The 990,397-nt window shown below is 43.0% G+C and overlaps 4 protein-coding genes across 7 annotated transcripts; 1 reads left to right on the plus strand and 3 right to left on the minus strand.

The window, feature by feature from the left end:
- Positions 1 to 10,585: 10,585 nt before the first annotated feature.
- LOC121276026 (polycystic kidney disease protein 1-like 1) lies at positions 10,586 to 262,722 on the minus strand. The gene is made up of 52 exons (XM_041183968.1): positions 262,578 to 262,722; positions 262,248 to 262,367; positions 261,683 to 261,851; positions 250,613 to 250,864; positions 245,308 to 245,440; positions 234,945 to 235,148; positions 233,544 to 233,728; positions 210,370 to 210,591; positions 208,788 to 208,948; positions 204,130 to 204,558; positions 199,879 to 200,049; positions 187,486 to 187,578; positions 183,904 to 183,969; positions 178,126 to 178,326; positions 170,431 to 170,512; positions 170,173 to 170,302; positions 168,574 to 168,694; positions 165,209 to 165,308; positions 164,672 to 164,864; positions 163,857 to 163,913; positions 162,452 to 162,661; positions 160,445 to 160,702; positions 152,476 to 152,589; positions 148,633 to 148,784; positions 148,079 to 148,179; positions 141,505 to 141,700; positions 140,771 to 140,857; positions 139,715 to 139,922; positions 137,019 to 137,125; positions 124,456 to 124,672; positions 118,212 to 118,385; positions 108,879 to 108,998; positions 107,743 to 107,802; positions 106,097 to 106,106; positions 96,214 to 96,317; positions 95,388 to 95,583; positions 94,699 to 94,837; positions 94,512 to 94,596; positions 92,598 to 92,786; positions 81,758 to 81,876; positions 81,503 to 81,613; positions 77,040 to 77,163; positions 68,601 to 68,776; positions 56,174 to 56,408; positions 55,652 to 55,756; positions 52,246 to 52,386; positions 50,211 to 50,345; positions 44,843 to 45,073; positions 36,515 to 36,679; positions 29,915 to 30,076; positions 29,332 to 29,480; positions 10,586 to 11,348 (listed from the first exon to the last, which is right to left on the minus strand). The coding sequence occupies exons 1-52, from the start codon at positions 262,720 to 262,722 to the stop codon at positions 10,586 to 10,588; spliced, it is 8,577 nt and encodes a 2,858-aa protein (XP_041039902.1).
- Positions 262,723 to 403,416: 140,694 nt separating this feature from the next.
- hus1 (HUS1 checkpoint clamp component) lies at positions 403,417 to 424,727 on the minus strand. 3 transcript variants are annotated; one of them, XR_005942551.1, is made up of 9 exons: positions 424,630 to 424,719; positions 422,452 to 422,579; positions 419,391 to 419,567; positions 417,818 to 417,925; positions 413,947 to 414,021; positions 409,741 to 409,840; positions 408,510 to 408,641; positions 407,450 to 407,631; positions 403,417 to 404,134 (listed from the first exon to the last, which is right to left on the minus strand). XR_005942551.1 is itself a non-coding variant. In XM_041183286.1 (8 exons), the coding sequence occupies exons 1-8, from the start codon at positions 424,679 to 424,681 to the stop codon at positions 404,052 to 404,054; spliced, it is 855 nt and encodes a 284-aa protein (XP_041039220.1). In that variant the 5' UTR covers positions 424,682 to 424,727; the 3' UTR covers positions 403,417 to 404,051. The 3 variants fall into 3 exon arrangements, 2 of the variants coding, with proteins under 2 accessions (XP_041039220.1, XP_041039221.1); XM_041183286.1 differs by lacking the exon at positions 407,450 to 407,631 and having other exon boundaries at positions 424,630 to 424,727; XM_041183287.1 differs by lacking the exon at positions 407,450 to 407,631 and having other exon boundaries at positions 424,603 to 424,683.
- Positions 424,728 to 463,881: 39,154 nt separating this feature from the next.
- Positions 463,882 to 967,721, plus strand: cobl (cordon-bleu WH2 repeat protein). 2 transcript variants are annotated; one of them, XM_041183628.1, is made up of 14 exons: positions 463,882 to 464,053; positions 464,345 to 464,447; positions 609,580 to 609,774; positions 701,974 to 702,184; positions 702,762 to 702,990; positions 716,868 to 716,962; positions 771,511 to 771,699; positions 799,813 to 799,924; positions 885,983 to 886,343; positions 888,508 to 888,596; positions 890,559 to 892,579; positions 892,698 to 892,817; positions 942,416 to 942,649; positions 966,847 to 967,721. In XM_041183628.1, exons 2-14 carry the CDS (start codon positions 464,404 to 464,406, stop codon positions 966,934 to 966,936), a joined length of 3,990 nt encoding a protein of 1,329 aa, XP_041039562.1. In that variant the 5' UTR covers positions 463,882 to 464,053; positions 464,345 to 464,403; the 3' UTR covers positions 966,937 to 967,721. The 2 variants fall into 2 exon arrangements, with proteins under 2 accessions (XP_041039562.1, XP_041039563.1); XM_041183629.1 differs by lacking the exon at positions 966,847 to 967,721 and adding an exon at positions 962,784 to 963,049.
- On the minus strand, positions 557,858 to 558,267 carry LOC121275872 (transmembrane protein 14C-like). The gene has a single exon (XM_041183637.1). The coding sequence runs from the start codon at positions 558,262 to 558,264 to the stop codon at positions 557,941 to 557,943; it is 324 nt and encodes a 107-aa protein (XP_041039571.1). The 5' UTR covers positions 558,265 to 558,267; the 3' UTR covers positions 557,858 to 557,940.
- Positions 967,722 to 990,397: the final 22,676 nt, after the last annotated feature.

Genomic DNA, 990,397 nt, shown 5'->3' on the forward strand with positions numbered 1-990,397 from the left:
ATCTGCTAATTAGAACAGAAGTAGGCCATTCAGCCCCTCCAGCCTGCTCCTCAATTCAACAAAGTCGTGGCTGATCTGTTTGTGTTTTGAATTCCACATTTCCATCTGCCCCCAATAACCTTTGATTCCCTTGCCTGACAAGAATCTATCTACCTCTGCCTTAAAAATATTCAATGACTCCACCTCCACCACGTTGTGCAGGAGAGAGTTCCAAAGTTGGACAACCCTCTGAGAGAAAAAATTTCTTACCTCTGTCCTAAAATGGCAACCCCTAATTTTAAAACAGTGCCCCCTAGTTCTGGACTCACCCACAAGAGGAAACATCCTTTTGACATCCACCTTGTCAACAGTGTTCAAGATCTTATATACTTCAATCAAATCGGCCCTCACTCTTCTAAACTGCAGTGGAAACAAGCCCAATCTATCCAATCTTTCCTCAAAGACAATCCACTCATTCCAGGTATCAATCTAGTAAACCTCCTTTGAACCACTTCCAATGCATTTAGATCCTTCCTGAAATAAGAAGACAAAACTGCACACAGCATTCATGATGCGGTCTCACCAATGCCCTGTATAACTAAAGCATAACATCCTTACTTTTATGTTCAATTCCTCTTGTAATAGAGGATAGTATTCCATTAGCCTTCTTAATTATTTGCTATACCTGCATGCTAACTTTTTGTGACTCATGTACTCGAACACCTAGATCCCTCTGCACCTCAGAATTATGTAGCCGTTCTCCGTTTAAGTAATACTGTTTTTTTTCTTCCTGCCAAAGTGAACAACTCACATTTTCCCAAATTATACTCTATCTGCCAGATTTTTGCCCACTCACTCAACTTATCTATATCCATATACAAACTCCTTACGTCCTCTTCACAACCTACTTTCCTACCTATCTTTGTGTCATCTGCAAATTTAGTTACCATGTCATCGCTCCCCTTGTCTAAGTTATTGATGTAAATTGTAAAAAGTTGAGGCCCCAGCACAGACCACTGTGGGGCTCCACTTGTCACATCCTGCCAAAGAGACATATTATGCATACTCTCTGTTTTCGCTGGCCAGTCAATTCTCTATCTATGCTAATATGTTACCCTCTACACTACGAAATTTTATTTTCCGCAATAACCTTTGATGTGGCACTTTATCAAATGCCTTTTGGAAATCCAAATACAGTACGTCTACAGGCTCCCCTTTATCCACAGCACGTTACTCCTTCAATGACCTCTAATAAATTAGTTAAATGTGATTTCCCTTTCACAAAACCATGTTCATTTTTTCTGATTACCTTGTGTTTTTCTAAGTGCCCAGCTATAATCTCTTTAATAATTGATTCTAACACCTTCCCCTTGACAGACGTCAAGCTAACTGGCCTATAGTTTCCTGCATCCCTCCCTTCTTGAACAGAGGGGTTATATTTGCTATTTTCCAGTCTGGTGGAACCTTTCCAGAATCTAGGGAATTTTGGAATTTAACACCAGTGCATCCACTAACTCATTAGCCACCTCTGTTAAGATTCTGGGACCAGGAGACTTGTCAGCCCGCAGCGCTATCAGTTTACTCAGTACCGTTTCCTACTGATTTCAATTTCACCAAGTTTCCCTCTCTCCTCCACCTCCTGATTTCTGGCTATTAATGTTTTTTAGGAATGGAATGTTTTTTGTATCCTCGATAGTAAAGACAGAAGCAAATTATTTGTTCATTTCATCAGCTATTTCCTTATTATCTACTATTAACTCCCCATTCTCACTTACAAACACTTACTTTTCTTACTCTTCCTTTTTAACTATCTGTAGAAACTCTTGCTATACATTTTTACATTTCTAGCTAGTTTCCTCTCATCCTCTAACTCCTTTCTCATTAACCTTTTAGTCAATCTCCGATCAAACATCTGACCTGCCGTTCATCTTTCTGCAGTTAAATGCTTTTTCCTTTATTTTGATGCTTTCCCTAACTTCTTTAGTTAACGACAGATGGTGAGTCCTCCCTTTAGAATTTTTCTTTATACTAGAAATGTACTTATTCTGAGTGTTCTGAAATATCCCTTTAAATGTCTGCCACTGCTCTTCTATTGATCTATCCCCTAGCCTAGTATCTGAGTTCACTTCAGCTAGCTCAGCTAACCAAAATGATTCCACATCCTGATCTCTTGAACCAAGGTAATCTCTAACAGTTGCACAAATGTCATCATTCATTAACAACATTAGCCTTCCCATTTTACCTAGCTTCCTATTCTTCTTGAATGTCATGCACCCCTCAATACTCAGGACGCAATCATTGTCATCCTGCAGCCACGTTTCCGAAATGGCTATCAGATTATATTTATTTACTTCAGTCTGCACTATCAATTTGTTTACTTTGTTTTGAATGCTACATACATTCAGATACAGAGCCTTTAGTTTTGTCTTTTTGTTATCTTTGTAATGTCTGGTCTTGATTGTTGATGCATTTTTAGGTTTTTCCTCTCTATCCCTTCCTCCCATTCTCTGACCCTCAATTCTCACATTACTATTTTCCTTTCTTACCTTGTCTGTACTCTTTGATATACCACATTTTTTCACGTTTGATCCCTTTATCCCATTATTTAGTTTAAAACCCTCTCTACTTCCCTACTTATATGGTTCACAAGAACACTGGTCCCAGCACAGTTCAGGTGTAGACTGTCCCAGTGGTATAGCCCCCACTTTCCCTAATACTGGTCCCAGTGCCCCATAAACTGGAACCCACTTCTCCCGCATCAGTCTTTGACCCATGTATTCATCTCTCTAATTTTATGTACCCTATGCCAATTTGCATATGGCTCAGCTAATAATCTAGAGATTATAACCTTTGAGGTTCTACTTCTTAATTTAATGCCTAGCTCCTCATACTCTCTATGCAGAACCTCTTTCCTAGTTCTACCTATGTCATTGGTACCTACATGGACCACGACAATTGGATCCTCCCCTTCCCACTATATGTTCCTCTCCAGCCCTGAGCAGATGTCCCAAACCCTGGCACTAGGCAGGCAACACAGCCATCTGGACTCTCGCTGTTCGCTGTAGAGAACAGTATCAATTCTCCTCAGTATACTGTCCCCTATTACCACTACATTTCTTTCTGCTCCCCCCACTTGAAAGCTTCCTGTACCACAATGCCACGGTCAGTTTGCTCATCCACCCTGCAGCCCCACTCTCATCCTAACAAGCTGAGAGAACCTCAAACCTATTGCACAATTGCAGATGCTGACACATCTCCTGCCCCCGGTGTCCCTTTACCTTCCTCACTCACAGTCACACCCTCCTGTCCCTGACCATTGACCAAATCACAAGACCCTATCATGTGGTGTGACTGCCTCCTGTTACAAAACATCCAAGTAACTTTTCCCCTCCCTGATGTGTTCCAGAGTCTACAGCTCAGCCTCCAGCTCAATGACTCTGAGCTGAAGTGCTGCAGTTCAAGAATATGGCTCACCACTGCTTGCTCAAGGGCAAATTTAATTGGGCAATAAATACTGGCCTAACCAGCGATTCCCACATCACATGAAAGGATGAATTTCAAAAAAATTGCCAAAAGTTTGGTAAAAGAGGCACGTTTTAAAGAGTCTTGGATTCCCAGCATCCGCAGTTTTTTTGCTTTTATCTTACGTTTTAAAGAGTGTTGTCTTAAAGGAGGAAAGTGACATTGAGATGTGGAGAGGTGTAGGGAGGGTATTCCAGGGCTTGGGACTCCAATAACATGAAGGCATGGTCACCAATGATGGAATAATTAAAATTGGGGAAACATAAGAAGTTAGAATTAGAGGAAAACTGATACACCAGAGCATTGTGGAGCTGGAGGAGATAACAGAAATGGGGAGGGGTGAGGCCATGAAAAGATTTGAGAACAGGATGAGAATTTTAAAATCAAGACATTGCTTGACTAGAGGCCAAGTAGATCGGGGAGCACAGGGGTGATAGGGTAAGGGGACTTGCTGTGAGAAAAAGCATGGGCAGCAGAGCTTTTGATGACCTCCCATTTATGGAAGGCAGCCAGGAGTGCTTTGGAATTGTCAAGTCTGGAGGTAACAAAAGAATGAATGATGGTTTCAGCAGCAGATGAGCTGAGAAAAGGGGCAAAGTCAGGTGATGTTACAGAAATGGAAATAAGAGGTCTTAGTGATGGCATGAATTTGAGGTTGGAAATCTTTGGGTCAAATTTGTATCAAAGCTTGCAAACAGGCTGGCTGAATCTCAGACTGTTGCCAGGCTGTCTTGTGAAAAAGTTAGTTGAAGTTGGGCATTTAATTGGAAACCTAATAGACAAAAAACATAGATTCTAAGAGGACTTGATCAGGTGTGGTTTCACAAATCCTCTTCACAATTGCAGTAAGACTTCCTTACTCTTGTACTCTAACCCCCTTGCAATCAAGGTCAACATGTCATTTGTCTTCCTTGATGTTTGCTGTGCCGACATTTAACTTCCTAATAAAATATAAGTACATTATTTTGTTCAAAGATTGCATTATGTAATCTAGTTCCAAAATCTTAGAGCTGCAAGGAAAAAAATGTGAAATTAGTCTGCAGTCTTTTGTAGGTGGAAGCTATTGAGGAGATGCTGATGTCATTACTTTACTTTCTGCAAAACCCTTGCTTTTGGTCAGGAAATATGTAAAGTAGAAATTAACTCTCAACAAACAGTATGACAAACATTTTGCATTTTTATATCATAGCACCTTCAATGAATGTAAGAACTGTGTTAAATAATTTTATTTTAAAAATATTGTACAGTTATGAACTGGAAGAAACTTGGACTTCTAGCTGATCCAAAACCATTCTATACAATTTAGCTAATTATCCATGCAATTGGTCCCTAGCAGGAGTGAAAAGATGAAAGTATCTTGTGAGAAGGTGCAAGGTTCAAGTTTGCCACATCCAATTTAAATTCAATCTAATGCTTCCATCTCCTTGGTTGTAGCACTGTCCAGTGATTTCTGATTCTTCTAAATACATGCGTTAATGGGATAAAATATTTTTTCCAAATCCTTTCAAAGAAAGAGAAAGCTTAACATGGAAATCCATGGTCACCAATGCTTTTTTTTAAGGTATGCTACCTGAAGAGACATCAGAGAAAACATCACTCAGATCCGGTATGATTGTAATTGGTATAAACTGTTTCATCTGGCCAAAGTATCAATGACAGAATCAGCAAGGTTGAAACCATGTGCAAGAAGTTTCCGAGCAGATCAGTAAGGTTCAGAAAGAATAAACATTACAATTTTTTGTTTTCTGCAGACTTCTGAAAGAAAGCATCTAGAGGAACATCAGCATGAATAGTAAAACGAGTCTAAGGTTTGACATTGTATGTTAGCTACATCACAGAAGTGGATGTTTTGAGCATGACATTGCCATCAATTGAATCATCATAGAAGGATCTTTGTTGTGAGCTTTATCGGTTAAGAGGAGGAATTGGGTAATACTTGCCCAAAAGGCAATACGAGAGAAACTAGAAATAAACTGGTGTCAGAAAAATACATCATGTATATTCATATCACACAGTTCAAAAATAATTCCCTGTGTATTTATGTGCTATAAAATATTTTTCCAATTTGCTCCATGTTTCCCTTCCACTCCTGATAGCAGTGACTCTTACTGTGATATGATTCCATGGATACTAACAATCAGGGAGGGCATCATATCAGAGTCCTTGTTGTGCTCTTATCCAACACCCACACACTTGTACTTATTCCTCTATACTGCTTGCCGTTCTTTAAGCTGCATTATCTTACAAGATTGAAACAGGCTTTCTTCTTCTCAGTGCTAAGGAATGCAATCAAACTACAGAGCTATTATTCCTTGCTATGAAACATAACCATCAGAGCAGACAAACAGTCATTATACATGATCCAAGTTTTCCTGATTTTTCTCTCTATCCATCTCTCCATTATAAGAGTGCTCCAGGGTACAATTCCATAGGCATGATCGCCCCTCTGGCTCCTTGCCTAGGTGACCATCTTCATGTGTGAGACTGATCAATGACTGCAGGCAAGCAATGGAGGAGGATCCTAATGTCAAACATAGCCTTTACCTAAACAAAGATCCATTTTCAGTTTGGGTCCTAGCTCACCACTAAGAAGAATCCTGTTTGTCCATATTACCCTAGCTAACATCAACTCAGCATGGACTAAGGATTGAACCCAGGGACACTGATATGAGGCGTTTCAACACCTTCCTATTGTGAAAGTCTACTCCCTTTAATGCTTTTTCCACAATGTATGCAAAAGAAAAAAGTTCCATAAGCTTGATTATATTGCAGCAGTTTAAAAACACAGTATGTGTAGTGGCAAACCTAAACCAATTAATTCTGTAATCTTCATCATGTACATTTGCTTTATTTGATGGCAATGTGTTAAGTGAAAGATCACCACCAGAGAAATCAATAAATTACAATGTAATTTTATTTTCCTCACAGTTGTGACCTTGTAACATAAGCAAATAAACCTGAGCACATCGTGTTGATGTTATATTTACTCCCACTGAATATCAGTGTAACTGCAAATGCTTAATAAGCCCCAGATGCTGTATGAATTTACTGCTATAAAGATAATCCTGTGCTTGTTTCTTATCCTAAAATGGATAAGCCCATGGTCACACTAAAACATAGTACAAAACAAAGCATTTTGAATAAAAATACCTGGAAAAACTCAGCAGGTCTGGCAGCATCTGTGGCGAGGAACACAATTAACGTTTTGAGTCCATATGACTCTTCAACAGAACTAAGTAAAGATAGAAAAGAGGTGAAATATAAGCTTGTTTGGAGGTGGGGGGGTGGGGGGGTACAAGTGAGCTGGATAGAGGGCCAGTGATGAGTGGAGATTGCCAAAAGATGTCACAGACAAAAGGACAGAGGTGTTGAAGGTGTGATATTATCTAAGGAATGCGCTAATTAAGGGTAGAAAGCAGGACAAGCAAGGTACAGATAACCCTAGTGGGGGTGGGGTGGGGTGAAGGGAAGGGATCGAAATAGGCTAAAAGGTCAAGATAAAATAATGGATGGAAATACATTTAAAAATAATGGAAATAGGTGGGAAAAGAAAAATCTATATAAATTGTTGGGAAAATAATGCCAGTTATGCCTGTCTCTTTACGGGGTATGTGGAACATTCCTTGTTCCAGTCCTACTCCGGCCCCCTCCCACACTCTTTCTCCGGTATATCGATGATTGCTTCGGTGCTGCTTCATGCTCTCACCTGGACCTGGAAAAATTTATTAATTTTGCTTCCAATTTCCACCCCTCCATCATTTTCACATGGTCCATCTCTGACACTTCCCTTCCCTTCCTTGATCTCTCTGTCTCAATTTCTGGTGATAGACTGTCCACCAATATTCATTACAAGCCTACCGACTCCCACAGCTACCTTGACTACAGCTCCTCGCACCCCGCTTCCTGTAAGGACTCCATCCCATTCTCTCAGTTCCTTCGCCTCGGTCGCATCTGTTCTGATGATGCCACTTTCAAAAACAGTTCCTCTGACATGTCTTCCTTCTTCCTTAACTGAGGTTTTCCACCCATGGTGGTTGACAGGGCCCTCAATCGTGTCCAGCCCATCTCCCGCTCATCCGCCCTCAGACCTTCTTCTCCTTCCCAGAACTATGATAGGGTCACCCTTGTCCTCACTTATCACCCCACCAGCCTCCACATTCATAGGATCATCCTCCGCCATTTCCGCCACTCCAGCATGATGCCACCACCAAACACATCTTCCCTTCACCCCCCGGCGGAATTCTGCAGGGATCGTTCCCTCCAGGACACCCTGGTCCACTCCTCCATCACGCCCTATACCTCAACCCCCTCCCACGGCACCTTCCCATGCAACTGCAGAAGATGCAACACCTGCCCCTTTATTTCCCCTCTCCTCACCGTCCAAGGGCCCAAACACTCATTTCAAGTGAAGTAGCATTTCATTTGCACTTCCTTCAATGTAGTCTACTGTATTCGTTGCTTCTATGCAATTTCCTCTACATTGGAGAGACCAAACGCAGACTGGGTGACCGCTTTGCAAAACATATTCGGTCTGTCCGCAAGCATGACCCAGACCTCCCTGTCACTTGCCATTTCAACACTCTACCCTGCTCTCATGCCCACATGTCCATCCTTGGCCTGCTGCATTGTTCCAGTGAAGCTCAATGCAAATTGGAGGAACAGCACATCATCTTCCAACTAGGCACTTTACAGCCTTCCGGACTGAATATTGAGTTCAACAATTTTAGATCATGAACTCTCTCCTCCATCTCCACCCCCTTTCTGATCCCCCCTTTTTTCCCCAATAAGTTATATAGATTTTTCTTTTCCCACCTATTTCCATTATTTTTAAATGTATTTTCATCCATTGTTTTATCTCTACCTTTTAGCCTATTTCGATCCCTTCCCTTCACCCCACCCCACCCCCACTAGGGCTATCTGTACCTTGCTTGTCCTGCTTTCTACCCTTAATTAGCACATTCCTTAGATAATATCACCACCTTCAACAACTCTTTGTCCTTTTGTCTCTGACATCTTTTGGCAATCTCCACTTATCACTGGCCCGCTATCCAGCTCTATCTGTTCCCCCCCACCCCCACCCTTAAACCAGCTTATATTTCACCTTTTTTCTATTTTTACTTAGTTCTGTTGAAGAGTCATACAGACTCGAAACGTTAACTGTGTTCCTCTCTGCAGATGCTGCCAGACCTGCTGAGTTTTTCCAGGTATTTTTATTTTTGTTTTGGATTTCCAGCATCCGCAGTTTTTTTTGCTTTTAACAAAGCATTTTGAATGTTTTACATTGCATTATATGCTAATAGTCTTATGTTGCTTCCTTGGACACTTGTTCAAGCAGTCAATTACATGCAACATGTTATCTTGAGTGAGCAAACATTACAACTGCCAAATCTTGCAATGCATTATTATTGTCCCTTTTGGTGTGACTTTTTACTTTCATTTACTGATGCAGTGACTATTTCCATATTGTATATCCAATGGCCTTGACAGATTATCTAATTTAGACATTAAAATCACTTTTCTAAAATAAACTTAAGACTACCTAAACAATGTAAACATTAAAACAGTAAAACTTTTAAAACCAGTATAACAATTCTAATTAGCTGCTATTAGCGGCATATGAAATAGTTTCAAATACTAGTGTGGAATGTAATTGAATTTCCAATAGTATGTAATGCCAGCAGATATCCAATGGCAATACTGGCTTGATGATATACTGTTTTATCTTGTGTAACACAATTTATTTAGAAGTTCACTGTGAAGCCCCTTGATATATTTCACTACATTGAAGAAGTTTTAGAAATACCAGTTATTGTACATGTTACTATATGACCATTGACAAAATAAACTTAATTTTTATTGTATATTTTGTGGGATTGTTAGTGGTATTTTTGGGTGGAATGTTATATTCTTTATTATAAACACGGGGCAAGTATCCTTTATCTGTAAATCTGAAAACTGAACATATCCAAAAGCCATACTTTTTTTTTGAACCTCATCGACCTTTAGCGCAGGAAATCTAATTGTTTGTCTGCGCAGTTTACATTGCGATTTTTGTGGGAATATGTCAAAAAGAAACTTATTACAGATACCCTTTATTTATTATTCAATGATACATCTTACTTTTCTAGCCACTTTATTTACTTTAGACTATAGCTAGCCTAGGCTTAGGCTATTATCATGTAAATACTAACATGTGGTATCCGAAAACCAAAATTATCCGAAATGCAATCGGCTCCGAGGGCTTTCAATAAAGGATACTTGACCTGTATTAAATTTAAGGATGCAGTTAATTTTTTTTTTGAAGTTCAGGATATAAAGGGCAAGAGCTGAAAGATGTTCAAGAATGAATTTGGAGATAAAGTGTGTTTATTGCAGCTAGCAGTACTGGAGTGTGGCAACCCTGTGGCAGTGGTTTCAGGGTTGGCAGCACTTCGAAGAGGGGTGAACCTAGTAATCTAGAGACCCAGGGTAATGCTCTGAGGATCCAGGTTCAAATCCCACCATGGTAGATGTTGAAATTTGAATTCAATAAAAAATATGGAATTAAAAGTTTAATGATGACCATGAACCATTGTCAATTATCGTAAATACCCATTTGGTTTACTGATGTCCTTTAGGGAAGGATTTAAGGATCCATCCTTACCTGGTCTGGCTTACATGTGACTCCAGATCCACAGCAATATGGTAGACTCTTAAATGGCCTCTGAATTGGCCTAGCAAGCCACTCAATTCTCAAGGGTAATTAGCGGTGGGCAATAAATGCTGGCCTAGCCTGTGATGCCCCCATCCCATGAACGAATAAAAAAATGCATGCAGTAGTCGAAGGAAGAAATCTAGATCCTTACATTTGAAGGTAGGCTTTGTATTTTGGTTTACATCATACAGTACTATAATCTTGTGAAAACTGGAAAGCATTTCCATTTGAGAATTAATTTTAAGTTTTCTCAAATAGTGTTGCTTTTTCCATGAGCACTCATTTATCCAATGTATTCTTCATGAAAGGTGAAGATAATCAGTGAAAACAAAAGGGATAATGAATACAACATATTTGAAGAATCTTTCCATTTTATTAAGAGCCATTCAGTTACCAGCATTGTTTTATGAATCCTGGAAGTACTGGCATATCCACATTTTCATTCTGTTCACCATTACTCTGTGAAGATAGGATTGAACTTTCAAGTTTTTTTGGTACTTGAAAAGGTTTGTTTTCACTCCCCACTTTTTCCTCTGGCACCTTTTCCTGTTGTATTTTGTCTGGTGAGCGTGGTTTCACAGCAGGGCTTTCAAAGCACTGACTTGAAGAATCAAAACTAGCTTGCTCAGAAATCTTAAAAGTTTCAACTGCTAGGTCTTTGGGATTATCAAGGATCTGAATCACTGTGGTGTGGGACCGTTTAAGCTGTTTACGGTTCTTACCTGATGTGCTGGCTGAGGAGCAGCGCTGTTGACCGGTCGCTCTACTCTTAAGCATGCGTGTCTGTGTTGCCTGCTTCTCTGGACATTTAATTCCACACAACACATGGGGCAGTGTGTCTCCTAGTTTAGCAAGATTATAATGTTCAGCACTCAAAGTGACTCCTGCCTGTGGAGAATCATTGTGGGTGGAAATACTGTAAGACGCTGAAATGGAATTGCAAAATGTTTCAGGTGAACCTGAAGCACCACAAGGCACAATTTTTATAACATTGTCATTGGATAATGAAAAGTCACTCAGTGTGGAAGGATCAGCCTCAACAATTTTTTGAGGGTGGCTCGGCATCTGGCCACTTTGAGCACTCTCAGATGTTCCATGTATATTCCCTTGACAAATCTGAAGTTGATGGAGAGTCTCTAACTCAAGCTTGGACCTGAAATGAAAAGTAATAAACAAATGAAATGGCTACTAGAAAAATAGTACTCAAAAAATATTGGCTTTGAAATTCAGCTGATGCACTCCAGTACTGACCCCACTGAAGTGTGCAAGGTTAGTGACAACGCAAATCAAACATAGGACCAAGGGGAAGAATTGTTGTTTATCTTCCCTAAACCAATGGAAATTTGTCTAGTCAGCTTCCTGGAGTGGCAGTGGAGGTTGGGGAGGATGAAAGAGATGGGAAGGGGAGGAGAAGGGAAAGGAGAAGAGGTAAGTTGCTCAGCCTTCCATCTGAGGCTAACCGTGGTTTTAATCAGGTCTTAAACAAGAGGGAATAATCCGTAAGTTTTTTGTTTTACCTTCCTCTTCAGGGACTGGGACTGGGGACAGGATTTCACCCATTTGGGTGGGGACCTCAACATCAGGGTCAAGTGGGGGTCCTGACCCTGCACTGCATTGGAAACAATCACCTGGTAATGGTTTTCCCTGAATTGGCCAATTAATGGACAGATGGCTATTTGGGATCCAATTAATGACAGCCATTAGGAGGCCCTCCAGCATGGAAGGAGCAGTAGCTTGCCATTACAGGTAGAGAGAAAGGGTGCCTCCATCTTTCGACTAAAAAATGGTCCACATATTGGGCCACTATTGTGGAGGGGAAACCTCTCTAAAGGGCAGCCTGTGGCCATAGCTGTCACCAAAGCCTGCCTGGAGCATAAATCCCTCTGGTCTGCTGCCAGAAGGTCTGGAAGGTCAAACTTCAGGCTGGTGGCCTATTCCTGATGTCATAAGAGGCTGCCGGCTGATGGCCTTTGATCTTTGGGCCTATTTAGCATGTAGCTTATCTTAAGAGGCTACCTGTCACTTTCAGGTAGGTAGGCCTTCCATCCCCAATCCTGCCTCTGGGAAAATGGCCCAGGAGCTGGGTGGTGCTGGCAATCTGGCATACCAGCCAGCAGCAGGAATTTAGGCACCTACCCGCCTCCGTTCTCAACCCCATATTGGGTTGAAAATTCAGCTCTGGGGGGGGAAGGGGGGGGCCAGAATGCAATTGGTATACCCCACTTCTACCCTTGTAGAGATTTCTATGCCTCATGTCTCTCCATGTACTGGCTGCAACAGACTGAACTGTGACTGGGCTCAAAAAACAGGAACTCCCAATTTGAGAAGGAACATGTTGCCTTCTGTATGATTTAGTACGACAATGAACTGTGCTCTAATCGAAAATGAAATTGGGAGATCTCACCTAGAATGAGCTATTGAGGTAGAAATTAATCTAGGTTGGTGGCACAACATGGGCAGTATCAGATTGGCAGCCCATCATACACAGTGCCTGATAAATGTGAGGTAGTACATTTTGGTAGGAAGAACAGGAAGGTCGCTTATTATTTGTAAGTTGTAGATCAAGGGGAAGTAACTCTTTCGAGTACAAACCCTTTTCCATCTGTTTCAGATGAAGTTACATTGTTTCATAGTTTGCCATTGTGAGATTTGAACTCTTGATCTTGGGGTTACAAACCCAGTACCATAACCACTTGGCTAGTTAGGCCAAGCATCAAGGGGAAGTAGGTGAACCAAGGGTTCTTGAAGTAAAAATGCACCAATCACCAGAAGGTGCACAACAGGTGAGCAAGGCCATTAAAAGCAAACAATCCAAGTACTTGACTAGGCTTTATTTCTCATGGCATAAATTGAAAAGTAAGGAAGGTATGGCAAAACCTGTATTGAACCTTGGTTAGGCCACACTTACATTCTTGCATGCAGTTCTGGTCGCCATTTTATAAAAAGGATAGAGGCACTGGGGAAGGTTCCAAGAAGATCTACAAGGATGATGCTAGAAATGCATGGGTATATGTATCAGGAAAGGGTTTACAGGCTAGGTCTCTTTTTCTTGAAAAGCAAAGTCAGCTGAGGGCCAACTTAAGTCTTTAAAATAAAGAAATTGATAAAATGGATATATAAAGAGAATATTTTCTCTTAAGGGGATGAGCATAAATAAAGGCCATTAATATAAGGTAGTCACCAAGGAACAATATTCAACAAGGAGTTCAAAGGAAATTTCTTTACCCAAAGAATGGTGAGGATGTGGAACTTGCTACCACAGGGAGTGGTTGAAGCGAATAAGACCATAAGACTTAGGAGCAGAAGTTGGCCATTCGGCCCATCGAGTCTGCTCCGCCATTCAATGAAATCATGGCTGATCTGATAATCCTCAACTCCACTTTCCTGCCTTTTCCCCATAACCCTTGATTCTGTTACTGATTAAAAATCTGTCTATCTCAGCCTTGGATATACTTAACGACCCAGCCTATATAGCCCTCTGCGGTAAAGAATTCCACAGATTGACTAGCCTCAGAGAAGAAATTCCTCCTCACCTCTGTTTTAAATAGGCACCCCCTTACTCTGAAATTACGCCCTCTGGTCCTAGACTCCCCCACAAGGGGAAACAACTGCTCAGCATCTACCTTGTCAAGCCCCCTAAGAATCTTATATGTTTCAATAAGGTTGCCTTTCATTCTTCTAAACTCCAATGAGTATAGGCCCAACCTATTCAACCACTTCTCATAAGAAAATCCCTCTATCCCCAGGATCAACCTAGTGAACCTTCTCTGGACTGCGTCCAATGCCAGTATATCTTTCCTTAGATAAGGGGACCAAAACTGTTCACAGTATTCCAGGTGTGGTCTACTAGTGCCTGGCATAGTTTTAGCAAGACTTCCCTATTTTTATACTCCATTCCCTTTGAAATAAAGGCCAACATTCCATTTGCCTTACCTATTTACCTGCTGAACTTGTATGCTAGATTTTTGGGACCCCCAATCCCTTTCTTCAGTCTTTCTCCATTTAAATAATATTCAGCTCCTCTATTCTTCCTGCCAAAATGCATAACCTCACACTTTCCCACATTATATTCCATTTGCCACATTTTTGCCCACTCACTGAACCCGTCTGTAACCCTCTGTAGACTCTGTGTCATCCTCACCACTTGCCTTCCCACCTATTTTTGTGTCATCTGCAAACTTGAAGATAGTAATTCATTTCCCTCATCCAAGTCATTGATAAATATTGTAAATAATTGTGGTCCCAGCACTGTACCCTGTGGCACTCCACTAGTTACAGGTTGCCATCCTGAAAATGCCCTCCATATCCCAAGCCTGTCTTCTATTCATAGGCCAGTTCTCTATCCATGCTAATATACTACCCCCAACACCATGGGCTCTTTTCTTATTAAGTAGCCTTATGTGTGGTATCATATTGCCTTTTGGAAATCCAAATACATTACATCTACAGGTTCCCTTTTATCTATCCTGCTTGTTATCTCAAAGAATTCTAATAATTTTGTCAGGCATGATTTCCCCTTCATGAAGCCATGCTGACTCTGCTTGTTTATATCATGCATTTCTAAATGCTTTGCTATTACATTGTTTATAATACACTCCAACATTTTCCCAATGACAGATGTTAAGCTAACTGGTTTATATTTATCTGTTTTTTGTTCCTTCCCTATTTGAATAAGGGTGTTACATTGGCAGTTTTCCAATCCTCTGGCACTTTCCCAGAATCTAAGGATTATGCATCTACTATCTCTGCAGCTATTTCCTTTAATATCCTAGGATGCAACCCATCAGGTCCAGGTGACTTATCGCCCTTTATCCCCATTAGTTTCCCTAGTACTTTTTCTCTAGTCATAGTTATTGTAATTATTTCCTCTGCACCACCCCACACCCCCAACTTTTGCCCCATGATTATTTAGCATTTTTGGTATGCTATTAGTGTCTTCTACTGTGAAGACTGATGCAAAGTATTTATTCAACTCCCCTGCCATTTCCTGGTTCCCCATTATTATTTCCCCAGCCTCATTCCCTAAGGAGCCTACATTGATTTTGGCCTCTCTCTTCCTTTTTCTATATTTAAAGAAGCTCTTACTGTCCATTTTTATATTACTTTCTAGCTTACCTTCAAAGTTGATTTTCTCCTTTTTTCTGGTCATCTTTTGTTGGTTTTTAAAACTTTCCCAATCCTCTGGCTTACCACTAATCTTTGGCACATTTTATGGTTTTTCTTTCACTTTGACACAATCCTTAACGTCGTTGGTTAGCATTGGTTGGTTTATCCCCTTCCTACAATTCTTCTTCCTCACTGGGATATACCTATGTTGTGAGTCATGAACCATTTTCTTAAATGTCTGCCATTTTTCATCAACCATCTTTTCTGCTAAACTCCTTTCCCAGTCCACTCCAGCCAACCTTGCCCTCAGTCCTTTGTAATTACCCTTATTTACATTTAGCACAGTTGTTTCTGAACTAAGTTCCTCACTCTCAAGTTGAATGCTAAATTCCACCATGATATGGTCACTCTTTCCTAGGGGATCTTTTACTTTGAGATCATTTATTAAGCTTGTCCCATTATACATTACCAGATCCAAAATAGCCTGATCCCTGGTTGGATCCACAACATATTGTTCTAGGAATAGTCCCAAATATATTTTCTGAACTCTTGTTCGTGGCTACCTCTGCCAATTTAATTTTCCCAATCTACATGAAGATTAAAGTCACCCATGATTAATATACTGCATTTTTGTACATGCCCTCATTATTTTCTGATTTATTCTCTGTCTGAAAGCATAGCTATTGTCAGGGGGCTTATAGACTACTCCCACCAATGTCTTCTTCCTCTTTGTTATTTCTTACCTTCACCCATATGGATTCTACATCTTCTGATCCAAGATCCTTTCTTGCTATCGTACTAATTCCATCTCATACTAACAAAGCTACCCCACCACCCTTTCCTTCCTGCCTGTCTTTTCAAAAAATCATATATCCCCGAATATTTAGTTCCCAGCTTTGGTCTCCTTGTAACCATGTCTCTGTAATGGCTATAAGATCATACCCATTAACCTCTTTTTGTGCCGTTAATTCATTTATTTGGTCCTGGGTACTACATGCACTTAAGTGAAGAGCCATTAATTTTGCGTTTTTACAATTTTTCCCCCTTTCACCCTATTTGCTGCTCTTTTTTATGTTTGTACACTCTGTCCCTTCCTGTCACACCTTGGGTATCATTACCTAAATAGCTGCCCTGCAATGAGTAAAATGGATGCATTTATGGGGAAGCTAGACAAGCTTATGAGGAAGAAGGGGATTAGAGGGTTACAATCGTAGATTTAGATGACAAAAGATGGAAGCTTGAGTGGAGCATAACACCGGCATGGACTGGTTGCACCGAATGGCCTGTTTCATGCCGTTTACCCTCTATAATCTCATGTAATAAACAGTTCCATTGCAGTAAATTGAATTAAATACCAGGATCTGTATATCAGGTGGCTGATCTGGTGATCACTTTAAAACATTCAAGATGATAAAGGAGCTTGACAGGGTAGACAGTGAGAGGTTTTTTCCTCTGGCTGGGGCATCTAAAACATTGGGGCACAGTCTCAGGATCAGGGGCCTTTAGCATTGAGATGAGGAGAAATTTCTTCACTCAGAGTTGTGAATCTTTGCATTTCTCTATCCCAGAGTTTTGTGGGTGCTCCACCAAATATTGAAATCTGGATAGATGTTTGGTATCTCAGATAATCAAGGGATATCGGGTGCAGACAGGAAAGTGGAGCTGAGGCAGAAGATCAACCACTGAATAATGCAGCAGGCTCAAGGAACCACTTGGTCAACTTCTCTTATTTCTTATTTTCTGAAAGCATTAGAATGCATCGAATGTGGTAAGTGATATATGTATGGATCTTCAGAGCCTATTTGATAATGTACTATGTATAAGATGAGAAAAGTCGAATTGAAATTACTAAAGCTAGAGACCAGAAAGCAGGCAGTAGCAGCAAATAGCCTTTGTTTTGGTTAAAAACAAATATTTGCATTTATATATCCTTCTTGACCACTTGACATCTTAAAGCACTTTACAGCCAATGAAGTATTTTGAAATGTAGTCACTATTGTAATTTAGCAATGGGTAGTGGTGCTAATGTTCTGTGCTCGAACATCATGTGGCCTGGAGTTTCCATTCTGTTGGGTTGGTATTTTTTGCTGCAATTCGCCCAAAATCGGCAAAATTAGTGCAAAAGATCTCAGAATTTTAAGTGCAAATTACATTCAGTGCACACCAAGATTCTACGATTTTTTTGTGCTAGATGAGAAAATATCAAACTAAAAAACAGCCCCATCTACAAAAGTGATCACAACCCAAATCAAATTATTCACTAGAAGGAGTTTCTGCAAATTGCAATTCACTGCAGGCCTTCAGGGTGGCTTCAAAAATTAAACTGGTACTTTTGGACACAATTAGGCACTTTTTAAAAGTCAGGAGCTGACTTTTTTTATTCTTTCAAGGGATGAGAGAGTCCCTGGCTAGATCAGCATTTGTTGCTCATCCCTAATTGCCTGTAGGTGAGCCTCTTTCTTGAACTGCTGCTGCCCACCTAATGTAGATAAACCCAGTGCGCTGTTAGGAAGGGAGTTCTAGGAACTGCGATATAGTTCTATGTCAGAATGGTGTGTGGCTTGGAGGGGAACTTCCAGATGGTGATGTTCCTATGCATCTGTTGCCCTCAGGTGGTGGAGGACACCAGGTTTAGAAGGTGCTGTCGAAGTAGCCTCGGTGAGTTGCTGCAGTGCGTCTTGTAGATGGTAAACACTGCTGCCACTGTACATGGCTGGTGGAGGGAGTGAATGTTTAAGGTGGTGGATGGGGTGCCAATCAAGCGAATTGCTTTGTTCTGAATTGTGTGAATTGTGTGAAGCTTCTTATGTATTGTTGGAACCGCACTCATCCAGGCAAGTGTAGAGTATTCGACCACAATCCTGACTTGTGCCTTGTAGATTGTGGACAGGCTTTGGGGAGTCAGGAGGTGAGAAGACTCTGACTTGCTTTTGTAGCCACAGTATTTACATGGCTGGTCCAGTTCAGGGTCTGGTCAATGGTAACCCCCAGGATGTTGAAAGTGGGAGATTCAGTGATGGTAATGCCATTGAATGTCAAGGGGAGATAGTTACATTCTCTCTTGTTGGAGATGGTCATCGCCTGGCACTTGTGTGGCGTGTATGTTACTTCCCACTTATCAGCCCAACCCTGATCTTGTCCAGGTCTTGCTGCATAAGGGCATGGAGTAGAAATGGTACTGAATGTTGTGCAATCATCAGCAAATATCCCCACTTCGGCCCTTATAATGGAAGCAACATCGTTGGTGAAGAAGCTGAAGATGGTTGGGCCTAGGACACTACCCTGAGGAATTCCTGCAGCGATGTCCTGGTACTGAGATGATTGACTTCCAACAATCACAAGCATCTTTCCTTGTGCTGTGTATGACTCCTACCAGCGGAGAGTATTCCCCCCACCCCCCATCCCCAACTCCCATTGACTCCAGTTTTGCTAGGGCTTCTTGATGCCACATTCTGTCAATTGCGGCCTTGCTGTCAAGCGCAGTAACTCTCACATCATCTCTTGAGTTCCGCTCTTTTGTCCATGTTTGGACCAAGGCTTTCATGAGATCAAGAGCCAAATGGTCCTGGTGGAACCCAAACTGAACATCTGTGAGTGGGTTATTGCCTGGCATAACTGCACAACCTCATATCCCTCATCTCGGAAGAGGAGTACATGCCAGGGGCCTTGAATGCTGTGATCATGACTACATTCAAGAAGGGAGAAAAGAAACTCCAGACGAGAGTCCCTGCCGCAGGGAAGATAATTACAAGGATCCCCCGCTGTTGCGTCCTCTCAGTGATTGAAAAACCCCTTCTAGAGTCACAGTTTGTCTTTTGCTCAGAAAGGAACCACAGACATCACCTTCACTGTGCAGCAAATCTTGGACAAAAATGCAAGGAATAGCACCAGTCGCTGTATGTGGCCTTATCTGACCTTACAAAAGTGTTTGACTCTGTAAATCATAAAGGCTCATGGAATGTTTTCCTCAAATTTAGCTGCCCCAGGAATTTGTCCGAATCATCTGCTGACTCCATGATGACATGCAAGCTATGACCCTCACCAACAAAACCATGACAGACCATATTTTCGTGATGACTGGGGTCAAAGAAGGCTGTGAAATTGGAGCAACCCTCTTCTCCACCTTCCTCACTATGATACTGCACCTCCCCTCAGCAAATTACCCAGAGGCATGGAGATGATTTGCAGATCTTAAGGAAACTATTCAACCCAAGCAGCCTTCAATTCAAAACAAAAATCAGTCTAACTTCAGTCATTGGGCTCCAGTATACGGATGACAATTGCCTACGCGTGCAGAGATACTGATCTCCAGGTCATTGTCTACTCTGAAGCTTAGGAGAAAATGGGCTTTCACTAAATGCCTGGAAAACTAAGGACCTCTTCCAACCAGCTCCCAGAGCACATCTCCCACCACCCCCCCATCAGTTAAGATAGCGGTGAGATCCTGTAAAATGTTGACATTTTTCCATAGCTTAGGAGCCTCTTCTTTCTGAAGACATATATGGATGATGAAATTCATCATCACTGACGATATGTCAGTTCAGCCTTCAACCTGAGAGAGTAATAAAGACCAAGATCTCAAACCAGAGACTGTGGTCATGGTTTAAAGGTAGGAGTGATCCTTCCACTCCTATCTGCTTCAGAAATTTGGGCAACCTACTGCAAGCACCTCAAAGCACTGAAGTACCACCACCAGCGGTGCCTTCACAAGATCCTCCAAATACAGTATCAAGAAAGGCAGTCCAACAGCACTGTTAATTGCCAAGGCAATATGGTCAGAATCAAGGTACTACTAACTCAAAACCAGCTCCACTAGGTTGGGCATGTTGTTTCTATACCTGACAGCAGACTCCCGAAACAAATGCTCTACTTGGAACTCGATCATGGCAGGAGACACCCAGGAGGACAACGGAAACACTTTAGGGATGTTCTTGAAGCATCCCTGAAGAGGACAAACATCCCAGCTAGTTCATTGGAATCCCTGGCTTGTTACCAAACAAAATGGAGAAGGTTCATTTTGGAAGGCGCTGAACATATTGAGAAACTTCATCCAGAACATACAGAAGCAAAACTGAGGCATCAGAGACAGCACCCAGACCTCCCAACTATGTATTTGCCCAACTCTTCAAGCACGATCTACCCTGCATGTTGCAGAAATTACAGATCGCACATTGGACTTATCAGCCATCTTGGAATCCACTGATCCAGAGTGGAAGCAAGTCATCCTTGATCTTGAGGGACTGCCTAACAAAGAGATTGCTGCGGTAAGTGTTGCCTAATGGCATTGCTGACAACCTCTTCCATCATTTTGCTTATGATCAAGAGTATATTGATGGGGTGGTAACTGACCGGCTTGGATTTGCCCTGCTTTTTGTTTACAGGACATACCCAGGCAATTTTCCACATTGCTGGGTAGATACTAGTGTTGTAATTGTACTGGAACAGCTTGGTTAGGGGCATGGCTAGTTCTGAACCACAAGTTTTCGGTACTATTATCAGATTGTTGTCAGGACTTGTATCCAATGCCTTCAGCTGTTTCTTGATATCATGCGGAGTGAATCGAATTGGCTGAAGGCTGACATCTGTGATGCTGGGGACCCCAGGAGGAGGCTGAGATGGATCATCCACTTGGCACTGTTGGCTGAAGATATCTGTAAATGCTTCAAGCCTTGTCTTTTGCACTGAGGTGCTGGAGTCCCCCATCACTGAGGATGGGGATATTTGTCGCGCCTCCTCTTGTTGGTTGTTTAATTGTCCATCACCATTCATGGCTGGGTATGGCATGAATGAAGAGTTTCGACCTGATCTGCTGGTTGTGGGATTTCTTAACCCTGTCTATTGCATGCTGCCTCTGCTAATTGGCATGCATGCAATCCTGTATGGAGCTTCACCAGGTTGGTACCTCATTTTTAGGTATGCCTGGTGCTGCTCCTGACATGCCCTCCTACACTCTTCATTGAACCAGGGTAGATCCCCGGCTTAATGGTGATTGTAGGATGAGGCTTCAGATTGTGGTTGAATACAATTCTGCTGCTGCTGATGGCCCACAGCACCAGCCCCGTTTTGATCTGCTAGATCTATTTGGAATTTTTTTCATTTAGCATGGTGGTAGGGCCACACAACATGATGGAGCATAAAAATTGAAGATTGGACTTCGTCTCCACAAGGGCTGTGCGGTGGTCACTCCTACCAATATAGTGTCATAGGCAGAAGCATCTGTGATAGGTAGATTGGTGAGGACAAAGTCCATTAGGTTTTTCCCTTTTGTTGGCTTCCTTACTACCTGCCACAAGGCCAGCCTGGCTGATATGTCCTTCAGGACGCTGCCAGCTTGGTCAGTAGTGGTGCTGAGTCACTCTGGCTGATGGGTATTGAGGTCCCACACCCAAAGCACATTCTGTGCCCTTGCTGCCCTCAGTGCTTCTGCCAAGAGGTGTTCAACATGGAGGAGTGATTCACTGATTCATCAGCTGAGGGAGAGCGGTTTGGTGGTCAATAGCAGGAAGTTTCCTTCCCCAGGTTTGCCTTATGCTATGAGACCTCATGGGCTCTGGAGTCAATCTTGTGGACTCCCAGGGCAACTCTGCCTGCTGACTATATGCCACTGTATTGCTGCCTCTGCTAATGGGTCAGGACACACCCAGGGATGATGATGGAGGTGTCTTTGATACTAGCTGCAATGTGTAATTCAATGGTTGTCAGGCTGTTGCTTCACTAGCCTTTGGGACAGCCTCACAATTTTGGCACAAGGCCCAGATGTTATTAAGGAGGACTTTGTAGGATCAACTGGGCACAGTGTGCAATTGTCATTTCCGGTGCCTTGATCAATGCTGGATGGTCCATCCAGTTTTATTCCAATTTGTCTTTCCCGTAGCGATTTAGTAAAACTGAGGCTTGCTGGGTTATTTCCCGGTGGCAGTCTTCAGCCTCATGATACGATGGTTTATGCCATGGTGGTCAACTTGTGTTAAACATCGCCTGGTGTAGCTCGGAGCCCCTACTCTGGCATGGCAGTCTCTGCTGCATTTGCTGCAGAGGAAGAGTAGGCTGAGAAAGTGCAGGATTTGCTGGCCTCTGTTTTCTCTAGGGCCTCCTCTTGGCCTGATCAGAGCCATGTTTCCCAGTTGTCAATGTCAATGTCCACCATATTCATATCTCACTTGCAGGTGTCCTTGTAGCAGAGGCATGGACTCCCAGCAGGCCGAGACCCAATGGCCAGTTCATCGTACATAAGGTCTTTTGGTATATCGCTGCTATCCAGCCGATGAACGTGGCTGAGCCGATGCTGACATTATTGGTTTGGCAATGAGTGTACGCTGATGGAACTCGCATACTCAAGGACCTGAGACCTTATCCAACCAAGAGATGCCGAAGAAACATCTGAGACAGTAAAGGTGGAAATGGTTCAACCTTTTCTCCTGCCTAACATATGTTGTCTTGGTCTCACTACCATAGAGGAGGGTGCTGAGAATGCAAGCTTGGGAGACTTGCAGTTTGGTGGTCTCAGTCAGTTTGCTGTTGCTCTACACTATCTTACTCAGTTTAACGCCCTCTGCAGATGAACTGAGGGCATATGATAGCAGCAGGGAGAAGAATATGGCAAAGAGTGTTGTGCCAGAATAAAACCCTGCAGATCTCAAAGGGTTTTGATGTTCCCTGTCATAGCTGATCTTACCCAGCACGTTGTCATAGAAAGAAGAGATCACAGTGAGCAGCTTCAGAGGAGAGCCAATTTTCTCCAGCAGCTTAAATAGGCTGTCTCTGCTCATACAGCCCAATGCCTTGTTAAGATCAGTGAAGGTAATATTTAAGTAATAAAAACAAAAAACTGCAGATGCTGGAAATCCAAAACAAAAACAGAATTACCTGGAAAAACTCAGCAGGTCTGGCAGCATTGGCGGAGAAGAAAAGAGGTGACGTTTCGCGTCCTCAATACCCTTCCACAGAACTGAGTTTTTCCAGTTAATTCTGTTTTTGTAATATTTAAGTGGTCTCCTTTGTTCACAACATTTGTCTTGCAGGTGCCAAATTGAGATCACATTAAGTATGGATCTTCCAGTTCTGAATCCACACAGACTCAGGATAGATGCATTCAGCCAAAGTCTGCAGTCTGAAAAAGGTAACATAAACAAATACTTTTCTCACAATTTTCAGCAGGAAGATGCGTCCATAGTTGCTCCATTCACTGTGGTTGCCCTTGTTCTTGTACAAGGTTCAATCACACATACCCTGGGGCAATGACCCCTCCCTCCAGCAGAGACAGAGGAGTTCATGCACCTTCTGCAGGACTGCTCAGTTTCTTATTGAGTTCAGGTGGTATAGCATCAGCACCTGGATCTTTGCTCATGGTAAGCTTTACCAAGTTCCTCCACTATGGGTTTGATATCCAGCACTTCCATGATAGGCAAGCTGTCTGTGGTGTCTAGAGCTTCCTCAGTGATCATGTTCTCCCTACAACACAACTCAAGGTCGTGTCCACCCAGCCCCCCATCTCTCCAACGGTTTATTGCAGTTGATGATAACCTCCCTACCTTTGTTTCCAATGGAGCTGTTCTCTTTGCTGATGGACCTCTGCCTTTTTGATCATCATACATGCCCCTAACATTCCTTGTATTGAAGGACATTTGGGTAATAAATGCTGGCCTAGTCAGTGAAGCCTTAATCCCATGGATGAATAAAAAATAAATAAAAAGATTTTTTAGCAAAGTTGTGACACACTGCACTAAGAGCTGCTCGAAGTAGTCTTCTTGCTCCCCACCAATTCAATGTGATGCTAATTAATAACATTAATTAATCACTATACCAGCATCAGGCCAGTTTCAGCTGAGCCTAACCTTGGCTCATAATCAGCATCCTTTCTTCCAGCTCTGCAGCCCGAGTGGGCATCATCTCAACTGACTGGAGCACTGATCATGTGGTTTGCAGGTTGTTTGGATATTTCCATCGAGTGGCCTCCGCCGAGTCAAGCTTTTTCTTGGGTGTTGGAGTAGGTTCCTGACATAGGAAATGTCAAGTGGTACACGAGTCCGGGTTGTGATTGGCTAGCAATCAGTTGTAGCGATCTGGAGGGTCAGCTGGTACCTGAGTGCAGGGCAGTAATTGGCTGACAGCCAGTCCTGGCTGCCAAGAACGGGCATGCTCCCGGAATACTTTGTTTGGCCACCGGGAGATTGAGACTAGTTATGGGGGTGGGGGACTCCTGGCCATTCCGGGAACCCTACAGTGCCCTGATCTTAGGTATCTCCAGGACAACCTGTGGCATGGTTTGTTCTGCAAGGAAGTATTAACTACACAAATCTCATGGTGGTAGCAGCAAGTTCAAGTAAACTCTATCTGCTCTCATTTATCTCTCCCAAACCATGTCCGACCAAGAGGGCTATGCCTCCTGGTCCATGTCCACTCATGCTTTGAAATCCCCTAACAGAGAAAGGTGTCCTGACTTTGGGATTCTGCTGATAGCAGTGTCAAGCTGGTTGTAGAACTGCTTTTTGTGCCTGTTTTAGAGCACAGTGATGGAGCATAAATATTCATGAGGTTAGCTGGCCCTGTGAGTTGAAAGGCAGATAAAGAGAACACATGCTGAACCATTTGTGAGGGGTTCTATAATTGAGAGCAGTGGGCTCCTTAAATAAAGCCTACACCTGGCTCACACATTACCTCTGAGCTCTCCCACTTAACGTGTAATGTTTATCTTTCAATGATCAGTTCTCCACAAAACTGGTCTCTTGTAGGGATGCTATGTCAATGTTCAGCATGTCAAGTTCCATGTTGATCACAGCTATCTTGTGCACTCTATCAACCAGCTGCAATGTCATCTGTAAATCCCATGCACATTGTCCTGACTTTCCGGCTTGCCAATCGAAGAGATGGCATTTTCTTTCTTTTCATTTGTTTTGTTTGTTTGCCTTCCATCCTCTTATTGAGTACAGACTCTAAACTTCATGCAAACATTAAACCAGATGACCGTAGTGGGTCAACACCTTATTACTCGGGGGGTGCTGTCTGACTTGAGGTGGATGGTGGCTGACCAGTGAACACAATGGCCCCTCCCACTGTCTGAGACAGCCCATAGCACCCATTTTCCACACCAATCAAGTTGGGTTTATCACTCATAACTGCTGTCTCCCATATTGTGTTAATACACTGTAGTGAAACTGGAGTGTCTTCTCCAGGAAACTTATGGAGTCCGTGGCCTACCCAAACCTCAGGATTCCCCTTTCAACCTCCATGATTGGGTCCAAGGAATGCAAAGCTCTACATTTGGCACTGGCTTGGTTGCAGGAGTTGCCGGAGAGATTACATGTCTAGACATCAGTCCACCTTTGGGCTCCATATTTTTGGTCAGGGTTTACTCCTTTAGCCTGTCCTGAGGTATGCACAAAGACAGTGATTCATCCACAGCTGGGAACTTGGTTTATGAGTGCCAGGGCGTTCCACATGCCGGTGGGCCTGTACACTACATGTCTGGGGGCCAAAATCTCCTCCGAATTTCTCTGAAGCTATAGCCTGGGACCACAAGGGATCCAGTTTCAGTGCTTTGCCAGGAGGAGACTCGGCAGAGGATTTGACAATGGAGAAGCTGTGTACTAACAAGGCTAGACTTTTTCATTTGGTTCTCTTTTTCACATTACTGCTGGCAAGCAGGAGGCTGAAATTGAGAAACAAACAACACACAAAAAGCAGGACGCATGCTAACCATCTTCACCCACACACACTAGATGCTTCACATTGACACTGCTGGACACATAACTGAGTGGATTGCTAGATCTTTTCAGAGATTAGTTAATAGTCAATCACATTGTAAGGGTCTGGAGTCATATGTGGACTAAACCAGGTAAGGGCAGCAGATTTCCTTCACTGAAGAATGTAGTGAATCAAATAAGTTTTTACAACAATCCGATAGTTCCATGTTCTCCGTTATTGATACTAGTTCAATTCCAGATTTATTACTTTAACTTAAATTCCACCAGCTGCTTTGGTGGGATTTGAACCCATGTCCATAGATTTCAAAGCAAAATAACTTATTGAAAAAACTGCATTCAAAAACACAGCCAGGTTGCACTTCAGGAGAAGTGCATGAAATCTGCTGATATGCGAATGTGCTTGAGCAAAAAGTGAAGGGAAAAAGAGCATTTCTCAAAATGAGCCCAAGTTTGGGTGCTTTTTATTCCTAGATCGCTGATCGAGCCCAAAACAGAAACTCCAGCTCTTTTAGTTTGTGTTTCTATTAATGGTTTGGCAGATAAAACATGACATTGATGTTTATTGATGATACTTATTTATTGATTGGAAATCATGGTACAATAATGAAGAATACAGGAGGAAATAGAAAATGAAGGAGATAGGCAGCTGACAGATATAGTCAAATGTGGAGAAATGTGATGCAGTACATTTGGTGTGGTAGTGGAAGGAGACAATAGTGAAGACAAGAACTGATGGATAAGATTGTCAAAACAGCGGAGGAACAGAAGACAGAAATTCATAGATATAGATACATAGATCTTTAAAGCAGATAGAAAGGACGATAAAGCAGCCTTTTCGTAAACGTTTAAATTCCAGGGGAGTACGCATTTTATTAAACGAAATCCTCTCTTCTCTCTTGCGCAGTCCCTTGGGATCGAGGATGATTTGTTTCCAATCCAATTCGATGGGTTCTGAAATGGCTGATAAGTCCATGCACAATCTGCAGACTCTGCCACATGTGGGCTAATGGTGCATGAAGGGTTTGGGAGACAGGTTGTTTGGATGTTTGTGCACTCCCTCTGATTCCTTGACCTCACCTCTACACATTCCTGATGAAATCCCTCGATGTGGTTGGTGCCTTCCCAGGTGAGCCTTCTCCGTTTTGGTTGGTCATAAGCCAGGGGCTCCCATGAGTCAGCAGGGATGTTTGACCTCTTTAGGGATGTCCTCAAAGCATGCCTAAAGCTTTTCTGCTCTCCTCTTTGGAAGCTCCTGCCATAATCAGGTTCCAAGTAGAGCAGTTGCTTTGGAAGTCTGGTATCAGGCATTAATTAATGAGATGCCCTACTCAACAGAGCTGGTTTTGAGTGTTTCACACCTCAATGCTGGGCAAGTTGGCTTGGGAGAGGAAGCTGCTTTTAGACCACCTTTCTTATCACCAGATTTGGAAATAAACAAATAAATCCATGGCCTCAGCTAGTCATATGGTTTTCAGAGTCCTGCAGATTCAAAAAAGTAGCTCTTGGATAATCTGAAGCTCTGTCCCCCTCCCTGATGCACCTTCATTACAGAGCTGCTGGGAAACTCATTGGGGTGTATGTTGCACTACTTTGAGCCATGCTACAAAGATTTGTATTGATTCTCTCAGGACAGCAGTGCCATGGGCCACTAACTGCACAATCCACAAGGTTTTCCTCATTGACATCATTCAACAACATGCCTGGGACGCTATCTGCACTGCTGTCCCATTTCTTTCCCTAAATGTCTGGTGTCACCAGAGTGACCTATCAGAAAGGAAGAATTAACCAAAAGTTCTCCATGACCGGGAAAAAAAAACAAAAGCCAATTATTGAAGCTGAAAATCCACAGCCCTTCCAATGCACTCCTACCTTCATTTGGAAATGTGTGTCAGAAACCCCAAAATCTAGGCTGGCACCCTATATATCTGGGACACGACCTAACTTTGGAGTATCCAAGTGGCCTAATAAGGACCTGTGTCTGCCCTTAACCAGGCAATTAGTGTAACATCTGGAGCTCCCACATTTCTGGCCCTCAAGGAGGCCCAGGGTGGGTGGATGACAGTACTCCACCTGTGTCAATCAACACTGGAAATGTAGATAACCTGGGTTATGGACCAGGAACATCACCTGGACATCCAAAGCAAAGGTTAATTAAAAAAAAATATATAAGGGGGAGACTGTGGTGTAGTGGTGATGTCACTGGAGTAGTAATTCCAAGGCTCAGGTTAATACCCTTTGGTATTAACCCACTTTGGCAGCTGATGGTATTCTAATATAACTAATGGTATGATGGTAACTAATAATCTAGAACATAAAGCTAGTCTCAGTAATAATAACTATCATCAATTTAAGGAAGAGACTGTGGCATTGTGATAACGTCACTGGAAGAGTAAGCCAGAGGCTCAGGCTAATGCCCTGGAGACATGGGTTCAAATCTCATCATGGCAGCTGGTGGAATTTAAATTTTGCTACAGATGTGAAAGGCATTGGTGAGATCACATCTCGAATACTGTGCACAGCTTTTTCCTCCTTATTTAAGAAAGGATATAAATGTGTTAGAAGCAGTTCAGAGAAGGTTCACTTGACGGATACCTGGGATGGTGGGGGGTTATCTTATGAGGAAAGGTTGGACAGGCTGGGCCTGTATCCATTGTAGTTTAGAAGAAAGAGAGGTGATCATATTGAAACATATAAGCTCCTGAGAGGCCTTGACAGGGTGGATACTGAAAAGATGTTTCCCCTTGTGGGACAGACTAGAACTGATGTGCGCAGTTTAAAAATAAGAGGTCACCCATTTAAGACAGAAATTAGAAGAAATGTTTTCCCACAGAGGGTCATGACTCTTTTTGGACACTTTTCCCCAGAGCGGTGGAGGCAGGGTCATTAAATATTTTTAAGGCAGAAGTAGATAAATTCTTGATTAACAAGAGAATCAAAGATTATCGGGGGTAACGAAATGTGAAGATAAGGCCACAATCAGATCAGCCATGGTGGAGCAGGCTGGAGGGGCTGAATAGCCTATTCCTGCCCCTAATTCATATATATAATTCCCCTTTCTTGGGAAGGGGATCCTGGGCCCATCCTAAGTTTATTTTTGGAGGGGTACACAGAAACCCCTCTTTCTTGGCAACTCCTCAGCTGTTATTTGTGGACTTCTTGATACACAGCCAGCCAGAAATGGAATTTATTTTCAGGGACTTATTCCTGAATTCATAAACTTAGACTTTCACCACAGAACCAGCCTTGGGTGTGTGTATTTCAGCACTTCTGGGGATGCACATGCCCCTTCCACCTTCCCCACTCGTTTATAAGTAATAATAGTGTTACCGTAAAGTCTTGATATCTGTAATATCTGATTCAGAATTGTGTTCTCTTCCTGGTATTAAAAGTTTATAAAACTGCAGGTTATTTCTGAACAGTTCTTCTTCAAGTTTGTAAATTTTATGCTCCAAATGATTTTCATGAAAAGTATGATTCTATAACAGAAAATATGATTAAATATTTCTGCACATTATATGGGATTAGCAAATATCATTCATGCAGACTTCTCAATGACATAAGTTCACATAACACTTTGATGTGATCTGACAAAAATTTATAGACAGCCTAAGAGGAAAGTAAATGGTCTGCTCAGTCAGTGCTGCTCATATCAGTCATTATGAGATCCATAGCCTCAGATCAACTTACTCCCCTTCTTCCTCCTATGGGAATGCCCCATCATGTGGTAAGACAGAGGAATCAGAAAAATCTCACACTTATACAAACACACTTATTGCTGTAAACCTTCCATATTATTTTAGATACACTAAGTATGAAGGAATATTAAAGCTGGTGATCAGAAACTAAGACCAATGGGGAGATACAAAATGGGCATCATACTTTCAAAATATTTGAATATTAGTAATCTAACCTCAGATCGCTGGTTGAAGTAATAGCCAGGGCCTAATCCATATGGGCTGTCCTCCAAAATATGTGGTTTTGCTGGGAGAGAGTGGTGAAGACTGTTTGAGAGTGCATTGAGTCGGAACAACAACTCATCCATCAAGTTTTCAAACTCATCCAAGTAAAAGTTCTATTAAAAAGCAAATAATGTATTAATTAATTTTATTCTAGAATTACATTCCCTTCATTCTTTTATTATTTACCTGGTCTTCTTGGGTTACACAAGTAAAACACTTTAAATCCTCAGTCATTTTTTTCAAATCCTTTTACAGCTTTAATCCACCTTCCTTCTTCAATCTTCTTAAGCCCCATGTCCTAGTGCACACCCTTTGTTCTAACGGTTCTAGTCTACATTTCCTACACTATTTCTTCCAAATCCTTTTAAGATTGATAACTATTTCACCTTCAAAGGTCTCCTCAAAACTCACCTCAGTGTGTGTGGTCACCTGTCCTAATAGTTCTCCTGATTTTAAATTGTTATTTCCACTTGGAGCTTCCCCACATGACTTCGCTGAGATAAGTGACTCAAGAGTGATTGTTAATTGATGTAAATCCCTGTCCTACCATCCATCCGTGCATTCTTACTCTGACTCTCTATCCATAATTAAATAAAATGTTATGGATCTAAATAATTAATAACTTTATCAATGAAACACTGTATTCTAAACAAAGTATTACTTCACAAACAAAACCCAATGTTTGTTAATTTGCACCTTTTTTTCAAAAGCTTGGTCCTCCTCAAAAATATTTGAATATGGCAGTTTTGATCCTTTAGGAAAATGGTTTATAACCAGAGGACACAGATTTAAGGTGATTGGCAAAGGAAACCAGGAATGACATGAGGAAAATCATCTTTACACGTCAAGTTATGATGATCTGGAGGCATTGCCTGAAAGGGTCGTGGATGTTGGGTTTTATGATAATACAAATGTTTTATATTCTGTCTTTTTGTTAATTCAATGGTAACTTTCAAAAATTGGATAAATACTTGAAGAATAATTTACAAAGATATGGGAAATAGCAAAGAATTGAATAACTCTTTCAAAGAGCTGACACAAGTATGATGGGCAAAAAGGCCTCCTTTTGGGCTGGATCATTCTATGATTTTCATAAATATATTTTAACTTTTATTTGAATTATACAACATACATCTCAATTGAAAAGTATTTTTATAGACGTCAGAATGATCATTATTGTCTAGGGGTTGCATTGTGTCCAGTTAAGATGTCAAAAAAGTGGAATTTTTATTTCATAAATAAAAACAAAAAAACTGCGGATGCTGGAAATCCAAAACAAAAACAAAAACAGAATTACCTGGAAAAACTCAGCAGGTCTGGCAGCATCGGTGGAGAAGAAAAGAGTTGACGTTTCGAGTCCTCATGACCCTTCGACAGAACTTGAGTTCGAGTCCAAGAAAGAGTTGAAATATAAGCTGGTTTAAGGTGTGTGTGTGGGGGGCGGAGAGAGAGAGAGAGAGAGAGGTGGAGGGGGGGGGGTGTGGTTGTAGGGACAAACAAGCAGTGATAGAAGCAGATCATCAAAAGATGTCAACAACAATGGTACAGAAGAACACATAGGTGTTAAAGTTAAAGTTGGTGATATTATCTAAACGAATGTGCTAATTAAGAATGGATGGTAGGGCACTCAAGGTATAGCTCTAGTGGGGGTGTTTTTTTTAAAAAAAATAAAGGAAATAGGTGGGAAAAGGAAAATCTTTATAATTTATTGGAAAAAAAAGAAGGGGGAAACAGAAAGGGGGTGGGGATGGGGGAGGGAGCTCACGACCTAAAGTTGTTGAATTCAATATTCAGTCCGGAAGGCTGTAAAGTGCCTAGTCGGAAGATGAGGTGTTGTTCCTCCAGTTTGCGTTGGGCTTCACTGGAACAATGCAGCAAGCCAAGGACAGACATGTGGGCAAGAGAGCAGGGTGGAGTGTTAAAATGGCAAGCGACAGGGAGGTTTGGGTCATTCTTGCGGACAGACCGCAGGTGTTCTGCAAAGCGGTCGCCCAGTTTACGTTTGGTCTCTCCAATGTAGGGGAGACCACATTGGGAGCAACGAATGCAGTAGACTAAGTTGGGGGAAATGCAAGTGAAATGCTGCTTCACTTGAAAGGAGTGTTTGGGTCCTTGGACGGTGAGGAGAGAGGAAGTGAAGAGGCAGGTGTTGCATCTTTTGCGTGGGCATGGGGTGGTGCCATAGGAGGGGGTTTAGGAGTAGGGGGTGATGGAGGAGTGGACCAGGGTGTCTCGGAGGGATCGATCCCTACGTAATGCTGATGGGGGGGTGAAGGGAAGATGTGTTTGGTGGTGGCATCATGCTGGAGTTGGCGGAAATGGCGGAGGATGATCCTTTGAATGCGGAGGCTGGTGGGGTGATAAGTGAGGACAAGGGGGACCCTATCATGTTTCTGGGAGGGAGGAGAAGGCGTGAGGGCGGATGCGCGGGAGATGGGCCAGACACGGTTGAGGGCCCTGTCAACGACCATGGGTGGAAAACCTCGGTTAAGGAAGAAGGAGGACATGTCAGAGGAACTGTTTTTGAAGGTAGCATCATCGGAACAGATGTGACGGAGGCGAAGGAACTGAGAGAATGGGATGGAGTCCTTACAGGAAGCGGGGTGTGAGGAGCTGTAGTCGAGATAGCTGTGGGAGTCGGTGGGTTTGTAATGGATATTGGTGGACAGTCTATCACCAGAGATTGAGACAGAGAGGTCAAGGAAGGGAAGGGAAGTGTCAGAGATGGACCACGTGAAAATGATGGAGGGGTGGAGATTGGAAGCAAAATTAATAAATTTTTCCAAGTCCCGACGAGAGCATGAAGCGGCACCGAAGTAATCATCGATGTACCGGAGAAAGAGTTGTGGAAGGGGGCCGGAGTAGGACTGGAACAAGGAATGTTCCACATACCCCATAAAGAGACAGGCATAGCTGGGGCCCATGCGGGTACCCATAGCCACACCTTTTATTTGGAGGATGTGAGAGGAGTTGTCTGTCCTTGGCTTGCTGCATTGTTCCATTGAAGCCCAACGCAAACTGGAGGAACAACACCTCATCTTCCGACTAGGCACTTTACAGCCTTCCGGACTGAATATTGAATTCAACAACTTTAGGTCGTGAGCTCCCTCCCCCATCCCCACCCCCTTTCTGTTTCCCCCTTCCTTTTTTTTCCAATAAATTATAAAGATTTTCCTTTTCCCACCTATTTCCATTATTTTTTTAAAAAAACACCCCCACTAGAGCTATACCTTGAGTGCCCTACCATCCATTCTTAATTAGCACATTCGTTTAGATAATATCACCAACTTTAACTTTAACACCTATGTGTTCTTCTGTACCATTGTTGTTGACATATTTTGATGATCTGCTTCTATCACTGCTTGTTTGTCCCTACAACCACACCCCCCCCTCCACCTCTCTCTCTCTCTCTCCACCCCCCACACACACACCTTAAACCAGCTTATATTTCAACTCTTTCTCGGACTCGAACTCAAGTTCTGTCGAAGGGTCATGAGGACTCGAAACGTCAACTCTTTTCTTCTCCGCCGATGCTGCCAGACCTGCTGAGTTTTTCCAGGTAATTCTGTTTTTGTTTTTTTTTGGAATTTTTATTTCATCCTGCTGAATATGTTTAACTGGTGAGTGTGTTACTGTTTTCCTAAGCTTAATTGCATTATTTCCACTTGCAGCAGGAAAAGAATCATTTCCTTTTCCAGTACACAAGAATGACCTTACACATGCAAAATAAACGAACATCAAAGTGCTGGCACTCCTCTATAGACATATTGAACCATATAGCAATTTGAAAGCAATATATCTTTTGACACCTTAAAGTCCATTGCTGTTTACCAAATACAATACAAATTTGCAGAATTATTTCAGCAGGAGGTTACAATGGAAGTCTTCACCTCTGGTCAGTTCCAGCCAAGAGCTGACTGCTCCTTAATTGTGCGAATGCCTCAGCATTTCCTTGCTCCCACTAACACACAGAAATCTGCTAACTCATCAAGGCCCATAATCTAGGAGTATTTATAGACCAACATACACAGTGCTACAATTAAACAACGAATGATCAGGAGAAATCCCTTTTCAATGGTACCCTTCTCTGAACCGAAGCAATATGAAACAGTTCTTCCTTCAGTTTTCAGCCTCTAAACATCTTGTCGCAGAACATTAACATAATAAAGGTCCCGCTTGCGAAAAGAGCTGTACAATCAAGGCATCTGGAAAAGGGAAATGGCTCTTGTTTTCACTGTTGTTAACACATTACCAGGAAATAAAATGAAAAAAATTGGCAAAGTAGCAACAAAATGAGCCATGTTGTTGGAATAGAATGTTGCTGTGGGAAGAATGTTTATGTTATTAATAAATGTGGTTTAGCACAAAAAGCAATTGTTGCTCATCAAATACAATGTTTCAATGTCTGTTCATCACAAGGTGAAAGCAGACATGTTTGACAAGCAGCTTAATTACTTAGCAACAAGTCAATTAAAATAGAATTTTGCAAATATTTAGATTACTTACAGGATTTAGATTTTGTTATGCATTAAAAAACAAAATTCCATAATGTTTTATGTCACAATACATTAAATGTATCTCTTTCTTTTCAGTGGTAACAAGTGCAAGCTGTTAATTTCTGTAACTTTGCCCTTTCTGGAATTTTTCATTTACATAAATAATTTAAAATAAAAGCACACATCAATTTTGTATTATTTCATATTACAGACATGTGACCAGTATGACAATTCTGGAGAAGATGAGGTAGACCATGTTTGTTATTAAATTTTCAAAATAGATGTGGCATTACATATGTGGCTTTTTGTCATTTTATAGTAATTCCCACCACCCCCTCCCCCCACCCCTTTCAAAATCATTGTAATCACACCACTCTTCAGAAATCCCTCTTTTGTCTCCACTGTCCTGGAAAAACTCCCTCCCCTTCTTCAACATCCCTCCCCTCTCCAAAGTTCTTGAACCTGTCACCTTCAACTACATCTTTAAAACTTTCCAACTCGGTTTCCATCATTGCACAGCACCAAAGTCATTAAGAAGTCACAAATGACATTGACTGTGATTGTAACTATGGAACATTTTCCAGCCATGACCTCACTGCTGTCAACATTATCATCCGCCTCCAACGCATTTCCTCTGCCCGTCTTAGCCAATCTGCTCATCCATGCTTTTGTCACCTCCAGACATAAGAATTACAATGCTCTGCTGCCTGGTGTTTTATCCACCAACTAACTCATTTTTCAGCTTCATGTAAACTTCAGCTCATCCAAAATACAGCTGCCCATCTCCTACCTGACACAAGTCCCACTCACCTATCATCTGCATTTGTCAGCACATACATCGGCCCTGATTCCCAAACAACTCTGGGGTAAGTTTAATGCAACTCTTTGGACAGGATTGGGGCAAATTTGAGTCAAATGCCTATTTTCTATCCCACTTGATATTATTCTCCATTGATTTCAGTGGACAATAAATTCACATGGTGTAAGCTGCACATCTGGCCCAAAACTAAACTGCCCCCTGTTCCTGTCAGCCAGTTTATGTTAAAATTGGGTCTCTGCAGTTTAGAATACTGATCCTTGTGTTTAAATCCTTTTGTGGCATAGCTCCTCTCTATTTCTGTATCCTCCTCCAATCCTTTAAACCTTCCTCTCATTCCTGATCTCTCTGTTTCTCTGAGTCTTACAACCTTAGTAGCCAACACTTCAGGTATCTCTAGTCCATGTACCTACACCACATGTACCTACACCACCTGGACTGCAGCAGTTTAAGAAGGCAGCTCACCACCACTTTCTCAAGGGCAATTAGGGATGGGGAGCAAATGCTGGGCTAGCCATCAATGCCCACATCCTGTGAAAGAATAGATTCAAAAAAAGTGGGAGTTGAATGTTAAATGCCAAGAAAAACATTCCACTTTAGATTCCAATTCCACCCTGCTCAGTAAGATAATCCTGTCCCATTTTGATTTCCTTCTATTTTCAAATTTGAACTTTCATTTGCTTCTGAAGATTCCTATTCTTTAAAAAAAGGTATTTTACCCTCTTTCCCTTTCTCAAGTTCCCTGGCACTTGCACCTTCACCAGCTAAAAGGGTAGATGCTCTTCTACCAACCCTTTGGCAGTGCTACACTGAACCAGAATCGCAGAATCTTAATGGCACAGGAGGCCATTCAGCCCATCATGTCTGCACCGGCTCTCCAAATGAGCATTATGACCTAGAGCCATTGCCCTGCCTTTTTGTTGTACACCTGCACATTTTTCTATTCAAATAATCATCTAATGTCTTTTTTAATGCCTTGATTGAACCTGCCTCCACCACACTTCCAGGCAGTGCATTCTAAATTCTGTACCAGCGCTACTCTAAATCTTGATCCTGAGCCTTTGTGTGGGAATATGCTGTTACGTTCCCCAATGCAGTGGCTGAGACCAGGGCTCAACAGGTATGGGATTACTAGTACAAAGGTACATCCTGCAAGCTACAGTGAGCACCACAATGTAGCCTTCAACAGATATCATGGCATATTCCGAGTATAATGTGCATGTGTTTAGAGGCATTACGTTTCCTTGAGTTGAATCCTGGTCTAATTCTCTGTTTCTGTTCCTTCCTGTGAAGGTCATAATCTTCTCCCGAGCATAAACTGCTACTTCAGTGAATGTCACCAGGTGTTTACTTCGTGATGACTTCTTTGTTTCTTCAGCTATTGAGGTAAGAATCCCTATGAACTGAAGCAGAGAAATGTGATTACAATAAACCTGCCTAATACAGCTATCATCACCCAATACCATATCATCATAGGCCATTGGTCACTATGAGCCGGAGGTTTAATAAGAACAAGGATTAAAAGTAGCGTTGCAAGAGACATAAATCTAACAGGAATGGCAATAGCTCTGGAACCTGGGAGCCTTGGAGTAAATTGAGATGGACTCTGCAGGTCAGTCCACTATAGAAATATGTTCTACAAACACTGGGGCAGACCCTGGTCACTGAGAGGAATCCTAAGACCTGGAAGAACTTGGAAGGGAGTTTGCAAGGTCTAGTAGTCATGAAAGTGTCCAAAGGATTAGGGAACACTAGTAATGCAGTTTTAAAAAATTCATTTACGGCATGCAGGTGCCACTGGCAAGGCCAACATTTATTGCCCGTCCCTAATTTTCCTCGAGAAGGACCTGCCTTCTTGAACTGCTGCAGTCCATATGATGTAGGTAAACAAAAGAGTGCTGTTTGGGAGGAAGTTCCGGGGTAAGTGAAAGAACGGCAATATAGTTCCAAGTAAGGGTGGTGTGTAGTTTGGAGAAGAACTTGCAGGTGGTGGTGTTCCCATGCACCTTCTGCCCTTGTCCTTCTAGATGGTAGAGGTTGCAGGTTTGAAAGAAGTTTCACAAGTTGCTGTAGCACATCTTATGGATGGTACACACTGCAACCATGGCGCACCACTGGTGAAGGGCGTAAACGTTTAAGGTGGTGAATGGGGTGCCAAACAAGCAGGCTACTTTGTCCTGGGTGGTGCCAAATTTCTTAAGTGTTGTTGGAGCCACACTCAGTCAGGCAAGTGGGGAATATTCCATCACATTCCTGACTTGTAGCTCGTTAAAGGTGGACAGGCTTTGAGCTGTCAGGATGTGACTTACTCATCAGAGTTCCCAGCCTCTGACCTGCTCTTATCACTTATGTTTACATGGCTGATCCAGTTAAATTTTTAGCCAATGGTGAGTCCCAAAATGTTGACAGTGAAGGATTCATTGATGGTAATGCTGTTGAATGTCAGGGGGGGATGGTTAGATTTAACTTGTTGGAGATAGTTATTGCCTGGTACTTGTGTAGCGCAAATGTTATAAGGTAAATGAGCATTGGGGAGGGGCACGGGATTAGAAGTGGTAGGGAAAAGAAAATCCAAAGGCAGGGGATTCTACAGGGCTTGAAAGAGCGTTTGAAATATTTGGGGTTGCTAGGATCTTACAGTATTGGGAGCAGCTTTGTCTAAAACTCTTGTGAGAGTATGCATGTGAATGGAACCCAAATTACCAATAGCTCCTTTCTAATTATCAGGTCTTAACCTGCATATTCCTTCAAATGCAGTACACCCAATATCACTTTCCCACTGTCAGCCAGTTCCTATCTTTAATGCTCTTGGCTTGAAATATTTAAGTGAAAAATTGTGAACTTCAAGTGCATAATTTCCTGCTATGCATTTCTGTCGTGCACTAAGAAGGCAGCTTTAGCAAGTTTGTTGACTTACACTAACTTTACTAAACATACCATTCTATAACAGACAAACATTCGCTTAAATTGCCTAAAATTCATTATTCATCTAGTTAATAAGTTTTATATAAAATATTAAGCTTTAATGGTTCAGCAGAGATGTTTTAACAGAGTATAAGCAACAAGTGTTGACTATTAAAAATCTATTCTGTATTTAAAAAAGGATTATTTTCCTTTTCAACATAAAGCCAACACCCACAGTAACAGTTGTGACTGTTTCCACGGCAACTTCTCATGATAATAGCTCTTTGTGTTCTCACTGCTTTTCGTCATTTGATTATGTGGAATTATAGTCATTTGGTAGAACAGAACTTGAGTATTGCTGAAAAAAGAGACATGTCAAAGCTTTTCGTCTCGCATTCATCAGGATATTTTGCAAGAATACCAATATAAGGGGAAAACAACAAGTTAAATTACGGCCAGAATTTTACATTGATCGGGCAGGTGCGGGCCCAACCCAAACACAAAATTCAGAGCTGCACCCGCCAACAATTAAAGGGCCCATCAAGGCCATTAAAAACCCTACTGTCCATGATTTTACGTTGCACGTACGATTTTGCACTTGTCACACAGGCAAAACCGGGAAGCAGGCAGCCCATTCTTAATGAAACTTCACTCAAGGATGGGATGAGATGTCCGGGGTGCAATATAATAAAAAAAGATATCTGGGGACTGATGTTTTTTGAGTTTTGCTGTCAGGGTCTTGAATGTGCAACATAGATACAGTTTGGTGCATTTTTTTCTTGTTATTTAATCTGTCCAGGTCTGCAGCTCCCTGAGGTAGCTCCATAGCAGCTGTCTGCCTTCAGGGAGCTCACTAGAAGCACTCACCCGCACTCTCACTTTTGTCGTCGCCTGCCCTTTTCTTGCCACACCCCCCCCCCCCCCCCCCCAACTTGGCAGCGCTGAGGCTTTCTCAGCACACGTTTCATGCTGATTGGCCGTTAATTGGCCAGCCAATGTGTAATTATATTCAGGGGCTGATTGCGGGCGGAAGTGCATTTTGCATCCGCTTCCATGCCCAACGACTTGGCGCGCATGCCAAGCCTGAAATTCAGGCCTATATGTGAAGACAGTGCTGATTGGTTGGCAAGTGAACTCTGACTGGTATAGGCATTGCCATGGAGAATGCACCAGTGATGGTGACTGACAGTTAACTGCCAAGCATCACTGAAATTTACACCAGGCAGCTTGATCATGGCTGATCCCATTCCCCTTCTGTGGCAATCACTCCATTCCACATCTCCCTTATTCCCCTTTGTTACTGCCTCTTCTATAACAGGAAAGGATGTGTTGGCACTAATTTAAATGGCCAGTTCAACGTGTGGAGCTTTTTGATAATCACTAACATTCCTCTCTAGTCAAGTTAGCAGCAGCATAAAAAAGTCAACTGAGACAGAGTTCAAAGACAGAATGGACCAGATTGGCAAGGGAGGGGCAGAAGGACTGGGAAGTGCTGCAATGCAATTATAAACAGCCCCATGGTGTGTGTTGAGTTATAAATCCATGAGCAGAAATCAAGATGAACACACAGGGCAAGCCAGGGTCTTCTGCTCCAAAGACCGCAGCAGGCACCAAAAGGGGGAGAAGAAACGGCATTAAAAGAAGTGTAGGCAGGGTCATGAGGTCATGAGAGTGGGCATGATTTGATGGGGCAGAAAACTAGCAGCAACAAAATTTGAGTAGCACCCAAAATCTCACAGAACTCCCAGCTTTTCACTGGCTCCGCTCTCACTGAGCTCCCAGTTTTTAACTGGCTCCGTTCTCGCTGAACTCCCAGCTTTTCATTGGCCCCGCTCTCGCTGAGCTCCCAGCTTTTCACTGGCCCCACTCTCACTGAACTCCCAGCTTTTCACTGGCCCCGCTCTCGCTGAGCTCCCAGCTTTTCACTGGCTCCATCTCGCTGAGCTCCCAGCTTTTCACTGGCTCCATCTCGCTGAGCTCCCAGCTTTTCACTGGCCCCGCTCTAGCTGAGCTCCCAGCTTTTCACTGGCTCCGCTCTCACAGAACTCCCAGCTTTTCACTGGCCCTGCTCTCGCTGACCTCCCAGCTTTTCACTGGAAACCTACCAGTCACCAACACCCCTCACTCTGCTCTCATGGTCACTAGAACTACCCCTTCACTGTTTCGGTCATCAACCATCCCTGTCCTCACAATTACTACCTCCCCAAATTGTCCCTTATTTTATTTCATAACAGTTGGTAACCCTGACTTGAACAATGGTTCATCAATGCTCCAGGCTGATTATTTTTGTCAAGTTTAATAAACAGGACTTATTGTTTTAATTCTGAATTATTCCCTATTGTTTCTTCACTGTTCCCTGTTCAATGTGGGAATATATTCATGACAATCAATGCTACTTTATCAGGCCTTATGGAAACCTTAAATCTTCCCCTTGTCCATTTGCATGCACACTTTTGCTGCTGTTCCAGTGCCAAGCCCATCACATCCATTATTTTCTTCCTCCCTTTTGTTTCTTCTTTTCTCTCTACTCCTGCCAGACCTTCTCTCTTATCATTATGCTTCTTTTTACTTCTCCCCTCTCAAGTACTCTGCCTTCCCAAATCCCTACCCCAACCCTTCAACACTCCTCGACCTTCCTACTCTCCCACCACCATTCCATGCAAGATTAATTCCCTCTTAGATACGCCTACAGCTTCCCTCTCTGTCTCTCTTGGCTTCTCCAAAGGGCCTACTATAACCTATCGCTGTCTCCTTACAAGCAGCAACCCCAACTACCCCATTCTATTCTCCTGCCAACCTTCCTGACCAGCACACTGGCTGGGGAAAGATCTTTCCTCCCTTTCCATTTCACCCTTCCTGGTGCTAATCCTGCCAGTTGTCCAGCTCTCACTCCCTTCCCTGATTGCCCATGCCAGAATGTCCATTCATTTGTGAACAAAGCCCTCGCCATCCATGAGCTTTTTGTCAATGATTGTGTTGACAACATGGCCTTGACAGAAGACTGACTGAGGGGTGATGACACCATCCACCTAAATGAAACCTCCCCGCCTGCTTAACCTTCCACCTCTTATCTTGCCTAGATCACCACAGCAGTGGTGGAGTTGCTCTTATTATCAATCACGCCTTTGTCTGTCCTTTTATTCCTCTGGCACTTTTTCCTTCTTTGAACATCTTACCTTGTTCCATCCCTCTCACCTTTCATTCAAAATCATTGTTCTCTACCAACTGCCCAAATACCATGCCAATTTTCTCTGTGAGCTACCTTCACTGCTTTTCTCCTTCAGACTCTGCACCAGGTGACTTCTCATCCTCAATGATTTTAAACCCCCATCTCAATTCATTATTCTACCTCTCTCCTCTGAGTTCACTGCCCTCCCCTATTCTCCCTTAATCTCTTGTTCTATGTAACAAACCCCTCACCCCGCTAAGCTGTTTCCATTCATCTTCTATGTCATTTAGGGGGAAAAGATCAAATTGCAAAATGCTGTCAAGTTGTGTAGCATGGTCTAGGGTAAGAGTAGGGTTCTTGAGGAGTTTGACGTTTAGCACTGATCTTTGCTCCAATCTTAACAGCTGATGGAAATGAACTAATCATTGATTTTGCAGCTGTTATGGAAAAGTGGCATGAACACTCACTGAGATCCTAACTGAGATTCTCTGCATCAAATTGAGCAGTTACCTGAGAAAGAAAGTCTTTTTCTCCCTCCATCCACTGAAGAGGTGACAAAGGCAAACAAATTAACCAAACAAAGCAAAACCCCTGGCCCAGATAGCATTCCAGCAGAGATTTGGAAGTATAGTACTGAGCTTGTTAAAAAAACCTACATAATATCTGGGATCAGGAAAAATAATTCGCATAGGACTTCAAGGATGCCAAACAGTTGGCATCTAGAAGTGGCAACTGCCAAGGAATAAGTCAACTCTCAATTGCAGGAAAGATCCTTACAAGAAACATATTAAATGGTCTACTAGGCAGCCTTAAAGACAATGTCTTCCTGGAATTAGTGTAGTTTTAGAGCTAACCTTGGGACAGTTGAAATGGTGTATGCAGCAAGACAATTACAAGAAAAGTGCAGAGAGCAACATAAGAATCTATTATGCTGTTCATAGGTCCAATGAAAACTTTTGACGGTCTATGGCATTCGCTGGCCAAGCTAGGATATCTGAACAAGTTTATCAAAATCCTGGGCCTCCTGCAGGGTGGCATGGTTGGATACATTTGTGCCTGTGGTGAGATGTCCGATGCCTTTGCGGTACTAGCGGCGTAAAGCAAGCATGTGTCATTGGCTCCCCAACTCTTCAAACCCTTCTTTGCTGCATTGCTTAAGGAAGCCAATTTAATGCTGATTAGCATTAACACATTAGGTTCTCTTCAGATAAGCTCTTCAAACTCTCCAGGCTGCCTATATCCACCAAAGTCACTGAGGCAATAACGAGAAAGCTTTTGTATGCAGATGCTGCCAAACCTGCTGAGTATTTCCAGCACTTTATTTTTTGTTCCAGATTTCTAGATTCTGCAGTATTTTGCTTTTATTTTACTGAACTGTCTAGCCTTTGATCTTTTGTTCACTACAACAGTTCTGCAGCTACTGATCTGCTCAACCATACCCTCATTGCCTCCACTAATGCTTTCATCCCTAGTAAAACCAATACTCTTTCAGTCTGGCCATCTGCTTGGTATGGCCTACATCTCCACTCTATTAAGTCCAAGGGACAGAAATTTGAATAGGTATGGCAGACAACTGGTTTAGCCATTCACTGTCTAACCTGGTTGGACCACACAAAGCACTATTGGGTTCTGCTTTCATCTACAAAAACCGTTCACTGGATTCCAGAATAATTCTGGAACAAATGTGGCCTCCAGTTCTTTCTCTCTACTGCAACCATCTTCTTAATCACCTGCCCCATCTCTTCTATCCTCACTTCCAACAAAAAAATACAAGGAACTGTGCATTTCTTTGTCAGCTGCCTTTGCCACTTCCCGCTCTTCCGCTAAAACCCACTGGGCCAAATTTCCTCTAAAGTCCCCCTGCCATAGCCCTGAAGTTGTGTCTCTCTCTAGTTGCTCTCTGATTTTCCCCCATGTCCTCTCCAAGCTCATCTTGTCCATGAGACCCATCCTCCTGCTCTTTCGCCCTAATCTCACTGAACTACTGGCCACCCAATTTCCCTTTCTGGCTGACACATTACCTGATATTGGCCCAAATCTTCTGGTCTCCAGATTGATGGAGACCAGACATATGACCCAAGATGCACCTCGGGCCCCCACAGAAGCCCCGTGGAAATTGCCCGGGAAGTTTTAAATTTCAATGGGCACTTCTCCTATTCCCTGAGACCCTCCACGAATGTCTCAAATTCTGAGTTCGAATCGGAGATTTTGGACAGTTCCGTGGTACTGCAGCCTCACTGTCATGTTTGACCCCCAACACAAGCTTTCAATCACATTTCCAGAACATCGCTAGGACTGCCCATTTCCACCTCCATAAGATCAGCCGACTCCACCCCTGATTCTGCCCGTTTGCTGCTGAAACCCTCACCCATGCCTTCGTTACCTCCAGAATCGACAATTCTGAAGCAGCCGTGACTGGTCTTCTACTTTCCACCCATTGTATCCTCGAGGTCATCCAAAACTCCGCTGTCCATGCCTTAACTTGCAGCAAGTCCAGCAAAATTTATATAACTTGTTTTTATTTGGTATTTGGATGGGTATCGAGAATGCGGGCTAATTATGTAATGTTAAAATATCCAGATAATTTAAAGAGGCATCAATGTCCTGCTAATATGACTTGCATGCCAATGTTACAGGTTAGATGCACAACAGCCCAATGGAAAACGCGATGTTATCGTATTTGGGTGTCTGGGAAAATTATCTCCCCAGGATTTCAGTAAAATAATCAAAAGGTCAGTGTGAAAACTGCACTGCAACAAAATAGCACTTAATGCAGCATAAACTTTCTGCTGCTAATAGGCAATACAAATTTTCTAGGCAGAGTATTCCCACAGCTGGTTAAAGACTCAGTGGAGAGACAACAGTCTTTTAAACAGGTTTAAAGCAACTCTAATTTGAGGTTTGGATCATTAAACTGATTTATTTCACAATTGGATGAAACATACAGAGCAACAGTTTATATGCATTTGTTTGATTAAATTTATATTGTCTATAATTTATATTCACAACGTAATATGAAATAAAGAACATCATACTTACCAAAATCCTACAAGATTTAAACAGTAGCTGTCTAACTATCAACTGGTTTTTAAAACCTCTTCACCTTAGAGAAAGCTCTCACAGTCTTTGTTTGAATAAAACTCACTGTTCTTGCAACCATTCACTTGTCTGTCTCTTTGTCCCTGCCCCTCTCTCTCTCTCTCTTATCCCCCATTCTTCAGCAATCTGAAATGAAAGGCTCTTCTAACACATTGGTTTAGAGAAATTGCCTGCATTCCTAGACAAGTTAATGAATCACTTATGATTTAGTAGTTTTCAAAAGTATCTTCTTATTAGTATATTAAACATCTTCTCTCTGGACGTTTAACTTGCAAATATACAAATTGCTTTTTAAAGCCCAACATTAATCATTTATTTTCAAATTCTGTGGAGGAACAGTCAAAAAGTTTCTCAAACCTGACCATAACAATTAGAAATACATCGAAGTACCTACCAATCCACCCCACAGTATGGTCATCATAATAAAGAATGTTCCATAGTAGGCAGCAATGGATAGCTGGTTCAACTTGTACAGAGTTGAAAGTGTTCTGATTTCACTCATGCCCATGAAGTACATCAACACGGTCTGAAAAGCTCTCACAATGGTACTGAATGAATAGGATTCTGACAGGAATAGCAGGTTACCCAGACAGGAGTAGGCCACAATGACTATAATACCACACAGCTGTAGAACAGAGAAAAATACCATGCCAGAATAGATTAATTCATGTATTTGTCAAGCTTTAAAAAAGCATAAGGAAAGGGTGCATTCAATCTAATAGGACTGTAGTTTAAGATTTTTAAATTAATGCAGTTCAGCTAAAAGCCATATTTGTATCAATAAACTTCACTGTAAATGGATCTTAGTTTGGCCACTGCACATTATGGGTTTCACATCGTATAATATCTAGACTGCAAACTGAATTTAACCTGTTTGAAGTGATGATTATGACGATCGATTAAAATAATCCCATATAACAGTAATCCTGGTAACAGCTGACAAAAAGCATCCTTTGTAACACTACTGTCCTGGCACAGGATGCTGCTACTTTTTTTTATTCTTTCACAGATTGTGGGCATTGCTGGCCAGGCCAGTATTTATTGCCCATCCCAAATTGACCTTGAGAAGGTGGTGATGAGCTGCCACCTTGAACTGCTGCAGTCCATGTGGTGTAGGTACACCCACAGTGCTGTTAGGGAAGGGGTTCCAGGATTTTGACCCAGTGACAGTGAAAGAACGGGGATATAGTTCCAAGTCAGGATGTTGAGTGACTTGGAGGGGAATTTCCAGGTGGTGGTGTTCCCATCTATCTGATGCCCTTGTCCTTCTAGATGATAGCAGTCGTGGGTTTGGAAGGAAGGTCATTGATGAAGCAGCTGAAGGTGGTTGGTCTGAGGACAGTACCCTGAAGAACTCCTGCAGTGACATCCTGGAGCTGAGATGACTAACCTCCAACAACCATAACTATCTTCCTTTAGGCCAGGTATGACTCCAACCAGTTTTCCCCCAATTCCCATTGACTCCAGTTTTGCTTGGGCTCTTTGATGCCACAGTCGGTCAAATACGGCCTTGATGTCAAGGGCGGTCACTCTCACCTCACCTCGGGAGTTCAGCTCTTTTGTCCATGTTTGAGTCAAGGCTGTAATGAGACCAGGAGCTGAGCGGCCCTGGCGGAACCCAAACTGGGCATTAGTGAGCTGGTTATTGCTGCTTGATAGCTGCTTGATACTGATGATCAAGAGTAGACTGAAGGAGCAGTAATTGGCTGGGTTGGATCTGCCCTGCTTTTTGTATACAGGGCATACCTGGGCAATTTTCCACATAGCCGGGTAGATGCCAGTGTTGTAGCTGTGCTGGAATAATTTGGCTAGGGGCATGATGAGTTCTGGAGCACAAGTCTTCAGTACAATTGCCGGAATATTGCAGGGCCCATAGCCTTTGTAGTATCCAGTGCCTCCAGCCATTTCTTTATCACGTGGAGTAAATTGAATTGGCTGAAGACTGACATCTCTGATGGTGGGGACCTCTGGAGGAGGCTGAGATGGATCATGCACTTGGCACTTCTGGCTGAAATTTGTTGCAAATGCTTAGCCTTATCTTTTGCACTGATGTGCTAGGCTCCTTCATCATTGAAAAAGGAGATATTTGTGGAGCCTGCCCCTCCAGTGAATTGTTTAATTATCCACCACCATTCACGACTAGATGTGGCAGGGCTGCAAGCTTAGATCAGATCCATTGGTTATGAGATCACTTATGCTGTTTCGTACGCAGGTTGTCCCATGTTTAGCTTCACCAGGTTGATACCTCATTTTTAGGTATGCCTGGTGCTGCTCCTGGTATGCCCTGCTGCATTCTTCATTGAATGAGGGTTGATCTTCTGGCTTGATGCTAATGGAAGAATGGGGGATATGCCGGGCCATGAGGTTACAGATTGTGTTCGAGTACAATTCTGCTGCTGTTGTTGATGACCCACAGCGCCTTATGGATGCCCAGTCTTGAGTTGCTAGATCTGTTCAAAATCTATCCCATTTAGCACAGAGGTAGCGCCACACGGCACAAATGTTTGATAATGGGTCACGTAAAAGATAGTAAAAGAAATACAAATGGCATTGAAGTGAATGTAGCTGCAATGTGAAGACAAGACTTCGTCTCCACAATGACTGTGCCGTGGTCACTCCTACCGATACTGTCATGGACAGATGCACCTGCGGCAGGCAGGTTGGGGAGGATAGGGTCAATTATGTTTTTCCCTCTTGTTGGTTCCCTCACTACCTGCCATAGACCCAATCTAGCAACTATGTCATTTAGGACTCGGCCAGCTCGGTCAGTAGTGGTGTTACCGAGCCACTCTTGGTGTTGGACATTGAAGTCCCCCACCCAGAGTACATTCTACACCCTTGCCACCCTTAGTGCTTTCTCCAAGTCGTGTTGAACATGGAGGAGCACTGATTCATCAGCTGAGGGAGGGCAGTACATGGTAATCAGCAGGAGATTTCCTTCCCCATGTTTGACCTGATGGGGCCTGGAATCGATGGTGAGGACTCCCAGGGCAACTGTATACCACAGTGCTGCCACCTCTGCTGGGTCTGTCCTGCCGGTGGGACAGAGCACCCCCAGAGATGGTGATGGTGGTGCCTGGGACATTATCTGTCAGATATGATTCCGTGAGAATGATTATATCAGGCTGTTGCTTGACTAGTCTGTGAGACAGCACTCCCAATTTTGGCACTAGCCCTCAGATGTTAATAAGGAGGGCTTTGCAGGGTCGACAGGGCTGACATTGCCAATGTTGTTTCCAATGCCTAGGTTGATGCTGGGTGGTCCGTCCTGTTTCATTCCATTTTTGTGATTTTGTACCAGTTTGTTACAACTGAGTGACTTGCTAGGCATTTCAGAGAGCATTTAAGAATCAACCATATTGCTGTGGGTCTGGAGTCATGTGTAGCAGACTACCAGACCAGGTGAGGATGGCAGATTTCCTTCCCTAAAGGACATTAGTGAACCAAATGGGTTTTTACAACAATCGACAATGGTCATCATTAGACTTTTAATTCCAGATTTTTTTTATCTGCCGTGGCGGGATTACCCTGGGACCCTGGATTACTAGTCCAGCGACAATACCACTACGCCATTGCCTCCCCTATAATATATGCATTATGCATTAGCAGAAATTAATATGCAGTAGCAGCAAATGTTTGATAATGGGTCACATAAAAGATAGTAAAAGAAATACATATGGCAATAAAAAGAATGTAGTTGCATTGTTAGGCAAATGGCTAGAGGACAGAAAATAGAATAGAGGCAAATAATATATTTTGGACCAGCAATACGTGCATAGGTGTGTGCCCAAGTGATCTGTGCTCTCATCTTGTTTATTTTCCATAATGGTTTGGACATAGGCATGAGAAATGAAATCAAAGTTTGCTGGTAACATGAGTTAATGGACGTAACAAACCATGAAAAGCAATGCATAAAATTGCAGGACTTGGCCAGATGAAAAAATTGGATGGATAGGTGACAAAAGGCAGTTCAAGGCAGAGACCTGTGAAAAATTTTAGAAAAAGGAAGTATATCCTGAAACTCTTAATAGCTTTGAGAAACAGCTACATGGATCTTTATAATTGGGAAGACAGATCATGATTCAGGATTTTGTAAACAACAGTAATGAATACAAATGCTGAGAAGCAATGTGATGTTTTTGTTGAAGTTGTTTAGATTGCAATTGGAATATTACATGATGTTCTCAATATCTTATTAAAGAAAGGGTAATAGAGCCACTGAAGAAGGAACAGAAAGATTCATCAAAATGATACAAGCGATGAGTCATTATTGTTACAAATAATTGCTCACTAAAGGACTTCTCATTGGAATAGGAACACTTATGGAGTTATGGGGGATCTAATAATCGGTTTCAAAATTCTGGGAAGTGTTGGCACCGTTTGCATATCAGTAATATGGGACATTGATTGAGTATTATCACTGGAATGAAGGGGTAAGTTTTTAAAATAAAAATCACACAAAGGGTAGAAAATTCATCTCAAGCGGGATCCGATCCGCTGCCGTTAGGCACAAGGCCTAATATTTAATTTGACTGACTATAATAGAACTGAATATCAGGTAATGTGTATAATATCTGCCTACCAATGCCAGCGGTTTTGCACCACCGCCAAGGTGAATTTCTACCCCAAAGTTTTTTGTTCAGATTTTTAGTTAGTCAGATAAAAGAAGAATGAGAATTTGTTGCTGGGACTTGACCTGAAGAAATTTTAGAACCACTGGAATAAGTAAAAGAGGATCTTAATGTACAATGTTTCTGTGTCACCACAATGCCAGGTACAAATTAGCACAGAGTAACAAATTTCCACCTTGCAAATTACACTTATTCCTTGCTTATGTTGTGGTTGCAGTCCTGAAAAGTGCAACTTTAAGTGAAATAACGTTAAGCAAATCAGATTTTCCCACTGCAACCATTATAAAAGCTGAAGCTCGGTTCTGTAGGATCATTCACATCAGATAAAAAGAGCAAAATAATATAACTTGAAATACTGTACGTTCCTAAATTCCTATATTCATGAGAGAAATAATATTTAAAATAAAATAAATTTTAAAAATATTAAAATAACAGTCTAAATGTAAATAAACCTACAAAATAATTGCACCCACCAGATGCCTGGTTTCAGTGTGACTGGGCTCCATCTAGTGACAGAGATTGGTTAGTGCAGGAACAGCTGAAGAAGTCCCAGGATTTCAGTGCTTGCTGAGTGCAAACCAGAGCGAACCAGAAGGAAAAAGCAGTTAAAACTGGGAAGGATACTGGTCTGAACTGGTCTTGTATACCTTAAAATGGAACACCAGTAAAACTGGGAAATAAGAGCACTGGTCCAAACTGTTTTTCCTTCTGGGGAGGGGAAGAGAAGCTAATGAAGAAATCCCCAGTGGTGGCAGCAGGCACTGGAAAATTAGATGTTAAGAATGGGGGAGAGAGGAGCAACAGGACAAGGTCCCTTACAGTGATGCACTGACCCGAACTGTGCAGGGAAAAATGGCAGAAAATGCTATGTGCGCACGTCGGATGTACAGGCCATAGAACAGAAAGTCTGTGGCAAACGATGTTATTGTGAATGTTATAGTTATATATGTTATAGAGCTATATAGTCCCAAGTAAGACTAACGTTAAAACAACATTGACTGAGTCAACGACAAGGGGGGACTTACTACACAGCCACCGTCTAGTACTAGCCTAGTCAATTTTAGAGTATTTACTTAACAGTTCGATGTAACTTGAATCAACTTTTTGCAAAAAAAAATGAACACTACTTGCCACCGGTAACATCAGACTGGAATAGGACAGTCGCAGCATTGTAACACAAGGTGCCATCAACTTGTTAACACGTAGCAAACGAATGCTTTTTATTAGCAGCAAGAACATAGTCAATCCATGAAGGAAACGTTTTATCTGAGTGAAATAAACATGATGTTAGTTTTAAAAATCCTGTATATTTGTGACACACAAGCTGAAATATATACAACACTGATCTAATGAGTGTTATTCATGGAGATGGAGCCGGTGTTTGTGTGTGTGTTTTTGGTGGGGGGGCGGGGGGGGTGGGGGAAGGATCATTACAATTGATCCTGAGCTGTCCTCACCCAACATGCAGAATTCAAGCAGGGAACACTGGCTAACATTCAGGAGCAGGAACCCTGATATTTCCTGTCCAGGGATACTGAGAGCTATTATGACAATCTTACTGACACCCTGGCGGAGATCAGTGAATTCAGCATAGTCTAGGGAATAAACACTGCATCTTATTGGTTGGTGTAGTTCAGGACTCACTTCCTTAACGTGTTATCCATCTGAGAGCCCTGGTTAGCACACTTAATGTTATTACCTTAAAAAAAAATTGTCAAAGAAATGTCGATAACAGCAAGAATCCTGTGCATACTAAGCACCAGCTCTACAATATTCACTGGTTTATACAATCATGTCAAGTCAAATCAGCATTTTCAATAAGTCCTGGGTCAACGTAACCTGAATTTTCAGCAATCCCATTTAAGGTAAAATGCAAAACAAATGATTTTTTCTTCTTCTGGCCATATGGTACTCATCAAAGCAAGAAATATTCATACTGGTGTCCATTATCAATCATTTCCAGGTAAGGTATAGCACTTAAATTAGATAGAAAGTCCCTTTATTCTGCTCAATTTGTCTTAAACATTCCATTTCTCACGTGAGCCATCTAGTGCCAATTATATGCCGTGGTCACAAGGGTAGTGTTGAATATGCTCAAATGCATTTCATACGGGATTTGTACAGCTGGCAGAGATGTCTATTTTGGCTGGATTGAAACCTTGGTCCCAAAAGTGTGCTAACCCACTACACCATTCTGTTTTCCCTGTTTCTCTTTTTTTCCTTCTCTTACAGGCCCTGAGGCAGTATCATGTCCTACATCTCACACCAAACTGTATGGTTACTGGCTAAGAAATAACTTATTTCATTCAGAACAACTGATTTGGCTGAGACTCAAATTAGTTATTCATTGTTTTGGTTTGCCAATTAGCTGAAAGATAATACTATGATCTAATAATGTGACTTCTGTATTTCTTTAAAACATTCTTTTGCTGGTCTTCATCACCATGCTGCAATCTTTCATATAATATGCACATTTCATATTTACACCACATTTTCAGTAAAGTTCCTACATATGATGTGAACTTGGAAAACAAATACTTCAATCTTGCAAAAGTAAAGTATTGTGCTGCTGGAACTCTGAAATAAAAACAGAAAATGTTGTAAATGCAGTCAGTCAGTCAGTCAGTCAGTCAGGCAGAAACATTTAACATTTCAGATCGATGAATATTCATCAGGTCTGGGACAGAGAAAGGAGAAAAGCCAGGGTTTGAGTGGGAGGGAGGGGGGGGGGGGGCGGTTTGGGAATCCAAAGTGAAGGTCTATGATAGGGTGCCTTTCCGCCAGGCCATAAACATTCCCTTGTTATTTCCCTGCCTCTGTAGTTGCTTAAAAACTGTTACATTTTTAACCTCTTTCAGTTCTGAAGAAAGCTCATTGACCTTTAACTCCATTTCTCTCTCCACAGATGATGTCTGGCCTGCTGAGTGAACATTTTCTATTTTCGCTTCAGTCTTGCATCTCATTTCCAACAGACAACAATGCATATTTTAAGCAGCGCACATTTAAAAAAATCGGTTGCAGCTGTGCATGGTTTTCTGATCATTAATTTAAATTTTCCTTTTGCAGAAGGAGTCATGTTGGGGCACTTTCATTGAACAATGTTCCAGATAGGATAGCAGTTTCCTTTACCTCAGCATATCCCCTCTTGCCATTTCCAGCACCTCACCTGTATCCATGCAGAGATAAAGCTCATATCTACAAAGGTTTTGAAATATCCACTGTGAAGATGGTCAATAACGTCCACAGCCAATACGAAGTAAAACACGTAATATACATAATAAAATAGACTGATCACGACAAGTCCAATCTAGAGAACAACAGGAAACACACACTGTAAACTGTATACCTCACACGCAAAAGTATATTTTTCATGAAATATTTTTACCTATGGATTACATTTAAATCCAATAGCTGGATCAACATAATCCAACCAATAAAACTAACAAGAAATCTGACAAACTGCTTCACAAAGCTAAGAACTCAGAAATATCATTGAATGTTCGTGTAGGCCATGTATTTACACTGACGACTCACTGAAACTTAGGGTGTGTTAAAGCTTAAGCTGCAGTAATTTCAATTATTCCACAATTGGAATAAAAAGAAAGAGCTGAATTGACATAGTGCCGTGCACAACCCCAGGACCTCCAAAGGAGATTTACAGCCAACTGAGTACTTTTTGAAGTGTCGTCAATGTTGCAGGGCATAGGAAATTTGGGAACCAATTTGTGCACAGCAAGGTCTCACAAATAGCAGATAACTTGTTTTGTTTTAAGTGATTTATTTGAGGGATAAATTTTAGCTAGGAAACCTGGAAGAACTTCCTTGCTCTTCTTCAAAATAATGTCATGGGATCTTTTCCATCCACTTGAGAGTCACAGATGGGGTTATAATTTAAAGCTTCATCTGAAAGACAGCACTTCACCTGAAAGACAGTGCAACACTCCATTTGAACTGCACTGCAGTAACAGCCCAGATTTTGTACTCACATGGAATGATGTGCACTGGAGTGGGACTTGAACTTACACCCTTCTAACACAGAGAGGGGGATGTTACCCTTGAACCACAGCTAATGATTGTGACAAAGTTCAGATTTTTTTTATTCTTTCAAGGGAAGTTCGCATCACTGGCAAGGCCAGCAATTTTTTGCTCAGCCCTTGCTCTTGAAAAGGTGATGGTGAGCTGCCTTCTTGAACTGTTGCAGTCCATCTGATGCAGGTACACCCACAGTGCTGTTAGGGAGGGAGTTCCAGGATTTTAATCCAGCAGCATTGAAGGAACTGAGATATAATATCAAGTCAGGATGGTGCAAGGCTTGGAGGGGATCTAACAAGTGGTGGTTTTCCTATGTATCTGCCATCCATGTCTTTCCAGGTGATAGAGGTCTTGGGTTTGGAAACGGCTGTCGAGCGAGCCTTGGTGAGTTGCTGCAATGCATCTTGTAGACGGTACACACTGCTGCCACTGTGCATCAGTGGTGGAGGGCGTGAATGTTTAAGGTGGAAAGGGTGCCAATCACGCAGTCTGCTTTATCCTCGACAGTGTTGGGCTTCTTGAGTGTTGTTCGAGCTGCACTCACCCAGGCAAGTGCAGAATATTTCATCACCTTGGCTTGTGCCTTGTAGATGGACAGGCTTCGGGGGTTCAGGATGTGAGTGACTCACCAGAGAATTCCTAGTCTCTGACCTGTTCTTGTAGCCACACTATTGATATGGCTGGTACAGTTTAATTTCTGGTCAATGGTAACCCCAGGATGTTGATATTGAGGGGTTCAGTGATCCATTGAATGTCAAGGGCAGATGGTTATGTTCTCTCTTGTTGGAGATGGTCATTTCCTGGCATGCATCTAATGCAAATGTTCTCATTTTCTGTGGAGAAATTGCTGACTATTATGTAGTGATGCATTCTCTTGCTACATCTGAAAAATTTCTTAAGATTGTTTATTTGATTGTTACAATAACAAGGACTCATTCTGCGTTCCCCTTCCCAGTTCACATTGGTACTCTCGTTCTTACATAATTCATATTGGCACTGTTCTTATCCATAATTCTCCCTTCACCCCGATCTGAAACTGCTACTCGAGGGGAGCAAATCTCAACTACACATTATGGATAGAAATTCCTGATTTCACAAACTTATCGTGAGCTAAGGAATTTCTGTCCAGAGGGAGTGGCAGAGTTTTAATTCCCAAGAGTGACAAATACAAAAAAGGATGATGAGAAAACTGGAATCTGGCACTGATTTTCAAAGTGAAGATCTGAATTGTTAGCTTTCCATGCACACTTACGCTGATAATAAACTGCTAATCAAACAGGCGTTAAGAGCTGGATTTTCACTGAATCGGGATGGCTCGGGGGCCCTTTAAAAATGGTAGGCGGGTCCCAGTTCTGGAATTCCCCTCCCCATTCCTGGGTTTTCCAACTTAAGAGTGTGTTTTACGAGTACAGGTTGGTTCAGGTTGCGAGCCCACACTTGCACCCCCGTCCTGCTCCATTGCAGGGATAAACACATCCTAGTTCTTCGCAATTTGCATGCAGTTGGGCGAGCTTTTCAAAGAGTTGTGGTGCATCGCAAAGGTGTCCTAAACCACAGTCTGCATGAGGCAACCTTTTGAAAGGCAAGTTCAAAAGATCCTCCTAATTTCACACTCCCCCATGCCAAGGTACGCCCCCACTTACCCCCATGGCTCCTCCTAATGCCAAGATATGGTGCCCAAACAACCACTATGGCCCCTCATACCCTCCATGCCAAGGTATTCCCCCCCACTCATTCCCTATGGCCCCTCATGCCAAGGTACGACCCCCAAAATAACCCCTATAGCCCCTCATGTCCCCCATGTCAAACTACATCCCGGACTGACAAATATGTCAATCATCCAGTTTTTTAAGTATCAATAGCAGAAGCAACAAGCACTTGCAACCTCTTTACCTTGTGTAAATAAACATTGTGAAATTGATAGCATAATCAGAGAGCCAGAGCTGTCAATCAAGCAATGTTTTCTCTAGATTTCAGGTGTTTCAACAGTCTAACGGATTTCTGGGCTCTCAGCCAAGAATACATAATGAGTCCACCTCCACATCCAGCAGCCCCTGTGGCTGCCACTGAACTTTTTCCCAGGATGGCTGACCCAACCTCAGCCCACACCTGCACACCCCACGTCACCACCACCACCACCGACTCCCCCCCCCCCCCCCCCCCCCCCAACCCCCCCAACCCCACAATGAAAATCTCATCCTTGCTAGCACTTTCTCCTGAGGCGGATGGGCCAAGCTGGGAATTAACCATCTCGAGGACAAAAATACAGCCCTAAGTGCTCAACAAGTTATTCTTGTCAGTTCTTTGCAAACATAAAGCAAAATCTTGAATTGTGAAATGGCATCATAGCATTACATGCATGAGATGTGACCATGATGAAAGTCACAGCTCCTCTTCCTATTTTGCTCCCTAACCCCAGACAATTAATTTCCATGCTCCTTTCAATTTATTACCCATATTCCCTATCTGTTCACACACAAAAGGAAAAAACAGCCTTAATTTAGTTGAAGCAAACCAATTTACTATGATAAATTTCTGACCTCCAACCAGTTCCACGGCTCCTGCCAGTAACTCAGTATGCCTCTCTGAGTCATCTTGCACACCTGGGAGTACAGGTGAAGTAGAATAAGGGTCAGGAACAAAAGCTGCAAAGCACAAAGATAGTGGTATGAATGTAAAATGTTAGCGCACAGTTATTAATGTACAAACATTTCAAATCACATGAAATTCTTTCTTCAATATTTTAAACGGTTTTGTTTATGTTGTGCAATTAATAGGTTTATGAAATTTCCACACTAGATGGAGAGCTTATTTCATTTCTTGAAATTGAACTCAGGTCGATTGCTCAGGCACTCAATGAGTAAAAAGAAGCTTTAAAGTTGGTTTGTGTGAAGTGAAAAGAACTTTAAGAAGTAGATTTAACACAACAAAACTGAAAAAGAACATTTGTTGCTTGTTCACATGTATTTCATTTACATTTTGTTTGACTGGAGTTTGTCATCTCAAAAAAATTTATTCATGTATAATCCATAGAATAGTGACCAATGAGCTGAAATTCTCACCTCAAAAGCCATGATGAAATAGTCCATAACAGAGTTTTTCTTGTAAATGCTGACCGACTCTATTTGAGCTGATGGAAGGACACCTCCTAATGGTGGAAACTCTGCCAGCAGAGATACTGTGGTGAAGAGGTTGGTAGGAGGATTGTAGAGGGTGAACTTTACCATCACTGCTCTCGTGTTCTGATCGATCCACTCAGTTTCCTTCAGTGTTAGTAGTGCTGCATAAGTCTCATGCCTAAAATTTTGAGGGAGGGGGTTAATGTGAATAGTGGAATAAATGTCATTTCATTCTGTACTATTAGAAAAAAATGACACATTCCTAGATTTTAATAAATTTGCTACAGTTAAAATTGTCCTTCATGTAAAAAAATGAATTGTTGCATTAAATTTCATTTGCATTAACCAGGCAACAGCCATGTCATGGTGATTTACAATATTCCTACTTTTGTAACATTTTAGAAATGTTAATATTAAACATTAATATCTTTTAGCGTAGTAACTCTACTCAATAATAGATCATCTTCACAATTTAATCTCAGTTTTTCGTACACCCAGAAAAAAATGGCCCTCACTATAGGCTACAGTTCCTTCATCTTCAGCTTTGCTGATTGTTCCACTTTCCCTCTCGACCCTTATACATATGCTCACAGCATAGTAAGGGAACACTGCAGAAATTAATCAAAAGATACTAAGAACCAAGTAATCTTTCCTTTGGCAGTAATCTGCCAAGGGAAGGATTACATTTTCCAGGAAAATATTTTATTAAGTAGACCATCCATTCAATGGCAAAGATTGGATTATCTTTCACAATTCTCGAATGGTATGCCAGAGATAAAGCAGTTCATGTTTATTCTAAATCTCTGATATCCATGTTCTATCCACTCTAGAGCACGTGTATTTATCGCCACAATGCTCCAAGGACATGAATAGCAAACAGCATTATAACCTAAGGCTCCATATCAAACATGGCAGTAAATAATGACAAATTAATTTCTTCATGTCAAGCACTGATAGTAAAAAGTGACAATATCTCTATCTCCAGTTCAGATGTTGACAGTCAACAATAACATGCACATGTTTGAATCTCACCATGTTGAAATGTGACATGAAGGGTGACAGCATATAATTCTTTATTGTCAGGAAATCTCTGCCTTCCAAGTTACATACTGGCAGAATATAGCGACGTGTCCTCATCTTCTCTAGTGGAATCTGGCCTGAAGAGTGAAACTCTGACTCTCTAGCTCAGATAACAGAGGTAAAAGGCAACACCCTCATCTTCTACGTCAGATGTTAACAATACTCACAAGTCTTCCGACTTCACATCAAAGTTATTTCTAAGCAGATGAGTTCAAAAGGAAATCTCAAATGCAATATCAGTTGCATTGCTTTGATGCTATTGTCAATATTAAAAGCATCAAAGCCAAACTTTAATGTCAAAAATCCTTTCACCGTGTGACTGGTTTGGAATCTCCTCCTAGTCACTGTGAATATCTCTATGGTTACACATGTCTTATTCATTTTATAATATTTTAAATAAAAATTAGATTTAGTGATCAAATATTTGAATGTGCTAATCAAACCAATCTCAGATGAGAAATAAGTCCTATAGGAAAATGCTTCTGTGTGGAGATCAAGTGAGGACAGGAATCTACACAACTCATACCAGAGCTCTGGATAAGCAAAAAAGGTTACAATTGAATTGAGATGCAATGGGGAAATGGGCACACATCTGGCAGATGACATTTAATTAGCTAAATATGATATTACACACATGGGTAGGGCTAAGGCAGCGATCTCAACAACCCGGCCAATTACCGCCCCATCAATCTGCTCTCCGTCATCAGTAAAGTAATGGAAGGGGTCATCAACAATCCTATCAAGTGGCACTTGCTTAGCAATAACCTGCTCACTGATACCCAGTTTGGGTTCTGCCAGGGTCACTCAGCTCCTGACCTCATTACAGCCTTGGTTCAAACATGGACAAAAGAGCTGAACTCCTGAGATGAAGTGAGAGTTACTGCCCTTGACATCAAGGCCGCATTTGACCAAGTGTGGCATGAAGGAGCCCTAGCAAAACTGGAGTCAATGGGAATCAGGGGGAAAACAGGGTTGTTGGAGATCAGTCATCTCAGCTTAGGACATCACTCAGGATTTCCTCAAGGTGGTAGCCTAGGCCCATCCATCTTCAGGTGCTTCATCAATGATCTTCCTTCCATCATAAGGTCAGAAGTGGGGATGTTCACTGATGATTGCACAATGTTCAGCACCATTCGCAACTCCTCAGATACTGAGGAGTCATGTCCAAATGCAGCAAGACCTGGACAATATCCAAGCTTGGGCTGACAAGTGACAAGTAACATTCATGCCACACAAGTGTCAGGCAATGACCATCTCCAACAAGAGAGAATCCAACCATATTGACATTCAATTGTATTACCACCACTGAATCCTCATAAATATAATTTGGTGATGAATTCACGCTTAGTACCCAAATTTAGTGGGGAGTGAGTGGAGACATACTTCGTGTCACTCGGGAAAATTGCCAAGAATCTGAAATGGCTGAAATAACAGTGGACTATGCTCCTACAAAATAGTTGGATAGAGAAGCTTTAGTGGTGTACTCATATCTTTCAACAGAGCATTCATGATTATGACAAAGTAACGACTCCTGTACCCAATGCTTATGAGTTGGTGCTAGACTTCTACAGGCAGAAATTTAGAAAATTGTCAGAGAACAGGCCAGACTTATGTAGAATTTGCCAGGGAAAAGGCAATGGCATTTGATAGGCGGTGTAGGTCATTGGATGTGGACCAGAAACTTTGATAACTTTAGGGAGATGATGTTGCTGGAGGAATTCAAAAATAGTGTCCCTTTGGGGTTAAGATTTCACCTCGAAGACCACAAAGTTCATAAGATTAGGGAAGCCTCGGTAATGGCAGACATTTATGAGCTAACACACATGATGATTAGTAACAGGCCCCACTTTGTAAAATTCCAGATTAACAGCACTGAGAGAAAGGTCAATGATGAGAAGAGGTGAGGCCCTGCTAAGAAAATGGAAAAGGTAAAGACCCAGGCCCTTCTCAGGTTAGTAGAAGATTCGGAGGACAAGTTTAGTTTAAGGGAACCGCTACTTTTATCACGGGCATGAGAAGTCTGAGTGCTGGGAGTTTAAAAAAAACAAGCCTATCGATTTTCTATGGATGCACCGTGCTCCTCCTGAAAAGACAATCCTAATGGATAAAACTTATGACAAGCTGGTAGATTCCCCTATGTTTACTGACAGAGGGAATCCAGATGCAAGAAAGTGTAGGAGTTTTCTGATTGAGGGTGAGGCCTCTTTTGTCTGGTGAGGTAGGCTATTCAATTGTTATACTTAGGGATATGGAGGCATGGCATGACATTCGCCTCCCCCCCATATTGTTCGATGAATGTTAAGGTATTAGTTCGAGGTTTGGTGGAAGCTATTTACCCATACGTTTGTATGGAGTTAACTTAAAATGTACCTTAGTCATCAGTCTTTACAATTGTTGGTGTTGTTCACAATTTACCTGTTGACGATGTAGAGTTTTTACTAAGAAATGACTTGGCTGGGGACAAGCTTTTGCCATCTGCAGTGGTTCCGGGAATGTCCACTGAGGCTGTTGAAATTGAAATTGTACAGGAAATGCTGACTTAAAAGAAGCGATTACTTCCTGTAAACCTGCTACTGGGATTCATAGTTTGACTAAGGATGCATGTAAAGAGTCAAACACTCAGCTTGCTAATCCCAAAAGGACATTGGAACATCAAGCTGAAAATGGAAACTTAATGGCAGTCGAAGACGAGTTAATGTAGTCTGAGTTAAAATGCAGAAAAATTATGAACATGATAAGGAAAAGCAGATGGCAAGAGTACTCAAAGCTAATGATGAAACGGGGAAAAAATGCTTTGAAAAAGTGTGGAAAAGCTGAGTCCACTACTGATGTTATAGAGCTGCAAGGATACATGTACTTGATTGAAAATCAAAACTCCAAAACGCTCTTGCTAAAATGGAACTAGACAAGGCCAAATGCAATGGGAGGATTAAAGGTAAAAACAAATTGAGAAAATTTGTGAACTAAATAAGAAGGAGTATCAAGCTTTCTCAGCTGAATATTGACATAATCTCTATCCAACTATTTTGTAGGAGCATAGTCCAGTGTTATTTCAGCCATTTCAGATTCTTGGCAATTTTCCCGAGTGACATGAAATACGTCTCCACTCACTCCCCACTAAATTTGGGTACTAAGCGTGAATTCATCACCAAATTATAATTATGAAGAGCTCTCTCTGAGTCAGCCTTGCTTTTCCTCGTCAACTCAAGTTTGCATAATTGGAATTCGTGCTCCATTTCAAGTTTCTTTCTCTCTCTCTCTCTCTGTCTCTCTCTTCCTTCTTATCTCTTCTCTTTCTATGTATTTTTTAAATTAATTCCTGGGATGTGGGCATCTCAAAGCTAATGATGAAACAGGGGGAAAAAATGCTTTGAAAAAGTGTGGAAAAGCTGAGTACAGTACTGATGTTATAGAGCTGCAAGGACACATGTACTTGAATGAAAATCAAAACTCCAAAATGCTCTTGCTAAAATGGAACTAGACAAGGCCAAATGCAATGGGAGGATTAAAGGTAAAAACAAATTGAGAAAATTTGTGAACTAAATAAGAAGGAGTATCAAGCTTTCTTAGCTGAATATTGACATAACCTTAAAGTTTTATAGCAGCTAAAGCAGGTAAAGAGGATTTTACTCTACAGAAAAATGAACTGCTTGCACAAAGAAAGCAGTATTAAACCTACCACTCCTGGAAAAGAAAATTGAAAGGTTAAATCATAGTGAAGAGCTTCATGTTAAAAGTGATCCTAAATTTTAGCAGGGTAAATTTAGCAATTGTTATGGAGGGAAATTTAGATGTTTGGTTGAATGAAACTTTTCTCCAAGACTTAGACATTAAAAATCATGTAGACATGGAAGAAAATTGTGATCAGGGGTGAGAACCTTGAAGAGAGTGATTCAGAGTCTGCTTTAAAATGTAAAAACCCTGATGACAATTTAGTGTCTGGCTTTAAAGAAGAACAAAGGAAATTGCAGAATCCAAAGGGTAAGAAGCGATATGACAAGGGATTTCTCCTTGGATTCCAATTCACAGCCACCAGTACCCAGAAGCCAGATGGTTTGCCAGCAATCAACAATGTTGTTCTTGATAAAGTTAACCAAAGCAAATAAAATGTTCAATCTTTGAGCCCATCACATATACTATCCCAGGATCCATACTATGCACAATTCTATTTAGATTTTGAAAAATAACATGAAGAAAGCAAAACCAGGGCACAATCTTTTAACCAAGTATATGGAAATGCTGCATAGACTCTGCAAAATAGAAGGAGATCTTTTGTGCAGATTGAAATAAAATAAATCAACCAGAAGTAAAGAAACACTTGCCTGCAAGAGAATTGGAATTCTAAAACCTCAAGCAAGCTGAAGTTTAAGGCATGGATTTATGTCCAGATTTGGGAAAACGTAACTTACGTGCTTTTGCAGCTTCTAATCTGTACACCTAAGCCATGCATGACTTTGCCGGTGATGATTATTTTATCATAGTGCTTGGGTTCCCAGTTTATGATTCACAACGTGGTGTAGAGGTGGGCTGGTTAGAAGGTCCACTTCTGTTCTCTGACATAGTTTTCCAACTCTCAACATTATTTAAGGGCCCCTAAACCTAACCCCTCACCATGTACTCCAAAATCACATCAAAGATTCAGTATGTTGTTACAGCCTTGCGAATGTCATCAGAACTGAGTACTCTAACAGTTTTTGGAACTCAGCCAAGCAATCAAAATGGCCACAGATATCAAAATATTATTGTAACTGCAAGAGCTTGAAATTGAAAAGACAGGTCGGCCCCCAATTTCAAAGAAGATTGCCTCAGATGTTTTTTAACCTCTCAAAGCAGGGGATAATTTTCTTAGTCAGAGCTGTCTGTACATTTAAATTCAAGTGGCAAACATAACAAGGAAAGTTTACCAACACATTTGTCTATACTTCTAAATATGTTAATGGATGTCATCTTCTACATTATGCTGGTCAATGTAATGGTTAACTTAGCATTACATGACAAAATCCTATGATGAATCACTGCACGAAAAACACATCTATATCACAATACAGCATCTAACAGTGACATTTGAAGGTGTCTGTTGCAGTGGTGGCTGAGTTGCTACTATTGATGATAGAGTCAATCTGTAGACACTTCTTGAGTGGAAACATTAAGTTTATTTAGAATATACTCAGCAGCAACTACACGAGTGCTTTCAACTCCAAAACTATCTCTACACTGACTGTTCAAGGTATTTTGTGCTACTCTCATATTGGTTACTACGGATCATGTGATCTTCCTTACAAGTATTATTCTTAAAGGCTCATTACACACTAAATAAAACAATAATTACTATATTCCTCCCCGTTTAACTTGGCTATACCTATTATAATTACAATTACATATTTTTCAAGACAGCATAATATTTACACTGGGTAAGGAATTTACAAGTTCAATCTTTCAAGTGGTTTCCTGATACGTGTGGAATGTTGTAGCTCCACAACTTCAGATTCTTTGTCAGGAACATCCTTTTCCGGAGTTGTCTGAACATCAGGTGTTTCGGTGGGCACTTGCAGTTCTGTATCCTCAACTCTTACAGGAACATCAGACATGTCTGTCCTGGGTTGAGTATCCTCAACAGGAAACACAAACCTCATCATGATCACTGGCGGAACCAAATCTTGGTAATTTGGCTCTCTCTTTCTTAAACGGTCCACATGTTTATGAATGATCTGGCCTTCAACCTCCATGTGGTAAGGCAGAGGTCCAGTCACCCACCGTACTTATTTCACCTGGTAACCACTTTGGTCCTTCTCCAAAGATTTTCATGTATACCAGCTCTCCCTTGGTAAATTTCCTTTCGTGACTAGTTTTCTGGCTTCCCTGACTCCTTTCCACCTTCCTCTCTAAATTCGGCATTAAAAAGCTCAATCTCATCTTGAGACACTGTTTCAACAATAACTCCATAGATGTGACACCTATTCTTGGGTTAGGGGTATTTGTGTAATGAAAAAGAAAGCATACTAGCTTGATTGCCAAGGAATCAGCAGTTAGCTTTTTCATGTCTGCCTTGAATGTTTGAACCACCCTTACAGCCAATCCGTTTGAGGAAGGGTGGTATGATGCAGTTTTTACATGCGTGATACCGTTGAGGCTGATAAACTTGTAAATGCCATGCTGTTATCAGAAACGACTACTTCTGGTAGTCTATTATGGCAAAACACTGATGTAGTTTCTCAATTGTAGCGGCTGACATTGGTGACTTCACCTCACATACGTCCAACCATTTTGAATGGGCATCGACAATGAGCAGAAACATTGTTCCCAGGAAAGGTCCAATGTAGTCACTGTGTAAGATAAAAGCCAAATACTGCAGATACTGGAAATCTGAAACAAAAACAGAAAATGCTAGGGAAACTCAGCAGGTCTAACAGCATCTTTGGAGGGAAAGACAAAGTTAACGTTTCGAGTCCATATGACTCTTCTTCAGAGCTAAAGAGAAGTAAAAGTGTGATGAAAGTTATACTGTTTAAGTGGGGTGGAGCAGTGAAGCTGGGTAGAAGGCTAGCGATAGGTGGAGGTAAAGGAGAGATTGCCAGAGATATCATGGACAAAAGGACAAAGGGGTGTTAATGGTAGTGGTATTGGCTAAAGGAGTGCTGATGGTGGCATTAAGGTCAGAAAGCCAAATGTGGTAATAGCAGGACAAGGGTAAGCACTCTGTAAAGAACAACATGAACTAATGACAGCTGGCCCTTGTGGGGGTGGGGTGAAGGGAAAAAAGATCGAAAATAGGATAAAAGGTGGGGATAAAACAATGAATAAAAGTGAAAATAAATAAAAATAAAAATGTGTATAAAAATAAAAATTAAACAATAAAAATTAATGTTGAAAAAATCTCACCTTTTAATATCCTCTTTTTTCAATATTCATTTTATTTTTTAATGGCCCACTAGAGCCATCTGTCACTTGTTCATGTTGTTCTTTCCAGAGTGCTTACCCTTGTCCTGTTATTACCACATTCTGCTTTCTGACCTTAATGCCACCATCAGCACCTCCTTCAGCCAGCAACACTACCATTAACACCCCTTTGTCCTTTTGTTCATGACATCTTTGTTAATCTCTTCTTTGCGTCCACCTGTCGCTGGCCTCCTATCCAGCTTCACCTCCTCCAGCCCCCTTAAATGTATAAATTTCATCACATTTTTACTTCTCTTAGCTCTGAAGAAGTGTCAAATGGACTCGAAACGTTAACTCTGTCTTTCCCTCCACCGATACTGTTAGATACTGCTGAGTTTTTCTGGCATTTGCTGTTTTCGTTGTAGTCATTGTGTAACCACACCCAGGGTCTACCTGGCCACTCCCAAGGGTGTAACTGAGCTGTTACTGGCTACTTTTGCAGTTGCTAACATTGGACAACATTGTAGTGCTTTACTAAACTATTTCGCCATCCATCCCAGGCCGCCATAGAAAGCTGCGTGTTATGGACTTCATTTGGGAAATTCCTGGATGGGCCCTGTGTAGCTCAATTAAAAGTGGGTCTCTTCCCTTTGGAGGAACTATCACTCATGCTCCCCACAATAAGATGCCATCTGGCTGGTTATTTCATGCCTTCTGGTGAATTATGGTTTCACTTCATCAGACACAGGCTCCTGTGACCAACCATGCAGCACTTGTTCTCGTACTTGAGATAGGGCTGGGTCTCAACTTGTCCAGCCTCTGATCATTCGAGCGCATACCGGCGAGTAATCTAAGAAATTTAACAGTAAGACAAGTTCCTGTGGACATTATTTTCTTGTAAAGGCAATCAACTAAGGGCGTTAGTGTTTGTAATTTCATTGCCAGGCCTATGTATGAAAGTGCATTTGTATGCTGTCAGAATTAAAGCCCGTCGGTCTATCTTGCTGAGGCTATGGGTGCTATAGCCTTGTCCTCAATAAACAATCCTGGCAATGGTCTGTGATCTGAAACAATTGTAAAATGGCAGCCTTGTACGTACTGGTGAAATTTCTTGATACCAAAGATGATGGACAGGCCTTTTTTTTTTCTATCTGTGAGTATGCCTTTTCCACTGTGGTGAGAGTTCTTGATACGTAATCTATTGGCCGTTCCATGCCGTCATCCATCCGATGAGAGAACATTGCTCCCACTCCGTAGGGAGATGCATCACATGTCAGCACCAATTCTTTTGTCTGGTCATAATGCATTAATAGATTGGATGAGCACAACAATTGTTTCACTTCTATGAAAGCTTCTTTCTGGGACACCTCTCAAGACCAATGTTGGTTCTTTTTGAACAGAGAATGCAGGGGGCCAGCATTATAGACAAATTGGGTAAGAACTGCCCATAATAGTTATCATTCCTAGAAATGATTTGAGCTCTGAGACATTCTTTGGTGCAGGTGCCTCTCTTCTGGCTCTCATTTTCTCCTTAACTGGGTGGAGGCCCTGTGAATCTACCCAGTGACCTAATTAGATTATCTCCCTTGCTTGGTACGTGCACGTCTCTTTTTGTAGATGCACTCCAGCTTGCAAGAAATGTTTTAAGACTTCTTCTAAGTTTGCCAAATATTAGTTTTCAGTGAATCCTGTCACCAATATATCATCTGAATAGACTACAACCTGTGGCAGTCCCTGCAGTAAGCTTTCCATTGTTCTCTGAAAGATGGTGCAAGTTCAGGAGACACCAAAAGGCAATCGTGTATATTGGTACAAACCTTTGTGGTATTATTGTGACAAATTCCTGGGAGGCATTATCAAACACTAGTTGTTGATAAGAATGACTCATGTCAAACTTTGTGTCCATTGTCCCTCCTGTCAGCTTGGCATACAGGTCTTAGATTTTTGGAATGGGGTGCCGTCTAGCTTAGCTACTTTATTAACTATTAGTTTGTGGTCATCGGATGCTTTGGCTAGTTTTAAGGACGTAGACAGTAGGTGCTGCTCATTCTGAGAACTGCACAGGTTGTCTTACACCCAGTTTCTTTAGTCTGTTCAGTTCAATGTCGAATATTTTTTGCAGGGCATATGGCACCAGTCTCGCCTTCATGAAGCGAGGGGTTGCTTCCGAATCTACATGAATCTTGGCCTCCAGGCTCTGAATTTTCCCCAGTTTGTCCCTGAAGATGGTGGCATACTTTCAAAGTAGCTCTGGTAGCCCAACTGCTCTCAACTGGAAAATTTCAGCCCATTCTAACTTAATCTCCTGAACCAATTTCACCCCAGGAGGCTTGGCCCTTCACCCGATACCACCATCAAGAGTAGCTTTGCCGATTGGCTTCCATAATGGACAGTTACTCTGCTATACTTTTTACTTGAATGTCTTTATCCATATATGTTTTTAGCTTGTTTCTTCTAAATTTAATTGATGTTCACCATTATTCAAGCATCTGAAGGTATGTTCCCCAATTAGTGTAGTGGAAGCTCCCGTGTCCACTTCCATTCAGGTTTGCCACTTACTTTCACTGTGACAAATATTGATTCTGTCTTTCCAACTTTCAGATTAAACAACAAGTAAATGTCTGAATTTGTTGTTTCAGGCTCTTTTATATTGTAGATTTCATTGGGTTTCTTCTTTTGTTTACAAGCCTGCTTAAATCTTTCCTTGCACTGCCTCATTATACGTCCATTTCTATGACAATAATAACATTTGATCTTTTTAAACCGCCAATCGGTAAAAGACTGCTTGTTTCCATCTCTATTAAAATTATTCTTTGTTTATGCTGCAAAATTTTTCTTTATTCTTCGGCTATCAGGGGCTGTTTCCCACTTCACGGGGAGTCTTTCACTTTCGCATCCTTCTCGGCTGGGGTTTCCTGCCTGATGTGGAGGATGGCGCCATGTTGCACACCCTGTATTGGTTTTGAATCTCTTACTGCGCTTTCCTGTCCAGTGCTCTCTCTTGTGCCTTCTTGAAATCCAAATTCACTTTGGACAATAATCTTGTCTGAATAGCATATTCTTTCACACCATACACTAAACGATCTCTGAGCATGTCGTTTAGACTCGTACCAAACTCACAATGTTCCGTTAGCTGCTTCAAATTTGCCACATAGCATGCAATTGTCTCACCCGGGGCTCTATTTTGCAAATTAAACCGAAACCTCTGCATCACGAATAAGGACTTGGGTTGAAAGTGACCTTTTACCAGGTCCACCAATTCATTGAAATTTTTCAAATCTGGAGCACTTGGTGCTGTCAAACTTCGAATCAGACTGTAGGTTTTGCTCCTACAAATACTCAAGAGGATCGCTCACCTCTTCTCTTCCCCATAATTTCATTCGCCTGAAAAAAGAACATGAGGCATTCTATGTAGTGAAACCAATCATTTGTGGCTGGTTCAAAAGGGTCAATTCTCCCAAATTGCAGTATTTTGAGAGAGGGGGTTACTTCTTTGATTCTAATGAAGCTCGCTACTTACAATCAGTCGACGAGGTACAGTGCCGATATCTTTCCAACTTGATTTCTCCTGTTCGATCCTGTTTTATCCTCATTGCCAGTTTGTTGTAAGGGTGGCCGAATTGCTACTATTAATAGAGTTGATCTGCGGACACTTCTTGGTTGGAAATATTAAGTTTATTTACAATACTCGGCAGCAATTACACGTGTGCTTTCAACTCCAACTCTATCTCTGTACTGATTGCTTGAGGTAGCCCATGCTACTCTTCTATTGGTTACTACAGATCACGTGATCTTCCTTACGAGTATTATTCTTAAGGATACATTACACATTAAATAAAAACATAATTACTAGTATCAAAACATTTTGCACTTACAGTATGTGTCCAAATGTTCCAGACTCCTCTGAAACTTTCCCAGTGGTCAAGAACTCTTCAAGGAAGTGTTTTTTTTTAATGGATTCTAAAAACTACAACAACACAAGAAAATGGTATGCAGGAGGAAATACAATTGTCTTGGGGTCCTGGCCTCAGAAGAGGTGGATTTTGTAAGTAAGGCCACGAGGGCTATATTTCAAAGCACTGAAGTCAATGCAACAGAAACCGGGCTTAGTGTAAAACTGTCTGCTGATTTGCTATTGTCCATTTCATGCTTTATCTGAAGACCAATTCATCTTAATGCCTTCTGAAGGAGTGGAAATTGTGGTGGATTTGCTGGGAGCTGGTTGTATTGAAAGAAAATTAAATGCAGCAAATCATAAACATAGCGGTAGAGGCCTGGTTTTCATCCACAAGGCAAAATTACTAAAACCATTATACTTCGTGTCTTACTTTAATTTGTTAAAAAAAAACTTTTCATTGGGTAATATCAACAAGAATTATAATGTTGGTATATTAAAAACATCTGCATCTCTTACCGTGTTCTACCAAGTTTAATAACAGATCCCCTTCCTTTGTAGCAATTAAATCGGCCACACTGGCTGGACTGTTCAGTTCTCACATGGTTTGTTATGTTTGAGTGATCTGAATGGTGGATCGTAGTAGTGTGTGGAGACTCACAGCCCTGGATGAGCCCTGACAACACTTCTGGAATCTAAAAACAAAGAGATCATGTAAACAGACACTTCTACCACAGTACTACTCAACTACATAGATCAGAAAGGTATCAAGTTGAATACGTGAAATGCTCAGAATTAGCAGATCTGAGTCAGGTGATAAAAATAACTTTTGGGATCATGGACTTGGGAGGAGGAAGAGGAGGAGGAGTGGAAAAATCTGGACATGGTTTCCACGCCTGATCGCTGTTCAAATGACTCTGTTCAAAGCACACAGATGGATATAGATAATGGAGTAAGGCAAAATCAGGGAGACAGTGAAGAAAGTGGTAACATCACTAGACTAGTAGTGCAGAGACCCAAGCTAATGCCCTGGGGACATGTGTTCAGGCAGCTGGTTGAATTTAAATTAGATTAATAAATTAAATTAATTATACTGAAATTGGAAGCTGTCCTTCAGGAAAGAAAATCTGCCATCATTACCTAGTCTGGCCTACCTATTTTTTATTCATTCATGAGCTGTGGGCATCGCTGGCTAGGCCAGCATTTATTTTCCATCCCTAATTGCCCGTGAGAAAGCGGTGGTGAACTGCCTTTTTGAACTGCAGCAATCCATGTGGTGTAGATACACCCATAGTGCTGTTCGGGAGGGAGTTCCAGGATTTTGACCCAGCGACAGTGAAGGAACGGTGATATATTTCCAAGTCAGGATGGTGAGTGACTTGGAGGGGAAATTCCAGCTGGTGGCGTTCCTATGTGTCTGCTGTCCTTGTTCTTCCAGATAGTAGGGGTCAAGGGTTTGGAAGGTGCTTTCTAAGGAGCCTTGGTGAGTTCCTGCAGTGCATCTTGTAGCTGGTACACACTCCTGCAACTCTGCATTGGTGGTGAAGAGAGTGAATGTTTGTGGATGGGGTGTCAATTAAGCGTGCTGCTTTATCCTGGATGGTGTCAAGCTTCTTGAGCATTGGAGCTGAACTCATCCAGGCAAATGGAGAGTATTCCATCATACTCCTGACTTGTGCCTTGGCGGACAGACTTTAGGGAGTCAGGAGATGAGTTACTCGCCACAGAATTCTGAGCTTCTGGCCTGCTCTTGTAGCCACAGTACTTAGTTCAGTTTCTGGTCAATGGTAACCCCAGGGATGTTGATAGTAGGGGATTTAACAATAGTAATTTCATTGAGTGTCAAGGGGCAATGGTTAGATTCTCTCTTAGTGGAGATGGTCATTGTCTGGCATTTATGTGGCATGAATGTTACTTCTCGTATGCTGGGTGGGCAAGCAGATAGAACTCCAACACATGTCCTATTCATGGTGATGAGGTTGTGGAAGGTGAGCCTCAAGGTCTTGTCGTCAAGAGCCATCTACTGCCCTTGACGCTGCATGTAGTGGCGCCTCCTTGCTATGGGAGCTAAGATCATGTGTTTCCTAAAGTGATGGATGCAGAATGTGTCCAAGGCGGCTGCTTTGGGCGAGGGGGTGTTGGGAGCAGGCGTACTATCTTTGTGTGACTGATCAGCGGTTGCGGGGAGAGGAGGCACTGGAGGCCTCTGTGGTTAGGATGTGGCGTGCATGTGCGGAGTCCATGTACAAATTGCCACAATGAATGTCTTCTCTGTTTTTCAGGAGAAGAATGCGCATAATCGGTCTGAGAGTTTGAAAACTGGAGGCGGTCAGGCCCAGCTCATGATATTAAGCCGCTTCAAAAAGGAGGCCCTGGAGCTTGAGAGGTGCCATGCGCTTAGGTCAAATGGTGTCGGTGAGGCTGGGGTGGAATGGCCAGGTATTTGAGGCAAACAGTGAGATCAGCTATGTCCTCCCAATATCCATAACATTGATGATTGTTTGATTTGTTATTGTTGCAACATTGCTCGGTCACAGAGTGATAGAGTCAGAGGTGTGGATCATAGACAAAGGTCCCTCAGCCCTTCGAAGATGTGTGCATCAAACATGTTCCTAAGTTGCCTTATCCCATTTCCCAGCACTATCCCCTTGGCCTTGTATGCCATGGCATTGCAACTGCATATCCAAATACTTATTACATATTAGGAGGGTTTCTGCTTCCACCATCCTTTCAGGCAGTGCGTTCCACATTCCCAACACACTCTGTGTGCAAAAGTTGTTCATCACATCCCCTGTCAGTGTCATGCCCCTTACCTTAAATCTATGCCACCTGGTTACTCATCCCTCCGCCAAGGGAAAAAGTTCCTTTCTGCCGACCCTATCTATGCCTCTCATAATGTTATAAACCTCAATAATGTCACCCCTCAATCTCCTCTGCTCCAGAGGAAATAACCCCAGTCCATGCTATGTCTCCTCATTAGTCAAACTCTCCAGCCCAGCCAGCATCCTGGTCAATGATCTCTGCATTCTCTCCACTCCATCACATCCCTCCCGTGAAGTGCATTTCACAACTGCACGCAGAACTATAGCTGTGGCCGAGGCTGCGTTTTCTGCACTTGGAACATGACCTCCCTGTTCCTATATTCTAGTCCTCGGCTAATAAAGGCAAGTATGTCTTTTACCTTCTTAAACACCTTATGTACCTGTCCCACTACCTTAACGGGCCTGTCAACATGCCCAGCAAGGTCCCTCTGATCCTCCTTACTTTCCACAGCCCTACCATTCCTCGTGTATTCCCGTGCCTTGTTTGTCCTGCCCAAGTGCATCACCTCACACTTATTTACATAACATTCCATTTGGCATTCCTTAGGCCATCTGACCAGCCCATCTATTTCTGCCTGTAATGTAAGGGTATCCTCCTCACTATTTGCCACCCCACCAATATTTGTGTCCATAGGTTCTGGAAGGTTGAGTACATAATGAGCCGGGGGAAACAGATGAGGTGTGTCACTGTGTGCACGCTAACTGATCCACTGTCCTTGTTGTTAATTTCAGCATCATCAGAGCATGGCCGCCAGGAGGAATTCCAGATGCCCCATCTCACGCCTGAGGGCCCTCAAGTGTCACCTGTGTCACACCATTTCTGCGAGGCAGGCACCAGCGCAGATACTAGCACCTCGGTGGGCATTGGAACATCGGCTAGTGTCCCAAGGCACAGTCGAGAGGATACATCACAATCACTAGAGGAGCTGGCAGAGACAGAGTGCAGATGGCGCCAGCAGTCAGAGAACTGCAGGAGACCAGGCACATGCTCAGTCGGTGCCTGATGATGTGCCTCTGCATTGTCCGCGACACAGCAGCTGCAGGAAATGCAGCCGTGTGTGCGGGAGCATCTGGGAGTGATACATGAGGCTGTGCTTCGCTTGGTATCCATGGTGGAGGAGTCCACATAGAGCATCACTGTTGCAATGAGCCTCATGGCAGAACGCCATGCTTCCTCCATGAAGAGAGGGGCGACTCTCGTGGAGAGGGGCCTCCAGGAGAACAGTCAGGTTCTCCTGGGGTTATGCACGGACCTGCAAGCCCTCACAGCGCCAGTGGCCACAACTGGCCATTGCCAATGTGGGAGATGGCGTAAGCTTCAAGCTTCCTAGCTCAGTACCCAACCATCCACAGTGAGCAGAGAGGTCTGGGGCAACCTCATGTCAGCGCAGCAGCTGCCTTTCTTATCTGCGGGCTCCTCTCACAGCACTCTGGATGAGGGCAACAGCTGCTCCGCCCCTCTCCCAGTGACCGCTTCATCGGGTGAGGCTGCGACGACTGGGGAGATACCAGCTGTGGAACTGGCAGAACCCTCCCAGGCGGGGCCAGCACAGGCTCCATGGGCCACAGGACGAACGCCAAGGTCAACGAGGCCAATAGGACAGCAGAGTTAACAGGCTGCCTCAGATGCCACTCTGAGCGATGGGGCGGCACCAAGACGTAGCACCCGGAAACATAAGCATAAGGCACCTCAGGCACACTACAGATTTCTTACTGGTGCTTTTGTGTTGGCTCTAGATTAGGGGCTTATTATTTGTTTCTACTTGAATAACATTTTGTTTCGACTTTGTGTGAACTTCTGATGGTGAAAATTAAAACCAGATGTGTTACCACAGCTGAGGGTGGCTCCTTTGTTCTGCATTTGTATGTTTTACATACATGTCATGAGTGTTTGAGTGGACATTGAAGTTTATGTCCAAATCCCTTAGTTGCAGCTGATGAAGTGGTAGATGTAGCATTTAAGTGCCGAGTATAGAAGCGCCAGGCAAGGCTGGTCCTGCTGATCCATTTGTGTGGAACTAGCTGAAGTTCGTTGGATTAAAGTCTGCCGGGTGTCCTTGCCTCCTTGGTGTAATCCCGGGTCAGCATTTAGCCCCTCATCATTCCCCTGTGCCTCCTCATCCTCAGAATCAATGCTGGACTCATCGTGTGCAGCCGCATCCACTGCATCAATGTCTTCGTCATCCACTGCGTCCCCCCTTTCCAGCGCAAGATCGTGGAGAGCGCAGCATGCAACCACTATCACCGAAACACAATCTGGGGGGTATTGGAGTGCGCCCCCTGAGCAGCCCAGGCATTGGAAGCGCATCTTGAGAGACCAATGGTTCTCTCCACCATAGCTCTTGTGGAGCCGTGACTCCTATTGTAGCGCTGCTCAGCTTCTGATATTGGATGGCGGAGAGGCGTCATGAGCCACCTTCTGAGGGGATAGCTCTGGTCACCCAGCAGCCACCCATCCAGCCTAGCCGGGGCACTGAAGGGCCCCGGCATCTGGGAGTGTCTGAGGATGTAGGCATCATGGGAGCTGCCTGGGTACCTGGTACAGACCTGTAGATTCTGCATCCTGTGATCACACACTATCTGCACGTTCATGGAGTGGAAGCCCTTCCTGTTGACAAAGGCACTGGGCACACCTGCTGGCGCCTTGATGGCCACATGTGTGCAGTCTATTGCATGCTGGATGTGGGGGAATCCAGCAATGGCTGCAAAGCCTCTGGCTCACTGTGTCTGGCTTGCCTGGTCCCAGCGGAAGTGGATGAAGGTCAATGCCCGTCTGAACAGAGCGTCTGTGACCTGCTTGACACAAGTGTGGACAGCTGATTGGGAGACAGTGCAAAGATCATCCACTGATCCCTGGAAGGTACCTGAGGCATAGAAGTTGAGGGCAACTGTGACCTTCAGAGTCACTGGCATGGGTTGTCCGCCTGCACAGTTAGGAGATATCTCAGGGCCAATCATCTGACAGATGTCGTTGACTGTCTCCCTTGACAGTCGGAGCCTCCTTCGGCATTGCACCTCACACATACTGAGGCAGCTGCTTCGCCACCTGTATACCCTGGCAGCAGGATAGTGGTGTCTTCTGCTGCCCCTTCCACCTTAGACTATCTCTTGGCCCTGCACCCCTTGTGCCTGTGCCTGCACTCCCAAAGGTGGTTCCCCTGGAGGCTGATTGTGCACTCCTAGCCTCCTCCACATTCTAGCCCTCCCTTCCTCCTCAGAGGAGCTGCCTCCAGTGGACATGTCAGAACCCATACCCAGGCTAAAGGGAGGCCTCCAAAAAGCTGCAGGCCCGATAAAGGTTACTGACTGCAGAGTCCTGACCCGAAGGTTCAAAGTACACAGAAAGCTGCTGGAATTCTGAACTGCTACAGTTCATACAGGCAAGTTTAAAACACTTTCTGCAATAAATACTCACAGACCAGATTGACAACCCCACTGAGCCCTCTTATCCCACCTGTGGATGAGTTGCACTAAAAATTCTCTTACCCGCCTGCCTGTTGTGCCCTGTGCCGAGCCGAAGATTGCATGGGCGCCTAAAAATCGCTGTTGATTGATGATTTAAGGGCCTTAACTAGCCTGTTAATTAATGGTGGGCACGTGTTGAACTTCATCATGCGCCTGCCCAGTGAAATATCACGATGGTGCATGGTGACATCAGGACGTTCGCCCAACAACACCGCACGTCATTTTACGCACTGACGTGCGGGGCCTGCCCCCCACATGTCAAGCAGAAAATTCTACCCAATGTTTTAGCATCTGTCTTAATTCAGTCATAATCATGATTCCACTATTTGAAAATTTAAGTTAAAAGTGAAGGATAAAGTGCTTTTAACTTCCTAGTTTCTTCCTTGTGGAAATATTTCAATGCAATTGAATACCTACCTTGCTTGCTGATCGTACTATTGGTGAAACCTGGGATTCCCCAGATGAGGCGCTAGATTTAAACTGCTGTCAGGAAAAGAGAAATCCATGCCACAGAGATCATTAGATCTTTGTGGGAGTTTTCTTCGAGGTAAGTAGCAAGTTGCTTCACCACTGATTGCAAAATCTGAGCCAGTGAGTTATGTGAGGAGTACATATGAACATCTGAATTAGGATCAGCAGTAGGCCATTTGGCCCTTGGAGCCTGCTCCACTATTCAATGAGATCATACCTGATCCAATTGTGGCCACTTTTCCGTCTACTCCCAATACCCTTTGACTCCCTTGTTGGTCAAAATCTATCTCCCTCTACCTTAAAAATATTCAAAAAGAGAGTTCCACAGACTCACATCCCTCAGAGTGAAAAAATGTCTTCTCATCTCAGTCTTAAACGGGAGGCTCCTTTTTATTAAACTATGTCCCCTAGTTTTAGTATTTCTCACAAGGGGAAACATCCTTTCAGCATCCACTCTGTCAAGCCCTCTCAGGATCTTACATGTTTCAATAAGATCCTGTCATTCTTCTAAACTCCAATGGACACAAGCCCAACCTTTCCTCATAAGATAACCCTTTCATCTTAAGAATCAGTCGAATGAACCTTCTCTGAACTGCTTCTAACACAATTAGTCCTTTCTTAAATAAGGCTTAAACTATAACAGGACTCCAGGTTTGGTCTCACCAATGCCTTGTACAACTGTAGAAAAACATCCCTATTTTTATATTCCATTCCGTTTGCAATAAATTACAACATTCTATTTGCTTTCCTAATCACTTGCTGTCTCTACATTCTAACTTTTTGTGATTCATGTGCCAGGGCACCCAGATCCCTCTGTACCTCAGAGTTCTGCAATCACTCTCCACTGAAATAATAGGCTGCTTTTCTATTCTTTCTACCAAAGAGGATAAGTTCACATTTTCCCATATTATACTCCGCCTGCCAAGTGCTTTCCCACTTGCTTAACCTGTCCATATCTCTTTGCTGACCCCTTATGTCCTCTTCACAACTTAATTTCCTAGCTTTGTGATATCAACACATTTAGCAATTATGCATTTGATCCCTTCATCCAAATCATTTATATAGGGTGTAAATAGTTGAGGCCCCAGCATTGAGTCGGGAAATTAGGATTTGTGGAAGACAGAGATTCCGGTTGTGACCATTGCAAACAATTTTTTATGCGTTTCTGTTTACAGGGTATTTTACTAGCATTTTTGCGATGTTTTAATTTAGGACAGACCTGTTTGGGTGGTATTCTGCGGCTTGTATAGAAGCCATTAGCAGACAGTAGAAGAGATTTGAAATTAATAACGGGATGAAACCACTTACGTTACAGGAGGAATTATTGGTGATTTGGATTTTTCGGAGTGATGGTGCACCAATCAAATGGCATTTTCCTTGGACTGGACCAGCCTACAGGTTGTAATTGAAACTGTAATTAGCACTTGAATTACCTTCAAGAAACAATGTTTAGCACAATAAATGACAGAAATCATCTTATAAACCAACACAGCATCACTTCTGTATGATATAATTGCACTAAAAAATGTTTCATTTGGAGAAGCTTGGAATATGGTTCTGTGGTACTTTGAAGCTGAGTTGACTATTTTAACCATAGGAGAAGAATCATAGACAAGTCTTCCTCTATTCATACTCAACATTCATTCATTCATACAAACAAACTTTCTTGCACGAAAATCAGGAGAAGGAAACCAAACTTATTTTAAAATTTCTTTGTACTGAGATTCTGAGGCTGTTTGTATCTCCAAGTTTTAACATTAAAATGCAGTCATATGTTCACTTGCAGTCAAATACATTGCAGTAGTTATGCAATTAGCAGTTGGGTTATAGTTAAGAAGATAGTACTTCATAGAGTTTTAATGTATTTATTTTAGTCACTTCAAAATCCTAAACTAACCCAACTTGAAATGAAGAGAGTAAACAATAAATGTACAATGAAACACCTTGCTGTGTAACAGGGAACATACTCTACCACGGGAAACTGTTTACTCTGAAAAGCTGAAGTTAATTTAATTAGATGCTGTTAATTATTGGTACAAGTTACCTGCCTTTTTGTTTGGCCTAAATAGCCAAGTGGTTACGGTACTGGGCTTGTAACCCCAAGATCAAGAGTTCAAATCTCACCATGGCAAACTTTGAAACAATGTAACTTCATCTGAATACGAACAGATGGAAACGTGTTTGTACTCGAAAGAGTTACCTGACTTTTTGCTGCAGCGTTGTTGTACCATGTGTCCCAATACAGGCCATGTAACAAAACACCAAAACTCCAGTTCCACCAATCATCAGCTGTTTTCACATTTATGAAAGGACTTTTCTCATTCCTAAATATGAAAACAAAACAATCTCAAATACAAGGTAAATTATTGCCTTTGAGAATTACAATTTCTCAGAGTATATTCTATTTTTTCCCTAATTGTAAACAAATAGTCAAAGTTCTATATCATTGATGGTGCAGAAACGTGGTGAGTGGCGAGTGGTCGATCTCCCGACTGCCCAGCCTTCCCCCCACCACCAATGCACAAGTGAGGAGAATGATGGAATATTCTTCACTTGCCTAAGTTGCATGAGTGCAACTTAAAAACATCCATGAAGTTCCACCCTACCCAGGACATAGCATTCCATTTGATTGGCATGTCATCCCCTGGCTTAAACATCTATTCCACCTGCCATTATGGTATCAAAAAACATCGTGCACAACCTACAAGATGCAGCATCTTGCCTTAGCTTCTTCAGCAGCACCCCCTAAATTCATAAGCTACAGTACCTCAAAGAGCTAGACCAACAGGTGGATAGGAACGCCATCATCTCAAAGCTTTTGTCCAAGTCACACACCATCCTTACTTGGGCACATCTCACTGTACCTGCATTACCAGTGGGTCAAAATCCAGAAACTCCATCCCTAACAGCACTGTGGGAACATCTCTGCCATGCAAACAGAAATGGCTTAAGAAGATGGCTTGCCACCTTCTCCAGGACAACAAGGGATGGGAAATAAATAGACATGTACCAGCGATGTACGCATATCAACATATTTCCAAACCAAAGGTTCAGCACAGTCTTTTCAATAACAGGAGCTTTCAAGAAATTTAACAATATGTTTTTCAGAAGCAAATTTCTTTTTTGAAGAGCATCATTCAAAATTTTTAAACCAACACAATGAAAAAGGTTACAGAAAATTCAAAATCTAACATAAATATATTTCAGTTTGTTTACCAACGCAAGCAAAAATAGGTGAATTGAGTTATTTATCTCATCACTGATGTGGATCTTGCCATATGCAAAGTGTCTGCATATTTTCCTACCCAATAACATTCACTATAATGCCAACTAATTCATTGTATATGAAGCTAATTCAGAAATACCTACATGTGAGAGATGTGATGAGATAATATATAAATGCAAGTCCTTCTTTTTCACTGCATCTCTATAAGCCTTCTGATGACCAAAATTACATTTGCATTTGTAGCACTATAGACAGTGCGGAGCAGAAAATAGTTTTCATAATGCCGCCATGTACAATCAGCGATTCCCCAGGGGCAGGCAGCACTGTCTGTCATTGGGGAATCAAGGCATTTCTGTGCATCTCCACAATTTTCTCCCAGTGAGTCAAATAGGCAGCTCCCAGAAACATGTCCTGAATCAATGCATCTATCTACATAGAAGACAATTCTTGTGTGAATGAAGATGGACTGATAACCATTTGGGTGCCATTAAAACAGTGCTGTGCTTTTGGTACTGGCCTCTTACTGTGAAAACTTGTGAAACTGTATTGAATAAATGTGAAAGGAAAACAAAAATGCTGCATACGCTCAGCAGGCTAGGCAGCATCTGTGGAGAGAAACAGAGTTGACATTTCAGAGATAAAAACAAAAAAACTGCGGATGCTGGAAATCCAAAACAAAAACAAAAACAGAATTACCTGGAAAAACTCAGCAGGTCTGGCAGCATCGGCGGAGAAGAAAAGAGTTGACGTTTCGAGTCCTCATGACCCTTCGACAGAACTTGAGTTCGAGTCCAAGAAAGAGTTGAAATATAAGCTGGTTTAAGGTGTGTGTGTGTGTGTGTGTGTGTGTGTGTGTGTGGGGGGGGGGGTGGGGGGGGCGGACGGAGAGAGAGAGAGAGAGGTGGAGTGGGGGTGTGGTTGTAGGGACAAACAAGCAGTGATAGAAGCAGATCATCAAAAGATGTCAACAACAATAGTGCAAAAGAACACATAGATGTTAAAGTTAAAGTTGGTGATATTATCTAAACGAATGTGCTAATTAAGAATGGATGGTAGGGCACTCAAGGTATAGCTCTAGTGGGGGTGGGGAGAGCATAAAAGATGTTTTTTTTAATCATGGAAATAGGTGGGAAAAGGAAAATCTATATAATTTATTGGAAAAAAAAGAAAAGGAAGGGGGAAACAGAAAGGGGGTGGGGATGGGGGAGGGAGCTCACGACCTAAAGTTGTTGAATTCAATATTCAGTCCGGATGGCTGTAAAGTGCCTAAACGCTGAACAATTTCTCCTTCAACTCCTCTCACTTCCGCCAAATAAAAGGTGTGGCTATGGGTACCCGCATGGGTCCCAGCTATGCCTGTCTCTTTATGGGGTATGTGGAACATTCCTTGTTCCAGTCCTACTCCGGCCCCCTTCCACAACTCTTTCTCCGGTACATCGATGATTACTTCGGTGCCGCTTCATGCTCTCGTCGGGACTTGGAAAAATTTATTAATTTTGCTTCCAATCTCCACCCCTCCATCATTTTCACGTGGTCCATCTCTGACACTTCCCTTCCCTTCCTTGACCTCTCTGTCTCAATCTCTGGTGATAGACTGTCCACCAATATCCATTACAAACCCACCGACTCCCACAGCTATCTCGACTACAGCTCCTCACACCCCGCTTCCTGTAAGGACTCCATCCCATTCTCTCAGTTCCTTCGCCTCCGTCGCATCTGTTCCGATGATGCTACCTTCAAACCAGTTCCTCTGACATGTCCTCCTTCTTCCTTAACCGAGGTTTTCCACCCACGGTCGTTGACAGGGCCCTCAACCGTGTCCGGCCCATCTCCCGTGCATCCGCCCTTACGCCTTTTCCTCCCTCCCAGAAACATGATAGGGTCCCCCTTGTGCTCACTTATCACCCCACCAGCCTCCGCATTCAAAGGATCATCCTCCGCCATTTCCGCCAACTCCAGCATGATGCCACCACCAAACACATCTTCCCTTCACCCCCCCCTATCGGCATTCTGTAGGGATTGCTCCATCCGGGACACCCTGGTCCACTCCTCCATCACCCCCTACTCCTCAACCCCCTCCTATGGCACCACCCCATGCCCACGCAAAAGATGCAACACCTGCCCCTTCACTTCCTCTCTCCTCACCGTCCAAGGACCCAAACAATCCTTTCAAGTGAAGCAGCATTTCACTTGCATTTCCCCCAACTTAGTCTACTGCATTCGTTGCTCCCAATGTGGTCTCCTCTACATTGGAGAGACCAAACGTAAACTGGGTGACCGCTTTGCAGAACACCTGTGGTCTGTCCGCAAGAATGACCCAAACCTCCCTGTCGCTTGCCATTTTAACACTCCACCCTGCTCTCTTGCCCACATGTCTGTCCTTGGCTTGTTGCATTGTTCCAGTGAAGCCCAACGCAAACTGGAGGAACAACACCTCATCTTCCGACTAGGTACTTCACAGCCTTCCAGACTGAATATTGAATTCAACAACTTTAGGTCGTGAGCTCCCTCCCCCATCCCCACCCCCTTTCTGTTTCCCCCTTCCTTTTCTTTTTTTCCAATAAATTATATAGATTTTCCTTTTCCCACCTATTTCCATGATAAAAAAAACATCTTTTATGCTCTCCCCACCCCCACTAGAGCTATATCTTGAGTGCCCTACCATCCATTCTTAATTAGAACATTCGTTTAGATAATATCACCAACTTTAACACCTATGTGTTCTTTTGCACTATTGTTGCTGACATCTTTTGATGATCTGCTTCTATCACTGCTTGTTTGTCCCTACAACCACACCCCCACTCCACCTCTCTCTCTCTCTCTCTCCGTCCGCCCCCCCCCCCCACCACCCCCCCCACACACACACACACACACACACACACACACACACACACACACACACACACACACACACACACACACACACACACACACACACACACACCTTAAACCAGCTTATATTTCAACTCTTTCTTGGACTCGAACTCAAGTTCTGTCGAAGGGTCATGAGGACTCGAAACGTCAACTCTTTTCTTCTCCGCCGATGCTGCCAGACCTGCTGAGTTTCTCCAGGTAATTCTGTTTTTGTTTTTGTTTAACATTTCAGGTCAAGATTACCATTCATCAGAAATGTGTTGATCTGTGAGCTAGCACTAAAATTACAATGAATGCTGCCAGATTGTTAGAAAAAAACCAAATCGTTCTGGTTATCCCTTTTCCTTATGAAAAGGTCATTGACCTGAAACAGTAACTTTGCTTCTCTCTACACAGACACTGCCTGACTGCTGAGCATTTCCTGTATTTACTGTTTTTATTTCAGATTTCCAGTTTCCACAGTATTTTGCTTTGGTTTAAGTCAAAAATATTCTAATTTGTAGGCTTATTTTCACTTAACTGGTCATGAGTAACAACCACAAATACACACTGGATTGCCATACCTAATAAACTCTGCTCGAATGGCTTGGTTGAGGTAATATTCGTCTTTGGAAAATTTGCCAAACGTAATCAACAGCAGCAGAATCAGCATGACAATGTAGAGCACAAATTCTCTGCAGTGGGCAAAATCATGAACCTTAGCATTACATAAAGGAAGAAAAAGACAATCTGATAGGGAAAAATAAACAGTAATTATAGAAAGTTAAGCAATGAGATTTTCATAAATAGGACAACTTTTTAAAAAAATGATGAAATACTGTAATGTCTGTTGAATTAGGCTCTCTTTTCTCATACGGTCTTTGGCTTCTTTAAGTTGCACAACTGTTGGTGGTCGAGCTAATCTTAAATAGCGAGCCCTTTGACGAGCAGCAACAATCTGCTTGGCAGAAATAAAGAAACAATTATTAAATGATAAAGAGTGTTGAAGTTAATTTCGGATTTAAAATAATTCATATTTACTTCAGCATTTTACACAGAAACATATCCCCATTTCCACATGCAATAAAGCACCAAGGGCTAAAAGTTAGTTCACTCCCATTTTCAGGTTTGTGATTCGTGATCTGCATGCATCAGATGCTGTTGAGGCAGGCAGCATGCCAATTTGGTGCTTCTTTTTCATTTCCATGATTGCAGTCTTGATTGCAGTCTTCAGTCAGGTGGATCCCACGCTGCTGCCTAGGGAACTGCTGCCACTCAGTAGGGAACCTAGCATTGTGAGAGCCTGGCATGCAGTGCAGCTGGCTTCCTACTCTTAAATATGGCCTGAATTCATAAAGAGGAACTACACGGATTGAAAGGAGTTGCTGCTCGCTGCCAATGCTGCAACTGACTTCGAATAGGAACAGGAGATCGAGTACCAGGGCAGAGAGAGGGCTCCCAGGTTCACATATGCAGCTTTAGTCGTGGCAGTTGACAAGAGCAGAGAAGCAATGTTTCCAGGGGGTGTCAGAGAAGGAATGCCCTCCTGAGAAAATGGGAGCAGGTAACGAAGGAAGTCAACTCCCAGAGTTCATCTTCTTTGGGTAACCCATTTCTCCATATTTATTTTATTTAGTGAGTAGGCAAAAATTTGGGAGATGGGACACAATGTGGAGAAATATGAGGTTATCTACTTTGGTAGGCACAACAGAAATACAGAACATTCCTTAAATGGTGAGAGGGGAAAGTGAAGTGAAACTTCAAAACGACTTTGGTGTCCTTGTTCATGAGTTACTGAAAGCTAAAAGGCAGGTACAGCAAGCAATTAGGAAGGCAAATGGCACGTTGGCCTTTATTACAAGAAAATTTGAGTATAGGAGTAAAGCTGTCTTAACTGCAATTATATAGAACCCATGTGAGACCGCACCTTGAGTATTGTGTGCAACTTTAGTCTCCTTACCTAAGGAAAGATATCTTGCCATAGAGGGATGCAAAAAACATTCAGTAAATTAATTGCTGGGGTGGAGGGATTGTTCTATGAGCAAAGATTAAATATACTGGGCTTTATTTTCTGGAATTTAGAAGAATGAGAGGTGATCTCATTCAAACATACAAAATTCTTACAGGGCTCGACAGGGTAGATGCAGGACACATATTTCCCCTGGCTGGTGAGTCTAGAACCAGTGCAGTCTCAGAATAAAGGGAAGGCCATTTAGGACTGAGATGAGGAGGAATTTCTTCATTCAGAGGATGGCAAATCTTTGGAATTCTCTGCCCCAAAGAGCCGAGGAGGCTCAGTTGTTGAGTAAATGTAAGACTGAGATTGATAGATTTCCACATATTAAAAAACATCAAGTGATATGGGGACAGTGCAAGAAAATAGTGTTGAAGTAGAAGATTAGCCATGATCTCACTGAATTGCAGAGCAGGCTTGAAGGCCTGAATGACCTAATCCTGCTCCTACTTCTTACATTCTTATGTTCCTAAAGTGTTCTCAACTTTAGGGTGCTTCACTGCAGTACTAGTTTCCAATACACCTAAACTAAACACGGGTCTTATCCGAGTGCACAGCCAATTCAACTGACCAATGAAGCTTCACAAATGCTCTGTTTCTTCTTTAGATGTGGCATCATCTTTCTGTGATGACCTAGCATGATTCACCAGGATAGAAGTAATGCTCTCTAAATAGGATTGCTGATTCAAAGCTACTTCAGACCTATTCTGCCTAATGTTAAATCAATATATTTAAAAGCGCAAAGCCTTACTTCCAATCTTAAATTCCACTTCAATTTTATTAATAACAGGGTTCTTAAATCTACAGGACTACCCCATAAGAAATCATCAACACGCATCATGAAAATGCCTGAAAGTTTCCTTTTTGATACCAATAAAACATTGCAGGATCCGCTTTTAGTTGAAAACAGCCTACTTTCAGCAAAACAAATCTCACAAAAATACCATAGCCTTGAGGCATCATTCAGGCCATAAAAACAGCTGGCTAGTTTCCATAATTTCCCTTCTGCATCATTTGTTTCTTTGGGCTGTTGTAAAAACAGTTCTCTATGTAATTTTACACCCTGCAGAAATGTAGCTTTTATGTCTACTGATCTACATTCCCACGAATATATGGCCAAAAAAGCTAACAAGACTTTCAGGATTACTTCTCCCGCTATGGGAAGTTCACTGTAATGCCTGTATTGCTCAGTAGCTCTTCAAAACCCCGAGCAATATCCTCGCTTTAGCTTTATAAGTCCCGTCTTCAAGACCTTTTCTGTGCAAACCACTTATACGACAAGGATGGCTGACACCTTTCTGGTGCTTCAGAATAAATTCTAAATTCCTACCAACTATCTAATTCCTGTTGTTTTGCCACTTTTATTCGTTCACCCTCTGGTTTATTGGCACTTATCAACACTTCATGGTCATAAGGACTTTTGCTCTAATCCTACCTCAAGTCTGTTCTGTAGCCCTCATTTCATTGTGTAATGTATTCAAGTTGGGGCCTCTACTTGCACTTCGATGCCTTTTAGGACAACCACTGTAAAATATCTCTCTCACATGGTCTGGGACTCTTTCTTCAGTATGTGATCATTTTCTAACACAAGAGTAACTCTCAGATGTTAATCTGATTCACACCAGTTGGTGAAGTTAAAACTAAGACACAGGTGCTTTCTTTACTGGAGACAGTTTATTGAATTAGTTTACAATCAAGACTACTCCAACACCCCTAGTGCCCGAGCTATCCTCATTTAAAGGTATACAAATACCCATCACCTGTTTAACAATGCAATTGTCATAAAACCTTACAATGTTAAGGTTTAATGGCAATTACAATGTAATTAATAAGACATTGACATCTGACCCATTATTAGAACTTGCACGGTGCTTTCTTACTTTCCATTCCTTAGTAGCCCGCCCCCTGCACCCGCTCCCACAGTTACACCCCGATGGGGGGAAAATGTTATTCCATATCTCCAGAATTAAACTATATCTCAAATTGTCTTAAACGATGCCTTAGAGGTCTCTGAATTTTTTCAGACACCTCAGCCTTGATGAAAGCCCTTCTCCCTGCATGTAAAGCATTCAAATGTGCAGAAAAAATTGAACTAATCATAGTCCCCTCTAGGGCCGGTGGACCATTGCCCACCACAGAAGGTACTTTGGGATTCCTCTCAGACCCATTGATAAAGACTATACCCTCCAAACATCTGAAGCAAATTCTTTGCCTGAACTGCCCATGCCAGTGGGTTTGTTAGCAGATCAAACAAAATGCAAGTTAAGCTTTTATGCAGCTTTTCATCTATCACCTTGTTATTCCTTCACAAAGTCTGAAAGTACTCTCAGCTGTAGTATTCACGACTACTATATTCATATTTTCACATTTGTCTCTAAATTCAATATTAGTAAAGTCCCGTCTATATCAGTCAGAAATTTAGCTGGTGCCCTAAGTCCAATCCCCATCCATTTCTCCATTACTTTATCTAATCACCCTTTATTTTATACATTCATGGGATGTGGGTGTCGCTGGCTAGACCAGCATTTATTGCCCATCCCTAGGTGAGCTGCCTTCTTGAATTGCTGCAGCCCATATCGTGTGGGTACACCCACCGTTCTGTTGGGAAAGGAGTTCCAGGATTTTAACCCAGCGGCAGTGAAGGAATGGCGATATATTTCCAAGTCAGGATGGTGAATGCCATCTATTACTGCACAAAGACTAAACATGGTTGCCATGTTTAGGAAATTAAAATATTTCTGTCTTTTCCTCATACCTTTAGATCGGGATGGGGAACATTTCTTTTATCAAGGACCACTCAAACATTGACAAAAATCAGTTGCTGGCCACACATAAAAATCAACTTAATTTATTTTTCTTAAAAGAGAGAATACAGAAATGTTCAACCCACCCGCTGCTTCAATGCAATGACTGAGTTTGCTCCACCCTAATGAGTAGCACAGCTTGTGTGTCTCAATTATAGCACTCCTGAAATGCAACTCAACTTTTTGCTTGCTTTCCTTTCCCATTCTCTCTCTCTCTCTCCTTTCCCACTTTGTCTGCGTCTCTCTTTCTCTCCTTTTCCACTGTCTGCTTCTCTCTCTCATGTCCCATTCTATCTCCCTCCCCCTCTGTCTCCCCACCCACTCCGCTCTTTTCCTACTCTGTTTCAGCCCCAAAATAGCCCAGGGCAGTGACTAAACAAACCGAGGCTCTGGCCAACTCCTAGCCTGAGGCTGCACCTGGGCCTGGAACCTGGGCCTTTGTCTCAGTATGCAGGGCTGAGCCCCTGTCCTCGGACACCAAAGGAGCTGGATGTCCTGCTCCCTTTCTTCCCTGGTAGGGATTACTCATGTCACCACCCGATCAGCAAGCAGAAGTTTCCCATCCCTGCCCTGCGTTCCTGATCTTGGAACTCGGGCCTTGCTCTCTCCCCACAGCCTGAGCCTCTGTTGACTGCAGCTGAGGTGCAGGCATCAGAACATGGTGGTGGCTGGCTCACAGGGCAGCATGTGGGCTGGATTTTGAAATCTCCCCGTGGGCTGAATGAAAAGATGCAACGGGCCAGATCCCGGCCCCGGGTCGGTGTTCCCCGCCCTTGCTTTAGATCCGTGACAAATATCTCAGTGAAGTCACATTCCGATGGAAAGCTTACAATAGGACATGGTGATGTCCTCCGATACCTTTTACGTATTTCACATTTGCACTGATCTCTTCAATGAGCCATGTAAATCCCTCATCAACCACACCTGCATCTTTTAGCAGAATTTTAAATTTTTGACAAGAATGGTGAGCAAATAGTCTGTTCAGCTTTAAGACAATTTGCTTTCTTTCTCTCTGATTCTTATCACCTAATATTTCTATCACATTCTGATTAGAAACATCAGGCTTTGTTAAGGGGATACAGTTCTTCATGCCCAGTTTCATTTGTGCCATAAAAGCAAAATACAGCGGATGCTAGAAATCTGAAACAAAAACAGAAAATGCTGGAAAAACTCAGCAGGTCGAACGGCGCCTGTGGAGAGATAAAAGAGTTAACATTTCGAGTCCGTTTTCACTCTTCTTCAGAGGTAAAGAGAAGTAAAAATGCAATGAAATTTATTCTGTTTAAAGGGGGTGGGACAGATGAAGCTGGATAGAAGGCCAGCGATAGGTGGGGGCAAAGATTGCCAAAGATGTCATGAACAAAAGGACAAAGGGGTGTTAATGGTAGTGGTACTGGCTAAAGGAGAAGTTGATGGTGGCATTAAGGTTAGAAAGCAGAATGTGATAATAGCAGGACATGGGGAAGCACTCTGGAAAGAGTAACATGAATAAGTGACAGATGGCCCTTGTGGGGGTGGGGTGGGGGGAGGGAACGGTAGTGGGAAAAAGATTGAAAATGGGATTTAAAAAGTGGGGATAAAACGATGAATAAAAATGAAAATAAATAAAAATAAGTGGATAAAAAATAATTAAAAATGAAAATGAATATTGAAGAAAGGGGATAAAAAAGGGTTGAGGATGAGGAGAGAGTTCATGATCTGAAGTTGCTGAATTCAATGTTAAGTCCTGAAGGCTGTAAAGTGCCTAATTGGAAGATGAAGTGCTGTTCCTCCAATTTGCATTGAGCTTCACTGGAACATTGCAGCAGGTCAAGGACGGACATGTGGGCATGACAGCAGGGTGGAGTGTTGAAATGGCAAGCAACAGGAAGGTCTGGGTCATGCTTGCGGACGGACAGAAGGTGTTCTGCAAAGTGGTCACCCAGTCTGTGTCTGGTCTCTCCAATATAGAGGAGGCAGCATTGGGAGCAGCCAATGCAGCAGACTAAATTGAAGGAGGTGAAAGTAAAGCGCTGCTTCACCTGAAAGGAGTGTTTGGGCCCTAGGACGGTGAGTAGGTAAAGGGACAGGTGTTGCACCTTCTGCAATTGCATGGCAAGGTGCCGTGGGAGGGGTATAAGACATTGGGAGTGATGGAGGGGTGGACCAGGGTGTCCCGGAGGGAATGGTCCCTATGGAATGCCGACAGGGGGTGGTGAAAGGAAGATGTGTTTGGTGGTGGCATCATGCTGGAGTCGGTGGAAACAGCGGAGGATGATCTTTTGAATGCGGAGGCTGATGGGGTGAAAAGTAAGGACAAGGAGGACCCTATCATGGTTCTGTGAGGGGGAGGAAGCTGTGAGGGCAGAGGTGCAGGAAATGGGTTGGACACAGTTGAGGGCCCTGTCAACCACAGTGGGCAGGAAATCCCTTGTCACTTGTTCATGTTTTTTTCCCCACAGTGCTTACCCTTATCCTGCTATTATCACATTCTGCTTTCTGACCTTAATGGCACCATCAGCACCTCCTTTAGTCAGTACCATTAGCATTAACACCCCTTTGCCTTTTTGTTCATGACATCTTTGCCAATCTCTCCTTTGTCCTACTTATCTCTGGCCTTCTATCCAGCTTCACCTGCTCCACCCCCTTTAAACAGTATAAATTTCATCATATTTTCCTTCTCTTTAGCTCTGAAGAAGTCATATAGGCTCGAAACATTAATTCTGTTTTTTCTCTCCACTGATGCTGTTGGACATGCTGAGTTTTTCCAGAATTTTCTGTTTTTGTTTCATTTGTGCTATGTTCATGAAAAGCTTAACAGCAAGAGTATCTCACTAGAAATGACATTAATACTAATAAAGTGGCTTACTGCAGCTATTTTGTATAGAATCACTGCTCTTTTTAGCAACCTCATTCCTGACCCTGAAATGAGAAGAACTTTCATACTCCCTGACCTTCCATCAATCCTCCCTACTGGGTAAATCTAGATATTATTTTAGCCAATTTGTTCCACCAATTGTCAAGGTGTAACCACTACCTAACACCACAAAATTAAATTAATCCACGACTAATATACTCATAACTGGGCTAAAACTTTTTGTAACTTGTACAATTCCTTCAGACTGTTCATTATCATCATCTTCAACCTCTAAGTTCTGTGTAAGTGTCACTTTGAGAATCTGATAGTTCCACTTTGTGCAGTTCATCACAAAATGATATTTTAAGTCACCTCTGATATGCCTTTTATCTGTTCCCTTGGCATTCCTGGGGTCTATTCACCTACTATTGCTGCTCCAATCCTGTTGTCTGCTCTGGTATCCAGATCTGCTAAAAGTACTTTCATCCTCATTCTTTTGTTTGTAACTCTTCCTTTATACTGGCCCCATGTGTCCAGTATCTGGATGATTTCGAAATGCCACAATCATTGAGTCCTTCATCCTTTCTAACACTGCGGAATGTCCCATTTGTTCCATCAAGGCTGTAAGTAACAGCTGCTTCCCCAGGAATGTTTTCAATGCAGCAGAAATCTGACCCACAAGGGACTCTCTTTCTGGGAGCCCCTGTTAACCAGGAGCCTATCCATATGCAACACCTCAGCACAATCCAGTAATTCAAATGCGAGTGCTGAATCTCGAAATCGAACTTTAGTAATCTTTTATACAGTCTGTTGAAGTATATGATACATTCCTCCATGGAATGACAGTCTATCTTTTGAAATCTATCAAAGTCTGACCATGGCTCCTAGGCATCTAATTAATCATCTTTCTTGTAAATTTCATCCAGGAAACTTAATGGAAGATCTGAGCCTTCCTCAGTATCCAACTAACAGACATCCAGCTCACAAAGTACTTTGTTTCTGATCTTACTTTTTGTTAGGAAGTGACAATGCCAAGGCCATACCTTGTTTGCTCTTTGGTAGGAACATAACCTATACCACATAACGCCTTTGGATATTTTTCACCTGGAAAAATGAATGTACGAATTGAAATATTTGTGCAGTACCGTGCATTCCTTGCTGAAATAACTTACAAATTAAATCAATAAACATAAAATAAATATTGCATAAAACCCACCAGTCTCTCTTTTTTTCTTAGGCAGCTGCTCGGGTTCAGGGATGACTTGCTTCCACTCTGGTTCAATGGGTTCTGAGATGACTGATAAATCCAATGCACAATCTGCACTGACACATGCGGGCAGGTGTTGCTTGGGGTTCATTTAGATGAGTTGTTTGAAGGTTTTTGCACTCTCTCCGCTGCCTTGACTTCGCTTCTGCATGTTACCAATGAATCATCTGTGCTTGGTGCCTTCTCGAAAAAATCTTCTCCCATTCTGATCAGATGCCCTGTATTTTTCACCCAAACAAGCTCTGAGGCAAGGAAAGCATTTTTGCCTGTGTACAGCAGCAAATACCTTCTCTTTCAAAGACTTTAAAACTGTCTCTCTGTCTCAGCCGATGTAAAGCTCCACTGCAGGCACGCCTGGGGCTCCATAATTAAAATCAACTCGCAGAATCAAGGAATGGGCCTTTTCTTCATAGAAATGAGCAGCTCAGGGTTCAACTTCTTCCATGAAAAAGAAACTTGTTTATTTTGATATTCTCTTGAGAACTTTACTTCAGGGTTTTTAAAATAAATCACAGTTCCCTCGAGTCCAGATGAACACTTCAGTCTGCACTTGCTTCAGAACGGCACCGATTGGGTCACGGGATCCAATGTCACATTGACATGAAACTATGTGAAGCAATGCATCAACGATATGCAGCAATGACTGCAAGAAGACAAGCCACGACGATGCAAAATTACACGAAATCAAAATGACAAAGCACATCTGCAATGCGGGCCCTAAAAACTTCACAATTTTAAAGCGAAACAACATAAAGCAGAGTGACTTAAAGTGATGATTTACTGTATCGACAAAGTGGGACATTACAAATGTATAGCTCCTAACTCTGCAACCCACCATCGGTGTCAATAAGTGTCTCTACACTCTTTTGAGCAAACAAATAAACAAATTAAACCAATGAGCAACCTCTTAAAGGGTCACCTCCAAGTTATTGCAACAAAACAAAAACTACAAAGGAAACTTATCAAATTAAATTAAATGATCATTTTGGGGAGTGACGATGCACACCAGCTTGTGGTGCCCACCGGCCACGGAGAGCCTCAAGCATATTGGCGAACACCGTGTGCTCCCTCGCCAAGGACATCTGGATGCGGACATAGCCACAAAAGAGGGGCAGGCAATCAGGTCAAAAACCCCCTCAACCATTTTATGCCTGGACCTGTTTATGACTACTTTGATAGTCTGCTCCTGAGCCTGGCAAATGTCTCTTTCTACACTTCTGAGCATTCAAATCAATAAATGAACAAATAAGCAAATGGCCAACCCTTTAAAAGGGCACTGGAACAAAAAACAAAAATTACAAAGAAAACTTATCAAATTAAAATAACATTCCCTAGGCTAATAATACATTCTAGACACTTTGGGCCCACCAGTCTCCAAAGGCCTCAAGTGCACTGACAAACACCACGTGCTTCCTCTCCAAGGACACCTGGACACGAACATGACCATGAAGGGGCAGACAGTCGGGTCAAACAAGCTCCTCAACCACCTGCTGCCTTGACCCACTAATGGCCACCTTGGCCAGGCCTAGGAGCAGGCTAACGACGACGTCTTCCGATCTGCTTGGCCCTCTCTGCACTACGTCATCAAAGATCCCCATCTGTCAAAGTGCGCTCTTTCGCGCATGCAAAAGAGCGCACTGCTCTCTGAGACTTAAGTGCTGTCTCAGGGAGATCAGTGAAAGTTTTACAAACTTAAAAAATAGAAAAATAAAAAAATTATTAACATGTCCCCTTCATGTGACAATGTCACACGAGATGGGACATGTTAATAAATATCACATAAAATTTATTAAACATTTTTAAAGCAGACATGAAACCTCATCCCGCCAGTGGATGAGGTTTTATGTTTTTTCTATTGCTCGCTGGGGCTCCTGCTCTGCCCACCAGCCTTAAGGTTGGACGGGCAGGGCTTTTAACCACCTTAATTATCCTGATATTGGCCTTAATTGGCCATTGACAGGTCGGTGGGCGGACAGCTGATTTTGCTGTCTGTCCGCCTTCCTCAATATTTAAGTGGACCGGGATGACGTTGGGGGTTCCTCCCGATGTCATCCCACGTCATTTTCCCGTCGGCGAATGGGCCCCGCCCCCCAACTTGCCAACGGGAAAATTCAGGCCTCTGTCTTTCTCTCCACAGATGCTGTCAGACCTGCTGAGTTTTTCCAGCAATTTTTGTTTTTGTTTCAGATTTCCAGCATCCGCAGTATTTTGCTTTCATCTTTATGGAAAACATTTAACATTTAGAAAGGTAATCGTAAAAATTTTTTGTAAGTATGGGGATTCAATCTGAAATAAAATGCACAAATAAGCTGCAAAGCTACCTGGAGCAGATTAGTTAGCTGGAATAACTCTTATATTTTGTAATTTGTTTGCTTAAACATTCAGTTATCTTTTAACTTCTCTGTGCCAACACTCATCAATAAGTGTAATTATTGTTGCACTATGAAGAACTAAAATGCCACATAATATTGATATTAACAGCAACTAATTTTCTCCTTTTCTCTCCTGATTGGTTCATGCATGCCACAGCCCTCCAGTGCCTTATCCAGGTGGCCATTCTTCATGTATCGATTTGATGGTGAATGTTAATGGGCTTTTTATCATAGAAGCCGACCCTGTCTTCATTTGACATTTACAGTATACCCTCTCCAGCAAGAGCCATTGGATAGTGAACCAATTCTCCAAATTTTGAAACAGACTGGAATTCTTTGTAATGAGGAACACATATAAGTAAGGCAATATAGTTAGCGAGTGTTACCCTGTCAAGATCCATAGAGGAATGGTATGGATTGTAATTGTTATCAATGGGACAATCCTCAGAAAGAAAACCAGGTTCAGAATTCAATTGCTTGCAGGCTTCTGATGAAGAATTAGAATCGACAAGGTTGACGTAAATGTCACTACAATCCTTGTTTTTCAGTGCAACAACAGCTGCTATGCAGAAAATCTGAAAAGGAATTTGAACAGTGAGGGAAACAGTCCTAAAATGGCCACTTTAAATCTGTCACAAGAGAAACTGTTTCTCAAATGTATTTCATCTTAGCAGATACAAAGAAGAGCAAAGAGAACATAATGCTATTTTTCTGCCACTAGATGTAGCTAATGACCTTTATGAATACAACTTTAAATGTGAAAACAGAAGTTTACCGATTGTGGAGTTTTATTATTGTATGCAGATACAATTATTGGTTAATGGGTGTATCATCTGGGGTTATCTTCATTACTGATATGTCTGTTCAGTGTTCTTTTAATTGAAGGTTACTTATTCAAATTAACATCCAACGATCTAAAATGACACTATGCTCGGAGTCACCAGAGGTTGTGTGGATGGGAGCTGGAAGTAACAAAGGGACATGGACAAGATGAGTAGAAGAAGCTGTGGTAGATGGAGCTCAACAGATCTGAGAAAGTCAGAAAATAAATGGTGAGAAATCAAGGGTTATGTCGGAGCAGAGATTTAAGTGATAGAATATATAAATCATTAAAACCTATTCCACAGGTACAAAAATCAATCAAAAAGGCCCATGAAAGGTTAGTTCTTATCTCAGATAAGTAAGAATTTAAAAGTGTGGAAGTGATGCTCAATTGTGCAGTGCCTTGATCAGATCCCATCTGGAATACTGCTTTTAATTTTGGACACCAAACCTCAGGAAAAATATGCTGGCCTTGGAGGTGTTAAGTGCACAATCATGAGATTAATACCGGATTTGAAGGTTAAATTAAGAGGTCAGGTTCCATAAATTTGTCTTACATTTTCTTGAGTTCAGAAGGTTGACAGGTGATCTAATTAAGGGGTTTAAAATAAGGGCATTCATGGATTAGAAACAGAGAAACAATTTCTTCAAGTGGAGTAATTCAGAAAAAGGGGCATCATTTTAAAATTAGTGCTCAGTGGTTTAGGAGTAAAATCAGAAAGCACTTCTTCATACAAGTAACGGAAGTCTGTAACTCTCTCTCCCAAAAAGAGTGTGGATTTTAAATCAGTTGAAAATTTCAAGGCAAAGACTAACAGATTTTTTTTGAGTAAGAATATCAAGGAATATGGAACAAAGTCTTATAAACAGAGTTGAGATATAGATCAGCTCTGTTCTGATTGACTGAATAGCCTTGAGAGGCAAATGGCATACTCTTGTTCCTATGGTTAAGGGAGGAAATGCTAACTATACAGCAAAGGGAAGGATCCTATCCAATGTGTAAAAGATAAATGGGTGAACCATGTATAAAAATGTTGCACACTTTGCATTTTACAGTAGAAAAGTTACAATTCCGTTGACTAGATAATGCTAGATAGTGAATGACGCTACAGTACAGGTTCAAACACTGTATTGGCTGTGGTAGTTCAAAGAGGCCTGCCTCCTCGAACCTAGGCCCCAAGCTTGATTTGGAGTGGTGCCCATAAAGCAATATCTCTCCCTAATGGACTACAGCTTATTACCAGTTAATTATAGCAGAAATTCTCTCAAATTGCTTTTTATTGGTCACTGAGAAAGTGTAGCATAACAACGATTTTATCAGGGAACTGAGATTAAAAAGATAGAGCTGTCATGTTAAAAATGCAGCAGCAAGAATGACCTGAAGAGCCTGCATCTGTCCCTGTGTTTCTTTCTTTGATGGAGACTAAGTAGACCAGATCGCACCGCTGGAGCAAAGCAGTGTCTTTCATATTACTTACTGCTATAGGTTGGATGACAAAGATGCAGTACAGAAGGGAGAAGAACAGCGAATGTAACCATAATATAGATTTGGTTGGTCCAAACCTGAAATTAAGAAAGATGGCCACAATATTTCATTAATTTATTTTTAAGAAAATACAGATAAAATAATTGGAAATATGACATACAAACTACAGTCTTTCTTACCGTAGTCCTAAAAGGCTTGTAATCAATATGCACACCAAAGCAATCAAAAGGCAGATCACCCATGCCAGATAGTTGCACCAACTTGGGAGAAAATGTCTGGCTCTATTCTTCATGGGCTGTTCAAACAAACCGCTGTGTTCTAGAGATATTAAAAAAAATATTTAAAAGATAGTCAGAGGCATTTACATTGTTTGATTTCTGACGGTTAATTTAATTATAGGATGGAAATTGGTTTGGATCTTGTACATCTATCCAAATGAGTTCCTATTTGATGCTACACATTCGAGAGAAGTACCAAGTTTGTACTTTCCAATGGGCAGGTAAAAGGAAATCAGAAGATGTCAGCTGCTTCCAATTGTCTAAGAATACAAATTCAAGAATGTCTGGGAGCAATTCAGTTTGGCCATAATTCTTATAAAGCGAGTGCTCAGTGGTACAGAGAGACAAAGAGAGCTGTAGATAAACAAATAATATTTTTGAACTGTGAAAATGAAACAGGAAACCTCTGTAGAGGAAACGCATGTTTATGAAAGATCACTGATGAATTAACAGTAAAATGTAAATTACTACATGGTGACAAATACAAGTCTTACCATTGGTTGAATGCAGTACTTTAATATTAGCTTATGGTAACCAATCCCATTAAGAACTATCAGTTCAATACAGTCCCTTAATTCTTTTTTCCCTACCTGATGAATAATCTGATCGCCGGTCACTAGAGCTGTGTTTGGAATCCTTCACGACTGGCCTGGCGTTTTCCTGTGAACTACAGTCCTCAAATCCACTTGAGCTGCCTTCAGACAAGCAATTTCCATCTTTCTTGTTGCTCATTTCACTGTGGTGCTCTGAGTGAATGCTGGGAGATTGTGGCTCGAGTAAACCACGCTGGGGAAATGCAAGCATATGCCTATAAGGAATCAATTTAACAATTCTCGTACAAAAACAAAAATTGCTGTAAAAACTCAGCAGGTCTGACAGCATCTGTGGAGAGATGCTGATTCTCTCCACAGCTGCTGTCAGATCTGCTGAGTTTTTCCAGCAATTTTTGGTTTTGTTTCAGATTTCCAGCATCTGCAGTACTTTGCTTTTAACAATTCTCTCATCTTTGTTTTCAGATTCCTACATGTCTGCACCCTTCCCTACCTCTGTAACCTCCTGCAGCCCTACATCTCAGTATTAATTCAATTTGGATCTCTTGCACATCTTTGATTTTCAAAATCCTACCACTGGCTGCTTAGGCACTAAGTTCTGGAATTCCATTCTTAATCTTCTCTGACACTTTCCTCCTTAATACCTACCACTTTGACCAAGTTTTTGCTCACCTGCAATAATATCCCTTCATGTAGTTCTGTGTCAAATTTTGTTTGATAATATTCACCTTTGGCGGGGTAGGGGTGGGGTGTGGGCTAGGAGGGGGAAGGATTCTACAGTAATGGCACTACATAAATGCAAGTTGTTGTTGTTTCATTATCTTGAGCAGACTCGAGTGACTTTTTTCTGTAACATAATGCTTACCTCATATTTTTTTCTCCACAATTCCTGTGCCCATTGCTGCAGATTCTGCCAGGTCAGGTACGATTCAAATGCACTGTCTGAGGCCAGCAGAGCATCCCGATGAGCTGAAGAATTATTATAGAAATATAAAGTAATTTAACTATCCAAAGTGACATTGTTCATTGTTATATTGTAATTTTATTTTTGCATATGCTGTGCAGAGTTGCAGGTCATTCACTGTCCAGAACACTATATATTTCCCAGACTCAGTCTGAGTTATGCCCAGGGTCAGGTGCACCCAGGTGAACAGTGGAAAGGGGAGATGGACATCAATTTTCCTTTTATCCCAAGTAGACGTATCCAGTCTCTGATTTGCACCTTCCCAGTACATTAAATTGCCCACTTGAGGCCCACAATTGGCACCTGTGTGGGAAGGCTGTCCTCGAGCCTTCCTGCCCTTGACTTAATTGGTGGGGTCCCCACCTCAAATCCTCCTGCCCGACCTAATGTCTTCCCCACTCCCCTGAGTTCCCCCCTGCCCATGACCACTGGCAGCCTCTGAACTCGCCTCCAATTTAATATTTAACAGTAACTTCCAAAAGGAAGTTGGAGAAATACTTGCAGGGAAGGAAATGCAGGGGTACAGGGCAAAAGCAGTGGAGTGGGACAAATTAGATAACTCTCTCAAAAAGCCAGCACAGGATGATGAGCTGAATGGCCTCCTTTTCTGCTGTAAGACTCTATGGGCAGAATTTTGCCCTTGATGGGTGAGTGGGCAGCCGACCTCCGCCGCTGAAATGGGACGCGCCGCCATTTTGAGTGGGCGGGCCAATTGAGGCCCGCCCAGCGGCCTGGCTGACTTCTTCCTGTGCAGGGGGGGTGGGGGGGCTTGGAATCCCCAACTGTCAAAGTGCCGCTTTTTCGCGTATGCACTTCAAAGAGCACACTGCTCCCTGAGGCAAAGTGCTATCTCAGGAAGATTAGTGACAGGTAAGAAAAGTCAAAAAATAGAGAAATATTAAAATTATTAACATGTCCCCCTCATGTGACAATGTCGCATGAAATGGGACATGTCAATAAGAAACACATAAAGTTTATTAAATTTTTAAAATATGTACATGAAACTTCATCCTGCCAGTAGATGAAGTTTCATGAATAATCTGGAGCCTGCTGGAGCTCCTGGCCTGCCCGCCAGCCCTAAGCTTGGATGGACAGGGTCTTTAACAAGGTTAATTAGCCTGTCAATTGCCTTAATTGGCCATTGACAGGTCGGCGGATAGACAGCTGATTTCGCTGTCCGCCCGCCTTCCTGAAGATTTAAATAGACCGGGATGACGGCAGGGGTTCCTCCCAACGTCATCCTGCATCATTTTACCCATGGTGAGCGGACCCGCCCCCAGATCGCCGAGTGGAAAATCCTTCAGTATGAGTTTGTGTCTTTTGGTTTGATGTCAATGTTTTTGTTTGATAACCACTCCTGTAAAGCGCCTTGGAACATTTTGCATATTAAAGGTGCTAAATAAATACATGTACAAATGTTGATGACACCCAGGTCTCACTCACCACCACCTCTCTTGACTCCTCCACTGTTGCTAAATTATCAGGCTACTTAGCTGCCATCCAATATTGGACAAGCAGAAATTTCTTGCAATTAAATATTGCAAAGGCTGAAGCCATTGTTTTTGGTTTCTGCTCCAAACTCCACTCCCTAGCTACTGACTCCATCCCTGTCCTTGGTAACAATCTATGAGCTCTTGACTTCATATTTGTGCAATCACTAAGACTGCCTATTTCCATCTCTGTAACATCACCCAACTTCACCCGTCTCAGCTTATCTGATGTTGAATCCCTCATTCCTGCCTTTGTTATCTCTAGATTTGGCTATTCCAGTACACTCCTGGCTGCTCTCTCACTTTCTACTCACCACAAGCTTGAGGTCATTCAAAACTCTGCTGCCCATGTCTTAACTTGCACCAAGGCCAATTCACCTGCCATCCTTGTGCTCACTGACATATATTGGCTCCTAGTCAAGCAATATCTTGATTTTAAAATTTTCATCCTTGTTTTCAAATCCTTCCATGACCTTGCCCCTTCCTATCTCCGTAATTTCCTCCATCAGTGCTCGTCCAATTCTGGCCTCCTGAGCTTTCCTAATTTTATCGCTCTACCATTGGTAGTCATGGCTTCAGTTGCCTGAGCTCCCAAATATGTTATTAGGAAAGAATGAATAGACTGGGTCGCTTTTCCCTTGAAAAAGAGGGGTTACTTTATAGAGGTGTTTAAAATTCTGAAAGGTTTTAATATAAAGGATACAGAAAGAATGTTTCCATTTGTAGAAAAGAGCATAAGTAGAGACCATCATTATAAGATAGTCACCAAGAAGTCCATAGGGAATTCAGAAGAAACTTCATTACCCAAAGAATGGTGAGAATGTGGAACTCGATACCATAGGGACTGGGTGAAATGAATGCATTTATGGGGAAGCTGGACAAACATATGAGAGAGAAGGAAACATCAGGTTGTGATGATAGATTTAGAAGTGGAAAGATGGGAGGAGGTTCGATTGGAACGTAAAAACCAGTATGGACTGGTTGGGCCAAATGGCTTGCTTCTGTGCTGAATGCCCTATCTAATCCCTGTCTTGCTTTCCGCCTTTAATTTACTCCTCAAAAGCTATCTTTCTGAGCTTGATATTGTCAGGAAAATATAATAATTCTCATAATGTTATTGGAATTTATTGTTAAGTAGAGTAATAGTGGGGTCTGTGTCTATGGGTCTATGTCTGTGTGTGTGTGAGACTTAATTGGATTAAAGGCAACTAGTCTGGAGGCTTTGATGTCGAAAGATAAGCTAAGTTTGAAATGTTAAGTTGGTAAACATGGGGAAATTTTAGTGTAAGGTGTAAAAGGACATTTGCATAGTTGTTTTCAAAGGAGGGTTGAAATGCATCACCTAACCAGCTAAAGTTCAGAAATAGTGGGCAGGATTTTGCCCTTGGCGGCGGTGGTCAGGAAGTTGACCACTGCCCGCAATTGGCTCTGCATCGTGATTTCACATGAGGATCATGAGAGGCAGCACTGAGAGCTGCCCGTGCGAGCAGGAGGAGGAGGGAAAGCTGGGCTTAGCACGCAGTTAGCACATGCAAGAGAAAGAGCGCTTCAATCTCCTTGAGGCACGGAGCTGCCTCAGGGAGATTTAAGTGCTGTGTAAAATAAAAAATGAAGAGAATAAAAATTTAATAAAACATGTCTCCTCATGTGACCGTCACATGAGCTAGGACATGTTTTTAATTCAAAAATTAACATTTTACTTAATGTTTATTTGCTTTAGGAAACCTTATCCCACTCGTGGATGAGGTTTCCTAAAAAATATAAAGGCCGCTTAGCCTTTTTGCCTGCTAGCCAACCGTTAGGTTGGACGGGCAACATAAATTTGAATTGAATTAGATTGTTAATGGTCTTAATAGGCCTTTGAATTATCGGTGGGCACGCAGCTGACTCCAGCGCGCACCTGCCGATCGCGAGACTGCGCGATGACCTCAGACATGCGCCTGCATGCCGAGCTTAATATTCTGCCCAGTGTATTTATTTTTCCTAAGATTACTGGTAAAATTAATATTATGATAAATTTTTATGATCAGGGAAGTAAAAGTCCAAAGACATAGTGAAACAATGGGAATTTACATTCAAAGGGGAAAGTCTGTTTAAAGGAGCAAAGGCTGTTTATAAGAGGAGGCATTTTAAGATCTAACAAGTGTAAAAAGCCTTCAACATCTACGCCTCAAGCTGCTGTTTACAAAGAACAGAAATTAAGAAAACTCACTTTGAATTGGATTGTTCAGGGTATCATGTTTCTTTGCCTGGGTCTTTTAAAATGTATTTATGTGCTTTACTGTTGCCTTAATAGAGGTGTAACTGCAAGTCAGATTAATTAGGGGATTTAGAAGTTATTATAGTAGGTTATAGTCATATATATGTGCTTAAAATCATTTCTCTTATTGATAAATGTTTAATCTAGTTTTGTAAGAAACCTATAAGACTTGGTGGTCTTATTACTGCTGAATTCAAGGCACATATCTCGGAATTTATACAAATTGCAAAACAGTTGTGACAGTTGTTTCAAGTTTCTCTTTGGGATTTGAGCAGCTCAGCATTTACCATCGGTTGTGCCATAACAGGTATCATATTTTGTTTTATAATGCTCCTGTGAAATGCCTTGGGACATTTTATTACGTTAAAAGTCTAAGTTGTTGCTTTTCATTTGTTATTGTTGTCTTATGGTGAGCTACCAAGTGGACTCGTGCTGGGTACTTCTCCAATCCTTTGTAGCTGTTAGGAGAAAAGCTGAGTGGAAATATAAAAATTAGCAGCACAGAAAAGGAAAATCTTGCCTGTGCTGGCCAAAAAAGAGCTATCCAACCTAATCCCACTTTCCAGCTCTTGGTCCACAACCCCACAGTGACAGCACTTTAAGTGCATATCAAAGTGTTTTTTTAAAATGTGAGGAGAATATCTGCCATCCTTTCAGGCGATGAGTTCCAGACCCTCATAGCCCTTAGGTTAAAATATTTCTCCTCAATTTCCTTGTCCTTGCACTAATTAAAGCTATACCCCCAGTGCTGCAGAAAATAGGCCCTTCCTATCCATGAAATCTAGGTCCATCATAATTTTACACACCTCAATTAAATCTCGACTCATCCTGCTCTGTAGGCAGAAAACAGCCTATTCAATCTTTTCTCATAACTAAAATTCCCCAGTCCAGGAAGCATACTCTCCTCTGCACTCTTGCTCATGCAATTACATCCTTTCTGTCATGCTCTGACCACACTGTATGCAATACTCCAGCTATGACCCACAAAATAGAAATTTTTTTAAAGTTTTTGGGCCTTTAGTGAGCAGCCTCTAGTCGTCCCTTTGAGGTTATTAAATTTACATCCCACTAATCTCCAACATAAACAATCTTACACAGTGTGGGAGAAGAGCTGATTCACCAGTATATCTTGCAGTTTACACAAGCCCATCAAGTGACCTTAACTTTCAGACTGGTTAATAATTCCCTGAATAACTGTATTAGAAAACGGATTATTGATTTCCAAAGACTACGTAGTACATTTAGCACTTTCATCTTAAAATTATGACTGATGCATAGCCTTTCCTGTCTTGTCTCAAAAAATGGGTGTAAAGATAAGCCCAGCAGCTACAGGCCAATCAGTTTAACCTCAGTGGTGGGATCAAGAATTTGGGACAAAATCAATAGTCTCTTGGGCAAATGTGTGTTATTTAAAGAAAGCCAGCATATTCTTGTTAAGGGCAAATTGTGCTTAACTGACTTGCTGGGGTTTTTGATGAAGGACAAAGAGGGAAGGTGAGGGTAATGCTGTTGACGTGGTGTACATGGACTTCCAAAAGGCATCTGAGAAAGTGCAAGTGAACAAAGTTACAGCCCATGGAATAAAACGGGCAGTAGCAACATGCATACAAAATTGTCTGAGTGATAGGAAACAGATAGCACTGATTTATGGATGTTTACAGACTGGAGGAAGGTTTATAGTGAAGTTCCCAAGGGGTTGGCCCTGCGCTTCCTGATATATATTATGACCTAGACCTTGATGTACAGCTCACAATTTCAAAATTGGCAAATATTGTGAACTGTGAGAGGGATATTGTAGAATTTCAAAAGGATATAGATAAGTGGGTGGAATGGGTAGACAAGTGACAGATGAAATTTAACACAGAGAAGTGTGAAGTGATTCATTTTGGTTGGAAGAACGTGGAGAGGCAATATAAAAGGCTACGATTCTGAAGGCGGTGCAGGAGCAGAAGTACCTGGGTGAATATGCACATATATCACTGAAAGTGGCTGAACAAATTGGGATTGCAGTTAATGAAGCACATAGCATCCTAGGCTTTATTAATAGGGACATAGAGTATAAAAGCAAGGAACTTATGTTAAACTTATATTAAACTTACATAAAATGGTTCAGCCTCAGCTGGATGCTGTGTTCGGTACTGGGCACCACATTTTAGCAAGGATGTGAAGGTGTTAGAGAGGATGCAGAGAGGGTTCATGAGAATGGTTTCAGGGATGAGAGTTATAGGTAGGTTGGAGACCTTGGGGCTGTTTTCCTTGGGTAAGGTTGAGAGGAGTTTTGATAGGGATATTCAAAATCATGAGGGATCTGAACAGAGTAGATAGGGAGTAACTGTTCCAATTGCTGGAAAGATTTAGAATCAGATGGCACGAATTTAGGATAATTGGCAAAGAAGCAATGCTGACATGAGGAAAAACTTTTTCGCACAGCAAGTGGTTAGAATGTGGAACGAACTGCCTGAGAATGTGGTGGAGGCAGGTTCAGTCGAGGCATTCATGAGGCAATTGGATTATTACCTGGAAAGGAAGATTGTTCAGGACTACAGGGAGAAGGTGGGGGAATTGACACTAGGTCAATTGTGCCTTCAGAGAGTCAGCACAGACACAACAGGTCGAATGGCCTCCTCCTATGCTATAACTAATCTATGGCCCAGATTTTCGCAGTCATTTCAACTCTGCGATTATCCAGAATGGTGCTGAGGCCAAATCTGGATATCCCACCCCATATTCGGTATGAAGCATTTTCACCGGGGGAAGGCAACAGGGATGGGACAGGTTTCACACAAGCACATCATGCAGAAGGGGTGTCACATTTAAAAGTGCAGCTGAGTGCAAGCAGAAGTAATTTTCAATATTGGCTTAGGGCCACTCAAATCCTGACCTGACCTCATTCTATCCTTGGCCCAAACATGCTGCACTCATGAGATGAGGTGAGAGTGACTGTCCTCGACGTCAAGGCCGCATTTCACCAAGTGTGGCTCAAGGAGTCCTTGCAAAACTGGATTCAGTGGGAGTCAGGGGGAAAACTCCCTACTGGTTGGAGTCATAGCTAGCACAAAAGAATGGCTATGGTTGTTGGAGGTCAATCATCTCAATCCTGGGACAAAGCTGCAAGAGTTCTGCAGGGTAGTGTCCTTGGCCCAACCATCATCATTGATCTTACTTCCATCATAAGGTCAGAAGTAGGGATGTTTGCAGGTAATTGCATAATGTTCAGCACCATCTGCGTCTCCTCAAATACTGAGGCAGTCCGTGCCCATATGTAGCAAGATCTGAAGAACCTTCAGGCTTGGGCTGATAAGTGCCAAGTAACATTTGCACTACACAAGGATCAGGCAATGACCAAATCCAAGGAGAGAGAATCTAAACATCTCCTCTTGACATTCAATAACAATACCATTGCTGAATCTCCCTCTATCAACATCCTGAGGGTTACCATTGACCAGAAACTGATTTGGACCAGCCACATAAATACTCTGGCTACAAGAGCAAGTAAGAGGCTGGAACTTCTGTGGTGAGTAACTCACCTCCTGACTCCCCAAATCTTGTCCATCATCTACAAGGCTCAAGTAAGGAGTGTGATGGCATACTCTTCCCTTGCCTGGATGAGTGTGGCTCCAACAACACTCAAGCAGCCTGATGCCATCCAGGACAAAGCAGCCCACTTTATTGGCACCCCATCCACCACCTTCAATGTCCATTCCCTCTACTGCCAACACACAGTGGCAGCAGTGTATACCATCTACAAGATGCACTGCAGCAACTCACCAAGGATCCTTCAACAGCACCTTCCAAACCCACTACCTCTACCACCTGGAAGAACAAGGGCAACAGATGTTGGGGAACACCATCACCTCCAGGTTCCCCTCTGAGCCACACACCATTCTGACTTGGAAATATATCGATGTTCCTTCACCATTAATGGTGCAAAATCTTGGAACTCCCTCCCTAACAGCACTGTGGATGTACCTACATCACATGGACAGCAGCAATTCAAGAAAGTGGCTCACCACCACCTTCTCAAGGGCAAGTAGGAATGGGCAATAAGTGTTGGCCTTGCCAACCACATCCACACCCTTTGAAAGAAGATAATAAAAAAAATTTCCAGAACCGGACTCATGTGATTTACGACTTTGTGCAAAAGATGTAAAGCTGGTGGAAGATCTTTGGAGAGGTCAGTTACTATTTTGGAGAGAACAAAAGGTTTGAAGAAGTGCCACAGAAATTCAACTTTTCAATCACATATGTGGCTGACACCAAGAGAGTTGGAGATTGGGGCCTGTGGCCTTTGGAAGGGCCTATCATTTCAGCCCTCCTGAGGTAGGCATCCAGGTGGAAGGACAGAAAGTGTGCCAGATAAGGGGATGAGTGAGCATTGCACTAAAGAAGCTACAAAATGGGGATGGCAGTTTCGCATATTTGTACCATAGGTGCACATGAGCGGGAGCAAAGTGTGGCCAGAGGGAGTGGTCAAGGCTAGGAGTCACAGGCAGTACAGTGCGAAACAGGCAGGAGGAAGAGCACAACAGCGAGGTTTTACCATGATGCAAAGGTATACCCAAAGGAGATCTTGTCGTGCAGTGGTAGCATCCCTACCTCTGAAACTCTAGGTTCAAGTCCTTATCCAGGACTTGATGGCCAAGGAAGATGCATTCATTACAGGGCAAAACGGATTGAGTATCACATGTAAATCCTTCCAACAAACACAATGGGAGGTGGCAAGAGCAGGAATGATTCCTGGACAGCCCTGTAACCACCCATAGCTCCAGGCTACAACATGCATGTAAAAGGTTATGTTGTCACAGCGACTCAGACTCCCTGGTGTGTGGGGTGGGGGGGGTGGGGGGTGGTTGTTGGTTGGCTCAGTTGGCTGGATGGCCTGTGTGGATCAGATTAGTGCCAATGGTATTTGATCCCCATTCTGACTGGGGTGGATTTAGGGCCTGCCTCCATTTGACTGGGGTGGATTTGGGGTCTGCCTCCATGCCCGATCCGCAGTGGAGATCGCAGTGCTGTGGGTCCGACCTGCCTTCGGGCAGAAAACACAAGAGAAACAAGAAGCAGAGCATTTACCGACTGCGTCGGTCATACCTAGAATATAACAGAAAACCAGTGCAGAAGGTGGCTCAGATTAACCTGGGAATTGGTTATGGAGGTATGGGCCATGGTGCAACAAGATCTGGCACTACAGTTGGCAGATCCACATGCTCTGCCAGTGTCATTTAAGGTCACTGTGGTTCTAAATTTTTACATTTCTGGATCTTTCCATGCAAAAGTTGCAACTTATAAACTTCCCAATGGATGAGGTCTTGCAGAATCAGAGGACCAGGGGCTTCGATAGATTAGCAGACTTCTCTCAAGTAAAGGGGCTATGAACTGCACCAAAGTCGTCATTAGGGCATCATGTCATCAAATGAACACCATTATTAATAGGAAATTCTTCAATTCCCTGAATGTGCAGGGGATGTGCATCCACACCAATGTGTTCCTGCACGTCGCTGCATGGTTCCCTGGAAACTGTCATGATTCTTTTGTACTGAGGAATTTGCAGTTGCTTCAGCTTTTTCAGACACCAACACAGGTCTGTGGCTGGCTTCTGGGGGACAAGAGGTACCCATTAAGGAGGGGGCTGATGATCCTATTTAGACAGCCATACATGGATCCCAAAAGGCACTAATACAACAGCCATGTGATGACCTGGACCACAACAGAGTGGCGATGGGCACTGTGAAGTTGTACTTTAAGTGCTTTGACCATTCTGGAGGAGTACTACAGGATTCTTCTGCAAGGGTCTCCAGAATAATTGTTGTGTGTTACATGCTGCACAATATGGTGCAGTGGCGGGCCTACAACCAGAGGGGGAAGAAAATGGCCCTCTAGTTATGACATCTGAGGTTGGGGCTGATGAGGAGGAGGAGACCCCTGCCTAGGGCGATGGAGATGACACAGAGGAGGAGGAAGAGGGCAGCAATGGGAGACCACCTGAAGGGCAGGCCCATGTGGCCATGGCACATTATTTATAACAGGGGGTCACTGCCAGAAGCCTGTTAATTCAGAACAGATTCTCCTAGGCTCATGAAATGTCACAAATTACATCAGCCATCCTCGATGAGCAGCTTTCACATAATAAGCCTTTAACATGGAAGTCACAATTCTGCAGGGAAATACTCATATCCAAGAGAGAAAACCAACAGCATATTTACAGTCAGTGTCATCAACATGGCTGAAACCATGACCATCATAACCCTTGGCCTCAACACAGTGCACAAATACATCTTGAGAAATCCTTCACAACCTGAACCATTCACATATATGTTAGAGGCTGTCATAAACTGGAGAAAACGCCATCTTGTGCCTAATCAAACCATCCTCATTTTGCCAAGCGTGTCAGTCGGAAGCATGGCTTTAGACCCACAAACTTCAGATATGATTGGATGTGCTAACTGTAGTGCAGGGACTACACATTGAACAGGGTGATTTTCTGAGCATATGATCTTCTGAAAGCCAAACCAACTGCGGCTCAGTTGCTAGCCTCTGAGCACAAAGTTGTGGGTTCAAGTCCCACTGCAAGACTTAAGCATAACAAGCTAGGTTGACACTCGAGTGCAGTGCTGCACTGTTGGAGGTTCGTTTGGATAAGGCATTAAACTGTTACCTCACCTGCCCTCTTCAGTTGATGCAAAAATATCCTAAGGCACTATTTTCAAAGTGGAGCATGGAAGTTATCCCCAGTGTCCTGACCAATAATTATCCATCAATCAACATCACAAGAAAGCAGATTATCTGGTCATCATTGCATTGTTGTTTGTGGGAGTTTGCTATGTGTAAATTGGCTGCCATGATTTCTACAAGAGTGACAATAATTTAAAAAGTACTGTAGAGCACGTTGGGGCATCAGGTGGTCATGAAAGTCACTATGTAAACTTTTTCTCTTTAAGTCATCATTAACAACTGCTTTGCAGCCCACAGACCAACAGAAATACCATTCTTAGACAAAGAATCTACTGCAGCATGTGCCCAGCCTAAGTAGCAAAGACATGATCAGTCCATGTGAAATTAAACAAATTATTCTGGACAATCTGTGTTGCATTCCAATCATGTTTTTTTTAAACTTTCATTACTTCAACTTTGCGAGAACAGACTAACAGTTCGCAAAAGGAAAATGTTTGCTTAGTGCCCCATATCAGACATGATTCCATTGGCATGCATCGTTGACATGTTGGATTGGAAATGATTGAGACATATCTAACCTCATCCTCAAGCCTCCTCAGCCAAACTGATGCAACATGCCTGTTGAAACGTTATCAATTTCTGACATATTAACACACATCTAGTCTGGGGATGCAATGGAGTTGAGGTGGGGGGAGAAAATGATGAACTGATCAGAATGAGGTCAAGGGAGAACTGTCAGTGCCCATAATTGTTTTGTGGAGTCTATAGGAGTATGGCTGCTTGTCCAGACATCACAAAATATAAAAATGATTAACGTTTTTGGGCCTTTATTGCACTCCTATATTGCCTCAAATTTCCCTTCGAGGAGATTTAATTTAGACCGCCCCTAAATTCACAACTGATAAAGTCTTCTCACAGGTTTCTTTTTGCTGTAGGAAAATTCAATTTCTTAGCTGATGATTATAACTACATTAAAACTGATTCCAAATTACCTTCAACAGAATATACATTGGATTCTATTGTAGTCACATATCGTTCTTCAACAGAAGCTTCCCTCAGCAATTTTACCTAATGTGAATAAAATATACAAAATAGGAAATCATACATGTGCCGGGAGTTTTGGCTATTTTGCAGTACTTTTACCAGTGCAATTTGCCTGCAATCTCTGAACCCAGCATAGAAGACTGAAGAATATTAAGCACATATTACATCAAGCCTAAGGATATAGAGATTCTGCAATCTTAAAAGCTGATTTTAAAAAAAGCCAGCCCAATCCCATGCCTCCCTCCCCGTCCCCTGCCACATCCTACAAAACTGACCACAACCCCAGAGGAAAGTAATGAACGAGGCAAATTTCTGCTGAATCCAACTGTTTGCAACTGTTTGAGGAGGCTCTTCAAATTAAAATTTTTTTCTCAGACATGTTAGAAAAGATTTTACATGTTACAAAATATTTAATTTACTAAATGATTCAAAATAGTTTTTAAAGTTATTTGAGGTGATTTAACATCAGGATATTCAAGTAAACACTCATTAAAAGTGTTCTTTTGTGATAATCTCATTTTCAGCTATATTAACACCACACTTAAGAGTTGCCACTCCTAAATACAGTAAAATCTTTATTCTCTAGCATGCACGCAATATGGCAGTTAACCTGGAGTTCCATTGTCCAATGGAATACAACACAAATGAATGAATATACAAATGCTCAGGAAGTGAAGAACAGTACTCTTTTTACTTCTAATCCACAACAGTACATTAAAACATAAATTAAAGTATAAAATAATATAGTATACAGGAGTATACTTCATAATCGCTTCTGGTTGGTAAAGTGACGATTGGAGAAAATTCTGCTTAGTAGAGGATTCTGGTTTGTATAGTGCCGAATAATACAAAATTTACCATACATCAAATATTTTTTAATGCAAGGGAGCCTGATTTTGCTGCTTCATGAGGATTTTACATTTGTGATTATGTGAATGAGTTTTATTAAAAACTTGAAACATAAATTCACTTCTAAAAATCAGCGCAACTGCAAGCTTAACTCAACCCCATTATCATGAAGTATTAACTGACCTTATTGCAATGTATTTTAATACATGAACAGCACTAATTAAAAAGCATGCAGCAATGTATGATCTCACCTTGCTAAACCTGAATAATAATGACACCAATAGTATAATTGGCAGAACTACCACGGTCGTAATCAAGCCAGTAATTAGGGAGGCCGTGGAGACGTCAATGAGACCTAGTTCAGCTGTATACTAGAAAAAAAGAAAAAACATCAGTAAGAAATATGATTCAGGAAAAATGAAGCAATCTTTGTCTGATAAAATTTAAGAGATGAGTCTTGGAAAAGCTGGGCCGATAAAGGATTCACTATTCATTACTTCTTAAAAAGAAAGCTTGTGCACTTGTGCAACATTTGTGGTGATTGAAGTAATTTGGTGCACTTAAGCCTTCAATAACTGATTACTGACAGCTGCCCCTTATTTTCTGATGTGGTTACAGAATAATGTTCTCCAGATTTTTGAAGGCTTTATGCTTGTGACACTGATGACCAAATTTATATGCACATTAATACACTTCATGTAGAGGCTGAAGTATTAAATGAGAACTTTGCATCTGTCTTTACAAAGGAAGCAGATAATGTAAACAATATGCTAAAAGAGTAATAGAGGTCTATAGCACAGAAAACGGCCCTACAGCCCATCGAGTCTGCACCAGTCAAACAAGTACTTAACTATTCTAATCCCATTTTCCAGCACTAGGCACATAGCCTTGTATACCATGGCATTGCAAGTGCACATCCAAATACTTTTTAAATGTAATGAAGCTTTCTGCCTCTACCACCCTTTCAGGCAGTGAGTTCCAGATTCCCACCACCCTCTGGGTGAAAAAATTCTTCCTCACATCCCCTCTAAACCTCCTGCCATTACCTTAAATCTATGCCCCCTGGTTATTGAATCAACTACCAAAGGGAAAACTTCCTTCCCATCTACCCTATCTATGCCCCTCATAATTTTATACACCTCAATTATGTCCCCCCTCAATCTCCTCTGCTCCAGGGAAAATAACCCCAGTCTATCCAATCTCTCCTCATAACTAAAACTCCCCAGCCCAGGTACATTCCTGGTAAATCTCCTCTGCACTCTCTCAAGTGCAATCACATCCTTCCTGTAATGTGGATTCCAGAACTGCATGCAACACTCTCACTGTGACCTAACCAGCGTCTTACACAGTTCCAGCATAACTGCTCTGCTCTTTTATTCTATGCCTCAGCTAATAAAGGCAAGTATCCCAGATGCTTTCTTAACTACCTTATCTACCTGTCCCGCTACCTTAAGGGACCGGTGGACATGCACACCAAGGTCCTTCTGAGCCTCGATACTTCCCAGGGTCCTACCATTCATCATGTATTCCTGTGCCTTGTTAGTCCTGCCCAAGTGCATCAACTCACACTTATCCGGATTAAATTCCATTTGCCACCGATTAGCCCGTCTATATCCTCCTGTAATCTAAGGCTATCCTCTTCACTATTTACCAACCCACAATTTTCGTATCATCCACAAACTTACTGATCAACCTTCCTACATTCAAATCTAAATCGTTTATATATACCACAAAAAGCAAGGGACCCTACACTGATCCCTGTGGAACCCCACTGGACACAGGCATCCAGTCACAAAAACACCCCTGGACCCTCACCCTCTGCTTCCTGCCACTCAGCCAATTCTGGATCCAATTTGCCAAATTGCCTTGGATCCCATGGGCTCTTACACTCGTTATCAGTCTACCATGCAGGACCTTATCAAAAGCCTTTTGAAAAACCAAAAGTCCAAATAGACTATGTCAAATGCATTGCCCTCATCTACACACCTGGTCACCTTTTCGAAAAATTCAATCAAATTGGTCAGACATGACCTCCCCTTAACAAAACCTTGCTGACTGAGCTTGATTAATCCCTGCCTCTCCAAGTGTAGATTAATTCTGTCCCTCAGAATTGCTTCCAATAGTTTCCACACTACTGAGGTTAGACTGACTGGCCTGTAGTTCCCTGGTTTGTCCCTTCCTCCCTTCTTGAATAACGGTACCGCATTGGCTGTCCTCCAGCCCTCTGGCACCTCTCCTGTGGCCAGAGAGATATTGAAAATTATTGCCAGCGCCCCTGCTATTTCCTCCCTTGCCTCACTCAACAGCCTGGAATACATTTCATCCAGGCCTGGAGATTTATCTACTTTTAAGCCTGCCTGCCCACTTAGAACCTTCTCCCTTTCTATGCTAATTTCTTTAATTATATCACAGTCCTTCTGCCTGATTTCCATACCCACATTGTCCCTCTCACTTGTGAACACCGACACAAAGTATTCATTTAGAAACCTACCTATGTCTTCCGCCTCCAATCACAAATTACCACTACGGTCCTTAATGGGCCCTACTCCTTCCCTAGTTATCCTCTTACTCTTAATGTACTTTAAAATAACTTTGGATTTTCCTTTATTTTATCTGCCAAAGTTTTCTTATGCCCCCTTATTGTCCTCCTAATTTCCTTATTAACTTCCCCTCTACACATTCTATACTCCTCCAGGGCTTCTGCTGTTTTGAGCCCTCGGTATCTGCCATAAGCCTCCCTTTTTCTCCTTATCCAATACTGTATATCCCTTGAAATCCAGGGTTCCCTGGATTTGTTGGTCCCACCCTTTGTCTTTACTGGAATATGTTGGCCCTGTACTCTCCCTATTTCCTTCTTGAATGAGTCCCACTGCTCTGACACAGATTCATCTAAAAGTAGCTGCTGCCAGTCCACTCTGGCCAAATCATATCTGATCTTATTAAAATCCTTCCCCCAATTGACCTTCCCCCAATTTAGAACTCTGATTCCTGGCCCATCCTTGTCCTTTTCCATAACAACTTTGAAGCTAATGGAGTTATGATCACTATCTGCAAAATGCACTCCCACTGATACCTCTACAACTTGCCCAGCTTCATTTCCTAAAATTAAGTCCAGGACCGCCCCTTCTTTTGTAGGACCTTCTACGTACTGGCTTAAAAAGCTCTCGTGGATGCATTTTAAGAATTCCGCTCCCTCTAAACCTATCACACTATGACTAACCCAGTTAATGTTGGGGAAGTTGAAATCCCCCACTATTACTACTCTAATATTTTTACACTTCTCTGAAATTTGCCGACAAATCTGCTCTTTTATTTCTCTCTGACTGTTTGGGGGCCTATAGTACACTCCCAGCAATGTGATTGCTCCTTTTTTGTTTTTCAGTTCTACCCATATGGCTTCATTTGAGGAGCCTTCTAAGATGTCATCCCTCCTTACTGCTGTAATTGATTCCTTGATCATTGTTGCAATACCCCCTCCTCTTATACCTCCTTCCCTGTCTCGCCTGAAGACCCTATATCCTGGAACATTGAGCTACCAATCCTGCCCCTCGCTAAAAGGAGAGGGAAGTCATATATAGGATGGTAATAGATAGAGAAGGCATACTGAAAAGACTAGCATTACCTAGTCCGTTGGAATGTAGCCTATGTTGTTGAAAGAAGCAAAGTTAGAAATGGAGGCATTGGTAAAAATATTTCAATCTTCATTGGACACAGAAGTAGTATTAGTGGACTGCAGGGTTGCTAACATTATAACAAGAAAAATTAAAGTGATAAATCAGGGAACGATAGGCCTGTCAGTCTAACAGCAGTGGTTGGGAAGTTATTGGAAACCATTATCAGGGGTGAGACACTTCAGTTATGAGGAAAGATTGGAGAAGTTGGGAATGTTTGCCCTAGAGAGGAGAGAGCTGAGAAGAGACTTGATAGAAATTTTCAAAATAATGACAGGCCTGGACAGAGTAAATAGGGAGAAACTGTTCCCACTCGTAAATGGATTGAGAACCAGAGGGCACAGTTTTAAAGTGTTTTGCAAAAGGAGCAAATGCAAGGTGAGAAAAAACTTTTTCACACAGCGAGTAGTTAGGGTTTGGAATGCACTGCCTAGAAGTGTAGCGGAGGTAGGTTCAATTGAGGCATTTAAAATGGCATTGGATTATCTAAATAGAAACAATGTGCAGGGTTACAGGGTAAAGGCAGTTACAATGCTCAGACAGCTGGTGCAGACACAATGGGCCGAATGGCCTCCTTCTACACCGTAACAATTCTGTGATTCTGTGAAAGGTTGGGGTTAATCAAGGACAGCCAGCATAGATTTTCTAAAGACAAATCGTCTATGGCTAACTTGACTGAATTTTTTGATGAGGTAACAAAGAAGATTGCTCAAGGTAGTGTTGTAGATGTTGTATCTATTGACTTTCTGAATGCATTTGGCAAAGTGCAACAAAAGAGGCTTATTAAGAAGATAAAAGCCCATGGAATTAAGGGGAAAGTGGTGGTATGAATATGGAATTGGCTCAGCAGAGGGTGGCGGTGGATGAATGTTTTCAGACTGGTAGGTAGTTTGATGCATTCTCCAGGGTTAGCTTTGGATCCATTATACTTTTCAAATATTATAAACAACCTAGACTTAGGTGTAGGGAGGCAATATTAGGTTAAGTTGTGAGTGATACAAATATGGCAATGTAGTAGCTCATAATGAGGATAATTGTGAGCTTCAGGATGACATGGGCAGAATGGTGAAATGGTAAGGGCCGTTACAGATGGAGTTCAAAGTAGAGAAGTGATGCACTCTGGGAGGACTGATATGGAAAGTCAGAATATTATAAATGGGACCGTATAGTATCTAATACTGGAGTCCACGACCACAATCAACTATTATCATGACATTTCCTTTTTAAAAAAAAAATCAAACTTTTATACGACTCAACTACACAAAGTCTCTTATCCATTCTTTCTCACTCTGTTTTGATCAGTCTGTTGTGTCTTTTACTCATCCCTATATCTCTGTGTTTTTCTCTGAATGGTGGCAGAAGTGATTTTGAAGGACAAGGGGCCTCCTCCAGCTCTGTGTCACTATCACCACTTGGATAGTTTTCAGGACTCTCAGGCTTTGTCTGGTTATCTGTTGCCTCACTGGTGCATTCTGGTTTTTGATCTTCAACTGCACTTTCTGGTTCAGTGCAGGGCTGCATTTCATTTGTTTTCCATAAGAATTTCCGATTTCTCTTGTATTGTTGTCTGGAGTCTGCACTATGTATGACCTTGGTTCTCCTGTGATTCCTGTGACAACAGCAGAATTCCAGATTCTTTCATGCTGAAGCCTCACTGTGTCTCCCACGTTCAGGTCAGGCAGAGGTTGGGAGCTTTGATCAAAGTATCGTTTCTGCTTCTGCTGTCTCCGTTTGAGCAGGTCCTGCACACTGCAGTTCACTGGCTGTGGTGCAGTTGGAAGCTTAGTTCTTAAGCTTCTCCCCATCAAGAGCTGTGCTGGAGATATCCAATGCCCTCTAATGGCGTATTCCAGAAATCCAGCTGAGCCAGCTAGGGGGTCTCTACTATTCACCTTTGCCTTGTACAACACATGTTTCAAGGTCTGCATGGTACGTTCCACCATGCCGTTGGATTGTGGACATTTGGAACTTGACGTTGTGTGGCAAAACTCCCAATCTGTGCAAATTTATGAAACTCAGTGCCTGATTTGTGGACGTTATCGAAGATGAGCACTTCAGGTATGCCGTGGCGAGCAAAAATTGATTTAAATAATTTATTACAGTGATGCTCTTACTATCATTTCTCAGTAACACAGACTCATAAAACTTTGAGTAATAACCTACTGCTAGTAGGTGCTCACTGTTGTCAAATATGAAAAAGTCCACTCCAATTTTATGCCAGGGCCTCTCTGAAACATTCTGTGGTTGAAGCGGTTCTTTTTGTTGTGACTTATTGTACTTTTGGCACACTGCACACACATTCACCATTTCATCAATTTGTGCTCCAGGCCAATACATGACATCTCGAGCTCTTCTCCTGCATGTTTCTTTGCCAAGGTGACTTTCATTTATGCATTGCAGCATTTTTTTCCTCAGTGTTGCAGGAATTATAATTTTTTCTCCCTTGAAAAGTATTCCTTCTGATGCAAGAAGTTCCTCACGAAAGTTCCAGTACTCTTATACAGCAAAAGGGGCTCCGCTCTGATGTGTGGGCCAGCAAGTTTGCACAATCTGCTGCAGTTTTCTCAGGGTGGCATCATTCTTGGTCGCTTCCTTGATCTCATCCATTTTGGTTACAACCACAGGTAAGTTCTTTGTCAGCATGTGAACCTGTGCTTCTGTTTCTTTATCCTCTTCCTCCATGATAGGTAGGTATGCACATGACAGAGTGTTTGCGGTGTACATTTCCTTGCTCGGTTTGAATTTAACTCTGATCTGGTACTTGTGCAGACACATTGGTAATCTTTGGATTCTTGGTAGTGCACAGTTCAGGGGCTTTTTAAGTGTAGCTTCCAAAGGCTTATGATCAGACTCTACCTCTATATCCTTGCCATAGGCAAACTAGTGGAAGCGTTCTAGGCCAAACACAATTGATAGCATTTTGTTCTCTATTTGGGCATACTGCTGCTGCTTTCAGTCATTGCCTTTGAAATGCATGCCACTGGTGCCTCATTTTGCAAGAGGACAGCTGCCAGGCCAGTCTTTGAAGCATCCACTGAGGTCTTGACTGGCTGACTGACATCGTAATACTTTAACACTAGTGCCTGGGTCGGTGTTCTCTTCAGATTGGTCAAAGCTTCCTGGTGACTGTGTTCCCAGTTCCATTCCACATCATTTGTAGAAGTTCTCTGAGAGATGCTGTCAGATCTGACATGTTTGGAATGAATTTCGCAAGATAGGTCAACATTCCCAAATACCTCTCCAAGTCGTTCTTACATTCTGGGGGCTGGCAATTTTACTCAGGTCCAGCTTCAGTCCCTCACTTGTTAGCACATGTCCCAAGTACTTGCTTTCATGAAGACCTATTTTGTGCTTTTCCTTCTTCAACTTGAGGTTCCTTTCTCCAGCTCTGGCCAGCACCTGCCTCAATCTGTGGTCATGTTCTTCTTGTGAGGCTCACCAGACCAGCACATCGTCAATACAGGTTTCCACACTGTCTAATCCTCCAAACAGCTGCTTCACTGTTCTGTGGAACACCACCAGAGCTGAATTAATACCAAAAGGTAAGCGTAAAAACCTGTTTCACCTGTACGGTGTGTTGAAGGTACAGAAATAGGAGCTGTGTTCACCCAGCTTGACCTGCCAGAAACCTGAACTCACATCCAAGACTGAATAGTATTTAGTATCAGCTAGCTTACACATGGTCTCTTCTACTATGGGCAAATGGTAATGTTGTCTTTGTACTGCCTGGTTTAGGTCTCTGGGATCCAGACAGACTCGCAGATTCCCATCTGATTTTTCTAAAACTACAACTGGATTAACCCACTTTGTCGGTTCTTCAATTTTCTTGATGATGTGAAGTTTCTCCATTTTGTCCAACTCTGTTTTCTGTCGATCTCTCAGCATTACTGGTGTTTTTCTGGGCGGGTGTATTTTGGGTGTCATAGTTTTGTCAATCTTGATGGCGTGTTCTCCTTTTAGGCAGCCAATCCCCTGGAATACATCTTTATGCTCGCTCAGGATGTCATCAGTGGTGGTGACAGTCATTATTCTCTTGATCAGCTTCAGATTTTCGCAAGCTTTGATTCCAAGAATGGGTTTTGCATCAGTTTTCACCACAATGAATGGAAGTGCTTGAGACTGTTTTTTGTTGTTCACTGTAAGTGTGCACTTGCTTTCTACTGCAATTTTACACCTGTTTAAGTCGACAGCTTCACTTTTGTTTTAATTAGCTGTTTTTCTTTGCTTGTCTTGCGATACAGGCTTATGAGAATGATATTTGCTTGTGCACATGTGTCAAGCTTGAAATTCACCATCATGCTGGCAATTTTTAAATCAACCTTCCATTTGTCTTCTTTGGAATTAATTGTTGCTGCACAAATGAAAAGTTCAGTTTTAGTGTCTGAGTCAATCGTGTGTACTTTCGTCGATTTACATCTTAGCGAAGTGATTTAGTTTATCATAGTTCTTACACTGCTTTCCATAGGCTGGATATCTACGTGATAAATGCTCTGTTCTACATCAGCTGCACTTAAATGTTTTAATAGCAGTTTTTGTTCTTTTTACGCTCAGACTGTCTATTTGTTCTTTCCCGAGACTGTTTCTGTTTAACTGCATCTGTTTGACTGTGTGCGGCTTATCATCTTCTGTCCTCTGTTTAACCTGGCATTTTGTTGTCTCTGCCACTCTGCAGATATTTATTGCTTTCTCCAGTGTAAGATCAACTCCTCTCAAAAGCTGTTCTCTCAGTCATTTGCAATTCCGCAAATTATTCTATCTCGGCTGAGTGATTCTTCAAGCTCTCCAAATTCACATGATTTAGCTCATTTTTTCAGCTCAGTTATGTACAGACCAATATTGTCACTGCCTTGCCTGCACATAAAAAATCTGTATCTTTCATATGTGATGTTTTTCTTAGGGCTGTAGCAGGCTTTGAATTTTTCCATTATTTCTTTCAAGTCATTTTGTTTCTCATCACTTTCAAGTGTGAATGTGTTAAAGACTTCTCGGGCTGCGTCTCCTATTACGTGAAGAAAGATGGAAGATTGGTTCCTGAGGGTCTTTTTTATCTCTGCCAGTCACTGTGAGGTACAGCTTGTATCACTACCGGTACCTCCTCCAGTTTTCGGTGCAATTTCCCTCCAAACTGAGCTCTGTCGGTGGTTTCAGAACCTCCATTGTTGTGTTTAGTTTACTTCTGACACCATGGCCTGAATTTTTCAGGCAATGGGTGGGCTCGGCGGGAGCAGGCGGGTGCGGTCGCAGAGCTGATCACTGCCCACGATTGGCTCCAGGCTGCCATTTTACACGGGTGGGTCAATTAAGGCCTGCCCAACATAATGCACAAGCCGTAGTGCTCAACGCTACCTGTGCGGGCAGGGGGGAGAGAAGGGAGAGTCGGGGTCAGCGCTCTTTTGTGTGGAGCTGCCTCAGGGAGATTGAATCGATGTTGAAATAATTAAATAAATGGTCTTAAAAATTTATTTAAATGTGTCCCCTCATGTGACTGTATCACATGAGACGGGACATGTTTTTATATTTAGGTAAAAAATTTTATATATATAATAAAAGCTTTAGGAAACCTCATCCCGCTCAACCTTCAACACCCCCCAGGTCAGGTGACCCCCCCTATCCAGCACAAAGTACCATATAGTATCTAATACTGTAGTCCACGATCACAGTCAACTATTATCATGACAATCAACATCTGGAAAACAAAAGCAGATTAATACTTTGGGGGTAGACTCTTCATTAGATGGAGGAAAAATCAGTATTTAACAAATTACTTAACTGAAGATTCAGAAATTCAAAAATGCCCAAAAGTATGGCCACCATCACAATATTTACTGAGGAACTCCATCAGCTGACCAACTGCACAAAGTATGTGTATCTTTGGAAATAAGATGAGTTTTAAAGTTATGTAAAAATTTTTACCTCCTCATCCTTCAGGTTCGTCAGCACAGCATTCAGACACATGTAACCCAACAGGAGGCAAAGACAGACACTGAGACGCTGGGTATGAGTAAAAGAACTATAAGATGGGCAGCTGTACACTGAACCCCAGAGGTGAAAGTCTTCCAAGTACTCAGTTAGTTTGCTATACAGAAGCTGTTGAAAAACAAAGTGCTTAATTAAATCAAAACAGCAAATGTTTTAATAAAACATGTTTTGTAAAGGAAGGCATATAAAAGCAGTTAATGCTGGAAATACTCAGCAGGTCAGGCAGCATCTGTGGAGAAAGAAACAGAGTTTATGTTTCAAGTCAATGACCTTGCATCAGAACCTGAAAGAGTTAAAGATGTAACAGATTTTAAGCAAGTATAGAGACGGGGAAAAGGTGGAAGGAAGAATTGACAATAAGGTGGAAAGCAGGGGAGATTATATGACAGAAGGGTGTAGTAATGGTATTTTTCCCTGCCTCCGTACTTGCTTAAAACCTGTTACATCTCTCGTGGCAGCCTTCCAACTTATAAGACGATGGTTTGCACTGTGGCGGTCAACCCTGTGTGAAACATTGCCTGGTAGCTCAGGAGTCACACTCTGGCATGGCAATTCCTTCAGTTTTTGCTGCAGTGCGCTGAGGTGGTGAAGATTTGCTGACCTCTGTTTACTCTGGGCCCTCTTCTTGGACAGCTGAGCTTTTCATTTCCACTCACCTCTTCCGACGCCTTTCCAAACAGTCAGACTTGAGAAGTCACAGCCGTCAATGACTCACTCCTAGTGGTTAATGTCAATGTCTGCCATCTTCATATCTTGCTTGCAGGTATCCTTGTAGCAGAGGTGTGGACACCCAGGAAGTCATGACCCAGTGGCCATGGTCCACTGTACAGAAGGTCTTTGGCTATATGGCCATCATCTATCCAATGAACATGGCCGAGCTAGCGCTGATGTCATTGGCTTCACAATGAGTGAATGCTGATTGAGTGAGCACTTTCCATAACCTCGGAGTTAGTGACCTCGTCCTGACAAGATGCTGAAGATACATCTGAGACAGCAAAGGTGAAACTGTTCAGCCTATTCTCCTGCCAAGTATATATCATCTAGGTCTCACCGCTGTAGAGAAGTGCGCTGAGGATGCAGGCTTGGCAGATTGCAGTTTGTTGTTCTGTCAAATTGCTGTTGTTCCACACTCTGTTACTCAGTTTGGACTTAATAGCTGCAGCCTTTACAATGTGAGTATTGATTTCAGCATCAAGTAACAGATTGCTAGTGATTGTCGAGCCCAGATACGTGAAGCTATCAACAGCCTCCAGTGTCACGTCAATGTTGATACATTGCAGCATGACAACATCCTGGACCATGCTGTTTGTCTTCTGATGCTGATGGTCAAACCAAACCCTTTACATGTGTGGGATAATCTGTCCATTTGTCGCTCAAGGTGGTCCTCTGTATGAAATGTCAGTGCAGGGTCATTGGTGCAGAGCAAGTCTCTGATGAGGACTTGGCACATCTTTGTCTTGGATCTGAGGCGAGCAAGGATTAACAGACTTCTGTTGGTTCTGTTCTGTTAAGTTTTTTTTAATTCATTTATGGGTGTGGGCATCACTGGCTAGGCCAGGATTTGGTCTTGGTCTACTGTATTCACTGCAGCAACTCACCAAGCTTCCTTAGCCAGCACCTTCCATTACTGCTCATCTCTAATTGCCCTTGAGAAGGTGGTGGTGAGCTGCCTCCTTGAACTGCTGCAGTCCATGTGGTGTAAGTATACCCACACTGCTGTTAGGGAGGGAGTTCCAGGATTTTGACCCAGCGACTGTGAAGGAACGGTGATATATTTCCAAGTCAGGATAGTGAGTGGCTTGGAGGGGAACTTCCAGGTGGTGGTGTCTGCTGCCCTTGTCCTTCTAGCTGGTAGTGGTCGTGGGTTTGGAAGATGCTGGCTAAGGAAGCTTGGTGAGTTGCTGCAGTGAATACAGTAGACTATGTTGAAGGAGGTGCAAGTGAAGTGCCTGAAAGGAGTGTGTGGAGCCTCGGATGGTGAGGAGGGAGGGAGTAAAGGGGCAGGTGTTGCATCTCCCGTGGTTGCATGGGAAGGTGTTGTGGGAAATGGATGAGGAATTAGGGATGATGGAGGAGTGGACCAGGGTGTCACAGAGGGAATGGTCCCACGGAAGGCTGAACCAGGTGGGTGTGTGTTTGGTGTGTGTGTGGAGTTGGCGGAAATGGCAGAGAATGATCCTTTGAATGCAGACACTGGTGGGGTGAAAGATGAGGACAAGGGGGACCCTGTCATGGTTCTGGGAGGGAGAGGAAGGTGTGAGGGCAGTGGTGCGGGAATTGCGTTAGAATTGGGCCCTGTCAACAACAGTGGGAGGGGAACCCTCGGTTAAGGAAGAAGAGTCAGAAGCACCATTTTGGAAGGTGGCATCACCACGACAGATGCATTGGAGGTGGAGGAACTGAGGGAATGAGATGGAGTCCTTATAGGAAGCAGGGTGTGAGGAGCTGTAGTCGAGGTAGCTATGGGAGTTGGTGGGCTTGTAATGAATATTGGTTAACAGCCTATCACCAGAAATAAAGACAGAGATGTCAAGAAAGGGAAGGGAAGTGTTAGAGAAGGACCATGTGAAGGTGAGAGAGGGGTAGAAATTGGAGGCAAAAATCAATATATTTTTCCAGGTCCAGACAAGAACATAAAGTGTCACCAATACAGTCATTGATGTACCGAAAGAAGCAGCTGAAGATGGTTGGCCCAAAGACACTATCCTGAAGAATTCCTGCAGTGATGTCCTGGAGCTGAGAAGACTGACCTCCAACAACCATCTTCCTTTGTACTAGGTATTACTCCAATTAGTGGAGAGTCTCCCCCTGATTCCCATTGACTCCAGTTTTGCTAGGGTTCCTTGATGCCACACTTGGTCAAATGCTGCCTTGATGTCAAGGGCAGTTACACTCACCTCACCTCGGGAGTTCAGCTCTTTTGTCCATGTTTGATCTAAGGCTGTAATGAGGTCAAGAGCTGAGTGACCCTGCTGGAACCCAAACTGTGAGCACTTTATTGTTAAGCAAGTGCTGCTTGATAGCACTGTTGATGACCCCTTCCATCGCTTTACTAATGATCATGAGTAGACTGGTGGCAGCGGTAATTGGCCGGGTGGGATTTGCCCTGCTTTTTGTGTACAGGACGTACCTGGGCAATTTTCCACAATGACAGGTAGATGCTAGTGTTGTAGCTGTACTGGAACAACTTGGCTAGGGGCATGGCAAGTTTTGAAGCACAAGTCCTCAGTACTATTGCCAGAATATTGTCAGGGCCCATAGCCATTGAAGTATCCAGTGCATTCTAGCATTTCTTGATATCACTTGGAATGAATTGAATTGGCTGAAGACTGGCATCTGTGATGCTGGGGACCTCTGGAGGAGGCTGAGATGAATCAGCCACTTGGCACTTCAGGGTGAAGATTGTTGCAAATGCTTCAGCCTTCTCTTTTGCACTGCTGTGCTGGGCTCCCCCATCTCTGAGTTGTTTAACTGTCCATTATCATTCATGACTGGATGTGGCAGGACTGCAGAGCTTAGATCTGATCTGTTAATTGTCCAGTCGCTTATCCCTGTCTATCACTTGCTGCTTATGATATTTGGCATGCAAGTAGTCCTGTGTTGTAGCTTCACCAGGGTGGCTGCTCATTTTTAGGTATGCCTGGCACTGCTCCAGGCATACCTTCTTGCACTCTTCATTGAATCCCCTGGCTTGATGGTAATGGTTGAGTGTGGGATACGCCAGGCCATGAGGTTACAGATTGTGATTGAGTACAATTCTGCTGCTGCTAATGACCCACAGCACCTCATCTGTTTGAAATCTATCCCATTTAGCACAGTGGTAGTGCCACACAACATGTTGGAGGGTATCCTCAATGTGAAGATTGGACTTCATCTCCACAAGGATTGTGCGGAAGTCACTCCAGCCCAGGGATGCTGATGGCGGTGTCTGGGACATAGTCTGTATGGTATGATTTTGTGAGTATGATTGTGTCAGGCTGTCGTGTAGTCTGTGAGACAGCTTTCCAAATTTAAGCACAAGCCCCCAGATGTTAGTAAGGAGGACCTTGCAGTGTTGACAGGGCTGTGTTTGCCATTATCATTTTGGGTGACTTGGTTGATGCCAGATGGTCGGTCTGGTTCCATTCCTTTTAGACTTTTTAGTGGATTGATACAACTGAGTGGCTTGCAAGGGCAATTAAGAGTCAACCATATCCCCTGCTCTACCAGATAAGGATGGCAGATTTCCTTCCCTAAAGGACATTAGTGAACCAGATGGGGTTTTACAACAATTGACATGGTCATCCTTAGACTTTTAAGGCAAGACTTTTATTGAAATTAAATTTCTGGCATGTAGGATTTGAACCCAGGGTCTCTGGATTACTAGTCCAGCGACATTACCACCTCCCCTCTGTAGACGGCCTGAAGGCATTTGTTTTATTATTTATTCATGGGATGTGGGCGTCACTGTCTATTTATTGCTCATCCCTAATGGCCCTTGTTTAGGGACATTTAAGAGTCAACCATATTGCTGTGGGTCTGGAGTCACAAGTAGGCTAGACCAGTGGTGTGATTCGAACCTGGGTTCCCAGAGCATTACCCTGGGTCTCTGGGTTACTAGTCTAGGGACAATACCACTACATCATTTCCTCCCCTATAACAGCAGTAAAGAGAAGAATATATCAAAGACTGTCACTGCTAGAACACAACCCTATTCAAAAAGGGTTCAGATGTTGCCTCATCATAGCTGACCTTACCTATCATGTTGTCATGGAAAGAGATCATATTAAGCAGCTTCAGTGGGCAGCCAATTTACATCTCTGACAGAATGTCATCGACCTCAAACTTTAACTTTATTTCCCTCATCACTGATGCTGGCAGACCTGTGGAGAATTCATAGCCTTTTCTGTTTTTATTTCAGATTTCTAGCATCTGCAATATTTTGCATAAATATGGAACAGAATGCCTTGACACTTGCTGAAGTCTGTTTTATTTTTAAATGTCCCAAGTTCTTTAAAAACCAGGGATTGCATTTGGAGGCTCAATGGGGGCCGGCATGGACATGGGTTGGTATTGAATTTCACACTGCTGGCTGGTGTGCCAGTTCCCCAGCTACATCCTGCTCACAGGCCAGTTCCCCTGAGGCAGAATGGAGGAACAGCAGTTCTGCCCACCTGCAAGCCGCGGGCAGCTTACTCAACTAATGAAAGGCTTATTAAAGCTTATTGTTGGAGGCCAACTGGGATTTTCCAGCTGTTCTCGAAGTCCCTGGAGTTGTTAGGGAACAATACAGTTGCCCAAAGTCAACCTCCTGGCAGCAGACAGAGGTTTGCACTCCAGGCAGGCTTCGGGGCCATTACGACCTGGTAGGTTTCAGCCGCAGCAGCAAGCTGCCCTGTGAAGAGGCTCCTCCCCTCACATCAATGGCCTGGCTGCTTGGTCTAGTTTTTTAACTTCAAATCTGAAAATGTTAAAGAGAGCGTGCCTCCATCTTGCGGTGCCCTCTCCCTCACTTATCTTGAATGGCATCCTGTTGCTGCTTTTGAGCTGGAGGGCCTCCTATTCACTCCCCAGCTTTGGGGGCCCACCCGCCATCCTCAATTGGCCTGTGAGCCTGCCCTCTGAGTCCTAAATGCCCAATTCAGGGAAAATCACAGATGAAAGACTGTTCTTCACACAATGCGAGTTTCTGACTGCCCTTTGAGCCTGCATGGCTGAGTCCTGAAGCCCGCAGGGAAAGTACTGCCCTAAAGGTCAAAAGTACTAGTTCAAGAATGTTCATGAAAAAAACAAATGTGAAGTAGGATTATTCAAATTTTTTAAACATTTAAATGTATTATTTTAAACTACAAAATTTAAAAAATGATATTTTATTATTTATAACTTTAGCACTTCATTAGCAATTATATGAAGGTGTCCACCGTACTTTCACCTTTGAGTCAAGTGTCACGTCAGAGACTTAAGCATAGAATCCAGGCTGATATTTAAGTGAATTACAGATCAGGTTCAATAAGCAGGCAGAAGACCTCCCCTGTGCCATTTCCAATTGTATACCAGCCTACCAAGAATCCTGGTGCTTCCATGCCTGACAGATCTGGTCACTATACATGCATTAGTACCCAAACCAAATATCAAATACTGATACCTATGATGGTCTATATTTTAGTAATAAGTTATATCTAGAAAAATAATACATTACTTTCTTAAATCCAGGCCCTTGGGTGAGCAAGATCAGTTCTCGTTCTACTTTTCCATCCCCTTCCTCCGCTGCAAGCCAGCATTCAGCAGGAAAGAACCAGCTTGTGCCATTTAGCAGATCCCTGACAATTACTGAGGTAACATACCAGCTGGGAGAATGACCACCATTATTATGCCAAAGATGAACCTTCCAAATGGAACCAAGACTCTCTGGAACACTAGAAGGAAAGAATACATACTCATTAGCACACACGGAGTCAAGACCAAGTGTAGTGTAGTCTTCATGTGAAGTGGAGTTAGAAGATGAGGGATAATTGGATCAGGATTTATAGACGGTGTTTAGTTACCATTATAGACGTTCTTTAGTTACCATTATAAAGTCACTTATTCTCTTATTTTCACATAATACTTTTATTTTAGTCTATATAGCAGAACCCTTTATTTAATTTATCCCCTTATGCTCCCTCCTTAACGAATCACGAGCTCGGCATGATGTTGAGCTCTGCTGCCTTCGCCACTGTGCTCACTTCTTTGGCCAAGAGTCCTATCAGCCAACCCTTTCACCTGCATCCAATATTCTCCCTCCACTTGGACCCCTCCCTCTGGCCTCTTAACCGTTCTTTACATTGAGAACTGTTGGTGTGACATCAGCCATCTCAATTTCTCTGCTTCCCTTACTCACTCTAACTCCATTAGCTCAGTTCTAACCCTGACATTGTTATCAAACTTGCTGACAAGGGAAGGAGCCCTGTTATTGTCTGACCTCTATCTATCTGACCTCTAATTGCAGGGCTGAATACCAACTCTCCAACATTTACTCCTACATCCCCCTGGACCACGGTCTCACTACCAAACATCAAGCCATGTTTCCAGGGTTGTCACTGACCTAATCTCCTCTGTAGATCTTCCCTCCACACTTTATAGTGATAATGTCACCAGGCTAGCAATCCAGAGGCCCAGGCTAATGCTCTAGAGATATGGGTTCAAATCCCACAACAGCAGCTGGTGGAATTTAAATTCAATTAATAAATTTGGAATTTAAGCTAGTCTCAGTAATGGTGAACATAACAACTATCATCAATTGTTGTTAAAACTTATCTGGTTCACTAATGCTCATTAAAGAAGGAAATCTGCAATTGTTACCCAGTCTGGCCTACATATGTGACTCCAGACCCACAGCAATGTGGCTGACTCTTAATTGCCTCTGAAATAGCCTAGCAAGGCACTCGTTTCAATGCTGGCCTTGCCAGAGATGCCCAAATCCCATGAGAGAATAAAAAATGTCCCCAGACCTCAAACAACCCGCTTCTACCTCCTTCTCAAAATCCACATACCTAACTGTCCTGGGAGACCTATTGTCTCAGCCTGTTCCTATCCCACTGAACTTATTTTTCTGATCTCGACTCTATTTTTTCTCCCTTCATCTAATTATCCATGACTCTTCTGATGCCCTACGTCATTTCAACAATTTCCAGTTTCCTGGTCCAAACTATCTCCACTTTACCATGGATATCCAATCTCTCTACACCTCCATCCCCACACTAGGATGGTCTGAGGGATCACCGCTTCTTCCTTAAAAGGAGGCCCAACCAGTCCCCATTCACCACCACCCTCCTCCAACTGGTTGAACTTGTTCTCACTCTGAGCAACTTCTCCTTTAACTCATCTAACTTCCTCCAAAAGGTTTTGCCACAGGTACCAGGCATTGTTCCAAGCTCTGCCTTCCTCTTTGCAGGATATCATGTTCCAGTCCAACTCGAGCCACCTCCCTCAACCCTTTCTCTGGCACACTGATGACTGTTTTGACGCTGTTTCCTGCTCTTGCCTGGAACTCGAAATTTTAATCAACTTTGCTTCCAATTTCCACCCTTCTCTCACCTTCATATGGCTCAGCTCTGGCTCCTCCCTTCCCTTCCTTGACTTTCCTGTCTCAGTTTCCGGGAATAGGCTATCGACTAATATTCATTGTAATCCCACTGACTACCACAGCTGTCTCGACTACACTTTCTCACACCCTGTTTCCTGCAAGGACTCTGCTCCATTCTCCCAGTTTCTCCATCTCAGTCGCACCTGTTCTGACAATGCAACCCTCCACAACAGTGCTTCTGACCTGCTTTCCTTTTTCCTCAACCAAGGGCTCCACCCTCTTAACATGGCAGACAGGGCCCTCAACCATATCTGAACCAATTCCCACACTTCTGCTTTCACCCATTGCCTCCCTCCCAGAACCATGGTAGGGTTCCCTTTGTCCTCAGCTTCTACTCCACCAGCCTCTGCATCCAACGGATCACCCTCCGCCATTCCTGCCACCTCCAGCATGATGACATCACCAAATACACCTTCCTCACCTACCCCCACCCCACCCCCATCAGCATTCACGAAGGACCGTTCTCTCAACACCCCATTCCCCTCCCACGGCACCTTCCTATGCAAATGCAGAAGATGCCTTTACCTCTTCTCTCCTAACCTACCAAAGCCCCAAACACTCTTTCTGGGTGAAGCAGCAGTATACATGTACATCTTTTAATTCAGTCTACCGTATTCGCTCTACATAATGCAGCCTCCTCCAATTTGGGGAGAACAAATGTAGATTGGGTGACCAAATGGCAGGACACCTCTGCTCAGTCCACAAGCATGATCCAGAGCTTCCAATAGTTTGCTATTTTAATCCTCCACCTTGGTCTCACATAGAAATCATTTGCCTATGTCAGCAGCAATACTCTAGTGAAGATCAACACAAGCTTGAGGAACAGCATCTCATATTTTGATTAGGCATTCTGAAGCCTGCTGGACTCAACATTGAGTTCAATAGCTTGAGACCGTTAACTCTTGTTTTTTATGCTTTTGTTTTTGGACCCGCTGTTCATTATTCTGCCATTCACATCTTTTTTTTTACCAACACCATTACCTTCAAGGCAGCATTTGACCGAGTGTGGCAACAAGGAGCCCTAGCAAAACGGGAGTCAATGGAAATCAGGGGAAATTCTCCACCTAGCTGACAATCGCGAACTGGTTTCACGTTATCATGAAACTGATCGCGCCATATTGTCTGCTCATGCCACCGACCATGCCCATTGTTTCACTAGGCAAAGAAATTAATTATGTTGTGGTCCTTTGAAATCTCTTCCTGTCTCCTGTTCTCTCAGCAGCCAAGGGGTTTTCATACCTTTTTAGAAGATACAATGGACATCCCTAGGGGAATCTTTTGCATTTTTGTGATTTGGTAGTCAGCTCTAGAGGTACCAGTCAGGCAGGGTTAGAACTAACACAGCAAGGTGCCAATTTGCAAAAGCTTTTAAACTCAATGTGGCGGTTTGAAAACAGAGATATACCTTTAAAACAGTTGTTCTTATATCTGTAATATCATAATTACACATTCATGACATGAATAGTTAAAAATCAGTAGAAACTGAGCAAATAAAGGAGAAAAAACCAGTAAAACGTGGAAATGAAAGGTTCCAGTAAAACATGTCCGAACTGGTCTTGTATTCCTTAAAATAGAACTCCATTATTACTGGTGCCAGTATTAATGATTTTTACTGGGATTTGAAAATTTTGAACTGTTTTTTCCTTATAATACTGTAGGTATTTCAATAAAAGGCTTTCAGGAGGGAATAACAAAGCAACTTAATCTCAAACAAGTTTTATAAAATGGTAGGTAAATTATACATATATATGTGAGATCTATTCCTTTCATCATCAATAATATGTCATACTTTTACAATAACTTGTTATATCTTACTTCAGTCAGACAGATAGATAGATCTCGGGAGACAATGCAATGCGCCCAGGGTGTGTGTCACTACTGGATTGAACATCAACTGCTGTGGCTGTAGAGGCCGACATGAGTGGCAATCTTCTGCAGCTGATGTTTCCTCCTCCTGCCGGGCTCTCTTTTTTGCTATCCAGTCATTTCTTTTTCCGTGCCCTTCCTGACTGCTTGCCACCAGCAGCAAATACCTCTATGCATTGCAGTGACTACAATAATAACTGAGGCACCTCCCTGCTAAGTATTTGCTCACATTGCTCTCACCAGATTGCAGACCCTGGCATTATGCATCTATCCTGAGTCTCAGTGCAGCTTCAGAGCTGATAGATCGACAGTCAACATGATTTTCTTACTTCTGCAGTTGCAGGTGAAGTACTGCGAACACTGTAGACCACTCTATATTGCCTTCATAGACTTCATAAAGGCCTTTGACCTTGTTAGCAGAGTGGATTCTTCAAACTGCTGTGGAAAATAGGCTGCCCTCCTGGAGTCCTGGGCATCATTTCCTCTTTCCACGAGAACATGCACAGTTTCATCATCAACAATGGAGCATCATTGGAGGCTTTGAAGATCAGCAGCAGGGTAAAGTAATGCTGCTTCCTGGAACCAATATTTTTCTCCATGCTGCTATGATACATTTTCAGTGACTTAATTAAGGGCGTCTATTTACATACCACAGTTGATGGCAAGCTATTCAACTTGGTAAGACTGCACGCAAAGACCAAAGTGTGTAAAGTTCTAGTCCGTGACTTGTTGATTGTTGATGAAACTATACTTGGATCCCATACTGAAGTTCACTTGCAACAGCTTATACATTGGTCTTCCTGATGCTGACTGTCAATGCAAACTCGTAGGCCCAAAGAGACAGAGTTCTGGGCCAGGACATAGAGACTCGACTTTCCATCAACATTGACACCTTCACTCTGGAGATTGCAGACAGCTTCACACACCTCAGATCAACAATCACCAGCAAACTGTCCCTCAATGCTGAGGTTAGCACCTAGCTTGCCACAGCCATAGCTGTTATGTCAAAATTGTGGTGAGTGTGGACCAACAGCAAACACAAAGCTGTGTGTGTACCAGGCTTGTGTTCTCAGTACCCTACTTTACAGTAATGAGGCATGGACAACTTATGCCAATCAAGAAAAGTAACTGAATAGCTTCCACCTCCGCTGGCTCAGACAAATATTGGGCATCTCCTGGTAGAATAGAGTGCCAAATACCAGCATGCAGGGATCCGCGGCATGTTTGCCCTCTTGAGTGAGCAGTGACTCCATTGGCTGGGTCATGCACGCCATATGGATGACAGCAGCGTTCCCAAAGACATGCTCTATGGTGAGCTTGCTACCACGATGAGACCATAAGGTCACCCATGTCTGCGATACAAATACATCAGCAAACGAGAACTCAAGTTGACTGAGATTGGAGTCAATGCATGGGAAATCCTTGCTGCTGACTGGAGTGCCTGGAGTCATGCAGTCAGGAAGGCCTTTGAAAATGCAGAGGACAAAAGAAAGAAATGTCAGAAAAGAGAGCCCATCAGAAAGAAAAAGCATCAGTCTACCTCAGGTTAATTCTATTCATCTGTGTCAGCTATGGAAGGGACAGCCACTCATGCGTTGACCTCTACAGCCACAACAGATGATGTTCAATCCATACATGTGGGTCGGAATCATCCCAGATTTGCACTAAGTGTGGGAGCGGGCGGGTAAAATGACGTTTTACCCACTGGTTCCGGTGGCAGATTTTCACGCAGTATCATCCCAAACCCACTATGTTATTTATGCATTCCCAGGAAACACGCTGTTTCCATGGCGGGCGGGCTCCATTTGCCCTTCCACCATCACCTCGCCGCTTCATCACGCCGGATGCCATATTTAAAGTCCAGCCGTGCTCACCACATCTCAGTGCTTCCAGATCATGTCTGTTACAGGGAAGACATAGCCCTGAAAGGCAAGAAGACTGCAGCCCCCAGGTTCAGCGACAAATCACTGGAACGCCTTTTGGATGCCTTGGAGTCCCGCCAGGATGGCCTCTACCCCTGCTCTGGCCACCGGATGGGCAATGTTGTGACCAACCAGGCTCGGGAGGCGGTGGCAGCGGTGGTCAGTGCCATCATCCTTCAAAAGAGGACAGCCACTCAGTACCACAGAGGATGAATGATCTCTTCCTTTACACCAGGGTGAGTCACTCTTCCCATTACTCTCAGCTCACATTCTCACAAACTCATCACACATCCACAGGGATCTCACTCACTGCTGGTTCATGGGACATCACCATTCACTCTCTCACACTCAACGTCATTGTCCTCATCCCGTTCATGGGACCACTCATCACCCACACATGTCAGGCATACTTACCATCTGGACTGGCAGGCATCCTGCTTACACTTTTCTAATTCTATTCATGCAGGACAAGCTGGCACACAATAACAGGGAGAGGTCACAGACCGGTGGAGGAATGGCTGATATCAAGGTCCTCACGGACTTTGAAAAAGGAGCTATCCAGCTGGCCAGCGACGATCTGGACCGTTCCTGTGCTGACAGTGAGGTCAATGGTGCTCTGCCAAGTGAAGGTCCAGAAGTACAATGTCCATCAGACAACCATGCTGTGAGTGATGTGTTCAGTTTCACAGTCCACTGCCATGCACTAATTATCTCTCCTTGCTTCTGCAGGCACATCTAGGAGATAGCTGACAGAGTCCATGACCCAGGGCATCTAATCAAGCTCTGAAGAAACGTCTGAAGAGGAATCTGGAGGTGCTCTTCTTGAAGACCCGTCACAGCGCTCACCCACACCCTCCACCAGCGCAGAGACATACACTTCAGTGGGACCTAGCTTGAAACAGCCTCGGGATCACAAACTGATGAGCACATTGCACTTTCTGATCCACAGCAGGTGGTGGCAGGGACTTCCCAGGTGTCCGGCACTCGGAGGACTGCTGGGAGCCAGAAATCTGCTGAGTCCAAGTCAGATGACAAGTCTCTAGACTCAGTAATGTCACAGTTGCTTGAGCTGCAAAGGCAAGCTCAGACTGGATGTCTGCTGCATTCCTCAGATTGCAAGGCATGATGGGGAGTCTGTCCCCCTTCACTCTGCAGTGATAGTGCCGGCATGCCAATGCACAGAGGTCAACACTGGTAGGATGGCAGCTGCCATGGAGACCTAGGTCCAAGACATTGGTCCTGCACACTGCTGCACTGGCTCAACTCCATCACTGATGCCATAGTTGGCCTCCAACTGTGTGTACACGAGAGGAGTGTCAGCTGCAGCTCACTCCAACTACCCCTTCTCCTCAAGGAGTCAGCCTGGGGGCCTTGGGCACCCATAGGGAGGAGGACCAACAGGTGCACACCCTGGGGCCATCCACCCAGCTGACTCTGATACTGTGCGGCCAATCCAAATCCCCTCTTCCTCAGCAGCTCCAGCTCCACAGGCCGAGGATGGTGCCACTGCCACACAGTAGGACCCCGGAATCAGGTCAGGGGCCTCCAAGTCTCGGCACTCCCGAGGACGCCCGCCAAAGTCATCACAGTGCGTAGCGGTTAGCAGGCTGCCTCCACCTTCGCTGTGGATGGCCCGCGAGCACCAAGACAGGGTTTGGAAAGTTAAGAAGATCTAGTTGCACAGCCTGAGCACAGGTATTAATCACTTGTACATACTGTTCACTACTGTCAATGAACTCCCAAGAATGTCTCCCTGCTTATGGCTCCTTGTTCTGATGAGCAGTGTTTTTGTCACTCAGATGTGAAACTTTTCCGCACAAGACAAAAGCAGGTGTTTCAGTCCAGGGCATCTTCCCTGTGGCCATGCAGCGTTCAGGCCAAAGTAATGGTCCGGCCTCACACTCCCTGGAAACATTACTAATGCCTGCACCTCGGCGGTGTTCGTCAATGCTGCCAGAATGTAATGGGCAGGTGCCACAGAGTTCTCTCATTCTCTCAGTGTGCTCTCAGCACTTTTCAGGAGAGGCTGGCCCCCTCTCTTCAGCATCTATGATCACTGATGCTGTGCTCCTGAAGGGGTCAGGTGCTGATGGCGGACAAAGGATCAGATGCTTCTAAGGTTTCATGGCTGCGTCTCAATGATATTACCCTGATCACAGAGCGCAAGCGAGCTGCCCTCAGCCAGACAGGAGTCAGACATTCTCAGAGGCTATGGAAGGATCTACGGAGCGTCCTCACTGCACATCGTCGTCATCCTCCCACGATTGAGCAACTATTAGGGCCTCCACTGCATCTCCATGACAGGAGGGTATTTGCGCTGCCATAAGCCAAACAGGAGTCAAACATTCACAGCTGCAATATGAGGATCTATGGGGTCACCTCGCTACATGTCATCATCATCCTCCACAAATCTAGTAGCAATGAGGGCCTCCCGAGCGCACCTACCTCGTCTAACCAGTGTGAGTGCCTCACCCCCACCATCGCTGCCTTCGACTACCTTCTCACACTCATCCCTGTTGGCATCCTCCTCATTGGAGGAGAACTCCAGCTCCTCCATCTCCTCCTCATGCAGCTCATCTCCCCTTTGCAGCACCAGGTTGTAAAGGGTGCAGCAGACGACTATGATGCATGACACCCTCTGTGGACTATATTGCAGGGCTCCACCAGACCGGTCCAGGCACTGGAACCTCATCTTCAGCATCCCAATGGTCTACTCCACCAAGTTGTGAGCTGCAGCATGAGCCTCATTACAGTGTTACTCTGCTGCAGTCTGAGGCCGCCACAAGGGTGTCATCAACTACGTCCTCTGTGGGTAGCCCTTGTCCCCTCGGAGCCATCCCTGCAGCTTCTGTGAACCCCGGAAGATGTCAGGGATCTGTGACCGACTGAGAATGTAGGAGTCATGCACACTCCCTGGAAACCGTGCACATACCTGCAGGATGGGTTTCTGGTGGTTGCACACCAGCTGCACGTTCAGCAAGTGGAAACTCTTGCGGTTGATGTAGTTCACTGTGTGTTGTGACAGACATCTGAACGCCACATAAGGCCAGTCAATTGCACCCTGCACCTGTGAGAAACCCGAGATCTGGGTGAATCCAATTACTCTTGCATCCTGACTGTCCTGGTCCTGGGTGAAATGCACAAAGTTGTGTGCCCTCGCAAAGATGGCATCCATTACCTCATTTTTAAAATTCATTCATGGGATGCAGGCTGCGCTGGTTGGGCCAGCATTTATTGCTCATCTGTAATTGCCCTTGAGAAGGTGGTGGTGAGCTGCCTTCTTGAACCACTGCAGTCCATGGATGCATTTGTGGGTGGAGGCTTGTGAGATCCCACAGAGGTCACTGTGGAGCCATGAAAGGAGCCACTGGCGTAGAGGTTGAGCACTGTGGATACTTTCACGGCCACTGGCAGCGAATGTCCTCCACGTGTCCGTGGCGCCAAATCCTGCACTAGCTGGCAGATGTGACCGACCAGTTCACTACACATGCGCAAATCTTCGGCAACACTGGTTCTCGGTCATCTACAGGAACAAAAGGCGGCATCTATTGATCCTGGGAGTCGCTAGGCATCAACCAGTGACAGCTCGCTGTGGCTCTTTGGCGGCATCTGTGGGAGCCCCAGCCACCAATTCTTCCTGAGGCTGCTGCTCTGCCTCTGCAAAGCCAGGAGCCTCAGTTGCTCTCTCCTCCGTTGTCTTCGTTCTTTGTAGGCCATCAGGCACACAGCTAATTCACCCGGCTCCATGATCCTGATGTACTCCTCCTGAAGGATGAAAGAGAGAGACATGAGGTTAGCACGCGTGTACCAATAACCTGTCTTGGTTAAATGTAAAGGCAGCTTAATGCTTCGCGGAGAGTGCAGGCCACCAGTTGGATGGCCAGAGCTTAGTGCGCTGCAAGGCTGCCCGAAACCCAACCTTCCGCCGCCCCACTCCACCTGACCGATTGGCTGCAGCTTTGCCCACTAAACTGCAAGCTGTGCTCTTGCTTAGGTGCAGGCATTCTCCTAACCCGCACTGCAAGGCTGCACTGTTAGCTTGAACCGTGGGGAAACTGGTCCAAACCGGGATGCTGACATTGCAAGGGCTGTGAGCACTTCCAGCAGTGACTGCTCTATGGCCAGCTTTAGCAAGGAGATTGTACAATGTGCCCAGTCGCCCAACTATTCTGCAGTCCACTAAAACATTCGTGACTTTGCAGTCTGTGCCAGGTGGGTGAAAAGCTTTGGAGCACATTGATGCCTCTGCATTGCTTGAGTGGGCAAATAAGCTAGAAGCCTGACTCCAATCATATTAAAGTGGCTGCACCTGAACTGTCTCAGTTGCCGAGGAATGGTCACTTTATCCAAGTTTCCCTCGTGCGTGGCAGCTTCTCTCACCCACCCTACTCTGAATGCTTGCGCTATATTCAATGGCAGGGCAGCCCTTGCACACCCCCCAGGTCTCCTCAACTGCAAGGCAGCCCTTGCCCCCTCACCCCACAAGTTGCTTCAATGGCAGGGCTGCCCTTAACACCCCGCCTTCACAAGTCACCGCAACTTCAAGGCAGCCCGTGCCCACCCCTCCAACCCGCTTCCACAAGTCACCTCAACGGTAGGGCTGCCCTTAATCCCCCCGCTCCCGAGGCCGTCTCAACCACAAGGCAGCCCTTGCCCCCCACCACAAGTCACCTCAATGGCAATGCTGCCCTTAACCCCCGACGCCCCCCAGTACCCCTCAAGGCGACCCTGGAGAGTGCTGCATAATGTTACTGTGTGCTCACCTCCGAGTTCTCCTCAAAGTGCAGGCCACCAAGTGCATGCCTTTTATGTGTGTTGTGAAACGAGTTACCGTGCTTTCCTGCCGACATGGACGAACAATCCAGCGGCGGGGATGGGTCCGGCAGGCTGGCCTAATAATGATATGCAGATGTATTACAATGAGGTTCCCGATATCCGATGGTGGGAATGCGGCCCGCCATTGACGGGCTGAGCAGACAATCACGAACTGGTTTCATGCTGCTATGAAGCCGATTGCACTATATTGTCCGCTCATGCCACCGAACACCCCCAACGACGGCGGGCACAGAAATTCCTGGCCATGTTCTTCGTTGATACTGGGGATGAAATTAAAGATTTGCTCCATAATAATGGAAATTTGAAGCCACTGCGAATTGGCCTAATGTTAAATTCAATCATGTCAGATTTTCACAATCCTCTTTTCTATATAGTGCTTCAGTTGATTGATTATATTTCTGTTGCAATTGGATGTGGAGAGGATATTTCCTCTTGTGGGAGAATCTAGGACTAGGGGTCACTGTTTAAAAGTAAGGGGTCGCACATTTAAGACAGAGATGAGGAGGATTTTTTTTCTCTCAGAGGGTCATGAGTCTTTGGAACTCTTTTCCTCAAAAGGCGGTGGAAGCAGAGTCTTTAAATATTTTTAAGGTACAGCTGGATAGGTCCATGATTAACAAGTGGGTGAAAAGTTATCGGGGGTAGGCAGGAATATGGGGTTGAGGTTAAAATCAAATCAGCCATGATCTTATTGAATGACGGAGCAGACTCTGGGCGTGGAGTGGCCTACTCCTGCTCCTAATTCATATGTTTGTAGATACAAGATCAAAACATCCAGTAGTAAGGCTTTCAGTCTAGCAATATTAGGAGAAAGCAAACAACTATTTGAAAGATATTATATTCCATTATCTTCAATGGCTAAGGATTTAAATATTTATATCCTATTTAATAAGAAGCATATTTTTGAAAAATATATACATATAGTCAATAAACTTTGGGCAGAATTTTGCCCTTGGTGGGCGTGCCGGCCCCACCAGCCACCAGCTCGGCAGTGGGCGGACAGCCGATCCCCGCCACCGAAACGGGGCCCGCCACCGTTTTGAGTGGGCGGACCTCAGCAGCCTGCCCGACAGGAAGCACAGCCACTGACCCCCCCTGGTGGTGCTGCCGTTCAATAGAGCTGTAAGCCAGTCAGAGGCTGGCAGCTCTCAGGAGGCATGACTTCTGCCCCTGTGATCCTTGGAAAAGGCCCGCCGCTGTCCAGTCCAGTGCTTCAGTGGCACTTAATACAGCAGGCCTCCCCTAAAAGAGGCGATGCAAGGCTTTTGTCAACTCTTCAGGTCTCCAAAGCCAACCCAATATATCTTGTACTAAAAGCATAAAATGTTGGAAATACTCAGCAGGACAGGCAGTATCTGTGGAGAAAGTAAATTAACATTTTAAGTTGACATTTCATCACAACTCATCAATCTGAAACATTGACTCTGTTTCTCTCTCCCATCCACAGATGCTCCCTAACCTGTCGGGTATTTCTAACACTTTCAGATGTCCAGCAACCACAGCGTTTTGCTTTAGTATTGATGTATCTGCACTAGTCTGTATTGGCGCATTCAAGTAAAGCTTTAAGCAGTATCTGGGCTCATCCTGGAAACCAATAGCTGTTGCATCATGTTAGGGGCATCACTATACTTGCTCCTAACATTAGACATTTGTTGAGAAAAATCAGCCTTCTACCAATAAAATTAACAGTTCTGGTGAGCAAATAGCTCTTTTTTGAAATAATCTTTATCTGACATGTTTGTCACAGCATTGCAAGAGGGAAATTAGATAGTTAATTGTCTGGGTACCAGCCTAACAAGATAAGGATTGTCCTACTCCTTCAAACAATACTTGCCACTTGCTAATAACACTGGCCAGTGGAGTTGGGAGGATGGAGAAGCTGCATTCTTTCTTGTAAGAGCAGTTAAAAAATCAGTTTAAAAAAAAAGATGCCAATGGACTAAATTATTTTGTCTCACTAAGCCAGTGCTCATTAAAAGGAAGTTTATGATTTCTGTTATCAAGTAGGAATACCTCATTACAAATGCATGTCTGGAATTTCTTTCAAATAATTGCTTCTCAGAGTGGTATAACTCTCTTGTTTCAGAAATGCCATCTTCTCCATGAAGTTTGATGTACACCTGAAAATGGTTCATAATAATAATCATTATAAAGCAAGATTGTGGCTGTTAGAATAACAATTATTCTGAAAAACTAGATGCACTTCAGTTATGTCTGTACGCTCTTATAGACTCTTAAACAACTGACAGTCATGTGCTGGGTCATTTGTTGTAGTTTGTTCACAAGGTGCTCATCAATGTTATATGTTATGGCTAAACTTCAGCAATATCCCATATACCTGAGTTCACCATACATCACTGCTTTCAAGAGGTATCAGAAACCCTGCACATGAGGAGAGAAGAATTCATCATTTTCCTTCTAGTCAGAGAGAAACAGGATGAGTGGACATGTGGCTTTGATGGGTAGCGAGATTTCCAATGATGCAGGGAGCCATTGACTGCAGCCCCATAGCTCTGTGGCACCACATGTAAAGAGGGAGAGGTACAGGAATCATAAAGGGTTCCATTTCATTAACGTGAAGTTAGTGTGTGACCAGGCCCATCATGCCGCTGAATGCCTGTTTTCCTGACAGAAGGCACAACACCTTCCTGAGGCAATCAGCTGTTCCTGCCATCTTTGGACCAAAATGAAGAACCAGAGACTGGTTGCACGGAGACAAGGAATACTTCTACACCTGGCTGATGACTCCACTCTGATAACCAACCACAGAAGGACAATGGGCCTATAACAGAGCCGTTCTTCCACGAGGAACATCGTAGAGCAGACCATCAAGGAACAGTTCTGCCCCTTGTAGCACTGGGGAGAACACTAAACCACTCACCACAGCATGCTCTAAGATTGTGATGGTCTGCTGTATCCTCCACAATCCCACAATTTTGAGGACACAACCATTGGAACCAGGCACACCACAGGAAGAGGAGGAGGAAGAGCTAGAGGAGGAAGAGCCAGAGTGGAAGCATCTGGATCCCCTTCACTCTCAATGTGCTGTCCATTAGTGCCTCCTGAGACTGAGGCTCCTTTAAGTCGCTATCCTTTCACAACCATTGCTCCACAGTTCTGCACCTTCCTATTCATCTTTTCCCCTGGCCTGGCTGCAGCCCATTTGTGCCTGGTTTCTCACCACATGCAGATCCCAACTCTCTACTACTCCCTAAGGTACACACAGTGCAAGTATCTGAGCAGATGGCGACAAATATCAGATCAAGTGATGGCACTTCTTTCTTTCTGTAGTAGCTCCTGCCCTTCCTCATGAGGCTGCACTCACTGGTCAAGTAATAGTTCTTGGTATCTAAGAGCAGAAAATCAGAAGGGGTTTTGGTGGTAAAGGAAGAGGGTGAAGTGGGTTGGAAAATATGAGGACATTGGTCACACAATCTGCAGCTTGCCCTTCATGCCAGTTAGCAGGATGCGGGTGAAGTGGGATATTAGGATGGCCATAAAGCAGGACTATATGGTCATCCTGAAGGTTCGCAGTGGTGCCAGATGTAATGTCCTTTGTGATAGCCAGCCCCATACTGGTTTTTTGGTCTCCTCTAGCAGGCTTAGGTGATGCAGGCATACTTGTTCCTCACTGGTTCTGTTGTACTCTCTATGGTTAAGGGGGCTTTGTCCTGCAAGAGAGGTGGTGGGGTGGGGCGCGGGGGGGGGAGGGGGGGGAATGTCAGTGAGTTTGTTGTACTGTGTTTGGGTGATGTGCTGGTCATAGCTGAATACTGAATAGCTGAAGTATGTGGAAGCAGTAAGAGCTGGGTGTGAAGCTGACATCTTTAGTGGGTGAATGTCTGAATGTTAGGCCTGAATCTTGAGTGCAAGGGACTGCTGACAGTTGAGTGACGGGGATGTGGTGTACTAAGCAGCATGAGAGGTTTTTGGTGTCATGGATAGGAGATGTCATATCAAGAAGCAGTAACTAACCTTGACCACCTGTTTGGGGTTAATGAACTTCTTGCGGCATTGCTTCCAGGTGAGGGTGAGACTGCAGGAAATGAACTTACTGCTCACCTGCTTCTATTCCCTTCTGAGGGCCTCCTGGTCCCCCATGGTAATATGGTCTCTCTTCTCCTGGTGACGCCTGGACTAAGGCCTCAAACACAGTCTGAGAGAAACTAGGGGCACTTTTTTTTTGGTTGTTGTTCCTTTGGGTATTCTTCTCCTTAGAGCCACTGACACTACAGGCAGTCTGCAGCAGTTTCCTTATAAGTGAGCAGCTCCCCTTTTAAAAATGCATGCTAGCTGGAACAGATGCTAGCCATACATGCTGTTGGATCCCCTGTTGTATGTCATGTTGAATGTTCAGTCAGCCAGCAGCAGGGATCACCCCCAGTTGAATGCTTCAATCAGTCAAATGAGAAATGAAGATTGCGTGGTGCCTGCCTCAACGAGCACGGGTTGATCAGAATCACAACCCAAGCATGTCAAAAAAAGCAAACCAATTTCTACCTCTCGAGGCCTGTCATCAAATCACCTCATTGCCTCAAATATTCAATAGGTCTGTCCTCTGCTACCCTGTTCAGAAGTCCTTTTGGCTAGTAACCATTCCTTCAGTTGAACTCTGCCTTTTGACAATAACTCTAATCCTAACTTGACCTGCAGTTGTAGTTTAACTTTAGGCAGAAATATACAAAGAATATAAGAAAGCTATAAAATACCTTGGCAGTCGTTCCAGCCCTAGTCCTGAAGCCAGTCTCTACAATGATCTCATACAGATACTGGTCAGTGGGAGCATTGTCTTGCAATACGACAAGTCCAGGTTTAGTGTCAATGTAAAAATCCATGCGCTTACACAAGATAACCAGCAGAACGTAGAGGGTGAGGGCAAATAGAACAGTGATGCAAGTGCCATAGTTTTCAAAGACACTGTCAAAACAAAAATACAACTATGAATCTCAATAAATCTAATTAGAAAATGAACAAAAACATAGATAATGATGGTCCATGAGTTCACAGCTTTCAGTGGTAACACTGTTAGTGTTCTGGAACTGGCTGGGTCCTTTTGAAGCCTTTTTTTCAATTCATCACAAAAAACAAATAAATGACAAAAGGATTCAAACTACCCAAATGTCTTGTTCTTCAATCTTTACACCATGTAGCACTAAAGAAAACAATAGTTCAAGAGGAGAGAGCATCTGAGAACTGAACAATCCTGACATATTACTGTCCAAGATTGTTAAGAGAAATGGACAAGTTGCAGATTGATAAGGATGCAGATGGTATTCCAGTTCAGTGGGTTGGACCATATATCCTCTTGAAGAAAGCAGAGCATGGATACTAAAAATCAAACTTACAGGTGATAATAGTAAATATGTTTGGTAAATATTGTTCATTCAGCATTCTGTCTATACTTGCAAGATGGTGTAGCTGGTTGTCTTACCTTTGCAAACATAATAATGAATATGTTTATGGTATTATTCTAAATTGAGCAGTCCAATAATATTGAACATTTGTACCAAATTGCAGACTTGACTCCTTAAGTATTTATTATACAAAATGAACAATTACAATCTCCAATGCCAATATCAAGAAATTCCATGGGTATCGCTGCGTTGAGAAGGGAGCTGAAAGTTTACTTTGGTTTCAATACCATATTCGTTAGCAATAATTTAATGCAGATTCAATTCACAGTATATATAATCATGGAATCAAACATATCACAAAAACACACAAAACAGTACACAATACTTGCTTAAATTGTCTGCAATACCCACCTGATAAAGGTCAAGACATCAGTGAATTTGACATTCTTCATCACAAACTGCTGATTTGCAACTGTAAATGTTGTCATATGGTTACAACTAATTAAAAACACAATAAATAAGAGGTTATATACTAGTCTTCCAAAAGATGAGTGACAGAAAGGACAAAGAATTGCATGAAATCAATAAATATTGAGGACAACGAAGCTGATCATGGTGGGTAAGGAGTAGGACATGAACATTATTGCCTGTTATTCTGGACAAACATCAACATGTCACTATATTGTACACTGTGTTGAGACTGAGTAAAGAGCACAGGTTCAGTGTTAAATACCTTTAGGCTGTAATATTCATAGGGTCCCACATATTAATACTTCCTTAAAAATGTTCCTTTATTAAAAAGTTGATGCACACTGATGCAAAATAAGAAACATTTGATAATTAAATTAAGTGATGCTAACTGTCCTTGCTCTGATCTTTTTTTTCTCTCAAGTGGACAAATCAGAACAGTGAGGGCATTTGCGGAGCTCATTTCATGCAGATAGAGATGCCTTAACTTTTGGTGCTCCCATTCTTCATTATAACTTGATTGTGAATCAATCAGCATTTACGTTTACTGATTTTAAAAAATACCAGCAAGGATCATAGAATTTGAAAGGAGTTTAGTATTTTTTAGAAAATAACAAAAAAGAATATATGATGCAAGCCAAAGCAGCAATCGTTCACACTACTGAGACAATATATACCTGCAGTTTATTTTCTGTGAATATGATTCCTGCTGCGGTGAACAACCATCAGACTTCCACTCTCGGATATCATTCCAGTACAGGCAGTGGGTCCACTGGATACTCACAGTATAACTAACATTCTTGGCAAGGTAGTTATTTTTTGGTTTTCTGTTATAGTTGGCATCTAAAAGACCAAAGTAATATGTCCCTACGCCTGTAGAGAAGGGTATTTGGACAAAATTATTAAATTCTGCTTGTAACAGTTGACTTTGACTCTTAATTATTTAAATGATTTTAAAAAAAATCAGTGCACCAATTACTTCACTTGGCTTTTCAAAAATAATACACAATAATGCAACTAAGCTAAAGCACATGGTTCACTGACAAGAGATTCTATTCAGCTGAACCGCATCCTTTCTTCTATCTCTGACGCAATATTCATAAAAACGCATTGAATGATCCTGCCTATGGTGCCTACAATATTCCATACAATAACATAAAGGTATAAAACCTCCGTTTATCTATCATGTGGACATTGCCAAAGCTGGAGTACACAACAGCTCATGACATTGCTAGACATTCATGTACAAAGTCAGGTGGTCACTAGAAAATGTAGAATGAGAAGAGTTTATTGGCCATTGAGTCATCTTCCTTCTAACAGCCCTTGAACCTTTTCAAACCCATCTCTTAACTAAGCATCGGTCACCTTCATAATCTCTCACATTTGGTTTTGCAGCTGCTGATCTGAGATGCACCCCAGGATGTTCTTTACATTAAAGGTGTAGTATAATGCAAGTTGTTGTAGCTGTACCATAGTTAAAAGTATTAGAAAAATATCAGTAAACATTTGATAATTATATGCAAACATTAGCTAACCCAGTAGTGGAGTCAGTCTGGCCTAACTCATTACTTGTAGGCACTCTACAGCCAGGACACCAGATTGAGAGTGCGAAGCATATTGTTGAATTCATATCAGCATATGTTCTGATGCAAGTAGCTTTGGGTCATGTCCTCTGTTAAATCCTCATCGCCAGTTTGTTGGATCCTGTTCACATGCTTGTTGTAAGGGGTGGTCGATTTGGTACTGATGATAGAGCTGAGTAGCAGACACTTCATAGGTAGAAACTCTGTTTATTTAAAAAGGTGCTCAGCAGCAACTAAACATGTGCTTACACTAAAATTCTATCTTGACTCTCCTGCTGCTACTAACTTTTGACTTTCAACTACTAACTACAGAGCCCGTGCTACTCTGCTATTGGATACTAAGATCATGTGATCTTCCATTATAACATTCCTCTTAAAGGTATATTACACATCAAATTATCACACCCTCTGGTCTCTATCGATGATGTCATTTCCTTTGTTTATGAACCTATGAATGTTTGAAAATATCACTAAGTATTGTGTCAAGCAATTATCATATTTCTGGTGGTGCGATGACACCCCTTTTCTTATTATTTCTCTTCAACAGAATCCTCCTGTATCATAAACCATCAGTAGTTTACAATATTTATACATCAAAAAAAAACGTTGTTTATTCCATTGTCACCATATATTAGTGTGACAGTTAGCATTGTCTTGCTTCTTCTTTGGCTTTCTTTGAGCTTCCCTCAGTCCATGTTTCATCTGATTTTTCTCCTTTCTCTTCTGTCTCCTTCAATTGTTGTCAGGACAAGGCTGTCAGGTCTTAGTTTCCGATTTCTGAACTTGGCTCTCTAACTAGAGCTAACAACCCTTTTGATTCCTGAATTTTTACTCTTGATCTAACCCACTCATTTGTCTTTCTGTCAATCCAGCTGATTCTGAGTGTCTTCTGCCACATAGAGGTCCAGTCACTGAACTTATTTCACCCGGTAATCACTTTGGTCCTTCCCCAAAGTTTTTCACATATACTGACTCTCCCAAGGTAAAATTCCTCCCACGACTATGCTAGTCGTGTCTAATTTTCTGGCTTCCTTGGCTCCTTTCCACCTTCCCCTCTAAATTTGGCATTATTAAGCTTAATCTCGTCCTGAGACGGCATTTCAACAATAACTCCGCAGGTGTGATACCTGTTGTTGTGTGAGGGGTAGTCCTGTAATGAAAAAGAAATCATGCTAGCTTGGTTGCCAGGAATCACCAGTTAGCTTTTCCATGCCTATCTTGAGTGTTTGAACTGCCCTTTCGGCCAGTCCATTTGAGGAAAGGTGGTACGGTGCAGTTTTCACGAGTGATATCATTGATGCTGATAAACTGTTGAAACTCAGCACTTGCAAATGCCTTGCCATTATCGGAAACAACTACTTCTGGTAGTCCACGAATGGAAACTCTGACGTAGTTCTTCAATTGTAGCACCCAACATAGGTAACTTCGCTTCATATATGTCCAACCATTTTGAATGGGTATCAACAATGAACAGAAACATTAGTCCCAGGAAAGGTGCCACATGGTCAATGTGCAATGGCACCCAGGGTCTACCTGGCCACTCCCATTGGTGTAATGGAGCTGTCACTGGCAACTTTTGCAGTTGCTGACATTGCACACAGTGCTTTACTAAGCTCTCCATTTCACCCTCCATCCCAGGCCACCACAGAGAGCTGCATGCTATGGTCTTCTTTTGGTAAAATTCCTGGATGAGCACTATGTAATTCAATTAAAAGTGGTTCCCTACCCTTTGGAGGAACCATCACTCATGCACCCTGCAATAGGATGCCAGCCTGGCTGGTTATTTCATGTCTTCTGCTGAAGTCCGGTTTCATTTAATCACATATAGGCTCCTGAGGCCAACCATGTAGCACTTGTTCTCATACTTGAGATAGGACTGGGTCCCGACTTGTTCAGTCACTGATCTGTTGAGCACATAGTGGCGAGGAATCTAGGAAATTTAACAGTAAAACAAGTTCTTGTGGAACTGGGATGTGCTTATCATTTTCTTGTAAAGGCAAATGACTAAGGGCATCAGTGTTTGCGATTTGATTGCCAGACCTATGTACGAAAGTGTATTTGTATGCTGCCAGAATTAAAGCCATTGTTGTATTCTTGCTGAAGCTATGGCTGGTATAACCTTTTCCACACTAAAAATACATAATAGTGGTTTGTGGTCTGAAACGATTGTAAAATGGCGGCTGTGCACGTACTGGTGAAACTTCTTGACACCAAAAATGATGGACAGGCCATCTTTTTCTATCTGTGACTATCCTTTTTCCGCTGTGGTGATACAAAACCTATTGCCGTTCCTTGCCGTCATCCATCTGATGAGATAGCAGTGCTCCCACTCCATGGGGAGATGCGTCACATGTCAGCACCAATTCTTCAGTCTGGCCATAATGCACTAATAGATTGGATAAGTGCAAAAATTGCTTCACCTTTATGAAAGCTTCTTTCTGGGGTGCCTTCCAAGAACCAATGTTGGTTCTTTTTAAGTACAGAATGCAGGGGGGCCAGCACTGTAGACAAATTGGGTAAGAACCACCTCTAATAGTTGATCATTCCTCGGAATAATTTGAGCTCTGAGGTGTTCTTTGGCCCAAGAGTCTCTCTTATGGCTCTTTCTCCTCAACTTTGGAGGCCCTGTGAATCTACCCGGTGACCCAAATAGATTATCTCCTTCGCTTGGAATGTGCACTTCTCTTTTTTTAGATGCATTCCAGCTTGTAAGAAATGTTTTAAGACTCCTTGTAATTTTGCCAAATGCTCTTTATCATGAGCATTTTATGGTGAATCCTGTCACCAATACATCGTCTGAATGGACCACAACCTGGGGCAGACCCTGCAGTAAGCTTTCCATTGTTCTCTGAAAGATGGCACAAGCAGAGGAGTCACTGAAAGGCAATCATATATTTTTGTATAAACCTTTGTGGGTATTAATTGTGACAAATCCCCAGGAGGCATTATCTAATTCCAGTTGTTGATAAGCATGGCTCATGTCTGGCTTTGTGTACTCCTGCCAGCTTGGCATACAGGTCTTCAATTTTTGGAATGGGGTGCCTGTCCAGTTTGGCTACTTTGTTAACCATCAGTTTGTAGTCCCCACAAACTTGTACGCTTTGGTCGGGTTTATTGGCAGGGACTATGGGTTCTGCCCACTCTGAAAACTGAACAGGTTGTATAACGCTCAGTTTCTCTAGCCTGTTCAGCTCAACGTCGACTGTTTCTCACAGGGCGTGTGGTACCTGTCTCGCCTTCATGAAGCAAGGGGTTGCTTCCGGATCCACATAAATCTTGGCCTGTAGGCCATGGATTTTTCCCAGTTTATCCTGGAAAATGGTGGCATACTTTTTAAGTAGTTCTGGTAGCCCACTTGCTCTCAACTGAAAGATTTTGGACCATTCTACCTAAATCTCCTTTAACCAGTCTCACCCCAGGAGGCTTGGCACTTCACCTGCTACCACCATCAAGGGTAGAGCTGTGCCGATTGGCTTCCATAATGGACAGTTACTCTGCTTATGTCTTTTATTTGAACGTCTTCACCGGTATATGTTCTCACCGTTGCAGCTGTTTCTTCTAAACTTAATTGATGTTTACTATTATTCAAATATCTGAAAGAATATTCCCCAATTACTGTAGTGGAAGCTCCCGTGTCCGCTTCCATTTGCCATTTACTTTCACTGTGGCAAATATTGGTTCTGTCTTTCCAGTTTTCAGATTAAACAATGAGTAAATGTTGAAATTTGTTGTTTCAGGCTCTTCTACATTGTAGATTTCATTGAGCTTCTTCTTTTGTTTACAAGCCTGCTTGAATCTTTCCTTTCACTGTTTCATTATACGTCCATTTTTGTGACAATTGTAGCATTCGATTTTTTTAAACTGCCAATCGTTAAAAGACTGATTGTTGCCACCTCTATTAAAATTATTCTTCAATTTCATTGCTAAGTTATTCTTCTTTATTCTTCGACTAGTGGAGGCTGTTTCCCGCTTCTCGGCGGAGTCTCGATTTATCCCGCCCTTTTAGCTGCTTCAAATTCTCCACGTAGCAAGCAATTGTCTCTCCTGGGGCTCTGTTTTGCAAATTAAACTTGCACCTCTGTATCGTGGCTGAGGGCTTGTGTTGAAAATGACACTTCACGAGGGCAACTAATTCATCAAAATTCTTCGAATCTGGGCACTGGGTGCCATCAAACTTCGAATCAAACCATTAGTTTGGCTCCCACAAGTACTCAAGAGATCACTCACCTCTTCTCTTCCCCTGTAATCTCATTCAGTTGAAAAAAGAATGCGAGGCATTCTATATATTGAAACAAATCCTCTGTGGCTAGTTCAAAAGGATCAATGCTCCCAAATTGTGGCATTCTGAGAGGGAATAACTTCTTGAATTCTAATGGGGCTTGCTACTTACAATCACTGGTACAGTGTTGATTTCTTTCTAACTTGATTTCTTCTGTTCAATTCTGTTTCATCCTCATTGCTAGTTTGTTGTAGGGTGGCCGAGTTGTACTATTAATGATAGAGTTGATCTTCTTGGGTGGAAACATTATGTTTATTTACAATGTACTCAGCAGCAACTACACATGTGCTTTCAACACCAACTCTATCTCTACACTGACTACGGAGGTAGCCCATGCTATCTTCTATTGGTTACTACAGATCATGTGATCTCTCCTAATACGTATTATTCTTAAAAGGTACATTACACAATAAATAAAACCATAATTAGTACAGCCACTACCTCAGTGCTTCCAATCTTGCCTTTTCCATTGCCAATGAGAGCCATAAGGTTGGTCTTTCTTCATTTATATTCAGTCCAAAAGACTCACTGTGTCTTTTGCTAGGCATGCCCTAGTCTCTAGCTCTTTCTTTGTCCTGGCTATGAGTTGGTGTCATCTGCTACCTAAGATTCCATATGCTATGGCCTCCTATAATGCAGCCACATCTCTCTGATAGCTCTTCCTGCATCATTCTCACTAATATCTCTCCCACAGCATTAAACACTATGGGTGACAAAAGACACTCCTGCCTGACTCCCTTCTCAAACTGGAATTGGTTTGTATGCCTATCACCAACTCTGATGACTTCTGAAGCATTTCTGTACAGTTCTAGCCACACAAGGTGTTTGGATACAACAAAGCCCACAAAGAATTAAAGAATAGGTAAAACTAATTAGCTTTAAAAGTGCTTTCACCACTTCAAATGGGGCATTCAGCTCAGGGTCACTCTTTAAAAACCAAAGATTTTTCAGAATTCTCAATAAGGTAAAAATCATGTTCTTTATTTTCTTTTTTACTCTTGGGGATGCAGTCAGTAATAACTCTGGTTTTCTTCTATACTCAAAGCCATATACAATTTTGTTACAAACTCATTAAATGTGGTCTGTAACACATAGAAAAAATCCTTCCACAGTGGCCTCCAAAAAAATGCAACTATAAACTAATTAGTTATTTTGAATTGGCATTAACACCTGTTTGCACTCTATTTCTAATTTCTGCACACCAATCTTTACTTTCAGTTTAAAAGAATAAGAGTTAGGCTGTAGCAAGGTATTCAGAAGATCTCAGTGAGTGATGCCCTATTTCATTTCTGGAGTGCTTAAGTTTGTTTAACTCAATTTAACTTTTAGAATTTCTTGAAATTTCAAATATGTAGTTGCATTCAAAAAACTTTAAAATGTCCTACGAACCCAAGAGTGATGCTGCAGGAATAAATAAGTGGATTGTTTCTCCATCCCAGTAATGTATTTGTTTCAGGTTGTATTTACTTGGAGTTGGTTCCTTGTTGGACCTACAAAGACATTTGAAGTTAATGATTTCATTTTAAAACATAAGAAAAATGGGCAAGTGTTCCTCTCACATTTGTGCTGTTCTGTGACAATAAAACAAACATTGGCAGCAACTTGCCAAGGATTCTTTGGTAACCCCTCCCAAACCTCCATCTCCACCACCTAGAGGGGAAAAGGTAGCCAGCGCTTGGGAACACCACCATCTGCAAATTCCCCTCCAAGTCACAAACCACCCTGACCTGGAAGTATTTCACTGTTCCTTCACTATCGCTGGGTGAAAATCAAAATCCTGGAACTCCCTCTTTAACAGCACTGTGGGGCTATAAACGTAGTTCAAGGTGGCAGCTCACCACCTTGTCAACAGAAACTAGCGATGCAAAATAAGTAATGGCCTTGCAGCGACACCCACATCTCAAAAAATGAATATCTAAAAAAAAATGCAAAATTTATCATACCTCACTAACAGCATGATAGGAAACACTTGCTGGTTAGGCCTAGTGAAGCTCACTGTTATCTGCAAAGCTTGCTGTATGTTTGCTGGAGTCACTGGCAAGATATGAACATTCATTTGAGTACGAAGTAGCAAGTATACAGAAAGCTGTTCCTGCTGCAAATAAGAAATCAAAACTTTTACTACAGCTTTTAATCCAAGACATCAAAATACTTCATCTTTTTTCACCTTAGCAATTCAGCATATTTATCAAATTCCTTGTTAAAATCTTGAAATATAATAGAATCTGCTTGCAAATACTAGAGATTATTTTAGATCGTTCACTAATGTATAACTTGTGCCAGCTATGTGATTTTATACTCTGAGGAATGACCTGCAGGCACCACATTCCATCTTCCACCTGTGCTGAGTTAGCTGATCTTGTATACAACAACTTACATTTGTATATTATATTTCTAAACCACCCTGAGGTGTTTAACAAGACTGATATCAATACAAAACATGTTTGACATAAAAAGAAAAAAATCAGGAAAGCATATGATCAAGTTAGTTTTGTAGGAACCAGGTCAAAGAGGAGAGAGGGAGGTAGAGAGATGGAAAAGTTTTGGAAAGGATTTCAGAGCATTGGGTCAAGACAGCTAAAAGCACAGCTGTTAATGCTGAAGCAATTAAAATCAGGGATGTGCCAGGAGCACAGAATTGGGGGCGAATATTTTAAAATTGAAGCATTGTAGGAGACAATGAAGGTCAGGATCAAAGACAACACAGGGATTGAGGAATTATTTCACTCAGAGGGTTGTGAAACTTTGGAATTTTTTACCCTCAGAGGGCTGTGGATATTCCAATATTGAGTATATTCACAGCTGTCAATGATAGATTTTTCAATTCTAGAAGAATCCAGGGCTTTCAGGGATCAGGTGAAAAAGTGGAGTTAAGGTCAGAGATCAACCACGTTATTGAATGGTGAGCAGGCTCGAAGGACTAGAGTCTACCCCTGCTCTTAATTTTTATGAATGGTCTTGCTCAACTTAAGGTAGTCACCATGAATGGAAACAGCGGACAGGGAACGGAATTTGTGGTGGGGGCCAAAGACAATAGCCTTAGTCTTCCCAATTTCCAATTTTGTTGGGAAAAATTTCTGCTTATCCAATATTGAACACTGGGCAAACAGTGTGACAAATCAGAGACTGCTGAGGGTCCAAGGTGGAGGTGTAAGATAGACAACAATGTTGTTGGCATATATGTGGAATATGAGATGCTTTAGGATAATATTGCCAGGTGGTAGCATGTCGATGAAAAACAGAAGGAAGCCAATAATAGACCCTTACCAGGGGAAACAGAGTGAGAGTGGGAAGAGAAGCTATTGGTGATTGATTCTCTAGCTATGATTAGATATATAAAAATGGAATCAGGCTAGAGCAGCTCCACCCAGCTGGATGATGGAAAAGAGGAGTTGGAGGAAGATTGTGTGGTTAACTATGTCGAAAGCTGCAGACAGGTCAAGGAGGATGAGAAGGGATAGTTTATCATGGTCATAGTCACAAAGAATGTCATTTGTGACTTTAACCAGGGCCATTTTAATACTGTGACTGGGCCAGAAACCTAACTGGAAAGTTGTGGGGAAAATGGGTACCGATTTGGGAAGCAACATCACTCAAGGACTTTTCAGAGGAAAGGGTGGTTGGAAATGGGGCAAAGGTTTGCAGTTACAGTCGGGTCAAGAGTAGGCATTTTTGTAAAGGTATAATAACAGAAGATTTGAAGAGAGAGGGTCAGTACCTGAATAAAGGGTACCATTAACAATATTAATTAAAATGGAGCCTAGTAAGGGAAGTTGAGAGTGGTCAATGGTTCAGTTAGATAAGATCAGGGGAGCAGGTGGTGGGTAGAACCAGCGAGATAAGGTTGGAGAAAGCATTGAGTGTCAGCTGTGGCTCAGTTAGTAGCATTGTCACTTCTGACCCACAAGGTTCTGGATCCAAGCCCCACTCCAGCACTTCAGCATAAAAATCAAGGTTGATACCCAATGATGAAGTACCGAGGGATTGCTGCACTCTCAGAGGTGCTGTCTTTTGGATGAAATGTTAAACCGAGACCCCATCAGCCTGCTTGGATGGTGTAAATGATCCCACATGGGTACTATTTTGAGCACGTGGGCAGGGGAGTTACCCCGATGTCCTGGCCAATATTTATCTCTTCATTAGTATCACACAAAGCAGATTATCTGGTCATTAACACATTGTTGTTTGTGGAAGTTTGTTGTGCACAAATTAGCTGCTGTATTTCTTACATTACAACAACGTTTGCACTTTAAAAACATTCATTAGCTGTAAAGCTCTTTGAGATGTCTGGTGGTCTAATACAAATGCTGGATTTCCTTTCTTTGTTGCAGGAAATGGGTTGGAATATACAGAAAGATGTAAGCTCAGGGCTAGGGCAACCAAGAATGTTTGAAGAGGTTTGTCCCTAAGGGCTAATGGAAGGGCGGGAAGTGCCAGAGGCTGAATAGATGGTTTTGATCTTTGTAACAAAATAAAATCCATGAGCTCCTCACACTTACCATCAGAAGTGATGGTGGAGGAGGCAGGGGAGAGTAGTTTAAGAAGACAGTTTGTAAGAGAGGGAAGAAAGTGGGGACTATATTTGTATTCCCGGATGATCTTTGAATAATGCGCAGTTTTGGCAACATAGAGCATTGCCAAATAATGCTTTAAGCAGTGTAGACAGAGCTGGCGATGAATGTTTAAACTAGTTGTTCACCAAAGGCATTCAAGTCTGTGCTTCTTGGACTTAAGAGACCATAGGTGAAGGGTATACCAGAGAGTGATTAGGATGAGAAAGAGTAGTAATAGAAGACAAGGGCATTTAAGGTGGTGGGAGATGGTGTCATTTAGCAAATCAATAGCTGCCATGATGGACTGAAGGCCAAAGGCAAGGTAGTTGGGAATTTGAAAGTACAATGGTAAGTGACTTAAGGGACATGGAAAATTACTTTTTTTTGGAGAGTGTTTGGAGAGGGCAAAGGGGAATACACCATAATTACATGATGCTTATGGATAGGAACAGGAAAACTGGCCTTGCTGCTTCTGATCACTATCAGACAATCCCTGTTGAATGCGCATATTGTATGTCAGCTAAGGACTAAGTTGGGTTTAGTGTGATACTCATTAAATAAACAATATTAGCCCCTTGGGCCAGGTGTTAAATGGCGTTTGACATCGGTAAAATTGTATACCAGTAAGGAGTAAACTTCACGAGAGGAGGAAAAGTGATAAAATTGGTAAGGAAACACAAACATGTCACCAATTAAAATTCCCCCATTGGGCTAGTGGGTAAAGGACCACCTGGTATTATACGATGCCAGACTGGAACTTCTAAAATTCTGAGACAACAATTAGGCCCTACCATTCCAGGGTTATGAAGCAGTAAAATTACAATCAGTATGGGTTACAGTTCTTGCTAGGCATCCAGAGAACCCTGCTGAAAAATATAAATGGAGTGAGAACAGGATGAGCTTTGGAGTTAACACCTTACTCTGTAAAATAGACCACCAACAGCCACTGTATAGGCTCACGCATATAAAACAGTCACTTGGTTGGGGTAGCAGAAAGCTGCCAGATACATATTAAATCAGGTACTGGCAAAACTCAGGGCTTTCAGTAAAGGATAGGTTAGGGAAAGGGGAATAGGGTACAAGAATGGCAGTTCAAAAAAATGACATGATTTAGAATGAGGTTGTCAAGTTCTTTCATGCATTACATGTTACAGAAAACACTGGAACTTACCACCATAAAATGTCAATAATATTGCTATTATTACTCTTTTATGTCTATTTAATTAAACTTACAATTCTGTCCTTCATTTCAAATTCTATTAGGACAGGTGTTTTGAGCCCTTTTACTTCAACTTTTCTTCTGTTTGTGCAGTTATACAGAGTCAGGTCAGCAACATCACCGTTAATCTATAAAGAAGATGTTATAAAGAAGAATAGAAATACAGAGCCTCAGACATCATACCTACAACACCAACTAAACAAAATGCAGAGATCAAGTTTAATTAATGTGATTTATTTGCACAGATGAATTTAATTCAAGGTACACAATTTACAGTCAGAGTTATTCACAATCCAACTCTGGGAGAGACAAATGGAATTAATATTTCTATTCATCTCAGTTTCATCTATAATTTAACTGACACAATAGACTATGATATATAAATAGAGTCCACTGACTAAGTATAGTGAGAATGCATTTCTTTCAAAAATAAATGAATATATTGTGACCAAAAAGGGAAGAAACTGCAGTGTTAGAAAAAGGGGATGTCCTTGAGGGGGCAAAGACAAAATTAGGTTAGAGTTGAGAAACAAAAAGGGTATGATCATGCTACTGGGGATATTCTGGGATACTCTATAGGCCTCCAGATGAGAGAGAGAGAGAGAAAGACTGAGGAGTAATCTGCAGGGAAATCTTTGCATCATCAGTAAACGTAGACACATTGCTCTCTATCGCTTCACCCAAGTTAGTAATGTAGATTGTAAATAGCTGAGGCCCCAGGACTGATCCTTGCAGCACTCCACTAGTCACAGCCTGCCAACTTGAAACTGCCACATTTATGAAGTCGAGGAATTTAAAAACAGGTTTGAAAGAAAATCCACAGACAGGCCCTATCCAGATCTTTAGCAAAACTCACGACAGTGGATGGGCTTTGAAACATGAGGCAGAGGCTGTTTAAAATAACAGTTAACTTGAAGTTTGTGTTAAAATGCAAGCACAAGGCATTTCTGCACTTGAAACAGCAACCCAACTCGAGAGCAAGTAAGCAGCTCTACAGACAGCTGGAGGCTGAGGCCGAACAAAAAAGCCGCAGCCTAAAGAACAGATGGTGGGTGGAGAAAGCACAGGAGATCCAACAGTTAGCCAAAAGCCATAACATGCGAGGTTTCTTCAGCACAGTCAAGACCACCTATGGTCCAAGCACCAATGGCCCCACTCCACTGCTAGCCAAGAATGGAGAGGTGCTCATCAAGGACAGAGAGGCAGTCAGTGCCCACTGGAAGGAGAACTTCGAAAATCTTCTTAACAGGGACTCTGTTTTCATCCCGCAGCATGTTACCCTCTGCCCTCTCAGCACAACCCCAACCTGGCACAAGGTAGAAAAGGCAATTTGACAGCTAAAGAGCAACAAGGCATCAGGACTAGATGGAACCCCTAATGAAGCACTAAAGCACGGAAGAGATGCACTATTGGCGTGAATACATAGCCTCATCTCCCTGATCTGGAAGGAGGAGAGCATGCCAGGAGTTCTCAGAAACGCTGTAATAGTGAACATCTTCAAGAAAGGTGACAGGTCTGACCGCGGTAACTATAGAGGAATCTCCCTGCTGTCGGCCACAGGGAAGGTCATCACAAGAATCCTCCTCAACTACCTTCTCCCTGTGGCTGAAGAGCTCCTCCCAGAGTCGCAATGCGGATTCCACCCACTCAGAGGCACAACGATCATTACCTTCACCGCATGGCAACTGCAAGAGAAGTGCAGGGAGCAGCACCAGCCCTTGAATGTGGCCTTCTTTGACCTGACAAAAGCCTTTGACTCTGTCAACCATGAAGGATTATGGATAATCCTCCTCCATTTTGGCTGCCCCCAAAAGTTTGTCACCATTCTCCGCCTGCTCCATGATGATATGCAAGTCGTGATCCTGACCAAGGATCCACCACAAACCCAATCCACGTTTGGACCAGGGTCAAGCAAGGCTGTGTCATCACACAGACACCCTTCTTGATCTTCCTTGCCGCAATGCTCCATCTCACCCTCAGCAAGCTCCCCGATGGAGTGGCGCTAAACTACAGGACAAGTGGGAACGTGTTCAACCTCTGCTGCCTGCAGACCAGATTCAAGGTCATCCCATCCTCTGTCAACTACAGTATGCAGATGATGCATGCATCTGTGCACACTCGGAGGCCAAGCTCCAAGCCATCATCAACACCTTCACCGAGGCATTCGAGAGCATGGGCCTTACACTATACATCTGTACAACAAAGGTCCTTTACAAGCCTACCCCCTCCACGCCACACTGCCTCCCAATTATCAAAATCCACAACGAGGCCTTGGACACCATGGACCACCTTCCATAACTTGGGAGCCTACTATCATCGAGACATTGATGACGAGGTTCAACAACACCTTCGGTGCGCCAGCAAATCCTTTGGCCACCTTAGGAAGAGATCGTTTGAAGACGAGAACCTCAAACTTGGCACGAAGCTCATGGTCTACAGAGCAGTAGTGATACCCGCCTTCCGATACGGCTCAGAGATGTGGACCATGTACAGCAGGCACCTCAAAATTCTGGAGAAGTACATCTATTGGCAGGATAGGCCCACCAACGTCACTGTTCTTACTCAGGCCAACATCCCCAGCATTGAAGCATTGACCACGCTCAATCAGCTCTGCTGGGCGAGCCTCATCTTTTGCATGCCTGACACAAGAGTCCTGGAACAAACGACAAGCGCTCTACCCGGAGCTTCAACACAGCAAACGAGCCCTAGGAGGGCAGGGGAAATGCTTCAAGGGCACCCTCAAAGCCTCCTTGAAAAAGTGCAACATCACAACTGATATCTGGGAATCCCTGGCCCAAGACCACCTGGAGTGGAGGGAAAGCATCCAGGAGGTATCAAGTAGGATTTCCTTCTCATAAAACCATGCTGATTTGCTCAAATCATACTATGTTCATCTAAGTATATTGTTAAGACTTGCTAATAATACATTAGAATACTTGTCTGATGATGAATGTCAGGTTATCTGGTCTGTATTTCCCTGTTTTCTCTCTTCCCTCCTTTCTCGAATATTGGTGTTACATTTGCTAACTTCCAGTGTGTGCAGACCATTCCAGAATCTAGGGGCAGAATATTGCCATCAGCGTGTGTGGGCGGGCCCAACACGCCAACATGTAAAATGACATGCGATGACGTCGGGCGTGCGCCCAGATGTCATCGTCTGTCATTTCAATATTACATTCTGCAGGCACGTGTCAGAGGCAGCTGCTCACTCGCCAAACTGTCAACAGCCTATCAAGGCCACTAAAAAAGTATTTAAAGTTGTTCACAACGCTGCCCGTCCAACCTTAAGGTTGGCGGGCAGGTAAAGAGCCCAAGCAGCCTTCGTGTTTTTCAGGAAACCTCATCCATGGGCGGGATGATGTTTCCTGAAGGCTTTATAAAATAATTAAATAAATCTTGCAAAATTCACAAACATGTCCCAACTCAGGTGACACTGTCACATGAGGGGACATGTTTAAAAAAATTTTTAATTAAACTTTTTAATAAATAAAATATCAACTTAATCTCTCTGAGGCAGCTCAATGCCTCAGGGAGATTTCTGTGCTCTTTCCCGTGCATGCGCAGGCCCCGACTCTCCCTCCTGCCCCACCCGCACAGGTAGCGCTGAGCGCCACTGGCCAGGCCTTAATTGGCCCGCCCACATAAAATGGTGGCACGCAGCCAATTGCAGGCGGCGATCAGCTCCACCCACTCCTGCCCACCATAGGAAAAATTCTCTCCTAGGAAATTTTGGAAAATCATAGCCAGAGCATCCACTATCTCTTCCGCTATCTTGTTTAGAACCCTAAACTGCAGCCGATCAGGTCCTGGGGATTTGTCGGATTTTAGGCCCTTGAGTTTCTCCAATACTTTTTCTCTGGTGATATTAATTTCCTCACTCTTATTGGCCCTTAGGTTCCTCTATTTCTGGTATATAGCTTGTGCCTTCTACTGCAAAAACAGACTCAAAATATTTATTCATGTCTCTGCCATTTCTTCATTCCTCATGATAAATTCTCCTGTCTCTGCTTCTGGGAAATCAAAGTTGACAGACTGTCAACCCAACACCATCATGCTGAATTTTACGCAAGTGCTGGGGAATGGCCAGCCTGATTTGTAGCTGTAAAATCCATGTCTCTGTATTGGCTCTGATTCTCCGCCATTCAGATAGAGTGACTTCATTTTTAATTTTTTATTGCTATTTCCTGAATGAACCACTATTACCATTGAACCCTTTGTCCCTTCCAGTCCCGGTCAACTTATCTTTACCCACATCGATATACTTTTCTGTTGCCTTAATGTTTACCTTTAGAATTCTAAATCTTCCTCAGCCAGATCCTCCTCCCCCTCTGTTAGTTTAAAGCCATTTTTCCTTACTCTGAACATATCTGCTGGTGCACTTTTATATCCCTTCCTGTCACACTCTGATTACAATTGCCTGTGTCACTACCCTGCCTGCTGCCTTGTCCTTTCTCTTTAACTTTCCAAATCAGCCCTCATGTTAATCCTCCCCCACCTGACCCATAAAACAAGTCAGTTTCTTATGAGGAATATTACTGACTGTCTATGATCAGCTTAAAATTTTCAAGTATTCAGTCATTTTACTCTTAATTATAGACTCAATTATAATTATTATATTACCTTGAATTATAATTATTTCAATAGAAATTTCCTGACAAAGCTCGGGTCCGTATGACTCTTCTTCAGAGCTAACAACAGCAAACAGATACTGTTGGACCTGCTGTGTTTTTTCAGCATTTTGTGTTTTTGTTTCAGATTTCCAGCACCCGCAGTATTTTTCTTTTATTACTGACACAGATGTTTGGCTAAAGGTCTATAATTCCCCAAAGGTCTATAATTCCTTCGTCACCTTTTTAAAATAACAAATAACATGCACAATTTTCCAATCTAAAGGAACGTATTCCATGTCAAGAGAACTTTGGAAGATTATACTCAACAGGACTGGCAGCATCTGTGCCCAGAGAAACAGAGTTAATATTTCAGGTCAATGGCCTTTCATTAGAAGGTCATCAATCTGAAACTTTAAGGGCAGAATTGTGCCCTTGGTGGGTGTGCGGGCCCCACCGGCTCGGCGGCAGGCGGACAGCTAACCCCCACCGCCGAAACGGGGCCCACCACCATTTAGAGTGGACGGGCCAATTAAGGCCCGCCCTGAGGCCTTCCAGACAGGAAGTGCTATGCACTTCCTGTGTGGGGCGTGGGGGAGGGAATCCCCAGCTCTCAGAGTGCACTTTTTCATGCATGCGCGCGAAAGAGTGCACTGCTCCCTGAGACGAAGTGCAGTCTCAGGGAGATTAGTGACAGTGCACAAAAGTTAAAAAATAGAAAAATAAAAATATTATTAACATGTCCCCCTCATGTGACAATGTCACACGAGATGGGCCATGTTAATAAAAACGACATAAACTTTAATACACTTTTTAAAAACAGACATAAAAACTTATCCTGCCGGTGGATGAGGTTTCGTGCTTTATCAGAAGCCCGCTGGAGCTCCTGGCCTGCCCGCCAGCCTTAAGGTTGGACAGGCAGGTCTTTAATAATCTTAATTAGCCTATCAATGGCCTTAATTGGCCATTGACAGGGCGCCGGGCGGACAGCTGATTTTGCTGTCTACCCGCCTTCCTAAAAGTTTAAAGGGACCGGGATGACGTCGGGGAGAACTCTGCGTCATTTGCCTGTTGGCGAGTGGGCCCCGCCCCCAAATCGCCAACGGGAAAATTCTGGTCTAAGTCTATTTTTCTTTCTCCATAGATGCTTCCATACCTGCTGGACATTTCCAGCATTCTCTATTTTTTATTTCAGATGTGTTCAGCATGCAGAATACTCTGTTTTTTCAAGGGGAGGAATTTTCCCCCCGTTGGGAGGGGTGGAGGGGGGGAGTTCAGGAGCGGGCGCGGCCAACATTTTACGTGGGTGGGCCAATTAAGACCCGCCCAGCGTGACGTCCGCCAGGAAGTGCTTTGCACTCCCTGTGCAGGGGTGGAATCCCTCAAACAAGAGTGCACTCTTTCGTGCATGCGCGCGAGAAAGCACACTCATCTCCCTGAGGCTAAGTGCTGCCTTAAGGAGCTCGGCGCCAAATTTAAAAATGGTAAAGGTGCACAAACAATATTTCCCTCACATATCCCCTCATGTGACACTATCACATGAGTTGGGACATGTCCATAACTTTAAGTCAAACATTTATTAAATTTTTAAATACCCTCATGAAACCTCATCCCACCCGTGGATGAGGTTTCATGCTTTTTCTGAAGCCCACTAAGTCCATTAATTATGTCAGTTACTTTTTAAGCTCAATAGGCCGTTGACAGGTCGGTGGGCGCACAGCTGATTTGGCTGCGCCCCTGCTGACCTGAAAATTGAAATGACGCCGGGTGACGTCTGGAGTTCCGCCCGATGTCATTTTATGTGTCGGCGAGCGGGCCCCGCCCCCACCCCCGCCCTAAAGATCCTGGCCTAGATTATAGTTAGTTCCTCTGCAATGTGCTCAACTACTTCCTTTAAAAGATTGGGATGGAAATTATCTGGCCCTGGGGGTTTGCCACTCTTTAGTGACATTATTTTCTTCATTACAGTTATTTTGTGCATATTAATTTAGGCGAGTCCGTGTCCATATTCACTATTTCTTCTTTGAGATTTCTGGCATGCTTTCACCTATAAATCAGAGGATAGTGAATTTAAACACCACTATAAAACTGTCCTGCCATTCACACCTCCTCAAGACACATCTTGTTCCTGATTTGCCTGATTACCATCCACTTTGGCCTGTTCCATGAAACCTTTTGCCATTTAATCTCTCCTGCCCTATACCCTAAAATAGGCCTTCCTTTTTGGTCCTCTCTCCCTCCCTGCCCTCCCTTTCAATTACTCAAAACATATTACATTTCTAACTATCCTCAGTTCTGATATGAAGTTGCAGTCCTGAAACATTAACTCTGTTTCTCTCTAACCGATGCTGCCGGACCTGGTGACTATTTCCAGCATTTTATTTAAGAGAAAATGCTTGTGACATCACAAAAAAGTAATCTTAGAGTGAATACTTGCAGATTAATGTTTCAATCTGGATGAGGTGTCCTGACGATCAATGCTGACGACAACCATGACTTCAGAAAGAATTTTTCACAGTAACAGGTCAGATTGATGGGAATAATTCAAATCATACCTTAAGGCTCAGATGACAAACCATAAGCCTTGTATTTCTGAGCCTCTTGCGAAAAGACTGTTCTCTTTTAACTATCCCAATCACTCATTACACGTTTTATGACGGGCAGAAATTTTCACTCGGTGGGTGGGCACGCACCCGTCCCGCTAGAGCGTGAAATGACATGGGTTGACGTTGGCTGACATCAACGCTCAATCGTGTGATAGTTCGGTCAGCAGGCATGCACCGCAGTCGGCAGAGTGCCCACCAACAATTAAAAAGCCTGTTAGGGCCATTAAATAATCAATTAAGCTAAATTTTTCACTGCCTGCCCAACCTAACAGTTGACAGGCAGGCGCAAAGGCCAAGTGGCCTTTGTATTTTTTTGGAAACCTCATCCAAGGGCAGGTTGAGGTTTCCAAAAGCAAATAAAAATAAAATAAGAGTTTTACAATTGAATTAATAGTCCTGCTCATGTGACAGAGTCACATGTGGGGACATGTTTCATTACATTTTTACTTTTGTTATTTTCTTTTTTTAACAACGCTTCATCTCCCTGAGGCATCTTTGTGCCTCAGGCAGATTGTGAAGCGCTCACTTGCGTGAAGTTCATACTTGGCCTGCTCGCTCTCCTCTCCCCCACCCCCAACCCTCTCCCCCCACAGGCATCATGGAGCGCTGCCGCTTGCATTTCACGCTGGGCGGATCTTAATTGGCCTGCCAGCGTGAAATCGCAGTCCGTTGTTGATTGCAGTTGGCTGTCGGCTTCCTGACCGCCCCTGCCGAGCCCCCTCGCCAAGAGCAAAATTCTGCCCCATGTATAGGCTAACAACAGGACATACCATATTTCCAAAGTACCAACTGACCTCTACTGGCGACATTCCCCAGATATATGGATTTTTTTTGAAGCTGATCAGATGGCTTATGATGCAATTGCTATGTTCACCAGAAATCTGCTTGTCCAGAAGATCAGGCAGATAAAACTTAGCAGAATGTGTACTTAGCACTGTGTTCTGTAAACCATAGTTTTGAGTAGTCTGGAGTTCCATTAAATTGGTGTTTACATAAAACTCTGATTGATTGTTGATTAATACATATCTCTGAAAGATACAAATTTAAAAGAAATTAAAGTTCTTTCATTGCTTCAAATCCAAAATGAATCAAATCAGTACAGCTTACAAAACAAACAAGCTTTTCTAGTAAACCTGCAAAACATTCTACTTTATAAACAACATAGTTATTTATAACTAATATTTATATCTAGGAGTCAGCAAATGCAGGAGTTATGCCAGTATCAGACCTGCTAGGAACCACTAACACTGACCTAGTCATCATACCAGGGTTAGGGAGTAGTCCCCTCATATCCTGAAAAGTCTGACTGAAAACTGCAGAGTTGGTGGGGAATAGGGCAGATTTTTATGACAGTTAAGGCTGATATATGCCAGACTCTCCACACATTTTGAGGGCCAGCATGATAGATTCAGTGTAGTTCCAATTCACATATAGCACATACTAATAATATCTCTGCATCTCAAAGCCTTAGTAATTTATATTGGGTCAATATATCTCCAATTTGTCCCTCACTCTGAAAGTCAGTTTGGGGAGTAAAAGTTATGTGGTTGGAAAAGAGAAAAGGAGCTGAGAATGTCTTTGGACTGGCTCCTGGAGAATGAAGTTTTGAGTCCATATGGCTCTTCATCAGAACTGATGAAGAGAAAAGTCATATGGACTCGAAACGTTAACTCTGTCTTATTCTCCACCGATGCTGTCAGACCTGTTGAGATTTTCTGGCTATTGTTTTTGTTTCAGATTTCCAGCATCTGAAGTATTTTGCTTTTATCAAAGGATTCCAGGAGCAGCTTGCAGTTTTTTTTTTCATTCCGCACTCAGGACTATAGGGTGCTTCCATGGTCCTCTGAGATGTTGTAAAACACGTCTACTTACAAAATGGGCCCTATTTCATCTAAATTGCAGGGGATTTGAACTTCCCATCCTGCAATAAAGTCGGCACGGGTAGAAATGCTGCATGTAGGCTGGATACCGGCACCATTACCCCATGCTGACAAAAATTGCTGGAAATGGGAATGAGGGCAGGAATCCTTGAATCAGGTCCTCTTGAATCTCTGGAGCACCCGGAAGAAACCCACGCAGACATACAGAGCATGCAAACTCCACACAGGCAGACATCCGAGGTCAGTATCAAACCTGGGTCCTTGGAGCTGTGAGGCAGCAGCGCTAAACACTGCGCCACCCAACTTCATCAACATTTCCTTAAATATTTTTAGAAGTAATTTCAGATACTTCTGAATGTATCAGTCATTCCTTTTTGTGATACCCTTATTGTCAGTATCCAGGGAACTGATATCGCCCAAGATTTATACTCTGTATGTTTCACAAGCATCGTGATCCTACCTTCTTTGGGCATTTTTGTAAAATGTATTATTTCCTATTGATTCTATGAATTTAATTTAGAAGAAACAAACATCATAATCAAACAAATATTACACAGGAGAACAATCTTTTAACGTCAATAAAAATCAAACAATTAAATTGGTAACATCATCAATTGACTGTCAATAAACATACTCCTGCAGTGCAAGGGAAGTGCAATCTCATTAAAGCCAACTGTGAGGAGAAAAAGCAAAATAACTATGGCTTCACATGTAATAATATGGCAATTATCACAGAGGGAGTATTATGATGGAGGATGGATCATTTCACAAATCTAATTGGAGTAGATGCTAGCACAGAGCACAGAACATAAAAATAATAAGAAAAAATAGTTATTTTGTAACCCTCAGCTACCCTACCTCTGTGAAGACTTTTGTAATATCTACTAAAGATCTTACCAATAATAGTTCGGTTGTTGTTTTCAGGCCTTCAAATAACAAACTCTTTGACTTTGCTGTGCTGTTGTCAGTTACTCCCATTACATCAGCCACTACAAAGACTATTTCCTTCACTAATTCTTCATGCATTCTGAACTCTCCAAATTCTTTAAAAAGCTTGATCATGTCTTTGACTGTTCTTGTTACAATTAGTGCACTTTCCAAAGTTACCTTTAATATTTCAGATCAAAAAGAAGGTATTTTTAAATTCAAGAACAAACACTTCACATCATCACTTTTGACAATTTTTAAGTAATAAATCTTATTAGACAGTTCCATTTTATTACTTAGTGACAAATATTACCTAATTATTTTATAAGGTCATTAACGGTGGAAAGAAATGTTAATTATCTACAGGCAAATTGTTGTAGCCCAATCATAAGATTCTTAAGGTTCATTGAATCTTCTTTCTCAGTTTATCAGTTAGTTAAATAGCTGCATGACAGCAGAATAAATATTAAATTCACCAACAGTGTTTACCACACAGGCTTTTCAAATAATAAATGGTAAGCAAATGCATGATCTATCACATAGCTGAACCAGATTTTAGGTTTGAGACCTGTCAATATGACGAATTAACTGATTTCAGCTGACACAAAAGTTGGGTATTAGAATCGGCTTGAGCACCCGAGCATTACAGGGGAGGTGGGGGTGCAAACAAAAATCAAATCATCAGTGCTTGCTGTTCATGGCAATCCACTCCCTCCTGTTGCTAAGAACATATGTGTTGTCCTGTCTTTAGGTAAAGACTGGATCAGGCTGGTAGTGTTGATCTCCATAGTTGAATCTTGCCCAAAGTAAAAATTACTTGTTGGCTAGCATTATCTTTGGAACAAATTCACATACACTGACCCAAATAAGGAGCTATTAGGACAGAAGGCCAATAGCTTGGTCAAAGTGGTATGTTTTAAGGAGAGTCTTAAAGCACGTAAGTGAGGTAGAGAGGCAGAGAGGTGTAGGAAGGGTATTCCAGAGCTTGGGGCCTAGGCAACTGAAGGTGCAGTCATCAGTGGTGGAGTAATTAAAATTGTGAATGCTCAAAAGGCCAAAATTAGAGGAGGGCAGATATTGCCCGTCAGCAAGCACAGGGGTGATTGGGGAACAGGGAACAGGGAATGGAACATGATGTGAGTTAAGAATGGGCAATGGAGTTTTGGATTGACCTCAAGTTCACAGAGTGTAGAATGTAGGAGACCAACCAGGGTTGCACTGGAATAATCAAGTCTAGAGGTAAAGACAGCATGAAAGAGGGTTTCAGCAGCAGATGAGCCGAGGTAGGGGTGAAGTCAGAAGAATAAACTAGAGAAAACAATTTACATTTTTTATTTGATCAAACAGTTTGTTAAGTAGTTGAAAGCTCCTTTACCTCATTGGTTACATTAACAAGGTCATGTAATACAGAGACAGTTTCCATCAGCTCCCTCTGGAACGAAAAAAGAAAATCAAGCTTGTCCAAAAGGTGTCAACAGTAAACCAAACCTCAGCTGTTACCCTTAGCCACAACTAACAAACACATTCACCACATTGGTTTTCCAAAAGTGTCTGCAGTTATTTCAAAGCTACATTGGACAATGAGGTGAACCCTCATGGAAATTAATTCACTTCCATTTATTTTGCTCGATAATTGGTCGAACTCTTTCCTGAGTTATTCTCTTGCGATTTTTGTATTTATAAAGCAAATTAGGGTTTTTTTATCAACACCAATACATGAGTGGTGTATAACTTTGTTCAACATATCCTTTTTCCCCTGATAAATTGAATTTTTAAGAGTGGCAGTTGAGTATTCTGTGAAGAAAGTACAAACCCTAGCAATAAACTAAAACTGACGATAGGGTTGAAGAACAGTATTTAATACATAGCCAGCACAAACAGAGGACAAATAGTAGACAGGTGACAAGAAGCTGGAAATACGATTCATCTTATACAAGTGGGATATGAGGTACATTGCACAACTCCTCAACAATTTCCATCATAAGTTGCATAATTCAAGTTAAGATGATAGAAATTTTAATGTAAAATAGAAATTAAATTGCTGGAGCAACAGTTGCATTACTGTGCTGTTTGTTCTTAATTCTGGCATAATTGCCTAAAATGTGAAAAACATTTCAAGAAGATATATCATATGTGGTATTTTAAAGAATTAGTATCATCTTGGAATACACAAGTTAAGGCAAACCATACCTGACTAGATATAGTTAGGCTGCAAAGAGCACTTATTAACATATTTCTGGTCCGTATCTGGAAATCACTTGTGATTCCTCCCTCTTTATGGAGACGATAGAGCACCCTGGCCAACAATACGATGTAATTTTTTGTTTCCTTTTGGTTTCCCAACAACATGAGAATTGAAAGGTTCTGAAGACCCTGGGTGCACCTGAATGAGAAGGAAAAGGGTTACCTATACTCAGAATTTCTCATGGTGATGTATGAGCCTCACTTAATTTCTGTAATGGGTAATATAACATAATTTAGTCAAAGTATTTTATTAGTACACTGATAATTTAGTAAAAGTAAAGATATAAATTGATGATAGCTGTTTTAGAATAAAAATGTTATGTATAAGCACTAAGCAGTGATGTTAAAAAATATTTCTGCCACTTAAGAGATTTTCCCAACGTGCATCACTTTATTCGCTGTAAGCTTACATAGTTGATAAATGAAAATCATCTCTGGGATTGGAAACAAGATCCACTCTTCAGAATGGATTCATTTACTCACAGTTCTTCATCTGTTTTAATACTTGGTAAAACAACTGGAGTAACTGAACATGGCTTGGTTTTCGATCCAAGTAAATCAGTAATCACAGTATTGATCGTCACTACAGAAGAAATATAAGCAAAGAGACTTTAAACCAAATTAACATGGCAGTTTGATACAGTAGCACAACAGAGTGAAACAATTAAGCATGGTAGTGCTGAATCGCATATTGCATTTGGTGTATGGTTAGTGGTTGGGTTACTGGATTTGTAATCCAGAAGCCTGGACGGATCCACACACAAGTTCAAATTCCACCATGACAGCTGCGGAATTTAAATTCAATTAATTAAATTAATTTTGGAATAAAATGCTCGTATAAGTAATTGTGATCTTGAAGCTAAGGGCGGAATCGTCCCAGATTTGCACTAAGTGCAGTAATGGGTGGGTAAAACAACAGCAGCTTTTCACGCTGTATCATCCCAAACCCACTGCATTAATTATGCATCCCCAGATACACGCCATTTTGATGGTGGGCGGGCTCCAATTCACCTGCCACGCAAGCACCTCGCTGCTTCATCACGTCAGGCACCACATTTAAAATAAAACCACGCTCAATTCTTCCAGCCCAGGACTGAAGCAAAGAAGACATGGCACCAAAAGACAAGAAGACTGCAGCCCTTGAGTGCGTTTGAACACTGTGGAGGCCCGCTGTGATGTCCTCTACCCCCACTCTGGCTGCAGGAGGGGCCGCTACATTGCCACTCTGGTTTAGTAGATGATGGCAGTGGTGATCAATGGCAACGTTACACAGAAGAGGTTGGCCATCCAATGCAGATAGAGGATGAATGATCTCTTCTGTGCAGCCAGGCAATTGGCTCACGCTCTTAAACTCTAACACTCAAGCCTATCATACAGTCACTAGCATCTCACTCACTGCCAGCTCAAGGGACATCACCACCCATTCTTACATACACACCCTCACATGTCCATCTGGCCTCATCTCCTCTGGAGACTGCCTCTTCAGCCTTCACCATCTTAAGGCCTCTTACACAGATCCACACACACCCTGGGATACCCTCCTTCCCCAATACAACTCTTGTCCTGCAGCTTCTTCCCTTGCCTGAGGCCACATTTCCTCCTTCCCCAAGCCCTGCAGCCGTTGAAAAGCCACCCACATATGGAGACCTATCCGAGATCCCCTCTAACAGTGAGGTGGTGCTGTCTGTGAAGCCTGGCGCTGATAACTGAGAGTTCTCACAGAAGCAAGATAGGTAAACAAACCTTGAAGCCCTGAGCGAAATGCAGCCTGCCAAGTGCACGCCTTATATATGCTGTTGTGAAACACGTCAGCGTGTTTTCCCATGGACGATCCAAGGGGAGGGATGAGTCTGGCGGGTTGGGCTTATAATGATATGCTGATGTATTTCAATGCGGTTCCCAACATCCGATGGCAGGGAACACAGCCCGCCTTCGGCGGGCAGAGCGGATGATCATAAACTGGCTTCATGATGTCGTGAAACCAAATTTTGGTCTTCTTGCCATATTGTCCGCTCACGCCACCCAACACACCAGACCCTGGCTGGCACAGAAAATACCGGCCTAACAGTTTGTTGTTAAAAACCGACCTGGTTCACTAATGTCCTTTAGGGAAGAAATCCACCTCCCTTACCAGGTCAGGCCTGGCCTACATTTGACTCCAGACCCACAGAAATATGGTCAACTCTTAACTTCCCTCTGAAATGGCCTGGCAAACCATGAAGTCTGGAAAGTAGCTAATCGCCAGCTTCGAAGGCAAATAGGGATGTGCAATAAATGCTGGCCTTCCCAGGGACACCCACAACCATGAATGAATGAAAAGAAAGGAAAGAGACTGCACCCTTGATTTTTCAAACATCAAACTCTTGGGCCTGAATTTTCAGCTCAGCGGGGTGGGCACATGTGATCAGTGGGCCGGGGACAGCCGGGCAACGGACAGCCAACTGCAATCGGCCCCAGACCACGATTTCATTCTGGCTGGCCAATTAACGGCCAGTCAGCATGAAATGCGCGCTGAAAAGCTCAGCGCTGCCAGGGTGGGGTGGGAAGTGGGCGGGCGATGACATCAATGCGGGCACTGGCCAGCACTAACAGAAAGCTGCCTGAAAGCAGAAGCTGTCTCAGGGAGCTGAAGACCTGAAACGGCAAAAATAAAGGTTTGAAAGCTGAAAAATAGTGTCCATTTTTCACAGTCACCTGAAAATTTAGCTAATGAAATGCTGTCCACAGAAATTTATTTATATTTTATTTCATCATGGAAATCTCATCCTGCCTGTGGATGAGGTTTGTTGAAAAATGCAAAGGCTGCCTGGCCAATTCATCCATCCACCAACCGTAAGGCTGGATGGGCTACGTAAAGTAACAGACAATTGCACTGTTAATGGTCTTAATTGCCCTCAAAATTGTCAACAGGCACGCTTCCAACTTTTGTGCATGCCTGCCGACTGAAATATCACGTGAGCACGGGATGATGTCAGGGCGCTCGCCGGACATCATCTCGTGTTATTTCACACGCAATCGGTTTGGGCACACACTCTTCTGATCAGCATAAAATTCAGCCCTTAATCATGGATATGCCATTATGGGGAAATGTGAAGTGGAAAAGAAGAAGGAAAACTGGACAAAGCAAAGTATCAAGTGCTTGACCTCGAGAGCTTTTGGCTTTACTTTCCAAATTCAACCCTTGTTAAAGAAAACAACATGGAAGCCAGTAGCACCGCCAGAATTGGTATGGGATAAAATCATGGAAAGCCACAAGAAAACTAGTGTGAAACACAAGCAACTTGCTGTTGCTCAGGTCTCAGTTTCTTAACTAAGCCATGTAGAATTCAAAGTGCCCACAAATCCACCAGTGTGACTGATAGTAGTAATGTAGAATTTAATACTACATATCAAGTCAAAAGGCCACAAATTCTCCTTCAATGATTGTGAGCAAAAAGATGAATTTATGATCGATTTTTCCACACCTGGGTGTACCAAAAATGTATTATTACTATTGCTTTTTTTCAAATACACTGAATGAGCCAATATCCCCATAAAGGAAAGTTTAGAAGACGATGATGTTATAAATCCATTTTGGAGTTATATTTCGTACCTTAACCACCACCCATCCCTCCCCCAGCTACTCGCTGAGAAAACTATTTTCCCCAAAGCTGTGTTTCAAACTCCCATAACCCAATCCATTGCCTTCGCTGCACTTTTCAATATGTACAATATGTCTGCTTTCCCCACTGAATTATCATTCATGCCTTCACCCCCTCTGGATTTCTCAAGTCATCATTAAGCAAATTAGCACACTGTTACATGAAATGTCCAATGTAATTGGAAGCTGCTGTTTAGGTGGGACTTACATTTATATCTATTGGTGGCTTCGCCAGCAGGCAACTTAAAGTAGTACTCATGATCCCTTCCATCATACAAAACAGTTTCAGTTGAATTGCCAATGCTGTAGCTGTACTCGTAATGCAGATCCTTCAATAAGATAAAAACATTTCTAGTTTCAAGACAACAATATTTTTAAACTCATCAAAGATTGCAAGGTAACTAATAAAAGTGCATTGTTCTGAACCCTGAGCAGTGCACAATGCAGGTCACAGGATGTATGAGTTAGGAACAAGAGATATCAAAGAAAACAGAACTCAGTCTGACCCTTGATATTGCAGGATTTAAAAATCAAAACCAAGTGATATATATTTTACTTCACTATATGAGTAGCTAATAGAATGACTCACTGTCAGAAGCAAATATTAATAGGTCTGGGTCATCCCAATCAATGTTGTTTTAAGTCTACATTATTTAAAATGGCATTCATTTTTGCTAAGTGCGAGTATTCAGTTACAAAGGATCATTTATTGTCAAAGATAGCTCATTACAATATTCCTATTTTTGGTTGGCCAGCATTTAGAGCTAGAGTGCTGAACATAATTGTTAAAATATCCGTATTTTGAAATTAGTTGATCATACTGCAGTGAGGGGTTTGAATTATCTCTGATATTAAGATTACTTATTTTGTTATTATAGTAAGAATACTTCATTACACAAATGTAGAACGGAAGCTACCCAGGGCAGGTGTAGGAAACAAATGACAAAAAAAATCTCATATAACAACACAAAAGCAAAATGTTTTGGTGCTAGAAATCCAAAAAAATTAGAGAATGTGGGAGTGTTCTGTGGGTCTGGAAGCATCTATGGAGAGAGAAATCATACATGTTGCCAGACTACTGAGTATTTCTAGCATTTTCTGTTTTTACTCCATAATCCTTTAAAACTGAAATCCTGACAACGGATACCTTCCTAAAAATTGTGTTCCAAATAATGATTAATTTCAAGTTGTTGAAAGCTACTGAACAATGGCAAAAACAGAGGGACTAACCTGAAAGGAGTTACTCAACCAACAGCGTTGGGAAATTAAATTTTATTCTTTACCATTTAAAAGGGAGCATATAATACAGCAGTTCTTTAAAGCTTGAGCAGTTTTTTTTATTTGCACATGGGATGTAGGCGCCGGTTAGGCCAGCATTTATTGCCCATCCCTAATTGCCCTTATTCGGAGGGAATTTAAGAGTTAACCACATTGCTGTGGATCTGGAGTCACATTTAGGCCAGATCAGGTAAGGACAGCAGATTTCCTTCTTAACTACCCTCTGAAATTACCTAGCAAGGTCAGTTCCAGGGCAATTAGAGATGGGCAATAAATGCTGGCCTTGCCAGTGACGCCCACATCCCATGAAAGAATTTATAAAAACATTGTAAGCATACACCCCTTGACTCCACCATGCCACAGTTTCATTAAGTGTTCCTTTATATGTGCTTAAGTGAAACCACAATTAATGCCCTCCACCTGTATATAATTAAACACAATTATGATCTATAATTTATAGAAATGCATCATATATTTAGCAAAGGAATGCTTTCCGAAGTGGTGACTTTTTTTAACACCACAAGCTCACCTTCCTCCCAGAAGTACAGAACATGCTGTAATGTGTCAGAATCTCTGATCCAATGCTGGGTCGCACCTCGCATGTCAGTCCCTGAGGAGCTTCATTAGTGAAGAGGAAAAGCTGTGCTTTTCCTGTTTCGCTCTGACCTTCTGCAGGAGAAGTAGACAGTGCAGACAGACAGTAGCATAAAATGTTACAATCTTAGCAAACACATCTTCTGTGAGCAAAAAACCAAAGTGAAGTTCAAAATGCTTGAAATATTCTTACTTACCAACAATGACTTCTATCATGTAAATCTTTTTACTTTTAAGGCTGAAAGGTTTAAATGTTAAAGTCTGTGATTTTATACCTGTGGAAAAAAGCAAAGCCATTCTTGAATCATTATTAGTGTAGCAGAAAAACAAAAATATATTAGTTCAACACAACACTGTTATTCACAGCTAAAGTTAATATTAATGTATAACCAAATATTAAAACTGAATAACTTAGCATTTCAGTCATTTTAATTTAAGCTATTTGCTCTTTACTTTCCCAGTTTTCTCTTCCTTCATTGCTTCCTTTCCTGAATGCAGTAACTGATAGGAGAATACAGCTCCATAAACACCAGTTAATCTTGTAGTTCTTCATATAGGTTATCATTCTTCTTATGTGAACTTAGGTGAGTGTCAGCAAGCTGGAAATGCAAAGGAGCTGAAGGCATCAAATCTAAAAGCAATTCTGTTGTCTCATATATATGTAGGTACCAAGACAGTTAGTAAACATACACAATGAGAGCTGGCACAACATGTGAATACACTCAGCAATATATTTTTTAAAATTTATTCACGGGATGTGGGTATCACTGGCTAGGCGAGCATTTGTTGCCCATTCCTAATTGCCCTTGAGAAGGTGTGGTCGGTCATTCTTGAATCGCTGTAGTCCATGTGGTACAGGTATACCCACAGTGCTGTAGGAAGGGAGTTCCAGGATTTTGACCCAGCAACAGAGAAGGAAATCAATATAATCATCCCACCAGCAGTAGCAAGATAAGACTCTTTTTCACATTTTTCATATTCTCCGCACAAACCAGCAGGATTTTCACTTTGCCTCAACCTAACCGTAAGCCAGCTGGGAACACTTCATGGCATCTTCTTTCTGCTTCCAGTTAGACCCTCTAAAGCTGCTAGTGCTTCTATTACTTTCTCTTCGAGTCTAATTTATTAATGCAAACTATGGTAAATTGCTCAAACTATGGTAAATTGCTTTATGGGGAGGCAATGGTGTAGTGGACTAGTAATCCAGAGACCCAAGGTAATGCTCTGGGGACCTGGGTCCAAATCCTGCCACGGCAGATGGTGGAATAAAAATCTGGAATTAAAAGTCTAATAATGACCATGAAACCATTGTTCTAAAAACTCATCTGATTCACTAAAATCTGCTGTCCTTACCTGGTCTGGCCCACATGTGACCCCAGACCCACAGCAATGTGGTTGATTCTTAAATGCCCTCTGAACAAGGGCATCGCCTAGCCAGCGACATCCAATGAATTTTTTAAAAAAGGAAATCAAGACAGCACCAAAATCAGTGAGATTATGGACAAAAGGAGCAGACACTCAATTCTCCCTACTATCATCCCATTTCCCATCAAAAGCTAGGCGGTAATCAAGCTGAAATAATTCATATTTTCCAGCTACTCTTCTATTTTAATAAATTTCAGAAGCAAAATGCGACTTTGTTCTGTATCATGAAACATTACTGTATAGAAACTGACCATTCATCTGAACTGTCCATGTCATATTTTTCACACCATGAGCCATATGGATGTTCCCACTTTCCTGATCACTCACCTTCAATAGTTCTTTTAAGCAACTACCTAATTTGCTTTTCAAATAATTTCCAGACTCTGCCATAAACCAGTAAAAGCAGAGATTTGCATATTCAACCCATCTTTAGCATAAAGGAAATTTTTCCAATCATAAACAAAATTGATTGAGAAAGTGGTCCTGGGCATGCGACAAAACAAATTCCCTTTTCTCACCACAAACATTTTCCTTATCCCAGGCTATTTACCAGAGAACTAAAATCTCCTATAATTGTTAATATATTGTTGATGCTCTTGAATAGGCTTACACATTTAATTGTTGATATCCATTCCATTGCTCAACAGCATATATCATACTCCCCACCAATGTGACTGATCCATTGTTATTCCTCAGATGAATCCAGAGGAATTCTGTTTACACCATTTTTTATTAACATTTTACTGCTCTAAGCTAATGATGTTTTCTCAACTTACTATCATTACCTTACTGCCCTTTCTTCTTCCCTTGTGGCTTCTGGATATATCTGGATATATGATACATGGTACAGTTTAAGTTTGTTATGGAAAAAGAAATAGACAAGTTGCAAAAATAATGTCTTGGATTGGGGGAGACTGGATCTTCATAAAATAAGGCAGGATCTGGCCAAGGTAGACTGGGAACAACTACTTGTGGGGAAATCTACAGAGGAGCAGTGGCGGAGCATTCAAAAAGGAAATGGGGAGGGTGCAGGCTCAACATGTTCCCTCAACGGTGATAGGAAGGAGTAACAAGCCCAGAGAACCATGGTTGACCAGAGATATTCAGGTTACGATAAGGAAAAGAGAGGCTTTTAGCAGGTACAAGGGAAGCAAATCAGCAGAGGCGTTAGTGGAGTACAGAATTGCTTAAGAAAGCAATTAGGAGAGCAAAGAGGGGATATGAGAAAGCTCTGGCTGGTAAAAGTAGGGAAAAGCCCAAGATATTCTATAAGTATATCAATGGGAAGAGGATAATCAGGGAAAGAGTAGGGCCCATAAAGGACCAAGGGTGGTGCCAGATGACATCAGTAGAGTGGTGAATGAATACTTCACATCTGTCTTCACCCAAGAGAATGAGGATGAAGGTATCGAACCTCGGGGAGAGAGACTGCAAGGTTCTTAAGCAAGTTGATATAGGGAGTGACAAGATATTGGAGGTGTTGGCAGGCTTAAAAGTGGGCAAATCTCTAGGTCCGGATGATTTGTGTCCCAGACTGCTGAGGGAGGCAAGGGAGGAGATTGCAGGGGCTCTGACCCAAATTTTTAATTCCTCTCTGGCCACGGGGGAGGTGCCAGAGGACTGGAGAACAGCTAATGTGGTTCCGCTATTTAAGAAGGGTTGTAGAGATAAGCCAGGGAACTACAGGCCAGTGAGTCTCACGTCAGTGGTAGGGAAACTATTGAATTCTGAAGGAGAGAATCTATCTCCACTTGGAGAGGCAAGGTTTGATTAGGAATAAAAGCAAAAAACCTGCGGATTCTGGAAATCTAAAACAAAAATAAAAATACCTGGAAAAACTCAGCAGGTCTGGCAGCATCTGCAAAGAGGAACATAGTTAACTTTTCAAAGTCCGTATTACTCTTCAACAGAACTAAGTAAAAATAGAAGAGAGATGAAATATAAGCTGGTTTAAGGGGGGTGGGACAAGTAGAGCTGGATAGAGGGCCAGTGATAGGTGGAGATAGCCAAAAGATGTCATAGACAAAAGGACAAAGAGGTGTTGAAGGTGGTGATATTCTCTAAGGAATGTGCTAATTAAGGGTAGAAAGCAGGACCAGCAAGGTACAGATAGCCCTAGTGAGGGTGGGGTGAAGGAATAAGAAATGGGCTAAAAGGTAGAGATAAAACAATGGATGGAAATACGTTTAAAAATAATGGAAATAGGTGGGAAAAGAAAAATCTGTATAAACTATTGGAAAAAAAGGGGGTGGGGGATCGGAAAGGGGGTGGGGATGGAGGAGAGAGTTCATTATCTAAAATTGTTGAACTCAATTTTCAGTCCGGAAGGCTGTAAAGTGCCTAGTCGGAAGATGAGATGCTGTTCCTCCAGTTTGCGTTGAGCTTCACTGGAGCAATGCAGCAGGCCAAGGACAGACATGTGGGCATGAGAGCAGGGTGGAGTGTTGAAATGGCAAGGGACAGGGAGATCTGGGTAATGCTTGCGGAGAGACCGAAGGTGTTCTACAAAGCGGTCACCCAGTCTGCATTTGGTCTCTTCAATGTAGAGGAAACTGCATTGAGAGCAACGAATGCAGTAGACTAAATTAAGGGAAGTGCAAGTGAAATACTACTTCATTTCAAAGGAGTGTTTGGGCCCTTGGACGGTGAGGGGAGGAGAAGTAAAGGGGCAGGTGTTGCACCTTCTGCGGTTGCATGGGAAGGTGCCATGGGAGGGGGTTGAGGTGTAGGGGGTGATGGAGGAGTGGACCAGGGTGTCCCGGAGGGAACGGCCCCTGCGGAATGCCACCGGGGGGGTGAAGGGAAGATGTGTTTGGTGGTGGCATCATGCTGGAGTTGGCGGAAATGGCGGAGGATGATCCTTTGAATGCAGAGGCTGGTGGGGTGATAAGTGAGGACAAGGGGGACCCTATCATGTTTCTGGGAGGGAGAGGAAGGTGGGAGGGTGGATGCGACCAGACCTTACCCCCACTAGGGCTATCTGTACCTTGCTTGTCTTGCTTTCTACCCTTAATTAGCACATTCCTTAGATAATATCACCACCTTCAACACCTCTTTGTCCTTCTGTCTATGACATCTTTTGGCTATCTCCACCTATCACTGGCGCTCTATCCAGCACTACTTGTCCCACCCCCCCCTTAAACCAGCTTATATTTCACCTCTCTTCTATTTTTACTTAGTTCTGTTGAAGAGTCTTACGGACACAAAATGTTAACTGTGCTCCACTCTGCAGATGCTGCCAGAGCTAAGTTTTTCTAGGTATTTTCATTTTGATCAGGGATAGTTAGCATGGCTTTGTCAGAGGGAGGTCATGAGTAACAAATTTGACTGAATTTTTTGAGGAGGTGACCAGGTGTGTAGATGAGGGTAGTGCAATTGATGTAGTTTATATGGATTTCACCAAAGCCTTTGACAAGGTCCCACATGGGAGACTTATAAAGAAGGCAAATGCACATGGGATACAGGGTAATTTGATAAGGTGGATTCAAAATTGGTTTAGTTGTAGGAGAGAGGGTGATGACAGAAGGATGCTTTAGTGACTGGAAGCCAGTGTCCAGTGGCATACCACAGGGATCTATTATTTGTCATTTATATAAATGACATAGATGACTATGTGGGGGGTAGGATTAGTAAGTTTGCAGATGACACAAAGATTGGCCGGGTAGTTAACAGTGAGGTTGAGTGTCTTAGGCTACAGGAAGAAATAGACGGGATGGTCAAATGAGCAGATAAGTTGCAGATGGAATTTAACCCTGAAAAGTGTGAGGTGATACTCTTTGGAAGGAGCAATTTGACAAGGAAATATTCAATGAACGGCATGACACTAGGAAGTTCTGAGGAACAAAGGGACCCTGGTGTGTGTGTCCATAGATCTCTGAAGGCGGAGGGGCATGTTAGTGGGGTGGTGAAAAAGGCATCTAGGACACTTGCCTTTATCAATCGAGGCTTAGCTTACAAAAGTAGGAAGATTAGGTTGGAATTGTGTGGAACCTTGGTGAGGTCACAGCTGGAGTACTGTGTGCAGTTCTGGTCACCACATTATAGGAAGGATGCGATTGCACTGGAGTGGGTGCAGAGGAGATTCACCAGGATGTTGCCTGGGATGAAACATTTAAGTTATGAAGAGAGGTTGTATAGACTTGGGTTGTTTTCATTGGAGCAGAGAAGACTGAAGGGCGACCTGATTGAGGTGTACAAGATTATGAGGGGCGTGGACAGGGTGGATAGTGAGCAGCTGTTCCCCTTAGTTGAAGGGTCAGTCACAAGGGGACATAAGTTCAAGGTGAGGTGCAGGAGGTTTAGGGGGGATGTGAGGAAAAACCTTTTTACCCAGAGGATGGTGACGGTCTGGAGTGTGCTGCCTGGGAGAGTGGTGGAGGCGGGTTGCCTCACATCCTTTAAAAAGTATCTGGATGATCACTTGGCATTCAAGGCTATGGGCCAAGTGCTGGTAAACGGGATTAGTGAGTAGGTCAGGTGTTTCTCACGTGTTGGTGCAGACTCGATGAGCCGAAGGGCCTCTTCTGCACTGTGATTCTGTGATGTAACTTTAGATGCTGACCCAGCTACAAGCATATTGCAGTTCCTGATATAATGCCATTATTTTCTAATTTAATGGCCTGAATTTTTCAGTTGGTGAGCGGGCTTGGTGGGAGCGGGCAGGGGCTGCCATGGAGCCAATCGGCTCTGTGCCGCTATTTTACATGGACGGGCCAATTAACGCCCACCCAGCGTAAGGTGCAAGTTGTATCGCTCAGCGCTTCCTGTGTGGGTGGGGGGAGGAGGGAGAGTCGGGTCCAGTGCTCTTTTGCGCATGCATGCAAAAGAGCGCTTCAATCTCCCTGAGGTATGGAGCTACCTCAGGGAGATTGAACAACTTTTGAAATTATTAAATAAATGGACGTAAAATATAATTAAAAATGGCCCCTCACATGTGACTGTGTTGTGTTTTGATATTTTGGAAAAATTATTTATTTAATTAATAAAAGCTTTAGGAAACCTCATCCCGCTCGTGGATGATGCTTCCTAAAAAATGTGAAGGCCGCTTGGTCTTTTCGCTTGCCCGCCAACCTTAAGGTTGGACAGGCAGTGTTAACAATTACATTAATTACGTCCCTAATGGCCTTAACAGGCCGTTTAAATATTGGCGGGCGCGCAGCTGACTCTGGCGCACGCCCGCTGAACAAAACGTCGCGAGTCAACACGATGACGTCGGGACGCGCGCCCGACGTCATCTTGCGTCATTTTACACATTGGTGTGTGGGCCCACCCCCAGCACGCCAACTGAAAAATTCTGCCCAATGAGTTCAGTTCCCCAATTTTGTTTTTTGTACCATTTACAGTGATATACATAACTTTTAGTTTTGATTTACAATGTTTTCTTTCCACATCTTGATTCCTTTCACTATCTTATTCTGTTTGAATTCTTTCAACCCTTGTACCTGCTTATTATCTTTACACCTGAAGTTTACCTTCCTTTCCAACCAAACAATTGTTTGTTTTTCCGTCCAAATAACCAAATACTTGAATTTTTATTAACAGTTTGGGTTAAGCTCTGTACATGTACAGAAGCAGATTCTGCAATTCAGTTCGCTTTTCTTTGAATAAGGAATCACATTCGACTTATTTTCAAAAACTACAGCCTTCATAATGCATTTAACCTTTGATGTCCACAGGTTAGTTCACTGACATGTGTACTGTCAGATTGCAAAGGCCACAGATAAATCCACATTGCATTTGAGCTGAAAGGCTACTAACCCAGTTAATCCAGGGAAAGAGGCATATTACTGGACCAGCAAGTCACTTAAAAGAAGTGTTCTTTCTATAGCCACTCATTCCACCCTAGCTGACAGAAATCCATTAAATTAGGTGGAACTAAACAAGGACCTAGGTTACACCACATGCTCCACAATGAGCTGTTGAGTGCACAGCCTGAGTCAGGCAACTGGCACAGATGAGCACTGGACCAAGGAATCCGTACATCGAGGAACTCCAAGCCATAATCCTTCAGTGAGACTTGATATATGGTAGACAGCAATACGCCAGGTCAGATCATAGCCAGAAGTGGGGCATAACTTGGGGTCCAGGTGAAGATTAAGGGCTGGTATAAATAATTTTGGTGCCCTTTGTACAAAGAGGGCTATGGGCACAGCTATTTTCTCCCAAGAAGAGAAAGGCAAGACACGCCAGCCTGGCTGGAACATCTCCAATGTTCTTTTCGATATCAATATGATATCAGGTACTCTGGATACTCCATGAGCTTGTGGATGCCCACCATTGGCACACAAATGAGGGAATGACTGTCTGACTTTGGAACGACCACCATGGTAGCAGTAGTGAAAGTTCCCACATGCCGCATCTCGACACTCACATTCGGACACACCTCATTCTACATTTTTGTGGAAAAGCACTTTAATGCATATGCCAAGTTTTGATCCTTTTCCTGTTTTCAAACTATATTTACCTGTTGCTGTGTAGGTTTCAAACTTCATATCATTAATGGCTATTTTACTCCACTCTATCATGGGGCTGGGTCTTGATGCAGGTGGAGGCTGTATATCTGGAAGAACTTCATCACCATCTCCTGCTTCTGATCCAAAGTTGGATCCTCCAGATGGATCTGTACCAGCTCCAGTACTGATACTACTTCCACTGAATCCACCTCCTGTAACTCAGAAAAATAGATTACAGTAATTTTATAAAATCAAAAATAAGTTTTGAAGCGAAACATTGATTTCACAGAATCCGAATGGTTACAGCACAGAAGTAGGCCATTCAGACCTTTATGTCCATGGAAGCTTTCTGCAAGAGCATTACAGCTCATCTCATTTGCCTGACTTTTCTCTGTAGCCCTGCAATTTTTTTTCTTTTCAGGTGTTTATCCAATTCCTTTTACAAAGATCCAATTATATTTGCCTCCGCCACAACTTAGATAGTGCTTTTCAAATCCTAACCACTTGGTGCATAAAAAAATGTTTCGATTGTTCCTATTGGCTCCTTGGCCAATCCTGTTTACTCTGTGTCCTCTAGTTCTTGACCCTTCCACCAATGGGAACAGTTTTTCTTTACCTACTCTGTCTAAACCTCATAATTTTGAACACTTCTTATAAAAATATGTTGAGTAAACCATTTCAAGTTTGTTTACAAATGCATTATACAACAACTGAGATCATCAAAATGCATCACGATGTGTCATGACATCATTAGAAAAAAACAACACAAAGCGGAATTTTCTGTGCCCACTGGCATTGAGTGTGTTTGGCAGCGTGAGCAGACAATATGGCGCGAAGGACAAAAATCAGTTTCGCGGTGTCGTGAAACCAGTTTGCAATCATCCGCTCTGCCCGCAATGATGGGCTGCATTTTCACCATCGAACATTGGGAACTTCATTGTAGTACACCTGCATATCATTACAGGCCCAGCTTGCCAGAATCATCCCCCTATACTGGATCATCCGAGCACTTCGACGGGAAAACACACCAGTGCAGAACACATCTTGACAAGTGTGACAGGCAGAAGTAGGGACTTACCGTCAGGGCCTTGCTGACATCGCGGACACCCGAGGAGCAGAAGATGCTGGAGCCCAACAGCAGCAGGACCCTGGGGGAATGTCCATGGCATGCTGGGTGGATTCTGATGGGCATGGCTCCACCGCAAAGCAGCTCAAGGAAGGTGCAAAGCCACTGTTGAAGGTCTGCTCAGTGCCCTGGAAATGGTCTGCAACGATGATCATCGAGGGGGTGGAGAAGAAGGTCCAGCTGTGTTTGGGAGAGGGAGATGTACCAGGGAGTGGGAGAGGAAGGTCTAGGTTCGACTGAGAGAGGAAGGTGTGTTGGGGATGAGGTTGGGAGGCGGGTAATGTAGGTGTGGGGGGGGCGGGGTGGGAGGTTTGGAGCTGGTGGGGGGGGAACAAAGATGTGGGGGCTGGGATTGTGGGGGGAGGAAGGGGTAACGGGCAAGAGTACAGCAAATGGGGAGGTAGGCGTAAGGGAAGGAGTTCAGGGAGGAAGGAGTCCAGAGAGGAGAAGGAGCCCGGAGAGGGGTAAAAGTAAGGGTGGAGGAAGGAGTCAGGAAGAGGGAAGGACTAAACGGGGGAACAAGGAGTCTGTGGGGAATGGAAAGGACTCTGCGGGCTGTGGAATGGGGTGGGGGGGGTGGTCATGTTCCAAGTGGGGGAATGTCCAGGTGAACATGCAAGGGAGGGGTCTGTGGAGTCAATGACTGCCTCCTGGGGACCAAAGTGAGGGTGGGCATGGTAGGAGGGAATGGTGCAAATGACGGAGGGCAGAGTGAGGCAGTAGGGTGGGAGGGTGAGTGTGTGACATTATCAGTAGAAGGGATGGCGAGGTGGTTGGTGGGGAGTCAGAGGCTGACACAGGCCCTGGGGGTGGGATTTTCGGGAAGATAGGGAACATGCAAACCCACCTGGGCACCCCCAAAAGAAAAGGGTTGTGGCTAGTAGCTGACGATGGGGAGGTGGAATGTGATGCCGGGATGGGGCAGGGGAGGGGCGACAGTGATGGGGGAATGGAAATGGGTGACTGGGGGAGGGGAAAGGATGAGGGGCCTTAAGAAAAACTGTACCACTACCACGTTAAATCGAAAGTGAAATGAAACTTGTGGTGGGTGAGAATAGGTGCTGCATGAGAGTGCGGTCAGTGGGTAGACGGAGATGCTGGTCAGCTCAGATGGACAACTGAAAGAGAACCCCAGCAGGCAGCATCGAAAATGCTCAGGACAGTGAGATAACTGTGTTGTGGGAAGGATCTGCATATGTTGGAGAGTGCATACACGAGGCTCTGAAAGGCACTTCCACACACAACTTTTCCCTCCAGAATCACTCGTGGGCCGGCTGCGTGCAGCTGAACTGCTAATGGGGGCGGGTGGTGGCTCGCAGGGGGAGGACTCGTGAAGCCTGTCATTGAAGCTGAAATACACCATTACACATTATTCAGTAAAAGTGAATATATTTGCAGATTGTAAAGTGACAAAATGTGTTCAGCCATGCAACCAATTGTGATTAGAAGTTCTTAACGTTTTTACACCTTAGACTTCCCTGGCATCCGCAGCAGGGACGGAGACAGCTTGTTGCCTCTGATGAATTCGGCGTGGATCCTCTGGACAGCTGAGGCCTTGGGGCCTCTGGCTTGCTTTGGCTGTCCTCCTATGGCCAGCTGCTCCCTGAGAACGAGGTTGAAGGGTCACAGGCAAAGGGGGCTCGGAGGGAGTGGACAGTCTCTGAGATTCCTAAGTAGATGTCCAGGGGTGTCCAGCTGCCGGTCCTCCTTCCTTCGGGTGCCTGAGGTCCCTGGCCTGACTCCTTGAGCAGAAGCAACACCTGGAGGGATGTCAAGGTGCCCCATTTCCCTCTCGCGTTGCCACTGCAGGAACTCACCCATGGCGATCATGAAGGGGTGCAGGTCTGCGAGCATCTCCGTGATCTGCTTGACCAGGGTTTCCATGGCATCCACCATCCTTCCCAAGGAAACATCCATATGTGCATATGTGGGCACAACTTCATCAGAGAGCAGGTGGACGCACTCCTCCAAAACACGTGCCACTCTGTTGAGAGCTTTCAACAGCTCTGCATGATGTTCCCCTGCCTGCTGCTGACTCTCCAGGATGAGCTGGAAGGCCAAATCCAGAGGCTCATCACCTGACTCAACTCACAGGTGCCTCTTCCCAGCAGTCCTCCGAGTGCCAGGGAGCTCGGCTGAACCTGTATCCCCCTGCTGTGGACACCTGTCTGTGTGATAACCACCGGATTGTGAACCTGAGCCTGAACTAGATCCAGGTCTCACTGAGGTGTGTCTCTGCGATGGTAAAGAGTGTGGGTAAGCGCTGTGATGCAAGTTCCAGGCTGCTTATTTTCAGTTCTTCAATGGAGTGGTATCCTCTTGGCTGGAGGTGAGGACACGGATGATGCTGAGGGACTGGCTGGCTGAGAGTTTCGGTCGCTTGGCAGAGCTCCCTGTGAACCAAAGTAGAGAATGCATGTCAGCAGAGTCAAAAGCAGGATAGAGAGCACTCACATTTGCATTGAGAGGGGGATGACAAAGTGCAGGATCCTCAAGTGGATGTTCGCCGTCAACCTCACTGTTGCCACAGGCATGGCCCACATCCTCACCAGTCAGTGCGATGGCCTGTTCCTCAAAGTGCGTGACGGGCCTAATGTGGGCTACTCCACCCTGGTCTGGAACCTTTCCCTGCTGTTGTGAGCCAGCTTCTCCTGCATGAAAACAGATGGAGAGAGTGTGAGCAGGACGCATGGCACTGCGTGGAATGTTTGTGTGGTGAGCGGAATCAAGGACAGGAAGAGGACATGAGCTCAAGAGGGTATGAGCCTGATGGAGATGTGAGGGTGTGTGTGAGAGTTAGTGGTGTAGTTCCTTGAGGTGTGAGATCCCTATGGAAGTGTGATGGGTTCTTAAGCGTGTGAGTTGAGAGTGATGAGAAGAGTGACGTATCCCAGCGGAATAGATGAGACCATTCATCCTCTAGTGGCACTGGGTGGCTGTTCTCTTTTGCAGAGCATCGGCACTGATCATCGCTGCCACCACAATCCATGCTGGACTGGCGACTTTGCTTGCTGGCCTTTGCCCAGAGGGAGTAGAGAATATCACGGCGGGCCTTCCCGGTGTCCAAAAGCACTCAAGGGTCGCATCATTAGCCCAATAGGCTGCAGTCGTTTTGCCTCTCGGGGAAATGTCTTCTTTGCAGCAGTCCTGGGCTGGAAGCACTGAGAGGTGTGCGTGCAGCTGCACTTTAAATATGGCGCCCATTGTGAGGAAGCAGCGAGGTGATGGCGTGGCGGGCGAAGGAAAGCCCGCATGCTATCAAAACGGCATGTTTCCCAGGAATGCATGATTAATGAAGCAGGATCGAGACGGTACAGCGCAAAAAGCTGCCACTGCGGCTGGCGGGAAAATTGTCCCTTTTCCCGCCGGCTACTGCGCTTAGTGCAAATCTGGGACAATTTTGCCCACAGTGCTCGCTCTTCTGGATCCCACCTCCCTCCAGCTCCAGCAACAAAAACATGTGTAACATGTTTCTTTGTGAAGATGGTATCTCTTTAAATTGCTAAGTAATGTACATAATACATCACGTTCAATAATAAATAATACTTTTAAGTTTGTGCTTCCAAGAATTCATTGACAGAAATTCACATCTACCTGTCAAGTTTTCGGTTACCTGAGATGGAGTGCACAGTGCTCCCCTCCGTAGGGTCATAAGCCACTTACTCAAGTTCAGAGAGCTTGGGAGCGTGTTTGCAGAGCCCAGTCTAAGGGGTCTCAAGTGTGCACAAGAGTACTATTGGAATTAAACCAGCTAAAATAGCAGAGTTTAACAAAATAGATAACTGGTAATCTTCCTGTTGTTTGTCACCCTAACCATGAGAATTTTGAACCACATGGTTATCAGAAGCTTATTGGGAAGAATCCTAACACCAGTACCAGTCCAATCGCGAGCTGATCTGGCTGATCAATCACCACCAGTAATGCAGAAATCAACCTGGCTCAGGTATGCAATTGCAACGTCAACCAGAAATGTTGACTTGATTTCTAATTTCCATCGGCAAATTTTTCAAGTGCCTGAACCCCAAACAACCCTCGCCAATCTCCCGTCCCCCAAGGAAAACAAGCACATGTTGACTGAGTAGATGAGATCTCCTAAACTTGCAACCTTCATTGGATTGAAATTGGCATACTTAGGAAGGCATAGTGCTGCAGAATATAATGGTCAATACAACTGATGTGGAGCTGTCACAAGTTTAAGTGTGAATCCATCTCATGTCTGATTCAAGCTACACTGATTGCAGAGACACCAGAGTAAAGGCAGAGATTCCCACTTTGCAGATGTCACTCCAGATGGAAAAAGAAAATGATAAATGCAATAAAGGCATGACTTAATAATAAAAACTGACAAGGAATTGGAATATGATAGCTGCACTGGCAGACAATTACATTCCAATCTGTAAAGAATCACTTTATTGGTGACATTTTAAACTCATCAGAACTTACTGGGATAGGTTTTCAGTTTCAGTTTCTGCCAGGGCTAGAGTATTTCAGAGTTGTGGAAGTAAATCAAGATCCTTGATAAAAATCTGCAGCCATCATCCAGACATGCAGCTGAAGGATGAGGCGCAGCAAGAGACAGATGTAGGAAATTTAGTAGAAATGGAATTCTATTAATCAGAAACAGGCAAACTAACTCAACTGTGCTCAAAACCTGTGACCATACCTTGAAATCCTGGCCTCCCACCAGACCCAGAGGTCCCTTCTACTGTGTTATAATGTGTATCATACTCTGTATAAAGAGGAAATAATACATAGTATATTAGGAATAAAATAGAACCTGGAATGGATAACATAACTCAGAGTGGAATTACTATTAGTTTTACAATATTTTCCTCAGTAATTGCCCAAAATGCATTGGTAGACTGGCTATATTGGTAAACCCGCTGTTGTCACTCTCAACAAGCTCCAATTTGGTAGAGTTTTGTAGACCCAAACCAAGATGCAGCAACTGATGGTCAATGTCTCAGCTTTCACTGCAGCATAGACAGAAGCCACCCAACATCTCAGGACTGCAGTGGAAGCCCAGACTGAGGCCATAAGATTCATGCTTGTTGTCATGCAAGTTGGATTTGAAATGTTAACTCTGTTTCTCTCTCCACAGATGCTTTCAGACCTCTGAATTTTTGCAGCACTGTTTTTATATTAGCTCAGCTTGGTGTTGTGCAGGCTCAAAATGCAGCCATCATGGCTCCATATACAGATAGCAAATGTCAGCCGTAGCGGAGTTGGGAGCGCTCTTACCTCTGAATCACAAGGTTCTGGGTTCAAGTCCCACTCCAAGACCGAGCAGAAAAATAAAGGCTGACACTCCAGTGCAGTACTGAGGGTGTGCTGCAGTGCTACCTTTCAGCTGAAACATTGATCCAGAACCCAATTTGCCTGCTGTGGTGGATATGAAAGATCCGTGGCACTATTTTGAAGAGCAATGGAGATATCCCCAGTGCCATTATTTATCCCTCAATCAGCATCACAAAAATTGGTCATTATCACATTGCTGTTTGTGAGGGCTTGCTGTGTGCAAACTTGCTGCTGTGTTTCCTACATTACATTACAACAGTGACTACGTTTCAAAAGTACTTCATTGGCTGTAAAACATTTTGAGACACCAGAAAGTCATGGAAAAGCTAGATCAATGCGAGCCTTCTCTTCTTGAGCTCAAAGGTCATGCAGTCTGTCACAGGAATCCAGTAATCCTTGCTCCTGAAGAGGCGTTGCGCCAGGGGAGTGGCAGTGCCACCCTTGATCATGAACCTGTTGCCCTCTCTCAGGATGACAGCATTTATCCTCCTATACTGCCAGTTCATCAGTGGCCCTGCTGCTGCCTCTCATCAAGCCAGCCTAGAATGCAGCTGCCCATGTCAAGGTGGTACAGTCTTAAGGCAGGCCCTCAAAGCCTAGAGCTGCTCAATGTCATCCTGAGAGGCCACTTGTAGTCTTCCCTGGTGGAAGTCAGTAGCCTACCACCAGCCATGCTGCAGCCACAGGTGTAGCGCTGGGCACAGGCACTAAGGAAAAGTACAAAGGTGAATAGTTCAGTTGCGTGTCTATTATCAGACACGTTGTTGAAAAAAATTGTTCTGTAATTTTATTTGGCAATGGGTTTTATTTCAGAGTTTTGGTCAAGAGAACACCATGATTGTTTGTAGCAGATGAACTGAAAGATGGGGAATTTTGCAGTAATAGTGATGTAGGGTGAAATCTTTGGGGATCTGGAGTCTGAGTATCTACTCATGGGTAGCCTGTCTAGGTGGCATCTCCCTTTCTCTTGTCCTGCCCTTTTCTACTCCTCCTGAGGTCTCCTCTGAAGGCTTGATGGTAAAGGCTGCATCTTGAGAGCCAGACTGTGGAGGAATCAGCAGAACTTGAAGACACTCTTCACATCACAGATACAATTGGTCATTATCACATTGGGTAGAGTGGGCAGTGGAACTGTTGTTTTAAAAAACTGATGGTTTGCTCCATGATGTTCCTGGTTGCATCATGGCTCTAATTTTTGGTGCTTTATCCATACTTGGTTGGGTGGCAGAGGGGAGTCATGAACCAGGTCTAAAGCATGTTCCCTTGTCACCCAACAGCCAGCCTCTGGTTTGTTGTGGTAGCCCATAGATGAGGGGTATGGCTAACTGCCATAGGATGAAGCATTGTGACTGCTGCCAGGATAGCAGGTAATAACCAAATGGATCTTTGGAGCATGGTCATAACCAACTACACATTCATGGAGTAACAGTCCTTGCAATTGAGATACACCTGTCCGTTGATACGTAGGATCTGCAGAACCATGTGCATGCGGTCAATGGTCCTCTACACTACTGGGGACCCCTGTTAGCATGACAAAGCCAATTGTCTTCTCCTCCTGTTTCTGTCTAATAAGAAAGATGACAATTAAGTTACCTCTCCTTCTTTACAGAGACTCTGTCACCTGTCTAATGCAGTGATGCACTAAGAACTGTAAAATGTTGAAAACATCGCCTGCTCCTGCCTGGAAAGATGCGCAGGTGAAGCAGCTCAGGGCCACAGAGATCTTGATGGCCATTGGTAGCACAGCTCTTGCCCTGAAAAGCCGGTTGTAGGAGTGGGAACAGTTCACCTGATTTATGAAGCGTAGGCATCTCAGACACCATGCTTGGCTGAGATGGCGGTGGGAGCAGTTCTCCCTGACAACCTTGGGTGTATAGGGCCTTCTATTGACAACATTATTCCTCCTTCCTTGGTGTACAGCTTCCCACCACTGCTGCCCGTGCTACATCTTCAGACTGCAGCCCAGAAGGAATTACATCTACAGCCCCCACCATACAATTTCTCCTGATAGGCCTTCCAATTCACTATACCACCTAGTCAGAGTGTAGTACCACTCCCTTGTGAAACTAAAAGCTTGTGCCAATTCCTCCAGTAACACAAAATATTTTCCACTAACTCTGCCGCAGCGGAAGTAAGTGAAAAGCAGCTCACTTGAAATTTGAATGATGATCCTTTTAAATAGTGGTGGTTGGAGTATCCCTCAAATAGCTGAATCCATGTTCAGCTGGAGTAATTAAAAGTGTGCATTAACAGGACTGACAAAGCCTAAGATGGCAGATCAGGCACCAAATCAGCATGAGAGGCTGTTTCATGTCACTATCCATCTAGATTTTGGTGCACCCATGCCCATTCTAATGCCCTCAGGTCAGGGTGTGCTTTGTGGGCCAGGCCTTAAGTGGTTGGAAGTGCAATGCTGATATTCTTGGACCTTCTGGATTGCTCGTGGAAATAAAGATCCACTTCATCAGAAGCTTCAGGTAGAAACCCATTATTGCAAAACTAGAAGTATTGCGTAACTGATGAAAACAAAGGGAGAAGGTGAAGATAAAACTTTACAGTTAAAATTTATTCAGTATTAAAAACAGAAAACACTGGAACACTCTGTAAGTCAGGCAGCATGTGTGGGGAGAGAAACGGAGTTCATGTTTCAGATCAATTACCTTTCGTCAGATATTTCCTTGTTGTGCAAAAGAGAAATTGGTTCATAACTTTAGAATGGACTATTTTATAAACAGGAAAAGTGCTGAAGTTGCTGGCCATCTCAATGAAAATATTTTAAACATTAGGCAAGGGAACCTCTACAAAATAGGCAAGAACAGATTGAACTGATTATGGAAGAAACTGATTTGCATATGCAGCAGCGACTTAAAAGTTTGAAACTGAGAAAAGCATATTCCATGCAGATTCACCAAGTGAAATACAAGATACTATTGTTGAAGTCCCTTACCTGAATAATCAGTGGAGTTCTGTGTTGCATTTGAAGACCCTTCTCCAAAGACACTTCCACTCATGTTCACATTGATCCTGCTGTTGTCAGTTGCTGAAAATGAATAAAAAAATGGAGTCAAGGACTGAGACAAGAGAGTAGGTAGCTTTTACTTTAAAAAATCTCTATCTTCCTCAACATTTTTTAAGGAAAACTTAGGTGAAAGGATAATTGGGTCCATTGTGCATGTGAATGATCTGAAAGGAATGCCCATCAGACAGCAATCTCTTGCTTGAAGGTCTGTCCAGAATTATACCAAATATTGTAACAGGCTAAAAGAGCTTAGATACAGCCATCAAGTTAATTAGACTTTGCATCATACACCCTAAAAGTTTAAAACTGAAGCTGTAAAATACTTAGAGCATTTAAAATGGTCAAAGATGACCCCCACCCTCTGTTGATGGTAGATGAAGTTTTTTTTTATTCATTCATGGGATGTGGGTATCACTGGCCATACCAGCACCTATTGCCCATCCCAATTTGTCTTGAGAAGATGGTGGTGACCTGCCCATTTGAACCGCTGCAGCCCACATCATGTAGGTACACCCACAGTGCTGTTAGGGAGGGAGTTCCAGGACTTTGAACCAGCAACTGTGAAGGAATGGTGATATAGTTCCAAGTCAGGATGGTATGTGACTTGGAGGGGAAGTTGCAGGTAGTGGTGTTCCCATGCATCTGCAGCCCTTGTCCTTCTAGATGGTAGTGGTCGTGGGTTTGGAAGGTGCTGTCTAAGAAACCTTGGTGAGTTCCTGCAATGCACCTTGTCAATGGTTCACATTGCTGCTATTGTTTGTCGGTGGTGGAGGTTGTGAATGTTTGTGTGTGGGGTACCAATCAAGCCGGTTGTTTTGTCCTGGATGGGGACGAGCTTCTGGAGTGGTTGTGGGAGCTGCACCCATCAAGGCAAGTGGAGAGTATTCCATCACACTCCTGACTTGTGTCTTGTAGATGGTGGGCAGAATTTGGGGAGTCAGACGAGTTACTCACTGCAGGATTCCTAGCCTCTGACATGCTCTTGTAGCTACAGTATTTATATGGCTAGTCCAATTCAGTTTCTGGTAAATGGTAACCCCCAGGAAGTTGACAGTGGGGGATTCAGTGGTGGTAATACAATTGAATGTCAAGATGGTTGGATTCTCTCTTGTTGGAGATGGTCATTGCCTGGCACTTGTGTGGCATGAATGTTAGCTGTCACCTGTCAGCCCAAGCCTGGATATTGTCCAGGGCTTGATGCATTTAGACATGGACTGCTTCAGTATCAGAGAAGTTGCAAATGGTGCTGAACATTGTGCAATCAACAGCGAACTCCCCACTTCTGACCTTCTGATGGAAGGAAGGTCATTGATGAAGCAGCTGAAGATGGTTGGGCCTAGTTCACTATCCATTTTATGATGGAAATATCACAATGTCAAGGGAGGACATTGCATTCTCTCTCTTGCTGGAGATGGTCATTGCCTGGTACTTGTGTGTGGCATGAATATTATTTGCTACTTATCAGCTCAAGCCTAACAAATGTGCAGGTCTTGCTGCATGCAGGGACGCACTGCATGATTATCTGAGAAGCTGTGAATGGAACTAAACATTATGCAATCATCATTGAACATCCCTACTTCTGACCTAATGGTGGAGGAAAGGTAATTAATGAAGCAGCTGAAGATGGTTGGACTTAGGACACTATCCCGGCGAACTCTTGCAAGACGATCCTGAGGTTGAGATGATGGGCCTCCAACAATCACAATCATGTTAATTTGTGCCAGATACAGCTCCTACAGAGAGCTTTCTCCGATTCCTTATGATTTCAATTTTGCTCAGGTTCCTTGGTGCCACCTTCAGTTAAATGCTGCCTTGATGTCAAGGACAGTCATTCTCACCTCACTTCTGAAATAAAGCTCTTATGTCTATGTTTGAGTTACCTGATAGAACCCAAACTGAGTATTGAAAGAATCACAGGATTGTTACAGCACAGAAGGTGACCATTTGGCATTTCGTATCCATGCTGCTTCTCTGCAAGAACAGCTCAGTGAGTCCCAATCCTCATCCTTTCCCCATAGCTCTGCAAAATTTGCTTTTTCAGATTTTTATCCAATTCCCTTTTGAAAACCACAAAACACTCTCAAGTAGGACATTCCACATTCTAACTACTCACTGCATAAAAAAGTTCTTCCTCATGTTTTTTTTTTTGCCAAGCAACATAAATCAGTATCCCCTCGTTCTTGGCCATCCTGCCAGCAAGAACAGGTTCTCTCTCTATCTATTCCAACCAGACCCTTCATGATTTAGAGCAACTCTATTAAATCAGCTCTCAATCTTCTCTTCTCTAAGGAGAATAACACCAATTTTTCCAAACTATGCCATGAATGAAATCCTTCATCCTTGAAACCATTCTCAGAATTTTTTTATGCACCCATACTAAGGCTTTCACATCCTCTGAAAGTGCGGTGCCCAGAATTGGAGACAATACTCCAGTACAGGCCAACCAGAATTTTATAAAGGTTCAATAGAACTTCCTTGCTTTTGTTCGCTATGCCTCTCTTTATAAAGCATGCTTTTATGACCACTTTCTCAACATGCTCTGCCACCTTCAAATGATTTGTGTACATAAATCCCTAAGTCTCTCTCTTCCTATGCTCCCTTTAGAATCGTATCTTAAATTTTATATTGTCCCCTAACTTCCAGTGGAGGGGCAATTGAGTCGGATTGTCACTCCGTTCCGAGTTTCTTACCTTAAAGTGAAGTCGCTTCCATCTCACCCGACCTTCCAACTCAGGCAGGGTGAGATCACTCCATCGGAGCAGGTTCCTGTGGCCTATTGGCGAGGGCAGCTCAGTCGAAGGTGAGTAAGCTACATCCCCATTTTTACAGCACTAGCTGCCACAAATCAATTAAGTTTAAAGGTGCAGCCACTTTGACAAGCCAGGGAGAAGTTAAGTGCCTAAGGTAAGTGGGTAGGATTTGAGGGGAGGGGGGGATTGGGTCGGGACAGGAGGGGGTGGTCATGTCAGGTTGAGGAGAAGAAGGTAGTCAGGGGGGTGGTGAAGGGGTGGGGGTGGTCAGGGTAGTAGTCAAGGGGGTAATGGGGAGTCCCTTGAGGGGTCAGGGGTGGGGGGGTCATTGGTGGTGGGGTGAGTCCAGTGGGGAGTTGGGGGAGTCCAGGATGTAGTCCGCAGTGCAGTGGGGCGTGGGACAAGCCTACTGGAGTTTTTTTGAAGACATAACTAGCAGAATAGATAAGGGAGAACCAGTGGATGTGGTGTATTTGGATTTTCAGAAAGCTTTTGATAAAGTTCCATATAAGAGGTTAGTGTGCAAAATTAAAGCACATGGGATTGGGGGTAATATATTGGCATGGATTGAGAATTGGTTAGCAGACAGGTAACAGAGAGCAGGAATAAATGGGTCTTTTTCAGAATGACAGGCTGTGACTAGTAGGATATCACAGGGATCAGTGCTTAGGCCCCAGCTATTCACAATATATATCAACGATTTGGATAAAAGGACCAAATGTAATATTTCCTAGTTTGCTGGTGGCACTAAACTAGGTGGGAATGTGAGTGGTGAAGAGGATGTTAAGAGGCTTCAAGGCGACTTAGACAACTTGAATGAGTGGGCAACAACATGGCAGGTGCAGTATAATATGGATAAGTGTGAAGTTATCCAATTCAGTGCGAAAAACAGAATGGCAGAGTATTATTTAAATGGTGATAGATTGGGAAATGTTGATATACAAAGGGACCTGGGTGTCCTTGTACACCAATCACTGAAAGCAAGCATTCAAGTGCAGCAAGCAGTCAGGAAGGCAAATGGTATGTTGGCCTTCATTGCAAAAGAACTTAAGTACAAGAGCAAGGATGTCTTCCTGCAGCTATACAGGGCCTTGATGAGACCACATCGGGAGTAGCGTGTGCAGTTTTGGTCTCCTTACCTAAGAAAGGATATGCTTTCCATACAGAGTGCGCAGCAAAGGTTCATCAGACTGGTTTCTGGAATAGCAGGATTGTGGTATGAGGAGAGATTGGGGCGGTGAGGCCTGTATTCACCGTAGTTTATAAGAATGAGAGGGGATCTCATTGAAATGTATAAAATTCTTACAGGGCTGGACAAGCTGGATGCAAGGATGATGTTTCTTCTGGCTGGGGGGCTTGGTCTAGAACAAGGGCTCACAATCTCAGGATATGGGGTAGGCCATTTAGGACTGAGATGAGGAGAAACCTCTTCACTCAGAGGGTGGTGAACCTGTGGAATTCTCTATCGCAGACTGCTGTGGAGGCCAGGTCACTGAATATATTTGAGAAAGAAATAGATAGGTTTCTAGACACTATAGGTGTCAAGGGTAATGGAGAGAGTGTGGGAGTATGGTGTTGATATAGAGGAATAATCAATGATCATATTGAATGACGCAGCAGGCTCGAAAGGCTGAATGACCTACTTTTGCTTCTATTTTGTATGTTTCTATAAGTCCCTTGGTGGTGTTGGGGGAGCAGGGGGTGCAGTTGGGGTGGGTCAGTGCTACAGTTGCCTAGAAGCTAGAAGTGGTTTTAATTCTTCTAACATTTTCTGGGTAACTATTACTGTATGACAGTCGGAACCATCTGAAGTTGCAATTTAAATCACATTTCCAGTGCAATGCAATTCTCCAAAGGAAGTTTGAACTTCCCAGGCAATTGTCATGCATTCCTTACCTGGGAGCTTTCGGATGCAGGGGAGATTCCCAAGCGCATCTTTGGGGTAGCCCCCAGATGCACTGCCCAGGAGCTCAGAAGTTATGGGCCCAAGTGTGATGACTCAATGGAGCAGACTGGTTTCATCAAGAAACAGTTAAACTTTATTACAGAGACATTTTTAATGCTTGCATGCTCAACCAGATCTCTCATCAGAAAAGCCCTACCCTGCAGATTGCTCACACTAAGAGCTAACTGGTTGGAACCCCCACAGTACATCTCATGATCCGTAATTGGCAGAAGGGAGTGACTATACATCCAATTAGCACACCAGGTCTCTCCTGATTCTTCCTACCACTCTACATTAAATTTCACTTCTTGAAGTTGATCACAATCCTCCTCACAGTTCACAATACATTCAAGTTTTGCACAATAAACATATATAAAGAAAAGCAGTGGTCCTAGTACTGACCCCAGGGAAGTCAACTACATACCTTGCGTCAGTCTGAAGAATAACTGTTCCCGACTATTCTGTTTCCTGCCAAACAGCCAATTACGTAACTGTGCTGCCACTGTCTCTTTTATTCCATGGGCTCTAGCTTCATCAGTACTTTATGAAATGCCTTTTGAAGATCCATGTACACAGCATCAGCTGTATTACTCTCATTAACCATCTCTGTTACCTCATCAACAAATGTAATCAAGATAGTTAAACACAATTTTCCTTAAAAAAAAATCCATAGCGGTTTTCTTTAATTAATCCACATTAGTCCAAGTGACTGTTAATTTTGTCCCAGATTATCATTTCTAAAAGCTTTCCCACCACCGAGGTTAAAGTCACTGACCTGTAAATGCTGGGTTTATCTTTACACCTTTTTTTGAACAAGGGTGTTGAATACACAATTCTCCAGTCCTCTGGTACTACACAGTATCTAAGGAGGATTGGAAAATTATGGCCAGTAGCTCTGCACTTTCCACCCTTACTTCCCTCAGTGTCCTCAGATATATCCCACCTGGTTCTGGTGGCTTATCATCTATTAAGTATAACCAGCCTTTCTAACACTTCCTCTTTATCAATTGTTAGCCTATCCAGTACCTTCACTAATAACTCTTTTACTATGATTTGAGCAGCATCTTCTTGCTAGGTAAAGACAAATCTCAAGCAAAATCTCAAGCACACACTCTGCCTCCATGCATAGATCTTTTTTTTTGGTCTCTAATCAGCCCACCCATCTTCTTACTTTTAATATTTATGTGCCGACAGAAGAATTTGGATTCCCTTATAAAGTTTCAGCTGCCAGTTCCTTCTCATGTTCTCTCTTTGCCTCTCAATATTTTAAATTTCCCCTCTGAACTTTTATATTCAGCCTGATTTTAACCCATGTTATCAACCTGACAGCTGATTTTTGTGCCCTTTTTCTGTTTAATTTTGCTCTCCAGCACTTTCGTCAGCTGGGGAGTTCTGGCTTTGATTGCACTATCTTTCCCACTCGTGGGAATGCACCTCAGCTGTACCTGAACCATCGCCTCATTAAAGGCAATGTATTGTTCTGTTACATTTTTGCTGGCCAATCTTTTGATTCCGATTTATCTGGGACAAATTCCTTCTCATTCCACTGAAATTGGCTCTTCCTCAAATTAATTATTTTTACTTTTAATTGTTCCTCATCCTCTTCCATGGCTAACCTAACCTTATGACATAGCTGTTCCCTAAATGTTCACATACTGACACTTTATCCACTTGACACACTTCTTTCCCCGGAACCAGATTCAATAATATATCCATCCTTGTACTGATCTGGAAAATTCTCCACAGCACACTTCAGGAACTCCTTCCTCTCTTTGTCCTTTACACTGTTACTATCACAGCTTAGGATAATTACATTTTTTGCACTTCCCTGTTATTTCCTTGAAAATTTGCACCTCTGTATCTACTCCACTTTTTGGTGGACTATAGAATGCACCCAGTTGTAATGGTATCTCTATTTTTTAACAATTATGTGCGGGCAAGTGCTGTTTGAAAGCACTATCAACAACACCAGTGGAAGAATTTTCTCCTTATTGGGCAGGCTGGTCGGGAGCGGGTGTGGACAAGCGTAGAGCCGATTGCTACCCGTGATTGACTGCGAGCCGCCATTTTACATGGAAGGGCCAATTAAGGCCCGCCCAGTGTGACGCGCACCCGGTAGCGCTCAGCGCTACCTGTGCAGGTGTGGGGGGAGGGAGAGTCGGGGCCTGCACTCTTGCGCGCATGCACGTGAAAGAGCGCAGAAATCTCTGTAAGGCATGGAGCTGCCTCAAGGAGATTAAGTTGAATTTGAAACTTCAAAATAAAAAAAGTTTAAAATCGTTTACACATGTCCCCTCATGTGACGAGAATCTTCGGCTTGGCGAGCAGGGGCGGGGTGCATGTCCCGACATCACTGTGCGTCATTTAGATTTTCAGTTCGGCAAGTGCGACCGTCGAACTGTCAAAGGCCTATTAAGGCCATTTAACTAACATTTAAAATAATTAACGGAGCTGCTCATCCAACCTTAAGGTTGGTGGGCAGGCGAAGAGCCCAGGCGGCCTTCGCATTTTCCATGGAACCTCATCCACGGGCAGGATGTTATTTCATGAATGATTTTAAATTTTCTCAAAAATTTCTGTTGAAATTAATGCACATGTCCCAGCTCTTGTGACAGTTTCACATGAGGGTACATGTCATAAAAATTTTTTCAACACTTTATCAAACTGTTAAAACTTAAAACGAATCTCTCTGAGGCACCTATGTGCCTCAGGGAGATATCTGCACTCTTTTGCGCATGCACAAACCCAGGGAACATTTCACCCCCCCTCCTCCGCCTGCACAGGGTGCGTTTAGTGCTTCTGGGCATGCATCACACTGGGCATGCCTTAATTTGCCCACCCACGTAAAATGGCAGCTTGGACCCAATCAGGGGTGCCGACTGGGTCCACACCCACTCGCCTGCCTCCGCACAACCCCCCGACGGGGGGAAAATTCTACCCATGAGCTGGGACATGTTTTTCAAATGTTTAAAAAAATGTTATAATTTAATAAACCCTTCATGAAACCCCATTCCGCCTGTGGATGAGGTTTCATGAAAAATGCAAAGGCCGCTTGGGCTCCTCGCCTGCCCACCAAGGTTGGACGGGCAGCCCTGTTAATTTGGTAAATTAGTTTATTAATGGCTTTAACAGGCCTTTGATGGTTTGGCGGGCGCACAGCCAACCCCGGTGCGTGCCCTCCGAATGAAAGATCAGAATGACATGCTGCTTGTACGAAGCTACAGATTGTGATTGAATCCAATTCTGCTGCTGCTGATGTCCCATAGCACTTTATAGATGCCAAGCTTTAAGCAGCTGTTCCATACTGAATTTATCCCAATTAACACTGTGGTAATGCTACACAACATGATGGAGTGTATCCTCAGTGTGAACACAGTCCTTCTTCTCCACCAGGATTGTGTAGTGGTCCCTCTTACCAACAATGACATGCAACATGTGGATTGGTGAAGTCCAGCTCAAATCAGTTGTTTTCTTGTATGGCAGCATGGCACTTATGTCCTCTAGGACTCAACCAGCTCGGTGAGTAATTATTCTATCAGGCCACTCATGTGATGCATATTCAAGTCCCCCAGCTAGAGAACATCCTATGTCATTGCTGCCCTCGGTGCTTCTTCCAAGTGGTGTTCAACAAGGAAGAGTACTGATTCATCAACTGTGAGAGGACAGTGGGTAGTAAACATCAGGAGGTTTTCTTGACCGTGTTTAACCTGATGTTTTAAGACTTCATGGAATCTGGAGTCACTCTTAAGGATTCTCAGCGCCATTCCTTCCCAACTATATATTACTATGCCACCACTTCTGGTGGATTCATCCCACTGGTGGGATGCAAAATACCCAGGGGTGATGATTGCCAAGTTTGTGAATTTGGCTGATAACTATGATTCTGAGAGACAGACTATGTCAGTTTGGTGCTCAACTTGCCTGTAGAACAGTTCTCCCAATTTTGGCATTATTATCAGAAATTAATAAGGAATTTGGATGTCACATCCAAATCTGATTCATTCTGAAAGTATTTTTTGTAGTGGTTTGTTAGAACTGAGTGGTTTGCTAAGCTATTTCAGAGAGCAGTTAAAAATCACCTACATTGTCATGGGTCAGCAAGGTCCACACATCTAAAGTCACAGCCTCTAAATGGTGGCGTGAAGGATGTGGGAGATGGGCAAGAGGCTAGAGGTGCAGAAAAGCAAAATTCTCTGAGGACTGTAGGACTGGAGAAGGGCTACAGAAATAGGAAGAATGAGCCACAGAGGGGGCTGACCGTGTGGATGAGAATTTTTAAATGGAGATCATGAGGCAATGCAGTTCATCAAGCACATGAGTGATGGGTAAATGGGACTTGGTGTGATTAATGGTACAAGCAAAGTTTTGGATGAGCTTAAGTATATGGAGGGTGGAAACTGTGAGGTTGGCCAGAACAGCATTGGAATAATCATAAAAACAAAAAAACTGCGAATGCTGGAAATCCAAAACAAAAACAGAATTACCTGGAAAAACTCAGCAGGTCTGGCAGCATTGGCGGAGAAGAAAAGAGTTGACGTTTCGAGTCCTCATGACCCTTCGACAGAACTTGAGTTCGAGTCCAAGAAAGAGTTGAAATATAAGCTGGTTTAAGGTGTGTGTGTGTGGGGGGCGGAGAGAGAGAGAGAGAGAGAAGTGGAGGGGGGGTGTGGTTGTAGGGACAAACAAGCAGTGACAGAAGCAGATCATCAAAAGATGTCAACAACAATAGAACAAAAGAACACATAGGTGTTAAAGTTGGTGATATTATCTAAACGAATGTGCTAATTAAGAGTGGATGGTAGGGGACTCAAGGTATAGCAATAGTGGGGGTGGGGAGAGCATAAAATATTTTAAAATATTTAAAAATAATGGAAATAGGTGAGAAAAGAAAAATCTATATAATTTATTGGAAAAAAAAGGAAGGGGGGAAACAGAAAGGGGGTGGGGATGGGGGAGGGAGCTCACGACCTAAAGTTGTTGAATTCAATATTCAGTCCAGAAGGCTTTAAAGTGCCTACTCAGAAGATGAGGTGTTGTTCCTCCAGTTTGCGTTGGGCTTCTCTGGAGCGATGCAGCAAGCCAAGGACAGACATGTGGGCAAGAGAGCAGGGTGGAGTGTTAAAATGGCAAGCGACAGGGAGGTTTGGGTCATTCTTGCGGACAGACCGCAGGTGTTCTGCAAAGCAGTCGCCCAGTTTACGTTTGGTCTCTCCAATGTAGAGGAGACCACATTGGGAGCAACGAATGCAGTAGACTAAGTTGGGGGAAATGCAAGTGAAATGCTGCTTCACTTGAAAGGAGTGTTTGGGCCCTTGGATGGTGAGGAGAGAGGAAGTGAAGGGGCAGGTGTTGCATCTTTTGCATGGGCATGGGGTGGTGCCATAGGAGGGGGTTGAGAGTAGGGGGTGATGGAGGAGTGGACCAGGGTGTCCCGGAGGGAGCGATCCCTACAGAATGCCGATAGGGGGGGTGAAGGGAAGATGTGTTTGGTGGTGGCATCATACTGGAGTTGGCGGAAATGGCGGAGGATGATCCTTTGAATGCGGAGGCTGGTGGGGTGATAATTGAGGACAAGGGGGACCCTATCATGTTTCTGGGAGGGAGGAGAAGGCGTGAGGACGAATGCGTGGGAGATGGGCCGGACACGGTTGAGGGCCCTGTCAACGACCGTGGGTGGAAATCCTCGGTTAAGGAAGAAGGAGGACATGTCAGAGGAACTGTTTTTGAAGGTGGCATCATCGGAACAGATGCGACGGAGGTGAAGGAACTGTCCACCAATATCCATTACAAACCCACCGACTCCCACAGCTACCTCGACTACAGCTCCTCACACCCCGCTTCCTGTAAGGACTCCATCCCATACTCTCAGTTCCTTCGCCTCCGTCGCATCTGTTTCGATGATGCCACCTTCAAAAACAGTTCCTCTGACATGTCCTCCTTCTTCCTTAACCGAGGTTTTCCACCCACGGTCGCTGACAAGGCCCTCAACCGTGTCCGGCCCATCTCCCGCGCATCCGCCCTCACGCCTTCTCCTCCCTCCCAGAAACATGATAGGGTCCCCCTTATCCTCACTTATCACCCCACCAGCCTCTGCATTCAAAGGATCATCCTCCGCCATTTCTGCCAACTCCAGTATGATGCCACCACCAAACACATCTTCCCTTCACCCCCCCTATCGGCATTCTGTAGGGATCGCTCCCTCCGGGACACCCTGGTCCACTCCTCCATCACCCCCTACTCAACCCCCTCCTATGGCACCACCCCATGCCCACGCAAAAGATGCAACACCTGCCCCTTCACTTCCTCTCTCCTCACCGTCCAAGGGCCCAAACACTACTTTCAAGTGAAGCAGCATTTCACTTGCATTTCCCCCAACTTAGTCTACTGCATTCGTTGCTCCCAATGTGGTCTCCTCTACATTGGAGAGACCAAACGTAAACTGGGCGACTGCTTTGCAGAACACCTGCGGTCTGTCCGCAAGAATGACCCAAACCTCCCTGTCGCTTGCCATTTTAACACTCCACCCTGCTCTCTTGCCCACATGTCTGTCCTTGGCTTGCTGCATTGCTCCAGTGAAACCCAACACAAACTGGAGGAACAACACCTCATCTTCCGAGTAGGCACTTTACAGCCTTCCGGACTGAATATTGAATTCAACAACTTTAGGTCGTGAGCTCCCTCCCCCATCCCCACCCCCTTTCTGTTTCCCCCTTCCTTTTTTTTTTCCAATAAATTATATAGATTTTTCTTTTCTCACCTATTTCCATTATTTTTAAATATTTTAAAATATTTTATGCTCTCCCCACCCCCACTAGAGCTATACCTCGAGTCCCCTACCATCCATTCCTAATTAGCACATTCGTTTAGATAATATCACCAACTTTAACACCTATGTGTTCTTTTGTTCTATTGTTGTTGACATCTTTTGATGATCTGCTTCTTTCACTGCTTGTTTGTCCCTACAACCACACCCCCTCTCCACTTCTCTCTCTCTCCGCCCCCCCACACACACACCTTAAACCAGCTTATATTTCAACTCTTTCTTGGACTCGAACTCAAGTTCTGTCGAAGGGTCATGAGGACTCGAAACGTCAACTCTTTTCTTCTCTGCCGATGCTGCCAGACCTGCTGAGTTTTTCCAGGTAATTCTGTTATTGTTTTGGAATAATCATGTTTGGCAGTACTAAAAGCATGGATGAGAAATTCAGCAAAGATGGGTTGAGCCAGGGTGACGATGGGCAACGTTATGGAAGTGCAAGTAGGAAGGGATATGGACTCAAAAGCTCAGCTTTAGATAGGATGGTGATACTAACAACAGTCTGATTCTGCCTGAGACAGTGGCCAAAAGGAGGTACAGGATCAGTGTATAGGAGTTTGTGGTGAGGCTAAAGGTAATATCAATCTTCCCAATGTTTAATTGAATACCGTGAATTGAAACAGAGATATGGCTGACACAGTCCATTAAAATTAATGCTATTGACACTTTCCCCACAAAAGAGAGTCATGTGCACCTAAATATTGGATTAGAATTGTATAATTCTGCTTTTCATGGTGAAGATCGGGTCAAATTAGCAATTAAATAAATATTAAGAAAATAATCGTTTGCATTTATTACTTCCGCTTTACCTCCCATTTCAGTGATTTCACCCTCTGAAATGTCAAGCTGTGATCCATTGCTTTCTATGCTGGAACCATTTATACTGGGAGGAACAATTAAAGGCATTGCTGAGATCTGCAATCTTTCAGAAACAAAAGAGAAATTCTGATTGCTGGTTGTATTCAGAGTTTCAGTAACATCTAAAACAAAACACAATGACATAAAATTACACAGTCATTTTGAGATACAAGAGTGTAAATCATTGAACTCTTTTTTTTTTTAAAGAGTTCTCTTGTTAGGTACCCAATAGGCTTGACCCTACTGCGCAGCTGGAGGATGCAGGAAGTAAAACTTATCTATTTATCAGAACAAACTGAGAAGTAGATAAAAAATATACTGAAATACAAAAGTATTATTTGAATGGTACTGATGAAAGGTTACAACTTGAAATGTTCAATCTTATTCTCTCTCCACAGACTCTGCCAGCCCTGCTGTGCAGTTCCAGCTTTTTCTGTGTTTATTTCAGATTTCCAGCATACGCAGTATTTTGCTTTTGTTTTATTTGGATGCTTTCAATTTTAAAACTGCAGCAACTTTACGATTACTTAAAAATAGTTTTACAGTAAAAACTATAATTAACTGTATATCATTAATATTCTCAATAATTCAAGTGGAAGCCACCTGCTAACACTTTTTACTTTCAAAACATTCAAAATGAGAGCTAAACAACAACAGTCCTCTAGCCAGCAAGATTAGTTGGCATTGCACAGGTGATTTTCTGGCTCACCTCTCCAACACAGTATTGGGTGCAGAAATTAGAACTGTGGAACTGCCAACAAGACTGTGTACTGACTACAATGCTCCAGTCCTAAAAGCTGAGCCCATGACTAATACTAGGGAAGCAGGCACTATCTGGTCTCCTGGTTTTTTAGTTAGAACCATAGAAAAGTTATAGGACAGAAGGAGGCCATTCGGCCCATCTTGTCCATACCTGCCCAAGGATACCCAGGTGCCCTTTCTAATCCCACCTTCCTGCGCCCGGCCCATAGCCCTGCAGCTTACAGCACTTTAGGTGCAGATCCAGGTACTTTTTAAAAGAATTTAAAGTTTCTGCCTCTACCATTAACTTGGGCAGCGAATTCCAGACACCCAATACCCTCTCCGTAAAAAAGTTCTTCCTCATGTCCCTCCTACACCTTCTGCCACTTATCTTGAATCTATATCCCCTGGTTCTAGAATCCTCCATCAAGGGAAACAATTTTATTCTGTCCACTCTATCTAGTCCCCTCATAATTTTGTATACCTCAATCAAGTCACCTCTCAGCTCTTCTTTGTTCTAAGGAAAATAACCCCAACCTATCCAATCTCTCCTTGTAGCTACACTTTTCTAACCCTGGTAACATTCTTGTAAAACTCCTCTGCACTCTCTCCAGAGCTATTATGTCCTTCCTGTAATGTGGTGACCAGAACTGCACACAATACTCCAGTTGTGGCCTCACCAGTGTTTATACAGTTCCAACATTATATCCTTACTTCTATATTCTATACCTCTGCCAATGAAGGAGAGCATTCCATATGCCTTCTTTACAACCTTGTCTACTTGAACTGCAGCCTTCAAGGGCCTGTGTATTTGTACACCAAGATCTTTCACTTCATCTACCCCTCTTAGTATATTCCCATTTATTTTGTAATCCCTCTAACTATTTGACTCCCTAAATGTATGACCTTACACTTCTCTATGTTATAATCCAACGCCACTTTACCGCCCACTCCACCAACCCATCTACATCGTTTTGGATATTATGGCTATCTACACTATCCACTACTCAGACAATCTTTGTGTCATCTGCAAATTTCTAAATCATGCCCCCCACGTTCATGTCCAAATCGTTAATATAAAACACAAACAGCAAAGGTCCCAACACCGAGCCCTGTGGAACACTACTTGAGACAACTTCCCATTCACAAGGGCATACATCGACCATTATCCTTTGTTTCCTGTTACAAAGCCAACCTTTTATCCAGTTTGCCACATTACCCTGAATCCCATGGGCTTTTATTTTCCTGACCAATCTGCCATGTGGGACCTTGTCAAATGCCTTGCTAAAATCTATGTACACAACATCCACTGCACTACTTTCATCAACCCTTCTTGTCACTTCCTCAAAGAATTCAATCAAATTTGTGAGGCAAGACCTTCCTTTAACAAATCCATGCTGACCATCCCTGACTAGTCCATGCCTTTCCACGTGACAGTTAATCCTATCTCTCAGGATTGATTCTACTAATTTGCTCACTACCGATGTAAGACTAACTGGCCTATAATTGTTTGGTATTTCCTTTGATCCCTTTTTAAACAATGGAACTACGTTTGTATTTCTCCAGTCCTCCGGTACCTCCCCTGTATCTAGTGAAGATTGGAAAATCATCCTCAGAGCTTCTGCTATCTCCTCCCTGACATCCTTCAGCAGCCTCAGAAACAATCCATCTGGCCCTGGTGACTTATTAACTTTCAAGGATTTCAACCCTTCGAGTACTTCCTCTCTCTTTATAACTAACCTGTCCAATATCTCACAGTGTTCCTCCTGGTCTACCATATCTACATCCACCCTTTCATTTGTAAACACGGAGACAAAATATTCATTCAAAACCCTTCCCACAGCCTCTGCATCTACACACAAGTTTCTATCTTCATCTCTGATAGGTCCCACTTTTTCCTTAACTAACCTTTTAGCATTAATGTATTGGCAAAACATCTTTGGGTTATCTTTAACTTTACTTGCTAATCTTTTTTCATGCCCTCTCTTTGATTTCCTTATTTCCTTTTTTACTTCGTCCCTGCACTTCCTATATTCGTCTAGACTATCTGCAGTGCTTAGTTCTTTGTGCCTATTGTACGCTTTCTTTTTCAGTTTGATCTTCCCCTGTATTCCTCTAAACAACCAGGGAGGTCTAGATTTGGCAGTACCACTCTTATTTTTGTGGAGGACATGTCTACTTTGTACAATTAGGATCTCGCTTTTTAGTGTTTCCCACTGGTTTTCCACTGTTTTATCCTCCAGCAGTGCTGTCCAGTCCACCTCAGCCAAGTCCCTTCTCATTTCTGCAAAATTTGCTTTCCCCCAGTTCAAGACTTTAACTACTGCCTTATCTCTGTCCTTTTCCATGGTAATGCTAAATCTAACTGAATTGTGATCACTGTCGCCGATATGGTCGCCAACTGTCACATCACCCACTTGCACTTCTTCGTTCCCAAGACTAGGTCTAGAATTGCATCTCCTCTCATTGGGATTGTCACTACTTGGTTGAAAAAAATTTCCTGGACACACTGCATGAACTTTTCTTCATCAGTACCCCTTATATTGTTTGACTCCCAGTTGATATTGAAGTCTCTTACTATTATTGCTCTCTTGTTCTTACAAGCAGAAATTTGCCTACATACTTTCAGCAGTTGGTCCAATGCCTGGAATTACTCATAACACAAGGTGAGAGCCATATGAAGATAGATGATCATAACAGCACTATTGAAACTTCTAAACTTTTCATCAAGAGCAACAATTATAGGTGCTGTTGGAGAGGATTGATGCAGGGAGGTGGGGTAATCCAACGCACTCCAATGGCAAAACAGCAATCAATTGTGTAATTTAGTCATTTGCACATGTCAATTTCCAATATATTCACCAGATGTGTACAATCCATTTTAATGTATAAACAGGAGTTACACTACAGAGAGAAGTTTGATTTTATATTTTCTCCATTTAATCAGAATACATTTCATATTTAGGGAAATAAATTTGAATTTCCAATAATTATCAGCACATTGGGGCAACTTGCTGTAACAAGGCAGATACTACATTGTATCAGTATTTCAACTTGCAACACAATACACACATCCCTTAAATGTAGTCTGTGCATAGCACACATTTATCTCCTTCCTGTTGTCAATATTTTATGGCTACATTTTTCTTATACTTCATTGATTTGCGTCCAAGTAAAACAGCAGCAGGTCAGGATTAAAGTGGAAGAAAGGGTGAGAGTTAAAATGAAGGAGAGTAGCTACAAATTGCCAAGGAGAAACTACTAAGGATATGACAAAGCAAGTAGCCCTGAATTACCAGAGATGAATGTGCCAATACTTCTACAAATCTTCTGGGGAGGCAAATACAAAGGGAAACAAATGCCATACCCAATTTTATTTATACGCACTTGTAAATACACATACATACACACACACACATATACTTACACACACATCAGATTGTAAATTTTAAAATAGTTACCTGAAGCATTAGTGAATGAAGCATTTGCTGACTTAGCAGTTCGTCGAAGCCTTGCGTGAGGCCTCCCACTGAAGATCTGCTCTTCAGGAATTGGAAACGGGAATGGATCTCGTGTGGTAGTGGTTCTTACTGTTCTGTTTATTGCACTAATTGTGGAGGTGTTGACTGGAATAACAGGAGGAACTGAAAGTGTAGTAGTGCTGATAACGTTGTTAGAATTGTCTTGACCAACTGAGCCAATCCAAGCATCAAGAGTGCCTTTGCTGATGCGACTGGCTGTAGACTGGGCTCTTTGAGTGCTAGCACTAGTAGTAGCAGTACTTGTTGATATCCGTCTGCCGGAAGTCACATCAGGTGCAGGTGCAGCAGTTGCAACAGGGCCATATAAATTTGACTGTAAGTTGTCTACCACCAGTTTACAGAATGGAACTGCAAAACAAACATAATGTTAGTAGGAAAGCCAAATACTGCACTTGCTGGAAATCTGAAATAAACACAGAAAATGCTAGGAATACTCAGCAGGTCTGGTGGCAGTTGTGGAGAGAGAAATGGATTTAATGTTGCTGATCATGACCTTGTATTTCCAGCATTTTCTGTTTTTATTACACATAAGTGTGTGGGAAGGCAAAATGGGCTAAACTCTATATACAGAATTCACTGAATTTCTTTGAAAAGCTGTGATCAGTATTTCTTGACATTTATTTTGAAAATCAGCATCAGTTTTGCAGACATTATTTGCAATAATGAAGTAAATCACAAATTTCATCACTAAATTGCCTTTTGAAGTGAAACCAACAGCTGTAAACAAGAGTCTGAAAAATACATGCCTCTTCTGCCTTGGGGGTAGATATCTAAGCACTCGTGTTTACTAAAATGATTAAGACAGAACAATTGCTTAAAATTGACACCATTATAGCAATTTCCACTTGGTTCTCAACCTAGCACCTCATGTAGTTCTCCTTAGGTTTGATTAGCTAGATACTTAACATGCATGAAAACCCACCACCATGTTTTAGGATCTCCAAAGAAGTAAAGCTTTTGGGTGTTTGTCCATTCTCTTGCGACATGGACTCCCCATTAAACTTAATCCAGAGGAGTTAGGGACAGGTTGAAGAGCCAATGATTGGGGATCCACCGGATTGCATAGGGGTACTGCTGGATGATAAACACCTGAAACTTGACAAATGTTAACTTCCCACTGCATCGATAGCCAGAAACAAACTACCCACTGGTTTGCGACAATGAACATTTCTATAGTGCCTTTCAAATATAGAAACATCCCATTAGGCTTCATAGAAGAGAAAAGGTGCAGGTGCCTTTCAAATGCAGAAACATCCCATTAGGCTTCATAGAAGAGAAAAAGTGCAGGCACCCAAGCTTTTGGCGGGATTAGAAGTGAGTGAAAGTTTCAACTTGCAGACTCCACCGCAAAAGTTAGTGCAGAGTGAAGGAGAGATCACAGAAGACCGGAGTCACAGGACCAGAGAAGTTTAAGGGGGACATAAACTAGAGAGGGTTAAAGAGGTAGGATGCGGTAATGCAGTGAAAGGGTTTGTAGATGAGGATAATTATTTTAAATTTAATGTACATTAGTGAGGCTGTAGTTGATGCATGAGCAGGAAATAGTATGGAATAGGATATCCAGAGTGAAATTTCGATAATAAAATTGATGAAGCGTGGAGGCTGGTGAGAAGAACACTTTTTAAATCAAATCCAGAAGTGTCAAGGGTGTGGATCAAAGTTTTGATAGCAGAGTGGCTGAGGTAAGAGCAGTGACATCCAGAAATAAAGTGTTTTAACACTAGTTTTCATATGGAATTTGAAACTCAGCACTACGCCCAAAGCCAAGGTTTCTTACGGGCTGTAGGTAGAATTGAAAATAAAGATACAGATTTTTAGGCTGGCACCCAAAATAATGGATTTTGCCTCACTGATATCTAATTGATACAAATTCTGACTTATCCACAATTTGTCAGCCAGATAGGAGTTGGTCATGGGGTTGAAAGAAATTTTGGAATGGTATAACTGGGTGTCATCTTCACCTGGGAAAGGCGACCCTGTCTCTATGGATGATGTCAGGGAGGGTTAGGGGGTGAAGGTGTGAAAGGCAGGAGTGAAAGAGCTGTCAAGCAGATCAACTGTGCCAGTAGATGAAAGGGAAGGGACGATGGAGGTCAGAGTTAGGCGATGAATTGCTAAGGGAGTACAAGGCAGTTTTCGTTTTCCCCCAGGGGTGGAGGGTAAAACGACTAGATGTAAGCAGGGATAATAAGTATTATTGCAGAAAAAAATCTCAGCTCCACTGACATATTATCCTTCCCTAAAAATGCTATCCAATACACCAAATAGGATGAGCAACAATGATAACCTTGCATCAGTCCTCTTTTGGCAGAGGCAGGTTCAGCAAATTTCTGATCTACCTGTACACATATTTTGGAATTGATAGGGTTTCATGGAATTCCAAGACTGGAGCAGCACTTGAATGAAGTAGGGAGAACACAAAACATGATCTTTCCCTTTAGAAATCTGTTTGAGTGTTTTTTTAACTGCAGTGGATTACTTGCTTGGCTTAGTATATATCTCTCAGGTTCTCTATCTATATATTTGCTGTGAGGATAATGCTGGTTGTTTCTTAACTAAGGGATGTAGGGACTTGACTTTTGAAGTGAAAACACAGCAAGCCCTGAGTGACATGAATTTCCAGGCCACAGCTGATGATTACCCAACCACCTGATTCATTAGTGGGATCTAAAGGTCTGTACCCATCAATCGATGCTGGGTTTCTTCCCAATCAATTTTAAATAACCTTGCAATGCAATTCCCAGTGGGAAGACAGCTGTCACTATACTAATAGCAGGAAGCTTACTAGTTGTTCATGCTTGGCCTAAATAGCCAAGTGGTTATGGTACTGGGTTTGTAAACCCAAGATCAAGAGTTCAAATCTCACAATGGCAAAAACTATGAAACTTCATCTGAAACAAATGGAAATGGGTTTGTACTCGAAAGAGTTACTAGTTGTTCATGGTGGCAAACTGCCTTGTTTTAATTGTTTGAACTCCAGCCGTACAACTGCATTCGCTTGGGATTCCTAAGCCCTGTGTCCTGTCAACACTAGGATATGCCCCCATAGAGAGAAGTGTCCAAGTTGATGTGGTTTGTATGTGTGAAATAGCTGGATGACCAAAAAAATGACATTTAAATATGAGTGCAGTCATTTGTAGAAGCCATGACTGTTGAGTTATTCTTGTCCTCATCTGACAGTCATATTTCTCAGCAGGATTTAGAGGGCAGCAAATAGGAGTGGAAGCCTGAGCTAATTTTAATTCTCCCTCAGCAGAAATGCTAATGCCAACTATCAATACGACTGCTGCCTCAGCTGATATCAGTTACTTCGGGAAGACTTTTCCCCCTGTTGGGGGTGGATGTGCAGGAGCTGGCGTGTGCAGGCACACCTCCGATCGGCGCTCCCAATTGGGGGCTCACCGCCATTTTATGTGGGCGGGTCAATTAAGGCCCACCCTGCGTGTCATCCACCAGGAAGCACTATGCGCTCTCTGTGTGGGCTGGGGGGGGAGGCGGATTCCCTCGGCCTAGAGTGTGCTCTTTTGCGCATGAGTGCAAGAAAGCATACTCATTTCCCTGAGGCTAAGTGCTGCCTCAGGGAGATCGGCGCCAAATTTAAAAATGGTCGATGTACAAAAATAACATTTCCCTGACATGTCCCCTCATGTGACCCTATCACATGAGTTGGGACATGTCCATCACTTTTAATCAAACTTTTATTAAATTTTTAAAAGCCCTCATGAAACCTCATCCCACCCGTGGATGAGGTTTCATGCTTTTCCTAAAGCACACTAGGGCTCCCGGCCTGCCCACCAACCTTAAGGTTGGATGGGTAGGTCCATTAATTACTTGAATTAGTTTTTAAATGGCCTCAATAGGCCATTTAAACAGGTTGGCGGGTGCACAGCTGATTTGGCTGTGCCCTTGCCGACCTGAAAATTGAAATGACGCGGGGTGAAGTCAGGAGTTCCGCCCAACATCATCCCGCGTCGGCGAGCAGGCCCCACCCCCCACCCGCCAACCTCAATATCCTGGCCTACAATATTAATTGGAAATTGAACTTGGGACCTCTGTGGTTTGCACAACTAAATACCAGACAATGTCATAATGTGATTGGTTGAACCTAAATTTATGCAATTATAGTTTGAAAGTTTCATTATAACAGTTTAAAGTTAATATTACAGTAATGTTATTGTAAATGACTGTTTATTAGCATCTAATGCATGAGCAAATGTAAAACCTGCTAACCAAACTAAGACAAAAATAAATTAGCCAGAGAACAAGCAGTTCTTTGAACACTCTCCAATGCCTTGTGGAACAGATTAGCCCTGGTTACTGACACAAACATATCTGCAGGTAAAGACAAAAATTGCAGAATATATGAAAGCAAATTTTTTTTGTAAACCACACTGTAATTCCAGAGTCTTTATTGGATGGTTAGGTATCATCTTCCTGTGTAACAGTAATAGGTGAAGAAAGAAGGTTACTAAACCATCATTCTTTCAGTTACAGAAATATTAGTCACCAGCACAAATACAATCATACATCTTAGAATTTTTGGTTTAGCTAAATGTCCACAACACCTTGAGACTCACCTACGATAGGTTCCGTTTCAGTTGAATTTACGAGATATAACCTCCAGGAGTACGAGAGGTTCAAAGCTTCTGAGCACTCCTCACACACAGCTTTGACAGAAAACGCATCATTCCAGTTGATGGAATTATTCAAACATTCAACACAGAACAGTTTTACCAGTCTGTAAAAAAGCAGCAATATATGTTCAAGAGATAGCTAAGGATTCATCAGCAATAAACCACCAGACTCACTGGGTAGAATCCTCCAATCCCAGGAGCAGCAGAAAGCTTGGCAGACGGGGGAAACTTAATTTTGTGTGAGGCCAAAAATCAGTTTGCTGACAGCAGGGTGAATTTTAGGAATTATGTTCTCGGGACTTTAAAGGCAGGTTAAAGGTGGGTCAAGCTTCCTAACGAACAATGTCAGGAAGCCCTTTTGCATGTATTAGCATGTTATACATGCTCATTAAAAGGCCACCTTGTCAGAATTAAGATCCCCCTCCAAATTAAGTTCCCTGTCAGCAAGAAATTAGAATGTTCACTTTTATGGCCACATATAAGCGGCTTGCACCTGTGTGGTAGACTTCTTCTATGATTAAAGGTGAGTTACTATGGCATTGTCCTCCTTAGGGAGCATCTATAAGTGCCAGCCTCTGCTTGAGACCAGGTGGTTGCATTGCAAGTTGTATGGAAGGTGACCAAAGAAGGGAGAATGGGTCACAGGGGAAGGGTGCAGCAGTGGCCAGGCAGAGGTAGAAGAGATAGTGCAGGCTGTCCAGGTGCCCTTTAAATATGACACAAGTCTCTGAACTGAGACTCCAGAACGGAAGATTCTGGCCATTGTCTAAAAGAACCACACTCAATTTAATTATTATTTTCCTTTTTAAATACTTGGAGAAACTCTTACTAGTGTTTTTATATTTATAGCAAGCTTTTTCTCATACTCTAATTCCTCCATCTCTATTACTTTTTAAATCATTCTTTGCTGGTTTTTAAATTCTGTCCAACCTTCTGACCTCCACTAATCTTCACAGAATTGAATGCTTTTTCTTTCAATTTAATATTTTCTTTAACTTCCTTAGTTAGCTACGGATGGTGCATTTGTCTCCTAGAGTCTTTGTCATTGGAATGAATGTTACGAAACGCCTCCTTAAATGCCTGCCACTGTATTTCTACTGATCCACCGATTACCCATGCAGGTCAACTAGAAACCAGCTTGATCTGAAAAGATCCAGATGACATTGTGACTTCCCCCAGCTCCTGCCATTACAAAGAATGCTACAATAGCAAAAACACCATCAATTTACCTACAAGAGAGTTTTTTTAATGGTTAAAAGTAGCAAAGAGAAAATCTCCCATTCTCTCCAAACTGTAAAAACTTCAAAAATATTGTCCTAATCTCTGCTTATCGCTTTGTTTTTGTTTTGTGCCAACACCACATACAATTCCCAATAATGAGAAGATATGCTCCCAAAGCCTGATGCTTTCTGGCTAGCCACTAGATCATGATAAAGTGTAAAATGAACTCCAAAATATTTAATAACCTTTCCTGTAGAAAATTTGTTTTGTAGGTGTTCTGTATACCATGATTTTAAGTATATACCTTAAGTTGTCTTCCTTTTTGATGGTTATAAACTGTTGTGCTTCTGAAGAATATCTGTTATTATTGTTAACTGTTAACTTGAAGAGAAACTGGTCAATGTCAGTTTTCAGTGCAGACATCGAGACACTGACTGTGCTGGAAGTTGTGTTCAGTGGGTTTGGTGCATCAGGCTTGAAGCAAGGAACATTTAATCCACTCACTGTTTCACAAGCCCAGGAAAATCTGTGCAATGTTGAAGAAGAGCAGAATAAATGTGGATGTTTCAAATAAAGAACAGACTAGATTACAATTTACAAAAATGATTGAACTATTAGGACACCTAGGAAAAAAAAAACATGCAAAGTTTGTTGTTTTTCAGCTACTTCTCTTGAGAGAGAAACACTAGAAATATAAATGTGTGCTACGAGGTTAGTGCAGGAGGGAAGGACTCATATCATGGACCATGCAGCAAGTTCAGAAACAAAGGAAAAGTCTACTGAGGAGACTGTCATTTTGATTCAGGCAAAGGCAATTTCCTTGCCAAGAAAGTAAATACATCCATGGGAGGATTTAAACCAGCATGAAGCGGTTTGGGACAAGAGACCAAAGCCAGAATTAATGAAGTGGCTCAAGTACTAGAAAAAGATATTGCTGAAATAAATGAAGAAAATATTTTTTATTATTCATTCATGGGATGTGGGTGTCACTGACCAGGCCAGCATTTAATGCCCATTCCAAACTTCCCTTGTTCAAAGAGCATTTAAGTGTCAACTACATTGCTGTGGGTCTGGAGCGACATGTAGGCCAGACCAGGTAAGAATGGCAGATTTGCTTCCCCAAAGGGTGTAAGTGAACCAGATGGGTTTTTAAGACAATTGACAATGGTTTCATGGTCATCATCAGACTTTTAATTTCAGATTTTTTATTGAATTCAAATTTCACCATCTGCCATTGTGGGATTTGAACCCAGGTCCCCAGTGCATTACCCTAAGGGCAGAATTTTTCCCTCGTCTGGCGGGCGCAGCGGGCTGCCAAATCACCAGCTGCCCACAACTGGGTTCCAACCATGATTTCATGCTGGCTGACCAATAACAACCAGCCTGTGTGAAACGTGTGCTGGGAGCCTCAGTGCTGCCAGGGTGGGGGTGGGAGGAGCGCGAGCGCTGAGCTGTGAGCTGTGCACAGAGCTGCCTCAGGGAACCAGTGGATTTTAAATGCCAAAATAAACTTTTAATATATGAGATAAACATGTTCCCACATGTGACTCAGTCACATGAAGAGGGACATGTGAAAAAGGATGTTAAATTTTTTTTTTCTTTTAGTAAGCACTGGAAACCTCATTCCACCCATAGATGAGGTTTCATTAAAAATGCAAAAGCTGCCTGGCCTATTCACCTGCCCGCCAACCAAGTGGTTGAGCGAGCAGTGAAAAATGCAGCTTAACTAATTACTTAAGGGTCTTAATAGGCCTCTTAATTGTTGGCGGGCAGCGCGTCCGCCAACCAAAAGATTCTAGTCCAGTGTCAATAACACTATGCCACCACTTCAGTTCCAATTGTTCTGCCAATAGTTAAATTGAAGATTATGTATTGGAACTCAGTAGACTATATGCAAGATTGGGGAATTTCTAGTCTTAATTTTTGCAATCAGTGACGGCATTTAAGTTATCAGACTGTGCTAAAGCATTGAATACGGACAGACTTCTAGGTTTGACAGGAGTTTACATTTCAGAAAGGCACGCACGGCTAGAACAGATGTCAGAGGCTCTTAAAAAATTCCTTGGAAAACATTCCTTTCCAGCAGAGTTCATGGTGCAATTGGACCATTTGGCATTAAGACAGAAAATGGAGGATACCATATTAATGGCGTGGCAAGACCGTCTCAATACAGGACTCAAGCATCAATACAAAAGGAGAATTGTAACTAGAAAAAATAAGGACAGAAACGCCTTTGACAATTATGAAAGGTGAAAAGAATTGGGGACTTGCAACAAAAGAATGAACTGCAGAAATGCCCAGGATGTGGTCAATTGGCGTCTTAGGTGCGAGACGTAATGGTATTTTGAAATGACTTGTCCTAGATGGTATAAATAAGGTTTGGAATTAAACGAAAGACAGAAGACTCGGAAGGAGATGATGGAAATATTACCAAAGAGCGGGTATTGTATCAGTTACAAGAAGTTTCAGCCCAGTAATGAATGTGTCGGTTGCAGAGTCCTTCAATTGTGTGGTATGAGACAGCGGATGCACATCCACAGTGTGTGGAATAGACTGGCTAAAAGGCTACCTAGTCTCCTTAAGTAATAAGGATCAGAACAAGGGCAAATGGAGTGCAGCTGGCAAACTGAATGAAGACTTGGGCCAGAACCTTACGCCTCACTTGCTGACACGTTAAATGACATGCAGTGATGTCGAGCGTGTGTCCAAACATCACCACGTGTCATTCCGATCTTCATTTTGGCAGGCGCGCACTGGAAGCAGCTGCGCACCCGCCAAACTGTCAAAGGCCTGTTAAGGCCATTAATTAGCTAATTAAAATGATTGTCAGAGCTACCTGTCTAACCTTAAGGTTGGCGGGCAGGCGAAGAGCCCAGGCGGCCTTCGCATTTTTCATGAAACCTCATCCACAGGCGGGATGAGGTTTCATGAAGTGTTTATTAATAAAATATCTTATGAAAATTCATAAACATGTCCCAGCTCATATTACAATATTACAATGTCACATGAGGGGACATGTCTGAGTAATTTTATTTTTTCTTTTATTCCAATGTTTTATTGTTACGGCCATCAGAAACTATTTTCAATCAGGTGCGAAAGAGCACAGGCCCTGACTCTCCCTCCTCCCCCTGCCTGCACAGGTAACATTGAGCACTTCCGGGTGTGCATCACGTTGGGCTGGCCTTAATTGGCCCGCCCACATAGAATGGTGGCGAGCAGCCAATCGCAGGCAGTGATTGGCTCTGTGTCTGCCCACGCACACACCTGACCGGCCTGCCCGACGAAGAGAAAATTCTCCCCTTGGAGATTGGTGAGAGGGGAGTTGGGAGAAGGAGCTTGTTTCCTCTTTCTATCTTTCTCACCCCCATAGAAATTGGTTCTTGCTCTACTATAGGGAAAGGAGCTAGCTGTTTGGTGAGTATCTGTTAAGTTGGTAAGTTCTATTCTATCCCTAAGGTTTAAAATAGTATATAATTTGGTGGTAAGGTTAATAAAATATATAAGAAAGCAACATTAAATAAGTGATTAATATAATTAAATAATTTGTTAAAACACATTAAGGATGTCAGGACAAGTGATGTGTCAAGGCCGCAGCATGTGGGAGCTCCTGTATAACGTTATGATCCAGAGCTAACATGACTGCAGTGTTTGCGGCTTGAGGGCTTCGGCTCAGAGTCAGTGAGCTGGAGGCTGAGCTGCAGACTCTACGACACATCAGGGAGGGGCAATGTTACCTGGATGCTTTATCCCAAGAGATGGTCACACCACTTAGGATACAATCTTCTCATTTGGTTAGTGGTCAGGGACAGGAGGATGTGACTGCGAGTGAGGCAGGTAAGGGGACCCAGAGGGCAGGAGTGCAGGAGTGTGAGCCTTGCATTTGTCCAACAGGTTTGAGGTTCTCTCAACTTGTTTCGATGAGAGTGGGAGTTGCAGGGTGGATGAGCAAATTGACCATGGCACCGTGGTACACAAAGCCATCCAAGCGGGGGGATCAAAAAGGCATGTAGTGGTAATAGGGGACAGTATAGTAAGGGGGATTGATACTGTCCTCTGTGACAAAGAGCGAGAATCCAGACAACTTTGTTGCTTGCCTGGTGCCAGGGTTTGGGACATCTGCTCAGGGTTGGGGAGGAACTTGCAGTGGGAGGGGGAGGATCCAGTGGTCATGGTCCGTGTAGGTACCAACGACATAGGCAGGATGAGGAAGAAGGCTCTGCATATTCAGGATGAGGAGCTAGGCACTAAATCAAGAAGCAGAACTTCAAAAGGTAATAGTTTCCAGAATATTACCTGAGCCACATGCAAATTGGCAATAGGACAAATAAGATTATAGAAATGGAATGTGTGGCTCAAAGACTGGTGTGGGATAAATGGGTTTCAGTTTGTGGGGCACTGGCTACAGTGTAGGGAAAAGTGGGATCTGTAACATTGGGACAGTCCACACCTGAACTGTGCTGGGGCTGGTGTCCTTGCGCACTGCCTAACTAGGGAAGTAGAGAGGGTTTTAAACTGAATATTCGGGCCAAGTGATCAAATTTGGGAAGATGTGGTAAACCGAAGAGTAGAGGCAAGGCAAGGGAGGCTGATGTTAATATAGGAAATGATAAACAGGCTGTGACAGGAAGGGACAGAGACTACAACACTAAGAGTAAATCAGCAGATAAGGTTAGATGCTACAAAAATAATAAAAGGACAAAACCAAAGGCTCTATATCAACGCACGTAGCATTCGAAACAAAACAAGTGGACTGATAGCGCAAACAGGAAGAAATAAGTACGATCTGATGGCCATTACAGAGACATGGCTACAGGATGACATAGATGGGGACCTGAATATTGATGGGTTTGTGACATTTAGGAAGGGCAGGAAGTGAGAAAAAGGTGGAGGGGTAATGGTTTTAGCACATTAGAGAGGGGTGACCTAAGTTCAGGAAACCAGGGTGCAGAAGTGGTTTGTTGGGTTGAGATGAGGAATGATAAAGGCAAGAAATCACTTATGGGAGTGGTGTACAGGCCTCCTAATTGTAATTACATGGTAGGACAGTGTATAAAAAGGAGAGATAACAGGAGCTTACCAGAAAGGTTCAGCAATAATCATGGGGGATTTTAATCTACATGTAGACTGGAAAAATCAGATGGGCAAAGGTAGTGTAGATGAGGAGTTCACTAAATGTTTTTGGGATAGTTTCTTAGAACAGCATGTTCTGGAGCCAAACAGAGAGCAGGCAATACTAGACCAGGTGTTGAGCAACGAGATAGGTTTAATGGATAACCTCCTAGTGAAGTCACCCCAAGGTAGCAGCGATCATATTATGATTGAATTTTACATTCATTTTGAGGGAGAAATGATTGCATCCAAGACTTAAGTATTTTAAACTTCAATAAGGGCAACTGTGAGGGCATGAAAGCAGAGCTAACTAAAGTGAACTGGCAAATGAGGTTAAGGGGTGTGTCAATAGAAGTTCAGTGGCAGACATTTGAAGGGATATTTCAAAATATACAGAATGTATACATTCCCATGAAAGAAATTCCAGGGGAGGGCCCACCATCAGTGGATAACTAAAAATGTCAAAGACAGTATCAAACATAACAAAAAAGCATATAATTACGCAAAAACGTGTGGCAGGTCAGAAGATTGGAAAGAATATAAAGAACAGCAAAGAATGACAAAAAGATTAATACCAAGGGAAATATTAGAATATGAGAGAAAGGAGGGAGACAAAAAGCAGGAAACGATAGGCCAGTTAGTCTAGCATCTGTCATAGGGAAGATTTTAGAAGCTATTATTAAAGATGTTATAACAGGGCACTTAGAAAAATTCAACACAATCAGGCAGAGTCAACATGGTTTTGTAAAAGGGAAATCATGTTAAACCAATTTATTGGAGTTATTTGAAAGAGTCACATGTGCTATGGATAAGGAGTACCTGTGGATGTACCAAACTTAGATTTCCAGACGGCATTGATAAAGTGCCACATCAAAGGTTATTGCATAAAAGCTCATGGTGTAGGGAGTAACATATTGGCATGGATAGAAGATTGGCTAGCTAACAGAAAGCAAAGAGTTGGTATAAATGGGTCTTTTTCCATTTAGCAGGATGCAACAAGTGGTGTGTCACAGGGATCAGTGCTGGGGCCTCAACCTTTTACAATTTATATAAATGACTTGGATGAAGGGACCAAGGAATGGTGGCTAAATTTGCAGATGACACAAAGATAGGTAGGAAAGTAAATTGTGAAGAAGACATAAGGAGGCTACAAAGTGACATAGGTTAAGTGGGTGGGCAAAGATCTGGCAAATGGAGTATAATGTGGGCAAATGTGAAATCATTCATTTTGGCAGGAAGAATAAAAAAACTAATTATCTAAATGGTGAGAGATTGCAGACCACTGAGATTCAGATGCTTCTGGGTGTCCTAGTGCATGAATCACAAGAGATTGTGTAGGTACAGCAGGTAATTATGAAAGCTAATAGAATGTTATCATTTATTGTAAGGGGAATTGATTACAAAAGTAGGGAGGCTATGCCTCAGTTATACAAGACACTGGTGAGACCACATCTGGAGTATTGTTTACAGTACTGGTCTCCTTATTTAAAGAAAAATGTAAACGTGTTAGCAGTTCAGAGAAGGTTTACCAGACTAATACCAGGAACAGCCGGCTTCTCTTGTGAGGAAAGGCTGGAAAAGTTAGGCTTGCATCCACTGGAATTTAGAAGAGTTAGAGGCAACTTAATTGAAACCTTTGAGATCCTGAGGGGTCTTGACAGGGTGGACGTGGAGAGGATGTTTCCTTTTGTTGGAGCATCTAGAACTAGGGGTCAATGTTTAAAAATAAGGGGTCGCTCATTTAAGACAGATGAGGAGAATTTTTTTCTCTCAGAGGGCTGAGAGTCTTTGGAACTCTCTTCCTCAAAAGGCGGTGGAAGCAGAGTCTTTGAATATTTTTAAGTCAGGGCTAGATAGATTCTTGACTAACAAAGAGGTGAAAGGTTATCGGGGTAGGCAGGAATGTGGGGTTGAGGTTACATTCAGATCAGCCAAGATCTTACTGAATGCGGAGCAGGCTCAAGGGGCTGAATGGTCTACTCCTGCTCCTAATTCATATGTTTGTAAGGTTGAGTAAGTTGAGAGTTCCATCAGTTTCAGATTTGGGGATGATAACACATTAGAAATCTTTAAGAAGTAGTGATTCCCTGGAATATAGCTTGAGTCAATCATTTTATCAGCACGGACGTAGTGCCCAGCGAAATGCCATTACAATTGAGCAGGCCATTGACAAAAAAAAATGAAGCCTGGACACGTAAATACACAGGTTTTCCAAATACAATGGCCTTGTCGTTTTCCAACAATCTGGTCACTATTGTATTCCTTTAATGAAACCTAACTTTTCCACTAAGAAATAAAAGAAGTTCTATTAGCAGCAAGGGACAGGAATTTAGAGAAGGAAAGAAGCTACTTGTGTTAAAGTTACATCAGCAGTTTGCTCTTTCCTCTTCCCAAAAGTTAAAAATTTTGCTAAAGGATGCAGGAACAAGGGATGAAGTGGACACTAAAGTTATAGATAGATAAGTGACATATGTAAGAAATACAGAAGGACACCATCGCAGCCCACAGTGAGTCTACCTTTAGCAAAGGATTTCATGGAAGTAGTGGCTATGGTTTTAAAGCTGTGTGATAAAGAAAAAAACATTTTCATTTTACATTGTGTAGGTCTGGCAACTAGGTTTCACCAGTCAACAATGATATATCGTAAAGAAAAGAAAATAATTGTGGATACGGTAATGGAAAAGTGGATAGGGACCAGGCTGGGGGCTCCAGCAAAATTCCTCCCTGATAATGTGGTGGTGGTGGGGCGGTGGGGGGGAATTTGCTAATGATGAATTTTGGGACGTGTGTGAAAACGTGAATGTAATAGTTATGAATACGGCAGCAGAAAACCCTTTTAGCCACAGGGTTTGTGAAAAGAATCACACGGTGATAATTCACTGCAGGTAGTTGGGTGCCATAGTCCATATCATTTGGCTTTTGGTAGGAATCCAAAAATTCCTTCAGTTATGAGTGATCACCACCACCACCACCCTCCCCCCACCACACACACACACACACACACACACACACACACACACACACACACACACACACACACACACACACACACACACACACACACACACACACACACACACACACACACACACACACACACACACACACACCCACACACCCACCCACCCACCCACCCACCCACCCACCCACCCACCCACCACCGGAGCTTGGGAGGGAACTACAATTAGCTCCAGATTTCCTGAGTATTTGAATGCGCTGCATGCAGACAGAGCAGCATTCGTTGAAGCTGAAGTTTTCAAAAGAATTCGGCGAGCCTCAAGACACAATGTATGGCCATCGGAAGCTATTTTCAATCAGCGAGACGTGGTGTATTATAAAATAGAAGGACTTAACGAGCGGAAAGGTTATAGGTAAAGATGGTAAAACAGTCATTTTACAGCATGGGAACGAGACTATTTGGGTACATTCATCAAGGTTAGCTGGTCCAGGTTACAAATTTGCGGATCTGGAAAGGGTTATAGAAAGTGGTGAGGAACCATGTACTATTCATACTCGTATGTTGCATAATTGTGGGGAGCAGAATGATGCGATCAACAGGATGTCTGAACATGCACACAATAATTCTGACGAAGAAGATGAGGTGGTTTGTCCCAGAAATCAACTGCCAAAAGCTGGCACTGGAGTTACATACTTGCCAGAAGGGGCCAGTCAATAAGGGTTGCAACTATTATAGGTATGGCAGGGAAGGCCACTGGAAAATGCAAAAATTAGTTAATGTATGAGATAAGGGAAGGAAGGTTAGGCCCATAGATTGGAAACACTAAGTGCAAAAGTGGAAGGCAAAAAAACGTAGTGCGATTTCGGAGAGTGGGTTTGGGAATGAACATGCCCCTAGGAAGAGACCATGAACTGTTGAAAGAAAATTTTAATAGAAAGGGGAGATCAAACAGTAGCAGTCCAGAGCGAGATTGAAGGCAGGATAGAGAACATACTTTAATAAGGTCAAGGAATATAACTCAGACCAGGAATGCCACAAGGAGCAGATACCTATGTGATCGAGAAGTTTTAGTGGGTACAAGCAAATTAAACGACAAGTTTATAATAGATGCCACACAGCAAGAATGACACAGCTGGAGAGAATTTGAGGTGTACGCAGATGGGCCTGATAGGGGACAGCTAGCCCTATCACACAGATGGATATGCATGGGAAAGGTGCTTCAAATTGGGACTTAAAAGGCTAATGCCAGGCTAGTAGCAAGAGATTTTGAAGAAAAATTGGGTGACCAAGATATAGGAGTAGATTCACCTATGGCAAGAAAGGTAATTTTGAAGATCTTATTGGCTCTGTTAGCAACAAATTCTTGGAAATGCAAATCAATTGATATTGTAGCTGCTTTTCTTTTGCAGTGAGATCAGCTTCAAAGGGAAGTTTTTCTCCTCTGAAGGAAGTGCCGAGCACAGAAGGGACACTCTGAAAATTAAATAAATGCGTATATGGTTGAAATGAGGCTTCCAGAGTTTGGTATTTCTCAGTGAAGTCCGTTTTACGAAAATTGGGCTGTCTCTAGTTGAAAGCTGTAATGTTTTATTGGCACCATGGGATGGTGGGGGGGAGGCTTTTGGGCATCTTCATGATGCAGGTAGATGATTTTTTGTGGGATGAGAGTAGCGAATTTGAAAAGATTGTCATAGTGGATTAAATGTCACTTTGTATCAGCTATCCTATTTAGAGAATGTTAATCCCATCACAGTTAGTCCTAGTTGGGCCTCTCAATAAAGTACAGCAGCTTCCAAAACTAAAGTGGGTGAACTGAAGTCTAATGGGCAGCTGAATTGGATGGGGATACAAACAAGGCCAGATGTCAGTTTTGATGTTTTAGAATTAAGTGCTGCAGTGAACAGTCCTAAAGTTGAAAATGTTATTTGGGTAAACAAAACATTGAAAAAATTAAAAACGGAGCGGTGTGTCTTAAAATTCCCATCTTTGCATGATGCTAGGACTTTGAGACCATTTGTTTTTAGTGATGCTTCTTATGCAAACCTCCGATGGGTTTTCAAGGGCAGGAGAATTTATATTTCTTGGGGGGAAAAGAGGTAGATCTTGCCCTTTGGTGTAGGAAACTAAAAAGATGCAGAAGGTAGCAAAGAGTACTTTGGCAGCAGAAACTCTCGACGTTGTTCAGGTGACAGACATGGCACTCTTCGTATCAAAGGTAATGGAAAAAAGTCTAAATAAAAGAAGATTCAGGGACAATATGTATTGAATATTACATAAACAATAGGTCTCTTTGGGATAATGCACATTCTACAAAGTGCATTAATGGAGAAAGATTGCAAATCGAAATTGAGACTTTGAAACAAATGTTAGAGAAGAAGGAAATCTCCAGAACCAAATGGATTGATATTAGCCATCAATTGTCTGATAGTTTCACAAAAGGAGGTGCGAGCTCTAAGAAATTATTGGAATTTCTCAAAGAAGGACGGTTGTTGATGAAGAGCTATAAAAAGAAAACTTTTTTCAGGAAATTTTTGTATGTGTTTTTCTTTCCTTTTTGAGAAGGGGGGATAGGGAAGGTTGATTGTATGAAATAACTTTTTTTGATTGATAATTTTTTTCATGATTGTATTAAATAAAATGAAAGAAAAGACTCATATTTGCTTCTTTCTTCCACTTAAGAATTACTTTCGTTTTAAGAAAAAGGCAGGAATCTGTTGTGGTAGGAAACAGTTAATAGCAACATGTGATTCAGTTAGTAATCAGAGGATTAACTGATTAAGCACACCTCAGGGTGCATAGGTCATCAGTTCCAGCCAGTCCGATGACTTGCATGGATTCAAATAGTACACAAAAATAAAATCACTGACAGTTATGTCCCAAAATTCTGAAACAAAAACAAAAAGTGTTGGAAAAGCTCAGCAGGCCTGCATTGAGGAGGAGAACGAGACAGCCCAACCCTGCCATAGAGTTGAAAATCAACCCAATTTAAAGGTACAATTCCTGGGATCAAAAAGAGATGAAAGGGACACAGGAGAGGTGATGGTGTAGTGGTATTTCGCTGGACTAGTAATCTAGATGACCCAGGATAATGCTCTGGGGACCTGGGTTCAAATCCTGCTATAGCAAATGGTGGAATCTGAATTCAATAAAAATCTGAAAGGGACACATTGGCTGCACTTCAGCCCCACACTCCTGAGCTTCAGCCATCCGGTGGGGGGATGGAGGTGAGAAGGGAAGGGGACCTCCCTCTAAGCCTACTCCTGGGCCTGGCCAAGCTGGCCATTAACAGGTCCAAGCAGTGGGTGGCTGAGAGGGGTCATCTGGCCCAACTGTCTGCCCCTCTCCTGCAGCTATGTTCGCAGCTGGGTGTCCTTGGAGAGACAGCATGCTGTGTTCACCAGCACACTTGAGGCCTTGCATGACCAATGGGGCTGGAGTGCAGCACTGATCTCCAGAACAACATTTTACTTTTGATTTTGATAGGTTCCCTTTAAGACTTTTATTTTTAGTTAGTATTCCTTAAGGGACTATCCCTTCATTTGATTTAATTTGATTTAACTTGTTTTAATTTCTATACTCAAAAGAGTATAAAGGGGAAACAGGTGATGATTGGGACATGGAGCTTTATGTGAGCTGGAATAAAGCTCTGCATGGAAGAAGTAAAGACTTGGTTTCTTTCTTTCTTTCTTACTAACCAGCCACTGGAGTTTTACACTGGGAACTTAGAAGCCAGGACTTTTCCAGTCAGCATGCAGGGGCTGACCCGATACGCCAGCGCGTAAAATGATGTGCGATGTCTCATACGGCGGGCTTGCGTCAGAGTCTGCTGCATGCCCACTGATAATTACAAGGCCTATTAAGGCCATTAAGGGACTAATTAATTTCAAATTTACGCTGCCTGCCCAACCTAACGGTTAAACAGCAGGTGAAAAAGCCAAGTGGCCTTTGCGTTTTTTAGGAAACCTCATCCACGAGTGGGATAAGGTTTCCTAAAGCTTTAACAAATTGAATAAAAAAAAATTTTGAAATATAAAAACATGTCCCATCTCACGTGACACAGTCACTTGAAGGGACATATTTCATTAAATTTTTATTCCATTTATTTATTAATTTCAAAAGTGCTTCAATCCCCCTGAGGCAGCTCCATGCATGAAAGAGCACTGGGCCTGCTCTCCCTCCTCTCCCCGTCCGCACAGGTAGTGTTAAGCACTACCATTTACGTATTATGCTGGGCAGGCCTTAATTGGCCTGCCCGCATAAAATGGCAGTGTGCAGCCAATCGCGGGTGGCGGTCAGCTCTGCGACTGCTCCCGCCGCTCCCATCGAGCCCGCTCGATGTGGGAAAAATTCAGGCCATAATTAAAACATTTTCAGTAGAAATAAGAAGGAAAACGATGTGGCTGGTGGAATTAATAAATGATTCCATTACAGTGTTTGAAGATAAATGTTTTCCTGAGGGCTCCATTAAGATAGAATACTATTGGATAGAGTAAAGGGATAGGGATGGAAATTACATCATCCTCAGTGAATATCACAACAGAGTAAATAATGGAGATGAGAGACGGAGGGAGATTTTCGGATGGCTGAGAGAAATATGTGAAAACAGGGAAACAACTAAGTTTTTAGCCCAACAAACAAAGAACAGTCAAATTAAAGGGAGCTGAAGAAGTCAGAAAAATTGCCAGATAGATAATAGTGTAACTATAATGTGGAGAAGTACAAGGCAATGAATTTTGAAAAGTAAATAAAGAATGATGGAAAGATGCAGAAGGGTGGATGAACAGAAACATAAGGGTTCAAATGCATAGTTTTTTACACATATTAATGCAGATTGTCAAAACTAGACAAGAGACTAATGGCATTTGGGTTTCACTAATAAAGACAAAGAATACAACAGCGAAGAGGTAATGGTGTATATGTTAGGCCACAGTTAGAGCATCATTGCAGTTTGGAACATCCCACTTAGAAAAGGCATTCATGTAAATGAGACCAAACAGCATAGATTGAACAGGATGTCACCAAGGACTGGAAATTATAGGTGCGAGGCCAGACTTGACTCACTGAGACTAATTCTACTGTGGCAGAGAAGGCATGAGAAAATACACGCAATATTTTTAATATTGTAAAGGATTTCAATGTGATGCAAGGGAAAAGATTATTTCCACTGGTAAGGAAGACAGTGACAAGGGGGCTTGTGTATCAAGCTAAGATAGTCATTATGAGATTAAAGTCGAGGTTAGGAGTAAGTTCTCAATGCAGAGAGTTGTTACAACATGGACCGCTTTACCATGAGAAGTTAAGGAAGAAAAAATTGTACCTTTTGAAGGAGAAATGTTCAAGCAGACAAAGCTACAGCACTATGGGAAACAGGGAGGGTAGTGGAATTAATTCTGGATTACTCTAGGAACGGGTTAACAGACAAAATGGATTGAAAAGCCTCCTGTGCTTCTTCGCTTCTGTGATGGATGGGAGTGAAAAGATAATTGATTTTAAAAAGTGCAAGAACTGAAAATAATACAAGTTTCAAATTTCAGATCAATCGCATGTTTAGTACATTTTCCTTTCTCTTCCTGATGGGCATATAATTTATTGACAATGAGTTCAAGTTTCCCTTTACATGTTCAAATAACCAAGAAAAAGGGTTGAAATTTACAGAAGTTTAATTTCCTATGGAAAGGAAAAATCCTGACGTGTCTTTTTAATCTTCTGCAATTCTGCAACACAACAAAGTAGAAACACTGCTGAAAAAAGAGAGACTTTTTTGTCAAAGTTTTTTGTCTTGCACTCATCAGGACAATGCATAAGAAAATACCAATGTCAGGAGAAACAACATATTTATTCTGTAGGAGAAGCATGCTGATTGGTTGGCAAGTGAACACAGATTGGTAGAGGCTTTGCCATGGAGAAGGCATCAGTTGATGGTGATTAACAGTTAACTGCCAAGCATTGTTTGAAATTTAAACCAGGCAGCTTGACTCTGATTGGTCAAGACATTGCCCTGGGGATTAAACCAGCAAATAGCTGTCACTTATTTTTAATTGAAGCAGGTGCAATGTGTTTACATGTTTTTTTTCTGTCTGCAAAAAACAGGATCTTGTGTATTAATAGATGTAGCTTCCAGTACATGCAAATACACCACACTGAAAGCCCAACTGAGTTGTCAGTGCAATTCTCAGCACACTGAGGATTATTTAGCAAATGTTGTCCAATCGTGGAATCACATCTAATGTTGGAAACTGCATTGAGAATTTTGCAAGCGTGGGCTGCTTGGGTATGGTCTGTACATTGCCCATTGTGACTGGCAACTGGGTCATGCCGTTTGATACGATCCTCCAGCTTTTGGGACGTAAGGCCTACATACCTAGTATCACACTGGCACTGAAATTTATATACCAGATGATTTATTTGATTGATAGGCAGAATGTCTTTTTGGCTTGACGGCAGCATCCTGTTAGTGGCGAATACCACTCGTGTTGCTATTGTATTGTAGCAGCATGAAACAGCTAGCTTTACCTCTTGCTCAAATTTTGAGATACCTTGTCCTTCCAGGGTAATCTGAGGTAGACTGGGCACTTTTTAGGACCGAAAGTGATGGCCTCAGGCCCGTTCATGAGTTTGCATGATATACAGCGCAAAATGATCTGCTCAGGATAGCCACCATCCCACAGCCTGTCCTCGATACGCCCTATTTCAGCATCAAGCTTGCATAGCGAGCAAATGGCTTGGGTCCTATTTACGAAATGGCAAATAAAGCCATCTTGTAGGGCAGAATTTTCTCCCCATCGGGGGGATGTTCAAAAGCAGGCACGCCTCCGATTGGTGCCACCGATCGGAGGTGTGCTGCCATTTTACATGGGCGGGCCAATTAAGGCCCACCCAGCATGACATCTGCAAGGAAGCACTATGTGCTCCCTGAGCGGGCGGGGGGGGAGAGGATTCCCTGAGCCGACAGTGCGCTCTTTTGCATATGCACGCGAAAGAGCGTACTCATCTCCCTGAGGCTAAGTGCTGCCTCAGGGAGATCAGCTACACATCAAAAAATATTGAAAACTTAAAAAAAAAATTCCCTGACATGTCCCCTCATGTCATGAGTTGGGACATGTCCATCACTTTCAGTTTCACTTTTATCCAAAATTTATAAACATACATGAAACCTCATTCCACCTGTGGATGAGATTTCATGCTTTTTCCATTGCCTGCCAGGGCTCCAGGCCTGCCCGCCAACATTAATGTTGGACGGGCAGGTCCACTAATTACATTAATTACTTTGTCAATGGCCTCAATAGGCCATTGACAGGTCAGCAGGTGCACAGCTGATTCGGCTGAGACCCCGCCAACCTGAAAATTTAAATGGGGCAGGGTGCCATTGGGAGTTCCACCCAACGTCATCCCACATCATTTTACGTGTCGGCGAGCAGGCCCTGTCCCCCCCACTCGCTGACCAGGAAATCCTGGCCATAGCGTGTGGAACTGGAAGAATACCCACACGTTTATTGACTAGTGAAGGTAGGCTTGCGGTAGACTGTGGTAGAGGATCCCTGGCAGATTTCTCAACTAGTACGTCAAGTAAAGGGAGTTCATTTGACTGCTACATTTCATAGGTGAATTTGAGCACAGTTTGGAGCCCATTTAAGATATGCAAGGAAATTATTACATGCAGCTGCGGATTTAAGTATAGCAAACATAGCATCCAAATATTGGAAATATGCAAGGAGCAGGAGGTTAGATGTCATTCCATCAAAGACACATTTCTCATGGAACCCAACAAAGATGTTTGTGAGATCTGGGCCTAGAGGAGACCCCATGGCAACATCATGTATTTGGACATTAAAGCTGAACCTAACAGTGCAAATTGTCAAGCTCATGACAGTATTGGCAGGAGTGACCGATGTACAGTCGCTGTGGAGACGAAGTCCCAACTTCATATTGAGGATACCCTCCATTGTGTTGTGTGGCACTGCCATCATGCCAAATGGGACCGATTTCGAACAGAGCTAGCAACTCAAGACTGGGCCTCCATAAGGCACTGTGGGTCATCAGCAGCAGCAGAACTGTACTCAAACACAATCTGTAACCTCATGGCCCGGCATATCCCCTGCTCTACCATTACCATCAAGCCAGGAGATCAACCTTGGTTCAATGAAAAGTGCAGAGGGCATGCCAGGAACAACACTAGGCATATCTAAAAAGGAGGTGTCAATCTGGTGAAGCTATAACACAGGGCTACTTGTGTGCCAAACAGCATAAGCAGCAACTGATAGAAAGAGCTAAGCAATCCCACAGCCAACAGATCAGATATAATCTCTGCAGTCCTGCCACATCCAGTCGTGAACAACTCACTGGAGGAGGACGCTCCAGACATATCCCAATCCTTGATGATGGGGAAGCCCAGCATAGCAGTGTAAAAGATAAGGCTGAAACATTTGCTACAATCTTCAGCCAGAAGTGCCGCGTGGATGATCCATCTCTGCCTCCTCTCGAGATCCCCAGCATCATGGATACCAGTCTTCAGCCAATTTAATTCATTCCACATGATATCAAGAAATGGCTGCAGGCACTGGATACTGCAAAGACTATGGGCCCTAACAATATTCTGGCAATAGTACTGAAGACTTGTGCTCCAGTACTTGCCATGCCCCTAGCGAAGCTGTTCCAGTACAGCTACAACTCTGGCACCTACCTGGCTATGTGGAAAATTGCCCAGTTATGTTCTGTACACAAAAAGGGAGGACAAATCCAACCTGGCCAATTACCACCCCTTCAGTCTATTCTTGATCATTAGTAAACTAATGGAAGGGGTCATCAACAGTGCTATCAAGCGGCACTTGTTTAGCAATAATCTGCTCACTGATGCCCAGTCAGCTCCTGGCCTCATTACAGCCTTGGTTCAAATATGGACAAAAGAGCTGAACTCCCGAGGTGAGGTGAGAGTGACTGCCCTTGACATCAAGGCCGCATTTAACAGAGTGTGGCATCAAGGAGTCCTAGCAAAACTGGAGTCAATGGGAATCAGGGGGAAAACTCTCCATTGGTTGGAGTCATACCTAGCACAAAGGAAGGTGGTTGTGGTTGTTGGAGGTCAGTCATCTTGGCTACAGGACATCACTGCAGGAGTTCCTCAGGATAGTGTCCTCAGCCCAACCATCTTCAGCTGCTTCATTAATGACCTTCCTTCCATCATCAGGTCAGAAGTGGGGATGTTCACTGATGATTGCACAATTTTCAGCGCCATTCGCCAGATACTGAAGCTGTCCATGTCCAAATGCAGAAGACCTGGACAATATCCAGGCTTGGGCCGACAAGTGGGAAGTAACATTCGCGCCACACAAGTGCCAGGCAATGACCGTCTCAAACAAGAGAGAATCCAACCATCGCCCCTTGGTGTTCAATGGCATTACTATCACTGAATACTCCACTATCAATATCTTGGGGGTTACCATTGACCAGAAACTGCATTGGACTGGCCATATAAATACTGTGGCTACAAGAGCAGGTCAGAGGCTAGGAATCCTGCAATGAGACAAAACTAAAGGCTCTGTATCTAAACACACACAAAGCATTTGAAACGAAACAGATGCACTGTTAGTGCAGAGAGAAATCAATAAGCGCGATCTGATAGCCATTACATGGCTATGGGATGACATAGATTGGGACTTGAATATTGAAGGATATGTAACATTTAGGAAGGACAGGAAGTTAGGAAAAAGTGGATGGGTGGCTCTGTTAATTAATGATGGTATTGGCACATGAGAGAGGGATGACCTAAGTTCAGGAATCCAGAATGTAGAAGCATCTTAGATTGAGATGAGGAATGACAAAGGCAAAAAGATCTGGTGGAATGGTGTACAGGCCTCCTAATTGTAACTACACAATAGAACAGAGTGCAAAAAGAGAGATAATAGGAGATGCCAGAAAGGTACAGCAATAATCATGGGGGATTTTAATTTACATATGGACTGGAAAAATCAGATGAGCAAAGGTAGCATAGATGAGGAGTTCATTAAATGTTTTTGGGATGGTTTCTTAGAACAGCACATTCTGGAGCCAAACAGCGAGCAGGCTATACTAGGCCTGGTATTGAGCAATGAGATAGGATTAATGGATAACCTCCCATTGAAGGCACCCCTAGGTAGCAGCGATCATAATATGATTAAATTTTACGTTCATTTTGAGGGAGAAACGAGTGTGTCCAAGACTAGTATTTTAAACTTCAATAAGGGCAATTATGAGGGCATGAAAGCAGAGCTAGCTAAAATAAACTGGCAAATGAGGTTAAGAGATATGTTAATAGATGTTCAGTGGCAGACATTTAAAGGGATATTTCAGAATACACAGAATAGATACAATCTAATGAGAACGAAAAATTCTAAGGAAAGGGCCCACCATCCGTGGTTAATTAAAAAAGTTAAAGATAGTATCAAACTTATGGAAAAAGCATGTAATTATGCAAAGACCAGTAGAAGGTCAGAAGATTGGAAAGAATATAAAGAACAGGAAAGAATGACAAAAAGATGAATACAGAGGGAAAAATTAGAGAAGGCTATCTAGTAATATCAAGATGTATAGTAAGAGTTTCTATAGATATTTAAATAAGAAAAGAGTTAACAAAATGAGCTTTTGTTCTATAGAAAGTGCTTATGGGGAAAAGTAGGGAGACAGCAGATCAATTAAACAGGTATTTGGTATTTTGCTTTGGTCTTCACTATAGGGGACATAAGTAACATCCCGGAAATAGCTGTAAAGGGAGGGAGGAACGCGGGAAAATTGCAATCACCAGGGAAGTGGTATTGAGTCAATTGTTGGGGCTAAGGGCTGACAAATCCCCAGGTTCAGATGGACTTCACCCGAAGTGAAAGAAGTGGCTAGTGAGACAGTTGATGCACTGGTTTTAATTTTCTAAAAAGGGGAAGGTTCTTAGATTGAAAAATAGCAACTACAACTCCTTCATTCAAAAAGGGAAGGAGGCAGAAAGCAGGAAACTATAGGCCAGTTAGCCTAACATCTGTCATAGGGAAAATTTTGGAAGTTATTATTAAAGATGTTATAGCAGGGCACTTAGAAAAAATCAAGGCAATCAGGCAGATTCAACATGGTTTTGTAAAAGAGAAATCACGTTTAACCAATTTATTGGAGTGCTTTGAATGAGTCACATGTGCTGTGGATAAAGGGGAATCGGTGGATGTACTATACTTAGATTTCCAGAAGGCATTTGATAAAGTGCCACATCAAAGGATATTGCAGAAAATAAAAGCACATGGTGTAGGGGGTAAAATATTGGTATGGATAGAAGATTGGCTAGCTAACAGGATGTAGAGAGTTGGCATAGATGGATCTTTTTCTGGTTGGCAGGTTGTGATGAGTGGTGTGCCATAGGGGTCAATGCTGGGGCCTCAACTTTTTACAATTTATATAAATGACTTGAATGAAGGGACCAAAGAAAAGGTTGCTAAATTTGCAGACCATACAGGGAGAGGTGGGAAGGTAAATTGTGAAGAGGGCCGAAGGAGGCTACAAAGTGACATACACAGGTTAAGTGAACGGGCAAAGATCTGGCAAATGGAATATAATGTGGGCAGATGTGAAATCATTCATTTTGGCAGGAAGAATAAAAAAGCTTATTATTTAACCGGTGAGAGATTGCAGAGCTCTGAGGTTCAGAGGGATCGGGATGTCCTAGTGCATTAATCATAAAAGGTTAGTACGCAGGTACAGCAGTTGCCTTATTATCTAATTAGGAAAGCTAACAGAATGTTGTCATTTATTGTGATGGGAATTGATTACAAAAGTAGGGAGGTTTTGCTTCTGTTGTACAGGGCAGAGTGGCCAGTCCTGCTCCTAATTCATATGTAACACGTCCCTGATGTTGTTCGTAATAAGCATACTATGATACTATGATAATATGATAACAGCTACACTAACAACCAATTTATGTTAAATGAAACTTGTAACGTGGCTCATTTATGCTTGCTGGAAGTGACACACATTCATGCGCGGGACTCACTTTCAGCAAACAAAAGGAATATGTTCAAAACTTGTGCCTTTTTTGAATTAAGTGGGAGCTTTGGGAACCTGTTGTTTACTCCATGGCAACCCCTCAGCCAATCAGAATCGGCTTGCCAACCAATCAGCACTCTTTTCTCCTTTCGTATAAATTGTTTAAATTTGGCATTCTTGCGTTTGCCCTGATAAGTGCAAGATAAATGACTTGGCAACATGTCTCTATTTTCAGCAATAAATGAAGTTGAGTCATCAAAAAAAATTATACTTAATTTCTTTAGAATTACAAGTAAAATTTTAAAGGTTACAATTCAGTATTTATATATTTAAAGGGTCTGTAATTGAATTATGCATCTGTTGAATACCCCCCTCTTCCTACCACCAAATACATTTTTAGGCCTTTTTTTTTTGGCATACACATAATAACATGGCAAAGCAGGTCTAACACAGTCAAGCAAATTCAACCTTTAATTGACATTGAACGAGGGACTAATAACTCTCCTGATCAAGAATCAAAGTTCTGATTCTAGCATTTTCTTTCCACTGATGATAAAATTTGATACTGGATGTGGTACATTGGTGTTTGTCCCTCATCAGCTCTGCCCCATCATCCCTTCTCCAGCACAATATGTCCTTTGTTATTGCTTCATTCATTCCTATTGTTCAGCCAAGAACCTCTTATATCTTCACAATGGCACCTGTTGCAGTTCTCTCAGAGCAGCACCCCAATTGCGCCACCCTCTAATCCTGGTGACCAACTTGCTCATTGGAGTTAAAACAAAAACAAAAATACCTGGAAAAACTCAGCATGTCTGACAGCATCTGCGGAGAGGAATATAGTTGACGTCTCGAGTCTGTATAACCCTTCATCAGAAGTAAAAAATATAGAAATGAGATGAAATATAAGCTGGTAGGCCGGTGGGGGGGGGGGGGTGCAGGTAGAGCTCAACAGAGGGCCAGTGATAGGTGGAGGCCAAGAAGAGACTGCCAAAGATGTCATAGACAAAAGGACAAAGGGGTGTTGACGGTGGTGATATTATCTAAAAGATGTGCTATTGGAGAGACTAAACGCAGACTGGGTGACCGCTTTGCAGAACACCTTCGGTCTGTCCGCAAGCATGACCTAGACTTCCCTGTCGCTTGCCATTGCAACACACCACCCTGCTCTCATGCCCACATGTCCATCCTTGGCCTGCTGCAATGTTCCAGTGAAGCTCAACACAAACTGGAGGAACAGCACCTCAGCTTCCAACTAGGCACTTTACAGTCTTCCGGACTTAATATTGAGTTCAACAATTTCAGATCATGAACTCTCTCCTCCATCCCCACCCCCTTTCTGATCCCCCTTTTCCCAATAATTTATAATTTTTTTTTTACAAAAATATTTTTCTTTTCCCACCTATTTTTAAATTTATTTCGATCTATTGTTTCAACTCTACCTTTTAGCCCATTTCGATCCCTTCCCCCAACCCCACCCCCACAAGGGCCATCTGCCACTAGCTTGTCCTGCTTGTTACTCTTAATGTCCCCATTAGCACATCTTTTAGATAACATCACCACCGTCAACACCCCTTTGTCCTTTTGTCTATGATATCTTTGCCAGTCTCTTCTTGGCCTCCACCTATCACTGGCCCTCTATTGAGCTCACATCTGTCCGTCCCACCTCCCCCTCTACCGGCTTACATTTCATCTCATTTCTATATTTTTTAGTTCTGATGAAGGGTCATACAGACTTGAAATGTCAACTGCATCCCTTTCCGCAGATGCTGTCAGACCTGCTGAGTTTTTCCAGGTATTTTTGTTCTAGATTTCCAGCATCCTTTTTGCTCGTTGGAGTTATCTTGTCTCACTTCCTCCCCAATTTCATTCAAATCCTATGATTTATGAATGCTTGTTCCCTCACTAAAGAGGCCTATGGCATTCTTGACCTCATGATAGATGATCTGGGTATTGACAGAAATACGGCTTATGGGCAGAAATTCCTTCTCTTTCAATGTCTCCCCACTTGCCTACACATTGCACAACTTGTCGCATCCAAACCACCATGATATTGCCCTTACTGTCAAGTAACCTGGTACCCTATCCTTCAGGCACCTTGCCCACAACCAATTCTTTTGCTCAAAATCTTCCTTTAATCATTGCACCAACGAAGTGTTCAATTTTGGTGACTTCAGCCAACATCTAAACACCCTCAGTTCAAGTGTTCCCTACCTTCGTAGCCTTGCTCCCTCTCACATTTACAAAAATCCCCCCGCCCATACCAATATCTACCCTTGACGTAGTTAGCGCTCATAATCTTCCAGCTGTTAAACTCTTAACTCCTGGTAAGGTAATTTCTATCCAATTACTTTTCTCCCATATCACCCAGATGGCCCTACCTTCAACTGTCACTATGTACCCTTGGTATAAATACTAATAATTCACTCAAACTCCTAAATGCCTCTCCTACATCCTTCCACTTACCCAGAAACCTCTGCTGCTGTACATCTGTTAAATCACTAACTTCAACATCCTCATTCCTATCATATTACTTAATGTCTTCCACTTCTCGTGTGTCCCCAATTCAGCGGGCTGCAAACTTGCATGCACCCAGTACACAACTGACTTAATCATTCATCACCAGATCTAGTTCTCCTGGGTCAAAATCATCTACTTCGGCTGAACCAAGTCAAACAAAAGTTTGTCATCTTATTTAACCTAGAGTTAAGCTTAAAATTCTATATTCTATCCTTCACCAAAACCACTTCCCTTCATAACATTGCCCATTTCAGCCCCTCCCTTAGCTTAAGCCCTTATTAATTTGACAGTCACCTCTAGCCTGGATTTATACAATGACCTTCACAAAGATCTCCCATTTTCTACTCTCCAACTGGTCTAGAATTCAGCTGTCATATTCTGTTTTGCATGAAGTTCCCGGATCCATTACTACCTCTGCACCCCACCCTGCCATCCTCATTGTCTTATATTTGCTCAGAGTCCTCCAACACAGTAAATTAAAATCCCAGACTTCAAATTCCTTCACATAGTTAACCCTACTCTTCCGTCCAAACCTCCTCCAGAATTATATCCTCTTCCACAGCTATCATTCTCTAACTTTGTTCAGCCCTCCTGCCTTAATCTCACTTTGGTGTTGAGGGCCTTCAACTCGCTTGGCCATACTCTAAAATACTTCCTCTGTCCTCTCCTCTTTCTACTTTTAGAACCTTCTCCAAATCCATCTGTTTGACAGGTTTTCAGTCATGCTCTTGACCTCTCCTTCCATGGCTTGCTTAATGTTCCCTCATCTATTCCTATTTATTTTCCAACACCCCAGTAAGAATCTTGGAATCTTTTTCTGTGTTGCTACACAGGTGCTGGTTTTTGCTGATTCCCTGTTGGATTGGATCATAAAACTAGTTTCCATTATGACTTACCTCAGGTTTGCGGTGCCTGGATAATCCGGATCATATGATTCTGATCCATTCAAACTAATGATGGACTCATGCTTATAGGTTATGAAGAGCTGTGTACCACCTGAAATCAGACTCACTGGCGGGGTAGCAAGGACCTCAACATTTACAGTGTAATTGTTATAAACCACACTGCCAACGATTTGAACCTGCATTTGGAAAGTGATTTAAGACTATTGACATTGGGCAATTCCATGGAAGACTATTACACATTCACGATCATTTAGAAAACAACTGAGATTCCCAATTAAATTCCTTTGCTTTTCCTTTTCCTTATTTTCTCATCATAACAAATGCCAAACTGAACAACAGAAATATGACAAATAATAAAACCTCTTCAGGCTTTTTGTACAGTTCTGTCATAATTCCAGTAAACATTAACTTAAAACTAAATTCCATCTCCCTCTTGTCATCATTATTCATCCCCATTCCTGGATTTAAGTACATTACCCAGGCTGACAATTCAGGTGTAGCTGGGATGAGACATTACTCTGTATGAGGATCTGTAAAATGGATGGGCCATTAAACTATAGCCTGTCTGCCAGCGCCTGGGTAGTTCAGGAGGCTATTAAAGACCCAATGAGACTATTTGAAGAGGAGCACCAAGTATTCCAAGTGTTCAACAGTCTTCCAAAAATGTGTGCACAATGGCTTGCACATTTACTTAAATAACAAGAGTTGCCGAACTTCAAAATATTAATTATGTATGGTGTTTTGGGACATTTCTGAAATACATGAAGGCACATAAAGGCAACTGTTTTTCATTGATTTATTATAATTTACTATTCAGTTTCTCTGGAGAAGATTGCCATGCCAAGAATGCCTATGATAAAAGTGTTCCATGCACCTTTGGGAGAGAAGGTCTGCCACTGTGTTCAGACATTCTGAACAGAAAGTGCATGAGAGGAAATAGTTTGTGATCTTCCAAACATTAGAATTAATCAGCCCTACATGGTAAAAAAACATTCTCTACCTCTCTAAACATTTGACCTGAACCACATTTGTCACATTCTAAAATGATGAAGATTGCCAACAGCAGAAAATAGATTAAATTAAAACATTACTTCTGCATCCAAGCACCTATTACCTTCTAAAATGTCGCTTTCTTAATTTAATACTAAATGCTTCTTTTTTAGATGCTTGTGCTTCATGATAAATCCTATTGGATATTTTTAATTTGGGCAATCTTGTGCACCCCAGCATTTTTAAAAGTACAAACAAAATGTTGCAAAACACCAATATCATTCACTAGACCAAGTCATTCTTTCCCTTTAACCACAAGCACTTTAATGCAAATCCTATTTAATTAGAAGCATTTTTGCAGTAGCAACTCAAGCAGATTGCATTGTTAGATTGATTTCTTACCCTGGCAATTACAAGATAGATTCCATAATCCAACAGATAGCCTGGAATGAGTATAAACTGTTTGCTAACATCAACCTGTGACAGTGTGACCAGCGAAGCATCTGATTGAAAGAAGGACCAGCTGTACTGAACGCCTCTGGAGATGTTACAGACAAACTCACTCTCAAATGTAACTCCAAGCTTGAAGGACTGGTATCTTCTAACCTGTATGAAAAGCAGTGACCTCATTCTTGAAATATTTCAGAGGTTTACATAAACTTGATAACAGTTTATTGCTGTATTTACATTTCAGTGTGTTGTTAGGAGCCACACAGAAATCATTACATTCTTTCTTTTAATTTAACCTTTGTAGAGATTTTCACATGATAATATTTACACAATCTTATTTTTAAAATACTATAACAAATACAATTTTCAATATCAACATCAGATAGTGCAGCAACAAGTTATCCTTAGTCTTCTCATATTAACATCTTAACATTTCAGGGGTGGCGGGTGGAGGTAGTTTGTCAACTCATTTTATGCACTCGGTTTATGATCTTGATTCAACACATTAGACTTGAAAACAAATGTGCTAACAATCATTATTAGAAATGACTGCTAGAAAGAGAATAAGTATTGTGTTTTGACAGAGCCATACTGCTAAATTATGACTAATGGACTTCAATTTTGTATGATACAGCAGAGAAAGATGCTATTTCAGCTCATCATGTCTGTGGAGGCTCTTTTGAGACAAACTCCCTGTTCTTTCCTCACCGCCCTACAATTTATTTTTCCCTTCAAGTACTTATCCAATTTCTTTTTGAAGATTGCTGTCACGATCCTTGTAGAGACCAATAATCTGAAAAGAAAGGAATCCTCAAACAACTCACACAGAAGAAATCCAAGGACAAGATTTTACTTTTAAAATGTTTACTGTAACAGCCAAACACAAATATGAATGTAAAATTAAGCGTGCATTAACAGACAAATGGTATCTCACTCAAAAAATGAATCTCAATTTAAATAGTTGATACAAAGATGCACCTAATGAAATTCCACAGAGAATCCCCCAATGGCTCCTTTATCTGTAACCTGTAATAAACCCATTAAATGGTCTGGTTGGCTCTGGCAGAACTGAACCAGTAGCAGTCAAATTGTCCAATTCCCAATCTCTGCTCTAACCCAGGACTGGGTTTTCACCTTTCAATAATGTGAATCGGTCCGTGAAACACTGAACTTTGTCTGCCTTTCTGCCCCATGCCATTTTCATGGCTTTTTGGTGAGTCAGGAAAGTCTTGGTTGCAAAATGCACAAGCACTTCTTCCAAAGTCAGGGTCCCATTATGAGAACCACAGAAAAATTGCATTTCCTCCTGCACACATATTTCATGTGCTGGTCCAGGTTTTGGAAAACCTAAAAAATACACACCTCTTTGGGGAGTTTGTGATTACCTGTCAAGTAGTCTACAACATTCTGTAAGGCAAGTGTAAAATATTTCCATACCTTCAAATGTCATCATTAGATGCTGCGTTGTAACATAGATATGTTTTAAATACAGTGATTCATCATGGGGCTCTGCCCGGCAAAGGTAAGTTAACCTTTGCATTGACAGCCATTGAATAAGTGTTGACAGCATTACAGTACCTATTCTATATGAGGAAGTGCTATCATGCATTCAGAAATGAAGAAAAGTACATTGATAAACTCTCCTAGTCATGTTTGGCACTGGGAATTAAATGTACAGACAGCTTTGACTGTGAAACAAAATGTCCCCTGCTTTTGAAAGCTAAAAAAAAATCTGAGCAGCTGCTCCCCTCCATTGATTAACAAGCAATCTGCTTTGAAATGGAGAAGACACCATCTGTTCTTTGAATTTCTGGCTCTGGGATGTGCAATAATGTTGTGATAGCTGTGACCATTACGAATACTTGGCTGAATTCCAAATGCAATCTCTTGACACAACTGTTCTAGCAAATAACTGACAGTTCTATAAGTTTATAATAATATACTCAGCCTTTCATGTGGTTTCAGAGTACATGGTTTTTTTTATTCGTTCATGGGATGTGGGTATTACTGGCTACGCTAGCATTTATTACCCATTCCTAATTGCCCTTGAAAAGGTGGTGGTTCGCTGCTTTCTTGAACTCCTGCAGTCCATGTGGTGTAGGTACGCCACAAATATTACACAAACTAATGGCCCCTTAAAATATTAACTTCTTTTTCAATTGAGAAGATTTTTGCAGCATCAATGGCAAAATAAGAGTTTCATTAGACTGTCACAAATTTAATATTTTTTCAACTGCATTTAATAGAATTTCCATTGTTTTGCATGGCTCCTGATGATTGTACTGGATACTTGGTGAGTGGCTATCGAGGATATTTGGGGGCATGGGAGTTTGGAGGTAGCATGGAAGATCTGAGGGGACATGGGGGATCTGAGGGACCATGAGGTTGCAAGGGGGATGGTGGGGATGTGAAGTCTTTATATGCTTTTGGGAGCTGAGCTGCTGTCTTTGGGAATAGAGGTGGGTGTTTTCACCTGCCTACCTCTGCACCAATACTCCTCAGAACTCCATTGTGGCCCACATATGCGCTTTGAACCAAAACCCAACGTGAAAAGAGAAAAATCCCAGGCAAAAATCATACATGGGTCTGATGAACAAGTCAAGTTTTCCCAATCCCACATGAAAATCTGGGCATTCTGTCCTTTTTTGACTGTATTACACACCCACAATTCTTGGTAAATGTACCTTCTTTGTTCTCCATCACCCCTTCCAGCAGTAGAATTGAATGGTCTCTGGCTGTGTGTATTGCAACACAAGCTGCTCAATACCCCAATTAGCTGCTACTTGTCTCTTCTGATTATCAAGCTCCCATCTCCATTGCAACATTAGGTCACAGGCCAGTTCATGCCTTTGCCTCTTATCTGCACCCTATCTCCCTAGCAGCCTCAACCAGAGTCTAACTTCTCAAAAGTCCAATGACCTCATCACCAGGAATTCCAATTACCCCCTTTTCAGAATTATCTTACTTTCACTTTGAATTTAAAGCAATATCTTACAAGCACAAACATTTGCAAAGTACAGAGTTTGTCATAGTTACTGAATCTGCTTCCTCTACCCTTTCAGACTGTGCATTCCTGAACATAACAACTCTTGTAAAAATTTTTTGCCTCATGTGTCAACTCTGGTACCTTTGACAGGTTACTTAAATCTGTGACCTCTGGTTACTGACATTTTGACCACTGGAAATGGTTTCTCCCTATGTACTGTATCAAAACCCTTCATGCTTTTGAACATCTCTGTCAAATCTCCTCTTAACTTTGTATGGACGAAGGGAAACAATCCCTGCTTTCCCAGTGGGAGTGTAGAGGAGGAGGCAGTGGTGTAGTGGTAATGTCAATAGTAATCCAAAGGCCCAGGCTAATGCTCTGGGGACACAGGTTCAAATCCCACCATGGCAGTTGGTGGAATTTAAAACTTCAGTGAATAAAATCTGCATTAAAAAAGTTGGTCTCAGTAATGGTGACCATAAAGCCACTGTTGATTGTCATAAAAAGCCATTACTAATAAAGTTCACTATTAGAGGCTAACGTCCTTCAGGGAAGGAAATCTCTGGCCTACATGTGACTCCAGACCCACAGCAAAGTGGTTGACTCTTTGACTGCAAACTTTGTACCAAACTGCTAGGAAGTCTAAAATGAATGAAATTGGACTGACCATCTGGCATTAACCTAGGCACCAAAACGAAAATTACAAACCCAGCCCTGTCGACCCTGACACAGTCATACTCACCAGATCATATCTTGCAAACAGTGTCCCAGACACCACCATTGCCATCCCTGGGTATGTCCTGCAGGGACAGGCCCACCAGAGGTGGTGACACAGTGATATACAGTTGGGAATTGCCCCAGGAGTCTTCAATATTAACTCCAGGCCTCATGGAATCTCATGGCATTAGTTCAAACATGGGCAAGGAAACATCCTGCTGCTTACCACCTCTCCCACCCCCACCTCAGCTGATGAATCAGTGCTCCCCCATGTTGAACCCCAATTAGAAGAAGCACTGAGGGTGGCAAGGGTGCAGGATATACTTTTGGTGGGGGACTTCAATGTCCCTCATCAGCAGTGACTCAGTAGCACCACTACTTACTGAGGTGGCTGAGTCCTAAAGGACATAGCTGCTAGACATTGATCTGTGGCAGGTGGTGAAGGAACCAGCAAGAGGAAAAATCCTACTTGAGCTTGTCCTCACCAATATAGCTGTTGCAGATGCATGTCCATGACAGTATTGATAGGTGTGACTACCGGACAGTCCTTGTCGAGACGAAGTCCTGCCTTCACATTGAGGAGACCCTTCATCACATTGTGTGGCACTACCACTGTGCTAAATGGGATAGATTTTGAACAGATCCAGCAACTCAAGACTGGGCAACCATGAGGTGCTGTAGACCATCAACAGCAGCATAATTTTGTACAACCACAATCTGTAACCTCATGGCCTGGCATAGCCCCTACTCTACCATTACTATAAAGCCAGGGGATCAATCCTGGTTCAATGAAGAGTACAGGAGGGCATGCCAGCAGCAGCACCAGGCACACCTAAAATGAGGTGTCAACCTGGTGGAGCTACAACACAGAACTACTTGCATACCCAACAGCAGAAGCAGCATGCTATAGGCAAAATTTAGCGATCTCACAACCAAGGGATAAGATCTAAGCTTTGCAGTCCTCACATCCAGTTGTGAATGGTGGTGGACAATTAAACAACTAACTGCAGGAGGAGGCTCTACAATATCCCCATCATCAATCATGGGGTAGCCCAGCACATCAGTGCAAGAGACAAGGCTGAAGCATTTGAAACCATGTTCAGTGTCAACTGGATGATCCATCTCGGCCTCCTCTGAGATACCCAGCATCACGAATGCCAGTACTGAGCCAATTCAATTCACATCATGGGATATCAAGAAATGGCTGAAGCTATGGGCCCTGACAAAATTCCCGCAATTGTATTGAAGACTTGTGCTGCGAACTAGCCTGCCCCTGGCCAAGCTGTTCCAGTACAGCTACAACACTGGCATCTACCTGGCTATGTGGAAAATTGCACAGGCATGTCCTCTACACAAAAAGCTGGACGAATCCAACCCGGCCAATTATTTCCCCATCTGTCTACTCTCCATCATCAGCAAAGCAATAGAAGGTGTCACCAACAGTGCTATCAAGTGGCACTTACTCAGCAAAACCTGCTCACTGACACTCACTTTGGGTTCGACGAAGGCCGCTCAGCTCCTGACTTCACGACAGCCTTGATCCAAACATGGAGGAAAGAGCTGAACTCCCAAGGTGAGGTGAGAGTGACTGCCCTTGACATCAAGACAGCATTTGATCGAGTGTGGCATCACGGAGCCCTAGCAAAACTGGAGTCAATGGGAATCAGGGGGTAAACTCTTTGCCGGTTGGAGTCATACATAACACAAAGGAAGATGGTTGTGGTGGTTGGAGGCCAATCATCTCAGTCACAGGTCTTCTCTGCAGGAGTTCCTCAGGGTAGTGTCCTAGGCCCAACCATCTTCAGTTGAATCATCAATGACCTTCCTTGCATCATAAGGTTAGTAGTGAGGATGTTTGCAGATGATTGCACAAAGATGAGCAGCATGCACAACCCCTCAGATACTGAAGCAGTATCTGCCCATATGCAGCAAAACCTGAACAACATTCAGGCTTGGGCTGAGAAGTGGCAAGTAACATTGGCGCCACACAAATGCCAGGCAATGACTATCTCCAACATGAGAGAATCTAAATATCTCCCCCTGACATTCAATGCTATTATAGTCATTGAACGCCCCAATTATCGACATCATGGGAGTTATCATTGATCAGGAACTGGACTGGGCCAGCCATATAACTACTGTGGCTACAAGACCAGGTCAGAGGCTGGGAATTCTGTGGCTAGTAACTCAGCTCCTGACAAGGCACAAGTCACGAGTGGGATGGAATACTCCCCACTTGCCTGGATGAGTGCAGCTCCAACAACACTCAAGAAGCTTGACATTATCCGGGACAAAGCTGCCCACTTGATTGGCACCTTATCAATCACTTTCAACATCCACTCCCTCCACCACCGACACACAGTGGCAGCAATGTGTATTATCTGCAAAATGTACCGCAGCAATTCACCAAGACTCCTTTGACAGCACCTACAAACCCGCAACATCTACCGCCTGGAAGGGCAAGGGCACCAGATGGATGGGAACACCACCACCTGCAAGTTCCCCTCCAAGTCAGTCACCATCCTGACTTGGAAATATATCACTGTTCCTTCACCGTCGCTGGATCAAAATCCTGGAACTCCCTCCCTGACAGCACTGTGAGTGAACCTACACCACAGAGACTGTAGCGCTTCAAGAAGGCAGCTCACCACCACCTTCCCAAGGGCAATTAGGGACACGCTGTAAATGCTGGCCTAGCCAGCAATACCCACATCTGCAAACAAATAAATAAAACATGTCTCTCCACATAAAAAGGCCCTCCTCTCAGTTACCATGCTACTAAATCTCTTCTGCACCTCCCTTAAAATCTTAATCATCCTCCCTAAACTTCAGTGCCCAGAATTGCACACAATGGGCAGAATTTAATGAGCGTGACGAGGCTCTCACCCACCAGTTGGAAAATTACTGCGGACCCTGCTTCGCTTCTCTCCAGGAGGCCCGATGCAATTACCAGGTAATCAGGCATTTCCTGATACAGTTTGGGGCCTCCCACTTGAATAAGGCCCAAGTAGAGTGGAAATCCCACCCTTGTGCGCAGTATCCACTCAGTATTACACTTGGGCCTGGAGAAGGGACTGGCCATAGATTCCCAGACAGAGATTAGTGTGGGTTGGATGGAGGTCGCAAAGAAAAGTTTCTGTCCCGCAGGGGAAGGGTGCTGACAGCATGGGCTGTGGGTGGGGGGTTGGCGGGGGGGGGTAGCATTGCTTCCTGTGTGGGCCACACACCCCTTCTTAATGCCGCCCAGGAGGAAAGAAGAACACTGGTCTGAACTGGCCTTGTATACTTTAAAATGGAACACCAGTAAAAATTGGGAAACAGGAGTACTGGTCTGAACTATTTTTTCCTTCTGGGTGGATCCCTCAATTTGGCATAAAATGCCTGTGAATAAGCGATACCGCACCCCTGCCTTAGGATGTTGGCAAACACAACACATTTTGCTGGGCAGCCTCCCTAAATGGCAAGTCCCCCACGTGGCATTGGTTAAATAGCAGTGGCAGCAGTAGGAATCGATTATGTAACACTTAAGGGCCTCTATTGGCCTCCCAGCAGGAAGGCTGCCCTCCAACTTTTCCTGCCCGGAGCTTGATCAAAGAGCAGGTGGAGTGGAGGACAGGGAGTTGGCGGGCTCTCCACCCCTGAACTTGTCTCAGGAACGGTATTAAATTTACCCAATAAGCCAGCCAGGGCTAATCAGTGATTTATAAAGGTTTAGGAGAACTTCTTTGTTTTTCTAATCTATGCCTCTTTATCTGTTTTTTATTAAACAGCCTTTTCAACCTGTCCTGCCATCTTCAAACATTTATTTCCATGCACCCCAAGGTCTTTCTGTTCCTGCATCCCCTTTACAATTAAATCTTTTAGTTTACGCTGTCATTCTACATTCTTCTTGCCAAAAATGTATCAGTTCATATTTCCCTGCATTATATTTCACCAGCCATCTGCTGGCCCATTCCAATAATCCATGTCTTCCTGAAAGCTATTACAATCTGCCTTACTGAGTTTCATCTTATCTGCAAATTTTAAAATTACGCCCTTCAACTTTTTAGCCTGGTGTAATTTTGTCTCTGTTGTTTCAACTGTAAATGCTGTTGCATTTCAGGAGAGCAGTTAGCATTTTCATGGTCATCAGTATTCAAACCAACAATTAGTTCTGCGTCTGGATAAGCAGGTTGTGCATTGAAGCCCCATTTGAATAGTTGAGCACATAATCTAGTCTGACATTAAAGTGCAGCAATGAAGAGTGTTGCATTGTTAAAAGTTACTGCCTTTCAGGTCAAATATTAAACAGAGGCCCCTACATGTATCTCATGTCAATATTCAGAGTAAGGAATTATCCCATAGTGACATGACCAAGATTTCTCCCTCAACTGCTCAATTATTATTCATTTTATTGCTGCGAATAGAATCTTGCCGTGCATAAATTCACTGCTGACTCTATCAAAAAATCAGTGACCACAAGTCTAATGGCAGTGATGTGCTTTGCATTGGCTGGAGGAGGTGAAAATACTTTAAGAACATGCAGCCTTTGACTGGATTGAGCACATCATCCTCTTTCAATGCCTCGCCATTGTCATTGGGTGGGTGGAACTGTACTCCTTTGGTTCAGTTCTTACTTGTCTAATCATAGATAGAAAATCGCTTGTAAAGGTTTCTCTTCTCACTCCTGCACCATTACCTCCGGTGTCCTCCAAGGATCTGTTCTTAGCCCCCTCCTATTTCTCATCTACATGCTGAACCTCACCAACGTCATTCAAAAGCATCAATTTCCACATGTACACTGATGACACTCTGCACGACCTCACTACCACTTCCCTCAATCGCTCACGGTCTTAAATTGTCAACCTTCAATACTGGATGAGCGGAAATTCCTCCATCTAAATATTGAGAAGACCAAAGGCATTCTCTTTGGTGCCCACCATAAACATTGTTCCCTAAGTATCAATTCCATCCCTCTCCTGAAAACTGAGCTTGAACCAAATTGTTCAGAACCATGGTTTCATATTTGACTTTGAGATGAACTTCCAACCACAAATCTGTATTATCACTAAGATCACTGATTTCAACATCCGACTCTGCCCCTGCCTCAACTCATCTGCTGTGAAGCCCTCATTCATGTTTTTATTACCTCGAGACTTGACCATTCCAATGCACTCCTGGTTGGCTTCACAAATTTTAGTAAATTTGAGGTCATCCAAAACTGCTGCCCGTGTCCTAACTCACACCAAATCCTGTTCACCAATCACTTCTGTGCTTCTCACCAGCCTACATCGGTTCATGGTTAATTAACACCTCAATCTTTAATTTCTCATCCATGTTTTCAAATTCCTCCATGGCCTCTACCCTCCCTATTTCTGTCATATCGACCTCCATAACCTTTGAATATCAGTGCTCCTTGAATTCTGGCCTATTTAGCATCTTTGATTCAATCCCTCCGCCATTTGTGGCGATACCTTCAGCTGCCTAGGCAGTGTGTTCCAGAGTTCCCTCTCTAAACCTACCTCTTGGATTAGCTTTAGACCAACTGCCCTAATATCCCCTTTTGTGCCTCAGTGTCAAATTTGTTTGATTATGCGCCTATGAAGCATGATAAGCTCCTATAAAGCAGCTGGGAAACTTTTAATATGTTAAAAGTGCCATGCAAATACAAACTGTTGTAATTGTGAGGCTATTTTGCTATTCAATAAGATCATGGCTGATCTTCCATCTCAGCTCCATTTTCCCACTCTATCCCTTTTTGCTTTGATTCCCTAATTTTCCAAAAATCTATCTCACTCTTGAATATCCTCAATGACTGAATATGCACAAGACTAGAGAACTCAAAGATTCACAACCCTTTGTGTGAAGAAACTTTTCCTCATTTCAGTCCTAAATCGCCAACCTCTTACCCTAAGACTATGACCTCATTTCTAGACTCTCCTGCTATTCAATCTTTTTAAAAAAAATTAAACTTACACTTATATAGAATCTTTAACATAACAGAGTGAGGGACAGCACTTCACATCCACCTACTCTTTCAAATTTGGTCACCTGTTTGTATCTTCATCCTTGTACTCTGGCTGCACCATTCATCTTACCATCCCACACCGCACTATTCTTACCAAGAGGAAACTGTTGAGTGAAAAAAAATCAGGGACAGACCAGCTTATCCCACCCTCCCCATACACAAAAAGTAAGGCAACTATCTCTCCCCAACCCACCTACCCGAACACAAATCATAGCATGTTGGAGCACTGTAACCTCCACTGCTCAAAGATTTTGTTGGTTTCTCTTGCCTCTCTCCCAACATTTCCTCCTTCTCTTCCCTCTTCCTCTCCATTCCCTTTCTCTTTCCCTTATCCCCAAATTTCTCTCACAGCTGCCTTTCTTTTCCACCTGCCTCTTCCCCCTCGCCCTTCTCCTCCTGAGTGCAAAAATCCCACACACTCCTGCTACACCTGAATAGTGCACTTGATTATACATTTGCACTTAACGTGATGCAAGAAGGATGAACATTTTTGGAATTTAAGCACGTTGAATTTGTTGTCATAGTTTTGAAGGTATTGTAATTTTTTGTTCAGTTCTTTCTGTTTTAATTCTAGCTCCTTGTAAGGAAACGATAACTCACTGTACCTCTATTTTTGATGGACCATAGCTTTTCACTGGAGGAGGCTGACAATTCTCAGAAATAACAAACAGCTGGCCAGAGAGTGCGGCAGAGCTCACATTGTTAAATATGACCACTTGAACAGTAAATTCTCCTTCCCTGTAAAAACAAAACCCATATAGTGGTTATAAATACATTATTCCAGTCAGGCAGAAAATATATATAATAAAAACAAAAACAGAATTACCTGGAAAAACTCAGCAGGTCTGGCAGCATCGGCGGAGAAGAAAAGAGTTGACGTTTTGAGTCCTCATGACCCTTCGACAGAACTTGAAATCGAGTCCAAGAAAGAGTTGAAATATAAGCTGGTTTAAGGTGTGTGTGTGGGGGGCGGAGAGAGAGAGAGAGAGAGAGAGAGAGAGAGGTGGAGTGGGGGTGTGGTTGTAGGGACAAACAAGCAGTGATAGAAGCAGATCATCAAAAGATGTCAACAACAATAGTACAAAAGAACACATAGGTGTTAAAGTTAAAGTTGGTGATATTATCTAAACGAATGTGCTAATTAAGAATGGATGGTAGGGCACTCAAGGTATAGCTCTAGTGGGGGTGGGGAGAGCATAAAAGATATAAAAAAAAAAATTTTTTTTTTCCTTTCCTTTTCTTCTTTATAATGGAAATAGATGGGAAAAGGAAAATCTATATAATTTATTGGAAAAAAAAGAAAAGGAAGGGGGAAACAGAAAGGGGGTGGGGATGGGGGAGGGAGCTCACGACCTAAAGTTGTTGAATTCAATATTCAGTCCGGATGGCTGTAAGGTGCCTAGTCGGAAGATGAGGTGTTGTTCCTCCAGTTTGCGTTGGGCTTCACGGGAACAATGCAGCAAGCCAAGGACAGACATGTGGGCAAGAGAGCAGGGTGGAGTGTTAAAATGGCAAGCGACAGGGAGGTTTGGGTCATTCTTGCAGACAGACCGCAGGTGTTCTGCAAAGTGGTCGCCCAGTTTACGTTTGGTCTCTCCAATGTAAAGGAGACCACATTGGGAGCAACGAATGCAGTAGACTAAGTTGGGGGAAATGCAAGTGAAATGCTGCTTCACTTGAAAGGATTGTTTGGGTCCTTGGACGGTGAGGAGAGAGGAAGTGAAGGGGCAGGTGTTGCATCTTTTGCGTGGGCATGGGGTGGTGCCATAGGAGGGGGTTGAGGAGTAGGGGGTGATGGAGGAGTGGACCAGGGTGTCCCGGAGGGAGCGATCCCTACGGAATGCCGATAGTGGGGGGGTGAAGGGAAGATGTGTTTGGTGGTGGCATCATGCTGGAGTTGGCGGAAATGGCGGAGGATGATCCTTTGAATGCGGAGGCTGGTGGGGTGATAAGTGAGGACAAGGGGGACCCTATCATGTTTCTGGGAGGGAGGAGAAGGTGTGAGGGCGGATGCGCGGGAGATGGGCCGGACACGGTTGAGGGCCCTGTCAACGACCGTGGGTGGAAAACCTCGGTTAAGGAAGAAGGAGGACATGTCAGAGGAACTGTTTTTGAAGGTAGCATCATCGGAACAGATGCGACGGAGGCGAAGGAACTGAGAGAATGGGATGGAGTCCTTACAGGAAGCGGGGTGTGAGGAGCTGTGGTCGAGATAGCTGTGGGAGTCGGTGGGTTTGTAATGGATATTGGTGGACAGTCTATCACCAGAGATTGAGACAGAGAGGTCAAGGAAGGGAAGGGAAGTGTCAGAGATGGAACACGTGAAAATGATGGAGGGGTGGAGATTGGAAGCAAAATTAATAAATTTTTCCAAGTCCCGACGAAAGCATGAAGCGGCACCGAAGTAATCATCGATGTACCGGAGAAAGAGTTGTGGAAGAGGGCCGGAGTAGGACTGGAACAAGGAATTTTCCACATACCCCATAAAGAGACAGGCATAGCTGTGGCCCATGCGGGTACCCATAGCCACACCTTTTATTTGGAGGAAGTGAGAGGAGTTGAAGGAGAAATTGTTCAGCGTGAGAACAAGTTCAGCTAGACGGAGGAGAGTAGTGGTGGATGGGGATTGTTCGGGCCTCTGTTCGAGGAAGAAGCTAAGGGCCCTCAGACCATCCTGGTGGGGGATGGACGTGTAGAGGGATTGGACGTCCATGGTGAAGAGGAAACGGTTGGGGCCAGGGAACTGGAAATTGTTGATGTGACGTAAGGTGTCAGAGGAATCACGGATGTAGGTGGGAAGGGACTGGACAAGGGGAGAGAGAAGGGAGTCAAGATAACTAGAAATGAGTTCTGTGGGGCAGGAGCAATCTGAGACGATCGGTCTACCGGGGCAGTTCTGTTTGTGGATTTTGGGTAGGTGATAGAAGCGGGCTGTCCGAGGTTGGGCGACTATCAGGTTGGAAGCTGTGGCAGGGAGATCCCCAGAGGAGATGAGGTCAGTGACAGTCCTGGAAACAATGGTTTGATGTTCAGTGGTGGGGTCATGGTCCAGGGAGAGGTAGGAGGAAGTGTCTGCGGGTTGATGCTCAGCCTCCGCAAGGTAGAGGTCAGTGCGCCAGACAACAACAGCGCCACCCTTGTCAGCGGGTTTGATGACAACATCAGGGTTGGACCTGAGAGAATGGAGTGCAGTAAGTTCAGAGAGAGACAGGTTAGAATGGGTGAGAGGAGCAGAGAAATTGAGACGACTAATGTCGCGCCAACAGTTCTCAATGAAAAGATCAAGAGAAGGTAAGAATCCAGAGGGAGGGGTCCAGGTGGAGGGAGAATATTGGAGATGGGTAAAAGGATCCATTGAACTGGGAGAGGACTCCTGCCCAAAGAAGTGAGCCCGGAGACGAAGACGACGGAAGAAGAGTTCAGCATCATGCCGAGCCCGAAATTCATTGAGGTGAGGGCGTAAAGGTATGAAACTAAGTCATTTGCTGAGCACTGAACGTTCAGCATCGGAGAGGGGAAGGTCAGAGGGTATAGTGAATACACGGCTGGGGTTGGGATTGGAAGATGGGGTGGGGACGGAGGGACAGGCCGGGGTGGAGGGTCCTAGATGGGTGTTGGTGTCGATGAGTTGTTGGAGCTTGCGTTCCTTAGCACTTGAGAGAATATATATATATATATATATACATAAATGTTTATCTTCTAAAATAAATATATATATATATATATAAAATATATATATATATATAAAATATATATATATATAAAATATATATATATATAAAATATATATATATATATATATAAAATATATATATATATATATAAAATATATATATATATATAAAATATATATATATATATATAAAATATATATATATATTTGTATATTTGTATATATATATGAAATATATATGTTTATCTTCTAAAACTTGCATGTGACAAAAAATAGCAAGGTTACTTCTGAAGACCAGATGTTTTGAAGTTGTGTTCAGTGTGTGATACAATTCATCAGAAATACTCTACTGACCAAATATAATAATTGTTTTTAAACGTTACACTGTTAGATTTGGTTCCTTCTAAAAGCACCGAAGTGCAAAATAAATCAGCTATTGTCACCTTAACACCACTAGTTTCCTATTCCTCTTCGGCAACAATTGAAATTCACAATGGCTTTCGACCTCTAAAATGTTAGTCAGATGTTTGAACTGAATCATCAATGTGATAGTTCTTCACTTTAGTCTAATATTTATATAAGTAAAAGCATGGTGATAATCGCAGAGCTCAGATAAGCAACATTTTTAGTGCCAACAAAATACTGGGCAGAATTTTCTGCCTGTTGGGCGGGCGGGCCCGCCCGACCCAATCGTTGGCGGGCGCAGAGCGTATTGCCGCCGGTGAAGTGGGCCACACCACCATTTTACATGGGCAGGCCAATTAAGGCCCGCCCAGCGTGACGTCCGGCGGGAAGCTCTATGAGCTCCCTGTGCGGGCATGGGCAAATCCCTGAAATCGAGAGTGCGCTCTTTCATGCATGTGCACGAAAGAGCGCACATCTCCCTGAGGCTAAGTGCAGCCTCAGGGAGATCACCTGGACTTTTAAAAATATTAAAAGTAGAAAAAAAATCCCCTTACATGTCCCCTCATATGACAATGTCATATGAGTTGGGACATGTTCATAATTCACAGAACAACTTTATTATAATTTTTAAAACCCTGCATAAAACCTCATCCCACCGCTGGATGAGGTTTCACGTTTTCTCTATTTGCCGCCGGGGCTCCTGGCCGACCTGCCAACCTTAAGGTTGGACGGGTGGGTCCTTTAATTGGTTAAATGATCCTGCCAATGGCCTCAAGTGGCCACTAACAGGTCAGCGGGCCGCAGCTGATTTTCCTGCGCACCCGCCTTCCTGAAAATTTAAATGGGGGGAATGATGTCGGGGCTTCCACCCAACGTCATCCTGCGTCATTTTATGTGTTGATGAGTGCGCCCCACCCCCTGCTCACCGACCACAAAATTCTGCCCACTGTTTCTAAGTTAACGTGCTGAGCTTTTATTGAAAAATGACCACAGAAGCACATACTTTCATTCTTCTTCATGTCAGTGTGTGCTCCTAACACCATTTCTAATATATCCACTCTGCCCCCAACCCGTTCCACCAATTTCCCCACACTACAACCCCACCACCCAACTCCCCCATTCCACATGCCCTATCTACCTACCATGTCACTTAATAGGTAAATTTCCCTTTCTGGTGGCACTTATCCATAACTTTTTTAGTGATGCTTGTTCTTCAGCAAATCTTTCTCTGTTAATGACAGTTGCCTATTGCTACCATTTCACAATGGGCAATTTACTGCTGCTACATTTGCTAGTATAGACTATGGTTGCAGAAATAGCCAGTGTTGTTCTGTAAATGATCAGGCTATGGAGTATTAATACTATTTTCTCCTTAAGATACAGGTGCCTCCTCAGTTACAATACCATGTCCAAGCAACCATTCTTCAAATGTCAGCCTATACAAGTAATCTGACCTGATGGGTGGGGCTAGGGGAGGGCATCCCAACCATGTCCAAGCCTATATTCACTTGATGTCCACTCATGCACTTTCAACAAGTTACCAAATGGAGATTATGAGCAGGAACACTGGGCCCATTGTTACAATCAAGTTGAGATCAGTCTTCGCTCAACAGTGCACACGGCATGTCCCTTTCCAGTTGAAATAATGCATCTTAAATTACAATTCATGAGTAGATAAAGCTATTTCCTTCAACTTTAAAGAAAACAAATGTAGAAAATGTGAAGTTTTATTTTCTTTATCAGCACCAAGAAAAGAATCCTCATTTACAAACATGTAGGCATATCTTTTACACTAACCTTAAAGATTTGATCTAACAGCAGAATCTGCCTACCTGTCGTAACTGTGATACTCCCTCCTGTTCCCAATCATCACAGTACCATCACCAAAATTCCACCAATAAGAGAGATTGGTTCCATAGTTAATGCGCGCTTCCATCACAACACTAGAGTTTAAGAGAACTGAAATAAGATCTTGATTGTTCATTCGAAGCCTGTTCGGCTCAACTATCTGCTGTACCTCTACAGGGTAGATGTTTGATGTGAAAGAACTAATCTGATTCGAGGCATTTACGATCACATTGTACCTGCAAAACACAAACAGCTTTAATTACAATTCATTAAACCCACTCAGTAACATGTGTGCCCCAAAACCACTGCTCACCTGGTGTGGAATTGTATGTGTTTATGTGTGTGAATTGGCTATAATCTCAAAGTCAAGCATAAATTTCTACCCTTACTCCTTCTCCAACCTCCTAGGAGCACAATAGGGTTCTCTTTTTCCTCACCTTCCATCCCACTAGTCTCCACATTCATGTCCCATCACCTCCAATGCTATGGCACTAACAAACACATATTCCCTTCCAAGCCCCTTCAGAACTCCAAAGGGACCATTCCATCTGCGATACCTTGGTCCACTCTTCAATCAACCCCACTACCACTTCCACTTGCTAAGGACATCTTCCAAGCAAGTACAGGAGATACAACATCTGTCCTTTTACCTTCTCCATTCCAACCATTCAGGGTCCCAAAGTCTTTTCAGGAGAAAGAGTGACTTACTTGTCCTTTGTTCAATTTAGTGTGCTCTATTCACTACTCACGATGTGGTTTCCTCTACTTTGCAGAGATCAAATCTATAGTAGGCCTCAGTGTCTTATTGAAAAAGAAAGTAAACAGCAAGCAACCGAAACAAAGGACTGAGGCCTCCACAGTCAAGGGCGGGCAAATGGAAGTTTTACTTTTAAGGATAGCTGGAGCTGAGGAAAATGCTCCAAAGGACTTTGGCATATTTATGGGTGGTCCATGCTGAAGTACATAACTAAAATTGATGTGTCTTATAAGAAAATTATTGGGGGAAGTAGGAAGTAAACCTGAGTGTAAAGCATATATAGTTATAAACCATATCGTTAAGTTAATAGTACTTGTTTTAATTCTTTTGTGTACAACAGAGTTTGTTTTGTTAAGAAAATTAAATCTTGTGTAGTTCTATTGGTTAAAAAGAGGTATTCGGATTTCTTTTTAAATGTTCACTAACTGGGTTGTAAAAGCATATAAATTGCAGAAATTCTATTTGGAAATTCCTGGTTCAGTGCTTGTTTTCAAATTGTTGGATAGTGCTGAAGTATCACACACGGACAGGATCTTGGTCTTTAACTAGAGCTAGATTCACAGAAAGAAACACACTTTTGGATCAAATGCCTGAGGCTTTAAAACCATTCCTGGGAAAGCAGTCAATTCCAATGGCCTTTACGGCACAACTGGAACATTCGGCTGTGTCACAAAGGATAGAGGAGTGAGACCGTTCAGATATGGGGCACATGGGTCAATGCAACAAAAGAATCTCAGACAGGAGAAATAAGGATGGGGACTATATTGGCAGGACTGGCCATCAACAGGAATGGGGTAATAATAACAGAAGAATAAACCCAGCATTGCCCAGGGTATTATTAATAGGTGTTTCAATGGGATTTGAAATATCATTGTGTTAAATTGTCCAAAACAGAACAAGATTTTCCGAGCGGCGCACGACAAGGGAGGTTCAGGAAGGGAAGATGACAATATTGACTAGTCTGAGGGATTGTACTGGTCACAAGAAGCTTCAGTCTGGTAATGAGTGTACTAGTCGTGGAGTTGACTGCTTTCCCAGGAATGGTTTAAAGCCTCAGGCATCTGATCCAAAAATGTGTCTCTATCTGTGAATCTAACTCTAGTTAAAGACCAAGATCCTGTCCATGTGTGACATTTTAACACAATCCAACAATTTGAAAACAAGCACTGAACCAGGAATTTCCAAATAGAATTTCTGCAATTTATATGTTTTTACAATCCAGTTAGTGAGCATTAACGTTTTAAAAAAATCCAAATACCTCCTTTTAACCAATAGAACTACACCACAAGATTAATTGCACCGTGTTGGACAATGGTTGCACAATCACAGTATGTGGAATGGATTAGTTGAAATGTTATTTTGATCCTTGCCACTGAGTGAATCCAAGTAAGGTCAAGGAATATGGAAGTTCGCCTTGCGTCAGGTTCGGGGATGACAACACATTTAAGGTTACTGAAAAGAGTAGTGATTCCATGTAGACTAGCTGGGGTGAGCCACTTTATTAGTACAGATGTAGTGTCTAATGAGATACTCTTGCTGCTGAGCAAGCCATCCATGAAAAAGCAAAAAAAAGAGATATTAGACATGGAACATGATAAAGCAATTGTCTTCATAAAGTCAGTAGGTTTGCAAATTACTCAATCAGGGCATTATTGCATCCCTTTAACAAAACCTAGCATTTCTAATCAGAATGTTAATAAAGTGTTAATGGCATCAGGTGATAGGAATTTTGGAACAAAAACAAATGGTCTTAAAGTTACATCGACAATTTGCTCATCCTTGTCACAGATTAAAAATCCTACTAAAGGGTGCAAGTGTAGTTAATAATGAGTACACAAAGCTTATTGAAGAGATTGCTGAAAAATGTGATATAGGTAACAAGTTTGGAGGATACCATCGTGTCATATTGCAAGTCTCCTGATAGCACAAGGTTTTATTGCAGTAGTAGTTATGGATTTAAAGGTGTTGGACAAGGATGGAAACATTTTCATTTTATATTTTATAGATATGGCAAAAATATTGAGTATTTCTACAGTAATGCATGGTAAAGACAAGAGCAATTCTGGATAAAATCATGAAAAAATGGATAGGCACTGGACTGGGGCACCAGCCAAATTTCTAACTGATAATGTTTTGGCGGGGGGGTGGAGTTGGTGGGAATTTTCCAATGGCACATTTAGAGATGTGCAAAAATATGAACATTGTAGTGATGAACACTGCAGCTGAAAGTCCCTTCAATAATGGGCTTTGTGAAAGCAATCATGGAGTGATTGATGAGATGCTCCATAAGATCTTAGTTGACCAGCCAAACTGTAAGCTAACATCTGCCCTGTCATGGGCAGTTCATTTGAAGAATTCACTTCAAATGGTTGAGGCCTACAGTCCGTATCAGTTGGTCTACAGGAGAAATCCAAAAATATCTTCAGTGATGTATATTTCGTGCTCCAGCCTTGGAGAGGATTCCAATTCGCTCTGCCTTTTCTGCACTTTTGAATGCCCTACATGCAGGCAGAAGGGCATTCATCAAGTCTGAGAAAATTCAGCGAGCCAAGACCATCAGAAATAAACATTAATCCTGAGGTTTTACTATGCTATAAAAGAGCAGGTCAGAAAGAATGGAAAGGACCGGATAAAGTGATGGATGATGGAAAGATAGTAATTCTCGAACATGGGAGTCAAACTATTAAAGTACGTTCATTTAGGTTAATCAGGACAGAAACTTGTAGAATCTGAGAAATTAATAGAAGATGATGTGGCGCCCTACACCTCACATACTTAAATATTTGACAGCTATGAGGAGGAGAATATGATAGGTAAGGGGCTGGATGACAAAGTGATACCAAAGCACAGGATAGGGCTATTTTACCCAAATGCAACTGCCGAAAGTTGGTACTAGGGTAACAGACATACCAGAAAGGTCCAGCGAATGGAGGGATCCAATTATTGTAGGAACAGCAGGGAAAGCCACCAGCAAATTCAAATATTGGCTAAATGTTCGAGATGGACAAGAAGCAAGACTTATGCACTGCAAAAACGAGGTGAAACTGTGGAAAGCAGTGCGAGTTCCCATTCAGGAAGTGACTCTGGCCCTAGGAAACGATCAAGTGCTGGCACAGAACATCTGATCTTGGAAGAGAGAGGTCATCTAACAGTAATCCAGAAAGAGACAGGAGGGCAGGTAGAGGCCCTGGTTTGATGAGAACAAGGACTATTAGAACAATCTAGAAATGTTACTAGAAGTAGAAGCCCTTATGATCAGGAGGTTTTGGTGGCTAAAAACAAATTAGAAGATAAATCAATAAGAGATGCGAAACAAAAAGAGTTTTGATAGCTCTAAAGAATTTTGTGTATATTCTGAAGTGCCAGATAGGGGACAGTCAGCCTCGTCACACAGGTGGATATGTATGGAAAAAGTACTTCCTGATAGGACATAAGGTGAAAGTGAGACTAGTGGCTCGAGGTTTTGAAGAGAGACTTTGTGATCAAGATGTTAGAGTGGACTCCCCCATGCCAGGAAAAGTGATCTTGAAGATTATATTACCTCCCTTAGCCACATATGCGTGGGAATGTAGGTCGATTGATATAAAAGCTGCATTTTTGCAGGATGAAAAATTTCAGAGAGATGTTTTTGAAACCACCAAAAGAAGCAAGTAATATAGAAGAGAAGCTGTTGAAATTAAGTAGATATGTTTATTGATTAAACAATTCATTGAGGGTGTGTCTTGCTGAAAGTAGGTCATATTCAGCTGAAAGCAGATCCAGCAATGTTCTACTATAGAACTCAGAGGCATCTCAATGAAGCACGTCACTGATTTTCTTGGGGACATCCTGTGCAATTTGAGCAATTTGTTATAAAAGGGGAATTTAAGATTGGAAGTCAGGTTTCAAGGGCCTTTAAAAGTATAGGTTGATATAGGGTTTAAATATGTAGATTGGGAGTAACCTTGAATTAACAATCATGCCTAAAAAGTGTTAATCTTTTTCCGATAAATCAGACCAGATCCTCACAGGAAGATGACCTTGCACCCAAAGAAGAAATATATCAGTTAAGAAGCTCAATTGGGCACTTAAACTGGCTATGCACTCGGACAAGAACCAATGACAGTTACGAAGTATTGGCATTTGAGGTGGTTCTGAGGGCAAATAAAACCTTTGAAAAATTAAATTTAGAGAAATGTGCACTCAAGTTTCCAGGCTTGGGCGATCCAAATGATAAAAAGTTAGTCCGTTTTAGTGATGTTTCCCATGCCAATCTTCCAGATGGGTATTCAGATACAGCTGGATTTATTATATTCTTGGTGAGTGAAAATGGAAAAAGTTATCCCTCAGCCTGGAAAACCAAGAAAACAGGGCGTTCAAACTTACCCTAGCTGTAGAAATACTGGTGCTTGTGGAAACAAAAGATATGGGATTGTACTTATCTAACAATCTGAAGGAAATCCTATACAAGGACATTCTAAGAAAAATTTGCCCTTTGACTACTAGGTGGATAATCGTTCTCTTTGGAACAAGGGCGGAGAAGAAAAGAGTTGACGTTTCGAGTCCTCATGACCCTTCGACAGAACCCAGTTGAGTTCTGTCGAAGGGTCATCAGGACTCGAAACGTCAACTCTTTTCTTCTCCGCCAATGCTGCCAGACCTGCTGAGGTTTTCCCGGTAATTCTGTTTTTGTTTTGGATTTCCAGCATCCGCAGTTTTTTTGTTTTTATCTCTTTGGAACAATGTTCATTTGACAAATGGTGTCACTGAAAAAAGGTCGAGGATCGACTTTGCTAGATTATAGGAAATGTAGGAGAGAAAAGAGATTTCTAAAAAAAAATGTCAAAGCAAGTGACCAATTATCAGACTGTTTTACAAAGAGGAATACTTGCTCCAAGAAATTGTTGAAGGTCCTAGAAGAAGGATGTCTTGTGTCTAAGAAATATGGAAAACTTAATTATTTTTTCTCTGACTGCTTTGTAATAATCTAAGTATGTTATAAAGTTTCCACTCAAACTTAATTGCATATTACTGCAAGTGAAATCTGCCTTGAACCATTGCAATTAGGCAGTGTTTTAAAAACAGAATTTAAAAAAATAAGTTTTGCTTAAAATATCCTTGATAAATTTATGTGATAACATGATGCAGGTTGATTAATACAGCTGAAATGAGCTTATGACAAAAAAATTCATTCACTACCTGTCAATTTTAAATAACTGAAAATTGCTTTAAAAACTCCAGAGTACAATTTGCTGAGGCATATTGGTGTACAGTGTTCAATACAACAGTTAAGTGAATGAAAAAAATTATATTCAACAGCTTATGAAACATGCCCATTGCCAACTTAACTTTGAGAGCCTGCCTGAAAGCCTACAAAAGGATGCAATTAGCAGAAACATATAATAGTAATCAACTTTCACTGGGAGCTGGCCAATTTTGTAAGCAGGGTCAGCTTCACGCACAGTTACTTTTAACTATGCAAATTATCACAGAAACTTGCTTTGCATTTGAAATTCTGTGATCTCTTGCACTGGCTTGGTCAATTTCATATAAATCATGCTGAGGGAAAAGCACAAGCTAGTGGAAACTCCAGACCCTTATTTTCAAATGTTAGTTATATTGGTAAATCTGCAGCTGTCTGGAAAATTAAATTATGGTTCCAAACAGCTTCAGAAAATTATTTAAGTAAAATTTGTCAGTTTTTTTGATTCAAGATTGGTAGCTCTAGATAAAAACTATGATTGCTCAATTGTCTGCAACTTAAATTTTCCTCATTAATAATTACCAACAGAATTGAACTGCTTTTAATCTATTTGTGTTTTGTCAATCAGGTATTTATATCTCAGTCAATTCCTAAATTTGCCTGATGGTCTCAGGTGTGATATTTTTGATGAAAACTTTCAAAGGCACTATGTGATAGATGCGTGTTTAATCCTGAAGCAGGTTTGCTACAGACCTGAACTGGCAGCATTAGAACAAAATTCCTGAACTTCTAAACATCTGAGGTCCAAAATTCTAATCGGACCCAATGACGTCAGATCAACTGATGGTGGCAGGAACTTGAGGTTGGACCCTGCTCTGATTCTGCCCCACTCAAAATGTCGTCTTAAATCTGGTGGGAAGGCAGTGAGTTTTTCATGGCTTGCCTCTCATGTGAAGGGAGCATATCTGAGGGAGTTCCCAAGTTACCCTAGGATTTCACCCAGTGTGCACTTATAAAGCCTAAAATGTTTACCAGTTCAGAACTCCAGGGAGGCCCTATCTTATTTACGAGTTTATGAGATTGAGTTTATGAAATTGCCCATCCCTAAGAAAGTGGTGATCAACCGCCTTCTTGAACCACTGCAAGCCATGTGGTGTAGATGTACTCATTGTGCTGTGAGGAATATAGTAATCAATTCAAGATGGGATCAAATATCTTTATTTTTAAACTAAAAGCCTCCCTCAGGAGCATAAGATTCCTTCTCCTTTGTTACATTTTTAGCCTGATCAGGGCCTTGGGATGCTCCTAACTAAGCAGTTTTGGGTCAATCCAATTGCTGCCAACCAATTGCAACTGTTGCTGCCTGAGGTGCCCTTAGAGTCATGTGCTGATTACGAAAACTATCCCACTCTCAGAATTTAGGGTGGCCTTCTAGTCCACTCCACCAAACCTCGGCTGACACGGCAGGCTCATCAGAATTTCAGGCTTATCATCTGTTCTTTGAAGAGATCTGAACACAACTTAGTCAAGTCTATGGGCAGAAATTTCCATCTAGCGAGGGGGGGTTGGGGGTGGTGGGAGGCGGAGCGGGCGTGGGCCCGACTGCCGCCCGCGATTGGGTCCGTGCCGTCATTTTACACAGGCGGGCCAATTAAGGTCTGCCCAGCGTGTTTCCCAACTTCCGTAGATAGCGGGAGTGTGTGGGCTGCAGCGGGCGTGTACAGACCCCCGGGTCCAATGGCAACCCAGCAGTCTGTTTAAAAGAAGGCCTGGCAGCCTCCTGTAGGCTGCTCAGAATGGCCAGTTTCAGGCTGCAGCAGGAGGATTCGGATGAGCAGACCAGGCTGGAGGGTAGGCCAGTGGAGCTGGCCAGGGTATGCCAGTGCGCCCCTCATTTTTCTGATGACTGCCTTGCTGTCCTCCTCGAGGAGGTGTTGGTCCCCCAAGATCAGAGGAGGAGTCTCCACCACATGACGAAACATGGCTGCGAGGAGGTTGCGGAGGAGGTGAGCTCCTGCGATGTGGTGCGGTGCACCTGGATCCAGTGCCGCAAGCATTTCAACGATTTGTTGCACTCTGGCAGGGTGAGTACCATATTGGCATTGGGCATTTAACCCAGCAGGTAGCCTTACCATCTGCAGCCCAGGGCACAGTGGTAACAGCATTTCGCAATCGCTGGAGGAGCTGGCAGAGACAGAGAGTGCCCATGGAGCCAGCAGGAGGACTGCAGGGGACCAGGCACATGCTCAGTTAGTGGCTGATGATGTGCCTCTGGAGTCGTCCACAACGCAGCAGCTGCAGGAAATGCAGCCGGGTGTGCGGGAGCATCTGGGGGAGATACATGAGGCTATGCTTGGCTTGGTCTCTGTGGTGGAGGAGTCCACGCGGATGCTCGCTGAAGCAATGAGCTTCATGGCTGAGCACCAGGCATCCTCCATGGAGAGAATGGCGACTCTCGTGGAGAGGCTCCTCCAGGAGACCCCGCAAAGCTGCCTGGGGATGCGCCCTGACCAGCAAGCCCTCACATCAGCATCGACCTCAGATGGTCAGTGCCAATGTGGGAGATGGTGTGGGCATCAAGCTTCCCAACTCGTTGCCATCCATCCACGGTGAGCATAGAGGTCCAAAGCGACCTTACGTCGGCGCACCTCACGCCTGTCATCTCTGCAGGATCCTCTCAGGGTGCTCCAGGTGAGGGCAGCAGCTCCTTTGCCCCTCTCCCAGTGAACATTTCATCCGGTGAGGCTGTGACGGCTGGGGAGATACCAGCTGTGGAACAGGCAGCTCCCTCCCAGGCAGGGCCAGCACAGGCTCCACGGGCCAGAGGACGACCGCCAAGGTCATCGAGGCCAACAGGACAGCAGAGTGAGCAGGCTGGCACAGGTGCCACTCTGAGCGATGAGGCAGCACCAAGACATAGCACCCGGAAACAAAAGCATAAAGCACCTTAGGCACACCAGGGGTTTTTCACTGGTGCTTTTGCACTGGCCCGAGATGAGATCCTTATTATTTCTTTTTGACTGTTAACACTATTGTTTTCTCTTTGTGATAAGTTCTTTTGCTTCACACATTAAATGCAGATATGTGACCATGGCTGAGTGTGCCTCATTTCTTCTGCATGTGTATGGTTGACAAAAGTGTAATGAGTGATTTGTTGGATTTTATTTACAAGGCCCTTAGTGTTCCTGACCTGGCAGATTTTGCACTTAGGTGTCAAGTATCGAGGCGGCAGCCCAGGCTTGTCCTGGTGGTCCATCTGTGTTGTGCTAGCTGAAGGTTCGTTGGATTAAAGCATCCTGGATGTCCATGCCTCCCTCTAGTATGCCTGGGTCAGCATCTACCCCCTCAGCATTTCCCTGTGCATGCTCATCCTCGGAATCACTGCTGGACTCAACGTGTGCAGCTGCAGCCAATGCGTCAATATCTTCATCGTTCACCATGCCTCCAGCGTAAGATTGTGGAGAGCCCAGCATGCAACCACTATCACCGGCACATGACCTGGGGGGTACTGGAGGGGGCCCCCTGAGCAGTCCAGGCATCGGAAGTGCATCTTGAGAAGACCGATGGTTCTCTCCACCACAGCCCTTGTGGAGGTATGGCTCCTATTGTACCGCTGCTCAGCTTCTGTTCTTGGACGGCGGAGAGGTGTCATGAGCCACCTTCTGCAGGGATAGCCCCTGTCACCCAGCAGCCATCCATCAAGCTGGGCTGGAGCACTGAAGAGCACCGACCGCTGGGAGTGTCTGAGGATGTAGGCATCGTGGGAGCTGCCTGGGTACCTGCACAGACTTGTAAAATCAGCATCCTGTGATCACACACTATCTGCACGTTCATGGAGTGGAAGCCCTTCCTCCTGACAAAGGCACTAGGCTCACCTGCTGGCGCCTTAATGGCCAGATGTGTGCAGCCTATTGCACGCTGGACACGGGGGAAGCCAGCAATGACCACGAAGCCTCTGGCTCACTGCGTCTGGCTTGCCTGGTCCCAACGGAAGTGGATGAAGGTCAATGCACATCTAAACAGAGCGTCTGTAACCTGCTTGACACAAGTGTGGACAGCTGATGGGAGACACAGCAAAAATCACCCACCGAGCCCTGGAAGGAGCCAGAGGCATAGAAGTTGAGGGCAGCTGTGACCTTCAGAGCCTCTGGCATGGGGTGTCCGCCCACACAGTTAGCGGAGATCTCAGGCCCAATCATCTAATATGTAGTTGACTGTCTCCCTTGAGAGGCAGAGCCTCCTTCAGCACTGCACCTCAGTCATATTGAGGTAGCTGCTTCGCTGACTGTATACCCTGGCAGCAGGATAGTGGCGTCATCTGTGGCCCCTTCCGCCTTGGTCTACCTCTTGGCCCTGCGCCCCTTGTGCCTGCAACTGTTCTCCCAAAGGTGGCTCCCCTGGAGGCTGGATGTGCACACCTGGCCGCCTACCCCTTCTAGCCCTCCCTTCTTCCTCAGAGGAGCTTCCTCCAGTGGACAGATCAGCTCCCCATACCCAGGCTAAGGGAAGACTTCCTGAAACCTGCAGGCCCAGAAAAGATTCCTCACTGCAGAGTGCTGACCTGAAGGTTAAGAGTCCAGAAAAAGCAGCTAGGATGTGTTTTGAAGTACTGCAGATCACACAGGCAAGTTTGAAAAACTTTGAACAACAAATGCTTCACAGAGAAGATTCAAAACCCCACTGAGCCCTCTTATCCCGCCCGTGGATGAAGTTAGTACAAATGTCTCCTACCTGCCTGCCCATTGCGCCCGTGCACCAACCCAAAGATTGCACTGATGCCGAAAAATCAGTGCTGATTGAAGACTAAAGGGCCTTAAGTGGCCTGTTAATTAATGGCAGGCGTGTATCAGACTTCCGCCCGCCCAGCGAAATATCGCGATGGTGCGCAGTGACGTCAGGACACTGGCCTGACATCACCGGGTGTCATTTTACGGACGGTCGTGCAGGTCCCACCACTACTACCCCCCCCCCCCACCCCGCCCCACCCCCCACCCCGCCCCACCCGCACCCCCGCATGTCAAACGGAAAATTCTGCCCAATAATATAAAATCATAAGAGGCGCAAAAAATTAGAGATGTGAAATTGAATCACCCAATTTCAGTAGTTTATCTTTACCTCCCTGGAGTTGAATATCTTGTGGTTATACTTCTAGATGTAGTTTTCACTGGCAGTTTATCTCCAAAATACCAAACAAACTGCAATGGGTCATCCTCTGTAGTTAATGCTGTGAATACGATATCAGAATAGGTAGCATATATAGTCTTGTTTGTAGAGATAGAAACAGCTGTAAAACAATGTAAAGTTGATTCATTTAAATATTTAAATGTATAATCTAATATCACAGAATTGTTACAGTGCAGAAGGAGGCCATTCAGCCCATCGTGTCTGCACTGGTTCTCAAAATGATCAAGATTAACAATACAGTGTCAAATTAGGAACAGCTTAATATGTGGGCACAGAAACACTGCAAACTATGTTCAAACTGCTCAAACTCATTTTGCATAGGACACTTATGATCATCAAAAAAAGATTTTCATCCTGCCAGTTTAGCTGATATTAAACTCTCGTTCAGAAGCAAAAAGTAATATGCTAAGCCAGTGCATGAATCAGCCAGCTTATTCGCTCTTTTTAAAAATGTATCATTCAATCATGTATTTGAGGCAATAGAGGTTTTCCATACGCTGCATTCTGTAAAGTACTGCGGCACTGACGTAGGTTGAGGCCATCCCCACTTTATTCCGTGCATTTACTGTGACATTGTAAACTCCAGCAGACAAAAACTTGTGCTTAATTATAGGACCTGAAACACAGAAATAGGTTCCAAACATGAATCGCACAAAAAAAACAAATGTGAAATTCTGCAAAAGTGATCTTTTAACATTTAGTGCTTTTGAGTATATTGAAGCCCTATTCTATTTTGTCTATAACTGGATAGCAGAAATCAAATGTCTTTAAGAGATACTTTGTGCACATAAAGCCTTTGGCCAGCACAACATACAACCTTATTTACCTTCATCTACATAGGAAGTCTGATCGCCCATGTTCCAGCAGTATATCACATCAGTTCCTTTACTCAGTAATGCATTGAAGAGAATTACTTCATTTTTATGAATCACACTGGAATTCATGGTCAGTAACAGGCCTTCTGGAACCATTTGCACATAATAGGCACCAAATTCATTAGTAGCATTGTAGAACTCATTGAAACTTGAGAGTGTGATGTAGAACACGCCCTCTGACAAAGGAAGTTTCAAATAAAGATGACAAGATCATCAGCAAAATGTAGGTTTGTATTTACAATTACATTAACGAGCTGGAAACAAACAACAAAAAGTAAGCAAAATGGAATAATTGAAATAACCTTAACTGTGAAGGAACATTTTCAAAGAGTATGGTCAATAATTTTTTCCTATTTCCAGACTCCCCTGCTTCTCTAACTTCTGAATATCCTTGAATGTGTTATTACCTCCAAAATCCTTGCACATCTTTACTGTAACTCACATCTTTCCTGCAACTCCATGTTTGAACTACATCAATCAGGTTGTTGCCTTTGCCACAGCACTGCAGTGGCCCATATCCAAAACAAAAACAGAAAAACAGAAATACCTGGAAAAACTCAGCAGGTCTGGCAGCATCGGCAGAGAGGAGTACACTTGACGTTTCGAGTACTCATGACCCTGCAACAGGCCCATATCCAAGTCGCAAATGAAATCCTATATGACTGTGACCATGGTAAATTAGCTCCCTCTTGATTTTTCTCTGCCTGGATGTAGCCTTTGTCAAAGTTGACCATGCAATTCTCCTCCAACTCCTCTTCATTAGCCAACTGGGTCGGATCCCCCTCACCTATTTCCAATCCTATGTATCCAGCCATATGCAAAGAATCAATCGCAATGGCCTATCCTTCTGCTCCCTCTAGAATACCCCAGTGATCTCTTCTTGGCCTCTTATTTCCTAGCTGCAAGGTATCCTTTGGCAACATCATTTGACAGCATCACATGTACACCGATGACACCCTACTCTACTTCACCATTACCTTCTCAACCTCTTCAATGGTCCTAATTTATCACATAGCTTGTCCAACACACAGTACTGGATGAATCAAAATTTCCCACAGCTAAATATTGGAAAGAGAGAAGCCATTGCCTCCATCCTTCCATCCATTCTTCAATCATAAGGTCAGGAGTGGGGATGTTCGCTGATGATTGCACTATGTTCAGCATCATTCACGACTCCTCAGAAACTGAAGCAGTCCATGTCCAAATGCAGCAAGACCTGGACAACATCCAGGCTTGGGCAGACAAGTGGCAAGTAACATTCACGCCACACAAGTGTCAGGCAATGACCATCTCCAACAAGAGAGAATCCAACCATCGCCCTTTGATGTTCAATGGCATTACCAACACTGAATCCCCCGCTATCAACATCCTGGGGGTTACCATTGACCAGAAACCAAACTGGTCTAGCCATATAAATACTGTGACTACAAGATCAGGTCAGAGGTTAAGAATCGTGCGACAAGTACCCACCTCTTGACTCCCCAAAACCTGCCCACCATCTACAGGGCACAAGTCAGGAATGTGATGGAATACTTCCCACTTGCCTGGGTGAGTGCAAGCTCAACACTCAAGAAGCTGGACACCATCCAGGACAAAGCAGCCCACTTGATTGGTACCACATCCACAAATATTCACTCCCTCCACCACCACCACACAGCAGCAGCGTGTACCATCTACAAGATGCACTACAGGAATTCACCAAGGCTCCTTCAATAGCACCTTCCAAACCCACAATCACTACCATCTAGACAGACAAAGATGGGAACACCACCACCTAAAAGTTCCCCTCCAAGTCACTCACCATCTTGGCTTGGAAATATATCACCATTCCTTCACTGTCGTTGGGTCAAAATCCTGGAACTCCCTTCCTAACATCACTCTGGGTATACCTACACCACATGGACTGCAGCAGTTCAGGAAAGCAGCTCACCAGCTCCTTTTCAAGGGCAACTAGGGATGGGCAACACATGCTGGCCCAGCTAGCAAAACCCACAATCCATGAATGTATTTAAAAAATCCCTGTCACCAACTCTGTTCCCTTGCAACCAGCTCCACCCATGACTTGGCCACTGTCCGAGGCTAAACCAGAATGTTTGTATCTTTGGGAATCTATTTGATCTTGAGGTTGGCTTCTGCTCCCAAGTCCTCTCCATCACCAAGATTACGCCTCAGTTCATCTGCTGCTGAAACCCAAATCCATACCTCCTTGATTCCAATGCTGTCCTGGCTGGCATCCCATCTTCCACCCAAAATAAACTTGAGCTCATCTAAAACTCTGCTGCCCAATCCTAACTCACACCAATGCCATTCATCAATCACCTGTGTTCACTGAGATACATTGGCTGCCAGTCCGGCAACGCTTCCATTTTAAAGTTCACGTCCTTTTTTCCAAATCCCTCCACTGCCTCACTCCTTCCTGCCTTTTAAACAAAGTAGTTTAAAAAACAACCTCTGACTCCAGCCCAGCTGCCCACTCCACCGACTGTTTTATGGCAACCAGTTCAGGGATGAGTGAACAGGTGGTGGGCTAGCCACCTATCATATTTTACATTGCCCCTACCCCCATCAAAAACACACTCGGTGGGGGTCTGTAAAATTCAGCCCCATATGTTGGCAGCAACTTCTGACTTGGAAGCCAAATGACTCTGATTCTCAAGTATCAGAGTACGCATGATGATTTTTTTTTGTGAATGAAGTTGTTTCGTATTGTAAAACTAAAGCAATTTGTTTGAGCTAATGGTGCTCTCTTTAGTATTCCCAAAAGCAGTGCATTTGAAAGATGTTTCCATTAATTAAAATTCTCCTCACTGTCCCCAGAGTAAATACGTAAGTAATTATGACTAATTACATATTTAAAACTTTAAAAATTTCATTTTTTGCTCGTACACTGCATTGATATATTTTACTCAACTCCCATTTGGTTTCCCCATGCTCATAAGGAGGAGATGACACCTTCTGTACTAGGCCTGTGTCATCTGAGGTGTGTAAGACAGGAAACATATTCAGTCTCCTTTCAGTTTGACTTTCCTCTCTGGTTACCTGACAGATCTGAAACTCACCATTCAAAACACTGCAGGATTGAATACACTTCATATCAATGCATGACAGACTGTGCCACTGAAATGTTATTTGGCAGAGAATTGATCGCATTTGTGAAATCAATTGGAGTAATCTTTTGGGAATCGTGGATGTTAATCATCTGGGCAGAAACAACAAATAATAATGGTATCGGATGTGAGGGAGCCAAGAAAAAACAATCTGCAGACCAACCTTTGGTAAACTTGTGTCGTCCAGAAGCAAATGTACCATCAAAGCTACTCTGCACTCCACTGACAATAAGTAGCGGTGAGCCATCTCCAAAGTCAAATGAAAACTTCACTTCTTCAGAAAAGGTATGAACACTAAAGCCCAAGATTTGAGTGGCATAGCTACCATCTGGCTGCAGCAGAAGCTTCGCACTATTGGTATTAAAGGGGAATAATGCCTGTAAACCCACAATTGGAGTTCTTACTTTTACAACATCTGGAAGCAATCGACTGAAAGGGCTGCTGTATAGTGGGCTGGAAATTATTACTTTTACAGAGTAGCTGCCTCCTGCATGTACTTGGTAGTTAATTGTGCTAATAAGATCACCCCTGAGAAAAAAAAGAAACATTAATTTGTACGAGAACCAACATTATTAATGTATTGTGCAACATCAATTAACTGAATGTTACAACACATATTGCATTTTTCATTGAATGCCTTTATAATTTTTGCTTACCCTTCACATGCAATACAACTTCTGAATATATCGCTATGATTTAAGCTATTGAAAAATTAATTCCCAAAATTTAAGAGCTATTTGTGAGACAAAATTGTTTTAGATTACATCTATTCTTTAGTCAGAAGAGAAAAGGGGTGGAGAAAGTGACAGCTTAATTGCATGAGCCCAAATTTGATTCTTTAAATTCAATCCCCACTAACTAATAGCATAACACTATTAATTGAAGCTACCGACAAGTCTTGTACACAGACCTAGGATATGAATGTTTTAGGGGCATGATGTAGCTCACCTGTGCCACTTTGGCATTCTGGCTCATGAGTGAGCCAAACAAATTCATTATTTGCATTTCTACAGCTCTTCAGTGAAGACAAACTGGACACCTTTACAATTGCTGAGCATGCAAACTCAGACTAAACAGGCATGGCCATAAATTGATTAACAAATCAAAAGTGAAATGATGGAGGAAAATGACCATTTCAAATCTGGCAGAAATAAAAAGATGTGGTGTTCACTGGAGTGATATAGAACATGCTAAAAGAGTATTCAGAGGGACAAACATTGACCTAATAAAAAACGTAACTTAGTTAAACCTAACAAGATTTTCTTTCAGTATCTTAATAGTTACAGGGCAGCCAGAAGAGAGGAACCTTAAAATACAGTTGGAGTCTAAACTGATGAATAACATAAAAAATAAGCATTCTAAATGGTTAATTACTTCAAGTATTCATAAGGAACGAGGTGAGCAACATGTCTTGTCCAAACATAGTTAATATAGGCAAAAATAATGATTTCAATATAAATAAAATGTAAATCCAAGAAACATTAAGCAAGCTCAAAGGCAATGGCCCAAATGATTAAGCATAAAAACACAGATACAAACACAAATAGCATGTACATTAATATATATCAGTGTATACTTACTCTTGAGTAAGAATAAATGGGTTGGAGTGAGGTACTGAAATGATCCACTGAAAAGTAACCTCTGTGCCAGTTTGTACTGATGCTGTTGCATTAATGTAGTCTTTGAGCTTGATCACTCTTGGTGAATTCAGAATCAATTTAAGACCAGTAATAGGCTCCTCAACAACAGCAATGGCTGCTGATGCAACAGTACTTACATTATTGGAAACTGTAGCATTCAAATGGTATTGACCAACAGCAGCGTACATATGAGAAAAAACAAAATTCAAGCAATGAAATGAAGCGTCCAAGCAGCCGGTTTGGGAATCAAGATGTTGTGATTCAAAAAGGTTGTTTGTTCCATCCCCGTAATCTATTGCAATGATGTAATCTTGTTTGGGCTTTACTTTAAGCACAATGTTACTGGCCTTGTTCAGAGCTACTCGAGCCACAGTAATAATCGTACTCAATACAGGATGCTGAGCAACTGTGGTCATGCTGGCTCTGGCACGGCTCACTTCATTCTGCGCCACAACCTCAATACTTATTAAACCAGTTGAGTTTATCGCCATAATCAGCTGAAAGGAAAGAGTTAAGATTCTGGTAAAGATTTTAAAATATGCTTTGTAATTGCAGACCTTAGCTGCAACAGATGTAACAAAGACATAATGAAAAAAAAAACATTTCTTCTTCAGCATATGATATAGTTCCAAAAAACAAGGCAAACCCAAAATAACTAGCTATCAAGTTTAAGGGTATGAGAGTTTAAGAAAAAGTGGGCGCACTTCCAATTATAGCATTGGGCTGATGGCAATTTGCCAAAATAATTTTTAAATCTCTCTGTTGATTGGAGAACTCTGGTATTTGATAACTTCCTCACACTCTTATGGAAACCTGACATTTTGACTTTGAAAGCCAATTAAAAAATGATTAAGTAATGTCATCTACAAAGTAGCTACACTGATTAAAAGGGGTCAAACACTTTGACGGATTGTGATCCGAGAGCCACTGGTAGATATTTAAGTATGTTATACTGCCAAATAACCGCTGAGTATTTAGCTGCATCGAATATTATAGGGAGTTCATCAAAACTTTTTTTTCTGCTGGTTAGGAAAAAGAATTTAAACTGATGGAGTAAGTCAATAAAAGGAGAATCCTTGCAGTGAAAGTGATCCTCCTTGAATTCTCCTTGTTTAGCTAGTGATGGACTTAACTAATTTCATAATAAAATTTCAATTTTTAAAGTATTGAATGTATGTGATCCAACATTTAATATAAATGCTTTCATAAAAATATCAATTTTATAATGTTTTACTGATTTTCAATGAAAAACACTTTAAATGCCCAGGTGAAAATTGAAAATTTTAAATGGCAATTCATAAATTTTATTGAGAATTGAATCTTTATTTCCCAACAGAAGTCTTTCATTTAACCTGTTATGTTCAAAGTATCACTCCAAACGACAAAATGTCTGTCACGTGCAAGTGTCACAAGTAGGACCAAAAATTTGCTTTTTGCATAAAATAAAGCAACAAACCATAAAATGCCTCTGTTAATTGCCTACAATATATCTAAATGAACAGATGAAGAGGACGGAGTTATTGCTGAAAGATCCTTTATCCATCATTAATGGCAGTCATTTCCTTCCCAAGCTTAAAAGGAAATAGGACAAAAAATTAAAATCACATCTTGTTAGGGGGTGATCATCAAAGGAAAAACACAGATAATTTAGCTACATACACTCAGCAGAGTGTGACAAGAATGGGCAAAATACTAAATCTCAACTCTGCATTAACCAATTTAGGTTGACAACTGAGACAGGAGTCATAATCATAAAGGCCAGGATTTTACAGCCCCGCTATGGCGTGTCTGCCCCGGTGGATGTGGCAAGCCATTTAAATCTCTATTCAGTTTGGTAGGACCGTAATATCCCGCTGGGCGAGAGGGGCCGTAAAATCCTGGCCAAAGTTTTTAAAGTCAGAAAAAAAATGTCCAAGCATCACAGTCAGGCATTTGAACATGTAGATTATAAAAATGCTGTCTACAGATTTTTATTTTTATTTTATTTAATAATGGAAACCTCATTCCACCCTTGGATGAGGTTTAATGAAAACGGTAAAGACCTCCTGGCCAATTGCCTGTCCGCCAACCGTAAGGTTGGATGGGCTATGTAAAATGACAGACAATTGCTCCATTAATGGGCTTAATCGTCCTCTTAATTGTCAGCGGGCGCGCATTTTGAAATTTATTAACAAAAAAAAACAAACACACAAGATTACAGTTACACAGTTAAATGGTCCACTTTAAAAAAAAAGGTTCAGTTTTTGAACACCACTGGTTTTCAGCTAGCCAGATTTGAGATACTATACTGTATTCAAAATTATGAAGGGCTTTGATAGAGCAAGTAGGGGGAAACCGTTTCCTCTGCTAAGTGAGTTGGTAATCAAAGGTCACAGATTTAAAATAACTGTGAAAAAACTAGAGGGTCAATAAGGAGAAATTATATCACACAGAGGAGAGTTATGAAAAAAATGGTAAGCTTAAGGAATGGAAGCAGTTTAGAATTCTGCTAAGGAGAACCAAGAAACAGGTTAAGAAAGGGAAAATAGAATATGAGAGTAAGCTGGTGAGGAACATAAAAAGACTGTAAAAACTTCTGTTGGTATGTAAAAAGGAAAAGATAAGCAAAACCAAATCTGGGTCGATGACAGTGAGGAGAATTTATAATGGGGAATAAGGAAATGGCAAAGAAGTGAAAACGCTTTGGGGAGGATTTTTCCCTTATTGGGTGGGCTTGGCAGAGGCGGTCGGGAAGCTGACCGCCGCCAGCGATCAGGGCCGGACCACTATTTCACACTAGCGGGCCAATTAAGGCCTGCCCAGCGTGAAACATGGGGATGGGGGAGGAGAGTAAGTGTAAACTTCGCGCACTGGAAAAGTTTCCTGAGGCACAGAGCTGCCTCAGGGAGATGAACAGTTTAAAACACCAAAAATCAAGATTTTAAAAACATTGTAATACATGTCCCCGCTCATGTGACTCTGTCACATGAGCAGGGACATGTTATAAATGAAATTTAAACATTTTTATTTTACTTTTATTTGCTATTGAAAACCTCATCCCGCCCGTGTATGAGGTTTTCGAAACAATGCAAAGGCCGCTTGGCCTTTTCACCTGCCCGCCAACAGTGAAAAATTTCTTTCAATTATCTTTTTAATGGCTTAATAGGCCTTCTAATTGTCAGCAGGTGCACTGCCGACTCCAGTGTGGGCAAGTGCGCGATGATGTCGGGACCCTTGACTGACATCATCACACATCATTTTACGTTTGGTCGGGTTGGGCGCGCGCGCGCCTGACAAGCTAAAATTTCTCCCCTTTGTGTCCATCTTCACAGAGGAAAATACTAAAAACCTCCCAGAAATAATGGAGAATCAAGGAATTAGTGTAAATGAGCAACTGCAAGGTATTAATATTAGCAACTAAAAAGTACTGGAGAAATTAATGGCACATAAAGGAGCCCCTGAACCTGATGAATTACATCCCAGAGTGTTGAAAGAGGTGGCTGTAGAGTGGATGCATTTGTGGTCATCCTTCAAAATTCTATAGAGTCTGGAATGGTTGCTGGAGCTTGGAAGGTGGAAAATAATAACCTCACTATTTAAGAAAAGAGGGAGAGAGAAAAGCAGTAACTACAGATCTATTAGCAGACATCAGTAGTAAGGAAATGCTATACTCTATTTTAAAGGAAGTGATAACTGGTCGCTTGGTTAATAATGACCTGATTGGGCATAGTCAGCAAGGATTTATGAATGGGAAATCTTGTTTAATAAACTTGTTGGAGTGTTTTGAGGATGTAACTAGCAGAATAGATAAGGGGTAACTGGTGGATAACTGGTGGATGTGGTATATTTAGATTTCAGAAAGCTCTTGATAAGGTCCCACACAAGAGGTTAGTAAACAAAATTACAGCACATGAAATTGGGGGGAATATACTGGCATGGATTGAGAACTTTTTTTTATTATTCATTTACAGGATGTAGTTTTTGCTGGCTGGGCCAGCATTTATTGCCCATCCCTAGTTGCCCTTGAGAAGATGGTGGTGAACTGCCTTCTTGGACCACTGCAATCCATGTGGTGTAGTACACTCACATGCTGTTAGGGAGGGAGTTCCAGGATTTTGACCCAGTGACAGTGAAGGAATGGTGATATATTTCCAAATCAGGATGGTGAGTGACTTAGAGGGGAACTTCCAGGTGGTGGCTGCTGCCCCTGTTCTTCTAGGTAAAGAAGGCAAATGGTACATTGGCCTTCATAGCCAGAGGATTCGAGTTCTGGAGCAGGGGTGTCTTGCTGCAATTGTACAGGGCCTTAGTGAGACCACACCTGGAATATGGTGTGCAGTTTTGGTCTCCTTATCTGGGGAAGGATGTTCTTGCTACAGAGGGAGTGCAGCGAAGGTTTACCAGACTGACATATGAGGAGAGGTTGAGTTGGTTAGGAATATATTCATGAGTTCAGAAGAATGTGGGGAGATCTCATAGAGACCTATAAAATTCTAACAGGACTAGACAGGGTAGAAGCAGAAAGGATGTTCCTGATGGTGAGGAAGCCCAGAACCAGGGGTCACAGTCTGAGGATACGGGGTAGACCATTTAGGACTGAGATGAGGAGAAATTTCTTCACCCAGGGAGTGGTGAGCCTGTGGAATTCGCTACCACAGAAAGTAGTTGAGGCCAAAACAAGAAGGAGTTGGATATAGCTCTTGGGGCGAAAGGGTTCAAAGGATATGGGGAGAAAGTGGGAGAAGGCTATTGAGTTGGAAGATCAGCCATGATCATAATGAATGGCGAAGCAGGCTTAAAGGGCCGAATGGCCTACTCCTGCTCCTATTTTCTATGTATGTTTCTGTGATATTCATTGTGGGTTTGGAAGGTGCTGTTGAAGAAGCCTTGGTGAATATCTGCAGTGCATATTGTAGATGGTACACACTGCTGCTACTATGCGTGGTGGTGGAGGAAGTGATTGTTTGTGGATGTGGTGCCAATCAAGCGGGCTGCTTTGTCCTGGATGGTGTCAAGTGTCTTGAGTGTTGTAGGAGCTGCTCTCATCCAGGCAGGTGGGGAGTATTCCATCACACTTCTGACTGGTTCACTCCTGAGAACTAGTTAATGGACAGAAAACAGAGAGTAGGAATAAATGAGTCATTTTCAGGTTGGCAGGTCGTGACTAAAGGGGTACCACAAGGATCAGTGCTTGGGCCCTTGCTATTCACAATTTACATCAATAATTTGGATGTGGGGATTAAAAGTAATATTTTCAAGTCCACAGATGACCCAAAACCAGGTGGAAGTGCGAGTTGTGAGGAGGATGCCAAGACGCTTCAAGGGGATTTGGAGAGGCTAAGTGAGTGGGCAAAAATTGATTGATGAAATACAATATTGACAAAGGCGAGGTTATCCACTTTGGTTGGGAAAACAGAAATACAGAGTATTTCTTAAATGGTGAGAAGCTGGATAGTGTTGGATTTCAAAGGGACTTCGGTGTCCTTGTTCATGAGTCACTGAAAGCTAACATCAAGCAATTGAGGAAACAAATGGTATGTTGGCCTTTATTACAAGAGGATTTGAGTACAGGAGTAAAGATGTCTTCCTGGAATTACATAGAGCCTTGGTGAGTCCATACCTGGAGAATTGTGTGCAGTTTTGGTCTCCTTACCTAAGAAGAGATATCTTGCCATAGAGGGAGTGCAAAAAAAGGTTCAGTAAATTAATTGCTGGGATGGAGGGATTGTTCTATGAGCAAAGATTAAATAGTCTGGGTCTTTATTCTCTGGAGTTTAGAAGAATGGAGGTGATCTCATTCAAAAATACAAAATTCTTACAGGGCCCAACAGGATAGATGCAGGATGAATGTTTCCACTGACTGTGGGGGTCTAGAATCAGGGGGCACAGTCTCAGAATAAAGCGCAGGCCATTTAGGTCTGAGATGAGGAGGATTTTCTTCACTCAGAGGGTGCTGAATCTTTGGAATTTTCTGACCCAAAGGGCTGGGGAGGCTCAGTCATTGAGTAAACTTAAGACTGAGATCAATAGATTTCTACATATTAAAAAACATCAAGGGATACGGAGATAGTGCCGGAGAATGGTGTTAAGTGGAAGATCAACCATAATCTCACTGAATGGCGGAGTGGGCTCAAAGGGCTGAATGGCCTACTCCCATTTCTTATGTTCTTATGTTCTGGAATGCTCTACCCAACAGGGTGTTGGAAATCAGATTGCAGAGGAGCTTTTAAAGACAATTGGGAATGTACTTGAAGAGAACTCATTTACAGGGTTATGAAAAAGCTGGGGAATGGGGCTAAATTGGATAACTCTTTCAAAGAACCAATCCAAGCACAACAAATAAATGGCCTTCTCCTGTACTGTATTAATCTATTCTAAGTCCCAGTGGCAGCTAATAGTTTAAAATGAATTAAGTTACAGCTAAAAGGTCATCCAATGTTAGCGGAGTGGCCAAAACAGGAAATTAAGTGTTGCTTTCTGTTAAGCTCAGAATGAAAAAGTATCAATTCTCGTATGGATTTTTTTTCCACCCATTCAAATCTTGGAAAAGGAACTCTGCCCTTTTCATATTCACAATAGCTGGTGTGTTAGCCATTATAACTTAACATCAGCAGATCTCAACAAGTAACATTCAGGACAGGCAAGACATCAAAATTAGAACACTGCACTAACAGACTGATATGCGGCATGCAATCACATTAGTTTTGTTAGTCAAAAAGAACAACAGCTTGCTAGCTGTCTTTGGAGTTGGGTCAGAGATGTCCAGAGCAAAATAATAAATTTTCACCTTTAAAAAATTCTCTTGTTATAACATGGAGTGCACAAATAGGAAAACATGTTCCATTGATTTGACCTTGAAATAATTTTACAATACAATAAATTTGGATTTTTTTTCTTTTTCTGAAGAGTTTGTAATTTTAGTAGTAATTCTGGTTCATCCTAAATCAAAGGGATAACTCCAGCTCAGAATGTTATCTTGTTTCGAATGCTTCTCTATTTCCACATAGTGTTGCATAACATTAGAATGCAGAGAATTTCTCCAGCATTCATTATTACAAAATTAAAACTCCACTCATCTTTGACTGTTGTAAATACTTCAGTGTTGAGAAAATCTATAAAATCACAGTATCTTTACAATGCAGAAGGGGGCCATTCGACCCATCAAGTCTGCACAGGCTGTCTGAAAGAGCATTCCACCTAGTCCCACTCCACTGCCTTATCCCCATAACCTTGCACATTCTTTCTTTTCAGATAACAATCCAATTCCCTTTTGAATACCTCAATCCAACCTACCTCCACCACCCTTTCAAGAAGTTTGTTCCAGACTCCAACCACCCTCTGACTGAAAAAATGTTTCCTCACATCACATTTACTTCTTTTGCCAATTATTTTGAAACTGTGCCCTCTAGTTCTTGATATTCTCTTGAGTGAGAACAGTTTCTCACTATTTACCCTGTCCATAGCCCTCAGGATCTTGAATACCTCTACCAAGTCTCCTCTCAGCCTTCTTTTCTCCAAGGAAAACAGTCCCAACATCTCCAATCTATCCTCATAGCTCCAATACTTCATCCCTGGAATCATTCTTGTGGATCTCCACTGTACTTTCTCCAATGCCTTCACATCCTTCCTCAAGTATGGTGCCCATAACTGGATACAATACTCCAGATGAGGCCTAACTAGTGACTCATATAAGTTCACCATAACCTCCTTACTCTTGTACTCAATGCCCCTATTAATGAAACCTAAGATACTATATGCTTTATTAACTGCTATCTCAACATGCCCTTCCATCTTCAATGACCTATGTACGTATACACCGAGGTTACTCTGTTCCTGCACCTCCTTTACAGTCTCTCCCTTTATTTTATACTGCCTCACCATACCTTTCCTGCCAATGATAATCATGAGAATTCTTTAGTTAACATGGATAAGTTCAACAATTAAAACACAGCAAGCGCAGTTTAATAAACTGACTTGCATCATTGATTATTGCCCCGATGCAGAGATTTTGGCTTTCAGAGAATGCAATGCTTGCCTTGGTTTTACCTCTTCATTTTCTATCCCTCTTTGGTCCATTTCAGACCTTCACCAATTGCAGTTGAATGGTTGAACTACAAGCTGCTCGGACATCATCACCAACTCATTCTGAACTGATTACCAAGGTATGGCACAGAAGAGATGGGGGGTGTTTGCTGCAGGGTGTAAGGAGGTGGGTGAAGGTCACCTGGTTACCTTCCAGTTCTCTGAGACCTCCTTATGAAGGGTAACCTTGTCCACTTGATATCTGCCAGCATGATTAGGTCTGGAACTCAGTGACATGGGGATCCTACTACACACTGGTTCTTCAAAACGCTGTCACTACAGTTTGCACCTATGTTATTTCATACCTGATTTGGACCTATAAGAGTATGGTTCATTATGCCATCCGAGTACAGCCATAGGAATATATAGTTTGATCCACTCCCAACTTTAGCATTCCATTTTGCAACTGAAGGTTGAAGTGGACTATAGGAAAAAATAGAAATAAATTTATACCAGATAGATCAAAATTACAAGCAGAAACTATGTTGAAAAGCAATGCAGGCACAGTACTTTGGGTGTTTCTACACAGTACAGTCTGCAGTATTTCAAAAAGGTGGCTTACCATCACCTTCTGAAGGGTAAATAAGGTTGCGAAATAAATGCTGGACTTGGCAATAGTGCCCATATCCTATGAAAATGAACACTAAAAATACTGGGAGAACTCTCTGCTGTAATTTGAATATCTTTTATGTCCACATCAACAAGCAAATGGTACCTCTAGTGACACAGCACTACCTGTGTACAAAATGTCAGCCTAGACTATATGCTCAAATTTTAGGTTGGGGTTAAACTCATGGTCTAAACAGAAGGCAAAGTGCTAACAAGGTTATACCAAGTATTGATGTTAAAAAATGTAAAAACACACGCATCATTATTGAACAAGCCCACAATTGGCAAACATGCAGTTTTTTTTTTCAGGTTGGCTATAGCTGTTCCTTTACTTCCTACTTTATGCTGGCAGTCTAAAACCAATTTCTAATCCTCAAAACTAGTTTTGAATCACATTTCTTAATATTGGGATCTTATTAACAAATACCAATTTGCTTTATTTACGTGGGAATATTTAAGTGGGAATAAAAGTATGATCTCAGCTAACCAATTAGATTAAAAAGCAAAACGCAACAGATTTAAATTTAACCAGTTAGATGTGACAATTACTTTTTATTGTGTGCTAACACTTGATGAAAAAGTACACTAATGAACTTATAAGATTTCAGGAATGAGGGAGGTTACTGATACCGGAGTAAAATAACTTTCAAAAAAATGTTTAACCTTGAAAAAAGCATGAGTAAACTAAGTTGCTGTTTTACAAAATTTCCAAATTATGATGGAATGACAGTATTTCACAACAAACTAAGTTTTGCAGAATAGATTCAAGTATCTATGGGACAAACTGTTGCAGCTATTTGGAGAAAATCAGATCTTCCTTTTTAGAAATTAGTCGAGTTTTATGAAATATCATGAACACTAAATTGTGTCATGAAAAGCAGATTACAACCAAAAATTACCTATGAGTATATTGAACTTTTAAAGAAGACTTGTTTTTAAAGAAATACAAGCAAGGACACTGAGCAAAAGGTGGCTGATAATGTAAAGTGACCACTTTCTGCAAAATTCCTATGTAAATTATTCTGACAGACCTATCCTGAGAGAATATGGAATGCCGCACTGAAAAGGTGTCATGGCCTCCTTCAAGCAGAGAACTTGAAAAAGAGATAAGAAAGATGCAAAAGACTGAACTTTTATCTCCTGTGGTTGTAGAGACAAAAGACTGATATGCACATCTCAGCGTCACCCAAAAATCTATCTCCTGTTGATTTATATCTTAGAATGTGGAAATATTTCTGAGATGGATGCAAGACAACCATTTCCCCTCATGCAATACATAGGGAAAATGGGTTAAAAAGCTAGCTGCAGGGCAGTGCATTGTGTGCTGGTACATTGAGAGAGTGACAGCACAAGATGATCAACTACTCACCCCTGCAGTTGCAGGTGAAATCTCTCTCACTCTCTCTCTCTCTCTCTCTCTCTCTCTCTCTATCTGTTGCTGGAGGCAAGGCTCAACAGAAGCCACAATCAAAAAGGAAATAGGACAGCCTCTTCAGCTACCCTGCAGATCCAAGTGTCTCCTACTCACTGCGAAACTGCCAAGGTCAGCTCTACCAGAATCACCCAACTTAACGGTTGCAATGCACCACCATCTACACCTCATGGCCAAGCCAAAAACTGATTTGTACTTTTAAAAACTTTTATTTGGACTCTTAACTTCTCATTTATGAGTTGTGTGCACGTATGTTGCATTTTTATTATTTTTCTTGGGTCTTAGTAACTAATAAACTTACTCTTTCTTTGACTCAAGGAAGCCTGGTTAAATTGGCTACTTCTAAAAAATAAATATATTTGGACTGGGAAAAGGTATTTATGAGAGGAAGGGATCCATTTTGAATTGACCTTGTTGCGACCAACCAAGGGGGTTGAATAAGAAAGGGAGCCAGTTCATTCCTCCTCAATCGGAGCAAAACAAAATTGCGGTCCCGTTTGGGAAGGTAACAAATTGGGGCATCTCGCCTGGGGACCAGTCATAACAATTGATATTGTACTTTCAGCTCTCAATCCTGATCTAAAGAACTGTTTCTCCCCCTTTCAGAAGTATATGTTTCCCTTTGTCCCACCTGATCAACCTCCATAGCCCGTAGATTACTTTCTGCCATCTCCGAAGTAATCCCATCTCCATGAACACCTTTCCTTCCCCTCCCACTCAGCTTTCCAAAGGGACCATTCCCTTTGTAACACTCTTCTATCACCCCTAGTGTCTGCTCTCCTTCCTCAGCACCTTCCAATACAAGTGCAGGAGATGCAACAGCTACCCATTCACTTCTTTCCTCACGCACCACTACACAAGGCAACAATTTACATGTACTTCCATCAACCTATTATATTGTATTCATAGCTCACAATGATATTATCTACATTGAGGAAACCAAATACAGGTTCAGTGATCACTTTTCTGAGCACCTGCATTCTGCCTATAAAGACAACCCTGAGCTTACTGTAATGATTTATTTTTTATTATTTTTCCCCAACCCCCACACAAAGCCATCTGTCACTTGTTCTTATGTGTTTCCTTGTTCTGCTATTAACACATTCTGCTTTCTTACCTTTATGCCATTATCAGTACCTTATTTAGTCTTTAAGACTACCATTAATACTCTCTTTGTCCTGTGTCCATGGCATCTTTGTCAAATTTCTCCTTAGCCCCCACCTGTCCCTGACCTTCTCCTATGCTCCACCTGCTCCACCCCTTCTTAAACAGTATAGCATCCATCTCATTTCTACTTCTCCTTAGCTCTAAGGAAGAGCTAACTCTGTTTCTTCCTCCACAGATACTGCCAGACCTGCAGTGTTTTTCCAGCATTTTCTGTTTTTATTTCAGATTTCCAGCACCTGCAGTATTTTGCTTTTACCTTAGCTTACTGTTCCTTGCCAAATTAAATTTTCTGACTAGGATAATAGGAGCTGCAGCATAACAGATTCTGACCTGTCCCTTTCATAAAAGGTATATCCTGTATCCAGCACCAGCTTCCTTACATGCTTTACCTCTGTTACAGTGACGTTCCAACAACCAGTTTTGTAATACCAGCTGTAGTTTACAGCACTGTGCAAAAAGCCTTGATTAACGTGAAGGTCAGCTATTACAGTACTTGATCTCTGTTTAAGTGAATGTACATACACGCTAAATATAAAGCTGCAACAGCAATTCCTTTTTGTGGGCTCACGATCATCTTCAATTTCCATCGAACACAACTGGGAAACAAGTGAAGAGAGCACTCAGTAGAGAGTGCACACCTCCACCACACTGTGTTAACTCAACATTATTACAATTACCCAGCTCTTCCTATGCTTTTCCCTGCCTTGTTGATGCTCTGTAATCACAAAACTGAAAAAAGAAATCTTTTTATGAAGAGCTTCCATCTCACTGAGGAGGCTTCAGGCGAATCTACATTCAACAGTCTGCTCAGAAAACTCTGCTCACATTTTGATAGCTGAAAAATTTCACCACAGCAGCTGAGACAATTTGCAATATTCCAAACAAAACAACCTGTGGCATTCTTAAAGAAAAAGCCAATTCACTTTATCTGCCAATGTTACCAAATCCTTTAAAATATCCCAGGATCTGGGTCCACATCTTCACCAAAAACTAATTAATTCTTCCTTGGGCAATAACCTGCACACCAAGACTTATTAAAAGTCATCCATTACTTTTTTTGAGATGTATTGTTTACAAACAGGCAAACAGACTAAAAGGGGCGAAAACATTGCCTCTGCCCACTTTCAGTGGTAGAGGTTTGCTTGCATTGGAGAGATGAAAAAGCTCTAGCTAATAGCTTATCTCAGCTGAAGACATGGCACTGCTGTTGGTGAGTATTTATGGTGCACTGGAAGTGCTGATACATACCACCTCTTTGGAGGTATCTCCAACTGGACTTGTGCTTGTTCATTTTCAGACTCCTGTCCTCAATAAAGTGAAATAATCTCAGTCAAAATTGTTAATGTCAGGAAATAACTCATCCAACATATTTATTTTTCAGTTTATTGATACCTGACTCTCTGCCATTCTACAAATTCGTTGGTTGAAGAATTTATCTTGCCAATGTTTGTGGTAATATTCAAGGATGGTGCCTCAGGCACATGGCAAGTCTCTCCCTATCCTCTGAGTTTCAAATACAGAAGCAAGAAGGAGCAATTATTTTGGTAGTTTTTGTTATTTGATGCTCTGATGTGAATTCTGGCTTTTTGATTTTTTTTATTCTTTCACAGGATGTCAGCATTGCTGGCAAGGACAGCATTTGTTGCCCATCACTAATTAGCCTTGAACTGAGTGACTTGCGAGGCCATTTCAGAGAGCAGTTAAGAGTCAACTACATTGCTGTGGGTCTGGAGTCAGATGTAAGCCTGACCAGGTAAGGAGGGCAGATTTCATTCCCTAAAGGACATTAGTGAACCAGATGGGTTTTTATGACAATCAATAAGAATTTCATGGTCACCATTACTGAGACTAGCTTTAAATTCCAGATTTGTTAACTGAATTCAAAGTCCACCAGTTGTGAGGTGGGATTTGAACCCATGTCTCCAGGGCATTAGCCTGGGTCTCTGGATTCCTACTCCATTAATGCCACTACGCCACCATCTCCCCATGAATTTACAATAACAGCAAGATTCAACCTCTGTCCCCAAAATTACCACTGCTGCTGTCTCTTGTGTAGTGATGAGAAGAATCAATACCCCAGTATGTTTCCACTGTGCCTCATGTTAGTCAAAACCAAGGAACAGGCAAAATGCCTTTGCCATCAGAGTTATTTTTGGGTTTCAATACATGCAGTGGCCAGGGCTTCCATGTTTGAGTGGCTTCCATGCAATCACTTAACAAGCAATGTGATGACTTTATTGGGAAAAAAGTGCTAATTAGGCATTGTCTGGTGTTAAATATCCATGGATTTTGTTGTGTCTGTGCAAATTTGCTTTCACTTCCCACTTTCAGCCTTTTCCTTGCTCATTGTCTGATCTCTTCATATTGTGAAGATTTCACCGATCATTATTTTTGCCTGCAGACTACAATTGATCAATTTCCAGTCAGCATGTTTACCAGGAACACTTTTTTCAACATATGTGCAGTATTTAGCCCACTATAAACTGAGATTACTGTACTGAAGTATGGTAATACTCAGAAAATAGATGCATTCTGTACATTTTATTCATCAGGGGTAGGGATACATATTTTAAAAGAGCCAGATACAAATTCCAAAGAAACATAGATGGTAGATATGAGCAGCAAGCATCTGCCATTTCATATGTATCCCAGAAACAATTAAAGAGAGTCCCATTTATTTGCAGAGGAGTAAGCTTATTTTTAAGTGCAAGTTTCCCAAGTTTACCTCGTAGCAATGCTCAAGTTGTTCGGACCAGCGAGGCGCAGGTTTTGAATAGGATCCTGAATTACAACGGTTGAAGACAGTGTAGCAGTTTTCTTACTGAAGAAGGCATCAATACTATAGATTCCCGCAAATGGATAAGTGTGGTTGATGCTGAAACTATGAAAGGTTTTTGTCAGCCACAAAGCAAGACAAGCCAGATCAGGAAATAACAATTAAAGGATGTTACGCAGCAATTTATCTGCTATTTCGCATCCAGTTTAATTAATTCATGTGTTATTCTATAAAATACTTAACAACTACCTATGAAAAGGGATCATTCTCAAGTAGGACATCACATATGAAATCCTATACAGAGGATTGGTAATAAGAAACAAAGAGTGCCTTTTAGTTTAGAATTTGCATTTCTAACAGCATTGATTTTACAATGAACCACATGCCTACTATTGACCTTGTTTCTTTAAAATTCACCCAAGGAATATACAATATTTACCTCCCATACCTTTCAGTATTCACAGCTCCACAGGGATTGGCCACTCTTAGCTTAAGTAGTCCCTTTTTATATGTGGAACTGGACAGTAAGTGTTCAGATGCTTGACAGCTAAGCTTGATCCTATGCTTCTGATGGGCAGAACCTTCCCCATCCCAAACGGGCGGTCTTGAAGGCGGAACTTAGAGGAATTTCATGGGATTTGGCATTGGGATGGAGGCACCCTCATGTTCCCCTGACAGTGGTAATACCACTGGGGCTGCTTAATTGGATGGCGGACCAGGAGGCAGCCTCTTAACTGGCTGCCTCTGGGAAAATCTCCCAAGCAGACACCCTGACAGGCAGAATGGGGTCAGGAACCAGAAATGACTGCAACTCACACTCAAGGCTTAGCCACAGCTGCAGACCTGAAAGGCCAACTTAAAAAAAATGGAACTGTCAGGCTAACTGTTCTGATATTTTTTAAGCCAGTCTATCGATGTCAGGTCAATTTCACTAGTTGCTGCTGTTGCTTCCAACCTTCGGGCAGCTTCACGATTCAGAATTTTATTTTAAAAGCCCGCCAAGGAACCACAAAGCTGCCCGGAGGTGAGAAGCAGCGGCAGCAACTGAGTGTTCTTGCCTGAAAAATATTAAGTCAACTCATTGTAATTTTAGAACCAGTTGGATGCTGTGTGTTTGTGTGTGTGTGTGGGTGTGTGTGTGTGTGTGTGTGTGCGTCAGGGGTCGGGAGGTGTTGGAGGGAGGAAGTTTAGGGGGAGAGCTTGGAAGGGGGGTTGGAAAGGAGGTTGGGGATAAGTTGGAGAGAGGGTTGGGGGGAGGTCAGAGAAGGGTTGGAGCGGAGTTTGCAGGGAGGTTGGAGAGGGTTGGGAAGAGTGTGGCGAGGGATTGTTGGGGGTTTGGGACAAGATTAGGAGGGAGTTTGGTGAGGGGTTTGGAGGGAAGTTGGTGTGAAGGTTGGAGGGGAGAATGGAGGGGGTTGGAGTGAAGTTGGAGGGGAGGTTGTAGGGGTGGTTGGAGGCTGAAAGGTTGGAGGTGGTGGGAGTGGGATTTGGGGGAGATTAGCAGGCTTTTTTGGGAGGAGGTTAGCTGCAGATTTGAATTGTATTGTAAATGTAGTGATTTTTTTGTAGCCACTTTCCTAACATCAGTTGATTGCTCTGTGAGTAATTATCCTGAGAGAATCAGCATTGGGCCTCTAATTTCACCATTGCTACAGTCACTCTGCCCACTGCATGGAGGTGTAATGAAAGAAAGACAAAACCCATATTTATACAACACCTTTTAAAATGTCCCAAATCACTTTACAGCAAATTAAGTACTTTTGTGTTGATCTCACTGGTAGAATACAGGCAATATTATCAAATGGCAGAGTAGGCTCAAGGGGCTGAATGGGCTACTCCTGCTCTTAATACATACGCTCATATGTCATTCTGGGATGAATGCGATGAACTGGGCTCGATAATCTTTGTCATCCATAATTATCTTGCAAACAGAGGGTGGAATTATGGCTGGAGCTCTGTTTATTTTGTTGCTAATGGAAGCTTACTGTCAGCAGGCTTTGTGGGGTGAGTTGCCAGGACAGGAGTGCATAATGGGTTCATAGTGAAGAATCACTAACATGTTTTTACACTGCATATGATTCTCAAGAGTCTTTTCCATTGACTTCAATCATCTCCTTTTATTTAATTTACATATTAGCCCACTCTATCTTGGTACTTTTTATGAATTGTTGAGGTACTGAAATATTGTGATTGTGTGTTGCAGTTTTGAAAATATATTGTCGTGAGAAGCAGCAATCAGAAGAGTCTTCAGACTTACTGATTACAAAACAGGTACAATTCTGAACCATTCAGTCTTTGTTTTTTGGCCTCTTAGAAGTTCTGTTTCGTAGTCACACCTGAGGGCCCGGAAACAGGAGGAGCACCAAGCCCCACGATTTCTCCCCCTGGCCTGCTCACATCCAATCATGCACCTTATAGCAGTGACAAATGGCTAGTGATCAGGAATAGATACTCCAGCTGATTTTTCCCTCTTTAGAAGGATAATGAGGACAAATATAATGCACCTGAATAATGTGTATGTATACAACACCTTTAACCTGGAAAAATGTTCGAAGTGTTTCAGAGAGGTCTGAGGAAACAGATGCCAAATCAAAGAAGCAAGATTAGAAAATGCGATTAAAAGTTTGATCAAAGTGGCGGATTTTAGGGAGATTGTTAAAGGAAGAGAATGTGGTTGTGAGGCAAAACGTTTCGGTAAGGAATTGCAGTGAGTGGCTCCAAGGCAATTTAAGGGATCCTGGCCATTGGGGTTAAATGTTGGTATTACACATTAGATCATATGTTGGCATTCATATGTTGGAGTCAGCCAGTCATTGAAATTGATGTCAGTTGACGAGGTCAACGTTTTGGCTTGCCTGGTACTTGGAAAATTTAAGAGGTGTTTGCAGGCGAAAGAATTCAGGGGAAGCTTGATCAATGTTAGGATAATGATAAAGACATTAGTGATAAGAAGAAAAAAATAGATTTAGTGACAGTAGATACAAGACAAGTGATTCAAAGCTAAGGTGAGCAACAAAGATGTCAGAATGAAGAAAAGTATTTACATCCCCTTTGGCCATGCAGGTTGTGAATCATAAGGTTGAATATGGAAGAGGAGGTGAGCATTATAATTGTAAATAAAAATCTGAGAAATACATTTGGCCTGAAGTAATCATCTTAAACAAAAACAAAAATAAAAATACCTGGAAAAACTCAGCAAGTCTGACAGCATCTGTGGAGAGGAATACAGTTAACGTTTTGAGTCTGTATGACTCTTCAACAGAACTTCTGCTGAAGAGTCATACGGACTTGAAACATTAACTGCATTCCTCTCTGCAGACACTGTCAGACCTGCTGAGTTTTTCCAGGTATTTTTATTTTTGTTTTTGTTTTGGGTTTCCAGCATCTGCAGTTTTTTGCTTTAATCATCTTAAATTCAGTTGCATCAAATTTATTTTATAATATCCCTGGGCGAAACACAAAGAGTGGTCAAAAAGAAAGAGCTTTCATTACTTGACTACTAACTGACACCAATGAGATGATAATGTTCAGTGAATGATATCCGTGACAGAACACAAACTATTATATTACACAAATGCATCTAAAACACAGTTATTTTTGGGCTATTCTATACATATATGTATTGTTTTCTTGGCAGAATTCTCCCTCTTGATCAACAAGTTTGGCTCAGTTTCTTGTGAAATGTGAAAAAGTCACTTTTGTACCTGTTGTAACTGGAAGCAGAAATGTTCATCATATTTCCGTCACCAAAGTGAATTACAACTTCACCCATGTCTGGCAAAATGTTCTGTAAAAAATAGGAGACTAAGATGAGTCACAGAATCACAGAAATGTTACGCTGCAGAAGGAGGCCATTCAGCCCATTGTGTCTGCACCAGCTCTCCAGATGAGCAATTTGACTCATTCTCCTGCCTTTTCCCCGGAACCCAGCACATTATTCAAAAAGAAACAATCATCGTGAATGCCTTGATTGAACCTGCCTCAAACCTCCAGGCAGTGCACTGGCACCACTCGCTGTGTGAAAAAGCTTTGTCTCATATCACATTTGCTTCTTTTGCAAATCACTTTAAATCTGTGCTTTCTCTTTCTTGAGCCTTTTACAAGAGGGAACAGTTTCTCCCTATCTACTCTGTCCAGCCCCCTTATGATTTTGAGCACCTCTATCAAATCTCCTCTTAGTCTTCACCTCTCCAAGGAAAACAATCCCAACGTCTCCAATCTACCTTCCTAACTGAAGTTTCTCATCCCTAGAAACATTTTTGTAAACCTCTTCTGCACTGTCTCCAATGTGTTCACATCCTTCCTGAAGTGTGGCATCCAGAACTGTATACAATACTCAAACTGAGGTCTAACTAGCATCCTACACAAGTTCAGGATAACCTCCTTGCTCTTGTACTCTATGTCCCTATTATTAAGTCCGAGGACACTGTATACTTTATTAACTGCACTCTCCACTTCTCCTGCCACCTTTAATAACTTATGCAAAGTGTGCAAAGGTGTGGTGAATTAAAGAAAACTTACAGCAGCATTATGTAACACAAAGCAAAATGGGAAGGCCAGAGGTTGAAAACCGCTGACAGCAGAGATGGAAATATGAAATTATAAAAATGGCAGAAAAAATGAATTAATTTGAGTGCAGCAAAAATATCAAGCTGTACATCTATTATTGATGGATGGAGGGGAAGAGAGGAAAGGAAAGCAAAGCAAAGGAGAGCAGAATAAAGGAGAAAGGAGACAGAAAACAGAGTGTGGGTCACTGCATGACATTCACATCTCCAACAGATGCAATACCATTCAATGTTATGCCAACTCACCATTTTTAATATTTAGCAGGGAGTCAAAGCATATGGTGCTTTTCAAGTCAGACAGAGCTACAGGGAGAGGGAAATATTAGCAGCAAACAATGTGAGAAAGAAGGATGGAGAGTGAAGGGGGAGGGTGCAAATAAAAGCAGAGGAAGGCAAAAGGGGAAGGTGGCATCGGGGAGAGGGGGGAAGGTGGAGGAGGAGGAAGGGAAATAGAGAAGGAGAGAGAAAGCTGAAGAGGGAGAGTGGTGTTAAGAAAAGAGGAAGAGTAGGGAAGAAGGTGAGGCAAGAAAGGTTTCTGAGCAAACACTTGTTGCACCTTCTGTTTCATGTTTCACACAGAAGATAATATATAATCATTCAGATTCACTTTCTTCATAATAATCAACTGTCAAAAAAGCAATTCACTTTTGAAACCAATTATGAAAGACAACGATAGGTAAAATAAAAGGTAGCCAAACAACTTCTTCCCTCATCACTGTTTCACATCTTGTTTTGAAAAATAATAAAAACTTTTTTGAGAAAAACCAGAAAGAATGTAATATCAGTGAGGAAGAAAAATTCAGATTGAATGTCAAGGGCCCTCTGATTTTTCACCACCCACCCTTGGAGGGAGACAGTGAGTGGGAAGATAGCAAAGCAAGGGGGAAGGGGAGGTGCACAGGTTAAGCAAGTAGTTGAAAGGTTAAAAAGATAATGGCAGTTGATGGAAGCAAAGGGCTGGTTGGAAGGGTAGGATAGCAAGATGTTGAAGAAGCAGGATTAGATGTAGGAAGCACGGTTGATTGGGAGATGGGAAAGGGGCCACTAAGGGCCACATGTCCCTGCAACTCCACTCCAAATGCAGGCTACAGTAATTGGAGACTCCTTTGTCTGCAATGCCATTAATCAGCTCCCACTTGAAAACAAAGAAGAGAAAAAAAGGAGAAACAGATGTAGGAAAGATAGAGTGTTGTAAACTAAGCAATTACTTCTGAAGCACAATCATGGTTTTTAATGTCGGGAAATGCTGTGACACATGTTTGTGTACAGCATCTCTCACGACAACAGTAAATGGCCAGATAATCTGCTAATATTGGTTAAAGGATAAATGTTGGCCAAAAAACATTCTTACTACTCCCTTACAAATAGTACCACAAAATTGAACAATTGAGCTAACCCAGTTTAATACCTCATCCAAAAGATAGCACCTCCTTCAGTACTACACTGAAGTGTCAGACTTGATTATCTGCTCAAAACTCTGGAATAAGCATGAACCCACATCCTTCTGATTCAGAGGCAAGAATGCTACCACTGCTAAGCTGACAGCCTTTAATGAAAAATGCCAATGTAATTTTTGTGTTGCAATTACGCACATCCTGCCAGTCGAGGTGCTGCCACCAATCAAGTTCACATAACCAGATTCCATTTTAAATTCCTATGCCCTTGATTTTAATGAAAATATTGAAAAATAGGACTGAATCAATGACTTTAAAATGGAGGATTCAATTATACATGCATGCCCTGGAACACTTATTCCCTCACCCTCTAATCTTGCTTCACCTGAAGAATGGTCTTTATTCCCCAATCAGAATTCTGCAAGAGATCAGCTCCCTGAAAGTACTTGATACTTTAAAATGAAGGCAAACAAAGATATCCTGTACGTCATCACACATTTGCCTCTAAAAAACAGCATATTAGGAAGGGAAAATAAAATTATGAAGTGAGAATCAGTTATTTGACTCATCAAGTCTATTCCTCCAACACGCCGACAAACCTCCTGGAATTTCCTCAAGTCTCCAGTAATTAAAGGGAAGAATTTTACGGCCCCCACCAATGGGCTTGCACACAGACAGAGGTTCATAAAATTCTCCAGGTGGCTGTCCTTCTGCCCCCAGCCTGTACACAATTTTATGTGGGGCGAGCAAGGCCTAGAGCTGCCCATCCACTCTTGCCCTAATTGAGACCCTCAATTATTGACCACTTAATGAGTGCTTCCCACCCAGCCTTAATTTTGAGGCTGATGGGAGGAGTTCGGGGACAAGGGGGGGAAGCTCAGCCAGTCCCCCTGCTCATGCCTCGGACAAAAAAAGAGGCACCTCCCTCAAGGGCCCCTTTCCATACCACGTCCCAGGACCCATCCAAGGTCTTCCTCCAGCCAAACCGTCACCCCCTCCCACTTCCTTCCCCTGGCCTCTCCATCAAGTCCCCCACTCCCTCGTATTCCACACCCTGGAACACCTCACATCTACCTAATCCGAGGCTATAGGTCTTAGAATCTGGGGACTGCTTGTAATCTTGGTCATGGCCACAGACGCCACCAGCATCTGATTGGCCGACAGCTCTCTGAGGTGGGACTTCCACCGCAGTAAGGGGCGGAAGACTGAATTCCAGCAAATTAATGCTCCTTGGAGTGTTAAATGGCTGTGGGACTACTGTCATCGGCAAGGATGGCAGGGGCATCTTTTTTCTTTAATCATTTCTTGAACACTTGTGTATACAATAGTTATAAAAATATTTGAGAAGGAGGTGAAAGCAGTTGTATTTGCTGAAGGTTAAGAATCTACAAATGCATGACAAAGTATTTTTGTCCCCCAGTTGACATGGGAATGTAGTGCGCTGAGAGGATGTACATAGTGGGCAATAAAATTCAGTATTACATACTTGGAGCTGCTAAATTGAACATGTGACTATTTCAGTCTTTCCTACCAGTTGATGAAATCTCCTGGAATGCATCAAACGAGATTTGGCAACCTATCCATAGACCATGTAAAGTTAATCATATCTTACCTTCTCAGAAAACTTGAGATTCACTGTCCTCACTAACAACAGTTGGAGGGAGGTTTGCTCTCTACAGAAGATTACTTCCCTTCCTTGCATCACTTACAAGCACAGGAAAATTAGGGGTCTTAGTTTTTAATCCACTTCTTGTTTTAAATTAAATATTTCTGTAATCATAGAAAACATTACCTTAAATGTATAGGTTACAACTTGTCCAGCCGCCATGTTGGTCGAATGAATGAGCCTTGGCCCACTCCCCAATTTGGAAACATTTAAAACAAGTTCACTTGAGGTCTCTGATGCTAGATTAGAAACAGACAAAGCAACCTGCTGAAGCCCAGCTTTTCTACATCTGTACATTATAACAGGGCTACCAGTTGTCACTGTCTGGTCTTGAAACAGAGTCCATTTATATATGTATGCTCTGTTTTTCCACAGGTATTCTGAAAATTAATGTAGAAAATGAACCATCATAACATGTGTTCAAATGGAAAATAAAAAAAAAACAATTTCAAGAACAATTTTATTCTGGCCACAAATCTATTCTAGCAATTTCTGCAGAAGGACACTGAGATGATGACCCGATATTCGCTCTGGTTAAATTTTCATTAGGACACAGGAGATGAAAACCCATTTAATTAAATTCAATTTTGATGAAGGCTAATTACAATGAGTTTGATCTGATGTTTTAAAATCAAATTATATACATTGCAATTCAAGTAAAGTTCAATCAATAAACATTGAAAATAGAACATAATTAAAATAAGATTTTATTTGCACATAGGTGGTAGGTAATAAAAATAGCTGAAAAAATGTTCCAAATTTAATCTACATAAACCTGACCAAAACCTATCTCAAGCATTTCCATACCAGAGGCTTTTACATGCAGTATTGTTGGTGATTGTTTATTTAAAAAAACACAATTTTCAGATTTGTGTTAGTGGTTCAGTGGAGTTTCAGGAAACAATTTCTCTATCTCTTGTTTATGCATCAAAATTACCCCCAGGAACTGTAGGATGAGGGAAAACAAAAAGAAAGGGTACTGCTGTAATTATATCTTGATCTTGGTTCAGTATTGAATAATTGTCATTTTAATGTTTTTATTAAAACTTACCATTAGCTTTTGCAATAAGAATGACATCTTCTCCAACAATGGGTTGCTGTTGTATTTCTATGGAGACTACATGAATTTCTTTAACTACTAATGCTGTTACTGAAACATTGTGAGAAGAGATCAGGTTTGCAATCTGAAGCAACAGCTGCAATTCCCCAATTTGATTGAAGGTAAAAGGCAGATCCAGTGAACTATCTGCCACATAACTGCTGGTATTATATACAATGGAATCATTCACCAGTACTTCAACAGTCAGGTCTGTGCCAGATGTTACACAGATAGAGATGATTACTGTTTGATTAACTGTGATTATGTTGGGAACACTTGTTATAATATCTCCCACGAGATCTTGCACCGTAAACCTGATCGCATTGGCTGTTACTTCATTTAAATTGTTTCTTGCTGTTACACTAGCCAAGTAGACTCCCGGATGTGTATATGTATGCATCATCAGAGGTGCACTCGCTTGCACACCTTTTGATTTGGAAGAAAACGTCCATGTATATGTGATGTTTGTTCCACTGAGTACATGAGCAAGAACAATGATTGTAGAATTGGTTGATAGGTATCTAGGACTAGAGCTGAATAGAGTGAGGCCTTCAATTGCATCTTGGACTTCAATGATGGTACTACATGAGGCACTGCTGATTGGATTAGAAGCTGTCACTTGTAGCACATAGGTTCCTGCTGTTTCAAATAAATACTGGAGATACCAGTCAGCAGTTCTTCTTACTCTTAAAGTGCTGTTGCCATTTTGGATCGTCCAAACACATTGTGATCCTGCTTTATTAATTTCACCTACAACCCTAAAGGTCAGGTTTACTCTTGAAGGCATTATTTTATCCCATAAAAGCAAATCAATTTTGTTTATGGGATCATAGACCTGTATAAGCTCTGCCAGTGTTGCATTGACCACACCCAATCCATAATACAGGCCAATTGAAACGTTAAAAGCACCAACAAAGCTGTATGTATGGAAGATTTGAACACGCAAAGTACAATTCTGTAAACCATAGTCTTCCATCAGTTGGAGGTGGGAATCGCTTTCGAATGCTGGTGAATGGTCACCCAGTGTGTGATGGTGAAACATTCCAGGTTCAAATGTGATGTCAAAGGCTAATAATTGGCGTATTGTAGTGAACAATCCCATTTCCAATGTTAGATTCTCACCAACGGCAACATTATAACCACTTTTCGACCGAAATGTCAGGCTGGAGAGCGATTCCCTTACGACAGCCTAGAGAAACAAAAATTATAACTGCAAGTTGGTAAGCCATCTTACTGTCAAAAGAAGACACAAAATTGTTTGTTACTAAGTCGCTGAAAATATATACATAATTTAAAACGACATTCCATCCAAAATTTCCATAGAAACGGAAATCCATTGCTACCTTAACCAGCGGCCACTATTTACACGTAAATTCAAATAATGAGCATCAGGAGGCTATACAGTCACAGCTGTTTTAAATCAATACACATGAGCAGCAAAGGTGACCAAATAGCAACCTCGAGCTGAAGTCCAAGCTACTTGTCAGTGCATCTTTCCATGATAGCACTGGTAGAAGTGATGACCGCACAATTTTTGTGGAGACAAAGTTTTCTTTTCACACTATAGATACCCTTAATAAGAACATAAGAAATAGGAGCATGAGTAAGCCATTCAGCCCATTGAGCCTGCTCTGCCACTAAGTAAGATCTAATTGTGGCCTCAACTCCACTTCCCTGTCTGCCCCATAACCCTTGACTCAAAAATCTGTCTCAGCCCTGCATACATTCAATAAACCAGCAACCCCCTCTCCCCACCCCTGTTCTCCTGGGCAAAGGATTCCAAAGATTAATGACCCTCAGAGAAGAAATTCCTTCTCATCCATGTTGTAAATGGAAGATCCCTTATTTTGAAACTGTGCCCCCTAGTTCTAGATCCGCTCATCCTATCAGTATCTCCAGCCTGTCGAGCCCCCTCAGAATGTTACATGTTTCAATAAGATCACATCTCATTCTACTAAACTCCAATGAATACAGGCCCAACCTGCTGAACCTTTCTTCATAAGGCAAATCCCTCATCACAGGAATCAGCCCAGTGAACCTTCTCAGAACTGCTTCTGAATACAAGCACGTTCCTCCTTAAGTAGGGTAACCAAAATTGTACCCAGTGCTCAAGGTATGGTCTCACCAGTGCTGTGTACAGTTCTAGCAAGATCTCCCTACTTTTATATTCTATTCCCCTTGCAATAAAGGCCTATGTTCCATTTGCCTTCCTAATTACTTCCTATACCTGTATGCTGACTTTTTGTGATTCATGAACAAGGGCACCCAGATTTCTCTGTACTGGCTCTCTCTATTTAAATAATACTCTGCTATTCTGTTCTTCCTGCCAAAGTGGACAACCTCACATTTCCCACATTATAGTCCATCTGCCAATTTTTTGCTCACCCTCTTAACCTATCTACATCCATGTGCAGATTATTTGTATCCTCCTCACAACTTGCTTTCCTACCTATCTTTGTATCATCAGCAAATTTGGTTACAATACAGTCGATCCCTTCAGTCCAGCTATTAAAATAGATTGCAAATAGTTGAGGCCCCAGCATTGATCCCTGTTGCACTGCACTCGTTACAGTTTGCCATTCTGAACATGACGCATTTATCCCGAATGTTTCCTATTAGTTAGCTAGTCCTCTGCCCATGCTAATATATCATCCCTAATGCCATAAGCTCTTATCTTGTGTAGTTAATCTTTTATGTAGTATCTTATTGAATGTCTTTGGAAATACAAATACACTATATCTACTGATTCCCTTTTATCCACCCTGTTTGTTACATCCGCAACAAACTCTTATAAATATGTCAAAAATGATTTTCCTTTCAGAAAACCATGTTGACTCTGCCTGAAAGTATTACGATTTACTAAATATCCTGCCACCTCCTTAATAATGGATTCTGGAATTTTCCCAATGACAGATGGTAGGCTAGCTGGCCTATAGCTTCCTGCTTTCTATTTTCCCTCTTTTTGTGGTACATTTGTATTTTTCCAATGCACTGGGATCTTTCTGGAATCTAGGGAATTTTGGAAGATTGAAACCAATGCATCCACTATTTCTTCAGCCACCTCTTTTACATCCCTAGAATGTAGGCCTACATGTCCAAGGGACTTGTCAGCCTTAGGCTCCATTATTATCCCTATTATGTTTTCCTGTAGTGACAGTAATTGCTTAAGTTCCACCTTCCCCTTTTCCTCTTCATTTTCTACTATCCCTAAAATGTTTTTTGAGTCTTCCACTGCGAAGACAGGTTCAAAATATTTGTTCAAAGCCTCAACCATTTCCTCACTTCCCATTCTTAATTCCTCAGTCTCACCCTCCAAGGGCCAATGCTTACTTCAGCTGCTCTTTTCTCCTTTTTATATATCATAGAAGCTTTTACTGTTTGTGTTTATATTTCTTGCTAGTTCTCTCTCGTAATCCAATTTCTGCTTTATTTTTAAGTCATCCTTTTCTGGTTTCTAAAAATTTCTCAATCTTCTGTATAACCACTATTCTTTGCAGCAGTGATTCATGTGATGGTCATCCCAATGGTACGGCTCCTCTTTCCCCAGTACTGGTGCCAGTGTCCCAAGAATCAAAACTCCTTTCTCCTACACAAATCTTTGAGCCACACATTCAACTCTCTGACCTTATTTACCCTATGCCAAGTAGTATGCCAGAGAACCTTTATGGTTCTGCTTTTCATTTTAGTTCATAAGAAAATAAGAAATAGGAGGAGTAGACCACACAGTTCATCGAGACTGCTCCGCAATTCAATACAATCATGGTAAATTTTGGACTTCAACTCCATTTTCCCACCTGCTTCCCATATCCTTAATTCCCTGAGACACCAAAAATCTGTCTATCCCAGCCTTAAATGCATTCAACGATGGAGCATCCACAACCCTCTGGGGTAGAAAATTCCAAAGATTCACAACCCTTTGAATGAAGGAATTTCTCCTCATCTCAATCCTAAATTACCCCAACATTTTCCCCATAAGTTTTAGACTCCCAATCCCCCTTTCTTCCTCAGTGCATACTTCCTCAGCAGAAACTCTTTCTTAATTCCACATATGTTGTTGTTACCCACAAGAACCACAACAACTCAATCTTCCACTCCCACTCCAAGCTCCTCTCCAGTACTGAGGAGATGTCCTTAAACCTGGCACCAGGCAGAAACACAGCCTTTGGGACTCATGCTCTCGGTTGCAGAGAACTGAATCTATCTCCATAACTATACTGTCCCCTACTACAACTACATTCCTTGTTTCTCCCCGCTCTTGATTGGCCCCCTGCACCATGGTGCCATGGTCAGTTTGCTCATTCACATTGTAGTTCCTGTTCTTGTCCACAAAAGCTGGAACAACCTTGAACCTGCTGAATAATTGCAAGGACTGAGGCTCTTCCATTGCTACCTTTTGGATCTCCATACCTGCCTCTCTAACAATCACACTGTCTTGTCCCTAACCATGAACCAAATCTGAAGTACTTAGCCTCAGTGTTGTGTCTGCCTCCAGGAGCAAAGTATCGAGGTGAGTCTCCCCCTCCCTGATGCATCACAGTGTCTGAAGCTTGGACTTCTGATCATCAACCTGGACATAAGCTACAAACACTTACTGCAGATATGGTTTCCCTGGATCACACAGGTAATCATCATGCTAAACAAAATGGATTCAGAACAGATCTTGCATCTCAAAACTGGGCATTCATGAGATGCTGTGGATCATCAACAGCAGCAAAATTGTCTTCCATAACAATCTGCAAACTTGAGTCCTGACATATCCCTCAATCTACCATAACCATAAAGAGGGCCCAACCTTGTTTCAATGATGAGTGCAAGAGAGCAGTCCAGAAATGAGGTTTCATCCTGGTGAAGCAACAACACAGGATGGACAACATGTACGCTAAGTAGTCTAAACAGCATGCAGCAGATAGAGCTATGCATTCCCAAAACCAACACATCAGATGAAAGCTCTGCTGTTCTGCCACATTCACTCATTAATGGTGGTGGAAAATTAACAGGACTAACAGGAGGAGGAGGAAGAGATATCACGAATGTCCCCATTCCCCATGGCCCAGCATAAGAGTGCAAAAGACAAGGCTGAAGCATTCGGATCAAATTTTTTTTTTTGAGGGTTCTTTTTAAGATTTTTCGAGAGCTTGCATTCAACTTTTGGGGGCTACATTTTGGTTTTCAGGAGCTTCTTGAAGGTAGAGCAGATCTAAGAATTTAAATTCGAACCCAAACTGTTCTTAAAGCAGGAATTTGCAAACTTGCCCTCAGCCTCCATTAAAGGATATTAAAGAAAAGAGAACCTCGGTGTTGGGCAGGCAGCCAAGACACCAACAACAATTTAACAGTTTTCCTTCATTCACCCCCCACTCCCCACCCCACAACACAACCTTTCATCCTTCCCACAGTGGCTGATATTAAAGCAAAACCAAGGTCTGGAAGGTTGGGCTCTTCTGGGTCAAATGGATCCCAACATTTCTTCACGTCAACCCTCTTATTTAAAAAAGAAAACATGCGCACAATGACAGCCAGAAAAAGCTTACATTTGGTCAAACACTTCTATAGCAGAAATGGTTTAAAAAAGAAACCTAAGGAGGACAAAAAGTACTGGATTTCCCTCAATATTTTTCTCCCTCTACTGCAGGTCTACCTACTTTAAACTTTACTCACAAAGTAATTTATCAGATAAATATAAAAGAGCAGGAAAGCCACTGGAAAGGTTTTTACTTTGTTCCTTTTCTTTGTTTGGTTATTGTTGTTCCAGCAGTACTATGATTTCATCCCTAATGTAGGTAAATGCAGTAGCCCTTTTGCATAAAGTAAGGTCCCAGACCAATAATGAAATGAATGACTAATTAATTTACTTTGGATGGTTTTGATTGAGTGAGAAATATTGGACAGGATATCAGGAAGACTTATTGCTCTCCCTTGAATTGTCTTTTGGGATTTGCTATACCCAGCTAGATCACAGACATGATTTAAGAGCTGCTCCAGTACAGCAGCAAGCAAATAATTGAAATTCTGTATGTCAGCTGCAATCAATCCTTTTCTCTCCTGAGCAGAGAGGCATATGTTGCCCTCAACCTCCTCAAAATAGCAGAAGACATCAAAACAACCAGTGCAGTCAACTCCACTGAATTGGAGACTCCAGAGACATTCACCAGTGCTGATGATTTTGACTGGGACTTCAGTTCATAATTGTCTTCACTCTGCAGATGTAGCTATCCAACTCTTCTGCAGACTGCAGAAAGTACTCTTCTTCAGTCAGGCTAGCCAAACCTCCAGTTGAGCACCAACATACTTAAAACAGAAGATACAGAGAAGAAGGAGCAGCAGCAGAAGGTTGAGCCTAAGCTTCAGAGTCAAACAGTTGCCCTCACAGGACCAGGAAAAAACTACAGCAACGAAGCTGGAGCTTCAAGCTCACACACCCAAATGAAGTTGATCCCATTGCATGAGAGAAGCAACCGCCAACCGCCAAGACAAAACTCAGGGGGCAAAACTTTTACTCGGCCGGCAGATGTGCACCCAACCCGTTTGAGCATAAAAGGACGCATGTTGATGTCAGGTGAAGGTCCCGACATCAACGTGCAGTCGCACGGTATTTCAGTCAGCAAGCACATGCCAGAGTCAGTCGTGGAGGAGAGAGGTAGATAATAACAAACCATGAGTAAATTTTAGTCCCCAGTAATGTCTGGGTAGGAGATGGGTAGATTTAAGAAACAGATGGAATTAGGACACGTTCAATTATCCTTAAGCAGCTGATAACATAATGGCATTGAAAACAGCCTGGGAAGTAGTCTTGTGCCTACCCTCTGAACCATAAAGGGAAGACGACAGTGAAAATCATTTACCCATTGAAATAAAAGAATTAATAACTTTCATGAATAAACTAGAAAAGAAATTCAGCCAGAGAGGTGATTGGAACATGTAGCCAAACATGTTGGTCTAAGGTCCAATTGAAATTGAGTCTCAGGTCTCATTTGCCTTGGACCAATGATTGTGGAAGCCAGGCCCAAGGGGTGACTTGTAGAAATGAAAAATAAAGGCTTTTAAAAAACAAATGTTGGGAAGCCATTTTACGTCCCACGGGCAGGCATGCACCCAACCCGATCGGGCATAAAATAGTGCGCGATGCGTCGGGTGAGCGACCCAACATCATCACACACTTATGCAATACTTCAGTTGGTGGGTGCACGCAAGAGTTGGCAGTGTGCCTGCCGACAATTAAGAGGCCTATTAAGGCCATTAAAGTATCAATTAACATGGATTTTTCACTGCCCGTCCAACCTTACGGTTGGTGGGCGGGCGAATCGGCCAGGCGGCCTTTGCATTTTCCAGGAAACCTCATCCAAGGGCGGGATGGGGTTTTCATAATTAAGTAAAAATAAATAAAAATCTACACACAGAATTTTTATAATATCCATGCACAGGTGTTTAATTCTGATGCATGGACATTTTTTCCCAGATTTTAAATTCTGTCTTTATTGATTTTAAATTCATCAGCTCCCTGCCTTCAGGGAGCTTTTGTTCTGTGCTCCCCTGCGCCCGCGCCCTCTTCCTGCCCCCACCCCGGCAGCGCTAAGCTTCACAGTGCACATTTCACACTGGATGGCCATTAGTTGACCAGGCAGCTTGAAATCACAGTCGGGGGCCAGTCGCGGACAGCTCCCCGGCCGCTACCGGGCCCCCCGATCGTGGCCGCCGCTGACCTGAAAATTCTATCCCATATGTATACATAAATAAAATAAGCTGCAAGTGTGCAAGTGAGGGATGTTGCCTGTTGCTCATATACCCCCTCTCTCTTACCCTAAGAGGCCTCCTACTCCCCCAATCTTTCCCTCTCCTTCCTCAGTGTCTCTTTCATTCCCCTCTCTCTCTCTCTCTCTCTCTCCCTTCCTCCTACATTCCTACTCTCTCAGACACAACCAGAAATGCTTTATCTGCATCCTGACCTCCCTCTCTCTCCTGGACCTGCCAATAGCAGTGCCGAGATCGCAATTCTCTTTTCTTTTATGTTGAAATAGGAGGGTTGTTGTAACTGGGAGAGGGATAGAGAGGACTGTGTATTTATAAATAAGTTTAAGACGATTCACTCAGTGCAGCCTCCATGCAGACTGCCAGAAACAGCCCCTCACCTTGTTCCATCTCAATAAAAAATACACAATTCTAAAATGATCTTGACAAAATAAACAATTCCAAAGAGATAAAAACAAAGTGTCAACTATGCATTAACTCTCAAGTTCTGAGCTTCTGGTCTAAAGATAACTTTTTCCTCTTTTTCAACACAGCAAAATTTTTTCTGGTTTTTAATTCCTTCTGTCTCCCACACTCGCTGCCCCGGCTCCTCCAATCACAGGTCCCTCCTTCCCACCCTTGCTGCTCGTCCAATCATAGGTTCCATCCCTGGAGGTACAACAAGACTGACAGGGAGGGAACCTGTGATTGGAGGAGTGGAGCAGCAAGTGTGAGAGACAGAAGCTATAATTGGAGGAGAGCTACTCACAGATTCTGTCTCTCCCTTGCTCACTGCTGCTCCAGTTAAACTGTGCATTGCTTTCCCACTCCCAGCGAGATGCCTGCACCAGCAATTGTTTAGTCAAATTTGGACTATGGAGGACCCACAATATAAAATAATATTGTACTAGCATGGCCTTTCTCGAAATTTTTGTCCCCACCTTTGCTTTTTTGCAGGCTACTTGTGATGTTATAAGGGCAAACTTTGCCACCACCCATGTAAATTTAACCCTGGTTTGCGCTTCTGGCAGAAGTGTCACGTGGATGATCCATCTCAGCCTCCTCCTGAGGTCCACACATCACAGAAGCTAGTTTTCAACCAATTTGATTCACTTCATTTGATATCAAGAAACTGAGCACACTGAATACAGCAAAGGCCATGGGCCCTGGCAACATCACGGTGTAGTGCTGAAGACTTCTGCTCCAAAGCTAGTCACACCCCCAGCCAAGTTGTTCCAACACTAGCATCTACCTGACAAAGTGGAGAATTACCCAGGTATGTCCTGTCCAGAAACTGCAGAACAAGCTTCAATTTTCAGTCTAAACATGGACAATTGTTTTACCCTTTCCCAAGTGTGGCATCAAGGAGACCTAGAATATTTAAGTCAAAGGGAATTAGCGGAAAACTTTCCATGAGTTGGAGTTATACCTAGCACAAAGGAAGATGGTTGTGGTGGTTGGAGGTCAGTCATCTCAGCCCTAGGACATCGCTGCAGGAGTTCTTCAGGGCAATGTTCTAAACCCAAAATTTTCAGCTGGTTCATCAATGGTTTCTCCTTTGGCATAACACCAAAAGCGGGGATGCTAACTGATGATTGTAGAGTCTCCAGTTCTATTTCCAATCCGCTGAAAATGAAACAGTTCATACCCCCCCCCCCTCCCCCCCAACCACCACCACCCCACACCATCCCGTCCTGTCATGCAGCAAGAGCTGGACAACATTCAGGCTTGGACTGACAAGTAGAAGTAACATTCATGCCACTCAAATGCCAATGACTACCTCCGACAAGAGAAAATCTAGGTGCCCCCCTTGACAGTCAACAGCATTACCATCACCAAATTCCCCTATCATCAACAACCTGAGAGCCACCACTGATCAGACACTCAACTGAACCAACCACATAAATACTATAAGAACAGCTATAAGAACAGGTCAGAGGTTAGGTATTCTGCAGCAAGTAACTCACCTCCTGACATCCCAAAGTCTTTTCACCATCTACAAGGCACAGGTCAGGATGTGATCGAACGCTGGATACTTGCCTGGATGAGTACAGTTCCAGCAACACCCAACAAGCTTAATGCCAACCTAACCCATGTGACTGGCCTCATTATCCACCTATCATCTACCATTATCACTCCATCTACCACCAAAGCAAAGTGGCAGCAGTGTGTATCACCTACTAGGTGCACTGCAGAAACTCGCCACAGCTCCTTCGACTTCCCCACTTCCTCATGGGCAATTAGAGATGAGCAATAAGTGCTGGGCAGTGACTTACAAGTACAATCAGCAAATAAAAATTAATGCTTCTTGAACAGGTACAAAAAGCAATCAAAAAGCCAATTGGGATGTTGACAGATTCTCAAGGAGTATAAAAAAGGTAAGAAAGTTATGCTTCAGCCCTACAGTGCTACAGTGTGGTGTTTAGTTCCAGATAGTTCATCTCAGGAAGAATATATTGGCATTATTGAGGGTGCAACACAGATTCACCAGAATAATTCCAGAGGATGGGTTGCATAAATTTGACTTACATTCCCTTGACTGTAGGAGATCGAGGGATGAGAAAACGATTAGTGCAGATTCATTTGATCAAAGCCTGCCATCATTTTGAACTACTTCTCTTACCCTTCTTTTATCAAATGCAGTGGTTCTCAAAGCGATCACTGATACTCGGCAAGTGCCCTCCAAGTGGTCTATGACCTGGTCCAAAATGCAAGTCACTGACACAAACGCCATGGCCGAGACAATATGCAAGGAGAGACCAGAACGCTCAACCCCATCACTCTGGTGATGTCACACAACCAGACCAGTATCCACATACATAGCACAATTCATCACAAGCATGAGCGATTACAATGGTTTTTTATAAGCAAGATATATTTTACTATTATACAGCTGAGAGACTGTATTTTCAACACTTGTAGAGCTGAAAACAAAGAAGAGGAACTGGCTGAATTTAGAGGCTGTCATGATACTGAAACTCTTCAACTTGGAACCAGACATCACTTCACTGGTAGCTCATCAAATACAGCACTATCCTTCCAATCAGATCCGATGTGTTATTGTAGTGGCAAGCAAAAGCAGGCATGGTAGGACTCGTAAGAGGTGTGCAGGGTCTTTTGCCCTTCCTAAGCATCTGTGAATAATAAAGTTTGAGAACAACTGATCTAATATAATTAACCCCAGTTTCGCTTGCTTCTCCTTATCCAATTCGTGAAAGCATTTTAGGGGATTTCTACTGCACCATTTTCGCCCTTGACATCCTTCCTAAAGTAAGGCACCTAAAACTGGACACACAGGCCCAATTTTAACTTCGGCGGAAAACTGACTGCAGCAAAGTGCAATCCTACGTGACATCTTCGAGGCCATGCAAATTTTAGCAGACCTTCCAGGATCTCCCTGATTCCCGAGTAGCTTTGCCTGGTGGCATGGGCACTCTGCTCAGGATTGGGTTAAAACAAAAGACATGGCTTTTAGAAATACTTACCACATAGATTACTTTCTGAATCCAGTCATATACATTTGACACGTTGACAGTCACTTGATAGACACCTTCATGCTGAAATGTATGATTCTGCATACAAAATAAATGCATATTAATAAATTTAATACCAACCACCAGATTCAGTTTTATAAATTATTAGCGTTGCTCTATTGGATAAATTTTAGTAATCTTACTTTGATTCTTAGAAAACTAACCACTTGATGGCTGTTTGTATTTCATTTTCTAGCGATAAGTGAGTATTAACCTGTCAGGTTTTTATTAGCTAAACACAGAGAGGCCAGAGATTAACAGACCTTAGCGTTGATAGTTTGAACTGATCTGACATAAAACTGAACATTCTGTCCTAGTGCAATGAGGGAGAAACATGTGTGCATAGAACGAATTCATCATCAGAACAGCAGAATTTTCTAATATCAAGTCTCTCAGATATGTTAAAAAACACCTTATTGCAATACCTCTTATACGATTTACCATGTTAGCTTTTTCAGTATTTGCAAAGAACTTGCTCTGAGCATATTTTACAGATTTCAGGCTGGCTTGGATTCAGGAATGTTTCACTACAATGACCTTTTTTGACCCCATTTCGTTTGCAATAACTGCACTGCAATTAAACATGCATAATATGCACAGATCTTGTTCCTAAGCAGCATTGCTCTTCACATGATCCAGGGATCACCTGCAGCCTACTTCATCTTTACTTGTGGCCCTCAACAGAACTGCTGTCCCATAGATAAAAACAAAAAAAAACTGCAGATGCTGGAAATCCAAAACAAAAAATACCTGGAAAAACTCAGCAGGTCTGGCAGCATCAGTGGAGAAGAGCACAGTTGACGTTTCGAGTCCTCATGTCCCTTCAACAGAACTAAGTAAAAATAGGAGAGGGGTGAAATACAAACTGGTTTAGTGGGGGGGGGGGCGTAGAGAGAGAGAGACAGAGATGGGGGGTGGTTGTTGGGCCAAGCAAGCAGTGATAGAAGATAACCAAAAGATGTCACAGACAAACACCTTCAACACCTCTTTGTTCTTTTGTCTGTGACATCTTTTGGTTATCTCCTTCTATCACTGCTTGCTTGTCCCAATAACACTACCCCCACCCCCCCCACCCACTACTTTAAACCAGCTTATATTTCACCCCTCTCCTATTTTTACTTAATTCTGTTGAAGGGTCATAAGGACTCGAAACAACAACTTACTCTTCTCCGCCGATGCTGCCAGACCTGCTGAGTTTTTCCAGGTATTTTTTATTTTTTGAACTGCTGTCCCATTTGTCTCTAGACATTCAAAGATGGCCTGTTTAGCTGTGAGATGTTTATTAAACTTCAATTCAGTGGTGTTTCCACCTTTTTCTTGTTCTCCATCAAGGTTAGGAAAGGGAAACTCAAGGTCTGGAATGCACTGTCTAAAATGGTGCTGGAGGCAGATTAAATAGTAGCTTTCAAAAGGCAATTGGATATATACTTGAAAAGGTCAAATTTGCAAGGCTATGAGCAAAGAGCAGGGATTGAATAACTTTTTCAAAGAGCCAGTACATGTTAATGAGCTGAATGACTGCATTAAGGACTTTTGGCTTTGCACTCCAAGTTAAAAGGATTCGATCAACACATCTGTATTTCAATGAAAAGAATTTGCTCCTCAGTTTTTGACTTCATACAGCAAACATGAAATCAGGAGCCTACTGGGCGGGACAGTTATTTTATGACCTGCACGCCAGTTGTTCCTTCTGCAACATTGCAACATTCCTTAGTGTGGTCATCAATTGCAACATTAATTCTGTTAAGTAAATTTGGATAATATTAGCTGGCATTCTGCTGTCTAAAACTGCTATAAACTGGCATCTCAATTAAGACATAAGCATATAAGAAAGCCGGTTTCCAAGACACAAATGTATCCATACTGCAAGAGTGCACTTATGAGTAGTTTAAACACAATATTGACTGGGGAAGAGAAGCTTTAGCCTGTAACTGGTTGTGCTGTATCCTTGTACCTAACCTTAGATACTGACACCAAATCCCAGAAACTTTCCAGCATAAACATTCCTCAGAATAAGTTTCAACTTTGGCACTTGGGTGGCAACAGCAGAGTAGATCACCCATCCTTTATAGGATCTCCCTAATTTTTTTCATTCCATTAATTCCCAGAGAACACAACTGATTAAGAACATGAAATTCATACATTAAAAAGAAATACTGTTACAAATAATTCTTGCCCGACCAATTCAGGATCCATTTTCTGAAGTCTTGGGGATTTTTGGATTTCCACAGATGAAAAATTAAAACTGTGAAAAAGCCCAGGGCAACACTCAGCACGAATGTAACACTTGCAATGGCATTTGGAGCATGAGACCTGCATCTATTGTGTGATAGGCTAACGTTACACAGCAGTTTAGTACAAATGAAAACCAACGTGTGGGATAATGAAGCAGACTTTTTCGAATGTCTCAATCACCCAGACAGTAAGAATGAAAAACTTGTACATCTCTCATCAGAATATTTTTAAAATTATATTCTTCATAATCTACACTTCTGTGACTGACCATGAAGCATTAGCGTCGGAAAAATGCAAGGTTGACCCAAGTGAAGTTCAACTGGCAAACTGAAAGAGAGAACAATGCCACTGTTGCCCAGCAAAGGAACCAATTGGGGCACAGCCACAACTTCTTATGCTTCAGCAACAGAATGGAGTGCAGGAATTACTTTTGCTGCCTTCTACAGCTTGGCATTTTAGTCTAATATGTTACGTAATTTCTTTAAAAGAATTGCCATACAGTTTGTAATCCTTTGTTTTGTTGTCTAGCACATTACAAAGAACATATTGTAATTTATGAAAGAGAGAGAAAAAAATCCAAATGCTGGCAATCTGAAATAAAAAGAGAAAATGCTGAAAAGCACCTTGCAGTTCAGGCAGAATTAGTGATGAGAGAAACAGAGTTAATAAGCTGAGAATTTATCCTAAAAAAGGGCAGATTTGGGTGGGGTGGAAGGTGTTAAAAATCTCAAAAATTAAAATCTGATTCTCAACCCAAATCAACCTCTGCAATTGGGCTTCCTCCCAACAACCTAATCCCCAAAGCTTCCAATACCACTAGGGCCTCAGGCCCACCATGCCTCCGCCACACTCCTACCCTCAATCATCAGGCTCTGATCACCCCACCACCGACAGACCCTGATCCCCATCCCCTAACATGGGGTCCACCCATAGAAATGAGCCTAACAATTTATGATATTGTTTATATGGTTTCTAGTCCATAAAAAAATTTTTAAAAAACGCCTCACATATAATAAATACCCTCTGCAATGCAGTTATTGCAATGTAATGATATGTTGCAAACACAGCAGGTATTCTGCACCAGTGTGATAAACAACCATACGATCAATGACCAGTCTGTATATCTTTTATGGCTAAGGGAGGATTTTGGGCAGAATATCAGGAGAAATTTTATTCAATTAGTGCCATGGAATATTAAGCATCCACCCAGATGGAACATGAAGATCGGATCCGGATAGTTTCAATGTCTCAAAGGATAACATTAAGTTTTGATTTGCTCTTATCATTTGTTGCTTCATTTAAACTTTTTTAGTTCAGGAAATATTTTTCATACCATCAGGAATAGATGTATTTTAATCCTTGTTGTTCTTCTTTCTACTCTTTCTGATGCCAATACATCTTTTTTTAAAGCATGAGTGTCAGAACTCAATGCTATATGCCACATCATCAACTTAAAATGATTTCAGGATAAACACAATGTTAACACTGCATTTGGTAAATGATGAAAAGTTAAACAATGTTTCTCATTAGGTTTACAAAAGTTGGTCTTGTGCCACATCTGTTGGCACTTCAAGTCAATCAAAGAATGCACAGAAGATAAAAATAAATAAACAAACAAACATTCAGTGAATTAGTTATTTTATTAACCATCTTAAAATAACAAGCTGACTAGGTCTGAAATGCATTGCTACATACCTTCACTTTTTACACGCTACATACAATCATTTTTTTGTGTGTTCATGTGGCTTGGACAATGCTGCTAAAGCCACATTTATTGGCCATCTCTAATTCCTCTGGAAGCTGGCCTTGTTACTGAGCAATTGTTTTCAAACTGAATGACTTGTAAGGCAACTTTGTAGGCTTTTAGTATGGATTAGCGTTACATGTAGGTCTGGCCAGGAGAAAGTGCAGGTTCCCTTTCCTGAATGATATTAGCCAAGATCTTGGCTTTTATACCAATCTCAGACCTACAGACAATTTTTCTAATGCTGGCATACAAATGACCTGATTCACCGAATTCAGTTTCAAAATGCGCCATGACTGGATTTCAACCCATGCCCTCTGAGTTGCCTGGCTAAGTTTTACTTTAAACATGACTTACCACTGTATCCAAAAGACAGTCCAGTTGCTGATATTCACTGCAGTTCTGTAGGCTTTGTGAGGAATGTGCGCTGTTGTCATCACTGAAGTGCCAAAGAAAATTCAATTCAATCCCCATGGCAACAAAGGCCTCAAAGTTATAGTCAATTCCTACGAAAACTTTTTCTAGAGGACTTGTTTCATCAACATTGAATGGAATACAGGATGGGATCTGCTCAGCTATTTGTACAAGCTTCACTTCAAGGGCAGTAGGCGCAGGGTCCAAAACCATAACACTTATGTTTTTCTCCTCCTGAGAGATCTGATTGTCTGCAAGTACAGCTGGGAATTAAAAGCAAAAACTACCAATTATTAATCAGCAATATTTTCAGTCACCAATGACATGAAAAGGTCAAGGCATCTAAACAAAACTTACTGACTTCACCCACTTCCTGAGAACATTTTTTAAAAGTACTACCTTAATTTACTGGTACAACAGTGGAAGCATCTTGCTGAAATGAAAAATATATAAAGCAAAATTCCCTACAACTAATTCTCAACACTCCTGAATATTCTTGGAATTGATACTGAGCCAATACTCCAGAAACATCAGAACTATTTAGAATTTCTATCAACTGGTTTGATTTGGCAACAAGTGAACAATAGTAAGTCACAGCAAACTTCTAGAACTTACTTATCAAATAGCTTCCAGGCTCACTGTAGATCCAAACAGGAGACGAAGAAAAAAATCCACTGGAGGTGACAGTGGCATTCAGGGTGCTATGATCTGTACTATCCCAATGAATTTTCACGAGCACATAAGATAGGTCAGCCGCATTGAGAGTTTCAGTACCTGAAACAAGTCACCTGCATGAGCAATGTTACCAAAATAATTACCTAAAACGACTTTTACTGCAGCTAAAATACAACAAATACTCCTGCAAGGTGGGTACATTTGTAGATCCTGGAATTAAAGTGGGGTGCAGGGTCAGATGGGGAGCAATGGTGTGTACGCAGGGAATGAGACAGGAATGTAACAGAGCACACCCTCAGTCATGTTTTGAGCCCCTTGCATCCCAGATCCACCTGGAAACCAGAGGGACAGAGCTCATATTCATTAGATGTCACCTGAAATGTCTTAAGTGGCCACTAGGATGTACGTGCTTTGCGTGGATCTCTCTCTGATGGAATTACACTGCACCTAGATAGAGCCAGAAAAGTGTTTTTTAATGAAGGAGATAATTGTCCTTCTCAAAACGCCAAGGAGAAAGAACCTCTTCCTGAAAGGGTATGGTAGCGCAGATATAAAGATGATGCGGTAGTGGGCGGGAAAAAGGACGTTTTACACGCAGGCCGCAATGGCGGCTTTTTATGCCGTATCATCCCATTCCCAGTTCCTTAATTATGCATTCCCAGAAAACACGCCATGCTGCTAGCGGGGCGGCCTCTGATCGCCCGCCCTGTTGTCACCTCAGGCCTTCAGCAAACCAGGTGCCATATTTAAAGGCTGCCTCTGCACAAAGCTAGCACTCTTCAAGGGATATGAAGCTGCTGGGAACTGATGGCTGCCAAAGGGAGGAAATATGCTGCCCCCAAATTTAGCAACACCTCCCTCGAGCATCTACTGAACACAGTGGAGGCCCGCTGCAAAGTTCTCCACTCCTGCTCTAAATGAAGACCAACAAGCAAGGTCACCAATCCAGCATGGGAGGTGGTGATAGCAGTGGTCATGCCAACACTCTGCAGAAGAGGACAGCCATTCAGTGCAGGAAGAGGATGAATGGTCTCATTTGTTCTGTCAAGATAAATCAGTCACTCTTCTCAGCACTCTTAACTCTCACACTCACAAACCCATCACACATCCACAGGGATCTCACACCTCAAGGACAACACTACTAAATCGCATATACACCCTCACATCCTCTGGACTTCACGCCCTCAACCCGCTAATGGCTCTGCTCACCACAAACATTCCACACAGTGCCATGTGTCCTGCTCACACTCTGTTTTCAAGCAGGAAAAACTAGCTGACAACAGCAGGGAGAGGTCCCAGACCGGGGGATGGAGTGGCCCACATTAGACTCCTCATTCACTGAGGAGCATGCCATCTGACTGGCGAGGATGTGGACTCTGCATGCGGCAACAGTGAGGTTGGAGGCGAAAACACACACATGAAGATCCTGCACTACATCATCCCTCTCTCAAAACAACTGCGAATGCTCTCTCTCCTGATTTTGACTCTGCTGACATGTACTAATTACCTCTACTTAGGTTCACAGGGAGCTCTACCAAGCAACCGACAGCCTCAGCCACCCAGTCCCTCAGCTCCATCCAGATCCTTATCTCCAGCCAAGAGGCCACATCCTCCATTGAAGAGCTGGAAATAAACAGCACTTACCCAAACCCTCCACCAGCGCAGAGACACACACACCTCGGTGGGACCTAGACTTAGAGCAGGCTTGGGTTCACAATCTGGTGGTCACTGCACACACACGTGTCTGCAGCAGGAGGAGGCAGATTCAGCCAAGCTCCCCGGCACTTGGGGTACTGCTGGGGAAGAGGCATCCATGAGGTCTGAGTCAGATGATGAGCCTCTGGATTCGGCCTTTCAACTCATCCTGGAGAGTCAGCAGAAGGCAGGAAACATTATGCAGAGCTGTTGTAGGCCCTCAGCAGAGTGGCACACAGTCAGAGGAGTGCTCTCTGATGAAGTGGTACCCACATGTATGCATATGGAGGTCTCCATGGGAAGAATGGGGGACGCCATGGAGACCATGTCCAGCAGAACGTGGAGATGCGCACAGTCTTGCACTCCATCGCAGTAGCCAGGATGAGTTCCTGTAGTGGCAACATGAGGGGGAAACAGGGCACCTCAACACCCCTCCAGCTGCTCCTTCCCCTCAAGTAGTAAGGCTGGAGCCTCTGGGCACCCGAAAGGAGGAGGAGTGACAGCTGGGCACCCCTGGATCATCCACTCAGGAATCTCAGAGGCTATCCTTTCCCTCTGAGTCCCGTTTGCCTGTGACCCCCTTCAACCTTGACCTCTGTCACCAAAGAGGGAGCAGCTGGCCCACAGGAGGACAGGCAAAACAAGCATTGGCCCTCAAGGCCTCTACTCTCCAGAGGACCCACACCAAAGTCATCAGAGACAACAGGGACAAACACTGCACAGGTTATCTCCACCCTTGCTGCAGATGTCAGGGCAGCACCTAGAAGTGGTAGGCCTAGTAAATTTATGATCACAAGTGGTTGCACGGGTGAACACATTTTGTCACTTTATAATCTGAAAATATATTCACATTCACCGAGTAATGTGTAATGGTATCTTTCAGCTTCATCTACAGATTTTGCAAGTCCCACCCTGAATCTGCCCTGCCCTCCACCCACCCCCACCATCGCCTCGCAGTTCAGCTGCACACAGCCAAACCAGGTTTAATTCTAGAGGGGGAAGTGTGTATGTGACAGGGCTTTTGGGAGCCTTGTGCAAGCATTCTCCCATGTACGCGGAGCCTTCCTCCATCGTACTCATCTCAATGTCCCAGTCTGCTGCCTGCTGGGGTTCTCTTTCAGTTGTCGATCTGAGCGGACCTGCATCTCCACCCACCCACTGATCATACTCCCATGCAGCAGCTGTGCTCACTCAGCATGAGGCTCCTCACTTTCAGAAGTATGGTGGTTGTTAAGTCTGTTTTCAGCTCCCCTGTCCTTTCCCCTCCCCAAGTCACCCATGTTCTTACCCCCTTTACTGTTGACCCTCTGGAATCACCTTCCACCTCCCCAGCGTCACCTATCAACCAGAGCGCTCTTCTTTCCAGGAGGTCCAGGTGAACATCCGGGTGAACGTGCACATTCCCTACCTTCTCAAGAATGCCACCCCTATCCACATATACCTCCCCAACCTCCTCCTTCCCACCCCAAGGGTCCGTGTCTGCCTCAGATTCCACCCCCCAACCACCCTCACCATCCCTTCTATTGCTACTGTTGTACCATCATCCTCCCATTCTCTCTCATTCACACCATTCCCTCCTACATGGCCACCCTCAGTTCGTTCCCCAGGAGGCAATCAACTACACAGACCCCTCTCTTGTACATTCACCTGGACATGCCGCCCCTTTACTCCCATCTCCATCCTTACTCCTTCCCCCCTCCAAATTCCCTCTCACACTCAGACTCCTTTCCCCCTCCGAACTCTTTCCTCTCCCTGGGTTCCTTCCCCCTTCGAGCTCCTTTCTTCCCCCCCAAGTCCACAATGGCATGCCTGAGATGAGTCTCCCGAAACGAGTGCTCTACTCAGAGCTTCGACACGACAACTGAGTCCCAGGAGGGCAGAGGAAACGCTTCAAGGGCACCTTCAAAGCATCCTTGAAAAAGTACAACATCCCCACTGACATCTGGGGATCCCTGGTCCATGATCACCTAAAGTGGCGGGAAAGCATCCGGAAAGCAGTTGGACACCTCACATCTCATCGCCAAAGGCTAGCTGAAGCCAAGCGTCGACAGCAAAAGGAGTGCATGGCAACCTGGGCACCCAACCCACCCATTTCCCCTACCCGTGACAGAGACTCTTCAGTCACCTGAGAACTCATTTTTAGTGTGGAAGCAAGTCATCCTGAACCCCAAAGGACAGCCTAAGAAGAGAAGAGCTAAACTAATTTTAATTTTCTTACATCCGTTTCTGTTCAATTTTTATTCAAAGAGATCTCACAAATTAACAATGACTCAGTTTAATAAAAGGATCTTTCTTCTTACCAATGGCATTTTCCATAGGACTAGCCAAATACCCACACACTTCCAGCATAAATGGTTTCCTGGTCTGTACTTGGTCTGCGATAAGCGACAGACTTACGTCCCTTATGTATGGTCCAATTGTTTGATACACAGCCACTTTACTTTTGCCATCTCCATATAACAAGCAAATAATGCCAAAGCATCTGTCAATAATAAAAAGATTGCATCAAAAACAAACTAAGCACATGAGGCAAAACCAAGTCTCATCGGGGAAAAACATGAAGGCAGAACAGGCTCAACATTTTTGAAGTAATGCAAGTGACCAAAAACATGGGTTTGGAGAGGTTCTTCTTTCCACAAGTAAGGGCCCTTTGAGAAATGTTTGGTTAGCTTTAATCTAAATTAAAATAGGCCCAAGCCCATTGCACCACATGGCCCAAACCCCAAAAGAAATTACCAATTTCACTCAGAGAAGCCAAAGGATTGCTGTTGGGAGAAGCAGAAAAATAGCATTTATGTATTAGATGGATAGTGCTTTGCTGATTCCAGCATTGGCATCATTTACCTCAAAGGCACATAAAATAATGCTGAAAATAAGAAAAAATTATATCACAGCTGTTTATAGCATCACAGACTGGGGACAAGCTTTCCACAATACATTAAGCAACCCTTGGCCAGGAAGGTGGTTGTGGTTTTTGGAGGCCAATCATCTCAGCCCCAGGACATCACTTCAGGAGTTCCACAGGGTAGTTTCCTAAGCCCAACCATCTTCAGCTGTTTCATCAATAAACTTCCCTCCATTGTAAGGTCAGAAATGGAGATGTTCGCTGATGATTTCACAATGTTCAGTACCATTCAGGACTCATCATAGATTGAAACAGTCCATGTCCAAATGCAGCAAGATATGGACCACACACAGGTTTGGGCTGATAGTTGGCAAGTAACATTCGTGCATTACAAATGCCTGACAATTACCATCTCCATAGAGAATCTAACCATCTCTCTATGACATTTAATGGCCTCACCATTACTGAATCCCCCACCATCAACATCCTGGCAACCACCATTCAACAGAAACTGAACTGGACTAGCTATATAAATACTGTGGCAACATAAATGATTTAAGGCTGGGAAGTCTGTAGTGAGAAACTCACCTGCTGACTCCTAAAGTCTGTCCACTATCTACATGGCACAAGTCAGGAGTGTGATGGAATACTAAGATAAAAGCAAAAACTGTGGATGCTGGAAATCCAAAACAAAAACAAAAATACCTGGAAAAACTCAGCAGGTCTGGCAGCATCTGCGGAGAGGAACACAGTTAACGTTTCGAGTCCGCATGACTCTTCAACAGAACTAAGGAAAAATAGAAGAGAGGTGAAATATAAGCTGGTTTAAGGGGGGACGACAGGTAGAGCTGGATAGAGGGCCAGGGATAGGTGGAGATAACCAAAAGATGTCACAGACAAAAGGACAAAGAGGTGTTGAAGGTGGTGATATTATCTAAAGGAATGTGCTAATTAAGGGTAGAAAACAGGATGAGAAAGGCACAGATAGCCCTAGTGGGGGTGGGGTGGGGTGGGGTGAAGGAATCAAAAAAGGCTAAAAGGTAGAGATAAAACAATGGATGGAAATACATTTAAAAATAATGGAAATAAGTGGGAAAAGAAAAATCTATATAAATTATTGGAAAAACAAAAAGGAGGGGGAAAATCGGAAAGGAGGTGGGGATGAAGGAGAGAGTTCATGATCTAAAATTGCTGAACTCAATATTCAGTCCAGAAGGTTGTAAAGTGCCTAGTCGGAAGATGAGGTGCTGTTCCTCCAGTTTGCGTTAAGCTTCACTGGAACTATGCAGCAAGCCAAGGACGGACATGTGGGCATGAGAGCAGGGTGGAGTGTTGAAATGGCAAGCGACAGGGAGGTCTGGGTAATGCTTGCGGACAGACCGAAGGTGATGTGCAAAGCGGTCACTCAGTCTGCGTTTGGTCTCTCCAATGTAGAGGAAACTGCATTGGGAGCAATGAATGCAGTAGACTAAGTTGAGGGAAGTGTAAGTGAAATGCTGCTTCACCTCAACCCCCTCCCACGGCACCTTCCCATGCAACCGCAGAAGGTGTAACACCTGCCCCTTTACTTACCCTCTCCTCACCGTCCAAGGGCCAAAACATTCCTTTCAAGTGAAGCAGCATTTCACTTTTTAAATGTATTTCCATCCATTGTTTTATCTCTACCTTTTAGCCTTTTTCGATTCCTTCACCCCACCCCACCCCCACTAGGGCTATCTGTGCCTTTCTCGTCCTGTTTTCTACCCTTAATTAGCACATTCCTTAGATAATATCACCACCTTCAACACCTCTTTGTCCTTTTGTCCGAGACATCTTTTGGTTATCTCCACTTTTCACTGACCCTCTATCCAGCTTTACCTGTCCCACCACACCCCCCCCCCCCCCCCCCCCCCCCCCCCCAAACCAGCTTATATTTCACCCCTCTTCTAATTTTCTTTAGTTCTGTTGAAGAGTCATGCGGACTCAAAACGTTAACTGTGTTCCTCTCCGCAGATGCTGCCAGACCTGCTGAGTTTTTCCAGGTATTTTTGTGTGATGGAGTACTCTCCACTTACCTGGATGAAGTCAATAGTCATGAAGCTCCACACCATCCAGGACAAAGGAGGCCACTTGATCAGCACCCCACCTATCACCTTAAACATTCATTCTCTCCACCACCAAATCACAGTGGTAGCGGTGTGTACCGTATACAAGATGCACTGCAAGGACCAACAAGATGTCTTTGACAGCACCTTCCAAACCCACAACCTTTACCACCTAAAAGGGCAAGGGCAGTCGATGCATGGGAACTCTACCACTTGCAAGTCCCCCTCCAAGCCACTCACCACTCTGACTTGGAACTATGTATATTGCGTTCCTTCAGTGTCGCTGGGTCAAAATCCTGGACCTCCCTATTTTAACAGCATTATTGTTGTACTGATACCATATGAGCTGCATCAGTTCAGGACGGTAGCTCACCACCACTTTTGAGCTGTACTTTTGATATCAATTAAGGATGAGCAACAAATGCTGACCTTAACAGTGCTGCTCATAACCCATGAAAGAACAAAAAAAAAGTACTCTCAAGAAAACAGATCACATTGCAACAGAAGGATTGATATGATGGCTCATTGAATAGTGTTTTAATTATATAAAAGTTAAGTCATTTGGTTCTACAGAACTTGAGTATTATTGAAAAAAAGATTTTTTTTGTCAAAGCTTTTCATTTTGCACTCATGAGGACAATTTGCAGGAAAATACCAATGTCAGAGGAACTACATATTTATGTAGTTTATGTCCTGTATGAGAAGAGAGTGCTGACTGGTAGAGGCATTGCTATGGAGAATGCACCAGCTGATGGTGACTGATAGTTAACTGTCAAGCCTTGTTTGAAATTTGAACCAGGTATCTTGACTCTGATTGGTCAAGTCATTGCCCTGGGGGATGAACCAGCAAATAGCTGTCACTTATTTTGTTTAGCTGAAACATGCAAAATGTGTGTACATGTTCTTTCTGTCTGCAAAGAACAGGGCCTTGTGTATTAACATATGTAGCTTCCAGTACACATTTGCATATACGGGAAGCTACATCTATTAATACACAGGGTCCTGTTCTTTGCAGACAGAAAGAACATTACACACATTGCACCTCTTTCAGCTAAACAAAATAAGTGACAGCCATTCACTGGTTCATCCCCCATGGCAATGTCTTGACCAGAGTCAAGCTGCCTGGTTTAAATTTCAAACAATGCTTAGCAGTTAACTGATGGTGACTGACATTCTCCATGCCAATGCCTCTACCAGAGTCCACTTGCCAACCAATCAGCACTCTCATACAGTATAAATATATTGTTCCCTTGACATTGGTAGTTTCTTGCAAATTGTCCTGATGAGTATAAAATGAAAAGCTTCAACAAAAAAAAAAATTCTCCTTTAGCAATATATAAAATTAGCAGTGTTTACATAGATAAAATAAATGCCAACAAGAATAATGCATGTAAATCATGAGCCACTTGTCTTGCAGAAATTATTCCATTCATCAAAACAGTCACAAAAACAGATTTTTTAAAAAGATTTTCTGGATTCCAATTTACTAAAACATTTGTAAAAGTCTTGCACCATTTAGGCTGTGCCTGCTGGAGAAATAGAAGATTAATCTTCAGAAGAGGGCTGAGAGTTGATGTGCAAAAATAGTGCACAAATAATGGACTTGTGCATGGATTCTCAATTAATACAAAATGAAGATCCTCAACTAAAAGGTTTGAGGACATGGGCCTCGCGGTAAGGATAGCATTTATTGCTACACTTTCCTTCTCCTTTAATTCCAGTGCAACAAAATTTAGATTTTTTTAATGAACATACATACAAACATGGAGCAGGCAGAAGCCATTCGGCCCATTGAGTCTGCTCTACCATTTAATATGATCATGGCTGACCTGATAAGTGGGAGTCAGTATTACACAAAATACAAGAGACAAAAAACATAAGTGATTTACAAGTCAGCCACTAGTTTCACTGCATATATTACAGCTGTCAGCTCCAATATTTTTACCATGCCCCTGATAATGCAGTATTGAAAGTAATCCATTACATCAGCTTAAAAGAGAGTAAAACTTTACCAGCTGTTAGTAGACATGTTATATGTATAGGCTATACTGCTGATATTGGTGAAATGGAACCACAAATGATAGGAACAACAGACCTCAGAAGGCTTATTTTTTGAGAACTGTCTTACCTGCTTATGCATCCTGTGCTTGAGGAGAGGTTACCTCCTGCCATAGGGTTGCCACTTTTGGACAGGCTGGTATTCAGCAAAGCATCATTGTTGAGCAAAGAGTTGTAGTTACTTAAACTCCAGAATATTTTGGTTTCATTGGCACAAGCACATTCTGTCCCACTTAAAAGCACAGTTAAATCAAAGCTGGAAGTGAGAGAAACAGTAAAGAAACTTGCATAAGAAATCATGATTAACCCAGACACTTCTCTAATAAAAACTATTTTACTAAGCTAATATATATTCTTTTCATGGTGCTTCATGCTCTATTTGCTCAAAAAATATCTACTTTTCAATATCTACCAGTGTTAGCACAATTTAGGAATACAATAAATCTTTTTGCATAGTCTCTTATTTGCATTAATTTATTCAATGTTCAGGCTGGGACAGCTTTTTGGCATTTTTCGGTTGCCATGATTCATTCAGTTCACATTGACATGAAGTCTAAATAAATATGAAAGAGAAAATTCATGGAAAAAAGTCTGAATAAACACAGGTTTCTTTTAAATAATTAGCTTTTTTTAAAAAATGTGAAAAAATGCTTGAAACCATGATTTATCTCTGTAATCATCACTTGTTAAATGGTTTGAAATGCAAACATGTACCAAATATTCAAATTCATAGAAAAGTGGAAACAATAATCTATTTCTATTTAGAGCATCTTTCTTTCCAATTCTTTAAAATTGTTTTCATTTACAGCAAGCATGCTATTTTTCACTGCAATAAAAAAAATCAAGTGTGCAGAAGACATTATAAAAGGATAACCACTAGAAAATCTAAATAAAATTACTGGATTGTGGAGCAGGCCAGTGAATATCAGAAGGAGAAAAATGTTTACTATTTCAGATTGGGCTCTTCATCATAACCAACTTATCATTATTTTTGACAGCGGGTTATCGCCGAATTATTAGGCAAACCTATTTGTTTCAGATAATGAATGCCGAAAAGTGCATTCCCAGTATGTTTGTTTGGACATTGTTGGTATCAGTTGGATAGTTGATGGTACGATGCCCTTTGTACATTTATAAGTACAACACAATGATGCTTTAAACAGTTGCTGATGAAGTGGTACGTTGTTATTTGTCACAGGTTTCCAATCCCCTTTAATCAAAGGGAAAGGCTTGCCATATGCATCCTTCCAAAATGGGTCCCTTAATCACCTCAAAATGAAATTCTTGGAAAACCTTGTAATATAATAATGTGCTCTTCCACTCCCCACCCTCACAGAATTAAATCACTGTAATTTGTAACCATGGACCAATGCATACCTTACTAGGTCATTTGGAAGTTACTGACCTTGATTCAATCAACAAAAATTAATATCCTGCACACACTATGTAAATTTAAATTATGGGGTGGGGAATGGTGGTGGTGGGGTTCAGATGATATTTATGTATCGAACCATTGGCTCAGCACCACCTTCTCAAAGGCAATGAGGGATGGGCAACAAATGTTGGCCTTGCCAATGACACTCGCATCCCATGAAAGAATTAACAAGCAAAATCACCACTTGAATCTCCCTAAGCTGTTCCCTAACTAGGAACAATAGCAAATGACGTTATATTCTATTAAATTATCATAATGCTCCATGCCTCTACTATTACAATTGCTGTAGAGACAGATTACTTTTAAAAAGCGATTCAAACTTCCAGTTAAAAGTTGAAAGAATGACACAAGACGACTTCACATGTTAAAACTTTTACTGTCACAAATGACTAAAAGCACTCTTGGCTAAATACAATTGCCTTTTTGCAGGCAACTTATGCTTTGACGTACAGAAATGTCTTCCTTTAATACTTAGTATTTGTCACACTCTCCATGGAATTACAGTCCATAATTGCTCCCAGCTTCCAACTGGATTTGCATTTCTCAGTTTCGCCAAGTAATAACTTCAAGTGACTGCGTACAGGTGCTTCTCTTAGTTTTCAACGATTATGCTAAATCCACTACCAGCAGTTAAGCCTATTCTCATGATTCTTTCTTCCCCTTCACTCCCTACCCAGCCATGCCAGGATAAATCTTGCAGAATCCTTAGATATCTTTAGGATGTCTCTCTTCGACTAGAGAACATCTCCCTCCAGCATCCTGCTGATAGCTCACAAAGCCAAGCAGCCTCTTCTCTCTGCTGACACAGAACTGCTGCCTGTCTGCAATAGTCATTGATTTGTAGGGAAGCCTGCGACCTGATCTCAAAAACAGCTTCCCCTGTCCTATTCCCCATGGCAATGCGAGACACACAGCTACTCACATCTAAGTCCTATGTTCCTATTAACCTCACATCCAGATAGAAATGCTGATTAGCTATTCTTGAGCCCAACGCTCTTTCATCTTAGAAGTAAATGGAGATTTTACATTACAACTGTTTGCAACATGATACCTTCAACATCTGTCTGGGACTTTGGGAGACTCAGAGTCTAAGCACTGTGAACTCAGAGACTTGTGCCACTGTATTCCAAGACATTCTTCCCTGTAAAACAACCTAAGCCTTCCTCTGATGGCTAACAAACAAACCACTCAGGCTTACTGTCAGGCAGATTTCAAAACAGGTTACATAACGCCCTTTATATACCTTAAATTTAAAGATACAGTACCAAAATCTCAAACCTCACAATTGCAACACTATAAGGTCTACAGAACTCAACAGTCTTGGGCACAGTTGTTCTGAAGACTGATCTAAGCCCAAATAATAGTGAATTAAGAAACTGAGGAGTGAATCTATCATCCACAGTCCTGCTACGAACAACAAATACTACTATAAAGGAGAGAGTTTGGGTCAGCCATCAGTACAGTCGTATTTCAATTTGCCATGTGGGCATTCATGCATTGTTGTAGCTTGGCCACCCATTACCTAAACCCACAACTTTCAAATCCACTGAAATCGAGACGAACAATATGAGGGTGATAAGAAAATATTCGATGAGATGAGAGTGACTTCCCTTTACATCAAGGCAACATTTGGCCGAGAGTGATATCAAAGAGCCTTCAAAATTGAACTAATTGGCAACCAAGAGGAAAATTCTCAAGTAGTTGGAATCATACATGGAAAAACAACAACTTACATAGCACTGTTAACGTAATAAAACTTTCCAAGGCACTTCACAGGAGCATTATTCAACAGTATATAGCCGTTCCTTCATTGCCACTGGAGCACAACCCTAGAGCAATCTTTTCAACAGCACTGTGAGTGTACCTACATCAAATGGACTGGGGCGGTTTAAGGACTCATGATGGGCAATAAATGTTGGCCTTTCCTGTGGTGCTCACATCCCACAAACGAATAAGAAAAAGATGCTAATTAAGTAAACTTTTGTGCCAAGAAAACAAAAGTTCAAGAATATTTAAGGAAGAAATTGCCATGAGCATAGATAACAGGAAAATAGTTAAAAGTAGCCAGCAGAGATTTCAAAAGGGACAAATAATTTGACAAGTCTCATAAAATTCTTGGAGAACCTAACAGATGCACTCAATGGGGAAATGCAATGGATATAGTAGACATAAGCTTTAGGAAAGGCTTTGAAAGTACCACATGGGAGACCATAAGAATTGAAAAGCCAAAGAAATAGGAGCAGGAGCAGGCCATTTTGCTCCTCAAGCCTGTTCCACCATTCAATAAGATCATGGCTGATCTGATTGTGGCCTCAACTCCACTTTCCTGCCTGCACCCCATAGCCCTCGACTCCTTTGTCAATCAAAAATCTGTCTAACCCAGCCTTGAATATATTCAAAAACCCAACTTCCACTGCTCTCTGTGGAAGAGAATGCTAGACATTAATGAGTTTCTGAAAGGAGAAATCTCTCCTCGTCTTTGGGCAGAATTGACCCAGATTTGCACTAAGTGCGGTAGCGGGCGTGTAAAATGACATTTTACCCACAGGCCACGATAGAGGGTTTTCACGCCGTACGTCCCAAACCCACCATATTATTTATGCATTCCCGGGAAACATGCCATTTCCATGGTGGGCAAGTTCTCATTCTCCCGCCACACCATCAGCTCGCCACTTCAGAACCCCAGGTGGCATATTTAAAGTCCAGCCGTGTGCACATCTCGGTGCTTCCAGCCCAGGACTACTGCAGGGAAGAGGTCCACGAAAGACAAATGACTGCGGCCCGAAGGTTTAATGACACATCACTGGAATGCCATTTGGACGCCATGGAGGCCCACCGTGATGTCCTCTAACCTTGCTCTGGCCGCAGGACAGGCAGCGCAGCATCAATCCAGCATGGCCAGTCATGGCAGCGATGGTCAGTGCCAATGCCCTGCAAAAGAGGACAGTCACCCAGTGCTGCTACAGGATGAGTGGCCTCATCTGTTCCGTCAGGGTAAGTAACTCTTTTCATTACTCTCAACTCATACACTCACAAACCCATCACATAGCCACAGGGATCTTACATCTCAATGGACAACACCACTAACTCTCACACACACCCTCACATCTCCATCAGGCTCATATCCTTTCGAGCTCACATCCTCATTACTGTCCATGGCGCTGCTCACTACACAAACATTCCAGACAGTTCCATTTGCCCTGCTCACACTCTCTCCATCTATGCCCATGAAGCTAGCTCACATCAACAGGGAGAGGTCCCAGACCGGGGGTGAGGTGGTTCACATTAGGCCCCTCACTCACCTTGAGGAGCATGCCATTGTACTGACTGGTGAGGATGTGGACCCTACCTGCTGCGATGGTGAGGTCAGCCGCGAGCACCCACCTGAGGATCCTGCACCACATCATCCCTCTCTCAATACAACTGTGAATGCGCTCTCTCCTGCTTTTGACTCTGCTGCCATACACTAATGATCTCTACGCTGATCACAGAAAGCGCTGCAAGTACTGACACCCTCAGCCAGCCAGTCCTTCAGCTCCATCCACATCCCCTTCTGCAGCCAAGAGGACACCTTCTCCAGTGAAGAAATGGAAATAAGCAGCCCGGAAGACCCGTCTCAGTGTTTACCACACCCTGCACCTGCGCAGAGACACACACCTCTGTGGGACCTAGATCTACAGCAGGCTCGGGTTTACAATCTGGTGGTCACTGCACAGACATGTGTCCGCACCAGGAGAAGGCAGGTACAGCCGAGCTCCCCAGCACTCGGAGAACTGCTGGGCTGTCTGATGATGAACCGCTGGATTTGGCCTCCCAACTCATCCTGGAGAGTCAGCAGAAGGCAAGGGAACATCATGCAGAGCTGTTGAATGCTCTCAACAAAGTGGCATGCGAGTCAGAGAAATGCGCCTGCCTGCTCTCTGATGCAGTGGTGCCCACATGTGCGTGCATGGAGCTCTCCATGGGAAGGATGGCAGATGCCATGGAAACCCCGATCCAGCAGAATGCAAAGATATGCGCAGACCTGCATTCCATGGTGGTAGCCACAGGTGAGTTCCTGCATTGGCAACACGAGGAGAAAACAGGGCACCTTGACGTCCCTCCAGGTGCTCCTTCCCCTCAAGGAGTCAGGCCGAGGCCCTCAGGTACCCAACGGGAGTAGGAGCGACACGGACACCCCTAGGTCATCCACTGAGAAATCTCAGAGGCTGTCCTCTCCTCCAAGTCCCCTTTGCCTGTGACTCCCTCAACCTCGACCGCTGTCACTGCAGAGGGAGCAGCTGGCCCAGAAGTGTGTGTGTGTGGCAGTGCCCACTGGAGCCTCATGCATGCACTCTTACACACTCACAGATCCTTCACATTTCACACCCATCTCAATGTCCTGAGCATTTTGAATGCTGCTTTCAGTTGTCCATCTGAGCTGATCTGCATCTCCACTTACCCAATGATCACACCCCCATGCAGCACCTGTTCTCGCCCACCAGGACTGTCGTTCCACTTTTGATTTTGACAGCATGGTATGGATTTGGTTCCTTGTGCTCTCCCCCGTCCTTTGCCCTCCCTCAGTCATCCATTTCCTCTCCCCCATCACAGTTGACCCCCCCGGCATCACCTTCCACCACCCCTCCGTTACCTACCAGCCACAGCGCCCTTTTGCTTTGGGGCTGTCCAATTGAACTTGCACATTCCCTTCCTTCCTGAAAACCCCACCCACATCCACATACACCTCCTTCCCACCTCCAGGTCCATGTCATCCTCCAGGTCCCCACCAACCACCCTCGACATCCCTTCTATCACCATCGTTGAACCATCACCCTCCCATCCTATTGCCTCACTCTCCTCTTGGTCATTCTCAACCTTCCTCCATACCACAACCACCCTCAATCCGGCCCCTTCCATGCATGTTCACCTGCACATCCACCCCTCAGCACCCCTTCCCTCCTGGAACCCCTTTCCCATCCACTAGTCATCCCACCCCCAAAAGATTCCCCATCCCAGCTTAGTCCTTCCCCCTGCCTAGTTCCTTCCTCCATTCTTACTTCTTCCTCCACCCACACTCCCTCCCCTCTCCGCAGTCCTTTCCCTCGCCACACTCCTTCCCTTACACCTTTCATCCCCCTTATACCTACCTCCTCAGTTGCTATCTTCTCCTGTTACCCCCTCCTCCCCCATTCTCCCTCCTCCTCCCAACCTCATCCCCGACACCTTTGTGCCTCCCCTGCCAACAACAACCTGACACCTTCATCACCCCCACAACCTTACCCCCCAACACCTTCATTCTCCCCCTCCCAACATCACCCCCCGACATCTCCTCTTCTCCCAGCCAATCTTAGAATATCCTCAACCATCATCCGTTGTGAGTGTCAACAGTGACTATCCGACTTCTGTGCACTGCTTTGCAGCAGAGCCATGTCCATGAGAATCCACCCAGCGTGCCACAGACATTCCTCCAGTGTTGCTGTTGGGCTCCAACATCTTCTGCTCCTTGGATGTCTGCGATGTAAGCAAAGCCCTGGCAGATAAGTCCTGACTTCTACATGTCATACATTTCAAGACGTGTTTTACATCAGCATGTTTTCCGCTGACACGGGCGTACAATTCATTGGGGGATGATTCCGGCAGGCAGGCCTGATAATGATATGCTGATGTATTACAAAGAGATTCCCGAAGTCATTCCATCTTAAACAAGAGACCCATTATTTTGAAACTGTGCCCCCAAGTTTTAGATTCCCCCACAAGGGGAAACTTCCTCCAGAATTGACCCTGTCAAGCTCCTCAAACTTAAATAAAAGCAGAAAATGCTGGAAAAACACAGCAGGTCTGGCAGCATCTGTGGAGAGAGAAACAAAGTTAATGTTTTGAATCAGTTTCTTCAGAACTGAACTTTAGAACCCTCAGAACCCTGTATGTTTCAATAAGGTCACCTCACATTCTTCTAAACTCCAATGAGTATATGGGCCCAACCTGCTCACCTTTCTTCACAAAACAAGCTCCTCATCCGTGGAATCAGCATACTGAACCTTCTCTGAACCACTTCCAACGCAATTATGTCCCTCCCCAAGTAAGGTGACCAAAACTGCATACGATACTCTAGATGTGGCCTCATCAATGCCCTGTACATTTGAAGCAAGACTTTCTTACTTTTATCTCCATCCCCTTGCAAGGCCAACATTCAGTTTGCCTTCCTAATTACTTGCTTTCAAGCTGATTTTTTTTGGTTTGGATTTTTGTCTGTGATTCAGGTGCACAGAGTTGGGAGAATTCTGAGCATCTCGGGCCTAGCTTTTAACAATGTCTGCCCGCACTTCTGATCTTTAATCTAGGTGGGGGTGGTGGGGGGGTATATGAGGAGTCATGGCAGGTGAGCCTGGAAGTAGTGAGGGGTCAGAGGGGGCACAGGCTGAGCAATTCAGGCACAGATAAAACCAGGCCGTAAGATAGGCCCAGTTGAGGGGTTGATCTTCCATGGTTCTTCTTATGCCTTGGAGGAGATGTCATTGCCTTGTCAGCTCAGTGTGAATAACAAATGTTTGTTAGGAAATAAAGACATTTTACCTAAGTTATATTTGTATTGGTGGGTGTTAGGAATGAGTTTTAGCTTTAAAGTTTAAGTTTGATTTGTATTTCTGTACCTCTGTGTTAAAAAAAGCCAAACGGAGTTTTAGTTTCACTTTAAAAATGTGCTTGCATTTCTTATGAGAGTTTACAACTTAAGAAGTTAAATAAACACAAGAGTAGTACAACAGTGCTGTTGCCTAGCAACAGGAGTCCAGAGAGGCAGGTCCCTCCCACAGACACAGAAAAACTAAAGAAACAGCAGTTTTAAGTTTCAGTTTGAAGCTAAGACACCAGGAAGACTGGACAATGGGAGAGAAAGCTCCAGATTTCCAAAAAGAATCAAAAGGTCTCAAAGCCAAATGAGTGAGATGGAAACAGGGGAAAGACCAAAGAACATCTAACCTAATGAAGGACAGGAACCTGAAAAAGGTCCTATTACTGAAATTAAGAGTGAGGGGCAGAGAAAAAGGCTCCAGACAAAAGCTGTAGAAAGCAAATTTAAAGTGAGAACAACTTGCGAGAGGCCGGGAGGTCCTAAGAGACAACTGAAGGTCTGCAACTTTTTGCCATGGGCATGTGGAGTAGTGGTATACTGTTGGCAGCTGAATCAGTGGTAGAGAATGCAAGGATGACAGCTTAAATGCATGTGGTGACCCAGGGAAGAGGAACATCGGAATGAGAGTTCAAAACCCTGGAAGTGAACTCTTGCAGAAGGCATCTGTGAGAAAGCATCAGCTTGGGAGAAGATTCCAAGGCGAGTTCTTGGAGAGTGGAGATTGGAAATCCTCATGTCAGTGAGACTGGTTGGCTCACGGTGTGACAAGCGTCTGGGGGGAGTTGAGGAGAGATCTATACCATCTGCTTGAGGTGACACCTGTCACTTGGTTTCAGAGTGTGGTGTGCCTGACCACAGGGCGACATAGGTGCACATAGACTGTGTACTTACTGTGAACATTATAGAGTATAAGATAGCTTTTGTAACTTTGTGTTATCCTTACAAATCTGTGTATATTTGTAAAGGTATAGTTGTGGATGAAGGAGTATTGTAATACAGTTAATCTTTTCTTGTTTAATAAATGTTTTGTGCTTTTGATGAAAGTTCCTCAATTAACTCCTGTGACTTCCTGTCACTGATAGCTACTCTCCACAAATCTAAACAAATAAAAATTAGGATCCATCAAGCTGGGTTCCACCCTGGGATCAGGCTCGTCCTGAGGTAATGTCAGCTTGGGATCATAACATGTTGTCCAACTGTTAGCTGACCCTGGAATGAATGGCCCATCAAGAGCTTTCCATATGGAAGAATTGTCATTATTGCTGCCTATTCAAAGTATACTCTACTGAAGCACTGAAAGCATGGAGTGAATTCTCAAGGCAAAGCCATGGAGATGGCAATATCTTGTCAACACAATCTGGTACAAATATTATGCAGCTGAGACTCAGTGGATGAATGATGAACAGTGCCATGCTCATTATCTCATTCACTTGCCCTCTTGCCACCCATTTATCTGAATGTGCTCACACTGTTGACACTTGACCAGGTCGCTCGGAACTGCACCATCACAAATTAACAGAGTGTCTGAGAGGGAGTAGACCAATGAGGCTGTCAGTGGTCCCGGAGCTCAGCATACTACCTTGGGAGTCACAGCCACAACATAAATGGCACCAAAGCACTTGTGCAGAGCCATTCTCTCCATCACATGGTTAACAGTATTCATTGATGATATGCAGGAAACTATTAGTGCATGTCAGCACACAAAAGTGAATGAAAGCATTGTGTTCTGAATTGCTCATAAGCCTTCCATTTTTATTATTAGAATGTCACAGGGAGCTGTGGGAGAAGGGTTGGATCCAGTTGCCCCATGCTTCTCTGATTAGGACCTTTAAGTGTTAGTTGAAGGAATCCAGAAGGGGTTTTGTTTGTATTCTATAAACTTTGAAAAGCATACTTTTAGTGGCCATGGGATAACTGGCCAAAAACAAGAGAACAAAGAGCCTATTCTAAAAACCCTCTCTTTGGTTATAGAAAATAGAACTGTCCACAGTCCAGCTGAGTCCATGAAAATCACAGTCATCACACCAGTAAAGATGTTGGCCTTTGCAGCACCGAAACCAGCCCATTAAAGCTCCTGTCTAGCAAATAAAGCGTGCGCCAAAATTAAATATTGGTGAACAAGAATAAGTCAACAACTGGAGCATACACCAAACAGACCACAGAATCACAGGATCTTTACAGTGCAGGAGGCTGTTCGGCCCATCAACTCTGTACTGGCTCTCTGAAAGAGCATTCTAGTTAATCCTACTCCCCTGCCTAATACCTGTAAACCTTGCACATTCTCTCTTTTCAGAACAGAATCACAGAATCTTTGCAAACCAAGGCCACGTTCCATTCTACATCATGAAGTAATTTATTTGTAATTTTAAATTCAACAACTACATCGAAATTTCTTCACCCACCATCAACATAAATAAGAAGTATCTTGCGAATTATTAAAATTAATCTTGGAGCACTTATCATGTAGTTACATTACTTCCCCCAAAGGGCACTCCTTCCATTGAACGAGGTTTTCATCCCTTCTCCTGAAATCCATACTCCACAGCAAGCAACATTTAGGGCTATTATCATTTTGATATTTTTGACAATTTTAATTCAATTTAAATAAAGTACCTGGAGAGAAACTTCTCCCAACTGAGGGACACTCTAACGCCGCCCCCCACCCCCACCACTAAAATAAATATTAAGAAAGAGTCTGGAGTTAGAACCTCAATATCCAGTCGCTTTCCCACTATGGAGCATCTTGATGTCACATGAATGACTGTGCTCTCCTCACCGCTCCCTTGCTCCTCTTCCCCTTCCCATTCTTTATTCTTCTGCTCTCATTCCTCTAATCCATCCTCTCCTGTGCTATTCATCACCCCCTTTCCCTCCCATTGTTTTTTCTTCTTCTATACCCTCATCTACTTTTCCTCATCCCTTGCCATGTTAAGTATAGTGAGGGGAATTTTAGGGAGCCCACAAGAGCAGGGAATGTAGTGTGCAGGTGACAAAATTAGGCAGAAAGCAAATTTCACTTTCCCGACAGTAGGTTGAGATGCAGTGCTAAAGTCAACAGTATGTTTCTGAAGAAGAGTCATATGGACTCAAAACATTAACTCTGTCTTTCTCTCCACAGATGCTGTCAAGCCTGCTGAGTTTTTCCAGCGGTTTTTGTTTCAGATTTCCAGCAACCACAATATTTTTGCAGTGTGTCAAAAATCACACGAGCCTGAGATGAGTTCATACTTTTAATATGTTTGCACTCTAGGGCTATTCATTAACGTAAAGCAGTTTTCAATAAAGTTTTACCCTCGGGATCTTGGCCCACTTCATTCGCAGCGGTTATAAATGAGACTGGTGCAGCTGCATTCCAAGCACTTGAACGATGGTGCTGGATCAGAAAAATTAGGCAAGGCAGGCTGTTACATGGATGTCCATGTACTCCGAATGTGTGCATGTGACAAAGCTCCGCTCCCCATTCTATTCTAGGTGGTAAAGGATGCAGGTTAACTTGGCAAGGGAGACTAGGTCTACAGTTCAAGGTGGCGATGGAGGTCAAGTGATAAAGCATCATTGTTGTGTGAACCTTGGGCAGATCAGGTTTTCCCTGGCATTCCTTGCACATCTCTCCATGGCCCTGACATCAATGAAAGGCTCATTTGGATTTATGCCCTCTTCCTCATCCTCCAACATCTGAGGACGACTGATCTTCCTCGAGCTTCTTCCCTTACAATATCTGTCCATGTTGCAGCACAATGTTTTACAGCGCACAGCAGACCACTACTATTCAGGACACCCTCTGGTGTATTGCAGTGCCTCGCCACACTGGTCAAGTCAGTGGAAGTGCATTTTAAGAAGCCTACGGTGTGCTCGATGATGGGTCTGGTGGACACATAAGCTTGACTGTAGCGCACCTTATCATTGCTGTGGCGATACTTCATTGGCGTCATCAGCCACATATGCAGGGAGATCCCTTGTCACAGTGGATCTATCGAAGACGTATGCATCATGACAGCTTCCTGGGAAATGAGGACAAACCTCCATTATTCTTCTCCAGTGGTCGCACGCAATTGTATATTCATGAAGTGAAACCATTTACGATTTACAGATACAGCTGGCTGTTCCCTTGAAGCTTTTATGGTCACATGAGTGGGCCAAGATCTTCTACAGTGCATAGATCAGGGCCAGCTGTGTCTGCATTTAAAGCCATGCTCCACAGAATGATCAGCACTGAAGTAATAATTCACATGGATATTCAATAAATTATGCACAAAATTAACACATCTCATTCAGGAATAATGTCTGTGTTCTTATCACATCTCTAGCCATCACATTTTGAGAAACAAGGGGTGTGCCACAACTGTTACATCCGATACAATGACAGGCTCCAGCAATTTTCAATAATCATGAACAATTACAGAAAACAAATTATACCGTGCATTTTTTTTAAAATCAATTCCAAACAAAATGGAAAAATCACCTGTGCCACCTTCGTGCTCCTAATTTTTTCAATTTTCATTTTCTTCCACTCCATCTAAGTGCGATCCCAAAATCAGAGGATGAGGTGGAGGCAGGCTGCACAGCGTGATGCCCTGTTACTTTGGATGACCGTGGCAGGTGTCCTCTGAAGATGTGGGGCCTTGAAGTCACCAGTCTACTAGGGGTCTCCTGCACAAGTGCAGGGATGTTCCCCTTAGCCTCACCTGCTGGAGCTGTTGGGGTCAATGGTGGAGGGGATGAGGAAACATTGCTAACCTTGGGGCAGCTGGCACGCGCTCCTCCTCCATCTTTGTGCATGATTATATCTCCCTGTTTCCCTGGAGGGAAGAGGTTTCTGGAGAGAGAGACCCAGGGGCCTTGTCCCTGTATTGCCTCACCATTGCTGCACTGAGCCCATGACTAGAGCGAGATCATAGGGTATATGGATTGAAACCTCAACCTGCCTCTCCATGGCAGTTGCCATCTTCCCAATGTAGCCATGTGCTCAATTTTTTTTTCCATTCATTCATGTGGTGTGAGCATCCAAGGCCAGTATTAATTGCCCATCCCCAACTGCCCTTGAGTAGGTTGTGGTGTACAGCCTTCTTGAACCGCTGCAGTCCATGTGGTGTAGGTACACTCACAGTGCTGTTTGGAAGGGAGTTCCAGGATTTTGACCCAGTGACAGTGAAGGAGCGGGGATATATTGCCAAGCCAGAATGGTGAGTGGCTTGGAGGGGAACTTCCAGGTAGTCATGTCCCCACATGTCTGCTGCCTTTGTCCTTCTAGATGTTAGTGGGCATGGGTTTGGAAGGTGCTGTCTAAGTGAGTTCTTGGGACATGGCAGAACTCATAGCATGCATGGACTCCTCCATATCTCGTAAAAAGCTGTGCATAGTCCCTGCATCTCTACCATATTTTCCCCTAGCCTCTGCTGCATGTCTAGCAGGCTTCTTGTGGCCGCGACCAGGGGCCGGTCAACAGCATAAGGCTCAGCAGAGGCCTCATCACCAGCAGCCCCCCAATCATCTGGGGCTGTCACATCCTCTCTCAATTGCTGAGATGTTTCTGTGGTGTGCTCACCAGATTGTGCTCCTGTATCTACACGTGAGCCCTCTACGGACCTTATGGAAAAACTGTGCTGGTGGTGGTGGAGGATGATGAGGCAGATGATGATGCATCTTCTGGGGCACTGGCTGCTTCATCCCCGGAGTAGAGGCTTCTGGCTCCTGTCTTGGCTGAGGCCTAGTCCTTGGGCGGTGATGACCTGTAGTGAAGAACTCATAGAATCAGATTAAGAATCTTCACAGTTTCATCCCATCCAGCCTGAGTGCTTATTTGCCACTAGCAGGATAGTTGCCTCGTCCTCCCTTATTTTTGGCTGGTCCAGCTTTTCTGTCAGTCACCAAATGCACTCCCTCCTCCCCAGAGGTCAGAAACTCCTCCTCCTGTTTGTCTTCTCTCCTGGGACTTGTGGGTCCGCTTGTCCTGCATGTCCAAATGCAGAGTTATTGACATGTCATGTGGCACCTAATCCCCTTCTTATAATCATATATGCAGGCCTGTCATTCATGCGTTGCATCCAAGTGCACACAAAAGGCAAACTCCAGATGCTTTGGCTTCAACTGGTATGTGGCACTAAGGCTGATCACACATTAATTCCTCTGGCATAACTGCCCACTCGCACATATACATTACTGGTGATCACACAAAAGACTCCAGTTGACAATGAAACACTGGCACATATCCTTGCAGGTCATTGATCGATTTCCTGCACTCGACCCAGGTTAAGCAGATGACCGCATGGTCGCTCACCTCCTCTGCCAACTTCACCCAAGCCGTCTTGCTATGGCAGGAGAGTCTTCTTAAACCATTGTCAGGAAAGAGCACCTCCCACCTTTCCCTTAAGGCCTGGAGGATAACGTGCAGGGGGATGTCGTTGAACCATCAGGCTGTGTTCTGCTGTGTTGGACAGGCATTTCTGAGCAGATGATGCTATTATCAACCAGCGGTGGAGCATTCTAGCAGTGATGCACAGCCTCCTTCTTTGAATAGGAGGCTCTTCCACCACCTTCTGAGGCAGAAAGTTCCAAAGGTGCATGACCCTCAGAGAAAAAAAAATTCCTCATCTCTGTTCTAAAAGGGCAACTCCTAATTTTAAAACAGTGCCCCCTAGTTCTAGACTCATCCACAAGAAGAAATATCCTTTTCTTGTCCATCTTGACAAGGCCATTCAGGATCTCATGTACTTCAGCCAAGTCGCCCCTCACTCTTATAAACTCCAGTGGAGACAAGCCCAGTCTGTCCAACATAAAACAACCCCTCATTCCAGGTATCAACCTAGTAAACCTCCTTTGGACCGCCTCCAATGAATTTACATCCTTCCTTAAATAACGAGACGAAAATTGCACAGTATTCAAGATATGGTCTCACCAATGCCCTGTATAACTGAAGCATAACATGTTTACTTTTATGTTCAATTCCTCTCATAATAAGGGATAATATTCCATTAGCCTTCTTAATTACTTGTTGTACCTGCGTACTAACTCTTTGTGACTCAAGCACAAAAATACCTAGATTCCTCTGCACTCGGAATTGTGCAGCCGCTCTCCATTTGAGTATTTGCTTTTTTATTCTTCCTGCCAATGTGAACAATGACTCATTTTCCCACATTATACTCCATATTTCTGATTTTTGCCCATTCACTCAACCTATCTATTTATGTCTTATTCACAACATGGCGAAGAGGTAATGTCACTGGACTAGTAATCCAGAGGCCCAGGCGAATGCTCTGGCGACAAGGGTTCAAATCCCAGCGCAGCAGCTGATGGAATTTGAATTTAAATTCAGTTAATAATGTGGAATTAGTAATGGTGACCATGAAACCATTGTCTATTTTTGTAAAAATCCATCTGGTTCACTAATGTCCTTTAGGGAAAGAAATCTGCCATCCTTACCTGGTCTGCCCTATGTGTGACTCGGGATTCACAGCAATGTGGTTGACTCTTAACAGCCCTCTGAAATGGTGTGGCAAGCCATTCAGTTTAAGGGCAAATAGAGGCGGGCAAGAAATGCTGGCCTTGCCTGCAACGCCCACATCCCATAAAGGAATAAAAAAAACTAAATAATTTATATAAATTGTAAAAAGTTAAGGCCCCAGCACAGACCCCTGCAGGACTCCGCTCATCACATCCTGCCAATCAGAAAAAGAATCATTTAGGCACACTCTGTTTTCTGCCAGCCAGCCAATCTTCTATCCATGCTAACATGTTACCCATTATGCCATGAGCTTTTATTATCCATAATATCATAATTTGATGTGGCTCCTTATCAAATGCCTTCCAGAAATTCAAATACCATATGTCAATAGGCTCCCATTTATCCACAGTGCATGTTACTTCTTCAAAGAACTCCAATAAGTTGATTAAACGTTATTTCCCTTTCACAAAACCATGTAGATTCTTCCCAATTACCTTGAATTTTTCTAAGTGCCCGGTTATAACTTCTTCAATTATCAGTTCTAACACCTTCCCCATGACAGACATCAAGCTAGCTGGCCTATAGTTTCCTGTTTTCTGCCTCCCTCCCTTCTTAAATAGAGGGGTAGATTTGCTACTTCCAGTCTGAAGGAACCTTTCCAGAATCTAGCAAATTTTGGAAAATTAATGCCAAAACACCTACTATCTCATCAGCCACCTTTTTTAAGACCCTAGGATGAAGTCCATCAAGACCCAAAGACTTGTCAGCTGCTGCTCCATCAGTTTGCTCGGCACCTTTTCCCTTGTGATTACAATTTCACCAAGTTCCTCTCTCCCATCCACTAACTGATTTACAGCTATTATTGGAATATTTTTTCTATCCTCTACAGTGATGACAGAAGCAAAAGTTTTGTTCATTTCATCCACCATTTCCTTATTATCTATTATTAACTCCCCATTGTCACTCTCTAGAGGACCAACACTCACTTTAACTACTCTTTTCCTTTTTAAATACCTGTACAAACTCTTACTATCCGTTTTTACATTTCTAGCTAGCTTCCTCTCATACTCTAATTCCTTTCTCCTGATTAACCTCTTTGTCATTCAACGCCATTATTTATATTCTGACAAATCATCTGACCTGCAACTCATCTTCACACATTTATATGCCTTTTCCTTAAGTTTGAAGCTTTCCTTAACTTCTTTAGTTAACCATGGATGGTGGTTCCACCCTTAGAATTTTATTTCATTGTATGAATATACTTATTCTGAGTATTTTGAAAAATCCTCTTAAAAGTCTGCCACTGCTTCTTTATTGATCTATCCTCTAGCCTAGAATCACAGTTCGCTTCGGCTAGCTCAGCTTTCATGCCCACATAGTTACCCTTATTTAAATTTAAAATACTAGTCTTAGACCCACTCTTCTCCCTTTCAAACTGGACGCAAAATTCAATCATATTGCGGTCGCTGCCACCTAGGGATGCGTTTACTCTGAGATCATTAATTAATCCTGTAACATTACACAATACCAAGTCGAATATAACCAGCTCTCTGGTTGGTTCCAGAATATGCTGCTCTGAGAAACAATGTCAAAATCATTCTATGAACTCCTCATCCAGGCTACGAATGGCAATCTGATTTTTCCTGTTTATATGTAGATTAAAATCACCCAAGAATATTGCCATCCCTTTATCACCAGCATCCAATATTTCTTCTTGTATACTTTGTCCTACATTATGGTTACTGTTAGGGGCCTGGAGACAGTATTCAGGTGCCAGACCCCTTATCCAGTGTCCCAAAATCTGGAATGACCTGAAAACTGGCTGCATTCGAAATTGGCACCCTGGGTAGCAATTTGAATAAAACTTCATTCTATATTTTTCATACTTTATGTATTATAAGTACATGCTGGGCCTATGACCCAAAATCCATAAAATCTCCAAATCCAGCACACATCCGGTCCCGAGCTTCCAGGATACGTATTACTCAAACATCTGAAATTCTAAAGCATCACATTCAAAAAAAATGTGCATTTCTTGACAGCCAAGATATGAGAATGTGAGCACAACACACTTTTAAAAAATCAAAGTGATCGGGAATCACTTTTTGATTCATATGATTGAAATGGAGATTAGCAAAGAGGTGCCACATCTGTCTGCCTGCCAATTGATGTATATGTGGATAAGGAGGGGATGAAAGACTTACAGAAAGAACAAAACTATATATGAAACAGTGTACCTTAACTGAACATATTACTCATTGTGTTACATAATAAGTGAAAAAGTCCACTGAAAAAGGTATTTCCAGGCCATAAAAGGGAAAAGACTGGTCACTGGCACCTATTCAAATTCTGTCAGTGTCATTGAGCTAACTTTCTGAGAATCTACAGCAGCACCAGAGAGAAAGTAAAAGTAGGAGAAAAATACTCGATGGTACTAACAGACTGACACACAGTTGTTATGACTCAAGATAAACCAGCAAAAGCCATCTCCTCCATCGTGCCTGCCCCATCCTGGTATGGTGTAGTTTCTATACATCAACACTCTTCATTCCCCATTTCTCCACACATAGCCACACCTATTATTGTGGTAGACAAAAAGTTGATGTACCCCCATTCACACAGCAACAGGGAATCATTTTGGACACCCCACCCCAAACAATTCCACACTTCACCCCACCCCGTTATCAAAAATATGCAAAATAATCCCACCCACATTTGAACTGAAGTAAGGAACAACATACACCTTTCAACCCCTCACCCAGAAGCATCACCACTCTGAGCCAAAATCCAGCCTATATAACATTCCCCCCAGCCCCACAAGAAATAAAATACTGGCTCCTCCGAATTGGTCCCAACCTGGGCCAGTGCTTTCAAGCCCATTTGCACCCGGTGTTGGTCCTTTGCCTCAAGCCTCTGTTCCTCTTCTTCCATGCCATCCCACTCCCCGTATGCTTTTCCCTCCTCTTCTACTACACCCTCCACCAGACTTACATGCACGCAAACATTGATAGGAGATTTCAATAATTCTCCATGTTAGACGGAACACTGCACAACAATGGAGCTACTGCTATATGAGGAGATTTAAAATGGACAGGATAAGCTCTGTCTCGCAGAACAGTCAACAGCCTAGTATGGGGCATAACTGTTGCCACAATTAACCTGTTAATAATTAACAGCTGATGGAAAAAAAATGAGGGATTGGAAATTTGCAGACAACGATCCAAAGGGAAGAATAGAAAGAAACTCACATGGACCCAGATTTTTATTTAATTAAATGGCAAATTAAAATCTAATTTTTACACTTAAATTTATTCAACCTAAAGTAACACATGTTAAATCTTTTAGGAAGTATTTTTAATATTAGCTAAGACCTACATTTTTTTATTTAAGTTGCTTTGGAATTAAGAATAGAAAAGGAGGAAAGCCGCAAGTCATTTGTCACAATTATATTATGCAACCATAGCTTTAACATGATTTCTATCGCTGTCATATAGAATTTTTCTTTTAATATTTTATTATAAATAGATTTGCCTAATGAAGATCTACCCTGAAACTATATTTCTCTCTATATCATTTCTCACAATGAAAATCATTCCTTTTTAAGACTTTTGTATGTCCATTTTATCTCCTTTAACATAACTGGTGCAAGTTAAGTGTAGTTACAATGTACCTCCAGACAATAATTTACTAACACTGAAGGCGCCTCTCTGTTAAGGGAAAGATCACGCATCAATGATTACCTGCACTTTGGAACGCTAACCACTCATCAATATTTCACATGAGGTGATGCGAGTAAAATAATGAACGTTTGAAAGTAGTGAAGTTAATAATTACGTTGAACAATGTAATACTTTATCAGGAGCCAAGCAGTCTATAATAGTGAGGGAGAATGCTTTTTTGTTGCGCAATACATTTTCCCTATGAACAAAATACAAAACTACAAGCAATTTTTGTTTACCCAAAGAGAGGAATAGCATTTTCAGCAGGAAGCCAGATGTGAACGTGGATTATGTTAAACATAATGAACAGTTTCGGCCAGAAAAACAGTTCTCACCTGTTAAGGAAAAATTCCCACTTGTACCTCCCAAGGAATAGCTGCTGGGTGGACCTCATTTTGGGTCTCCCAATTTGATGGATTCACCTTCACCAAAATAGATTTTCAAAAGCAGCTTGTTAGCTCTGCCACCAACTACCACGAAGAATGCCAATCCTCATGCAGCATAAGATCGTTGTCCAGAGAAACAGATATACATTGATCCTGATTATACAGCAAAGTGGAAAAGAAGTCGGAGGAAATTTAGCATCTGGGAAACCTGAAGGTGTGGTTTTCCTGGAGATCCTGCCAAGTATAATGGCAGGTCCTGGTTTAATTTTTTCAAATTGGTTTGTTGGCTACCTCCAGCTAGAATGAGAGAGAGGACAGGCAGCTGAGTTTGCAAGAGGTTGTATTGGGGGGAATGGCACTTGCGTTGGACTTGGAAGACGGGGGTGGGGCGAGGTTTGGACTTCGGGAAGTGCATCGGACATTGGGGGCCGAATTTCCCACTTTGAGGTTAGAATCACAAGTCAGGAGATTTCCAGACCTTGCAATCCCGCCTCATGCCTGGCAGTGTCTACCCAGGCTATTTTCATAATGGGATGGCTGGGATGGGCTGGAGTTGGGGCCACTACCTCCTGAAGCAAGCTCAAGGTGAGAACTGAACAGGTGGATGTCTGTTGGAGCCTGGCAGTTCATTAAGACATCAGCACAGTTCTGTATGAGTGTTAGGCACCCTAGCCCTCACTCTTAAACCAGCCCCACCACATTCCTATGGCCCCTCAATACCGCGCCCCCCCCATGACTACACCCAGTATTCACAGAATCCAAATTGTTACAGAACAGGAGGCCATTCAACCCATTATGTCTGTGGTGAGTCTCTGTAGGACCAAGTTACCTGGTGCCATTCCCCCGCCTTCTTCCCACAGCATGGCACATTATTCCTTTTCGGATAAAAAAAACCATTCCCTCTTGAATGCTTCAATTGAACTGGCCTCCACAACACTCTCAGGCATTGCATTCCAGATCCCAACCATTCGCTGTATGAAAAAAATTTTCCTTCGTCTTACAGTTACTTTAAATTTATGTCCTCTTGTTCTCAATCCTTCCACCAATGGGAACTTTTATCTCCTATCTCTCTGTCCAGACCCCTCATGAATTTGAATACTGCCTATCAAATCTCCTATCAACTTTCTCTTCAAGGAAAAGCTCAAAATCATCAAAATAAATAAACAGCCATTAAAAAAACACTTCAAAAAATATAATTCTCTTATGAGCTCACAGAACTGTCGTTAAAAAAAAAACTCAGTGCCTTTGACAGTTGTGCCAATAAGCCCATCTAAGATGATTTCATTAGTGGAATTTGTAGCTCAGCCAAGTATTCATAATGAGATTCGATTGCACAACTGTGTCACCAGAACCTCCAGAGCTAAATACATTAAAACCTTGAAATAGACTGCACAGGTGACTGCACTGTCAATCAAAGGAGTCAGCCATTCATTCAGTTATTTCGAAGGCTCAACAGATGGCTGGACTATCAATCCATGTAAAGATGAAACTTCAGGGTTCAAATGACACGTTAAAAATCTGAATTTCAATACTGTTCAATGCAAAAGAGTACTTTATCTTAAAATACTATCAATCATTACATACCTCGATAGAATGTAATGTATTAATTCCATGACTTGCAATAGGCAAGCAGCAGTCATCAAGGTCAGATACGTGCCTCACAGTCTCCCAGCGAACTGTTATGAAAGCCAGGCATATCTCATCAGGAGTGGGGAGCTGGGAACTCCAAGTCCAAACCAACCACTGGAATTTCATGCATGTGAGGACCAGGGTCAGACTGCACATGCCCAGCACAGTATTTTGTCAATCTCTGGGCACCTACATGAAAAAGGAAAAAAAATAGAAACAGTGCAAAAATGGAGGTCATGTGTGACTGGGAGTGAGGGACCCATAACCAAAGAAGAGTCCCAGATAGGGAAAAAGGAAAGATCCCAATTAAGAAGAGAGAGGAGCAGAGAAAGAGCCTCCAAGCAGATAAAGGGTTGTGGTTGGTAGAATTTAAATGGAGAGGGCCAAGGAGAAGTCTTGGCAATTGAAGAAGGCAAGGTGAAGCTCTGGCGATCGAAGAGGGCCCAGGAGAAGCTGTGGCAATCAAAAAGGGCTCAGGAAAAGCCCTTGTAATCAAAAGGGACAGCACAAGATTGGTGATTCTGTGCTGCAGGTCGTTAGGCGAAGGTAACCCTTTGAAGCCAGGGTATTCTGCACAGTGCAGCCAAAGAGCTGAAGTTGTATTTGAGAGTTAGTGCTCGAGTGCATACTTGGGAATCCAGGAGGATGGAATCTTGGGAGATGAGACTGAAACCTTGCAAGGTGGGCAGTCATTGATGCCGCCTAAGTTGAAGTGACTTTTGTAATGAATCCCAAGGCAAGATCTTCAAAAATGGAAATTGAAATCCCTCATGAGAGGGGCAGACTTTCAATGAGATTGGTTGACTCCTGGTGTTTATTGTTATCTGGGTGGGCTATTGAGAAATCCGCAGAATCTGTCTTGATCACATCTGCCATTTATTGTGCATTGTGGCGTGTTCAACAATTTGCCTGTTAATTCACATGTACCTCATATTAACCCCGAATGTTGGAGCATAAGGTCAATATTGCAAGTTGTTTTATCTTTTTGACCTTGTAAAGCTTATTTTTGTTTGTTCAAAATCAGTGGAATTTTGTGGAATCTCAAATCTTGTCTACTTTAAACAAAATGTTATTGGTCCCTAACCAGATTTTAATAAAAACTTGGGGTCTGGTCTTGAATTATAACAAACATAATCTATATATAGTCTTATTTTCAAATAAACAACCCATGTTATTGTTTCACCAACCCTCGTGTATGATTGATATGTTTATGTCAACAAAGAAGAAGAACGTAACATGCAGAAAAGCACTTTATCCATATTATTAAGTGCATTATAAATGCATCTGAACACTTTCAGAATGCTGGTCAACTTAATGGTCACTTACCTTTTAAGAACAAAGGCCAACCATCAATTATTGCATTAAAAACATCCTTAAATAATCACAGTATCAAATTATGACACGTGAAGTTGGCAACACCTTTAAAACATAACTGTCAAAAGGTTCCCGACTCCAGAACAGGTTTCTCCCATGTCTCATGAACCCGCTGACTTAACATGAACCACCTCGCCTTTAGAAGCCTTCTGAAGCAGTCCAGCTCCAACAAAATTGAAGAGGTTCCAAACTCATCACCCCAGCAATGGTGCTGCCAGCATCAGAATTACTGTATGGGATCATGATATGTACCCTTATCCCACATCTTTGAAAATAGCAGAGGATAGGAATGGGATCATGAATCCAGGAATCGGGTCCCCAACTTCTTTTTGCTCTTATCCATCATAGGTTTGTCACATTTCAGGATGGCAAAAACTAGCCGTGGGTGTCCAAAAGTGCAGGAAAGGCTGGTTGCTGACTGAGGGAATTGTAGCACTGCAGAGTTTATAAGGTAGATTCAGGGGTCATGGGGAAAGCATTCATGCTTCTCCAGGATAAAAAAATAATGCTGAAAAAGCTATTTTTCATCCAGTCACATTTAGGTTCCCTTTTATGTTAGTTATTTTGTCTCTTATACTCTCTCCTTGCCTCTTATTTCCCTCTGAACTTCCAATATTCAGCCAAGCTCTCATTTGTATTATTAGCCTTACACATGTCATATGCACCCTTTTTCTCCAATAGTTAACTCTCCATCTCTTTTGTAACCCTGCAAGTTCTGGCTCTGGATGCCCCAGCTTTCCCTGTTGAGGGAAAGTATCTCGACTGCACCAGAACTGTCTCCTATAAAGGTTCCATCACAGCTTTGCCTACCTGATTCCAATTTACCTGGGCCAGATCAATTCCTACCCCACTAAAATTGGCCCTCCTACCTTTTGGTATATTTTTACCTTAGACATCTTTGTACTTTTCCATCCTTCATGTAAATTTTATGATACTATGATCATTATTTTCTCAATGTTCCCTTGGTGACATTTGATCCACTTGAGCCATCTCATTCCCCAGAACCAGATCTAGTAATATCTCCTTCCTCATTGGCCCAGAAACATACTAATTAAGGAAATTTTTCTGAACACACTTCAGAAACTCTGGCCCTCTTGTCCTTTATACTATTACAATCTCAGCCTAAAACAGGAGAATTCAAGTCCTTATGCTAAGGACTTCAGGGAGAGAAGAGTGGGTCCAAGACTAGTACTTTAAACTTAGATAAGAACAATTATGAGGGCATGAAAGCAGAGTTAGCTAAAGCGAACTGGCAAATTAGGTTAACGGGTTGGTCAATAGAGGTGCAGTGGCAGATATTTAAAGGGATATTTCTGAATACACAGAATAGATACATTCAACGAGAAAGAAAAATTCCAAAGGAAGGACCCACCATCCGTGGTTAATTAAAAAACTTAAAGATGGTGTCAACTTAAATAAAAAGCATATAATTGCACAAGGATGGGTGGCAGGTCAGAAGCCTAGACAGAATATCAAATACAGCAAAGAATGACAAAAAGATTAATGAGGGAAAAAATTAGCTTATGAGAGAAAGCTACCTAGAAATATAAAGACAGTAGGAGTTTCTATAGATATTTTAAAAAGAAAAGATTTAACAATTTAACAGAAAGTGAGTCTGGGGAATTAATAATGGAAAATAAGAAGCTGGCAGATGAATTGAACAGTTATTTTGCCTCAGTCTTCACTATCGATATTACAAGTAACATCCCAGAAATAGCTGTAGTCAAGAAATGGAAGGGAAGGAGGAACTGAAGACGGGTCATGAGTCTTTGGAAGCAGTGTCTTAAAATATTTTAACGGTAGAGGGAATAGATTCTTGATAAGCAAGGGGATAAAAGGTTATCAGGAGTAGGCAGGAATGTGAAGCCAAGGTTACAACGGAACAGCCATGATCTTATAGAAAGACGAAGCAGGATCGAGTGATGTACTTCTGCTCCTAGTTCGTATACATGTTAAAATTACAATTGCCAGGGAAGTGATACTGAAAAAATTGTTGGAGCTGCAGGCTGACAAGTCCACAGGTCCTCATGGACTTCATCCTAGGGTCTTAAAACAAGTGGCTAGTGAGACAGTGAATGTGTTGGTTTTAATTTTCCAAAATTCCCTAGATTTGTGGAAGGTTCCATTGGATTGGAAAATAATGAATATAGCTCCTTTGTTCAAAAAAGTAGGCAGGAAGCAGGAAACTACAGGCCGGTTAGCTTAACATCTGTCATAGGGAAAACGTTAGAAGCTATTATTCAGGGCACTTAGAAAAATTCGAGGTAATCAGGCAAAGTCAACATAGTTTTTTGAAAGGAAAATCATGTTTAACCAGTTTATTGGAACTCTTTGAGGAAATAAGGTGTGCTGTGGATAAGGGGGAACTGGTGGAGGTGCTGTACTTGGATTTCAAGGTGGCATTTGATAAGGTGCCACATCAAAGGTTATTGAGGAAAGTAAAAGCTCATTGTGTAGGGCGTAACATGTTGGCATGAATAGAAGATTGGCGAGCTAACAAGAAACAAAGAAAGCATAAATAGGTCATTTTCAGGTTGGCAAGATGTAACAATTGGTGTGCCACAGGGATCAGTGCTGGAGCCTCAACGTTTTACAATTTATATAAATGACTTGGATGAAGGGACCAAAGGAATGGTTGCTAAATTTACTGACGATACAAAGATATGTAGGAAAGTAAGTTGTGAAGAGAACATAAGGAGGCTACAAGAGGACATAGGTAGGTTAAGTGAGTGGACAAAGAATTGGCGAATGGAGTATAACGTGGGAAAATGTTGAACTGTCCATTTTGGAGGGAAGAGTAAAAAAGCATATTATCTAAATGGCGACAGACTGGGATACACAGGGATCTGGATATCCTAGTGCATGAATCACAACAAGTTAGTATGCAGGTACAACAAGTAATTAGGAAAGCTAATAGAATGTTATCATTTCTTGCAAGGAGAACTGAATACAAAAGTAGGGAAGGTACGGTTCAGTCATACAGGGCATTGGTGAGACCACATCTAGAGTATTGTGTATGGTATTGGTCTCCTTATTTAAAGAAGGATGTAAATGCATTGGAAGCAGTTCAGAGAAGGCTTATAGACTAATACCTGGAACGGGCAGGTTGCCTTTGAATATTTTTAAGGCAGAGGTAGATAGATTCTTGGTAAGCAAGGGGGCAATAGGTTATTGGGGGGTAGGCAGGGTGCAGATTTGAGCCATGATCTTATTAAATGGCAGAGCAGGCTCAAGGGGTCGAATGGCCCACTTTGTTCTTTGTTCATATGTTCGAAAGGTTGGACAGGCAAGGCCTGTATCCATTGAAGTTTAGAACATTAAGAGGCGACTTGTTTGAAACGTATAAGATCCTGAGGGTGGATGTGGAAAGGATGTTCCCTCTTGTGAAAAAATCTAGAACTAGGGGTCACTGTTTAAAAATATGGGGTCACCCATTTAAGGCAGGGATGAGGAGAAATGTTTTCTCTAAGAGGGATGTGAGTTTTTGGAACTCTCTTCTCAAATGGCAATGGAAGTAGAATATGGAACTTATGGAATATTTTTAAGGCAGAGGTAGATAGATTGTTGATAAGCAAGCACATAAAAGATTATTGGGGTAAGTGGAAAAGTGGAGTTGAGATTACAATCAGATCAGCCATGATCGCTGAATGACAGAGCAAGCTCGAGGGGCTGAGTGGCCTACTCCCGCTCCTAATTCATACGGTTGTAAACAATTCTATCATTTTTGCCCCTCCCTGGTGATTTCCCTGCACATTTGATCCACTATATCTTGCCCACTATTTGGTGTCCTATTGAATAAACCCATTAGTGTAATGTTACCTCTATTGTTTCTTAATTCCAATCAAATTGATTCTGTCCTTGACCCACTCCAGGACATCCTCACTCTCCAGCACTTGTAATATTTTCCTTAATCAATACTGCCATCTCTCCTCCTTTATTTCCTTCCTTCCCCATCTTTCATAAACATCTTGTATCCAGGGCAAGAATTTTCCAGCCGGCAAGAGGTGGCAGGGCCCGCTCGCTGACACGTAAAATGACGCGGAATGAAGTTGGTTGGAACTCCCGCGTCATTTGCATTTTCAGGTTGGCGGTGGCACAGTCGAGTCAGCTGTGCTCCCGCCAACCTGTCAACGGCCTATTGAGACCATTGAAAAATCAATTAAAGCAATTAGTGGACCTGCCCATCCTGCCTTAAGGTTAGCGGGCAGGTCAGGAGTACTGGTGGCCACCTGAGAAAGCATGAAACCTCATCCACAGGCGGGATGAGGTTTCATGACTGAATTAAAAAGTTAAGATTAACTTTTACTTAAAGTTATGCTCTAGTCCCAACTCATGTGATATTGTCACAAGGGGACGTGGATGGTAAATGAAATTTTCAAAAGAATAACTTTTTCCCTTTGGGAACCGATCTCCCTGAGGCAGCACTTAGTCTGGAGATCGGAGCGGTCCTTTGCACGCATGTGCGAAGAAGCGCATTTCCACATTTGCCATTCTCCCCCCTGCCCACACAGGGAGCGCACAGTGCTTCCGTGCAGACATCACGCTGGGTGGGTCTTAATTGGCCCGCCCATGAAAAATGACGGTGCGCCCCCAATCGGGGACGCCAATCGGAGGGCCACTGCCCACGCCCACTCCCGCACTTCGCCAGCCCCCCCGACAGGGGGATAATTTTGCCCAGGATTTTTTAGTACCCAGTCCTGTCCGTTTTTTGAGCTAGATCTCTATTATCATCACAACATCATATTCCAATGTGACTGTTAGTTTACCAACCTAAGTAATGTTTTACACTTTTGAAACAAGTAATTTATGCTGAAAGTATATCCTACTACATTTCATTCAACTGAGTATCGACTGCAATCTATGTATCAGAACAATGCCACTTCAATTTCAATAGATTATATTACAGAAAGATCAAATTCAACAATATATGTAACAAATGCATTTCAATGGCCCTCAACGGAAATGAACATCAAATTAAATGGTCTCTGAAATGCCAGCTTTATGCCTGGGTGGCAAGTTGAAAATATACCCCAAGTCTATCATTTCTACTATTGCAATACATTATTACTAGTCAAGAGTGCAATAATGAAGGTGTGCCTCATATCTGAGTCAGCCAACAATCCCAGAGGTGCAAATTAATCCTTTTGACATATGGACTAATTGAGAGTTTGGATCTACAGGAATGGAATGCACATGATGGAGGCCCAGCCTCCTGATGTGGGCTTGTGCAGTGTGCAATCTGATTACCTTTATACATGGCACAAGCAGTCGGGACAGCCTTATTAGAAAAGGCAGAGTTTCATGCTTGAAGGTTGATGTAGAAGGGGAAGTTATGTCAAATAAAAATAATGACTTGACAGCAGGATCCACAGTAGAAACAAGAACCAAGAGCAGGGAATCAAAATGAGAGGAATAAACTAATTAAACTTAATCATATATACTATGGAGTTCTATAAAACGATCAACATCAGAAGCCCAGCATTCTGAGCCCACTTGGAACAATGCACTAATACTGAGGAGGTGGGAGCGTGAGGTAAATTAACATCACTAAAAATCAGGCACTTGATCATGTTTGACTGAGCCAAAGGTTAAGGAGATGAATACATTGATTTATTAAATTCAGAATTAATTGTTGCCTTAGTAAATGGATGAACTTGAGCACAGTCAATGGGGGCAAAGAATATTTGCTGACAGAACCCAGGAATGAAGCACAGTTTTGAGGTAATTCAGGGAAAGTAAACTCATTAAATTATTAAATATAGTTGGAGTGGGAGGGAAATTAGAACTATTCATTCCAGGGTTATGAATTTATCAGGCATGACTCCAGACACATTCATTGCTTGAACTTGGCTTTCCAACTCTAGTTTTATTTTGAGCCCAACCTTCAGATAATTTTTATTGAATAAGCTCTTAACGTATTTGATGTTAAAGCATACTGGATGAATTTACTGAGAAAATCTCTGGGTCAGCTTAAAGAGAAAAGTCAGGATTAATAAAGCTCAGATCTATGTAGCCCATTCATGGGTAAATGGAGTTAACAATTCAAAGGTCACACTATAGGCTCAACATGCAAGGTTACCACATATTTATTTTTCGACAGATTACAATTATAGCCTGATCCTCCAGTACGATGTCTATAGATTAACAAACCTAAGAATGAGATCTTGACCCTGAGATGCCAAGAAAGCAGCAAATGAGAGGTTTCCAATCCAAATTATTTATCATATGCCATGCAAAGATCAGGTGCAAACATCATCCAGTCCAGAGGTACAACAGGGCTGTCAGCACCTGAGAAAGATGAGTATTCAGAGTGAGGCTGTCACAAATTATAAATTCATCTAAGCCCGTATTTGAACATAAGAAATAGCAAGAGTAGGCCATTTGGCTCATCAAACCTGATCCACCATTCAACAGGATCATGTTTGCTCTTAGATCTCAACTCCAGCTTCCTGACATTCCTTAATTCCCTTGGTACTCCAAAATCTAAAGACCTCTGTATTGAATGTACTCCATGACTCTCCACAGCACTCAAGGATAGAGAATTCAAAAATTACTCACACCCTTTGAGTGAAGAAATTTCTCTTCACCTCAGGTCTGAACATTTGATTCTTTATTCTGAGACTGGGACCCTGTGTTCTAGATTCTGCAGTCCAGGGAGGCATTTTCTCAGCATCTACCTTGTCAAACTCCATAAGAAGTTTACATGTTTTAATTAGATTATCCCCCATTATTCTAACCTCTAGGGACTATGCATCTAACCAACTCAATACCTTTTCACCTGCCAATCCCCTCAATCCAGGAACCAGTCTAGTGAACATGCATTGTACTCCCTCTCGGGCAATAATATCCTTCCATAGTTAAGGAGGCCAAAGACCAAAATAGCACATAGTATCTCAGGAGTGGCCTGAACAAAACCCTTTATAAAAATTGAACTAAACCTTGCTTATTCTGTGAAGTAGGATGTTATCTTTATTAATATTTTTGGGGATATGGTGGTATCCTGTAAAGAAGGGTTTGTGTGTGTGTGTGTGTGTGTATGCAAACATGCGTGCATCCAAGATTAATTAAACTGGGGGAAGGCTAGCAAAGACAGCTTGTCTTTGGGAACTAAGAGATGAAAGGTAATGAGAGGCTCTGGTGAAGTGGACTTACAAGTAAATAGAGATAAAAACAAAAAAACTGCGGATGCTGGAAATCCAAAACAAAAACAAAAACAGAATTACCTGGAAAAACTCAGCAGGTCTGGCAGCATCGGCGGAGAAGAAAAGAGTTGACGTTTCGAGTCCTCGTGACCCTTCGACAGAACTTGAGTTCGAGTCCAAGAAAGACTTGAAATATAAGCTGGTTTAAGGTGTGTGAGTGGGGGGTGGAGAGAGAGAGAGAGAGAGAGAGAGAGAGAGAGAGGGGGGTGGAGGGGGGTGTGTGGTTGTAGGGACAAACAAGCAGTGATAGAAGCAGATCGTCAAAAGATGTCAACAACAATAGAACAAAAGAACACATAGGCGTTAAAGTTGGTGATATTATCTAAACGAATGTGCTAATTAAGAATAGATGGTAGGGGACTCAAGGTATAGCTCTAGTGGGGGTGGGGAGAGCATAAAATATTTTAAAATATTTAAAAATAATGGAAATAGGTGGGAAAAGAAAAATCTATATAATTTATTGGAAAAAAAGGAAGGGGGAAACAGAAAGGGGGTGGGGCACCCACCCAATCAAATGCTTTCTGAAAATCTCATCCACTGGTTTCCCCTTAGTTACATCCCCAAAAAGCTAAAACAGATTTGCTAAACACGGTTTCCCTGTTATAAATCTGTGTTGGCTCTGCTTCACCATATGATTTCCTAAGCGTGCTAATAATAGATTCTAGCATTTTGCCTACTACTGGTGTTAGGTTAAGTGGTATATAGTTGACCATCTTCCCTCTTTCTTAAATAGCAGGGCAATTTTGTTACCTTCCAGTCCTTGGGAACCACTCTAGAATCTATGGAATTCTGAAAGATCAAAACCAATGCATCCAAAACAATGAAATGCAACATTGATAAAATAGCATACAATTTTAACCTCACTCAGTGATAGTTAGAATGTGAAATTGTGAGTCAAAAACCATTAAGGTGTACATCAATGACTGCTTCGGTGCTACTTCATGCTCTCATCTGGACCTGGAAAAATTTATCAATTTTGCTTCCAATTTCCACCCCTTTCTCACGTTCACATGGTCCATCTTCGAAACTCCCCTTCCCTTTCTTGACTTTTCTGTCTCTATTTCTGGTGATAGACTCTCCACCAGTATTCATTACAAGCCCACCAACTCCCACAGCTACCTTGACTACAACTCCTCACACCCTGCTTCCTTAAAGGACTCCATCGGATTCTCTCAGTTCCTTCACCTCACCTATTCAAATGATGTCACCTTCTGACATGTCTTCTTTTTTCCTTAACCAAGGATTCCCTCTCACTGTGGTTGACAGTGCCCTCAACCTCAGAATCCATTTCCCACACCTCTGCCCTCACCCCTTTGCCCTCCCTCCTAGAACCATGATAGGGTCCTCCTAGTTCTCACGTTTCACCTCACCAGCTTCAGCATTCAAAGGATCATCCTCCGCCATTTCCAGCATAATGACACCATCAAATGTATCTTCCCCTCACCCCACCTGTCAGCTTTCCGTAGGGACCGTTCCTCCATGACACCCTGGCCCACTTCTCCATCAACCCTAACTTCTCATCCCCTTCCCACGTCACCTTCCCATGCAATCATAGAAGGTGCAACGCCTGCCCCTTTACCTCCTCCCTCCTCACCGTCCAAGGCCCCAAACACTCCTTTCAGGTGAAGCAATGCTTCACTTGCACCTCCTTCAATTTGGTCTACTGTATTTGCTACTCGCAGGCGGTCTTCTCTACATTGGGGAGACTAAACGCAGACTGGGTGACTGCTTTGCAGAACACTTTTGCTCAGTCCGCAAGCATGACCCAGACCTTCCTGTCACTTGCCATTTCAACACACCATCCTGCTCTCATGCTCACATATCCGCCCTTTGCCTGCTGAAATGTTCTAGTGAAGCCTAATGCAAACCGGAGGAACAGCACCACATCTTCCACTTAACATTGAGTTCAACAACTTTAAACATGAATTTTCTCCTCCTTTCTTTATGTCTTTTAATTTTACTTTTCATTTTCATTATTTATTTATTTATTTTTATCCTTTTCCCCCAACACCCTCCTCAACCCATCCCCACAGGGCCATCTGTCACTTGTTTTTATGTTTTGCTTTCACAAAGTGCTGATCCTTGATCTACCAATAACACCTTCTACTATCTTACCTTTATGCCACTATCAGCATCTTCTTTTGTCTTTACCACGACCATTAACACTCCCTTTGTCTTATGTCCATAACATCTTTGTCAATCTCTCCTTAGTTCTCACCTAGCCCTGACCTTCTATCTTGCTCTACCTGCTCCACCCTCTCTTAAACAGTATAAAATTCAGCACATTTCTACTTCTCTTTAGCTCTGAAGAAGAGCCATATGGACTCTAAATGTTAGCTCCATTTCTCTCTCCACAGATGCTGCCAGACTTGTCGAGATTTTTTCCAGTATTTTCTGCTTTTATGTCAAAAGCCATTGTTGAAGCACAGCTCTTAAAATTTTTTCGGTGATTCAAAAAAAAGAGAAATATTGAAGAATATGGAAAGCAATCAGAAGAGTAGTATTAGACCACTCGAGGTGGAATTTACTGCACGTGGAAACCTGTGCAATCAGGTATAATGAAAATAACCAGCATCAAAAGATTAAATAAAGTCAGTCATGAGTGTTGAACATGTATACACAGAATGCTTAATGCAAATAATATATTAATTTAAGAGAAAGCAAGCTAAGTACATAAAGGAGAAAGGAAGAGAAAGACTTGTTGATAGGTTATGATGAACTAAGGTAGAGTCAAAGGCCCAGATTTTTGCCACAATGAAGAGGCTCTCTGTCATTGCTAAAATCACAGAAATAGCTGAAAAACCTAAGCACCACCACCTATCTTGCAATTTTCCATCTTCACGGGGGCGGACAGGAGTCAGGCCAGGGTTCATGCATGCAAGATTCACCGAGGCAGCTGGCCATTTAAATCACCAGCTGCCTCCACTGAAGTGGGATTTTGGAAGAAGAGGGGCGTGGAATCCGGAGTGTGCAAGTTAGAACAGGTAAGAAGAGGTCTGAACTTGGTGGATGCCCTTTGGATAGGGTCCCGGGACACCAATGGGAGAGGTAAGGCACCCTTTGTGATTGTTAAAATTGAATATGATTATGCACTTATTGCGCAAAAAATTATTGGAACTGTCCAGCTGTCAAGGAAATGTTAAGGGGCTGTCCAGCTGCCAAAGCTGTCAAAGCAATCCAGGAAGTGTCAAATTTGAAAAGGAACTGTCCAAGGATACTACGCAAGTAGGCATGGAGGGGGTAAGGGCAAAGGGCGGTGGGCAGGAGGCATGGGTTGGGACTAAGTTGGCACGGGCATATGGAGCAATTAGAGTAGGTAAAGGGGTATTAAATTGGTATAGGTGTGAGGGCCTTTGGTTGGCATAGGTTGTCATGGATGGGGCACAGGGAGTGCAGGGGTGAGGGATGTTTTTGTTTTATTATTTTTTTTTGTTAATTTCAACAGTGCTAGAACACAGAGGAAGGCCTTGTGCCCAGCCTGCCTCTGCACCCAACAGCCTGTGGATTAGTTCTGGGGTCGCCCATCCCGACTCGTTTTTCAGCCCGTAGCCACCCCCAACCAAAGGTCTCACCTGCAGGTGGCCATTTTTAAAGGTCAGGTTCACATAGTCAGAAAATGTTTTGACTTGGCGAACTCAACCCAAAGATGAAAATCTGGGCAAAGAGTCAATAGGAACATAGGGCACAGGAGTAGGAGTAGGCCATTCAGACCTTTGAGACTGCTCCGCCATTCAATAAGATCATGGCTGATCTGGCAGTGGTCTCAACTCCATTTTTCTATCTGCCCCCCTTGCTTGTCAAAAATCTGTCTAACCGTACCGTGAATAAATTCACTGACCCGATCTTCACTGCTTTCCGGGGAAGAGAATTCTACCTACTAACGACGCTTTCAGAGAAAAAAATTCTCCCCATCTCCATCTTACATACAAACATACATTCGAAAGTATGAATTAAGAGCAGGAGTTGGCCACACAGCCCCTCGAGCCTGCTCCACCATTCAATAAGATCATGGCTAATCTGATTGTAACCTCAACTCCACATTCCTATCTACCCCCAATAACATTTCACCGCCTTGCTTATCAAGAATCTATCTACTGTGTCTTATAAGTATTCAAAGGCTCTGCTTCTACCACCTTTTGAGGAAGAGAGTTCCAAAGGCTCACAACCCTCAGAAAAAAATTCTCCTCATCCCAGTCTTCAATAAGTGACACCTTATTTTTCAACTGTGCCCCAAGTTCTAGATTCTTTGACAAGAGGAAACATGCTTTCCACATCCACCCTGTCAAGACCCCTCAGGATCTTAAAGGTTTCAATTAAGTTGTCTCTTACTCTTCTAAATTCCAGTGGATAAAAGCCTAGCCTGTCCAGCCTTTCCTCACAAGATAACCCACCCATTTCAGGTATTAATCTAGTAAACTTTCTCTGAACTGCTTCTAATGCTTTTACATCCTTCATTATATAAGGAGACCAGAACTGTACACAGTATTCCAAATGTGGTCTCACGAATGCCCAGTATAACTGAAGCATAACCTCCCTACTTTTGTATTCAATTTCCCTTGTCATAAACAATAACATTCAATTAGTTTTCCCAATTACTTGTGTTATCTGCATAATAACCTTTTGCAATTCATGCACTAGGCCACCCAGATCCCTCTGCAGCTCAGAGATTTAGATAATATGCTGTTTTTTCATTCTTCCCTCCAAAATGGACAATTTCACATTTTTCCCCAATACTCCATTTGCCAAATGTTTGCCTGTTCACTCAACCTATCTATATCCCTTTGGAGCCTCCTTACATCCTCTTCACAACTTACTTTCCTACCGATCTTTGCATCTTGAATGGTAGACCTCTTATTCTTAAACTCTGTCCCCATCTAGTCTCCCACAAGGGCTAATATCCTCCCAGCTTCTACGCTATCAAGTCCCCTCTGGATCTTATATGTTTCAATAAGATCACCTCTCATTCTTCTAAACTCCAATGCGTATAAGCCCAACCTGTTCAACCTTTGTTCATAAGTTAAACCCCTCATCCCAGGAATAAATCGACCAAACCTCTGAACTGCTTCTAATGCAACTATGGGGAGAATTTTCTCCCCGCCAGGGGGGTTGTGCGGGGGCGGGCGCAAGTGGGCACGCAGCCGATCAGCACCGCCATTTTACGTGGGCAGGCTAATTAAGGCCTGCCCAGCATGACGCGCGCCCGGAAACGCTGAGCACTCCCTGTGTGGGCGGGGGGTTTGCCTGAGTTGGGGAGTGCGCTCTTTCACGCATGTGTGCGAAAGGGTGCAGAAATCTTCCTGAAGCAAGGTGATTACTTTCACTTATAAAACATTGATTAAAAGGTTAAAATAAAATTTTAAGGACATGTCCCATCATGTGAAACTGTCACATGAGCTGGGACATGTCCACTAATTTTATTAAAAATTTCAAACACTTTAAAAACGTTCACGAAACCTCATCCCGCCTGTGGATGGGGTTCCATGAAATATGCAAAGGTTGCCTGGGCTCTTCACCTGCCCGCCTGAAGGTTAGACGGGCAGACCAGACAAGTACCTCAATTAGTTTAATAATGGCCTTACTAGGCCTTTGACAGTTCGGTGGGCGCATAGCCGACGTGGCTGCACGCCCACCAAACTGAAAATCTAAATGATGCACAGTGACATTGGGACGCTGCCCAACATCACTGCGCATCATTTTACGCCTCAGTGAGCGGAGGCTATGCCCCTGCTCGCTGAGCCAAAAGTTCTGCCCTATATCTTTTTTTCAAACAACCAAAACTGTACACAGTGCTCCAGATGTGGTCACACCAATGCCCTGCATAGCTGTAGCATTCTATTCCCCTTGAAATAAACGCCAACATTCCATTTGCCTTCTTAATCACTTGCTGTACCTGCATACTAACTTATTCTGATTCATGTACCAGGACACCCAGATCCCTCTATATCACCGAGTTCTACAATCTATTTCCATCTAAATAATTTCCCACTTTTCTATTCTTCTTGCCAAAGTGGACAAGTTTACATTTTCCCACATCATACTCCATCTACAAAATTTTTGCCCACTCACTTAACCTACCTTTATCCCTTTGCAGACTCTCTAGCTCGTCTTGACAACTTATTTTCCTTCCTAGTTCAATGTCATCAGCAAATTTAGCTACCAAACATTCAAGTCCCTTCATCCAATTTATTGATGTTGATTACAAATAGTTGACGGCCCATCATTGATCCCTGTGGCATTCAACTAATTGCCAACCTGAAAAAGACCAATTTATCCCTATTCTCTGCTTCCTGTTGGCTAACCAATCCTTTATCCATGGTAATATGTTACACCTTACACCATGCAATCTTATCTTATGTAGAAACCAAATGAGGCCATTTGGACCATCTGGTCCTTGCAGACTTTCTATAGAGCAATCCAGTTAGTCCAATTCTCCCACTACATTCCTGTAGCCCTGCAAGTTTATTCCCCTCAAGTAAACATCCAATTTCCTTTTGAAATCATTGATCAGCTCCACTTCCACCATGCTTGAAGGCAGCATTTTTCAGGTCATAACTACTTGCTGCGTAAAAAAGTTCTTCTTCACATTTCCCCCTACATCTCTCGCTCAAAATCTTAAATCTATGTTCCCTAGTCCATGTATCATCAGTAAATGAGAATAACGTTTCTTTGTCTAAACCTGACATAATCTTGTACACCTCTCTCAAACCTCTCTTTGTCCAAAGAAAACAACCCCAGCTTCTCAAAGCTAACTTTGGTTCCAGGGATGATACAATCCAGTCATTCTCCTCTGCACCCTATCAAGGACACTCACACACTTCCTAAAACGGGGTAATCAAAACTGGATGCAATACTCTAGGCATGACCCAACTGGAGAGTTATAAATATTCAGCTACTTCCCTATTTTTGTATTCAATACCTCAATTAATGAAGCCCAAGATTCCATATGCTTTGCTAATTACTCTCTCAATATGCCCTGACACTTTCAAAGATTGATACACGTGCACCCCCAGAGTCCCTCTGCCCGGCACAATCTTTAGAACTATGCAATTAATTCTATATTGCCCTTCCCTATCTCCTCTGCTAACATGTATCATCTCAAACTTTGTTGCATGAAATTCCATTTTCTATTAGTTTGCCCATTCTGCTAGCCTATCTATATCCTGTTGCAGTCAATTCCTACCATCCTCACTTAAAAAGCCACCCTGGTATTGACCCTTGGGGAACACAACTTCTACCACCCCCCAGTCTCAAAATTACTATTTACCACTACCCATTGTTTTCTGTTCTTAAGCCAATTATTTTTTTTAGCCAAGCTGCCACCGATCCTCACACTTCATGAGCTTCATTTTTGTTAACTAGCTTTTTGGGTGACCCAATGTCTTAAAAACCATACAGACAACATCTTCTGCATTCCGTTCATCAACTTCCTCTCAAGTAGGAGAAGACTTACGTGAAGCATGAACAATGGTGTAGACCTGTTGTCTAAATGGACTGTTACTGTGCAGTAGATTCTATATAACTATGCTACACCTACATTTCCTCACTCTTTTCCAACCATTTAGTGCTCCCAATGCTTATAACATCTCAACTCATTTCAGTGGCTCAGCTACTTGGCTAAAGTCTTACATGTGTATTTCCTGCAATTCTGCTGGGTCTCAACAGGCCTAAAATTAAGCTGAAAATTTTAAATGCAGCTCCAAACAGTCAATTTTCTGCTGTAACTTCTGAAGATTATTTTTAATTACCCTCTCTGAGGCCTGCATGGTATTTTCTGTTTCTTTGAATGCATTTTGATTTTAATCAGGTTAAGCCTATTATGCATGGTGTTCCAGGTGTCTATGAATGATGGTGAGATGGCTTGAAACTTCAATTTTCATAATTAAAGAAATGTATGATACAGATTTAGTGTTTTCCTTGTGCTTGGATGGTTTATGCTGATTTCCATTTACTTACACTCATTTTTTACATTCTAGCATATATCAAGGAGGTTGGCAGGAAACACAAATTTAAATAGCCATTAAAAAAATAGGCACACAAACATAATTTTAGGTGTAACTTCCCGATTAAGCGCCTACAACAAATTCCAACCTATTGAGAGAAAAACACAGCAAATGGCTCCCTGACCAGGATGCTGTTTCTTCTCTGTAATATTCAAAAGCTCTATGTGTGACATTTGACAGATCTGATTATAACCAAATGAGTATCAAGCATGGAAGTGCAAATGTTAGTGAGACCTGCATGACATCAGGCACTACTAGCACCCTGAATGAGTTCTGGGCCACTACCTGGTGCTAGACTGGCATTCCAACTGAAACAGAAAAGAACAGAACAGAACGTAGAGTGTACTGAGAATTTTCTTTTTTTAATCCTTTCACAGGACGTGGGCATAACACGCTAGGCCAGTATTTTTATCGCCCATTCCTAACTGCCCTCAAGGTGGTGGTAGTGAGCTGCCTTCTTGAACCATGTGGTGGAGATCACCAACAGTGCTATTAGGGACGGAGTTCCAGTATTTTGGCCCAGTGACAGTGGAAGAACAGCAATATAGTTTCAAGTCAGGATAATGTATAGGTGGAGAGGAACTTACAGGTGGTGGTGTTCCCCTGCATCTGCTGCCCTTGTCCTTCTAGGTGGCAGAGGTCACAGGTTTGGAAGGCGTTGTCAAAGAAGGCTTGGTGAGATGCTGCAGGGCATCTAGTAGATGGTAGGCATTGCTGCCACTATAACACTATCCAGTCAATGGTAACCACCAGAATGTTGATAATGGGTTATTTAATGATGATAATGCCATTAAATGTCAAGGGGGGATGGTTGGATTCTTTCTTGTTGGAGATGGTTATTGCCTAACATTTGTGTGGCATAAAAATTCTCGCACTTAATCAGCTGAAGCAATTGTCCCGGTCTTGCTGCATATGGGCGCAGACTGCTTCAGTATCTGAGTCGTCGTGAATGGTATTAAACATTGTGTAATCTTCAGCAAACATCCACACTTCTGACCTTATGATGGATGGAGGATTATTGATGAAGCAACTAAAGATGGTTGGACCTAGGACACTGCCCTGACAAACTCCTGTGGTGATGTCCTGGAACTGAGCTCATTGACATCTAACAACCACAACATCCTTCCTTTGTGCGAGACAAGGCTCCAACCAGTGGATAGTTTTCTCCCCGTGCTGATTCCCATTGACTCCAGCAGGTTTCCTTGATGCTACACTCAGTCAAATGTTACCTTGATGCCAAGGGCAGTCACTTTCGCTTTCCCTCTGGAGTTTAGCTCTTTTGTCCATGTTTGGCCAAACCTGTAATAAGGTCAGGAGCTGAGTGGCCCTTGCAGAACCTAAACTGAGCATCTGTGAGCAGGTTATTGCTGTGTAAGTGCTGCTTGATAGTACTGTCCAGACCCCTTCCATCACTTTGCTGATGTTCAAGAGTAGACTGATAGGCCAATAATTGGCCGGGTTGGATTTATCCTGTTTTTTGTGTACAGTTCATCCTGGGCAGTTTTCCACATTGCTGGGTAGATGCCAGTGTTGTAGCTGTACTGGAACAGCTTGGCTAAGGGCACAGCTAGTTCTGGAGCATAAGCCTTCAGCACTATTGCTGGAATGTTGTCAGGGCCCAAGCCTTTGCAGGATCCAGAGCCTTCAGCCGTTTCTTGATATCACATGGAGTGAATCGAATTGGCTGAAGACTGGCATCTGTGATGCTGGAGACCTCTGGAGAAGGCAGAGATGGGTTAACCACTCAGCACTTCTGGCTGAAGCTTGTTGCAAATCCTTCAGCCTCATCTTTTGCATTGATGTGCTGGGCTCCCCCATCATTGAGGATGGGGATATATGTGGACCTTCCTCCTCCAGTGAGTTGTTTAATTGCCCACTCCCATTCACGACAAGATGTGGCAAGACTACAGAGCTTAGATCTGATCTGTTGGTTGTAGGATTGCTTAGCTTTGTCTATTGCTTGCTGCTTTCCCTGTTTAGCATGCAAATAGTCCTGTGTTGTAGCTTCACCAGGTTGACACATAATTTTTATGTATGCTTGGTACTGCTCCTGGCATGCCCTCCTGCACTCTTCGCTGAACCAGGGTAATTTCCCTTGGTTCGATGGTAATGGTAGAGTGGCAGATATGCTGGGCCATGAAGTTACACATTGTGCTTGTAAACAATTCTGCTCCTGCTGTTGGCCCACAAAGCCTCATGGCCCAGTTTTGAGTTGATAGATCTGTTTGAAATCAATCCCATTTAGCACAGTGGTCGTGTCACAGAACACGGTGGAGGGTTTCCTCAATGTGAAGACAAGACTTTGTCTCACAAGGGCTGTGCAGGGGTCACTCCTACCAATACTGTCATCGACAGATGCATCTGCGACAGGTAGATTGGTAAGGACAATGTCAAGTATGTTTTTCTCTCTTGTCGGTGCCCTCACCACCTGCCAAAGACCCAGTCTAGCAGCTATGTCCTTTAGGACTCGGCCAGCTCGGTCAGCAGTGGTGCTACCGAGCCACTCTTGGTGATGGACATTGAAGTCCCCCACCCAAAGTACATTCTGTGCCCTCGCCACCCTCAGTGCTTCTTCCAAGTGGCGATCAACATCGAGAAGCGTTGATTCATCAGCTGAGGGGGTGCAGTAAGTGGTCATCAGAAGGAGGTTTCCTTGCCCATGTGTGACCTGATGCCATTAGACTTCAAGGGGTCCAGAGTCGATGTTGAGAACTTCCAAGGAAACTCCCTCCCAACTGTATACCACTGTGCCGCCACCTCTGCTGGGCCTGTCTTACCAGTGGGACAGGGCACATCCAAGGGTGATGGTGGTGGTGTCTGGGACATTATCTGTAAGGTATGATTCCGTGAGTAAGATTATGTCAGGCTGTTGCTTGACTAGACTTTGGGACAGCTCTGCCAATTTTGGCACTAGCCCTCAGATGTTAGCAAGGAAGACTTCGCAGGGTTGACACGGCTGGGTTTGCCATTGTCTTTTCCGGTGCCTAGGTTGATGCCGCTTGATCTGTCCGGTTTCATTCCTTTTTATAGGCTTTGTCGCAGTTCATTGCAACTGAAAGGCTTGCTAGGCCATTTCAGAGGGCAGTTAAGAGTCAACCACATTGCTCTGGGTCTAGAGTCACACGTAGGCCAGACCAGGTAATTATGGCAGATTTCTTTCCCTAAAGGACATTTATGAACCAGATGGATTTTTACAACAATCGACAATGGTTTCATAGTCATCATTAGATTTTTTAATTCCAAACATTTTTTATTAACTGAATTTAAATTCCACTGGTTGTTGGAGGATTTGACCCATGTGGCCAGAGAATTAGCCTGGGCCTCTGGATTACTAATCTAATGACATTATAGCTACGCCACCTTCTCCCCCAAAATGGTGCAGGGCTGGCAGGGGCGAGTCGGTGCGGGGCAGGAGGTCAATGTGATGATTGTGGGGGGGTCAGTTGTATAGCTACCCAGGAATTAGACTAGAAATTTCTGTCTAACATTTCCTTGGTAAATAATCTGGTAACTATTCAGGTAAGTTGGAACTGTCCAAAGTCTCCAGCTCTAACTCAGAGTCCTCCATGAACCACAGGAGAGGACCAGAGTTCCAGATAAACAAACAACATTTTTTCATTCTTTCATGGGGTGGGCATTGCTGGCTGGGCCAGCATTTATTGGCCTTCCCTAATTGCCCATAAGAAGGTGGTGGTGAGCTGGCTTCTTGAGCCACTGCAGTCCATTTGGTGTAGGTACACCCACAGTTCTGTTAGGGAGGGATTTCCAGGATTTTGACCCAAAGCTCCATTACATTCCGAGTGCACTAAATCTCACTGTGGGCAGCCACTGAAGGCTGGATTCAATCTCAGTGCTGCAATCAAATGTAGAATATTATGATACAATATTAAGAACATAGAAGGAAGGTTTAAAATTACTGACAGAGCATAACCCAACTGCAGATTCATGCAAATGCATTTAAGCTAATACTATAAAGTTACCCTTATATATCTCGCTTGTATATATTTTATTGAACGGTATGAAGCACTGCCAAACGTTCCAAAAGAAATTGATAAACTGAGCAATATTGCGCTTAAGCATGTAACTACTCTGAATATTATGCTACACTAACTTTTTCCCTTTGTGGTGAGTAATAAAAAGGGAATTAAGCATGACTAACTGTGACAAGGTAAACAGAATAATGTTGGTTCTTGTTTAAACAAAGGAAAATAATTAATGATGAAAGATCTTAGTTACAAGGTCATCCATGTCTGGTCATAGTATTCTATCACCTGCAACACTTAGACTAGACTAGAAAATGAAGAAAAGTCTACATGTACAAAAAGTAATTAGTAATCATTTTACAGTTTACATCTTAACTGTTTGTATTACATCAGATCCCAAAATGTGGTTTGTGCATCAGAAAGTCCCAAAAGTAAAACAACACAAACTGGAGACCTGTTAATATTGGCCCAGGTCTTCCGGTCTCCAAATGGTCAGAGATGAGCAATTCCCCTGGTCCATGGGAACTGCCAAAGTAGTCTCCAACTCTGAGTTAGAATTGGATACTTTGGACAATTCCAACTCACCTGAATAATTACCGGATTATTTAACAAGGAAATGTTAGACAGAAATTTCTAATCTAATTCCTAGGTAACTATACAACTGATCCCCCCACAATCATTCACACTGACCTCCTCCCCCGCCTTGACTCGCTCCTGTTCACAATCACTCCCGAACCCCCAACTCCCCCCGAACTGATCTGTCTAGCTCCTACAATCCCACTCCCATCCTGACCCCTCAACACGACCTGACTAGCCCAGAGCCTGACAACCCTTCCAAACCCAACCACCCCACTGACCCAGCTACCCATCTGCCATCCTGCCCAATCACCTTCCACCCTATGCACCTACACCTCACCCACCTGCCATCCTACCCAACTGCCACTCTACCCCTTTACCCACTTACCTCACCCACCCTACCCCCTGATCCAACCTATCCCCTTACCTTACCCACTTTACCCCTTTAGCCACTTATTTTCTCTCTGTAGCTTTTCAAAGAAACTTTGCGGCATTTAAATGCTTTACTTATAGAAGGCAGTTGTTACTGCCCTGAAAAGTGGGCGTGACTTATCTATCCCGATGATCTAGCACTACGAAGGAGTTGTTCCATTTCAGGCGTGCTCTGCATTTCTGGAAAAGCCGGAGTCAGAAGTCTCAGCCAGAAATGCAGAGCTCCAGTGTGGCACAGAAAAGCAGGAGCAGAGAGGCAATCCGACGGTGATTGCCACTCCTTGGAGATTCGGGTCAGTGAATTTATGAAATGTTGCATTCCAGAATGGTCACAACAATAGTCCATTTTTGGAAAAACATATTTCTACTCTACAGCCGGGGTAAACACAAACAGAATAGTTTGGGGGGAAAATAAGATTTCCATCAGCATCCAGCAAGAGAAAAGTAACAATTCTGATGAAACACTAGCCTTGCTTTCCATTTTCAGATGTTGACAGACTACAAGATTTTTAAACTTAAACTTTTTTGCATTTGCAATCACACTAGATCTTGACCCAGATTTTGTAGTCAACAGTGAAGAAATGGTGCTGACCTTTCACACTAACAGCTGCCACAGGGGTTTTGTGGGGTTTTTGATCTGTAGCATCTGGGGGCAGGACAGGCAACGGCACTGCACTTCAACAAGTGTTTAACTAATGCTGTAATATCCCAAGACGCCTCACCAGAACATTATAAAGCAAAATTTGCCACCTCACCACACATTAGGATAGATGCATTAAAAGCTTGGTCAAAGAGGAAGGTCTTACAAGAAGATAGGTAGAGAAGCTTAGGGAGGCAATCCCAGAGCATAGGGCCTTGACAGCTGACTGTCTGGAAGGGTACTGGAAGAGGCAAGCAGAGATTGAAAGCTCAGCTGGCTGAGTAGAGGCCCCAAAGTAAATAGAGGCCAGCGAATTGTGCACTTTCTCAGGCCACTGTCTTCCTCTGCAGCAAAGGTGGCAGAGACTGCCATGTCAGAGTGGGGTTCCTGAGCCACACCAGGCGATGCTTAATACAGTGTTGGCCACCACAGAGCAAACCATCATAATTATGAGATAGAAGGCTGCCACCACCTGTCAGCTGTGACTGATGCTACTATTAACATTTAATTTTGAGGAAATCACCTTATTCTAATTATAAATCCTGAATTAACTGATAATTTTTTTTAAGGCCACCCAAATTTCAGTACTTCTCTCTATCCAAGGCCTGCAGCTTTCATAGAATCACAGAAGTATATAAGCACTTAAGGACATAATTCAGACCGTCATGATTTTCCTGGCTCTTTGCTACAACGGTCCCAATCAAATCCCGCAACCTCACACTCTTGCCATGGTCCTGTATCTTTCCCTATTTCAAGTATTTCCCTACTTTCCTTTCAGAGATTTGATGATCTCTGACTCACCGCTCTGTGGAAAATTCCATGCTTTACCACCTCTCTGCATCAAGTAATTTCTCATTAACTGTCTCCTCACTCTCTTTATTGAGACTTTTAAACTTTTCAGCACTGACTCCCCAACTATGGGAAATAATTATTTTGTAAGACTTTGCATCACCACATGCCAATTTTTGTCCACAATTCACAATTCAATTCATATTCCTCTTTGCACAACAATAGGACATGAAATTGTACATGTTTGGATATCACAGAATTGTTATGGTGCAGAAGGAGGCCATTCAGCCCATCATGTCTGTGCCAGCTGTCAGAGCACTTTAACTTAGTGCCAATCTCCTGCCTTTTTCCCATAACCCTGCACATTGTTTCTACTTAAATAATCATCCAACGCCCTCTTGCATGCCTCAATCAAACCTGCCTCCACCACAGTGCATTCCAAACCATAACTACTCGCTGTGTGAAAAAGTTTTTTCTCACCTCGCATTTGCTTCTTTTGCAAAACACTTTCAAACTGTGCCCTCTGGTTCTCAATTCATTTACAAGCAGGAACAGTATCTCCCTATCTACTCTGTCCAGGCCTCTAATGATTTTGAAAATGTGACACAACATGACTGGATGCATTTGTGAAACATCAATGGTTGTACCATCTGCTGATAAATGCTAGTAAAGCTCACACAAGAATAATGATGATTTTGGTGAAGTAGTTGAAGGCAACAAGCATTGAGGGACTGTATCCCAGCAGTGAAATATAACTTGACAGCAATTCAGAGAAAGATATCAAAAAATATTTTTAAAAGTAAGGTTAGTGCTGTTAGCTGTGGGAAAATAAATCTATCACAGAATACTCTGGAGGAGAAAGTCAGCCTGCAAATGGGCATGTCTCTCAGAAGTTTCTGATAAGTTATTGATCTGAAATATTAATTTCATTTCTTTCTTCACAGATGCTACCTTAACTGCTGAATGTTTCCAGCATTTTGTTTTTTCATTTCAGAATATTTTGCCATATTTTTCCCCTCACATGAGGAATTGATTAAGGAATTGGTTATGAACAAGCTTGTTCTGCGCTATTGAGCTTTGACCTCCAGAACATCTTCACAGTTGTTAACAATGCAAAGAGTCCTATATAGATTCTTCCTTCATGCTGAAGACAGGTATTAGCTGCATAATGGATACAGAAACTCGCTCTTGGACAACAACTGTGGCGCCTCTTGTGTACAACTACCTGAAGGCCACGTATATCTGGGGCTTGGTGCCTACCTTAATTGAGTTGCATAGAGGCAAGTAGTTTCTACTAAAGCTCCACAAACTTTGGGTTGGTAGAGCCATCATTTGATGGAGTACGACATTTGTCTCACTGTGGTCAGAGAGATGATCGTAATGTACTCACCCATTTTACAGCAAGTTATGCTATTCATCATGGAGCTCCTGGGATTTACAATCCACCTACCAAAAACAAAAAACTTAAATCCACAGTTCATCTGCATAACGACTAACTTGCAACTTTCCTCAGAATTAGGTAGGGAGTGGTAGGAGAAGGGAAGTGCATCAAAGATGGCAAGCCTGGTGACAGAACTGTAGAATCAAACCAAACCAAACCTCAATGCTTTGCAAGCTGAACTAGGCAGGTTACATTAGCTGGCTGGCTCGACTCATTAATTGACCATGGAGGGGTAACTAAAAGGTGATCTTCCCACTCAGCTCCATATAATCTTCATAAACAAACAACTTAAACAAATTGGGTTCCTACCTTAACAGGAAGTCCATATTCTGAAAAAAAACTCCCTGGACTACAGAGACAGACAGACTGTGCACTCCAAATTGGGAGGCAAAGAAAAGTGCTGCAGGTAGAGATTTCACAGTTGACTGTTTTGCAGACCTGTACCAATTGACAGGATTCTTCGCATGTCAAACATCAAGCTGACTTGCTTTAAAGTAAAAAAAATGCATGCTCCTTTTATCCCCACTTCCATGCCACTTGGAGGATGCACGTATACTGCTTTCCTGACCCTTTACCCAAAGAATAATAACATTGTAAATACTTGTCCTGGAGTCACAGGGTACTATGCCATAATCATTCTAATTTTGTTTCTCCAGGTGTTTGCCCGATGTTGCAACTTGTCAGGTATGAAGGATAAAACTCTGCAGTAAAGCCATACAGGTTACCAGGTAACAGTGAAACTTAATAAAATGTTGAAACAGAAATCCGATAATAAAATCTGATAAAGGCATCCTTACAACTTGGGCGCTGCGCCAGCCTTTAATTGTTCATTGTGTCCCTTACTAAACAGATGTCTTTTATTTAGAGCTACCTTATGTATTTTGTTTCAGCATTAACATCTACAATTACAGGACAAATAGCTTGTTTCACAATGCCTTTATTGATAGGCTGGAATGTTTAATAAGAAACTAAAAACAACTTGGGAATTTTTTCATTTTGTTCACAAACTCCAAACTTAATTAAAACACATTTTTGAAAAAACACAATAAATTGCAGGAATCTTGGCTTGCAGGTGATAATTTATTGGAGTCACAAACCTATAATTTTCTTGTTAAAATCTTTACATGCTTCAGCACCCATAATTAAAGATGCCTTTTTTGGGATGGGATGGTTTTATCCCATAGTAGGAGGAGGAGGAATAAAAAATAGAGTTAGACCTATGGGTCATATGATCAGAAAGTTTATGAGTACCAATATTTGAGAATGTCAATGGTCAAAAAGCCTGGTGAGGAGGAAAATATTTCCAACTCATAATTCCATAATGCAAGTTTGGAAGGATGCAATACCTATCAACATGAGACTGAGAGGAAATAGCATAGCAGCCAGAGTGGTCAGAAGCTTATTCTCAAACTCTTCTTGAACCAAGAGACAAGTAAAGACAAGAATGACCCAAGAAGATAGAATCATAAAGTCTGATTCACAGAATCATATGGCACAGAATGAGGCAATTTAGCCTATCAAGTCTGTGCTTTTTAAGAAAAACAGTGAGGAAGATAGCAAGAAACATGAGGACATAGTCTGATGAAATGTGTGGACGCATGGCAATTAAAAGTCAATGCAAAAAGAGTGAAGTGATAGGTTTTGCAGAAAGAAAGAGGACAGTACATTTTAAGGGGAGTCCTGTTCCCCATGCTTTCTCCATATCCCTGCAGTTTTTTCTCCTTCAAGTATCTATCCAATTTCACTTTCAATACTACAATTGAATTTGTATTCATCATCTTATCAGGCAGTGCATTCTAAATTCTAACCCCTCATTGCAAAAAAGGGTTTTTCCTCTAGCTGCCTCTGATTCTTTTGCTAATCACCTTAGATCTGTGTCTTCTGGTTCTCGAACCTTGGTGGTTGGAAACAACTTCTCTTCACTTATTTTTATCTAAACCCTTCATGATTTTCAACGTCTCTATCAAATCTCCTCTTAGCCTTGTCTGCTCTAAGGGGAACAATCATAACTTCTCCTGTCTATCCACATAACTGTAATCTTTCATCCCTGAAAATGTCCTAGTAACATTTATTCCGTACCCTCTCCAAAGTCTTCACGTCATTCCGAAAGCGTGGTGTCCAGAAATGGGTACAACACACCAGGCGGGGCCAAACTAGTGTTTTATACAGGTTTAGCATAATTTCCTTGCTTTTGTACTCTACGCCTCTATTTATAAAGCCCAGGATCCCATATGCTTTACTAACTGATTTGTTAACCTATTGCCAATGAAGATTTGTGTTCAAATACTCCCTGGCCTCTCTCTTCTTGGACTCCCCTTAGAATGTACTGTCTCTCCTCTTTCTGCAAAATCTATCACTTCACTCTTTTTGCATTGAATTTCATCTGCCATGCGTCCACACATTTCATCAGACTATGTCCTCATGTTTCTTGCTATCTTCCTCACTGTTTACTACACTCCCAAGCTTCACATCATCTGTAAGTTTTGAAATTGTTTTATGTATCCCCTGCACCACACCCCGCCCCCCCCAAATCCCACCCACCCACCAACACCAAGTCGTTAGTGTATGCTTCGAATCATACATTAGCCATCTAGTCAGGTAGGCTAACCAACCCCATACATGCAGTAGGCATGATCAATTACTTAATTACAAAATTTTACTTTGAAAAAATTAAAAAATATTGCTTCTCAATCATGGTGTGCAGCCGAAGGAACTTAAAATGCATCATCCTGTAATAAGGTTTATATTTTAGCATTCATGGCTAATCAAGTTCATAGAATCATGCAGCAAAAAAAAGGAAACTATTTGGTCCATCCTTTCTGTGCCAGCTCTTTATTCAATCCATCCCATTCTACTGCTCTTTCACCAGACTCATGCAAAAATCTCCCTTCCGCTATCTTTCCAGGTGGTTCATTCCAGATAATAACAACTCACTGCATTGAACCATTTTCATTACCTGCTCCTGCCTGTTGGCACCTTCTCTCAGAACGTACAATGGAGTAAATGGCCAATGTAGCAGCACTCATCTCTGATATCTAGTGATACAACCAATTATGTAATTTGCTTTATTTCCATCTACAAAAGAAGTTTTTTTGAACAGATAGTATTCATAATGATGACATTGTGCCAGCTGCCTGGATATCTGGCTGTTGCATTAAGCAATGCCATTTGTTATACATACATCAAATGAACAGTAACGGAATACCCCTTACTGATCATATGGGACACTTTTCCCATTCAACAACCCTGGGGAAAAAAATGTCTGCATGATACCCTGTGTTTTTGGGGAGGCTGGCCTTTCCCACTAGCCAGTGAATAGTGGAAAGGAAGGAAAGCAAGACCGGGATTTTACTTTTAAATTGCCGGGGGAGTGAGGGGTTTGGGGGGGGCGCGGTAGTTGTGCTAACAGAAACCGCAACGGGGGCTGCCAAAAAAATACCAACACAACATCTGGGAATACAGACACTAAAGCTTAAATTCAAACCAATCCATCAGAATGGGAATGGGACAAAAAGACAACAGGAATCTTGGGAATGGAATTAAACAGCAAAAGCAGAGCTGTACTTTTAAAAAACAAATTGGCAGAAGCAACACTAAAAAGAAACCAGGAGGTTTTTGGTGGAACTTCCACTTCCTGAAACATGACTTTCAGAAAGTGGAAGTTCCACCAAAAATCAACAACAACTGAATCTTTTTTATATTTATTCCAGGCTGACAGTTGAGAATCTGGGATGAGGCCAGTTTATATCCCAATAAAGAACTTCAGCACCCATCCCTACAGGGAGCCTGCAGGTATGGTTAATGACCCAGCAAAAATGTTAAACAACGTTCCAAGCAGGAAATCTATAGGCAAAGCCAATTGATAGCCAAATACCAATAATAGTAATGTTTCCATCTGGTAGCCAGAAACTGGTGGGGAAAGCAAAATAATGGCCAATTAAAATGCTCACATATCATTCCAGCTAAACGAAAATTTAAAACATGGGGCAGAGCCTTAATTGGCCTGCACACATAAAATGGCAGCACCCAGCCGATCGCGGGTGATGATCGGCTGCACGCATGCCTGCGGCCGTTCCCACCCAACCCCCCCACTGACGGAGAGAAAATTCTCCCCACGGTGTTTCACATAGGACTGAAGCAGCCAACAAAGAAACATTTCAAATACGCTCCCCTGGCTCAGCCAAGGAACCTGTGGGAGAATCTGAGGGGGAATAGCATTGTCTTTTGGATGAGATGTTAAACTGCAATCTTATTTGTCCTCTCAGATGGACATAGAAGTTTCCATGACACAATTCAAAAAACTGTTTCATTAGTCATAAAGCGGTTTGGTATGTTCTGGACAGCAGTTACACTGCCATGATGGTTGAGAATTGCAAAAACAAAGCTAGGAGGACCAAAGTTCACAGTAGGCGAATTAGGCACAGCTAACGATCCACGACAAATTTGAAAAAAGCCAAATAAATGTTGAAAACAGTGATGCATAGCATGACAAAGAAGCCCAAGCAGAAGCAAGTGTGACAAACTGGAAGCGAACGAGGCACACAAGGCTTCAACGTGGGTAAAATAATAGGAGTTATTAAACCATACTTCCAACTTCCAGTCAGGTTTCGCGTATCTTTAGTACACCCCCTTCACCAAAAACTGCAGAATAAACCAAGTTCATTTGACTGAAATGTGTACCTCAATAGTTGTTTCAGTCAAATCCCAAAAATCAATTGAAATTGTATTGGATATTATACCAAACAATACAATAGCAGTAATTACCTTGAATGCAGGGTTATTGCTGTTGCCAACAGGTTGCAATTGAGTGCTAACCAGCTAATGACACAAAGGTTGAGGCAAGCCTTCATTACTGTGCAAAAGCCAGAGTCTTTAACTTTCCTCAGTTCATTAAGAAAAGGATGTAAGCACAATTTCTTCAATGTTAAATGATCTAGTTTTGTTTAATTCTTTGACAATATGTGGGTGTTGCTGGTAATGCCAGCATTTGTTGCCCATTCCTGACTGCCCTTGAACTGAGTGGCTTGCTATGCCATTTCAGAGGGCAGTAAAGAGTCAACCACATTGCTGCAGATCTGGAGTCACATGTAGGCCAGACCAGGTAACGATGTCAGATTTCCTTCCCTAAAGGACATTAGTGAACCAGATGGGTTTTTACGACAATCAACAATGGTTATCATTACTGAGACTTGCTTTTCATTTCCAGATTATTAATTGAATGTAAATTAAATCATCACAGCATCTGACATTTCTAAGTACAATTATGACTATTGTGATTTAAGTAGCGAGCGAAAGGATCAGTCAATTAGAAAGCACCTACAATATTAATGATCTTCACTTAAGAAAGCATCATTCACCCTCAGTTATTGGATGCGTGGCTGTTATTTTTCACAGTTGTTTGGAGGCAAAACACTCCCTTTGAGAAATGATGTTAAAGTCACTATATGAAATGTAAGTTAGTGTTGTTGCAGTTTGTCCTTGTGGTTCAATGGCACCATGTGACAGAGTAGAGGGCTACTCCTAGCCAATATTTCTTCCTTCAACCAACATCATCAAGCACTGATTCATTAACTTTTAATTTCAATTGTTGCTTATGAGATTGTGTCCAAAATTGATGTTTCCCTGCATAATTACACTGCAAAAACAACTCATTGCATGTGAAGCATTGGATATAGTTAAGGGTTTGAGAAATATAGGCCTTCTTCTTTAAATGGAAATGTACATTCAGCAACATTTATATTTATATAGTATCGTTAACATAGTAAAATGTTCCATGGCACTTCACAGCTGTAAAACAAGAACACTAAGCCAGATGAATGTAGCAAGAGCGAAGTTCAGGGGGGTTTATTGAAGAAATAGGTCATCAAGAAGCTTTCGAAGGTGAAGTTGGAAGGAGTGAGGTTCCAAGGCATTTGGAGACAGAGTTGCAGGGTGTGGAAACAAGACAGCTAAATGCCCTCCCACTGAAGGTGTGTACAGACTGGAAACAGGAGGCGTAACGAAACAATCAAAAGGTGACAAGGCATGCATTGGGCCATGTAGAGCAAGGCCAGAGATGAATCGAACGTGTTGAAGAGTAAAAGCTTGTTGAAGTTGGCATCCATGGGTATACACGGAGCAGGACATAAGTGTGAGGTATTATGCAGGCAGGGAGGCAGTTTTGGATGATTTGGAAGGAGCTTATGAAACTTGCTACATTAAGTTGAAGCTGCAGTTGGAGACGTCAGGCCTGAAGATGTCAAAAGTAGGGTGAAAGCTTTGCTAGTAATGGAGGCAAGCAAAGTATGGAGAGTGAAAAAAATGTATAGAAGTTGAATTCGGCCAACTCCATGCATTAGCACATGTCTTGAGGTTCACTTGAGAATCAAAAAGAACACCAAGGCTGTGTGTTGCCAGGTGTGGCGAGAGTGAGCAGTTTAAGATGGCAATGAAATGAGGGAGAATGTTGACAGATGGAACAAAATGGCCTTTCACTGGCCAGCATCAAGCTGATAAAATTTCCAGCTCTAGTTTACTTTGAGGATAAACAGATCAGACAACTTTGTGATTTAAGGAATTGTGGCTGGCGGTGAAGAGGTAGACTTTGGTGTCATGAGTATACACTCAGAAGCTGATACTCAGAATCGCATGTGGCCATTGTCACCAAGGCATAGCAATTAGACAAGAGACAGACCATGTGAAGGTGGGAGGAGAAGCATTATTGAGACTGGTAGCATTGGCACAAAAGTAGTATATGGCTGTGGTCCACAAAAGACAGACAGTGAAGGAGAAGAATGAAGCGGTCAAGGAGGTCACCAAGAAGTAATTAGTAACTTTGATGCCATGCACAAAATAGAAACCAAGTGAAAGGATTCAAACAAGAAGCGATGGGAGAAGTGATCATACAGCTGGGTGGCAAGGAGATGTTGAAGAACCTTAGGGAAGGAAGGAAGCAAATTTAGACCTGGGGCATGGCTAGAAATGATGGACAAATCAAAGATAGACTTTTCCCAGGAGTGGGGTGGAAATAAATTTTGAAGTGTGAAGAAGTGGAGACTGAAGAGTTGAGCCTTTGATAATGGAGAAAGGTTGTTTTGTAAAATTTGAAATGAAGGAAGCAGGTGGTGAGACCTAAGGAAGAAATAAGCCTGATTGTGGACTAGGAAAGAAGGGGAGAGATGGTGAAGAAGCTAGAGATTAATCTGAGGTCCAGGATAGGATACATCAGCCTGATTCCAATGCAGGGAACCTCTTCAGCAAGGTAGAAAGAAAATTGGAAAACAAAAAGTTACATTAATGGGTTACACAATAGCTCTGAAACATATGACAGAACTCCAGCCATAATTAACAAGAACACTCTGTAACTGAATGAAATAACCATGTTTTACTCAAAAGCTGTTAATAAACACATTACACAAATACAGTTAAACCATAATCTTTGTTATCTGTATTACAAGTAGGCTACTGTCAATAACCACAACTAAGATTGCAACCTTTCCCACAAACTTATTTATAGCAAGCCAACAAAAGAAAACTGCAGCTATTCTGGATTTATTACATAATTATGACAGCCCATAGTTTTGCATTCTTCCCAGGACACTCAGATCCTTCTGTACGGTAGAGTTCTTCAGTCTGTCTTTTTCTATTCTTCCTACCTGAGTGGTCAAGTTTACATTTTCCCATATTATATTCCGTGTGCCAAATTTTTGCCCACACCGTTAACCTATGTCCTCTTCTTAACTTACTTTCCTATCTATGTTTGTGCCATCAGTAAATTTAGCTACCATACATATGATCCTTTCACCCAACTCATTGATATCGATTGTAAATAGTTGAGGCCTCAGCACTGATCCCTGTGGCATGCCACTAGTTACTGCTCGCCAAAATGAATTTAACCCCCACCATCCCCACCCCCTTTCTGTTTCCCCCTTCCCTTTTTTTTCCAATAAATTATAAAGATTTTCCTTTTCCCACCTATTTCCATTATATAAAAAAAAAACCCCCACTAGAGCTATACCTTGAGTGCCCTACCATCCATTCTTAATTAGCACATTCGTTTAGATAATATCACCAACTTTAACTTTAACACCTATGTGTTCTATTGTACTATTGTCGTTGACATCTTTTGATGATCTGCTTCTATCACTGCTTGTTTGTCCCTACAACCACACCAGCCCCCCCCACCTCTCTCTCTCTATCTCTCCGCCCCCCACACACACACCTTAAACCAGCTTATATTTCAAGTCTTTCTTGGACTCGAACTCAAGTTCTGTCGAAGGGTCATGAGGACTCGAAACGTCAACTCTTTTCTTCTCCGCCAATGCTGCCAGACCAATGCTGAGTTTTTCCAGGTAATTCTGTTTTTGTTTTGAATTTAACCCATGTTTTCTGATTCTCTGTTTTCTGTTGGTAAGCCAATCCTCTGCCCATGCTAATAAGTTAATGCCTACACCCCGTGCTCTTATTTTGTATAATTAACAAAAACTTCCACTTTTAATCTGTTAATCTTGCTGCAAAAACCCTCAAAAATTATACCTTGTTGAAAGAGATGCAACTATTTTTTAAATTGTGCACCAAGTTTAGTTTGTTGGAGTAAGGAAAGAGAGAGATAAGGCTTGCATATGAGACCCTGAGAAAATGAGTTCAAATAAAAGACTATCGGCAGAATTTTGCCCTTGATGGGCCAGCATGCCCAACTGGCGGCTGTGGGTAGGCAGTCGATTGCTGCTGCTGAAGCAGGCCCTGCCGCCATTTTGAGTGGGCAGGCCAATTAAGGCCCACCCAGTGGGCTGCCCAACAGGAAGCGCTATGCACTTCCTGTGCGGGGTGGGGGAGGGATTCCCCAACTGTCAAAGTGCTAAGTCAGGGAGATCGGTGAAAGCTTTATAAACATCAAAAATAGAAAAATAAAAAAATTATTAAAATGTCCCCTTCATGTGACAATGTCACACAGGATGGGACATGTTAATAAATATGACTAAAACGTTATTAAACTTTTTAAAAACAGACATGAAACCTCATCCCGCCAGTGGATGAGGTTTCATGTTTTTTCAATTGCCCGCTGGGGCTCCTGGCCTGCCCACCAGCCTTAAGGTTGGACAGGCAGGGCCTTTAATTGGGTTAACTACCCTGTCAACGGCCTCAATTGGTTTCGCTGTCTCCCCCCACCCCCCCCCCCGCCTTCCTGAATATTTAAATGGGGCGGGATGATGTCAGGGGTCCCCCCTGATGTCATCCCGTGTCGGTGAGCAGGCCCCGCCCCAACTTACCGACAGAAAAATTCTGATCTATGTATTCATGTTTGATTTTAGAATAGTGAGTATTCAAAGTGAAGGAACAGAATGTAGAAAAGCTTAATATGAACAAAGAGGAATGAGGGAAAGAAGAGGGGAAAAAAAGGAGATTGACTAGAAGACACAGATGAGAAAAGGATCCCTTTTCAGAGAACAATTTTCTTTTGTTCAGTCCAATAGTGTGAAAAATTGTTTCAAGAACTGCCTCAGATAAACTGCTACCCTGAACATTAACTGTGAGACACAGTCAGCTCTAGTTAATCAATTGCGGTTGTAAGTGAGATGATATTCTGGGACTTTGCTCAACTACACTTGGAGGTTAAATAAATGTTTTCCTGAATTTTCTCTACAGGCAATGTATTAGAATCTTTACAAGCATGAAATGTCAATTAGATCCAAGGATATAGCCCTTACTACATATGCATTTTGACCTTTGCTAATAAGATGTCAGCCAGCTCACCCAGTTCCCCATGGTCAATCTTAAATTGGAAAAACAAAATTAAGTTACAAAATGATGAGAGTTCAAATACAGAAACTTAAGTGGGTGCTCAAATCAGTTTGATAATGACTTTTCATATACATTTGTGACTCACTTCAGGTCATTTGATGTTTTTGTTATTCAGTAAGAATAAAACAGGTTCTTTACTCTGGGAAACAAAAGCCTAAACTTGAAGAAATAACACGTTGATGAATGTTCTACTTCAGTAGGCATATTTCACCCACCAGTTCAATTTTACATTACAAAGCTCAGAAAAGCAGTTGTCGACAGTGCAATAGTGGATGCTTACTATGCAAGGTTACAGAATAATAGTTTACATTACGAACTCATTCCTAGCTGAAATAGCATGCTTCCTTTGCAAAATATTCTCCAACTAACTTATTTGTCTATAATTTGATGAGAATTATGTCTCCAAGCACTCTGTTATTTTGTGTCGAAACAAGTCAAAGCTGAAGTAAACCTATTCATGCATTAAATGGAAAAAAAGTCAAACAATTTACATAATTTATTTTACTCAACCGTGAAGTATTTAGAACACTTTCAATATCACAATATCTACATTTGAAATCCTATCATCCTTGTCAAGTAAGAAAGATGCATAAATATGGGCTCTACCCCTGCAGTATTTAGTATATGAACAAAATGTAAATTTAAAATGGCACTCTGGTTAAAAATTAAAATGTTACATTTTAATAGTTACACCAAGGTTGTATCAGTAACTAAAATTGGTGTGATTTTTAATTTGCATTCATTCTTGAGGATTAAGGATAATCTTGAGGGATCTGCACAGAGTAGGTCATGAGAATTGTACCCATTGGCAGAAGGTTCAAGAACCAGAGGGCACAGATTTAAGGTGAATGACTAAAGAACCAAGAGGTGATGTGGGGAAAACTTTTTTTTACACAAGTGGTTAGGATCTGGAATGCACTGAATGAGAGTATGGTGGAGGCAGATTCAATCATGGCTTTCAAAAGGGAATTGAATAATTATTTGAAGAGAAAAAAATTGCAGGGCTACAGGGAACTAATCAACTTGCTCTTGCGGAGAGCCAGCAGGACAGGTTGGGTCGAGTGGCCTCGTTCTATGCTGAATCATTCCATGATTTTATAAGACTAAAATGCTGTTCTACTGAAAGACAAGAAGCCAATTTTACTTTTCTTGTTAACAGACAAGTGTGCAATGTAATTGTTAGAGACAGTGACAATATCCGTTCATTCAAATAGCACATTGAGGTGGGGTGGCCTAAGCTAACCTAATACAGTTTGCCATAGATTATGATTGAAGGCATCAAGTCTAATAATTTTTTAAACTCTCAAGATACACCTGCTACAGTTCAGATTTTTACACAACATGCATCTTCATTCTCTGTTGTGTTAAGATTGATGTTGCTCAGGATGAATAATTAATTGATAGTAGCAAGTTGCTCAAGAGGGAAATACATAGTCTGCCTACCACATCCACAGTAAATTCATGTGAACAATATCACACCTTCGGAATTTCATGTGCAAGCTACACTACCAATTAATAGAAACAAAATACAGGCAATAGGTATTAAACAGCATGATCAGTTTACACTAGGTATGACTAATTAGATGATAAAAGAAATAATCCACTGTTTTTCAAGCGTGCTTTGGTAAACGAAGTGATGATTTATTTAGTGATTTATGGAGATCTAAACATATTCCACAGATATAATGGCAATACTGAACAGTTGCCTCAAGAGTAATAGCATTGTGTTACCACAGTATCTCCTTTTGAAGTTCAAACAGCTTATTTGGAATAGTCAGGCAAATAAAAGATTAACACACTTAACACCTTAATAAAGAACAGGATTATGGCTGAAGAATTCCCAGTGGCTTCACTACAACCAGACCGTTAAAACACACAACCACAGTTGGAAATTACATTTTCACTTCTGCATTGCTGATATGAATTTACATAAAATCCCCCTGCAAAGGGTTTAAGGAAAATATCATCAGACATTCATATTGAATATGTTGATTATGATAACAGGTAGCACCAGGTGAATATTTGACACAAGTACTCTTAATGAATCTATCAGTGACAAAGATTGCTTCCATTGTTGCCAGTCATTTAGACTGGTTCTTTACAGATCAAACCTGTCACATAGTGTGAGAGATTTAAATTAAGTTAGCACAGAAATAAAGCTATTTTTTAAAATACCCCAGCAATTTGGGGTTACCCAAGCCTAAAGGCAGAAATCCCTATTTTGTCACGATGCTTATTGGGATAATCTGCACTGGATATGACCTTGTGTGTTTACGTTACATTAGCATCTGGTGGATTCAAGTGAAATAGCTATGAGGTTAATACCTCAATTTCTTTCCTTGATATCAGCTTAGAAATTATATGAAAGCAGCTTTACCTTTTCTGGAGACAGTGTTTTGCACATGTAGCAGGTTCAATTAAATTTGATGCCTGGAATATTGGCTCCCAATTGTCCAATACTGTGAAATTATAGCAGCCACGATACCAACTGGTCCCTGCAACAGATTAATCAAAAAGTTCAGGTCCTGTATAATGTGCTATCTGTAGAAAACAATGTTTTTTTTTCCATAAGCTATATTTTACATTTATTGTGATCTCCACCTTCAGCTCCATCTGACCTTCACCTCTATGTTGTCAAGAGGGCAATTATACAGATTGCTATCAAGGCCAGGAAATATACCCTGTGACTGGCTGCCAGAAAATTTCAGGCATCATTCGCCCTTACGGTGTTCCTTCACATCATTTGCCATACAGGGAAGGTGTGAGCCTTTGTCTGGTGTGATTCAGACTAAGAATTGAATACAGCTTGGCAGAAACTGAGATTTAACCTTCTCTGTGGCTGTAGCTCATTTTTTACTGTGATCCTGTTGTTTTGGTGCATGTGCAGTGTTTGGAATAGGTCTGTGGGCTTTCAGCAACTCTAGGTTGCAATTAACACTTATTAAGCACTAAAAAGCAGGAAGTTGCAGAACAGATGTATTCATATTGTTATCCATTGTCAACCAGAAAAGATCTTCAATAACATCAAACTTTTTAACTGGTGGGATCAGATGTGACGTGCAACTTCATTATTTTGCCACTGTCGGTTTTTCATTTCAATGCCATGGGTTACAATGCCAGACCTGCTGAGTATTCTTGGCACTTTCTGTTTTTACTTCAGATTTCCAGCATCAGTAGTATTGTGCTTTTGCTTTAATTGGTAAACATGACTAATGTCAACCTGCAGATCCCAAGTCCTCTTTCTCTTCCTCATAAATTCCAAGTATGGAAATTTCTAACATAGTAAAATCAATACTTATGCCACAGGCTCCAGAGTTGGGCATCACCATTCTCTACCAAGATTGTAACTTTTCCATTATTATGTGAGCAGTTATTAACTGCCATAGGTCCCAATCACACCAGCGGCTTCATTTCTACCACTAGATGGAGCATCCAGCAGCGAGCATTCCAGCCTCACTAACCAGGAGGTCATGCTTGCTGTCCCATTCTAATGTATTGGAAATTAAAGTTTAAAAATAAATTTATAAGATTTTCATTTCCAATTGTGTTTGGTTAGCCATCTTTTCATAATTTAAGATGATTTTACCTTCATTTCTTATGCTTTGTCTCATATGCCATCCCACCACCCACGGCCCCACACTCCCCCCGCCAACCCACACCCGCTGCACTCTCCCCGAAGATGCTGCCTAACCAGCTGAGTATTTCCAGCATTTTCTGTTTTATTTCTGAATCTAAACACTGGCTGTTATTTAGCTGAAGCCATCATGTTCATCTGTAAACAACTCCATAGAATTGGTATGAATTTGGATTTTTTTTTGCTTTTGAATGCTGAATTCGAACATAACCGATTTTTTTAATTAATTCAGATCTGAGTATTTTTACATCTGACTTAATGCAAACAGAAACACTGTCTTCAGTTGAATTCCATTCAAAACAAGAATAAACGTGAAATCCATACACAATCTTGTATACGTGCTATAGGTAGAAACTTTGCTTTTGTATCTTTATTTTCCTGCAGAAAATCTGGTCCAGTGATGGTAGCACCTCACATGTGGGACTGAAAGTTAGCATATACATCACAAACATTCCATATGCTAATGTCATGGCTACCCATCTCTCAACATAGTAAGGAAGTCAAGGAAACTTTAAAAAAATGTTACTAACTTAATTTAAATCAGACACCTACAAAACCCCTATGAATTTCTGGTGCAATAAAAAAATTGAAAAATGCTCATGTTCTTTATAGACATTTGAATTGGGTGTCCATATTATCCACTGTGAAAACTCTACTACAAACTGGCACACCACAACTAGATAACTGGTTTGAACAAAAGACCTGGCTTGTTACAATGGAATAGGGGAAGAAATTTGTCTCACTAAAATAAGGGGTTAGCACTTGTATGAGGGAAATCCATTGCAATGTTATACTTGAGCTCCAGATGGTGGATAATGAATGGCCTTTTCTCACTCTCAATTTTCTTATGTTCTTCTGATAAAACGTAACGTGTCAAACTCAAATTGAATCATTCACGTTTGTCAGTTGATCTCCAATTTTCCATTATGAACAAGGCGTGATAAGACACCAACATATAACTGCCACAATATTAAAATGTTTGATATGAAAACAGTATATCAGTAGTAAATTCCTGATGGCGTTATAAATATTTGTTGAGTTTAATATTTATGTAAAAAGATGAGCATCATTAATAGTTTACATGATAACAATTTAGATAACTTTCTTGTGATTAGCAAAAATAAGAATAATTTGTTGCATTTACCCACAAGAGTTATTCAGAGGCTATTCTCCAAAAGGTCCCTCTGAACCAACACTTTAGTAGTTGGAAATTTATTTTCAAACTCTAAATGGTGGGAGGACAAAAGCCATTTTGTCTTTTGAGCTACGGTCTCCATTTCTTTCCCTAGCCACTGCCAGAGACATTTTGCAACTTTGGCATCCTGTGTGACCCTCAACTCTGCTGCCGAAACGTAACTTTTCCATTACCTAGACCACCTCCATAACATCATATGTTTCTGTCACTGCCTCAGCTAATCTGTTGAACCGCTCATGCATACCATTGTTGCCTTTAGATTTGACTGTTCCAATGCTCTTCTTGTTAACTTCCCATCCTCCATATATTTGAGATTATCCAAAACTTTGCTGCCCACACCTAACTCACACCAAGGTGCATTCATCCATCTCCTCTGTCCTTACTGACCCACATTGGCTCCTGGTCCGCAACACCCCAATTTAAAAATTCTCATTCTTGTTTTCAAATCTTTACATATTAAAGGGTAACAAGTGAACAGGATTACTGTGGCTTCTTTGTGTAGTGCTGTATTTACATCAGTAGAAGGTTTGACTCTGAGACAATCACTAATAATGCATTTTAATGTTGGCTATCCTTTCAGTTTTCCTGCAGCCACTTCCCAAAACATTTCACATGCATGCACTAATGAGTTGGCAAATATACTGATTTGAATTCCAAAGGTTTCATTTCCCACTGGAGTATAAAACATGACAGTTGTGGAAAAAAAACAACTATCCACACATTGCATGTTTATTAAATATATTATTAGCAAAATGTATGAAAGTGATCTTATGCAGGATTTTACGACCAAAATCACAGAGGAGGGAATTCAGTGTACTCCTTCTCACCTAGCTGATTCCGCTATAGCAACCTCTAGGCCAACCAGCACAATATGCAAATGACTCATGGATAAATCCACTGTTCTTCCTGCAATACCATAAATGCAAAATTATAGGTTTTGAGCATTTTGCATGATGAAATGTTTTGAAAAATCAGTCCTCAACTTTTCTTTTGCAAGTTAATACCAACGTTGCCTTGCTCTATAATTTATTTTAATTTGAAAATATGCTTTGAAATTATTTTTTTCTTTCCCACTTAGTATAGAGAGCTCTACAAAATCTCCTATTGCCTCATTTCAATGCTGGAAAATAAGGAGATTTTTTATCTGTCCTCACAACTCTATTCTTTAACTCTTATACCAGCATCAGCTGAACGTTTCCACAGTGTTTCAGGGACGAAGGAGCTGTCTAACAAAAGCTGTTTGCATTTTTGCAGTACAACTCCAGATTTGCACTCCACTGCTTTAGCAATATAGGTCAGGATTCTGTTTGGATTGTTGATGTTTGCTCTCAGTGGAACTTTTGCTATGTTTGCAGTTCCACGGTTTTAAAAGTTATATTAATTGTTTGGGCCAGGTAGGAGCAGCAGCTGCCCGCCACAGCAAAAGTCAAACAAGCGGAAATGTCTATCTGGAAACTCTACAGTAGACATACAATATCTCTGAAGAAGAATAATACAAACTCAAAACATGAACTCTCTTTTCCTCTCCACTGGTGCTGCCAGACCTGCTGAGTTTTTCCAGCATTTTCTGTTTTTATTTCAGATTTCCAGCATCCACAGTATTTTGCTTTTATATTGCAGTAGACACACAGTTTTAAAAAATCCATAAATTTTAAGTTTAAATTTGAATAATTGCACTGATTTAAAAAAAATTGGAATTAAACACCAGAAACACACAGGGCATAAAAGTGACCCATTCATAATATGGGGAGGATCTGGCAAAGGGAAGGTGCAATTCAAGCTGACTTGACTTTTCTTGTTTATCAGGGATAGCTCTGCCCTGACCAGAAATAGCAAGAGCAGGTTATTTATGACCAGTGTCAACATAGCAGGTTCAATGCAAAATGCCACCATTAACAACCATTTATGTTCCCTGCAATAGCACTTCATTCAGAAGTAGAGATCAGTATCATACTGCAGGAAGTTTTTTGCTGCTTCTGATATCAAGGGTCATATTGACAATATTATAAGAATCACAGTGCAGAAGAGGCCCTTTGGCCCATCGAGTCTGCACCGAGCACCAAAGCAAACTGTCCCATTGAGAAGGTGCATTACCAAGGCTTGCAGATTGCATCCTCAATGCTAATTTTGTCATATTTATAAATCTAGTTGTTTATTTAACTGGAGGGAGATTGCAGGGCTCTCAGGTACAGAAGATCTGAGTGCCTTGGTACATGAATCACAAAAAGTTAGTAAGCAGGTAGCAAGTAATGAGGTGGGCAAATGGAATGTGGTTGTTTATTGCAAAGGGAATGGAATATATAAATAGGAAAGTTTTGCTACAGTTGTACAGGGCATTGGTGAGACCACATCTGGAGTCCTGTGTACATTTTCAGTCTCCTTAAAGGTTATCATTGCATTAGAAGCAATTTGGAGAAGGTTCACTCTGCTGATTTCTGGGATGAAGGGGTTATCTTATGAGGAAAGGTTAGGCCTATATCCATTGGAATTTAGAAGAATGAGAGGTGATCTTATTGAAACAAAATAATAAAGATCCTGAGGCCACTTGAAAGGGTGGATGCTGAGAGGATGTTTCCCCTTATGGGAGAGACTTGAACTGGGGAGGTCACAGCTTAAAAATTAGAGGTCTCCCATTTAAGACAGATAAGGAGAAGCCTTTTCTCTCAGAGGGTAATTAATCTATGCAATTCTCTTCCCCAGGGAGCTGCGAAGTTAAGGCCATTGAATATTTTTAAGGCTGAGTTAGATTGACTGCCTTGTCAATCAAGAATCTAAGGTTATAGCAGGTAGTTAGGAGGAGGAGGAGAGTTGAGGCCACAATCAGAATAACCATGATTTTATCAAACAGCAGAGCAGGCTCAAAGGGCTGAGTGGCCTACTCCTACTCCTAATTTGTATGTTCATAACTTAAGATCCATTTTGTTTGACATCACTTGAAGAACATTACAAATTTTATAAAGTTGTCAAGTTTTCTCTTACTCTTTGCAAGTTTAATAATGTATTGAATGTTATTGTCAAGTCTTTGATTAGGTTTTTTTTAGCATCCCACCCCAAGATTAGCTTTGGATGCAACAGCAACTATTAACTGACAGATGGAGTGTAATCACTCCAGTCAAATGTCAAAATGCAACACAAAGCAGCACTGCTTGTTAACTTTTTCAATATTTTAGGATTATTCCAATAATATCCAAGCAAAATGTTAAAAGTAGTATAATGTCGTATTCATTCCACACATTGTCATCCTTGGCTTAGATGGTAGGCACTCACCTCTGAGTCACAAAGTTCAGGGTTCAAGTCCCACTCCACAGACTTGAGGACAAAATAAAATGAAGACTGACACTTCACCTCAGTACTGACCAGTGCTGAGGTGCTACCTTTCGGGCTCAGATGGATGTAAAAGATCCCATCTTTCAAAAAAGAGTAGGGAAGTTATTCCTGGCGTCCTGGCCAATATTTATTCCTCAAATAATATCATAAAAACAGGTTATCTGTCTCATTGTTGTTTGGCAAATTTGTTGCTGTTTCCTACAATAGTGAGCACAAATAAAAAGTACTTCAAGGGCTTAGTAAAATTCGTGAGAAGTGGTACATAAATGCAAAACAAAAACAGAATTACCTGGAAAAACTCAGCAGGTATGGCAGCATCGGCGGAGAAGAGTTGACGTTTCGAGTCCTCATGACCCTTCAACAGAACTGCGTGTGAACTACTTGTATTTAAGCTTGTAAACATCTCGAAAGAAAGACATAAATGCAAGTCTTTCTTTCGAGCTGTTTACAAGCTTAAATACAAGTAGTTCACACGCAACCAAACTGAGATAAAATTGAAGTCGTATCCTCGGACTGATTTATTATGAAATGTGTTTGGTCCACCATCGAATCGTGACGGCAACATTTTGTACAATTCTTGGGGGCTTTGTTTTTCTGCTAAAAGTGACAATCGGCCGAATGGGTTTTAATAACACGATAGCAATCTAACACTTCTCCGATCGCATTGCTGCAGGTAGATCATTAAAACCAGCTCCTGCCAAATGTCAATGCAGGGCAATTCAAAACAAAAACAGAATTACCTGGAAAAAATCAACAGGTCTTGACAGCATCGCCGGAGAAGAATAAAGTTGACGTTTCGAGTCCTCATGACCCTTCAAGAGAACAGGGCAATTCAATTTCTTGGACTCGAACTCAAGTTCTGTCGAAGGGTCATGAGGACTCGAAACGTCAACTCTTCTTCTCCGCCGATGCTGCCAGACCTGCTGAGTTTTTCCAGGTAACTCTGTTTTTGTTTTGGATTTCCAGCATCCGCAGTTTTTTTGTTTTTATTATTATTTTAGGGCAATTCAACGTTGGGCTTCGCCCACACAGCTCAGAGCTTCCCACCACCTGATCAACCATAAAGTTTCCACAACATACGCTAAAAAAAACCAACCGCAAACCTCTCCGTAAACAGAACAACACGATCCCGTAATTTTCATCAATTTTCAACTTTGAAACTTGGAATTAAAAAGCGGGAAGTCTCAGATTTACCATTGTTGTCACCAGCGATAGAAGTCCTGAAGAACAAAGCGGGCAATGCAAGGAGCACATAAGATATACAAAACGAGCACTCCATCTTCCGAAGTCACTCTCTGAGGATCACATTGTTCACACTCACTTCAACTCCAGCAAACTTCCTTCACCTGTTACCCGTTGACGTCAGAGTGGGAGGGGCACCCCACTTGCCAGGATTCCTCTGGGTCAAGAGACCGGCCTATCGAAAGTAGAGCTGGACTATTACTGCAAAACAATGATGCCACGCCAATTTCACTCAAACATAATCTCAAACTAGGCTAAGATATAACTCATCAACACCAACACCCATCTAGGACCCTCCACCCCTGCCTGTCCCTCCGTCCCCACCCCATCTTCCAATCCCAGCACCAGCCGTGTATTCACTATACCCCCTGACCTTCCCCTCTCCGATGCTGAATGTTCAGTACTCAGCAAAGGACTTAGTTTCATACCCTTACGCCCTCACCTCAATGAATTTCGGGCTCGGCATGACGCTGAACTCTTCTTCCGCCGTCTTCGTCTCCGGGCTCATTTCTTTGGGCAGGAGTCCTCTCCCCATTCAATGGATCCTTTCACCCACCTCCAATATTCTCCCTCCACCTGGACCCCTCCCTCTGGATTCTTACCTTCTCTTGATCTTTTCATTGAGAACTGTCGGCGCGACATTAGTCATCTCAAATTTCTCAGCTCCTCTCACCCATTCTAATCTCTCTCTCTCTGAACTTACTGCACTCCATTCTCTAAGGTCCAACCCTGACATTGTCATCAAACCCACTGACAAGGGTGGTGCTGTTGTTGTCTGGCGCACTGACCTCTACCTCGTGGAGGCTGAGCGTCAACTTGCAGACACTTCCTCCTACCTCTCCCTGGACCATGACCCCACCACTGAACATCAAGCCATTGTTTCCAAGACTGTCACTGACCTCATCTCCTCTGGGGATCTTCCTCCCACAGCTTCCAACCTGACAGTCGCCCAACCTCGGACGACCCGCTTCTATCTCCTACCCAAAATCCACAAACAGAACTGCCCCAGTAGACAGATCGTCTCAGCTTGCACCTGCCCCACAGAACTCATTTCTCGTTATCTTGACTCCCTTCTCTCTCCCCTTGTCCAGTCCCTTCCCACCTACATCCGTGATTCCTCTGACACCTTACGTCACATCAACAATTTCCAGTTCCCTGGCCCCAACCGCTTCCTCTTCACCATGGACGTCCAATCCCTCTACACCTCCATCCCCCACCAGGATGGTCTGAGGGCCCTTAGCTTCTTCCTCGAACAGAGGCCTGAACAATCCCCATCCACCACTACTCTTCTCCATCTGGCTGAACTTGTTCTCATACTGAACAATTTCTCCTTCAACTCCTCTCACTTCCTCCAAATAAAAGGTGTGGCTATGGGTACCCGCATGGGCCACAGCTATGCCTGTCTCTTTAAGGGGTATGTGGAACATTCCTTGATCCAGTCCTAGTCCGGCCCCCTTCCACAACTCTTTCTCCGGTACATCGATGATTACTTCGGTGCTGCTTCATGCTCTCGTCGGGACTTGGAAAAATTTATTAATTTTGCTTCCAATCTCCACCCCTCCATCATTTTCACGTGGTCCATCTCTGACACTTCCCTTCCCTTCCTTGACCTCTCTGTCTCAATCTCTGGTGATAGACTGTCCACCAATATCCATTACAAACCCACCGACTCCCACAGCTATCTCGACAACAGCTCCGCACACCCTGCTTCCTGTAAGGACTCCATCCCATTCTCTCAGTTCCTTCGCCTCCGTTGCATCTATTCTGATGATGCTACCTTCAAAAACAGTTCCTCTGACATGTCCTCCTTCTTCCTTAACAGGTTTTCCACCCACGGTCGTTGACAGGGCCCTCAACCATGTCCGGCCCATCTCCCGCGCATCCGCCCTCACGCCTTCTCCTCCCTCCCAGAAACATGATAGGGTCCCCCTTGTCCTCACTTATCACCCCACCAGCCTCCGCATTCAAAGGATCATCCTCCGCCATTTCCGCCAACTCCAGCATGATGCCACCAACAAACACATCTTCCCTTCACCCCCCCCCCATCAGCATTCTGTAGGGATCGCTCCCTCCGGGACACCCTGGTCCACTCCTCCATCACCCCCTACTCCTCAACCCCCTCCTATGGCACCACCCCACGCAAAAGATGCAACACCTGCCCCTTCACTTCCTCTCTCCTCACTGTCCAAGGGCCCAAACACTCCTTTCAAGTGAAGCAGCATTTCACTTGCATTTCCCCCAACTTAGTCTACTGCATTCGTTGCTCCCAATGTGGTCTCCTCTACATTGGAGAGACCAAACGTAAACTGGGCAACAGCTTTGCAGAACACCTGCGGTCTGTCCGCAAGAATGACCCAAACCTCCCTGTCGCTTGCCATTTTAACACTCCACCCTGCTCTCTTGCCCACATGTCTGTCCTTGGCTTGCTGCATTGTTCCAGTGAAGCCCAACGCAAACTGGAGGAACAACACCTCATCTTCCGACTAGGCACTTTACAGCCTTCCTGACTGAATATTGAATTCAACAACTTTAGGTCTTGAGCTCCCTCCTCCATCCCCACCCCCTTTCTGTTTCCCCTTCCTTTTGTTTTTTTCCAATAAATTATATAGATTTTTCTTTTCCCACCTATTTCCATTATTTTTAAATATTTTTAAATCTTTTATGCTCTCCCCAGCCCCACTAGAGCTATACCTTGAGTGCCCTACCATCCATTCTTAATTAGCACATTCGTTTAGATAATATCACCAATTTAACACCTATGTGTTCTTTTGTTCTGTTGTTTGTGACATCTTTTGATGATCTGCTTCTATCACTGCTTGTTTGTCCCTACAACCACACCAACCCCCTCCACTTCTCTCTCTCTCTCTCTCTCTCTCTCTCCCCACCCCCCCCCCCCACCACCCCCCCCCACACACACACACACACACACACACACACACACACACTTTAAACCAGCTTATATTTCAACTCTTTCTTGGACTCGAACTCAAGTTCTGTCGAAGGGTCATGAGGACTCGAAGCGTCAACTCTTTTCTTCTCCGCCGATGCTGCCAGACCTGCTGAGTTTTTCCAGGTAATTCTGTTTTTGCTAAGATATACTGTTGTGCTATCATTATTCCAGCTAGCTGAAGTAAATCAAGCTGATGTACAACGCGAGTTCCTGTTTGCAATATATTCTAAATCCAGAACATTTACAAATTGAGTCATTGGACTTGTAGCAAGTGTGTTACAGTCCCAGGGATTCTATGTTCAAGTCTCACTCCAGGATTTGATGATCATAGCGAGTGTATTCATAATGTGAAGCTGTACTCATAACCTGACCAAACAGTTTGATTATGAATGTGTACATTCAATACTCATGAACCCAGATCTCCCCTCGGGTCTTCTCTCGTCAGCATCTCAGTTGCCTGTGCTGCGAAACTTAAATACACCAAGGGCAGGCCTATCACATGATCATCATGCAGTGGTTCAAACATGGTTGTACTAGTGTAGTCCCCTTGTAACTTAATCAATTCATGTCTGTTTAAGGCATTGCCATAGCACCTGGATGAGTTCATGTCTGGGAACCCCCTCTCAGCTAAGGTCCCATTGCCCAAGCAAATAGATTTAGCAGTTCATCTCCACCAGTTGAATCCCTCAGGTGATTGTCTTGGTGCCTTGCTAATGGGGACAGGATATATGGTTCACTCATATTCCTCTAGTCATTGGCTTGATGGGCTTTTGCAAACCTGAGGCAGAATATTGCGCACGTTAGGTAGGCGCGCGTCCAACCCAAACAAGTGTAAAATGATGCACAATGACCGGGTGAATGTCCTAACGTCTTCTCGCACATACACGCATGTTGACAGGCACGCATGGGAGTTGGCAGCATGCCGGCCGACAATTAAGTGGCCTATTAAGGCCCTTAATCAACTAATTGTTTGAAACTTTCTGTCTATCGATCGATTGGCAGGTGGGTGAAAAGGCTAAGCGGCCTTTACATTTTTGGCAAAATATGATCTGCAGGCGGGATGAGGTTTTGCCCAGTGATTTTAAAAAATAGAAACTTTTTGCACTCATACTTTACATGTCCCTGCTCATGTGATAGAGTTACACGAGCGGACAGGTTTTCATTATTTTAAAAGTCTTTATTTATATTGATAAAATTCTTCAGCTCTCAGAGGCAGCTCTGTGCCTCAGGGAGCTTTTACATCATGCAGCCATGTTCATGCGTGAACATCAGCGCTCGCACTTCTCCCGCCCCCACCCTGACAGCACTGAGCACTGCAGTGTGTGTTTCACTCTGGCTGGCCGTTAATTGGCCGCCAGCGTGAAATCCATGTCAGGGCCCGATCGCAGGCGGCTTCATGACTGCTCCCTAGCCCGCCCGCTGCGCCTGCCCGACGAGGGCAAAATTCTTCCCTTGGTGTCTTCATCTCAGTAGATTGGAATAAAACAAAATACTGAAAATCTGAAATAAAAACGGAAAGTGCTGGAAAAACTCAGCAGATCTGGCAGCATCTGTGGAGAGAGAAACAGAGTTAATGTTTCAAGTTTGTACGACTCTTCTTCAGAGCGGCCTCAGAACCACATTCCAATAAATGCGTTGGAATGTGACAGGTACAGTGTTGCAATTTTTGTAGCCATCTTTGGCTGTGAGCTCAAGTCACTTTTAATCTCTGTTCTTAATTTCCAGCCGGTGAATTAAAAATTATTCGACATATAGCACATTTCGTGACACATGAAAGATGCAAATCAGCATAGAGATGTGGCATGAAGAATGAGAAGAGGCACAAAATGTTGGAATTTTAAAGGGGGTGCAGGAACAGAGAGACCTGGGACTGTGCATACACAAATCTTTGCAGGTGGCAGGACAAGTTGAGAAGGGTGTTAAAAAAATGATATAGGATCTTTGGTTTTATAAACAGAGACATAGAGTACAAAAGCAAAGATATTAGGCTATGACTTTCTAAGATGTTGGTTATGCCCCAGCTGGTGTACAGTATCCAATTCTGGTCAACACACTCTCAGGAGGATTTCAAGACCTTGGAGGAGTTCAGAGGAAATTTACTGGAATTATATGGGGAAGCAGGACTTCAGTTACACAGAGACACGTGAAGCTACGGTTTTTCTTAGAGCAGAAAAGTTTAATGGAAGGTTTAACAAAGGTGTTCAAAATCATGAAGGATTTTGATAAGAGTAAATAAAGTGGTTTCTCATGTCAGGAGAGTTGGTAACCAGAGTATACAAGTTTATGGTAATTGGTAAGAGAACCAGAGGGAAGATGAGGAGAAATGTTCTGACACATTGGGCAGAATTTTCAGTTCAGACGGTGATTGGCCCCCGACCTCGATTTCACACTGGCTGGCCAATTAATGGCCAGCCAGCGTGAAATGCATGCTGAAAGGCTCAGCACTGCCATGCTGGGGGTGGGAGGAGGGCGGGCGCTGATGTAAGCATTGGTGTGGGGTAGCATAGAATGAAAGCTCCCTGAAGGCAGAGAGCTGTCCAGGGAGCTGAAGAATTTGAAAGCAATAAAGAAAGACTAAAATCTGGAAATAACTGTTCACGCATCAGAATCAGTCACCTGAACATATACATGATGAAAATTCTGTCCATATACTTTTTTAAAATTTAATAATGAAACTTCATCCTGCTCTTGGATGAAGTTTAATCAAAAATGCTAAGTCTGCTTGGCAGATTCACCCGTCTGCCAACCATAATATTGGACGGACCACAAAAAATTGGGAACAATTGGAACTTTAATTGAGCTGTTACGATCTGGAATCCACTGTCAAAAAGCAGAAGCAGATTGAATAGTAACTCTCAAAAGGGAAATGGATATATACTTGAAGAAGGAAAAAAAGTGCTAGGCTATGGGAAAAGAGCAGGAGAATAAGACAAATGAATAGCTCTTTCAGCGATCCTGCTAATGGCTGAAGACTACACTCCCTCCCTCCCAACTAAGTTTCACAGGGCCATTGACTGTGTCTGTCCCATTTCCTTCAATTCTGCTCTCAACCCTCTCCATTCCTCCCAAAGCCACGATAGGCTTCTCCTTGCCATCACCTTCCACCCACCAGCCTTCATGTTCAACAGATCATCTTCTGCCATTTTTCCTGGTGGTGATGCCACAACCAAACACATCTTCCCCTCCGCTCCCCATTCTGAAGGGACCATACCCACTGTGGGTCCCTGATCCACTCCTCAAGCACCCCCAATAACCTCTCTTCTCCCATTTATCTTCCTATGCAACTGCAGGAAACGTAACACCTGCCCCTCTACCTCCTCTCCCCTCACTGTCCCAGGCCCAAACACTCCTTTCAGGTGAAACAGTGATTTATGTCTACTTCTTTCAATTTAATTTACTGTATTTGCAGCTCACAATGCGGTCTGCTCTACATTGGAAAGATCAAATGCAGATTGTGTATGATCCAGAGTTTCCGGTTGCCTGTCACTGTAATTCTCCTCCTTGCTCTCATGCTTTCTCTCAATTCTCAGCCCGCTGCAATGTTCCAATGAAGCTCAAGGCAAGCTCAAGGAACAGTATCTTATCTTTCAATTAGACACTTTACAGCCTTCCAGGCTCAACATTGAATTCAACAATTTCAGATCATAATCTCTTCATCCATTTTGTTTCCATTGCTTTGTATGTTTTAATCTTACTCTTGTTTTTCTCTTGTTTTTTTACTTTTGGCTGACAGCCACTAATAATTCTGCCATTCGCAGAGACATCTTTTGTTTCTTTATTTCTTTACTTATCTCATCAGGTCACCCTTTGGCCCTGCACCACCAACTCTTTAATTTAATTTCTCCTGCCTTCCACACTTTCACAGACTTTCACTCGTTTTTTTTTCCACTCTCCCCTTTTCCTTACAAAGTCCAACAGTTAGATTAAGTTTCCCTAGCTCCGATGAAAGGTCATAAACACTGTTTCTCTCTCCACAGATGCTACCTGATCTGCTGTGTATTTCCATCATTTTCCACTTTTAACTTCAGATGATGTATTTTGTATTTGAATACACACTTGGTGGTTCTGTTCATTTTCTAATGATAGCAATGACTTTTCAAAGTGCTTTCACCTGAGCAAAGTGTGGCATTCATGAATGTAGGAATCCCACTGATCTGAAATCTTACATTATTTACATAATACCTGCGTAACTTTACAAATATAATTTCACAAGAACTCATTAACCTTAATCGTGTATCAATAACTTAAAATACAGAAAATAAAAACAATGCTAACACATTATTACACACATGATCTAAATTTTATTCAGAAAATTAAAAATGTTTTTTTTCTATAGCTGGGGAAAAATATTTCCGATTTGTCAAACAAAATGTTAGTATCAGTGAAACAATATTTAACAATAACTTTTGAGGTTTGGTGAACTGAAAAACAACATGAGCTTCTTGCTCATCAACTTTATTTGCAAACTCTGATCATTACAAGTTTGGAGTTTTTGATAAATCAAGGAATTGTAGTCTTATTGAGAAGTTAATGGTTTATCTGGTGAGCAGTTGAACTGGTTTTACAACTTCCTGAAAGGAAGCAAAAGTTTTGTTAGTGGCAATTTGAGTTATTTTAATACTGGATGGAATTCCTCAGGGACCTGTCTCTAGGCTCCATTCTGTTTCTTGTCTTCCATAACCTGGTGATCTCATCAAAAGTGCTGGTGTTCTTTGCTGATGACACTCTCTTCAAAAAGTGGTTGATTCCCTTCTGATGGATAATCTCTTAGGGAATTCCTGCAGGTAGTTAGGTACAGAATGTGTTAAAAGTGTTATTATCCTCCGCCTGAGTTTCCCAGTTAACAGATGTCAGTCTCCAGCCAATTTGATTCACTTCCCATAATATCAAGAATCTGCTGAACATACTGAACAAGACGATGGACTGTACCCCAACTGTACCAAAGACTTGTACTCTAGAACTAGCTGCACCCATAGACAAGCTATTCCATTACACCTAAAATGCTAGAATCAACCTTAGACTGTGGAAAATTTCCCAGGTGTTTCCTGTTTACAAAAAGCAAACCCAAACTGGCCAATTACCACCCCATCAGTCTACTTTCAATTATCAGCAAACTGATGGAAAGTATTGTTGACAAGGTCATCAAGTGGCACTTACTTAGCAATAACTTACTCACCATGCTCAGATTGGATTTCGCCAAGGTTACTCATCTCAGACCTAACTATATCCTTCGTTCAAATATTGATATAAAGCTGAATTGCAGCGATGAGTTGAAAGTGACCACCTCTAACATGAAAGCAACATTTATGATCCTTGTAGAGGCCAATAGTGTCCAAAAGATAATTGAATTCCAGTGCCTGACTGAAAAGATCACACAATAAGATTTCACGTTTTGAGGCTTTTACTATAATAAACAAAGTAAAAACAACATTTACTAACAATATTTTTGTAGGCAACGAATACTTTAAACTATAGAAAAGATTCCCTAAGTGACATTTAACATGAGTGACAATCCAATGCCATTGTTATATTTTGTCCCTTAAGTAGACACTTAATTCTCTCAGAACCAGTCCAAAGCTATTCCCTCCAATGGTCTGCTTTTTTTACCTCTCTTAGCTGGGAAACTTCCAATCCCTGAACTGACTTTCACTGTGAGGATTACCTTGGAGATTCCGCCCCCAATCCAAAGCTACAAGAATCTTCTCTCCTCAGTTAAGTCCTTACAAACTTGGTCTCTTCAATCTAAGTGCAAGCTCCCAACTGCCTTCTATGTGGTGAATAATAAAGATAGCATTTTCTCTTATGCAGGTGCAGGACTGGCTGCTTCTGTCTCTGCTCTTATATTTGTAGCCAGTTCTAGAGATATGAGTCTGACTAGGTTTGAATAAACACCAGAAGGTGCCATGTTGCACGTCCATATTCCCATTTTGGAAAAAAAAGGCTTTTAAACTCAATGTAAAGGTTTGAAAACAGAAATATGCCTTTAATACAATCTTCCTTAAAATCTGTAATATCATAATTACACCTTCATGTCACCTGTAAGCTGATACTGCAATAGTTTGCTGTGGACCCTTCCTCTCTCAAAGCTAATTTCCATGGCGATATGAATTACATGAATTGTATCCAGGTAGAAATACTAATGAGTGATTCTCTGGACCCCGCACTCCATTCTATCTTAGAATTAAATAGGCAGTTTAATAACTTCACATTACCTGAAAAAACTAACAGTCTACCCATAGTCATCATGCTTTAGCCATTTTCTACAGGTATGAACACCTTGCACCTTCTTCCCAGTAAAATATCCTCAGCCCTCCTTTAACCTTTAACGACAAAGACACTCAATCTTGCTGTCAGGCAGGAGTCAGAACAGGTCACATGATCCCCTTCATTGATCCATTTACCGAAATTAAAAATATGGTTCCAAAACATAACAATCTTATACATTTTGTTTTTGTAACAACTGACTGTGGCATCAAGGAGATCTAGAAGAATTGAAGTCGATGGGATTGAAGATGAAAACCCTGCACTGGTACAATGGAAGATGTTTCTGCTTGTTGGAGGCCAATCATCTCAGTCCCAGGACATCACTGAAGGAGTTGTTCAGTGTGGTGTCCTAGGCCCATCATCTTCAGCTGCTTCAGCAGTGGTCTTCCCTCTATTATAAGGTCAGAGATGGGGAAGTTTGCTGATGATTAAATAGTGTTCAGTACAATTCAAAACTCCTCAGATACTGAAGCAATCCATGCCCACATGTAGCAAGATCTGGACAACATTCAGGTTTGGGCTGATCAATGGCAAGTAACATTCGCGCCACAACTGTAACAGGCAATGGCCAGCTCCAACGAGAGAATCTAACCATCTCCCCTGATGTTGAGTGGCGTCACCATCATTGAACCTCTGCCAACAACGTGCTAGGGTATTATGATTAACCAGAAACTTAACTGGGCCAGCCATATAAACACTGTGGCTACATGACCAGTACAGAGGCTGGGAAATCTGTGGTGAGTACTCACCTCCTGACTCCCCACAGTCCGTCCACAGTCCATAAGGCATCAGCCAGGAGTGTAATGGAATACACCTTGCTTGCCTGCATCAGTGCAGTCCGGACAACACTCAAGAAGCTCACGCCATCCAAAACAAAGCAGTCCTCTTGATTGCCACCCCAACTACCACTTTAATCATTTACTCTGTCCACCTCCGACACAAGATGTCTGCTGTGTATATTATCTTAAGATGCGGCTCAGCAACATGCGAATACTTCTTATCATAGCAACTTCCAAACATGTGACCTATACCACTGAGAAGAACAAGGGCAGCAGGCACATGGGCATATCATAAGTTCCCCTCCAAGTCACATGTCTTGATACTGTATCACTGTTCCTTTTCTGTTGTTGGGTTAATATCCTGGAACTCCCTCCCCAACTGCACTGTGGGTGTACCTACACCACATGGACTGCAACATTTCAAGAAGGCAGCACACCACCATCTTCTCGAGGGCAATTAGAGTTAGGAAATAAATATTGGTCTTGCATAAATATTGGTTCTCACATCTCATGAAAAAAAATATTCTTAACTGAGAAGATTTACTCAATAATGATTGCCAGCAATGCTACCCACTCACCTCTGTTTTACAGAGTACCAAACTTCCTTTGTTTAAAACTTTCTACTCCTCGACATTGTGCTCTATGTTATAGTGTTAAGTGGCAAATAAAGGAAAAATAAAAACAACTTGCATTTCCTCAGCATCTTTCAAGGCCCCAGGATAACCAAAGTGCTTCACAGCAAATGATGTATTTTGAAGCATAGTCACTGCTTTAATGTCCATAAACACAAGAGCTAATTTGCACAGAAAAGGCCCCACAGGCAGCAATGAAACAAATGACCAGAGAATCTGTTTCAGTGGTGTTGATTGAGGGATAAACATTGGCCAGGATACCAACAGACCTCCCCTATTCTTCTTCAGATTGTGCCATGGGAGTAAATCTTGCTGGATTGGCTTCAGGCACTAACTGACTCACTCAAAATAATATTTAAATATTCACCACTTATCTGGTGAGTGTAGCTGCAACAGTGTTCAAGAAGCTCAACAGCACTCAGGAAAAAGCAGGCTGCTTGATTGCCACCGAAATTCACAAGTTTAAACATCCATCCCATTCATCACCAGTGTATTGTGAGTACAGTGTGTATTATCTACAGTGTGCACTCCAGCAACTTGTCAAGTCTTCTTCACAACAACCTCCAAACCTGCAATCACCACCACCTAGATGGACAAAAGAGGCAATATACAATCCAAAGTATGAAGTGTAGCTTTTGCCGTCTTTCTCTCTGGTTACAGGGAGATTTAATAAGACTTCAACCCTCTACTGCCGAGATCTGACTTCCTCGCGGAGTTCAAATATCTGAATACTTGTTTTCTTAAGTTTGTAATATTAAGAAAACCTGTTGCCTTTTAGAATAAGACCCTTATTTATTTTAACAGTTAGAGTCCCTTTGTTCTGGGCAATTCTTTAGAATCAAAACAACTAATTTTTCTGAAAACAGGCGTCATGTTATCAATTTAACTGTTAGTTGTCTGGAAAGGCCTCACTTTCAAGGCTCCTTGTCTGTCTCTGTGTCGATGAAAATGATGTGTATGTATTTCTCACATCACTTAGTTGTATTTCATTTGAGTTAAATTTTAACCCTTTCATAGACTGAATCAATTCCTTAACAGTCTACCCTGAAACCCACTGTGGTTTATAAATTAACTCTGTGCCGCTAACAATTTGTTTATGTGCAATCATTCAATTTAAAGGTTCATTGTGTATTCTTTACATGTTCTTTTTCAGTTTTTAAAAATATTATTTGGTTGCTCATGTAAGATTGCAACTTTTCCATTAGGTGCCTGTCATGTAATGTTGCATCCCAAAATTCATTTTACATTTAGACTGCCATCTACTGGCAAAGTACCTCCAGAATCAAGAAACCATTCACAAATGTTAATGAGTAATTCTGTATTCATCTTCAGGTTCCTGCTCATGCAAAATGTGCCTTTCAAACTGCATCACACATTCCTGATTCTGTGTTCCTGCTGTAGTGCAAGTCTTTTGATGTCTGGCAAAATCACTGGCTTAATTGTACAGCCACAAATGCAAGGAAGTCAAAAGAATTGCGTATGAAGATGTGCCCCAGTGAGTGGCTGATGGACAAACTCAAAAGAGATTGTGGCTGGGTTGAGATAAAAGCGGGAAGATAAAAGCTCACTTACTAAGGATTATTCGTATTATGCTAATAAGCCAACAATTATTTTTGAATATCAATGCCAGGAAAACAGTTGTAACAGCAAGCATTTATAAAGTGACTTGACCACAGACAGGCATCCCAAGGCATTTCACTGGAGCTTTATTAAACAGAATTCGATGCTGAGCCACATAAAGAGATAATAGGATAAATGATCAAAAGCTTGATCAAAGATGTAGGTTTTAAGGAGCACCATAGCATTATCACCGTGCCAAATGAGATAGATTTCAAACAGATCTAGCAACTCAAGACTGGGCATCCAGGAGGCGCTGTGGGCCATCAGCAACAGCAACAGAATTGTATTCAACCACAATCTGTAATCTTGTGGCCCGTCATATCCCCCATTCTACCATTACCACCAAGCCAGGGAATCAAACCAGGTTCAATGAAGTGTGCAGGAGCAGCACCAAGCATACCTAAAAATGAGGTATTGACCTGGTAAAGCTACAACACAGGACTATTGGTGTGCCAAACAGCATAAGGAGCAAGCGATAGACAGAGCTAAGTGATTCCACAACTAAGGGATCAGACCAACGCTCTGTAGTCCTACCACATCCAGTTGTGAATGGCAGTGGACAATTAAACAACTCATTGGAGGAGGAGACACCACAAATATCCCCACTCCCAATGATGGGGAAGCCCAGCATATCAGTGCAAAAGAAAAGGCTGAAGCTTTTGCAACAATCTTCAGCCAAAAGTGCCAAGCGGATGATCTATCATGGCCTCCTCCAAAGGTCCCCAGCATCACAGATGCCAGTCTTCAGCCAGTTTGATTCACTCCATGCTTTAGTCTGGTCTTTGCTTTCTTTTATTAAATTTAGCCCTTTTTATTATTAAATTCTGACAGATACTGAAATAAGAATCAAAAGCTTGCAGGGCTTCTTCATAAGAGGTTGAAACCTCATCAACCCACAGCCTTGCTATCATATTGTCAGTGATAGATCCTACTGCATAAAGTAGTATGCTGACCTGATATTTTAGATCTTTTTTGTGTAATCCTGAAGCAGTTCTGTCCTGTGCGAACCTTTTTTCTCCAATTGTCCCAGTTTTGGGCCTGTTGTGAACCTTCTGCACTCTGGAATGGTCCTGGGAGTGGTAGTGTGAATTCCATGCTTCTGCTGAGTTCTGGAATTGTTCCTGCTTCTGTGACACTATTTGCTTCTTTGGGCCTGTGCTCACTGCTGTCTGGCCTCTGGGTCTATATCTCAAATGGTATCTGCTGCTCTTGCAATTTTCTGACATCTGGGTGAGTTTTAATTTTTTTTCTCTTTTGTCCATACTTCGATGATCTCTTCTTTCGCCAGTCCTGAATTTTCCTTTGAAGCTTTGCTGGATCTTTTACTCGCTGCCATCATGTTTCTTTGTGTGGTCAGGGTCTAGATGCAGGTTTTGGGGGTTGTGTATTCTCCAAATTATCCTGCTCGAGTCTGTAGTTTCTCAAAACCATTACTCATTATTTACTGCAAGTATTTACACATTTGGCCTTCTAAATGAGGTTGGAACTTCTTTTTCCAGATCTCTCTCACTTCTCAGTCATGTGACATCATTATTACATCAGCATCATGTATGCTTCTGATGTTAACCTTTTATACTACATTAACCAAAGGTATTAATGGATATAACGATAAGGTGATATGGAGTCAGGACACAGGTTGTCCATAATCTCACTGAATGTTAGAACAGGCTTGAGGGGCAAAATGGGCTACTTCTGTTTCCTTGTTCCTATGTCCCTGAAATATTTTACACAGCTAAATCACATTTTTGATCAAAGACTATAATTTCAAATTGACCCAGTGACAATGAATAAATAAACTGAATCTTTGGCATATTGCAGGAAAGGACAGGTTCTAACAGGCTACAAAAAATCAGACAAAATAAGAAAATTTAAGTGGCTGTGGAGACCAAGGCCTAAACATGAATTTCCTGTTTTTTTTAACACCATTTTAAAGACATGTCTAAAGGTTTACCTATGTATTACTTACAAATCTCAAAAGTTAATCAGCTTACTGTTGTTTTTCAAACTAAAAAAAATCACGATCAATCAAAACTGCGTGAGCACTTTGTATTGATGTATTTAAGTTAAGTCAAGAAACTTTGCTTTTCCTCACTCAACATGCAAGGGAACAATGGAACTGCACTGCTTTATTCAGGGCACACAGCACTTACTACAGCACTATAATAGTCATAGGAGAAAAAAAAATTAAATAAGTTTTGTTCACAAAGTTGCTTACCCTCTAATTTCTGGAGAATATTTTTGATCATCTCACTGAAGAACAAGAAAAACCTGTTTGGGTACCGGACCTTGTCCCCAATATGGGTCATTTTGTCAACTCAACTTAGTGACTGAGGGCGTTTCAACATCAGCTCTTTAAATAGCACCTTTAACAGAATAAAATATTCCAAGGTGCTTCACAGGGTAATTATAAAATAAGATATGACACCATCCATAAAAAGGATCATATAGTCGTAAGGGAATAGAAAGAGGCTATTCAGCCATGCCAGCTTTTCCATCAGCCCCCTTCCCCCAATCCAACCCCAAAGCCCTGCAAGTTTATTCCCCTCAAGTACCCATCCAATTTGCTTTTGAGATTGTTGAACATCTCAGCTTCCAACACCCTCTTAGGCAGTGAGTTCCAGGCCATTACTACCCTCTGGATAAAAATGTTCTTCCTCACATCTACCATCTACCCATCCCCGCTTCCACTCACCCACCGCCCCCACCAGCCCCCCCCCCACCTGTATTGCTTGCCAAAAAACCTTAAATCTGTGTTCCCTTAATCCTTGTACCATCAGCTAATGGGAATAACTTTTATGTGTTTACCTTATCTAAACCTGTCATAATTTCCCCTCAAACTCCTTTGCTCCAAGAAGATCAATCCCAGCTTCTCCAACCTAACCTTTTAGCTAAAATATCTTATCCCTGGAATCATTCTAGTAAATCTTCTCTACATCATCTCAATGACCCTCAGGTCCTTCGAAAGTGTCATGATTAGAACAGGAAGCTATACTCTAGTTGTGACCTAACAAGAACTTTATAAAGATTTAGCTTTGCATCCCTGATTTATACTCAAAATCTTTATACATGAAACCCAAGATCCCATTGGCTTTGCCAACTATTCTCAATGTGTCCTGCACTGTCTTGAAAGATCTATGCACATAAACTTCCAAGTTTCTCCGGCCCTGCACACTCTTTAAAATTGTGCCATTAAATACATATTGCCTTCCCCTATCCCTTCTGCCAAATTGCACTTCTCTGCGTGAAATTTCATTTGCCGCTTGTTTTCCCATTCTGAGAGCCTGTCTCTGTCCTGTTGCAGTTGATTGGTATTACCCTCACTCTTAGTCAAGCTTCTGAGTTTGTTAGGATTGGCAGAGAAAAAAAATCAATTGTCCTAAAACTGACCCTTGGGCTAAACAGCCACCTACCATCCTCCAGTCTGAAAAACAATCATTTATCATAACTTCTTGTTTTTTGTCCTTAAGCCAATTTTCCAAAGCTCCCTAGATAGCAAATGTAACACCGCTATTCAAGAAAAGGGGGAGAGAGAAAACAAAGAATTACAAGCCAGTTAGCTTGACATCAATCATTGGGAAAGTGCTAGAATCTATTCTTAAGGAAGTCTTAACAGAGCACTTAGAAAAGCATAAAATGATCAGACAAAGCCAACATAGTTTTACGAAAGGGAAATCGTGTTTGACAGATTAGTTAGAGTTTTTTGAGGATGTAGATGGTAGGGTAGCTAAAGGCGAGCCATTAGATGTATTTTACTTGGATTTCAAAAAGGCATGTGATAAGGTGCTACACAAAAAGGTTAATACACAAGATAAGGGCTCTTTGACTTGGGGTAATATATTAGCATAGATAGAAGATTGGTTAACAGACAGAAAGCAGCGAGTAGGGATAAATGGGGCATTTTAAAGTTGGCTGTGACTATTGGAGTCCCATAAGGATCAGTGTTGGGGCCTCAGCTATTTAAAATCTATATTACTGACTTAGGCAAAGAGACAGTAAATAATGTATTTAGGTTTATGACAATACCAAGCTAGGTGGGAATGTAACTTGTGAGGAGGGCACAAAGTGGCTGCAAAGAGTTATAGGGCAGGTTAAGTGAGTGGGCACCAAGGTGGCAGTTGGAGTATAATGTGGAGAAGTGTGCAGCTATTCAATTTGGTCATAAGGATGGAAAAGCTGAATGTTTTTTAAAAGGTGTGAAACCTGTAAATGTTGATGCTCGGATGGACTTGGGTGTACTTGTACAAGGAACACAGATAGTTAGCATGCAGGTACAGAAAGCAATTAGGAATGCAAATGGCCTGTTAGTCTTTATAGCATAGAGATTGGAGTACAAGAATAAATAAGTCTTGCTACAATTGTACAGGGCTTTGGTGTGTTCACACCTGTAATACTGTGTGCAGTTTTGGTCTCAATATTTAAGGAAGGATATACGTACAGTGGAGGCAGTGTAGCAAAGGTTCACTAGATTGGTCCTTGGGATGAGAAGCTGAGTAAATTGGTTCTATATTCTCTGGGGTTTAAAAGGATGAGAAGTGATCTCATTAAAACATACATGATACTGAATGGTCTTGACAGGGTAGACACTGAGAGGTTGTTTCCTCCGGCTGGGGAATCTGGAACACACAGTTTCAGAATAAGTGGGCAATCATTTCCGACTGAAATTAGAAGAAATTTCTTCATTCAAAGACCTATGAATTTTTGGAATTCGCTACTCCAGAGGGTTGTGAATGCTCCATCATTAAATATATTTAAGGCTGAAATAAATAGATTATTGGTCTTTCAGGGAATCAAGGGATATGGGGAGCAGGCGAGAAAGTCGAGTTGAAGCTAAAGGTCAGCCATGATTCACAAGGAAATGAGAGGTGCAAGAATTATGGAGTATTATAATGGGATACTAGCTATTGAAATATAGACCGGTATTCTAGCAGTGTAAAGGGCAGAGAAGGGAAAGGGCCCAGGAAAGTTTTCTACAGCAATATATTTCCACTCCAAAAGAAAAAGGGGCTAGAGCTGGTTCTTGGGAATGAGGTGGGTCAAGTGGATCAGTAGGGGAACATTTAGTGATTATTGTGTTATAATTTTGGTAGAGACCAATAATGTGTTTTTTTAAAGAATCCAAAAACCAAGGTATTTACTAAAAGAATAAAACCATTTAAATCAAAAGAATTTTGCTACACAAAAATCAAAGACCATGAATACTAATAATTATACTGTAATTAAATAATCAATTATGATAAATTATTAAATGTACAATGAATACATTTACTCATTCTCTGAACTGAACTTCTTAACTTAAAATTTCTTCAACACCCATTTGACTTACACTCCCAAGACTCAAGTCAGATACTTATATGAAATTGCAAGATTAACCACTTTGTCTGAATACTGCTTCAAAGGTTCATACAAGGGCTGAGATTTCTTGGGCCTTCCACTTACTTCTTATAAGGTTTCCCTTCAAATCTTCTTCAATCATCTCAGTTGTAGACTCCCAGTTCAACACAGATGTAGCCACCTTGGGTCAGAATTCTCCCGCTTCTAATATTCCTTAACACAGGACCTAAAACACTATCTCTCTCTTTTAGCTTGGCAATCCCTAAATGCTCAACTCATTGTGTTAGGATTCCTTCATAGTATGCAAAGACACTAGCAGCTAATATAAAAGGGAATCCAAAGGTCCTCTATAGGCATGTAAATAATGAAACAGTTGTAAAAGGCGGTGAACTAAAATGGGTGACCAATTAGGGACCAAGAAGGGGATTTACACATGGAGGCAGGTGGTATGGCTGAGGTACTAAATGAATACTTTACATCTGTCTTTACCAAGATAGAAAATGCTGTGCAGGTCATGATGAACAAAAGGTAATTCAGACACTTTAAGGTTTTAAAATTGATAAGGAGGAGGTATTGGATGGGCTGTCTGTACTTAAAGTTGATAAGGAAACATGGCCAGATAGGATGCATTAAAGGATACTGAGAGAAATGAGAGTGGAAATTGCAGAGGCACTGGCTTTAATTTTCCAGTCTTTCTTAGACTCAGGGGTGATGCCAGAGGATTAGCGAATTGTTTTTTGGCCATGGAAGTTGCATTCGAAATGTGGCCAAACAGGTTGATTATTATCCTGTAAATCCTTCCAATATACCTGATACAGGCAGTAAGTGCAGGACAGCCATACTACAGGAGGCAATGGCAAACCACGGCAGTACTTTGCTAAGCGTATTCATGGACCATTCCAATGGAAGTAATTTTGATTACCTCTATAAAATCTCCCCTCAACTTCTCCAAGGAAAACAATAACACCCTCTTAGAACATGGTACCTGGAGGAGGAGGGGGAATCATGGTTGGAAAACTGGAAAGAAAGAAGGGGCTGCAATACAGTATTTTGTTAAGAAACATGAGGATGTAAAAAGCTGTAGGCCAAGAAACTTGTAAATAGAAATTCTTCCAGGTAAATATTGTTCTGTTGAGATTGACACTTCAGTAGAATGAATCAGAGAACGTATTGTCAGCAAGCAACAGGCGAGGCTAAAAGCCAAAGTACAAGCTTAAATAGGCATAGCATAGCAGCCACATTTCTTTGATCATGTTGAAAAGCAGAATGAGCACTCCAGGATTTCATAATCCTCCAGTGGGAGGCAAAACTCTGAATTCATTGTCTGCAAAGGAATGCCTGGTACTGCTGCTATTTTCGCCCTTTTGCATTCTAACTGAAGCAATCGGTGTGCTGCCAAACCAAAGCCATAATTACCTTAGGTTTCTTTCACCTGGTTCTGATGTTGAACTTATATTTTTTAACATGACCTGTCTTCAGGACAATCACTGATGACATGCAAAAACTGATGAGTACATATGCAAATCAAAAGATTGAGAGAATAGCGATGACATTCTGCACAGGAATGCTTGAAATAATACATTACTATTGTTAAATTAAATTTGATTTTTGCCTAAATGCTGTCTTACCATTTTTTGAAACATTTCTTGGAAATTTTTGGAGAAATAAGACCTAAAATAAATGTAGAGATCAAAAAATGATTTACCATTTCAATCTAGCTAGTATTCCTCTGAAATGCTGTTGCTGGTGCAAGTATTAAAGCATCTCCTCAACAAGTTTACCAAATTTACAAAAAGAAATGAACATTTATATCTCTCCAATTTTTGGCACATTTTTCTATTGTGATTAACTGAAGCACCAAGTAACGTTACAATTATTTATTTCTAATTTTGTATTAATGGATTGAAGCAATTTCTTCCTCTCCACAATTCCAAACAAAGCTGAGATACACTTTGCAACAGATGATGGCACAGGTGGGCTGGGCAAATCCAGTCCCCCACTTGTAAAGATAAGTCATATGGAAGGCTCAGAAAAAAAAATCTGGCCAAGTGGGTTTTTCACAGGCTGGGGGCACTGTTGCCATACAACTTCAATTGCTCATTAGTTATGTAACACTGTTTCTTGAACAGTTTTGCCAGTGTAATTGCAGTTAGCTGACAAAATTACTAAAAGAGGTTGGCAGAAGTTGACTTGTGGCATGATAACATGGTGACAGCTGATAGTAGTTCAAGCAGTATGAGCAGAGATGTGCAGAGCAAGAATGCTGAACCCATCACCCAGATGTCAAAGGATTGAAACCAGTCTCTACTTTCCTCTTAAAGAATAAAATGTTGAAAGCAGATTTTGATTGAGGTGCTGAAAATAATGAGGGGGTTCAGATAGAGTAGAGAGAGAAAATGTTCCAATTGTTGCAAATGTCAAGCACCAGAGGACATTGATTCAAGGTAATGAACAAAGGAACCAAGGGCAACCTACGGAAAAAAATATTTGCATACGGGCAGTGGTTAGGATCCGAAATGTATTTTTTGTTATTCATTCAAAGGATGTTGTCTTCGCTGGCTGGGCCAGAATTTTTTGCCCATCCCTAATTGCCCTTGAGAAGGTGGTGGTGAGCTGCCTTCTTGAACAGCTGCAGTCTACGTGGTGTAGGTACACTCTCAGTGCTATTAGGGAGTTCCAGGATTTTAACCCTGCGACAGTGAAGGAACCGTGATATATTTCCAAGTGAGGGTGGTCAGTGACTTGGAGGGGAACTTCCAGGTGGTGGTGCTCCCATCTATCTGCTGCCCTTGTCTTTCTAGATGGTAGTGGTTGTGGGTTTGGAAGGTGCTGTTGAAGGGGATTGGTGAATTCCTACAGCGCATCTTGTGGACGGTACACACTGCTGCTACTGTGCGACAGTGGTGGAGTTTGTGGATGTGGTGCCAATCAAGCAGGCTGCTTTGTCCTGGATTGTGTCAAGTTGCTTAAGTGTTGTGGGAGTTGCACTCATCCAGGCAAGTGGGGAGTATTCAATCACATGCCTGACTTGTGCCTTGTAGGCTTTGGGGAGTCAGGAAGTGAATTACATGTCACACAATTCCTAGCCTCTGACCTCTTCTAGCCACAGTATTTATATGGCTAGTCCAGTTCAGTTTCTGGTCAATAGATGTTGTGGGGGATTCGGTGATGCTAATGCCATTGAATATCAAGGGGTGATAGTTGGATTCTCTCTTGTTGGAGATGTCCATTGCCTGATACCTGTGTAGCGCGAATGCTACTTGCCACTTGTCATCCCAAGCCTGGACATTGTCCAGCTCTTGCTGCATTTGGACATGGACTGCTTTAGTATCTGAGGAGTCACAAATGGTGCTAAACATTGTGCAATCATCAGTGAACATCCCCATTTCTGACCTTATGATTGAAGGAAGATCATTGATGAAGCAGCTGAAGATGGTTGGGCTGAGGACACTACCCTGAGGAACTCCTGCAGTGATATCCTGGAGCTGAGATGACTGACCTCCAATAACCACAACCATCTCTGTTTGTGCCAGGTATGACTCCAACCAGTGGAGCGTTTTCCCCCAATTCCCATTGACCCCAGTTTTGCTAGGGCTCCTTGATGCCACATGCAGTCAAATGCGGCCTTGATGTCAAAGGCAGTCACTCTCACTTCACTTCGAGAGTTCAGCTCTTTTTTCCATGTTTGAATCAAGGCTGTAATCTGGTCAGGAGCTGAGCATTCCTGGCGGAACCCAAACTGGGCGTCAGTGAGCAGGTTATTGCTAAGCAAGTGCTGCTCTATAGCACTGTTGACGACCCCTTCCATTACTTTACTGATGATAGAGAGTAGACTGATAGGATGGTAACTGGCCGGGTTGGATTTGTCCTGCTTTTTGTGTATAGGATAAGCCTGGGCAATTTTCCACATAGCTGGATAGATGCCAGCATTATAGCCGTACTGGAACAGCTTGGCTAGGGGCGCAGCAAGTTCTGGAGCACAAGTCTTCAGCACTAGTTCTGGAATATTATCAGGGCCCATAGCCTTTGCAGCATCCAGTGCCTTCAGCCATCTCTTGATATCACATGGAGTGAATCATATTAACTAAAGACTGGCATCTATAATGATGAGGACCTCCAGGGGAGGCCGAGATGGATCATCCACTCGGCACTTCTGGCTGAAGATTGTAGCAAACGCCTTATCTTTTGCACTGATGTGCTGGTCTCCTCCATCATCAAGGATGGGAATATTTGTGGAGTCCTCCTCCAGTTAGTTGTTTCGTTGTCCACCATTTTTCATGACTGGATGTGGCAGGACTGCAGAGTTTAGATCTGATCTGTTGGTTGTAGGATCACTTAGCCCTATCACTTGCTGCTTATGCTGTTTGACATGTAAGTAGTCCTGTATTGCAGCTTCACCAGATTGACACCTCATTTTTAGGTATGCCTGGTGCTGCTCATGCATTTTTCATTGAACCAAGGTTGATCCCCTAGCTTAATGGTAATGGTACAGTGGGGGATATGCCAGGGCATGAGGTTACAGATTATGTTTGAGTACAATTCTGCTGCTGCTGATGGTTCATAGTGCTCCCTAGATGCCCAGTCTTGAGTTGCTCGATCTGTTCAAAATCTATCTCATTTAGCACTATGGTAGTCACACATGATGGAGGGTATCCTCAATGTGAAGGCAGGGCTTCATCTCCACAATGTGTGGTGGTCACTTCTACTGATACTGTCATGGACAGATGCACCTGCAATAGGCAGGTTGGTGAGGATGAGGTCAAGTATGTTTTCCCTCTTGTTGGTTCCCTCAACACCTGCCGCAGTCCCCGTCTGGCAGCTATGTCATTTAGGTCTCAGCCAGCTTGGTCAGTAGTAGTGCTACTGAGCCACACTGAAGTCCCCCACCCAGAGTACATTCTGCACCCTTGCCACTGTCAGTGCTTCCTCCAAGTGGTGTTCAATATCGAGTAGCCCTGATTTATCAGATAAGGGAGGGCGGTACATGGTAATCAGCAGTTTCTTTGCCCATGTTTGACCTGATGCCATGAGACTTCATGGGTTCCAGAGTCAATGTTGAGGACTCCCAGGGCAACTCCCTCCTGACTGTATACCACTGTGCTACCACCTCTGCTGGGCCTGTCCTGCTGGTGGGACAGGACATACCCAGGGATGGAGGTGGTGGTGTCTGGGACATTATCTGCAAGGTATGATTCCGTGAGGATGACTATATCAGGCTGTTGAGCCTGTGAGACAGCTCTCCCAATTTTGGGTCTAACCTCCAGATGTTGGTAAGCAGGACTTGGCAGGGTCGACACAACTGGGTTTGCCATTGTTGTTTCTGGTGCCTAGGTCGATGCCGGGTGATCTATCCTGTTCCATTCCTTTTTTGTGACTGTATAGTGGTTTGTTACAACTGAATGGCTTGCTCGGCCATTTCAGGGTGCTTTTAAAAGTCAGCCATGGAGTCACATGTAGGCCAGACCAGGTAAGGATGATATTAAAGGACATTAGTGAACCAGATAGGTTTTTACAGCAATTGACAATGGTTTCATGGTCATCATTAGACTTTAATTCCAGATTTATATTGAATTCAAATTCCACCATCTGCCGTGACTGGATTCGAACCTGGGGCCCCAGACCAGGGGACCCCTGGGTCTCTGGGTTACTACTCTAGCGATAACGCCACCTCCTCCCCAAGTGCACTGCAGGCAGCTTCAATTATGGCTTTCAAAAGAGTATTGCATAATTATCTGGAGAAAAGTCATGGGGCTAGCTGAATTGCTTTTCCAGCAAGCTTGGCGTGGACATGATGGGCCAAATGGTCTCTTGTGCTGTAACAATTCTATAATTCTACTAAATGTATCATATACCTTTTCAAGTTTTTATTGAAAATATAGAAACAGTTTAAAAATAAGTATGACTCAACCTTTTGGTCTTGTAACCTCAATAAATAAACAAATTGACAGTGGTACAATGCAAGAAAAAGCAAACAAGGACATAACTGGGCAATGAGATTGTAAACAATTGTGCATAAATTGGAACATTGTTTTTAACCTGCAAGAACACAAGTGATTCCTTAGATATGAAAGATAAAGAATATGCAGCAAAGCAATAACTCTACAGAAGGCCTTTGCAGTTTTTTTTAAAAGATACAAGTTTTACACTTTGAAACCAGATTAAAGACAGCTTGAAAAATGGAGTTTCATCTTCAGTAGCTGTTGAAAGCTGTAGCGAACCAGATAAACCTCACAGGCAAAGTGGAAAAAAAATATTAAATCATTCTATCTGTATTGAGTCTGAAATTAGACATTATTTATCTAGCAACAACTTTTCAAAGATCTAAAAAATAAAAGGTTATTGCAATGGCAAGTCCAAATGTTGGCACCATTTCTAAATGTCTTGTTACAGGGTGGACTTATCAGGCAGGATGCTCATTCATTTCAAACAAGGATGATACTTCTGTTGGCGTCCATGATACCATTAAATGTTCATGTGAAGTTTCTCAAGCAAGAGCTGGGATAAAGTACTGAAGAGACACATCCTCATGTAGCAAAACAAAATGAATAACTTTCTTACTCACGATATCTGTGAAGAAAATGCATTATTTTATTAAAGAGCAACTAACATTCAAATTGAACAAGTTTTAAACATAAATGCATAAATCAAGCATTAGCTCATTCAGTTTAAATAGATCAGTATGATTATTAAAACCTAGGTTATTATATACAAGAATTATGTTTTTACAAATGTGAGAAGTGCAGAATTTGCTTTGCTTCCTGTTTGTGATAGATCAGCAGCAGTCCTCAGAAAAAGAACCTGATGACCTGTTCTAAACCTGGATGTCTTGGAGACACATCAGTACATAAGAAGAGGCTCAAGCACTGATCCTTGCAAGTAGCAACTAAATAGCGAGGTAGCTACTTAGACAAAAGAAAAGTACTGTGGATGCTGGAAATCTGAAATAAGCAAGTCATACGGACTTGAAATGTTAACTCTGTTTTTCTCTCCACTGATACTGTTAGACCTGCTGATTTTCTGTTTTTGTTCCCTTTCATAAAGCTGTGTTGACTCTTAGTATATGATTTTTTAAAAAAAAATGCCTTGTACCACATCCCTAATAATAAACTAAAAATAGACATTTTGCCAAACTACTGGTATTAGGCTAACTAGTCTATAGTTCCCCGGTTTCTCTCTTACAGGTTTTTTAAATAGCAGGATTATATTTGCTACCTTCCAATCCTTGTGAACTGTTCTCTAATAGAAGGAATTCTGGAAGATTAAAATCAATGAATTCATATTTCTGTAGCTATCTCTTTTAAAGCCCAAGGATGCAGGTAATCAGATTCAGGGGATTTGTTGCCACTTGTTTCCATTAATTTCTCCAGTATTATTTCCCTATTTACACTGATTTCAATAAGTTTTGCATGTGCGCTAGACTCTTGGATTCCAATGATTTGTGGAATACTTTTGTGTCTTCCCCTAAAGACACAATGTTTAATGTTTCTGCCATTTCCTTATTACCCATTATAAGGTAACACCCTGCCTTCCCAAACTTGCCTCATCTGAGATACAAAAACAACTTAATCTGGTACAAAACTGAAGAAAATGATTCAAACTCAGTTACATAATCAGTGCCTCAGAATCATACAAAAATCACTTGTCTGATTAAAATACTTTATCTTATGTGCATAAATTATTGGAACACATTCACAACTTGACTAATGAAAAGTTATAATTTAAAAATCTGAAAAGTTTTGACTGCTCCACATTTACAGCCGAGCATTTAGTTCCCTGCTTTGGCTGAACTCTTGTAAAGGTTATGTCAGGTACATGCTTTTCTGAATGGAGAGCTGTGACTAGTGGAGTTCCGCAGGGATCAGTGCTGGGACCTTTGCTGTTTGTAGTATACATAAATGATTTGGAGGAAAATGTAACGGGGCAAATTAGTAAGTTTGCAGACGAAACTAAGATTGGAGGAATTGCAGATAGTGAAGGGAATTGTCAAAGGATACAACGGGATATAAATCGGTTGGAGACTTGGGAGGAGAAATGGCAGATGGAGTTTAATCCAGACAAATGTACAGTAAATGGCAGAACCCTTAAGTGCATTGACAGGCAGAGGGATCTGGGTGTACAGGTCCACAGGTCACTGAAAGTGGCAACGCAGGTGGATAAGGTAGTCAGGAAGGCATATGGCATGCTTGCCTTCATTGGCAGGGGTATTAAGTATAAAAGCTGGGAAGTCATGCTGCTGCAGCTGTATAGAATCTTGGTTAGGCCACACTTGGAATATTGTGTGCAATTCTGGTCGCCACACTACCAGAAGGATATGGAGGCATTGGAGAGGGTGCAAAGGAGGTTTACCAGGATGCTACCTGGTCTGGAGGTTATTAGCTATGAGGAAAGGTTGGAGAAACTCGGGTTGTTTTCACTAGAGCGATGGAGATTGAGGGGTGACTTGATAGAAGTTTACAAAATTATGAGTGGCATGGACAGAATAGATAGTCAGAAGCTTTTTCCCAGGGTGGAGGAGTCAATTACGAGGGAACATAGATTTAAGATGGGAGGAGAAAACTATAGAGGAGATGTGCGGGGCAAGTTTTTTTTACACAGAGGTTAGTGAGTGTCTGGAATTCACTGCCAGAGGAGGTGGTGGAAGCAGGTACGATAGTGGTGTTTAACAAGCAGTTTGACAAATACATGAAAAGGGTGGGGATACAGGGATATGCAAAATGCAAAATGTTTTAGTTGACAGGCAATATGATCAGAGCAGGCTTGGAGGGCCGAAGGGCCTGTTCCTGTGCTGTACTTTTCTTTGTTCTCCCATTTGCAGATGAATGTGATCAAAATGTCAACTGTCAGGCTTAAGATTTCATTGCAGTTTTGTGGAAATGAATACTCTGATGAGCAGAACAGTACAATAATGGCACATTTACAAAATTTTTTATTAGTATATTTTTCATGGAGTTGCTAAATGAATTGGATAGTTGCTTTGAAGAGATATAGGTTTTTCTAAAATGCTGTTTTAAAAGTGTGAAAAACACAGAAAATGAAGTTTAGAGAGATTGAGGGAATATATTTTAATTTACAGTGAAGCCTATTAAATAAATGGTTTTCAAAACAGAGGACGGCGTCATTAAAATGAAAGAGGTAAGGTGAAATAGAAAATAGGATATCAAAAATTTAAGAGGATGAGGGAAAAATTTGATCATTAAAATGTAAAGATAAGATTAGGAAAATGAACTTTCAAGGGAGCACAAAAAATGGAGTATTAAAAATTTGGAAGAAATAGTGTATTATTCAGCCCCCGTGTGGCACGTAGTGTATTTTTTTCAGTGAAAATAATGGTTCAGATCACTGGAGACTGGACTTACGACCTAAGGTGCGGATCGGGGCCCCACCTAAGTCCCGACGCGCTGACTCTATGGGAATTGCCCGGGAAGTTTGAATTTGTGATGGGCAATTCCCCTGCTCCCCAGGATCCTCTGAAAAGGTCTCAGACTCGGAGTTAAGAATCAGAGACTTTGGACAGTTCCAATGTACTTACCCCTAGATGGGTACCCATGAAATGTTAGACAGAAAAATCCCAGTCTAACTCCTGGATAACTATACAACTGCCCCCCTCCCCCCAGTCACTCATACTGACCCCCCCCCCAGCCTTCTCAACTTCCTGACTACCCCCCCTCAACCCCTAACCCAGTCAGCTTCCAGTAACTGACCATGCCCCACTCGCCCTACCTGAGAAGCCCCAGACTGACAACCTCTCACGACCCGACTATCCACTCATCCACCTACTTACCTCACCCACCTGCCACCCCACCCACTTACCTAGCCAGTCTATCTACTCACCCATCCACTCATTCATTCACTTACCCATTCACTCTGTATATTTAAACTTACCATACAGCAGCTAGTGCTGTAAAAAGTATCTTCTGTGCTGATTCTCTTCATTGTTCTCTGTGTGGATTTCTGTGCTGAGGTTGTTATTCTGCATGGTGGATCGGAAGTCTAGCCTTTTTAAACATATCCAGGTAAGTGGGTAGTTTTCTGTCTGGTCAGCATCTGACGCAGCGTTTCCAATGCTGATCAGAAGATTTGGGCCGTTATATTCATATACACTGGGACATAACAATAGCACACACATACACATAGGTCTTGAAATTTTAATACCCTATTATTTTCTCTCTGCTGCAAGCTCACATTCCCAGCTTTGTAAGCACCCACCATGATAATGCAGCATTGGGTCAGGGTCTGCTGTTTGATATTTGCTGCCCTAGACTACATATAGTCTTGTCTGCTGTCTCCGAAGATACATGCTTCATCAGTGAACTTCAAACCGGCACTTCAATTCTAAAAACCGCAATTAGTGCTTTTAATAACTGGAGAAAAATCAACTGGTACAATGGTCCAGGTGCTGGGGTTTGTTATGCTATAAAGGAAGAGACCAGGCATAGGGCCACCCAAATGAAATGTTTCTACAGCACTGCCTATATACAATATCACTACAATTTTATGAACATTCTCAGTGGACCCCAGGACCAAACTAGGACACAATCCTATATTGTGTGGAGGATAAAGAATGATCCTTATGTGACAACTGATCCTACACTATGAATTACAGATAACATAGCCATTTTCAATTTTATTTAAGAAATTCAAGAGAAATATTTTTATACAGTGGAGTATATAGAACTCACTATCACATGGAGTGCTTGAGGTGAATAGCATAGGTGTATTAAGGGGAAGGTAGATTAAGTAATTGAGGGAGAAAGGAATAGAAGAATGATGATATGTTGATTGGATGAAATGAAATAATTAGAGTATCAGGAGATTCATATGGAAAATGAAAGCTGGTATAAATGTAGACTGAATGGCCTGTTTCTGTGCTGAAAATTCTATCCAAAATCCAACATTGTTAGTCAAAATTGATGAAAATTGGAGAAAAATAATTTTAACTCACTGCATATGGCTTTGCTTGGATTGACCTGCTGTCCAGCAAGAAACTGGAGAAGTCTTTTTATGTCTATCCTTGCTTCAGCCATGTCCACTGGGTCTCTTATTTGGAAGGACTCAGGTTGCGTACCTTCTTCAACTGTTGGGGATAATATTTAACACATTATCATTTCGATTATAAGGTTTATGTTAAAGTTTAACTTTAAAACTTTGAGGCCAAGAGAAAAAGGAACTGCTCCATGTTCAGGTCTCCTTGAAATGTCTCATGGCCAAGTGTGGATTTTAGCTTTTGGATATCAGTAGCTGCAGGATATCCAGTGCCAATTATCTCCAGTGACTTGCATCCTCATCTGTCATCATCCAGTATGTCCATGACTCTCATTCCTTGGTAGCAAGGGCCTTTTCTTGGCTACATGTTATCAAAGCTGGGCACATGCAGCTTGGGGCTTTCCAAGTGGCAGACTCAGCAAGGATCACTTGCTCCCCAGAGGGAGTCCCTGTTGGAAAGCCCCCTACTTTTAGCAGTTCCAGTAAAAGACAAGAGACAACATATATTTTTGCATGAGCGCCAAATCACAAGATGTCAGTTTAGATAATTTAGCCTGGTAGGATGGCAAAGGCTAAGGGAATCAACTTCTTTGCTAAATATACAAAACTTGAAATTCATGATTCAGTGTTATTATTTATTGACCTTACGCTGCTTGTGTTTTTCTCATTGCTTGCTCCATATTTTAGTATTCAGCAGTGATTTACAAGCAACAAAATTGACTCAAGAAATGAAAATGACAGAGTATCACAAGTTATGTCAAAATGTAGAACATAAAAAGTTGAGAAGAGCTAATAAATAAACATATGTTTCTTAACCATGCTCATACTTGAAGGGGAAACCCTCTACAGGTACAAAGTACATTTGTGTTTGCACACAGATACGTATAGATTTATATACATAGAGCATAACATAGTGTAGAGAAATAAAATATAGTGGCCAGAAAATACACAGGTTCTAAGTAACTAAGATGGGGCTAAAGCATATGAGGAATTAGAGATAACATTTTTCCAATGGAACATTGACTACACTGAATGCTTATTTGGCTGAAGAGCAAGCTTATTTCCCAATTTAGAAAATCACAACAGATGTTGTGTTCCACAAACCTTTTAAACTTTACTGAGACATCTGGCAATTTGACAAACTTTTAAGTTTTCCCAATTTGCATAAATATTTCTACACACTTACTCACCCCAAGGGGGATTCCCGAGTTCTTTAAAATGTGTTGTCACTGACACCAAATCAGTATCAATTTTCAAATTCATTTCTCCATTTTGATTGGCTTCAATTACCTGAAATGCAAAATTATCAAGTCTTTCACTTAAATTTATCATTAATGCCAATACTGAAAATTTTCCAATTTACTTAACACACACTTCTCATAAGTCAGGTAACAGACATACAGTTCTGAGAGCCTAAGGTGATTTTTGTGGGCAATAATTAGAAGAGGTGTTCCACCTGTAGTTGCTCATCTCAGTAGCAACATTCTGTCCCCAGTCCTAGGTCACTGCTCTTCCCTTTCATGAATCTAAATCCACCAATGAAAGAATAGATCTTTCTAAGCCACCAGGTATCAAAATTTATTCAGCCACCAAAGGTGAGCATGCCAAATTAAGTCACAAGATATACATGTACAAATATAAACTGAGTCACCTGAAATTGGTGGGCCAATAATTTGTAACTTTTACACTTCAACTTTAATGCTTGCCTCAAAATGGAGCATAGACTGAATTCCAACCAAAACAAAGATGGCATCCTTGATAAGTGGGATTTTCAAACAAGGTGAAAAATTCTCATTCCCCTCTATTAAGCTAAGTGAACTGAAATTATACTTGCACTACATAACTCGAATGGAAATTTGAAAATAATCTCCAAATTTGATAAGTGCATTTATGTTATTACCAAAGTTTGAGACACTGCTGTAGATGTTATTTTAGCCAACTGTGCTGTGTGAGAGTTATATAAAACCAGTATACCAATACTGACCAAATGGCAGCAGCACAAGAGGACACCAAATGGTTAGGTGGACCCTAGCAACACAGCCCAATGCCAACTCCAATAGGATTCATGGTAATTAACTTAAAAAGTATAAAAACATACTAATACAAATCTTGGATATGGTACACAGTTCCTGTATAAAAAATATGCTTCCTGTAGTGTAAAATACTGATAATAGAAACATGCTATATAAATATTTAGAATGGATTCTGAATGTAAATACTTTGTAATGTGGAAACTTTATGTCAACCTATTATTGTTAGTTTGATTAATCAATTGAATTATAAACACTTGAAAATTATTTCCCACCATTTTCTCCTTCAGTAATTATATTGTCTAGTACTTTTAATAAGGTATTAAGCAAATTAAAACATTAAAAATATACATATTTCACAAAACATAATTCACTGTATCCACTCAAATATCTACTGTCTTTCCATACATTCATTTAATCTTTCACTTGAAAGTGTCAACCTCTTCCAAAGGCCTGTGCCTGGACTTGAATGTTTGACCATCAGAGGAAGATGGATCTTGCAGTTTGAGCAGGTGTCATGTGCAAAATTTCCCATGCACAAAAAGAATTTAAACCAGGCAAATGATAAAAATATTTCTCTATTAGACTCTGACAAAATCTGGTTATTTTTCAAAATTAATTTAAAAAAACTGGAGGACAAATTTCAAGTGCTTTAGTCAGATGTTATTTAAGGCTAAGAGGGTGAGAGAGCAAATGTGCGGTATGCGTGAAAGAATACATGACAGACAATACTATTTGGAACAAAAACAGAATTACCTGGAAAAACTCAGCAGGTCTGGCAGCATCGGCGGAGAAGAAAAGAGTTGACGTTTCGAGTCCTCATGAAGTTCTGTCGAAGGGTCATGAGGACTCGAAACGTCAACTCTTTTCTTCTCCGCCGATGCTGCCAGACCTGCTAAGTTTTTCCAGGTAATTCTGTTTTTGTTTTGGATTTCCAGCATCCGCAGTTTTTTTGTTTTTTTTTTATACTATTTGGAACACTGAAGTTGCAATCAGAATATAATGATATATACTGCATAAATGTCAGATTGCATTTTAAGTTGAGACATATAGTATCTTCCTCATACTAAATTGCACTTATTTTAAAAAACAGGGGAATTAAGACTTTGGAACCGATGTCTCTAGTTATGGTCTACTTTCCTGTTACTCACAAAATATAAAAATTCTAATCACTAACACCAATGAGAGTGAAAGTGAGACAGAGAGAGAGATGCATAAATACACTTCCAAGAACCATCACAAACAACCATAAAACAGAGATCTCCCCAAGTGCTGCCAGATCTCCTGGAACATCCCCACCTGAGGCCCATGACTGCCCTCACTAATAGATATGAAGAATCCATCAGCGAGCCAAAACTCACATTCCAGCTCAGTTCAGCAAAAACACCAGGGTGCTGCCCCATGTCCCACACTGGTTTCTGATCAAAGGATACCCCATGCTCTTACATCTTAACAGCTTTCGGTCAGCACTGCCAAAAAACCCAATGTTAGATAGGGCTAAAGCTAATTATCAAGTCTTTCACTTAAATTTATTATTAATGCCAATACTGAAAACTTTCCAATTTACTTAACACACAGTTCTCATAAGTCAGGTAACAGACATACAGTTCTGAGAGCCTAAGGTTCTGGGAAACTGATCTAAGGCACAGTGCAGCTGAATCCAATGCCCACCAATACTGCTAGATAATATAAATAATCAAACAAATAAATAAATCATTAACTAACTGAATAATCAAATAATAGATAAAATAAATACTTAACCAGATAGTTAAATAAATTTCATCCCCTCATTTACAGTGCATAGATATGGAATTTAATCCCCAAAGCACCAGCAAAAAATTCTTAATGTAGTTTAATAAAAATGGAATGTATCATTCATTTACCACTACACAGGATATATCCTTATAAGACAGCATGCCCTCAGTCTCACTATATGCAATTCCACAGCAGATCCATAAAGATGAAATAAATCCACAGATTCTGAACGAAAGTACAAAAACACAACACTGCTTCTGAAGGCCAGTCCACAAAAGAAAGACAAATAGTTGATCAGCAATACATTCCATTCAGTGAAGTCAGTTTTGTAAATGAGAAGTACACTTGTAACCACCACCCTTCTGCACAGGATAGCAATAGCAATAACTCAACAGTGCAGCATGCTGATGTAAAACTGTTCATGATTCATACTAACAGATTGAATAGGGACTGTAATTGTATAATATAGGCAGATATATTAATTTCATCACAAAATTGTAACCTTCTCTAAACATTTGAGTAACTCATTTAATTTTATTGCCTGCCATCTTTCAACTACATTTCACCTATAATAATTTCTATATTGTTCAGGTGAACAGCCCCATAAGAAAATAAGGGTAGAATAAAAATAAGGAAGTTTTGCTAAAACTGTGCAGCACATTGGTGAAACCATACTGAGAGCACAGTGCACAGTTTTGGTCACTTTACTTAATGAGGGATGTACTTGCATTGGAACCAGTTCAGGGAAGGTTCAATAGGCTGATTCCTGGGATAAGGAGTTTGTCTTATGAGGAAAAGTTGAGCAGCTTGGGGTTATACTCATTGGAATTTATAAGACTGAGAGGTGATCTTATTGAAACAAAGATGATTCTGAAAGAGTTTGATGGGGTAGATGCTGAGAGGACATTTTCCCTCATGGGGGAATCTAGAACCGGGGGGCATGGTTTCAAAATAAGGGTCTCCCATTTAAGGCAGAAATAAGAAGAAATTTCCTCTCTGAGGCTCAGTAGTGTTTGGAATTCTCTTTCCCAGCTAGCAAGCTGTGGAGACTGGTTCATTGAATATAATCAAGGCTGAGTTGGACAGATTTTTGATTGATAAAGGGGGCAGGCAGGAAAATGGTGTTAAGGCCACAATCAGATCAGCCATGATTTAGTGAATGGTGGAGCAGGATCAATGGGCTGAATGGCCTACAACTGCTCCTATTTCTTATGTTCTTAAATAGGGGGAGTAGACCACAGTTGATGAAGCCTGCTCCACCATTCAGTAAAAAATATTTGCTGAACATCTACAACACATCCCTTTTCTGCCTTATCTACATATCCCTTCATGCGCAAAATCTATCAGCGTTAATACGTTCAATGACTGACTATCCACAGCCCTCCGGGTTACATAATTCCACAGATTTACAATCCTCAGTGAAGAAATTTGTCGTTTATCAGTCCTAAATGGCTGACCTTATACCCGTTATTCATTGTGTTTACTTAGAAGAAAATAAATACTTCAATAATTTTATTTATGCTGTCCTCAGCAATTAAGATAGCAATGGATTCAACAAATGGAAACAAAAAAGAAAACTTAACCAATGTAGCATTTAAGATACAAACTTACAACATGGTTAGCAAGGTTCTTCATTCTTTCCACAACACTCTTCATGGTCTTCAATACTGGTAAATAAATACTGACCTTAAAAATTAATGAAAAGTAGGTTTACAAATGTAGAAAACACAAATAGTAGCTGAACTAAGCAAGAAAATTGGTTCTATTTAGACACACTAAGCAGTGAAGACTTGAAAACTATGAAGCATCTTTTACAACTTTCGGAAACAACTAAGGCTTCGTGACCATTCAATATGATGCACTCTGTGTTGATGCTGCAAAAAAAGAATCAGCTGCTAAAATTAGCTTGCATTTCCAGTTAGCTTTAGGTTTTATACTGTGAAAGCACCCCAGCATTAAGTGCTATCAGTTCAAAATAATTCTGCAAAAATGGCAGACCTCAGGGTGAGCTGGAGTGCTGCAGATGCTGGCAAGAGTAACAGTAGAGTCAATGATTTACAGATACTGAATAATAGTATTTTGGGATTTGCAGGAATTGAACTGTGTTATGTTCTTATTCTGTTAAAAGCATAACTGAGATATCTTATACATATTTAATTTCTATCCCCCTCATCAATTTTAAAGCTGATAAACCACTAAAGTAGTATGCAAGTTGGACTAAATAGCAACATACACAGCTGTTTTGGCACAACTGGTACTGTGGAGTACTCTGGAGGACTGATGGATTTTCTGCTCAGACACAACAATTTACAGAACTGAGAGGTGGATGGAAAACAGGGTCTGCATAGGTCACTAATGGATCCTTGTGCCTATCAGCTAAGAGGAGAAGGGTAAGGGTCTGACAGCACAGGATAAGAGCAGAGAAAGGAGTCTACTTGCATTTTCAGAGATCTCTGCAAACATTCCTTTGCTGGCCATCATGCTATCAATTTCAACATTGCTACTCCAGGTAAATTGCCTCTACTGTTCACCCCTGCCTGAACATTGAATTTGTATCTTTCTCCAGTTTCTCTTCTATCTTCCCTCATGCCCTCACTGAGTTCATTTTTCCATGAGATCTCTCCTGCTCTCTTGACCCTATTCCCACTAAATTATTGACCAGACTCTTTCCCTTCCTGGCTTTTTTTTTAAATTCAATCATTCATTCAAGGGCCAGCATTTATTGCCCATCCTTAATTGCCCTTGAGCTGGTGGTGGTGAGCTGTCTTCTTGAACCGCTGCAGTCCATGTGGTGTAGGTACACTCACAGTGCTTTCAGGGAGGGAGTTCCAGGATTTTGACCCAGTGACAGTGAAGGAATGGTGATATATTTCCAAGTCAGGATGCTGAGTGGCTTGAAGGGGAACTTCCAGGTGGTGGTGTTCCCATGTGTCTGCTGCCCTTGTCCTTCCAGATGGCAGTGGTCTTAGGTTTGGAAGGTGCTTCTTTAGGAGGCTTGGTGAGTTCCTGCAGTGCATCTTGTAGATGGTACATACTGCTGCCAATGTGACGGAAGGAATGAATATTTGTGGACTGGGTGCCAATCAAGCAGGCTGCTTTGTCCTGGATAGTGTCAAGCTTATTGAGTGTTCTGGCAAGTGGAGAGTATTCAATCACACTCCTGACTTGTACCTTGTAGATAGTGGACAGGCTTTGGGGAGTCAGGAGGTGAGTTACTCGCTACAGAATTCCTAGCCTCTGACCTGCTTTTGTAGCCATAGTATTTATATGACTAGTGCAATTCAGTTTCTGATCAATGGTAACCCTCAGGATGTTGATCGTGGGGGATTCAGCAATGGTAATGCCATTGAATGCCATACGGCGATGGTTAGATTATCTCTTGCTGGAGATGGTCATTGCCTGGCACTTGTGGCACAAATGTTACTTGCCGCTTGTCATCCCAAGCCTGAATATTGCCTGGCTCCCATGTTAGGTGATATAGTTAAAAGTTTCTCTCTCTGTGGTTACTCGATTTTAAAATTATCATACTTGTTTTAAAATCCTTCCACGGCTTCACTCCTTCCTATGTCTGTAATCTCCTCCATCCCCACAACCCTCAGATATCTGCACTCCTCTAATTCTGGCTCATGAGCATCCCCTATTTTTATTACCAATGGTGGCCATGCCTTCAGCTGCCTGGGCCTTACGTTCTGGAATTCCTTCCCTAAATCTCTCTGCCTTTCAATCTTCCTTTAATATGCTCCTTAAAAACTATCTTTTTAACCAAGCTTTTTATCAACTGCCCTAATATTTCATGTGGCTTGGTGTCATATCTTATTTATAATACTCCTGTGAAGCATCTCGGAACAGGTTATTACATTAAAGGTGCTACATAAATACAAGTTGTTGTTGTATACACTATGAGCAGAAGTGGCTATCTGCTCCTAATTCTGTACCTTTTTATCGTCTCTAGTGATCTCTTGCTTGGTACTTTGTCAAAAGTTTACCTCAAATCCACATTCACGATATCTACCGCACTTCCCCCATGCTTGTCTGTTACCTCCTCAAAGAATTCTGAGGTTTATCAAGCATGATTACTCCTCCATTGAAATCCATGCTGTTTCTCTCTCACTATTTTCCTCTTATCTAGATCTATAGCAATGTGATCCTTAATTAGAAACACTAAAATTTTCCAATCACAGGTTTTAAGTTCAGTCTCACCTTTTAAAAATAGGGATTACGTTGGCCACTTTCCAGTCCTTCAGCACACAGCTACACTAAATAGCATTATGAAATATAATTTCTGGGGTCAGTGCAATTTTGTCCCTCAGGATCCAAAGATATATCCCGAAGGTTCACCTTCCTTTAGCTGTACAAACTTATCTCAAATTCAGCATTACATTTCTTACCTCATCTTCAATCACTTCAAAGGTTGATATCTACTCTGTTATCATTTTCTTTTGGAAAGAGAAATAATTACTAAATACATCTGCCAGCTGTTAATCATTGATAAGTTGAAAATCCTCTCCTTTCACTTTGCTTTTAACTGATCTATTTGTAAAATATTTCAGGAGTTCTTTTGATGCTTTTTAATTATTTTCCTCATCTTAGCTTTTCTTATCCTACTCTTAGCCTCTAAATTTTCCATTAGTTTATTTTTCATTAGTGTGCAGCTTTTTCCTTATTATTCTTGTAGTCCTTATAGACTCTCTTCTTCAATATTACATCTAACTTTTCTGCATATCAATCTAAAATTACTAGTACCTTTATTTTAAGGAATATTCTTCCTTACTCTTTCAAACAGCTTGCAGTTCTTAAAAAGAAATAAATTTTATTTGAACAAAGCTTTGTAATTCACCCTCTGGTGCTCCTTAAAATATTTTGGAAAAAAATCAAACAGCTTTTGTTTGTAAGAAGCACTCTACCATTCAGCTAGCTTAAATACAATTAATGCAGAGTGGGAAGTACTTAACATACTGTGCGCTCAGACTGCAGGGTGTGCCTTCAGCCTGGCAAAAACAACTAGTACAAGGTTAGGCCTCCAGAAGAGGTTGAGACCTTCAAGCAAAAGTGTATGGTGCAAATGCAGGTAAATTGGTTTGAGATTCAGATCAGCCAGATCTTAAATGAACGGTGGAACAGACCTGAAGTGCTGGGTGGTCTATCCCTGTTGCTATGTTCTTAAAATAATCAGCAAAGTACAATGCCAGACAACACACCACCTCAAATATAATTTGTTCTGACTGGTACTCTGCTATTTCAAAGATGTTTGATATAATATCTATAATCATTGGAACAAGGGAAATGAAGTAACTGTAGAAACTAGGAAGTATGCAAAGGTGTGTAACAAAACTTGAGATATATGTGCAAACATTCCCCTCTTGTTACTAAGCATTGAGGAACTTATAACGAAACCAAGACAAAACCCTGGCAACTGTGCTAAAGTTCTTTCTAGCACTAGAAAAAGTATCAACTCTGTAAAGTTATCAACCTAATTACTTACATCAAAATCTGGAACACTGGGTTCTTCAAAATCATTCCAAAGTTTTCTGGGGATGATGCTGACAGGAATGTCATGTGTAACAATGCGACTGTGGCTGGAGAGGGATGGCTGTAAGAGCAGGAAGTAAAGTTATGCCTAACTCATCCAACAAGTTGTAGGGCATGAACTTCTGATTGTGATGCCACCAACAGTTTGTGCATGCAATTCTACAATTGAAATTTTAAAGTTTTATTTCTATTTACAGAATTAATGAAACAATTTACACTTTGATTGTCGTGCTAGAAGTATATGAATAAATGCAAATTTCCTTTATTCCCAGATTAAAACACTTAATCACCCTGCGCTCCTTCCCCCCCACAGACCCCCAAGTGCAATTGTTACCTGGCTTGGATTTCATTCTGCAATCCCAGATTTTCCTTTCTAGCTTCATGTGGCTTCCACTGTGTCGTCCTTTTCCTTTCTCTTAATGTCCAACATACTTTTTTTTTGTTATATCTGCCTTCTGCACTTGTATTCTCATTCTTCCTTTAAACCTCTCACTCTTCTCTTCTAAATGTCATCATATAAATGCTCTTAAGACTTTTCTCTCTTTGATTATGACCTCATAATTTTTCTCAGTATGTTTCTGCTTCTCTTCACTGACTCCATTTTTTTCCTGTCATCTTCAGCAGAAATATTACAGTATACAATCCAATGATTCAGCCAGTCCTCTATTAATGTCTAACAGAAACCACACACTAAGATTTTATTCTGTCCAATAAACTAATACTCAGCATTTCAGCCAACAAACACTGAGTTCCTTAAAAAGTAAATAAAATGAAATGTTACGCAAAGTGATCAAATCTTCAGCATAATTTGTTTTATAACTATTCACTTGTTTAAGATAGAAGCAGTGTTGTAGCCAAGGCCCAATGGGGTTGGATGATCAGATATTAGTGATTCCGCAATTCACTGCTCTGGTAGTGGTGGTTCCAAGAATTCAATGCAGTCCCAATCAATGAATCACAGCACCAAGCCATTCGCACACAACAATGACAAATGTCACAAAGAGAGCTTGGCTTAGTATGATGTACAAAGCTGTAAGGGTCCTCAAATAACTTGCAAAGTCAAGAAAATCACATATTTAGGAAAGAAAGCAGACTCATCTCAATTATTCCTCAGGAGCGCAGAATGGAATAATGGTTTCACCATAGTACAAGCAACATTTAATCAATAAATGACAACACTGTCACCTGATGAAAACTGCAGGTGTTGGATTTGGCTTAGGAATTGTATTTTCTGTTGTTGTTTTTAAGCGGCGTGTTTGGCCTATTACTTTAGGTGCAGGAATGGGTATAGGGGAGGCTTATGCTAACTGCCAGGATGATTTCCAGTCCCCATATCTTATGTATGGAAAATTCATCAAAGATCAATCGCCTTAGGATTTACTTACTGTACAGTACCAGTTTCCCGTGGACCAATTCTGCCTGTGTGCATGTAATAGCAATTCTTATTGCCGTGCTGTATTTAATTTCATTTCTCAAGTTTGTATATTAAAATTGTCATTAATAAAAAAAAACCTTGATGTTCTTACCAGTTCTACAGCAATGGTGATACATGGACAATGTTTCATTGTCAGCTTAATTTTCACAGTTTTGGCATTCTGAGCTGTTTTCAAGGACCTTGAGAGGTTTTCAGGCATTAGTTCCAGGTAAATTTCGTTATGCTCTGCTGATACACCTTCAATCTGAAACTCATCAAAAAAATTACCCTGTGGGATTGAACAGATCACATATATTAAACTGCCTGGCATGTACACACAATTGCAACAAATTTAGACAATTATGCTTTGCAGGGTGAATTTTGAAAGGCTCACTTCCAGCTGGCAAAAACACTATAGCTATACTTTTCTAAAGTCTTCTGACCAAAAGGTAGGCTTTGTGAGCTGTGATTCACATAGATGTTGCAGGCTGAGCTCTGCAATATACCAAATCTACCAAGTTGCACCATCACTGAGATGGGACGAGAGAAAGAAAAAGACTTGGTCGTGTTTGTGCACAAATCCTTGAGGGTGGCAGGAGAGGTTAATAAAGCAATTAATAAAGCATATGCAATCCTGCCTTCATAAAGTGGCATGAGAGTACAAAAGCTAGGAAGTTAAGCTAAACTTGTATATAAAACTAGTTTGACCCCAGATTGAGTATTGTGTCCAATTCTGGGCACTTTAAAAAGGACATGAGGACCTTTGAGATGGTACAGAAAAGATTTACCAGAATATCTCCAGAGGTAAGGAGTTACAGTTATGTGAATAGAGTGGAAAAGATGGAATTTTTCTCATTTAAAGCAGATAAGGATAAAAGGAGATTTGAAGGAGGTGCTTAAAATCATGAACCATTTAGATAGAGTAAATGAAGAGAAACTGTTTCTAGTGCCTGAAGGGTCGATAACCAGAGGGTACAGTTTAAAGGTGATTGGCAAAAGAACATGAGGAAAGGCTTTGAAAACCTGATCTGAGTGATAGATACACAAGAAACTCAACACCATCCAGGACAAAGCAGCCCACTTGGTTGGTCATGAATCCATCACCTTAAACATTCACTTCCTTCACAATTGATGCACAATGGTAACAGCAGCAAGTATAAGACGTACTGCAGCAACTCACCAGGGTCCCTCTGACAGCATCTTTTAAAATGACAGCCTCCACTTCCTAGCAGAACAAAAGCAGCAGGCTCACAGGAACACCACTACCTGCAAGTTCCCCTCCAAGTCTCACAATGTCCTGACTTGGAAATTTATCACTGTTCCTTCATTGTTGCTGGATCAAAATCTTGCAACTCTTTCCCTAACAGCACTGTGGGTATAAATAACTCACTTGGATTGCAGTGGTTCAAAAAGGTGGTTCTGCACCACCTTCTCAAAGGCATTTAGGGATTAAATTCTGGCCTTCAACAATGCTCAGATCCCATAAATGAATTTTTAAAAATTACACCTACGATAGCAAATCTTCATTTAATCTTACTTCACTTCACAAAAAATAAAATTTTGCAGCCAAATAGTTAACTCCACCCGAATTTCATTGATCAATGGAAAGCTAAATTACTGGTAGATAAAATTTAATGCAGAGAAGTGTGAAGTAATTGAAGAATGAGGAGATGCAGTATAAAATAAAGGGTAGAATTCTAAAAGAGGTGCAGGAGCATAGGGACCTGGTGGTACATGTGCACAAACTATTGACAGAGCCAGGGCAGGGTGAGGAGGAGTTCATTAACACATACTGGATGCTGGGTTTTATAAAATAGGGCTTAGAGCACAAAAGCATGGAAGTTATGATAAACTTGTACTAAACACTGGTTCAGCCTCAACTGGGCACAATGTTTAAGGAGGATGTGAAGGCATTAGAGAGAGTGCAGAAAAGATTCACGAGAATGGTTCACAAAACTTCACAGATTTAAGGGTTTATAATCATAGAAATCAGAATCATAGAATGGTTACAGCATAGAAGGAGACATTCAGTCTGTTGTGTCTATGTCAGCTCTCAGCAAGAACAACTCACCGAGTCCCATTCCCCCACCTTTTCCTTGTATCCCTGAAATTATTTTCTCTTCAGAAAATTATCTCGTTCTCCACTGAAGGCCTTGATTGAATCTGCCTGCACCATATTCTTAGGGAGTATATTCTAGATCCTACCCACTCGCTATGTATTACGTTTTCTCCTCATGTCACCGTTACCTCTTTTGCCAATTTCCTTAAATTGGTGTCCTCTGGGTTTCGATCCTTCAGTCACCTATCTCAAAAGGCCACCATTGACTAGGAGATCCAATATCAGATCAGCTGTACCAGTTCAGCCTTCTACAAGCTACAGCAGCAAGTGTTTAACAACAAGCACCATCACAAGTCAACCAAAGTCCTTGTATTCAGAGCAGTGTCACCATCACCACATTCCTTTACTGCAGTGATACCTGGCCTGTGTATCACAGACACATAAGATCGCTAAAGAAATTCCACCAGCAATGCCTCTGTTGGATCCTCCTGATTCAATGGTATGACCATCGTACTAATGTTAGCATCCTTCTTGAAATCATCTCCACAAGTGTTCAGGCAAAACTCCTGCAAAATCAACTTTGATGGACTGAACCCTATGTCCAGATGGCTAGAAAGCATCTCCCCTGTCAGGTTGTTTTCTCAACTCTCAAATGGCCAGTGTTCCAGGGCAGGGCAAAGAAAATGAAAAAAAAAGCCACTCTGAAACTTTCCTTGAAGCACAACAGCATTGATATTAATGACTGGAACGGGCTTGCTACCAATCATTCAAAATGGCAACAACTTGAGGCAAAGTGGTGGCAGAGAAGGAAAGAAAGGGAAGCAAATCCTGCATTCCAGATGGCACTATATCATGGTACATCCCGCCTCATGTACCCAAAGATCTGAGGATCAAGAATCCGCCTGTTCAGTTACATGGAGACCCATGGAGAAACTCACGACCCTGAGTAGACGTCATCCTTGAATTGAGGGACAGGAGTGATGACAGCTCCTGAGCCCTCCACCTCCTACCCAAAATTAATTCAAATTAATAAAAAATGATACCTTATATGACACAAAAGCTGGGACCATGCATTTAACCATAAAGCAAAACTGTTTGTTAAATGGTTGTTTACCTGAAATAACTGACACCACATTGCAACACCTCCACTTGCCATTTTGTCAGAAAGAATAAAGTACAATTTGTCATTGGTAAGTCTTAGAACACATGACTTTGTGAGTTTGGAGATAGTGTTCACAACACCTGAAAATATAAAACAATCCAATGATTCAAAAAACACATGCACTATAGTCTACTCATGATAACTCTAATTTTCACCTTGAAAAGTGCAAATTTTCCCAAGAAAATAGCAATTTCTTGCTACAAAAATTTGAATTAGTTCACTTCAATTATTCAGTTTTGAAATAAGCCAAGTAAACTATGCAGCTCAGCTTGATTCTGTCCTCAAATGATACCAATATGTGCACATTTTTCACAACAGATCACTGGATAATGACCAGATCCGGTAAACCAGGCTGACTTCCCCTCTTTCTTGTCCACGGACAATACCAGTTGGAGTTCCCTAATTATTGAACCACTTCAGAACAGCTAATTCCACAAATACTGTGGTTAAAATCTGATGTATTTTTCTTTTTATGGCCCACAACACAACCAGCAATAGGTTTATTTGCAAAATTGCTACTGTAACTCAAAAAATGTTTTATTGGCATAATTGTCAACTGTGACTGGGTATATATGAGAAAACAAGGTTTTAACATGATACTACAAAATTATAGAAAAATGTTAAAATTTAATTAAACAGGAAGGTATCGCTACATTTCAAGCAGTTAAAAGGTTAGGCACAATTTATGCAGAATTAAAAATAAAGTTTAAGCAATATCTCCTGATTCTACATCTTTGGGAAATTTGCAATATAAGTAGGGGAGACAGATTTGTGTCTAAAAAGGCACCTTTCATGTCCTCAGCATTTAAAAGCCAGTAAGTACTTTGTCACTGCTCTAACATAAGAAATGTAGCAGCCGATATGCTCACAATGAAGTCCTACAAACAGCAACGTGATAAATAATTTGCCATTTTTAGTGATATCAGTGGAGGGAAAGATATTGGGCAGAGTAATGGCTCTTCCAGATGGCTCCAGATGCTGCTCTTACTCAAAATAATGCCATGGAATCCACCTGAAAGGGCAGATGGGGCCTTAGTTTAATGTTTCATCTGAAAGGCAGCACCTTTAACAGTGTTGCAGTCCCTCAGTACTGCCCTAAAATTAAGTGCTCAAGTCTCAAAAGTAGAACTCAGGCTCACAGCCTTCCCTTTCTTTCTAAAGCCCTGGAACGTGCTGCCTCACATCTATTCTCCCACCTTCCTCACAACTGATACCAAATAGGCTACAGTTCAATGACACTACTATTATAAATTGCTGCTCTCTTTGAAACCTGTCATTCTTGCATCTGTCTTGATGAGTGCAAGACAAAAAGCTTCAACAGCATGTCTCTTTTTTCAGCAGTACTTCAATACTGCAAGACTACTTCCTGCTTGTCTTCACATCGTCAACAAATTTAGCTACAATACAGCAGGTCCCTGTTGCTTCAAAAAGGAGAATAAATTAAGTGGCCCATCTTTGCAGGACTTTTAAAAGAGGTAGCTGATTGTCAGGTGGCTTGTGAAGACTTTACGTTGTTGGGTGGAACTTCAGGAACAGGAGGGATTTCAGAGATGGGTCAAGATGTTTGAAAGCCATCAATAAAGGCCATCGTTTTCAGTCACTTGTCCCATTAACTCAGTTTTCTTCTCTGGCTCAATCAGTTTGCGCCCAATCTCCCTTGTGCTTCACCCATTGTAGTATTAAACCCTGTTCACCGTCTGAACAATTTCCACCTCCGTTGTTGACCTCTGCCTCACCGTTAGTATCAGTGCTGAAACCTTCATGTATACTTTTCATATCTACTCGATTTTTCCAACATCCATCCTTCATGAACTCTAAATCATCCAAAACCCACCCCCTTATCACCCATGACTTTTCAAAAACTCTGGTTTCCTATTCACTAACGAATCAGGTTTGAAAACTCTTGTTCCTGTCGTTAAATGCTGCCATTTCTTTCCTCCAACAATTCAAACTTTTCTATTTTGTGCTTTCCTGCCTTGTTTTATACCACATCCACTTCACAGGTTACGCTGATATTCGGTTCAAGGTAATCTTAGCTCAGACAGCAGGTGAAGTAACATCCTGAAGGGGAAGAAGACCATGAACCACCAATAACTGACTCACTCTATAGGTCTCCTCGGACTAACTTACGGGTAAAATGATTTAAACATCCAACATCCACAATCTTGCCTCGGAACTTCATGGCCGGAAATAGAGAATCCCCGCAGCTACAAACCTCCGGCCTAGCGCGATTTGCGTCACTTCCGCTCCGAATGGCCGTTGGTTGGTTACCAGGGCAACAGCTGCAGGAAAGCCTGGGGGGAGGGGTCACCTTAGCACCGGGGACAGAAGGTAAGGAGGGTGATCACCTGGACGTCAGGGACAAGGTTTCTGGACACCTTGGGAAAGGGGTTAGGGAGGTGATCACCTGGGCACTACTAGCTTGTGGGATGGTTACCTTGATACCAGAGACAGGGGGTGGGGGATGGTGGGTGGTCGCTTCGGTACCAGGAGCAGGCCCAGAAGGAAAAAAAAACAGTTTGGACCAGTACTCCTATTTCCCAATTTTACTGGTATTCCATATTAAGGTATACAAGAGTCTGACATTGGTGGCGAGCAAATTAGTAGAATCAATCCTGAGAGATAGGATTAACTGTCATGTGGAAAGGCATGGACTAGTCAGGGATGGTCAGCATGGATTTGTTAAAGGTCTTGCCTCACAAATTTGATTGATATCTTTGAGGAAGTGACAAGAAGGGTTGATGAAAGTAGTGCAGTGGATGTTGTGTACATGGATTTTAGCAAGGCATTTGACAAGGTCCCACATGGCAGATTGGTTAGGAAAGTAAAAGCCCATGGGCTTCAGGGTAATGTGGCAAACTGGATAAAAGGGTTGGCTTTGTAACAGGAAACAAAGGGTAATGGTCAATGGATGCCCTTGTGAATGGAAAGTTGTCTCAAGTGCTATTCCACAAGGCTCGGTGTTGGGATCCTTGCTGTTTGTGTTATATATTAATGATTTGGATGTGAATGTGGGGGGCACAATTGGGAAATTTGCTGATAACACAAAGATTGACCGAGCAGTGGATAATGCAGAGGATAGCCATAATCTCCAAAACGATATCGACGGGTTGGTGGAGTGGGCAGTAAAGTGGCAGATGGATTTTAACATAGAGAAGTGTGGAGTCATACATTTAGTGAGGTCTAACAGTTAGAGGGATTACAAAATAAGTGGGAATATACAAAGAGGGGTAGATGAAGTGAGAGATCATGGCGTACAAGTACACAGGTCCTTGAAGGCAGCAGTTCAAGTAGACAAGGTTGTAAAGAAGGCATATGGAATGCTCTCCTTCATTGGCAGAGGTATAGAATATAGAAGTAAGGATATAATGTTGGAATTGTATAAAATGCTGGTGAGGCCACAGCTGGAGTATTGTGTGCAGATCTGGTCACCACACTGCAGGAAGGACGTAATAGCTCTGGAGAGACTGCAGAGGAGGTTTACAAGAATGTTGCCAGGATTAGAAAAGTGTAGCTATGAGGAGAGATTGGATAGGTTGGGGTTATTTTCCTTAGAACAAAGAAGGCTGAGAGGTGACTTGATTGAGGTGTACAAAATTATGAGGGGAATAGATAGAGTGGACAGGATAAAATTGTTTCCTTTGATGGAGAATTCTAGAACCAGGGGACATAGATTCAAGATAAGTGGCAGAAGGTGTAGGGGGGACATGAGGAAGATCTTTTTTATGCAGAGGGTAGTGGGTGTCTGAAATTCGCTGCCCAAGTTGGTGGCAGAGGCAGAAACTTTAAACTCTTTTAAAAAGTACCTGGATCTGCACCTAAAGTGCTGTAAGCTGCAGGGCTATGGGCCGGGTGCAGGAAGGTGGGATTAGAAAGGGCACCTGGATGTCCTTGGGCAGGCATGGACAAGATGGGCCAAATGGCCTCCTTCTGTGCTGTAACTTTTCTGTGGTTCTATGGTTCTAAGACCAGTTTTACTGTTTTTTCTTCTGAGGTGGGGGAACACTGGTCACATGGGCACCAGGAGCAGAAAATGCTGGGCACGAGGAGCAGGGGATGCTGGGCACCAGGAGCAGAGAGTGTTTACCTGGGCACCAGGGCAGTGACAATCACTTGGGCACAAGGAACATGGGGGTCACCTGGCTTCCAGGAGCAGGGGTGGGGGCAATGGTCTGCTGAGAACTGGGGGATGGTCACCTGGGCACCAGGGAGTGTTGGGGGGGAATGGTCATCTGATCACCAGAAGCATAGTGAGGAGGGGATGGCCACCTGGGTACCATGAGCAGGAGAGAGAGGATGGGCACCAAGAACACAAGAAATAGGAGCAGGAGTAGACCATATGGCCCATTGAGTCTGCTCTGCCATTCAGTACCATCATGGCTGATCTTGGGCTTCAACTCCATTTTCCCACCAGCTCCCCATATCCTTGATGCCCTGAGAGACCAAAACGAACATGAAATAGCAGGGACAAACATTGTACAAGTAACAAGAATGGTGTCAACAGTACAATAGAAAGAAACATCGGCCTAACATAGCACCTGGATCAAGACAATTTTGGGGGAAATTAAGGAATAACTAAGGCTGTAGCAAAGACGTTAAACTAATTGTGGGGAGAGGGTTCAGGTGAGCAGAAATTAGAAAGTTAAAGAGAAAGGACATGGTAACAGTGCAGTGTAGAGATACAGGTAATGATAACCAGAGTGTGACAGGAAGGGACACAAGTATAAACGTAGGGTGTATGAGCAAATTGAGCCAGAGTAGGCAAAAATGGGGGAAAAAAGGCACAATTAAAGGTTCTTTATCTGAATATACTCAACATTTGTAACAAAATCGATGAAATGATGGCTTGAAACTAGGGTCTTAAATTAAGGTGATTACAAAGGTAAGAGAACAAAATTGATTCAAGTGGACTGGGAAAAATAGCTTAAAAGACATGCAGTGGTAGCCATTTCAGGAGATATTTCTTAACTCTCAATAAAGATATATTCCATTCAGAAAGAATAACTCTATGAGAAGGATGAAGCATCCATGGTTAACCAAAGGAAGTTAAGGATGGTTTAAAATTGAAAAACAAAGGCGTACAATGCTGTGAAGATTGGGCTGATAGGCCAGAAGATTGGGAAAATTTTAGAAACCAGCAAAGGATTAATAAAGGAGAAATTCGAATATAGCTGTAGTGATTCTATGATCCGATAAGTTGCAAAGAGAAGAAAGTTGTGTTTGCTTTTCAGGGCATTTTGAGGTTTGGGGTGAAAGTGAGTGTCAGAAATATGTTAAGGAATCATACGATCATAGACTGGTCACTGCACAGAAAAAAGCCACTTTTTCCAACATTAAGGAGTAATTCACCAAGCACCACTCCCCTACCTTCTCCCATTAGCTCTGCACATTTTTCCTTTTCAGATAATCCAATTTCATCTTGAATGCCTCAATTCCAAATGCCAAAACTCCCCTAAACCTTCACTTCTGTAACGAAAGCAGTCCCAACTTCTCCAACCTATCTGCATACCCGAAGTTCTTCATTCCTGAAACCATTCTCATAGGAACATAGGACTTAGGAGCAGGAGTAGGCCATTCGGTACCTTCAGCCCACTTTGCCATTCAGTAAGATCATGGCTGATCTGGTTGTGATCTCAACTCCATTTTCCTGTCTTCCCCCCAAAACCCTTGATTCTCTTTACCAAAAATGTCTAATTCAATGCCACAGCCTCCAATGCTCTTCGGGGAAGAGAATTCACATTCTACTGACCCTCTGAGAGAAAAAATTTCTCTTCATCTCCATCTTAAAAAGGAGACCTCTCATTCTTAGACTGGGTCCCCTGGTTCTAGTCTCCCTGACAGGTGGAGCATCCACAAGTGCAGTCCAGTACATCAGTACAAAAGACAAGGTTGAAGAATTTGTAACCATCTTCAACCAGAAGTGCCGAGTGAATAATCCATCGCGGCTTCCTCCTGAGATTTCCAGCATCACAGATGCCAATCTTCAGCCAGTTCAAATCACTCCACGTTATATCAAGAAATGGCTGAAGGCATTGGATACTGCAGAGGCTAAGACCCTGACAACATTCTGGCAATAGTACTGAAGACTTGTGCTCCAGAACTAGCAGCGTCCCTAGCCAAACTGTTCCAGAACAGCTACAACACTGGCATCTACCAGGCAATGTGGAAAATTGCCCATGTTTTTCCTTAACACAAAAATCAGGACAATTCGAACCTGGATCAGTCTACTCGTGATCATCAGCAAAATGATGTAAGGTGCTATCAAGCAGCACTTACTTGGAAACAACCAGCTCATTGATTCTCAGTTTGGTTTCTACCAGGGCCACTCAGCTCCTGACCTCATTACAGCCTTTATCCATACATGGACAAAAGAGCTGAACTCCAGAGGTGAGGTGAGAGTGACTGCCTTGACATCAAGGCAGCATTTGATTGAGTGTGGCATCAAGGATTCCTGGCAAAACTGGAGTCAATGGGAACCAGAGGGAAAATTCTCCACTGGTTGGAGTCATATCTAGCACAAAGGAAAATGGTTGTGGTTGTTGGAGGTCAATCACTCAGTGCCAGGACATCACTGCAGGAGTTCCTCAGGATAGTGTCCTCTGCCCAACCATCCTCTGCTGCTTCATCGATAACCTTCCTTCCATCATCAGGTCAGAAATGGGGATGTTCGCTGATGATTGCACAATATTCAGCACCATTCACGACTCCTCAGATGTTGAAGCAACCTGTGTAGATATGCAGCAAGACCTGGACAACATTCAGGCTTAGACTGAGAAGTGGTAAGATACATTCGCCCCAATAAGTGCCTGGCAATGATCATCTACCACAAGAGAGAATCCACCCACCTCCTCTTGACATTCAATGGCATTATTATTGCTCAATCCCCCAGTATCAATATTCTGGGGGTTACCATTGACCATAAACTGTACTGAACCAGCCATATAAATACTCTGGCTACAAGAACAGGTTAGAGGCTTTCTGCCTTCTGAGGCAGAGAGTTCCAAAGTCACGTAACCCTCTGAGAAAAAAAATTCTCTTCAGCTCTGTCCTATAAGGGCAACCCCTAATTTTAAAACGATGTCCCCTAGTTCTGGAGTCACCGACAAGATAAAATATCCTGTCCTGGTCCACCTTGTCAAGATAATTCAGGGTCTTATATATTTCAATCACATCACCCCTCACTTTTCCAAACTCCAGTGGAAACAAGCCTAACCTGTTCAACCTGTCCTCATAAGACAACCTGATGATTCCAGGCATCAAACCTCCTCTGAACCAACTCCAACGCATTTACACCCTTCCTTAAATAAGACCAAAACTGCACACACTATTCGAGATGTGGTCTTACCAATGCCTGTATAAGATCCTTACTTTTATGTTCAATTCCTCTTCGTAATAAAGGATTGTATTCCATTAGCCTTCTTGATTACATGCTATACCTGCATACTAACTTTCTGTTTCTCATGGATGAGAATAACTAGATTCCTCTGCACCTCAAAACTCTGGAGTTGCTCTCTATTTAAGTAATACTGTGCCTTTGCCTTTTTATTCTTCCTGCCAAAGTGTACAACTTCACATTTTCCCACATTATACTCCATCTGGCAGATTTTTGCCCACTCACTTAACTTTTCTATATTCATCTGCAAACAGCTTACGTCTTCTTCACAACACACTTTCCTATGTATCTTTGTGTTGTCTGCAAATTTAGCTACCATGCCTTCACTCCCCTCATCTAAGTCATTAGTTACATCCTGCCAATCAGACAAAGACCCATTTATGCATACTTTATGTTTCTGTCAGCCAGCCAATCCTCTATCCAGGCTAATATGTTACCCTCTACATTATGAGTTTTAATTTTCTGCAATAACCTTTGATGTAGCACCTTATCAAATGCCTTCTGGAAGTCCAAGTACAATATGTCTACAAGCTCCCCTTTATCAACGGCACATGTTACTCCTTCAAGGAACTCTAATAAATTGCTTAAACATAATTTCCCTTTTACAAAACCATGCTGACTCTTCCCAGTTACCTTGTGTTTCACTAAGTGCCTACCTATAACCTATTCAATGGTCGACTCTAACACCTCCCCCAAGACAGACATCCAGCTAACTGGCCTATGGTTTCCTGTTTTCAGCCTCCCTCCCTTCTTGAATACAGGGGTTATATTTGTTACTTTCCAGTTTGATGGAACATTTCCAGAATCTGGGAAATTTTGTAACATTAACAACAATGCATCTATGACCTAATTAACCACCTCTTTTAAGACCCTAGGATGAAGTCCATCAGGACCTGGAGACTTGTCAGCCCCCAGCTCAATCAGTTTGCTCAGTACCACTTCCCAAGTGATTGTAATTTCACCAAGTTCCATTCTCACCTCCACCTCCTGTTTTACAGCTACTACTGGAATGTTTTTGTATCCTATATAGTGAAGGCAGAAGCAAAATATGTGTTAATTTTATCCACCATTTCCTTATTATCTACTATTAACTCCCCATTGTCACTCTCTAGAGGACCAACGCTCACTTTACCTACTCTTTTCCTGTTTAAATACCTGTATAAACTCTTGCTTTCCATTTTTACATTTCTAGCTAGCTTCCTCTCGTATTATATTTCTTTCTCCTGATTAACCTTTTAGTCATTCTCTGCTATTCCTTAAATTCTGACTAATTATCTGACCCACTACTCATCTTTACGTCGTCGGATGTTTTTTCCTTAAGTCTGAGGCTTTCCCTAACTTCTTTAGTTAACCATGGATGGTGGGTCCTCCCTTTAGAATTTTTCTATAATAGGAATTTACTTATTCTGAGTATTCCGAAAAATCCCTTTAAATGTCTGCCACTGCTTCTTTATTGATCTATCCTCTAGCCTAGTATCCCAGTTCTCTTCAGCTAGCTCAACTTCTATGTCCATATAGTTGCCCTTATTTAAGTTTAAAATATTAGTCTTAGATCTACTCTTCTCCCTTTCATACTGAATATAAAATTCAATCATAATGTGGTCACTGCAACCTAGAGGTGCCTTTATCTTGATGTCATTAATTAACCCTGTCACATTAGACAATACCAAGTCTGAAGTAACCAGAATGTGCTGTTCTAAGCAATCATCTCGAAATCATTCTATGAACTCTTCATCCAGGCTACTACTGCTAATCTGATTTTTCCAGTTTATATGTAGATTAAAGTCACCCATGATTATTGCCGTCCCTTTATCACAAGCACCCAATATTTCTTCTTGTATACTTTGTTCTACATTGTGGTTACTGTTAGGGGGGCTGTAGACCACTCCTACTAGTGACTTCTTTCCCCTACTATTCCTTATCTTTACCCAAACCGATTCCACATCCTGATCTGAACCAAGGTCATCTCTAGCTAATGCACAAATATCATCCTTGATTAACAATACTACCCCTCCACATTTCCTAGCTTCCTACTGTTCTTTAAGATCATATAACCCTCAACATTCAGGACCCAATCCTTGTCATCCTGTAGCTACTGCTCCATAATGGCTATCAGATCATATTTGTTTACTTCGATGTGTGCTAGCAATTTGTTTACTTTGTTATGAATGCTACACATATTCAGATGCAGAGCCTTTAGTTTTGTTATATTTGTGACATCTGGACATGGACCACATGGACTGCAGTAGTTTAAGAAAGCGGCTCATCACCACCTTCTCCAGGGCAACTAGAGATGATCTAGTCAGCGACATTCACAGCCTGTGAAAGAATAAAGAAAAATAATTCTTCCCAATAACAACCCTATCAAGCCCCCTCAGGATTTTATATATTTCAGTATGATCACATCTCATTCTTCTAAACGCCAATGGGTATCGGTCCAATCTGTTCAACGTTTCTTCATAGAATAAGTCTTTCATCCCAGGAATGAGATGAATGAACCATCTCTGTGCTGCTTCTAATGCAATTATATTATTTTTCAAATAAGGAAACCAAAACTGTACATAGTATTCCAGATGTGGCCTCACCAATGCCCTGCACAGTTGTGGTAAAACTTTGCTACTTTTATATTCCATTCCTCTTGCAATAAATGCCAACATTCCATTTGCCTGTACTTGCTGTACCTGCTAAGCACCCAGCTCCCTCCGTACCACTGAGTTCTGCAATCTCTTTCCATTTAAATAGTATATTTATTTTTTATTCTATAGCATTGGCTATAATATTCCAAAATTCCCTGGATTCTGGAAAGGTTCCAGTGGATTGGGAAAATGCTAATCTAATGCCCTTATTCAAAAAGGGGGGGAGGCAGAAAGTAGGAAACTATAGACCAGCTAGTTTAACATCTGTCGTTGGGAAATTGTTGGAATCCATTATTAAGGAAGTAGTAATGGGGCATTTGGAAAGTCAAAATGCAATCCATCAGAGTCAGCATGATTTTATGAAGAGTAAATCATGTTTGACTAATTTGCTAGAGCTCTTTGAAGATGTGACAAGCAAAGTGGATAATGGGGATCCGGCAGATGTAGTATATCTGGACTTCCAGAAGGCCTTTGATAAGGGGCTGCACAAAAGATTAATACACAGGATAAGATCACACGGAGTTAGGGGTAATATATTAGCTTGGATAGAGGATTGGCTAACCAACAGAAAGCAGAGAGTTAGGATAAATGGGTCTTTTTCTGGATGGCAAGCTGTAACTAGTGGGGTGCCACAGGGTTCGGTCCTTGGGCCCCAACTATTTACAATCTATATTAATGACTTGGATTCAGCGATAGAAGGTACTATAGCTAAATTGCAGATGACATCAAAATAGGTGGGAAAGTAAGTTGCAATGAAGAAATAAGAAAGTTACAAATGGATATGGACAGGTTAGTCAAATGGGCCAAAATTTGGCGCATGGTGTTTAACGGGGATAAGTGTGAGGTTATCCATTTTGGTCGGAAGAATGAAAAGGCGACTTATTATTTAAATGGGGAGAAACTTCAGAATGCTTCAGTGCAGAGGGATCTGGGTGTCCTCGTACATGAATCACTGAAAGCTAGTATGCAGGTGCAGCACGTAATAAGGAAGGCAAATGGAATTTTGGCATTTATTGCAAAAGGGATAGAGTATAAAAATAGGGAAGTGTTGTTGCAACTGTACAAGGCATTGGTGAGACTGTACCTGGAGTACCGTGCACAGTTTTGGTCCCCTTACTTGAGGAAGGATGCAGTTGTACTGGAGGCGGTTCAGAGGAGTTTCACTAGAATGATTCCAGAGATGCGGGGCTTGTCCGATGAGGAGAGACTGAGCAGTTTAGGCTTATACTCGCTAGAGTTTAAAAGGAGGAGAGGAGATCTAATTGAAGTATATAAGATGCTAAAGGGGTTAGACAAAGTAAACGTGGAGCAGATGTTTCCCCTTGTGGGGCATTCTAGAATGAGAGGCCATAGTTTTAGGCTAAGGGGTGGTAGATTTAAATCAGAGATGAGGAGGAATTACTTTTCACAATGGGTCATGAATCTATGGAACTCACTACCTCAGAGTGCAGTGGATGCCGGGATCCTGAATAAATTTAAGGAAGAGATAGACAGATTTTTAATTAGTAATGGGTTGAAAGGTTATGGGGGGAGGGCAGGAAATTTGTGTTGAGGCCGAAATGAGATCAGCCATGATTGTAATGGATGGCAGGGCAGGCTTGAGGGGCTGAATTGCCTACTTGTGCTCCTGGTTCTTATGTTCCTATCTTCTTATTCTTCCTGCCAAAGTGAAGAAGTGCACATTTTCCTAGATTATACTCCATCTGCCAATTTTTGCCCACTCATTTAACCTGTCTATATCCCTTCACAGACTCTACCTCATCTTGACAGCCTACTTTCCTACCTATCTTGGAAAATTTAGCTACCATACATTTCAGTCCCTTCATCCAAAACATTGATGTAGATTGTAGATTTATGCCCCAGCACTGATACCTGTGGCACTCCACTAGTTACAGGTTGCCAACACAAAAAAGACCCATTTATCTCTACTCTCTACTTCCTGTTAGTGAACCAATCCTTTATACATGCTAATATGTTACCCTCTACACCATGTTATCTTTTCTTATGTAGTAACCTTTGATGTGGTACCTTAAAAGTGCCTTTTGGAAATCTAACTTCATCACATCTACAGATTCCCCTTGATCCAGCTTGCTTGTTCCTTCCTCAAAAAGCTCTAATAAATTAGCCAAACATGATTTCACTTTCACAGAGCCACTTTGACTCTGCCTGATCACATTATGATTTTTCCACATTATTCTGCTAGAACCTCATTAATAAAGGATTCTAGCAATTACGCTATGACAGATATTAGGCTAATTGGCCTGTAGTTTCTTGCTTCCTGTCTCCACACCCCTCCTTTCTTGAATAAAGGTGTTACATTAGCTAATTTCTATTCAACTGGTAACTTCCAGAATCTAAGGAATTTTGGAAGATTACGAACAAGCGAACAAGGAACAAGGAGCACGAGTATGCCATTCAGCCTCTTGAGCCTGTTCCTCCATTTAATAAGATCATGGCTGATCTGGCAGTAACCTCAAATCTGCATCCTGCCTACCCCCGATGCCTATCACTCCCTTGCTTACCAAGAATCTATCCACCTCTGCTTTAACAATATTCAAAGACTCTGCTTACACCACCTTTTCAGGAAAAGAGCTCCAAAGACTCACAACCCTCTGAGAGAAAAAAAATTCACCTCATCTGCATTTTAAATGGGTGACCCCTTATTTTTAAACAGTGACCCCTCGTTCTAGATTCTCCCACAAGAGGAAACATCCTCTCCACATCCATCCTGTTAAGTCCCCTCAGGATCTTATGTGTTTCAATCAAGTCATGAAGAGATATTAATCTGTATAATGTTATTGGAAATTATTTTTAAATTGGACTTGTTGGGTCTGTGTCTGTGTGTGGCTTAATTGGATTAAAGCCAGCTAGTCTGGGTGCTTTGATGTATTGTAGTTTGAGATGTTAATTTGATAAATGTAAGGCTAGAAGGTATGGAGCACATTTGCATTTGTTGAATAAACCATTCAAAAGAAGGGAGTAAAGTTTTGGGCCAGCTAGGAGACACCAAGCAATGTGTTTTTGTTACTAATAAAATTGGTGCTCTGAAAGGGGTTTTGTTGTTAGAAGAGGTAGAGTTCAAAGATCTAGGTCTGAATCCTTGGCTCGGCAAGCAGGGTGGGGCCCGCTCGCCAGGCATAAACTGACGTGTGGTGATGTTGGGCGGGTGTCCCGACGCCACCGCATGTCAATTGGATATTCAGTTCGGCGGGCACACACCCAAGTCGGCTGCACAGCCGCTGAGCTGTCAAAGGCCTGTTAAGGCTATTTAAATATCAATTAAGCTAATAAACTGAGCTGCCCGTCCAACCTGAAGGCTGGCGGGCAGGCGAAGAGCCCAGCATTTTTCATGGAACTTCATCCACGGACGGATGGGGTTTCATGAAGGGTTTATAAATTAAATAAATTTTTTATTAATGTTCATTGACATGTCCCAGCTCATGTCACATGAGGGGACATGTCTTAAAACTTTTCTTTCTTTACTAAAATTTTGGGAACTTAAACTAATCTCTCTGAGGCAGCTCTGTGCCTCAGGGAGATTTCGGCGCTCTTTTGCGTATATGCGGGCCTTAATTGGCCCGCCCACATAAAATGGTGGCATGGACTCGATCGGGGATGCCAATCAGGTCTGCGCCTGCCCCTGCCTGCCCCCCGCACAACCCTGCCAATGGGGGAAAATTCTCCCCCTAGTGATAGAATGAGAATTTACATTCAAAAGGAAGGCTAGGTCTAAACAGAAAGGAGTTTTGCATGTGCAGGTTGGTGGCATGTAAGATCTAAGCAGCCTGTCAGCCCTACAACTGTTCCTGCAAAGGAGCCAAATTGCAAGTGACCTCATTTTGAATTTGCAAGGTCAATTGTGCTTTGCCTGGTGGCTGTTTAAAGTCTATGGGTTGCTGTTGCCTTGGTGATGATTTTTACCTGTGAGTAATTAATTTGGGGATTTGTTTAAAAGTTATTATGGTAGTAATTTGTAGATATGTGTATGTGTTTAATTTCTTGTTAAATTAGTAAACGTTTAATTTAGTTTAAATAAAAACACCTCGGGGTTTGGTGGTTTTATTTCTGAATTCAGAGCTGCATCTCAAACATACCAGTTGAAAATATAGATTATGACAGTTATTCAAGTTTCTCTCTAGGATTTAAACAACTCAACCTTTACCAACTGCTGTGTCATAACAATTGGGGGCTCTTGGTGGGATAATATTTGTTATTCCTTGATTGGTTTGGAATTGGTGAATGTTAAGGTTATGAGTATGAGAAGCACTTTGAATTCAAAAGTTGGTGAGGTACTTTTATAAGTGGTGAGACTGCAAGGTGGCTTTGGCAATTGCTAAGACTTGTCTGGGAGTAGAGGTTATAGCTCTGATTGGGTTACAAAATTATAATCAAGAGTAAGTTAACAGAGTTGGCAGATAAGTTAAAATTGGGGTTACCTGCGGGTGCTAGGAAATCAGGTATAATTAAAAGTATAGCACAGCATCTACAGTTGGAAGTGATACCTCACGTGAGTGAGTCACAGCTGGAGGTAGTGAGGCTTCAGTTATAAATGAAGAACTTGAATTTGAACAAACAAAGGAACTGAAAAAACTTTAATTAGAAGCAAAGGCAAGAGAATAAGAATTTAAAAGGGAGCAAGCAGCAAGGAGAAAGAAAGGAAGCTGGAACTGGAATTTCAGGCAAGAGAGAAGAATAAAGTAAGACGGGCAAGGGAAAGAGAAAGAAAAACCTGCTTAAAAGATTGGAAGTTAAAAAAAGAGATCTCAGATTCTGAGGAGAGTTCTGATTATGAAAAAACCTTTAACCTAAAACCCAGTATCAATATTTAAATTTGTACAAGTTCTTCCAAAGTTTGAGGAAGAAGATGTTGAACTGTTCTTTATTTCATTTGAGAAGCTAGCTAAACAGATGAAATGGCCACAAGATTACTGGACGTTATTGTTACAGTCTAAGTTGGTGCATAGAGTGAATGAGGTATCTGCTTTGCTGTCTGAAAAAGTATCAGTGAATTATGATGTGGTGAAAAAAGCTATTTTGAATGCATATGAGTTGGTTCCTGAAGCATACAAGCCGAAATTTAGGAATGTGAGAAAACAGCCTGGGAATCTCTATATTAAGTTTGAGAGAATAAAACAAAGTAATTTTGACCGGTGTATATGGGCATTAAAAATAGAGACAACATATGCAACTCTTAGGGAAGTAATTCTTTTGGAAGAATTTAAAGGCTCAATCCCTTCAGTAGTGAGAACTCATATGGAGGAAAAGAAGGTTCAAACTGTCAGGCAGGCAGCAGAGATAGCTGATGATTATGAGTTAGTTCATAGTTCATAGAGCTAAACCTTTGTTTCGCCACCCTTTCAAATCAGAAAAAGATATAAAGTGGGAAGGTGAAAGGAAGGTGGGTAGTCTGGGAAAAGAAGGAGTGACTGGAAATTCCCAGGAAGTTTTTTCTCAGAATAAAAAGGAAGAGTGACATTCGAAAAATGAGGTGTTTTCATTGTAATAAAGTGGAGCACACAAAGTCACAAAGTGTGTTGGAAATTGCAGGGAAAATCTGTTGGAATTATTGGGGCACAGAAAAATTCTGGAAATAGAAGTACTGTGGGTTCTAAGGTTCAGGCACAGGAGAAACCAATGGTTTACATACAGGTAAAACAGGAAGAATCAGTAATAGGTGAAGGAGTGGGAACGTGTTCACAGTTTACCCAAGAGGATTCTGAGGAGCAGGTTGCAGAAATATTTAAAGACTTTGTGTATGAAGGGAAAGTATTTCCATGTGTACAGGGTGGAGTAGTTAAAGATGTTAAAATTTTAGGAGACACAGGGGCTAGTCAATTCTTAATGTTTTGGGATAGTGATATTTGTTGTTCAGAGGGAGTATTACAGGAGCAGGTGATAATAAATGGGGTTCATGGACATGCTAAATCTATTCCATTGTAGAAGATAAATTTAAAGAGCAAATGAAAGTCAGGTAAAGTTATTGTTGCAATAGTGGAAAAATTACCCATCACAGGGGTTCAATTTATTCTGGGTAATGATATAGCTGGATCACAAATGTGGATGATGCCTGTGGTAGTTGAGCAGCCAACAGAAGTATTACAGAGAGAGCATCCAGGACTGTTTCTAGATTGTGTGATAACAAGGTCACAGGCAGACTGATTGAAACAAGAAAAACAACAAGGGCAGGCAGTCCAAAGGCAAGAAGAAGGTGTCGAAATCCAATTAGCTGGCACTGTGTTTGATAACATTGTTCAGGAGGAAAGACTGCCAGACAATTCACTGAAGTGTTTAACTCAAGGAGGAGTTACAGAAAAATGATTTGCAATTAACAGTTATATCAGAAAGCTTACTCTAAAACTGAAGCAAAATATATTCCAATATATTATTACCTTCAAGGAGATATTTTAATGAGAAAATGTAGGCTGGATCATGTTTCAGCAAATGAAAGCTGAAGTGAGGTGCATCGGATTGTTACCCCATTAGGGTATAGAAATGAGATTCTGAGGATTGCTCATGAAATTCCAATGGGGGATATTTTGGAATTCGGAAAACATAGGAAAAGATACAGAGGTTTTGTTTTGGCTAGGATTGCATAGGGATGTAGTCAAATTCTGTAGAACATGTTATACATGTGAACTAACAGGGAAACCACAAGTAGTGATTAAGTCAGCACCTTTAATCCCAATACCAGCATTTGAAGAACTTTCTACTAGGGTCATAATTGTGTAGGACCCCTCCCTAAGATAAAAGTCAAAATTAGTATCTACTGACAATAATGGATGTGTCTACCAGGTTTCCTGACGCGATACCTTTAAGAAATGTTACAACTAAAAAGATTGTGGAAGTGTTACCTAATTTATTTTACATGATATGGTTTAGCTAAAGAAAATACAATCAGATCAAGGTTCAAATTTGATGTCACAGCTGTTTAAGGAAGTAATGAACAGTTTGGGGATAAAACAGTTTAAGTCAACAGCTTAGTGTTCAGAGTCACAAGGAGCTTTGGAAAGGTGGCATCAAACTTTAAAAACCATGATGAGAGTGTACTGTCAGGATTATCAACAAGATTGGAATGGAGGAAACTATTCTCCTGGATTACGTATCAAATTTCAAGGAAAGATTGAACAGAGCATGTGAGCTGGCTAGGGAACATATAATGCTATCACAACAAGTGATGAAAATGAAGGCAGACAAGAAAGCTAAAGCTCGCAGTTTTGTTTCTGGAGAGAAAGTATTAGTTTTGTTACCAATTCTAGGTAATTAATTAAATGCAAGGTTTAGTGGACCTTACAGGATTGAAAAGAAATTGATCGAAGTAAATTATTTAGTAAATACTCCAGATAGAAGAAAGAAACAAAGGGTGCATCATGTAAATATGCTTAAAAAGTATTTTGACAGGGCAGATGAACAAAAAGAGGTATTAGTGATGGTGGATGATGAGGAAGAGGTAGAAGTGCAGGACACGGAAATTGATTTTCCTCTAATCAAATTGGATAATGAGGGGGTACTTGAAAATTTAAATGAAATATTGAGTTACCTTTCAAACAAGAGTCAAAGTGATTTGGAAAAGCTATTGCTGTCACGCAAACCTATTTTTGGGAATAAGTTGGGAAAGACAGATTTATATGGTTATACTTGGTGTGTCTGTACAGGTTTCATCTTCAATAAGGCAACATCCTTATTGATTAAGTCCAGCAAAGTTATCACAAGTACAAAAAAAAAATTGACCTCATGCTTCAAAATTATATTGAGTCTGGTTGCAGTAACTGGAGTTCGTCTATTGTGCTGGTACTGAAATGTATGGAACACGAAAACCGTGTGTTGGCTATTGAAAGGTGAATGTGGTGACAAAAGCAGATTCATATCCTATACCATGCTTGGAAGATTGCATTGAGAAAGACAATCGAAATTTATCACAAAGATTGACTTGCTAAAAGGATATTGGCAGGTATCATTGTCGGAGAGAGCAAAGGAGGTATCAGCTTTTGTAATGGCATGTGGACTATGTCAGTTTAAAATCATTCCATTTGGTATGAAGAATGTATCTGCGATATTTCAAAAACTCACAAAGTAATTGCAGGCCTAAGCAATTGTCCTGTTTATATTGATGTTTTGATATTTTTCAGTCAAACATGGGAGGCGCATTTGCAGCATCTGGAAGAATTATTTTCTCGATTACAAGAAGCTAATTTGGCAATGAACCTGGCTAAAAGTGAATTTGCAAAAGCGTAAGTTACGTTTCTTGGCCATACCATTGGATATGGTAAGGTGTCTCCAAGAGATGCGAAAGTCAAGGCTATCGTGGATTTCCCAGTGCTGACAACAATACAAGAAGTTTTGAGATTTCTGGGCATGAGTGGGTTTTACTAGAAATTTGTACCAAATTTTAGCAGTAGAGTGTGGTTGTCCCATTGACTGAACTATTAAAAAAGAACACTAAGTTTCAATGGACACTGGAGTGTCAGAAGTCATTTGAAAGCTTGAAAACTGTATTAACTACCACACCAGTTTTGGCAGTACCCAATTAAAAACCAATTTAAGTTGGCCATTGATGCAAGCGATGTAAGCATTGAGGCCGTACTGCTACAAGAAGACGACACTGGAATTGAAAAACCGATAAGGTATTTTTCAAGGAAGCTGAACATACAACAGAGAAGATATTCAATGATTGAAAAGGAGACCTTGGTGTTAGCATTGCAGCATTTTGAAATTTATGTTGCAAGCAATTCATCAGAAACAGTTTATACAGACCATAACCCTTCGAAGTTGTTGGACAAATTTTGAGACAAATCTGCAACACTTATCAGGTAGAGTGTATTATTATAAACATTTAAGCTATGGATTATACATTTTGCTGGTAGAGAAAATCTGTTCGCAGATGCATTACCAAGAGTTTGAAGCTTAATGGAAAATTGGATATTTTAATTAAAACCTGGGCACTGAACTGGAGTGACTTCTGTTGTTACCAAGGATTTGTGTATATATATTTTATATTAATGCATGCATCCGGTAATGTAATAAGTATAGGAGATAGCGTGAGATAGGTTATTAAAAAATGAAGCCGTCTCTTAAAATTATGACGGTTCATTTTTCAATAAGAAAGGGGGGGGATGTTATAATGAGATTTTAATGTGTCTCATGTTATTAGAAATTATTTTTAAATTGGGCTTGTTGTAGGGTCTGTGGCTGTGTGTGGTTTAATTGGATTAAAGCCAGCTAGTCTGGGTGCTTTGATATATAGTAGTTTGAGATGTTAATTAGATAAACGTAAGGCTAGAAGGTAAAGAGCACATTTGTATTTGTTGAGTAAACCATACAAAAGAAGGGAGTAAAATCTTCTTCCTAGCTGGGAGACACCGAGCAATATATTTATATGACTAATAAAATTGGTGCTAAGAAAGGGGTTTTATTGTTAGAAGAGGTAGAGTTCAAAGACCTAGTGATTGAATAAGAATTTACAATTAAAGGAAGGCTCGATATAAACAGAAAGGAGTTTTGTATGAGCAGGTCAGAGGTATGTAAGATCTGAGCAGCCTGTAAGCCCTATAGTTATGTCTGCAAACAAACAAATTGCAAGGGACCTCATTTTGAATTCGTAAGATCAAATGTGCTTTGCCTGATGTCTGTTTAAAGTCTATGGGTTATTGTTGCCTTGGTGAAGATTTACCTGTGAGTGATTAATTTGGGGATTTGTTTAAAAGTTATTACGATAGTAATTTGTAGACATGCGTATGTGTTTAATTTCTTGTTAAATTAATACATCTTTAATTTAGTTTATATAAAAAAACCTCTTGAAGCTTGGTGATTTTATTTCTGAATTCAGAGCTGCATCTCAAACATATCAATTGAAAATATAGTTGATGACAGTTGTTCAAGTTTCTGTCTGGAATTTAAACAACTCAGCCTTTACCAACTGCTGTGTCATAACAATCAAGTCAGCGCTTACTCTTCTAAATTCCAACGGATCATAAGACAAACCACCCATTCCCGGTAATAATCTGGTAAACCTTCTCCAACTGCTTTGAACGCATTTATATCCTTTCTTAAATATGGTGACCAATACTGTACACAGTACTCCAGATGTGGTCTCACTAGTGCTCTGTAACACTGAAGCATAACCTCCCTACTTTTGTATTCAATTCTTCCCACAATAAATGATAGCATTCTATTAGCTTTCCTAATTACTTGCTGTACTTGCATACTAGCCTTTTGTAATCCATGCACTAAGACATCTATATCCCTCTGCATCTTAGAGCTCTGCAATCTCTCACCATTTAAATAATATGCCCTTTTTATTCTTTCTGCCAAAATGGACTATTTCACATTTCCCCACATTATACTCCATTTGCCAGACCTTTGCCCACTCACTTAACCTATCTATATTTTATTGTAGCCTCCTTATGTCCTCTTCACAAATTACTTTCTTACCTATCTTTGTGTTATCAGCAAATTTGGCAACGATCCCATCCATCCCTTCAACCAAATCATTTATATAAATTCATCTACTATTTCTGCAGCCACTTCTTATAAGACCCTAGGATGCAGGCCATCTGGTCCTGGGAATTATCAGCCTTTAGGTCTAATAGTTTTTCCAGCAGCTTTTCCCTAGTGATGGTGATGGTTTTAAGTCTCTCCCTTCCATTCACTTTTTGATTTTCAAGTATCTTTGGGAAGTTTCCTAAGTCTTCTACAGTGAAGACATACCCAGACTATCTGTTCAAAATCTCAGCAATTTCCTTGTTTTCCATTATCAATTCCCGGGACTCACTGTCTAGAGGACAAAATATTAACTCTGTTTCTCTCTCTACAGATGCCGTAAGACCTGCTGAGTTTCCCAGCAATTTCTGTTTTTATTTCGGATTTCCAGTATCTGCAGTGTTTTGCTTTTTACTCTTCTATTTAAATACTTGTAGAAACTCTTACTATCTGTTTTATATTACTAACTAGCTTTCCCTGATACTCAACGTCCTCCCTCCTTATTATATTTTTAGTTAATCTTTGCTGGTTCTTAAAATCTGACCAATCTTCTGACCTACCACTAATCTTTGCAGGTTTGTATAGACTTTCTTTAAATTTGATACAATCCTTAACATCTTTATTCAGCCATGGATGACACATTCTTCTCAAAGTGTCCTGCTTTCTTACTGCGATAAATCTTTGCTGAGAGTTAGTAACTATCTACTTAAAAGTTTGCCGCTACATCTTTTCTGTATACCTTTTAACCTAGTTTCCCAGTTCACCTTTGCTGGCTCTATTTTTGTACCCTTATAATTACCTTTATTCAAGTTTAAAACACGAGTCTTAGACCCACAATTCACCCCTTCACATTGAACATTAAATTCTATAATGTTATGCTGGCTGTCACTTTTTGGCTTCCTTACCATGGGGTTTTTGACTAATCCTGCCTCATTGCTCATTACCAGGTCTAGAACAGCCTGCTCCCTGGTTGGCTCTAGAATATCGGGCTCTAAGAAATTGTCTTGCATGCACTGAATTAACTCATTTTCCAGGCTACCTTTGCTGATCCGATTCATCCAATCCATATGCAGATTAAAATCACCCGAGGATATTGCAGTACCTTTCTTACACACCTCATTTACTTCTGCCTGTATACTCTGTCCTACAGTGTAACTACTGTTAAGGAGCCTATAAAATAATCCCATAAGTGACCTCTTACCTTTCCTATTTCTAATCTCTGCTCAAAATAATTCTATGTTTTGCTCTTTTGAGATAGATTATCTCTCACCACCGTTCTAATAACATATGTAATTAACAGAGCTACAACATCACCTTTTCCTAGCTCTTATCTTTTTGAAATGTCAAATACCCTTCAATATTCAGGTACCAGCCTTCAGTACTCTGCAACCATGTCTCTGTGATGGCTATCAGGTCATACATATTTGTTTCTATTCGTGTTAACAATTGATCAATTCTGTTATGAATGCTGCACGCATTCAGATACAGAGCCTTACAGTATTTTTACCATTTTTGCAATCTCTGGCCTTAGCTGCTGGTGCACTCTTAAGTTTGTACTCTCTGTCCATTCCTGCCAAACTCTGGTTATCTTTACCCAAATCGCTACCCTTCCTGAGTATCTTGTTGTTACTCTTTGATTCACTACATCCCCTCTCACACAATCTTTTCCCCACACAATTTATTTTAAAGTCATCTCTACTACCCCAGGTATATAACTTGCCAGAACACTTGACCCCGCTTGGTTCAGGTGAAGCCCGTACCAACGGTACAGCTCCCACTTTTCCCAATGCTTGTGCCAGTGCCGCATGAATCGAAACCCATTTCTTCCACAGCAGTCTTTAAACTACACGTTCATCTCCCTAATCTTATTCATCCTATGCCAATTTGTTCGGGTAATGATCCAGAAATAATTAGCTTTGTGGTTCTGCTTTTTAATTTAGCCACTAACTGCTCATAATTCCTAAGCAGAACCTAGACCATGAATCTTTTCTGCACTGTCTGTAAAGCATTCACATCCTTCCTAAATGTGGTGCCCAGAACTGGACACAATACTTCAGTTGAGGCTGAACCAGTGATTTCTACAGATTTAACATAATTTCCTTGCTTTTGTACTCTATGTGCCTATTGATAAAGCCCAGGATGCCGTGTGGAGTATTAACTGCTCTATCAATCTGTACTGCCATCTTCAATGACATATTCACTCAGGTTCCTCTGCTCCTGCATCCTCTCTAAAAATGTACCCTATATTTAATATTGTCTCTTTGCATTCTTCCTACCAAAATGTATCACTTCTTTGCAATAATAGATTTCATCTGCCACTTCTCTGGCAATTCCACCAACGTTTCTATGTCACTTTGAAGTTTTATACTATCCTCCTCATGGTTCACAATGATTCCAAGTTTTGTAACAACAGCAAGTTTTGAAATTGTGTTCTGTACACAAAGGTCTAGATCATTAATATATCAGGAAGAGCAGATGTCCGAACACCCGCCCTTGGGCAACTGCACTATAAATCTCCCTCGAGCCTGAAAAACAACCGCTAACCACTGCTCTCTGTTTCTTGTCACTCAGCTATTTTGTATCCATGTTCCTCTTTTATTCCATGAGGTATAAATTTGCTCACAAGTCTGTTGTGTGGCACTTTATCAAATGCCTTTTGGAAGTCCAAATACACCACACAAAAGCATGAGCCTTATCAACATTTTGTTACGTTGTCAAAAAACTCAAGCAAGTTAGTTAAGCATGATTTTTCCTTAACGAATCCGCGCTGACTTTCCTTAATTAATCATATTTGTCCAAGTGACAAATAATTTTATCTCAAATTATTGTTTCTACAATATTCGCCAATGCTGAGGTTAAAGTGTCTGGCATTTATTTGCTGGGTCTATATTTTTTGAACAAGGGTGTAACATTTGCAATTGGGCAGTTCCCTGGCACCACCCCTGAGTCTAAGGAAGATTGGAAAATTATGGCCAGTACGTCACCAATTTCTATTATCCCTTCCCTCAATATTGTTGGATGCATCCTTGGATGCATCTCATCTGGTCCTGATGCCTTATCAGCTTTAACTATTCCTTATCAAATTTAAACCCTGCAAGTGTCTGAACTACCTCTTCTTACACAATGGCCTGCACAGCCTCTTCTTTGGTACAGATAGATAATACCCCAGCTATGCCCATGCCACCATGCATAAATCCACTTTGTGTCCCTAATCAGTTCCATACCTCTATATAATACTTTTCTACTATTTATATGCCTATAGAAGACTATTGGATTCCTTTTTTCATTAGCTACCAGTGGTGAGATGTTGGTATCGTAAAAATTGATAAAGAGGAGGTATTTGAAAGGATGGCTTTGTTTAAAGTGACAAGTGTTCAGAACCAGATGGAATGCGTCTGCGGTTGCTGAGGGATGTATTGGTGGTAATTGTAAAGATATACACCATAACTTTCCAAACCTTAGCTCCAGGAGCAGTGCCGGAGGACTTCAGTTACGGCATAGAGTGGAGAAGCTGGGGTTGTTCTATTTGGAGAAGAGAAGGTTGAGAGAAGATTTGGCAGAAATGTTCAAAAACTTGGAACATCGAGAAAAGGGAGATACAGTGAGAAACTGTTCCATCCGCAGAAAGGTCAAGAACCAGAGGACATTGAGTTAACGTGATTGACAAAGCAACCAGTGGCCATTAGAGAAAAAACTTTTTATAAAGCAAGTTGTTAGGATCTAAAATGCACTACCTGAGAGTATGATAGTTGCAGTTACAATTGAGTGTTTCAAAAGGGAATTGGATATACAGCAAAAGAGAAAAATTTGCATAAGTCTGGAGAAAGTGCAGCGGCATGGTGCTAGCTGAGTTGCATTTACAGAGAGCCGATACAAGCACAGTGGGCAGATTAGCCTCCTTCTGTGCAATAATGGTTGCATGATATTGGGCTGGCTGTATGAATTTACAATGAGAAAGTTACTTGATGGAGTATCTTTGAGCTGAGAGTTTGCTCGGTGAGTACTGCACATAACAGATGGAGAGTTTCAAAAAGAGAATGATGATAATCAGAGTATTGCGGAAATAATCACCCATACCACAGCAGTGAATGGATTAAAAATGCTATCTACTAATTGACAATTGAGCTTTTTCAGTCTATTTATTCAGTTCAATTCTGAAAAGTGGTGTCTTAAGCAAAGGAAATTATACATTTGCGAAGAGAAGATAGTCACGTTTAGTTTTTTTATTCATTTATGAGATGTGGGCGTCGCTGGCTAGGCCAGTATTTATTGCCCATCCATAATTGACTTTGAGAAGGTGGTGGTGAGCTGCCTTCTTGAACCGCTGCAGTCCATGCGGTGTAGGTACACTCACAGTGCTGTTTGGGAGGGAGTACCAGGATTTTGACCCAGCGACAGTGAAGGAATGGTGATATATTTCTAATTCAGGCTGGTGATTGGTTTGGAGGGAAACTTCCAGGTGATGGTGTTCCCTGTATCTGCTGCCCTTGTCCTTCTAGATGGTAGTGGTCGTAGGTTTGAAAGGTGCTGCCGAAGGAGCCTTGGTGAGTTTCTGCAGTGCATCTTGTAGATGGTACACACTGCTGCTACTGTGTGTCGGTGGTGGAGGGAGTGAGCGATTGTTGATGGGGTGGCAATCAATTGGGCTGTTTTGTCCTGGTTGGTGTCAAGCTTCTTGATTGTTGGAGCTGCACTCATCCAGGCAAGTGGGAAGTATTCCATCACACTCCTGGCTTGTGCCTTGTAGATGGTAGACAGGCTTTGGGGAGTCAGGAGGTGAGTTACTTGCCACAGGATCCCTAGCTCCTGACCTGCTCTTGTAGCCACAGTATTTATATGGCTAGTCCATTCAATTTCTGGTGAATGATAACCTCCAGGATGTTGATAGTGGGGGATTCAGTGATGGTAATGCCACTGAATGTCAGGGGATGATGGTTAGATTCTCCCTTGTTGGAGATGGTCATTGCCTGGCACTGGTGTGGCACAAATGTTACTTGCCACTTGTCAGCCCAAGCCTGGGTATTGTCCAGGTCTTGCTGCATTTGCACATGGAGAGCTTCAGTCGCAAATAGTGCTGAAAATTATGCAGCTAGACGTGGGGTGAAAGTGACTCTCAGAAAATTTGATGCAGAGTGCGTATGATGAGGTTATTACAAACTTATTTTAAGTTGTGTTTATAAGTTGTTGTGGAGAATGATGGAAATCTGAGAAGGTCCTTGGTTTGGATGCCATGCCAGCAGCTCATCATATGTGAATGCCAGCAATCAATTATAAACAAAAGCTGACCTAAATTAGACAAGAAAGGAATTGACACTAGCTGAATTGCAATGTAGATCATGGGGAATGAGTTATCTGCCAGGGGATGAGAGTGGTATGCTGGGCCCATAACCCAGAAGTCAATGGATCAAAACCATTCTTTGCTATCCTCATGTTATAGGTTTTGTAAATCATTCATTGCTCTCCACAACAAACATTGAATAGCTGAGAGAAGCCAAACAAAGGGTAAAGTAATGACAACAGCTGTGATGGCCAATTGCTGTCCTCCAATTATGAAGTAAATATAGCTTTAGATGTCAATGGGTGAAAATGCTGGCCAAGTGCATTTTTCAGAACCTGGGTCCATTGTTGCACACAAGCTCAACTACCCATCAGCTCAGAAGCCTTGTTTTGAAAAGGTTTTGCATTACATATTGCTTATAAAATGGTTCACAACATCGAAAAGAGGAGGACAGAAATTGCCTTGCGCTATAGAGGCAGAGGTTATGGACTAGGCAGGAAATGAGTATTTTACATCTATCTTCCCCAAGGGAGAAGATTTTGCCGAAGACATAGGGCAGAATTTTTCGTTTGTCAGTAGGGCGGGCCTGACCGTCTCGGCAGCGGGTGGGCGGCTAATTTCCGCCGCTGAAACAGGCCACGCTGCCATTTTCCGTGGGCAGGCCGATTAAGGCCCTCCCAGTGGTTAAGTGACTCCCATGGAGAACGGGAAAATAGTCCCGGGGGCGGGCGGCCTTAGACTGCCGGTTCCAATGGGGAACCTGCAGCCTGTATAAAGAGTGGCCAGGCAGCCTGCTTGAGGCAGTGCACCATGGCCACTCAGGGAGAGAGGGAGGGAGGACTGATTGGACAGCAGCATGAGCAGGAGGAGGGGGGCAGGCTGCAGGAGAGGCCAGTGGGGGGCCACTGCCCTCCGATTTTCAGATGCATGCCTTGCTGTCCTCCTGCAAGAGGTGTCTATCCGTCTCTCCGTGCTCTGTCCGGAAGATGGGAGGAGGAGGGCCCCCCATGTCACCAGCCAGGCGTGGGGAGAGGTGGTGACACTGTCAGTGCTCATGATGATGTGCGATTCACTGGCACCCAGTGCAGAAAACGATTCAATGATTTGCTGCGCTCTGGATGGGAGACTACTGTTTCGGTCTTAGCCATTTGACCCAGCAGGCAGCCTTAGCCTTTGAGGCCCCCCCACATGTCTTGCTGTTGTTACTGCATAGGGCATCTGTCGCACGCTGGGTGGGCAAAAGGGCACTGACCAAGCTTACATCAGCCTTAGTGGTTGAGGAGGAGAAGGGTTCTCTCCGCAGCATATGTTGGTGTTTGTGGCATTTGAGTAGTCTGGGGGCAACCTGCAGGGGAGGCTGCACGACACATACTCAGAACTCCAAAACATGTCATATTGATGGTTATGAGATGGTGCATGGCGTGCCTCAAGCTCTTTTGGGCAAGTGCCATCTGCTGGCATCAGCGCCATTCCTAGTTGCGCCTCCTTGCCATGGGCGCTAAGAGCCGTGTGCTATTCAAAGTGACGGACTATTCAATGTGTCCAAGGTGGCCATTGGGGGCGGGGGGTTGGGACCAGCCGCGCTGTCTTCTGGGTACTGATCACCAGTAGTGCGGACAGGAGCCGCTGGAGGCCTCGGATGGCCCACTGCGGTTGGGGTGCGGCGTGCGCGTGCAGAGTACATGAGCAATCAGCCCCAATAAATCCTCTTCTCTGTTTTGCAGGCAAAAACTCACCACAATGCCCAGGAGCCAGAGGACTGGAGAGCAGACCATGGAACTGGGCAGGAGTCAGGAGGCCAGGGCGGCCGGGGGCGGTGATGCTGGGGTCCAGTGGGCAGGTATTTGAGGTCCACAGTCCCATCCGCTCTGTCTGCACACCATCCAAACCACTGATAGTTGCTGCAATCGTTAATGCTGAAACAATGGTCATTCACAGACTGAGACATTCTGTTGTGTGGGTCATACAGAAGGGACCCTCGTCCCCTTGAGGAATCGCATCTCCACCACCTTCCACAGTCACCTTATCCCATTTGTGATCACTGTCACCATGGTCTAACATGCCTTTGGATCGCTGCTGCACAACCAAAGACTTAGTTCATCTGAGGGGTTTTGGGATCTCCAGCTCCCTTTCAGCCAGTGAGCCCCACATTACTCTGTCCGAAAGGTCCTCAGCACCTCAGCTGTGAACATCATGGCACTCAACTTAGATGAATGCCACCATGTTACTCATCCCTGCGCCAAGGGGAAATGTTGCTTTCTGCCCACCCGGTCTACGCCCCTCCTTATGGAATGAAGGCCAATAATATGACCTCTCAATCTCCTGTGATTGATGGCAAATGTCGCTACTGTTTGCGATGTTTCCTCAGCTGCACAACTATCCAGGCCACAATGCATCCAGGTCAGGTACCTCTGCACTCTCCCCACTCCTATGGTTCATAACATGTTATGTGGCATTCCTGAGGCCATCTGACCAGCCTGTCTGCATGTGCGTTTAATGTTTTGGGCTTGACTTGACTCTTTTCCACTTCACCAATGTTCTTCTCCTTAGGGTCTTGAAGGGTGAGCGACTTATGAGGCCTGGGGGGGAAAGGGATGAAAGGTTGAACTGACTGTACGCTAACTGATGCACTGTCCTTGTTGTTAATTTCAGCATCACCACCAGAGCGACCCGCACCTCGACCCCGCGGCCCCCCACTTGACACCTGAGGGCCAACAAGTGCAACTTGCGGCACATCATTTCAGCCAGCCAGGCACCAGCGCACACACACACACCTCGGTGGGGACTTTATCATTGGCTACTGTCCCTGGTCACAGTGGAGCAAGCACATCATGATCGCTGGAGGAGATGGTAGGGGCAGAGAGTGCCGAAGGCTCCAGCAGCCAGTCGGCTGCAGGGGACGGGGCACATGCTGAGTCCGGCACTGATGATGTGCCTCTGGAATTGTCCCCATTGCAGCAGCTGCAGAAAAAGCGGCAGGAAGTGTGTTTGCATCTGGCAGGGTTGCAAGAGGGAATGGATCAGTTGCTCTCTGCGATGGAGGAGTCTAGGCAGAGTGCATGCGAAGAATCCACCCTCAGGGCAGAGCATCAGGATTCCTTCAATGAGAGATTTGCGACTCTAATAGAGAGGGGCTTCCACCAAATGGATCAAAATATGATTGGGTTATGCTCCGACCTGCAAGTCCTCTCAGCGGTTTTGGCCACAGGTGGTGTTTTCCATTGTGGGAGATGTTGTGGACACCAAGCATTGGTGCCCATGCATCTGCGGTGAGCAGGGAGGTAGATTTGGACCTCACGTCAGCGTAGCAGCTGGCCTGCCGTTGCTGCGAGCTCCTCTCATGGTGCTCCTGATGAGGGAAGCAGCTTCTCTGCACCTCTGCCAGTCAATGTTTCTTCTGTTGAGGTTGTGACAACTGGGGAGGTGCCAGTTCTGGAAATGGCCACTCCCTCCCAGGCGGGGCCATCACAGGCTCCACGGGCCAGAGGATGCCCGCCAAGGTCATCGAGCCCAATAGGACACCAGAGTCAGCAGACTCTCTCTCAAGCCACTCTGAGCGGTGGGGCGACACCTAGACGTAGCACCAAAAACATAAGCATAAGGCACCTTAGGCACTCCACGAGTATGTCACTGGTGATTGTATGTTGGCCTTAGAATAGGGACCCATATTTTTGTGATCGCTAACAAGTGGTGTGTGTTTTTGTTTTGGACAAAATAAAGTCCGCCTTTGTAACCATCGCTGAGGGTCGTTTGTTTGTGGTGCATTTTTCTTTTTCACATATTTTTCATGAGTGTTTGAGTGGACATTGATGTTTCTGTACTAAGCCCTTATTTGCAGCTGAACAGGTGGAAGATGTGGCACCTAAGTGCCACGTGTGGAAGTGTCAGGCAATGCTGGTCCTGCTGATCCATGTGTAGAGCTAGCTGAAGGTTCTTTGGATTAAATTGTTGCGGGTGCCCCTGCCTCCTTGGTGTAAATGCGGGTCATCGTTCTGCCCCTCATCATCCCCCTGTGCTTCCTCATCCTCTGAGGAACTGCTGGATTCATCATGTGTAGCCTCATCCAGGGCGTCAAGGTTTTCATCGTCAACTGCATCCCCCCTTTCCAGTGCAAGATTGTGCAGGGCACAGCAGATTACCAGAGACGTGATCTGGGTGGGGTGGGGGGTGTGTGTGTACGCCCCCTGAGTGGTCCAGGCAACGGAAGCGCATCTTGAGAAGATCGATGGCTCTCTCCACCACAGCCCTTGTAGTGCCCTGGCTCCTATTGTACCGATGCTCAGCTTCTGTTCTTGGATGGCGTAGCGGTGTCATGAGCCACATTTGCAGGGGATAGCCCTTGTCACCCAGCAGCCAACCATCCAGCCGAGCCAGAGCACTGAAGAGCCCGGGTACCTGGGAGTGTCTGAGGATGTAGGCGTGTGGGAGCTGCCTGGGTACCTTGCACAGACTTGTAAAATCTGCATCCTGTGATCACACACTATCTGCACATTCATGGAGTGGAAGCCCTTCCTGTTGATGAAGGCACCGGGTTCACGTGCTGGCGCCTTGATGGTTACATGTGTGCAGTCTATTGCACCCTGGACATGGGGGAAGCCAGCGATGGCCGTGAAGCCTTTGGCTCGCTGTGCCTGACTTGCCTGGTTGCAGCAGAAGTGGATGAAGGTCAATACCCGTCTGAACAGAGCATCTGTAACCTGCTTGACACAAGTATGATCAGCTGATTGGGAGACACCACAAAGATCACCCACCAAGCTCTGGAAGGAGCCAGAGGCATAGAAGTGGAGGGCAACTGTGAGCTTCAGAGTCGCTGGCATGGGGTGTCCACCCACATAATTAGGGGAGATCTCAGGGCCAATCATCTGACAGATATAGTTGACTGTGTCCCTTGAGAGTCGGAGCCTCCTTCGGCACTGAACCTCAGTCATATTGAGGTAGCTGCTTCACCGCCTGTATACCCTGGCAGCAGGAAAGTGGCGTCTTATGTGGCCCCTTGCACCTTGGACAACCTCTTGGCCCTGCGCCCCTTGTGCCTGTGTCTGGCCTCCCAAAGGTGGCTTCCCTGGAGGCTGATTGACCAGTCCCGGCCTCCTCCTTATTCTATCCCTCCCTTCCTCCTCAGGGGAGCTGCCTCCAGTGGGGAGGTCAGAACCCATATCCCCAGGCTAAATGGAAGCCTCCAGAAAGCTGCAGGCCCAAGAAAAATTACTGTCTGCAGACTGGTTTCAAAGTATACAAAAACCTCTTGGACATCGATGAGAACTACTAACAATCACACAGGTATGTTTTAAACACTTTCATCAATTATAACTTCGTGAAAAACATGAACAACCCCTCTGAGTCCACATATCCCGACATTGCAAAGTTTTATTAAATAATCCCCTACCTGCCTTCCTGTTGGGCCCGTGCGTGACCCGAAGTTTGCACGGGCCCCTCAAAATCGTGCACAATTGGCAAGTTAAGGGGCTTAACAAGCCCTTCAATTAATGGCAGGCAAACTGATCGCGCCTGCCCACTGAAATATCACGATGGCGCGCACTGATGTCAGCACACTTGCGCGATGTCAGCGTGCGTCATTTTATGCTCTGATATGCGGGCTATGCCATCTGTACATCAGCTGGAAAATTCTGGCCAAAGTGAAACAGGAGATAGTTCAGTTTGCTGGTTGTTGTAAAAATGATAAAGAGGAGGTATCTGAAAGGCTGGCTTTATTTAAAGTTGATAAGCCTTCAGAACCGATTGGAATGTATCTGCAGTTGCTGAGAGATGTACTTACCATAAGATACTTACCATAACCTTCAACTCTCCTTAGCTACAGGAGTGGTGCTGGAGCACTTCAGTTATGTGCATAGTTTGGAGAAGCTGGGGTTGTTCTACTTGGAGATGAGAAGGTTGAGAGAAGATTTGATAGAAATGTTCAAAAACATGTAACATTGAGAAAGCGGAGATAGAGCAAGAAACGGTTCCCATCAGCAGAACGGTCAAGAACCAGGGGACGTTGAATTAACGTGATGGGCAAAGCAACCAGTGGCAATTAGAGAAAAAGCTTTTTACACAGCGAGTTGTTAGGATCTGAAATGCACTACCTGAGAGTGTGATAGATGCAGATAAAATTGAAGGTTTCAAAAGGGAATTGGATATGCAGCAAAAGAGAAAAATTTGCAGGAGTCTGGGGAAATTGCAGTGGTATGGGATGAGCTGAGTTGCATTTACAGAGAGCTGGCATGGACACAATGGGGAGATGTCTCCTTCTGTGCTATAATCATTCCTTAATTCTGGACTGGTTGTATTAATATACAGCATAAAAGTCACTTGATTGGGTGGCTTTGAGCTAAGAGTTCACTCAGTGAGTATTGCACAATGCTATGGATGGCTTCAACAAGAGAATGCTGACAGTCAGAGTGGTGCAGAAATAATCACCCACAGTGTAGCAGTGAATGGATCAAACATATCGTCTCCTCGTAGTCAGGTGAGCTTTTGCAGCCATTTGTTTATTTAATTCTGAAAAGTGGTGTCTCAAGCATAGGGAATGATGAATTTGCAAAGGGAACAAAGTTGTGTTTATTTGCAGGACACTGTTAGATTTGGGGTCAAAGTGACTATCAGAAAATTTGATGCAGAGTGCATATGATAAAGCTACTATAAACTTAATTGAAGCTGAGTGTATAAATTATTGTGGAGAAGGAGAAGCAATGATGGAAGTCTGAGAGTGACATTGGTTGGATGACATGCCAGCAGCTCATCATATGTGAATGCTAACAATCAATTATAAACAAAAAATGAACTAAAGTAGATGAGAAAGGAAGCCACATTGGGTGAATTGCAATGTAGATCATGGGGAATGAACTACCTGCCAGGGGAGCAGAGTGGTGCAGAAAAAGTGTGCTGGGCCCATAATCCAGAGGTCAATGGATCCTCATGTTATAGGTTTTGTAAATCATTCACTGCTGTCCACAACAAACAGTGAATAGCTGAGAAAAGCCAAGTAAATGATGAAGTAATGGGAACAGCTGTGATGCCAATTGCTGTCCTCCACTTCTGAAGTAAACACAGTCCTCGATGCGTCAGAGTAAAAATGCTGGCCAAGTGCATTTTTCACAACCTGGGTCCACCATTGCACACAAGCTCAGCCTTGTTTTTTTCTAAAAGGATTTGCATCAGTTTACAAAATAGCTCATGAAGTTGTAAAGAGGAGGGAAGAAGTTGTCTTGTGTCATGGAAGCAGAGATGATGGACTAGGTAGGAAATGAATACTTTATATTTGTCTTCCCCGAGGGAAAAGATTCTGACAAAGACATAGTGAAACAGGAAGTACTTCAGATGTTGGTTGTGGTAAAAATGGTAAAGAGGAGGTATTTGAAAGGCTGGCTTTATTTGAAGTTGATAAGTCTTCAGAACCAGATGTAATGCATCTGTGGTTGCTAAGGGATATATGATGTGGAGGACTTACCATAACCACCCAATTGTCCTTACCTACATGCGTGGTACCAGAGGATTGCATTTATGTGCATAGTTTGTAGAAGTTGGGGTTGTTCTACTTGGAGAAGAAGAAGTTGAGATGAGATTTGATAAAAAATGTTCAAAAACATGGTACGTCTAGAAAGTGGAGATAGAGTGAGAAACTGTTCCCATTGGCAGAAAGGTCAAGAACCGGAGGACATTGAATTAACATGATTGACAAAGCAACCAATGGCCATCAGAAAAAAAGCTTTTTACACAGTGAATTGTTAGGATCTGAAATGTGCTACCTGAGAGTGTCATAGATGCAGATACAATTGAAGAGTTCAAGAGCAAATTGGATAAGCAGCTGAAGTAAAAGATTTGCAGGAGACTGGGGAAATTGCAATGTTGTGGGACTAGCTGAGTTGTTCATTCAGAGAGCTGGCACACATGCAATGAGCAGATTGGGCTCCTTTTGTGCTATAATCATTCCACGATTCTGGATTGGCTGTATGAATTTACAACATAAAAGTTGATGGGGTAGTTTTGAGCTAAGAGTTTGCTCAGTGAGTACTCCACAAAGCAGAGCAAAACAAGGGAATGCTGAAAGAGTGGTGTGGAAATAATCACCCATAGCACAGCAGTGAATGGATTGAAAGTATTTTCTTCCAGTAGTCAGGTGAGCTTTTTCCACTATTTGTTTAATTTGGAATGTAGGGTATTGAGCAAAGAAAATGTTCTAATTGCAAAGGGGTGTGTTTACTTTGCAGGGCATTGTTAGATTTGGGGTGAAAGTGACTGTTAGAAAATTTGATGATGAGTCAATATGATGAAGCTATTACAAACTTATTTGAAGTTGAGTGTATGAATTGTTGTGGAGAGGGAGAAACAATGAGGGAAGACTGAGAGTGTCATTGCTTGGGTGACATGCCAGCAGCTCATCATATGTGAATACCTGCAATCAATTTTAAACAAAAGATGACCTAAAGTATAGGCAAAAAAGGAAGCCACACTAGGTGAATTGCAATGTAGATCTTATGAAATGAGTTAGCTATCAGTGGAGCAGAGTGGTACAACGGCAATGTGCTGGCCAGATAAACCAGAGTTCAATGGCAGACTGTTCCCCACTATTATCAGTTTTGTAAATGATTCAACATGCTTTCCACAGCAAACATAGAAAAGCTGAGTGAAGCTAAAGAAAAGGTGAAGTCATTGGATAAGCACCATTTGAAAAAAATTTGCAAGACTCTGGGGGAATTGCCGTAGAATTTGGTGGAGTATCTTGGTCCAACAATGGAGGAGGTTCTATCCTTTAAACAAAAAAAAAGTGTGGTTCATGAGAGGGAATTGGGGACACTGAGGCCCAGATCTGAAGCCTAGAGGTGTTAGGTAGGTTTGCAGGTTGATAATTGGTGACTCATAAGTTTTTTTCCCCTCTAAACTGGGACAGTAGTCTAACTCGGTACTGGGGGAATATAAGTGTAATTATAATTTATAGTGTAACTAATTACACACCATAAGATATTGATAGATAATTGTTGAGCAACATTCTAAACTTGAAACATAATTAGCTGAATACAAACAAAATCAAGATGGCAGAGTAGGTGGTATGTTGATGCAGCTGTGGCATTTGGGACCTTGTTGATACCTGCGTGATGCATGGCAACCACATCTGCAGTAAGTGTCTGCAACTCAAGGAGGTTTGGCTCAGAGTTCATGAGCTGGAGTCTGGACTTTGGATACTGTAGTGCATCAGGGAGGAGGAAATAATCTGGATAGCAGATCCTCATCCCTTAGGCTGAGCACTTCAGATTTGGTTCACAGTCAGGAAAAGGAGGGTGTGATTGTAAGAGAGACAGGCATGGGATCCAAAAAGTAGCAATGCAGGAGCCTCAGCACTGGAAATTGTTCAACAGGTTTAATTATTTTAAACTTGTGTGGACAAGAGAAGGAAATGCAGGGAGGATGAGCAAACCGACCACGGCACTATGGTGCAGGGGGCTATTCAAGTAGGGGTAGAAAAAAGGAATGCAGTTTTAGTAGGGGACAGTATAGTTAGGGGGATGGACATTGTTCTCTTCAGCCGATAGTGTGAATCCCAAAGGCTGTGTTGCCTGCCCAGTGCCATGGTTAAGGACATCTCCTTAGGGCTAGAGATGAATTTGGAGTGGGAGGGGAAGGATTCAGTTGTCATGGTCCACATGGGCACCAACAACACAGTTATAACTAAGAAAAAGGTTCTGCTGAGGGATGATGAGCAGATAGGAGCTGAATTAAAAAGCAGAACTACAAAGGTAATAATTTCTGGATTACCACCTGAGCCGAGAACAAATTGGCATGGGGTAAGTAAGATCAGAGAGTTGAATGTTGAATAGCTAAAAGATTTGTGTGGGAGAAATGGCTTTCGATTCATAGGACACTGGCACCACTATTGGGGAAAGTGGGAGCTGTACCGTTGGGTCAGCTTTCTGAACCGCATTTTGACCAGTATACTGGCGAATCTGATACTAGGGCTGTAGTGAGGGCTTTAAACTAAATAGCAGGGGGAGCGGAGGTGGAGCAGGGCAGGAGGGTTCATGTGAAGGGAGATTTGGAAAGTTAAAGAGACAGGCAGTAGAGCAGGGTAGAGATGCAGGAAATGATAACTAGTGTGTGACAGGAATGATATAGCATACAATAAGACTAGCACAGAGTAGGGAAAAAATGGTAAAAAGACAGAATTAAAACCTCCTTATCTGAATGCACACATCATTCATAACAAGCTGGATGCATTGATAGCACAACAAGAATAAAATGAGTACGATATGATAGAGAGGTTACAGGGTGACCATGGCTGGGACTTGAATATTCAAGGGTATTTGACATTTTGGAAGGACAGGAAGAAAAGAAAAGCAGGTGGGGTAGCTCTGTTAATTAAGGAATAAATTCAGTACAGTGGTGAGAAATGATCTTGGTTCGAAGGATCAAAATGTAGAATCAATATAGGTGGAGATATGAAATAGCAAAGGTAAAAAGTCACTGTGTGGGAGTAGTTTATAGGACCCAAACAGTAACAGAACATGACAGAATATCCATCAAGAAATAATGGGGGTGTGCAAGAAAGGTATTGCATTAATAGTGGGTGGGTTAATGATTACATCTATTAGTCAAATCAAATTGGCAAAGGTAAGTTGGTGGATGAGTTCATAGAGTGTATTCAAGACAGTTTCCTTCAACGATATATTCTGGAACCTGCCAGGGACCAGGCTATCCTGAACTTGGTAATGTGTAATGAGACAGAATTAATTAAATACCTCATAGTAAAGGATCCTTTAGGCAACAGTGATAATAACATGATGGAATTTCATATTCAAGTTGAGAGTGTGAAATATGCATGCATAACTAGTCTCATAAACTTAAATAAAGGTATGAAGACAGATTTGGCTTGAGTGGAATAGATAAATTGTTTCAAAAATAATACAGTAGATAAACAGTAGCAGACATTTAAGGAGAGTTTTCATAATTCTCAACAAAGATATATTCCATTAAGGGAGAAAGATTCTAAGGATGCACCATCTGTGGCTAACTAAGGAAATTAAGGGTGGTATCAGATTGAAAGAAAAATTGTACTGTGCTGTGAAAGTTAGTGATAGGACAGAAGATTTTAGAAACCAGTAAAGGATAACTGATAAAAGGAGAAAGAAGTATCAGAGAAAACTGGCAAAAAATATAAAACAGACAAGAAAGGCTTCCACAATATATAAAAATTAAAAGAGTAGCAGCAGCTTGAGCTGTGTGTTGTGGAAGTTGAACTGAAGCTGGTGTCACTGTGGAGGTGGAGAATCCAGCAGGTTGATATTTACATGGATAGCTAGATAGCATGTTTATAGATGTGGGGTTTTTATTCTTTCATGGGACATGGGCTCCGTTGGCTAGGTCAGCATTTTTATTGCCCATTCCTAATTGCCCTTCAGAAAGTAGTGGTGAGATGCCTTCTTGAGCCGCTGTAGTCCATGTAGTATATGTGCAACCACAGTGCTGCTGGGGAGAGAATCGCAGGATTTTGACCCAGCGACAGTGAAGGAATGGTGATATAGCTCCAAATCAGGATGGTGTGTGGCTTGGAGGTGAAATTGTAGATGGTACTGTTCCCATGGTGGTAGAGGCCACGGGTATGGAAGGTGCTGTCGAAGGAGCCTTGGTGACTTGTAGATGGTACACACTGCTGTCACAGTACATTGGAGATGAAGGGAATGGATGTTGAAGGTGGTGGTTAGGGTACCAATCAAATGAGCTGCTTTGTTCTGGATGGTGTCAAGCTTCTTGAGTGTTCCAGACAAGTGGAGAGCATTCCATCACACTCCTGACTTCTGCTTTGTAGATGGTGGACAGTCTTTGAGGAGTCAGGAGGTGAGTTATTAGCCACAGAACTCCCAGCCTCTGACCTGCTTGTGTAGCCACAGTATTTATATGGCTGGTCCAGTTCAGTTTCTGGTCAATGTTAACTTCCAGGATGTTGAGAGTGGGGGATTCAGCGATGGTAATGCCATTGAATGTCAAGGGTTGATGGTTAGATTCTCTATTGTTGGAGATGGTCATTGCCTGGCACTTGTGTGGTGTGACTGTTACTTACCAATTATCAGGTCAAGCTTGAATGTTGTCCAAGTCTTGCTGCATATAGGCACCAGCTGCTTTGGTACCTGAGGAATCATGAACATTGTGCCATCATGAGTGAACATCCCCACTTCTGACCTTATGACAGAGGAAAGGTCATTGATGAAGCATCTGAAGATGGTTGGGCCTAGGACACTTACCTGGGGAACTCCCGCAGTGATGTCCTGGGACTGAGATGATTGACCTCCAACAACTACAACCATCTTCCTTTGAGCTAGGTATGACTCCAGTGGAGAGGTTTCCCCCTGATTCCCATTGACTACAGTTTTGCTAGGGCCTCTTGATGCCACACTCAGTCAAATGCTGCTTTGATGTTGAGGGCAGTCACTCTCACCTCACCTCTGGAGTTCAGCAAATTTGTTCATGTTTGGACCTAGGCTGCAATGAAGTCAGAAGCTGAGTGGCCCTGACGGAACCCAAACTGAGTGTTAGTGAGCAGATTATTGCTGAGTAGTTGCTACTTGATAGCACTGCTGATGACCCTTTCCATCAATTTGCTGATGATCAAGAGTAGACTGATGGGGTGATAATTGTCCAGGTTGGATTTGTTATGCTTTTTGTGGACAGAACATATCTGGGCAGTTTTGCACATTACCGGATAGATGCCAGTGTTGTAGCTGTATTGGAACAGCTTGGCTAAGGACGCAGCTTAAGCTGCGGGATCACTCAGCAGCTGAAGAGTACACAGGGAAAGATGGAAGGGGTGACCACCAGACAGACAAAAAGGAAAAGGGAGGTAGATCAAGAGTCCCTAGAATCCCACTGTCCAATCAGTATTCGGTTCTGTATATTGATGAAGGTGATGGCTCATCTGGGGAATGCAGCCAGAGCAATGTCCATGGTGCCATGGATGGCTCAGATGAACAAGAGGGTACACAGAAATCTGGAAGAGCAATAGGAATAGCTAATTCGATAGTTAGGGTAATAGGTAGACGTTTCTGTGGCCACAGATGTGAATACATATTGGTGTGTTGCCTCCTTGGTGCCAGGGTTAAGGATATCACAGAGTGGCTGCAGAGCACCATGAGGGGGTAGGGTGAACAGCCAGCAGTCATAGTCCACATCAGTACCAATGACATAGGTAAAAGAGGGATGTGGTCCTGCAGTCAGAATTTATGGAGCCGTGTAGGAAATTAGCAAGCAAGACCTCAACAGTAGTAATCTCTAAATTATTCCCAGTTCCACATGTGGGTACAGAAATAGGAGGATAAGACAGATGAATGTATGGCTGGAAAGATGGTGGGTGGTGGGGGTGACTGTTACTTACCAATTATCCGGTCAAGCTTGAATGTTGTCCAAGTCTTGCTGCATATAGGCACCAGCTGCTTTGGTACCTGAGGAATCATGAACATTGTGCCATCATGAGTGAACATCCCCACTTCTGACCTTATGACAGAGGAAAGGTCATCGATGAAGCATCTGAAGATGGTTGGGCCTAGGACACTAACCTGGGGAACTCCCGCAGTGATGTCCTGGGACTGAGATGATTGACCTCCAACAACTACAACCATCTTCCTTTGAGCTAGGTATGACTCCAGAATATAAAGCTTGGGACATTGTTCAAGGGGAGATGGGACCTATACAGACCAGATGGGTTGCACTTGAACAGAGCCAGGTCAGAGTTCCTTGCGGCGTGTTTTGCTAGGGCTGTTGGGGAGGGTTTAAAGTAACTTGGCAGTGGTATGGGAACCAGGAGAAGATATTAAAGAGGAATACAAAGGTTCACAGAACATTGGGAGAGATAGATAGCACTAGAGTCAGGAATAGTAAGTTAAGAGATGGGGTCAGAGTAAAGGAGAAAGTAATAGGGTCTAAATCAGGGTTACTGTGAATGTATGTGAATGCACAGAGTGTCATAAATAAGATTGGTGAATACAGGTGCGGGTTGCCATGTTCACAGAATCACAGAATCGCACAGTGCAGAAGAGGCTCTTTGGCCCATCTAGTCTGTACCGACAAATGAGAAACACCTGACCTACCAACCTAATCCCATTTATCAGCACTTGGCCCGTAGTCTTGAATGTTATGACGTGCCAAGTGCTTAAACAGGTACTTTTTAAAGGATGTGAGGCAATCCGCCTCCACCACCCTTCCAGGCAGTGCATTCCAGACCATCACCACCCTCTAGGTAAAAAAGTTTTCCCTCACATCCCCCCTAAACCTCCTGCCCTCACCTTGAACCTATGTTGAAATATGATGTTGTGGCTATAACAGAGACCTGCCTCAAAGAGAGGCAGTACTGGGTGTTAAATATCCCTGGATACAAGGTGTTCAGGAAAGATAGGAAATAATCGTTTGGTAGTACAGAACTTGAGTATTGCTGAAAAAAGAGACATGTCTAAGCTTTTCGTCTTGCACTCATCAGGACACTTTGCAAGTCTACCAATAATAAGGGGGAAGACAACAGTTTATATTCTATGTGAAGGGTATGCTGATCACTTGGTTGGTAAGTGGCATTGACATGGAGAATGCACCACTGATGGTGACTGACAGTTAACTGTCAAGCATTGTTTGAAATTTAAACCAGGCAGCTTGACCCTGATTGGTCAAGGCATTGCCCTGAGAATGAGTCAGCGAATGGCTATCACTTGTTTTGTTTAGCTGAAACAGGTGCAATGTGTGTACATGTTCTTTCTGTCTGCAAAGAACAGGGCTCTGTGTCTCTGTTCATGACCACCAGTGGTGGAGCAATTAAAATCTGGGATGCTCAAAAGCTCAGTATTAGAGGAGTGCAGATAATGAGGGTTGTGGGGCTGGAGGAGATTACGTATCACACATGTCGTCCTCTGGTGTCTAGGTTTGGTTGAAGATCCGTTGTGTTAAAGTGGAGTACCATGTAACTTTAAGAGAATGCAAATAGACTAACCATGCGACAGTACTGACCAATCACTGTATAGCACAGACTACTGGTTAACTGCAGGTCTGGAGCTGGAGGTGGTTGTGGGAGCACACAAGGGCTTAGTGCTCTGCCTTCTATGGCACCAAACAATAAAAGTTTGTTCTTATGTCAGCCTCTCTCCATTATTGATAGCAAGCATCAGCTAACAAGTGTATATGAAGGCGTACAATTTGAGTTTACTCGACTAGTGAACTCATAGACTCAAGACATAAAACCGGTGGAGCTCTCAGCAGTGGCTACTCAACTATTGTTTTGTGTATGTAGTAGTTTGTGGATAAAATGTCATACTTAAAGCAATGACTTGACTACTTTGAGAGATATCGACATATGGATGCAGGGAATCTTGAAGTGATTCGTTAAAAAAAACTTCAATATTAATTGAGGAGCACCCTTATGTCATCATTTTGTTTGATCATAAGAGTACTTTGCATAAATTAGTTTTAAAACTTCTTGTCTTTCTGCATTCCATATTGTATAATCAATTTATTCTAATGAACTATGATGAGGAAAGCAATTTGAATAAGTGGTAGCTGCAACGTATTTTTTTCTTCAAGCCCACTGTCGACAACAGCCTGGGTCGGACAAAGGGGTGATTGACAGGAGAGCCCTAAGGAAGGCGGTTAATTTCATACAAGGGCTCGGAGATCATGGTAGAGAGAGAAGCGCGCATTCAAAAATAAATACGCTTTATTTTCATTCATTAAGAAGAACGACCTTGAGAAAGCGGATAAAAGGAAATAGAAAGTTAGAAGAACTGGCTGTGGGTAATTGTTGTCAGTGTAAGTGCCTGTATTTTGGAGTAGGGTTTGGGCAGTGACTGATGTGCGGCGAGTGTGCATAGTTCACTGCTTATTCACTGCGCTAATTTTGCAGACAGTTGTGCGTATTTGTACGAGAAAGATAGAGAAGAGCCTGTCAAATGTGACCCTCACTTTTGTAACTGTTAGTTGTGGCGATAACGTGCATTTTCGTGCAGGAATACTTCAATACAGTTGAAAAAGTGATTTATTGTAAACTTCATCGTTTGGTTCTGATCACATTTAAGTAAAATGCATTTGACTGTGATCTAGATCGATGTTGGATCTGGACGAAATAAAAAGAAGAGTTACAGTAAGAGGAGATTGGATCCATGGATACGGCAAAGGTCGCGACAGCTGCTAGACCGCCGGCAGGGTATGTTGACATTTTGAAAACTTCATTATGCAATACCTGAGCTTCGCTGCGAAATATTTGAGGTCGGCTAAATAAATAATGCAACTGCGCACTCAGAGAATTAAGGCGGGGGAGGTGTCGAATAAATCGTGTAAGCCATTAGTATGATGGCCATGCGAATGGTTGGTTAACCTATGTTAAGGTTACCGGAGCGCACTTGGTTCTTGTCAAGTTGTGCTGCGCTTTGCCTGTTTCCCTGGAAACGCCGGCCCCCCGGCGGCGGTGGCGGCGGAACCCGGGCCCCCTCGAGAGCGGCGGCTCTGAGGCTGCGGTCCCGACACCTGTCAGCAATCCGGGTCTGCACACAGGACAGGACCCGCTGTTGTGCCGCAAGAAGGCGGGGAATCTCTTAACTGTTGAATGCTTTTCAAGTACCTTAAAAACGAGCCTATTTACTTTAACTAAAAGCTCGTATCAAAAATGTGGCCTTTTATTTACACAACACCGTCAAAATCTCAGAGTTCGATTTAAAATATGTTGGATGTGTTTAAAATCTTAAATTGACTTCAACGACCTCGAACAGTGGCAGACCTAATCTAATGGATTAGGATACAATACTCAAAAGTTCACTTGTACTTTATTGATCCATTATCATGCTGATACCGTCATGAATTGACTCCATGTCCTGTCACGTGATCAGGGGAACACATAGGACACTGATTGCAGGGAGAGACGTGACATGTTAATGCAGTTCAACAGAACGTTTACCAAGGTCTTTGAACATTGAGATTCGCAAACTGCTAAAGTGCTTTAATTCGTTCTGAATTTTTGAAGTGTTGCCCTGTTTCAACATTCCCAGCCGCTCTGAGTGAAATTCACCGAGTTTGAACTTGCCCCTTAATACCAAAAGACACAAACAATTTCTTGTTTCGTTTTCTTTTTATTTTGGGAAATATATGTATTTTTGAATTATATACAGTGTTAGTGTGTTTATATTCTAAGCTTTGCTCAAAAAGGAAGCATTTGTATCCGTTATTTAAATTGTTTATTTTCGAGGGCAAAAGCAAACTTTTAAACAATGAGGCAGTTGTATAATTTGTACACATCAATCGTTGAAGAAAGTTTATTTTCTTTTAGTTGTGCCTTTCGAACAGTGCAGACTTTCATAACATGTATCAGAGGGTTTTAACCCTTCTATTACAGTAGGTTCAGGGAATTCCTGTATTCCAGCACAATTAGTATCTTTTTAGCTCATACAGTGATACACCAGAAACTGCTTCCTGTTTAAAACAACTACTGTTCACCTTGTTGCCTCTTTTCTATAATTTTCTCTTCCACATATGCAGCGAGTGCCAGAAACCTGTTGGATTGTAGACTGGTAAATTGGCTGCCAACTCACCTATGTTCACAAACAAATACATTTCAACAAGAATTATTTGCTGGTAGTCCAGAGTAACAGCCCTGACTGGTTTTTCCTCTCAATAACCTTTGCCCCAGTTGAGACTAGCTAATTAGGTACTGATTAAGTTTAAATTTAACACAAGCTACCTGGGCTGTTTGTAGTATAGTATTACGCTTAGTCACTGGATTGTCAGGACAACTTGAAGCATTGATATTGAGTAATGTATAGATCATCACCATTTTTCACTTGAAAACTTTTCTGGCTGTTGTGGAGCAGGGAGTAATTAAGTAAAGTCAGAAAATTTTCAAGGCATTGCACAATCGTAACAGAACTTTGAAATGTCGGACAGGTGATTGTTGCTTAAAATCTTTAAACATTTTAAAACATCAATTTTTTTTGGAAACTCCTATAAAAGTAATGTGCTCAGAAAAGTGAGCCTGATGTCACTCAACCTAAGAAGGTATCTGAAGAAATAAGAAATTTATAAATGGATATGGACAAGTTAGGTGAATGAGCCAAAATTTGGCAGATGGAGTTTAGTTTGGATAAGTGTAAGGTTATCCATTTTGGTCGGAAGAATAAAAAGGCGACTTATTATTTAAGTGGAGAGAAACTTCAGAATACTTCAGTGCAGAGGGATCTGGGTGTTCTCATGCATGAATCGCCGAAAGCTAGGATGCAGGTACAGCAGTAATAAGGAAGGCAAATGGAATTTTGGCATTTATTGCTAAAGGAATAGAGTATAAAAATAGGGAAGTGTTGTTGCAAGTGTACAAGGCATTGGTGAGACCGCACCTGGAGTACTGTGCACAGTTTTGGTCCCCTTACTTGAAGGATGTAGTTGCACTGGAGGCGGTTCAAAGGAGGTTCACTAGATTGATTCCAGAGATGCGGGGCTTGTCTTATGAGAAGAGAGTGAGCAGTTTAGGCCTATACTTGCTAGAGTTTAGAAGGATGAGAGGAGATCTAATTAAGGTATATAAGATGCTAAAGGGGATGGACAAAGTAGAAGTGGAGCAGATGGTTCCCCTTGTGGGGCATTCTAGAACAAGAGGCCATCATTTTAGGTTAAGGGTGGTAGATTTAAATCAGAGATGAGGAATTACTTTTCCAAAAGGGTTGTGAATCTGTGGAATTCACTACCTCAGAATGCAGTGGATGCCGGGACGCTGAATAAATTTAAGGAGGAGATAGACAGGTTTTTAATTGGTAATGGTTTGAAAGGTTATGGGTAGAGGGTGGAAAATTGGAGTTGAGGCCGAAATGCGATCAACCATGATCATAATGAATGGCAGGGCAGGCTCAAGGAGCTGAATTGCCTACTCCTGCTCCTAATTCTTATGTTCTTATGTATCTGTGGCTGACCTGAAATTATAACTGATTCTAACGAAATTACGTTCATTACGACTTTTGATATCCTGTTCCACATGTTAGTCATTCTTTACAGAAATTAAAACTTACAGACATCTTATCTCACCATCAGCTTCCTTTGACTTTTCATGGGTTCTACCTGACCTCACCACCTTAAACACTGCATAGAACCATAGAGAAGCTATGGTGCAGAAAAAGGCCATTTGGCCCATCGTGTCTGCGTGGCCAAAGAAGAGAAAAACGAAATTAGCTGCTCATTTTAATCCCATTTTCCAGCACCTGGTCCGTAGCCTTGCAGGTTACAGCACTTCAGATGCAGGTCCAGGTACCTTTTAAATGAGTAGAGTGTTTCAGCCTCAACCACCAATTCAGGCAGTGAATTCTAGACACCTCACCACCCTCTAGGTGAAAAAGTTTTTCCTCATGTCCCTCTAATCCTTCTACCAATCACCTACCAATCTATGCCTTCTGATAATTGACCCCTCAGGTAGGGGAAACAAGTCTTTTCTGTCTATCCTATCTAGGCCCCTCATAATTTTTTACTGCTCAATTAGGTAACCCCTTAGCCTCCTCTGTTCTAAAGAAAACCACTCTAGCCTATCCAATCTCTCCTCATATTTCCATTAAGCCCACATGTTTTATTCTCTAAGGAAAGCAAGGGGCGGGTGGGAAAGTGGAGTTGAGGTGAAAATCAGCTACGATTGTATTGAATGGCAGAGCAGGCTCAAAGGGACTCGAGGTCTACCCCTGCTCCTATTTTTTATGTTCTTATGTTTGCTTTGGCCTTGGTCTCCTAAACCTGAACTTGAGCCTGAATGAACAGTGATCACCCCCAAATTTGTGTTCCTCTCACTTGCCTTTAAATTAAATCCACTTGTTATCACATTTTATATCCGTGTAATTATTTATGTATCTTCACTGTCCACTTGTTACATTGGGTAGTTTTGGGACCACTACTCTGACCTAACGTAATCCACTTATGATCCATTTTCTTATTAGGTTACAGATATACCATACTGTTTGTTGTGTTCTGTAAATTTATTTATAGTGCCCTCCTGCAGATCTTTACTGACCATAGGATGACCGAGTACCAAATGCTGAGCAGCCAATGATTGAACCTATTTAAAAACCACCATTTGTTATTGTCCTGTAGACAAATTTTAAATCTATTTCACTGAAAACATAAGATCTAATTTCCCATACAGCCTGTCATGAGGCAGCTTAACAAAAACTTTTCAAATTTAAGGAATTACTGTCGACTGGGCCTTCTTAATGTACTGTTGGTCATTTAAAAAAAAACTGGATCAGATTCATCAAGTGTGACTTGAAATAGTGTTAAGTTACCCCTTTAATTCCAATTCATTCTAAATGCTTGTTTATAGCATCTTGTGATGTTTGCTTACTTCCTCAGCACAGATGTTAGACTTACTGGTTTGTGGTTCACAGGTTTCTGAATAAGGGAAAGACCTGTGGCAAACGATTGGAGGGAAGTATTCCTACAGTTTTTAGAAATATAATCAAAATAACTACCAAGGCACCGTACAAGACCTGGATCATTTCTATGAGCAGTGTTGAGACCATAAGACAAAGGAGCAGAAATTCGGCCATTTGGCCCATCGAGTCTGCTCCGCCATTCAATCATGGCTGAAAAGTTTCTCAACCCCATTCTCCCGCCTTCTCTCCATAACCTTTGATCCCCTTACCAATCAAGAACCTATCTATCTTGGTCTTAAATACACTCAATGTTGAGTAAATTAAGTGTGACCTTGCTGCTTTTCTTCTCTTTTAATTGTACATAAACAATTCCTTTGTGATCTGCAAACAACTAATCTGGCATTAGTCTGCTAGGCAAAGGGCAGATCCAGCTTCCACAGTTTAAAAATATCTATTTAATCCTTCTTTTCAGTTACTTGTAATCCAGAAAATCACCCTAATAGTCCTATTTGTTCTCAAACTTATCTTCAATGCCTCACAGAAATTTTTAAAAAGCTTTTCCATTATCCTAACTATTTTCCACTATCTGACTAAATGTAAACATTTTAAAGGTGCAGGCACAGTGAGACCTGGGAACGTACATACACAAACCTTTGAATGTGTCAGGAGAAGTTGAGGAGGCTGTTAAAGGACACATGATTCTTGACTTTATAAACAGTCTACAAATCTCTGGAGTATTTTGGCCAATACTGTGCTTCACACTAGGAAGAATGTCAAGGCCTTAGTGAGGGCGCAGAGGAGATTTATCAAAATAGTACTAGGACGAGGGACTTCAGTTTCATGGAGAGACTAGAAGAGATGGGGTTGTTCTCCTTAGAACAACGAAGGTTAAGGGGCGATTTGATAGAGATGTTCAAAATCAAGAAGGAGAAGTTATTTTCAGTGGTACCAAAGGACACTTGATTTAAAGTAAAAGGCAAAAGAACCAAAGGACAGATGAGAAGAGATTATTTTATGCAACAGGTTTCTAGGATCTGGAATGTGCTGTTCGGAATAGTGGCAGAAGCAGATTCAGCAGTATTTTTTAAAGGAATTGGATAAATACTTGAAGATTAAAAAATTGCAAGCTGTGGGGAAAGGACAGCAGAATGGGGCTAAATTGATAGCTCTCTCAAAGAGCAGGCTCAATAGGCCAAATGGCCTCCTCCTTGCTGTTCAATTCTATGATTTTCTGATCTCCCTTTGGTTCATTTTTAAAATTTCTGCTAGTCTTAATTTTAACTTTTCTTTCTGTTCACAATTACTGTTTATAAGCTCCAAGGCATGTTGTTACGAGTGTCATTTGCCAAATTACCTTCATTTTCACCTGTTGAGACTTCCCTTCTATATTTTCATTGTTATAATGTCAATTTTTTCTTTCAACCTTTCTTTTAAAAAGTGCTCCATTTTGAACATTGGATTCAGCTCCTGCTGCTTAGTCTTTTTTTAACTATTGTAAATTGAGTCTTTTTAAAATGGTATGCTATTTTAAACTTGCTAGAGCCCATGTGTCAATGGAAAGATAACAATGTGCATGGCAAATTGGCGATGGCTCATTTGTTGAACACTATTATACATCTCCTTCCAATTTGATCCAACAAATTAAGCTAATTAGTAATTATTGGTTGTATTAATAGTATTACTGGGGGTTTCCCATCTCTTGTAACTTACCCTTGTTTGTGTGCCTAATTAGTGGATAATGAGGTCTTGTGGTGCATTGAGGAGTGTCCCTGCCTCTAAGCAAGAAGCTCTGGATGCAAGTTTCACTCTAGGACTTGATGGCCAAGGAAGGTGTGTTCATAACATGGCTAAACAGGTTGAAAGATCAACTTGTGAATCCTTCCAACATATGCCAATGGCAAGTGGTAAGACTGTGTGAGGTTCTTGGTCATCCATGTGATGGAAGGAAACTGGAGCCTCTACCATCACCATCCATGGCTCTAGGCTACAACATACATGTAAAAGTGTATGTTGCCACAGCAACTTGGACTTCTTGGGGGGGCCGGTTGAATGGATGGTCAATGTGGACCAGATTGGTTCCAACAGCACGAGGTTCAATCCCTGTTCTGGCTGGGGTGAGTTTGGGACCTGCCTCCATTCTCTACTCATAGTGCTGTGGACCGGACCAGCCTTCAGAGAACTCAAGAAAAAGACTAGCGGATAATCAAAACCTTCCATTACTATTGCCATCCTTTCATTGCCACTTTATTTATGTGGCTTGTGGCTCCAGTGGTATTCCAGCTGAGGTCTTCAAAGCTGGTGGGCTTTTGCTCACATCAAGACATCATGCCTTCTATAGGTTTGGGAGGAAAAGGACCCCCCCCCCCCCACCCCCACCACCTGACTTCAGAAATGCGACAGTTGTAACTCTGTTCAATACGGGAGATGAATCATGCAATGGAAATTATTGAGGTATTTCCCTCTTGCCCATAGCAGGGTAAATACTGACAAGCATTCTCCTGAATTGCCTACTTCCTGTGGCTGAGAAAATCTGCCCAAAGACACAGTGTGGCTTTAAACCTTCCAGAGGAACCTCTGACATGGACTTTATTGCCAGATAAATCCAAGAAAAATGTTGGGATCAACACCAGGAACTCTTCATTGCATTCGTCGACCTGACCAAAGCATTTGACTCAGTAAATCGCGAGGCTCTGTGGATTGTGCTCCAAAGATTTGGATGTCCAAGAAACTTCATCACAGTCTGGACACTGCTTCATGATGATATGACTGCAACTGTCTTGAGTGGGAGACCTGAAACATTCCCATTCAAAATCTGGACAGGGATCAAGCAAGGTTCTGTGATCACCCCCACAGTATTTACAATCTACCTGACAGTGGTATTCACCTCATCAAAGACAATTGCTCTCTGGTGTCTGTATTAAATACCGCCTCAATGGAAAACCTCTTAACCTCAGTTGCCTCTGTGCCAAAACTAAACTGACCACTATAAACATATATGATCTACAGTCTGTGGATGACTGCACTGTTGTTGCCAACTCTGCACCAAATTTGCAAGCCACTCTCAATTTCTTCAATTCTGCATACAAGAAACTCAGCCTGTCCTTGAATGTTGCTAAAGCAAAATTCATATATCAGCCCACACTTGGTCAACCAAATATTCCACTCCCATATATGTTGAAGGAGAGACTCTGGAATATGTTGAGCGCTTCCTACACCTTGGCAGCTGCCTCTCAGAAGGCCACAGTTGAGGAGGTTCCAACACTGGAGCAGATGCGCCAGTTCAGCCTTTTTAAAAGTACTGCAACAAAAAGTTTAATGACAAAAACCTCCCAAGTCAATAAAAGTCCTTGTGTACAGAGAAATTGCTATCACTTTACTCCTATACTGCAGTGAGACCTGGACTTGTGTATCAGCGATACATGAGAGTGCGAGAGAAATTCTGTCAGCAATGCCTTTACCCGCATCCTCCGACTTTAATTGGAGGACTGTCAAACAAATGCTAGTGTCCTTTTTGAAGCCAGCTGCACAAGCATTCAAGCAAAACACCTGCAAAGTCAGCTTCGATGACATCCAGACATTGTCTGGATGACCAACAAGGATCTCCCCTGCCAGGTTGAGTTTTCTCAACTCTCAAATGGCCAACGTTCCAGGGGAAGATTAAAAAAATGCATCAAAGACATTCTTAAGCTCTCCTTGAAGTGTGGAAGCATTGACGTTAATAACTGGGAAGAGCTTGCTACAAAATTGTTTAAAATGGCAACAACTTGTCCATCAAGTTGGATCGCAGTTAGAATCACAACAGCTTACACTCTGGATCCCACTACCTCATGGGACAGCCTGTCCCATGTGCCCAAAGACCCGTGGGTCAAGAGTTGGCCCATACAGTCACATGAAGCCCCATGGCAGAAGCTCGCCACTCTGAATTGATGTCATTTCAAATCAAGAGCCAGTGATAACGATTCATTTGTTGTGTTGCTGCAGATCCTTTCTCTCAGTTGGTTGGGTGATTCATTACACAGATCTGTTAACACCCTGACATTTCTGCTGAACTGTACTTGGACCCAGAAAGTTTCTCCATATTTTTATTTCATTTGTAACATACTCTTGCTCTATTCCTTCCATACCAAAATTGGTCACTTAACTTTCTCTCCACCTGTGCCCTGCCCACATCTATGCCCTTGGAAAATCTACCTTTGCTTGACAGTGTGCCCCCATGCACATTCATTTCAGACCCATCTTCAATTTGGGAGCAATAGGGAGCACAAGAATATAAAAGCAGTACCATGGAGTGTAATGAGTCTAAAGGATGATGAGGAAGGAAATCAATGGAGCAGGTAGGAAGTTTGGTGTTTGAAGCAATGGAAAAGTACCTGCCCATTAACTGTAGTAAAATATAAATACATGTATAAATTGTTGCTTCTCAGAAGATAGAAGAATTACCACATAGTATTTCATGACATTATCACATGTGTACTGATGGTTATGCAGAGACAAATCATTGTTCAATTAACCTAGTACCTTGGTTATTGCATGCTGTTTTTAAAAAAATTCTTGACATCATTGCTTGAAATATTTTAGCTATAATTGCCCCTTGAACATTTCTGAGTATAGATATTGCTGATTTTTGATTGACAAGGGAGTCAAGGATTATGGCGGGCAGACAGAAAATTGGAGTTGAGGCCACAGTCAATCAGCCATGATCTTATTGAATGGTGGAGCAGGCTCGAATGGCCTAGTCCTGCTCCTAATTCTTGTGTTATTGTGTTCTTGTGTTATTCTGCTTCCTTTTGTATAACTGCAGTAACTTTTATAACTTCAGAAAGCCTTTTCATTTTTGTAGCTAGAGGTTTTCACAATGTACAGCAGTTTACTAATGTCATGGTTCTACTCGTGTAGAGCCACAGTGGTTTATGAAACATTTGATTGGCTGGACCTCTAACCTTAAAACCTTCTATCGACAAAGCACTTACTTTTGGACCAGGATTTTCATGTGGGCTCAGGAAAACTTGACCTACACACTTTGGCGCCTTCCAAAATGCACACCCAGCCCATGTGTGACTTTCCCTGGGATTTTTGTCTTTTCAGGCATGGATTGGCCTGTCCCTTTATGGGGTATGTGGAACATTCCTTGTTCCAGTCCTACTCCGGCCCCCTCCCACAACTCTTTTTCCGGTACATCGATGATTAATTCGGTGCTGCTTCGTGCTCTTGTCGGGACCTGGAAAAATTTATTAATTTTGCTTCCAATCTCCACCCCTCCATCATTTTCACATGGTCCATCTCAGACACTTCCCTTCCTTTCCTTGACCTCTCTGTCTCAATTTCTGGTGATAGACTGTCCACCAATATCCATTACAAGCCTACCAACTCCTACCTCGACTACAGCTCCTCACACCCTGCTTCCTGTAAGGACTCCATCCCATTCTCTCAGTTCCTTCGCCTCTGTCGTACCTGTTCTGATGATGCTACCTTCAAAAACAGTTCCTCTGACATGTCCTCCTTACTTAACCGAGGTTTTCCACCCACGGTCGTTGGCAGGGCCCTCAACCGTGTCCGGCCCATCTCCCACGCATCTGCCCTCAGCCTTCTCCTCCCTCCCAGAAACATGATAGGGTCCCCCTTGTCCTCACTTATCACCCCACCAGCCTCCGCATTCAAAGGATCATCCTCTGTCATTTCCGCCAACTCCAGCATGATGCCACCACCAAACACATCTTCCCTTCACCCCCCTGGCGGCATTCCGTAGGGATCGTTCCCTCTGGGACACCCTGGTCCACTCCTCCATCACCCCCTACGCCTCAACCCCCACCTATGGCACCTCCCCATGCCCACGCAAAAGATGTAACACCTGCCCCTTCACTTCCTCTCTCCTCACCGTCCAAGGTCCCAAACACTCCTTTCAAGTGAAGCAGCATTTCACTTGCATTTCACCTAACTTAGTCTACTGCATTCGTTGCTCCCAATGCGGTCTCTACATTGGAGAGACCAAACGTAAACTGGGCAACCGCTTTGCAGAACACCTGCGGTCTGTCCGCAAGAATGACCCAAACCACCCTGTCGCTTGCCATTTTAACACTCCACCCTGCTCTCTTGCCCACATGTCTGTCCTTGGCTTGCTGCATTGTTCCAGTGAAGCCCAACGCAAAGTGGAGGAACAGCACCTCATCTTCCGACTAGGCACTTTACAGCCTTCCGGACTGAATATTGAATTCAACAACTTTAGATCTTGCACTCTCTCCTCCATCCCCACCCCCTTTTCATTTCTTCCCCCTTCCTTTTGTTTTTTCCAATAATTTATATAGATTTTTCTTTTCCCACCTATTTCCATCATTTTTAAATCTATACCTTTTATGCCCTGTTAGTCTTTCCACCCCCACCCCAACTAGAGCTGTATCTTGAGTGTCCTGCCGTCCATTCTTAATTAGCACATTCGTTTAGATAATATCACCACCTTCAACCCCTCTTTGTTCTTTTGTCTGTGACATCTTTTGATTATCTGCATATCACTGCTTGCTTTTCCCTACAACCAACACCCCCCCCCCCAATCAGCTTATATTTTACCCCTCTCCTAATATTACTCAGTCCTGTTGAAGGGTCATGAAGACTCGAAACGTCAGCTCTTTTCTTCTCGGCTGATGCTGCCAGACCTGCTGAGTTTTTCCAGGTAATTCTGTTTTTGTTATGGATTGATTTGGTAGTGCATTTTGCGAGCTGTGGTGGAATGTTTGAGGCATGTGGGAGTGGAGGTGGTCCGGTTAGAAGGCCTGCCTTGGTGCTCCACCACAGCAACCCAGCTCCCATATCGTTTAAAGGCCCTTAAACCTCACCCCACTCCTCACCACACCACCTGTTGACAGCAATAAAACCCTGCATTCAAACTATCATTGATACTTGGGAGAAAAAACTGCTCCAGTGCAAAAAAAAAATTGAAAGTCTTTAAGTGCTTATTAGGTTTGTTAACAAACAAGAAACCATATCAAAGGCATAATCTCTTATTACAGCCTTTTAAAAGTTTCAATCATTTTTGTATCAGTGGACTACCTGCTGAACTGAAGACAGTATAGCTTTTCTGACTGAGCCAAACATTCTTAATGTCTATAGCTGTCTTAACAAAAGCTTATGAATACATTGCCTGAAACTGACTGAACAGAATGATCTGCCATTTCAATTTCCAAGTAGAGTGTCTGCGAATCAACAGAGGGGAGTAATTGCAGAATTTTTTTTCAACTTTCAAAAGCAGGGTTTTTTAAAAGCCAGAGCTGTCAGTTGATTTAAATCACAGCACAAAACATGACCGCAGTGGCTGACATGACATTTAATTCACTTTTTACATTTTTTAATGCATTATGGCAATTGGAAAATTATACATTGCCGATCAATGTAAGGGGCAACTTACCTTTGCAGGACAGAACCATATGCTGAATCACTGCATCCAAAACACATCTACATTACAATACATTATCTAACAGTGACATTTGAAATTCAAAACATTTTACACTTACCTTCCAGAATGTTCCTGACTCCTCTGCAAGCTTCTTCCAGTGGTCAGGAAGTCTCTAAGGAGGTGCTTCTTTAAGGCTTAGAAAACCCGACCATCACATGAAAACAGTGGGGTGGGAGGAAATACAATTTTCCTGTGGTTCTCACAATGGGAACCTTAACCTCACAAGATATGCATGTGCGTTTTGCACCCTAGGCTTTCCTGACCTGCCAAAAGGCTACATGTAAATAGGGTGGGGTCAGGAAGGCTGACAAAAATTGTTCACCCAGCAGAGAAGAACTAAGTTCAGTGTTTTGCAGCCTGATTTGCATCTCCATTAGGAGATGAAAACCTGGCCCATGGTTTCAGACCCACAGCCAATGGGGTAAGTGTAGGTGTTGTCTGGAATGAAATACCAGCCAATTGTATGCAGAATATTTCTTATTTGATATTAATTTTTAAAATGGCATTTTAAACCCTCAGATGGCCTAAGCCACTTAATGCTCCTCTGAGGGACAGGCCTCCAGAGCTGGGGCTAAGGTGCGGGCTGCGGCGTTCTGTGTCAACATTTTTGCTAGTGGTTGACATGTAAAACCCAACCTGTGATTTCTAGTCACTTACCTCGTACACCCTCCTATCTTCTTTATTCTCCCATGGTAAAAATAGTCAGAAGACTTTGATTAATTAATTCTGTCGCTTCTCCGTGATTGGACACAACCGTCAACTGCTCCTGATGAAGAGTACAACTTTCCTCAATCCTTTACTTCAAGAATGCTTTTTCATTGGACTTTTATGTTTTCTGCTGTATTAATTTTCTCTTCTTTTGTACCTCATTTGTTTCTTGACCTTCCTCTGCTCATTTGTGTTTTACATATACTTCTTCCTGAATTTTACTTTACAGAAACTTACAGCATAGAAAGTGGCTGTGTGGCCCTCTGCATCTTTTCTGTGCTGGCAGTTTGATAGAAAAGCTTAGCCCCACGTCCCTGCTTTTTGTCAGTAACCTTGTAAGTTCCTCATTCTCAAATACCTGTCTCTCTTTGAAAATTGTTAATGGAATCAGCTTTCCCCATCTTTTCAGATAGTGTGCCAGATCCAAACAACTCTCTGAATGAAAAAAAATCTTCTCCCTTTCTCTCTAGGTCAATTGCCAATGGTTTTAACTCTGTGACCTCTAGTGAGGAAATAAATTTTTCCCTTTACTCATATCAAAACCTCTCATCATCTTGAAAATCTCAATTAGATCACCTCTTAATCTTTTATGTTCTACGGAAGTCCCTTGGTGACATCCTGGTAAACATCTTCTTTATCCTTTCTAAGTCCTTTACACCTTTTCTGAAGTGTAGTGTCAATAGTACTCTAGCTGAAGCCTAACTAGTGTTTTATAAATTTCTAGCATGTTCTCTTTGCATTTAAATTCTGCTCCTCTGTTTATAAATCCAAGTAACCTATATGTTTTTTAAACACTTTATCAGCTTGCCCTGGTCGCTTTTAAGGATTTATATATTTGGAGGTTTCTCTGCTTCTGTACATATCTTGAAATCATGCTAATGATTATACTCTGAGTTAATTTTTCCGAAAGTATATTGCCTAACTGCATTGAAGTGCCCTTTTCCTGTCAATTTCATTTTTTTTTCTCTGTCATCCTGAGGCCTATGGCTATCCTTGTTTGGGTTTTGAAATGCAATCACTAATACATGTCCTACCTGGCTTGCCATAGTCATGTGACCTTTACCATGAGGGACTCCCTGCAGGCAGCCATGGTATATTCAGTTCAGTGAAGACCTTTAACAAATTCTGTAGTCTTTGCGCTCATAGCATGGGGTCAGAAGTGGAGCTGACATTGAGTTTTGAAAACCTGGAAAAGCTGCGGAGAAGCTACAGGCACTAAAAAAGGAACACAGAAATATTCAAACCTGCTAAAAGCTGCTGAAAAAAGGACAAGGAAAAGCAAACACACCAAAGATTGCAAGTAAAACACTGGGTGAGTCAAAATTGCTATAAATTTCCCTCTCCCTATTCCTGTAGAAATGAAAGGTGATATGTGACAGAACTGCTAGTACTTTCACTTGCAATGGCAAAACTACAAGATGCTATACATTTAATTAACCAGCTGGAGCTGATATGAGTAGCAACACTTCTAACGCTGCTGGGGAGAGACTGCTACAAATTGTGTTCCACCCCAAATCAATCTGATGAACAAAGGAAACAGATGGCACAGATTTTGTAAGCTTTGAAGGCACGTTTTGAACCCCAAGTGAATGTAACTTATGAATGCTATGTACTCAACACTAGAGCTCAATGTGAAAAGGAGTCCATTGATCAGTATGTGACTGCAGTAGCACAGCTCACAGAATCATGTGAATAGTCGTTTGGTAGCACAGAACATGAGTATTGCTGAAAAAAGAGAAAAAAGCTTTTGTGAAAGCTTTTCATCTTGCACGCATCAGAAAGCTGGCTGTTTCATGCTGCTACTATGCAGGAGCAACACAAGTGGTATTCGCTACTAACAGGATGCTGCTGTCAAGCCAAAATGACGTTATGCCTATCACACAAATGAGTAATGTGTTGTATGAATTTCAGTGCCAGTGTGAAGATAGGTATGTCAGCTGTATGTTCCAAAGACTGGTGGATTGTACCAAACAGCATGTCCCTTCTGCTGTTTGCAATGGACAAGGTACAGACCATACCCAAACAGCCTGTGCTTGCAAAACTTAAAACACGGTGTCCAACATGAGATGTGATTCTGCGATTGGCCAACATTTGCTAAATGACCCTCAATGTGCTACAAATTATGCTGACAACCAATATAAGATTGTCAACTGGGCTCACAGTATGACGCATTTGCGTGTATTGGAAACTATATATATGATTATACAGGGCCCTGTTCTTTGCAGACAGAAAGAACATGTACACACATTGCACCTGTTTCAGCTAAACAAAAGAAATGACATCTATTCACTTGTTCATTCCCCAGAGCAATGTCCTGACCAATCAGAGTGAAGCTGCCTGGTTTAAATTTCAAACAATGCTTGGCAGTTAACTGAAGGTCACCAACACTGGTGCATTCTCTATGGCAACGCCTCTACCAATCTGAGTCCACTTGCCAACCAATCAGCACTCTTCTCATCCAGTATAAATATATTGTTTCCCCTGACATTGCTAACTTCTAGTGAATTGTCCTGATGAGTGCAAGATGAAAAGCTTTGACCAAAAATGTCTCTTTTTTCAACAATACTCAAGAATCATGTGAATTCAAGCAGCTAAAAGATTATCTCAATAAAGATGAAATACCCTTAGGCATAAGAGACTCTACAGTGAGAGCAAGTCGACTGAGAGAAGAGAGATTTACTCTCAAGAAAACAATAGACATGTGCAGAAACGTGGAGATGATAAAATGTCAACTTGAGCACATGTATGGCAGAACAGACCAGGAGATACATTATGCTAAGAGATATTCGAAAGAGCAGAATAATCATGGACAAAGGAGCCTGCAAATACGGCGGAGGACATCATATAAACAAAATGAAGGATTGTCCAATGTGGGGAAAGCAGTGTTTTCATTGTAAGAAGCCAACCATTTTGCACACAAGTGTTTGGGTAGAAAGAAGCTAAACAAGCCCATGCAGATGGTCACTGGAGGGATATCAGCATCAGAGCCCGATGAAGCACTATACGTGATACAACAGGTTGGTTCCGTCAAATCTTTGGCGATAAATGGTTTGTGACTGTTAGACTGATGACTGCAGAAGGAGAGCATCAAGTGAACAAGAAATGTCAGATAGACACCGGTGTATCATGCAACATCATGACCTTCACAGACCTATGTGAAGTGGCTCAACATGACTATCCAAAAATAAAACCTCGAAAGTAATGTTGAGGCTACATGATGGCACGATACTCATACTGAGAGGGCAAATTAACCTGAGAGCCCAATGCAATGGCAAGAATGAACTTCTGGAGCTCCAGATCATAGACGGTACACGACAGCCACTTATCTCAGCTGGAGCAATTCTAAAGCTTGGACTGGTAACCATAAACGTGCCATTAGGGATTGACAATGTGTCACAGTACACAAAACCACTGACTGCTGAACTCCTAGAGAACAAAGATATGTTTACAGGGTTGGGATGTCCAGCAGGAGAATATCACCACAAGTCGATGAGAGTGTAAGACCAATTTAGCATCTGCCGAGAAGAATTCCAGCTGCCCTCAAATCAAGCCTAAAAAAACAAGAAAGAAGAACTGGAAAAGAAGGGAATAATCAAGAAAGTGGCAATTCTGACAGGCTCGATTAGCAGCATGCTATCAGTGAAACAATCTGGAAAGCTGAGAGTGTACTTAGACCCAAAGGATCTAGATGGAATGTTGATAGATCTCACTACCCCAAGCCAATCACAGAAGGAATTTTGCCACAACTTGTCAAGGCAAAGGTATTTACTACCCTAGATGCGAAGGATGGTTACTGGCAGCAGCTTTCTAACTACATTCTGGATGCCGTTTGGGAGTTACAGATGGTTGTGTATGCCATTTGGCATTTTCGCTGCTCCAGAACAGTATCAACACAGACAGCATGAGGTAGTCAGTGATCTTCCCAAGTGGAAGTAACAGTGGATTGTCTGCTAGTCTTTGCATGTGAATACAGCAACCAACAGATGTGAAAACAGTTCAATAATTTGTTGGATTCATGAACTATATAGCAAAATCTTTGCCTAATTTGTTGTCAGAGTGCGAACCATTACGCAAACTCACTGCCAAGGATGCACAGTGGGATTGGGGCACACAACAAGAAGCAGCATTCACTAAAATCAGACAACTAGTGATGACACCGCGAGTGCTGAAGTTCTATGATGTCAATGATGAACTCACCTTAATGCCAGCGAGATAGGTCTTGGTGCAATCCTAATGCAACAAGGACAACCAGTCCCATTTGCATCCAGGGAATTAACACAAACTGAAAGATGCTAAGCTCAGATTGAGAAAGAGTGCCTGGCTATTGTTTTTGCTTGTGACCATTTTCATCAATACCTGCTTGGGAGAGACAAAATAACAGTGGAGTTTGACCACAAGCCACTTCAAAACATTTTTCTCAATGGCTACTATCTGGTAAAGTGTCCAGAGTTGAGCATTGGGGAGCCCATTAGAGTACAAACCTTCAATGCTCTGAACAGAAGTCAGTTCACATGGTAACTTGGGACATACGTGAAGCATTTGTTACCTCGATCATACCCGGTGGATGTGAACATCCAAATATTCCACGCACCCGCAGGTATATACGAACAGCTAGAGAAGCTGGTCCTTCACTGCATATGGCCGGTCAGGAAGATGGGATCTCACCAGCTGTACAGAATACAGAACGACCATCACTCCCAGAAGTCCACTGGCCCCCAATAATGGAAATGGAACAACAACAGTTACCACGGCAATAATAAGTGCCAAGGAAATGACACTCGCCAGAGAAGGAACATCACCCAGACGAGCAGCCGATGATGATGTACACGCATAACATTAAGAGACCTGCATGATTTAACGACTAAATGTGTAATGCAGATGCAGCAACTGCATGAGAACAGTTGTGGCATAGTGGGTAACTTGGGAACTCACAATTACACACTGCAAGCAAAGTTATCTTTTGTTCATTATGAAAAGAGGGATGTTTAGGTTTTGAAATGCAATCATTAATACATGCCCTACCTGGCTTGCCATAGTCATGTGAGACCTGCCATGAGGGACTCCCTGCAGGCAGCCATGATACATTCAGTTCAATAAAGACTTACACTAAGGAACACTGTAGTCTTTGAGCTAGTAACAATCTTCATGACTATAAGCAACTTTGCCAAGTTTTGTATCGTTTTCAAACTTTATAATGCTTCCTAGACCTGAGCTTAGGCCATTTATAAACATTGAAAAGAGTAATGGATTCAAAACTGACCCTTGGGTACACTACTGCAAACCACCTCCTAGTCTGAAAAACATTCAACCACCTTTGTTTCCTGTCACTCAGCTAATTTCATATCCATACTGCCATTTGCCTTTAATTCCATGGGCTTCCACCTTCTTAATAAGCCTCTTGTGTGGCACATTGTCAAATGCCTTCTGCAAGTTCATTTTTACAGCATCTACTAAACTACATTGTTCACCCTTCTCTGTTACCTCATCAAGGAATTCAATCAAGTTAGTCAGATGTGATATGCCTTTAACAAATCCATGTTGGCTCTCCTTGATTAAGTCATGCCTTTCCAAATGAAAGTTTTTTTTTGTCCCCGATAATCATAGATTACAACACAGAAGGAGGCTATTTGGCCCATCGTATCCATCCCAGCTGTCTTTAAAAAGTATTCAAATAGTCCCATTCATCTGCCTTTTCCCAGTAACCTTGCAAGTTTTTTGACTTCACAATTGAACCTGCCCCCACCATCCTTTAAGTTAGTGCATTCCAGATCCTAATGATTTGATGTCCTCAAAAGATCCTCTGGCTCTTTTGCCATTCACATTAAATTAGTGTCCTCTGGTTCTTGAGCCTTCCACCACTGAGAACAGTTTCTCCTATCTACTCTGTCCACATCCCTCATGATTTTGAGTACCTCTATCAAATCTCCTCTCAGCCTTCCCTTTAAGGAGAACAACTCCAGCTTCATCAATCTATCCATGCAACTGAAGGGTCCCATCCCTGGAACCATTCTTGTAAATCTTTTCTGCACGCTTTGCAATGCTTTCACATTTTTCCTAAGTTGTGTCCAGAATTCAATATAATAGTCCAGGTGAGGCAGAACTACTGATATTAGGCTGACTGGATATAAGCTTTCTGGTTTATCCTTCTCCCCATGAGAAGTGATTTAACATTAACAACCTTGCAGTCCTCTGATACTAGTCCTGTATCCAGTGAGGATTGAAAAATTGTGACTAATGCCTCTGCTATTCCTAGCTTTGCCTCTTTCAGCAACCTAGAGTGCATTCCATCTGGACCGGTTGACTTACTGTCATTCTTATTTTATATTCATTCACTGTATGAGGGCTTTACTGGTTGGGCCAGCATCTATTGCACATCCCTGGTTGCCCTTGAGAAGGTGGTAATGAGCTGCCTTTTTGAACCGCTGCAGTCCATGTGGTGTAGGTACACCCACAGTGCTGTTAGGGAGGGAGTTACAGGATGTTGACCCAGCGACAGTGAAGGAATGGCGATTTATTTCCAAGTCAGGATGGTGAGTGACTTGGAGGGAAACTTCCAGATGGTGGTGTTCCCATCTGTCTGCTGGCCTTGTCCTTCTAGATGGTAGTGGTCGTAGGTTTTGGAAGGTGCTGTCTGAGGAGTCTTGGTGAATTCCTGCAGTGCATCTTGTAGATGGTATGCACTGCTGCTACTGTGCGTCGGCGACAGAGGGAGTGAATGCTGTGGATATGGTGCCAATCAAGCAGGCTGCTTTGTCCTGAATGGTATCAAGCTTCTTGAGTGTTGTGGGAGCTGCACTCACCCAGGCAAGTGGGGAGTTTCCATCACACTCCTGACTTGTGCCTTGTAGTTAGTGGACAGGCTTCGGGGAGTCAGGAGGTAAATTACCCGTCGCAGGATTCCCAACCTCTGACCTGCTCTTGTAGCTCAGTATTTACGTGGCTAGTCCAGTTCAGTTTCTGGTCAATGGTAACCCCCAGGATGTTGATAGAGGAGGACTCATGATGGTAATGCCATTGAACACCAAGGAGCAATTCAGTAATGCTAATCCTTTCTATATATCTTCTCTTTTACTATCCTGTCCATAATGTCTCTCCCCTTGGTTATTGTAATCTTCACATCTTTGGCTTTCTTTTTGAAGACATGCAAAGTACTAATTTAATACTTTTGCCATGCCCTCTGGATTTACCTTCGGTTCTTTAATAGGCCCAACTTTTTCCTTAGCTAATCATTACATTTCATATGTTTAAAAAATGTTTCAGGGTTCAAGCTAATGTTGCCTGCTTGACTTTTCTCATAATCTCTCTTTGCCTCTCATGTTAATGTTTACATCCCTCCTGTATTTTCCATAATTTTCCTGGTTATTAACTGAATTTGATATTTCTCCTAAGCCTCCTTTTTCTGTTTTATTTTAACTTCTGTTTTCTTTGTCATCTAGGGCACATTAGCTTTGGATTCCTTTTCCTTCAAAGAAATGTTCCTAGTTTTTCATTTCTTCATTGTATTTCATGACTTCTCCTTTTGTGCATTTTTCTATTTTCTTGTTTGGTCATATGAAGAGTAGGTAATGGAGGCAGCAGTTGGGGCAGTTGAGTGCTCCGAATGCAACATGTGGGAAGTCATGGACAGCACAATTGTCCCTGATGACTACACCTGCAAAAGATGCATCCAGCTGCAGCTCCTGAGAAGCCGAGTTAGGGAACTGGAGCTGGATGAACTTCGGATCATTGGGGAGGCAGAGGCAGTAATAGACAGGAGTTTCAGGGAGACAGTCACCCCTAAAAGTCAGGAGGCTGGCAGCCGGATGAATGTCAAGAGAGGGAAGGGGAATAGACAGAAAGAGCAGAGCACCCCTGTGGCCGTTTCCATCAACAATAGGTATACCGTTTTGGATACTGTTGGTGGGGACAACCTACCAGGGACAAGTTGTAGTGGTCGCGTCTCTGGCACCGGATTCGAAATTGGCTGTGTGGGAGAAGACAGAGAATGGTTGTGGATGATCGCTTCTCAGACTGGAGGTCTGTGACGAGTGGTGTGCCTCAGGGATCTGTACTGGGACCATTGTTGTTTGTTGTCTATATCAATGATTTGGATGGTAATGTGGTGAATTGGATCAACAAGTTTGCTGATGACACTAAGATTGGAGGTGTTGTGGACAGTGAGGAAGGCTTTCAAAGCTTGCAGAGACCAACTGGAAAAATGGGCCAGAAAATGGCAGATGGAATTTAATGCGGAAAAGTATGAGGTGTTACATTTTGGAAGGTCAAACCAAGGTAGGACATACACAGTAAATGGTAGGGCACTGAGGAGTGGGGAGGAACAAAGGGATCTGGGAGTTCAGATACATAGTTCCCTGAAAGTGGCGTCACAGGTAGACAAGGTTGTAAAGAAAGCTTTTGGCATACTGACCTTCATAAATCAAAATATTGAGTACAGGAGTTGGGATGTTATGGTGAGGTTGTATAAGACATTGGTGAGGCCAACTTTGGAGTATTATGTGCAGTTCTGGTTGCCTAACTACAGGAAGGGTATCAGTAAGATTGAGAGAGTGCAGAGAAGATTTACTAGGATGTTGCGGGTCTTAAGGAGTTACAGGGAAAGATTAAACAGGTTAGGACTTTATTCCTTGGAGTGTAGAAGAATGAGGGGAGATATGAAAGAAGTTTACAAAATTATGAGGGGTATAGACAGAGTAAATGCGAGTTGACGTTTCGAGTCCTCATGACCCTTCAACAGAACTGAGGACTCGAAACGTCAACTTTGCTCTTCTCTGCCGATGCTGCCAGACCTGCTGAGTTTTTCCAGGTATTTCTGCTTTTGATATGAACATATGAATTAGGAGCAGTAGGCTACTTGGCCCCTCAAACCTGTTCTGCCATTCAACAAGAACATGGCTGACCTGATTATAACCTCAACCCCACATTCCTGCCTACCCCTAATAACCTTTCACCCCTTGTTAATCAAGAACTGATCTAGCTCTGCCTTAAAAAAAAGACTCTGCTTTCACTGCCTTTTGAGGAAGAGAGTTCCAAAGATTCACGATCCTCTGAGAGAGAAAACTTCTCCTCATCTCTGTCTTAAATGAGTGACCCTTTATTTTTAAACAGTGACCCCCTAGTTCTAGATTCTCCCCAAGAGGAAACATCCTCTCCACATCCATCCTGTCAAGACCCCTCAGCATCTTAAAGGTTTCAATCAAGTTGTCTCTTACTCTTCTAAACTCCAGTGGATGAGAGCCTAACCTGTCCAACCTTTCCTCATAAGACAACCCGCCCATTCTTAGCATTTGTCTAGTAAACCGTCTCTGAACTGCTTCTAATCCATTTACATGTTTCTTTAAATAAGGAGACCAGTACTCCAGATGTGGTCTTACCAGTGCCCTGTACAACTGAAACATAGCCTCCCTACTTTTATAATTAATTCCCCTCACAATAAATGACAACATTCAGTTAGATTTCCTAATTATTTACTGTACCTGCATACTAGCCTTTTGCGATTCATACACTAAGACACCCAGATCCCTCTGAATCTCAGAACTCTGCAATCTTTCACCGTTCAGATAATAAGCTTTTTATACCAAATCTGTTAACCTTCTCCTGATTTATGAGGTAATTGGGTTGACGTTACTGGATTAAGAATCTTCCCTTTAGAGCTTACGCAGTGGTAAAAATGTAGGTCAACCAGGTGCAAGACTGTTTCCTCCAAAAGTCTCACAAATTATTTGAATGTTGCGCAAAATATTTTCTGAAGATTTTTTGCTCTTTTATTGACTCTTTAAATCTTTGTTCTTATAAATATTTGCATAAATTCTAGCTGTAACTTCCTTCTTTGATCAAATTATTCTGTTTCTAATTACATTTGATTTATTTAACACTGAACAGAATAATCTACCAAGGAGATGTTCACTGCCTTTTACAATAAATAGCACAGTGCGATAATTTTACACAGATAGTTTCAGTTTTATTTGTTTTTTTACAGCAGCATGAGAAATTACAATGGAAAATGTTGGCAAAGAATGACACAACAGGAAGTACTGTTTTGTAAAAAGGAAAGGCCCGGTCTTGGATTCTGAGTCAGTGCTATGAAAACATCATGTACCTAAAGACAGATGCTCAAAGATCATTAGAAATTTGTTCTTGGCATGATCTATACATACTGGATAAAGCTAGGGGTGTCTGTCCCCACTGATCCCCGCCTCCCCCAATCCCCACCAAACTGGGCTGCCCTGAGCAGAGCAGGAACATTCATTAAAATTTAACTAATGTTGAATAATTAATCCCTTGCAGTTAACATGACAATCCTGTGCCACAGTATACAGCTGGCATGGAGATTGGAATTTTTCTCTGTAACCAATGCTCAAGATTGCTTTTCAGATAGCTAGCTGTATATTGCATCTAGGTCTTAGTTAAAATGTTGCTACTGTAGAGGTCTCTGGTCTATAAAGCCTTTCTTCCTGGTATTACATTCTGTGTCAACATTTTCTCACTATAAATTCATATATCCCCCACTGTAATCTAATTAATGTCATTACATTTTTGATCAATCTTTTTCTCAAAGAAAATAACGTCCAACTAAAAGGGTTTAAACAAAAAAAATCAAAAGTTAACTATTTTACAATAACATGATGAAATTTATCCAATAAGTTTCATTTTCCATCTTTTATCAAAGTTTTCATTAAAGGCCTCAGCGACTCTTGAAATCCTGGATAACAGGTGTCAAAGTCTGAGTCCTTGCAATGCAATGAACCATTTTGGTTACAGAAGTTTAATTTTTAAAGCAAAGCATCAGAGGGAAATGTATAACAGACAAGTTTGGAAAAAAGAAAAAAAAAACAGAAACTCTTTGAAGATTGAGCAAATGGAGGGTTCAGGCTGAGGTGAGAGACAGTTGAATAAAGAAGAAAAAATGTAAGTATTACAGAATCACAGAATCACACAGTGCAGAAGGGGCCCTTTGGCCCATCGAGTCTGCACCGACACGTGAGAAACACCTGACCTACCTACCTAATCCCATTTATCAGCACTTGGCCCATAGCCTTGAATGTTATGACGTGCCAAGTGATCATCCAGGTACTTTTTAAAGGGTGTGAGGCAACCGCCTCCACCACCCTCCCAGGCAGTGCATTCCAGACTGTCACCACCCTCTGAGTAAAAAGGTTTTTCCTCACATCCCCCCTAAACCTCCTGCCCCTCACCTTGAACTTATGTTCCCTTGTGACTGACACTTCAACTAAGGGGAACAGCTGCTCCCTATCCTCCCTGTCCATGCCCCTCATAAGCTTGTACACCTCGATCAAGTCGCCCCTCAGTCTTCTCTGCTCCAATGAAAACAACCCAAGTCTATCCAACCTCTCTACATAACTTAAATGTTTCATCCCAGGCAACATCCTGGTGAATCTCCTCTGCACCCCCTCCAGTGCAATCACATCCTTCCTGTAATGTGGCAACCAGAACTGCACACAATACTCCAGCTGTGACCTCACCAAGGTTCTATACAACTCCAACATGACCTGCCTACTTTTGTAATCCATGCCTCGATTGATAAAGGCAAGTGTCCCATATGCCATTTTCACCACCTCACTTACATGCCCCTCTGCCTTCAGAGATGTATGGACACACACGCCAAGGTCCCTTTGTTCCTCAGAGCTTCCTAGTGTCATACCATTCATTGAATACTTCCTTGTCAAATTACTCCTTCCAAAGTGTATCACCTCACACTTTTCAGGGTTAAATTCCATCTGCCACTTATCTGCCCATTTGACCATCCCGTCTACATCTTCCTGTAGCCCAAGACACTCAACCTCACTGTTAACCACCTGGCCAATCTTTGTGTCATCCGCAAACTTTCTAATCCTACCCCCCCACATCGTCATCTATGTTGTTTATATAAATGACAAATAATAGGGGACCCAGCACAGATCCCTGTGGTACGCCACTGGACACTGGCTTCCAATCACTAAAGCATTCTTCTGTCATCATCCTCTGTCTCCTACAGCTAAGCCAATTTTAAATCCACCTTATCAAATTATCCTGTATCCCATGTGCATTTGCCTTCTTTATAAGTCTCCCATGTAGGACGTTGTCAAAGGCTTTGCTGAAATCCACATAAACTACATCATCTGCACTACCCTCATCTACACACCTGGTCACCTCCTCAAAAAATTCAATCAAATTTGTTAGGCATGACCTCCCTCTGACAAAACCATGCTAACTATCCCTGATCAAACCTTGCCTCTCCAAGTGGAGATAGATTCTCTCCTTCAAATATTTCTCCAATAGATTCCCTACCACTGATGTGAGACTCACTGGCCTGTAGTTCCCTGGCTTATCTCTATAACCCTTCTTAAATAGCGGAACCACATTAGCTGTTCTCCAGTCCTCTGGCACACACACACACACACACACACACACACACACACACACACACACATCCCCCCCCCCCCCCCCCCCCCCCCCCCCCCCCCCCCCCCCCCCCACCCCAGTGGCCAGAGAGGAATTAAAAATTTGGGTCAGAGCCACTGCGATCTCTTCCCTTGCCTCCCTCAGCAGTCTGGGACACAAATCATCCGGACCTGGAGATTTGTCCACTTTTAAGCCAACACCTCCAATATCTTGTCACTCCCTATATCAATTTGTTCAAGAACCCCACAGTCTCTCTCCCCAAGTTCCATACCTTCATCTTCGTTCTCTTGCGTGAAGACGGATGTGAAGTAAAGATGTGGCTAAAGGAGTAGTGCGGGAAAGAGGGGTTCCATTTCATGGAGCACTGGCAGTATTGGAACAGGAGGGATCTGTACCGTTGGGACAGTCTCCACCTGAGCCGATCTGAGACCAATGTTCTAGCGAAAAGGGTAAATAGGGTGGTCAACAGGACTTTAAACTAGAAAGTAGGAGGGAAGGAAGGGTAAAACGCCAAGAAGTATAACTAATGGGAAACAAAGCAGCTGGTTAGCGTGTGGGGGGGTGGGGGGGTGTGGGGGGGTGGGGGGGTGGATTCAACTTCATGGAGAATTATGAAAAAACTGAAAAGAAAGGAGAGCCCAGGGGAGGCTATTAAAATCTCTAGAACACAAAATAGGACAGAGTGTTTGGAAAGGGCTAGGAATCTAACTTCAAGCAGATAAAGGGACGACAATGAGAAAAGGGATGGGAAATACAGGACTGAAGGCGTTGTATCTGAATGTACGCAGTATACAAAATAAGGTAAGTGAGCTTGTGGCGCAAATTGAAATTGGCAGGTATGATGTGGTGGGCATTACGGAGTCATGGCTGCAAGGAGATCAGGACTGGGAGCTAAGTATCCAAGGATATACATCCTATTGAAAAGATAGGCAGGTTGGCAGAGGGGGTGGGGTTGCTTTGTTAGTAAGAAATTAAATTAAATCAATCAGATGATGTAGAATCTGTGTGGTTAGAGTTGAGGAACCGCAAAGGTAAAAAAACCATAATGGTAGTTAAGTACAGGCCTCCGAACAGTAGTCAGGATGTGGGGCACAAGATACACCAGGAGATAGAAAAGTTGTGTAAGAAAGGCAAAATTACAGTGATCGTGGGGGATTTTAATATGCAGGTAGACTGGGAAAATCAGGTTGGTAGTGGATCCCAAGAAAAGGAATTTGTGGAATGTCTACGAGATGGCTTTTTGGAGCAGCTTGTGGTGGAGCCCACTAGGGAACAGGCAATTCTAGATTTAGTGATGTGTAATGAGGCAGATTTGATAAGGGAGTTTAAGGTGAAGGAATTCTTAGGAGGAAATGACCATAATATGATAGAATTTACCCTGCAATTTGAGCAGAAAAAGCTGGAATCAGATGTAACGATATTACAGTTGAATAAAGGCAACTACAGAGGCATGAGGGAGGAGCTGGCCAGAATTGACTGGGAGATGAACCTAACAGGAAAGACAGTGGAACAGCAATGGCAGGAGTTTCTGGGAGTAATTTGGGGGACACAGCAAAAATTCATCCCTAGGAAGAAGAAGCATACTAAAGGGAGGACGAGGCAACCATGGCTGACAAGGGAAGTCAGGGACAGCATAAAAGCTAAAGAGAAAGCATACAATTCGGCAAAGAGCAATGGGAAACCAGGGGATTGGGAAGCCTAGAAAGACCAACAGAGGACAACTAAAAAAGAAATAAGGAGGGAGAAGATTAAATATGAATGTAAACTAGCCAGTAATATAAAAGAAGATTGCAAGAATTTTTTTTGAGATATATAAAGGGTAAGAAAGAGGCAAAAGTGGACATTGGACCGCTGGAAAATGATGCTGGAGAAGTAGTAGTGGGGATTAAAAAAATGGCGGAGAAACTGAATAGGTACTTTGCTTCAGTCTTCACAGTGGAAGACATGAGTGACATCCCAAAAGTTCAAGAGAGTCGGGAGGGGCAGAGGTGAGTATGGTGGCCATTACCAAGGAGAAGATGCTAGGAAAACTGAAAGGTCTGAATGTGGATAAATCACCTGGACCAGATGGATTACACCCCAGAATTCTGAAGGAGTTGGCTGAAGAGATAGTGGAGGTGTTAGTGGCGATCTTTCAGGAATCATTGGAGTCAGGGAGGGTCCCAGAGGAAAATCGCTAATGTAACCCCCCTGTTTAAGAAGGGAGTGAGGCAAAAGACGGGAAATTACAGGCTGATTAGCCTGACCTCGGTCGTTGGTAAGATTTTAGAGTCCATTATTAAGGATGAGATTTCAGAATACTTGGAAGTGCATGGTAAAATCAGACAAAGTCGGCATGGTTTCATCAAGGGGAGGTCATGCCTGACAAATCTGTTAGATTTCTTTGAGGAGGTAACGAATAGGTTAGACAAAGGAGTGCCAATGGGTGTTATCTACTTGGACTTCCAGAAGGCCTTTGTCAAGGTGCCGCACAGGAGGCTGCTCTGTAAGATAAGAGCCCATGGTATTAGAGGCAAGGTACTAGCATGGAGAGAAGATTGGCTGCCTGGCAGGAGGCAGAGAGTGGGGATAAGAGGGTCCTTCTCAGGATGGCTGCTGGTGACTAGTGGTGTTCCGCAGGGGTCAGTGTTGGGGCCACAACTTTTCACTTTATACATTAATGATCTAGATGAAGGAACTGAGGGCACCCTGGCGAAGTTTTTAGATGATACAAAGATAGGTGGAGTGACAGGTAGTATTGAGGAGGCGGGGAGGCTGCAAAAGGATTTGGACAGATTAGGAGAATGGACAAAGAAATGGCAGATGGAATACAATGTGGGGAAGTGTGAGGTCATGCACTTTGGTCGGAAGAATAGAGGCATAGACTATTTTCTCAATGGGGAGAGAATTCAGAAATCTGGAGTGCAAAGGGACTTGGGAGTCCTAGTCCAGGATTCTCTTAAGGTTAACTTGCAGGTTGAGTCGGTAGTTAGGAAGGCAAATGCAATGTTGGCATTTATTTCGAGAGGACTAGAATATAAAAGCAGGGATGTGCTGCTGAGGCTTTATAAGGCTCTGGTCAGACCACATTTAGAATATTATGAGCAATTTTGGGCCCTGTATCTCAGGAAAGATGTGCTGGCCCTGGAGAGGATCCAGAGGAGGTTCACGAGAATGATCCCAGGAATGAAGGGCTTAGCATATGAGGAATGTTTGAGGACTCTGGGTCTATACTCGATGGAGTTTAGAAGGATGAGGGGAGATCTGATTGAAACTTACAGAATACTGAAAGGCCTGTCTCGAGTGGGCGTGGGGAAGATTAGTAGGAGAGACTAGGACCTGAGGGCACAGCCTCAGAGTAAAGGGAAGACCTTTTAGAACAGAGATGAGGAGAAACTTCTTTAGTCAGAGAGTGGTGAATCTATGGAATTCATTGCCACAGAAGGCTGTAGAGGCCAGGTCATTGAGTGTTTTTAAGACCGAGATAGATAGATTCTTGATTGGTAAGGGGATCAAAAGTTACGGGGAGAAGGCGGGAGAATGGGGTTGAGAAACTTATCAGCCATGATTGAATGGCGGAGCAGACTTGATGGGCCGAATGGCCTAATTTCTGCTCCTATGTCTTATGGTCTTATGGGGGTTCACAGGAGGGGAAGGCATGAGGCCAGAAGTACCGTAAATGGGACGGATCCAGACAAGGAACCTGTCAACCATGGCGGAGATGGTGGGGGGTGCGGGGACTGGCTGGCTGAGGAAAACAGAGGACATTTCAAAAGCACTGGTATGGAACGTTAGATCAACAGAACAGATGTGATTGAGAGGATGAAACTGAGAGAATGGAATTAAGTCCTTACAGGAAGTGGAGTGTGAGGAAGTGTAGTTGAGGTAGCTGTGAGAGCCAGTGAGCTTAAAGTGAATATTTGTTAATAGCCTAACGCCAGAAATTGGGACAGCAAAGAAGTTGGGAAGGGAAGAGTCCGCGTTGGATAATGGGTTGGATTAGTTTTGACTTGCCTTAGCAAAGGGCTGACATAAACACGATGAATTGAATGGCTTGCTCCATTGCAAATTTTGGCTCTGTGTAAGGATAGAATTATGCTCAATATCAGAAGGTAATCTCAAGAGTATTAGAACTGGGGAGGCGATGCAAGTAATGTTATTCTTTAGAATACAATCTGAGCAATTCCAAACAGTGACAAAAAAGATTGGCTTATGAATGTTTCCTGAATCCCACAGTCTACTTGTTCTTCGGTATTTATTTTGCATTTATGTGTAATGTATATTTTTTTAAAGACTTTGCTGTTGCTGTTGATGATTGTGAGGGAAATCAGACCAATTGAAATGACGCACTTTGCTTGAAAATTGAAATGGATACTTCTTACTGGTATAAATTTGGATTATTTGAAATGCAGGAATATTTACTTTTTGATAGATTTGAATAATCTGTTCCTTTTGACAAAAGTTTTCATGTAGCAGTAGGAAGATGAGCTAATTGAAGAAATTGCATAGGTATCTGTGCATAAGAGGCGTTAACAATTGTTGTGTTTGCCCCCAAATAAGTAAAAGTGGGCTGATCTAGCTAATGTCATTAATATACTGGGCTAGAGAGAATCAGAATCTGGCAGGTTTTCACTCTCTTTTTGATCATACAATCACCTTGACTGTAATACACATAAACAACAGGATCACATGTGGTTTTAAGTTTTTTCAGTTTCTCTTCCCTTCCCACCTCCCTTCCCAGGACCAGGATGAATAATCCGCCTGTGCTTGCTGTCTAGGTTCATGAAGAATGGCCATTTTGGTGGTATCGGAAGTTGGCATTTATTCAAATATATCCCAATGGTAAAAACTTGTGTCCATTTATATAAGAATAATTAGGTCAGAGTGATTGCAAAGATGCAGTCTAATTAAGGCATTGGACATCATAAACCAAGCTACAGAATATGAGTGGTCTCTGCATGTTTTGTTCTTGAGACAATATTACATTTTATATTAATTTTTTAGATTTTTCTATTTTTGTACATGTTTCAGCCTGGAAGTCACAGCAGTATCTAACCTACTAAGGAGTTAAATTTTTTGAGGACTTCTAATTGTCTCCTACACCTTTGGTGGAAAATCCACTGAAACAGTGTTTCTTAGGTCTTCTGGCAGAGGATCTGGAGAACCCCGTGATTCAATTTTTCTGTGTTGTCAGTTTTTATAAACGTCACGAAAGATTAACATACAGGAAAGGATGTGAAGCATTATAATTTCAGATTTCAATACACAATCAGGTGATTTCAGGAATGTTGTAAACTCAAATTACTTTTATTTTCTGCTTTAGGAATAAAAAATAATTAGTTATACATCCTGGAAATCTGAGTTAAATATCGAGAATTATGAAGTTGCAAAGCAAATCTGTCAGCATCTGAAAGGAAGTTTGGTTTCAGTGGTTGAATAAAGACTTCTCCTGTTTGGGGTGGGACCCTCCATGAGAACACTAAATAGTAAATCTTTCTTTTCAGACACTGACTGTGTATTTCCTGAATTGACCTGTTGGGTGTGGCATCGTGTGCTATGTTTATTTTATGCATTCTTTTAGATCCTATTTTACAAAAATATATTGGTGCATCGGTGAGCATTCAGATCTTATGAAAACAAATTTAGAGGTTCCAGCTTTATTGTTCAGTAGGTATCAAGACTTGGAGCACTGAATGAGATTTTTCTGGGGGGGTGATGGTTGCATATTTAACACTATGCCCAGTGAGATGTTAAGTGGTGTGTTTTATCTCTATGCGGAGAAGGGAAATTCTGACAATTCAGTTTACAGCCAAGCAAACATCAGCCAGTATAACGTACAAAGTGGCATCTGTGGAATTTTCAAACTTTATTCCAGTTGTTAGCTTTCTTTGAGTAGCAAATTTCAAGATTGCTGTTGTCCTATTATTTCAAGTACTGCTTTTTTTTTGATATTCAAACATTTTTGTTTTTTAATTATATTCTTTCAGGGGTCCAAATCATTTTGCTCTTTTATCACTTCCTTGTATCACTATCTACCCACATCCCTCTTCCATACCTCAACTTTCTATATCCAGCTCTAGAAAAAAGTATCCCCCAATTCACTTATAACTCTATTTTCAAAATTCCAACTATCTAGCCTTTGGTCTGCTGTTTGCCTCAGCATTTCGGCAGCGATTGATTTGCTCAACTGCATCCTCAACTCCACCTTTTAGTCTGTGTTCCCAATAAAACCATTACCCTCTCTGACCCTCGCTGTTCCCTTGGTATGGACCTCATTTCTAATGCAAATCATCTTCTTAAACCACTGTACCCTATGTCCTCCACCCTCGCCTTCAACAACCAGTGTGAGGACTGGATTTCTTCTTCACTAAGATTGGGATAATCTGATCAGCTGCCTGGGCCATTCCTCTCTCTTCTACTAGCCCACTTGGCCAAACATTCTCTAATACACCTCACTGCCCTGGCATCTTTCTCAACTTTCTCTCCTATCTCCCCATGCCTCCCCGAGCTCATCTTATCCATGAAACCCACCTCCTGCCTCCTCAACTTTATTCCCATGAAACTGCTGACTACCCAACTTCCCTGTCTGTTCCCAAGTTAGCTGACATTGTTAATGTATCTCTCTCTTCAGGTGTTGTCCCTCCCTCCTTTAAAAAACAACCCTTGACCCCACCATCCTTGAAAACTACCGCTCATCTCCAACCTTTCTTTCCTCTCCGTAGTCCTAAAATGTGTTGCCATTTCCCAAATTCATTACCATCTTCCCCAGAACGCCACGTTTGAATCCCTTTAATCAAGTTTCCAGTGGCTGCCGAAGTACCAAAACCATTCTCATCAAAATCTCAAATGATATCCTATGTGACTGTGGCAGAGATAAACTATCCCGACAGCTCCTCACACCCCGCTTCCTGTAAGGACTCCATCCCATTCTTTCAGTTCCTTCGCCTCCGTCGCATCTGTTCTGATGATGCCATTTTCAAAAACCGTTCCTCTGACATGTCTTCCTTCTTCCTTAACCGAGGTTTTCCACCCACGGTGGTTGACTGGGCCCTCAACCGTGTCCAGCCCATCTCCCGCGCATCCATCCTCACACCTTCCTCTTCCTCCCAGAAACATGATAGGGTCCCCCTTGTCCTCACTTATCACCCCACCAGCCTCCGCATTCAAAGGATCATCCTCCGCCATTTCCGCCAACTCAAGAATGATGCCACCACCAAACACATCTTCCCTTCACACCCCCAGTGGCATTCCGCAAGGATCGTTCCCTCCGGGACACCCTGGTTCACTCCTCCATCAGCCCCTACACCTCAACTCCCTCCCTTGGCACCTTCCCATGCAACTGCAGAAGGTGCAACACCTGCCCCTTTACTTCCACTCTCCTCACCGTCCAAGGGCCCAAACACTCCTTTCAAGTGAAGCAGCATTTCACTTGCACTTCCCTCAATTTAGTCTACTGCATTCATTGCCCCCAATATGGTTTCCTCTACATTGGAGAGACCAAACGCAGACTGGATGACCGCTTTGCAGAACACCTTCGATCTGTCCGCAAGCATGACCCAGACCTCCCTGTCGCTTGCCATTTCAACACTCCACCCTGCTCTCATGCCCACATGTCTGTCCTTGGCCTGCTGCATTGTTCCAGTGATGCTCAACGCAAACTGGAGGAGCAGCACCTCATCTTCCGACTAGGCACTTTACAGCCTTCCGGACTGAATAATGAGTTCAACAATTTTAGATCGTGAACTCTCTCCTCCAACCCCACCCCCCTTCTGATCCCTCTTTTTCAATAATTTATCTAGATTTTTCTTTTCCAACCTATTTCCATTATTTTTAAAATATATTTCCATCCATTGTTTTATCTCTACCTTTTAGCCATTTCGATTCCTTCACCCCACCCCACCCCCACTAGGGTTATCTGTACCTTGTTGTCCTGATTTCTATCCTTAATTAGCACATTCCTTAGATAATATCACCACCTTCAACACCTCTTTGCCCTTTTGTCTATGACATCTTTTGGTTATCTCCACCTATCACTGGCCCTCTATCCAGCTCTACCCACCCCCCCCAAACCAGCTTATATTTCACCTCTCTTCTAATTTTCCTTAGTTCTGTTGAAGAGTCATGTGGACTCGAAACGTTCCTCTCTGCAGATGCTGCCAGACCTGTTGAGTTTTTCCGGGTATTTTTATTTTTGTTTTGGATTTCCAGCATCTGCAGTTTTTTGCTTTTATATTAAACTATCCCTTCACGTCCTTCTCGACAAATTATCAGACTGTTCATCTGACATCTAGTACTGAATGAGCAAAAATTTCCTCTAATTTAGGAAGACTGAAGCTATTGTTTTGGGTCCCTGCTCCAAGCTTTGTTCTCAAACTATTGACTCCATCCATTACCTTAGCAACAGTCTGAGGCTAAACCAGCCTGTTCAAAATCTTGGTGTCGTATTTGACCCCAAGATGAGCTTCCAACACATATTTGTGCCATCATTACATCCACCTATTTGCACCTCTGTAACCTAACCTGACTTCACCCCATCTCCATTCATTTGCTTTTAAAACCCTCCAGACTTGACTATTGTAAGGCATTCCTGGCTTGTCTCCTATATTCTACCCTCCATAAATTTGAGGTTATCCAAAACCCTGCTGCCTATGCCTTAACTCACACCAAATCCCCTTCACCTATCATCCCTATGTTAAACCTCTATGCTAACCGGCCTACATTGGCCCCCGGTCAGGCAAAGTCTTCTAAAATTCTCAACATCGTTTTCAAATCCTTCTGTATCTCTGTAATCTCCTCCAGCCCAACAACCCTCCAAGATACCTGTGTGCCTCTAATTCTGCCCTCAAGAGCATCCCCTTATTAATCGCCCCATTGTTGTTGGCTGGCTGTGCCTTCAGCTGCCTAAGCCCTAATCTCTAGAATTCCCTCCCTATACCTCTCTGCCTCTGTACCTCTCTTTTCTCCTTTAAGACGCTCCTTAAAATCTACCTCTTTGACCAAGCTTTTGGTTATCTAACCTAATACCTCCTTACAACAAAAACAAAAATTGCTGGAACAACTCAGCAGGCCTGACAGCATCTGTGGAGAGAAAGACATAGTTAACATTTCGAGTCCGTATGACTCTTCTTCAGAACTTCTTCTTTCTCTCCACAGATTCTATCAGACCTGCTGAGTTTTTCCAGCAATTTTTGTTTTTGTTTCAGAGTTTCAGCATCTGCAGTATTTTGCTTTTATCTAATATCTCCTTATGTGCCTCGGTGTCCTATTTCATTTCATAATGCTGCTGTGAAGTCCCTTGGGATGTTTTATTATATTAAAGGTGCTGTTTAAATGTGAGCTATTGTTGTTTGCATATAATGTTTGCACAAATGTAGTGAACACAAATTAAATGTAGTGTATATCTGTCCCAGTGATGTGCACAATTGTGATCTGTCAGTACTAAGTAGGAATTTGTATGGCTTGCTCCCTCATCTTTGGCCGAAGAAGGTTGTTAGTTTTTTGAGGGCATATTTGTTAACATGTCCTGTAGTTATATATTGAAGAGGAAAAGCTACTCCAAACAGTTAAAGTGTTGTACAGGGGTGAAGCATTTTTCTGATTTACTAGCACGATCAGGTAAATGGTTTTAACTTTAATTACAATTTGGATCATTCTGAGGTTTATCCCCTTTTGTGCTTTATTCCTCTATTCCTCTCCCATTTCCAAATCTTAAGAGGTTTGTTTTTTTATGATTTTTTTATTAATGATAAGGGCATGAACAATTTTAGCTGGGTTAATTTAGTTTAGTACATCTAATTTCTGATATATGTTGCTGTTCCTTCTGAAATTTCCTGGCCTTCACCTCAGTGGAATGATTGCTTTACAAAATTCAGTCTAATACATTTAGTGCTATCTGGGGAGTCACAGCTGCCTCCTGGAAAAGAAGATCATATCTCTCCATTCTGGCTGATTTTTTTTTAAAGTTACTAAGTTGTTGGAAGCCCACTTAACATGTGAATCCTGATTTTCAAAAAACCTTTGCAAAGATTCCACATAAAAGACTACTGAATAAGGTTGAATCCTGTGGGACTCATGGGTAGTTATTGGGTTGGCTGATTATAGACAGAAACAGGGATGAGAGATTTCCACAATTAGGCAGATTTTGACATTGGCGTCTTGGAAATCTGCTATTTTAATTATATGTTCTGATCTTCGGGACTAGTCCAATGTATAGTGGTTTAAAAAAAAAATCACAACTCTGCTGTTAGTCAGTGAGAATGGGAACTGACTGAAGAACTGTGATTAGAGGAGCAGCAAGCATGGGTAAGATCAAATCTGACTGTAGGAGCAACAAGGGCAAGAGGAGGGAACCTGTGATTGGAGGAGCTGGAGCAGTGAGCAGGGGAGAGACAAGAGAACTGGAAGTAAAAAAACAATCCCTGAATTAAAGAGAAAGAATATCCAGAACTTGGGAGTCAATGGACTGGTGACACTTTTTTTCCTCTTTTTTGGATTGTTTATTTTTACAATCCTTTCAGCATTGTGCATTTTTTATTGGGTGAGGGGGCTGTTTCTGGCAGCCATTGGGGGCGGGGTGCGTGGGGCGGGATGGTATGAGTTAAGTCATTTTTAAATTATCCATTATCAAACAATCCCCTCCCCACTTCCCACCCCTCTCCCACTTATAACAATCCTCTTATTTAAATTTAAAAGAAAGGAAGAGAATTGCAATCTCAGCAATGCTATCAGATGATCCAGAGGAGAGAGAGAGGCCAAGATGGCAGTGGATCCAGTGCAAGTAAAGCAGCTCCGGCTGTGTGTGTGTGTGTGAGAGAGAGAGAGAGAGAGATACTGAGGAAGGAGAGGGGAGATTCGGGGAAGAGGGAGACCTCTTAGGGCAAGAAAGTGTGAGAGAGGGAAAGGGTGTGGGAAATAGGCAACATTATTCACTTTCATACTAGTGAGCCAGGCACAGGAAGAGAGTTTTAGAAGGAAAAAATAAAGATTAAAAAAAAGATTGGGAAATCATATGCAAAAATATAGACTGTAATTGTAAAAGTCAGCAAGATAGAGAGAGGGCCTGGTCAACAGGCGACATTGCTCATCTTCATATTTGTGAGCAATTCAATGTCAGGTTTACAGCTTATTTTATTTATTTATTTATGTATATGATTTCCCAAATCTTTCACAAAATATCTTTTTTTTCATTCTAAAACCCTCCTCTTGAGCCTGGCTTTCAAGTTCACAAACTACTGCTGGAATAACAATAACTAAAAAAGAAAAAATATTGTGAAACCCTTTCCAATGACTTTCTTCCTCTTCTATATTTGTCTACAGGAGACTCCCTCCCACCCTTCCTATTCTCCTCCTTCCTTCTCTGACCCTGCCTTCTGCTTCTCCTCTTTCCCGACCTTCTCCTCACAGGTATTGTTGTAAGGTGATGGGCGTCATTTGATAGGTCCTATTAAGGTATTGTTTAAATTCATTCATGGGATATGGTATTGCTGGCTAGGCCCGCATTTATTGCCCATCCCTAATTGCCCTTGAGAAGGTGGTGGTGAGCTGCCTTCTTGAACTGCTGCAGTCCATGTGGTGTAGGTACATCCACAGTGCTATTAGGGAGGGAGTTCCAGGATTTTGACCCAGTGACAGTGAAGGAATGATGATATATTTCCAAGTCAGGATGGTGATTGGCTTGGAGCTTCCAGTTTGTGGTATGCCCATGTGTCTGCTGCCCTTGTCCTACTAGATGGTAGCTTTTGTGGGTTTGGAAGGTGCTGTCTAAGGAGGTTTGATGAGGTCCTGCAGTGTGTCTTGTAGATGGTATACACTGCTGCCACTGTACATCGGTGGTGCATGAAGTGAATGTTTGTGGATGTGGTGCCAATTAAACGGGCTGCTTTGTCCTGGATAATGTCAAACTTCTTGAGTATTGTTGAAGCTGCATGGTCTCAGGTAGTTCAACAGTTTTTATGAACTGCTAGAAACTATATACATAGGTACAGTAAAGGCCTAAGCCAAGAACTGTCTCCATGCTTGCTTCTACACACAGCTCTGTTCAATACTACATTGACCCCTAGGGTGTGGCTCATGTGTTCTCTTATATCACAGTGTAGGTGCTAATGTACTCAGTCCCACGTTAAGCCTTTATGTGTCAGACTCTTAGACTACACCTCCCCCAAGTCTTTATGCAACATGTTTACAAAATGGTGAAACAGCACCTTATCTTCCGACTAGGCACTTTACAGCCTTCTGGACTGAATATTGAATTCAACAACTTTAGATCTTGACCTCCCTCCTCCATCCCCACCCCCTTTCTGTTTCTTCCGCCTTCCTTTTGTTTTTACCAATAATTTATATGGATTTTTATTTTCCCACCTATTTCCATTATTTTTAAATCTTTTATGCCCCCCCACCCCCACTGGAGCTATACCTTGAGTGCCCTACCATCCATTCTTAATTAGCACATTTGTTTAGATAATATCACCAACTTCAACACCTCTGTGTTCTTTTGTTCTTTTGTCTGTGACATCTTTTGATTATCCCCTCTCCTTGGATTCACCCAGTTCTGCTGAAGGGTCATGAGGATTCGAAACGTCAACTCTTTTCTTCTCTGCCAATGCTGCCAGACCTGCTGAGTTTTGCCAGGTAATTCTGTTTTTGTTTTGGATTTCCAGCATCCGCAGTTTTTTGTTTTTATCTATATGTTTACAAGCTATCCCAGTTTAGCTCATATATTTACATCATTACTACTACCCCATCTCCCTCCCCAGCCCAAGTCTATGAGTTCATAGATTCAGGTGGTGTGGAAGCCTTACAACCCTTCCATATTTCGTTCTCACTACAGCCAGAGGAGTGGTAGGCTCTGCTGCTGCAGGTAACTTTGTTGAATTGGATTTGTTCTGGCACCTGGGTATCTTTTTGTCTTCTTTTTCCGTTCTTTTTCAATTCCCCAATTGTAGTGATAAACGGTGGTCGGTTTATCCCACTCTTTACAAGGTGGACGACCTCTGGGCTGGTCTCTATAGTGTTTTTTTTTCTCTTTTTCCTTCGTGCAATTTGCCTTGACACACGCTGGGATGGAAGATGGCTCTTTCTGTAGTGAAGGTGTGACTTTGTTTTAAGCTCACTTTTGTGTTTAGCTGTGTGGTGTTCTGTTGTCAATGGATGGCGGCTGCTCAGTTCCAGCATTGTTTGTGGCACCGTCATGCTGGTTGGGGATTGCAGTGTATGCTCTGGTCTCGAGTTTTATCTCTGCAACTGGTATCAAAGCCGGAAGTTGAGGCTCTTCTTATTGCTGGTTCCCCTCTTGACTGCCATCTACTCTGGGTGTCGTGCTAACCATCTGAGTGGTTGGCTGGCCTGACCAATGAGGGGCATCTGGCACCTGTAACGAAAGTGGACAAACCTGCTCTGCAAAGAGAGAAGACAATTCAGAGCTGAAGCCCCAGTTGAGAGAATCTTTCTTGTTGGAGATCTGGGGAACTTGCAATTCTGAATGGCTGCTGCTCAGATCCAGCATTGTTTGTGGCACTGTCATGCACCTCAGCCTTCAGCCATTCTTTACAGCTCATTAATGAAGGTTCTCCTGGCTGCTGGACACCTTTATTAAATTTAACCCTTTCAAGTATTTTGTTACTTATAAGTTTAAAATAAATGTCAAATGATTTTAAAACTTTATCAAATTTTGCAGATGATTTGTTGATTACTTGTCTAGCTATTATATTGTTAGCTATCAGACCTTCCAAATAAATCAGCGTGTTAACTTGTTCAGCTGCTGTTGTTTTATCCAGACCTGAAGCAATCATGTATCTAAGGAATCTCTTTCTCCAAAGACCACAATTTTTTGATTGATCTGGGCCTTGGATAAGTCAGAATTGACCTGGAAGAGTGGATTTCTGATCCATGGTTAAAATTATTAAATTGCAGATTCAGTTGAAAAGTGTCTTGAAAATCCAAGATGGCACTGCCGTATGCTTCTTCACAAAGCATTTTCTTGTGCTTGCTTTGTTTTGGCAGGCTCCCATAATAATGGTATTTGCAATCTTAGCCTTTAAATCTTTTCAACAATGACTGCCTGTCGACTAGTTAGAGTTTTCCCTGTTTTAGCACAATGTTCTCGGGTCTTGGAATTGTCAAATCCTGGCTTTTGCTGGGTTTTCAAAGCTTCCTATTCGGTCGCAATTAATTAATTATTATCCTTTTCTTTGTTCGAAGCGAGCTCAACTGCCATGTGTTCAGGCGCCAGCTAGGAAATCGAGTTTCTCAGACTGCTATTTATATAGCAATTTCTGACCACTGCAGTATTTAAATTTTTTCAGGACTTTGCGTTGTCCAGGAATTTTACATTTTTAGCTCACTCCTGCAAGGTTTGCTGACTCTGACACTCGGGGTATTGAAGCTGGACTTCCAGTGGGGTTCAATGGAGTCTTGTACTGCAGTGAGGAATTTAATTTCTGCCTTCAACTTCCAAGCCTTTCTTTGGAACTTTTCTCTGAAAATTTCCTTCTGTGCCTTCGCTTCTTAGGTCAAAATGCTTTTATTATGTTTTCTTCAGTTTTTCAGGATTTTAATTTTCTTCTGCAGTCTCTGCAATGCTTTCAGTTGTTCTATTCGCTGTCACCATGTTGTAAGGTGTTGGGTGTAGTTCGGTAGTTCTGATTAAGGTATTTGCACTCTTAGGGAATTCAACAGTAAGCATTTATTAACCACTAGAATCTATACATGTAGGTATAGTACAGGTCCAAGCTAGGAGGTGTCTCCATGCTTGCTTCTACACACAGCTCTGTCCAACAGCACACTGATTACTAGGTGCGGGTCATGCGTTCTGTTACACCGCTGTGTGGGCGGTACTGTACTCAGTCCCACATTAACCCGTTATGTGCCAGACCTTTATAGAAACAGAGAAAATAGGAGCAGGAGTAGGTCATTCAGCTCCTTTGAGCTTGCTCTGCCATGCAATACAATCATGCTGATCCTCTGTTTCAATGCCATACTCCTGCTTTCTCCCCTGGATGCCTTTTATCTATCTATTTCCTTTTTAAATATATTCAGTGACTTGGCCTCCACAGCCTTCTGTGCTAGAGAATTCCACAGGTTCGTCACACTCTGAGTGAAGAAGTTTCTCCTAATCTCAGTCCTAAATGGCCTGCCCCGTATCTTGAGACTGTGATCCCACAGCCAGAGGAAACATCATCGCTGCATCCAGTCTGTCCAGCCCTATCAGAATTTTATACATTTCAATGCAATCTCCTCTCATTCTTCTAAATTCCAGTGAATACAGGTCTAGTCAACCCAATCTCTCTTCATATGACAATTCTGCTAACCCAGGAATCAGTTCTGAATCTTCGCCGCACTCTCTCTATGGCAAGTATATTCTTTCTTAGGTAAGAAGACCAAAACTACACACGCTACTCCCGGTGTGGTCTCACCAAGGCCCTGTATAGCTGCAGTAAGACATCCTTGCTCCTGTACTTAAGTTCTCTTGCAATGAAGGCCAACCTACCATTTGCCTTCCTAACTGCTCGCCACACCTGAATGCTTGCTTTCAGTGATTGGTGTACAAGGACAGCCAGGTCCCTTTATACGTCAACATTTCCCAATCTATCACGACTTAAATAATACTCTGCCATTATGTTTTTCTTACCGAAGTGGATAACTTCACACTTATCCATGTTATACTGCATCTGCCATGTGTTTGCCCACATATTCAACTTGTTTAAATTGCCTTGAAGCCTTTTAACATCCTCCTCACCTACTCACCTTTCCACCAAGTTTCACGTTGTCATGAAACTGGGAAATATCACATTTGGTTCCCTCATCCAAATCATTGATATGTATAGTGAGTAGCTGGGGCCCAAGCACTGATCCCTGTGGTACCCCACTAGTCACTGCCTGTCACTCCAAAAAAGACCCATTTATTCCTACTCTCTGTTAAGGAACTCTCAATCCATGCCAATATATTTTCCTCAATCCCATGTGTTTTAATTTTGTACACTAACCTGTTATGTGGGGTTTTATCAAAAGTTTTCAAAAAAATTCAAATACATCACATCCACTGGTTCTCCCTTATCTATTTTGCTAGTTACTTCCTCAAAAACTCCAGTCGGTTGTCAGACATGATTTCTCTTTCATAAATCCATGTTGACTTTGTCTAATCCTGTTGATATTTTCTAAGTGCCCTGTTATCATATCCTTTAACTCTAGCATTTTCCCTGCCACTGATTTTAGGCTAACCAGTCTGTAATTCCCTGTTTTCTCTCTCCTTTTTGAAATATAGGGGTTATATTTGCGACCTGCCAGTTCTCTGGGACTGTTTCTGGATCTACAAAATTTTGGAAGTTGACAACCAAAGCATCCACTATTTTCATGGCCACCTCCTTTAGTAGCCTGGGATGTAGATCCTGGGGATTTATCAGCTTTCAGTCCCGTTAATTTCTCCAGCACTATTGCTTTAGTAATATTAATTTCTTTCAATTCCCCCTTCTCACTAGACCCTTGGTTCCCTGGCATTTCTAGTAACTTATTTGTGTCTTCCTCCACAAAGACAGAACTAAACTAGTTGTTTAATTGCTCTGCCATTTCCTTGTTTTCTATTATAAATTCTCCCGTTTCGGACTGTAAGGGCCCTACATTTGTCTTCGCTAATCTTTTTCTTTTTACATACTTATAGAAGCTTTTAGAGTCCGCTTCTATGTTCCTTTACAGTTTATTCTCATACTCTATTTTTCCCCTCTTAATCAATCCCTTGGTCCTCCTTGGCTGAATTCTAAATTGCTCCCAATCCTTAGGCTTGTTCTTTTTCCAGCAACTTTATATGACTCCTCATTGGATTGAATACTATCCTTAATTTCTTTTGTTAGCCATGGTGGGTTGCTTTTCCTGGTGTGCTTTTGCGCCAGAAAGGAATGTATAACTGTTGTAATGCTTGCATTCGTTCCTGAAATATTAGCTATTGGCTATCAACCGCCATGCCTTTTAATGAAGTTCCACAATCTATCTTAGCCAACTTATGTCTCATACCTACGCAGATTCCTTTGTTTAGGTTTAGGATGCTAGTTTCGGATCAGACTACTTCACTTTCTATCCTAATGAAGAATTATATCATGTTATGGTCACTGTTCCCTAAAGGACCCCACACAATAAGATTATTAATTAATCCCTTCTCATTGCACAATACCAAGCCTAGGATAGCCTGTTCCCCTAGTTTGTTCCTCGATGTACAGGTCTAAAAATCCATCTCATGCACTCTCCAGGAATTCATCCACCACAGTGTTATTGCTAATTTGGTTTGCAGTATAAATGCAGATTACAGTCACCCATGATTACTGTAGCACCCTTGTTACATGCATCTCTAATTTCCTGTCTAATGTTGTCCCCTACCTTACCACTACTATTTGCAGGCCTGTAGGCAACTCCCACTAATGTTTTCTGCCCGTTGTTGTTTCTTAGCTCCACCCGGACTGATTCTAAGTCTTGATTTTTTGAGCCAAAGTCCTCTTTCACTATTGCACTCATTTCATCACGCCACCCCACCTCCTTTTCCTTTTTGCCTGTCCTTCCTAAATATCAAGTACCCTTGGATATTCAGTTCCCAGCCTTGGTCACCTTGCAGCCATGTCTCAGTAATCACAATCATATCATACCCATTTACATTTATTTGTGCCGTTAATTTATCTACCTTATTGTGAATGTGTTGTGGCTTCAGGTACAGTGCCTTCAGACTTGTATTTTTAACATTTTTACACATTTTTTTGTATTATGGCCCCATTTGCTGCTAACCCTTGTGTCCTCTGCCTCCCACTTTTGCTTTGTTCTTTTCTGTCTTTCATTCCTATCTTTGGTTCCCTCTCTTGTGTCTCCCCATTCAGGTTCCCACCTCCTTGCCAACCTAGTTTAAACCCTCCTCCATAGTACTAACGAATACCCTTGTAAGGATATTCATCCTGGACCTGCTGGGGTGTAACCCTGTCCAGCTTGGACAGGTCCAATCTTCCCTAGAATCGGTCCCAGTGCCTTAGGAATCTAAATCCTCCCTCCGACACCATCTCTCCAGCCACGTATTCATCCGGCCTATTCTCCTATTCTTGATCTTGCTAGCACACAGCACTGGGAGTAGTCCTGAGATTACTACCTTTGAAGTCCTGCTATTTAATTTATTAGCTCCTTATATTCTGCTTTCAGGACCTCATCCCTCTTATTACCAATGTTGTTGGTACTGACATGGACCATGGCCTCTGGCTGTTCACCCTCCCCCTTCAGAATGCCCTGCAGCCACTCAGTGACATCCTTGACTCTGGCACCAGGGAGGTAACATAACATCCTGGTGTCACGTCTGCAGCCGCAGAAACCTCTATCTGTTCCCATTACGATAGAATCCCCTAACACTATTGCTCTCTCACTCTTTTTTCTCTCCCACCTGTGCAGCTGAGCCACTCGTGGTGCCACAAACTTGGCTCTTGCTGCATTCCCCTGAGAAACCATCTCCCCCAGCAGTGTCCAAAGCGGAAAATCTGTTAGAAAGGGAGATGGACCCAGGGGTCTCCATTACCTGCTTAGTGCTTTTACTCTGTCTAGCGGTCACCCATTTCTGCCTGTGCACTCTTTACCTGTGGCGTGACTACCTCATGTGCTGTCCACAAAGACCTCAACTTTGGGATTTCATGGATTTTGTGGTGGATGGGAGCGAAAAATTTGGAGAGAGGCCAAAAGTTGGAATCAAGCCAGCGGGAAATCAAGTCAGAATTTTCATCTCACCACTTACGGTGAGCGGGTTGGGCTTCCTGCTGATCCATGTTGGGAATGCCATTTGCATGTATTTCCATGTCACAAATACTCATTAAAAATGCAATCGTCGGAATCATGTTCCCCCTCCCAGTTACATGCCATGCCAGTGGGAAATTAGACCGGTCTAAATCAGGACCATATATAAGTGGCATGCAGCTATCTGTCCTCACTGCGCTCATGGCTTTGAGGTGAGTGCAACATTGAAAGCCAACCTCGAACAGCACAGCTTTGGTTTCTCAGCAATGCTACTGATAGACCACTCTGGTGGGTGTTGAGCTGCTAATGGTGGGCACGTCAAACGTTGAGCTCAGCTGCTCATGGTGAGTGCATTGGATGTTGAGCTGGGCTGTTCCTGATGGGTGCCTACATACTGCAGGAGGACAGCACTCAGTGTCAGTGCAGCAGGGCTGCACTCTGAAACAGAGACCAGCATTGCAACCAGGGTATTGCGGGGGGAGGGGAAAGGATGATAGAGACATAAGGGTCAGTGGGATATGGTGGAGTTGGAGGTGGGTGGGAGGGGTATGGTGGGGTTGGAGGTGAGAGGACGATGGCAGGCAGGTGGCAGTGGGGGAGCTGGAGTCCGACATGGAAGATTAGAACGTAGAAGAAGGTGAATGGGAATCAAACTGTATGAATGGTTGGGGATGTACCATGACCCCAGAATAAGAGGGGGGATCATGTTAGTGTGGCACAGGAGGTATGGGTTGCACAGAGATTCATGGGGGGAGGGTTGGAGTGGGGGTTTGGGGAAGGGAGACTGTGTTGTGATCAGTCATGAAGGAATGGGAGAGCTTGGTGAAAGACAGTCATAGTCCCAGGTCTAGGGTCAAGAGGTTGGAGTGAGAGAATGAAGTCAGTCCTGGGGATTCGTGGACCTCATAGTCAGGATGAGAGATTAAAGGCAGTCCTGGAGATTTGTGAGCTATGCGACAGGGCTATGCTTGACTTGCAAGTCGTAGTCCTGCTCCAGGAAAAGAAAAGGCCTGTGTGCTCAGTTGGGATAAGGCACATCCTGGTGTGCAGGGTGTGTTCATTGTCTTACAGCTGGTGGTGATGGGGTTGTCTGGCTTGGTACTGGGCTGCAGATGGTTAGGGGAGGCGTCTGCAGCCTGTAAATGGGCAAAAAGTTATAAAGGGGGAGGTACTTGAAGCTCTCTCGGTTGGGGGATGGGGGGGGTTCTCCTCTGTATGTCACCATGCACAAAGTCTCGAGATGGGGATGGATGAGGTCCACATTGCATGGGGACATCAGCAGTGATGGGTCCGGGAGGAGGGCTGGAATGCCTATTGCAATGACAATGGGATCCAGCGTTACTGGGGGAGGCTGGAGAATAACAGGAGGGAGGTCCACCTGTACATTATGATGTTCCAGGAAAATTAGAGGGATCTGAACACTGACAGGGGGAGGGCCGAACTTGGTCTCGAAGTGGAAATGCTCACCATGATTTTGAAACTCTGAAGTTATTGCGCGGTTTTAAAAAATTCATTTATGGGATGTGGGCGTCACTGGCTCGCCAGCATTTATTACCCATCCCTAATTGCCCTTGTTCAGAGGGCAGTTAAGAGTCAACCACATTACTGCAGGTGTGCAGTCACATGTAGGCCAGACCAAGTAAGGATGGCAGATTTCCTTCCCTAAAGGACATTAGTGAACCAGCTGGGCTTTTACAACAATCGACAGTGGTATCATGGTCATCATTCGACTTTTATTTATTTCCACATTTTTATTGGATTCAAATTCCACCATCTGCTGTGGCAGGATTCAAACTCAGGTTCCCAGAGCATTACCCCGGGTCTCTGGATTATTAGTCTAGTGACAATACCACTACGCCATTGCCTCCTCCAAATTTAATTTTTTTTTAATTTTTAAAAGTTTAAAATTGAAACTGGAAAAGGATCTGCATGGGAGGGGTCTGAGGCACTGTAGGAGGAGCCCATGCAGGATCTACTCTCAAACTGTCAAATATCTGAACATGCAGTTATTGCTATTCTGTTGTTAGGGTATTGGTAAGTCATAGAGTCATAGAGTTCTACAGCGCAGAAAACAGCCCTTCGGACCATCAAGTCTGCGCTAGTCAAACAAGTGCCCATAGTCTTGTATGCCATGGCATCACAAGTGCACATCCAAATACTTCTTAAATGTTATGAGGGTTTCTGCCTCTACGACCCTTTCAGGCAGTGAGTTCCAGATTCCCACCAGCCTCTGGGTGAAAAAATTCTTCCTCACATCTCCTCTAAACCTTCTGCCCCTTATCTTAAATCTATGCCCCCTGGTTATTGATCCCTCCACCAAGGGGAAAAGTTCCTTCCTCTCTACCCTATCTATGCCTCTCATAATTTTATACACCTCAATCATGACTCCCCTCAATCTCCTCTGCTCCAGGAAAAATAACCCCAGTCTATCCAATCTCTCCTCATAACTAAAACTCTCCAGCCCAGGCAACATTCTGGTAAATCTCCTCTGCACTCTCTCTAGTGCAATCACATGCTTCCTATAATGCGGATTCCAGAACTGCAAGCAATACTCTAGCTGTGGCCTAATCAATGTTTTATACAATTCCAGCATTACCTCCCTGCTCTTATGTTCTATGCCTCAGCTAATAAAAGCAAGTATCCCATATGCCTTCTTAACCATTTTATCCACTGTCCCGGAGCCTTAAGAGACCGTTGGACAAGCACACCAAGGTCCCTCTGATCCTACCATTCATCGTGTATTCCCATGCCTTGTTTGTCCTGCCCAAGTGCTTCACCTCACACTTATCCGGATTAAATTCCATTTGCCACTGAACAGCTCATCTATGTCCTCCTGTAATCTAAGGCAATCCTCCTCACTATTTACCATCCCACCAATTTTCATGTCATGCGCGAACTTACTGATCAACCCTTCTATATTCAAGTCTAAATTGTTTATATATACCACAAACAGAAGGGACACAACACCGATTCCTGTGGAACCCCACTGGACACAGGCATCCAGTCACAAAAACACCCCTGGACCATCCCCCTCTGCTTCCTGCCACTCAGCCAATTCTGGACCCAATTTGCCAAATTGCCTTGGATCACATGGGTTTTTACTTCGTTATCAGTCTCCCATGCAGGACTTTATCAAAAGCCTTGCTGAAGTCCAAATAGACTACGTCAAATGCATTGCCCTCATCTACACACCTGGCCATCTCTACGAAAAATTCAAATTGGTCAGCCATGACCTCCCCTTAACAAAGCCATGCTGGCTGTCCTTGATTAATCCCTGCCTCTCTAAGTGTAGATTAATTCTGTCCCTCAGAATTGCTTTGAATAGTCTCCCAACCACTGAGGTTTGACTGACTGGCCTGTAGTTCCCTGGTTTATGCCTTCGTCCCTTCTTGAATAACGGTGCCACATAGGCTATCCTCCAGTCCTCTGGTACCTCTCCTGTGGCCAGAGAGGTATTGAAAATTATTGCCAGCGCCTCTGCTATCTCTTCCCTCACCTCGCTCAACAGCCTGGGATACATTTCATCCAGACCTGGAGATTTATCTACTTTTAAGCCTGCCAGACCACTTCGAACCTCCTGCCTTTCTATGCTAATTTCTTTAATTATATCACAGTCCTTCTGCCTGATTTCCATACCTACGTTGCCCTTCTCACCAACACAAAGTATTCATTTAGAACCCTACCTACGTCTTCTGGCTCCACACACAAATTACCACTATGGTCCTTAATGGGCTCTACTCTTCCCCTAGTTATCCTCTTACTCTTAAGGTACTTGTAAAATAGCTTTGGATTTTCCTTTATTTTACCTGCCAATGTTTTTTCATACCCCCTTTATGCTCTCCTAATTTCCTTTTTAAGATCCCCCCTACACATTCTACAGTCCTCTAGGCTTCTGCTGTTTTGAGCCCTCAGTATCTTCCATAGGCCTCCCTTTTTCTCTTTACTCAATCCTGTATATCCCTCGACATCCAGAGTTCCCTGGATTTGTTGGTCCCACCCTTAATCTTTACTGGAATGGTTTTCTACATTTTTGTGTTTTTTTTCTCAAAACATTCCTGCTGCTTTTATTCTTTTTAAATAAGGCTGTAAATAATAATTGTTGAAAAGTGATGATTATTATAATTTTAAGAGTGAAACTTATGCATTTATTTTCCAATTTTTTTGGCACCTTGGGCTATAGAATGCAAGCCACTCCAGGTCTCTGCCAGTACTGATTTGAAACTAGCCATGGGATGTGTGTGTTGGTTGGAAAACTTTCTCTCTTTCCTTAGCTTCTTTCCTCTAGGGATGGGTTTCTGCTTGGGGTGCACCCTTGAATTTAACAAGGCTCTTACTTCATTATTTTTAACAGTCTCCTGGTGCTGTGCTCTCCAGGGTGAACTGATTCTATTTTTTCCCTTTTTTGATTGCACTCAACTCCAGATAGAGCAGGATGTTAATCAGGACAGTGGCTGTAGTTGCACTAACTGAAATTATCCATTTCCAATTTTCTGTGTTCCAAGGAGACTGGGTACATAACTGAGACCAGAGGGCTGCAAAGCGCCAAATGAAAAGATGAAGTGCAGTTCTCCAAGCTCAGTTGAGTTCTGTTGGAACATTGGCATAAGGCCGAGCACTGAGGTTTGGGTGTGACGGGAAATTAATGTGGCAAGTGACTGGAAGCACTGAGGTTACACTTGCAGACAGACCAAAATCTTTGGCCTAATCTGTGTTTCTCATGTTCAGTGTGGAGGTGGCTGCACAATGAACTGTGAATGCAGGATATGAACAGGGACAAAGTGCACATAAATCCCTGTCTTGCATAGAAGGTATCTTCGGGGCTGTGATTGGTAGTGTGGGAGAAGGTGAGTGAGCGTGTATCTCATCTTGTGTGCTTGTAGGGGAAGATTTTGGCCTGTCTGCAAGTGCAACCCCAGTGCTTCCAGTCACTTGTCACATCAATTTCCCATTACACCCAAACCTCAGCGCTTGGCCTTGTGCAATGTTCCATTGGAACTCAACTAAGCTTGGAGAACTGCAGCTCATCTTTTCATTTGACGCTTTACAGTTCTCTGGTGTCAGTCGTGTACCCAGTCTCCTTGGAACACAGGGGAAGGTACCGAGGGAAAAGTAATGGTTGGAAAAATGGCCTCCTTCTTGCTGTAACGATTCTGTGATTCCATGTGCCACAGAGAGAACAGGGACTTTAGAAAGGGTGGGGATGTAGTTTGGCGGGAGGAGCCAGAAACATGTTTTTGGTGGCGGAATTTTAATGATATAAAAGGTGGAAAATCTGGCAAATGTGGAGGCTGCAAGGGGGAGCTTACGATGTCTGAGGGGAAGAGGTTGAGAGCAGAATCACAAGAAATTGGATAGTCCTGATTGAGGTTCTTGGCTACTTCAATGGAATTGAGTCATCAGCTAAGATGTTCAGAAGTTTGTGATGAGCAGTGAGAGGTTGGAAAGACTAGCAGTTAGTTGGTGAGCTATTTCTTAGATCCTGTCTAGGAATGCAAGATAAATATTATATTTATGTGGCCATGCTCCCTCTCCTTGATTAAATATTATTTATAACTGTGTTGCCCAATAAAAATGGCTGAATAGCCACAGGTATGGCTATGGCAACACCATTGTAACCACACTGACTAATTTTACTGGTATTTCAGTAGTGATGGATTTTAATGTTCTCCCTTGCATTAATGCACCATTTTAATAGATAATCAATAAGCAGTAATCAAAGAAGAAAAGAATTCAATGGCAAAAAATTTGCAAACTGCTTTTTGCTGTCCAATTTTACCAAGAAATGCACAGAAAAGGTTAAAGTGCACATGTGTGCGGCATGCAAATGAGTATTGACGTAATTCTGTTTATTAATATGAAATACCTTCTAAATTCCCAGTTCTGTGTATGTGTATTAAAAGTATTGGACTCACTACTGTATTGGAAACAACATTTATTGATAACCACAGTGCGTTAATACAGCTTCAAGGCCTATTAATAGGATCAACTTTATACTAGTATACTGAGCATTCTGTGAAGTTGGTTATTTAAGCCCTGGTGACCAAATGACTGTCATATTCAACCTGTTTGAAAATGCACTGGACTCTTCTTTGCATAAATATTGTCATGTGATTTATTGCACCAGTTTTTTTGAAATTCATTTTCTTGCAATGTGGTGGTACTTAATTCTTACCTAGGTTTCTTCGAACAGATGTTCGCAAGTTGCCTTTTTGAATTACCGCAGTCCTTGTGCTGTTATACAGCAAATTCTAGAATTTTCACTCTGTGAATGGGTCACTCAGAGCTGCAAAGGTTGTGGAACGGTATTTGTAGGCTATCCATTGGTGTCAATATTATCAATTTTTTTCCAAAATCCCTTTTCAGTATCTAACAAATTTGAGTAGAAATGTTTCTTAATAATGATCTTGTTCTGTAATTAGTAAATACTTAAACTTTTCTGGTGGCTGAAAATGTTAACTAAAGCTGTGAAGGTGATACTTCCTTGACACTGCAGTGTAATTCTACTATTTTGTAACATATTTTTGAAGTTTGCAGTTTGTATTTCTAATACTGTAGTCATTTCATTCCACCTCTGAAATAGAAATGTAGAAACTTGTAAAAATCAGGTAGAAGGATTGAATAAGCTATTGATTCTTCCTGCTGCCCCATTTAATTACTGCTGAAAAATGAACAATGAAATGAGATTTTTTTTTCTGTGATCAAAGGTGATCAAGGTTTTATGTCTCTTTCCCATTCCCATATGTATGCTACAATTTTTATTTTGCTTCCTATACAATGATTTTAGATGTAATTTATATTTTCTGTTTTGTGCTTTTGGCCATGTATTTCAGTGAAAATTTGTTAGTCCATTTGGTTGAAGAACCTGCTCACAGACATCCACTGATCTGCTCTGGAGCATTCGTGAGATCTTCTTCTGCCATTCTCTTAGCTACTTTTCTTCCTTTCCAAAGATGCCCTGGCAGTCCCAATTACATTGAGTTCTCACAACCCTTTAAACATGGCACCAGCAGCTACATTAGCATAACCTCATGCTGCCTCTATTGCCTCTCCACCCTTCTCCAATCCCTCATGGTCGGTTCTCATGCTGTTAGTTGTGTGATGATCCATTTGCTGGGAAAAGCTTGTATTTTCTTTTGTGCAATGTCCCATTCAGAACAAAATGTCCTGGGGATTATTTTGAAATAGAGTTAATTATTTTCCTATTATGACATCATTAGGTTCTAAGAAATGCCCATGTGACCTGAGATTGCCATAGGGATGAACAGCTGAGAAGGATAAGTAGAAGGCTAATTGCAGTGGGGTAGTGTCAGCCCGTTTTTTTTCTCTCTGTTTGACAGTTCAGAACACTCTTTAAAAATTTGTGAAAAGAGGAAAACAAGCAGGGTCCTCTTCAAGTGGAACAGTTTTCTGTTTGGCAGTCTTCAAACAGATCCAGGTGTTGAAGCAGGTTTCTGAGAATAGAGTAGAGACTGTGTCACCGTTTGTGTTATACAGTTTGAAAGGACGGAACATTGATGACAGGAAGAGTGGTGGATTGGACAATACCTATTGCTGCCACTGAAGTGGTGCCAGAACCCACCAGACCTTTTAAAGGGGTCTAAGAAGGGAGTCTCTGGGAATTCTGTGGCATCAGGACTGTCATGACCCGAGTGAGAATAGGTTTGTAGACATATGACTTTGTTGGTGGTAATCATGTCCGGGACTTTGGATGGAATATAGCTGATGGTGAATGCAACTCGGGCCAAAATGTTTGGATGGGAAGGGAGAAATCCTACAAGAGGCAGAGTTGGAAAGATTGTGAGATTGGTCCCACATTTGTGCGGGAAGTAATATGAGTGCTTCTAACTCGGTGAGGCACATGCTTTCTGTATCAACTATTCAAAGTGAAATTTACCTTTTTATTTGAAATTTCCTTCACCCATTACTTATTGTTTGAGTTTTGTTGATTTTAATTGGTTTGTTTCAGTAAAAGTTTTAAAAATTGAAATCTTGTCCATCAGTTTTCTTTACATTGACGTAGTGGGTATTCCTTTCTTTTTGAAAGGTTATTTGTCTCTGCAGAGATCGTAACAATTGGCTGGCCACTGGAAGATCGAGTACAGCCAATCGATCCCTGCTCAAGTGGAAACTTCCAGCCCCAACATTGAGATCTGCGGTTTAGACACAAAATTAGGCCCCATATGTCAAAAGAGTGTTTGTTTTTGTAAGCTACAATTCACATTGACATGACAGAGTTGAAAAATAATGTCCACTTTCCAAAGTGTGCCAGTGTGCTTCACCAGTTTCAGTTTGTTGCTGAACATGAAACTAACTGCAACTGCCAAAAAAATTATCTGTTTACAATGATACCTTTCACATACAATCTAAAATGGCCTTGCCTGCTCAGCATTTTGAAGTTCCGTGCAGAAAAAAGAACTGTGCACCTAAGTGACACGGATCAGTTATTGACACTACTCCATGCCTTCAATTTATTTTGTGATGCAAAGTTGCAATACAATCCTGGGTAACTGGATAAGGTAAACTGATGCTAAATTCAGCAGTTGCATACCTGGTAACAACAAATGGCAGTTGTGAAACCATATTCTAAGAGGGATGTTGGCGAAGTTTCCTTTTGTTCTCTCAAATGTAAATTGTCAGCTGCTCTTAGGTACCTGGTAAGTGCCATTTTACTGTTGCGCAAAGATTATTATGTGTTCACAAGCAGCATTATTATTCCAGGGACAATCTTTATACAGGCCAAAATATTGCTATGGCAAGCTAATGAAGGGCACCCACTGTTAGTTAAACTTTTCCTTGCTCACTTCATGTCAACGACATCTTGCCCTGCAAGATGCTGGAAGTGAGAAATGGAAATAGCATGGTGCCCTCCATAGGCATCTGGGATCTTGAATGAACAAGGCAAGAAACTGTGTATCTCCTTAACCAATCAGATTGAAACACTGTGAAATTGACAGTATAAAGACGTAAAGAGAAGTGTAATTTAGAATAGTGAATTCAGTATCAAGTCAGATATAGAAAGAGAAATAAAGAGAAGAAAGATACCAAGAAAGAAGTAGAGAGAAAAAGAAACAAACTTGGAAAAAAAGTTAACTTTGAACAATTTAAAGTCTCCAACTATTAAAATCTGAAGGAATGGTACTCCACATGTAATAATTCATTTTCAAAGCCTGGGGGACTGGTTGCCAGTAATTAACAATTATCATGTGTCAAAAGGGTATTGGACTTGAAATGATGACTTAACTTTCTGTGCTGAGTTTACTTCGTATCTACAATGAAAGAACAGAGACTTAATGCCACTCAATGCATTTCAAGTGGAGCCAGACAGTGAGATGCCTTTCTTGTGAAGCGCATCATGAGTGGCACAACTCTGACTGTTTGATTTCCATGTATGAGGGCAGAATTCTTACTTCAATGGGCGGTTGGGCCAATTGACCATTGACAGGTCGGTGGGCAGACAGCTGATTTCGCTGTCCGCCTGTCTTTGTGAATATTTAAAGGGATCGGGATCCCCTGACGTCATCCCGCGTCATTTTCCCCTCGGCAAGCAGGCCCTGCCCCCAAATCACCGAGGGGAAAATCCTGGCCCAAGTGTGCATCTGCTCTCACCTGAAGCTGCTTTGCCATCTGGATGTAAATAATGCCGATTAGAATTAGCTTCACTGTTATTTTGACAGCAATTTGTGGGCCCCGACTGTCTTGATATTCCTTTGCCTTCCCCTTCTTCACTTTTCACAATTGAATGCACTGGATGATGGTGTGGAATTCAGTTGAGTAGATTGCTGAACAGGTGATGTGTCATGGAGTAAGAATTAGGAAGAATGACTGGAAATTTGGTGGATCAAGGATAGAGAAAGGAGAGATGGAAGGGTTAAGGGGAAGAGTTTGAAAAGCTAGAAGACCCTGATTTGTGGGCAGGGATGGGAAAGTAATGTAAAAGACCAGAGTCAGAAGTTCTAAAAGTGTAGTGAGAGATAGAATGCTGCACATAAAGGGAAGAGCAGAGCAGGACCATGAAGGGATTTGAGAACTTTGGGCAGAATTTAATGCATGGCAGGTCTTCCCTGCCATTGGAAAGAGAATAGGGACCACATCTCTATCAAAGTTGGCTGCTGTGCAGACATTTAATGCTCTGAAGGGTGTTAATTGGCTGGAGGCTGGACTTCTGCCCCTTGGAAGGAAGTCTTGCTTCAGTTACCGGCCAATCTGACTGGGAGTGGTGACCAATACTGAGACTACAGGCAGGCCCATGATGCTAGGATGGATGTAAGTGCATGGTGTGTCACAGCAGGAATGGAAGGGGAGGTTCCAGGATGGAGGGGTGAGTTGGGGGATGAGGTCTTGATGGAGAGGCTAGGGAAAAAGGGAGCATCTGGGAGGGGAAGACCTTGAGTGGGGCTCTGACTGGGAAAGAGGGCCAGTGATGGAAGGTCCCTCCCCTCGTCTTTCCTGCTGGAGGCTTGAGCAGACTAACATGCCGAGCTCCTCCCCACACCTGCCCCTGACTTTCTCCTGTAAACCCACTGGTGGGGGCCTGAAGGTTCTGCACATGGATTTTTAATGTCTTGGGGAATTGGGAGCTACTTTATATTTAGATTGAGTATTCATTTAGAGGAATTTATCATGGTGTGGCTGGAGAAGGTGGAAGAGGGAAACATATTGAGTAAGATGCCCCACGCCTCAATTTTGGGTCTTAAATGAATTTACAAAAAATACTTAGATTCAGAGACAGGAGGTGGTTAAATTTGTAAATTTTATCAAGTAGCAGGGGCAGTGTAATTTGAGAAGCCGTTCAGAAATGACAATATGAATTGGATATTAGTGGGCAGAGTAACGACAGATGATATATTCTCCAAACAAATGTTAAAAACTGCACAAAGGAAGGAAAACCATGAAAGATAGATCTATGCCCTGAATGTTTTGAAATAGCTAAGGATAGAACGGAAAGATCCTTCGAAGGCTTGGCACTAAATGTGCCTAACCAATGCAGGGCTGCAATTAACAAAGCCAAAGTTGAAATACAAAACCAAAAGGTTTCTGAAGGAATCATGATGAAATTGTATAATCCTCTGCTCAGACTACCTTGAGTACTTTGCTGAGTTCTGAACACTGAGGCTTGGGAAGATACTCAAATGCTGGAAGCAGCACAAAGAACAGTGACCAGCTGACCTCCAGTGTCATATAATAGTCCTGAGGACAGATTGTGGAAGATTGAGCTGTTCAGCTTGGTAAGGAGATGTTTGAGAGATGAAATATTGTGATCCAGGGCAAACACATCTGCTATAAGTGTCTGCAGCTTGAGGAGCTTTGGCTCAGAGTCACTGAGCTGGAGGTTGAGCTGCAGACATTGCGGCACATTAGGGAGGGGGAAGGTTCCTTGGATGCTTTATACCAGGAGGCAGTCACACCAATTAGGTTAGGGTTTTCTGATTTGGTCAGGGACAGGAGAGTGTGATGCATGTGAGATGGTAAGGGGACCCAGAGGGTAGGAGTGCAGGAGTATGAGCCTCTGCAATTGTCCTATAAGTTTGAGGTTCTCTCAGTTTGTTTGGATGAGAGCAGGGGCTGCAGAGTGGGTGAGCAAACTGACTATGGCACCGTGGTACAGGAAGCCATTCAAGTGGAGAGGAGCAAAAAGGAATGTAGCGGTAGTAGGGGACAGTATAGTGGGGGGGATTGACATTGTTCTCTGTAGCAAAGAATGAGAGTCCAGATGGCTGTGTTGCCTGCCCAGTGCTAGGGTGCGGGATATCTGCTCAGGGCTGGAGATGAACTTGCAGTGGGAGGGGGAGGATCCAATGGTCGCGGTCCATGTAGGTGCCAATGACATAGGTACAACTAGGAAAAGGTTCTGCATAGAGAGCATGAGGAGTTAGTCAATAAATTGAAAAGCAGAACCTCAAAGGTTATACTCTCCTGGATTATTACCTGAGCTGCCTGCAAATTGGCATATGGCAAATAAAATTAGAGATGAAGAGGTGGCTCAAAGACTGGTGTGTGAGAAGTGGGTTCCTGTTTGCGGGGCACAGGCACCAGTACTGTAGAAAGTGGGGGCTGTACCGTTGGGACGGCCTACACTGAACCATGCTGGGACCATTGTTCTTGCAAACCACATAACTAGAGAAGGGGAAAGGTTTTAAACTAAATAGTTGGGGCAAGGGGTCAAATGTGGAAAGATGTGGTATTTCAAAGAGTAGAGACGAGGAAAGAGAGGAAAATAGTAATATGGGAAATGAGGGTCGGAGAATGGCAGGAAGGGACAGGGAGAAAAAACCTAAAGTATATACACAAAGAATCAAGACTAGATGTTACAAAGATAACAAAAAAACTAAACTAAAAGCTTTGCATTTGATTGCACGTAGCATTCGTAACAAAGTAAACAAATTAATAGCGCACATTGAAGTAAATAAATATTATACAGTTTCAATATCACCTGTCATTACTTTGCCATTACAGAGATGTGGCTGCAGGATGACAAAGATTGGGTCCTGAATATTTAGGGATATATGACCTTCAAAAAGAATAGGAAGTTAGGTAAAGGTGGAGGGGTAGCACTGTTAATCAAGGATGGCATTTGTGCAATAATTAGAGATGATCTTGGTTCAAGAGATCAATATGTAGAATCGGTTTGGGTGGAGATGAGGAATAGTAGGGGAAAGTGTGAATGGTCTACAGGCCTCCTAACAGTAACCACAATGTAGGACAAAGTATACAAGAAGAAATATGGGTGCTTGTGATAAAGGGACAGCAATAATCATGAGTGACTTTAATCTACATATAAACTAGAAAAATCGGATGGGCAGTAGTAGCCTGGATGAGGAGTTCATACTATGCTTTTGAGATAGTTTCTTAGAGCAGCATGTTCTGGAACCAACCAGAGAGCAGTTTATATTAGATTTGGTTTTGTGTAATGAGACAGGATTAATTAATGATCTCAGAGTAAAGGCATCCCTAGGGAGCAGCGACCAAAATATGATTGAATCTTACACCCAGTTTGAATGGAGAAGAGTGGGTTTAAGACTGGTATTTTAAACTTAAATAAAGGCAACTTTGTGGGCATGAAAACTGAGCAAATTGAAGTGAAATGGGATAGTAGGCTAGGGATAGATCAATAGAGAAACAGTGGCAGACATTTAGGGGATATTTCAGAACACTCAGAATAAGTATATCCCTACTATAAAGGAAAACTCTAAAGGGAGGACCCACTATCCATGGTTAACTAAAGAAGCTAGGGAAAGCATCAAACTTAAAGAAAAAGCATATTACTGCGCAAAGATGAGTGGCAGGTCAGATCTTTGGTCAGAATATAAAGAGCGGCAAAGAATGGCAAAAATATTAATCAGGAAAAAGGAAATAGAGTATGAGAAGAAACTAATTAGAAATGTTAAAACGGATAGCAAGAGTTTCTACGGTATTTAACCAGGAAAAGAGTAGGTAAAGTGAGTATTGGTCCTGTAGAGACTGACAGTGGGGAGTTAATAGTAGATAATAAGGAAATGGTGGATGAAATGAACAAATATTTTGCTTCTGTCTTCGCTATAGAGGATGCAAAAATCACTCCAGTAATAGCTGCAAATCAGGAGGTGGAAGGGAGAACGGAACTTGGTGAAATTACAATCACTAGGGAAGCGGTACTGAGCAAATTGATGGAACTGTGTGCTGACAAGTCTTTGGGTCCTGATTGAACTTCATCCTCGGGTCTTAAAAGAGGTGGTTAATCAGGTAGTAAATGCGCTAGTGTTAACTTAACAAAATTCCTGAGATTCTGAAAAGGTTCCATCAGACTGGAAAGTAGCAGATATTTACGAAGTCACGAAGTGAGGGAGACAGGAAACAAGAAACTATGGGCCAGTTAGCTTGATGTCTATTGTGGGGAATGTGTTAGAGTCAATCATTAAAGAGGTTATAGTTGGGCACTTAGAAAAGCTCAAGGTAATCGGGAAGAGTCAGCATGGATTTATGAAAGGGAAATCATGGTTAACCAATTTGTTAGAGTTCTTTGAAGAAGTAACATGTGCTGTGGATAACGGGGAGCTTGTAGACCTGCTGTACTTGGATTTCCAGAAAGCATTTGATAAGGTGCCACATCAAAGGTTATTGCGGAAAATAAAAGCTCATAGTGTAGGGGGTAACATACGAGCCTGGATAGAAGATTGGCTAGCTGGCAGAAAACAGAGTATGCATAAATGGGTCTTTGTCTGATTGGTGGCACGTGACTAGTGCAGTCCTGCACGGGTTTGTGCTGGGTCCTCATCTTTTTACAATTTACATCAATGACTTAGATGAGGGGAGCAAAGGCATGGTAGCTAAATTTTCAGATGACACAAACACAGAAACATAGAAAATAGGAACAGGTGTCAGCCACTCTGCCCTTTGAGCCTGCTCTGCAGTTGAGTGAGTGGACAAAAATCTGGCAGATGGAGTATAATGTGGGAAAATGTGAAGTTGTTCACTTTGGCAGGAAAAATAAAAAAGTATCACTTAAACAGAGAATAACTGCAGAATTCCTAGGTGCAGAGGGATCTAGGTGTTCTCGTGCATGAATCACAAAATGTTAGTATACAGGTACAGCATGTAACCCAGAAGGCTATAGGAATACTATCCTTTATTACGAGAGGGATTAAACATAAAAGTAAGGATGTTATGCTTCAGTTATACAGGGATTGGTGAGAGTGCATCTCAAATACTGTGTGCAGTTTTGGTCTCCTTATTTAAGGAAGGATGTAAATGCGTTGGAGTTGGTTCAGGGGAGGTTTACTAGATTGATATCTGAAATGAGCGGGTTGTCTTATGAGTATAGGTTGGACAGGCTGGGCTTGTTTCCACTGGAGTTTAGAAGAGTGAGGAGTGACCTGACTGAAGTATATAAGACCCTGAATGGTCTTGACAAGGTGGAAGTGGAAAGGATATTTCCTCTTGTGCGTGAATCCAGAACTAGGGAGCACTGTTTTAAAATATAGGGGTCGCCTTTTCGGACAGAGATGAGGAGAAATGTTTTCTCAGAGGGTTGTGCGACTTTGGAACTCTATGCCTCAGAAGGTGGTGGAGGCGGGGTCATTGAATATTTTTAAGGCAGAGATTGATAGATTCTTCTTAGGTAAGGGAATCAAAAGTTATCTGGGTTAGAAGGGAATATAGAATGTGAAACACAAACAAGATCAGCAATGATCTATTGAATGGTGGAGCAGGCTCGAAGGACTGAATAGCCTACTCCTGCTCCAATTTTGTATGTTTGTATGAGATCAGAAGTATATTAGATAGCTGAAGGAAATTTGTGAGTTGATTGGCTGAACAAGAAGTGATCCAAGAGAGGGAGCCAGAGACAGCAGGAGCTGAGAGCTGAAACTCAGAGCATTGATTAGGTGAGCAGGTAAGTGATTGGTTGGTGACTTTTAAGGATACTTTTCTCTCTCTAAACTGGGGCAGTACTTTAAACTGGTACTGGGTGGTGTAATTATTGTATTACATTGCTAGCTTAACTAGTTAAGCTTCTTAACATGACTACAATTAATCATTGAATGGTATCCCTAAAATTAAAAACTAATTTTTAAAAGCAAAATACAATAAAGGTGGCAGGGCATGTGAAGTATTGCAACTTTAGTATGTGGGTGCTAGCGGACACCAGTGTGATCCACAACAACTGTGTTAAAGTGTCTGCAGCTCGAGGAACTTTGGCTAATAATTGATGAGCTGGAGTGTGAGCTTCGGGCATTGTGATGCATCACAGAGGGGGACACTATTTCAGGAGGCAATCACGTTCTTTAAGCTAGGTACTTAAGATTTGGTCTGTGATCAGAGACAGGAGGATATGACGACAAGCGAGGCAGGTGCCGGCTAAGAAGGAGCCTCAACTCTTGTCTGACAGGTTTAATGTTCTTGTAGCTTGTGTGGGCAAGAGCAAGGATTGTAGGGAGGATGCGCAAACTGATCACAACGCCATGGTTCAGGGCCATTCAAGTGGGGGAAATAAAAGGGAATGTAGTTATTGTAGGGGACAGTGTAGTTGGGGGATAGATAATGTTCTCTGCAGCTGAGAACATGAGTCCCAAATTCTATGTTGCCTGACCATTTCCAAGGTTAAGGCATCTCCTCGGGGTTGCAGTGGAATTTGGAGTAGGAGGGGAAGGATCCAGTAGTCTTGGTCCACATGGATACCAATGATGTAGGTAGGACTAAGAAAAAGGTTCTACTGAGTGAGTATGAGCAGCTAGGGGCTAAATTAAAAAGGCACAACCACAAAAGGAATAATCTCTGGATTACTACCTGAGCCACGAGCAAATTAGCATAGGGTAAATAAGATCAGAGTGTTGAATAAGTGGGTCAAAGATTGGTGTGGGAGTAAAGGGGGAGGGGTGGCGGATATTGATTAAGGAGAACATTGTGGTGCTGGAGAGAGAGGATGTCTCAAATGGGTCAAGGACAGAATCTATTTGGCTAGAGTTAGGGAACAAAAAAAGAAGCAGTTACATTGATTGGTTAGTCTTTCGGCCACCAACCAATGGCAAAGATGTAGAGGAACAAATTTGCAAGGAATTCAGAGAGGTGCAAGAATTATAGTGTAATTGTAATGCGAGACTTCAATTATTAGAAAGAGACTGGGATGGTAATAAAGGGCAGAGAGGGGCAAGAGTTCCTAGAGTGCATTCAGGAAAATTTTCTGGAACAGTGGGTGGAATTTTCTGTGCTCGCTGCCATCGGACGTGCTCATCGGCATGAGCGGAGTATTCCACTCCAACCCCGAGGAGATGCCTTAACCCTGGAAATGGTCAGGCAACACAGAATTTGGGACTCATGTTCTCAGAAATCAGTGTCATGACGCCGTGAAACTAGTTTGTGATCAGCCGCTCAGCATTCCCCGCCATTGGACGTTGGGAACCTCATTGTAATGCATCTGCATATCGTTAGAAGGCTAGCCCGCTGGAATCATCCCCCTCCCGCTGGATCATCCACCCATGTCGGTGCGATTGCACAGTGATGTGTTTCACAACAGCATCTATAAGGTGAGCACTTGGCGGGCTGCACTTTGAGGGGAACTCAGAGATGAACGCGCATTAATGTTGCACAGTGCTCGCTCAGGCCACCTGTTGGACTTCAAGGTTGAGGCGCGTAGAGGGGGAAGAGAGGGGCAAGGGCTGCCCTGTGGTTGAAGGTGGTGCACAAGCACGTGTGGGGTGGTGGAGAGGGAAGTAGCCACGCTTTAGGGAAACCTTGTATAAAGTGACCATTCCTCTGCATCTGAGACGGTTCAGGTGCAGCCACATTGATATGAGTGGAGTTGGGCCTCTAGATTATCTGCCCACTCAAGCAACGCAGAGGCATGAAGGTGCCACCAAGTGCTCCAGAGCTTTTCACACACCTGGCACAGACTGCAAAGTCATGAGTGTTTTAGTGGACTGCAGAACAGTTGGATGACTTGGCATGTTGTACAATCTTCTTGCGAAACCTGCCATAGAACAGTCACTGGTGGAGGCACTCACAGCCCTTTGCAATGTCTTCATTCCAGTTTGGGCCAGTCTGCCCCATGGTTCAAGCTGACAGTGCAGCCTTGCAATGTGGGTTAGAAGAATGCCTGTGCCTGAGCTGAGAGCACAGCATACAATGCAATGGGCAAAGCTGCCACCAATTGGTCAGATGGAATGGGGTGGAGGAGGGTGGGGCTTCGGGCAGCCATGTAGTGCACTAATCTCTGGCCATCTAAGTGATGGCCAGCACTCTCCAGGATGTATTAAGAGGCTTTCAGACTTAACCAAGAAAAGATTCTTAGTATACCCAAGCTAACCTACGCGTCTCTCTCTTTCATCCTGCAGGAAGAGTACATCAGGAACATGGAGCCTGGTGAACTAGCTGTATGCCTCGTGGCATACAGAGATTGGGTCAACAGATAAGAGAGTGACAGAGGCACCTGGCTGCGCAGAGGGAAGAGCAGCACCCTCAGGATAAAGGGGTGGGTGGTGCTCCCACGCACACCCTGAAGAGCCACAGCGAGCCGTCGTTAGCTGGCGCCTAGCTAGACCCAGGTCTATAGACACTGCCTTTCATTCCTGCAGATGACCGACAACCAGTGTCACTGAAGACTGCACATGCCTAGGGAACTGGTCAGTCACATCTGCCAGCTGTTGCAGGATGTGGCGCCATGGGGACATGAAGGGCATCCACTGCCAATGGCTGTGAAAGTGACCACGGTGGGGTGGGGGGGGGTGGGTGGGTGGGTGTGTGTGTGTGTGTGTGTGTGTGTGTGTGTGTGTGTGTGTGTGTGTGTGGCGAGAGAGTGTGTGTGTGTGTATATGAGAGAGACTGAGTGATTGTATGTGGAGTGGGGGGGAATGTGAGTCTGCCTTGCGCCCAGCTTCATGTTTTTCACTCTCTCTGCCACACACCAACACACGCAAACACCTACACATGCACCCACTCGCAGTGCGAAGATGAGTGAGTGAGCACCCTGAGACTGGGAGTGAGCCAAACACACACACCCTGATTCTCTCACACTATGGTCATTTTAATTAATTACTCTTTTTTAACTTAACAATTTATTGATACGACATTGATATACTTTTGTTCAGCAATTGTTACTTTCCTTAAAACCTCAACTCTTTTTTTTGAAGATCAGTTTATTGTTTTGCCAAACCTTTACTTTCTGAAATTTGCTCATCGGCTCTTTGAGAAAAAATATGCAAATATGGCCCCCCCGAGTGAAAAGGCTGTACAAGCCTGCTTTAAGGGTGAGTGCCCGCCTCCATGAGCAGCAGGCCAATTAGAGGGCTGGCACTCTTCAGGGCCAGCAATGCCACTGGATGCAGTGGCCACTGCTGGAACTGCACTCAGCTAGAAGCAGCATGGATGCTGTCCTCGGAAGAGGCTAAGTGGGACCCAGGTTATCAGGGCCTGTCAGGCAGGCCATGGCAAGGAGGAAGGAGTGGTTGGTGAGGGCAGGTGGGGATGTTGCCATTGGGGCAACCACTGCTACTGGGGCCCCCTCTGTGGGCTACAGAACCAGCAGGAATGTTGCCATGGTTTACACGGTGCTCTCCCCACGTGACGTAGGAGCCAATGGCTGCTGGTAAATGGTCATTGGTGGTGGAAAGAGGACCTTAATTGACCACTTAAGGGCCTCCATTAGCCTCTGGGTGACAGGGCTATCCTCCACCTTCCCAGCTGCTGGCAGAATGCCATGGCAGAAGATAGATGACAGGCCTGCCATCCCCGCTTCTCCCTCCCTCCTGATTCCACCCCCCCTCCCCCCAAAAGCCTCCCAGACCCCTCCTGCAGGCCTCATAAAATTCAGCCCAGTGGAAGCTCTTGACCCATGTTAGAACCTGGCTGCAGCCTCGAGAGAAAAACCTGCCCATGATTATTGTCACATTTCCTCCATTTGCCAACTGGAACATAAATCTCATCCCTCATTTCCCCACCCCCCTAGTCCCCTCCACCCCCATCCACCTTAAGCAGTTGGTGATAAGTAGTGAAAAGCAGGTGGGCACATGTTTCTTGTTGTGGTGGGGTGAGGGCATGGTTATGGAAGTGGTTAACAAATTCTGCTGTCTCAGGTGCATGGTGACAGACAATCTGTCCCTTGAGGCAGAGCTCAATACACATAGTGAATGCAGTTACCATCTTTGCCAACTTGCAAAACATGCATGGGATAACACCAAGTTGACCCTTAGGAGGGAACCAAGCTTGGGGCCCGTGTTCTTAGCAACTTGCTGTATGATTGTGAAATATGGGTGACTTACAGCTACCAGGGAAAGAAGCGCCATAATTTCCATCTTCGCTGCCTGTGGCGCATTATGGGTAGATCCTGGCGGGACAAAATCACAAATGTGGCAGTCCTCTCAAAGGCAGAGCTCCCACATTTGTTGCCACTAATCAAACAGAGGCATCTTTGATGGCTCGGGCACTTCCACAGGATGGAAGACGGCCTTAAACCCAAGCACCTTCTGTATGGTGAGGTGGTTGGAGCCAAGGCTCTGCTTCAAGGTTGCTTGCAAGCGTGACATGAAGGACCTAAACATTGTCTATTGCATCTGGGAAACACTAACTGGTGATTTAGACAAATAGTGACATCTCTTCTGGGCTGGCATGCACTACTACGATGACCATTAACTATAGTGGCTTGGCAACAGGTGCCAATGCCGAAAACAATCTGCAGTGTCACTTGGCAGCTTCATGTACAGCCCCTGTGACAGAACCTGCCTCTCAAGGATTGGCCTTCACAGCCATCAGTAAATGAAGACACCCCACCTAAATGGTTTGTTTGCTACGTGTCTCTCATAGGTGGATGGATATCAACACATGATGGTTGGTTGTTCAAGGCCAAGGGTTCATTCAAAGCTAAATGACCTGTGGACATTTTAAGAAAGACTGAAAAGACAAACAGTGTGAACAGACTTGAAGGTAGAAGATGTATTTACTTCTTGCAAGGTTGCTAGGGTACTCAACATTCACTTAGTGTCACAGATTGACCGTACGATATTCTAGGATGATGTTAATTCTCAAATTGATGTCTTGTTATGGAGGAAAGGTTCAGGGCTTTTTAATCTTCCCAGTGACCTACCAGAGTTTGCAGAAATTATGCCAACAAATCCCAGCACCTAGTTTTTAAAAAATATTGGGATGGTCTTCCATTAAATAATTTTCAGAAAGAAGTGTTTTCCTTGCATTCAGTTGGGGGCATTCTCTCTGAAGGAGGTCTTGTTCAATGCCCAAGTGCTTGTCTTTAAGAATGAACATGTGCCAATTAACATTTTAGGAGTTTTTTTTTAAAAGAAAATCCTGCTAAATTCCCCTGTGGAAATGATAGGCACATGTTGAATATTTGCATAACATTGACGATGCCATTCTCTATGTGAGAAAAAAGTGCTGGAAGCCGCAGGTATTCAAAAGAGCTGGCAGCTGAAGACTGAAACGCAAAGACATTTTTTGAGTACTTTGTGCATTCATTAGTCAGGAGTTTTGATTCAGAGCAATGAAGTTATTTTTTGCTTTGTAATATCAATAATGGGATAGACTGATGTTGCAGAGTTGGAACATTTTCTGTTATGTGCATCCAGTGTTTTCTTTAAGCACTCCTGGTTAGATTTAGTCCAATTACCAAGTGTTCAGGCAGAGTAGGGGAACATCTACCGCATACAAGCCTCATTAAAAGCACCCACTACTGCTCCAATCCTGTGTCCATTTTGAATAAAATTTGTAGTTGATGCAAAAGTCAAAGACAGTTTTGTGCTGTGAGCACAAAGGATGTGAAGAGGCTCCCCAGTGTTCAAGATCAGTTTTCAGGTTTATGCAGCCTTTTGGTAAGGAGAACCTTACCATTTATTCAGAGCTGCTCTTTTTTTATGTAGGCATAAAGTGAGCCTTGTTTGTGGTGTTTGGAATTCTGCCTGAAGTTTTCTGAAGGGACTGCGATGAATTAATGTTAACCTTTATAAATGATAACTGTGGCATTGGATTTGGCATGCTGAATAGCTGTGGTGAACTTTTTTTTCCGATATTTTTCCCTTCTCATATCCTGAAGGAGTGATTCATACCGAGGTGTAGTTCCACATACATGGGGCCCTAGTAATTATTCCTGACAAACCAGGACAGTGATCATTAGCAAGAAAAACAAACATAGAGAAATATCATATGTGCAATCCCCTCCTCACTTGGTACTTCCAAGATGTCACTCTTTCTGGATTCATACAACATAAAGAGTATAAATAAATATTTTTTAAAATATCAATTTGGATCTGACCTCATGTCACACATGTATTACCTAGTTGCCTGGTGGGAAATAGCAGAAGGGCATGTGCAAAAGTCATTGTGCAGGATTTTTCAGATGGTGGAGTTTCCTGCCCACCACCGAAAAGTCAGCAGGGAATGCATTCTTGCTGTCAGCAGCAATGCGCCATTTAGAACTGGGACTTCCACCAGGGAGGAAGTCCTGCCTCAGAGAGCTGCCAGCCAACCTGATTGGTTGGTAGCTCTGTCGTACCAGCAGTGCCACCGGCCACTGGGAGTAGTGGCCACAGCTAGGACTACAGGCAGTCCCCAGATTCTAAAAGCCAAGAGCCCAGTAAAAAGATAACTCCAGGGATCTTGCAGCAGGGATAGGAGGGAAGGCCTGAAATTGGGGTGGGTGTTGTGCTGGAAAGGCCTGGGGGATGGTGGGAAGGGGAAATCTGGGGGTGTGTGGAGCATCCTTGCAGGGGTCCTGTTTGGAGAAGGGGGCAAATGATGGAGGCACCAACCCCCACCCTTCCCTTTGGGGGGTGGTGGCAGCTGACCTTGCAGGGGTCCCAATGGGAAAAGAGCACTATTGATGGAGGCATCAACTCCTACCCTTCCTGCCCAAGGCCCGAGCAGGTTAACCTGCCAGGCATTTCCCCAGTCCTTAGTCTCCTCCTACACGGCTCAAAATTGTAGCGGGTGGGGCGAGGGTGTGCCCTAGGCCTCACCTGCCCCTTGTAAAATTTCCTACAGGCCTGGGGTTGCTGGCAGGAAGGCCACCTGGAGAATTTTGCTGGCTTCCCTACCTGCAAACCTGTCGGTGGTGGCACATCAATTTCTTCCCTGTGCCTAGAATTTGTGGTCAGCATTGAATGGATGCACTAGCCATTCGTTATACAGTTGGTGGGCATTTGCATTGAGACATATAGTAATTAGAAAGCCAAAACAGGGGATCTGAGATCTGTGTGAACAGGGCAAGCAATGGTGTGTCTTTTCAACCAATCAGACTGATGAATTACTGAGACATGCAGGGTGGGATTTTAACTCACTCAAAACCCATTTACTTATACAGCGTTAAATTAGAATATTCAATTCAACACCAAACTATTTAAATAAAACAAAATAGAAGAAGAGAAAGATGGGATTAAATAAAGATCAAAGACAAAAGAAAAACTAAAGATTACTGTTAAGTCTCCAACAACAATTGAAATCTGAAGGAGTGAAACTGCACACTTGCAAAATTACATTTTCAGTGCCAGAGAGGCTATTTGCTAGAAGCTAAGGCATATTATGTAATTAAAAAATCATTTACATCTGAATGGACATGCTCCAACTTTTATTGACTTACTGGGAACATAGCAACATTATGTATTTGACTATTGAATGTCTTGGTGAGATGCTGTTAAGGGAGCTGGAGTTGCAGGGCAGCTCATAATTTCAGCATTTAACTGCACATTTGCAGATGCTGGAAGTTGGCTATACGATTTACTCCTTATAAATGGTGAGCACTGATAGCCTCACTGTTTTTCTTACGCACAACCTGGGCCTTTGGATCCAATTCAGATCATATGTGTTAAATTTTGATAGATGAAAGATGAAGGAGCCACCGATGAGATTATCCAGTGGCTCTGAACTTTGGGCAATATCCACGGCAGACCCAACATTTGTAACATTAGCCAGGTCTGTATACAACATAGTTGTAGTGCAACAGTAATGACATTGCAGCTTAACTCTTGCCTGTCTTGTAGGAATGTGGGAGGCATCAAAGACCGAGTAGGACACAAATATGCATTAACCCAAGCTCATTTGGCAATATTTATGTTGATGGTCTTGAACTTCCATGAGGGCCTAGTTGCAATGGGAGCAGGGGTAAGTGAAGGGTAATGAAGGCACAATAAATATGGTCGGAATACAATATTTGTTGGGACCCTGAAACACTGGCTCTCTTCCCAGAAGGGGAGATGATGTAAATTTCCATTGGGACCTGAGGAAGTCAAATGTTCCATTTAGAAATGGAGCTAACAAAAGGGTTTCTTCACTGCAAACTTGCCATGCACCCAGAATTCCCATGGCCCTTGCCTACTTTGCCCTCACCAGTCTGACCGCCGGTAAGAAAGTTGGCATCTACATATTTGGAGGGGTGTTGGTGAGGCCACCTGTGATGTCGTAGCTTGAACACCTCCAGTAAAGCAACCTGCCAAATTTTCTCCCTTTTAAAGGAAGTTGACTAATAACAAGGCAAGAAAAGCTTTAGTGTCAGTTTGCCTCATCTCAAGTGGCATCTTCCTTCTACAAAAAAGTGTACCAAGTTGCACCATTATGGCGAGGGTGCCCACCTGAGTTATTTCATATAGATCACCCTTCCCTAACTTTGGATATTCTGGTGATGTTGACAGTAGAACTGTTTCGAGTATTTAAATTTTTTATTTTTGTTCTTAGCTCTGAGGAGTGTAGTATAAGGGCATTAAAAATCTTAAGTTCCAGTTGGAAAATATATTCTCATTTCAGCTTTCTGTAACTTTAATATGTAATGGGCTAGATGTTTCATAAATCCCTGTCAATTTTTTGGCATTGCTGGGTAAAAATGTGTCCACCCAAATGTAGAAAATAAATTTTAACTTGTGCAAATTATAACTCCATCATCTTTTGAGAAAGCACTTGATGGGATAAAATGTTCATTTTAATGAGGAAAGCAGTTAATGCCCATCTTAGTTCAGCTGTCCAGTGAGACTCTCCATGCAGAATTTTACCGTCCAATTCTTTCTTAACGATTCTGGGGTTTTTGGGTCTACAACCCTTCCTTAATACTATTTCATATGTTGAAATTGTATGATAATTATTCCCTCTGTCAGTCCTCTATTTACCTTTTATTATCTTTAATCTGCATTCCTTTGTCCTTGTTTCAGACTTTACTTGTTCCATGGGGCAAAACATTTTCCTCTGGCATAATTGAGGAACATAAGAACAGGAGTAGGCTGTTTAGCCCTTTGAGCCTGTTCCACCATTCAGTCAGATCATGGCTGATCTGTGATAGAAGCACACTCTGGGAGCCTCCTTAGTCAAACAATACAAACTTTATTTCCACAAAAGCATCCATGGCTGCTTGTATACAGCCAGCCCCTCATATACCCATCTTTTTTCCTAGGAAACGCCACCCCCCCCACCTGAATTTATGCCCCCCGCGCTAGCCACACATTGGTTGAACAGATCACATGACCCCCTACTCAGCTGAACTGATCTTAAAGTGACAGTCATCACATATACCCTCCTAATTACCATTTGTGGAAGGGAGTTCTGAACTTCTACCAGCCTTTGCATGAAGAGGTATTTCTGAATTTCACTCCTGAAAGATTTATTTTAGACTATGCCCCCTGGACAAAACTAATTGAAATTGTTTATCCCAATCTATTCTATTCTTTCCCATTATCACCTTGAAAACTTTTGTGATCAGCCATGTGTTTCCGGAAGCAGGTATTTTCTTCTTGTGCGATGTCCCTTTAAGGCCAAAGTGGACTGGGGCGTATTCTGAAAAAGAGTTAATTGGCTTCCTGTTTATGACATTATTAGGTTCAAGAAATGCCCACGTGTCCTGGGATAGCCATGGGGATAAATAGTTCAAAAGCAAAGGGGAAATAGAAAGCCAATTGCAGTGGAGTTAGATCAGCTCATGTTTTCTGTTTGGCAGTTCAGAACACACTGAAAATTTGTGCAAATAGGAAAACAAGCAGGGTTCTCTCTGAATGGAACAGTTTTCTGTCTGGCAGCCTTTGAACAGATAATTGGTGTTGAAACAGCTCTTTGAGAATAGAGCAGAGAGTATGTGTTATCTAGTTGGAAAGAGCAGAGAACTACAGGTAGGAAGGAAAAAGGTTTGTGGATGGGAGAAGACCCTTTGCTGCTGCTTCAGTGTTGCCAGAGCCCATCAGACCATTTAAAGAGGTCAGAGAAAGGAGACTCTGGGGATTCCATGCCATCAGGACTGTCATGATCCAAATGAGAGAGAGTTCGTAGATGTGCACCTTGTCGGTGTAGACTATATCCGAGGATGCCAGTTGGAATACAGCTGCTGGTGAATGCAACTCTAGGGCTGCAAAGATTGCATGGGCAGTGTGAAACCCTGCATAGTAAAGGCTGAGTTGGAAAGATGGTGAGATTGCATGCGTCACACATTTATATGAGAAGTTATGTGAGCACTTGTAGCTATGTGAGGTGTATTTTTGTTGTATTGACTATTTAAAGTGAAATTTACCTTTTATTTGAAATATCCACCACCTGTTAATTAATGTTTGAATTCTGTTGATTTTGGTTGGTTTGTTATGATAAAAGTTTTAAAAAGTGAAATCTTGTCCATCAGCTTCTTTCCATTGGTATTGCGGGGATTCCTTTATTTTTAAAAGTTTTGGTCTATACAGGGATCATAACACTTGGATCAAATCGCTCCATAAACTTCTAAATTGAAGAGCTGGAGCCGATTATCCCTGCTCTTTGCCCCTTTCCACTCAGCCAATTTCTTAACCAGGTCAATAATTTGCCTTCAGTCCCATGAGCTTTATCTTCAGCTGCTAGTCTCTTTTGAGGGACTTTATCAAATGCCTTCTGGAGTCCATATAAATAACATCCATATATATTTCACTGTCTACTACTTTAGTCATTTCTTCAAAAAAATTCCATGAGATTCTTCAAACATGAGCCACCTTTTATAAATTCATATTGGGTCTCTCTGATCAGCTGAAAAATATCAAGACACTCAATCACCCTATCCTCAATTATAGACTCTAGCAATTTCCTGACAACAGATGTTGGGCTCAGCCATCTATAATTCCTTGGTTTCCCTCTGTTGCCTTTCTTATGCAATTCCTCATTCGACCCTGCACAAGCCTGAAGACAAAATTTAAGGTTGCACGCTTGTTAATTTTTCTCCCCATTACAGCTTGCCAATATAGCATTAGACTCAAGGCACACTGTGTCATGAGTCTCCTGCCTCTTTGTGTGACTCTCCAACAGACACTGGGAGATCTATCTCCTACATTGAGTGGCTGGAGTCAATTGTGTCATTATAGATGTCAGCACTTAGAAAATTTTGGTCAATGCTTAGAGCGAAAAATGATCAAAGATTGAAATTTCAGTGAGGGAGAGTGTTTCCTTAAAGATATAAATATTCAGTATCGCTGACATGCATTGTAATTAAGTTGAATATTAGTGAAAAGAAAACCATGTTGTTGGAGCTTTTTGTCTTGACTCATCAGGACAAACACAAGAATGCCAAATTTCAAATTATCACAATTTATACTACAGGAGGAAAGGATGCTAATTGGTTGACAATTTGACTCTGATTGGCTGAGGGTTCACCATGGAGAAAGCAACGGGGAACCATAGGCTCCCCAAGTTCCCCAGTAATTCAAAAAACTGCAAGGCTTGAACATATTCCTTTTTTTTCAGAAAGTGGGTTTCTTCGTATGAATGTATGTTGCTTCTAGCAATCGTACATGAGCCATTTTATGAGCTTAACTGTTTATTTCAGCGTGCTAGTTGAGAAATCTGCTAATGGGTTCTCCACCACTGTCGACACAAGCCTACCTCGACTGGCCAGTATACACGTTGGGATTTGTATAGCTCCATGCGCTATAATATTAGCCTTATCAGAAATCTTGTAAATATGGCCCTAGCCATTCTTTCATCCTGCAAGTTTGATGCATACATAGAGCACATTAAAGCTATCCTGCGGGACAATGGCAATCCTGATCATTGTTCACTGTGTATTGCGCAATCTCACAAATGGACCAAAGGCCGACACTTTTGGACCTAAAAGTGCCTGGTCTACCTCAAATAACCCTGGAAAGGCAAAGTTCTCACAAATTTGAACTAAAGGTTCACATGTCAAGCTGCTACTATGCAGTGCCTACAGTGGTTCCAGTGATTGGCTGATTGAATCAAACAGCATGTTCCTTCAGTTGTTCGTCATAGGCAGAGTACAGATCGTACTCAACCAGCCCGCTCTTACAAAACCTAAAACAAAAAGTCTACAGTTTGATCTGATTCCACAATTGGGCAGCATTTGCTGGATGATTCTGAGTGTGCTAAAAGCTACACTAACACCGATTTAAGATAGTCAGCTGAGCTTGTAACGTGGCTCATTTGCGCTTGCTGGAAATTACAAACATTCATATGCAGGGATAAGTTGTCCGCAAACAGAATATTTTCAAGCCTTGCACCTTTTTTGAATTACTCGGGAGCTTGGGGAGCCTATTGTTCCCCGTAGCTTTCTCCATGTCAACACCTCGGCCAATCAGTGTTGACTTGCCAACCAGCCAGCAGCAACCTTTTCTCCTGTGGGATAAATTGTTGTGATCGGTTGAAATTTGGAATTCGTGTGTTTGTCCTAATGAGTACAAGATGAAAAGCTTAGGCAGCATGTCTCTGTTTTCAGCAATATTTAAGTTCTGGGCTACCAAGCAACTGTTTATAATTAAGTTGTGGAATATCCTACTTCGTGCTGGTTTACAATTTTATATCAGTGAAGAAAGGCAATTATCTGATAAAGATGACAGTCCCATCTGTAAGTGTGATTATATCTCTAAGCTAAAATAGAATCTAGAGAAAAGAGGTTCTTAATGACCTATATGGGTGTAGCAACTGCATAATCCAAGTCCCTAAGAGGCTTACCATATTGCTTGTGCATTATGATATACTGTAGCATGCTGCAAGTCCAACCAATTATTTTAAGTAACCTACTAGATTAGGGACCATAAATCACTATTATTTTACATCAGTACTTCAAGGAATCAAAGATACCTTTGTTTTCCCTGCATGGGATCCTAAGTTTGATGTTTACACAAAAGATGGTTGCCATGGAGCCTCATGAGGCCTGCAAGATAAAGTCTAAAACATTGCAAGCGTGTTCCATCGCAAACTAATTTTATGATATCTTTTACATTCCTTCTCGTCCTGAGAAAATGGCAGTGCAGTCTGCATGGTGAAGGTGTTTCCATAATGCTGTTAGATAGGGAATTCCAGAAATTTGACACAGCAACAATGTAGGAACAGCAGTATATGTTCAAGGAATTTATAGGTAGATTCTGCTGCAGATGTCATGGTGTGCTGCTGCAGTGCATTCTGTAAATAGTACACATTACAGGCATGGTATGTTGATAGTGAAGAGAGTGGATGCTTAGGTTAGTATAGGAGGTGCTGATGCAAAAGATTGCTTTGACAAGTTTCTTGAGTGTTGTTGCAGCTGCTCCCATCCAATCAAAGGATGAGTATTCTGCCACACTCCTAACTTACACCTTGTACATGGTGGAGATATTGGACAGACAGTAGTTGAACCACTCGCAATGGAATACCCAATCTCTAATCTAAAGTTTCCCAATAAAATAACTTTTCAAATGTCATCCTCATTCAGATAAAGCTACTGAACCAGATTCCAGAATATCAAACCAACCTACACAACTGACGTGACCCCTGACCACCTGGGGTCCATAGGAATCATCATAGCTTCCAACTAATCCTTCAAAAACCAAAATCCTGTCTGCCTGTACTGGTGGATTTTAAAGTTCCTTAGGTGCTAATAACAAGGATCAGAGAGTTAATTTCATCCAGTGTCTTTGCTAACATTTCTCCCTCAATCAATGCTACTGCAACCAGAGTTAGTTATCTCTCTGCCATTGTGGGATCAAACTGGGCATAAAAATGGCTGCTCTGTTTACCTGTATAACTGCAATTGCACTTCAATATCTAGTACAATGTTACTTCATTGCAATTTCAGACCCTTGGATAAGGTGCAGTTGAGGTGATAGCACAAAATCAAAACAGAATTAATTTACACCAGGTAATATTCACAATACATTGGTCATTTCTAGGTCCAATTTCACTAAACTCTGCATAAAAGACACAAGGTAATTGAATATTCTAAATTGTGGAAATCATTCAAGATGTGAGCCTATCTGGAATATCAGTCTTGTATGCAAACTCAAACTATAGAAGCATAACACTTGCAATTATATAGCACTTAATTATCATGTCAGGACATCTCAAAATGTTTAACAGAATGACTTAGTTTTGTGTGTACTATAACTTATGTAGGCTAACTACAAACTGCGAGCTAGCCCATGAGCTAGCATTAATTGCTGTGGTGGTTTTCTTACTGGAATGCAAGCCTCCTTACATGATGATTTCTTACATTGACCACAGGTCAGTTAGTTTCAATATGATTGGAAACTCCTGGTTATTAGATTGCTCTTTTAAAGTTAGGGGCTAAATATTCATTAGGACTGTTGTCATTGAGGGGGTAGGATGTAAACTTGGTGTTGCCTCCTCATTTACCTCAAGCGTTGGGCTAAGTAGGGCCTGTGCTGCTGGTTGCCTGATCGTTCACCAGGGGGCTGAGCAATGCATGCCAATGACATGTAGTTCAGACTGTCTGCTCCTCTTAAAGGCAGTCTGCCACTCTTAAAGAGGAGCTGCGCTCAGTGGAAGGTTGCTGCTACTGGCCATCTGTGCTGACACTGGCTGCAACAGGAAGAGAAGGGGGCTCCAAGGTTCACAGGTGTGACACGAGATCCCTTTGTCTTGGAGGCAGATAGGAGAGGTTTCCAAGGGGGACCAGGAGGCCCTCAGGAACCGTCCTCAGAAGGAATGGGAGCAGGTGTTTGGGGAGGTCAGTGAAAGAACTCTGGCCCTGAGGACCTGACAGCAGTGCTACAAGAAGTTTAATGGCCTCATTCAGATGGTCAGGGATAGTGAATGTGTCTTCAAAAATCTTCATACCCATCGATTCACAAACCTCTCACACTGCCAACTTCCTTACCCATCAACAGTTCCTGGCACGCAGGACTGATGCCTAACATATAGATCCTGCATTTCATACACATTCCAATGATGCCAGCCTTACAGCCATACCTTTTACATACCTCCAGCTATTGAGTTGTGGTATGTACATCAACCAAACATAGTGCAACTCAGTCACAACCCCCACTCTTGCAGGGCAGGTATCCTTGGGAGCAGAGCAGATCTTGTTGGGGGCAAGGACACCTGCATCTCCTGAATCATACAGCAGAAATGTTTCTCTGCATCTTGGGGCTGGCTGCAACAGAGCCCATGGCATCTGGTGTCACATTGAGGATGATGCCAAGTTCCTGCCTTACACCCATTCTCAAATCCCAGCTGACTTTCATCCTGCTATCTGACATGCGTGCAAGCTGCTGATGATGTTGCCATGGACCTCTCGCTTTCCACATGACCTCCTTTCTCTCCTCCACACCTCCCCTTTTCTGATTTTGTTTTCAGACACCCATAAATTGCCTCCTGCTCAGCCACAGCAGCCCTGAGAGGAAGAGTAAGAGCAAAACCACAGCACTGATGGAGGGGCCCTACCACTTTGTCTGCGTCTCACAGCCACCAACTCAGTTATGAGAACTGCAGGTACTTAGAGGCCAGTATAGAGTTGGGTTTGCATCTGGTGAGTCACTGGGCAGGAGTGGGCTGCAGGCAGGCCAAGGGGAAAGGGTTGTTCTTGTGCCAGCTCACTGGAGGAGGATGTTGTAAATGAGTTCTGCAGCAGGGGAGTCAGATGAGGACTTCAGTGGGGTGGCACTCATGGGAGTGGTAATTGAACACACACACACTGAGATACTGGGTGCAGTCGCTGACCTGCCAGACAGCCTCCAGTCACTGTCAAGGAACACGGAGGACTCCTATTTCAACTTGAGGGCATCAGCAGGACTTCCCCTCTCCGCAGCCACTGTTTCAATTCTCTGCAGAGCCAAAGGCAGCTCCATATCTGTTTAAACTTTGTGTGGCCAGATGACCAAACCCACTGCCCTCCCTGTGAGGATTTGGTGACATTCCTTTCCAAATTCAGTAAACACTACAATGTCTTCAAAAATACTCCACTTAAGTTAGTTTAAAGCAACTTACCTGCAAGCTGGGTGCCAGGTCCTTTAAATGATATTAGTGATGGGTTCTTCTTGCAGCTGTAAGAAAGTTATTTGGTGAGTGACAGGCGAATATGCTGAGTGGACTTGTGATCCATATTTGTAAATTGTGCACAAAATCAGTCAGTCACGATGTGGCCATTTGGGAAGCTACAGGTGCACACATGGCTTGCCCACATGTGCGCCCTTCCCAAGAGGGGGCGACATGTTGGAAGCGACCAGATGTGCTGTGCATCCCATTCAGCTGGCTTCGAGCTCCCTTAGCACTGACTCTAGTGACAGTATGGAGTCTAATGTTGCAGCCTACATTTCTTAGAAACAGTTTTACCGTCAGTTCTTTTAAAACTGGACAGGATAGAATACAGCATTTCTCACTGTATCAGCGCTTCATCTCTGCCAAAGAATCTTTGCTATGGAAATAAGAAACCACACTGGTATCCAGAGATTGATGTGGAAGGCAGCAAGGACAAGCTATATTTAGGTCTTAAAAATATTCCTTTGATCCTTGCATCATTTTGAAAGACTAATCATTTGAAGCATGTGTTGAGTTGTGACGAAAATAAGTTTGAATATGGAATGTACTGAGTTATTCCTTCACACAAACATCAACAACTTAAATTTGTATAGCACCTTTTAATGCAGTAAAGCATCCGAAGGCACTTCACAGGAGTGTTATCAGACAAAGTTTTGCACAAAACCACATGAGGAATTACTAGTACAGATAACCAAAAGTTTGATCAAGGGGTAGGTTTTAGGGAACAAGCAGAGACTGAGACGCTACAAAAACCAGAGCAGCTAGGCTGTGAAATTCGGTTTCTTAGTGCCAGTCAAAAAAGACTGCAGAAGAGTGAGCACACACCATTTTGGAGGCATCACAGTTCATGTAGGGCAAAAAAGCGCTACATGAACTGTGCTGCCTCCAAAATGGCGTGTACTGACTCTCCTGCTGTTTGTGCCAGATGTCTCTTTTTGAAATTCAGCGAGTATAGGAATTGTCCGCCTGAAGTATACAGAGCAGGCAGATCATGATGTCAGTTGAAGTGTAATTTATGAACATATGAAGTAGGAGCAGGAATAAGCTAAAACTTCTGTTGGCACTGTGTCCAGTCCTACAGCTGTTGTAATATTTGTCTGGATAGGCTCCTGGCCCTTACAGTAGATGACATTTCTCCACTTTTGGTGCAGCATCAGAAAATTTTGGAGCCTACTCTCTTCCGTGCTGTGCCATTATTGAGTATTTACCCAGGTGAAAATCATTTTTAGAATGACTTCCAGCACCTGCTCCAGCCACAGTGCTCCTGCCGTTTAAGAGTGCAGGCTAGCTTTGACTCATGCTAACCTCTCCTGATTGGGCTTCCTCTGCTCAGACGTGCAGCCACTCAACAGTGCACATAGCACTGGCTGCGCAGTACAATAATTTAAATTAAGCAGCTAATTGGGAGCAATGGACATGAGCTTATTACGCATTGTGTCCCTGAGCTCATTTTTGGGCCCTTTCTATTTTTGTGGTCTTAATATATTAGGGGAATTTCACTTATGATATTCTTCTGCTAAATCTTAGATGCATTCATGTTTAGCTCTATTACAGAATACGTATCAAAAGAAAGAGAAAATGGTGTCATGTGAAAAAAATTGTCCCAGGGTTTGGAGAAACTTCAAATTTTGGAGAACTAACCTTATAGAGCATTCAATTTTTATTTAACCTTTGAATTCAGACTTGCACACATATAATTGATTTGGTTGTTCAATTCTCTGTTAATTAAAAAGGATGAAGAATTGTGGTACTAAGGCCAGGATTTTCCATTTGTTGGGCGGGCTCGGTGAGAGTGGGTGGTCATGGAGCTGACCACCACTTGTGATTGGCTCCGCACCGTGATTTCACGGCAGACCAAGTAAGGATCGCGAGCAGTAGCGAGCACTACCTGTGCGGTCAGGGGAAGGAGGGAGAGTTGGTCCAGCGCATGCACGTGAAAGAGTGCTTCAAACTCCTTGAGGCATGGAGTTGCCTCAGAGATTGAAGCGTTTTTTAAAAACATAAATAAATACGATAAAAATTTAATGAAACATGTCCCCTCATGTGACTGTGTCACATCAGATGGGACATGATTTTATTTTTCAAAAAAAGTTCTTATTTAATTTGTAATAGCTTTAGGAATCTCATCCTGCTCATGGATGAGGTTTCCTAAAAAACGTAAAGGCCGCTTGGCCTTTTCTCCTGCCCGCCATCCGTAAGGTTGGACGGGCAGCGTAAAATTGATGTTAATTACCTGTCTACTGGCCTTAATAGGCCTATCAATTATCAGTGGGCACACAGCCGACTCCAGTGCGCCCCCGCCGAACAAAGTATTGCGTGACTTCGTGATGATGTCGGGACGCACACCTGTCATCGCGCGTCATTTAGCGTTCCGGCATGTCGGGCGTGCGCGTGCATGCCAAATGGAAAATCATGTCTTAAGTTTCATCGTGATTTATTTAGCACTAACTAAACTCCTGTGGCCTTGCATTCAAGTAATCTGCAATTTAGGCCATGATGTTCATGTAAATCCAATTCTATGGTGGGGCGCAGAGTGAAACAGCGAAGCAGAGCAAGACAAGCAGACGGAGGTGCAGAATTTTTAAAAATAAGACCACTTGACCTCAAAAGTAAAAAAATCATTATCGTTTTCCTCCATGTATCTGTAAACACAAACTTTTTATTTTGCGCAGTCGTATGCCCATTTTCACACAGTTTCCATTTGTTATTACACAGGATTCTTACATGTTGGGTGGGATACAGACCCATTTTGCCACACATGGTATCTGTACAATAGCTTTCAGACCGCATAAAACTCTGTTGGCATATTTTCGCAGAGAATTTTTTCTCCTTGGTGATTTTCAGTCAAAAGTTCGTATCTGAATGTGAAACAAAATTGTTTATTCAATGAGATGTTTCTCAAAGCTCCAGAATTTATTATTGATACTAGAAGTGGATATTGACTGAAATGTCTTTTACAATTTTGTAAACAATGTGCATATAACACCACATTTTCAGCAACAGATGGTATTTTTCTGATTTGCAGAATGACACAGGTGTAATGTAGGAGTTTAGTTCAGTGTATGGTTGAGCCTCCATGTCAACAGGAAAGTTGATGCAAGCTCCAGGAATGTAGCTGAGTTTAAACCCCTGTGAGGCTACATTATGTACAATATAAGAAATGAATTAAATATTTTAAGTCTCAAAGCAGAACTTACCATTATGTTTTATGGCAGAAAAACATAAAATATGATTGGAAGAATGCTGTTTTTCCTCATGTTATAATTGGAGCCTGCATTAGAAATATAACTCTTTTTGCAAGGCAGAAAATAAATTTGTGTTGTATTGCCTTTATGTCAAGGATAATATTCATACTTTTTAAAGGAATGCTATAATCCAGTGTGTGCAATACCATGCTCAGTCACTCACACTCAACGCACCAGTTGGTTCAAAATCAACTTGGCTTTTAAAGTAAATACCTAAGTATTTTATTCATCATTATATCAAGCGTGGATCTGATTGTGGGAGAACGTAAAGTAGGCGCTGGGGAAGAAATGTCATGATCAGGATATGTATTTACACCAAACACTTTTTGGAAGCTGTCTGCATTATTTTTAATAACTTTAAGAAAAGGCTTTAATGAACAAAAACAGTCTGTGACCTAATTAAGTTTTTCACACACGAATTAAGGCTGCTTGAAAATCTCTCCAATTTTACAGATCAGAGAAGTGCTGTGCCCCTAAGCCAGGGGTTCCCAAACTGTGGGTCGTGACCCCCCGTTGGGTTGCGGGACGAGATTTTGTGGTTTCAAGCTCTGAGGCAGCAATGTCAGGCTTGGACCTCGGACTGAGTTTTGACAGCTGCAAGGAAAAAAACTCCACTGACTGGAGTCACACTGAGCACAAAGTAAGATGGTTGTGGTTGTTGCAGATCAATCATCTCAGCCTCAGGCCATCACAGTAGGAGCTCCTTGTGGTAGTGTCCTCGGCCCAGTTATCTTCAGTTGTTTCATCAATGACATTCCCTCCATCATAAGATCAGAAATTAGGATGTTTGTATGATTGCACAATGTTCAGCATCATTCGTGACTCCTCAGATATTGAAGCAGTTCATGCCGTGTGCAACAAGACCGAGGCAATATTAAGGCTTGGGTTGACAAGTGGCAAGCAACATTCGCATCAACAAGTGCCAGGCAATGACGGTCCCCAACAGGAGCGAATCCAACCATCTGCCCTTGTCATTCAACTGCATTACCATTGCTGAATCCCCACTATCAACATCCTGGCCGTTACCTTTGACCAGACTGAACTGGACCAGCCATTTAAATGGCCACAAGAGCAGATCAGAGGCTGGGAATTCTGCAGTGAGTAAGGGGTGTGTGAAGGGACAGGTGACTACGCTTGAGTGAGACAGAAACAAGTGAGTAGCGAATTAGGTTCACATGGAAATTCAGTGCACGGGAGAAAGAGGTGTGGTATACATAGGAATTATTCCAAGTTAATTAAGAAAGCAATTAAATTGAGCCAACTGAACAACACCAGAGAGCCCATGAAGCAGCGGAACTTCAGGGAGAGAGAGAGAGCCCACAAAGCAGCAGAGAGAGAGAGCTGGGAGATTACATATAAAATCTTTAAGTGATATCACAGGAGTCCCGTAAATTGATTAGTTGTTAAGTATGGGCCTTTCTGGACTCGGCACAGAGGAGATGATTGGTGAGTGACAGATGAGTCATTATATTATACCATACTGTAGTAAACACTTTATATAAAATTTAAGGTATGTCAGAGCAGCTCGACCATATGGAATGTGCATCCCGCAGGTGCAAAGTGCCCTCGATGACTACATCTGCAGGAAGTGTCACCAGCTGAAGAAACTCGAGCGGCGGCTGGAGTCACTGTGGTGCATCTGCAAGGCTGAAGATTACGTGGATAGCACATTTAGAGAGGTGGTCACTTCGCAGCTCAGAAGTACACAGGCAGAGGGGGAATGGGTGACCACCAGAGTAGATAGGAAACAGGCAGGTAGTGCAGGAATCCCCTGAGGCTATCTCACTTTCGAACCATTTTTCCATTTTGGATACTGATGAGTGAGATGGTTCCTCAGAGGACTGTAGCAAGAGCCAAGTTCATGGCACCAAGGGTGGCTCTGCTGTACAGGAGAGGAGGAGGACGAGCAAAGTGCTATAGTGGTAGGGGATTAGGGGAGAAGGCAGGCCTTTCTGCGTCCATAGACATGACTCCAGGATGTTATGTTGCCTCCTTGATAACAGCGTCATGGGTGTCACGGAGCGGCTGCAGGACATTCTTTTGGGGGAGGGTGAACAGCCAGAGCTCATGGTCTATATTGGGACTAATGACATAGGTAGGAAAAGGGATGAGGTCCTGAAAACAGATTTTAAGGAGTTAAGGGACTTAAAAACCAAGACCTCAAAAGGAGTAATTTCAGGATTACTCTCAGTGCCATGCGCTCGTGAGCATAAGAATAGGAAGTTTGAGCAGTTCAACATGTGGCTAGAGAACTGGAGTAGGAGGGAGGGCTTTAGATTTCTGAGGCATTGGGTTCGGTTCTGGGGCAGCCGGGACCTGTAAAAGAAGGACTGGTTACACCTTAACAGGACTGGGACTAATGTCCTCGCAGGGAAGTTTGTAGTGCTGTTGGAGAGGGTTTAAACTAGACTGGCAGAGAGGTAGGAACCTGAGGAGAAATTCAGAGTGAGAGGAGAGGAACTGGCAATGGAAAGTAGGAAGTATTAGCTGTTAAGGAGGATATATCAGAGGTTTCAAGGTAGTTAGAATACTTGGAGTGTTTGATAGATTTGTATGTGAATGCCCAGAGTGTGGTTAGTAAGATTGGTGAACTACAGGCACAGGTTGACAAATGTAATTATGATATTATTGCTAAAACAAAGACCTAGCTCAAAGAAAGGCAGGACTGGATGTTAAATATTCCTGGGTATAAGGTGTTTAGAAGAGACAGGAAAGGAAGAAAAGGGTGGGCCAGGGTGGGGGCATGGAGTAGCAGTATTGATTAAAGGTGGCATTAAAGTACTGGAGAGAGAGGATGTTCCAGAGGGTTCAAGGACAGAATGTCTCTGGCTAGAGGGAAGAAATGAGAAAGGTTCAGTAACATTGATCAGTGTAGTATATAGACCACCAACTAGTGGAAGGGATGTAGAGAGACAAACCTGCAAAGAAATTACAGAAAGGTGCAAGAATTATGGAGTAACTATTCATGGGGGACTTCAATTATCCAAATGTGGACTGGTTAGGAATGGTGCAAAGGGACAAGAAGGTGAGACTTCCTGGAATGTGTTCAAGGTAATTTTTTGCAGCAGTATGTTTCCAGTCCAACAAGAGGCAACACACTGTTGGACCTGGGTCTGGGGAATGAATCGGCCCAAGTGGATCAAATATCAGCAGAAGAGCATTTAGGGGACAGTGACCGTTGTATCATAAGGTTTAGGTTGGCCATGGAAAAGGACAAGGAGCAATCCAGAGCAGGGATAATTAATTGGGGCAAAGCCAACTTTGATGGGATGAGAATACATCTGAGTTGTGTGAGTTGGAATCAAATGTTGGCAGAAAAGATGGTGGCTGAACAATGAGCTTCCTTTCCATCGATAGGTATGCAGGCATGTCAAGGTATATTCCCTTGAAGGGGAAAGGTAGGACAACTAAATCCAGAGCACCTGGATGACAAGAGAGATAGAGGTGAAGACGAAAAGGAAGATGTGCGCATATGACAAATGTCAGGTCGAAAATACAATGGAGGATCAGGCTGAATATAGAAGGACCAGTGGCGAAGTGAAAAATCTTGTAAGAAGAGCAAGGAGAGAGCATGAAAAGAGACTGACAGCTAATATAAAAGGGAATCCCAAGCTCTTCAGCAGCAAATGAATAATAAAAACAGTGGTAAAAGAAAGAGTAGGGCTGATTAGGGATAAAAAGGGGACTTGCAAGTGGAGGCAGGAGAAATAGCAGAGGTATTAATCAAGCATGGATTCATTCAGGGAAAATCATGTTTAACTAACTTACTGGAGTCTTTTGAGGAGGTAACAGAGAAGGTAATGCTGTTGATGTGTATATGGATTTTCAAAAGGCATTTGATACAGTACCACACGACAGATTTGTGAGCAAAGTTCTAGCTCATGGAATAAAAGGGAAACTAGGCACAACTTAGGAAATTGGCTGAGTGACAGGAAACAAAGAATAGTGGTTAATGGATGCTTTTCAGATTGGAGGAAGTTTTGAATGGAGTTTCCCAGGGGTCAGTGTTGGGACCTTTGCTGTTCCTGATATATAATAATGACCTAGACTGCGGTGTTCAGGGCACAATTTCAAAATTTGCAGATGATACAAAGATTGGAAATGTTGTCAACTGTGATGAAGATAATTTTGAACTTCAAAAGGACATAGACATGTTGACGGATTGGACAGATAAGTGGCAGATGAAGTTCAATGCAGAGATGTGTGAGGTGATTCATTTTGGCAGGAAGAATATGGAAAGACAATATAAACTAAAGGGAGAAACTCTAAAGGAGGTGCAGAAATGGAGGGACTTTGGTGTATATGTACATCAGTTATTGCAGGTGACAGGGCATGCTGAGAGAGCAGTTCACAAAGCATATAACACCTTAGGCTTTATTAGTATTGGCATTGAGTGTAAGAGTAAGGAGGTCATGTTGAACTGGTATAGAACACTAGTTAGGCCTCATCTGGAGTACTGCATCCAATTCTGGGTGCCATACTTGAGGAAGGATGTGAGTATTGGAGAAAGTACAGAAGAGATTCATAAGAATGATTCCAGGGATGAAGAACTGTAACTATGAGGATAGTTTGGAGATGTTGGGACTGTTTTCCTTGGAGAAGTGAAGGCTGAGAGGAGACTTGATAGAGGCATTCAAGATCCTGAGGGGTATGGACGGGATAAATAGTGAGAAATTGTCCCCACTCAAGGGAGCATCATGAACTAGAGGGCACAGATTTAAAATAATTGGTAAAAGGAGTAAAAGTGATGTGAGGAAATTTTTTTTCCGGAGGGTGGTTGGAGTCTAGAGTGAACTTCCTGAGAGGGTGGTGGAGGCAGGTTCAATCGAGGTATTCAAAAAGGAATTGGATGGCTATCTGAAAAGAAAGAATGTGCAAGGTTACAGGGGTAAGGCAGTGGTGGGGGGTGGGACTAGCTAGAATGCTCTTTCAGAGAGCCAAGGCAGTTTGCTTAATTGGTCCCCCATCCACTACCTCCAACATCCACTCCCTTTACCACCAATGCACAGTGGTAGCATTGTGTACCATCTACAAGATGCACTGCAGCAAGGCTCCTTTGACAGCACCTTCCAAACCTGTGACCTCTACCACCTAGAAGAAAAAAAGCATCAGGCGCATGGAAATGCCATCACCTCCAAGATCCTCTCCCAGGCATGACTTGGAACTGTATCACTGTTCCTTCACTTTTGCTGGGTTAAATTCTGGAACTCTCTCCCTAACAGCACCGTGGATGTACCTACAGGACTGCAGCAGTTCAAAGAGGAAGCTCGCCACCACCTTTTCAAGAACAATTAGAGATGGGAAACAAATGCTGCCTTTGCCAGCAATGCTCACATCCTGTGAACAAATTTTAAAAAAACACGCGTCAGTCTAACCCCATCGAAGTCATCATCTGAGTCCTCTGCAGGTCTGGTGTGCAACCTTGTCATCCAGCAAACTGACGTTTGTGCTCTTCTTCCCCATGCTCCGCTCCTGTGGAAGCACTGGCTTCTTACCATATGCAGTTCCTGCCTCTATCCAAATCTCTAAATTATGTGCAGTTTCAGCATCTAAGCTGGTCACTGCGAAATCGAATGTTGGTGTATCTTCATCTCCTCTGTCTTCCTGCTCTTGCTCCACTGCCCGGGTGGTTGCAGTTTTCATGCATGTGAAAAGAAAGAGGAACAAGAGTATCATTGTGGTGTGGGTAGAGGAATAAGAAGTGCCTTCTTTCAGTATCAGCAGATTTTCTTCAGAAAAAAATGTAGGATGAGGAAGGAGTAGGATTGGAGAGGAGGTTTAGATATACAGATACCCTCATCCTCAGTGGCTTCAGCCCTGCCAGCGTCCACGGCCTCAGAAATGGCTTTTCCCTTAATGACCAATGCTGTCTTTTCCATGGAGGTCAGAAATACAGGCACGCTGTTCCCCTCCACTGCCTCTGGGTGTACACCACCTTCTTCTGCTAGAAAGAGAAAGAAGTGAGTTGTACAACTGTGTGGGTGATGTAGCAGCTGTGGTCGAACAGCTGGGAGATGTGGATGTAATATATGTAACAGTCCTAAGTGTATGAGGATGTGGGTGAAGCATCTGAATGTCAAGTATGAGTCATGATTGATAGAGATTGCTGGTAGATGAGTGATGGGGGTGTGGTGAATTGAGCAGTGGCTGAGACTAGTAGTGCAGTTGGTAGGGTATGCCATTTGAAGATGCATTCCCAGACCTGGACCACTTGTGTGAGATCACTAAACTTCCTCCTGTACAGCTTGTTTCTGGGCATTGATGCCTTCGGATATCTGTTACCACTGCCTCCTAGGCATGTGTCTGGAAGGCCTCTAGCCCCCTCCATATCTCTCTTCTGGTCGATCTCTTCCACCAAAATCTCCAGTGCGCTCTCCTAATGTCCGCCATTGTTCTTAGCTATACTGCATTTTTGCCAGCCATCTCAGTAGCTTCAGCAGCCACAATGCACCTTTCCTTTTAGGGGAAAAACAAAATACAGTAGATTCTGGAAATCTGGAATAAAAATAGAAAATGCTGGCTATGATAAGCAGGCCAGGCAGCATCTGTGCACGCAGTCATTTACCTGAAATGTTAACTCTTGTTTCTCTCCCCACTGAGAGTGAGTGTTTCCAGCATTTTTTTTTATTCCCTTTAACAGGTGCACATGAATAGTACTTTAAGTAGCACTAGGAAGGAACAATATTTGGGCACGACTGATACATGCAGCCAGTGAATACCATGGGTAGCGCTGATTGCATGGAGAAATGAACACAAAACATGAACCTGGCATGCTGCCTGCATTCCACTCAAGGAGCGTGGGACAATCAAGTATCATGATCCCTGCAGCCATTTTCATGGGCTAACCAATTGGACTCCTACATTTGGAAAATATTCATCCAGATCTTTTTGTAAAAAAAACTTAAAGATTGATTATATAAACACATATGTGATACTAATGAGACTCATGGTGGTGTCTTCACAATATGTGAGAAATTAAAGAAAAATATCCAAAGTTTTCAAACTTAAAGTACTCCTTATGAATAAACTTGTGAATAGCATATAACCACTTGCAACCACATTACCCTTCGATATATACACAAATCGGTGAAGCTGTTTCCAAACAAAAAACAGTGACAATTTGAGGATAAAAAATATTGGATTTCCATAATGTGACAATCAGGCTAAGTCACATCGTAAATTGTGAGAGGGTCAGCTGGAGTGCTCTGTGGTGAATCTATTACACCACAGCATTTTAACAATTTGGGCCATGACAGAAATTCATGGAGGATACTACGAAGGATATGGGCCCTAGCACATGCCAGTAGTAGTACTGAAGACTTGTGCTCTTTAACCAACTGCACCCCTAGCCAAGCAGTTGCAGTATGGCTACAACACTGGCATCTACACGACAATGTAGAAAACTGCCCAAGTACATCCTGTCCACAAAATAGAGGACAAATCCAACCTGACTGGTTCCATCAGTCTACTTTCAATCATCAGCAAAATGGAGATGTCATCAATATTGCTATTCAGCGGCACCTAAACAGCAATAACCTGCTTACTGATGCTTAGTTTGGGTTCAACTCAGCTGCTCAGCTCCTGACCTCATTGCAGCCTTGGTCCAAACATGAGCAAAAGAGCTGAACTCAATGCGGGAGGTGAGAATGACTGCCCTTGACCTCAAGGCAGCATTTGTTTGAGTATGGCATCAAGGATCCCTAGCAAAACTGGAGTCAATGGGAATCAGCGGGTCACCAATACCTTCTCGAGCAATTAGGGATGGGCAATAAATGCTGGCTCATCCAGTAACGCCCATATCCTATGAAAGTATAAAGAAAAGAAGATGGAACAATTTCAAATTTTGTCTAGTGCAATTGAAGTTTCTGCAATCACTTATGCTTGTTTAAATAATCATTATTCTAAAAGCTGGGCCTGGCCACAAATCTGACCAGGCCCCAAATTACATTAATCACCATGGTGAGTTTCTGCCAATTGTGCCAGTTTGAAGGCCTTCCGGGAAGCTGTTAAAATTAAGCTGTTTTTTAGGTACAAAGAAACTTTTTTTGTCAATTTACTGAAACTGACTACTGTACACCAATGTAATTCATAAATGGTTCTGTATAGATTTTAATGTAAATTTCAGTTATTTAAAGTTGGTTTCTTCACAGATTATGGACTAAACACTGATTAAAATGTTTATTTTGTGCTGATCCAATTTTTTAGTTGTATTATTGAAACTGCACCAGATTACTACTCTTAGATATATCAAAGAACATTTTTTAATGCAACAATTTAAAAAAAACAATATATTATAAAACGGCCTAATTGTACTGGTTTATGCAAGATTTCATGGTCAGCGATGTGCAGTGAGTTTGCGCAGAAGCTTTAGCAAAAAAACACAATTTAAAAAAACCCAATTTGTGTCCAGCTCACTAGTTGAGTTCAAAGCAGAAACTTTCGGCCATGGCATCTCCAGTGCAGCAGGATTGAATTAATATTTTTCTCTGTGCTGGACAATGTGTACAACTGTGTAGTTTGCCAAGTTAACAATATAGCTTTCAGAAAATTCAACTGATCTCTTTAAAGGAACCGTTAATGTAATTTTCCTTCCATGTATTATGAAGGAGAGGAAAATTCTGCCTTCTACAGAATAAAAAGTTGTAATCTTTTATTCAAGCTACCAGGCAACTAACCACTGCAGTGTCCACCCACATAACTTCTAAATTTAAACTTACCACCACTCCCCTCTTTACTAAAGTTGGATGAGCTGAAGGAAACTATGTGAGGCCCATTATATGGCCCTGACCCAATTTGGGATTCATTTAAATCCAAGACCATGCGCCAAACACAATAAACCAACAGTTACAAGCGTGCTTAGTAACTACTGTATTGAACTCTGCACAGTCACTGACTGGTAGAACTGCCAATAGTGCGACAGCCACAACAGTCAGTTTCTATTCAGGCTGGTTGTAGGGCAGTTTGAAGATGAAGTGATTCAATAGCCTGTTGAAGGAAGGGATACTATGTAGTTCCACAAAGTGGCATTTATTACAACTTATAAAATGCAATGTTGATGAGAGGGAGTAGTTCAGTAAAAGTGATAGTGATCAAGACTCTTGAAAAGATTTTGTAAAGGTTCTTTGCGCTTGAGGGATTAGGTCTGCATCATTTTCTTCCAGCAACATTGAAGGCTAACTTTAAATCAAAAACAGCTCAAACTTGAGGTTTTGGCTGGTTCTGCATGAATACCAGGATTCTGCTTTGGAAACAGTGACATTTATGGCTAGAAACTCAATGTTTCCCTCTCTTTTCCAACTCCTGTGAAAAATTAGTAAAAATGCCCTTTGAAAAACTAGTAAAAATGTCCTTTGAAAAATAAAATTATAAATTAAACCTTGGGATAAATACATTCTCTGAGCTTAGAAAGCTGTGTTAAAGATTGGAGATTTTCATAAATGTTTATAGTGACATTTCAGAAGTTCAATGACTCATCTTGTCTGCAAAATTATCTTTCTTTCCAATCAGATTTATATTTATAAAATTCAGTAGCCATAAATCCCTAATGCCTGAAATTGCTCACTTTCCTATTAGTAACCTCAGAAGTTTTAAACTGAAGGAATCTTATTTATGATATGTTATACAAGCAAAATCCAAAAATATGCTGATGCTCTCTATATATTTTTTAAAATATTGCAACCAAAGAACCTAAATGTAAAAGTAAATTTTCTTTGACTGTGCCTCAGTCATTGTACAGCAGTGGTTATCAAATATTTACATGCCAGACATAGCACAAATATGTTTTATAAGTTCCAGCATGGTGCGAAAGATAATGATGATCCCTGTGCTTTGCTCTTCTACCTTCTGAAAGACCCTTTCTATGATCAAAAAAGAAAACAATGCCATCAAAGCAGAGGCTATGTTTTAGCAACAGAAATAATCTGTAAAACAGTCAGAAAAATTAATTCAATCTAATGAAGCAGTAAGGGAGGCCTGAGCAGCCTTTGTCTTTCCACTCCCCTGCCATGCTCCCCATCCACATGCCTCCACCCCCACCAGGAACAGAAAAGCCCAAAGAGATATACTTCAAAAGAGCTTGGGCCCTCTGCTCCATGCAACCGAGGTGTTGTCCCATTGACACCCACGCACTCATTGCCGAGCTCCATGCTGGAGGGCAGAGCAGGATCCTGTTGGGGACATTGCAGTCTGTAGGATTTCAGGGCCACTTTGATGTGATTTGAGGGGAGGATCTGTTGCAACCACAGTTAACTGAAGTAAATTTTAATTGGATGTTGATATATCTAAAGTCATAATGATAAAATGCATAAATTCAAGTTCCAATGTGTGATAGGTGTCTTATACAGCAACTACAATGTTAGTGGGTTTATATTTGGTTCACAGGGTTGATGAATTGCCTTTTCAACCATCTATTTTGTCTTGGCGTTCTTACTGGACAGCTCTTTGGATTCTAGCCTTCTTAACCATGTTTCATTTAACAAGGACATTGTTGCTAGGCCAGCATTTTTTTTGCCCATCCCTAATTGCCCTTGAGAAGGTGGTGGTAAGCTGCCTTTTTAAACCACTGAAGTCCATGTGGTGTAGTGGTGGGAGGGAGTTCCAGGATTTTAACCCAGCGACAGTGAAGGAACGGTGATACAGTTCTATGTCAGGATGGTGTGTGACTTCGAGAGGAACTTGCAGGTGGTGTGTTCCCATGCATCTGCTGCCTTTGTCCTTCTATGTAATGGAGGTCACCGGTTTGGAAGGTGCTGTCGAAGTAGTCTTGGTGAGCTCCTGTGATGCATCTTGTAGATGGTATACACTGCTGCCACTGTGCATTGATGGTGGAGGGAGTGAATGTTTGTGGATGGGGTGCCAATCAAGTGGGCTGCTTTGTCCTGGCTGGCGTTGAGCTTCATGAGAGTTGATGGAGACATTCAGGCAAGTGGAGAGTATTCCATCACACTCCTGACTTGTGCCTTGTAGATGATGGACAGGCTTTGGGAGTCAGGAGGTGAGTTACCTGCTGCAGAATTCCCAGCCTCTGACCTATTCTTGTAGCCACAATATTTACATGGCTGGTCCAGTTCGGTTTTTGGTCAATGGTAACCCTAAAGACATTAAAAATGGGGGATTAGTGATGAAAATGCCATTGAATGTCAAGTGGTGATTGTTGGATTCTCTCTTGTTGGAGATGGTCATTGCCTGGCCCTTGCGTGGCATGAATGTTACTTGCCACTTATCAGCCCAAGCCTGAATGTTGTACAGGTCTTGCTGCATATGGGCATGGACTGCTTCAGTACCTGAGGAATCAAAAATTGTACTGAACATTGTGCAATCTTCAGCGAACATCCCCACTTCTGACCTCATGATGGAAGGAAGGTCTTTGATGAAGCAGCTGAAGATGTTGGGCCCAGGACATTACCCTGAGGAACTCCTGCAGTGATGTCATGGAGCTGAGATGACTGACCTCCGACAACCACAACCTTCTTCCTTTGAGCTAGGTATGGCTCCAACCAGTGGAGAGTTTCCCCCCGATTCCCATTGACTTCAGTTTTGCTAGGGCTCCTTGATGCCACATTCAGTCAAATGCTGCCTTGATGTCAAGGGCGGTCACTCTCACCTCACCTTGGGAGTTCAGCTCTTTTGTCCATGTTGGAACCAAGGCTGTAATGCATCCAGGAGCTGAGTGGCCCTGGTGGAACCTAAACTGGGCATCAGTGAGCAGATTATTGCTAAGCAAGTGTCGCTTGATAGCACTGTTGATGACCCCTTCCATAACTTTACTGATGATCGAGAGTAGACTGATGAGGCAGTAATTGGCTGAGTTGGATTTGTCCTGCTTTTTGTGTACAGGGCACACCTGACAATTTTCCACATTGCCGGGTAGATGCCAGTGTTGTAGCTGTACTGGAACAGCTTGGCTAAGGGCGTGGCAGGTTCTGGAGCACAAGTCTTCAGTACTATTGCCAGAATGTTGTCAGGGCCCAAAGCCTTTGCAGTATCCAGTGCCTTGAGCTGTTTCTTCATATCATGTGGAGTGAATCGAATTGGCTGAAGACTGGCATCTGTGTTGCTGGGGATCTCCGGAGGAGGCCAAGATGGATCATCCACTCAGCATTTCTGGCTGAAGATTGTAGCAAATGATTGTAGCACTGATGTGCTGGGCTCCTCCATCATTGAGGATGGGGATATTTGTGGAGCCTCCTACTCCTCCAGTGAGTTGTTTACTTGTTCACCACCATTCATGACTGGATGTGGCAGGACTGCAGAACTTAGATCTGATCTGTTGGATGTGGGATTGCTTATCCCTGTCTATCGCTTGCTGCTTATGCTGTAGGCATGCACGTAATCCTGCGTTATAGCTACACCATATTGACACCTCATTTTTTGTTATGCCTGGTGTTGCTCTTGGCATGCCCTCCTGCACTTTTCATTGAACCAGGGTTGATCCCCTAGCTTGATGGTAATGGTAGAGTGGGGCATGTGCCGGGCCATGAGGTTACAGATTGTGTTCGGTACAATTCTGCTGCGGATGGCCCACAGTGTCTCATGGATGCCCAGCCTTGAGTTGCTAGATTTGTTCAAAATCTATCCTCTTTAACACGGTGGTAGTGCCCTACAACACAATGGAGGGTATCCTCAATGTGAAGGTGGGACTTTGTCTCCACAACGATTGTGTGGTGGTCACCTGCATCAGGCAGGTTGGTGAGGATGAGGTCAAATATGTTTCTTCCTCTTGTTGGTTCCCTCATCACCTGCTGCAGACCCAGTCTAGCAGGTATGTCATTTAGGACTCGGCCAGTTCAGTCAGTAGTGGTGCTACTGAGCGACTCTTGGTGATGGACATTGAAGTCCCCCATCCAGAGTACATTCTGCACCCTTGCCACCCTCAGTGCTTTCTCCAGGTGGTGTTCAACATGGAGGAGCAGTGATTCATCAGCTGAGGGAGGGTGGTATGTGGTAACCAGCAGGAGGTTTCCTTGCCCATGTTTGACCTGATGCCATGAAACTTCATGGGGTCTGGATTCGATGTTGAGGACTCTCAGGGCAACTCCCTCCCGACTGTATACCACTGTGCTGCCACCTCTGTTGGGCCTGTCCTGCCAGTGGGACAGGACATACCTAGGGATGGTGATGGTGGTGTCTGGGACATTATCTGTAAGGTATGATTCCATGTGGATGACTATATTAGGCTGTTGCTTGACTAGCCTGTGAGACAGCTCTCCCAATTTTGGCACTAGATCCTAGATGTTAATAAGGAGGACTTTGCAGGATCGACAGGGCTGAGATTGCCTTTGGTGCCTAGGTCACTGCCAGGTGGCCAACCCTTTTTAGTGTCTTTATAATGGTTTGGTACAACCGAGTGGCTTGCTAGGCCATTTCAGAGGGCATTTAAGAGCCAGTCACATTGCTGTGGGTCTGGAGTCACCTGTATGCAGATTTCCTTCCCTAAAGGATGTTAGTGAACCAGATGGTCATCATTAGGTTTTTAATTCCAGTTTTTAACCACATCAGGAACTTTATAGCTTTCGGTTCTTGAAGGATTAACAAAAGCCTGGAAGCTGCAGAATTTTCACTTCACAGGAAATCTGGGGAACAAGCTCCAAATAACTATTTTTCCATGAACCCTGCAACAACTCAGTTGGGCAATTGTTCCAATTCCAGTGCACTTTGTACCGTCCACAAACTGCATTTGGGGGTCTGGTTGTTGCTCCATTGCATCATTTTTGGTGGGCTAGCTATTACTGGCCTTGTCTGGTCAATTCCTGTTTAGCACTGCCCTTGGCGTGAACTCCAGTTTGTCCTTTAGGCTTAGCACTTTGGTACAATCTTTATTTGTGATCTCAGCAAGCTTTCTCTCTTCACACAATTCAAAAATGCTTTTCTCTTCTACTGGTTGCTGTTGGTCCCCATGAATGAACCACGCTAAATTGTAGTCTACAGCTCTAACTACAAAGACTATATAGGGTGCACATGGTAGCCCACATGATGTCTTACACCCATCTTCCTCTTTTTTTCCTTTTAATTCCAGATTTTTATTGAATTCAAATTCGACTATCTTCCATGTTCGGATTCAAACCCAGGCTTCTAGAGAATTAAAGCCAAAAACTGCGGATGCTGGAAATCCAAAACAAAAACAAAAATACCTGGAAAAACTCAGCAGGTCTGGCAGCATCTGCGGATAGGAGCACAGTTAACGTTTTGAGTCCGAATGATCCTTCAGCAGGGTCCACTGGCAATACCACTATGCTATCGCCTCTCCCAATATGTTGAAGGGTCATTCGGACTCAAAACGTTAACTGTGCTCCTATCCGCAGATGCTGCCAGACCTGCTGAGTTTTTCCAGGTATTTTTGTTTCTAGAGAATTACCCTGGGTCTCTGGGTTACTAGTTCAGCAACAATACCAATACACCAAGTTCCATGGTGGGATATGAACCCAGGCCCCTAGAGTATTACCCTGGGTCTCTGGATTATTAGTCCACTGACAATACCACTACGCTATTGCCTCTCCCAATATAGAATAAAGAGTACAATTCTAAGGCGGGTGCAGGAGCAGAGGGATCCTGGTGTATATTGTTGCAACAGGCTGTCGAGATTTGGTTGCTGTGTATAAGTTTTTTGTCTTGTCCCAGTTTGGAGTGTGGTAAATTAGATTGGTGAATTGCAGGTGCAGATAGCCACATGGAAATGTGATGTTGTGAAAATAATGGAAACCTGGCTCAAAGTAAGGCAGGACTGGCGGTAAAAATTCCTGGATACCAGATAGTACTCGTTTGGTAGTACAGAACTTGTGCATTGCTGAAAGAAGACATGCTGTCGAAGCTTTTCGTCTTGCATTCATCAGGGCAAATTTGCAAGAATGTCAAATCTCAAAGCGAACAACAATTTATACTGCATGAGAAGAAGGTGCTGATTGATTGGTGAGTGGACTCTCATTGGTAGAGATAATGCATGAAGAATACACCAGGGAACAGTTAACTGCCAACTTTTTTTTCATTTTTCAGGTGGTTTATTGGGATAAATTCTATCAGAATCAGTTCAATAAAGCTTCATTTTGTAAGTTTACATGATAACGGTCAAACATAATCAGTGATTCAAAATTCATCTATACAAAACTCCCTTGAAGAAAAGATACTGGTTCATGACTCATGGGGTTTTTCAAATATTTTGAGACCAATTCTTCCAAGCATTAGAATGCTTGCTCCTGCGACTAAACCAGCTGGCATGAACTTTCCTGAATTGTAAAATCTCATTCCCATTACTCCAGTCAGTGCTCCTGAAGCAATCAGAGACAACCATATGTTCTTTGGGTCTTGAGTGATCTGGTAGGCACCAAACCCAGCTGCGCTCCCGAAGAACAGACCAGCTGCTAGAGAAGGCACACTACCGGCTTTGACATAACCAAGCAGGCCTCCTGACGCCACCAGCGCCGCATATCCAAACCCGAGCCAGTCAACCGCCATCTTGCTAACTGCCATATTTGTTTAAATTTAAACCAGACGAGTTAATTAATTCACTAATTAATTAAGGAAAGGCAGCACAGATTTGTTCAGGGAAAGTTGTGTTTAACGAACTTGCTGGAGTTTTTTAATGAGGTAATGGAGAGAGTTAATGAGGGTAATGCTATTGATGTGGTGTACATGGAGGTCCAGAAGGCATTTGATAAAGTACTGCAGAACAAACTTTGAGCAAAGTTGGAGCTCAGGAAACCATAGTGGTGAACAGTTGTTTTTCAGACTGGCAGAAGGTTTGTAATGGAGCTCCTCAGGGATCGATGTTAGGATTTCTGCTCTTCCTGATAAATGTTAATGATCTAGATTTGATGTACGAGGCACAATTTCAAAATTTGCAGATGACATAAAATTTGGAAGTATTGTGAACTGCGAAGAGGATAATGTAGAACTTCCAAAGGATATATACAAGTTGGTGGAATGGGCGAACAAGTGGCAGATGAATGCAGAAAAGTGTGAAATGACTTGTTTTGGTAGGAAGAACACAGCAAGACAATATAAAGAGTACAATTCTAAAGGGGGTGCAGGAGCAGAGGGATCTGAGTGTATATGTGAACAAATCATTGAAGGTAGCAGGACAGGCTGAAAGCATGGTTACTAAAGCATACGGCATCCTGAACAAATAAGGGCAAAGCGTACAGAAGTTATATTTAACTTGAAGAAAACACTGGTTTGGCCTCAACTGGAGTATTGCATCTGTTTCTGGCCACTACACTTTAGGAAGGATGTGAAAACATTAGAGACAGTGGGAGTATCTTCGCCAGATGGACTGTAGCTGTTCTAGAAGGCTTACCAGCACCTTCTCAGGGAGACCAGGGATGGGGAATATATGTCAAGATTTACCATTGGATTCTAGGCTGAATCTGTGTTTCGAATGACTCATTGCTACTTTAGCAGTTTCTCTGACTAGGAACATAGGACTTAGGAGCAGTTGGCCATTCAGCCCCTCAGGCTTGCCCTGCCATTTGTTAAGATCATGGCTGATCTGCTTGTGGTCTCAACTCCACTTTCCTGTTTGCCCCCAAAAACCCCCCTTGATTCCCTTGTCTATAGGATCTTTTGGATTGAATATAGGAAATGATATCCTGCAGTTGCTGCCAGGGGATCGTAACTTAGTAAATTCCCTTCTGTGTCATTAGATTCTAGTCTAACTCTGTGGCAGCATGGATAAGGCAAATTTTCGTTTTTCCAGTAGATGTCAGAATTGCACTTTGTAATTAATCTGGCACATTTATGTAAAAATACATTTGCTCAAAGCTCTGAGCAGATCAAATCACATTGGTGTGGAGAACATGCACGTTAATGGGGGAATGAAAAAAGTGGGCAGCTTTGGTCAGGATGGGGTTTTAAAGGCCTAATTAGATTCCTGATCCAACCTGTCCACTTCCAACTTTAACTGAGGCATGAAGGTGGACATATAGGTTACCAACCCACTCCACAGAGTTAAATTGCTACTTTAAATATCATGATGAGGCTGTGAACTTCGTTGTCATGGAACTTTTCGAATTTAACTGTTGTCTGCAGTTTTTCCCAAGCCTCAGGGAAACCTGGCAGCTTCCTTGATGTGTAGATTTGATGAATTCAGGTGGTGTGCCTTTATATACACATCAGCTTACCTGCCTGTGGAGCGTCATTTTGGACCTCCTTCCCCACCTCCCAGCAGCCGACCTTCCCCATTAGGCCTCAGGTTCTTACCCTCGACATTCCCCCCAGGCCTTCTCCACCATGCCTAGCCTTTTTTTCCCCTCCCAGTTCCCACATAGTTCTTGTCCCCAGCTCCCTGATTCCCCCACCCGCATCTGCACTGGCCCCAGGACCCTGGATTTGGCAGCCCACCCTGGGATTGACCTCCTAATTGGGTGCCTATTTCCCCTCAATCTAAACCTCCCCCCCAAAGTCCACCACCATGAGACTGACCTTCACTGAGATCAGCAACTTTCCCACTCTGGGTGCAGACCTACCTGGTCTTGCTGCTTTCAGCAATGGTTCCCCATCTGACAGGAGGCCAAGCCTGTCAACCAGGCAGGTTTCTAGACAGAAACTGATGTGACATATTGTACAAGCAGTGGAGTTAAAGCTTCAGTGTGTGGGAGGATCGCGACTGCAAGGTTCCCCACACCTTTTCGCTCTCCCTGCTCCCAGTGGGTCAAAAAAGGACTTGTCTGTCAGACTCTTGAACTGTACCATCAAATTCTCTGAGATCGCAGCTGATCTGCACCTCAACTCTATTTACCTGCTTTAACGTCATATCCTTTGATATCCTCACTTAAAAATCTCGGCCAGCATTTCAGGTTGGGTCCATCATCGGAACTGGAAAAAATTATAGAGTAAAAATAGTTTTGAAATAGAACTGTGAAAACCATGCACAGAAACATAAGCTTGTCTACGTTTGTTGGGTGCTTAAATGGAAAATACAAGACAAATTATTATGGGTCAGCCAGGGTATTGTGAAAATCTCTCTAGGAGTGAGTCAGGAAGAAGAAATGACATGACAGGAAAGTGAAGAAAACAGGAACTAAGCTGCTTTCTGAACATTTTATGCTTTGTTTGATTTCCAGCATCAGCTGTTTTGTTTTTGATAGAATGACCGCTGTATCTAAGGGCAGTATTGACCAATGTATTAACTACCAGCCACATGTTGGTAATTGGGAATGCAGAAGAGACTAATTGTATTTCTGCTTCGTAAATGTTTAATAGACACCGTTGGTCGGGTGATCTCTGTACTTTTCAACATGTATGCATATACACCTCAACCTTTTTGTGTGTTTCTTGGTAAAATGGTAAAAAGAAAATCAGAGTCTGTTTTTTGGTTACTGAATGATTGTAGGTGTTTGTAAATGTATATGTGCATTTACTTGTGTTGTGTGTGCGTTAGTATGGCTTTTACCACTAAAATTAATGCATGTGGCTTAAGCAGTGTCGCGTAACCACAACTAGGGACAAGATTTTAACTCATTCAAAACCCATTCACTTAACACAGAGTGAAAATCAGGCCCGATTTCTCAGTCAGCAATTTCTGTTGGAGTGATGGTTTGAACTCGATGTAGAATTAAACACTAACCAAACCAATTTCAGTCCACTGGGCAATACAATTTTCAATGCTTGCCTTTAGAAGAAACATTGAGTATATTTTTATTTTTATCAAAAGTAGTACCATTTTACGTGCTATAAAACCAAACTCAACATTTAGATTAATAAGGGATATAAGGGGATACTTAGGCAAATTTCATGCAAATTTGGTTTTAATGTGCTCACCAAAAGAGCAGTATGTGGTGCCAGCATGTGCTAAAAAATCAGACTGGATTATACACTCCCCTGCATATAAAATCCAGTGGGTGTCCTGCCTGCCCCTTCCCCTCCCCCCACAATTAAATCGGGCACGGAGGAGCCCTTGGGCCTCATCCTGCTGCAGCAGCTATTTTACCCAGGCCAGTTGGGAATTGCAGCAGCTTTGGCTGTGCAGGCTAGCGTCAGGCAAGGGTGTGAAGGATCTGCTATGCAGGCCCCTGGGCCCGTCAGAGGCACCACCCTCCAAGATCACACCCCTTCCTTTAAACCTCCCCTTGGCGTCTTGAACCTGGCCCCCCACTTTCCCCATCACCCTTGCCTGGACTTGCCTTTTAGGCGCCGGCGAGACCCCAGACTTATCTGGGCTCCGCAGCATGGTGAGACTGCTTATATACTATATGCTTCCCCTCCATCAAGTTTGAAGGCTGGATGGACACGTAGAATTCAACAGGCACCATGTTCAGTCCTGTCCCCACTACAATTAAATGGGTGTCCCTCAATACTTGGATTTCAGAGGTCTGGGATGATGGAGAATTTGGGAGTGGTGGTTAGGATTTTAAAGGGGGACTTAATAAGAAGGAGTATGAGGTGTGAGCTATGGGAATGGTGAGGAGGATAATTGAGCCTTGAGGAGCAGGCTGACTAGGGTGAAAATAGTTAAATGCATTTCTCAGATGAAAGAAACCCTCACGGTTTGTATTTCTTGTGATTAACAAAACTCTTTTAGTTCCTTTTATCTATATCTATCTCATATTAAAAAATTTACATTGCCAAGTGATGGCAGTAAGTGGTACATAGTGTTTATCTGTTCTCGGCTTTCATTCCTCTCTGTTGACTGCCATTGACCATGTATTTTTTTATATCATAAATCGCTCAATGCTTTCTGAAAAGATTTCTGTTTGCAAGTTTTCTAAAACTGGAAAAAATACATTTACTGCAATAACCCAATTTCATTTGTCCACTGTCATTTTGTGTTTGGGTGGAATCGTCCCAGATTTGCACTCAGTGTGGTGGCGGGCGGGTAAAATGATGTTTTACCTGCTGACCGCGATGGCAGGTTCTCAAGCCGTATCCCAAACCTGCCTTATTACTTATGCCATCCCGGGAAACATGCCGTTTTCATGGCGGGCGGGCTCTCATTCGCATCCTATGCCATCACCTCGTTACTTCATCATGCCAGGCACCACATTTAAAGTACAGCTGGGCTCAGTGCTTCCAGCCCAGGACTGCAGCAAAGAAGACATGGTTCCGAAAGGCAAGAAGACTGCAGCCCCTCAAGCGCCTTTTGGACACTGTGGAGGCCCTCTGTGATGTCCTTTACCCCCATTCTGGCCGCATGAGGGGCAGCTACATTACCACTCCAGCTTGGTAGACGATGGCGGTGACGATCAGTGCCAATGTTGCACAAAAGAGGTTGGCCATCCAATGCAGATAGAGGATGAATGATCTCATCTGTGCAGCCAGGGCGTGGCAACCATCTCATCATACTAAACTCACACACTCAAGCCCACACAGATTCACTGGCATCTCAATCACTGCCAGCTCAAAGGACATCATCACCCATTCTCACACACATCTGGCCTCATCTCCTCTGGAGTCTGCCTCCTCAGCCCTCACTATCTTGAGGCCACTTGCACAGATCAACATGTGCCCCCACACACACCCTGGGTTACCCTCTTTCCCTAGTACAAATCTTGTCCTGCAGCCTCTTCCAATGCCTGAGGCCACTTCTCCCCCTTACCCAAGCAAGACCTTGCCCTGCAGCCATTGAAAAGGCCACCCACATATGGCTCATCTAATAGAGACCTACTTATGAGCCCCCCTAAAAGTGACGTGGTGCTACCTGTGAAGCCTGGCGCTGATGACCGCTGATGCTAACCGAAGCACAGTAGGCAAACAAACCATGAATTCCTGAGCGAAGTGCAGCCAGCCAAATTGTGAAACACGTTGGCGTGTTTTCCCGCTGACGTGGATAGACGATCCAGCGGGGGGGGATGAATCAGATAGGCCGGCCTTATAATGATATGCTGAAGTATTACAATGAGGTCCCTGACGTCCGATGGCGGGGAACACGGCCCGCCATCGGTAGGCAGAGTGGATAATCACAAACTGGTTTTATGACATTGTGAAACCGATTTTTGGCCTTCTGGCCATAATGTCTGCTCACGCCACTGAACACACCGATGTTGACGGGCACGGAAAATCTAGGCCTTTGTCTTTCACTGCCTTCATTAAAGTTTACTGAAGGTATCAACTTCTCACCAGAAGCTGTGATCCTGCTATTTGAATGCAGATTGTGCAGTTGTGGCAAGTGCCTTGTATCTACTTTTCCAAGATGCATCAATAGCATTCAGTTATCTGAGGATCTGGTGAACTAGAACATTAACAGGGTTCATAGGGAGTAGAATGTGAATTTTTCCACAAGAATAAACTGACCCATTTCTAGCCTAGTATAATTATAAAAGCACTGATATAAATTTTCTTTCTGTATGCTTGTGAAATGAGTTTGGAAGAATTGAGGAACCAGACAAGAGGAGATTTTCATCCAGCTGGTGTGTATTGGTTTCTAGAGATTAATGACTAATATTTAACCCATTGTCCCATTCTCTCTCCATAGTTCAGCCCTCTGACAGTAGAATCCAGCCTTTTCTGTAACCCCCCCTTGGTTTTAAATGCCTTCCTTGTTTCTTTGTAATCCAAGCTGGATGTTTGCACTCTTGTCACTGGCTGGTTTTCGGTGTGCTAATACTATTTCTATCATATGATTCTTGTAAAAATGGGTCAGAAGTTAAATATGGTCTATGGTAAATAAGCTATTTATACTTCATTTTAACACTGTTACTTTAAAATGTTCCTGTTGAACATCTGATATAAAACCTTATGCACATGATCAGTTTTTCCAGAAATAGTTTTTTTTTCTATACTTGTTTCTTGCCTCATGGCAATTAGAACCCTTTTTTACCATTTTGAAATTAGAAGGCTTTATCAGATTTATAACAAAGCAGTACATGGTAAATGTCAGGTCTTTAGTACAGGTACAGGTTCTGAAATTACTCAGGTCCATTATTGAGTACTTTAAGTGGAAACTGCTCCTCAAATTCCAGTATACTGCTTTTTCAGATGTGTATACAAAAAGTTAAAAACATTTTGTTGAAAAATAATGGTAGGATCCTCCACATAAAAATGTTGAATTCTGTATTTTCTTTAGTCTCCATTTTTTTTCTCATGGTATCTTTTCTAAAAGCATACTATGTTTATTTTATTAAAGCATTTCTTGTAAATTCCAGAATAACTTGTAATGCTAAATGTAATGCTAAAACCTATACTTAAACTTGTAAAAAATAGCATGATCTTCGTGGGAATTTTAATACTAATGAGCCAAACTGCCTGAATATAATATAAGGTAGTCTCCTGATAGATTATTGTGCAAGTTAACCACAGGATTATATGCTGAACCCTAAATATGAAGGTTTTAAATTCAATCCACAGTCACTGCTGAGTTAGTGACGTCACCAGGGTTAACAACAAGGAGAATAAAATTGGTCATGGTGCTCTTTGTGGAAGGGAAATAAGTCAGCCAAGACTCATGCACCTGATTGATATGTTGTGATCAGGCTGACAAGTTTGAAGATTAGGTGAGGACAGGATTGAACATGGCACTCCCATTGTGAAATTGCCAGCCACCATTCATTGCCCAGGCTCCTGCATGAAGAATGGACTTTTCTGTGAGGTGCTAGAGAACTGCCAGCACAGAACTATAACCCTGAATGAATGAGTATCTTCAAGATAAGGGGAGAAAATTTGTCTGGCATAAATGTAACAAGAATTTTTTTTTTAGTTCATTATATTTACAAGAGTGAGGGGTGATTTGATTGAAGTATACAAGATGCTGAACGGCCTGGTAGACATCAAAAGGATGTTTCCTCTTGTGGGTGAGTCCAGAACTAGGGGACACTGTTTTAAAATTAGAGGTTGCCCTTTTTGGACAAAGATTTAGAGAAAGTTTTTCTCTCAGAGGGTTGTGCGACTTTGGAACCATCTGCCTCAGAAGCCATTGGAGGTGGGGCTATTGAATACTTTTAAGGCAGAGGTCGATAGATTCTTGTTAGGCAAGGGAATCAAAGGTTATCGGGGTAGATGGGAATGTGGAAGTCAAAACACATGAAGGTCAGCCATGATCTTATTGAATGATGGAGCAGACTCGAGGGGCTGAATGGTCTACTTTTGTTCCTATTTCTTATGTTCTCATATTCCATCTAGCAAATGTGATTGAGTTACAATACAGGTATTTAAATATGGAATTTGTTGACTGCTAATGACGTACATTTTTCAGTAGAAAAGCATGTTGGTAATAGTTTTCAAACAGCTCTTTAGAAATATTAAATATATTTTTGTTGCTAGGTTTACTTTTTTACATCTTGTCTTGCCTGAGTAGCAGGAGATTCAGCTGACTGGCAAAAAATAGTTTATTTTCCATCTATTGCTGTGTTCAGGGCAATTTTTGGATTACTACATAGAGGCCTTTTTAGAAATATTTGAGGGAGCCTTTCTTGGCAGCAACCTAACTTTGCAATTGGAACCCACTTTGAACAATAGAAGCAGCTTGTATAGCACAGCTGCCAATGCTCAGGCAATTATCAGCACAGTGACCTAGATTTCAAATGCACTTAAATATAGAGAGCTGTGCTTATTTCCCAGTGACATACATCAAATTAGTTAATATTTTAAGAAAAAAAACAGCTAATCTTGACTGGTCTGCTGTGACCTATATAACAGCTATTTGTCATCTGTCCATTTATCCATGCATTCCAATAATCTTGTATTTAAGTGTAACTGTGAATGTATTTTGGTAACTCTGTTTCCATCAAAACTTGCCAATTTATTTCATTGACACTTGCACGCCTGTTTCAAAGATAGATGCTCCTCCTGCATATTTATCTGAGATCTCTTGAGTTTTTATCTCCAAGAAATTTGGCATTTGTGAGGCTGTTGTGCAGAGCACCATCTCCTGGATGACAGAGTTGGGAGTGAAACTTACCTTTGTGGTTCTAAACTTGGAACCTTTGGCCAGATGCCATCTGCCCCTCCCAGTGCTCCATCATGGGCAGGCATCACTAGACCCAGAACCCTACTCCCTAGTGCAGTGACCTGATCCACATCCCCAACACAAGAAAATGCAATCGTGGCTGCTGTTGGGACCCAGATTTTTTTTATTCATTCACGGGATGTGGGCTTCGCTGGCTGGGCCAACGTTTATTGCCCATTCCTTGTTGCCCTTGAGAAGATGGTGGTGAGTTGCTTTCTTGAACCGTAGCAGTCCATGTGGTGTAGGTGCACCCACAGTGCTGTTAGGGAGGGAGTTCCAGGATTTTGATCCAGCGACAGTGAAGGAATGGTGATATACTTCCAAGTCAGGGTGGTGAATGACTTGGAGGGGAACCTCCAGGTGGTGTTGTTCCCATCTATCTGCTGCCTTTGTCCTTCTAGATGGTAGTGGTCGTGGGTTTGGAAGGTGCTGTCTAAGGAGCCTTGGTGAATTCCTGCAGTGCATCTTGTAGATGGTACACACTGTTGCGACTGTGCGTTGGTGGTGGAGGGAGTGAATGTTTGTGGATGTGGTGCCAATCAAAAAGACTGCTTTGTCCTGGACGGTGTTCAGCTTCTTGAGTGTTGTGGTAGCTGCACTCATTCAGGTAAGTGGGGAGTATTCCATCACGCTCCTGACTTGTGCCTTGTAGATGGTGGACAGGCTTTGGGGAGTTAGGTGAGTTACTCGTCACACGATTCCTATCCTCTGACCTACTCTTATAGCCACAGTATTTATATGGCTAGTTCAGTTCAGTTTTTGGTCAATGGTAACCCTGAGGATAGGTAACACTGTTGATAGTGGGGTATTTAGTGACGGTAATGCCATTGCACATCAAAGGGCGATGGTTCGATTCTCTCGTGTTGGAGATGGGCATTGCCTGACACTTGTGTGGCGTGAATGTTACTTGCCACTTGTCAGCCCAAGCCTGGATATTGTCCAGGTCTTGCTGCATTTGGACATGGACAGCTTCAGTATCTGAGGAGTCGTGAATGGTGTTGAACATAGTGCAATCATCAGCGAACATCCCCACATCTGACCTTCTGATGGAAGGAAGGTCATTGATGAAACAGATGAAGATGGTTGAGCCTAGGACACTACACTGAGGAACTCCTGCAGTGATGTCCTGGAGCTGAGATGACTGACCTCTAACAGCCACAACCATCTTCCTTTATGTTAGCTATGACTCCAACCAGCGGAGAGTTTTCCCCCCGATTCCCATTGACTCCAGTTTTGCTAGAGTGGCTTGATGCCACACTCGATCAAACGCTGCCTTGATGTCAAGGGCAGTCACTCTCACCTCACCTCGGGAGTTCAGCCCTTTTGTCCATGTTTGAACCAAGGCTGTAACTAGATCAGGAGCTGAGTGGCCCTGGCGGAACCTAAACTGGACATCAGTGAGCAAGTTATTGCTAAGCAAGTGCCACTTGTTAGCACTATTGATGAACCCTTCCATTAATTTACTGATAATGGAGAGTATAATGATGGGGCGGTAATTGGCTGGGTTGGATTTGTCCTGCTTTTTGTACTTGGGCAATTTTCCACATAGCCGGGTAGATGCTAGTGTTCTAGCTGTACTGGAACAGCTTGGCTAGGGGCACGGCAAGTTCTGGAGCATAAGTTTTCAGTATTATTGCCGGAATATTGTCAGGGCCCATAGCCTTTGCAGAATTCAGTACCTTCAGCCATTTCTTGGTATCACGTGGAGTGATTTGAATTGGCTGAAGACTGGCATCTTTGTTGCTGGGGCCCTCCGGACGAGGCAGAGATGGATCATCCGCTCGGCACTTGTGGCTGAAGATTGTTGTGAATGCTTCATCAGCCTTATCTTTTGTACTGCTATGCTGGGCGCCTCCATCATTGAGGATGGGGATATTTGTGGAGCCTCCTCCTCCAGTGAGCAGTTTAATTACCCACCACCATTCACGACTGGATGTAGCAGGACTGCAGAGCTTAGATCTGATCAGTTGGTTGTGGGATCATTTAGCACTGTCTATCACTTGCTGCTCATGCAAGCAGTCCTGTGTTTTAGCTTCACCAGGTTAACACCTCATTTCTAGGTATGCCTGGTGCTGCTCCTGGCATGCCTTCCTGCACACTTCATTGAACCAGGGTTGATCTCCTGGCTTGATGATAATGGTAGATTGGGGGATTTGCCGGGCCATGAGGTTATAGATTGTGTTCCAGTACAATTCTACTGCTGCTGATGGCCCACAGTGCTTCATGGATGCCCAGTCTTGAGTTGCTAGATCTGTTTGAAATCTATCCCATTTAGCACGGTGGTAGTGCCACACAACACGATGGAGAGTATCCTCATTGTGAAGGCCGTTCTTTGCCTCCACAATGACTGTGTGGTGGTCACTCCAACCGATACTGTCATGGATAGATGCATCTGTGGCAGGCACGTTGGTGAGGATGAGGTCAAATATGTTTTTCCCTCTTGTTGGTTCCCTCACCACCTGTTGCAGTCCCAGTCTAGCAGCTATGTCATTTAGGACTCGGCCAGCTCGGTCAGTAGTGGTGCTACCGAGCCACTCTCGGTGATGGACATTAAGCCCCCACCTAGACTCATTCTGCACCCTTGCCACCCTCAGTGCTTCCTCCAAGTGAGGTTCAACATGGAGGAGTACTGATTAATCAGCTGAAGGAGGGCGGTATGTAGTAATCAGCAGGAGGTTTCCTTGCCCATGTTTGACCTGATGCCATGAGACTTCATGGGGTCTGGATTTTGAGGACTCCCAGGGCAACTCCCTCCTGACTGTATACTACTGTGCTGCCACCTCTGCTGGGCCTGTCCTGCTGGTGGGAAGGGACATACCCAGGGATGGTGATGGTGGTGTCTGGGACTTAATCTGTAAGGTATGATTCCATGAGGATGATTATGTCAGGCTGTTGCTTGACTAGTCTATGAGACGGCTCTCCCAATTTTAGCACTAGCCCCCAGATGTTAGTAAGGAGGACTTTGCAGAGCCGTCAGGGCTGCGATTGCCGTTGTCATTTCCGGTGCTTAGGCCAATGCCGGATGGTCTGTCTGGTTTAATTTTTTTGACTTACTAGTGGTTTGTTATAGCTGTGTGGCTTGTTAGGCCATTTAGGAGTCACATGTAGGCCTGACCAGGTAAGGACAGCAGATTTCATCCCCAAAGGACGTTAGTGAACTAGATGGATTTTTACACTGATCTACATTTTTATGTCATCATTAGACTCTTAATTCCAGATTTTTATTGAATTCAAATTCCACCATCTGCCATGGCAGGATTAAAGCTGGGGTCCCCAGAGCAGTACCCTGGGTCTCTGGATTACTAGTCCAGTGACAATAACACTACGCCATCACCTCCCCATGATTAAAGATGTTAACACAGTTCACGCTTTTCAAATCTTTCTCACTAAAGGACTTTAAAAAGTTAAAGGGTGGAATTTTACATCCTTGCCAGCGGCCGGGAATCGTGACGGGCAGGTGGGCACTTAATTTGGGCGAATGAAAAAATCTGGGGCTGAGGCCACTCTGACAAGGGTATTGTTAAGAGACTGTCCTGGGTCTTTAGTGGGCCATGTTAAAGGGCTTTGCATGGCATGCATGTCTTGTTCCTGGTCTTGGGCAGGTGAAGGCCTCTGGGCAGTGATGGTCATGCACAGACTGGTGTGTAGGGCATGGTCAGTCAATTAAGGCATTTGGCCATGGGGTTTGAAGGCATGGTATTAGGAAATAGACGGCACAGTAACATTCAGGGGAGGCACCTGGATTCTCTGTGTCAGCATAGGGGAGGGATTAGATGGTCTCATTGGCGGGGGCGGAAGTCTTGAAAAGTAAGGGGTCTGTGACCTCGAGAAGGGGAAGGATCAATTGACATTGGGCATGGCGACATCAACATTGAAGGCATTGGCAGGAGAACAGGAACCTCAACATGTGCAATGATAGGGTCAAGGGTAATGGGGGAGGTGGATAGTTACAGGAGGAGTAGGAATTAGGCAGTGCCGACTGGGGGGAGGATGGGAGGGACTTGGTAGATGATAGCAGGAGATTGGAAGCTGATGACACTCATCTATCTACTTAGCACGATGTTTGCCTTCAGTTATCAATGGTATAGTTGTAAAAACAAGTTTGAAAAATTGATATGGGAGGAGGCTGAAGAAGTGTGGGAGGAGTTCAGCACAACAATTCTGGGCCAATTGAATGGGCACCTTATTAATTTCCTGCTCAATCTATGGAAAACAGGTCTCAATTGAGTGCTGGACTCAAGGGCCTAATGCACAAAAAACGAGCTTGGCTCCTTCGCTAATTATGTGCATTCTGGTGAGAAGCCATCAAGTTTTGGTGTTGCAGGATCAAACAATCAAGGATCATTGCAGCTGCACAGAAGCTAAATGGGCACTCCAACCTCAATGTTCCCAGTTACTGGTCATGGCTTACAAGGCACCATACTTATAGTTATACCATAAGTATAAAGCTAGGGTATGAATAATTATTGTCTAGGCTACTGGAGGCAATTATAGCACATGGGTGTATTGAGCCTGATCCTAATGAGTTTTGAATGTCTAGCTATGTCTGAAGGGGATGCTCAGCCACATGTGGACCTCCAGGATGTAATTAGCTTGCAAGGGGTGGCCTGGGAGGCCATGTCTAGACTGAGGGCTGACCAAGGGTTTGAGACTAGATTCCTGGCTTTGAGATGGAAGGAAACCATTCAAGAGGAAGTAGCAATGTGTGCTTAATTGTATCCATTCACAGATACAAGGCAGAATGGAGAATGCAGGCTGCAGGCTATGGCACCTTATTGATAGCTGTGATTAAAATGAGGAGAAGAAGAGCCCGTCACCAATTGGGACAGCTCCAGGAAGACCACCGGCCTGAGGAACAAGGGCCCCAGGAAGTTCCAAATACTGCCAAGGAAAGACGGAATCCATAAAGACATGACCGGGGTGTATAAAAAACACAGCTTATACATGGAGATGAGCACCTTCACTTGTCTAGGGCTGTGGTAGCTCACATTTTCCATGTACTCCGTGAAGAACCCATGCCACAAGGACTTGGAGGGCATCCCATGCTAGTTGCTTTGAAGGTTACTGCCGCAATGAACTTTTCTGCCGGGGATCCTTCCAGGACTCCACTGGGGACCTTTGTGGAATATTACAATTGGCAACACACAAATGCATAAGGGAGGTGACAGATGAATTTTTAGTAAAGCTCACTATTATGTCCAGTTTTGCATAAATGATGCAAGACAGACTGCCAGAGATGTGGGATTCGTTGCGATCTCAGGTTTCCCACAACTCCAGGGTGCCTTCGACTGCACACATGTGGCCTTGAGAGCTAAATAGAAAAGGATTTCACTCTCTTAATGCCCAGCTAATTTGTGATCACAGAAAGCAGATCCTGCATGTTTGTGCTAGTTACCCAGGGAGCTCTCACGACTCTTATATCTTGACTGATTGCAGGTCCCACAGATCTTTGAGGGACCTCTGTGCTTAGAGGGCTGGCTCCTTGGAGACACAGGGTAACCCCAGGAGACATTGTTAATGACATCTGTTCGTCATACACAGATTGCATCTGAGGAGAGTCACAATGCCGCCACAAGGTCCTTAAAAGAGCAAATGATTGGCCTGCTGAAGATGTGTTTCCGATGTTTGGACCAGTCAGCTGGGGCTCTCCAGTATTCACCATTGTGAGTGTCCCACATCCTCATTGTTTACTGTGCCTGCAGAACCTTGTGCTACAAAGATGAAGGGGCACCTGGAAGGAGGTCGCAGTGCCCCATCCCCCTCTTGCCTAGCCACTGCTGGAATGCACCCTTGGCTAAAGCAACGGTGTGCAGGTCCGAGTGCAAATCCGACAGAAACTGCTGGACCTGGGTCTCCAATGCAGCAACTACCCTTTCAATGAGACGTCAATGTGCTCACATGCTGGAGCCACAACATCAGACAGAACGTGGACAGACTCCTCCACCCTTCGGTCCAATCTGCTGGCGGCCTCTGATAGCTCTGCTTGATGTTCCCCTTCCTATCTCTGCATCTCCAAGAAGTCTCTTAGGAGTGAGTCCAAAGGCTCTTCATTGGACTTGGAGTCAGCAGGCACCTGATCTCCATCAGCCCTTTGAGTGTCAGAGACCTTGGCTGTCACTGCCTCCGCCACCTGTGGACCTATGTCAGATTGTGAATCCAAGCCTACTCTAGAACTAAGTCCCACCGAGGTGCATGTATCTGCGCTGGTGGAAGATGCAGGTGGATGCAGTGATGATTCTTCCTCTGAAGATACATCTGTTTCCTCCTCAGAGGTGGTCTGGTGTCTGCGGCTCAGTCGAGGAAGTCCTCCCCTTTTTCTAATTGGTACGTGGAATAGAGAGAAGAGAGAATTAGTGATTGACTAGCAGGCTTATACAATAAAGATCACTCACATTCATTGTCCCAGGTTATTGATGTATACTGGATGCACCCTCACTGGCTTGTTTGGGGGAAGCCATTCTTATCTTCCATGCAGGAATGATCTCTATCCTCACCAGCGAGCTCTGCAGCCTGCTCTTCAAACTTTGACAGGGCTCATAATTCCTGGTTACACCTCCAGTTATGGCTTTCTATTTAGTTATGTGTAATCTTGCCCTGCATAAAGACAGATCGATTGACCGTGAGCACTCTGGATGAAAGAGCAGTTCAGACGTATGCATGCCTGCTGTCTCAGCTGATCCCTCCCAAGTAAGGGATTAAGATGCCTTTTGTGCAAGAAGTTGGTTGAGATGGTGAGCTTAACGTGGCTGGCAGACATGCAGTGCTGATGTCCCATCTGCTGGTCATATATGACATTCCCGTGGACTCTAACCCTCAGACTGTCTGATGCCTTTTTAAGAGTTTGAGCTTGAAGTGAGTAGATGTTTCACCTATCCTGGTGGAGTGCAGCAGATCATTCATCTGAAACAAAAACAGAAAATGCTGGAAAAATTCAGCAGGTCTATGAGCATCTGTGGAGAAAAAAAAAACATAGTTAAAGTTTTGAGCCCATATGTCTCTTCTTCAGAGCTAAACCTTTTATCTTCAAAAAAGAGTCATACAGACTCGAAACATTAACCCTGTTTTTTTCTCCACAGATGCTGATAGACCTGCTGGGTTTTTCCAGCATTTTCTGTTTTTGTTTCAGATTTCCAGCATCTGCAATAGTTTGCTTTTAGCTTTGATCATTCATCTGTTTTTGACACTGCAGGACAGTCCTTCTCTGTGTGCCATGGGCACTAACCTCCCCTCCTCCCAGGCTGGCATGGTCAGGTGGGAGGACATCCTGCTCCCATCCCTCAGAAAGAGGACCTCCTGTCTTCCCTGGATGGCCTGGAGGATAATTCCCAGGCTTCACTGAACCGTGAAGCAGAGGGTTTGCTTCTCTTCTGGGCCATTGCTTTCCTCTCCACCACAACACCTGGCCTGCAGTGAGAGAATGTCTGTCCTGGTGCCATTTAAATATGGTGGCAAGACCTTCGACTCCATGGGCAAATCCTTGCCTGCCCTGCCACGAAATTCATCAAGCTCCTCTTTCATGCTGCTCACTGATGGATAATTAATGAAGTAAAAAGTGGAAGATTGCACGTGTTCAGCCATCCTGCCACCCAGCAGGAATCACATCGACTTTCCCGCCCACCAGCAGACAGAATGGAAAATTCCGCCCTAAATCTCTTTTGACTAAAGTTCGTTTGCTAGTGTAAAATGTAGTATTCCTACTGCAATGGTAAGAACTGAACTGTGACGGATCAAGCTCACTTTATAACAGGAATCAGCCACAGCAGCCATTTATTTCAGCTAGACTCGCTTTAAATACAGCATGGTCGTAAAGCCTGTATTTACTCAATTACATATCCCAGCTCTGATGCAGATTTATTTGCACCTCGGGATGATTTTTGCTTTCACCACTTGATCTTCACTTCCTTTGTGTCTTCCTTTACTCCCACATTCTAGTTTCTTAAAACCTAAACTTAGCAGACTTAACCACAACTGCTGAATTTATTTTGCCTTTTCTATAATTTTCAACGATGGCTTGTATTGTGGATATTTATCTTTAGTTTTAGAATTTTTTTTAAACAGTGCTTCTTTTTTAGTGGTTAGTGCATTTTTGATTTGGATTTTTCTGATTTTTTTTTAGAATTGTTACTTATCCTGATATTTGGCGATCTTTGAAGTACTTCTTAGTTTTGGCGAAAGTAATATCAGAGATAGAATGATAGATAATTCTATTCTGCTGGATAAGATCAGTTTAATAAGTGTCTTGACTAATTGTGCGCAAAATAAACTCATTAGTTCTTCGAGCCAAATTCATTATATTTTTACACAGATCTGTGCTGAATTACTTGAACCTCAACCTATCTCCATTTCCTCATAATTGTATTAAATAAATTACAATTTATTTTCAGTGAGTTATGTCCAGTTCTGTTCGCAAATCCTCAGATAATGAAGCAGTCCATGCCCACATGCAGCAAGACCTGGATAACATTCTGACTTGGCCTGAGAGGTGGCAAGTAATATTTGCACCACATAAAGTAATAGGCAATGACCATCTTCAACAAGAGAGGATTCCCCTTGACATTCAACGGCATTACTATCATCGAATTCCCCTGCCATCAACATCCCATGGGGTTACCATTGACCAGAAACAGAACTGGACCAACCATATAAATACTGTGACTACAAGAACAGGTCAGAGGCTGGGAATTCTGTGATGAGTAACTTACCCTCTAACTCCCCAAAGCCTGTCCATCATCTACAAGGCACAATTCAAGGTGTGTGATGGAATACTCTTCATTTGCCTGGATGAGTGCAGCTCCAACATCTCTGAAAATGCTCAAGATTATCGAAGACAAATTGGCAAAGACACCCCCTTCAACTATCATTCCCTACATCAATGGAGCACAATGACTGTACTGTGTACCATCTACAAGGTGCACCACCACAACTTGCCAAGGCTTCTTTGACAACAGCTCCCAAACCCCTGACTTCTGCTGCCCAGGACATATACAGCAGGCACATGATAACACCACCACAAATTCCCCTCCAAGTCAGACACCACTCTGACATGCAAATACATCATTCCTTCATTATGACTGGGTCTAAATCCTGGGATTGGCTACCTAACAGCGCTGTACCTTCACCATGTGGACTGCTGCAGTTTAGGAAGATGTCTAACAACCACCACCTTCTCAAGGGGAGTTAGGGATGGACAATAATTGGTGGCCCTCTTTCCACTTAAGATGACTGCCCATTCTGTCAGGTTTGTGTTGATCCTTCATTACCTTCCTTTCTGACTTTGACACTTTGAGTAATTGAAGCCTCTTTTGTCTTGACCAGCATCTGTTTCTGAACTCCCATATTAGCCGACTGTTCAATGTCCTGACACAAACTCCTCAATCCCTCCTACCCTGCATTACAGACTTCTCACTTCCTACTACCAATATTTTCGTTGTATTTTGTTCCATTTGTGAGCATTGCTTTCTGTCTCTGTCTTCATAACAATTTTGTTTTATTACTTGTGTTTTTATCTTTGCTCTCCTGAGAAAGAGAAGCAAAATTGACTGACATTTTATCTCTGGTGATAAACAATTTTGACTACCTTCAAAATCTTCTGAAAAACTAATTTGGGGTAGTAAACCCTGTGGAATTAGAATAAACTTCTACAGTGTTGTTGAGATTTACTTCCAAAGTTTTAAGATATTAACTCCTAGAAGCTTGAACAGCTTTGTGATTCATTTTTGTTTTGGTAAACCCAAGCAATAACTTTGGATATTTTTCATGAAGTAATTGTCCAGTTTGTTGTTCAAAAATTCAGTTTCAACCCAACTGTTTCACCTATTCCTGTGATGTTAACAGAAAATCATCATTTGTTGCTACGGAAATTACTGTTACTCTTTTGAAGCAGTTTGACACTGAATGAATATGCAGTTTTGCTGTCAAGAATGAGTGAACAGTTCCCCAGAAGGCTATATACCTCTGCTGAATATATTGCTGAACTGATAATTCGTGTGTAATAAACTAACATTTTATAAATTTATTGCTTTAGTGGAAAGCCTAGATTATTGATTTGTGCATAAATGGCATGATATGTATTTTTCCAACTTTGTGCTTTGTGAAGGTTTCTCTGAAGGACACCATATATAGCTATCGTCTAGTAAGAGGCATTTCCAGCAACTGAGTTAATCTGGATTAAACTCTGAGTGAATAACATTCTTAACTAAATTCTTGAGCTGCATTTTTATTCTCTGATGTTGGGACTATTTCCAGGGCCTGACCCCAGTCAACATCACTGCCGGATGTCTGATGGTATTTTAAAGGAGGTGGCCAAATAATAGCCTGCTGATGTATTTGCTGTCCAATTAGGGGTGATGAATGTATTGAGGCAATATGTGGATGTGTTGAGCCTTATTTAAAGGGCACCTGGTGCCCTAGGCAGAGGTCAGAATGTAGTGGAGCAACAGCATGGCACCACCTATGGAAGGGCATTCCCACGATTTGCCGATGCCATCTGGAAGTTATATTAGGGGCAGTGGCAGTCCTGAAGAACGTGCTGTTTCAGGAGGAAGCTAATCAACTAGAGACAGCAGGCATGGAGGTGAAAGCTGCAGTGTAGTCAGCAGAACATGGGTGCAGTGCAGGAAATGCTTCACCGACCATCTGAGATATGGCACAGTGATTACAATGTCACACCCAGATGACAGGCTTCCTGTTCTGGTGTCATCGGCATACTGATGAATAGAGCAATCTAAGGGTGCATAATGCTCAGGAACACTGGGGATATGTGTGCCCAGCTGGACTCCTGAGCAGTGAGCAAAGCTCACACCACAGGTACTGGTGGAGGAGGAGACACTGGAACCATGGCCATCACATGTGAGTGAACCACAGGACGTGATGATAAAGAACATAATGGTCTTAATTCTTTCACTCTTGACTGTTTAGGAGATAAGAGCACACAACACGCGAGAAAAGGGTCGCACTGATGGTGGATTGGTGCATTTTGCTACAGTAACAGCCATGGAGGAGGAGGCCATTGAATTTGCATAGAGTGGCAGCTTGGCAGGAAGTCAGCAAAGATAAGATGGGTGTCTGCCTGGGAGAGGGTGAAAGCATGTTACCATAAAGCATGCTACCATTTCTATGTGAAAGGTGTGGAGCTCTGCTTTGTTTGTGTAGTCCATGCCAATGTTATTGGCTGCTGCAGCTTGGCGTAAGCAGCTACTCACAGAATAAAGCTTTCAAACCAAAACCTTATGTATTCCAAAGGGCTGCTTGTGGAGGAGCAGCCTCAGCATACCACTGCTGTCAGCGGTAATTTCAGAGGAAGAAGATGCATCCGAGACAGTACTATCACTGCAGTCAAATGCACCGTCCACCAGTGCAGATGCACTCACCTTGGTGCAGCCTCCTGGAGTTTATAATGGGTGGCACAGGGTGACCACCACTTCACATGTGAGCAGGAGGAGGAAACAAGAAAGGCAGCTGTGGACAGTTCCCCCGGAGGGTGGAGGACAGCTCCAGCCATGCTCAGCTGGGCAGAAATGCAGAATCTTGGAGGTGACAAACAAGGCAGGTCTTTCTGGAGCAGAAGCAGGAGATGTGTGCCCAAATGTCAGAGTTTTCTCAGGCACTGTGGCACCATAGGCAGAGAATTTCATGAGATCTGTTTCACAGTGTCACAGACAGATGAATGCATGACCTCCTCCATTGAAAGATGGTCAGCCTTGTGGACAGCCATGCACAACAGCATGCTGAGAGGAAGCAGGAACATTGCACTACCACACATGCCACATTCTGTAGCATTGATTGGTCAGTTGCACTGAAGGCACAAAGATGCATGGACAGGCAATCAGCTGCTGATCCCCTCAGCTGCAGCACCGCCCACACGCAGCCACTCCTAAAAGGCTCCTGCCGTGGCAGAGGCAGAAGTGGAGTCAGGCTGCATGCTTGATCTGCTTGCAGCAAAGATACTGATGGTGACCGTCCACAGCGTCACAGTGCCAGTGGGGGCACAACCACAAGCTAATACAACTGTGATGTTGCAGGGATAACCTTGGTCATGAGGACTTGCTGTATAAATAGTGTCTCAGTCATAGGCACCAAGGGAGCAGATGATGATGAAGGTGCCCCTTGAGTGAGGAATGGTCCCCTCAACAGCATCCCTGACTGTCCCACCTTTTCATGGTGTACATGCACATCTTAGTTTCACTTGGGCAACTTTTATAATGCTTCTGTTCACTGATTACCCTGCAATGTGATGAGATAGTTGAACTCTGATCTGTGTGGTCCCATTATTTTGAGGGCATTAAGGCACCAGCATGAAGAAGGTGGTGTGCGACACAAAGATGAGTGGTCAGGACACTCCGTAGCATGTCTTCCAGATGTTGTGGGGAAACAGCACATATGCCTGCGTGGCAAGCACTTTGACGTGGGAGAGGTCGGGCACTAGATTAAATGTAATCGAGGATCTGCTGTCCTCAGGGAAAGTGTGCCAGATTAGTGCGACCTGAGCTTCCCTGCCATCCTGGCCAATGGTTTAACGCCTCAATTGGACAGAGGGAAGGCCATGTAATGTGGAATCACCCTTCTCCACCATGTCTTTCTCCGCCTCCAATGACAGGTGTCGCTCTTCTGCATCCCCTTCCTCAAGGTCCACACCTCTCTGGAAGGCCATGTTGTCCAGAGCTCAGCAGGCCACCAGCATGTGAGCAACCCTTGAGGGAGCATACTGGAGGGTGTCCCCTTCACAATCTGTCAAGACACTGGAATCACATCTTGAGGAGTTCTGCGGGTTGCTGTACGGTGGCCCTTGAGCTGAGATGACAGGAGTTGGAGCAACCCTGTGTCTCCATTGTAGGGTTGCACACAGGTGGAACAGCTATTTCTCAAACAGAAAACCCTTGTCCCCTAGCAGCCATCCACATCATCTCTGATGGTGTCAACAGCTGGGGCACCTGCGATTGCCTCAGGGTGACATGTTTCCCATGCATCATCTCAAAAATCTAACTCAACCCTACCATGGGCTTTCAATTGGCTTTGATTACCTGATTACCTTTGGGTGAGATGTCACGATTCCCAAATAGACATCCCGACCAAATCGCTGGGCGGGGAAAATGCATCATGCCTCATCGCGGGGAAGCAAAAATGTGTCGTGCGTCATCGCGGGGAGGCAAAAATGTGTCGTATGTCATTTCGGGTAGGCGAGAAGGGAAGAAAGTGGCATGTTGCTCTGCGTCACGTTTTTCCCAGCATGCCCGCCTCCAAACCCGGTCCACCAAAAAATGACAATTTAGCTATGTGTGTCTCAATGTTTAAAGTGTTATGATGCCAAACTGATCTGCTTTCTCAAGTCCAGTTTCCTGTGTTTACTGGCAACAGTACTGGTAAGGCTTCAAGAGCACCTGCTACGGCTGTCTGTCAGAAAGGTCAATGTTGCTGAAAGATGAGCCACTTCACCCAGCATGATTTTCAATGTTGCATTACTCACACTGAAGCCTGATCCCTTCCTTATTTCGACAGTTTGCAATACTTCCAAGGAATAGCTTTGGCATTAACCATTCATTTTCCGAGTTTTATGCAAATGTGTTGTTAATCATGAGAGATGACAAAATATTTCTCCAGTATACAGAGAAGATCCGAATTACAATTTCTCAACATTTGATGTCGGGATTTATATTCCACTTCATTATATTTACATATGAACAGCTTCTCTGCATTTCTTTGGTCAAACTTTATATATTGAGTAAAACTGCTGTTCTCACTACAGATGAGGTTTCAATTTTTGAGTCAAAATAATGGAATGCATGGTTAACACTGAAAATCCCCTGGGAAACTGTGAATAGACAACAAGTATTACCTTGTCAGTGATGCCCATATCTCAAGAATTAAATAAACAAGATTTGAAGAATTTAATAAATGGGTTTTTAACCCTTTTCTAAAATATTTCTTCTGTCTGTTGAGCTATATCTCATTGCGGGTCAGCAGTTCCTAGGGTCTTTGACTATGCCTATGTGACCATTCTTCAAATGTGAATATTGGTATGCTATTTGTATATGTGAGAATTCACAAATGAGGCTGATCCTGTAACTGGATAGTGTTAAGGATGGAGACACTCTGCCTGATTTTCTACCCTTAAGCCAATTGTAGAGTTCCTATATTTGCTCTGTCTAAAACCAATGAACTGAACGAAGACCGAAAATTGACCCTGGTGTCTTCTTAATCTGTATGGCACAGTTAAGGAGTTATTTTTTTCACTTTTCACAAACTAATGAATTGTCAGTGACATTGTTCACAGTCAACTTTTTTTGAATATTCATTTGTAGGGTGTGGGCCTCGCTGGTTAGGCTAGCTTTTATTGCCCATTCCTAATTGCCCTTGGTGTGCTGCCTTCTTGAACTACTGCAGTCAGAAGAAGGTATAGGAGATAGGGGCTAGGTTGAAATGAGACTTAAGAAACTCATACTATGAGCCACTGGGTGCCTGTAGCCACTACATCATGGCTGTTGACATTGGGCCATAATTTGCTGTCAAAATAATGAAGTTGCACCTTTTTATCTGCAAGAAAAGGCTAGCTAGAAATATAAAATCAGATAGTAAGAATTTCTACAGGTATTTTAAAAAGGAAAAGAGGAAGCAAAGTGAATGGGGAATTAATAGTGGAATGTAAAGAAATGGTGGATGAAGTGAATAGATGTTTTGTGTCTGTCTTCACTGTAGAGGATGTAAATAACATCCCAGAAACAATTGTGAATCGGGAGATGAAAGAGTAAGAGGTACTTAAAACAGTTACAATCTCTGGGAAAGGGTACTGAGAAAATTATTAGAACTAAAAGATGACAAGCCCTCAAGTCCTGATGGACTTTATCTTATGATCTTAAAAGAAGTGGCCACTAAGATAGTAAATGCATTAATTTTCCAAAATTCCCTAGATTCTGGGAAGTTCCCATTAGATTGAAAATTCACAAATGTGGCTCCTCTTGTCAAGAAAGAAGGGAGATGGGAGACAGAAAACAGGAGACTACAGAACAGTTAGCTTAACATCTTTCACAGGGAATTTGTTGGAATCCATTATTAAGGAGGTTATAGCTGGGCTTTTGGAAAATCTGAATATAATCAAGCAGAGTCAACATGGTTTTGTGAAAGGAGATCATGTTTGACTAATTTATTGGAGTTTTTGAGGAAGTAACTGTGGTACAAGAGTGTTTGGCATAGCAAGGGTTAATGTAGGACCGGAGAACCGTACTGCCCACAGTGTGATGTAAAGGGTCACGTGACATTGGAATGAGTACAGTAGTAGTCTAGCAGAAGCCAGCTAGTTACCCCCTCTCAAAATGCCACAATTTTGGAGAATTGATCCTTTTGATCCAGTCACAGACAATTGGTCTCAGTACATAGGATGCCTCATGTTCTTTTTTAAAGCAAATGAGATTACAGGGGAAGAGAAGAGGCGAGTGTTTCTCTTGCGTACTTATGGGAGCAAAACCTACAGCCTGATTCAAAGTTTGACAGCACTAGATTCAAAGAATTTTGATGAATTGGTGGACCTCGTGAAGAGTCGCTTTCAACCCAAGCCCTCAGCCACGATGCAGCGGTTCAGGTTTAATTTGTGAAATAGAGCCCCAGATGAAACAATTGCATGCTACCTGACAAATTTCAAGCAGTTAACAGAACATTGTGAGTTTGGTACGACTCTGAACCACATGCTCAGAGATCGTTTAGTGTGTGGTTTGAAAGAGGACACTATTCAGAAAGACTTATTGTTGGAAGTGAACCTAGATTTCAAGAAGGCACTAGAGATAGCACTGGCCATGGAAAACGCAGTAAGAGATTCAGAAGCAATACAGATTGCGCAAATTGGTGCCATCCTCCACAACGGGTGAGAAACCTCAGCCGGAAGAGGCGTGAAAAAGCGAGACTCCACCAAGAAGCGGGAAACAGCCCCCACGAGCTGAAGAATAAAGAAAGATAACTCAACAGCAAAAATGAAGAATAATTTTAATAGAGATGGAAACAATCAGTCTTTTAGCAATTGGCAGTTCAAAAAAATTGAATGCTACTATTGTCATAGAAATGGATACATCAGGAGGCGATGCAAGGAAACGTTCAATCAGGCTTGTAAACAAAAAAAGAAGCCCAATGAAATCGACAATGTAGGAGAGCCTGAAACAACAAATTCAGACATTTACTCATTGTTTAATCTGAAAGTTGGAAAGACAGAACCAATATTTGTCACAGTGAAAGTAAATGACAAACCTGTTAGAATGGAAGTAGACATGGGAGCTTCCACTACAGTAATTGGGAACATATCTTCAGATACTTGAATAATGGTCTAAGTCAATTAAGTTTAGAAGCAACAGCTGCCAAGCTAAAAACATATATGGGTGAAAACATTCAAGTATAAGGCATAAGCAGAGTAACTGTTCATTATGGAGGCTAATTGGCAAAGCTACACTTGATGGTGATAGCAGGTGAAAAGCCAAGGCTTCTGGGGCAAAATTGGTTAAAGAAGATTAAGTTAGAATGGTCTGAAGTTTTCCAGTTGAGAGCAAGTAGGCTACCAGAGCTACTTAGAAAGTATACCACTGTTTTTAAGGATGAACTAGGGAAAATCCAGGCCCTGCAGGCCAAGATTCATGTGGATCCGGAAGCACACCCTTGCTTCATGAAGGCGAGACCGTTGCCACATGCCCTGCGAGAAAAAGTCAACATTGAACTGAACAGACCAGAGAAACGGGACGTCATACAACCTGTTCAGTTCTCAGAACGGGCAGCACCCATAGTCTCTGTCTTTAAATCCAATCAAAGCATCCAAATTTGTGGAGACTATAAACTGATGGTTAATAAAGTTGATAAGCTAGACAGGCACCCATTCCAAAAATCTAAGAGCTGTATGCCCAGCTGGCAAGCGGGACAACGTACACAAACCTTGACATGAGTCATGCTTATCAACAACTAGAGTTGGATAATGCTTCCCGGGAATTTGTCACAATTAGCACCCACAAAGGGTTGGACCAATATACATGATTGCCTTTTGGTGTCCTCCGCTTGTGCCATCTTTCAGAGAACAATGGAAAGCTAAATACAGGGACTGCCCCAGATTGTAGTGTATCTAGACGATGTATTGGTGACAGAATTCACTGAAAAAGAGCATTGGGCAAACTTAGAAGAAGTCTTAAAACATTTCTTGCAAGCTGGAATGTGTTTAAAAAAAGAAAAGTGCACATTCCAAACGAGGGAAGTAATCTATTTAGGTCACCGGGTAGATTCATAGAGCCTCTACCCGGTTGAGGAGAAATTGAGAGCCATAAGAGAAAAGAATGCCTCAGAGCTCAAATCATTCTTAGGAATGATCAACTCTTGTGCACGGTTCTTAGCCAATCTGTCTGCAATGCTGGCCCCCTGCATTCTCTACTCAAAAAGAACCAACATTGGTCTTCGGAGGCACCCCAGAAATAAGCTTTCATAAAGGTGAAACAATTGTTGCACTCGTCCAATCTATTAGTGCATTATGACTAGATGGAAGAATTGCTGCTGATATGTGACACATCTCCCTATGGAGTGGGAGCAATGCTCTCTCATCGGATGGAGGATGGCACGGAACTGCTAAAAGGTTACACATCAAGAACACTCACTACAGCGGAAAAGGGATATGCGCAGATAGAAAAAGAAGGCCTGTCCATCATCTTTGGTGTCAAGAAATTTCACTATATGAATGCAGCTGCCATTTTATATTCGTTTCAGACCACAAGCCATAGCCTCAGGCTTTAATTCTGGCAGCATACGAATACACTTTCGTACATAGGCCTGGCAATCAAATCGCAAACGCTAATACCCTTTGTCATTTGCCTTTACAAGAAAATGACAAGCACATCCCAGTTCCACAGGAATTTGTTTTACTGTTAAATTTCTTAGATTCCTCGCCGGTATGTGCTCAACAAATCAGATACTGGACAAGTCAGGACCCAATCCTATCTCAAGTAGGAAAACAAGTGCTGCATGGTTGGCCACAGGAGCCCGTATCTGAAGAAATGAAACCGTACTTCAATAGAAGACATGAAATAACCAGCCAGGATGGCATCTTATTGTGGGCAGCACAAGTGATAGTTCCTCAAAGGGATGGGAGACACTACACAGTGCTCATCCAGGAATTTCCTGAATTAAGACCATAGCACGCATCTATGGTGGCCTGGGATGGGTGGCAAAATCGCGAGTTTGGTAAAGCACTGTGTGCAATGTCAGCAACTGCAAAAATTTCCAGTGACAGCTCCATTACACCCTTGGGAGTGGCCAGGTAGACCCTGGGTGCGGTTATACATTGCCTACATTGGATCTTTCCTGGGAACAATGTCAATGCCCATTCAAGATGGTTGGATGTATATGAGATGAAGTCACCAATGTTGGCTGCTACAATTGAGAAATTATGTCAGAGTTTTGCCATTCACAGACTACCAGAAGTAGTCATTTCTGATAACGACATGGCATTTACGAGTGCTGAGTTTCAACGGTTTATCAGCCTCAACAGTATCACTCATGTGAAAATTGCACCATTCCACCTTTCCTCAAATGGACTGGCGAAAGAGCGGTTCAAATGTTCAAGGCAGGCATGAAGAAGCTAACTAGCGATTCCTTGCCAACCAAGCTAGCATGCTTTCTTTTTCATTACAGGACTACCCCTCACATGACAAGTGTTACACCTACGGAGTTATTGTTAAAATGCTGTCTTAGGACGAGGTGGAGCTTGATGCTGCCGAATTTAGAGGGGAAGGTTGAAAGGAGTCAGGGAAGACAGAAACCCAGACATGACTGGCATAGTCGCGAGAGGAAATTTACCATGGGAGAGCAGGTATAAATGAAGAACTTTGCGGAAGGACCAATGTGGTTACCGGGTGAAAAAAGTGCCGTGACTGGACCCCTATCTTACCACGTTGAGGTGAGAGGCCAGTTCATTCGGAAACATGTGGACCATTTAAGGAAAAGAGAGACAAATCACCAAGATTTGGTTCCACCAGTGACCATGACTGGGTCTGTGTTTCCTGTTGCGGACACTCAACCCAGAACTAACATGTCTGGTGTTCCTGTAAGAGTTGAGGATACAGAACTGCAAGTGCCCATTGAAGCACCTCATGTATAGGCAACTCTGGAAAAGGAGGTTCCTGACAAAGCATCTGAAGTTGTGGAGTTGCGACATTCCACATGTACCAGGAAACCACCTGAAAGACTGAACTTCTAAATTCCTTACCCTGTGTAAATATTATGTTGTCTTGAAAAATATGTACTTGTAAGTCTAATATGTATAGCCAAGTTAAAGAGGGAGGAATATAGTAATTATGGCTTTATTTAGCGTGTACCTTTAAGAATAATACTTGTTAAGGAAGATCACATGATCTGTAGTAACCAATAGGAGAGTAGTGCAGGCTACCTCAGAGTGAGTGCAGAGTTAGAGTTGGAGTTGAAAGCACATGTGCAGTTGCTGCTGAGTATGTTGTAACTAAATCTAAAGTTTCAACTCAAGAAGTGTCTACAGATCAACTCTATCATTAATAGCACAACTCGGCCACCCTACAACAGACATTAGGTATTCCATGTAACAGATTTTGCAATTGAAGACATTTCGACCATTTCTGTATGCAGTGTAGTGTGATTACACAAATTGGAATGCAAAGATTTTCCAGAGTTTTTGGAGCTCCACAATTCCAATTTTGTTGGTATTTTATTGAATAAATCATGAACAATTGGGAGGTTTTTCTAAGAATTGAAAAATATTATGCATCTATGTTTAAGAAATGGAGTGATGCGCAAGAACAAAACTTTCACCGAGAACTTGTCCATTTTGCTTGAGGTTGGTAGGGGTTGGGTAGGGGAGGGAGGAAATGCCATTCATTAACCATTTTATTTTCACATTGTTACAATGCATCATTTTCTATTTTGCATTAGTTTTTGTCACCAAAATGATGATACGATCATTTCAATAAACCACATATAGAATTGTCATCTATCTACTTTCCTGAGGCAGATCGATACATTTGACCCTCATATTGTTGACATTGGATACTTCCAAAATAATATTGTGATGATTTATTCATCTGATTTTTAGTTCTTTGTATTTTAATAGTGACTTGAAAACTAACCGGCAAGTAATCAACATTTTCTTTGTAGGTTTTGCAGATATTTAACAGTTTGCAGAGGAAATATTTGTGAAATCTGGGTATGAATTCAGAACTTCAATTTTATAGCATCTTTTCAAGCTCCATATCACAAAGTGCTTCACAGCCAGTTAATTGACTTTTAATGTAAAGTCAGTATTGAGGGAAACAACAGTGAGATACATGACCAGATAATCTGCCTTTATTCTTCATGTTTGTTAATCGGTAAATGTTGGAATGCTGTGATTTGAATAGCCACGTTGGATCTTTATGGTCACCTGAGAAGAAAGGTGGGCCTGGGTTCAAAATTTTATCTCTCAGTCGGGGATGACACAGTCATCACTGATTGTAATTTTATTCGTGGTCTGAATGCATTTTTGCATTGCATAATTGGATTGTTGTTCCCTGGTCTAAGGATGAATTGCAACAATTTATGTGTTATTTTCATGCTCAGAGTCCTAAATTTGCAGGAAGGCCTTTCACAAAAAGTTAGTATGTATTACTATGAAAACCTGTATACTAGAACTTTTTCAACTTCCAACTTTTCATGACAATATTTATGGTTAGAAATGGGAAGCAGAAAAAAAGGTTATATTTTGAAATTATAGAAAAAATCGAATGGATATATTTAAAAAAATTGTATTGAAGGCAAAATACTGAAGGATATAAAAAGATTAGGGAATAGAAGAAAAAAATGCAAGGTTCGAACAGGTAAGCATTGAGGGTTTATTGTGTTTAATAGTTTATGGTGATGTAATAGTAAAGCTGTTCCTGATGTTTGAGTAGCTTTGAAACATACAATCCTATTAGTCCACTAAAATGGGACGTTACCTGAACAAACCAGCAGTCTGTTTAAAGCAGGACAAAAAGGATCGCGAAAATCCAAAATTCCTTCCTGCTCCTGAAAGACTAAATGCACATTGGAAACAACACTATTTGGAGCCTGCCATGTGCCTGTTTTTAAGGACTTCCGTCTTTTCAGCAAGTAGCTACTGCCTTATCAGTGCCACAAAGAGGAGAGGAGAAAAGCAGAAAAGCTTATTGGTCCCATATTTGAATGTAAGCTTTTCTCATTATAATTGAGGTATTTGACTTCCTGTACTTTCAATGTTGTGTTTTGGAGATAATCTCAGATGTTGAATTGAATGTTTTTTAAAATCTCATGTAACATTTAACTTTGCAGCACAGTAATACAATACCTTTTGATGCAGACTGCAGTCCTGAATTAGAGGAGGTCAGTTGACAGTTAAAGTAGTTAACACGCTGTCAGTGTAATATATGCCAGTGAAGCACATCAATCTTAAAAAGTACATTATAAGAATGTCTTTTCCCACTGAGCTATAGCATTTACTTTTTTAAATCTGAACCAGTTATTGATATGGGTTTAAGTAGATATGATCACTCTTTTCAAATTACTGAATAACTATAGTAATCATGTGTAGGTCCAAAAGGCTCCTACTTGACATTGCATTGCTTGCATTATGGTGATGAAATAGGTTGTTGACTTCTCTGGTCTACAGTCCCTTTAAGAGTATAGTATTTAAATTGTAGGTGGTTTGCAGCTTGCAGTTTGCAACCAAGAAAATCCACATAAGAAAGACTGGTGTACAAGATAAGATGCTGGTCAGCTGAAATAGTGCAAGATCTGTTAAAGTTGTGTTTAATATTATCTTAATCTGAAGCTAAATTAGAATTAAGCCTCATAGGAAAGTGCATTATTTACTGACTGTTTTTAATTCTGTGAAGCCAGTCGCAAACTACTACTTTTTAGGAGCTGTTTGTAAAAGGGTGTGTGAATATAACCAAATAGAGGTCATAAGTTAATTGTTCAGTGCAGTGGAGCAGGATTTTGTTTGCCTATCCTTCATCAGTTTTCAATGGACAAGTAGTTTGACTACCTTGGCCCACAATAGGCACAACATGAAATTTAAACCCAAAATGAGCTTATTCTGCCAGTGTCAAGTTATGATGAGCAGAGCTGTATCTGTACTCTCTCCTCCAAAGGGCTGCACACAGCTGTCTCTGGGTGTACCTGTGCTGATGGAAGGTGTGCTTGTAAGATGTGATGGTGCTGTCTCTGCTGTCTCAGTTTCTAGCGATGGTCCAAGTGCCTTGACAGAACTCAGGTGTTCTGCTGCCATTTCGGGACCTGTGGGAGATAGAAGAAGACATTGGAGAATCAGATAACCCTTTAGCCCCTTTTCCTGAACTTTGAAACAATTCAAAGTGGTAATCCTTATTGGTGAAGGTGGTTATAATTTATTCAGTAGAAGTAAGACTTGACACATGCAAATGTCTGAGACCATAGCACAAACAGCATTACCATTACACTCTCGGTAGAGTTGCGAAATCTACATAAACAATCCTTCGTTTGCCCCAGGTCCATAGCACAGTAAATGCAATATATTAAACATCTTCAAATCTCTACACTTGGAGAATCCCTCCTTAGACTTTGCTGTGAAAAGAAAGAATATGAAAACTGATTTAACCCAATTGTTGCCAATTTGAATAGACCAATTACAAAAGCTGTCATTTGAACCACTTTCTGCCCTGGCCAGGTCATGCTTGCAAGACGTTAGAGTACTGAGAGTCTATTAACCCCTTATCCCCTTTTCCTAAACTCTGAAACAATTCAAAACATTCCAAGGATAGCATCTGGCCACATTGTGGTCTTGGTGTTCAGTTATTTTGTCTTGCTCTAACTTTCTGTGCCATTGAGATGTGTTTTATCTTTGTTCCCAAGCTGCATGTTTTCACACCCAACTTGATTTCTGCTGAAATCTGCCCTTTTACCATTTGGCCCCCTTTACATCTCTCAATAAAACATTTGGTCGATGAATTCTCTACCAAGTCACCTCTCAACTGCTATTACCCAGGGTGCATAAAATAACAGCACTAAAAACACAGTTCAGTAGAACAATGAAATTAAATAAGTGTACAGTCAGCTATAGTATTTGAGTTAGTCTCCATTAATTAACAAGAAAACTTGATGTAGGGATTTCCCAGGATTCTTACATTTTGACGGCCGGAAACTCATCAGTGATAGGACTTCCCAATGCAGTCTTTGCATTGCAGTCTTTGCTCTGCTATTGGACGGTGGGAGGTGTGCATTTCACTCCACCTACAGATTGCAATATCCAGTCTTTGCATTGCAGTCTTTGCTATGCTATTGGACGGTGGGAGGTGTGCATTTCACTCCATCTACAGATTGCAATATCCTTTCACCCTCTCCACCAGGGATAGCTACTTTTCCTTTCCCAACTTCCTCCTGTAGGGCTACTCTTGCAATCTCACGGCTCTGTCCTCTATGACCGTGATAATGTGGAGATGGGGCACTCCTCCTCTAGTCCAAGCCCTCACCTCAGCACTGTGATCCCTGCAAGGAGCAAAGAAGAGAGATAACACACTGCTGGCCTTTCTGATCTTTGCCAATGGCATTGCCATCCTCAACAGAGTTAGGGGTCTTGAGTCTAGCTAAAAGGAAATTAAGTATCCTGGGCACACCTTACTCCCATGTTCAAGAGCAGCAAGCACCCCCAGACTCCTGAGCTTGTGCGTCTGCTCGAGGTTGAATACCCAGAGGCCTGTAATCAGGGTCTGGCATTGCACTCGCCTTCCCAGAATGAAGGAGGTCATTGAACCTTTTCCTGAACTGGACCTAATTCCTATGGACCACGGTTCTGATGAGCAGCAGGATATTTCCTTATTTACCATTCTAATATCACTTGTCTCTGCCTCCAATGAGCCCATGTGTACTTAGGGCTGAATTTTCAGTCCCTGTTGGCGCAGGCCGTTGTGAAACCAGTTTGCGATCGTCTGCTCTGCCCATCAATGGCGGGCTGCCTTTCTGCCACTGTTCACGTTGGGAAAATTGTTTTAATACATTTGCATGTAATTATAAGCCCAATTCGCTGGAATCATTCCCCCATGTCAAATTTACTGCCCACATCAGTGTGAAAACATGCCAGCCCAGAACATGTTTTGACAAGAGTAACATGCAGAAGTCGAGACTTACCGTAAGGACCTTGCTCACATTGTGGACATCCGAGGAGCAGAAGATTTTGGAGCCCGACAGCTACCGGACCCTGGAGGAACACCTGCATCACATGCTGGGTGGATTCTTATGGACATGGCTCTGCCATGAAGCAGCTCATGGAAGATGGAAGGTCACCATTGATGACTGGGGTCTGCTTCGGAACATCATGGTCTTGGCCATCTCGGATCATCATTGAGGGGTAGAGAGGAAGGTCTAGGTTTCACTGGGAGAGGAAGATGTAACTGCAGGGGGGAGTGAGGTTGGTAGGGAGGGAATGATGGTGTTGCAGGGGGGTGAGGTTGGGAGGTGGAATGATGGTGTCGGGGGGGTGAACTTGGGAGGTGGAGACTGAGTATGGGGGGAGGAGGAGGGTGTAATGGGGGTGAATGTGGCAAGAGGAGATAGATGTAAGCGGGGAGGAAGATGTAAGGGAAGGAATTCAGGTGGAAGGAGTTCGGGGAGGAAGTAGTTTGGAGGGGGGCAGTACTTCAGGGGGAAGGAGTCTGGGGGGAGGAGGGAGTTTGGAGTGGGGGAGGAGTCCAGGGTGAGGAAGGAGTTTGGAGAGTGGAAGGAGTCTGGGGGGGAGGAAGGAGTTCAGAGGGGGGAAGAAGTCTAGGGGGAAGGAAGGAGTCCAGGGAGAGGAAGGAATAAAGGTGGAGGAAGGAGTAAGGGGAGTGGTATCCAGGTGAATGTGCAAGGGGGCTGCCTCCTTGGGAACAAATTGAGCGTAGGAGTGGTAGGAGGGAATGGTGAGTATGAGAGAGGGCAGAGTGAGCCAGTAATGTGGGATGGTGAGGGTGCGATGGTAGTGGTAGAAGGGACAGTGAGAGTGGTTGGCGAGGTCTTGGACGCAGACATGGACCCTGGAGATGGGGAAGAGGAGGTTGGGGAGGTCAACATGGATGGCAGTGGGATTCTCAGGAAGGTCGGGAATGTGAATGTTCACCTGGACACCCTGGAAAGAAAAGGGTCTGGGTTGGTAGGTGACAGTAGGGAGGTTGAAAGTGCTGCCTGGTTAGGCCACTGTGATGGGGGAAAGGGCATGGGTGACTGGAGGAGGGTAGAGGATGGGGGAGCTGAAAACATACTTAACAACCACAACACTTCTAAAATTGAAAATGAAAGGACCCTTATGTTGGACAGGCACAGCTGCAGCATGGGAGTGTGATCAGTGGGTGCGTGGAGATGCAATTCAGCACAGATGGTTAACTGAAAGAAAACCCCAGCAGGCAGCATTGAAAATGCTCGGGATATTGAGATGAACGTGATGGAGGAAGGCTATATGTGCATGGGAGAGTGCTTGCACGAGGCACCAAAAGGCCCTGCCACACAAACACTTCTCCCGCCAGAAACACTCGTGGTCCAACAGTGTGCAGCTGACTTCAGTGTGGGTCCTCTGGAGAGCCAAGGCCTTGAGGAACTGGCTTGCTTTGGCTGTCCTTCTGTGAGCCAGCTGCTTCCTTTGCAGTGAGAGGAAAAGGTTGAGGGCGATAACAGGCAAAGGGGACTCAGAGGGAGATGGCAGCTTCTGAGCTTGCTGAGTGGATGACTCAGGGGTATCCAGCTGCCGGTCCTCCTCCCTTCGGGTGCTTGAGGGCCCCAGCCTTGAGGGAAAGGAGCACCTGGAGGGATGTTGAGGTGCCCCGTTTCCCTCTCGCATTGACGCTGCAGGAACTCACCATGATGGAGTGCAAGACTGCGTGCACCTCCATGTTCTGCCGGACCTGGATCTCCATGGCGTCTGCAATTCTTCCCATGGAGACCTCCATACATGCACATGTGGGCACCACTTCATCAGAGAGCAGGTGGATGCACCCCTCTGACTCTCATGCCACTCTATTGAAGGCTTCCAACTCTGTGTGATGGTCCCCCCCATCTTCTGCTGACTCCAGGATGAATTGGAAGGCCTAATCCAGAGGCTCGTCATCTGACTCGGACCTCACAAATGTCTCTTTCCCAGCAGTCCTCCGAGTGCTGGTGACCTTGGCTAAACTGGCCTCTTCCTGCTGCAGACAAGTGTCCATGCAGTGACCACCAGCTTGTGAACCCTAGCCTGCTCTAAATCCAGGTCCCACTGAGGTGTATGTCACTGCACTGGTGGAGGGTGTGGGTAGGCACTGAGACGAGTCTTCCAGGCTGCTTATTTCTAGCACTTCATTGGAGGTGTGGACTTGGATGGAGCTGTGGGACTGGCTGGCTGAGGGTGTCAGTTGCTTGGCAGAGCTCCCTGTGAACCAAAGTAGAGATAATTAATGCATGGCTGCGGAGTCAAAAGCAGGAGCGAGCACTCATATTTGCATTGAGAGAGGGATGATGTGGTGCAGGATCCTCACAGGCCACAGGCATGGTCCACTTCCTCACCAGTCAGTGCGATGGCACACTCCTCAAAGTGAATTAGGGGTCTAATATGGGCAACTCTCCCTGCTGTTGTCAGCCAGCTTCTTCTGCATGGAAAAAGATGGAGAGAGTGTGAGCAGGATACATGGCACTGCATGGACTGCCTTTGTGCTGAGTGAAGCCATGGACGGGATGAAGATGTGAGCTCCAGAGGACATGAGCTTGATGGAGATGTGAGGGTGTGTTTGAGAGTTAGAGCTGTTGTCCCTTGAGGTGTGAGATCTCTGTGAATGTGTAGTGGGTTTGTGAGTGTGAGTTGAGAGTGATAAGAAGAGTGACTTACCCCTGCGAAACGGATGAGACCAATCACCCTCTTTCGGCACTGGGAGGCTGTCCTCTTTTGCAGGGTGTTGGCACTGACCACTGCTGCTACCACCTCCCATGCTGGACCGGTGACCTTGCTTGCTGGCCTTCACCAGTGCAGGGGTAGATGACGTCATGGCAGGCCTCCCCTACGTCCAGTAGGCTTTCAAAGGAGGTGTTGCTAATTCTGGGGGCAGCATGTTTACTCCCTTTAGCAGCCATCAATTCCCAGCAGCTTCCTGTCCCTTGAAGCGTGCTAGCTCTTTGCAGGTGTGGCCTTTAAATATGGTGCCCTGTTGACTGAAGGTCTGAGGTGATGGTGGGGCGTGCAAATCAGAGACCGCCTTGCCAGCCAACCAGCGTGTTTCCTGGGAATTCATTATTGATGAGGCAGGAATGGGGCGATATGGCGTGAAAAGCCACCATTGCGGCCGGTGGGTAAAACATCCTTTTTCTCGCCCACTGCTGCATTTAGTGCAAATCTGGGATGATTCCTTCCTTTAACTAATCTCTTCTTATTGAGATACCAGAGAAATGTTTACAATATGTTTTTATGTCACTTGCTAGCTTAGTCTCATATTCCCTTTTTTCTTACATTGTCAATTTCTTGGTTCTCCTCCAAATCCTCAGGCTTACTACATTTTTGGCAACATTATAAATCTCTTCATTTGATCTAATACTTTCTTTAACTCCTCTTGTTAGCCATGGTTGGATGAGTTTTTCTGTGGGTTTTTTGCTGCAAATTATTTATTACATCTTTAAATTCTAGCCATTCCTTGACTACCGTCTTACGTTTTAAAAACTCAGCAGGTCTGACAGCATCTGTGGAGAGGGATACAGTTAACGTTTCGAGTCCGAATGACTCTTCATCAGAGTCATTCGGACTCGAAACGTTAACTGTATCCCTCTCCACAGATGCTGTCAGACCTGCTGAGTTTTTCTGGGTGTTTTTGTTTTTGTTCTAGATTTCCAGCATTCGCAGCATTTTGCTTTTATCATACCTTTTAATGTAGTTTCCCAGTCTATCTTAGCCAGCTAGCCCCTCAGAGCTGTGTAGTTTGTTTTTTTTAGATCTAAGACCCTCGATTTGTACTTCACTAAATCCAGCTCAATCTCAGTATAGAATTCTATCATATTGCGGTCACACTTCCCTAGAGACCCCTTTACTATAGGGTTATGAATGAACCCTTTCTCATTGCACAATATTTGATCCATAATCGCCTAGTTGGTTCCTCAATTTACTGAGCTGGAAGACAGTCTGGTATATATTCCATAGATTTGTCCTTCACACTATTACTGCAAATTTGGGTGGTCCAGTCCATATGAAGATTAAACATCCCATAAGTACTGTATGTGCCTTGGTACATGCCTCTCTAATTTCCTGATTTATTCCCTTCCCTACACTACAATTACTGTTCGGGGGCCTATAAACAACTCCCACCAATGCTTTCTGTCACTTGCTATTTCATAACTCCACCCAAACTGATTCTACTTATGATTTTCTCAACTAAGTTACTTTCTCTCTAGTATCGTTATCCCGTCCTTTATTATCACGGTTACTCCCCCTTCTTTCCCCTATTGCCCACCGCTTCTGAAAGTAAAGTGTCCTGGAATATTTGGTTCCCAGCCTTGGGGCAGCATTTTCCGGTTGGCGAATGGTGGCGGGGCCCACTCGCCGATGCGTAAAATGATGTGGGGTGATGTTGGGCGTGCATCCCAACGTCACCTCGCGTCATTTAGATTTTCAGTTTGGCGTCCCCCCCCCGCTGACCTGTCAATGGCCTATTAAGGCCTTTAAGTAATTAAAATGATTAATGGCTGGCAGGCAGGTGAAGAGCCCAGGAAAAAGCATGAAACCTCATCCACGGGAGGTTTCATGAGGGATTTAAAATGTTTGGAAAATTTTTAAATAAAAGTAATGGACATGTCCCAGCTCATGACAGTGTTACATGAGGGGTCATGTCAGGAAAATTTTCTCTCACCTTTAATAAATTATTAAAACTTCAACCGGTCTCCGAGTCAGCATTTTGCCTCAGGGAGATCTGAGCGCTCTTCCGCACACATGCACAAAAGAGCGCACAGACCTGCTCAGGGAGTCCCCCTGCCTGCACAGGGAGCACACAGCCCTTCCAGTTGGACATCACTCTGGGTGGGCCTCAACTGGCCCACCCATGTAAAATGGCGGCACACCCCCAACCTGGGACGCCGATCAGGAACCTGCCCGCTCACACCCACTTCCGCACAAACCCCCCCGATGGGGGGAGAATTCTGCCCTTGGTAACTTTGCAACCACATCTCTGTAGTGGTTATAAAGTCAACCCTTCAAATTCCTCTGGGTGCTATTAATTCAGCTAAATTGTTACAAATACACCATGCATTCTGATATATACCTTTCATTTGACATTTTTCTAATTTTCCCTGATGTCACCTTAGTCACTAATGCCATATTACCTTTTTTACCCTCACTGTCCCTTCCTGACCCAAAATGCTCTCTGCTCTAGAGCCTTGACAGTTCCCACTGCTTTTGAATTTTCCCATTCCTGTGCTCCCACTCATGCTTTATTGGTTTAAAGCCCGTCTGCTGCCCTAGTTATTCAATTTGCCAGGACACTAGGCCCTATCTGATTTAAGTGGAGCTCGCCTGCATTTTTTGAGGATGTATCTGCAGAACAGATAGGGGAGAACCAGTGGATGTGGTGTATAGGGTAGCCCTTGTTCCCAAGGAGCCAACTCTGCATCCTGTGTGGTCTCGGGAAGATGTCAGGGATGCTGAGGATGTACGAGTTGTGGACGGTTCCACGGTATCTTGTACACACCTGCATGATCCGTTTGTTATGGTCTCAGACCAGCTGAACATTGAGTGAAAGTCTTTGCAGTTCAATTACTGGACTGCTTGTTGCCAGGGAGATTTAAGAGCCACGTGGGTGCAGTCAATCGCACCTTGCACCTGTGGGAATCCAGAAATCTCAGCAAATCCCAGCACTCTTGCTTCTTGGCTTGCCTGATCTCTGTCAAGATTGACAAAAGTGTGTGCTTTGGTAAAAAGGGTACCTTTGACCTCCTGGATACATTTGTGGGTGGAGGGTTGCGAGATCCCACAAGGTCCCCAGTGAAGACCTGGAAGGAGCCACTGCTGTAGAAATTGAGCGCGGTGGTAACTTTAACTGCCACTGGCAGCAGATGCCCTCCGAGTCCCCGTGGTGCCAAATTCTGCAAAAGATGACATGTGTGTGACCAGTTCTCTTGCTATGCACAGGGGTCAGCAACACTGGTTCTTGCTTATCTGCAGGTAGCATATGTGCCGTCTGTAGACCCTGGGTCAAGCGATGCACCAATGAGTGATGGCTCTGTGAGGTTCATCCTTTACAAAAGGAGGAGGCCGTGCTACCACTTGGTCTTCAGGGCTCTGCTCCTCCCTTTGATGAGCCTGGTGCCTCCGTTGCATTCTTCTCCTTCTCTCCTGCCTATAAGCAATCAGCAAGATCACCAGGCTCCATGTTCTTAATGGTCTCCTCACTGCAGAATCAACGAGAGAGAGATGCAAGAGCCTGCAATTGTCCTCTAAGACCTGCTCTTGGCCAAGTCATCACTTGCAACTGCCTCTCAAGGCAGGGTAACGCATGCTAGAGAATCCAGGCCACCACATGGATGCCCAGTGCTTAGTGCGTATGATGGCTCACCTTGCCCATACTCATCACTGCCCCATACCACATGATCGAGGAGCGGCAGCTTCAGCCCCTCGACTGCATCCTGAACTCTCATCTCAGGCACAGGCATTGCCCTAAACTGGACTCCAAGGCTTTATGGTTTGTTTGTACCATGAAGGTGACTTTTCAATGTCAACTGAATCATAATGCAAGTGACTAGGAGTGCACCCCTCCATTTCCCAACCGGATCCTCAGGCTTGCCCAGTCGCCCAATGGTTCTTCAGTACCAGAGCGCTCATTCAAGTTTGAAGTGTGTGCATGAGGGGTTAACAGTAGAGGAGCAATCATTGGCGCTGTGAGGAATTAGTGCTGCTTGAGTGGGCACAATTGCTTGCCGAGGCTGACTTAAAGCATGTCACTGGAGCTGCGGTGGAGTGCTCATCTTTGGCATGTTTTGCCATTAGCCTGGCTGTTTTCCTCTCTGCTCCCCCGTGCCACCACCACATGTGATTGTGCTCAAACTTCAATCAGTGCTGCCATGACACCTTCCTTTGCACTGTTACCCTTGCCCCGAGGTTGCCTTCTCCCCCTTCCGTCTTTGTGCTGTTGCCCTTGCCCCAGCACCACAAGCCAGCTATGAAGAAGCCGCTGCTTAGACTTGCCTCCGCCTGAATCCATGGAGCCACTGGGATCGTCCCAGTGCTGCGCAAAGTGTGCACTTGCCTCCGAGTTCCTCTTGAGATTGAGGTCGTCTTATAAAAGCAGTTGTAAGTCTCACTGTTGTGGAATCATGCCGATGTGGGATTTAAATTTGATGTGGAGGGATGTTTCCGGCATGTAGCCAGAATAATTAGATGTTAATTTATTACAATTAAGTTCCCAACGTTCAGTGGCGGGAAATTTGGCCCACCATTGATGGGGGGAGGGGACAATCACGTCCTGGATTTACATCGCTGGGGAACGTGACTTGGACCTTCACGTGTGATTCTCCGATCTTGCTACCCAACATGCCCATCGTGAATGGGGACGCAAAATCCCAGCCTTTGTGTTTGACTCCTTGTTTTAAAAGAATTTTTGAATTTTAAATTGGTTTCAAAATCTCTGTCAACTATAAGGCCATTCTTGTAATCAAGTGCTTCTTTCATCTGTCTGTAATTTACATAATGCTTGACTATAAATTATAGAGTTTTCCAAGGAAAGTCAGTGATATCATAGGCTTCAGTAAAATGGCCGAAGTGATGTCTACTTCAGTGTTCAAACATCTGATATGCACAAATGATTTTTAAGCAAAATACCATCACGCCAAAAGCATTTCCTACGTTCTGTCAGAGGTGACTGCTGGGAATTAACAGTCACTTTTAACAGCAGCATAGATGTAACAACAATAACTGGGTTTGAGAAGATTGAAGTCAGCATTAATCATTGCTGCTGGGAACCCTTTAATCGGATGCCATAAACAGGGCTTTGAGGATCTGAATAAAGGTCATAGGTGACACCAACCTGATCTGGATTGAAGGCAGCCATGGAATCATCTTCAGTTAACTAGATATCATATCAGTTCCAGTCAAACTCTCTGACCCTTAGAATGAAGCCATACAGCAGAATTACAGTGACAAACACTGCGGACCACTGCTGCTTGGGAACAGAGGAACAGGAGTAGGCCATTCAACCCATTGAGCCTGTTCCACCATTCAGTTAGATCATGGCTGATCATCTACCTCAACTCCACTTTCCTGCACTATCTCCATATCCTCTGATGTAATTAGTCTCTAGAAATGATCTATTTCTGCCTTGAACATATTCAATAATTGAGCTTCCACAGCCCTTGGAGTAGAGAATTCCAAAGATTCTCCACCGCCTAAGTTCAGAAATTCCTCCTCATCTCAGTCTTAAATGGCCTACCCCTTATCCTGAGATTATGTCTCCTGGTTTTAGATTCACCAGCCAGGGGAAACATCTTATTTATATTCACCCTGTCAGAATTTTGTAAGTTTCAATGAGGTCACCCTTCATTCTTTAAAGCTCCAGGGAATGCAGACACAGTCTCCCCAGTTTCTCATGGGACAATCCAACCATCCCAGGGATTAATCTGGTGAACCTCCGTTGCACCCTCTATGGCAAGTATATCCCTCCTTAGATAAGGGGATCAAAACTGCACACAATACTCCAGGTAAGGTTTCGCCAAGGCTTTTTACAACTGCAGCAAGATATCTTTACTCCTGTACTCAAATCCGCTTGCGATAAAGGCCAACATATCATTTGTCTTCCTAATTGCTTGCTGCCACCTGCATGCTAACTTTTAGTGACTCATGAACAAGGAAACCCAGGTCCCTCTGGACACCTGCAGTTCCAAACCCCTCACCATTTAAGAAATATTCTGCCTTTTTGTTTTTTCTACAAAAGTTGATAACTTCATACTTAATTGCTTTATATTCTATCTGCCATGTTCTAGCCTATTCACTTGGCCTGTCCAAGTCCTCTTGAGGCCTCCTTGCATCCACCTCACAATTTGCGTCCCCAACCAGTTTGGTGTCATCAGCAAGTTTGGAAATATCACAATTGGTCCCCACATTGAAATCATTTATATAGATTGTGAACAGTTGTGGACCTAGCACTGATCCTTGCAGTACCCCACGAGTAACAGCCTGCCATACTGAGAATGATACGTTTAATCCTACTCCCTGCTTTCTGTCTGTTAAGCAATTCTCAATCCATACTAGTATATTTCCCCCAATCCCATGTGCTCTAATTTATTTACTAACCTATGTGGGACCTTATTAAAAATCTTCTGAAAATCCAAATATGCCACATCCACTGGTTCTCCTTTACCAATGCTACAAGTAATATTCTCATAAAACTCCAACAAGTTTGCCAAACATGATTTCCATTTCATTAATGCATGTTGACTCTGCCTAATTTTACTATTCTTTTCTAAATGTCCATTTATCACAATATTTATAATGGATTCTAGCATTTTCCCTGCTACTGACTAACTGGCCTGTAGTTCTCCATTCTCCCTCTCCCTTCCTTAAATAGTGGGGTTACATTCGCTACTTTCCAGTCCACTGGAACCTTTCCAGAATATGTTGAATTTTGAAAGATAACCACCAATGCATCCATTATCTCTCTAGCCACCTCATTCAACACTCTGGGATGAAGCTCATCTGGTCCAGGGGATTTATCAACCTTCAATCCAGTAAATTTTTCAAGTACTATCTCTTTACAAATACTTGTTGCTTTTAGTTCCTCAGTTTCACAAGTCCCTTGGTCACCTAATGTATCTGGGAGATTTTCTGTACCTCCTTCCATGAAGACAGAATGCAAAATAACTTTAGTTTCTCTGCCACTTCCCTATTCTCCATTATAAATTCTCCTGACCCCATGCGTAATGGACCCACATTCGTCCTAGCTAATCTTTTCCTTTTCACATACCTAAAGAGGCTTTTATAGTACACCATTATGTTCCTCGTTAGCTTCCATTCCTATTCTCTTTTCCCTTTCTTTATCAGTTTCTTGGTGGTCCTTTGCTGGGTTTTAAATTGCCCGCAATCCTCAGGCTTACCACTTTTTTGGCTTCCTTATAAGCCATTTCCTTTGATCTAAAACTTGACCTTGCTTGACTTCTGGCTTTCTTTCCCCCTGTTGACCCTACTAATAGGGAGGTCTTGTGATGCAGTAGTAGAGTCCCTACTTCTGGGCCAAAAGCTCCCAGTTCAAGTCCCACTCAGGGCTTGATGACCATGGAAGATGCGTTCATAAGTTGACCAAACAAGTTGATTATCAGCCTGTAAATCCTTCCAATGTACCTGATGGCAGGTAAATGGAGATGTTGTAAAAATGGGATGCGTTGGCCTCAGTCACAGACAGGTTCATTTTGAGGGTGAAAATAGAATATGGATAAGACCAAAATTGGACAAGGTTTAAAATTAAATGTTAATAAAAGACTACCAAGCCTCCTAGCTTTAAAGGAAATTTGGTTTTGCTTGGGAAAGGGCACTTAGATTTACTTGTAAGATAATTTCCAGAATCAATGTAATTTGTTTCTCCAGTCCCATTCCTGTAACGTTGAGATATTTTTAATACATTACATGTTCTATTTAGTATGAGGTTTGATGTTGGCTTTGTTTTCTAATTGTAATCCTTAAAAATAAGGGTTTTCCTGTTTCTAATTGGTATGTTCGTATTATCAACAAGCTGCGGCTGATGCCTAATCCTGCAGCAAACATGTTCAAATAAGCGAATCGGCACTCCTCCAGAATCATTGCATGATCTTGCAATCAAATGAAACTATCCATTCCTGCCTTAATAGGAATTCCTTCTCAGGAATGGATATGGAAAATCGATATCCTGTTCATAGCTACTCTTGCACACCACCTAGTGACAGGTAGAAGAAACATCCTTGAAGCCGATCATGTGCCACCCCCAGCTGAAAAAACAACCTGCAGTGTCATGAAACTTAATTTGTGGGGAGTGGATATCTTTATTTTAAATTATTCAGAAGTTCTTGAATTTATTCAAGTCAGTTGATGTTAATAATGCCACCTTTTCTTTGACTAACCTTTTATTTTAATCTAATGCATGCAGAATGACGTTCTGTTCAAGCAAATATTTGTACTAGTAAGATGTCTCAAGTGCTCCATATATTGGTATACTTCTACATAATTCTATTCAAATTCTAGTCCTCCAATTGAATCATTAGATGGTTGCCATTATCTAGTAGAACTGCTTCAACTGGAACTTTATTTTGAACTACAAAGATAATGCAGAAATCTGTGTAATGATCTTTTTAGCACAGTTCTACTACAAAACAGCTTGGCAGATTTAAACATTTATAACCTTTATCAAACATTAATGTTTATTGAATCCAAATCAATACAGAGGAATACTTAATTTTCGCTGACCATGTGTTGAGGCAGCAATTAGATTTTGCACATCATAGTGCATTATATATTTATATTTAAAATATAAATGTTTATTTATTGAAAAACATAATTAAATATTTGAGAAAAAAAGTGATGGATGAGTGGCATCTGGAGAAAATGGGTGTCTTTAAAGTTGGAATGCTTTACTATAAAAAAGGCAGATTTGGAATACTGGTGAAGCGAACAACCCTCACAGTTATAATGGGGTAATTTGAACAGTAACTCCCCGCATCAGTACATGAGCAGTTAAACATGCAAATACAGAATTTCCTGTCAGAGATACCCTGCTATCCTGATATCCATGGGGTGTATTGGTGCAATCCTCACTGATCAACGTGTCACTGAAGTAAATGCAACAGCGTGAACTTATGGCACTTGTCCACTGGTTCTGCACAAAAAATAGCTGGAAAATATTGGGGCTTGTGCATTCAGGAATAAGTAAGTTTTGAATGGCGTGTTAAGTGATAATTAATACTAAACAACCATGAAAAATAAATTTTATAAGTTTGGAATCTCATTTCCTCAGCAAAAAATTAGTGCTTTTTAATAACTTTTTCTGTCTCTTTTACCCCTCCTCTTCAATTCTATCGGTATTTCTCATTCCGTACATTATTTAAAGCAAATTTATATCCCCGACTTTATACTTAATGGTTTCGACTCTGCGTGTCTTAGTGAGGATTATTCAATCTGATTGGCTGAGAGCTTTGTGAATTTTTGTGATGCTCAGACACCACAGATCCCCTACACAGGGTGCCATATTTAAACAGATGCTCCCTTTCCTCAGTGTCCTAGTTGAGAAAGCTGCAAATGGGTTCTCCACTGCTGTCTAGCATAAGTCTACCTTCACCAGTCAATATAGACGTTAGGATTCGTATAGCACCACACGCTATAAGATTGGCCTTATCAGCAATCTTTGAAATAGTGCCCATAGCCATTTGCTCAATTTTGTAAGCTTGATGCAGAAATAGAGCACATCAAAGCTATCCTGCAGGACAAGGCTATCCTGATCAGATCATTGTTTGCTATGTATTTCACAAACGGGCCAAAAGCTGCTACTTTCAGACCTGAAAATTGTCTGGTCTATCTCAAATTACTGGACAAGCGAAGTATCTCAAAAATTTGAACAACAGAATAAGGAAGCCGTTTCATGCTGATACTCTGCGGTCCCCTGTATACACTGCGAGTGGTGTTTTCCACTAACAGGATTCTGCCGTCAGTATAAAAAGACGTTCTGCCTACTAGTCAGTTGAGCAACATTGTTAATGAATTTCAGTGCTGGTGCGATGCCAGGTATATAGGTTGCCTGTCCCAGTGATTGGCTGATCGAATCAAACAGCGTGTTCCTTTGGTTGCTCGTAATAAGCAGAGGACAGACCACATTCAACCAGCATATATTTGCAAAACCCAAAACAAAATGTCTACTGTTAGATGTGATTCTGCGATTGGACAGCACTTGCTGAATAATCCTGAGTGCTCTGATAACTGCATTAACAACCGATTTAAGATAATCAGTAGAGCAAGTTACATAGCTCATTTACGCATAGTAGAAGCGACATACATTCCTATGCAGGGATCTGTTCTCTGCCAACAAAAGGAATATTTTCAAGTCTTGTACCTATTTTGAATTATTGGGGAGCCTTTGGTACCGTTTCTTTCTCCAGAGTGGACTTGCCAACCAATCAGTACCCTTTTCTCCTCCGGTATGAATTGTGATCATTTGAAGTTTGGCATTCTTGCGTTTGTCCTGATGAATGCAAGACGAAAAGTTTTGGCAACATGTCTCTCTTTTCAGCAATATTGATGTCCTGCCTCAATAAATATGCAAGAGAGAATACCCCTGAACTCCTGTACAGCTGATGCAATAATGGTACTACACTCTACCGTTAAGGACAAATCAAACTCAACACCCAACTTTGCTGAGGCTGATATTGATATCCATCTTTCTCTGACTCCTCTCTTCACTTTCCCAAGCCCCATTCACCATTTTCCCTCTTCTTACCCATTAACCCTGATTGATTTGAAAAGTGTTTTTCATCTTGACTTCAATGCTATTGAGATTGATTAGAATGGGGAGTTACTCAATACAATCACAAGCAATCTAACTTTATCAGCTGAAAAATAAAAACTTTCTCCAAATTTTAATAGTACTTTGTGTGCCACTCTTGACTCAAAGGAAACAGTATTTTAGTGACCTGCTTGTGTTCTTTTAAACTGTATGCCTATTTTGTGGTTGTAACTTGGTGAAAGAGACCTTCTTGTTCTGTTTTTATTTGTTTTTATTGATCCTTTCATGGGATGTGAGCATCTCTGGCAAGGCCAGTATTTGTTGCCCATCCATAAGTGCCCTTGAGACATGTGAGCTGCCTTTTTGAACAGCTGCAGTCCATCTGGTGTACATACATGCACAGTGCTATTAGGAAGGAAATTCCAGGATTTTGACTCAGTGACAGTGAGGAGACAACAGTATTGTGTCAGAATGGTGTGTGACTTGAAGGGGAACTTGTACGTGATGGTGTTCTGATGTGACCTTGTCCTTCTAGGTGGTAAAGGTCATGTGTTTGGAAGGTGCTATTGAAAGAGGTTTGGCGAGTTGCTGTAGTGCATTTTGTATATGGTACACACTGCTGCCGCAGTGCGGATATGGTGGAGGCAGTAAATGTTTAAGCTGGTGAATGGGTTGCCGATCAAACAAACTGCCTTGTCCTGGATTATGTCAGGCTTCTTGAGTGTTGCCAAGAGCACAGTTCCTCCTGGCAAGTATTGAATATTCCATCAAACTCCTGATTTGTGCCTTGTAGATGGTGGACAGGGTTTAGGGAGTGCGGAGGCAAGTTACTCACTGCGTAATTCCCAGCCTCTGACTTGCTCTTGTAGCCACAGTATTTATAAGGCTAGTCCAGTTCAGTTTCTGGGCAGTGGTTACCCCCAAGATGTTGATGGTGGGGATTCAGCAATGGCAACTTATCAGCCCGAGCCGAAGTGTTGTCAAGGTCTTGCTGCATATTGTTCCTCACTGCTTCAGTATTGGAGAAGATATAAATATTACTGAATGTTATGCCGCCACTTCAGACTTTATGATGAAGCGAAGGCCATGGATGAAGCAGTGAAGATGTTTTGGTCTAGGATAGTACCTTGAGGAACTCCTAGGGCTGAGATGATTGGTTTCGAACAACCACAATCATCTTCCTTTATGCTAGGTATGACTCCAATCAGTGGAGAATTTTTCCCTGATTCCCATTAACTTCAATTTTGCTAGGCTCCTTGATGCCACATTCAGACAAATGCTGCCTTGATGTCAAGGTCAGTCATTCTCACCTCTCCTTTGAGTTCAGTTCTTTTGCCTATGTTTGGACCAAGGCTATAAATGAGGGCAGGAGCTGAGTGGCATTGGCAGAACCCAAACTGAGCATCACTGAGTGGGCTATTGCTTTGTAAGTGCTGCTTGATAGCACAGTCAGTGACACTTTGGTGATCATCGAGAAAAGACTGATGGGGTGGTAATTGGCCTGATTTGATTCTTCCTGCCTTTTGTGGGGCAGAACCTATCTGGGTAATTTTCCACATTGTTGGGTAGATGGCAGTGTTGTAGCTGTATTGGAACAGCTTGGTTACGGGTGAGGCTAGTTCTGGATTACAAGGCCTGAATTTTCACAACGACAGAGAGGGGTTTCCAGTTTAGCCAAAATGGTGCCAGAACCCCAGTTCGGGAAGTCCCATCCCCGAACCCAGCACCCACCATTTTCACCTGGGTGGGGTGGAGAGTGGGGAATGGGGGCAGGTTATAGTTTGCTGCACCTATAAAAGTGCATCTGCCTTCAAACAAATCCAATTTTCATTAGTGAATGTCCAAAACATGACTTGTGGTCTTTAGACTTTTCAAAAGAATTTCTAACGTACCAGAGCTCTTTAAAGAGGTTGGGTACCCTTTTGGAGAGCTAAGGTACTCTTATGGACAGGTTCAGGGCCACCTTTCGGACAGGTCAAGTGCCATTTGGGAGAAGTCAGGTGCCCTTTGGGATTGTTAGAAGTAGACTTGAAAATGCATAAAAGCTGATTGGAACTGTCAAGCTGTCAAGGCATTTAAATCTTTTGGCCTTTAAATTTAAAAAAAATCAGTCTGTAGTAAAAGGAAAATCAGTGTTTGCTATCACACTCTGTCAGTTGACATAAGCCTGAGGGCTTTCGTTATGGGATTTGTGCTGCATAACTGATTTCACAACCTATCATTATCACAATAGTGTGCCTCTTAGTTCACAGTTTGATTGACAGTTCCAAGTGGTTATACAGTCTTTGATTTGAGGCTATGAATGCAAATGCTCATTTTTATAAGGGATTAAGCAGTTGAACAAATTTAAATGTAGTGAATGGATTTTTATCAATGAGAATTTTTTTTTAAAACAGTGAAGTCATCAATTAACACTTGGAACTTTATTTCATCTCAGTGTGGGTCCTGAGGTCTGCCCATGGTGGATACTAGGTAAGTTGGCATGAAATTTGTAAAGGCAAAGGGTGGTCGGTGGGGGAGCACAGGTTGGCATGAATTGGCCCTAAGTTGACTTAGGGGCTATAAGGGCAGGGGGATGAGTAGAGGGGCGTAGGTTGGTATGGAGGGCATGAGGTAGTATGGCTTGGCATGGATGGGGCATGGGTAGAAATGGGGATGCGGGCTAGAGGGTTGTTGTTTCTTTTCCTTTTTTTCCACAGCTGGGACGAAGTGGCAGAGCAACAAGGCTGGCTTTTCATACAGTCTGTCCCTGCACCTGGCAGTCCCTGTGGTTGCTACCGCATTGTTTCTGGGGCTGGCGGGTGTAATTCGTGTTTACACTTGCCCCTGGAACAAAAATCTAACCATCCAGGACACTTTTGTGGGATTTCCCCAGCTCTGCACTTCCAACTTGAGAGTAAACATTCAGGCCCAAGCCTTCAGTACTACAGCTGGGTTGTTGTCAGAACCCATAACTTTTGTTGCATCCAATGTCTTCAGCTGTTTCTCAAGTTGACATGGAGTGATTCAAATTGGCTGAAGACTTTCATCTATGATGCTGGAGATCTTAGAAGGAGGTTGAGATGGAACATCCACTCAGCATTTTTGGCTGAAGATTCTTGCAAATGGTTCAGCCTTATCTTTTGCACTGATGTGCTGGGCTCCCCTATCATTGAGGATGTGGTTATTTGTACAGCCTCCTCCTCATGTTAGTTGTTAAATTGGTCACTGCTAATCACAGCTGGCTGTGACTGGTCTGCAGTGCTTTGATCTGATCTGTTGGTTATGGGATTGCTTAGCATTATCTTTTGAATGCTGGTTCCGCTATTTGGCATGCAAGTAGTCCTGTGTTGTAGTCTTACAAGGTTGGCAACTCATTTTTAGGTATGCTGGTCCCGCTACTGGCATGCCCTTCTGCACTTTTCATTGAACCAGGGTTGATCCCCTTGGTTGATGGTAATTGTAGGGTGCGGGATATGCCAGATAATGAGGTTACGTATGCCAGCTTAATTCTGTTGCTGCTGATGGCCCACAGTGCCTCATGGATGCCCAGATTTGAGGTGCTCTGTTCTGAATCTATCTAATTTAGCACGGTGATAGTGCCACACAACACAATGGACAGTGTCCTCTGTGTGAAGAGAGACTTGATCTCCACAAGGACTGTGCCATGGTCACTCCTACCAATATTGTCATGTGATGAGGAAAAAGCCGCTGGTTTTGAGGCACCAGTCTAGAAATTGGTTTGTGCCTGCGTTTGACAGTGAACCCGGCAGTGAAAACAAATGCCTTGCTGGAACTGATGCACGTGGCATTAGCCCTCTTGCAGCATCGGCATGCAACTGGCATCTGGCTGTTGCTTGTTTGTACCTACAATTGCAAAGAGGTGGAAGGCCAACCGGAGAGAGATTCAATTAGTCTGGTGGGAGTGGGGGCGCACACCGGGTGGGAAAGTGATCAGGAGGTGACCAATCTTGCTTCTCTTGACTCCACATTTGATTAGTTTCCACCTTTCTTTTTCCTTATCTATTTTGGGTAGCATCTCCAGCCTTTTCTTTAAGGTCCACTGGTTTGGCTGCTTTTAGCCCAAGCAATCTGGCTGCAGCTTGCACAATGCAAGCTGTTGTCAGTCACAATCCAATTTTCCAAGAGGACCTGAAAAATTTGCATATCCATTTCTATAGACCTTTTTAAATATTTTTAAATCTTTTATGCTCCCCCCACCCCCACTAGAGCTATACCTTGAGTGCCCTACCATCCATTCTTAATTAGCACATTCGTTTAGATAATATCACCAACTTCGACACCTATGTGTTCTTTTGTTCTGCCGTCTGTGACATCTTTTGATGATCTGCTTCTATCAGTGCTTTTGCCTACAACCACACCACCCCCCTCCACTTCTCCCCGCCCCCCCCCCCGACTTTAAACCACCTTATATTTCAACCCTTCCTGGGATTCACCTAGTTCTGTCGAAGGGTCATGAGGACTCGAAACGTCAACTCTTTTCTTCTCCGCCGATGCTGCCAGACCTGCTGAGTTTTCCAGGTAATTCTGTTTTTGTTTTGAGTCTCATGTTAGTTTCTGACAGTCACACAAAACAATGCTGGGGCTCCCTAACCAATTTGACATATGCGTGACAGCATGGACTGAACATGCAAGACAAATTGAACCATTCCGTGCCTGTTTTTCACCCTGAAAAATAGGTGCTGCACAATCCACTGTGTAAACCACTGTCTCTTTCGTAGTTGTGTGTCAATTAAAATGTTGAAGCGTAGTAATCTTCATGTTTCGGTAATTTAAGGTAAGTAATAGTATTGCCTAGTACAATGACACCCTAAGTCAAACATTTTAAGATTAAACCCAACTGGTTTAGTTTTTTATGTGTGTATTTTATATATATGTATATATATATATATATATATATACACACACACACATAACCATTATTACATTTTAAGTTTATTAAACCTATGGTATATTCAATATTGGTGGACTCCATGACCAAGCACGATGTTTGTGACAAGTAAAGCTATTTCCCATCTCTAGCATCTCTACATTTAAATAGGTAAAGATTGATTTTCTTCAGAATTATTACATTTGCATGGTAATTCATTATGCTTCCTGCCTCACTCTTGAGCCACATTCATGTAAAACCCAGTGTTGTTCGATATTGGCTAGGTAAGGATGGGTTGGCAATAATTGTATAATTCTCAATGTGTGTACCCATGTAATTGGTAAAAAAGAAAATTTATAACATGTGTTTCTAGTTCTACTGTGACATAAAATGGGCAAATCTCATGGGCTATCACTGGCTGATATGAATGGCAAGCTGCCATAGACTGCAGCTAGCAATCAGGTGGTTGGGAAACTGTTTGCTGTATAAACTTCTGGCTCATTGCTTGTAAAACGAAAGTACACACAGATATTATTCTTTTGGAATTTATTTGTATGTATTATTCTTTGGATTTATAAATTTATTTGCTTCTTCAGTAGAATGAAGGGTCGAGCTCCACTTCCACCACCTCAGCCAGCTCCACGCAGGTTCCTCACTGCTACCCAAAATTATAAAGTTAAACACAATGATCAGAATCCTGGAGACGTGAAAGAAAATGTGTTGCCTGGAACAATGGACATACTGGTTTTCTTACCAAATGGTGCACAAAAAACAGTTGAAGTGAGTGAAAGGTAAGCAATGAACAAAATTCATTTCAGTCATTGGGCTGCATATTGTGTAAATAAAATTATATTTAACACTAATAATATTGCATTCACGTGGAAATAAAATCTTAATGAAGTTGAGCTTTGTATTTGGATAGCTAATGGATTTGAACTTTAATTTCCCAAACAGCATAAGTCTTGTGTTTCTTAAAGTTTGTTCAGAATGGATTATTGGTAAAGACACATCAGAAGTTGGTTATAGCAGTGTATAACCCAGTTTAGATGTTTGAACTAATTGGCCAATTAGAGGGGACAATAAATTATTCCTTGTGCATCAAGACTTATGCTGCAACATAATGGAATTCTGACAAGTGAATTTACATTTATTATAAGATGTAAATCTAACGCCTGCCATTTGCTTTGCTAAATTAGTTTGTGTTAGCTATTTACAGTAATTAAAAGACAAAACAAAAACAGAAATGATAGTAATGTGCAGCAGATTAGTATGCATTTGAAAGATAAAGGTAGTGTAACAGTTGACGTAGACTCATGTTTCAGATTAAACATTTCCAAGAAATCAACCCTTGTTAGAATAAATTGTTTAAAATGTCAACTGATATGGAAAGGTATTATGACCAAACAGTATTAAATAATAATTGTAATCCTGGTTCCTGCTGCTGTGACTATGCTTCACCTCAAGCAAAAAGCAAGAGAGACTTGAAAACTTCACCTAAACAGCAAATCTCTGCATTCAGTTTGGGTCATGATGACCCAAATCAAATGCCATCTCATTATAGACTTGTACAAAAAACTGAACAACATTCAGTCATGCATTCAGAGCTATTAAATTGCTAACAAGCACATTTGTGACTTTTAATTTACTACTTAATCCATGGGTGATTCAGGTCAAGCCTTCAGATTAGCTCAATGATAACTTTTACCTTTCAGCAAGAGACAGTAGGATGGGTGATAGTGGGAGTTTTGAAATTATATTTCATTCTTACTAGATAGCTTCTTCCATTGCTTTGCCCTTGCCTGTTTCCTGCACCATGTGCAGTGAGTTTACAACAAATGTTTTTACAACAGAAATATAAACAGGATGCTTGTTCCTGAGCCATAGAGATGCCACGATTAAAGTATTGCCAGATTGCCACCTTGGCTGCTCTCCTTCAGATATTGTTGCCAGGAAACAACATTATTTCCACTTTTGTAGTAGTGAAATATCTTTTTGAGTTGTGTGAGAAATATTGATAAAGTACAGTAGGGAATTGTACTATTTATACATTTTTTTTTACTTCTTGTAAATTGTTAGCTGTAGTAGCTCTTTTACCTCTGAGTCAGAAGTTTGTTGGTTCAAATCGTACTCCAGAGGCATAGGCCCAGATTTTCACAGGGGAAAAGAAAGGACTCCAGGGACATACACAAATGGCAGGTGGGAGCCCATTCGAAGATTCCTACCTCTGATCCGTGTGCTGCCCAATTTTCGCTGGTGCGAGATACACATGTGGGCAGAGAGCCCACACCCTGTACTTCTGACCTGGCTGGCTCCATTGTGAGGATAGGCATCTCATAGCCTCCATAATTTTCATAGTGTTGGATCAACTTCTCCATGACTGGTTGCTCACAGACCTCAGAGGAGTCATGATCCATTGTCTGGACTTGGGAACCTTTTGAAAGGGAACTTCAAAAGGTCTGACTCATGTCCTCTCCATGCCAACTCATGACCCCACCCACCTCCAATGGCCCCTCATACCCTGTATGCCAACTCATGGCCCTTCCATGCCTATTCATTCTGTATACAATATGTACAGAATCAATGAAATCTATAGGAGCAATAACATGTATGAAACTGCTTTAAAAAACACCCTTTCATGATGTTTTGAAAACAAACTGGTGCACCTACAACCCTATAAAAGTTTCACTCAAATAGACCATTAAAGTATCAATAACAGAAGTACTGCATATCTCTTAATCTTGTGCAAGTAAACTTTAAGACATTGACAAAAGAGATCACAGAAAAAATAACTTACAAAAACCATTTAAAGATGTAAATCAAGTTCTCTGCACCTGTGTGAACAAACTCACTCACATGATCCTTTTCTGAGAGCATGGGTTCTCAGCCAGGCTTGGGAACTATAAGGGGCCATGGGGGTTGGTGGGGGGCATGAGTTTGGCATGGGTGTATGGAGGTGGCATGAGAAATGGTTGGGGGGGAGGGGCGGTGGTGTTAATGGTATGTGAGAGCCAGAGGGCCTAAAATATAATCTAACAACTGAAACTAAACTGGACCTTTTAACCAGCCCGCCTCGGTATTCAGTCACCTCCTGGCCATCTCTGATCTGCTTCCAGGGGTGGTGGACCCGACTTGATCTCACACCTGCCTTTCTGGACCGAAAACAGTGCGTAAAGGGGGACTTTATACTGAGGTGGGCCTGCTGAGTTGAAAAATTTCCCGACTTCAGCTACCCAACTTGCTAGCGAAAATCCGGTGAATGATGTAAATGGATGCTCCAATGAGGAAGTGCTGCATTGCAGGATGTACCATCGTGGAAATGGATTTTAAATTGTGGTCTCATCTGTTCTCACAAGGGAGATGTAAAAGATCCTGCAGCCCTAACTGATGTAGGGGAGGGAATTTCTGCCCAGTGCCTGGGCAATATTAATCTGCACTTGTCACATGGTTGTTTGTGGGAGCTGGTTGTGCACATACTGTTAACGTGTTTCCTACATTACAGCAGTGACTACACTTACAAGTGGTTCATTGGCCATACACTGCTTTGGGATGTCCTGAGATTGTGAAATGTGTTATATGTATGCTGAATGATTGCAAAAATTGCTCTCATAACTAAAATAGTTTAGTATTTCTGACTTCAAACCTGTATCAGGTTTTGTGGAGAGAGGAACTTGAATTTATATGAACTGGCTCACTGTTCTTTGAGAGCTATTGACTTTTTTGTGTAAAGGATAGAAAAAATTATTTCCTTAAGACAAGTACTTACAATAAACCTGTTGACTACATTTAAAATTGTCAGTTGCAATACAGACCTTTCAATCCCTTGATAGTTCACTTGATCATGGAAGGTATATTCAAGCTCGGCCAAGCTGGTTGATTGTCAACCTGTGACTCCTTCTGATAGGTCTACGGCAGGCGATAAAGAGCAGCAGACCTTCCTGGCCAGCCAGAACTATGTGGTAACTGCAATGCAGCAGCCTCCCCATGTTGAAAGACTCCACATGCAAGCTCTTGTCATGGGCTCCATGGCAAGCGGCCTCCTCATTTCAAAGAACTGCTAGAGAAAGAGAGAATTCAGTTGATATGTGAATGCATACAGGAATAATTGATTGCACAGTTCTCTTAAATGGGGATTAATTAAAAAAATGCAATACCTTCAGCCCTTCATTTGTTCTCTGTTTCCCAACACCTCACTTCTGAGCCGAGTTGCCTTATCCACTGACAGAAGTCCCATCTGTCTCAGCCCTTGAGCCATACTCTGTCTTAGAACCATAGAAAAGTTACAGCATAGAAGGAGGCCATTTGGCCCATTTTGTCCATGCCAGCCCGAGGACACCGGTGTGCCCTTTCTAATCCCACCTTGCTGCACCCGGCCCTTGGCCCTGCAGCTTACAGCACTTTAGGTGCAGATCCAGGTGCTTTTTAAAAGAATTTAGAGTTTCTGCCTCTACCACCAACTTGGGCAACGAATTCCCGACACCCACTACCCTCTGCGTAAAAAAGTTCTTCCTCATGTACCCCCTGCACCTTCTGCTATCTTGAATCTATGTTCCCTGGTTCTAGAATTCTCCACAAAGGGAAACAATTTTATCCTGTCCACTCTATCTATTCTCCTCATAATTTTGTACACCTCAGTCAAGTCACCTCTCAGCCTTCTTTGTTCTAAGGAAAATAATCCCAACCTATCCAATCTCTCCTCATAGTTACACTTTTCTAACCCTGGCAACATTCTTGAAAACCTCCTCTGCACTCTCTCCAGAGCTATTATGTCCTTCTTGTAATGTGGTGACCAGAACTGCACACAATACTCCAGTTGTGGCTTCACCCGTGTTTATACAATTCCAACATTATATCCTTACTTTTATATTCTATACCTCTGCCAATGAAGGAGAGCATTCCATATGCCTTCTTTACAACCTTGTCTACTTCAACTGCTGCCTTCAAGGACCTCTGTACTTGTACACCAAGATCTCTCACTTCATCTACCCCTCTTAGTATATTCCCATTTATTGTGTATTCCCTGTAACTGTTTGACCTCCCTAAATGTATGACCTCACACTTCTCCATGTTAAAATCCCTGCCACTTTACCGCCCACTCCATCAACACATCTATATCATTTTGGAGATTATGGCTATCCTCTACACTATCCACTACTTGGCCAATATTTGTGTCATCTGCAAATTTCCCAATTGTGGGCCCCACGTTCATGTCCAAATCGTTAATATATAACACAAACAGCAAGTGTCCCAACACCGAGCCTGGTGAACACCATTTGAGACAACTTTCCATTCGCAAGGTCATCCATCAACCACTACCCTTTGTTTCCTGTTACAAAGCAAACCTTTTATCCAGTTTGCCACATTACCCTGAATCCCATGAGCTTTTACTTTCCTGACCAATCTGCCATGTGAGACCTTGTCAAATGCCTTGCTAAAATCCATGTACACAACATCCACTGCACTACCTTCATCAAGTCTTCTTGTCACTTCCTCAAAGAATTCAATCAAATTTGTGAGGCAAGACCTTCCTTTAACAAATCCATGCTGACCATCCCTGACTAGTCCATGCCTTTCCACATGACAGTTATCCTATCTCTCAGGGTTGATTCTATTAATTTGCTCACCACTGATGTAAGACTAAATGGCCTATAATTGTTTGGCATTTCCTTTGATCCCTTTTTAAACAATGGAACTACGTTTGCATTTCTCCAGTCCTCCCGTACCACGCCTGTATCTAGTGAAGATTGGAAAATCATCCTCAGAGCTTCTGCTATCTACTCCCTGACTTCCTTTGGCAGCCTTGGAAACAATCCATCTGGCCCTGGTGACTTATCAACTTTCAAGGATTTCAACCCTTCGCGTACTTCCTCTCTCTTTATGACTATCCTGTCCAATATCTCGCAGTGTTCCTCCTGGACTACTATATCTACATCCTCCCTTTCCTTTGTAAACACGGAGACAAAATATTGATTCAAAACCCTTCCCACAGCCTCTGTATCTGCACACAAGTTTCCATCTTCATTTCTGATAGGTCCCACTTTTTCCTTAACTAACCTTCTAGCATTAATGTATTGGTAAAACATCTTTGGGTTATCTTTAACTTTACTTGCTAATCTGTTTTCATGCCCTCTCTTTGATTTCCTTATTTCCTTTTTCACTTCGTCTCTGCACTTCCTATATTCGTCTAGGCTATCTGCAGTGCATAGTTCTTTGTGCCTATTGTACGCTTTCTTTTTCAGTTTGATCTTCCCCTGTATTCCTGTAAACAACCAGGGAGGTCTGGATTTGGCAGTACCACTCTTATTTTTGTAGGGGACATGTCTACTTTGTACAATTAGGATCTCACTTTTTAGTGCTTCCCACTGGTTTTCCACTGTTTTATCCTCCAGCAGTGCTGTCCAGTCCACCTCAGCCAAGTCCCTTCTCATTTCTGCAAAATTTCAAGACTTTTACTCCTGCCTTATCTCTGTCCATTTCCATGGTAATGCTGGATCTAATTGAATTGTGATCGCTGTCCCTGAAATGGTCGCCAACTGTCACTTGACCCACTTGCCCTTCTTCTTCCCCCAAGACTAGGTCTAGAATTGCATCTCCTCTCATTGGGTTTGGTTGAAAAAATTTTCCTGGACACACTGCATGAATTTTTCTCCCTCAGTGCCCCTTGGATTTGAATCCCAGTTGATATTAGGATAGTTGAAGTCTCCTACTATTATTGCCCTCTTGTTCTTCCAAGCAGAAATTTGCCTACATATTTGTTCTTCTATCTCCCTTTAACTATTTGGGAGTCTGTAGTATACTCCCAATAGTGTGACTGCACCTTTTTTTTTTCTAAGCTCAATCCATAAAGCCTCGTTTGTTGACCCATTTAGCATATCATCCCTTCTCACAACTGGAATTGATTCTTGAACCATTAGTGCTACCCCCCTCCTTTTTTATCTCCTGTCTGAAGACTCCATAACCAGGGATATTTAGCTGCCAGTTTTGTCCCTCCTTTAGCCAGGTCTCTGTTATAGCAATGACATCCTGCTGCCATGTGTCTACCTGTGCCCTTAACTCATCTACCTTGTTTGTAGTACTCCTTGCAATGAATTAAAAACAGTTTAACCCCGTCAATTTCCCCTGCTGGACACTTTTTAAACTTTGCTTCTTCTGTAACTCCATGTCTAGCACAACGTCCCTAGCTAATGTTCTACCTCCATTTTTCTGACCTGAATCTTGCTTAACCCTGTTTGATTGTCCACTTGACCCCTATGCCTGACACAGGGCAGAGAAAAATGCAGTCACACTTGGTATCACTCATGGGCTTAAAAAGCTGTGGGTTGGCCTGCAGAACAACTACAAAACTTCATTTTCAAAAGAAGGCTTGAATCCAAACCCTTATATCTGCAGGCCTGCCATTACTGGTGGCACTTTTGTGTAAGTCATTTGAGTCCTGCATGCGTACATTTAATATTTTCACCGTTTTCTTGATCTCTCTGGTGGCCAAAGTTAGTTAATTTGTTTATTTTCATATTTGAATTTCACTTGTTTAACTTTTAACATTATAAATTGCACAGTTTAAATTCTCTTTCCATTGGCCTCGAGCTGCCTGCATATTCCCAGCCTCTTAGGCTTATAGCAACAGCCTGTGAGACTCACCTTCTTTGCCCTCTGGTATCTTTTATCATCACTGGGAAAGCAACACTTATTTTCAAGGTGTTCATATTGATTGGTGCTCCAGCAGACCCCTCCTTTTGGCCTCACTTTGTGCCTGTGTCCACTTTCCCACACCTTCCCAATCTTTTCTCAGCTTATGTCCTTTTACTGCCACTTTCACTCCCCACAGATCATTGTACTGGGGGATAAAAATCAGAGGTTTCCTCTCGAAGCCTTTGGCAACTTTCAACTTCAGCATGGGTTGTCTTAGTGCCTGACTGTGGATCACTACTGGTTTTTCCAGGCCCCAACTTTTCTTAAATAAATACTTATTTTCTGCAGGCCACCTCAGGGATATTGAACTACATTTTTCTCTAGCCAGTAGCAGGGCAGTAGAAGCCAAGAGTGCAAACTTTATCCATCGCCATCCTTTGTTCATTGCCACAGGAAATCCATAGTAATAAAAAAAAACATGCGGGGAACATCACCAACCTCATCAACCTTATAACCAACAAGGTAATCAGCCTTGGGCTGGGGGGTATTTACGCTGCAGAAAGGCTTGCCAACAGACACCTGCGTGCATGAGCAGGACGAGCTAAGACTCATTGGGTTTGGCTGACACCCAGTGCCAGTGTCACTGAATATCACAGTGGCTGTCAACTTCTATATCTTCAGCTCTTTCCAGGGATCTAGTGGAGGCACATGTGGGATCTCCTAGTCTGCAGCCCATTCCTTAATCAAGGAGGTGACCAGTGCCATGGTTAAGAGGGCCGGCAATTATGTTTGATACTGCATTGATCCAGACAGTTAGGTGGAGAGGTCCATTGGGTTTGAGACCATTGTTAGATTCCCCCAGATGCAAGATGTCATCGACTGCAGCCATGCCCCCCGCAGCATGGGTGCAGACCAGCTGGGGTCTTCATCAACAGAAAGGCTTCCTTTTTATTCATTCACGGGAAGTGGGCTGGCTGGGCCAACATTTATTGCCCATCCCCAGTTGCCCTTGAGAAGGTGGTGGTGACCACAGGCAAGGTGCAATGGAATACACGCAAAAGAGGCTCAAAACACCCTAATACATAGCCATTTCCTGTGACCTTTCTGTCTTTTTGGAAAGATTCCAATAAAGCCTTACCTTTAGTCAGTCCTGCTATTGTCACCTTCATTTGCATTCCATTTCCCAGCGCTCAGGTGCACAGCACAAAGTGTCAAGGTTGAGGAGCTGGTTAGACTCAGCTTCAATGTTGAGGGAGCAAGGGTGTCGATGGGATCTCACAGGGCATCAAGAATTAGAATGAGAAGCAGCTACAGTGATTGAAAGATTTACTGTGGCGCAACAGAAAGGATCCTTGATATCTAAATATCGTAACCACCTGCGAACCCCAAGTGCAGCTACGTGTTCTTCTTAATCACTTACATGTGCTCCGATGAGGTGCCACCCCTGTACCCACAGCTGAGTTGGAGGCAGACTTTGCTGCCCAGTGGCTTGGGATGACCTTGGTGGCCGTCCTGAGGCCTGGAGGCCTCCGGCATGCTGAGGGGCTTCTGCACAAGTATAGGAACCTCTTGGGTACTGGAGGCGCTGATACCACTGGCAGAGGGGCTGAGGAGCTACAGTCCACAGCAGGGGTGTCTTGACAGGACACCTCAGATACAGAAGAATCTGCTGGAGAATCCACATGTGCTATTCCCCTTTCGCATTGTCACTGCTGGATAGAGCTGATGATCAAGTCAATGTCATTCAGGTCGACACGCATCTCCGGCATCCACTGAGTGGCTTGCTGTGTCAGGCTGTCCATGGGAATCGCCGATCTCTTGATGGATGAAGTTGTGTATGTCAGTGACACGGTAGTGTTGATGGTCTGGATGGACACTTCCATTGTACCTGGTTGGGTGCGCATAGTCTCTGGAAGCTCCGCCAGATGCTGTAGCTGTTTCCAGAGGTTCAGCATCACCTGGGGCTCAGCATGGCTCTGACCTCCCACAGCCCTCTGTCAGTGGTCTCGACTGTCACAGCCTCTATCAACTGCTAGTCCGCCCACCAGCTTGTGACCCTGAATTTAAACATGATGATATACCACCGAGCCCCATGACTCCCAACCAAGTACAATTGCTCATTCAGCTTCCTGCTACAGTAATTAACACCTCTTCAGGCAACCACTTTCAACTGGTTGATATGTTAACTGCTATGAACAGGCAGTTTCTGTTAAATTGGAATCACATCAAGTTTGCATTTTCTTTTACAGCTTTTAAAGTTCCAGGCCAAATTCTAAATGTTAAATGAAATTTCAGCTTGGGAAATAGCAGAGAATTCCCACTCACACCAAATTCCCCACTTTAGCACCATGTTAACAAAGCACTTTTTTACAACCACTTTGTCCTCTACTCTCATTTAGATCTGCTACCTTTTTGTTATTTTCTCATTCAAGAAAATGGATAGAGTTTACACCATAGATATCTGTCTGTGTTCAGTATCTGTTATACTGTTACATAATTGCTTAATCATTGCTTAGTAAAAGTTTTACAGCTTAAGCATAAGATTGAGGTTGATCATCAGTTATTGATGTGTGATGATGTATACTTTAAAGACTATGTAACTACAAGCTGTTGTTGTTGTTGAAATTGATCTTGTGTAGGCTTAAAAATGATTCCAGAACCTTAAAAATAATTAACTCCCTAGGACTTACATTACCCTGGGCGTGTTACTGCTTATTTTACCTAGATGGTAAGGCTAATGAAGGCACTTCTTTGAGTTGTAAAAAAATTGGGACTCCCATCTTTCAAAACAAAATTGTATTTTTACTTGAATGGAAAAGTTTGAAGAGTTATGGGGAAAATTTGTGGGGGAATAGGACTGATTGGATAGCTCTTTCAAAGAGCAGGCATAATGTACTGATTGGCCTCTTTCTGCGTTGTAAAATGTTATCATTCTTGCACAGCCCTTGGAGGGTGATCCAAAACAGGAAATCTGAAAGTGTACAAAAAGAAAGGGTACAAAAGATCCCAAAATCTAATTACTGACAGCAAGGGGATTCTGAGAACTCTCATGCATCCGAAGTGAAGATGGAACAAAAAGAAATGAGCTATTCATAATTTTAAAAAATATATCTTGGTTAGGAAAGTAATTGATTCTTTTCACTGTTGAAGCAACAGTTTCAGATAGAGTTGCTGATTCATGAAGAATCAAGAGGATATCAAAGCAGTGAAGATTAATGCAGATATAAGATGAATGAGAATACGAAACAGAGATAATATGAAGCTGATGAGCATGGGAGTGACACAAAGAGATCATAGAAAAGAAAATGTCCTTTTGGGAAGGCAATCTGCCATCCTTACCTGGGTCTGACCCACATGTGACTCCAGAGCCACAGCTCAGTGGTTGACTCTTAACTGCTTTCTGATTTAGCCGAGCAAAACGCTCAGTTGTACCAAACTGCAGCAAAGTCAAAAAAGAATGAAAACGACAAACCACTTGCCGCTGACTTAGGCACTGGAAACGACAACAGCCCACAAAGGCCTCCTTATGAACATCTGGGGGCTTGAGCCAAAATTGGGAGAGCTGTCCCACAGACTAGTCAAGCAACAGCCTGATACAGTCATACTCACAGTATCATACCTTTATAGTCAATGTTCCAAACACCACCATCAATATCCCTGGGTATGTCCTGTCCCACCAGCAGGATAGACCAGCAGAGGTAGCGACACAGTGGTATACTTTCGGAAGGGAGTTACCCTGGGAATCCTCAACATTGACTTGGATCCCATGGCATCAGGTCAAAGATAGCAAGGAAATCTCCTGCTGATTACCATCTCCTCAGCTGATGAATTAGTACTTCTCTGTACTCTAGTTGGGGGACTTGAAGGTCCTCCAACTCGACAGTACTACCACTGACTAGACTGGGTCTGCAGCAGGTGGTGGGGGAACCAACAAGAGGGGAAATTCTACTTGGCTCCATCCTCACCAATCCAACAATCACAGGCACATCTGTCCATGATAATATTGGTAGGACTGACCTCTGCACAGTTCTTGTGGAGATAAAGTCCTGTCTTCACATTGAGGATACCCCCAATTGTGTCGTGTGATACTACGACTGAGCTAAATGGGATGGATGTAGAACAGATATGGCAGTTCAAAACTGGGCATCCATGAAGTGCTGTAACATCAGCAGCAGCAGCAGATTGTCTTCAAACGCAATCTGTAACTTCATAGCCTAGGATATCCCCCCTCTACCATTACTATCAGGCTGGGGAATCAACCCTGGTTCAATGAAGAGTGCAGGGGAGCATGCCAGGAGCAGCACCAGGCTTATCTTCACCTGGTGAAGCTATAACACATGACTACTTGCATGCCAAACAGTGAAAGCACCAGGCGATCCCACAACCAACAGACCAGACCAAAACATTGCAATCTTGCCACATCCAGTTGTGAATGGTGGTGGACAATTAAACAACTCACCAAGAGGAGGAGGCTACACAAATATTCCCATCCTGAATGATGGGGGAGCCCAGCACATCAGTGCAAAAGACAAGGCTAAAGGATTTGTAGCCATTTTCAGCCAGAAGTGCCGAGTGGATGATCCATCTTGGCCCTTTCCGCAAGTCCCCAGCATCACATTTGCCAGTCTGCAACCAATTTGTTTCACTCCATGAGATATGAAGAAATGGTTGAAGTCTATGGGCCCTGACAATATTTTGGAAATAGTACTGAAGACTTGTGCTCCAGAACTTGCCGTGACCTGACCCAAGCTGTTCCAGTTCAGCTACAACACTGGCATCTACCTGGCAATGTGGAAAATTGCCCAGGTATGTCTTGTCCACAAAAAGCAGGACAAATCCAACCCAGCCACTTATTATCCCCTCAGTCTACTCTGTTATCAGCAAAGTGATGGAAGGTATTGTTGACAGTGCTATCAAACAGCACATAAGCAGCAATAACTAGCTCACTGACACTCAGATTGGGTTCGGCCAGGGCCACTCAGCTCCTGAGTTCATTACGGCCTTGGTTCAAACATGGACAGAAGAGCTGAACTGAAGGAGTGAGGTGAGGGTGACTGCTCTTGATATTAAGGCAGCGTTTTACTGAGTGTGGCATTAAGGAACATTAACAAAACTGATGTCACTAGGAATCGGGGAGAAAACTCTTCACTTGTTGGAGTCATACCTAGCACAAACCTAGCACAACTCCTGCACTGATGTCCCAGGACATCACTGCAGGAGTTCCTCAGGGTGGTCTGTTAGGCCCAATCATCTTCAGCTGCTTATAGTGGTCAGTGCTGTTTAAAGGATCAATTTCTGAGGATATGGTTCATCAGGATTCCAAAACTCTGCGGCAGTTGATCTGCTGTGTGATCTCAAGTATTTTGAGGCTTGGCAGTTGAGCAGGCAGTTAGATTTGACCCAGTGGTTAGCAGGAGGGAGACAAGCTCAGCCTAGAGTGCATCCATAGTCCTCAAACCAGGAGATGGGTTGTCAGTTGATATTCAATATCTTGGGTGCTAGAAATGTAACAAAATTGAGTGCAGTATGAGTCATTGGCCCAAATGTGGAGCTGGATAGCAATCAAATCATATCCAATCAGGATATGTAGCAACACTCAATGCAAGTAGTATGACTGCGTTCTTATGCATAATCTAAATAAATAACTGAACAATTGAGTGAAAGATTACATCATACTGGGTACAGCCTAACACAGAAATGGCCCTGCGCCTGATCAGCCAATACTGGAGGGTTGGCCCATGTTCATAATCACAATGGTTCAGTGAAAATACCACTCTCAAAGGTCCAACTAGAAAACCATTTGCGGCTGCAAGTAAAATTAGGACCACCTGTACTTGTATTCTTCAAAATTCTCCTGGAAACCAATTTATGTGATGGAAACATTATGGCTGATTTATTGGAGGGGAAGAGAGTGTTGGTGGCTCAACTTGACAGGAGGCAAAGGCCTCAGTGTTCACAATGGCTGTTGGACCAGGCAAAGCAGCAATCTGTATTCACGTGCTACTGGTAAACAAGACCTGACAGTGTGGGAGGGCGAGATGGGGTGGTGTGGAAGAGACTCTTTTGATACCACTTTGATGTTGAGCCCTTCAGGAAGATCCGGGGCTTCTTTCTACATTATTCAGCAAGAAGTAAATAATCACATTGATTGTCTGCTAGAGGGCTTCGAAGCTCAAACCACCCGAGGCATTGAGGAGATATAGGGCTAAAAATTGGTCTGCACCCATTTTTGGGCAGAGTGTTAATGGTTCAGGATCCAGCCATTGAGACAGACAGCACACAAACTTTGTGCTGCCTCCTCATTAGAATGACTGCATGGGGCAGCTGAATGTGACCAGGGTTGCTGGCTGGCTTTACACTTATTGGAGGGCCTAACAGTGTGCAAGGCCAGCACACGTTTCAGCTAATCTCTAGCTCTTAAAGGCAGTCTGCACTCCTGCTAATGCTAGTACTCCAATTACAGACAACAAAAATGGAGCACCAGGGAAGAGAGAACCAGGTTCATGGATGAGGCACTGGAGGCCTTAATCATGGAGGTCAACTGGAGGAGAGAGGTCATGTTTCCATGTGGGGGACATCAAGAAATGCCTTCCACGCCCTGCATAGGGAATGAGAGTAGGTGGCAAAAAGGAGTTCAATGAATCTGTCACTGAAGACCTGAGAAGTTCAGTTACTTGATGTGGGTCAAGTTCAATGAATGGATCTTCAAAGATCATCTCTTATCAACTGTATCACCAACCTCTCACACTACTCAATGCACCACACTTCCATCACTCACACAGCAGAAGCCCCTTGTAGTCTGGATTTAGGCCTAGCATTCACATATTCTACCTGACCCTCACGCACTATCGAACTATACGGCACAGAAAGAGGCTATTCAGCCTATCATGTCTGCGCTGACCGCAAAAGAAAACAGTAAGAAACTAGCTGCCCATTCTAATCTCACCTTCCAGCACAAGGTGCAGATCCAGGTACATTTTAAGATTTCCGTTCCTCTCTTTTGCCTTGCTCTCTCTCCGCCCACCCCCACACACCTTAAACCAGCTTATATTTCAACTCTTTCTTGGACTCGAACTCAAGTTCCGTCGAAGGGTCATGAGGACTCGAAACGTCAACTCTTTTCTTCTCCGCCGATGCTGCCAGACCTGCTGAGTTTTTCCAGGTAATTCTGTTTTTGTTTTGGATTTCCAGCATCCGCAGTTTTTTTGTTTTTACATTTTAAATGAGTTGAGGGTTTCTGCCTCCACCACCAAACCAGGCAGCAAATTCCAAACACTCACTGCCCTCTGGGTGAAGAAGATTTTTCTCAAGTCCCCTCCATTCCTCCTACCAATCACCTTAAATCTGTGCCCCCTGGTAATTGATCTCTCTGCTAGGGGAAACAGGGTATCCCTGTCTACTGTATCTGGGCCCCTCATAATCTTGTACACCTTAGTTAGGTCACCCCTCAGCCTCCTCAGTTCCAAGGAAAACAACCCCAGCCTCTCCAGTCTTTCCTCATAGTTGCAATTTTCAAGCCATGGCAATATTCTTGTAAATCTCTGTACTGTCTCCAGAGCAATTATATCCTTCCTGTAATGTGGCGACCAGAACTGTACACAAAATTCCAGCTATGATCTAACCAGCATTCTATGCAGTTCCATAGTTACATCCCTGCTTTTATATTCTATATCTTGTCCAATAAAGGAAAGCATTCCTTGTGCTTTCTTTACCACCTTATCCACCTGTACTGCCACCTTCAGGGACCTGTGGACATGCACACTAAGGTCTCTCACTTCTTCCAGTATCCTCCCGTATTCTCGAGCTTTGTTTGTCCTCCCCAAATGCATTACCTCACACTTCTCTGGATTGAATTCCATCTGCCACTTTTCTGCCCACTCAACCAAACCATTGATATCATGCTGGAGACAACAGCTATCCTTTTCACTTTCAACTACAGGGCCAAATTTTGTGTCAGCTGCAAATTTCTCAGTCATGCCACCCACATTTAAGTTCAAGTCATTAATATGGCAAGAAACAGTGAAGGACCCAACACTGAGCCCTGTGGAATGCCACTGGAAACTGTTTTCCTTTCGCAAAAACATCCATCAACCATTATCCTTTGTTTCCTGTCACTGAGCCAATTTTGGATTCACTTTGCCACCTTCCCTTGTATCCCATGGGATCTCATTTTTCTGACCAGTCTGCCATGTGGAGCCTTGTCAAATGCCTCACTAAAGTCTATGTGGACAACATCTACTGCACTACCCTCAGCAATCCTCCTTGTTACTTCCTCAAAAAATTTGATTAAATTAGTTAGACACAACTTTCCCCTAACAAAACCATGCTGACTATCCCTGATTAATTCATTCCTTTCTAAGTGACAGTTTTTCCTGTTTTTCAGTTTTGATTCTAAGAATTTTCCCACCACCGAAATCAAAATGACCGACCTAAAAGTATTTGGCCTACCCTTTTTGCATAATGGTGCAACATTCGCCAGACCTCCAATTCCCTGGTACCTCGCCAGTATCTAGTGAGGATTGGAAAATTATCTCAGAGCATCCACTATTTCCTCCCTGACTCTTTTTAACAGCCGGGGATACAATCCATCTGGCCTTGGTGATGTATCCACTTTCAAAGATGTCACTCTCTCCAGTACACCCTCTGTCACTATGCTTATCGTATCTAATGTTTCACACTTCCCCTCTTTAACTAGAATATCTGCATCATCCATTTCCTTAATCAAGAGGGAGGCAAAGTACCCTTTGAGAACCCTGCCCACATCTTCAGCATCAGCGCACGAGTTACTGTGTACATCTCTGATCAGCCCTACCCTTCTGTTACTTGTTCTCTTGCTCTTAATGTACTGGTAGGAAAATATTTGGGTTTTCTTTGATTTTACCTGCCAATACTTTTTCATATCCTCTTTTTGCTTTCCTAATTGCCTTTCTTACCTCAACCTTGTACTTGCTATATTCCCCTAGGCTTTCTACAATATTAATTTTTTTGTTACTGTCATAAGCTTTCTTTTTCTCCTTTATCTCAACTTGTAAGCTTCTAGATAACCAGCGGACTCTAGATTTGACAGAACCATCCTTCTATGTGGGGACATGTATACACTGTGCCCATAGAATCTTTTGAATGCCTCCCACTGGTCTGTCACTGATTTCCCTTTAAGTAGCTGTAACCAGTCCACTTTCGCCAGATCACCTCTGAGCCTCATAAAATCTGTCTTTCTCCAATTTAGCACTTTCACTCCTGTTCTATCTTTCTCCTTTTCCAATATTATGCTAAATCTAACTACTATAGTCACTGTCTTCAAAATGGTCACCCACTGCTACTTCATCCATTTGCCCAGATTCATTTCCTAAAACTAAATCTAGAGTTGCATTCCCTCTCATTGGGTTTGTTATGTGCTGGTAAAAAAAGTTCTCTTGAATGCAGTTCAAGAATTTGGTGCCTATTAGACTTTTTGTATCCCAGATTTTTGAAATTTGTTCATGGCATTTGGGCGTCACTGACTCGGCCAGCATTTATTGCTCAGCCCTAACTGCCCTTTTCAGAGGGCATTTAAGAGTCAACCATGTTGCAATGGGTCTGGAGTCACATGTAGGCCAGACCAGGTAAGGACAGTAGATTTCCTTCCCAAGAGGACATTAGTGAACCAGATGGGCTTTTACAACAATCAGCAGTGGTTTCATGGTAATCGTTAGACTTTTAGTTCCTGATTTTTATTGAATTCAAATTCCACCATCTGCTGTGGTGGGATTTGAACCGGGGTCCCCAGAGCATTACCCTGGGTCTTTGGACAACCAGCCCAGTGACAATACCACTACGCCACAATCTCCCCTAAAAAAAAAATTAGGGGTCTCCCATTTATAAAGTTGAGGAGAATATTTTTTCTCTCAGAGGGTCACTAGTCTGTGGAATTCTCTTCCCCAGAGAGCAATGGAGGCTGGGTCATTGAATATATTCAAGGCTGAGTTAGATGGATTTTTGATCAACAAGGATATAGGATATTGACCTTCATAATATGAAAGTGCGATCACATACTAGCTGGAGTGGAACTCTAGAATGCAATGCCTGCAAGGCCATGTGAGTAGCCGCTGTCACCCTGCACCATGGGGAAGCCTGCAATCCTGGTGAAGCTGCTTGCTTCCTCAACCTACTTTTCTTGGGCAAGAGATAATGAAATGTATTCAGCTCTCTTTGCAACTGAGCCTCAGTGACCTCTCTTTTGCAACACTGAATGGCGAACTGAGAGATGTTGTAAATATTGCCTGTTCCAGCAAGAAAGGAGCCAAATGCAAAAAATTCATGGCCACAGTCATATTCACAGTCACTGGCAATGCCATCCTTGCCCTGCTTTGAGGCTGCAGTTCAGGCTGAAACAGGTAGCTGATTTCAATGAGCACCTCCCTAGTGAGCCGAAGAAGTTGCACACATTATTCTGTGCTGAGGTTTGATGAGGAGAAATGCTCTGTGGAATCCCTGGATAGATATGGTCTGCTGCTGAGAACCCTCTCCCCTCTTCCTCTTCCCTCTTTGAACAGCTTTTCTTTCTCTGTGTTACCTCTGCACATTCTCCCTGTCATGCTACAGGCTGAGGGGTTGAAAACTACTGCATCCATGACTGAGAGCAAGTGATCCCAGCAGAACCCTTGAAATCAGAATCAAGGGCTCAACGTCTGATCTCTGGATAGTCGTACACCAGAGGTACGAGCCAAGATGAGCTGGGGGGCCTCTTGAAAGTCCCAATGCACTGACTACACGGGAATTGCCTGGGAAGTTTGGACTTCTGATGGGAAATTCCCCTGCATCTGGAGCCCTTTGCAACTTCGAGTTAGAGTGGGAGACTTTGGGTGGAAAAGTTAGGATTAAAACCAGTTCTAACTCCGGGTAATTATATTACTGAACCCTGTCTCCACACTGGACCTTCCAACGAGCCTCACTGACCTGACTGTCCCCACCCCGCCGGCCCTGACCCCAGAATGCATCTGCAACCCTACGCGCCCCCTCGCTCCCCACCCACTTACCTTACACACTTACCTTCTCTCCGTACCTTCTAAAAGTAGGTTTGGGACCTTTAAATTTACTGGAATATAGCAGCTAATACTGAAAAAGGGGGTGTGGCTTGGAATCCCCCACCAATCCTGCACCATGAAGGAAGGACTCCCAGAACAGGTATGCTTCGCATTTCTGAAGAGGCCCAGTTCGCAAGTCCAGGTGAGAAATGCGGAGCTGCAGTGCAAGGTTAAAAAATAAGAGTGAAGTGGAAATTCAATGGTGATTGCCACTCCTTGGAAGATTCGGCCTAAGGTCTTCATCTTGTGCCACACCATTCACTGTAGCCTTCAGCAACTTTAAACCATAAAACAAACCACAATTATTTCTTCAAACTCAGCAACAGCCAGTGGAAAGCAAGCAACAGCTAAACTAAGTTGATGATTCCTTTAAATGGTGCTGGTGTGGGGATCCTTCCCGTATTGAACATTTGTTTAGTTGTGCAAGATTAAAAGAGGGTGTTAGCTGGAGCATTCAATGCAAAAATGGCACAGCTAGCATCGGCGTTAACCGCTGACTGACATTATGATTTGCCTATTCTGCATACTTATGTGGCATGCTCCCAATACCTGTGCAGCACGCAAAAATTTGTGTCCAGTGCGGTCTGCATTTTGATACCAAAATGGCATGTGCAGTTCCGAAAATGCAGGTGATACAGAGCCAAATTTTGCGGCACTAATCTATAAACATCCATAGATTTTAGTCAATTGGCAGATTTTATTCCTGCTAATGCACATAGAAGTTCTATAAGGATTTGGAACACTTAGTCTATTGCATTAGTGGATAGAGGATAACGGTGTAATTTCGTATCAGTGTACAGTACAGGAGGAGCTCTGATTACTAATTGACCTAAGTGTTTTCTACCCAGCAACTTGGGTGAAGAGAAAGTTTGATGAGATCCTTGTCCCTGATTGTTGTCTAATAACGTAGGCAAAAAAAGATGTGTGGATGCTGTCTTCATGCAGGTTTAGTCTTAGCTGTGATGTCAAATAGCTGACTGCCTTAGTTCATGCAGAAAGAATGAAATCTCGAATGGGGTGCCAATAAAAACACCTTCAAAGTTGAAGGTGAGGAGAAAATAATTGAAGACTGAAGTTGAAATATCTTTTGGCCCATTTACTCATTAGAACTTACATATGTCCATATGAATACATTTTCATCTTTCTCCTTATGTATATGTACCTTGTTACCTGTGTTTAACTAGGGTCGGTTCCAGTTGGCTCTTGCATTATTCCGTAGATTCAGCATTCACCCCAGTTTGTTTCAGAAGTTTAAAACTCTTGGCAAGGTAAGTTTTTCTTAGTTTAAAGTATTCCCTCCTTATAAAATAACATAAAACAATTGTATGTTTTAACAAGAAATTATTTGGCAATTTTTGAAAAAATTGTCAATAATAGTAGTCCTTGAGTAAGGTTTATCTCAATGCTTGGATATTGCAGTGATATTAATTGCAGAATATATCCCATGTGAGCTGGAGGGACTCCAGTGCTCATTGTGCATGGAATGATTTCAGACTGGCATGAGAGCAATTCAGGAGCTGCTCGATCTTGAAGACCACACTATGAGCAGAATTTTATAGTCCCCTACTTGCAAGTTTGCAGGCAGGAGGGGCCTGTAAAATTCTGCAGGTGGCCTTCCCGCTGCCCTTCCACCTTCCCTTAACCTGTTCGCAATTTTACAGGGAGTGGGCTTGTCCTGACCCCAATTGAGGCTGCTTCCTACCAGGCTGCAATTTTGAGGCTGCCGGGAAGAGCTCAGGGATAGTAGTGGGAGGAAGCCCAACAGATCACCTGCTTGAGCCTTGGGCATCTCACCCCTTGCCGCTGCCCTCCCCACATAGCCTTGCCATCATGACCCCCACCTCCTTCTACCCTCCAGCCTCCCACCTTCCTTGCCGTGGGACCCTGTACATACCCTGTCCTGTGGGCTCTGGCACTTGTTACTGGAGACTGCTTGTAGTCTCAGCAATGGCTGTGACTGCAGGGCTGCCAGCCAATCTGATTGGTCAACAGCTGTCTGAGGCAGGGCTTCCACCCGAGAAGAGTGAAAAGTCCCATCTCCAGCCAATTAACTCTCCATGCAATGCTTAATGGCGATGGGTGGCAGGGTAGAAAATCCCACTATTAAAAATCCTGCGTTAGACAATCTGTGTCTTAGCTTGTTGTATTTTCTGTTGTTGAGTGCCTCATGAGTAGCTGGAAGCCTGATTTGAAATTGGACTCCTGTTTTCTACCATTGATCTGCTATGGAATATTCCCTGTAGCTAACAGAAACAGAGTAGGCTAGAAGAAAGGTAATCTTTCTTGTTCTCCATAATGTTCTTTTTAAAAGGTTGCATAAAAGCTGGTAGAACAGTTGTTTTATTTACAGAAATATGGAGTACTTTAAACCCAACGTTTGCCTGTTGAGACTTGCATTTCTTTTTTAAATCAAGGGCCAGAATTTTGACGTTGGCGTCAAAAGACGCATGGTGACATTGTGCGTGCATCCTGATGTTAGTGCATGTCATTTAGATAGTACATTTGACAAGCACGTGCCGGAGACGGCTGTGCACCTGCCAAACTGTTAGCGGTCTATTGAGGCCATTAAAAAACCAATTACAGTAGTTATCAATGCTGCCCGTCCAACCTTAAGGTTGGCGGGCAGGCGAAGAGCCCAAGTGGCCTTCACATTTTTCAGGAAACCTCATCCATGGACGGGATGAGGTTTTCTAAAGGTTTTATTAAATAAATACACATTTTTTGCGCAATTTATGAACATGTCCCAGCTCATGTGACACTGTCACATGAGGGGGACATGTCTAAATAATTTTTAACTTTATAATCACTGAACTTTTATTATGTACTTAATCTCCCTCAGGCAATTCTGTGCCTCAGGGAGATTTCTGCGCTCTTTCGTGTGCATGCGCGAAAGAGCGCAGGTCCCAACTCTCCCTCTTCCCCCCACCTGCACAGGTAGCGCTGAGCACTACCGGCCATGCGTCATGCTGGGCGGGCCTTAATTGACCCACCCCTGTAAAATGGCAGTGCGCAGCCGGTCACGGGTGGCAATGGGCTCCGCGCCTGCCTGCACCCGCTTCCGACCAACCCGCCCGACATACAGAAAATTCTCCCCAAGGAAATTTATTGCCTAACTCATAGTTTTGTAAGTTTAGAATCATACCCTGTGGATTTCTCCTTCAGTTTCCTTACAGAGCTTCCTAATTTCCAGATGACTTATTTTCAATTTTTGTGTATTTCTTTTCTTAAAAGAAACTTATTTTTAATTACTTTCCATCTCAATGGATAATATTGAATTAATTCAATTATAATCAAAATCTATACTAGGCACACTGGATTGGTTTCTGAGATGAGAGGCTGCAGGGTAAATTGGGCTGATACTGTTTGGCATTTAGAAGAATGAGAGATGATGTTATTGAAACATCTAATATCCTGAATGGGCTTGATAGGGTAGACACTGAGAGGTTGTTTCCCCTGGCTGAAGAATCTAAAACACAGGACCATAGTCTCAGGATAAGGGGACATTTAGGACTGAGGTGAATAGAAATTTCTTCATTCATAAGGTTATGAGTTTTTGGAATTCTATACCCAAGGGTTATGGATGTTGAATATATTCAAGCTTGAGAGTTTTGATCTCTCAGGGAATCAAGGGATTTGGGGAGCAGGCAGGTAAGTGCATTTGAAGCAGAAGGGCATGATTGTATTGAGTGGCAGAGCAGGCTTGAGGGGCCATATGGTCTACTCCTGCTCCTATTTCTTAACTTCTTTTATTTATGTACACTTTTCATACTGCTTTTTATGTAGCCATTATTACCCAGGTTCATGCCTTTTACCTCTTCAGTACTGTGAAAATGTACACATGACTAGAAACAGTTTATTTTAAAATTGCAAAGAACCCCAGTACAAGGGAATTGATCCTGTTTTTCCATTTTTTTCCTCTGGATTCTTGGATACAAGCATAGGAATATTTCCACCACCTTCTCTTGTGAATAGTTTTAGGAAATAGAGATAGTTTAAGTAAGTTATACTTGTATTTGTGGGTTTTAGGAATGAGTTTTAGCTTTGAGGTTTGTTTGATTTGTATTTCTGTATCTGCGTATTAAGAGAGGTCAAATAGAGTTTTAGTTTCACTTTAAAAGTCTGCTTGCATTCCTATGAGAAATTTACAACCCCTATAAAGTAAAAGTAAACACACAAGAGTAGAAAGAATAGCACTGTCGCTCAGCAACAGGGGGGCCAGATCAGCAGGTTCCTCCCACAGACATACACACAGAACCAGGGAAACAGCAGTTTTAAGTTCAGTTGAAGCCAGGATCCCAGAGAAACTGGACACTGGGAGAGGGAACTGCAGATTTCCCAAAAGAACAAAAAGGTCCCAAGCGAAGAAAAACCCCTAAAATCCAGGAGATTGGAAGAGGGGAAAGTCCAAAGGAGAGCGTGTAGTCAAAGGAAGGTCAGGGACCTAGGAAAAGATCCTGTTAGGTGAAGTTAAGAGTGAGGGGCAGAGAGAAAGGCTTCAAGCTTCAGATTTAAAGTGAGAACAGTTTGCAAGAAGCAAGAAGGTTCAAAGAGGCAATTGAAGGTCTGTAATTCTTTGCCAAGGGCATGTGAAGCAGTGGTGTACTGTTGGCAGCTGAGTCAGTGGAGAGAGTGCTTGGAAGACAGCTTGAATGCATGTGGTGACCCAGGGAGGAGGAACATCAGAAGGAGAGTTGGAAACCCTGGAGGTGAATCCTTGTGGAAGGCATCCAAAGGAAAGCATCGGTTTGGGAGAAGATTCCAAGGCGAGGTCTTGGAGAGTGGAGATTGGAAACCCTTGTGTGGAGGTTGGAATTCAGTGAGACTGGTTGGCCCACGGTGTGACAAGCATCTGGGGGGAGTTGAGAGACCTACAGCATCTGGTTGAGGTGACATCTGTCACTTGGTTTCAGAGTGTGGTGTGTCTGACCACAGCATGCCTATTGGTTCATGGACTGTGTGAAAAGTAGTGTATAAGTTGCTTTTGTAAATTGTGTTATCCTTACAAATCTGTATATATCTGTAAAGGTATAGTTGTGGCTGAAGGAGTATTGTAATATAGTTCATGTTTTTGTGTTTAATAAATGTTTTATGTTTTGTTAAGAGTTCATCAGCTGACTCCTATAACTCTGTTCAGTGGCCACTTTCCATGTATCTAAACAAACAAATTAAAAATTAGGGTCTATCAAGCTGGGTTCCACTCTGGGATCAGGCTTGTCCAGAGGTAACCTCAGCTGGGAATCGTAACATCAAGAATAATATATGAGTATATGAAATAGCAGAAGTAGTCCATTCGGCCCTTTGAGCCTGCACCGCCTTTCAGTAAGATCATGGCTGATCTGTTTGTGTTTCGAATTCCACATTCCCATCTACCCTGATAACCTTTGATTTCCTTATCTAACAAGAATCTATCTACCTCTGCCTTAAAATTTTTCAGTGACTCCACTTCCACCACCTTCTGAGGTAGAGAGTTCCAAAGTCATGCAACCCTCTGACAGAAAAATATTCTCCTCATCTCTGTCCAAATAGGGCGGCCGCTAATTTTAAAACAGTGGCCCCTTGTTCTAGGCTCACCCACAAGAGGAAACATCGTTTCACCCTTGTCAAGACCACTCAGGATCTTATATACTTCAGTCAAGTCTTCTAAAGTAAGTGGTGGGAGGTCTTATGGTCATAGCTGATGTTTATTGCTGCGTAAACCAAAACCCAGAGGGAAACTTGGCTTATGGGCCATATCCTTTTTTTTTGTATTCTGAAAACAAGAAGACAATATACTGATCTCAGCAGCAAGAAGTCCAGTACATTCCACCACAAAAACTCCCTACTTGGTCAGGCCCACAAGCAAACAGATTCCAGGCGACAGTCCCGTATAGATGTTTAACTATAAAAATCCAGTAATATTACCCAAGGCAAACTGCTGTGGCTTTAATAGAAACATACCACATAACTTCTAACTCTCTTCCATTCTGCTGTGGGAACCCAAACCTTCAGAACAAAACTGCTTTTTGCAGACCAAGACTTTTCTGGCTTGACTGGATGGCTGATTCAAACTGTACGTTCTCCCTGCTTAGAGCTACAGCTAACAGCTCCCAGCTCAGCTCCAGCTAACAGCTAGAGTGCACAGCTACAGCAGCTCAAACAGTTACTCTAAAATATAGATAAAAACCAATGTTTTTATCTCTACTCTAAAATATCCTTGTTTCCCCTTTTGTCTCGGATTCCATTGTTCTCATACTTATTTAAAACTCAAATCCTTCCAAATATAAAATCTTTCATGTTTCTATTTTGTCTTTGCTTTAGGGTCAATAAAATATGATAACCCCTCCTCTGTTTACCTATGGAACTTCTGCAAGGTGCAAACATGTTTTTTCACCTCTGACTTCCCTTTGATATTCAGACAAACTCTCAACTTATCTAAAAATGCAAATGTTAGATCTAACCCTGCCACTTGTACCTCAAACCTAACGCCTCTATCCTTTTCACGTTTTAAGCTCCCCAGACAATCTATCTCTAGTAACCTTTGCCCAGCTTAATTAAATCATTTACGCACACACACAGCCTCCTTCACAGAATAACACAATGTTCCGCCAAAATATTAAAAAAACGCGCCTATTTCTCACAGTAGAAAATACCAATGAAACCTGCATCGTAGATCAGCATGACATGCACAGCTTCTTCCAGGTCGCCAGAATCTATGGACCAAAGCCAAATGGTCATCTCCCCTTGACTGAAGACAGCAATACTCTGCTCAAAGACGGTGTAGCTATCCAAGAGAACCACTCCCAGAACCTTCTCAATCAAGAATCAACAGTATTGGACAAAACCATCCAAATAATCCCTCAACAGCTTGAGAGATCATATTTGGGTATGCTGCCCACACTTGCTGTGATAAAAAAGGCTATCCAACAGATGGAGAATAACAAGTTGTGTAGTCTAGATAACATTCTTGCAGAGATAAAGCTGGTGGTCATGAACTCTTGCTCAAACGGTCAAATAGCCTTTATTGATCTGTCAAAGGCCTTCGACTCCATCAATTGCGAAGCCCTTTGTAAAGTCCTCCAGAGACTTGGATGTCCATCAGAATTTTTTACTATCCTGCGACTCCTGCATGATGGTATGACAGCAACCTTGCTTTTCAATGGATTTGAGACTGAGCCCTTTCATATCTAGAGAGGCATCAAGCAAGGCTGTGTGATTGCAACAACTGTCTTCACTATTTAACTCAGCCTGGTCACGGAATGCATTCATAACCAACTTCCACATGGGGTGCTGATTGAGCTCCAACTCAATGGGAAGCTTTTCAGCCTCAACAGACTAAGAGCCAAGACTAAGGTGACCCTCCAGCATATCCAACACTTACAGTATGCTAACAATTGTGCAGCTGTGAGCCACACTGCGAGCAACATTCAGACCATCCTCAACCTGTTCAACTCCTCATATCGGAGGGTTGGTTTCTCACTTAACATCAAGAAAACAAAAATCTTTCAGCAGCCTTGGCCTGGACAAGCACCTGCATTACCAGCTACTGTTATCGATGAGGAAACTTTGGAAGTCATTGAATACTTCTCATATCTCAGCAGCTACCTTTCGGGAAAAAACACCACTGAAGTGGAGATCCAGCACAGAATTAGCTGTACCAGCGCACCTTCCAAAAATTGCTTAACCAGGTCTTCGACAACAGAGAATTATATAAGAGACAAAGGCTTTACAACTCTACAACGCTGTTGTTGTCACCACCATTATATATGGCAATGAGACTTGGGTCATCTATCAAAGGCATGCCCGGTCACTGGAGAATTTCTACCAGTGGTGCCTCCGCAGGATACTCAAAGTCAAGTGGGAAGACAGGTGAACCAGCATCCTCATCAAAGCCAATTCCTCCAGCATCGTAACTATGATCATACAAAATCAGCTCTGCTGATCTGGACACTGTGTTGGCATGCCAAAATAATCGGCTTCTGAAGCAGCTTCTCTTTTCACAACTTAGGAATGGCACCTGATCTGAAGGAGGAGAGAGAAAATGGTTTAAGGAAACTCTGAAGGCCTCAATGAAAAGGGGACAAATTGACATCAGTGTACGGGAGGAACTTGCCTCTAATCGTGCCATGTGGTAGCACCTCTTCCAACAAGCCGCAACACAGTTGGAAACTAATCGCATAAACTCTGCAGCGACATGAGCGGAAGGAGAGAGAGAGCAGAACCCAGGTGTGGGAAACCCCCTTCCTTAAGGCAACTCTTGTCTTCTCTGCCCAAAGACCTGTGGCTCCAGGATTGGTCTGTTGAATTACTTGTGGACACACATATCATGAAACATGGCAGACGTCATCCTCCTTTCGAGAGACTGATGGTGGCGATGACAATATGCACTCGATGAGCTGTAACCCACAGGGCTACAGGCCAGAGCTGGAAGATAGAATAAGGTGAGATTGCTCATTTTTGGATGGAACAGGCACAATAGGTTGAGTGCCCGCCTTCTGTGCTGTGAATTTGCTATTTCTGTGAAAGCAGATACATATTTTCTGCCATTGTTTCCCTCTTTCCCATTGTAAAGGTTCCATTTTTGGGAACATTTTTAAGTAAGCAAAAGAATTGAACAATGTGTATAGTCCTCTTCCTAGATTCAAAGGCAATTGATATTTCAAATTTCCTTTCTTATGATCTTCCAGTTTCTTTTTCTCTTAACCTTTGAAGTGGCTAATTTTTTAATCATTCGGTTATACTTTTAGCTCACTTCATGCATTTCTAAGTTTTAACATCAGCTTCTTACTTCACTGTTCTGTATGTGCTCCCTGCCTATTTTGCAACTTTTAAAATTTGCAATATAAACAAATTACATAAATCAGTAAAACATCACAGCATGTTAATGAAGAATGGAGAGCAAAACACAACTGAAGTGTTCAAAGTAACCACATGAAACTGCTAAAATACCACTGTAAAAGCCTGTGAAAGTTTTGGCTTTGCAAGCATTTTATTTTTCTGTAGTTTTCTTTACTCTGATGTACTTCCAAATAAATCATCCCCATTTGTTCAGTTATGGAAGTTGCATCTGTTAACTGTGTGGCATTTTAATGTCTATGTTCTCATAAAATTAAATCTTAGCATCTGTTTCCCAGATTCTTAAGTTGCTATCACCATTTAATAGAAGGCAAGACAGAACAAAGTGTGACTTGCACCCTGACTATAGTCAAAATTTAGTACACTGCTGACATAATTCAGTTCTCATCTTTTGAATGTGGATCTATGAGTCTTCCTGTCCACTTCAGTCATAAAATATTTATGAAAATTCAACAGGTATGAAATCAGACCCTGCAGAAATACTTCACTGCATTCAAAGTCATGGAAATTGTGTAATAAATGTTGCTGCCATTTTTTGTCACTCAAGGGGCTCTAACATTCAGTTTATAGTAGCAAAATCCTTATGATTACACTGTTAGAACCTCTTGGACCTCTGTAGAGTGCCATAGATCCTTAACTTTTGATATCATCTAAACTTAGACCATATATTCATAACAAGATATTTATTCAGCATGGACAGAGCTATGTGCAGAGTTAGGCGAATCTGCTAAATGGATTGGCAACGGAGAATTTGTGAGAGTGGGAATTTTGTGCAGATCGGGAAGGTGATGCTAATTTTTTTAAATCAAAAGGGAGCAGTGACTCTGTAAATAGAGTAATTAATTAGGCCTAGGAGAATAACATTAACATTAATTAAATATAGAAGAGTGACATTAAGAGGATCCAAACTGCATTGAATAAAAATCTGGGATACATAAATAATGAAATATTAAATAGGAATAAGACACGAAATGAAAACACATATATAAAATACAAGCAGATAGACTTTTAAGAACAATTATGGTACACTTGAATAAAGGCAAAATACTGTGGATGCTGGAAATCTGAAACAAAAACAAAAAACGCTGGAAAAACTCAGCAGGTCTGAGAGCATCTGTGGAAAGAGAGACAGAGATAATGTTTGGAGTCCATATGACTCTTCTTCAGATCTAAAGGGAAGTGGAGATGTGGTGAAATATATGCTGATTAAAGGAGGTGGAACCAAAAAATGCTGGAAAAACTAACTTGAAACCTGTTGCCTGCAATTTCTGTTCAATAAGGGAACTCCAAGATGCTTCATCTGTCTTGGATAACCACATGTCCACATCCTGGTGGTTTCTGAGCTTGAGTGGCAGGAGTCATTGTAGGTAGGGCATTTAGCGGAATTCCCTGACATGCAGATTCCAATTTGTGTTCACCCAAGTAGCTACAGAGAGCTCAGGAGAATCGTTAAGTGGCCAAGCTGCAGGTTAAGAAGCGGCAGGCAGTGCAGGAACTCTCTGGGAGAGTAGCACTCTTAAAATGATTTTCAATCCTGAATAATGGTGAGGGTGAGGATACTTCAGGGAACTGTAATCAAGAGGACATCCACAGTAGAGTGGGACAAGTGACTGCATGGGGACACAGCAGTGTAGAAATGCAGTTGTCATAAAGGATTTAATAGGGTTCAGGACAGTGTTTCTGCAATGGCGTGCGAATGCTTCATGGCTTGTTACCTTCCTAGTGCTAGGGTAAATGATATCACTGAGAGGATGCACAACATTTTAAGGAGGGGTGGGCATCAGCTGGAAGTTGAGGTCCTTGAGGCAACCAATGACTTAAGAAAGGAAAAAGGTTTGTTTTTTAGGCAGAGCTTCTGGAGCTTGGGAAGAAATTAAAGCACAGTACTCAAAGATGGAAGTGTACCACCATTTTTCTTAAGAATCTATCTGCTTTTATATATATGTGTTTTCATCTAGTGTCTTCTTCCTATTTAATCTCTACCATGGACTAGTGAGTATAGGAAGAGGAGGATAAAACAGGTCAATGTGTAGCTGGAGTATTGGTGCAGGAGGGAGGAGTTAACGTTTCTGGGATATTGGGACTACTTTTGGTGTAGGAGGGATCTGTTCAAGGTGGTAATGTTTCATCTCAACAGAGCTGGGACTTATGTCCTTGTAGGAAGTTTAGCTGATAATGGGGTGGGTTTAAACTATTTTGAAAAGAAGATTGGCATCAAGATGAAACACTCGAGAGGAGAAAAAAAATGCACAGAGGACCAGGGGAGACAAATAGCACTAAAGTATAGTTTAGAAATGGAAGGGATCAGACAGAGAGTAAATGCGAAGCACCCTAAGATGGCTTTGGAGTGCGTGTGCATAAATAGACACATGAGAAGTAATGGCCTGGATTTGCTCCGAGAACCTAACCCATGGAGAGAAAACACCAGGAGGTCAGATTTTTGTTCCGAGGGAGCAGGGGTGGTAAGCTTGGTTAGAAGTCAGGCATGCTGCCCCAGAACAAAGGGTGGTGGAGGGCTGGGCAGAAGACTTGCCTCTGTACATGGGCACTTTGGTGAAGTTATTGAAAAAAATGAAGAAAACAAAAAACAGCCCTCACCCCCGCACATACTCCCCATGCCCCATCCATGTCAACCTTTGCCACCTTATGCCCCCCACTTACCTATGGCTCCTCATATTTCCAATGCCACCCTCTGTCCCTCTACTCAGCCCCTATGGTCCCTCATACCCCAATTCCACCCTATGCCCCCTACCCACCCCCATATGACCCCTTGTACCCCAATGCCACCCTGTGCCCCTCTACACACCCCATGTGGCCCCTAATACCCCAAATACCAAGTTGTGCCCCCCACTCATCTCCTTGGCCCTTCATAGCCCCATGCTAACTTCATGCCAGCTTATGCCAAACCATACCCCACCCACTACCCTTTGCCTTTACCCTCTCACCTAGTATCCACCATGGGCAAACCTCAGGAGTCTTGCTGACACAAAATAAAGTTATGGGCGAATTTTTCACTCGGCATGCGGGTGCACGCCCAACACACTCAAGCGTAAAATAGCACGTGATGATGTCGAACGAGTGTCCTGACGTCATTGTGCACTCGTGAGATATTTCAGTCGGCGGGCACATGCGGGTTCCAGAGCTGTGCCCGACATTAATTAAGAGGCCAGTTAAGGCCATTAAAAAGTCAATCGATGCTGATTTTTCATTGCCCGTGTGATTTCATGCTTGTTGCACGTGCAAAGGGGGCAGGCGGCCAGCCAACAATTTCAAATATCCCATCCATGGGCAGGATAAAAAGGGTCAGCAGAATTGTTAGTGTGAGGAGTTTGGTAGATAATTTGCTGCTGGTGACTTATTGGTATATGGCAGCTTCATCTCTGTTCGGGGTTTTATTGTTAGCATTTCCAGGCTTGATTTCAGGAGGACCCTGGACAATTCAGACCTTGTGGACCCTTCCTGGTATCAGGAAGCCTTCTGTTACCCTGGTAATGGGGATTGTGGTCTCAGCTGGTGGCACCTCCTCTGAGGAGGAAGAGAGGGGTAGAAGAGAGAGGAGGCCAGGTGTTCCTATGCAGCTTCCAGCGCAGCAACCTGTGAGAAGAGAAGTGCAGGCACAGGGGGCGCAGGGCCAGCTGGCTGTCCAAGGGACCACAGAAGATGTCACTATCCTGCTGCCAAGGTTTACAGGCAGCAATGTAATATGTCCGAGGTGCAATGCCAAAGGAGGCTGCACCTCTCAAGAGAGGCAGTGACCTCCATCTATAAGATCATTGGGCCTGAGATCACTTCCAACTGTGTGGGTGGAAACCCCATGCCAGTGGCCGTCAACTTCTATGCATCCGGCTCTTTCAAGGGGTCACTGGGGGATCAGTATGGTTTCCCTCAATCAGCTGTCTACAGTTGTATCAAGCTAGTGCCATAAGCTCTGTTCAGGTGCGGACTGACCTTTATTCTTTATCGTACATACAAGGCCAGCCAGGCTGAGCGAGCCAGAAGCTTTGCAGCGATTGCTGGGTTCTCCCGCGCCCAGGGTGAAATCAACTGAACACATGTGGCCATCAAGGCGCCAGCAGGTCAGCTGGGTGCCTTGGTCAACAGGAAGGGCTTCCACGTGAAGATAGTGTGTGAGCCCAGGATGCAGATTCTATAAGTCTGTGCAGCATACCCTGGCAGCACCCTGAGACACTCCCAGGTGCTGAGGCTCTTCAGTGCTCCAGCCCGACCAAATGGATGGCTGCTGGGTGACAAGGGCTATCCCTTTAAAAGGTGGATAATGACGCCTCTCCACCACCCAAGAACATAGGCAGAGCAGCAGTATAACAGGAGCCTTGCCTCCACAAGGGCTGTGACAGAGAGAAGATCTTCTGAAGATTTGCTTCTAATGCCTGGACCGTTCAGGGTGAGCACTACTATACCCCCCAGAGCGGGTGTCACTGATGGCGGTCACATGCTGCACTCTCCATAATCTGGCACTGGCAAGGTGGGTCCCACTGGAGGGAGAGGATCTTGATGCAGCTGCACTTGATGAATCCAGTAGTGAGTCCGAAGAAGAGCACGGTGAGGAGAACGCTGAGGGCGTGGAAGCAGACCTCTGTACCCTCCATGGAGGCAGGGACGCCTTGATCCAATATTCCTTTAGCTAGGTTGCCAAATAAGTGCCACCACCTCATGCCAGGGCTGCCGCCTCCATCCTGGATGTCTGAAATGACCCTTTCATTTGAACCCAAATTCCACTCAGTGCCTGTGCAATAAAGTTTTGAGCCACTGATGTCCAACGTTACATGCTGGCGCACCCTGCACCACATTAAATAAAAAAGCTGAAGCATACTCAGGCTATTATGACAAAAGAAAACGTGATCAGTCCCTCTTGTGCTCATGGTGTCTTAAACTTATGTTTGAGAGTGCTACATCTTGGTGTTCCCGCTTTGCTGGCATCGGCATTGGAGACAGCCTGCTGACTCTGCTGTCCTGTTGGCCTTGATGACCTTGATGGTTGTCCTCTGGGCAGTGGAGTCTGTGATGGCCCCACCTGGTAGGGAGCAGCCAACTCCATGGCTGGCATCTCCCTAGTCACCGCAGCCTCATCAGATGCCACGGTCACTGGCAGAAGGGTGGAAGAGCTGTTGCCATCACCCAGAGCACCCTGATAGTAACCCACAAAGATGACACACAGCTCATGTGCCAACGTGAGGTTGCTCTGGACCTCCCTGCTCACCATTGATGGATGGGCAGCTAGCTGGGATACTGGGTGCCTCATCCATCTCCCACACTGACTGAACACCTGAGATCAGTGCCTGTGTGAGGATTTGCAGGTCTGAGCACAACCCCAGGAACCCCTGATTTTGTCCCTGGAGCTGCCTCTCCATGAGAGTTGCCACTCTCTCAATGGAGGAGGCAGTGCGCTCGGCCATGAGTGTCCATGCAGTACTCATGTTCTGCATGGATTCCTCCATAACGGAGACCATAGCATCCATACCCTCATGGATCTCCGCCAGATCCTCCTGGACATCTCACTGCACATCCAGCATCTGCCATCTAATGGATGACTCTGCCTTCAACTAAGCATCATCCTGGTCTCCAGCAGTCACCAACTGCCAGTGCCCTGGGCATTCTCTGCCTCCGCCTGCACCTCAAATGAGTGTGAAGTACCTTCACTGCTGTGCACCGTCATTCCAGCTGAAGATCTAACGCCCACCGAAGCGCTGGTAACTGCACTGGTGCCTGATTCAGAGAGCGGGTGTGACGCAGGTGCATCTGGAGTCTGGTGGTCCTCTGGCGTCAGGGGTGGGTCTTCGGAGTCCTGCAATTGGGTGTGTGGTGGCAAACCTAAGGGAGAACAATGACATGTCATTAGTTTAAGTCATTAAGTCATCACACTGTAACTGTGCATGCCAGGTGCCCTGGTGAGATTATAGAGATCTGCATCATTGTGTCATCATCTCTTAACGATCAATGGGGAATCCAGTTTTGAGGCTGCCATCAATGATGAGACTACACAAGAATGTTTGCATCATCTGAAACTTGTACCTCTGTGCACTGCACTCATACCTTTGTCTGACATCTCAGCCTCTCCATGGTCAGTTGGCTGAGGCATGTGGCGCCTTTCTAGTTCCAAGGCATCCTGCTTGTATCTGCTTAGCATTAGGAGGTTAGTGGGGCCTCCACCAGTCCACGATCTTTCAATGTTGTTATGGGCCATCTTCTCCTGAGAGGACACAGCGCCGTTGCAGCCTAGCCAACTCCACCTGAGGAGCACCTTGCTGGACACATCCAAGTTGTGGCCCTCAAGCTACAAGGCACTCAGTCTAAGCAGCCAGGGCTCACCCCCTTGGCCAGCTCCAGCATCATTGACAGTTGACACACCCCTGAGCTCCACATGGGGATGGCCAGCCCTTAATGCTTCAACACACTGATCCATGCCAACATGGTACTCACCCTTCCTGAGTACAGCAGGTCGTTAAAGCTCTTGCAGCACTGGACCCAGGTGCGCTGCACAACATCATGGCTGCTGACCAGCACTGCCACCTTTTCCCAGTGTCTTTTTGTAAGGTGCGGTGGCCTCCTCCTTCAATCCCTGGGGACAAGTGGAAAACTGGGGTGCCGAGTGCTCACCCCACCTGCATTCCTGCCTGACGTCTGCAGCCGCTTTGGAATCCATAATTTCTGATCATCTGCTGACAACACTGAAGATGTCTTCCTCACCGGCATTCTTCCAGGGTCTGACAGTGCCAGTTTTAAACCGGCCGCCGGGTTGCCATTGGACCCCGCGGCCAACAGGCCCCCACCCACCCCTTCTGACAATTAGGAGCTGCCGTTCATGCTCGCCAGGCTTTAATTGGCCCGCCAGCGTGAAATTGCAGTTGGGGGCTGATCATGGGCAGTAGCCCATTTCCTGGCCGCTGCGGGGCCCACCGATCATGCCCGCGTGCTGAGCGAAAAATTCTGCCCTATGTGTGTATTGATATTGTCACCATTTTAAAAAATCACTCATTAATAAAAAATAAAATACTTTGAAATTCCTTCATCCAATCTCTTATGAAAACAAACATGTCTATTCAATAACTACTTGGAGCTGCAATTCAAACTGCTCACTTAACAGGCACCCCCCTGTGATAATGTTAGGTTATAAAATCAATCATGCAGCTCAAATCTTAGGCTTATGTCAACAGAGTGAAATATCAAGCACTGATTTTTTTATAACTCCACATTTTTTCCAATATTTAAAGCCTAGCAGAGTTAAATCCCTTAACAGCATTGACAACTATTTGACAGCTCTTTGACAGTTCCACTGATTTTATGCACTTTTAGCACACACACATGTCTACTTTAACAATCCTAAAGGGGACCTTACCTATCCAAAGGGTACATGACCTCCCCCCCAGTGTTGCCTTACCTCTCCTAAAGGTCTCCCGAGACTATACCCAAAGGGGTACCTTACCTCTCCAAAAGGGTACCCTGGCTATCCAAACAAATGCACAAGGATCAGACCTGCTCCTACCAGGTCTAATCTGCACACTTTGGGATTCAGACAGTTACCTCATTGAAACCACACGATTGGAGTTAGCTGCTGATTTATATGGGCAGCTGCCTCCAGGAACCACACATGTGGGATTTATAACCTACCCACTTTCACAACGCCAGCCCCTGTAAAATGACGGCGGCCGGGTTTGGGGGCAGGTCCTCTGGATTCAGGCCTCTGCGGCATTTTCTTGCAGATGGAGAGCCTCTGAGTGAAAATTCAGGCCAACGTTGCTAGACTGTAGGTACAAGTTGCCTCATAGGACTGTGATATAGTGGGAATAACAGACCTGGTTTAAAGAAGGGGAGGATTGGGAACTTGATACAAGGTATTCAAGAAAAGGAGGAAAGGAAAAAAATGGAGGTGGTGGTATTGGTTAAAGAAACTGTTATAGCACTGGAGAAGGGTAATTTAGTTTAGGGGTCAAAATTGTCATGTTTCTATAAGATAAAGGCACCAATCATTCAAAAGGGATTGTGTAAACACGTTTGGTTTCATTTATTTAAACTAGGCACATGAGAACATACATATATATATATATATATACATAGAAAGCTTGAAGACATCAGCAGAGCTATGTGTGCTGTGTTCTGCTCACAGGCCAACGTGAAACTAAGACTGGATCACATGACACACTCTTTAAGTGATGTAATGCTGCTATCCCTCAAAGGCATATTACAACAAAAATTGGAGTATATGTGCCTATTATAATCTGTAGGAGCAATAAAGGAACTGTTGCATTATTGGGTGGATACTATAGGCCACCAAATAGTGTGGAGGAGATAGAGGAGGCTTTTTAGGCAAGTTGTAGAAAACTGCAAGAACTGTGGAGTAGTGATAATAGGGGACTTCATTTATCCTGAAATAGACTTGGCTAGTAACTGTGTAAAGGGCAAAGAGGGGGTGAGATTTTTGAACTGTGCACAAGAGAACTTTCTTCAACGTGTTTCCAGCCCAAACTAGAAAGATGCAATGCTGAATTTAGTCCAGGGAATGAAGTGGGGCAAGTGGAATATGTTTCAGTGAGAGAGTATTTGGGGAACAGTGATCTCAATATTACTAGATTTAGAGAATAGCTATGGAAAACTACAAGGTACAGTTAAGTGTAAAACTGCTTAACTGGAAGAGGGTTAATTTTCAATGAGCTGAGAGAGAACCTGGCCCAGATGGATTGGAATCATAAAGTTGTAGGCAAAATGATGTTTGAGTGTTGGGAGGTCTTGAAAAGGGAGATAGTTTGGGTACAGAGTAGACACATTCCCACCTGGGGGAAAGAAAGTGCACCCAAAGCTAGAGAGCTCCCTGGAGGACAAAGGATGTAGGGATTAAAATAAGACAGAAAAAGCAGGTTTATGACAAATATAAAGTTCATAATATAGCAGAGAACCAAGCTGAATAAAGATAGTTCGGATGAAGTCTATTAAGGCAATGAGGTGCAAAAAGAGAGTGTGAGATTAGATTAGAGGTTAATTTAAAAAAGAACCCAAAGGCTTTTTTATAAACAAAAGAAGGGTGGAGTTGTTCAGGTGTCAAAAAAGCGACCTTCTTGTGAAAGTAGAAGGTATGGCTGAGGTCCTAAATGAGTACATAGCAGGGTATCCCTCTCTAATGAAGACAAAGTAGCAGTAAAGGAGGAGCTTGTACTGATACTGAATAGGGTAAACATCACAGGAGGCATTTCAAGGTTGGCAGTCTTCAAAGTAGAGAAATTATCTGATCTGGGTGGGATACATCCTCAGTTACTGAGGGAAGTAAGGGTGACAATTGCGGAGGCTGCGGTCATAATCTGGATATGAAGGTAGATTGACTGGAGTGTTTCAAATTTTGGACCCCTGTTTAAAAATGGGAATGGGATAGACGTGGAAGTTATAGTACCATCAGTCTAATGTGCTGAAATTTTTTAAGTATTAATCCAGAACAAAATTAATTGACATTTGGAAAAAGGGTGGGTTAATAAATAAAATTCAGCAGAGATTTGTTAAAGGCAATAAAAATAAAAACAAAAACTTGTTTCCACTGTGACCTCATTTTGATGCTTCAAAATTAGCATGATCCTATTTCCATCAAAAACAAAACAGCAGGATAGTAACATTCAATATTTAGTTAATAAAGTTTGCACATTAAATATAAACATACAGAAATCTGTGTTTATAAACAATTTTGTGAAAATGTTATCTCATGTACTCACTGGGCTAAATGAGACACATGAATGTTGCAACACAGTCTCTCAAAATCTGGCAGTGTGGTTAATATTGCACATCTAGGGTGGAATCTTGTGCCCTCTGTGGCGAATTTGGTCGCAGGTCAGTATTTAATTGGGCAGGAGGGTGCCAGGTCAGGTTTCCTCTCTACTATCTATCTTCAGCTTGGTTCTCTACTGTCTTATTAACTTTATATTTGTCATAAGGATCCTTTTTTTTCATTTTATTTTGATCGCTACATCTTTTGCCACCTTCTCAACTCCACCCCAATTAAGGTTCTCATTCCACTGCCTGCAGCAGTAGCGAGGGCTTGCCATGCTGGAAGCACAACAAGTAAACCCTGGCGTTTTTGCTTGTGGGTTCCCAGGGTGGGAAGGGATCCCTCATTCAAAGGCACTTAATCCATTGAAAGCCACTCCCAGTCCTTGCTGCCAGCCACCCTCAACCCATGACCCTCTTTCTGTCAACACTCACCTGTGCCTGGGCTCCTCAATTCGAGGCCTCGGGTGGGTGTAGCACCACCAGCAGTCACTGCCTCCCCAGAGGTGCTGCTGAGTACAGAAGAGCTGCTGGCCTTGAGCTACTCTCAGTGGACCTCAGTGTGAAGCAACAACACTTCATGATCAGACCCCGCAATTTTGCAGATTGATGCACCCGCTGCAATACTTCTCCTAGGTCTGTGTTCAGTTCTTTCGTTGCTAGTTATTCCCGGTGAATCATGCAGTGAGTCCAAACAACACAGAGCAACTCTCTTCACCACAGCACGCAGACTGACTTGGGGCCTGGCCATAGAACACCATCAGCACAAAATCCAACCATGTAATCCCAGGGAATATTTTTGTCCTTCATGTACCCTGTAACACATTGAATATTCATTGTGCTGTTTCATGATCAGGATGCAGGTGACAAAACAGAATGTCTTTAAGAATACTTTTCTCCCATAAATATCGCACAAATGCCTGCATCATGCCCCTCAATGCTCACATCAGTTTGAAAAGCAGAAGCACGTGTGAATTTTAGGTGTTCCACTAACGTGGTTTCCTGATCAGTTGCAATTGCCTCAATTCTTCACTTAATGGTGTTGTTCGAGAGGGACACAGCTGCAAGTCCATTTGCCTCTGCCTCCACAACTTTATTTTAACCAGATTGATTGCAGCAGATAAAACCAAAATTTTGAAATCGTATGAGGCTTTTTTGCTTGTGCAATCTGATAGCTCACCTCAAAAGATGCTCTTTGAGTTTGTTCAGAAACGGGGGGTTACAGCCCTCTTAAACTGAACTTGTTGCTGCAAAAGCTTGTCTTATTGGCATTGGAAAAATGATTGTGGTTTCCTGACATGTTCCTTGTGAATGGTCTCTAACTGTCACTTAAGCTAATTTGGCTTTATGATTTGGCTAGACAGCACTTGGGGACAAATGACAATTTCTTCAGATTTAGCAAAAAATACTCATGAACCCATCCTCAAGGAAAGCCTCATCATATTTACAGACTCATTTCTTACCTCCTTGTTTCTCATTTGCAATGGAGTCAGAAGGCTCACTGCTGGAGGTAGAAGTTCTGCATAAAAATTTGTCCATGGTGTTAGATGCAAGCTGCTGGTAATTATCAAAATGACTCAGTCTATACAGCTCCAGATTAGACTTAGTTTAGCAAGATAAGCACCTTGCCATAAGGAAGTTCTGGACCTTTCCACCCAGGAGCTTCTTCATGGCTCCTCCCCCTCACCCCAACTCTCCACTTGCAGCATGATTTCCCTCCCCCACTCACTGATCTTCCAATTGGGACTCCTGTTGATCTGTTGATCGATGTGTCCCTGTCATGCTTGGGGTCACTTGAAGATACTCTCCCCTCCCTTCCCCTTTCAGTGAACCTGGGCCAGAAAAATTAATCGGGAATGCTAATGGCAGACACTGACGCTGCCTGTATGCGACTCATTCACTCCCCTCCCCTCTCAGCAAACCGGGGCCAGAAAATAAATTTTGCATGCAGGCATATCGTGGAGCCTCGGAGCTGGTCCCAGGACTTTCCCTACAGTTTCCATTCAACAGTCATCATTGCTGCCTTGGGCTTAAGAGCCCAGTGGCTTGTGGGGTGAGGCCCATGGTTTGAGAATCCTGAGCTAGAAATACTCAGCAGGTTAGGAAGCATTTGTGGAGAGAAACAGAATTCACGTTTCATATAGAGTTAAGGATCATCTCAACCTGAAACATTAACTGTGTTTCTCTTCAAAGATGCTGCATGGCCTGCTTAGTACTCCCAGCATTTTTGTTTATATTTCAGATTTCCAGCATCCAGAGTATTAGTGTTAAAGCCAAATCATGTTTGACTAACTTGGTTGAGTTCTTTGATGAAGTAAATGAGCAGGCTGATTAGGATAGTGCCATTTATGTTGGCTGGAATTTTCCACCCCCGTTGCCATCGGGTATCATGGCGAGCATGAATGGACAATATGGCCATAAGGCCAAAAATTGGTTTTACGCTGTTGTGAAGCCAGTTTGTGATCATCCACTCTGCCCATCAATGGCGGGCCGCATTTCCCAACGCTGGACGTCAGAAACATAATTTTAATACATTTGCATCTAATTATAAGCCTAGCTCACCAGAATCATCCCCCCACGCTGGATCATCCATGCACGTCGGTGTGATTGCACACTTACATGTTTCACAATTGTACATAAGCGACATGCACCTGGCGAGCTGACGTTGAGATTTGTTTGCCTACCTTGCTTCGGGCAGCACTCATGGTCATTAGTGCCAGGCTTTGCAGACAGCACCACATTGCTTTAAGATGGGCTCACAGGCATGTCTCTACCTGCCAAATCAGCCATAAGGCGGGGGTGTCATTTTAATGGCTGCCAGTCTAAGGCTTGCTTGGGGAAGGGGGAGAAGTAGCCTCAGACAAGAGAAGAGGCTGCAGGATGAGGGCTGTACTGGGGAAGGGGGGTAGCCCAGGCCATGTTGATCTGTGCAACTGGCCTCAAGATTGTGAGGGCTGAGTAGGCAGTCTCCAGAGGAGATGAGGCCAGATGATGTTGGGAGGGTGTGTGTGAGAGAGTGAGTGGTGATGTCCCTTGAACTGGTAGTGAGTGACATGCCAGTGAATGTGTGATGGTCTTGAGTGTGTGAATTTAGAGTGAAGAGATGGTTGCCTTACCCTGGCAGCACGAATGAAATCATTCATCTATTTTCTGCACTGGATGGATGACCTCTTCTATGCATCATTGGCACTGACTACCTCTGCCACCACCTCCCAAGTTGGAGTGGTGAGACTGATGGGCCTCCTGCAGCCAGAGCGGGAGTGGAGGACCTCACGGTGTCCAGAAGACATCCTAGGGATGCATCACTGAATCAAGGGGCTGCACTCTTCTTGGCTGTTGGGGCCATGCCTTCACCGGTGCCCTCCTGGGCTGCAGGCATTGAGAAGTGTGCAGGCAGCTGCAGTTTAAATATGGCACCCTGCATGAGGAAGCGGTGTGGCGGGCAAATCAGAGGCTGCCCACCAGTGAGATGGCGTGTTTCCTGTGGCTGCATAATTAATGAGGTGGGAATAGCATGATATGGCGCGAAAAGCTGCCATTGCAGTCGGTGGGAAAATGTACATTTTCCCACCTGCCATGGCAGTTAGTGCAAATCTGGGATGATTACGCCCGTTGTGTTTATAGACTTTCAAAAAGTGTTTCATAAAGTACCATAAGATTGTGTGAAAGGTTGGAGAGGGTACAGAAGAAATTTACTAAAATGGGACCGGGGTGAAATACTGCAGTTATGTGGAGGAATTGGAGAAGCTGGAGTTCTCCTCCTTAGAGCGGAGAAGATTAAGAGGAGATTTCATAGAGGTGTTCAAAATTATGAATTGTTTCGATAAAGTAAATGAGAAGAAACTGTTCCAGTGGCAGAAGGATCGAAACCATATTTAAAGCGATTGACAAAAGAACCAGAACCAAAATGAGGAAACGTTATTTCACCAGCAAAGTTGTTATGTTTTACATAGGATTATTAGGATATATGGGACAGAAGCAGGCCATTTGGCCGAACTAATCTGTGCCAGTGTTTATGCTCAACTCGAGCTTTCTCTCATCTTCTCTCATCTAAATCTACCATCGTAACCATCTATTCCCTTCTCTCTCAAACTTGTCTAGCTTGCCCTTAAATGCATTTATACTATTTGCTTCAATTACTCTCGGTGGTAACAAGTTCCATAGTATCACCACTCTTCTATCAGTAAAAATATAAAGTAAAAAAGTTTCTTCTGCATCCCCTCTTTGATTTCTTTATGACTATCTTAATTTGATGGTCTCTAGTTACGCTGTGCCCCCATTCTCTCAGACATGTTTTCTCACCCAGCCTGTCAATCCTTTACTGATTGGAATACCCATGTATTTCAGGTATCTTTGTAACTATTCTCTGCATCCGCTCTAGTTCCTCCATATCCTTTTCAAAACATTACGACCAGAATTGCACGCAGTACTGTTAAGTGTGGTCTAACCAAGTCTCGATACAGGTTTAGCTGCTTTTCAATTCTGTTAAGATTTGGAATGCACTGCCCGAAAGGGTGGTGAAAACAGATTTAATAATGACTTTCATTAAGACTTTCAAAGGGGAATTAGATAATAGTTGAAGAAAAAAATACAGCGCTATGGGGAAAGAACAGGAGAGTGAGACAAATTGTACAACTCTACCAGAGACCCTGCACAGACATGATGGGACAAATGGCCTCCTTCTGTTCTGTACGATTCTATGATTCCCAAGCTAATTGTGTTTTTGAAACTTAACAAAAGCACATTTCTGAACATTTTATATTTTCACTATATGTGGCTGATAGAATTTTTGCTTTTAAATTTTGTGCGTCTGACAATATATTAAAGGCATTGCCTGTTGCATGCAATTCCTATCCACCACGTTACTTTTTGTTCTCACTTCCTGCCATCTTACCCTTTTTATGTCAACATTAGAACATGTTCCACATCAGCCTTGTCATGCTGTACTTACATTCCTCTGACCATCCAATGGTACTATTGCAAACTGAAAATCTACTCTGCAAATAATTGCAAATTTCACAAATCTATAATCTGCCAGGTAAGATTAGGCTCCAAATTCATTTTAAAAACCCACATACACCTGATTAACAACTGCAAACCAGTTTTAAAACTTAAAGTAAAAGCTATTTGTGTAAAATTTGACTATAATCTAGAGTCACAAATCTGTTCCCTGCTCTTTTTTAGGGCCTCAGTTCCAACTGAAACTGACCTAGTTGTAACTTTGCCTGTTAGCTGCCTGCTCTTGCCAGGTCCTCTGGCCTGTTACACTTTTCTCCCTTGTCCTTCTTCCTCAGTTAGCCTCCCATTCCACTCTTTGCCCTTCTCTGAATTACCTGCATATGTTTCTATTATCATAGTCTTACTGCAGCATTCCAGTCTGCTCCCTCACCTTCACCAGCTTCACCTTAGCTCTGAGTTAATTGACCAGTTTCTCGCTCCATTCTCCTCCTTCCCTGATCTTCTCCTCTATTCCCAATTTTAGGCGTTCGGCCTCCTGTTCCTGAAGGATTATGCTCAGGTCCCACTCCAATTTTCCTCTGTATCTCCACCTACAAGCCTTCACCATGATCACAATTGCAAGATAAGTATATTATAGACCCCTCTTTCAGCCAACCCCAATCTGGTTAGAGTTAGAGAAACAATAAAGGTACCATTACACTGCTGGCTGTATTCTATAGGACACCAATAAGTGGGAAAGATATAGAGAAGCAAATTTGCAGGGAAATCACAAAGAGGTGCAAGAACTATAGAATAGTGATAATGGGGGACTTGAATTCCCCTAATTTAGACTGGGACAGTCTCAGGGCAGATGGGGGAGAATTTATGAATTGTGTTCAGGAGAATTTTCTTGATCAGTATGTTTCAAGGTCAACGAGGATGGAAACATTGTTGGATCTGATTCTTCGGAATGAGGCAGGTGAAATGGATCAAGCATCAGTAGGGTATTATTGACAGAACATTATCATCTTATCATAAAGTTTAGGGTAACTTGAAAAGGTAAAGGAGCAGTCTAGAGCAGGGGTTCTGAAACTGTGGTTTGCAATCGCCAGTGGGGGTCTTGGGATGAGCAGCTTAGGGGTTACGAACTCCGAGGCAGCAATGGTGGCTGTGAAGTGGAGACTCCGAATTGACAGTCCTGGAATTGGCTACAAGCCCTTTTTAAATGTGCACGACTTCTTTTTGCTTGTGGATGTGGCATAATCCAATGTATTTTTGAGGCCTGATCACTGACACCAACCCAGCCTGCAAAATGTTAGGTTTCTGAGTTGTTTTTTGTGACTGTACAAACCCCCACCCTGTTTGAACCCCCACCCTGTTGAACAACTTTCACCCTGCCCTCTTCCAATTTTCTCTGGGGTCCCTCCAAATGTGATGTCTTACAATTTGGCCAAAGCAGAAAAGAGTTTGAGAAGCACTAAGCTAGAGTAAAAATTCTTAATTGAAGGAAAGCCAGTTTCAGTGGAGTGAGGACAGATCTGTCCTGGGTAAATTGGAATCAAAGATTGGCAGGCAGAATTGTAATGGAACAATAGGCTGCCTTTTAGAAGGAGTTGATACAGTCAAGGTACATTCCTATGAGGGAGAAGGATAGGGCTACTAAAACCACAGCTCTCTGGATGATAAAAAAAGATAGAGAATAAGCTGAAGCAGAACATGACAGATGCCAGGTTGATAATATAGGTGGGAACCAGGCTGAAGATAGAAAGATAAGAGGGGAAGTGAAAAAGGAAATAAAAGAGGAAAAGAGGGAATATGAGGTGAGAATTGCAGCCTACATAAAAGGGAAACCAAAGCCTTCGATAGGCATATAAATAAATATGACTCATCTTAAAAGAGAAGGCAGTTGAGACAATGGATGAGCTAAAAAGTGATAAAGAGTAAGGCTGGCTGTATTTAAAGTAGATAACCAGGACCCATCGGGATGCATAGATGATGCTGAGGGCAGGAAAAGTGGGATTTTTGGAGGTACCGGCAATAATCATCCAATTCGCCTTAGACACATGGGTAGCACCCTTGTGTTACACCCTTGTTCAAAAAAGGACGCAAGGATAAACCCAGCAACTACAAGCCAATCAGTTTTCTCTTGATGGTGGGAAAATCTTCAGGAGAGATAACCCAGGAGAAAATTAACAGTCACTTGGACTAGGGTGGATTAATTAAAGAACTGCAGCATGGATTTGTTGATGTCAAATCATGTTTAGCTAACTTGATTGTGTAGAAACATAGAAAATAGGAGCAGGAGTAGGTCATTCAGCCCTCTGAGCCTGTTCCGCCATTCAATATGATCTTGGCTGATCCTCTATCTTAACGCCATACTCCTGCTCTCTCCCCATACCCCTTGATGCCTTTAGAGTCCAGAAATCTATCTATTTCCTTCTTAAATATATTCAGTGACTTGGCCTCCATGGCCTTCTGTGGTAGAGAATTCCACAGGTTCACCAGCCTCTGAGTGAAGAAGTTTCTCCTCATCTCAGTCCTAAATGACCTACCCGTATCCTGAGACTGTGACCCCTTGTTCTAGACCCCCCCAGTAAGAAGAAACATCATCCCTGCATCCAGCCTGTCTATCCCTGTCAGAATTTTATACGTTACAATGAGATCCCCTATCATTCTTCTAAACTCCAGTGAATACAGGCCTAGTCAGCCCAATCTCTCCTCAATTGACAATCCTGCCATCCCAGGAATCAGCCTGGTAAACCTTTGCTGCACTCTCTCTATGGCAAGTATATCCTTTCTTAGGTAAGGAGATCAAAACTGCACGCAATACTCAAGGTGTGGTCTTACCAAAGCCCTGTACAGCTGCAGTAAGACATCCTTACTCCTGTACTCAAGTCCTTAGGCAATGAAGGTCAACATACCATTTACCTTCTTAACTGTTTGTTGCACCTGCATGCTTGCTTCCAGTGATTAGTGTACAAGGACACCCTGGTCTCTTTGTACATCAACATTTCCTAATCTATCACCATTTAAATAATACTCTGCCATTCTGTTTTTCCTACTGAAATAGATATCTTCACACATATCCACGTTATACTGCATCTGCCATGTATTTGCCCACTCACTCAACCTGCCTAAATCACCTTGAATCCACTTAACACCCTCTTCATTGCTCACATTCTCACCAAGCTTTGTGTCATTAGCAAACTTGAGAATATTATATTTGGTTCCCTCATCCAAATCATTGATAAATATTGTAAATAGCTGGGGCCCAAACACTGATCCCTGCATTACCCCATTAGTCACAGCCTACCACTCCGTTTATACCTACTCTTTGTTTTTTGTCTGCTAACCAATTCTCAATCCATGCCAATATATTACTCCCAATCCCATGTGCTTTAATTTTGCACACTAACCTCATAGGTGGGACTTCGTCAAAAGCTTTCTGAAAATCCAGATACACCACACCTACTGGTTCTCCCATATCTATTCTGCTAGCCATGTCCTCAAAAACTCCAGGAGGTTTGTCAAACACGATTTCCCTTTCATAAATCCATGTTGACATTATCTAATCCCGTTGATAGTTTCCAAGTATCCTGTTATCACAAGTGTTAACTATAGCATTTTCCCTACTACTGATGTTAGGCTAACTGGCCTGTAATTCCCCGTTTTCTCCCTGCCTCCTTTTTTAAATAGTGGGGTTACATTTGCCACCCTCCAATCTGCCAGGACTGTTCCAGAATCTACAGAATTTTGGAAGATATCAACCAATGCATCCACTATTTGCATGGCCGCCTCCTTTAGTACCCTGGGATGTAGATTATCAGGCCCTGGGGATTTATTGGCTTTCAGTCCCAATAATTTCTCTAGCACTATTTTTTATCTAATACTGATTTCCTTCAATTCCACCTGCTCACTAGATCCTTGGTTCCCTATCATTTCTGGGAAGTTATTTGTGTCTTTCTCTGTGAAGACAGAACAAAAGTAGCTGTTTAATTGCTCTGCCAGTTCCTTGTTCTCTCATAAATTCTCCTGTTTCAGACTGTAAGGGACCTACATTTGTCTTCACTAATCTTTTTCTTTTTTCATATTTATAGAAGCTTTTACAGTTTGCTTTTATGTTACATGCAAGTTTACGCTCATACTCTATTTTTCCCCTCTTAATCAATCATTTGGTCCTCCTTTACTGAATTCTAAACTGCTCCCAGTCCTGAGGATTGCTGCTTTTTCTAGCAACTTATATGACTTCTCTTCGGATCTAATACTATCCTTAATTTCTTTTGTTAGCCAAGATTGGGCCACTTTTCCTGCCGTGTTTTTGCACGATAAAGGAATGTATAACTGTTGCAATGCATATATTTGTTCCTTAAATATTAGCCATTGCCGATCCACCGTCATGCCTTTTAATGAAGTTCCCCATTCTATCTTAGGCAGCTCACACCTCATACCTTTGTAGTTTCCTTTGTTTAGATTTAGGATCCTAGATTCAGATCGGACTACTTCACTTTCCATCCTACTGAAGAATCCTACCATGTTATGGTCACTGTTCCCTAAAGGACTCCACAAACAAAATTACTAATTAACCCCTTCTCAGTGCACAATACCAAAACTAGGAAGGCCAGTTCCCTAGTCGGCTCCTTGACACCCTGGTCCAAACAAACATCTCGTACACACTCCAGGAATTCATCCGCCACAGTATTATTGCTAATTTGGTTTGCCCAGTCTATATGCAGATTAAAGTCACCCATGATCACTGCAGCAGTCTTGTTACATGCATCTCTAATTTCCTGTTTAATGCCGTCCCTTACCTTATCACTACTGTTTGGTGGCCTATAGACAACACCACTAATGATTCTGCCCCTTGTTGCTTCTTAGCTCCACCCAGACTAATTCTACATCTAGATTTTCTGAGCCAATATCCTTTCTCACTTTTGCACTGATTTTATCCTTAACTAACAATGCCACACCACTTCCTTTTGTTTTTTGCCTATCCATCCTAAATATAGAGTACCCTTGGATATTCAGCTCCCAGCCTTGGTCATCCTACAGCCATTTCCATAATCACAATCAGTTTTAGATCTGTTTGCACTGTTAACTCATCTACCTTATTGTCAATGTTCTGTGCATTCAGATACAGTGCCTTTAGACTTGTCTTTTTAACATTTTTACACATTTTTTTGCGCTATGGCCCTATTTCCTGCTAGCCCTTGTTTCCTCTGCTTTCCACTTTAGCCTTTTACTTTTCTGTCTTTCATTCCTATCATTGTTTCCCTCTCTTGTGTCTCCCTGCTCAGATTCCCACTCCCCTGCCACTCCAGTTTAAACCGTCCCCATAGTACGAGTAAATACCCCAGACATTACTACCTCTGAGGCCTTGCTTTTTCATTTATTTCCTCGCTCCCTATATTCTGGTTGCAGGACCTCAATTTTTTTTTACCTATGTCATTGGTACCAATATGGACCACAATCTCTGCCTGTTCACCTTCCCTTTCAGAATATCCTGCATCTGCTCAGTGACATCCTTCAGCCTGGCACCAGGGAGGCAACATACACCCTGGTGACCCTGGTGTCACGTCTGTGGCCACAGAAACATCTGTCTGTTCCCCTTACGATAGAATCCCCGATCATGATTGCCCTCCCACTATTCTTTCTCTGAGCTGTGCAGCTGAGCCACTTGTGGTGCTACAGACTTTGCTTTTGCTGCATTCCCTTAAGAAACCATGTCCCTAGCTGTATCCAAAACGGAAAATCTGTTAGAAAGGGAGATGGACCCAGGGGACTCCTACACTACCTGCCTAGTGCTTTTACTTTGTCTGTGGTCAGCCATTCCCTTTCTACCTTTGCAGTTCACCTGCGGTGTGACCACCTCACTGTGCATGCTATCCATGAGGATCTCATCCTTGCAGATGCTCTACAGTGACTGCAGCCACAGCTTCAGCTCCGAAACATGGATTTTGAGTATCTGCAGCTGGAAACACTTCTTGCACATGTGGTCACCTGGACACTGGAAGTGTCCCTGATTTCCCACATCATACAGGAGGAGCATTCCACTTGGCCTGTCATGACACCCTTAAATCACTCCCTTTATTTTTACTTCCTCTTGCTTAGAGAATATTAAAGATAGAAGAAATACTCACCAGGTCCAACTTACGAAGGTCGCTGCTCTTCTTACTGAGAAAGCATAGAAAATGAAAGGATCCCTCCTTCCCTCTTCACCAAACTCCCTCTCTCACCAAACTCCAACTGAAGCACTCTAATGCAGCCCAAAGGTAGCAGTGAGCGTTGGAGGTGTGCATGGAATTACTTAAGATGTTTGATAGAGTGTCACATAATAGGCTTGCCAGCGAAGTTGAAGCTCAGTTGGCTGAGTGACAGGAAACAGAATAATCATGAATGGTTGATTTTTGAACTGGAGGAAGGTATATAGTAGGAGGGTTCCCAGGATTCAGTACCAGAACCACTGCTTTTCTTGATCTATATTAATGAGCTCGGCTTGGGTGCACAGGGCTCAATTTCAAAATTTGAGAATGACACAGAGCTTGGATGAATGGTGAACTGTGAGAAGGATAGTGATAGACAGGCTGGTGGAATGGGTAGACACTTAGTAGATGAAATTTAATGCAGAGGTGTGACTTGATACATTTTGGTAGGAAAAATGAGGATAGCAATATGGAATACAGGATACAATTCTAAAGGGCTTGCAGGAACAGAGAGACTTTGGGGGTATATGTGCACAAATCATTGAAGATAGCAGAGCATGTTGAGAAAGTTATTAAAAAGTTAAAGGGATCCCGCCTTTTATAAATAGTGTTATGATCTCAGTCAAGATCTAGCTTTTATTAAGAATCCAAAAACTCAGGAATTTACTAAAAGAACAACGTCAGAAGGTTCACATTTTAAACAAAATAATTTTATGACACAAAAATCAAAGAACATTAACTATAATAACTACACTTTATCTTAAATAGTCAGTTACATTAAAGAGAATAAAAATACAATGAACACAATTACTTATGCTCAAAGTAGAAGTTGTAACTCCACTTTCCTTCTACACCCATTCAACTTACACCCCAAAACCCTCAAGTCAGATATTTACCAAAACTCGGAAGATTAACTGCTTGGTCTGAGGTATTGTGTCAATAATTTGTGTATGACCTGACACTTCTTGGGCCTTCCATATACTTCTGGCAAGGTGGTTGCTTCAAATCTCCTCTAACCATCCTAAGGTTACAAACTCCCCGTTCAACATGGGCATCCCTGGTGTCTTAAATGTCAGGTCAGAACTCTTCAGGTTCTAAACTTCTTTACCTATGGAGTTTTGTATATAAAGCTGTCTTTCCTTAGCTTGGCTATAACAGAAATTAAACTTGCTGTTGGTATAGTCCTTCAGTTTACATGTGTTTTAACTCTTTCAGCCAATTGCGGAATCACATCTAACGTTTGACATTGTGTTCTAAGTTTTGCAAGCACGGGTTGTTGGGTATGGTCGATTATCTTATTACTTTTTACATTACAACTAACTTTTCTTAAAGCTATCATAATGCTCTTCTGAAAACGACATACATGCAGTTCCTGCATATCAAAGTAACTACTTTATTAATTTACTCGATGACTCATTAACGGTTATCCCACCATCCCCCTCACAACTTGTGCTTTGTGCCCACCACTAATTAATACTGAATTGGTACCTGGTATAGAGGAAAGCAATGGCACAGTGGATGAGCTGTACATGGGGGGTCTGAAGGAGAGGAAAAAGTAAGGTGAAGGCCCTGGTTCTTGTGGCATCTACCCCTCCTAATAATGCAGAGGTTCCCCTCAAAGAAAATAATTGGAGAGGCTGACATGCTGATCTAAATAGAAAAAAATGCCAAAAGCAGATTCCAGCCATTTGGTTTAAACTGGACAATTATTTATGTTATGAAATTGCAATTGAATGACAGGAACTGGTGACACATGATATGTTAAAAAAAGTGTTGCTGACCAAACTGCAGCTGCCATGTCACTTCCTGCTCCTCTAACACCCGCAGGTTTCCCAGTCTGCCTGCCCAGCAGCCCCAGGGCTCCTACAAAAGGCCAGAGTACTTACAGCCAAGTGGTTATGGTACTGGGTTTGTAACCCCAAGATCAAGAGTTCAAATCTCACAATGGCAAACTATGAAACAATGTAACTTCATCTGAATAGGAACAGATGGAAACGTGTTTGTACTCAAAAGAGTTACAGGCCAGCTTTGGACTCATTAAAGGCTTGGCCTGAATAGCCAAGTGGTTATGGTACTGGGTTTGTAACCCCCAAGATCAAGAGTTCAAATCTCACAATGGCAAACTATGAAACAATGTAACTTCATTTGAAACAGATGGAAACATGTTTGTACTCGAAAGAGTTACAATGCTTATTGCAAATATCCAATTATATGCTTGGCCTAAATAGCCAAGTGGTTATGGTACTGGGTTTGTAACCCCAAGATCAAGAGTTTAAATCTCACAATGGCAAACTATGAAATAATGTAACTTCATCTGAATAGGAACAGATGGAAATGTGTTTGTACTCGAAAGAGTTACAGGCAATATTTCAGCACTAAAAGCAAAGGGAAGTTAAATTTAGCAACAATAATCTGCAAATAGTAGCAAATGCCATTTCTGTCATTCTTTATGTGTTCCGCATTGAGCCTTTTGCACAACCTAGCAGAATAATCATTGTTCAAAGTAGTATATCATGATACAAAGCTACAGGACGAACTTTAGGTTTTGGCATATTTGTAGCTTTTCAGCTTGAGTTGTGATACGTATTGACTTTCCGTTGGAATTTGTTGCTGTACTAAAATTTTCATTGCAAGCTTTTGTGACATGTGTCAGAGCTAAAGGAGCTATCTATTTTTTTCATTTTTTTTCCTCCTTTATTTCTTCATCTAAATGTATTCAAAACAACTGTCTGGAGCATCCACAGACTCGTTTCCACATGCTACCTCTGCATGTGTGTTTTCAAAGGAAAGTACAACACTACCACTATTATGGGAAACAACTACTTTACAATGAGTGTGTTTTGTGGAAGCACAAAGATACACTGAAGTAATACCATTCTTTGTGGATGGTCAAACTGAAATTGTTCTCTTCCTGTTCAACGACAGTTGTTGCAAGTGAGCAGGTTTTTGTCAGTTTATTGGATGCACTGCACCCATATTGAGAGAATAATAACCTTGATCTATGTTTTTTGTGCCAAATTTATGTTCACCACAACGTAATTTGTACCAAAGTCCTAATTAGAACGCCTCTTTGATTTGGCTGCTGTGTTTCTAGCAAGACTATGCCTTAGTAGCTCAGAGCTTGAGAAGCTGTGATCCAGCTCCTTCGAATATCTCTAAATGGCATGGTGGCCCATAAACCAGTAATTATCATGACATCACTGTCTCGTAATGTGCAATATTAAACTTACCTACCCATCTATTTATCAGTGATTCATCCTTCTTGTTCAGTAGATTAGTAGACCTGTTGGGAAAATTGAGAGTTCATCACTATTCATCGCAATCTCGCTCAAAATAACTTTTAAAACTGCATCCATAAAAGCGCTCTGTTGTTTTGAACAATCCCCCGCCCCCAAACATGCTTACATGATCAGTTATGACATATTTCCTATAACAAAACAATAACTATAACTGCTAAGCAGGTTTTCATATGCTGCATCTATGCTGTGAGTGAATGAGAGCTGCTTATCAAATGCTAAGTGATGCATATATTGAACATTGACCACATCACTGGGCATTAAGAGAAAAGCAGGCCTACAGCATTATGTAGAGCTCTGTAATAATCCATCAAGTGTCCTAGCAATGAAGTCCGAGGTTGAAGTATTTTGTGCATCTACTCAATAGGAAGCCCTCAATTTGATGCACATCACTCAAGCAGAAAAACAACGTGGCAAGCAACCATTAATCATTAGACAGGCCTCTACGCCCTTGTAGTTATTCTTACTAATTGCACTGTTATTCAGCATTTTTGTATGGGATTGAAAGACGCAATAATTAAGTCCATTGTGTAAAAAACCTGCAACCAAATGATCAGTTCCCGTGCAATGCCATTGAATTTCTTGTTCACATATATCAATCTGGCACCTTTTTGGATGCAAATATTTTTACAAGCTGTTAAATGAAGATATTACAGCTGAAGTAGTCAAATAATTAAAGATCAAAATATAATGATATATTTTGTGAGCCATGATACTGCCTTTCCCAGCTGGGAATGTTGAAAACAGGGAAGCAACAGTTACATTTTGTTAATCCTTTTGAATTTCTCAGTGCATAAATTTTTTGTCTCATTTATTACCTATTTGCTGGATATTTGGAAGAAAACGTGAGCAAATTCTAAGATTCTATAGAATTGTACAGAGCTGCTGTGCATTTTGAAGTCCCAGCAATCATGGTTATGTTTGAAAATTGAATTGATGAAGGAATACTATTGCAACTTTTGTGGTGTAACTAGTGCTTTCTATCATGATTTATTTTGTTGGAAATCAATAGAAGTTAATATATTTTCTGCATAAACAATGCATACAATCTTTGCTTTTGTTTAGAGGAAAACCATTATAATTCTGACTGGCTTGAATAAAATTGAATACTTGGTGAGCAAAATGTGGATTACATATCAAATAGCATTTTTAGATTTGCTCAGTATTTGCGAGAACTCTTAAGATGTGCTTATGCATTAAGAGGACAATTTTCTTGAGTTTTGAACCTGCGAAGTAGACATTTTACTAGGAAAAATGTGCAGATACTCTTCATGCCGAAGACCAGACTTGGCTTATATTAGCCCAGGAGTGCTGAGGCTTCCCTTGAGGCAGGAGCAGGGCCTGTACCTATTGCAGGTGCAGACCCAGAATATGAATGTAAAAGATGCTGGAGTGAATGTTTGCAGTGTAGGGATGCCCTAATGATTGGGACATCCAGCATCATGCCATCACCAAAGACATCTTCCCCTCACTCCCCGCTATCAGCATTCTGTAGGGACTGTTCCCTCTGTGACACCCCGGTCCACTCCTCCATCACTTCCAACTCCTCATCCTTTCCCATGGCACCTTCCCATGCAATTGCAGAAGGTGCAACACCTCCCCCTTTCCTCCCTCCTCACTGTCCAAGGCCCCAAACACTCCTTTCAGGTGAAGCAGCGCTTCACTTGCACCTCCTTCAATTTGGTCTGCTGTATTCGCTGCTCCCAATGTGGTCTTCCTCTATACTGGGGAAACTTAATGCAGACTGGGTGGCTGCTTTGCAAAGCACCTTTGCTCAATCGGTAAGCATGATCCAGACCTTCCTGCCACTTGCCATTTCAATACACCATCCTGCTCTCATGCCCACATGTCTGTCCTTGGCCTGCTGCAATGTTCCAGTGAAGTCCAAAGCAAACTGGAGGGACAGCACCTCATCTTCCGATTAGGCATCTTACAGCCTTCTGGACGTAACTTTGAGTTCAACAACTTCAGACCATGAACTCTCTCCTCCATCTTTAGGCCTTTTTAAATCCTTTTTTTAATTTTTAATTTTTAAAATGTATTTATTCTGCTATTAAAACGTTGCTATCTTACCTTTGTGCCACTATCAGCAACTTCTTTAGTCTTTAACATGACCATTAACACTCCCTTTGTCTTGTGTCCGTGGCATCTTTGTCAATCTCTCCTGAGCTCCCACCTATCCCTGACCTTCTATTTTGCTCCACCTCCTCTTAAACGGTATAAAATCCACCATATTTCTACTTCTCTTTAGCTCTGAAGTAGAGTCATACAGACTCGAAACGTTAACTCTGTTTCTCCCTCCACTGCCAGACCTGCTGAGTTTTTTCAGCATTTTCTGTTTTTATTTCAACTGGTGCACACGAGTGTTTATATTCCACATGAAATGTAGAAAAGAAAGAGTCTGGCCACCCACCTCAGCTTTGTTTACATTGGTTTGGCCATAAACTATGACTCCACACTGCCCATTGTTTTGGCACTATGGGTGCTGCTTTGGTGAAGTGTTAGCATAGGTATTAAGAATGTGCACCAGAAGTATGCAGAGTAGGCAATCATGACATCAGATAGCATGTAACACTGATTGATATCAACAGTGCCATTTTCAACTTCGCCACTCTAGCTAATAACCTCTCTTAAATACTCAGAGCTGAACATGCATTCTGCCTCTGGAAGGACCCCTAACCAGTGCTATTTAAAGGAATCATCAACCAATTTAAGGTTAATTGCTGATTGATTTCAATGAGCTCTGTGAGTTGGTGGAAGTGAATTTTCGACTGTGTTTAAAGTTGGGGAAGTCAACAGGGAGTGGTGCTAAAATAGAGAAGGCCTTGACTGTGACTTCAGAAGTTCTGGTCAGACCACTTGCTCCCAGCCATGAAAGTTGTAGGTGTCACCCTCTTTGACCTGCATCAAGAAAGGGAATCAGAGCAGAGGCAGCACAGAAAAGGACAAATTTTCACAGAGAGTGACTCGGGAGAAAGGGGTACACAGCAGGAGGTATCTGTAGTGTAAAGAAGCATACATGATCCTTATGTATTAACGATGTCAGATCACATGACTGAGAAGTAAGAGAGATCTGGAAGGAGGAGAAGCTCCAATCTTGTGTAGAGGTCCAAATGTGAAAATGTATTATTTATTCATGGGATGTTGCTGGCTGGGCCAGCATTTATTGCCCATTCCTGGTTACCCTTGAGAAGGTGGTGGTGAGCTGTCTCCTTGAACTGCTTGAACCCATGTGGTTTAGGTACACCCACAGTGCTGTAAGGGAGGGGGTTCCATGATTTTGACCCAGCGACAGTGAAGGAACGGTGATATATTTCCAAGTTAGAATGGTGAGTGGCTTGGAGGGGAACTTCCAGTTAGTGGTGTTCCCATGTATCTGCTGTCCTTGTCCTTCTAGACGGTAGTGGTCATGGGTTTGGAAGGTGCTGTCTAAAGAGACTTGAAGACTCCCTGCAGTGCATTTTGTAGATGGTACACGCTGCTGCCACTGTGCATCAGTGGTGGGGGGAGTGAATGTTTGTGGATAGGGTGCCAATTAAGTGGGCTGCTTTGTCCTGGATGGTGTCAAACATTTTGAGTGTTGTGGGAGCTGTACTCATCCAGGCAAGGGGACAGTATCCCATCACAGTCCTCACTCATGCCCCATAGATGGTGGACTGGCTTTGGGGTGTTGGAATTTGAGATACTTGCCACAGGATTCCTAGTCTCTGACCTGCTTTTGTAGCCACAGTATTTATATGGCTAGTCCAGTTTCTGGTCAATGGTAACCCCCAGGATGTTGATAGTGGGGGATTCAGTGATTGTAATGCTATTGAATGTCAAGGAGTGATGGTTAGATTCTGTCTTGTAGATGGTCATTGCCTGGCATGGTGTGGCGCGAATGTTACTTGCCACTTGTCAGTCCAAGCTTGGATATTGTCCAAGCCTTGCTGCATTTGGACATGATTGCATCAGTATCTGTGGAGTCACGAATGGCAGCAGCGAATGTCCCCACTTCTGATCTTATGATGGAAGGAAGTTCATTGATGAAGCAGCTGAAGATGGTTGGCCTGGGATACTAATCCTTGTTGTAAATAAAGAGTAATGGTTTCGAGAAGCTATAGACTTAGGTAACATACTTGGGAGAATAAACAATACCCAAATCCCCTGTCTAGACCCTGACCACAAAACAAAACATGATGAGAGTGAGTAAGAGATCCAGCAGACCTTAAGAAGAAGGTACAGGACCGGTGAGAAAAGAGATCCTCAAAGGAAGGACAAAAAAAAAATTTAAGACTCACTGAGATGTTGGAACATTGCAGGAGCAACAGATACAAGCTGAGATACAGACCCGGAGACCAGACATAAGTGAGCATAGGCCCAAAGCACAAGCATCCTCACAGAAGCTGGAACAGTTTCCGGGCTCAGCAAAAGCATAGAATCTACACTACCTCTCCCAGAACCATTTCAGAGTACAGAAGGCTTGCAACAGTCCCAGAACAGGGACTACTGGAAAAAAAAGTTCACAAGGTACAGAACTGCTTCATGATTACATAAAAACAGGGCCAAATGCCCAAGGAGTGGCATTCATAGTCCGATTGCCACTCCACTCCTTTTTACTTACCTTAGTCGGGAGCTGCACATTTCTCACCCATCGTTCCAACTGGTGAGGCCTGATGAGAAACCTACTGTGCAGCGGGCCTTCAGTACAGTGCAGCAGCTTCAGTGAAGCCATGCCCCCTTTTTACAGCACTAGCTGCTGTAAAGCAGGTAAGTTTAAAGGTCCCAGCCAGTTTGAGGAGTCAGGGAGAAGGTATAATGTAAGTGGATAGGATGGGGGCAGGGGATGGCGATAGTAGGCAGAATGTGACAATTGTGGAAAAATAGACCATTTCAAAACTGTTTGTCGCTTGAAAATGCTGACAGCCTATAAGAAGGGGGAGAAAAATTTAAATCAGAGCCACATACAAGAAGTGAAAGAACCACAAGCAAAGGAATTAACCTTCCTGGGGAAGTAAATGATACTGGAAACAAGTATTGGAGTATTAAACTTGAAGTGGATGGACACTAGACACAGGAGCAGGGGCTTCTATTTTATAAATGAAGTCAAATGGCTCATACAGATTACATTGTAATCCTTATCTATTAAATTATAAGGTCCTGGTGGGACAATTTGAAAAGTGAAAGGCCAACTTATGGCAAAGCTGAAATATAAAGACCAAGAAACCCTTGAGCTTCCCTCTCTCATTCAAAATCAAGAGTGCTCTCTACTCAGCAGAAAGGCATGCCTAAAATTCAAGCTAATCTATAAAATGGATGATGTTGCTGATGCGAACTTTTGCAGTACATTTCGAAATGAATTTCCAAAATCGTTCATGGGTCTAGGGAAGCTTAAGATTGAGGAAAGTCTGTCACCCACTCTTGAATAAAGTTAAGGGTGAACTTGAAAAGGTGCAGCAGCAAGGGCTTATCTCACCGGCCACCATGCCAACAAAATGGTGTTCAGGAATGGTTACGGTTCCAAAGCCAAATGGCTGTATAAGCATCTCCATACATTTAACTCAACTAAACAAATCAGTGGAACATGAGATCCACCTGATGGCCTCAGTGGATGAGAGCCTTGTCAAACTAGCCAGAGCACTTTATTTACCAAATTGAATGTGAACAGTGGATTTTTGCAGTTACCTCTGGACAAAGAATCCAGATTATTGACCACATTTATAACACCATTAAGTTGTTATTGTTTCAGTAGAATGCCTTTTGGATTGTGTCTGCTCCAGAAATTTTCTAGAGAACAATGTCTCACATTCTAAGAGGGATGGAAGGAATAATATGCCATTTGGACAACATACTTAAATATGGTTCCATGAGAGAATTGCAGAGTCAGAGCAGTCCTGCGAGTCTTACACTGAATGAAAAATATGAGCTTACCAAACCATTGATTAAGTTTCTGGGTCAAATAGTAGAAGCCGCAGAAATCACAGTTGATCCACAGAAATCAAAAGTAATCAAATAATTTCCACAACCCAGGAACACAACTGAGCATCAAAGATTCCTTGGGATGGTCAATCAAATAGGCAAGTTCCTATCAACTTTAGCAGAGGTCAGTGAGTTCTTGAGACAGCTGTTGAGACAGGATCAACAGTGGTGTGGAAATGTGGACCAGCAAAATACTTTCAAAAGGATTGAATAACTTTTAATCTCTTCTGAAACCTTGCACGTTATGAGCTGGAGTTACTGACCATAAGAGCAGCAGATGCATTGTCTACAGATTAGGGGGCAGTTTTATTTCAAATACAGAGAGACGGCAAACATGGACCAGTCTACGATGCCTCTAGATCACTAGAACAGAAACAGAACAACAATACACCACGATAGAAAAAGAAGCATTGGCAGCAACATGAACGTACAAAAAATTTTCAGACTGTTATGGGATTTCGTTTAAAAATCAAAACAAACCATAAGCCACTAGTCATCCTGTGAACATGAAATAAATTGCGAAGATGCCACCCAGAATCCAGCAGTTCAGACGAAGATTGATGAGATATGACTCCATCACAGAGTATGTGCAAGTAAATTACCAAACAACGGCACACACTGTCATGAATACCATCAGAAAGAACCAAATAAGAGGATTTATACTTCATTGAGGAGGTTGAAGCACATACATTCTTAATCACTCAGCATTTGCCAGCTATTGCAAAATAGTTGCAAGATATAAAACAAGCTTAGTGACAAGGTGCAGAATGTCTCCAGATCCAAGAATATTGTTTGCAAGGATGGCAAGACTATATCCCCACTAATCTGATTTTATGGTAGTACTTTGAAAAGCACAAAAACCTCACAGTCATTGACAATTTACTAGTCTTAACGAGAGAATAGCCATACTGAGAACACTTTGGCTTTTTAGTCTTCAAAGACTTCACCAAGGTCATTATGAATAGCAAAGTTAAAAACAAAAAAACTGCGGATGCTGGAAATCCAAAAAAAAAACAAAAACAGAATTACCTGGAAAAACTCAGCAGGTCTGGCAGCATCGGCGGAGAAGAAAAGAGTTGACGTTTCGAGTCCTTATGACCCTTCGACAGAACTTGAGTTCGAGTCCAAGAAAGAGTTGAAATATAAGCTGGTTTAAGGTGTGTGTGTGGGGGGCGGAGAGAGAGAGAGAGAGGTGGAGTGGGAGTGTGGTTGTAGGGACAAACAAGCAGTGATAGAAGCAGATCATCAAAGGATGTCAACAACAATAGTACAAAAGAACACATAGGTGTTAAAGTTAAAGTTGGTGATATTATCTAAACGAATGTGCTAATTAAGAATGGATGGTAGGGCACTCAAGGTATAGCTCTATTGGGGGTGGGGAGAGCATAATAGATGTTAAAAAAAATAAATAAATTTTTTTTATAATGGAAATAGGTGGGAAAAGGAAAATCTATATAATTTATTGGAAAAAAAAGAAAAGGAAGGGGGAAACAGAAAGGGGGTGGGGATGGGGGAGGGAGCTCACGACCTAAAGTTGTTGAATTCAATATTCAGTCCGGATGGCTGTAAAGTGCCTAGTCGGAAGATGAGGTGTTGTTCCTCCAGTTTGCGTTGGGCTTCACTGGAACAATGCAGCAAGCCAAGGACAGACATGTGGGCAAGAGAGCTGGGTGGAGTGTTAAAATGGCAAGCGACAGGGAGGTTTGGGTCATTCTTGCGGACAGACCGCAGGTGCTCTGCAAAGCGGTCGCCCAGTTTACGTTTGGTCTCTCCAATGTAGAGGAGACCAATATATAAGTGTTGCACGAGAGCACAACAATCAGTCTAGTTACCAAACATTAACTTGCTCTATACAAGAAATGATTTCTAACTTACTTGTGTCATTAGTCACCAGAAACAAAAACTCAAACCCAATATCACCATGAACAAGCACAAAGAGGGGAAAACAGCATGAGGAAGAACAGAGAAGCAATCGGATTGGAACCTCAATTACTGGCATAGAGCACGTGAGTTACCAGCGCTGAAGCCCATCAAGAGAATTTGGGTCCCAGACCAACAGAAGGAAGCCGTAATCATTGAAAAAACTCCACAACCAAGATCGTACAGCCTTGACACAAACCAGGGCATCATAAGGAGAAATCATAGTGCCTTAATATCCTTGGAGAGAAAACTAATAGAAACTTGGGCCTACTATCCAGCTGCTGACGAAGAAGAAAAACGACTTATCACAGGCTCGACAGCCACCCAGGAGAAGAACACTCACACCGACAGAAGGGAGAGTGTGGAATGTCTTCAACCTCAAAAGGAGATCAGAACGAGATCAGAGAGATTGGTCAGGGCTTCTCAGAGACTAACCCTATGAAGCCTGAGACTTTGGAGGAAGATGTAAGAGGATATAAATATGATAGGGATGAAGACTTGGGGGGAGATGTAAAGAGTTAACAACAGAGGCCTACATGATGCTGATGTAATAATGATGTCAGATCACATGATTGAGAAGTAAGAGAGATCTGGAAGGAGGAGAAGCTCCAGCCTCTTGTAGAGGTCCAAATGTATAAATACTTTCTGTAAATAAAGAGTAATGGTTTTGAGAAACTGTAGACTTGAGCCGCATACTTTGGGAGAATAGATAATCCCCAAAACCCCGGTCTAGACCCCGACTACACATGAAAAATTATCCACCTAGGGCACTCTGAGATCATTCCCTGATCTCAAACTAAGCTAGTAAAAATGTGTGCATTGTGTCCATTTTACAAAGGAGTTGCTCGCTGACAGCTGATGCCTTTCGCAAGCAGACCTGCAACCTCAGACCTGAGCGAGAACAGTACTACCGATGGATGTGAATGTGATCGTGATCACAAATTTCTTTGCATCGGGATTCTTTTAGGCTGGAGCAGGTGACATCTCTAATATTTCCCTGTTTTACATCTACTGGTGTAAAGGGGAGATGATCAGAGAGAAGCAGTTAGAGTATGCACATGATTTTGCCATGGTAGCAGTCTTCTCCATAGCGCAGTGTGCCATTGATTGCACAAATGTGGCTTTGTAGGTGCTGCATCTAAAAATGAAAAGATCTACCACAACCACAAAGGGTTCAAAAACCAGAATGTGCATTTGGTGTGTGACCACCCTTTGTGTATTGTGCCCATATTGCTATGCTGTTGGACAGAGAATGAATTAAGAAATAAGAGGAACTTAATACAAGGACAATGCAATAACCATGGGGAACTTGAATATTCATATAGATTGGACTAACTTAAATTGGTAAAAGTAGCTTGGAGGACAAGTTCATGGAGGGCATTCAGGACAGTATCCGAGATTACTACATCATGGCACCAACCAGGGAAGAAGCTATTTTAGATCCGCTGAGAAATAAAAACTCCAAAGGAAAAAGAACCATCCATGCTAACTAACAAAATAGGTTAAGGATAGTTTTTTATTAAACAAAGAGGCTTAAAATATTGTTAAGAAGTGTAGCAAGCCTGAAGACTGGGAGAGTTTTAGATATCGTCAAAGGATGATCAAAAAATAAAGAGGGAGAAAATAGACAATGAGAGTAAACTAACCAGAAGTTTTAAAACAGCTTGTAAGCACTTTTACAAGTATGTATAAAGGAGAGTAATGAATGTGTAGGCTGCTTAGAAGCTGAGACAGGAGAAATTATCAAGAGGAAAAAGGAAATGGCAGTGACGTTGAACAAATATTTAGGGTCGGATTTTTGAGTCGAAGGTGGGAATTGGCATTGATCTTGCCTCCCTCTTGAGGCTACCAGCGGTTGGGATCTTCCGGGGGTCCTGGCTCTCAGTAGCCTGGAGATGGGCCTCCCAGAAGTGGAGGCTGGCTGAGTCCAGAGCAGGTAGGTTAAAAGACTCGCTTCCATTTCCCAAAAATCTTTGGCCTGGTGCTTCTGGGGCAATCAGCAGCTCATCCAAAGAAATTGAACCTTCTGACTGCTTTATTCACTATCCCCACAACCTTCCCATCTTAGAACCATCAACCCCTTACCCCTCTCACACAAACACATTCTGAAAATGGCTGAGGATGGAAACGGAGGCAGGACCTCCAGCCATCCCGTCCCGCCTCTGTTTGGTTTTGATCGGGACCAGGAAAATCGGGCCCTTTGTGCCTGTGTCCACTCTTAGTGTTCCAGGGACATCCTGTCAACTAGATGCAAATGCCCAGTACCCACATAATGCCATTGGTCTAGAGGCCATTACTTCTGGGGCATTCCTTTTTTCCTCCCTCCTGTCTGATCTCTTTCCCCTTTGAGATCCAACATGTCTTGAACACATGGCATGCACATCCATATACTGCTGTGAAGCTCTCCTTGAAGGGCAGCAGCATTGATATTAATGACTGGAAAGAACTTGCTATCATTCATTTAGAATGGCAACAACTTGTCCATCAAGTTGCATCACTCTTTGAGTCACGTCTTAGTGATGATGCAGAAAAGGAAGCAAATCCTACACGCTGAATCCCACGACTTTGTGGGATGTCCTGCCTGATGTAACCAAAGATCTGTGGGCAGAGAATCGACCCTGTCCAGCCACATGAAGACCCATGGCAGAAACTCTCAAGTCTGAGTAGACATCATCTTAGAATCGAGGGACACCCGACACGACAACCTACGTGAATAAATTCACCATTGCAGTTTGCAGGTGGTCACTGATTCATTTGTAGCACTGGACCCAGTTCTGCTGCTGAACCACATGGCTGCAGACTTCCGCAGCAGTCTCAGCCCAGGCTTCTTTGGTAATGCGTGATGGCCTTCTCTTGCCATCTGCAAGGACCAAAACATTGCGCTGTTCCCAGGCTGACTGGAGTAGAACTTGAGGGAGGAATCGCTGAACCGTGGGGCCATTCTTTTGGAAATCTTTATAATTATCAAACCACTCAGTCTTCTCTCAGGCTCTTCATATATGGCTTTTGGTGCTGACCTCTCTGATTTACTTGGTGCGCAGTGGAGGAACAGCAACTTGCCCTTTTGGACCTTTTAATTTTCAGCTGATGGTTGATGCTGTTATCTGAACTAATGCTGATTTTATGTGGATAGAATTTAAAAGCAGGAAAGTTGCATCAAACCTGTGTCGAACCTTGGTTAGACCACTCTTGAGTGCTGTGTTCAGCTCTGGCCGAAGAGGTTATAGAGGCACTGGAGAGGGTGCAGAAAAGATTTACAAGGATGATATCAGGAACATGTGGGTATCGGGAAAGGATTGGCAGGAAGGGTCTCTTTTCTCTTGAAAAAAGAAGGCTGGAAGGTGACCTAATAGAGTTCATTGAAGTTATGAAAGGTTTTGATCGACTGGATACAGAGAGAATGTTTCTTCATGTGGGGAGGAGCATAACTAGAGGGCATTAATATAAAATAGTCACTAAGAAACTTAATGGGGAATTCAGAAGGAACTTCTTTACCCAAAGAGTGGTGAGAACTGGAGAGATTGAAGTGAATAGTATATATGCATTTGAGGAGAAGCTAGATAAGCTTATGAGGGAGAAGTGAATAAATAGTCTTGATGATAGACTTCAGTGAAGAAAATTGGGAGGAGGATTGCGTAGAGCATACATATCAGTATGGACTGGTTGGATCAAATGGCCTGTTTCTGTGCTGTATAACTTATGTCATCCTTTGTAAAGATTTGTCAGGCATGGCCTACCCTTTACAATTGATTTCTCTGATCAGCTGAAAATTTTCAAGGTATCCAGTCACCCTAACCTTAAGTATGGACACTAGCAATTTTTTGATTACAGTTTTTAGGCTAACGTGTGTATAATTCCCTGGTTTCCCTGTTATGGTACTTAAGTAGCTAAGCAACATGCATAATTTTCCAATCTAAAGGAATGGTTCATGATTTGAGAGAACTTTAAAAAATTATAGTTTAAACCATCTGCTGTGTTGTCACCTACTTCCTTTAAAACCCTGGGATGAAAACCATCTGGTCCTGGGAGTTTGAGTAGACAGTAACTTGGTTTGAAGACTAATAAGTATGATAATAGGTCACCTAACAGATCACTTTAGTTACCTGCCTGATCAGATAATCTAAATCACTTGGAGTTTGGCATCTTTCCACCACTGCTTCAAATGTAATACTCTAAAGAATATTCTTAGTGAGAGGAATTTCCCATTAAGTAAAAAAATCTCATTTTGGGTGCAAGTTAATTATGGAAAATGATTGCAAACAGTCACTTATAAGATTAACATTACTTATTTTTTAAGCAGCTTTATCTTTGCTTTTGAGAAGATTCTTATAAAATGCTAGCATTTTCTTTGAATCCAACTATATGAAGAATGCTCCAGTGGATAAATGTATGTATACTGTTGGCTTTGATTCTTGCTAGCTTTGGACAGCTTCACACATCATGCAATGTCATAAATAAAACATTTTTTCCCTCAAACTGACAAGCAAACAGTATGATGGTTTTCCTTGTACCTGGCAGATTTCCTGATCAAAATTCCTTCTGTAGAAATTATAAATAATTACTTGGACGACCAAGCCATTAGTATTTTTTCCAAGTGCAATAGGATCCTCAGTAAGTGAAACGCTGTACGAAAACCATTTCTGCAGCATGCCCCTTGCAATATATGTTTTCTTATGACTTCAAAATACATTGTTTTAGAAAGCTACAGTGAAGCCATGGACAGGTTGAACATAAGGTACCTAAAGGAGCTATTTTATTTTACAATATTTAACATTACATGACACAGTTAATTGGCTACTGTCAGCCTCAAGATTTAAAGTATAAATATTCTATTGAGCAGTGTTAAAAGTGTACAATGAATATATATACTGTTGATTTGGGAAAATTTCAATTTAACAAGTGACGATCAGGCCTGATAAAGACATACAAGTCATTGCTCTCATCCAGTTGCCATAATTAGGAGACCTGTGATTTACACAGTGGACATAAAATGAATATACACTTAAATATCGAGAGAAAATATACAACAGAAGAGCCTGCACCTTAATCTGCATTGTCATGGACTCTCCCTAATTTTTTTTGAAGTTTCTGTAAGGCTATGGCTAAGAAATTAGGCTCCATAGTGCTGATGCCACCAGTGATACAAAGGCCCACAGGCTTAAAATGACACTGGCTAAGCCTCCGACCACTTATATTATGACCCACTCAATGCCCTGTGCTGTGAAGAGCATGAGTATGTGTGTGTTGTGTGTGCACTGGAAGCTCCAGAAGAGGTCCTATCATGACATCAAACAACCATTTTGGCCAATTTGACACTCATCTTGGGTTGTGTATGTGCACTGAACTCACAGCTGAACATACATCCAGCCGCAGGAGGAATCTGCCCCACTACTATTAGCATTATTTAAAGGGCCAGCCACCAACTTTCTGGTGAGTGATTTTGACTTATTTCTGCTTAGGTTAAGTTCATAGAATAGTGGCAATAGTGTTTGGATGTGTTTTGAAAAGCTGCTGCAAACTTTCAGGGAGGCAATAGAGTTTTCCAACCCAACTCTACACATGGTATGGGGGCCATGGGCGCTGTGCCTCTGGAATTGCAACATGACCAGCAAGTGCAATGAAGGCTGCAGAGAGGGAGGAGAGACAGAGAGCGAGCTCTCCACAGAAAGTCCTACCACACCCCACTGGATTTTTGAGAGCATTTTTCCTACCTCCACCCCACACATAGGCCGCACAAGCGACATTCCCGAGGTCTCAACTGGGCCACACTACTTTAAGGACATATTTCTACAGTTCTACAACACCACCCTGAGCAAATGCTAGAGCAATGTCCTGTGACTGAGATGATTGACCTCCAACAACCACAACCACCTTCCTTTGTGCTAGGTATGACTCCAACCAGTGGGGAGTTTTCTCCCTGATTCTCATTGACTTCAGTTTTGCTAAGGCTCTTTTATGCCACACTCGGTCAAATGCTGCCCTGATGTCAAGGGCAGTCACTCTTACCTCACCTCTTGAGTTCAGCTCTTTTGTCTATGTTTGAACCAAGACTAAAATGTGGTCAGGAACTTAGTGGCCCTGGTGGAACCCAAACTGAATGTCAGTGAGCAGGCTATTGCTGAGCAAATGCTGCTTGTTGGCATTTTCGATGACCCCTTCCATCACTTTACTGACGATGGACAGTCGACTGATGGGTCGGTAATTGGATGGATTGGATTTGACCTGTTATTAGTGGACAAGACATGCCTGGGCAATTTTCCACATTGTTGGGCAGATGCCAGTGTTGTAGCTGTTCTGAAACAATTTGGCTAGGGGCACAACATGTTCTGGAGCTCAAATCTTCAGTACTATCGCTGTAATGTTGTCAGGGCCCATAGCCTTTGCAGTATCCAGTGCCTTCAGCCAGTTCTTGATATCACATGGATTGAATTGAATTGGCTGAAGCCTGGCAGTGTGATGCTGGGGACCTCAGGAAGAGGCCGAGTTGGATCAGCCACTCGGCACTTCTGTGTGAACGTGCAACTGCTTCAGCCATGTCTTTTGCACTGATGTGCTCGGCTCCTCCATAATTGAGAATGGGGATATTTGTGGAGCCTCCTGCTCCTGGTTAGTTGTTTAATTGTCCACCACCATTCACAACTAGATGTGGCAAGACTGCAGTTATTAGATCTGATCCATTGGTTGTGAGATCACTTAGCTCTGTCTATTGCATCTGCTTCCACTGTTTAGAATACAAGTAGCCTTGTGTTGTAGCTTCATCAGGTTAACACCTAATTTTTAAGTATGCCTGGTGCTGCTCCTGGCATGCCCTCCTGCACTTTTCATTGAACCAGGGTTGATCCCATTGGCTTGGTGGTAATGGTAGAGTGGGAGCTATGCTGGGCCATGAGGTTACAGATTGTAGTTGAGTACTATTCTATTGCTGCTGTTGGCAGTGCCACATGGATGCCCAGTTTTTAGTTGCTAGATCAGTTTGAAATCTATTCCATTTAGTAGTGTAGTGCCATACAGCTTTGGGAAATAGGGTGAATTGACTTATTCTTTTAGAATGGTGTGGTTTCTTTTTTATTTAGAATGTGGCTGATTGTTTTCGAATGTTGTAGATTGTCTCAGCTGCTGTGGTGGAATTTGTCACAGCAAGCCCAGCCAAGTAGAGCAGGGTGGTAGTGAATGGGGACTGATTGGGACTCTGTTGAAGGAAGAAGTGGAGAGCTCTGAAACCATCCTGTTGGGCGATGGAGATGCAGAGGGATTGGATGTCTATAGTGAAGAGAAAACAGGGCCACGAAACTGGAAATTGTTGAATTGATGTAGGACATCAGAAGAGTCATGGATGTAGGTAAGGAGAGATTGTACAAGGGAAGAAAAAAATGGAGATGAGTTAGAAAGAAATAGGTTTAGTGGAGTGGGAACAGGCTGAAACAATGAGTCAACCAGGGCAGCCTTGTTTATGGATGTTGGGAAGGAGATAGGAGTGAGCTGTTTAGGGTTTGGGAACTGAGGTGAAGGCTGTGGAGGAGGGAAGACCTCTAGATAAGGTAAGGTCAGTGACAGACCTGGACACAATGACTTGATATTCAGTAATGGGGTCCTGGTCCAGAGGAGGAAGGAGAAAGTGCCAGAGAGTTGGCTTTCAGCCTCTGCTAGGTAGAAATCTGTATGACAGACAACAATAGCACTATCCTTGCCAGCAACTTTGATGATGATGTTAGCCTGAGAGAACGGAGTACATCAAGTTCAGATCAGGGAGCCAGGTCAGAGTGAGTGAGAGGAGCACAGAAATTGAGACAGCCGACGTCATGCCAGCAGTTCTCACTGAAAAGATCTAGAGAGGTTAAGAGGCATGAGGGAGGGATAATATTTGAGACAGTTGAAGGAATATGTTAAGCGGGCGGAAGACCCCTGGTCAAAGAAGTGGGTATGGACGCAGAGGCAACGGAAGAGGTGCCTACCAGCATGCCCAGTTCAATATTTATTGAGGTGGAAATGTAAGAGGTTGAAGCTGAGGCCTTCACTGAGGACAGAGAATTCAGGATCAGGGAGGGGAAGGTCAGAAGGTATTGTGAGTACCCGTCAAGGAGTGAGACTCGAGGAAGAGATAAGTTGAGAGGGAAGCCAGGAAGGATCCAGACAGGTTTTGGCACCCATGACTTGGTGAAGCTTCACACCTGAAAGGAAGGTGGAATGTTTTTTGTTGAAGTGCTGACTGAGGCAAAGGATAAAATGAAACAGTGGACCAGGACAGTGTTGAGATAGAATGAGTCAGTATTGCGTAAGGCAGAGATCGAGAGTGTGCAAGTGGCAGTGCATGGCATTGAGAATGCGGTGAGAACAGCGGTTCAGGAGTTCTGGATTTCTTGGAGATATCTGTAACTCATTACCTTCCTGCTCTTCCATCTCTTGCTTTTCCACCACAGCCTGACCAGGCTGCAGTTTCTGATTATCTGAAAGGAGAGTGGAAGGTGTGGATGGGAAGCAAAAGATACATGCTCACACCATCTGCAAAGATCAGAAAAGATTATGGGATAAGGGTAAAGTGAGATGTGAGAAGGACATTTTGGAGCATAATCTTAAATGGTTTAAGCCCCGCCATTGGCCACAGCCTCAGTAGTGCCTGATCTCCCACAATGTGGCACTGCTGCCTCAGTTGTGGAGCATTTTGTCCTGTAAAGGGGGTGACGTATGTCAGTGAATGTGGTACAACATGTTTGGGTGATATGCCGGAATGGTTGAACAGCTGGCAGGTGCATGCAAGCTGTGATATGTGGGTGTGGGGCTTGCAACAGGTCTAAATGTATGAGGGTGAGGTTAAGCTGTTAATGCAAGGTATGAATTGTGATTGATAAAGATTGCTGGTAGTTGAGCACTGAGGGTACGATGCATTGTGCAGCGTCAGAGGCTTATGGTGCAGTTGGTTGGATTTGGCATTTGAAGGTTAATTTACTGACCGTGACCATTTGTTTGGGGCCATTGAACTTCTTCCTGCACTTCTTCCAGGCCCTTGGGGCTTGACAGCTGGCATTGACCAAGATGGCTATCTGCTCTTACTGCCTTCACACATTTTGTCTGGAGGGCTTCCTGGACTGTCGTGAATGGAGGATCTCGGTCCTCCTCTCCGCCAAGGCAGCCAGTACAGCACCAGAGAACCTTGGAGCCCACTCTGTACACTGTTGCACCATGATTCACTCTTTGTGCTCAGATTCTCTTCCACAGAAGTTCCAGCACCTTCTCTGGACAGTATGCACTTCCTTTTTAAGAGTGCAGGATGGCTGTGAATGGTGGTACCTTGTCCAAACCTGGGCCCCTGCCAACCCACTCAGCCACTCACAGCACAGTTAGCACTGGCTGTACACAACAACCATGCAAATTAGCATACAGCATGAAGTGTGTGCTGGTTGTATTGGAAGCTACGAGTACGAGTTAATTGTGCATCTTACGTGCAAACATACGAATTAGGAGTAGAAGTAGGTCCCTCGAGCCTGCTTCACCATTTTAATAAGATCACGGATGATCTCATTGTCACCTTCCCAGAAGGAAAAACCAGTAAAAACTGGGAAATAAGAATACTGGTCCAAACTGGTCTTCTATACTTTAAAATGGAACACCAGTAAAACTGGGAAATAAAAGTACTGGTCTGAACTGGTCTTTTTCTTCTGGGTTTGTGGCCTCAATTCCACTTTCCTTACTACCCCTGATATCCTTTGTCTCCCTTGTTAGTGCAGTTACATTCTTTCTTAAATAAGGAGACCAAAACTGCACACACTACTCTAGATGTCGTCTCACCAATGCTCTGTACAACTGTAGTAAAACATCCCTACTTTTATATTCCATCCCCTTTGCAATAAACAACAACATTCTATTTGCCTTCCTAATTACTTGATATACCTGCATATTAATCTTTTGCGATTCATGTGCCAAGATACCCAGATCACTCTTTACCTCAGAATTTTGCAGTCTCTTTTAGTTTTAATAATATGCTGCTTTCCTATTCACCTTGATCCCTGTGTCTGTTTTTGGACGCATCTTATGTAGCTCTCATAGTATTATGTTACTTACCTGATACGTACAGACTGCAGACTGCCTGATGTAACAAATGTCTCCTGAGCTGATAGAGAATGATATCCTCTGACATATCCTTCCTGACATGGCCAGGTATCGGAGAATGGGCTGTTAAAGTATTATCCTGGATAGTATTAAGGATTATTAATCAATAGTATCAGGATAATTTAAAATATTAAAACAGGCAAAAATAAAGTGCTGAAGTTGTTGGAAAGTGGAAATAAAAACAGAAAATGCTGAAAATACTCAGCAGGTCTGGCAGCATCTGACCTGAAAGAGTGGGCAGGATTTTCCTGTCCCGTCAACAGCAAGCATCATGGGGGGCAGGACGGGAAAATGCGGAGAACGGCCAAAAGTCAGTTCCCCACTGGAATAAAAATAGTTTGCAATTTTCCACTCCAAACTTTCAAGCCTGTTGCACCATGTCGGGAACTGCATTTGCATTAATTTGAATATCATAAATATTCATTAAAAAGAAAGCTTGCCAGAATCATGCTGCCACTCCAGATCAAATGACCACACTGGCGACAACTTAAACTGGTGTGATTCACGACTGGATATAAGTGACGTGCACCTGGTGAGCACCACTACACTCAGGACTTTGAGGTATGTTTGCCTACCTTTCATTGCGCTGTGCTCATGGCTGCTCCGACTCCGTGCCAATGCTGCGCAAGCAAGACCAGCGGGAGCTCAAAGGGTGGTCAGAGCCAAGGCTTACCATGCCGCACTACTGATGAGGCAAGGTGGGGGAGTGAATGGCAAAGGCTTGACTGAGGAGGGGATGACTGGAGAATAGAGCACAGAGACACATGACCAGAGAGGGTGGTGACTGGGGAAAAAAGCACAGAGACATATGACTGGGGGAGGGGGATGACTGGGGAAGAGAGCATGGAGACACATGACTGAGGGGGGTGGTAACTGGGGAAGAGAGCACAGAGACACATGACTGGGGGAGGGAGCACCACAATTTATAGCACTGTGCTTGGCACATCTGTCCTGATCCCAGTCCATGGAGGGGGAGGGCCTGTTGGTCCTGTGTCAATCATGCCCAACATGGTGCACAGGGCGTGAACAATCCCTCACACATGTTGGTCCTAGGGTTTTCTGGCTTGATACTGGGCTGCAGATGGCACAGTCACAGTCAGGGGAGGCATCTGCACACTGTAGATGGGGAACAGATAATGTAAGGAGGGGCGCACTCGATGGTGTCATGGGGTTGGGTCTCTGTAAGTTGCAGTGCAATGGGGCTCAAGGTGGGGAGGAGCATCAACATCAAATGATTCAGGAGGGAGGACAGTGATATTAACGACAATAACAAGGGGAGCAAAGATTAGAGGGGGAGGAAGGAGAGTGATTGGAGGGAGGGAAATCTGAACATGATGCTCCTCCAGCAGGATGGGAGGGACTTCCACGGTTATTTGGGGAAGGGGGGGTTGTGGGGCTCGAAGTTGGACAGGTATTAAAAATCCAGGCATAGAATATAAGAGCAGGGAGGTTATGCTGGAACTGTATAAAACGCTGGATAGGCCACAGCTAGAGTATTGCATGCAGTTCTGGAATCCGCATTATAGGAAGGATTTGATTGCACTAGAGAGAGTGCAGAGGAGATTTACCAGGATGTTGCCTGGGCTGGAGAGTTTAGTTATGAGGAGAGATTGGATAGACTGGGGTTATTTTCTCTGGAGCAGAGGAGATTGAGAGGGGTCGTGATTGAGGTGTATAAAATTATCAGGGGCATAGATAGGGTAGACCAGGAAGAAATTTTTTCCCTTGGTGGAAGGATCCAGGGGGCGTAGATTTAAGGTAAGGAGCAGGAGGTTTAGAGGAGATGTGAGGAAGAATTTTTTTCACCCAGAGGGTGGTGGGAATTTGGAACTCACTGCCTGAAAGGGTGATAAAGGCAGAAACCCTTATAACATTTAAGAAGTATTTGGATGTGCACTTGCGATGCCATGGCATGCAAGGCTATGGGCCTAGTGCTGAAAAATGGGATTAGAAAAGTTAGGTACTTGTTTGACTGGTGTGGACTCGATGGGCCAAAGGGTCTTTTTCTGTGCTGTAGACCTCTATGACTCAGCACTACATTGTTCAAACTGATATCCAATGACGCAGTTGAAAAGGAAGCAGTGAAAATAATTGCCAGGGGAGGGCTGTCAGGGCTTGTGGGAGGAGTCGAGTACTGCATTTGTGGGTCAGCTGATGGGCCACCCTACTAATTTCAGCTTTACCAAATGGAGAGGAAGGCACAGCTGAGACATGTTAGGAACAGTCAAATACCAATTAAGAAAGTGGTGCCTTAACTCATGTTGCACATTCTTGCAAGAATATAAATCTGATTGCGCCCATAGTAGGATTGGCTTCCAAAGACCCTTTGTCCCTCTCGTGGGAAATGTGGGGGGGGTTGGTGTTGGGGGGGGGGGAATGGGTCCCCTACCAGTGATCCAAAAAGATGTAATAGTGCTACAGGACGAATTGGGGATGTAACGGCTGGGACGAAATTGACCCATGGACTTCACACTGATTCCCTAGTTAGCGACTGGAAGTTGACGTTGCCGGGTTATGTTCATTCATGTTTTTGCTCAATGTTCCGAGAGACACAAGCACGGGTGCCTCATGAATGGAGTAGGCAACGTTGCGTTCATCCTGGCAATGAGGCAACTAAGGAGGAGGAGAAGAAAGGCCCATTGTCAGCAGGCTGGGCTAAGAGAAGAGCCTCACCTTGATGGACAAGTGTTAGTGGGATGCTCACAAGAGCCAGAAGTTCAGGAGAAGTTACGCTGCAGGGACTGGGAGGCCATCCATTGCCAGTGGCTCTAAAAGTGTCCACTGCTCTGAACTTCTCCACATGTGGCTCATTCCAGGGCTCTACTGGGGCCCTCGGCAGGATTTTTCAAGCATCTGCTCACAAATGCATTCGAGAGGTATTTAGCAAGGCACATAATCATGTCCAGTTCTCTCTAGATGAAGCCAGCCAGGCTGCCAGAGCAGTGGGATTTGCCATGATCTTCGGATTCCCAGAAGTGCAGCGGCCATTGATTACGCTCATGTGGCTTTAAGAGTCCCCTGGCAGCAGCCACAATTCATCAACAGGAAAGAGTTCCACTCCCCCAAGTGGAAACCTCATGCATCATCATGGTTTGCTGCGCGCTACACAACCTGGCGTTCCAAAGTGGTGAAGTCTTGCCAGAACGAGAAATGGAGGTGATGCAAGTCTTCTCCAGTGATGAGGACATCAAGAGGGCTGAGGTTCATCAGGGTGAGGAAGCTGAGGGTCCAGAGGAAGAGCCCATAGCATGGGACAGACAAAGCAGGCATGCATGCGACATGCCACCAGGTTCCAGGACGATGATGACAAATTGCTTAAATGAGCCTCTTTCATGACTGCCTTCCATGCTAGTTCCACCTTAACACCATGGTTGTGATCCTAATCATCGCAATGCAGCACATTCATCTCTGAATAAGGAGTGACAATCTTGTGTCACAATGTCCTCGTCCTTGGAAGATATGGCAGCCTTGGGAGCCTTTCTGTTATCGGATAATAACAGCAACATGGCATTTTGGAGCAGAGTTGAGATGGTGCAGCCTCTTAAAGCATCTCACCAATATTCCACTACCTATGGCAGCCTTCAAGAGGCAGGAGCAGCACTTTAATCCTCAGTGCGCTTGTGGCAGTATGCCTGTAGTCAAGGAAGACAATCATTGCTCAGTGGTTCTCGCCTTCCTGTGAGGTGGATTCTTAATCCACACTTTGGTTTGTCCGCACAGGCAATCGTTCATGCAAGACAGGTGTTCAGGCCTCATTGTCATACTCAAACCCCAACATTAGAGATATCTTCAGGATGCAGTCATCTGTAACTTTCAGTAATGGATGTGAGGCTACGCTTTAGCTCACTTTTCAGTGGACCGTGAAACCTTCATGAGCAGCATAGCCTGATATCTATTAAGCATTCATGACCATACCTCTGTTTGGAGTCTGCCAGTGTCCGGTGCTGCCTAGCTGTGGCACTTGCGGTCCTGAAAGAAAATGACACTCCAACTGTGCCTTAAGGACCCCGACAGTTGATAATAAAGATCACACATCAGATGTATTGGAGCCTCGCTCTGACCCCATTTAAGGACTTCACGTTTTCATTCCACCAGTCTGAAAAATGCACATGGAACCCAGGCACACCAATGCTGTGATAAGTTGCACATTACCATGTTGATTGACTATCTCCAAGTTGGCAGAGGGTTAATATAACGAGGTGCTAGCTAAGCCTTCAGGCCCAGCGCTGCATCCTCCCATGTCAAAATAAGGCATCTGGGGCCTCTGCAGACAACACCTAGGTCGCACAGTTTAAACCATCTAGCAGGAATAGCAAGGCTCCACGTGTGTCAGCAAGGCTCAGAGCTCTAAATCATGGAGGTGGGAAGGTGGGAATTAATATTGGGGGTGATGTTCAGAGGCACACCTAGACATGAGATAATGCTGCAAGTGGACAGGAGTGCAGAAGAACTCCAAGTCTGGGTTCAAGCACACTCAAGGCTGACGGAAAATACATGGAGGCCACTGAAAGATGCACCGACTCCATGCACATCACCATTCAATCCTGTAAGGTCCACATTGAGCATTGGATGATGCAGAAGCATTGGGAACAAAAGCAGCCTCCAGGTTCTAAACTTATGAGGCGACATTATATGAAGCTCTGAAGCAGGTCTCACAGATGCCTTGGCCAACCACAACTTTCTTAGTAGCAGACTCTTCTCTTATGTTGATACTGCGCACAGAACGGTCAGGCACTGTAATGAGCTAGTTCTGGATACCATGAAGCTGAGGCAGACGATGGGACATCTGGGAGAAGGGGGGAATCTGTGACGCTTGACTGACCACAGAGCGTATCATCAGAGAGAAGACGTATACACAACATGAGAAATGGAATGAGTCAAAATATATTTACATTTATGCACATTATATACAGATTATGGACACCTGTCCTCTGTCGTTTGTTGCAATCTGGTGATGGCAGCTGACAAGCCTGCCTGATGTTCCCGTGTCTGTCCTTGCAGCTGCAACACCTGTATGAGGGCCGAGACTAGTGGCTCATCATCTGACGCGGACTCTGCAGGAGTCTGGCCTCCAGCAGTCCCCTAAGTGCCGATGACCTTGGATGACTCTGCCTCTGCCTGCTATGGACCCAAATCTGTGCTGTGCTCACCAGATGACCCTGAGCCTGCTCTAAAACTAGTTTCCTCTGTGGTGTGTGTCTCTGTGCTGGTGGAGGGTGCAGGTGAACGCTACAATGGTCTTCATCCAGTGTGCCTGCAGGATCCTCTTCCGAGGTAGCTTGGGGACTGGGTCTGATAGGCTGGCTTTTCCTGCTGGTGCCTGTGAAAGAGAGGAGATAATTAGTGTTTGGCTGCATAATCAACAACATTACAAAGCACAGTCGGTTGAACTATGAGCTGGTGATGGGTCCTCACTGGCTTGGCGGACACCGGTCTCACATTCAGCATAGGCATGGTCCTGGTCCTCGCTGGCGAGCTCTGTGCATGCTCCTCATTCTTTGTGAGGGCCCTGAGCTCAGACAACTCCCCTCCAGTCTGGGATCTCTCCTTTTTGTTGTGGGCAATCTTTTCCTGCATAAATTAAAATAGACAGAATGTGAACAGATCAAGGCAGATGATAAGGATGCCTGCCTTCTGTGGGTGTTGAGTGGACCTTTGTAAAGGTTGAGGATGCAAGCGGGATGTGAGAAGAAATGAAGATGACAAAGTGTGTGTGAGAAAGTCAGTGATGATGCCCCTTGTGCTGGTAGTGTGTGAGATCCCTGTAGACTGTAACCTTGCGAATGCTTGATGGCCTTGTGAGTATGTGAGTTGAAAGTGAGGAGAAGGTTGACTTACCCTAGTGAAGGAGCTGAGATCATTCATCCTCTTCCTGCACAGGATGGCAGTCCTTTTCTGAGCCCTGGCGACCTGCTCCAAGCTGGTGTGATGAGGTTGGTGGACCTCTTTCTGCCATCGCGGGGGTAAAGGATATCCTGGTGTACCTCGGCAGTGTTGAGAAGTGCCCCCAGTGCATTGTCGTTGAACTTCGGGGCAGTAGGCTTCTTTCCTTTTGGTGCCATCACTCGCCACAAACAGTCCTGGGCTGTAGACATTGAATGATGTGCGTGGGTGCAGTTTAGATATGGCATCCAGAAAGATGATCTGATGAGGTTATGGCAGGGCGGACAGATCCCAGCCCACCCTGCTATGAGATACGATGTCTTTCACATTCATGCATATATAATGAGCAGAAAAGCAGATGATCTGGCACAGAAACCTGCCATGTTAGCTGGCAGGAAATGTGCTGCTTTTCCTGCCCACCACCGCTCTTGGTATGTGGAGCTGAAATTTTCGCCCATTAACTCTGTTTTTCTGTCTGTATATGCTGCCTGATTGCTATGTATTTACTAATTTATTTCAAATAAAACAGATCCTGGGATAGTGATTGCTGCTTTAATATGTTTTTAAAATGTTTTTGATCAAATTAATCATGTGAAATTAACTTTGTTGGATTCTACAAGAACTGTTAATATCAAACTAATACTATAGCTGAAGGGGTTATTTGCGCTGCCTCATTTTAAGCAGTAGATATGTTATTATACAAAACATGAACATGCTAAGAGCAAAGCCTGACCTGAACTTCATTTTTCCTTTTTTTTGAAGTTGTTAAGCTGATCAAGCTAACTTTACAATTTATTTAATAGGGGTTTCCTACAATAACGCATGCTTAAACACAAGTTTCATTTCATCATCGATAGGAATTACACGTTTGGATTTCTAATGCCATGAATAATTTATCTTGAGACTGCTGATAGAATTGGAAAATAGAAATCTGACTGGAATTAAAGTAGTTTGTGAGTGTGAGAGACCTAGTTATGGGAAAGACAGAGGTTGCCACGGTGAGGGAGAATTACAAGCACAAAGGCCAGGACCATTGTCATGGCAGGGAAGTCTGCTCGTGCTCTTGGGGTTGGTTTGGCAAGGGGATGGGAACCTATGTGTAGATTCAGAAGGGGGAAAACAAACTGGAAATCGAAGGTAGAAAATTAGTAAGTGAGTTTGGGAGGCCAAGAATGTAGAATTTTACCTATGTTGATGTTTTTCTTGGAACAGAGGAGCTGAGGGTAGATCTAATTGAGGTGCATAAAATTATGAGGGGTCTGGATAGAATGGATAGGAAGGATCTGTTTCCCTTAGCCAAGAGGTCAATAACCAAAGTTTAAAAGTAACTGCTAGATTAGAAGGGAGTTGATGAACGCTTATTTCACCTAGAGGATGATGGGGGTCTGGAACCCACTGCCTTAAAGAGTGATGGAGGCAGAAATCCTCAGCACCTTTCAAAAAATACTTGGATATTGCTTTGAGGTACCATAATCTACCTGGAGTTGGAAAGTGGGATTAGACTGGATAGCTCTTTCTCAGGTGACATGAACACTTTGGGTCAAATGGCCTCTTTCCGTGCTGTAAATCTATGTTTCTAAACAAGTGATCCAATTGAGAATTAGAAAGGTAAATGTGTATCAGCATACAAACATACTTTGTCAATTATCAGAGTAAGGAGGATGAGCTCCTTCACAGAATCACTGAATTGTTACGGTGCAGAAAGGGGCCATTTGGCCCATCGTGTCTGCACCGGCTCTCTGAGCATTTTAACTTAGTAACCAATCTCTTTTCTTTTCCCCATAACCCTGTACATTGTTTCTATTTACATAATCATCCAATGCAATCCATGCTCTCTTGAATGCCTCAATTGAACCTGCCTCCACCACACTTCCAGGCAGTGCATTCCAAACCCTTACTACTTGCTGTATGAAAAAGTTTTTTTCTCACCTCGCATTTGATTCTTTCGCAAAACACTTTAAAACTGTGCCCTCTGGTTCTTGATCCATTTACAAGCGGGGACAGTTTCTCTCTATCTACCCTGTCCAGACCCCTCATGATTTTGAAAACTCCTCTTAGCCTTCTCCGCTCCAAGGAAAATAGTCCCAACCTCTCTCATTTTTCCTCATAACTGAAGTGTTTCATCCCTGGAACCATTCTCGTTAACTTCTTCTGTACTCTCTCCAATGCGTTCACATCCTTCCTATGGTATGGCATCCAGAACTGTACATAATACTCCAGCTGAGGTCCAACCAGTGTCTTATATAAGTTCATCATCACCTTTTTTTCATTCGTTCATGGGATGTAGGCTGGGCCAGCATTTATTGCCCATCCCTAATTGCCCTTGGTCGGAGGGCATTTGAGAGTCAACCACATTGCTGTGGGTCTGGAGTCACATGTAGACCAGACCAGGTAAGGAAGCAGATTTCCTTCCCTGAAGGACATTAGTGAACCAGATGGGTTTTTACGACGATCGGAAATGGTTTCATGGTCATCATTAGACTTTTAATTCCAGATTTTTATTGAATTCAAATTCTATCATCTGCAGTGGTGGGATTCAAAAGCAGGTTCCCAGAGCATTACCCTAGGTCTCTGGATTACCAGTCCAATGACAATACCACTATGCCACCACCTCCCTGCTCTTGTACTCTATGCCCCTATTAATGAAGCCTAGAATGCTTTAGAAACAGTTCTCACTACCTGTCCTGCTGCCTTTAATGACTTATGTACATGTACACCCAGGTCTCTCTACTCCTGCACACCGTTTAGAATAGTATGCTCTATTTTATACTACCTCTGCATGTTCTTTGTACTGAAGTGCATTACCTCACACTTCTCCGCATTAATCTTCATTTGCCACCTATCTGCCCACTCCAACAATGTGGCAATGTCCTTTTGAAGTCCTACACTGTCTCACAGTTTACAATTCTCCCAAGTTTTGTGTCATCCACAAACTTTGAAATTGTCTCCTGCACACCAAGATCTAGATCATTTATATACATCAGGAAAAGCAAGGGTCCCAATACCAACCCCTGGGGAACTCTGCTACAAACCTCCTTCTAGCCCGAAAAATACCCATTCACCATTACTCTCTGTTTCTGTCCCTCGGCCAATTTTATATCCAGGTTGCTATTTTCCCTTTTATTCCATGACCTATAATTTTCCTCACAAGTCGGTTGTGTGGCACTGTATCGAACACCTTTTGGAAGTCCATATGCACCACATCAACAGCCTTACCTTCATCAACCATCTCTGTTACCCCTTCAAAACACTCCAGCAAGTTAGTTAGACATGATTTTCCTTTAACAAATCCATGCTGACTCTTCTGAATAAAACCACATTTTCCATGTGATCATTAATTCTATCCTGAATAATTGTTTTCAGACGTTTCCCCACCACCAAAGTTAAACTGACTGTTCCTTATCTCTTAATGTCAAGCAAAGGAATCCTTAGTCTGAGGGCTGACAAACAATCCACAAATTTACAATACTAAAACAAAAATAAAAATACCTGGAAAAACTCTGCAGGTCTGACAGCATCTGCGGAGAGGAACACAGTTAAAGTTTCGAGTCCGTATGACTCTTCAGCAGAACTAAGTAAAAATAGAAGAGAGTTGAAATATAAGCTGGTTTAAGGGGGTGGGGGGGGGAGTGGGGTGGGCCGTGGTGGGACAAGTGGAACTGGATAGAGGGCCAGTGATAGGTGGAGATAGCCAAAAGATGTCATAAACAAAAGGACAAAGAAGTGTTGATGGTGGTGATATTATCTAAGGAATGTGCTAAAAGGTGACATTAAGGATAGAAAGCAGGACGAGCAAGGTACAGATAGCCCTATTGGGGGTGGGTCGGTCGAAGTAGGCGAAAAGGCAGAGATAAAACAATGGATGGAAATGCATTTAAAAATAATGGACATAGGTGGAAAAAGAATAATCTATATAAATTATAGGAAGAAAGGGGGTGGGGATGGAGGAGAGAGTTCATGATCTAAAATTGTTGAACTCAATATTCAGCCTGGAAGGCTGTAAAGTGCCTAGTCGGAAGATGAGGTGTTGTTCCTCCAGTTTGCATTGAGCTTCACTGGAACATTGCAGCAGGCCAAGGACGGACATGTGGGCATCGGAGCAGGGTGGAATGTTGAAATGGCAAGCGACAGGGAGGTCTGGATCATACTTGCGGACAGACCGAAGGTGTTCCGCAAAGCCGTCACCCAGTCTGCGTTTGGTCTCTCCAGTGTAGAGGAAACCGCATTGGGAGCAGCGAATGCAGTAGACTAAATTGAGGGAAGTGCAAGTGAAATGCTGCTTCACTTGAAAGGAGTGTTTGGGCCCTTGGACAGTGAGGAGAGGGGAAGTAAAGGGGCAAGTGTTACACCTTCTGCGGTTGCATGGGAAGGTACTGTGAGAGGGGGTTGAGGTGTAGGAGGTGATGGAGGAGTGGATTTACAATTTCCTGCCCTCTTACAGAAACTAAACTTTCTAAAAAATAATTACCTTATTATGCTCATGTCAAGTTTCATTCTTCTTTATCTTAAAGGGTTTACTCAATGACATAGGTAACTCACCAGGAACTACATCAGTGTAAAATGGCTTACTGCAGCTATTTTCATGGAATTACAATTTACTTTTGTGATCTCTATGTGTTGTCATCATCTAAAGCAAGTGGTACTTTTACATTTCTTAACCTTGTATCAATCTTCACTACATAGCATTTTAACCAATCTGTTCCACGTACTGTTGAAAAACAAGGACTACCTAGCACTGTACAGTTAAACAGGTCCAGGACTAACAAATTCATCACAGAACTAAATCCCCTTGTGACCAGTAAAGTTTGTTTGGTTGCACCATTATCTTCACTATCTTCCTCAGAATTCTCTGTGTCCTGTCATTTTGAGGACCCTGCCTCTCTGCTTTGGGCAATTTGTCACATAATGATACCTCGAGTGACACCTGAGGCACCTATTAACTGTTTACTGGCCATTTCTGAGATTCATTCGCATACCGTTGCTGTTCTAGCTCTGACTTTTGTTATAGTAGCCAGATTTGCTAAAGGTGCTTTCATCCTCATTCTGCCTTCCATTATATCTGGACCATTTCAAAATCTGGCAATCATTAAGTCATCTATTCTTTGTGTCACTGCAGAATGTGCCATTTACCATGAAAGCTATAAGAAATTACTGTTTCCCTAGGAACTTTATCAAGGCAACAAACATCTGATCCACCTGAAACTCTGTCTCGGAGAATCGAACCCTAATTAGAACCAGGAGCCTGTCCATAGAGGCACCTAAGCATAGTCTAGCAATTTAAGTCCTGGTACTGATGCAAGTGTCCTCAAATTGAATTTTGTCAATCTTTTATACAGTCTGTTAAAGTCAATGATACATTCTTTCCTGGAATGTCCATCTGTTTTCCGAAATCTATCAAAACCTGTCATAGGCATTTAACATCCAAGAATTCTAATAGAAAGTCTAAAATTTTGTCACTATCCACCTGGTAAACATCCAGCTCAAAATACTTTGCTCCTGATCTTACTTTTGGTAGGAAAGAACAATGCAAAGGCCATACTGTGTTTCCTCTTTTGTAGGGATGCAACCTATATCCAAAAATCCACTTCATTCTTCCGTTGGCCATATGGTTCAAACACGGTGAATATTGGAGGGTAATCATACCCTAGCAGTTTAAATTTGGGCCTAGATTTTTACAGAGTTGCGGAGATTCCAGGGACCTTTAAAAATGGTGATCAGGACCTAGATCCGGAAGTTCCGTCCCATTTCCGACAGATCCTATTTTTTGCTGGTAAGGGAAAGGGGATGGCATGTGACTCAGATATGAAGGAAACCCGAACTCAGCAGAGCCATTTGAACTTAGTTTTATGTTCACGTAGGCTCTATTTTGCTGGAGCAAGGCCTTATTCTGCAGTGTATGAGTAACGTATTTTTAGAGTAGATGTAAATGTTCATGAAGAGTGGATAAAATCTGTAGAACTGTTAAGCTGTCACGTCATTAAAAATCGCCTACTCTTTAAAAATTGAAAAAAATTCAGCCTGGCTGTGTCTGTGATTTGAAAAAGAAATCTGTTCCAGCAGTTTCAGTTGCTGTTTGCTGGCATAACTCTAAGTGCTATAATTATGGCATTATTAATGCCTGACTGCTTTCCGTAACCAAACATTATCACAGTGGGGGGACTGTAAGTTCACAGTCTGATTGACAACTGAAAGAGGTTATTCAAGGATTATTTATCTTTGAAGTGGGGATATGAATACAATTGTTTTTATAAGAGATAAAGTACTTGAGGGGATTTAAATATATTGAATGGTCTTTCATGAATGAGTATTTTTTATATGTAGCGAAGTCAAACAGATAGGTAGAAATTTATTTTATTCAGTCTCAGCATGGCTCATGGTGGATACTGGGTGAGTTGGTTGGAAGATGTAAGGGCAAAGAATGGTGGGTGTGGGGGGCATGAGTTGGCACTAAATTGGCATAAGGGCTATGAGGAGCCATGGAATTGGGTTGAGGGAACAGGTTAAAATGAGTTGGCATGGGAAGTAGGTGGGTGGGTGGTAGAAGATGGTATGAGGAATGAGTGCTAGAGAGCATAATGTTTTAGAAAACAACTGCGACAATTTCCCAGAGAACCGAGGCAGGCCTTTTAAGCAGCCCACCTCGGCACCCAGCAACCTCTGTTATTGCCTCCAAACTACACGCAGGAATGGCAGGCCCTACTAATTCCCAGGCAACCCCGACAACCATTACCAGAACAAAGATCCCATTATTTGGGGCACTTTTGCCTGGCCCTGTGCACCCGCCTTGGAGTGAAAACTCTGGTCTTGTCTTCTGCTGTTTTTCACAATGGCTAGTAGGATTGTAGTTTTCTGTCTGAAATATTTTCTCTTCGTTTCCAACCTTCACCTTTAGGCAATCATCCACTACTACCATGTTCTATTAGAGGAGCAAGTTGGTGAAGGATAGAACTAGAACCAATATTTACACACTTGGCCATCCAGTGCAGGTAGAGGATGAATGATCTCATCTGTGCAGCCAGGTTACGGCAACCATCTCATCACTCTAAACTCACATGCTTAAGCCCATCACACATTAACTAGCATCTCGCTCACTGCCAGCTCAAGAGACACCACCACCTATTCTCATACACATATTCTCAAATGTCCATCTGGCTTCATCTCCTCTGGAGACTGCGTCCTCAGCCCTCGCCATTTTGAAGCCACTTGCATGGATCAGCATATGTCCCCCCCCCACCCGCCAACACCCTGTGATACCCTCCTTCCCCAGTACAGCTCTCATTATGCAGCCTCTTCCCTTGCCCGAGGCCACTTCTCCCTCTTCCCCAAGCAAGACTTTGCTCTGCAGCCTTTGAAAAGCCACCAACATATGGCTGATCTGGTAAATAGAGACCTACCTGTGAGCTCTCCTAAAAGTGATGTGGTGCGGCCTGTGTAGCCTGGCGCTGATGAGTGCGAGTGCTGACCGAAGCAAGGTAGGCAAATAAACCTCGAAGTCCCGAGTGAAATGCAGCTCGTCACGTGCACGCTGCTTATGTGCTGTTGTGAAACATGTTGGCGTGTTTTCCCGCTGACATGGGCAGACAATTGGGGAGGTGGGGGGGGTGTGGTTGGTGACTCTGGCGGGCTGGCCTAATAATGATATGCAGAGGTATTGCGATGAGGTTCCCAACATCTGATGGTGGGAAACATGGCCCACTGTCGACGGGCTGAGTGGACGATTACAAACTGGTTTCATGCTGTCGTCAAACTGATTGCGCCATATTGTCCACTCACACCGCCGAACATGCCCGATGCATGCGGGCACAGAAAATCCCGGCCTCTGTCTTAAATGGGCGACCCTTTATTTATAAATAGTGACCCCCTAATTCGAGGTTCTAGATCCACCAGAGGGCAGTAATGTTCCAAAAGACACAATGCCTATGCCCCAACTGACCAGCAGAGGGACCTCAACCAGATCGGACCCCAGGCTCACCCACTATAATTCAGAATTGCAAGGTGACCAAACAGAGTTAATCACCCTATTTTAAACGATCCATGTACACCACATCAGGTTACTGCACTGTAGCCACATCCGATGTGGATACAGGAGAGGACCCTGCCAGAAGGCCATCTCCCTCTCATCCAGGCCCAGAATGGCTGGCCCAAGTTCACGGGCCAGCTGTCCACATGTTGCTGTGCCACCCCAAAACACCTAGCACCAGAAGCTGGAACTCTCCAGCTGTGCTAGCACCTGAGCTGGATCTTGAACCGGAATACCCCAAAGAGGCCAAAGACCCTTTAAAACACCCCACTCTCCTGACCCTCAGCCTAACCCCAGTCTCTGGGTCTGAACAGATGAACCCACAGGTTACTAAAGTGGATAGGCAAGAGACTAAGCTGGACAAGAGCAGCTCAGCCCTATAATCCCGGGCCAGGCACCCACCAAGTGAGATTTCCAGCATTCCCCTGCGGATCACCCAGAGCACCTTGACCATCACTCACCCCCTGAGTGCTCCTCACCCTGTAAAACCCCAGACCCTTTTGAGGATACTTTAATCAGGAAGTTGGAATGCCTAAACCTCAACAGAGGGAAGTCAGAACTTTAGCACCGAATAGACTTGCCCATGCAGATGAATTTTGAATCCTTCCAAGTCACTTAAACTGTCCAAAATCCCAGGACTGGACAATGTCCTTGTGGGCGCCCTATCCTGGGTTTAAACCATAAAATGAAAATGTAGCAGGGAACTACCATTTCCCCTGCTAGCTACGTGTCTGATGGGCCAGCATGAATCAGAGAACACCTGTATATTTCTTCACTTTCTATTCTTCCTTCCTTAAGACCACATAAAAAAATGAAATAGAATTAATTTTTTCTCCAACGGTGAAGGTCTGACCTGGCCCAAAGACATGAAGGAAATGTCTATATCATCCTGGCTACTTTATAAAATTATTATTTTTTAAATGGATAAAGGCTTTACACTGACTGAAGCCTGACTAGCTATGGCTCACACAAAAGGAATTTCTAGCCTTCAGAAAACAGCAAGGATCTCATTATCTCTAAAGAGGTGCTAATGCCCCCATGACTGCAGAAATTTAATTCCAAGGAAATGCACAAAGACCCTTTCCATTTCTAAGACAGAGCTCTAGTCAACAGAGACAATACATCTGCGAGGACAAAGGTGCCCTGAAACCGCTGAATCTTATTAATGGATGCAACATTTAACCATTGCAATAATCCAGAGCAGGAATATACATCCTTTGTAAAACCAAAGGGAAGAAATGGGAGTTATCTCACATGAAACCCACCCCCCCCCCCCACCCCACCTCCTTCCTCCTCCCTCCTCCAAACTGCTAGAACCTATAATATTATGTTGTAGAGCTGAATCCAGGCAGTCTGCCATCATTCATCGACAAAGCAGCAGAAACAGAGCACTGTCCAGGTTTAAATTGTCCAGCCCTCATCTACACTGTTTTCTACTAGAATATCGGAACTTCAGTACCAGTACCTACTACAAGATTGATTCATCTGTACATGCTTCTCCCATCGTGGAAGTCAGCACAACTGGAAAAGTGGATCACCCGCATCAGTTCCCGATGGCTAACCTCTCTAAAGGAATACACCATTGGACTTTTCATTCTGGATTCTGGACTCATGTGAATCAATAATTTGTATTGCTGAAAAAAGAGACATGTTAAAGTTTTTTGTCTTGCATTCATCAGGACACTTCATAAGAATACCAATATAAGGGGAAAACAACAATTTATACTGTATGAGAAGAGAGTGCTGATTGATTGGCAAGTGGACTCTGGTGGAGGCGTTGCCATGGAGAGTGCACCAGTGATGGTGATTGACAGTTAACTGCCAAGCATTGTTTGAAATTTAAACCAGGCAGCTTGACCCTAATTGGTCAAGGCATTGTCCTAAGAAATGAGTCAGCGAATGCCTGTCACTTATTTTGCTTAGCTGAAACTGACACAATGTGTGTACATGTTCTTTTTGTCTCCAAAGAACAGGGCCCTGTGTATGAATATTTGTAGCCCCCAAGTACACGCAAATGCATCAAACTGTGAGCCTGACTGATATTCTTAAATTGGTTGTCAGTGTAATTCTTAGCACTATTGCTAAGAATGAGGACTGAGGACTATTTGGTAAAGGTTGTCCAATTGCGGAATCACATCTAATGTTGGACACTCTGGCTGAGATTTACTGTGCATTCTGGCGTCGAGATTTTTTGATGGCCTGAGCAGACAATATGGCAAGAAGGCCAAAAATCGGTTTCACGACGTCATGAAACCAGTTAGAGGTCGTCCACTCAACTCATCAATGGTGCGCTGCATTCCCCGCCATTGGACATTGGGAACCTCATTGTAATACATCAGCATTTCATTATAAGGCCAGCCCGCAGGACTCATCGCCTCCCACCCCCACTGGATTGTCCGCCCACGTCAGTGGAAAACATGCCTTGACGACTGTGATGTGCAGGAGTCGGGATTTACCACCAGGGCCTCGCTCACCTCGCGGACATCTGAGGAGCAGAAAATGCTCGAGCCCGATAGCAACGGGAACCTGGGGGAAACATCCATGCCGTGCTGGGTGGATTCTCATGGCCATGGCTCTGTGGCGAAGCAGCGCACGGAATTGAAAAGTCATCGTTGGTGCTCCAACGGCTGATGGTCAAGGGGGTGGGAGACGAAGTGCTAGGATCAGTTGGGATAAGAAGAGGTGTCGGGGTCGGTGAGATTTGGAGGTGGAATGAGGATGTCAGGATGGGGTGAGGTTCGGAGGTGGGGAAATGAAGGTGTCAGGAGGGGGTGAGCTTGGGAGGGAGGAATGAAGGTGTCGGGGTTGAGATTGGGAGGGGGGTGAGATTGGGAGGGGGAATGAAGGTGTCATGGGGTGAGGTTTGGAAGGGGGATTGAAGATGTCAGGGGAGTGAGATTGAGGGGAGGAGTTAGTAATGGGGGAGAAGTTGGCAACTGGGTAGGCAGGTGGAAAGGGTTTGGAAGGTGTAAGGAAAGGAGCTCGAAGGGGGTAAGGAGTGTGGAGAGGGGAGGGAGTCCAGGGGGAGGAAAGAGTGCAAAGAGGGGAGGGATTTCTGGGGGAGGAAGAAGTAAGGGTGGAGGAAGGAGTCGGGAAGGGGGAAGGAATTAAGCTGGAGGAAGAACTGAGGGTGTATGAGGGAGTCAGGAACAGGGAAGGAGTAAGGCTGGCAGAAGAAGTGAGGCTGGAGGAAGAGGTAAGGCTGGAGGAAGGAGTCAGGAGAAGGGAAGGACTAAGTGTGACGAAAGAATTAAGGGCGCCTGAGGGAGTCAGGAAGGGGAGGGACTAAGTGGGGTGGTGAGTCCAGCAGTGGGATGTCTAAAGTGGGGGAGGTGGTGGTTCTAGGGGGCAAGATGTCCGTCCCGAGGGAGGAAGGGATTCTGAGGGGAGAAGGTATTCCAGGGAGGGGGGACGTCCAGATGAACATGCAAGGGAGGAGTCTGATGGGCCCATGACTGCCTCCTGGGTGTGAACTGAGAGTGGGCACGGTATAAGGGAATGGTGAGAATGACTAAGGGCAGAGTGAGACGGTAGGATGAGAGTGTGAGGGTTCGACGGGAGCAGTGGAGGGGATGGCGAGGATGGTTGGTGGGGACTCACAGGCAGACATAGGCCCTGGGGGTGGGAAGGAGGAGGTCAAGGAGGTGAATGTAGACGGGAATGGGATTTTCAGGAAGGAACAATTTGCAAACCTACAGAGAGAACCAGCAGCAACAGAGCTTGCCACCCCTCCGACAGAAGTGTGAATGAGATATGGAAGGGTCATAAGGCCTCCAGACCACCTGAACCTTTGAATTCAAGGACTTGAAGAGGGGAGATAAGGTAGTGATAATGTAATACTAACAATGTAAATGTATGATAGTTTACCTTATGTCTTACATTATTATTACTATCATCACTTAAAATACATTGGATAAAGACGAGGGGGGAGGTGTAGTGCAAGGATCTGACACATATAGGGTTAATGTGGAACTGAGTACAGTACCGCCCACACAGTGATGTAAGAGAGCACATGACCCACATTCAGTGTCAGTTGAGGATTGGACAGAGCTGTGTGCAGACCTAAGCATGGAGGCATCTCCTAGCTTGTACCCTTTACCGTATATCTGTAAATAGTTTTAGTTGTTAATAAAGCCTTAAAGTCAACCTGCTAAAGACCACAAAGACTTCCTCAAACCTACAGCGATGTAACCAATGCCTCACAACATGTACAACTTAAAACTGGTTTTGCGGCCATTAACTTTGATGTCTGCTGTCTAAAAGGTGCCTTTAGATTTTGCAACTTCACATAAGAAAGGCACCTTGGGCTGAATTTTCCGGCCCTGTCGCGGTGGGGCGGAGCTGGAAAATGCAGTGAAAGATTCAAATGTCCATTCACTTTGGCGGGACTGAAAGATCCCGTCGGCGGGAGGGGCCGGAAAATTCTGGCCTTTGTGTTCCTCAGTATCTTCTATTTCCTGAATACTGCTTGATCCAGTTGGTCTTCCTGTAAATTTTTGATCTGTAAATGGAAGTTTTCTGCTGCTATAGCATGCTATTTTAAAATGCCTCATCTTGTGGCAGGAGCGGCACTTGGCATCCATGGCTGGGCAGACTTCTTGCCGATGATGTTTTTTCCCCACCACAATACGACAAGGAACGGTGGAGCCGACTGCGCCCTCTTCATACTGGCTCTGTTTTCTGGCAACTGTGCTGATAGCTTGTAAAGTTCAACCTCCCTGGCTAACTGTTCTGCTTTTGACAAAATGATATCTTCTCTGGACTGTAAAATGTCTGACAATGCTTTATCAACCACCCCTACTACTTCAATGAGCTCCTTTCTCCATTCCCCATATTCAGTTATTCCTAAGCGATACAGGTCGTTTATAAAAGAATCAATATTTTCTCTAGGTTCCTGGCTGCACCGGTTAAATTTTGCCCAGTTGATTATAGTTTTGGTTCCTAGGCTAAAGTAAGACTCAAAGGCCTTAATGATCCCTTCATATTTCATGATTTCTTCATCAACCTCCTGTCTTCTTATGATGTCATTGGCACAGCTGCCGATTGCATAAAGGAAAATACCGACCTGATCCTTATCTGGTTTCTGAGTGAGTCTGGAGGCAGTCCAGTATTGGCTGAATCAGTGATGCCAGTTTCTTCACTGTGCAGCTTCATCAAGGCCCTCCACGAGGTCCAGGAGCTTGGCTAGAGGTAAGACTTTTTCCATAGCTCTGTGCATGGGGATTCCAGTGTTGATTGTTGCTCTGATTGCTGCTGTGGGCATTTCTCAAATGCGCTCTGCCAGGTTGACATTTTTTCCCACTTTTATCAGCATCACCTGGGATCCTTAGTAAATGTTTTGCAGACCGCTGCCACCATGTATTATTATCACGACTGGGCTTTGGGTACCTTTGCTTGAAGAGAGCTGGAAACCATGCTGTTGCAAACTAGTGAACATTTATTGACTATTTACATTATATACAGAGGCAGACTTTAGCAGGACTGCATTAGAGCCCTTTCCTCAGGTCCCAATTACATGTGATCCAATATCACCTGACATCACTGATGATGCATTCTAGCTATTAGCATAATAGTTGTTAACCCTTTATGCTACAAAATTCAAGTAGGGAGATGGTGGAGAATGAGGCAGAGATTGTGTGAGTGGAGTTCTGAGGGGAGGGAGGAAATGAGTGGTGGGGCTGAGTGATGGTGCAGTGCATGAATTTGAGAGTCGGGGCTATAAGGGGATGGAAGGGCGTGAGTGAGTGGGGGGGGCTAATTGGTGGAGGTCTGTGGAGAGGGAGGCTTGAGTGAGTGAGTTGGTGGGGAGGCAGGTTAGGAAGAGATTGTGTGTGTGTGTTGCGCGTACTCGCTTCACTGAGTTTTCTGTTACCATGGAATATGGAGAGTTTGGCTGAAACCTACATGGCTACATAAATAAGAACATTTTTACCGAGTACTTTAATTTTCACATTTGTATGATATATTGTTGATCTATAATACGCAAACTTTAGTAATAACGGCTTTATTGCTGTTTTTTTGCTGGCACCTGGGATCATGTTGATTTACAAGAGTTTTTTAAAGTATACATTTGTTCATGTGATGTGGGCGTCGCTGGAAAGGCCAGCTTTTGTTGGCCATCCCTAATTGCCCTTGAAAAGGTGGTGGTGAGTTAAAATGGGGTCACGTTGGAAAGTAGCTTGTGAAGCACTGCCGCAGTGCTTTGCTTTTTTTCCCATGTACATAATCTAGCAAGGTCATGTTTTGTTGTTAGCGTGGACTTCATCCTGTATTACGTGCACTAACTGCATTGAATGATGAAATACTTAAGTCACTTTGCCGATTTGATGCAAATGTATTGGTCCACAGTCATGACAGTAATAGAAGGTAAACAAAGGGAAAACTAATGTTTCTACCCATTTGAAGCTTAACATTTCCAGCCATTTGAAGTGGCCGAGAAATATTTGCATTCCAAGGCAGATGTAAAAAAATGCTTTAATTACATAATTCCTTGTCACAGAATATTTTCAGGCATTCTTGTCTTCGGCTACTAATTTTCAGATCTTTTTGTCTTTGGCCACTCTCAAGCCTGGGATTTGTTCTCTGAATACACTGAGTGGACATGGCCTTCTGCTGAGAGCTCTTTTTTCCAAACTCCTCACTCTTCCAGCAGCTCTGTCTGCCTATTCATGTACGCATGGGTGCAACTGGTTTGTACAGAAGCCTTGAAGTCAGGAGAAAGATCTTCAACTCCTGCCACATTATTTGCTGTAGACTTATGCAACTGGAAACAACTATAGCAAGCACCAAAGGACAGGGGAGTTGGTGGCATAGTGGTATTGTCGCTGTATAGGTAATCCAGAGACCCAGGGTAATGCTCTGGGGACCTGGGTCTGAATCCCGCCATGGGAGACGGTGGAATTTGAATTCAATAAAAAATGATGATGTTGATTGTTTCATGAGGGAAGGAAATCTGCTGTCCTTACCTGGTTTGGCCTGCATGTAACTCCAGACCCGCAACAATGTGGTTGACTCTTAAATGCCCTCTAAGCAACTAGGGGTGGGCAGCGACACCCACATCCCATGAGCAAGTATTAAAAAAACCCTTGTAGAATTATCTTAACAGTCAGAAGAGATTAACCAGCAACCAACCCTTAAATAGAAATGGTGCTGAACATGTGTTCAGCTGTGTGAATTTAAGTGAGTGCGTTAGCCAGAGCATTGAACTCAAAATGACAGCATTGCACACGCTACCAACCTTACCAAAAGGGGCCTGGTGTGATTTGCCCACAAGTGAACAGACACCATGGGTGCCAATTTAGAGCTCTGAGGCACTCTTAGGGGAGAAATTTCTCCTGGTTGGGTGCAGGCACACTGCCATTTTACCAATTACATGACACATGCCCAGAAGCACTCAGTGCTACCTGTGTGGGTGGGGGAAAGGGGGAGAGTTGGGGCCTGTGCTCTTTCACACATGTGATTAATTTCATTAGGTGAACTTTAAATAAAGAACCTAAAAAATCATTTACATATGTCACATGAACGTCCCGTGAGCTGGGACATGTTTTTCAAATGTTCCAGAAATATTTATTAATGTAATAAACCCTTTATGAAACCTCATCCCACCCGTGGATGAAGTTCCATGTAAAATGTGAACGCCGCTTGGGCTCTTCACCTGCCTGCCAACCTTAAGATTGGATGGGCAGCATTTTCAATTGTCTTAATTGTTTGATTAATGGCCTTAACAGGCCCTTGACAGTTCAGCGGGCACACACCGGATCAGAATGATGCGCGGTGACGTTGGGATGCACACCCGAAGTCACTGCGCGTCACTTTACGTGTCGGAGGATTCTGCCCGTAGTGCACGAAAAACTGGTGCTAATGATCCCAATTTCTCATTGATGGTTCTGAATTCTATTTATGGATGAAAAATTCCAAAATGACTATTTGGTCATTTTAAAACGAAACATTTTTTTAAGGAAATGTTATTCACAGTGACAACAGTTGAGCTTGTCATTACTCAAAGTCTCTTAACAACCTTGATCCAACCCAAGCACGGCAGAATCTTAGTGAGGCTTCTAAGAAAAAGCGTGCTACAAATCAGTAACTGGATCTGAAAGAAGAATATACTATTGATGTTATTTATGAAAAGTTTCACTGTGTTCAGTCTGGGTTTATGTGGAATTATGTTGTGAATCAGATTCCATTGTAATATTAGAATAAGACAAGAAATCAATGAATGGTTTAAAATGCTAATTGGTCATTTTAAATGGCTTATCAAGGTTCTCTAAATGTTTATGTTTGTTTAATTGTATTTTCTTCATTCATTGTTCCATGCTTCATTTCACCATGAATGAACACTTTACTGATTTCTGAATTTTGTGGCTGTTTATCATAGAAAGGATCAAATTAAGGGTCATCGCAAAAATGCTTTTAAGTTAAAGTTTGTATGAAAGAGGTTAAATTCACAGGAAAACAGAGCTCTGAGGTATACTATATATACCATGCCTTGGATAGGATGTCTGAACCGACATCCCACCAACAATGAAATATGATTTGACATTTCAGCAACTGCTCACACCCGATGCTGTGACAACCCTATTCATCTGAACTCTGAAGGGGTCATTGTCAAGTTAGGCTGGTGAACTCCATGCTGGGCAGAGATTATGGATCGCCAGGTTTAACTTAAAGCTGAATCTACAGTGAGGATTAAGATACAAGGCCTGATTTTTGGAAATGAGACTGCAAGGGCAGTCAGATAGCAAAAGCCTGCAAAAGACAGGAAACCATAGAAAGAAGAGGTTCTGTGTTCAGACTGTAAGGCAGTATGTAGGACGGTCATTCTGATTCGATCAAATCAGACAACCCGACACATTCACTATTTTAATGTTGTTACATGAAACAAAATTGCATCAATTGAACTGGACAACTCTGAGCATACATGCTGCTCTGTATGTTTCACTTCAGTGTGGAATAAGGCAGTGTACAATTGAAACTAAGCTCCATCCCACATTTGAAGAGGTTAAACAAATACATGCAAAATTTACATTTATCCAGTTCTGGTCACAAGGGAGTTCTACTGTTCCTGCCAGATTTTTTTGATTCTACAAGTAGATATAGAGCAAGATGAGAGAATTCTCATAAAAGTAATATGGGCAAACTACTTACCACTGATACCACTAAACGGGAGATGCTATCTATGGCAGACCCAAGTTTGAAATGCTATTCAATTAAAAATTAAACTTTTAATGAATAGTAACAACATCACCCAGGAGAGTGAATTTATTGGCATGTTCTAATAACCATTTAGTTTTTCTTTAACAATCTTCAAAATGCTCTGGAGTCATGCCTATTTAAAGTGTCGCATATGTAATATTTAATTTTAATCGGATTTTTTTTTCCATTACAGTAAAGCAGTGATGGATCTCCTGATTGATTTGTGCAGCCAATATCATTTAAATCCAACCCATCATACTCTTGAACTGCAATCTAAAGAGACACACAAACCATTAGGCTTCAAGCCAAACACTCCAGTAGGAGTTTTGGATATAGACAAAGTGCTCATAAAGCAGAAAGTTATTGAGGAGAAGCCAAGGAGACCCCCACCTGTAGTGCCTGAAGTAGGTAACAAATCAGAAGCATTGTTGTTCTTAATTTTTTTAAGAAAAAGCTTTTTATGTTAATTATGGCTTGCAGGATGATTCTGTAACCCAAAATGTGATGCTCACTGAATTTGCTGTGTTAACTGTATGTAATTCTTATTTCATGTTTATCTCCATTTATCAACATTTTCACAAAAAATGTGAGCAGCATGCATTGTGGTGAAGGAGGTATAAAAAGTTAACTAATAATAATTTTTTTACTTTAGTTCACGTTTGGGAATGAAGGATGACGGATAAACCTGCAATAACGATATCATTTTAGGAAAACTGATCATTTATGAATGCTCCCTGATTCATCAAATTGATAGTTAATATATATTGACCCATGATTTCTTGTCCCCAGATAAACGTGTGATTTTACTGTGTTACCGTGTTCTGCACACCAAACACTTGAAAGTATCATTCATAATAGTGCTACGTGCTAATAACATGGCTTGCAAAACTAAAAGTAAATAAATGAAGAATTTATCTATTCTGGTAGATACATTGTTATCACTTGACTTGATTCTTAATGTAAACACTTTGACTATTACAGAAAACTGTGAGGTTGGTGGTAAATTTCCACAAGACACAAAAAACTGTGGTGCGAGTCAATCCTCTTGCACCTCTGCGAGATCTGCTGCCAGTTATATGTGAAAAGTGTGACTTCAATTCAGATCACCTTGTGCTCCTGAAAGACAACATCAGAAGGGAAAAGGTGGATCTTTCAAAATCATTGAGTGATTTGGAAACCCGAGAATTGTATGCTCTGGATACCAGCAGAGGTGAGTTTGTCCAGGAACAGACCAGTAACAGGAGAACATGACGTAGTTTCACCTAAACACATTTACTTTAAAGCTGTTTGACTAAGTATTAATCTTTGTCTCAGCACTTTTTTCCCAGAGAGAAATTAACCTAAAATGATTGTACGGTAAGTTGTTTTTCTTGTAGGAAAATGTTTGAAATTTGTAATTCCAATTTTATATGTTGCACACTGACCTACCCAGCAGTTTTCTGATGAATGAAAGGCGCATAATAAACTTGTCACATTAATTGAAATGGAGCCCCAAGCCTGGAGCATAGGGTTAATTTTCTGACTAGTTGGGGAGCATTGTTTGCAAAGAAGTCTTTTCTGAGGCATGTTAATATGTTACTGGAGTTTTATTTTAATATGTATCATGTGAATGTTTTCTCGTCAGTAGAGTATTAAAATCAGGGTGTTTCTCTCTTGGAAGGCAGGACATGCTGTATTAAACCATCAGAATGGTTCCATTTGAGACATTGGTGACAGCATTTTTAAAAAATTAATGTATAAGCTCCATTCTAATACCACTCTGTTAGAGGCAACATTGTTACAAGGCAAGATTAGGACACACTTTTATTTGTTAACATAATCAAGGGGTCAAAGGTACTTTGTGCGTCAGAGTTCTGTAGTTCTGTTTCTTTTAAATTTACTTGTTTGTCTTCACATTTAGTTTATGGGGAAAACAGAACTAATGCCAGAACTACATGTCCAAAGTTTTGAAATTTGAAACACTTGCCCAAGATGAATGTTTAGTCTTATGACCCTTCATAAAGTGCCTGGATTGTTTTACCAAATCAACCAAAAGCATAGTTGCATCCTAAATTCCAGTGAACTATTGCTCTGATTAAACATAGTTTGCAACAATGATCCCTTTAAGCTGCACACATGTGCGACTGTGCAGCAATCGTTAAGGTATTGTACGGTCCACTCTCAAGCTGGCCTTTTTAAGATACTGCACGCACATGATTGAACAGTAAAATGTAAAGGTGCCATGCATTGAAATAAACAGGCCACACACAACAATGAAAATCTAGAGGGATAATTGGTTTACAGTCTTATGTCAAATGGTGTCTATTTACTGAATGGGCTGTTGAAAATTCCTATTGCCTTAGTTCTGGCTCAGCTTTGTGCATAACTAAACTGTACCATGACTTGAAGCAAGCACCTGAAAAAGGAAAGAGTTTGCATTTCTATAATCCAAAATGTTTCCATTTAAAATACTGTCTCTCAGATTGAAATAATTGCACTTTTGCAAGATGAATGCTTTTTTGTAGTCTTATGTGTTTATGCTCAATACCTGTGACTTTAAAGCCACTTAAGTTGAGAATTAATGTTTTTTAAGGAATTCCAATTTATGATTTTTTTTTGTTAATATTGTGCCCTTTTTGTAGTCCTTCAGTCTCAAACATATTCTGCCATTACAGCTCTAAACGACAAAGGTACAGTGTGTTTGATGTGTTGCTTTTCCATTTCCTGCTCTGCTGTAGCAGGTCTAGTATAAATCTCAGATTTTGGAAATCAAAAGCTTGATGGCTGCTACTGGATGCGAGAAATGATGATACATTGTATAATTGCTGCTTTACATTAACACCAGAATATTAATGCAATGCTCATATAAAATTGTTTTGTGTCTTGAAGGGCAAGATGTTGCAAATTACTGTTGTTAAGAGTATATGACACAATGCAAAAACTGCTCACTATTCCAGAATCATCCTGGAATGCAAAAGATAATGCCTGGCTTCTTTTCTCTACTGCAAACCATCTGCTTAAACTCCTAACCCCTGCCTCTTCCACCCTCAACTTGAACAAGGGAGCTCATGGACTTCTTTGTCACCAAGATTGAGACCATCTATTCAGCTGCCTCTGCTGCTTCCCTCTTCTCCTGGCACACCAGCCCAAACTTCATTTAAGATGCCACTTTGCTTCAACCCTGAACTTGCATCTTTCTCAGCAGCTCTCTCTCCTCATTCTGTCCTTATCCCCTTCAACTCTGCTGCCATCACCCTTCTCCTGAAAAAAATACCCTTGGACCCCTTGCAGGATTAGTCTGGAGGGTTGCCTATTGCTGCCAGAAACATGGCCTCCTTCCTGGCCTGGAACTCTTGACACAGTGAGTCCAGGGTGGCATCAGAAAATCTGGGAGTCCTCTCCTTCCCTTGTTAGGCCTCCCCCACCAGCAGCCTGCAGTGCATTGCTACAATTTCTGCTTTTATGAGGACTGTGCCTTCAAAAAGGGAAGGTTGCCTGGAGCATGTGATTTTTGAAGAAAGCTACTCACGTCCCATGGTGTGAACAGAGGGGGAGGATGCCTGCATTGAAATGGAGACCAGGCCTGCATGGGTGCCACTCATGGTTATACTACAATCATGGAAATTAATTGGGTAGACAAATTTTCTATCTTAGCCACATCATTGCGAATCGTTCCCCATGTAACCAAATATTGGGGTCAATGAACTTCATACTCATAATATACAGGGAAGTCCAGGATAGAGATGCAAAGTAAGGAGCTCCCTGGGAAAACAACTGCCCAGGGGTCATCTTGAAATAGCCTACTATAATCTAGTTAGTAGTAGTCAAGATAGCTTCAGCAGGTGTGTCTTCTGCCTGATAAACACCCAACTTTTAGACAGCCAAAAGCCTTATAGCAGGAGAAGACCTAGATTTCCAAAACAAATTCTGCTACTTAAACATGAAGTGATAGGAATTCATGGAGAAACTAGGAATGGATAAAAAAAAGTGGTTGAAGGGTAGGAAGCAGTAGGTAATTCCTAGGGGAGGAACATCATGATGGACCAATGACTGAAAAATGTGACCCAGGGATCAGTGTCAAAACTCCTACTGTTTATAATTTACATTCATGAACTAGATTCAGAAGCTTGAAGCAATCTGGTTAAAGTCACAAATCGAACAAAGAACAAAGGGCAGCTAAATCTTCAGACACAACCAAACACCTACAAAATGTGTAAGTGGGAGAACCTGTGGTAAATTAAATTTGCTTTGTATAAATAATTGCACGTTGACAGATAAAAATAGGCAACATACATACTCCATATGAATAGTGCTAAAATTAACAGGGGTGAAGTTGAGGAAAGCTTGAAATGGTAACAGTTCACTGCAGCAATAACAAACTAAACAAACAGAATGCTGAACTGTACAGCAAGAACAGTTTGTACATGTAATATGATATTCTGTTGAAATTGAACAGTGTCCTTGACAGATTGCAGTTTCAATACTGCTTCCATTTACGTTCACTGAGACACAAGAGAGATTTTCGGAGCTTGGAAGTGACGGTGAGCCAAGAGGTTAATCACTAGTATTGAATTATAAGGGTAGACTGGAGAAACTTATGCTTATTAGCCTTGAAAGGAGATGAAAACGGACTTGCTAGAAGTGTACATAATAGTATAGGAAAGAATATTCGTAAAGCTGGGCTGAATTTTACCAGCCCTCTGGAAATGGGGTGAATGGCAGTGGAAGGAGTTGGGAGAGGAGCCCAATGCCTTCTTGCTGGCACCAGTGGTGCGAACCTCAGTGAACCTGACTGTCCACCAGATAATCAATTATGCTAATTAAGTGCCTGATTAAGGGCCACTTCCCACGCCGGCCAGCATTTTGCTGGCAATGGGAAACCCTGGCAGCTTCCCTGTGGGTTCCTGGAGTTGGGGAGCCTCCTTTATGACTGCTTGATGGCCTACTAGGAGATCCCCCTGCAGCAATGGTTGGCCCTGCGGCTACAGCATCCCCTGCACATCACCACCAGCCCCCTCAAAAAAAAATCACTGTCTCAATCTGGCACCATACATAAACAAAATTTCCTTGTCTTCAAGAGCCCTCAGCATGGAGGCACCCTCGTCCTCCTGTAGCAGCAGCTGTAATCATCTCAATGGCGGTGCTGCCAAAGCTGCCAGGCTCTCAGCCCCCAGATTGGGGTCCGGCGTGTGGTTGGGTCCCGCTTTCGGTCCTGGTGGTGGGGCTTCTTACCTCTTGACGAAGTCCAGCCCTCTACCTGAATACAACCTATGATAGTAAGGTTCTAGAGGCATGTTTTCAAACAGACAAAAGGCAAATTTAGAACAATGACAAGACGTCATTCAGCCAAAGATGATCCACCTGTAAAATAGGCTAACAAACAGGATGGTAGAATTTTTTCATTGAGAATGTGAGTTTGTTCTGGATGGATAACCAAGGTGAGCCAATGGCCTTACTGCTGGAAATTAATTTTGTGAACTACTGCTTGCAATTGTGCAACAGTAATAGAAACACTGGTCTGGATTTTACGGGCCACCATGGTCCCATCCACCCCAGGCTAAAATGTCGGGGGAGTGAGGGCTGCGGGGAGCCTGTCCAGGCAAAGAGCGAAGTGAATTTAAAGGCCTTTTGCCCTTAATATACTGGAGGAGAGACTTCTCTCAGGGACAGGAAGTCCTGACACAGAGTTGTGGACCAATCAAAAGGTGGCAGCTGTCTAGTAATGGTAGTGTCACTTGGAGCAGTTGCCACTGCTGGTACTGTACTCGGGGTTTGAGGAGGCAAGCTGCACTGGATCATGACTTTGTAAGTGTTTGGGGCTTTCACTGGGTGCCAAGCTGGCAGGCCCTGTTGAGAAGGTTTGAGAAGCCACAGGAAGAGGGGAACCTGGCGGGTGGGGGTGGAGGGTATGGTGGGGGGTTGGTGGAGCAGTAACCCCTTGGAGGAGGCCCTCAATGGTCCTTAATGTTAAGGAAGGACCCCACCCATCTGCCACTAGCACATGCAGGGAATCATGCCAGGCTGGGTGCTTGGTATAGACCTCTCCTGCCACCATTTAAATCCTGGTGGCAGTGGGATGAGGCTCTTAATTCGGCATTAATTGGCTGAGCAGGCCACCCAACATGCTGATAAAATTGTGGAGGGGACAGGGGTAGGTGCCCCGCTGCCTTCAAACCCATCTGTAGGGGAGCATATAATCAAGCCCGCTGAAATCTGAGAATTATATGGAACATATATCAAATAAAGTCAAAAATAAACAGTAATGGCAGTATTACAAAATAGGAACAGGAGTAGACCAGTCAGCCCTTCTATCCTGTTCCATCATTGCAAGGAACATAAAAATGGACTGTAAGTATGTAAAAAGAAAAAGATCAATGACAACAAATGTAGGTCTCTTATAGTCCACGACAGGAGAATTTACAATGGAGAACAAGAAAATGGTAGAGCAATTAAACAACTACTTTAGTTCTTCCTTCATGGAAGAAGACACAAATAACTTAGCAGAAATATGAGGGAACCAAGGGTTTAGTGAGAAGGAGGACCTGAAGGAAATTATTATCAGGAAAAAACTTGTTCTGGAGAAATTAATGGGACCAAAAACTGAAAAATCCCTGGGGCCTGATAATCTACATGCCAGGATAGTAAAGGAGGTAGCCATGGAAATAGTGGGTGCATTGGTTGTCACCTTACAAAATTCTATAGATTCTGTAATAGTCCCGGCAGATTGGAGGACGGCAAATGTAACTCCGCTATTTAAAAAAGGAGGGAGGGAGAAAACAGGGAATTACAGACCGGTTAGCCTAACATCAGTAATAGGGAAAATGCAAGAGTCTATTATAAAGGATGTGATAACAGGACACTTAGTAAATATCAATGGGTTTAGACAAAGTCAACATGGATTTATGAAAGGGAAATCATGTTTGACAAACCTGGTGCAGTTTTTTTTGAGGACGTAACTAGTAGAATAGATAAGGGAGAACCAGTGGATGTGGTGTATTTGGATTTTCAGAGAAAGCTTTTGATAAAGTCCCATATAAGAGGTTAGTGTGCAAAATTAAAGGAGATGGGATTGGGGGTAATATATTGGCATGGATTGGGAATTGGTTAGCAGACAGGAAACAGAGAGTAGGAATAAATGGGCCTTTTTCAGAATGACAGGTGATGACCAGTGGGTGACTGTAGAGATCAATGCATGGGCCCCAGATATTCACAATATATGTCAATGATTTGGATGAGGGAACCAAATGTAGTACTTCCAAGTTTGTTGATAACACAAAACTAGTTGGGAATGTGAGTGGTAAGGAGGATGTTCAGAGGCTTCAAGGTGATTGAGACAAGTTGAGCGAGTGGGCAAATGCAGTATAACATGAATAAGTGTGAAGTTAGCCACTTCAGTAGGAAAAACAGAATGGCAAAGTATCGCTCAAATGGTGATAGGTTGGGAAATGTTGATGTACAAAGGGACCTGGGTGACCTTGTAAACCAGTCACTGAAAGAAGCATGCAGGTGCAGCAAGCAGCTAAGAAGGCAAATGGTATGTTGACCTTCATTGTAAGTGGATTTGAGTACAGGAGAAAGGATGTCATACTGCAGCTGTACAGGGCCTTGGTGAGACCACATCTGGAGTACTGTGTGCAGTTTTGGTCTCCTTACCTAAGAAAGGATATACTTGCCAGAGAGAGAGTGCAGCGAATGTTCACCCGACTGGTTCCTGGGATGCCAAGATTGTCGTATGAGGAGAGATTATGTCGACTAGGCCTGTATTCACTGGAGTTTAGAGGAATGAGAGAGGATCTCATTGAAATGTATAAAATTCTGACAGGTCTGGACAGACTGGATGCAGGAATGATGTTTTCTCTAGAACAAGGGGTCACAGTCTCGGGATACGGGGTAGGCCATTTAGGACTGAGATGAGGGGAAACGTCTTCACTCAGATGCTGGTGGATCTGTGGAATTCTCTATCACAGAAGGCTGTAGAGGCCAAGTCACTGAATATATTTAAGAGGAAAATAGATACATTTCTAGACATTGAAGGAGTCAAGGGATGTGGGGAGAGAGTGGGAGGATAGTGTTGAGATGGAGGATCAGCCATGATCATACTGAATGGTAGAGCAGGCTCGAAGAGCTGAATGGCCTACACCTGCTACTATTTTCTAAGTTTTATTAAGTTGATCTGTATTTCAACTTGTTATGATCTTTGGCCAGACACACAAATTGTTGTTCAGATCCAGTTAGGGACCAATAACATTTTGTTTAAAGCATACAAAGTTTGAGATTCAACACACTTACCAAATGATAAAGCCATAAGATTCCACAGGATTTGGACAAACAAAAATAGACTTTACCATACAAGGTTAAAAAGATAAAACAATTTATCCTATATCCTGACATTCAGGGTTAATATGAGGTACATGTGAATTAACAGGCAAACTGTGGTCAAACACACTGCACTGCACAATAAATGACAAATACACCCAAGACAGAATCCACATATTTCTCAACAGCCCACCCAGATGCCAGCAAATACTGTGAGTCAACCATTCTCACTGAAACTTTGAGTCTCTCATGAGGAATTCCAGTCTTCACCTTTAAAGACCTAACCTGGGAATTCTTTCCAAAGGTTGCTCCAACTCAGACGGCATCAACAGTGGCCCACCTCCCAGGGTTTCAGACTGATTTCCCAAGATTCTGTTCCCCTGGATGCACTCAAGCACCAACTCAAAAGTACAACTTCAGCTCTTCAGCTGTGCTGAGCAGAACACTACTGCTGTAAAGGAGTACCTTTGCTCCACAGCCTACACCAAAGAGTCACCAACCTTCAGTTGTCTTTCTGGATCTTCAGTGCTTCCCCTGAGTTCCCTTCACTGAAAGTCTGCTACCTGCAGCGCTTATCTTTTTTGGAGCCTGATTCTCTGCTTTTTTTTTACCTTAACTTAACTGGGATCCCTCTCTGTCCCTTGTCTCTAACCCCTACCTGGGGCTTCCTTTTGGGACCTCTCCCTGTCCCCTCTTCCTGTCCCTTGCCTAGGACACTAGGCTTCCATGGCACGCCAATATCAGTCACCTGACCTAGGTTTTTGCACCATTTTCCTTCTCTACGTCAGCGCGCTGGGCCTGTCTTCATCCCAAAGAGCTTACTCAGGAACTGGGCATATGCAGCCCCTCCTGGTCTCTGCATGCGCAAAAAGTCTGAGGTTTGTCTGGAATTGCAGTTCCCGACCTCTGCCCTCAACACCAAGGTAAGTTTGGTTTTCATAACAAGTTCCATTTACTGACTTTTTCTCCAAGGCAGTTAATACTTTTTACCCAATAAAAATCTATCTTATGCTTGAACATGTCAACGACCTAGCACCCATAGCCTTTTGAGGGATCAAGTTTCAGATTTCCACAGCTCTTTGTGTGGAAAAAGTTTCTTACTCAGTTCACTCCTAAATGTCCTAGCTCTAATCTTAAGAGTATCCCCTCCTCGTTTCTGGATTAACACAACAGAGAAAATAACTTCTTTGAATTTACCATATTGAATTCTTTATCATTGTAATTCAAACAGTCCTTAACCATCTAAACTCAAGAAATTACCCACCATGTTTATGAAACTGATGTAATAATTTATGCTTAAAGCCTGGTGTAATTCTGCTGAGTCTACCTTCTGAAATAATCGAGTGCCATTTGCTAAATAATGCAGTAACAATGCTACAATACAATCACAGATGCAGCACTGCAGCCATTATTTCTCCAAAGTATTATAAGCAGGGTAAAAGTAGCAGAATAATTGAAATCTTATAATACATGGGGGATTAATGGATTCATTTTGATGTAATGTTCGTGTGAGCAGAGGCAAGTGAGTCAAAGGCATGTTGCCCCGACTATCCGAAAAGGAGTTTAAAGAATTCCCAAAAGAGTAGTTAAAGGAAGAAACATTGAAGGGAATTTGATTGCCCAAAACTGGAAGGATTTGGGTTGGCTGGGATGTAAAAATTCTTAAAAGCTCAAACCCAAACCCAACCTCGAACCTACTCACTTCGGGTTTTAGTGGGAGCAAGCTGGGATCATGGGGTGTTGGGCATGGAACCAACCTGTTCTTAGGAGTCAGGTTACTTACTTGAATGGTTTTATTGAGGCTGAATGCCTCAGATTTTATCACTCTTCCAGGTTTAACCCTGGCCTGCTGGGTTTCCCAAAACTGGTGAAATCTAACAGCTAAAAGGTGAGGACTACTATGGAATGCCTTCCCAACACTACTTGTGGATGAAAAGGAGCAGAAGTGCTTCCCCCCAGCCCTCCGAAGCCAACCTGTTTCCTTTCCCATGATTGGATCACTCCTGTGATATCACCAAACCCTCATGAGGACTGACCTCCCCTCAATCAATCACCAACCCCTTCCCAAGACCCCACCTCAGCCTCCAACACCTGCTGCAATCACACCTCATTACAAGTCACACTCGATCAACCCCCTCCCCAAAACCTCCACCACCACCGTTGCTTTGCGATATCTCCTCGAACACTTGGAAACCTATCTGCTCTTGGCTTGTGGCCTCTTTTCCACTGTTCCCTGCTAGACAGGGATTCAAGCCTGTCAAGCCAGGCTGGGCTCCTGCAGGGAGCCTCTTGGAAAACAAAGACCATGGGCAGAATTTTACAGCCCCGTTTTACCGGGGATGGGGCCGTAAAATGCGGCGAGACATTCTAAACTTGATTGGCTTTGGCGGGAATGTAAAATCCCGCTGCCCCAAAATTTCGCCCCATGTGTGTTTGGGGAAACCTGGACTTCCGAATTTCTCAACTAGAGCTCCTTCCGCAGTAAAGATCGGGACAATGGAGTGGGTTATTTGATTGAATCACATGATGGACTTGATTCCTCTGAGTGTCGCTGACCAACATGTCTGAACTCAGGGCAAGTACATAAAATATATTTTTTAAAATGCTGGCTCCTTCGCTCTTCTCAGTTATAGTATGGGTGTGAAGAGTGTGTATAGGACTATTTTTTTGGCCTGATTTTATTCTACTTAATACCTGTTCTACCAAATGCTTTTTTTAGCCCTGTTTTAAAACTTATTTTAGAATTAATTTAACTTTGGCACGATCACTTATATTCAGAGTTTGAAGTACATGTAGAGTGAATCATATTATTAAACATGTATAATGGCAGCAGCCAGATGTATTCCTATCTCCCAGGATTGCCAGACACTGGGGTCTGGATTTTCGCTTGTGAGGCGGGTAGCTCAAGTCGGTAAATTTCTCACCTCGCTGCATCTTGGTAGTGAGATCTCTGAATGACGGGATCTTCACTCCGGGGAGAGGGTTGCAGCATAGAGTCGGGCCTGCTGCCCCTGGAAGCAGACCTGAGGCAGCCACAGGGGCAACCAAGTGTCAAGGTGGGCTTGTTAAAAGGCCTGCTTCAGTTCTCAGGGACTTTGTCCCAGTTGTTTGGTTACATTTTAGGCCCTCTAGCCCTCAACCCCTCAAAAGCCCAGCATCCCCGCACCCACTTCCCATACCACCTCTATGCCTCCATGCCATCTCAATGCCAACTCAACCAGGCTTGCCTGAGAGCCCAGACCCATAAAAGGATTATGTGAGTGGGAGCTTGTTCACACAGTTGGAGAGAATTGTTGATTTTGCTTGATTGACACCTTTATGTGGTTGTAATAAGTTATTTTTTCATGTACTCACAATTTAGTTTAATACTCTGAACTTCTAATATAAATGATTGAGTCAAAGTGGGGAATCATTCCAGATTTGCACTAAGCGTGGTAGTGGGTGGGAAAGACAGCGTTTTACTCATTGGCTACAATAGTGACTTTTCACGCAGTGTCATCCCAAGCTCGCCGCATTAATTATGCATTCCTAGCATACACACCGTTTCGAAGGTGGGCAGGCTGCAATATGCCTGCCAAGCTCAGTGCTTCCAGCCCAGGACTGACGCAGAGAAGACATGGCCCCAAAAAGCAAGAAGACTGAAGCCCTTGAGTGCTTTTTGGATGCCATGGAGGCTGGCTGTGATGTCCTGTACCACCACTCTGGCTGCAGGAGGGGCAGCAACATTATCACTCCGGCTTGGTAAGTGAGGGCAGTGGTGATCAGTGCCAGTGCTGCACAGAAGAGGTCGGCCATCTGTTTTGGCACAGCGGATGGTAAATGCCGAGGTGCTCAAATCCCAGAGGGAAACTTGAAACAACTGCTACAACTGTTTTGCAATTTGTATTTTATTTCGAGGTGTGTGCCTTGAATTCAGTAGTAATAAGTCCACTGAGGCTTACAGGGGTTTTACAAAACTAAATTAAACATTTATTAACAGAAGAAAAGATACATACATAGGTCGACAAATTACTATGATAGTAATTCCTAAATCTCCTAATTAATCTGGCTCCCAGTTACACCTCCATTAAGGCAACAGTAAAACAAATAGAATTAAACAGACCAGGCAAAGCACACAATATCCTCGACAGTGATATTCAAAGTGAGTTTTCTTAGCTTCGGTTCCTCTCGACAGCAACTTGATGCACAGAGGCTGGAGGCTTTTCACACTTGTGTTAGATCTGAAAATGCCTTCCCCCTTACGCATAACTTCATCTCCTTTATACATATTTCTCCCTTTTTTATGTAAAGTCCATTGTTCCAATATGTCTTTGCAACTTTATTTTCCTCATAATATAAATCTTTCATAGTACTCATATTATCAGTAACCTTTGGGAAAAATAAACACGCTGTTTGGCTTAGCTTCTTATGGCTAGGTGTAGCATCTTACCATCTCTTTGAAATTCAAACTAACCCAATTTATCTAAAAATGCAAATGTCCCTCACACCTCACATTCTAAAACTTAAGCCTTGTTTATATATTTAGCATTTCAAACCTAGCTTCCCATTTGACAATTCAAAAGTTCCAGACCTGCTGCCTCCAATTCATTTAAATCCTCCACACACACACATCCACACAGAGAAACTAATCCAAAGCCCACTATTAACTTACCTTTACAATGAAGCACAATAATATTATGAAAATTATTATATTTTTATGACACCATCCAATGCAGACAGAGGATGAATGATCTCATCCGTGCAGCCAGAGTACAGCAACCATCTCATCACTCTAAACTCACACCCTCAAACCCATTGCACATTGATTGGCATCTTACTCACTGCCAGCACAAGGGACATCACTACCCATTCTCACACACATATCTTCACATGTCCATCTGGCCTCATCCGCTCTGGAGACTGCGTCCTCAGCCTTCTCCATCTTGCAGCCACTTACACAGATCAACATGTGTCCCCACACACACCCTGGGATACCCTCGTTTTCCTCATACAGCCCTCATCCTGCAGCCTCTTTCTTTGCCTGAGGCCACTTCTCCCCCTTCCCCAAGCAAGCCCTGCAACCATTGAAAAGCCACCCACATATGGCTGATGGTAGAGACCAGCCCCTGAGTTCCCCAATAAGTGATGTGGTGCTGTCTGTGAAGCATGGTACTGATGACTGCAAACACTGACCGAAGCAAGGTAGGCAAACAAACCTTGAAGGCCCAAGCAAAGTGCAGCCTGCGAAATGCACACCTTATATATGCTGTTGTGAAACACGTTGGTGTGTTTTCCTGCCGAAGTGGGCAGACAATCCAGCTGGGGGTGGTGGGGGGGTTGGGGGGGTGGGGTATGAGTCCGGCGGGCTGGCCTTATAATGATATGCTGATGTATTACAATGAGGTTTCCAACATCCGATGGTGGGGAACGGTACAAACTGGTTTCATGATGTCGTGAAACTAATTTTTGTCCTTCTCGTCATATTGTCTGTTCGAACCACTGAACATGCCCGTCGCCAGTGGGCATGGAAAATCCCGGCCAAAGTTAATTAAATTCTAAAATAAATTATACAATGTGGCTTAAAAAAGCATTTGGTAGCACAGATATTAAGTAGAAATAAAACTTGGCCTCAAAAATATTGTTTAATCAATATCTCAATGTTTATTTGCACAAGTTAAGAAGTGTGAAGTGCTTAAAGCTTTTGTTATTGATACGTTAGTGGTCTGTTTGATTGATATATTTATAGGGTTGTAGGAACATCAGATTATTCAAAGAATTAGGAATGGATTTTTTTTCTAAGTAATTTCCTGCATGCCACTGTTACTATAGGGTTCATTGGTTTTGTACATGGTGTACACTGAGTGAATGGCTGGCCATGAGTTCACATGGAGTGGGTGGAGGGCATGAGTTGACATTACATTGACATATGGCTATAAGGGGCCAAGGGGATGGGTGCAGGCAAGAGTTGGCTTGGAGGGGCATGGGGAGACCTTTTGACCTTAGCTTTCAAATGGTACTCGAATCCAGATGATGGTTCATGACTTCTCTGAGATCCATGAGCCATGAGTTATGGGGGAAGCTGGTCCAAAAATAGAGGGGGGCTAGGAGGTGCCTACCCCAGCAACGGAGCCAGCCAGGCTGGCAGTGCAGGATGCAGGCTCGCTACCCACACCCTTATCCTGTGCCAATGAAATTGGGGGTGCTGGGAATCCCAGAATCAGACCCTTCCCACCATTTTTACATGGTTTCAGAGTCAGTCAGCCCCTGCAAAAATCTGGGCCTGGACCATCCCATCTTAATTAGTTGGGATTTTTAAATTCGTGGCTGGGTTGTGAGTCAGCATTACGCAGAAGGCCCTGTATTTTGTCCCCGTGGAGGGGATGAAGAAAATTAATGTTGGTAGCTTTATCAGTCTGAAATCCTGCCTCCTTTCAGTCTATTATGAAGGCAGTAAACATAGTCCTTAACCAGAATGTTGGATTTTTCCTTTGTTATTGATTTGATGATGGGAGGTACTTAAACAGAAGAAAATTTTAAAATGGAAGGGAACAAAAAGGGCAAAGCTTGGACCTAAGGCTGTTGCACAATTCACATGAAATGCCGCTTCAAATTATCAAATGCTCTTTGTGCAGATTCAAACGCTTGTGTGCGTTTTTTGACTTTGAATGCAAAGTATTACTAACGTCTGTATGTATAAGAATTGATCCAATAAACTGCTGCACAGTTGGAAACCTTCCTCTGCATACAGACATTTTAGCTGAACTAAATGATGAATTGGTGAAGTCAAAATTTAATTGACATTTATTTTTACAGAGTTGAGTCAAAGTGCTTTAACTATCACTGACATGAATGAAAAGGAGGAAAAAGGGCTATTGGGCTTCTTCAAGCTTGGCAAAAAGAAAACAAAGGTATGTATGAAGTTTTTCAAGTCGACCATTCCTGTGTTAGTAAAATACTCTTGAGCAGTTCGTCCTACCTTGAATATACCTATTTTATTGTTGATTTGGTTTGGCAATGAATCCCGCTGTTGTACTTAACTACTCGTCAGACAAAATGATGCTGGTAAGTATGAAGTAACCATAACATGATGATGACAATTCACACTGGTAATTATTTAAGGTGACCACCTGTCATTAAGGTCACAATAATGGCTCTTGTAATTTGATGATTATTATATCCATTTAAAGGGAGCTCCAAAGGCAGTATTAACTCTCTCACTGGCAAAATCAGGATGCTAACAGACAGAAGGAATAATCCCAAATTTATTTTCATCACAAACCCCCACCCTTTATCTTTTCTCCCTTGTCCAACCAACCTCATTTGTGACAGCAGGTCTGAGTAGCTTATGGACTTCTGTAAAGCCATCCCTTCTCTGATCCACCCTATAACAGTTGCATTTCTAGCCCTCGTGAACTTCATTTTCTTGAACTCCAGTAACCACCCTCTACTTCTCCTTCTGACCACTCAGTACTTCTCTTAGGTTAACGATTGTCAACCTGTCATTTTTTTCGGGCATTCTTTCTCTCCCCATTAAAACGGCTATTATCATACTCTCCATTAAAATATGACCCTCAACCCTTTAAAATACTGCTCCATGTCTATTCTTCCCTTCCTCTATAAGGTCTTTGAATGCACCATTATTGGCCAGTTCCATGATCGCCACAGTCTGTTTACAATCAATAAAAATCTAGAATTAAAAGTCTAATGATGACCATGAAGCCATTGTCGATTGTCATAAAAATCCATCTGGTTCACTAATGCCCTTTAGGGAAGGAAATCTGTTATCCTTACCTGGTCTGATTCACACCAGTGGTTGACTCTTAAATTCCCTCTGAAACGGCCTAGAAGGTAGCTGGGAAAAACCACTAGAAAGTCAATAAGGATACCTAGACCATATGGACTGCAGTGGTTCAAAAAAGCAGTTCACCATCACCTTCTCAAGGGCAATTGGGGATGGGCAATAAATGCTGGCCTAGACAATGATGGCCACATTCCATAAATTAACTTCTAAAAAATCAATGTTAACTGCATATGGCATGTTCTTCTTCCTCATGTACAACTTACTTTATCTTGTATCCCCCTCCATGCCATCATATAATCATGGACAGAATTTTCAGGTTGTCGGGCGGCATGGCGAGCGGGCCAGTGAGCAACTGGGAAACAGCCCACCGCCTGCAATCAGCCCCTGACAGCGATTTCACACTGGCTGGCCAATTAATGGACAGCCAGAGTGAAAGGTGTGCTGATAGCCTCAGCGCTGCTGGGATGGGGGCGGGAGGAGGGTGAGCGCAAAGTCTACACAAGAGCCAGGATGTGCTCACTGAAAGCTCCCCAAAGGCAGGGAGCTACCTGGGAGCTGAAGTATTTTAAACCAATGACTAAAGATTTTAAAAATCCTTAAAAAAAATGTCCACATGGTGGACTCACTCACCTTAAAAAATTCTGCCCAAAAAGTTTTAGTTTTTTAACTTAATTACGGAAACCTTATCCTGCTCGTGGTGAGGTTTCCTAAAAAATCCAAAGGCCATCTGGCCGATTCGCCCACCCGTTAACCGTAAGGTTGGACAGGCAGCAAAAAATAGCATTTAATTAATACCTTAATGGCCTTAATAGGCCTTTTAATTGTTGGCAGGCGTGCTGCCGACTCCCGCGCATGCCCGCCGACTGAAATATCATGCACTATTTTATGCCCGATCGGGTCGGGCACGCACCCGCCCACAGGACGTTCTGCCCCCATGATTTAATTCCTTCCAGGAACAATGTAATCAGTTCAATTGCGGCAGTTCAAGAAGGTGGCTCACCACCACCTTTTCAAAGACAGATAGGTATTGGCAATAAATGCTGGCCTTGCTAGTGATGCACATGTCCCATGAACAAATTTTTAAAAATATCCCTTCTTCAGTGACTTCCCTCCCATGCCTGAATGATCACTTGGCATGTGGGCTCCATCCTAATTTCTCTCCTGTTGATCATCCATTTGTTTTCCTTTGGGAAAATAATCTGTGAACATAGGGTCAAAATCTATATGTGCGCCAATGTTACCTCTTCCCGCACTGTGCTTGACTTTGACCACTGTACCGTTTTGGCTCCACATGGAGAAGCTGGACCTTTCTTCTGTTCAAGAGTGAAGTTATCTTGTTTGACTCCCACCAGAAACTTTGTACCATGATCGACAACAACAATTTGCATTTATATAGCAATCTTAACATAACATCGCGAAGCACATATCAAGAACAAGATCAATAAAAGCTTGGTCAATGAGGTAGGTTCTAAGGAGCATCTTAAAGGAGGAGAGTAAAGTAGAAAGGCTGAGATGTATAGGAAGGGAATTCCAAAGTTTGGCTAATTTTAAATTACATTTTTAATTAACTTTTAGGAATTAGTCACCACTCTCAACCCTTTTTTCAACTGCTTACTCAGACTGAGTCCAACAACCTCATAGTCCTCTTCGGTTCTGAATACAGCTTCAAATTCACTGGCCCACACCCATCCAGTCCACCACTATGACCACTTACATTGCTCCTTTAACATAGACACTTATCCCAAGGCACTTCACAGAGACATATTCAGACAAGAATGAGTACTAAGCTAATAGGATGGATGACCAAAAGCTTGGTCAAAAGGGCGTTTTATGGGGGTCTTAAAGGACAAGAGGGAGCTGGGAAGCCTAAGATGTTTGGAGAGGGATTTCCTGTGCCCAAAGCCTAAATGGCTGATAGTACAGTCACCAATGATGCACCAAAATGAGAGAGGATACACAAGAGACCAAAATCTGGAGACTAGAAAGTTGGTAGGGTAAAAATTGAATGGCTGGAGGTAGTTAGAAATGGCAAAAGAAACGCCATGAAGGGATTTAATCCTGAGGATGAGAATCTTAAATTTGAGGCTTTGGGAGATCAGGAGTTATGATGAGAGGCTGAACAAATTGGACCTATGCTCTTTGGAGCTTATAAAGTTGAGAGGTACTCTCATTGAAACATCCAGACTCTCAAGGGGCTTGACAGGGCACTGAGAGATTTATTTCCTCTGGTTGGGGAATATAGAACATGGGGCATATTCTCAGCCTAAGAGATCAATCATTTAAGACTGAGGTGGAAAGAAACTTTTTGATAGAAAGAGTTGTGAATCTTTGGAATTCTCTATCCCATATGGTTATAAATATCTCCCATCGTTGAATGTGTTCAAGGCTGGGATTGATAGATTTTTGATCTTGGAGTTGAGGGATATCGGAAGTGGGCAGGAAAGTGGAGTTGAGGCCATGATTGTATTGAACGCTGGAGCAGACTCAACGGGCCATATGGTCTATTCCTGCTCCTATTTCTTATGTTTTTCTCAGTGTCAGCAAGGACAGGAGTGGTGGATTAGTCGGACAGAATATGGGTAGAAGAGTTTTGGATGAGCTGAAGTTTACGAATGGTGCAAATGGGAACCTGGCAGTAGAACATTGAAATAGTAGAGTCTGCAGATCATAAAAGCGGGAATCAAACTTTCAACAGACACTGGCAGAGGCTGAGGACAGGGAAGGAGACAATTTTTGTAACAGAGAGGAAATGGAGTTGGGAGATCAGCCAGGGGTGTACCAGGTTATGAATAGTCTAGATCAATTTAACAGGGGAGGGCAATGGAATCCTTGACAGGGTACTGAGTTTGCGGTAGAGGCCAATTATAACAGAGGAAATTAGGAACGTAAGAAGAGGCCATTTAGGCCCTCAAGCATGTTCTGCCATTCAGTGGCTGATTCCACCATTCAGTTTCATCACGGTTGATCTGTAACATAACTCAATATACCCACCTCTGCCCCAAGTCTCTTAATAGCTTTGATTAATAGAAGTCTAACAATTGACTTAGCAAGATGGATGTTGGACAAGCTGTCACAGGACAGAGCTGGTGGAGGAGTTGGGAGAGGTGGCGGAGAGGATCTTGTCAGCATACATATTGTAGTTGAGTCCATGTCTTCAGATGATGTCAGCAAGAATAGATCCTTATAAATGGACTTCAGAGATAATGGTGTAGAGTAGGATGAGAAGCTATTGTTGGAGATGGTCTGAGTATGATCAATTGGTAAGTGTGAAACCAAGTGATGGTAGTCACACTGAGATGGACATCGGAATTTTCTCGCTAATGAAGGAGAGGTGTTGCAGGAGGATGGTGTGTAATAGATGATGTCAGTAGCTGTAGAAAACTTGAGGAGGTCTTGCTCACAGTCACAGAAGATTCATTTGTGACTTTGATTAGCACTATTTGGCATTAAAGTTGGGTTTCTTGAGAAGGGATTAATGATGGTTTTTAAAAGGGGGACACATTATCTGAGGAGAAGTAACCACTTAGAATATCAGGAAGTGTCAGAGTCAGGATAAGAATTTGGGGGATTAGCAGTTTAATGGGAAAGGGATCAAAGAAACAAGTGGTGGGTCTCATAGACAAGATGAGCTCGAAGAAGGGATGAAGAAAGAAGAGAGATTAAGTAGAGCCAGATGCAAGAAAAAGGCTAGGGTGGATAGAAACCTGGTGTGGGATTTGGCTTGGGGACATCAAAAGAAACCACTGAGTAGATGGTCTCAAGTTTGTTGACCACATCTATGACCTTCTTGCATTTGTTGGGAGTGAGGGTGAATGGGTCAGCGGGAGATAGGTATAAGGAGATTGTTAGCAGTAGAAGAAAGAATCCAAGTGTTGTCTTCAATCTCCAGTATGATATGGAGTCATGGAGATGAGAGTGAGGCCTCATAGTGCTTGATGTGGGCATAAAACTGGACTGCAGCAATCCAAGAAGCCAGCTCACCACCACTTTCTCAAGGGCGATTATGGATGGGCAATAAATGCCAGCCTTGTGACGCTTAGATCCTTTGAAAGAATAAAAAAAAAACCTGGAGCGCAGTAAGAGGCCATTCAGCCTATTGAATCTGTGCTGCCTCTACAAAAGAGCTATCCAATTAGTCTCCTAGGCCTGCTCTTTCCCCATAAACCTGGAATTTTTATTCTTTGTGGACTTATCCAATTCCTTTATGAAAGTTACAATTGAATTTGCTTCCATCACCCTTTCAGGCAGTGCATTCTAGATCATAACAATTTGCTGCATAAAACAAAAATCTTCTCCACCCTCTTCTGGTTCTTTTGCCAATTACTATAAATCAGTGTGCCCTGATTACTGAGCAACCCTAGAAGATCCAATATAGGGAAGAAACCAGATGAAAATTACCACATTATTGTCTGTGGGATTTTGCTGTGCGCAAATTAGCTGCTGCATTTCCTGCATTACAACCGTGACTAAACTTCAAAAGTACTTCATTGGGTGTAAAGCGCTTTGAGATGTTGGGTGGTCATGGAAGGTTATCTGTAAATGCCAAGTCTTTCATGCTTTCTTATCAATCAGAACACCCATTCAGAATATCTTCCTAAACTGCTTATCATATGATACTATTGCTGAAGGAACAGAAAGTCTAGTTTCTTGGAGTGTTTTCATGCAGAATTTCTCTTATGCATAAGTAGGGTTATTGTTATATACACAAGAATAATATTTTTTCAGAATTAACTTTTCATTCATACAAATCTAAGGTATATAAATACAATTTAAAAGATTGTTGCTGTTCTTGAGCCTTTGCCTTATAGTGAGCTGGGGGAAGCACTTCTCCTAGCTAACAAGCAGTGCTACAATGGCACTTATCTGTTGGATTAGGCCCTTTACCTGCCAGGTTTCCTGAAGCTTATGAAACCCAGCCTACATTCATTAAAATGAAAAGTTAAGTTAAATTGGAGACATGCAATCTTTGTCAAATACTTTAGTCACTGAGACCGAGTTGGTCACTCACCTACCGCCTACTTTGGTTAAAACTGGAAGGGAGCAGCTAGGTCAGCCTGCTCATTTGTTTTAATTTTTAACACAGCCACCTCCGTACTTTCACTGGATGGTTAAGATTACCCCCATAGTGTGAGTATTAAGTAGGTGCGATCACTCAAAGACACTGAAAGCCGGTAGCCAGATGAGTTTCATGGCATTCAGCTGGGCTTGACTGGGATATGGATCCCTGAGGCAAAGCACTAGTTTTTATCCCGATTCAGCATCCAAGGCCCTTGATCTACAACTTTATTTATTGTATCACAATATTTAATTTACTTTTTCCATTTTTAACCCTCTATATCTCTCATGAAACTGTTGACTCTTTGCTGAATTATGGTTCTATGGGCAAACCTGTGTTTACATATTGGCTAGTTGACTGCATGGAGCACCACAGCCAAGCTTGACCACAGGGGCAACGTATACATGGTTTCAACACTGGTAGCTAGAGGCAACTGATCTCAGTTTTCTTTCGGTTAGGGAAAATAAGTTAGGTTAGTTGAGGTAATCCTACAGTTACCTGCATTGTGATGCAACTATTCTCACTCATGAAAGGATCGAGAACGAGAGGGCACAGATTTAAAGTAATTGGCAAAAGAGATATGAGAAAAAACTTTTTTATACAGTGAGTGGTTAGGGTCTGGAATGCGCTGCCTGAGTGTGTGGTGGAGGCAGGTTCAATTGAGGGGTTCAAGAGGGAATTAGATGTTTATTTGAAAAAAGGCAATCTGCAGGGTTATAGGGAGAAGGCAGGAGAATAGCACTCAGTGAAATGCTCATTCGGAGAGCTGGTGCAGACACGATGGGCTGAATAGCCCCCTTCTACACTACTGCAATTCTGTGAGATTAGTAAGCAAATTATGTTTTGCAAGGCAGTGATTATTTATTAGACTGCAGAAACACCAAAGTGTATACTAAACAGATCATCACAGGATTAATTCATTTTCATGGAAAAAGCATAATGATGTGAAATTGGGGTTGCTATTGCCCGTTATTTCCCAAAACAGCTAAGTTTAATGACCTAACACTGAACATATGCACACTTATGGAGCGAGTCCCACCAGATGCCAAACTGGTAAGGACGTTAGCACCCAGACAGTGAACAATTGCAGGAAGTATGCAGAGCAGGCAGATCATGATGACAATCAGTGTACAATTCTGATTTAATGCCAGTGATGCCATTTTGGAGCTCAGTGCTCCAGCTAAATACCCTCTTTTAACCTCAAGCAGTTAAAAATGTGTTTTGCAGCAGGAAGGACAATCTACCCGAGTTATACAAAGGGATCATCAACTACTTACAGGTTAGTTGATGGTTGATTTCTCCTTGGTATTGGATCAATTCTAGAAGTGTATTCCATATTCTATAGATAAAAACAAAAAAACTGCGGATGCTGGAAATCCAAAACAAAAACAGAATTACCTGGAAAAACTCAGCAGGTCTGGCAGCATCGGCGGAGAAGAAAAGAGTTGACGTTTCGAGTCCTCATGACCCTTCGACAGGGTCATGAGGACTCGAAACGTCAACTCTTTTCTTCTCCGCCGATGCTGCCAGACCTGCTGAGTTTTTCCAGGTAATTCTGTTTTTGTTTTCCATATTCTATACTTGTCTCAAGTTGCAAACATCAACAGGGAGTGGTGTGACAGGTGCTGAAGGACATTTTGTTGAATTCAAGCTCCTGTACAAACCAGTTGCTACCAGACAGGTGTGCACTAATAGCCATTCCCCTTGGAATATAGCGTGACCTGGAGAAAGAGCAGAGGTTTCACAGAGTGGGACAAATTGCTAGAAGAAAAAGGAGGAGATGGGGCAGAAGGGCTCATGACAGAAGGCTATATCTGCGCAGAGGCGCAGGGAACAATTCCCTTACCTGGACCACAGCGAGGAACAATGTATGAGAGGTTTGACTTTCAGCAAAGAGGTACTCACTGAAATTTACCATCTTGTTGCAGCTACTGCTTCAACCACTGAGCAGAACAAGGACTGAATTGACAGTGGTTGTGATGATGACCATGATGATGTGTCAGGCTCCTTCCAGAATGAGTGTTTTGCAATATCTTGCAGATTGCTCCACTGTTGCATGAGGGAGATCACTGACACTCTAGTCATTGAAACACTACCTTTTATTCTCTCTTTCCAATGAGAAGCAGCTGGAGCAAGCACACACCTTCACAAGAATTTCAGATTTAAACATGGTACAAGATGCCATTGATTGCATGGATGTCGCTTAGTGGGCATCACATATCAACTATTCCCTATACCAGAACTGAAAAGGATTCCACTCCCTCAACATCCAGCTAATGTGTGACAATATTCAGAGAATCATGCAGGTCTCTGCCCGGTATCCTGGCCTTCATTTTGTGGCAGGTTGCTGTACCAACTGTATTTGAGTCACCAAAGGGTAGCAATTGGGTGACAAGAGCTATCTACAATGATTTTGCTAATGACACAGGTGCACAAACCACGCATATGTGCCCAACCCATGCATACATGTGCAGCATGCATAAAATAAAGCCAGCTATCACATTAACTGTGACATGGCAGACCACTGGCATCCTGAAACAATATTTCCTTTGCCTGAACTGAATTTAAATAGCCCTGTAATACTTGGCAGACTGGGTGTCAAGATTCTTGGTGGTCTGCTGCGCGCTGTACAACCTCGCCATTGTGAGGTGATAGCCCTTGCCACCAGCAATACAATGAGCAGCTCAGCAGGAGGAGCAGAAGGCAATCTGAACAGCCCCTGTCTGCCCAGGCAGTCTGTGAAGAACTAATCCGAATGTGACACCAGTAACCACAGCCACACTTCCCTATTCAGCATAAGTTCCACACCTTAACTTCCCTTGGTCACTGACCTCTTGGCAACAATGCAAAAGTAAAAGGTAACCCCAAAATTAATATTCCAAGCCAAATTTTCAAATAAAATCATTCCATAATGCATACTAGAGTCAACAAATCACCTTTGTGCATTCCCTTAGTACCTGTCTTCTGTGTGCCTTTGATTGTCGTAGTGCTCCTACACAGTGCTATTCAGTGGCTGGCACATGGCTAGTGGAAGGTGGCTGAATTTCAGTGGGGGAGACTGCAGATGTCCTTGAAGGATGACTGCAAGCCCAGAAGACCCAGTATTTTGACATGGGCGGCAGCCGTCTGGGTTGGCTGGCTGACAGGCAAGCTCACTGGTGGAGCGGCATGGGTTGGAGAATGAATGTTGCTTTCCTGAGAGGGGACAGAAGACTTGTGCTCTATGGAGCCATTGCTACTTCCCTGGAGCATCACCTCAGGAATTTTAGTAATCTGTTTGAGTGGCAGCTGGACTACTGCAAGTCCAGTATTTTTAATTTGTTCATGGGATGTGGAATCAATACGAGGCCACAATCTCTAATTACCCTTGAGAATGTGATGCTATGCTGTCTTCTTCAACTGCTGCAGTCGTGTAGAGATGGTTCTCCCACAGTGCAATTAGCTAAGGATTTCCAGATTTTGATCCAGTGACGAAGAAACAGCATGTGACTGGGAGAGATCTTGCATCCTATGCATCTGCTCCCCTTCTTGGTGGGTAGGGGTCATGGATTTGTGAGGAGCTGTCAAAGCCTTGGCAAGGTGCTGCAGTACATCTTATGGTTGGCTCACACTGCTGCCACTGTGCCTCAATGCTGGAGGCAGTGAGCATTTAAAGTGGTGGATGAGGTGCCAATCAATTGGGTTACTCTCTACTCGATGCTGTACAAGCTTTCTTGAGTGTTGTCAGAGCTGCACTAAGGCAAGTGGAGAATATTCTATCACACTCGTAGCTTATGCTTTGTAGATGGTGGGCAGGCTTTGAGGAGTCAGGAAATGAGTTGCTGTGTAGAATTCCCAGCCTTTGATCTTGTAACAAAGCACTTATATGGCTTGCCTATAGGCAAAAATCAGTTATCAACAGGTCTAGTTTTAAATGGGAATTGGAACTGGTCCAGTTGAGCTGCTCCTCGTCAAGCTGCTCCCAGTTGAATTACTTCTGGTTGAAACGCAGAAAATAGGAGCAGGAGTAGGCCATTCAGCCCTTCGAGCCTGCTTCACCATTCATTATGATCATGGCTGATCACCAAACTCAATAGCCTGCTCCCGCTTTCTCCCCATATCCTTTGATCCTTTTCGCCCCAAGGGCTATGTCTAACTCCTTCTTGAAAACATATAATGTTTTTGCCTCCACTACTTTCTGTGGTAGTGAATTCCACAGGCTCACCACTCTCTGGGTGAAGAAATTTCTCCTCCCCATCTCAGTCCTAAATGGTCTACCCCATATCCTCAGACTGTTACCCTGGTTCTGGACTCCCCCACCACTGGGAACATCCTTCCTGCATCTACCCTGTCTAGCCCTGTTAGAAATTTATAGGTTTCTATGAGATCCCCCCCCTCATCCTTCTGAACACCAGCTAAAATAATCCTAACTGACTCAATCTCTCCTCCTATGTCAGTCCCGCCATCCCAGGAATCAGCCTGGTAAACCTTTGCTGCACTCCCTGTATAGCAAGAACATCCTTCCTCAGGTAAGGAGACCAAAACTGCACACAATATTCCAGGTGTGGTCTCACCAAGGCCCTGTATAATTGCAGCAAGACTCGAATCCCCTCGCTATGAAGGCCAATATACCATTTGCCGCCTTTACCACCTGCTGCACCTACATTCTTACCTTCAGCGATTGGTGTAGGAGGACACTTAGGTCTCGTTGCACGTTCCCCTCTCTCAATTTCTATCCATTCAGATAATAATCTGCCTTCCTGTTTTTGCTACCAAAATGGATAAACTCATATTTATCCACATTATACTGCTTCTGCCATGCATTTGCCCACTCAGCTTGTCCAAATCACACTGAAGCATCTCTGCATCTTCCTCACAGCTCCCCCTCCCACCCAGCTTTATGTCATCTGCAAATTTGGAGATATTACATTTAGTTCCCTCATCTAAATCATTAATATATATTGTGAATAACTGTGTCCCAGCACCAATCCCTGCGGTTCCCCACGAGTCACTGCCTGCCGTATGGAAAATGACCCCATTATTCCTACTCTTTGTTTCCTGTTGGCCAACCAGTTTTCTATCCATCTCAATACACTACCCCCAATCCTATGCGCTTTAATTTTACATGCTAATCTCTTATGTGGGACTTTGCCGAAAGCCTTCTGAAAGTCCAAACAAACCACATCCAATGGCTCCCCCTCATCAACTCTACTAGTTACATCCTTGAAAAATTCCAGTAGATTTGTCAAGCATGATTTCCCTTTCGTAAATCCATGCTGACTCTGTCTGATTTTGCCACAGTTTTCCAAGTGCTCAGCTATTAAATCATTTATAATGGACTCTAGAATTTTCCCCACTACCGACGTCAGACTGACTGGTCTATAATTCCCTGTTTTTTCTGTACCTCCTTTTTTAAGTAGTGGAGTTACATTAACTACCCTCCAATCTGTAGGAACTGTCCCAGAGCCGATAGAATCTCAGAAGATGGCCACCAATGCATCCACTATTTCTAGGGCCACTTCCTTAAGTACTCTGGGATGTAGATTTATCGGCCTTCAACCCCATCAATTTCCCCAACACCATATCCCTACTAATACTGATTTTTTTCAGTTCTTCCCTCTCACTAAACCTTGTGTTCCCCAACGTTTCTGGTATGTTATTTGTGTCCTCCTTTGTGAAGACAGGACCAAAGTATATATTTAGTTAGTCAGCCATTTCTTCATTTCCCATTATTTTTTCTGATTTTAAGGGACCTACATTTGTCTTCACCAATCTTTTTCTCTTCACAAAACTATAGAAACTTTTACAGTCAGTTTTTATGTTCCCTGCAAGCTTACCCTCGTACTCTATTTTCCCCTTCTTAATCAATCCCTTGGTCCTCCTTTGCTGAATTCTAAACTGCTCCCAATCCTCAGTTCTGTTGTTTTTATCCCAATTTTTATGCCTGTTCCTTGGATCTAATAATATCTCTAATTTCCCTTGTAAGCCATGATTTGGCCACCTTTCCTGTTTTACTTTTGCGCCAGATAGGAATAAACAATTGTTGCAGTTCGCCCATGTGCTTTGAATGTTTGCCATTGCCTATCCACCGTCATCCTTTTGAGTAATGTTTCCCAATCCATCATAGCCAACTCGTGCATCATACCATTGTAGTTTCTTTTATTAAGATTCAGGATCCTAGTCTCAGAATCAAATATGTCGCTCTCCATCTTGATGAAGAATTTTATCATATTATGGTCACTCATCCCCAAGGGTTCTTGCACAACTACATTGCCAATTATTCCTTTCTCATTATATAATACCTGGTCTAGGATGGCCTGTTCTCTAGTTGGTCCCTCAACGTTTTGGTCCAGAAAACCATCCCGTATACACCTCAGGAATTCCTCCTCTACGGTATTTGATTTGCCCAGTCTATATGCATATTAAAGTCACCCATAATTACAAATGTTCCTTTATTGCACGCGTCTCTAATTTCCTGTTTAATGCCATTCCCACCATCACCACTACAGTTTGGGGGTCTATATACAGCCCCCACTAAAGTTTTTTGACCCTTAGTGTTTCTCAGCTCTACTCATACAGATTCCACATCGTTGGAACTAATATCTTTCCTCACTATTGCATTAATTTCCTCTTTAACCAGCCATGCAACTCCACCTCCTTTTCCTTTTCCTCTGTCCTTCCTAAATACTGAATACCCCTGGATGTTTAGTTCCTATCCTTGGTCATCCTGCAGCCATATCTCTGTAATCCTGATGTATGAACCTGTTTACATCTATTTGTGCAGTTAAATCATTCCATGCTATTACAGATGCTCCTTGCATTAAGGCACAAAGCCTTAAGGCTTGTCTTTTTAACATTATTTGTCCCATTCCCACTATTTTTTACTGAGGCCCGGTTTGATTCTTGCCCTTGATTTCTTTGCCTATCACTTTTCTTATTCCACTCTCTATCTTTTATTCTTGTCCTTGATTCCCCCTCCTCTTACTCCTTGCATAGGTCTCCACCCCTCTGCCACTTTAGTTTAAACCCTCCCCAACCACTCTAGCATATATTCGCCATGGTATATCAGCTCCGTTCCTGCCCAGGTGTAACCCATCCAGTTTGTACTGGTCCCACCTCCCGCAGAACCAGTCCCAATGTTCCAGGAATCTGAAACCCTCCCCCTCACATCATCTCTTCAGCCACGTATTCATCCGATATATCCTGCTATTTCTACTCTGACTAGCACATGGAATTGGTAGTAATCCTGAGATCACTACCTTTGAGGCCCTACTTTTCAACTTGCTTCCTAACTCCCTATATTCTGCTTTTAGGACCTCATCCCTTTTCTTACCTATGTCGTTTGTACCAATGTGTACCATGACCACTGGCTTTTCACCCTCCCCTTTCAGAATGTCCTGTAGCAGCATTGAGACATCCTTGAACCTAGCACCAGGGAGGCAACATACCATCCTGGAGTCTAATTTGTGGCCACAGAAATGCTTATCTATTCCCCTTACAACTGAATCCCCTGTAACTATTGCATTCCCACACTTTTTACTCCTCTCCTGTGTAGCAGAACCAACCATGGTGCAACGGATTTGGCTGTTGTTGCTTTCCCCTGAGAAGCCATTCCCTTCAACAGTATCCAAAGCGGTATATCTGTTTTGCAGGGGAATAGCCACAGGAGATTCCTGCACTGCCTGCCTCATCCTCTTGCTCTGCCTGGTGGTCACCCATTCCCTTCCTGCCTGTGAACTCTTAGCCTGCGGTGTGAGCACCTCTCTATATGTGCTATCCACAATACACTCTGCCTCATGGATGCTCCACAGTGTCCCCAGCCACTGCTTTAGCTTTGAAACCCAGGCTTCCAGGAGCTGCAGCTGGACACACTTCCCACTTACGTGCTGGCCCCGGGCACTGGAAATGTTCCTGACTTCCCACATAGAACAAGGCTTTGAGCTCTCCTGCCATGACTTACCCCCTTAAATTAAATTAAACCTTTTGGAAGATACTTAATATCAAATAATATCAATTACTCTAGGGCCCTTCTTCCCTGCTCCTCATTGTTGCAGAATATAGCCCTTACAATTGATGAACCACAAAATAAGACCTTAAAAACTATAAGCGACAAAAGTAGTAAATACTTACCCAACCATACTCACAGTACTCAAAGGATCACCTTGTCCCCTCCTCACCGAACTCCCTCAGTCACCAAACCCCAACTTAAGCACTCTACTGCAGCACAAAGCAACACTCCAGCGCAGACAAAGTCGTCAAGTTGGTTCCGGTTGTGTCCAGTTAGCCTGGTTGAATTTATTGAGCCTGGGTGATCGACTCTTCTGAAATAAAGGAATGCTTTGACTGTGGGACTGGGTCGAGGGTGGAGTGTTGGTGACCGTGAGTGCATTGGGTGGGGGTTTGATATGTATTGGGGATGAGGGCATGGGGTTTGATAAAGGTGGGCGTTCTTTTAATTGAGACCAGAGGCAGGAGTTACAATTTATCCTGTTGAGACCTTCTGCTGTCGACTCACTCACACCAGTACCACTTGGATCACTGAAACTCACCCTGTGGACTCCCAGGATCAGTCTCCACAGGCTGTCATAGATAATACAGGACACAAGGTGTTCCTTATGGGACAAACAATCAATGCACAACCCCTTAAAATATGGGACAGCTAGTCACCCTGCAGCTAAGTATTCAAAACTTGCGAAAGGGAAAATCTAGAAAATTACTTCATTCCATTCATATAAACACCACTAATAAATGATAAAGCAACTACAAATAATATAGCTGTATGTGCAGTAGTAAAATATAACTTGGCTGCACTGTAAGTTTCAAATTTTATAGTGATGCATGAAAACACAAAACACATGTTGCAAAAACCAAATAAACAGCACAGGCATCAAAAAATAAACATGGTTCAAGTGCAAAAATGTTAAATTGCAGCAGTTAATCAAAATACAGAGCTTAAGCATTATTTATATTTACAGGTTGAATGCTTCACTAGGTTTTTGTCTCTTATTGAGGTCTTGAATCTTCGAGGATATTATTCATTTTTTCAAACCCTTGTTTGAAAACCTCATCCCCTGTGTTTGGAGGTGGTGGGTGAAACATGCTGCAAAGTAAGAAAAAGTTTAAACTTGAAATTAGTTGGGGGCTTCCAAGACAGGTGACATAAGGTCTCCACGTCAACCTCCTACTGTGAGAAATTGCATTCTTTATGTTGCCTGCAATAAAACAGCCTGACAGTTCATTGGACCTACAGATGCCAACAATCAAAGACTTGAAGAATGATGAATTCATCCTTTGGCCATGTGTGTTATTCCACATTCCCTCTGGTGTCTCAGTACTATCTGGCAGTTTTACCTGTAAGTGAAATCAGGGACTTACTCAGTACCCTACATGTAAAAGTGGAAGATAATATAGACTCAGATTAACTACAGAGTCTATGTGAGGTTATTCAACAGTTCAGTCTCAATGGATGATAAGTCATTTGTGATGGAGGCAAGCTTAACACTGCTACCATCATAACGATCTGTCACTTTTTGCTGAAACGAGCATTAAGCATCAAAATTTTGAAAACTAATTCTAAGAATTATTACCCTGCCATCAATTACAATGTACAATTGATCATTAGCCTCTTTGTGCTCTGTATAGGGGACTTGCTGACTCTGCTTGGTTGGTGCTGGGGTGCAAGCATCTCCGACACTTTTTCCTTGTGTGGTGCTGGTGCATCACCTCACCTGGTAACATGATGAAAAATAATTTGCATCATTCATATCTCAGAGTTGGAAGGCCATTGCATAAATTCAATTCACCCTCTCATCGGTTTCCGACTAGTCAGTGCTGCATTAGTCACAGCAAGAGGCATACTATGTAACATTAAAATAACTGTTGTATCTCACCTATTTTTTACAGTTCCACAGTTTTCTCCTGTAGTATGTGGTTCATAACCTCCAATTGTTCTATATTGGACTGGAAGGCTATCAAATCTTCCCTGCAGCCATTCTCTTCTCCAATGTATTTCTCAGGCCTTTGTTATGGGCAGACTTAATTCTGCCAGAGAGAAGATATTTTTGAAATCACTTAGCTTTAATTTGAGATCCCAAAAACCATCCCAAAAATCAGTGGCTGCATCTTCGAGCGCGCTCTTTGTCAATTTTGAGGGTTTTGTCACCACTGCTGCGGTCCTCAACTGTGCTGTTCACAATCTTGGGCACCGTGAACCTTGGGCTGCTCCGTACCTTCCATCTGATCTCTTCATGGGTGTCTATAGATCAAGAACAAGTTAACAGCATTACACAGCACATTTTAGAGTTATTTGTCTAGACATTTGGGGAATTATATCAGGCAAATGGTTTCCAAGTGCTGGAAGATTCACAAATCTTCTTGCTCTCTTTGATGAAAAGAATGTTTCCTTATATCTTTGAAATGTGAGCATAGGGATGAGCTTAAAACTCAAAATCCACTTAAAACTCAAAATTTAAAAAGACAAAGTTTTCCTCCACCCAGAATGCAACACTAGAACACACACACACTGCTGATTGACAAACACTATGGCCAATCACAAAATGGTTTTTTGCTAAAGCTAACCAATCAGGGTGTAGTGGGAGGTACCTCCTCCAGCTGTGCTCTCTCTCTCTCTCCTGCTCTGCAAGTCACATTGCTCCATGCAATAGCTCCAGGCAGCTTTGGGGCCACTTGGACCCCTCCCGCTCCTCGGTAATGGTTGCCTCTCTCCCACTCATCAGTAAAGGCCGCTCCCACCCTCCCCAGTACTGAATGCCTACTTCCCCGTTCCCCATTATGGCCGTTCTTGGCAGGCCTGCTATGTGCTCTCCCCAGCATTTGACGTCTCGCTCCTGCTGCTTCCTAACATCCTCCCGGCTGTGCCTCCCGAGCTGCTCATTCTCAGTAAAGGCTCAAGAGGTGCAATTGAAGGGAGGGAGAGAAAGTCGGGATCAAGTTGGCCAGCAGCAGGAGCGAGGCATCGAATGAGGGGAGGGCAAGGCAAGTACCAGGGCAGCCAGAAACAGCCATAACAGGGAACAGGAAGGGGGCATTGAGTACAGGGGAGGGTGAGGCGAGCACAAGGGTAGCTGGGAGGTGGCCATTACTGGTGAGGGGGGTACAGATGGCCTGTAGAGGGGAAAGGCAGCGAGGGATTATCTTCTCCCAGTGCATTCATATATTTATTTCAACTGTTAATCATTTCTTACATTCATCAATTGTATTTGTTTATCATTATGTTCATTTCTTACATTTGTATTTTTTTTAGTTTTGTTCCATTTACATCTGCCACTTTTTCAATTCACACACTTAATTAACGTCCACAAAGGTTTTACCATTTTCCATTCTTGACAGGGGTTATCAGGGAATGTGACGTTATTTCCTAATCATGTTGGGTGTAAGGAATACTACCACTGAGTTATGGTTGACATTACATCGTGGCAACCCAGATACTTCTGGCAATGGTTACTTCCATGATGGCTTTTTCATGCTCCTCATTGAGAAAAATTCTTTTGATTTTTTTTCCTTTCCTGAGAAGTTTTCAATGTAATAGAGTTTACATTTTGCCATTATGTGACCGATTGTGTGTGTGACTGTGCTCAAAAATATCTTGAAATTTTAAATGCACAGCATTAATAAACTTGTATCAGTGTAACTCATTCATATATGTGAGATGAGGAGATAAATATCATTGTGCTCTTTGTGATATATTGCAAACTTGACATGAAAATGTGTACTGACACGACAATGTATTTTTGCTTTACCCAATCTTTTGACTGAATTCAATGCAGTTGACTTCGACCTGTGCAGTTTCCAGTTCAAAGAATCATTGAAGCAGCTACATGGCAACTGGCTCCACTTAATTCCAACTGATTCCATTTTGCTTGTTAACTCGTTCCAGCATAAATCAACATGTTCCAGTAAGGTTCAAATGGCTACAGTTGAAGCAAACTGGGCAAGTGGAAACACAACTAGTTTCCCAGTGTGAGAGCTAGATTTCCAGTTGATATACACTTGAAACAGTAAACCACTCAGCTGTTTTCAGTAAGATTCCAATGCCACTGTTAAATTCAACTGGACAACTGGAGATACCAGCTGGTGTTCAGTTATAATCTCCAGTTATTCTAGTTGTGAAAAGTTAAAACCGGTTGTAACCTGTTATTTCTGTGGAAATCAGTTATCAGTGGTTTTCCCATCTGGCTCCAACTTAAGTTTGCTTGGGTCAGTGGTAGCCCCAGGATGTTGATGATGGGGGATTCAGCAACGGTAATGCCATTGAAAGTCAAGGTGAGATGGTTTTTGTGGAGAGTCATTGCCTTGCTTTTGTGTTGTGCGAATATTACTTGCGATTCATCAGCCCAAGCCTGAACGTTGTCCAGGGGTGGAATTGTCCAGTTCTATTGGCGGTGGATGTTGTGGCGGGTGTAAGCAGACAATATGGCAAGAAGGCCAGAAATTGATTTCACGCTGTTGTGAAACCAGTTTGCAATTGTCCGCTCCATCTGACAATGGGGGGGCATGTTTTCTGCCGCTGCATGTTGGGAACCTAATTTCAATACTCGAGCATCTCATCATAAGTCCTGCTTGCCGAAATCATCCCCCCATGTCAAATTTACCACCCACGTCAGTGTGACTTCAAAACGGCGTGCTTCATGACTGCCTTTAAAAGTCATGCAGCTGGCGAGCTGAGCTTCAAGAGGAACTTGGAGGTGAGGGCACACAACCTTGCGCTACACTCATGAAAATTACCCGTAGGATGTCAAAGAAGAGGTGCCACGCATTCTGGGGGGCACAGGCAAGTTGCTTTCTTCCGTCTGGCTTTCAGTGTGGTGCCAGGGCAAGGGCTGCAGTGCAGGTGAGGCTAGGGGTTACTGGGGTAAGGCAGCACAGACTGAAGGAAGTACACAAGCACATGCCAGGGTTGCGGGGAGGGGATGGGTGCAGGAAGCGCCCACGCACTTGGAAAAGCTTGTCCAAAGTGAGAATTCTTCCACAGCTGAGACCATTCAGCAGCAGCTCCATTGACATGCTTGGAGTTGGACTCCTGAAGCTTTTCTGTCCACCCAAGCAATGCAAAAGCATGAATGTGCCACCAAATGCTCCAGAACTTTTCACTCACCCCTCAGGTACAGACTGCAAATTAATGTGCGCTTTAGGGGGCAGCAGAATAATTGGCCAACTGGACAAGTTGTAGATTCCTCTTGCGATAGGTGGCCATAACACAGTCACTGGTGGAGGTGCTCAGAGCCCCTTAGAATGTCTTCATTAAGGTTTGGACCAGAATGCCTCATGGCTCAAGCTAACAGCGCAGCCTTGCAGTGTAGGTTAGGAGAATGCCTACGCCTGAGCTGAAAGCACAGCATGCAGTCCAATGGCCGAAACTGCCGCCAGTCAGTCAAGTGGAGTGGTGTGGATGTGGGTGGGGTTTCAGATAGCCATGAAGTGCACTACACATTGGCCATCCAACTGGTGGCCAACACTCTCCTGCATGCATGAAGGGGCCTTCAGAGTCAACCAAGAGAGGTTCTTATTGCACATGTGCTAAACCATGTGTCTCTCTCTTTGATCCTGCAGGAGGAGAACATCAGGATCATGGAGCCTGGTGATTTAGCTGTATGCCTCATGGCTTACAGGGAGCAGAGAAGAAGAAGAGTGTGACAGATGTGCCTGGCTCGCCAATGGGGGGAGCATCTTTCTCAAGATGAGGGGGCGGTAGGGCCTGCTGCACACGCAGCTGAAGGACCACAGAGAGCCATCATTCTTAGGCAGTTTGCTAGACCCAGGGTCTATAGATAGTGCCTGTGATTCCTGTAGATGACTGAGGACCAGTGTTGCCAAAGGCCGTGCATGTCTAGGGAACTGGTCGGTCACAAATGCCACCTGCTGCCGGATTTGGCACCACGGTGACATGGAGGGCATCCACTGCCAGTGGCCATGAAAGTGACCGCAGTGCTCAATTTTTACACCAGTGAATCCTTTCAGGGCTCTACAGGTGACCTGTGTGGGATCTCTCAAGCCTCCATGCACATATGTATCCAGGAGGTCATGGACACCATCTTCGTGAAGACACAGAACTTTATGCATTTTGACTGGGATAAGGAAAGCCAGGAAGCAAGAGTGCTGGGATTTGCTCAGCTCTCTGGTTTTCCATAGGTGAAGGGTATCATCGACATCACTCACGTGGCACTTAGATCTCTGTGGCATTAAGCAGTCAACTACGTCAACTGCAAGGCTTATACACGCTGAATGTTCAGCTGGTGTGCGACCACCACAAACGCACCCTACAGGTCTGCGCATGATTCCCAGGAGCATCCCAACTCCTACATCCTTAGCACGTCTCAACTCCCTGACATCTTCCAGGGTCCACAGAGGTTGCAGGATTGGCTTCTCGGGGACAAGGGCTACCCAGAGAGGACGTGGCTGATGATGCTTGTGCGGTGGCCTCAGACTACAGCAGAATGATGGTATAATAAGGTTCATGCCACGACCCGATCTTTGGTGGAGCAAATGATAGGCACCTTAAAAATGAAGTTCCAGTGCCTTGACTGGTCCAGTGGTGCGCTGCAGTACAGTCCACCAAGGATGTCATGCATTATTGTCACTTGCTGCGTGCTGCACAATCTGGCGCTGCAACGGGGTAGGACCTGGCTGAGGAGGAGATGCAAGAGCTACACGTCTCCTCCGATGAGGAGGATATTGAAGCAAATGATGTTGATGAGGTCCTCGAAGCCAAGAATGCTGGTGATGAGGCCATCGTACTGGCCAGACGAGGCAGGCACGCTTGGGAGGCCCACATAGCCGTAAGATTCATTGACGATGATGATGAGATGCAGTGAGGACAGTCCTGATATCCTCACCTTGCATCTGTGAACCCCTGCCTGGCAAAGGGCAGCTCACTTGCGCTCTGTGATCATATCACGGAGACGCAGCCATGAAACTTTAAATGCACCTGACCCTTTGTCAGCCTTTAGCACCTGTCCCCTTCAGGAGTACTGTGTCACTGGACACTGATGCCGAAAAGATGGGGGGCCAGCCCCAGCTCAAAGATGCTGAGAGCACACAGAGAGAATGATGGAACTCTGTGACGCTTGCCCGTGACATTCTGGCAGCAATGACAAGCACCACTTAGGTGCACAAATCACTAAAGTGTCCAGTGAGTTTCCATTGAAACTGGTCCATCACTTTGGTCTGAAGGTAACACTGCACAGGGAAGAGGCCCTGGACTGACATATCTGTCTTTATCGTGAGTAGGAACCAAGATTTCACATCTGAGTGACACAAACACTGCTTATCAGAACAAGGAGCCATAGGCAGGGAGACTTGGGAGGTTATTGACAATAGTGAACATTATGGACAAGTGATTAACACCCATACCCAGGCTAAGCAATTACATCTTCTTAACTATAATAACCATGCTGCTATGACTTGGTGCTCCCCCGACATCCACAGCGGAGGTGGAGTCAGCCTGCTGACAGCTACACCCTGTCAATGACGACCTTGGAGGGTGTCCTCTGGAGGGCTGAGACCTGGAGGGGCTCGGCCTGCTGTGGGCCAGGTGCACCCTCCTTGGCTTGTGAAGCTGGACCTGTGGCCGGACATTCCCAGAGTCACCTGGGTGGATGGCCCTGGGGTGTCGAGCTGCTGGTGGTCCTCCTTTTGGTGCCCAATGGCTTCAGGCTGACTCCTTGAGAAGAAGGAGAAACTGGAGTGAGACTGAGCTGTCCCACACTCCTCTCACGTTGACACTGTTGGAGGCCAAATATGGTGTCAGTAATGCAGTTCAGCCCACGCAGCAATGCAGAACCGATGTCCTGGACCAAGGTCTCCATGGCGGCTGCTATGGTGCCAGTGTTGACCTTGATGCGTCATCATGCTGGTGCTATCACTTGGACTGAAGGCTGACAGACTTCTCCATTGTCCCTTGCAATCTGATGAGTGCGCCAGACATCCTTCCTGATTTCCCATGATTGTCTTTGCAGCTCCACCAACTGATTGAGGGCTGAGTCCGGAGGCTCATCATCTGACTCGGACCCAGCAGATTCCTTGCCTCTAACAGTCCCCCAAGTGCTGGCAACCTAGGACCTCTGTCTCTGCCTGCTGAGGAACAGATTGTGTGGTGTGCTCACCAGATTGTGATCCTGAGGCTGCTTTACATCTAGGTCTGACCGAGGTGTGTGTTGCTGTGCTGGTGGAAGGTGTGGGGAGCGCCGTGATGGGTCTTCAATGGTGCTGCCCTCAGTGTCCTCATCTGAAGTGCTCTCAGCGCTATAGCTGGGCTCAGGGTTTCCTGAGGGTGACATGTCAGATGTACCTAGGACAGAAAGTGGAGATTATTAGTGCTTGGCAGCTGTGTTGAACATAGAATAGTGGACTCATAGTGGCGTTGAGAGAGGGATCATTTGGTGCAGGATCATCACGTGGGTGTTCACCGCCGACCTCATCATCGCTGCAGGAACGGTCAAGGACTCTCCAGCCAACTCCAATGCACAAATCTCAATTAGAGTGAGGACCTTGATGACTGGCACCCCGCCCTTGTCTAGGACCTCTCCTGGTGATTGTGTGCGATCTTGTCCTGCATAAAGACAGATGGAGAGAGTGTGAGAAAGGAACATGCCCGGCCAAACGAGAAGGATGCCAGGTGTGCATGTGAGTAGAGCCATGGGTTGGATGAGGAGGCAGTCTCCAGAGGAGATGAGGCCAGATGGAGATGTGAGGGTGTGTGTGAGAGTGAGTGGTGATGTCCCTTGAGCTGGCAGTGAATGAGATTCCAGTGAATGTGTAATGGGCTTGTGAATGAGTGAATTGAGATTCATGAGATGGTTGACTTACCCTGCTGGCATGGATGAGACTATTCCTGTGTTTTCTGCACTGGATGGCCAGTGTCTTGTGTGCAGCGTTGGCACTGACCACTTCTGCCACCGCCTCCCAAGCTGGAGTGGTGAGACTGATGGGTCTTCTGCAGGTAGAGTAGGGCTAGAGGCTTCCAGAAGGTGTCCCAGGGACTGTCACTGAATCGGGGGCTGCAATCTTCCTGGCATGTCTTCACCAGAGTAGACCTGAGCTGCAAGCATTGAAAGATGTACGAACAGCTGCAGTTTAAATATGGTGCCCCGTAACGGTGTGGTGGGCCAATCAGAGGCCACCTGCCAGTGATCTGGCATGTTTCCTGTGACTGCAGAACTTATGAGGTGAGAAAGGGATAATACGGCGCGAAAACCCACAATTGCGGCCAATTGACTGGCACCCCGCCCTTGTCTAGGACCTCTCCTGGTGATTGTGTGCGATCTTGTCCTGCATAAAGACAGATGGAGAGAGTGTGAGAAAGGAACATGCCCGGCCAAACGAGAAGGATGCCAGGTGTGCATGTGAGTAGAGCCATGGGTTGGATGAGGAGGCAGTCTCCAGAGGAGATGAGGCCAGATGGAGATGTGAGGGTGTGTGTGAGAGTGAGTGGTGATGTCCCTTGAGCTGGCAGTGAATGAGATTCCAGTGAATGTGTAATGGGCTTGTGAATGAGTGAATTGAGATTCATGAGATTCATGATATGCCAATACATATTTTTTCACGCCCGCTACCACACTTGGTACAAATCTGGGACAGTTCCATCCAGGTCTTTCTGCAAGCAGATGTGGACTGCTTCAGTATCTGAGGAATTGCAAATTGAACTGAAAACTTTGCAATCATCAATGAATATCCTCAATTATGATCTTATGTTGGAGATTGAGTTATTGATGAAGTAGCTGAAGATGTTTGGGCTTCGAGCACTACCCTAAAGAGCTCCCGCAGCGATTTCCTCGTGTTGAGATGATTGACCTCCAACAGCCACAGCCACATTTCTGGCATCACTCCAGCTAGTGGAGCGTTTTCCCCGGATTTCCATTGACTTCAGTTTTTCTGAGCTCCTTGATGCCACGCTCGGTAAAATGCTACTTTGATGTCAAGGGCAGTCACTCTCACCTCACCAGTGGAATTCAGCTCTTCTGTCCATATTTGAACCAAGGTTGCATTGAGGCCTGGAGCCAGGTGATCCTTGGCAGAATGAAACTGAGCATCGGCAAACAGGTTGCTGATGAATAAGTTATGCTTGATAGCACTGTCAACAATGACTTCCATCATTTTGCTGATGATTGAGAATAGACTGATGGTGCTGTAATTGGCTGGAACAGATCTGTCCTGCTTTTTGTGAACTCGACGTATCTAGGCAATTTTCCACTTTTAGCAGAAGTCATTGTTGTAACTCCTAGCTTGGCTAAGGGTGCAGCTTATTCAGGAACACAAATCCTCAGCACTGTATTGGGACATTGTCGTGGCCCACAGCCTTTGCTGTATCCCATGCACTCCGCCATTTCTTGATAGAAATGTGGAGTGACTTGTATTGGCTGAAGAGTTGCTTCTGTGCTATTAGGGATCTTAGGAGGTGGCCGAGATGAATCATCAAATTGATAGTTCTTGCTGCACATGGTTGCAAAAGCTTCAGCCAATTCTTTTGCTCTCATGTGTTAGACCCCAGCCATCACTGAAGATGGTTGTTTATCAAACTTCCTTCCTCTGTCAATTAAAAAAAAACGGAATTACCTAGAAAAACTCAGCAGGTCTGGCAGCATCGGCATTGTCAGTTCTGTCAAAGGGTCATGAGGACTCGAAATGTCAACTCTTTTCTTCTCCGCCGATGCTGCCAGGCCTGCTGAGTTTTTCCAGGTAATTCTGTTTTTGTTTTGGATTTCCAGCATCCGCAGTTTTTTTGTTTTGATCTAATCAGTTCATTGTGGGATTGCTTAGCTCTGAATATAGTGTGCTGTTTCCATTGTTCAGTATGCATGTAGTCCTGTGTTGTAGCTTCACCAAGTTGGCACCTCATTTTCAAGTATGCCTGGCGTTGTTTCTTGTATGCTCTTCCACACTCATTGAAACAGAATTGATTTCTTTCCTTGCTGGAAATAATGGAGTAAGGAACCTGCTGGGCCATGAGGTTATAGATTCTGGTGGAATACAATTCTGCTGCTGCTGATGGACCGCAGCATCTTATGGAGGCCCTGTTTTGAACAGCTACATATGTTTTGAATCTATCCCATTTAGTATGCTGGTGATCTTTCCATACCATAATCTATAATCACGATGGCAGCATTCTTAGCTTGTATGACTTCAGCCTGAGCTTTTACTGCAGCACTTGAAACTTCTGATGGAAGATACTTGTGCTTTAATGGAGGCTAAGACATCAGCCATCAGAGGCTGCTTCATGGTTGGGTGCACAAGAAAGCTGTTGGGGTTGGCCACTACTTCCATGCTGCAAATTAAGGGCTCCAATCTCTGTGTCAAGTTAGTGCTGGACTCCTTCATGCTCCTTGACATTGACCGCACCTTTCAGGCAGATTTTCTGATGCACCAACCATTTCATCATGCATTATTACAATCCCAGCTAATCCTACCACTGGACAAGCCTGATCGCAGAGTGTAACCCAGCTTGATAGATCCTAACTTTTAATTGTCTGTTTAGATACATAGAGAGTGGCTACTGAACAGAGTCACCGGAGTCAGCTGATGAACTTTTAACAGAAGTATAAAACATTTATTTTACAAAAAGCGATGAACTATATTACAATACCCCTTCACCTTCAACTGTACCTTTACAGATATATACAGATTTTTAAGGATAACACAAGTTACTAAAGCTATCTTATGTTCTAATATTCACAGTAAGTACAGTCCATGTAAATCAATTGGTAGCCAGTGGTCAGACACACCACACTGTGAAACCAGGTGACAGATGCCACCCCAAAAAGATGCTATGGATCTCTCCTCAGCTCCCCTCAGATGCTTGTTACAATGTGAGCCAACCAGTCTCATTCAACTCCGTTTTTCATATGAGGGTTTCCAATCTCCACTTTCCAAGAACTCGCCTTGGGATCTTCTCCCAAAATTATGCTTTCTGTCAGACACCTTCGCAAGGGTTCACCTGCAGGGTTTTGAACTCTCCATCCGATGTTCCTCTCTCCTAGGTCACCACATACATTCAAGTTTTCTTCCATGCATCCCCTCTTATCAACTCAGCTGTCAACAGTACACCACTACTTCACATACCCATAGCAAAGAGTTACAGACCTTCACTTGCCTCTTTGGACCTTCTGACTTCTCACAAGCCTTTATATTGCTTTGACTCTGCTTGCTGCAACTTGGAACTTGAAGCTTGGAGCCTTTCTCTACCCCTTACTTTTAACTTCACTTAACAGGACCTTTTCCGGGTTTCTGTCCTTCCTTTGACTCAAAGTTCTGCTTGGGATTTTCTCCTGTTCTACTCCCCTGGATTCTTGGGGACTTTCTTCTTTAGTTTAAGACTGGCTATCTGTCGCCTTTGCTTAAGTCTCTCCCTGGCAGCTACTTTCAACCAACTTTAGCTTGGAACTGACTATCTGAGTCTTCTAGGCTGCTTGTGCGTGGCAGCTGTCTTCAAAAACTGAACTCAAAACTGCTGTTTCTAGTTTCTTGTGTGTGTGTGTGGGAGCGACCTGCCTCTCCAGACCCCTGTTGCTAGGCAACAACCCAGTTTTCTACTCTTGTGTTTGCTTAACTTCTCTTACAGTCGTAAACTCCATTAGAAATGCAGGCGCCTTTTAAAATGAAACTAAAACTCAACTTGACCTTTTCTTAAAAACAAAAAACTGCGGATGCTGGAAATCCAAAACAAAAACAGAATTACCTGGAAAAACTCAGCAGGTCTGGCAGCATCGGCGGAGAAATCCGCCGATTCTACCAGACCTGCTGAGTTTTTCCAGGTAATTCTGTTTTTGTTTTTGACCTTTTCTTAACAGACAGATATTAGGACTATCCAATACCAATATAACTTACTTAAATTATCTCTATTTCGTAACACATACCCATCAGCATTCTTCTGTTGGCTACCCCATCAAAGTCCTTATTTGAGTTCTGTACAGCAGAATCCTGTGTGCACCTCAGCCTCTGGCAAATTTGCACCTGTGCTGTCCTTGCTTCCTGCCCTGGCTGCTGGCTGCTCGTGCCTGGTGTCTTACATGTACCGATCCTGCCTCTATACTATCCTCTCAATTATGCACTGTGTCAGTATCTGAGCTGGTGGCTATGAGTCTGAAATCAAATTATGCTGCATCTTCATCATCACTGTCTTCTTATTCACCACCTGGCCCAGGTTGTATTGCATCCAGATTCTCAGGGCTTGAGTCCTGGCACTGACCTCCATATGACTATCTGCTCCCACTGCCTTCTGAACATATGTCTGGAGGGCCTCCTTGTCCCCTGAGCATACAGGACATTCTCCTATTTCCACTTCCTCCACCAAGGCCTCCAGTGCAATATCCAAAACCCTTAGCGCTTGCTGTCTCCCATGTGTTGCCATTATTCATCATGGGGTGTGTGCATCATTGACTGAACCAGCATTTATTGTCTTTCCCTAGTTGCCTTGAGAAGGCAGAGGTGAGCTGTCTTCTTGAACCACCGCAAAAAAAAGTGTATTTTATTGATTCAAAAGTAAATTTTCATGGATTTACAAATTAAATTTTAATATTCCCGGGTACAGTATGTTACCAGTATCTGACACTGAAAACATTGACATATTATAACAAATGCTGAAAATCAGAAAATAAAAACAGATAAACCTGGAACCATACAGCAGGGCAAGAAACATCGATGAAAAAGCTGGAATCAGATGGTGTATCAGGCCTTAAACCTTTTGTCAGGCCTTGAGGTTATTCGAGATTATGGCAGATAAGTCTGGTGTGATTGAGGTATCATATGGATGTTAAATCGTTATGAAGAGGAATATTAGACATATTGAGGAAAATTAGAATTAAATTAGCCAATGGAACTTCAACTAAATGAGAATCTAGTAATGTTCTTGTCTTTGGTGGGGCAAAATATGGTCACTCGTAACAGCATATTAGATATAAAACTAGTCTTAATCAGCTTTATGGCAAGGTGTTGGAAACAGTCAAACTGAAAAGAAAAAATTCGCATTGTACAAAATAAACTGAAAGGTGGTGCATTGCACTATGTGACACCCATGACTGTAAACAAACCTTTTGGTATTGCTAGTCAAAGTGATATGAATGCGACATGAATGGTTTGAAGCCTTGTGCCAAAACTGCAATACATAGTCTATTTAGGCTTTAATGTAACAGATATATTTTTAAGAGAACAAATACAAAGATAATTGAAGTTCTTGTAATACTGATAAAAATCTGAAATTTAAAAGAGGATTCGGAATATATAGTGAAAAGTGGAATTCATTACATTTTTAAAGCTGCAGTGGTGTTGGAGTCTGTGTTCCTTTGTAAACAAATACCAGCTAGTGAATTGGATTAGATATTGCCAAATGACCCCTGTGACCTGGGTTCAATGTCATCCAGTCTGATGGGATAAAAGTACTAGATGTGAGTGTCCTACACAGAAAAACTTTTTTTGGGTCTTTATTCAATTTCGAGTGAACGTGGGCATACAATTGTTGAGTTTTTGATGATCTACAGAAAAGACTAATTGGAACTAAAGTGCCAATCTCAGTTGAAAGATTTTGCAATGATTGTTATGAAAAATTTTCACTGATGTAGAAGAGACCAGGGCTGAGACTCATATGGGAGATTTACTTTTCATTTACCTTTACCACACCTGATTTAGGAGTTGGTATGAAAATAATTTTTGCCACAAAGTCCTGTGTAAATATCCACATGGTGAGTGTGTAGCTTGGCCATGCTGTGAAAGAAGGGCATTGGAATTAACAATCTAATGATGACCATGAAACCATTGACGATTGTCATAAAAACCCATCTGGTACACTAATGTCCATTAGGCAAGGTAATCTGCTGTCCTTACCTGGTCTGGCCTACATGTGACTCCAGATCCACAGCAATGTGGTTGACTCTTAAATGCCCTCTGAACAAGGGCAATTAGGGATGGGCAATAAATGCTGGCCTAGCCAGTGACGGCCACATCCCATGAATGAAAAAAAAAGGTTTGTCGCTCTCCACAAAGAAGGAGAATAAATGAGTGGGCTAGGCAACTCAGGAAGTCTGCTATTGCTTCCAACTCTGAGTTGCAGAGCATTGGGAGGGAAATTGTCTCTCCATTTCAGTTTTTGAGAAATGATGTATGTCACAGGGAGATGTTAAAAGTCAGACACGCAGCACTACTAAGACTTACTTTGCTTTTGGGGAACCAACACTTATTCTTTGGATGGAAGAGGAAACAGAAAATCGCAGTATGATTTGGCAGAGTCGACATGGTTTTATGAAAAGGAAATTGTATTTGACAAATCTATGAGAGTTTTTTAAGAATATTATTAGCAGGTTAGATAAAGGGGAACCAGTGGATGTATGTTTAAATTTGCAGAAGCCATCAATGAAGTGCCGCACAAGTGGTTACTATGCAATTGGGACTTATGGAATTGGGAATAATATATTAGCTTTGAATGAGGATTGGCTACTGGACAGAAAATGGAGAATAGGAATAAACAGGTCATTTTCTGGTTGTAGGTTGTAGCAAGTGAAGTGCCAGAAGAATCGGAGCTTATATCTCAGCTATTTCCAATCTACGTCAGTGACTTAGATGAGGGAACCGAGAGTCATACATCCAAGTTTGTTGACAATATAAAGTTTGATGAGAAAGTATTGGAGAAATTAATGGGACTGAAAGCTGGCAAAATCTCTGAACCAGTTGGCCTACATCCTAGGGTTCTAAAAGAGGTGACTGCAGAGATAACAGATGCACTATTCTTCCATAATTCTCTATGTTCTGGAATGGTCACAGTGGATTGGAAGGGAGGAGTGATAAAACGGCTTCCGTACCTAAGGAAGGATATACTTGCCTTAGAATGGGCACAACAAAGGTTCAATAAATTGATTCCTGACATGAAGGGTTACCCCTTGAGGGGAGAATGAATGGAATGAGCCTATATTTCTAGAGGCTAGAAGAATGAGAATCATCTCATTGAAATAGATAAGATTCTGAGAGGGCATGACGGGTTTGATGCTGAGAGGCTATTTTCTTGGCTGGAGGGGATACAGTTAGAGGGCATAGTCTCAGGATAAGGGGACTGCCATTTGGGACTGAGATGAGGAGAAATTTCTTCACTCAGAAGAATCTTTGGAATTCTCTACACCAGAGGGTCTGTCGTGAAGGGCGGAATCTTCCGTACTTCAAGCAATGGGAAGCATGGCAGGAGGGGAAATTTAATTTTGTGGGAGGCCAAAAATCAGTTTCCCTGTGGTGGGATGAAATTTTAGGAATTAAGTTCTCGGGACTTTAAAGACAGGTTTAAGGCAGGTTGAGCCTGCCAATGAGCAATGTCAGGAAGCCCTTTTGCATGCAGTAGCATGTCATCCGTAAAGGCACCTCACCGGAGTTTAGCCCCCCTTCCAAATTAAGTTCCCCGCTATGGATGGGGGAGGGGTTCTCCAGCCAGAGTTGGTGGGAGAGCTGGTCCTAGGGGGCGGGGTCAATGCTGCCTACGGTGCAGTGCTGTGGGTTGAACTGATGGTACTGGCCAGCAGAGGAAACAGTCACAGCGATAGGTGGGGATTTGGATGTGGTAGGGTGGCAATCCCAGGGTGATAGTCAGGGAACTGAACGTCTCACGGGAGGGTGTCATGGAAATGAATGAAACAGGCAGTATGGATCACAGGAGGGGCCAGAGTGGGCATGGGGCAGTAAAGGGCGTAAGAGGGTGTAGAGAGGAGAGAAGGGACCAGTACAATGATGAGCATTGGCCCGAACATGGGTATTTAGCAGGTGGTGCAGCTATCTACAATTGAGCGAAAGTCAATGCTAGAGGCACCTTAGGATGTCCCGGAATGTGGTTGCACACATCTGCCAGCTTCTCCATGACCTATGACCACAAGGACTTGGAGGCAATTCCATGCCGGTGGCATTAAAGGTCTCCACCGCCTTAAACCTCTTTGCCAGTGGCACCTTCCAGGGCCCCACTGGGGACCTGTGTGGCATCTCACAATCAGTGACACAAAAGTACGTCCAGGAGGGGACAGATGCCCTGTTCAGGAGAGCACACCAATTTGTCCAATTCCACCTGGATCCCGAAAGCCAGGGTGCAAGACCATTCAGTTTTGCAGTAATCTCAGGTTTCCTGCATGTGTAAGGGGCTATTGATTTCACACATGTAGCCTTGAGAATTCTCTGGAAACAGCCAGTCACATTCATCAGTAGGAAAGGTTTCCACTCTTTGAATGTGCAGCTGACCTTGACGATTTCAGGGCTGGCTCCTAGAAGACAGGGCTGATGACACCAGTTCTCTGTCCACAGAGTGCTACTGAGGAGAGGTACAATCCTACACATGCCTTCACAAGGGTCACGATAGAGCAGATGATAGGCCTCCTAATAATAAGGTTCAGAGTCCAACACTCACTACACTGTCCCAGATCATCATTGTCTGCTGCTTTCTACACAATCTCACACTACAAAGTGGGGGGGTATCTTGGCTGAGGAAGACATGGAGGACCAAGATGTCTTCTCCGACAATGAGGACGGTAAAGGGGATGGTGCTAACAAGGGCCAGGATGTCGCAGAGCTATATGCAGAGGCCTTTGCAAGGGTATGATTTGGCAGATAGGCCCGTGACAACCTGATATCTACCAGGTTCCATGCAGAGTAAGCTGCGAGACATTTCCATTCCTATTAGGTTTACTATCCTCTGTTGGCTGGAAGGCCCCAGCTCCCTTTTGATTTCAGACATTATACTTTGCTCTAATGTACCTTGATTTATAAGAGCTAAGTTAAATTGCGCTACTTAACATCTGCCCTTATGGTGATTTCATCCTTTGCATCCAGCAAACTGTGCAGACATACAGAGCCCTGGCACTGATGTAAGCATTAGAACCTGGAAAGCACACCACTCTCCTGTGACCTTGAGCACCTGTAAGTAGAATTGAGATTTGTTTCATGCCCTTATGCGCAAAGTCCTTATGCACAGTAACGTGGAAGCAATATCAAATCTTATCTTGTCAGGGATGCACTCATGTCACCTTCACATCTGCTTCTAATGGGGAACAGACCTTGCAGATAGTTTTTTCAGGCGGAACCAGATAGATGGGTCCACAGGGAGGAGAGCATGAGAACACCATTTGGCTCCTTGAGATTGCTCCTCCATATCGATTGATCAAGGAAGATCGTGTTCCTGCAATGCTTGATAAGGCAACAAGCAGGCCAAACAAATCTCCATGTGAGGTCTGACAAAGGCTTCAACTCTACCTCTTTAATCCTACACTCAATCACTCTTGCAGTCAAGGTTAACTTTCATGTTGCCTCCTTATTTGCAGCCTTCACCTACATGTTAGCTTAAAATGACAATCAACAAGAAAGGCCATTAACAATTGGACATGCCCACCACAGTTTTCTTCAAACGTGTAGGGAAGCCTCTGGTTTTCTATTCTTAAGATGACAATGTAGAGCTTCACTCTTTCAGCCCTGAAACTGCATCTACAGTATCCCTTGTCACTCACATAGCCTGTTTAACTCCCCTTCAGTACTGCTTGCATCCACTCAAAACTTTCATCAGGGCAATGGCAGCAGGAGATGCAATGACCTTGCTGAATACATTTTTGCAGCTCAGAACATGGTGAGCTGCAAGTAATGGCTTGCATGATGCCAGTGCTTAACTGTTCACGTGGGATTATTGAGTAATCACTATATTGATAATGTGAGAGAAGTGAATCTATAGGAGTTCATTCTCAGACTCTGATGGGAGCCCAAATTCCACACTTCTTAATTTCCCATAACCATTGAAGCAACTAGCAGCAAGATGGAATCCAGGACATTTTGAAACTATGCAAAAAGTAAACATATATTTACAAGTGCCAAAGGTACATACAGTGGCTGTACCACCTGTGTGACTTCAAAACTTCTTTATTTTTCTTTTTCTATAACTAGGTGCAGCCCTGGCATCCATGGTTGATGTGGAGGCAGCCTATTGACTGCTATACGCTGTTGACTGTGATGACTCTGGCTGGTGTTCTCTCATGGCACAAGGTCTAGGGGCCCCCAGAGTCTGCTGCTAAGATGCAGGTGCATTCTTCTTGGCCTGACCTGCTGGAGACAATGGGGTCACTGGCAGAGAGGGAGTGGGGTGGCAAGGCATCCTTGGAGTGTCCTGCGATGAAGCCCCCAGGGTGCCTGGCTGGCACTCCTCCTACCTGTGGGTAGCCAATAGCCCTTCCCTGACTGCTTGAGGAGAAGGGGCACCTGGAGAGAGATCAGTGTGACTTGTACCCCTCATGCCTAGCCACTGCAGCATTGCACCCATGGCTAGAGCGATGGACGCAAATCTGAGCGCATATCCAGCAACCACTGTGTGTTCTGCTGGATCTGAGTCTCCAACGTGGCCGCCACCCTGGAGGCAGCCAAGTATTTGCATACCAGAGCCACGACGGCAGACAGACTGTGGACGGACTCCTCCAATCTTAGGTCCAGTTGTTCAGTTTGCGCATCGCCTCTGGCATCTCTGCTGATGTTTCCCTGCCTGTCTTTGCATCTCCAACAGGTCTCTTAGCACCAAGTCCAGAGGGCTCGTCATCTGCATGGGGCTGAGCAAGGACCAGGTCTCCAGCAGCCCTCTTGAGTGTCAGAGACCTCAGCTGCCACTGCCTCTGCCAGCTGTGGACCTGTGTCTGTGATGTGCTCACCAGATTGTGACCCCGAGCCTACTCTAGAACTTGACCCACCGAGATGAATGTAGTTGCCCTGATGGAGCACGCAGATGAATGCCTTGACGGTACATCCTCTGAGGCTTCTGATGCATCCTCCTTAGAGATGGGGCTGGAGATGGAGATGTGGCTGTTCTATGTTGTGGGCTTCCCCTTTTCTTCTGGTAACTAGAATAGATTAAAGAAAGATTTAGTGGATGCCTAAGCAGGCTCCTTAATTCAAGCAATGTGTTTCTCTGTAGGTGCATCAGACAACTGCAGACTGGAGGCATCTCATTGGTTTCCTGGGGAGTCCTATCTCATCTTCAGCACAAGCATGGTCTTTCTCCTCTTTGACTATCTCGGCAGCCTCCTCCTCGAAAGTGGTGAGGACTCTAATGTCCAGAATGCCGCCTCTGGTCTTGGCCCTGCTACTTCCGGTTCTGTGTGTTTTTGTCCTTCAGAAAGAGAAGGATTGACTGTCATCCCAATGGGTGCATGAGTAGTTGAGGGGCATGCATGCCTTTGACAGTTCATGAGCCCTCCCCAGTAAGCGATTAACAAGCAGGATATCCTGCAACTGATAGAAGACTGAGAGCATGAACTGGCTGGCAGATATTCAGTGCACATGACCCCATCTGCTCCTAAGTCCTGCAACCCAAAATCCTGTCTGACTTCCCTGTGAACTCCCACACTGACCCTGCCTGATTCCCCTGTGTGTCAGTTTGTAGTGAGTAGATGGTGCCACTTACCCTGGCGGAGCACAGCAAATGTTTATCCTCTTCTTGCGGTGCTGGCTCCTTCTTTGTTGGGCCCCACGGGCGCTAACCTTTATTGTGACCTCTGTTCAGCCTGCCATGGTCAGACGGGAGAGCCTGCTGCTGTCACCCCTGGGAAACAACACCTCCTGCCTTTCTTGGGCAGCCTGAAGGAGAATCTCCAGGGAGGCTTCACTGAACCGTGGTGCCATACATTGCCTGGTCTGTGACAACCTGGTCTCAGTAGAATCCAGAGCTCCTGGCTTGCAGAGAGTGAATGGCTGCCTGAGTACTCTTTAAATATTGCGTCTGGAACTCATGAGCTAACAACAGGGACAACGACATCCTGCCATCCTGCTGGAAGATTTGCAAGCTCCTCGCAGAAGAATATGTAATGAGCTGAACAGCACAAGATTGTCTGTCGCCAGCCGCCTTACCCCGTAGCAGGAATCATTCCCACTTCTGCGCACAACATCAAACCTGGACTCCAGAATGGAAGATTCCAACCTAAGTATATTCAAGACTGAGATCGATAGATTTTTGGACTCTAAGGGATGTGAGCTTTGGCAAGCAAATGGAGATAAATTTTAGAATCAGCCATGCTTATATTAAATAGCAGATAAAGCCCAAGGGATCACATAGCCTACTCCAGCTCCTACTTTGGTTCTTATGTTCTTAATGTGATGAGGTTACATTCATTCACTCATTCACGGGACGTCGGCTTTGCTGGCTGGATCAGCATTTATTGCCCATCCCTAGTTGCCCTTGAGAAGGTGGTGGTGAGCTGCCTTCTTGAACTGCTGCAGTCCATATGGTGTAGGTACACTCACAGTGCTGTTATAGGGAGGGAGTTCTAGGATTTTGACCCAGCGACAGTGAAGGAACGGCGATATATTTCTAAGTCAGGATGGTGAGTGAACTTGGAGGGGAACTTCCAGGTGACGGTGCTTCCATCTATCTGCTGCCCTTGTCTGTCTAGATGGTAGTGGCTATGGGTTTGGAAGGTGCTGTTGAAACAGCCTTGGTAATAGGGTAAGAAGATGACAGATGGAGAATAATGTGGGAAAGAGATTGGCTACAAGAATGGAAAAGAGCAGAATATGTTCTAAAAGGTGAGAAACTAGTAAATGTTGGAATTCAGAGTGATTTGGGTATCCTTGTAAACAAATCAGCGAAAGTTAAAATGCAGGTACAGCAAGCAATCCGAAGGCAAATGGTATGTTCGCTTTTATTGCAAGAAAGCTGCAAGATAAGAGTAAGGTAGTTTTGATACAGTTATATAAAGCTTAGGTGAGACCACACTGATAGTACTCTGTACAATTTTGTTCTCCTTCCTTAAGGAAGGATTTATTTGCCTTAGAGGGGTGCAATGAAGGTGCACTAGATTGATTCCTGGTCTGAGTGGACTGCCCTGTGAGGAAAGATTGGGTAGACTAGGCCCACGTTCTTTGAAGTTGAGAAGAATAAGAGGTATCTCACTGAAGCATATCATTTTTCAGGAGCTTTTACAGAGTAGAAACTGGGGGACAGTTTCCCCTGGCTGGAAAGCCTAGTCTCAGGATATCTAGTCAGCCATTTAGGACTGAGATGAGAAGAAATTTCTTCATTTAGAGAGTTTTGAATCTTGGGAACTTTCTACCCCAGAAGGTTGTGGGTGCTCCAAGTATATTCAAGACTGAGGTTGATAGATTTTTTGACATTCGGGAGATCAAGGGACATTGGGATAGGGCAGGAAAGCAGAGTTGATGTAGAAGTTCAGCCATGATCTTTATTGAATGGTGGAGCAGGCTCAAGGAGCTGTTTGGTCTATCCCTGCTGTTATTCCTTATGTTCGTCTATAACTTCATAGCTTTCATGTAATTGGAAGTCTTGTTTTAAATATAAACTTCTACTGAAAATGAAAAAGCCAAAGGACACAGAGTACATTGAAAGCAGATTTCTTTTCTCATAGCAGTCTTATAATTTTATTATGTATACAGGGCATATTAATCTTCCAAAAATAAAAATTGCCCTAATTTTTAAGCACTCAAGAGAATATGTTTCCAGCTATGATTTAACTGGAGGATATTTTAAATTAAAAACTGGATGTTAATATGATAGTCAGTGAAAGGTACCGCCTGAGAAGTTTTGTGGTATTCTAACAATACAAATTTATTTTATCAAAAAAAACAAATGGCCAGTGAGATTCCTCAAATATCTTTAAAATTTACCTTGTCATATAAAACATGAGAATAATGAGCAGAACTTTGCCAGCCCCCTCCAACTAGGAGACCACCTGAGGTAAAATTGCCAAGCCGTTCTTGCTGCTGGGCTCGGGCCCCACTTTTTGCTCTGCACCCAATCTTGAACACTAATAAACTTCAGCTCAATATCTGAGTTTGTTACGAGGCGATGCACCAAGAGTTCTTTCTGTTCATAAATCAGACAAGCTGAACCCGAAAATGTATTACCGACATGAAAAGACACTTGCACATGTTTATTATTTGAGAGTACTCCTATTCTTTTTATTAGAGAGATTCCTTTGAATAGTTTTTAATGTCAGCAATTATAGACCTGTTAAATTTATCCTATAGCTCTGATGGAAGTGATTGGTGACCATATGGTTCAAATAGGTGGAAAATATTTTAAATAAATGAAGTGTAGTGCCTTCTAAGCAACATTACCATGTAAATAGCAATGATCTATGCTGGAGTTTGCTACTTTCTCAAAGGTCACTTTGACCAAACACCACACTGGAGTGTGGATATAAATCATGATATTGCTATTACTCTTCTCCTTACTGTGTAAAAACAAACAACTTTTGTGAAGGCAGATGCTATAATTAAAAGGTACTCTGACATTTTAACTAGATTATATTTTAACTAATCAAATAGAGCTGAAAACCTGTCCATTAAAACAAGGAGATTTTGACCTGTTCCCATCTCATGCCTGCCTATTCGGCTGGTTCAGTATTATTGTTAACTAACATTGGAAAGTTCCTGGCCTCAAAATTTGGTTCCGTAGCGCTTGTGGTTTTGCTGCTGCTGGAGCCAGTTGTGGTAAAAAAGTGATTGCAGGCTGCTCCCGACCACTTCTGGCAAAGCCCACAATAATCAGGCAAGGATGATAAGATGGGCATCCCATGCATGCGCAATAAGTGTGCAGAGTGGACAGATCATGGCATCAGTCACGTCTAATGCTGAATTGATGCCCAGTCTGCCATTTTGGACCTTGTTGCTCCTGTTAACACCTTGTTTAAACCTACACAGCTGAACATACACCACAAAACAGTTATTCCATTACCAACTTCATCCAACAACACATCCAGTTCATGGAATACTCAACCAATCACCCTTGCACTTTCCCTTAGTGCCATTCTAGTGGGTTCCTTTGCCTGCCCTAGTACTCCTATGCAATTCTAACCCTGTGGCTGCAGCATCTGTGCTGGAACGGAGCTGACTTTCAATGGGAGAGACTGCAGAGGCCTTGCAGAAAACAGAGACAAGATAAATGGGTCATTTTCAGGTTTGCAAACTGTAATTAGTGGGGTGCCACAGGAAACAGTGCTGGGGCCTCAACTATTTACGCTCTATATTGATGACTTTGTTGAAGGGACAGACTGTATTGTAGCCACATTTGCTGTCAGTGCAAAGATCAGTGGAAAAGCAAGTTGTTAGAGAACACAAAGGATGGAATTTTGCGGCCTTGTCGTGTGCAAGGATGGAGTAGGAAAATGCAGCGAGCTGTTCAAAACTCCATTGACTTCAGCAGGAACAGAAGATCCCACCAACAGGAGGGGTGGTAAAATTCCACCCAAAGAATGTGCAGACGGGGTAGATAGGTTAAGTGAGTGGTCTAAAAATTGACCGGGTTGAATATTTTTTTTCTTTCAGAGGATATGGGTGCCGCTCGGCCAGCATTTGTTGCCCATCCTTAATTGCGCCTGAGAAGGTCATGATTATGTGGGAAAACAACAGGATATCCACTTTGGTAGGAAGAACAGAAAAGCATAAAGTTATTTAAATGGAAGGGGACTACAGAATTCCGTGGTTCAGAGGGATCTTGGTATCCTCATAAGTGAAACACAAAAAGTTAGCTTGCACATACAACAAATAAATTAGGAAGGCAAACATAATATTGGCCTTTATTGTAAGTGGGGGGGTGGAGTAAAAGTGGGGAAATCTCACGACAACTGTATAGGATATTGGTGAGACTATACCTAGAATATTGCATACAGTTTCTGGCTCCTTATTTAAGAAGCGGCATACTTGAATTGGAGGCAGTTCAGAGAAGATTCACTAGGTTGGTTCCTGGGATGGACAGGTTGTCTTTATCAGGAAAGGTTGAGCAATTTGGGCCCACACTCATTGGGGTCATAATGCTTTCTCGAAAACCAGTGTAGACACAATCAGCCAAATGGCCTCCTTTTATGCCATCACCTTCTGTGATTCTGTGAGTTTAGAAGAATGTAAGGTGATCTTATTGAAACATAAAATTCTGAAGGGTTTTTGATATGATAGATGCTGAGAGAATGTTTCCCCTCATGGGGAACCTAGAACTAGGCGTCATAGCTTCAGGATAAGGAATCACCTAGTTAAGACAGAGATGAGGGAGAATTTCTTCTCTTAGAGGATCATTAGTGTTTGGAATTCTCTACCCCAGAGAGCAGTGGAGGCTGACTCATTGAATATATTCAAGGCTGATGTAGACAGATTCTTGAAATGTAGCGGAGTCAAGAGTTATGAGGAACAGGCAAGAATGTGGAATTAAGTCCACAGCCAGATCAGCCATAATTGTATTGAATAGCGGAGCAGGCTTGAGGGGCCAAATAGCCTACTCCTGTTCCTATTGCTTATGGTGTAGGACTACCTTGAGCAGCTTTGGACTTTAAAGGCCCGCTAATTGAACTGTCCACATTTCACGCTCAGGTGAACTGGCACACATGCTATCCTTTCTCACTGGCCTGGCTGCATGGCATTCATGCCTAATGACTCATCATTATCATGGAAAGGAACAGGCAGCATAAAGTTTGCAATCCCCACAACTGAACTTGAGAGCTATCCAGTTTAGCTTCCTCTGCATTTGTACACATTTCATTCCTTCTTTCTCCCTCTTTTTTTAACCAATTTCTCCCTCCCTTCTCCCTTTCTGTCACAATTATGCTCTTCCTCATGCTCTCCCTATCTAGTGCTAACTCATCTTATCTCTTGTGTCACTCAGTATCTCTCTCTTGTGCACCAACTTTCCCACTATCCTGCTTACTTGATATCTCGCACTTTCTCACTACTTTGCCCTATCTCTGCTGCTTGCTCATGATCTCTCACTCGCATGCTATTTCTCACTATCGCGTGCTATCTCTTGCTTTTTCACTATCTTGCTCACTCACTATATCATTCACTACCTCTCTTGCTCCTGTGCAATCCTTTTTGCTTTCTTGCAAGTATTCTCACTGTCTCCCATGTTATTTCATTGTTTTTAGAACTGCATTTTGGACCAACATTTCCTATTTGTTTTTAGTGTGTTTGCCATCTTACTTTCTGCTATGCCCCGACATGTCTTTTCTATACTTTCAACCTGTCTCTTCTCTTTTTTCTTCAGAGGAAAACCTCATTGTAATGCTTTGGCAAAAAAGAACAACTCCTGTTGTACTAGTATGATGTATGAACCAACAATTTACCATGCAATCTGCAAAAGGAAAACTTTTCCACACACAAAAGAAATTACAGTTCAACAGAATACAAATTATTCAAATATAATACAATGTTTAGAAATGAGTAAAAATTCTATATCAAATTACATTGCATTACAATGAATATGAGTCATACCGGACTCGAAACTTTTACTCTGTTTCGCCCTCCAAGGATACTGCCAGGCCAGTTATTTTTTCCATCATTTTCTGTTTTATTTCAGACTTCCAGCATCTGCAGTAGTTTGCTTTTATTACACTGCATAGTACTTAAGGGGCAGGATTTTCCGCCCGAGCGTGAAATAGCACGCGATGATGATGGGCGAGCATCTCAACATACCCGGTTTTTCAGTCGGTGGGCACATGCGAGAGTCAGTAGCGAGCCTGCTGACAATTAACAGGCCTATTAAGGCCATTAATCAATTACTTAACCACTACTTTTCACTGCCCGTCTAACATTACGGTTGATGGGTGGCGTATTGGCCAGGTGGCCTTTGGATTTTTGAGGAAACCTCATCCAAGGGCAGGATGAAGTTTCTGATAATTTTTAAAAAAATGTTTGGGCAGAATTTTTATCATCAAAATGTTTAGGTGAGTGATTCATATGGGTGGAAATTTTTTCCAGGATTTAAAAATCTTTACTTAAGGGTTTAAAAATTCTTCAACTCCCTGAGGCAGCTCTCTGCCTTCAGGGAGCTTCCATTGCGCGCTCCCCCACGCCTGCGCTGACTTCAGCACTCACCTTCTTCCCACGCCCACCCTGGGAATGCTGAGCCTTTCAGCAGGTGCTTCACGCTGGCTAGCCGTTAATTAGCCAGCCAGTGTGAAATCGCAGTCAGGGGCTGATCGCGGGCGGCGGGCCATTTCCTGGCCGGTCCTGGGCTCGCCCGCAGCGCTTGCCCACGGCACTCGCCCGATGACCTTTAAATCCTGCCCAGGACTGCAAAGAGACAAAATGGTACACAGATTGCAACCATTCTAATTACCGATGGACATTTTGTACCCATTCTTCAGTGTAATGTACCAAAGATGACATGAGATTCAAAATTAAGTAAAGATTAATAGTGGGAAACTAATGGAAGAAAGAGAATGGTGCCATCTAAATCAGAGTAATGCTGACAAAGATGGCACCTTATGGTTTAAGGACTTTGAGGAGTTGGCAACAAATATAATTGGATCTGCCTAGCATTACAAAAATGTCAAGCCTTAATATTTATTAATATAACAAACAAAATGTGGGAGTTGAATACAAACGCCTAAAAGTGCAGGCAGTTAAAGGCATTTGCATATTTTGCATGTGCCAATATTTACTCATGATAAAAGGTTTTTGTAGAAATTTCATTTCCCAGTTGATCTGAACTCGTTTAACCTATTTAAATTTGCTCAGAAGTAATCTGCTTTGCTGATCATTCAAAATTAACTCAGTTAAAATCACCATTTATATGTTGTTGTATGGTGAAACTGCAAAATGTTTGACAAATTATTAAATCAAATATTAAGTCCAGTTTTAATCATTTGGTACTGTGCTTTCAGATGGATAGGCAATACAGATAAATATCTGCTATATTATCATTAAATAAAAGATCAATATAAGAATAGGAAATTGGAGCACATGCAAGTTGTCAGAAATGTGAGAATTTGTGGACTGTGACACTATTCTGAATGACCATGTCCATAGGAAGTACCTTTGCCTTGAGTCACTCAACTCATAATTTTTGAACTGGAATATGAGTTGGAGACACTCTGTTATGTGTAAGTAGAAATATCTGGAAAGTTTACTGCAGAACACAGTCACAACATGTAGAGAGATTCAGGTACAAGAAGAGAAGCAAGAACTGGAAGGCAGAAAATGAGTAAGCGATTGGGGGAGACAGAAAAACAAAGCTACACAATTCACAAGAAATGAGAACTCTTCAGCGATTAATGGTATATACTTCAATGCAAAGAGTCCTGTGAGGTGAGGGCACAAAGAGACACTTGGAAGTATGATATCATAGCTATTACTGAAACATGGCTGATAGAAGGGCAGGAATGGCAGCTCAACATTGCTGGTCACAGGGATTTCCGGTGGGATAGAGAAAGAGATATAAAAGGAGGGGATCGCATACAATCACAGCTGTGAAGAGTGATGGGGTGCTAGAAGGATTAAAGTCCCCCATTATGGTTTTTGAACATCTCTGTAATTTCCTTGCAAATTTGTTCCTTTATACCTTTGCCATTATTTTATGGCCAACAGAACACACCCAGTAGTGCAATCCAACGACGTTATTCCTCAGCTCTAACCAAATAGATTGTGTCCTTGACCTCTCTAGGACTTCAGCATGGTAATATTTTCTTAAATGAATACTGCCTTCCCTCCTCCTTTCTTTCCTTCTCTATCTTTCTTGAACACCCTGCATTCAGAAATATTTAGTGCCTAGTCCTGCCCTTTTTTGAGTCAGATCTCCATTATTGCCACAACCTCAAATTCCCAGAGGTCTGCCTGTGCCTACAGTACACCAACCTTACTTGCCATATGCTGGATGTTCACATACGTGCGCAATTAAAATAATTGGACCTTATTGCATTCCCTGTTACTATGAGCCCACCGAAAACCTTACTCTTTTTTAACCTAGTGCTATCTGTCTCTCCCAGTCCCGTTTTAGGAAATTAAGCTGCGCAGGTGGAAAGGGTAGAAACATAGAAACTAGCAGCAGGAGTAGGCCATTCGGCCCTTCGATCCTGATCCACCATTCATTATGATCATGGCTGATCATCCAACTCAATAGCCTGCTCCCACTTTCTGCCCGTACCCCTTGATCCCTTTCACCCCAAGAGCTATATCTAACTCCTTCTTGAAAGTATACAATGTTTTGGTCTCAACTACTTTCTGTGGTAACGAATTCCACAGGTTCACCACTCTCTGGGTGAAGAAATTTCTCCTCATCTCAGTCCTAAATGGTCTACCCCATATACTCAGACTGTGACCCCTGGTTCTGGACTCCCCCACCATCAGGAATATCCTTCCTGCATCTACCCTGTCTAGTCCTGTTAGCATTTTATAGGTTTCCATAAGATCCCCCCTCATTCTTCTGAACTCCAGTGAATATAATCCTAATAGACTCAATCTCTCCCTATATGTCAATCTCACCATCCCAGGAATCAGTTGGGTAAACCTTCGCTGCACTCCCTCTATAGCAATTACATCCTTCCTCAGATAAGGAGACCAAAACTACACACAGTGTTCCAGGTGTGGTCTCACCAAGGCCCTGTACAATTGCAGCAAGACATCCCTGTTCCTGTACTCGAATCCTCTGGCTATGAAGGCCAACATACCATTTGCTGCCTTTACCGCCTGCTGCACCTGCATGCTTACCTTCAGCGATTGGTGTAGGAGGACACTTAGGTCTCATTGCACGTGCCCCTCTCTCAATTTCTAGCCATTCAGATAAAAATCTGCCTTCCTGTTTTTGCAACCAAAATAGATAACCTTACATTTATCCACATTATACTGCACCTGCTGTGCATTTGCCCACACAGCTTGTCCAAATAACACTGAAGCATCTCTGCATCTTCCTCACAGTTCACCCTCCCACCCAGCTTTGTGTCATCTGCAAATCTGCAGATATTACATTTAATTCCCTCATCTAAATCATTAATATATATTGTGAATAACTGGAGTCCCAGCACCGATCCCTGCTGTACCCCACTAGTCACTGCCTGCCATTCGGAAAAAGACCCGTTTATTCCTGGTCTTTGTTTCCTGTCTGCCAGCCAGTTTTCTATCCATCTCAATACACTATCTCCAAGCCCATGTGCTTTAATTTTACACACCAATCTCTTATGTGGGACTTTGTCAAAAGCCTTCTGAAAATCCAAATAAACCACATCCACTGGCTCCCCCTCATCAACTCTACTAGTTACATCCTCGAAAAATTCCAGTAGATTTGTCAAGCATGATTTCCCTTTCATAAATCCATGCTGACTCTGTCCAATTCTGCCGCTGGTTTCCACGTGCTCAGCTATTAAATCTTTTATAATGGACTCTAGAATTTTCCCCACTACCGACGTCAGACTGACTGGTCTATAATTCCCTGTTTTCTCTCTGCCTCCCTATTTTAAATAGTGGGGTTACATTAGCTACCCTCCAATCTGTAGGAACTGTTCCAGAGTCTATAGAATCTCGAAAGATGACCACCAAAGCATCCACTATTTCTAGAGCCACTTCCTTAAGTACTCTGGGATGTAGATTATCAGGCCCTGGGGATTTATCGGCCTTCAACCCCATCAATTTCCCCAACACCATTTCCCTACTAATACTGATTTCTTTCAGTTCCTCCCTCTCACTAAACCCTGTGTTCCCCAACATTTCTGGTATGTTATTAGTGTCCTCCTTTGTGAAGACAGGACCAAAGTATGTATTTAGTTGGTCAGCGATTTCTTTGTTCCCCATTATAAATTCCCCGTTTCTGACTGTAAGGGACCTATATTTGTCTTCACCAATCTTTTTCTCTTCACATACCTATAGAAAATTTTACAGTCAGTTTTTTTGTTCCCTGCAAGCTTACTCTTGTGCTCTATTTTCCCCTTCTTAATCGATCCCTTGATCCTCCTTTGCTGAATTCTAAACTGCTCCCGATCCTCAGGTCTGTTGTTTTTTCTGACCAATGTTATGCCTCTTCTTTGCATCTAATACTGTCTTTAATTTCCCTTGTAAGCCATGGTTTGGCTACCTTTCCTGTTTTACTTTTGCACCAGACAGGAATAAACAATTGTTGCAGTTCACCCATGCACTCTTTGAATGTTGTCATTGCCTATCCACCGTCATCCCTTTAAGTAACGTTTCCCAGTCCATCATAGCCAACTCGCGCATCATACCATTGTAGTTTCCTTTATTAAGATTCAGGAACCAAGTCTCAGAATTAACTCTGTCACTCTCCATCTTGATGAAGAATTCTATCATATTATCGTTGCTCATCCCCAAGGGTCCTCGCACAACTAGATTCACAATTATTCGTTTCTCATTACACAATACCCAGTTGAGGATGGCCTGTTCTCTCATTGGTTCCTCAATGTATTGGTCCAGAAAAACATCCCGTAAACACTTCAGGAATTCCTCCTCTACGGTATTGTTTCTAATTTGATTTGCCCAATCTGTATGCATATTTAAGTCACCCATAAATACAGATGTTCCTTTATTACATGCATCTCTAATTTCCTGTTTAGTGCCATTCCCAACATCACCACTACAGTTTGGGAGTCTATATACAACCCCCACTAACGTTTTTAGCCCCTTAGTGTTTCTCAGCTCTACCCATACAGATTCCACATCGTCGGAGCTAATATCTTTCCTCATATCTTTCCTTGTGTTAATTTGCTCTTTAACCAGCAGTGCAACTCCACTGCCTTTTCCTTTTTGTCTGTCCTTCCTAAATACTGAATACCCCAAGATGTTCAGTTCCTATCCCTGGTCACCCTGCAGCCATGGCTCTGTAATCCCAACTATATCATACCTGTTTACATCTATTTGCGCGGTTAATTCATCCACTTTATTGTGAATGCTCCTCGTGTTAAGGCACAAAGCCTTAAGGCTTGTCTTTTTAACATTACTTGTCCTGTTCCCAATATTTTTCACTGAGGCCCTGTTTGATTCTTGCCCTTGATTTCTCTGCATATCACTTTTCTTATTCCGCTTTCTGTCTTTTGTTCTTGTCTTTGATTCCCCTTCCTCTGACTCCTTGCATAGGTTCCCATCCCCCTGCCATTTTAGTTTAAACCCTCCCCAACCACTCTAGTAAATGTTACCCCTAGGATGTCAGTCCCAGTCCTGAACAGGCCTTACCCGTCCAGTTTGTATTGGTCCCACCTCCCCCAGAACTGGTCCCAATGTCCCAGGAATCTGAAACCCTCCCCTTCACACCATCACTTCAGCCATGTATTCATCCGATATATCCTGCTATTTCTACTCTGACTGGCATGTGGCACTGGTAGTAATCCTGAGATCACTACCTTTGAGGTCCTACTTTTCAATTTACTTCCTAACTCCCTATATTCTGCTTTTAGGACCTCGTCCCTTTTTTTTACCTATGTCGTTTGTACCAATGTGTACCGCGACCACTGGCTGTTCACCCTCCCCCTTCAGAATGTCCTCTAGCCGCTCTGAGACATCCTTGACCCTAGCACCAGGGAAGCAACATACCATCCTGGAGTCTCGTTTGCGGCCGCGGAAACACCTATCTATTCCCCTTACAATTAAATCCCCTATAACTATTGCATTCTCACACTTTTTACTCCTCTCCTGCGCAGCAGAGCCAACTGCGGTGCAACGGATTTGGCTGTTGCTGATTTCTCCTGAGAGGCCATTCCCCCCAAAAGTATCCAAAGCGGTATATCTGTCTTGCAGGGGAATAACTACAGGATATACCTGCACTGCCTGCCTCGTCCTCTTGCTTTGCCTGGTGGTCACCCATTCCCTTCCTGCCTATGGATTCTTAGCCTGTGTTGTGACTGCCTCTCTATACGTACTATCAATGATACTCTCCGCCTCGCAGATGCTCCACAGTGTCCCTAGCCGCCGCTTCAGCTCCAAAACCTGGGCTTCCAAGAGCTGCAGCTGGAGACACTTCCCGCACACATGCTGGCCCCGCGCACTGGAATTGTGCCTGGCTTCCCACATAGAGCAGGAGGAGCACACCAAGGCTTTGATCCCTCCTGCCATGACTTACTCCTTTAAATTAAATTAAACCTTTTGGAAGATATTTAATATCAATTACTCTAGGGCCCTTCTTCCCTGCTCCTCATTGTTATAGAATATAGCCTCTACAAACGATGACTCACAAAGTAAGACCTTAAAAACTATAAGCAATAAAAATAGTAAATACTTAACCAGCCGTACTCACGGTACTCAAAGGATCACCTCGTTCCTTCCTCACCAAACTCCTTCAGTCACCCTTACTCTCCCAGCTCCTCTTCAACTCCCACGTCCTCTCGCGCTCCTCTTCAACTCCCAACTCCTCTCGTGCTCCTCTTCAACTCTCGACTCCTCTCGCACTTCTCTTCAACTCCTGACTCCTCTCGCACTTCTCTTCAACTCCTGACTCATCTCGCGCTCCTTTTCAACTCCCGACTCCTCTAGGTGCTGTTGACTGCCTGTCCCAGAGTCCTTCTCTCACTCTTTCCTCTAGATGCTGCTGACTGCCTGTCCCAGAGCACTCCTCTCACCCTCTCCTCTAGATGCTGCTGACTGCCTGTCCCAGAGTCCTCCTCTCACGCTCTCCTCTTCTATGTACATGTACCCTCAGTAGCTGGCAGCTCTTGGAGGCCGGATATCCTGCCTCAGAGTGGCAGAAGCCACTATTTCCAGCATCTAAGTGGCTGAGCCATGTAAAATTCAGTTGTGGCTTCTAGGGATGGTGGAGGCCAGCTTGCCCCTGGCTTTCCAGCCAGTGGCCAGCAGCAGAGGAAAGAGGCCCTTAAGTAGCCATTAATTGGACCACCTACCACCTTCTCTGCTGCTGGTAAAACACCATCAGAAGTGGGTAGGTGACAGGCATGGCACTGCTTGCCATCCCAACCAATTTTACTTCTCCCCCCACCTGCCTGCAAGTACATTCCTGGGGCAAATGGGCAGGGGACGTAAAATTCCAGTAATTATGTTTTGGAACTTACAATGGATTAGGCCATACTATTTTTATTAATGAATAACGGCTAAAATGAATTAATAACCTGGCAGGAAGGAGCATTTAGCAAACTGACCATACCATGACAGAGTTTAACATTAACTTTGAGAAGAAGAAAGATGACATACAAACCAAGGTTTTATGCTTCAGCAAGGCTCACTTTGAAGAAATGAATTATAAGCTGAACACGTTGAACTAGACTAACCTGTCGAGAAAGAAACAGAGTGAACATTTTGAGTCCAATAAAAACTGCTCAGTTCCAAAGAAGAGTCATATTGGACTCAAAGCATTAATTCTGTTTCTCTCTCCACAAATGCTGCCAGACCTGCTGCGTTTTTCCAGCACCTTGTGTTTTTATTTCAGGTCTCCAGTATCTGCAGTATTATGCTTTTATTTCCATGGACTAAACTGTTAACAGTTAAAGCTACAGAATAGTAGTAGGAGGTATTTAATGAAGCCTTGGTGCAATTATTAGGCCAATATTTACTCTTAGAAAACGTTCCACCTCCACCGTCAAGAAACATATGAGGTAAAACACTGTATAAAGCTGAAGGAAGCGACTCACAGCAATACTGAAAAGAGCAGTATTCCAGTGAACCAGGAGGAAGACAGAAAGCAACAAATAAACGCAAAGAGAATATTGAAAGCTTCAAAAAGAAAATATGAAAAAACTTGCAAGTAATTATAAAGAATAATAATAAAAGCTTTTATAAATATATTAAGTGAGCTGCTTAAGGAAGTGGCTGTCTGTTGGAGACAAACACAAATAATCATGTATTGAACAGGAAGGCAGCAAAGAGGCTAAAATAGCAGTGGTAGTAGGTAAACTAGATCTATGCACATGAACCCCCAGGACCCTCTGTCCCTGCAGACTATTTAGAACTGTGCCATCTAGTCTATATGGCCTCTCCCTAAACCATCTGTCAAAATGCATCACCACACACATCTCTTTATTAAATTCCTTCTGCCACTTGTCTGCCCATTCTGTTACCCTATCCATGCGCTGTTGTAATCAATTGATATCATCCTCATTGTTTGCCATCATTTGCCATAAATTTTACTCTGTATTGCAATATCCAAGTCACATATATATCAAAAGAAAGCAGTGGTCCTAGCACTGACCTTGGGGAACACTACTGTCTACCATCTTGCAGTATGAAAAACAATTATTTACCATGACCCTCTGTTTTCTGTCATTAAGTCGTTTATTTTTAATCTGAGCTGACACTGACCCATGAGCCTCAATTTTGATAACTTGCCTTTCACGTGTTACTTTATCAAACACTTCCTTAAAATTCGTATATACAAAACCCATTGTCTTCCTCAACCTTATCTCTTACTTTAAAAAAAATCAATTAGGTTAGTCAAACCTGCTCTGCGTTTTACAAATCCATTCTGGCTCTCTTTAATGAACTCAAATTAACTTTTTAAAGAAGAAGGCATAGAACTTGCGGAAGCATTGGTTATACATTTTAAAGCCCTTTAGGTTTGGGAATTGTGCCGTTACATTGGAAGTTTGCCACTCCATTATTTAAGAAGAGAAACATGGGAATGAATGTTACATATGAAATTGGGCATGCTACCCCACCCTGTGCTTACGTAGAATCTGGTGTGATGACATCTGATCTCCAACCTGAGACCATCATGCTCGTCTCCCATAATACGGAAGTTGGGCGGGCGCCGAAATCAGAAGCCTGCCCGCCATTTTTAGAGAAGAAACTCAAGGCCAATTTAGCTTGTCAGCAAGGCAACGGACTCGTATTTTATTTGTCCATACCATTTTTTGTTGAGCATATGTGAAAAACGTTCAGAGGAAGTTCCGCCAGGTATGGGGAGTCTGTGCAAAGGCGTATAGAAAGGCTTTAAGTGGAGCTATTCAAGTGGAAGCATTCAGCAAGCGTCTGCTGGTGAAGGTGGCATAGTTATCCAGTTCTTTAAGTGCGTTGATTCATCTTTATCAGCCTGCAATAGGAGACATTGGCAGATAAGTGACCTACAGACAGAGCCAAGTTGAAGTTTGTAGACTCTGATATTGGACCTGGAGATCACTGTCCCCCATGGACAAAGTCCATTCTGGGGGAGGTTCCTCCAGTGAGGAGGAGAGGGAAAAGGAGGAGGGCAGCTGACTAGGAACAGGTGCGCCCTGTAGCCCATCAAGACTGGCTGCTGTGCAGTAGTCTGCAGAGGAGAGACATCAGCAGCAAGCAGGCAGAGGTAGACGAAGGTACTATCTTGCAAACAGAGTCTACAGGGCAAGGATGACCTACCTCCAAATGACACTCTGCCACTCAGGGAGACAGTCACATCACTGTGACATATTGTCTGGAGAAAATGCCTTGAATTGTGTTGGTGGCCAGCCAATATCTGTGGTGTTGGAGGTTATGGTGACCTTGAATTTTTTCGTACCTGGGTCCGTCCAGGCATCAGTCAGAGACCTGTGTGGGATTTTACAACCAGCAGCCGATCATTATATTAAGATTGTCACAGATGCAAATTTTAGGCGCACCATGAATTCATATCATTCAGTGCAGATAACACATGTCAAGCAGACAGAGCCAAAGGCTTTGCTACAAAAGGCTTGATGTGGTACAGTGAGAGCCATGCTTCCACTAGGGCCATCATAAAGTGGTCCATTTGTCTGCTCAAAATGAGATTTAGATGTCTAGACTGTTCAGGTGTTACACTGCAATATTCACCTGCTCGTGTGTTACTCATGGTTGAGGCCTGCTGCTGTAACACAGCCTGGTACTCCAAAGAGTAGAGGCCTTGGCAGAGGAGGATGCAATGTTCTGCATCCTCTGACAAGGAGGAGCCTGAGGAAGAGTCTGATTGTGCATAGGGTGAATCATGCCAGCCAGCTGTGGAAGCCGGTGGACAGGAGACTTGGATGCCAGAGACACACAAGTCTCTAATACTGCAAAGATTTACCTATTAATGTGCTGTTCGCTCTATAAGACCATCTTTGTCATACTCATCTCTTCCTTGTATCTCCCAAGCATCAACACCAGGGCCACCTGTGCATATTCCAATGGGTGCCCAAATGAGGCCAATCAGAGGGACCCACATGAGCACAAACTCCATTGAGAGCATTTAGTCCATCCAAATTCAGACGGCGCATCACACACATGAAACGCTAATGAAGTTGGAGCTGCAAATGCAAAGAACAGTAATTCAATAAAAAATTAAAACAACAGATTGCATGACAAACAGAACAATGTAATCATGCTTGTGAACCCATGTGTGACTAATGCGGTGTGTTCTTAAATCTTTTCTGGGTCTTATGGCGTGGTGCTCCCCCTTTGTGGCCAGTTGTGCTGGAGCAAGACTGCTAACTCTTATGCCCCTTTGCCCAGGATGACTTTGGTGGGCATCCTCTGAGGCATTGAGAGCCCTGGTGTAGTCAGGGTCTCCTGCACAGTATTGCTGCAGTACTTGGAAGCATTTTTGTCACTGACAGAGGGGTGGAGAAGAGGTTGTCCCCATCAGGTGCGAATGGCGGCAGCAGCTGTTCATCTGCCACCGTGAGGTGCCACCCTGTTTTTGTGAGAGGAACCAACTGGAAGCAACTCCAGATACCTCATTCCTCTCTCAGATTGAACAGGGCATCAGAGTTCATAGACAAGACAATGCAATGCAGGTCAGAACCCATACCCAGTATCCCATCAGTGAGCTGCAGTGTTTGGCCCTTCATAACAGTCGCCAGTCTCTCCATGTAGGAAGCCATGCATTCTGAAGAGAGGGTGATCATAGTGCTCATGGCCTGGATGGACTCCTCCAATATCTGTACCAGTGCACGCACTCTCTAGGAGCTCTGCCACATCTTCAGATACCTCGCACTTACGTCCAGCATCTGCCACTGGATGGACGACTCCAGAGGCTCATCATCAGCCTGGGGTTCATCTTCCATGTTGCCTCCAGCATTTCCCCAAGTGTCAGAGGCCTGCTTATCATAGTCTCTGACTGGCTGATCTTGCGACTGTGATGTGCTCTCACATGTCTGTGGTTCTCTTACAGCCAAGTCGCGCACACCCACCAAGCTGCGTGAATCTGTGTTAATGCTAGGCGCTGCATCAGGATCTGACAGTGCAATCTCGGAGGCTCCTTCCTTCTCCTCAGATATTTCTGTTGGTCTGTCCTCAGAGCTGGTGGCTGGAGCTGCAAAGCTGTCACCTGTAGGGGAAACAAGCAAGGATGAATAGAATTCAATGTGGGCAAGACTCAGAGAGATAAATTGGAGGATTTTCCAAATGGGAAGAAATTCGGAATTTTAGAGGAACAAAGAGATTTGGGAACCCAAACTACACAAATCATTATATTCTAACGGACAGGTACAGAAATCAATCAACAAGGCAATAGGAATGTTGACCTTTCATTCATGGGAGCTGGAATACAATGGAGAGGATGTTATGCTTCAAACATATAAAATGTTTTTCAGATTGTATAAAGGGTAAGAGCACACCACATCTCAGGAAGGATATTTTGACCTTGGAGGCAATACTCCCTTTAAGCTGTGCCTCTGCATGGCCACACAGGAACCTGGAAAGCCTAGCTCAGGTCATTCACAAGTTTTCTCCTTTGAGACAATACGTGTGCACAGCCACAGAAAAAGATTTAAAGGTACCGCACATTGAAATGAACACGCACAACACAAACATTTTAGAGGGGACATTGCTTGGTGGAGTGCAGCGCAGATTCACCAGAATAATACCAGGACTTAGAGGGTTAAATTAGTGGACAGGTTACATAAACTTGGCTTATCGTTTGCAGAATATAAGTTTGGTAAGGTAAATAGGGAGGAATAGTTTCCTCTGTCGGAGGAATGAAGAACAAGGGGACATAATAGTAAAATTACAGTGAGGCGATTTAGGAGTGAAACCTGGAAAATTTGTTTCATGCAAAGGATAGTTGCAATGTGAAAGATCAGCCTGAATTTTTTGGATGGCGGGGTCTCGCTTCCTGCCATCTGAAGAGTCCCTGCCGACTCTGAGTGCCCCACAGCCTTTCACACTCGAATGGGCGTTAAGTGGCTGCAAGCGGGACTTCTGCCCCTCACTCAGGAGGAAGTTCCGCCTTTGAGAGCCATTGGCCAATCTGATTGGCCGGCAGCTCTCCAGTCCCTGCAGTAAAAGTGCTGCAGTGGACAGAAGAAGAAATGCAGGAGGACGTCAGATCCTAAGTCCAGGCACTGGAGGCCCAGGTAAAGTCGAGGGGTCTTAGAGGAGGAGGGAAGAAGGGAAGGCGGGGGGTTGGGGGGGATGGCGAAGGGGGTGATTGGGCTCTCGGGTGGGGAGGTGGTCGGGATGGGAGGGAGGTCCGGAGGCTACCGAACCTTAAAGTTGTGGGGGGATTGGGGGGGGTGGGGTGGTGGAGTGGGGGGGTGCTGGTTGGGGAGGGGAGGGAGAGGAGGTGGGGTGGGGCACCCAACTTCAGATGGGGGCTTCTGATGGAGGCGCCACCACCCACCTTCCCACCAGAGATGTAACTCTGTTCTCTTTCAGGCTTCCGCCACAGAAGTTCAATCATCCCGCCAGCCTAAAAATTGAGGCTGGGTGGGAAACGGTCCTTAAGTGGCCTATATTTGGCCACTTAAGGGCCTCAATTGGGGCAATAACGGGCTTCCCACCCAAGGCCTTGCCTGTCCCAGCTTAAAATCGTTGTGTGGTCAGGGCAGGCAGGAACCAGGAGTGAATCCTGTCCCTCCAATTTCACACTACCCCCCCCCCCCCCACCTAAAAATCTGCCACTGAAGGAGCGTTAAATTCTGGCCATTGATTTTTGTTCGATGAGGATATCAACAGGTATGGAGCAAATGTAGCTAAATGGAGTTGAGGTGCAGAGTAGCTCAGATCTAACTGGTGGATCATGTTTGAGAAGCTGAAATAGTCTGCTCCTGTTTCATTAGTGCCAAATGGCTTAGCATTTTAACCACCCTTTGTCTTGTGCATTAAAAAATGTGTTCATACACTTTATGCAAACAAAAATTAAATGTAATTCTTCCAAATGGCTCCTGTGCAGAAATGTTCAAAGAATCCCAAAGTGCTATGCCACATGTATATTTCGCAGACATTTTCGCACAAAATCTTTCACATTTGGTTATCTGTCGTACCAATTTGAATAAGTTTGTAACCATACGTGAAATTATATGTGCGTAATGTTCTTTTAGAAATTGGTCTGCTATAGTTTTTTAGGATCAGTGCAATCTTCCCCATTCTTTGTTGTATAAATTAGATGCTTCATAGACCAGTTATTGGAGGTTACTATTAATCTGAGCTGAACAAGTACACCATACCAAAACGGTGGCTACTAGAGCAGGTAGAAGCTACATGCTCTGTGACAAGGGGATTCTCACCACCCACAAGACTCAAGTCAGGAGTGTGATAGAATTCTTACCACTTGCCTAGATGGATGCAGTTATGTCAAGAAAGTCAACCCCATCTACCCTGCTTGAGTGCTGACACTATCACTAGGCTCTGCTGCTCCATTGCAAAGCTGTAGTGAATATGATCTGCAGGATGCACGACAACAACTCACCCAAGGTCATTTGGCAGTGCCCCTGCCCTCTACTTCACCTACAATTTTATGGGAACACTACCATCTCGATGAACTGCTTCGAAAAGCTCACAGCTTTGATTTGGATATATATTGCCGTTCATTCAATCATGGGATGATATACTGTGTAGCCTGAAGTTTCATTTGAGAACTTATTTGTATTAAAGCAAGGATAATGTAATTTTCTGTTACTTTTTGAGTTGAAAACCATTTTTAACCCAAAATGTTTATCCAATACCACAGATAGTTGATGCAAACTTTTAATAGCTAAGTAGCTTTTAACTTATATGTTGTATATGCATTACTTTTGTGCATCACTGGTTAATCAAATCTTTCCCTGTAGGGCTATTCAACAGCTCCATCCACACCAACTGTTAATACACGATCAACCAATTTGAACCCATCACTTTCTGCAAGCAACATATTGAGAATGTCTCAGATGACAGACATAAAGAAACGCAGAGCGCCACCTCCACCATCAGTCCCGCCAGAACAGAGCAGCATAAAGATTGTGGATCAGAGTGTGCAAGAGGTAATGATACATTCTGACTACATGAAACAAAAACTTCATGCTGTTAATCAAGTAATTTTACGTTTTTCCCATTCATTATCAGATTAATTATATTTACAAATTTGTATAGCATCCCTTCCCTTTCAATTATGAATTGCTGGCAAGCCTCAAGTTATGCTTTTAATTCTCTTACTCTTTGCTTATCCAGTGTATGGTTCAGACAAATAGAAAGAAAACTGAAACAGAGGAAAGTGAGAAAGACTAAAAATAAATGGAGGCAAGACAGAATGAGTGATACATGTATGAATCTGGGACAGAAACCTGAGCAAAAAGGGAGATAGAAGGAGTAGGTAGACTCAAATGGATAGTTAGAAGAAAGGAGAGAAATCCATTGAAAAATCAATCAATAACATAAATGATACCAAGCAGGAGAAAGTCTGTCTTTTAAATAAATCATTAATGTATGTTTATGGGCAGTGAACATCACAATGCTAATTTAGGTAATTATGTTCCATAATTTGATGTGAGTTTCAAACTGCTTCAACAAATTTTACCCAGTGAATATCTGAGAAAGGTCCCATCTAAGAATGACCAGTCTTTAATAGTTAGCTGAACTAATTCAGGGCAACAATAGGGATGGTGCAATCAGCCTCAGTGCCCTTGTGATAGAGAAGATAATATTGGCTCGGGTACTCACTCCAGATCACCAACTGGTGACACTTGCTTGTAATGCCTGTATATATTGGTGGGAACAAGAGCCCTGAGATGATACTTCTTGAGGTTGAATAGACTGCTGTTGATCACTGTCAAAGTTCACACATGAATAATGGCCAACTTTACAAGGTACTAGAAGGTGACTAGCAGCCATGGAACCACATCCTAGCAACAAGTCATTGTCGTCAGGGAAATAGAGGAGGGAAAGTAGAAAAAATGGGAGAGACAAAAATCATATCTTTAGATCCTTAAAGGCAGAGTGCATGAAAAATACAGGACTTTGTAATATGCAAAGTCTGACTGATAATTATATGGAGTAGCTTCTAGTATCTGGCATATGAATACTGGAAATTTTGAGGTCAGTAATAAAAATGTCAAGCCATTGTTTAAGCCATCATTTTTATAGGAAATATCAAGTGTTTTTAAGGAAGAACGTCAGTAGAAACGCATTTCCTTCCCCGGTCCATAATTTTTCATCATAACCCTATTTATAGTTGCACTACTGGCAAGGGTGACAACTGTAAAATAAAACCTACAGTTCTAAATGGGGCTGGTTCCAGAAGACTAGAAAATCGCAAAGGTTAACCCTTGTTCAAAATGGCTGTAAGGATAAACCCAGCATTAACAGGCCCGTGCTTTTAACCTCAATGAAAGGGAAGCTTTTAGCAATGATAATCTGGGACTAAATTTACAGTTAGTTGGACATATTTGGATTCATTAAGGAAAGTTGACAGAGGTTTGTTAAGGACAAATTGTGTTTAACTAATTGTTGAGATTTTTTTTAAGAGGTGGCAGAGGGTTGATGACCATCATAGGTTTAATGTGGACTTATAAATGGTGTTTGATAAATTGCCACAGTTAAAGACCATGGAATAAAAGGGACAGTGGAGACATGGATATGAAGTTGGCTGAGTGACAGAAAACAGAAGACTGGATTTTTAGGATTTAGGTTTTCTCTTCCCGCCATCTGAGGAGATGAAGGTAAACGCACCTAGCCAATATCGCCTGCCCCACAGCTATTTAATACTCCAACAAATGTTAATTGGCTGGAGGCAGGACTTCCACCCCCTCATGCAGGAGGAAGCCCCACCTTAGAGAGCTGCCAGCCAATCTGATTGGCCATCAGCTCACTAGTCCCAGCAGCTCTAGCATCTGCAGTGGACAGGACAGGGACTGTAGGCAGCCCCCAGAGCCCAAGTCCCAGGAGTCCAGGAACAGGTAAGTGTGGGGGTCTCAGGTCTGAGGTCAGGGTAGGGAGTTGAGGCCCAGCTAGATGGGCAGACGGGGTTGGGGGTGTTGGGTGGAGATGCCAGCGGGGAAGGGAGCACCTGCAGGGGCCAGACCTGTTGGGGGAGGCATCCAGTGTTAAAAGGAGGCTGCTGATGGATGCCAGTTGGAGGATGTAAAATTCTGCCCAGAGAGTAGTGCCGAACGGTCGTTTTTCCCCAGGGGTCAGTATTACGACCACTGCTTTTATTGATCTATCGGAATGACCTAGACTTGGGTGTGCAGGGCACAATTTCAAAATTTGTAAATGATGTTTGAACTGTGAGGAGGATCGTGATAGACTTCAAGAGGATATAAGCTGGAGGAGTGATTTGACATGTGGCAGATTAAATTTAATGCAGAGAAGTGTATAAATGATATATTTGGTAGGAAGAACAAAGGGAGAAAATAAAGGATACAATTCTAAAGGGGGTGCAAAAGCCGAGGCACCTAGGGTATATGTGTACAAATTGTTGAAGGTGACAGTACTGGTTGAAAAAGTTGTTAATAAGGCATTCAGGATCCTGGGCTTATTAAAGGCACAGAATGCAAAAGTTATAAAAAGATTGAATATTGTGTCCAATTCTGGACACCCCACTTTAGGAAAGATGTGAAGGCAGTCGGCATAGTGCAGAAAAGATTTACAAGAATGATTTCAGGGATGAGGGGCTTCAATTGGAGAAGCTGGGGCTGTGCTCCTTAGAGAAGAGAAGGCTGAGGGGAGATTTGATAGAGGTGTTCAAAATCATGAGGGGTCTGGACAAAGTGGATAGAGAAAGAAACTGCTACCATTGATGGACAGGTCAAGAACCAGAGCACATCAATTTAAAGTGAATGGAAAAAGAAGAAAAGGTGAGTGGTTAGGATCTGAAATGCACTGCCTGCAGGTGTGGTGGAGGCAGATTCAATCACGAAAGAGAACTGGAGGATTATCTGAAGAGAAAGAAAATTGCAGGGCTGTGGAGACCAGACTGTGGAGTGGGACTAGCTGAGTTGCTCTTGCAAAGAGCTGGCATAGACACGACTGACCAAATAGCTTCCTTGTGTTAAAAACAAAAAAACTACAGATGCTGGAAATCCAAAACAAAAACAGAATTACCTGGAAAAACTCAGCAGGTCTGGCAGCATCGGCGGAGAAGAAAAGAGTTGACGTTTCGAGTCCTCATGATCCTTCGACAGAACTTGAGTTCGAGTCCAAGAAAGAGTTGAAATATAAGCTGGTTTAAGGTGTGTGTGTGGGGGTCGGAGAGATAGAGAGAGAGAGAGGTGGGGGGGGGGTGTGGTTGTAGGGACAAACAAGCAGTGATAGAAACAGATCATCAAAAGATGTCAACGACAATAGTACAATAGAACACATAGGTGTTAAAGTTAAAGTTGGTGATATTATCTAAACGAATGTGCTAATTAAGAATGGATGGTAGGGCACTCAAGGTATAGCTCTAGTGGGGTTTTTTTTTTAAATAATGGAAATAGGTGGGAAAAGGAAAATCTTTGTAATTTATCGGAAAAAAAAGGAAGGGGGAAACAGAAAGGGGGTGGGGATGGGGGAGGGAGCTCATGACCTAAAGTTGTTGAATTCAATATTCAGTCCGGAAGGCTGTAAAGTGCCTAGTCGGAGGATGAGGTGTTGTTCCTCCGGCCCAACGCAAACTGGAGGAACAACACCTCATCTTCCGACTAGGCACTTTACAGCCTTCCGGACTGAATATTGAATTCAACAACTTTAGGTCGTGAGCTCCCTCCCCCATCCCCACCCCCTTTCTGCTTCCCCCTTCCTTTTTTTTCCAATAAATTATAAAGATTTTCCTTTTCCCACCTATTTCCATTATCTAAAAAAAAACCCCACTAGAGCTATACCTTGAGTGCCCTACCATCCATTCTTAATTAGCACATTCGTTTAGATAATATCACCAGCTTCCTTGTGTGCTGTTGCCATTCTATGATTATATGGTTCTAGGTTTAAGAAAAGTGCAAGTTATGTAATGTATAAGTCAAGTTTACACTTTTGCACTGAAGTTTACCCCTGCACTTTACCATTGAGGAAACAAGATGGTAGAAAATAGATAAACAAAAAATTAAAATCATGTTTTTGAACCCCCAGCCTATTTGGACTAGTTCATTGCTAAGCAGCATTTTTAAAAAATAGATATGGATGTTGTTAATAGATGTGGTTCAATTAGGTGCTGTAGCATATATGTTGCAGGTGATTTTTGTTCAAATCTACATCTGCTGCTGAAAGGAATCATAAGGAAATCAAAATACATTTTAACAGAAGAAGGGACAGCCTTTGCACAATATTGTTTGCTCAAATGATCATTACATAGTGGACATTTGCCACAGTATAGCCAACAAGCTTGAAGTAGTTAGGCCTGTAATTCTCAGGAGTATTTCCTGTTTTTGCAGCAGAAGATATGAAAAATTGCCATTTTCCACCATTTATTCCTTTTCTTGGTGGGTTTAGTTGATCTCCCATGAAATCTATGCACAAAGATTGGGAAAACCTGTATGGAATTTAAGGGCCAAGCATCTTAAGTTGATGTTGATGAAAGTCTGAAACTTGTTTGCTTTATGATGCAAAACATTGTTAACAGATGAAACTTCTGCACTCAGCAACCTTTCTGTCCATTGAAACAAGGTGTTAATTGTTTATTTCATGATAAGATTGACCAGCTGACTATTGACTCTAAAGGATTAATATTTTTGTTCATTTCCTAACAGAAGGCTTTGTTGTTAAAACTTATAAACACACCACATAAAGATCAGTATGAGAACTGCATCTGGAACTGAATTAGCAAATCATATCACATGATCCTCTGTAAATGTTCCTTTGTAAGATATTACCATGTAACGGAAACAGATGTAGGTGGTGAAAAATAATGGATAAAATAACATCTGTTATTTTCTCAGAGTAATCAATAGAAATGCACTTAATTTCGAAATAGTGTTTAAGTAGCTCACGACTTGGATCAGCAGCCAACTGCCATTGAATGCAAGTCCTACCTATCAAGGGAATTGGACCAGTGCAGACTGTGTGGTCAGGTCATGTCCAAATCAAATAAAATTCACATCTGATATCTGTTGAGGTCTTTCACTCAGACTGGCAAACACACAAGTACTAGTACACTTCATTCTGTCTATCTGAAATAATGCAGTTCAGATTGAATGTTCAAAACATCTATATGAAAAATATCTTAATCAAATAAAATGATCAAGTCATCTTTTTGCATGAGAAAGCTCCTAAGAAAGTGAACTTGGTTATGTTTTAGTTCTGTTACGTCACTTTCTTTGTGTAGTTTGTTTTGAAAACAGTTTAAGCAGAAAGCTATTGAATAAATGAATATGACATGTTGGCATATCACAGCCTCAAACATTGAACTGGATTCCAGCTGTGGTACCAGAGAGCAGTAGGTGCACAGGTCTTTAGTGTATTAAACATAGGATGGATTGCACTGTTCTGGTGTTTCCATGCATGATGTTTTCAGCATTTTGGTCAATACCCTGACTTTACCTAGGATAAGCTTGAGGACTGCACTTGAAATGTGCATCATTCTCTCAGTTCTCCCATTTTGGTCATTATGCCAAATTTATCATAGGGATGCCTTCTCCTTATTAGATAGATAAATAACTTATTGAAAAATTATCATTGCAGCATGTGCCAAATTGTGATGATGAAACAAATAAAACAAGTAATCATAATTAATAATTTAGTTATAGACAATCATTAAAATAAAAATAAAGTATAAAAACTAAAGGATTGCATGATTACAAAAATTTCAGTATACAAATAATTACAATACATTGCAAAATGCAGTTCTCCTTAATTTACAGAAAAAATTGAAAGGTCTACTGCACTCTACATTTTGTATTAAAACTCATAGACCATATGTTGTCAGGTTGCATGCGTTAAATTCTCAAACATTTACATAATATTTATTAGTATATTAATGTAGGGGATTGGGCTGTCTTGAAGTCTATTCATTCTATATCTTATTTGTGGAATGGTTTGTTTTCTGCTTAATTCTGTCACAAATTTACTTTCGTATGGCTGTGGCAAGTGATCGAGGCACTGGAGGTGGCCTAGGAGGTAGGATTCAAGAGTTTTCTAGCAAAGTCAGGACAGTGCTTTTTTATGCCTATCAGCAAGCAAACACATATTCAGCCATTTAGTTATTGCACCAGTTGAACCATGAGCACCCCATCTACCAATCTGACCATTGACCACCATTGACTGCTCTCATTGACGGCCGGCGGGGCGGGGTGGGGGGGTTGTTGGGGGGGGGTGGTTGCGTGAGCAGACAGTATGGTGAGAAAAGCCAAAAACTGGTTTTAGACTGGCATGGCATGAACCCAGTTTACCATCGTCTGCTCCGCCTGTCAGTGGCGGGCTGCGTTTTCTACCGTCCGACGTTGGGAATTTAATTTTAATGCATTTGCAACTGCATGCCGGAATCATCTCCCCACACCAAATTTACCTCCCATGTCGGCGTGACTTCAGAATGCTTCATGACTGCCTTTAAAAGGCGTGCACTAAGCGAGCTGAACTTCAAGGGAAACTCAGAGGTGAGTGCACACAAACTTGCACAGTGCTGGCAAGGATCACCCGCGGACATCAAGGAAGAGGCACCACTGTTTTAACGAGAAACTGCAGGAGTCATTGGCTTCACAATACAGTTGATCCATTTAAGCATTAACAGAAAGGAATGTGTTAATGGAAAATGCAGGCAACTGTTAAAGAAGCACAGCTGCTGTATTTCTGCCAGATCATCAATGAATGTCTCTAAGTTGCTTTCTCCAATTGGCATGGATAGCGGGCTAAAGGGCATCCAGTCATTGCTGAAGTGTAAGTTGACCTTAATCAGTAAACCAGATCAGAGGTGGCAGGAGTGCCTTTGGTAAGGGGGAACATTTCATGAATGTGTCCAAACCTCTTCCAGAGCCTCTATGGGATTGAGATGTCAAGTATCAGGTTTGGCATTTTCACGTAGATCTGTGAGTTTGCACCTCAGCTGCAAAGCTGTATCAGCAAAAAACTATGACATGATAGAGGCTTTCTGTTTGATTGTGGGAGGTCCACTATATTTGCCCAGTGTTCATTAATCTGTTGCATCTATCAATCCACAGGGAGTAGGAGGATTGAATTATGGAGCCTCAATGCTGTCTTCTTGATGGTAATGATCCAAAGAAGGAGGAGAAGAAGGGCTTGGAGCTGCCTTGTACATCTTCAAGAGGAGGCGTGGCCTGAGGTCCGTGGTCCAGGGGAGCCCCAGCAATGCCCAGAAGATGAAGAGGCTAGACCCATCCCACAGAGGTGACTCACATTATCAAAGAAGACTTTCCTATCTAGAAATGAGCAAAAGACAATGCCATGTATGTCTGCATTTGTCAAAAGATGTGGTGGATCTGTGGAAGGATCTAATGCCCCATGGACTGGGAGGACATCTCCTGCCAGTGCCCCTGAAGGTCACCAGTGTGCTCAATTTTTTTTGCATATAGATCATTCCAGAGATCCACAGGGGACCTATGCAGCATCTCGTAGTCCTCAGCACATAAATCAAGGAGATGATGAATGCCCTCTACAGTAAGGCTTATCATTATGTGAAGTCCACACTAGATGAAGCTAGCCAGGTTACTTGATTTCTGGGGCTTGCAGCTATCTCAGGCTTCCCTAGAATACAGGATGCAATCGATTACACACATGTGGCACAGAGAGCTCCATGATACCAGACCCTGATGTTCATTAGCAGGGGAAGGTTCCATTCCCTGAACTGGTAAGCAATCATCAGAAGCACACCAGATGCACATTTGTGCCAGGTACCCTGGGAGTTTCCATGACTCATAAATATCCTGAGACACTCCCAAATGCCTCACATATTCGAAGGGCTTCAGCGATTATAGGGCTGGCTGCTTGGGGATAAGGGACACCTGCTCAAATGATGGCTCATGAAAGCCATCCTCAGAGTGCCTCAGGGGAAAGTTCGACAAAATCCATCATAGAGTAGACCATTGGCATCCTGAAGATGGGCTTCCAATGTTTGGATCGCTCAGATGGGTACTCTCCACAGAGGGTGTCCCGCATAATCATGGTCTATTGTGCCCTTCACATCCTGGTTCTTCAAATGGGGGATTACTTGCCAGAGGGAGACATGGAGGAGGTTGAGGGCTCCTTAGACGATGAAGAGCTAGAAGCGCAGAAACCTGGAGAGGGAGATGATGGTCTGCTTCCACGTGAGGAAGCCATCGAAGAAGCACGACGTGGAAGCTATACCCGTGCCACACTGATAGCCACATGATTCCAGGAGGAGTAAGGTGCAGGCAACAGGATACGGCCACATTCCTCTGTCCCTTAGAGAAATGCCAGTGCAGTGAAAGGCCTTTACAACCAGTAACATCGAGAGCGAGAGCAAGTTCAATGTTCGAACTTGCACCTTCAACCCTCATGATACACCAGGCCCTAATCCTTGGAAAGGTCAGATGTGAACTCTGTATCCATGCACTCTGTGAAGTAAAGTCAGCACAACAGCTCAACCACTGCGCTGTAAAGGACTCGATGCCGTCATCGCCAGCTTGATGAAAACCTTTTAGCGGACACTGAGATGCGTGCATAGTTGGAGAGACTATCATGGCTGCAGGTCTTGTGCTTTGGCACTGACAATGAAGGCAGCCTTCTCATTTTTAGAGACACAGCTAACCCCCAAGGCTGTTGAGCACACCTAAGTCCATGTTGTCTTCTAAGGAGTAGGGGTTACTAACAGATTTTACAAACACTTCCAGTGAAGAGTTTGACACATCTCCCTGACATAACACAAGTGGCAAGAACTGTCATGACTCAGCTCCACATCACATGAACGTGAGGTTCACAAAGGAAGGCAATTCCTGAGTGGGAGCATGGCTCACCCTGGCAATAAGAGGGCACATAGATGCATATGAACCACACCTTCAAATGACAAGACAGTTCTCATGAACAGAAAATGTATTTACAAAGGTGCATGATATATACAGATTGATCACCTGTGACCCAGAAGTGACGTCAAAGTTTCTTAATTTTTCTCATCCTTCCACTATGCCTTGGCGCATAGTGGACATCTGCAGTAGAGCTGGAGGCAGCCTGCTGCCTGCTATACCCTTTGTCTTTGATGACTTTGGCTTGTGATCTCCAGAGGGCCAAGATCTGGAGGGCCCCATCCCGCTTTTGGTATCCTGCTGTGGAGCAGGTGCACCCTTCTCAGCCTGTACAGCTGGAGGTGATGGGGTCACAGGCAGAGGGGTTTGGGATCAGCAGGGCACTTTCAGAGTCACCTGGGTCTCCAGGTGCTGGTCCTCCTACCTGTGGGTGCCCAAGGGCCCCTGCCTGACTCCTGAGGAGAAGGGGCTTCTGGAGGGAGGTCACGGCGCAGCCCATACCCACCCCCGCTCCTCCCTCAACCACCTAGCCACTGATGGATCCCACCAACTGCTTACTCAGATGGAGTGCAGGTCCGAGCGCAAATCCGACAAGATCTGCTGGACCAAGATCTCCAAGGCAACGGCTGCCTTCCTCATGGAGACTTCGAGATGCTGGCATGTCAGAACCACAACATCAGACAGAATGCAGACGGACTCGTCCATCGTTCACTGTAGTCTGTTGACTGCCTCTCACAACTCTACCTGATTTTCCATTGCTTATCGTTGCATCTCCATGTTAGAGATGGTCGCTTGCAGAAGCTCATCATCTGACTCAGACTCGGCGGGTGCCTGATCTTCAGCAGCCCTCCGAGTGCCTGAGACCTGGGCTGTCACTGCCTCTGTCTGCTGTGGAGAGAAGTGTCAGTGAGGTGTTCCTCAGAATGTGACTCCAAGCCTAATCTAGATGTGTGACCCACTAGCTTGTGTCTCTTCGCTGGTGGACCATGCAGGTGAAAGCAGCGACGGTCCTTCCTCTGATGCCTCCACTGCATCCTCCTCTGAGGTGGCCTGGGGGTTGAGGCTTAAGGTTGCTCTGGAGCCCTATCTGGGTCTGCTGGTGCCTGTAAGAGAGAGAAATTAGGTTTAGTTCATAAGCAGGCATGTCACTCACTGTGATTATCAGGGTGTGATCAACTCATGGAGGGCTTATCTGTACTGGTTTGCTGGGAGAGGCTGATCTTGCCTTCCCCACAGGAGCGAAGTTTGCCTAGGCCTGCCAGCTTGGCTATATCCTCCTCAAACTGGAACAGCTCCTGGATGTCTGCCATCCCTCCTCCCATCTGGAATTTCACCCTCTGGTTGTGGGCGAGCTTGCCTGCATGAAGATAAATGGATTGAATGTGATGAGAAGAGATGGAGGAGAGATTGGGAAGTATGCATGCCTGCTGTGTGTGCTGTTATGGCAAAGCGGATGGTAAATGCCAAGCTGCTCAAATTCCAGAGGGAAACTTGAAACAGCTGCCACAACTGTTTTGCAATTTGTATTTCATTTTCAGATGCATGCCTTGAATTCAGTAGTAATAAATCCACCGAGGCTTATAAGTTTTTCACAAAATTAAATTAAACATTTATTAATAGAAGAAAAGATTTTAAGCACATAAATAGGTCTACAAATTACTACTATAATAACTCCTAATTCCCCTAATTAATCTGGCTCGCAGTTACACCTCCGTTAAGGCAAAAGTGAAACAAATAGCAAAGCACACAATACCTTGGACAGTGATATTCAAAGTGAATTTTCTTAGTTTCGGTTCCTGTAGACAGCAACTTGATGCATAGAGGCTGGAGGCTTTTCACAGTTGTGTTAGATCTTAGAATGCCTTCTCCCTTACTCATAACCTCATCTCCTTTATACATGTTTCTCCTTTTTTAATGTAAATTGCATTCTTCCAATATATCTTTGCAACTTTACTTTTCTCATAATATAAATCTTTCATAGTACTCATATTATCAGTAACCTTTGGGAAAAATAAATACACTAATTTAGCTTCTTATGGCTAGGTGTAACACTTTACCATCTCTTTGAAATTCAGACTAACCTAATTTATTTTAAAATGCAAATGTTCCTCACATTTCGCATTCTAAAACCTCAACCATGTTTACGTACTTAGCATTTCAAACCTAGTTTCCCTTTTGACAACTCAAAAGCTCCAGACGAGCTGTCTCCAATTCAATTAAATCCACCACATACGCATATCCACACAGAGAAATTAATCCAAACCCCACTATTAACCTACCTTTACAATGAATCACATTTTAATGAAAATTATTATAATTTCATGACAGTGCTGAGCCCTCCTCAGTAAGGGCTGGGAATGGAGTTTGTGCAGCATGATAGATGAGATGCTGGTAATGTTAAAGTGTCTACAAGACAATCTGCTCATGTGTCCCCTGCTAATATTGTGTGAGATCCCTGAGTAGTGGAACCCTTTGAGTGAATGATGTAGTTATGAGAGTGAGAGTTTGGAGTGAGCTGAAGGTTGACTTAAACCAAAACAGAATTACCTGGAAAAACTCAGCAGGTCTGGCAGCATCGGCGGAGAAGAAAAGAGTTGACGTTTCGAGTCCTCATGACCCTTCGACAGAACTTGAGTTCGAGTCCAAGAAAGAGTTAAAATATAAGCTGGTTTAAGGTGTGTGTGTGTGTGTGTGTGTGTGTGTGTGTGTGTGTGCCGGGGGGGGGAAGAGATAGAGAGAGAGAGAGAGAGAGAGAGAAGTGGAGGGGGTTGGTGTGGTTGTAGGGACAAACAAGCAGTGATAGAAGCAGATCATGAAAAGATGTCACAAACAACAGAACAAAAGAACACATAGGTGTTAATTTGGTGATATTATCTAAACGAATGTGCTAATTAAGAATGGATGGTAGGGCACTCAAGGTATAGCTCTACTGGGGGTGGGGAGAGCATTAAAGATTTAAAATTTTTTAAAAATAATGGAAATAGGTGGGAAAAGAAAAATCTATATAATTTATTGGGGAAAAAAACAAAAAGAAGGGGGAAACAGAAAGGGGGTGGGGATGGAGGAGGGAGCTCAAGACCTAAAGTTGTTGAATTCAATATTCAGTCAGGAAGGCTGTAAAGTGCCTAGTCGGAAGATGAGGTGTTGTTCCTCCAGTTTGCATTGGGCTTCTCTGGAACAATGCAGCAAGCCAAGGACAGACATGTGGGCAAGAGAGCAGGGTGGAGTGTTAAAATGGCAAGCGACATGGAGGTTTGGGTCATTCTTGCGGACAGACCGCAGGTGTTCTGCAAAGCGGTCGCCCAGTTTACGTTTGGTCCCTCCAATGTAGAGGAGACCACATTGGGAGCAATGAATGAAGTAGACTAAGTTGGGGGAAATGCAAGTGAAATGCTGCTTCACTTGAAAGGAGTGTTTGGGCCCTTGGACAGTGAGGAGAGAGGAAGTGAAGGGGCAGGTGTTGCATCTTTTGCGTGGGCATGGGGTGGTGCCATAGGAGGGGGTTGAGGAGTAGGGGGTGATGGAGGAGTGGACCATGGTGTCCCGGAGGGAGCGATCCCTACGGAATGCCGATAGGAGGGGTGAAGGGAAGATGTGTTTGGTGGTGGCATCATGCTGGAGTTGGCGGAAATGGCGGAGGATGATCCTTTGAATGCGGAGGCTGGTGGGGTGATAAGTGAGGACAAGGGGGACCCTATCATGTTTCTGGGAGGGAGGAGAAGGCGTGAGGGCGGATGCGCGGGAGATGGGCCGGACACGGTTGAGGGCCCTATCAACGACCATGGGTGGAAAACTCTTGGTTAAGGAAGAAGGAGGACATGTCAGAGGAACTGTTTTTGAAGGTAGCATCATCGGAACAGATGCGACGGAGGCGAAGGAACTGAGAGAATGGGATGGAGTCCTTACAGGAAGCGGGGTGTGAGGAGCTGTAGTCGAGGTAGCTATGGGAGTCGGTGGGTTTGTAATGGATATTGGTGGACAGTCTATCACCAGAGATTGAGACAGAGAGGTCAAGGAAGGGAAGGGAAGTGTCAGAGATGGACCACGTGAAAATGATGGAGGGGTGGAGATTGGAAGCAAAATTAATAAATTTTTCCAAGTCCCGACGAGAGCATGAAGCAGCACCGAAGTAATCATCGATGTACCGGAGAAAGAGTTGTGGAAGGGGGTCGGAGTAGGACTGGAACAAGGAATTTTCCACATACCCCATAAAGAGACAGGCATAGCTAGGGCCCATGCGGGTACCCATAGCCACACCTTTTATTTGGAGGAAGTGAGAGGAGTTAAAGGAGAAATTGTTCAGTGTGAGAACAAGTTCAGCCAGACGGAGGAGAGTAGTGGTGGATGGGGATTGTTCGGGCCTCTGTTCGAGGAAGAAGCTAAGGGCCCTCAGACCATCCTGGTGGGGGATGGAGGTGTAGAGGGATTGGACATCCATGGTGAAGAGGAAGCGGTTGGGGCCAGGGAACTGGAAATTGCTGATGTGACGTAAGGTGTCAGAGGAATCACGGATGTAGGTGGGAAGGGACTGGACAAGGGGAGAGAGAAGGGAGTCAAGATAACGAGAAATGAGTTCTATGGGGCAGGAGCAAGCTGAGACGATCGGTCTACCGGGGCAGTTCTGTTTGTGGATTTTGGGTAGGAGATAGAAGTGGGCCGTCTGAGGTTGGGCGACTATCAGGTTGGAAGCTGTGGGAGGAAGATCTCCAGAGGAGATGAGGTCAGTGACAGTCTTGGAAACAATGGCTTGATGTTCAGTGGTGGGGTCATGGTCCAGGGAGAGGTAGGAGGAAGTGTCTTAATTAGCACATTCGTTTAGATAATATCACCAATTTAACACCTATGTGTTCTTTTGTTCTGTTGTTTGTGATATCTTTTGATGATCTGCTTCTATCACTGCATGTTTGTCCTTACAACCGCACCAACCCCCTCCACTTCTCTCTCTCTCTCTCTCTCTCTATCTCTTCCCCCCCCCCGCACACACACACACACACACCTTAAACCAGCTTATATTTTAACTCTTTCTTGGACTCGAACTCAAGTTCTGTCGAAGGGTCATGAGGACTCGAAACGTCAGCTCTTTTCTTCTTCGCCGATGCTGCCAGACCTGCTGAGTTTTTCCAGGTAATTCTGTTTTTGTTTTGAATTTCCATCCGCGGTTTTTTTGTTTTTATCTATGAAGGTTGACTTAGCCTGGCAGAGCAGATGAGATCATTCCTCCTCTTCCTGAACTGGATGGTGTTTCTCAGACAGGTGCCTAACGAGCTGACCTCACTTGCAACTGCTTCCTAGGCTGGCGAGGTGGGGCCAATGGGCTTCCTGGAGCCTTCCCTCAGGTAGAGGACATCCCGCTGCTGTCAGACTCCATGGATGAGGGTCTCTAGGGGGACACTGCTGAACCTAGGAGCAGCTTTTTTCTTCAGCGGAGCCATACCAAGTAGTTTCCTGACAGCTGGCCTGCTAAGAGTAGCGTGTGTGTTTGGGTGGCATTTGAATATGATGCACGGACCTTTGATCCCATTAGGTAATGGTGGGGCAGACAAATCAATGCCCGCCCCGCCATGTGACTCAGAGAGCTACTCGATGATGCATAATTATCAAGCTTCCAAGTGTGAAATTGGGCGCAATTTCCCACCCCGTAGCCCAGCAGGAAACGCGCTGCGAATCCAACCCGCCACAGCGCTTAGCCTCTGGAATGGAAAATTCTGCCCGATGAACTCTCCTTCCCTCACATACATAATCTCTGGGCAGAATTTTATGCCATGTACGTGGGTGCTCGCCCGACTTGAACTAATGTGAAATAGCACAAGATGACGTTGGGTGAGCGTCCTGGCGTCATCCCGCACGCGAACAATTTTCAGGTTGGCAGGCACGTGCGGCTGTCGGAACCATGCCCACCAACAATTAAAAGGCTATTAAAAAGCCAATTGATCCCAATTTTATGTTGTCCGGGCGATTTCACACTCGTCGCATGGACAAAATGGGCAGGCGGGCAGCTCCCTTTTAACAAAACCTCATCCAAGGGTGGGTTAAAAAAGGTCAGCAGCATTGCTATTGTGAGTCGTGAGGAGTTCAGGAGGTAGTTTGCTGCTGGTTGCTTCACTGAACTTGACAGCTCTTTTCCAGGTATCAGATAGCCTTCTGTTACCCTGGTAATGGGGATTGTGGCCTCCGCTGGTGGCACCTTCTCTGAGAAGGAGGAGAAGGGCAGAAGGGAGAGGAGACCAGGTGTCCCTGTGCAGCTTCCAGGGGAGCAACCTGGAGGAGGAGAGGCTCTGGCACAAGGGGCACAGGGCCAGCAGGTGGTCTAAGGAATAAGGGGCTGCAGAAGATGCCACTATCCTGCTGCCACAGTTTACAGGCAGTGATGCAGCTACCTCAACATGTCCGAGGTGCAATGCCAAAGGAGGTTTTGTCTTTCCAGGGAGACCGTGACCTTCATTTGTCAGATGATTGGGCCTGAAATCACCTCCAACCATGTGGGTGGAAACCCCATGCCAGTGGCTCTGGAGGTCACAGTGGCCCTTCAGTTCTATGGTTCTGGCTCTTTCCAGGGGTCAGTGGGGTATCTTCGTGGAGTCTCCCAATCAGCTGTTCACAGTTGCATCAAACTGGTGTCAGAAGCTCTGTTCAGACAGGTAATGACGTGTTCATTTACGTACGGATGAGGCCAGCCAGGCAGAGTGAGCCAGAGGGTTTGCAGGACGAGGCTCCCCCCTCATCCAGGGTGCAATCGACTGCACACATTTGGTCATCAAGACGCCAGTGGGTCAGCCAGGTGCCTTCGTCAACAGAAAGCGATTCCACTTGAATGTCCAGATAGTTTGTTACCACAAGATGCAGGTTCTACAAGTCTTTTCAAGGTACCCTGGCAGCTCCCATGATGCTTACATCCACAGACACTCACAGGTGCCAAGGCAATTCAGTGCTCCAGCTTGACTGGATAGATGGCTATTGGGTGACAAAGGCTATTGTTGAAAAGCTGGCTCATAATGCATCTCCGCCACCCAAGAACAGAGGCAGAGCAGCGTTATAATAGGACTCATGCCTCCAAAAGGGTGGTGATAGGGAGGACCATAGGTCTGCTGAAGATCCGCTTCCGATGCCTCAGCCATTCAGTGGGGGCACTACAATACCCCCCAGATCAGGTATCACGGATAGTTGTTGCATGCTGCGCTCTCCACAATCTGGCACTGGCAAGAGGGGACCAAGTGGAGGAAGAGGATCTCGACGCAGCTCCACAGGCCACAGATGATGAAACCAGTAGTGAGTCAGAAGAGGAGCACAATGAGGAGAACGTTGAGAGCCTGGAGGCAGACCTCTGGAATCTTTAGGGAGGCAGAGCCATCAGGGACACTTTGTTCCAATGCTCCTTCAGCAGACCTATGATCTGCTTCCATCTCATGCCCGGGGTGCTGCCTCAATCCTGGATGGCTGAAATGAGCCTCTCCTTTGAACACAAAGTCTACTCGGCCTGTGCAACAAAGTTTGGAGCCACTCACGTCCAACATTAGACCCAGGCATGGCCAGCATCAACAAAACAGAGAAGCATACTCAGGCCATTAAGACAAAAGCAAAATTTGTATCATTTTGACACTCACATCAAATGAACAGAACCAAATGTGGTGTTAATGGCCACACCAGTAAACACATTAACAAAACATGGCAGAAAAGATCACCAGTGATCAATTCCTTCTGTGCTCGTAGTGCCTTAAATGTAAGTTTGCAAGTTCTGTGTCTTGTTGCCACCCCATCACTGGCAGTGACATTGGCGGCAGCCTGCTAACTGTGCTGCCCTGTTGGCCTTGATGATCTTGGCAGTCTTCCTCTGGCCAGTGGAACCTGTGCTGGCCCCACCTGGGAGGGAGCAGCGAGTGCCATGGCTGGCATCTCCCCAGCCATCGCAGCCTCATCAGATGCAATGGTCACTGGCAGAGGGCAGAGGAGCTGCTGCCGTCATCCAGAGCGCCCTGAAAGAAGCCCACAGAGACAACAAGTAACTTGTGCGCCGACATGAGTTTTCCTGGACCTCCCTGCTCACCATTGATGGATGGGTGCCTCATCCATCTCCCACACTGGCACTGACATCCTGAGGTCAGTGCCTGTGTGATGGTTTGCAGATCCGAGTGCAACCCCAGGAACTTCTGATTCTGTCCCTGCAGCTGCCTCTCCATGAGAGTCGCCACTCTCTCAATGGAGGAGGCAGTGCGCTTGGCCATGAGGGTCAACGCAGTGCTTATGCTCCACATGGACTCCTCCACAACAGAGACCATGGCAGACATACTCTTATGGAGAGATCCGCCAGATCCTCCTGTACATCTCGCTGGACATCGAGCATCTGCAGCTAATGGACGATTCCAGAGGCTCCTCATCAGCCTTCGATTCAGCACGGCCTCCTCTGGCTGCCGGCACCCTGGACAATCTCTACCTTTGCCTGCTCTTCAAGTGAGTGTGAAGTGCCCTCACTGCTGTGCACCAACATTCTAACTGACAATCTAACACCCACCGAGATGCTGGTATCTGCGCTGGTGCCTGGTTAAGAGAGGGGCTGACTCTTCGGGGTCCTGTGTTCAAGTGCATGCTGGCAAACCTAAGGGAGAACAACAACATATCATTAGCTTACGTCATCACAATGTCATTGTGCATGCCAGGCACCCTGATGACATAATGGAGATCTGCATCATGTGCCATCATCTTTCAATGATCAATAGGGCACCAGAATTTTCATCTATGTGTGCACCCGACCCACTTGAGTGTAAAATAACGCATGGTGACGTTGGGCGAGCATCCCGACATCATCCCGCGCACAGATATTTTGGTCAGCTGGCACACGTGAAAGTTGGAAGCACACCCACCAACAATTACGATGGCAATCAAGCCCATTAAAGTTCCAATTGTCACCGATTTTTTGTGGTACATCCAACCTCATGGTTGCCGGATGGATGAATCTGCCAGGCGGACTCTGAATTTTTAATGAAAACTCATCCAAGGGCGGGATGAGGTTTCCCTTACATATAAAAAAGATAAAAATGTATGGACAGTATTTTCATCATTTGTATGTCCGGGTGACTGATTCTGATGTGTGCACGTGTTTTTCTGGATTTTAAAATCTTTCTTTAATGCTTTTAAATTCTTCATCTCCCTGAGGCAGCCTTTCTGTCTTCAGGGAGCTTTCATTCTGTGATTGCCCATGCCCACACTTACATCAGCATCCGGCCTCCTCCCGCCCCCACATAGGCAGCGCTGAGCCTTTCAGCGCGTGCTTCATGCTGGCTGGCTGTTAATTGGCCAGTCAGCGTGAAATCGCAGTCGGGCTGATCGCGGTTGGCAGTCCATTCCCTGGCCGATCCCAGACCTGCCGACTGCGCCCACCCATTGAACTGAAAATTCTGCCTGAGGTTTTAAGCTCCTATTAATGATGAGAAAACGCAAGAATGTTTGCACAATCTGACATGGTCATCTCTGTCCACTGCACTCTTGCCTTCATCAGAGACCTCTGTATCTCCATGATCGGCTGACCGAATGTGTGGTGGCTCTCCAGCTCCTATGTATCCATTTCATACCTTGTCAAGATTAGGAGATTGTGGGTCCTCCACCTGCCCTTAACCTTTCAATGGCCCTCTTCTCCTGAAAGGACAAAGGAGCATTGATCAGTCCACTCTCTAACTGCAGTGCCGTTGCAGCCTGGCCAACCCTACCTGAGGAACACCTTGCAGGGCACACCCGAGTTGTGACACTTGAGCCGCAAGGCACTCAGGCCAAGCAGCCAGGGCTCACCCCCTTGACCAGCTCCAGCATCCTTGACAGTCGGCACTCAGACTCTAACACCCCTGAACTCCATGAGGGGACGACCAGCCCTTAACACTTCTCCACACTGATCCATGCCAACTCGGTACTCACCCTTGCTGAGTGCAGCAGGTCATTGAACCTTTTGCAGCACTGCACCCATGTGGGCCATACAATATCGTAGCTGCTGACCTCAGCTGCCACCTCCTCCCAGGATTTTTTCGGTCTGGTACGTGGCCTCCTCCTGCTATCCCTGGTACGAGAGTGTCCTGCCTGACACTAACCACCTCCATGAGGACTGCGAGGCACTCGTCTGAGAAATAGGGCGGTGGGGGCGGGGGGAGCGATGGGGAGTGCTGACCCGACTTGCTCTCCCGTCTGACTTTTCCTGCCGCTGGTGAGGCCATTTTTCCAGTGTCTGGACTGACTCTAAAGATTCTCCGCCGGCAGCCTTCAGGGGGCTGCCTTTGCCGATGTCAAAGTGCCTGCCAGGTTGCCATTGGACTCAGAGACTGACAGGCCCCTGTCCCTGCCCGGCCCTTCCCAACCATTGAGAAGATATGTTTCACATTGAGCAAACCTTAATTGCAACGCCACTGGGGTCGGGACCAGATTCCACATCCACTTCTGCTCCCACTGACTTGGCACGCACACCAAGCGTGAAACTCAGACCTCTGTTACCTTCTGGATGCACCAATGAATGGCAAACTGGGATATATTTGCAATGCTCTCTCCTCCTGCCTGGCAGGATCTAGTTGTGTAAAATTTTAAAGTGTCCTTTTTTAAAAATTGTATTTTATTCTTTACCTCCAGCCCACAAAAATTTCTACGAATTTAATTACAAAATACTAACACTAAAATGCAGTGGGCTTGAATTCACAGCCCACTGCCGGTGTATGTGAAGGTGGGAGGCTTGTAAAATTAAGTGGGTGGCCTTCGCCTTTCACCATCTTTCTGACCATCCCCGACCTGTCTTCCATATTACGATAGGTGGGAGATGCATCAAGCAGCCTGTTGGCCTTTAGGCCTATTGAGGCCCTTAAGTGGCCAATTAATGTCCACTGAAGGGCTTCATTTTGCCTCCGTCGCTATTTTACATGAGGGAAGGCGGGTAGGCCGGCAGCTTACATTGCGCAAGCTACTGCTGGGCAAGATGAAGTATCTCCTTTAGGAGTTCCTCTGTGCCCATTGGAGGCAAGCACTGCCCCTGCCAAGATCAGAACCTCCCCTGCATTAACCCTTACCCAGCCTCTCTATCCCAGCCACCCACCCCTTTCATGTCCCTTTCTAGGATCTCCCAGCCAGACCCATCCAAAATACTGGACTTACCCCTCTAGGCTTGGCCTCCTCTAGGTTTGGTTTCCATGACTCTTCTTCCTCTGGGACTGGCTGTTGTCTCAGCAGTGGCACCATTCAATTCTGGGACGACAGAGCTGCCATCTAATCAGGTTGGCTGGCAGCTCCCAAACTGAATCAATTAAGGCTGCTCCCAACATGTTATTATCACAGACGGCTTCTGGGTCGACATGCTCACGACTAACTTTTCTTTTGGGAGTGGGGAGTACATCTCCCTGTAAAATCCAGCCCAGTGTTCCTTGTTGAATTCTTGATATTGCCTTGTATGGAATGTTATTGTGAATCTATTAATGATATATCTTTCCAATCAATACTAACACATCATAAATGCATTTTATAAATACAGCCTACTTATACTTATTGCAAACTAAGATAAAAGCAAAATACTGCAGATGCTGGAAATCTAGAACAAAAACGAAAATACCTGGAAAAACTCAGCAGGTCTGACAGCATCTGCAGAGAGGGATATAGTTAATGTTTTGAGTCTGAATGACTCTTCATAAGAACTAAGGAAAAATAGAAAAGAGGTGAAATATAAGCTGGTTTAAGGGGGCGGGGTGGGACAGGTAGAACTGGATAAACGTCAACACCTTTGTCCTTTTGTCTATGACATCTTTTGGCAATCTTCACCTTTCACTGGCCCTCTATCCAGCTCTACCTGTCCCACCCCCCTTAAACCAGCTTATATTTCAACTCTTTTCTATTTTTCCTTAGTTCTGATGAAGAGTCATTCGGATTCGCAATGTTAACTGTGTTCCTCTCCGCAGATGCTGCCAGATCTGCTGAGTTTTTCCAGGTATTTTTGTTTTTGTTCTATAGTTATTGCAAAGTTGGTTTAAACATTAAGTCCTGAACTGTCAGGCTTTGAAACTTTATTAGGAGTTAGTTTTATTTTCTTTAATTTTCTTGAAATCTTTTCCTGTTTCTTTGTGCAGAGAACGTTACACAAATTTGACATTCTATTGGTGGCATGTTGATAACAGACCTAAATGAGCCACAGACATGGATTGTTTATTTTATCACTTTCACAGTAGCAAAGATAAAATGCTCTGGATGTAGCAAAAGGTTCCAACAGGTCTAATGCCTTAGCAAATTTATCCAGAAAACAGCTGAGCAGCACAGACCACTGACGCATTGGGTTTGATCCCTGATGTGTATGGAGTGAGCTGGCATGGTTCTGTACCCCCGCATTATAGATTTAGAAAATTGGCTGGACTGCTCACTTCTGTTCACCAAGCTATGATCTGCGTTGGAATGTCAGGTGAAGGTTACAATGTCTCCCCACCTACCTTCCTTCTCCCACTGCCCCCTCCCCTCTTCTCCCATCCCCATAGTTGAACATACTGCTGACACTATCAAAGCTCACAAATGAATAATTCTTAGTCAGGGAGTGCACCCCTGGGTGATCAGCACTGTGAAACAATTTACCATATCCCAACAAGTGGGTCAGTGCCTTCAAAAAGTGGAGGGTGGGAGGATAAAGGAGCTTGGATTTTCAGTAAACTGTGACTGTATTATTCTTGTTTGTCTTAACCGTTGTGCTATGAGATAATGTTCTTAATGAAATAAACATGTGAGATGTTTTTTACTGTAAGTGTTTCAGCAAACGTTTTACAGGTGCTGCTAGAATTCTCCTTCAACTAACATTTATAAAATTATTAAACACTGCTTACGTGTTATAAATGCAGTTTCCATCTGGGACACTTTTTGCTATATATCCCAGTTTTATTTTTAATATGGGTAGCGGAGATGATTACATTGTATCCTGCAGAACAGAGGAAGTGTATTCCTCCACCAAAGCAAACATCCTTGGGCTATTATGCTCCAAGAGTTTCAATTCATGTGAAAATACTTGGTGTGACAGCACAATTTCCTTGCTGGAAATGTGAGGTAATAATGGAATCCAGTGTAGAGAGGAAATCTCAGCTATTTTCAGCATTTAAATGACTTAGATGTTTATGGGAAGTTTCCTGTCTTATCCTGAAACATAACAAAGTTGAAATATCTGAAGATTATTTAAATCCTTCTAATTGTTGAATACGTGCATCATGGATGTGGCACAAGAAACATTTAAAATACTTTTATGACTTATTCTGGTCCTATTTTGTCAGGCTTTTGTTATTAGTTACTATTTTATCTGTGCGGTCTTTGTTTATTATTTATTCTTAATATATAAATTTAATGAAAACATTATTAATCTGTATGAAACAGTAACAGTTTTATCTATCTTTGCATCACAAAATTAAGAGTCCCTCAGTGGTTGTCCCTTCCTTTCTTACAGTTAAGCATGGGACACTATTGTAACTTTTTAAGCCCCCTCCCTTCCTTGTTCTGTCATGTAAAAACTGCAGTCACCTACAAAAGACTATTATGAGGTTTTCTTTCTCCTCTTAGACTACAGTTAACTGTATATCTTTTAATAACCACTTATAAATAAACAAATTGCAAATCCTTTATATGTGATCTAAATTACAAGTGTGTTGAAATAAATTGTGGGCTGTAACACAATCTCAAGGTACTTTGATTTTGCAATCGATGATCTCCAAGCCTGTGAGATGCCATGCAGGCTTGTAAAAAAGGTCAAGACCAATTGGAATATATATTTGAACACATGTAACCATACTCAGACACAACACTAACCATTACCTTTTCAGTTATAGTACTAATCAGATGGTTGAGAAGAGAATTAACAGGATGTATTGATCAGCCATATATTACCATCGTTAATGCTAGTACAGAAATCCTGTTTTATCAAAACTGGTCTATATTAAAGAGCAGTTGCTGTGTTCCTACATGCTCGGTAAAGAATACAATGACTATTCTGTCCTTATGGTAGAATAATCAATGTTTAACCAAGGTTGAAGCAATGAAATTCGCTTGCATTGCCAATAATTTTCAGAACAATAAAAACACACTGTACTTTTAACAAGTAAGGCAGTTGTGTAGGCATAAATCAAAACCCTGCAGTAGGTCGAAATCTGAAACAAAAACAGAAAAGGTTGGAAACAGCAGATTAATCAGCAGAGAACAGACTGAACAGAATGTCTTTCTCAATCTGTCAATAAATGTTATCAGAGAGGAAGCATAAATAGAATTAGATGATGGAGGATATATTAGTCACTCAAGAAATAGATGAGAGACACTGAAATAAAGCCTGTTTCATTAAAGATGTGAGGTCTGAGGAAATGCAAGAAAATAGAAGAGCAGGAAAACCTAGAAGGACCAAGTATGAAATTAAGATAGATTTGTAAATGAGAATATAACTGAAGCCTTAGTTACTGAAGTCACTAAATATGGATAGCTGATGTGTAACATTACATTTTATACCACAAGTACTTTTGATTCTTCTGAGCATGGAAGCTACTGCAGAAGACTCCCAGAATTTTCAGAAGCGCCAGTAAACATTGGGCTACACAGCTGAATAACTTAAAGTAAAAACAAAACACTGGATACAGGAGAATTGAAACAAAAGCTGAAAGTGCTGGAAAACCTCAGCAGGCCTGGCCACACCTGTGGAGAGAGAAACAGAATTAACATTTCAAGTCCAATATAACTCTTCTTCGGCTGGCTGAGGCATCCTGGGGCAGCGTTTTTCTGGCAGTGGCCAATTAAAAGCCTGCCGCCAGAACCACTGTCCAATTAAGATGTAGCCCATCCACAAGAGGTACTTGCCCAATCAGAGGACTGGCAGCCTGAGCATCGCTTCTGCTAGCAATGGCTATTAGTGCGGCTGCAACACTGGTCAGAGGGTGCATTAATGACAAGGCAACCTTGAGGACAGGTCATTGTGGTGGGGGAAGCTGAGTCCTGGCTGCCAGAGACCCATACGTGTCCAAGTGCTCAGTCATTCGATCTATGGTGATAGATTTCAACTGATGTTAAATCTATTGGTCTGTGGTCACCTGATTTCTTGCTCCGTCCCTGCTTAAATATGGAGAAGCATTTCTAATTTTCCAATGCAAAAATGCAACTCTGAATTTAGAGAACTTGTGAAAATTATGGCCAATCTCTGGGTGAAAACCTTGAGGTTTATTTATCCTACGTCTCATTATTTTCCCCATTACCTTTTTTTACTGGTATTAAATCCAATAAGTTTCTTCTGTTAGCTTATTTTTACGTTCCCTTTAACTGCTGTTATTTTGCCCTCTTCAAAAGGTTCAAAGCGTATATTTAACAAGACTGCAATTCCCTTACTGCCCATTATTGTCTTGTCTTCATCTGTCTTTAATTGCTCCACATCCCGGTTTAACACTCTCTTAATACACTTATTGCATTTTTGCTATTAGCTTTAAGTTTTTTCTCATATTCCATTATTGCACCTTTTATTTTCTTATATTATTTTGTTAGTTTTGATAGTTCTCCCAGTTTATTGGATATCCGCCTGTTTGTTACATTTGTATTTGTCTTTTCTTCTCGCTTGGTAATGTCTCTTTCTTAATTTATTAACCACTGAGGTCTGATGCCTTAGAGCTCTGCAGTGGTTCTCCTTTGGTAGAAGACTGGCAGAAGTCCAAGAGAAGCTGAGTAAATAGCTATAGGACTATTCTCTTTGGTGTCTGCTGATCTCCTGCTGAAAATACAGTGAGAGAACCTCCATTGGCTTTTGAAGCCATGCTTCAACATTGTATCACTTCCATGTGTGTGGAGAAAAAAAGATTGCTGTGGGTTTTCAGACTTAATCAGTCTTGCCACTGATGTCATTTGACTTCATCCTTAATCTCCCCACTCTGCCAGCTCTTAGCAGCTGCGATTATTGGGTGTTTTGCAAATAAGCCATCAGTTCAGCTTTGAAATCCCCATACTGTTCCCAGCTGGGGCCTATTTCATCACCCATTCCTGCTGCAATAACATACTGAGGTATTCTGTAGTATGCCACGTTAAATACATTTGCACTTAAAATTCAAATCTCTGTTGAAATTCCTTTACAAAGGCAGAAAAGTGGGACATTTTTTTGTTTACAGAATCAATCAAGAATTTCTTTTTATTCTGCAGTTATTAATCCTGAACTGTCAGAAATAGGTCATGCAGTATTGTTATGAAGAATGTAATTGACTTATGCTTTGTAAGAATTCATTTGGGGATGAAATTTTTCCAGTTTCAGGACTACTTTTAATTGATCAAAAGTGCTGAAAATATAAGGATTAATTTTGTGAGAAGTGCTTGAAAACAGGAACATTAGTAATTGCAACATTCCTGCTGATCTGTTAAATGGAAGTTGTGCTTTTAAAGGTTTTTAAGGGAATTACTTCAGATAAGATTGTTAAGAACTGAATTTCCCATAAAGGAAGCAGTAAGCCATAACAAATGACTTCCACTACTATTGTTTTGATACACAAGAGTGCAATGAAAGATGTATTATTTTGTTGGATTTTGGCTTCCCACTTTTTGGCAAACAAATAGTTCGTTCACAAAACAAAAATCACTTGTTTTTTAGAATCTAGACCAAGAGCCATTTTTTTCTAATCTTGTTAGAACTTACAAAGGGTGCCACCCTAATTGATCTAACAGACTACTGAACAAATCCACTGAACTCTATCCAACAGAGTTCTTTTATAGTTAGAGAGTGCAGAAAAAGCATCTGCAGAATTTTTTCATTCTGTCTATTTTACATGAGGAGGGAAGAGCATCGAGACTGCTATAAATGCCATTCAAACAATGACTTGGCTTGGGGTGCACATGCAGTGAGGCAAACCAAATGTGACTGCTTTTCCCTTTCTTAAGGCAGAGTGTCTCATCATATTGAGATGTTCCTTCTAGTGCTCTGGTTAAGAACTGATGAAATGCAATGTCAGCAGGGACTTGCAGCCCAGAGACTCAGACCTTTAGTCATCTAGTTGGGAAGTAGGCACCCTACCATCTGTCCTTACAGAGCACCCTGATGAAAACAAGTTTAAACATTGTTAAATTTGTTGTGCATGACATCATTCTCTTTCACTTTGATAATGAACCATGGTTGAGTTTTTTAATGAATGTTTTTTTTATGAGAGGCTATCCAAGTTCTCAGGGTGTTCAGTACCATTTAGTGTAACCCCCTTATGGGTGGTCTGGTTTATTTTTAATTGAAAGACTGATTAACTTTCTTCTTTTGGCACAGAATGCTCATTGTGTGATGTGGTGCTGTACCGTCCTTGGTTTGATTTGCCAAGCTTTATTAAGTTGTGTAGCTTGCAGACATAAAAAAATATTCTCAATAAAAAGTTAGGTGTTGTGCAAAAAAAATTAATTTATCAGAATAGCTTTTTAAACATTTGTTCATGGGAGGTGTGCATTGCTAATAAGACCAACATTTGTTGCTCATCCCTAATTGCTTTTGAGAAGGTGGGGATGAGCTGTCTTCTTGAATCACTGCAGTCCACCTGGTGTAGGGACAGTCACAGTGCTGTTAGGGAGGGAGTTCGGGATTTTGATTGAGTGGCAGTGAAGGAATGGTAATTTAGTTCCAAGTCAGGATAGTTATGGTTTGGAGGGAAACTTGCAGGTAGTGGTGTTCCCATGTGTCCATTGCCTTTGACTTTATAGATGATAGAGATCATGGGTTTGGAGGGTGCCTCAATGGAGGCTTAGCTGGTTGCTGTAGTGTATCGTGTAGGTCATACACAGTGTTGCGACTGTGCAGCGGGAATGGTGAGAGTGATGGATGGAGATGTGTCAGGTGGTGGACGGGGTGCCGATCAAGCAGGCTGCTTTGTTCTACAATGTATTGAGTTTCTTGGGTGCTGTTGGAGCTGCTCTTATCCAGGTAAGTGAAGAATATTCCATCACGCATGTTCCTTGTGCTTTGTGGATGGTGAACAAGCTTTGAAGAGTCAAGGGGTAAGTTACTTGTCACAAAATTCTCAATCTCTCTCCTGCTGTTATAGCCGCAGTATTTATATGGCTAGTCCAGTTAAGTTTCTGGTCAGTGGTGATCCCCAGGAATGTGATGGTGGCGGATTCAGTGATGGTAATACCTTTGAATGTCAAGGGGAGATGGCTAGATTACGTCTTGTTGAAGATGGCCATTACCTGGCACTTGTGTGGCATGAATATTTATTCGCATCAGCCAAAGCCTCAATTTTGTCCAGGTCTTGCTTCATTCGAGCACAGGACTGCTTCAGTATCTGAAGAGTCCCAAATGGTACTGAACATTGTGGAATCATCAGCCAATATCTCTACTTCTGGTCTTATGACGGAGGATGAGTCATTGAGGAAACAGTTGAAGGTGGTTAGACTGAGGGCACAACCTTGATGGATTCCTGCAGTCATGTCCTAGGGCGGAGATGATTGACTTCCAACAACCACAGCCATCTTCCTTTGTGCTAGATATTGTTAGGAAATAGAGATAGATTAAGAACATTATATTAATATTTGTGGGTGTTCAGAATGGGTTTTAGCTTTAATGTTTAAGTTTGATTTGTATTTCTGTATCTCTATGTTAAGGAAAGATCAAATTGAGTTTTAGTTCCACTTTAAAAAGTGCCTGCATTTCTAATGAAAATTTAAAACTGTAGGAGAAGTTAAGCAAACACAACAGTAGAAAAACTGGGCTGTTGCCTAGCAACAGGGGTCCAGAGAGGAGGGTCCCTTTGACAGACACACACACAAGAAACTAGAAACAGTAGTTTTTTAGTTCAGTTTTGAGGACAGCTGCCAAGCAGAAGCCACCTAGAAGGCTCAGATAGCCAGTTCCAAGCTAAAGTTGGTTGAAAGTAGCTGCCAGAGAGAGACTCGAGCAAAGGGGACAGATAGCCAGTCCCAAACTAAAGAAAAAAGTCCCCAAATCCTGGGGAGTGGAACAGGTGAAAGTCCCAAGCAAGCCTTCGAGTCAAAGGACAGACAGGAACCTGGAAAAGATCCCGTTAAGTGAAGTTGAGTGAGGAGCAGAGAGAAAGGCTCCAAGCTTCAAAGCTTAAAGAGATAAAAGCTTAGGAAAAGTCAGAAGGTCCAAAAAAACAACTGAAAGTCTGTAACTCTTCGCTATGGGCATGTGAAGCAGTGATCTATTTTGATGAACAATATTATTGACATTATTTACCAAGTTGAGAATAGGAGTAAAATTGCATAAAAAGATTTCAAATTGGATCAAACACAACGTAAGAATATTTAATGCCATATTTTCTATTTTATATGCAGATTGGTGCAGAATCCCTAAATTCTACACAGAAAAAACGACGTGCTCCACCCCCACCATGTCGTATGCCAAATAAATTAGATGGAACAGATTTTGAGAGGAGCAATACTTTTGGTAAGTGGCAGTGATTCCTTTGTTCAGTGTAGTTTTTTTTAGCACCTTTTGAGGTACATGGCACTGCTCTAATTGTTAGGACACAAACTCTTGATGCTTAAGAGTTTTTGGCGAGTGAGTAAAATCTAAGAAAGAAATTGGTGAGCTTGTTTTAATTTCTGAAAGAGGCATCACCATTTAAATCAGGTAATAAAGTAAAATCTTAATGACTCAGCAATGCATATCTCTACTTTTAGCTAATACATTAACCATTAACATGTATAATGAACCAGTTACACTGCAGTTTCTGAATTTTTGGAATGTGGTTTGCAAAAACTACCTAGTTTTGGATTCAAGTCACTGGCATGAGGGTGCTTTGAAATTTGGAAAGCTCCAGAAGGTAGCATTGACACCAGTGAGTCTTTGCAAAGGTTGCATTATAACTGCAACAACATGCAAGTTTTTACAATTTACTCTTTGTTATAGAATTGATTTTCCAAGCAACTTTTCTTGGTGGACACATTTAACTTTATTTACAGAACAGCAGCAGCAACTACATGTGTGCATCTAACTCTATAACTAAAGAAACACTCCCACCTCGAGGTTCCCTGTGCTGCTAACTAATTGGTTTACACAGATCATGTGATCTTACAACACAGGATTATTCTTAACACTACAGTCCTACGTTTCTCAAAATATAATTACTACATTCCTCCCCCTTCTAACTTTTCTGTACATTTTGTATATACAAGGATATTTATCTAATGACATTACAATATTTACACAGGTCATGAAATTACAAGTTCAGTCTTTCAGGTGGTTTCCTGATCCGTGTGGAACATTGGAGCTCCACGACTTCAGATTCTTTTGCAGGAACCACATTCTCTGGAACCGTCTTAACATCAGGTATCACGTTAGGCACAGGCAGTTCAGTGTCTTCCACTCTGACAGAGACATTGGGCATGCCTGTCCTAGGTTGAGCAACTTCAACAGAAACCATAGGCTCAGCAATGGTTACAGGTGGAACATCATTTTGTTGGGGTATCTCTCCTTTTCTTAAATGATCCACATGCTTAGAGGCGATCCAACCCTCCACTTCCATGTGGTACGACAATGTTCCAGTCACAGAACTTACTTTACTAGGTAACCACTTCGGTTCACCGCCAAAATTCCTGACATACTGCTTCTCCAACAGTAAATGTCGCTCACGACTATGCAAATCATGAATCGCTTTTTGTTTTCCTTGACTTTTCTCCACCTTCCCCTCCAAATTGGGAAGAATCAGACTTTGTCTTGTTCAAAGACGGCACCTCATCATTAATTCTGCAGGCGTTGCTCCTGTCGTAGTGTGGGGGAGTTGTTCTGTAGTGAAATAGGAAACGAGCAAGTCTAGTTTGCAACGATTCACCTGTTAACATTTTCATTCCCACCCTTAAAAGTTTGTACCATTCTTTCCACCAGTGTATTAGATGACGGATGGTTCAGTGCAGTCTTCATGAGGCTGATACCATTGATAAATCGTTGAAACTCAGCGCTCGTAAACACAGTAACATTATCTGAGACAGTTACCTCTGGTAACCCATGGATGGCAAAGCTTTGGCGTAGTTTTTTTATAGTAGCGCCTGGCGTTGGCGACTTTACCTCATAAAGGTCTAACCACTTGGAATGGCCATCAGTAATCAGTAGAAGTATGGCTCCAAGGAAAGGACCGATGTAATCTATGTGCAATCTCACCCAGGGTCTACCAGGCCACACCTCTAGGTGTAATGGGGCAGCCACTGGCAACTCTTGACATTGTACACAGTGTTTTGCTACCTTTTCAATATCGCCATCCATCCCCAGCCACCAAAGATAACTTTGTGCTATCGACTTCATTCGTGAGATTCCTGGATGAACACTGTGTAGCTCTACTAAAAGTGGTTTCCCTCCTTGTGAAGGAACTACTACTCGTGCACCGCATAATAGAATACCATCTTGACTGCTCATTTCATATCTTTGGTTGAAATATGGCTTCAATTCATCAGAGACTGGTTACTGGGAGCCACCATGAACATTTGGTCTCTCACTCGAGACAGAACTAGCTCACTATTCGTCCAATTTCTTATCTGCCTGGCGCAAACTGGTGAGGAATCCAGAAAAGTCATCACTAATACGAGCCTTTGGGAAATTGGGACATGGTCATTGTTCTCTTGCAAAGGATGGCGACTCAGGGCATCGGCATTTGTTATATAAATCCCTGATCTATGCACATAGGTGTATTCATATGCCGCCAGAATTAGGGCCCATCTTTGTATTTGTGCAGAAGCTATGGGAGGCATAGCCTTTTCCTCGCTAAGCAGACCCAAAAATGGTTTGTGGTCTGATACTATCATGAAATGTTATCCATGCACGTATTGGTGGAATTTTTTTACACCAAAAATAATCGACAGACCTTCCTTTTCAATCTGAGAGTATCCTTTTTCTGCTGCGGTAAGTGTCCTGGATACATAGCCTTTCGGCCTCTCTGTACCATTATCCATCTTGTGAGATAGTACCACTCCCACTCCATAGGGGGACACATCACAGGTTAGCACGAATTCCTCTGTCGGGTCATGATGAGCTAACAAATTTGAAGAGTGCAAGAGCTGTTTTACTTTCATGAAAACTAAATGGGGTGACTCCCAAATTCAATGCTGGTTTTACTTTAGCAGTGAACGTGGAGGGGCTAGAACTGTTGATAAATTTGGTAGAAATCGGCCATAATAACTTACCATCCCTAAAAATGATTTAAGTTCACAGATGTTCTTAGGTGAAGGCGCCTCTCTGATTGCTTTAAACTTCTCTTCAACAGGATGTAACCCTTGGGCATCTAACTGATGGCCCAAATAAATGACTTCGTTTGCTTGAAAAATGCATTTTTCCTTCATTTGGCGCACTCCTGCTTCTAAAAATCATTTCAGGATTTCCTCTAGATTAGCCAAGTGTTCCTTTTCTGTGAATCCAGTTATCAGTACATCGTCCAGGTAGACCACAACTTGAAGTAGTCCTTGTAGCAAGCTCTCCATCGTCCTCTGAAAAATGGCACAGGCCAAAGAAACACCGAAGGGCAGACGTGTATATCGATATAACCCTTTGTGGGTATTTATGGCCACAAATTCTCAGGAGGCATCATCCAGCTCCAGTTGCTGATATGTGTGACTCATGTCAAGCTTTGTATATGTCGCTCCTGTTAGTTTGGTGTAGAGGTCTCCAATCTTGGGAATAGGGTACCTTTCCACTTTGGTTGCTTTGTTGACCATTAGTTTATAGTCCCCATAGATCCAGACGATCTGACTTGGTATAAGCACAGGGACGATGAGTGCTGCCCACTCTGAGAACTGAACCACTTTTATGACACCCTGCGTCTCTAGCTGGTTCAACTCAGCGTCAAGTTTCTCTCCCAGGGCATATGGCACCGGCCTTGCTTTCAAGAAATGAAGAATTGCTTCTGAGTCCACATAAATCTTAGCCTGTAGGTCTTGGGTTTTTCCCAGTTCATCCTGGAAGACGGTGTCATTTTTTCTTAGCAGCTCTGGCAGTCCCTCTGCTCGCAGCTGGAAAATTTCAGACCAGTTTAATTTAATCTCTTTCAGCCAATCATGACCTAGAAGGCTTGGCCCTTCACTTTCTACCACCATCACTGGTAGCTGTGCCGATTGGTGTCTATAATAAACAGTTACACCAGTGATACCTTTTACTTGGACTTCTTCGCCTATGTATGTTTTCAACTTGGCAGATGTTTGTTCCAAATTTAATTGTTGAGCACCTTTATTTAAATATCTGAAAGTGTGTCCTCCTATTATAGTGGTAGAAGCACCCGTGTCTACTTCCATTTTTAAGCGTTTACCATTCACTTGCACTGTGACAATAATTGGCTCTGTCATCTCAGCTTTCATGATGAATAATGAATAAATGTCGGAATTGGTTGTTTCTGGCTCTTCTACGCCATATACTTCATTGGATTTCGATTGTTGCCTGGAAGCCTGTTTAAATCTCACTTTACAATATTTCATTATGTGTCCACTTCTGTGACAAAAAATAACACCCTACCTTTTTAAATTGCCAATTGTAAGGAGCATGATTGTTCCCATGTCGATAAAAATTAATTTCTGACTTTGCTGCTAAGCTGTTTCCTCTAAATTTTCGGTTAGCGAGGGCTGTTTCCCACCTCGTGGCGGAGTCCCGGCTTTTTGCGCCACTTTTGGCTGATTGCTCCCACCCAACTTGGAGAATGGCACTATTTTGTGCCCCTTGAACCATTTCTAAATCTCTTAAAGCACTTTCCTTTGCAAGTGCTATTTCTAACGCTTTCTTAAAATCAAGATTTACTTCAGCCAGCAATCTTCACTGAATAGCATCCATCCAAATGATCCCTGAGCATGTCATTCAGCTTTTCACCAAAATCACAGTTGTTTTAATTTCTCCACGTATTTGCTCTATTCCTTGAATTGAACCTGAACCTCTCTCTGCATTGTGACTGAAGGCTTAGGTTGGAAGTGTCCCTTAACGAGGTCTATTAATTCACTGAAAGTCTTCGAATCTGGGGCACGGGGGCTGTCAAGCTTCAAATTAAACTGTAGGTCTTGCTGCCACAAATAGTCAGGAGAATTGCTCTCCTCTTTTCCTCCCCAGTGATTTTGTTGGCTTGACGCAGATGTTCTATATATTGAGAGCAGTCACCTGTGGCTGATTCAAAGGGGTCAATTCTGCCAAACTGTGGCATCTCAGATGAGTACATCTTTTCTTTTTAATGAACTTGGATACTCACAATCGCTGGCAAGATACAGCACTGGATCTGATTTATCCTCATCACCAGTTTGTTATAGAGTTGATTTTCCAGGCAACTTTTCTTGGTGGACACATTTAACTTTATTTATAAGACAGTAGCAGCAACACATGCGTGCATCGAACTCTATAACTAAAGGGGAACTCTCTCCTAGAGGTTTCCCGCGCTGCTAACTCATTGGTTTACACAGATCATGTGATCCTACAACACAGGATTATTCTTAAAGCTTAAGTCCTACATTTCTCAAACTATAATTACTACATTCTTGCTTGTCATCAACGCATTCAGTATCAATGAGTTGTGCTCTGAAAGTGCCTTTAAGTCCACAAGTACAGATCTCCATTTCGATGGAGTACAGAGCAGACTGCAATAACTTTGTTCTGATTACACAAGAGAAGATGTCAGTCTCAAAGCAGTGACTCCAGCATAAAGATGCAATTGTTTGCTTATGATGTGTTGCAAAGATTGAATTGTCAATATATTTTAATCCAACCAAAACAAAAGCTTGAGCATAGAATGTACACTGTTTTGGTAAAGTCTGTCACGCTACTGCTGATTTGTGACTGTAATATACAATAAAAATAAAAAATGCTGGAGATATTCAGCAGGTCAGGTGGCACCTGTGGAGAGGGTAACAATGTTAACGTTTCAGGTCAATGCTCTTTTATCAGAACTGGAAAAGCTTAAGAGATGTAACAGGTTTTATGTAAGTCCAAAGGCAGGAAAAGTAGGGAGAGGAGGAAAGGACAAAATGTAAGGTCTGTGATACAGTGGAAGGCAGGAGAGATTAGATGACAAAAGGGATGATGGTGCAGAGCATAACGGGATGCTTATCAAACAAGCAAAGAAACGAAAGATGGGTGTAGAGGAGTTGTAATGGCAAAGCCAGAATCATTACCAACAACTGCTGTCTGAAAAAATAAAGGTGGAGGTTATGATCTGAAACTGTTGAATTCATGTTGAGTCCAGAAGGCTGTCGAGCAGCTTGTCCAACCTTTTTGCTCAGGGGGCCACATCTGCATTTTTTTCTCACTCAAATGGTCGATGAGCAAATTTTGGAAAGATAAGGTTTGGCACAGCAATAAACTGAGTTTCAAAAAAAAAATCTGAGGTTAAGGAAGGAAAAAAATGCTGAGCAAACGTACAGCAATGTCATAGCAATAAATTGTTAATTTAGAAAAGAGTAATTATTAAAAATGAGCAGCATGTTAGAAGGTCAGAGTGTGCGTGTCTGGCTCACTCCCAGTCTCAGGGTTCTCACTCACTGACCCCCACCCACTGTGAGTGGGTATGTGTGTATGTGTTGGTGTGTGGTGGTGAGTGTGAATGCGAAACCTGAAACTGGTTGCAAGGCAAGCTCGCACTCTGCCCCCCAATCCACACATTCAGCCCTCACACTCCCCCACAAACACTCAGTCTCTCACACTCACTCATGATACACTCAGTCTCTCACAATCCCCCCAACACACTCACACTCCTCCAGATGCAGTCTCTCGCACTCCCTCCCCACACACTCACACTCCCCCACCCAACCCCCCCCCCCACCCCCAAACACACACACACAGTCTCTCGCACTCCCCTCCCACACACATCAGGCATAATTTTTTACAGAGTGGGTTCGACCCCCTCTGGCTTAAAATAATACGTGATGACTTTGGGTGAGCGTCCTGATGTCATCATGCACTCGTGATATTTCGGTTGGAGGGTACACATGGGAATCAGAGCCAGTTAAGGCTATTAAAAAGGCAATTAAGCTGGATTTTACATTGCCTGTGTAATTTTACACTAGTCGCATGGGCAAAACGGGCAAGCAGGTAGCCAATAATTTCCTAAACCTCATCCAAGGGCTGGATAAAAAAGGCATTGGCAGTGTGAGTAGTGAGCAGTTTTGGAGATAGTTTGCTGCTGGTTACTTGGCAGCTTCATCTTTGTTCAGGGCTTCATTGTTAGCATTTCCAGGCTTTATTTCAGAACTGATTGGAAGATTCAGACCGCGGTGGACCCTTCCAGGCATCAGACAGCCTTCTGTTACCCTGGCAGTGGGGATTGCGGTCTCCGCTAGTGGCACTTCTTCTGGGGAGAAAGAGAGGGGCAGAAGTGGGAGAAGGCCATGTGTCCCAATGCAGCTTCCAAGGGATACAGGACGGAAGGTGTTGTATCTGAATACATGCAGTTTACGAAATAAGGTAAATGAGCTTGTGGCGCAGATTGCTGCAGGGGGATCAGGACTGGGAGCTAAATATCCAAGGATATACATCCTATTGAAAAGATAGGCAGGTTGGCAGAGGGGTTTGTTAGTAAGAAAAGAAATTAAATCGATAGCAAGAAATGACGTAGGGTCAGATGATGTAGAATCTGTGTGGGTAGAGTTGAGGAACCGCAAAGGTAAAAAAATAATGGGAGTTATGTACAGGCCTCCGAATCAAATCTCCTCTTAGCCTCCTTCTCTCCAAGGAGAACAGTCCCAACCTCTCCAATTTATCCTCATAGCTGAAGTTTCTCATCCCTGGAACCATTCCTTTACACCTCTTCTGCACTCTCTCCAATGTGTTCACATCTTTCCTATAATGTGGCGCCCAGAACTGTACACAATATTCCAGCTGAGGTCTAATGAGTGTCCTTTATAAATTCAGCATAACCTCCCTGCTCTTGTACTCTATGCCCCTATTAATAAAGCCCAGGATAATATATGCTTTATCAACTGCTCACTCCACCTTCAATGATCTACGCATATACATTCAAGTCATTCTACTCCTGCACCCCCTTCACAATTCCACCCCTTATTTTGTATTGTCTGTCCATGTTCTTTATACCAAAATGCATCACCTCACACTTCTCTGCATTGAACTTCACTTGCCACCTAACTGCCTACTCCATCAATTTGTCTATCCAAATTCTACACTGTCCTCTTTGCAGTTCACAACACTTCCAAGCTTCGTATCATCCACAAACTTTGAAATTTGCCCCCTGCACACCAAGATCTAGATCATTAATATATATCAGGAAAAGCAAGGGCCCTAACGCTGACCCCTGGGGAACTCCACTACAAACTTTCTTCCAGCCCAAAAAAATATCCATTGACCATTACTCTCTGCTTCCTATTTTTCAGCCTATTTCGTATCCACGTTGCTACTGTCCTTTTTATTCCATGAGCAATACCCATCTCACAAGTCTGTTGTGCAGTACTGTGTCAAATGCCTTTTAAAAGTCCATGTACCCCAAAAGTCATCAACAGCATTATCCTCATCACCCTTTTCTGTTACCTTCTTCAAAACACTCCAGCAAATTGGTTAAAGACGATTTTCCTTTTAGAAATCCATGCTGGCTCTTTCTTATCAACCCATATTTTTCCTGTGACTAATAATTCTATCCTGAATAATTGTTTCCAGAATCTTGCCCATAACTGAAGTTAAACTGGCTGGTCTGTAGTTGCTGGGCTTTTCTTTACAACCTTTTTTGAACAAGGGGATAATAATAAGGTAAATGAGCTTGTGGCGCAGATTGAAATTGGCAGGTATGATGTGGTGGACATTACGGAGACATGGCTGCAAGGGAATCGGGACTGGGAGCTAAATATCCAAGGATATATATCCTATTGACAAGATAGGCAGGTTGGCAGAGGGGGTGGGGTTGCTTTGTTAGTAAGAAATGAAATTAAATCGATAACAAGAAATGATGTAGGGTCAGATGATGTAGAATCTGTGTGGGTAGAGTTGAGGAACCGCAAAGGTAAAAAACCATAATGGGAATTATGTACAGGCCTCCGAACAGTAGTCAGGATGTGGGGCACAAGATACACCAGGAGATAGAAAAGGTGTGTAAGAAAGGCAAGGTTACAGTGATCATGGGGGATTTTAATATGCAGGTAGACTGGGAAAATCAGGTTGGTATTGGATCCCAAGAAAAGGAATTTGTGGAATGTCTACGAGATGGCTTTTTGGAGCAGCTTGTGGTGGAGCCCACTAGGGAACAGGCAATTCTAGATTTAATGATGTGTAATGAGGCAGATTTGATAAGGGAGCTTAAGGTGAAGGAACCCTTAGGAAGAAGTGACCATAATATGATAGAATTTACCCTGCAATTTGAGAGGGAAAAGCTGGAATCAGATGTAACAGTATTACAGTTGAATAAAGGCAACTACAGAGGCATGAGGGAGAAGCTGGCCAGAATTGACTAGGAAATGAGCCTAGCAGGAAAGACAGTGGAGCAGCAATGGCAGGAGTTTCTGGGAGTAATTTGGGGGGGACAGCAAAAATTCATCCCTCGGAAGAAGAAGCATACTAAAGGGAGGACGAGGCAACCATGGCTGATAAGGGAAGTCAGGGACAGCATAAAAGCTAAAGAGAAAGCATACAATGCGGCGAAGAGCAGTGGGAAACCATGGGATTGAGAAGCCTACAAAGACCAACAGAGGACAACTAAAAAAGAAATAAGGAGGGAGAAGATTAAATATGAGTGTAAACTAGCCAGTAATATAAAAGAAGATTGCAAGAGTTTTTTGAGATATATAAAGGACAAGAGAGAGGCAAAAGTGGACATTGGGCCACTGGAAAATGACGCTGGAGAAGTAGTAGTGGGGAACAAAGAAATGGCGGAGGAACTGAATAGGTATTTTGCGTCAGTCTTCACAGTGGAAGACACGAGTAACATCACGAAAGTTCAAGAGAGTCGGGGCGCAGAGGTGAGTATGGTGGCCATTACCAAGGAGAAGGTGCTAGGAAAACTGAAAGGTCTGAAGGTGGATAAATGAGCTGGACCAGGTGGATTACACCCCAGAGTTCTGAAGGAGATAGCTGAAGAGATAGTGGAGGCGTTAGTGGTGATCTTTCAGGAATCACTGGAGTCAGGGAGGGTCCCAGAGGCCTGGAAAATCGCTAATGTAACAGCCCTGTTTAAGAAGGGAGTGAGGCAAAAGACAGGAAATTACAGGCCGATTAGCCTGACCTCGGTCGTTGGTAAGATTTTAGAATCCATTATTAAGGATGAAATTTCAGAATACTTGGAAGTGCATGGTAAAATCGGGCAAAGTCAGCATGGTTTCATCAAGGGGAGGTCATGCCTGACAAATCTGTTAGAATTCTTTGAGGAGGTAATGAGTAAGTTAGACAAAGGAGAGCCAATGGATGATCTACTTGGACTTCCAGAAGGCCCTTGACAAGGTGCTGCAGAGGAGGCTGCTCAGTCAGATAAGAGCCCATGGTGTTAGAGGCAAGGTACTAGCATGGCTAGAAGATTGGCTGTTTGGCAGGAGGCAGAGAGTGGGGATAAGGGGGTCCTTCTCAGGATAGCGGCCGGTGACTAGTAGAGTTCCGCAGGGGTCAGTGTTGGGACCGCAACTTTTCACTTTTTACATTAATGATCTAGATGAAGGAACTGAGGGCATCCTGGCTAAGTTTGCAGATGATACAAAGATAGGTGGAGGGACAGGTAGTATTGAGGAGGCGAGGAGGCTGCAGAAGGATTTGGACAGGTTAGGAGAATGGGCAAAGAAGTGGCAGATGGAATACAACGTGGGGAAGTGTGAGGTCATGCACTTTGGTAGGAAGAATTTGGGCATAGACTATTTTCTCAATGGGGAGGGAATTCAGAAATCTGGATTGCAAAGGGACTTGGGAGTCCTAATCCAGGATTCTCTTAAGGTTAACTTGCAGGTTGAGTCAGTAGTTAGGAAGGCAAATGTAATGTTGGCATTTATTTTGACAGGACTAGAATATAAAAGCAGGGATGTCTGCTGAGGCTTTATAAGGCTCTGGTCAGACCACATTTAGAATATTGTGAGCAATTTTGTGTCCCATACCTCAGGAAGGATGTGCTGGCCCTGGAGAGAGTCCAGAGGAGGTTCACGAGAATGATCCCAGGAATGAAGGGCTTAACATATGAGGAACGTTTGAGGACTCTGGGTCTATACTCGATGGAGTTTAGAAGGATGAGAGGAGATCTGATTGAAACTTACAGAATACTGAAAGGCCTGGATAGAGTGGACGTGGGGAAGATGTTTCCATTAGTAGGAGAGACTAGGACCTGAGGGCACAGCCTCAGAGTAAAGGGAAGAGCTTTTAGAACAGAGATGAGGAGAAACTTCTTTAGCCAGAGAGTGGTGAATCTATAGAATTCATTGCCACAAAAGGCTGTGGAGGCCAGGTCATTGAGTGTTTTTAAGACCGAAATAGATAGATTCTTGGTGGTAAGGTTATCAAAGGTTATGGGCAGAAGGCTGGAGAATGGGGTTGAGAAATTTATCAGCCATCATTGAATGGCGGAGCAGACTTGATGGGCCGAATGGCCTAATTTCTGCTCCTATGTCTTGTGGTCTTATGGTCTTATGGGAGGGACCTTTGGGAGGAGAGGCGCAAGCACAAGGACCTGTTTGGACCTGCCTCACACAAGCAATGACCTCAAGTGCCAGTATGGGAGATGGATGAGGCACCCAGTATCCCAGCTAGGGGCCCATCCATCCATGGTGAGCATGGAGGTCCAGAGCAACCTCACATTGGCGCACAAGCTGCTTGTCATCTCTGTGGGCCCCTCCCAGGGTGCTCTGGATGACAGCAACAGCTTCTCCACTCCTCCGGTCCAGTGACCGTTACATCTGATGAGGCTGCGAGGACTGGGGATGGCAGGGCCAGCAGGAAGTCCAAGACGGAGGGGGCTGCAAAAGATGCCACTAGCTTGCTGCCAGGGTTTACAGGCGGCGATACAGCTACCTCATTATTTCTGAGGTGCAATGCCGAAGGAGGTCCTACCTCTCAAGGGAGATAGTGACTTCTATTTGCCAGATGATTGGGCCTGAGATCAGCTCTGACTATGTGGGTGGACACCCCATGCCAGTGGCTCTGAAGGTCACAGTGGCCTTCAACTTCTATGCCCCCAGGTCTTCCCAGGGGTCAGTGGGGGTTTTGTGTGGAGTGTCCCAATCAGCTGTCCACAGTTGCCTGAAGCTGGTGACAGAAACTTTGTTCTGGCAGGTATTGACCTTTATTCTTTACGTACGGAGGAGGCCACTCAGGCTGAGCGAACCAGAGGCTTTGCAGTGATTGCTGGGTTCCCCCGCGTCCAGGGTGACATCGACTGCACACATGTGGCCATCAAGGCACCAGCGGGTCAGCCAGATGCCCTTGACAACAGGAAGGGATTCCACTCCTTGAACTTGCAGATAGAGTGTGACCATAGGATGCAGATCCTGCAAGTCTGTGTTAGGTACCCTGGCAGCTCCTATGACACTTACATCCTGAGATGCTCCCAAGTCCCAAGGCTCTTCAGTGCTCCAGCCCGACTGGATGGATGGCTGCTGTGTGACAAGGGCTATCCATTGATAAGGTAGCTTATGATGCCTCTCCGTCACCCAAGGCAGAGCAGCGTTACAATATGAGTCATTCCTCCACAAGAGCGGTGGTAGAGAGGACCATAGGTCTTCTCAAGATGTGCTTCCAATGCCTGGACCATTCAGGGAGTGCACTACAGTATCTCCCAGAGTGGGTGTCACCAATAATGGTTGCATGCTGCGCGCTCCACAATCTGGCACTGGCAAGGGGGGGTCCACTGGAGGGAGAGGACGTTGACGCAGCTCCATAGGCCACAGATGATGAATCCAGTAGTTAGTCAGAAGACCAGCATGGTGAGGAGAACGCTAATGGCGTGAAGGCAGACCTCGGTAACCTCCAGGGAGGCAGGGATGCCATGATCCAACGCTCCTTCAGCTAGGCCACCTAAGATCCGCTCCCACCTCATGCCAGGGCTGCTGCCTTCATCCTGGATGTCTGAAATAGACCTTTAATTTGAACCCAAAGTCCACTCACAGCCTGTGCAATAAAATATCAAGTCACTTACATCCTGTGTTACATACAGGCATATCCTGCACCAGGAAGAAAAAATGAAGCGTATTCAGGCCATTAGAACCAAAGCAAATTTAATGTTATTGTCACATTGGATGCATAATGACATTGCCACTACTGGTGTTGATGTTCACACCACCAGACATGTAAACCAAACATAAAGGAATAGAAAATCACCCATGAACGCTTCCTCTTGTAGTCATGGCACCTTTAACTTACATTCCTGAGTGCTCCGTCTTAGTGCCTCTCTCCCCTCGCTGCCACCGGCATTGGAGACAGCCTGCTGACTCTGGTGTCTTGTTGGCCTTGATGACCTTGGCAGACGTCCTTTGACCAGTGGAGCCTGTGCGTGCTCCGCCTTTGAGGGAGCAGCCAGTGCCATGGCTGGCAACTCCCCAGTCCTCGCAGCCTCATCAGATGTGACAGTCACTGGACCGGAGGAGTGGAGGAGCTGCTGCCATCATTCAGAGCACCCTGAGAGGGGCCCACAGAGATGACAAGCAGCTCATGCGCCAATTTGAAGTTGCTCTAGACCTCCATGCTCATCATGGATGGACGGGCCCCTAGCTGGGATACTGAGTGCCTCATCCATCTCCCATACTGGCAATGACCACCTGAGGTCATTGCCTGTATGAGGCAGGTCCAAACAGGTCTGAGCACAACCCCAGGAACCCCTGTCGCCACACTGTCAATGGAAGAGGCAGCGCGCTCTGCCATGAGGGTCCACAACAGAGATCCTCTTGGATCTCCGGCAGATCATCCCGCACATCTCGCTGCACATCTAGCATCTGCCGCCCATTGGATGACTCCAAAAGCTCATCATCTGCCATCGACTGAGCATTGTCCTGGTCTCCAGCAGTCCTCCGACTGCCTGCGCCCTGGACACTCTCTGCCTCTGCCTGCACCTCAAGTGAGTGTGAATTGCCATCACCAATGTGCACCAACATTCTAGCCACCGTTCTAATGCCCACTGAGGTGCTGGTTCTGCGCTAGTGCTTGGGTCAGAGATTAGGTGTAACCCAGGTGCAAATGAAGCCCGGTTGTCTTCCGGCGTCAGGGATGGCCCTTCGGGGTCCAGAGAGCGAACGCCTGCTGGCAAATCTAAAAGGGAGAACAAGGACACGTCATTAATTAAAGTCATCGCACTGTCACTGTGCATGCCAGGCACCCTGGTGAGACAGTGGAGATCTGCATCATGATGTCATTGTCTTTCAATGATCAATTGGGGACTCCGGGTTTGAGGCTCCAGTCAATGAAGAGACTACATTAGAATGGTTGCATAATCTGAAACTGTCACCTCTGCCATGACAAACTGCATTCTTAGCTTTGCCTGGCACCCCTGCTTCTCCACAACCAGTTGCACATGGAGCGTGCCGGCTCTCCAGCTCAAGGACGTGCAGCTCGATTCTGGTCAGCAGGAACAGGTTGGGTGGGCCTCCGCCTCTACGTGACCTCTCTGACTGGTTCTGACTGTCTTTTCTTGAAAGGACAGAGAAGCATTCTTTAGTCTACTCTCTACCTGCAACGGCATTGCAACCTGGCCAACCCCAGTTGAGGAACATCTTGCGGGGCACATCTGAGTCACAGCCCTCAGGCAGCAAGGCACTCAGTGCAGGCAACCAGAGCTCACCCCCTTGGCCAGCTCCGGCGTCATTGACAGTTGGCACTCAGACTCTAGGACCCCTAAGATCCATGGATGGGAAGGCCACACCTTAACACTTCTGCACAGTGACCCATGCCAACATGATACTCACCCTTCCTGAGTGCAGCAGGTCATTGAATATGTTCTGGCACTGCACCCATGTATGCCACACCACATCATGGCTGATAACCAGCGCTGCCACCTCCTCCCATGCCCTCTTTGTGAGGTGCGGTGGCCTCCTCCTCCCATCTCTGGGGATAAGGGTGTCCCTCCTGGCTGTCACCTCCTCCAGCAGGACCACAAGGCACTCATCTGAAAAGCAGGGGGGCCGAGTTCCCACCTAACCTGACGTCTCTAGCCGCACTCGACTCCATCGCTTTGCTAACGCAGAACTGACGCTCTTCCATGGCAGCCTTCCAGGATCACCATTGGATCCGGCCGCTGACAGGCCCCTACCCCCGCTTGGCCCGTCCCAACCAATGGGGAGCCAAGTTTCACACCGGGTGAGACAGAATTGACCCGCCAGCTTGAAATCACGATTGGGGGCCGATCGTGGCTGGCAGCCCATTTCCCGGCTGATCCCTGGTTTGCTGAGTGCGCCCATCCACCGAACTCAAAATTCTGCCCACAGTCTCTTGCACTTCCCCCGCACATACACAGTCTCTCACACTCCACCCCCCGCAGGCACAGTCTATCGCACAATCACCCCCTCGCCCCGCACGCACAGTCTCTCCCACTTCCCCTCCAATACACACTGTGTCTGAGTCCCACAGCGTTCTGTACTGGGGCCTCAACTTTATACGATTTACACCAATGACTCAGATGAGGGGATTGAAGATGTGGTAGCTAAATTTGCAGATGACGAAAAGATAGGATTGGAAAGTATGTTGGGAAGAGGACATGAGGAGTTTGTAGATAGATAGATAATAGGTTGATTGAGTGGGCAAAGATCTGGCAAATGGAGTTTAATGTGGGAAAACGTGAAATTGTTCCCTTTGACAGGAAGAACAGAAAAGCAGAGTATTACTTAAATGGAGAACGGCTGCATAATTCTGAGGTGCAGAGGGATCTAGGTGTTCTAGCAAGAGTCACAAAAAGTTAGTATGCAGGTGCAGCAAGTAATTAAGAAGGCGAATGGAATGCTATCCTTTATTACGAGAGGGTTGAACATAAAAGTAAAGATGTTATGCCTCAGTTATACAGGGCATTGGTGAGACCTCACCTCGAATATTGTGTGCAGTTTTGATCTCCTTATTTAAGGAAGGATGTAAATGCATTGGAGGCAGTTCAAAGGAGGTTTACTAGGTTGATACCTGGAACGAGTGGGTTGTCTTATGAGGAAAGGTTGGACAAACTGGGCTTGTTTCCACTGGAATTTAGAAGAGTGAGGGGTGATTTGATTAAAGTGTACAAGGTCCGGAACGGCCTTGACAAGGTGGATGTCGAAAGGATGTTTCCTCTTGTGAATGAGTCCAGAACAAGGGGGCACTGTTTTCAAATTAGGGGTCACCCTTTTAGGACAGAGATGAGAATTTTTTTCTTTCAGAGGGTGTACAACTTTGGAATTCATTCACTTTCTCATTCTCCCCACATTCACAGACATACTGTCTCACTCCCCCAGCGACACACACACACACACAAACTCTCTCACTCCCACATACATTTACTCAGTCACACCCTCTCTCTCCTCCACATACTTATTCTCTCATTCCAGCCCCCTCACACTCACAGACACACCCTCTCATTTGACTTCGCCCTCCTGGGCCATCAAAACTTCACCCATACTTCTCTGGGCCCAAGGAGACTGCACATTCCTCGAGTAATAGAGTCATAGAGCGTAATAGAGTCATAGAGATCTTCAGCACAGAAAATGGCTGTTCGAGTCTGCGCCGGTCAAACAAATACCTCACTATTCTAATCCCATATAGAGTCATAGAAGGGCCACCAAAATTACACTCTCTATAGGACCAACATAACTGGCTCCCCGGGCTCCAGCACTGAAATACCTGACTCCTTGGGCTTCAGCACCGACGTACCTGACTCCCTGGTCTCCAGCACCGATGTACCTGACTCCCTGGGCACCAGCACCAACGTACCTGATTCCCCGGGCTCCAGCACCAATGTACCTTACTCCCTGGGCACCAGCACCAATGTACCTGACTCCCTGGCACCAGCACCGAAATACCTGACTCCTTGGGCTCCAGCATCAACGTACCTGATTCCCTGGGCTCCAGCACTGATGTACCTGATTTCCCGGACTCTCGCATCGATGTACCTTCACTTCCTGAGCAAATGTGGGAGAGGAACAATCTCTGATTGGAGGGCAGCTCCATGCAGAGTTGTCCATTGAAACTTACCTTTTTGACCGGAATTTTGAAAACTGGCTGGGGCCCATACAGGGGCTTTGTATGTTGGACAAGCCTGTTGTAGAGGATCTAATCAAAAGCTGGGATGCTGTTCCTCAAGTTTATATTAAGATTCACTGGAACAGTACAGGTGGCCACTGGGCAGGAGTTTAGAGCGGGATTCATTATGCACCTCATCTCTAAACTACACTGAGATTGGGGACTGCAGGCAAGACTGTAGCTAGACGTTTCTCTCTGCCTTCAATTAATAAGTAAATGTAAGACAGAATGGATTTTTCTTGAAAGAATAGCTCATAGCATGACTGGTTTGGAACATATCTGCAATTAAATCGTTGTTATAAAACTGTACCAATCCTATGTTGTTGCTAATATTCAGATCATGTTGCTGAGAGCTTCGGTTATATTATATTTATTTAATACTGTTTTTGTTTCTTTTCCTCAGTTTGTGTTGAAATGTTGTAACGGATTGCTAGAGGCTTTCAATTATATACCCCAGACATACTTATTACCCTACTTAATCCCCTATCTAGGTAATGCTGGAAGTCAGGTGCCACTTAAGCCTCCAAGAGGTGCATCGCCAGTGTCAGGCAAACCACGTAGTCCACCCCAGTTAACGATTCCTCCTCCCCCACCATACCCACCTTCTCCAGACATTGAGATTACCAACCAGCCAGGAATGTCACCAGAGTGTGATTTGACTAACACGGTACCTGATGTTACTGAACATGGTGAATCGATGCCTGAATGTAGGTCCTCTAAATAGTATAGTCGATCTTCTGTAGTCTTAACACGTCTATCATTTGCTAATATTGAGCTCTTCAGTGGTTTTCGTCAGCCTTATCAAATTTCCTTTGACACAAATCAAACTTGGGAACTTGCTTTTTTAAATTACCTACAGCTTTATTGCCTGTTCTTTCAGTGGAATATTATCAACAAAATGTTGTGGTTGGTATTTTGTTAACTCTGCTTGCAAAAATATTTCAACATGGGAATATGACATGAAGCATACATCAGAAATATTAATATATTTTTGAAAGATTGGGGGGTCTTGTGTTGATCATGTTATGAATTTGATCATTGTGCTTTCCTCTCTAAAGCCTGAGCTGGGGGCCAACCCAGATGGGTAAGATGAAAGCCTGTTTTTGGGGAGGCCCAACACATTAAGTGCCAATCAGCAGGTGCGAACCAATTAGAGGCTGGCAGCTCTTCATTGCTTGGCAGCACCACTGGAGAGGCAGTGGCTGCTGCCAGTGCTATACCCACCTGAGGCCCAGGATTGCCATAAACCCAGGCGCTGGTGAGTGAATGATGGCGGGAGGGTTATGGGGTGGGGGGTTCACAGGACAGGGGTGTCAGAAGCAAGGGCAGAAGGATTGTTCTCAGTGGCCCCTTTTCCTGATGCTGGGTCCATTGATCAGGCGCTGAGTGACTGACAACAAGGGATCCTCCCCCAGAAGCCTGCATGCAAACAGCACAGGGTTTGCTTTTCAGACTCCCCACATGGTGAGCCCCCTACCTGCTGCTGGATGAATGCTGGCATCTTTTTGCCTGATTAATTGCCCCGACACCAAACTCGCCGTGGGGACAGGATTAAATTTTTGCCCCACTAGCCACATCCTATCAATTAGAGTACCTGCTCTTTATCCCTACTTGTCTCTTCTTCCACTCAGCCAATTTCCTCATCAGGCCAATAGGTTAACTTCACTTTCATGAGCTTCAACTTTAGCTCAAAGTCTCTTATGAGGGATTTTATCATTCTCCTGGAAGTCCAAATAAATAACATCCTTAGAAATATCCCTCTACACTACTTTATTCACCTCTTCATAAACGGCAGTCAGGTTCGTAGGCATGAGCTATCCTTTACAAATTCATGTTGACTCTCGCTGACCAGTTGAAAATTTTTAAGATATTCCTTCATGTTATCCATAATAATAGAGTTTAATCATTTCCTGACAACGGATGATCAGCTAACTGATCTATAGTTCCCAGCTTTTCTGCTCTCACCTTTCTTAAATAATGGAATGACATGCACAATTTTCCAATCCGAAGGCCTGGTTCCTAAAGTCAAGAGCACTTTGGAAGGTTAAACTTAAGCCATCTGCAATGTTTCCACCCACTTTCATTAAAATCCTGGGATGGAAATAATCTGGCCCTTGGGATTTATCCCTCTTTATGGCCATTATTTTCTTTACTACTGTTGTTTTGATAACATTAATTTCAGTGAGTCGCTGTTCCAGACTCAATATTAATTTCCTTGGGATGTTCTTCCTCAACTGTAAACACTGAGGCAAAATAATTATTCAACATGTCTGCCATTTCCTTATTCTCCCGGACAATATCAGTGTGATCTGTTTGTAATAGGCCCAGATTGCTCCTGATCAAAAACAGAAATATCTGGAAAAACTCAGCAGGTCTGGCAGCATTGGCGGAGAAGAACAAAGTTGACGTTTCGAGTCCTCATGACCCTTCCACAGAACTAAGTAAAAATAGGAGAGGGGTGAAATATAAGCTGGTTTAAGGTGGGTGGGGGGAGAGAACTGGGTGGGGGGGGTGGTGGGGCGGTGGTTGTAGGGACAAGCAAGCAGTGATAGGAGCAGATAATCAAAAGATGTCACAGACAAAAGAACAAAGAGGTGTTGAAGGTGGTGATATTATCTAAAAGAATGTGCTAATTAAGAATGGATGGCAGGACACGCAAGGTACAGATAGCTCCAGTGGGGGTGGGGTGAAGTAAGACTAAAAGGGCATAAAAGGTATAGATTTAAAAATAATGGAAATAGGCGGGAAAAGAAAAATCTATATAAATTATTGGAAAAAACAAAAGGGAGGGGGAAGAAACGGAAAGGGGGTGGGGATGGAGGAGGGAGTTCAAGATCTAAAGTTGTTGAACTCAATATTCAGTCCGGAAGGCTGTAAAATGCCTAGTCGGAAGATGAGGTGCTGTTCCTCCAGTTTGCGTTGAGCTTCACTGGAACAATGCAGCAGGCCAAGGACAGACATGTGGGCAAGAGAGTGTTAAAAAGGCAAGCGATAGGGAGGTCTGGGTCATCCTTGCGGACAGACCGAAGGTGTTCTGCAAAGCAGTCGCCCAGTCTGTGTTTGGTCTCTCCAATGTAGAGGAGACCACATTGGGAGCAAAGAATGCAGTAGACTAAGTTGGGGGAAATGCAAGTGAAATGCTGCTTCACTTGAAAGGAGTGTTTGGGCCCTTGGACAGTGAGGAGAGAGGAAGTGAAGGGGCAGGTGTTGCATATTTTGCGTATGCATGGGGGGGTGCCGTAAGTGGGAGTTGGTGAGTAGTGGGGTGATGGAGGAGTGGACCAGGGTGTCACGGAGGGAACAATCCCTACGGAATGCTGCTAGGGGGCATGAAGGGACGATGTGTTTGGTGGTGGCATCATGCTGGAGTTGGCGGAAATGGCGGAGGATGATCCTTTGAATGCGGAGGCTGGTGGGGTGATAAGTGAGGACAAGGGGGACCCTATCATGTTTCTGGGAGGGAGGAGAAGGCGTGAGGGCGGATGCGCGGAAGATGGGCCAGACACGGTTGAGGCCCCTGTCAACGACCGTGGGTGGAAAACCTCGGTTAAGGAAGAAGGAGGACATGTCAGAGGAACTGTTTTTGAAGGTAACATCATCAGAACAGATGCGACGGAGGCGAAGGAACTGAGAGAATGGGATGGAGTCCTTACAGGAAGCGGGGCATGAGGAGCTGTAGTCGAGGTAGCTGTGGGAGTCGGTAGGTTTGTAATGGATATTGGTGAACAGTCTATCACCAGAAATTGAGACAGAGAGGTCAAGGAAGGGAAGGGAAGCGTCAGAAATGGACCATGTGAAAATGATGGAGGGGTGGAGATTGGAAGCAAAATTAATAAATTTTTCCAGGTCCTGACGAGAGCATGAAGCAGCACCGAAGTAATCATCGATGTACCGGAGAAAGAGTTGTGGAAGGGGACCGGAGTAGGACTGGAACAAGGAATGTTCCACATACCCCATAAAGAGACAGGCATAGCTGGGGCCCATGTGGGTACCAATAGCCACACCTTTTATTTGGAGGAAGTGAGAGGAGTTAAAGGAGAAATTGTTCAGTGTGAGAACACGTTCAGCCAGACGGAGGAGAGTAGTGATGGATGGGGATTGTTCGGGCTTCTGTTTGAGGAAGAAGCTGAGAGCACTCAGGCCATCCTGGTGGGGGATGGAGGTGTAGAGGGTTTGGACGTCCATGGTGAAGAGGAGGCGGTTGGAGCCAGGGAACTGGAAATTGTTGATGTGACGTAAGATGTCAGAGAAATCATGGATGTAGGTGGGAAGGGACTGGACAAGGGGAGAGAGAAGGGAGTCAAGATAACGAGAAATGAGTTCCATGGGGCAGGAGCAGGCTGACACGATCGGTCTGCCGGGGCAGTCCTGTTTGTGGATTTTGGGTAGGAGGTAGAAGCGGGCCGTCCGCGTTTGGGCGACTGTCAGGTTGGAAGCTGTGGGAGGAAGATCTCCAGAGGAGATGAGGTCAGTGACAGTCTTGGAAACAATGGCTTGATGTTCAGTGGTGGGGTCATGGGCCAGGGAGAGGTTGGAGGAAGTGCTCCTGATCGCCCTTTTTTTTCTCATTTTGATTTTTTTGTGTTGATTTTGATATCGCTTTCATTCTCCCTTTTTGAAGTGTTTATTATTTATTTTGTTATCCTTTGCTCTTGTTTGTATCTTTCCCGTTCCCCATGAGTTGTGCTTTTTTTCCACAATTTTCAGTGCTTTTTCTTTTACATGCATGTCTTTTTAGTTGTCCATGGCTGTTTCATTTTTGAAGTAGAGCTCTTGCTGCTTAGGCCTATAAACTGGTTCTGTGTAATATTAAATTCCTTTTTGAACACCTCTTGCTGATATTCTATCATTTCACCCATTAAGAGGTTTGCTCACTTTACTGTGGACACTTTCTATTTTATTGCATTGAAGCCAGCCTTACCTAAATCTAGATTCTGAATAGCTGTTCCCTGTTTCTCCCTTCTGAACATTATACTTCCCCTAATGGGAGAGACTAGAACTAGGGGACACAGTTTAAAAATAAGTGGTCTCCCATTTAAGACAGAGATGAGGAGAAATTTTTCTCTCAGAGGGTTGTTAGTCTGTGGAATTCTCTTCCCCAGAGAGCAGTGCAGGCTGGGTCATTCAGTATTTTTAATGCTGAGTTAAGGAGTCAAAGGTTGTGGCGAGTAGGCAGGAAAGTAGAATTGAAGACACAATCAGATCATATGGCAAACAAACTCGAGGATCCGAATGGCCTACTCTTGTTTCTAATTCATATGTTTGCAAATACTTCTTGACTCAAGCTTACATAAACCATAACAGGTATTGGGAGCAAAAAGCGGCACATCCTTCCACTTCTGCACCCAATTTCACCAAATTCCCAACTTTTGAACTCTACTTGTGATGCACTACTTTTATCACCACTCTGTGCTTCAGCTGATATTGTTTATATGCCTTTTTGAACCACACCCATGTTACAAGAGCACACTCACATTCTTGCAAACAGTCATAAATCATTTATTCAGGCAATCACTTAGAGCAAATTGACTTCTAACTGCCAATGACAGGCTGCCACTGACAGGCAGTTTCTGTTAACTAGCTTGCTGTTTCTTTTACAGCTTTTAAATTCTACTTCAAATGTTAAACTAAATTTCAATTTGAGAAATACTCACCAACTCTTACCAAAAATTCCCACTCTCACCAATTTGTCCATTTTTGCACTTTATTCAGTGCCGGCAGAGTGTGTGTCCCAGTTCTTGGTGTAGTGCTGCATCTTCCATCATCTGACCATCATGAGGGCACATCATGGATGTGGTGAACGCCTCAGCAGAAGTTAGAATTGGAGGAGGAAGAGTAGATAAAACTGGTAGATCAACCTTCCAGACAAGTCTGTGAGCACATCATTCAATTCAGGTTCCTTTGAATAAAATCCCAGATCCTCATTGTTGAATCATTCCACGTCTTACTGTCTGTCAGTACCCCTTGGTAAAAGCCCCCACAAAGTAATCACTCCATACCAACTATATCCAGCTAAACATCAACTATTCCATACACTAGTCAACAATCACCCTTGTGCAGTCCCTTACTGCCTCTGACAATGTCTTTGCCTGGCCTAGCGCTCCTGCGCAATGCTACCCTAGTAGCAGCACATGGCTGACTCTCAGTTGGGGAGACTGCAGATGGCATTGAAGGACATCACAGGCAGCTCTGGGCCTTGAGAATCCAGCTTCAGACTGCACCATCGAATACGGGCAGCAATAGTCTGGACAGGCTGGCTACGGGCAAAATCAAATGCACTGGTGGAGTGGCAGTAGAATTGAAGTTACCGGCAAAAGAAGCAATGGTAACATGAAGAAAGACTTTTTTATGTAGCGAGTGGTTAGGATCTGGAATGCACTGTTTGAGTGTGATGGAGGCAGAGCCAATAATGACTTTCAAAAGAGAATTGGAACATTGCCTGAGCAGGAAAAAAAATCAGAGCTACGGGGAAAAAGCAGGGAATCGTAATAGACGAATTGCTCTTGAAGGGAGCTTACACAGACGCAATGGGCTGAATGGCCTCTTTTTGCGCTGTAACGATTCTGTGATTTTTCTATGATTATTCTAAGAGAGGACATCAGATTCATACATCACAGAGCCACTACTTCCACTCCCCAGTTTGAGGGAGTGGTGGGGCAGGAGGGGTAGGGGACGCTCTTCAGTTATCCAAGTAATCTGTTGGAGGACCAATTGTTCTGTTACCCTGAAACACTGGTGTCCGCAGACATGTTAGCAGAACTCTGAGCCTGCATGGCAGCAAGCTGGGTTTGCATGACACCAAGCTGAGATTTTATGACCTTAATCTGAACTACCACTGCAGCACTCAGACATTGGAGCCGTCTTCTTATGCTGCATTGGAAGTTGAGACAACAGCCATCAGCCTGTGTCATTATAGTCAGGCCCACAGTAGTTGTGTGGAGTTCACCACCACTACTTCCTGGAAAGGATGTGTTCTAAGCCTAATACAAAGATCTGGGTTAAGCTGGAGCCAAACTCTTCCATGCTCCTTGACACTGACTGCAGCTCTCTGGAATGCCCGCCAATGCATCAAGAATTTCATTGTACATGTCATCAGCATTTTTCGATATGTCACCCATTCAAAATCCTCATGTGGGTCACCTGCAGCAGAACTCAAGTGCGACCTCGTACTCTGGGGAGCTGGCACTCTCATAACCTTCACCCCCTGGCCTGGACATAGTCCCCTTATGTCTAGGGAATCACCACATTTGGATCCTGCCTCTATGCTACCTCCTAAAACTCATGCAGTGCCTTTACCTGAGTGGAAGACTGCAAGTGTCAGATCAAGTGACCATGTTTTTTTTGCTCTTCAGTCTGTTCTCCCTCTAGACCTTAAACCTCCCACACCACTGGCTTGCCAGATGGCTGTTCTTGGATATCTGAAAGTATAAAGGCACAAGGGTGAAGGGAAGTGGGGAAAGCAAGAGGTGCATAGTTACATCATCTGCAGCGTGTACATCATAACAGAATGCAGAATGAGGGTGGTGGGATGTGAGAAGATGCATTAAGCAGGAACATATCATTATCCTCAATGGTTTCAACCACTTTGCTGGCCGAAGCCCCAGTGACCACCACTTTAATTATTCTCCGCACCACCTCCTCCATTTAGTAAGCACATACAACCCTGCCTGCAAACCCGCCACCCCCAGTGATTAGTTGCTTCTGCCCCCTATTATGGTCTACCTTACCCAATATAAGATAAGAAAGTGTGTTAGTAATGGATGATGTGCCAGCCACAATTGAATAACATATGGCAGCTGTGAAAAGTAAGTGTTGGGCTTTTAGCAGTGTTGAGAGTGTGAGGATGAGGTGAATCATATGAATGTGAGGTTTGAGTCTTTGTTCATAGAGATTGATGGTAGGACACTGAGGTGTGCATGGACTTGAGTTTGACGCTAGTGGCTCAGTTGGTAACGATATGGAATTCACTGACCTTAGCCATTCGTGAGGAACTGACCTTGGCCACTCATGTGAGGTCATTAAATGTTTTTTTTTGCTTGTTTATGGGATGTGGGTGTTGCTGGCAAGGCCAGCATTTGCTGCCCATCCCCAATTGCCCTTGAGCTGCTGCAATTCATGTTATAGGTCAACCCACAGTGCTGTTAGGGAGGGAGTTCTAGGATGTTGACTCACCAACGATGAAGGAACGGCAATATATTTTGTAGCCATGATGGCGTGTAACTTGGAAGGGAACTTGCAGGTGTTGCCCTTGTCCTTCTAAGTGATAAAGGTTATGGGTTTAGAAGGTGCTGTCGAAGAAGCCTTGATGAGTCGCTGCACCTTGTGGATGGTACACGCAGCGCCGGTTATAGAAGGAGTGAATGTTTAAGCTAATGGATGATGTGCCAATCAAGCAGCCTGCTTTGACCTGAATGGTGTTGAGTTTCTTGAATGTTGTTGGAGAGTCAACTGGTGAGTATTTCATTACACTCCTTATTTGTGCCTTTGTAGATGGTGGACAGGCTTTTGACAATCAGGAAGTGAGTTACTTGCTGCAGAATTCCCAGCCTCTGACCTGCACTTGTAGCCGCAGTATTTATATGCCTGGTCCAGTTCAGTTTCTGGTCAGTGGTGACTCCCTGGGATTTTGATGGCAGGGATTCAGCGATGGTATTGCCATTGGATGTCATGGGGAGATGGTTATATATTTCCTTGTTGGAGATGGTTATTGCCTGGTATTTGTGTTGCATGAATGTTACTTGCCACTTATCAGCTCAACCAGAATGTTGTTCAACTATTAGTGCACGTGGGCACAGATTGCTATATTACCAAGGGAGTTGCATATGGAACTAAACACTGTGCAATCATCAGTTAACATCCCCATTCCTGAGCTTATGATGGAGGGAAGTTCATTGATGAAGCAGATGAAGGTGGTTAGACCCAGGACCTGACCCTGAGGAGCACCTGAGCTCCCAGCAATCTTTTGCGGTTGAGATGATTGACCTCTAACAACCACAACCATCTTCCTTTGTGCGGAGTATGACTCTGCCAATGGAGAGCCTTTTCCCTGATTCTCATTGACTGCAATTTTGCTAGTACTCTCACTTCCCCTCTTAAATTCAGCTCTTTTGTCTGTGTTTGATGAGGGCTGTAATGAGGTTTCGAGCCAGTGGTCTCAGGCAGAACGCAAACTGAGCATCAGTACGCAGGTCATTGTGAGTAAGTGCTTCTGGATATCACTGTTGATTAAACCTTCAGTCACTTTGCAGATGATTGAGGGTAGACTGATGGGGCAATAATTTACAGGATTGGATTTTATGGACAGGACCTTGGTGATATTCCACTTTATTGGGTAGATACCAGTGTACTAACTGTATGGGAATACGTTGGCTAGAGGTTTAGCTGGTTTTGGACATGTCTTCAGGGCTGCAGGTGGGAAGTTGTCATGGCCAATAGCCTTTGCTTTATCCAGTGTATTAGCTGTTTCTGAACATTGTGTGTGTGTCAGCTGTGGCTCAGTTGGTATCACTCTTGCCTCTGAGTTATAAGCTCCTGGGTTCAAATCCCACTCCAGTGCAGTACTGAGAGAAGAATGTTCTGTCTTTCAGATGAGATATTAAACTGAAGTCTCATTGGCATCTACAGGTAGATCTAAAAGATGCCATGGCAATAATTCTAAGAAGAGCAGGGGAGTTATCCCTGATTGTCCTGGCCAATATTTATCTCTCAGTCAACAACACAAAAACAGATTACTGTCATTATGTTTGTGGGCACTTAGTGTGCTCAACTTAGCTGCTGCCTTTCCTACATTGCAGCGGCAAGTACACTTCAAAAGTACTCCATTGACAATAAATTGCTTTGAGATGTCCACTGTATACCACTGCCATCATCTCTGGTCGGTTTGTCCTGCTGATGGGACAGGGCATAATGTGGGATGGTTGGCTGAGTCTGGGACATTGGCTATAAGGTATTATTTGATGATGGTGACTATGCTAGGCCAGTGCTTGACTAGTCTGTGAGACAGCTCTCCCAATTTTGGCACAAGTTCCCAGATGTTAATGAGGAGGACTGGGCTGGTGGTGCCTTTTTTATTGTTGGCACTGTGTCTAGGTCCCGGGCCAGACTGCTGCCATTGACCATGATGGCTACCTGCTGCCACTACTTTCTGAGTTCTCCTGGCTCCCTGAAGAAAGAAGACCTCCCCTGACCTGTCCACCTCCTGTGTCAGGGTCCCCATTGTGGCCTCTGGGAACCATTGACATGTTCTGTGGCCTGCTGTACCAGTTTTGTAGCTTCCTTCTGATCTTCCACGCTTCTTCAAACAGTTCCACTCCCTGCTTCAGCCAGAATGCGCTTCACCTTGAAAAGATGCAGTTTGCTTTGAATTGTGCAGGTTAGCTTTAAGTGGTGTTAGTCTTCCACAAATTTTGATCCCCATGCTGAAACACACAGCCATTCACCATACAGCAGCATGTTACATGCTGCTCTGAATAACACAATCATTATAATTAACAGCCACACAAAGTTTGTATGATGCCTGTATCACTTTGAACATGCATGGAGTAATTGCATACTGCAATCCCTGTGCCTGATTTTGGCGGCTATCCAATTTAGTTCCCTTTAATTCAAAGGCTCACCTATTTTGAACAACAAATATGTTTGTCCTCATTGTCAAAATATTTTGTGGTTCTGCAACAATTCTTGCAGAAAGTTGCAAAACCCTGACATTTTAACCACACAAGAAAAACTGCTGTAGTTGTTTCTTTACAAACTCTCTGCAAACATTTTTCAAAAGCGCAAACTGCCAATGAAAATACCCAGATTAATGGAAGATTGGGCTGAATTTTCCTGGCTCATTGGAATTGACCTGGGAGCCAGGTTGTCTGGTAATATGGCAGCGGAAGTTGCTGGGAGAGGTCTGTACTCAACCAGCCCATGCTTGCAAAACTTGAAGCATAGTGTCCAACATTAGATGTGATTCCGTGATTGGACAACACTTGCTAAATAATCCTGATTGTGCTAAGAATTACACTGAAAACCAATTCAAGATTATCAGTTGGGTTTACAGTGTGGCTCAATTATGCATGCTGAAGCTACATATATTGACACACAGGGCCCTGTCCTTTGCAGACGGAGGAGCATGGCCACATATTGTGCCTTTTTCACCTTATCAAAAGTTTGGAGATAGCCATTTCCAGGCTCATTCCCCATGGCAATGCCCTGACCAATCAGAGTTGACCTGCCTGGTTTGAATTTGAACGTTTGGCAGTGAACTGTTCCTTGCTAGTTTCTCCATGACAATGCCTCTACCAATCAGAGTCCACTTGCCAACCAATCAGCACTCTCTTCTCATGTAGTATGAATTATTATTCCCCACACTATTGATATTCTTGTGAACTACCCTGATGAGTGCAAGACAAAAAAAGCTTCAACCGCATGTCTCTATTTTCAGCGATGCTATGAATTAAATTGTTGTACAGTTTGTTATACTTTGAAGTGAATTCAAAGACACATGCTTTGATATGTTTAGTAAAGTTTACACTTAGGGTGGAGTCATCCCAGATTTGCATTAAGTGCGGTAGCAGGCAGGGAAATCGACGTTTTACCCGCTGGCTGCGATGGCGGGTTTTCACATTGTATCGTCGCAAACAAGCCATTTAAGTTATGAATTCCCAGGAAACATGCTATTTTGATAGGCTCTCATTCACCTGCCACGCCATCACCTCGCCGCTTCATTGATCCACATCATATTTAAAGTCCAGCTGCGCACACATTTCGGTGCTTCCAGCCCTCGACAACTGCAGGGAAGATGTCCACGAAAGACAAAATGACTGCAGCCTCCAGGTTTAGTGACGCATCACTGGAATGCCTTTTGGATACCAGGAGGCCTGCTACAATGCCCTCTACCCCCGCTCTGGCCACAGAATGGGCAGCAGTGTGACCAACCAGGTGTGGTAGGCGATGGCAGTGGTGATCAGTGTCAATGCTGCACAGAAGAGGTTGGCCATTCAATGCAGATAGAGGATGAATGATCTCATCTGTGCAGCCAGGGTATGGCAGCCATCTCATCACTCTAAACTCACACATTCACTGGCATCTCACTCACTGCCAGCTTAAGGGACATCACTAGTCGTTCTCACACACACACCCTCACATTTGCATCTGGCCTGATCTCCTCTGGAGACTGTCTGCTCATCCCTCATCATCTTGAGGCCACTTGCATAGATCAACATGGCCCCCACACACACCCTGGGTTACCCTCCTTCCCCAGTACAGCCCTTGTCCTGCAGCCTCTTTCCTTACTTGAGGCCACTTCTCCCCCTTCACCAAGCAAGCCCTGGCCCTGCAGCCATTGAAAAGCCATCCGCATCTGGCTGATCTGGTAGGTAGAGGCCTGCCATGAGCCCCCCTAAAAGTGATGTTGTGCTGTCTATGAAGCCTGGTGCTAATGACTATGAGTGCTGACTGAAGCAAGGTAGACAAACAAACCTTGAAGTCCTGAGCGAAGTGCAGACCGCCAGGTCGACGGACATAAGCCCGTCGCTTATGTGCTGTTGTGAAACACATCGGCGCGTTTTCCCACCGACATGGGCAAACGATCCAGCGGGGGGAATGATTCCAGCGGGCAAGCCTTATAACGACATGCTGATGTATTACAATGAGGTTCCCATCAACCGATGGCAGAGAACGCAGCTCGCCATTGGCGGGCAGAGCGCATGATCGCAAACTGGTTTCACGCCGTCGTGCCATATTGTCTGCTCGTGCTACCAGACACGCCCAATGCTGGTGGGCACTGAGATTCCCGGCCCAATTGTGGTGCCAGGAATATTATGATTTATCAAAATGATACCAGATTTAATGCAATTACTATTTTACTAACCATTTAACTAGAGTAGTAATATGATGAAGTGCAATTTTCCAAAAACATTACATAGTAATGTGCTACACATTGGAGGAGATGAATCTGCTGTGTTTATTATCATAATATGATATAAAATATTTTAAATTATCATGTACAGGTTAATTCGTGTCAATTTCTGTACATGCTAATAAATATTCTGTACCAATGCAGTTGTACGTTAAATTTAATTTTAGTATTGCCTATGTTTTTAAAAGGCGCAATTGCCAAAAGGATGGGCTCATAAAATTGACTAATAGATTAGTCAAATCTCTTGTTTAAGAACTGTCATTTTCTGTTTGCTCATTTCACAAATAGAAACATGTTTTTTTAAAACTTAAGTATGCTTTAAAAAAAAAGGATTGTATATGTATTCACCACTTCATGTTTGCAATTTTATGGAAACTGGACTACCTAAATCTTGAGACAAGTTGATTGTGTCACATTCCTCTGCAATAATGATACCTCCCAGAATTTCATTTTCATGCTCCTTAAGTGTTCCTTTTCTGGTTTATAATCATGCAAAAAGTTAGTATTATGTATCTGCATTTTCAACTCTCCTCCCTTCCTGAGACCCTACTATCTTCCACTGTTTTTGTCTCTGTTCTGCAGTGCTTAATCAGAAAACAACTGCTATGTTCATCCAGGAAGTTCAGTTCATTAAGTAATGTCTTTAGGAAAAAGGATGAAAAGTTTCTTACCACCTCACATGCTGTCTTAATTCAGGACTGGAAAAACTCAGTTGACATATCCAGCAAGTGACACAAACAGTTCAAGATTTAATTTTACTTTGTAGAAGCATATTATCTCATAGACAGTTGGAGGTGGTGATGACAATGAAATTATGAATGGTACATTTGTCCCTCATGTATTCACTTGTTACAAGCTAAAAAATTAAGATTGAATTTTAGTACTTTCACATCAGTGTGATACATTATGCTTATTTTATGTCCATAATTGAGTGTAAAGCTTCCATTTATAATTATTGTTACCAAGTTTATGAGGATAAAACTGCTTCATAATACTGATCAAGTTTTGTTTGTGCCCTGCTAAAGGAGCAAGTTTCACGTGATCCAGAGGGCAGAATTTCATGTTGACAATGCGGATCTTACCTGCCGGATGGAGAACCAGCAGGATTCCCTCGTCAACTCCATTGGGAAGGCCCACTGGAATTAAGTGCTCATCAGGCACTTAACTGTCCAGCATCAGCCTTCCTCAAGGGCGGAAATCCTGCCTCCTGCTCTCCATTGTCCTCAGTGCCATTGGGAGCAGTGGTTGCTGTTGGTAATGCACCCATCAGAGGCCTAGGATTGCTGAGGGTCACAGGCCATAGGTGAGTGCAGGATGGGGCTCACTGGGAGAGTTGGAGGTGGGTGTTGGAAGAGAGTGGCAAACACCGGACCAACCTACTTCCTGATGCTGGTCCCTTGATCCGTAACTGAATGAATGGTGGATCCCTCTCCCCTCCCTACCAAATTGCGAACCCTGTTGTCGGGTTTGCTTTCACGGACTCCCCGTGTGACAACTCCACACTCAAGGGCCTTTATTAGCATCCGGGCGGGAAGACCATCCACAAGACTTCCTGCCCCGAATTTAATCAGGCCAAGGCAGGAAGGTGGCAAGGTCCCCACTCTGCACCCTTCCGCCTGACTAAATGCCTCCCCCTGCCTCCAAATTCACTGCTGCAGATGCATTAAATTTCACCCAGAGTCATCCATTTCTCCTTGGCCATCACTTTTAACTTAATAAATCCTGGCTAGGATTCAGATTCTGTGCCACGCTTCACCTTAGAGCATAGGACCTAGTAACATAGGACTTCAGAACTCGTCTCCTCTGCTATTCGATAAGATCGTGGCTGATCTGGTCGTGCCTCAACTCCACCTTCCTGTATGCCCCCCCCCCCATAACCCTTGACTCCTTTGTCTATCAAAAATCTATGATTCAACCTTGAATATATTCAGTGAACCAGCCTCCACTGCTCTCTGATGAAGAGATTTCATAGAAACATAGAAACTAGGAGCAGGAGTAGGCCATTTGGCCCTTTGAGCCTGTTCCGCCATTCATTATGATCATGGTTGATCATCCAACTCAATAACCTGCTCCCACTTTCTCCCCTTATCCTTTGATCTCTTTTGCCCCAAGAGCTATACCTAACTCCTTCTTGAAAACATACAATGTTTTGGCCTCAACTACTTCCTGTGGTAGCGAATTCCACAGGCTTACCACTCTTTGGATGAAGAAATTTCTCCTCATCTCAGTCCGAAATGGTCTATTCCATATCCCCAAACTGTAATCCCTAGCTCTGGACTCCCCCACCATCGGGAACATCTTTCCTGCATCTACCCTGTCGAGTCCTGTTAGAATTTTATGGGCTTCTATGAGATTCCCCCTCATTCTTCTGAACTCCAGCGAATATAATCCTAAACAACTCAACCTCTCTTCACATGTCAGTCCCACCATCCCAGGAACCAGTCTGGTAAACCTTCGCTGCACTTCCTGTATAGCAAGAACATCCTTCCTCAGACCAATAACCCTTAGAGAAAAATTCTCCTTATTTCTGTCTTAAATGGGAGACCTCTCATTCTTAAACTGTGATACCTAGAAGTAGAATCATATAAACTGTTTAATGCCCTGTCCTTACAAAATAACATCATCCAATTCAATGTGAGAAGCACCATGGTAAAGACCCACCACTGGTAATAGGGTGTAATAACTCCCTGACAAGTTTACGTGGGCAGCTTGCATTATAAATGTGGAAGTAGGAAATTATATTTCAAAACTAAAAATAAGCGAAGTATGTAACTTAAAAATGGGGACTTAATTACTTCTGCACATGCCGGTTCGGTTATCTTCCCTCCCTCTGCCCACCATTTCATCCAACTCTGCCTAATTCCCCAAAAGCAATGCCACAGGAGGCTGAGATATATATCATATTAATGTTATTTGTACATGTACTATCTATTTATAATGAAGCTCAGTAAACATGAAAGACAGAGGGATAGAAGAGTATGCTGATTGGGTGAGATGAAGAAGAGTGGGAGAATGCAGCATAAACACCAGCACAGACCAGCTGGGCTACATGGCCTGTTTCTGTGTTGTAAATTCTATGTAACTGATACTTAGTTTCTTATTTTCTGCTCCCTGGCCTGATTTACAGGTACAAAGCTGATTTCCAAAGCATTTGGAGTTTATGTTCTGTTCATTTGTTAGTCTGAGTCCACCTACGAAAGGTAGACAGCATCATTAAGAAACATGCCAACTTGACTGAATTCTTCTGAGTTTCTTGTGTACTCCCTGTTCAGACCAGAAATGTTTTAGTTGTTCCCACTTATGTAGTGCTTCTTCAGTGAAACAAAATGTTTGCATGTTTTTGTATATGTTTGTGCACAAGGAGTATTTTTTTAAGTGTTCCTCTTCTCCTTCCTCACCCTGTCACTCAGATTTCTTCCATTGCTGAAAAAGCATATTACTGGTATGCCATGCCATTGGTTTGAGGGAAAGGGAGAATAAGAGAGTTTCTGAACGCAGACTGGTGGCAGCCATCGAGTTTGTCCACTCTTAGCTTTGCTTTTGGGCTATCAGCCCAAAATTGACATAGTGGGAAAGTGAAGAATGATTTAGATTCTAAAAAAAGCTGGATCATACAATACAGAAGTATATCTTTGAAATTGGGGGCCCTGTTTTGGGTTAATTTCACTCAGGTTTGCTTCCAAGGTGGGCTTTTATTTTATTTTCCATTTTATTTCAAGCAACTGGCATGTTTATGATATTAATTGAAAATATGCATTAGCAATTCATATTGATGTATTACTCTTGTCAATCGTGGGATTTTTGTTTTCATGTACTTGTGAATGTTTGTTTTAACTTTGCTTTTACTATCCTCTGATTCTTTTCCAGTCACCTGTTGTGCACCTGTTTCTGTGCGGGTCAATCGCCTCTGACAACCTTTGCTTCTACCTCTGAACTTCACCAGCAGTGACCTTTCCTGTCACCATCTGAACTTTAATCCTACTTTCCTCTTGACGGGCCTTGTTTCACGAATACCTTGGGCTGATTGCTTGTTTATATATTATTTTAAGTGTGATCACTGTTATTTACAACTTGTCCAGTGAAAGACTTCTGAATGAATAGTTTCCTGCATTAAAACGGGGGTGTCCAAACTTCTGCCTTGCCGGTTGCATGGGCACCTATTGTGTAATATTGAGAGCCACGAAGAAATGTTTTTAAAAATCCATTAAATTGCAAATATCATTCAGTTAGTACTTAAGAAACATGGTATTTGACTCAGAATTTGTCCACCAATGAGGAATTGGTGGTAAAACTGTCCTTTCCAAATTTTAGGACCTAAGAAATTCAAACAGGACAAGTGAATTTAGGATACGTAAGCACAAAAACAATCAGAAAGGGCTATATTGCCAGCAACGAGGGACACATGTATGTGGCACTAGTGTTGAAAGTTGAACACCTCTAATTTTATACATTAGTATATCTTGCTTTTCCCACAATATCTTCTGTTCTATATACTTTAAATGGTCAGTTCATTAAACACAGGGTAAATTTTACAAATTCACATTCCTGGCATGGAGTTTAAACTGTCAGAAGCGCAAATTGGAAATTTGAGCGGGAACTCAGCAGGCTATACAGTATTTCTCATTTACTAATGGATGAAACGTCCTGCGGATTAACTCATGTCATGCCCAAGTTCTCAATACTCTCTGAGCAACCAGAGCTGTGCACCAGGAGTTAAAATTTGTAAAATTACTCCTGAAATTATGCAGTACTGTATTTAACATCTTCTTTTCTGTTTAATTGCTAAGATCGACCTGTCTCCTTTAGCATTTCATGCTTATAATTTTGATATCACAATAATTATATTGCAAATAATTTAGAATCAGGATATGGTATTAAGGCAGAGTTGAGTTTAAGTTTGGATGCTTCATGAAAAGTTTCATGTGGTTCTACGTATTAATTTTTTGTATTACGGTTATTCTTTTTATTCCAGTCCGTGGGTTTGCTATATGAATACATCCCCACATTGGAAACGTGCCCATTGTGGTGACATTGCTGTGGATGTTGCAGCTATTAACTGAGAGGCTTTCCATGCCTCAAGCTGCTCTTTCTTTGTGTGGCTATTTGTAAGGTTGAAACTAATTAGTAACTAATGGGCCCAGGTAACTGCTAATAATCATTCAGATTTTGGAAGAAACTCAAGCCAAAGCTTTGGTTTGGGAAAGGGGGGAAAAGATTTGAATTAAATGTTCAATTTTACTTTCTGCAGAAGTATTTGGTTCTGGAAGATAATATTTTGTTGCCTGTACAGCTATTGTAATGACCGTGGAAGTAGAAAGAATAAGGTCGCCATGCAATTGACATACTTCGAATTTTATGCAATCTTGGAAGGCGATGCATGATATTTCTCCATGATTACCAGTAAACTCATGAAGCAGTAATCTGCGTATTTGAAACAGTTATCCATCCTAAAAAGTCATTTCCCCATATATATGCATCAAGTCTAACTAATTGCATTAGTTTTCATTACATATTACCTAGTAATTAACTGGTCAAATTGAACTTAGCTGCAAGAGTTTTAAAGAGAACATTTATAAAATATTGATGGAACAGATCTGAGATAAGATGACATGCAAGGAATGGATCAGATAATAGTGCCATATGAAGCGACCAGTGACCATGAAGCGAAACCCTTAAATCACAAGAAGCGTTAAGTTTGGAAGAGAATTTGTTGGCTTCTTTTTCGTAAATAAATTAGCTGAGCAGTAAAATATTTTTAGTGTTCTTTAGAAATTAATGAAACATTATTTTAATGAAAGGTGCTTTGCATTTAGTGCACAAATTGACAATTTTCAGAAGGGCATCTGTATTGACTGATGCAATTTTTCTTTCCAGAAAATGACATGCTGTGTTTTGATTGTTCTTTGCAATTAGCTATAGGTGTATTTTTGGATTTCAATTTCAGTACAAAAATTGGTGTATCAGTAAACAAGGCCAGAATTTTGACATTTAAGGAGTGACAGGCAGTTTCATGCATTATGTGGCTTAAAGTTTGAGTTGAAGCTAAATGGTGGACTCTTGGATTAGCTTTGTAACCTTCATTAGTAATATTCTCCTGCGTATAAATTAAGAGAAAATAACAGGATTGAAGCAAGTATTGTGCACAAGAGAATTTTGTGTGCAATGTTCAATTGTTTAATGAGCATCGCAGTGTTGCTACAAATAATCTGATTTGTATTATTTTCATATTTTATGAGACACTGAATATTTTTGCTATTATTTGAAGAATTTTTGAATTCAACACCATCAAGTTAATGTGTATCAATGTGAAGCCATTTCATTTTTTTAAAAACAAGACTAATCAGTGAACAATGTCAACGTGTTTGCAAATGGCTCACCTGATCCACTGGGAAGCAGGCCTCATTCTAAGAGGTTGTAATTATTAGAAATCACCAGGCGTGAATGCCTGGACCTGATGTTCACATAGAATCATAAAATGTTTACAGCCCTGCAATTTTTTTCTTTTTAGATGATTGTCCAATTCCCTCTTGAAAAATTCAATTGACCCTGTCTCCACATTCTCAATAGTGCATTCCAGATCCTAACTACTTGTTGCATGAAAATGCTTTTCCTCATGTTTCCATTGCTTCTTTTGCCAATTATTTAAATCTGTGCCCTCTGGTTCTCAATCCATCCATTAATGGGGTCAGTTTCTCTTTATCCACTCTGCCCAGACCCCTCATCATTTTGAATACCTATATCAAATCTCCTCTATCAATCTTCTCTTCTCCAATGAGAATGATCCCAACTTCTAAATAACTGAAGTTCCTCATCCCTGGAGCCATTCTCGTGAATCTTTTCCTGCACCCTGTCTAATGCGCCTTCACATCTTTCCTAAAGTGTGGTGCCCAGAACTGTATGCATTTCTCCAGTTGAGGTTGAACTGGTGTTTTATACAGGTGTAGCATAACTTGTGCTCTATGCTCCTAATGATAAATCCCAGGATGCCTATATGCTTTGTTAACCACTCCCTCAACCTGTCCTGCCACTTTCAATGATTTATGCACATATAAACACAGTTCACTCTGTTCCTGCACCCCCTTTAGAATCGTATCCTTTGTTTTATATTGTCTTGCTGCGTCCTTCCTTAGGCCGAGAGAACTGACCCTCTGCCTGTAGACCCTGTGTTGCAGGTCGCGCCTCCTTTGAGTTGAACATCTGTGTACATCTGTCCATCTCCTCTGCCATATGGAGCAACGTGTGAATGAGGAGAAACCAACTTGTGCTGGTGTTGCTGCTGCTGCTCCTGATGCTGTTGGTATTGCTGCTCCTCTTGTTCCTCATCAGAGGTTCAAGGTAGAGCTGCATAAGCTGTTCCCATGCCACAATGAAGGTTGACAGCTCAGAAATGTAGATCAAGTGCAATTCAAGAAGGCAGCTCACCACAACCTTCTCAAGAGTAATTGGAGATAATGGCCTTGTCAACAGTGCTCACAAGGTGAGTGAATCCAAGACAAGTGAACTGACTTCCATAACATTGGAAATCACTTGTCAGACAATGAAAGCACACTCTCAGAAGAAGTGCTTTCAGCACCAGCTACACACCTAAGCAGGGCTATAGCTATTTGGTTTCACTCTTTGAAGGCTTCCCAGCCTGTCAGTTTCACTGAAGAAGCACTCCTCCATGTTCTCTAGTCTGGTTGACCCTTGGGAAACCTGTTCATTGGCTGTTAAAGCTAGAATTCAAAGTTAAATCCTGAGTTGATTGGGAATTTAAATATTTTAATTACTTAACTGATCTTCACGGGGTTCCCAGCCTATTTGCAAGCATGCAAAGCATGCAACTGGATGGAATCATGTCAGGCTTCTGACACAGCGTCATTTTTTGTGGCTTTGACACTCCCTCCCCTTCCCCCCACCCCTTCCCCCCTCCCCCTCCCTCCCCTTCCCCCCCCCACCCCCTCCCTTCTTCTCCCCCCCCCCCCACCCACCCCCACCCCCATAAGCAATCCCACCCCCACCCACCTCCCTGATAGTTAAAACTCTGCCTATAGTTCCTCACTGAAGTTCATGTAGGAGAATTGGCCTTTGGGCACTCTGGTCAGGAAATGGCTTTCTGCGGAGCATCCTTCTTCCCCTTCTCTTCAATCTTCTAGCAGCTTGTCCTGCTCTGCATGGCCTTTGCTCATTCTCCCTGTCATGCTGTATTCAAAGGGGAATGTCTGCTATGCACCTATGTCAGAAAGCAACTGATTTACGCAGAAGCCTTGATGTCAGTACCAAGTCCTTCAAAACATGTCACACCACTCCCTGTAGATTTTAGCATATTTAAAGAGCTCTGGAAAGCACTAAACACTTGTACAATCATGGCAACATCTAGCAGACATCAATCTACTAACCTGATAGTAGTTGAGGACCCCCTTAAATAGCACAGGTGAGGGTTCCTTCCTGCTTCTGAATCTGTGTTGAGCCGTATATGATTGAGAGAGTATTAGCTGGAGCGCGGAGCTCCAAAGTGGCAGGATTGCCTACTCTGCATATTTCCAATGTGCTCTCACTGTGCACTTGTTATCGCTTTCACCAATATGACGTCGAGCCCGATGCATGGAAATGTGTCTGTGTACTGTAGGCACCATTTTGAACCTCTAAAGCCACTCACAGCACCCCAAAAATGGACACTAAATGTCCAAATTTTGTGCCATTTGTCTGCTTTAGCAAAGTCACTGTTTGCCAAATATATTATGTATTGTATGGAGTTTTCAGGGACAAATGTTTCCCTGCCCAAGTAGTTGCTTTGCCTGAAATTAGTAATTGCTTTCCATAGAGAATTTAAATAAATTTTTAAATTTTCATTGGTTTTCATAAGCTATTCTACATGAACCAATCTATTCCCGCATTTCATTTTTATTCACGCCATACAATATACCTATTTCAAAATACTTGATTGCACTGTTAAATCATACTTTATTTACACCATTGCATGGAATATTTCCTTACCTTGAATGGCATCTTTGTCCTATGAATAGATGTAACTTTCCAGTTAAATTCTTTACTAATTACATCAACCATAAAAATCAAATGGGTAAAACAAAGGAATAATTAACTCAGTTAGATGGAATCACTATAATAAATTTAAAGTTCAAATCATTGTTCTTCTGATCAAACATTGAAAGACTCCAGGATAAAACTTTGAGTCTGGCTTGTACATTTGGCATTTAGAAGTTTTGTATTTCACTCCACGTCGTTTATTAGTAGCCAATTAGGGGGTCCTTCTCAGGATGGTGGCCGGTGACTAGTGGTGTTCCGCAGGGGTCAATGTTGGGACCACAACTTTTCACTTTGTACATTAACGATCTAGATGAAGGAACTGAGGGCATCCTGGCTAAGTTTGCAAATGATACAAAGATAGGTGGAGGGACAGGTAGTATAGAGGAGCCGGGGAGGCTGCAGAAGGATTTAGACAGGTTAGGAGAATGGGTAAAGAAGTGACAGATGGAATACAACGTGGGGAAGTGTGAGGTCATACACTTTGGTAGAAAGAATAGAGGCATAGACTATTTTCTAAATGGGGAGAGAATTCAGAAATCTGGAGTGCAAAGGGACTTGGGAGTCCTAGTCCAGGATTCTCTTAAGGTTAACTTGCAGGTTAAGTCAGTAGTTAGGAAGGCAGATGCAATGTTGGCATTTATTTTGACAGGACTAGAATATAAAAGCAGGGATGTGCTGCTGAGGCTTTATAAGGCTCTGGTCAGGCCACATTTAGAATATTGTGAGCAATTTTGTGTCCCGTATCTCAGGAAGGATGTGCTGGCCCTGGAGAGGATCCAGAGGAGGTTCACGAGAATGATCCCAGGAATGAAGGGCTTAACATATGAGGAACGTTTGAGGACTCTGGGTCTATACTTGATGGAGTTTAGAAGGATGAGGGCGGATCTGATTGAAACTTACAGAATACTGAAAGGCCTGGATAGAGTGGACTTGGGGAAGATGTTTCCATTAGTAGGAGAGACTAGGACCTGAGGGCACAGCCTTAGGGTAAAGGGAAGGCCTTTTAGAACAGAGATGAGGAGAAACTTCTTTAGCCAGTGAGTGATGAATCTATGGAATTCATTGCCACAGAAGGCTGTGGAGGCCAGGTCATTGAGTGTATTTAAGACTGAGATAGATAGGTTCTTGATTGGTAAGGGGATCAAAGGTTACGGGGAGAAGGCGGGAGAATGGGATTGAGAAACTTATCAGCCATCATTGAATGGCGGAGCAGACTCGATGGGCTGAATGGCCTAATTTCTGCTCCTATGTCTTATAGTCTCATTGTAAATCTGAGCTATAGATTACAGCTTCAACTGGTTGTACATATATGTACACAAGCTTACTCACTAAATTTATATTTTCTCTCTATCCTATTGAATTTGTTAATTGATAGTTTTGATTTTCCCTTTTCTATTTGGGCTCACTTTAGGATGTTTCTTTAAATGTGCTATTTCTTTGCATTTGTTTATTTGAACTGAAATGTTGAGCCATTTTTCAATTTCAATTTGTAAGAGTACAGTTTTCATACTTTCACTGTTTTATTTGTTTTTTTCTATCTTATTAGTTGCTTCTTGAAGTTTTATTGTTCCTCAGGTTGTTTTCTCTCTTTCTCCTGTTTCTTATGTTCGCATTGTTGATACTTTTATCTGTATATATTTACAACATTTTATCTAATTTGTTGGTCTGTCTTCCTCACTTAAATTATTTTTGTACCTGGATCTTCAGTCAGTTGGTTGCAAAAAAGAGGCAAATGTGGACTAAGGCCTGAAGGATGTGTTGTGAATATCTGGTTCCATAATTCATGTGTTTTAAGGTATAACTTTTAGATTTAGGAATTAAAGTGTTAAATGTAAAATAAGTGGAGAAACCTGGGTTTGAGAAATTGGTGAACACTCCTAAGGTAATTACAGTTGAGAGGATAGTCCATGTTTACATAAAGAGATCAAAGATAGAAGTGTGAAAACATGAGATAATGCGTTATTTTTCCTGAGCTTCTTGGTAGAGATAAGGGGCGGAATTTTTTTGAGGCGTCAGGTGTCCTGCCTGCTGGCTCTTTTTGAGAAGGCCCCCCAAACCACAAGCCAATCAGGCAGTGATGAGGCCAGCAGCAGGCCTTTCCCTGGAATCAAGACCCTCAGGGCGGAAGTCTTGCCTACACACAGCGGCTGGCCAATTAGAGGCCAGCAGCTCTTGTGCATAGCAGAACCACTGGGGACACTGTGGCTGTTGTCAGAGGGACGGCCACCAGAATCCCACGATTGTGAAGCAACCCAGGCCACAGATAATTAATGTGAGCTCTTTGCAGGGTGAAGGTCAGGGGGAGAGGGGTGCAGGGGAGATGGCAGCAAGGGCGAGGGGGTGGCTCTCAGCAGGCCCCCCTTTCCCAGTGTGCAGTTCCGTAATCAGGCACTGAATGCTTTTGATCGAGGGGCACCCCAGGAGATGACAAGCTGGCCAGAGTTTTAGCTGCTGTGCATGCTGCATAGCAATAGGCCCACCCGCCACTGAGTTAATACCAGTGGTGGTGAGATGAGACCCTGAAGTAGGCATTAATTGGCCACTTAAGGGCCTCAATAGGCAGCGAGGCAGGAAGGTACTGGTGGAGGCAGGAAAGTGGCAAGATTCTATTTCGTCACCATCCCACCTTATTATATGCCCTTCTCGTCACCAGCGAGAGCAGAAGATTCCGCCTGAGAAGCCCACAGTTGTCTTCGTAGGGGGCTTAAATTAGTCATGTTGTTCTCAGATCAATGAAGCTAAAAGCACCTTTGTAGCCAAGGGGATTTATTAACTCCATTAGAGATATAAATTATTCATGTGGATCCCAGAATCAAAAAGTTTGGTTTTTAAGTTAAAAGTCTATTAATTGAAATATCTATTGGACATCCCAACTAATCTCTGTTACCATAGAGATGAATGATTCAGGGTGGAGTCTTGATTAAAATTCTGGAAGGTTTTCTGTGGTAATTTGGCCAAAAGCTTTTTGGGGTTGGAACTGAAAGCACCCAATTTGGCAGAGGAGAAGAATTTGCCAAGAGTTGTGGAACAACTGTAGACCAGAGCCATTAGAAATCAGGGGTCTTTATAATTTTCTGTTGAAGTCATTGGACAGGAATTGCAGGTGAAGTTCAGGTTTAAGCTGAAAAATCCCAGGGCAGAATCATCCCAGACTTGCACTAAGTGTGGCAGTGGGCAGGTAAAAGTACATTTTATCCACTGGTCGCAATGGCGGCTGTTCATGCCGCATCATCCCAACCCTGCCTCATTAATCACGCATTCCTGGGAAACAAGCTGTTTCAATGGCGAGCGGGCTCTCATTTGCCCGCCAAGCCATCACCTAGCTGCTTCCTCACGCCAGGCACCATGTTGAAAGTGCAGCCAAGCGCACACACCTTCCAGCTTGTGCTTCCAGGCTAGGACTGCTGCACTGAAGACATAGCCCCGAAAGGCAAGAAGACTGCAGGCATCCGATTTAATGATATGTCCCTCAAGCACCTTTTGGACATCCTGGAGGCCCACTGTGATGTCCTCTACCCCTGCCCTGGCAGATAGGGTAGCAACATCACTAATCCAGCATGGGAGGCGATCGCAGCGGTGGTCAGTGCCAATGCCCTACAAAAGAGGACAGCTGTCCGGCACCGAAAAATGATGAATGATCTCCCCCGTTCCACCAGGGTAAGTCACTCTTTTCATCACTCTCAATTCACACACTCATAAACTCATCGCACATCCACAGAGCCCTCACTCACTGCCAGTTCAAGAGATGTCACTATTCACTCTCACACACACCTTCATTGTCCTCATCCTGTCTGTGGGACCATTCACCATCCACACATGCCAGGCATACTTATCATCTGGCCTGGCAGGCATCCTGCTTATACTTTCCCGACATCTATTGATGCAGGACAAGCTGGCACACAACAACTTGGAGAGGCCGCAGACCAGTGCAGGAATGCCTGAAATCAAGGTCCTCAAGGACTTTGAAAATAGAGCCATCCAGCTGGCCGGCGAGGATCTGAACTGTTCCTGTGCTGACGGTGAGGTTGGCGATGCTCTACCAAGTGAGGATCCAGCAGTGCAACATCCATCAGACAACCATACTGTGACTGATGTGTCCTGTTCTGCAGTCCCCTGCCATGCATTAATTGTCTTTCCTTGCTTTCGCAGGCACATCTGGGAAACAACCGACACAGTCCATGACCCAGGGCCTCCAATCAAACCCCGAAGAAACCTCTGAAGGGGAATCTGGAGGCACCCTCCTTGAAGACCCATCACAGCGCTCACCCACACCCTCCACCAGCACAGAGACACAAACCTTGGTGGGACCTAGCTTTAGAGTAGCATGGGGTTATAATCTGGTGAGCACATTGCATTGTCGGATCCACAGCAGCCGGTGGCAGGGACTTCCCAGGTTTCTGGCACTCAGAGGACTGCTGGAGGCCAGAAATCTGCTGGGTCTGAGTCAGATGATGAGCCTCTGGACTCGATCATACTTCAGTTGCTGGAGCAGCAAAGGCAAGCTGGGAAACATCAGGAAGGGATGTCCACTGCACTCCTCAGATTGTAAGGCACAATGGAGGAATCCGTCCACCTTCAGGCTGAGGTGATAGTGCTCCATGGAGACCTTGGTCCAGGACATTGCTCCTGCACTTCTGCGTGGGCTGAACTCTATCGCTGACGCTATAGTTGGCCGCCAACAGTGTGTACGCAAGAGGGGTGGAGGCAGCTTGATCTTACTTCAGCTATCCCTTCTCCTCAAGAGTCAGCCAGGGTCCCTCAGGCACCCAGAGGGGGGAGGATCAGCAGGCGCACAATCCAGGGCCATCCACCCAGGTGACTCCGAGATTGTCTGGCCCTTCTGAATCCCCTCTTCCTGTGGCCTCAGTGGCTCCAGCTCCACAGGCCGAGAAGGGTGCCACTGCCACACAACAGGACCCCAAAAGCAGGTCAGGGTCCTCCTGGTCTCTGTCCTTCAGAGGACACCGTCAAGGTTATCACAGACAGGAGGTAACAGTCAGCAGGCTGCCTCTACCCCGCTGTGGCTGTCAGGGGAGCACCAAGACATAGCAGCAGGGTTAGGAAGGTTAAGAAGATGTAACTCTTTCGAGTACAAACACGTTTCCATCTGTTCCTATTCAGATGAAGTTACATTGTTTCATAGTTTGCCAGTGTGAGATTTGAACTCTTGATCTTGGGGTTACAAACCCAGTACCATAACCACTTGGCTATTTAGGCCAAGCCCGTTAAGAAGATGTAGTAGCATAGCTTGAGCACGGGTGTTAATCACTTGTACATAATGCTCACCATTGTAAATAAACTCCCAAGTCTCCCTGCCTAAGGCTCCTTGTTCTGATGAGCAGTGTTTGTGTCACTCAGATGTGAAACCTTGGTTCCTGCACAAGATAAAGACAGGTGTCTCAGTCCAGAGCCTCTTCCCTGTGCTTTGTGAAGCCTCCAGGCCAAAGTGATGGTCCAGCTTCATATTCACTGGACAGATTAGTGATGCCTGCACCTCCATGATGCTTGTCGTTGCTGCCAAAATGTTGTAGGCAGGCCTCACAGAGTTCCATCATTCTCTCTGTGTGCTCTTAGCACCTTTGAGGTGGGGCTGGCCTCCCATCTCTTCAGCATCTTTGACCGGTGACGCTGTGCTTCTGAAATGGTTAGGTGCTGAAGGCTGACAAAGGATCAGGTGCATTTAAAGTTTCACGGTTGCCCCTCCATGATATGACTATGATCACAGAGCGCAAGTGAGCTGTGCTCGGCCAGACAGAAGTCAGACATTCACGGAGGCTATGTGAAGATCTTTAGAGTGTCCTCACAGCATGTCATCATCATCCTCCTGGAATCGAGCGACTATTAGGGCCATCGCTGTGTCTGCATAACAGGAGCCTTATCGCAGAGGATATTTGCGCTGACATCAGGCAGTTTGGATTCAAACTTTCATAGATGCAATGTGAGGATCTATGATGTCTCCTCACTGCATGCTGTTACCATCCTCCACAAATCTAGCAGCTATGAAAGCCTCCCAAGCATGCCAGCCCCATCTGACCAGTGTGATGGCCTCATTGCTGTCATCACCGCCTTCAAGGACTTCCTCACCCTCATCCCCATCGACATCCTCCTCCACCTTCTCCTCAGCCAGCTCCTTACCCCATTGCAGCGCCAGGTTGTAAAGGGCACAGCAGGTGATGACGATGCGTGACACCCTTTGTGGACTGTATTGCAGGGCTCTGCCAGACCGGTCCAGGCGCCAGAACCTCGTTTTCAGCATCCTGATGGTCTTCCCCACTAAGTTGCAAGTTGCAGCGTGAGCCTCATTATACCATCGCTCTGCTGCAGTATAAGGCCGCCGAATGGGTGTCATCAGCCATGGCCTCTGCAGGTAACACTCGTTCCCTAGGAGCCAAGCCTGCAGCCTCATTAGTAGTCATTAATTGGCCACTTAGGGCCTCAGTAGGTGCCAGGGCAGGAAGATTCTGGTGGAGGCATGAAGGCAGCAGGATTCCAGTATGTCACCATCCCAATTAATTACATGCCTTTTTTGTCTCCAAGCTTGCCACCAGCAAGAGAAGACCCTGGGAGACGTCAGGGATATGAGACCTTCTGAGGATGTAGGAGTCTTGGGCACTCCCTGGGAACCTGTGCACAGACCTGCATGATGCGTTTGTGGTGTTCACACACCAGCTGAAAATTCAGTGAGTGGAAGCCCTTGCGGCTGACATAGTTGACCACTTGTTGCCACGGAGATCTGAGTGCCTGGTAAGTGCAGTCAAAGGCACCCTGCACCTGTGGGAAACCTGAGATCTGGGCAAATCCCAGCACTCTTGCATCCTGGCTTTCTTGGTCCCGGGTGAAATGCACAAAGTTGTGTGCCTTCTCGAATATGGTGTCCGTGACCTCATGGATGCATTTGTGGGTGGAGGCTCGCAATATCCCACAGAGGTCACCTGCGGAGCCCTGAAAAGAGCCACTGGTGTAAAAATTGAGCTATCACAGACAGTGGATGCCCTCCATGTTCCCATGGCACCAAATCCTGCAGTAGCTGGCAGATGTGGCCAATCAGTTCCCTAGATGTGTGCAGTCTTCGGCGACACTCGTTCTCGATCATCAGCAGGAAGGAAAGGTGGCAATATAGACCCTAGTCTAGCTAGGTGCCGAACAGCGACAGCTCGCTGTGGCTCTTCAGCAGCATGTGCGGAAGCCCCAGCTGCCCTTTCTTCCTGAGGGTGCTGCTCCTCCTCTGCCCAGCCAGGCGCCTCCGTCACTCTCCTCTCCTTTGTCTCCACTCTCTGTAAGCCATGAGGCATACAGCTAGGTCACCAGGCTCCATGCTCCTAATGTACTCCTCCTGCAGGATGAGAGAGAGAGACTTGGGCATTCTAAGAACCTCTCTTGGTTAAATCTGAAGGTCCCTTAATGCATCCCAGAGAATGCTGGCCACTGCTTGGATGGCCAGAGTTTAGTGCATTGCATGGCTGCCCAAGATCCCACTCACCTCTGCCCCACTCCACCTGACCAGTTAGAGGCAGGTTCGGCCACTGGACTGCATGCTGTACTCTCAGCTCAGGCATAGGCATTCTCCTAACCTGCCCATTGTGATTGTGAAGTAAGGAAGGAAAGGAAAGTGGCATTCAGCATAATTCAGGCACTGTCAGTGAGCCAGATTAATGAAGAATAAACTGGAAAAATTAGTAAAGAACAGAAAGGAATGAGGAATGATAGAGAACTAAGAATTAAAAAAAACAAGAAACTGAAAAATCGAACAAGCCAGGGAAAGTGGATGATAGGAGCACTGAGGGAAAAAGTCAGAAAATCCAAGCATACTAATATGAGCTAAGTTCCAGCTTCATAAACCAAAAATAATTGTGTCAAACAAATATTCCAGCTGTGTTTTAAATATATTTTCATAATCTATGTTCCTATGATACTGTCCAAGTTTGCAAGACTCTCAAAATTCATTTGTGGAATATCAGAGACCCTTTTCCCCATCGCACTTAAGATTTTCACAGTGTGTTTACACTCACAAAAGAGAAAATTAAGTATGGAAGATTCCACAGTGACCAATAGTGTAGAGCCAGTATAACCTTACTGGTATAAGTCAGCTGATTGCCTCACATGTTCATTGTAATAAAGGTTATAAAGTAGTCCATCTCCCTCCAACTTAATAAAGGATTTTTGTACCTTTTGAATGAACGTCAACCATTGAGTTGCATTAGTACAAGTATAAAAATGGCCATTGCACAAATATCTCATTCATTTACTTCTTTTAATAAAAACATTTGTACATGACCACTTTAAAATTTACATGATTCAAATTTATTGAAATTTAGATCTAATTAGATTTTGACCAGGATTTCCACTATCCCCCTCAGTATTTGGTGGATATAAGACTTTCCAGGAGGTAGTCTGATTGCCAAAGGAGGAGGAAAAGAATGAGGAAGAAATAATTGAGGTGATATAAATTGGTGCTTCTGATATTGAGTAACAGCACAATTCCAGATATGTCACTGCATGAACAATGCTAGGATCTTCAACATTGCATATTTTTTTATTTTAAAAAATATAATTTATTCATAAAATATCTGGAAGAATGTTACAAAACATTTCAAAATCGCCATCACAAAAAGTATAATCAGATTCAACTTTTACACATGGATCACGAGGTGCATCAGTATAATCGATGAATATTACAGCCATTTCAATATGGTCATTACAGACAATCAGACTGTGGTATTGAAGTTATCAACATACATCATGTTGCACTCTGAGGTACTTCAATACAATTATAATACAATTAGTATTCAATGCACACATTCATTGTGAGCTGTACAGCCCGAGGGGCTGTAAACAATTCCCAGCCCCTCGGTGCACTATGGCAGAAAGGTCTTAGACAGCAACCTTTCCCCATTGCGCCTTTGCGGCAGCTGCCCCAAGCTTTAGTGCATCCCTCAGCACATAGTCCTAGACCTTGGAATGTGCCAGCCTGCAACACTCGTCTGGGGACAACTCTTTGCGCTGGAAGACCAACAAGTTTCGTGCAGACCAAAGAGCGTCTTTCACCGAGTTGATGATCCTCCAGCTGCAGTTGATGTTTGTCTTGGTGTGTGTCCCTGGGAACAGCCCATAGAGCAAAGAGTCCTGTGTCATAGAACTGCTCGGGATGAACCTCGACAGAAACCATTGCATCTCTCTCCAGACCTTCTTTGCAAAGGCGCAATCCACAAGGAGGTGAACAACGGTCTCATCCCCTCCACAGCCACCTCGAAGGCAACATGCAGAGGGGGTGAGACTCCTGGCGTGTTGGAAGGATCTGACGGGGAGGGCCTTTCTCACCACCAGCCAAGCTACATCTTGGTGCTTGTTGGAAAGTTCTGGCAATGAGGCATTCTGCCAAATAACTTTGACAGTCTGCTCGGGGAACCATCCCACAGGATCCACCCTCTCCCTTTCCTGCAGGGCCTCTAAGACGTTACGTGCCAACCACTACCTGATGGTCAAAGGTGTTTCTCTGCATAAATTTTTCTACAAGGGATAGGTGGTACGGCACGGTCCAACTACTTGAAGCGTTCTGCAGCAGCGTGGCCAGACCCATCCTTCGCAACAGGTAGAACCTCAGCACATAGTGACACTTGGTATTTGCGTACCAGGGGTCTACACACAACTTGATGCAGCTGCACACAAAGGTGGCCATCGGTATGAGGGCGACGTTGGGCACGTTTTTTCCCCCCTTTATCTAGAGGCTTGTACATCGCGTCCCTGCAGACACAATCTATTTTCAACCTCCAGATAAAGCGAAAGATGGCTTGGGTGATCGCCATTGCGCAGGAGTTTGACAGCGAGAGTGTCTCACACCTGATGACCAGGTTCTTTCCTGCAACGGAGAGGGACCATCAGTCCCACATGCACAGTTTTCTTTGCACCATAGACACTTACTCCCTCCAGTTTCTGACACATGCCCCGGTCCCTCCGAACCATATCCCCAGCACCTTCAAGCCGTCAGCCCTGACGGTGAAGGGGACAAAGGATCGGTCAGCCCAGTTCCCAAAGAGCATGGCATATTGATTTCATTAGCAACATGTTCTGTTCAATCAGCAATGCCTGAATTATCTTGCATAGCAAACCTATCAACGTACCACCTTCTACTTAATGTATCTTTCTGAAAATAAATATCCCTATTGTCTCCCAAAGAAGAGGCAGCCACTTTACTTTCCAACTAATATCAGTAAAAAACAAATTATCTGATCATTACCATGTTACTCTTTGTTGGAGCTTGCTGTGTGCAAATTGGCTGCCTTGTTTCCCAGATTATAGCTGTGACTACACTTCAAAGTGCTTCATTGACTCGAAAGCACTTTAGGATGCCCTGAAGTCTTGAAAGTGCTATATAAATGCAAGAATTTCTTACTTCTGCTCCATGCATGTTCTGTTGTCTTGCTTCTCTAATGCTTGCCTGTGGTGATAATGTGTGAGGTAAATCATCTAATACTCCTGAGTACTACCCCAACAGAGGTGTAAATTGGATGTCATGCACACTGCCTCTCATTTGGGGGGGGGTGGGAGAGTAGAGGGCTGATATTCTTTTGACACATGTAGCATCTGGTCGTGAGCTGGGTCTAGAGCTACTTCTAGTGCTTCTGTGCATTGGCTTGTTAATCTTGCCTGCCATTTCTCCCTTCTTCAGTTATTTGAGTGGTTGGTTAAGTGGTATCACTAAGAAATAGCTGTTTCACCTATGTCTCTATCTGCCACACCCTTAGCCACCAGTTAGGAGTGTGAAACCCACTATATTTGAGAGGGCACAGATATAAAGTGATTTGCAAAAGAAGTAAATGTGACATGAGAAAAAAACTTTTTCACATAATGTATGGGCCAGGTCTGGAATGCACTGACTGGAAGTGTGGTGGAGACAGGTTCAATCAAGTCTTTCAAGAGGCCATTAGATGATTATTTGAATAGAAACCATGTGCAGGGATACGGGGAAAAGGCAGGGCAATAGCAATAGGTCATAATGCTCATTTGGAGAGCCGATACAGACATGATGGGCCGAATGGCCTCCTCCTATGCCATTAAAATTCTGTGATTCGGTGATCAAGGCTTATTCAAGCTGATTCCCCAGCATTTCAAAGCCAGAATCGATAGTCTATTGAAAACCAAATTCTTGGTCTTAATGAGGTATTCTTCAGAGAAACCACATCAATATCTATCCTTAAGAAAAACAGAATTACCTGGAAAAACTCAGCAGGTCTGGCAGCATCGGTGGAGAAGAAAAGAGTTGACGTTTCGAGTCCTCATGACCCTTCCACAGAACAGTTCTGCGGAAGGGTCATGAGGACTCGAAACGTCAACTCTTTTCTTCTCCACCGATGCTGCCAGACCTGCTGAGTTTTTCCAGGTAATTCTGTTTTTGTTTTGGATTTCCAGCATCCGCAGTTTTTTGTTTCTATCCTTAAGACTCCCCTGTTGATGGAGTTGTCACAGGTTCCATAGTGGCCTGGAGGTTTCCCAGTTCTTCTCACATTACCAGACAGATGTTGCAGCAGTATTTCTGCACAATGTTTGATTCCCAAAGACTGTATTGACTTTTATAAGGAAATAAGAATTAAATAAAGAGGGTTGTTCCACTCGGGAATGCAGGAGAGAATCTAATTGTGGAGGATAAAGGAATAGCAGGAATATTAAATGATGGCAAAAATGAGGATGTAAAATGGTTAGAAATAGTTTAAAAAAGGAAGTAATTTAAAAGAAGTCAAACTCCAGGTGGATAAACCACCAGATCCTGCTGGCAGAGAAGAGGAGACTCTGACCACAATTTTTCAAACAATCTTGAATATGTAAGTTGTGCTGTGCAATGACTGGTTAATAACAACTTTGTTTATAAAAGGGTAGAACGATAAGCAGGGTAACTATATACAAGTGTCAGTTTGGGCCAATCTCTTACAGCCCATTATTTATGATAACATTGAGCATTTAAAAATACATGAACAGCTAACATGGCTTTAGTAAAGTCAAGTAATACTTGTCAAATTTAATAGAATTACTTACAGAGTGAATGATTAGATAAATAAGAGCAAACAGTGGATGTAACAGATAGATATTTTTAGAAGGTGTTGATAAGGTGTCGCACAAGAGAAGTGTTAGAAAAATATTGGCATATGTTACAAGAAATTTAGCAGCATGAACAGAAACAGATGGTTGACAGATGGAAGTAGGAATTAAGGAAAGTGAGTCCGCAAATTGTTGGGAATGGTGTACACTGCGAGTTTGCATTGGGCCACTCATGTTCTCCAAAAAAGAGATGATTAAGGGAGAATGATCTCAAATTTTGTTGATAACGCAAAAATAGGAGATCAGCAACATCAAAGAGGATAGTAAAAGGCCTCAGAGAGAGACAGACAGGTTAACAGAATGGACAGACAGGTGGCAAATGAAATTTAATGTGGAGAAGTGTGAAGTAATACATTACGGCAGGAAAACAGGGAATGGGAATTTGTACTCAATGGAAAGACTGAAGGATGCAGATGAACAGAGACACCTGGTGATTCAAATGCAACATTCTTTGAAGATATTGTAGATGAAGTCATAAGAAAACCAGCAACATTTTGAGAGTTATAAGTATGGGCATAGAGTACGAGAGTGAATAGAATTATACAAAACATTCATTATGGACATTTAGAGTACCGTGTGCAATTTTGGTCACCCTGTCACAGAATGAGCATTGCAGCCATAAACAGCATACAGCATGAATTCACCAAGATGATGACAGATATAAGAAACTATGGACGGAATCATCCCAGATTTGCATTAAGTGTGATAGCGGGCCGCATTACATGTGCATTTGCAGGAAACATGCCGTTTCTATGGTGGGCGGGCTCTCATTCACCCACCATGCCATCACCTCGCCACTTCATCACGCCAGGCACCACATTTAAAGTCCAGCCACACGTGCACATTTCAGTGCTTCCAGCCCACGACTACTGCAGGGAAGATGTGACAGACCTTTAAGGGGATATTTCAGAGTATTCATAATAAGTACATTCCTACTATGAAGAAAAATTCTATGGGGAGGACCCACCATCCATGGTTAACTACAGGAGTTAAGGAAAGTATCAATCCTAAGGAGAAAGCATACAACTCCATTAAGATGAATGACAGGACAGATGATTGGACAGAATATAAAGAATGGCAGAGAATGGCTAAAAGGTTAATCAGGAAAAAAAAATTAGAGTACAAGAGGAAGCTAGCTAGAAGCGTAATAACAGATAGCAAGAGTTTCTACAGGTATTTAAAAAGGAAAAGAGTAAAGTGAGTGTTGGACCTCTAGAGAGTGACAGTGGGGAATTAATAGTGGATAATAAAGAAATGGCGGAAGAAATGAACAAATATTTTGCTTCTGTGCTCACCATAGAGGATACAAAAAACATTCTAGTAATAGCTGCATATCAGGAGGTGAACGGGAGAAAGGAACTTGGTGAAATTGAAATCACTAGGGAATTGGTACTGAGCAAATTGATGGAGCTGCGGGTTGGCAGGTCTCCGGGTCCCGATGGACTGCATCCTAGGGCCTTAAAAGAGGTGGTTAATGACGTGGTCAATATACTGATGTTCATTTTCCAAAATTTGCTAGATTCTGGAAAAGTTCTACCAGATTAGAAAGTAGCAAATATAACCCTTCTATTCAAGAAGGGTGGGAGGCAGAAAACAGGAAACTATAGGCCAGTTAGCTTAACATCTATCGTGGGGAAGTTATTAGAATCGACTTAGAAGAGCTCAACGCAATCAGGAAGAGTCAGCATAGTTTTGTGAAAGGTAGAAAGGTTGACTCTTCTGGCAAGTAGAAGTGTCATACGGACTCGAAATGTTAACTCTGTCTTTCTTTCCACAGATGCTGTTAGACCTGCTGGGTTTTACCAGCATTTTCTATTTTTGTTTCCACTGGAGTTTAGAAGAGTGAAGGGTGATTTAATTGAAGTATACAAGATCCTCAGTGGCCTTGACAAGGTAGACATTGAAAGGATGTTTCCCCTTGTGGCTGAGTCCAGAACTAGGGGGCACTGTTTTAAAATTAGGGGTCACCCTTTTAGTATAGAGATGAGGAGAATTTTTTTCTCTTGGAGGTTTCTGCAACTTTGGAACTCTCTGCCTCAGAAGGTGGTGGAGGCGGGGTCATTGAATATTTTTAAGGCAGAGGTAAATAGATCCTTGTTAGGCAAGGGAATCAAAGGTTATTGGGGTTAGATGAGAGTGTGGAAATTGAAACACAAGAAGATCAGCCATGCGGAGCAAGCTCAAGGGGCCAAATAGTCTACTCTTGTTCCTATTTCTTATGTTCTTAGGTCCGCAAAAGGCAAAAAGACTGCAGCCCCCAAATTTAATGACGCATCATTAGAATACATTTGGATGCCATAGATATCCTGTACACCTACTCTGGCCTCAGGATGGGCAGCATCACCAATCCAGCGTGGGAGGCAGTGGCAGCAATGGTCAGTGCCAATGCTACACCAAAGAGGTTGGCCGGCTAATGCAGATAGAGGATGAATGATCTCATCTGTGCAGCCAGGGTATGGCAACCATCTCATTACTCTAAATTCACACACTCAAGCACATCAGACATTCACATCTCACTCATTGCAAGCTCAAGGGACATCACCAGCCATTCCCACGCATGCACCCTCACATGTTCATTTAGTCTCATCTCCTCTGGAGACGGTGTCCTCAGCCGTCACCATCTTGAGGCCACTACAGATCAACAAATGCCCCACACAAGTTGGGATACCCTCCTTCCCCAGTATAGCTCATCCTACAGCCTCTTCCCTTGCCTGAGGCCTCCTTGCCTGACATCTCCCCCTTCACCAAGCAAGGTCTAGACCTGCAGCCATTGAAAAGCCACCCACATTTGCCTGATCTGGTAGTTAGAGACCTACCAGTGAGCCCCCCTAAGAGTGATGTGGTGCTATCTCTGAAGCCTAGCGCTGATGACTGCGACTGAAGCAGGGTAGGCAAACAAACTTTGAAGTCCCAAGCGAAGGTAAGCCCGCCAGGTACACATTGCTTATATGCTATTGTGAAACACATCATGTTTTCCTGCCAACTTGGGTGATTGATCCAGTGGAGGGGATGAGTCTGGGAGGCTGGCTTTATAATATAGTATGTTGATGTATTACAATGAGGTTCCCGATGCCCAATGGTGGGAAACGCGGCCCGCCATCAGCAGGCTGAGTGGACTTTTGCAAATTAGTTTCACGCCGTTATGAAACTGACCATACCATATTGTCTGCTCACGCCACCAAACACTCCCAATGCTGGCAGGCACAGGAAATCCCGGCCTATGTTTCAGAGAGACTTGAGATGCTCCATTTATTTTCATTGGAGCAGAGAAGACCTAGATGAAATTTAATCAAAGTTTTTAAAATTCAGAACAAAAATAAAAATACCTGGAGAAACTCAGCAGGTCTGACAGCATCTGCAGAGAGGAACAGTTAGCGTTTCGAGTCCGTATGACTCTTCAACAGAACTAATTCAAAGTTTTTAAAATTCAGAACAGTTTGATAGAATGGATCCCAAAAAACTTTAATCTGCTTAGGAATGGTATATTGATTTCAAATTGTCACCAAAAGAGAGAAGCAAGGAAAAGTTTTGTGTACAGAAGGTTACTAAAACTTGTTAAGGCTTGCCACAGGGCAGAGGCAGAGACTATTATGTCTTGTTGGGGAAAATTGGATAAATGTTTGAAGCAAACAAAGATACAGGACAATGGGTACAGCTCAAACCATTGCAATCAGTTTTTAATTGCTCTAGGAAAGAACCAGAAAGGACACAATTGGCTAAATGGCCAAAGTCTGTGCTCAAAATCCTAATTCTCAGTGCTTTTGCTCATTGATGAGTTTCTATGAAAAGACACCTTCCGTAATGTAAGAGTTCATGGGCTGTGCAGCAAAGAACACTTCATCCTGACCCCCTGGGTTCATAACCCAGATTTCTCCCTCCTATCTGCTAGTAGAGTTGAAGGGAGGACCTTGTATAAAGAAAAGAAATATGGTATCGCATGGAACCTGCATGAAATAGCTAAGTTCAATCGTAACCTCAGTGCATTAAGTACCATGCACCTGATAGGCAGAGTCATCTTCATGTGAGTTCATGGGTGAGCTTAATGTGGGATATACAAGAAATTCTTAGAAGCCAACTCTTGTGTGGTAGTCACTGAGTCCTTCCTGGCTCATTACTTTGATGCTTACAATTCTAGGAATACCTCCTTATGTCAATCCTGAACTCTGAGGTAAACAAATTTACCACCAGTCTGGTTTCTGCATGATTATGTGCAACCTTTCCATTCAAGAATAGAAAATAATACACTTTTACCATTTGGAAGAGCAGATGTATCTCGATATACAACCAACATCTCACTTTCTGTAAGTGGATGGCACAAAATCGTGTAAGTAGTTTCAGGTGGCATTTTACAATTTAACAGTTATATGTGACATTAGAAGCATTTTTACATCACATAGTTTCAACTGAATGATGTATAATGAGTATGACAGTACAAGTCTGAAAGATGCATGAGGCATTATAATTACCTCCATGCTCCATTGATGATTTTCTACCATGATCATGAGACATGGCTAGAGACGTAAATTTAAAAGCCCCTGAAAACAGGTGCAGGATCACAATGAATGATTGACTTGTACCTGTTGGAGCAGCATCCCAACTTTGTACTGCCTGCCAATTTGCATGATTGTTGCATGCAGTCAGCACTGTAGGCACTGTTGAATGGCTGTGCGGACAAGTAGGGGAGGCCCAATTTTGTGTCTGACCAGCACTACTTATAGCCATCCTGCACCTCTTAACTGGGGGTGCATTCTGGTTGGAGAAGGTGCCATCTCCTTTCAGATATCCTAGAACTGAATCATGACCAGGCAGTGGTGGAAGAGCAAGGATGGAAAAGCAGAAAAACAGGGATAAAGGTGATTTCACACTCACATCCACCAGCTGATCTTTTGGAAAGCTAATTGAATGTTATCATTTATTACAAGTAGAATTAAATACAAAAATAGGGAGGTTTATGCTTTAGTTATACAGGGCATTGGTGAGACCACATCTGGAGTACTGTGTACAGTATTGGCCTCCTTAATTAAGGAAGGAAGCAAATGAGTTGGAAGCAGTTTACTAGACTAATACCTGAAATGAGCAAGTTGTCTTATGAGGAAAGGTTGGACAGGCTAGGTTTGTATCCGCTAGCGTTTAGAAGAGTAAGAGGTGATTTGATTGAAACATAGAGGACCCTGAGAGGTCTTAACAGGGTGGATGTGGAGAGGATGTTTCCTCTTGTAGGAGAATTTAGAACTAGGGGTCACTGTTTAAAAATAAGGGGTTGTCCACTTTAAACAGAAAGGAGAATATTTTTCTCATTGAGCGTTGTGAGTGTTTGGAACTCTCTTCCTCAAAAGGCGGTAGAAGCAGAATCTTTGAATATTTTCAAGGCAGAAGTAGATAGATTCTTGATAAGCAAGGGGGTGAAAGGTTACCAGGGGTAGGTGGGAATGTGGAGTTGAGGTTACAATCAGACCAGCTTGTTGAATGGTGGATTCGGCTTGAAGGGCCGAAGGGCCTACTCCTGCTCATTATTCATATGCTCATATGTAAGTTTGTATGTTTGTATTGTCAGGAAGATATAATAATTCTCATAATGTTATTGGAATTTATTGTAAAACAGATTAATATCCGTATATGTCTTTGTGTGTGTGATAGACTTAACTGGTTTAAATGCAGCTGGTCTGAAAGCTTTGTTGTAAATATGGGGAAAGTTTAGAATGTAAGGTAACAGGACATTTGCATTTTTAAATAAACCAGACCAGATTGTTTTCAAAGGAGGGGTGAAATGTGTCACCTAGCCAGGTGAAGTTTAGAAACAGCGGGCAGAATATTATGCTCGGCATGCAGGCACGCGCTCGACATGCCCGAGTGTAAATGATGCGTGATGACATCGGGTGTGCGTCCCGATGTCATCGCGCAGTCCTGCAATCTAATTAAATTCAAATTTAAACTGCCCGTCCAACCTAACGGTTGGCGGCAGGCCAAAAGGCCAAGTGGCTTATACATTTTTTAGGGCGGGATGAGGTTTCCTAAAGCAAATAAATATTAAATTAAAGCTTTATTTTTGAATTAAAAACATGTCCCAGCTCATGTGACAGATTTTTATTAAATTTTTATTCTCTTCATTTATTTTTTTACACAGCACTTCAATGTCCGAGGCAGTTCTGTGCCTCAGGGAGATTGAAGTGCTCTTTCTCTTGCATGCGCGAACTGCACACTAGCCCCGCCTTGCCCTCCTCCTTCTGCCTACACAAGCAGCGCTCAGTGCTGCCACTCATGATCCATGCAGGGCGGCCCTTATTTGGCCCGCCTGCATGAAATTGCGGTGCAGAGCCAATCGTGGGTGCTGGTTGGCTTCCCGACTGACCCTGCCCACCCCCGCCAAGCACCCCTGCTAAGAGCAACACCCTGTCAGTGTGGATATTTTTCGCAAAGATTACTGGTTAAACCTAGTGCTGAGAGCTTTTTATTATCAGGAAGATAAAATCCAAAGACCTAGTGAAACAATGGGAATTTGCATTCAAGGGGGGAAATATGCATAAAGGAGTGAAGGCTGTGTGTAAGTGTAAACATTTGAAGATCTTACAAATGTGAAAAGCCTTCTGCATCTATGCCTCAAGTTTTCAAAGAACTGAGGTTAAGAAAACTAACTTGGAAGTCAACTTGTTCAGGGTATCATGTTTCTTTGCATGGGTCTTTTAAAATCTACGTGTCTTACTATTGCCTTAATGAAAGTGTAACTGGGAGTTAGATTGATTTGGGGATTTAGAAATTATCATGGTAATTTGTAGATCTATGTATGCATTAAAAGTCATTTCTCCTATTAATAAATGTTTAATCTAGTTTTGTAAAAACCTATGGTCTTTTTACTCCTGAATTCAAGGCACACATCTCAAAATTTATACAAACTGCAAAACAAGTTGTGGCAGTTGTTTCAAGTTTCCCTTTGGGTTTTGAACAACTCAGCACTTACTACTAGCTGTGCCATATCAGTATACTGGTGCTGCATGTAATTTCCAGGATAGCTTAAAGACAGAGTTTGCACATGGTGAAACAAAGGGTATGAACTGCCTGCAGCTAAGGTAAAGGACAAAGGCAGTGCTGGATGGTCAGGTTGCTTACAACTTCTGCTACAGAGGATTCATTTGAGCACTTTGATGGGATGAGCTACAGAAGAAGGCTAATAGGTTGCACAATGAAATGTTTGGTACATTGACAGGCTTGTCAGAAAGCCAGCATGCAATGTTAAGGAGCATGAAGGAGTCTGACACCATCTTGCTGCAGGGCTTCATTGTCTCAGCTTCCATTGCAGCACAAACAAAAGCCACCCAATTTGTGTATGCTGCAGTAGAAGCTCAGACTTCTGAAATGCAAGCTCAGGCTGCTGCAGTTATGGCTACAGATACCAGTACTCAAAAGGGCTTGCAGAGTATCAAAACAGTTCAAAAATCTGTCCTCCAACAGATTTCTACAATTGTTGAGGCGTAAACTCTGGAGTGTGACTTCATGGAGCATGAACGTGCTGTGTCTCTCATAATGACAATATTCATCCTCTCAAACTTGCCGTTCTTGCATTTGCCTGTCAGCCAACAAGCCCAGACTGCTGCTGCCCATGGTACAATCACCAGCTGGGCCTTCTAAGGCCAGAGCTGCTCAAGGTAGTCCTGCAGCACCATCTGCAGTTTGCCCCATTGAACATCAGTAGTGTTCCACCAGCCATGCTGCAGCCCCTGGAGTAACAATGACCAGGGACACTAAGACAGGCAAATGCGCACAGCCATTTAGGGAATGCACAAGGTTGATTAGTTGATGTTAATGTACAATAGGGCATGGTTTGATATGTAAATTTAGTTTGGAATGTTTGTCTTGTAATGGTGTTTTCTTTTTGTATTGTGACTAAGCGAATGATGTGATGGTCAGTAGCAGAGGGAAGATAAGGTGCAGAATGGGGAATCGGGATTGCTGTCACTTGTACTGCACTCTGATGAGTTGTTCACAAAGCTCATGGCCAAGAAGGCTGAGGTTGTTTCGTTTGCTTCTTTCTCTTCCCCCTCCTCCTCCTGCTTCTCAGCTGGTTATCAGTTAACAAGTAGTTGTATCACACTGTTCATTCTCCCTATTCTGCAGTAGTCCACAGGGAATGCCAAGCAGCAAGTAGTTTGTGCAGGATCCTTGAAGTCAGGACAAAGTTCTTCAGCATCAGCCACACCACTTCTTGTGGATTTTAACAACTTTAAGGAGCTGTAGAAACTATCAAACACCTCTATAATTTTTTCTGTTCACTCATGGGATGTGGACTTCGCTGGCTGGGCCAGCATTTATTGCCCATCCCTAGTTGCCCTTGAGAAGGTGATGATGAGCTGCCTCCTTGAAATGCTGCAGTCCATGTGGTGTGGGTACATCCACAATGCTGTTAAGAAGGGAGTTCCAGGATTTTGATCCAGCGACAGTGAAGGAATGACAATATATTTCCAAGTCAGGATGGTGAGTGACTTGGAGGGGAACTTCTAGGTGGTGGTGTTCTCATGTGTCTGCTGCCCTTGTCTTTCTAGATGGTAGTGGTTGTGGGTTTGGAAGATGCTGTTGAAGGAGCCTTGGTGAATTACACTCAAGTACAGCAGCAACCAGTAGAAATCAATTAGCAACTAAGTAGTTGATGATCCCTTTGTCTAGTTCTGGTGGGGGTCCTTCCTATTGCTGAATGCACGTTTAGCTGCGGATGTCTAAGAGATGGTGTTAGCTGGTGCATTGAACTCCAAACTGGTAGCCCTGAAGTCAACTCAGCATGACACACTACTTGATGTCACACTCTGCCTACTCTGCATACTCTGAACAGATGCTCCCCATATGCATGCTAATTCTCTACCAAGATGGCATGTTGCTCACACCAGAACTGTGTGGCACGGTCACCATTTTGGATCCAAAACAGCACTTGTAGCACCGAAAATACAGTTGTAAGAGAGCAGAATTTTGCGTCTGAAGTGTCAATTTGTGAGTGGCTTTGGCGTAATATGTTTTTCATGGGTTTGACAATTTCATCTTTACTCATCTGATATCACCATTAATGGATATAGGAAGCAGCATTCATTTTAGTCATCACCCACTAAATGCTTGTTACATCTTGTGACAGAGAGGAGGGGTCTCCAGTCTTGGATATGGTTATCTTCTTCTATTGCAACTCTTCCAGCAGATCAACCAAATTATCATCATTGAAATGGACAGTTCCACTGCTGGCTTTCCATAGCTGCTCTCCATTGCAGTCATAATAGTTAGGTTAACAGTCCTTTAAGAACTGTTATTCTCAGAAGACCCTGTCTCCTTTCATTCATTCCACTCAATGCATATTAGGAAAATTCACATTCAATTGATGAAAATGAGCTTAATCTGGTAAAGTCGACTCACTTCTCAAGTTGCGAGGGAGCAATGGAGATCATGGGAGCTCAGCAATCCTGGCTATCTTCTCAGGATTGCTGAACCAGTCTGAGTAAGTTACTTGTCAGGCGATGTTAAGTTTATTCGAAAAAGTATGCTTTCCAACATCATCTTGAATAAGGTTGGTTTGTTTTCAGATCTATAGTTGTTTTGTTTTGCTTTTTTTTACTTTGTTCCATGGAGATTGAGAATTACCTTAATAATAGTGCGAGGATACATAACGCTCACGCACCACATGGGTTGCATCTTTAACTAGGAAGCTGCTCACGTAAGGCTTTCTTCTTTTTTAAAATTTGGATTTTTGGAAAGAAAAGTTATCAGGGAGATATCATTTCCTGTAGCTTCAACTTCTCATTTAAAATTCATTGCCTGGATTGGCATTTGCTACTATTTTGAGAATGATGAAATGCTTTTCAATAAGACTAGATAACTTTGAATTCAATGTTATAATATTTCTTTTGAACATCTGTACAATTACCACTGCCTGTGTTACATCCAAGTAATTATCAGGATTACAGGAGTGATTTATCAGTTCTCTTAATTCTGTTGAAAAACTTGAAATTTGCTGGCAGAGCATTCTGTACTTACTGCGTTTTCACAGGAACATTGCATTTTCATATTGAAAGTATTTTTAGTAATTAATTAATATGAGTGAGTGTTGACTGGTTTCTGCAAAATTATCATTAAGTGTGTATCCCACTGTCTTTCTCTGTCTCTCTAATTTACATAGATAGTGAAAACTATGACAAATTCCTGCCAGAGTGAACTCTTTTATTGGTAATAGTTTAATTGGAAGTTAAAAAGATGATATAGGTTTTATGAAAAGGCCATCTTCTTCATTTTCAGTTCAATCCCTCCAAAATTCCCATGCCTCAACATTCTCTCGGACTGAATGCACAACTCTATTTCATCTGCAAAATTTGGAGTTCTACTTAGTTTTCATTTAAGACAGTAGTTTAAGGGTAACATTTTTATCCAGGACTTATAGTGGGGAATGGCACTTAAGTACCTCTTCACGAAATCAAGACTGTGCAACTGTGTTCCCTACACACATCAATTCGTACTCAAATGCCAGGTAATTGAATCATCTATTAAACCTTACAAATAAGAGGGATTGTAGTGTTGATCCAAACGGTAGTCTCCCTTTCACTGCGGACATATTACAACTGTTACCATTAAAAAATTCATTCACTTTACAAATAACCAGCTGGTTGACAAGTGTGCCATCTTTAATTTTAGGAGCTTTTCGCTTTAGCCACAAGTCTTCTGTGATGAATTTGCTTTTATGGACCCATCCTGCTTTCCTTTTGGGCTTGAATACTTCTATTGTGCCTTGCAAGTTCCTATATTGACCACAAGAGTTTTCATTCCTTGCTAGTTATTTCACTTTATATTATTACCTTTACCTATTTAAGGTTATCACTTTTTTTTAGGCAGCACTTGATAGTCCTTGGTATGTAAGTTGAAAAATTGTTCCCTTTGTCATTTTATAAGACTTCCTCTCACAGATGCCTGCTCAACATAATTAATGTATAACAAAAACAAAAACAGAATTACCTGGAAAAACCCAGCAGGTCTGGCAGCATCGGTGGAGAAGAAAAGAGTTGATGTTTCGAGTCCTCATGACCCTTCCACAGAACTTGAGTTCGAGTCCAAGAAAGAGTTGAAATATAAGCTGGTTTAAGGTGTGTGTGTGGGGGGCGGAGAGAGAGAGAGAGAGGTGGAGTGGGGGGTGTGGTTGTAGGGACAAACAAGCAGTGATAGAAGCAGATCATCAAAAGATGTCAACAACAATAGTACAAAAGAACACATAGGTGTTAAAGTTGGTGATATTATCTAAACGAATGTGCTAATTAAGAATGGATGGTAGGGCACTCAAGGTATAGCTCTAGTGGGGGTGGGGAGAGCATAAAAGATGTAAAAAAAACAATTTTTTTTTTAATATATAATGGAAATAGGTGGGAAAAGGAAAATCTATATAATTTATTGGAAAAAAAAGAAAAGGAAGGGGGAAACAGAAAGGGGGTGGGGATGGGGGAGGGAGCTCACGACCTAAAGTTGTTGAATTCAATATTCAGTCCGGATGGCTGTAAAGTGCCTAGTCGGAAGATGAGGTGTTGTTCCTCCAGTTTGCGTTGGGCTTCACTGGAACAATGCAGCAAGCCAAGGACAGACATTTGGGCAAGAGAGCAGGGTGGAGTGTTAAAATGGCAAGCAACAGGGAGGTTTGGGTCATTCCTGCGGACAGACCGCAGGTGTTCTGCAAAGCGGTCGCCCAGTTTACGTTTGGTCTCTCCAATGTAGAGGAGACCAAATAATTAATGTATGCAGTGCAGCTTTCACATGCAGCTGGCAAGTAATAAAATTGCATGTAAATTCATTTTCCAAATATGTGTAAATAAATATTATCTCAGAAAAGAACATTTTGTTACCCATGAAGTATTAATTCATAAACTTCTGAACTGTTTGGACAGTTAACACTTGCAGTGTGCTGAAATTTTTCATGTATCATAGAAATTTCTAGTTTCATCATCCATTCTGGTAGTTTTAGTTTCACTAAAATGATGGTATAAGATCTGAATGTTTACACTTGTTTAAATATAACAGTGAGAGGCCTCCTTATAGTGGGAATATTATATTTGTCTGTTATTACAGCCTTTATCATAAAACTTGGTGATGAGGTCTGTCTCAACATCATTGTAATAGGCAGAAGTTACATTTTGCACCCTCATGCCTCAGGGAGATTAATTTAAGAATAAAGCATTGCGAAAAAGAAACAAAAAAATACCCAGTCATGTCCCCTCATGTGACAGTGTCACATGAGCTGGGACATGTTATGTATTTCAACAAAAATTTTAAATTAATTTATAAAGCCTTCATGAAACCTCATCCCGCCTGTGGATGGGGTTTCATGAGAAATGCAAAGGCTGCCTGGGCTCTTCGCCTGCTTGCCAACCTTAAGGTTGGACAGGCAGCCCAGTCAATCAGCTCAATTAATTGATAAATGGCCTTAATAGGCCTTTGACAGTTTGGCGGGTGTGCAGCCGACTGCATGTGTTTTGATCTTTAAGTCAGCATTTTCAAGCCGCAACAGTTTTGTGGTGGAACACATTTTACAAGTAAAATCTAAAAGCACTAATTCTGCTTATGTAGGGCAGAATTTAATGGTTGAGATGGTAGGCCCGTCCACTAGCTGGAGAGCCATCGGCAACCCCACCACCATGGCCATCCCCAGAAGCCCTGAAGGAATTAGATTCTATTCAGGCAGTCTGCTGATTGCCGTTGGGGTTCCAGGGGTCGACAAGGGGAATTTCTTGCCTCTAAAAACTACCAGCCAATCAGAGCCCAGCAGCTCTCCAGTACTGGGAGTGCCAGTGGAAGTGGTGGCCACTGCTGGTACTGCAGTAAACTCTAGGAGGAGGATTATGGATCATCACTGGAGCCCTGGAACACAGGTAAGTGGGGCAAGATCACCGGAGCTAGTCAGGCTGGCTCTGGCAAGCATGGTGGGGTGTGGAAGGGGGTCAGCATAATTGATGCACACCAAGGTTAATCTAGTGGCTTGTCAACATGGCTTGGACCCTGTCCAATGCTGGTTGAGTAACAATGGAATGAGGTTCACTTGAACCACACAGGGACCAGTATTCTGGCGAATCAAATGACTAGGAATTTAGAGATGGATTTAAAATAAATAGTGGGATGGGAGGCAAAGGGGAGGATTCAGGTGTGGGGAAATTTCGAAAGTTCAAGGGGAGAATTTTTCTCCCTGCCGGGTGTGCTGGGCAGGAGTGGGCGCAGGCGGGTGCACGCAGCCGATCGCCGCCTGCGATCGGCTGCGTGCCGCCATTTTACATGGGCAGGCCAATGCACACTCGGAAGTGCTCAGTGCTACCTGTGTGGGTGGAGGGAGGAAAGAGAGTCGGGTCCTGCACTCTTTCACGTGTGTGTGCGAAAGAGCGCAGAAATCTCCCTGAGGCACGGAGCTGCCTCAGGGAGATTAATTTAAGAATAAAGCATTGTGAAAAAGAAAAAAAAAGACTCAGACATGTCCCCTCATGTGACAGTGTTTATGTATTTCAATAAAAAATGTTATTTAATTTATAAAGCCTTCATGAAACTTCATCCCGCCCATGGATGAGGTTTCATGGGAAATGCGAAGGCTGTCTGGGCTCTTCACCTGTCTGCCAACCTTAAGGTTGGACGGGCAGCCCAGACAATCTGCTCAATTCGTTGATTAATGGTCTTAATAGGCCTTTGACAGTTCAGCGGGTGTGCAGCCAACTCTGGTGCACGCCCACTGAAATGAAGAACGGAATGACACATTGAGATGCACGCCCGATGTCACCGCGTGTCATTTAACACATCGGTAAGCCGACCAGAAGATTCGGGTCCAAGAGAAAGGACAGAGCATTGGCACAGGATAGTGATATGGGTAATAATAGCCAGAGTGTGACAGGAAGGGACAAAGCATATAAACATAAGAGTGCAATGGCAAATAAGGTTAGAGAAGGGGAAAAATGTTAAAAAGACAGAATTAAAGACTTTTTATCTGAATGCACACAACATTCGTAACCAGAGAGATGAATTGATGGCACAAATAAATTTAAATGTGTATAATATGATTGCCATTACAGAAACAAAAACAGAAAATGCTAGAAAAACTCAGCAGGTCTAACAGCATCCTTATGACTCTTCAGAAGAGTCATAAGGACTCGAAACGTTAACTTTTGTTTCTCTCCACAGATGCTGTTGGACCTGCTCAGTTTTTCCAGCATTTTCTTTTTTTGTTTCAGATTTCCAGCATCCGCAGTATTTTGTTTTTATCTTAGCCATTACAGAGACTGGTTACAAGGTGACAAAGGCATTCTAAAAGGAAGGAACGAAAGGAAAAGGATGTGGGTGGCTCTGCTAATAAAGGATGAGATCAGTACAGTAGTGATAAATTATATTGGCTTGGAAGATCAAAATGTAGAATCAATTTAAGTGACAATAAAAAATAGCTCGGTAAAGAAGTCACGAGTGGAAGTAGTTTATAAGCACCATAACTGCAGCTCCACTGTAGGGCAGAGCATAATCAATAAATCAATAAATAAGAAAGATATTGCAGTAATTGTGAGGGTTTATAAAATTCACAGCGATTGGACTAATCAAATTGGCAAATGTTGCCCTGAGGACGATTTCATAGAGTGTATTCAGACAGAGTCTTAGAATAATACATTGTGGAACTAGGGAATAGGCTATTTTAAACCTGTAATATAATGAGACAGGATTAATTATGATCTCATAGTAAAGGATCCTCTAGGGAACAGTAATCAAAGCCTGGTAGAGGTTCACATTTAAGGGGGAGAAACTTTGGTCTGGGACTAGTGTCTTAAACCTAAATATAGGCAATTACAAAGGTATAAAGACAGAGATGGCTAAATTGGACTGGGAAAATAGGTTAAAAGTTAAAATGGTAGATAAGCAGTGGCACATTTAAGGAGATATTGCGTAACTCTCAACAAAGATTCTATTGAGGAAAAAAAGACTCAACAAGGACGAGCTAGCGGTGACTAACTAAGGACATTAAGGATGGTATCAAGTTGAAAGAAAAGCCATACAATGCGAAGAAGATGAGCGGTAGTCCAGAAGATTAGGAAAAGGATGTCTAAAAAAAATAGACAGACACATGAGAATTAACAAACTATCAAGAAATATATAAAAAGTAAGAGCTTCTAAAGCATAAAAAAGCAAGAGGGTAACTAAAGAAAACATTAGTCCCTTAGAGGATGAGACCATGTATATTTTTAACAGCATTCTTCAAAAACACAAAATGCAAATGGAAACATAAACGCCTTGTAAATTATCATATCACTCAGTGTTTAATGCCAAGAGAAGGCAGACTCAGAAAATTTGGTCTATATATGTTTTGAACCTAGACCAATAAGAAAGATTACTCATTTTTGCTTTTATAAAATGACAAATGATATTCCATTCCAAAATTTATTAAACTCCCATAACTAAGTAATAACATGTGTTGCAGAGTTAATAGGGACAGCTGTCAATGTTAAAGAATAAACTACTTATTATGCTTGACAGAGTGGAGTGTTCATCAGTAGTAAATGCATCTATTTTAAATATTTCTCTTCATTTTTTAGTATTTTTGCATTCTTCATCATGGACAAAATCTTCTGGTTGGCATGCGGGAGCAGGCCCCACATACCGACGTGTAAAATGTTGCACGGTGACATCGGATGTGCAACTCAACATCACCACACGTCATTCCGATCTTCAGTTCGGCATGTCCGCGTCGGAGTCGGCTGCGTGCCTGCTGAACTGTCAAAGGTCTATTAAGTCCATTAATCACAGAATTGAAATAGCTGTCAGGGCAGCCCGTCCAACCTTAAGGTTGGCAGGCAGGCAAAGAGCCCAGGTGGCCTTCGCATTTTTCATGGAGCCTCATCCACGGGCGGGATGAGGTTCCCTGAAGGGTTTATAACTTTAATAAAAAATTTTTATTAAAATTCATTGACATGTCCCAGCTCATGTGACACTGTCGCATGATGGGACGTGTCTGAATACTTTTTTAAATTCTTTTTTCATGTTTCCATAATCAAATTAATCTCCCTGTGTACCTCAGGAATATTTCTGTGCTCTTTTGCGTGCAGGCCCCGACCCTCCCTCCTCCTCCCGTCCGCACAGGTAGTGCTGAGCACTTCTGGGTGCACGTCATGCTGGGTGGGCCTTAATTGGCCCACCCAATTAAAATGGCGGCGCACTGCTGATCACAGGCTGCAATTGGCTGTGTGCCCACCTGCTCCTGCCCGGCCCGCCCACTCCTGCCCAGCCTGCCCAACAAGGAGCAAACTCTCCCCCATGTATTTTGCTGAATTTCACACCCAGCACGCTGAGATTTTGTGCTTCTATTATATTTGCAATAGAGGCATTACATTGCTACAGCCATTAGAATGAGGCAGTTCTAAATGACTTATTACTCACATCTCCTCTGCTACAATAAAATATAGGCCAGACTTTCCAGTCTCGTCGCAGGCGGTACCCGCTGTGGTCGAGGAGACGCTCCAGACAGAAGTCCATTGACTTGCAGCGGGACCAGAAGATTGCGGCAGCAGGCCGATGCGGAAAATCCCGCCCATAGTCCCACATCCCTGATTTTTTTGTCCATACCCTCTAAGTTCTGTAAGTTCCTCATCCTTAAGTATCTGCCCGGCTGCCTTTAAGAGTTCTTCATGGAGTCAGTTTACACCATGGGCAGAATTTTCCCTTTGGCGTGCGGGGGCCGGCCCCACACATCCACACGTAAAATGATGCATGGTGACATCGGACGAGCGTCCCGACATAACCCCGCGCTATTACGATATTTCGCTGGGTGAGCGCGCAATCATGTCCAACGCGAGCCCGCCATGAATTAACGGGCCACTTGAGGCGCTAATCAACGCCAATTTTTCAGCGCCCATGCAATCTTCAGGTAGGCGCATGGGCGCAACGGGCAGGCGGGTAGGACACATTTGTATTAACCTCATCCATAGTTGGGATAAGAAGGCTCACCTGTTTCACGATTGTGCAGAGTCAAGTATTTATTTCTGAAAGTTTTTGAAACTTGCCTGTGTGATCTGTAGTATTTCAAAACGCATACTAGCTGCTTTTACTGGACTCTTAACCTTCAGGTCAGCACTCTGCAGTGAGAAATCTTTTCTGGGCCTGCAGGTTTCAGAAAGCCTTCCCTTAACCTGGGAATGGGAGCTGAACTGTCCATTGGCGGCAGCACTTCTGAGGAGGGGAGGGCTAGAAGGAGGAGGAGGCCAGGAGTGCACATTCAGCCTCCAGGGGAGCCACCTTTGGTAGGACAGGCACAGGCACAAGGGGGGCAGGGCCAAGAGGTTGTCCAAAGTAGAAGGGGCCGCAGAAGGCGCCACTATCCTGCTGCCAGGGTATACAGGCGGCGAAGCAGCTACCTCAATATGTCTGAGGTGCAGTGCCGAAGGAGGCTCCGTCTCTAAAGGGAGACAGTCAACTGTATCTGTCAGATGATTGGGCCTGAGATCTCCCCTAACTGTGTGGCTGGACACCCCATGCCAGTGGCTCTAAAGGTCACAGCTGCCCTCAAATTCTATGCTTCTGGCTCTGTCTAGGGGTCAGTAGGTGATCTTTGAGGTGTCTCCCAATCAGCTGTCCACACTTGTGTCAAGCAGGTTACAGACGCTCTGTTCAGGTGCATAGACTTCATCCACTACTGTTGAGACCAGGCAAGCCAGACACAGTGAGCCAGAGGCTTCGCAGCTATTGTTGGCTTCCCCCATGTCCAGGGTGCAATAGACTGTACACATGTGGCCATCAGTGAGCCCGGTGCCTTCGTCAACAGGAAGGGCTTCCACTCCATGAACGTACAGATGGTGTGTGATCGCAGGATGTTGATTCTACAAGTCTGTGCAAGGTACTCAGGCAGCTCCCACGACGCCTTCATTGTCAGACACTCCCAGGTGCCAAGGCTCTTCAGTGTTCCAGCTCGGCTTGATGGATGGCTGCTGGGTGACAAGGGCTATCCCCACAGAAGGTGGCTCATGACATCTCTCCGCTATCTAAGAACAGAAGCTGAGCAGCGGTACAATAGGAGCCATGCCTCCACAAGGGCTGTGGTGGAGAGAGCCATTGGTCTTCTGAAAATGCGCTTCTGATGCCTGGACAGCCCAGGAGGCGCACTCCAGTACCCCCAGATCATGTCTCGGTGATAGTGGGGGTTGCATGCTGCGCTCTCCACAGTCTTGCGCTGGAAAAGGGGGACGCAGTGGACAATGAAGACATCGACGCAGTGGCTGTGGTTGCACATGATGAGTCCGGCAGTAAGTCCAAGGATGAACATGCAGAGGGAAATGCTGAGGAGGTAGACACTGACCCAGGCATGCTCCAGGGAGGCAGGGACACTCGGGAGGCTTTAATCCAATGAACCTTCAGCTAGCACACCTCAGATGGACCACCAGGACAGTTGGGCTGTAGGCTCGATACTCGACACCTAAGTGCAAAATCTGTCAATTTAGGAACAGTCACTAAGGGCCTTGTTAATAAAGCTGAATGTCCAACAAGGGCCTCATTACAGTTTTGGAAACCATACACATGCAGAAGAAAAGAGGCACCCTCAGCCATGGTGATATATCTGAATTTAATTTGTCAAACAAACCAACTTATTCCAAAAAAAAAGAGAACAATGTTACAAAACAAAGCAAATCATAAGGATCTCATCTCGGGCCAACACAAAAGCACCAGTGATAAACCTGTGGTGTACCTAAGGTGCCTTATGTTTCCGTTTCCAGGTGCTATGTCTTAGTGCTGCCCCATCGCTCGGAGTGGCATCTGAGACAGTGTGCTAACACTGCTGCCCTGTTGGTCTCAATAACCTTGGCGGTCGTCCTCTGGCCTGTGGAGCCTGTGCTGGCCCAGCCTGGGAGGGAGCTGCCTGTTCCACAGCTGGCATCTCCCCAGTCGTCACAACTTCACCAGATGCTACAGTCACTGGAAGAGGGGCAGAGGAGCTGCTGCCCTCACCCGGAGCACCCTGAGAGTTTCCCTCAGAGATGCCAGGCAGCTGCTGCACTGATGTGAGGTTGCTTCGGACCTCCCTGCTCACTGTGGATGGATGGGCACCGAGCTGGGAAAGTTGTTGAAGTCAATGCTGATGTGAGGGTTTGCTAGTCAGAGCGCATCCCCGGGAAGCACTGATGGGTTTTCTGGAGTAGCCTGTCCATGAGAGTCGCCACTCTCTCCATGGAGGATGCATGGCGCTCGGATATGTGGCTCATTGCTTCGGTGATCGTTGCATAGATTCCACCACGGAGACCAAGTCAAGCATAGCCTCATGTATCCCCCCAGATGCTCCTGCACACCCGGCCGCATTTCTTGCACCTACTGCATCGCGGAAGACTCCAGAGGCACATCATCAAGCACTGACTGAGCATGTGCCTGATCTCCTGCAATCCTCCAACTGCTCGTGCCATGAGCAGTCTCTGTCTCTGCCAGCTCCTCCAACGATTGTGAAGTGCCCTCACCACTGTGCCCCGGGACACTAGCCAATGTTCGAATTCTCACTGAGGTGCTATTATCGGTGCTGGTGCCTGCGTCGCAGAAATGGTGCAACGCTGGTGAGACTTCAGGCCCCTCAGGTGTGAGAGGGGGCCTCTGCTGCCCTTTCTCCCAGCCCTGCTTCGATGATGCTGAAAGGAAGAACAAGGACAGTGGATCAGTTAACGTGGAGACAATGTCAAAGTGTGTCCCTGTCCCCCAGATCATTATGCACTCATCCTTCCATAACCAATGGTCAAGCCACGTTGCAAAATTAAATCAATTAATTTTCAGCAGCGCTGTTGGGAGAACAATGCTGACCTCACTGTTGGGCGTAAATACCTGGCTGTCGTACCCCAACCTCACTGACACCAGGGGAGTAAGCCGACCTGCTGGGTTACATGACCAATGCCAACATGGTACTCACCCTGCCAGAGCTCAACAAGTTGTTGAAGCGCTTGTGACACTGGATCCAGATGCACCGCACCAGGTCGTGGGAGCTCACCACCTCCGCCACCTCCTCCCAGGCACGTTTCGTCATGTGGGGGGGCCTCTTCCTCCCATCCAGGGGAACCAGCACCTCCCGTCGTGCTGCCACCTCCTCGAGGAGGTCAACAAGCTAGACATTCGAGAAATGAGGGGCACACTGGTCCCCCACCCTACCCTCCGGCCTGGCCTGTCCTGCTGTCCTATCCTCCAGGCTCGCCTGCTCCACTGGGCTACCCTCCGGATTGGCCTGCTCACCAGAAGCCCTCTTTTGGGCTCTTCCACTTGCCATTGTGAGCAACCTTGCAAAGCGCTTCAGGTAAACAGGCTGCTGGGTCACCATTGGACCTGCAGACAATGCACTCCCGCTGTCGCCCACCCACTCCCGCTATCCTTGGTAGTCACGCATTACACTGGGCAGGCCTTAATTGGCCCGCCCACGTAAAATAGCTGCACGGACCCGATCACGGGTGGTGATTGGGTCCGTGCCCGCTCCCGCTCCGCCTCCCCCACCCCACCCCACCAAACAGAAAATACAGCCTCATGTTTTCAGATAGAATGTTCCAGATCTCTCTGAGTGAAATAAGTTTTCCTCACCTCCCCTCTAGATCTTGTGCCAATGAATTTGAATCTATGACTTCTAGTTATTGACCTCGCCAGAGGGAGTAATTTTTCTCTACCTTCTGTATCAAAACCTCTCAACTTGAAAACCTCCATAAGGTTACCTCTTCACCTTTTCTGCTTAAAGGAGAACAGGCCAAACTTTTTGAACCCCTTCTCATAACTGTATCCCATCATCCCTACTAACATCTTGGTAAACCTGCTCTGGACTCTTTCTAATGCTTTCACATCTTTCCTAACAGTGTTGTCAGAATTAACCACAATACTCTAGCTGGGGCCTAATCAATGATTTATGAAGTTGTAGCATGATCTCTTTGCTTTTATACTCTATATCCTCTATTTATAAACCTAAGTTAGCCAAATGCTTTTAACCACCTTATTAACTTATCCTACCATGTTTAAGGATTTGTGTTTGTGGATATCAAGGTTTCTCTGCTCATCTGCACTTTTCAAAATGGTGTAATTTATAGTATTCCACATTAGTCTTCTCAAACTGCACCATCTCACGTTTCTCCACATTAAAGTCCACCTGCCATGTTTCTGTCCATATAGATTTCAGATGAAATTAAGATAACTACTTCATATGATATAAAAACTGAAAGTACTGGAAATACCCAACAACATCTGTGGAATGAGAATCAGAGATAAAGTTTCATCTTGATGATCTTTCATCAGAACTGGCACATGTTAGAGATGTTTTAAGCAAATACAGAGACAAGAAAAGGGTTAAGGGAGGAAAGAACAAAAGGTAAAGTCTATGTTTAGGTAGAAGGCAGGAGTGATTATATGACAAAAAGCTTAGTGGTACAAGATAAAAGGGGTTGCTGAGGGACAAATAAAGTGAAGATGGATCTTGAGGTGGTGTAAATGTGGAAAGCAGAATCATCACTATCAGCTGCCAGCCAAAACAAAAACACAAAAAAAGGAGTGGAGCTTATGATCTGAAATTGTTGAACCCACTGTTGCGTTCGGAAGGCTGTAAAGTGTCGAATTGAAAGATGTGTGTTGCTGTTTCTCAAGCTATATTGAGTTTTAGTGGAACAGTGTAGGAGGCCGAGGACAGAGAGGTTAGGGTGGGAGTGGAAAGAAGAATTAAAATGGCTAGTGACTAGGAACTCACGATTACGCCTGCAAACTGAATGGAAGAGTTCAGCAAAGTGAGCACCCAATCTGAGTTTTGTGTCTCCAATATAAATGAGACCACATCGTAGAAGAATGAATACAGAACACCACAATGTAAGAAGTATAAGTAAATTGCTTTTTCAATTGAATGGAGTGTTTGAGGCCTCAGACTGTGCGAAGGGTGGAGGTGAAAGATCAGATGTTGCATCTCTGTTTTTGTGGGAAGTTGCTAGGGGAATGGGAACAGCAAAAGCTAAAGTGGTGAGTTAATCCAGCTGTAGAAATATTGTGAATACGTTTAACTAACATGGGTTAATATTGAGTGATATATAAATTTTTTAAAAATAATCTAAAGCTCACCCCAACCTGCCTCTAATCGACCCACTTTTGAGTTTAACATGACAGGACAGGGGATAGGCAGCCAGCCCACTCCCAGGAGTATATATTGTCATGAGACTGATAGCCTCATATTTAATCTATTTTATAGGTTTAACCCTGGCCAGCTGGGGTTCCCAGATCATGGGAAATCCAGCCAGCTCAAGGGAGGTGAGGACAGCTTCGGGGGAAAAACTAAGTGTCTTTGTAACACTGCCTGTGGACCAGGAACAGCAGAAATGCTTCCTCCCAGCTCCCTAGGTTTCCTTGCTTCTCTGATACCACATCCTGATCCCCTGCCCCCCAATCAGACCCCCATTACCAAGCAATTGGAACCCCTTCCCCCAGGAAAGAGGATATTACCCCACTCTCCCCTGACCAGCTGCAGGCTTCCTCCAGGCAAATGCAGCCTGCTTTGGAAAACTCCCTGTTGGACTAGAACCAAGCCTGTGAGTCAGGCCGGCTTCAGGATGGGGATCCTCTGAGAAAACAACAGACAATGTGGAGTAAAAATTCCACAGCATGCGGGGGAACCTCCAAATTTCCTGTCCAATACTCCACTACAGGCTCAAAAACCATCACTTCTTAATAACATGGCTATTCAGTCCAATTATTGGCACAAACATGGTTTTAATGAAGTCAGCCTTCCACCAGTAACTAATTTGACTGAATTTCAGTAACACTGTGGTTGTAGACTAAAAGCCTGATCTTACCACTGTATTTAAAATGGAGTCAACATCCTATCCACACCACAGGATATTATTTTAAGTTGGCTTGAGTAGATGGATGGGACAACCGCTGGAAGATTGTGGGGTCCTGCTTTAGACTATTACATTGGACTCTGATGATGTCAGTGGAGTGTTAATGCTAATTTTAGTGAGATTTCCCACCAGTTTAAACTGTTGAGAAATGGATCCTAGGCCAAAAGAGGCTCTGAGAAGAGAAGGCGAGAAATTTGTCCCTTTTGCACCCTTAGAGTTCCAAAATGGTGTTTGTGACACAGCCATCTGTACAGTGAATAGTCACCAAAATTATGCAGAGCAAGGGGAATATGACATCAATCAGTGCGCAGTGCTGATTTGATACCAGCGATGCAGTTTTGGAGTTCAAAGCTCCAGCTAACATCCTCTCTCAACCTCACACAGCTGAACACATGTTCAGCAGCAATAAGGAGCCCCCCACATCAATGCTAGTTAAAGGGAGCATTAAACATTTACAGGTTAGTTGCAGGTCTGATTGTTTTTCTGCCTGTTGCCATGATTCTCTATGGAACTTTCTATAGTTGGTTCAAGTTACAAAAGTCTACAAGAGTGGTGTGGAAGGGTTCTACGTAAGTCAGGGGATCGGTAGTATTGTGGTTATGTTACTGGACTAAACATAGTGACCATGGAACTGCTGGGTCATTATAAAAATCCATCGGGTTCCCTTTTGGAACTTTTTTGGAAACAAAAAGCTGCTGTCCTCATCCAGTCTGGCCTATACATGACTCCAGACCCACAGCCATGTGATCAACTCTTGACTATCCTCTGAAATAACCTGGCAAACTATCCTTTTGTATTCAAGAAGTGGCTTACTCAATGGCAGTTATAGGTAGGCAACAATTGCTGGTCTTACCAGCAATGACCACATCCCTCGTAGGAATGAAAGACAAGTTGCTCCCAGACATGTTTGCACCAGTAGGCATCCCTTTTGGAATGCAGCATGAGTTGGAGAATGAGCAGAGGCCAAGCTTCTGAAAAAGGAAAGAGAAGCAGGAATATCTGTTCAGGGAGCAACTATCCTGCATGAGCCTCAGCAAGGAATAATGTGTGAAATGTTGGTTCTTCAGTAAGGACATTTTTACTGAAATATGCCACATACTGCAGCCACAACTAATATTTAGTTAACTTTTTTTTATTCATTCACAGGATGTCGACTTCACTGGCTGGGCCAGCATTTATTGCCCATCCCTAGAATGTATGATCACACTCAGCACATCATGCTCAACAAATGCCAGTTACTATGGAAGCAATCCTGATGCATTTATCTTGTACCAGTCAGTTGTTCTAGCAATCTTTCAGCCACCAAACCAGAGGGTGGCTGCTGAGTGTCGAGGGTTCCATTCTACACCTAGCTTATTGGATCCTAGAATGGCTACAGCTCAGAAGGGGGCCATTGGCCCATCTCATGGCGGCTCTTTGCAAGAACAATTTAACTAGAACCATTCTCCTGCCATTTTCCCGTATTCCTGCAATATTTTTGCTTCAGTTGCTTTCCGATTCTGATTTGAAAGCCTCAAATGTATCTGCCTCCGCCACCTTCTCATTCCAGATCCTAAGCACTCGCTACATAAAAACATCTTCCTCATTTCGCCTCTGGTTCTTTTGATGATCACCTTAAATCAGTGTCTTCTAATTCTCGAACTTTCTGCCAAAAGCAACAATTTCTATCTACTCCGTCTAGAACCTATGATCTTGAACATCTCCATCAAATCTTCTCTCGCCCTTCTCTAAGGAGAACAACCCCAGCTTTTCCAATCTTTCATGTAATTGAAATCCCTCATCCTCGAAACTGTTCTCATAAATCTTGACTGCACCCTGTCTACTGTCTTCACATCCTTCCTAAATGTGGTTCCCAGAATTGAGTACAACACTCCAGTTGAGGCCAAACCACTGTTGCATATGGCTTCACCGTAACTTCCTTACTTAAAACCACAGAACCATAAAAAGGTTACAGCACAGAAGGAGGCCATTCAGCCCATCTTGTCCATGCCAGCCCAAGGACACCCAAGTGCCCTTTCTAATCCCACCTTCCTGCACCTGGCCCATAGCCCTGCAGCTTACAGCACTTAAGGTGCAGATCCAGGTACTTTTTAAAAGAGTTTCGAGTTTCTGCCTCTATCACCAACCTGGGCAGCGAATTCCAGACACCCACTACCCTCTGCATAAAAAAGTTCTTCCTCATGTCCTCCCTACACCTTCTGCCACTTATCTTGAATCTATGGTTCTAGCATTCTCCACCAAGGGAAACAATTTTATCCTGTCCACTCTATCTATTCCCCTCATAATTTTGTACACCTCAATCAAGTCACCTCTCAGCCTTCTTTGTTCCAAGGAAAATAACCCCAACCTATCCAATCTCTCCTCGTAGCTACACTTTTCTCACCCTGGCAACATTCTTGTAAACTTCCTCTGCACTCTCTCCAGAGCTATTATGTGCTTCCTGTAATGTGGTGACCAGAACTGCTCACAGTATTCCAGTTGTGGCCTCACCAGTGTTTTATACAATTCCAACATTATATCCTTACTTCTATATTCTATACCTCTGCCAATGAAGGAGAGCATTCCATATGCCTTCTTTACAACCTTGTCTACTTGAACTGCTGCCTTCAGGGACCTGTGTACTTGTACGCCAAGATCTCTCACTTCATCTACCTCTCTTAGTATATTCCCATTTATTGTGTAATCCCTGTAACTGTTTGACCTCCCTAAATGTATGACCTCACACTTCGCTATGTTAAAATCCATCTGCCACTTTACCACCCACTTCACCAACCCATCTATATCGTTTTGGAGATTGTGGCTATCCTCTACACTATCCACTACTCAGCCAATCTTTGTCTCATCTGCAAATTTCCCATTCGTGCCCCCCACATTCACGTCCAAATCATTAATATATAACACAAACAGCAAGGGTCCCAACACCGAGCCCTGTGGAACACCACTTGAGACAACTTTCCATTTGCAAGGGTATCCATCGACCATTATGGTCCAATGATTTGTGTACATATAGCTCCAAGTCTCCTTAGAATTATACCCTTTAGTTTCTATTGCCATTCCTCATTCCTTCTACCAAAATGTATCACCTCACACTTTTGTCCTCTCTGCCTCTATTTTTAAGCACAAGATCCAATATGCCTTTTTAACCACATTCTCACACTACCCTGCCACCTCCAGTGATTTGCGTACATATAGCTCCAGGTCTCCTTAGAATTATACCCTTTAGTTTATATTGCCACTCCTCATTCCTTCTCCCAAAATGTATCACCTCACACTTCTTTACATTAAATTTCATCTGCCACTTGTCTGCCCATCCCACCAACCTGTCCATGTCCTCTTGAAGTCTAATCAGTATCTTCTTCACACCTCAGCATGTGCAGCAGCAGCCTGGCTGGCCAACTGACAGGAAATATTAAGGGCACTGGACGAGTGGCAGTGCTGGAAGGACGAATGCGGTCATACTGAGAGAGGTCAGCAGGTTCCGAGTTAATGGAATTAGTACTGCTTCCCTGGGTTGTGCCTTAGCAATCCTAGTAATCTGTTGGAGGACATATTGCTGGGCTGCTGTGAGATGCTGCATGCCCCTTTGAGCACTGCTAACTGCAGTCATGATGGCAGCAGTCTGAGCTTATGTAGTAACAAATTGAGACTTCATGAGCTCAGTCTGAGGTTCTACCGAATCACTCAGACCCTGAGTAGTTTCTGCTTCTGATGTAATGGAAGCTGTGACATCAGCCATCGGACACTGCATCATGGTCAGCCCTGCAAGTACTATCATGGAGCTGATTAGCACTTCCATGCAGGAAAACATGGGTATCAAGCTCTGCACAAAGCCCTATACCAAGTTGGAGCAGAATACCTTCATGCACTTTGACATTGACAACAGACTTTCTGGCAGGTCAGCCAATGCACCAGGCATTTTTGTGTGCATGTTCATCAGCCTTTTCCAGTACACCACCCCATTAAAATCCTCTTCTCAGTCTTCTGCAGCAGAACTCATGCATGACCACACTTTCTCGGGAGCTGAAATGATCCTTTCCCCCGCCTCAGCTGCAGGTCACTCCTGCCTGGTGATGCACCACTGGGCAGATCCTGCTACCCTCTGAAATATTTGCTGTGCTAATATCTGAGCAGGTGGCTGAAAATCAGGCCAAGTGATGGTGTTTTTTTTACCTCATCAGTCTCTTCATCTAAACCCTCGTCTTCCTGCACCGCTGGCTCAGTAAGCAGCTCTTCCTGGGTATGTTCCTGTCCGTGCCATGCTTGTCCCCTGCCATTTAGCCCTTGCTGCAGCCTAGGATGTGTCATCTTATGCTGCAAGATAGAGGGAAGTGTGTCAGTGAATGTGATGCAACGTGTTTGGTCATTGTGCCTGCCACAGTTGAGTAGCTTGCAGTGTATGCAATCTGTGAGGTGAAATCGCCCGTGCAAGCTGGCTTCGGCATGTTCGGTGGCATGAGCGGTCAATATGGCGAGAAGGCCAAAATCAGTTTCATGACGTCGTGAAACCAGCTTGTGATCGACCGCTCAGCCCATTGATGGTGGGCCGCGTTTCCAGCCATTGGATGTCAGGAACCTTATTGTAATACCTCAGCATATCATTATAAGGCCAGCCCGTCAGACTCATTCCCCGCACTACCCCCCGCTAAATCGTCCACCCGTGCCGGTGGTAAAGCACGCCAGTACAGAACACATCTTGACAAATGTGATGTGGAGTGCTTGGGACTTCTGCCAGGGCCTTGCTTACATTGCGGACATCCAAGGAACAGAAGATGCTGGAGCCTGACAGTAATGGGATCCTGGAAGAACTTACGTGGCCTTCTGGGTGGATTCTGTTGGACATGGCTCTGCTGCAAAGCAGCTTACTGAAGTTGGAAAGTCACCGTTGATGCTCACAACGGATAATGATTGATGGGCTGGGAGAGGATGGTCTAGGATCGACAGGGAGAGAAAGAGGTGTTGGGGGCGGTTGAGGTTGGTAGGGGGGAAATGAAGGTGTTGGGGGTGAAGTTGCGGGGGAAATGAAGGTATCAATGGGAGCGAGGTTGGGAGGGGGGAATGAAACTGTTGGTGGAATGAGGGTGGGAGAGGGGGGAATGAAGGTGTTGGGGGGTGAGATCTAGAATTGACTGGGAGAGGAAGAGGTGTTGGAGGGTGGCTAAGGTTGGGAGAGGGGATATTGAAGGTGTTGCGAGGGTGAGGTTGGGAGTGGTGGGAATGAAGGTGTCGCGGGGTGAGGTTGGGAGGGGGAGGGAGTACAGGGGAAGAGCGGGCAATGGGAGAGAAGATGACAATGGGGTGGTAGGTGTAAGGGTGGGGTGGAAGGTGTAAGGGAAGGAGTGCAGAGAGGGTAAGGTGTCCAGGGTAAGGAAGGAGTGCAGAGAGGGAAGGAGTCCATGGGGAGGAAGGAGTGTGGAGAGGGGAGGGAGTTCAAGGGGAGGAAGGAGTGCAAAGAGGGCAGGGAGTTAGGGAAATGGAAGGAATGCAGAGAGGGAAGAGTGGAGGGAAGAGTCAGGAAGGGGGAAGGAAGAAAGCTGGAGGAAGAAATGAGTTTGGAGGAAAAGGTAATGCTGGAGGAAGGACTGGGGACGGGAAAGGATTAAGGAAGGCGGAAGAAGTAAAGGTGTCTGAGGGAGTCAGGAAGTTGGAGGGATTAAGCAGGGGCGGGGGAGGGGGAGTGAGGTGAGTCCAGGGGAGTTGGGAGGGCTGAGGGAGGGGAAGGGGTTCCGCGGAGGAAGAGGTCTGGAGTGGGGGAAGAGGTTCCGGGGGAAAGGATTCTGGGGAGGAAGGGGTGCAGGCGGGAAAGAGTTTTCAGTGGGGGAAGGGGTTCCAGGGAGGAATGGGTCCGGAGGGAGGATGGGTTCAAGGGAGGAAGGGGGTCCAGAATGGGGAAAGGATTCCAAGGTGGGGAAGGGGTTCTGGGGTGGGGGGAAGAAGTAATCCAGAGTGGGGGGGGTGTCCAGGTGAATGTGCAAGGGAGGACTCTGTTGAACCCATGACTGCCTCCTGGGGAGCAAACTGAGGGTGGGCATGGTATGAGGGAATGGTGAGAATAACAGAGGGCAGAGTGAGGCAGTATAGTTGGGGGGGGGGTGAGGGTTTGACGTTAGCGGTAGAAGGGACGGCGAGGGTGGTTGGTGGGGACTTGGAGGCAGACACGGACTCTTGGGGTGGGAAGGAGGAGGTCAGGGAGGTGAATGTGGATTGGAGTGGGATTTTTGGGAAGGAGGGGAATGTGTACATTCACCTGGACATCCCCAAAGGAAAAGGGTTGTGGCCGGTAGGTCACGGAGGGAGGTGGAAGGTGATGCTGGGGAGTGGTGGGCATCAATTATAATGAGGGAAAGGGAATGGGTGACTGGGGGAGGGGAAAAGATGAGGGAGCTGACGAAAAAGTGAATCCAGACAATTGTGGTGGGCATCCACGATGTCCAAAAGGCTCTCAAGGGACGCGTCACTAAACTGGGGGCTGCAGTCTTTTTGCCTTTCGGGTCTGTTCTATTTTCCATGCGGCAGTTGTGGCCTGGAAGCACTGAGGGGTGTCCAAGTGACTGAACTTTAAATATGGCGCCCGGCATCATGAAATGGTGAGGTGATGGCATGGTGGGCGAATGAGAGCTTGCCCGCCATGGAAACGGCGTGTTTCCCGGGAATGCATAATTAATGCAGGGGTTTGGAACGATATGGCGTGAAAAGCCACCATTGCAGCCTGTAGCAGTATTAATTGTGTAAGAGTGGTGAAGCTGCTAATCTGAGGTTTGAAATATGGTTGATATATATTTTAGGCAGGTGAGTGAAGGGAGTGGTGAGTGGAGCAGTGTGTGAGACTAGGTGTGCAGTTGGTAGGGTTATGGCATGTGGAAATGTATCCACTGACATTGATCACTCCTGGGAGGTCATTAAACTTCTTTCAGCATTGCAAAGAGGCCGTAGACTGTTGGCATTGACCACAATGGCTATCTGACCTGACTGCCTTCTCAGTACCTGCCCTAAGGGAAGAGGACCTCTCTCCTTCTTCACACCTTTTGCACCAAGGCCTCCAGTGCAACATTCAAGAAACTTGGAAGATGTCCTCTGGTCTATGCATGGCTCTTGTAGGTTCTTCCTAATCTTCAATTCTTCCTAACCAGTTCCAGGTCCTGCTACAACCAGAAAGCACCACATCTTTGCACAATGTTCAGCACTATTTGCAACTCCTCAGACACTGTAGCAGTCTGTGCCCATATGCAGCAAGACCTGGACAGCATTTAGGCTTGCGTTGATAAGTGGCAATTTACATTTGCGCTACACAAGTGCTGGCAACAAGAAAGGATCTAACCATCGCCTCTTGATGTTTAATGGCATTACCTTCACTGAATCCCCCACTATCAACATCCTGGGGGTTACCATTGACCAGAAACAGAGCTGGACTAGCCATATAAATATTGTGGCTACAAGAGCAGGTCAGCGGCTAGGAATCCTGCGGCGAGTAATTCACCTCCTGACTCCCCAAAGATGGTCCATCAACTATAAGGCATAAGTCAGGAGTGTGATGGAAAACTCTCCACTTGTCCGGATGAGCGCAGCTCCAACAACACAAGAAGCTTGACACCATCCAGCCTGCTGGATTGGCACCCCATCCACCAACTTCAACATTCACTCCTTCCACCACAAATGCACAGCAGCAGCAGTGTACCATCTACAAGATGCACTGCAGCAACTCACCAAGGCTCTTTCGACAGCACCTTCCAAACCCCTGACCATACCATTTAGAAGGACAAGGGCAGCAGATACATAGGAACACCACCAGCTGCAAGTTCCCCTCCAAGCCACTCACTATCCTGACTTGGAATTATATTGCTGTTCCTTCACTCTCGCTGGGTCAAAATCCTGAACTCTCTTACGAACAGCACTGTGGGTGCACCTACACCACATGCACTGCAGCGGTTCAAGGAGGCAGCTCACCACCACCTTCTCAAGGGCAATTAGGGAAGGCAATAAATGCTGGCCTAGTCAGCAATGCACCACATCCCATAAAAAGAATTTTAAAAAGAACCTTTAAGGTGTGCAGGCTGGCTTTAAGAGCTGCAAGCCTTGTCTGAACTTGGGAGACCTGCTAAGGTGTGTAGCCATTCATCAATGCGTTCAGCACTGGGATGTAAGTCATAATTATTATAATCAGCAAGCAATGCAAAGTTTGCACGCTGCCTGTACCAGTGAATGGATGCAGGTTAATCGTGCCTTATGATCCCCACGCCTGATTTTGGGGTTATCCAATTTAGCCCTTTGTGCCTTTTATCAATATTAGTATACTCCTACTTTCCCAATTTCCTTTTCCTTCCCAACGATCCAACAAACTGGAATATTTAGCTCTCAATCATGTTCAGACTGTAGTCAAAAAAATGTATTTTAACCTAAGTATCGTATATGTCCTTGTAAAAATTGATCTCATGTAACAATCAGCACATGATATTTGGCTTAAGATTTAATAATTTTTCACATATCTCATGTAAACACTGACCTTAGATTTTCAGGGAGCCCATCAGCTTCCCCATTCCCCTGCTCACTCTCCCCAGGACCTCTTCACATACTGAATGCAAGAAAGTGGCAGGTAAGAGACGCTGTCCAGGAACACCCTAGCGTTGATCTGCGTGTCCGCTGCTAGCTGTTTGAACTGATGGTCTGCCAACATTGTGATTGTGGACAGCCCAAATCACTGTGCTCCTGGACAAGGCACAACTATGATCGAACAATCTGCCAACCTCACCCCACTGCATTGGGGTTCGTAACTAAACATCACAGCTTGTCGAACTGCGACAGACTAGACCTCACCAGCAATAGGCCGGGGCACCTGGCCAATCAGTGAACTCCTCTAGATAGCCAATCCATAGACAAAATGCTGTGTGGACCCAAATCAAGCACACATGTAAACTGCTTCGAAAGTACTTCTCATGCAAAAACCATAAAACATAGGAGCAGAAGTAGGCCATTCGGTCCATCGAGTCTGCTCCACCATTCAATGAGATCATGGCTGATCTGATAATCTTCAACTCCACTTTCCTGCCTTTTCCCCAAACCCTTGATTCCCTTACTGATTAAAAATCTGTCTATCTCAGCCTTGAATATACTTAACGACCCAGCCTCTATAGCCCTCTGCGGTAAAGAATTCCATAGATTGACTACCCTCTGAAAGAAGAAATTCCTCCTCATCTCTGTTTTAAATGAGATTATTCTGAGATTATGCCCTCTGGTCTTAGACTTTCCCACATGGGAAACAACCTCTCAGCATCTACCCTGTCAAGCCCCCTAAGAATCTTAAATGTTTCAATAAGGTGACCTCTCGTTCTTCTAAACTCCAATGAGTACAGACCCAACCTACTCAACCTCTTCTCATAAAAAAATCCCTCCATCCCCGAGGTCAACCTGGTGAACCTTCTCTGGACTGCCTCCAATGCCAGTATATCTTTCCTTAGATAAGGGGACTAAAACTGTTGCAGTATTCTAGGTGTGGTCTAACGAGTGCCTTGTATAGTTTTAGCAAGACTTCCCAATTTTTATACTCCATTCCCTTTGAAATAAAGGCCAACATTCCATTTGCCTTACCTATTTCCTGCTGAACTTGTGTGCTAGATTTTTGGGATTCATGCATGAGGACCCCTAAATCCTTCTATGCTGCAGTTTTCTTCAGTCTTTTTCCATTTAAATAATATTCAGCTCCTCTGTTCTTCCTGTCAAAGTGCATAACCTCACATTTTCCCACATTATATTCCATCTGCCAAGTTTTTGCCCACTCACTTAACCTGTCTATGTCCTCTGTAGACTGTTTGTGTCATCTTCACCATTTGCCTTCCCACCTATTTTTGTGTCATCCTCAAATTTGGCGATAGTACATTCATTTCCCCCATCCAACTCATTAATCTATATTGTAAATAATTGTGGTCCCAGCTCTGATCCCTGTGACACTCCACTAGTTACAGGTTGCCATCCTGGAAACACTGCACCCCCACCCCCCCACCTCCGTATCCCATTTCTGCATCTTCTATTAGTTAGCCAGTCCTCTATCCATGCTAATATACTATCCCCAACACCATGGGCTCTTACTTATTAAGTAGCCTTCTGTGTGGTACCTTATCAAACGCCTTTAAGAAATCCAGATATATTCCATCTACTGGTTCCCTTTTATCTATTCTACTTGTACCACCTCAAGGAATTCTAATAAATTTGCCAGGCATGATTTCCCCTTCATGAAGCCATGCTGGCTCTGCTTGATTATATTGTGCATTTTGAAATGCTCTGCTATTACATCCTTTGTAATAGACTTCAATATTTTCCAAATGACAGATATTAAGCTAACTGGCCTATAGTTACCTTTTTTTTTGCCCCCCTCTGTTTTTGAATAAGGGTGTTAGATTGGCAGTTTTCCAATCCTCTGGGACTTTTCCAGAACCTAAGGACTCTTGGAAGGTCACTACCAGTGCATTCACTATCTCTGCAGCTATTTCCTTTAATATCCTAGGATGCAACCTATGAGGTCCAGGTGACTTATCGGCCTTTACCCCCATTAGTTTCCCTAATACTTTTTCTCTAGTGATAGTTATTGTATTTATTTCCTCTCCCTCTTTTGCTGCATGATTATTTAGTATTTTTGGTATGCTACTAGTGTCTTCTGCCACGAAGACTGATGCAAAGTATTTAGTCAACCCCTCTGCCATTTCCTGGTTCCCCATTATTATTTCCCCAGCCTCTTTCTCTAAGGGGTCTATATTGATTTTGGCCTCTCTCTTCCTTTTTATATATTTAAAGAAGCTCTCATGTCCATTTTTATATTACTTGCTAGTTTATCCTCAAAGTTTATTTTCTTCCTCTTTATTTTTTGGTCATCTTCTACTGGTTTTTAAAACTTTCCCAATCCTCTGGCTTACCACTAATCTTGACGCATTGTATGTTTTTTCTTTCACTTTGATACTACCCTTAACTTCCTTGGCTAGCATGGTTGGTTTATCCTCTTCCTACAATCCTTCTTCCTCACCGGGATCTATTTTTGTTGTGAGTCATGAACTATTTCCTTAAACTTCTGCCATTGTTCATCAACCGCCTTTTCTGCTAAACTGCTTTCCCAATCCACTCCAGCCAACTCTGCCCTCATTCCTTTGTAATTACCCTTATTTAAGTTTAGCACAGTTGTTTCTCACTCTCAAACTGAATGCTAAGTTCCACCATGTTATGGTCACTGTTTCCTAGGGGATCTTTTACTCTGAGATCATTTATTAAACCTGCCTCATTACACATTACCAGATCCAAAATAGCCTGATCCCTGGTTGGATCCACAACAGTTCTAAGAAACTGTCACAAATATACTCTAAGAATTTTTGCTGGTGGCTACCTCTGTCAATTTGATTTTCCCAATCTACATGGAGATTAAAATCACCCATGATTAATATACTGCCTTTTATACATGCCCTCACTATTTCCTGATTTATTATCTGTCCGACAGCATAGCTACTGTTAGGGGGCCAATAGACTACTCCTAATCAGTGTCTTTTGACCCTTGAATTTTTGTCTAAAAAATTGGTCTCAAAAATTCGGGTATGTAGATGGGTATATATGTTATTCACTTTAATTGGCCTACTTCATCGAGTAGGCAGCTGTACTTTGCTGATGAATAGAAATAAGTGAATTCTTGCAGCACACATGGCACAAAGCAAAAAAAACAAACTTCTCTTTTCATATTAAACTGTTTGTACAAGAATCGTTCATGCTATGATTCCACACAAGGTTTGAATCAATTTTAATGACTTTATTCTCCTGCCCTTCTCTAATCACAGTCTACTGCCCAATTCAAGAATGTTAGTATTTGATGTATAGCTAGTTTGATTATTGTTGTTAATCAATAAAAGAGAATTGCACCAAAACACATGTATTAATTATGTAGAGACAAAGCGTTAGTTATTTTAGTAAATTCGTTCACATCACTCATTTCTGAAGCTTAAAACAGCTTTCTGGCAATACTGAGTAACTCTCTGCAGTATGGAAAATGTGATGAAATTATCATGTCAATTATATCCCTTAAATGATGGTTGCTGATTCCAAAGCTTCAATTGGGGCAGAACTCTGTCCTTCAAAGGGGAAAACTACAACCAAAGCTGAATGTCTTTTAAGATTTTTATCTTCCTACATGTGTATATATATATATATATATATATATATATGTATATATATACTTCAAGTAGTATTTTATATGCTCTGTCATAAATGGTCATGTTTATCTTGGCTATATTTCAAATACAGTAAATTTAATAATAGGTTCTAGAAATATTTGCTTAATGTCTAAACACCAGTAATTTATTCAAAAATTGCTATAATTTTGTTGTAATTGTATAGTCAGTAAAACCAATCTGTGCATTGAGTTTTTCCTGTGTTTGTATTATACGTTTACCTAAAGTTTAAATTCAATAGTTAATCAAGTGATTAATAAATATTGTCATTTAATGGCACTTTCTAACTTAAGTTTTTTAATCTTCTGACTTATGAATTCTTTTTTTATATTCTGTCCTGGATTCTATACAGCGGGGCTAGGATCAGAACAAGGTAGTGGAGTTGATGATGATATAATGGAAATAGAACCTGAAGATAGGGAAGAGACTGCATCAGTAAAAAGTAGTGACAGTTTTCACCGAAGTTTATCAGAATACACTCCAACATCAGAGGATGAACTGTTGAATGCTGATGACTCTGGGACTGTAAACTCCCAATCTGATATACCCTCACCAGTTTCCCTCACTGGCAGCCTTAGTTTGAGAAACAAAATTGGTACTAAAGAGATCCCAAGTGCCTTGAATAAGGTAAGTGGCACAGAAGAATATTCAACATGGAGTAGTGATCAGTCTTCTGAAGATGAATCAAATTCTGCTGGGAACTACAGTATCAGGTATGAGTTTCTATGTCAATGGCCTACACCTTTTATATGCATTGTAACATAAAATGGGTCAGCCTAAATTCACCCTACAGAGCTAAAACAACATTTTTTCCTCATACCTATATTCAGTACTCCTTTAAATCTAGACTTGGCAGAAGATGACTAGCAAAACCAGGAAAGGTGCCGCCTACTTTTTAATTTATGTATGATAAACAGTAAAATCATGTATTCATCGGCTTTCTATGTAATCTTCAGTTAATCCCTCAATAGTGCTATCCCCAGGATCACAAATATTTCATCAATTGTGTTGTATTACATGCAATATTAGTATAATATTTATATCATGCAGCATTTGAAGCAACTGTTGAGTAACAAGGGAACCATTTGTATAAGACTGAACAGTCAAATTTATCAATATTTTGGGTGTGTAATAGTTAAATGCACCATCCTCCAAAAACATTTTTATATTTTTGTTGGAGAGTAACCAAAGCATGTCTGTCCATATAAGATAAGAGAGCTTTTCAAAACAAATGTAACAGACCATTTTTGAAACACTAATCCACCATATCAAAAAATATCCTAGCAAATTCTAACTGTAATTATAAACTAAAAATTCAGAATTTGGCTTTTTAAATATTTTGTTACAGTAAATCCACTTTAATCAAAACATACAGCTTTTTCTTTCATTTAAAAAATGTATCTTCTGAAATATATCCAGCTACAGCATCTGCCATGGTTCAGATGGTAGCACTATCACTTTTGAGTCACAAGGTTATAGGTGCAAGTTTCACTCCTGGACTTGACCACAAAAATCAAGGCTGACCCTCCAGTGAAGCACTGAGGAGGTGCTGCACTGTTGGAGGTGCTGTCTTTCAGAATTTGAATATATTGAACCTAGCTCTCTCGGGTGAATGTAAAAGATCCAACAGCACTGTTTTGAAGAAGAGCGGAGAGTTGCCCTCGATTTCCTGGCCAATATTTGTCATTTAATAAATATCTCAAAGCAGATCATCTGGTCATCATCATGTTGTATTTGTGGGAACTTGCTATGTGCAAATTGGTTGCCATATTTCCTGCACTACCACAGCCACTACACTTTAAAAGTACTTAATTGGCTATTAAATGCTTAGGACACCCAATGGTCATGAAAGGCACTGTATAAATACAAGTTTTTTTTTCATACCTGGAAACTAAGAAATCCTACAAAATATGTTTCCATGTTTAATTCCTTCAGCATCACAAACTTGCATTTATATTTTTAACACAGATCATGTCAGTGAAGGACCTCAATGATTTGAAATATTGACTCACAATCTATGTTTTGCAATCAGTACTTTACGTAAAAGAATGTAAGCAAATCCAAAATTTTGCAAAATTATTTCATTGAAGACAACTATGTGCCTGGTGCAATTGGAACAACAAATAATCATCTTGTTACTAATGTTGTGACCCCCAACTCAGGTGTTCACTCAAAGCATGAGGGCCAATATAGTAATAGACCATCACTAAGAATCTCTGAAATTTTGTGTTAATAAATTATAATTTTAGTCTCACCATTTAAAATAAGTTATTTTTAATTTTCATACAGACTTCAGTATTTTTTATACTGTCAGGCAAAACAGTTCCACCGTTAGATTTTGATGACTGAGGGCAATGAAAGAACTGGGCAAGATAAAACCGTACAGATAACAAAGATTTGTAAATAATCTGAATTAGATCACTGTATTTAGATAAACATTCTTTCATAAAATAAAACCAGAAAATGCTAAAAGTATTCAGCAGGTCAGGCAGCATCTGAGGAGAAAGAAACAGAGTTAATGTTTCAGGTTTATAACTTTTCATTAGAACTGGGAAGAGTTAGATGTGTAAAAGGTTTTAAGAAAATGAAAGCGGGAGGAAAAGAAAAAGAACAAAAGGGAAGATCTGTGATTGGGCAGAAAACAAGAAAGATTAAATGATAAAAGGGTTGGTGGGTCCAAGGTCGGAAGGGATGGCAATGGGACAAGAAACAAAAGATATGTCAAGAGGAAGTGTGAATGGCAGAATGAAAATCAGCTGCCATGTGAAAGCAAAACATTCTTTTATATTATTCTGCTCAAGCAATTGTATACTTAAAGAAGTTGCATTTGTGTTTCTAATCCTTACCTGTGGAACTTCAATTTGAAATGGGCACAAGCATTGGATCTAACTGGAAGGAGGAAGATGAAATCTCCATTGAAGCCCAGACACATCTAACCTTGGCAAGATTAAATACGGAACTGACAGGTAAGGATGTGAGCTTTGCTGGGCTTCTACATGAAATAATGACCAATAAGAGCTTATTTTCCTACATGTAATCCTATCTGATGCAACATGTCCTAAAAATATTTGCACTCATATTTTGTATGGTACAGTTGCAATGGTGCATTACGTTACATAATTGATGCTGTAATGTTTATGAATCCACAGTGCAGTTTTTATTTACTTGCATATTCAAGATCAGAGGTTCTATTTTGATTGCAGCAACAGTGTGGAGCATTGTGTCGACATTCTAAATCACTGGAACATCCCTTATGTTTGTTTCCAATATACTGAGGTGGCGGCACAATAAACTCTAGGATGTCAGTGATGAGGGCAGTGGAAGAAGCACAGCAGTATGAGTCACTTACCTTTGCCTGGAGGGGTAGGAGGGTAACATCAGCCATATAGCTCACATCTGAGTGACTGCTGTTAGAAAGTGCAAATGTACTGAGAGCTTGTCCACATCAAATCCAAATTGGGTGAAGCTATGCTATCATATAGTGGAGCAGCCTGCCAATACTGTCGGGCCACACACAAAGAACTGGGGGCTGCTGGGCCTGAAGAACTGGATAACAAAAGAACATAAGAAAGGAAGCAGGTGTAAACCATATGGCCCATCAAGCCTGCTCAACCGTTCAATACAATCATGGCTGATCTTTGGCTTCAACTCAATTTTTTTGCCCACTCCCATCTCCCTCGATTCCCAGGGAGACCAAAAATCTATGCCAGCCTTAAATATATTCAATGACAGATTATCCACAACCCTCTAGGGTAGGCAATTTCAAAAATACACAATCTTTTGTGTGAAGAAATTTCTCCTCATCTCAGTCCTAAAATATCAACCCGAGACTGATGCCTGTATTCTAGATTCCCCAGCCAGGGGACACAGCATCCCAGTGTCTACTCTGCCAAGCCCCTTCAGAACCTTGTATGTTTCAATGAGATCACCTCTCATTCTTCACAACTCCTGCTGGGTATATAGAATGCAGCCCAATAGTCAGTGTTTCAGGAAAAGGAAAAATATCTAATTTACCCAAAAATGTAAATGTCAAAAATTTAACAATGTATTTTTTATTTCTAAACAAGTTTTAAGTCAAAATGAATATTTCAATAATTTCATTAAACTAGCATGTAATGAATTATTACTGTCGAAAAAGTGACCTCGTGTGAAGTTGTGACTTTGTAAATACTGTAATAATGAACTTTTGAACAAAGTTAAATCTGCTTGTGGAGCTTTTCAAAATATAAGAATTTAAGTGCACATTAACAAATAAGATTAACTTTCAACAGGGTGCACAATAAAAACATTCTTGAAATAAAAACAGAAAATGCTGGAAATACTGAGCAGATCAGGCAGCATCTGTGGAAAGAAACAGTCAACATTTCAGGTCAATGACCTTGTATCAGATGAAATATTATCTCTTGTTTCTCTTTCCACAGATGCTGCCTGACCTGCTCCGTATTTCTAGCATTTCTCTGTTTGTACTTCAGATTTCCATTATTCGTAGTATTTTGCTTTTTGATAAATGCAGGCTTGGTTTCACTTTTGTAATTAGATTGTACATTTTTCTGAAAAATATAAAAGTTCTGACAAAGGCAAGCCACAAGTTGAGTATGAATTTTAGAGCACTTCTTGGCTAATTCTAAATGCTCTCTCCCATTAGTATAACACCCTAGATTAACTGGATTTATACCAAATCTTCTTTCCCAACAAAATGTCAGTGGTTTCTAAGAATTTTGTAAATCAGAGTTTTAAAACTAGCATTATGAGAATGAGCAATAGCATATTGTTACTGAAATTGCAGGGGGAGGGGGTAGAGGGAAGAGGTGGGGTGCATGTGGTGGGGTAATCTTAAACAACCTTTCTAACCTTGATTTGTACGTTGCTGTTTGCAACCAAGAACTTTTTGAAGACTTCTAAACAGCTTTTGGTTATTTCTTTGGCAGCTGGACAAGAATTGGCCTTCAAAAAATCTTCCACAATGTCTGACAGAATCATTGATGACCAGGAAACTGTTCCAGTGACGATCATTGATGAAGTATCATTGACTTGCCACGAGGAAATTGAAGAAAAGATATTACTGGAAAAAGTACCCAAGCCTGCAGAAGTAAAAGAAGTTCATGATACAGATGGGAGTCGGCAAACAAACTCAAAAACTGGAACTTTCGTAACCAATATTCATGAGCAGTCACGATCTGATGTTTCATTTGACACATTCTATCCCACAAGTATTGTCAGCTGTACCATTAAAAAATCAACAGAAGGTTTACAAGAAGAGAGTTATGATGTTCAAGATCAGATAAAGTCGAGAGATAACAAATCTGAAATGATTTTGTCTGCAACTGAACTGAAGTATGATATGCAGGTTAGAGGGAATGGTAGGAAAGAAGTGCACAAGGTTGCACCTGTGGAGATTGACCCAGTAACACGAGAAGCTAAAAACTGTGTGGAAATACTGAAGAATGTCCAAGCAGAATATCTGACGCAAGATGAGAATTGTTCAGCTGCAAACTGTGCTCCGGAACACAAACATTCATCAGACAGGTGGCTAAACACTGTCAATAAAGTTACCAATGAATATGTTCCAAAAGTAGGCATGAGAACATTCACAGTTATTCCGCCAAAACCAGTTGTAAAACCTAAGGGAAGAGAAGGGTTGTCACTAACCACAGGCGCTATCAAGATTGATGATCTGGGCAATTTAATACATACAGAGATCAGGGAAACAAAAAACAAAAAGACTACAGCAAACATTGGAGCCAGTGACAAAGAATCACTTTTAGGAAAAGCAAAGGCATTCTGGAATGTGAAAAGCGTGGATAAGAATAATCTGCAGTGTGCCAACCCAGCTTCAACTATGGCAATAAATACAACTGTTTGCACAGCTGGTAGATTGCAACTACAAGAGCCAGCAAAGCAGTTGACAAATATATCCCCCAAATTTGAAGCAGTTATTGTGCAGACTACAGCTGTAAGTAGTAAGTCACTTAAAACTGACTCACAATCCACTGAAGAAAAGTCATTTGCGTCAGTTATGCCATCGAAGGTAAAAATTGCAAACATACCAGAAAATACCCATCCCAAAGCAGAGAGTAATTTTATCAAGCCCTGCAGAAGAACATCAAGCCAATATGTTGCCTCAGCAATTTACCGCTACACAGGCATACCGTCAACAAAAACTGGAGCTGGGAATGAATCTAATGCTCAGAGTAATACTGGATTTAAGAGTAAATTTGAGGATAAACATAAATTCAGACCTGCTGAGGAGAAGTCTTCTGTTAAGCCCTTGCAAAAAAATTGCATAAGAAGCCAACCGAATGCAGAGTTTGCACTCTATTCCAACTGCAGCACAGAAGATGTTGGAAAATTGATCAAACATAAAGAAGATAAATCTGTTCCAAATCAGAATTGGTTAATTAAAAAAGTGTCAAATCAAACTAACTCCTTTAACAAAGTTACTTCCCAATCACAGCTTTCCCAATTAATCATAAATGATGCATTTTCTTCTAGCAAGCAATGTCCCACTGCAAATAGGCAGACTCCACAAAGTACGTTGCCATCACCTTTTGTGAAAAATGTGATTTCCAGTGCCCCAAGTGATCAGTCAATTAAAACACCTATGACCTTTACATCCACTCCTTCTTTAACTTCATTTTCAGATTCTGTTAAAGATCATGCGACTGCTGTGAAACAGAGTGACTGCATCTCACATAATTTGCCTGCCTCAAATCTGCCAACAATGTCTACTACAGCCTCTTCAGTTACTGAAATAGTATTTACAGTACAGTCAGAAACTTCACCTTCCTTTCACGCAAATTGCTTCAATATCAAACCAAATACCAGCATGTTTGGGCCTGTCAAGAAATTCAAACCCATCATTCAGAAGCCAGCACAGAAAGATGAGTGCTTGCACAGTTCTCTAATGGAAGCTATCCAATCAGGGCAAAATAAAGAACGGCTTAGAAAGGTATAAATCTCCATTTGGTTGTATAGTTCTGATACAAAGATGTTTTTCATGATAAAGCCAGCTACTGCAATATGTCATCTCTGATAAATGTACTGTTTCTATGTCTTATTTTTGCCAGATTTCTGATACAGTGATAAATGGTAACCTGAAAACATCTTCATTCACTGCAACAGAAAATGAACATTCTGCACTCTTGGCATCAATTAGAGCGCACAGTGGAATTTCAGAACTGAAAAAGGTAAGTACCATGTCAGTGATGTATATTGTTCTTATAAATTCAGAAGAAAATCATGAATATACCACTAATACCACTTTGCAGGCATTGTTTTTCTTCCAGTTGTGAATGTTGCAAAATTTAGCATTTTCCTGTAAAATTGTTCAATACCAATAAAACTCATGTCATTTCAGTAGTTAAAATTGAAAGTTGGAGATCCAAGTAATTGCCCCTTTTTATTGCATAATGTAAAAATGGTCCTCTTCACTAGAAAAAAACCTTCAGTACTAACTTTAAAGTTATATCTAATACAATTGTCGTGTTATATTTTGAAGCTAAATGTGTGTGATCTCGATTAACTAAAAGCTTGGAAAATATTAAAACAAATGTGTATCCAGGGCAAATGGGTGATATTTAAGCCAAGGTCCTAACCCAACCTTTTGAGATCGACAGCAGAGAGCTTTTTTACATTATTTACATTTACATTTCCTTACCAATTGGTAATTGTGCCCTTTCCATCAAGAAAGAACTTTTACATATTAGATTCAGTTACTGCTTCAACTCCAAAAGTACTTAGTTAAAGAAAAGCTATCTTTACGAAGTAAGATTGTCATATAAAAAGAACTGGGGATACTTTCTTCCTTGCATGAACCAAATAACTGTAACTCCTGCCGTTGACCAGAAGTGCAGCAGAAACAGTTGCGCATGCGCACTCGACTCACACTGCTGTTCCATATGCTTGGGGTTGGATGGAATTTTTCCTTTTCAGAAATTTGGTTTTGTGAAGCTGCCTATTTACGTAAGCGTCGAATCAGTGTTAGTGCTGTGATTGGCAATGGTTGTATTATCAAAGCTCTGTAATGATATCAAGGTAGAAACCTTTGGCTACATCTACAGAGGGATTAGACCCCTCCCCAACCCACACACAGAACACCAATTAACTTGCTACAATTATAATAAACCAGACCATGAAAATAAACAAGATGCCTGAGTTTATTTAAATGCTGTTTCCCCCTAGCCTGTCAAGGCTTTATGCAGGGAACTCCTCACAGCCCAGGTAGTTGAGTCAAATGATAGTTGGACTCTTAATCTCAGGGGTATTGTTTTGAATCCAACATGAGATAATACGTTTCTCCTTTTGTATTTTAATTCAAGAAAATTTTTTATTCATTTTTATCAAAAAAATTACAATTAATTCTCCACGATCTCTGAGTTCATTGGATGTTGGGACTATTGTTTACTGAAATTTCCGAATATATATCTTCATCATTCACTGAATGGTCAGAAGCATATTTTACAGAGAGAACAGTTGATAAATGATAGGTAAAGTGGACACAAGAACTTGCAATTGGTTTAAGACGATACAGTATTGTTAGTCTGTGTCAAGCCAACTTGTTTGTTTTAATGCAGCAGCTGACACTGATGCTGAGACTGACAATGCATATGTGCAGGAAGTGCTTCCCCCTAGTGTTGTGGCACAGATAAACACAGCCTTAGTTCTTTGCTGACCCAGGTTAGGGAATTGTTCCATATTGACATTTGTGAAAGGAATAAGATTGTTTTATTCCTTGTGTTGAGTCCTGATGTTGACAATATTGAACCAATGCTGTGAAGCTTGCTGAGGCAAGCTACAAAGCAAAGATCTTAGAGTCTTGACCTGCTAGCCAGAATCTGTGGCAGCCTGACAGCAAGATACTGTGAGCCAATGAATCAATGATTTTTTGGTTGGCGTGGTGTAGACTCAGCAGTGTTGAGAGTAAAGGGTTGGTGGAGAAATCTGGAAAAGGCTGGATAAACTTCATGCAAGGTTTTTGTGATTTTTGGTTGACATAGTTGTTTTATCATTGTCAGTGGCTGTCACTGAATGTCTTGATGATTTTAATAGGTTTCACAACATTTTCTGCACTTTAATTCAAATAAAATTTATAAGCTAACAAATCTTAATATGTAACTGCCCATAATCAAATACACATTATAATTAAAATTTGCTACATTTCCAGGCTATGGCAAACCTCCCTGCTTTGTCAAGTCTTTCATGCTTCCTTCCCCCTTAGCTATTCTGATGTAATCATTTGCATCCATCTTTTGTTTCTGTTCTTTTCATGTTATCACCTCCATTTGCTTTGCACTGTTATCCCTGATGTCACTTAATTACTCCTACACTCCATCCAGTCATAAAATTTTTCCTTCTGCTCTTTCCTTGCTCACATTTTCCCTGGCTTTATGCTGGCTTAAAAACTGTTCATCTCGAACATCTTCCAGTTCTGATAAAGGTCTTCAACCTGAAACTTGTGTCCCAATATTTGCAGGAAGATGGAGGATGTTGTAGCAGGCTGGAAACCCGGAAATGTGGATAACTCAAAAATCATGACAGTACCTTATTTAAAAACAAATCTGATGCCCAATTGGTAGCAGCCAGGTTAAGGCCATAGCCAGGGAATGGAGACAAGGGTGGGGAGAGATCATGGAAACCTGGGTGAGGGGAGAAATCAGAGATTGGGAAGATCGGAAAGGCTGGTGGGGTGGGGGGAAGATCATAGGCAGGATATTGAGGTCAGTGAGCGGGGGGCCGGGCCCGATTGCCAACACATAAAATGTCGTGGGATGACATCAGGTGGAACTCCCAACATCACCCCGCGTCATTTCAATTTTCAGGTCGGCAGGGGCTTAGCCGAATCAGCTGTGCACCCGCTGACCTGTCAACGGACAATTGAGGCCATTTAGAAAGTAATTAGACCAGTTAATGGACCTGCCCATCCAACCTTAAGGTTGGCGGGAAGGCTGGGAACCCTGGCAAGCTTCAGAAAAAGCATGAAAACTCATCCACGGGCGGGATGAGGTTTCATGTAGGTTTTGAAAATTTAATAAAAGTTTATTTAAAAATGATGGACATGTCCCAACTCATGTGACAGTGTCATATGAGGGGACATGTCAGGGAAATATCATTTCTCTACATGTACCATTTTTAAATTTGGCACTGATCTCCCTGAGGCAGCACTTAGCCTCAGGGAGATGAGTACGCTCTTTTGCGCGCATGCGAGCAAAAGCACACTCCCAGCTTAAGGAAGCCCCCCCGACCCCCCGCCCACACAGGAAGCACATAGCGCTTCCTGGCAGACGTCACGCTGGGCAAGCCTACACGCGCCCATTCCTGAACTCCCCCCCCCCCCCCTCCCCCCCCACCGATGCGGGGAAAATTCTTCCCCATGCATCGGGGTGAGGGAGGTTGGAGGGGGTGATTGGCTGATCATAGGGGCTTAGAATTGCAGGGAGCTAAACAAGTTAGCTTTGTGGGCCAGTGGGGAAGCACTCTTACTCTTCCTGGCCCACAAGCAGTGCTGGAAAGGCACTTAGATACAGCTATTCTTGCATCTCTCCAGCTGTCAAGTTTTCCGAATGCTTGATAAGCTGGTCCACAGCACTTACATTTAAAATTGTGGTAACTTTGAGGATCTCAGCTTCATAATCACGTTTAAATTATTGATCTTCCTCTGGAGAGCAGATTAGTGGCTGGTCCCCCAACTGATGTTGAAGGTTGTTTGGAATCCAGTTTCCAACTTTTGAAATCTAAACCCTCAGATCTATTCTTTCAACCATCCTGGTGGGGGAGGTTTAAAATCGCACCTGTTATCTTTGGCCTGAATTTTTGCTCCCAAGTCAGTAAAGCAGAGTAGGGACATTTGCTGGCTCGGCAAGACTTGGGAAAAAGTGCCCTGGATGATCTGATGCAGTCTGGCAGGGAGGTAGGGGTTGGTGCAAATGGGAGTTGTGGCAGGTAACTGGGAAAGAGTTTGGAGGCTCTTGGGTGCAGAGGCAGGCTGGGTGATAGGGCAGCCTTGGTGCTCCAGCACTTTGCAAAGATGTACAAAATGAATGAAACAAATAACAGCCCTCCAGACCTCAAACCCTCAACTCCCCCCCAAGCACTCCCCATGTCAACCTTTGTCCCCTGACCCACCCCCCCATGGTCTCTCATACCTTTCATGCCAACCACTGCCCCTCCACCCACCATGGCCCATCATAGCCCCTATGCCATCTTAGATCCAACTCATGCCAACCTATGCTCTCCACCCATCATCCTTTGCCCTTACAGCTTCCATGCCAGTATCCAGCATGAGCAGACCTCTGGACCCATACTGAGATTAAATACGGGATTTTCCCATCCGCGCTTTAAGTGAGGTGGCGGGCAGGAAAAGTGGCATTTTCCCCACCATGCGTAATGGCAGATTTTTGTGCCATATTGTTCATTCTCCTCCTCATTAATGGCGGAAAAACGGGAAACATGTCAGATTGCAGGTGGTGAACTCTGATTCGCCTGCCCCGCAGTGACCTCAGTGGTTCTTTCCTTAGGGCATATTTAAACTACACCCGCACATGGCTTTCTCGATGTCCCCAGGCCAAAATTGCCCCAGGGAAGAAATGGCATCGAAAGGCAAGAAGAGTGTGGCTCCCGAGTACAGTGATGCTTCGCTGGGCCACCTGCTGGACGCTGTCGAGGCCCACCGGAATGTCTTCTACCCCAGTAATGGCCGGAGGAGGTCCACCAGTGCTACCACTCTAGCTTGGGAGGCAATGTCTTCGGTGGTCAGTGCAAATGTGGGATAGAAAAGGTCTGCAATCTAGTGCAAGAAGATGAATGATCTCATCCATTCTGGCAGGGTAAGTGAACAGCCTCATCATCCTCAACTCACACATTCACAAGCCCATTCGGCATTATATCCTGTGTAGTTTGCGACCTCATCCTGTTCACTGCTCCACTCACCATCCACACAAGATGGGCATATTATCTGTCTTGGCATGTTTCCTGCTCACAATCTCTCCATTTGCCTTCATGCAGGACAAGGTCGCACACAACAGAAGACAGAGGTCCCAGACCAGGGGTGGAATGGCTGAAATTAAGGCCTTCACTCCATTTGAGTCCTAATGAGTCCGACTCTGGTGACGAGCCTCTAGACTTGGTCCTAACCTAGTTGGTGGAGCTTCAGCAACAGTCAGGAAGGATTGTCAGCTGTTTTCCACAGATTACAACGTTTGATGGAGGAGTCCGTCCACGTTCAGTCTGAGGTTATAGCCCTGGTGTGCCAATGCATTGAGGTCAACACTAGTAGGATGACAGCTGCCATAGACACCTTGGTCCAGGACAAAGGTCCTGCAATGCACCAGGAGCTGCACTTCATTGGAGTAGGCATTGGTGGCATCCGTCAGTAGCTATGCGAGAGGGGAGTGCAGGGCAACTCGATCTCACTCCAGCTTACCTTCTCCTCAAGGAGTCAGCCTGGTTGTCCATAGGGAGGGGGATCCAGCATCTGGACACTCCAGTGACATCTGCCCAGGTGACTCCAGAAGTGGCCTGCCGATCTCAATCCCTTGTTACTGTGACCCCATCACCTTCAGGTCCACATGCCGAGGAGGGTGCACCTGCCCTACAGCAGAAGACCCAAAGCAGGCCAGGGCCATCCAGGTCTTGGCCCTCCAGAGGATGCCCGCCAAAGTCATTGCAGACAACAGCGTGTAGCAGACATCAAGCCACCTCCACCCCTGCTGTGGATGTCAGGGATGCGGGGTTAGGAAAATTAAGAAATATTAGGAGCACAACGGTGGCATGGGTATTAACCCCATGTTATATACTTTGCACTAATGTGTATAGAAAACTACCTATTTCATATCTTTTGTGTTTGCCTCCGCTTTATGATCAGCTGTGTTGTTGTCCATCGGGTGTGACACAATAGTCCCTGTCGCCACTTATTGCAGATATTGAAACCAGGTGCCTCTGGTAGATGTTGTCAGCTTCCACATCACCACAATGTGTGTGCGCTCGCATATAATTTCCAACATCCTTAATGTCAAGTCTACTTGTGTAAGGAATCTCATTCTCATGGTGTACTGCTTAATGCCTTCTTCATTCTTTGCTGTTTAAGATTGAGGCTAAGCTGTTCAACCGTCTTGTCTGCATTATTGTCAGTTGAAGGTCTTGTTTCCATCGAGACCTGTAAATGCATGGAGAAGGATCGTAGATCCTAACACTCCATTTACTTACTGTCATCTGGCATGATTTCCTATCTATAAGCCCCTTACTCAGAGCTTGAGTGTGGTCCTGTCTGCTTTGCGTGTATCCGACTCTCACAGTGCACAATTGCTAAGCTCAGCGAGAAGTGTGAGCATCTTTCCACCTTTAAGTGCTGGAGCTCAGGCCCTTGAAGGCATTACATTTTTCTGGCGCTCAAGCCTCCAACCTTCTGCCTTTCTAACCTTGTATCTGCGTTGTGGCCACAAGGCTCTTGTCACAATGTAGGGATGCAGAGCTGAGCCACATGTTTTGAGTAGCCTCCCCTCACCTATACCCTCACCAAGGTCATTGAAGATAAAAATAAATAGTCATGTGTTGTGGTCAAAGGAGCCTTGGAGCATACTCTGGAAGTGTATCTGGCAGCTTTTGACACTTTTTAAGGTACCAGTGGAATGCAACCCAGAATATAATTAATCTGATGAGAGCTCTTTATTATCACCAAATGTTACCTTAAGCCGTTCATGGTGTCTTTGCATTTTGCAGCTGGAAAGAGCCAGGGCTGGCCATGAAGGCAGGCTGACCGTGTGAACTTCATGATCCTCAGATGGTCCAAATCCATGGAAAGGTCAGGATGAATGCACGCCTGCATCCCTAACTAAAAGTGACTGATGTCAATGTGATGGGAGGAGAAGGTGACACAAAGGACGAGGTGATGCCAAAATCGAGCGAGAGCAACATAATGTCCTCGGCTGCCTTGGACAAAGTGTGACCTTTCAGTCACACCATCAAGGTGACACAGAATGTGTTGTTCATTTTTGGCAGATGGATCTCCTTGAGGAGCTTTATCAGACTGAAGCATACAGTTACGAGTGCACTGAAAATTGTAGTACAGCTCCAACCTCTACTCAGTTGCCATGGTGACTGGGATGCTGCAGAGATGCTAGAAGAGGCTGTGCCTCTGACGTGTGATGCCAGAGAGCCCTGCTCCAGGTTGGACCTCCTCTCAACAAGAACGCATGTTCCCAAGGTTTCATCATCCTTCAAAGAACCAGGAAAATGGTTCACAAAATGGTTAAGAACTCACTCTCAGATTGAATTGCACAGTTAAAAGCAAAATACTGCGGATGCTGGAAATCTGAAACAAAAACAAAAAATGCTGGAAAAACTGAGCAGGTCTAAAAGCATCTGTAGAGAAAAAAAAGAGTTAACGTTTCAAGTCCTTGTGACTCTTCTTCAGAGTTAAAAGAAGTGCATAGTTGCCAGGAAAGGAAGGGTTTAGCAAAGTTAATGTTCATGCGGGCCCATGAGAGAAGACACTTGTCCAAGAGGATGCAGACTGTGACTCATCATCCTCATCCTGGAATGTGGTGGCTATGAGGGCCTCATGTGAATGCCTGGCCTCATCTGGCCCATGCTATGTCCTCTTCCCCTGTAGCCTCAACTTCCTCAAACTCATCACCCTCATGCTTTTCAATGTCCTCCTCAGCAGAGGAGACATGCAGCTCTTCCATGACTGCATCTGGCAGGTCCTCCCCCGTTTGCAGTACCAGGTGGTACAGCGTGCAGCAAGCCACGCTAATCTGAGAGACCCTCTGCGAGTGTACTGGTGTGCTCCACCAGATCTGTATCTTCAAGATGCCAATGCTCTGCTCTATCAATGTTCGTGTAGTGTAATGAGCATTGTTGTACCTTCTCTCTGCAGGGTTTTGTGGCTGCTGATGGGTGTCACCAGCCAAGGTCCTTTGCAGGTACTCCTTGTCACTGAGGAGCCAACCCTGGATTCTGTGTGGCTTCTCAAAGATGTCAGGGATCTGCGATCCACTCAAGATGTATGAGTCGTGGCAGCTTCCTGGGTATCACGCACACACTGCACGGTTTGTTTCTTGTGGTCGCAGACCAGCTGAACACTGAGCAAGTGGAATGCTTTCCTGTTTATGTATTGCAGTGCCTGTTGCCAGGGCACTTTTATAACCACATGAATGTAGTCAACAGCAGCCCGCACTTGTGGGAATCTGAAAATCTCAGCAAAGCCCAGTGCTCTGGCTGCTGGCTCTCCTGATTTCTGGCAAAGTGTATATAATTGTGGACCTTTGCAAAAAGGGCATCTGTCACCTCATGTATGAATTTATGCGTGGATGCTTGGGAGATCCCGCACAGGTCTGCAATGGAGCCCTGGAAGAAGCCACTTGTGTTGAAGTTGAGTGCGATGGTTGCTTTCATAGCCACTGGCAATGGATGTCGTCCCAGTCGGCATGGTTCCAATTCCTGGAGAATGTGGCAAATCTGAGTCACCAGATCCATGGACATTAGGCATTGGCGACACTGCCTCTCACTCATCTGCAGATAAAACATGCGAGTTTTGTATACTCTCAGTCTCGAGAACCGCCTACACACAACGTTTCTGTTAGCTTCATCCTCTGCATCCACAGTGGGTGCTGCCCCTTGCTCTTGAGTGTTTGGTCCTCCCTTTGGCAAGCCTGGCACTGCAATTGCAATCTTTCCCACCTTCTCTCCTGCCTGCAGGCAGGCAGCAATAAACCCAGCTTCCATCTTCCTGAAGGTCTCTTCCCTGAAGCATCAATGAGAAAAAGACATGAGTCAGCATGAGCCCCCAAAGCTCAATTTTCTGTACATTACCTGTATGTGACTGTGAGTTCAAAGGCTTGGATCCAGTGAAGATACCTAGTTGACATTGAAATCCTGACAGCACAAGTAATGTGCTTGACATGACTGGCTGCTATGAGATTAGTTAGGCCAGATGCTGGGATCCTCAATCACTGCACTGTCAGACCACATTCTTTGGATTACTCATGAGATCTAATGTTCATTGAGGAACTGTGATTATTTGAGGGGGCTCTATGTGAGCATATTAGTGCTAAGGCTGTGAGCTCCTGTGTTAAAGACATACCTGCAGCTTGTCCAGTCACCAAAATGCTCTAGACCTCGTTATTGCTGTGGGCAATTGGCACACATGGAACAAGAGGCTAAAGCAAGGCGTTCTGTTACTGCCATGACTTGTCATTAATCTTGCATAAATGCTCTTCACTGCTTCACTCTCCTGCTTCCCTGCATTGTCATTGAAAGGCTCCTAACGTGTCAGCTGTGCATCTCTTCTCATTTGGCAATAAACAATTCAGTTGGGTGCCTCTTTAATCGGCTCACCAGTGCATTGTACCACTATTCCTTAGATTAATTTTGAGCTGCACCATCTCTTCAGATTGCAAGATGCTGGTGCTGAGGCCTCACCGCCAGACCAGCTTAGATCCTCCCTTTTGTGACTGCAGTAATCCCTGCCATCGTATTGAGGGCACATTATATGAAGGTTTTCCTCCCTCCAAGCCTTCCCATCCAATGCTTTGCGCCGTTTTGATAGTGGAGGATATCCCTGTGTAACCCTTGAATGTATTGAGGCAGATATGCCTATGCCCCATTTGCAGATTAGCCCACCCCTTCTTGAGGCCTCTTGTATAGCGAGCTATTGAAACTACATCCCCTCTCTCCCCATGAAATCCTGCAATGGCCATACACTCCCTTTTAACCATGTACAGCCCACCCTGACTGTGAGTGTGCCATCCTTGGCCCATTACTGTGCCAGAAACTCCTCTGGACCAAGGCGCATTTTGTTAATATCCAGTTGTGAAGCATGTCAGTCTAATTGGATGCAGCATGGGGGGATGATTCTGACAAACAGCCATTATAATGAATATTCATCATATTCAAATGTATTAAAATGAGGTTCCTGACATGGCGCAGCAGGAAATGTACATTGCCATTGAATCAGGTACGGACCATCGCAACCTGATTTCCCCTTGACATGAAACCGATTTTTTTCACTCTTGCAATGTTTTCCGCTCCTGCTCGCCATGACGCGCGCCATAGGCAGGAGTGGAAAATCCTGGCCTAAATGAAGTTCTTATGTGTCTACTGATAAATTCATTATTTAAAAAAAACACTCTCATTGAAAAAGCCCATTCAGTACATTTAATTTCCTTCAAATACCTCATCCTTTACAACAACAAGCATTTGTATTCAAATCCCACTTCAAAGATTTTATAAGCGCTTGGAGCTGTCAGTGAACTGTGAATTGACAGTCATCCCACCATGATAATGATTGGTTGTGAAACCAGTCATGCAGCACTAATCCTATAATGCTAACCCTCAGGCTTATGTCAACAGACAGAATGAAATGGCAAGCACTGATTTCTTTTAAACGGCCATCAGTTTTTTAGGGGGTAGGCAGGAATGTGGGGTTGAAGTTACATTCAGATCAGCCATGATCTTATTGAATGGCAGAGCAGGCTGGAGAGGCTGAGTGGCCTACTCCTCCTAATTCATATGTTTATATGTAATATTTAAAGTGCAGGAAGTTTAAATTCCTTGACAGCTTGACAGTTCTCTTTGACAGTTCGATTTGACAGTTTCAATGAGCTTGACAGCTTCATAATACAGAGGAAGTTATTGATTTTATTTATGGGAGAAAAGACCAGAAAAGTACAGAACTTATCAAGGGAAATCCCCAATACTGTAAAAAGTAGTCAAGGGAGGCAATATTTTGGAATGTTTTGTCAAATGTTTTCCATAAAATATTGCAAATGATATAAAAACAAACTTAAAAAGGATATTTTTGACAAGTTTTCTGTTTCCACCTCTGTGTTGAGTTCAGTTTAGCAAACCTGAAGAGTTGGATTTTAGGAAGAAAGAACTTGCATTTACATAATGCTTTTCACAACCACGAGACGTTACAAAGCACTTTGCATTCAATCAAGTACTTTTTAAATGTCGTCACTGAAGTATTGTCGGTATTGTAGCTGCTGATTTTCACACAGCAAGGACCAACAAACAGAAATTATACACTGACCAATGATGTTGGTTGAAGGATAAATATTAGCCACAACTGGAGAAATCCCTCCTCTTCTGAGTAATGTCATCAGTTATTTTACCTTCATCTGCGCGAGTCGGAGCCTCAGTTTGACATCACACCTGAAAAACAGCACATTCAGCAGATGTGATATTAACACGGCAGCCTAGATTATGTGCTTCTATCCAGAGTGGGGCTTGACACAGGACCTTTTGACACAGAGCTGAGAGTACTCACAGGGCCAACACTGACAACCTTTATTTATATAAAACTTCTGTTGCGACATACAAAGGTCAGGTGTCTTCTCAGGATATCCTTGTTAGACAGTACTAACATCCAAGGTTTCCTTTGTGAGGTTGGCAAAATGTACATTCTGAAAAATTAAAACAGAAGTTGCTGAAAATGCACATGAGACCTATCACAATTTTGTAGGAGAAAAACCAGATCAAGATTATGAGTACAGACACTAGGCTTGATTATAAGTCCTCACTGAGGTTGGATTTCAAAGCAGATTGAAGAGGTGAAAATAGTAATGCTAGATGGTGTACTAGTATCCTGGCTCCATGCTATCCTTGGGACATTTTTGCAGAGATGGGATGAGGCGGTCCAGTTTAGCTGCTTGAAGGTGAACCCTCAGTGGCAGGCTAAGGGGACCACTCAGGCCTAGAGGCTCTCCCTACTTGTCTGGGCACTGCTATAGAAGCCCATTGAGGAGCTCCACCAACTCTGCTGTCCTTCTCACAGTGGTAGCCTGACTGCAAATCTATTTTTTAGTTTAAATTTTAACAAATTGAAGAGAGGGCACCTCATTTTGAAGTGTCCTCTCCCTTACTTACCTTCCATTAATTCCTGAATACCACACAGTGCAGGCTTCTGACTTATGGAAGTGTTCAGATGTCTGCAGGAAAAATCCTGCACACTTTGTCAGAACTGGAAAAGGAAGGTAAGAGAGCCTTTTGAATGAAAACTGTATAGAGCTTGGATTCAGAGAGACCAGTACCCCGCATTAGTGGGATGGTGGTACCATAGTGGTAATGTTACTGGACTGGAATTCCAGAGGTCCATAATAATGCTTTGGGGACATAGGATTGGATTTTATGAGCTATCCGCACGTGGGAAAACAGGTGGGTGAATCCATAAGATAGGGCACAGTACCTGTGATAGCATGCCACTGCAAGCCTACCCGCCCCACCCCTGTCCCACCATGATGTTATGAATGGCGAGGGAGTTGTTGGGTGGACTGCCTGCCCGTAGCCCAATCGAGGTCCTTAAGTGGACAGTTAATGCCTATTTAAGTGCCTCATATTGCCGCCACTTGGATTTAACACAGAGGCCTGTGCCCAACGTGCAGCCTGGCAGGTCTGTGAAGCCTGGCAGGTTTGAACCTGCTGACCAGTGAAAAGCTGGGGTGGGTGAGGCCGGGGAGGGTGTTGTGCCTCCCTTCCAAGTCCTAGGTTCCAATCAGAGCCCCGCCCAACAGTATTCCCTCCCCACCTCCACCCTCCTTCCCTTCCCTGACCAACATGCCTCCTAACCTGTCTCCCCCATCAAGATTCCGGACTTAACTGGGGGCCGGAGTCCATCGCTCAATGCTTCCTCCTAGCTGCAGTACCAGAAATGACCACTGCTTCCAGTGGTGCTGCTGGTCACCTCACTGAGGCAGGAGCCCTCCTGGAGATGGGTGAAAGTCTTGCCTCATTATTACTGGGACTTAGGCTAAAAAATTAAAGCTGGACAAGCCTGCTAACTGGAGGTGGGATCACTCCCGACATTTACTCTGGGGTTCGGGAAGCTCACCCTCAGTGTATAATCCATCCCGTAATGAGGTTGGATTTTATGGCCCCTCAGAGGCTTGTTTTCAGTGGGGGTTTGCACATAAAATATGACAGGTGGCTAGCCCACTGCCATGCCTGACCTGGTCCCCATAAAATGGTAGGTGTGCAGGCGGCGAAATCAGCAGCCCACCAACATCAGGAGGCTGCCCTACATTTTGAAAAAATAATTAATGGGCAATTGACTTTGTGACCAAGCCAAATTACCCGAATATTATACTGCCCAAGCCATTCTGCGGTTGGCATGGCCAGGCGAGCGGGAGTAGCAAGGCTTTTTTCTCACCTAACTGGTTTGAAGGCAGGAAGGAAGGGAAGAGGTACATCCTTTGGGGGATGCCCTATGCACATTTGGGGCACACCCTTCAAGATGTTACCCCACCTTTGTCATCCCGCCTGTCCACTTAAACCTGCCCCTCAACCCCCTCATATCCCTCCCCAGGCACCCTGATCCCTCCGCATCCAGAACCCTGGAATTACCTCACTCTTGGGGCCATATCCTCTTCATCCCCGGGGCTATTGCAGTCCCAGCAGCGCCCACTATGGAGTTGTGGCACTGCTGGGACTGCCAGAACTGCAAGCTAATCTGATTGGCTGGCAGTTTTCGAGGGCAGGACTTCCTCCCACTGAGGGTGGAAGTCCCACCCTCATCTCCTTAATGCTGCCTGGAGTGTGTTATCACTGCGGGATGGCCTTGTTTAATGTCAGTCAGTTCAGGACTAACACTTCTTCTGGGGGTGCAAGCAATATTCCACTGCAAAATTCAGCCACATGAGTTCACATCCCCCTAAGGCAGATGAAGGAATTTAAATTCATCAAATACATCTGGAATAAAATGCTAGTCCCAGTAATAATGACTATGAAACTTTCATTTTCTCATAAAAGCCCATCTGGTTCACTAATACCCTTCAGAGAAGAAAATTTACCATCCTTATCCAGTCTGGCCAACATGGAACTCAAACCGCAGCAATATAATTGATTCTTAACTGTCTTTTGAAATAGCCTAATTTTACCAAACCATGGCAGGAAAGCCAAAAAAGAATAAAACCCGTCAGGGCATCCAGCATCAACCAATGCGCTGCAAATGACAAAGGAACTCCCTGCCCACTTGACCCTACTCACTAACAGTTGAGGACTTGTGCCAGAATTGGGAGAGCTGTCTCATAGGCTAGTCAAGCAGCAGCCTGACATAATCAACCTCACCAAATCATACCTTACAGCCAATATCCCAGATTCTTACATAATCATTGCTGGGTATGTCCTGTCCCACCAGAGGTGGCAGCACGGTAGTATACAGTCAGGAGGGAGTGGTCCTCTGAGTCCTCAACATTGTCTCCAAGCCCTATGAAGCCTCAAAGCATCAGGTCAATCATGTGCAAGGAAACTTCCTGTTGATTACTATCTATAGCCCTCCTTCGGCTGATGAATCAGTGCTTCTCCATGTTGAACACCATTTGAAAGAAGATAGTAAGGGCACAGAACGTACTCCAGGTTGAGGGACTTCAATATCCATCACCAAGTCTTGCTTGGTAGTACCACAACTGATTGAGCTGGTCGCATCCTGAAGGACACATTGGCCAGATTGGGCCTGCAGGAGCTGTGAGCACTCACCAATTTACCTGGTGCAGGTGCATCTATTCATGACAGTATTGGTAGGAGTGACCACATCACAGTTCTTGTGGAGACAAAGTCCCAATTCACACTGAGAATGCCCTCCATCATATTATGTGACACTACCACTGTGCTAAATGGGATAGACTAAGAACAGTTCAAAACTGGACATCAATAAGGCGCACTGGGCCATCAGCAGCAGCAGAATTGTATTCAACCACAATGTGTAACCTCATGGCCCGACATATCCTTCACTCTATCATTTATCATCAAGCTGGGGATCAATCCTGGTTCAATGAAGAGTGCAGGGCAGCGTGCCAGGAGCAGCACTAGGCATACCTAAAACTGAGGTGCTAACCCGGTGAAGCTACAAAACAGGATTACTTGCATGCTAAACAGTGGAAACAGCATGCAATAGATGATTCATGCAACAGCATGAATAAGTGATCCCACACACAAAATCAGGTCAAAGCTTTGAAGCCCTGTCACATCCAGTCATGAATGGTGGTGGACAATTAAACAATTAACTGCAAGAGGAGGCTCCAAAAGTATCCTCATCCCCAATGAAGGGGGACCCGGCACAACATTGCAAAAGTCAGGCTAAATCATCTTCAGCCAAGTGGATGATCTATTGCAGTTTTCCCCTGAGGTCTCTGCCATCAAATGCCAGTCTTCAGATAATTCACCATGGCAAAGGCTATTAACTCTGATAGTTCCAGAACTAGCTGCCCCCCTAGCCAATCTGTTCCAGTACAATTATCAAACTGACCTCCGTCAGATAATGTCGAAAACTACCCAGGTATGTCCTGTCCTCAAAAAGCAGGACAAACCCAATTCGGCCATTCCTGTTGATGAAATGACTGGCCTGTCACTCGGTTCCTTGATGGCCACATGGATGAAGTCAATAATGCCCTGTCCCTGGTGAAATCCTGTGATGGCTGAGAAACCCAATGCTCTTTGTGCCTGTGAGGTACCTCCTGCCTGAAAATGAATTACTGTCCAGATCTGGCAAATAAGTCAACTGTCACCTGTGAGGTGCAGTGTTGTTCAACCATTCATGAAATGCCGCCAAGGTCCATAACTGATCCTTGGAAAGAGCCAGCAGTGAAGAGATTCATGGACACTGACTTTGATGGCTACTGCCAGGGCATAGTGACCAGTGCTGTGAGGTGTGTGTCATCCGCTACAAGGGCACAGATAATTGTGATTGGAGAGTCCCAGTATGCTGTGACACTGGTTGTCAGTCAACTCCAGGTAGCTCCGTCTCTGTCTTCCTATGTTGAGGATATGGCCTCCGTGTCCTTCCTGCCTCTGTACTCTCTCCTATATCCTTCTAATGCCTGGTGCTCTGCCCTTCCTGCAGAGATTGTTGCTTCTCACCACCATAAGAACATAAAAAATGAGTGTGAGTAGATCATTTGGCTCTTCAAGCCTGTTTTACCATTCAATAAGATCATGGTTGATATGATTATGGCCTCAACTCCATTTTCATACTTAACTCCCCAATAACCCTTAACTCCGTTTTAGATCAAAAATCATTCTAACTCAGCCTTGAATATATTCAATGATCCAGCCTCCACAGTTCTCTGGGGTAGAGAATTCCAAAGATTGAGAGGAAGAAATCCTCCTCATCTCTGTCTTAAAAGGCTGATCCCTTATTCTGAAACTGTGCTCCCTAGTTCTAGATGCCCCAAAGGGAGGAAACATCCTCTCAGCATCTACCCCATCAAGTCCCCTCAGAATCATATGTTTCAATACGATCACCTCCCATTCTTCTAAACTCATTGAGTATAGCTCAACTCTTCATCATAAGACAACCGCTTCATCTTAGGAATCAACCGAGTGAACCTTCTCTGAAAGGCCTCCAATGCAAGCGCCTCTCTCTTTAGATAAGGAGACCAAAACTAAACAGGGTGCTTGAAGTGTGGTCTCACTTACACCCTGTACAGCTACAGCAAAACTTCTCTACTTTTATACTCCATTCCCTTGCAATAAAGGCCAGCATTCCATTTGCCTTTCTAATTACTTATTGTACCTACACACTAACTTTTTGTGATTCATGTATGAGGACTCCCAGTTCACTCTGTACCACAGCATTGTGTAGTCTTTCTCCATTTAAATAATATCATGCTTTTATATTCTTCCTACCAATGTGGATTACCTCACATTTTCTCACACTCCAAGTGCCAATTTTTTTCCCACTCACTCAACCTATCTGCATGCCTTTGCAGATGCTTTGTGTTTTCCTCACAACACAAATTTGATCACTGGTTCCAAAATCTGAGAGTTGTGCCCTCATTGACAGCTGCTGCCTCCCTTGTACTCAGGTTCCCTCCTGCCCACCACCAATCAGATGTGTTCGGCAGCCTTGTTTCCTCCTCTTAGGCCTCCACGATGCCAGGCAGATGACAGCCTGCTGCACTGCCCAAGCACCTACTCCCTGCCACCTACAATGAGCCAGTGGCACCTGTCCTTCAATGACAGAGTCCCCCTCTGCACCTTTCCCCCTTTCATGGGGTACAGATAATTTGTTGCTGCAACCTTGACTGGCTTCATTCGCAGCCCATGCACCCAATGAAAATCACCACATGCATCTTAAACTCTCAGTGAGCTCTTTAGCAATATTAATTGGCCTTCATAATGGATCAGATGGGATCTCTTGGTCACATTCCCCCTACCCTGATGAAACTGGCCAGCATAGGGAAATCAGCACCCCAGTTGGTGCTCATAATTTTAACCCCTGCCCACTTCCTTTCCCCCCTCGCAGGACAAAAATTCGACCCATTATCTCAGTGAGGCTGTGAAAGAGGATAAGCATGATTTTCCTTCGTGGTTCCATTTGCATGGGCCTAAGTACGCTTCTAGTTTAGGCTTGCCTTCTGTCTAGAAAGCAGGGCAGAACAGATGTTTGCAGCTCAACCCATGGCTGCCATTTTCACCACCTCCTGGTTGCTGCTTGAAAGCCATTTTGCAAATTGACAACCTGGTCTTTGTTAGGGCAATATGAAACTACAAGAAAACTTGTGAGTCCTAAGCAATATTCACCCTGCATCATGAGTCTCAATCAAGAGTGCTGGAGAAAGTGCATATGTTGTCCCTATTCTGTATTTCTGAATAGCAGAGAAGCGCCCCCAAATCCTGTGCACCATATCTTGCATAGAGAAATTAAATGCATAAGTACAAACTGGAGTCCACTTACTGCAGCAGTTTAGAGATAAGGGTTCTTCTACATTGCTGCCGGCTGGGCAGATTTTACACTGGGCAACAAATAGGTTTCCAGGCCTGTTTTCATGTGCACATTTCCCATGTGCACTGTCCTTATTCAAATTGGTATGAAGGCCTTTGATCCCAAAATTTAGCATGTCCTTTCTTCCACACACCTCTTCTGTGCCACACCTCCCCCCATATTCCCAGGCTGTGGGTGTACTCATGCCACATGTATTTTCAGTCCCAGCTCTTTATGGCCACAAAATTAGGTTGATATCCTTCAAAGGGCTCCAATGCTAAGAATTCTTTAATGTTTTGTGCAGAAATTATTTAGGTTTTTGAATTACAATATCAGTCATCTTTATTTCACATTGTCTTTAATGTAATTGCAAATACTAAGCCCTGATCTTTCACCATTATTTTACTTACCTGATCTCCCCTTTTAACAGGAAAACTATTAAAATTAAATAACTTACAAGTGGTTGCAACCTTATACATCATGTATTTACATTGCTAAGAAGATTGTGCTGAATGCAGTGGTATGAAACTAGCTAATTTCATAGAAAAGATCAGTTTTCAAAATTATATCAGTTACTCTGTCGTACAATAATATTGTCAAATGAATGTCACATAATTTATTACATATATCCTACAGTAACATCGCAAACCTTGATCTAAAATTGCCACCAATTGGTTTTCTACTACAATTATCATCCATCTAAGAGAGTAGTCAAACACTAACTTTTGGTTTCCTGAAAATCCCCAGAAAGTACCGAATTGTGGGCTGCACTTTTGAGCATAAGCAATAGAACTGGCAAATAGTGATATGAATAATTATGACCTGGTAGCAATTTATGTGTCTTAAAACACTGTTGGCTTGAAATTACATTAGTGCACTTTTAAGGAGGCATTAATATATTTTGTTTTAAATGGTTTAATGGTTCTGCCAAAGTAATTGAAAGGTATGTAAAATGAAAATGTACAGCATTTTATTAGCCTCTTATCCCATAGCATACTTTAAAGATTTACATTGAAAGTAACAGAGAAATCAGCTGGAAATGAACACATCCTTTACAAAGTGACTATTATAAAATTATAATTGTGGCAAAGAAAAGCTGAGAGAAGAAAGTAAATATACACATAGATTCACATAAAATGTTAAATATAGCTGTAAGAAAAGTAAAAGTAAAAAAATTACAAATTTTATCAGATGAATTGTTAGAAGGTAAAATAATTTGCAAAAAAATGTTGGTTGGCAAGGTCAAGGATGAAATTCAGAAGGAACAAAACTCTAAGTAACAATCAAAATTTTCAAGGAAACTTAATTATGGAATATCCAATTCAAAGGAAATGGGAGGGAGGGTAACTGTTTTGGGGAATATAACTGCAAATCTTGTTCCCATAAAAAAATCACTATTCAAAATGTTGGTACAACATTAAGACAAAGAATTACATTTAGGTTGTGAGAAATAATAGCTTTTCAGTAAAATAAAAAAGGTAAATGTAAAAATGAGTGTAATGGCTAGAGAGAGCTGATCATCTTTAATGAAACTCAAAAATGTAGGAAACAGGAAAATAAAATTGTGGAAAACCAAAACAGAGAATTCTGGAGATACCCAGCCTTAATCAGACCTTTCTCATGAAAGGTTAACAGTCTTAAAACGTTGGCTGTTTTTCCCTACAGATGCTGCCTGATCTGCTGAGCATTTCTGGCATTTTCTGTTTTTATATTAAATAAAATTGTGGGTTAGCAAGTGTTCTGATCTCTGAGTCTGAAGGCTGTGACACTGAAAGCTATTCCAGGACATGGGAACACAATTGTGACTTACTTTGCAATCTTTTGTTGTCCTGTTGCAAATTTGTAGTTTTGATGTTTTGCAAGTTTTATGAATGACAGATGCCCATCTGTTTTCTCTAATGCTAAATAAATATGCATCTTGCTTGACTTACAAAGATTTCCTGTGTCAAGTCACTTTAAGGTTTCTATCATACTATTATTTGAGTTAACAAAAACAGAATTACCTGGAAAAACTCAGCAGGTCTGGCAGCATCGGCGGAGAAGAAAAGAGTTGACGTTTCGAGTCCTCATGACCCTTCAACAGAACTGAATTCTGTTGAAGGGTCATGAGGACTCGAAACGTCAACTCTTTTCTTCTCTGCCGATGCTGCCAGACCTGCAGAATTTTTCCAGGTAATTCCGTTTTTGTTTTGGATTTCCAGCATCCGCAGTTTTTTGTTTTTATTATTTGAGTTATATTATCCAACGTGTAGTATGGTGATGTAAAGTCAGATTTCAATGTACTCTTGCTTTTTCGACAGTACTGCACAGGGTAAACTTTTATGAATGCTTTTTATGGTTCGGCACAAACGATTCACAGCTATAAAGATACGCTATGGTGTTGATGATATGGTACCAGCTTTGACTATCTACTCCACAAAAAATCAAACTCAAGGGCCTTGGGTCTACAATATGCCACAAACCAGGAGGCATAGGCTAGAGCATCAGGAGCCAGCACACAAATAAGACACTAAGTCCAGTATCCTCTGGATTTCATTTAACTAGATGGCCACCCCATTATAAGGATGGAAGTCCTTAGCAATGCTCCAGTTGTACAGTGCCCATTTGGAATGGATGCTAAAAGGGAGGTGCGAATGAACTATCTCATCTACAATAACCATAAGCCCTTCTTACATTTCTCAAATGGTATCAGTAACTAAACTTCAAAAGTACTTCAGTGGATGTAAAGCACTTTGGGATGTCCTGTGGTTATTAAAGCCAATGTAGAAATGCAAGTCTTTTTGTTTTTTTCACTGGTTGATGGCACTCAATAGTATCATCAATTGCACTGTCAGTGCATTATGAGACCAGCTGGAGCAGGAATAAATTATGTTAATGAACAGAATGTATTATGCCAAGTTTCCATGTACAGAGCAATGGAACAGCACTGGTGCTGCTTTTGAGCCAATTAAGCTCAATGCATCAGGAAAACTGTACTTAGCTCTTCTCAAAGCTTGCAGATCAACCAGCTTCTTTCTAACCTGTATTCAAGACCACTGGATCCTGCACGCGTCATTAACTCTGTGGGCTTACTGCTCCCAAGATATCTTAACAAGCCATTTTTGAGGAAAGTGTCCTATAGTGTTCAACACCTGTTTCCCTAAACTTCCTGAATAAGTACATCCAGCTTAATCATCTAGTCTTTCTCATGCTATCGTCTCAGTGTTACAGGAAAGAGAAATCCTGGCCTGCTTTCCCTTGTGTAGATGTACAAGTTTCACACTTCACTCCAGAGAATTAAAAGCCTATTTTAACTTGGGGACGAGGCTTGGAGTTGTGTGGGCTGAAGGGAGCAATAAACCTCCTCTGGGGTGGGCAGCCTTCCTGTGCCTGAATTCAGGCAAGTGAAAATTGCATTAGGTGCACTGGAACAACCCATCCACCCTCAAACTATTTAACGCCATCACCCACAATAATTTCTCCAAAAGATTGGGGGTGGTTAAAATTTTTCTATAGTAGCAGTTTCAGGCAGGAAAAGCCCCTTTGGTCATTGAAGCCCACCGAGCCACAGTATTCCCTTGGTGAATTTCTAATAGTGCCAAATCTCCATTTTCTGACAAAAATAACAGAATCAGAATCACAGAATCACACAGTGCAGAAGAGGCCCTTCAGCCCATTGAGTCTGCACCAACATGTGAAAAACAACTGACCTACCTACCTAATCCCATTTACCAGCACTTGGCCCATAGCCTTGAATGTTATGATGTGCCAAGTGCTCATCCAGGTACGTTTTAAAGGATGTGAGGCAACCAGTCTCCACCACCCTCCCACTCAGCGCATTCCAGAGCGTCACCACCCTCTGGGTAAAAAAGTTTTTCCTCACATCCCCCCTAAACCTCCTGCCCCTCACCTTGAACTTATGTCCCCTCGTGACTGACCCTTCAATTAAGGGGAACAACAGCTCCCCATTCATCCTGTCCATGCCCCTCATAATCTTGTGCATCTCGATCAGGTCACCCCTCAGTCTTCTCTGCTCCAAGAAAAACAACCCAAGTCTATCCAACCTCTCTTCATAACTTAAATGTTTCATCCCAGGCAACATCCTAGTGAATCTCCTCTGCACCCCCTCCAGTGCGATCACATCCTTCTTATAATGTGGCAATCAGAACTGCACACAGTACTCCAGCTGTGGCCTCACCAAGGTTCTATAAATTTCCAACATGATCTCCCTACTTTTGTAATCTATGCCTCGATTGATAAAGGCAAGTGTCGCATATGCCTTTTTCACTGCCCCATTAACATGCCCCTCCACCTTCAGAGATCTATGGACACGCAAGCCAAGGTCTCTTTCTTCCTCAGAACTTCCTAGTGTCGTGCCATTCATTGACTACTTCCTTGTCAAATTACTCCTTCCAAAGTGTATCACCTCACGTTTTTCAGGGTTAAATTTCATCTGCCACTTATCTGCCCATTTGACCATCCCGTCTACATCTTCCTGCAGCTCAAGACATTCAACCTCACTGCTAACCACCCGGCCAATCTTTGTGTCATCTGAAAACTTACTAATCCTCCCCCCAACATAGTCATCAATGTCATTTATATAAATGACGAATTAAAAAGGACCCAGCTCAGATCCCCGTGGTATGCCAGTGGACACGGGCTTCCAGTCACTAAAACAGCCTTCTGTCCTCACCCTCTGTCTCCTACAACTAAGCCAATTTTGAATCCACCTTATCAAATTACCCTTTATCCCATGTGCATGTGCCACTTGATAAGTCTCTCATGTGGGACCTTGTCAAAGGCTTTGCTGAAATCCATATAAACTACATCAACAGCACTACCCTCATCTACACACCTGGTCACCTCCTCAAAACATTCAATCAAATTTGTTAGGCATGACCTCCCTCTGACAAAGCCATGCTGACTATCCCTAATCAAACCTCACCTCTCCAAGTGGAGATAGATTCTTTCCTTCAGAATTTTCCCCAGTAGTTTCCCTATCACTGACATGAGACTCACTGGCCTGTAGTTCCCTGGCTTATCTCTACAACCCTTCTTAAATAGCGGAACCAGATTAGATGTTCTCCAGTCCTCCGGCACCTCTCCCGTGGCCAGAGAGGAATTAAAAATTTGGGTCAGAGCCCCTGCGATCTCCTCCCTTGCCTCCCTCAGCAGTCTGGGACACATATCATCCGGACCTGGAGATTTGTCCACTTTTAAGCCTGCCAACACAGAATCACAGAATTACAGTGCATAAGAGACCCTTCGGCCCATCGAGTCTGCACCGACACTTGAGAAACACCTGACCTACCTACCTAATCCCATTTACCAGCATTTGACCCATAGCCTTGAATGTTATGACGTGCCAAGTGCTCATCCAGGTATTTTTTAAAAGATGTGAGGCAACCCACCTCCACCACCCTCCCAGGCAGTGCATTCCAGACCGTCACCACCCTCTGGGTAAAAAAGTTTTTCCTCACATCCCCCCTAAACCTCCTGCCCCTCACCTTGAACTTATGCCCCCTTGTGACTGACCCTTCAACTAAGGGGAACAGCTGCTCCCTATCCACCCTGTCCATGCCCCCATAATCTTGTACACCTCGATCAGGTTGCCCCTCAGTCTTCTCTGCTCCAACGAAAATAACCCAAGTGTTTCCAACCTCTCTTCATAACTTAAATGTTTCATCCCAGGCAACATCCTGGTGAATCTGCTCTGCACCCCCTCCAGTGCAATCACTTCCTTCCTATAATGTGGCGACAGAACTGCACACAGTACTCCAGCTGTGGCCTCACCAAGGTTCTATACAACTCCAAAGTGACCTTCCTACTTTTGTAATCTATGCCTCAATTGATAAAGGCAAGTGTCCCATATGCCTTTTTCAACACCCCACGGTCATACCTCTTTGCCTTCAGAGATCTGAACACCTCCAATACCTTGTCACTCCCTATATCAATTTGCTTAAGAACCTCGCAGTCTCTCTCCCCAAGTTCCATACCTTTATCCTCATTCTCTTGGGTGATGACGGATGTGAAGTATTCGTTCAACACACTACCGATGTCCTCTGGCTCCACCCATAAATTGCCCCCTTGGTCCCTAATGGGCCCTACTCTTTCCCTGGCTATCCTCTTCCCATTGATATATTTATAGAATATCTTGGGATTTTCCCTACTTTTACCAGCCAGAGCTTTCTCATATCCCCCCTTTTCTCTCCTAATTGCTTTCTTAAGCTCCACTTTGCACTTTCTGTACTCCACGAATGCCTCCGCTGATTTGCTCCCCTTGTATCTGCTAAAGGCCTCTCTTTTCCTTCTCATTGTATGCTGAATATCTCTGGTCATTTATGGTTCTCTGGGCTTGTTACTCCATCCTGTCTCCCTGGAGGGAACATGTTGAGCCTGTACCCTCCCCATTTCCTTTTTGGACACCCCCCACTGCTCTTCCGTAGATTTCCCCACAAGTAGCTGTTCCCAGTCTGCCTTGGCCAGATCCTGCCTTATTTTACTAAAATCCGCTCTCCCCAATCCAAAACATTTTTTTGCAACTTGTCTATTTTTTTGTCCATAATAAGCTTAAATTGTACCATGCTGTGGTCGCTATCACTAAAATGCTCCCCCACCACCACCTCATCCACCTGTCCGACTTCATTCCCCAGAATAAGGTCCCTTGTTGGACCCTCTACATATTGACCTAAAATGTTCTCCTGTACACATTTCAAGAAATCCACTCCATCCAAGCCCTTAACACTATGTCTATCCCAATTAATGTTGGGAAAGTTGAAATCACCTAATATAATTACCCTATTGTTATTGTTTTTACATAACTCCGCAAATTGTGCACATATTTGCTCCTCAATTTCCCGCTGACTATCTGTGGGGTCTATAAGAAACACCTAACAATGTGGCTGCCCCTTTTTTATTTCTAAGCTCTACCCACAAAGCTTCATTCAATGCCCCCTCCAAGATATCATCTCTCCTTACTCCTCAGTAACTGACTCCTTAACTAATAATGCAATGCCTCTTCCTCTTTTACCCCCTCCCCTGCTCTCCGCTGTCTCGCCTGAAGATTCTATATCCCAGAATGTTGAGCTGCCAATCCTGCTCCTCCCTCAACCACGTCTCAGTAATGGCTACTATATCGCAATTCCACGTGTCAATCCTCACCCTTAACTCATCCGTTTTACCTGTAATACTCCTGGCATTAAAGTAGATGCCATCCAGCCTTGCCTTACTCTCTTGAAACTTAATGCAGATGTACTCCCTCTGACTTGATTGTTTTACTGTATTGTGGTGTGTCCTTATTCTGCTAACATTGTGCCCCCTCCCCCTGCCGAATTAGTTTAAACTCCTTCCAACAGCACTAGCAAACCAGCCCGCAAGAATGTTAGTCCCGCTCTGGTTCTGATGTAGACCGTCCCGCTTGCACAGGTCCCACCTTCCCCAGAAATGGTCCCGATGATCCAGAAATCTAAAACCCTCCCTCCTGCACCAACTCTTAAGTCACATATTCATCTGCGCTATTCTCCTGTTTCTGTGCTCACTAGCACGCGGCATTGGGAGTAATCCAGAGATTACAACCTGAGAGGTCCTGCTTTTCAGTCTACTGGCTAACTCCCTGAATTCTTGATGCAAGACCTCATCCTTCTTTCTGCCTATGTCATTGGTACCAACATGTGCCATGACCTCTGCCTTATCATCCTTCCCCTTCAGGATGCTCTGCAGCTGTTCAGTGACATCCCAGGCCCTGGCACCAGGGAGGCAACACACCATCCTGGAGTCATGTTGATGGTCACAGTAGCACCTATCTGTTCCCCTGACTATCGAATCCCCCATTACTATTGCTATTCCTCTCTTCCTCCCCTCCTGTACAGACAGGTTGGTTGTGGTGCCAGAAGCTTGGCTCTGCCTGCATTCCCTGGAGGAACCAGCGCCTTCATCCACCTCCAAAATGGAATACTGATTTGCGAGCGGGACCCCAGGGTACTCCTGAACTGCCTGCCTGCTTCTCTTAGACCGCCTGGTGATCACCCATTCCTTTCCTTCCTCAAGTCCCTTCAGCTGCGGTGTGACCACCTCTCTAAACATGCTATCCACGATGCTCTCAGACTCACAGATGCTCCACAGTGTCTTGAGCCACCATTTCAGCTCTGAAACCCAAGCTTTCACGAACTGCAGCTGGACACACTTCCTGTACACATGCTGGTCCCGGGCACTGGAAATGTTCCTGGCTTCCCATATGGAGCATGAAGAGCACACCACGGCTTTGAGCTCTCCTGCCGTGACTTATCCCTTTAAATTAATCCTTTTAAATCAGTTACTCTTGGGCCCTTCTTTCCTGATCCTCGTTACTGTAGAATATACAAACTATCAACCACAAAAAGACCATAAACTATAAGCGATAAAAGTAGTAAGTACTTACCTGACCTTACCCACTACTTACCAATCATTTCTCTCCCTTGTAACCTCAACTGCTGCAATAGGGCAAGACCACTCTCTGAAGATTTAAGAAGTTGGATAGCAAAGAAAAAATGCAAAGAGCACTTTTTCCCCTCTGCACCGACTTCCCACTGCATACCAAATTGCCAATACCCACACTCACTCTGGCTGTGTCTCACTCAGAACCTGTTTACTTCCTATGCCAAACTCCTTAAGGTTCCCTGTCTGATCACCCATGCCAGTAATCTATTCCACATATTTACCACTGTAAAAAAAAAACACATCTGCATTTCCTATTTTGTTTTATTTTTGATTTGTAATTTTGGCCTTAACTACTTAAATGCTGTACATGGCACTAGAGCATATAAGCTAGGATGACTCTTCAGGACAGTAGCGAGGGAGCACTGTATTGTTGGAGTTGTCTTCTTTCAGATGAGACATTAAATTAAACATTAAGATTGCCTTTTAAAGTTGTATTAAAAGAACCCATGAAAATTGGGACAAGTTCTTTCTTTGCTCAAGTCATGTAATGTCTTCTCTGTATGATGAACTCCAGTGTCTCATTGTCTACTGTGCAGGTGGCAGATAGGATATACACCTGTTAAAACTGCAATGTTGGGCATTAAGTGGAATTGGGAAATTTGCTAAATGAATTGTAATAACAAATAAATAATCCCTAAACAGTGCTTCATTAGCAGTATCTAGGATGGAGAAAAATATCTGGCAAAAATTGTGCAGAAAATACCTACAGCAATCTGGAACTTCAATCATTTTATTGACAGTTTGAATATGTATCATATGCCACCTTAAGAGTAAAGCAAAGGTGTTTGGAAGATTAAAATTAACATGTCATTTGTGTAGCCCAAAATATAATCAACCCAGAAAAGAACTTGCTTTCTAAACACATCCTCTTCTCCACCATACTAGAAGGAATTGAAAGAATCTTGTGCTCTGAAGAAATACAGATCATGTTTCTGAGCAGATCACTGCCAAAACTTTGATTAAATGTGACAGGGTAATGACAGGGAACAGAAACAGATGTGCAAACAGTAGAATCAGCAACTCTGAAATAAACTTATTAAAAGATGAAGTATTCCACTTTTAAATGGTACTATTTACAAACATGTACAAACCAGAATATAAATGTTAAAATATAAATATAAAGGTTCTGATAATAAAGTGATTAATCTTCAAAAGTAGATGTTACTATGTCTGACTTTGCAAGCAGCAAGTTTTTGCAAAAATAAGAATGTTGTTACATCAAGGAAGTTATTTTGATCACTTCACCACTGAAACATGTCACATGTAGTAGGATATGAGATTGAATAGAACTTACTAAAAGGAAGAGATATAAAGCCAGAAATCAGCAAAAGTTCAGATAAGTAAGTACAAAAAAGACAGTAGCAAAAACATTGCCCAAGTAGGAAGGGATTAAATGATTAACTCAAATGTCATGACTGTTTATATGTGTATGTATTAATGGAGGCGTTTATAACATCACGTGCATCTAGGTCAGTTGTAATTACAAAAGTTCAGAGAAGTTGGCTTGCTAAATTCAAGCTTGTACTGGTGCAATGGAAATTGTTAAATCAGGGATTTTTTTTAACCTAAGTAAGATTATAAAAGGTAGGTTTTATAAATGCATGCTCTTCAGTTCAGAGCACTTATCAGGAATTTGGCCCTAGGGGTCTGTGAGCTGCATGGGAGTTTCTAACCATTTAAAATTAATTGTTGCTTTCACGACAGTTAAGTGACAACATGCTGGGACGAGAGTCACATTGGCACAAGCATCGCAGGTTTCTGTCGCTAAAGGACATTGGTGAACTGGTGGGGTTTTTCTGACAATTACGTGGTCACTTTTACTGATGCAGATATTTTAAATTGAATTCAAATTCTCATGCTGCCACGGTGGAATTTGAATTTGCATTCGCTGGAATTTCAGTACAGGGCTGTGGATTACTAGTCCAGTAAAATACATGCCACACTATTATACCTCTCGATGTCCTTCAATATCAAATGGACATCTTGATTTTCAATTCTTCAAAGAATTATTCATGTCTTTGCATGTCCCACCTATTGCGCCTACATCATACACTAATGTTAGTGCTTCGCCTGTCAATAGTCTTGACCTTAGTATATCTTCTGATCTCAAAAAAACTTTGACAGCACCTCCATTACCAAAACCTTCAAGAAACTTAAGACTTTTCTTATGCCAAATACTTCTTCTCCAGAGAAATTTTAATTCTTTGACATATTAGGTGGAATCTTCCATTTATGAGACTAAGTGCAGTAGCAGGTGGTTTTGATGGCACCCACCCCGCTGGCTGGGATGGCGGGAACTCACGCCCAGTTCCGCATTTGGAAACTCATTAATTATGCACTGGTAGGTATCGGGCCAAATCACCTGTATCAGGTCGGAAGCTGATTCATCTGCCTGCATTCAGCTGGCAGGGTCGAAGATCCGGGCGCCACATTTAAATGTCACATAGTCTCACTCTCTCCAGCCCACCTGACTTCAGGACATCTCAGCTCCAGGACATCAGGTCTTAGGCACAACCATCTTCATCAATGACCTTCCTTCTATCATAAGGTCACAAGTGGGGATGTTCGCTGATGATTGCAAAATGTCCAACACCATTCACAACTCCTCAGATACTGAAGAATTCCATGTCCAAATGCAGCAAGACCTGGACAATATCCAGGCTTGGGCTGACAAGTGGCAAGTAACATTCGCGCCACACAAGTGTCAGGCAATGCCCATCTCCAACAAGAGACAATCCAACTATCGCCCCTTGATGTTCAATGGCATTGCCATCACTGAATCCCCCACTATCAACATCCTGGGTGTTACCATTGACCAGAAACTGAACGGGACTAGCCATATAAATACTGTGGCTACATGAGCAGGTCAGAGACTAGGAATCCTGCGACGAGTAACTTATCTCCTGACTCCCCAAAGCCTGTCCACCACTTACAAGGCGCAAGTCAGGAGTGTGATGGAATACTCTCCACTTGCCTGGATGAGTGCAGCTCCCACAACACTCAAAAAGCTTGACACTGTCCAGGACAAAGCAGCCCACTTGATTGGCACCACATCCACAAACATTCACTTCCTCCACCACTGACACACAGTAGCAGCAGTGCGTACCATCTACAAGATACACTGCAGGAATTCACCAAGGCTACTTAGACAGCACCTTCCAAACCCTCGACCACTACCATCTAGAAGGGTAAGGACAGGAGGTGGATGGGAACACCACCACCTAGAAGTTCCCCTCAAAGTCACTCACCATCCTGATTTGGAAATATATTGCCGTTCCTTCACTGTCGCTGGGTCAAAACCCTGGAACTCCCTCATTAACAGTACTGTGGGTGTACCTACACCACATGGACTGCAGCGGTTTAAGAAGGCAGCTCACCACCACCTTCTGAAAAGCAACTAGGAATGGGCAATAAATGCTGGCCCAGTTAGCGAAGCCCACATCCCGTGAATGGATTTTTAAAAATGGGCAGAGGTGTCTTCCAGCCACAAAAAGAAGGCAGCACCCCGCTTCACTCACCAGGCCCTCCTGGCTTTGATCAGAGGAGTGCTGGCACACAGGCATGTCCTGTATCCCAGGGATGGCTCCAGGAAGCACAGCAGCAGTCTCTAGCCTGGGAAGCCAACGCAGAGCAGGTCAGCGCAGTTGGCAACCGCACCCGAAATGCCATCCAGTGCAGGAAGATCCACCAGGGTGAGTCATCCTTCAACTCCGTCCAATGTCAAACTTTCAGCATGGCATCATGCACTCAAACAGCTACTGTCTTCAGGGATCTGAAACAACCATTAGCGGGGGACACATATCAACACCCAGTCGATCCACCTCTGCCTTAAAAATATTTGAAGATTCTGCTTCCCCCGCCTTTTCAGGAAGAGAGTTCCAAAGACTCATGACCCTCTGAGAGAAAAAATTTCTCCTCATCTCTGTCTTAAATGAGTGACCCCTTATTTTCAAGTGACCCCTAGTTCTAGATTCTCCCACAAAACGAAACATCCTCTCCACTTCCGCCATGCCAAGACCCCTCAGGGTCAGATATGTTACAATCAAGCCACCGCTTACTCTTCTAAACTCCTGCGGATACAAGCCTAGCCTGATCAGCCATTCCTCATAAGACAACCCTCCCATTCCAGGTATTAGTCTAGTAAACCTTCTCTGAACTGCTTCCAACACATTTACATCTTTCCTTAAATAAGGTGACCAATACTGTACAAAGTACTCCAGGTGTGGTCTCAGTAGCACTCCATATAACTGAAGCGTAACCTCCTTCCTTTTGTATTAAATTCCCTTTGCAATAAATGATAACATTCTATTAGCTTTCCTAATTACTTGCTGTACTTGCATACTAGCCTTTTGTGATTCATGTGCTAAGACACCCAGATCTCTCAACATCACAGAGCTCTAAAATCTCTCACCATTTACACAATATGCTTCCCTTTCATTCTTCCCGCCAAAATGGACAGTTTCACATTTTCCCACATTCTACTCCATTTGCAGATCTTTGCCTATTCACTTAACCTATCTATATCTTTTTGCAGCCTCCTTATGTCCTCTTCACAAATTACTTTCCTACCTATCATTGTGTCATTGGCAAAGTTGGCAACCATCCCTTCATCCAAGTCATTTATATAAATTGTAAACAGTTGAGGTCTCAGCATTGATCCCTGTGGCCATTCGTTATATCTCTGCATCCTGTTAGCCAGCCAATCTTCTATCCATGCCAATATATTATCCCCTATACCATGAGCTTATATTTTCTGCAATAACCTTTGATGTAGCACTTTATCAAATGCCTTCTGGAGATCTAAGTATAGTATATCTACTGGTTCCCCTTTATCCACAAAGAACTCCAAATAAGTTGGTTAAACACGATTTCCCTTTCACAAGACCATGTTGACTCTGCCTGATTACCTTGGACTTATCCAAGGTAAATAATAGTTTCTAAAATGTTCCCTATGACAGATGTTAAGCTAAGTGGCTATAGTTTCTCACTTTCTGTCTCCATCCCTTTTTGAATAATGGAATTACATTTGTTATCTTCCAATCTAATGAAACCTTTCCTGAATCTTGGGAGTTTTGGAACATTAAAACCAATGCATCAACTATCTCATTAGCCACTTCTTTTAAGACCATAGGATGAAGTCCACCAGGACCCGGGTACTTGTCAACCTGCAGCTCCAACAATTTACTCAGTAGTCCTTCACCTCCTCCATTGCATTAGACCCTAACAAAGGCAGCATTGAGCCCTGGATCCATATGTGCTTTTTGCCTTCTCTCTCAAAGGAAACGTTGAAGACATTAATGATTCTAGGGGCAAGAAAGCGAAGCTCATAGGATGACAGGTTTGGAGACTGTAAGGGTCCAAAGTTTTTCCTGCCCTACTTGCATGGTGGCTGATGCCACCCTGTCCCTGAGATACTAGTGCACACATCGAGGTGATCAAGATGGTGTCACAGATATGTAACAATTTGAGCCATGTGTGGACTACTAAAGTTTAATTGAGATTGATTGACCCAACCTAGCTCTGTGCTCCAATCTCTGAAGTGGCATATTAATGACCATTCAGTTCTTCATGGTCAATGAGTGGATGCCTTTTGCCATTATGAGTGTCACATCTGGTGAACATGTGACAGGCCTTCATTGATGGAATTCCATAATGATACAGCTGTGCCTCCTTCACTATTGCCTGCATTCCCAAATTCTAAATTCCGATGTGTTACTCTTGAGATGCAGCGACTGTGATATGAAGCCACAGAGTTCTGAGTAGCCCTTTAACAGTGCTAATGAAGCCATTGGCTTCCAGTGGCTTTCATCACTAGGAGGTCTTCCTCCTTTCTTTCTAAGCAGACTCCTGTTCATTCTTGCGACAACAATAAATTAGAGCACGACCCCAGTAAGGTCCATTTGTGCTTGCCCTTCCCCCTCAATGCCATTCCACAGCCTTCCTTTCCCCTTGCCCACCTTGTGTTCATTATCCCCAGCCTCACCTCACAGCCTACCCCTGGTTGAAGTGCTAGTTTCTCAAAGTGGAGTTCTGTCTGACTACCACTGCACAGTGATATCCTGGTGGACAACGCTCTCAGCCACCGGGAGTAGAAGATCCCTGCACTCCCCAACCCCAGCCACTGTACTGGTCACTGTCTGAAAGTGGAGGCCTGCTTGAGTACCACAGCACAGTGGTGTTCTTTGGGATAAAGTAGGCAAAGAGCTGGAGCAGATCAGCACTACAGCCCCAGCAGTCTTGCATTCATCGCAACAAGACCGGCACAGTGCTATGGCAGATAGGCCATGTATGTTACACTCACCTCAAAATTATGAGCAAACTGAGGTCCGACTTGTGCACGCCATCCCTTTTCAAACGGATTTGAGATGGATGCAATTTCCCACTGGTGTGATGCAAGATTGGAAGGCATGACAAGATTCTGGTGAGCAGCTGTTTTAATGAGCATTCATGAGATGTTACATAGAAACAGACATAGAAAATAGGAACAGGAGTAGGTCATTCGGCTCTTCAAGCCTGCTCTGCCAAACAATATGATCATGGCCAAACCTGTAACTCAACACCATACTCCCACGCTCTCCCCATACAACTTGACACATTTAAAGTCCAGGAATCTATCTATCTCCTCCTTAAGTATATTCAGTGATTTGGCCTCCGCTGTCTTCTGTGGTAGGGAATTCCATAGGTCTACTACCCTCTGAGTGAAGAAGCTTCTCCTCATTTCAGTCCTAAATGGCCTACCCCGTATCCTGAGACTGTGACCCTTGTTCTAGACTCCCCACCCCCCCAGCCAGAGGAAAAATCATCCCTGCATCCAGTCTGTCCAACCCTGTCAGAGTTTTATATGTTTCAGTGAGATGCCCTCTCATTCTTCTAAACTCCAGTGAATACAGGCCTAGTTGACCTAATCCCTCCTCATACGACAATCCTGGCATCCCAGGAATCAGTCTGGTGAACCTTCGCTGCACTCTCTATGGCAAATATATCCTTTCTTAGGTAAGGAGACCAAAACCGCACACAATACTCCAGGTGTAGTCTTACCAAAGCCCTGTACAACTGCAGTAAGACATCCTTTCCCCTCTATTCAAGTCCTCTCGCAATGAAGACTAACATACCATTTGCTGCCTGAACTGCATGCATGCTTCCAGTGATTGGTGTACCAGGACTCCCAGGGTCCTTTGTACATCAACATTTCCCAATCTGTCACCATTTAAATAATACTCTGCCATTCTGTTTTCCTCCTGAAATCCACTTTATACTGCATCTGCCATGTATTTGCCCACCCACTCAGTCTAAATCACCTTGAAGCCTCTTAACATCCTCCTCATTGCTCACATTTCCACCAAGTTTTGTGTCTTCAGAAAACTTGGAAATATTATATCTGGTTCTCTCATTCAAATCATTGATAAATGTTGTGAATAGCTGGGGCCCAAGCACTGACCCCTGCGGCAGCCCACTCGTCACCCCTGCCACTCCAAAAAAGACCCATTCATTCCTACCCTCTGCTTCTTGTCTGCTAACCAATTCTCAATCCATGCCAGTATATTACCCCCAATCCCATGTGCTTTAATCTTACATGCCAACCTCTTATGTGGGACTTTATGAAAAGCTTTCTGAAATTCCAAATACACCACACCCACTGGTTCTCCCTTATCTATTCTGCTCATTACATCCTCAAAAAACTCCAGTATGTTTGTCAAACACGATTTCCTTTTCATAAATCCAGGTTGATTTTGTCTAATCCCATTGAGATTTTCTAAGTGTCCTGTTATCACATCCTGTTTAATAGCATTTTCCCTACTACTGATGTTAGATCAACTGGTCTGTAATCCGATGTTTTCTCCCTCTCTCCTTTTTAAATAGCGGGGTTGCACTTGCCACCTTCCAATCTGCCGGGACTGTTCCAGAATCCACAGAATTTTGGAAAATGACAACAAACGCATCCACAGTTTCGTTGGCCACTTCCTTTAGTACCCTGGGATGTAGATTATCAGGCCCTAGGATTTATCAGCTTTCAGCCCTATTAATTTCTCCAGCACTATTGTTTTAGTAACACTAATTTCCTTCAATTCCTCCTCTTCACTCCTCCTTGGTTCCTTAGCATTTCTGGTAAGTTTTATTTGTCTTCCTCCATGAAGACAGAACTAAAGTAGCTGTTTAGTTGCTCTCTCATTTCCTTGTTCTCTATTATAAATTCTCCCATTTAGGACTGTAAGGGACCTACATTTTTCTTCACTTTTTATTTTTAGATACTTAAAGAAGCTTTTACAGTCAGTTTTTTATGTTCCTTGCAAGTTTACTCTCATTCTCTATTTTTCTCCTCTTAATCAATCTCTTGGTCCTCCTTTGCTGAATTCTAAACTGCTCCCAACCCTCAAGCTTGCTACTTTTTCTAGCAACTTTATATGACTCCTCTTTGAATCTAATACTATTCTTAATTTCTTTTGTTAGCCATGGTTGGACCACTTTTCCTGTTGTGTTTTTGCACCAGAAAGGAATATATAACTATTGCAAAGCATGCATTTGTTCCTTAAATATTAGCCATTGCCTATCCACCTTTTAATGAAGTTCCCCAATCTATCTTAGCCAACTCATGCCTCATAGCTTCAACGTTTCCTGTGTTAAGATTTAGGACACTAGTTTCAGATTGGACTACTTCACTTTCCAACCTAATGAAGAATTCTATCATGTTAATTTATTCAAACGGGGTTCACACCACTAGTTGGCGGGATAACCGACCTGCCATTAACCCGCCGTCAGGGAATTGCAAATTGTTTTTACGCTGGCTGATTTCTGACTTTTTGCCTGCTGCTGGATTCTCCTCTCCTGCCTAGCACGAAACCTGTTGTGGGCAGGATAGGAAAATTCCCCCCTTTATGTTTATGTCAAGTTCCCTTTGTTAATTAAGTCCAAAGCCCAGCAAACAATTTGAATGTACTAACTAGTCTGCTAAAAATAGTGCCCAAATGAGTTTCAGTCTTTAGCAAGTCCAACACTGTCAAAAAATTTATTGCTGCCTTATCTGGGCAAGCTCTTTCACTCCTGCACAAAATATAAGAAAATTCTAATCAATATCATAGGTTGGGCGAGCGATCTGATATGGCATGGCATCTTCCAACAAATCCTGAAAATTCTTAAACTGACAATGTGTAATGCAATTTGCTCCCTGAGCACTTCAATTTTATATTAAATCCTGCAGCCTGTGCAAATTTTGTTTTCTCAGGAGATTTGAATAATCATGTACTTCGCCTTCTGATAGGCAATCCTTCCCTTATCTCTAACTCCACTTGCCTTTGATTTTTCTCCATCAAAACCAACATCCAAATGATTGCCCTTCTGTCAACATTGTCACTAAGCTGAAATTGGGATTCATTATACTGTTTTCTTCTGTAACTCATTCTTTCCTCAGATCTGAAAATGATGTAATTCCTCAATCCTCCTTTCCCCCTACAATCTAGAGAATCAGCCGCTTGGTTGTACATTACTTGAATATTGCTGAAAAGAGAGACATGTTGCAAAAGCTGTTCATCTTGCACTTATCAGGACAAATGCAAGAATGCCAAATTTCATACGACCACAACAATTTATACTACAGGAGCAAAGCTGATAATTGGTTGGCAGGCTTGGTTCTCTGCAAACAAAAGAAATATGTTCAAGCCTTGTGCTTTTTTTGAATTATCCAGGGGAATTATTGGGGAGCCAATAGTTCCCCGTTGCTTTCTCCATGGCAACAGCGGGGCCAATCAGAGTCGACTTGCATTTGTCCTGATGAGTGCAAGACAAAAAGCTTCGGCAACATGTCTCTCTTTTCAGCAATAATCTAGAAGACTTTAAAACCCAAGCTTGATATCACTTTGTGACTGCTTCAAGATGTACCTAGTCATCTCTCATTTTAACTTTGCTAGAGTCTTGCAATATGGATCTGGAGTTACACCTGCAATTTTTTTGAAAAAGGCAGAATATATCAATGATAAATCCAATTTATACTTCTACCTCCTATGCTCATCTTCAATCCCTGACTTCTTCTTGTTACTAACTTTATGTTGATGACAAAAATCTGTGTTTTCTTTGCCTCTACCAAACCGTTAATTGTTTTTTTGCAGTAGGTACATCATCTGTGCCAGAAAAGCAGACCCAATCAGGTCCAATTTCACATCCAACGGGCAAATTTTAACTGTGATGCATGTCGTGAAGAGATATTAATGTATATATTGTTATTGGACATTTTTTTAAAATAGAGGTTTAGTCTGTGTGTGTGTTAATTGGATTAAAGCCAGCTAGCCTGGGTGCTTTGATGTATTGTAGTTTTGAGATGTAAACAGTAAGGTAGAGGGTACTGTTGCATTTTGTTGAATAGAGCATTCAAGAGTGGGAGTGAAATCTTGCACCTAGCTAGGAGACACCAAGCAATGTTTATATTACAAATAAAATTAGTACTATGAAAGGGGTTCAAAGGGGAAGGCTGGGTAAAACAGAAAGGAGTTTGTATGTACAGGTCAGAGGCATGTAAAATTTAAGCCTGTAACCCTACCACTGTGACTGCAAAGGAGCAAATTGAAAGGAACCTCATTTTGAATTTGTAAAATTCAAATAACAAATATTTGTTAAAAAATCATTAGTGTCTCGTTAAATCTATTGGTTATTGTTGCCTTAGTGGAGATTAATTTGGGAATTTGTTAAAAAGTTATGATAGTAGTAATTGGTAGCCATGTGTATGTGTTTAATTTGTTGTAAATTAATAAATGTCTCATTTAGTTTGATATAAAGACCACTTGAGAACTGGATTTAGAGCTGCAACTCAAAACATACTAATTGAAAATATAGGTTATGACAGTTGTTTAAAGTTTCCCTCTCGGATTTTAAATAACTCGGCTTTACCAAACTGCGGTGTCATAACAACGCACCATTCCCATCAGCGGAACAGGAAATGAATGTCACTTCTGCTCTCTTGCATTTTGCTGGTTCACTCATGATTACAATTAAAATCCAAAGCGCTGGCCATGTACACAGAAGACAGGTACGAGCATGCAGCAGGGGAAGCATTTCAGTAGTCAGCTGACAATGCAGCAGGCACTGACGGGCTATAAAAGAGCCTCCTAGTCAAACAAGGAGACTCTACATTATGGCCACAACTTTCTTGCCCAACTCCCTTGCCATTAACATAAGACTTAATGAGAGCACAAAAGAGGCACCGATGGTTTTCAAATTTAAATTTCACTTGTAAATAATTTACATTGCATGAGATTCACTTTATTCATCTGTGCATCATTGTTATTTGTTGAGATTAGCTTATTCAGAAAGCTAAATGTACTGGTATGCCTCATGGTTTGCATGCATTGATGATTTTTGTTTTATTCATTCACGGGATGTGGGCTGTGCTGGTTGGGTCAGAAGGCAGTCCATGTCCAAATGCAGCAAGACCTGGACAATGACCATCTCCAACAAGAGAGAATCTAACCACCGGTCCTTGACGTTCCATGGCATTGCCGTCACTAAATCTCCCAATATCAACATCTTGGGGGTTACTATTGACCAGAAACTGAACTGGACTAGCCATATAAATACTGTGGCTACAAGAGCAGGTCAGAGGCTAGGAATTCTGTGACGAGCAATTCACCTCCTGACTCCCCCAAGCCTGTCCACCATCTACAAGGCATAAGTGAGGAGTGTGATGGGATACTCCTCATTTGCCTGGATTAGTGCAGCTGCCACAACACTCAAGAAGGTTGACAATCCAGGACAAAGCAGCTCGCTAGATTGGCACCACATGATGCACTGCAGGGACTCACCACGGCTCCTTAGACAGCATCTTCCAAATCAATGACTGCTACCATCTAGAAGGACAAGGACAACAGAACATGGCAACATCAGCACCTGAAAGTTCCCCTCCAAGCCACTCATCATCCTGACTTGGACATATATCGCTGATCTTTCACTGTCACAGAATCACAGTGCTGAAGAGGCCCTTCGGCCCATCGAGTCTGCACCGACACATGAGAAACACCTGACCTACCTACCTAATCTCATTTACCAGCACTTGGCCCATAGCCTTGAATTTTATGACGTGCCGAGTGCTTTTAAAGGATGTGAGGCAACCCACCTCCACCACCCTCCCAGGCAGTGCATGCCAGACCATCACCACCCTTTTGGTAAAAAGGTTTTCCTCACATCCCCCTAAACCTCCCGCCCCTCACCTCGAACTTATGTCCCCTCGTGATTGACCCTTCAACTAAGGGGAACAGCTGCTCCCTATCCACCCTGTCCGTGCCCCTCATAATCTTGTACACCTCGATTAGGTCACCCCTCAGTCTTCTCTGCTCCAATGAAAACAACCCAAATCTATCCAACCTCTCTTCATAACTTAAATGTTTCATCCCAGGCAACATCCTGGTGAATCTGTTCTGCACCCCCTCCAGTGCAACCACATCCTTCCTATAATATGGCAACCAGAACTCACACAGTGACAAAAACAGAATTACCTGGAAAAACTCAGCAGGTCTGGCAGCATCGGCGGAGCAGAAAAGAGTTGAAATTTCGAGTCCGCATGACCCTTCAACAGAACTAGGTGAATCCAAGGAAGAGGTGAAATATAAGCTGGTTTAAGGTGTGTGTGTGTGTGTGTGGGGGGGGGGGGGGGTGGTGGGGGGAGAAGTGGAGGAGAGTGGTGTGGTTGTAGGGACAAACAAGCAATGATAGAAGCAGATCATCAAAAGATGTCACAGACAACAGAACAAAAGAACACATAGGTGGTAACATTGGTGATCTTATCTAAATGAATGTGCTAATTAAGAATGGATGGTAGGGCACTCAAGGTATAGCTCTAGTGGGGGTGGGGGGAGCATAAGAGATTTAAAAATATTTAAAAATAATGGAAATAGGTGGGAAAAGAAAAATCTATATAATTTATTGGAAAAAACAAAAGGAAGGGGGAAGAAACAGAAAGGGGGTGGGGATGGAGGAGGGAGCTCAAGACCTAAAGTTGTTGAATTCAATATTCAGTCCGGAAGGCTGTAAAGTGCCTAGTCGGAAGATGAGGTGTTGTCCTCCAGTTTGCGTTGGGCTTCACTGGAACAATGCAGCAAACCAAGGACAGACATGTGGGCAAGAGAGCAGGGTGGAGTGTTAAAATGGCAAGCGACAGGGAGGTTTGGGTCATTCTTGCGGACAGGCCGCAGGTGTTCTGCAAAGCGGTCGCCCACTTTACGTTTGGTCTCTCCAATGTAGAGGAGACCACATTGGGAGCAACGAATGCAGTAGACTAAGTTGGGGGAAATGCAAGTGAAATGCTGCTTCACTTGAAAGGAGTGTTTGGGCCCTTGGACGGTGAGGAGAGAGGAAGTGAAGGGGCAGGTGTTACATCTTTTGCGTGGGCATGGGGTGGTGCCATAGGAGGGGGTTGAGGAGTAGGGAGTGATGGAGGAGTGGACCAGGGTGTCCCGGAGGGAACGATCCCTACGGAATGCCGACAGGGGGTGGTGAAGGGAAGATGTGTTTGGTGGTGGCATCATGCTGGAGTTGGCGGAAATGGTGAAGGATGATCCTTTGAATGCGGAGGCTGGTGGGGTGATAAGTGAAGACAAGGAGAACCCTATCATGTTTCTGGGAGGGAGGAGAAGGCGTGAGGGCGGATGCGCGGGAGATGGGCCGGACACGGTTGATGGCCCTGTCAACGACCGTGGGTGGAAAACCTCGGTTAAGGAAGAAGGAGGACATGTCAGAGGAACTGTTTTTGAAGGTAGCATCATCGGAACAGATGCGACGGAGGCGAAGAAACTGAGAGAATGGGATGGAGTCCTTACAGGAAGTGGGGTGTGAGGAGCTGTAGTTGAGGGAGCTGTGGGAGTCGGTAGGTTTGTAATAGATATTGGTGGACAGTCTATCACCAGAGATTGAGACAGAGAGGTCAAGGAAGGGAAGGGAAGTGTCAGAGATGGACCATGTGAAAATGATGGAGGGGTGGAGATTGGAAGCAAAATTAATAAATTTTTCCAAGTCCTGACGAGAGCATGAAGCAGCACCGAGGTAATCGTCGATGTACCGGAGAAAGAGTTGTGGAAGGGGGCCGGAGTAGGACTGGAACAAGGAATGTTCCACATACCCCATAAAGAGACAGGCATAGCTGGGGCCAGTGCGGGTACCCTTGGCACACCTTTTATTTGGAGGAAGTGAGAGGAGTTGAAGGAGAAATTGTTCAGTGTGAGAACAAGTTCAGCCAGACGGAGGAGAGTAGTGGTGGATGGGGATTGTTCGGGCCTCTGTTCGAGGAAGAAGCTAAGGGCCCTCAGACCATCCTGGTGGGGGATGGAGGTGTAGAGGGATTGGACGCCATGGTGAAGAGGAAGCGGTTGGGGCCAGGGAACTAGAAATTGTTGATGTGACGTAAGGTGTCAGAGGAATCACGGATGTAGGTGGGAAGGGACTGGACAAGGGGAGAGAGAAGGGAGTCAAGATAATGAGAAATGAGTTCTGTGGGACAGGAGCAGGCTGACACGATCGGTCTACCGGGAGAGTTCTGTTTGTGGATTTTGGGTAGGAGGTAGAAGCGGGGTGTCCGAGGTTGGGCGACTATCAGGTTGGAAGCTGTGGGAGGAAGATCCCCAGAGGAGATAATGTCAGTGACAGTCCTGGAAACAATGTCTTGATGTTCAGTGGTAGGGTCATGGGTTCTCCTTCAACTCCTCTCACTTCCTCCAAATAAAAGGTGTGGCTATGGGTACCCGCATGGGCCCCAGCTATGCCTGTCTCTTTATGGGGTATGTGGAACATTCCTTGTTCCAGTCCTACTCCGGCCCCCTTCCACAACTCTTTCTCCGGTACATCGATGATTACTTCGGTGCTGCTTCATGCTCTCGTCAGGACTTAGAAAAATTTATTAATTTTCCTTCCAATCTCCACCCCTCCATCATTTTCACGTGGTCCATCTCTAACACTTCCCTTCCCTTCCTTGACCTCTCTGTCTCAATCTCTGGTGATAGACTGTCCACCAATATCCATTACAAACCTACCGATTCCCACAGCTACCTGGACCACAGCTCCTCACACCCCACTTCCTGTAAGGACTCCATCCCATTCCCTCAGTTCCTTCGCCTCTGTCGCATCTGTTCCGATGATGCTACCTTCAAAAACAGTTCCTCTGACATGTCCTCCTTCTTCCTTAACCGAGGTTTTCCACCCACGGTCGTTGACAGGGCCCTCAACCGTGTCCGGCCCATCTCCTGCGTATCCGCCCTCGCGCCTTCTCCTCCCTCCCAGAAACATGATAGGGTCCCCGTGTCCTCACTTAACACCCCACCAGCCTCTGCATTCAAAGGATCATCCTCCGCCATTTCCGCCAACTCCAGCATGATGCCACCACCAAACACATCTTCCCTTCACCACCCCCTGTCAGCATTCCGTAGGGATCGTTCCCTCCGGGACACCCTGGTCCACTTCTCCATCACTCCCTACTCCTCAACCCCCTCCTATGGCACCACCCCATGCCCACGCAAAAGACGTAACACCTGCCCCTTCACTTCCTCTCTCCTCACCGTCCAAGGGCCCAAACACTCCTTTCAAGTGAAGCAGCATTTCACTTGCATTTCCCCCAACTTAGTCTACTGCATTTGTTGCTCCCGATGTGGTCTCCTCTACATTGGAGAGACCAAACGTAAAGTGGGCGACCGCTTTGCAGAACACCTGCGGACTGTCCGCAAGAATGACCCAAACCTCCCTGTCGCTTGCCATTTTAACACTCCACCCTGCTCTCTTGCCCACATGTCTGTCCTTGGTTTGCTGCATTGTTCCAGTGAAGCCCAACGCAAACTGGAGGACAACACCTCATCTTCCGACTAGGCACTTTACAGCCTTCCGGACTGAATTTTGAATTCAACAACTTTAGGTCTTGAGCTCCCTCCTCCATCCCCACCCCCTTTCTGTTTCTTCCCCCTTCCTTTTGTTTTTTCCAATAAATTATATAGATTTTTCTTTTCCCACCTATTTCCATTATTTTTAAATATTTTTAAATCTCTTATGCTCCCCCCACCCCCACTAGAGCTATACCTTGAGTGCCCTACCATCCATTCTTAATTAGCACATTCGTTTAGATAAGATCACCAACGTTACCACATATGTGTTCTTTTGTTCTGTTGTCTGTGACATCTTTTGATGATCTGCTTCTATCATTGCTTGTTTGTCCCTACAACCACACCACTCCCCTCCACTTCTCTCCCCCCACCCAAACTGCCACCGCCACCACCCCCCCCCCCCCCACACACACACACACACACACACACACACACACACACCTTAAACCAGTATATATTTCACCCCTTCCTTGGATTCACCTAGTTCTGCTGAAGGGTCATGAGGACTCGAAACGTCAACTCTTCTCCGCCGATGCTGCCAGACCTGCTGAGTTTTTCCAGGTAATTCAGCATTTGTTTTGGATTTCCAGCATCCGCAGATTTTTTGTTTTTACCTCACACAGTGACTCCAGCTGTGGCCTCGCCAAGGTTCTATACAACTCCAACATGACCTCCCTACTTTTGTAATCTATGCCTCGATTGATAAAGGCAAGTATCCCATATGCCTTTTTCACCACCCCACGAACATGCTCCTCCGCCTTCAGAGATCTATGAACACACATGCCAAGGTCTCTTTGTTCCTCAGAACTTCCAAGTGTCATGCCGTTCACTGAATACTTCCTTGTCAAATTACTCCTTCCAAAGTGTATCACCTCACACTTTTCAGGGTTAAATTCCACCTGCCACTTATCTGCCCATTTGACCATCTCGTCTATATCTTCCTTTAGCCCAAGACACTCAACCTCACTGTTAACCACCCGGCCAATCTTTATGTCATCTGCAAACTTACTAATCCTCCCCCCCACATAGTCATCTATGTCGTTTATATAAATGACGAATATTAGGGGACCCAGCACAGATCCCTGTGGTACGCCACTGGACACTGGCTTCTAGTCACTCTGTCCTCACCCTCTGTCTCCTACAACTAAGTCAGTTTTGAATCCACCTCATGAAATTACCCTGTATCCCATGTGCATTTGCCTTCTTTATAAGTCTCCCATTGGGATCTTATATAATGCTTTACTGAAATCCATATAAACTACATCAACTGCACTACTCTCATTTACAGACCTGGTCACCTTCTCAAAAAATTCAATCAAATTTGTTAGGCATAACATCCCTCTGACAAAGCCATGCTGACTATTCCTGATCAAACCTTGCCTCTCCAAGTGGAGATAGATTATCTCCTTCAGAATTTTCATTGGGTCAAATCCCTGGAATTTCCTAACAGATGTAGCTACACTGCATGAGCAGTTCAAGAAGGCGGCCCACCATCGCCTTCTCAAGGACAATTAAAGATGGGCAATAAATGCTCACCTAGGCAGCAATACCCACATCTCATGAATGAATAAAAAAAATGTACCAGGTCCCCCTGTATCACTGAGTTCTGCAATCTTCCTTCATTTAAATAGTATACCACGTTTCAACTCTTCATGCCAAAGTGAGCAAGTTCACATTTACCCATGTTATACTGCACCTGCCAAATGTTTTGCCCACTAAACAGGAGCATGAGTAGACCATTCGGCCCCTCGAGCATGCTCCATTCAACAAGACCATGGCTGTCTGATTGTGACCTTAACTCCACTTTCCTGTGTGTCCCCATAACCCTTGACTCTCTTGTCAATCAAAAATCTGTCTAACTCAGTCTTGAATATATTTAATGATTCAGCCTCCACTGCTCTCATAAAAGGGATTTTGAAAGACTAGTGACTCTGTGAGAGAAGAAATTCCTACTTATCTCCATCTTAAATGGGAGACCCCTTATTTTAAGTTTCCTCTTTCTAGATACCCCACAAAGAGAAATATCCTCTCAGCATCTTCCCTGTCAAGCTCTGTCAGAAACTTTTAATAAGTTTTAATAAGATCACCTCTCATTCTTTTAAACCCCATGAATCTGCCCCAACCTGCTCAACCTTTCTTCATAAGACAGCCACCTCCTGTACACTTTTTAGAATTGTACTTTTTATTTTGCATTGTGTCTCCTTGTTCTTCCTACCAAAACAAATTACTTATACTCTTCTTGGCATTAAATTTCATCTGCCACTTGTCCACCCATTCCACCAGCCTGTGTCACCTTGAAATTTATCACTATCCACCTCACAGTTCATAATACTTCCACTTTTTGTGTCATCCTCAAATTTTCCAGTTGTGCAGGGGTCATAATACAAACCCCTGGGGAGACCCACTATATACTTAGCTCCAGTCTGAAGAACAATCATTCACCATTGCTGTCTGCTTCCTGTCACTCAGCCGATTGCGTATCCCTGCTGCTACTGTCCCTTTTATTCTAACTTTGCTAAGAATCTTTTTATGTTGCACTTTATCAAATTGATTTTGGAAGTTCATCTGTACCACGTTGACCGCATGACCCTGATCATGTTACCTAATGAAAAAATTCAAACAAGTTACTTGACCATACGGAAACTCTTTCCAAGACTTAAGGATCCTTAAAGAAGACAAGATCTGTAAGTTGGTACCCATGATATCAATGTTCATACCACTTCAACAAGTATCATGCCATCTAACTGGATGCTATGCCAAGTGCAGTGCCCTTTGGCATGTCAATGTTACTTATTGTTGGGAAACATTTTGAAAGCACCCCAGTCAAAGTATTTCATGATGCAAGATGAAAGAAAGTATGACAGGAAGATTGATTGTCACCAATACCATATTCAGCACACCTGCCGTGGTATCAGAAATCATGTCTACTACTTGGTAATGATTATAGAGAGATGACTCCGCAAGATGTGGTTCAGTAAGGAACCAGGGCCAGGTGCTTGACTGAATAAATTGGCATTGTTTAAATGAATCAACCAGGAGAAAACACATGTCGCTGACCTTCAGCCAATGAGTGTGCAGCCTGATCCTACTGCTTTAGTTGTCACTTTGCCAATCTGATTTGCTTCAATAATCTGATCAAATTTTTTGAGAGTGATAAAACATTTGGATGAGAGTCATTCACTATGCATAAATTACTTGGTTTTCAGAAATAGCATATAACAATGCTATACACATGAGAATTTGTTTTCAGACTAAGGCTCATGGAATTAAGAAAATTATTACGTTGGTTTGAAAAGTGATTTGGCGATAGGAACCACAAGGATGATAAATATAAAAAAAGCTCTGTCTGCAGGCAATGATAAGTGAAGTTCCAGAAGGTTTTCTTTTGAGTATCTTCTTGTTCACATTTATTAATAAATCACTTGCCAGAAAGTAGTTGTGTTTTTAAATTGCTAGCGTTAGCAAGCAATGTGGCTGAATGACAAGTTTAAGAGAAATAAACAGTATTAAAAGTTATCTAGATCAGTTAAGCAGATGGAGTAAGGAGGAGGGGATACATTTTAATGAGAAATAAATTCATGTATAAGATTATGCTTACTGGAATAAGAACTAGCAAATATATACACAACATAAGATTGTCCATCAGCAAAGTTGAACAAAGGAAAGGAAAAAAAATGACGTGCTTTCTGATCATTCATAATGTTTCCAGTTGTCATAAATCACCATACACATCCGAGGATGTCTGATTAAAAGTCAAAAGAAGCTATTGTAAGCTTTTATAGATCACCAAGGAAGGTACATTTGAACAATGATGGACAAGTGATATTCAGAATCAAAGGATTTTAGAATTTTAAAGCATAAGAACAGACTCATAGAGCTTATTTCTTTTCAAGAATGAGGACATAATCCTGATCTTTAAAATGATCAGACACATAAATGTTATACGGCTGAAACTGAGAATTGCAAGTCAAAACTAACAAGATTAGAAAAAAAAAAATTTATTTCTAAAAATTAGCATTGGCGCTACAGAAGCATTGAAGCATTGGTGCCCAAATGCCGAAAATAGCAGACAATCTACTTCTGGCCACTTAGGGTGCAGCACACCATGCTTATAAAGGAACTGTTCGTTTGGTGGTGTCATTTGGTGTCTAATGCTAATGTGAAGCTGAACCTGCCATTTTGGATGTTACAGATCCTGTAAAAACCCTTAGAAACCTTTTCTTAAACACTCTCAACTGAATATGGGTTGATCTGCTTGAGGGACCACCCCCTCCCACCCCCCCTCAACACACACGCACATACACATGCTCCTCCGAGTACTTTTTAAAAGCATCATAATGGGACTTTCAGTTGAGATGCTTTTGACTTTCATTTGTGTTGCAGTTAGTGGAAGTACTACATACCATGTTATTGGAAGAGTTCTGAAAAGTTGTTGGAGACAGAAGTGAGTGGTGCTTACTGCTTCCAAAGAGTACATTGAAGTTTGAAACTGTATCTGCAGAAAGCCTACTATCACTCACTAGGGCTATGATTCCAGTCTCTTTTGATTTGGCTATAGCACGAGATGGACCATGGGCAGCAGAAAAGGGAAGCTGTGAGCAGAGGGAGGAGGTGGACTCTCAGTAGAAGGCCATACCTACCTTGGATCCTCACGGAGCATATCTCCTAACTTTACCGCAGCTAGAGGCAGTACCTGGCACAGCACACCAAAGAAGTGATCACTCAATTGTGTCACCTCCTTGAACTGGACTTGCAGCAGCAGAACAGGATGAAGAAGGCACTACCATTGGCTGTGAGGATCACCATGATTCTCAACTTCTACACTGTTAACACCTCACATCACTACTTCAGGGAGGCAATTGAGACCCTGTGCACAAGGAGAGGGACCAACACAGTTTTCTCTCTAATCAGAGAGAAATAGGAGTAAGTAAGTGCCTTTGCAAAGGTCGAGGGATTTCCCAAAGGTGCATTTGGCTCTGCAGCCGCCACTTCTGAAAGGGGATATGTACTGAAACTTCAAGAGATGCCACTTCCTCACATAAAAATTAAAAGCAAGAGTGGAACATTCGGCCCCTTGAGCCAGCTCCGCCATTCATTGAGATGTGGCCTTAACTCCACTTCCCTGCCTTTCCCCCATAACGCTTGACTCCCATGTCAATCAAAAATCTGTCTAACTCAGTCTTGAATATATTCAATAACCCAGCTGCACTGCTCGCTGGGGATGAGAATTCCAAACACCAACAACCTTTAAGAGAAGAATTTCTCCCTCATCTCCATCTTACATGGGAGACCCTTTATTTTGAAACTGTGCCCCCTACTTCTAGATTCCCCCACGAGAATAAACATTTCCTCAGCATCTACCTGTCATCTCCTCAGAATCATCAGACTGTCCCAGGATCCTGGGAACAAGTCTGGTGAACCTTCACTGCACTCCCTCAATGGCATTAATATCCTTCCAAAGGTAAAGGGTCCAAAACTGCACACAATACTCCAGGTGTCGTCTAACCAAGGTTCGACACAATTGAAGTAAGACTTTGGTACTCCTGTACTCAAATCCTCTTGCAATAAAGGCTAACAGACCGTTAGTCTTCCTAATTGCTTGCTGCACCTGTGTGTTAGCTTTCAATGATTCCTTGACAAGGACACCCAAGTCCCTTTGTACATCTACACTTTCTAATCTCTTACCATTTACCATGACATATTTCATAAGCATCCTATTCTGCTTCATCGTACTCTATTTCTGCCATCATTCAGGGAGCTCTGGCTTTGTTTTTCCTACTTCTCCAACTTGTGGGAATGTACCTTGACTGAAACCAAACTATCTCCTCTTCAACGGTAGCCCATTGTTTGTCAAAGATTTTTGTCTTACACTCCTCAGGGCCATCACAAGAAAACCAATGTCAGGGGAAGCAACAACTTTGTACTGTATGAGAAGAGAGTGCTGATTGGTCGGCAAGTGGACTCTGGTAGCGGCATTGCCGTGGAAAATGCATCAGTTAATGGAATGTTGTGAAGCCATTAGAGAGGGTGCAGAAACGATTCATGAGAATGGTTCCATGAATGAGGAAATTCAGTTAAGATAGATTCAGGAGGTTATAGAAAGGAAGGTTGAGAAGATATTTGATAGAGGTATTCAAAATTATGAGGGGTCTGGACAGAATAGATATGGAGAAGCTGTTCCCACTCATGAAGGGATTGAGAACAAGAGGGCACAGGTTTAAAGTAATTGGTAAAAGAAGCAAAAGTGATAGAAGGAGAATTTTTTTTACGCAGCAAGTGGTTAGGGTTTGAAATGCAATTCAACTGTAGCATTAAAAGGGAATTAGACTGTAATCTGAAAAGAAAGAATGTGCAGGGTTACAGGGAGAAGGCGGGGGAATGTTACTAGGTGAGTTGCTCATTCAGGGAGCTGGTGCAGACAAAATGGGCCAAATGGCCTCCTTCTGGGTCATAATAATTCTGTGATTCTGTAAAGACAGACAAAAAGTCATTGTTTAGTTTCTCCACCATTTCCCTATTTTCCATTATGAACTCTTCTGTCTCCACCCATAATGGACCCACATTTGTCCTTGCTAATCTTTTCCTTTTTACATAACTAAAGAAACTTTTACAGTCTGCCTTTATGTATCTAGCTAGCTTGCACTCATGTTCTCTTTTTCCTTTCCTTATCAGTTTCTTGGTCCTCCTTTGCTAGATTCTAAATTGCCCCCAATCCTTGGGTTTACCACATTTTTTGACATCCTTCTAAGTCACTTCCTTTGATCTAATGCAATCTTTAACTTCTTTTGTTAGCCACAGTTGGTTTACCTTTCCTGTTGGGAAAGTCTTAAGAACTACAGCTGAGATGTTATCAGGACCCATAGCCTTTAGTGTATACAATGCCTTCAGCCATTTCCTGATATCATGTGAAGTGAATCGAATTGTCTGAAGACTAGCATTTATGATTATGTGGACCTGTGGACTAGGCTTAGGTAGATCATCCACTCGGCATTTTTAGATGATGATGCAAATGCTTCAACCTTGTCTTTTGCATTGACATGGTTGGTTTTGCCACCATTGAGGATGGGGATGTTCTTGGAGCTTTCTCCTTATTTTGGTTGTTTAATTGCCCACACCATTTACGACTGGATGTGGCAGGACTGCGGAGCCCATAAACTCTCAAAATTAATGGCAACACAAACCCATGTTTGAGGGGCCGTCAGATTCTAAACAAGGGACTATGATACACAACTCTTGGCCAAGTTGAAAGTTAAATGCAGAAGGCCAACTAGCAAGATACCTTGTCCAGCTCAGATCAGGGGCAATGATATTCAGATGCTCATGGAGTGACCAAACTTTAAGCAAGCACATTTTCAATTTGGTATATAAGCAAATTGCAGGTGTACACTCAATAACCTGTAGTGGTTCCGAGGACATGTTATATTGCGCTAAATGCAACAGGACCACAATTGTATCTGTTACACCAACCTCAGAAAGAAGTTGGACAGACAAATTCAGTGATGTACTGAGCAGAGCTATAATTTTTTGAAGCTGTGACCTTCAATAAGATTATATTGTATTTTCAAAACAAGTTATTTCACACAATAAAGGTAAAAATACACTACTCTTTTAAAGTTAGTGTACTTATCATTGACCCTTTCTAAGGTTTAAATAATTGAGTTTTTGATACCAGGAATTGTTTTTTTTAAATGCACAAGTTTAATTCACAGATCACTGCAACTTTCTATTTTGTTCATTTTAATTATTGTGCAAGTTGCTACATATTTTTGCTAACAAGAATTACTAACTATTTTGACAGACAACTTCCACAATATTGAGAGAACTACATGATATAACAGGAGAATATTGTCAAACTAGACAACCAGCTACAGAATCTTCTAGTATTCTTCCTCCTGCTCCTCCTCCTGCTCCTCATCCAGATTCTCCAAAAACTGGGAAGTTTACGACCAAAACTGTTGCGAATTTAGAAGAGGCACGAACTGCATTATTGGAAGCAATTCAGTCTGGCACCGGTGTAGCGCGCCTTAGAAAGGTAAGAGTTCTTTAACAATTACTTATTGTTTTTAATGTATTAAAACCTAAGTTCACAACTCTTTCCCTCTTTTCTTTTTCTCCGCCAATTAAATTTTCACGCGAAAGTGATCAACTGTTAGGTGGTTCCCACAGAGAGGGGTGAGTAGTTGGGGAATGTTAACTAGAGTAAGTACACCCCACTTCCCTTTCATCCATTTCCCAGTGACCAACTTCAGACCTGCATTGCTGGAGGGCAGGGAGCAGGTTACTCCCAACTCTGGACATTAGATGAGATGATTTGCATGCAGGGCTAAATGACTAAGGGGAAATTGAGAAGCTTCAGAAAAATAACTTGGAGCCAAAATTCTATGTTATGTCTAGGCTAGGTTTGGTGAAACCCCTCAGGAAAATGGAGGATGAAACTGCCTCAGAAGTTTTCTGTTTGCCTTGATCCACTCCTTACAATGTAAAACACAGCCAGGGGATGTGGAACCAGGATAGCTACTCCTTGACAAAAACAAAAATAGCTGGAAAAACTCAGCAGGTCTGACAGCATCCGTGGAGAGGAAGACAGAGTTAATGTTTCAAGGCTGTATGACTCTTCATCAGAACAAAAGAGAAATAGAAATGTGGTGACATATGTACTGTTTAAGGGGGGTGGGACAGATGGAGCTGGATAGAGGGCCAGTGATAGATGGAGGCAAAGGATAAATTGCCAAAGATGTCATAAACAAAGGTCAAAGGGCTGCTGACACTGGTGATATTAGCTAAAGGATGTGCTATTGGTGGCATTAAGGGTAGAAAGCAGGATGAGCAAATGACAGCTGGCCCTAGTGGGGGTGGGGTAGGGGGAAGGGATTGAAATAGGCTAAAAGGTGGAGATAAAACAATGGATGGAAATAAATAATAAAACTAATAATTAAAAATAGGTGGGAAAAGAAAATTATATGTATATATAAAAGAAAACATATTATTAGATAAAAGAGGATCAAAAAGGGGGCGAGGATGGAGGAAAGAGTTTATGATCTAAAGTTGTTGAACTCAACATTAAGTCTGGAAGGCTGTAAAATGCTTAATCGGAAGATGAGGTGCTGTTCCTCCAGTTTGTGTTGAGCTTCACTGGAAGATTGCAGCATGCCAAGGGTGGACATGTGGGCATGAGAGCAGGGTGGTGTGTTGAAATGACAAGCGACAGGGAGGTCTGGGTCATGCTTGCGGACAGACCGAAGGTGTTCCGCAAAGTAGTCACCCAGTCTGCGTTTGGTCTCTCCAATGTAGAGGAGACCGTATTAGGAGCAGCGAATGCAGCAGACTAAATTGAGGGAAGTGCAAGTGAAGTGCTGCTTCACTTGAAAGGAGTGTTTGGGCCCTTGGATGGTGAGGAGGGGGGGAAGTAAAGGGGCAGGTGTTGCACCTTCAGTGGTTGCATGAGAAGGTGCCGTGGGAGGGGATTGAGGTGTAGGGGATGATGGAGGAGTGAACCAGGGTGTCCCGGAGGGAAAGGTCCCTACGGAATGCCGCCGGGGGGGTGAAGGGAAGATGTGTTTGGTGGTGCCATCATGCTGGAGTTGGCGGAAATGACGGAGGATGATCCTTTGAATGCGGAGGCTGGTGGGGTGATAACGGAAGACAGGGGGGACCCTATCATGGTTCTGGGAGGGGGAAGAAGGTGTGAGGGCGAATGCACCGCAGATGGGCCGACACGGTTGAGGGCCTTGTCAACCACTGTGGGTGGAAAACCTTGGTTAAGGAAGACAGGTCAGAAGAACTGTTCTGGAAAGTGGCATTATCGGAACAGATGCAACGGAGGAGAAGGAACTGAGAGAATGGAATGGAGTCCTTACAGGAGGAGCTGTAGTCGAAGTAGCTGTGGGAGTCAGTGGGCTTGTAATGAATATTGGTGGATAGTCTATCACCAGAAATTGAGACAGAGAGGTCAAGGAAGGGAAGGGAAGTGTCAGTTATGGACCATGTGAAAATGGAGGGGTGGAAATTGGAAGCAAAATTAATAAATTTTTCCAGATCAGGACTAGAGCATGAAGCGGCACCTAAGCAGTCATTGATGTACTGGAGATAGAATTGTGGGAGGGAGCCAGAGTAGGACTGGAACAAGGAATGTTCCACTAACCCCATAAAGATACAGGCATAACTGGGGCCCATGCAGGACCCATAGCCACACCTTTTATTTGGAGGAGGTGAGAGGAGTTTAAGGAGAAATTGTTCAGTGAGAGGACAAGTTCAGCCAGACGGAGGAGAGTAGTGGTGGATGGGGATTGTTCGAGCCTCTGTTCAAGAAAGTGGAAAGCCCTCAGACCATCCTGGTGTGGGATGGAGGTGTAGAGGGATTGGACATCATGGTGAAGAGGAGACGGTTAGGGCCAGGGAACTGGAAATTGTTGATATGATGTAGGGCGTCAGAGGAATCACGGATGTAGGTGGGAAGAGACTGGACAAGGTGAAAGAGAATGGAGTCAAGATAGCAAGAAATGAGTTCCATGAGGCAGGAACAGGTTGACACAATTGGTCTGCCGGGACAGTCCTGTTTGTGGATTTTGGGTAGGAGGTAGAAGTGGGCCATCCAAGTTTGGGAGACTGTGAGGTTGGAAGCTGTGGAGGGAAGATCTCCAGGGGAGATGAGGTCATTGACAGTCCTGGAAACAATGGCTTGATGTTCAGCAGTGGGGTCATGTTCCAGGGGGAAGTTGGAGGAAGTGTCTGCGAATTGGCGCTCAGCCTCTGCGAGGTAGAGGTCAGTACGCCAGACAACAACAGCGCCACCCTTGTCAGCAGGTTTGATGACAAAGTCAGGGTTGGACCTGAGAGAACGGAGTGTGGCAAGTTCAGAAAGAGACAGGTTAGAGCGGGCAAGAGGAACAGAGAAGTTGAGATGACTGATGTCATGCCAACAGTTCTCAATGAAACGATCAAGAGCAGGTAAGAATCCAGAGGGAGGGGTACAGGTGGAGGGAGAAAATTGGAGGCGGGTAAAAGGATCCGTTGAGCTGGGGAGGGAACCCTGCCCAAAGAAGTGAGCACGGAGACAAAGGCGGCGGAAGAAGAGTTCAGCATCGTGCCGAGCCTGAAATTCATTGAGGTGAGGGCATAAGGGTATGAAACTTGAGTCATTTGCTGAGCACTGAACGTTCAGCATCAGAGAGGGGAAGGTCAGGGGTATGGTGAATACACAGCTGGGGCTCAGATTAGAAGACGAGATGGGGTCAGAGGATGGGCAGAGGTGGAGGGTTCTGGATGGGCATTGGTGTCGATGAGTTGTTGGATCTTGAGTTCCTTAACACCTGAACCATAGCTACTCCTTGAACTGGGAGGTGTCTTTCCTGAGCCTGAAAGTGGACTTGGTATAGTAATGGCTGCTTGTATGCTAAGTGAATGCAAGAGTACAGGTCTCCACAAAAGTATGTGGAGGTGCCACCTGGCCAGGCAAGCCTCACTAGATTTTGACAGGACGGCCTGCTTGTTTTGGGTGAGGGGGAAGGGGTGGTGATGTTAATAGGACCATGGCCAGGGGTAGGAAGACTATTGGAAAACCTCCATGCATCTCCCCACAGGTGGGCATCAGAGTTTTGGGCAGGTAGATAATGGAGATGTGCTCAAAGTCATTCTTGCAATTGCCATTCATATGCTAATGACATGGCATATGATTCCACTGATCCTGCAAACCCTAGGGGGGTTTTAGCCAAAAGGCACACAATATGGGGAGATGATAGTGTAGTGGCAATGGCAAGGCTAATGGTCTGGAGACACAGGTTCAAATCCCACCATGAAATTTGAACCTGTGGACCTGTAATTTGGTGGAATTTGAATTCCATTAATAAATGTGGAATATGAAGCTAGTAATGGAGACTGTGAAATTATAATAAAAATCTGGAATTAAAAGTTTACTGATGATCATGTCGATTGTTGTCTTTACCTGGTCTGATTTACATGTGACTTCAGACCCACAGCAATGTGTTTTTTTTTATTATTCATTCATGGGATGTGGGCATCACTGGCTAGGCCAGCATTTATTGCCCATCCCAATTTGCCCTTGTTCAGAGGGCATTTGAGAGTCAACCACATTGTTGTGGGTCTGGAGCCACATGTAGGCTAGACCAGGTGAGAACAGTAGATTTCCTTCCCTAAAGGACATTAATGAACCAGATGGGTTTTTACAACAATCAACAATGGTTTTACAGTCGTCATTAGACTTTTAATTCCAGATTCTTATTGAGCTCAAATTCCACCGTCTGCCATGGCGTCATTCGAACCCAGGACCCAGAGCATTACCCTGGGTCTCTAGATTACTAGTCCAGCGACAATACCGCTACACCATTGCCTCCCCCGGTTTACTCTTAACTGTCCCATGAAATGGCCGAGCAAACCACTCAGTTCATGGGCAATTAGGGATGGGTAACAAATGCTGGCCTTTCCAGCAACATCCACATCCGGTGGAAGAATAAAGAAAGAAAAATTGCATTTAACATTACGTTGTAATCCTCAGGATTGTGAGCCAAGGAATTTCAGGGCCACGTTTAACATAATGACATGGTCCATGTTTTTTTCCTTCAGCCTGCAGCAGTAAGATTCACAACTCTTTTTCTCTCTCTCTCTTCCTTCAATTGTGGACATTTGGCATAGTTTCTAGGGATTTGCAACAAGTAGTGAAAAGGCTGAATTTATTGATTTTTGGAACATTGTTGTTTCTAGACTGGAAAAATAATTTGCACAACTGGGGGTTTATTGATTTGCAGTGTTCCTTGGGGGGTGTTAGAGTATGATTGCAATCCGTACAGCTGAATTGACATAGCTTTTAAGATACTGTTATTGCTGGCTTATTGGGAGTAGGATGGACCGGGTGCAATGCTGAATACTATGGAGGTGAAGCATCGGGCAGAATTTTCATTCCAGGATCCCATTCCCACCATTGGGATGAAATGCAGATCAGGAACCCTGAAATGCCATTTTTCTTTTGTCATAACCTTCTTGGAACAGAATTGTCACACCATGCAGGATGCTTCTGGAACATTTAAAGGAGCAGTGCCATAATTGATTTGAATGTTCCAGGGAGTTCTGCCACCTGCTACAAGAGAACCTGCAGCTTTCCCTTAGCCAGGCACAACCCTGCTGATGCCAATCCAGGTCACTACTGCCTGAAATATATTTACCTCGTTATATCTGAGCTAAATAACATCTGTTAGTCAGCAGTACCTTCCTGCATAAAATAGATAACTGATGCCTTGTTATGAAGCACCTACAATTACATCCAGTTCCGCAACCCCAACCCCCCAACCCACTCCTGCTAACCCCTGGACCTTTAGGAGCAGTACCATGCTTACTTCATCAGGTTCTGCTGCAGAGTAGGATTTTCCAAAGTCCATGTAGTAATTGGTGCCACTCATGGTTCAGCTGAAAAGGAGTGCCCTTATATGAACCATAAGGACTTCCACTTAATTAACATGCAACTTGTGCATAGCTATTTACACCAGAGCCAAATCCCCAGGCAGCTCTCATAATTTCTTCATTTACACCTGTCCTCCATTCACCACTCTTGATTTCACATATAGTGGGGCTGATCCCTTGAGGATCAAGATACCCACTCATCTCTTATTTTATTATTTCTCTTTAGAATCTATACACACAATAGCAGGGCCATCACAAAATTGCAGTTGGTGTTCTGAAGCAGCACTTCTTTTGCTTGGATACAACATGGGCATGATGCAGTACCAACCAGTCAAAATATCCAAGATATTGTGACTTGATGCATTTTGTACATCACCACAGAAAGACACTCACTAGGAGGACATGCACATAATAGCAATCTTGAGGAGGATCTGTCACGACCCGGATGGGAGTAGTGCACAGTTGATCTAGCCCCACTACTCCACAGGTCATACCATTAGATTAAAAATTTAATTTACTCACTAACATGGCCAATTGTTTACCTTCACTAATGGGACCCAGAATAAAAGAGACTTTAACCAGGCTTCTTTCAATAAACAACAAGCTTATTAGTTTATTTCAAACCAGTCTTGTTGAATAGAAAGGCAAAGCTTATCAACACACAGTATGGAATATGAAATTATACTAATTACTCTTTCGAGATACCCTAACTCTCTCTCTCACGTACACACATACACACACAAACACACAGATCCATGAAACAATCAATGACTCTGCACTACTTTTCAGGCAGACTCAGAATACTCAAGGCCACTCAATTCCAACATGTAGAACATCTCAGGAGCAGCTTATATTCACTTCCATCTGTAGACTCCAAAAGGCTGCTGTCTTTCTTCTCAAGCAGTCGGTCCTGCTCTTCTCAAGCAAAATCAAAATGTGCTTTTAAAACATAGTCTTCCAGGCATGTTTTTTCTTCAGAGCCATAAAACGCATGTGACCCCCTTTGTACACAGTTCACCCAGGTTAAGGGGTTGACAGTTTATTTTTCAATTGCTTAATTACCCTTTCTTGTAAAAGGATGCTTCTTCCAGGAATAGTAATCAAAGTCCTGCACTAAATCTTTAAGGGACAGTGTCTTTTAAAGCACAAATTCTTCCAGAATGTTCTAAGTCCATGAAGATGAACACAAACCCAAAAGCACAGGAGGTTGCTCTGCAAAGCAGTTTGCCGGAGACTGGACAGACCCTCATAAAGGATGCCATTTTCCAGACAGAATAACCCTCGCTATCCCACTTCAAGCACCATCTTCCTTGTCCCCTGATCATAAGAATTGCCAATGGATCTTCACCCTCATCACTGTTCCTCTTTGCACATTTCAACCCCTGTAATGAAAACTGAATCAATTAAGGAAATAGCTTGGTATCTGTGACCCTAGTGTTTGCTTTTCTTGTTATTAGGTTGTGAATGTTGTTGCCAAGCCTGGCATTTATTGCCCGTCCCTAATTGCCATTGAGAAGGTGGTGGTAAACTGCCTACTTGAACCGCTGCAGTCCATGTGGTGTAGGTACATCTACAGTGATGTTAGTGGGGGATTTCCAGGATTTTGAGTCAGTAACAATGAAGGAATGGCAATATAGTTCCAAGTCAGGATGATGTGTGAGTTGGAGGGAGAATTACAGTTGGTGGTGTGCCCATGCACTTGTTCTTCCAGGTGATAAAGGTCATAGGTTTGGAAGATGTTGTCGAAGGAACCTTGGCAAGTTGCTGCAATGCCTCTGGTAAGTGGTACACTCTGTTCCCACTATGCTCGATTGGCAGAGGGAGTGAATTTTTAAGGTGATAGATGGGAGGCTGCTCAAGCAGGCTGCTTTGTTCTTGGATGGTATTGAGCTTCTTGAGTATTATTGGAGCTGCACTCATCTAGGCAAGTGGAAGGTATTCCATCACACTCCTGACTTGTGCTTTGTAGATGGTGGACATCTATACCTGGGAGTCAGAAGATGAGTTACTTGGCATAGAATACCCAATCTTTGACTTGTTCTTGTAGCCACAGTAGTTATATGACTGGTTCAGTCACGTTTCTGGTCAATAGTAACTCCAGGGTGTTGATGGTGGGTGATTCAGCAATGGTAATGCCATTGAATGTCGAGGGGAGATGCTTCAATTCTCTGTTGTCGGACCTGGTCTTTGCCTGGCACTTGTGTGGCATGAATGTTATTTGCCACTTATCAGCCCAAGCATGAATGTTGTCTAGACTTTGCTGCATATAGACATGGACTCCTTTAGTATTTGAAGAGTGGCGAATGGTACTGAACAATGTGCAACTGTCAGCAAACATGCCCACTTCTGACCTTCTGTTAGAGGGAAGGCTACCATGGCACTTGCAACTGTGAGATGTGTGACAAATATAGATGAGACATGAGGTGACTTTCTGACCTTCATTTCCAAATGTATGGGCACCCCATAAAGTTGATGGTGAGGGATTTTGCTTGAGTCTTTCACTGTTCAAAGGGTTTGAAGGGGCCAGGCAGCAAGTTGAAAACTGGGCTGAAAGTAGGTTATAATTATTTTTAAACTTTGTTTGATTTTTGGGCCTGGAGTCCTTCTGACAGAGGGCCATTAGACCAGTGGCATGGCTACTTCTCTTCTGCCATCATTTCCTAATGCAAGGCCCTGCCAGGAGACAGAACAGCACCAGGAATGTGATATGAGTTTCCTTCAGTATCTTAATGTTTTTTAGTGCTTAGTTCAGACTTAGTAGAGAAAGACTGCTCCAGAGAATATCACCAACAATCCCAACTGGTTTATAATAGAACCACTTATTTGTTTGGGGATTGTTTACACAGCTGGGTCCTTCTCACCTGGCAGCTGGTTATTAACTAATTTATCAATATAAATTGAGACATATCAGTGCAGTCTGACCTTGACCTTTTGGTATTAAAGAAATTGTGTTTTTCCAAGATGCTTTTCAGCAAATTCAGATGGTTAGTATGCCATTCAGAGGATGATTTTAAATCAGATTATGTTTATAGGGGAGGCAAGTACAAAATGCACTCACTGACCTAGGTATCAGACCTGGATATTTTATTAATAAAAACAGGAAATGCCGGAAAAGCTCAGCAGGTCTGGCAGCATCCGTGGCGAGAGAAACAAAGTTAACGTTTTGAGTTCATGCAACCCTTCTTCAGAGAGCTCGGATTCAAAATGTTAACTCTGTTTTTCTCTCCACAGATGCTGCAGATCTGTTGAATTTTTCCAGTATTTCCTGTTTTTATTTCAGATTTCTAGCATCTGCATTATCTTGCTTTTATTTATCTGGGTATTTCATTGCCTGGGCTTTGTTTAAATTTGACAGGGACGTTCCCATCAGTCACATTGGGAATGGGAAGCCAGCCATTTTTTGGACATACTTTTCAGTGGGCCGCTAGAGGCCTATTTCAAGTGGGATTGCACCTCTCAAAGGGAGCTTGCATTCTCATGTTGCTGTCTTACTGCTGCAAAGTAGAAAATGAGTCAGAAGCAAAACTGCAGATTTTCTGTAGACTCATTGAAGATCTTGGTGCAAGAGGTGAGGGCGAAGGAAAAAGTTCACTTTCTCATTAATGAAAGGAAGAAAGCCAAAATGGAGCTTCACCAGGCCTGGAGAAAAGTACCTGAGGTTATTGGCAGCAGTAGCATCACCCCAGAGTTGAGTGAGATGCTGAAAGTGGTTCAATTACCTGACAAGAGCGGAAAGGGTGAGTATTTCTCTTCATTTCTCAATTTCTCAGTAATAACTGGCAATAGCCCTTCCCTCCATTCTCCCAGCACTGTTGACAATTCCCTCTCCTGCATCACATCCTTTACTGTCCATCACATGGGCACATTATACTAGTTCATTCTTAGTTCAAACATGCACTCACCTCATTTGCTATTTTCACATAAATGGGCATTCTGTTCTCACATGGTAATCAATGCAGAATTCCTCTCATGAATCCTTCCTCACTTCCCACACTAGCTATTTGCTTTCCATTCAATATCCTCCTCAACTTGATTGTATCTTGCTTCTTTTCTCTCTCAACATATAAAACTCTAGAAGACACTAATTAGGCCACAGCTAGACTACTGAGTACAATTCTGGTCACCAATTACAGCAAGGATGTAATCATACTGGAGAGGATACAGGGGAGATGTCAAGATTAGAAAGTTTTAGCTATGAAAAAAGATTGGATTGGGTAAAATTAGAAACGTAATAGGTTTTCAGCAGATGGAATGGGAGATGGTGGAAAAAGAAAAAAGGGGAATGTCTGTGATAAGGTGGAAAACAAGAGAGATCAGTGACCAAAGAGTTGTTGGTGCAAAGCTAAAGGGTATGTTAACAGGACAAGAAGAGGTGTGAATGGCAGAATGATGAGCAGCTGCTATCCGAAAGCAAAAGCAAGAGAAAAGTAAGAGTAAGATCGAAAAATGCAAAGAGAAAGAAACAAATCTGGCAGAGATTTTGATCTGAAATTGTTGAACTCAGCGTTGAGTCCAGAAGTCTATAGAGTTCCTAATCAAAAGATGAGGTGCTGTTCCTCAAGTTTCCATTGAGCTTCATTGGAGCACTGCAGTAGGCCAAGGACAGAGAGGTCAGTGTAAGAGCAGGGTAGAGAATTGAAATAACAGGCAACCAGAAGCTCAGTGTCATGCTTGCAGACTGACTGGAGTTGTTCTGCACAGTGGTCAATCAATCTGCATTTGGTCTCCCCAATATAGTGTAGACCACATTTTGTCAGCGAGTACAATGTATTAAATTGAAAAATTTACATGTAAATCAGTGTTTCACCTGGTAGGAGTGTTTGGGGCCTTGGGTCGTGAGGAGATAGTATAGTGTAGACCACATTTTGTCAGCAAGTACTATGTATTAAATTGAAAAATTTACATGTAAATTGGTGTTTCACCTGGTAGGAGTGTTTGGGGCCTTGGGTAGTGAGGAGATAGGATGTAAAAGTTTAAGCGTTGTATCTCCTGCACTTGCGTGGGAAGGGGCTGGCTGTTTGGGGTTGATTAAGGAGTGGACCTGTGTATCACGAAGGTAACAGTCCTGTCGGAATGTTGAAAGTTGTGGGGAGGGGAAGATGTGTTTAGTGATGGCATCATACTGAAGGTGGTGGAAATTGCTGAGGACGATCTGTAAAATACAGAAGATGGTGGATTGGAAGGTAAGGGCAAGGAGAATCTGATTGTGGCTCTGGGAGGAAGGGGAAGGATGAGAGCAGAAGTGTAGGAAATAGGTTGGACACGGTTGAGGGCCCTGTTAACCTCCGTGGTGGGGAGTCCTCAGTTGAAATGAAAGGAAGACATAGCAGAAACACTGGTATGGAACGTTGCATCATTGGAACTGGGCCCGACACGCCGACGGGTAAAATGATGTGAGAGGATGGGCGTGTGTCCTGGCGTCATCGCGTGTCATTTCAATATTGCATTCGGCAGGTGCGCAGGCCTATTAATAGGCTAGGTCAATAGCCTATTAAGGCTGCTAAGAAAGCAATTGACTTCATTAACAACGCTGCCCATCCAAACGTAAGGTTGGTGGTCAGGTGAAGAGCCCAAGCCGCCTTCGCATTTTCCAGGAAACCTCATCCACGGACAGGATGAGGTTTCCTGAAGGTTTTATGAAATTAATAAATAAATTTTGTAAGCTTCACAAACATGCCCCATCTCATGTCACATGAGGGACATGTTTAAATAATTTTTTACTTTATTATGTAAAAACTTTTATTATCTACTTAATCTCCCTGAGGCAGCTCCATGCCTCAGGGAGATTGCTGCGCTCTTCTGCGTGCGCAAAGGAGCACAGGCTCTGACTTTCCCTCCTCTACCCGTCTGCATAGGTAGCACTGAGTATTTAGATTTGTATTTAGATTTCTAAAAGATATTCAGCAACAAAGAGCTCATCGTGTTGGGGGTAATATATGAGCATGGATAGAGATTAGCTAACCACCAGAAAACAAGAGTCAGGATAAATGGGTCATTTTCAGGTTGGCAAACTATATCTAGTAGACTGCCACAGCGATCATTCAGTGCTGGAGCCTCAACTATTTCTAATGTATATTAATGACTTGGATGAAGGGACAGAGTTTATTGTCAAATTTACTGATATAAAGATAGGTAGGAAAGCAAGTTGGGAGGAGGACACAAAGAGTCTGCAAAGAGATAGACAGATTAAGTAAATGGGCAAAAAGTTTGGCAGGTGTAGTATAATGTGGAAAAATGTGAGGTTGTCCTCTCTGGTGGGAAGAACAGAGAAAGAATCAACATTATTTAAATGGAGAGAAGCTGCAGAACGCTGTGGTACAGAGGGAACTGGGTATCCTTGTATCACAAAAAGTTAGCATGCTGTTACAGCAAGTAATTAGGAAGGCAAACAGAACATTAACCTTTATTGCAAAGGGGATGGAGGATAGAAGTAGGAAGGTCTTGCTACAACTGTACAATTTATTTAAGGAGCCCTTTAAGGGCCCTTATTTGAGGAGGGATATATAAGTTCAGAGAAAGCTTATTAGATTGATTCATGAGATGAAGGGGTTGCCTTATGGGATAAAGATGAGCAGTTTGCACCTATATTCACTGGAGTTTAGAAGAATGAGAGATGATCTTATTGAAACATAAAGATTCATACTGGACTTGGCGGGTTGGATGCTGAGAGTATGTTTCCCCTCATGAGAAAATCTAGGACTAGGGGGCACCATTTCAAAATAAGGGTTCTCCCATATAAGAAGGAGATGAGGAGGAATTTCTTCTCTCGGAGGGTTATTAATCTTGGGAAGTCTCTACCCCAGAGAGCAGTGGAGGCTGGGTCATTGAATATATTCAAGGCCAAGTTAGACAGGTTTTTGATCTACAAAATGGTCAAGAGTTATGGGAGCCAGGCAGGAAAATTGAATTAAAGCCACAATCATATCAACCATGATCTTATTGAATGGCAGAGCTGAATCAAGGAGCCAAATGGTCTACTCTTGCTCCTGTTTCTTATGTCCTTATGTTGATGGTGAAAAGGAGACAGTTAGGGCCAGGGAATTGGAAAGTGTTAAAGTGACAGAAGACATCGGAAAATCATGGATTTAGGTGGCATTTTTCAGCCTTCCAACTCAACATTGAGTTCACAATTTCAGGCCCCAATCTCTTTCCCCGCCCCACCCCCACCACGCCCCTGCATTTTGTTTCCTTTTCTTTGTGTGGTTTGGTCTTACTCATGTTTTTCTCTTGCGTTTGCCTTCAGATGGCAGCTGTTCATCATTCTGCCATTCACCCCTCCTCTGATCGCATGCTTTCTTTCTTTACCACTGCCTTTGGCCATGCAACACCAACTCTTCTGTCATTGAATCTCTCCTGTCTTCCACCATATCAGAGACCTTCCCTTCTTTTTTTCCCCACTTTCCCCTATTTCATCTGCTTAAAACCACAGATGCTACCTTTTCTGTTTTTATTGCAGATTTCCAGCATCGGCAGTATTTTACTTTTAGATAGGCTGTGAGTGCTTTCTTGGAACAGTGGAAGCAAAGAAGAGATTTAATTGAGGTGTATAAAATTATGAGAGGTCTAGATAAGGTGAAGGGGGAGAGCGGCAGTGGGTCAGAGGGAAATGGGATCTGGAATGATAAACACAGACTGACTCGGGGAAGGGAGACTGGGAACACTTGTCGACTGCAGTTATAAATCTTATCATATATTAAATATTATACCTTAAATATATTATGCTGTGGGGGAATTTGAACATAAGAACATAAGAAATAGGAGCAGGAGTAGACCACAGGGCCCAACGAGCCTGTTCCGCCATTCAACATGATCATGGCTGATCTTGGGCTTCAGCTCCATTTTCCTCCCCGCTTCCCATATCCCTAACTCCTTGAGAGACCAAAACTCTCAAGGAGTCTTAAATGTATTCAATGATGGAGCATCCACAACCCTCTAAGGTAGAGAATTCCAAAGATTCACAACCCTTTGAGTGAAAAAATTTCTCCATATCTCAGTCCTAAATGATCAACCCCTTATCCTGAGACTGTGCCCCCTTGTTTTAGATTTCATGACAAACGGAAACAACTGCTCTACATCCACCCTATCAAAAGCCTTCAGAATTTTGCAGGTTTCAATGAGATCATCTCTCCTTCTAAACTCCAGAGAATATAAGCCCAGTTTACTCATAGGACAACCCCCTCATCCCATGGACCAATTTATTGAACCTTCTCCACACTGCCTTGCCTTCCTAATTACTTACTGCACTTGTATGTTAACTCTCTGCATTCCTTGTACAAGCACACCCTAGTCTCTTTGAACATCAACACTTAAAAGTTTCTCACCTGTTGAAAAATATTCTGCTTTTTTATCCTTACGACCAAAGTGAATAACTTCACATTTCTCAATAATACACCTGATCTGCCATTTTTTTACCCTCTCACTTAACCTGTCTATACCTCTTTTCAGCCTCTCTGTGTCTTCCCTGCAGCTTACCTTTCCACCTTGCCTGTTATAATCAGCAAATGTAAATACATTACTCTCTGCCTCTTTGTCTAAGTTATTAATATAGATTGTAAATGAGGCCCAACTACTGATCCTTGCGGCACTCCACTATTCATTGCCTGCCAACCTGAAAAAGTCCTGTTTCTGCCCACTCTATTAACCAATCCTCTATCCATGCTAATATATTAACCCCCAACTCTATGAGCTTTAAGTTACCTATTAACCTTTTGTGCAGCATCTTATCGAATGCCTTTTGGAAATCCACATAGACTACATCCACTGGTTCTCCTCTATCTACCTTACTAGTTACATTCCCAAAAAGCTTTATTAAATATGTCAAACAGGATTTCCCTTTAGTAAAACCATGTTGACTACTTCCAATTATACTATGCTTTTCTAAGTGCATTGTTAAGATTTCCTTAATAATAGATACCAGCATTTTCCCAACAACTGATGTTAAACTAACTGGCCTGTAGTTGACCCTTTCCTCTCGCCCTCCTTTCTTGAAAAGCGATGTTACATTTGCCAACTTCCAATCTAGTGGTTCTGTTCCTGAATCTAAGGAATAGATTCCTTTGGTTCAACAGTTGGCTGCTTTTGGAGCCGGACCTAGATTCTAGGATGGGACAACGGAGACTGGCAGCCTTCCTACAGCTCAGGATTAAGAGAAGCCTAAGAGCCAGGGAGGAAGCTGGGAAAAATGGCTACACTTCAGAGTTTTTTTGAATACAGATAATTTAGCTTAGTGTTGAGTTGGGGCTGGGGGGTTAATTTGGAGGTGAGGATCTATTGAGGAGTTTGAATGTTGAGGTGGATGTCTTATTGAGGGGATTCAGTGTTGAGGTGCGGCTTTATTGAGGGAGTCCCTGACTCCTTGTGCAGCTGCTGTTTTCTGCAAAAGGAAACTCTGGCTATGGGTGAATCCCAAGTGCTGTAGAAATGATCTTGGACAGGCCCTTGTGGCTACACCCTCCATCAAGCAACACAAGAAAAAGAAAGCACCCAGCACCTTTAACACTATTCTTATGATATGGAGCCCCATGACCTGCAGCAGAGTGAGTACATATTATCCTCTCCAGTATTGTGATACAACTGGTGTACTGAGTCCTCTTGATGAGTGCTTGCCACTGGAAAAGGTGCATTAGCCAAGAGAGAGCAGCTTGGCTCTTGCACTAACCTTGTGCTCTTATCTCACCTGGACAGGCAAACATCTTGCGAGCTTCATCTCCCTGTGATTTTTAAAGAAATTGAACTGACTAAAACAGTCCTGTTAGCTCAGGTGGCCAGAGTGTGAAGGCCATTTTCATGTAGAAGAAGCAGCTGTGCAGCTGCCCTAGATGACCGAACGGCTCTATTTAGAGGTGGCCTGCTAGCCCCCTTTCAGGGTTGGCCGATAAAAAAAGGGCCATAAAAGACCCGTTTCAGCCACCCTACCCCTGCCCCTCCCCCACCCCCGGAAAAAAAATTCCTTACAAAAAGTATTACTTTGCACGTGGCAACGTCTGAACCGTTATGGAAAATACCAGAGATGCTTCAATCCCTCGAAAGACAGCCTACATCAACCATAAGCTGCCCTATATGAACATCGATATTACAGCACTGAATGAAACCCATTTACTGGAACTGTAAACATCAGTTTTACTGGTCTGCGAAGGTGTGGGACAAGGTGTGAACATGGACTAGATTTCACCATCAGAAACAAATTGGTTGAGATAATTGATGAACCCAAATGTCACTCAAAGGCTCATGTTCGCATGTATCCTAACAAATTCAGCAGGCTTCAACAGTGCTTATGTTCCAATGAGCTAGAGCAAAGGGAGAGATTCTATGATGAACTTATCAAATTGTTAACAAATGTACCAGGAAGTGACAAAATATTTATTTTAGGAGACTTCAGTGCACATCTTGGAAAATACTTTGATTCATGGCCATCTGTATTTAGGCACCATGGTATTGGAGCTATTAATTCAAATGGACAGCTTCTAGAGTTCTGTAGCAATACCACTTAGTCATCACCAACACAGTGCTTCCAAAGAAAGAGTGATCTGGCAACAGCCCCATTCAACCCATTAGCATCTTACTCGACTTCATTACTGTCCAATGTCGGAATGTGAAGGATGCCCAGATCTTCAGATATATACATATTACCGATTCTGGAACTGAGCATGCTCTTGCCGTTGTAAGTGTCCCATTTTATTCAGAAAGAAAAAAAATCACAAACACAAGCCATGAATAAATGTGCAACTCCTCAAGAATAGGCAAAAGATAGTAGAATTTCAGCAAGCCTTTGCTGAAGAATCCATTCCAAGTGAACCTCAGAGTCCAGAAGAGAAGGGGACATCGCTTTGGGATACTATGGCCCAGATTTTTGTCCCCAGGTCAGGTTCGCTGAGTCGGGAGATTTCCCAATTCGGCGAACGCATTGAAGTTATGGGGGTGGGAGGGACATGGGTTGACACAGGGGTATGTCTGCCTGCAGGCTGGATTTTCGGTTGGAGGTAGGTGGGCTGAAATAGGAGTTAGGGCAGTCGACCCTGGAACGAATGCACAGGCTTCCGGGTGCGGAGGTGGGCTGGGTGCAAGGCTTTCTTCCGTGCCCTGGCATTCTGTTCAAATAAATGAAAAATAATAATAAAACAAAAAAACACTCCTCCAGCTCTCACCCTTTACCCCCTCACCCCCTCCCACACACACTCCTTATACCCCACCCATGCCTCCCACCCAATCCCATGGCCTTCATATCCCCTGTGTCAACCCATGTCCCTCCCATCCCCTTAACTCCAATGCCATTCTAGTGCCCCTCTTTCCACCTCCCAGGGCCCCCATATCCCCTATGCCAATTTAGTGCCAACTCTTGACAACCCATGCCCTGCAGACATCAAACTTTGCCCTTACCCCCTCCATTCCAACTCACCTAGTATCCTTGGAAAGCTCCTTAACAGCTGTGACCCTTCATGGATAGCTTTGACAGGTTTGACAGCTGGACAGTCCCTTGACAGCTGGATAGCTCTTTAACATTTCCTTGACACTGAACAACTCTTTTACAGGTTGACAGTTCCAGTGGTTTTGTGCATAAAAAGTGCACAATCGTGTTCGTGTTCACTTTCAATAAACCTAAGGGGTGCCTTACCTCTCCTAAAAGGATCCCTGGACCCAATCCAAAGAGGTACCTTACCTTTCCAAAGGGGTACCCTGGCTAAATGGATACACCAAGTTCAGACCTCCTTACCTGTTCCAATCTGCACACTCCGGATTACACTCCTGTTCTTCCAGACTCCCATGTCAGCAGAGGCAGCCAGTGATTTAAATGGATATCTGCCTCAACAAATTGCACAAGTGTGACCCCCGGCCCAACTCCAGTCCTGCCCCTGCAAAGATGGGAATTGCCAGATTCAGGACGGGTCTTAGAATTTTCAGTCACTCCCAGGATTTTTGCCATGATGCAGAGGCTCTATGAGCCTATGTATGCCACAGCAGGAAACATTCTTAGTGTAAGAAAATAAATTATGCCAACTGGGTCAAAGCTCATGACCTGACTACAATGTTTGAAGCAAAGAGGAAGGGAAGAGTGCAATATATAGACACCCCTAGCAAAGCAAATAAACAGAAAATGAGGGAAGAATCCCAAAATATCCAACAAGAGTGTCATAGACGTATAAGAGAATACTCATTTGATCTCTGTTAATGTATCCAGACATGTGTTGGAAATGGTAATGCAATTGGAATGTTTGCTGGACTTAAAGAGGCGATGGTGCCCTGTTGTCACCAGATTTGTTCCACTATATGCTACTATGGGAGAAATGATCACTTTCAAAGAAAGGACTATGTACTGTTGGGTATAGCAATATCTGGATCTGTACAATAGAATTTTTTTTTGACCACTCGACTAAGGATGAGCTAAATGCAACCTTAATACAGAAGATGTTACAACAGCACTTTAAAAAAAGTTTGATAAAGCACCTGGTGCTGATGGATTGCCAGAAGAACTCTATAAGCTGGGAGAGCCGAGTCTGCATCAAGAATTGTCCTTGCTTATTATCAGCATGTGGGAAAAAGAAGTTTCCCAGGAAATGAGAGATGTCCAAATCATAACCATGTACAAGAACAAAGATGATAAGTCCGATTGCAACAACTACTGCAGCATTTCACTGTTGTGTGTAACCGGAAAGATCTTTGCCTGATAGTGCTCACTCACCTATCAGATCTTGCCATTGATGTCTATCCAGAAAGCCAATGTGGGTTCAGAGCTAGTCTTCATCCATGGACATGATTTTTACTTTGAGACCTTACCTAACTTAGATCATTTTTTTTTCTGCAGGTTGAAATGCACAACACAGGAGAGAGGAGTAAGACTGGGGAAGGCATACCCAGAATCATGATCCTCTCTCAGCTGAAGCAGCAAGCTCATGAGATCAGAAACCCTTTAGGAGCTGTTTGTACTGAGGAGTTTGAGACTGGAGGCCTAGTTAAACAGGCTCTCTATACTCTGACTATTGTACCCCTTTATGTATCTCAGAAAACCACACATTCAGCCCATTTGACAAAATCAAGTTACATTGTGAAGCCTATCATCTGCTATCCTGTAGCATGTCAGTGTCATTCAAGGCTTCAAGGCAATTTAGACAAGTTGAGTGAGTGGGCAACAACATGGCAGGTGCAGTATAACATGGATAAGTGTGAAGTTATCCACTTTGGTAGGAAAAACAGAATGGCAGAGTATTATTTAAATGGTGATTGGGAAATGTTGATGTACAAAGGGATCTGGGTGTCCTTATACACCAGTCACTGAAAGCAAGCGTGCAGGTGCAGCAAGCAGTTAGGGAGGCAAATGATATGTTGGCCTGCATTATAAGAGGATTTGAGTACAGGAGCAAGGATGTCTTACTGCAGCTGTACAGGACCTTGGTGAGAAACACACCTGGAGAATTGTGTGTAGTTTTGGTCTCCTTAACTAAGAAAGAGTATGCTTGCCATAGAAGGAGTGCAACAAAGGTTCACCAGACTGATTCCTAGAATGGCAGGTTTATCATATGAGCAGAGATTGGGCCAAATAGGCCTGTATTCACTGGAGTTTAGAACAATGAGAGGTAATCTCATTGAAATGTATAAAATTCTTATAGGGCTGGACAGACTGGATGCAGGGGTGATGTTTCCCTGGCTGGAGGGCCTAGAACAAGGGGTCACAGTCTCAGGATACGGGGTAGGCCATTTAGGACTGAGATGGGGAGAAGTTTTTTCAATCAGAGGGTGGTGAACCTGTGGAATTCTCTACCACAGAAGGCTGTGGAGGCCAAGTCACTGAATATATTTAAGAAGGAAATAGATAGATTTCTAGACACTGAAGGAGTCAAGGGGTATGAGGAGAGAGCGGGAGTAAGGCATTGAGATAGATGATCATATTGAATAGTGGAGAAAGCTTGAAGGGCCAAATGGCCTACTCTTGCTCCCATTTTCTATGTTTCTAGGGGCAGAATTTTACGTCCCGTGGGCGAGCATGTGCCCAACCCGACTGGCCATAAAATAGCACGCAATGACGTCAGGCAAATGTCCCGACATTATCACATACTCGCACGATATTTCGGTCAGCGGGTATGCTTGAGAGTCGGCAGCACACCCGCCGACAATTAAGAGGCCTCTTAAGGCCATTGATCCATTAATTGAAAGCTATTTTTCACTGCCCATCCAACCTTATGGTTGGCAGGTGGCCGAATCAGCTAGGTGGCCTTTCGATTTTTTAGGAAACCTCATCCACGGGCGGGATGACGTTTCCACAGTTAAAAAAAATATTATTTTTGGGCAGAATTTTTATTCTGTTTATGTACTGAGAGTCCAATGTTGGGACATTTGTTTTTAATCTTTCTTTTTGAGTTTAAAATTATTCCGCTCCCTGTGGCAGCTCCCTGCCTTTAGGGAGTTTTCAGTGCGTGCTCCCCTGCGCATGCGCAGACTTTTGCACTGACACTCCTCCTGCCCCCAACCCTGGTAGCGCTGAGCTTCTCAGCACACCTTTCACACTGGCTGGCCATTAATTGACTAGCCAGCATGAAATCGTGGTCCGGGGCCGATCACGGGCAGCGAACCATTTTCTGGCCACTCCTGGGCCTTTCTGCCATGCCCACCTGACAACCCGAAAATACTGCACTATATTTCTATTCCGATGAAAGGTCCCAGACCTGAAGTGTTAACTGTTATTTCTATCTCCACAGATGCTGACAGACCTGCTGAGAATTTCTAGCATTTTCTGTATTTATCTTGTCCTTTTTCACTTTCTTCAGATTCTTCTCAGCAACAAGATCCTGTAGGAGAATAGACCTCAGAGAAGAAACATCCTTCTGAGGAAGCACCACATCATGCATTCCATCCCTCAAAGCACCAGAGCAGAGATTATCTCCTTCATGAGACAGTTGCTTGGATCAACATATCAACATATAGCGTGCACCCACCATGATTGAGCAAGAGTCCAGGAGATGGCTCACAACAGGCAATGGCCCTCTTCCAGCTCTGCTGAGGAGTACAGAGATGTGGAGCTCAGGGGCCGCTATGCCTCACACAGCAGTTGTGTCAGACACAGGAAGGCCTGCAAGGTGTTTCAGCATGACGGCAGAAATTCTGGTTCAAGCTAGCATGACATCACGATTCTTCAATCTACCTTGGATGATCTGTCCAGTTCCAGGGATGCTTCTCCCACAACAGGAGTTTTTGGAGCTTTTGCATCAAAGTGATGAAAACTCAAATGGCTACTATTTTAACTCTGGACTCCACAATGAAAATGTTAGTTGGAGTACATGGGGCTTTCAAGCCATCACTCAGCTTCTGCCTTCTGCTGTCCTGCTGGCCATGGGTGATGAATCCAAGCCAATAGGAGTGGTAGTGATATAATGAGTGCGGTATGTGTTGCTTTCTATCAGGATGTCAGCATGTCAGCTTCTTTGCCACTTAACTGGCACACACCATGATGGCAGAAAGCTAGTTCGGCCAGACTTCCCTAACAGTGGGCTAAGTGCTGCTAGTCTGCAGCTTGACCCTCACAGGTGTGAGCACCCAAAAGTTGCCAACCATGACCATCTCAAAAGTCCCAACATGAGCGGGAGTTGCCTTTTACTAAATTTGATGACGCCACTGGGGGAGTACCTTTTAAGAGTAGTAGAGTTAGTTACCCTTTTAAAAGAAGAACTATGAGTTGACATTTGGGTGGTCGACAAATTCAAGGCAATAATTGTGTTGGTCATTAAATTTGATCATCCTTGGTCTGTGGTCTTTTCGTAGCACCTTCTGAATTTGTTTGTAAATGTGCCATTCATATAAAAGTTGGTTAAATGGCTTCAGTTAGGTGAAATATGTCTTGGGCAGCAGTGCAATGTCAGTAATAATGCATCAGCAACCTGTTTAACACTCCAGACTATTTGCTTTTAAATTGTAGAAAAGAAAATAGGCAGAATGTAAACCAAGCTGCCGATGTGCTATCACCCATTTTGCACTGCCCAAGGCAAATTTCACCTCCAGTGTTCTTCAATGCAGCATTAAAAGATTGTGAAAAGGGTAAGAAGAACTGTTATTATGAAGAGACTTAGAAATGGCAGGCAGTACTGATTCTGGGATTCCTTCTCCCATTTTCAGCGCTGACAAGGTTCACCAGTGCAGATGAGGATGCTGGTAGTGAGCCTGCACTCTGCACTCCTGACTATTCCAGCTCCGTTGCTGGGGTAGGCATCTCCTGCACTCCTACATCCCTCACACCCCACACCACCCGCTGCCCCACTGCGCCCCCCATTAGATGATCACTCTTCCTGTTGTTCTGCCTTCTCCATTTCCAATCCTTTCTTTATTTGCCATGTTGTGCAACACGTAGAGTATGACAATAAAATGACAGATTTTGTGTGGGGCATATAGGTATCCCACCCTCTCCCATCACCACCCCCAATGACCTATCCACACACCTAAATCTTAGCTTTATTAGTGTGCTTAATGATGTTCTACTTGGTGCCATGGACGTGATAGAATCTGAGCTGTTTAACTGTGGATGCGGATGGATGTCACCAGCCTAGTTCTGTCGAAGGGTCATGAGGACTCGAAACGTCAACTCTTTTCTTCTCCGCCGATGCTGCCAGACCTGCTGAGTTTTTCCAGGTAATTCTGTTTTTGTTTTGGATTTCCAGCATCCGCAGTTTTTTTGTTTTTATTTATGTGTGTGAGTTTGTTCCCCAAGCAGCCAACCTCTTGCCTCCAGAGGCCATCGGCAGCTGTCTCCCAGTTATCAGTGTCAATTTCCACCATCTTCACATCTTACTTGCAGGGGTTCTTGTAGCGGAGGTGTGGACATGCAGCAGATTATGAACTGTGCACTGCAGACTGAGAAATGCAAATGATCTTTCCTGTAAATCCTGAAAGGAGCCTAAAACTAAAAGGTTAATAGTAATGGTGACTTTGACAGCCCCTGGCAAAGCCTGCCAGCTGGCAGCAGATCCCGTTGCTGAAGGCTCCATAGATCTACAGCAGCCTGCCCAGTGAAACCCAGTATCCTGATGTCCTCGGTCATGTCCAGGAAAATAGCTCATCAATAAACTTGTTTTGTCATTGTGTAAGGCCTTTAACCAGCATTTCCCCCGCATCACATGCTATCTCCTAAAAGGCCCACATACTTTTATTTGTGTAAAAGCAAAATACTGCAGATGCTGGAAATCTAGAACAAAAACAAAAATACCTGGAAAAACTCAGCAGGTCTGAGAGGATCTGTGGAGAGGGATACAGTTGACGTTTCGAGTCCATATGACCCTTCATAAGAACATCTCTTTTGTTTTGGTGAAGGGTCATACGGATTCGAAACGTCAATTGTATCCCTCTCCACAGATGCTGTCAGACCTGCTGAATTTTTCCAGGTATTTTTGTTTTTGTTCTACATTTATTTCTGGTTGTTGTGGATTGTGCCTCCCTCCAAAGCCCATGAAGTAAAAATGGTACCTAAGATAATCTGAGAGAGCTTAATCAGGTAAATACAGCAACAAAAAAATAGAAACAAGCAGTGTTCACTTTCAAATATCCTTTGGAAAACCACTAACAACAATAGCACACAGATCCTTTGATATGAGTGCTTGTAGCCTTCATGCACCTCAACCTAAATATTGCTTCAGTGAGTCAGTCAGCACCTGAAGCCAATTTTGTGAAATTTAACTCAGCAGGATAGCCACTGGACAAGCTTCCGACCTACCCAAATACTATCATGTCAGGGTCTTAATGAAATCATAAGACTCTGCTTTGCATTATTTGTGAAGCAGTCACCTATATTTGGTGAGTATCTCAGCCACCTAAATGTAGTGAGCAATAATAGTAGCAGCCAGTAGAATTAAGTTGTGGTATGGAGTAGGAAGTCAAGATGCTTGATTTTAAAGACCACCCCATTTCCACCAAGTCAAGTGGATTAAAATTGACCCCCAAGTTTTAGATGAATCGCAAATTCCGTTGGTTCCACATAGAAGTACCAAAGCATAGCCTTTGGTCTCTACCACAAACTCCATTCTCTTGCCACTAATTCCATACCTCTTCCTGATTACTTTTTTCAGATTGAAGCTGACTTCATAATCTCGTCCTGTTCAACCCTGAGTTGAGCTTTAAATATCACATTCCTTCTAACACCAAGACAGCTTACATACACCTCCAGAACATTTTCCACCTCCACTCCAACTTGTCAGTTTTACGGCTGAAATCCTTATACATGCTTTAGCCACTACAAAACCTGACAACTTTTAACAATTTACTTGCTGGTCTCGCATCCCCCAACCCTCCATAAGCTCCAATGTGTCAAAAACTCTTATCACACAAATCCTGTCCTATTCACCAAAACCTCTATTTTTACTCACCTACAATGACCTCCTGCCTAAAATGCACAAATTCAAAATCAGTGTTTTAATCTATATTTCCCTCCATAGCCTTGCTATTTCTGAAATATCTTCTAGTTGCATCTCCTGAATGCTCAGTTCCTGACTTTGGTCTTCAAGCATCCTCTCTCCCTTTGCCCTAACATTTGTAGTGAAGCCTTCAGATGCTTAGACCTAATGTTTTGAACACCCTCCTTTGCCACGGCATCTTCTAAAACCTCTCCAAGATGGCTCTGTTTTTAAGCAATACGCTGGTAAAGGACTTTTTCATCACTTCTCTTGATCTCACTTCCTTGCTCCTATCTTCCTTAGGGCCAAAGACTTAGACCTATTTATGAAGCATTAGTTTACACTAAAGGCACTGTATAATTGCAAATTTTATTTATGTGAGTTCTCCTGTTGCACATAAATACAAAATTATTGTACTGTTACTGTAATATTATTTAAAGCTTATTTTTTATTTTAGGTCTCTGTTGCTAGAAATACAATGCAAATCAATGGAAAGTCAAGATCTGTTCAAAAATCAAGCTGCTCGAACCCACACATTTCTCCATGAGCAACAATGGAAATAATTGTACAATGGCCCTAAATTCTTGTTCAGAACATTTATTATAAGACAGCGCAGAAGAAATGAAGGAAAAAAGTTTAGTACACAGCTATACGTGACAGTTCTGCATAATGTGGTCCTTTATTGTGCAAATGCACATATATTTTAAAGCAGAACTCATTAAAACTAAGCATTTAATTGACCTTTGCTAGCGTATTGCTAATACTATAGATACATCCATTGTTGAGAAGCCCTTGCAAGCAGCAGGGCCTCTTAATTCATACATAGTGAATATTTTGCAATAACTTTTCAACAACTTAAGTGATCTCAAAGCTTAAGCTCACAAAATATTATTGAACAGTGCTTCAGAACATAGGTTTGTGCTAACTGTGCTGAAAGCTGTGTTTTTAAAAAATTCCTGCATGTAGTCTTGCCATTGAATTGAATTATTGTTTGGCATTTAATTCAAAGTATTTGCATTGCCAGTATTTACTAAGTATCTAATGTAAACTAAAAGAAACATTTTTTTTAATTTATATACTATTGTGATCTAACTTTGTAATTATCTAGGATAACAGATTTTTTAATTCTTTTGACAATGAGAATCAAAACATGTCCTATAAATTTGCATTGATGGAGCTATTTTTCTATATATAGTATATATGATTGCTTGCTGGCAACTCAATAAACAATTGATATGATTTAACAGTTTCTAAAGAGAAAAAGATGTAGCTGATTCTGTATAATGTTCATTTAAGTATTACCAAATGTAACCTGTGCCATGGTTAAAAACTGATATGATTAATAACACGTCCTTTTACTTAAATGACTTAGTACAGAATTTTTGTTTTTATTGTATATTTTTATTACAATACTAATTTAATGAAATGTTTAAATTAGACCTCTGCACAAAGCAAAAAATTAATACATTAACATTCTGTAATTTACCGCTTATGACACCCTACGTTGTGTTGTGTGACTCTACACTGTGCCATGTTGGATAGAGTAAGAACAGATCTAGCAGCTGAAAAATATGCATCCTTGAGGTATATGAGCCATTAGCACCAGCAGAATTGTATACCGTCATAACCTGTGACCACATGGTCAAACATATCTCTAACTTCTCCATCACCATCCAGCCAGGTGGTCAAATCTGGTTCAATTAAGAAAGTAGAAAAGTAGTTGTTTGGTGGTACAGAACTTGAGTATTGCTGAAAAAAAAGACATGTCTAAGCTTTTCAACTTGTACTAATCAGGATACCAGCAAGAATGCTAATATAAGGGGGAAAACAACAATTTATACTGCATGTGAAGAGAGTGCTGATTGGTTGGCAAATGACGTTGCCATGGAGAATGCACCGCTGTTGGTGACTGTCAGTTAACTGTCAAGCATTGTTAGAAATTTAAACCAGGCAGCTTGACTGGTCAAGGCATTGCCCTGAGGAATCAGTCAGCGAATAGCTTTCACTTATTTTGTTTAGCTGAAACAGGCACACTGTATGTACATATTCTTTTTGTCTGCAAAGAACAGGGCTCTGTGTATTAACATATTTAGCTTCCAGTACACACAAATGCGCCACATTGCAAGCCTGACTGACAATCTTAAATTAGTTGTGTGTGTAATTCTTAGCACATTGAGGACTATTTAGCAAATATTTTCCAATTGAGGAATCACATCTAATGTTGGACAGTGTGTTTTGGGTTTTGTAAGCACGGGCTGGTTGGGTATGGCCTGTACTCTGTCCGTTGCAAACAGTAGTTTGATACGTGCTGTTTGATACAATCCACCAGTCTTTGGGATGTACAGCCTACGTACTTAGTATCACACTGGCACTGAAATTCATATACCGCATTACTCATTTGTGTGAAAGGCAGAATGTCTTTTTGGCTTGACGGCAGCATTCTGTCAGTGGCAAATTGCTGGATTCCGAACAACCTATCCAACTTTCACATGCAACGCGAATGTCTTTCAGCATTGTGAGGCCTTAAGACTAACCCAGACATACAAATCAGTAAACCTGACAAAGGGATGGGAATAGTCATCCTTAATAAGCACGACTATATCAACAAAATGCAGACCATTTTTAATGACAGGGCCAAATTCATATCCACTGGACCAGCCGCGCAACATGACTAGACAGTGTTGCTCGAAAGTAAGCGGATAAAAACACTTGCTGGACTTGTGTAAGAGCAATGAGGTACCATGTGACATAAATGTCAGGGTTCATCCTCACGGTTCGCTACATCCGCATATGATGTACTGCCCAAGACACACAAAAGTGATACCCCTCTACGCCCTGTCTTATCTATGACCATTTCTGCACAGCATGAATTGGCCAAGTGGTTAGGCGAATTGTTACAATCAATTTTGACCAAGTTTTCCACATACACGGTGGCAGACTCCTTCACATTTGCGAAGACCATAAAGAAATTGCCTATCGATAGCAATGTTGTGTCCATACGTTTAACTTTGCTTGCCTATTCACCAATGTTCCACTTAAGAAAGCCATAGATATTTGCGTTGCAGTACTATATCATGGCGATCTAGACCCACCACCAATGTGTGAATCAGTATTCATTGAACTTATGAACTTGGCAACTCGCACAGTTGAGTTCAGTTTTAATATACTATATATGCCCACATAGGTGGTGTTGCCACGGGATCCCCTCTAGGTCCAGCTCTCTCAAATATCTTTGTTGGGTTCCATGAGAAACGTGTCTTTGATGGAATGACAGCTAGCCTCCTATCCCTTGCATATTTCTGCTATGTGGATGATATGTTTGCTATATTTAAATCCGCAGCTGCATGTAACAATTTCCTTACAGGTCCTAATGGTCTCCATCCTACACTCAAGTTCACCTGTGAAATGGAGCAGTCAAATGAACTCCCCTTCCTTGATGTACTAGTTGAGAAATCTGCCAGGCCACACAAGCCAACTTTCACTGGTCAATATACGCTTTGGGATTCTTACAGTTCCACATGCCAGAGGATTGGTCTTATCAGCAATCTTGAAGAGAGGGACCAAGCCATTTGCTCACCATGCAAGCTTGATGCACATCAAAGGCATCCTGCAGGATAATGGCTACCCTGATCAGATCGTCTTGTGCCTTATATCACGCAACTCATGAATGGGCCTAAGGCCGTCACTTTCGGCCCTGAAAAGTGCCCAGCCTATCTCAGATTACCCTGGAAGGGCAAAGTATCTCAAAGATTTGATCAACAGGTGAAGCTAGCTGTTCCATGCTGTTACTATGCAGTAGCAACATGAGTGGTATTCGCCACTAACAGGATGCTGCCGTCAAGCCAAAAAGATGTTCTGCCTATCACACAAATGAGTAATGTGGTATATGATTTCAGTGCTAGTGTGATGCCAAGTATGTAAGCCATATGTCCCAAAGACTGGTGGATCATATCAAACTGGATGTCCTGGCCGCTGTTCACAATGGGCAGGGTACAAAGCGTACCCAAGCAGCCTGTCTTTGCAAAACTCAAAATACAGTGTCCAACATTAGATGTGATTCCGAGATTGGACAACATTTACTAAATAACTCTCTGTGCTAAGAATTACGCTGACAACCAATTTAAGATTGTCAGTCGGGCTGGGAATGTGGCACATTTGCATGTACTGGAAGCTACATATATTAACACAAGACCCTGTTCTTTACAGTCAGAAAGAACATGTACACACAGTGCATCTGTTTCAGTTAAAGACTTGACAGCCTTTTGCTGACTCATTCCTCAGGGCAATGCCTTGACCAATCAGGGTCAAGCTGCTTGGTTGAACGTTCAAACAATGCTTGGCAGTTAACTGTCAGTCACCAACAGTGATGCATTCTCTATGGCAATGCCATTTGCCAACCAATCAGCACTGTCTTCACATACAGTATAAATTTTTGTTTCCCCCCTTATGTTAGTATTCTTGCGAGTATCTTGATGAGTGCAAGACAAAAAGCTAAGACATGTCTCTTCTTTCAGCAATACCAAAGTAGAAGAGCATGAGGGAGCAGCACCAAGTATCCTTAAAAATTAGTTGCCAACCTGGTGAAGTTAAAACATCTAAACAGTGAAAGCAGCATAGTATAGACAGCTAAGCAATCTCTCAAGCCTGCCACATCAAATCACACATGGGTTTTTTACTCATTCTTGGGATGTGGTTGTTTTAGGTGAATCATATCAGTCCCAGAATATTGTTGCAGGAGGTCAGCATCCTAGGCCCAAATGTCTTCCAACTGCAACATGAATAATCTTCTCTCCGTCGTAAGGTTAGAAGTGGGTTAGTTCACTGATGATTGAACATTATTAGGTTCCATTAGTTTTCATCAGATAATCAAACAGACATGGTAAACAACAATTGCAGTTATAAAGTGCCTGTAACATAGGGCTGGATTTTACATTCTTAAGCTGAGTGAGGGAGGCAGAGTAGAAAGTGAGTGGTCTGCTTGCTCCTGCCCTCGCCATCTCAGATTGTCGAATTGGCTGTCTGGTGGGAAAGTATCCAATTAGAGGTGTAAAGTGGTGCTCGACGTCCAATCAAGCTGGGTTGTCATGTGGCAGTGGGGTAATGCCATGAACAGGAAGTCAGTCACAGTTCCAAATTTAAAGGCCCCCGCACTCTGAATCCGACTTTAATTTTTAGTGAAGGCTCAAGAAAGTCATAAAATGAACTCAAAAATCATACACACACTGTCACCTTCACGAGCAGTATCTGCCGCTTCATGCAGCCATAGTCTCAGTGGCAAGCCTTCTCTTCCACTCTTGTTCTGCCTCGTTATACCTGCCATGAAATACTCACAAACCTTCTCCCATCCGACATTTGAAAAATCCAATGGGCAACAAAAAATTTCATACAATTGGCTTTTGATCAAGTCAATAGCTTGTTAATTGGTGATTTAAAAATGATGGGAGGACTTCTGATTCATACGCCCACTTGACTTGCGTAATATTTTAGACTGGCATGATGACATTGTATTGCTGAACCGCTGTCATCATGCCATATTTTACATTCGCGCAGGGCAGGAGGGGGTGAAATTTGCAGCCATAAAATCCAACCCATAGAAAGACATCCCAAGTCTTTTCACTGCAGCACTTTGTGACATTGAACGACACAATATATTAGGATAGGTAGGTTTTAAGGAGTATTTTAAAGGAGGGAAGATAAATGCAGAGGTTTAAGGAGGGAATTATAGAACTTAAGACCCAGGAATATAGGATCCAGACAACTGAAGGCACAGCTGTCAATGGTGGGGTGAAGGAAATTGTGATGAACAAGAGACCAGAATTGGAAGAATGTAGAACTCTTGGACACTTGTAGGGCTGGACAAGGTTACAAAGATAGGGAGGGATAAGGCCATGGATGAATTTGAATATAAGAATGAGAATATTATATTTAAGGTGATAATGGCCAGGAGCACAGGGGTGATGGGTGAATTGAACTTATTGGGATATAGACAGCAGAGTTTTGGATGAGCTCAAGTTTAGAAAGGGAGGAACATGGAAGGCAGGCCAAGAACACATTGGAATAATTGACCCTGGAGACAACAAAAGCAGGGATGAGGATTTCAGTAACAGATGGGTTGAGGCAGGGACAGAGACTGGTGGTATTATGGAGGAGGAAGTAGGCATTCTTCGTGATGGAGAGGATATGGGATTTGAAGTTCATCTCTGGGTCAACTGGGACTCTCTATGGTTGCAAACAGTGTGGTTCAACATCAGACTATTGGTGCCTAGGCATTAAAATTGGTCTCCCTAATATTTAATTTGAGGGAATTTCTGCTTATGTCAGACAAGTAACATGATAAATGAGAGGTAGTGGAAGGCCCAAGAGAGGTGGTGGTGAAAAAAAAGCTGGGTGTCATCCGTGTGAATGTGGAATCTGATGTTTTTGGATGATGTCACTGAGCGGCAGCATGTAGAGGAGAAATGAGAGGGGGCTAAGGATTGATCGTTGACTTCAAAGGTAACAATGTGGGAGCGGGAAGAAATGCCATCGCAAGAGGTTCCCTGGCAACAACTTGATAGATAAGAATTAAAATCACAGAATTTTAATGGCACAGAAGGAGGCCATTCAGCTCATCATGTCTGCACAGGCTCTCCAAATGAGCATTATGACCTAGTGTCATTGACCTGCCTTTTCCCTGTACCGTTGCATATTGTTTCTATTCAAATAATTATCTAATGCCCTCCTAAATGCCTCGATTGAACCTGCCTCCACCACACTTCCAGGCAGTGCATTCCTGACCCGAACCACTCGTTGTGTGAAAAAATATTTTCCCCTGTCACATTTGCTTCTTTTGCAAATCACTTTAAATCTGTGTCCTCTCGCTCTTGATCCTTTTACGAGTGGGAACAGCTTCTCCCTGCTGCATTGTTCCAGTGAAGCCCAACGCAAACTGGAGGAACAGCACCTCATCTTCCGACTAGGTACTTTACAGCCTTCCGGACTGAATATTGAATTCAACAACTTTAGATCTTGAACTCCCTCCTCCATCCCCACCCCCTTTCTGTTTCTTCCCCCTTCCTTCTGTTTTTTCCAATAATTATATAGACTTTTCTTTTCCCACCTATTTACATTATTTTTAAATCTTTTGTGCCCCCCCCCACCCCCACTAGAGCTGTACCTTGAGTGCCGCACCATCCATTCTTAATTAGCACATTCATTTAGATAATATCACCAACTTCAACACCTCTGTGTTCTTTTGTTCTTTTGTCTGTGACATCTTTTGATTATCTGCTCCTATCACTGCTTGCTTGTCCCTACAACCACACCACTCCCCTCCACTTCTCTCCCCCCACCCAACCCCCCATGCCCCACCCCCCACCTTAAACCAGCTTATATTTCACCCCTCTCCTTGGATTCACCCAGTTCTGTTGAAGGGTCATGAGGACTCGAAATGTCAACTCTTTTCTTCTCTGCCGATGCTGCCAGACCTGCTGAGTTTTTCCAGGTAATTCTGTTTTTGTTTTGTTTTGAATTTCCAGCATCCGCAATTTTTTGTTTTTATCTCTTTGTTTAATTGACTGCCACTCCTCTTCAAGAAATACCTACCTTGAAGAAGTTTTGTTCCTCTCTGTGACAAGATTTCCGTATCTCTCTTTTGCCTTGTTCAACTTCATTGCTTTCCATTTCTCGCCTGGTGTTTGAAAAGGTGTTTACTAAAACCCGCTTTCACGGCCATATCTCCTTTCTCAGTGACTGTCTCCGTCTACGACTTACCCCACATGGATTTCAACTGAAATTCCATCCCTCTTGTTTTGAACCACCCAGGATTACAGGTATCTCCGGGACATAAAACGTTTCTTGCACATTTTTAGATATATGAAGGGTAAGAGAGAGGCAAAAGTGGACATTGGGCCACTGGAAAATGACGCTGGAGAAGTAGTAGTGGGAACAAAGAAATGGCGGAGGAACTGAATAGGCACTTTGCATCAGTCTTCACAGTGGAAGATACGAGTGACATCCCCAAAGTTCAAGAGAATCGGTGGGCAGAGGTGAGTATGTGGCCATTACCAAGGAGAAGTTGCTAGGAAAACTGAAAGGTCTGAAGGTGGATAATCACCTGGACCAGATGGATTACACCCCAGAGTTCTGAAGGAGATAGCTGAAGAGATAGTGGAGGCGTTAGTGGTGATCTTTCAGGAATCACTGGAGTCAGGGAGGGTCCCAGAGGACTAGAGAACCGCTAATGTAACCCCCTGTTTAAGAAGGGAGTGAGGCAAAAGACGGGAAATTACAGGCCGATTAGTCTGACCTCGGTCGTTGGTAAGATTTTAGAGTCCATTATTAAGGATGAGATTTCAGAATACTTGGAAATGCATGGTAAAATAGGGCAAAGTCAGCATGGTTTCAACAAGGGGAGGTCATGCCTAACAAATCTGTTAGAATTCTTTGAGGAGGTAACGAGTAGGTTAGATAAAGGAGAGCCAGTGGATGTTATCTACTTGGACTTCCGAAAGGCTTTTGACAAGATGCCACCCAGGAGGCTGCTCAGTAAGATAAGAGCCCATGGTGTTAGAGGCAAGGTACTAGCATGGATAGCAGATTGGCTGTCTGACAGGAGGCAGAGACTGGGGATAAGGGGTCCTTCTCAGGATGGCGGCTGGTGACTAGTGGTGTTCCGCAGGGGTCAGTGTTGGGACCACAACTTTTCATTTTATACATTAATGATCCAAATGAAGGAACTGAGGGCATCCTGGCTAAGTTTGCAGATGATACAAAGATAGGTGGAGGGACAGGTAGTATTGAGGAAGCGGGGAGGCTGCAGAAGGATTTGGACAGGTTAAGAGAATGGGCAAAGAAGTGGCAGACGGAATACAACGTGGGGAAGTGTGAGGTCATGCACTTTGGTAGGAAGAATAGAGGCATAGACTATTTCCTAAATGGGGAGAGAATTCATAAATCTGGAGTGCAAAGGGACTTGGGAGTCCTCATCCAGGATTCTTTTAAAGTTAACTTGGAGATTGAGTCGATAGTTAGGAAGACAAATGCAATGTTGGCATTTATTTCGAGAGGACTAGAATATAAAAGCAGGGATGTGCTGCTGAGGCTTTATAAGGCTCTGGTCAGACCACATTTAGAATATTGTGAGCAATTTTGGGCCCCGTATCTCAGGAAGGATGTGTTGGCCCTGGAGAGGGTCCCGAGGAGTTTCACAAGAGCAATCCCAGGAATGAAGGGCTTAACATATGAGGAACGTTTGAAGACTCTGGGTCTATACTCGATGGAGTTTAGAAGGATGAGGGGGGGATCTGATTGAAACTTACAGAATACTGAAAGGCCTGGATAGAGTGGACGTGGGGAAGATGTTTCCATTAGTAGGAGAGACTAGGACCCGAGGGCACAGCCTCAGAGTAACGGGAAGGCCTTTTAGAACAGAGATGAGGAGAAACTTCTTTAGCCAGAGAGTGGTGAATCTATGGAATTCATTGCCACAGAAGGCTGTTGAGGCCAGGTCATTGAGTGTATTTAAGACCGAGATAGATAGGTCCTTGATTGGTAAGGGGATCAAAGGTTATGGGGAGAAGGCGGGAGAATGGGGTTGAGAAACTTATCAGCCATCATTGAATGTCGGAGCAGACTTGATGGGCCGAATGGCCTAATTTCTGCTCCTATGTCTTATGGTCTTTGCAATTCTCCAGTTCTCTGGCACCTACCCTGAGCCTAGGGAGGACTGAAAGATCATGGCCAGTGCAATTTCTACTCTCACTTCCTTCAATATCCTTAGATGCATCTCACCTGGTGCCTTGTCAACTTTAAGTACCAACAGTCTATTCAACACTTCCTCCTTGTCAATTTTGAACCTTTCTAGCGACAGAGTTTCCTCATCTGTCACCATGGCCTGGTTAGCGTCTACCTCCAAACCACACCAATGCCACCCACCTGAATGATGAAGGAGAGGCAAGGGAGGTGGATGATATAGTCAAAGGCTAAAGAAACATTGAGAAGGATAAGGACATAGGAATAGTAGCAGCAGTAGACCATACAGCCCCAGCAGCCTGCTCTGACATTCAATACAATTGTAACTGATTTTCTGCCTCAACTCCACTGTCTATATTAGCCTTGAATATATTCAAAAATAGAACATACGGAACATTATGGGGTAAAGAATTTCAAAGATTCACAGCTCTTTGAGTGAAGGAATTTCTCTTCATCTCAGTTCTAAATCCTTGACCCCCCTACCCTAAGGTTATGTCCTCCAGTTCCAGATTCCCAAGCCTGGAAAGAAGCTCTCCTTATCTACCCTGTCAAGCACCTTCAGAATCTGGAATGTTAATCTGAGATCACCTTTAATTCTTCTAAACTTCAGGGAGTAGTTGCTCAATTTATTCAGCCTCTCATTACAGGACAACTCTCTTGTCCCAGGAATCAAATCAGTGAACCACAGCATCTTACTTCCAAGACAGGTATATCCCTCCTTAGACATTGAAACTAAAACTGCACAGTGCAGGTGTGGTCTCACCAAAGCTCTATGTAATTGTCGCAAGACTTTTTTGCTCTTGTACTCCAGTCCGCTTGCAATAAAATTCGACCCGCCATTTGCCTTTCTATTGCTTACTGTACCTGCATGCTAACTTTGGGTTCCTTGTACAAGTACACCAAAGTCCCTCTGAACGTCACCATTTAAAAGCAAAATATTCTTACTACCAAACTGAATAACCTCACACTTCCCCACAATATACTCCATTTGTCATGTTGTTGCCCACTCACTTAATCTGTTTATATCCCTTTGCAGCCTTTGTGTCCTCATAGCTTACATTCCCACCTAGCTTTCTACCAGCAGCAAACTTGGATACATTATTCTTTATCTCTTTGACTAGGCCATAATTAAGGTTGTAAATAACTGAAGCCCTGATCCTTGCAACATTCCACTAGTTACAGCCTGCCAACTTGAAAATGCTCCATTTATCCCTACTCTCTGTTTCCTGTCCATTAACCAATTATTCATTCATGCTAATATATCACCCCCATCTCCATGAGCCCTCATCTTGTGTATTAATATTTCATGTGGCACTTAATCAAATGCCTTTTTGGAAATCCAAGTAAACAGCATCTACTGGCTCCCCTTTATCTACCTTAAAAACTCTAATAAATTTATCAATCACAATTTCCATTTTGTAAAACCATGTTGACTGTTATCATTCTTCAATTTTCTAAGTACATTGATAAGACACCCTTCATAGATTCCGGCATTTTTCTGATGAATGATTTCAGGTCAACTGTCCTGCTCTTCCCCTTTTCTTCCTCTCTCCTTTCTTGAATAGTCGTGTTACATTTGCAAACTTTCAATCTGCTGAGACCTTTCAAGAATCTAGGTAATTTTGGCAAATCACAATCAATGCATCTACTATCTCTGCAGCTACTTCTTTTAGAACCCTAGAGTGTAGGCCATCAGGTCCTGGGGATTTGGTAGTTTTAAGTTCCTTAATTTTCTCTAATGATTTTTGTCTGCTATTTTGTCTAATATTTAAGTTCCATGCCTTATTAACCCCTTGGTTACCCTCTATTTCTGGTATGTAATCTGCGTTTTCTAAGTTGAAGGCAAACACAAAATATTTGTTCGAGGTCTCTACCCTTTTCTCATTCCCCATGATAATTTCTCCTGCCCCTGCTTCTAAGAGACAAATGTTTACTTGAGCTGCTCTCCTTTTAGTATACTTTTTAAAACTCCTACAGTCCATTTTTTATTTTCCTGGCTCGTATACTCTCATACTCCCATCCTATTTTTTTTTCCTTTTCATCAACTTTTTGGTTTTCCTTTGCTACTTCCTAACACTCTCCCAATCCTAAGGCTTACTACTGTTCTTTGTAACATTATAAGCCCCTTCTTTTAATCTAATACCATTCTTAATTTCCTGAGTAAGCCATAGGAACATATGAGCAGGAGTAGGCCATTCAGCCCCTCGAGCCTGCTCCACCGTTTAACTAGGTCATGGCTTATCTTCTATCTCAATGCCACCTTCCTACACTATCTTCATATCCCTCAATGTCATTGATAACTAGGAGTCTGTTGACCTTTGCTTTGAACACACTCAATGGCTGAGCCTCCACATTCCTCTGGGGTGGAGAATTTGATGGATGGATGGATCCTTTGTTGAAAATTTTAATTAATCAACAATGACTGTTGATTCACCATCATACCTTTTAGTCTATTTACCCAATCAGCCTTATCCAGCTCTTCTCTCATATGTAATTGGCTTTATTTTTTATCATTCTTGCTTTGGACTTAAGCTTGTGACTCCCAAACTTATTATGGAATTCAGTTGTATCATGACCTCTTTTTCCCAAAGGACCTTTTACTAATTAACCCTACCTCATTACTCAATATTAGAAATGAAAGAGCTTTATCTCTAGTTGGCTCTACATTGTATTGTTCTGGGAAACTATTGCAAAAGCATTCTAAAAAGTCACCTTCCAGGCCACCTTTCACAATTTGATTTGTCCAGTCTATATGAAGATTAAAGTCTCCTGTGGTTCTTACATTGCCTTTGTTACAAGATCCAATTACTTTTAGCTTAATGCTCTGCCCAATGGTATAACTTTTGTTAGGGCACCTATAAACTGCTTTCACCAGCCTTTTCTGACTCTTGTTATTCCTAATTTCCACCCATTCTGATTCTACTTCTTGATCTTCCAAACCAAGATCCTTTCTTACATCTGTCTTTATGTCATCCTTTATTACTACTAATAAAGGGCTACTATTCTGCTTTTCTATTCTGGCTCTTTGAAATTTTAAGTACTCTGGAATATTTATTCCCCAACCTTGGTTACCTTGGAGCAATTTTAGAATAGCGAGTATATCAAACCCATTTATCTCTATTTGTGCCACAAGGTTATCTATATTGTTATGGGTTCTTCGTGCTTTCATATAAAAAGTCTTTAATTTTATTTTTTTAATCACTGTTCATTGCATGGTCCTTATTTGCTGATGCCCTATTACAGTTAAACTCTCTGTCCCTTCCTGCCCCACTCTGCTTCGTTTTACATAAATCGCTACACTGCTCTATTGCTACAATTTTCTCTTTAGGACATTTAAATTTCCCCTTACCTGATCCGTCCCCTCCCCCAACCTTTCCACTTAAAGCTTTACCCACATTTAGAAATACGATTCACTTGGACGCAGATCCCAGCCTGGTTAAAGTGGAACCTATCCTAACAGAACAGCTCCCTCTTTCCCCAGTACTGGTGCCAGTTTTCCATGACTCAAAACCTTTTCTTCCCACACCACTCTTTGAGCCACATGTTTAATTCTCTAATCTGCTTGATTCTGTGCCAGTTGGCTTGTGGATCAGGTAGCAATCCAGAGATTATTACTTTTGAGTTTCTGTGTTTTAATTTGAACCCTAGCTCCTCCCCTAAAACTCTCTCTGCAGAGCATTGTTCCTAGTTTACCTATGTCGTTGGTTCCATCCTGGACCATGAGAACTGGATTCTCCTCCTCCCACACCAAGTTCATCTCCAAATGCAAGAAGATATCTTTAACCTTGGCAACATGCAGGCAACACAACCTTCGCGCTCCCATTTGCAGCCATAGAGAACAGTATCTATTCCCCTGACTACACTGTGCACTATCACTAACACATTCCTTTTCATTCCCCTCAGTCAAATGGCCTCCTGCATTGTGGTGCTATGGTCAGTTTGCCCAACCACCCTGCAGTCCTTTTCATCCACACAGGTACTAAATGTCTTGTACCATCAGTCAAAGTCAAGAGCAAAGGTTACTCCATCAGTACATCCTGGATCCTTATGCCTGCCTGACTTGTGGTCACATCCTCCTGTCTCTCACAATTTTATAATTCTACTTAAGATAAGGATCGTGGCTGCCTCCTGAAAACAAAATTTCCAGGTAACTCCCCACATCCACCCCCCCATCCTACACCCCACCACCCCCACTCCAAATGCTTCGCAATGTCTACAGCTTGGGCTGGACTCCAGATCAACAACCCTGTGCTGAAGTTCCTTAAGTGCAGACACTTAACGCAGATATGGCTGTCTGGGATTTCAAATCTTTCCACAAACTCCCACACTGCCTCTCCCATCATATTTATCTCAGCTTGTTTATTTATTTGATTATTTCATTAATTAATTAGCTAGTAATTAAAGTATCGCCAAACAGCAATTCCTAGCTTAGAAACAAAAGAAAAACACTCACCAGCTCACCAGCTCCTGGAGGTATCACAGAATCACTGAATTTTAATGGCACAGGAGGCTATTTGGCCCATCATGTCTGCACCGGCTCACCAAATGAGCATTATGACCTAGTGCTATTGCCCTGCCTTTTCCCCGTATCCCTGCACATTGTTTCTATTCAAATAATCATCTATTGCCCTCTTGAATGCCTCGATTGAACTTGACTCCACTACACTTCCAGGCTGTGCATTCCAGACCTGAACCACTCGCGTGAAAAAAATTTTTCTCATGGACATTTGCTTCTTTTGCAAATCACTTTATATCTGTGCCCTCTTGAATATGGTGGATTTCACACTCCTAACTGGTGGCTAAGGGCATGACAGACAAAGACAGAGGTGAAACAGCTATTTCTTAGTGATACCACTTAACCAACCACTCAGATAACTGAAGAAGGGAGAGAGGGCAGGCAAGATTAACAAGCCAATGCACAGAAGCACTAGAAGTAGTTCTAGACCCAGCTCATGATCAGATGCTACAGGTGTCAAAAGAACACCAGTCCTTCACTCTCCCACCCCACCAATGACAAGCAGCGGATGTGACATCCAATTTACACCTCTGTAGGGGTAGTACTCGGGTGTATTAGACAGTTTACCTCACACATTATCACCACTGGCAAGCATCAGAGATGTAAGACAACAGAATATGCATGGAGCAGAAGTAAGAAATTCTTGCATTTCTTAAGCACTTTCAAGACTTCAGGGCATCCCAAAGCGCTTTCCAGCCAATGAAGCACTTTGAAGTGAAGTCACTGCTGTAATCTAGGAAACACGGCAGCCAGTTTGCATACAGCAAACTCCAACAAATAGTAACATGGTAATGATCAGATAATCTAATTTTTACTGATATTAGTTGGAAAATAAGGTGGTTGCATCTCCTAAAACTAAAAGAATGAAAAGCAGCACCTCCTCCAACCTATGCACAGAATTCTCACATGCACCAAATTCCTGACTTTAGCATACCGTTAATGAAGTACTGGCTGCAATCAATTAATATTCAAAATCCTTATCAAGCATGCTAATCATTCATTAAAGCAGAGATTGAAACACCCGGTTGCATCAGTGTCCCACAACCGGCCAAAGCATACTGCATTAGCATAGTCTGCTGGATTATAGCTGCATCAATAATACCTTCATTAAGAAGATAATGTAGACTTGGTGGAAGATGAATATGCAGCTGCTAAAGTACCTTTGCCAACTTCTACACTGTATTCAAAGCACTCTTTGAGGTGCCCGTAATATAATCAATCAACACAGTTAGCTTGATGTTTGTTATGAGGAATTGATCATGAAGGAGGTTATAGCTGGGCACTTAGAAAAGCTCAAGGTAATCGGGAAGAGTCAGCATAGTTTTGTGAAAGGGAAATCATGTTTAAACAATGTATTGGAATTTTTTGAAGGAGTAACATGGGGAACCTACTGTATTTGGATTTCCAGAAGGCATTTGGAAAGGTGCCACATCAAAGGTTTTTGCAGAAAATAAGAGCTAATGGTGTAGGGGATAACATATTAGCATGGATAGAAGATTGGCTGGCTGGCAGAAAACAGAGTATGCATAAATGGGTCTTTTTCTGATCGGCAGGATGTGACGAATGCAATCCCACAGGTGTCTGTGCTGGGGTCTCAACTTTTTACAATTTACATCAATGATTTAGATGAGGGAAGCGATGGAATGGTGGCTAAATTTGCAGACGACACAAAGATAGGCTGTAAAGTATGTTGCGAATTGTACATAAGGAGGTTGCAGATGGATATAGATAGATTGAGTGAGTGGGCAAAGATCTGGCAAATGGAGTATAATGTGAAGTTGTTAATTTTGGCAAGAAGAATAAAAAAGCAGAATAGTACTTAAACAGAGAATGACTGCAGAATTCCGATCTGCAGAGGGATCTAGGTGTTCTAATACATGAGTCACAAAACGTTAATAGTCAGGTACAGCAAGTATTTAAGAAGGCTAATGGAATGCTATCCTTTATTATGAGGAATTGAATATAAAAGTAAGGATTTTATACTTCAGTTATATAGGGTATTGGTAAGACCGCATCTCGAATACTATGTGCAGTTTGATCTCCTTGTTTGAGGAAGGGTGTAAATGCATTGGAGGTGGTTCAAAGGAGGTTTACTAGATTGATACTTGGAATGAGCTGGCTGTCTTATGAGGAGAGTTTGGACAGACTGGACTTGTTTCCACTGGAGTTTAGAAGACTGAGGGGTGATTTGATTGAATTTTATAAGATCCTGATCAGTCTTGACAAGGTGGATATGGAGAGGATGTTTCCTCTTGTGAGTGAGTAAAATTAGGGGTCGCCCTTTTTGGACAGAGATGAGGAGAATTTTTTTTGGTACGACTTTGGAACTGTCTCCCTCAGAAGGTGGTGGAGGTGGGTGATTGAATATTTTTAAGGTGGAAGTAGATAGATTCTTGTTAGACAAGGGAATCAAAGGTTATCAGGGGTAGATGAGAATGTGGAATTCAAAACACAAGCCGATCAGCCATGATCTTAAATGAATGGCGGAGCAGGCTCGAGGGGCAAATGGCCTACATCTGCTCCTATCTCTTATGTTCTGATGTACATCCACTGCATGGACAGTTCTCCCTTACATCTTCATGGTGCCCTCAACAAAACTCCTTCACCTCCTGCAAAAATGGCAAAGATACCGATACATATTATTGATCACACATTATTGAACACCGTAGCAAGCGTAGAGGTGATGGCATAGTGGTATTGTTGCTGGAATAGTAATCCAGAGACACAGGGTAAAGATCTGGGGACCATGGTTCGACAGCAGATGGTGGAATTTGAATTCAATAAAAATCTGGAATTAAAAGTCTAATGATGACCATGAAACCATTGTTGTAAAAACCCATCTGGTTCACTAATATTCTTTATGGAAGGAAATCAGTCATCCTTACCTGGTCTGGCCTGCATGTGACTCCAGATTGACAGCAATGTGATTGTCTCTTAAATGTCCTTTGAAATGGCCTAACAAGCCACTCTGTTGTAACAAACCACTACAAAGTCACAAAAAAGGAATGAAACCGGATGGACCACCCGGCGTCAACCTAGACACCGGAAACAACAACAGCAATCTCAGCCCTGTCGACACTGCAAAGTCCTCCTTACTGACATCTGGGGGCTTGTGCCAAAATTGGGAGAGCTGTCTCACAGACTAGTCAAGCAACAGCCTGACATAGTCACCCTCATGGAATCATACCTTACAGATAATGTCCTTGACACTACCATCACCATCCCTGGGTATGTCCTGTCCCACCGGCAGGAGAGACCCAGCAGAGGTGGTGGCACAGTGGTAAACAGTCAGGAAGGAGTTGCCCTGGGAGTCCACAACATCGACTTTGGACTTCATGAAGTCTCATGGCATCAGCCAAACATGGGCAAGCAAATCTCCTGCTGATTACCACGTACTGCCTGTTATGACCGACGCAGTTGGTATAGCAAAGTTATTTTTTAAAAATCCCAGAGGGAAACTTTAAACAACTGTCATAACCAATAATTTTGAGTGTTATGTTTGAGATGCGACCTTAAATTCAGGAATCAGACCACTAGTTCTTGAGGTTTACATTAAACTAAATGAAAAATTTTATTAATTTACACAGGTTAAAATATTTGTACACATGGCTACAAATTACCACTATCATAACTTTTAACAAATTCCCAAACTCATCTCCAATAAGGCAACAGCAACCCATAGACTTGGTCAAACACCAGGCAAAGCATTTTCACCTTACAACTTCAAAAGAAGTTATTTTCACTGTGGGGCCAGTTCGAGGCTTGCAGCTGCCTTTTGATCTTACATTGCCTCTGCCTGCACACCCGAAAACTACTGAAGTTATACCTACCACCACTGATTGAATTCAAATTCTCATTGTCTCACCAGCCTCTTTGAACTCCACCTTTTAACAATGAAAACCCTTTCATAGTACCAATTTTATTAGTAGTATAAACGTATGGCTTGATACATGCTAGCATCAAGTTTTCACCCCACTTCTTGAATGCTCTATTCAAAAAATGCAAATGCTCACTATCTCCCTTACATATCAAAACTAGTACATATCAAAACTAGTACATATCAAAGCACCCAAACTAGCTGGCTTTAATCCAATTAAGACATACCTGCAGACTAAACATCGGTTTTAAAAGAAAAATGTTTTCAAAAATATTATATACATTAATAGTTTCATGACATCCCCTCCTTATCAGAAAATGAACCGTCATAATTCTAAAAGACGGCTTCATTTTAATAACCCATCTCATGCTATCTCCTATACTCATTACATGATGACATTACCAGATGCATGCATTAACATAAATATATATATAATACCTATAAATACAAGTTCTTGGTATCAAGAGAAATCACTCCAGTTCAGTGTCCAGGTTTTTTTTCAAATGTCCCAATTTCCTTTAAGCTTCAAACTTTTGATAGTGCATCTGCGAACAGATTTTCTCTTCCAGTAATATGTATAATACGTAGATTAAATGGTTGTAATAAAAGACTCCATCTGAAAAGCCTTGCACTTTTGTCTTTAAGTTTGTCCAAAAACTTCAAAGGATTATGGCCTGTATAAACAATTGTTTCTGTTGAATTGTTCGCAACATAAATTTCAAAATGCTGCAACGCTAACACCAAACTCAAAGTATCTTTTCCGATCGGTGAATATCTTCTCTGTTGTACATTCAATTTTCATGAAAAATACCCTATTGGGTTTTCAATTCCAGTGTCATCTTCTTGTAACAGGACAGCCCCAATGCCTATATTGCTTGCGCCAACAGCCAACTTGAACTGCTTGGCATAATTGAGTATTGCAAACACTGGTGTCATAGTTAATACAATTTTCAAACTATCGAATGACTTCTGACACTCCACTGTCCATTGAAACTTCTTGTTCTTTTGTAATTGTTCAGTCAGTGGTGCAACCATTTGGCTAAAATTTGGTTCAAATTTCTGGTCAAACCCACTCATACCCAGAAATCTCATAACTTCTCATTTTGTTATAGGCACTGGGAAATCCATGATAGCCTTGACTTTTGCATTCCTCAGAGCCACCCTACCATGTCCAATGGTATGGCTTAGATACGTAACTTGCGCTTTTGCAAATTCACTTCTAGCCAAGTTCATCACCAAATTAGCTTCTTGTAGTCGAGTAAATAATTCTTCCAGATGCTGTAAATGCTCCTCCCACATCTGACAAAACAATTAGATCATCAATATAAACTGCACAATTGTTTAGACCCACAATTACTTTGTTTGTCAGTCTTTAAAATGTTGCAGGTACATTCTTCATACCAAATGGCATAACTTTAAACTGATATAGTCCACTTTGTGTTACAAAAGCTCATATCTCCTTTGCCCTCTCCAACAATGGCACCTGCCAATATTCTTTTAGCAAGTCAATCTTTGTGATAAATTTCGATTGTCCCACTTTCTCAATGCAATCCTCCAATCATGGTTTGGGATATGAATCTGCTTTTGTCACCGCATTCATCTTTCAATAGTCCACACACAGTCCTTATGTTCCATCCAGTTTCAGTACCAGTACCAACAGGCGAATTCCAGTTACTTCAACTAGACTCAATGATATCATTTTGAAGCATGAAATCAATTTCTTTTTTGTTCTTGTGATAGCTTTGCCGGATTTAATCTATAAGGTTGTTACCTTATTGAAGATGATATTTCTATGCATACATCGTGTAAAGCTAAATATGTTTTTCCCAACTTATTTCCACAAAAAGGTTTGTGTGACTGCAATAGCTTTTCCAGATCACTTTGACACTTGCTTGGAAGGTAACTCAATATTGCATTTAAATTTTCAAGCACCCCTCATTATCCAATGTGATTAGAGGAAAATCAATTTCAGAGTCCTGCACTTCTACCTCTTTCATATCATCCACCATCGCTAACACCTCTTTTTGTTCCTTTTCCCTGTCAAAGTACTTTTTAAGCATAATTACATGACACACCCTCTGCTTCTTTCTTCTATCTGGAGTATTTATTAAATAATTTACTTCACTCAATTTCTTCTCAATTCTGTAAGGCCCACTAAATCTTGCATTTAATGAATCACGTAGTACTGGTAACAACACTAATACTTCCTCTCCAGAAACAAAACTGTGACTTTTAGCCTTCTTATCTTCTTTCACTTTCATCACTTGCTGTGAGATGTTTAAATGTTCCCTAGCCAACTCACATACTCTGTTCAATCTTTCCCTGAAATTTAATATGTAATCCGGGAAATTTTGACCCATCAATTTCTCATGAATCAATTTCAGTGGTCCTTTTACCTCATGGCCATAAACTAGTTCAAAAGGGCTAAAACCAGTCGATGCATTAGGAGCGTCTCTAATAGCAAATAACAAAAATGGAATTCCCGTATCCTAATCCTGTGCATAATCAAGACAGGAGGCTCTTATCATAGTTTTTAAAGTTTGACACCACCTTTCCAAAGCTTCTTGTGACTCCGAATGATAAGCTGTTGACTTAAACTGTTTTATCCCCAAACTAAAACAAAAACAGAATTACCTGGAAAAACTCAGCAGGTCTGGCAGCATCGGTGGAGAAGAAAAGAGTTGACGTTTCGAGTCCTTATGACCCTTCGACAGAACTAGAGCTCGAGTCCAAGAAAGAGTTGAAATATAAGCTGGTTTGAGGTGTGTGTGTGGGGGGCGGAGAGAGAGAGAGAGAGAGAGAGAGGTGGAGTGGGGGTGTGGTTGTAGGGACAAACAAGCAGTGATAGAAGCAGATCATCAAAAGATGTCAACAACAATAAAACAAAAGAACACATAGGTGTTAAAGTTAAAGTTGGTGATATTATCTAAACGAATGTGCTAATTAAGAATGGATGGTAGGGCACTCAAGGTATAGCTCTAGTGGGCTGACATCAAGCCATTGTTTCCAGGACTGTCACTGACCTCATCTCCTCTGGGGATCTCCCTCCCAACAGCTTCCAACCTGATAGTCGCCCAACCTCGGACAGCCCGCTTCTATCTCCTACCCAAAATCCACAAACAGAACTGCCCCGGTAGACCGATCGTCTCAGCTTGCTTCTGCCCCACAGAACTCATTTCTTGTTATCTTGACTCCCTTCTCTCTCCCCTTGTCCAGTCCCTTCCCACCTACATCCGTGATTCCGCTGACACCTTACGTCACATCAACAATTTCCAGTTCCCTGGCCCCAACCGCTTCCTCTTCACCATGGACGTACAATCCCTCTGCACCTCCATCCCCCACCAGGATGGTCTGAGGGCCCTTAGCTTCTTCCTCGAACAGAGGCCCGAACAATCCCCATCCACCACTACTCTCCTCCGTCTGGCTGAACTTGTTCTCACGCTGAACAATTTCTCCTTCAACTCCTCTCACTTCCTCCAGATAAAAGGTGTGGCTATGGGTACCCGCATGGGCCCCAGCTATGCCTGTCTCTTTATGGGGTATGTGGAACATTCCTTGTTCCAGTCCTACTCCGGCCCCCTTCCACAACTCTTTCTCCGGTACATCGATGATTACTTCGGTGCCGCTTCATGCTCTCGTCGGGACTTGGAAAAATTTATTAATTTTGCTTCCAATCTCCACCCCTCCATCATTTTCACGTGGTCCATCTTTGTCACTTCCCTTCCCTTCCTTGACCTCACTGTCTCAATCTCTGGTGATAGACTGTCCACCAATATCCATTACAAACCCACCGACTCCCACAGCTATCTCGACTACAGCTCCTCACACCCCGCTTCCTGTAAGGACTCCATCCCATTCTCTCAGTTCCTTCGCCTCCGTCGCATCCGTTCCGATGATGCTACCTTCAAAAACAGTTCCTCTGACATGTCCTCCTTCTTCCTTAACCGAGGTTTTCCACCCACGGTCGTTGACAGGGCCCTCAACCGTGTCCGGCCCATCTCCCGCGCATCCGCCCTCACGCCTTCTCCTCCCTCCCAGAAACATGATAGGGTCCCCCTTGTCCTCACTTATCACCCCACCAGCCTCCGCATTCAAAGGATCATCCTCCGCCATTTCCGCCAACTCCAGCATGATGCCACCACCAAACATATCTTCCCTTCACCCCCCCATCGGCATTCCGTAGGGATCGCTCCCTCCGGGACACCCTGGTCCACTCCTCCATCACCCCCTATTCCTCAACCCCCTCCTATGGCACCACCCCATGCCCACGCAAAAGATGCAATACCTGCCCCTTCACTTCCTCTCTCCTCACCGTCCAAGGACCCAAACACTCCTTTCAAGTGAAGCAGCATTTCACTTGCATTTCCCCCAACTTAGTCTACTGCATTCGTTGCTCCCAATGTGGTCTCCTCTACATTGGAGAGACCAAACGTAAACTGGGCGACCGCTTTGCAGAACACCTGCGGTCTGTCCGCAAGAATGACCCAAACCTCCCTGTCGCTTGCCATTTTAACACTCCACCCTGCTCTCTTGCCCACATGTCTGTCCTTGGCTTGCTGCATTGTTCCAGTGAAGCCCAACGCAAACTGGAGGAACAACACCTCATCTTCCGACTAGGCACTTTACAGCCATCCGGACTGAATATTGAATTCAACAACTTTAGGTCGTGAGCTCCCTCCCCCACCCCACCCCACCCCCTTTCTGTTTCCCCCTTCCTTTTCTTTTTTTTCCAATAAATTATATAGATTTTCCTTTTCCCACCTATTTCCATTATAAAAAGAGAAAAAGAAAAAAAAAAATTATTTATTTTATTTTTTTTTACATCTTTTATGCTCTCCCCACCCCCACTAGAGCTATACCTTGAGTGCCCTACCATCCATTCTTAATTAGCACATTCATTTAGATAATATCACCAACTTTAACTTTAACACCTATGTGTTCTTTTGTTTTATTGTTGTTGACATCTTTTGATGATCTGCTTCTATCACTGCTTGTTTGTCCCTACAACCACACCCCCACTCCACCTCTCTCTCTCTCTCTCTCTCTCCGCCCCCCCACACACACACCTTAAACCAGCTTATATTTCAACTCTTTCTTGGACTCGAACTCAAGTTCTGTCGAAGGGTCATGAGGACTCGAAACGTCAACTCTTTTCTTCTCCGCCGATGCTGCCAGACCTGCTGAGTTTTTCCATGTAATTCTGTTTTTGTTTTTGTTTTGGATTTCCAGCATCCGCAGTTTTTTTGTTTTTATCTCTGTGTTTAATTGACTGCCACTGCTCTTCAAGAAATGCCTACCTCCTTGAAGAAGTTCTGTTCCTCTCTGCGACAAGATTTCCGTATCTCTCTTTTGCCCTGCCACCTTCCTTGCTTTCCATTTCCCTCCTGGTGTTTGACAAGGTGTTTACTAAAACCCGCTTTCACAGCCACATCTCCTTTCTCAGTGACTTTTTCCATCTCCGACTTACCCCACGTGGATTTCAACTGAAATTCCACCCCTCATGTTTCGAACCCATCCAGGATTACAGGTATCTCTGGGACATAAAACGTTTCTCGGACTGCTGTTCCCGTCACATTCTGAAATCCATACTCAGTGCCATCCGCCGCCATATGAACACACTCGACCTCTCCCTCCAGCAGCACCGCAGTACCCTTTTTCAAAGCTGCGTGTGCCCCCAGTTTCATTTTATCCTTCGGCTCATCCGACGCCTCAACAAGAAACTTTTTCTCTTTCTCTCAAGTGCTAAGGAACGCAAGCTCCAACAACTCATCGACACCAACACCCATCTAGGACCCTCCACCCCGGCCTGTCCCTCCGTCCCCACCCCATCTTCCAGTCCCAACCCCAGCCGTGTATTCACTAAACCCCCTGACCTTCCCCTCT

Source organism: Carcharodon carcharias, chromosome 3 (assembly GCF_017639515.1).
Source record: "Carcharodon carcharias isolate sCarCar2 chromosome 3, sCarCar2.pri, whole genome shotgun sequence".
Lineage (NCBI taxonomy): Eukaryota > Metazoa > Chordata > Chondrichthyes > Lamniformes > Lamnidae > Carcharodon > Carcharodon carcharias.

Coding starts and splice junctions, on each gene's coding strand:
- LOC121276026 (XM_041183968.1), bottom strand. CDS start 262,722: ATGGTTCCAGAAGGCCTGTTACTGACCATGAATTCCAGTGTGATTCAT. Junction 261,852..262,247: donor AGTACTTTACAGAATGCAGC/GTATGGAAAACC, acceptor ATTGTTTTACAG/CTGTTTCTATCTCTACAAAC. Junction 30,077..36,514: donor AGGATTCAACTCAAGGAAAC/GTAATGCCTCTA, acceptor GCTTTTTAATAG/AACTTTTACTTGGATGAGTT.
- hus1 (XM_041183286.1), bottom strand. CDS start 424,681: ATGAAGTTCCGAGGCAAGATTGTGGATGTTGGATGTTTAAATCATTTT. Junction 422,580..424,629: donor ATGTTTAAATCATTTTACCC/GTAAGTTAGTCC, acceptor TTATATTTTCAG/GTGTTGTGAACACTATCTCC. Junction 409,841..413,946: donor AGAACCTTGCTAACCATGTT/GTAAGTTTGTAT, acceptor TTTGCATTTCAG/GTAATTGAAGCCAATCAAAA.
- cobl (XM_041183628.1), top strand. CDS start 464,404: ATGGATACGGCAAAGGTCGCGACAGCTGCTAGACCGCCGGCAGG. Junction 702,185..702,761: donor CCCCACCTGTAGTGCCTGAA/GTAGGTAACAAA, acceptor TGACTATTACAG/AAAACTGTGAGGTTGGTGGT. Junction 799,925..885,982: donor TGAGAGGAGCAATACTTTTG/GTAAGTGGCAGT, acceptor GATTCTATACAG/CGGGGCTAGGATCAGAACAA.
- LOC121275872 (XM_041183637.1), bottom strand. CDS start 558,264: ATGGCGGTTGACTGGCTCGGGTTTGGATATGCGGCGCTGGTGGCGTCA.